Below are 1,111,604 nucleotides of genomic sequence, written 5' to 3' on the forward strand. Positions count from 1 at the left end.
TTTTCTGGCATTTCTTAACCTTGCATGCAATGTTTTGGTCATCTCTATAAATTTTTCTGGTATATAGCTATGGCATAGTAAAAACTAGCTTGCCTTGTACTTGGCTAAAATGTGAATTTTTTAAGAAATGCAATTAAGGTCAGGCACAGTGGCTCACACCTGTAATCCCAGTACTTTGGGAGGCCAAGGCGTGTGGATCACCTGAGGCCTGGAGTTCAAGACTAGCCTAACCAACATGGTGAAACTCCATCTCCACTAAAAACACAAAAATTAGCTGGGCATGGTGGCACATGCCTGTAATCCCAGCTAATCGGGAGACTGAGGCAGGAGAGTCGCTTCAACCCAGGAGGTAGAGCCGAGATTGCACCACTGCACTCCAGCCTGGGCAACAGAGTGAGATTCTGACTCAAAAAAAAAAAGTGCAATTCATAAATTATTTTTCAGTTCCAGTCAATGCTTTTGTCTCACTCTCAAATAGGTAAATTCTCATTCACTGTAAAATCCTTCTTGGAACTGTCATGTTGGCCTCAGCTGCTGGCCCTACACATTTCCATCTTATTGCCCCTTTCAACAACCTCTGCTGATATTATACCCAGTGAAACTTCACAAAATTATTTACCTCTGCAATCAACAACTTGACTCCTCAGTTGTTGCATTACCTTTATTCTCTAAACAAGCTATTTTTTCTTAAAAGAACGCTGGTATCACGGATCAAGCACGCAGAGAGCTTCCCGTTTTTCTCTGGCATGAATGTAGTGCATTGGCATTGAGAGGTGCAGACCTAACAGGTGTGTCAATACATGCATCCTCGGAAGCTTGCATTATTCAAGAATATTTTGGGATATTATCAGTGAACTACAGGTAAAATATATTAAATCATAGATGAGCATAAAATCTATGCCTCCCAAAAGCAGAGAAATGGATTGAAGCTGCGAAAAGCATTCTGAGGACTTGTACCTGTATGTACGAAAACATAGACCCAGGTCTGTATGGCCTCTTTGATTAGGGTGGAGCACATCAGACCTTCACCAAAACCTCCTACAATATTCCTAAAACCTGACAAAGTTCCATTATTAACATAACACAGATTAAACTCTGTCCCTGCAATCTGTTACACCTGGCAAATACTTATTTCTTGTAACCCTTAAGTGGATACCAGTCTTGAGCTACACAGAGGTATCCTAAAACATAAGTCTAATAAAACCTAAAAGGATAACTAACTATGGCCTAAAATCTAAAAGGATAACACACTATGGCCTATTTGTCACTGTCTCATATTTTTAGCAGAACACAAAAGGTGATAAAGAAGTTATTGTCCAATACATCATATTCTTAGTACTTTTTCAAAAGAAGTTTGAGAAAATTAAGCTGACAGTCTAGGAAAGTCCCTGAGGAATGGGTTTTAAAGTGAAAAGACAACAGGTGAGCATGTAACAACACACACAGGCAGGTTCGTCCTTTTTTAAAAGATATGGTTGAAGCTACTAGAATGGTTAAAAAAAAATTTAAAAATTATCCTGTTTTGGTGTCCAGGTTTTCAAAATGTACTCAGGGAAACAGCTAGCACGAATGCCTCGGAAAGATCTTGAAGTCTGGCCCGTGGCCATTTTCCTGTTAGCTTCTGGAGGGACCTTCCTCCCGCTCCTCTTCAGACTCCCTCACATTTCCCAGCATTTGGTGCCGCTGCTTCCGGTTGCTTTCACTCCAACTTCTGAGACTTGGCAGTGGCCGATGGATAATGCTTTTAGTTATGCCTGCTGAGGAAAAGAAATGAGTTACTCATTTAAAAATGTGCTTAAGAAGGCTGCTGCTTAACAAGTTTTACCTTTTAAAATTTAAGTGCCCTTCTGATAGACTGAAGTATTATTCAGACTTACCACACATCAGCACGCATATCAATATTGTGTACTAATTAGAAGTCCAGAATGACTAGCTAAATTGTACTCTTAATGATCATGATGTTGAACGGCAGCTTAAGTTCTCTGAGGTCCTGTCTCTCAGTATGTATACTGGGAACAAACATCTTATGTCCCATAAAGATTACTGTTGGAAACGGTTGAGAAGAGACAAATGTTAAGCAAATATATTGTGATAGCATCTCCATTTTCAAGTAACAGTGAATTCTGAACGTGGTTTGGTTGGTGCTAACATTAATGATACTAATTGCTTTGGATCAATAGAGATCTGCCTAAAATAAATAGGCTATTGGGCAGTTTCCAACAACCAAGAGGCTAAATCTGTCCAGCCCGAGGACTTGCTTCTGCAGGAGACTAAAGGCTTCTACTCCACTTTAATAATAGAAAGCATGCATGATTCATTAAGAATATAGGCAAGGCTTTACGTTATATTTATTTATTTTCCAGCTTGTACAAACTGGATGTAGAAGCATAAACATAGTACATTTCTACCATCTTCAACAAAAATATAACCAATATGTACAATTATTGTATTAAAAATACAAAAGGGATACAGACTCCACCAATGTCTTTCTAAAAGACATACAGGTACAAGTAGTATCAAAAGTATGAGGAAATTACCAGTTAATTGTACATTCTGCACTTGACATCACAGAGCGAACTGAGATTAGCAGTCCTATGTTCTACAATTACTTAATGCTTAGATAACATTTGTGCAACTTGTGGTAGAGCTAGATTTGTCTTTCTATATGCACATGAGGTCCATAGCCTATATAATAAAACTGGCAAATAATGCATATTACATGTAAAATTACAAATGCATAATTGACAATGTAATATATAAGCAAGTAGACAAATGCCATGATACAGAAGAGAATTATTAAATAAAGCACTGACATTGTTTGATACAGTGAAAAAACACTGCAATTCCACTTTTAAAATTTGAAGCTATTTATGTTTATCTACTGATCAATATGATCAGCTGAATTTAATGGAAAAAAAATCCAAGACCAGCAGTTCCTCACATTTGAGTACTACTCAGATTGGCAGCCTTCACTTTTCCGGAGTCTGTGCAAAAACAACACAAAAATAGAGTGGAGGGGTCATTTCAGTCATTATAGGGTTAATAGCAGCTGTGAGCAGATGGTTGCTACACTTAGGCCTTCTCTATATGCAGCGTCCTTAAAGCCACTTGGAGGTTAGTCTTTGGTGACTAACCTGCCCTGCAAAGGCTGGCATATCTAACCAGGTCTTTGATCTTTTATCATGTTTAAAGGCTTGTTTATTCCCTAATGCCAATTCAATAAAGGGAGGCTGTCTTGAAAGAGCAGTATAAACAGCTGGCATTAGCCCCAACATCCCAAGCTGCTTTCACTGCAACGCTATCCAGTTATAAATGTTTCTCTTAAAAACAAAAACAAAAAACAAAACCTAAACCTCTAAATTAACAAAAATCAAAGAAATATAACTTAAAAATGGGGTTTGCCATCCATCTCAATGGAGCAGGACACATCCTCCAATGACACCGTCCTGCCTCCATAAGGCTCAGACAGGACACAAGGGTCCCATTTCCCTCCCCTGGCCATGTGCAAACAGTTTTACAGAAGAACCCCATCCACTAGGGAAGGAGCAGATGAGGTGTCTTGGTATTAATTGGCTAACATTTCATACTTCCAGGATAGGGCACTTCGCGGGTGAGACCAGAAGGATATGGGAAGCCAAGGTCATAAGCCAGGTCTTCCCATCATCTTGGTGTGGCCACACCCTGTCCGGCATATTTGGTTTTTCAGAAACCAGGCTGGCAACCCTACTTAAGGTTTAAAATAATACTGTAATCATTAAATGGATATAACATTTACTCTCTGAACACAATCTTTAAACTCATTTTTTTTTTTTTTAAAAAAAAGGAGGACATTGTAAACAAGTGGACAAGCACTGTACTCAAAGGATTTCATTGTTTTTCTTTGTCTTCCTTGGTGGGTTAAAGGCCCCAAGGAGTTCAATGGCTAGCTTTTCTCATTATCCCAATGAGATCAAGTGCTAGGACTGGATTGAAATCTAAAAGGAAGATTTAAAAAAATCCTTCCAGGCATTGAGAAGTGCAGCCAGAGGGAATCATCTTGATGTGATGATCTTGGAATTTGGAATGATACTGTGTGATGTGGCAGGCAGCAACAGTGGGAGCTCGAAGATTGCTGCACTGTGCATTTCAAGCAACAAAGTCTGAAAAGTGCCAGGGCAATTTCTTCACAGTATTTCACATGCAAAGGGGAAAGGAAGAAGGGGAGAAGAAGCCCCATGCTGCTTTAAGGCAGGGAAGGAGGCAAACTGGTCCACCATCCTCAGAATGTGAGTTCCAAGGCTCCAATGCTCGGGACGTCTTCTTGTGCTCTCCTTTCAGGTGGCTCGCTCGGGATCCAGAAAAGTCTGTGCCTCAAACAGCAGAAACTTGTTCATCTTCTGCAAATACAGCAGGGAAGAAAAAGAAAGCAATGAGCAAGCAAGTAATTTCTTGTGCTAGAGAGAATACATTTACTGATATGCTAAATAAAAATATCATAGCTATTCTTTTTAGCACAGCTCCCTTAAAATCCTTGTCTTTTTTCCTAATGATGAACAACAAGGTTAAAATGTACATGCAACACATATCTTTACATATACATAAATACACAATATTAAAAAGATATGCATTATATATTTTTATTCAGAAGGTTAATAAATTCATTTAAAAAAGTTGTAAAACAGCATGTGTTTAAAAAAATAATATATGGTCAGATACACATAAAAAGTCTAGGATCTATAACAAAATTTTAATAGTGGCTATCTGTAAGTGGCAGGATTCTAAGTAATTTTCATTTGTAAAGTTTTTCTATTTATTTAATTTTTTTTGAGACAGGGTCTCACTCTCTGGTCATGTTTTGCTTTTTTCTATGATTGTGTAATCACACATTTTAAACTGACAACTTTAAAAAGAGGATGGGAGGACATGATTCCCTCCTCACTGTCAATTCAGCATGGTCAGACAGATCTGTAGAAAGAATACACAAAGAGATGCAGAGAATGTGGGTTCCTTCCTTCCCTCCTGCCCTTTCTCTCTCTTTTAGAGACAGGGTCTTGCTCTGCCACCTAGGCTACGGTGTAGTGGTACAATCATGGCTCACTGTAGCCTGAACTCCTGGGCTCAAGTGGTCCTCCCACTTCAGCCTCCATAGTAGCTAGGGCTACAGGCACACGCCACCACACCTGGGTCATTTGAAAAGTATTTTTATGGAGACAGGTCTCACTATGTTGCCCAAGCTTGTCTTGAACTCCTGGCCTCCAGCAATTCTCCCACCTCAGCCTCCCAAAGTGCTGGGGATTACAGGCATAAGTCACCAGGCTGGCTGAGAATGTACTTTTTTTTTAAATCAGACTTTCATTTCCAAATGAGTACCAATTCATTAAAAGTGCAAACATAATGTTTCTACAGAAAACTTTCACCATCTACCTTTCAGAGTCCTAAATGCTTCTAAAATTCTTGGAAACAGTGCAAAGTTGTGAGATTTTTATGTTCTTTTTCTTTTTTTTGAGATGGATTCTCACTCTGTCACCCAGGCTGGAGTGCAGTGGCATGATCTTGGCTCAGGGCAACCTTTGTCTCCTGGGCTCAAGCGATTCTCTCGGCTCAGCCTCCTGAGTAGCTGGGATTACAGGTGCCTGCCACCACACCCAGCTAATTTTTGTATTTTTAGTAGAGACAGGGTTTCACCATGTTGACCATGCTGGTCTCAAACTCCTGAGCTCAAGTGATTAGCCCATCTCGGGTTCCTAAAGTGCTGGGATTACAGGCATGAGCCATCACATCTGGCCTTTTTTTTTCTCTTAAAATAGGACCACAGAAGTACTTCAATTTCAGTGAGAATTAGAAAAGAAATCCAGTCATATACACACTTTGACTCTCTCCATAATTTCTGGCATTTTTAAAAGTCATTTAGGGAAACACACACAGACACACACACACACACAGTCATTTAGGGAAACACACACAGACACACACAAAGTCATTTACGGAAACATAGACACACACACAGTCATTTAGGGAAACACACACACACAGACACACACAAAGTCATTTAGGGACACACACACACACAGCAGTCAACAGCCGTAACCCTAAATTTGGAACTCCGAACAAAGTGTTCTTTGTGTAGTGTATGGTTAGAGACACAGCCGACCAGTGTTAAGAAAACAGAAATGCCTTGGGAAGCAGCATAAGTGAACACATCTAACTTGGAGGTTTTAAGAATACATATGCGTATATACCATCCTCCTCGGTGGAAAACCCTTGAGACTGATAGGGGGCGAGGCGCGGGTCGGACTCGTTAGGTTTATGCCACTGAGGTTTGTTCACAGGCCTGCTGCTGGTGGGATGCCCATGTGGCTGCTGTACGGATGAAGGCCCAGCTGTGTCGGAGGATCGCGCGACCATCCGCGATCTCTGAAGGGCCACATTGTAGTCCGGAGGTTTCCTGGCTGGATGGGAATGCCCTTCTGGAAAGTCAGTAATGGGAATTCCAATGTAGCCCGGAGGGGTGGGAGGGGGCTCTCGATACCTGCCCTCCTTTCGTGCTAGAGTAGAAACAAGGCACCAGCATTAAAAACTAGTTCATGCCACGAAAGTTTATTAAAAATATAAAAATAATTATTAAAACAGCATATACAATGTAGTAACAAATGTGACTTTGTGTGGTATGGGATAGAGGTGCTGTGTGAGGCAGGCCAGGGAATGCATGTTAACTAAACCACATTTCACAATGGTTATCTCTGTGTGGTGAAGTAATTGGTGAGAGCAGCTGCTAGTCCATCTAAGTGCTTTTATCTTTAAATGGGCTGCCTCTCTGTTTAAAACGGTCTATAATTATAAAATAGTACTTAAGATTAAAACCGAACCCCTGGATTTATTGGAAAGACTAAAGCACAGGAAGAACGTAAGAAGTACCTAGCACTAGGCCTGGAACCTGTTTGTGTCTGGTACAAGTTCCTTTTTTCCTCCCTGTGTGCCTTAGAGACTAGGTAGGATCTGCCCTCTTTCTGGGCATTTATCTTCACCAGGCAGAGAAGCAATTCCACATCACTCTCATGTCTCAGGACTTCACTTATGGAAACAATGAATTCAAGTAAATTTGGAAAAGTCACATAAACAAAGGATACCAATTTAAAAACTCTAAAAATATTACTACGAGGTGTCTATGTTTCTTAAAATCCCTTTATTGATGCTCATGATCTAGAATATGAAACCAATTGTATAGGCAGTAAAACTGTTTTATTTTCTTGAATTTTTTAGACTCAATTGTTAGGAACAAAAAATCATTCTTCCTTTGCAATAAAAATTCCGAGTATTAGTTGTAAGCATATGAAAAAGTCCAACTTAAGAAAATGTATTAACTGTTTTCTCCTTATTCACTGTAAAAGGATATAAAATTTGAAATCTACCCATGACTATTTACATGGCTAAATAACCACAATTTTCCTACTAATAAAAGTGATGTCTGTAATGATTATACTCCAGAATTTCTCACTCTACAACCTATAATCTGTTCCTACACTCATCTATATAGACATTAATTGTGCCATAGAAAATAAATCCAACAGGACTGAGGGAGCATGAGGGTCTCTTCATAACAAAAACAGCAGGAGCAACAGCTTTCAAGTACTTAATGAATCTACTATCTAGGCGCCGTTCTAAATACTTTGCATACATTTCCCTGACTCCTCTATTAAGTAGAAATTATTAAGCTCATTTTACAGATGAGGAAACAGGCACTGTTTTGTATTTTACCCAATGTCACAAAACTAATAAAGTGGCAAAACAGGGATTCAATTCCCAGTCCGCCTGACTCCTAAGCCCGTGCTCTTAAGTCATTATACTACTAGTACCTTTCCCTTATTCTACAGCGTGCACAAAGAACTGCTTATCAAGAAACGAAGTATGTTGTATCCCAGAACTTAAAGTATAATAATAAAAAAAGAAATGATGTGCGTGCAGAATAAAAATCAATGGAAGACTTTTAAATATAGAGCGTATAGTTCTAAATACAACTAAGGGAACAAAATAGAAGAATAAAAGATCTTTAAATTTTTTATTTTGATTAAAGAAAAATTTCTCCTCTATGAATAATAGGAATCCATCCCATTTTCAGGCTAAGAGAAAATAATTAGACTAGATAATATCCACAATGACAATCTACTGATCTGATAGCTAAGATTTATTGAGTTTTGTTATGTAGGAATATATCTATATGTATTTGACCACAAAAGCTGGGCTCTTAAACACTACTGATTTCAAAGACCTTGACACACCATTAATTTGGAAGTCCTCTACAGCAATGGAGAAAATGAAGAAAAGAACCAACAAACACATAATTTTACTATTGTAATAAGCTACATTAAAGAATGATCCAGACATAGCAAAGTCCCCCAATTTTAAAACTTACCAATGAGCCCCTTTGCAGTACTTGATGCCACAGCTATGTGGGCAGGCACGGAGACGGGCTTGGTTTCTTCTGTGGTCACAGACGTTATGCTACTGCTTTCGGCTTCAATGGAAACGTCCTTTCCACCCCTCCGCTTTATTGTGCCTGTGTCACCTTCTGAGTCTTCTCCCCAGTAACCTGTGGAAGATGCCCAGCTTGCTCGAGACTGAGCTTGATCAAGACTCTCTCTACTTTGATTTTGCCTGTTATACTTTGTGCTATGATCAGAAAACATAATTTGGTCCATATGGCTGCTTGATGCCCATAAACCTGCAGGATCCCCTGAATAATCAAAGTGAGTGTGCCCGAATGGAAGAGTCTCCCAGCTTCTCTGGTGCTGGATGGTCTGTATGTTATCGTGGGAGCCACTCGAGCATGACGTCCAGCTCCCACGGCCACTGTCGGCAGCATCAAGTGACGCACGATCCCCCTGATCCTGGGAAAGTTCCTCTGTGCTTGGAGAAGAAATTACTGTAGCTGTAGCATATAAGCCTCGACCCTCAGACATTGGTGCATAGGATCTAAGTGGTCAAAAGAAATAGAAAAGAAAAAAAAAATCAAGATTGATAACTAAATCACCTATGATAAAACCAAAATACCATTTTTGCTAGAAAGGCAGCTTGCTTTCATCCCAGAAACAGGATAAAAGTAGCACTGAATCGTCTTATAGTGACTAGTTGCGCCACATGTAGCCTTCTTACTTTGTCATTACTATAAAATAAGCAAGGGGGAAAAGAATGTAACTTGCTATTAAAAAAAAAAATTCCCTGACAACATTAAGGATGGCTCAATATAATTTGATTATTTCAGGAAGGCAGCTCATACAAAAGAACTAGGATGGATCCCATAGTCACCCTCCAGCTTCAGCACAAAACAATTGTGCTCCAATGAAGAATAAACTAAAAAAGCAGTCTGCATAACAGACACTTAGTGATACTCGGAGTAGAAACTGAAAATCAGAACTAGAAAAAATCCTTAGGTATTATGCAGAATAAATAAAAATAAACATCTGGAAGAAAAGACTCATTACTAAAAAAGAGATGGAAGGATAAATTCAAATGAACACTAAGAAAAGCCACCTACCCCAAGCTATATTGATCAGGTTCCATCATGGTCCGCCTCTCCATTCTGCCCACCCCTAGGTTTGTTTCCACAATGCTGACAGAATGCCTCTGGCGCCTCTCATCGTGCAGTGAGACTGGCACTGAGTCAAAAGACGAATTGCTGACAATACTGGATCGTGAAGAAATTTCACTGTGACCAGAATCTGAAAAATTATCCACAGTACCACTGGGAGCCAAAGTATAGCCTGCATGAGAAATACGACCATATTAATTAGACTCTCTAGGTTTACAACATCAAGCGAAGTCTACCAAATAGAAGCAAAAATAAAATGCAGGCATAAATATTTCTACAGAAGTGGGGAAAAAAAAGCCATTTCACTTGTAGAGACTACATGACTAAGAGATAAATGTTTTATTCTAATGAAGCTTAAGTTGTTTAATTAAAGTTTAGAGAGGAAAAAAGAAAGTATCCTAACAAGCTGGGAACAGATGCAGAAAAGGTACCACTCGACTATTCTTAGTTCCCTTACCTATAATTATGCTATTCGTCTATAGAAAATAAACCATAAAAATAATGGATCAGATTTTAAAGTATGCTTTTTTTCAAACTGCAAAGCCACTGATCTTGTTTTCAACAGTTTTTAATTTTTAGAACTTGTATGGGATAGAATAATTCAACTGGAAATATCTGTATCTTACAATTTTAAGTAAACATATAAACAAAAATAATAAGAAATAAGACCTGAAGATGTCTTTGAATTTGCCATTTGGTTTTTCAATTATTAATATTGGTTGAATCACATAAAAGCCAATCGTTTTGAAGGAATTAACGGGCACTTCTCACAAGATGATTACTATAGAGTATCTAAACAGATGTCCACTTCTTGGCCTGAAAGTACTCTTAACTCTGTTTTGTTACAAAAAATAATTTGGAAATTCACAATGGAAAGGGTCTATCTTCATTTTTTTTTTTTTTTTGAGATGGGGTCTCCCTCTGCCACCTAGGCTGGAGTGCAGTGGCAGATCTCAGCTCAATGCAACCTCCACCTCCTGGCTTCAAGCCATTGTCCTGCTTCAGCCTCCTGAGTAACTGGGATTACAGAGGTGTGTACTACCATGCCTGGCTAATTTTGGTGTTTTTTTCTTTGTATTTTTAGTAGAGATAGGGTTTCACCATGTTGGCCAGGCTAGTCTCAAACTCCTGGCCTCAGGTGATCAGCCCACCTTGGCCTCCCAAACTGCTGAGATTACAGGCATGAGCCACTGCACCTGGCACTATCTTGATATTTTTTAATGAAAAAAGTCCAAATCTTTTTTCTCAATACTCATTTTTTTTCTTGTCTACGTTACTAGGGATATCATGTTACTTAAATATTGATTTTATATTATTATATGCAATGCAAATTTCTTCAATGCCTCTTACCTAAGAAAAATTAAAATCTAGAGCATCTAAATGTTGCCAGTTTAAGTATGTTCTTTAAGTATGTTGGTAATTCCTGATTTATTTTTTAAAGGCTGCACAGGTCTTGATAAGATCTAATGTGTTCATTTATAAAATGTCTTTTTATAAAACCACACTGAAAGTTCTGACAGATAAGATTTAAAGCGTTCTCTGAAGAGTCTGCTAAAAAAAAAAAATCTTCAGAAAAATAAATCACTCAGATGGATCACTTGACATTTGGAGGAATTCTCCCATTTTCGTTAACTAATGAGACGATTCCTCTCTTTCCCACCCCGTTTTTTGGTTCTATAAACCCCACCTATCCCATAGGTCCGTGGTGCATTGTTATTCTTGTTACTGTTCTCACTTCCAAGAGAAGAGGAGGAACTGGTTAAGTCCAACTGCCCGGAGCCAAAAGATCTCAGCTGATTGCCACTGCCACCTAACAACAGGATGAGAAAAGAATTGAGATGCATCCATGTAACAAGGACAGGAGAGACTGATACCCATACAAAATGCACAGATGTCTGAAATATCTACTAAGTAAAGCAATACCTGTTGTGTCCGTGAAATTTAACAATGTATTAAGCCCTTTTGGCCTTCCCTTAGGGAAAACTAAGTCCTAGTCATTTATTATTGGCTTACCACTCATTCAGTTAAAGGGTAGGAGGAAGAAGTAGCCTGAAGAGTTACACGGCAGAAAATCACCTACTCTTTTAAAGTAAGAATGTATCAACGTAAGGAGGTGACTCTGAATACCTAAAATGTAGTCTCTTTAAAAATAAAACAAGGTAGCAACCAAAAAGGGAATCAAGACCTGTGTTAATACAATGAAAAAATAAATCAGGAAGATACTAGTTCTTCATGTTTTCAAAGCCCTCTTCTCTGTATTAATGCCATATAACCAAATTTAGTTCGAATAAATTTTAATATAAAAATTTTTTATACGTATCACAAATAAAAAGTAAATGTATTTTTAAAAGGATTTTTACAGTTATAAATTTAATATTATTTATTTTAAGTATAACATTTTAAAAAACTGCCATTCTTCCAAATTTATAAACTGATGGAAAAAAAATCCCTTGGGCATTACATATGAGCTCATCTTAAATGACTGTAACATTAAGAATTATGTAATACGTATCTCTGGAATTTACTGTAGCCAAATGTATAGGTTTCAATAAAAGAAAACAAAAAGTAATTTAATTCTACCTTTCCTTGGAGAACTCTGTGGAGAAGTAGGAGGAGAAGAAAGCTGTGAAGACGCATTTGATATTGTATCTTCAGCTTGTTTCTTGTGACGTTCCAAACTTCCTTCTTCAGACAAAGAAAGAATTTTCTTTAAAGCTTGTGGAGAGTTTATTCCTATAATAGAAAAAAAAACCTTAAATATGTATTTTCAAGTCTGAAAATAAACAACATTTTTGACAAAAAATCTTTTCTGTGTTAAGATTTAATACCACTATATTGAGGTTCAACCTATTTATAATCTAAATGTTCTTTCTACTCTTCATCATCCACACAGTAAGTGCCTACAGAAGGTATGAGACCGTAGTTTTGGTTTCAGACTGATAACTGCCAGAGTACGAGAAGTAGATTGCTTTTGATATTTTATGTTAGATTCTAAACTTTGAAGTAGTCACCATCGTTACCCAACAGTCTGTTAGGCAACAATGGAGAAAAAATAGACAATTTGCAAACACTGAATTTAGGATGGAAGTGGCACAGCTAGAAATGTTTATTATTAGAAACCAAGTTTGAGTTGGAAACAGTTTTGTTTCCTTGGAATGGGATAGCTCTGGGGAAGTGAGAATAAAGGGAGAAGAGTACAGTGTCAAGAGCTGAGAGGAGCTAACTAGTAAAGTGAATGAAAGGCTCTAAGGGATTCCATGTAGTTAATACTTGATGAAGTAAACAGATGGAAGATGGAAGAGACCATGAAAGTGCCGTGTCACAGAAACCATGGAAGAAGGTTTCAGAAGAAGGAAGTGAGCCAGCACCATGTGTAGGATCCAACAGGATAAGAGTAGAGGAAAAATAATTATATATGCCAGTAAAAGATGGTTTCCTTCCTCAAAATTATTTTTCAGAAATGAGGAAGTTACATTAAAATATTTTACAAGGACTCTCACATTACGAGACACTCTCAATTTTATTTTGAACAACAAAGAGATATTTGGGAAGGCACTACAGCCTGAAACTACCTCAAATTAGTGTTAGTCAATAAAATTTAACAAAGATTTAATCCTTCATTTCACCTCATGTAAGCAGTCTGATGTTGTCTTAATACAATCTTTAAAAAAAAAACAACCTTTAAAGCAATACTTTGATTACATGTAGAAATCATACAGACAGGAAACAAAGCTAATTGAATGAGTAGTTTTGATCTGGAAAAAATTTCGAAGCTCAGCATCACACACAGATTCAAAAAGTGCTATCTTTTAACCATGTGGATGGATGTGAAGATGTTGTGCCTGAGAAAGCTGTGTTAGATACTTTAAAAGTGGTCCTAGTGAAGACAAAGACACCAACATTAAAGATGTAGAAGTATACAGAACAAAACTGTTTCATGAACTGGAGTGGGGAGAACACCTGCAGCATCTCTAAATTAGTATTTTATATACTGTGACTTTAAATGTGTATGTTAAACTAAATAAATATAGGACAACATATAATATTTCATGCACATTTCTAAAGTTAATAAATGGAACTAAAGACATTTTGAGAACTATCGCTTCAGAAACATGGGGGACAGAGCTTTATACTAAGGCACATCTACATAATATTAAACATGGCTAATAGGCTATTTTCAGCTAAAAGAAAGACTGATAATCTTCCATATAAGAAGTTCTGTATAAAGAGGATGCAGAAGTCAGACTGCAGGGGATTCAGAAATGCATATAGATTAACAACATAATCTATACAGAAACATATAATTCAGTATGTTTGTAATAAGGGGATCAACACAAATATTTGAAAGGAGAAATGTATCAAGGAAAGGTATTCTTTTCTTACTCTCCCCTAATTTCAATAAAGAGGACACTTGCTGATCAGGATAGACAGAGTATGTGAGGGGTCTATCAAATGACTCACACCCAAGCCATGCAGATGGGCTGTAACTGCAGGGACTTAACTATTAACACCCAATTTTGTCTAAGTAAACTCTTATTTATTTATTTCAGAGTCTTGTTCTGTCGCCCAGGGTGGAGTGCAATGGTGCAATCTCAGCCCACTACAATCTCTGCCCACCAGGTTCAAGTGATTATTGTGCCTCAGCTTCCCAGGTAGCTGAGACTACAGTTGTGAGCCATCACATCCAGCTAATTTTTGTATTTTTAGTAGAGAAAGGGTTTCGCCATGTTAGGCAAGCTGGTCTCTAACTCCTGGAGTCAAGTGATCCACCTGCCTCAACCTCCTGAAGTGCTGGGATTACAGGCATGAGCCACCACACCCAGCCTGCTATCCCTTTATTTTGAATAATTTATTTTTTATTGTTTCATTCACATATATGTAGAAAAAAAGAAGCTGTACATTTTATGAAAAATTACTACATTATACCACTTACATAAAGGGGCTAAACTATTAGATGTTTTTCTTTTAATAGAAAAGATTGTGTAATTTAGCTCCTTAACATTCAGGAGTTAGTTGTTTTATTTTTCCCCCTAAATTATAGAATCAGTGAGTCAACAAATAAGAATTTACCCGCAGACAATTCATTTAACTTAAAAATATTCTGCTCAAATCCAAGCAGTTCATTGGTCATAAGGCAAAACCAGTTTAAATAATGTATATGAACAAAGCATCTTTGGCACTCATCAAAAATTAAATTAATAGACACATAACTTCTCTATTAACACCCCCTCATAGCAAATGAGCACGATTAAATGAGATATTATTTATAAAAACAACTCCTTCCATTGGCAAAGTCAGGTTTAACTTGCTGAGAATTCATTTTTTATTAGGAGCTAATAATTATAGAGAAGCTCAAGTATATTAGACAAACTTATCCAAGACAACTATTTTTCTCCTAATTTGCAAACCATGACAGTGAATGGCACCAAAAAAAGAAATGAATTTAATCACTTACCAAAAGGTGGGAGATCCTTTACGGGCACTTTCTTCCGGGAAGGATAAAGGGACACGGCGGGAACCTGCAGCCCCTGGTTGATTTTATGTGGTGGTGGTGGTTGCTGCTGGGGCTGTGGCAGGGACTGAGCTTTCTGTTGTAACCCTGCCCTTGGAGCTACTGGAGAGGTCTCAGATTTGACAGGCTTTTTGTCACCAGGATTCTTAGGCACTGATAGTTGTTTGGGTTTGAAAACAGAACAAAGAATTTTAGATGCTAGCAGGTATACGGAAGATAATTTTAGAACTATGTGAGCATTTTCTACAGCTATAATACTAAAATGCACACCTTTCTTCCTCTTGCCTTTATGAAGCACAGAAATGGATGGGGGACCCTAGTTACAGAAAATATTAGATACGTGGCAGGACAAAGGTATCTACTTTATGAAATCAGCAATCTCAAGAGATGATTATACTATTAAACACCCCATTAAAAACATAGAAAAATGTGGTTAGTTCAATATGTTATACGCATGTATATGAAAGATACAAATATGTGATAAATGCTACAACAGAAAAATCATCAGGCACCATTTTTCAAAAATGGTGTCCAAAATTGTTTGACATATGTGTGCTAAGTTTTTATTTAATAAATGCTGTCAACTGCAGTCTATTTACTACCACATTCCTAGGAGGTAGAATTATCTATGCAAGCAAATAGTAGCCAATAATGCTTGAGTATTATACTGAGTATATATTTTGTGATAGATGGCAAACCAATTTAGGATGATTAAATGTCGTATATATAGTATCTTAATACTCAAAACTCAATGACATATGTATGCTTCCTCTCTTATACACACCTGGAAGCTAAGGATTAGAGAGGTCAAGTAACTTGCCTAAGACTGCATTGCTAGTAAGAGGAAACAAACAGGATGTGAACTCAGACCACTCTGACTCCAGAGGACAAGCTCTTCACCATGACACGGTGCTTCTATAGTGTCCTGGGTAAATCTAATAATCCAAATCTTCTAAAATCACCTATCTAAATTAAATTCTCTAGAAGACATCTTCAAACCTGCCCATAAAAGACACAAAGTGTACTGAATGAAAAATGTTTTTGTCTTTTAAGTCAAGATGTAGATTTAGCAAAAAACTGCCCCATTTATAGACTATCCAGATTTTTAAAGGCTACTGTAGTTCACTGTGGAGCAGAATTATTGCTCTATCTAACCGGTAGCTGAATTTGTTGCTGGGTGTTGTCTGGGCTAGTGGTTAGAAGGCAGCCAGCACATCCAATTTTATGCCCCAACTTCCCTCATGTTGCCCATACTTTGGGGGTACCTTTGTAAGAACACAAGATATATAAATGGGAATCGTATCTACATATGTGTCCCAATGTGTGTACTGGCTGTGTCCGGGTGAAACTAAAGCAATGGTTTAGTTAGTGGACAGTGTCATCATCCACACACTAACCCAGTAGACACAAGGGCCTGGCTGTGCACAGTGCTACCCAGTATTCAATATTAGCATCCAAGGGAAAGACCGATATATCTCAGGATTGCTAGCTCCCTCCCTCTTTGCACTAAGCTTTATTTTTTTCACTGCACAGGAAACAAATCTGCATTCTAGCCAAAGTCTGCAGCCACTTTAAGGAAAAACTCACATGTGTTGGTTGCTGGCTCACACTGCAGAGATAATGTCTGGAGACTCTCCTCATCCATTTCTAGCTCCAAATTGGAAAGGTACTGCTTCACTTTTCGAGCCATTTGGGCATCTTCATAAAGCTTTTTGGCATTGAGAAAGGAACTACGACGTACCCGCTTTTTATGACCACCTGTCTGAGCAACATCTAGCACTGTTGCATTTGTACTACCCTGGCTGAGAGACCTGGAAGATGAAAAGGTAGATATGCAGCTCACTCTAGTATGGGAGTACTTTATTTAAAACGTGCCAAGATTATATTAATATTCTATGTTCAAAAGGTCACATGCCTTATTCCAGTGAGTAAACTGTTACACAGGAATATAGAATAATATAGATTTAAAAAATTATTTTAGTTAAAAGAGATGTATACATAAAACATATATAAAAATATATATTTGGCACCTGTTCAGTTCCAACTAGGAAATTCTACTTTTCACCTCTATAAGGCATTTAAGACTGTTCTCTCACAGATGCCAGAAAGTAATAATTACATATAAAAGCTCATGCAAGAATACACAGCTATAATCATTAAGATTTACAACATTAAAATTACTTCTCCTAAAGAGGGTATTATACATAGATTTAAATAAAACTAGCTACAATGTTCACAATTGTCTTCTAATTCCTTGAGGTGAATGTGGTGAGTTTTTAAAGTAATATGGTCAATCTGTTAATAAAACGATCATGCAAATGTAAACATATATGTATGGAAACTACTGAGCACATGATTGTTAAGAATTATTTTTAATAAGGATTGGTTTATATAGAATGAAAATAGTAGTTAGTTGAGCTGTAAAAAATTTGGTTTTAACACCTGGGGGCACCTATGTTATATTAAATATATTTATTTCTCACATATCTGTGAAATATTTTAATTGCATAATTTTTCCTTCTACTATCCTTCTTCCCTTCCCCCTACTTTGAATTTTCCACATTTCAAGACACACCAATTATATTAAAATAAAATCTAAGAGCTCAGAAATACTGGCCTATAGTTCCCCAGAACAATCATCAATCATTTCACAGCTCTCATGTATCATGACTTCAAAAGCAAAAGCCCAACAAATTAAACATGAAGTCAGTTTGCCATCTGAAATTCTGCTAGAGCAAGAGGGTTAAGGAAAAAAATGCAAAAATGCAAAGCATCAGAAAATACAACAGGTAAGAAAACAATGTAATGAGCAGAATAAGAACTGTGTGTGGGTGTGCAAGGTCTCCACCACTTACCCCAAACTCCGCCATTTCTTCTTCCTGTAAGTGAGAGCCACGGATATTGAAGCATGGGTGTAGAAAGAGACAGAAAGATCACAAGCTCAGAAAGAAAGGACTAGACTTCTGAATAAGCAGTCCTAGAAGCCCACAAACATTAAACTGCATAATCTTCTCACACACACAACTTTACTAGAAGTATTTTTCTGGCTTAAAAGACAAATACATTTAATTTTTTTTGTTCTAGAATTAAGATTTTCTCCCTTTCACTGAATTAATCATTTTTTACTATACTGATAGCTAAATCTGTTGTGTGGATATTGAGACAAAACTATTTGGGTTATTTACATATTTTAGTTCATACTACTAGTTATGAGTTTTAGCTCTATAAGTCAGTGTTCTGAAAAACAAGAAACACGTAATTGAGACTATTAAACTGAAAATGTCTGAAGGACAAACTGTTTTTACTGACAGCCAAAAGTACACTTTATACAGAATAAGACATTTATTCCAAATTAGAGCTCACAGGTGATTCTCAGCACATGCTACTATAATTTCTGCCATACTACAAATATAAATACTCAACTTTTTTTTTTAAATCATTTATTGGGAAGCTCTAAATTTAACCTTCTCTACTCTCACACATGCCACTGAAGATGACATACTCACCGAGTCCTGAACATGAGGGCAGGGTCCATGTTCACTGAAGCCATTCGGCCAACATGACGGATTTCTTTTGCAATCATCCTTAGCTTCTCAAAATTCACCAGTCCATCTACTTTTGAGTCATTTCCTGAAATTGACAGAGGAGAAAAAGGAAATCACATGGCATTTATCCTGTGCTTCTCCAAGTGAAGACGGAAACCCGGTGCCTTATGTTTACCTTCATGAAGGAAGGTGAGATCCTTCTTGATAACTGGGAATAGTGGGATTATGGGAGGTTGTAGGTTTTGACTATTGAGAACATTGCGATATTTTGCCATGTTTCTGGAAGGATCAAACAGGTCTTGGAGATCTTGAAATAGTTTTTCATATTTATTGGGAAGTTTCTCCCAGGTCGTTCGCAGTCTTGCCACTGGTGCCAGGTTTAGGCCACTGAGGGGGAAAAAGAAACATGGTATAACAACTAAAGTAAAACAGAGTAAACCAGTGTACAGATTATTTATTGACACAAAACACCTCTGTGTTTATGCTTTATATGCATAACAATTTACAGAAGGCTGCATAAGAAACTGTTCATGACAGTTCAGGGGAATGAGATGGCACAGGGAAGTAGGGTGTCAGGGTCAAGCCAAGGCGTTTTACTCTTCTCTTCCCTACAGACACACCTCATCGTTTTACTATCAGCAAAACCACCAGAATGTAAGTATTGATGTTTTGTTTCCATACATAGCAGTATGTATACTTAGCAGTGCTTAGCCCACACCAGCCATTTGATAAACAGACTGGGTAAATATCCTCCAGTAATAAAACAAAAGCTATGATAGTAACGAGAGTATCACTACCAGACAGAGAAGATTACTAATTTAATAATCACCATCAACATCAATATAACTAATTGTTGCCATTTTTTTTCTTCTAGCCTCAATCTAAGCTTTAGAAAGGGAAGAAATTTAACATTTTCTGGACATCTGCTTTGTGCTATTTGCTGGAACTCCACATGCATTATATCATTAATCTTGCTGAGAACTCTTTGGGGTATTGTTAGTTCCACCAAAAAATAAATTGATGTTGAGAAAAGTTCAAACAAACTTAAAAAAAAAGTGTGGGATATAGATTTTCTAAGCTCCAAATCAGAATTTCAGATGCTACCAAAATTATTCCTGCTTAATGGCTTCTTCAAATCTCTTCAGCTTGGCACAGCTGTTTTTTTAATATGAGAGATTTTAAATTAAGGATTAAGGTTAAGATTCGGAGAAAAAGAATTGTCCCTTATGAGTCAACTAAAACCTACTGCATTTATACTAATTATATGATGTTCCTGGACTGATATATATTTTAAATCTGTGAACTGAATTGAATCTTAAGAAAAGTATGCTCTCTTACCTAATGATTGCAAACATTGAGTTAAAATTCTTGCATTCCCTACAGTGCAGTGCTATCTTGATGAAATGCTTAATGATCTTCATCCTCTTCAGCTGGTTTGTTTCTCTCAGAATTTCAGATGCTACCCAAAATGTTTCCTGGTTAATGACTTCTTCAAATCTCTTCAGGTTGGCACAGCTGGTTTTTGATCTGAGTTTAAATAAATCATCTATATATTCAGTAGGTTCAATGTTTCGAAAGAGTTCAAAATTTCGCATAGAGAGCTGTGTGGCAACTTCCACAGTGCTAAGCTGAAGGAGGGAAATTTGACTCTCTCTCAACAACTCCTGAGCATCTTCATCTGAACAAAGCGTTTCTGTTTCCATGTTGTTTTTCAGATAATACCTATGAAAAACAAACATACCGGAGTCAAAGCCTAAGCAGCAATCTCATGATATTCCTTGAAAGAATAATGCTACTTTTTGCAGAAAGTTTGAGAGAACACTGATTTGAATGATGGAAGAATTCTTTTCAAACCAAGACAGAGATCCAGAAGCAGGTGGAAGAAACAAACAGATCACACGGAATTTCACTTTTACCAGTTGGACTTTCTTTCTCTCCTTTCTTTTCCTGTTTTCTGAAGTACTTTACCCTTTTTGCTAAAAATAACAGAAAATCGCCACATTTTTAGTTTAAAAAGGATTTAGACCTTAAGGCAGGAAGCAGAAAAGATTAGACACAGGTAGGTAATCACTCTTATTTTCCCAATAATCTGATTACTGGTGGGCCCAAATTGTAACAATCCAGGCTTACTTATTTATTCAAATACCTAGTTAATGCCAGCGCAAAAATGAGAACAAAGGGCTGGGGCGCCTTCTCCTTTTAGGCAATTTGTTGAAAACAGCATTAAGATGTTTGTCTCGTGTGTGTGTGTGTGGTGTTTTTTGTTTTGTTTTTGTTTTTTTAGACACATGATTTTTCTGTGAAATTCCATAAATGAAAACACAGAATGAGCACAGTAGGGGGCCTGCTAAATGGCTTTTTGTATATTTCACCAAGGCAAACACCTATGACAGAAAATATATACTTTGTGCCCTTGATTTTCACAGATTTAATATTCTCCATTTTGATTACTCATGAAGCCCATGACATACCCATCTATAATTTTCTTCAATAATTTATGTGAATCATGAATCTATAGCTCAGTGGAGATCTGTAGAACTCCATCATGGTTCCAGATATATCAATGTGCATTGAAATGATAACTGGAAAAAACAGAGCAATTAAAACAAAACTATTTCCTAGTGTTTGAAAGTAAAAGTGAAGAGGAATAAGAAAGATATAGTTGATGGAAAGAAAATAAAAGTTTTGAATGAATTATATCCTGGTTTAACTCTGTAACATTAAAAAGTCAAATACAGTGAAACACCCTAAGAAAAACAGAATATGATTTATGGAACTGCTTAATTTTCAGTGTAGAAAACAACTATTTTCTTTTTCAACTTTTGCTTATTGTGACATGAAGATAAAGTTACATACACCTAACAATGAAAATATCATTGAAGAGAATGATAAAATCAGATATAACATTTTCTTGCAAGTAATGTGTGATATAAGCACTTATGCAGCAAAGGACTAAGCTCTGTAGCAACTAAAGTTTGGCTTCAGAGTTAAGAAGTATATTTCATAGCATAATGTACAATAAAAGGCAGTACTGGACAACCATACTGTCATACATGTCTCTGCCTAAACTAAGGAAGCTCCTAGAAAAGTTGGGTATGCAGGAGCAAATGACACTAGAATATGATTAGAAAATGTGTTTGTGAATGTACATAAAGCAGAGGGCTTAACACTGTGACTTTAAACTCACGCTGTGACTTTACATCAAGATTACTCTACCCTTCCAAACCAGGACCCTAAGGCAAGCGTGAGAAGTTCCAGCATGCATTTTGGCAGTCAGTAACAACCTTCAGGTCACAGTGCCCTTGAACAAGTTCCTAAGAGAGCCTTGTTAGGGTCAGTAGTTGACTGTGTGCATTTACTTTCATACAATAATTCTTGGTGAAAGGAAAAAAAAACTATTTTTTAATCTGCAGGGGCATTTACTCATTTAAAAAACATTTTGAAATTGCTCATCTCTTAAACTTTGATGTGGGTTTGAAGAGGGGATAAAGAAATCCAGTAAGGCAGATAATATGTACCTTCCACTCAGTTGTATTCTGTCAGCAAGTTTGGAAAGCTGATCTGGAAGTCTTCTTTGTTTGATTACTCCCTCAGGTGTGACAGAGACCTCACATAGTGAATACTGATCTGGGGTGGCAGTAACAGCAAACTCCCTGATAGCCTGAATGACCACTTCCTTTGCTGTAGTGTCCTTACTGATCATGATGTAGCGGCTTTGCTGATCAGCCTTAAAAACTCTTAGCACTTGATCTGGTAAGTCTGGGGGAAACAAAAGTCACATATAAGTAGAAAGAATTTTAATATATGGCAATGCAATTAAGCAAAGTAATCAGGAAAAAGCTCCCTAGAGAAGGCAATGCTGAACTTTTACCTCTCCCTTACTCTAGGTCTTCCTCAAAGAATCAGTCAACCTAAATGCTGCTTTGTTGCAAGAACACACCTTTCCCTAAAGATAAAAGATTGATCTACAGACAGTTGCAAGCACATCAATACACAACAGTAGCACACAAGACTGTCATGCTGGATTCAAAGAAAGAAAATTTAAATCCAGAGTTAATCTTTATTATATTGAAAAGTCCATTAAGTTGACCTAAAATATGCCTCTTACTCTACTTATTTGATATGATTTAGTAATTATGGCATGGGATGTGTTATCTTCATTTTATGAAAGAAGAAACAGGTTCAGAGAGATAATTTGCCTATGGCCATATAAAAATAGTCTGCTGGGTATAAAGAGAACTTCCAACACCTGGTTTCAAGAATCTTGAAATTTAAGGTTCTTCCTTACTCAGCATCTAATATAATCCATGCCAAATGAAGAGAGAGATATATAACATGAGCATTATGTCAGAAATAAAAAGATAACTATAAGAAAACAAAAGAAGTGTTGGTGGTACTCACCAGGAGTAGTACTGAAGTCTAAAATGCGATGATGTGACTGCAATAAATCAGGATTACTGGATGATAAGGTTCCACTGACAGGCAATGCAGTTGGGATGTGCTTTGTCTGCCTTAACCCTACTATGCTGTCATCTTGAGACTGGCCAATCCCAATATCACTGAACAAAGAGGAAAATTAGAAAATTATCATCAAGTTAAAAAGTTGTAAGTCATCACTATATAATAGACACAGACCAAAAATCATGTTCCTTTTTTTTTCAGCTAATGTAAAAACAACATGAATAAATTTGGTTGCAAACTGCAAAAGCAACTACTACTTAAGTGTATCCAACTCATTTTGCTATTTTTGTTTGACTTTGTTTTTTTTTTTTTTATATACAGCATCTTACTTTGTTGCTTAGGCTGGTTGTGAAACTCTTGGCCTCAAGTGATCCTCCCACCGCAGCCTCCCAAAGTGCTAGGATTACGGGCATGAGTCACAGCACCCAGTTTCGTTTTGCTGTTTCTTAAGTGTACTGTATGTTTCTCTAAAACCTATGGTTTTTCTAAGTAGGTAAGCCATAACAATTATTAGTAGTTTCTCAGCATAGAAATATATTTAAAATATATATATATAAGCTCTAGTTTCTGATGGAAATGGATTTAAGAAAACGCACATTAACAAGAATGCATTTATCTCACTTAACTGATAGTTCTGCATCAGAATAATAAATTATTTTATAATCTGACGTTCAATACTTGAAGAAATTGAGTAAAATGAAAAGAGGAGGAAAAAAATCCAAAGTGTCCTAATTTTATTCTCCAGTGTTTCAGAGAAAAAAATGAGATCACTATGGAGTCAAATGTAAGGAGACTCTGACACAGACATTATTTCTTAATTATACAGAGCATAAAAAAGCAGTGGTGCATGGTGACATTTCCTAGTATCAAAGAAAAGGCAACAGAAATTCAATGACTCACTTTTAATTCTCCGACCAAAATTTCTAGCTACACATTTAAGTTCCCAGAGAAATACTGGTTATTACTGACAGTAACAAACTTGCTTCCATTTATAAAAAGCCTGTTACTATGAACTCTTGAAACATGATTTAACAATACGAAAAAACTATTTCTGGATTTGATGGGTCAACTGTTTCCAAAACAAAACATCAAATAAAGCAATAAACATACACATACACAAAAAAACTGGGTCACAAGAAAATGGTTATAGCTCTGACTAGTTTCTATAAACACCTTGAAATAAGAGGAAAATTATTATGATTAGAATATAAACTAAGATGTCATAATAAAATGAAGACATTTAGCATTTATTAGGCTTTTCACACATTAGGGCTTGATCCTAATAACTACCATTTTTAATGGCTATGCCAAAAAATAGCAACATTTCTTCCTTTTACATTTTGTTTTTGAAAATGGAAATTATAGAGGTAAATAGGGCAAAAACTTGTTTTAAAGACAAAAATTAAAATTAGAGACAATTTCACATTATATGAAAAAGACACTTGCACATGTTTTGTTTATAGCAGCACAATTCACAATTGCAGATGTGGAAGCAACCTAAGTGCCTATTAACTAATGAGGGGATAAAGAAAATGTGTTATAGCTACACTGCGGAATATTATTCAGCCACGAAAAGGAAGAAAATAATGTATTTTGCAGCAACTTGGATGGAGCTGGAGGTCATTATTCTAAGTGAAGTAACAGTGGAAAACCAAAATCCCTATGTTCTCACTTACAAGTAGGATCTAAAGCTATGAGTAAGCAAAGGCATCCACAGTGATATAACAGAATTTGGAAACTCAGAAGGGGAAGGGTGAGGTGGGGGCTAGAGATTTAAAAAGCTACACATTAGGTACAATGTATACTACTAGTGTGATGGGTACACTAAAATCTCAGAATTCGCTACCACTATATAATTCATCTATGTAACAAAAAACCGCTTGTACCCCAAAGCTATTGAAATAAAAATTAAAAAAAAATTAAAGACAATTTCAGTGTCAATTCTTTCAAATTCACAGGTCTGGGACAAAGCTAAATTTCTATTTAAGCACCTAACAGGCACACATATAAGACTAAAAGTATTTATGTTCTGTCAAAGATGAAAACTTTCACATTAGTGGAATTTTATTTTCAACCATATAAAGCAGTCTCTGCCAAAAACATGCTATGTAATACATGATATGAGACCATTATTATGGGCTCTGGACAAAGCATAGTTGACTGAGCCACTCTGGCACAAAACGCTACAAGTATTAGCATCTTGCAGGCACACTCAAGCCTTTAAGAAACACTTTAACACCTTACATGATGAACTGCCTTTCTACTCTCAGTTTCTTCATTACTCGCCTACATCTCTGTCCATCCACAGACATTCGGACGCTCTTGGATTGAAACTATTTTATATCCAAGACTAATTCAGAAATCTCCCTTTCTGGGCACATCCTCTTATGATTCCACCTCTCCAACACTTTCCCTGCTACTGAAATTGTCTTTCTATCTTCACTGGTTTTACAGTGTGCTGACTTATTCCTTCTTGTCTCTGGGTTCATTAGACTTTTTCTGCTTACTTGGCAACCAAATGTGAATTCTGGGAGGTCATGCCCAACCCTCTCCTTCCTCTCTCTGCACATCACTCGGTTGTGCCTACCTTGCCAATTTGCCCTTATCCAGCATCTTAGCTTCTCTAAGGCTGACAATGTTTGAGGACAAAACTCAACAGCATACTCTCCCTAGACTTCTCTAATTACTAGTTTAGTAGCTTTGCTAAAAAAAAAAAAAAAAAAAACACTTCATAAACAAATGAGAATTTCTAGAAAAGTTTAAGTAATAGCTAGTATAGTACTAAATCAAGTCTATAACCAATATAATAGATCCTACAGTTTAGTGAAACTTCCTTTAATTTTCTTTTCAATTGCATTACACATATGATTTCAAATAATTTTCATGATAAAATATTTAAATGAGCCATACATTTTCCTAAATACAGATTGTTAAAGATGTTTCCTCAGTGTTTTAAAATCAACACATCTAATTATTCTTTTGCTTTTCCCTTGTCTAGCTTTTGAGTATTTCTAAATAAACACAGAACAAATTTATACAGAGTATTCTCATTTTGTGTTCCTTTCCAACATCCGGTATTGTTGATGGATTATATCCCAGTTCTTACATGTCACATTTCTATTTATACTTGGCAGGGTCATACCGACTTTTTTTTAAGGGTTCTTATTTAACTTGTGGTCAGATATCACTCTAAGATCTTTTTTTTTTTTATTGTGCTGTTAATAATTCTGCATTTAGGGCTGGGTGTGCTGGCTCATGCCTGTAATCCCAGCACTCTTAAAAAGCCCAGGTGAGTAGATCACTTGAGGACAGGAGTTTGAGACCAGCCTGGCCAAACAGTGAAACCTTGTCTCGACTAAAAATACAAAAAATTAGCCAGGCATGGTGGTGCACACCTGTAATCCCAGCTACTCAGGAGGCTGAGGAACAAGAATAGCTTGAGCTCAGGAGGTGGAGGTTGCAGTGAGCAGATCATGTCATTGCACTCCAGCTTGGGTGACAGAGCGAGACTGTCTCAAAAAAAAATTTTTTAATTAAAAAAAAATCTGCATTTAGGTAATTTATTTTTTCATCCATTTGAAAATCAGCTTTCATCAAGGACGGTCATTTTAAAAATTGATTCTTATTTTCTATAAATGCCAGGTGCCCTAATCTACTGTCTCTTAGAAACTTAATATAAATATCCTCTTGAGTCTGTAAGTACTACTCACTGCTTATCCTTGGAACCCTGCTATAGAAACTTCAGCTGATACAAAACCACCAATCATTACTGTATAGTTTGGGACAACTCAACCAATCAATAGTATATTTTAAATCATATTTCTCTAATCTGTGGATGAAAATTTTATCTGAAATGGAATTTAAAAAAAAAAGATCAGAAATGGAATTTTTTTTTTTTTTAAATGCTTGATATAGTCCTACATATCTACTGCAGGTCTTTAGACTCATTAAATTATCAAAGAAAGAAATTATATGTTATAAAGTTATTATCTCATAACAACGTAGTTTGGGGACTATATAACTAAATGTGGCACAGTGAGAAATGGCTGACAGCAATTGAGTTTTATAAAACATCCCTAGACTCAAGAAGGAACTAAAATGAAGAAATAAGCAAGCAAACAGGCAAAGGTTAAAAAGTGTCGGAAAAAACCTGCAATTTTTTCTAGCATGGCTGAGTTCCTGGCATAAATAAATAACCAAGAAGAAATTCAAGAATACACCTGACATTCTGACTACTAAGTTGACTAGGAAGAATGAAAGTAGTTCTATGCTTGGTTGTTGATGCCTTGACAGTAATTAAATAATTGAAAATAGAGGAGAGGGGGAAAATAGAGAATGGTAGAGATGAATAGTGGCAACTGGACAAAGCAATGATTTGACTGGTAAAGAGCAGATGCTGATGGTAAAGGAGATACCCAAAAACAAAATACAGCAGGAAAAGCAACTCGAAATCATCATGGGGGAGACAGGAGGCAAACATACAGTTACTTTAAAAAAGTCCAAACCCCAAAAACAGTAGTTCAAATGAGGAAGTACTAAAATACCTTTAAAGAAGATTGGGAGTGGGCAAATAAGTGGCAAAAATGATTACTAAAACAAATCTGACTGCTTAATACTGCTTCCAAAATAGTTCAGTTATAAAAACCTAGAACATTTTTTAGACTCATGCAGATGTATTAATTACATCACTATCTTTGCGTATCATTTTAACAAAATAAAATAATGCACAGAGAAGGTATATACAGATGCTTACTTGTATGGTTTCTGTGGCAAGATACTGATCCGAGTCTTGTCGAGTATCTTTTTCAGCTTGTTCCTTCCTCCAACAGTGTTGGCTTTACTTTTTTTGTTCACTTTTTCAAGTCCTATCACCTGTTCTACATCTACAGCAAGATCTGGAATGGAGTAGCGACTGGCCTTTTTGATGTCACCAATTTTAGGAAGGTGGGGGGCACCATTTCTTTTCTCTTCTGACAATCTTGTTAGTAGTTCTTTAAATACTAAAATAAATGAAAACAGAAACACCATATAATGGCAATTATAAGTTATCAGAACAATTCTATAGCAATAGTGGAACTTGGAAATATGTGAGAAGTACAGATTTCAGTTATCAAAACTGCAAACCTATAGAAAACCGGTATCACGGTAAATAATCACACCAAATCTGCTTGGTATGTTGCTCTATCAAAATAAGTTTAAAAAAGAGTCTTTAATCTGTAAGTATTTTAGTATTTATCAATAAAAGATTTCAGTTATCAATAAAGGCATAAATTAAAAATATTTTTTATGGAGTGCAATGGCGCGATCTCGGCTCACCGCAAACTCCGCCTCCTGGGTTCAGGCAATTCTCCTGCCTCAGCCTCCTGAGTAGCTGGGATTACAGGCACGCGCCACCGTGCCCAGCTAATTTTTTGTATTTTTAGTAGAGATGGGGTTTCACCATGTTGACCAGGATGGTCTCGATCTCTTGACCTTGTGATCCACCCGCCTCAGCCTCCCAAAGTGTTGGGATTACAGGCTTGAGCCACCGTGCCCGGCCCTTAATCTATGCTTTTACCACATATGCTTTCTTATGATGTTTGAAATACTGAAAAAAAGACCAAAAGGAGAAAAATGAAAGTATGCAAAATACTTACCAAATAAATTGGTTTTCACAGTGATAGATAAATGTGTGTTATTTCTAAGAATTTCCATGGCTTTTGACAGCTGAATATTTTCAAAATTTTGGCCATTTACTTCTAATATCTAAAAATGAAATTACAAAATTAATGTATCAAAATTGACTGAAAAAAAAAAACCAGACACCAAAATTAAATCTGAGATTAGAAATAGCATACCTGATCCCCCCGTTTCAAGCCTGCTTCAGTTGCTTTGCTACCTGAATCTACACTGTCAACAAAGATTCCAAATCCCTTCTCAGAGCCTCCAAGTAAGATAAAAGGCAAAGGAGCTTCTCGGGATGGTTTTGTTAACGTCATCAATCTTCTTTTTGCTTTAGCAGCACATGCGATATTTAACAGCCTTAGGTGTCCACCCATTTTCTATAAGAGTTCAGAAACAGTAGTGTCAACTCAAAACCAGGCTGAATAAAATGAACTTAAAGCTGATCTTAAAAAAACAAAACAAAACAAAACAAATATTACCTCTCTCTCCAGATTATTTTCAAATTCTTCTAAAAATCGAGTCATTGCAGGATCTCCTTCAAAGTCATTGAAGTGATTATTTACCCACAATAATACTACCCGTGTAACCTGAAAAACCAATTATTTTCAATAAATTTCCTTTTTAGTGTCAAAAATGTGATTAAAGTCATTCCAGAAAAGATATCCAACTTTCAAACAATTTACCTAATAATAATAAATAGGAAAATAAATGAACAATATTAAAATCTTCCATGAGGATGACCTTCCAAAAATATATTTTTTTACTTTGAATATAGACTTCATGTTGCCTTGCTAGGAATGGTTCTGAGTCTGTGAGGGTATTTAACATAAAATTGTCTAACTTTCAAAATGCATTTGAAACAGATCAGAATAAAAGAAAGGTATAATAAAACCAAAATCAGCTAATACAAAAGACAGAAACCAGAAAGTAAAGGTAGAAAAACAGACTAGACAAAGAGAATGAAAATTATTAAGCCTAGAAAGCTCTGTAAGTGTACAGAATAGAAAAGGAAGGAGATAAGACAATGTAGTTTATCATCCAGTCTGGTCTTAAGAGTGCTAGGTGGTCTCCTTAGAATTACAATCCTGGGGCCTACAGAGAGTGATGACTGTCATGAAATGCTGCTCTGGTGCCAATTTAAAAATTGTGACTTTTATCTGGTGTACACTTGACTACCAAACTAGGAAATGCAGATTCCTATGGAATCCAGATGTTTATGTTTTAACATACTCCCAACATAACTTTAAAAATGTTTAAACATTTGGTAGCCAATTTATTGGCCTTTGCACTTAAAGAAAAAATACACTTCTGGGGCTGAACTAATATTCTGTATCTTTTTTTTTTTTTTTTTTTTGCTTAAGAAGTACATTCTCGTATTTCATTACATTAATCTGGACACAACTGCTGTGACAAATTTATACATTAAAGTATCTTTAGGCTTACATTTTAACATTCCATATTTAACAGCCAAAACAGAATATATTTCCAACCTTATCCCTGAGGCTCGGGTCATTAAACCACTCCAATAACTTTTTGCCCACTTCCATTGGGCTAGAAAGAAAAGTTCTATAGGTCAACAGAAAGTCTTCTATGAATGTTGGATCTACTACTGAATGCTCTTCCACCAAATGCATTGTTAATCTTTCTGAGGTACCCTGTAACAAAGAAAAGGTTTAATTTATATATATATATATATATATAAAACATTTATATGGGACTGGGATTTCAAACATTCAACATAAAATGAACTGGGTAGTAACACAGTTAACAATTAATGAAACTGCTATTCATCAGGAGATCATACATAAAGACTCTTCACAACTGATAACCTTTAAGAGATATGCTTAAAAATGAAAAAACCCGATATTGCCACAACCGATAGTACCAGAAAAATTCCTTTACTTGGGAAGGGGGAGTGGTCTTGTGTCCTACCTTTATGACAATGTGTCCCTTTCTTGTTCCAGTTCGATCAAGTTCTCGGTGTTCTTTCACCATAACAATCTCTCCTTCCTCTTCAACTTTTTGCATGTTCTTTTCTACTTGGTTGAGAATACGGCAGTAATCTTGCTGGGCTATGCAGACAAACTGGCATAAAACATAAGTCACATGTTAATGATAAAGTGCTTGCAAAAGATCTAGCAGTACTAATAATTCAGTGTTTTAATTATTTAAAACTGACATTTTTCCCTGTCTTTCCCATACTTTCTAAATTAATGCTGTAATGAACCTTAATCAGACGTCTCTACTTCTAATGTATTTCTCCCTTGGTCAAGAAAAGTTTCAATTTTAGAATATTTACATGTATTTTACATCCAAAATCCTAACAATTTTAAAAATCAAAAGACAAAATTAGAAGAGTGCTTTTTCATGCTCTTTTCACAATTAAAAAAACATTGCAGTGAGGGGAGTAGAATTGTAGGAGAACAGATGTAAAAACTTAATTATCATTTAGTGAATTAAAAGAATTTGAAAAAGCAACAATTTTTGAATAAGAATGATTTTAATGAAAGATACAGACATTCAAAGATACCTATGGAGTAGATATATTAATTTGCTAATTATACTGATGAAACACATTTTAGAAAGCTTGTTAAAAGAAGGTCAAAACACAAACCACATATGTGTTATAGCTCAAATAATTTTCCTTATAACTGGTATTAAGGGTAATCCTTGTTCTTAAATAAAAAGTTAACAATATGCATATCAAGTCATTACTTTCCCTGACCCCAAATATAAAAAATTTCAGAGCTTAGGGCAAACCACTTAAGAAATTACATTTCTTAGTAGTTTTAAAGAAAGTTAAGAATGAATGATAGAAATCACTTACTATACAAATTAACTAGAGGTCAGTGAGGAGACAAGAGATCATTTGGAAATGGAAAGAAGCATGGTATTTCTTTTTCTCCTTTAGTGTGAAGAAGATGGAAAAGGCGATGATTAAATTATATTGTAAATAAGATAAAATATGATGCAACCACCTGAAATCATGATTTCATAGGTCACTTACAGCTCTGATAATACATTATTCTTTTTATGTTGCTCATATTACATTAATTTTTTTAAAAGATACAATACTAAATATTATAATAATCATAATGAAAACATCTTCATCATCACCATCACCATCATACTGTGGCAGCCTTATGGAACTTTTTCGATTCATCCTCCTAATCAAACCATGAGGAAGGTGCTATTATCCCCATTAGACAGAGGAGTAAACAGCCCGATGTCTCTTAACTACATGCTGGCTATCTTAAAATAAATTACACATGCACATCAAAATCTTGGAGGGAAATAAACTATTAATATTATTTCTGAGCAATGCAAATTATGAGTGACTTTCATTTTATTTCATGTCTTTCTATATTTTTCATGCTTTCTGCATGATCAATAGGTTTGTTTTTTAAGTAGAAGCAGCAGTTCATAAGAGGAACACCATATTGCAGGATCACGTTTCTCCCAGAGTTGGCTAATCTCACTAATTTTTCTATTAAGCATTTTGAAGAAAAAGTTAAAAATTAAAAGATAAGGACTTTTTTTGTACTAGTAATTATGCATACTTTAATAACATTAAAAATACATTCAGAGCTCTGATACTACATTTTTAAAATATTGCTTATAGTATTATGCTAATTTTATAAACTGTTAACATTATTTCTGAGTAATTTCCTTAATACTGACCATAGATGTGTAACATTTCGAAATATATGATCCTTAGTTTCTTATCTAAAAAATATTTTATTTCTTTGTACACAGCAGCAAAATTATTCCCAAATACATATAAGAGATTTAGAAAAGTTTTATTTCCAAATAATTTTAGGTGTTCTTTCTTGTGCTCAGTTTTAGAGAACATAATTAAATACTCATTTTCTCATTTATCTTCTAAAAAAGAAATATATCCCTGAATTCAACGGAATAAGTAGATATAAGGAGAAAATGCTTTTTGAAGAGAAATGTACTAAAATTAATCTTCTTGACTAAAGATTTTTTTAAATTAGAATACATTTGATTTGAAATTCTTAGTGTCTAGATAGACATTTTGGCATTTCTTCTGCAGCAAGCTGAAATACCATCAAAAAAAAAAATACAGAATTTCTAATATGGTCATATAGAACTGGTACCTAAAAAGAAATACATTTTAGACGAAAATATTTATCTTTTTAAAATAAGCAACTTACTTTTGCTACAACAAATTTATAGATCTAACATGAAATTCACAGGTAACATTTAATTTTAACTAGTATGATGAAGTCAGTTGAAAAAAATCTTTGTTTTTTATTTTTTGAGACAGAGTCTTGCTCTACTGCCCAGGCTGGAGTGCAGTGGTACTATCTCAGCTCACTGCAACCTCTGCCTCCTGGGTTCAAGTGATTCTCTTGCTTCAGCCTCCCGAGTAGCTGGGATTACAGGCACCTGCCACCACACCCGGCTAATTTTTTTGTATTTTTGGAGAGATGGGGTTTCATCATGCTGGCCAGGCTGGTTTCAAACTTCTGACCTTGTAATCTGCCCGCCTCAGCCTCCCCAAGTGTTGGGATTACAGGCGTGAGCCACTGCGCCTGGCCTGAGAATCTTTGAATTGTTTTACTGAGGTTTTAGATTTCTGTAAATCTCATGGGTTTCAGACTGCTGTAAACCCATGAAAGTACTGTATGATCTCAGTACCCTGATATGAAATAAAAATTCAAGCAAGAATTTACTTATAAAAATCAATGGCAGTTTATATCATAGGATTATTTTCCTTTGGGCATGACATTATAATTTGTATTTAAGGAGAAACATTATAGATGATGAATGAAGTAAAATTAAACTTCAATCCACATATAATGTAATCAATTTTCAATTTATCCACAGCAAACTGTTTTCTCATCTAAAACTGCTTCTCACATTCTAAGTGCAATTAGCTCCTATGATTCCAGGAAGAGGTGAGTCTAACATAGATTTGCTTTAAGAGGATGGATCTATTTAAGCTGGCACTTTCTAGTCTGTGAGGGAAATTCCTACCTAATTATTCACACAGGTATCCAAATGTTCATTCCCCACTTGAAGGGTGGAGGGTAGGGCTAAGCAATGCCTGGGTGTCACTGGCAGGCCTCAGACACAGGCAGTGGAGAAGAAAAAAATGGAGAAAAATAAAGGGAGTAAGAAGGTAAAAGAGGAAATGAAGAAATGGAAACAGGAGAAGGGAAAAAGAAAAGAAAGAGGTATATGTGGGTAATGGAAAACCATTACAAATTGCCTGGTACCATAGTATGTGTATATCAAGCTCTGAACTTTGTCGTTTCACACCAGACAGGGAATAAGAATACACTGAAGAGGGAGAACTGGAAGAGAACACAAAGAAGGGACCCAGAACAAAACATGAGCTTGGCCATGTCATGGGATCCAAACAAATATATCTTAAATTTAATCCATTCGTCATTGTATTCTTAGGCTTAACATGAGCTCAACCATCTTATGACAGTAACCGATATTTATTTTGGAACTCCCTGAAATATAAGATAATGAGGACAAAGCCTAGGTGAAGTTGCTTTTTCTTGGTAAAGACAGCATCATTTTTGCTCATTTCACTCAATAACTTGCTTCCCTACAATATGGTCAGTAAAATGATAGAAACGCATGGAAGCTATTTTATGCACAAATAAAAATATGGTTCTCACTGTTTCCTTCACTTCTCCTAATAAGGAGATGATCTAACATTTGTATTTTCTGACAGATATATGACATTTTAGCAGAAATATCTTAAAATGCTGTCCCAGGCAAGCACTTACATTAAAACGTCAAAATTAGTTCTCCATCCCTGTTTAAGAAATTCTTTAGGGTTAAAATGCCAGGCTTGAGCAGACAGGTGGGTGGAAGTACAGGAATGAAATCCCTGATTAACATATTCCTTTTACAGTGGTGTAGAGCGTAGTAGAGAGGAAGACAGGGACTTCTTCTAGCAGGTATCTCACCCTTGATGCTTTTCATAATTAACTTCACACTAGGAACTACAGAGTCTATATATCCTAATTAGAGTTTTCTTTTGAATTGGACTCTACCTTACTGACTATCCGGGTTTCCCACTAATCCCTCACTTTGTAAGTAAATTAGACTCTCTTCCCTAATACAACCCCTATCTCCTCTTCCTTTTCCAGAACTCCCAGATAAATAGTTAAATGTTACCTGGTACACTTGACATAACTTAACCACTCTGTAATATTCACTCATACAACATTTCAATCAATTATCCTGAAACATTTCTATGCTGCCTATCATTTCAGTCTCATACTTACAAAATTTCTAACAAAGGACTTGAATAACTAAGACATGTTAATGTAATGGCTCAACTATCAAAAAGAAGTAACTTTCACTTGCCCTTTAAGGACACACACTCTAACTCAAACACTATTGTAACTCCACTTTGTAGAAGGGTTCAGGGAAGAACTGAGATGATAGGAGACGGGAAAAACCTTTACTAATTTGCTAGTTTGTTTTGACTCAGTTTAGTTTTTTTCATTTTTTTTAAGAGTACAATTCCAGAGCTGAAATAGCATATATAATTTCCTTTAAATGCACATTGCTGCTAAGTAGACTTCAATATTCATCATTTGTTTTCCTCTATTATACGACATAACTGAGAATATACCATTTTGTTTTCCTCTATTATACAAAATAATTGAGAAGTAAATATATTGAGAATGCTTTTCTGGCATTACATATTTAAAACACTGAATTCATAGCCTTTTTTTTTTTTTTTTTTTTTGCTCTATGGTGCTCATGGAAGGAATTAGCTGTTGGAATTATTTAGAAGCATTTAAAAATAGACTAGAGAAAATACTAAAGCCAAATGTGAAACTAGATTTATTTAACTGGCAACCACTATATTACAAAGAAATACATTTAAGATGCTTTTGTTGTTATTAGATGCTTATAATTTACGACTTATCTTCTAAGGTAAGATAATTGTACATATAGCCATGATCATTTTTCTTTTTAGTATGTAAAATGCTTAAAATGAGTATTTCAATGAGTGATACCATTTTACATTGATCATATACCATAAATATTCAACTGTGTTATTTTAGAATAAACTACATTCAGATGTTTCTCAAATTACAGACTAATAAATGCAATGACAATTAGTCTAAGCCATATCATTTGGTTATTTACACAATTCTGTTTCAAAGACAAATTCTTTTAGAAGACAAGTCATAAATTATAAACACCTAATAATAACGAAAGCATCTTAAATGTATTTCTTTGTAATATAGTGGTTGCCACTTAAATCAATCTAGTTTCACATTTGGCGTTAGTACTTTCTCTAGTCTATTATTAAATGCTTTTAAATAATGACTATTAATAGAATATCAACACTGATACTATTTCTCTTTTGCTATCAAGTATTTTCTTTTTATTAGCTTTTATTTAACTAGCAAGTCACTCTACTGATTCATACTATGATTAATTTCCATGACTCTTCTAAAATCAATTTCTTATATATATTTAAATAAAAACACTGCATAACTATACATATCACCTTTATTAATTATTTACCTTCATAATATGCATTGTACTTCCATATTTTGATGAATAGATTATTATCACTGATGGCAATTTAAAAATATCATACTCACTTTTTTTTTAAATCAAACACATAGTTCTGTGTAGTTCAAGTAACTGTAATGAAGATTAATTTTAATTTTTCTGGGGTGTTATAACACTAAAAGTAATAGTTTCACATTAAAATTTTATTGGTGCTGGGCATGGTGGCTCGTGCCTGGATTCCCAGCACTTTGGGAGGCTGAGGAGGGTGGATCACTTGAGGTCAGGAGTTTGAGAACAGCCCTGGGCCAATATGGCGAAACTCGTCTCTACTAAAAATATAAAAATTAGCCAAGTGTGGTGGTGAGTGCCTGTAATACCAGCTACTCAAGGAGCTGAGGCAGGAGAATCACTCGAACCCAGGAGGTGGAGATTACAGTGAGCTGAGATCATGCCACTGCACTCCAGCCTGGGTGACAGAGCAATACTCTATCTCAAAAAAACAAAATTATTTGTAACATATTTATATAGGGAGTAAAATCATCAAAATGGCATATAAGTATTCTTTATTAAGAATGAAATATATATTTTTATGATATTTATACCTGGCAGTCATCCACCTTTGTTCTCATCACTCCTTTCATGTATTCTTTGTCCATGGTAGGAGAGACACCAAAACTATTTCCCATACACAGTATTTCTGCTTTTCCATCTGGGTAAGTCACTTCCACAGACCCATTGAGAATCACTGACCAGGAGTCCAGCTAATCCAAAAAAATAAAGACAAAGCAGAAAGTAACATCATAATTATAACAGATGTAAGTGTCAGTATGGTCCCTAAATATGAATTAGCAGATCTTCCAAGTTTAAAGATAAAACAAGTAACTCAAGTGAAGTTCACTGTTTAACAAGTTCACAGAATAAGGAATAAAACACAGCCACATATCTACATATTTCCATATGCCTAGCACAGAATGCATATCATAATGCCCTTTGAATTTGACTTTGGATATTCTCCTCTAAAACGACAAAAGGAAAAAAAAATTCTCATTCCCCCCAAAGCTCATGTAGACAAGATAAAATGATCATTGCCTCAGTAAGAATATCATTTGGTCTGACAAAAGGCATTATTATATTTATGAACATTTAAGTTGCAAAAACTGAAAAGTTAATATATCAAAAAATTTCTATTTGCATATGAAATTCTGCAAATAATGGGAAATATAATGGATTTGGAATACAGTGACTCATATGGTTTGGCTCTGTGTCCCCAATCAGATCTCTTGTTGAGTTATACTCCCAGAATTCCCATGTATTGTGGGAGGGACCTGGTGGGAGATAATTTGAATCAGGGGGGTGGTCTCCTCTATCCTGTTCTGGTGGTAGTGAATAGGTCTCACAAGATCTGATGGTTTTATCAGGAGTTTCTACTTTTGCATCTTCCTCATTTTCTCTCTTGCTGCAGCCATGTAAGAAGTGCCTTTTGTCTCCTGCCATGCTTCTGAGGCCTCGCCATCCATGTGGAACTGTAAGTCCAATTAAACCTCTTTTTCTTCCCAGTCTTGGGTATGTCTTCATCCGCAGCATGAAAATGGACTAATACAGTGACATAACAGGTGTACCATAATTCTTGATTTATTCAAACTTACTATTGTTAGGTATTGAAAAAGCAAGAATTTGGTTTTGTTCAATCACTGTATTGAGATATCTTTAAGAAGAAACTTTTTAAGTGGTAGGAATATTTATTCACCTCTTCACCATCATTTAACACAATGGTCCCTGCTCTTTCCACCACTGCGAACACCATCACGGCACAGAGTTCTCGCCTCACCGACATTGTCATATTGGCAAAAGCAGGCAACTGGTGCATAAATTCCAAGAGTTGTTCTGAAAAGCAAAAGACATCTTTTGTCAAAACTACAACTTTTATTAAAACCAAGTATTCAAAAAGAATGCTTTAGGGTCCTTTCTTTTTAAATGCCCTACAATTTTGCTTATTGAAAAATACATCTCAAGTATCTTTAGCACCAGTTCAATTTCTTGCAGGTACACAAAGAACTCTGTCACTGTGGAAATCATTCCTCTTACTTGTTGAATTAGAGGCAACAGTTTACATTTTAACTCCAGTTCAAATGCCACTAAAGATGTTACTAAACTTCAAATGGGAAATTTCAATTGTAAATGAGATATAAGGCTTATTATTGTAAGAGTGAAAATGAAAGGTGGCTCAGAATTCTCCAGCAAGTCAGTTGGTCCATTCCTGCACCTTTTGGGCAGGTGGATGCCTAAAATAGTCAGCAGAAATAACTATATTTAATTCAAAAACATTCTAAGGAATATTTTCCATGGACCAAATCCATAAAAACTGATCAATTAAAAAATTATAGGCAAAAAAGGAAGTTTGATCATTCTTCCTTCTTATTGGGATGTTGTGGAGAAAGAGCTTCTACCTTGGTATGATGCTAGCTGCTGATGTCACAGTCTCTTCAAGTTCTGGGTTTTCTGTTTTTAAAAGCCCTTTGTTTCTCTATCATTCAATAGCTTTACTAACTATGTACCAAGTTCTTTCCTTACTCCTCACCATGGCTCTGTGAAGTGTATTTTCCTTTTAATTTCATAAGGAGGAAATCAAGGCTCAGTGTCATATAATTAAGAGATGGCAAGACCAGGCGCGGTGGCTTGTGCCTATAATCCCAACATTTTGGAAGACTAAAGCAGGTGAACTGCTTGAGCCCAGAGTTTAAGACCAGCCTGGGCAACATAGCAAAACCCTATCTCTATAAAATATTTTAAAAATCAGCTACATGTGCTGGTATGTGCCTATAGTCCCAGCTACTGAGGAGGCTGAGGTGGGAGGATTGCTTGTGCCCAAGAGTTTGAGGTTATAGTGAACTGTGATTGTCACAATGCACTCCATCCTGGGTGAAAGAGTGAGACTCTGTCTCTTTAAAAAAAAAAAAAAAAAAAAAAAGGTGGCAGTGACATGATTCAGGACCATCTGCTTCCAAAGGTCATGCTGGACTTTAAAGGTAGTGGTAAAGAGCACAGGGTATATACTGGACATTTAAATGCTGACTAGTTGCATTACTTTGGGCAAGTTGATTAATTTACCTAAGTTATAGTTTTCTCACTTAAAATAAAAATATAGTATCTACTTTACTGGATGGCTGTGAAAATGTAATAAAGATGATAAAAGTCCATAACACAGAGTAAATAATAAATAAGAACTGCTATTATTGTCATTATTATAATAATCATGATATCATTCAAACTTTCAGCTAAATAAAAATTATACTAGATGTTTCTTGTACATAATCAAACATTCCCTATGTATAGTCCTACTATCTGTTAAGATTTAGTGACAAATTTTATGTTCTTGGATATAGTTTGTTAACTGCTAAAACAAAGTACAACAGAAAGATATATGCTGTGTATATATTTTCCCAGATACAACATTTCTGGAAGGACAGACTGAGTGGTTTTCTCTGGCCCAGTTGGGCAATGGCATGATCTGATTGGAATCTATGTCATCCCTCCTACATAAGACATTTCATTACATGGGGCGGGGGAGGGGGGGCTCTGGCAATAAGGAAAATGATAATGATAGGTGTACCCAAAGATTCTGTCCAACAGGACAGTGTTCTGCAACCTGACTCAAATTTATGTGTCAAGCAATCACTTTACTTTTGCTGCCAGTATTTTTTAAAAAAAGAAGTTAAACTATCAAAGCACATCAGATAAAGGAAGAATACATTCTGTTTCGTGAAACTTTTATTTCTAGAATGAGTAGGAGTGTCTGTGCTGTACCATAAAATATATTTATTCCTGGAGAAGCAGTAAAGCAATTCTGAATACCATTGCAAGAGATGACCCATATCTATCACAATATGGGAGGCAGGAATCATTGTTTTACCAATGCATTGACTTTTGATTTGAGTCATAAAGGCAAATGAACAAGTCATGGTCCTCTGAAGCACATCCCAGTTAGTTCTGCTGTTTCTATTCTCTGTTTTCTTTAGCCATCATCCCTCACCCCTCACCATAAAATATGACACTATTACCTATAGACCATACATTTTACTTTTTTCCACCTCTAGTAGTTGCTAAATTTCGTTGGATAAGCAAACATTTTAAGAAATGTTTTAAGAAAAATCTGGGCCAGAAATTGTCAGAAATGTTTTGAATTTAGTATCTGATTAGATAATAATAGAAGTCAAATAATTACCATACATATAATCAGAAAACAAAAAGAGGGCAGAAAATACAATGTACCTTCACAAGTATTTGTTGCAATAATTTTAAAGTGCTTTGTGTAGACATACTGCTTGCTTTTTGGCAGACTCTTACTCTATTAGTAGGTCATGAATTTAATTTGTGATATATGTGTAGTGGCTAGCATTTAGAAAATAGAACAGGATAGAAAATATCTGTGAATCATATATTATAAGAATAAAGAAGGCAGAAAGATCTAATAGTAAATGTACATGATTATCCAGGCTCAGTTGAAAAACCAGAAATACATAAATGCTAAACCAGATGGCATGTAAGATTTTTTAAGATTTTAAGAATTCAATAATGGTATCACTGGTTTTGTGATAACTTCTATGTTATATTATACTAGATGATTGGAGCAATTTTTAAAAATAACTATTTCATAACCAATCTTTTAAAATTTATATATATGTATATGTGTGTGTGTGTGTGTGTGTGCGCGCGTGTGTGTGTGTGTGTGTGTATATATATATATTTATAACAAAAGCAGTGGCTATAGGGCAGCGGTCTCCAACCTTTTTGGCACCAGAGACAGGTTTCATGAAAGACAGTTTTTCCCATGGTCAGTGTGTGAGGCTGGTGTTGGGGGATAATTTTGGGATGAAACTGTTCTACCTCAGATCATCAGGCATTAGGGTCTCATAAGGAGTGCACAACCTAGAACCCTTGCATATGGAATTCACAGTAGGGTTTGCACTCCTATGAGAAACTAATGCTGCCACTGATCTGACAGGAGGTGGAGCTCAGGTGGTAATGCTCCCTCATGTTCTGCTCACCTCCTGCTGTGCGGCCCAGCTCCTAACAGGCCAGGCACTAGTACTAGTCTACGGCTCAGGGGTGGAGTCTCCTGCTAGAGGGGGCTCAAAACTCTGACAATCCCACAGTTATCATACAGACTTAAATAGCTTAGGGTAGCCAAGAATTCAGAGCCTGGGATAGATACTAGGACAGTCCCCAGGACACATGAAAAGAAGCTATGGATGAGAGAAACAGGACTACTTTCTATTGTATTTCTTAGAACAAAATCTATAGAATTATACATTTACCTATTAGAATGATACTCTGTTGCCACCTATCTAACGTATATGGGAAAATATGTTTTAAAAACATTTTATTGACAATGTACCATTTAAAAAACCAAATAATTAACTTATAGATACCAGAAGACAAAGCCAATTCAGAAAATTAGCTTATCTTGGTTTGCTTGATACAATTTTATATAAGAAATGTTTTTATTAATTTTTTTTAACAAACCCAAGGTTTGTTAAAAGATATCAAAGTAGTCCTTTACTGTGTCAAGCCCTCAAAACAAAAAAAAATTTTTTACAACCATTTAATAATGGAATACTGGCAAAATTATGCATTCCAGGGCAAAAATTAGTATGATAAAGTCCCTTCCTTTAAAGTACTGAAACAAAAGTATACCCAAGAATCTATCAGAACCCAAAGGAAATTTTTTTTTTCCTGCAGCTGGTAAAAGTATGTTCAAATATTAGCAATTTCATTTGATTCACCTTAAACACTCATGCATGCACTCATGTGCGTGCATACACAAAATCTCTCCCTTTTTTTGCAGGGGAAGAAGAAGTTGGGTAGGAAGAGAGACATCTAGAGAAAACATCAACCATACAGATGTTTGTATTTTATATAAAGGGTGTCTAATTAAATCCTGGAGGATGAGTTACATTTAACAAGACATAAACAGTTCTCACACATTTTATTTTCAGGGAAGTAGAATACAAAATCTTTCAAAATCTTACATAGAACAAACAACACCCTTTAGGACTTCTCTGTTATGTTAGTGATTACTTTAAATAAATGTATATTTGATAGATGCAAGCATGACAATTGTCACTGCTTGCAAGTAAACCGGTATTCAAATAAACGTTACTCACTGTAGGAATTATATTAACAAGTATTTTCTTTTTTTAAAAAAAAGATGGTTTTGTATTTATTTATAGGAATCACCATGGCTGCTGCTTTCTAGAGATTCCGTGAGAGAGGGCTTCTCAGATATCAACTGAAAGTCTTAAATTTTCAGGAATGACAGACATGCTACATATATTTTAATAATCAGCATTTTCTTCCACAACTATTTTAAAACGAACAGATTCAAAAAACATACATTAGTTTACAAAATGATAAATTCCAAATCAATCTATTGATAAGCAAGTTCCATTTAATTTTTTTTAAAAAACATCTATGAGCAAAGATTCTGAACTGAAATTGTAAACTGAATGAATGCACTTCCAATTTAATTTTTTCCTTAAAACTACAGGGGATTAAAAAGAAAGAAATTGACAAGGACAAAGAATGAGAATGTGAAACGCAATTCTGGACACTGGAAATCAGCTGAACATGTGGTATCGGACCCAAGAAGGCAAAAAAGGAATGGGAGAATGAAACCCATTTTTTTTTTTTTCAGACGGGATTTCACCATGTTGGTCAGGCTGGTCTTGAACTCCCGACCTCAGGTGATCTGCCTGCCTTGGCCTCCAAAGTGCTTGGATTACAGGCGTGAGCCACCATGCCCAGCTGAGTGAAACCCATTTTTAGAAATTGTGAATCAGATCAACATGCAGTTATCAGAAACATGAAAAGTGCAAACCTAAGTTATTCAGGGGGTAAAATAGAACCATTCCACTCAGGCCACTCCCCTGCTTCCATCACCCAGCCTCTCCTTTACTCTTCTTCATTGCACTCACTACCTGCAATGTTTACTTGTTCACTAGCTGATCACACGTCTCCCCTAATACTCTGCAACAGACCAAGGACTTCTTTCGCCCTTGTTTAGCACTGAATGAGTTGCCAGGACCTAGAAAACTGCTCAGTGCATCAAAGGTGCTCACCTACAGTAGCTGAATGAATGAGTAATAATTACCATATGATATTCATCTATAAACAACAATTCCCATAAATTATTTCAATTAAATTTTGACTGTCTAATCTAAGATTTTGCTTTTTGCCTTTAATTTCCTAGAATATGTAGACAGCTGAAATGGTGAAAGTTTTGCCTCAAACATGTTTGTGTCACTCAAACTCAGGCAACAAGCCACTCTACACTATCCTATATCTAATTTCAACAGAGTTAGTTCACTTAATTGCTCTTCAAATATGTATTGGCCCAAGAATTGGGGGAGTGGTAGAATAGATAAACGGAGCTAAGGCAAGGGTGACTACGAACGCTGGAACTCTCGTGGAAAGATGACTCTCAACAGAAGCTGCTCTCATTTCCGGTGTTCTAAGGAACAAGCCAGAGTCTTGGAGGCATACTCAAACCCAAAACCATTACTACAAATCAGCTCTTGCTAGGATGAAAAGGTTAATATAAAGCTACTTAAATTTTTAACCTCTGGGTACACTTAAAGTCATTGCAGCAAAATTCACAATAGCAAAGACAAGGAATCAACCTAAATTCCCATCAATGATAGATTGAATAAAGAAAATGTGGTAAATATACACTGGGGAATACAATGCAGCAATAAAAAGAGCAAGATCATATCCTTTGCAGGGACACAGATGGAGTTGGAGGACATTATCCTTAGCAAACTAACAGAGGAACAGAAACCAAATACTGCATGTTCTTACTTATAAGTGGGAACTAAATGAGGAGAACACATGAACACATAGAGAGGAACACACACTGGGGCCTTTTGGAGGGTAAAAGGTCAGAGGAGGAAGAAGTTCAGGAAAAATAACCAATGGGTGCTAGGCTTAACACTTGGGTGATGAAATAATCTGTACAACAAACCCCCATGACACAGGTTTTCCTATGTAACAAAACTGTACTTGTACTCCTGAACATAAAATAAAAATTAAAAAAAAAAAAAGAACAAAAAGAGCAAAAGAAAGTCTCAACCATCACACAGCCCATATGCCACTAATTTGACATTTTGCTGTCTCCTTCTACCCACCTGCATCTTCATATGAAACCAGAGTAGAAACAAATTCATTTACATGACAATTTTATCAACTGCCTTTATGTTTACATACAAAAAACATGAGCTTAACAAAAAGTGTTCAAGAGAAAATTAATAGAAGTAATATTGCTTGAAAGCCTAATTTTAACTTTTTTTTCATCATAAACTAAGCTTAAGAAAGGAATTATGTGGAAAGGATCTACTAAGAAGTTTAATTCACATTATTATTTGTAGACTCCTGAAGGTAAGACTGAGTGAACCTGTTTTTTTCCAATTTTTATCCAAGAAATACTACTATTTATAAAGGAAATTAATAAATTAATGATTTTTTAAGCCTACTAGTCTTGGGCTCTATTTCATTGGACAATTTTACCACTAAATATTTTTAATTGCTCTTGGATTCATTTTCTTAGTCAAGCTTACCAATGTCATCATCTGTCCGGTCAATTGGGTCCTTCTCTAGGCAGTCTCTCACAATGTCCCTACTCATCAGAGGATCTGATGCTCTCTCAATGTCTTCTTCATCATCGTCGTCCTCGGAATCCACTGCTGTTTCTGGCAACCCACTCAGGTCCATATCACCAGCCTCGCTTTCCGTGGCCTTAAGACACATGCACAAAAATAAACTATTTTAAGTAAATAAATCTTTGGGGGCCCAAAAAAATAAGAGCAAGCCTCATTCAAAATAATGCTTTTGTTATATTTATTTTTCTATCCAACAATCATTTATGCACCGGAAACTATATATAATAATTACTTTAACAAAATATGAGTGATTTCGCCTCCAATTAAACTGTTGGTCAGAAATAACCGCTTTATCTCAGTAATTTTCATTTCCTATCTGAGCTGTCATATGGCATTTGAAACGCAGAATAAAGAAGAAAAAGATAATATTTGTTTTCACTCCATTTTTTCAAAGAGAATGGCTTATACTAACAGCTTAGAGATGACAATTAATTCTGAGCAATTCCTTTTGCAGAATAGTTGTGAATTTATTAATGCCAAGAAGACTGGACCATTTCTCCCCTATTAGATAGTCCTTATGGAAAAATGAGCCACAAATCAAAGGTAACTTGATAAATATGCAAATAAAACATTAACAATTCGTTGGATTATCCCAATGACCACTGTTAAACTGTAAATCAAGAAACACTATAGGAGACCAAATGCTTAAAGGCAACATGCTTTCTTCCTATTCATCAACACAGGTGACCACATCACCAAATTTCAAGTTATCAAGATATACACAAATTTTCTAAGTCACTGGAATCACACATTTCAAGATGGTCTCTTTTGTTGGGTTAGCTGAATCTTAGAACAGTTATCCTTTTTAGGTCAATATGTAGCCTTTTGTGACTATCATCTCAGTATATATATATCATGTAGATCTTATTTGACATTATTTACCTAGACTTTACTTATCAGTTAAGCATAGTAAAAATGAATTCAATTAAATATTTACTATATCAATCTTGAAGATCGTGTTTTTCCAGATGAAATATTAAAATCTTGAAAACAGTATACAATTATTAATTTTGTAGAAAATGTACATTACAAAGTTCATCAACTTCAAATAAATCATAGCCAATATGATTCTCAAAGATAATAAATACCTTATTCTTAACGAGACAAATTTTTCTTAAAAAGAAAGATGAAAATACATTGACTGATAAGCTATCACTGAATACTTACAATGTGTCAGGCACTGCTTTAATTACTATGTATTTATTAACTCATTTAATCCTTAAAATGATCCTATAAAGTAAGAGCCATTATTAACTTTTATAATCCTCTGAACACTTAGGTGAAGATAAATCATTTTTCCAAGGTCATGCTGCTGATAAACTGTGGATGGAATCAAGACTAGAACCCAGGAATTCTGGCTTCAGTCTTAATCACAATCTAATCTGTCTCTTTTTAACATTCACTGAATGTAAATGTGGTTTATGTAAGGCTCTATCCTTTTCCTATAATTTAATATTTACAGAATAAATTGTGGGTTTTTTTTCCTTTTTTTTTTTTTTTTTGAGACAGAGTCTTGCTGTTGCCCAGGATGGAGTGCAATGGCATGATCTCAGCTCACTGCAACCTCTGCCTCCTGGGTTCATGCGATTCTCATGCCTAGCTGGAACTACAGGTGTACACCACCACACCCAGCTAATTTTTGTACTTTCAGTAGAGATGGAGTCTTATCATGTTGGCCAGACCAGTCTTGAACTCCTGGCCTCAAGTGGTCTGACTGCTGTAACCTCTCAAAGTGCTAGGATTACAGGTGTGAGCCACTGCACCCAGTCTGTGCTATTTTCTTATCAAAAAAGTTTTACCTTTGTAAAGTCTTCGTTCATATCACAGAACATAAGATTTAATCCTACATTTTGAAATAATACGAGCATGTGTTAACAATGAGTTTTAATCATATTTTCTGTTCTTTAGGTACAACTTCCTGAACTAAAATGCATGTATTTTTAAAAAAAAAAAACTTAAGGGGAAAATAATTGAAGATAGAAGAACTAATGTTTACAAAAGTTCAGTGGTGTGGTCATTGTAAGCAAAGACACTGCAAGTAGGAGAGCAAGAAACCACTGCAGCCCATACCAACAGAACTATGACACACTGAGAAACACACCTCATAATTTAAACTCAAAATTAACCGAATGATTTCTAGATTTAAGAAGGAAACTGAAGTAGAACTTGTTGTGATATAGTATGCCAAGGTTGTGGTTAGAGAAAATAGGTCAACATTGCTATCAGTCCCTGACCCTGAAGATAGAAATACAATTTGCTAATGCTTGCTATGATCACATTTTCACCTCAGTTTCATCTTCACAATAAAGATTATTTATTACTCATCACTTTACATTTTCAAAAATATTATCAGTTCTCTATATAAACATTCTTTAATATTAGCATAGAGTGAAAAAAGAACACTACCAAAGACAGAAATTTAAAAAATCTTCTAAGTCTGAAGCAGAACATAAAGACTTATCAACTGTCAACTAGATTTATCTCTCCCAAACTGAACCTTCCTTCCACTTTATTTATGTAAAAGATCACAGTTGCTTTGCTATCTCTATGTGTACTCCATGCTTTAAGAAACAAACTATTCATAAAATAACATTTACTAAACCAAAAATTTAGAGATATTTAAAATAAATATCCATTTTAAAATACTAGATTCCCTAAATCATACTTTTTTAAAGAACTTGATAAATAACTTTTCAGGAACCTACTAATTTCATAATATCACTGCCTTGTGGACAATAAGATGTTTAGAGACTGAGTGGAGTTAAAAGTTTAATGAACACAAACTGGTCTCCAGGAGGAGTACTTAACTCAAGAAGAGTGCCTAGAATGTAAAATGTACTGTGAGAACAAACTCACAGCTTCGGGGCTCCAAATCTCACCTCTACTATTCACTATGGGATTTTAGCAAAGTCACTTAACCTCCACAAGCCCATCTTATCATTGATGTAAACTGTAGATACAGTTTACTATTCATAGGACTGCTTCTGAATCCAATAAGGGAAAAAGAAAGCTAGTCTCAAGCTAAATCAAAAGTCGCTTCCTTAAGGGGATACATTCTTCATCTTAGTACTTATATACCTTCCACCTCTCCCTGTACCAGCAATGAACCTTGCACACAATTTATATTTGTGGAATTTGACTAAAAACCCCCCAAAATTCTACTAAACATCGCACTCTTCTTATATACTTGTAAAATAATATCTTAGACTAACTGTACCAATACATTCTGGCCAATCGGTACATACAACAATTATAAAAATAGTGATTCTATATTGAACGACTATCATGTCTCTAACACTAAACTTGATGTTTTAAAACATAATAATCTTCATATCAATTCAGCAAGTTAGTATTATTAACCCTATTTTACAGGGGAGAAAATGTCAAGGAAATTAAGTAAGTTGTTCAACGTAAGCAAAACAAAACCCAGTAACTGTGCCAGGACTTAAAATCAGGTCTGACTAACCAAGAAATACTAAGTACTCTGCACTTTGCCCAACATTCTCAATAGACAGTTATAAAGAAAATAGTTGAAATATAACACAGTGTTAAAATGTTTTCCACTTTACTAATTCACAAAAGATAAAAACTTTAAATACATATTTGCATATAAATGGAAAACATTTGTTTTCTAGCTTCCCCCAAAAGACAACACTACTAAGACTCATGCCTGTCTTTAAATCCTTTTTTTCTAAACAAAGACACTAAAACAGATACTTTATATTTAAAACTTTATCTGATTATATCTGTCTCAGGAAGAAGGAGAAAGGTTTACACAGCTAAGTTAGCCAAATAACTCCTGTCTTTAATTTATCGTATACATGTACAGACTACCATAGATTTTGTTGTCCATTAATATTTAAATAGTAATATTCCTTTAAAAATAATATTCTCAGATCAATACTGAAAGCTCCACGATTTATTTAAATAAAAAGGGACTATATTCTGCTATTGCGAACACAGTTTAGAACCAATTTTACATTTTAAAAAAGAATCAAGAAAATTAACAAAAAATTTTTAATGCCATAAAGCTCAAGTATTAATTTAACTAAAATAAAAATCAAATACCACACGTTTTATCAGTAAGCACTTTTAATTTACTTGCCAAAAAAGTTTTGCTTATTAAATGCATGTATATGCCTAAAAGAGAAGAACAATTTTTTAAAGCTCTTAATGCAAATTGTTAGGTTGCTTCTCCAAAATTACAATCCTACGAGTATATAAAAATGTCTATAAATGTTTATTTTAAGAAAATCTGTACTAATTTGATAAGCAGAATAATTTTATATTAAGTCCTTATATATTCAATTACTAATATGTATTAAATACTTATTTAAGGTGGATACATTTGCGTTTTCTTTTCTGTAAGTTACCTACTACTGTCTTTTGAATATTTTAACATTGTGAGCTGAGTACTTTTCTTATTTGTATACATCAGTTACATTTTGACTTCACTTTCTTTATTGATTTGTGAAGTTTCCCCTATTACATATTACATCCTTACACATGAGTTCCATTTTGCTTGAACTCTCTGTTGTATTGATCTAACTATTTTTGTACAACTATTTTCGGTTCGCCTAAGACACTCGCTCTGACAGCCATACCATTTAATCAGCACCTTATTAAGGCTGGAAATGGCATTGTCTTGTATCACTAACTTACGCATTAAAGCTTTCAATCACCAATAACCTTCTATTCTTTTAACCTGCTCCCATCTGCTTCCAAGGTAACCCTTTTTCAACTTAAGAAGGATCTTTGCTCTTCAAGACTCTACTACCCTCTGTGACTAGTGTTCACACCTCCTGTTTTAACTTCCTTTCATATCCAGTTTATATTTCCTAGTCTATTATTTCAAATACATTCATTCAACACATCTTTACTGAATGCCTAAAATTTCCTGGCATTGTACTAGGCTCTAGGGGAAAAAAATGGAGACAAGTTCCCTGCCTTCTTGAAGGTGTCATTCTACTAGGCAGAGACACAACATAGAAAGTAATAATTGTTTCAGTCAGCGTCTAGGAAGGAAATAAAAAGACTAGGCAGGAAAGGAATAAAAATGGAAGACTTCCTTTATACAGAGTTATAAAGGAAGAACTCTCTGAGGAGATGATACTTGAAAACAAAGGCTGAAAAGGACCAAGTTAGGAGAAAACATTACAGGCAGAAGGCATACAAAAGCTATGATCTGCAGTTAGAAAATGCTTGCCTTGTTACTCTATCCGTCTTTGTATTACACTCACTTAACAAACTTCAGTCCTGGGTGAAGTCAAATCCTTGCTTTCTTTGTGCTTACGATGGAGAAAATTAACTTAACAGAGCAGAGGGAAATCACTTTATTTGAGGGCACTAACTCAACTGAATCTCCATTATTCTGGTCAATTTGTTCTCCTATTCTGTGCAACTATTATTTCAAAACTTCTCTCTCCTTAAAACTCTCTACCTGCCAACCCTCTCAACTCTCAACAAATAAACTCAACTCTTCCAAGAGAAAACAGAAGCCTGAGACAGGAACTCCCTCCACTCCCAAACTCCCCAGGATGTGTCCCTGTTAAAAACAGAGGAGTGTTTCTTCTCTTAAGGTTAGTCATTCCTCTTTACTCTTGAATTCCTCTCTTCCCACCATGTCAGCAACATTATTCTAGCCATATCTTCCTGGTGCACAGCATTAACATTAAAACAATCATTAGAGTGAACCAGCAACCAACAGAATGGGGAAAAATTTTGCAATCACCCATCTGACAAAGGGCTAATATTCAGAATCTACAAAGAACTAAAACAGATTTACAAGAAAAAAACAAACCCATTCAAAAGTGGTCAAAGGATATGAGCAGACATTTTTCAAAAGAAGACATTTATGAGGCCAACAAACATATGAAGAAATGCTCATCATCACAGGTCATTAAAGAAATGCAAATCAAAACCACACTGAGATACCATCTCACACCAGTTAGAATGGTGATCATTAAAAAATCTGGAGACAACAGATGCTGGAGAGGATGTGGAGAAATAGGAACACTTTTACACTGTTGGTGGGAGTATAAATTAGTTCAACCATTGTGGAAGATAGTGTGGCGATTCCTCAAGGATCTAGAAATAGAAATTCCATTTGACCCAGCAATCTCATTACTGGGTATATATCCAAAGGAGTATAAATCATTCTATTATAAAGACACATGCACACATATGTTCACTGCGGCACTGTTTACAACAACAAAGACCTGGAACCAACCCAAATGCCTATCAATGATAGACTGGAGAAGGAAAATGTGGCACACGTACACCATGGAGTACTATGCAGCCATAAAAATCAATGAGTTTGTGTCCTTTGTAGGGACATGGATGAATCTGGGAACCATCATTCTCAGCAAACTGACACAAGAATAGAAAATCAAACACCGCATGTTCTCACTCATAGGTGGGTGTTGAACAATGAGAACACATGGACACAAGGAGGGGAGCATCACACACTGGGGTCTGCTGGGGGGGAGTAGGGGAGAGACAGCGAGGGGTAGGGAGGTTGGGAAGGGATAACGGGGAGAAATGCCAGATATAGGTGATGGGGGGGGTGGTGGCAGCAAACCACATTGCCGTGTATGTACCTATGCAACAATCCTGCATGGTTTGCACATGTACCCCAGAACCTAAGTGTAACAAAATATATATAATCTCTCTGTGTCTATCTCGTGAGCATTTATTCTCACTTCAATGTGACAGCTTTCAACAAAAAAGGAAGAGACCTCTGAAGTCAGAACTGTATAAACATTAGTGGGCTGCCATGGGAGAAAGTTGCTCATCCTTGGAATCGTTCAAGAATAAACCGGATGCTCGATTCACAGCAAAGAAGCAGACGATTCAAATGCAAGTCAGGAAGCTGAACCAGGTACATGTCAGACTTCTCATTTTAAGTTCCAATTCAAAGATAATAGAAGTGGTCTACTGAAAAATCTCTAGTTTTTGCATAGCCAATAACTGATCCTTAGATACATCTATGGATTTTTCCTTATGATGGATATAAACTTACAGGCTATATGCCTGCCATCGAATTGGAAACAAATAGCTTTGAAACTCAACTAAATGAACTGAAATAATGCACAGGGATCCTCTTCTTCATGTACACCTCAAGATAAAGCCAGACAGAGGCTGCAAGCTCCAACTATGTTAGAGCAATTAGGAACTCTCGCCCACACTCTGGTTTCACATTCAGATGATAACCAGGGGTAGAAGTAGTACCATCTGCATTTCCTCATGAACTTGTCCAGCCTATTCAAGGTAAAAGCACATATGACTAGAATTCCCCTCAGAATATGTCTCAATCAATTATACAAACAAGTTACTTTTTGTTTTTTGAGATGTAGTCTCGCTCTGCCCCGCAGGCTGGAGTAAAGTGGGGAGATCTCAGCTCACTGCTGCAACAACCTCTGGGACTCAAGAGATTCTCGTGCCTCAGCCTCCCGAGTAGCTGGGATGACAGGCCTGCGCCATCACACCCGGCTCATTTTCATATTTTAGTAGAGACAGGGTTTCATCATGTTGGCCAGACTGGTCTCAGACTCCTGGCCTCAAGTGATCTGCCTGCCTTGGCCTCCCGAAGGGCTGGGATTATAGGTGTGAGCCACTATGCCAGGCCAAATGAGTTACTTTATTCTCTCAATAGATGTACCTTTTAGGAGTTTCATTCAAGTTTGTATGTATTTGATGAGACAGTGATAACTGCTATAACCTCAAGCTGTATTCCCACTGTAAATTTTCAAGATGTATAATAATCATCCCAAAGTTCAGAGGACAAAGGCTCTGTCATAATATTTCGATTAATATAAGCTAAAGTATAGCTTTTATGTATACTGTTCATTGTTTTACACAAGGGAACTCTTCAATAAATGTTTAGCAAAGTCAACTTTCAGAATAAATGGTGTATGTAAGTGATGAGGAGGTAAACTGAGCAAAGTATACACCTAATATATTACCTCTTTAAAAGAAAATTTATTTTTTAAGATCTACTAAATTTAGGATCTAAAAGAATGTACCTTGTATTTATGGTGTTCTTAATTGTTCACTAACTTTCAACAATTAAAAAAAAAAACAAACAGCACTGACTAAATACAACAATAATCCTTTATAACTACATGGTCTCTAAAGAAAGTTACTTTTATGGTTGTCTCATGCTACAGTTCCTAATAAGCCAAGACTTATTCTTTGTAAAATAAGAATAATGTTCTTTTGTTTGAAACCATACACAATCCAATAGTAATAGAATGCATTTGAAGGCCTAAATAAGGATTTTTTGTGTATATTTCAGTCTCTTTTCTTAAATTTGCATATTCCAAGTTAATAAAACATTTCTTAACAATTGAAATGATTTTGTTTTAAAAACATTTTTGGAATCCTATAGCTCTAGTTTATTTTCCATTCATTGGTGTCATACAAATTTAAGCAGATACTAAATCTATAGGTAATTTTTTAAAAAACCAAGGAAGGTAATTCAATAATCCAGTCTTAATAGCCCTTTCCTTTTGTCACATTCAGTATGGACTTTAATAAGAAAAACTTACGATATTTGACAAACCTACAGCCAACATCTTACTAAACAGGGAAAAGTTGAATGCATTCCCTCTAAGAACTGTAAGAAGGATGCCCACTTTCCCATTCCTATTCTAAATAGTATTCTAAGTTCTAGCCAGAGCAATTAGAAAAGAAAAAGAAATGAAAGGCATCCAAATTAGAAAAGAGGAAGTGAAATTATTCCTGTTTACTGATGGAATGATCTTATTATATACAGAAATCCTTAAAGACTCTACTAAAAAATTTTAGATTCGATAAAAGAATTCAGGGCAGTTTCAGAAAGCAAAATCAATGTGCAAAAATCAGTAGCATTTCTATACACCAATAACAATCTAGCTGAGAACAAAATCAAGAAAGCAATCTCACTTACAATAGCTATAAAAAATAATAAAATACCTAGAATATATTTGACCAAGGAGGTGAAAGATCTCTACAAGGAAAACTACAAAATAATGATGAAAGAAATTGTAGATGACACAAACAATGAAAAATACACTCCATGCTCATGGATTGAAGGAATTAATATCATTAAAATGACCATATTGCCTAAAGCAATATATAGATTGAATGTAATTCCTTTCAAAATACCAGCATCATTTTTTCACAGACTTAGGGAAAAAAAAAAGAAAAAGAAAAAAAAAAACAACAACTAAAGTTCACATGTAACCACAAAAGAGCCTGAACAGTGGAAGCAATGTTGAGCAAAAAAACCAAATTATATTACAAGGTTATAATAAAACAGCATGATACTGGTATAAAAATAGGTACACAGATCAATAGAACGAAATAAAGAACCCAGAAACAAAGTCACTATTAACAGCCAACTGATCTTTGACAAAGCCAAGAAGAACATGCACTGGAGAAAATCTACCCTTTTCAATAAATGGTGCTCGGAAAATTGGATTGTCATATACAGTGTAATGACACTGGACTCCTATCTTTCAGCGTATATAAAAATCAACTCAAAATGGATCGAAGACTTAAGACCTCAAACTATAAAAATATTAGAAGACAATCTAGGCAAAATTCTTTTGGACACTGATCTAGGCAAATAATTCATGACTAAGACCTCAAAAGCTCAGGCAACAAAAACAGACAAATGGGACTTAATTAAACTAAAAAGCTTCTGTGCAGTAAAAGAAATAGTCAACAGAGTGAACAGATAATCTGTAGAATGGAAGAAAATATTTGCTAACTATGCATTCTTCTAGAGACTCATATCCAGAAGGTCAAACAACTGAATAACAACAACAACAAAAACCAAAATAATCCCATTAAAAAGTGGGAAAAGGACATGAATAGACATTTTCAAAAGAATACACACAAATAGCCAACAGACATATGAAAAAATGCTTAATATCACTAATCATCAGAGGAAACGCAAGTTAAAACCACAATGAGACAGTATCTTTCACCAGTCAGAATGGCTATCACGAAAAAGACAAAAATAGTAACAGATGGTGAGACTGTGGAGATAAGAGAACACTTATATGCAGCTGGTGGGAATGTAAACTAGTACAACCTCTGCTGAAAAACAGTATGGAGATTTCTCCAAGAACTAAAAATAAAACTACCATTCCATCTACCAATCTCATGACTGAGTACCCAAAGGAAAAGAAATCACTATCAAAAAGATACCTGCATCTGTATGTTTATTGTAGCACTATTCCCAATAGCAAAGATACAGAATCAACCAAAGTGCTCATCAATAAATGATTGAATAAAGAAAGTATAATACATATATGCAATGGAATAATATTCAGCCATAAAAAATGAAATCATGTCTTTTGAAGCAATATGGATGGAAGTGGAGACCACTATCTTAATTGTCATAAGTCAGACACAGACAAATACATGTTCTCAGTCACAAGTGGGAGCTAGATAATGTTTACACATGGATGTAGAGTGTGGAATGATAAGCAGTGTAGACTCAGAGTATGAGGGAGTAGGGGGTGGATAATGACAAATTCCTTAATGGGCACCATGTAAGTTATTGGGGTGATGTATACCCTGAAAGCCATGACTTCACCACTATGCAATCTATCCATGCAACAAAATTACACTTTTACCCCAAAAATTTATACAAATAAAAAAGAAACACTTTGATAACTTGTAATAGCAGAGGCAGTACAATTTGACAGCAGTTCTACACCTTAAAAATAATATATATAAAATAAACAATATTTTTATGTACATACATGCACATATCATATACGCACATATATTTACTTTGTAGATTATATCAGGTGAGAACCTTAAAATTTCTTGGAATAAATGAAAATGAAGCAAATGACAAGGAAAACATCCTCTTACCTGGTAGATATCAGAAAGACTGCTGCTTCCAGAATCACTAGTGATACTACATCCTGAATGGCTAGAAGAAACGTGGGTCACCTGTGGGTGGAGACTGTCAGTAAGATGCAGTTTTGTGAAATCTGCAGGAAGCTATGGAAGGAGCAGGAAAAACTAGGATTACAATCTGAATCAAGAACTCCAAGAAGCCATTTTAAAATTAAAATATCATATTTTATTCTATACCATTGAACTAAAAATGGTATTCATTTTCCAAATCCACAAATTACTAAATTATGTCCTATTTACCAAAAATCACGTAATAATTTTTAAAGTGTATGGGGACACAATGAACCTTAAATAACACTAAATTCTTTAAATAGGTGGGTATTTAATTTAGTAAGCTAAAATTTTCCAATCACACATCAATGAGCAAATTAGGCTACTACTATTTATTAGTCATCACAATGCAACTTTGCGGCAAAAAGCAGTTTAAACACAGATTTAAGCTTCTTTTATACCCAAATGATATTCAAAGGTTAAAAAAAAAGATAGAGCATCTTGGAATCGATGAAGTGTACTGTCACACAAGCAATTGAACTAGGCTCTATGAAGAGAAAAGAATGCCATCAAAGAACTTAGAATTGAGAAACTTATGGACAACACTTACCTATCTGTACTCATATATGTAAATATCAATTTTCTACATGTTCGCGTTTAAATAGAAATAGTCTCTATGAAAATAAGCACATTTGCTAAGCATCCCTTATCCCTTCTACCACCCTTTATATACCAGAGAAAATGCATTTAAAAAAAAAACACTCATATATTGGTTTACTTGACAAATACTTACTGAGCCCCTTTTCTCTTATTATGCCCTAGTCAAGTGAGAATCTAAGAAAACGGATGTGAGATTCTTAGAATCTTACACTCTTATTAGTTATTACCAATTCTTTTGAATTAAAAATATATTTATCTATATCATACATTAGATAAAATATATTTATATCATAAAAATATATTTATCTATATCATACAATAGATAAAATATATTTATCTATATCATACATTATACTCCTAAGCTAATAAAATATATTTATCTATATCATACATTATACTCCTAAGCTAATAATAATAATAATATGTATTCAAAATACATATTAACTAGCATCATAAAATACTGATAACATTCCCTCTTTCTCGCATATTGATCCTATTTAGCTGGTGAACAGTTATAAATATAGGGACTAATTGTTAAAACTTAAATAAACGTTAACCTTAGTAATATTCCCGTCTACCTTTTGAGGCTCATTCCTTCTCCCCCTCCAAAATGTTACTGCATAGTTTAGAGTAAGCCTCACAAGAGAGACAGTTCGGACTTAGGACAATGATTAATGGATTTTGGTACTTCAGTGCTCCAAGTAGGCAAAATGCATTTATATCCCCTAATAATTCAGACCCACTCTCTGAATAGATTATACCCTTCTCTACCTTAAGTGAACTATATTTAACAATATTTACATACAATCTATTTAGAAATAATAACTTTATGGGATACAAGGCATACAAAGGACAGATTTAAATATAAATTTAATAGGGGCATATAATTAGATGCCAAATAAATGGAGAAAAATCCATTTGTTGAGGGAGCTTGGAGAAGTGAAATAATCGCAAACCTATCCTACTAACACTGTTTTTAAGGAAACTGGTAGTTGAAGATGTTGTGAAATATGTAATATTTAAGAGAATAACAACTTCTCTGTAAGGGATAGGCAAATACCTCTAAATCAAGAATTTATATGTTTCATTCATAATGCAGAATAGTGAAATATTTGCAAGACTTCTTCAGGAACAATTCAAAGATAGAAGTTTGCAGATATGTATTAATGACTATGATTTTACATGTAGCTAAATGATGGTGATCAGATATTAAAATAAATAATACAATCATAGGCAGGATAGGTACCCTTCACCATCTTAGCTACACTTCCATTTAATTCAGTCACTTACTGCAGAAGGCAACTGGGGAAACTACTCTATGGCTTAGAGATGTTAAAAGGCATCAGTCAATACCTGTAATTAGAGAACAATAAACTGATTTCTATTGATTGTCTTTTACAGACATGGCTCAGGTTGATGTGCCACATAGTGTGATCTATTTTTTTTAAATTAACTTAATGTGTCAAATGAAGATAAAACTATCTAATGAATTTTTACATTTTATTTATTCAGGTCTCACAGGACTCTCTTCAGAAACCATCATCTGTGCATATTCCCTAAGAATTCATTGTATGAAGAGCACAAGGAGCTGTAAGAGCTCCGAACCTAACATAAGAGACATTTATTCAGTTTTTATATACCACAATCTATTCATCTGTGCCTACTTACAGTCACAAATATCAGAATTATATGGAAATGTTAGGCCCAGAACCATAAAGACTGTCAAAAGAGAAAGAAATATTTTTGCTTTAAAAAATTCAATTCTACTTAAGAAATACTTATTGAGTACCTGCTACGTCATATACTCTGCTAGGGCAGAGAATATCAAGATGAGTAAGACATTCCTAATTCCAAACCTCTATTACCCCCAAATTCACTGTGACAGGTGTTAGAAACAATAGAAAATAAATGTTTTTAAAAATTTTAAAGACAGGGTCTTGCTCCATCACCCAGCTGGAGTGTAGAGGCACAACCATAGCTCACTGTAGCCTTAAACTGCTGGGCTGAAGTGATCCTCCCATCTCAGCCTTCTGAGTAGTTGGAACTACAGGAACGTGCCACCACACCTACCTAATTTGTAAATTTTTTGTAGCTGATAAAGGGGCCTCTCTCTATTGCCCAGGTTGGTCTCAAACTTCTGGCCTTAAGCAATCCTCCCTCCTCCTCAGCCTCTCAAAGTGCTGAGATTACAGGTGTGAGCCACTACATTGTTTTTATCCATTTCTCCCCACTATCTGTGTTCTTTGCAGAATAGCATGAAATAATGATATATCAGAGTAAATGCATATATAAATCAGCATTAATTAAATATCTTTTAATATGAGATATGTAAGAATGGATGCCATGTTCAAAAAAAACTTATAAAATATTTTCCTACCAATTAGGATAACAATAGTATTATTTTTTTTTCTTTTCTTTTTTTTGGGGGGAGACAGAATCTTGCTCTGTCGCCCTGGGTGGGGTAGGGTGTGATGAGGTGGCACAATCTCAGCTCATTCCAACTCCACCTCCCGGATTTAAGTAATTCTCCTGCCTCAGCCTCCTGAATAGCTGAGATTACAGGTGCCCATCACCACACTGGCTAATTCTTTTTTTCTTTTTTTAAGCAGAGACAGGCTTTCACCATGTTGGCCATGCTGGTCTCGAACTGCTGGCCTCAAGTGATCCACCAACCTTGGCCTCCCAAAGTGCTAGGACTACAGGCATGAGCCACCTTGGCTGGCATTATTATTAAATTTTATTGACAATACACATCAGTCAAGTTATGGAATAGGAGACGTTATAAAATGTGTTCTCATAAGGAAAGAAACTGGAATGCACTGATTTGGCTCTGCCATGACACTCTAACGGAATAGAGACCTGAGCCCATGCCTAGTAAAAATGGAGTTTCTAGGAGGCAAACAAACCTTGTTGGGGTTGAGGGTTATGAGGTAGACACAGGTGCAGATGCTCACATTTAAACCCAAGGGCATCAGAGCAACACAGATCTGAGATACATATACAAGAAAGGCACAACATGACAGCAAGGATCACTTACTCTAAACTTTTTTCGAAGCTTGACTCAGTGCCAACTTAAATTACTAAGTATCCGTATGCTATTTAATTAAATTACAGATTAAATTGGGTTGTGAATTATCTTGTGACTGTAGCCACCATTTATAACAGAAATTCTGTTCAAAAAAGTAAAAAAATTTTTGGTAAAGCTAGAAATACAGCAATTACCTGAATAAAATCAATAATTAAGTTAATTAAATGAGAAATTAACACATTTTATGTATTTTTAATGCCAATGTATTTCCTAACAATTAAGAACACAATTCAAAGGAATCTTTTCACCTATATTTTTCATTTTTATCACTTAAATATTTTTAGTATTTGATTATATAAATATATTACTGCTCAAATATTTTTCCTGGAATGAGAAACCTATAGTCATAAAAAACACTATCTGTGAATCACAATTTTAATAAACTACTCTTAGGCAAATGGTTGAATCATAGTTTAACTACAAACACTCTAAATACATAAGAAACAAGGGTAATATTTAAATCAGATTCTTAAATCAGGCTTAAATCAGATTATATTAATTATAGATTTAAACCAGATTATATTAATTTTAGGTTTATACTTATATGTTTATGCTTATAAACCTAAAATTAACCATAGTTTAATAAAATCTTGGTATCATTTGTATAATAGTTTTTTTAAATAATGTAGGACAAATAGAGATGCTACCATAATCAGATTTGAAAATATAAACTCTATACGTTAAGTCTCTATAATATATAAATAGAAATTTGATAATCACTGATTTATTAATCTAATGGTTGGCATTTACAAAATTATTAGCTAATAAATGAACTTTATCTTGAACATAAAGATAATGAGTATGGATGCCTTGAAGTCTCTGATACCAATAACAAAATACTCTGTTAAACTGGTAAAATACCTAAAATTGGCAACAGTGTAATGGAGACAAGGGTGGCTGCCCTTCTTCTTCCTTTCCATCCTGAATTACTGATATAATTACTGATATAGCCCAGCATCTGTGGTACCAGATCCCAAAGTGTAGGGGATGAGTTTTGTGGAATTCTATTACAACAGAGGCATTTTTTTCCTCTCCTTTTTTAATGTAAGAGTCATAGTCCACGATACATATATATCATAACCAACTTAGGACCAATGAGAAATCCAACAGTTAAAAACAAAAAATACTGTCTATTGACTGAAATGTATTTAATTGTTAATTTCCCAAACTAATCTTGGAACCACTTTAAGTAACAGTTATATTAGAATGCACAATGTTTGGGGTGATCACTGGAATCCAGTCAATCTTCCCAGCTTTCTTACCTTGAATAAAACTATTTAAAGTAAATTAAATATCACACTTAGTGATTAAACTAACTTTGTATTAAGATGCATCACTCAGAATTTACCCAAATGAACATCTGGTTTTCCCATATCATCCTTAGAGTTCTGAGTCTTTATGTTCATGTTTTTAATCTCTACAAGGTAGAGTCAGTATATTACTAGACATACTTTCTATTTTTCTCTGAGGTATTTGTAAAAAATAAAGGATACTATATTTTTATTCAGCATTCATCCATCATTTATTGAAAGCCTGTGTTGTGAGGACTGAATAAATGAATGAGTGTGAAGGACTTAGAGAAGTGCTTGGCACACAGAAATGACTCAAGATGCATTAAGTATAGATCACCACAAACCAGACTCTGCAAGGTGCAGGTCCTTTCCAGCTTCATGATTCCTGTAGCTGGAATCTAACCCTAGATGTCAATGGATTATTGAGCTATGCCCAGAAAGGGTTTTCGTGGCCAAAGTCATCTAGCTATAGACACTATCCTTCACTCCATTCCCTCTGGAACTCAAGTTGTTTTAAAAGCCATTCATATTGTTTCTCTTTCTCTAGACATGCACATACATACACACCCACACTCTTAAAACTTTTTTTTTCCTTTCTGTTACTAATCTTTTCAGGTACTATGACTTTTGACACTCTTTGACTTGTTTCTACATGCAGCTTGAGAAGGAGGCAGGAAATTTTTTAGTAGCTCATTTGAAAGACCAGTTTATAATCTGATCAACTTTTATTTCTTTAAATCATATTTCTTTAAGAACATCAGAAAAAGTAAACATTTGGACTTTTATATATTATTCACCAAAGTAATTCTGACTACTCTCATCACCTCTTTATATATACTCTAGATACAATACCCATTCTTGAATTCTTCATCTATCAGTATTCCACAAAGCAAAGAGAAAGATTTTTGCAAAATATACAATTTATTTTGCTAATAAATATATATAATGTCAGGAAACAAAAGTTTTCTCAATGTGTCATGAGTTAATAATTTAATAAACTGATTTTGATCTAATGTTTTTCTGATTAAACTATAGGTAGACTTTTAAGGTGCTGATATAACTATGCTTTATAAGAATAGTTCTGCAAAAATTTATTTGCTTTCATCTACTGGAGAAACCTGCTAAGAAAATTAACAATTTGTAAGAACTTAACAATCTTCCAGCTTCCTACAAGGCTCAGAAGATAGAAGTCTCATGTTAGCCATATATGGATTTATCTTCTGTTCAGCTACCTCCTAAGTCAAGCAACCTGGGGCAAGTTAATTAACTTCTGTGCACTTTAGTTTCTTCTATGAAGTGACTATAACATAATAGAGTAATCAAATGAAACAGTAACTGTGACCCAAAGAATCTGCCATATATATGCCTTTCTCTTCCGTCTCATTTCTTCTGTCATTTTTCCAGTCAACATCCTCCACCACCTTAGGCCAGATATTTTTCAAATTCAGTGGAAACAAAGAAGCCAACCAAAAAAAAAAAAAAAACACAGCTAGTTTTGACACTGTCCTACCTAAAACTACCATTATGGTAGTTCACTTACTACATATTTTCCCCAAATTCTACATATTACATTTTAAATAAATCATGCATTTATATGGAGAGGAACTCACTGCTTAGAATACCATAATAAATTTTGAAAACTAAATAACTTCATTGTCATGATATGCTTATAGTCCAATTACTCTCTTTCATAAATATTCAAATTTCCATAGTTTAGAATTCTCTCAAAGTGATAACAACTTGGGTAGTTTTGTGCTTTTGTGTGTATTGCCTTATTATATTTGATTACAAAAGCCTCGAAAATATTATGTACTTGGTGCAGATACATGCTACAAACTAAGTATAGTATAACCACAAAACTTTACTCCTGCCATAAGAAGCATGCTGCCTCTTAGAGGATAGTCTGAACAGAAACACCACTGTGTTTTGTGTTTTGCGGGGGCAGGGAGGGGATGTATTTCAAACGTTCCTTGTTACTTTCCTATATTATGATAACATTTTAGAGAGTTGTAACAGAGAGGGCTTGAAAAGATGTGGCTTACATACTGAATATTTCACATGGCTTGCTGTCCAAATAAATATATTTATCTGGTGGAATTAGCTACTGAAATATGGTACCCTAGCCCTAAAGGCAGAAAGGAATTAATTCTTACATTTACAAAAGAGGACAATTTAAACACGAAAAGTACACTTAGGACCCCATGAGGAAAACAATCAAAATTAGAGAACTGGTTGAAAAGAGACTGTGTTGGGCCGGTCGTGGTGGCTCACATCTGTCTGTAATCCCAGCACTTCGGGAGGCCGAGGCAAGTGGATCATGAGGTCAAGAGTTCCAGAGCTGCCTGACCAACATGGAGAAACTCCGCCTCTACTAAAACTATAAAAAAAATTAGCTGGGCCTGTGGTGCCCGCCTGTAATCTCAGCTACTCAGGATGCTGAGGCAGGAGAATCACTTGAACCCGGGAGGTGGAGGTTGCAGTGGGCTAAGATCACACCACTACACTCCAGCCTGGGCAACAGAGTGAGACTCCATCTCAAAAAAAAAAAAAAAAAAAAAAAAGAGGCTGTCACAGGATGACTAATGTTTCAAAGCAAATACTTTTAGAAAGGCTTTTCCATTGAATGTTGAAAGAAAGCGTTGAGTAGAAAGGAAACCTATAAGAACTTCACTTCAAAATGGAAGACAGGAATACTTCAGTGTGATGAGAAACTGCATGATCTAAGTACCACATATTTCAAAATGTGAGGCTTTGCCCCATTTTTCCAAAGATAAGATAACAAAATTAGATCACCAGTACACCAGTTACTATGTGCCAGCCACTGTTCTAAGTACTTGCATACATTAGCTCATTTAATTTTTACGACACTCTTATAAAGTAGGTATTGGTAAGACTATTTTATATAAGAGGAAACCTCAGATGCAGAAACGTGATGTCCATCAAGATCATACACCAAAATGGTGATGGAAACAGATTCCAACCCCAGATGGATGGCTAGGGAACACACACTTAATCGTTAATATATTTATTAATTTACTAACTGGCTTGAAAATTCTCATATTTATGAAACAATCAAATGGCTATTTATATCAAATTATTAGTGTAATACAAATTTCAAATCACATGGAAAATAAAATATTAATTGTAAATAATTTCTCACTCTCATGAAACTTTACATCTCCATCTCCAACATCAATGACTTTGACATTTGCAAAGCTGACTCACTTTTTGAGTCATCCAATTGAGTTTACATTCCTTCTAATTTGTTTAAGATACTGATGTGTCTATACATGACATAGTGCTGTATAACATCTGTAAAGCTGATTTTTCATTTTTCTTGCAAGTTCTTTACAACATTTACTATTTGCTTTATAAATTAATCTTTACAATGTTTATGATAATATCCAGTAATTGCAATTTTGAGATTATATATTCAGGACTCATTATTAAATCCATGTAAAACTTCATTAACTCTTATACCAATTCCATCATGTGACTCTAATAAACATTCCAAGCTAAGATCAATTTGGGTCATTTCTGATTTATTTTCCTTATTGAAAAATATATTTTTGTTTTTTAAAAAAACTAAATTGAGAGAGAACTTCATTATATAAAAGATTAAAGCGACTTCTTTTCTGATAGCTGATTTTGGTGGAAACAAAATCTTGTCTTATATATAATTTCCCCTACATTTGAAGGTCAGAAAAAAACATGTGTTCTCGCTCTCTCATACACACACACACACACACACACACACACACACACACTCTCTCTCTCTCTCTCTCTCATATGCTAGTCAACTAATTCTATCACTTTAAGAAAGATACCTGGCATCAAGAGAAATAGTAGAATTATTATTAGAACCACTGAAAGTGTCACTGAAAAGATAATTGTATTTTTTCACAATGAAAAGTTTATCTGAGACCTCAAATGGTACAATCCAACTGTTTATACACATTTCCACAGAAACATGGAGGTAGTTGATTAATGTATATATGGTCAAACAAAATGTCCTGTTGCCTGTTAAGAAACAATTTTATGGTGGATTTCAAGTGACAGCCGCACCAGTCTCACTTCAAATACACACACACACATATACGCATGCACTCTGCATATAATTCCTTTTCCTTTTATTTTCAAGCATCAACAACCACTCATTTGAAAAGCACAAATTCCTTTGGGAGATTCCAAAACATCTTTAGGTCATTCAGTCTAAGAACTTTTGATGAAAAACATGGCAACTGCTGGCAATTAGTTGGGTGATTTAAAAGTCATTTTCTGGGTAGTATTTCATCCATTTTAAATTCCAAACTCTTTTGTACATTTTCTGTTAATGTTAATAATAATTACTGTGATTGCGCTGGGGTGAGGGGGCACCTACCGTGTAACGGGCAATGCACTGAACGTTTTGTACATTGTCTCTTTGTTCTAATACCTAAAGAGCCTAGAAGCTGCACTTCATTGCTGAAGAAATGGAAGCTCAGGCTGTGCACTGTGGCTCCCACCTGTAATCTCAGCACTTTGGGATGCCAAGGTGGGTGAAACACTAGAGGTCAGTTCGAGACCAGCCTGACCAACATGGCAAAACTCTGTTTCTACTAAAAACACAAAAATTAGCCAGGCGTGGTGGCGTGCACCTCCCAGCTACTTGGGAGGCTGAGGCACAAGAATTACTTGAATCCGGGAGGCAGAGTTTGCACTAAGCCAAGACCATTCCACTGCACTCCAGCCTGGATGACAGAGTAAGAATCTGTTTCAAAAAAAAAAAAAGAAAAGAAATGGAAGCTCAAAGAGCTCAAGTGGCTTGTCCAAAACCCTTGGTAACAGGCTCCAAAATCTATGTTTATAAACTATAAGCAAATCACGACAATCATACCATCTACACTGTAATACTAATAATATGAAATACTGGTAACAGCCTACAATTATTAAAACTTGAGTTCTCAGTCTCCTGTTTTCCAGAGCCTAGTGGGACTGGTGCTATGGAAGCCGCAATCCTTGGAGAGGGAGGCAGTTGCTGGTACCATCAGAAGATGACTTCTACAACCAATTAGACAACTTTGATGAGCTCCAAAGGGACTGCACTTAGTTATCCCAAGTGAAAAAATGCTCAATGGAGTATGGAGTTTGGAAAATGAGTGTTTAAAGTCAAAGAAAAAAGATTCCTATGGGATCCATGGAGGATTCAAAGCTGCCTTCTTTGTGAACAAAATAAACAGTTGAGTTTAGGAAGGAGGTCTCACACAGAATTAAAAACGTTAACCCATAATTAATTTTGAACTCTTTAAAAAAAGTTTTAAAAGCTATCTTACACCCAAACACAAATGTACTCAGATCTACATACAGTAGCATGGCTGAGACTGGCTAGCTGTTCACCAGTGCCCTCTTGCTGTCTGCATCACTAGATTACATTTCCCAGCCTCCCTTCTGGTTCCATAAGTGCCAATATAAATGGGTTCAAACCACTGGAGTATGAACAATTAGAAGTGATTATCCCACTTCTGTATCTTACTCATAACAATCTTTCACATGAGACTCTCCATGATCTTTCCCCTTCCATTAAGGAGAATCTCTGTTGGAAGAAAATGCAAGCTTTCCACTGAAGCTTAAAGACAACTGAGCCAAAAAGTGGAGAGGGCCTGGAACCCTGAACTACTATCGAGAAGGAATTTGTCCATTATCAAGAACACCATCAGATTTATGAAAAAGAGACTTTTAAAAAAGTCTACTGTGTTTGAACCATTATATTTTGTTTTGTTTGGTACAACAGCTAGCATTATCTTAAACAAATACTAGAATCACTTTTGCAACCTACATGTGAAAAATCTTCCACAGTGAAATTCTGAATTCCTTATGAAGAAGTAGGCAGGACTCTGATAACATCTGACTTGTCATTTCATGGGACTGTGTGCAGTTTAGATAAAATAAATATGAGAGTTCATTTACTTTTCAATTAACTACTCATACAACATTTACTGAAAACTAGTAGGCTAGACACTATTCCAAGTTTGCTAAATACAGCAGTAAGCAATATAAAGCCCATGCTATCATGCATCTTATTACAACTAGTAGGTGGGGACAGAGAATAAACAAGTAACTGTCAAGTAGTGATAAGTACTGCATCCAGCACAGATGAAAAGAAACCTACGTGATAAACAGTGACTAGATAGCAAGGGATGACCTTTCTAAGATGTGATATTAAGAAAATTGTTTTCATTTTTTTATGCTCACTTATTTCCCAGAGGAATAATTTTAATTAATCATCTTCATGAAACACATAGACATGTATACAAAGTATATAAGCACAAAAACTTTGTATGTGACATATTTTTCACATATTAATATATAATACATTGCTAAGTATACTTCACATTTGTCTTTGCGTAAAGTCAAGATGAGTCTAGCATATCACTAAGCCAAAGGAATATAATCATTAAATATATTATGAAAAATTCCTGTGCTGTTTACGTAACTTAAAAACAAAATCAACAAAGTATTATACTATCTTATAAACCAAAGACAATAATGAAATATATAGAGTTGTTCAGTACCCTCTAAGTTGAAGAGTACTAATATCTACTCAAATTTCAAGACACAAATACTCTATAATGAACTATAAGGCTTTCTGGAAAATTACTTGTTTTTAAAAGTGCTACTTAAAAGTTTAAATAAAAAATTAGATCTAGAAGCCACCTACTTGGTTGTTTGATTTTGATGACTCAAAAAATTTACTGAACAGGCGGACCACTTAAGAATAAAGACTTCTCTTGAAATTTATGCTATAGTCTTTAAAAAAAAAAAAAAAGAAATTAAGGAAACTTGATTTCATTTAGGAAGAAGCGTGGATGTACTCAAACTCGGATTCCATAGACTTTAGATCCTAGCATTTGTGTGTCTGTGGGTGGGGTGAGGGGGGCAGTGGGTAGGAAGTTGGGGGAAGATCATCAAAAAAATAAGAACATCATATAGTAGTAATTTGAAAATTAAGTAGGATACAGAATATAGAGGTTGAAAGGTCCCCCTGCTCTGAGTAAAAGATATGAATGGAATGAGGGCCTCACCCCTGCAGAAACACATGGGAGTAGCAGGCACTTCAGGAACAAGGGCACTAAGAGCAAAAGCCCAAGGCAGGAGTGGCAAGGACATGTTTTACGAATAGCTAGGTCAGTACAATCTCTGACAAGGAGATGGATTGGGGCAGAGAGAGATTCAGGGGTGAAATCATGTCGGGAGCTATGGTAAAGAGTTTAGACTTTACACTGAATGAGATGGGAAGCCACTAAAGGATTTTGGGCACTCACAATGTATGAGTCAACAATTCAACACATTTTAAATATCAGCAACAGTGGTAATGTTGCACAAAAGATTTCCCTCACTTTAACACTAAACAATTCTATACGCATATACAAAATAAAGACTACGGAAGGGCATAAAGAAAATGTTAACAATAGCTGTAATTGCAGAGTAGGATTATGGACAATTAAAATTTGTTTCTGCTTATCTACATTTTCTAAAGTTTTAAATATACATATGGATTACGTTTGAGATACAAAAAAGAAAACATTAACAGTAAGTCCACATAACTTTAACAGAAAACAATATTCATTACAACTTATGTCAGGAGGACATCAAAAAACGGCAGCACTAAATCTTGTCTTGATATATACACAATGGATAGTGACTCAAAACTGTGAAGTTCCATCTATTCTAAGTTATCATTTACAGATACACTGGTTATATAACTTTATAAACTGAAGAACTTTATGTACTGTGTGGCTTCTCAAATAGTGCCCAAGGTATAGTAAGTATTTGATAAGCAAATCGTCTGGTCAGGCGTGGTGGCCCATGCCTGTAATCCCAGCACTTTGGGAGGTTAAGGCAGGAGGATAGCTCGAGTCCAGCCAGGGTTTTGAGAACAGCCTGGGTAACATGGCAAAACCTTGTTTCTACAAGAAATACAACAATTAGCCGGGCGTGATGGTACACATATGTAATCTCAGCTACTAAGGAGGCTGAAGTGGGAGGACTGCTTGAACCTGGAGGTTGAGTGAGCTGTGATTGCACCACCGCACTCCAGCCTGGAAGGCAGAGCGAGACACTGTCTCAAAAAATAATAAAAATAATAATCTCCACCCATTCCTCATACACACAGATGTATATATTCACACGCACACACGCAATTACTTTGATTTTAAATGACATCTCGGATCCGACCTCTAAAAATTCATTTCTAGATTTCATGCAACCACCACCACAGGTGCTCCTTTTCTAGTGATGAGTATTACAACTCAGCTAGACAATATCCTTTAAGTCAAAAAATAATCATATGTTACCCTTCTTAAGTTGCTAACAAAAACACTAGATATTTGTGTTATGTGTCTACTGTATCAATTTTTCCTTTTACTTCTGTGACAAAGATATCCATGTTAGCATTTATTTCCAAGGACTTCAATGATAAGATATTTAATTTCACATTTATTTTCAAAGGCTTGATGTGTCAACCCTGGCATGCCAGATAATTTCACTGCTTTGGCTGTCTGGTGGGCACTATGCAAGAATTGACTGAACATTTGTGGTGCATTACTCACTGCCCAGGGCCAGCAGGAATACATACTCATAAACTTCAGGAAGTCTAATAAATGTTTCTCTTTTCCTTTATCTTTCCTTTTTTTTTCTTTTTTGTAAACCTTAGACACATGCCATTAAATGAGTCTGAATTACTATGAAATCGTCAAGCATACGTTACCTCAAAAAGAGACCCCTCACTTCTGCCAATGCTCGAGCATTTTTCATGACCTTCTCAGTCATCTGCCATGATTTATTTACATCATCAATTGAGAAACTCTCTTGGAAAGTACATTCTTTCTAAATTAATATAAACTTTTAATCTTCTATTGCAGTTTACTTTCCTCAGCTTCAGGTACTTTCTCTAAACTTTTCTGTTAAGTATATACGTGTATGCATATTGATTTATCATCCTAGGTTTAACTCCAGGAATAACAGCATTCATTAAAATCCATTTAGAGAATCTTATGACTGGTTAATCTGTGGTGTCATTAGTGCATATGCATGCACATACACAATAGCATGAATACTTTGAAAATTTCTTTAGACACAAAGAGTTTAACTTCCATAACCTTAAAGTTACATAGCCTCAATTCACCTTAAGGAAAACCAGAACTTATAAAATTAACCAAGCTCCTACCATGTGTGACAGCACTCTGAGAGGGAATTTGCAAATACTAACCCACTTCACTCTGGTGCTACTGTACTACCACTTTACTATCTTGCCTCTTGTACCAACCTCTTCATGTTGCAGCCAGAGTAAACTTTTAAAACATGATAGGAAAATACACACCTGATCCTGTTACTCCCCTGACTAATATCTTTTAGTGGCTTCTCTTTCCCTGTGGAAAAAGTTACATTCCTAACCACTGCGCCCCACTGTTTTCTCCTTTTGATCTTCTCTCACTCACTGCTCTTCCCCTCAGTCTCTGTACTAAATATATAAATCTATTTCTGGTTATTTTAAATACAGAGAGATACTCTGTGTCTCCTCCTGGGTTTTCACTGTTCCTTCTTCTGCGAAGAATACTCTCATCCCTGGCCTGGCTAATTCTCTGAACCTTCCTACTGAAGTCAGAAATTCTTCTAAGATGTTCTTGTGATATCCAGAATGTTGCCTGTCACAGAACTGAAATCCCTTTACAGTAGCTGCTTACTTAATAATCCAATGCCTTCTCTAGGTGTGTCTTTTTCATCCTCTTTTCCTAGCTTCTCACATAGTGCCTAAGGTATAGTAAGTATTTAATAAGCAAATCATTGAACTGTTAACCCTAGTTTAGAGCAGAAGATACTGAGGCTGAGAGAAACTGAACAGAGACTGCTTGATCCCAATGTTCTTTTCCTCACCAGCTCTATAGTCACCCCCTTCCACAGGATTATAGGTAGGATCACCAGAATAAAACTAAAAGACAACAAACAGCAAATGTACTGATGCAATAGATTTAGTTTAGATTTCCTGGAAGCTAGCGCCAAAAAAATTAAGGACAAAACTTCTGAATTCACAAATTTTTAACTTCCTATCATAGATCTCAACAAGAAGCCTGGCAGATGAAGAATATATAAACTTACTCAGAACCATAAGATTCATTCATCTACTTAACTATCCAACAAGTATTTACTGACACCCTGCAACAAGCCAGTCATTGTTACAGGAACTAGTGATATGGCAATGACTAAGATTAGCAAAATCCCTGTTCCCTGGAATTTACACTCTTAAAGAGAGGAGGGGCTTGAGCGGAGAAGGGGAAAGGAGGAATATGTAACAATAAAAATACTTTTAAAAATATTTCGGCTATCAGTAAGTACTGTACAGACAATACCAAAAGAGAAGCATATAATAAATGATGATGGCTGGGAATGGAGAGGCTACTATTTCAGCCTGGCCGATCTGAGAAGGCTGCTCTGAGAAAGTAATATCTGAAGTGAGAGGTGAATAAATACAAAATAACCAGCCAAACGAAGATGTAGAAGGAAAAGTTTTATAGGCAGAAGAGGTATCAAGGGTAAAGACCCTCAGGTGGGATAAACCTAGGAATGGTTGAAAAACAGTTTCAAGGTGACTGGAAGGTAAAGATTGAGAATGCTGAAGGAGAAAACATGCACTCAGAATTTGACTGTTCTGAGGAGAGTTCATGCACTGGAAGGTAAGGAGTGACAAAGGCTGAGTGGTACAAATGGGTTCAAAGCAGTAGGGACTAAGCCTACCAAAAAGTAGGCTTTCTAAGTACAATGAGAAGTCACTGGGTTTTTTAAACAGGAAGTTAACAAGACCCAGTTATGTCTTAGAAGATCATTCTGGCAGCGGGTGGGGAAAATGGGTTGTAAGGGGTTAGAATGGAAGTAGGAAGACAAGTTAGAATGCAGTGAGGAATACCATCTAGACTACAACAAACTTAAAAATGGCCTTTCAAAAGCTGAAGGTACTTTAGAGGAGCCTCTATATTCAGCTATTCAATTTTTTTTAAAAGTAAAAATTTGATTATGCTTCAAGCACCATAAAGATGATGAGGTATATATCACAAATAGTTACAATACTTTAGCACTGGCTTCTTACAAATTATCCGGGTGGATAACCAAATTTCCAAGGTCAGATTTTAAAAACTCTTAAGTTATTACAGTGGTAATTTATGAAATATGGATACTTACTTTGACTAAGTACTTAACATAACTGGGAATTAGCATCAGGAGGTGAAAGATTATAATATGAAATTATAGAAAGAATACATGGCTAGTTCCAAGACGACTATGTAACTCAAGAAAATAATTCTAATTCTTTTTAGTTTAATTTACTCACAAGCGTAGAGCAGACATAACAAGGTCTGTCCTACCTACCTAACAAAATAGTTGAGAACAAATGGAAAACAGATGTGAAAGAATTCTAGTAATAGAAAGCATTATGCAAATACAAGTTTTTATATAACACACAATGATAGACCTGGAAGGACTTGAGAATTCATTTAGTATAATCTTCTCATTTCACAGCTGTAGGAACTGATATCAAGAGAGGTGAATTAGCTATGCCACTGCTAAAACCAGAATTTATATTTTGCTTTTATATCATAGAAAAATATTAATTTGAATAGTTTCCAAATTCTCCACAACATAAACTGTATCATTAATTTTAAAAACAAGTATTTCACAAACCCCCACGTAACTTGGAATTCTTTATTAACAATTTATTATGTGTGTAAACAAAAATTAACGTATTTTTACTTCAATTCCATGATATACATACATTAAAATATGACTGCTCTTAGAGAAGCATATAACTTTCAAAATGCTTTATAGTCAAGTCCTTTCACTTAAGGAGACATGAAAGTAGCTTCACTTGGTTTTTGGCAATGAATTATACTCAAGGCCTTCAAAGACAGTTTAATCTTCAAAATAATCCATATTGATATTCTTCCTAAATAGAATGTCTGTGTTTCTAAAATTCCGTATCATCTAAAATTCCTAAGAAGCTTATGTCAAAATTTTTCTGCTGCTTGGGTAAACAACATTGATTTCCATATTAAAATGTTAAATATTAAAGCATCACATGACATAACAATAGTGATAATTAACAGCGTTAATCCAAACTTGTCATTAAGATTGCTAATGTGGATATTCAGTGACTGATGTTTACTGGCTACTTATTGCCTCTGGTCTTTATATCCAAATTCAATTTTATCTAAGTTTAATCTAGTAACAAGAGAAAAAAAATCCTCCCAAGGTGAAACAATTATCTACTAATTCTGAGCTTGACATGTTTGCCTACACCTACATTTTTGTACTTATTAATTCTCTTCTTACACATTCCATAATTATTTATCAAATGGCTTTTTTTTTTTTAAACACATCCTAAGACATTACAGATACAGTGACGAACTGAACAGATGAGGTTCATGTTCTCATGAAGCTTGCATTCCAGTGGGGAAAAATAATAATCAAGCAGTAATAACATGAACGACAACAACAAATAAAAACCCAAAATATAATAATCAATGCTTGGCAGAGAATTAGAATCATACGGTGTAACAGAAATGCCTGAGGGGCTACTTTGAACTGGCCTCCCAGCAAAACCTTCTATAGCTAAGATCTGAGAGTCCTGGAGCCAGCCAGGCAAGGATCACAGATAAAATTCTGGGCAAAAGACACAGAATTTTAGTTCTTTTTAGTTCAATTTACTTACAAGTGTACTGGAAAGGCTCCATGGCTTAGTCTGTTCAACGTACAAAAGAAGGATCAAAGCAATGGAAGCAGAGTGGATAAGATGGAGAGAAGTCCAGTAAGAGGTAAGAACACGTGGGGCTAGTTCATGCATAGTTCTACAGGGAGTATAGATTCTATTCCAAGTACAATAGAGAGCTACTGAAGAGTTTTAAAAGCACAGAAATGACAATGGTCTAATTTATAGTTTGTAAGTATGATTTATATTTTATAAATGTGAAGAATAGCATGGAAAAGCAGGCAGATGAGAAAGGGAATACTAGGAATAGTACTAGTACTATTAGGTATTTGGAAGAGTACAACACTAGGAACTGTACAAGTGAGATGATGATAGCTTGGACCGGGGTGGTAATAATGGAGATAGAGGGAAGAACATCAATTCATGGTGAGGCAGGTAGAATAAATAAGACTTCCTGAAGGATATGGAGGTTTGAGCAGCCTGAGGAACCAAAGATAAGTTGTAGATTTGGGGTTTCAATATGTGCATACATGGCAACCCCAGTGATCTGAGATGAGGAAAATGGGAGGCTCTAATAGTTTGTTTATGCATGGTTGGCTGGTTTGTTTGGGTTAATATTTGGTGGTGGTGGTGGTGGTGGTGGTGGTGGTAACTGGGGGGAACAGTTAAGAGTTGTATTTTAGCCATGTCAAATCCGAAATGACAACATCCACATCAAAATATCTAGTGGGGAATTCAATATATAGAGTGTTAATTTTTTAAGAATTATAATCAACCAATTAATGTCTCATTTTGGGGGCAAAACTTTGTAAAACTTTTTACCTGCTCATTGAGTGCTTACAAGTTAACACATACAAGTACAACAATGATGATCAAGATGACAATGATGATGAGGGAGGGAATATTTTTATCTATACTATGATGAGACAGTGATTCTTAAAATCAATAAACAGATGGGGTAACAAGAGATAAAAGGTCTCAAGATTTTTCTTCCTTTTGAGTTAAACCACTACTTAAAATAGTTACATACATGTAGCCCCACAGGATGCAAAATGGGGATTCATTCATATTTTAAAGTAAAGTTTGCTTAAACATCTATACTTTTGCTTATAAATCTCTTAAGGAATTTGAGAAATACCTAGTGCTTCCTCCAAACACAGAAACCTAATACAAGTTCAGGTGAAATATGAACTTGGCTAGATACTTGTCATTTGAATTAATGTAGCTTTGTAAATAAATTCTGCTCTTTAATGCTTTCAATTTTATCAAAGACTTAGCAAACCTCCTGAGATAGAATCCTCCCATCAGATTGTAATTCATAGAACTCAGATTAGAATCAATAAAAAATAAAAGGTAACCAAGATATCAATAACAAAACACACCAAATAAATCAGACATAAACTTTAATATTTTTTATGTGTCTGCTTCACTTGATGGTCAGCATCTGACATCATGATTCTCTGGTGCTTATAAACTAGATAGTGTCATGTAAACTAGATATATGCATACCTTCACATATAACTAAACAAGGTTTATTCTAATGTATCCTACCAACTATGGAAAACTGGAACATAAAAAAAGAAAAGTAATACAAGTGGGAAAAAAAATCTCCAGTCAACACAAGAAGAGTATGTTTCTTTTCTTTTCTGAGACAGGGTCTCTCTCTGTCACCCAGAATGAAATGCAGTAGTACAAACATGGCTCACTGCAGTCTCAACCTCCTGGGCTCAAAGGATCCGTGTGTGTGTGTGTGTGTGTGTGTGTGTGTGTGAACCTCCTGGGCTCAAAGGGCCCTCCGTGTGTGTGTGTGTGCGCGTGCCTATGTGTGTGTTTCTTTCCCCATAGGGATGAAAGGTCGGCAGTCTCAACCTCCTGGGCTCAAAGGATCCTCCTACTTCAGTCTCCCAAGTAGCTGGGACCACAGGTCTGCGCCTGCATGTGTGCGTGTTTCCCCATGGGGATTAAAGGTAGGAATTAACTACATTCTTAGTATTTCCAACCTAACTTCCCCATGATCCCTTAGGAAGAATTCTTTAGATGCTCAATTTCACAATTCCTGAAGGATTCCTTGGGAGTTATGTGTGCAGGAAAAAGCTTATATAAGCTTCTCCCTCCAAGTCAATGCTGAGGCAAGAAAATACTTGGCTTACACGAAAGTAGAGTTGATAGAGTTAGTACATTACTGTGTTACTATGTTAGATGAAGGTAGGTCCTTTTCTCAGTTGATTTTGAGAAAACTTTAAAAAAACAACTGTTATTCTGGTGGGGTGTGATGGGAATTAAGAGCCAATGAAGACAGATTTCAGAGCTTTTATACTACTTTTCACTAAAGACACTTCGGCCTGACATTGGTCACTTTTCTTAAATTAAAATTTCACTGTGAAATAGCCTAAAATCAAATGTTACATTTAGCATATAAGAATTTCAGTGCTAACACCTCTTTTGGCACAGATTCTCAGTTTTTACTGCATGCAAATTTGGGGAGGGGGTGCTGGAGAATGAACTCATGGCTTAAGAATCTGGGAACTGCTTGAATTTCACTGTAAAGACGCATCATTGAGAAGCTAGGAATCTGAGTCACTTAATATCAGGCTTCAGCTAAATACTTAAATGGTTACATAACACTACTAATTTTTAAGAACAAGAAAGGATTTTTTTTTTTTTTAAATGTCATGGCTTTAGGATTTCCTCTTTCTGTTTTTCATACTATAAAAATGTCTTGTTTGATCCTTCCAAATATATGAAAACCTTATTTGTTTTCTTCTGGAAGAATAAAAGATCTCCGCATCTTCATAGAGATGCCCTTTTTTAACCTGATGCTCTAAGATGTGTCTTTCTTTGGCATTAGATAATTCATTGCTCTCTGATAATGATTGATGTTTACAATATAAAATAAAATGAGAAATTCCATTGTAATAATTAAAATATCTCTAAAATTCCAGTGAATTCACATATTACCAAATAACTAAACTGAAAACTAAAAACCGTGCTATAAATCCTCGATGCTTCACACCATCCAGATAACACATCTGAACCAATAACAAAAGTTTTCACTCAAGCTTTGACATTTCAACATGTAGTAGATATAACGTTTACATTTTGGAAAAGAAATAAAGAACATATTGGAAAATTAATTTTTAAAAATCTTTTAAACTTCTATATAGTTTCCCAACATTAGCTGTAGTAAAATTAGAAAAAAATTATTTCTATATTTATCAGTTTATATCATTAACCAAAGGTACTCTTTTGATATAGTAAGTGTCACAAACAACTAACATGAATTTGCTTAAGCCTTAAGAGCTTCTTTTCCCAGTATTTTGAAACGGATGAGGAGAACCAGATAAAATATTATAACTTCATATAAACACTGTATTTAGAGCAGTAAGAAAGCAAATAACCATGTTCCTCTTCCATACTTAGCATTAAATTGTCTTTCACAAAGCAAAAGGCATTTTTTTTTTTAACTGATAAAGCAGTATGTGCAGTTATAAGAAGTACAGAACTCCCACATCCTGGCCTTTACATTCTTCTTCTTATAAAAAACGCAGCATTTATGAGCCCCATAATGACTATTTTAAATCCCTGAATCACATTGCAATAGAAAAACACTGTATAGCATAATGCATAATGACGTATTTAAATACAGCCCCAGATCCCATATTTCTATAAACTATATTAATGTGAGCAAATAAAGATATTTCTACCTTGATCATTTCTTAAGCAAAGGTTAACTAGAAAGGCAAGCCTTAGGAAGAAACAGTATACATACCATGATGTAGTCTCTTTCGTTAGAAAAGGCAAGAAAAACAGATTTAAATTAAGACTTGGTGTATAAAAGCCGAAAGCATAGAATTTGTATCCACATAATGAACTGATGTCTCCTCTAAAGACGTCAGATTGCTGTTCAGCTAAACTATCTAAAAATACCTCCTTGCAAACACACACACGAAATGACTACAAAGACAGGTCTTACTAAGCAGCTCTACTTGCACAAAATCACTTAATAAGTGGGAAAAAACTGAAGTACTTAGGGAAAAAATAATAGAAATTTTTCATATAAATTATGATCTTTTATGAGCTATTCTGCAAACCAGTACCAATGTGTAAAGAGTAGTTAATAAAGAATCTTAAAGCAAATAGTAATTAATCTAAGATGTCCAACAGAAAACCATGTTCTATGAACTTGAAATCAAATAAAGAAAAATAAATCTCTGAATCGCCATCAACATTCTACTTAAAAATCAAGAAAAGGAAAATATCCTAGCTGGAAAAGCAGGAGTCAAATTCATGGATGCCACTGTGTGTCAGGCCATGAGCCAGATATGTAATTCCTGCAAAACCTATGAAGTATGCATCATTAACAGCACTTGACAGATCAGGAAAAATGGTTCTGAACATTGAGGCAATCTGCCTACTGTCACACAGCTATAGAGTTGGGTTCCAACCCACATACGAATGACTCGAGAGCATTATAATCTAACAACAATAACTGGCATTCACATCGGCTTTACAGTTTGCAAAAAGATTCTAATGTCATGAACTCTTTTTATAGTTTTACTATTTAAACTTCACGTTTTCATGTATAGAATGAGGAGCAGAATCCCACTTTGCTTCTAATTTTGTTAGATGATTAAAGAAAATCACACACAGAGCACTTCGTAAATTAATCTTGACTATTAATAATTTTCTTTTTTTCTCCCCCTTTTCTTTTGAGACGAAGTTTTACTTTTGTTGCCCAGGCTGGAGTGCAATGGCACAACCTCAGCTCACTGCAACCTCCGCCTCCTGGGTTCAAGTGATTCTCCTGCCTCAGCCTCCTGAGTAGCTGGGATTACAGGTGCTCACCACCATGTCCAGCTAATTTTTTATATTTTAAGTAGAGATGGGGTTTCAACATGTTGGCCAGGCTGGTCTTGAAATCCTGACCTTCAGGTGATCAACCCACCTCAGCCTCCCAAAGTGCTGGGATTACAGGCGTGAGCCACCCCATCCAGCCAATAATTTTCAAAACAATGTTGTGAGGTAGACCAGTATTACAATAATGATCTTCATTTTGAAGGGAGAAATGAGTAACTTTAAGAAGTTAAATGACTTGTCTAAGCATTGTACAGCTAGTTAACATCAGAACAAGGACTCAAATTAAGGTTTCTGGTAAATAAAGTACTTTATTGTTTTACTACACAAAAAATCTTGGTTGGAATAGTTCCTTCCTATTTGCTGTGTAATTTTCCACAGTTGAAAAAATTAAGATGATTCTGTTTTAAATATGCTTATTGAAATGCTGGAAGACAATATGTAATGAGTACTGTTAATAAGTTTTGCTACACCATGATGCTTCATTATAGATCCAGTTTGTTCACAGGCTCAGGGTTAACAATTCAAAGTCACTCAACTTCATTATAAACCAATTGATGGCTATATCTTTTCCACAGCAGCTTTGGATGACACTTAAAGGGGAGAACAATACAGAGAAAGGAGTAATGGATACACCTGTGGCTAATAAAGCCAGCATTTGACACAAACTCCTTGAAGAATGTGCTCTTATCCTACTTACTCTTACAGCCATCATCGTCAGACTTACACTCTTTAGAGAGTGACTGAATACAGTGCCACTAGCAGTACCAAGAAAGAAGAATCCATAATCAGTGGATTTTCAGGGCACTCTGCTGTGACCAGGTAAAAATATATTTTAATACAGCTTTCTAAAAGGTCTAATTATATTTCACAGTCAAAACTGTAACAAAGATAAACCTAATTATTATTTATTTATATGTATTTTAAATGGCTAAAACAATGTTGCTAAGTCTGCCTGGCTGAGAAAACTCCTTCATCTGGCTATATGCTAAAATTAGCTCCTTATAAATTACTTATCTAACTAGAAACAAATTAAGAGAGCAATCATATCACCACAAGAGTAAGTCAAAGCACAATTATTTTCTAAATCCAAGTCTAAAAAAGGATAACATGAAAGACCTCTCGAGAACCACATGGATGGGAAATTTCAGATAAGCATGGTGACCTGCTCCTAAAAGATTAAATTAACAAGAGAAAACATGCATATAGGCCAGCGCAGTGGCTCACACCTGTAATTCCAGCATTCTGGGAGGCCAAGGTGGGCAGATCATTTAAGCTCAGGAGTTAAAGAGACCAGCCTGGCCAACATGGTAAAACCCCATCTCTACCAAAAAAAAACAAAAACCCATAAAAATTAGCTGGGTGTGGCAGCACGCACCTGTAGTCCCAGCTACTCAAGAGGCTGAGGTAGAAGAATCCTGGGAACCCAGGAGAATGAGGGTGCAGTGAGCAGAGATCACACCACTGCACTCCAGCCTGGGTGACAGAGTAAGACTCTGTCTCAAAAAAAAAAAAAAAAAACCGAAAGAAAGAAAGAAAAGAAAAGAAAAGAAGAAAATGTGCACATAAAGAGTTAAAAAGTATAATTCTTCAAACTAAAATTGTATTCTTGCAATTCAGGCTAAGACTGAGGAAGAATAAAATATATTGCTTTTATTTCCATCAGGATCAAGGTAAAGTTACTCTACATTTTATGTCAGGGATGATAGCAGTTATGACATGGCACATATGAAATCCCTTTGAAACTTATCTGAAAGAAAATCAACTCTAAATATTGAAGGAGGAATAAACTGTTTGTGGACTTTGATTAGAATTATAATCCACAGGACACACTGAAAACAAAAGGATTTGTCCATCCTTTAACCTATGTATTAAGAGCAAAGGATAGATATTTCATGCAGTTTTCCCAAATAGATCTGTGTGTGCACATGCATCTGCACATACAAGAAAAACCTGCAATGGCTCCACTAGGGATTAGCTTGTGACTTTGAGAAAGTTACTTTACCTTCTATGTCCTGATCTCTTTAGTATGTGGAGGCAGCACTCTTCCATTATTGTGAGGATTCAATGGGATAAATAAAGAGTTTTGAACATTGCCTAGAACAAAGGGAGCCTTCCATTTTAACTGATGACATCATTACTGTTGCTTTTTCACTCTAATAATGAACTATTTAAAAGAAGGTTGCTGCTGGGTATTGAATCGTAGGGGTTGGAAAAGGCACACCAACTTAAGGACAGTCATCTAACGAAAATGAAAACATCAAGTGTAGTGTCTCTGACTCACGTGTGTAACAGATTTAATTTTCCTTACCTCCTGGATAGTGCAGATAAAAACTTCCTACAAAAGTGTAAGATTTGTACTTATTATGGGTTGTGTGTTATTCTAAGCATTGTATAGGTTTTTACCTCATTTAATCTTCACACAACCCTATTACCTCTATTTTACAAATGAAGATTCCATGTTAAAGGGCCACACAGCGAGTGAGTGGTGAAGCCAGATTATAAATCCAAGTTACTGGTTCTGGAGTTTTCTGACCACAGTGCTACAGCTCTTACTAATCCCTTCCTCTTTACGTAATTTTCTTCACAAAGGTCACAACTGGTCAAATAACAATTTTCATAATCACATGTACAAACTATTTCCTAACTTGGGTTATTTTTATAGATGGGTTACTAGCATCAGTTTCACTTCTAAGTCAGATTCCCTCCTTCCACCCACTGCTAAATTTCAAGAGTTCTTGTGGAACCCTGATTAGTTATTTCAATATGTTTCAGTTTTCAGGTTCCTTAGGGGTAGGAACAATAACATCATATAAATTACAAGAGTAGAGTATTTAAACCAATGTGGGAACAGGTCATCTTCAACCACATTCCATCCTGAGTTTCTTCAAACCCTGTGTTCCAGGACTTCCAGATGACTCTGATATGCAGCTCAAAAATCTCCAAAATCGGGAGGCTGAGGCAGGAGAATTGCCTGAACCCAGGAGGCGGAGGTTGCGGTGAGCCGAGATAGCGCCATTGCACTCCAGCCTGGGTAACAAGAGCGAAACTCCATCTCAAAAAAAAAAAAAAAAAGAATCTCCAAAACTCCATCTGCCAGCAATGCCTTTATTCCCCATGTTCACACACATCCACCTGGTGGGCCCCCGCTTCCCCTGCACACTCCTCAGTCAGCCCCATACACAACTGTGGGTGTACATATCAGCAGGTCCCTCACCTCCCACTATTATTCTGTGAGCAACTATAAGATAGGAGACAAGTCTTATTCACAATCAAATAACCAAGACAAGTGAACAGTGACAATGAATTTTCTTTAACAAGTGAATACAGATTCACTGGAACCTGGCAAGGTTTTACTATTTGCACATTACTATTAATGTGATATACAGATGTTAGTATTTAATATATTAAACATAAATATTGAATATGCTAATAGATAGCATATTTCATTGTTTCTAAAAGTTTATTTCATTTTAACATCTTTGAAATCAAGATCCATAATACAATCAATGAAAACGAAGTACTGGCTCATTAAAGTAAGATGAGTCAAGCAATGACATTTTCACTGAAACACATATACAGTCAAATTTTAAAGGAAAATAACATCAAGGAATTCTTGATCCTTCCATCTGCTTAATAGAGACAGCTTGATTCTGCTAGTCATCCTAAAAGACCATATTCATGAACATTAATTAACACTACCGTGGTACCGTGGCCACACCGAACAATTTCATTATATTCAATGGTTAATGGTTTGGGTTTTTTTTCAGACAGAGTCTTGCTCTGTCGCCCAGGCTGGAGTGCAGTGGCGCAATCTTGGCTCACTGCAACCTCTGCCTCCTGGGTTCAAGCAATTCTCCTGCCTCAGCCTCCTGAGTAGCTGGGATTACAGGTGTGTGCCACCATACCTGGCTTTTTTTTTTTTTTTTGTATTTTTAGTAGAGATGGGGTTTCACCATGTTGGTTAGGCTGGTCTTGAACTCCTGACCTCATGATCCGTCTGCCTTGGCCTCCCAAAGTGCTGGGACTACAGGCATAAGCCACTATGCCTGGCTGTTTTTCTAATTATTACATATATCCACAGATGAGACCAAAATTCCCTGACTTGACATTCAAAGGCTTCTGCAACCTGACCCCTCTCATCAACCCAGCTTTCCTCCAGCTGCTCCAACATCTCAGAAGTTGATCCACTCACTGCTCCTTGATTGCACAAGAACCTTTCTGATTCAATGGTTTAGCTTGTTCCTTCTGCTTTGCAAAAGTTCCTCCCATTTCCTTTTTCCTTCCCATCTTGCATATGTCTTGCCCTTATTTGTGGTACAATTTGAGACTTATTTGCTTCTTTGTGGACTACTCAATTACATGTGACATTCCTGCCTGTGCATTCCTACGTATTTTTTTTGTCCATCCATCCAGTACTTAAATATACCCTACTCCAACAAGATGCAAAATTTTCAAACCACAGTTTCTAATCTTTTATAGAACTCTGAAGAAAATACACAAGGAAACATTCAGAATGTTGTTTCCTTATTAATACTCTCTTCTCACAAAGCAAATAAGCAGAACATACAATTTCAAAACAAAATGGAACTGCTCAGATGAGAAAAGAACAACAGTAATGTAAATGTTTTGTAATTTTTTCTCTCCATTAATGGTTCATTTTTTGTAGTGTGCCTCTGCACTAGTCAGTGGCTGTTCTTATATTAAAATGTACTTATTTTAACCCATATGTTTTTAATATCAATGTAGATTTGCTTTTCTAATTTGCCACACATTTAGCAAGTACTCAAAAATGTTATTTTCAAACGTTTTATTTAGCTGACACTGAAGACACTTTTATTAAGAACTAAAAATCTGTATTTTCCTCGTCTTTTGAAAGGTATTTCCTAACTAGCCTTGCTCTGAGAAACAGCTAAAAGACATTTAAAGTTATCCATATTTTTTCTAGAAAAAAACAACTTTTCATTTGATATCACTAACGAACTTTTGTGAGGTTGTTCAACAGACATGTTTTAATTCTTATTTATATCAGGTTATTAATTTTTTTCAGAGGGGAAATAAGGAAAATGAAGGGTAAAGAAATCTGGGAATATGTCCAACTAAAACGAACATATTAAAATATTTTAGTGATAAAAGGCTCACTATATACAGTGCAGACAGAGAAGAAATGTTGTCACCTGTGTTTATATTTTCTTTAGCTAAGCTAGTTGAAATTTTACTTCTTTCTTTTGTTATAACAGATGAGCCACAGACCAAACTGCTGCCCAAATGACTGAAACAAATGAAAAAGCACTGAAAATCAGTTTAGCTATTCAAAGTATATCCTCTTCTATATAAAATTGTTTTAAGCTATTTGTAGATTTAGGTAAATGTTATCCCTAAAATAGTATGATTTTGACATGTGACTATTTCAACATATGATATCAATTTCAACAGGAAATAGGAAGTCCTATGCATCCATATCTTTAAATTGCCATTTAAAATGAACAAAAGTATACTTTTAAGAAAACAAGTAAGTATAAAATTAATTAGTCATCAAGAAAAAGCTAATTTCATCCTTCACATTCCCAGTCACTGGAAACCTGGTACATAAATTTACTCATCGCTCAATTTTGCTGAACTTCCTCCAATGCCCACCAACCCAGCCACTATAGGCCCAGTGACTAGAGAATCATTCTAAATCTTTACTGACAAGGAACTCAAGGCAACCTCCTTTTTCACTATTATTAAAGATACTATAACACTAAGTACCTTAAGGTTTAAGTATTAAAATTACTATAGGACCTTCAGTAGTCCTCCTGAGTTCCATAGCACTCATAAAAATTATATGCTGAATATTCCCATTTAACTCCAAATATTTCTTAATTACTGAGAAAAATAAACAAGAGTGCTCCCATTTAATAAAAATACTCCAGAGGGTAAAATTGTCTGGGTTATCCATTTTTTTTTCCTAAGAGAGGGAATCAAAAAATTACAACTCTTCAGCTTTTTTACATTCATGTATTGTCTTCCTTTATCATGAAAAGGGTAATGTTCTTTTCTGCCATTTTTAGTAAAATTGGCCACTGAAAATACCCCATAAGATGACTCCATTGTAATCTGTATTTTCAACTCTATTATAGAAGAGTAAGAAAATAAAACATTTATGACAAGAGATAGGGCATATATTCCCAAAACTCAACTTTTACTAATAAAGTAAGCAAATTCTATATTCTCGTTTTTTATACACAACAAAATTAAAAATGAGATTATGGATTAATTATATTTATACATACACATATTTACATATGAAATAATACATGTATATAGATACATCAATAATGTATGTTTCATTAAATAATCAAACCAAGTTAATATTGCAACCAATAATGTATTTATCTGGAGTTCACTAAAGAAGAATATAACTTGGATAACTGTAAAGAAATTTTTCAGGCTGTCATTTTATTAATCAATAAATGTAAGGCTAACTTATGCCTAAGATGTCTCTGAAAACAGCCTTTATGATGAACATCCAGTATAAGTTGTAAAAGAGAATTTGATCTACTGATGTGGATGAAGTGATCTGAAGCATATGAGGCATATTTATATAGTGACTTCAGAGTACAAAAGAAACATAGTGGATGACTGATAAGTTATAAAGATATGATGTATCATACGCACACACACAAAAGAGAGAAAAAAATACAACATAACTACATACAAGGCCTATGTTAGAGGTTCAGTTAATAAGAAGAAATGGCAGAGGGTGACAAGTGATTAATTCTTTATGGCATGGGTGTTTCTGTACCAATAGGAAAGACAGTGAGTGGCAGGGACCACTGGTGAGCTTAAGAGAACTTCTTGGGTGATGCAATATGTTGCCTTTTAGTGTGCTCTGTAATATCATGGCTTTAAAGTAGCAAATTTATATCTACATTCCCTAATATATTTTTCTATTAGTTTCTTAATCTATGTTCCAAAAACCAGGCACTATTTCCATTTAGCCCATTCTGTGTAACACCTAAGATAATACTAATAGCATTGGCATTTTAATACTATATGGAAATAATCATAAGCATGTGTCATGTCTATAAAGACCACTTCTTAATGATGAAGAAAAAGCAGGTCAGAAAGAACAAAGATCTCAGAACAAGGAAATTAATAGAGACCTTAAGGACACATTTACAAACTTTCATTTAAATTACAAACATTCTTACACACACATACGTATTTTTATACATGGTCACATGGTTATATCTCTATATACACATATCTAGACACTCGTTTTATTTTTAAAATATTTTTCAAAAAACCTCATAGGCAAATCATATTCAAATAAAACATATAATGATAGAACAGTTATTTGATCTAAACTTTCAAAAGTTTATAGAGATCACTACAGACATGACAGTAATAAGTTAGTCTTTTTAAAATCAGGGATATAAAGTAAGCATTAGAAAGTATTTCATCAAGAATTTTTTTTTTTTTTTTTTTTTTTGAGATGGAGTTTCGCTCTTCCTGCCCAGGCTGGAGTGCAATGGCTCGATCTTGGCTCACTGCAACCTCCGCCTCCCTCCCAGGTTCAATAGATTCTCCTGCCTCAGCCTCCTGAGTAGCTGGGATTACAGGCATGCACCACCATGCCTGGCTAATTTTGTATTTTTAGTAGAGACAGGGTTTCTCCATGTTGGTCAGGCTGGTCTTGAACTCCCGAACTCAGGTGATTTGCCCACCTTGGCCTTCCAAAGTGCTGGGATTACATGTGTGAGTCACCGTGCCCAGCCTCATCAAGGATTTAAAGTAACTATAAAATAAATTTTACCTTTATCATTAAACAAAAGAAAATGAAGAAAATTTAAGCATCACCCTGGAGGAATTCTTAATGGATTACTTGACTAAATTAAGAGTTTGGTCAAGCCTCTGGAGGCAGATTAAAGAAATGTCAGGTCCAGGTGGCTCAGCCCATAATCCCAGCACCTTGGGAGGCCGAGGCGGGCAGCTCACCTGAGATCAGAAGTTCAAGAACAGCCTGGCCAACATGGCGAAACCCACCCCCCTACTAAAAATACAAAAATTAGCCAGGCGTGGTAGCACACACCTGTAATCCCAGCTACTTGAGAGACTGAGGGGAGAACTGCTTGAACCCAGGAGGCAGAGGCTGTAGTAAGCCAAGATTGTACCACTGCACTCTAGCCAGGGTGACAGAGCTAGACTCCATCTCAAAAAAAAAAAAAAGAAGAAGAAAGGAGAAGAGAAGAGAGAAAGAAGAAGAGAAAAGGAAGGAAGGAAGGAGAAACGTCAGGTTATGTTTAAGGAATACTTATACCTATGAGACCAAAGTTACAGAGCATTTACTTTGGTGCATTTTATATAATATTTAAAATAAGGAAGGAAGGAAGGAAGGAAGGAAGGAAAGAAGGGAGGGAGGGAGGGGGGAGGGAGAGAGAGAGAGATGGAAGGGAGGGGGGGAAGGCAGGGAGGGAGAAGGGGGAAGGCAGGGAGGGAGAGGGGGGAGGAGGAAGCGAGGGAGGGAGAAGGGGGGAGGGGGAAGGCAGGGAGGGAGAAGGGGGGAAGGCAGAGAGGGAAGGAAGGGGGAGAGAGAGGGAGGGAGGGAGGGAGGGAGGGAGGGAGGGAAGGACTGGTTACTGATCTTACTAGGGTTAAATGGTTAAAGGAGAATAACTGAACTTCTAATGATACGTTTTCAGCATTTGCTTTTTTGAAGTTGATCATTCTCTTTTACATTAATCTAAATTGATTTTATTCTCAGATAATTTTCAAAATGGATCATTACTAAAAATATTTCAAAGCAAAGATATGAAGTATACTTATTTTGACTAAAAGCAAAGATCTTACTTTAACATGTCCTATGGTACAACTGGAAAAAGCATTGTCTTACACATATAAGCAGAGCATGCAATGCCTTGGCAAGTTTCTAAATACATTTCTTCACTTCTAACAGGGGTAAAAAGATCTATTATTTGTTGCCAGGGTTTCTTGGCCCAAATCCAAGGCAAGATGACCTTGTCCTTGAATAAAACAACAGGATATGCTTCCTCTCAATCCCCTCTGCTAGCAAGCGCAGTGGAAAATCATGCCAAGAGATAAGTTTATTTCATCTCAGGAAATATATCTGTTATAATAGACAAAATAAAGATCAGATAACTAAGAGGTGGAGTCTTACCCCAAAGAGGAGTAACCTAGTATCTATAATTGAGCCCTGGTGCTTTTTTTCTACATTGCTAAGGAAAATCCATCAATCAAAATATACTAAAGCGACACTCTACTCAATGTTTACAGACAAAGTCAAATTGTCATGGTAATATAACACATTTTTTGTTAATTGAGTTTTCTTAAGTTGTTCCAGTTGTAAGACAGGAAAGGAGAGGTAAAGTAGGAGGTTATATTCCTTTGCTGCATCTTCAAAACAGTCATTAATTTATCTGGTATTCTAACATTCTCCACTCCATCACCTGTACTGACCTACTTCTCTCTAACGCAATCCACTCTAACAGTGATGATTTCATTGTTTTTCCTCAGAACCCTCATATTCTTCTACATTTTTCTGCCTTGGGCCCTTATATGTTACTCTTCCAGCCTAAAAAATCCTTCTCTATACTGTACTCTTAACAGCTGATAAACAGTTTTAAATTCCAACTATACCCTTTGAACACATGGAATTCATTCCAGATATAATCTGTCATCTAACTGTAAAGACCAAACAAATTTATAAGCATCAATTAGAAGAATTAACAAAATTAAGTACAGCATATTAAGTGATCCTGATTCATTATTAAGATAGAGATAAATATGAAGAGATAAGGACCAAGTCAAAGTCAAGCCAAGACCATGGCAAGCTGAGAAATGAGAAAAAATGAGGCTGAAATATTTATAATCAAGCCAGCTTATCCTAAAATTAAAGAGTACAATCTTATACATTTATATGGGAGAGAATGTAGATTATAGAGGACCTTAAGTGACCAATGGGAATTTAGAAAATATGGTTAAGTTATAATATATCCTTCTTGGTTAAGGGGCTTATGAAATGGTGAAAATGATACTTATGTCTACAAATGAGTTGTAGCCAGTATGAACTTAAGGCAGATGATCATGAATTGAAGTTAGGCTCCACAATATATGCAAGGTTCACTAGGGCAGAAACAGGCGAGACAAAATGGCAAGGCTCAAGACTTCTGCTAGAACACAAGTGGCCATGGTCAGGCACTCAGAGGTTACAAAAGAAATAGGCAGAGGAAGTTGAGGCATGGAGTGTATGTTTAAAGAGTTAAGTAGCAGGCCGGGCACAGTGGCTCACACCTGTAATCCCAGCACTTTGCGAGGCTGAGGCAGGCGGATCACAAGGTCAGGAGATCAAGACCATCCTGGCCAACATGGTGAAACCCCATCTTTACTAAAAATACAAAAATTAGCTGGGCATGGTGGCGTGAGCCTGCAGTCCCAGCTACTTGGGAGGCTGAGACAGGAGAATTGCTTGAACCCAGGAGGAGGCTGCAGTGAGAGCCAAGATCGTGCCACTACACTCCAGCCTGGGTGACAGAGTGAGATTCTGTCTCAAAAAAAAAAAAAAAAAAAAAAAAGAAGAGTTAAGTAGCAAAAAGAAAACATATATGCAGGACCAAACACAGAAAAGCAGAAGGAAAAAAGGAACTGGGCTAAATGGGAACTATTCCTGACCATCCCAACTCAAGTCTCAACATGATTTCAAAATGGATAGATGCATTATTGACTCGGCCAAGCAATGAAAGTTTTGTAAAATGATCCTGATTATGATAGTCTTGCTGCTTGGAATGTCTAATATGCCACGAAGAAGATAGTTATAGGGAAATAAGCACTTTTTCAAGTTGTGTATTCTAGTAGTTAATACTAGCTCTCATAATTATGCAGTCTACACACCTGAAGTAGACTAAATTTGGTCACACACAGAGATAGATAGTATAAGTCTGTGGTTAAGGCAATGGCTATGAAATCAGACAAATCTCAGTACCAATGATGGCTCTACCACTTGCTAGTAATATGCCCCTGAAAAAAATTCTTTTTAATCTCAGTTTTCTCATTGGTAAAAAGGTAATACTGTTTCTTAAGAATTAAGTAAGATAATATTTGTAATATAGTGTCTGCTATGCAATAAGTTACTCAATAAATTACAGTTACTGCAATTTATTTGCTATATTTAAGTAGAGCACTTTCCTAGGTGTACCACCATTTTTCTTATTATTTAATCATGACTTGGGCTGTGATTTAAGTATAGCACACTACATAAATCAATTTCTACAAAAATGTAAAATTAAAAAACAGGTTATCAGTTTGACAGCATCAAATTACTTTAAAGCATTTTGTTTAATTTACGAAGTTCCAAATCCAACCTTTATTGCGGAATTTTCAAAGGCATCTGAGCTGGGAAAAATGGGGAGATAAGAGCTCCACTTTAAAAAAAACAAAACATTAAGCAGAATCCATTCTCCTGAATGATCAACAACAACAACAACAACAACAAACTAACAGTTGGTAAATTGAGGAAAGAGACTTTTAATGTATCTAACATTTTCCCTAACTTATTGAGCCTATAAAACTTTTTCTCATCTACCATCTATTAAGTCTATACAACAAATGGTTCACAGTAGTCTTTTGAAAAATGCAGTCTCATATTTCTGAAGTGTTAGCAATTTCCTCTCATTTTAAAAAGAAATGACAAGATTTTTATATTCACAAAATCATGAGATTCCTCTGAGGACTAACTGAAAAGCACTACTTGACTATAAAAATACAGCCCAGTGCTGGGTGCATTTCTGGTGACACACAGGTATTCATCTTAGTATTATCACTCAACCACGTAAAATGAAAATGGGGGGAGGTATGATAAAATACGTAAAATTTACTAGTTAAAAAGGTTAAATGAGATGTCATTAATCCAAAAATTTAAAGAGAAATTCAACAGTATTTATTGTACATCTATTATGTGCCAGCAACTGAGGCATGCACTGAAGGAGACAGACAACAAATAAAGAATAAAAGCCCATGAGATCCGAAAAGTTCTAACAAAGCAGAAGAACTGAGCTTACTAGTGCCCATCGTAGCCCAAAGAAAAGTCCCCACCCCAAATTTAATGGTTTTTGTTTTCTAGTACTGCCCTACCTTCTGTAGTCAAACAAGTAAAGCAACTTAAAAGTCCACAAACTTTTTGAAGAAGCAAAAACACAAGGATTTGTGAATTTAATAAATTCTATTCATGTGAAACTAGTTCTGACAACATAAAGCCTCATAGGCTGAAAGAGGGGCATTCTCACTCATTTTTGCCCTACAACTATTTATTGAGTCACTTACTGAGTGTCTGAGTAATTATTTTCTTACTCAACTCCTCACACACAATTAAAATTTTTAAAGGTCTGATTATTACATGGCAAACTCAATAAAACCAAAGGACTAGTCAACAATTATATAGCAAGATCTTGGTATCATAAACTGCCAACTCTGCTGCATGTGACATCCTGAGATGGCAAATTCTAGTATTTCAAGTTCTAACAAAAGTATCATGGGTAATACTACTTACATCTTCTATAAATTGCTTGATCCAAAGTTATTTTATTGCTAGCGTTACTTTAGTCTAATATCACTTTAAATTTTAGCAAAATATAAGCAGTTGTCAGGAAACAAACGCACTTACAGAATAAGATCAGGGACTCTAGTTTAGGCACTATTGGGTAATATCTGTCTCAACTGGCCTTTTCATAAATGTAGTAATGTTTTCCTCCTCCTAGCAGTAAACGGTTTTAACAATTTTCTTTTCTTTTTTAAAATAGAGATGGATTTTAGTGTTACCCATCGTAGTCCCAAACTGCTGGCCTCAAGCACTCCTCCCACCTCTGCCTCTCAAAGTGCTGCGATTATAGGTGTGAGCCACCACACCCAGCCAACAATTTTCTTTGTTCATTTAAATTTATATTATTATTTATTTAAACACCGCCCCCCCACCCCACACACACACTCTCTCTCTCTCTCCCTCTCACTTTAAGAAAAGATATATGAAAAAGGTCAGTAAAAAGCCGGGGGTTTAACTTTTGTTTCTAAGGTTCCTCAAGTATAGCCTAACACTCTTACTTTTTACCTGAAAAATCATGACTACAGAAGAGTTTAATTTCAAAGGCACTGTTAAGAAAATCAAACTACAATGGAACTTCTCTACAACAACCTTTCCTACTAGTGAAATTAAGTATAGGGCTGGTCTTTTTCTGGATCTGATCCAAAGAGAGTTAATTAGTGAAGTACCACGAGGACCTCATGGTAAGGGGCTGGGGCTCTCGGCGCAGCGTCACAATGTGCTTCCAGTACAGCCGCTGCCCTAAGAACATCGCACGGTTCATTCCTGAGGTGACACAGTACGCAAAGAATCACTTCGTCTAAGAACATCTCTTGGATTTAGTTGGTAATGTTGTTCATAATGATGAACAAAACCAAATCATACTCATGAACCTAAGCATCTAAACATTCTAAATTCATGGCCTCCTATCTATAAAAACCTCCAAAGCCTCAGCGACTTACTTCCACTTTTGAAGTTTACCATTTTATCTTCTTCAGAATACATGAAAGACAATTCCTATACTTTAATGTAATAACCTGCTAGATGCTAGGATGTAGAAGTAGGCATTTCAAAAATACTTAGACTACTATACAAGCTGCCTAAATTTATGTATTTTCATTTTGAGGATTTAATATATTTATGTATATATCAATCATGTGAATTTGTGTGATGGCAGAAAACTTCCAACATGGTGATATAAAAATAGCACTGTGAGAACTCACATTCCTGAAACAGGAGGCTCTGACTTGGTGTTAGGCATAGAAAAGTGCTTCTCAGTAGCTGCCCATGGGATTTCAGCATGACAAACACACAGCTGACTCATGGGATCAATTATAAAGAAGCAATCATTTTTTTGTGGCATTAAAAAAAATCTGTGTTTTCATAAGTGATGAATACATGTTAAGAAGTCAGATGAGTTCCACTGATCGCTTTATTACCAAATCAATAACCAAAGCTCTCCCTCCTACAGTCAAACCTACATGTGAATTTCTCACTACAGATTCCCATTCTCAATAACCTTTCTGATGATTTCTCATTAAATTCAACTACAAAAACATTTTTTTGAAAACTATTCAAGTATTAAGTCAAAGCTGAACTGTCAAGCTTTAGTTTCTGAATAAAAAAACCAGTTGCCCAATATTTCTCAGTATTAGTGATTTTGCTTTAAATAAATTGCTGGTCTTGCTTCAAATTTTTAAAAATTACAACATTGGAAGAACAAGCCAGTTTTAATGTACCCTCCCCTCATCCAAGCAGACTATTATACCCTCTACAAAAACTGTTTTCCCTGAAGAGACAGAGCAACAATTCCCATTTTAAAGCAGTTCTCTATGACGTGCTATCAAAGCACAAGCAGCATTTGCGATACTTACTGAGTGTTTCTCCTGCTGGCCCATAACTCCATGGTTAGCTGGGATTGCTAGTGGTTTCATAATGAAGAAACATATGCTGAACTGAATTTACACATCATGTACCAATCTCTCACGATGGCAAGTCACTCTCTACAGCATTAAATTAAAAGAAAAAGGAAAAAAAAAAAAAGAGGGAGGAGGGAAAACCAAGCTGCAGCTTAAAGTGTCACTACTGGTAAGCTTAAAAACCCTTCACACTTGTAGACCAGAAAAGGAATCCGAACAACGGTGTTCGTCTCCATTTTTATAACATTGAAACTCTAACCATACTAGGCTATGACAAGACCGAGAAAACCTCATACAACTCTCAGCCTTCCAAGAGAACAAGATCATTTCTGAGACTGAAGAACAAGAGGCAAAAGAAAAGGAGAGGAAAAAAAAAGAAAAAAGCTAAAATGGCTGACTGCACACAGACTCCTCTCAAAAAGGCTTAACACAGAATTATATTAGTCAGGGTGGTATAAGAATCAGGCTCTAGCATTCAGCCAAGCATTGTTAATACCCTTGTTTCATCTGCAATCACACATACAGACCCCTCCAACCAAGAGAAAAAAAGAAAAGGAAAGAAAGAAAAAACCAGGGCAGAGCGTGTGAATCGGGAACTCCTCCCTAGTTGCTAATGATGCTGACAGAGTGGTGACCAGTGATCTCTGTCCCACTCCACTAACCAAGTTTGCACAATTAATCTTAGCAGCATGACACTGATGGACATTTAATTTAATGATGTCTGCCCCTCACACTCAACACAAGCAATCCTGCTAGCAAGAAGAGTCACTAACAGAAACACTGCACATGCACACACACAATCTCAAAAATCATGAGTCTGAATGCAATACACCAATATAATTACATTATTGTGCTTACTTTGGAGGACCATGGCTGCAGGCAGTTGGCATAGCAACGCACAAGGAAAGCCATTTCCTGGATAGAAAGCTTCCTTTTCTAAATAAAAAATTCCTCTTAGGAAACAAACGGCATTGCTGCTTCCTGCAGAAAGCAAGACACTGTAGTCTGTCTCTTAACCTGCAAGGCTCACACTCAATGCAGTTCTAGTGATGTAAGTGGATTTCTCTCTCACCCTCCCTCTCCCTATATACACTGAAATATTCAGCTCAAATGGTACACACATTCCTTAAGACTCGCCCCCTCCTCTACTTAACCATTTCACTCATTAAGGTAGCAATGGACAATTCAGATAAAGTAACAAGCTCTTGCCTGTATTCTATCAGCGGCTGTAGGTTAAGCAAGTCTCAGAGGGATGGAATCCATTGATTGCTGACTCCAAATAATATCACTGAAGACAGGGTGGGAAAACGGAGCAAGGACTTACTTGAACAGCTTTGAACTAAAATATGATTTTTTCACCAAGGTTAAAATAAAGGAATCAATGTGACCTCTATCCCACCCTCAAATATCGCTGTGCTATAGTAAACAAATACCTATCAAAAATTTATAAAATGCACACTTGACAAGCTTTGTATAAATTTAGATGTGATTTTCACAAACACCCATACACACACATACACAGATGCACATACTGCCTTGCAAATAATATAAAAAATTAACCTACCCAGGTTTTTCTTTAAGCCAAACCAAACTTCAGAGGTAAAGAGTTGAAATAAAATGCAGATACATTATTCTATTATAAACTCTGGATTTCACGTAGGTATGTAGGTATTTGAAAGACTGCATTATACTTGACAAAGAATAAGGACATTTTAACTCTGAAACACTGGTCAGCTTTTCACAATCAGGTTTACTATCAATGGCACACATAACTGGAAATAGATACAGAAAATGTAGCATTTTTAATAATTGACTTTGGAATTGTCAGTGCTTGCTAACTTGTGTTTCTTGACTACTACCTAAGACTGTGCCCACTCTATTCTCTTTTCTTCTTTCTCCTCATATCTAAAGGCAACCATTCCCACCACATTACTATTTTGAATCCTTCTCCCCATTCCCCCACCCCTTTTCTTAGGTTTCTTACATTACTCATTATCCTTCCTTTGCCATGTACGCTTAAGCTCTGCCCCACAACCACAGTCCTGCCCGCTAGCTTTTAAATGTGCAGGTCTCTCCCATCTCAAAACAAAAACAAAAACAGAAACATTCCCTAGACCCGGTATTTTCCTCTTCCTCCACTTCCCAACCAAATCTCTCAAAAATCCCACGCAATACTCAAATGATGAACCATAGTGATCCTATTACGCCATTTCTACATTTAAGAGTTTCCTTAACATCTCTGTCCATGGTCAATCCATCACAACATCTGTTTACTAAATTCTCTAATTTTTCTCAAATTTAGATTTCTCTTTGTCTTTGCTGTTACCATCGCACTCCAATCATTATTATTTTCTGCCTCAAGAACTGCAAAAGTCTCTTTAATGAATTGTTTGGATTTTAACTCCATCCACCCAACTTATTTATCATACTACCTCCTGAAATCTTATAAAAACTAAAGCTTGATCATTTTGCCCTCATCCACTAAGCCCCTTTTACAAATGAAAACAAAACACCTCTATGGCTTCCCACTGCTCCTGGCATAAAGACCAAAACTCTTGTCATGCTCTGCAAGATTTATACATTTTCCAGACTTATACCATGCTCACGGTCACTCTCTGCACTACAAAAACTGCATGGGCTGTTTTACCTTCTTGATAGACAAGAGGGCCTTTGCATGTGTTATTTCCTCTGCCTGGAATTTTCCTTCTTCCTTCCTTTCCTGACTGATGCCACCTCCATCCCCCAAAACATACTGGTGAAATACCCTCAGAAATCTCATGATAGTGTTTATGCCTTCATTGAAGCACTTATTTGCTACAGTTGTAATTTTGCATGGAGTCCAAAGAGTATTTAAGCAGTCAGTGTTTGCTTCCTCCACTACACTCTCATCTCCACGATGGCTGGTGCCATGTCTGTCTGTGTGCACTCCTGTGTTCACCGCACCTAGCAGGGTGCACACTGTAGGCGTTCACATTCTTGTTGAGTGAATCAACCTTCCACTGACTGGGAAAGGGCATTGGAAAGACCCTATTTAATCCTCTAGACTTATTCCTATCAAAATCCCAAATATTTTTCTATAATAGACATAACTAATGACTTAAAAGTAAACTGTTGCCAAAAGGTAGAAGCAACTCAAGTGTTAATCGACAAATGAATGTATGAATAAAATGTGGTACATGCATACAGTTGGACCTTATTCAGCCTTAAAAAATGAATGAATTCTACTACATGCTACATCATGGAAAAACTTGAAGACATCAAACTAGAAATAAGCCAGTCACAAAAGGACAAATACTATATAATGCTCTACTCTAGGTACCACAATAGTCAAATTTGCGCAGGCACAAAGTAGAATGGAGGCTGCCAGGTGTTGGGGGAAGGAGGAATTGGGGAGTTATTGTTCAATGGTGGAGTTTTAGTTTGAGAAGATCAAAAAAGTTCTGCAGATAGATGGTGGTAATGGCTGCAAAAACAGTGGCAATGTATTTAATGCCATTGGCCTTTTACACTTTATAATGTGCAAAATTGTAAATTTTAAAGTTACTTATATTCTATCATAATAAAAAATAAGGAAATGGCAACTCAGGGATTAAATAATCAAGTTCTACACCTTCTATCTAGCCTGTGTCCCACAAAACACATATCCACATGCCAAAAAATTCTTCTCATGGTTAAGTCAAATTACCCTCATGCTGATGGTGTCTGACTTTATATGTGAAGGTTTCTAATTGCTTGCCTCTCTCTGGAAAAATGTGTGACTTCTCTCAAGAAGGAAACTAACCTAATGGGGGAACCTGATAGATAAAGTAAAATCACACATCCTCAGGCACTGACGCTTTTCTGTGCTGAGACTTGGCATGATCTCTCTCTCAGCCTGGCTCCATGCCTACAACCTACACATCTTAAAACTCGTAATTGTAATACGGAAATTTCATTATCTACAATATCTTGTATGTTGAAACACAATTATGGCAGGTTATAATATGTCAAACACTGCTTAAGAAATAAAATATAAACAAAAGATTTAGGAGAAATCCATATTATGGATTTTATACAAATAAGAATAAATCACACTTATCTTGAAGTTCACTATAATTTGGGTTATATTTACCCATTCCTTAACAATTAGCAAGTAGCATTAAATAGATCCAGTTAAGAAAAAGAACCATGTAACAACTTTCTACCATGTCAATAACATCCAATGATTTCTAAATTATCAGTAACAACACTCCAAGAGACGGAGATTATATAGTTCAGGAAACTACTTAATGCAAAGGCCTTCCAAGCTATGTTTCATACCATTATATTCTTTTTCTTCCCTCCTAAAGTATTCACTTTCTAATTACTACGAAATTGAGAAAAATCGTCTGTTCTTAGTAATTTGATTAATCATATTTACAACATATACAGTGCTTAACCATACATCTCAATGTGCTTTACAAACATTTAACTAAGCTTCATCAAAACCCAAGGGAAGCAAGAGAATAATGTACTTATCTTTCATAGAAAAATAAAGTGTATAAGATTATAGAGTTAGTAGTATAGAGGAATGCAAAATAGAATTCTAGGTTTCTAATACCACTTACTTCACTTAACAGTTAAATATGCCCTTTCTCTGCTACCACAGAGGAAAAATTATAGAGGGTGGGGAAAACTTGTAGATACGGCAGAAAGAAGTCATTCTTTGATACTAGAAGACAAGAAATTTTACAAATTTGATTTTTAGTGTTTTATTGTTCCCCAAAGAAGGACATTTTAAAATGCTATTTTCTGTATGAGTACACCAAACTAATTAACCACTAAGCCAACAAAAGATAAAAGACAGCAGATAAGGTCACGAGTTTTACTTCTCTTTTCCTAAAGCCAATACACCCCCCATTAATAGTGCAATTTCTTTAAAAAAAATTGATTACCTGATAAACTTTATACTTTAACTCAATCTTACATTTTCACATCGTCTATTTCATCCTTGGGTATACCATACACAAGTCCTTGACACACCCCACCCAAATCATTTACAGAGGAAATCTGGGCTAAAACTTCATTTTTCCACTTTCATAAAGTGAAATGGTACTTCTGGTTCATTATTAAAAATAATTTAATTATGAAATAAAACAGGAAAGAAATGCAATGGTTGACACAGGAAATGCTAACTAACCATGTAAGTGAATCTAAATACAGTCTTTAGAAACACAAGGAATCTGTTGAGTTAATGTTCAGTATCAGAAAAACCTAACTGAGCATTCGAAAAAGATCACCAAGATTTAATCCACAGATCTGTTCCAAGGAAATGTTTAAAAAAAAAAATTCTGACAGCAAACTATGTTGCATCTGATTTGTAATTGAAAAATTAATGTGGCAACTATTTATAAGAAATATGCTCCACATTCACATGGAGCACATTAGAAGGGAAAGTTTAAAAGATGACATGACATGGAGACATGCAGAAAAACAAAGAAGACTGTAAGTCCATGAGAAATTCCCACATGGGGCTTTTAAAAATGCACTTACTTGAAAAATGGGCAGACCTTAACAGCAGATTTAACAAAGCTTACTTCATTTCCCACAACCTATTTTTTAAAAAGGTCAGACTTCGCTTACAAACCTCTGCTCAAGGTTTCAAAGGTGGAGTCCTTGAACAGTGGTTGCAAATCATTTCCATGCTTTGCCTAGGGGCGAGGCCTTAGATCAAGGCTCCCCACTATAATATCTCACAGAGCAACATGGCAAATGTAAAAAATTATTATCTTTATTTAATATCTTTATTACTAATTTGGCTGTAATATATTCCCTTGGGATTAATATGTTGCATGAGCACAATGAACTGTTAATTATCCCTCTGTTTCTATTTAAGAAAAACAGAAAATACTGCATCACAAACTGGAATTATAAGTTAGATGAGGGGAACTGCACAACATTTATCTGATATTGTTAAGGACTGGTTGTACTTTATCCCTAGTACTTGACACACAGTTGTTCAAAGAAGCAATGTATAAGTGATTCCACTTAAACTTCAAAACTAACCTGTTCAATATTATTCCAGTTTTTAAGATGGGGAACCAGACACAGGATGGGTGAGTAATTGTAAAAGATATCTAATTTCTTTACTGACAAAATCCAGACTTTTAAATAATTTGATAGGCAAAAAAAGTAGGCTAAAACCATTAAATTTAAATTTAACAAGAATAAATATAAAGACCTACACGAATATTATCAAAATGTCACCTGTACAAGTACAGGATAGGAAATCAGGCTTAAGGAACAATTCATAGGTGAGTGGGAGGTAGAAGGCCTTATCTATAAAACAGAGCAGCCAAAAGCTCTCTCTGGGCCAATGTGCAATCCTCAAAACCTTAATATAATCTCATGTTACATGATTAGACCCATGATGTCCGGAGCAAGGAAGGCAGAAAATTCGACTGTAATCTGCACTGTTGGGTCTTGCAGGATCTATGCAGACAACAGCAAGCAGTAACTGGTTTAGGAAAGCTACAAAAAGCTGGTAATATTTAACACAGTAGAAGAGGTTTAAAGAGTGGGATCTTTGTAAACATCTGAAACACAGTTATATAAAAATGGAATATTAATATTCATTTGCGCTGCTTTAAGAGAGACCTAGAACCATGAACTACAATTATGGAGAGACAGATTACAGCTAAACATAATAGTTTCTTAATAATTAGCCCTTTCCTATAATAAATAACAGCTATTAGGATTTACTAAGTTCAAGAGTTTCTTAATAACTAACCTTTTCCTGGCTGGGCACGGTGGCTCACACCTATAATCCCAGCACTTTGGGAGGCTGAGGTGGCAAATCACCTGAGGTTGGGAGTTCGAGACCAGCCTGGTCTGACCAATATGGAGAAACCCCGTTTCTAAAAATACAAAAAAATTAGCTGCCACCTATAATCCCACCTACTCAGGAGGCAGGAGAATCACTTGAACCTGGGAGGTGGAGACTGCGGTGAGGTAAGATCACACCATTGTACTCCCACCTGGGCAACAAGAGAGAAACTCTGTTTCAAAAAAAAAATTATAAGTAACTTTTTTCTATAATGAATAATAAATGTTAGGATTTACTAAGTTCTTACTTTATACCAGGCACTGGGATACAAGTTTCACACTCATTCTGTAAAAGACTACCTCTCAAATACCTATGCTAATTGTAATTTTAAAACCTTAAAAGTGGTTCTCTTTCCCTCTCCTAACATGGTGGCCTCAGCAAAAAAGAAGAGTAAGAAGGGGAAGACTATCTCCCTTACAGAGTTTCTGGCTGAGGATGGGGGACTGGTGGAGGAAGCACTTATGTTTCCAAACCAGTCAGCTGGGCTGATGAAACGGATGATCTGGAAGGAGATGTTTCAACAACTTGGCACAGTAATGATGACGATGTGTATACGGCGCCTCCAATTGACTGTTCCATCTTTCCCACTGCTCCACGGGCTGCTCGGGAACCCAATATCGACCGGACCTGTCTTCCCAAATCGCCACCCTACACTGCTTTTCTAGGGAACCTACCCTATGATGTGACAGAAGAGTCAATTAAGGAATTCTTCAGAGGATTAAATATCAGTGCAGTGCGTTTACCACGTGAACCCAGCAATCCAGAGAGGTTGAAAGGTTTTGGTTATGCCGAATTTGAGGACCTGGATTCCCTGCTTAGTGCCCTGAGTCTCAATGAAGAGTCTCTAGGTAACAGGAGAATTCGAGTGGACGTTGCTGATCAAGCACAGGATAAAGACAGGGACGATCATTCTTTTGTCCTTGACAGAAATCGGGATTCTGACAAAACATATACAGACTGGAGGGCTCGTCCTGCCACAGACAGCTTTGATGATTACCCTCCTAGAAGAGGTGATGATAGCTTTGGAGACAAGTATCGAGATCATTATGAATCAGACCGGTATCGCGATGGGTATCGGGATGGGTACCGTGATGGCCCTCGCCGGGATATGGATCGATATGGCGGCCAGGATCGCTATGATGACCGAGACAGCAGAGACTATGATAGAGGCTATGACTCCCGGATAGGCAGTGGCAGAAGAGCATTTGGCAGTGGATACCGCAGGGATGATGACTACAGAGGAGGTGGGGACCGCTATGAAGACTGATATGACAGACAGGATGATCGGTCATGGAGCTCCAGAGATGATTACTCTCGGGATGATTATAGGCGTGATGACAGAGGTCTGCCCCAAAGACCCAAACTGAATCTAAAGCCTTGGAGTAGTCCTAAGGAAGACGATTCCTCTGCTAGTACCTCCCAGTCCAGTCGAGCTGCTTCTATCTTTGGAGGGGCAAAACCCATTGACACAGCTGCTAGAGAAAGAGAAGTAGAAGAACGGCTACAGAAGGAACAAGAGAAGTTGCAGCGTCAGCTGGATGAGCCAAAACTAGAAAGATGGCCTCGGGAGAGACACCCAAGGTGGAGGAGTGAAGAAACTCAGGAACGAGAACGGTCGAGGACAAGAAGTGAGTCGTCACAGACTGGGACCTCCGCCATATCTGGCAGAAGTAAGTCAGACCAGGATACACGAAGGAGAGAGAGTGAGAAGTCTCTAGAAAATGAAACACTCAGTAAGGAGGAAGACTGTCACTCTCCAACTTCTAAACCTCCCAAACCTGATCAGCCCCTAAAGGTAATGCCAGCCCCTCCACCAAAGGAGAATGCTTGGGTGAAGCGAAGTTCTAACCCTCCTGCTCGATCTCAGAGCTCAGACACAGAGCAGCAGTCCCCTACAAGTGGTGGGGGCAAAGTGGCTCCAGCTCAACTATCTGAGGAAGGACTAGCCAGGAAAGATGAAAATAAAATAGATGGGATGAACGTCCCAAAAGGCCAAACTGGGAACTCTAGCCGTGGTCCAGGAGACGGAGTGAACAAAGACCACTGGAAGGAGTCAGATCGGAAAGATGGCAAAAAGGATCAAGACTCCAGATCTGCACCTGAGCCAAAGAAACCTGAGGAAAATCCAGCTTCCATGTTCAGTTCTGCAAGCAAGTATGCTGCTCTCTCCGTTGATGGTAAAGATGAAAACGAGGGAGAAGATTATGCCAAATAGACCTCAACATCCTGTGCTTTCTCGTAATTTTTCTCCACCCTGGAACATTCGAGAGCAAATCAAACCTCTATCCGGACAAGACAAAATAAAACTCACCATCTCCTGGAGACCTTTCTTACCTTTTTTCTTAATGGAATTCTTTTGCATGCTGCTGCAGCCTTTAAAATATTGAAATAACTGGAGAATCACCAATATAGCCAGAGAGAGACTATAGCTTTTTGTGGAAAAGTTGTGGTGCATTATGTGGTGCATTATGGTAATGGCAGTGATAAAACATCTGGAATCTGGTTGGGCAGTAGGGGAGGGAGGTATAAGGAAAAGTGTGAGATTTCTACCTTTCGGTTTTTATCCTGTTGTGGCATATATGAATTCTCAAACATTATCTGAATAAATTTTCCACTCTAGGAAAGGTAGATTTAGCCTCAAGTTGTTTTAGTTCCCAGGAGGCTGCCAGCCCCTCCTCATATTTAATTCTGAGTTTTGGGGGCCAGCCTAGGGGAAATTCCTTTTTTTTTTTAACCCCCCAAGGGGGTAGTTGGGAGTGAGTCTATAGATCATAAAGAATGGGACTGCATTGGACCAAAACAGATGGGAAAATCGTGGTTTGAAAAGAAGCTTTTGAGAGGTGATGAGTCATTTTGCACCAGGTAATAGGGGAAAATTGTGTGACCTCCAACAAACATGAATGGTTATTTCCTGGAGCCGGAAGCACTTGGGGGTCGTAATTCCCAGTGTTTTTTGTGTCCTGGTTTTACCCTTTCTAAGCACCGTCCTTTTTGAAAGTTTGAATATATCTACATTCTGTTGAAACCTTGAAAAAATTTAGACTCTTGTCACAAAGTTCTTCATGCTCCTCTCAGCCTCCCCAAAAGTTGTCTCTAAGTCACATAGATGACCTCTTGGGCATTTTCTCTCAGTCATGGAGAGCTGTGAAAGGAAGAATCACTGCTTTTCTCAAGCAAATCTTGATGTCTTTTGGTTCTCACTCCTTGTCTACTCCTGATGCTTTGACCCCTTTTATAGATCAGAGTGCTCTAGAATAATGGATGATCTTGGGTGGTAAATAAAGATGGATAAATAGGAACAGGGACAGTTAAATTGGGAGCGTTTCTTACAACCTTGAGTTTTTTCCCCACCCCAAGTTTCCTTCTCCACTGAAATGCCACACCAGTGCTTGCTGGATTTATGAGGTGGTCAGACCAATGTGTGTTTTCTTTTTCTTTTTTTTTTTTTTAAAGCTTCCCTTGAGAGAATAAATAGTAATAGAGAGAACTCTTTAACAAGGTCCTGGTTTCTCTCGCAACACAGTAGCTAAACTTGCCTGCTTTTATGTGCAGTTTTGTAGGAATCAGCTTGGTAGACAGTATTAGCGGAGAAATGACACCTTGATCTTGGTTTGCAAGCCCTTCTCCCATCAGCCCTAGACTAGGTCCTGTTCAGCCATGCGGGGGTGTTGGTTTATGCGTGCTGCAGCAGTGGGCATAATGAATATAATTTACCCAGTGGACAAAGGTGTGTACCAAGTGAATTTAAATAATTGGTGTGAATTGGCCAGTAGCTAAGAAGTGGGCTTTTAAAGAGATACTGAAGATTGAAAGGTTTTTTTTTTTTTTTTTTAAAGAAAAACCATTGATTGTAGATAATGAAAAGCTAGGGTTTGCCCTCTTCGTGTCTACTCTCCTTCCAAATAGTTGTATCCAAAACGCTTTTTCCCTCTCCCCTACCTTGCCCCATTAAAATATAAACGGGGATTGGTTAATGTCCCTCTCCTGAATACATGTAAAATTTGTACAAAAATATCTTCTATGAAAATGATTTGTAATCTGTAGACTTATTACCTGGGAGATGTCTTGAGATGTAAAATCCCATCCTTTGGGTTGTGGGTTTTTTGTTTTCTCCAAATAAATCTGATCTTTAAAGTTAAAAAAAGAAAACAAACAAACAAACAAACAAAAAACCTTAAAAGTAGAGGCTGACTGTTAGTGATTATAGAAAAGAACTAAACTGTATTAAGTAGTTCAGCCATAAGATTCTTAAAATCCTTTCACACTCTTAAGGTGGCCTTTATCTAACAGGCCTGTTACCAAACATCAGCTGGTAGGAAAACAGGGGTAGAAAGGGTGATATAATATAGAATCACAGAAAAAGAAACACTACATGAATGGAAACAAAGCTATTTTGAGATAAGATTTCCTGGTAATAACTGCTTAATTCCAAGATTTTTGTCTTTCTGTTTTGGCAGTGGGAGGGAGAATATTAAAATGCTCCTTAGTTAAAAAGAAACAAATTAGGCTGTGCAGTGGCTTACACCTGTAATCTCAGCACTCTGGGAGGCTGAAGCAGGCGAATCGCTTGAGCTTAGGAGTTCGAGACGCATGGGCAAAATGGCAAAACTCCATCTCTACAAAAAATTAGCTAGTCGTTGTGGTGCACACCCTGTAGTCCCAGCTACTCAGGAGGCTGAGGCAGGAGAATCACTTGAGCCCGGGAGGTCAAGGCTGCAGTGACCCGTGACTGTGCCACTGCACTCTAGCCTAGGCGACTGAGACCCTGTCTCAAAAAATTAAACAATAAATAAATAATAACAAAACAAATCATGTGATAACTGGACAAAATTTAGAAGTTTTCTTAACGTCCTTACTTAAAAATTAAAAGCTGCCTATACTTAGATCTCGCTGCAAAACTTTAAAAAAAAAATTAAAAGTTGCCAAACTTAGAAATGGGTTAGAGAGAGATGATTTTAAATAATAATTTGAATTATTCAAATTATATATAACTGGATTATATAAAACTAGTAAGTTTTATAGAACTTTTTAAAAACTCTTTTACTTATATTTTTTCAATATTCTTAAATATTACCAAAACACTTCCAAATTCTGGTAGAGAAGCACACAATTTTATGATTGGTTTTTTTCACCTCTAAAACTATGAATAATTTAAGACAACTGTAAGTAAGTTGTTTCATTTTTTAGTGAAATAAAATGGGTTTTGCCATTTTGCCCAGGCTAGTCTCAAACTACTAAGCTCAAGCAAGTTGCCTGCTTCAGCCTCCCAAAGTGCTGGGATTACAAGTGAGAGCCACTGCACCTAGCCTAATATTTTTGTTTTTTTAAGTAAGGGGCATTTTAATATTCTCCTTTCTACTGTCATTAAAGAGTCATACCTACAAAAGATCTTTCAGCAAGATTTTGGCTTTCCTTATTATAATATTAGTGAACTTAACTTTTAAAATACACTAGTTACATGGTCATCCCTTTGTTATGAAATGGTACTGCATACTAGTAATAACTTATTCCTGGTATTGGAATGAAGCTAGAAAGGCTATAAAGAAAAAAAATACAGCTGTGCTTTATTAATGAGAGATGCATGGTCAGAAAAGGAAAAACACTTAAATTGTAACAATAAAAACTGCTTAATCAACCAAAGTCCACAACTGCTGCAAATGTAACTCAGTCATCACTTCTGATTATTGAACATTGAACATTCTGTGCCCCAGACGCTTTCTTCAAAAGGCACTTAAAATGGTATACTTCTAAAGGGGTTGAATTATTTGATATGTATCTCCTTTGGGCACTAGTTTAAGTTTAGATAACATAAAAAGCAATATATGTTAAATTCACTTTAAAAAATTAGTAATTTCATAGATTGGGAATGGCAAAGACCTATGTTTGGCTCATTTACTATCTGAGTGACCATGAACATTGAACATGTTCCTTAACCTCTTTGCCCAGTGTATGCTTATCTACTGATAGGAAAATACAGAACTGTGGGTTAGTTTCACTGTCAAAACACATGAGTAAACATCTAGCAGACTGGTATATCACAAACCTTCAATAAGCGTCAATTTTATTCTCTCTAAAATATTCTGAAAAGTCAGCCTCATTCAAGCTTCGGCCAACCCATTAATTAATGTTGTACAGCTGTATGGGACTAAGATCCTATGCTGATATCCTGGTATAGACCTGTTAAATCAGGAAGATCTATAATGCCACTCCTAGAAATACTAAATAATTCTAATTTTGCAAGTTTGATCCAAAGATATCAACATGATATAACCACAGTATTGCTGAGATCTATATTATCTGTCATACAAAGGATATACAAAATGGCATAAAGATACTATATGCTTTCAAAGACCCTATTGAGTCTTCAAAAATTTAATATTTAACAAATATATTTTCATTAAAAAAATCTAGTGTCTGGAAATAATATCAAAATGCATAAGTTTTCAAAATGGTTCAGTAGTCTTTCTAAAAGAAAGTGACAGTAATTATAAATGGATGCATTAATCAATGGACTTTACTACCAGAAATAGAATTGTGCCTGCCCTTTTGTTGTAATCAAATACATTCCAGACAGGAAATGCTTCCAAATAAATTTGCCTGGAAAATAAATAAATATAGAAGACCATCTCAATATAGAAAATACTTTGAATGACACAAAAATTTCTAAAATATTTTATTGAAAAAAAAAAGAGCCTACTGATACAGCCACATGAATTTAAGATAATATTCAGTATTCCTTTTTATAAATAAACGAATAAACAAACAAAGCCCAATACACATCTAATTTCTCCCTTTCCTTAGCAGGTCTAAAAGACATGGAGAGCATTTTACTATTCATATTTTAGTTACACTTTGAAACTATCAGTTACTACTATGTGGATATTTAAAAACCAAAGATAATACTAGAATATTTAATTATAAGTATTAGATTAGCATTGTTAGAATTGCTAACAACTCGCCAGATAGTTCATATTCATGGAAGATTACATTACCTAGGTGTGTCATAGAGTAGCATTTCACATTATTAATAAAGGAATTCACTCATTAATTCTATCATGACCCCTAAGACTTCAAATGCATTCACTCATTAATTCTATCATGACCCCCAAGACTTTAAATGCGCTAGGAAAAGAAACAAGAAAACAGTGATAAAAGAGCCCATGTAGCCAAGACAATACTGAGTAAAAAGAACAAAGCTGGAGGCATCAAGCTACCTGACTTCAAACTATACTACAAGTCTACAGTAACCAAAATAGCATGGTACTGTTACAAAAATAGATACATAGACCAATGGAACAGAATAGAGAACTCAGAAATGAGACTGCACATCTACAACCATCTGATCTTCAACAAATCCAACATAAACAAGCAATGAGGAAAACATTCCCTATTTAATAAATGGTGCTGGGAGAACTGCCTAGCCACATGTAGAAAACTGAAACTGCCCCTTCTTACATCTTATACAAAAATTAACTGAAGATGATTAAAGACTTAAATGTTGACATGGTTTGGCTCTGCATCCCCAACCAAATCTCATTTTGTAGCTCCCATAATTCCCATGTTTTGTGAGAGGGACAAGGTAGGAGATGATCGAATCATGGGGGCGGTCTTTCCTGTGCTGCTCTCATGATAGTGAATGGGTCTCATGAGATCTGGTGGTTTTAAAAATGGGAGTTTCTCTGCACAAGCTCTCTCTTTGTCTGCCGCCACGCATGTAAGATGTGACTTGCTCTTTCCTGCCTTCTGCCATGATTGTGAGGCCTCCCCAGCCACGTAGAACTGTGAGACCAATTATATTAAACCTCTTTCTTTTGGAAATTGCCCAGTCTCAGGTATGCCTTTATCAGCAGTGTGAAAATGAAGTAATACAAATGTAAAACTGAAAACCATAACAATCCTAGAAGAAAAACTAGGGAATACCATTCAGGACATAGGCATGGGCAAAGATTTCATGAAAAAACACCAAAAGCAATTGCAACAAACACAAAAATTGACAAATGGGATCTAATTAAACTAAAGAGCCTCTGCAAAGAAAAAGAACCTATCATCAGAGTGAACAGACAATCTACAGAATGGAAGAAAATTTTTACAATCTATCCACCTGACAAAGGTCTAATATCCAGAGTCTACAAGAAACATAAAAAAAAATTCACAAGAAAAAAACCAACAACTTCACTAAAAAGTGGGCAAAGGACATGAACACTTTTCAAAAAAGACACTCACGCAGCCAACAAACATATGAAAAAAACTCAACATCACTGATCATTAGAGAAATTCAAATCAAAACCACAATAAGATACCATCTCATGCCAGTCAGAATGGCTATTAGTCAAGAAACAACAGATGCTGGCAAGGTTGCAGAGAAAAAGGATCACTTTTGCACTGTTGGTAGGGTATATTTTTTCTGAAAGAGTACTTTGAGAGTGAGTATATTCTAAATAAATGAGTACTTTGAGAGTGAGTATATTCTAAAATAAGAGTACTTTGAGAGAGAGTGTATTCTAAATAAAAGAGTACTTTGAGAGTGAGTATATTTTTTACAAAAGAGTACATTGAGAGTGAGTATATATATTTTATAAACAGTATTTTGAGAGTGAGTATATTCTATATAAAAGAATACTACGAGAATGATTGTATTTTTTATAAAAGAGTAGTTTGAGAGTGAGCATATTCTAAATAAAAGAGTATTTTGAGAGTGAGTATATTTTTTATGAAAGAGTTCAATCATTGTGGACGACAGTGTGGCAATTCCTCAAAGACCTGAAGGCAGAAATACCACTTGACCCAGCAATACCATTACTGGGTATATACCCAAAGGAATATAAAGCATCCTATTATAAAGAAACACACATGCCCATGTTCACTGCAGCACTATTCACAACAGCAAAGACATGGAATCAACCCAAACGCCCATCAATGACAGATCAGATAATGTGTTACATATACACCATGGAATACTCTGCAGCCATAAAAAGGAACAATGACAGAGCTGGAAGCCATAATTATCCTTAGCAAACTATCACAGGAACAGAAAACCAAATACTGCATGTTCTCACTTACAAGTCGGAGCTGAACAATGAGAACACATGGACACAGAGAGGGGAACAACATACGCTGTGGCCTGGGAAGGTTTGTGGGGAGAACATCAGGATAAATAAAGCTAATAATACATGGAGTTAATACCTAGATGATAGGTTGATAGGTGCAGCAAACCACCATGGTACACATTTACCTATGTAACAAAGCTGCGCATCCTGGACATATATCCTGGAACTTTAAGTTAAATTAAAAAAAGAAATCAGAGATGAACTTCAGAAATCATGTTGGTCAGTTAAACAATATGCTAGACATAAACAAAATGTACTGATCATCTATGAAATGCTTACTAAAAGACTGTCTTAAGAGCAAATGTATAATAAAACCTGTTTTCTGGACAATTTATGTTTTATAGGAAGTAAAAAGTTTTTCCAATACATAAGCAAAATTAAAATCTGTTCAGCCAAAATTTAAAAGTATATATCACTAAATCCAGTGAACTTTTAAGATTAAAAACAAAACTAACAAGATATTAATAATACAATCAAAGTACTACAAAACATAGTATTTACAATAAAAGTAAAAACACAGTATGGAAGAAAACAAGACAACTATTTAAAGAAAAAACTTACCCAGAAACAATGCATAAACCTATGGTGACACCTTATCACATAGACTATTCATGTGGTCATTTCAGCTTTCACCAAGGGAGACCCACCATTTCAAATTTGAGGAGTAGAGACAACAACACTTCCAGTGCCTTTCCAAAGGCAGCTGTACCCCCTCAGACAATTATTTGGCTTTATAGTAGCTGATTACTGAAATCATTTTGAATGTCAGAGTAGAGTCATGAGTTGTCAATCACACCTTGTGATAACAAGGGAAACTGGCCACTAATGTTTTAACATAAGAACAAGGACAAAGAAAAAGAATGAAAGGGCACAAAGGCATCAGTTAAAAAAATACACTATATATTCAAAACAGAGCAAAAGAAAGTGAAGAATTCTAGAAATAATATAAGGGGAATTTTGAGAAGAAAGTTTTAAAAATGGTCACACGTCATAATGACAGAATGACAAGGAATACATTCCGAGAAAGGCGTCATTGGGTGATTGTGTCTTTGTACAAACATCATGGAGTATACTTACACAAACCTAAACGATGCTGCCTACTACACACCTAGTTAGGCTCTATGTGATAGCCTATTGCTCCTAGGTGACAAACCTGTACAGCATGTCACTGTACTGAGTCCTATAGGCAAGTGTAATACAATGGTCAGTATTTGTATATGTAAACATACCTAAACACAGAAAAGCTACAGTAAAAATACTGTACTATAATCTTACAGGGCCACTGTTGTATATGTGGTCCTTCATTGACAAAAATGTCATTATGCAGCATATGACTATATTTTAAGAGTCATGCTGACCGAGCGTGGTGGCTCACACCTGTAATCCCAACACTTTGGGAGGTTGAGACGGGCAGATCACCTGAGGTCAGGAGTTCAAAGACCAGCCAACATGATGAAACCTTGTCTCTAATAAAAATACAAAAATTAGCCGGGCATGGTGGCACGTGCTTTACAGTCCCAGCTACTTGGGACACTGAGGTGGGACAATCACTTGAACCCAGGAGGCAGAGGTTGCAGTGAGCAGAGATTGTGCCACTGCACTCCAGCCTGGGCAACAGAGCGAGTCTTTGTCTAAAAAAAAAAAAAAGAGTCATGCTGTATTAGGTACAGATTTTAGACTTGTCAGCTTCCACAATAGCATACGCCAATTCCTTAACATCTCCTTCCCCTAACACTCTACTGGTTCTGTTTCTCTGCAGAACTCTGACTAATATACAATGCAAATAAAATCTGAAGAACCAGTGAATCAAACCTGTAAGAGGCTAGTTCACGAAGTCTCAGGTCCCCAAGACTCTTAAGTAGTTCATAAAGTCAAACTATGTTTTCATTATGACACTAAAATGTTACATGCTTTGTTTCATTATGCAAAAGCAAAAATGGATACAACCTGACTGATATCTTAGCATATATCAAAACACTGGCATCCCTACTATTGTGTAACCTCTGTATTACCAATATGGTCATTGTATTCTTTACCACCACTCACGGTGGCAAAAAAAGAAAATGTCAGTATTACTTTAAAGTGTCTTAGATAAAGCAGTAATAATTAACTGCATTAAATCTCCACCTATTAGTATAAGTCCTTTTAATATTCTGTATGATGAAGTGAGAAGTTTGCACAAAGCACTTTTGTTACAATGTACAATGGTTGTGTCAAGGAAAAGATGCGCAATTATTTAAGTTCTGAGTGAACTAGCCCCTTTTTTCACAGAAAAACATTTTTATTTGAAAGGACAAATAAAAAAAAACTATGGTTATTCAGACTTGGGTATCTGGCAGATATTTTCTAAAAATGAACAAAATGAGCTTGTCACTTGAAGAAAAACAGCTGATAGTACTTTGCTAATGATAAAATTTGAAGTTTTAACTAAAAGAATTTTGAAAAACATATCTAACAGACTAAGTTTGGCAGCTTTTTAATAATTAAAGCCCTTTCTTTATGAGACCTGCGGTGATATTAACAAATGTGATTTTTCGTTATATTGTATAATGGGCCAAAATTCAGAAAACTGGTTAACCCAGTGACCAATGCATGATGTTACAAAAGCATGCGTAAGTAAAAAGATCCTTTCAATGTGCAAGTAAGACCAATTGGTTTTAATAAAAGAGAATAAGGAAAGTTCACTAACATGGTTTTAAATTCTTCATTGCAACTAATCTTTCAGAAACCACTACTGGTTGAATTTTGGTGCAGCCTTTCAAAGAACATCCACAATTATTTTTGAAAGCTGTTAAAAAACTGTTCCCTTCTCCAACTATCTATGCATGTGAAGCCAGATTTTCTTCATATACTTTACATACTTCAACCAGAACAGCATATCACAACAGACTAAATACAGACATAAGAATCCAACTGTCTATTAGATCAATAGTAAACATACTTGCTAAAGTATAAAACACTATCATACTTCGTATAAATTTTTGTTTTATGAAACATTTTCCCCTTGAAAACTCTCATGTTAATATGTAATAGGTTTATTACTATTTTTAATCAATGGATACATATTTAAAACTTATTCTGTTTCAATATCTAATATGGTAAATAATAGAAACAAAAGCGCACTAGAGCCAAGGTAAAATTTTAGAAGTTTAAAGGAGTCCAGAGATGAAACTGAAAACTGCTGCAACTAGAAAACAATCGGCCTCTCTTAGCTGAAGTGAAAGAATGCACAGTTATCAACTGTCCTTAGATTTCCTGTTTACACTCACTTCAGCAGAACCCTCTGACTGACAACTTAATCCGCTTGCAGAATGCTAGCCATTCTTTCACTCTAACCAAAGTTAATACTAAAAGTTAGGCAAAGGTTTATACTAAAGAGTAGTTTTTAAACTGAGCTGTCAAGTGCTCCTCAATAATGCCTATTGTAAAGGACATCAAGAATATCAATGATGTTCAAGTATTCTCTACATCCCAGCTGATTAGGGATATGCTTATTTCATAAATTAACAAATGTCAAAATGATCCTTTTCTAAGAACTTTCCTGAGTGTTCCAAAAGTTCTGACAATTCAAACAGCTTTTAAAAGGTTCAGTTTAAAATTTTTTTATAAAGAAATATAATGCCGGGTGCCTGTAATCCCAGCACTTTGGGAGGCCAAGGTAGGCAGATCGCTTGCGCTCAGGAGTTTGAATCCAGCCTGGGCAACATGGCGACACCCTGTCTCTACAAAAAACACAAAAATGAGCTGAGCATGCTGGCTCATGCCTGTAGTCTCAGCTACTAGGGAGGCTCAGGTGGGAGGATTTCCTAAGCCTGGGAAGCGGAGGTTGCAGTGAGCCAAGATCACGCCACTGCACTCCAGCTTGGGTGACAGAGCAACAGATCCTGTCTCAAAATAACAAAACAAAACAAAAAAAAGAGAAATATAGAAGTGTGCCAATAATTGGTGAAAGGGAAATGTTATAACTTATCTTGAGGTTTTGACTTTATTTTCTAACACTCTCAAATGCCTTCTGCATTGTGTCAAAATCACAGATGAAAGATTACCATCGCTATTCTCATAGACATTTGAGTAAGAATCAAGACACCCTGAGTATTTTCTTTTTTATCCTCAAATATTTCCCTTTGTAATTACTATTTATTCCAAAGCAGCAATTCATATTACAGATTGGTCCACTCTGCTGCCATACCATTTCTCCCCTACGCCAGCTATTCCATATGTCATATTACATCCAACTACCACCTGTCTTCCACTTAATTATTATTATTATTATTTTTTTTTCCTTAAGTCATGGGGGTACAGGCGGTATTTGGTTACAAGAGTAAGTTCTTTAGTGGTGATTTGTGAGATCCTGGTGCACCCGTCAACCGAGCAGTATACACTGCACCATATATGTTGTCTTCTGTCTTCCACACAAAAGGAAGATTTAAGGTGTTAGGGGAGGATATCTGATCATTTACTGAGTCCATAAGAAATTGGTCTAATACAATTATGCAATAAGGTTTTTAAAATAGATTTTCAATTACTTTTTCCCAAAATATCTTTAAAGGTTATTTTTTAGCCTATGTGTAATTTTATTTTACTTTTTTGCCATATTTCCCAATATGAGTAATTTTAATTATCACAAAGGATGCTAGGTGGTACATCTGTGAAATGGATATGCTCAGTCAGGCCAAAGTTTACTACTAATATACTTAACACTACTGAGCTGTACCATAAAAACATTATGATGGTAACATTAATGTTATTTGGGTTTCTTTAACCAAAAAAGAAAAACAATTAACTTATTTTAAGTAGGTGAAAATTGTATGGCATGTGAATTCTATCTCAAAGAAGCTGTTATTGAAAAAAAGAAGTGGAGGTTTGTCCCTAATCAGTTTTTTAAAAAAGTTTACTATTAAAGTACTATAGATAATACTAACTAAATTTTTCAGAGAAAATAAGGGTGAAATTTTATATACATAAATATGTATAGCATTATTAGGTATTTTAATTATCTTAATATAAATAATTAAAAAATTTTCTTTCACAAGTGATTTAAAACCTAACATCTATACATTCCATAAAATGCTAGAGTTTTGTCCAGAAGTCAACTATATCTTCCAGCTAACAGAGAGGCACTTTAGGTTAATAATGTTTTAAAACTGCATTCGAAACCAAAAGAGGGTATTTCCAACCACCTGATATTTCAAACAGTGAAACAGACAACTTACAACAGATAACTGTAAAAAGATCAATTCAGCACTGGCAGAAAATAGGTCTGAATATCAAAGTAGATTTTTCCAAGGAGACATTTTTACAATCAGCCTGTAGCTCTGCAAAATCTCATGACCAAAAAAAAAAAAAAAAAAAAAAATCACGTGACAAGAAATCAAACAGTCAAAGATGAAAAGCATCTTCGCTGTTGCAATTAAAAGCTAAATTTTAGCCAAGTATATTTAAAACATGTACAAGCACAGAGAGCCACTAGTATTCACAAGCAGAGGCAAGACAAAGTGGCAGTGATCTTTTTGACAAATAAATCGCTTGAAACATTGCATGACTTGCTACACAACACCCTTATTACTTTCAATTTCCAAGTGCAACCAAAAGATGGGTCCAATTATGACATCAATACAAGCTTTCTTTCAAAATGGAATGAAAGAACAGTAAATCCCAGTGGACACCGGAGTTCTGTAGCAGAGATGATGTAATATATAAAAATAGACATCCTTCAACAGAAGCTGATACTTGGGTAAACAGCACACTGCATACCATTCTCAACTGCCTTGCATGAATTTACAATGTATGCTGTTAATAGCATGAGAAATCATTTTATTTTTTAAATTATTTCCTGATTTCATTTCAATTTCTGTACATACTCTATAGTGCAATTTCCCAATCCATATAAATTAAGTCAACATAAATACCCGATTATAACTGCAAGAAAGAGAATTAGTTCCACCAAAGCAACTAGGTTGAGACCACTGTAGCAGCTTTAATATGCTGCATTTTGCCAGAAATCGCAGCACACACAGCACAGTACTGTTACATCCACCTATTGTTCAGAGACTTTTCCACAGGGAGCTTTCTGCAGGATGTTAAAATGCAACATGATCTAGGGTAAAGAGGAACTAGTAAATCTGCCGATAATGGCCGTGAGAAGCAAAGGATACTTTTGACACCACTCTCCAAAGACACTTCTGATGAAATATAAAGCATCAGGCATCCAAACAATAAATTTTAGTAAAATCTGTGTGTGGGGGGGTTATCACTCTCTAACACTCTCTCCACATCCTCTCTTTTCCATTCTTTATTACTTAATTCAGTTTTTATATTTCTATTTAGCTTTGCTGGATTAAAGAATAATCTGCTTCAAACTAGTCTACCTCAAACTCTCACTGAAGTATTTGTATTCATATACAGTATAGTCATTAAACACTATTGAAATAGAAAGTACTGCCCATAAAGCAAATCATCAGCAATTAATGATTTAGAGCTAAAGTTTTATTTTGAAATGTAAATTATTTCTACTTTCTTCCCCTGAATACCACTTAAACCCCTCACCTTTCATTCTTACTCCAGTTGCCACTACTTCCATTTCCATTATTGTGGTCCTCATCTTGGGGAGATGGTTACCATCCCTATCCCCAAAATCTATCGCATCTTGGAGCCAGATTAGTTTATTTAAATGTAAATCTCAGTACGCCATACCTCTGTTGCAGTCTCTTTGGTGTTCCTTACAGTCATGAAAAAGTTCAGCTTTCAACATGGCTTTCAAAAACCCTATGACCACTTAAACTCTAAGTCTTTGAACAAATAAGATTCTTTCTGTACAAAATATTTTCATTTGAGCCAAGACATTAGGGTGGTTCAGGAGACCATCCCTGACTCCTCTAGGGGCCCTGGGTGTGTACTATTTATTTAACTGTATTCCCTGTGAGACTATAAAGGCAAAGGGGGCAGATTCTGTCTGTGTTGCAGACTTTTATATCTCTAGAGTCTGGGACAGACCTGAAACACAGTGGGCACTCAATAAATATTTGTTAAATGACCAAAAATACATAAATAAAAATACTGAGCTTTCCTCTCTATGATACAACAATTAAAATACACAAATTTCCTGAAACTCCATCCTATTATAATTCACAAAGAAACACTGATAATAATATTGAAGACAAGGCTTCAGGTCCAATTAAGCAAACAAATGCTTCATAAATTTAAATTTTAAAAGGAAAAAAAATGTTAAGATAACTGAGAAATTTCCCCCGTATTTGAATAATATCATATCTATATATATAAACCGATTTGTAAATATCATATTAATTATAGCCAGGTGTGATAGCGTATGAACTGAAGGTAAAATCTGAAGTCCTTAAACATTCTAGGAAATTTACTAGCTATATAAGTCATTACATACTGCTCAAAACATATCTCTTATTTTAAGTAGCAAATACTGAGTCAAATCTAAGGAAACCTCAGTAAAAAACTGAATAAATAATAAATGACAAAGCAAAGACATGACATGAGTAAAAATACTGCCTACTTCTAATTTAAGAACATTAACTTGAGTCAAAAAGCCTAAATGTCAAATAAATGTGCACAACAGAAACTAAATGCTGTAATGTTTTCATTTGTTTCAATAACTAAATTATTTTTGAAACTAACCAAAACTACCATGAAGTCTTTAACTGAAGGAGAAACCAACTTAAATCTATCTCGAGAAAAATATTGACCTCAGAGATATATAAGATATATCCTAGGAATGGTTATATCTTACATACCCATTGTAAGAAACAGAATTTGTCTTGTACTATACAGAATAATAGCCTTATTTTAATATTGGGACTGATTTTCATAAGCCTCATATATGAATCAATCTTACTACACTGCTGCCACATTTTTAAAATATTGTATTATCACTGACTACAATAAAAATTATTTCCATAAAGTTTAATATTATATGGCATTAAACTTAGATTATATTAATTTTATGTAATATTTTCTATTACTTTTGCACATTCTCTCCCAAGAACATTAACTTCATCTACTGGAAAATTCAATGTATCTTTATGAAACAGTACTCTAGACTGTATATTCACGCCGTAGAAAAGGACTACTAATAAAATGTGTGGGAGATATTCTTTTACATGACCAATGAGTTTTTATTACTTTAAAAATTTTGCATTGACTGAAACTTTATAAATATGTTTTATTAACACTGTTCAAATTCTCCTGATTCAGATTTGGATAAAGTGGAGTCATATTTTTCAGTAAGGAGGAGTGGGGGTGTGGGGTCAATGAGAACTTTAAAGTGTGGAGAGCATTTTTCACATTGCCACCAGGCTAGGAAGGATGGAAATTATGAAATGTCAGTAGGGACACATAACCTCTACAGTTTGGCCAAGTTTTCTTCACTCTTTAGTCTAATATCTCTCTGTATAGTTTTTCTCTTTCCAAACTAGGAAAATTGAAGAGCTGGGTTTTTTCCTCATTAAAAACAGAGGAGGAATAGATGACGAAAGAGGAATGCACCAGCTTCCCACGTCACTCCAATAAGGTAAAAGTTAAAATGGTCCTTCCTCTCCTCTCCATTTTTATTATGAAATTCAGATTTTCCTACCCACACAAACTTCTAGAATAAATTACTGATCAATACAGAGAAGGCTTGAAACTATGGGTAAAACAGACATAGCTTTTCTTCTCCTGCCCTATTCTGAACCTGAAGATAAGGTAAACTATTACCACTCAAAGTTCCAAGATAGTCTCTTTAGTGACGGACCCCAAATCTTCCAGCCTCTGCCAGGAACCTTATTACCTATCTCTATAATCTACTCACTCTAAGACTGAAAATTCATGCTAAATATTATTTTTTAGCCATTTTAAATACAGCCTCAATCTCAACTCATCAAAATGTAAGAAAATGCTAAGCCATCTCTAATCTTCCTTTCTCACTGTATTTTAAAATGCTATTCTTTCTGCAAACCTCACACACTTGCCTTGAAAAATGTCCCAAAAACACACTACATGGACGGTTTCTGGAGAAAATCATTATAATCCATTTTAAACTATTGCAACACATCTAATTTTAAGAAGTGTACATAAGGTATAGATCATAACTCAGTGCACATTTTAAATTAATTCCTGTTCTAAGTAGGAATTAGACTGGTAATTTATGCCAAAAAAGAGGAAGATCAATTACATACTGATTTATCTTTTAAAGTATTATGTTATATATATTTTAAGTATACTCTTTCCAGAGAAAAGCTCAAAACACTGATGTACAAAAAACTGTGTACAATTTTTAAATTTTATTTAACTTACATAAAATTTTTTAATTATATAAAAATGTTTTAGATTTACCACATCATTTAAAAATTAGTAGTGCTTTCAAAAACCAATATAGCAATCATGCCACCTGTGGCATTCTTACATGTATTCTCTAGAGTATGTACAGAACATAAAGGAATTGCCTCATTTTAATTTGAAAAATTATACATAAAATTCATACTTTTAGGCAAAGTTACTCTAATAGCCAAAGATATACTGATGATAGATATTCCCTAATGTGAATAAATTATTCATTATATTTTCTCTATACAGTAATAAAACACAACCACAAAATGCTACTAGTTACTTAACCAACTAGTTTTTAGAGATAAATCAGTTTTTCTTCCTTGACTCAAAATTCCCTGGTAATAAACCCAAATGTAATCTAGATCTTCAAGAAATCACACTGAAAATCATAGATTTCAGTACTTAGTACAGTACTTTAGTCATGTACTTTAGTACTTAGTGAATTACTTAGTCATGCACTGGCATGAAAGAAGTGAGCAAGGAGATTAATACAGACCTCAATTAAAACGTAGAATGAAATAAAAGCATGAAATCATGTTAAAAATAAAGTGCAAATAAGAAAATACAAGAGATTTTAAACTTTGTTTTCTTTTTGACTAAGCTTTTAAAAAAAAAATCTGACTGAAATTTTGCCAGTGGCCTCCCAAAATGTTCTCCATATTGGGATTCCTGAACTTTAAAGTTTTCATCTATAACATTTAAAATGTAAGTTTCTAATGAATTTCCCATAAGCTTTCACACAAAAAGGAAAAAAAATCCTTTATGTCTGCCTGCCTTTCTCTTTTCATTTTTTTATTTGCAAAGCAGGTTAGCTGTTCCATTCATTTTTTAAGTGCTCCATTCATATTTAAAAATAAGTAGCTTGCACTTGAATACTTTCTTCAACATGGACAATCCATCCCCAGGTCTATCCAAATAAGCAGCCTATTCTACCACCCAAACCACTGACAGTTTCAAAGTAAATTAGGGCAAAATACAAAAGGACATGGACAAGCAAAACGTATCAATATTATAAATTCATTAGTAACAGTGCAAATTCACACATAAACTTAGGGTTAGTGTCAGGAGACCACACACAAATTACAATACCTGAGATTTAGTGCATTCCTTTGAGCCAAAATGAAATGAGTGCCATAAAGGAGGAAAGGAAAAGATGAACATTATCAGACATGCTATATTACATTTGCCAAAATGAAGATAATGTTAAATTAGGTTAAGAATGATCATATAGAATCGGCTATATGTATAATGCTTTCCATGTTCTTTAGCCATGCACTTTAAATGCACTTGCAATCACTTTAAATCACCTGTGAAGTTGATCATGCAATTCTTCTAAATACACTTTTCACCCTCAGTCCTTCCCTAGTAGCCAATTTCTTTCAAAGAGAACTATTTCTGTTAAGAATAAATGAGTATGACGTAGGGCTAATAAAGAATAATAATTTCTATATAATTCTTTTTACTATGTGGTATCATATATACAAAACAAAATTTTTCGATCTTCCTATATCAAAATTATGTATTAATTTAATAAGTAAATATAATTACAATGTCATTTACACCTCAAAAAGGATGCAACCCTTATGATCATGTTGTTGCCAATCTTAACTCACTTAGTAAAATTAATACCACATGTCACATATTAGTAAACCAGTATATGATCCATTAGTAATCAAGCCAAATTTTTCATTCTAGTATTGAATTTTCCCTAAAAGTATCTGTTGGCTAGGTAAGACATTCTTAAAAATCAACTAAAAAAAGTCTTGTAACAATAGAAGAAATACATTTTTAAAAACAAATAATGAAAGGGGAGTCTAAGGAAACTGAATGAAGCTTTCCATAAAGGGGGAAACACTGGGGGCGTGGGGGGAGAAACACAGTTATTAAATGGCCCACCCAACTAAACTGTGACAAATATGACTATAAAAACAAACAAACCAACTTTAATACTACATTTAAATAATCCATACTCCCACTGATTATTTTAGTTAGAAAACTAATCTGGAAAAACAATTCCAAAGCAGAAAAAAATTAATATTAATGTTAGGTTAAAATATTATCTGTGTTGTACTATTAACATGTGTAACTATTTTTAATACATATTTCCTTCTTTCATAATGCTGTATCAACCCTAAAAATATTACCTTCTTTTATGGACAATGGTAACAAAAAAACCTTTCATGGTTTTTTAATACTAAGTCTCTCCAACAGACAAACAAAGATGTCTTTGTGAGGTGCAAAAAGCAATCCTTTCCAAATGAGTTCAATGAAATGATTCAACTATGAAATTCATGTTAAACTAAAATACTTCATGGGTAGCAAGAGGAGGAGGCAGGTTGCTAGTAGTCAAAACCACATTAAGTATTCAAATATAAAGAGCTCTCTGAGAAATAGAATATATGAAGTGTGGGTATAAGATAGGTCATTTAAACATAATAAAAATTGAGTAAATAATTTTAAGTCTATATACATTTCCCCATGCATTTTGTATTTATACTTATTTGCAGAAAGAAAGAAAAAGGTAAGGAAAGTAACTGGGGAAAGTAAAATATTTGTTAATTATCTATTTTTATTTTAAAATTAATTTTACATAAAATAACCACTCACTTAATAGCATATGCATAAATGATTTTTCACATTATTACGGCATACTCAGGAATTAAGCTACTTTGTTCTTGAAAAAACAAAGGAATAAGAAAAATAAGGCTTTAAAATGACTTTATTGAGATCTTGAACAAAGCGCTCATTATCTGTGTCTTGGTTTTCTCAAACATAAAAAGCAGTTTATTTTTCAACGTTTATGACATAAATGACAATCAACTGGGTTATGTCTGCCTGCCTTTAAGAGAATCTTGGAACCTATTAGAAATATTTCAGGGCATCTTCACATTGAGATTTTAAAAAGCATTATTTCAAATTATCTTACTTCGCTGCATTAAAAAATAAATCTCAGATATTCTCAAAAAGGTATAAAAAACTATAAAAGGTAATTTTTACATATCTATTTTTAAAATAGAAAACAAGTATGATAGCAGGTATTTGGGTTGAGAGTGAAGAGTGGAGTGCACAGGAGGTGGCTACAATGTTAGATTAAGGTAAAACTACTTAAAATATTCCAATGACAATTATACGAAAGCTGATCTTCAGAAAACAATTTAAGAAATAAAGGAGTTAGCAAAGTCTGTTGACATCTTATTTCAATGTCTTAAAAACTAATCATATCATGTTTGTTTCCAGCAAAATCTATTTAGTATATACTTAATGTATAAATATCATGGAAAAAAGATTTGTCAAAAATTGAAAATTTAAATTCTTTTCACAAAACCTCAACAGACAACTAGAAATAAATAAAAATATTATACTTGTATAACTTACCGTGTGATAGCCTCTAGGCAAAGGAGGTTTGCCCATGGGATAAGGATCCACAGTGTCAATAATTGTTTGTCTTTCACCTTTCTGGTTGATTTTTCTAAATCTCCTTCGAGACTGTCTATGGGAAGCTTGACGCTGAAAATATTCTTCATTTTCATCCATATAGTCCACCTGAAATAAAATCCCCCAAAATTTCATTTCTCCAAACACAACATTCCATATTAATACTAGATATAGAAAGAAACTTACAGATAACCCATATTCAATCATCTTGCAAAGACATCTGTGGACAAACTAAAACTTCAAGTGTCTTTGAACTTCTCTGGAACTAATTGGTTTTGAGTAACATTTCTTTTATGAGAAGGCATTTTCAGTTCCACTTAGGACAATATGGGTAACTCTTGAATTTCCTGTAGTTTCAAAGGGAAGGATATTTTCAGCAGTCTTTGTACTGATTTATTAGTGAAAGACCTCACAAGATACATTACCACACATTGTGAAGGCAACTGCCACACTGTCTTAAGCAAAGTGAGAAAAAAAAAAAAAAAAAAAAAAAAAACCCTGATGGAAATCTGTAAAACCTCCAAATCCTGAATGACTCAAACAGGACTGCTAACAGAATGGCTTTGGTAGGTTATGCAAGGGTTTCTCTTTCTACTTTCGTCCCGTAGCTTCAGTTTCTTTTTTTATTAATAGTGTTGTTTAAAGTAATTCCTCATTTAAAAAAATTTTAGGCCATCACTTTGGGAGGCCAAGGCAGGCAGATCATGAGGTCAGGAGCTTGAGATCAGCCTGGCCAACATGGTGAAACCCCGTCTCTACTAAAGATACAAAAAATTAGCTGGGTGTGATGGAAAATGCCTGTAATCCCACCTACTCGAGAGGCTGAAGCAGGAGAATTGCTTGAACCCGGGAGGCAGAGGTTGCAGTGAGCTGAGATTGTGCTATTGCACTGGGTATCAGGCCAAGACTGGGTGTCAGGCCAAGACTCCATCTCAAAAAACAAAATTTTTTTTTTTTAGAAATGCTGATAACACAGAACAAAAGTTACATTAGGTTATTCCTCACGCAACTGCTTGTAATGGAGGCATGTTTAGGTTACAAGACTGTTCTCATGCCAGCAAACCTAGTAGTTTGTGTATAATCAGTAAGCACAAAACACCCAATTTTAAAGAGTAAAAATCCTTCAGAGAAATCTAAAAATAGCATCAATAGAGGATAAAATCTCAAGGAAGTATCTAGACTATCTACTGTTACAAAGTGCTATGTATCTGCCTACATTCTTCCCAACCCTAAATCCTTACTCATAACTATGCTACTTTCTCACTTGAGTACATTTTGTAAAATTTTACCAATTATTTTAGTGACTTCTACAAAAAGTTTGGTAGCTTTGATGAGGAAGTTCTCATTTCTGACAGAATTCCTCTCCTACATCATAGGGAAAATCCCAATATCTTCTCTGAAAAGAGACCTAGAATTGTTTACAAATACTTTACTAAATGTGAATAAAAGTTTCCATCACCATCTTTATTTGGTCATCATTTACTTTACAAGATCTTCCTTCCCAACTACAATGCTGGATGGGGACAGTAGACTATCAACTGAATGTCTAAGCTGGGAAACTCTCCTTTTACCTCAACTTATTTTTGTTACTAATTTTTTATAGGGTACATATTATCCTATGTTAATATCATTCTTATACAGTAAGAAAAAAATATGATAGGTTTGGTTTTTAGCTTCAAGGAAAATAGTTATGTTGCTAGTATCTATTTTAATAATATGTTCTATATATAATCTCTTAACAAATGTTTTAAGTCACAAAATTCCATTAAAAAAGAGAAAAGATGTCAACAGTGTTTAGAGTAATAGTCCCCGAAATTTCCTTTTAATTACTTGAAATAATTCAAATGATGTTCTTGTATTTTTAAAAATAAAGTGTTGTTTAAAAAGTAATTTCTCATTTAAAAAATCTTAGAAACTTTGACAAATAAATTAACAGTGAACACAAGTTCCATTTGGTTAGTCCTCACAATTATTCACAATGGAGGCATGTTTAGATTCCAAAATTGTTCTCACACCAGCAAACCTAGTAATTCATTTAAAGTAACTCACTCATTCCAATCAACACTTGGAGAGCTAAAATCCTGCAATCAAGAGATTCTCCCCAAATTTCAATTAAATGGCATTACTATAGAGTGAATTACAAAGTACAAAAAACAAAGACTTAGCTACTTGTACCTTTTAAAATTGTTTTGTATTTAATTGAATCCTGTAAATAATAAATTATGATTATGAACTCAAATTCATAATAAAAAGTTGTGAAATATACTTAATGTTATGGAAAATATGCAATATCTTCTATTCAACAAATACAGTATTCAAGCAGTCTGTAAAAATGCCTTTATTTCATACAATTTATTAGGGGAAAAATAGTCCTCATAGAAATATTCTTACCACAATCATTTCAGAAGGCTCTAAAACAATGCATTCACAGCCACGCCTAAAACTTCCTGCAGAACGCTTGCCAAAACTAGAAAGAAAATAAAAATAAAAAAAATTCAATGAGGACAATCTCAGGTGAATTGTGAACATAAGCCAAACTTCCAGATAAATAAAAATTAAAAACAATTAGAAAAAGTACACATTGGAGAAAGGGAACTATCTTTAATAATTTACGCAGAATGACAAGAAAGCATTCAAATTCTTAAGTTTCAGTCATAAATTCTTCTGGAAAATTCTAACATAATATTTTCAAATTAATAATGTAAGTAAAGGAGAATTATTTAACATGAATGAGTTTTCTGTTAGCTTATTTTAAATCATCCTCAGGTAAACTTTGACAATATTCCAGTAGAGACAAGAAATGTCTTAGTGGCAAACTACAGAAATATCCCAAAAAAGTATAAAATGCATGTACATGTAATTCTCTTTATAACTTAACTTGCTTAGGTTAAACATTTTTTTCACCTAAAAAGTGCATTTATTTTCCTGAATTTTCAAATCAATTTAATCTAAATGTTTTCAGAAAAAGATAATCAACTTAAGACTTTATTTTTATGGTAAAGTGATTTCAGTTGATAGATGACTAAAAAGCTCATTCCTCCCGAGGACTCTGCATGAGTGAACAGAGACATAGCACCTTTGCCTTGTCTGTGGTGAATTCTCACATTAACATTGGAGAAGAATTATTATTTCTGACATAGGGATATGCAAACTAGAATCAAGAACAGAGAATTTGGGTGAAGCTCTCTCAGTTAACCTAACACTTCACTCACTCATTCACTTCTCCAAAAATCTTTCCCTCCAGTTAACATTACTTTTTTTTTTTTTTTTTTTTTTTTTTTAAAGGCACAGGGTCTCACTCTGCCACCCAAGCCAGAGTACAGTGACACAATCACAGCTCACGGTAGCCTTGAACTCCTGGACTCAAGTAATCCTCCTGCCTCAGACTCCCAAGTACCTGGGACTACAGGTGCATACCACTGTATCTGGCTACTTCTTTTTTTCTTTTCTTTTCTTTTCTTTTTAATTTTTGTAGAGACGAAGTCCCGCTATGTTGCCCAGGTTGGTCTTGAACTTAGGGCCACAATCAGTCTTTCCTCCTCAGCCTCCCAAAGTTCTGGGATTATAGGTGTGAACCACCACTGGCCTAATATTAAAATTTTTGGTAATCATATTTAGTAAACTTTAAGAAAAAAAGTTTTAAAATTCTACCAAAAAAATATTTTGCTGAACAAGTTTTTCCAAGTTAATTAGGCACTGTGAGGGACTCCTATGGAAATTTTTGTTCTGTTTATAATCCTCTTTATATCATAGTAATACACAATGATTCATGTATTAGGAGCCTAGTCATGTAAGAGAAAGAAAACAGAAAAGCCAACATTCTCATTCTATCATCTGCAATCTCTAGCAAACTATCTTGACCACATCATATGACAAATTTTGTTTGTTTATAGATTATCAGGTTAGACTAGACCATCACTTAAGTCCTTTTACTTAATAATAATTATCTGATTGCTAAAGATAATTAAGTCCTTTTCCAAATCATTTCTGGCCAGGCACAATGGCTCATGCTTGCAATCCCAGCATTTTGGGAGCCTGAGGAGGACTGATCTCTTGAGCCTAAGAGTTCGAAACCAGCTTGGGCAACAATGGTGAAACCCTGTCTCTACTAAAAATACAAAAATTAGCCAGGCATGGTGGCACAAGTCTGTAGTACCAGCTAGTCAGGAAGCTGAGATGGGAGGAGCACTTAAGCATGGGAAGCAGAGGTTGCAGTGAGCTCAGAACGTGCCACTGCACTTTAGCCTGGACAACAGAGTAAAACCCTGTCTCGAAAAAAAGAAAAAAAAAGTTTCTATGAAAATCAAAACTAGCATCATGTTTAACATATTTGAAAAACTTTTTAAAATATTCATATATATATATATAAACACACACGCATATGCCCACATGAACATACACATTAGAGTACTTTTTATAAATGAAAACATTTGCCAGAACCAACATAATATATCTATTGTCATGTTACTTCTCATGGAATTAAAATGACCTGAATTTTTAAACATTTCTTTCAGCTTACAATTAAATACAACTGAAATTCCATAACACTTCAATATACACAAAAATTTCAGTTTCTGAATCTACCTATTTGCCATTTAATTTTTTAAAATGAAGCTTATAATTAAACACTACAAATTAATAATCTCAATGTGTTAGTAAAATATGTGGCAGGTTACAGACTTATATAAGTTTATAAATATAGGGATCTAATATTTATCCTTTTAAAAATGTAATAGAGTAAAAAACCATAAATGTTTGTAATGCATGCACTGTTCATATACTTGATTTAAAAAAAGTTAGAATTGTTTACAAATTTTAGCAACAAAAGGTGTTAATGTTCACATAAATAAACTATATGACTGTTACTTATTTTGTATCCAAATCTAGTACCATCTTCCCCACTCCAGAACTTAGGATGTAAATCCTCTTACTAATTAGTCATTTGTTCAACAGAACTTTACGGCTAGGAAGTCACACTTCTACTTGTACTAGCACACTATTACTTTGGGGATGAAAAGTCTACATTTCCTAAAATGTGCTATACAAAAATATATCCATGAGAGTTTTTCAGAAAATCAGTTGCACTAGAGCCTGATGAAACTCTTTCAACTACAAAAAGACTCAAGTTCTACAAACCATCATGAAGATGTGAACCAGAGAAACTGCAGACTCCTCATCAGATAAATTTACTGATTGAGGTGAATGGAAAAAGCGATGCACACAGAACACATGTGAGCAAGGGAGAATATATTACTTCATTTATTCAACAATCAATTTTTTTCCAACACAGCCAGGAATGCAGAAAGGAAGAGCAGCCCCAAAGGAGCCAAAGAGTAAGTCATGAGCGTGCACGCACACTAGGCCTGATCAGTGACAAAGCCTCTGAGCTCTCTCACAGAGATGATGTGCTTAGCTCACAAACCAGAAGCTATAAGGTTGGAAGAAACAGACAAAGCAATAGAAAAAAAAAGAAAAAATGTTAGCTAGAAAGTCCACAAGTTACATTTGCTTTTGCTCTCTGATTCTCTGAAACAATAAATACATAAACAAAAGTAAGTAAATGTAATTACTTACATTTTCAAAAATCTTTGGCCAAGTTCTATACAAATACTGTGAAAAAAATTCAGCTCTAGAAAGTAAGTACAGAGACTTAAAAATGACAACTAGATGAAGATGCACAGAACATAAAGTATCTCATAGACGGTATCAAGAACAATCCTTTTAAGTATTTTAGATTACTTAGAAGGGAAAAAATGGTGCTAAATCTTAAGGATAGCAAATAACACATGCACTTTGAGATAGTAAAACACAAAACCAAAGCAGTAAGAATAAAGAACAAGACATTTGATAAAGACCGTGAGTGCAGGAAAGCCATAGAAGAACCAGTGTGCACAATGCAATGCTCTACATTGAAAAAGCGATCAAATGCACAAGGTATTTAATATTATGTTAAACAAGAGGTTTTCACCTGTCGGTTAAAAGTCATTAACAAAAATGAAGTCTTTGAATGGATTAACACAGCAAGATGCTTACACAAATAAAATTATAAACACAAACTTTGAAATGATACACAAGGAATTTGTTTATAAAATTTGTTTATAAAAAATTTGTTTAAAGAAAAAAATTTTTAACAAAAAAAGTTTATAAAATTATTAACAAAATTTTTACACAAAATTATAAACGAAGACAAACTTTGAAATGATACACACACAAGGAAAGAATTAAAAACAATAATGACAATATATACCCTTATAGAAAATCAAATCTGTAAAAGGATATTACCATGGAAGAGTTTAGGGGAAAAACACAGAACTGAAAAGTTTCTCACAAAAAATTCAGGGAATCCAAAGGGCTTTCCAAAAGACCAGATGCATAAGTTCAGATAGTATTTCATAGGCTGGGCTCAGTGGCTCATGCCTGTAATCCCAGCACTTTGGGAGGCTGAGGTGGGCAGATCACTTGAGGTCAGGAGTTCAAGACCAGCCTAGCCAACATGATGAAACCTCATCTCTACTAAAAATACAAAAATTAGCTAGGCATGGTGGCAGGCACCTGTAATCCTAGCTACTCAAGAGGCTGAGACAGGAGAATTGCTTGAACTCAGGAGACAGAGGTTGCAGTGAGTTGAGATTGTGCTACTGCACTCCAGCCTGGGTAACAGAGCAAGACTCTGTCTCAAAAATAAAAATAATAATAATGATAACATTTCATTAAGTCCTACTAACACCAGCCGAAAGCCAGCCTCACTTCTTTCTAAAATAATCATTTTTTAAACTTAGAAATAATACAATTAAAGAAGAACTTGGATAACTTAAATGTACACCTAAAATCCTTGATTAAAAAATCGGAAACAGGTTAGAATTGCTTTAAACCATTGACTACATTCTGATCCAAATCTGATTATATCCTATTCCTTGAGGCCACTGTCAGAAATGGACACTTAGCACTATCAAATACAGCACTGTTTTTTGTAAGTCTTATAATAAACTACATAAGGTGATCTACAGATTCAACATACTCTCTATCAAAATTCTACCGGTCTTTTTTTACAGAAATGGAAAAGCTGGTCCTAAAATTTATATGAAAATTCAAGGGGAACTAATTTGCCCAAAAAAAAAAAAAAAAAAAAAAAAAAAAACTTGAAAAAGAACAAAGTCAGAGGACTCACACTTCCCAATTTCAAAACTTACTACAACAAAGCTACAGTAATCAAAACAGTGTGATACTTAGGTCAAAAGGATAAAATTGGGAGTCCAGAAATAAACTCGTACCTCAATGGCCAATTGATTTTTTTGTGTTTGAGTGTTAAATTAACAGGCTTTTTTTTTCTCCTTATGTTTTCTTTTTTAAAAAGTTTTTTATTTCCATAGGTTATTGGGGAACAGGTGGCACTTGGCTACATGAGTAAGTTCTTTAGCGGTGATTTGTGAGATTTTGGTGTACCCAGTGCCCACGCAGTATACACTGCACCCAATTTGTAGTCTTTTATCCCTCACCCTCTTCCCACCCTTCTCCCAAATCCCCAAAGTCCACTGTCATTCTTATGCCTTTGCATCCTCATAGCTTAGCTCCCACTTAAACGATGTTTGGTTTTCCATTCCTGAATTACTTTACTTAAAATAAGAGTCTCTAGTCTCATCCAGGTTGCTGCAAATAACTGACCAGTTGGTTTTTGACAATGGTGCCATATCTGTTCAATGGGAGAAGAGCAGAGTCTTCAACAAATGGTGGTGAGATTACTGGATTTCACATGAAAAAGAATGAAATTGGACCCCTACCTCATGCCATACATAAAACTTAACTCAAAATGAATCAACAAGCTAAATATAAGAGCTAAAACTATATAACTCTTAGTAAAAGCATAGGAATAAATCCTCATGACGTTGGATTTGGCAATAGATTCTTAGGTACACACCAAAAGCATGAGTAAAAGAGAATGAAAATAGATAAACTGAATTTTATCAAAATTAAAAACTCTGCATCAAAGGATCTTATCAATTAACTGAAAAGGCAACCTGCAGAATAAAAGATAGTATTTGCAAATCACAGATCTGATAAAGATTGAATATTGAGAATACATTAAAAATTCCCAAACAACAAAAAGACAACCCAATGTAAACTTGACAAAGGACTTAACATTTCTCCAGAGAAGATACACAAAGAGCCAATACACACATGAAAAGGTGCTCAGCATCTAGTCATTAGAGAAAAGCAAATCAAAACCACAATAAGTTACCATTTCACACCTGAAGCCAGATGCGAATGAGATACCAGGAAGGCTACAATTTTATACTATTTCCCTTTTTTAAGAAAGAAAAAAGAAAGAAAAAAAATGTGGAGAACTTGGAACCCTACGCATTGCCGGTGGGCATGTAAAATCATACAGCCACCGTAGAAAACAGTTTGGTGATTTCTCAAAAATCTAAACATAGAATTAACATATGACACAGCATTTCTAGCCCTAGATAAATATCAAAAAGAACTGAGAGCAGGGACTCACACAGATATTTGTACACCAATGTTCACTTGAACATTATTCACAGTAGTCAAAATGTGGAAACAACCCAAGTGTCCAACAATGGATGATGGATAAACAAGCTGTGGCATATGCACATGATGTAATATTATTCAGCTGTATAAAGGAATAAAGTTCAGATAACTGCTACAACACGGATGAACCTTGAAATCATAAATTAAAGACAACAAGCCAGTCACAAAAGTACAACTACCACATGATTCGACTTACATGAAATATCTAGAATAGGCAAATTCAGAGAGACAGAAAGTCAATTCAAGGTTGCCAAGGGTTGGAGAAAGCGGTTTGGAAAGTGTAATGGTTTCAGGGTTTCTGTGCAGAGTTACAGAAAAGTTTTAGAAAAGGTAGTGCTGCTGGTTGCACAACTGTGTGAATGTAATTAATGCCACTGTAACACACACTTAAAAGTAACCATACATTTAAAAATAGTTAAAATGCATTTTATACATTTTTTTTACCACAATAAAAAAACTTAGAAGAGACACTATAAAAAAGAGGACATTTGGGTTTCTTGGCAAAAACTCGGGACTTGAATAAGAAAAAGTAGAATCTCTACTTTGAACAAACAACAAATCTTGGGAACAAAGGAAAAGTTATGTTTGATGACAGAAAAACTGTAAACCTATCTCTTTTATATGATAATTGAACAATGAAGTGATAAACACTGTGTCAAAGAACTAGTTAGAGATGGGCAGAAGATAAACAAACATGATTGAAATCAGGTCAAGTATTCATTATCCAAAATGCTTAGAACCAGAACTGCTTTGGATTTTGAATTATTTCGGATTTGGGAATATTTACATATACAGGTGGATCATCCCTGCTCTGGAAATATGAAATCTAAAATGCTCCAATGAGCATTTCCTTTTAGTACCATGCCAGTGCTCAAAAAATTTCAAGTTTTGGAGCATTCTGGATTTGAAAGTTTTGGATTAAGGATCCTTAATCTTTATTTTAAATCAGAATTTGGAAAAGTCAATTACATGAACATTTTTCTTTCCCCTAACATTAATCTCATTTTTTACACATGACCCTATATTTGAGGTTCATTATTTTTTCTCTCTGTAAAACATCTATTATTTCTCACATATTGTATGATTCATGTGAGAAACCTTTGTTTAAATTTAACATATAAATATTTGTGAGAATATATTATACAACATATAACACATAGCAAAATAATATGTGTGAGTAATAATATATGTTAACATACAATCATGCATTGCTTAAGGATGGAGATATGTTCTGGGAAATATGTTGTTTGGCAATTTTACTGTTGTCTGACCATCACAGAGTATACATACACAAACCCAGACGGTATAGCCTACTATAAACCTAGGCTAGGTGATACAGCCTATTGCTTGTAGGCTACAAGCCCATACAGAATGTTACTGTACTGAATATTGTAGGCAATTATAACACAATGGTATTTGTGTATCCAAACATCTAACCATAGGAAAGGTACAGTAAAAATATCATATTATAATCTTCTGGGATGACCATTGTATATGCAGTCCATTATTGATCAAAACATCATTATACAGTGCATGACTACCTAATATTATTTCTCACATATATATATTACTGTGCTATCTATTCCTCTTCCAAATGTTCAATGGACATATAATAAAATCAATATTACCAATATAAACTTGGTAATCAATACAGAGTTTACAAAAAACTCCCTAAATATAGTACCTCTTTTTAAATAGTTTATATTCCATGAATGACAAGTACACAAACAGCTATAACCCAATGACAAGTTTAGAAGTGAGTTTCATTGAGAGGTGAATTCTCAATGGCCAGGCTCACTCTCTGGCTAATTGAGTGAAAAACACAAATCAGCACTGTAATTCAGAAGGCAATTCAAATTCAGCAAAATTGCAAATGACCATAAAGAGCTTTAGGGTTACCCTGGCAAAGATGTGAATGTCAAATTTATAAAGACCAAATCTCTTTAGGGAGCTACTGCCAGAATTTCAACTAGTAGGCCATCTGCTTCTATGAAATGGAACTCTTAATACCACATACCAAGATAAACAAGATATTTAAAAATTTCAGACTCCTTAATTTTTAAAGATACAAAGCTTATTTTTTCTACTATGAATTAAAATATCTTTCAAAAGTTATTTCTGGTCTTTTAGTACTTTCAGTCTTTGTGTGTATATCTGTATTTGTATATAAGACACGCTATTAAACACACACACACACACACACACACACATATATATGAATTGCTGTCTTTCAGAAACAAGAAAGATGTAGGTTAACAATTATCAATGAGAGTTAGCCTGAATATTTTAAAAACATGTTAGCTCTTTCCAACTAGACACCAGCATTTGACATGAGGTGTCTAGTTAGAGGTCATAAAGTAGGAAAAGAGGGTGATTGAAGGGATAAGTATGGTATATGTGTTTTAAGAATGCTGATAATCTTCTTCTTCTACACAGAATGAAAATGTGATCGTTATGGTCTATTTTAAACCCTTCTAAATTGTTCTGCATAAATATACTGTACATCTTGCCTTTTGACTATTCAATCTTAATGTAATTTCAGCATGTCCTTATAATCTTGTATTAAACAACCACAAGATGACAACTAAAAGTGATACATGTTCACTTCTGGTCAGTCTGTGAGTTCCCTGCCATTAAAAAAAGAAAAATTAAGCCCACAGTCAAATGATTATTGAGAAGACCACCTGCAGCATATGAAACAGATTATTCCTAAATGCTAGTACTCCCTCAGTATGACTAAGGAATGATTGCTCTAAAAACAGTATAATAATCCAGACTTTCATTCCCATTAAATTTTCTGCTAAAGTTTTTATACAGAACAATTTAAAAATTAAGAATTAAAATTGCTGGCAAAATTGAAACTAAGTTAAATATTTCTTCAGATGCAAATGGTATGACTTTGTAATACCAAAAATATGAAGACAAAAAATTACTAAGTAGTCTCCCATATAATATAAAATAGAGAAAATTAAACTTTCCTTCAAGACTCCCACACAACATGAAGTTTGAGAAAATACTCACCTAGTTTTTGTAAATACCCATAGGCAATGAAACACCAGACAGGGTGTTGCAGGTGTTGTAAGGCCAAATTGTCCGAAGTTTCTGTGACCACATTTTCCTCTCCCAAGTTGGGTCAAGAGCACTTTCTGCCAGTGTGAGCTTTCCACGAAAGGCAGTCACAGAGCACAGAAGCCTCTTCTATCAGTGTCCCTAAGCTTGCCCTTTGTATGGGCCTCCACATTCTTCTTGTACGTCAGAACTACCCAGTGGAATGCAATTCTCAGTATTGGAATGTAAACTTATTCAAGTCAGCCTACATTCAGTGAGGGAATACACGGGAGTCAAAGAGATATTATACTGGTGGGCAATTTTAATTTACAAAATGATTAAAAACATAATACTCCAATATATCAATTTTTCACACTCCTGTTTCCAGAAAATGATATGCAGTTACTAAATTTTATTTTCTTCCTTAAAAAATCGAAGTAACTGACTGGACTGATGTTCCTAAACCAAAACCAATTCATTTGTTTAGGACTTAACAAAAAAACAATCACATAACATTGTCTTCAGACAGCAGAGTGGCAATTAAATTAGGGAGGAAAAGTTAAAAAGTAACTGCTGATGCCATCAATTCCATTCTCCAAAATTGGCAAAATATATAAAAAATAAATTTTAATGTCAGTATAAAAGGAAAGTGGGTGGAAAGACTTTCCATAAAATACATATAATCTTTTCTTAATAAGTTGATCCCATATACTCATTAGTTTAGACCCAAAAAAAGTAACAGCTATTTTACAAATCTCACACACACCAAGTGCATATATAGATTACATGTATGTATGTAAATTGCAAACTGCTTCTAAAGCATGGACTTTAACCAGCTTATATTTCAGAAGTATTGGGAAAACTGAACACACACTATGCATCTCTAAATTTCTTCCAAGGCTCACTTAGAAACATTCTAACAACCATCACCACCATACAAATTAACAGAAGTTTGCTCCTCTGCAGAGTGAATCTTAACATTTACCCTCTACTTATAAAAATAGAGTAAAAGATACAAATTATTATACAATATGAAGGCCTTATAGCTGTACCGTTCCCCCGTTCATTCCTCAGTAGTTTGTTGTCTATTTTACTACAGAAGTACTAAACATCAGATATTTAAGCTACTAACATTTTAATTCCTTTAAAAAAAATCTAACCTGCACTGTCTTCGTTACCTTTGAAGCACCACTAACAGCAATAATGCTGTCATCTTCTATAGGAGCTCTTTTCTCTGCAGCACTGAGCACTCCCCATTTCCCTGTGTGTTTTCTCCCAGTGAGTCCATGCGCACGGCATAGCTTGTACAGAGGCCAACATTCCATCTGACGGCTAATTTACTGCTTCGATGACCCACCCACCTCTCCTGGCTGCAGCTATGTGTTTCACATGTTGTATGGGCACTCTTTCCGCATACCAACCTCATGACCTCAGCGGCTGCCTGACAGACACTCTTTATCAATTTCTATTAATTCATTATCTTCTCTCTTGTAAGTCAAGGGCAAGTAGGGAAATCTGCAATGTCTGTCTCCTCTGAGTCTTCAAGGTCAAATGCTTTGTTCTAGCAATATAATTTTGTTATTAAAATTTACCCAAGCTGTACTACAAACTAGTTGCTCTCTGCCAAAGGGATGCTGAACTGTATACCTGGCCTGAGGGATTATTATGGAAAATACTAGAATAAATTTAAATCAAAACAGTATGGAAAAAGTTAAAAAGAGGCTGCTTTTGCTCTCATTTTTCCCTTCCAGAGAAAAAAAGGTGGCTCTTACCTCAGCTGTATTGGGGTGAAGAGAGCAAGCAGTTTTTCTCTCTTGCCACAATCTAAATCAGCAAAGATGAGTGGTGTGATGACTACACTTTGGTAGTGTCTATGTCCTCGTGACCAAACTGCTAGAGAACAGCTCAGCTAAATTAATCTGCTGCTATCAGTCTACACAGTGGCACAAACAGGTCTCTGCTGATCACAGTGCTTTGTACACAGATGGCAGCTGATCAGTTTGTATAAAAGTTATGGTCCATAACAGATTTTCCTTTCAGCATGTAGACACATGCCCATCCAAAATACTTCTGTTAAACATTCACCATTTCATTGTGCAAAGCCGGCCGTGTACGAGTTGGATAGACAAGGAAGCTCAGCTCTAATATCTTATCTTCAAATTCTCTTTTTATAAAATTCATTCCAGAAGTGAAATCAACAATTACATTATTAAGAAATAATCAAACAGATATATGTAACATATTAATGAGATGACAGATGAATACAATGAAAGATTCAGATTGGCCCTAAGCCAGTAAGAACCTGAACAGATCTCAAGAATCAAATAAGATCTCAAGAATAACAACCAAACATCTGATATTCTTTAAAGTCCTATGTTAATGGCATCAAAACCTAGCCAGCAAGCTCCCCAAAATTTGGCACATACCATAAGAGAGCTGAAATGGTATGTCTTTGTAAGACTGAACCTCAACAAAAATTCAGGTCACTTGAATAATACTGTATTCTTAGTTCTTAGAAGTTAAAAGAAGACATGTCCAAGAAAGGAAAATCATAAACTCATACACATATATAATCTTTTACAAAGACATCAAGTAATAAAATGGAATTGATTTAATTCATCTGAATTAAGTGGATTTTCTCATGAGCCGACACTTGTTTTGTAAGTAAAAGACTGTTCTCATTCTACCAATAACTAACACTGGAAATACTGCTTAACCTCTGTTTCAAAGCTTCCCTTATAGAATGAAATGGTAAAACCTATTACTTATCATCAAAATATAAAATACTTAGGTATAAATATAATGAAGAATGTGTATGATTTGCATGCTAAAAACTACCAAAGGGAACTTACCTTGTAAAGGGAAATTCTAGAAAACTTAAATGAAGAGAGAGTTCACAGTTTGGAAAGCTCAATACTATCGTTAAGATAGTAATATTTCCCAAGTTGATCTATAGACTCAGTGCAATTCCAACCAAATCCTAACAAACATTATTTAGCACTGACAAGCTGGTTTTAAAATTTATATAAAAAGGCAAGAACAGAATAAAAACAATTAACAAAGTCAGGGATTATGCTACATGACTTCAAAAGTGACTACCAAATTACACAAATGAAGACAGTGTGGTATTGGTGGAAGAATGGACATGTGAAGCAATGGAACAGAAGAGAGATTCCAGAAATAGATCTAAACAAATATTTTATAGTTAAATATTTTTATTTTTACAATTAAATAATTGATTTTAAACAAATATGTCAAGGAATTAGATGGATTAAAAATATTATTTTCAATAAACTCTTCTACAACAACTGAATGTATGAAGAAATGTAAACCTCAACCCTTACCTCACACCATACACAAAAATTAAATCAAAACAGATCTCAGACCTAAAGGGAAGAAGTAAAACTATTACATTTCTAGAAGAAAAACATGAGAAAACCTTTATGACATCAGGTGAAGAAAAGATTTGTTAATGAGGACACGAAAAGTACAAAGTATTAAAAAGAAAAGGTTGACAACATGGACTTCATTAAGATTAAAAGCCTTAGCTTTTAAAAAAGATATCGGGTTTTTTTTTAAGGCACATTATAGATTAGAAGGAAATTTTTGCAAAATATAGTCAACAAAATAATTGACTTCAAAACACATAAAGAATGCTTACAACTCAAAAATAAGACAAACAATCTCATTTTTTTAAACAGGCAAAAGAGGCAAACTGACATTCTGCAAAGATATATAAATGGCCAACAAACACATGAAAAAATTATTAATATTAATCTTCAGAGAAATGCATAATAAGAACCACAGTAATAACACTGCCACATATCTACTAGGACATATCTACTAGAACAGCGAAGATGAAAAAGACTGACAATACCAAGTGTTGACGAGGATGTGAGGCAAACAGAAATCTCATAAACTGCCAGTGTGAATGCAAAATGTTATAGCCACTGTGGAAAACAGTGTGGGAGTTCCTTATACAATTAAACATACACTTACCATGTTATCCTTCAATTTCACCCCTAGGTACCTCTCCAAGAAATTAAGGAAAGCATACACCCACCCAAACAGACATTTGTGAATGTTCGTAGAAGCCAAAAAATGAAAGCAACTCAATCATTTTCAAATTAATGTTTTGTGAAAGATTAATACTGCCTCATTTACAAAATTCAGTAACATTTATAAATCTGGCATCCACTTTATATAAGGATTGACACTTTATATAAGGACTGACAACATACTGCATGGCTTACTAAAATAGACCATGAGACATTTCTGCACTGGGAGGAGCAGTACAGCAAAATTTTAAAGTTTTAAAATTCTATCCCTGTTTGTTACCTTCTGACATAGCTATAAATACTCCTCTTTTCCTTCAGTATTGTATTTACCCAACTCTCCACCTACCCTACCTTGTATCTCCAACCTTTCTCAGTTGACCCAGGTTATCTCTTTATATCCCCTGTAGCTCCCACCTATTTGTTAATGCATTAATTAAACATGCCTAAAATCAAGTATCTTCATTTCAACTCTGATATCCACCTACCCCATTCCCTCCAGATTCGGTTAGAGCTGTCAAAGTAATCACTCTATAGACATCCAAATTCAAAGCACTGAAGCCATCTTTTACTTCTTTTTCTTCCCTTGTCTGTAACCTTCAGTCACTACATACCATCAATTAGCCCTTTTAAATTATTCTCCATCAGCTTCTTTTTCCATGGAAATACCAGTCAGGCCCTTTGCTTTGGCACACAGAGACCATTAAGATAAGGTTCCTGTCTCTGGTTTCAGCTTTACCAAATCTTCCAGGGATTGTCTCCTTCTATTGATCTACCTTCAAAACAGTTATACAATACTGATTTTAAAGTCATTCACCTACAGCCTCTCTGTTCAAATCTGATTAACCACCTGCTGGTGCACTTTTAAAATAAGAGAGACTAAGGTCCAAACCAGATGTGGCAAATCAAAATCTCTAGGGCATGGGATGTACTACTTTGCCCCTCCTAAGCTAGGCAAATCTAATAACTGCCTGGAAGATTGAAAACCTCTACCTTAGGCAATTACTTTGATAGTCTTGCCCCATATCATCTTCTAACCATGTTTAATGCCAAACACAAGGACTCTAAAGTCTTTTCTATACACTGTCCAACAAGCACATTCTTAGAAAAATTAAAATTCATGCTTCTTGGGCTTGAGTGGTAATCAAGCAGCTCTCTTCTACTATATTTGAAAGACTAAAATTACTTTATGTTCACAGATAGTCCATGAAAAATATCTGTTTCAGCCACAATGATGCTTTCAAACACAAAATTCCCTATACACAAAGGACTTTAGAAGTTCACTTAAATGGGGCTGGATGTGGTGGCTCATGCCTGTAATCCTAGCACTTTGGGAAGCCAAGGCAGGCAGACCACTTCAGGCCAGGACTTCAAGACCAGCCTGGCTAACATGGCGAAACCCCATCTTTACAAAAAAACACAAAAATCAGCCAGGAGTGGTGGCACATGACTGTTATCCCAGCTACTCAGGAGGCTGAGTCACAAGAATCACTTGAGCCTGGGAGGCAGAGGTTGCAGTGAGACAAGATCACGCCACTGCACTCTAGCCTGGGTGGCAGAGTGAGACTCTGTCTCAAAAATAAATAAATAAAATAAACTTTTAAAAGTTCACTTAAGTGGGATAATGGCTATAAAACCTGGAATACCTTATTCAAACACAACTCTTCAGTTTGTGTTCCCAAAATTGTGTTAAGTTAAAATTCAAGATCAGATGAAAAGAAGTAAATGGAAATGGTCTCAAGATTCTGAATAATAATTAATTATCATCTTGGACTATATGAACCATCATGGCAAGAAAAGAAGGAAACACTCATATAGGTCTCTGATACATACACGCTAGAATATATACATGTCCCTCCTGGAATATATCTGATTTAGCCTAATGAAATGGAATTTCTTAACTTGAGGTTTTTCTATGTGTAAAACTAAACTCAGCTTGAGTACCTAATGACTGTTTTCTAAATTCACCTTAATGAAATATAAAATAATAATAATAATAAACAGGAACATGTTTGACAAATTTTAACCATTGCCCTATTTTTTTTTTTTTGAGATGAAGTCTTGCTCTATCGCCAGGCTGAGTGCAGTGGCGTGATCCGGGCTCACTGCAACTTCTGTTTTCTGATTTCAAGCAGCTCTCCTGCCTCAGCCTCCCGAGTAGCTAGGACTGCAGGCATGCACCACCATGCCTGGCTAATTTTTTGTCTTTTTAGTAGAGATGGGGTTTCATCATGTTGGCAAGGATGGTCTCAATATCTTGATCTTGTGATCCGCTTGCCTTGGCCTCCCAAAGTTCTGGGATTACAGGTGTGAGCCACTGCGTCTGGTCCCATTGCCCTAATTTTGATAACTTTCCGAAAATGTTTAATTAAGAAATCCCAAACTTATCTTAAGGAAATTATACTTACATCCTAAGCAATTTCTAGTTGTAAAACATGAAAAGGTAAGCTATCAAGAAAAGATAAGGTGAAATTATCTTCAAATATCTGACTCAAAAAAACTAGTTAAGAGTGTAACTAAGAAAATAGTGATTTAATGTTTGTGTAGCTCTCATAATACATGAACACCCAATACCAGAAATTCTGTTTTCTATAAAATAGCAAAAATATGTAACCCCTATAAAGCCATAAATGTGTGGTAAAAGAAACATCCAAGATAATATTTTAAATATTTTGAACTCACAATTCAAAATACTAATTGGCAATAAATCATAACCACAGATAGTTTTGAAAACCACATGACATTTACATTCTTACATTTAAAAAGCAATAATATACATAGCTAAACTATTCCTCCACTTTATTATTTCAGTTAGTACTGTCAGTTTATAATACATGGAAAAAATTAAGTTGGGTACATAATACAGAATAAAGTCACCTTTAACATTTCAAAATGGGATTTTGTTGTCTTCAGAATATATATGTAATTCAACTCATAATAAGAGGGTCCCTGAACTATGATTAATTGGATATTTTTATCTTAATAATGACATTCCAATTTCCCAGAATAATTTGCTTCATATATCAATCCTTCTTTTAACCATATTCTTACTCTTGTTATTTTGTGAGTGACCCCAATACAGAAAGTACACTTTCTTAAACAAAAACAAATTTAGTTGCTATATAATTTAAGATATATCGTGAATTCACACAAGTGAAACAGTAACTCACACATCCCTCTATCCCTTCTCCAAAAACAACCGGGGCACAAACAAGGGTTATGAGAGCCTTAGCACTTAGCAGTGGGTAACCAACTGAAATATTTTCCAGAAAAAAAAATACTGTATTTCACTGACACAAACATCAGACTCTAAAATCTTTATGAAATATTATTTATTTTTTCAAGAGAAATACAAACATCACTGCAAATACGACTTCTAGGATGAACTATTATACACTCATTTATACCAAGGATCATAAACAATGTCCTAACTGAAGACTTTAAGCATCAGGTGACCTGTGGAACTCCATCAACTATACACACAAAAAATATCAGAGTCCTTCTCTTTAAGGCTACTTACTGTGTTAAGACACTACCAATGCCAGTATTCCAAAGGCCACATAAGCCTGCATTTATATGTACGGCACATCTGTGACTTTGTAGTCACAGCAACCAAATTCCCAACTTGATCCAGAAATTGAACCCTTTCTCTCTAGAGAACAGTTTTGCTCTGTGCATCAGGTATCACACCAGAGCATGATTTACAAGAGGAAAGAGGGTTCTAAATGATGCTAAAAATCATGTTAGTGTTCCAGGATAAAGATATTTCATTCTGAAGCAGAAAGTATGACTAATACCCAAAGGGAAAACATTTTAATATATATAACTGACTATTTACATATTTCAGTTTACTACTTTAATTTAGAGACCTACCTTATTTTACATTTAAAGCAGTGTCACTAAAGTTTTCCTTCAATATCATCCACTCTAGTGAACCAAGTTGATATTTGTTTCATACTTTTCTTTCCCTTATTTGGAATTCTCTCCCAGCATTTCCTTAAAATCTTTAATATAAGCTTTTGCCTTGTATGTGTCATGGGAATATAAGGACTTGAGTCAACTTTCAGTAGGACAAATAGGAATTACAGATGATGCAAGAGCTAAAGAAGTGTGGCTAAGCTGATACAGAATGTGAGCACAGGTAATTAATGCACTCCGAGAGTGAGGGGGAAAACTGAAGAGCAGGTTTAAGAGACTGCTGGTTCCCTGCTTCAATATCCATTTTCCTCTTTCTCCTTAGAAGGATATTTTTATATTATTATTTTTAGCAGGGCATATCACATTGCAGAATAAAAGACTATATGTCCCAGGATCCTGCCTGGCCTGAAGGTGCCACATGAGAACATTCTGGACAATGAGATATAAATAGAAATGATGCTTCAAGGAATCTGTCTTGGATGGAAAAGGTAACTTTTCTGCTCTGTTGCCTTTCCTTCTGCTTCTAGCTTTCAATGCATACATGATAGCTGGGATTCAGCAGCCATCTGTGCTATGAACGGATCCTGAAAATGCAAGCCACATGCTGGCACAAGCAGAGAAGGATGGAAGCCTGCAACCTTTCACACTTGGAGCCACCACCAAACCATCCAAGACCATCCACTCCCAGGGTCCTTTTCCATGAGAGAAAAACTGGGTCCTACTGTGTTGCTGCAATTGGTTTTTGTAACCAAAACTAATTACAACTAACACAGTAAAAAAAATTAATATCCAGAAAACACCATTTGCCTTTTTCCTCTTCTACACCCCCGCATGGGTCAAACAGTATCAATTTCTCACACACTTTCCCCAGACTCCTCCTTGCATTACCTTGCAACCTCATTCTTTTCCCTGGTTCTTCTCTTCTATATCAACCTGACATTAAAATAAATTGTTGGCTATTGAAAAGTTATTTCTAAAAGGGAATATATTATCATAATATTGTCAAACTTTTTAAAGTGATTTTCTTAAAGGGCAAGTTAAAAATACAATCCTGACAACAGAATTCAGCCAACATTTACTAAATGCCTGCTATGTCCTAGGCACTGGGGACGCAAAGATGAATAAAGAGCCCATGCCTTTGAAAATCTCACAGCTTAATATGGATGTGGAATGATTAATCCTAACAGGAATACAAGGGTAGACTTCCCAAAGAAATTCACAGGGTAGGAGGAAGGTGACAACAAGGTGGAGGATATCCCAGACAGAGAGAACAGCCTAGGCAAAAGCATGTCCAGACCACAGAGATCAGTAACTGTAGAGCATGTTGGAAGCAATGCAAGCTGGAAGCATTTTTAAGCTGCCCTGCATGTCTCACCAAGGAATCTGGATTTATGTTTGGCAGCAGGAAATCACAGAATTCCCAAACTGACTTACATCCCTTACCCTAAGTTTATAAAAGACCATGAAGTGCTTTTGCTCTCTCAAAAACTAACACCTCCCTCACCCCATCCCGCCTCACTGTGGCAATTTCATCCACTTCTGCAAGTACCTCCCCTCTTTCCTGTATCATCTTTGTACTTCTCTCAACTGGATCATTTCAATCAACACACAAACACATGTTAGCATCTCTTAAAGAAACAAACCCCTCTTGACTTTACAACTCTAGCCACCACCCCATTTTCCTGCTCTTCTTCACAACAAAATTTCTTGATATGGTGAAATTTTCTGTTTCACCAATTCTTCTCTCCCCATTGTCTTCTCAACCAGCTCCACCACTCCACTGACACTAGTTCTGTTAGGTCACATAGGACTCCCACGTTGCTAAATCCAAAGGTTATGTCTCTCATTATTGAATGTCCCTGTAGCACTGGACAAAGGGACCCTTCTCTCTTCTCAAAACACTTTTTATCTCTTAGCTTTGATCACACATGAGGAGGATCTCTCTTTAGGTCAGCACCACATTCTAAGCAAACACATAAGAAAGCAATCAATAATGTTAGTAGAATGAATAAGACAGAAATACAAGCATATCAAGAATTGCAGGTAAGCAGTTTAGGACAGAAGTCAGGATAAAAAAAGCTCATTAGAACTCATAAAGCACCAAGGTGAGGAATCTCTTGAAAAGACATAACCAATAACCTGGAGTAATGTTTGATTTTGGAAATCAGTTCTGGTCATTTTTACTCATAACTTTTGAGAATCCTTTTGGTAAACAATTCTTCAAAGATGCAGGGTATATAAGTGCAGAACACTTAGGGGAACAGAGTCAAGTCCTGGAGAATGAACTGATACACAAGTATCTATGCACGTGTGTATATTTTAACTCAACTGTAGATTCAGTTATACATATATTTATATGCATAGATCAAACTGAACATTTTAAGGTTAAAACAGATGGCTCCCTTCCTAACCTAGTACTTTCATTAACTGACCAACTACAGGACCCAATCACCTGCTACTGCAAAAATAACATGATAATGGGTAGTATAAGGCAAAGCTTGAGATAGATAAGCAGTTCTTATACGCTTAGAAGCCCTTACTAATTCTCCCATCATCTAACTTTAGGCCATTCCAAATATGAATTAAAGTCTCATGGTTTTCCATTAAAGAAAATAACTTCTTCTTTTTTTTTTGTTTTAATTGAGATGAAGTCTCAGTCTGTGGCTCAGGCTGGAATGCAATGGTACGATCTCAGCTCACTGCAACCTCTGCTGCCCAGGTTCAAGTAAGTCTCGTGCCTCACCTTCCAGAGTAGCTGGGACTACAGGCTTGTGCCACCACACCTGGCTAACTTTTTTGTATGTTTAGTAGAGACGGGGTTTTGCCACGTTGGCCAGGTTGTTCTCGAACTCTTGACCTCAGGTGATCCGCCTGCCTCAGCCTCCCAAAGTGCTGGGATTACAGGCGTGAGCCACTGCGTCCAGCCAACAACTTCTAATAATCTTCTCTATAAAGAAAATGTCTAAAAATCTTATGTAATGCCTCATTTAATCCAATTATAAGTTAGTAGTATCTTCCCACGGGAGGAGGAAAGGATATATTACTTGTAAAACTCAATGAGGACAGTTTTCATGATCTGTAGTTTTTCCTTTTTCCCTTCCATTCCTTCTCCAATCACCGTGGTCCTACTATGCCTAATCTGTACTTCAGCTGTGACTTTTGCCAATACCTGAAAGTAAATCTTACGTGAATGCACAACTTCCAGAACTCTACCCCTCACTTATCTATATGCCTTTTGGATATGTTTAACGTCCAATGAAGTTACCCTTCTGTAACATAATTCACTAGTGAGTTATTTTTAAAATGCCATATTCCTTAAGGCATCTCCAGTAAGTCATTGCATGACTTATAACAAATGTGTACTCTTTCAAGAATATGATTTTCTAATCCTATACAGCTCTTTGTATGAAATGAGAAACACTTAAATTTGTCTTCACATGCAAGTGGCCAACAAACATATGAATGTCCAACATCAATAATTATGAGAGAAATGCAAATCAAAGCCACAATGAGATACCATCTCACACCAGTCAGAATGGCTATCACTAAAACACCAAAAAACAACAGATGCTGGTCAGGTTGTGGAGAAAAGCAAATGTTCAAACACTATTAGTGGGAATGTAAATTAGTTCAGACACCGTGAAGAACAGGTTGGAGATTTCGCAAAGAAATAAAAATAGAACTACCATTTGACCCAGCCATCCCATTACTGGGTATGCAACAAAAGGAAAAGAAATCATTCCACCAAAAAGAAACCTGCACTTGCACATTCATCTCAGCACTATTCACAACAGCAAAGACATGGAATCAACCTAGGGGCCCATCAGTGGCGGACTAGATAAAGAAAATGTGGTACATACACACCATGAATACTACACAGCCATAAAAAAGAATGGAATCATGTCTTCTGCAGCAACATGGAGCTGGAGGGGGCAATACAGAAACAGAAAATCAAGTATCAAATGTTCTCACTTATAAGTGGGAGCTAAACATTAGGTACTCATGGACATAAACATGGCAACCACAAACACTGGGGACTACAAGAGCGGGGAGGAAGGAAGGGGGCGAGAATTGAAAAGCTACCTATTGTAGCTCACTATCTGGATGATGGGTTCAATCAAACCCAAGCTTTAGCATCACGCAATATACCCTGGTAATAAACCTGTATATGCACCCCCCTGAAGCTAAAATAAAAGTTGAAATTAAAATAAATAATCCCATTGGAAAATAAGTAAATAAATTTGTCTTTAGTCTCTGCCACATATAGAACCACTCATCCATTGTTGTACCCCCTTTCATTACTAAAAAACTTGCAAGCTCTCAGAGCAGTCAGTTAACTTATCATGTAGCACCGGCAAGCAGAATGTAGGTCTGCAATTTTTAAACTCGAGTAGCTCATTGTTAGTCATGTGAATCATAATGAGAATAGTATTTCAGCCTCTCCAAACTGATTAGTTGAATGTCTTGTTTCTCCACTTATTCTCATTATAGCTGCCAGCTCTAATTTAAAATGTGATTATTAAAAGTACCACAGCACAATTTTAATTTTTAAATTATGGGCATAGTTGGTATCAATGAAGAAGAAGCACTAATTGTAAATGGACACAGTCAACATGGTGCAAATCCATAATATGCACATTTCTTTCAACCTTCTGCAAATGTTACTAGAGACCTAACTTACCAACAGTCCCGGCTCTCCAACCAAGTTATACAGCTTTGTAAAGTAAAGCTCTCACTAATGCCACCATTACCAATGCTTCTGTAACTATTTCCTTCCCTAAACTACACTTATATTCTAGATAAACTGATTTCATTCTTTTGCCCTCACTCAAGCTGTTGGTTATGTTTGGATTATCCTCACTCAATCCTATCTCTGTGCTATCACTCATGTTCTTTATTATGTCCGCATTTTCTCTCTGACTACTTTCCAACAATCTAAATTATAAACCCAACTCAAGAAGTATCCCCTTAAGAACCACTCTTGATCATCTTCCACATACATTAAAATACCCGTCTTTGAAATGATTTTGCATTCTGTATAGTCTTCGCCACGTCAATTTACACTGTACTACTTACCTGTTCAGTGACACCCAGGGAAGTTTTTTATATTTCATATGCAACGGCCTCATCGCCCCAAGCAGATACTAAGTTACATGACAGCAGAGGTAGATTACCTTACCTATTTTGAATACTCTAGGACTTATTGCAGAGACCACACAGTAGGAGTGTGGTCAATGCAAGTTTCAATTAATGTCTGAAAAAACACTGAAACCTATAAAATAAGCAGAATAAGCCATAAATAAGCATGGAAAGGGCCCATGAAGCAAACCTCAATTTTAATGGCACTTCACTGTACGGCAGTTCCCACTGCCAGTACATTTTCTGTTGTAGATACAGTATCTTAACACACTTGTATGCCCAAATAATCAGACCCTAAAGTTCATGCATCAGAAGCCTCCACTCTCCAAAGAGTCTTTGTCCTAATCTCTCCAATTTCCAGCCTTGATTATCATCCTCCTATTGGCATCTTGAAAGTTCCTAGACTAATGGCTACCCTGGGCTTAATTTCCCTTCAACCTTACAGTCCCTACCTGGCCACCACATAAAAAAAAAAAAAAAAAAAAAAATGAAGAGATTCCTCTGCAAATGCTCTACATAAAAGATGTAGAAGGTTTTAAACTGTTAAAGCAATAACGATGCTGTTTATGATTAAATACGGTACACATGATTATTTCTATTAAAAGGCCCTTCCTTTGGGACGTCTATGATAAAATTGATTTTATTAAGAAAATCAAGTTACGCATTTCAATAGCAGTGATTTTTAAGACTGTGACCAACATAAATTCAAAGAAGAGTCTCAGTATAACAATAACGGTTCATGTCTTAAATATCTAGCATAGGCCAGATGCAGTGGCTCATGCCTATAATCCCAGAACTTTGAGAGGTCAAGGTGTGAGGAGTGCTTGAGGTCAGGAGTTTAAGACTAGGCTGAGCAACACAGCAAGACCCGATCTTTCCCCCTACCAAAAATTTCTTTTTTTCAAATCAGCAGGGCATACTGGCATGTGCCTGCAGTCCCAGTCACTTGGGAGGCTGAAGAGACAGGATGGCTTAAGTCCAGGAGGCTCTGGGCTTAAGGCCACAGTGAGCTAAGATTGCACCATTGCACTCAAGCCTAGATGACAGACTGAGACCCTGTCTCTTTAAAAACCAACCAAACAACAACAAAAAACTGGTGGTGGCTCACACCTGTGAGCCCAGTATTTTGGGAGGCCAAGGTGGGAGGATTACTTGAGGTCAGGAGTTTGAGACCAGTGCAGCCAACAAGGTGAAGCCTCATCTCCACTAAAAACACAAAACTTTGCAGAATGTGGTGGTAGGCACCTGTAATATCAACTACTTGGGAGGCTGAGGCACGAGAATTGCTTGAACATGGAAGGCAGAGGTTGCAATGAGCTGAGATCATGCCACTTCACTCCAGCCTGAGCAACAGAGCAAGACTCTGAAACCCCTCCCCACAAAATAAACATTGCATACTCTTTTATTTTTTCAAATAGATTTTTAAATCACTGATAAATTAGGAGAAAAAGACTCTATGAGTTAACATAAAACCTAGGTAAACTACCTCCTTCTCTAACAAATAATTTAAAGAGCTAGATGCACATTTAGAAATACAGTCTGAACCTATCTTTAATAAATTCCTAGCCTTCCAGAAGTCAGCAGCCAAAATATAATATACTGGTTCATTATTATATTGTGACTTTATTAGAAAATGTAGGCTTCATCATTCACAGAATGGGGTAATTTTAGGCAAAATTTTAAATTCCACAATTTCAAATTTTAAATTCCAAAATTGTAATATAAAAAATTACAATTTTTTAAACATACTGATTTAGGGCACTTAGGGGCAATGAAGATGGTCAATGTTTTCCTTCCCATTATGTACAACAGCGTAAAGCAAAGGTACATTAGAAAACCATTTCTAAAACTGCACCTTTAGATAATTTTCATCTGTTGCTTTCCAGCCCCACAGCTGTTGCAAATGATGCCTTTGAAAATATTATGTAGGAAAATCTCCTTCTTCTTACTACCCTCTGCCTGTCAACTATTTTAATAAATCATCCTACAATAACCAAGAGTGTAAGCAGCACCTCGTAAAGTTATATAGCACACAACCTTACAACACAGTGGCCACGACCGCTTCATAGACTTGAAAAAACACATCACAGTTTGCGCTGTTTCTATATTCACCTATGCCAAATATTCTCTCTGATCCCACACACTCCATTTTTAAATTACCTTTGCTAGCAATCTTCTGTTGATACAAAGAAACAGGAATTCATTTTAAGTAAGACTTTTAAGAAAACAATAACTATAAATTGTACCTTGCTTCGATACAAATTGTAATTCAAATAAGAGTTTAGCTCTATCTTAAGGCAACAATATATGTAACAACATAAAATACAAGGTCTTAGAGGCACTATATAAATATTAATGTTTCAAAACTTGACAAATTTCTAATAGATTAAAAATAAAACTCACAAAAACAACATTCATAATCACTGAAATTGCTTAAGTAGGGAAGAAGAGTGAGCAAGCTATCACTGACAACATAGGAATTCATAGGCTTACAAATCTTACCAAGGAACAATACTCATGTTTGAACAACCAAAGTAAAGGTACATACCCAAACAACTCTCATCTATCTAGAATGGTAACAAAAATGAAAGAAAAAAATTAGAAAAACATGAAATGCTGACTTAAATGTCAACTGAGGATTTCATAAGGCTAATTAAATCTGGAAGCCAAATGACAGGTTTTCTGTCATATATATCATCCTTTTCACCGGATGAAATCATGTGTTGAAACAATTTCAGAAGAATTAGTTAAAAATATAAAAAATGTTGTTCAAGATACTTTGGTACTTTCAAGGTGAATTACCCATCAAAACAAGCTGGCACTTTCAAGAGAATGTTCAGTTGAATTATTATACACTAATAACCAATTTCCAGGCTTACATGATAAAAAACATAGGGTGAAGAATCATCTGTGAACTAGTTGTTTTATGAAACTGGACTGTCAGTAATATCTAACCTATATGGAACCTCCACATTTTCTATTGAGGAAGAGAAATAGATATTGAATCACTAATGCCAATCTTTAGCATAATACCACTAACATCTTTCTCATTAAAACAATCTCAGTACTATTCCTAAGGCAACATCCCCAAAGGAAACAAACAACTTGGACAGTGCAAATGTCAGCAGGTGCAACATGAAGGAATAACCTATATATAGTACAAGCACTAGCTTGTCACTCAGTCTGAACCGCCATTCCCTTTTTCACCCTATTAAAGTACTAACTGGCAAGCATTTGACATGCAGCCAGAAAAAAGATAACTTATGTCATCTTTTAAAATAATCAGACATAGAGTCCAATGTTCTCAAGAAATAAGTCTGAACTGCAAGTCCTCTTTTTTCTAGGAGTTTTCTGAACATTAAGTTCCCTTTCCAGAAGTTAGAACAAGCTGTTACTTAACTAGCTGATAATGGTTGGTAGTCAAAGATGACCATTACTGGCTTCTTCACTGTTCTAGGGCTTCAATCTTACGGAGTTAGTTTGTACAACAGACTCTGTATTAAGATGATAATGCAGTCACAGTCAGTGATCTTTTTAAGACATAAATTTCAAATTACATTTGCTACAGCATTATTTGTAATAAAAAGTATCAAAAATGTATCCTTTAAAATTATTAACTACATTGTGGACATTCACATAACTGAATGTTAAATAGGCATTAAAAGTTATAAAGAGGAAGCACCGACCCAAGTTATGTCCACCTGCCAATTTTGCGATGGAAACGTGTCAGGGAAAGCTAGGTACCCCAGGGGTTGGAAAAACCACACTAGGAAAGAACTCGCATCAAAATCGGGACTGAAATACATTAACGTGAGTGACTCAGCTCGAGAAGTCTGATTATCAGGTATCATGGAGTCTGGCAAGATGGCTTCTCCCAAGAGCATACTGAAAGATGCACAGATGATGGCACAAATCCTGAAGGATGGGGGGGATTACAGAACATGAACCAGCAGTTATAAATCAGTTGTTGGAGTTTGCCTTCCTATATGTGACCACAATTCTAGATGATGCAAAAATTTCTTCAAGCCATGCTGTAAGAAAGCTACTGTTGATGCAGATGATGTGCGATTGGCAATCTAGTGCTGCACCCACCAGTCTTTTACCTCTCCTCCCCCAAGAGATTCCTTATTAGATATCACAAGGCAAAGAAATCAAACCCCTTTGCCATTAATCAAGCCATATTCAGATCCTAGATTGACACCTGATAGGTATTGCTTAACAGCTCCAAACTATAGGCTGAAATCTTTACAAAAAAAGGCATCAACTTCTGTGGGAAGAGTAACAGTCCCGCGGTTAAGTGTTGGTTCGGTTACTAGCAGACCAAGTACTCCCACACTAGGCACACCAACCCCACAGACCATGTCTGTTTCAACTAAAGTAGGGACTCCCATGTCCCTCATGGGGGCAAAGGTTTACAGTACAGATGCCTACACTTCACAGTCTCCATCTGTAAAAGCTTCAATTCCTGCAACATTCAGCAGTTCAGAATGTTCTGATCAATCTATCATTAATTGGGTCCAAAAACATTCTTATTACCACTAATATAGTGTCATCACAAAATACTGCCAATGAATCATCAAATGTATTGAAAAGAAAACATGAAGATGATGACAATGATAATTTATAATCTAGCCTTGGTGCATGTAACGTGTATAGTTGGTCTTGAATGCATCGTACTGATATTAAACATGCATGCTGGATGTTTTCAAGTTGTGTTTTAGAAAACTTTAATAATATTTAATGAGTAAATACAATTACCATACTTTTCAATTAAAAGTCTAAGAAAAATAAAGCTGTCATTCATTAATTTGAAAAAAAAAAGTTATAAAGAGTAAACCTTTTTATGAAGAGTTTTTAATATTACAAGGCAACACATATATTCTTTAACTGGAATAAGCAAGACATTAAATTGTATTTAAAGCGTGATCTTAAATACATGCAAATAAGTCTAGAGAAAAAATACTATTAAAGAATGATTATCTTGGATGAGAGGATTTTAGCTGATATTTTTTCTTCTCTTTATTTTTGAAAATGTATGTAGTAATTATTACTTTTTATATTAAATTATATGTAATTTTAAAAATATGCCAATGTTTAAATACTGTTTGCCAGCACCTTCTTTTAAGTTCTGAAATAGAGTCAGACAGAACCTCCAAAAAGGGACCAAAAAGTAGGTCCTGAGTCTGAAGGAGTGGAACAGTATTACAATTCCAATGGAGACGTCCCTGAAACAGAATTCCTAGAATTATTGAAGCTGGCTCACAGGGTCACTCCAGGCTTTCTAGGCAGATTTCCAGGAGGTACAACCACCTTCCATCCTGTATTACCAGAGTTTCTTCACTCATAAAATACAGGTAATATCTGTACCTACTTCAAAGGAGAGTTATGAAATTAAATTATTTAATATAGACAAAGCATTTAAAATGGTACCTGGTAAATGGGAAATACTGTAAAAGCGTAGTTATTTTGTCATCATTCTTTTATTACTATTATTTTTACCACTACAATTATCACTATCTCTATTACTACTATCACCACCACCAATGCTAGCCTCATTTCTAAGACTATTGCTACTACAGGAACAAAGAGGCAATAGAGCTTCCCTCCCTCATGGGACCATTTTCCAATGAGAATATGTTTGCCAATTTAACCTCAAAGAAGTAGAAGGGCAAAGAGGCATGAGAATTGCACCCGAGATTATTTTTAATTGGATGCAACGTGCCTCTGGCACTCCTTCACCAGCATTCTGGCCACCAAAGGCCCACCCTACTCGCGTCAACTACCACACCCAGGCTGATCTTTCTCTATAGTGTAAAATTACCTCTCCTTGTTTCAGACTCTGACCTTTTATAAAAATTTGTTCACATCTTAAAAATAGATTCTTAATATGACCCTGACTCATTCAGAATATTTATCAACAGGACATTTGAATATTTTTATTGAAGCGCTAAGTAGCAGAAAGTGGCAATCCCTATACTTTAATAAACTTAGTCAACTCAAATAAAATATTTTTTTACTAATTTAAAATAAAAATACTTAAAATTTTAAAACCTTTAGTGAAAATATTTATTTGCGAAAAGTACATAGAAACATAACTACTGAAACTCAGTGGCTGATATCCCTGGGGAACCTGAACCTAGGTAATTATGTATGTAACAGATGAGCCCTAACCCTTTCTGGCCACAACTGGTTGGAACGGAGGAATACATCCACCCCAACCCAGGCCAGTCAGATTGTATCCTGAAGAATCTAAAGACAGTACCAACACTGCAGTCAAACAATGTAAACATGAGGGACATAGGCCATAACTGAATCTTCAGCACATACAAGCCAAAGACACAGGGAGGAAGAAATTAACAGCCTTACAGAGCAGGAAGCCAATCCTCAGACAAATGCAAAAATGAAAGGCCATATGGTCTTGAGAAGCAAAAAAAGTCAATGAAAGTCCCTGGCTTTCCATTTCTAGTCCCATGCGGTCTTAAGGAACTTTCTTTGCCTCTCTTCAAATGTTTATGAGACTGCCTACTGTACTCAAGTTAGTCCCCCTTTATCTAAGCTATCTTGAGCCGATTTTATTCCCTAGGAGCAAATGTGCCCTCACCACAGCTGACATGATGATGTAACAAATGCACACGTCATCAGCATGTTTTCTGTTCTTGCCCTTTGTTAAATAGATTAAAACAGTGTATATAAAACAAAGTTATTTCATAAAGATTCATGCATCAACACCCCAAAGTACTGTCTTGCTTTGTATCCACAGAAGAGGATATAGGAAGAGAAATAAATTTTAGAAAATAATCAATTCTGCAAAAGAATTTTAAGTCTCACGGATAATCTATTATAGAATGTCTTTACCATACCTGCTTCTTGGAAGAAACATGGATTCCTTGATGAACACAGAACCAGAAAGAAGGATATACCAGCAGGTCCCAATATCATCAGGACTGAAAAGAAAAGGTAATAGAATCAGATTGTTACCTATAACAACAACAACAACAAATTAAAACATATAGCACAAAGTGAAGCACCTGCATTTTAAAATGATAAAGAACAATAGCATAAAACATATTCATAAAAATACCATTATTCAACTACTGGAATCATTTTTACAAATTATTTTCTATCCCTGAAATACACAAAAGATATTTATCAGTATTTTTAAATGTTTTAAATGTTTCTTAGACCTGCAGTACCTATCATTCTAAGTTTTATTTTTTACCTTCTTTGAACATGAAATACATTCACTTACTTCATAAAACGAAAAAATACCAAGAGCTATCAGTGAAACTTACTATTCCTAATCATTTTCCCTGTCTAGCAAGTTCTCACATTTCTCCACTATTTCTTCAGTATTCTTTTAGAACTTCTTTATGCATATGCACACAGTAACAAACATATATTCTTATCCCTTATCTTGTCACAAAGGAAATAATTGAGTAGAGTATGCTCTCTTTTAGGAGCACCCTCTACACAATTCTTTCTTTTGTGATAACTCTTAGAGATCTTTTCTTCAAAAGATGGCTTTCTTGAGCATTCTTTCTTACTGCTGTAGAACATTCCTTTCCATTGTATGAATGTGCCATATTTGACTTAAGCAACTCCCTACTGACAGTCATTTCTCACTGTTTTCAATTATTGGGTAATTATATAAACACAAATAAAAACTGCAATAGTATTTTGTACATACAGTAGTAGCTGAAAAATAAAGCCCCAGGAGGGCAACTGTTGGGTCTAGGAGCACATACACAGTAATCTTGTTAGATACTGTCAAAACGTCTTCCACAGGTAGTTAGCGATTTATATGCTAGCCTACTTCCCCACAACCTTACTAATGTAAGTTTGTTATAATTTAATAAATACTGAAAAATTGTTATATGGAAGGCTTTTCTGGATGTTTAGGATATGTCAGGGAACAACAACAGAAAGATCCCTGCCCTCATGGAGATTATATTCAAGTCTCATTGAGAAGCCATTTGAACAAAAGAGATGAGTTAGCCACGGGGATCCTGAAGGGATCAGCATTCCAGGCAAAAGGCAGGAAGGATCAGGAGTGTGGTGGAAAGGCCGTGTACTGCCACTGCCTCACAAGGTCAGGGTAACTGAGGTGCTTCTGGATTTTTTGCCAATTTGCTTGGTGAAAATAATATCTCAACTTAATTTTTTTTTCATTTGTTTTTCTTATAAGACCATCTTTTTTATGTTCATGAGTCATTTGTATTTCTGTTTTGTAAAAATCACTTCATAACTTTTAACTAAGTCTCTATTAATTGTGAGGTTTTTTTTTTGAGCTGGGCACAGTGGCTCACACTTGTAATCCCAACACTTTGGGAGGCCCAGGCAGGCAGATCACATGAGGTCAGGAGTTTAAGACTAGACTGGCAAACATGGTGAAACCCCGTCTCTACTAAAATTACAAAAAAATTAGCCAGCATGGTGGCTCATTCCTGTAATCCCAGCTACTTGGGAGGTTGAGGCAGAAGAAATGCTTGAACCCAGGAGGTGGAGGTTGCAGTGAGCTGAGATTGCGCTATTGCACTCTAGTCTGACATGGGTGAGAGACTCTGTCTCTAAAAAAAAATGAGTTTTTAAAACTTTCTCAGGCACTTTATAAAAACTGGCCTTCTGAAAACATGGGCTGTGAATACCTTTTCCCCAAGTGTGCGGCTTACCCTTGGACTTGGTTTATGGTGCTTTCTGCCATGTCTAAGTTATTTTATCGTGTATAGTCAATTGCATCAAATTTATTAGTTAGTATACAAACTCAGCTACTATTAAAACAAAAATCTAAACATAACAGTGGCATAACCAAGGAGGAAGTTCATTTTTCTCTCACACACACAATAGTCTGAACATTAGAAATACAAGACTGATAAGGTGTTTCCATGACATTGGGAAGCCACACTCTATTTTGTGGCTCAGCCGTCCTCAACCATGGCTTCCATTTATATTCTAGGGTGGCAGGTCCAAATCTCACCACCACATCCACGTTCCAGTCAATGGGAGGAGTAGAAAAGAAACACAGAGCACACCCCTTTCTTTCAAGAGTAACAACATGGATGGTGCATACCATGTTCCTCTCAGATACCAATGACCCATATGCATACTGTAAAAGGTTATCTTCAGCAATTTTTGCCAAGTCTTTGTTTTGTTTGGTTTCTGGATTGTGTCATTAAAAAGTTTTTAGAAGACACTAAATTATATTTACAACTCTGATTAATTACATTACTTAATAATGTCAATTACTATCACCTAATCACTTTCACTGTGCTAACTGCTTCCAAAGTGAATCAGCAGTTGAATATCTTTCCCTGCAAGTCCATTCTTCACCAAATTCATGACTACTTAGCTCAATAGCAATGCCTTAAGAAATACAAAGGAAAAGCATTGTTAAATAAGAGTTTCGTTTGAATGCAGAACCATAAAAATAAAATGATTTCTCAAGTGAAAATGCAAAGTACTTCAAAGAATAATTCATATTTTTGTCTCCTCGATTTTTAATCATTACCTCTTGCAACCAGCAATCATTTGCGAAATGGTTTGTGAAAAGAAAAAAACTTATTTGTCTTTATTGATATGACAGCATTATTCTTAAATTCTGATTTAGGCCAAGTAAGAATGTTATTCCAGACTCAAAACTAGTTTAATAATTTTTAAATAACAAATGGTAAAACATTAAAATAGGAAAAAAAATTCTGTAAACTTTTAAAAATCTGTTTTTATAATGTTCCCTTTATCTCACACACACACACACACACACACAAAAAGGTTGGCCCAAGGAAGTAAAATCTAGAAAAATAGGAAATTAAGGTAGATCACCACTTCCTAACTATGTGGCCTTGGGCAAGTTACTAGAGCAGCTGCAAGGATTAAATGAAAAAATGATCATTAAATGCAAATAATTATTCAGTAACAAAGAAGAGCATTAACATGTTAAAAGTACAAAAAATGGCACCACGATGTAGATTAATTGTGACAGAGAACATAACAAACATTAGCTGGCTTTTCAATTATTTCATGTCTGTCAACTCTGAAGGCAAAAATAACAGAGACAAATTAAGGACAGGGCTTATAAACTCAGCTCTCCTGGCACTGATAATAAAACACACATGAAGTGAAAGGCAACCAAGGTTCAAAGTCGATAAAATACTGTGGCAGTGAATGCTCTGATATCCTTAACACCCATCGATTAGCCTATATTTAGGGTTGACTCTTTATGTCAGGAAATCCATGAGAAAGATTTGAGGATGTGAAGGTAAGTGGTAATCTCTACCACTTATTATAATTTTGTTTATCTGATAGACAGGCTGTTTCTCTACATTCTCAAAAGAATCCAAAGTTAACATGCAAGAGCGATATTTGCTTTAGTAGGCATTTGCAGAGAATGACCATTCAATCATCATTTACTAAATTCATGAGCATTTACCATATGCCAGGCCACATACGATAACCAAAATTTCTTCGAGTTGTCTCTTCTAAGGATTCAGATTTTGTAAAAATAAGTTAATTAGAACTAAGAATACAAAAAACAGTGAATCTTATTTTACAGATGTTCTGGAAATAGTTGTAAGCTAGAAAAATCCTTCTCTCCTCCCTCCTACCCATCCCCTACAGAATTTATGTTTAGTTCCTGTTATGAAAATTCCTTTCTGTGAGGTGTCTCCATCAAAATCTGTTTTATTTAGTCTTACTAGTCCAGAAAATTCCCCTTACTTTAGTAGAAAGCACTGTACTAATCATGCTTACTCTTTTCACTTACAATTATGCCTCAGGCAGGCAGTGTTTCAGTGTGGGGTACAATGTGCTTCCCCTTCAAGATCTGCAAACACTTCCTTTCCACAGTGCAGCTGTTACTGGAGGGGTTTTTACAGCATTTTTACATGTGTATGTAAAAATGGAAAAGTGATGGCTTTTTTTTTTTTAAGAAAAATGAAACTGAAATTATAAAAATAGTACTTAGTAGTAACAGTAGTAAATTTTTCAATACTTAGAGAGTATGCAAATTGAGAGCTCACTTCCAGGTAATAAAGCTGGTTAAGAGAAGACTGACAATAGTAATAATAGCACAGGCAGTGCCCAACTTCCAATGGTCCGACAAGCTTTCTCCTCTTTACGACGCACTCAACTCGTACCAAACGATTCTGCTTTTCACTTTCAGTACAATATTCAAAAAATTACATGAGGTACTCAACAGTTTGTTATAAAATAGGCTTTGTATTAAAAGATCCTGCCCAACTGTAGGCTAATTTAAGTGTTCTGAGCATGTTTACATTAGGCTAAGCGTATGTGTCAGTTCTCTCTCTGCCATAAATAACTGCCTGGGATTGGGTAACTTGAAAAGAGGTTTAATTGGCTCACAGTTCCGCAGGCTGTAAGAAGCACGGCTGGGGAGGCCTCAGGAAACTTACAATCATGGGGGAAGGCAAAGGGGAAGCAAGCACTTCTTACCATGGCGGAGCAGGAAAGAGAGCGGAGAGAGAAGTGCTACACATACTTAAACAACCAGAACTCATGAGTACTCATCCACTATCACAAGAGCAGCAAGGGGAAATCTGCCCCACAATCCAATTACCTCCCACCAGGTCCCTCCCTCAACACTAAGGACAACAATTCCACACAAGATTTGGGTGGGGACACAGAGCCAAATCTTATCATTAGGCTAAGCAATGATGTTCAGTAAGCTATATGCATTAACTGCATTTTCACTTAGGGTATTTTCAACATATAGTGGGTTTATTGGGATGAAATCACATTGTAATTCAAGGAGTAGGTGTAGTGGTAGTAATAAGAAGAAGTATCTATGATTAACACTAAGATTCTATTCTATCCAGTAGTTCTCAAGCTTTGATAGGCAAACGAATCACCTAAGATGTTAATTTAAAATGCATCTATCCCACCCATTTCCCCAGCTTCTGATCATTAGATGGGAGATCCATCAAAGTGACTTTTAAACAAATGTCCTGGATGATTCTTATGTATGGGGCTTGCCAACTTTGAAAAAGTTTCAGAAAAATGGTCTTGATATGAAGTTCCAAAAGGAGCAAATGGAAGGAAAAAAAAGTACAACTTTATCAATATCCATGCAATTAGGTATGTGCATTGTATTAAAAAGTGCTATTTTAATTTTTCTCAAATAATTGCTTTTTTTTCTTTTAATTATGAGCAAAGGAGCCCCTTCAAGGTTTGCTGAAATAGTAATGCTTAATCTTGAAAGAATCCTGATTGATTTCTAAATAATCTGTCTGACACCACCAGTACTAGGCAGAAAAGAGAAATCCAGACTAAAGAGGTTCATACAGGAACACAGTACTTGAAAGTCTCTCTAATCAGCCAAATGTATGCTTAGAGAAGACATAATTCTTCTTAGAATCTCAGAATTTGACCAAAGGATCATGAGTTAGGAACCACAATGGACAACTGATTTGATTTCAATACAATGAAATCAAACCCTACAATCGACAAAACAAAAGTCACAAAAGTCCTGGTATATAATAAGGCACTTTAAAAGTTTCCTGTTTCTGTTTTTCATCAACAGGAAGGAAATTAATAACGCCAAACAAAACAAAATACAAACAGACCTTATAAAATGATCAGTTCACCTTTCAGTGTAAACAGAAAGCCTCTGAGGCAATCAGAACTGCATGATCCCCGCTCAGCATTATCCCAACTCTAAACCAAGAATAATGGGCAAGAGGGAAATATTTGATCTGACCCCCTCCTCTCCCACCTTTCTTCTTACTACCCCTCAACATAACCCACTGCTCCTGACTGGCTGCTTTCCTTCTGTTCCTTCCAACTCTGCCACGCTGTTCAAGATGTTTAACTCTCTCCATCCACTGTACCTTAAGATATGGCTCAAACACTACTTTAAGAAAATCTCTCACTCACTGTTTTCCAAACTCTAAAAAACTTATCCCATCTAATTTCATTGTTTTATGTTTCTCTCTAACAACTTCTTACTCCTGAGTATCTTCCTCCAACTACAATGAACTATCCCTTTAAGGTAGACATCAGCCACCTGGCATCATGCCTAGTAGAAACTGGGCAACGTTTCAGTAATCATTTGCTCAGGTAAATCAGAACAGATGACATCCTTCTGCTGAACCCCCATGGTCCTTCAGAGGAAAAAGTGCAGACCCCTGGCACAGCCCATGAGGGAAGGAGGAAAAGGCTGCGCAAAGAGTGCAGGTTCCAGAGTGCAGGTTCTGGAGCACAGATTCCTTCTTTCACACTAGCCATGTGATCCTGGTAAAGTCAAATTCTGAGATTCTAGTTCCTCAACTGCAAAATGGAAGACATTGGTATCTTGTTCACAGAGCTCCTTTTATTTGATGAAACTATATATAAAGAACCTTGCATGACGGTTAGAAAAAAATACTAGTTCTCTTCATCTCCTTTCCTCTTTTGTAATTGTCTCTGAAAAGAACAACCTTCAGCTTTGCTTTCTGCTCCCAACCCCAACATTCCTTATGCTGTAAACTTATCCTGTTCAGCCAGGCCACACACTTTTTTCCACCTATGCCATAAAGGTTTTGAACAAACCTGCTGTCTAGCTTCTAAATAGTATATATCCTCTTGTAAATGTATTACTCATCCTTCTAGCTCCAGGTTAACTATCACCTCCTCTGAGAAGTGTTTTGGTATATTACAAGGAAAGTGAGTCGTTTTCTTCCAGCTTCCCAGAACTCTGTGTACATGCTCATGTGAAGCAGGTGCCAGAGTGTCATAATTATTTACATTAGGAGTTTCTCCCCAATAGTTATTCAACTCCTCTAACTCTTAAGTACCCCCAATATATACACTACATAATGCTTGACTGGCACTCAGATATTTCCTTAGTAAGTAAATTAATGAACTGAATAGACAGGAACCCAGGTAAGGTATTAAAGTGTCTGAAGTCAAAGATGTGAACTTCAGTTTACCAGTAAATGGAAAAATGGAGCCAGGATCTAAGAGCCTCCTTGGCAATATCCTAGAGATCCACAAGGTGGCACTCTCTCCATGGGAAAGAGCTGTGTGTGCTGCTTCCACATTCTCATTTAAGGAGGCAGCCAGTAAGTTATCAAGTTGAAGCTGACAAGGGGATTCAAAGACCTACTAAGTCCAAAGACAACTGATTAAATCAGCAAAGACAATTATTAGAGGGCAAGAAAGTGACTGTGAAAATGCTACTTCATTCAGCTGTTAATACAATGTGAAAACTAAAGGGGGGCCCAGTCAGCCAAAAAGATTGCTCATGGTAGCCTGGCACAGTGGCTCATCTGAGGTCAGGAGTTTGAGACCAGCCTGGCCAACAGGGTGAAACCCTCGTCTATACTACAAATACAAAAATTAGCAGGGCATGGTGGCGGGCGTCTGTAGTCCCAGCTACTCGCAGGGCTGAGGCAGGAGATTTGTTTAAACCCAGGAGGCAGAGGTTGCATTGAGCCAAGATTGCACCACTGCACTCCAGCCTGGGCAACAACAGCAAAACTCCATCTCAAAAAAAAAAAAAAAAAAAAAAAAAAGCCAAGGGGGACTGACAAAACAGAGTGGCGGGGACTGACAAAACAGAGTGGCAGTTTCTGGGGAGGTGGCTGTGGGCAAAGGATGCTGAGCCTAGCATGGCCATCAGCTCAAAACAAGGCTCCCAACAGCCACAAACATGGGCATCTAAGTTTTGGGGGGGTTTTGTGGGGTGGAGAAGCAACAAATAGAAACAGAAAGAATGGTACCCATGCAGAATCTAAGCAATCTGGAATCAGAAGTTAGTGCTTTCCCAGATAATCCTGACAAAATATGGAACAGGGAGGATGTATGGGCTACAAGAGGAGACTTCCTCCCTCTTTAGCAGAGCAAGTGCAATATGGCATGGGCCGAGCCTGAAGCGGCCCAGGGAGTGAGGAAGCTCCTCTGAATGTTTCATATGGGCAGCATTAACAAGGTCATTAAAACAGAGAAGCAAAAGGACGGCAACTGCTTTGTGAATAAGAATAGGTAAGATGAGCACAGGCAAAATGTCCACAAATAGTGGCTGAGATGAGCACATGACACGGCTATCACAGATGGGTTCGGCACAACTGAGAACCACGTATAGCATCAAATACCAATTTTGGTGTTATTTTGGAAAGGTCACTTTATACTATCCAGGATGTAATACCACAGAGTATCACATTCAAATGACAAAGCTGTTGGCAACTGGAGAAAAGGTGACAGGAATCATCACCTAAGGCTATTGGTCCCATGTCTATAAAACAAGAAAGGGAAATAAAATGAAGACTAATAAAGGTTCCAATAACTACTTGGGGACAAAAAGGAATTCCAGAGGGCCAGCCACCCATGACAAAAAAATAGAAAAACACCTTTATTTTCCTGTATCTGCTGTCTCACCAATACCAGCCAACCAAAAGATAAAGAGACATCTTCCCAAGCTTCTCCCTCTTCACAGTCTATCATCACGTTCTGTGGGTTGCCCTCCCAAGTCTCTATCGAAGCCCTTTGCTAAAGTTCAGGGTTCCATTTTTGCTCACCTACATTGCTGTTATTATACAGGCTTTTGGCCAGCTTAGACTTGTGCGCTCAAATATATGATTATGCCAAAAAAACAGTGAAAATTACTTATTTATAACAAATTATCCTCTATCCCTCTATAGGCGTCCAGCAGACAGTTGAGATCAGAGGTTTTCAATATCAAGAGCCCTTGGGATTTCAAGGTGTCCAAACCTCTTTCAACCATAATAGCTACTGCTGTTGGGCTGAACAGGATTTTCTATGAACAAAGTGTTCCACAGCTTCAAAAAAATAAGTTCTAACAATGGCCCCCTTCCAATACACAGATGGCTTTCTAGATACACAATAATTTTAATCTTTCTCACAAATACATTACATCATTTCTGTTACTAGATTTATTACAATTTAAAAATTATTTGTATATTTTTACTCCTCTGATGGAGTGCTAAGCTACAAGCTGAAAGACAAAGTCTGTATTATTTATTTCTGTATAGCCAAATGGCACGAAGTAAGCTCACTAGATAAATTAATGCAAAACATCACAGTAAATGACCCTAACAATGATATCATGACAAAAGAAATATGAAGTGCATGTACTAAAACATGAAGTATACGCCAAATTTTAGAAGAAGCCCTAACCAGAGTTAAGGGCTGAGGCATTTACATTTTCTACTATTGGAATAGCGAGATTTTATTATAAAATGGTATCATTCATAATAGTTATGCGTAAATATATCAATTATATATAAATTCCCACAATATGAAAACAAATGACATTTTTTAAGTAGAGGGTAATTTTTGTTCTATTTCTTAAAAGTTATAAATTGTGAGGAAATTACTTCATTTATAATTAAAAACTCTGAAGAAACAAAACACCATTTTAAGATTTTTTAAAAATCCTTATTTTCCAATCAATAGCAATTACAAGGAATTGCAAACAACAAACAGGAAAAGTCAGTAAGATCAGTAAGAACTCTGAAAACTGATGAAAATATTAAAGACATTTCCTCTATATGAAAATAAAGGGGACACTGCAGACATCCTTTTTTTTTTTTTAACTAGCAGGGTAACCAATTTAAACTACTAAAGAATCAATATAGCCAGATATTCTATAGGCTCATTAATGTCATCATTTTTTTCATAATTTATTATTTTTATTGTTTTTAAGACAAGGTCTCACTGTCGCCCAGTCTGGAGTGTGGTGGTGCACTCTTGGCTCATTGCAACCTCTGCCTCCTAGGCTCAAGTGACCGTCCCACCTCAACCTCCTGAGTAGCGCTGGGACTACAGGAATGCGCCACCACACTGGATAATTTTTGTATTTTTTTAAAGATGGGATTGTGCCATTTTGCCCAGACTGGTGTCAAACTCCGGGGCTCAAGCAAGCCACCCACCTCAGCCTCCCAAGTGCTGGGATTACAGGCATGAGCCACTCTGCCTGGCCCAATCATTCTTAAATTTATAAAATTCATTTTTACAATGAAAAGGAGTAAAACATTGGGAGTTATGAAGTTATTCAATAAACATTAAATGAAAGGAAAAATACCAATACAAACTGTGTGTGTGTGTGTGTGTGTGTGTGTGTGTGTGTATAAAATAATACATCAAATCGACAATTCGGCTATACTGAGGGTAAAGAAATAGATCCAAGGGCTCAAGGAACAATTTATCACATATTATAAAAGAACTAAGCTGAAAATTTGACTCTTTTGGAAACTACTGATGGGTTATGAAATGCGTCTTTTAGATTCATATGCTGTAATTTCATCTTCATAAGAAACCTGTTCTTTACCTAGAGTAACCTGGGTCTCAGAAAAATTAAAGGTAACTTATACACACTCAGAGGCAGAGTCAAATTCAAAGCTAAATCTGCCTCACTTCAGAACATAGGAGTCCCTACAGCAAGAAACTGGAACGCCTCTGCAAAACACTTTACAGCACCACTAACCCTTATATCAGAAAGGATCTAAAAAGCAAGCTGTATTTTTCCCCTATATCTTACACCCTAAACAGGTTTTTATTCACTTTTATTCACTAAGCAGTTTCATAGAAAATTGATACAAAGAATCCGACACTTGCTGATGTGTAACCAGCCATTTTATTAGGAAGTTAGACCATAATGAAGGTCTTTATCTACAGATCAAAGGAGTTCCTTCTTTTGAAGAGAAAATTGGAAAAAAAAATAATCACTGGGAACAAACTAAATGCAAATTTTCATGGTAGGCATGAGAATGCAAACTCAAACATAAGCATAGTCCCCACCCTCATGGAGATTACAGATTAACTGTATTTTTAACAATGTTTTCATTTAAATACTCTTCTGTTCAACATAAAAATAAAACATTTTCATTTAAATATAGTAATATAAAAATATCATTGTCAAGAAGCCTTAAAGGATCTCCATACATACATAAAACAGTCCTTCTTAAGTATCTGTATGGGCATGAGTGTGCATGTGCGAGGGCTTGCATTTTCATACTTACATTCCATGCAAAGGCTAAGTCTTTAAAGATGCCATTTTTCAAATAAATTAAAACCTTTGGTTTCATCTTTTTTTTATTTGTTGAGACAGGGTCTCAGTTGCCCAGGCTCAACCTCAGCTCACTGCAAACTCCGCTTCTGGGGCTCAAGCGATACTCATGGCTCAGCCTTCTGAGTAGCTGGGATTACAGGCACATGCCACCATGCCAGGCTAATTTTCATATTTTTAGTAGAGACGGGGTTTCACCATGTTGCCCAGACTGATCTTGAACTCCTGGCCTCAAGTGATCCACCCGCCTTGGCCTCCCAAAGTGCTGGGATTACACGTGTGAGCCACCACGCCCAGCCACCATTTTTTATGTCCACATACAAGCATAATAAAATTATGGATAGAAAAATACTTCCAAATGGTGGTTACATCTTGCTGGGTAAAAACAGAAGAGGCTGGCTCTTTATGGTGGCTCACACCTGTAATCCCAACACTTTGGTAGGCCAAGGTGGGTGGATCACTTGAGGTGAGGAGTTTGAGACCATTCTGGCCAATATGTACTACAACTACAAAATTTAGCCGGGTATGGTGGTACATGCCTGTAATCCCAGCAACTCGGGAGGCTGAGGCACAAGAATGGCTTGAACCAGCGAAGTGAGGACTGCAGTGAGCCAAGATCACGCCACTGCACTCCAGCCTGGGCAACAGAGCTAGACTCTGTCTCAAGAAAAAAAAAAATAGTAAGATTTGCAGTATTTTGCTTCCTGGAGTGGGGGTTGGGGGACTATAAAAATGACCTAAGTAGTAGATTAGAGCTTTTGTAATAATTTTAAAACAATTTACCATGATGTAAAATAAAACAAAATCTTGGTCACATCAGGAAGGAAAAAAATAGTTTAATAATTGGATATAAGTAAGAGAGGCAAAGGAACAACTTCAGGATGGAAGGCATTGTGGCACACTTAGGGTCCGGTTTAAGGTCTTAGACACAGGGCAGGAAGAAGAGCCGGAAGATACAAACAAGAACAAAAATAACTACACCATACAGGCAAAAAGACATCCCTTCCTCTTAGAGGCAGGAGTGGGACAACAGGTAAATGCAGATATAGATAAATTAGGGTATTTGAGACCAAGAGCAAACTTGAGGCAGAGTTCACTGGAGGAGGTGTGGGAAAGCAGAAAGGGGACAGAGATGGATGAGCAGCCTCACAGAGTAGTGGGAATAGCTGCTGTGAAAACACAAAGCCAAGTCAACAACTGCAGACTGCTAACAGCAACAAGAGCTCAGCTGAGGCTTGCAGTTCTAAATTGCACTTACAGATTTAAATGAAAATGCTTTAAAAGACCCAATAGGCCTCAATGCAGCTCTTTTATGGAGAACAATTTCCTCTCCTGGAATAGAGAAAGATAAACCCCTTTACAAAGTGCTATGAACACTCTTTTGTAAACCAAAGCATTCAGTCCGATATGTATGTGGAAAACAGGCAGTGAGATGCAGAGTTACACTTATTTATAGTGTGGGCATGTGTATGTGTGGACACTTAAACTTCTGCAATGGTTGAATTTCTAAGCCAAAAGTACTGAGCACGTTAAATGTAATTATATACTAAACGATATTTCTGTTTCACTTCACTATTTGTGAAGATGGCTAGCCATTTAAAAACAAAAACAAAAAAAATGTTTTAAAAAAAAAAGTAGATCAGACAGTTTCTAGGCTGTGCTATGAAGAAAGACCCAGGTTCAATTAATTTTTCCAGAGAACAAATTCCCAACTTCTTACTGGAGATACGCTGCAACTTTTACTATTTATCCAGTGTTTTTACATGTATGTTTCTCATTTCAGATTAAATTCTTCAATAAAGACAAATGTAAGCTGAGGTCCCTCTGGTGAGGAATATATATTATCCACCTCAGTACTCCCACAACCAGCAAAATACTTAACAGTGTAGATAATAAAGGAAAAGGAGGCAGAAATTACCTGACAGTCTTTTCCATTTTGTAAAGCTGAGCTAATTTTCTCTAACTTTCTAATGCAAACAAATACAATATGATTCTAAATGGGCAACTCTCAATTTTAAAAATGCAATCTTATCAGAATCACAACGTTCCCCCCATCTCAATACAATTTAAAATGGCATTTTTGTCATCTTGGTCGTTCATGTTAAAGCAGTAACACCACTGGAGCTAGAGCATCACTATCATAATTTCTTCCTAACAAACATTTAGAGCAACTAAAATATTGGAAAACGAAAATGTAAATCATCAAAACAGTGATGAGAATGACAATGATGCCGGCACTAATGTGCTTGTGCACTTATTCTGACACATTGCTCTAAGCGCTCGGTACAGGTTACTGCATCTCATCCTCATGCCAACTCTGATGAGTAGGAGCTATTATTATCGGTTCCACATTATAGGTGAGAAAAATGAGGTACAGAGGTAGATCAAAAGAGTGTTATATTTACCTGGTGAAATTATTAAAACCATAAACTTAGAAGGCACCAACACACAAACATAATAAGGAAAATGACTACTCTGCTCATCTCTTGGTCATAAAACCAAAGTCTGAAAGCCTTTGATATTTCTGACTGCACTGTGCTCTTTAAGTTCAAGGAAGAACAAGAACAAACAAATCATTTCCCCACAAGTTATAAGAACAGGTCCCAAAAAGAGGAGTACTATTATTAAGTTTATCACAGATTTATATATAACACAAATACAACAATTTTTTAATTTTCAAGACTGAACTCACACAAATTCTAAGTGCAGAAACATGCCTGTTTAAGGATCATGAAAAAAATAATTCAATTACATTTCATCACAAGATTGGCCAAATGCTAGAAATCTGATTATGTAAATCTACAATTAGTCTCTGAATTTTTGGTCTTATGATCATGATTTGTCGAATATCCGAAGACTTCTCATCACTTACTAACACTGTTGCCTACTTCTAACTAGTCAAATATGGGCAGTTGCTACAATCAACTCTACAGAGTGGAATACATTCAAATTTAGGATTACCTAAAACCTGGCTTTACATTACTGGCACAGCTCACATGCACTATCTAAATCTTTACCTTAAAAAAAAAAAAAAAAAAAAAAAAAGGTATGTTTGAAGACACTGTAATCTACCTTCAATTTAAATAAGTAAATAATAATTGTTAGGCAGTCATAATGTAGCATGAGCTGCCAGTGGGTTTCAGTTGCCACTTTAGGAGAACAGGTTGGGGCAGGGAGAGTGTGTTAAGTTTACCCCAGCATATACATAAGCATTATCATTTTTCATAATGACAATACATGAAAAGGGTCAGAAAATGCTGGTGACTAGGATAAGAGCTATGGCTGCAGAATCACAAAGTCGGGCCTCAAATCTTTGTCCCACGTTAGGCAGTGGGAGTTTGGGCAAGTTCTTTATCATCTCAAAGCCTCAGTCTGTGTGTACAGCTGGGATGACAACAAGAAGTACCTCACAACATACCCATGAGGAATAACTAAATCAACGCACATAAATCACTTACTAGAGTAAATGGGGCATAGGAAGTGCTTGTTAAATGTCGGCTATCACCTCATCATCATTGACACTGCCCAAACCATGTTTCAGAAGAAGACAAAATATTAGAAAGCTGATGTTTATTATCACTAGACTGCTTCAATAAATGCCAGTAATACAATTCAGACATCTCCATCCCTGTTATTTGTATATCCATTCCACTGACAGCTTTTTATTGTTTCCAAAATAACTTTATTTACATCTTCATTTCTTCAAGAATAAGTATGTTAAGAGCACTTGCCTCTGCTGTTAATTTTATCATTATCAAATATGTCTTGATTATTTATGACTCTGTATTTGGTGTAGGTTCTTTTAAGCTTGAAATGGATATTTACGATTGCCTGCTGAAGAGGTCCTAGATGTCACAGTTTCATATGTTGCAACCTCAGATTCATCCTAGATTCTATCTACCTGTATCTCCTTCTAAAATCCATCATCCCTGACTCCTCCATTCCTTCAGTCTTTGCCTCAGATTAAGTACCTACCACCTCCTATTGCTGTAACTATTTCCTTACTGATCTCTTTGTCCAGACAATCTATCTAACCTACCCTTCATGTTTCCATACAATCACAAGTATTATCTTCAAGGGGACAGGTAGACAGGCAGGGTTGGAAACATGTGATCACATCATTTTGCTGCCTGAAGACCAGACTCCAAGCTACTATTAAGAGAGGATTAAAGAAAATCAACAATCACAATGAATAAACTCTAGATTTTGATTCAAATAAATAAGCTGCTTAAAAAAAATTGAGACAAAAACTTTGAATATTTTCATGATATTAAAGACTTGATAATATTGTGTTTAAGGTTTTTTAAAGCCATTATCTTTTAGAGATACATATCATAATAATATGGGTGGACTGATAGCTATCTGGAACTTACTTCAAAATCATCCAGTTGGAGCTGGGAGGGGAGAGTAAGAAATGAAACACAATTGGCCATGAGTTTGCCATAAGTATTTGGGAGTCTGTGATACCACTGTGTCAAATATTGTGAGTGTCTCTAATTTTCCATAACATGTTATTTAGGAGGGAAAAAAATCTCCTGAAGAAACCAGGACCTGAATTGCCAGAATAATCCAGACCAGTTTTTATGCAACACGTTCTTGACCAAATATGACTGTAGCCTGCATCTTCTCTCGACTCACTACCCTGACCCACACCACAGGCCAGGTGGACTAAACTTGCCACGATGTTCAAAACATCAGGCCAGGCCCTCCACCTCTCTGTGTCCCGGCACATACTGTTCTTTCTGCCTAAAAAGTCTCTGCAGCCTCCTGGCCTCACCTTTGAGACCTAGTTCCACAGCCCCTTCACTGAGGCTCTCCCCATGTTCTTCATACGCTCCCTTGCACTTCTTCCACCCTTAGTACATACCTACACTAGCACAATTATTTTGGTTTGTTTCTGTTGTTTTCCTTGTATTTTATTTCTACCTCCCTCACCAGATTACGAACTCCTTAAGGGCAGAAGCTGTGATTTATTTATTTCAATAAATATTCCCTATAAGAAGTCTGGAAGGTAGTAATTTTTTAATAAGCGCTTTGAAAAACAGAGACTCAACACAACAACAGTCATGGCAAACATTATTTAAACAAAATAATATGTCTAGTAAATAATTTATGTATCCTTAATATGTCAATATTTATCTACTACATATTCTTTTTTTTGGAGATGAGTCCCACCCTGTCGCCCAGGCTGGAGTGCAGTGGCGTAATCCCGGCTCACTGCAACCTCTGCCTCCAGGGTTCAAGTGATTCTCCTGCCTCAGCCTCCTGAGTAGCTGGGATTACAGATGTCTGCCACCACATCCAGCTAATTTTTTGTATTTTAGTAAAGACGGGGTTTCACGGTGTTGCCCAGGCTGGTCTTGAACTCCTGACCACATGATCCACCCACTTAGGCCTCCCAAAGTGCTGGGATTACAGGCATGAGCCACCGCGCCGGGCCCTACTATATATTCTTTGAAAATTAGTTGTCTTTTCTTAAGGAATATCTTGCACATTTCAAAACAAATATTATCCAAGGATGAAATTGTACCTAAAGGGATGTGGGCAGCTTATTTTCCTGTTTCTGAAAGAAGTATAAACTAAAATATGGCCTTTATGCTATCTTCACATCTCATCTAGTGTGGCTATGGGAAAATATGTTTTGTTCTGTTGGAAAAACTGTGTACTATTTCTTAATTCATAATAAAAATGTCAAAATGCTCTATAATATGAACTAGTATCTTTGACCCACATATGAAGGATACAAGTACAGACACAAATGTGAACTTATCAGGAAAGAACTGTAAACTTTTATTTTATGACAGGAAACAGATAAAATGTTTCCCGTTTCTCAACTAAGAAAAATAAGTTAGTACTGACTTAGCCAGCTGTTACTAACACTCCTTTGATATCTTAAGAAAATTCAGTCCCTGGATTACACACATTGTACAAACAAAAAGGAAACACCTACTAGTATAAAACTTCGTTTGCTTCGTGTCTCTCATATCTCACAGTTTCACACATCAACCTGTAAAAGAGATAAACACATGAGTTCAACATCTGTCACTAAAATACAGACTAGTATTTTAAATCCTTGAATGAGACATAGAGTCTAGAAAGTTAAGATTATTTTATATAGCTTGTCACAATCATTTATTAGCCTCAAAATGAGTATTTTTAGTACCTGGGTTAACAAAGTTATATTAAATTAAATCTGATAAAAATATGCTAGAAAAGAAAACATCTAATACGATGTCAACTTCACCATGTTTATTTTATGGCGGAGAACATTGTGTGTATTTTATATTTTGTAAATGGCATGTGGACAAATTAATGTTCCCAAGATAAATAAAAAATGAGAAGGAATCTAAAAGTTTAAAAGGAAAACCTGTTGATTTTAAAAATGATAACATCAGTCACAGTTCAACAAGAATGTTACTCAACAGTATGGAATTTCAGACAAAAGTAGGCTTTTATTAACTCGATATTTGTATGACCACTGACCGACTAACTGGAGGCTTTAGAACCTTAAAGATTTGTTACTTCAGCTGATTCATCCCAGAGTTTTTGAAAAAAACCCTATTTTTATAATTGTGAAATTATAAAAATTATGAAAACCATGAATAATTTTTAAATATTCAAAATTATCCTTAGAATAGCATCTTCAAGAAGCATCCTATTATATTAATTACATTTTTCCCAAAATACAAAAATGCAAATCAGAGAATTACTATTCCATCTTATGAAGGAACTAGAAATAGAAAAACCTGGCTATTAAAAGTGTTTATTTCAACAGTACATCTATTTTGGTCAATCGGGCTACTATTCCCTAACCTGTGAAACACTAGAATCAACCCACATCCACCTTTCTTTCCTATTTGCTAAATCAAAGAAACTGCTCTCTTGGGTACCTTTTTTTCCTTGTTCTTCTCACTCCCACCACTGTACTTCAGAGGTCCTTACCCTCAATCCCTTCCAGGAAACATTCCAGCTGATTCACACTTAACTCCAGGAGGCAGCAGTGAGTCTTGAATACATGTCATTGAGCATACATTCCTCTTCAATGAGTTGAATCACAATTTTTCATAGGAAAGCCAAAAGCGCTAAGTTTAAAAATACCTGGTCTTAAATTAGATAACGGGCTCTGCCTTGTTTCCTGTTGGAATAGAAGGGTCCTTGCCTCAGCCTCTTTACTTCCACCCCGAATCTCGTTCCTGCTTCCACAGAAGACCCTGCACTCCTGCATAAGACCCTGTGCTCTTGAAAGCTCACTGCCTTCTCTATGTTCCTCTGTCCTGAATCACGTCCACTAATATGTAAACATAACTCAGTATATCACCTGTTGTGTGAGTGGTACTCCTCTCTTGGACTCACATCTCCTTCCAGCTATTATCTGTATTTTGCTTTTTTCCCAATCACAGAAAATCTTTTAGAATTGTCTACATATTCTATCTCCATTTTCTCATCCTTTTCCCCACTTCTCCATCATTTGGTCTCTGAAACTCCAAAGAAAAAGGTCTATAAATAATCAGCATCCACCTTGTTACCAGAATCCTACCTGTCCTTAGCAATTCCACGACTCTGTAGTTTTGATTGCTCCTTTTTCTTTACAGCATTATCTTCTTTCAGCTTTCTGTCCTTGGTCTTCTGCTGTTTCAGCTTAACTTACTAGTCATTTTTTTTCTGTCTCCTTTGGATGCTCCCCCACTTCATCTTCTACCTGACCTCTAAACATCATCATCTCCAGGGTCCTGTCCTTAGCCCTCTTCTCTATACTCAAATAATCTCATCCAGTTCATGATTCTAATCTATACACTGATGACTTCCAAAGCAATGCCCCAGATCTAATCTCTCATCACGTCAGCCACTCATCTAAACACCTAGTCTGTGTTGCCACTAGATTATGTAAAAGCTTCCGCATGCTTAAAATGTCCAAGACAGAACATGAAATTCTCCCCGAAAAATCTGCTTCCTCAGAATTAGTACCCTGATTACAGTTTGGCTGTCTCTCCACCCAAATTTCATCTTGAATTGCATTTCCCATAATCCCCACAGGTCATGGGAGGGATCAGTGGAGATAACTGAATCACGGGGCAGGTCCCCAATCCTGTTCTGGTGTGAGTTCTCAAAGATCTGATGGTTTTATAAGGGGCTTCCCCTTTCGCTGGTTACTCATTCTTCTCTCTCCTGCCACCCTGTGAAAAAAGATGTCTCTGCCTCCCCTTCTGCCATGACAGCAAATTTTCTGAGGCCTCCTGAGCCATGTGGAACTGTGAGTCAGTTAAACTTCTTTTCTTTAGAAATGACCCAGTGTCAGTTATGGCCTTATAGCAGAGAACAGAATAATATAGTAACCTCAGAGTCATCATTCTTGACTCAGCTCTCTCTTCTTCATACATCTTTCTGCCATCACCTATTTCCAAAACACATTCTCTAGAACTGACCAAATTCACCATCTCCCCTGTTGAATCTAGCATGAGCTATCATTATCCCACCATTATCTCTAACCAAGACCACAAGCACAGGGACGTCTGCTTCCACCTTTACGTGCCTAATGTCCATTCCCCACAAAGCTTCCAGAGAAATCTTTCCAAACACTAAGTCAGATGATCTCACAGCTCTACTCTTTATCTCCACAACCTCTAAAAGAAAATCCAAACTCCTTATCCTTCAATACAAAGTCCTACACTATTTGCTATACCTCTACACTATACTGTGTTTTACTTACTTACTGTACCTTACTACACCACGGCCCTGTCTTCCTTCCCCTGCACCAAACCTGTGCCCATGACAGAGCATCTGGGGCACCTGTAAACTGAAGAAATCTTTGCAGGCTGTCCTGACTCTAATGTCACCTCCTTTTGACTCCAAAGCCAGAGTAGCCCAGCACCCATCCTTATCATGTCCAACATACTAAATAAAATAACACTGATCCATTATCTCAATCTTTTCTGCTCTACTAGGAACCTCAGTTCTGTGATGTCATGGGTTTGATTTACTTCAATGCAGTATCTCCAGAGTCTACATCAATATCATAGTAAGCATGCAATCAATCAATAACTGTTTATAAAATAAACACATTTAAATAGTGCTATCAGAAAGTCATGGTAAAATCTCTTATATGAAAATGTCACAAATGAAGGAAACAAGTACCAAAATGCTTTTTGTTTTTAAACACTATTAGGCAATGTTTTAGCAAAAGCATATTGACCTTCCCTGAATTCTTAATGAGTACATAATAACCATAATTCAGTTACTGCTCAATGATCTAAAGGTGTCTATATAATAACAATTACACTCATCCATGATGCTGCAGAAAATATCTATTTCAGCAGGCTCTTTCCTATTTAATTTCTAAAACTAAATAGCCCTAATTACTTTTTTAAAATAAATTTTTGGTCTCTGCTCCTAAACTAAAGGGATAAAACATTAGAAAAATAGTTAAAATGATATTGAAGAAACACAGTTTTTGGTGAAGATCTCAAAACCTTTTATACTGCACAGAGTGTGTGATCTTACAGCAACACAGTAACATCCTCTATTTTAACTGCTCTGTAACAATACAGGGAGCTGAAGCTTTCAAATAAATAAAAGCCACTTCCTCTCCCTCAGAGAAGAACATGAATGTTGCTGCTCTGCTGCCCAATACTTAACGGACTGATAATCTTGCTTATGAGCACTTTTTTTCTAAAATTGGAAAACCGTATCATGTGGAAGTCTTAACTGTTTTCTATTAATCCCAGGGTAACATCTATCTTTATAAAATTCAAGGAAAATGATTTATCTAAAGGAGATACAGTTTTCTCAGAAATTGTAGTATTATAAAGCAATTTATCTAAGTTGTTGGGTTTATCTGTACCTCTATTTTGGTTATTACGTGTGTGGCACCCTGAACTTGTTCTAAAGAAAGACTTAAATTAGTTTAAGCTGATGTTTTCCATTAATGTGACTTCAACACAAGCACAATAAGATAAACATCTTAAAGGCCTCGCCCTGTTTTAAGTTCATGCCAACAAACAAATCTGTGTAGGCTCCAAAATAGACATCCTAAGGTGTAAATATACTCAACTACACCCTTGAACTTATTATTTATAACCAAAAATTACCTCTGCAGCTGCAGGTAGTCGACAGAAACTGGCTGATGGGTATGTGGAACTTCATTAGTATTTTTATACTTTTTTCTTTCTTTTTTTTCTGAGATGGAGTCTCACTCTGTCACCCAGGCTGAAGTGCGGTGGCACAATCTCCACTCACTGCAACCTCTGCCTCCCAGGTGCAAGCAACTCTCCTGCCTCAGCCTCCAGAGTAGCTGGAATTATAAACATGTGCCAACTACACCCGCTAATTTTTATACTTTTAGTAGAGATGGGGTTTCATCATGTTGGCCAGCCTAGTCTTGAACTCCTGACCTCAAGCAATCCACCTGGCCTTGGCCACCCAAAATGCTAGGATTACAGGCATGAGTCCACTATGCCCAGCCTATTTATACTTTTGTAATCCAGAAAATTTCTCTAAGTATAAAAATTCCTTTTTCCATTACAAAGAATTCCTGTTATCTAAATAATTTTATCACCACAGATATTATACAAATGCATTATATAATCAATGTATCTAAATATTACAGTGGGAATATGACATTTTTATTTACATATTAATTAGTTGCATTTGCATTTATGAATTAACTATATGCAATTAAATAAACAATTGTCACTATAATTTTTTTCTTGGCAAAGTTGTCATCACAAAACATAAAATGAAAGTTACACACTTTAAAAATTATTCTTGCTCTAATTTGAGCCATCGTCTAAAATCCCAGTGGTTTTGCCCTTTCTAATAAAACTTGACTTAATTTTTAAACACTTAATCTACAATCTACTTTAACTTAAATGATTTTCATTAAAAATTTAATTTTAAGAGTACTCTATCCTCTTGATATTCTTTTCAATTAACAACTAAATATGGAATTGACATGCTCACAAATTAATTAGTGTTGAAAGAGTAAAGGGGAAATATATAGAAAGAGCAGCTCTTTCATAATTAAAACCTCCTGGTATCAGAAACAGCTAGACCTGGAGGAAACAAAACTTTCCCATTACGTCCCAGTTGGTGTTTATATATTATCCATCTTCTCAAAGTCCTTTATTTTATATCCCACTTAAGTAAGTGTAAAGGTAAAATCATTTTTGTTTTTTAATATGAAGCCCAGATAAATAACTACAGTTGCTGAATTACTGTACAATAAAAGTGATGAGATTTCTATATGGACAGATCTCACAAAAACAAATATGGTATAAACTGTGTTTCTCTGAAAAAGGCAGTCTACTTAATGCAATAAAATATTTAAACAAAGATCTAGAACATATGAAAATAATAGACCTAATAATTCTTTAAATGATTAATTTAAAAGGTACTGGTTTCTAATATATCTGAGCATTAAGTAGTAGGTTTTTGTTTGCCAAAATGGCAAATATTGCCCCTACTGATATATTCACTAAGTGGTGTTTACTATTTTTGGTGAGAGAGGAAGGGAGGAAAATAGAGGGAGATGGGGACAGAGAGAGAAAAAAGGCAAAGGGGGAGTAAGAAAGAGAGAGACAGACACTGGGGTGGAAGTAGAACAATATTACTATGACAGAAATGTCAAAATATTATTCTATTATTGGATACAATTGAATTCAACCTTGTAAAAGTATAAGGTTAAGCTGTATAAGTTTAACTAAGTTTAACTGCATACACTGTTTAAGGATGTATTATTAGTGTAAGTTTAAGCTCCTTAGTATAGAAGCTAGAAGAAGCAGAGCTTTCATGGTAAGATTTCTTTAAACCTACTTGTTAACTACAGTAAATGATCTATAAAATTCTTGCTTTCTAGGTAAGAGAAGTAAGTCCCAGTGTTCTACAGCACTTAGGGTAACTAACATTAACAACAATTTATGATGGGTTTTTAAATAGCTCAACGAGTGGATTTTAAATGCGCTAACACAAGAAATGATAAATGTTTGAAGTAATGGACATGCTAATAATCCTCATTTGATTACAACACATTGTATACATGTATTAAAATATCACAGTGTACCCCATAATATGTACAATTATTGTGTCAAGTAAGAATAAAAGTAAAAAATTAAAATGTTAAATTGTTACACTTCACATTTTCAGCATTCTATGATTAACTTAATATTAAAATGACATACCTAAGTTGATGCTCTCTCAAGTTTGATAAGGCTTCCATACCATGTAAATAGGAATATACTATTTCCAGATCCTGTTTCAAAGAAAAGGAGAGAAATTATTAGATTAGTTTGTCAGTATATGCAAATAAGCCAGTTGGGATTTTAGCAGGGTTGCACTGAATCTGCAGACCAATTAAGTAGTATTGCCATCTTAAAAATACTAAGTCTCCTAATCCATAATATGTGATGTCTATACATTTTTTTAGGTCTTCTGTGATTTCTTTTAACATTGTTTTTGTACTTTTCAGTGTACAGGCCATACTCTCTTGGTTAAATTTTGATGCTTTTAATTAAGAAAAAAAATGTTTTTTGTAGCTTTAGGAGAACACTTAGGAACAATTAGAACTCTGTGTGCAACTGAATTTTATATAACAAGGACACAGATGACAATAATTCACAGATTAACTAGATAAGGAATTAGAAACCTTTTAAAGGAAGTACTAAGGCCAGGCATGGTGGTACACGTGTGTAATCTCAGCATTTTGTGAGACCAAGGTTGACAGATCATTTGAGGTTAGGAGTTCGCGACCAGCCTGGCCAACATGGGTGATACCCCATCTCTACTCAAAACACAAAAATTCGCTGGGTTTGGTGGCACATGCCTGTGACCCCAGCTACTCAGGAGGCTAAGGCAGAAGAATCACTTGAACCCAGGAGAAGGAGGTTGCAGTGAGCCAAGATTGCACCACTGCACTCCAGCCTGGGCAACAGAGTGGTATTCTGTCAAAAAAAAAAAAAAAGAAAGAAAGAAAGGAAAAGAAAACAGAAGAGAAGAGACAAGATGAAGAAGGTTTTCACTCTAAAATATTTTAGCCTGTTTTAGACTTTAAAACAATGTTATGGTATGTTAAGACACGATTTATAATTTTAAGTCATTCCAATTTAAATTTTATATCAATATTAAGAATTTTAAATGTCATCCTCAGACAACTTTCAAATAAATTGATGGCCTCTCATTTTATCCATCTGTGTCTGGTATTTCCATGCAGCCTTTTAAGAGCTATTTAAAGAGGCCAGGGGCAGTGGCTCACTCCTGTAATCCCAGTACTTTGGGAGGCCAAGGCAAGTGAATCACCTGAGGTCAGGAGTTTGAGACCAGCCTAGCCAACAAGGTGAAACCCCGTCTCCATTAAAAATACTAAAATTCACCAGGCATGGTGGCACAGGCCTGTAATCCCAGGTACTCGTGAGGCTGAGGCAGGAGAATCGCTTGAACCCGGGAGGCGGAGGTTGCAGTGAGCTGAGATCTTGCCATTGCACTCTAGCCTGGGCGACAAGAGAGAAACTCCGTCTCACAAAAAATAAAAATAAAAAAGCTATTTAAAGACTGAAATGTAAAACTAGATCCCGTAAGTTCAATACAAATAAGAAAACTGAAACGAAACTGTTTCCTCTATCCAGTTAACAAAGTGTACATTCCTAAATCTAATAAACCTCTTCTTTAGAAAAGCAGTCAGGCTCCAATCATAATGTTCTATTTGTATTCAAGGAAAGCCAATGAAAACGTCCCAATGAGACATTTATAATAAAATATCCTTCTGGATAATCCTAAAGTTCACCATTCTAGTTTAAATATTAAGAATCTGTATATTACTTGAAGTTGTTAAATAGTACAGAAAGACTGTCTTCCCATTTCTGAGGAGCTTATATTCTGATTCTAATATTAAAGCCTTACATTGTTTTCCCTAAATTACCTGTCAATCTGTTATAACCTGTACAAGGCCTAAAGCTGCTTTTATCTAAGAAAAAAAGACTATTTACATTCATTTAACCATCCAGCAAATAAATTCACTGACCAAAAAAGTATATTTGGAAGAGTATTAGAAAGAAATGAGATTTTTAAAAGCTATTTCTGGAAAGGACAGAGAAATCTAAGAAACACAGTAGAAGCAAGAATTTTGAGGCCGGAAAACAGAATCAAAGAAAGAATAGCCTTAAGGCATTAAAAGAGAACAACAGGCCTTGAAATAACAAAGTTTCTACTCCTTCAACTAACCCGAAAAAAATCAAAGTTAAAAAGCTGGTTCACTGATTAAGCGGCACTTTATTAATCTGTTCCTTTTTAACATTAAGGAGTTTCATAGTTGTGTAAGGGCCACGCTCCTGAATAAGTTATGTCATACACATTATGTGTGTTAGTATGATATACATGGATTTAACAATTTTAAGTATCAATGTATACTTAGCATGATTATAGAATATATCTATGAATAATAAGCATTATTTCTCTAACTTAATATGTGTATCATAACATACAAATTAGATTGGTTAATAAAAATGTACAGATGAATGGAGCATTATCACCTGTAACTGACATAAGTGAATGAATCAGGAAGTCGTTGCTGAGCCTGTATCATAAAACTGAGAGACAGACATTACACCATTACTGCATGAACAAATTTAAAAAGTAGTTTTTCCTTCTATATGTACCTGCATAAATAAAACATTCCTACCTCATATAATCATGATTTTTAAAGGGTGCTTTAAAATGTGTCATTCAAGGAATATAGAACCAGAAGACCCTGTGTAGTAAATGCTTCATTTTGTATTTTGTATCTCAAACCAGACTATAAACTTCTTAAATGAATTCAATTACATTCAGAGTTTCTTCTATTGCTCTTACAGTATACCATCCCAAAAGAAACTTGTTTTAAATGATCTGTGCCACAAGGAGCTTATAATCTAGGGGAACAGACTCCATTATTCTGATAAATGGAAGCTTCAACCAGATGGCTTTACAGATAGATTCCATCTAAACTTAAGAGTTCTTAGTTGTATTAAGAGGAGCAGCAGGCAACACATAATGTTTCACTATGTAATATGAACATGACCAACATGGATTTGGGTATGCAGAAAAAAACAGAGAAACTATGGCAAAGACATCAAGAAATCTCTGCTCTCAGATCCTGAAAAATGAAAGAAAATTGACTAGAAATAAGCAAAAGAAACTCAAACCGAAGGGAGGAGGAATCTATGTTTAAGCTTTTCTTCAATCAAGAGCTCAACAGCCAAATATTAGTTACCATAGATTGCATAAACAACAAAAAGCAAAAAGGAAAACAAGTTTTCTTGTCCTTTCCTAAAAGCAAGCAGGACTAAGCAATGTCTTGAAATAGGCACAACATCACCTTTCAGCTCGAATCTTCCTATCAACTTTTCCTACCTTCTTACCAGATGTCCAGAGACCTCATGTTACCCAAGCCCCGTATCAGCTCACTATGCCCTAATCTAAAAACTAAAGGCAGCAATCTGAACACAATCAGTAGAAACCCTTGAAACTTGCACAAGAACTGTCTGTCAGCATTTGTACTTCCAGAGAACAAACAAACCTCTAAGTGGTATGAGATTTCAGGCAGCACAACCAAGAGAAATGAAATCAGGAGTGTAAGGGAGGAGATTTAGGGGCATGAAAGGCCACTGCAAAACAATCTAGCTCTGCCCTGCCCCAGAACTACCTCTACTCCTTTCCTGCCCATAGTGGTCACTCCTATTTCTCCTCCTTCACTTCTCACACAGAAGTTTCGACCTTTATTTCCCCTTAGTCATTCGCTTTTTTTTAAATAATCTATTAGTTGGCATGGAATTGCCTTTACCAGCTAAAAACAAGAAAAAAAAACTTCAAAAAGGCGAGTAAGAATGGGGTGCTGAGGAAGTCCTGCTCCTCAAACCAACCTGAAATTTGCAACCATCAGTGACAACCAAATATGTAGCATCACAGAGCAAGACTTTTCTCTTAAGCTGTACAAAGAAATGTATGGCCTTCAGGGAGTTACACTCTTAGATTCTTTTCTTCTCTATACAAACAAGAAACAGTCATAGAATGACATTTCAGCCAACAACTATACAAAGAAAAAAAAAAATGCTGGAAAGTTAAATTACCTAGAGTGCTTCAATTTCCATTTTGGTCAAAAAACTATGACACACAAACTGAAAAATTTCTAGCCTTCCCACTACACTTCCCAAGACAAACGAAATCCACATGACTATTACTATTTTAAAGGACTCTGAAAAAAAAAAATGTAAGCTATTTTTTTCCCCAAATTCTCTAGTCATTGAGTACAAACAGGAACATGTTGCTCTAACCAGGAAACCGCATTTTTTTAAAACAATAAGCCTTTCGTTTTACCCTAGGAAGGACATCCTTTTTTCAAAAATAGTTGCTACTTAAAAGGAGATTGAAGTTATAAAACCACAGTAGCACAGTGAACAAAGATATTGATAGACCTATAGGAATAAAGCTTTCCCATGAAAAACAGACTCCCTTTTTTTGTCCCAAATGTAAACCAGATTCAAAACCCAAAAGCATCCTTTAAGTACTTTAGGAGAGTGACTGTTCACAACCTAGCCAAAGTCAATTTTCTTGCTCAAAGTCTGTTAACATGATACATATTAGGCCGGGCGTGGTGGCTCACGCCTGTAATCCCAACACTTCAGGAGGCTGAGGCGGGCAGATGAGAACAGGAGTTCGAGACCACCCTGGCCAACACAGTGAAATCCCATCTCTACTAAAAATACAAAAATTAGCCAGGCGTGGTAGTGTGCGCCTATAAGGCCAGCTACTTGGGGGACTGAGGCAGGAGAATTGTTTGAACCCGAGAAGAGGAGGTTGCAGTGAGCCAAGATTCCACCGCTGCACTCAAGCTTGGGCGACAGAGCAAGACTCAGTCATCAAAAAAAAAAACAATTATACACGCTAATGGGAAAGAAGTCAGAGGGAGAGTACCTCATACCCTGGGCTCTCTAATTTCTCCTTAGAGGCGCATTCAGAATACACAATGGGCTTTGTAGCAAACTTACATTTCACGTACAACTAGCTTTTAATTTCATTTGTTTGCCAGCATCGAGAGCTCACTAAAAATGTACAGTATGTCTTAATGTGACATTTGGAGAACTGAGAGCAGATTACTATTTCTCCACCTCGCTCTCCCGACTGCCCGCCCATACCATATGCTGGTAAATTCCCTCCTATCCTCTAGACTCTTTGCTGCTTGGACACAACAAAAAATAATGGGGTGGGGGGGATTATGTTACACTGCACCATAAGACAAAAGACATATCTTTTTCCTTTAAAAGGGGTTTTGTTTCATATATGAAGCTATATATTTAACTGTATTTGGAAGTGGGTTGATTCCTTTAAAAAGCCTGTTTTAATGGTCAGAGAAACTAAGGCCAAGACTGTGTGATAATTAGCAGGCCTGTGGTGGTTGAGGCCTCACTGGTAAATGCCTATGGACTTAAACATAAGGAGGAAGAGAAAGGAACATCTTGCTTTAAGTGACACTGGTCACAGGACCAGAACTGTACTGATGCCAACAAATATTCTTCCTTGTGGATCCATCAGAGAGAGGAACTTGCAAAGATTAAAAAAGTAATTTATCCTTTTGGGCAAAAGATTACTAGCAATGAATTAGAGAGTTACGTCTTGAACATTATTAATAAGGAGGTTAAAAGCTAGATTATCCAATGCTCAAACTCACGTCTATAGCCAAATGGGGAGGGGTAGAAAGGGCGAAGTTTCGCAAGTTTCATTCTGTTTATTGATACGTTATGATTAAATGGCAATGTTTTATTTAGGAGATCTCAAATACTTCTATACTAAAACATATAAAAGAACTATCCTAAGAAGGAGAGGGATGTAATAAGGAATACAGGCTTTGGAGTCAGGTGGGGCAGAGTTCAAATTCTGATCCCTGCCACTCCCTAGCTGTATGACCCTGGGTTTGTTAGTGAGACCCTATTTGCAAAACAAGGTGAACAATATCTATGCAACTAGGCTGTGTGGCTAAAATTACACGTAGTTTCAGTACAACATATGGTACGATCAGATCCTGGAAAAAAGGGTGATTGAGTTTACCGACCATGAGATCTGAATGTACGCAAAGTAATCCTAAGAATATAAAATGTAGAGGAGATTCAAGATGGCCGATTAGGAGGAACTCGCGAATGCAGCTCTGAGAGAAAGTGCAGAGGGTGAGTGGACGCCGCATTTCCAGACGGATATTTACTGCCCACAGACCAGGAGATTCACAGGGGGAAGAGCACCACAGGTCACCAGCGCTGCTGGCTTGAGTGGCGCGGCCGCCGCTAGGCCTGCACCCTGAGGCAGGGAGCAGCGGCTCCTTCTGCAGAGTGAGTGCCACTGAGTCCTCTGTAAGCCAGCAAGGGGAGCTGAAACAGGGAGTCAAGCCAGGAGATTCCCCGGGCAAAAACGCGCCACAAATCTCAGAGCCACCGCTTCAGCAATGGCTCACTGGGCAGCGGATTTTTACTGCCCACAGACCAGGAGATTCACACGGGAAAGAGCCCCACGGGTCGCCAGCGCGACTGGTTTGGCGCAACCGCTCAGCCTGTGCCCTGAGGCAAGGGAAGTGGCTCCTCCTGCAGAGTGAGTGAAACCGAGTCCCCGGTAAGCCAGCAAGGGGAGCTGAAACAGGGAGACAAGACAGGAGACTCCTGGGCAAAGAAAGCGCCTCAGGAAACACAACTGAACCCGGGTCGGTCCAGCTCTGTGGGGGAGGGACGCCCTCCATTAGGACACACTCTGCAGTTCCTAGGGCAATTTGCCGCAACCAAGGTAACCCGTCACTACAGAGACTCCGTCACTACAGGGGCGGGCCATCATAGCGGAAACAGTTCTAACTACGCCCATATAAACAGGACTGCAGGGAAGTTCACAAGGAAGCTGGGCGGAGCCCACAGCAGCTCAGCAAAGCCTCTACAGGCTGAGTGCGACTAGGCTGCCACCTTGAGGGCAGGGAAAGCAACAACAAGACAGCAGAAAATCATAACTCCCTAAATCCCCGGGACAGAACACCGGGAGGGAAGAAAAAGGGGGTTTATGAGTTCTGCTGCTGCAGACTTAAAATTACCAAAATCAGAAAGACAGCAACTACAAAGTCGATAGGCGGATAAATCCACAAAGATGGGAAGAAACCAGCGCAAAAAGGATGAAAACATCCAAAATCAGAACACTTCTCCTCCTACAAGGGAGCACAACTCCCCACCAGCAAGGGAACAAGACTGGATGGAGAATGAGTGTGAGGAAATGACAGAATCAGCTTTCAGAAAGTGGATAATAAGAAACTTTCGTGAGCTAAAAGAGCATGTTCTAACCCAATGCAAAGAAACTAAGAACCTTGAAAAAAGACTTGACGAAATGCTAACGAGAATGGACAACTTAGAGAGGAATATGAGCGAATTGATGGAGCTGAAAAAGACAACACAAGAACTTCGCGAAGCACGCACAAGTTTCAACAGCCGAATTGACCAAGCAGAAGAAAGGATATCAGAGGTAGAAGATCAATTCAATGAAATAAAAAGAGAAGGCAAGATTAGAGAAAACAGGGTAAAAAGGAATGAACAAAGCCAACAAGAAATATGGGACTATGTGAAAAGACCTAATCTACGTTTGATAGGGGTACCTGAATGTGACGAAGAGAATGCATCCAAGCTGGAAAATACTCTCCAGGATATTATCCAGGAAAACGTCCCCAACCTAGCAAGGCAGGCCAATATTCAAGCCCAGGAAATACAGAGAACACCACAAAGATATTCCCCTAGAAGAGCAACACCGAGGCACATAATCATCAGATTCACCAGGGTTGAAATGAAGGAGAAAATGCTAAGGGCAGCCAGAGAGAAAGGTCGGGTTACCCACAAAGGGAAGTCCATCAGACTCACTGCAGATCTCTCAGCAGAAACCCTACAGGCCAGAAGAGAGTGGGGGCCGATATTCAACATCCTTAAAGAAAAGAACTTTCAACCCAGAATTTCATATCCAGCCAAACTAAGCTTCGTAAGTGAAGGAAAAATAAAATCCTTTGTGAACAAGCAAGAACTCAAGAGATTTCACCATCACCAGACCAGCTTTACAAGAGCTCCTAAAGGAGGCACTACACATAGAAAAGAACAACGAGAACCAGCCACTCCAAAAACACACGAAACGGTAAAGAGCATCAACACAATGAAGAATCTGCATCAACCAATGGGCAAAACAGCCAGCTAGCATCAAAATGACAGAATCAAATTCACACATAACAATATTAACCCTAAATGTAAACGGACTAAATGCCCCAATCAAAAGACACAGACTGGCAAACTGGATAAAAAGCCAAAACCCATCAGTGTGCTGTATCCAGGAAACCCACCTCACGTGCAAGGATACACAAAGACTCACAATAAAGGGATGGAGGAAGATTTACCAAGCAAACAGAGAGCAAAAAAAAGCAGAAGTTGCAATTCTCATCTCTGACAAAATAGACTTTAAAGCAACAAAGATCAAAAGAGACAAAGAAGGACATTACATAATGGTAAAGGGATCAATGCAACAAGAAAAGCTAACGATCCTAAATATATATGCACCTAATACAGGAGCACCCAAATATATAAGGAAAGTTCTTAAAAAATTACAAAGAGACCTAGACTCCCACACAATAATAGTGGGAGACTTCAACACCCCATTGTCAATATTAGACAGATCAACGAGACAGAAAATTAACAAGGATATCCAGGACTTGAACTCGGACCTGGAACAAGCAAACCTAATAGACATTTACAGAACTCTCCAGCCCAAATCCACAGAATATACATTCTTCTCAGCACCACATCACACCTACTCTAAAATTGACCACATAATTGGAAGTAAATCACTTCTCAGCAAATGCAAAAGAACGGAAACCATAACAAACAGTCTCTCAGACCACAGTGCAATCAAGTTAGAACTCAGAATTCAGAAACCAACCCAGAACCGCACAGTTTCATGGAAAATGAACAACTTTCTCCTGAATGTAGACTGGATAAACACTGAAATGAAGGCAGAAATAAAGATGTTCTTCGAAACCAACGAAAACGAAGACACCACATACCAGAATCTCTGGGACACATTTAAAGCAGTCTCTAGAGGAAAATATATAGCAATAAGTGCCCACATGAGAAGAAAGGAGAGATCTGAAATTGACACCCTATCATCAAAATTGAAAGAGCTAGAGGAGCTCAAAACCTAGCAGAAGACAAGAAATAACTAAGATCAAAGCAGAATTGAAGGAGATAGAGACACGAAAAACCCTACAAAAAATCAATAAATCCAGGAGCTGGTTTTTTGAAAAGATCAACAAAATAGACAGACCACTAGCCAGACTATTAAAAAAGAAAAGAGAGAATAACCAAATAGATGCAATAAAAAATGATAAAGGGGATATCACCACAGATTCCACAGAAATTCAAACCATCATCAGAGATTATTACAAGCAACTCTATGCACATAAATTAGAAAACCTGGAAGAAATGGATAAATTCCTGGACAGTTGCCTCCTCCCAAGCCTAAACCAGGAAGAAGTTGAAACCCTGAATAGACCAATAACAAGGGCTGAAGTCGAGGCAGCAATTAAGAGCCTACCACCCAAAAAAAGCCCAGGTCCAGATGGGTTCACAGCCGAATTCTACCAGACATACAAAGAGGAACTGGTACCATTCCTACTGAAACTATTCCAAATAATCCAAAAAGAGGGAATCCTTCCCAAATCATTTTATGAGACCAACATCATCCTAATACCAAAACCCGGCAGAGACTCAACAAGAAAAGAAAACTTCAGGCCAATATCCATGATGAACACAGATGCAAAAATCTTCAATAAAATACTGGCAAGCCGATTGCAACAGCACATCAAAAAGCTTATCCACCATGATCAAGTAGGATTCATCCCGGGGATGCAAGGCTGGTTCAATATATGCAAGTCTATAAATGTAATTCACCACATAAACAGAACCAAAGACAAAAACCACATGATTATCTCAATTGATGCAGAGAAGGCCTTCGACAAAATTCAACAGCCCTTTATGCTAAAAACTCTCAATAAACTAGGTATCGACGGAACGTACCTCAAAATAATAAAAGCTATTTATGACAAACCGACAGCCAATATCATACTGAATGGGCAAAAACTGGAAGCATTCCCTTTGAAATCTGGCACTAGACAAGGATGCCCTCTCTCACCACTCCTATTCAATATAGTACTGGAAGTTCTAGCCAGAGCAATCAGGCAAGAAAAGGAAATAAAGGGTATTCAATTAGGAAAGGAGGAAGTCAAATTGTCTCTATTTGCAGACGACATGATTGTATATCTAGAAGACCCCATCGTCTCAGCCCAAAATCTCCTGAAACTGATAAGCAACTTCAGCAAAGTCTCAGGATACAAAATCAATGTGCAAAAATCACAAGCATTCCTATACAGCAATAACAGACTTAAAGAGAGCCAAATCAAGAACGAACTGCCATTCACAATTGCTACAAAGAGAATAAAATACCTAGGAATACAACTAACAAGGAATGTAAAGGACCTGTTCAAGGAGAACTACAAACCACTGCTCAACGAAATAAGAGAGGACACAAACAGATGGAGAAACATTCCATGTTCATGGTTAGGAAGAATCAATATCGTGAAAATGGCCATACTGCCCAAAGTAATTTACAGATTCAACGCTATCCCCATCAAGCTACCAATGACCTTCCTCACAGAACTCGAAAAAACCACCTTAAACTTCATATGGAACCAAAAGAGAGCCCGCATAGCCAAGTCAATTCTAAGCAAAAAGAACAAAGCGGGAGGCATCACACTACCGGACATCAAACTATACTACAAGGCTACAGTTATCAAAACAGCATGGTACTGGTACCAAAACAGAGATATAGACCAATGGAACAGAACAGAGGTGTCGGAGGTGACACAACATATCTACAACCACCCGATCTTTGACAAACCCGACAAAAACAAGCAATGGGGAAAGGAATCCCTGTTCAATAAATGGTGTTGGGAAAACTGGCTAGCCATATACAGAAAGCAGAAACTTGACCCCTTCCTGACACCTTACACTAAAATTGACTCCAGATGGATTAAAGACTTAAACATAAGACCTAACACCATAAAAACCCTAGAAGAAAACCTAGGCAAAACCATTCAGGACATAGGCGTAGGCAAGGACTTTATGACCAAAACACCAAAAGCATTGGCAACAAAAGCCAAAATAGACAAATGGGACCTGATCAAACTCCACAGCTTCTGCACGGCAAAAGAAACAGTCAATAGAGTGAATCGTCAACCAACAGAATGGGAAAAAATTTTTGCAGCCTACCCGTCTGACAAAGGGCTGATATCCAGAATTTACAACGAGCTAAAAAAGATTTACAAGAAAAAAACAAACAAGCCCATTCAAAAATGGGCGAAGGATATGAACAGGTACTTTACAAAAGAAGACATACATGAGGCCAAAAAACATATGAAAAAATGCTCATCATCACTGGTCATTAGGGAAATGCAAATCAAAACTACGTTGAGATACCATCTCACGCCAGTTAGAATGGCAATCATTAAAAAATCTGGAGACAACAGATGCTGGAGAGGATGTGGAGAAATAGGAACACTTTTACACTGTTGGTGGGAGTGTAAATTAGTTCAACCATTGTGGAAAACAGTGTGGCGATTCCTCAAGGACCTAGAAATAGAAATTCCATTTGACCCAGCAATCCCATTACTGGCTTTATATCCAAAGGATTATAAATCGTTCTACTATAAGGACACATGCACACGAATGTTCATTGCAGCACAGTTTACAATAGCAAAGACCTGGAACCAACCCAAATGCCCAACGATGATAGACTGGACAGGAAAAATGTGGCACATATACACCATGGAATATTATGCAGCCATCAAAAACGATGAGTTCGCGTCCTTTGTAGGGATGTGGATGAACCTGGAAACCATCATTCTCAGCAAACTGACACAAGAACAGAAAATCAACCACCACATGTTCTCACTCATAGGTGGGTGTTGAACAATGAGAACACATGGACACAGAGAGGGGAGCACTATACACTGGGGTCTGTTGGGGGGGAGGGGGGGACAGAGGGGGGTGGGGAGTTGGGGAGGGATAGCATGGGGAGAAATGCCAGATATAGGTGAAGGGGAGGAAGGCAGCAAATCACACTGCTACGTATGCACCTATGCAACAACCTTGCATGTTTTTCACATGTACCCCAAAACCTAAAATGCAATAAAAAAAAAAAAGAATATAAAATGTAAAATATTCCTGAGATATTTACTATAAATATCAGAATTTTTACAGACTAATGTATCCTTTTATTATGTATCTGTATGCCAAAAGAAAGTCAAATGAATTCTTACAAAACTTATAAAGGGCCCCTAAATTGTTTTATAAATCCAGATTTTTATATTAGGTTTAAAGAGAAGTGTACCTGACACATATTTTATCACATCTGTTATAAATATACTTTCCAAATGACATTGTTATGAAATCTCATATCCTTAAGATTGAGAATGAGGAGAATGGGAAAATTTTCCAATTTGAAAACAGCCACTTAATTTTTCCTCCAAGAAAGACTGGCTAGGAACACACTTTAACACTGGCAGAGCTGGACAACAAGCTGCAAGTATTTTACTCACTAATGTAAGTTTACCTTCCATAGCTCAAGATTGTTTTACAACACTTAAAATGAAGTCGTTAGAAAAATTTCTGCATGCATTCCATTAAATTTGGTCCCACAGACTTTCTACCTTTGAAACATTCCTTATAAGATTTATACTTCACTCCTCAAAATGTTTAAAATTATAAGAGGTTTCCCACAAGTTTCAAGTCGTAATGTAGTTACTGAAACTGTCTTTGAAAACCTAATTTATTTTAGCACCATTCCTGGATATTTTTTTCATCTGTGGATGGTATTAGAAAACAAATTAAAGTATTGTATATATCTTCTTCTAAAATATAGTTAAATAGTATCAAATGATACTTCCACACAACTAAAGTATCATTTGAAGAAAACCTGTTATATTGAAGTAATTCAATATAACATATCAGTAGCATATTGTCAGGTTAATCCTTTTCAACACTTTTTTGCAGTATTTCCCAAAATATGCCCCACAGAACCTTGTCCTGTACAGTATTGTACAGCATGTATTTCTGGTAGGTTCACAAACTACATTAAAGGTCATGCAGGAGCAAGACTAATAATAACTTACCCACAAACTTGCCAAACAAGGCTAATGCTGTCTTCATTTGGGGTGGGGGCAGAGGGTGCTTATTACCTCCAGAGCACATAACTGTTAACACTGTTTCAAGCATACTATGTTCAGACCACCTCATCCCAAGGCTCCCCACACAGGAATGAAAGCCAAACACCAACAACCTCTTGCACCCTTCCCCCATGAAGACCCGCAGTCTTTGGGTCCAGCCTAACACTAAGTCCCTCCATACACTCTTCCCTCCTCCTCTCTCCCAGGTACAAAGCACTGCTCCAAGACTCCATTTAACACTGGCAGTGAACACTTCCTTTCTAAGTCTCTAACGTTCTTACCACCTTGACCATTCACATTAAGCCCTTCACACATGCTCTGTGTGGTCACTTTAATAGGTTTGTATTTTATGTCCTCGATCAAAGAAGCACCTTGAACACCGACACTCTGTCTTCTCTTACATCTCGTTTCTCAGCTCCGCATCTAGCAATGGACAGTGAAAGCCCTGGGTGAAAAGAGAGAAAAAGGCAACATTCCTGCAGTGGTGGTGGTATGCATGACTTTAAGCACTCCCTGAGGACAGAGAAGAGAAAGAAATGGAGGAAATGTGTTTTCAATCTGGGTGTTCCAGCTTCAGAAAACTCATACCTACACTGGTTGAAACAATTCTGTAAATAACCACAAGGTGGCAGACAGGACCAACCAACCTTCCTAGAACTCAAAAGCAGTCACTGGTCTCACAAGCGCACTTCCCTTACACAGAGATGGGGGTTTAAAGCATTCCTGAAGATCATCTCAAAGAATATGATGATTCCTTTCTCTTTGTGTCCCTAAAGAAAAGGGGCAGGATGAGGGAACAAGTCCATCAGCACTCTTATTAAAACTGTTTAACTTCTATCATCCTTAGCAGGGAAATGTGTATTTTAAACCAGACTCCCCAGCTCACATCTTTGTAAAGTACCAGAGCAAATAAAACAAAAATGTCAGATCACCAGCCTGCTGAAGTGCTCTGTGCATCTCAGTCACTCGTAGCCCAGAGTTACATCATCACATTGTTTTGAACAATGTAAGAAAAAAAATCCACAGCAGAGTGTATGGTTTATAAAAAAAAAATTCTTAGAGTTAAAATAATTACTTTAACCCTAAATCATATGGAGGCAAAATACTGTTAATTTACACCAGAAAGAAAATCTCCTAGGATTGTTATTTCATTCAAATTAACATGTCAAAGCCCAGGAAAACCTGATAATGGCATTACTGGTCATGGCTGATAAGGCCCTTGTATATTTCTCCAGGCTAAGATTCTTAAGTATTATAACTTTATAAGACAAACATATGGCTGAGTGCAGCCATACAAGTAATCCTACGAATGGCTTGCTTCAGTTCAAGCATTTGAAAGCAGCCTGGGAAACACAGGGAAACCCCATCTCTATAGAGAAAAAAGAAAAAAACAAAATTAGCCAGGCATAGTGACACACACCTGTGGTCCCAGCTACTGGAGAAGCTGAGATAGGAGAATCACTTCAGTCCAGGAAGTTAAGGCTACAGTGAGCTGTCACTGTGCCAATGCACTCCAGTCTGGGCAACAGAGCAAGACCCTGTTCCTCCCCTCAAAAAAAAAAAAAAAAAAACCATGTACGAAGAATTCTAGAAGTACAAGATAAAGACTCAAGTTATTCCCTGTTTGTCTAAAACTTCTTCAGGTTTCTTTTCTGGTTTTTCTAGAAGAAAAAAATTAACAAATCAATCAAAAATAAAATTTCCTCAGCTGTTTTCCACTGAAAAAGGCAGTCTTTCTATTTTAAACTGAGTTTTTGAACAATTCTAAACTTGAGACAAAGATGATTAATAATTACCTCATTAATTAGCCATGAAAATTACAAATGGACTTGTAAATTACGACAAAACACTCTCTTATCCCATTCCTCCTCTAATTCAAGTTGGTGTCAGGGAGCCACAGAGCAGTCATGTGTCAAGGGACAAGAGCTGAAGAAGGTACAAAGTACTTCATAAATTTTAAGGGACAGATGAAGTATCATCTATAATCTGCATTCTCAAAAAGTTTATCTCTCATTGAAGAAAACGCAAGAGTTAAATGATACAGTCACAACAGAAGTCACAAGACAGTTTTTATGATTACTAAACAAGTGTTATGTTTAGCAACTTAAAATGCATACTCTGCACCATGTTCACTGTCATGTCTCTGGAGAAAATGATCATGTAAGCAAGTTTCATTTGTGAAGATTACAATTTTTCATTAGAAGAAGCAACAATTTAGTTTTCACCTAAAACTCATTTTGTTAACAAATAAGAAAATAGAAAGTGTCCAAAAATCAGTCTGCAATTCCTGTTTTCAAGAATCCGTGTAAATATTTCCCTTTCAGAACAATGTATTACAACAGCACCAAGACGACAGCTTCCCAGAATTCACATCTCTTAGGCAGCAAAAATAAACTTAACAAAAGATACTTCATTTTAAATGTATCCTATTTTAATAGACTCTCAGACTGTAATGTTTGTAGTCAAATTTTAATTTACAGGTATAGATTAACACACTAAAAAATTATTTCCATTGGTTTTCTCCATCATTAAGTTAGCAGGCTGTGAATGATTACATTTTAAATTAACATTTGATTAAAACAACCAAAAACGTAAATCAGCTGCATATACACACAGAAAACAGACACACAGACATACACTCTCTAATAAAATGATTCCTGAACTATCTTCAATTTCAATTACAAAATAACATCAACCAAACACCCTCCCCCTAAATTCTCCTCTAACGATAGTTAAAACCTTCAGCTTGGTGTACAGTCTGGCTCCAGTCAAATCTCGTAGAAACCTTGCTGAGTTCGGGGTGGACAGACAGGGGCTGCTATACATCACTCCACTGAACTATCTCTGCAACAAGGGGCCACAGAGTCTAAACAAATCACCCTTGGGAAACCTCAAGTTTCCAATACCAACCTAATTCCAGAGGCACTATCAACAGCACTCATTTTGAACACTCACTGTACATATCTCAATAGTCCTACAGTAGTAGAGTTTAGACAGTCTTAATAAAAGCAAAACAGAATAGGTCACTGAGGACACCAGTTCTTTATTGCCTCTTAGCAAAAAGGAAGCACTCTCTGAATGGAAGCAGGTTTTAAATACAGAAAATTTCATTGCAGCCATTTTTCTAGGACAAAAGACAAAAATAATTTGACATCTGTTTTTCCCATCTTGAATGTTTTACCAAGGAGTCAACCACCAATAGCATTACTTATTCTCAAATTTTTTATTTCTCAAGAGGACAGGAGAAGCAAATGAGAATAATCCACATATGTAATTAAAGCCTTTCACCTTTATTGGTCAGAAAAGAACTAAAATGCTAAAGAAATTTTAGGTCTGTTCAAAATTGATCTCTTTTAGAACTATCATAAAAGGTGAAAGGGCAAAGAAGAACAGTTTATCCAATCAGATAAACATTTAGGGAAAGGGTGCAGAGGAGGGCAGTTATAGAAAATGTGCGTTACTGAATTCTGAAGAAGAATCAGAGACTTAAAAATATGTAAATATATATATTTTCTGATCAAGTGCTCCACTAGAAGGGACAGCAAGTTAGTCATAGTTTCTGAAGTATCTCACCTTTCAATACATGTTTTAAATGCTCCTTTGAAGCTAAGAATCTCACTCTACTTACCCTAGTGATAACTGTTTTACCAACCCCACTTACAGAGGATATAGCATGCATGCATTATGGCTTAAAATTGTACATATGATTTTATGACAGACTCTATCACATTCATAAATAGACCTTTACCTTCGTAACATCAATACTCTAACACCCCACCCCCAACATCTAAAGTCCTCTCATCATTACCAAGATTCTCCAGAAATCAGAAGGAAGCAAAGAGCCCTTGGGGTGGTGAGAGTGAACATCCTATGAAGTCAATTACTGCAGAGCAGCCATCACAATCAGAAAGGAAGATGAAAAGGAAAGGTAGGAAAATGGTTCCCAACTTCACATTTCTTAAAATACCTGTGCGTAACTTAAAATGTGTGTTGCATCAGAGCCAGTGTTATAAAGGGTGGCTGGGTTTGTTTATCAGCTACTGTATACAATAACTACAAGACCCATTCAGGAAGAAGGAAAAGGAAGCTATAAAATACTTTCTTGGTAAAAGATTTCAAAGAAGGCTCATGCAAAGGTTCCAAAGGTAGGTCCACAGGAAAATTCTCACTAGTGTGTGGCAAAATGAGAGAGTAAAGGCAATGAGTTCTTTGATAAACTAATGTACTCCACTTAAGAGTTCTCCTTTATTATGGGATTGTAACCTTCCCTTTTTTTCTCATCATTACTTGAAATTATATTGCTACTAGATAGTAGTTCACTGTTTTATCTGATATCCCTCATAAAAGAAACTTTTTAAGCTGCCTACCTTATTTAGAGCCTCTAAGTCTTGAACGGTAGAATGAAGGGCAATGCTTGCTTGATGAAAATCCACAATACTTGGGACTAAGCAATCTTAGTGAGTGAAGTGACTGCAAAGCTGCAGAATTATTTACCTTTTACTCCCAGCTCTTATTCGCTATGAAAATTTCCAGGAAAAAAAGTATTCTAGGTATTCTGACCCTCTCCCAAGAAAGACTCTTAAAAAAAAAAAAATTTTAAGAGACATTCCTTTTACATTAAAGATATCTCTAAAACTACTAGTAGAACTCTGGGCCTTGGAATAAAACAAAAAATTTGCAGAATTATGTAGGAAGATGCTGTGGACAGGATAGGTAATCAGAGTGCACCTTGCCGGGCAATTCCCCTGCACACTCTCTGCTTGCCAGGCCACTAGGCTAAGATGAGTCACTTGAGCAACACTGACTGAGTTCAATATCTGACTGCCATTTACCAGCCTGGCATCCCTCAACAAGTCACTCAACCCCTTTCTAGCTCAGTCTCTTCACCTGTAAAACAGGAATAATAACAGTATCTAAGATTTGCAAAGTGAATCCTCAGTGCCTTGACATGTAGTAAGCACTTTCTTTTGCAAACATTGGCATGTGGAACATTATTACTGTTCACTTTCAAGTTAATCATAAAAATCTAAGGAGAGGGGTGCCTCAGGTGAAGGAGGGTATCAGTAACTCTTTGGCTTCTGCCTAAATATGTCAGGCGGCAGAGATCTCCTACAACATACTCAAAATAGCATTTTAGTCTTTCTTTTTTGATTTCTTAACTTGGATAACTTCTGGTCTTAAAGTAAAATACAATGATACAACACTCTAATAGTTGACAGCTTAAGAAGTAGACAAGGGAACAGAGAGATCAGAAATAAATCCACCATTTACAGTCAACTGATTCTCAACAAAGGTACCAAGAGCACACAACGGGAAAAAGAACAGTCTCTTTAATAATAGTGTTGAGCAAACTGGGTATCTACATGCAGAAGAATAAAATTAGAACCCTTATTCACACCATCCACAAAATGAACTCAAAATAAAGACTTGAACATAAGACATGGAACTATAAAACTAATAGAAAAAAAACATCTGAAAAGCTCTATGACATTGGTTTGGGCAATAATGTTCTGGAAATGACCCCAAAAGTACAGGCAACAAAATAAAACACAGACCAATGGGATCACATCACACTAAAAAGTTTCTACACAGCCAAGAAAACAGTTGGGCTAAAGAGACAACCTACAGAATGGGAGAAAATAAAGTTGACCTTCAGTTCCATGAGGGGTTGCTTCCAGAACCCACCCCCCAAAATTTTCCTTATATAAAATGGCATAGTGTTTGCATGTAGCCTATGAACACCCTTCCATATACTTTAAATCATCTCTAGATTACTTATCATATCTAATGCCATATAAATACTATGTAAATAGTTGTTATTATACTGTATTATCCTTTTTATTGCTTTAGTTTTTACTGCTATCATTTTTTTATGGGTTTTTAAAAATATCTTTGATCCATGGTTGGTTGAATCTGCAGGTGCAACCTGAGTATATGGAGTGTTGACTGGATGTGCAAACCATCTGATAGGGGGTTACTATTCAAAATACATAAGAAAAACAACTCAATAGCAAAAAACAAAAGCAACCCAATTAAAAAACAGGAAAAGGACCTGAATAGACATATCTCAAAAGACTACAAATGGCCAACAGGTATATGAAAAAATGTTCAACATCACTAATTGTCAGAGAAATGCAAATTAAAACCACAATGATAAAACCTCACACCTGTTTGAATGGCTGCTAAAAAAAAGGCGGGGGTGGGTATGAGCACTGAAGAGGATGTGAAGAAAAGAGAAATTCTCACTGTTGGTGAGAATGCAAATTAGTATATCCATTATGGAAAATAGAATGGAGGTTACTTCAAAAAAATTAAAAATAGAACTACCATATGATCAAGCGGTCCCACTACTGGCTATATATTCAAGGAAATAAAATCACCATGTTGAAGAGATGTCTGCACTCCCATGTTCACAGCAGCACTATTCACAATAGCCAAGATATGGAATCAACCTAAATGTCCCTCAGTGTATAAAGTGTGATATATACGTATATATGTGTATGTGTATATATATTCAGCCTTAAAAAAGAAAGAAATCCTATAATATAAATCCTATAATATAATATGACAATATAAATGAACCTGGATGATATGTTAAGTGAAATAAGCCAGGCATACAGAGACAAATACTGTATGAGTTCACTTCTATGTAGAATCTAGAGAAGTCAAATTCACTGTAGAGTAGAACAGTGGTTACCAGGGGCTGGAGAGGAGGGGGTTGTTGGGGAGATGTTGATCAAATGAAAAAAAATTTACTAGGAGAATTAAGTTCAAGAGATCTAATGTACAACATGGTAACTATAGTTAACAACAATATATTGTATTCTTGCAAATCACTAAGTAAATTTTAAGTGTTCTAACAACAAAAAATAAGTTGAGGTAATATATATATATATGTTAATTAGCTCAATTTGGCTATTCCACAATGTATACATATTCCAAATCACGTTGTACACCATAAATACCTACAATTTCTATGTACCAATTTTGAAAATAAACTTTTAAAAAAGAGAGCAGAATTTGACATGTAATCAAGAATATTTAATTAAACACACATATTTTTCCTAATACAAATGACAACTTCTATGTAGTCTCAAATTTCCACATAGATTCGGAGTTGGGGGGATCTAAAATCTGTTGAGATGTTATTCTTTCCCTTCATTCACAGTTCACTGGTAAATTCAAGGTAATGAATACTTGCTCTGTGCAAAGCACTGTGCTGGGATGTTGCCTTGGAGATAGAAAGGTTCACACAATATACTCTGGCCCTCCAAGAAACTTAGTTTGCTGGAATAGATAAAAGATCCTCAAAAATGACCACAATACAAGGTAGAAATTCAATTACGAATAACGGTTATCAGAAGAGAAGTTTTCTTACTCCCAAATTCACAAATGCTTTCTTCCACTCTACCACTGCTGCCAGCTGATATCAAAACTTCTGTATCCTATCACATATATTACTCTCTTCTAGCCTTTGATCCTCAAGCTACCTACAAAGCAATTATATAAAAAAATAAATAAATACCTGTAACTTCTAATTCTTTTCACTGATGAACTGTTACTAAGTACCTCTTATGCATAATTAAATGTGACTATATCCTACATTTAGCATCGGGTTCTTTTATCATTAGAAAAGTGGTGTCATTTTCAAACTATACTTTTTACTGAGTTATTTAAATTTATGACAGTTCAATAGTAATTTAATATAGAGTGATGTCTTCTGCCAAAAAGTACTAATAAATTTACACGTCCTGGGGATGAAACCCAACTTGGCAGAACTACCAGCTATGCTGAACATGTGTGGGGCCTGGCCTTCATCGCCCGGCATCCAGTCTGCCTCCTTTGCAATGAGGTGGAGAGGGAAAATAAAAATAAAATGGATGAATTTGTTTCCTATCTGTTCACTGGTCATTCACGGTAGTAATGTTCTGGCTATTAAATGCATGCATAGGTATGTGTGTTTCAAGAATACCTGGAAATATGTTCCTTTGAATATTATCATTAGTAGTAATTCTTCAGCCTTTCTGGGGAGATCTGGCTTGTGAAAACATTCAACACTCACCCAGAACTAAGCTTGGTAAAGGGGATGAATATATTTAAGTTCAATCAGGCTCAAAAACAACATACTGTTGTATGAAGTAAAGAGGTAACGTCCTTGTATAATTCACTAAGCAACTCTGATAATAACTCCAACATAAATTTTAAAATGGTTTTGAGTAGTGGCACAAGGGTTTTTATAAAAACTTCATTACTTGTCAACATGACAAATATTAAAGATAATGCATATTTATACATATGAGTCTTATCACCTTATTTTAAATTTCATTTCATCATATCTGATCCTCATTTTTATTGTAACAGAAAAATGTTACTAAATCAAAGTCAACAATATTTATGGAAGTAAATCTACTACATTAAACAGGTATACTCCTTTTGTACATTTTCTCAACTATCCAGTTATTGTGTAACTTTTGGGAATCTGATCTTTGCCCCCAGTTACCAAAATTTGTTTCTCCAAGATCACCAGTGATCTCTTTAAAGAAATCCTTTTTCTTCTTGTGCCAAGAATAGTGCCAAGCTCTATTCTAGATGCTTCACTAGCATACAGAACAGACAAAATCACTGTCCTTTCCAGTAAGACAACCCACATTAAATAAAGTATATTTTAAAAATGGACAGTGACAAGCAAAAAGAAAATAAAAAATCACAAAAAGCAAGGGTATGAAACTTCAGGAAGGCAGCCAGTGCTGTGTGGCCATCCTTCCCCTGGGGTCTTCCCGGCCCCACAGGGCTCTGCAGGTCGCACCAGGCTCTGCAGTCTCTCCATGTGGCCATCCTTCCCCTGGGTCTTCCCGGCCCCACAGGGCTCTGCAGGTCGCACCAGGCTCTGCAGTCTCTCCATGTGGCCATCCTTCCCCTGGTCTTCCCGGCCCCACAGGGCCCTGCAGGTTGCACCGGGCTCTGCAGTCTCTCCATGCTGGGTATTCCCAGGACTGGTCTTTGAACCGTCATTTCCTGAGAAACCCCATCTATTCTCAGCCTATCTTTACAACCAACTCCTGGACTCTGACTTTTCTTAAAAGCCACCACAATCCCCCGCTGATTAGTTACCATTTGAAGCTGCCGAAGCATCACTGTGATGCTTCGGCAGCTTCAAATGGTAACTAAATGTCACACTAAATTTCCCCAAAAAAAAAAAAATCTAGCCACACGTTTAGATTTCTCTACTTCTGATGCCCGCACCAGTGTCCCAGCTATTCCACTGAAAACCATGTAGGAGTTATCTTCAACTTAGCTGCTACTTGTAGCAACAATTTCTTTTTCTTTCACATATTTAATTAGTCTCTTTTTTTTTTAATCCTGTTAAGTATCCTGTCATACTTTTCATTTCTATTTTCAATGCCATGGTCATTTTGGGGCCGTCTCTTCTTTCACCATGTACAACACAAACCACCTAAGAGACCCCAAGTCATTTTTTAGGCAGGTGCCCTTACCCTGCCGGAATACATCCATTGATCACCAGATTTCAACTGTGTTACACAGGCACTCCACGCAGCATCTGAGGTCTATTCCAGTCCTTGCCCACATCAGTATCCACTGCCCAATCCATCCTGATGGGCAGCTCAACTCAAATCCTCTGAGAAACCTTTTTGGACCACTCTATCACGTTCTCCCATCCTCTAACCTCAACATTTTTCATCTATCAGTCATAAGGAACTTATCATATGTTCATTTTTATTGTTGGTTTTATAATGTACATATGAAATACCTGTGGAAAAAAGAAAATATAGACACTAGTCAATAAAGACTGTATTGCTCCCATACAGGGACCATAATCCTGTATCTCTTTTTACTTTCCACAAACATCTAAAACTGAAATCTGGAACTTAAGTGGCAGAAAGCTCTGTAGCAATGACTATGTTAACTTCTCCAGGTTAAGACAAAGTAGATCAACAAAGTAATGAGACTAAAATCCCACAGCAGAGGTAAAAATCCGTGTCCAGTCAATTCATTATTTATTATATGCAAAACAGTGCATTTCATCTAGAAGCACTCACCCCTCACCCCACAGGCCTCCACCACACCCTGTCTCATTGCCAGACCCCTGAGGGTTTCCTCAGTTTTGATTTATGCCTTTGCCCTTTTCCTCACGTCTTTGGAGCACTAATCCACATTTGACTAGTCCTACTTCCTAATTTCTTATTTCATTCTTCAATGACTTTGTTTTTTATATCTTTCTTTTATCCTCTGTGATTTCTTTTCACATTTTCCAAAATATCCATTGTTAGCTGGGCACAGTGGCTCATGCTTGTAATCATAGCACTTTGCGGGAGAGAGGTTAGAGGATTGCCTAAGCCTATGAGTTCAAGACCAGCCAGGGCAATGTAGCGAGACCCCAGCTCTACAAAAACTAAACAAATTAGCTGGGCATTCTGTAGTCTTAGCTACTCAGGAGGCTGAGGTGGGAGAATTGCTTGAGCTCAGGAAGTCAAGACTACAGTGATCTGTGATTATGTCACTACACTCTGGCCTGGTAGACAGACTAAGACCCTCTCTCTAAAATAAAAAAATAAATCTATTGTTTACGCAATTTGACTGAAGTTCAATATCCAACATGCTAAAATGAAAATACCTGATTCTACATTAAACCTGATATGAATTCTTCACTAATGACAACCTGACTTCAAAAACCTTTAGGCAAAGAGAAGAAGACACATTTAATTCTATTTATGTAAATGGATAGAGATATATAGATATGATTATAGAAAATCATTACCAAAACATATCTGATCTGAATGATTTCCTCCAAGTTAAAAATGTACTGACTTTAAAATAAACACCAGAATGACCCAGGTAGGAAACAACTGTTACTCCAGAAAGGATTAAAACTTTATACCAGTTGGTCTATTTTAATGTTCTATTTGATAAACTAGTATTTAAAACAAGACTCCTTCATAATGAGTCATCATTTAATTAATATCCAAAAACCTTGAGAGCCAATAATAGTTCAACAAAACAGCTGGAAATCAAATATCAGAGATAATTACTCACAGCTGGCTTTATTCAACTGATGTCATACTAAATAAATTTATCCCACAGACCTTTTCCCCTTCCCTAAAATAAGAAAAAAAATTCTTTAAGAAACATAGAAGGCTCTTTGTGTAAGATTTTTTAAGTGTGTAGAATATATTTCACTATTAAAGATTTTCAAGAGTATGTTAAAGATTTTCAGCAGAAATACACTGCTGTATTTTATACCATTCTGTGTGCTTGCAATATTTTGAACTTTGTTTTTCTTAAATTTTGCTTAAATCTTAAAAATAGCAAAATGGCATTAGTTTACTATATTTTGATATTGGGCTAAATTTATTATTTTTGTAGAGATGTCACATCTCAAAAGCTTAGTAATATCAACTATCAAGACGAAGTATTAGTTTCAAGCTTACTGTTTCAAGACATTATTTAAACCATTGTGTTGTATCACCCAAGTTATATGAATATATTCATATAAATGATTATCAACAATAACAACTGCATGCCAAGCACTGTGCTGAATGTTCTATATCTATTATCTCTAACTCCCACAAAATTTTACATGTAGATAATTTACATCTAATAATCACCAAAGGGAAAGATATCAAAGACAGTTTTCAAACTGCTATATGCATACACTAACTCCATAATAAGCCAGGTTATTATTTATCTGCTACAGAATTTTCAAATCCAAAATACAGATATTTTCATTTTTGCTCCTTTTATTCACTCAAATTCATTCCTATACTCTCTCCCCCTCTTTCCTTCCTTTCCCCTTTAATAAACAAAGAAAAAACAAAAACTACCAGTACTACTGCTATGTTATGATTATCCACCCAACAAACTTTGAAGTCATATTTTATGAAATCTCACAATTAGTCCTGATATGTGAGATAGTACTACTATTTCTTCACACTCATCTAGAGAGACCCCTGAGGTGATTTTTACTGATGTAATAGTCCCTTTGTTTTTTAGATCCTCTTTCATCTTTCAGTAACTCCTTCTTGGCATTTTTTAAAATTATACAGTCTCTAGCACATAGTAAGAACTCAGTTCAAATGTGTTAAGTCAGTAAATAAAACTTTTCTTCCAATGCACTAGAAAAAGTGATTTTTATGCTTAACAAAAAATTTACATAGATTAACACCAAATTTTCTTGACATGTCTTAGACAGTTCCACTGGGTTCATGAATACATTTTAAGTAAATATTTTATCAGATCTTTTATTTTTGCACATAAGCCTAAATTATTTTGTGCAATACACGATATGAAAAAAGCTTATATTTACAATGCTCTTGCATTTTCATTGAGCTTTTATAAACTTTCTTATATGCTTTATTCTATCAATATAAACAACCATTTTTACCCCCTCCACACAAAACAAAGTATCCACAAATAACCACACCTAATTCTCCACCAAGACAAAGTGCTTATCCAACACTCAACATTTATACCTCATAATAAAATGTCTCCATGATCATCTCTCATTATGTGAAGGACTAGCAGGATGTTATTGGGGGTTCTGTAGGGAAAAAATGCTGTCACAGTTTCCACATTTTACAAATCTGTAAAATAGGTAAAATAATAATATATAAAATTATTGGAATAAGAAAAACCACCCCACTCTTCTAATTGAATCATTTACTTCAAGCATGCTCATCTTTTGGTAGGGATAAATATCTAATTTACTCTTAAATCTTTACACTTAAAATTAGGTTTGTTGTATACATTAGTGAACCTCGGTTATAGAACCTACTTAAATCATGCCTACTTCTGTGCAGTGTCTCCCAACTACCAGAATAGAACCTAAGGGTTTTGCTGGTGTTCTCTCATTTAACCTCCTAACAACCTTGTGCATTGAGTTTCCAAATGGAATTGATTCTCAGATTATAAGTAACTTGCCCATAGTTAAAAAGCATGCATGTTTAAGAGTATGTTAAATTGAATCATTTACTCTTCTAATTGAATCATTTACTTCAAGCATGCTCATCTTTTGGTAGGGATAAATATCTACTAGCTATCTTTTCTGGAGCAGTATGACACAATAAATAAATAAATAAGCCCTGTACAAAGCTCAGCAAGTGGTGCACAGTCATCATCAGAAATGATTCCTTTTGAAACAGGTGTTTGGGAGTGAGGGGATACCAGGTAACAGAAAGAAGATTCTAGATTATAGCCCATTGCCTAAACTCTCTGGCATTTCACCTATTTCTTCCCTTCCTGGGTAATCTTACGGGTAAAAAAAAAATAAAGGAACAAGAGAGACAACTGAAATGTGTACTTTAATATACCTTGCATGCCGGCACAGTGGGTAAGAGATTGATCTCTGGAGCCAGGCTGAGATAAAATCTACACCTCTGCCACATGCATGCTTTTTAACTATGGGCAAGTTACTTATAATCTGAGAATCAATTCCATTTGGAAACTCAATGCACAAGGTTGTTAGGAGGTTAAATGAGAGAACACCAGCAAAACCCTTAGGTTCTATTCTGGTAGTTGGGAGACACTGCACAGAAGTAGGCATGATTTAAGTAGGTTCTATAACCGAGGTTCACTAATGTATACAACAAACCTAATTTTAAGTGTAAAGATTTAAGAGTAAGCTTCCCGGGTGGTTGAAAATTGTTCTCTAAGAAAAATTATAAGAATTTTTTTCTATATAAAGATCCCCAGACTTTTGATACAGGATCTCACTCTGTCATCTAGGCTAAAGTGCAGTGTTGTGATTATAGCTCACAATTTTCCACAAACTCCTGGGCTCAAGCAATCCTCTTGCCTCAGTCTCCCAAGTAGCTGGGACTACGAGTACATGCCACCACATCCAGCTAATTTTTTTTTTTTTCTTTTGAAGAAACACAGTCTCACTATATTGCTCAGGCTAGTATTAAACTCTTGGCTTTAAGCAGTCATCCCACCTCAGCCTTCCAAAGTGCTGAGATTACAAGCATGGCCACCACTCCCAAAAAAGATACTACATTTTTAACAAACAAAAATATGTTAGAGACATCACACAAATGAACAAAATTTATGGTTTACTTCCGGCTGTCTGCATGCAGCATTCTGCAGATTTTTCTCTCCAGAATGTTATGATACATGCTTTAAAAGACTATAAAAGTTTAGAATATATTTGGAAGATAATCTAAATAACTACAGCTCTCTTTAAAAAGTCTCAACTTCCTCTATTAAGCAACAGATTCTTGAAAGGTATCATCATGCTTGATTTACTTATCAAACCTGATCACACAAGGAATCAAATTTAATATGTATGAAGATAAGCAATTTTATTTGGCTATGATTAACTAACACAATTGCCATCACTATCTAAATTATTTTGTTTTTTTGAGCTAGGACCTCGCTCTGTCACCCAGGCTGGAGTGCAGTGGCATGATCACAGCTCATTGCAGCTTTCACCTCATGCGCTCACAGGCTCAATCAATCCTACTGCCTCAGCCTCCTGAGTAGCTGGGACTACATACACGCATCACCACACCTGGCTAATTATATTTTTTGTAGAAACAGGGTTTCACCGTGTTACTCAGGCTAGTGTCAAACTCCTGGGCTCAGCAATCTCCCTGCCTCAGCCTCCCAAAGTGCTAGGACTACGGGCATGAGCCATGGTGACCAGCCTAAATTATTTCTTCTGTTAAAGAACACTTTCACAAAAAGAAAACCCACAGGGAAACTACATATTGTATGTAATACAAACTTTTGAAAATATAATTTAACGATTCATAAAGAAAGTGCCTCCCAACGCAGTTAACATCGCTTGTAATTGCTGGCTTTCTAAAACTAATACCAGAGAAAATATTACTAAGAAGTTCCATTTTACTAACAATTTGTAATTCATTTAGAATAATTTCTGAAAACAAATTAATACATACATCTCAAAATCTTTAGGATGACACACAAAAATCCTATGTTTTTAATGTTTATATCCAGAATGTTTTTTTAACCATACATACGAACGTCTTCATTTAAGATACTTTTCTTTTCTCCCATGTAAATCCCCATCTTCAATCAGAAGCATTTTTTAATGCTATGAATTCAAAACCTATAATTTAAAAAAACTTTAATTTCTAATTAGTTTCAAATACTTGATTACTAGTATTTCTAATTAGTTTCAAACAGAAGGCTAAAATGTAATACAGAACAAGTTACAGAAGAAATTGTTACAGTGCTTTTACCTTTTAAACCCTAATGTGGGTAAGTATACTCCACCTTAATATAATTTCCTACATTGTACTCAAAAAATTTCATTGTGGAAGAGAAAAAGAATGATGTACAGCAATATGTGACTAGAGCATGCACTATAAATTCACTTAAATCAAGTCCACTTCCTTTTGGAGTCGTTACTTTAAGTCACAAAGTAGCAGATAGTTTGCTACATATAGAAAAAGAAACATTGAATATCATGTTAAAGAAACATACCTAACTCTGGTCTAAGCTCTGTGCACAGGCAAGGCAGTTGGTTAGAAGCTGACTTTCTTCAAATTGCTACTGAAGTTTGCTATTGAAATAAGTGAAACAAACACTTTCTAGCCATAGTCCCAACACTGCCAACTATATCCATGTGTTATGAATGAGAATTTAAAATCAGAAACAGATGGGTTTGAAGCTTCAGTTCCAGCATTTACTAGCTGTGTGACCTTAGGCAAAGTATATCAACTGTCCTCATCTGTATAATGTGAGAAAACAACATAGTCTTCATTGAGTTTGGGGCATAAAGAAGATTAAAACAGGCAAAATATAAAGCACAGTGCCTGGCTTTCTGTATCAGATATTGACATTTTATATAAAAGCAAAACTAGCAGTTATCAATAGGAAAGAATGGGGGAGAATCAATCAGTAAAAGGTACAGTTCATAAATACAATTTTAAATGTGAATAGATATGTGTCTGTAGTATACCTAACAGACTATTTAAAGCCTCTGCACAACTAGAAACGTTGAACAAAGACACCTTCTTGATGAAATAATCTCATTAGACTAAAAAAACTATGTAAGAGTCCGATTAACATCAATTCAGCATCACATTTCACACTTAGCTATTAGAGTTTAAATGCTTTCTTTTTTCATATAGATGAATAAAAGCTTGATTGGAGGGAGATCAATAATACCTGTGTTATAACTGGCTCATATTTTTCCCACAGGATCACTCACCTGATGATCTGAGAACAATAGCATTTCTTCTAAATAAAGAAAAAGGACGCAGCTGCCTCTATCTATAAATAGAATGCTGCTATACAAGTTGAGAACACTATTGTTCACACCGTCAATTTAAATCACTTCCACATTTCTAACGAAGAGGTCATGTTGTAGAATTGTTATAATTTTGAATACTGAAAAAAGTCATTAAAATTTAATATGCTATAATATGTATATGAATTATTTTTCAGTGGTCAGACTTGATTCTGAAATACTCTTTTTAAGAGACCTCTTGGACAACAAAAACAACATTACCCTCAGTTTTCTTGGAAACATCTATAGGTTAATCCCACTATATGTACTTAAATCAAAAGAAAAGAATTTTCTCCATACAGATTCAAGCAACACATTTTTCTTAAGAGAATAATGATGCCCAGCCATATTTGCCTAAGAGTGGAATCTGAGGTTACGAATTATTGTTTGTAAAATGGAAGGAGGGTGATGCAAAATAAACAGCTGTGTTATTCAGGAAAGCGGCTGAGGGAGATACTGCAGATGGGCGCTGCAAATGACAGAGGTGGCAGAGGAAAACAACTGAGGCAAGTATTTTGGCATCAGACCCAGTTGAAATACTAACTTTGCTATTTATTGCTGTAAGATTCTGGGAGAGTTACTTAAATATCTCTAAGATTAAATTTCACCATATATAAATTAAGGATGATACTTACACTTTATGGTGTTGCCCTGAAGACCAAATAAAGTGAAGTATATAAAACACTTACACACTGGCCATTATACAGCTATTGCTACTGTTTCAATTTTAAAGAAAAGGGGGATTAGCCAGTCTCCAAAAAAAGCCAAATAAGAGTGAAAGTTAAGTAAGGGCTTCTCACAAGGCAGTCAGTGACAATTTCTGGTTCCTTCAAGTTCCAAGGTCCAACTTGACAAATAATGCTAGTAAAACTTCATCCTTCTTGGTAGATTCAATTAATATTGAGCAAATTGGGTAAATTAAAAAGACTTGCCTTTGTGTGCCGTTCAAGATACTTTGGATGTTCTCCTGAATAAGTGTCAACAGTCATCTCTGAACTTTTTTTTTTTGTTTGCAACCACGAAGGGTTGCTTTGGTAATTACCTATTTCTCCCTTGCTTTGGTAATTACCTATTTCTCCCCGCCCACAAAGAGAATATTTACACAAAATGTTCAATAAGGAACTCTATAAATGACAAGTGTTATCTATTTAAAAGCAGCGCAACTTGGGTAGGAAATTGTTTAATGACCTGTGATAACCTTATAAGTGCTCTCAATAAAGATGGTTTAGGTACTGTCTCTTAGGAAACTGGAGATGAACTACATAATCTTAAAGTCCTTCTAGACTCAAGACACAAAACGGAGAGCCAAAGGCAAGGCATACTCCTTCCTTTGCTTTTTGTTCAACTACAATCTACATCTATATTTATACCTAAGTACTAATGCTTTCCCACATAAGGAGAACAATGAAAGATAAAGGATCACTGATCTGCATGCAGTTCCTGGAATTTACTGCTGGTTGGGGACTGAGGTTGGAGAAGAAGCAGGAATATCGCCTCCATTTTCTTTTGGCAAAAATGCAATGCAAGCACTCTTAAGAATAAAAATCAGTAAAACCTTCTAGTTAACATTTATCTCCTTTAAGAAGAAAATATTATAAACTTTTACTATAATTCTGAAATGTCAAATAAAACAAGTATTTTAAACAACCCAAATTAGAAGTACACCCTCAGGCACCTTCTGCTAGGCCCACCACAGACATTCATCACACTTGGCTGCAGCCAGTCTCAGTCCATACCCCAACTCCTAAAAGCCCAGCTTCCCTACCTCAACCTTCATGCCACTGCCACTGCCATAGGAGGAAAGGAAAATGAATGGAGTAACTTCAATTACTCAAATAATTGTCCTAAAAGAAGGACCATTCCTTTCTTAAACAATCATGTTCTAGCAGCAGAAATATGTTTGGAGTGTTTTTTCAAAGTCCAAATGAGAAAACAGACATTATGATGGACAGTTACTGTCTCATAAGGTTTCCCCTGCCCCTAAAGAATCGACTTGGTGAAGAATTCCTTTAGACAGATTAGATGCCAAGATTACAGACACCAAGTGCAACAAAACTTCTAGTGTTGTAAAACATGTTCTTTTAAAAAGCCATTAATTATCCATTTTGGCTAACAGACATAGTCAATTAAGTCAAAGATCTGGCTCTGAAATCCTAGAAACCATTTTAAAAGAGTATGGATTTATGATTCCCAAACTGTAAAGAATAAAATAAATAATTTGGGAGTATTAGCAATAATAGATAAAAACAGTAATGCCCCTCCTCTCCCACTCGCTTAGTAGTAGTCCTGTTTGTGGGCTTTTTTTGTTGTTTTTGTGGTTTTATTTTCAATCACTGCTGAACAGCACACCCTATAGGCTAGCATTTTTACTGCTATCACAGAGCAGCTTCATTCAGGCTTTCTCAGCTATAACCATCTAAGATCCTTTCAAGGGATAAAGCTTGGAATCTGGCATAAGTTTAATGACGTTTATACATCATGAAGTATTATGTAATGAAGGTACAACTGGGCAATATCTTTTCTGCACCTTGAAGGGACAGACACTGCAAAGATCCTGACCAGTCAAATAAACTGAAGAGCCAACAAACCAGCCAAGTGGGAGAAAATGGTTCCTAAAATGAGCACTGGAGTCACTGAGCTTCTTAAATAATACATAGTCCTGAGCCCCTCTTTAGCTGTAAATTGGGTAAACGCTGTAGTGGGTAAATCCTTAGGTTATTTTAACCCAATACAATATAAACACTCTGTAAATGGTTGTTATACTACATTTCTTATGTCTATTGTTGTATCATTTTTAGTTTTAAGGATTTTTTCTTAGTATTTCCCATTCATGGCTAGTTGGATGCTGCACCCACAAATACTGAGACCAACTGTACTTTTAACAAGGAGTGCATTGTGAGACATATGAGATGTATTTACTAATTAAATGGCAGAGGTCTGCCAACAGACAAAAGTGTTGTTTTATTCCTTGAGAAAGACCAAAGTCACACTTAGGAATTACCATGTCTTCTATAAAGCTGCTCAAACTAATTCCAGGAATTTCTCCTGTCCTAAATAGACAATCAGTTTAGGTGTGGAACAATAAAACAATGCTCAGTTACGGCCCTACTAGAGAAACAGATAACATCTCATATGTTCTCCTACCTGGAAACTCCTTACCAAGAAACTCATTATCTCCTTTCCATTAACTGTATTTCTTCTCACAACAGAATTATATTTACTGAACATTCCCACCTTTGTTTAAGGCCAAAAGGAAGGTGAAATGCATAAAGATTCAATTTTCTAATCCTCTTAAATCTTGTCAAAACAAGGAAGAGGAAATGTGCAAAAGGTGGCTGTCAATCAAAATGGAAAATTAAAACTACTCAGCTGGAATTTCATATTGCCTTTAAATGCTGTGTTTGCCACCTTTTTTCTCACCTACATTTCCTTTTAAAATTTAAAAATCTCATTGTCTCCTCACCATAGTTTAAGGTTGTCCCCGGTTCCCAATTTGAGTATCACAGGAACCATACTAACTAAAAGTTTCCCTGTGTGAATCTCTGGGGAGATTTATATTATATTTTGGAATATATTATGGAAGTTTTAGGATGTGCTGAATTCCAAATATCCAAAAATTTTTGTAATACTGCTTCACATCTAAATCACTTTTATGTAAGCTACTAAAAAGTGGCTCATACTATATACTTATAATAGGTTATACACCTGATTGACTCTCTAAGCAAACTATCATACCTATGGTGCATGGATTATTCTCACACCCATTTCTATCAAAACAGAACATTTGTCTTCACCCACTTGGCCTATTATAGAATCCATAAGAAGCAGTATAGTAACATGGGAAGGGATCTGACTGAGATATGGTATCAAATCTTATCTGAGAACCTGAGCAGGTCACCAATTCCCTCTGTGTCTCTGATTCAAGAGATCTCTTGATTCTAAAATCTCCTTAGTCAATCATGAATTCAGCCTGCTACCTATCCCCAGAAGCATATTATTTTACAAGTTATCAGCACAATAACATGGATAAACATCAATCACTAACCATTTGATCTTAAATACTAAATATAGTCACTGGTTTCTGGAGGTAATCTCAATTTAAAAAAAAAAAAAGGCAATGTGAGTGGAAGGAGAGATAACACAAGAACGTGTTTGTAATCTGAATTCAATAATACCAAGAGTACGCATTCTCCAAAATATAGTACACAAGGACAACCTTATGAGTGAAAGGATTTCAACAGATGTAAACACAGTAAGAGACAGGCAATAATAAGTGCTGAGAAAGAAGGAACCACTATTACTGTCCTTTCTATATCCAATCTACCTAGTTTTCTTGCCATTTCACCAACATATTGAATTGTATTTGCTTCTCTAGTTAAACAACCTCCTAGTTAGCTGACTAAGAACATTCTTTCCTATGGACTCCTAGGTGATAACATATCATTTACTTAAAATTATACTGCCAAATATTAATGGTTATAAAATCATAAAATGCTACAGCTAGAAAAGTCCTCAAAAAGCATCTATCCAGGGCCGGGCACGGTGGCTCATGCCTGTAATCCTAGCACTTTGGGAGGCCAAGGCAAGCAGATCATGAGGTCAAGAGATTGAGACTATCCTGGCCAACATGGCAAAACCCCGTCTCTACTGAAAATACAAAAATCAGCTGGGCGTGGTGGTACGCACCTGTAGTCCCAGCTACTTAGGAGGCTGAGGCAGGAGAATCACTTGAACCCAGTAGGCAAAGGTTGCGGTGAGTCAAGATCACATCACTGTACTCCAGAGTGAGACTCCGTCTCAAAAAAAAAAAAAAAAAAAAAGCATCTACGTAACTCTAATTTTATAAGGAAACCAAAGCCAAAAGAAGTTAATTGACTTGTAAAAGGTCAGATTCCTTATCTAACCACTCAGTTTATCATTGCAAAGATCCTTGCTGGATATACTATTTATGGACTGAGAGACAGAAGTGTTTAAAAATTAAAACACAGGCCCTTCTTCTGTTTACTCAAGTAATTATTAAGCACTGACTGTATACCATGTCAAGCACTGAGGCTTGTATATGTCCTTTTAATGCAAGGTTAGCTAATTCTAAGTTTTATTTAAAATATCCTTTACTTGCAAATTTACACATACTTTTCCCTGATCAGCCTACAAGAACTCTACAAGTAACTTTCAAGGATGGATATTTTCTCAAAGAAACAGCAAAGATTCAATTTCAGGAATATGTTGAGGGGCAACCGGAGGAGGCAAGACGGAAACACTACACATGCCTGGGAAAATCGAATCACTTCTGTACTCGACCTTGAAGAGTTAGTTCAGTTGAAAGGATTAGGATAAGAGACTCTCACAGTGTTTAGTTTTATTTCTAAATTATTAAAACTACCAAGATGGACATCTAAGAGTCATTCTAAATTTACCAATTTTAATAATAATTTTGGATCTCCAAAGTAGACATTATTTAATTAATAAGTCTGAGTCTCATTTTTCTTTTCCACAGTGAGGAACTGTAACAATGATTCTCACACTTCACTGTACATTACAATCTCCTGTGGAAGCTTTTTAAGTCTGGTGCTCAGGCCACACTCCAAATCCATTAAATCAGAATCCCTCTCAGGTCAGGGGGTGGGGGAAACCCCAGCAAGATTTCTTTTTAAAGTTCCCCAGATGTTTCAACGTATAGTCAAGGGAACCACTATATCAGGCAATCTCTTGCACCTAACCCAGTGCCAAAATTCGACATCAAAGTCAACTCAAGTCCACTGCACCAGGGAATTTTCATGCTAATGAAGGCTAGTAGTGTAATTAAGTTGTTTCACAAAGGCAAATAAAAAATTATTGAAATAATATAGTAACAGACCAATATAAAAAAGTGTAAACAACCCAAGTGAAAGGCATATAGCAAGTATTTAAACACTAAATAGATATAAGACAGCAACAACTAAAACCAGAAGCTAAAATAGAAGACAATTAGAGCTAAGAACACTTTTAAAATACATAACACTTAGAATTAATTATGAATCCATGAATTCACAAGGTAATTTATGTTTCTCCATCTTTCTCTATTCAGTGCTCTCACAGAGCACTGTGCTTTAAAATAACATGCCAAAGAATCTTTCTCTAAAATAATCTCTCCTATCAGGATTGACAATGAAAATAACGCCTTCAAAATAAAACTCCCTACCTTTTTACAAATATGAAAGCTATATGAAAACACCCCAGTGTTAAGCTCAACACCTTTATGGACTTTCATTTTTAATTCATGTTACTCTGCAGTTTTCCCCTTCACCTCAAAATAATAGCAGAAACAGCAACAACAAAATTAAAACCATGATGTGGTTATATGTATTATTCTGGCTGATTCTTAAGCATTAAGTCAGAAAAAATATATAAAATGTATTATATGCTAATCATAAGTTTTAATAATATTTTTAAACAAAATGAGACACAATAAGTTCAGCAACTAAATTATCTAAAAATGACACAGCACTCTAAATTTTCAGCCATTAGGCACATAAAAGCCAGTCTCTTTTAACTAATACCTCTCAGGAAACATAAGTGTATTTTAGTATTAAGTAATTCTAACAAAATTAGTAAGATAAACATACTATAAAATGCACATATATGAACAGTTTTATGTACATTAGAGCAAATACAAATTTTGTATAACATTCTGTGAATTCTAGATCACTCAATAAACACAAATGCCACAGTTAACTCACACCGAAATTATCTGGGACCATCATTACACTCCATTTCATGGATAATTGAAATTTGATAGTCTATATGACTTGGGACTCCCCAACAAAGAAAAAAATGTTTTCAAACTGCTTCTTAACCTCATTGTTTACAATATTCAGATAAGTCTTCAGGGGTAAAGTCTATATAAGACTTTGTAGCACAGTGTTGAGTACACATCAAATTTAGTTCCTAAATAGTCCCTAAAAATTTGTTCAAGAAAAGGTTAAACTTTTAATTCAACAATAAAAGAGAGAAGGTAGCTATCAGGTTCAAATCAAGTATTTAGTAAAATTTAATATAAATCAGATGATTGCCCTAAGAAAGACTGGAGTAACAGGATATCTGGATTCTAGTCTAGATTCTACTATTAATTATTTAGGGGACAACCCACTTAACTTACACTGAGTTCAGTGTTTTTTAACCTGAAAAATGAAAGGAGATAGAATAATCTAACTTCTGAATTTCCTTTTAACACAAAATTCAAGCAAAGTATACGGTGTATTAAAAAGTCAAGGCAACTTTACTCAGTCACCATGAGTAGAAAAAGCTAAAGAAGTCAGGTACAGTGGCTCTCGCCTGTAATCCTGGCAGTTTGGGAGGCTGAGGCAGGAATATCACTTGTCAGGAGTTTGACACCAGCCTTAGAAACATGGCAAAATCCCATCTCTACAAAACATACGAAAAAACTCAGTTGGATATAGTGGTGTGCAGCTATAGTCCCAGCTACATGAGAGGCTGAGGTGGAAAGAAGGCCTGAACCTAGGAGGCAGAGGCTGCAGTAAAATGAGATTGAGCCACTGCACTCCAGCCTGGGTGATAGAGCTTGTCTTTAAAAAGGCAGGCAACATCAAATAAATCAGCACCTAATATGCTGTAACACTTCCACTACATTCTGCCTTTACTTTTTTACATCACAATTCTGAAAATATTTCTATTAAATCCACAGGTACCAGAAACGGTGTTTCACTGCTTGTTTTTAGGACTAACTGGTAATTAAGACCAGAAACAGAAAGATAGCAATAATCTTGATTTACAGGACTATTTGCATATTGCTGTTAAAAAAAACAACATACACATGTAGTTTAACTATTTAAAATGGGGAAAACTCTACAAAGTACTTTAAGTAGTTGACACTGAACTCATTTGTAATTTCCCTTTATTTGTCACAAGATGAGAAAATTAATTTTAATAACAAGCAATAAATGACTTTCGAAACTAGTGTTTTTGAAAACTTAGATCTAATGCTACTATGTTGTTAGGAAACTGCTTTACTCTGAAAATTAAAAATCTGTTGTTATTTAGGAAAACATTAAACAAGATACCTATCGGTCTAGAAGTGATGATTAACTGCTCAGGTTAAATATCTCTGTATCTGAAAAATCATTAAGATTGTGAGTGCAAAGGCCAATATGGAAATTCATGCATGTGAATTCTCTTTTCATGATAAAGTTAAAAAAAATTATCCCAGCTTGTAATTCAACATACCAAAAAGGTCAATATGGAAATTCATACATGTGAATTCTCTTTTCATAATAAAGTGTTAAAAAATATTATCCCAGCTTGTAACTCATCAAACTAAAAAATGACAGAAATTCAAATCTCTTCACTATGAAAAAAATATTGTTTATAGGCAGCAAAAAAGTTCAGCCCAGACTTCCATACCAAAGAATCAACAGTAATAAAAATAAAATAATTTACAACTAAAACTGAAAAAGAAGCTTTTGGGGAAGATACCTACTTAATAGTATTATCTAATCTACTTATAAAATGTATAGACATTCATATCTATGCCTAAAGATACATCGATTTGCTTAAGGAGTTTAACTTTAGTTTCTGAATTTTAAGCTTCATAAATAGAGCATTTAAATCCCTTGATATAAGAAAACTATACTAATGTGTCTCCACATATGCACATTGATCTCCAAGCCCTGTCCAGTGAGAGAGCCTAGAAGAGGTAACATCCCAGAAGAGCAACAAGCACATCCCAGCACCCAGACCTTGGTTTCTAATGCCATTCTCCAATGAAAGGAACCAGGAGTCCTTAGAGAATGGCTGACTCTAGGACTAGGATTGGGAAAACACAAGATGAGCCCAGAACACTTAGTAGCACCCAAGAACGTGCTCAAAAATAAGAACAACAACAAAAACAGGGTCATATCTAATGGAAATAGGAACAAAGCTGAAAGAGCTTCAATGCCAAAAGCTGCAAAAATTTCAGCAATAAAATAAATATTGCAATATTAAATTACTCTGCAAAGTATAAAATAAATATACCTCAATCCACACTGATATAACGGTAAGTGATTAACTGAATAGATAAATAAATGGCGGAGAAGAGATCGTCCTTACAGAATTCCAAATAATTTATGTAGATGCTCCCTCCCTCCAGGAGGTGGAGCTTAATTATTCTCCCATTTCTTGAGTGTGGGTTGGATTTAATGACTTGCTTCCAAAGAACAGAGTTTTGAGAGGAAGGTGCAGTAATTTTACAGTGCAAAAACATGACAAACACTAACTCAGGACAAGGTCAAGATCAGCATCAACAATGATAAGTCATATTAACAGTATGTACCCTTGATATGATGTGGTGAAAATAGTACTTTACCTCTCTTGTCTTCTTCCCAAAACCTATAGTCACAGTCTAATCATGAGGAAAAATTCCAATTGAGGGACAGTCTACAAAATAGCTGACCATTAGTCCTCATAACTGTCTAAGTCATAAAAAACAAGGAAAGAGTGAGAAAACACAAGTCAGAAGAGATTACAAAGGAGACATGATGACCGAGTGCAATGTAGTATTCTGGATGGGATCCTGGAACAGAAAGATGCATTAGTGGAAAAACTAGTGGAATTCAAATAAAGTCAGTAGTTTAACTGCAATAAACCAATGTTGGTTTCTTAGTTCTTACAAAAAATTCATCACTGTGATGTAAGATATTAACAACAGGGGAAACTCCATAGGGAATATTACAAGAACTTTCTAGACTGTCTCTGCAATTTTTCTGTAATCTAAAATTATTCCAGAATAAAGTATTTTTGAAAAAACCATACCCAAAAGGACATACCAATTTTAAAAATATTTTCTCACAGCTAAAAATAAAACAATGCAAAAGAATTTCATAGATTCAAGGCATGGGCATTCTGCCTCTGAATTGAGATTTGAGTTTGAGAATGATTTACAGACTAGAAAAGAAACATTCATTCTTTTCTTTCTTTTTTATTATTATTATTTTTTTAGACAGAGTCTTGCTCTGTCACCCATCCTGGAGTGCAGTGGTGCAATCCTAGCTCACTTGCAGCCACCACCTCCCACATACAGGTGATTCTCCCACCCTAGCCTCCAAATAGCAGAACTACAGGCGTGCAACACTATGCCTGACTAAATTTTGTATTTTTTTGTAGAGACAAGGTTTTGCCATGTTTGCCCAGGCTGGTCTCGAACTCCTGAGCTCAAGCAGTACGCCTGCCTCAGCCTCCCAAACGACCAGGATTACAGGATGAACCACTGCATCCAGCCCATTTATTATTTAAGTAGTATAAAACCTTACTTTCTACTTTCTCCTTGTCCATATTCAGTGATCAAGACACACTGATCCTTGCTCAACAGCCCCTTTCCACTGCCAGTCAGGCAGCTGGTTAAAGGTCCTTGGTCCCTCTAGATGAAGAAGTACCTGTCCACTACCAATGCTCTTTTCTCCTTCCGTCAATTTTGCACAACTGTTACATTCCTAAGATGCAAAGCTTTAAAGCTGACACCCCACATTAAACAGACACCCCCCAACACACACACACACACACACATACACATACACTTACACAAAAAGTCACAAAGTAATCACTGATATTGGCCTTTACCTACCTGTCACTACACCTTCCCCAAGCACCCTTTCGAACAAATTTACTTCCTGAAGCCCAAAATAACTTTGTTTTTTGTTTTTTAACATTTTGCATCCTGTATCAGATTGTGAGCTTCTAAAACCAGTGAACAGCACATTTTATTTATTCTGATTCACTGTCCACTGTCTAGCACAGGACTTTACGCAGAACAGGCCCTTAATACGGTATGTTTTAATTTTCTCAAGAACCGAAAATTTGACAATCTCAAAAAAATCAATTTAACAATCTCAAAAAAAAATAATAAACCTCCTTAATAATCAGCTAACAAGCACTGCTCAAAACTGGTCATCTGACTGCATTCAACTCATTTTTTCAGTTTCATACCAACTCATGACCTGCACCAAACTGACCTAGACTCCTGAGATAAGCATTTATCACGGAATGCAGCTGTGAGCAACCATGAGCCCACATGGGAACAGAAAAGCCAAACAACTGTATGGTATAACTTAAAGTACTTGAAACAAGTTAAACCTGCATCTACACTGACTTGTGGCAAATGGTATAATCCAACTTTGAAACCAGTATTTATACTCCCCATCATAAATTACATTAATACTCAAAGTATAGGGAATAGAAAAGTACAATATAAGTCTGACTTATCCAACAATTTTGGGCACAATCAGCAACATTTCTGCAGTCAAACCCTAGCTCTACTCACTCCTCCAATCCCACTACTTGGTAACCTTCTATTCTCTTGCTTTACTAGATCGGCAGCAACCTACCCATACTTCGCACTGAAGCTGGAGGGATCAGCACTAGCAAAGCAGAAAAGGACGGCAGTCGGGGGAACACGAGCTAAGTTACCCAAAACCTCAGCTTCTGGGTCATCTCCTGATTCCAAAACAATCCATATACTGCTGGATCCTCATTATTCATGGATTCCATATTTATGAATTTGCCTACTTGCTTAATCTATTTTTAACTCTAACAGTCACTCCTGGCACTTCCATGGTCATTCAAGGGAATGCAGAGAACACCAAAAAATTTTTGTCCAACAAACACATTTCTAGCTGAGGCTGAACAAGTGGCCGTCTGCGTTTCTGTTTAGTGCTTATACAGTAAACAAGTTTCTCTTCACGGTACTTTAGGTCTCAGGTTTTTCTCATTTTTGTGTTTTCTCTGGCGATTACACTGTTTAAAACGACCTCCAAACAAAATGCTGAAGTGCCGTCTTGTGTTCCGTAAGCACAAGAAGCCTGTGATGTGCCTTACAGTGAAAACGTGTTTTGATAATCTTCATTCAAGCTGAGTTATAGTGCTCCTGACCAGGAGTTTCACGTTGATAAATCAACCATATATATTAAATAAGCTGTTTTTAAACAAAAGCACACATAATACAGGGTTATGTATTAATCAGCTGATGAAAATGTGACCCGAAGTTTGCAGGAACTTAAGCCTGTATTTCCCCTAGGAGCAATGGTTCATTATTTGCTAATTCAGTGGTCTTGGTGTCTTTACAGTGTATAACTACCACAAATAAAATTAATTAATACTGCTAATAACAACATAAATTAATATTACTTGGTGAACCTTCTACTAGGATTTGCAAAGTCTAGAGCAAGAAAAGCAAACATTCTAAGTAAAACAACTGAGATAACAGGGCTAATTTTCTAGATCCAACCTCTACCTGCGCCTGTTTTTAGAGCAGTGCTAGTACCACAACATTTTATAAAGTTTTGAAATTACATTCTCACCACCACATCTGTTTATAATAGCAATCTGGTCTCCTCAGAACTGATTATAGCTGCATTAAAACACACAATGGGTAAAATTACCCAGTACCAAGCAATTCCACTCTATAAAGTGCTTACACAAGATTGGATAGTCTAATACTTAATGCAGTTTTTGAGCACTCACAGTACTATACACACAGAAATCATCTATTTAGGAAACTACATACCCAAAGTAATTCTGATTCTTTTTCACTGTTTACAAAAAACAGGATCTTATTTTAAAAAAGGGGGTGAGGAGATGAGGGAGGGGAGATGAAGAGGAAGAAGAAAAATTAAAACTTTAGGCCAGGCAGGTAAAACTTTAGGCTCATGCCTGTAATCCCAGCATTTTGGGAGGCCAAGGCAGGTGGATTACAAGGTCAGGAGTTCAAAACCAGCCTGGCCAAGATGGTGACACCCCATCTCTACTAAAAATACAAAATGAGTCGGGTGTGGTGGCGGGCGCCTATATCCCAGCTACTTGGGAGGCTGAGGCAGAGAACTGCTTGAACCCAAGAGGCAGAGGTTGTAGAGAGCCAAGGTCATGTCACTGCACTCCAGCCAAGGTCATGTCACTGCACTCCAGCCTGGATGACAGAGCAAGACTCCCTCTCAAAAACAAACAAAAAAACTAAAACTTTAAAAGCAATATAGTTTCGAGTGCCAGTTATATTTCTTATTCAATAAATAAATATTTTAGCTTTACCTTCTGCTCTCGTTCTGTATTTTTATTTAGAAAAGTATTTCCCAGAATGTGTTTCATGACACTTATGCAGAAAGGTGGCTTAGTCAAGTCAACTATGTTTGGGAAACATATATACTACCCTCTCCTGCCTTAGAGAGGCAAGATGCAGATTAGAAAATCAAGGGCTCAAAAAATGCTTGCAGTAAATAACAAACCTGTTTAATCCAAGTTTAATTTGGACCCAAAAATAATTTGTCTACAACATCCTTTTTGCAATAAACAAAGTAACAACTATTTATAAAATATCAAAATTTAAGAAAATAGACTACAAAGAGAAATTACATAAAACAAATGTGTTCATAAGAACCAGGTTTACTTTTGTTTCTTCCATACTTGTTCTTGACAGTTGCACCAGAATGCAACCAATAAGCAGATTAATATATACTGTACTATTCAGCAAATGTAATATGAAATCTGGATTCACTTGGAAACGCCATGCCTAAGTACACTCGATCCCAAGAGTGATTTCCAAGAAAACCATGACAAAAAACACAGTGAAAATTCATTTTAAATAGACAAGTTGGCATTTAATTACTACAATAGGTAGTAATTAAACATGGACCACAGTAGATGCTTCAAAGGATTTAAAGCTAAATGAAAATAAAATCGGGAAAAATTATTGGAAACATTATATTCAACTCTCCAAATTAGGAAATAATCTGATAGTTTGATTTTCTCTTTATTAAAGAATCATAACACTTCCTGATTCAAAAATATAAGAAATAATTTTTAAAACTTTCCTTTAAACAAATATAAGAAACTGGCATTTACCATTTTCAACATCTATTCTCTAGTTATTGAACCTTACCTAACTACCTACTTTAAAAATAAAGACTGGCATTAAGATTCAATAAAACCTACTTTTTCTTTATGAATACTATTAACTGTAAATGTGGTTGAAGGTCTGTTTTCAACATCAGATGAGTGATTCTCTAGACTTTGCAATTCAGTAAGCAATAATAATAATTTTCAATATATATCCAATAGATGTTAATATAACATCGAATCCATCTTTACTCTTTAACCTAAAAATAAAAGTTCCCAGCCTTTTTTAAAAAGTTCATAAAATATGTCTATTGTTGAAAAACTTAAATAAGAATAGGACAAAATAAGAAATTTTACATTATCTGCAATCTCTTTACCCAGAAATAAGATTTTTTTAAACATTTGTGAGGGCCATTTATTAGGCACATGTGCCAGGCACTGCAGAAAACTCTCTTTGCTTTTCGTTTAATTTAATCCTTTCAACTACCTGTAAATTTGTAAAGGAATCTCTTCAAAGAAAACTTAAGGCACTAAGAGATTAGGTATCTTGAATAAAGTCACACACCTAGTAAGGAGAAAGCAAAATTGGAATCTGTCTGTGGAGACGATTTCTACTCACATGTATATGAATATATAAGTGTAATTTTAAATGAATATTCAACTACAGTATGAATTTTGTTTTGTAATCAGCATTCATCACTGACATCTAACGATAAATATCTTCAGGAACAACGAAAAAATAATCTTTTGTTCCAAATTTATTTGTTCCATCAAGCCATCCATTTTAAATATTAAAGATCTTGCTTTTTTCCTACAACTTTAAGCAATGCTGCAGTATACCTCTGCCACTTGATGTTGTGTGACCCTGGGTAGTCAGCTGACCTGTCTCCTCAAAGCCCTAGGAAAACTGAGTATTATCCTCTTTTTTCTCCAAACTTTTTTAAATTTCATAAACAAATTTTAAAAATGGTATTTTGTGCAAACTGCATGTTTAGTTTCTAGTGAAAACCATTTTTTCATACATTTTAAAACATTTGTTTTTCTTTTAGTATGTTCCTTTCCCTTTATTTTTTATATTGATGTTTGCCTTTTTTATCAAGTCATAAAAATTCTTTGTGTTTTTTAAGGATAGTACCATTTATGCTGCAAATAATTTTATCTATTAATGTTTAGTCATTAATGTTTAGTTTCAGATAAAAAGAAAAGACTGGTTAAAGAACAGTAAAGTGGAAAATAAAAAAAGAGGCCTGGTGCTGTGACCCATGCCTATATTCCCAGAACTCTGGGAGGCCAGAGGGGAGGAATTGCTCAATGCCAGCCAGGGCAACAAAGTGAGACCAATTCATCTCTACAAAAGTAAAAACGAATTTATAGGTTAATATTGTCAATGGTGACTCTTTTTTTAAAAACTTTATTTTGGAAGTACAGAAAGGCTGCAAAGATAGTACAGACAGTATGAGGTCTTTCCTTCTGTCAATCAAGTTGTACCAATGGTTTCACATTAAAAATTATGGGGTCAAGGGAGAAATGACTAGATACCAAAGAAAAGCTGGGAGGGAAGAAACGTAAGTCAGCCCCCACAGTAGGTAGTGAAGCATCACAGTTAATAGCGGGAGTTCTGGTACCAGGTAGCCTAGATTCAAATCCCAGTTCTTCCTCTATGTGGGTAAACCTTGAACAAGTTAGGTCACCTCTTCATGCTACTATTATTACATATACGGACAGTATCATATTACAGACAGTTTCCTCATCTGTAATATGATAATAGTAATAACAGTAGTAGCATCTAACTCGTTAGGTTCTTCTGAGGGTTAAATTAATACATGTAATTAGAAATACTGGCACATAACAAGCAGTCATCAAATGACTTTTATCTCCAGCTGAGTTCTTCAAAGCTTTAAACCTTTAGGCTTTAAAACTTACCAGGAATTATCCTAATAATCCCTACAGAGCACGCGTGTGCACATGCGCGCGCGCGCACACACACACACACACACACACAGTGCATGCTTTTTAAAGTTTTAAACTTAAAACTTCTGATTTTTTATGACATAATTTATTACACCCAAAGTAGTAAACATACACATCCAACTAACATTCCACTTTTTGTTGCTTTTGTAAACTCATTCTCATCCCTCTTAGTCATTCTCCTTACCATGATAAACATCCAACTTATATATAATTTCACAGAATTATATAACAATGACCTCACAGTTTATCAAAATCATAATTCACTCTGCAAGGACAACCATGAAATACGGAGGGAGTAGTTTCATAAACCTGACAAGCTTTCTTCCATGATGATGTTACATATAGACAGCATAAGACTCCGACACCCACAACTCCTTATCAAGTGGTGACAGTTTACCTATCAGCGCTTCCTTCCCATTTTTCTGAAACCTAGTCCTCTGTGACAAGCCAGCTACTAGTTTCTGGGATAAGCCAGAGTTGCTCCTACATCATCTTTGCTTAAGCCATGCACTTGGGGTTTCCTCCAACCAGTCCACATGGCACCTGACGGCTTAGATCTACTCAGCCCTTGGTACTTCCAGCTCCTCCCTGAAACCTCCCCTCAACCCCAACCACTCTGATCCTTACTAAAATCTCTTAAACATATATTTTCTATTGTTTATCTATCATGGTAGCCACTATCTAACATGGTAGCCACTAAGCATATTGGCTATGGAATGCTTGACATGCTGCTGGTCCTGGTGAACATATGTTAGGATTTTAAAGGACTGGTAAGAAAAGAAGAATGTAAATTATCTCAATAGGCTGTTACACAGATTACATGTCGAAATGGCAATGTTTTGGGGTGTATCAGTTAAATAAAATTTATTTTACCCATTTCATTTTACCTTTTATAGTGTGGTTCCTAGAAAATTAAAAATTACACAGGTGGCTTGCATCATGTTCTATCTGACAGCAAGCACTGATATAACCTGTATTTTGACAACTGTATTGGGCAAACTCTGAGTCCTCAGCACTACTTTTCGAACAGTATTACGATAATAAAGGGGAGCAGGGGAAAACAGGCCAGGTGCAGTGGCTGGCGCATGTAATCCCAGCATTTTGGGAGGCTGTGGTGGGCAGATCACTTGAACATAGGAGTTCGAGACCAGCCTGGGCAACATGGTGAAATCCTGTCTATACAAAAAATTAGCAGGGTATACTGGTGCATGCCTGCAGTCCCAACTTCTTGGGGGGCTGATCACCTGAGCCCGGGGAAGTAGAGGCTGCAGTGAGCCATAATCGTTACCTCTGCATTCCAGCCTGAGCGACAGGATGAGAGAGAGAGAGAGAGAGAGAGAGAGAGAGAGAGAGAGAGAGAGAGAATTAAAAAGCAAGTTGTTTAATAAGCAAAATAATCAATGGAGCATGATCAAAAGTACTTACAAGGTTAGAGCTATGCTTTCTCTATAACTCCTAGACCCACCAAAGATGTTACAAGTCAGCTTCTTGCTTATAATCTTCTGAAAAAAATCCATAATTTGAAAAGTTAATAACATCCCAGAACCTAGCCAGGCTACAAATATATGGGTAACATATATCACAGTTCACCAGAGTATAAACATGTGATGAGAAGGAATGACTGGAAAGTACCTAAAACAATCAAAAATAAATAAACTGAACTGAGACCATTTGAAAGAACTAAAACAGATGAAGGATAACTTCATAGCTCATGACCTAGCTTTAGTCAAATCAAAATAAAGGCAAGTATTTACTGAGTTCCTATACGCAACACTACAGAAAGGACAGGAACAAATGGAACTGAAGAGTTACACAGAAATACAAGAGAACATCTAAACATCTGTCACTAAGGGACTAGATCAAATGCAGTACAATGGAATACTATCCACCAACTAAAATAAATGAACCAGATTAATGTCAACATGAAGAGACCTCAAAAAATAAGACTAGAGTTGCAGAATGATGCATGAAGCATGATAGTATTAAGATGAACTTTAAAAACACAAAACTGTGGTTATGCAGCTACATTGAGAATTAAGGAATTTAAAACATGGACTGGAAGGACAGCCACCAAATTTTCAACAGTGATTTGCTCCAGGTGAAAGGGAGGCCCATGAGACTAAAGAAAGAAAAGTTCTTTACATGGTTTCACTGTTCCTGTGTCAGATATATACACATAGACAGGGAAAAAAGAATATGAGAAAAGGAGATTATAAAAATACAAGTGGGCACCTGGCTACTGTGAAACAACCTCTCTGTACAAACTGACTATACACATCTGGACTCTGTTGTCACACCCCCACATGACAACCCAATGCCATATTCTTGCCCGTTAGTGCAAGTTACACTTTACAGACTATATACTTCTCCATGGCAACATGATTTGTCAAAAAGGCAGGCCTTTGCTCAGAGTCAGATAAAATACTTTTCCTCAAAAGCACCCTGCCCATTCAAAAAAAAAAAAAAACACCAGAAACACCTATTCCTTCCAACTCCCCAGTAAGTATCAACTTTAAAGCAACCATGTAACATTTGATCCAGCTCTTACCCAGAGCCTTAAGAATATATTCCTGCAGCTGTTAAAAAAAAAAAAAAAATTACATTTGATCCAAGTTCTCAATCAAAATAAACTATATCACATGGTATTACAAATCCTCTTTTTATTAACTGACCAGTTACAGGCCCAGTGGAACATTTTGTGTGAGAAAATATATTCTCCTTGAATGTACCATAAGATTGATAAAACAAACATACCAAATAAATATTTTTATGTGCTTCTCACTTTTGTGAGTTTCTATTGTGTGAGTTTCCACATCTTTGGAACTCAACCTAGGAAAGATTAAGACCCAAACCACAAACAAAATTAGAGGAAATTTACTGTAGAAAAAACGAAGTTCTTTTTTTCTTTCTTTTTTTTTTTTTTTGGTGGTGGTTATTGTTGAAGAGACATGGTCTCACTGTATTGCCCAGTCTGGAGTGCAATAGCTATGCACAGGCACGATCATCATACAATACAGCCTGGAACTCCTGAGCTCAAGTGATTTTCAGCCTCCCAAGTAATTAAGTCTACAGGTGTGTGCTACCAAGCCCACCACCAATTTCTTCTTAATCCTTAAAATTACTCAAGGAAGTTATTAAGGTTTAAAAATATGCAGGTCTTTAGTGAGATAAGCTCAATTCACAAATTATATTTATTCTTCTTGATTACTTGGAGCCATTCTAACACAATGCTTAAGAGCACAAGTTTTAGAACTAGAGTCCCTGGATTACACCACTAGTTCTTCCACATGTCATCTGTGTCAGCCCTGACAAATCTATGCACTTTCAAAAAGCCTCTTGAAAAATGGAAATAATGTGTCCAATACATAATACAGGTGAAATGTTTAACACAGGGCCTGGCACACAGAAACTATCCAATAAATATTAGCTACTTGTACTATTTATAAGCTAGATTTAAAAATTAACCATTGCTTTCTATACTTTAAAACTCTGAAAAGAAAATTTTTAAAGGCTTTCTTTAGACTTATATGTTAAACATTTTTATTTATTTTATATGTATTTCATTTATATATTTTTAATTTTATTTATTAGCAATAAACTTTCTTGATTTACCCACTCATATCCAAATGAATTTCGTTTTTCAAAAAAACAAACCATGAAGTATTCTGGTAAGTCAACCCTTCCCCCACAGCAGCTGTTGTGTGAAACTGACTCATGAAATGTAGGCACAGAAATGAAATATTTGATCATCTGGTCTGATCCACTTGCCAATGTACTAGTAGGATTCTTACATCCTATAATTTATTTTCAAATACTCCAAATAAATTGCTTATTGGTTTTGTCAGAAATCAATCGAGGTTTATTATACACAAGAAGAATGTTCCTCATTTTGTCAAAGCTATAAATCCATTAACTTCTGATTACAACAAAAAGGGAAGAAAGATTAAAGATATTATCAACATTTTTAATGGTCTGAGTGGCATTAGGATACTTCTTTTTTACTTTCAAAGTAAAAAAAAATCCAAATTACATCATTTTTTCAATTGTTCTAAATAACATTATTTAAATAAAGATAAAATTGTTATTCCTACAACCTTAGATGTATACAATATGGAAAAGACATTTGGTCACACACACTCAGAAGGTACAGGGGAATTTGCTCTATCTTTCACTCTGCACATATGCCCCCAACAACAGTGATACACTGAGATACTTCTCTTATGTTACAGACGGGTGAGGTTTTCTGGATCCCATTGTTTGTTGAGCCCGTCTCTCCACTTAACATTAATTATTTCTAACTAAAGTAAATACAAACTGGTTAAAATTATCTTTAATACTGGCCACTAATCATATAAAAAATATGTTCAGCCTCATTCTGAATCAAAGAAATGTTATCTAAACACTGATACAAATTTTCACTTCTCAGATTGGCAAAAGTGGAAAAGTTTAATGAAAATCCGTCACTGGCATGGACTTTTATACACTGTTAGTGGAAATATAAACTGGTACAGCCTTTTCAATGAGCCATTTGGCAACATCTACCAAATGTTAAAAAATATATATATACATATAACACACACAAACACACATAGACACAGACACAGACACAGACACACAAACACACACACTTAGACTCCATAATTCCACTACTAGGGACCTAGTCTATGGATCTCCTCACAAAAAGCATCTAAAAACACACAAACACACACATATAATGATATTCACCACAGCACTATGTGTAAGGGGACATGGAATCTGGAAACATCCTAAATGTTCATTCTTAGAGACTGCTAAGATAAATGATGAGGTATCCAACGGAATACCGTGCTGCCAGACAGAATGAGGCTAACCTCTGAATCATCTTGTGGAAATATTTAAAAGAAAAGGCAAGAACTATGTGTATGAAATGATTCTATTTGTTTAACTTACAAAATATATCTAAATATCCTGGTAGAATTATAAGTTTTTCTTCAAGTATATTAAAAACAAATTAGGAAATTTAGAGCAGTGGTATATAGGAGGGAGACTTTCTCTTATGCTGTTTTAGATTGGGTTGCAAAGTGTTTGTATTTAAAAAAAAAAGAAAAATAGTTTTAGGTCAGACACGATGTCTCATGCCTATAATCCCAGCACTTTGGGAGGCTGAGGTGGGTGGATCACTTGAGTTCAACCCCTTCTCTATTAAAAATACAAAAATTAGCCAGGTGTGGTGGCAGGCACCTGTAGTCCCAGCAGGTGAATTGCTTGAACTTAGGAGGTGGAGGTTGCAGTGAGCTGAGATTGTGCCACTAAACTCTAGCCTGGGCATCAGAGCAAGATTCCATCTCAAAACAAAAAACAAAAATTTTCAGAAAAAAAAATTTGGCTTACAAAGATTCAACATCATTGCTTATATAATCTTTCATGAAACGTTAAATTGGCATTATCAATGTTAAATGCTGTCCTCCCAGGCCCCAACTGCTAAAAAACAAGCAGGTCTTCTTGATTTCATTTTCTACTTTTTTGTCTATAGAGAGTTGTCACTGAGAACCTTTTCTCATCTTGATTCCCCCATAATTAAAAGTCTCCTACATTACCTTGGTTATCCATTTCTCTGTTTTTCCAGCCCACAGCAAATCCTGAATTCTCTGATAATTCTAACAATTTAAAGCTGTCACATGCAACCTAACATTTGGCAATTATAAACAGACATCTCAGAATATATTTTTTAGCAATGATAATATCATTGGAATTAATATATAGCTCCCAATAACAATTGCTTTGAAAAGAGGAAGGTTCATTTGCTGTTTATTTGCTTGATTTCCAGGAGGGGAGAGTAATTTTTTAATACTATACCTCCCGTTTTCAAACTTTCTTGAATAAATATATGTAAATGTAAAAACAAATGGCTATACTAAACTACTGGAACTCTACTAACCATATTTAACTACACAAAAACTATTTCTAACTAAAATGGAAAAATATCTCTTAACAGTATAAAATGTTGAGAACATTACACTAAGCATAATAATGAATGAATCTGAGAAAATACAACTGTCAACTTTTAAAACTTCAATCTGCAACATGCAATCCTAGTCAAGATAATTTATCATCCATAGCAGTAATGAAAAAGACCATTTGGCACTCCGTTAAATCAAACATTCTTAAAAAGGTACTCATAATGGTGACATAATAAAACTCAAATTCTAAGCACATGAGCCTCCATTTCCCTTTCAAAATCTGTCTCTTAGCACACAATTCCTGTTTACTGGATTTCTTTCTTCCTGTTCAATGACTCCAACCCTAATAGGACAAAACTAAAAATCTGAAGGAATCTATTTTTAGCACAGACATTCACTGAGGTATTTTCTATTTAATAAACAGGATGTAAAAGTTGTTTATGCTTGACAAAAATCTGTCCTCTTTGTTCACCGTCCACTTAATAATACTGAACAATGGGAAATCTTTTAACAAATGACATTTAACAAAAGATAACTTTAGAATAATTTTGAGCTTAATATCACTGCAATAATTGTATTTCAGGATTTAAACTTACCAAAAAAACCTTTAAGGAAAAAAATTTAAAGTGCTCCATGTTTTGTTTTAATTTCTCCAACATCACACTCAATGTATTTTGGAGCATGCTGTATATATGACAGGTAAAGGAAATACTGCTCAAAATGCCTAAGGTTTTTCTTTTTTCATTCTATGCTTTAAATGTGTGTCTTACACTGTATAGGATGCCCTTCTCCAAGCCTTAAGTGATATGAACTGAGGCTGAAGAAACTGTATAGAAGAGGCTGCGGGGGAAGCAACAATCCTTTTAATAGAAACAGTTATGAAGTCTGTCATTTGACCCCACATACCCAAGTTTCTTTCATTCTTTTCCACACAGCTTCATTATTGCACTTGCATGCTGTTGTATGAATTCTTCACCTATGGGTACTGCCCTCACTGGACTGTGAGTTCCCTGCACTATACCTACCACTGTGTGTATCCCAATGTACTTGGCATCACAGTGCCATATACACACAGTAGATGTGCTAAAAAAAAAAAAAAATATCTGGCATGTGACCAAGGTCCTCAAGTGTGCAAATGTTCCCTTCCTGAGTTTTACAGTTATGACTTAATGCTATATTCACCCATTCACTGAAAATGTTAGCTAGTGAGATGCACCAAGTTGCTTGAGACTCTATTTCATGAAAAATTTATTTACATTATTCTTCTGCCCTACCTATCTCAATTCATTATTGTCCCCAGAAATTTCCTTCATGTGGTAGTTAAGCTGGGTATCCTTTCAGTCCACATAAACCAACTATAATCTAGGAGTACGTGATTGGTATCCTTGTTCTGTTATTTTTGGTTCAAATGGTGTCAGAGAAGAGTTTTATGCACCAGTTAGGTAAACAAGCAGACAAAAATATGCTTTAAGATTATTATACATTTCCCTTATCCTTCGTAAACTTATGCTGTGGTCAATTTAAAAAAAAAGATTATTATACATTTCCTAATTCTTTAAATCACCCAAACTCAATATATAATTCCAAACTCAATGTATAATTTCAAAATTATCTTGTCTACATCTTTTTTTAAAAAAATTCCCCCAATGTAGAAATCATATTCTTTCATATGGATCTTCGTACTTCCCAAATAAGTTAATTAACTCACCACAAGGGGTCATTTCACTTATTAATATTGTAGCATCAAGCCAAAAAGATATGAACAGAGTAGAATTCTCACAAAATTTGGCCTACATCCTAAGGTATGAAATTACTCTTACCTCTCCCTACAGCTGTTTAAATTTCAAAAGCTGAAAGAGGTAAAGTTGTATTCAATGTGGCAGTGAAAATTATCACCAAACAAAAGGCATCAATATTAATAACTTCAGCTGGATAATTTGGAGACACTAAAATATGAACTTTATAACTTTTCTACCTTCTATCAAAAAGGAAACAGTCTATATAAGCGCTTTTAGATGTTTTGGGTATAGATACCCATCTTATACGCATGTGCATGTGTGCGTGCACGCATGTGCGTGCATGTATCTCCATCCACTCCAAATCAGAGCTCATTTCAGCATCGTAGGGGTGGTATAAAACTGGTACCAATGTAAAATCTCTATGGAGCTACCTCGCAATCCAATACTTTCTTAGAGAAAGCTTGTGTCTCAGGCCACATGATGTGGTAAAATTAAACCATGTCTATTAACATTAAACTAATTAGTAATTCGGTCTATGCAAAAGTCAATTATACCATGAAAATTAATAATGCAATAAAATTTTATGTGGACACATTTATCCCACTCAAGAAAAGAATTTAAGAACCCTAGCAAATTAGTTGAAAGCTTATTACAAGTCAAAAATTTTTTAACTCATTAAATCAATTTAAACAGGATAAAGAAATGTTTTTTAAAGAATTTCAGGATTTTTTTGGTGCTTATAGGTAATGAGTTGTATGTAATTTTAATTTATAAAATATTCTACCATGTAAACGTTTCAGAAATTTAAACCTCCCTTCCCAGTAAGTTTAAATCTTTGCTTTTTTTTTGTGGGGGGGGCACTTAACTTTTCACAAACTCACTCTCATTTCCTAGAATGATACCTCCCGTATAAATACCTAAAAAGCTGTGTTCTTTGTTCTCTTTCACTTTCAAAAGAAATGCAAAGTAACTCCATTATTAAAGATGCTACTATGGTTACATGTTACAGATTAAACTGATTCCCCTAAAATTCACATATTGAAGCCCTAATCCCAATTAATACTTGGAGATGGAGGCCTCTGTGAGGTATTCAAGGTTAGATGAGATTGCAAGGGAGAGACCCTGGTCCAGTTGGACTGGTGTTCTTACAGAAGAGGAGAGACACGGAGCACTTGCTCTTCCTCTCCCTCTGCTCCTCCTCCATTTCCCCTCCTACAAGCAGAGGAAAGGCTGTGTGAGGACATAGCAGGAAAGCAGTCTGCAGGCCAGGAACAGGCATTCACCGGAAAATGAACTGGCTAGAACCTTAACCTTGGATTTCTAGCCTCCAGGACTGTGAAAAAATAAATTTCTGTTGTTTAAGCCAGTTCGTCTATGATATTCTGTTATGGAAGTCCAAATGGACTAACACAGTAAACTTCTTAAACCAAGTTTCAAAAGAATTTTAAGATATAGTCAAATGAATTTCTAGCCCACTGCACAGAGCCAAAATACAGTTACTATCAAAATCCCACCTTTTCTGTTTACAAATAACCTATGATGACTATAAATTTACCTTCTTACACAGTTTTAGCATTAGAAACCAACAGGCATTAAGGACAGGAAGCCTAGAATCAAGGATGGCACTTTTCATAGTGGTCAGGAATACAGGCTCCAGGGGACAGTAACCAGTTCAAGTGCAGGCTCTACTTTTTTAATGTCTACACATTTCCAAAAATTATTACTTAAGAAAGTTTATCAAACTTTCTCATGACTGGATAATTATATTCAAGTTCAGTTGAAAGAAAATAATGTATACTTCAAACACCAGAAACTATTAAAGTAAAATATGTAATTATAGAAAACAGAACTGAAATGTATATTTCAATTCAATTCAACATATTCAACATTAAACACTGCTATACCATGTCAGGCAGTGTGCTAGCATTCACATTGTTTAGAGAAAATAAAGACATTTACCTATAAATAGATGTCAAATATGTGTTAAAAAAGCATAGTAGCCTTGAATCCCTACCCAGTGAAGTCCAAACTACAGTACTTACTGGACAACTCCTCTTTGGATTACCAATAAGCATCCCAAACACTCCTTGTTCTAAAACTAAACTCCTAATCACTATCACCACCAGCACCACCCACTGTTCACCCTCTTAATCAAATTTCGTCTTCCTGAAGTCCTTTTCTCCAATAATTAATATTCCCAACCATCCAGAAACTTTGAAGTCGTCCTTAAATCCTCTTTCTTTCACAAACAAATCTAATATGAAAAACGATTCTGCCACTAATAAAATTATTTTGGAGAAATGTACCAAGTGAAAAAGTGGCATTAAATAAACTACTTGCATCCAGAACATATAATGAACTCTCACAACTCAAGGAAAAACAACCACATTTTTTAAAATGCTAAAATGCACTATAATATACCTGGACTGGATCCTGAAGAAAAAATAAAATATTAGTGGGAAATCTAGCAAAATTCAAATAAAGTCTGCGGTTAATAGTATTGATCCAATATTAATTTCTTACTTTTGACAAATGTACTACAAATTATTAAACATCAGGAGAACCTGAGTGTCAGGCACACATATGGAAATTCTCAGTACTATTTTGGGAATTTTTCTGTAAATCTAAATTTATTTCAAAACAAGAAATTAATACTGGGCACGGTGGCTCACACTTGTAATCTCAGCACTTTGGGAGGCCAAGACGGGCAGATTACCTGAGGTCGAGAGTTTGACACCAATTGGCCAACACGGTAAAACCCCGACTCTATTAAAAATACAAAAATTGGCTGGGCATGGTGATATGCACCTGTAATCCCAGCTACTCAGAAGGCTGAGGCTGGAGAATCACTTGAACCCGGGAGGTGGAGGTTGCAGTGAGCCAAGATCGTGCCATTGCACTCCAGCCTAGGTGAAAAAAGCAAAACTCCATCTCAAAAAAAAAAAAAAAGAAAAGACATTTAAAATAGAGACAAAATATTTGAAAAGAACTTTACCAAAGAGATATGAGTGGAAAGTAAGTATATGAAAGGTTTTCACTGATAATGATTAAGGAAATGCAATCCTGTACATGAATAACAGAATCATTCATAATAGCCAAAAGGTAGAAACAAACCAAATGTTGATGAATGGATACAGAAAACTTAGTATTATCTACGTAATGGAACATTACTTGGCTATAAAAAGAAATGAACTAGGCCAGGCGCAGTGACTCATGCCTGTAATCCCAGCACTTTGGGAGGCCAAGGTGGGTGGATTGCTTGAGTCTAGAAATGAGAGACCAGCTTGGGCAACATGGTGAAACACCATCTCTACAAAAAGTACAAAAAGTAGCTGGGCATGATGGCACACACCTATAATCCCAGCTACTTAGGAGGCTGAGGCAGGAGGATCACTTGAGTCTGGGAGGTCAAGGCTACAGTAACCCATAATCACACCACTGCCCTCCAGCCTGGGCAACAGACAGAGACTCTGTCTCAAAAAAAAAAAAGGAAAAAAAGAAAAATGAACTGCTGATACATACTACAACATGGATCAATCTTGAAAACATTATGCTAAATGAAAGAAGCCAGTCCCAAAGACCACATATAAACTATTTACATGAAATGTCCAGAATAGGAAAATATACAGACAGACAGTAAACTGGTAGTTGCTTAGGACAGAAGGGATGGAGGATGAGGGTATAGGAATTTTCTTTTTAAAGTTGATAAAATGTCCTAAAGTTGATTGTGGTGATGGTTGCATATATCTAGGAATATACTAAAAACCACTGATTATATACTTTAAATGGGTGAATTGTATGATATGTGAATTATATCTCAATAAAGTTGTTTCTAAAGTACAGAATTAGATGCCATCACATGTCTGTTAGATGGCTTACAAAATAAAACTGACATGTGTAAGTGCTGACTAGGACGCAGAATTTAAACTTTTGTACACTGCTGGTAGAAATAAAATACAATGGCTGGGCATGGTGGTTGACACCTGTAATCCCAGCACTTTGGGAAGCCAAGGCGGGTGGATCATGAGGTCAGGAGTTCGAGACCAGCCTGACCAACATGGAGAAACCAGTCTCTACTAAAAATACAAAATTAGCTGGGCATGGTGGCACATGCTATAATCCCAGCTACTAGGGAGGCTGAGGAAAGAGAATCGCTTGAACCCAGGAGACGGAGGTTGCGGTGAGCCAAGATTGTGCCATTGCACTCTAGCCTGGGCAACAAGAGCAAAACTCCATCTCAAAAGATAAAAGAAAGAAAAGAAAATGTAATATAGCTACTTTGGGAAGGAGTTTGTTAGTTTCTCATAAAGTTGAACATATGCTTATCATATATCCTAATAATCTCACATTTAGGTATCTATCAAGAAAAAGAAAAACATAGGTCCATATTAATACTATACATGAACATTTATAGCAGCTTCATTCATAACTGCCAAAAACTAGAGGCAACCTAAACATTCATCACTTGGAGAAAGAATAAACAAATTTTAGTACATCTATACGATGTACCAAAAAGGAGCAAACCATTGATACATAACAACAGTATGGCTGAATCTCAAAAGCTTATGCTTAGTGGAAAAAGTCACGCAAAAAGACTGCACACTATATGACTCTATGTACAGTACAAGGCATTCTTAAAAAGGCAAAACTATAGGGATAGAAATCAGATCACTGCTTGCCAGAGGCAGGCTAGGCAGAGAAGACTGACTACAAAAAGGCACAAGGGATCTTTTCAGGGCAATGAAAATGTCTTAATTTTTATTTTGGTTGTAGTGGTGACATGACTGTACACACATTAAAACTCACAGAATTTTACACTTTAAAATGTTGAGTCTTACCATATATAAATTATATCTGACTTTTGCAAAAGTTGCATCCAACTTAATCACAAGTTTATATTTTAAAAATAAAGGAAAATAAATGTACTAATGCAATGCTGGTAGTACCATAAGTCACTTTTACAACAACTAGCAAAAGTAGAAATGCAAGCACCCTTTGGCCCAGCAGAAATTTTCCAGGTCTGGTATGTGAGGGGTATTCATTGTAGCCCAATGATACTCTGTAATGGTTAATCACACAGACAGGAACTCTTCAGGTACTGATGTAGAAAGATCCTCGAACTGTGTTTTACATTAAACAAATAAAAGGGAAGATACATGTGTAGATATAACTTGACAAGAAAAATATGTTATAATGGATCTGTGTATGAATTTTTTAATTTTGGGAAGAATAAACAAGCAACTAAAATCACTTACTACCAGAAGGGAACTGGGAATTACGCAGGTGTGGAAGAGGGAAGATTGCACTGTGTAACTTTTGTGTTTTTTGATGTGTGAATGATGCAAAATGAAAACAAAAGCTAAGTATATAATATTTAAAACATTAATTTAGGTACAAGTTATAAACATTTCTAGAACACTAAAAACATTCCAGAAAGAAAAAACATTTATCATATATACTTAAAATACACATAACTTTGAAGTACCAGAATAAAATGAGCAATCAATGTAAAAGACTGTATTTAACCTTTCTTTCTGACCCACCACACACAAAAATAGAAGAAATAAGGAGTGTGAAAAATAGAGAACAAAGAATGGTTTGGAAGAAAAAGCTGTAATTTAGAAAAAGAAGGCATAAATGAGAAAACTCTGATTTTAAAAAGCCAAGAACTTGCCACTCCTCTGAAAACCCTGTACCTTTCTGTCCTGGAGTTCAGTGCTCATCTATCCCTAAAGGAGTCATAGCCCTTTCTATGCCTTGTAAGGGCCAAAGAGAAACAAGCAAGACTCCTTGCCACAGGCACAAGGAGATATTGTCCTCTACAAAGGACTCAAAAACATCAGTTAAACACAGATACACACACCCATCACAACCAAGGATCTGGATGGATTATTTTCAAATTTCAGAAGCACTTAAGTCTTCCTGAGAGCCCACATTCCAAAATCTAGCCAAGTAATTCTGTCTTTCATTCTGCAGTTAAGACTGTGAAGTACAATAATAAAATTGTGTTAGAGGTAGATAACCTCAAGATAACTTAGTGTATTTCTGTGTAAGATACAAGCTTATGAGTAAATGTTTCTAATTCTTGATCAATTCTAGACCAACCAGTCCCTCTCTGAATAGTGTGGTCCAATAACAAAGTTCATTCTCAAGCTAAGACATTATCCTAATGGCACCAGTTAAATAAGCAAAAACACAAGGAATATTTTACTCTCCAACTTGCTAGTTTCAAACAATATACCCATTAAAATCTGGATTTTTGTTGCCAAGTGTCCAGATTAGAATCTGGATCCTCTTGATAGAGAGACTTCCCAAACATTTCCTCTGGCTTTTTTCAGTTAGCATAGAGAACCAAGGTTCCCAGCTATGTCCCCACAAAGAAAGGCTAAGTGTTAACAAATTCTATGTTAAAACTTCTTAAGGAATGGAAGTAACAAGTATGCCAAGTCTGTGTTTCTGACAAACAAGGAGATGGCTGGATATAGGACTGTTGAGAAAACCAGGTAACTTTCTCAAGTACAGAACAACCTGAAAGACATCAATCTAGCCCAAAGTTCTCTAGCCCAAGGTTCCCAAAGCCCAAAGAACTTTAACTGGACTTAACACTTATATTTTTCTTCAACTAGTAAAAATCCCGAATAGTATAGTTGACTGAATAAAATCAACAACAACAAAATCTAAAAACCAAAATACCAATAGTAATTAATCAAAGATATCAAGATATGCCGACAAAATCAGCAATCGATAAATCTTAGATGTTATTAAAACCATGCAAAACCCTGTATTATTTTCAAATAAACCTGGAGAGTAAAACAGGCTATTTAAAAAGGTTTAGTTAAAATAGTAATAGACTGCTGGGCGCAGTGGCTCACACCTGTAATCTCAGCACTTTGGGTGGATTGCTTGAACCCAAAAGTTTGAGACCAGCCTGGGCAACATGGTGAAACCCCATCTCTACAAAAAATACAAGAATTAGCCAGATGTGGTGGTGCCCGCCTATGGTCCCAGCTACCTGGGAGGCTGTGGTGGGAGGATCACTTGAGCCTGGGAGACAGAGGGTGCAGTAAGCTAAGATTGTGCCACTACTCCAGCGTGGGCAACAGAGGAAGATCCTCTCAAAAATTAAATAAAATAAAACAATAATAAATACCCTTTATTGAGAGTAATCTATTTGCTAAGACTGGGTCTAATTTAAAAGAAGCCCTTCCAGTCTTACTCTACTAAATCTAATTGTTTAAAAATTTTAAATTTTAATAAAATTAGACTTTAGACCTACAATTGATCTCTAAAGTAAAAGTAGCCTAGCAGAGGAATTTGAATAAACAAAAATGTGCATGCCTGTAGTCCTAGCTACTTGGGAGACTGAGGTGGAAGGATCACTTGCGCTCACGAGTTCAACACTGCAATGCAACCTAGGTGACAGGGCAAGACCCTGTTGTCATAGGCACTTGAACCAGAGCAACTCCATCTTAAATAGGAGCTGGGTAAAATAAGGCTGAAACCTACCGGGCTGCATTCCCAGGAGGTTAGGCATTCTTAGTTACAGGATGAGACAGGAGGTCGGCAGGAGATACAGGTCAAAAAGACCCTGCTGATACAACAAGACAAGGTAAAGAAGCAGGCCAAAACCCTCTGGTAGTACTCACTGTTCATTATTCATTAATTATAATGCATTAGATTGCTAAAAGACACTTCCACCAGTGCCATGACAGTTTATAAATGCCATGGCAATGTCTGGAAGTTTCCCTATATGGTCTAAAATGGGGAAGAACATTTCAGTTCTAGGGGAAATCCCTACCCCTTTCCAGGAAAACTCATGAATAACTCACTCCTTGTCTAGCATATAATCAATAAATAACCATAAAAATAGCCAGCCAGCTGTCCTCAAGGCTGCTCTATGGAGTAGCCATTCTTCTATGCCTGTACTTTTTTTTTTTTTTTGAGACAGAGTGTCGATCTGTCACCTGGCTGGAGTGCAGTGGCACAATCTCGGCTCACTGCAACCTCCACCTCCCAGGTTCTAGTGATTCTCCTGCCTCAGCCTCCTAAGTAGCTGGAACTACAGACGCACACCACCATGCCCAGCTGATTATTCTATTTTTAGTAGAGACAGGGCTTCACCATATTGGCCAGGATAGTCTCAATCTCTTCACTTTATGATCCACCCGCCTCAGCCTCCCAAACTGCTGGGATTACAAGAATGAGCCACCACGCCTGGCCTATCCCTGTACTTCCTTAATAAACTTGCTTTTGTTTTACTCTGTGGACTCACCCCAAATTCTTTCTTGCCCAAGATCCAAGAACCCTCTTTTTTCAGGGTCTGTATCTGGACCCCTTTCCACTGTCTCAAAAAAAAGAAAAACATCCTAAGCAAATTAGAACTTCATTTTGTAAAAGTCTTTATTAACAACAATATAGGCATTTATACCTGCTCTTATTATAGAGGGAGTAGAGTGGATAGAATGGGGACTTTGAAATCAGACAGTTACATGTTCTTAAGCAAATTACTTAATCCCTGCATCTTGGTTTCTTCATTGGTAAATTGATAATACCACCTCCTGCTTTATTAGGTTGATGTTAGAACTAAATAAACCATGAGAAAACATCTAGCTGAGTTTCTGGCACGTAACAGACACTTTATAAATGACATTGCTTTTCTATGTCTTTCCTGAACTGTTCTGAGATATGTGCTCCCTAAATATAAAATAAACAACTGATGCCACAACTGAAAGTATTATATATTATTAGACTGACAGGCAACCTGAAATCATCAGTGTGGCACTTTTCAAAAGGGATATATTTTAAAAAGTGACTCTTAAAAGATAATTAGAGGCATAATATAAAGATTAATTTACTATTGCACCTTTCAATGGTGAGAATTTATAATAAGAAAGCAATTCTAATTCCTTTTTAAATTCTTCAAAGAAATGGTGATAAGATTTCTATTCAAGATTCTTATTCTTATTACATTTCTATGCAAGTTTCTGGCTCCACATCTAAGATCACATATTGGCACTCAAATCTAAACAGAGAATGATAACAGATTTCAATAATCAAGATGTATCCATTCATATACCATTACAAATCTTTTCTTCTACAAATATGCATGCCAAAAAACATACTTAAAATAGAACATTTATATATATATGTATGTATACACACATACACACACACACACTCTCTTCACTTTCAAGAGTGGCAAAGTCTTTCCACATGTGTAACATACATACATACATATGGAAAGACTTTGCCGCTCTTGAAAGTGAAGAACTTTTGGTTCAACTTCTTTAAATAAAATGATCAAAACTATTTAAGATACATTGGTGTAAAAGGGTTTTTACACAATGGTTCTTTGAAGTCTGAAAATGTTTTAACAAAGAAAAAGCTCTTTACAAAACTCAAAATGAAGCCTATACTTCTAAAATAATCCATAAGTATTAACCTGCGTAAACAAATAATAATTTGAAAACATGGTTTTACTGCTTTGTATTGACCAAAGAGAGAGATAATTCTATAAACACTACTAGTCAAATATTAAGAAGATCATAGACTATTATCTTTATAAATGACTCACAATTTCTACTGACACTAATACGTTTATTATGTCAGCAATAGTAATACTTTACATTCATGTAGACTTTTCCACTGTGAAGTGCTTTCTCATATGTTAAACTTATTTAACCCTGTAAATAGGTATGGAAAGCATTGTATCCCATTCTGCAGATGAGAAAACTAAGATCCAATAAAAACTGCCAAGGTCACATGGAGAGTAATTGGATAGTACACCAGTCCCTCTATCCCAGCTACTCTTCCTCATTATAATTAGGTCCCAAAATGTACTATTAGATTGACAGTAATGTAAAAATTAACACATTATTAGTCTCAGTATTTTTTCTTCTTGGATTTTACTAGATGAAACAAATGCACAATTTAAAGTATTTATATCCTAACAAAAGAAAGGTTATAAAGTACATGTATAAAACAGAGAGTTCAAAATCCAAGGAAAGCAAACATATATATACATACCTAAACATAATCCAAGGCAATAAATTGAAGTCTAGGGCATAGAGATTCAGAACACCGTGCCTAGAATTCAGGGCTTTGCTTTTGACTTGCTTCTGTAACTTACACAAATCATGGTGACTAAGTAAAATTTGAATTCCTATCACCTAACCAGGCAATTCTAAGAATCAATTTTGACTCCTAATATAGTTGACAAGCCTGAACAATGTTATATTCAAATAATAAAAATAACTGTCTAAGAATTAAACTTTTAAAATTGTACCAAACTGAGCTATATACTCCATTAGTATTGCTTATTCTATTACTATGAGAATGTCAAACACACTTCCCATTATACATTTGAATTTTATGAAATGCTAAGGTATTATAAAATGCCATGGAGACATAAAGGTCATTAAGGTAGTTTAACCTTTGAGAAATTTTGCAGTTTAAAAGGTATGAGATATGTATACTTAATAACTATGAAATTATGAATTACCAAGGAATAAACGCCTAAAAGAAATGCACAAGCTAAAAGCAGTGACAGGATAAAGAAAAATTCAACATTTAAACTAAGTGACTAGAAGAAGCTTCAAGAAGTGGGGGAACATGGCATTAAATGAGTTACTAGCACAGGTAAAAAGGGAGCAAATCAAAAGGTGTGCTTTTTATGGGGCATTGGTAAAGTCCTGAGAATGGTGACAGTGAGAATGCATATAATACCATAAAACACAAATAAACAGGCCAGGCGTGGTGGCTCATGCTTGTAATCCCAGCACTTGGGAGGCCAAGGCAGGCGGATCTCACCTGAGGTCAGGAGTTCAAGATCAGCCTGGCCAATGTGGTTGAAACCCCATTTCTACTAAAAATGCAAAAATCAGCTGGGCATGGTGGTGCGCGCCTATAATCCCAGCTACTCAGAAGGCTGAGGTGGGAGAATCACTTGAATCCGGGAGGCAGAGGTTGCAGTGAGCCGAGATCACATCATTGCTCTCCAGCCTGGGCAACAAAAGCAAAACTCTGTCTCAAAAAAAAAGAAAGAAAAAGAAAAAAACCACACAGACAAACAAATGTTTTCATCCTCGAACCAGTTACCTCTCTACAAAATCAATTCAAACACTGGAGCATTTAACCCAGAGGACAGCGTGAGATTATTTTTCTTTGTGGTTACAAATATGATTCTTGACAATTACCATCCACATGAATGGGATTCAACTTGACATTGAGAAATGAGGGCTCGGGTGTTTTCCTCTAAAAGATCATCCTAAATACACAGGTCTACAACAGCATTTTTCCTCTTGTAGCTTTGATCTTATCATCAACTGAGAAAAGTAAAACTGAAGGGAAATTGAAATTATGACTTAACCTAAAAACAGAGGGGGAAAAGGATAAGTGTGGGTTCCTGTAAACACTTTTAAGACAGTCATTTTCACAATCAGCAGAGAGGAATGTTTATCCAGTAAGTTAAAAAGAAAATTCTGAGAAAGTCTTAAAATCTTCTGAGTGAGATGATAGGGAGGGATCAGGTTTTTTTTTTTTTAACCTGAACAGGAGATAGAATAAATGACATTTTACAATCAAAACCATTTCACCAGTTTCACATATAAGAAAACTGTAAAAATATGTAAGAAAAAAAAAAACAGATTTTAAGTTGTATTGGTGAGACTTTCTAATTTATTTTGAAAAATTTCACCCAGCTTGGTGAGAATGATGGATTGCTTTACACTGGGCTTTCAGAGATTTCCAGAATCACTCTCTCCTATGCTATTTTGTATTTTGTTTCAACCAATTTGGAGATAGGTTTTTTTTTTGTTGTTTTCCTGAAAACTGATTGTGTTTAACTCTCTTCCTTTATCATGCCTGTAATCCCAGCACTGTGGGAGGCCTAATCACCTGAGGTCAGGAGTTCAAGACCAACCTGACCAACATGGAGAAACCCCATGTGTACTAAAAATACAAAATCAGCCAGGCATGGTGGTGCATGCCTGTAATCCCAGCTACTCGGAAGGCTGACGCAGGAGAATCACTTGAACCCAGCAGGCAGAGGTTGGGGTGAGCCAAAATTGCACCAGTGCATTCCAGCCTAGGCAACAAGAGTGAAACTCTGGCTCAAAAAATTAAAAATAAAAAAATCACAACTACAGATGGGTAAAATGCTACATAGTAAGTTTGAAGGAAGCCTTAAATAGTATTCAATCCTTTCCAAAAAAACATTAATTATGTTTTCATAAAAAACATAAAAATTGAGAATAATCAATTTTTATACTTTCAAATATCACCCCAGTTATTTATGGACAAGTAGCTAAAGGAAAATAAACACTAGCAACACTTCTACTGGGAAGTGCTGAGTTCTGATACCAGACACACTAAGTTTTTCACTAGCGTTTTTCAACAAAGTTACACTTAACATCACTGGCAAGATACTGTAGCCAAATTCTGAGTGGTCAGTGTCTCTCCTGAATGAAAGCAAATGCTCTCAACCAAGTAACTTCACATCTAACAACCAAAATCCAATTGGAACAGACTCTTTTCTTAACATATATTGATATAATTAATTGCCATAGATGCACAGATTGTAACAGCTAATTGTTTATCTTTGTGGTTTCCAAGAAGTAGCAGCTACTGAAAAAACTTCCATAGCACATTACAAAGAAAACAGATGATAAACTCATGCAAGTTTCTGTTTTGACACAAGGAAATGTCAACGACTTAATAAAGAGTAAACAATCTTATCTCTGAATCTAATTTCAAGGTTTATATAATATGCCTACAATCATGTTAAATAAAAGTAGTAGGAAAATATTTCTTGATTGTAAACGAAATCAATGTATTCATTGATTGATTGATTATGCAGATTTATTGAGCAGAGCACCTAATATATGCCAAGTATTGGGGTGTGGTATATCTGATGGGCTTTAAAATCTCATAGTTTGTGTGTGGTTTAATAACAAAAGCCTAATTTAGGAAGAAAACTGTATTAAAACCTCTCATCTAACTCTGGATTTCTAAAAAAATAAACCTAGATAAAGACCACAGACACAGTTTCAAGAAAGTTAGGCTAGAAAGCTGAAGACAACCTAGACAAAAATATGTCCTTCCATAAGCAAAAGTGTATGATCCAGAAAAACCATTCCCGATGAACATCAAGATAAACAATAAATAATATCTATTATATCCGGTATCTTTAAGAAATTTTACAAAGTTATGTTAATAACACTATTTGTGGAATAAACTTTTTTTTTTGCCCTCAGAGTATATTTGTAAAGATCATCAAGAGATACTTTCTTAGAGTTACTACAAGTCCTAGTCCTTGCTTGGCTATATTTAGGAAGAAAAAATAACCAAGATAGACAAAAGAGCTTTGTCTTAGCTGTTTTTAAATAACAGGGAAACTAGGCTGGGATGAGTCTCTTCCTTTTCATTCTTCTTTGCATAAAGACACATCTTCAGCAAAAAGATTACAGGCTTGTAATTACATAAGACTTACTAGATTTTTCTTTAATTTTTTATTTAAGATGGGGTCTCACTGTCAACCAGACTGGAGTGCAATGGCGCAATCTCGGCTCACAGCGACCTCCACCTCCCAGGTTCAAGTGATTCTCCTGCCTCAGCCTCCCAAGTAGCTGGGATTATAGGCTCCTGCCTCCACACAGGGCTATTTTTTGTATTTTTAGAAGAGACAGGGTTTTGCCATGTTGGCCAGGCTAGTCCTATACTCCTGACTTCAGGTGATCCACCCAACTAGGCCTCCCAAAGTGCTGGGATTACAGGCTTAAGCCACCTCATCCAGCTGACTTATTAGATCTTGTGCCCCGAAATCAGTTGGAAGTTCTCATCGAGAGTCCAAGACACATCCAGGAAAGAAAAACTTAATACGACTAACAACGACAACAACAAAGGCCTGTAATCCCTGCACTTTGGAAGACTGAGGGCAGATTACCTGAGGTCAGGAGTTCAAGGTCAGCCTGCCCAATAAGGTGAAACGCCATCTCTCCTAAAGATATAAAAATTAGACTGACGTGGTGGTGGGCATCTGTAACCCCAGCTACTTGGGAGGCTGAGACAGAAGAATCGATTGAACCTAGGAGGCGGAGGTTGCAGTGAGCCCAGACTGCACCACTGCACTCCAGCCTGGGCAAGAAGAGTAAAACTCCATCTCAAAAAAACAAAACTAAACTAAACAACAACAAAAGTAAAATGATAAAAACCCATATCCCACTCACATACACACAGAGTTCAAACTCAAATAAAATACTTAACCTGGCATGACTAACTTTTACAAGCTGGTAAACCAACCAGAAGGCAGTGAAACACAAATTTCTGTAACCACCAAGGCAGGCAACAAGATCCTTTTTATAGAATATATGCAAACTATGAGGGAATTAACACTTACAGCATAAGAAAAGATAAATATCAATTAAGTGTTCCATCACAAAAGCCAAAAACCATCTTGCCAAGACTCAGTGAGTAAATTTAATCCATGAAGTAGGTAACTTCTGACCCATGAACAACTCAGATACAAGAGGTGCCGACCTTCATATAACTTCTGACTCCCATAAAAGTAACTACTAACAGCCTACTGCTGACCAGAAGCCTTACTGATAACATAAACACCTGATTAACACATATTTTGTATATTATATTCTGTTTTCTTACAACATAGTAAGCTAAAGTAAAACGCCATTAAAATCATAAGGAAGAGAAAATTACACTTACAGTACTGTATTTATCAATATCTTAAATTTGTTTAATAAATAATAAAAATAATATTTGCATGATGAACTGCCTGTCTGAAATTTTGGGTAACTACAGTTGCAGACCTTAATATGGCACAAAGCAAGCAATTCAACTTTTCCTTATAATATCATGAGTTTTCTTTACTTCTTGGGAGCACTTCCAGCATCACCAGTGGCATTTTGTATGGGTCCCACGGTGTTATTCAAGGTTTACAGTATTGCACTAAAAACGGTGAAAAATATAGGAGATCCGCAAAAGATCACTTTTTACTGCAATATGCAATTTACTGAGGATAAACTGCTCATTGTGAGATGAGTAATCACACTCATGACACAACAGCAACAGGAGGTGGCTACAAAATTACTACGGTACCATAAGCACGATAATCTTATACAGCTATGATTTAATGCTGCATCTTTACATTTGTTTACATTTCTCTAGATTTCAAATGGAGCTATGTAAAATCTGCAAGTGTCCATAAGTTTTGAACAATGTTAACGTTTTATAACAGATTTGTGTATATCTTATGGTCATATATAATAAAATAGACTAGTACCTACATAATTTTACATTCATGACATACCTACTTTTTCATTTTTCATAATTTTTACATAGCGTATATTTCTGGGCTATGTAGTTCATTTGCAAGTTTTTTTTCAAATTGTGGTAATTCTCCAAAAATTTTTTCAATATATTTATTAAAATCCCAATACTTGTTATCCCAACACTTTGGGAGGCCAAGGCAGGAGGATGACTTAAGACCAGACTGGACAATATAGCGAGACCCCATCTCTAAAAAAAAAAAAAAAATTAGCTACAGGAATGGTAGTACACACCTGTAGTACCAGCTATTCAGAGGCTGAGGTGAGAGGATAGCTTACTCCCAAGAGGTTGAGGCTGCAATAAGCTGTGATCACACCATGATACCACTGAACTCCAGCCTGGGCAACAGACAGAGCAAGACCCTATCTCAGAAAGGAAAGGAAAAAAAGAGACGATAAGAGGGAGGGGAGAAAATGGGAGCGGTCTATGTATGAGTGGATCCACAGAGTTCAAGCCCATGTTGTTCAATGTTCAACTGTACCTTTTTCCCCGTACCACCAAGTCTAAAACTCTCAGGAAAGCAAGATCAAGCCATCAAACATTTATCAGCTCCAATTCTATGCTAAGAGGTTAAGCAAGTACTGAGCTTTAAAGATGGGCCGGGCGCAGTAGCTCAGGCCTGTAATTCTTCCAACACTTTGGGAGGCTGAGGTTGGCAGACAGTTTGGGATGAGGAGTTCAAGATCAACCTGGCCTACATGGTGAAACCTTGTCTCTACTAAAAATACAAAAATTGTCTGGGCGTGGTGGTGGGTGCCTGTAGTCCCAGCTACATTGGAAGACAGAGCCTGGAGAATTGCTCAAACCTGGGAGAGGAGGGTGCAGTGAGCTGAGACTGCACCACTGCACTCTAGCCTGGGCAGCAGAGCAAGACTCCCTCTCAAAAATAAAATAATTAAAAAAAAAAGATGGACAGTAAGTCCCAGCCCAATAAACTCTCAGTTTAGTGGGACTGATAGATATAGTTCAAGTTAATCGTTTTTTTTTTTTTTTTTAAAGAGAAAGAGAGAGAGAGAATGGGGAGAAGGAAAAAGGAAGAGAAAGAGAGAGAGATAATGGGGAGGAGGAAAAAGGAAAAGAAAGAGGGAGAGAGAATGGGAGTATTGCTTTCTTGCCCAGGCTAGAATGCAATTTAGTAATGGGTATTGAAAACCTCTTGTATACTGATAATTATACTTAATGATGAAGTCAGGAAGGAATAAGGGAAGAAGATAACAAACAAACAGCCAACCAATATTTCATTTAAACCTATGAAATGCTATGCGATTACTGAGGAGTGATTTACTTCCAATTATGTAGTCACTTTTGGAATAGGTGTGAGGTGGTAATGTATGTTTTGTGTATTTGAAGTGGAGAGTTCTATAAATGTTTATTCTTTTTCTTTTTTTTATTTTTTTTTTTATTTTTTTTTATTTTTGAGACGGAGTTTCGCTCTTGTTACCCAGGCTGGAGTGCAATGGCGTGTTCTCGGCTCATCGCAACCTCCGCCTCCTGGTTTCAGGCAATTCTCCTGCCTCAGCCTCCTGAGTAGCTGGGATTACAGGCACGCGCCACCGTGCCCAGCTAATTTTTTGTATTTTTGGTAGAGACGGGGTTTCACCATGTTGACCGGGATGGTCTCGATCTCTTGACCTCGTGATCCACCCGCCTCGGCCTCCCAAAGTGCTGGGATTACAGGCGTGAGCCACCGCGCCCGGCTAAATGTTTATTAAGTTTACTTGTTCCGGGTCTGAGTTCAAGTCCTGAATATCCTTGTTAATTTTCTATCTCGTTGATCTATAGAATCGTTAGCTATTCTTATTACTTTGATCCTTTTACCATTATGTAATGTCCTTCTTTGCCTCTTTTGATGTTCGTTGCTTTAAAGTCTACTTTATCAGAGGCGAGAATTGCATCTCCTGCTTTTTGTTTATTTGTTTATTTTTACTCTCTGGTTGGTAAATCTTCCTCCTTCTCTTTGAGTCTTTGTGTATTGTTGCATGTGAGATGGGTCTGGATGCAGCATACCGATGGGTTTTGGCTTTTTATCCAATTGAAATATATACAAGTTTAATACTGGCATTTGATGCTAGCTGGCTGTTTTGCCCATTAGTTGATGTAAATTTTTCATTGTATTAATGTTCTTTGCTTTTTGATATATTTTTGGAAAGGCTGATATTGGTTGTTCCTTTATATGTATAGTGCTTCTTTCAGAAGCTCTTGTAAAGCAGGCCTGGTGATGGTGAACTCTCTAAGTACTTGTCTGTTCGCAAAAGATTTAATTTTTCCTTCGCTCATAAAGCTTAGTTTGGCTGGATAGGAAATTCTGGGTTGAAAGTTCTTTTCTTTAAGGATGTTAAATATTGGTCCCCACTCTTTTCTGGCTTGTAGGGTTTCTGCTGAGAGATCTGCTGTGAGTCTGATAGATTTCCCTTTGTGGGTAACCTGACCTTTCTCTCTAGCTGCCCTTAGTATTTTCTCCTTCATTTCAACCCTAATAAATCTGGTAATTATGTGCCTTGGGGTTGGTCTTCTTGAAGAATATCTTTGTGGTGTTCTCTGTATTACCTGGAGTTGAATATTACCTTGCCTTGCTAGGTTGGGAAAGTTTTCCTGAATGATATCCTGAAGTGTATTTTCCAACTTGGATTCATTCTCTTCATCACATTCAGGTACACCTATCAAACGTAGATTAGGTCTTTTCACATAGTCCCATATTTCCTGGAGACTTTGCTCATTCCTTTTTATCCTTTTTTCTCCAATCTTGTCTTCTCGTTTCATTTCACTGAGCTGGTCCTCGACTTCTGATATCCTTTCTTCTGCTTGATCAATTCGACTGTTTAAGCTTGTGCATGCTTCGCGAAGTTCTCGTGTTGTGCTTTTCAGCTCCATCAATTCACTTATATTCCTCTCTAAATTGTCCATTCTCGTTAGCATTTCGTCAAACCTTTTTTTAAGGTTCTTAGTTTCTTTGCATTGGGTTAGAACAAGTTCTTTTAATTCACAGAAGTTTCTCATCACCCACATTTTGAAATCTGCTTCTGTTGTTGGAACACACTCGTTCTCCATTAAGCCTTGTTCCGTTACTGATGAGGAATTGCAATCCCCTGTAGAGGGAGAGGCATTCTGATTTTGAGTATTCTCTGCCTTTTTAGGCTGCTTTCTTCCCTTCATTATATATTTATCCATCTGTCGTCTTTGTAATTACCGACTTTCTAACTAGGTCTCTGAGCGGACGTCCAACTTTTTGATTCCCAGCGCCGAAATCTGAGCAATCCACTGCACCGGCCAAGACAGCGGTGTTAAGGTTGATGGTGCCTTTCTGCCCAGGAATCTCTGGACTCTGCACCAAGAACTGCCACTTTAAGGCGCCAGCAAAACCGCCGCGCCGGCCACAAGAGTCGCTCTGGCGACCTGTGAAGCTCCTCCGCTGGGAATCTCCTGGTCCGTGAGCTACAAATATTCGTCTGAATGTGTGGCGTCCTCTCGTTCTCTGTGCTTTCATTGGGAGCTACGTGCCCGAGCTGCTAGTGATCAGCCATCTTGGATCTCTCTCCAAGTTAATCGCTTTTAAAGAAATACCAAGTCCTAACTTAGACTCCAAATTGAGGCATATGTTATAGTCCCACGAAAACAAATAATTTATGAAACATAGATTATTTAAAGATGATAAATGCTCGACTCTTACCAGCAACATTTCTAGCCATTAGCTTGTTTAACTGATCTCACTACAAAATATTAAGAGCAGTTTATGTATATAAATTTTGAATGTTATCAGAAAAAGCCCATAACACATCACATGTCCTACCTTATAGACAGCACATAACGCATTCTTAAAGTTTTAGAGTCAAAGCTAGTCTTGTATAACAACCAATATGAAGCTATTTTTCTAAAGACATAAAGTTATGATGGAAGTATAAATTTGACAAAGTGCAAAACCCTACTTAACTACCTTTTATAAATATATTTTATATAAAAATATATATTTATGAGAAGTGATGATCTGGCTGGGCACAGTGGCTCACACCTCTAATCCCAGAACTTTGGGAGGCTGAGGTAGGTGGATCACCTGAGGCCAGGACTTCAAGACCAGCCTGGCCAACATGGTAAAACCTCATCTCTACTAAAAATACAAAAACCAGCTGGGTGTGGTGGTGGGCACCTGTAATCCCAGCTACTCCAGAGGCTGAGATATGAGAATCACCTGAACCCAGGAAGCAGAGGTGGAAGTGAGCCAAGACTGCACCACTGCAATCCAGCCTAGACAAGAGAAATTCTGCCTCAAAAAACAAGCAAGCAAGCAAACTAAAAAGAAGTGATGATTCAGCTTTTGAGAGTAATGACAAATGAAACACTGAAGTCCTAGAAAAATGACAAAGTATTACAACAAGTAAACATATCAGTACATACAATTGGAGCAACAAAAAAAAAAGAAATTTCCAGAATATTTTAAAGAGTACATCTGAAACAAAAGGAACCAATCTAGAAAATATATGCCAACATCCTTAAATCAATAGATGCGATGTTTAGAACCCATTTACCATAGAAATGATAATATTTACATTACACAGTGTTTTATAATATTTATATGTAAAGTTCGCCCACTAGTATTTTATCCCTATTTGTAAATGAGCCTGAGGTTAAAAAAAATTAATAATCATACACCTAATAAGTGAACCAAGAAGTTGAACATATCTGTATTCCATAACTGTAGCTACAGTATTATAACTCTATAATTCAATAAGACTTTCAAAGCAGTCTCCTGAGAATGACTGCATAAGCTTATTACAATCATCTATGTTCTATGCAAAGTAAAGAAGAAATACATCAGCTCACAGCACCCATTAATCTTTTTTTTATTGTATTTTACGTTCTGGGGTACATGTGCAGATCATGCAGGATTGTTGCATAGGTACACACACGGCAATGTGGTTTGCTGCCTCCACCCCCACGACCCTCGTCACCTACATCTGATATTTCTCCCCATGTTATCCTTCCTGGACCTCCCCCCACCCCACTGTCCCTCCCTCGCCACCCCCAACAGACCCCAGTGTGTGATGCTCCCCTCCCTGTGTCCATGTGTTCTCATTGTTCATCGCCCACCTATGAGTGAGAACATGTTTGATTTTCTGTTCTTGTGTCAGTTTGCCGAGAATGATGGTTTCCAGATTCATCCATGTCCCTACAAAGGACACAAACTCATCATTTCTTATGGCTTCATAGTATTCCATGGTGTATATGTGCCACATTTTCCTTGTCTAGTCTATCGTCAATGGGCATTTGGGTTGGTTCCAGGTCTTTGCTATTGTAAACAGTGCCGCAATGAACGTACGTGTGCATGTGTCTTTATAACAGAATGATTTGTAATCCTTTGGGTATATACCCAGTAATGGGATTGCTGGGTCAAATGGAATTTCTATTTCTAGGTCCTTGAGGAAGCGCCACACGGTATTCCACAGTGGTTGAATAAGTTTACACTCCCACCAACAGTGTAAAAGTGTTCCTATTTCTCCACATCCTCTCCAGCATCTGTTGTCTCCAGATTTTTTAATGATCATCATTCTAACTGGTGTGAGGTGGTATCTCAATGTGGTTTTGATTTGCATTTCTCTAATAATCAGTGATGATCAGCATTTTTCATAAGTTTGTTGGCCTCATATAAGTCTTCTTTTGAAAAGTGTCTGTTCATCCTTTGCCCACTTTTGAATGGGTTTGTTTTTTTCTTGTAAATCTGTTGTAGTACACCCATTAATCTCTTTCTTTCCTGCCTTTCTGTATTACAGAGGCTTAAAAGCAAAATACTCAAATTTCCAGCCTCCTTTGTGGACAACGGTAGCACCAGGTGACACAGTCTTAGCCAATAGTAAGTATCTAGAGAGGGCTTTCCTTCAAAATAAAAAGACAAAACACCAGGAAAAGGATTTCACACCCACCCCTCTCCTTTCCTGTTTGTTGGGGCTACCTACCATTTTGTGACTTTGAAGACTAAAACTGCTTGCTAAATAGAAGACTCAGCCAGTTTCTTTAAATTACATTCTTGAGCATCTGCACCAACCCAACCCTGCACTGTCTCCCTTTAGATTTATTATTGTATTTAAAAAAGCCCAGAGTTAAGCCCCTATATGTGCAGTTCTTGGCAACCTGCAAACCTAATACAATCTATGCTATAAACAAGTCTATCAAATCAACTTATTAAAATCACTTTGGTGAATTAGTCATTAAACTAATGATGAAAAGTTATCTATGGGAAAAAGTAAAAGTAATGAATATCAACTACTGAAAAACAGTAATAAGAAGAGTAAATATTTATCAAGCATTCAATGTCAGAAATTGTGTTAAGAACTTTAATATAGATTAATGCAGCGGTCCCCAACCCTTCTGGCACCAGGGACCAGTTTCATGGAAGACAATTTTTCCCCAGGGTGGGGGCTTCAGATGATTCAAGAACATTACATTTATTGTGTATTTTATTTCTATTATTACATCGTAATATATAATGAAATAATTCTACAACCTACCATAATGTAGAATCAGCATGAGCCCTGAGCTGCTTCTCCTGTGACTAGACAGTCCCATCTGGGGGTGATGGGAAACAGTGACAGATCATCAGGCATTAGATTCTCATGAGGAGTGCACAACCTAGATCCCTTGCATATGCACCTCACAATAGGGTTTTGCTCCTATGAGACTCTAACACTGCTGCTAATCTGACAGGAGGCGGAACTCAGGCAGTACCGCTACCGATGGGGAGTGGCTGTAAATACAGATGAAGCTTCGGCTCTCTCACCTACCACTCACTTTCTGCTGTACAGCCTGGTTCCTAACAGGCCATGGACTGCTACCAGTCTGTGGCCCAAGGATTGGGTACCCCTACATTAATGTATTTAATCTTCACAATTATAGGAGGTTGGTAATATTACCATAACCACCCATGTGAAATTTTCATCAATCCTTGAAAAAAACAAACCCAGAATATAGCAAAACAAAGTTGTATTTGTTTCTATGACCTTCCTATTTTTATGACAGTAAAATATCCTTTCTTAAATGAAGCTGGTGCCTCGCAAGTTTATGTGTATTTTAACATGCTAACTTGGTATAATAAATAGGTGATGAACAAATGTCAATGCCCGCTGTGTTGTGAAATTTTAAGGCCGTGAAATCCAAAAGCCTAAGGCTAAGGTGAAGTAACCTGCCCATGGCTGCAATTGTTTGACACCAGAAGCCAAGATTATAACCATGAGGTTATATGAAGGAAATACACTAAACTCAAAACAAGCATTCTATGAATACAATTAAAGATATGAATTTATAACTACAAAAAAAAAACCACCATCCCAGAATATATAAAGTAGAAACAATGACTTTTAAAGTGAAATGATTTTAGCATGTTGCTTCCCACAGAGTTTTCTCTAACTGTGGGATGTAGATTTAAACCACATCAGAGAAAATAGAATCAAGATAGGAGTTCTCACCCATTCCAACTTAAGTCTCAGACGACCATTAGGTTAGGAGGTCCACATATGGGAATAAACAACTTTTGGGTCTCTAAGCACATGGATTCTAATTGAAGCTTGCAAGCAAGACACACAGAAAGTGTTTGCCCTAAAGCTTTTCAATTTCTTACAGCTCCACAAAAACAGGATGGGGCTCAGATATGAATGAAGATTAGAAACAGTGAAATGCTATCAAATTCTTCCTTAATTCAATTCTTGGCATTTTATGATGCTGTATTTTGATTTTTTAAACTCATGAGTTTTTAAAACTCATTTCCAGTCATTCAGAAAATGTATACATTTCATAAAGCAGTTTTTCAATACAATAACTAAAAGATGTAACTTAGATTGATAAATATTTTTGTTATTTTAAGTTCCAGGATACATGTGCAGAACGTAGACTTGTTACTTAGGTAAAAATGTGCCATGGTGGTTTGCTGCACCTATCAACCCATCAACTAGGTATTAAGCCCAGCATACATTAGCTGTTTTTCCTGATGCTCTTCCCTCCCCGCACACTGTGTGTGCTGTTCCCCTCCCTTCCCTGTGTCCATGTGTTCTCATTGTGCAGTTTCCCACTTATAAGTGAGAACATGCAATGTTTGGTTTTCTGTTCCTGTGTTAGTTTACTGAGGGTAATGGCTTCCAGTTCCATCCATGTCCCTGCAAAGGACATGATCTCGCAGCCTGCAGACTATTCCATGGTGTACATGTATCACATTTTCTTTATCTAGTCTATTAGTGATGGACATTTGGGTTGATTCCATGTCTTTGCTATTGTGAATAGTGCTCCAATGAATATATGCATGCATTTATCTTTATAATAGAACGATTTATATTCTATTATAAAGACCCAGTAATGGATTGCTGGGTCAAATAGTACTTCTGGTTCTAGGTCTTTGAGGAATCACCACACCGTCTTCCACAATGGCTGAACTAATTTATATTCCCATCAACAGTGTAAAAGCATTCCTATTTCTCCACAGCCTCACCAGCATCTGTTGTTTCTTGACTTTTTAATAACTGCCATCTGACTGGTGTGAGATGGTATCTCGTTGTGGTTTTGATTTGCATTTCTCTAATGATCGTGTTGAGCTTTTTTTCACGTTTCTTGGCTGCATGAATAGTCTTCTTCTGAGAAGTGTCTGTTCATGTCCTTTGCCTACTTTTTGATGGGGTTTTTTCTTGCAAATTTGTTTGAGTTCCTTGTAGATTCTGGATATTAGACTACTTTGTCAGATGGATTGCAAAAATTTTCTCCCATTCTGTAGGTCGTCTGCTCACTCTGACGACAGTTTCTTTTACTATGCAGAGGCTCTTTAGTTTAATTAGATCCCATTTGTCAATTTTTGCTTTGTTGCAATTGCTTTTGATGTATTTGTCAAAAAATCTTTGCCGGTGCCTATGTCCTGAATGGTATTGCCTAAATTTTCTTCTAGGGCTTTTATAGTTGTGGGTTTTACATTTAAGTCTTTAATCCATCTTGAGTTGATTTTTGTATAAGGTGTGAGAAAGGGGTCCAGTTTCAATTTTCTGCATATGGCTAGCCAGTTTTCCCAGCATCATTTATTAAATAGGGAATCCCTTCCTCATTGCTTGTTTTTGTGTCAGGTTTGTCAAAGATCAGATGGTTGTAGACATGCAGTCTTATTTCTGAGATCACTATTCTGTTCCATTGGTCTATGTGTCTGTTTCTGTACCAGTACCATGTTGTTTTGGTTACTGTAGCCTTGTAGTACAGTTTGAAGTCAGGTAGCAGAGAACTACTTTTATCAATTTGACAAAATATTCCCTAACAAATTTGACTGTGTTTAAAAGGAAATGGAGTTTGTTAAGACTGCATGAAGCAGCTTAGAGAAAAAAAAAAATCAGAAACTATTGCCTTGTAGAATTCAAATAGTTTCTATATAAAGAAATGGATGACTGTCAATTAGGTTTAGTCCACACATGTATGTTTATACATTTTTCATTTTATTTTATAAAATTAGTAACTTCAAAACCTTGCCTGCTCTTTTCTTTTTCATTTGGGTCCTTAAATGCAACTTATTATTGAAAACATCAAATACCAGGAAAAGTATCTTAAAATACAGAAAACAAATGATTTATGTCTTTATTATTGAAAACGGTAAAAACCTTCCTGCTTACATTATAATTATCTAAAATGTTAGGTTTCCTGTTTTTTAATCCAATCCTCTAACACCAATTTCAATTATGAAAAAAGTACATAACATATAAAAAATAGCATTCTTTATCCAGTATTTACCATCAAAAAATAAAAAAAGGAAAGACAGTTAGCTAATCCATGGGAGTGGAGAGCGGGGCTGACTTTATAACCTAAATGTAAAGGCACACATGTGAGGGAAAAATGTGTAGAGATTTTTTGCCTTAATTTGATTTTTAAAATTCTTTATTTTCTTTTTAAATCCTAATAAATTCCTTTTAAGATAAGACAAAAGTACTGAATATACTCAGCTTAGATAACACTATCATCCATAGCTATAATAGTGGCTCTGACTAGACTTTTAAACACACCCTTGCCATTCCCTTCCACCCCCTCACTCCTACCAAAAGTAACAATTTAAAGAATTTTTAAGGTCACAGGAAAGAAAAAAGTGGGGGAGAGGGAATCTACAATTTAAATTTCACTAAGATTGACTTCCTTAAGCTACTACTACAATATTTCTATTTTGCTAAACATACATGAAATATTCTATTTCCTACAATTTTCCTTATGCCAAAAATTCTCATTTACTTAAATTCAGAATCATGAAACATTAAACACTGATAAAGTACACTCCATCTTGGGAATATCAACAAAATTCAGGTGGGAATAAAGGTGAATAAATTGTTAAAATTATGCCCAAACAAGGTGGCTCCTATCTATAATTTCAGAACTTTGGGAGGCTGAGAGGGAAAGATCACTCAAGCCCAGGAGTTCAAGACCAGCCTGGGCTACATAGCAAGACCCAGACCTATAAAAAATACCAAAATTAGCGGGCATAATGGGTGCATGCCTGCAGTCCCAGCTACTCAGGAGCCAAAGGTGGGAGGATCCTTGAGCCCAGGACAAGGCTGCAGTGAGCCATGATAACATCACTGCACTCCAGCCTGGGTGACGCAGTGAGATCCTGTTGTAAAAATAAAATAAAATAAAACAAAATAAAAGTTACCATTTTATCTCTTCTCATCCATTTATTTGTTAGCTATTATGTGTGTGTGTGCTTTAAAGTTTCTCCAACTAATAAATATACTGCCTCAACTTTTACTAGTGATTCAATACATACAAAATATCACTTAAGAGGTACGAGGGTCTTCATAAAGAGTAAATCTTTACACAGGAAAAATAAAAAATTTTTTCTTTTTTTTTTTTTTTTTTTTTTTGAGAGTCTCACTCTGTCACCCAGGCTAGAGGGAAATGGCACGATCTCGGCTCACTGCAACCTCCACCTCTCAGGTTCAAGAGATTCCCCTGCATCAGCCTCCCAAGTACCTGGAATTACGAGCATGTGCCACCATGCCCAGCTAATTTTTTTATTTTTAGTAGACATGGGGTTTTGTCATGTTAGCCAGGCTCATTTCGAACTTCTGACTTCAGGTGATCCATTCGTCTCAGTCTTCCAAAGTGCTGGGATTGCAGGAATGAGCTGCCATGCCCAGCCTAAAAGATTTTTTTTTAATCATAATTTGGTAGCCCTTTCTCAAGATCACAAAAAAAAAAACTTCAAAAGCTATGCTTCCTTTTTTTAACTTTGAATTTTTTAATAATTTTAGAGTAAAAATGGTTATGTAAAAAAACAGTTCAAAGATCCCCTATGTGTTTACCCAGCTTCCCGTCATTTAGCATCTAAAATAACCATGGTAAAATTATCTAAATATTCAAATTTCACCAGTCATCCTAATACCTTTTTTTTGTTGTTCTTGTCCAGATCAATTCCAGAATCCCACCCTGCATTTGGTTATCACATTTCCTTAGTTTCTTCCAATCTGTGACAGTTTTGGAGCATTTCTTAATCTTCCACACCCTCAATACTTTCAGGGAGCACTGGCCAGTTATTTTGTAGAATGTCCTTAAATTTGAGTCTGTTTGATATTTTTAATTAAGAATACCACAGATGTCTCTTTCTCAGTACATTATCAGGAGACCCATGATGTTGACATGTCTTACCACTAAATGATGTTAACTTTGATGATATGGTTGATGTTTAATTAAGAATACCAGAAATGTCTCTTTCTCAGCACATTATATCAGGAGACCCATGATGTTGACATGTCTTACTACTAATGATGTTAACTTTGATGATCTGGTTAATTTGGTATCACCAATTTTCTTTACTATCAAGTACTGATTTTTCCTTTATAGTTAATTTTGTGAAGGAGATATTTTGAGACTGTGCAAATATCCTGATGACATGATCTATTATGATATTTTTCATCATACCTTCGCCTACTAATTTTGGCATCCATTGATGATTCTTGCCTGTAACAATTACTACTGTGGTGTTTGCTTGTTGGTGATTTTCTATTTCCATCATTCCTTCATTTTCTAATTAGAATTCTACAGTAACAAAGAGCTGTCTCTTCTCCTGCTTTTTCTTATTTATTCAAGTACTTACTTACATCAATATGGGCTCATGGATATTTTCTTCCCTAGGGGTTATAATCCATTACTGTCATTATTTGCTTCTCATATTGTCCCAAATTTGGCCATTGGGACTCCCTTTTGTATAGAGTCATTACACTTCCTTCTGATTTATTTTTCAAATTTCAATTGGAGAATATTGACTAATTCCTTTACATTAAAAATCATAAAGGCTAAGGCTAACCTTACTACTTCCATTATGACAAAAAAATTATTACAAAAAAATACACACATATTGAAACATTCCAAATGTGGTACGCCATCACAACTCTTGCTCATCCAACACCTTATCCTCCTTGCTCTATATTTTATACACATTATCACAGAGCTTTCTCTTAATTATCACTATTAAATCCATGTCACCTTTTACCATCAACCCCTCAATCCTCAGACACTGTTGGTATTTAGAAGAACAAGGCCAAACTATTCACTAACAACAACAGAAATTCATTTTAACCAAAAGGTAATGAGCCTTAATGATGCTGTGCTAGGATTATAGGCGTGAGCTACTGCGCCCGGCCTAATATAACTATACAATTAACGAGATATTTCAAACTAGATTCCCAAAACATACATGTGGTAGAAGACACTAATGTTTAAGGGAAAAAAATAGTATAAGACTATTTTCGACAACTTGGATTCAACAACTTGGATTTTTTCCTATGAACTACAAAATATCCATGATCATCCTATGCCATACTCAGGCTGCACTGGTGTAACTCAAGCATAGTTTAATATAATGAGATATAAAATGTGCACATTCAGCCACCCTGTCCAGCAGATTCTACTCCTGCAATATTTCTAATCCATCTCCATTGTGTAATTCAGCCTCCCAAACATCTCAAGCCAGGAGAATGAAGGTTAGTCTTTAACAGAACTCTTGGTCTCTTCTCACTATCCTCACAAATCACAAGCTTCCAAACACCTGTGATCATTCCTCATCCCTGGTTCCCAGCACACTGAACAAAGATCTACACATGTTGTCTTACCATGTGTGTTAATCATATGACGGTAGGTCAATCTGGGATGCACTTCAGGTCCCCCAGTTCACTGGTGGGTGAATTCTTACTCCCCTACAACTCAATACACATTCATCTAGGAAGTCCATATCCTTTTCAGTGCGGTCATAGGATAGCTGTTATAGCACTAATGAATTACAACCTACTTATAACAATGGATTAGTCAGTTACTTGAGGGACGTACATTTCATCTTTGAATTCCCAAGGCCTGTTAAATAATAGATATTTTATAAAATGTGCTAAAAAGAGGACTAACATTAGGCATTGCACTAAATAGTTAATGTACTTTCACATAATCCACAAAACCTCAGAAAGCTATTATCATTTTACAGGACAAGAAAATTGTTACCAAAAATGGAGTGAAGAGAAGGAATATCCCATAAAATGCAGGTATCAAGGACCAATGATTTTCAGTGGTTTCCGTATCTCCTAAGCCTAAACCAAATTTACTTTTTTAAAAATCGAAATGGGGCCTCATTATGATGCCCAGGCTGGTCTTGTACATCTGGGCTTCAAGAGATCCTCCCACCTGAGCATCCCAAAGCGCTAGGATTACAGGTATGTGTCACCACTCCTGGCCAAAGTTACTTCTATATAAAATTTTAAAAACAGGAATAATTTTTTTTTCATTAATTATATGAGTCCAGCAAAATCAGAGTTTTATTTCTAGAAGGTTATCAATTCATTATTTCGGATAGTCGATTTACATCTGAGGTACATCACATCACAATTTTATGTAACTTGAACTTCAAATATCACCAATGGACCAGGTGCAGCGGGTCACACCCGTAATCCCAGTACTTTGGGAGGCTGAAGTAGGAAGATCACTTCCGCCCAGGACTTAAAGACCAGTCTAGGCAACAAAGTGAGACCCCTCGTGTCTACAAAAAATCGTTTCAATTAGCCAGGCACACTGTCATCAGCCAGCAGACCCAGCTACTCACAAGGCCAAGGCAGGAGACAAAGCAAGATCCTGTTCCAAATACATATATATATATCACCAAACATTATCTATGGCCATACCATCCTGAATGCACCCCATCTCATCAAATATCACCAAAAGAAGACCTTGTTGTGATACTTTAAATCATCCAAAATCTACCCAAAAAAGTTTTTTTTCAGGTCCAAAGTAAAATTTAAATTTAAAAATGCAGTAAATTTTCTTATGAAGCAAACATTATTTTCTTTCAAGACTGAGCTTTAGAGTAACAGTGCATCCTTCCTTTCTTAAAAACAGTAAGATTAAAACTAGTTTTGTTCTTATGTCCCTTCTTGATGGAAAAACCAAGGTAGTAATCTTCTCCTTAAAAAAAAAAAAAAAAAAAAAAAGGTTCCAGCATTTGGGAATGACTGTGACTGCATTAAACCAGTATCTGCATACAGCACTGCAGCTGGAGAGATTTTCATTTTTGACCCTCAGCCAAGATATGCAAAGCTAATTATGGAACTGTTAATTACTAAATGTTTAAAAGGTTATTTGAAGGCGACTAAGGTTCTATCAATATTGCAAGTAATGTTAACATTTTTTACCATAAACTTAAGTTCTCACTTGTTCAAAGTCACATGCTAATAGTTTGACATTAGTATTTGTTATAAATGTATTTCTTTTACCAAGAAATTAAAATACCATCGTTATGAAATCTAACTGCTGGTGACCAATCATTTCTTTATGAGACACGCTTTTTAAATGGCATACAGATAGTTTACCTGTGTTCTATGAACGAAAACTACTTGAGAAGCAAATATTACTAGAACCCCAAAATGGGCTAAAATATAATCAAAGTATAGGCTGACAAATGAAAATATGAATCTGCTTATAAACAATGGTAAAAAGAAACTCAAATGGAAAATTTAACTTAACAGATACAATTCTTCCATTAGATTTGCAAGTTAAATATTTGTCAGAGATACTCTTTTGTGCCGTTTCTCATCATTTACAGTTCTCTGGGCTAAAGTTATTGTTTTCAGCCCTCTCGTTATGACTCAAGATGAATTCTACTGAGTGACTTCGTAATAAATTAAGTCCTGTATTCTTTATGACACAGTAATGGGTTAGTAACTATATCTAAAGTTGTAATAGCCAAAAAAAGAGGTAAGATTATTAACTAGGAGGAGTTGAGGTGGTGGTTATTTTACATATAACATTTCTTAAAGTAACTTTTACAACTAAAAGTGCATTACATTAGGTCTTTTAAGTAGAGGAAACAATTTTGCAATAGATGTTTCACCTGAAAAACTGAAAACAGGATGCATTTAAACACTCTACAGAAGCAATTTCAAAGGGCCTAAACAAGTTAATAAAATGGTTTAGAAAAATCATTTTATTGTATAAGCCTTGGGGAATAAAAGCTGTGTCTAATTTATTTACATCTTTTACTTCACCAAATTGCCTTGGTGACCAAGCTTCTCATTTAAGTGATTAAAGACAGAAACTCAAATACTTAAATAAAGCAATTACTTAAGAGTCCTGTTTTTCAACAGAGGTGCATTGAAAAATATCAATATAATGTTTTCAGGTCTCATTATTTTCAAGGAAGTTTGTTATTTAGAATACAATGCCCCATTGACCAGAACTCAGCCAGGTTTCCAGACACACAATACAGGACACACACTGGATTAAAGATTTTTTTCATTCTCTCAAGAATATCAGGTGAAATAGTGATAGTCTCTTGAAACTGAATATGCATAACCTGGCTAAAACTCAGATGATAACTTTTTTGGTATTTCTCCTTACTATTCCCCCTCTCTAAAGACATACTCAAATGAAATGTGTTTTCATTTTCCAGCTGGACATGAAAAGTTTCCAATTTATGGAAGTTCCCGGTGCTCTTCCCACCCCAAGATTCTCTTCTGGTCAACTTCTTAGGTTACACTAATGACATCAAGATTACTTCTAGGCAACTGATTGACCTAAATACAAACCTATGTTTTCATGGAGCTTGGAAATGAATGAGGCCGGCAAGACTTTAAAAAAAAAAATAGAATTGAACAGCAGGAAAATTAAATTACATGTTTTCCAATTCTTTTCTTTTAAAGCACTTTCCTTTTGCCCATAACGAGAATCACACAAACTTCTTTATCAAGTCTATCCTCAGAAACAGAAGGAAGCACAACAGCAAAACTTTCCTAATTCCTGTCCTTCTGTTCATGATATCAAGCTTATTTAACAACATTGCTTTACTTATACTACAAAACTCTAATCACAAACATTTATAAGACAAGACTATGGAAAATCTTCCAGCATTCCATTAACAAAGCATTCTTAATATAAAAAGTACCTTCTACAACAAAAGCTTTTTAAAAAATAACTTCTGAGTACATTTTAAATTTTTAGACAATTACCTTTGGTCAGTCGAGTAAAGATGGAAAACGTTCACATTTCGAACAACTTTTGTAAACAAATAAACATGAGAGTTTGCTCTAGTAATAACCAAATGAACATCAAAGTCAATAGGGCTGACACTTAGGAATGTCTGAAATGTTTGGTAGGTTTCCTGACGTTTGGTTTTTCTAAGAAGATTTGGTGGGGCAAATGTGCGGCTTTCCGACTATCAATGGAGCTCTCATGTTGTAGGGTTAGCAGTAGCTGGCCCACTTACTTCTGGCTCAGGCAAGATTCTGTGTTGGGTCAGTTTTTACTCTATTCTACACAACTGGCAGGGGAACAATAAAGTTTAACAGTTCATTTATTTGGCACAGTCACCCCGCAGTCACAGGGGAGGTTTTGCCTCTTCTAGTCTTGTTTGGTGACCCACCCTCCCAACCTGATAGCAGGTTTTAGTCATTGTTATTCTTCTAACTAATCAACCAAATGCACCACTTCCCCCCTCTCTAATTTCCACCAAAGGCCTCTGACACCATTTTCGGACCAGCCTTGCTAGGTTCTAACATTCTCAGCATGCGTAATTTCACTTGGCACTTAAAACGATATCTTGAAAGAAAAGGAAATATTTCACTGAAATCTGCTTTTACTTCACACTGAGACAGGGAATGTGCACTTTCAGATGCAGAAGACTGATCCAACTGACAATTTTAAATAGATGAAAAAGACACAGGAGAGGCCGCGCGTGCAACACCAAGAGAAGGGCAAGATCAAAGCAGGACATTCCTTGTTGGGATAAAAACAGTCTTTTAGAATGGGAACTTTCTGGAGACACTGAAACAAATTTTCTTGTAAAACTACCGCCATCTTCCACACGTTTGATAAACATGTGCAATCTATCCATGATCTCTCAGATGTGACAGTTCCACCAGGGAAAATGAAAAATCAAAAAACGGTACCAGGTGCCATTCTTGGGGCTTGTCCAAAGGCAGCCAGGGGAAGACTCTATTTTATTATGTTCTCCCCACACTAAATAATAATCGACATCAGAGAACGAGAGCATTTGGATTTGAACAGATGGCATCCAACACCTAACAAGCGAAGCAACACTTTCAAGCATTAGATCCTAAATGTTTGATGGTCCCAAGAATCAGGAGGGCTTATTTGTCTTAAAAGGGTTGGCAGGCAGGATCTCCTGTAGTCAACATCCCAATGCTTAGGAATATGCGTCATTATCGGGTCAGCAACTAAAAGTGGAGAAAATTAAGCCACCACATTTTTATAAAATTTCGCCCTCTCTAGTAAAACTTGAGACAACCAAATCCAACCCTATTGGCCGCTAAAAGTAAGAGAAGAATAAGCCTGAAGGTAAACAAATGTATAAAGGTTAACAAACTTATCTAATTTTGACAAGGTTGTGCAACACCAAAAGAATCCGCAGGGTGCCCTTCCCGGGGGTGTATTTGAACATGCCTGCTCTGCAGCTAGGTCTGCAATTTAAACTAAAAGCACTAGCCTAGCTATTCAACTTTGTTTCTCTTCAATTGAAAGCAGCATCCTTCCAAAAAAAGAAAAGAAAAGAAAAATAGTAAACATACAAATACCTCAATGTTTTACTTTAGTAAGTCAAAATGGATTTGTCTTTAGCACAACCGTTCAAGTTTCCTACTGTACCTTTCAAACATCACGAACTCCTAAGCTAGAAGGGTCACTTGCAAGGGAAGGAATGGACCTGCAGTCACGGGGGGCAAGAGTCGCTGGACGAGGCGAGATAGGACCTCATCCCCTGAGATTCAGAGTCACCCAAGGGCGGCCGGGGAGAAGGAAAGCTAGAGAATTCATTCTCACACACACACACACACACACACACACACACTCACTCTCTCTCTCACTGCCGGACAACATGGGGGGAAGGTCAGTCATGGGGAGGGGAGCGTTGAGGAGAACGTCAAGGAGAGGGAAAACTAAAACCAGCATAGGCGGAGTGAAAGACTCGGAGGTGGGATGCCTTTGGAATTAGGGGTCCTGATGCGAGAAGTGGGGTGCTCGGGGCGAACTGTGTCAGGAAGGGAGTGGGGGAACAGGGGAAGACGCAGCCTGCGAGGGAGAAATCCGGTCAAGTGCAGGCGGCCGCCGCGTTCTCACCTGGGGGGTCCTCTCGGGGGGATTCTTCATTACCGCCTGGCGGAAGCTGTTATCCACGTAGGACGCCATCTCCCCCCTGCGGGTCGGGCCGTGCCGCTCGGCACCCTGGCCGGCCTCCTCCCGGCCCAGCGCTGCGGCTGCCTCCGCCCTGCGCGCTGCGCGCTGCGCCCGCCCGCCCAAGGCTAATCAGCCAAACCGCGGCGGCGGCGCGGGGCCCGCGGGGGGGCGGCTCGAATGGGCCCGGCGGCCCGGAGCGCGGTACAGGCGCGAGGGGCGCTGGGCGCAGCCGGGAGGGTCGCGGCGCGCGTAGGCTGCCGTGCCCTGCGCCCGGCAGGCGGAACTCCCCTTCCTCCTCCTCTTCCTCGCCGCTCCGCGGGCTCCTGGCTCGACACGCCTCCCCGGCTCCACTCGGGGGACAGTGGCGGCTCCTCCTGGCCCCAGCGGGCCCGAGTTATTTTTAGGGAGGTACGAGTGGCAGTGGGGAGGGCTGCGGGCAGGCAGAGCCTCCTCCCCCTCGGCGCTGAGGGTCGTCCCCTCCTCTCAGGGGCTCGCGCAGCCACCCAGGGGTCTCCGGGAAGCACACGGATCTCCCGCGTCCCCAGTCCTTGGGCGCTCAGGCGCCGCGGCCGCTGGTCGGGAGGACGGACCGGGTGGGTCTGGCTCAGGTCTGGACGCTGCGAAGCCCGATCACCTCGGCCGCCGTCGCCACCGCTCCTGGTCTCCGTCTACTGGGCTCGGCCGTCCCTCCCGACTGCTGCTGCATCCCCTCGGGCCGTCCTGCTGCCGCCGCCGCCGCCTGTGCTGCTCGGGCCGCCGCTGTGGGCTCCGCCGCCGCCGCCGCCTCCCCCCATCAGCGCTCCCGGAGCAGAGTTGCCCCGGAGCCGGCGCCGCCGCGGCCAGAGCACCCGGCCCGGGCTGCAGCCCTCCGGCCCAGTCGCTCTCGGCAACTTTGTTCCTCGTCTGTGCCGGGCGGAGGAGGGGAAAGAGGGGGCCGCGGGCAGCCCGGGTTCGGACTCCCGGCGGCGGGCGTCCGAGGGCCGAGAGCCGAGCGCTGCGGACAGCCCCCTCGGAGAGAGTGTTTGGAAAGCGGCGATTCCCCTCCTCTTCCTCCGCCTCTTCCTCCTCCTGCGCCTTCTCCGGCCGCCCGAGCAGCTCCTCAGGGAGGAAGCGGCCTCCGGGCCTTGTTGCTTTGTGCCGAAACCATGGTGAGGGGTGAGTGACAGCGCGGGGGCCAGTCGGCGGCCGCCGCATCATCGGGGGGCGGGGCAGCTCCGTCGCGCTGATTCCCGCCTCCCCGCTCCCAGCCCGCCTGCGGGCCGCGCCCTCGCGTCTGAGCTGCACTTTCGGCGGCGCCCAGGTGAGCAGCGCTCGGTAGGCAAGGGGGTCGCGGAGCCGTCGGCCGGGCTGGCGGGTCCCTCGCGCGGCCTGAACCCTAGGAGGGGGCGCAAGTCCCGGTGCACCGGCGAGAAGCGCAGGGCTTTTCTCTCGCAGTGTCCCCCGCTGTCTCACGCCGCGTCCCCTCCCCACACCCGACGCTGGCTCCTAGGAGACCCAGCCGCGTCGGGTCGCCGCTCCCCGCCCGCTCCTGGCGCCAAGCCGCCGCCTGGGGGCTGAAAGCTAACCCCGGGCAGAAGACCGGCCCGCCAGCTCGGGCCATACTGGGCATTCTTTTTGAGCCCAGGAATTGGCCCCGAGTTGCTTCTGTGGCGTTAAATCCTCTTAGGATTTATTTTGCTTGTTTGTAATTTGCTGCACCCTCCCCTGCTTTCCAAGCCCACTTTGGCACCTCAGAGACTAAAATGACCACGAAATTAGGGCGAGAGGTTTCAACACCAGACCCACTACCACCCCTAGACCAGCAAACACTCCGGATACAAAGGTGATCACTCCTTAGCGACAGACCAGGATGGCAAGTTCTGTGATTATTAATCAGAAACATTTATTGGTAGATCTGGCTTTGCCTTGGACAGACAAGCCTCCTCCTCTAGATGCTCAGATTTCCAAACCAAACTCACTTGGTCCAGAAACAATACCTGGTCCTTCAAGATGTCACCGCTCCTGCTGCTTCACTCAGCGCCCCCACCGCCCCCCCCCCACACACACACACACACTCGCCGCAGCCACGTGGAGATGTGTAAGGGCAATCCAAGCGTCTGGGACCACTCTGCTGTTCTGGTCCCAGGGATTTATTTTTGTTTACCCCTACCCCCGACAAGTTCATATTTTGATATCTATAGAGACAATTAGTTTTATTTATGAGCTACTACATTGAACTTTTATCAAATTTTCAAACATGCTTTTCAACATCTACTTTATTTTTAAACACTTGGACTAGATTGTCAGCTAACATTTTGGGGTTCCTTAAGTCACCTGTGTGCACTAAACAGCTTGTGTGACTTCTAGCGAAGAGACTGTCCCTGCCCAACCTTGTGAAATGGAATCTGAGCTACAAATTATATCTATAGACCTTTTTATATTACTCTTGCTAGAACTACTTCTCTGTATTTCTCTCTCACCTCTTAGTTGAGTCCCAACATCAAATTCTCTATGACGTAGGCCACCACCTTGAAAGCAAAGGAACATGAGTAAGTGCCAATACAGCTCTGAAAAGAGGAGGGGGGGAATAAAAGAATTCAGACCCAATGAAGTGAAAAAATATCACTGACACCTCCACCTGGTGTCTAATAGACATCTCAGAATTCATATGTGCAAACCAGCTCCAGATCTCCTGTCTCAGACACCCAGTCTTCCCCATCCCCATTCTCATTCCCCAGGTGAAAACCTTGACTTCCTTGACTCCTTTCTTTCTGTTATACCTCAAAAGCGACAGTAAAAACCATCAGCTCAACCTCCAAAATACCATATCTGAGCGCTAACCTCTACCTGCCACCCCTACTGCCATGACCCTGGTCCAATCCAGCATCATGTTTCGCCAGCACTTTATCATAACTGCCTACCTGGTCCCCCTCTTTCTGACCTTGCCTTCTACAGTTCATTTCCAACACAGGAGACAAAGTGTGAATTCTTTTCACTCCGACTCGAATCATTCCTTTGCTTAGCTCCTCATATCACTCAAGGTAAAAGCCAAAGTCTTTACCACGGCCTGAATGACCTATGGACCTTTATCTCTCTGACCTCTTCTCCTGCTACTCTATTCCCAAGCACATTAACCTCCATGCTGTTTCTGAAACAGTAAGCAAATTCCTGTCTCATGGCCTTTCCATCTGGTGTTCCCTCTACTGCCTGGATTATCTCTCCACCTTTCCCCAACCCACTTGCACCCACAAAAACAAAAAGAAAAATGCACACACAACAACCAAAATATAGAATGTACCTCATCTTCATCATATCTTTATTTGAATGTCACCTTCCCTGTAACACCATATACTCTGGTTATCTTCCTTACTTTACCTACCGCCTGACATACTATATATTTTACAGGTGCTCGTCCACTTAGGATGGGGTTACATCCTGATAAACCACTGTAAGTCTCAAATATTGTAAGTCGGAAATGCACTTAATACCCTGATAAATGGGTTTATGCACTTAATACCCTGATAAACCCACTGTAAAGTGGAAGAATCGAAAGTCAATTTCTTGACCATCATAAATTGAGAACCATCTATACTTATTTATTTTATTTACTGTTTTCTCCCTCCACTGTATTGTGAGGTTCTGAAGTCAGGGATGTTTGTCCCTTTTATTTACTGCTATATCCTCAACACATGGTTTGTTGCCGGTTAGCCAACAAACCTGTATTAAATGGCTACAGGAAGGAGTAACTATCATGTTACTTTGTATGAGATTGTTACATACATTATCTCACTTGTGTCTCTGGTTGGGGGGAAACTGCTGGGAGAGGAAACTTAACCTCTCTGAGCCTGTTTTCTGTTTTATAAAATGAGAGTAAAAATTGAGTAGTCTGGCCAAGCAAAGTGGCTTACACCTGTAATCCCAGCACTTTGGGAGGCTGAAACAGGAGGAAAGCTTGAGGCCAGGAGTTCAAGACCAGCCTGGTCAACATAGCAAGACCTCTGTCTCTACAAAAACTTTAAAAAAAAAGAAGTAGCTGGGCATGGTGGGGTGCACTTGCAGTCCCAGCTACTCAGGAGGCTGAGGTGGGAGGATCTCTTGAGCCCAGGAGTTCAAAGTTGCAGTGAGCTATGATCACACCATGGCACTCCAGCCTGGGTGACAGAACAAGACCCCTGTCACAAAAGAAAAATAAGCAAAGAAAAAATTGCATACCCTGAAGATTTGTGAAGATATAATACAGTACATGCAAAGTGCCTTGCATAGTGCTTAACCAATATATACTCAACAAATGGTAGTTATATTCACGATTATTCTCATCATTGCAACCCTTTGAGGCAAGTGGGACAGTGTTATCCTCTTGTTTACAGATGAGGAATTGACGCTAACATAGGCTATCTGACTTGCCCTAGTTCCCAGTCTGCCTTTAACTTTAGAAAGATCCAGAGCCAGCTAACCAATATACCCTATCATAAATACTAAAAGCTACAAATTAACTGAGGGAGCACTGATGCAGGTAGTACTGTTGTCTGGTCTGCAGCTGGAATCCCATTTTCTTTCCATCTCAGCTTCATCCTATCCCATGGAAAGGGTCACCCATAAGAGGGCAACCCAGCCTGCACATCTAAGTGACATCACACCCCTGAAGAAAGCCACCCCTTGGTGATTCCTCGGGCTAAGGGCCAGCCTTGAAAGATGAGGTCTGGAAGTGGCAGGGCAGTCGGGACCAGGGTTCCAGGAAGTCAGAGAGTATGAAACTCCTTGCCCCATGGTGGGGGTGGGGATACTAGAGGGGACCCTCTGCACCAGATAGGAATGCCTCTCAGCCAGATCTCACAGCCAGAGTTATGAATTCCACTTGCAAACCAAGGTCTTTTTTCTCTGTGTGCTCTACTGTGATACTGAATTACATCAATCACCTCAGGTAAGGCATAATAGAATGTCTTATCCACCAACAAAATGACTAACTCACTGTCAACTTCTAAGCTATCATTTAACTTCAATTAAAGCTAATTTTCACACTATGTATAACCTACTTATCTACATATGTCAATAATGCTTATTACCACTCAGCATCTAGGACATCTGATACTTGGCATACATTGCTGTTTTATTAACATTTGAGCACCAGTAATGTGCTAGGTACAACCTGGAAGACAGAATTAGATAAAGATCTGCCACTCTGCCAATTAGTCTAAACCAAATTGTGTCAACAAACCATAATCAAAGTAAGCCATCTATTATGCTGCCTCATAAAGGCAAGTATAAAAATGAGAGTTTCTTTGTTCTGTTTCTACTATCATCATATTATCTGGAAAATCATTAGGGGATAGGAAAAGAGAGCACTGGGTTTTAAGTTCAGAAATACTTTTCAAGTTCTGGCCTTAATACCATTCTACTTGTAACTTAAAAAGCTTTGATCTTTCCAACTGTAAAATCTAATATATCCCTAAATATATCATGTGGGTTAGGCATTTAGGGTCATCTTTAAAAGTGAGTTAAAATAATTTGTTTTAAATTCCCATTAGTCCAGCTATATACAAGATTAGAGTGATTTTGCATACATAGTCATTTTGTTTTAAAAACACGTCGAGCCCTTACTGCTCCATCAATAAATATTTATTATGTGCTTTATTGTGTGCCAGGTACTGATCTCCATGCCTGGAATACCAATAATGAGTAAGACAAATATGGCTCCTTCCCTGGACTCCTGGGAGCTTGTTCCATGTGCCAGGCATTGGTTTAATTTACTCACCTCTCCTACAAGGAGAGTGAGGATAATAGAAAGGATCCAGGAAGCTGCCCTCCTCTGCCAAGATGAGAGCTTCCTCTGTTACTGCTTTCTCCAGTTACAGCCCTCTCAAGGCAAGATTTCCAGCTGAGAGAAGTTGAATTCTGTTAAAGACATTCCTCACACCACTCCCCCTTCCCTAGAAACTCTTTTAAAAAGCATTGTTTTGCAATTATTTTTACCTCTGTAGTCAAGTCAGTAAGAATCTCAGGAGAGTAGAAGGTTGTCGTTTACACACTGTATCGTTCTCAGTGAGCACACTCCACTAGGAAATATTGTATTCACCTGCAAGTAGCATTCCAGAGAGTCCTTAATGGGGAGTACAATTACAGACATTCCGGGAGAGATACAGTGAGTTCATAGCATATACCTCCTGATGAAATGTATCAGAAGCACAGGTAGAGTATCAGACTATTCATTTTGGTTGTACAGGAACATAACAAATTCAGAGTTGAGGATGCTGCCACAGAGCTACACTAACATAGAGGTCAGGTAGATGTTTAGACAGTTTGGAACTGATTCAGAAAAAGGAAACCATCTCCCTGGGATTTATCAATATTATTACCTAGGTTCTGCCCTGGACATAATATTAAATAAAAAATACACACACAAACAAAACTGTTCTATTCAGTTACACTGTTGTATTCCTCACACTGACATAACTACTTTCTTCCATTGATTTGTTTGCACTTGAAATATAGGGCCAGTGGCAGAGAACAACCTTTGTATTTCCCTTATTGTGAGAAAGCTGATACTGACATTTCTAAAAGGAAATGCATGTTAAACTTCTAATCCACCATCAATTCCTTCTATTGTTATGTATTTGGCATTTATTTTTATAAGTTGGCCCATGGGATGACGTTCCGAAATCATTTGGCCAGCTTTAAGGGGACTCGTAAAGGAGTTTAGGTAAGAGATACAGATTAAGGTTTTTGTTTTTTTAAGCCTTAAAGCAGGTAAAATTAAGAAGTTTATTTTAAAATCTAACAATATAAAGGCACTACATAATCCATAAGAGTATTTAATGCATAGATTTTTTTAGAGATTACACTTGATATCATGAATGCTCGTTAGTAATTGAAGGAGAAAAAACCCACCTATTTCAAACATGCAGAGTTAACCCATTGAGATAATTCTGTCATAATAGAGCATTGTACAGGATGGTATCTGGGTTTTCCCAATTCTGTTAAGGTGATTATACACAGCTAAAATTGCATCCACACGCAAACTGGTATGCAGTGCAGAATTTGTAAAAGTGTTCCAAAAAAGTAAAACAGCTACACTTATTGCCAACTCTGTTCTCTAGGTGGTATTCAGGGTAAATGCAAGTGTGCTACGGTACAGATGTCTACCATAGCAGTGTCAAAATCAGACAAGGTCATTTGAGAAAAAAAAAACCAAAACCATATTCTTGGCCAGCTGTGATTTTTTAAATGCCAATACTAATAATCGTTCTGAAGTCATGATTATTTAATATTTGTTAAATCCAAGACTAGAGTGCTAGGCACCATATGTACACAAACAAAGACAAAGTGCTTATGTGTTGAGCTTACAAATCTAAATTAGGCAAAGGAAGTGAAGGGCAAACAAGGGTGTGGGAAACATGCACTGGGGACCCGTTTAGAAAATGAAGCTTTTTTTTAAATTGTTTATTATTATTTTATTTTATTTATTTATTGTTTGAGACAGAGTCTTGCTCTGTCGCTAGGCTGAAGTACAGTGACACAATCTTGGCTCACTGCAACCTCCGCCTCCTGGGTTCAAGCGATTCTCCTGCCTCAGCCTCCCAAGTAGCTGAGACCACAGGTGCGCACCACCACTCCCAGCTAATTTTTGGATTTTTTATAGAGATGAGGTTTCACCATGTTGGTCAGGGTGGTCTCCATCTCTTGACCTCATGATCCTCTTGCCTCAACCTCCCAAAGTGCTGGGATTACAGGTATGAGCCACTGCGCCCAACCGGATTGTTATTTTAGTTTTAACTATCAGAAAGTCCATTATATTGCAACACAAAAATTAGGGAGGAAAATCAAAGGAGAAAAGCATACTGCCCTTTTGGGAGTTTAAAGAGGAAGGATTAAATGTGTAATGGCAACATGTATCAAGTTAGAGACCTAAAGGAAGAAAGCACAAGTCAATGGCAAAAAGAGCAACTGTCAGCATTGGATGGGATACTATGTATGAGCCATGGCTCAGAAGGAAATAGAACTGCCTACACCCTTGAGAGCCATATCACAATTGGTCCTGGACATCTTCTGTGTTTTTCTTTTAGTAATGTTTTACTTATCACATAAAATAAATAGTACCAGTGATCAATTCTGATACGGCATTTAAATCAGGGCTCAGTTTGACCTTATGTTTATCTCACCTATAAGGAATGAGTCTATGTCATCAAAGCCTCTCTGTAAGAATCCAGTGATAATTAAACCAAGTCATAGACCAAAGAAAGCCCATAATACTCCACCCCAACCTGGCCAGGTGCCTCATAGATGGGTCTGTTGACACAAAAGAAATAGCATAGAAGTGACTGAAGTAACAGAATTTTATCATACTGCTACCGGGAGGGAAATGTGATCTACATTATCAATGGAGGCAATAAATGCAGCTTTATAAGGTTATAATAGAATATATGATATAAGTGATATAATGGAAAAACCTTGGGATCGATATAAGATAGCCCTGAATTTGAAAGGTTATTGAAAGGTTATTGTGATATACATTAGCTGTGTGCCCTTGAGTAAAGAATTTAACTTCTCTGAACTTAAATTTCCACCTTTGTAAAATGAGTTTAGAAGTATCTTCCATGTGGTTGGGCAGGTGACTCACAACTGTAATCCTGGCACTTTGGGAGGCTGATGCAGGCAGATCACTTGAACTCAAGAGTTCAAGACTAGCCTGGCCAATATGCTGAAACTTCGTCTCTAAAAAAAAATGCATTGGGAGGCTGAGGCGGGTGGATCACGAGGTCAAGAAATCGAGACCATCCTGGTCAACATGGTTGAAACCCCGTCTCTACTAAAAATACAAAAAATTAGCTGGGCACGGTGGCACGTGCCTGTAATCCCAGCTATTCAGGAGGCTGAGGCAGGAGAATTGCCTGAACCCAGGAGGCGGAGGTTGCGGTGAGCCGAGATTGCGCCATTGCACTCCAGCCTGGGTAACAAGAGCGGAACTCCGTCTTAAAAAAAAAAAAAAAAAAAAAAAAGCAAAAATTAGTTGGGCATGCTGCGCACACCTGTACTCCTAGCTACTCGGGAGGCTGAGAAGAATCCCATGAACGCCAGAGGCAGACGTTGCAGTGAGCCAACATCTTGCCACTGCCCTCCAGCCTGGGTGACAGAGAGAGACTCTGTCTTCAACAAAAAAAGAAATATCTTCCTTGCTATATTGATATGACAATGACTCAAAGCAGGATTAATAAAAAAATATCTTGGCTGGGCGCAGTGGCTCACGCCTGTAATCCCAGCACTTTGGGAGGATGAGGCAGGTGAATCACCTGAGGTCAAGAGTTCGAGACTAGCCTGGCCAACATAGTGAAACCCATCTCTACTGAAAGCACAATAATTAGCTGGGTGGGGTGGCGGGCACCTGTAATCCCAGCTACTCGGGAGGCTGAGTCGAGAATCACTGGGAGGCAGAGGTTGCAGTGAGCCAAGATCGCACCATTGCACTCCAGCCTGGGTGACAAGATCTAAGCTCAATATCAAAATAAAATAAAATAAAATAGACTAAATAAAAACTAAAAAATCTTTTTCTTCTCTTCCTTTTCCCAAAAAGAAATTGCATTAGTTGTAAGCTATTTATATGGCCCTTCCAGTTTCTATGAAAGAACTTAGGCTAAAAATATTACCAACTTGTCTAATTAACTTTACAGAATTTTGAACTTAGAATACTAAAATAAGCTTTAATTGATTTGTTGTAAACAACCCAGAGCCTCAAATATAAATAATTTCCATCGGGATCAGTGATTTCTAGATGCAGGTGATCAGCATCTTCGCAGTGCTAAGTGTGCTGGCACAGGTAGACAGAGCTGGCAGTCCCCAGAAATCCTCTAGTATTCCACAGGACAGAACAGGAGCTGTGTTGCAGACAGGTCAAACCGGGACTCTGGAGGCATCTCTGTGTTTATTAAATAAATGAAAAATTAGAATTTACTCTTACAAATATCTAATCCGTTACGGGGTTTATGTTCATTTTATAAAACGTGAGATAGTTGTCATCTATTAATTTGTGTTATTGTCCCATTTTAAAATTATTTATTTCAGATATTAACATGTACAAATCTAAATATAGCACTCAAAAGGCTAAATCTAAGAAGTATATAATAAAGTCAAATGAATTAGAGAGATCCAGTTTAATTATATTCAAAGATAATAGTCACAGTGCTACTTGTAACATTTGCAATTCCTAGTTTTTCAAAAGATTTTAAAATCAATCTGTGCCATACCCTGGCCCACCAAAGGACAAAGAATGATGCTTCAGAAGCTTCTCATCCCTCTATCCAGCGTTAGCTGTAGCATTACAATCTGATAAACCAAGAGGAATCTGTGCAAAATGACCTGAGGCATTTCTTCTACCAATTTATCTTTTGATTTTAAGTTCTGGGATGCATGTGCAGGACATTCAGGTTTGTTACATAGGTAAATGTGTGCCGTGGTAGTTTGCTGCACCTATCAACCCATCATCACCTAGGTATTAAGCCCCGCTATTTATGTTAGCTATTTATTCTGATGCTCTCTCTTCCCCCTCACCACTTACCAGGCCCTGGTATGTGGTGTTCCCCTCCCTATGTCCACGTGTTCTCATTGTTCAGCTACCACTTATAAGTCAGAACATGTGGCATCCGGTTTTCTGTTCCTGTGTTAGTTTGCTGAGGATAATGGCTTTCAGCTCCAACCATGTCCTTGCAAGGGACATGATCTCATTCCTTTTTATGGCTGCATAGTATTCCATGGCATATGTTTACCATATTTTCTTTATCCAGTCTATCACTGATGGGCATTTGAGTTGATTCCATGTCTTTGGTATTGTGAATAGTGCTGCAATGAACATATATGCATGCATGTGTCTTTATAATAGAATGATTTATATTTCTTTGGGTATATACCCAGTAATGGGATTGCTGGGTCAAATGGTATTTCTGGTTCTAGATCTTTGAGGAATCACCACACTGTCTTCACAATGGTTGAACTAATTTACATTCCTGCCAACAGCGTAAGAGAATTCCTGTTTCTCTGCAGCCTTACAAGCATCTGTTGGTTTCTTGACTTTTTTTTTTAAGCCAGTCAAATTTAGCAGTGGGCGGTTGTACACTAACTTTAGTGATGTTAGTATGTTCTAATAACCCACTACCATCAGACCAACCTGGTTTCTTGACTTTTTAATAATCACCATTCTGACTGGTGTAGATGGTATGTCATTGTGGTTTTGACTTGCATTTCTCTAATGGTCAGTGAGTTGAGCTTTTTTTTTTGTATGTTTGTTAGCTGTATAAATGTCTTCTTTTGAAAAGTGTCTGTTCACCTGTCCTTTGCCCACTTTTTGATGGGGTTGTTTGTTTCTTTCTTGTAAATTTGTTTAAGTTCTTTGTAGATTCTGGATATTAGGCCTTTGTCAAATGGATAGATTGCAAAAATTTTCTCCCATTCTGTAGGTTGTCCACTCACTCTGATTATGGTTTCTTTTGCTGTGCAGAGGCTCTTTAGTTTAATTAGATCCCATTTGTCAATTTTTGCTTTTGTTGCAACTGCTTTTGATATTTTTGTCATAAAATTTTTGTGCATGCCTATGTCCTGGTGGTATTGTCTAGATTTTTTTCTAGGGCTTTTTATAGTTGTGGGTTTTACATCTAAGTCTTTAATCCATCTTGAGTTGATTTTTGTATAAGGTGTAAAGAAAGAGTCCAGTTTCAATTTTCTGCATATGGCTAGCCAGTTTTCCCAGCACCATTTATAAATAGGGAATCCTCTCCCTGTTGCTTGTTTTTGTCAAGTTTTTTGAAGATCAGATGGTTGTGAATGTGTGGTTTTATTTCTGAGATCTCTATTCTGTTCCATTGGTCTATGTGTCTGTTTTTGTACCAGTACCATGTTGTTTTGGTTACTGTAGCCTTGTAGTATAGTTTGAAGTCAGGTAGCATGATGCCTCCAGCTTTGCTCTTTATGTTTAGGATTATTTTGGCTCTTTTTTGCTTCCATATGAATTTTAAAGTTTTTTCTAATTCTGTAAAGAATGTCAGTGGCTACTGATTTATCTTGATGGCCATTTTTTAAATACTTGCAAGACATACTTTATATAGTCTAACACAACTATCAAAAACTAGGAAAACTTGTGAAGACAAAACCACCCAAGAATTTCTGGAAGGAATGGTAGCAGGAGTATTGGCATTGAGTCTTAGACCAGTTGGCTTTTTCCTGACAATATACTATAAAAGATCTCAGAGGAGTACAGGCACTTTTGTCTGATTAGAGAATCTATACTTTCTATTACTATCTCAGAAGCACAGTTAGCTGTGGGCCTCTATCCTGGTACCTGCCAATATTAGAGAGTGGTCCCCTTTCTGAGCGAGACATTTCTTTGGCTTTTTTTGTAAACACAGTGAGATTGAAATTGGAGAAACAATAACTTTAGTAAAGGGTTTCAATTATCTCTTTTTCCCCATCAAAGGGCCAAACAATATCCAGATCATCTAGTTGTTATTGTCCAATTTCTGTCCTTGCCCTAAAGTGAGATTATTTTGAAGAACTCTGGTCTCATGCAAAGACGGAGACAGACTAAACCATTGGAATAAACTCTCTAAGCAAAGTGAGGCAATCATTGGGAAGAGGAGGGATAGAGAAGAAAAATATGAATTTTGAGTCCATGTGTTATATGTAAAATTTTCAGTGCTGCAAAAGAAGTAGCACTTGAATATAAATTCTCTCAGCAAGGTAATTTACTTCTATAGAAGGGTGTATCGCACAGATGGAGCAATGGCAAGTGCACCCCTGAACAAGGGAAGAGAAGGGGTTCTTATTCCTGATGCAGGTAGCACCTACTGCTGTGTCATTCCCCTATTGGCTAGGGTTAGACTGCACAGTCTAAACTAATTCCGATTGGCTATTTTAAAGAGAGCAGGGGTACGAGCCAGAGTGGCAGGGTGGGTAGTTTGTCCAGAAGAACGGTTACTGGACAGGTCAGAGCAGGTGACCAAGGGTGACTAAGGTCAAAGCGGGTGACCAGGGCAGGTGACCGGAACAGATGACCAGAGCAGGTGACCAGGATGAGTCAGGACAGAGCAGGGGACCAGGGGAACAGATGTGAACTACTGATTAGAACTGGTGGAATAGGTTGTTTACTGAAACTACAAGGAAGTTAAACTTTAAAATGGAGAATTAAAGAATAAGAGAGCTGAATATACTGACATACTGATTCTTTGAAGAGAAACTTGGTATATCTAATACACGATGATACCTAATCACATTTCTCATACTTCATTTGGGAGATGTTTGAAACACATATCAAAAATAGCAAGCAGGGAGTGTAGGAGATGAAGAGAGAGGTTGGTTAATGGGTATAAACATACAATTAGGGCCAGGCATGGTGGCTCATGCCTGTAATCCCAACACTTTGGGAGACTGAGGCAGGTGGATGGCTTGAGCCCAGGAGTCTGAGACCAGCCTGGCCAACATGGTGAAACCCCATCTCTATCAAAAATTAACCAGGCATGGTGGTGTGTACCTATAGTCCCAGCTACTCAGTAGGCTGGGATGGGAGGATCACCTGAGCCCATAAGGTGGAGATTACAGTAAGATGAGATGGTACCACTGCACTCCACTGTACTCCAGCCTGAGTGACAGAGAGAGACCCTGTTTCAAAACAAATAAATAAACAACAAACAAAAAACATACAGTTAGAAGAAATAAGTTCTAGTGTTTGATGGTACAGTAAAGTGACTACAGTTATTAACAATTTATTATATATTTCAAAATAGAAGATTTGAAATATTCCTGACACAAAGAAATAATGTTTGAGATGATGAAGATCTTACATACTCTGATTTATTGTTACCCATTGAATGGATGTATCAAAATATCACCTGTATCCCATGAATATATATAATAATTATGTCTTAATTTTTTTAAAAATGCAAGCAGGCATAGTTTCTAAATGAAGAGCTTTTAGCAGAGAATTTCAGATGTTACAATTTATTTATTTATTTTGAGACAGGGTCTCACTCTGTGGCCCAGGCTGGAATTCAGTGGTGTGATCACTGCAGCCTCAACCTCCTGGGCTTAAGCAATCCTCCTGCCTCAGCCTCCCAAGTAGCTGGGACCACAGGCATGCAGTACCATATGTGGCTAATTTTTTATTTTTATTTTATTTTTGTAGACATGAGGTCTCACTATGTTGCCCAGGCTTGCGTCAAATTCCTGGGCTCTAGTGAGCTTCCTGCCTTGGCCTCCCAAAGTGCTAGGATTAAAGACATGAGACACTGCACCCAGCCACAAACTTTTTTATTATATACAATTTTATCTTTGTACCCAGACCTGGGCATATCTGATGTGAGAAAAATTATTTCAGTAATGAATCCCAGTTTTTCTTGTGAAAATCAACAGTCATTACCAGAAAATACCAGGAATCGTAAAAGCCACAGTGTGTTTTCCAAGACATTCTCACAGTAAGCTCCCAGAAAGTAATTTATACAACTGGTAAAAATGGCTGACAGATATTGAGTGCTTACTGTATGCCAAGAATTGTTCCATGTCCTCTACGTGATTGTCTTACTTGATCTTCCAACAACCCTATGAGAGGGGCACTATTACTATACCTGTTTTACAGATATGTGAACAGAGACTTACCAAGCTCCCACAGTCAGAATCTAGACCCATACTCTTTGGTGCCATCTCATTAGGAGCTTCTTGAGTCTTCCTTAACATATTTCTTAAACTTAGAACATCAAGTGCCATAATTAACCGTTTGTTGGTGATTAAGGTGACCTGGTCCTCAGCCCTATCTTCTTCTCTATTTTTTGTCCTTAAAAAATCTGATACATTCTGAGAAATATGACTACACTAAACCCGAATTTTGTCCTAAATGACACCCTAGACCTCCAGACTTCTGTATTTATTTTCCCACATCTGCACATAGATGTACACAGACACCTCAAAATCAAAAAGTTCAGCAAAAACAAATGATGTACTTAGGGGTAAATATAACAAAATAAATGCATGATCTGCATTCTGAAGACTATAAAACCCTTATAAAGAAATTTAAAATGTCTAAGTAAATGGAAAAATATATCATGTTCATGGGTTAGAAGACTCAATATTATTAAGATTTCAGTTTTCTGCAATTTGATTTATCAAATCAGTGCAATCTCAATTGAACTTCTAGCAAGTTTCTTTATAGATAGTAACAAGCCAATTCTAAAATTCATATGGAAGGGAAAACATTTTTCTTTCTTTTTCAACTTTGATTTTAGATTCAGAGGGTGCATGTGCCAGTTTGTTACCTGCATGATGCTGAGGTTTGGGGTATGAACGATCCCACCACCCAGGTGCTGAGCATAGTGCCCAACAGTTACTTTTTCAGCCCTTCCCTGCTCCTTTGCTTCCCCCAGGAAAACAATTCTGATAAAAAAGAATAAGTTGAAGGACCCACATCACCCTACTTCAAGATTTACTACAAAGCTACATTCATCAAGACAGTGCATGATTAGCAAAATCATAGACTCATAGACCAATGAAACAGAATAGAAAGGCCAGAAATAGATCCACAAAAAAATATGGTCAGCTGATTTTTTAGAGAAGTGCAGTAGAGAAAGGACAATCTTTTAACAAGTGGTCCTGAAACAATTTTGGCAGTCAAATGCAAAATTAACCTGTTCAAATTTAAGCTCAGCATCTGTCTTCCAAAATCTTCTCTCCAAATATTCCCATATCTTAGAGAATGACACCACCATCTACCCAGTTGCTCAGGCAAAACCAGGAGTCATCTTTGATACACTTTCTCAATTTTAGCCCCATAGTCAATCAGTTATCAAGTTATGTTGAATCACATAGCCAATCCTCCCCACAACCATTCCTACTTTCATTGACCTAGTTCAGGCACTCTTTCTCCTAAACCTTATTTTCTGTCTTTAATCCCTCCAAAATGCCATTTGAGGAGACGCATTGCTGGAAGTAGTAGAGGAAACCACTGTTCCCCTGGGCACCATTTGCAAAAATGATACCTTTTAAATATATTTTATGTTGTTATTAATTTATTTAGTTTATGTTATTTTATTATTTTATTTTATTTTTTGGAGACAGGGTCTAGCTCTGTTGTCTAGGATGGAATGCAATGGTGTGATCACAGCTCACTGCAATCTCAATCTCCCAGACTCAAGAAATCCTCCCACCTCAGCCTCCTGAGTAGCTGGGACTGCAGGCATGTGACACCACCGATTTAAAAGAGCATGTTGGCATGATGGTTTTTACGGTTATGTTGGAAAAATGATACATATTGTCATGTTGAAAGGACTGTAAATTATATAGAGAACACAGGCAAAGAGTAAGACCTCTTTATTCTGCCAGGTGCCTCCAGTCACATTGCAGGCTCAACTCCTGCCTGGCCCTTGCCCTTGGCTGACTCCCTTCTTATTAGAGTCTGCCTGGCCTTTGCACAGTCCTCTTTCTAGTAAGCAAATCTGATCGTGTAATACCAAAGCTTAAGGTCTTTCAGTGGCTTTCCAACACTTACTCCATAAAGTACAATCCTCTTTGCATAATATTCAAGAACCCTGTGTTCTGGCCCAAGTAGTACTAGCTAGTTTTTTCTTCTAATACCTTTTACCCCAATTATGCCTATTAATTAACTGAGCCTAGGAGAATTTGTCAAACTCTCTAATTCCTTAATGCTTTGCATATGCACCTCCTGATTACAGTTCTCCTTTCTCCTTGGTTCACCTGTGAAATTTCTACTCCCAATTCCAACTTTTTTTTTTTGAGACAGTCTTACTATGCTGCCCAGGTTGGCCTCAAACTCCTGAGCTCAAGAGACCCTCCTGCCTCACTCTCCCAAGTAAGTAGCTTGGATTACAGGTACAGCCCTGATGCTGGACTTCCCACTCCTTTTTTATTAAAGACTCTCTTAGGCAAAGGTCTGTGGGCAGGTGGCATTATATACTAAATGGAGCAAATGTCTGAGACACCTGAGTTCTAACCTAGATTCTATGTTGCCACACACCAGCTGTTTGTCCAGAGGCAAACCGCATACCTGCCTCCTGTGAGCTTCAGGTCTCTTTTGGGTGGAGACAATATTAGCTAGATGACATATGAGAAATACATGCGAAGGGAGTTTGTGGCAATGGCAAAAATGTTCTATCCAGGTGGACTTGCTAACATTTTTTAACCAAGATTTGTATTGCCATATCCTGGGCCTCTTCCCTACCTGGTAATTTGTATTGGCTTATGCCAACTTTCAACCCTTACCTACCCCTCTATAAGTATAACTATTGTATTTAGGACTTGCTTTGTGTATGACAACTATTATTGTCGTTGTTTTTACCATTATTACTTGTTATTGTATCATTATTACCTGATTCATCACCTCCTCCCTTTCTCATCAGATAAATTAAGGCTTCTTAAACCATGATCCCGTAGCAGTTTATAAGTTCCATTATTATAATACTTTTTACCTCAGACTCTAATCATGTGTCAAAAATCTGCCTCTCCGGCTGGATGCAGTGGCTCACGCCTGTAATCCCAGCACTTTGGGAGACCAAGGTGGGCAGATCACGAGGTCAAAAGATCGAGACCATCCTGGCCAACATGGTGAAACGCTGTCTCTACTAAAAAATACAAAAATTAGCTGGGCATGGTGGCATGCACCTGTAGTCCCAGCTACTTGGGAGGCTGAGGCAGAAGCATTGCTTAAACCCAGGAGGCGGAGGTTGCAGTGAGCCGAGCTCGCGTCACTGCACTCCAGCCTGGCACCTGGCAACAAAGCAAGACTCTGTCTCAAAAAAAAAAAAAAAAAAAAAACTGCCTCTCCAATTGACTGTGAACTTGAGGACAGGGTCCATGTCTTTTTATTTTTGCATGTTCAGAGCACAACACTAGCCCTGGCATAGAATAGGCAGTCACTAAGTTTTTACTAATTGGATGAAAAAAGAAAATAGTTATTATTGATTAAGATAGTGTAATAAATATTCCTTTATTGATTCTTAGGTTCTGAGTTGGTAGAAAGCTAATGTTGTAGAAGAAAACATTCATCCAAAGAAACTAGTTTGCTTCTAAAGGCTGGACTTCTTTAGAAAGTAATTGGCATTTGGCCAATGACTTCTGAGGTTAAATGAGTTCGTGTGTGTGTGTGTTTGTAAACCCATTTACCTAAAATTAGTGACTTGGCAGGGCACAGTGGCTCACGCCTATAATCCTAACACTTTGGGAGGCCAAGGAAGGAGGATTGCTTGAGCCCAAAAGTTCAAGACCAGCCTGGGCAATATAATGAGACCCCCCAACTCTACAAAACTTTAAAAAAAAATTAGCCAGGCATGGTGGTGCATGTCTGTAGTCCCAGCTACTTGGGGAACTGAGGTGGGAGATTGCCTGAGCCCGGGAGATCAAGGCTGCGGTGAGCAGCATGCAGTGGTCACATCACTGCACTCTAGTCTGGGCAACAGAGGGGGACCCTGCCTCAAAAAAAAAAAAATTTTTTTAAGTGACAAAAAAAGATCTTAAGATTTTAATATTTCTCTGACACATCTAATAAATCAAAGCTGTAGCCTCCCAAATATTTTACAAACTGTGAAAAAAGCCACAAAATACTTAACTAACTGTAATATCAACTATGCTTCTTTTGATAGTTGGCATTCTAATTTTAGTGATTATGTGTTTTTTCCCCCTACAGAAAATTTGAAAAAAATCATACATATTTTAACATATTTTGGTCCATCTCTCTGTCTCTGGGTACATCTCTGTCTCTGTCTGTCTTGTCCATCCGTCTCTCTCCCTCTGTCTCTGTCTCTCTCTCTCTCTCTCTCTCTGTGTGTGTGTGTGTGTGTGTACACACAGGGTTTTTTTGCTAAAGAATTTGGATGTTCCAAACATCATGACACTAAACTTCAAAATATTTCAGCATGTAATTCCTACTGATGAAAACCTTTTTTATCTAATCACAGTAACAGTATGATTCCTAAAAAATTCAATGAAATAAATAATGCCATTAAAAGAAAAATCAGAAGTTGTTGAACTCTACCATACAAATTAGCATTGTTTGACTGGATGCAATGGCTCACACCTGTAATCTCAGCACTTTGGGAGGCCAACGTGTGTGAATCACCTGAGGTCAGGAGTTTGAGACCAGCCTGGGCAGCATGGTGAAACCCCGTCTCTATTAATAATACAAAAGTTAGCCGGGCATGGTGGTGTGTGCTTTTAATCCCAGCTACTTGGGAGGCTGAGGCAGGAAAATCACTTGATTGGTTGCAGACAGGAGGCAGAGGTTGCAGTGAACCAAGATTGCACCACTGCATGAGAGGGCAAGACTCCATCTCAAAAAAAAAAAAAAAAAAATTAGCATTGTTTTATTGAGATTTGAATATGGGGTGGTGCACCATAATTTTGTCAGTGTTTAAGATTTCTAAGAGTCTAAGATTTCTAAGTATCCAGGCCTGCTCAGCTGTGAGGGGACCATGGGAAGACAATCCAGTAGAATTTGGGGGCACCTGCCCCAGCCTGGAACAACGTGTGTAACCAGGAACAACCGCTGTGTGCTGTGGCTATGAAGAGTCACCTTTTCTTATTCAAGGACCACTTTGCAAGAGTGCATCAGCCAAAAAAGTGTCTAACTTTAAATGTATGCTTTAAAAAAAACTAAATATGATTTCTTATATAATAGGATGGATGGTGGATTGTCTCCTAGATCCCTCAGGGTGACTGCAAACCTGTTTAACACTCAGGTATCAAGCCCTATTTTGGTTTCTATGATTGCAGGACATTTTTCTTTTTTCTTTTTTTTAACACAAATACATATATCCAAATTAAACAATTGCTCTCTGCTCTACAGAGGTAGTCCAGTAACTTTTGTAATTATACCTTTCCTCTAAATACACTTTCTTATCTCATACAAAAGAATAACATCCTCATTCATATTCTTAAATTTGTAGATTGCTAACAAATTCATAAAACACAACATGTAACAGGACCTAATCCTTAGTTTTTTAATCAAACAGCTTTGAGTAACCTTAACAATTTTCTTTTCTTTCTTTTTTTTTTTTGAGACCGAGTCAGCCTCCCTCTCCCAGGCTGGAGTTCAGTGGCATGATCTCGGCTCCACTGCAACCTCCACCTCCCAGGTTGAAGTGATTCTCCTGCCTCAGCCTCCCAAGTAGCTGGGATTACAAACATATGCCACAATGCCCAGCTAATTTGTGTGTGTGTGTGTAGTTTTAGTAGAGACAGGGTTTTATCGAGGCTGGTCTCAAAGTCCTGAGCTCAGGTGATCCCTCCACCTCGGCTTCCCAAAGTGCTGGGATTACAGGTGTGAGCTACCCTGCCCAGCTAACAATTTCCTTAAATCACAATACCATACTAATATTTACTATACTTACTTGTAACTCTGTAGTTAAGCTGGGGAATGTTGTCTCCTGGGGTTCCAGAAGCACTTTTAAAGTACTGGAAATTACAATTCACTCTAGAGAGAATTATGAGAATATTAATTAAAATCAACTTGTCCTAGTTTTTATAGTTTGTCCAGAAGTGAAAAGGACGATGAGTATGGCAAAACTGACATATTTTCAAAATATGACTGCTCTTCAAGGGTATGGTTTTAAACAAAGTTGAATGAATCTTCAGAAAAGATGATTTCTAGAAGAACAGAGCATTTTTACCCCAAAAAATTACATAATAACGTATGAATAGGATACACAGGGGACTCAACTGAATTAGTGAAATATGAAAGAAATAAGGCAATTTCTGACAGTGAGACATCGACAGCATTTAATTTCCCTATTCCCATGGCCTATTAATAGTTTTACCTTGATGTGCACACCTAATATGTATTAACATTGCCAAGAGTTAAACATACATTTTAAATGGGAAAATTGCATCATTGTGACTCTGTCTCCCAAATGATTAATAAACACCAAAAATTACATTTAAATAGAAATCTAATAAAATGCTAGGAGCCAATAAACTCAGCTCTGATTATGTTGTCAGGCACTAAGACAAACCAAACAGACTGGAGAAATCCAAAACTTAAATTTCTTTTTGTATCTGTGTATTTTTTGGTAGAGATAGGGTCTTGCTGTGGAATTTGAGACCAGTCTGGCTCAAGCCATCCTCCTGCCTCAGCCTCCCAAAGTGCTGCTGGGATTACAGACATGAGCCACCACACCTGGCCCCAAAAGTTTAATTTCAAAAATAGGAAATTCATAAGCAGTTGAATTGAATTTATTATTTACCTGCCAATATATAACCAGAATGGTTTTTGCAGTGTCGTTTTTAATTATTATCAGATTAATTACGTTAGTGAAAATATAATTGAGCACTTTTTATTTCTAAAATTGCTCAATATTTATTTGAAGATAATATTTCAGCACTCCCCGCTCGCCACCAAATGTCTTTCTTAACTTCCTATTCCCAGTCTTCAGTCCATTCATCTTTCCCAGGCTCATATTTGATAAACCCTTCTGCCTTTCAGGTTCAAAACACACACACGCACACGCGTGCACACACACACACGGAGAGAGAGAGAAAAGGGGAATTGTTAGATTTATTCTTTTTTTCTGCTTTATTTTTTTCTTTATGGTTTTATCTCCTTAGTCATAGTTGAAGCACAACTTTTGTCTATTCAAGATGGAGTATTACTCTGTCACCCAGGCTGGAGTGCAATGTTGCAACCTCAGCTCACTGCAACCTCTGCCTCCCAGGTTAAAGCAATTCTCCTGCCTAAGCCTCCAGAGTAACTGGCCTTACATTACAGGTGCCTGCCACCACGCCCAGATAATTTTCTTTTTGTATTCTTTTTTTTTTTTTTTTTTTTTGAGACGGAGTTTCGCTCTCGTTACCCAGGCTGGAGTGCAATGGCGCGATCTCGGCTCACCGCAACCTCCGCCTCCTGGGTTCAGGCAATTCTCCTGCCTCAGCCTCCTGAGTAGCTGGGATTACAGGCACGCGCCACTATGCCCAGCTAATTTTTTGTATTTTTAGTAGAGACGGGGTTTCACCTTGTTGACCGGGATAGTCTCGATCTCTTGACCTCGTGATCCACCTGCCTCAGCCTCCCAAAGTGCTGGGATTACAGGCTTGAGCCACCGCGCCCGGCCTTTTTTTTTTTTTTTTTGTATTCTTAGTAGAGACAGGGTTTCGCCATGTTGGCCAGGCTGGTCTCGGACTCCTTACCTCAGGTGATTGCCCGCCTCCTCCTCCCAAAGCGTTGGGATTACAGGCATGAGCCACCGAGTCCAGCCTAGAAGCACAACTTTTAAAGAACTCTCACGTAAACCAGGTTCGTTACATGAATATGTGTTGAGTTTCAACAGAGTTTGGATGGGAAAAGAGGAGAAAATCAAGAATCCAATAATTTGTACATGGAATTCCAGGCCCTCCTTGACTCATTATTTCACTTCTAAAAATTAGTTATAAGTAAATAAGAGTTAACTGCACCACTGTTTACAATAATGCAAAGGTGGTTACAATGTTAATATATTCAGCCATCAAGGGCTTATTAAATTATGTTAAAGCAATAAAATAAAATACAGCTTTAAAATCACATTTTCTTTTTGTCTCTGTCTCTGTCTCTCTCTCTCTTTCTCTTTCTCTCTCTCTCTCTCTCTCTCTGGAGACAGAGTCTCACTCTGTCACCCAGGCTGGAGTGCAGTAGAGTGCAGAGCAAACATGGCTCATTGCAGCCTCCACTTCCTGGACTCATGTGATCTTCTCGTCTCAGCCTCCCTAGTAGCTGAGACTATAGAAGTGCACTACCACACACCACTAATTTTTGTATTTTTTGTAGAGACAATGGTCTTCCTATGCTGCCTAGGCTTGAACTCCTGAGCTCAAGCAATCCTCCTGCCTAGGGTCCCCAGTGCTGGGACTCTAAGCATGAGCCACCATGACCAGCCTAAAATTAAATTATCAAAATTATTTAATAACATGAGTACTGCTCACAATACACTTAGTAAGAAAAAAAATCATATTTCACACCTGAATTTACAATGATAGCCCAATTTTGTTGCTTTTATAAAAGAGGTATAGATACATATATGTATAGAAATAGATGGTGAGGGGCACCTGCTATAAGGAAATACCAAAAAGTGTTAACAATGGGAATCTCTGCTTTATTTCTCTCATTTGAAGTTTCAAACATACATTTATATGTTTATATGTAAGCATGTGTATGTATGTTTATGACTTTTCAATCAGATATTAATAGAATCCAATCTCAAAACCACCTGGGAAAATCTTTCAGATCTGTAGAACTCCATAGTTGCTCTATTATCTACCAATATTTTCCAAGTAACCTCCTATTACAGCTAATCTATATGTCACACTAAGTTACCACCCGTTTATGAAATAGCTCAAGAATCAATTAAGGGGCTCAACGAGGTGGCTCTTGCTTGTAATCTCAGTACTTTGGGACCCAAGGCAGGAGGATTGCTTGAGCTCAGGAGTTCAAGACCAACCTGGGCAGAATAGGGAGACCCCTGTTTCTCCCAAACAAATTTTAAAATTAGCCTGGTGTGGTAACTTGTGCTTATAGTCCTGGCTACTTGGGAGGCAGAGGTGGGAGGATCACTTGATCCCAAGAGTTCAAGGCTGCAGTGAGCCATGATTGTGCCATTGCACTCCAGCATGAGCAATGGAGTGAGACCATCTCCAAAAAATAAAAATAAAAAAATTAAGTCTGTGTTGCCTATGTATCAGAACACATATATCTTTTCTAGATTGTAAGCTTGTAGAGGCCAGAGAAAAAGTCTATACTGTCACTTTGTACATCAAGACATGCCAATAGACAACTGGGATTCTCATTATTATTCCCGTCTCACATTACTACTATTTGATATTTTTATTATTATTTTATTATTTGAAAATAATGGGTGATGATGGAATAAAGCAAAAATCATTCTGAGGCTGGGCGTGGTGGCTCACGCCTGTAATCCCAGCACTTTGAGAGGCCGAGTCAGACAGATCACGAGGTCAGGAGATTGAGACCATCCTGGCTAACACGATGAAACCCCATCTCTACTAAAAATACAAAAGATTAGCCGGGCGTAGTGGCACATGCCTGTAATTCCAGATATTTAGGAGGCTGAGGCAGGAGAATCACCTGAACCTGGGAGGCGGAGGTTGCCGTGAGCAGAGATCAAGCCACTGCATTCAGCCTGAGTGACAGAGTGAAACTCCATCTCAAACTTAAGAAAAAAAAATCATTTTGAGACTGTAGGTGGGATTTAAATGCTAGAGAAGTGCTTCATAAGCAACATAAGTAATACAATTAAAATTAAAATGCATTACTATTTTTTCAGCCTGAGAATGCATTACTGTGTTTTAAATATACTCTTCTCAAACCCATTTTCCTATTATTAAAAATCTAATTAAGAACAGGAAAGAATGATCAAAAACAAAAAGTGATTAAAAGTAAAAAGTAATATCCTGTGACAATTTTCATGTGCCAAATACAGAACTCACATAGAACACCAAATTAAAGAAGAAATCAAAATGAAATTCAGTATTACAAATTTTTGTGCTTTAAATATATGGTTGATCTCTGGCTTGGTAAAACCAAATAACTTACTGTGCAAACAGCAACTGCAAAAATCCCGTCTTCTTGACTAGAACTCTTCTTGAACAGAAATCAGTATATTTGTCTTAGTCTGCTCAGGGTGCCATAACAAAATACCTGAAACTGGGTAGCTTATCAAAACAGAAATTTATTTTTCACAGTTCTGGAAGCTGGAAAGTCTGAGAACAAGGTGTGCACCAGCAGATTTGGTGTCTGGTGAGGATGAGTTTCCTGGTTTCTTAGATGGCACCTTCTTGCTGTGTCCTCACATGGTGGGAGGGGCCAGGAAGCTCTCTGGAGTCTCTTTTTTAGGCCACTAATTCCATTTATGTGGGTGGAGCCCTCATGACCTAATTGCCTCCCAAAAGGCCCCACCTCTAAAAAACATCACCTTGGAGGTTAGGATGTCAACATATGAATTTTCAGAGTGACACAAACATTTAGACCATGACAGTGCTTTAAAGTTTCCAGTTTGTATTATTATTGTTATTTTTTATTTTTATTATTTTTTTTGAGACGGAGTCTCACTCTGTCGTCCAGGATGGAGTGCAGTGGCACGATCTCAGCTCATTGCATTCTCTGCCTCCCAGGTTCAAGTGATTCTCCTGCCTCAGCCTCCTGAGTAACTGGAATTACAGGCTTGCACCACCACGGCCAGCTAATTTTTGGATTTTTAGTAGAGACAAGTTTTCACCATGTTGGCCAGGCTGGTCTCGAACTCCTGACCTCAAGTAATTCACCCACCTCAGCCTCCCAAAATGCTGGGATTACAGGCATAAGCCACCACACCCAGCTTGCAGTTGGATTTTAGATGAGAAATTAATTTATCGATTGGAAATACTGATCTAGGAAACTAGGTAACGTTCGAGTTGTGTAGGACTACCTCTATCCCCAATGTAAAGTGAGAAGTTTGTCTTTTTACTTCCTGCCTTTCCTTAGAATTCACCCATACAATCCTATGTCTTTCTTTACAATCCACCCATGTAATCCTCAAGCTTTCTTCACCTTCTAACCCTCAGCCATTCTCCTCCATTAAATACCCAGGCTTTGGAAGGTTCTCTCAAATTTATTCAGCCTAAGATAAAAAGTGCTGACCAATTTAGTGAAGTACTTCTGTGAAAAATATTTACATTTGAATAGGACAGTCTTGAAGCCCGCTGGTTTTTCTCCACTGGGGTTTTTCTCCACTATTTGCCTTTAGGATGGGGCCATTTCCATGCCAGGAGGAACTCCCCACCCTCATGTTTTCAAAATTCAGAAAATTGGTGTTGAACTAGTGCTATCAAGTTCTAGTCTGGATTCCCACCAATTTCTTGGAAATTTATTTATTTAAGGGATATTTATTGGAGATCTACTACAAAGCCAGACACTGTTCTGGATCTCAGAGCAAACTCTGGTGCTCCTGACTACAGGAATCATGAAATAAAATATATAATACACCGAAAACTTTCTTTAATAAACATTATTTGTATGCTGTTCATTCCGATTTTCCCCCTTTACTTTCCATTTAATTTTTGAAGCAAAATCAAAGACAAAAATAAAATCAAAGTTTAGATTTAACTTCCAAATATCTGTCTCCCCAGTCCTCTGCTTTCTTTCACATTTAAAATATGATTTTTAGAGGTAGCTTGCTTTTTTCTTTGTTATTTATGCATAAACTTGAGACTCTTGATTACATCCCCTCTTTGGTAATTGAACAAGAAAATGAAAGTGCCACCTGTTTGCTACCATAATAGCATTGGTTTACATATCTCAGTTTCAGTAGTTTATTTGACAGAATATTACTTTGTTCCATTAAATTGAAGGCCTCTGTTTTTATTTTGTTTCAGTATATTAGTCATCATCACTCTGTTACTTAAGAGGATCTTTCCAGGTAATTAAAGATCTCTTTATATCATGCTTGAACACTAAGTCGGAAATGAATTAAGCAATGGGACTTCGGTCTTCTCAGTATAGTAACATCTGTTTTAATGAAAGCAATTTTTAAATAAATTTTAAAAGTATGAAAGAAAAATTTGATTATGAATTTCAAATACAGCTGGGTTTATAAACCATTTCAGCTTATTAAATAATGAGAATCATTTATAAGAAAGTATTACAAACCTCAAACTTTGGGTTAGAAAACAAAGAAGCTAATCTTTCCTCCCAATAAAAACCCTCCTAAGAAAAACACATTAAAAGTAAATCTGGGCTGGGCGCCGTGGCTTACGCCTGTAATCCCAGCATTTTGGGAGGACGCGCAGATCACATGAGGTTGGGAGTTCAAGACCAGCCTACCCAGCATGGAGAAACCCCATCTCTACTAATACAAAAAGTAGCCGGGCGTGGTGGTGCATGCCTGTAATCTCAGCTATCAGGAGGCTGAGGCAGGAGAATCACTTGAACCTGGGAGGAGGAGAAGGCTGCAGTGAGCTGAGATTGCACCACTGCACTTTAGCCTGGGTGAGAGCAAGACTCAGTCTCAAAAAGAAAAAGAAAAAAGAAAAATCTGTTTAATGCCAAGAATGGTGATGCATCCCTGTAATCCCAGCTACTCTGGAGGCTGAGATGGGAGGATCCTTTGAGTCCAGGAGTTTGAGGCTGCAGTGAACTATGATTGCAATACTGTATTCCAGCCTGAGAAACAGAGCAAGACTCTATCAAAGAAAGAAAGAGGGAAAAAGAGAAAGAGAGAGAGAGGAGGGAGGGAAGGAAGGAAGGAAGAAAGAAAAGAAGAAAAGAAAGGAAAAAATTGTTTAAGTCTGTTTCAAGTATTTATTACTGTTTACCATTTTAAAAAATGGACATCAGGACTTTACCCCTACTTTTCCCATATTTTAAATTGTGAGCTTGTATTCAAACTGTAGATAAAAATAACATGCTTTTATTAAGTACTTAAAACAAAATGCTTTTCATAATATGCTGGGTTTTTTCATAATATGCTGGTTGTCCCATTACTATTCTAGTAACGAGACATTACATAGATACGTATTTCAACTAATAGAAGTCAAAACAGCAGTTACAAAAATAGAAGTAACTGTGAAATTAATCATAGCTTGCTGTATGCTGTATAATAATAAAAGAATAAACCTGTCATCCAGAATTAAAACCATAGGTCAGAAGAACAATCTTTTGGGAGTCAGTATTCTTTAGCCATCATGGAAGGCATTAGAATGACACAGATCAGAATTTGAGAATAAGCTTTAATGCTTATTAAAACTGTGCTCTTGTTTTAATAACCCTCTGAGCTGCAAGTTCTTCACCTGTAAAATTGGGACAATAGTTCCTGACTCACCCAATTGTTGGAAGAATTATTAACATGTGTGAAACACATAGTACACAGTACCCTATAAATGACAGCATCAGCCTCATCGTCACCATCATCCTCATCATTAAAGAAACTGAAAGTCAACTATTGGTTTAGAGGCCTAGTTAGTGGCAAAATCTTCTTGATTACTTGAAAAAAATTAGTGTCACCAACCAGGGTTGTTTTTTTTTTTCTGCTGTCAATAGTCAAGCAAAAGTTTTAGCATTATCTAGTGCTTCATGGATGTTTATAACTATGAACTGTGAGCCCTCATTACAAAATACTGAAGAACTTTGAAAATTAAAAAAAAAAAGATGAGTCAAATTATGTTCTTGATGCTTGATAGTCATGGCATCACTATTTTAATTGGATCTAAAAATATGAACGTTGGTGATTTATGCATAGTGGAAGTCCCTGAGTGTTGGTCTATGACATCCTGTCACCAGAAATGATTGCTTTGTCCTACATGCTGCTGGCACAGATGAAGTTAAAATGACCAAGATTATCACACAGGATTCAAATCCAAGTTGGCCTGCCTCTAAAAGCTCTCATTATGCCATGCTGTCTCTTTGAATTTTTTCCAGGCCACTCATCTACTAGAAATCTCTCATCATTATAAAAACATAATTACAAAATGATCCAATGCAATGCAGTGGTATTTTAAAGTGTGATTAGAAAAAAATGTTAAAGGGAAATAATAACCTGTAAATTTTGTTTACCCAATACTTGATGACAAGTTAATCTTTGAATATCGTGGATAATATCATCTCATTGACATATTTATGTATATGGCTATATTGAATATTCAGTTACATGGTTGTTTCTAACACATGAAATGTACATATATATGCATGTGTATCTGTCTGTATGTAAATAAGGCCATGCTGTGAATTTTCTGTTTGGCCCTCCAGATCACCACCCATTTCCACTGTGGTCCCTGCACTGGTAGACTGACCTTTGCACTACATCAATGGACTCTGTTGTCTGCTTGCTTCTAGGCAGGTTCAGCTAATAGAGTACATCAGTAGGAGATGGGAGAGAGGGACAGAGAGTTTGAAGTATTTATTCCCCATATCCCTCCCTAAGGTGGTCACTGTGAGAGGGAAAGGGCTGCATCCTTGACCAGACTTAGAATTAGTAAGGCCCTTGCTCTTACCAGCCACAAGAAACTGCATCACTGTGGTTTTTCCACATCCCCCTTGCATCCTTGTATATAGTCTCTTTATTAAGGTCTCTTGAAAATCCCCAATATGAGTGTCTCATCTTACCTCATGTTTTTAGGGTTTCTGGTTGATACAAATTCTTAAGAGAAATGATATAATGGACTGTATAGTTAATATTTTCATCTGCCTCCCAGATTCAACATACTCCTTCTTCTGGTCAACCTCCTGCTTCTGTTGATATTGTAAAATATGTGCTCCATTGCACATTGCCCCACTCACTGCAACAACCATCCCAGGATCATGGTGGGTCACTTGTATTCCTACTCTCCCCTAGAATAAGGATAATTTCACAAGGTGAAGCTGCAGTCTAAGCCAGACTAATAAGAATTATTCACCCAGAACTTCCCAAATTGGAGGGAAAGGGCTTGTCCTCTTCTTGAATGAATAACTGATAAATGTAACCTTGGGGTTCTCGGTGGCCATAACTCATCTTCTCAAATAGAGCCTTCTATAGAATGGAGCTAAGCAGACAACTAGGAAAAAGAGAAAGATGGTGCCAAGGAGAGGGTCCTGAAGTCATTGTGCCCAGTTCATTCTTTGGGTTCCTTGTTCCTGCAGCTTTCTTCTACGACTGCCTTCACCACTATATGAGCATACAGCATCTATAGTATATGCCCTTTGTGCTCTAACTAGTTGAAGATTCTGTCATATGCAACTAAAAAAAAAAGTGCTGTTGAAATAATGGTAAAAAGTGTAAACTAATATGTTTGTAATATTTGAACCCCGGTTGTTTTGAAGAATTCAGTGGTGCTGGCAAGAAATGCACTAGAAAAGTCTTGACCCGCATATTCACCATAATCAACAGTACTCCTTATCACCAAAAGTCTTCAGAAAACCTCCACTGGAATTCAATTTTTCATTTTTCTTTTTTGAGACCGTCTCACTCAGTCCTCCAGGCTGGAGTGCAGTGGTGTGATCTCAGCTCACTGCAGCCTTCAACTCCTGGGTTCAAGCAATTCTCCTGCCTTAGCCTCTCAAGTAGCTGGGATTACAGATGGCGGCCACCATGCCCAGCTAATTTTTTTGTATTTTTAGTAGAGACGGTGTTTTACCATGTTGGCCAGGCTGGTCTTGAACTCCCAACCTCAGGTGATCGCCCATATCTGCCTCCCAAAGTGCTGGGATTACAGGCATGAGCCACCATGCCCAGCTGGAATTCAGTTTTTCTTAGGACATATTTTGGACATATTTCTAGTCCAAATTCTTTCCTGAAGGGAATAATGACTGGATTGGGAAAGGGAGAATGGCAGCAGGGTGGACAGAGAGGAGAGCTTCCATTTCTTTTTCTTCTTTTTTTTTTTTTTTTTGAGATGGAGTTTTGCTCTTTCTGCCCAGTCTGGAGTGCAATGGCGGATCTCTCAGTTCACTGCAACCTCCACCTGCCAGGTTCAAGCAATTCTCCTGCCTCAACCTCCCTAGTAGCTGGGATTACAGGCATGTGCCACCATGCCTGGCTAATTTTGTATTTTTAGTAGAGATGGGGTTTCTCCATGTTGGTCAAGCTGGTTTTGAACTCCCAACCTCAGGTGACCCACCTGCCTTGGCCTCCCAAAGTGCTGGGATTACAGGTGTGAGCCCCCGCGCCCAGCCTCATTTCTTCTTATTTTTAAAGTAAAAGCATGGTTAGATGTTTTGGTTTTATTATTTGTTGTGGAATTTTACTTATTTATTCTTTTTGGTTGAAGACAGCCTGAATGAAGAGTAGGTAGAATAATAGAGGAAACTGTATGCTTCCAGCCAGGTGCGGCTGCTCACACCTGTAATTCCAGCACTTTGGGAGGCTGAGATGGGCAGATCACTTGAATCCAGGAGTTTAAGACCAGCCTGGGCAACATGGTGAAACTCCATTCCTACAAAAAATACAAGTATTAGCTGGGCATGGCGGCATGCGCCTGTAGCCCCAGCTACTTGGGGAGCTGAGGTAGAAGCAACACTTCAGCCTGGGAGGTCAAGGCTGCAGTGAGCCGTGTTTGCGCCACTACACTCCAGCCTGGGTGACAAAGTGAGACCCTGTCTCCAAAACAAAACAAAAAAAAAGAAAGAAAATGTATTCTTCCTAAACAGAATAGCTTCCCTCCATAGGTGTGACATTGTGTGGATTCAATAAAGCACAAACACAGCACAAAAGGCAAATGGGATTACACTTCATTAGAATAATTTGCATATGCATTAACAATACATGTCACCTGCTTCTCTGGCTGCAGCATTGTGAGACTAACAAAACCTCTGAAAAGATAGGAAATAGTCTATAAATATTAATAATAGTTTACCTTCCTACAATTAAACATAGGAAGCCGACACAATTTACCATTTTTTGTTATACTTATCAATCAAAGCACATCTTTTCATTAATATTCTAAATTTAGTTTTAGAGCAATTATATTTTTACTGGTGAAGTAGTTTCTCTGAGGTATTTGGGACACTAGGAAAAGAAATCCTAAGATTAATATAATCCCAGCACTTTGGGAGTCCGACACAGGTGGATCACGTAAGCCCAGGAGTTCAAGAGCAGTCTGGGCAACATGGTGAAATCCCATGTCTGCAAAACACACAAAAATTAGACAGGCATGGTGGTGCGCGTCTGTAGTCCCAACTACTCAGGAAGCTGAGATGGGAGAATCACTTGAGTCCAGGAGGTTGAGGCTGCAGTGAGCCGTGTTAGCACCACTGCACTCCACATTCCAGACTGGGTGACAAAGTGAGACCCTGTCTGCAAAAAAAAAAAAAAAAGAATTCATAAGATTAACAATGAGCATCATTAAAACACTATAATGGAAAAGATTAAGAAATAAGCACAAAGGAGGCATTCAAATCCAAGTTGTCTTCAATCTACAAACTTCTATTTATATATATTTTTCTTTTTTTGAGACAGGGTAGAGTGCAGGTGGTGCAATCACGGCTCACTGCAGCCTCTACTTCCTGGACTCAGGTGATCATCCCACCTCAGATTCCTGAGTGGCTATGACTACAGGCACACACCATGATGCCCGGCTGAATTTTGTATTTCTTGTATAGTAGGGGGCTTTGCCATATTGCCCAGGCTGGTCTCGAACTCCCGGGGCTCAAGTGATCCACCCATCTTGGCTACTAAAGTACTGGGACTATGGGGTGAGCTACTGATGCCTGGCTCAAACTGCTATTTTTTACTCTCAAAACAGATATTTGTAAATTCATCTGGAACTTAGAAGAAAATATTCCTAGGGAAACAACGCTAAAAATGGTAATTAGGTTCCTAGCAGGCCTTGCAAGTCTACTAACCCCCAGGCAGCTGAACCAAAGAACTCCAGCTCACTGCTGTTCCTGTGGGAAAGCAGTGAAGTGCCAACCTGCAACTCAGGACTCTGGAATATCTCGCTGTTTTCCGACATCACCATCCACCACATCTCCACAGCTTGAGACACGCGAGTGGAATCCTCCAGTCTCTTCTACTGAGCCAACAGGAAAAAACAATTCCTTCCCTCATGATGACAAAAGAAAAAAACTTCTCAGGTACAAATGTTAGCAGGAAGGAGGCAGTGACTCATCTATCAAGGATGTTCAGACTTTAGTTTTCAGGGCTTGCGAAGGGCCCAAGTCCAGATACTTGCTTCATTTTCTTTCATAATGAATTTCTCATTGCTGCCCTGTGTTTGCTTTTGTTTAAAAGAAATCACTGTGTTGCTTTTTTATCCTAAGAGATGGCAGGTGTTTTGAATTTTTATTCTTCTTGTGAATAAATGATAGAATATGTAAATCCAAGGTTCCGCCTGTTCTTTCTCTTGACCTTTGTCCTCAAGAGGAAGCTCACTCTGGGCAACTTTACCTGGGATTCCAGAAACCACACAGAGGTTCTACCAGCCACCCTAGAGGATTCTCTGAAGGCATCAAGTAAATACAATCTCCTCTCTGTTATTCTAACAACAACCACAGCCAAAAGTAACTCTGAGATCCATTTTTTAAATGTTAAGCCTCAAAAGATTCTCCCCTCCCTCCAAAGACATTAACATGCAAAAGAGTTAGCAGCCACTAATAAATTTTTTGCTGCAAAATTATTGGCTAATTATAACAATTACTACATTCTTAGCCTATCAGACCATGCTTTGATCATCCAGAGACAAAGATGTTTCTTGGAACAAATCCACGGGGCAACAAACAATCTGTTTTTATTGTTCTTTCTGAAAATCATGTTGCCAATCGTGCTCATCCTCATTGCTGACCACTGAGGCCTGGCGCAGATCCAGAACAAATGGTTCCAGCATGCTATCAAGCATCCTTAGAGGATGAGTCCTCGCCTGGCAACTTTCCCTCCAAAACATTCATAAAATCAAGTAAGTGCCACATAATCGTATATTCTCTGACACAAAGTTTTCACTCATATCTTTCAGAATCCTGAAAATTCTACGTATATGGGTCTGCATACATGTAAGTGATAAAAAGCATGCCTCCATTTCATAGCACTCTTCCCTAATAAGATTACATTACGAATTGCCATACTGAGGACAATCTAATAAGATTTCTGTGTAAAGAAGGTAAGAAATACCTACAAAGTTTGAAAAATATTCCCCTTATCTACCACTTGGTTGATATTAATAATTTAAGGCTCTTCCAAACCATATGTGTATCTTTACATTTGAAAATGTCTAGGCATCACCTGGCATTAAAACTTAATCACCACTCAGAAAAGTTTAGTTTATATAGGTCAAAGCTTAGTGAACTATTAAAGCCACAAAAGCTTACAGTGGAGTTGTAAAGATTATATTAGTCAATATGATGGACCCTTAAAAATTCACTTTAAAACATATTTGCATGCAATCACTTGCCAGTATATATATTACTTTTGAATCAATTAGTTGATGACTGTTGATGTTTATTATGGTGAAATATTTTCTGACTTCACTGTATTCATTAAATGTACTTGTCATTACGTTCTGGTTTTAAACAATTTGATGGCACAAAATATTGCAGATTTTTATCTCATGATTTTTTCTGTTACAGTTTTGGCACATTCTGTTTATGGTAGAGAATGGTAATTCAAGTTAGGGGCAGAGTGTAATAAGAACCATCTGTCCTCTTCCCCATCTGAGTCCTTCTGTCATGATTAATTGTTACAAAAAAAAAGTGTACCACCTCCTTGCTTGTACTTTGCGAGAGGTTACTAGTCATTCCCTTCTTTTACAATAATGTGCTTAAAATATTACATGCTTAGTTCTCTGTGGCACTGAATATGCAATTTCGCTATTAGGATACCAAAGCTTCCAATAGACTTAGAGAGACAGGTGGAAGCCATTCTTGTTAATGTCAGAGTCTAACAAAATGGAGAGAATATTTAAATGGTTAGTCAAGAATGTTCCACTTTGTATTAAACATCCTAGATGTTTGCTTCGTGAGGAATCAAAAAGAACTGAGGAAAAGAAATATGTATCATGTACAAATGAGTTTCTAAAGGGTATGAGAAAAACGCTAATATTGCATCAAGTTATATTCATGTTTAACAGAAAATAAGTACCAGCCTGGGCAATAAAGGGAAACCTGGTATCTACAAAAGATTTTTGTTTTTCTTAAATTACCCAGGTGTGGTGGCACATGCCTGTGGTCTCAACTATTTGGGAAGCTGAGGTAGGAGGATTGCTTGAGCCTGGGAAGGTTGAGGCTGCAGTGAGCCATGATCATGCCACTGCATTCCAGCCTGGGTGTCAAGTGAGACCCTGTCTCTAAAAAGAAAAAGAAAAAAGAAAACAAGTTAAAAACCTGAATGCACACTTATTAAAGACTTTTAGGATTACTTAATTTCAGAAGCATTTTTAAGAGAAAGTGAAAAGGATCTGAAGTAGGATTTAATTGTCTGTTGCTTGTTTGTTTTTGAGACGGAGTCTTACTCTTTCACCTAGGCTGGAGTGCAGTGGCGTGATCTTGGCTCACTGCAACCTTTGCCTCCCGGGTTCAAAAGATTCTCCTGCCTCAGCCTCCTGAGTAGCTGGGACTACAGGTGTCCACCACCATGCCGATGAATTTTTATATTTTTTTAGTAAAGATGGGGTTTCATCACGTTGGTCAAGCTGGTCTCGACCTCCTGACCTCGTGATCCACCCACCTCAGCCTCCCAAAGTGCTGGAATTGTAGGCGTGAGCCACAGCACCCAGACTAATGCCTAATTATTTCTTAGAAGAAAATAAATTCTAGAAGGGACCAATGTAAGGGGTAATCTAGGAGATGAAAGATGTGCTCAAAGATGTTGCATTATTAGCCCTAAACAGGTAGCTCCCAAAAGGATCTACTTTAATTCAAGTGGAAGATTCACCAAGTTAGACTACAATTCTAATTATCATTCCTTTGTAAGTAATATGTCTTTTTGGTTTCTTCTCCATCCCAATTTACCTTTTCTATGTTCCATTTCTTCCTTTCTCCAAGTTATAAGTAGTTTTGTCAGTTTTAGCTCGTCTCACTTTTGCTCTTTAAATTTTCTATTTCTATTTAATTTCAATTGCTTTTGTTTTTCATTTATAGAAATTCTATTTCATTGGCCAGGCATGGTGGCTCATACATGTAATCCCAGCACTTTGGGAGGCTGAGTTGGGTGGATCACCTGTGGTCAGGAGGTCGAGACCAGCCTGACCAACGTGATGAAACCCCATCTCTACTAAAAAAATACAAAAATTAGCTGGCATGGTGGAGGGCGCCTGTAGTCCCAGCTACTCGGGAGGCTGAGGCAGGAGAATCACTTGAACCCAGGAGATGGAGGTTGCAGTGAGCCGAGATGGCACCATTGCACTCCAGCCTGGGTGACAGAGCGAGACTCCATCTAAAAAAAAAAAAGTTCTATTTAATTATTTCTTTCAAACCTATACGTTGTTGTTGTTTTAATAGGTTCTTCATTGTGTTCTCATGCTTTAGAGTCTTTCTGTGCCCTTAATCACATTTGTGTTTATTTTATATTTCCTATCTAGTCATTCTATTATCTGAATGTTCTGGGAATCCATTCCTCCTATGTATTCTGGCTCCCAGGCATGCTGAACTGCTTTCTTGTATGCTTTATATTCAGAAATATGTGAAAGACCAATTTTTATTGGGATCAGTTTTTCGACTTAAGGGTTCCCGGACTATGCAGATAATATAAATCAACAAACCACCACCTGCTTTTATAAAAGTTCTGTTGATACACAAACATGCCCATTTGTTTACACATTGCCTACAGCACCCTTCACTCTACAAAGGCAGGGCTGAATAGCTGCAACAGAGCCTACATGTTCAAAGCTGATAATATTTATTCTCTGGCCCTTTACAGAAAATGTTTGCCAACCCCTGGTATAAATTCAAATCCTAAGCCAGGATAAGAGCTGATATAAGGTTACAAATTCTGAGGGAAATGATTTTCTTCCAGAAAGGGTCCAAACTGACAAGTTTCTTTGTTGACTGCAAGTGTTAGTGAGAAGAGTTGAGATATATAAAACTCAACCCTTCAAGATTATATACATTTATATATATATACACACACACATGTATGTAATCTCATACATATATAGTATATATGTAATACATATATAGTATATATGTAATACATATATACATACATATATATATACACACACACATATATACATTCTACACATTCACTCAGGACATAGCTTTTTGAAGGCTCTAAATTTATGGAGAGGTGTTGGTTTTAGCTCTCTGTCTTATGTGAGCCCAGGACCCACAGTCTCATATTCTGAGGACATTGAAATCCACATCTCTATATCTAACAAAGCATACTTCCCTGTGGCACCAGCACATCTTCCAAAGGATTGCAGCACCCAGAACTCCTATATTCACCACTCTTCATTTTTGTCCCCTGCTGATATCACTTTAAAAGTCAGATATGCTTTAGTTATTTTTCCAGCATTCATAGTGTTTTATGGCAAAATGTTTCTCAAGTTAGGTAATATGTCATATTTCTGGGAATTGAAAGTTGGGTAAAAGGTAAGTGGAATCTTGGAGAACTGCAAAATTTTGCCAGAACAATTTTAGAATTGAATTAGACAATATCTGTGGAATTATAAACGTGGAAACTATTTAGGAAAATTGAGAAAGAAGTGAACAATGAGGGAAGTAAAGATACATACATAGCCTCGAATGATTGGCAGCCACATAGCAGAGAGGACTCTGATGTCAGACATGTCTCAATTTGAATCCTAGCTATGTGACCCTTGAAAAAGTTATTTAACTTCTCATAACCTTAACTTTCTTATTGATAAAATGGGGCTAATAGGTCTGACATGTAGCAAAAGCTCAATGACTATTGGAATCAATGTGAGTGTATTACAATGTCTTAAGATTGTTACTCACTCTCCAGATTACTTCTCTCTTACTTTGAAGGAAGGAAGAACTGTATATATGTGGCATAAACAGCTAATATTTCTAGTTGAATTTAGTCATTGTCATTGTTTTCATGGCAACTACCTTATTCTGAGAAGAGGGACTTAGGAAGTCCTCCCACCTCAGCCTCCCAAGTAGATGGGAACACAGATGCATGCCACCACGCCTGGCTCATTTTTGTATTTTTTTGTAGAGACAGGGTTTTGCCGTGCTGCCCATGCTGGTCTCAAATTCCTGAGCTCAAGTGATTTGCCTGCCTCAGACTCCCAAAGTGCTGGGATTTCAGGTGTGAGCCACCACCCCCAGCTAAGAAAAATAGTTTTTAAAGAATTGCCTAAATGAATAAATATTTGAAAAGTCTCAATTTTATTTAATATGAAAGGCTGATGACAAGGTACTTTTCCTTATGATATGAAACTTAATTTATGGTGAACTTTTCTAGGTATTTAGGACATTTACTTAGAAGGTAGAGAATAGATTCTACCCCTTCTCTTCCTTCAAAATAGGATGCTGCCATTAGGTCTCATCGTCAAATACTCAAAAGCAGCTATGAGTTCTAAAAGAAAATCTGAATAGAGAGGAACTAGCAAGTCATCTTTGCTCAGGAGTCTTCCAAAATAAAAGTGCAAATTTATGTAAGTTTATGTGAATGGGTATAATGTGAAATTCTCTAAAAGGTCCCCTGACAAAATACATCTTCCCCATCACCATTCTGCCCAGGAATGTGGAATTCTGTTTGCAAATAACTGCATGCATTATTAATACAAAGCTATGGAACCAAATAGAAAACCCAATGTTGGGTTACATTAATGTGATTTGAGAGCTAATCAATGCTTCCTTTTATTCCCTCAATACACATGTGTATTCTTTCTGTATGTGGAACTTGATTTTAAAAATCTATACAACTTCACAGGTGAAAGACAGTAGTCTCAATGAAATTAGACTAAGATCTTTTAAAGAAAACAATTTAAAAACATATATATGCATATATATACAGTTTGTATATATATAAATATTATATATATATAACTTAATAATGTAGTTTTCATAAAATTTGGGGTATTTAATATTTTTCCGACATTAAAATAGTAGAATTTGGGAGAGGAAACTATATACATTATAAGTGTTCGGGGAAAAGTTAACATGAAAGCCAGTGATGTTTTTTCAAGCAATCCTCTTGTTGATCATTTTTGAGTAAGAGGAAGAACACTTATCATCTGCATTTCTTTCAAACAAGAAAGTGAAGGATTCCAAGAATATGACTGACATCAGAAATGTGATTTTACTTAGTAATTCTTTTCTAGCCTATGTGGCTTATTTTTCACATTAAAATGGAAGGTGTTGGCTGAAGGTAATGATTTATGTCAATTGATTGTTCATAGTCAAACTCCTTGTTCGACCCTTTTTCCTCTTCTCACTACTGCACCTGACTAGTCTTAAAAAATAATAACAGGGCCGGGCGCGGTGGCTCACGCCTGTAATCCCAGCACTTTGGGAGGCCGAGGCGGGTGGATCACGAGGTCAAGAAATCGAGACCATCCTGGTCAACATGGTGAAACCCCGTCTCTACTAAAAATACAAAAAATTAGCTGGGCATGGTGGCACATGCCTGTAATCCCAGCTACTCGGGAGGCTGAGGCAGGAGAATTGCCTGAACCGAGGAGGCAGGGGTTGCAGTGAGCCGAGATCGCGCCATTGCACTCCAGCCTGGGTAACAAGAGCGAAACTCCGTCTCAAAAAATAATAATAATAATAACATTAATAAATAAAATAAAATGGAAGATGTGGAAGAAACGGAGACATTTATTTTGTTTGGTTTTGAGATGGAATCTCGCCCTGTCACCCAGGCTGGAGTGCAGTGGCACCATTTCAGCTCAGGGCAACCTCCACCTCCTGAGTAACTGTGATTACAGGCTTGAGCCACCGCCCAGCCAAGACTTTTGTTTTGAACATTAAAATGAGCATTGAAACAGAACAGCAATGAAGCTACTAATAAGTTGTATTTTTTTTTTTTTCTGAGACTGAGCCTTGCTCTGTCGCCCAGGCTGGAGTGCAATGGCTAACTCTGGGCTCACTGCAACCTCCGCCTCCCAAGTTCAAGCAATTCTCCTGCCTTAACCTCCCAAGTAGCTGGGATTATAGGCGCGCGGCACCAAGCCTGGCTAATTTTTGTATTTTTAGTAGATACGGGGTTTCACCATGTTGGTCAGGCTGGTCACGAACTCCTGACCTCGTGATCTGCCCGCCTTGGCTTCCCAAAGTGCTGGGATTACAGGCGTGAGCCACCGCGACCGACCTATAAGTTGTATTTCTTTCCCTATACATGTCCTTTTTAGAAAGATTTTAGAAACAATTGTTTTGAAGTGTCTTAAATTTTCCTTATACGTTTTTCTGGTTCCACGTGATCCTTTTACCCTGCTAAATACGAAGAATGCAAATGCATAAGCCACTGAATATCAATCACTCCATTCTAACCATTGCTCAAACCAATTTTGTTAATTTGAAAAATATTCACTGTTCATCTTGCTATTCATTATTTATTCATCAACTCATTAATAATATATAGTGATAAATTACAAATATCAAAGTTAACACTTTGGGCCATCTTTTGATATTATCCCTGTAAGTACTTAAATAAACAAATAATAACTAAAGCTTTAGGAATGAACTTTCAACGAAAAGAGCCGAGGAAACTGTCAGTCTCTTAAAGATTTTATTTATTTATTTATTTATTTATTTATATAGAGACAGGGTTTCACCATGTTGGCCAGGCTGGTTTTGAACTTCTGATCTCAGGTGATCCACCTGCCTTGGCCTCCTAAAGTGCTGGGATTACAGGCATGAGCCACCACGCTCAGCCTATTTTTATTTTTTACTGATTTTTTTGAGATAGGATTTCACTCTGTCATCCAGTCTGGAGTGCAGTGGCACGATTTCAGCTCACTGCAACCTCTGCTTCCCGGGTTCAAGTGATCCTTCTGCCTCAGCCTCCCAAGTAGCTAGGACCACAGGCATGTGCCACCCCACCTAGCTGATTTTTGTAGAGAAGTCATCCATGTTGGCCAAGCTGGTCTCGAATTCCTGAGCTCAAGTGATCCTCCTGTCTTGGTCTCCCGAAGTGTTGGGATTACAGACATGAGCCACCATGCCCGGGCTAAGATAAGCTTATTTTTTAGAACATCGTGAGCTAAATAATGAGTCAGTGGAGCTTTTATTAATTGTGTAAGCCTCTCCTATTTTTGCTTTAGTATCTTCTCTTTTGTTGGTCTTTAAAATGAAAGCTTTGAAACTTTGTGTTGTGAAACCACCCTAACATCTTTGTGAGGTTGAATCTTTGGGAAGCTGAGTCATAAATAAAACTAAACTTACACCAAATGATAATGTCTTGATACAGTCTTATAAACTTTTTTGAGATATAGACCATTTAAAAATGCAATCAGTCTCCTGCTGGGCTCATGCCTATTTTCCCAGCACTTTGGAAGGCCGAGGTGGATGGATCCATTGAGCCCAGGAGTTTGAGACCAGCCTGAGCAACAAGGCAAAACCCTGTCTCAAAAAAAAAAAAAAAAAAAAAAAAAAAAAAAAATTAGCCAGTCATGATGGTGCATGCCTGTAGCCTCAACTACTTGGCTGAGTGGGAGGATTGCTTGAGCCTGGAAGGCGGAGGTTGTAGTGAGTCGAGATGGCACCACTGCACTCCAGCCAAATGTTTGACAGGGAATCACAAGCAGCTTTCAAGACTAGTCAAGCGTCAGGTGAGGTGATAAAGAGTTGAGAAGCCTCACTTTACACAGTAAAGAGTAAAAAGAAAGAGTGAATGCAATGCGGGGAAACCTTGGGTTTTGGAACTAGGCACCATCACCTGAGTTCAAGTTTCAGTTAATCTTCCTGAGAGTCAATTATCTTACCTAAAAAGGGGGCATAGTTAAATCTTTTACGTATATGTAAATACGCATTCCATCATAATGGCTAGCATATGATAGGTATTTTAAAATAGTGGCTCATAGTAGGAATAAAAGAAAAATATTAATGAAAGTAACATAAAAACTAAAACCAATTATCTTAGTTTCAAATCTATGTAACCCTTGCTTTCTAGGCAGCCTGGCAGGGAACAATCAAGAGGTAGCTACTACAAAAATAATGAAGATAGTCTCTGTTAACATTTTAGCTGCTTACAGTGGAATCAGGGGTGAGACATCCCCTCCTTCTAACCTCTGGCAGGATCCAGTGGTGGTCCTGTCTCTTTTTGGCAGTGAGTTAAGTTCCACAGAGGTCCAGCTCTCCCCGCACACACTTGGCATTTGTGTAGTCACTCATTGCTCCTGCAAACAAGGGCTGTGCTGTCCCCACTGCTGCTGGTTTCTCTGGTCACTGCCAACCTCTATACCAGCACTGTGATGACTGCTGGTGCTTGCTCCATCACTCAGTACTGCCAAGCTCTCCCCATCAGGGAAAAGACATTTGCAATTTTCCCAGAGGGAAGCCTTCAGTTTCCACAGTGCTCCTGCTGTTTCAGCTCTCTCTTTTTTTTTTTTTTTAAATTTAATTGAGACGGCGTCTCTCTATCACCCAGGCTGGAGTGTAGAGGTACGATTTCGGCTCACTGCAACCTCTGCCACCCAGGTTCAAGCGATTCTCGTGCCTCAGCCTCTTGAGTAGCTGGGACTACAGGTGTGCACCACCGCACCTGACTAATAGTTTTTTTGTGTGTGTGTATTTATGGTAGAGATGAGTTTTTGTCATGTTGGCCAGGCTGTTCTTGAACTCCTGACCTCAGGTGATCCGCCTGCCTCCGCCGCCCAAAGTGCTGGGATTACAGGTGTGAGCCACCATGCCAGGCCCAGCTCTATCTTTTAAGTGTTCACTTCTCTTACAAACCGTCATTTTGGCTCAAAGGGTAAATGGAGGAGCCCGTACCATGTATCTCCTGCCCACCATGAACCATGTCCCAGGATACAGTGAAGGGCCAACAGCGTCCCTGGTCTCAAGGTGAGGCAAGTGCAAGTGTTTTCTGAAAGGTGAGCTGAGGACTCATTGGGCCTCAAGGTTATAAGGAGACAGAGGAGAAAAATACAGGACTGGGGCCGGCTTTCACAGCTGAGGGTGTATGAGGTGAGGGTGGTGAGATTCTTCCAGTAGAGGCCAAACTTCAGGGTTCCAGGTTTTTTAGTGCTGTTTTCTGGCTATATTCCTCTCCCTCCAATTTCTTTGCCATAGTCAGTATTCAGTTATGTTACATATACTTTTTTTTTTTTTTTGAGACAGAGTCTCACTCTGTTGCCCAGGCTAGAGTGGAGTGGTGCAATCTTAGCTCACTGAAGCCTTTACCTCCTGAACTCAGGTGATCCTCCCACCTCAGCCTCCCAAGTAGCTGGAACTATAGGTGTGTGCAACCACACCCAGCTAATTTTTATATTTTTTCTAAAGATGGGATTTTGCCATGTTGCCTGGGCTGGTCTTGAAGTCCTGGGCTCAAGCAATCTGCCTGCCTTGACCTCCCAAAGTGCTGGCACTACTGGCATGAGCCACGGCACCCAGCCTATGCTATGTATACTTAATACTACTATGAATGGGAATTTAGAAGTAGAATTTACATAAGGTTAAGCTATCTCACAAATAGGGTTTATGGCATTTAGCTTGCTTTGTACAGGATTAAGCACCAGGCTGACACTGTGATCTCCATCTCTCTGGCCACCCCAAAGCCCCTCAGATTTTTTTTTTTTTTTTTTTTTTTTTTTGAGACGGAGTCTCGCTCTTGTTACCCAGGCTGGAGTGCAATGGCGCGATCTCGGCTCACCGCAACCTCCGCCTCCTGGGTTCAGGCAATTCTCCTGCCTCAGCCTCCTGAGTAGCTGGGATTACAGGCACGCGCCACCGTGCCCAGCTAATTTTTTTGTATTAGTAGAGACGGGGTTTCACAATGTTGACCAGGATGGTCTCGATCTCTTGACCTCGTGATCCACCCGCCTCGGCCTCCCAAAGTGCTGGGATTACAGGCTTGAGCCACCGCACCCGGCCGCCCCTCAGATTTTTAAGGGTTAACCATACCTCCCTCCCCCAACAACTATCAGAAAATGCTTTATCTTCCTGGAGTACACCATCTTTACTTACTATTCCATGTTCAGGCCCCCATTGTTACTAACACTCTTCCAGTGTCTGGGAGAAGAAACATTTTTCCTGTGTAGTCACCAACTCTAAACATGAGACTTTCTGGCTCCACTGACAGTAGATCACATCTTACTTAGCAGCCAGGTCCAGGGCTGCCACTCTAGGCTGAGCTCCACTTCAGTTCCTGATGTTGGCAGCAAGTACAATGACCCCATTTGGAACTTAGTATTAACTCTCTTTATTGGACTGGCTGGGAAGCAGTGCCCACCTCCCCACTAGGCCTCTGAATCCATGTCCCTCTTTGTCCAATCCTGGTAATTGAACTCCTCACTAAAGTTCTAATTTCTGAGTCAGTTTTCTTATCTGTCCCAGCTGGTAAAATTGGAAATCTGTCTTGGTTCCTATTCTGGAAACCTCAGAATATATTAGAATCCTACTGGAAAGTCACATGGCTTACCCAATGGCTCGTGCACTGCACGCAACAGTCAGGCCTGCAGGAGTCCTGGAAACCCCATCTAGGGTAGGACTCACTGTTCCATGTCCTGGCAGCCCGGTTTGACTTCTGCGGCTTTGCCTTAGAGCTGCATATGCCTCCACATGACTGGAAAACACTCTTGGCTGAGCGTGGTGGCTCACGCCTGTAATCCCAGCACTTTGGGTGGCCAAGGTGGGCGGATCACAAGGTGAAGAGATTGAGACTATCCTGGCCAACATGGTGAAACCCTGTCTCTACTAAAATACAAAAATTAGCCGAGTGTGGTGATGCACACCTGTAGTCCCAGCTACTTGGGAGGCTGAGGCAGGAGAATCACTTGAACCCAGGAGGTGGAGGTTGCAGTGAGTCAAGATCGCGCCACTGCACTCCAACCCAACCACAGAGAGACTCTGTCTCAAACAAACAAAAACACTCTTGTGCTTGGCCCCTGTGCTTTCTCTCACCCCAAAAAATCGTGAGGTCAGCCCATACAGCCAAGCACAGTCCCCTAAGTATACACATCCCTTTCATGAGGAAGGACAGCAGGCTCCAGGCCCCTGCCTCATCTTTTAGGAGTCAGCCTGACATATCTCATCAATTAATCCTTTGATGCTCTTCCCTTCCTGTTCAGACATTATCTCCCTTTCAGTACCCCAGGGATTGCTTCACAAAACTTATCTGCATTTTAAAATTGACTCAACCAGGGTGTGGTGGCTCACACCTGTAATACTAGCACTTTGGGAGGCTAAGGCTGGCGGATCCCTTGAGCTCAGGATTTTGAGATCAGCCTGGGCAAAATAGCAAGACCCTGTCTTACAAAAAATTAAAAAATTATCTGGGTTTGGTGACACACACCTGTAATCCCAGCTACTCGGGAGGTTGAGGCCATAGGACAGCTTGAGCCCAGGAGATGGAGGAGATGGAGGCTGCAGTGAGGCACGTTTGTGCCATTGCACTCCAGCCTGGGTGACAGCGAGACTCTGTCTCAAAAAATAAATGTATAAATTAAATAAAATAAACTCTAGCCACTTCTACAGTATATTAAAAATATTTGACCCCCATATTGTATCACTCTGAGATTCACATTCATATTTTAGGATACAGAACCTTAGAAAACTTGCTTTCTGGGGTCTGGGACAAAAAACAGACTTCAAACCCCAGCCTCGTATAGAGTCCCATGGCACAGGGAAATGTCACCTCATATTGTCTTTGCAGCTCCTATGGATCTAACCACCAGCATGCTTCAACTTGTGCTATTGTCTTTTCTGTTTTTGTTCATTTTGCTAAGCTGTCCTATGATACATGTTCTACATTCCTGCTGCACACTTTAGAATTTAAGCTCTCACGGGTTGTGTCTATGTTCAAGGTGAATTATTTTGTAAAGTACCTATCATAATGACATTTGCACTCAGATTTATTTTAACTACTGTATTTTCATTATAATAATTATTCTAAAATTAAAGTGAGAAGGCAAATTAAAGTTATTATATGCCATTTGTGGATCAGTATTTTCCTTTATGTAAAACTGTAAAGACAATGGGTATGAAAGTGCTTTGCAAAATATCATTTGTTATTATTACAGTTATTCCTGTATTATTACATTTTCATAAATGTGCCAGTTAAAATAAACATCTTGTTCTCAATATTGTAATTATGCTTTTAAATAGAAATAAGCCACTTTTACCCTTGCTTCCATTATTTCTTTTGTAGCTGTTTATGTTCTTTCTTTTCCTGTAATAGCGGAGGATTTCTAGACTGATAGTCATGGAACCATACACCTTTTAAAAGAGACTTCGGAGCTCTTGTCTATTTCTTTGCCTTTAGGCAGAGTTGCCCTTAAACCTATTCAGACAGATGAAGATGTACACAATTGAAAAAATATAATGTGAATGTTTTACCGATTATAAAAATGATGTACATTTTTGAAAAGAAGTCCCATATCTTCCCTTCGTTCAATGTCAAATACTTCTGGATTAACAATATAAACACTCAATGATCAAGGGCAAAACAAAACAATATGTAACCAAAAACTATTTCTTTTGCTAGTACTTGGCATAAAAATTGCCCATTACAATTTGATATTACCGTTCTTGGTGATGGATTTTCTGTCCCCTTTCACCCTAGTTGCTTCTGCCTGCAGACATGACATTTAGAAAATAATACTATTAAAAAATGTTCAAAACAACATTAACAAGAATTTTAAAGAAAAAAAACAAGCCCAGCAAATACAATTGCTATTTCCCAGCCTAGTGCAGTGGCTCATGTCTGATAATCCCAGCATTTTAGGAGACCTAAATGGGTGGATCACTTTAGCCCAGGGGTTCAAGACCAGCCTGGGCAACATGGTGAAAGCTCGTCTCTCTACAAAAAATACAGAAATTAGCCAGGCATAGTGGCATGCAGCTCTGGTCCCAGCTACTTGGGAGGCTGAGGTGGGAGGATTGATTGAGCCTGGGAGGTCAAGGGTGCAGTGAGCCAAGATCCCGCCACTGTACTCCAGCTATAGAGACCCTGTCTCAAACAAACAAACAATTTACAATTGCCATTTTTTACTTTACTCTCCTGTAGTTACTAATACATGTGCTGATTTTTAAAATTATAATAATATACTCAAATTTTTTATATGTTACATTATAAATATTTCTATATTCTGACATGCTGCTGCTGTCTTTCACCTTAATAAATTTATAATATCTTATTTGCCAAACATCACTTATGGTTTATTTTCTATTATTATTAATGAGGCAATAAGCATGTTTAGTCACACCGTTTCTGCAATTGAAATCTCTCTTTATCAAAATTTTCAAAAATGAACATTTTCAAGACTTGATCTACAGTTTCAAATTACTTTTCCAAGTGATTCTTCTAATTTCTGTACCATCAGCCACGCATGAGTGCTCTAGCACTGTATGTTTCCGTGATTTTAATTTGTACTAAATTTGGAATAGGTGTCTTTGATGTAATTAATCTTTTGGGGACCAAATAGAGGGAGAAAAACATACTGTAGCTGCTGCACACATTAGATTATAAAAAACTCAGATTAATTTCAGACTATTAGACAATGATCTAAAGTCTTATATCAGATGATCAGTTACAAGATATAGTAAAAGGGCAGTCATGAAATGAGAGCTACTGTTCCTTGCCTGCTAACTGTCCCATCTGGGCCCCTTGCTTTAGAGGCCCTTTGATAAAAACTGAACATTTTTTTTTTAATTGACAATGTGCATTTTGAAAAAACTGAACATTTTAATGGCATTTCTCTCTTTTCAGATTTAATTGTATATCTCCCTTGCTGAAAAAAGCTTCAATGGCTCCCATTGTCCATAGATAAATTCCAAATCCTAAATCCTGGGTCTAAGGCAATAGAAAAAATACACAGAATGGCAGTAGCCTGACAGAGGGGATAAGGTGGGCAATCAGGTGACCTGGGTTCAAGTCCCATCACTGTGTTAATATTTAACCTTTCAGTTTGCTTATCTGTGCAATGGGAAGAATAGTATCTATTTTACAAAGCTGTTTAGAAGATTACATGAAAATTCATTTGAAGAAGCTCAGCACAGAATGAATGTCCTCCTTCATGTGAATTCCTTTCTTTCTTTCCTCCTCAGTCTGGGCTCAGCCTTTGTTATTCCAGCCCATGGATCCCCACCCCACTTGTTGCTTTTTTTTTTCTGTACCTCTGCTCATTCTATTTTCTCTATCAAATTCTCGTTCTTCACATCTTCAAAATCCTATGGAAGATCTACATAGGAAGCCTTTCCAGCTCGATCTCTCCTACTAAAACAAAATTCTTATGCGCTACCACCACGTTCTAGCATTTATCATAGTTTGCTGCCTGCAAGAGCCACGTCCTTTGGAAATGAAGTCCACGCCTCGATGTTCTTTGTATTCCTATGGCACTCTGACATAATACCTGGCACAAAATAAGCAACTGTTTATCGTTGTTTTACTTAATTCTTTCTTAGGCTTCATGCTTTTTTCTATTGCTCTCCCTCCTCTCCTTGCACTGACATTCCACACTGAACACATCTACCATGAACAGTAAAGGTGGAAGATTGTGAACTTCCCCTACCCTCCAAACAGGCATACAAAAATTTGAATAAGTAAATGAAATGATACTTTTAAGGAAAGCGGGGAAGAGAACAAGTCTGTCAAAGAAACAGCGTTTGCATGTCTAAATCTGTCTGTTTTGGGATGTAAGCCAAAGTCAGGGGTCCAAGACTATTTCCATTCTATTGCATTCCATCTATTATTTATATAGTGCATATTGCTGTAGTCTCTAACCACTTTCAAATGAAATACAACATACCTTTGGGAGTGAAAAAGGAAATGAGGAATGGGGAGGAGGGGGAGGTGTTGGAACGTTGGTTATCATTTCGAGCATGGTAAGGTCTGAAGCAGAGACAAGTGGCTCCTCCTCTATCTGACACAGCTGTGAATAACATATTGTTCAATATCTGTGGCATACATTTACATTGTGAGTTGGGAGCCAAGCTTTACAGTAAAAACTTTTTTTATCCTTTGCTTTAAAAACACACAGTCCTCAAGGGAGAAGGATTCCCTACTTCCCTAGTATCCACCCTGAAATTCAAAACCCGATCAGAACGTAATTGCTATCAATGTGCACCACATCAACCTCACTCTTCATGTTTTTGTTTTTCACTTTTTATATTTATTTATTTATTTTTGAGACAGTGTCTTATTCTGTCACCCAGGCTGCAGTGCAGTGGCATGATCTTGTCTCACTGCAGCCTCAACTTCCTGGGCTCAAGTGATGCTCCCGCCTCAGTTCCTCAAGTAGCTGGGACTACAGGGGCACACCACCATGTCCAGCTAATTTTTGTATTAATGCTATTTATTTATTTTTTTTGAGAGGCAGGGTTTTGCCCCATTGCTCAGGCTGGTCTCGAATTACTGAACTCAAGTGATCTGCCTGCTTTGCCTCAGCCTTCCAGAGTGCTGGGAATAGAAGGGTGAGCCACTGCACCCGGCCTGTTTTTCATTTTTTAAAAGTTCTTGTGCCAACAACGACTACAAATGCTAAAGCTTCTGCATGCTGAGTTTTACTCATATGGTTCAGTTTCCCATGACATCTGTAAATTCTTAAAATACAGAAGAAAAGAAAAGAGTCAGGTGGTGTCCTTACAACACTTGTAGAGCACCCCATGTCTCTCCAGGCAGCGCCACAGATTCATAGACGGTAGAGGTTCAATACATGCTTTTCCTCTCACTGAATTCTTCAGGTAGTTCCTTATAACTGCTCTTATTAAGGAGGTCTAAGGAAGCCTTGAGATCTCTCCAGAAATAGAAAAGTATCCAAAAGCTTTGACACCAGACTCCCAATATTTCTGATAGCTTTAAAGGACGTTTTTAGGACAGGCAGGGGGCCTTGATAAGGCTTTATAGTTGTAAGTCATGCAGACTTCCCTGCAGAAGCTTCAGACAGGGGGAATAAGTTAAATACAGCTGCTTCAGCCTGGGGTGCTCAATATTGTCTTTAATGATTAAAAATGCTGACTCCAGTGGGAGTAGAGCACATGCTGCAGAGATTATTATGGTTTGAAGCTTTTTCTATGTGAGTGGCAGGGGCAGGGTGGGAGGAAGACCATGAAAGATGTCAATGGATTGAGCAGCTCAGCTGGTGAAGAACAGAGGCTGGCAGGAGAAGGTCTGGGAAGGGGATGGCTGCTGTCTTCTGGAGCAAAGTTTTAAAAACTGAAGTCTCGGCTGGGCACAGTGGCTCATACCTGTAATCCCAGCACTTTGGGAGGACGGATCATGAGGTCAGAAGTTCGAGACCAGCCTGGCCAACATTGTGAAATGCTGTCTCTACTAAAAATACAAAAATTAGCTGGGCGTGGTGGCGCACGCATGTAATCCTACCTACTCAGGAGGCTGAGGCAGGAGACTTGGTAGAACCTAAGAGGCAGAGGTTCCAGTGAGCCAAGACCGTGCCATTGCATTCCTGCCTGGGCAACAGAGTGAGACCCCATCTCAAAACAAAACAAAAACAAAAAACAAAACTGAAGTCTCAAGTTGTTTTCCATTCTGTATGCAGCGCCCACCGTCCAGTGAAGAATGTTAAAGACAATGGCTTTCTGTTAGCAGTGTGCTGAGAGATAGGAGGGAAGCACGTGTCTATGCTCTGAAGGGAAGTGGACTGGAGAGAGGTGTGAGCATGAGAGGCAACTGAGGAAAAGGCTCACAGTTGGTGGGAAGTGAGAGGGGATAGTGGCAGCCAAAATGGGCTTGTGGAACTTGTCAACGTGATCCCTGGCTTCTCAGAAATCCTAGGAGTTAGGGTTACATTTCCTGCATCTGTGCAAGACGGAGGAAGGGAGATCATTATGATATGATTTTTAAGGAAAGACTTGAGCTGGAATAATGATAAACTAATTGGAATAAAAAATTGCCAAAATAGTCTGGGAAAGGTGGTTCACACCTGTAATCCCAGCACTTTGGGAGGCCAAAGAGGGAGGTTCACCTGAGGACAGGAGTTCAAGAACAGTCTGGGCAGCATAGTGAAATCCTGTCTCTACAAAAATTTAAAAAATTAACCAGGTGTGGTGGCATGCACCTGCTATTCAGAGGCTGAGGAGTGAGGCAGGAAGACTGCTTGAGTCCAGGAGTTTGGAGACTGCAGTGAGCCATGATGGCACCACTGTACTCCAGCCTGGGCAACAGAACAAGACTCCATCCCTTAAAAAAAAATTACTGAAATATGGATTTCTTTCTTGTCTTTTCTCTCTCTCTCTCTTTTTTTTTTTTTTTTTTTTTGAGATGAAGTCTCACTCTGTTGACAGGCTGAAGTGCAGTGGTGTGATCTGGGCTCACTGCAACCTCCACCTCCCGGGTTCACGCAATTCTCCTGCCTCAGTCTCCCAAGTAGCTGGGACTACAAGCGCACACCACCATGGCCCAGCTAATTTTTTTGTGTTTTAGTAGAGACAAGGTTTCACCATGTTACCCAGGCTGGTTGTGAACTCCTGGGCTCAGGCAATCCGCCTACCTCGGCCTCCCAAAGTGCTGGGATTACAGGCTTGAGCCACTGCCCTGGCTTTTTTGTTTTTTTTTTTTTAATAGGTCTCACTATGTTGCCCAGGCAGGTCTATTCCTGGGCTCAAGCAATCCTCCCACCTTGGCCTCTCAAAGTGCCGAGATTACAGGTATGAACCACTGTGCTCAGGCTTGGATTTGTTTCTAATTGAAGGAAAGAAAGAAAAAAGGAGGTAAGAAAAGAGAGGCAAGAAGAAGGGAGGGAGGGAGGAAGGAAGGAAGGTAAATCTCTGCCAACCTTATTCCTATGCCATCCGTGGATGGATTCAGTCGGCTTAGAATGGATCCTAGAGAATGGATTAGTAAGGTTCATATCTCCCAGGAATGACTTTAAATGATGGGGCGGTGGAAGGGAACTCAGAAATGAAACACATTGGAGTTTTCAGGAACCACCAAAGAATCCTGGGAGAGACCTAAAATAGGAAGGCGTGGGCTAGGGAAACACAAGAATGTGAGTGTGGGGTTCATGGCTACGGGCCCCCACCGGCCCACAGCCATCCTTGTATTCTCCTAGGTGTTATTATGCATTCTTAACTCAATATATTACCCATCCATCTATGCTTGTATTTTAAAAGAGGGAGCATCAAGTAGATAATATTTAACACAAAAGAATGAACCAAGAAAATCCAGCGGCCATGCAATTTGGTATGTACTCGATACTGTCACTCAAATAACATTTTAAAAAACAGTCTTGAGATAATCCCGTGAGGATAGATAGCAGCATCACTACCCCATCTACAGAAGAGAAGATGGAGGCTCAGGGGAGCCAAGTTCCAACAGCAAAACTTCTCACCATTTCAGTCGGCTTTACCATGCGCAACTGGCTAGTTGCAGAATTTGTGGCATCTGAGCCGATAAATCTTTTATCGTGTGCAGGGGTATGTTGGTTGTTTTGTTTGTTTGTTTTGTCTTTGTTTCTGTTTTCCAGGGTCTACTTCACCCATGGAGAATGGCACATGCAGTGGTAGCTGATTGTCACTATGCAGGAATGTAGGTCCAGGTCTTCCAATTTTCTAAGAGAATCCAGACATTTCTGTTTGCACACAAGGTCTGATATTTTGATGATGTTGGTTCATCTAGAAAAAAAAAGAAATGAAAACATTGTGCAAACTAGGTTCACTGGCCGTCAGTGTGAGACGTCTGCTTTAGCTCTGTGTACTTGGCCTGGAGTCCTGTCTCTTCCATCTACTTCCCTCCATTCGAAGCATTTGCACTTTTGGTGGGGGCGGGAGGGGGGCAAGGAGGGGGGGGATCTTGCAAATGAAAGATGGCAAGGGAAACTTGTATTTTTTAGAATTGCGGTGAGCTTGAGAGTAGGTAGCTGGAGGGCGTGGAGGCAAGGGAAGGAAGAGCAAGGAAGGAGGGGGAGATGCCATGTACATATGGGAGCTGCCTGCGAAGGAGAGGAAATGAAAGCAGAGGAGCTGACAGCACTCTTAGTAAGTATTAAACAGTAATGAAACAGGGAGTAACAGGCCACAAAGAACCTGGGATAAGAATGCCAGTCGTTTACTGTATTTCAGCATGCAGCTGGGTACCAGAGCTTAACACATCTCTTCTGACATTGCAGTTTCACTATGCTAGAAGCAAAAACCCGAGTAATAAATAAAGAGCAAATGTTTTTGCTATTAAAGAAATAAATGAATGGTAGAATGAGAATGACAAAAGAATAAAAGAAAGACATTCTATTTCCATTGTTCTAAATAGATGTTGCAGGTCATGACAGATAAGAGTTCATTAATTAGCAGCAAGAGATTTTGGAAATAGCCAGAGTATAAACGGTCTCTGCTTTGCATTTGGTAATGAAAGTGCTTCGAATGCGATGCTTTAGTAATTCAGACACAATATTTCTTAGTTCCTATTGTGTATGAAGTACCAGGCACTGTGGAGAGAGGCATGGGAAACGGTGGATGTAATCCTTTCTTCTGAGCAGTTTACAGTCTAGTGGTATTAGATTTTCAAGAAGGACGAAGCTTCCGCCAAAAGCCCATGTCAAATTTTAAACAGTTTCAAGCAATAAAAAAGCTATGTGCTAGATACCTTCTCCAGAAAACATATCACTTTGCATTCATCTGAACATAATTCAAACCACATTTACTAAAACTCTGGTTACTTTTTTATATAGCCACTTTGCTTTTCTGCTTCTGTAAGAAAATGCAAAGAACAGCGCTTTTTTGGAAACATCTTTTAAGTTTTTTATATAATTATTTTTAAAGAGATGAGTTCTTGCTCTGTCACCCAATCTGGCATGCTGTGGTATAATCATAATTCACTGAAACTTTGAACTCCTGGGCTCAAGTGATCCACTCACCTCAGCCTCCTGAGTAGCTGTGACTACAGGCACACACCATGGCTAATTTTTTATGTTTTGTAGAGATGGGGTTCAGTCATGTTACCTAGGCTGGTCTCGAACTCCTGGGGTGCAAGCAATCCTCCTGCCTCAGCCTCATGAAGTGCTGGGATTACAGGTGTGAGCCGTCATGTCTGGCTATATTTAAAATTTTAAACAATAAAATGCTGTTTATATTTATCTAATCTTAAGTATCTCTTAGTCTGGCCTGTTACTGGATATGGCGATCCTTACTCCTAACCCATCCCCCTTTCTTCCCCCTCCCTTCTTTTTATATTATGCTCATACTATCATGAATTTCAGACATAGTTATTAAAAGTGCTACCACACCTCTCTTCCCATTCTTTTCCCTTTCAATACCACAGGCCTATGCTCAAGTTAGGGAGCCACACCTGTCCACTTCTCAAGCCTGACAGTAGTTATCAGGAAGCACATTTCAAAAAAAATAGAACAGTGGCAGTACCACCCAGTGAGAAGAATAAATTCCAAATGCTGTCAAAATAAAGGCTGGTTTGATTAATGCCAGCATTCACTTTATTTCATGGCTTCCCCTGCAGGGCCAAAAAGAGCAGCCAGGGCCAGAGAATATGTGTTGACGTTAAGAGGCACCTTTTAGCAATGCACATTTTTAAAAGTAACGTCTAAGTTACTTGACATGTTATCAAGAGATTGCCTTATATCTATCAAAAAGCTTTAAGGCTCATTTCCTACCAAGATATCTCCAATGCCAATTTTTTTTTCTCTCTCTTCTGTGACAGCTACAATATCAGTGATGTAATGCAGTATATATTTGGACTCTCTATGACATCTGTGGAAGTCGAATCCTATTTTCCAGCCAGACACAAAAATCATATAGTTTTTAACTCATTTTTAAGTGGATTCTAACCTTGTATGAAAAATTGAGAACAGGTCATCAATACTCTTAAAGAATCATAAACATTCAGAACATTCTAAAGAATAAATACCTTTAAGAAAAGTTGATGGGACATCCTAAGCTAGAATCAAACAAGTGACTGTATTTAATAATCACTTGGTTTGGCCAGGCGCGGTGACTCATGCCTGTAATTCCAACACTTTGGGAGGCTGAGGCAGGCGGATCACAAGGTCAAGAGATCGAGATCATCCTGGCCAACATGGTGAAACCCCATCTCTACTGAAAATACAAAAGTTAGCTAGGCGTGGTGTCGTTCTAGTGTAGTCCCAGCTACTTGGGAGGCTGAGGCAGAAGAATTGCTTGAACCCAGGAGGTGGAGGTTGCAGCAAGCCGAGAGCGCACCACTGCACTCCAGCCTGGTGCCTGGCGACAGAGTGAGACTTTGTCTCAAGAAAAAAAAAAAAAAAATCACTTGGTTTGCCAAAATAGCTAGAAGAGAGACTTTGGAATGTTTCCAAGAAAAAACAAGTGTTTGAGGTGATGGATATCCTAAATATACAGATTTGATCATTACACATTATCTGTGTATATCAAAAGAAGTACCCCATAAATATATACCAGTATTATGTATCAATAATAATTTTTTTAAAAAAATTACTTGGTTTGCATTCTATCCCTTAATCTTTGTGAATCTTGGTATCATCTGTATGTTTCAGATTACTTTCTTACATCTTCTCAACCATTTTCAAAGCTATTGTGGTGCTTTTAGGAAGCCTATAAAACAATTCTGAGACTTGTATGCAGTGAAAGAACAGAAAAATATGAGAGCTTAATTGGTCCAGCTGGACCTTCTTGTTTATTTACATAAAAATAATAAGCTAATCTGTGTTGAAGGTAGAATCCATTGAAATGTCACAAACTGATGTTGCTTTATCTTTCTCAACAGTGTTTTCTTAGAAATCTCTACCATCTTTTTGTCAATTTACAATAGTCAGAAAATTCTTTCATTTCTTTCTGTGAAAAGCAGTAATTGATAATATTTAATAAATATAAGTGTATCCAACATACCCTTAACATTTGACATCTGTATCTTAAGTCATTCAAATTACATTATGTCAACTAAAAGCCCATGTTTTATACTCTGATTTAAAAAAAAAAATTTTAACTTCATATCATTTAGTAAATTATCTCAGGTTTTAAAAAATAATAATTATTAAGCCTAGGGTGGTGTCGCATATCTGTAACGCCAGCTAACTCTGGAGGCTGAGGCAGGAGGATCACTTGAGCCTAGGAGTTAGAGTCCAACCTGAGCAACATAAGGACACTCTCAAAAAAAAAAAAAAACAGTGGAAGGAGAGAGTAAAAAAAATTAGTTATCATTGTAAACAACTTTCTTTGACAATATCATCATAAGCAAACTGATAGGCATTTTCAATTCAGGATCCTTGTGTGTATTGAATTGTGTGAGGAAAAACCCTGTGAAGCTTCCCCTCCCCCTTTCTCGTGGCTCGGTGGCTGTAGGTTACGTCCATGTGGCTCTAAGCCAAAAGAAATGCCTATGGAAAGGCTGTTCTCAACAGAGGGCTGTCCGCCTTTGTGAAAGACGAGAAGACAAAGCCTAACACAGTTCAACTTCTTTAGAACATTTTCCAGGGAACTGAACATTTTGAATGTTGTACGTGGGAAAACATGCGCCGTGAGAGCCGCACAATGACGGCATTTCACTGTACTTGCCCTTGCCAGGCATTCCAGCGCGCCCTGCCTACGAGGCTAACAAATGGGCTTGAACAGGAGATAGCACAGGCTCGGGAAAGCTCTCCTACCCCACCCCCTTTTGTGCTTACACAAAACGCTCAATTATTTCCTTCTGAAACAGAGGCCAGGTCTGTTCTCAAATACCAAGCTATGGAAGAGGTATGATTACTTAAGCGAGTTCAGGAGGCCTAGAGAAGGGCAAAACAGTACCTTTATAGACTGCAAAACATCACCGAAAGCATGAACAATCATCTCTGAAGGAAGGTAAGCACATCAGCACGGGGTAAGTATCCTCATCTCTAAAGGCTGGAAGCAGGAGCTGTTTTACTCTGCCTCTTTGTGCTTTCTCTATTATATGCTATTCTGTTACATGCTAACATATCATGGTTCACATGTTTGAAACCCCATCTTCTTATTCATTTAGATTTATTTCAGATTATACGGAATCTCAGGCCACTGAGGACCAGATAGCGGGGCAGGCCATTCTCTTTGCCTTTCTTCCATTGTGCTATGTAGACCCCAGAGGCAGTGCTCTCCAAAGAACTGGGACTGGGCAACCTACTGTCCACTACGGGCTCCAGCCTAGTTACTTTTCTGCAGAGCTTGTTTGGTACAGCACAGGAAATTCTACTTCTCTGGGGTTTTCAGTTATCTAAGAGCATCTTGGTATTTTTCAGATTACCAAGAATCTGTGGCAATGTGACTGTGACTCAACAGATAAAGCAGCCAAGATAGACGGTGGCTGACGGAGACTCTGTTTTCTAAGTGTGGATGATAAGCATTAGGAGATAAAAAAAAAACTTTAATCAATCAATGGAACAAGGCAGGAATGAGAAGAATGTTTCTAATTTAAAATCTAGCATAAATGTTGCCCTTAAACTCTGAGAAAATATAAAGAATCAGAGGAAATTTTTAAAATACAAAATTAAGCAAGAAAAGTTGCTTAAATAGATGAGTATATGGTTTCAGATACAAATGGATGTCTGTATGTATGGGGTTTACCTTTTCTGTTAGGATTAAGTAACTTTTTGGAGCAAATTTATTTAGAACTTGATTATTCAGTTTGTCTATAAAAATCTACTTTTTATAGCTCTTTAAAAAGCTTTAAGGCCAGGCATGGTGGCTCACGCCTGTAATCCCAGAACTCTGGGAGGCCGAGGTGGGCAGATCACCTGAGGTTAGGAGTTCGAGACCAGCCTGATCAACATAGGGAAACCCTGTCTGTACTAAAAATACAAAATTAGCCAGGTGTGGTGGCGCGTGCCTGTAATCCAGTTACTCAGGAGGCTGAGGCAGGAGAATTGCTTGAACCTGGGAGGCAGAAGTTGTGGTGAGCTGAGATTGCACCATTGCCCTCCAACCTGGGCAACAAGAGTGAAACTCCATCTCAATAATAATAATAATAATAATAATAAAAAGTTTTAAAATGCGCAAGATAGATTTTTTTTAAAAAAAACATAAATAATATTTTTAACTTTTCTAAATGCTAGGTTCCAGAGCGTAAGTGGTCTAACAGAACTGATCAAGTCATGGTCACTGAAGTGGAATGCTCTAAAAGACCTCAGAGAATACAGGAATGAAAGAATGAGGCAGCCAAAGGTCAAAGTCTGGATAACTTCCAATTTCTATCCACCAGCCCCACCTTATCACAACTCTATGGATAGGTCATTCTTCCAGCATGTGATGGATTGTAGAGAGTCAGTTTTGATGCTTAACACGCTGAAGCTGCACTATAATCACACCTGTAATCGCAGCAGTTTGGGAGGCTGAGGCAGGTGGATCACTTAAGGTCAGGAGTTCAAGGTCAGCCCCACCAACATGGTAAAAGCCCATCTCTTCTAAATATAGAATAATTAGCTGGGTGTGGTGGTGTGCGCATGTAGTCTCAGCTACTTGGGAGGCTGAGGCAGGAGAATCTCTGGAACCCGGGAGGTGGAGGTTGCAGTGAGCCAAGATCATGCCACTGTACTCCAGCCTGGGCAACAGAGCAAGACTCTGTCTCAAACAAAACCAAACAAACAAACAAAAAAATGAACACCCAAACAACAAAAACAAAACTGAAAGTTCAGTATTTAACATTCTTGCTCTTAAAATACTCCCAGTGCTGCTGAGGACTTCTCACTGGCTACCTGTAACCTGTATCCCTACCTCCTGGTGTTCATGCCCTTTGTAATGCCCTACTTTTCAGTGTGAGCTGGGTTTTGTGAACTTGTTTCTAGCAAACACGATGTGGCAGAGGTGATGGAATGTCACCTGTAAGATTAGGTTACAAAATAACTGGCTTCTGTCTCAGTTGCTCTCTCTCATTTTCACCATCTAAAGGAAGCCAGCTACTCCTTCCCTGCCCTTTTTTTTTTTTTTTTTTTTTTGAGACAGGGTTTCACTGTATCATCCAGGCTGGAGTGCAGTGGTGCAATCACTGTCGTTGCAGCGCCAATTTCTTGAGTTCAATAATCATCCTGCCTCAGCCTCCCAAGTTGCTGGGACTACAGCCCACACACCATGACGCCTGGCTAACTTTTGTATTTATTGTAGACAGGGTTTCGCCATGTTGCCCAGGCTGGTCTCAAACTTCTGAGCTCACGCGATCTGCCTGCCTCGGCCTTCCAAAGTGCTGAGATTACAGGCAGGAGTCACCGTGCCTGGCGTCAGCTGCCATGTTTTGAGCTCCTCTATGCAGAGGCACACAGTGCACTCCAATACCCCTCCAAGGAACCAAATCCTGCCAATACCCATGTGAGTGAGCCTGGAATCAGATCCTCCCTCTTGAGTCTTCACAGAAAACCTCAGCCCCAGCTGACGGCTCGCCTGCCGTCTTACGAGAGATCTTGGACTAGAAGCACCCAGCTAAGCAGTGCCCAGATTCCTGACCCATGAAAACTGTGAAATGATAAATATTTGTTGGTTGAAGCCACTAAATTTTAGAGTAATTTGTTATGCAGCAACACATAATGAACCCCCCCAATTTTGTTCAGGTCCATCCTTCCATCTTCTTCAGCCTGCCTTCCCTCGGCCTTTCTCCATTATAGCTATTGCCACCCCACATTCCTTTTACTTCTTTTGTGCAAAAGTTTAAAACTATCTCCTTTAGGTGGCTCTTTTAAGCTATGCCCTAAGGGCTTCTCCTCCTTCACTTTCAACAAAGGTTTGAACCTAAGCAAAACTTTACTGCTAGGTGTTATAAGAACAATTTTTTTCAACTTGTATTAAGAAAGTGAGTAATCCAAAATACATAATGTATCTACAACTTCATCATCTCAAAAATACCTTAGATTTTATATATTTTATAAAGTTGAGATTAAACATCTTGATTAAATAATCAACTCCTTGAATAAACTTTTTATAGTAGACAAATTATTTTCAAATATTTTATATTGAATATTTTTATTTTTGGCTTACCATTTTATTTGGATTATTGCAACATGCTCTTGTGTGAGATGTGTCTACATATGAAACCCTCAACTTTCCAGCCTTCTGGGCTCAGCTATAACTTTTTTTTTTTTTGAGACAAAGTCTCGCTCTGTTGCCCAGGCTGCAGTGGCGTGATCTCAGCCCACTGCACCCCCGCTCCTCAAGTGATTCTCTTGCCTCAACTTCCCAAGTAGCTGGGATTACAGGTGCCAACCATCACGTCCGGCTAATTTTTGTATTTCTAGTAGAGACGGAATTTCACTGTGTTTGCCAGTTTGGTCTCGAACTCCTGACCTCAGGTGATCCGTCCACCTTGGCCTCCCAAAGTGCTGGGATTACAGGCATGAGCCACCATGCCCAGCCAGCTCAACTATGACTTTAACACACTAAAGAAAATGCCTTGTGCCACCCTTGTCCCATTCATTACCTTGAAGAATATTATATTGGAGGTAGCAAATAACTTAAAATTAGGCTTTTCCTCCATTGTCCTGGATGACTGGAGCACAGAGAAACCCTCACGTCTTCCCCCTCCAGGGCAGTGTGTCCCTTCCCTACCTGCCCCCATTCTTCCCATGCTTTTCTTGTCCATCTTGCTGTTTTTTCCCCCAGTTCCAAAGCTCCCAAATTCATTCACCACCACAATTTTATTTCTCCTTAATACAGAGCCTTTTGAATTGATTTTGTTTTTACTTCTGCCATCTAGGTTGTGTGATAGCGGGGAGGGGAGGGGTCTCCGCTTCCAACACAAAGGAGATCCCAGACCCATTTGTGTTTTCTTTCTCAGATGCTGTCCTCCTCCTCAGCTCAAACTTCCTTGCCACTAAAAATAACAGTTTAAAAATGTATACTAGAGTTTAAATTAGATGATTAAGTTTTAAAATCTTGATAAACGAGAAGTCACTTTCTCATTGAAATCTTGCTGAATTTACTAAAAATCAAACATTTTCAAAGTGGAGTATTTTCTTAATCCTGGCCCAAACGCTCATATTATAACCCAGTTTATAATCTATTTCAGGTAAATGGTAACAGCTGTTTTTATGTTATAATTATAAGAACCTCTTTGGGGATCAGTATTCATATATTTGAATGTTCATTTTATGGCACGGCAAATATTAGGAGGTTATGTCTTCTCTTGCAACATCAAAAGAATGACACTGAAACTAATCCTGGATTGTAGCCTGCTGTAAATTATGCACCTCAGGAAGCTGGATGAAGAGGAGACACTCAACTTCAGACATTGGCTCTAAGGAGGAACTGCAGAAGAACTCTGTATTTCTAGTAGAGATAGGGTTTCACCATGTTGGTCTTGAATTCCTGACGTCAGGTGATCTGTCCACCTTGGCTTCTCAATCCTACTCTGGGTGCGGTGGTTCATGCCTGTAATCTCATTACTTTGGGAGACCAGGGCAGGTGGGTCACTTGAGCTCAGGGGTTGGAGACCAGCCTGGAAAACATGGGAAAACTCTGTCTTTACTAAAAATACCAAAATTAGCCAGGTATGATGGTGCATGCCTGTAATCCCAGCTACTCAGGAGGTTGAGGCACAAGAATTCCTTGAATCCAGGAGGCGGAGGTTGCATGAGCAGAGATTGCACCACTGCACTCCAGCCTGGGCAACAGAGCGAGACCGTCTCAAAAAAACAAACACAAAAACCAAACAAAACAAAAGTACCTAGCAAGGCCCTAGCCAGTCAGCAGTGTGCTTGCTAAATAATTAAGAGTTATCACCCAAAATTGTGTTGTTTTGTGGGAGCCCAAATAAACCTCCTGGGGACCCTCTTAAAGCATCTCATAGTGGAAGGGACTTGTTGAGCCAAGGAGTCCAAGTCAGAATGGCTGTTCCAAGAATGGAATGGTAGCCAGAGCCCAGTGGCGGTTGAGCGATCTGGGGATCAGAGATTAGCAGAATTTCACTTTGGCCAATGGCCAATGTAGAGAAGTGCTCCACCGGCTTAGATAAAACATGTTTGAGCAGCAGCCAAGCTAAAACTTACAGAGCAGCAGCCTAGAAGAGAGCAAAGAGAGAAGCATGGGCATCTGGGACCTCCGGAGACTTGAGCTGGTGGACGGAGAAGAGGAGACATTTGAAAGGAGGTTGATTTTTTATAGTTACAGGGGTGGGAAAGATATTAAACTAGAAAAGTATTAGGATTGAATGATATGGTCACCTCATTTGCACTCACAGGCTGGGAAGTTGCAATAGCCCACAGAGGGAATAGTTTCTAGCTATGATCAGTTTTTCATATGGGGGAATTTCAATTATGTAAAAATAACATTTTGAAAAACATGTTTGTTGAAGATCAAAATTAGATTTTGGTTATTAAGACCCCAAAATAATTAGCCAGATTTGGGAATCAACATTCTCAGTCATGGATGTACAATAGGGCAAAACTTTGACACTAAACTGTAGAACTCACCTCTTCAGTGAATAATTCTGTGTCATAACACTACTGTGCAAATAACAAGAAAACCTTGGGCAAAGTGTTTAGCACAATGTCTGGCACATAGTTAAGTGTCCAATTATATTTATTCATTGATCAGTGAAAAAGGCTTCACCAGAAAATTAAATTGGTGGGAGGAGAAAGACCACATAAAACACTAGAGTAATCTTCAAGGGCTTTTGATACCCACAACACCATGAATGAGATGACAGTTTCTTTCACAAGGCAGAATAAAGAGAAGAGCATTCTGAACTGAGAGTCAGGAGTGCTGGGGATTTTTGGTTGTGGTGGTGGTTCTACTTCCAACTCCGCTGGTACCTTTGGTTAACTCCTCAACTAACCTCTCCCAGTGTCAGACAGCTATTGAAAAAAATAAGGGGTTCAGTCTCAGTAATAGATAAGGTTGCTTTTAATGGTAACAACTCACATATTTATAAGATATGACCATTATTTTTTCTATAATACTGGCTTTAACTTATCTGTTGTTTTTAAAGTGTGTGGTATAGCAATTAGAAGATAGCAATTATAATGCTTCATGTATTTAATTTTAAAAACCATGTGTCTATAGAAAAAGCCTAAATGTTGTATAATCCCCAATTAAATTAAGTACAACTGGGGGAAGTTGGGTTGATTGGCTCAGCAGGAATAGCACCACTATACTTCCAGCGTCATCCTACCCAAATTAGAGTTAAATGAGCCAGAGGAAGACTACAGACTCTTTTGTGAGCTAGTGTTGCAAATTCAAATACAAAAAGTAAAGTTATGATGGTTGCTGTTTAAATTTGTGTTAATCGTCTTGTGTTTTTTCAGGGAATGGGGTGGGTGGCAAGGATTCAGGGAAGGTGTGATGAGACCAATATTACAGCTGACATTTATTGAGTGCGTACCATGTATCAGGCACTGTGGCAAGCAGTTTACATCCATTATCCCATTTGACCTATGGGTAGGTACAATGATTCTCATTTCATAGAAAAGCAACCTACCAATGTTACTCAGAATAGTTGTTGGGATTTGAAGCCAAGTCTGTTGCTTTATTCAGTGTGTTTTCCAGATTATTTCCTGAATGCAGAATACATGGAAAAGACATAAAAATATGTGGTACTAGGCTGAGTGCGGCGACTCACAAGTATAATCCCAGCACTTAGGGAGGCTGAGGTAGGAGGATGGCTTGAGCCCAGGAGTTCAAAATCAGCCTGGGAAACAGTGAGACCTTGTTTCTACAAAATGTATAAAAATTAGCCAAGTGTGGTGGCACACACCTCTAGTCTCAGCTACTTGGAGGCTGAGGTTGGGGGAGTTTCTTAAGCCCAGGAGTTTGAGGCTGTAGTGAGCTATAGTCCCACCACTGTACTTTATAGCCTGGACAACAGTGAGACTCTGTCTCAAAAGAAAAAAAAAAAAAAATATATATATATATATATATGCACACACACATGTTTAAGTACCATGTATATTTAAGTACTATACACATAGTACTTAAAAGTATAAGGAAAGGTTCACTGATACATAGTGGCAAAGCTTCCCAGTTGGCGAAGTGTGCTTAGTAATAGGATATTTGAACGTTATTATGTAATTGTAGCATATTCTGACCTGTGTTCCTCTAGAGATCTATCACTGCTGTATGACAAAAGCTTCTAGTTTGTATCTCTTTTATATCATTAAAATGTATGCCTTGATTATTTCGCAACTGTTAAAACAAGATATTTTTACAGGGCCACTGCATTGGCCTCCACAGTTGTAACTGGTGAAGTGGTTATCAACTCTGAAGTAGCTATTAAATTACTGAAGCAAGACAATAGCCAAAATGAGCAGCAAACTCTGAGTTTCATTAGAAGAGGCAACTATTGATTCATAAACAATAGGGGATTTTCTCTAATAAAAGGCATCTGGTGGCCCATGGGGACTACTTTTAGTCCCAGTAATGAGTTCAGTCGCTGTCACAATATTTTATGACACTTTGGGCTTAATTTTAACTGTTCTATTAGCTTGTTGTGCAGCATGTACAAATCCACATCTAGTTAATGCCATCAATTTATTTATTAGCCTCGGTTTTCTTTCTTCTGTTTTTCCTCTGTGTTATTTTGGGATGCTACTACTCACGAGTCAGCCAAACTAGAAAACTGGGGGTCATACTTACTCTTCAATGCACACTCCAAATATGTATCCTCCATGCCTGGTTTAGTTCAGGCCCCATCTCCTTTCCCCTGAACCACTTCAACAGTTACCTGCTGGGCCCCGGACTCCTCGCTTTTCTGAAGCCCATTCTCCACACAGTCAGGTGGCTTCTATTTAAACCCAATACCAACCAGTCTCTGCCTATTTAAAATCTTTCAGAGGGACAGGCGCGGTGGCTTACGCCGGTAATCCCAGCATTTTGGGAGCCTGAGTCAGGAGGATTGCTTGAGCCCAAGAGTTCCAGACCAGCCTGGGCAACATAGTGAGACCCTGTCTCATGGAGTCCCAGCTATTCTGGAGGCTGAGGTGGGAGGATCACCGGATCCCAGGTCAAGGCTGTAGTGAGCTGTGATTGAGCCCCTGCACTGCAGCCTGAGTGACTCAGTGAGACTCTGCATCAAATAAATGAATGAATGAATGAATGAATGAATGAATGTAAAACCCTCAAGGGTCCTCATTGCCTACAGAGTAGAACTCTAGCCTCACCTCCCAGCTCACCCTCTTAGTCATGACTCTCCAGCAATGCGGAACTTGTATTTTTGCTATGCACAGTCCTGCTGGCTGTTTCTCCCCTCCAGCCTTTTGCTCAAGCTATACCCTTTGCCCCAAATGCCCTCACCACCCACCCCAACCTCCAGCTCCCTCTCCCTTGTCTGGATCCTAGTCATTCTCTACAACACAGTTCAAACCTCGCTTCCTCAAGGAAACCCTGCCTCACTACATCGTCAGCCCTCAGCTTCTGTCTTTGCTCCGGGCAAGTGATCTTCCTCTCTGTTCCCCTGACATGAGAAATCAGGTATTTACTAAACGTATTACTACAATTATCATTACCCTAACTGCATTGTATTGTCATTCTCTGTTTACGTGTCTCTTTAGAAATGTTAGCTCATTTTTAAAAAATGTAGGATGGAACAAAGTCAACAACTTGATAGAAAAAGAGATTAGAGACTAGACAATTCATAGTGTATAATGCACAGGTCCCTGACTCACATGAAAACATGTTCAATCACACTAACAAGAACAGAGGTGTAAATTGCTGTTACTATTTCTTACCTGTCATATTGAAAAAAATTAGAAAGTTTCATGACAGTCTGTGGATGAGGCTGTATAAAAATCGGCATTCTCAGGTATTGTGGATGAGAATACAAAATGGTATAACCATGATGGTGGTAGGGTTAGCAACACTGAGCAAAATTACATATGTCTTTTTCCTTTGACCCAGCAATATCATTTCTAGGAATCTATCCCAAAGATGTCTGCAAAAAATCTGAGAAGACGTATGCAGAAAACAACACTTGGCAGCAATTTTTGTAATAGCAAAAAAATTGGAAACTGCCCAATTGACCACTAATAGTGGACTGGTTGAATAAACTGGTAAATGCATTTTGCAGCTGTACTAAAGAGGTGGGGGAGGAGAAATATCTTTATGTAATGCTATGGAGTGATCTCCAGATGTATTGTTAAGAGAAAAAAGCAAGGTAAAAGACAGTATGTTCAGTATGTTACCATTTATTCAGGAAAGGTAAACATATAATTATATATATTATTCTTTATATATATATATAATTCTTCCATATATATGTTTATATATATGTTTGTATTTGAGACAAGGTCTCAGTCTGTCACCCAGGCTGCAATGCAGCTCCCTGTAGTCTCAAACTCCTGGGCTCTCAAGTGATCCTCCCACCTAAGCCTCCCAAGTAGCTGGGGCCATAGGCACAGACCACTGTGTCCAGCTAATTTTTATAGGGACGAGGTCTTGCCATGTTGCCCAGGCTAATTTCAAACTCCTGGGCTCAAGCAATTCACCCATCTTGAACTCCCAAAGTGCTGGGATTACAGGTGTAAGCCACTGTGCCATGCCTTGTAGTTATATTTTTAAAAATGTTTCCTGCAAGAGAAAAAGGAGGGAACAGGAAGAGGGAACAAGGGTAAAAGGTAGACTTCTCTGACCATCCCTTAAGGATTTTACTTTGAAACTATGTAAATATGTTACTTGAGAAATAAAATTTTAAATTTCTAAAAAGTGAAACAACACAAAACAAATGAACCTAAATATATCTCGAATTAGTGGAATAATTTTGTGAAGAAGAACTATCTGGTTCTTCTCTTGTATTTTCCCTTCCCTCCAGCCTTTGCCATCAGAATGTCTGACCCTAAGCCTGCAACAGATTAAAGTTTCTAACACTCTCCAAGGCAAAGCAGAAGCCCGCATTTCCCATGAAGGGTTAATGGGATGTCTTCCAACAAAAACCAAGATCTCATTTCTTTTTTCTTCTTCTTCCTTTTTGAGACAAAGTCTTGCTCCGTCACCCAGGCTGGAGTGCAATGGCGCGATCTCAGCTCACTACAAACTCCTCTTCCTGGGTTCAAGTGATTCTCCTGCCTCAGCCTCCCGAGTAGCTGCGATTACAGGTGCACACCACCATGCCCGGCTAATTTTTGTATTTTAGTAGAGATGGGGTTTACCATGTTGGCAAGACTGGTCTCAAACTCCTGACTTCATGATCTGCCCACCTCGGCCTCCCAAAGTGCTGGGATTACATGCATGAGCCACTGTGCTTGGCCGATCTCATTTATTTTCTGCCTTGTTTACCGAATAATTATTTTCTTCATTTAGGTTCCTTCATTCTCTTCTCAGCATCCTTAAAACCGAAAGTGATGTAAGCAGGCTTCTCTCTACTAGGAATGTCCAAAGTTGGGTGCCTTGGAAAATGGTAGTTCCAAAGACACAAATAGGAACTTTTCAAAGAAAGATACTTTCAGCTAGAGATAGAGAGCCCTTGACTATAGGAACCAGAATTAATTAACCGCAGAAGAGTAGGAAAGCTTCTGAAACTGTAGCGGGCCAGTAGGGAGGTAAAGAAGAGTGCAATGCAGGTCAGGACCAAAGAAAATGACAGCAAAGATCAGTAACACAACAGTGACTGACTCTAGTTGCCCACACTGGGGAAATATAGTCAGTTTCTGGCTAGAAGGTTTGAGTGTTTAAAATGAGAAGCACTCTTGTATAATACATTTGTGCATATCTGCTTACGCTGTCTAGTTATCTCAGGTCAGGTTCTCTTGAAGTTGGGGGCAAGGTGGTAATTTGGGTTCAATACCTGTGAAAGGAAAGGAGAGGAAGCAGGATTGATCAGAGGAAGAAGAACTATGATAAGGGCTCAACACAGCTTTGACCAACCTGATGAGAAATGACTGGTCTTTATACCAATCACCTGACATAGGCTGCCCTGGAAAAGGCTTGACCTCAGGCAGAGGAGGCAGCTCTCTGCAGCTAAAGCAGACCCTGAAAGTGCTGACAGCTGGATGCTGTCTGCTGACAGTCCTTCCTCCAGCTGGGCTACAAGCCCTTCCTTGAAAGGGAACCTACCTGGGTAGCACATCTCTTTGCCTACCGTAAACCTAGTGTAATCCTTTCCAGAGTTAATATAGTGTTTTTCTTTTAATTATCAACATATAAAAGGTATTACATTTACAGTGGAGAACTCCATATATTTAGTGTTGAATACAAAATTACTGTTAGAATTTATCTTCAACGGATTATCAGGTGGTCAATATATTTCTGTGCAAGCTAGGATTGATTGCTGTTCATACATTTATTCATCCCACAAACATCTATTAACTATTTATTGCATACCAGTCTTTGGAATTTGAAATATAAATAAGTATGCTTTCATTATAAACTCTTAGAAGTCAGAGACTAGTGGGGAGGTCGATAAAATAGACAAATAATTAATGTGGTGAGTTAAAAAGATAGGTCTAAACACAGTGCTATAGAGGTTAAAGGGACATGAAGAAGAAAGTACTTAGCTGTGCCTGCAGACATCCTCCTAGAAGAGAAGATGTGACATTGGCTGTCAGAGAACAAGAAATATTTGCATAGCAACATTACAGGAAGAGCAAATTGTATGTTTAAAGGCTGAGAACAATGAAAAAGCATTGCACAGATTGAGAACCACAAAGAAATTGACATGACCCAAGGACAAGCAGTGTTTAAGAAGGGATTGAAATATAAGACTGAAAATATATCTATATATATTTGTGTGGGTAATTATCTCATTCATTTATGTTTTTTTTTTACTGTATTTTATCTTTCCAGTGTTTGTCAAATATATTTAACCATGGTTTGTGGGGGCTTTTTGTTTGTTTTTTGCTACAACACATTTCTGCAAGACATTCTTTGTGAAATGTTGAAAGACAGTGGTGATTGAGCCTGCCAGGTTATCTGAGACATAAGCACATACTGGATCTAGTACCTGAACAAGTGTGTTCTAACTTGATATTGACAAATAAGGAAAAGTTGCTACTGGATGCAAGTTCTGGGAAGGCTATAGCAGTATCTCTATGCTCTTGGAGATTGGAACGCAGAACTCTGCTGAGAGGAACATTCTATCTCCCTGTCATAAAGAGTCCTTAGCAACCACCTGGTTCAGGTCACAGGCAGGGAGAGGAAGGACTGAAGAGTCTTTTGTTCTTTCTGTGCAGCTTAACTGATTTGAAGAAGCTGAAGAAGAAAATCCAGTAGCACAGTTAAGACTTTAGCCATGGCATCTGTATCGTACCAAAAGCCAACATCTACTACTGTGGGAAAACAGATGATTTTTACAGGTAAATAGTTTTTGTGTATGCTTTCACGAGGAGATCTAAACTTACTTTTTCTCTCACATATATGATTGTATATAATGGACATAACAATGAAATTATCACTTTTTTTTTTAATCTCTTTGTTTTTTGCTTTGAGACAGAGTCTCACTCTGTTGCCCAGGTTGGAGTGCAATGGTATGATCTCAGCTCACTGCAACATACTCCTCCCGTGTTCAAGAGATTCTCCAGCCTCAGCCTCCCTAATAGCTGGGATTATAGTCACCCACCATCATGCCCAGCTAATTTTTGCGTTTTTGTAGAGATGGGGGTTTCAATGTATTGGCTAGGCTGGTCTTGAACTCCTGACCTCAGGCGATCTGCCCACTTTGGCCTCTGAAAGTGCTGGGATTACAGGCGTGAGCCATGTACCTGGCCCACTTATGTTTAATTTACATGATACTGCTATCTTATTATGCCCACTCAGTCCGATCATTGATATCTTGTTGCCATAAGCATGTCTTTAACACAGCTGTTGTCACTGTATTTGAAAATTTTTATTATTACTGATTTAAATTTCTCATAACCTTATAAATGACGTGTTTGATTGATAAAAATTTGAGCAAGGTATGCATTAAACCTAGTAAAATTATTGGTTTGTGTTTTGTTCCTTCAACTTTAAATATTTTGGACATTGTATGCAAAATTATAATAAAATCTAAAAAATAGAATATGACTAGTTGTGGTAAGTCTATAAGACATAAACTAAACTTCATCTTATTTCCTTTTTTTCCAATTTATTTATTGAGACAGTCTTGCTTGTTGCCCAGGCTGGGGTGCAGTCAGTGGCACAATCTTGGCTCTTTGCACCCTCCGCCTTCCAGGTTCAAGTGATTTTCCTGCCTTAGCCTCCTGGGTAGCTCAGACTATAGGCAGGTGCCACCATGCCTGTTTGTTTGTTTGTTTGTTTGTTTGTTTGTTTAATTTTTAATAGAAATGTCATTTCACCATGTTGGCAAGGCTGGTCTCAAACTCCTGACCTCAAGTGATCTGCCTATCTTGACCTCCCAAAGTGTTGGGATTACAGAGGTGAGCCACTGTGCCTGGCCTTTCTTTTTTTTTCCAAATTGTGAGCATATTTTACAATATTACGGAAAAATAATCAAATGCATTATTTATGGTGGACATTTATGATTTGTGTTGCTCATCATCCATCTCATCCACTCCCTTTCTTGTGACTCACCCAGCTTTGGGAAAACCATCTCTTTCCTCACTCTTACCCCATTTTTACTCCTGTGAGAAGAACTTTGTCAACTAGAGTGCACTGCTTATCTGCAATTCTTTTGCCTTTATTCTTACAAACTCCATTCATTTCCAAAGTTAATTAGGCCCACACATTTTCTCGCTAACCTCTTCGGTAAGGTTAATTTATGCACTTGTAACATAGTTAGATTTCTTGTCACAGTCTGAATTTCTTCCTGAAATCCCATGATCTCCCAAATAATTTTTTAAAAAATTTGCATTCATTAAGATTTGCTCTTTATGCTATAAAGCATATGGGGGTCTTGACAAATTAGTAAGACCAGGCATTCACCATTATAGTACCATACAGAATAGTTTCTCCAATTGAAAAATCCCCTGGGCTTCACCTGTTCATTCCCCACTCCTCCCTTTCCCCCTAGCTTCTGGCAACCACTGATCTTTTCACTGTCCTACAGTTTTGCCTTTTCTTGAATGTCATAAAGCTGGAGTTACACAGTATGTAGTCTTTTCAGATTGGCTTCTTTGCCTTATCAATATCATTTAAGGTTTCTCCATATAATTTCATGATTTGATAGCTTATTTCTTTATATCACTGAATAATATTTCACAGTGTGGATGTGGCACATTTTTTTCATCCATTCACTTATTGAAAGACATCTTGGTGGCTTCCAATTTTTGACCATTGTGAGAAATGCTTCTATATACATTTAAGTGCAGGCTTTTGCATGGATATGTTTTCAAATCTATTTGAGAAATGCCTAGGAGAGTAATTGCTGGATCCCATGTTAAGCCAAGCTGTCTTCTAAACTAGCTATACTATTTAATAAAAATTTCCATCAGCGATGAATCAGAGTCTCTGTTGCTTCGTGTCCTTGTCAGCCTTTGGTATTGTCTGTTTGTTTACTTTTTGCCATAGTTTGTTTTAGTTCTTAATTTCCTAATCACCAAAGATGTTAAGTATCTTTTCATATACTTACTTGCCATCTGTATATATTTGTTAGTGAAGTATCTGTTTATATTTGCCTATTTTATAATTTTTTTTTCTTATTGTTCTGTTTTAAGAGAGAGTGTGTGTGTGTTTTAGAGACAAGATCTCACTGTGTTGTCCAGGCTGGTATCGAATTCCTGAGCTCAAGCAATCATCTCACCTCAGCCTTCCAAATTACTGGGATTACAGGCATGAACCACTGCGCCCAGCCCAAGTTTTGTATATATTTTGGATACAAATGTTTTATAAGTGTTTCACAAAAAAATTTTCTTACAGTCTATCACTTGTCTTTTCATTCTCTTAACATAGTCTTTCATAGAGAAGAAACTTTTAGTTTTAATAAAGTACAACTAAACGTATTTTTTCTTTTATGGATTTTGCTTTTGATACTACATTTTAGAACCGATCACCAAAAAACAAGCTCAGTTAGATTTTTATCCTGTGTTTTCTTTTAGACATTTTACAATGTTATGTTTTCATTTAGGTCTATAATCCATTCTGGAGAGATTTTTGTGCCTTTTAAACTTTAATTTTAATCAGCCAATAAATTTCCTCTTTTCCCTAGCCAGTTTGGGTTGGGTTTTCTGTCATTTGGGACTGTGCAAGGGTCTTAATACTTAAAATTTCTTGTAACTGATGCCAGTGTATCTGCTTAGTTTTATATATTTACATAGTTCAAATTCTTGTCACCTTTGATGGATTTCTGTCTTTCATTATATTCACATATAATACTTAGTTTCATGGCCTCCTGTTTTTTCACTGTTACAAATTTATGTGAATATTTTGCATAAATTATTTTTCTTGTTCTCTTATTATCTTGTGGTATATTTATAGAAAGCAGAATTAGCAGGTAAAAGATACAAGCAGATGTAAAACTTATTAATGCCACAAGCTTTAGAGGATTGTGTAGACGATGAACAATGTATATGTATTTGAAGCCCATCAGTTTTTTGTTTTTTTTTTTGGGACAGTCTCCCTCTGTTGCCCAGGCTGGAGTGAAGTGGCATGATCTCAGCTCACTGCAATCTCTCCTGCTAGGGTTCAAGTGATTCTCGTGCCTCAGCCTCCTGAGTAGCTGGAATTACAGGGGCACACCTCCATGCCCAGCTAATTTTTTGTATTTTTAGTAGAGTTAAGTTTTCACCATGTTGGCCAGGCTGATCTCGAACTCCTGACCTCAAGTGATCTGCCTGCCTCGGCCTCCCAAAGTGCTGGGATTATAGGCTTGAGCCACCACAACCTGCCCCTGCCAATATTTTTAAAAATCATTTTTATTTAATTTCAATAAGGATATGTCAATCCATTTTTGCCTTTGCCTTTTACAAATTTTATTGTGACTATTTTTTTTTTTTTTTAGAAAGAAAGAAAAAAAGAATGAAGAACAGGAAGAAAAAGGAAGAGAAAGAGAGAGAGAGAATGGGAGTATTGCTTTCTTGCCCAGGCTAGAATGCAATTTAGTAATGGGTATTGAAAAACACTTTTATACCAATAATTATACTTAATGATGTAGACAGGAAGGAATAAGGGAAGAAAATAACAAACAAGCAGCTAACCAATATTTCATTTAAACCTATGAAATGCTATGCGATTACTGAGGAGTGATTTACTTCCAATTATGTAGTCACTTTTGGAATAGGTGTGAGGTGGTAATGTATGTTTTGTGTATTTGAAGTGGAGAGTTCTATAAATGTTTATTAAGTTTACTTGTTCCGGGTCTGAGTTCAAGTCCTGGATGTCCTTGTTAATTTTCTGTCTCGTTGATCTATAGAATCGTTAGCTCTTCTTGTTACATTGATCCTTTTGCCATTATGTAATGTCCTTCTTTGCCTCTTTTGATCTTTGTTTCTTTAAAGCCTACTTTATCAGAGGCGAGAATTGCATCTCCTGCTTTTTGTTTGTTTATTTTTACTCTCTGTTTGGATGGTAAATCTTCCTCCTTCTCTGTTTTGAGTCTTTGTGTATTGTTGCATGTGAGATGGGTCTGGATGCAGCATACCGATGGGTTTTGTGACTATTTTAAAACACACACCAATGAACTCCCACTTACCTGTCACCCATATTCAACATTTATCAGAATTTTGCCACATTTGACTCACATCTCTCTTGTCTTTTTCTTGTGCAAAATATTTTAAGCCCAGATGTCATATTATTTCATTTACATATCTTATTGTGCATCTCAAAAAATATGAACATATTCTTACATAGCCACATTACCCTGATTGCACCTAACAGAATTAATAACTATCCTTTGGCATCATGTAATTAACAACTCCATAATAAAATTTTCCTAGCTGAGCGTGGTGGCTCATACCTGTAATCCCAGCACTTTGGGAGGCCGAGGCGGGCGGATCATGAGGTCAAGAGATCGAGACCATCCTGGCCAACATGGTGAAACCCCGTCTTTACTAAAAATACAAAATAGGAGAATTGCTTGAACCCAGGAGGCAGAGGTTGTTGTGAGCTGAGATTGTGCCACTGCACTCCAGCCTGGTGACAGAGTGAGACACCATCTCAAAAAAATAATAATAGAATAAATAAATAAATAGAATTTTCCTGATTGTCTCTAAAATGTATTTTTACAGTTGATTTTGAGAATAAGGATCCAACATACATTGCATTCAGCTATGTTTTCTCTTTCTGTCTCTTTTAAACTGCGCCAGTCTTCCCTTCTTTTTTTCCCTGCCATTTACTTGTTGCAGAAACAGGATCAGTTATACAGCAGAAATGTCCAACATTCTGAATTTGTCAATTGCTTCCTTCTCACATCATTTAACTTGTTGTTTCATTCTCTGTAAACTGAATTTGGCTCTAGAGACTTGATTATAGCCAAGTTCAACTCTTTAGGGATACTTGTGTCTTAGATGGTACTCCAGTCAATTCACAGAAATCAAACTTTTAAGCTGTTCAAGATTAGTAATTTTAACTCCTATAAGGCCCATCACTTACCACCTTTCTAACCTATTAAGGCTTGGAGCTCTTTCCTCCATGTTTGGAACTGTTTTTAAATCTCGTAAAAACATTAGTTTAAGTGAAGTACTCAAGCTAGGCAAACAAAAGATTGATTTAATCTATGCAAATATTGTTTAGTTGTAATAAAAACATGAAAAATATCTTGTCCCTATTAATAATTAACATAAGCTAATAAAATATCATGACAAATAATTAAAACATTATTTTGGATGTTGATGTTGAAAAAAAAGCATATAGGAGGATGAGAAAATACTGAGAAATTTTGCAGCAATTCTGAGAGTTACTCTAGAACACTTTTAAGGGTTTCATAGGATTTTTATTGATTTCTGATTTAATTTTAAAGTGAAATTTTGGCTGAACGTGGTGGCTCACGGCCTGTAATCCCAGCACCTGGGAGGCCAAGGCAGGTGGATCACTTGAGGTCAGGAGTTTAAGAACAGCATGACCAACATGATGAAGCCCCATCTCTACTAAAAATACAAAAACTTGCTGGAAATGGTGGTGTACCCCTGTAATTCCAGCTACTTGAGAGGCTCAGGCATGAAAATTGCGTGAACTTGGAAGGCAGAGGTTGCAGTGAGCCGAGATCACACCACGGCAATCCAGCCTGGGTGACAGAGTGAGACTCCTTTTCAAATTAATTATGTAATTAATGAAATTTTGCTTTCTCTTGGCATAAGTATAACACTACTCTTTTTTTTCCTTTTTTCTTTTGAGACAGGGTCTTTCTGTCAACCAGGCTAGAGTGCAGTGGCACGATTATGGCTCACTGCAGCCTCGACCTCCCTGGGCTCAGGTGATCCTCCTACCTCAGCCTCCCTAGTAGGTGAGACTACAGGCATGTGCCATCACGCCTGGTTAATTTTTATATGTTTGTAGAGATGGGGTTTCACCATATTGCCCAGGCTGGTCTTGAACTCCTGGGCTCAAGCAATCTGCCCACTTTGGCCTCCAAAAATGCTGGGATTACAGTTGTGAGCTACAGCACCCAGCCAACACTAATTTATTATTGATAACTACAGTTATTTTAATTTTCATTTTTAAAAATTTCTATGGAGACTTCATTATTCTATGTGGTGATTCATAGTATGTATTTATCTGTTATACTTTGACTACTTTGGTATATTTTGACTAATTTGATCACTCATCAAGTCTTATTTTTCTTTTTTTTTTTTTTTTTTTTTGAGACGGAGTTTCGCTCTTGATACCCAGGCTGGAGCGCAATGGCGCGATCTCGTTTCACCGCAATCTCCGCCTCCTGGGTTCAGGCAATTCTCCTGCCTCAGCCTCCTGAGTAGCTGGGATTACAGGCACGCGCCACCGTGCCCAGCTAATTTTTTGTATTAGTAGAGACGGGGTTTCACCATGTTGACCAGGATGGTCTCGATCTCTTGACCTCGTGATCCACCCGCCTCGGCCTCCCAAAGTGCTGGGATTACAGGCTTGAGCCACCGCGCCCGGCCAAGTCTTATTTTTCTATCAAATTTTGATATATTTCCTTTTAAAATACATTTTTGATGCTAGTTTTTTATCCTATATATTTGAAATCCAATTTAACAAATTGAATGCCAATTAAATACTAAAAACTTGGCCATGAGCATTGGAGGATACAAAAATATACATGAAAAAAGTTCTCTTTTTTCTAGAAGCTTATAATCTATTGCATAACCAGAACATAATAGGGTTGGTTTGCTCAATCTAAATATCCATCACAGCATAGTGTGGCATCCAAAGGAAATACAAATCCAATTCCAAAACCCTGAGAAATAACGAAAAATTACCTCACATAACACTCCACAAAACTCAGCCATATGTTTTGTTTTGTCTTCCCACTCATTTCTCTTCTTTTTGAGTATCATAGTTACAGCATAAGTTACTTCCTACATTGCAGATGGATCTTGGAATTTATTTAGTTTTCAATTAATAAAGGGATTGAAATTCTTTTTGAAAAAACTATTAGTGAATCCAAAGCCTTTTTAAAAAGTTGATATATAACATAAACTCTATTAAGTACATTAATTTGTCTTCAGCTTAATAGCATTTTACAAAGGGAGCATCTTTATGTATACACTTTTAGATTAAGATAGTGAATATTTTTATCACTCCAAGAAGTCCCTGTATGTCCTTTTGCAGTCAGTCCTCCCACAGTCAAACGCTGTTGTGAGTGCTATATTTCGTGTTTTCGATAACTGTGAGTTTTAATCTAATGATGCAAGCTAATCATCTGTACTTTTTTTTCTTTCTTTTTTTGAGATGGAGTTTCACTCTTGTCGCCCAGGCTGGAGTGCAATGGTGCAATCTCTATTCACTGCAACCTCTGCCTCCCAGGTTCAAGCGATTCTTCTGTCTCAGCCTCCTGAGTAGCTAGGATTATAGGCACCCACAACTACGCCTGGCTAATTTTTGGCATTTTTAGTAGAGATGGGATTTCACCATGTTGGCGAGGCTGGTCTCGAACTCTTGGCCTCAGGTGATCCACCCACCTCGGCCTCCTAAAGTGCTGGGATTACAGGCATGAGCCACCATGCCCAGCCTCATCTGTACTTTTAAAACATTTATTTGCTGGCTATTTTTCCACAAAAGTTTTACTACCAATTTGCTAAGTTGTATAATGACGTAGTGGGAAGATTTTATAAATAATGTTTGTTTTTTTGAAATGGAGTCTTGCTCTGTTGCCCAGGCTGGAGTGCAGTGGCATGATCTCAGCTCACTGCAGTCTCTGCCTCCTGGGTTCAAGCGATTTTCCTGCCTCAGCCTCCTGAGTAGCTGAGATTTCAGGTGTGTGCAACCACGCCCAGCTAAGCTTTGTATTTTTAGTAGAGATGGGGTTTTGCCATGTTAGCCAGGCTGATCTCGAACTCCTGAGCTCAAGTGATCCACCTACCTTGGCTTCCCAAAATGCTGGGTTACAGGCGTAAGCCTAGATAATGTTATTTTTGTATTACAAAGATTTTACTACAAAAAACTTATAAACAAAATTATAAAGAAAATTTAAAAAATACTTTAGAGCATGGTTATATATTTTAAAAAATCTGTTTACATACAAATGACATTTGCTTACCTAGTCCCAGGTCCTATGCAATTTTAAAGTTTAAAACTTGGGCTGAATGTGGTGGCTCCCACCTATAATCCTAGCACTTTGGAAGGAAGAGGCGAGAGGATCACTTGAGCCCAGGAGTTTGAGACCAGCCTGGCCAACACAGAGAGACTTCATCTCTACAAAAAATAAAAATAAAAAAAATTGGTGAGTGTAGTGGTGCACACCTGTGGTTGCAGCTACTCAGAAGGCTGATCAGGAGGATAGTTTGGGCCCGGGAGGTTGAAGCTGCATTGGGCTGTGATCACACCACTGCACTCCAGTATGGGCAACAGAGCAAGGCCCTATCTCAAAAGGAAAAAAAAAGGTTAAAAATTACATTGATTTAAAAATACATTCTTTAATTCAGATTTTTCTTCATCAATTCTGACTTGGCCCAAATTAAATATAGTTGTGGAATAGTTAATATAGGACATAAAATTACAAAGGTACTATAACAGATAATCTAATTTCACCTATTTTTTCACATTGGAATACTCAGGGTTCAGGTAAGTTAAGTGACTTGCTGAAGGCCACACAGCCTTAATCAGAAGGATGGAAGCCTCTGCCTGCTCCCTGTTTATATGGGGTATTTATGTGCCTTACATCCAGATTACTGACTAAATAAAAGTATTAATATATTTAGTCAGCCATCATAGATCTACTAGACAATCTGCTCATGTAAACTAGAAATATTACAGAACTCTACCTTACAAAGGAGTGATCACAGCAGGAAATATCTGTTAGAAATACATTAGAATTGGAAATACTCTCTAGCAAATGGCCAAAAAACGATATGATGAATGAAACTGTAAGTGGTAGAAGTACATAAATGAATATGTAATTTTGAAATGTATTGCTCCATTAGCCAGCATTTCAGACCCACTTATTCATCTTATTTTTTGCTCTGTGAAACTGTCATACTAATAGTTATGTCTCAGATTCAATTATTTTAAAAATAGAAAATGACTTCACACTGAATTGTCTGTGGTTTCCTGTTTGAAGAAATAATAAAATAGTCCTACTGCAAATTCAGCTTAAGTCCCTGCACTATAATCCACAAGGCAACTCTTTTAGATTTTAAAAAACTGATTCATGACAAAAGCTTACACACTTTAATGGTACTGAAATATCTGATTGACTAAACTGCATTTTATTTTATTTTCATCTGCATTTTATTCTGTTGTCATAGCATGTAGTTTGCTCTGAATCAAAATCTGTTCTATTATTTGAAGATATAGTGCAGACAATATACATATATCCTCATGATTCTTCAGCCTATTCAAAAATAATAAATTAAAAGCTAAGAGAGTGGGAAGTGATCTTCTGATAGAATATAATGGGCCATTTATTTAAAACAAAATTGCCAAATATCTAGTTAGCTTAATCATATCCAGTTGCAGTGATTTATTTGCTTACTGGGGGCATATTAGATGTTAGGCATTTCTATCATAACAGCAAAAGTGGGAGACCTTATTCATTTTCCTCCACCAAACACTGTTATTTTTATAAAACGAATTATTACTTTTACAAAACCATAAAAGTTACATGAAAGCCTTATCTATAGGTGAAAGTAGCTCCAAATCAATCCTACCTTAAACTGATGGTCATCTAAATCAACACAATGTGATTTGCAGAAAAAAAAATCAGTTGCTGCCATCCATTTGAAAAGCACCTGAACCAACCCCTTAGAAGAAGACTTCTAAGGAAAAGCTTTGTCTTATCTTCATGTTTTTTTGGTTTTTGTTTTATAGATGCATAAATATAAATATATGTATATAATATATGTAAATATATAACATGTAAATATATGTATATGCATGAGCTAAGATGGGAGGAGGATTTATTTGCCTTTCCATGGTTTGATTTAATTTCCCAAAGTTGATTATGTAGGTTATGTTAATATCACTTCTTTATTTTTTTATTTTTTATTTTTTAGCACAAACACATTTATTTCTTAACCAGAGGGATAATCCTAATTAATTCAGCACTGAAATAGCTGCATGTAAAATGTTTGTGATAAAGATAATTGAACACAGTAATGAAAAAAAAGAAGCAGTATGGAGATTTGCTCATTTAACTGAGCTTGTTCATTCTTATGGCTAATCCTGTCCAAAGTGATGATGGAATTTTTATTCTACCTTTTAATAGATCCGAGAACAGGTGACATTGCTCATGACACAGTCTACCACGAATGTTCCATCTTTCAATTTTCTTGTTATTGTTCTTTTCTTCGCATCCCACTCCTGATGCTGAACCAATGCTCCATCTGCAAAGTTGCAGACAGTCTGAATTTTTCTGTCATGAGCTATAGTTTCTTCAAACTTCTCTCCTAGGGTACAAGAAAACTCTGCTGTTTTCTAAGTGCTCTCAGTTTTTATGGTGAGGTTTTTGCCATCACAAATGATGATAACTCTGGTTTGGCCATTGTGCTCATTTTTCTCAAAGCTATTCTCACTCCTGGTTCCTTCACGTATTCATCAAAGCCTTTGCTGTCCACCAGCAAATCCAAGATCATGCCACTGCACTCCAGCCTGGGCTACAGAGCAAGACTTGGTTAGGCTTGAGAGTCTGCATTTCCATCAACCAGGTGATGCCCACCCTGCTAGATCCAGGACCACACTTTGAGTAGCAAAGATCTAAACTATTCTGGTTCCACCATTTACTTATTGTTGTGACCTTGGACAAGATACTTACCTGTCTGTCTCGGTTATACCACCTGTAAAATGGTCATAATAAAATCTACCTCATAGGGTTTTAAGTGCGGTATCGTGTGCAGAGTACTTAGTGTCTGGCATGTGGTAGGCTTCACATGTGTTAAATATGTGTATGTATATTGTCACCTGATATACATCACAAGCAATATAAGTAAACTGATGGCTATGGGCCTAGAAGATGAAGTTATTTGTAATGCTAATTATTAACCTGATAAACACTGGCTTTTTGGATTTTCTTGTAAACCTGATCTAAATAACATTAAAGAAAAACAAGTTCCATTAATAGCATTTTATAGTAGAGGGCGGGCATGATGGCTTACGCCTGTAATCCCACCACTTTGGGAGGCTGAGGTGGGTAAGATCACTTGAGGTCAGAAGTTCAAGACCAGCCTGGCCAACATGGCGAAACCCCATCTCTACTAAAAATATAAAAAATAGCCAGGTGTGGTGCCAGGTGCCTGTAGTCCCAGCTACTTAAGAGGCTGAGGAGGAGAATTGCTTAAACTTGGGAGGCAGAGGTTGCAGTGAGCCGAGATTGCGCCACTGCACTCCAGCCTGGGCAACAGAACAAGACTCTATCTCAAAAAAATATATATATATTATCATAGAATGGCTGAGTTTGGAATTCTGCCTATAAACTTCACTAGTTTACATAATCTTGGTTGATGAAAACTCTATGTCATTCCATAGTAAGAAAGAAAGATCTCATTAAGGTGTTCTAGTGGGAAGCTTTTAACTACAGGCGTCATTTTGTCTGTTTACCCTGAGTCCATTTCCCTTTTCTTTTTTCCCTTTTCTGAAAGAGGAGAGGTAGCAAGTGCTGAACTACAGCAAAGAAGCACTTTACCCTTAACTCCTGCTGTGTATGATCCTAGTCAATTTCATTCACAGCAAGTGATAAAGGATAAAGTGCCTCACTGTCTTGCTAATCCCAGTTGCCAGCAATTATCTCAGAAAAGGTAGAACCTTTCACTGTGCCTATTAAAAGCCCCCTTTGACCAAAGATACCACCTTTTAGAAAAATATACCTCGGGGAAAAGTCTGCAGTGGATAGCAGATTATCCATGCCTTCAAGAATAATGGTACTGAAATAGACATCAAATCATTTAGTTGGTCAAATCATTTATTTGAGGCAGTACTTTCTAAAATAAAGGAGATAATTTCTCGAAAGGACAGGATTGTAGGAGTGGTGGTCATTTGAGAGGAGGAAACGAACCGCTGATGGATGCCCCTGCTCTGTAGTAAGGATTGAAACGGACAAACATCACACCGAGTCCAGCTACTTTGTTTCCAAGCTAAGTCTGAGTAGAATTCAGTTCCTTCCTAGTCAGGATGATGCCTAGCTGTAGCTCTGAAAAGGACCTACAACAGCCTTGGAAAGCCTCCTAGAGGAGAGAAGAGATCTGCTTTATCTCTAAGTTTTATTCTTGGCAATCAGGTGACCTTCTTGGGCTGGAGGAGCGGAGACCTGAGGGCAGAGCCAGGAACAAGAAATGGCTGGAACAAGTGCAGCAGCTTCTAAGTTTATTAAACAATGATCAAAACTCACAAATGCATAAATAGAGGCAACGGTGGTTACTGAGGAAAAAAGAGACACAGTGTGCCATAAAATGTCAGCCCACATGCCTGTAATCCCAGCGCTTTGGGAGGCCGAGGTGGGTGGATCACGAGGTCAAGAGATCGAGACCATCCTGGCCAACATGATGAAACCCTGTCTCTACTAAAAATACAAAATTAGCTGGGTGTGGTGGCGCGTGCCTGTAGTCCCAGCTACTCGGGAGGTGGAGGCAGGAGAATCGCTTGAACCCGGGAAGCAGAGGTTGCAGTGAGCTGAGATCGTGCCACTACACTACAACCTGATGATAGAGCCAGACTCTGTCTCAAAAAAAAAAAAAAAAAAATGTGAGCCCAATCCTGTTTTTGGGTTCTTTGTGAACATTCTGTCCATGATACAGCCGTTCTGTTGGTGGCTTTAGAGGATGACTCTAGAAGATTGTGAGATTTAGTCATAACATCTAGCTTTAATTTAAGTCAGATTATCTCCAAATTTGTCCAGTCATTTTTGTAAGAGGAAGTGACATAACCACAGGGTCCTCCAGAACCAATAGGATATAGCGAATGAGGGATTGGCTCATGTGATGATGGGGGAGAAATCCTATGATCTGCTGTCTGTAAGCTGCAGCACCAGGAAAGCCAGTGGGACAGTTCCACTCCAAACCCGAAGGCCTGAGAACTGATGTCTGAGGGTCCAAGTGGAGCACAGATTTGCCATTTTTCTACTTTTGGCTCTATTCATGCCCTCCAGGAATTGGACGATGCCCACCCACATGGGTGAGAGGGTCTTCTGTCCTCAGTTTACCAATTCAAATGTTAATCTCCTCTGGAAACACCCTCACAGATACACCCAGGAAAAATATGTAACAAGCTCTCTGAGCATCCTTTAGCTCAGTCAAGTTGACACACAGTATTAACCATCACAGTCTTCCTGCAGGGGACTCTGAGCTAACTGCAATCCCGCGTCTACAGCACTGCAGAGCGAGATGTAATATGCATAAGAACCACTTATGGAGACACTTAAGAATGCAGAGCCTCAGGCCCTATACCCCAGATTGTTTTGTGGGGGCCTGGGAACCTGCATGTTAAAGAAGCACCCCAGGAGACTGTGATGCAGGCTATCCATGACACACTGTGGGAGACATAGTAGACCTAAGAGCGGTAGGAGCTGTGCCTGTTTCGCTCCTTGAAGCTCACATGTGCTCCAAGTCTACCACTCTTTACCATCTAACTTGAGGAGGAAGATCAGAAGGCTTGACTTGCAACCGCTGATTTTTTTAAGCCCACAATTAAAAAATTAAAAGGATGGCAACATCCTTTTAGTTGTAATTATTATTTAACTTAATTATTGAAATCAGTGCGTATAATACCGTAAGGCCAGCTGCCTCACTGGGAGTTAAATGGACACACTTATCTCTCCCCGTGCCGACCTCTCCATGCTGACACACTTATCTCTCCCCATGCCAGCCTCTCTATGCTGGCTCCCCACACCCACTCCTATCTGGTCTCTCTATGCAGGCTCCACACACCCACTCCTGCATTCCTCACTCGACCCCTTCAAAATTTAAAAAGCCCACCAAAGATTTGTCCAACGGCAGCTTAACATTGACCTCCCCAGCCGGTCAACCCACCAGTAGTCCCGCCTGGCAACCAATGGCAGCTCGCCCCATCAGCACCTTGACTTCCCCTCACCAATGAAACTCACCAATGAAACTGTCTGCTCTTTGTTTCCCTAAAAACCAATCAATTACCTCCACTCCCTATAAAACCCCACACACTGAGAAGCCCAGTGCAACTTCTCTGGCCCCTTCCCGGACCACAGAACCTCGCCCGGGAGCTGAATAAATTGGATTCTCATTTTCTCACACTGGCCTCAGTTTCCTCATTTTAACTCAGCAATATACCTTACAAATACCATTCCATAAATGATGATATAAAAATGGAAAATGTTTTCCGCCCAGTGAATGACAGCACTGGTGACAGGATAATTAGGAATCTAAGCAGTCAAAACTCATGCAAACAAATCTGAAGTTAAGGGAAGATGAGTGAATAAATGCTGGTAGCATTCGGGTTACATAAATTCTGTGTTCATTGCAAGGAAACAATACCTCCCACATCTCTTTCTTTTAGGTATTTCCAGATTCTTTCAGAGTTCCATTTACAAGCTAAGTAGCTATCACCACCCTCTTTTCATAAAACGGAAACAGAGCAAAGTAGGCATGCTCATCATCTGGGCTGAATAAAGAAGTTAAAAAAATAAAACGATCTGTGATTCCAGATCATACCAAGGAACTGACATGGTCGATTTCATTTATTTTGTTTTCTGAGGATTCTATAGCCACTTAGAACGCAAGATCCACCACTGAACCAAACTCACCTTCCTCATCGCCACCACTCACCAGGGTATACACACCCTTGGAGGAATGGAAATGTCCTGAGGAATGCCAGCTCCTCTTGTCTGCATGGATACAAAACAATCTGTTCCAGATCTTGGGGATTTATTTTCTCAAACAGAGTATCTTAGACTCCCTTGTAGTCAGCTAAAAATAAATAATATCATTGACCCAGGCATAAAACTACTCAGAAGATAGAAATTGAAATGAGGATTTGCAGTAGATCTTGTAACACTGTGTTGACTCTACTTCTGTTTCTGAAGGAAGGAATATGCTGTGGAATTATTGTCTATATATATGGATTGTGTGTGTGAAGACCATAAAGTATGAAGTTACTTACATTATTCTATATATCGGTCAAGAACCCCATTAATCATGGTTAAATAAGCAATTTCCCTGCTGCTGCTCACCCGGGAGCACTCTGAGGCATGAGCATCAGCATGGAGAAGCTGCTCATTCACAAATCAATATGGGACACTGAAAGCCTCTGCCTCTGTGCTTTTGTGATGGAGGCTCACATTTGTCCTGGTCCATAGCATCTTAATGTGAATGGCTTTCTCCAATTGGCCATTACGGCTGCCTCTTATAGTACCTGTGTTTTAATGGCTTTGGAGGATGACTCTAGAAGATTGTGAGATTTATGCATAACATCTGACTTTTAATTAAGTTAGGTTATCTCCAAATTTGGATGGGAGTTTGTCCAGTCATTTCTGTGTGATGAAGTGACAGAACCACAGACAGAAACGATACATGGAAACCATTGCTTCACCACTGTGGACCCCCCAGAAGAATGGCAGAGTGCCTTAGCTTAAATGTTTGGAAGCCGAAGCATACATTTGGGGCTGTGATAGTGGCCTTAGGAAAATTATGTATTGTGTGAAAAATAAGGACCATCTGTTAAAGCAGAGTTCAGAGTTCACAGATGGTGGCATAAGGTAGCTCTGCAGATAACTGGAAAGGAAAAGACTCCCTCACCTCTAACCCGCCCAGGGGCCAAAGGTCCAAGGGCAGGGATACTTCAGAGTGAGGCACTCATTTTGTCACATCTCAATTGGACATAGCTGAGTAGATAAAATTTTGAACAAGTGACTCTAACATAAGGCAGCTTCAAAGACAACTTATACCATAACAGTCATTCCTCTGGTCGGTTCATTAAAAGGGATCACAAATGTTTTGATCTCTGCTATCTCCTGCCCTCACCAAATGACTGATACACCCTTAACCTCTCCTACTCCCCACCCACCCCCTGCTTATCTCTCCTTAGCTTCTTTCTCTTCTACAATTGCAAAGAGGTGGAGGCGATAAGAGACCTCTTTGGGTTCCAATAATCCTCATGGGTTCCAGCTTGGCAGACAACTTTAAAGCCCACAGACAATGCCTGGACCATCCCAGTCCACTCCTGAAGCAGACACAGTACTCCTAGATTTGTTTGATGTATTCTTATTCTAGCCCACACCTGGCTTTGTCTTGCCTCCCTGTGTATCTTATAAACTGCCTCCTGCTTTCCTCCTTACCATTCTCAAACCTGCATTGGATTGACTCGTTGGCTCTGAACTATTGCTTGTTCCCCAGTATCTGAATCACTTTCCTGCACTGGTGTTGGTGAACTATCCACTTGGGTATATCACTGGCAGAAATTTTCTTGTGAAGCGGCCTATTTGGGCAACTCCAGCTGGGGAACCAGGACTTCTGGAACTCTCTTTTTGGCTCCAGCTTTAAAGGATAGGGAGACAGGACATACCAGAACAGACCAACACAGAGTACACTAAAAACATTGTGTTACGTAGAGTGGGAGGAATCACTTGAGCCCAGGAGTTCAAGGCTGTAGTGAGCTATGATTGCACCACTGCACTGCAGCTTGGGCAACAAAGTGAGACTTTGTCTCTTAAAAAAAACTGTTGGAGGAAGGAGTAAATGAATGAACTGATTTGCAGGGGCTTGAGAAGTTTGCAGTCTAAGGCCTTTGCGTGTGTGTGTGTGTGTTTTTGTGTGTGTGTGTCTTACTGTTCATAGGCACTAACTTACATATTTGATTGACTCTTCTATCCAGAGTCACCCTGGATAACTGTTTATCCTTCACGTGGGTCAATAATAATCTCAGCACAAAAAGACAGTGCAGAAAAAAACTATCACTGTACACTATTTTAGCTCACTTTTTCTTTGCCTGGAATAGGGTATGTTGATGGAAAGGAGAGGAGTCCTCCATAGTATCTTTTTCCTTTCCCATCTAACATTGCTCTGCTACTACTTTCTCAATGATTTATATTATTTGCTCACTAGTAAAGGACTGCTGAGAGCAACATCTAGAAGGAGATTTCAGAGAAACAGCTCCCACCTGCTTCCTCCAATCCATACTCCAATCACCCGGGCCCCTCCCATCTCATAGCTCCCCGCAGAGCTTTTCAGGGTGGTAGTTATTTACGCTCACTGTCCTTTGGAAGAGACAGGGATTTGCTTTCTAGCAGAAATGGAAAAGTAAAGGTGTTACAGATGCATTGTGGGAAGCAACGGTAGGGAATCACGCAACTGAAACGAAATGCATGTGTCCCCCTTCTCCAGTGGCCCATCTGCGGCTCACCTAGTGTCTCCCTGTCGGGGGCAGGCTGCTGTCAAAAAAGCAAAATTGAAAGCCTAGTTAGACTCCCACTGTAGCCTTTTTTAGCTGGCAAACACGCTTGAAGTAGCTAGGCTGCAACCACAAGGGGTAACCAAAGAAAAGGTACAAAATAAAATAGAAGAGATGAGCATCTAGAAAGCCTCCCTAAGAGACAAGGAAAAATAAATAAATAACCAACTTAATCCCTGTTTCTTTTTGTTAACTAGAAAATTGGGAGCTAGAAAAAGATCTTTAATTTTTAGATTGCTGGATTTCCCCAATAATAACTAACATGAGAAAGTAACACCTGAGCAAAAGTAATGTTATGTTTTCATTTGTGAACAGCAGAATAATAAGAAGTGGGTTAAAGGGAGTTCAGCTAATTAGCCGATGGTTATAGCTTTAATTTCTTCATCTTTTGTAAGCTTTTGAAGTGGGTGGAAAACTATGAGGTTTTTAATATGGATCAATAGGATATCATAAGGATCTGATTAGTAGAGATTGGCAGTGATTTTGGAAATCTGCTTTACACTACATGTCTCTTACACAGAGAACAGGAAAATGTAACAGATTCCCATCCTTGCATTTCACAAATAATTGATTGTATACTTCTATTTTTTAAATTACAAATTCTAATTATTTAAACTTGTGTGTTGACTTCATCAGTCTAAGTCCTGCTCAGGACCACATATTCCATGACTACTACACACTGACCACACCCTTCTCTGAATTTCTTTTTCAGTGAAAGGCGGGATCACCCAGCTTTGCTCTAGTTATTCAGTGCATAAAGACTCTTTTCTTAGCTAGATTATAAGCTTTCTGAGGACTGGGTCAAGCTTTCTCTCCTTCTGCCACCTTCTCATCCATCAACATGTCACACATGTACTAAGCACTTACTATAAATTTTAAACAGCTATAATCATTAATCATTCTAGTTGCACAAAATTCTAGGTTTTTAATCTTTTATCAATATTTTGATGTATATTATTCATATCTATATATAAATTACAAAGCAAAGCATTGTAAAAAGCTAAATTTCTTTGTTCCAACTCTTTTTTTTCTAATAGAATAGACTGTTTCTCTTTCCTTGATCTAGCAAATCTTGAAACTTTTATATGACATGTGCAAAAGCATTAGGGCAGATGCTCAGAAAGTTGCAGCTGCTTTTATTGTCTTTGCTTTTCAAAAGGGATGAAGTGATACTGAATTAAATTTTATTTCTAAATGCTTTGCTGCACCTGAAAATCATTATTTCCAAATGAAAACTTATTAGCTGTATTTTAAAAACTGAATTATTCCTACAATAATGTAATGCTCTCATAAAATATGTTGCTTAGAGGTCTGCACATAACTGGTTTGCATGAGGCATTGGATTTTTCCTTTCCTTCAGTAAAGAAATTATTTTCAGAACATGCAAATACACACATATATTCATTTATTCACAAATGTTTACTGTGTGTTAGGACACAGGCATTCCTTGCATTTGTAAGATTTGTTCTTGGGTTCTTGCCAAGTTTAAAAAGAAGAAACTGAGGCCAACACAAGAAGATCCAATGTAAAGGGTTTATTCAGGCTCCCGGGCGAGGTTCTGTGGTCTGACAGGAGGGGCCTGAGAAGTCGCATGGACTCCTTTCAGACATGGGTTTTTATAGGGAGTGAAGGAGCTCGATTGGTTGTGGAAGAGCAGGACTACTATTGGGAAAGGTTACAAGCCTTTGTTGGCATACAGGACTTGGCTGCTATTGGCTAGAAAGACTCAGCTGCTATTGGCTAGAAAGACTAGGCTGCTATTGGCTAGAATCACAAGACCCTGCTTGCATACTGGGTTCTTTAAGGGAAGGCCAGGCTGTGCGAGAAGGGGAGAAGGGAACATGCCCATGCATGTCCGAGCTTTTGGAAAAACGAGCGGGGGGTGGAGGGGGTCCGAGCTCCCGGTGAGGCAACTGGCCTTACAGGCAGATGCTCAGAAAGTTGCAGCTGCTTTTGTTGTCTTTGCTTTTCAAAAAGGATGAAGTGATACTGAATTAAATTTTATTTCTAAATGCTTTGCTGCACCTGAAAATAATTCTTTCCAAATGAAAACTTATTCGCTGTATTTTAAAAACTGAATTATTCCTACGATAATGTAATGCTATCCTAAAATATGTTGCTTAGAGGTCTGCACATAACTGGTTTGCATGAGGCATTGGATTTTTCCTTTCCTTCAGTAAAGAAATTATTTTCAGAACATGCAAATACACACATATATGCATTTATTCACAAATTTTTACTGTGTGTTAGGACACAGGCATTCCTTGCATTTGTATACTAGTCAAAGAAGGGAAAGAGACAGAGGCAAAATAAATCTGGGACTTTCCAATTCTGCTAGTTTAGAGTCAGTTAACATCTGATGATATTGTTAAATTATTTACATTCTTGCAGGACTTAGGAAACCCCAAAATGGATTTTCCTGTAATTCAGTAAAAATGTAATTTTATTACCATCACTGTAATTATAACACATGGAAAAAATTAAGCTGCAATACATAATGAAAGTTTAAGAGTTATGGAAAGGTAGATGTAAATCAAGCTTGTCCAACCAGTGGCCCATGGGCCACATGCAGCCCAGAATGGCATTGAGTGAGACCCAACACAAATTTGTAAGCTTTCTTAAAACATGAATTTTTTTGCAATTTTTCTTAAGCTCATCAGCTATGGTAAGTGTTAGTGCATTTTATGTGTGGCCTGAGACAAGTCTTCTTCCAATGTGACCTAGAAAAGCCAAAAGATTGGAACCCCTGACATAAATGATGAAATACCCATTTACATTGGAAAAGCCAATATAAAGAAAAAGCATAAAACGCAGACTTTTAAACTAGTGGCTGATAGGTTGGCAGCACATCATGACAACATGGTAAGTGTGTGTGTTTAAATTGGTTTCAGGAGGAATACATCCACCTAGAGTGAGTGCCATTTGGGGCCGCATATTAAAACATGAATGGTTTAATGTCAGAGTGCTTTTCTCATTCTTTTCTTTTAAAAAAAAAACATGTTAAAAGGTGATGAGGAGGAAGGCAGCAAATCACACTGCCATGTGTGTACCTATGCAACAATCTTTCATGTTCTTCGCATGTACCCCCAAACCTAAAATGCAATAAGAAAAGAAGAAAAAAAAATCATGTTAAAATAAACATAACAGGTTATCTTTCAATTATTTTAAAGTGCACAGTCCTGTGGCATTAAGTACATTCACATTGTTGTGCAACTATCACCCTGTTCGTCTCCAGAACTTTCTCATCCTGTAATACTGAAACTCTGTCCCTATTAAACACTCACTCTCCATTCTCCCTTCCCCTAGCTTCTGGCAACTGCCACTTTACTCAGAACCTCATTAAGTGAAATCATGCAGTATTTGTCTTTTTGTGACTGGCTTATTGTACTTAGCATTAGTCCTCAAGGTTCATTTATATCACAGCATGTGTCTCAATTTCCTTCCTTTTTAAGACTAAATAATATTGCATTGTATGTTATAATGATCTGAATTTTTGTTCCCACCTCCAAATTCATATGTTGAAGCCCCAACCCCTCAGTGTGACTGTATTTGGAGGCCAGCCCTTTAGAAGGTAGCTGAGGTTAAATGAGGTGCTAAAACAATCTCATAGAACTGGTATTCTTATAAGAAGAGAAAGGGGCATCAGATCTTCCTCTCTCTGTCTTCAGCTGCATGGAGGAAAAGCCATTTGAGAACATGACAGGAAGGTGGCCTCCTACCAGCCAGGAAGAGAGGCTCACCAGTCACCAACCCTGACAGCACCTCGATTTTAGATTTCAGGCCTCTGGAACTGTGAGAAGATCAATTTCTGTTGTTTAAGCCACCCACTCTGTGGTATTTTCTTATGGAATCCTTAGGGAACCGATATGTATGTATACAGCACACCTGGGTTAACTCTGTACCTCTTGAGTACCGTGAATAATGCTGCTATGAACGTGCACGTACACATACTTGAGTCCCTGCTTTCACTTCTTTTGGGTATATACCGAGAGGTGGGATCACTGGATCTCGTAGTATTTCTGTTTAAGTTGTTGAGGAATCACCATACCTTTTTTGGCAGCAGCTACACCATTTTACATTTTCACCAGCAATATACAAAGGTTCTAATTTCACTGCATTTCTCATTTTAAAAACACTTAAATATAGTTTGGTTACTGTGAAGAAACTGTGGCTACTGAGGAATGATTGTAGATGTGGGACTGCTGACAACATATTCAAATCTGTAAAGTTCATTTGCTTTCCTGTAAGCAGTGATGCAACAGATGCACAACACTGCTTTTGAAGTGGAAATCTAAATAAGCAGGATCCTTGGTGCTATTTTGTATCACCATAACTTGATCAAATATTGGCCAGGCGCAGTGGCTTATGCCTGTGATCCCTGCAATTTAGGAGGTTGAGGTGGGAGAATCACTTGAGCCCAGGAGTTCGAGACCAGCCTAGGTAACATAGTGACACCTCATCTCTACAAATATACAAAAAAATTAGCTGGGCATGGTGGTAAGCGCCTGTAGTCCCAGCTACTCAGGAGGCTGTAGTGGGAGGATCATTTGAGCTCAGGAAATTGAGGCTGCAGTGAGCTGAGATGGCACCACTGCACTCCAGCCTGGATGACAGAGTGAGATCCTCTTTTAAAAAAAAAAAAAATTTCAACATACTGTGGTGCTAGGTTAGCTTAGGTTATTTATGTTAAAAATAACATGTCTATTGAAAACACATTTTCTGGTCTTTCCTCTCTGGGTACTGTGAAGGTATCAGATTAGATATCATCTCAGAGCCATACCCCCTGAATTGAATTGTGGTATTTGCAATCATGATGTTATTTCTTTTCAACTCCACATTTCACATAATCGTGTAGCTCATAAATTAAGTTTATGAATATATTTCTTCACGTAGCCCATGATCTCTAAGTGCCAATACTCTTTGCTAGGTAAAATATCTTTAAAAAGTTTTTAATAGAGGTAGGGTCTCACTATGTTGCCCTGGTTGGTCTTGAACTCCTGGGCTCAAGTGATCCTCCTACCTCAGCCTTCCAAGTCCTAGAACTACTGTCCTTGGCTTTGATTTTTTTCTTTATAATTATTTTCAACCTTTATAGATTTAAGAAGCCATTTGAGGAATAATTTTTATAAGCACAAATTAACCCAAAGAAAATGACAAAATACTAACTTTTGTAATAGTGGTTTTTAGTATAGCATCACTACTCTCTAAATACTTCAATTAATCCAACATCATGATAAAAGCTTTTAACTGTTCTATACTATTCTTTACCTCCTTCGGCACACATCAAAGAATGGGGATTTACATTTCAAATATTCAGTACCCGTTAGGCATTCTAAATGTTCCTAGGAATTATTTACAATGATTACATTTCCATTTTTCAGGCTACTTCAGTTGAAAGACAGATTGAAGTAAAATTGGCAAGTGAAAGTCAATATTTAACTTGTACTTCACTTGCACATTTTATTCTAGTTTCAAGCTTTGAGGTAAATAATTGATTGAAGGAGGGGAGCAGGAGTCAGCTCTGTTTTGTTCAACAGTTTCCTCAGGATTTTATACCAAGAGAGAAGTCATGTTGTTACGTTTGCTGAACATATAAACCTAGGAAGAAGAGAGAGTAAAATTCGATGACCATTTGGACTGTAAAAGATGTTACTATTTTAGAATTGGGGCTGAAACTCACAAGGTTATAATTTAATAGGACTAAATATAAAGCTTGAACTTAGAGTTTAAAAATCAACAATCCAAGTAGAGGATAGGTAAGACATTATGCAATAGGTTGGTGGGGAGCGTGTAGCTGACTGCAGACTGGAGGTGTGCCCAGAGGTTGGCACAGTTGCCAACAAAGCTGACACAGTAAAAGTTGGTATTTGCAGAGAGCTGTGTTCCAGAAACAAACGCTGCCCTAATTGGACCACATGGTAGCATTATTTTTGGTTATGCATGCCACATTTTAAGCCAGATGTTAATAAATTGAAGAGCATCAAGAGGCAGGACAGTGCAGAGCCTGGGAATGTCATTACATGAACACCTGAAAGAAGTGGGGAAGCCTGATTTGCAAAAGAGCCTAGAATGAGCCTTTCCTGGGATCTGACGGGCTATTCCAATGAGACAGGGATTCTTTACCAGAATTCAGAATTCAGACTACAGTGTGACTGTTACAGGAAGGCAGATTTTAGTTCAATGTATGGAAGAATAATTAGACCAGCCCAAAAATAGAATATGCTCATTACCAGAAATATTTTGTCAGTTGGATGAGCATGTGCTGTGAAAGGGAGCCCCACACAGAGTGCAAGGTTGTACCTGCTGACCTCTGAATGCTGCACCAATCCAAAGCTCCCTTAGAACATACTGGAAACCATGTATCTCTGCCAATACTGCATATAGTATAACTGAATTTAGGGCTGTATTTATGTGATTTTCAAACATACAACTAGGCATACAATATAGATTAACATGTCCACTAATATAACAGGGCATACATTTATTTTAGCACAGGGATTTTGCCCATGGTCTCTGCTGCAGAAGCAACTAGAATTGACAAGCAGTTTTTTTGTTTTGTTTTGTTTTGTTTCGACAGGGTCTCCTCTTTCTCTCAGGCTGGAGTGCAGTGGGGCAATCACAACTCACTGCAGCTTTGACCTCCTGACCTCCTATACTCAAGTGATCCACCCACCTCAGCCTCCCAAGTAGCTGGGACTACCACAGTGTCTGGCTAATTTTTGCAATTTTGCAATTTTTTTTTTTTGAACAGAGATGGGGTTTTGCCATATTGTCCAGGCTGGTCTCAAACCCCTGGGCTCAAGGGATCTGCCTGCCTTGACCTCCCAAAATGCTAGGATTACAGGCATGAGCCACTGCGCCAAACCAGTAGAGCTCTTAACTAACCCTTATCAGAGTCTCTCAATAGCAACTGAAACATGGGGACATTTGAAGATAAAATTACCTTTCTATACAGAAGAGCAGCAGCTAGGTGTTCTTTGTTGATTCTAGGAATATATAAATTGCAATTTCAGAGTACATAATTAGATGCTTTGAAGAACGAGAACACCAACATTGCTAATCTTGGTACGCTAATTAATAACTGTTAGAAATTACTTGGCACTTCTTTCCCTTCAGAAACTACAGCAAGAGCATAGGGCAGGGGTCCTCAAACATTATGCATCAAAATCACTTGGAGGGATGTTTCTGTTTTAGGAGATATGAGGTGGGGCCTGAGATTTTGCATTTTTAATAAGTTCCCCAATGAGGCTTATGCTGTTGGTCAGGGGATCACATTTGTAGAACCACTGGCATAATGAATGAATGAACACTGTATAAGAAGCCATGCTATAATCAGAAAATGGCAAAGTACTTATGTGACTGGTGTGTGAGAGCCTGTTTGTCCTTTCTTGAGAGAAACAATTATTAGCATCTCTTTCCAACTTTGCATTCCGTGACATCACACAATAGTTTGAAGTTGACCATGGTGGAAATGTTTATATCACAGATACTGGTAAATGCTAAAACCATAGCTTTTTCTCTTGAGAGCCCAGTAAACCACTGCTATAGCCTTGAAGTAGAATGAAAATATTGGACGTTCGATGCAATGTTTCTCAAATTCACTTCACTCATAGTTTTACTGAATGTTTCTTGAGTCCTGGCTATAACCACAGCAATATTTTTTCAATTATAATGTGTCGAAAGGGCTTAACAGGAATGGAATTCATGAAATAAAGTGTATTCTTGGATTAAAGAAGACAATGCAATTTTTTTTTACTAATTAAGTATAGTCAACATTTGATCCACTTTATAAATGTGTATTAAAATTATAACATGAAATGAACATAGTGATCATTAAATATATGTACAATACTAGTTCATCAACATCTAACATTTACCAGCTGCTTAAAATGGGCACTGTCATAATTCTGTACATGAATTATCTCAATTCTTACAAAAGTCTGTGATGTAGATATATTATCCCCCACTTTACAGATAAAACACTGAGTCAGAGTAACAGGTATGTGATACTGAGATATCAACGTGTATATGAAAGAGGTAGGTATGTATCAGATGATCTCATAGGTAATGTCCTGGAAACCTCACATATAGCATTTCTTTTTTCTTTTTTTTGTAGGAGAAAATGGTTTTGTACATGGGATGAAACAATAGAAATTCAAAACCTACAGATAAGGATTAGCTCTATCACTCAACTCTTTAAAAGGTTTATACAAATATGCAGTCAAAACCAACAAGGTATTACCCTAATAAAGTTACCTTGGACTGGGCCAAACCTAAGGGTGAAGGTGGCTTCGGGGGTCATGGTGGAGGCAGAGGTGGCTTTGGAGGACGAGGTGGTAGCAGAGGAGGCCGAGGAGGATTTGGTGGCAGAGGCCGGGGAGGCTTTGGAGGGCAAGGCGGCTTCCGAGAGGGCAGAGAAGGAGGAGGTGACCACAAGCCACAAGGAAAGAGGACGAAGTTTGAATAGCTTCTGTCCTTCTGCTTTCCTTTTTCCATTTGAAAGAAAGGACTCTGGAGTTTTTACTGTTAGCTGATCAATGACAGAGCCTTCTGAGGACATTCCAAGACAGTATACAGTCCTGTGGTCTCCTTAGAAATCCGTATAGATAACATAGCATTTCTTTTTTTTTTTTTTTTTAACAGCCAACCAATATTTAATTTAAACCTATAAAATGCTATGCGATTACTGAGGAGTGATTTACTTCCAATTATATAGTCACCTTTGGAATAGGTGTGAGGTGGTAATGTATGTTTTGTGTATTTGAAGTGGAGAGTTCTATAAATGTTTATTAAGTTTACTTGTTCCGGGTCTGAGTTCAAGTTCTGAATATCCTTGTTAATTTTCTATCTCGTTGATCTATAGAATCGTTAGCTCTTCTTGTTACATTGATCCTTTTGCCATTATGTAATGTCATTCCTCGCCTCTTTTGATCTTTGTTGCTTTAAAGTCTACTTTATCAGAGGCGAGAATTGCATCTCCTGTTTTTTGTTTATTAGTTTATTTTTACTCTCTGTTTGGTAAATCTTCCTCCTTCTCTCTGAGTCTTTGTGTATTGTTGCATGTAAGATGGGCCCGGATGCAGCATACCGATGGGTTTTGGCTTTTTATCCAATTAAAATATATATAGGTTTAATACCGGCGTTTGATGCTAGCTGGCTGTTTTGCCCATTAGTTGATGTAAATTTTTTATTGTGTTAAAGTTCTTTGCTTTTTGATATATTTTTGAAAAGGCTGATATTGGTTGTTCCTTTATATGTATAGTGCTTCTTTCAGAAGCTCTTGTAAAGCAGGCCTGGTGGTGGTGAACTCTCTAAGTACTTGTTTGTTCGCAAAAGATTTAATTTTTCCTTCGCTCATAAAGTTTAGTTTGGCTGGATAGGAAATTCTGGGTTGAAAGTTCTTTTCTTTAAGGATGTTAAATATTGGTCCCCACTCTTTTCTGGCTTGTAGGGTTTCTGCTGAGAGATCTGCTGTAAGTCTGATAGGTTTCCCTTTATGGGTAACCTGACCTTTCTCTCTGGCTGCCCTTAGTATTTTCTCCTTCATTTCAACCCTAATAAATCTGGCGATTATGTGCCTTGGGGTTGGTCTTCTTGAAGAATATCTTTGTGGTGTTCTCTGTATTACCTGGAGTTGAGTATTACCCTGCCTTGCCAGGTTGGGAAAATTTTCCTGAATGATATCCTGAAGAGTATTTTCCAACTTGGATTCATTCTCTTCATCACATTCAGGTACACCTATCAAACGTAAATTAGGTCTTTTCACATAGTCCCATATTTCCTGGAGACTTTGATCATTCCTTTTCATCCTTTTTTCTGCATTCTTGTCTTCTCGTTTCATTTCACTGAGCTGGTCCTCGACTTCTGATATCCTTCCTTCTGCTTGATCAATTCGACTGTTTAAACTTGTGCATGCTTCGCGAAGTTCTCGTGTTGTGTTTTTCAGCTCCATCAATTCACTTATATTCTTCTCTAAATTGTCCATTCTCGTTAACAGTTCGTCAAACCTTTTTTCAAGGTTCTTAGTTTCTTTGCATTGGGTTAGAACAAGTTCTTTTAATTCACAGAAGTTTCTTATCACCCACGTTTTGAAACCTGCTTCTGTTATTGGAACACACGTGTAATCTATTAAGCCTTGTTCCGTTACTGATGAGGAATTGCGATCCCCTGTAGAGGGAGAGGCATTCTGATTTTGAGTATTCTCTACCTTTTTACCCTGGTTTCTTCCCTTCATTATATATTTGTCCGTCTGTCGTCTTTATAATTACTGGCTTTCTAACTGGGTCTCTGACGTCCAACTTGTTGATTCCCTGCGCCGAGATCTGAGCAATCCACTGAGCCGGCCAAAACAGTGGTGTTAAGATTGATGGTGCTTTTCTGCCCGGGAATCTCCAGACTCTGCACCAAGAACTGGCGTGCTAAGGCACCAGCAAAACCACCACGCCGGCCACAAGAGTCGCCCTGGCGACCCATGGGGCTCCTCCACTGGGAATCTCCTGGTCCGTGAGCAACAAATATTCGTCTGAAAGTGTGGCGTCCTCTCGTTCTTTGCACTTTCACTGGGAGGTACGTGCCCGAGCTGCTAATCCAGCATTTCTTTTTAAAAAGTTTGTACTTTATCTATTTATTTATTTTAGAGAGATTCTCAGTATGTTGCCCAAGCTGGACTTGAGCTCCTAGGCTCAAGAAATCCTCCCACCTCAGCCTTGCAAGTAGCTGGGACTACAGGCGCATGCGCCATGCCAGGTGAACTATAACATTTCTTAAAAACATTTACTGATAACTACATCATCATTATCTAATTACCATATTCTTTTTTTTCCCCACACAACATGTAGGTCATTTATTTTCCTTCTAGTCCTGGATTCAGTACATAGATGGCTTTTCTCTACCCTTTGGGTTGACAGTTTTCTCCAGGTTGCTGCTGATGGTATGATGAAGCTCAGTGTACAAGGCCCTCTGGTCCAGCGTCATGGCCCTGAGCTCCCCATAAGCTGCCTCATCTTGCTCATGCACCAAAGCCCGGTAATCTATTACATGAGTCTCCTTGGAGGCCTTGGCCACAGCAACCCGTTGTTCTGAGAAGTACTTGGAAATGGTTCCACTTTGGTCTTGATGGCATTCACCCTCACCAGCACCTTCTGGATTGCTACCCTAAAATCATTTCCAGTCTTGGGGATCAGGTGCTGGATCCATGTGGTCACCAGAATGTATTTCTCTTTGAGACACCACACTTCTGGCTTAACCAGGGCAAGCAGGGACAGGACCTTCTCATTCCCAGGGAGAAATCCACACTTAGGGACTTCTCCTGCTTATCTGTTTCTGTCTCATCATCCTTGGGTAGAGGGCCTGGGATGGGGATGTCCAGTGGGGCCCGGAGGGAAGTCAAGTCAGCCACATTGAGGAGTCCTCTTGCAAGAGCTGATTCAGGTGTATGATTTTCTGTGGCAAGAATCTCTAGAGGAATTCCTCAGCCTCCTGGAAAAGATTCTGACTGAACACCTCCACCTGTTTGCGGGCCTCCCCACTCAGGTGCGCCCCACACAGCTTGGCCATGCTGCTTTAGTCGCTAGATCTCTGGTCTCCTAATTTCCATGTTCTTTTTTTTTTCTTGAGATGGAGTCTCGCTCTGTCGCTAGGAGGGTTCAAGTGATTCTCCTGCCTCAGCCTCCCAAGTAGTTGGGACTACAAGCACCGCCGCCACGCCCGGCTAATTTTTTGTATTTTTAGTAGAGACGGGTTTCACCATGTTGGCCAGGATGGTCTCGATCTCTTAACATCATGATCCGCCCGCATCAGCCTCCCAAAGCGCTGGGATTACAGGTGCGAGCCACTGCTCCCGGCCATATATATATATATATACGTGTGTGTGTGTGTGTGTGTGTGTGTATATATATATATATTTTCTTATTTTTATTTTTAGAGACGGAGTCTCGCTCTGACACCAGGCTGGAGTGCAGTGGCGCAGTCTCCGTTCACTGCAACCCTGCCTGCCGGTTCAAGGGATTCTTCCACCTCAGCCTCCCGAGTAGCTGGGACTACAAGCGCGCACCACCAAGCCTGGCTAATTTTTTTTTTTTTTTTTTTTAAGTAGAGACGGGGTTTCACCATGTTGACCAAGATATTCTCTATCTCTTGACCCCGGGAACCGCCTGCCTTGGCTTCCCAAAGTGCTGGGATTGCAGGCGTGAGCCACTGCACCCAGCTCCGGCTGATATTCTTAAATATGTTTTAGAAGAAAATACTGCTGACATCAAAACTTTCACAGAACAATATTAGAACAACACTGGCATTCTAGGGAAAACAATGGTAAACATAGGGTTAGTAGCATTAAACTGTAATAACCTGACCAATCCTAACCCTTCTCTTTTTAGCTTTGCCTCTCAAAAGGAGGACCCTCAGCCCTCGTTTGTGGTTCGTGGACGTTGTCAATGCTTGCCACTTTGACGCCCCAATTTCTATGCTTTCCAGATGTTGTCCTACCTGTGTTTAACATATTTGAAATTTATATATTATTAGTAAGTCGTTGGCAATCTGAAATTGCTCTGACTTTAAAACCTCTGTCGGCCAGGCGCGGTGGCTCACACCTGTAATCCCAGCAGTTTGGGAGGCCGAGGCGGGTGGATCACCTGAGGTCAGAAGTTCGAGACCAGCCTGGACAACATGGCGAAACCCCGTCTCTACTTAAAAAAAAAAAAAAAAAAAAAAAAATAGCAGAGCGTGGTGGCAAGCATCTGTAATCCCAGCTACTTGGGAGGCTGAGGCAGGAGAATTGCTTGAACCCGGGAGGTGGAGGTTGCAGTGGGTGGAGATGCCCCATTGCACTCTAGCCTGGGAGACAACAGGGAAACTCCATCTCAAAACAAAAAAAAACACTTCTGTCTTTAAGTTTTTTTTTTTTTTTTTAATCTCTTTGATACAACCAGGATGCATCCTGGGGATTTCTATCTGTCACCACTTAGTATAATCTTCAATTCATCTTTTTCGTGTTCAGTAGTTTGTTCAAAGCCATAATATGACTAAAAATGAGTATTAGGTTGAATGAAAACCTTGGAAAGTTGGATGCCAGCATGTACAACATATCCTGTAGGGAGTATAATCTCACTTTAAAAGGGATCCAACTGTGAGCAATTAGCTATAGAAAGCTGGGGGGCAGGTTTCAGGGATGAGTAACAAGTTGAACTTTACATTGCATTGGCAGGGTGTGGTACATTTTCCCACAGGTTAAAGCCACTAGTTTTTCATCTTGCGTAAACATGGTTGCTCAAATTAGTTTCATTTTGGTCTTCTGAATGACCCTTCTATGCTGCTTCTGTCTGACTCTTCAGCCAGTTAAGTACACTAAAAACCTCTCCCTCTCTAACAAACATTGCAACAAGTTTTTTGAATCTTAATGAGCCAGTTGTAATTATCCACCAGCTTTAAAGCTGTACTGTAGAATTTCACAAGTTTCTAAACTCTAGACCAACACTGTTCAACAGAAACGTAATTCGAACCACATATATAATAGAACATTTTCTAGTAGCCACATTAAAAAGTTAAAAGAGGCCCAGGCGCGGTGCTTATGCCTGTAATCCCAGCCTTTGGGAGGCCAAAGCAGGCAAATCACTTGAAGTCAGAAGTTTGAGACCAGCCTGGCCAATGTGGCGAAACCCCGTCTCTACTAAAAATACAAAAATTAGCTAGGCATGGTGGTGCACACCCATAGTCCCAGCTACTCAGGAGGCTAAGGCAGGAGAATCGCTTGAACCTGGGAAATGGAGGTTGCAATGATCTAGGACTGTGACACTGCACTCCAGCCTGGGCCACAGAGTGAAACTCCTTCTTTAAAATAAAAAATTAAAACAGGTAAAAATAACTTTAATAATATATTTTGTTTAATCCGATATATCCAAATAGTTATCATTTCAATGTTAAATCAATATTGAAAGTTATTAACAAAATGTTTTACATTCTTTTGCAGTAAGTATGTGAAATCTGGTGTATACTTTTGACTTAAAGCCACAATAACACATGTGGCTAGTTGCTGCTCCATCGGAAAGTGTAGTATAGAGTTGTTAAAACTCAGATTAATATTATCTTGGAACATCCACATATTGAAACACCCTAGATGATTTTTTTTTTTGTAACTAAGTTTCTGGAAGGAAGTATTAATTAAACATTCTTGACTCGGTAGCTTTAATACCAGGTCATATAATTAATAGGATGAATAATAATGAATGAATTATGGTGAAAAACAGCTAGAAACTTACTGTGTATAAATATGTGAGTAATTTACTGAAATTGTGATGCAGTACAAAAATAGAACAACCATGTTAGATGCCAGAATTTCCATTATTATTTATAATCGAGTAGAGTCTACCCAGGCTAGGAATCTAGGAACTCATACAGTGGCTCTTGATTATTTTAACATTTAACAAAAACTAATGACTACATCATGCCTGTAATCCTAGCACTTTGGGAGGCCAAGGAAGGCGATCACCTGATGTCAGGAGTTTGAGAGCAGCCTGGCCAACATGGCAAAACCCCATCTCTACTAATAATACAAAAATTAGTCAGGCGTGGTGGCGTGGGCCTGTAATCAGAGCTACTTGGAAGGCTAACGTAGGAGAATCGCTTGAACATGGGAGGTGGAGGTTGCAGTGAGCTGAGATCGCACCACTGGACTCCAGCCTAGGCAACAGAGTAAGACTCCATCTTAAAAAAAAAAAAATGAACACAGAGTAGGTTCAGACAATTTCTAGTTTCTCTTCAAAATGGACTCAGTTCAGCCTGGGCAACATGGCAAAACCCTGTCTCTACCAAAAATGCAACAAAAAATTAGCTGGGTATGTTGGCACATGTGTGGTCCCAGCTCCTTGGAAGGCAGAGGTGGGAAGATCACTTGAACCCGGGAGGTGGAAGTTGTGGAGCCAAGATTGCACCACTGTGCTCCAGCCTGGGTAACAGAGTGAGACCCCATCTCAAAAAACAAAATAAAACAAAAAAACAAAATGGACTCAGCTGGTGATTGTAAGATTTGTTCTCGCCGAGTTTAAAATGAAGAAACTGAGGCCAGCACAAGAAGATCCAATGCGAAGGGTTTATTCAGGCTCCCGGGTGAGGTTCTGTGGTCCGACAGGAGGGGCCAGAGAAGTCGCAGGGACTCCTCTCAGGCACAGGATTTTATAGGGAGTGAAGGAGCTCGATTGGTTGTGGGAGAGCAGGACTGTCACTGGGTAGAATTACAAGCCTTCAGCTAGGACTTGGCTTGCCGTTGGTTAGAGTTACTCAGCTGCCATTGGCTAGAAAGGCTCGACTGCTATTGGCCAGAAAGACTTGGCTGCTATTGGTTAGGAAGACTTGGCTGCTATTGGCTAGAAAGAGGCTAGGTTTGCAGCACCTTGTTTGCATACTGGGCTTTTTAAGGGAAGGTCAAGCTGTGCGAGAATGGGAGAAGGGAACAAGCCTGAGCATGTCTGAGCTTGCCTGAGCTCATCCGGGCTTTGGGAAAAAGGGGAGTGGTCTGCGTCCGTGCTCCCGGCGAGGCTACCGGCCTTACAGTGATAACTCGTCAAATGTCTGTGGATCGGTCTAAGTCCCTTTTCCTTTTCTATGTCCAACATTTTCTTATCTGGTTTAGGTTAGAGTGTTCTTGTCCCCATCAGCATTCACAGAGCATTCTTATTTTTGCCTTTTAAGTCCTGAGGAATGGTTGTTTGAGCTACCATTCTGACCCTGTTAGCTGAGCAGTTAGCATTTCTAGTAGCTATGTTCTCTTTAAAGAGGAGCATTTTTCTGTCTACCTTGAAGACAGGAAGGAGATTTTAAGCCCTCTTTTGTGGAAGAAAAAATGTCTTTCTTTTTTAGAGTGAAATGAAATCTGATCACTTTCATCTCTTTGGCACCATGACACTTCTGTGTAAAATCATTAAACATTTCTCAAAAGGGTAGTTCAGGGCATTGAATTTAATTATCTGAGGTGCCATACTGTACAGCCTACAATAGCATTAGCATAGTAGAAGATACAGACATGAGGGAAGGTGATGGAAATAGCAGAAGGGGTTAGAAGGTACATACTATGGTGATAATAGCTATCATCAGGCATCTATTATATGCCCCGTACAGGACTAGACATACCTCACATATGTTACATACAATACTTTACTTAATTCTTACAACAAATATATGAGGTTGTTAGATGTGGTTTTATTTTTCAGATAAAGAAACTGAGCCTGAGAGATGGTATTTTGAAGAAGGTTATGAGCCTATTATGAAATAGAGTTCAGCTGAAGTATGGCCTGTTCTCTTTTCTCCACATCATGCTGCCTCCCAATAAAGCAAAGCAAATGAAAAAGGAAATGATTTGCTGTAAACCAATTGCAAACCACAAGAAATATTGAATGAAAGGTCATAATGTGAATTACACAGAGAGTGATATAAACTTGGCAGGGAGAAATAAAATGTTTTGTCATTTCCCTGTACAGCAGAGAGGGAAGAAAAAAATGGAAGGAACAGCAAAAACAATGGTTTCCTGAGGTGATCATAAATGTGCTTTCACAGAAAATGAAGTTTTAGAGGAACAGTGGAAATTGAAGAAGTAGGAAGGACTGAATATATAGAAGTGATAGACAAGAATGATTAGGAGACCAGAGAGAGAGAAAAAAAAATCAAGGAACCATCATAGCACTAACTTTCAAACTTTTCTGACTGCAGTTCACAGTAAGAAATACATTTTACCTAGGGACCCAGTTAACAACAATCTGTGAGTGTGTGTGTTTGTGTGTGTAGTGATATATATCATTGAAACAAAGGTGCAAAAGCAATTTAGTGAAAAAGTGACAGTCTTTTACAAATAGTGTTAGAATAACTGAATATCCATATACAAAAATAATTGAACTTCATATCTCTTCTTATATACAAACATGGACTTGAAATGGGTCATGGACCTATATGTGTAAACCTAAAACTATAAAACTTCTAAAAGAAAACATGGGAGAAAACCTTTGTGATCTTAGATTAGACAAACATTATTTAGGCTGGGCACAGTAGCTCACGCTTGAGACCAGGAGTTGAGACCAACCTGGGCAACATAATGAAATCCCATCTCTACAAAAAATAATGTTTTTAACAAAAGAATTTTTAGGTATAACACCTATGGTATGATCCATTAAAGAATAAATTAATAAAGTAAACTCTATCAAAACCAAAAATGTCTGCTCTTCACAAGACACTTTTAAAAATGAAACTACAAACACAGATTAGAAGAAAATATTTGGAAGATACCTACCTGATAAAGGACTTGTATTGAGAGCATGTAAAAAACTCTTGGTTTAATATCTAGCATCTATAAGGAACAGAAACAAATTTACAAGAAAAAAACAAACAACCCCATTAAAAAGTGAGCAAAGAACATGAAGACTTTTCAAAGAAGACACACATGTGGCCAAGAAGCACTTAGAGAAATGCAAACCAAAACCACAATCAGGTATCACCTAACACCAGTCAGGATGGCTATGATGAAAAAGTGAAAAAATAACAGATGCTGGCGAGGTTGCAGAAAAAGGGAACACTTACGAATTGTTGGCTGGTGTGTAAATTAGTTCAACCATTGTGGAAAGCAGTGTAGCGATTCCTCAAAGAGCTAAAAACAGAACAGCCATTTGATGCAGCAATCCCATTACTGGGTATATAACCAGTGGAATATAAATTCGTCTATCATAAAGACACGTGCACACAAATGTTCATTGCAGCACTAATCACAATAGCAAACACATGGAATCAACCTAAATGCCCACTGATGATAGATTGAATAAAGAAAACATGATACATATACACCATGGAATACTATGAAGCCATAAGAAAAAGTGAGATCATGTCTGTTGTGGGAACATGGATGGAACTGGAGGCCATTAGCCTTAGCAAACTAATGCAGGAATAGAAAACCAAATGCTGTATGTTCTCACTTATAAGTGGGAGCTAAATGATGAGAACTCATGGACACAAAGAAGAGAACAATAGCCTACTTGAGAGTAGAGGATGGGAGGAGGGAGAGGAGCAGAAAAAGTAACTATTGGGTACTAGGGTTAGTAACTGGGTGACAAAATAATCTGTACAACAAACCCCCATGACATGAGTTTACCTATATAACAAACCTGCACATGTACCCCCAAGCCTAAAATAAAAGTTAAAAAAAAACAACTCAAGTCTCTCAATAAAAAGATGAGACAATTAAGAAATGGGCAAGGCCGGGCACGGTGGCTCACGCCTGTAATCCCAGCACTTTGGGAGGCCGAGGCGGGTGGATCACGAGGTCAAGAGATCGAGACCATCCTGGTCAACACGGTGAAACCCCGTCTCTACTAAAAATACAAAAAATTAGCTGGGCATGGTGGCGCGTGCCTGTAATCCCAGCTACTCAGGAGGCTGAGGCAGGAGAATTGTCTGAACCCAGGAGGCGGAGGTTGCAGTGAGCCGAGAAGATATATGGATGGCAAATAAGCAAAAGATGCTCTACATGATTAGTCACTAGAGATTGCAAATTAAAACTGCAATGAGATATCACTACATACCTATTAGAATGCACCAGTTAAGAAGACCAAGTGTTGGCAAAGATGTGGAGAAAGTAGAACCTCATACACTGCTAGTGGGAATGCAAAAGTGACACAACCACTGTTGAAGCAATTTGGAAGCTCTTTTACGAATTAATACATCTTCCATATGATCCAGCCATTCCACTTCTTTACCCAAGATAAATGAAAGTTATTTACCCAAGATAAATGAAAACAAATGTCCATACAAAGATTTATGCACAAATGTTCATATCAGCTTTATACAGCTCCAAATTGAAAAGAACCCCAAAGTCTATCAACAGGTAAAAGGATAAACTGTTACATATCTGTACAATAGAATATTACTCAGTAATAAAAAGGAATAAACTATTGTTACATGTTATAATTTGGATGATCTCAAAATAATTATGCTTAGTGTAAGAAGCCAGACAAGCCAGACGCAGTAGCTCACACCTGTAATCCCAGCACTTTGGGAGGCCAAGGTGGGCAGATCAGTTGAGGTCAGGAGTTCGAGACCAGCTTGGCCAACATGGTGAAACCCCTTCTCTACCAAAAATACAAAAATTAGCTGGGTGTGGTGGTGTGTGCCTGTAATCCCAGCTACTCAGGAGGCTGAGGCAGAAGAATCGCTTGAACCTGGGAGGCGGAGGTTGCAGTGAGTGGAGATCGCACCACTGCACTCCAGGCTGGGCAACAGAGTGAGACTCCATCTCAAAAACAAATAAATAAATGAAATAAAAGCCAGACGAAAGAGAGTGCATACTGTATGATTCGATGATCAAATTCTCGAAACCACAAACTAATCTATAGTAACAGAGAGCAGAAAAGTGATTGCCTGGGTATGGGAAAAATGACAGATACGTTCTTCATCTTTACTGTAGTGAGAATCCATGGATAGAGCTGCTAGATTTCACAAATAAAAACGTAGAGTGGCTAGTTAAATTTGAATTTCAGATGAGTAATTTTTTTTTTTTTTGAGACAGAGTTTCGCTCTTGTTACCCAGGCTGGAGTGCAATGGTGCGATCTCGGCTCACCGCAACCTCTGCCTCCTGGGTTCAGGCAATTCTCCTGCCTCAGCCTCCTGGGTTCAGGCAATTCTCCTGCCTCAGCCTCCTGAGTAGCTGGGATTACAGGCACACACCACCGTGTCCAGCTGATTTTTTTGTATTTTTAGTAGAGACGGGGTTTCACCATGTCAACCAGGATGGTCTCTATCTCTTGACCTCGTGATCCACCCACCTCGGCCTCCCAAAGTGCTGGGATTACAGGCGTGAGCCACTGCGCCTGGCTAATTTTTTTTTTAATATAAGTATATACCATGCAAATGTTTGGGACATACTTATACTAAAAATGATTCATTGTTTATCTGAAATCCAAATTTAACTGGGTATTCTGTACTTTAACTCTGACAACCCTGTTCATGTGTGTACATATATGTAAATATAAATGTACAGGTGTATGCTTCAAATATGTGCAGTTTATTGTATGTCAATTACACCTCAATAAAGCTGGTTTAAAAAAAAAAAGAAAGAAATTGAAGTTAACCATGGAAGACTAAATGACTTTCCCAAGTTCTCTATGCCAATGGCAGCAAGGTCAAAACCAAAATCTTAATTGCCATTTTCCCTGTTTAAGTGCTCTATTATACCAAGTAGGTTCTAAAATATAAAAAAATTTTAAAAAATGTTTATTTACAGGGATGGGAAAATAAATTCTCAAAGTAAGAATATTCAGATAAAGAAATTTAATTTGTAAATCTTAACTCTCATGTGGCTTTACCCACCTAATATTTCACCTGTTTATAAATCCATTTTACAAGCTAAGTGCTGAAGCATAGTGAAATCCATTTTTGGAATGAATAAGGAGTCACTTTATTTCAGTCTTTTTTTTTTTTGAGACGGAGTTTCACTCTTGTTACCCAGGCTGGAGTGCAATGGCGCTATCTCTGCTCACCGCAACCTCTGCCTCCTGGGTTCAGGCAATTCTCCTGCCTCAGCCTCCCGAGTAGCTGGGATTTCAGGCACGCACCACCATGCCCAGCTAATTTTTTGTATTTTTAGTAGAGACGGGGTTTCACCATGTTGACCAGGATAGTCTCGATCTCTTGACCTCGTGATCCACCCACCTCGGCCTCCCAAAGTGCTGGGATTACAGGCGTGAGCCACCGCGCCCGGCTATTTCAGTCTTCTTAATGATCAGGAAGCACAGCCAGTTCTCTGGCTGTCTCAAGTAGAGAAGGGCAAAAATTTTACAAAGGAGATACAAAAAAATGTAATGATTACCTATCTGTTAATTACAGCTTTCTTGCTTTACACAAATATTTCTCAATAATCCAGATTGCAGGTTCACATATGTTTTTCTTACAGCATAATTTTAGCTATTTTCCCTTTGTTATGTATTTGCAAGATTGAGAAATACCACTTATTGGTCTAAATTACCCTGGCCTAAATTGAAGTCACTTACTGCCATCTAGAAATAGTCAAGCTCTTCCTAATGTACTACTGTTTATCTAGGGAATTGCCATATTTCACTCAGGCTGAAAGTGTCATTTTCATAAATTACATTTAACTTGTCTGTAATTGTGATACTCTTTGCTATCGATGCCTACATTTAAATTTATTTTCTCTTTTTGAAGCAAAGGTAGTATTAATTCAATGGTACTTTTTTTTTTTTTCACTCTGTCTCCCAGGCTGGAGTGCAGTGGCACAGTCTTGGCTCACTGCAGCCTCAACTTCCTGACCTCCTGGGCTCAAGCAATCTTCCAGCCAGCCTCAGCCTCTCAAGTAGCTGGGATCACAGGTGTATGCTACCATTCCCAGTTAATTTTTTTTTTTTTTATTGTACTTTAGGTTCTGGGGTACATATGCAGATCATGCAGGATTGTTGCATAGGTACATACATGGCAATGTGGTTTGCTGCCTCCATCACCCCGTCACCTATATCTGGCATTTCTCCCCATGTTATCCCTCCCCATGTTATCCCCCACCTTCCCTCCCTTAGTCCCTGCCAACAGACCCCAGTGTGTAGTGCTCCCCTCCCTGTCTCCATGTGTTCTCATTGTTCAACACCCACCTATGAGTGAGAACATGCGGTGTTTGATTTTCTGTTCTTGTGTCAGTTTGCTGAGAATGATGGTTCCCAGATTCATCCATGTACCTACAAAGGACACGATTTTTATTTTTTGTAAAGTCAGGATCTCACTATGTTTCCTGGGCTGGTCTTGAACTCCTGGACTCAAGTGATCCTCCCGTCTTGGCCTTCCAAAGTACAGTCATGAGCCACCACGCCTGGCCTTAATGATACATACATTTTACAACCCATGTTATTACAGAGTGGAGGAGTTAGAGCACTGTTTCCACCCAGTCCAGTGTTGGTTGTGCTCTTTGGATTACATCATAATTACCATCATTACTCAGAGCAATAAAAGAGCAATGCATACCTCTCAGCTCTTTCCAGTGTGGGTAAAACCAGGGCGATTCTTACCTAATGGTATTTCCAATCTATCTGTATAATTTAGTGTCTTCCCCACTTTTCTATTTTTTTAATTGTGCTGGCAAATCTATTTTATATTCATGTATTCTCACTGGTCACTTATACAGCTCTAATAATAAGAAAACTAATTAACACAAAGGCAGAGATGAGATGGGGCCCAATTGACACTGGCAATGTAGAGGCAAGCAAGACTTTCCACTGAGACCTGTTATTATACAAATAAAAAGTATGGTTATTTACAAATCTACCAAATAGTCCATATAAATGAAATACTTATTTTTGCAGTTATGTAATCAATTAAGTATAATAAATAGAGAAGCTTCATATCTAAAATAGGCAAGGAGAAGGTGTAAGGTAAAAGACAAATGTGAAAACCACTGTAGATCAGAGTGTAGTAAACCATGGCTCATGTGCCAAATCTGGCTTGCCACATGTTTTTATACAGCTAAAAATGGGCTTTCACTTTGTAAGTGGTTGAAAAAAATTAAAGGAAAATTATTTACCAACCCATAAAAACGATATAAAATTCTAATTTCAGTGCCCATAAATTAGGTTCTATTAGAACACAGCCATACTTACTGGTTTACATATTGTCTGCTGAAGTGACAGGGTTGAATAGTTGTGATAGTGATTGCATGTATGACCTACAAATCTAAAACATTTACTATCTGACCTTTTCCGGAAAAAAAAAAATATGGGCCGGGCGCAGTGGCTCATACCTGTAATTCTAGCACTTTGGGAAGCTGAGCGGGGGCAGATCACCAGGTCAGGAGTTCGAGACCAGCTTAACCAACATGGTGAAACCTGTCTCTATTAAAAATACAAAAATTAGCTGGGCGTGGTGGCATGCACCTGAATCCCAGCTACGTGGGAGGCTGAGGCAGGAGAATTGCTTGAACCCAGGAGGCAGAGGTGGCAGTGAGCCGAGATTGCACCACTGCACTCCAGCCTGGGTGAGAGAATGAGACTCTGTTTCAAAAAAAAAAGAAAGTTCTGACCTCTGCTCTAGATCAAAGAGTTTGAATATGGAGGCCAGGTGCAGTGGCTCATGCCAGTGATCCCCAAGTATGGGAGGCTGATGTGGGAGGATCACTTGAGGCTAGGGATTTGAGAGCAGCCTGGGCAACATAGTTTGACCTCCATCTCTACCAAAAAAATTTTAAAATTAGCCAGTGTGAAGGCCCATGCCTATAATCACAGCTACTTGGGAGGCTGAGGTGGGAGGATTATTTGAGCCCAGGAGTTTAAGGCTGTAGTGAGTCAGGATTGTGCCACTGCACTCCAGCCAGGGCAACAGAGTGAGACCCTGCCTCTAAACAACAACAACAACAGAAGAGCTTGAATATGGAGGAATACCAATAATTGCCCTTTCTCTTTTGTTTTGTGAGGATGGCTCTGACTGAGCCCCTAGCTTGCCTCCATTTCTTTCCATTGCTTTAGCATAAACCCATATCCTTGGCTGGGCTCACACCTGTAATCCCAGCACTTTGGAAGACTGAGGCAGGAGGATCACCTGAGGTCAGGAGTTTGAGACCAGCTTGACCAACATGGTGATATCTTGTCTCTATTAAAAATACAAAATTAGCTGGGCATGCTGGCACCTGCCTGTAATCCCAGCTACTTGGAAGTCTGAGGCAGGAGAATCACTGGAACCGAGAGGCAGAGGTTGCAGTGAGCTGAGATTGTGCCACCGCACTCTAGCCTGGGCAACAAGAGTGAATTTTCATCTCAAAAAAAAAAAAAAAAAAAAGAAAAGAAAAAAAGCCATATCCACAAGTATGACAGTACAAACAGCAAACTAATTATGATTTAGCTAGCAATTAAGACCAAGAGAAAAGAAGTAACTTAAAATAATTTCGTGTGATCTTAAAAGTAAATTGCACAACAGCAGTAAAAAGTTGCATTGTGTGTATATGTGTGTTTGTGTGTGTGTGTTTTCTCTGTGGAATGTTTTCCTTTTTGCTTTGTAGCTGATTACCCAGAGGCCAGCACACTCTTCTCCCTTTCCAGAGAGCCTCCATTTTATTTGTGTGTCTACCCTGACCTCGCATGACTCAGGACTAAATTCTGAATCACTGAAGCCAGTCATCGAAATTCCAATTCGCTTGTCAGTGCTTGGTTTTAGGAAGAGATGACTCAATCCTGGTGAATAAAATGAGGGAGGAATTTATCTGAAGTTTTCTAGGAAGGGCTTCCCCGCTGATGAAACATACACACACCCTCTTGAACATCATTGTATCTGCTTATGATACCTGAAACCGTGACAGCCTCCTTGGGACTTCAAGGGGAACTTGCCAGGTAAGCGGAGGATGCAGTGCACACAGATGGAAAAGCCTGTGATTCGGAAAACATCATGGAGCTACTGAAGAAAGCAACCCCGGATTCCTCCTGTCTCAGAAGATCTTATTATGGGACATAATTTTCCTTTCTTGTTTATTCAATTTTGCAATGGATTTCCTATTACTTGCAGCACTCAAATGGATTTTTATTAGTTCTACATACACAAATCTTGCTTTTTTTTTCATGAAATATCTAGAGCCTATCTATGTGAATGGCGAGAGTTTCTTATAATAAAATAGACTATATCATGTACATTTATGCTAGGAAAACTGCAAGCCAAAATAAAGAAAATGTAATTTATTTATTATCTACTTAGATTTTCCCTTCAGGTGAGATGGATATGTGGCGTGTCACCTGGTTGCAACATTTTGTCAAGATGGGTCAGTTTTACTTTCCAACTAAAAGTCCAAGGATGTTTACAAAATTTTTGATTCTGCCTTCTTTCTCTACTAGCCAAGAAAACTATCGAATTTTATATTTTTGATTACATCAGCAAATTTAATGATCAAGAAGTCATTCAGCAAATATTACCAAGCATTTGCCTGGTGCATTGCCCTGATCAGAATGCTAAAGAGGTTCCAAAGCAAATGAAACATAGTGTGAGTCTAATGGGGACTAATAAGGGGTTAACTGTCAAGCAAAGGGACAAGACACATACCAAACAGCTAGGACACCTCAGCACACAAATGAAACAGATCAAATTGTACTTCAAAGTTTCAGTGAATAATAATGTTTGCCATGAAGAATAGAAAATAGAATTGTGTGTGTGTGTGTGTGTGTGTGTGTGTGTCAGAGTCTCACTCTGTCACCAGTCTAGAGTGCAGTGGTGTCATCTTGGTTCACTGCAACCTCCATTTCCCGGGTTCAAGTGATTCTCCTGCCTCAGCCTCCTGATAGCTGGGACTGGAGGTGCGAGCCACCAAGCCCAGCTAATTTTTGTATTTTTAGAAGAGCCGGGGTTTCACCATGTTGGTTAGGATGGTCTCAATTTATTGACCTTGTGATCCCCCTGCCTCAGTCTCCCAAGGTGCTGGGATTACGGCCATGAGCCACTGTGCCCAGCCAGAAAATGTTTTCTAAAGGAGGTGAGCATGGTCTTTAGATTGTATGGGAGGCTAGAAAAACAGGCCATGTCATAATGACTCTTGTTCACACTAAGCCAGCATTGGGCACGTGGTAAGGTGCCATCCATGTAATTTCAGCCATCAGTTAAGCTGTGCATAAGTGTCAGGTGAACTTTCTAATTCTTTGTGACTGAATTCCAATTTATAATTATGTGCATAATTATGTCAGTTACCTAATTGACACAATAATCCCACAAGTTTATTTTTGGAAGCAGTTTGATTACTAACTGCTGCCCCTAATGTGTTCAGGTTGCCCACAGGAAAGTTTGTTTGACAAAGTCCAGGCATAGGGGCTCATGCTTGTAATCCCAGCACTTTGGGTGTCCAAAGTAGCAGGACCACTTGAGGCCAGGAATTCAAGATCAGCCTGGGCAACGCAGCAAGACCCTGTCTTTATTAAAAAGAAAAATGAAAAAAAAAAAAGAAAGTTTATCATTTGAGAATAGACCTAAAGTATGTAGCAAGGATGCTTTTGCCTGCTGTTTATTTGGGTCATTCAGAAGTTTGACGAACTGAGTCTTTCAGTTCTTTCAGTGGTTAGACCCATTGCATAACTGTACCAACTGAATTGAAATGCAGCATTTAAAATTTTTCCAGTTCATGAGTCCATTCTGTGGTAAACGTCAGAACTGGAGAGTCTGATTCACACGAGCAATTGTCATAATTAATCTCTAGCAGTACCTCCTTTTTTCTTCCCTCTATGTGCACATGTCAGACATGCCCATTAGAGTTCATTTCATAGGTTCGAATCCCACCACCGCCCTCTGGCCTTTACCTTGGCTTGATTCCCCACAAGCCCAGCTGTTCTGCACTGCACATCTGCAATGGGCAAATTATGCCTATGGTGTCAACAGATTGTCAAATATACTTATTGAAACACTGATTTCTACGTTCTACTTGATTCCTTTTGATTTATTTCTTTGGTGGGTTTCCATTTGGTCGCTGAACTAGAGGATTGACCTCATGAGGCAATATTATAAAATGAAATGACATTACTGTGAGCTGTCATCCTTCTATCTCTAAATACTAAAAATAAATGTAGTGAAAAGCAATTCTTCCTCTGACCTTACACTTAAGTATCTTAACATAAATCCCAGAATAGGAGGGTTTTAAGGCAGTTCTGGAAATTAAGGTGCTCGTTAGAAATTTAAAGAAGTACTTGCTTCTCACCCAGTATGACTTTATATATCTTCAGTCTTATAATGGAACACTTTAATTCACTTAATCAGCAATTCAATATCCATTTCTTTTGTGGAATCCTACGTTCAAAGCACAGTGCTGGCCATTAAGAATTAACAGAGATAAGTAAGATACAACTCCTACCCTCCAAGAGCTGCCAATGAGGAAGATTCAGTAAATTTGATATAGAAAAGCAGTGAAATTCAATGAAACTACCGTTGACATCATGCTGAGTTTTAGCTTTGACTTGAGAGGATTACATATGTTCTCCATAGAAGGAAGCATTTACAGTAAGCCTGGTAGGATTTGGTTTAACAATGAGAAGAGGTTAAGGAAGGTATTATGGTCAGATTATGAAGACACTATTCTGCAATCCCGAGAAATCTGAATGAACACAAATTTCCAAGCACTGGAGAAAATTATTTCATGTTTTTAAGGAAAGGGAGTATTTAATGTTATCTGAGTTTTAAATCATTCTTGGCGGCTATGTGGATTAGAAACGAAAGAAACTAGAGCCAAGACTAGTTAAGGAGGCTGTGGTGATAATCCAGATGATGAAGGACTGTTTACTTCTAGCACCTGCCTCTCAAAGAATGTCAGTTTCCTGAAGGCAGCGGCTTTGTTTTTTTCACTGCTATATTCCAAGGACTCAGAACACTGCTTGATGTGTAGTAGCTGTTCATAAGTATGTGTTGAATAAATAAATCAGTGAAAGAATTAATGAATGAACTAAATGAGACAATGAAACTGCAGAGAATCCCAGTAACAGCATGAAAATAGAAATAAATTTTAAAAAATGAAACTGAAGAGAAATCAGAAAGAGATTTGCTTCAGGGATGGAATTTTCCCCTTCTCTATTAACACACATTGTAGTTGGGTCCCTTTTTTGTGTTTTAGAGACAGGTTCTCACTCTGTTGCCTCGGCTGGAGTGCAGTGGCATGATCATAGCTCACTGCTACCTCAAACTTCTGGGCTCAAGTGAGCCTCCTGCCTCAGCCTCCTGAGAAGCTGGGGCTACCTAGGCAAGCCATGGGTGGCTGGCTAATTTTTAAAATTTTTTTGTAGAGGCAAGGTCTTGCTATGCTGCTGAGGCTGGTCTCAGACTCCTACACTCCAGTGATCCTCCCATCCTAGCCTCCCATGGTGTGTGACTCACCATGCCCAGACCTTTTTTCAGATGTTGGCAGAAGATGAAATTTGTTGGACTGACTGGACACACACACACACTTGGGTTGCAAAGCATGTGCACTTTTCACCACACCTTCTAAAACTAAGTGCTTTTGACTCAGCTTGTGCTATGGTTTAAGTGTGCGCACCTCCCCAAATTCAGGTGTTAAAATGTAATGGCCAATGTGATAGTATTAAGAGGTGGGGCCTTTAAGAGATGATTAGGCTGTGTGGGCTCCTCCCTCATGAGTGGGATTAAAGCCTTTATAAAGAAGGCTTTGCAAAGCCTCCAGCTTGCTCGCCCTGCCACCTCCTGCCCTGTCGCGGTCTGGTGTTCCTCCCCTGCCGAGGATGCAGCAACAGGCACCATCTTCGAAGCAGAGAGCAGCCTTCATCACATGACCTGCCGGCACCTTGATGAAGGACTCCCAGCCTTCATAACTGTATGGAAACAAATTTCTGTTCTTTAGAAGTTACTCAGTCTCAGGTATCTTGTTATAGCAGCACAAACCGAGACAGCTGGCAAGTAATGGCTGTTTTCAAAAACTTACTGCAGCCCACAGAGCAACTAAGGAACTAACTACAGATAAATATCTACTCTCACGTTTACAGCAGGATGCATGTAAGTGACCCAGTAGGGAAAAAACATCTATGTTTAAATCAGTTTGGGAAACGCTGGGTTATGTAATTGTAAATAGTTTATTTACCATAAGACTTATCGGAACTCTTAATATACTTTCATATGCCGCGAATCTCTACAAGGCAAATGTATCAAGCGGTGTTCCCAAATGTATTTGACTATAGAGATCCCTTCCATACACACCACCACCTTCATGGTGCACTCAGGAGCAGAATTTGATGAAGTATTTGGAAAAACACTGGCCTGGGTCTGGGCACGGTGGCTCGTGTCTGTAATCCCAGCACTTTGGAAGGCCGATGCAGGAGTTTGAGACCAGCCTGGGCAACATAGCAAGACTCCATGACTACAAAATAAAAAATAATAATCAGCCAAATGTGGTGGCTTGCACCTGTAATCCTAGCCGCTCAAGAGGCTGAGTCAGCAGGCTCCCAGGAGCCCAAGTGGAGTGAGCTAGGATTGCATCACTTTACTTCAGCCTGGGTGAAGCAAGGTTCTGTTTCTAAAAAAGAAAAAAAAAAAAGTATTTTCTGAAGGGTACACCTCAGAGTAAAAAAAAAACAAAAAAAAAACCTGGCTTAAACATACACTGCAATTCAATTAAGACTAACACAGTTCTTCTGTATTAGAGAGATTGCAAAAAGTTCCTTATGACAGAGTTTTGTAAATGAGACCTCAACACCTGTCATATGGAGAGAGAAAACAGGTTTTCATGCTCTGACAATTCTATGCTTGATCAAAGCAGATCTAAGTGAAAACCTGAAGCAAATGAAATTGAAGCTACAATGTATTCATCAGGGGAAATTAGCCACTCAGTGAATACTCAGTGCATCATGGGAGTGAGAGTGATTAGGAAACTGTGAAAACACCTGCCAACATTGTGTTTCTGAAAAACCCTCACATTTTCGGATTCCTTGGAAAGCTGAGATTCGTTTTCTGAGCACAGGCTTGTTACGCATTGACCATCCTATCAGCATACCTGGTCCACGTGTCGGGCAGTGGATGAAAGCCCTGGCCTACCTTGCAAATACTGCGCTCCCTGATTTAAGAGCAAAAGGAAAGGAGCCACAGGAGCTGGGAAGGACTGAGGCAATGTTGTGACCACAACACAGATTCTATCTCCAAGGTCTTCGGTTAACTTTTGGAAAAGAAATGAAGTTTTTTCTGTCCCCGGTCTGCCCATACACTCCTACACTGATTTTGGTTCTGGGGCTTTGGAATTTCTTCCTGTGCCAGTAGCTTCACTGTCTATTTTTAATCAGTAAGTACCATTTCTTCCAGAAAGTCTTAGATCTCCTTTTCACTTTCACAACATCAACTTTAAATACCAATTTTAGCTGGGCTTGGTGGAATGTGCCTGTAGTCCCAGCTACTTAGGAGGTTGAGGCAGGAGAATACCTTAAGCCCAGGAGTTCAAGCCTTTAGAGCATTATTATTGCACCTGTGAATAGCCACCACACTTCAGCCTGGGCGTCATAGCAAGACTGTCTCTGTTATATATATACATACATATATACACACTTTAAATTCTGGGATACATGTGCAGAACATGCAGGTTTGTTACACAGGTATTTACGTACCATGGTGGTTTGCTGTGCCCATCGACCCCATCATCTACATTAGGTATTTCTCCTAATGCTATCCCTCCTCTAGCCCCTCACCCCCGACAGGCCCCAGTGTGTGATGTTCCCCTCCCTGTATCCATGCGTTCTCATTGTTCAACTCTCACTTATGAGTGAGAACATGCAGTGTTTGGTTTTCTGTTGTGTTTGCTGAGAATGATGGTTTCCAGCTTCATCCATGTCCCTGCAAAGGTCATGAACTCATCATTTTTTATGGCTGCATATTATTCCATGGTGTATATGTGCCACATTTTCATTATCCAGTCTATCATTGATGGGCATTTGAGTTGGTTCCAAGTCTTTGCTATTGTGAACAGTGCTGCAATAAACATACATGTGCATGTGTCTTTATAGTAGAATGATTTATAATCCTTCGGGTATATACCCAGTAATGGGATTGCTGAGTCAAATGGTATTTCTGGTTCTAGATCTTTGAGGAATCACCACACTATCTTCCACAACGGTTGAACTAATTTACACTCCCACCAACAGTGTAAAAGCATTTCTATTTCTTCACATCCTCTCCAGCATCTGTTTCCCGACTTTTTAATGATCACCATTCTAACTGGCATGAGATGGTATGTCATTTCATTGTGGTTTTGATTTGCATTTCTCTAATGACCAGTGATGATGAGTTTTTGTTCATATTTTTTTGGCCACATAAATGTTGTCGTTTAAGAGTGTCTGCTCATATTCTTTGCCAGCTTCTTGATGATTTTTTTTTTCTTGTAAATTTGTTGAAGTTCTTTGTGGATTCTGGATACTAGTCCTTTGTCAGATGGATAGACTGCAAAAATTTTCTCCTATTTTGTAGGTCGCCTGTTCACTCTGGTGCTAGTTTCTTTTGCTGTGCAGAAGCTCTTTAGTTTAATTAGATCCCATTTGTCTATTTTGGCTTTTGTTGCCGATGCTTTTGGTGTTTTACTCAAGAAGTCTTTGCCCATGCCTATGTCCTGAATGGTATTGCCTAGGTTTTCTTCCAGAGTTTTTATGGTGTTATTATGTTTAAATCTTTGATCCATCTTGAGTTAATTTTTGTGTAAGGTGTAAGGAAGGGGTCCAGTTTCAGCTTTCTACATATGGCTAGCCAGTTTTCCCAACACTATTTATTAAATAGGGGATTCTTTCTCCATTGCTTGTTTTTGTCAGGTTTGTCAAAGATCAGATGGCTGTAGTTGTGTAGTGTTATTTCTGAGGTCTCTTTTCTGTTCCATTGGTCTATATATCTGTTTTGGTATCAGTACCATGCTGTTTTGGTTACTGTAGCCTTGTAGTATAGTTTGAAGTCAGGTAGCATGATGCTTCCAGCTTTGTTCTTTTTGCTTAGGATTGTCTTGGCTATACAGGTTCTTTTTTGGTTCCATATGAAAGTTACGGTAGATTTTATAATTCTGTGAAAAAAGTCAATGGTAGCTTGATGGGAATAGCATTGAATCTATAAATTACTTTGGGCAGCATGGCCATTTTCATGATATTTGATTCTTCCTTTCCCTGAGCATGGAATGCTTTTCCATTTTTTTGTGTCGTCTCTTCTTTCCTTGAGCAGTGGTTTGTAGTTCTCCTTGAAGAGGTCCTTCACATCCATTTTAAGTTGTATTCCTAGGTATTTTATTTTCTTTGTAGCAATTGTAAATAGGACTTTGCTCACGATTTGGATGTTTGTCTATTATTGGTGTATAGGAACGCTGTGATTTTTACACATTGATTTTGTATCCCAAGACTTTGCTGAAGTTGCTTATCAGCTTAAGGAGATTTGGGGCTGAGACAATGGGGTTTTCTAAATATACAATCATGTCATCTGCGAACAGAGATAATTTGACTTTCTCTCTTCCTATTTGAATACCTTTTATTTCTTTCTCTTGCCTGATTTCCTTGGCCAGAACTTCCAGTACTATATTGAATAGGAGTGGTGAGAAGGGCCATCCTTGTCTTGTGTTGGTGTTCAAAGGGAATGCTTCCAGCTTTTTCCCATTCTGTATGATATTGGGCTGTGGGTTTATCATAAATAGCTCTTATTATTTTGAGATACGTTCTATCAATACCTAGTTTATTGAGAGTTTTTAGCATTAAGGGATGTTTAATTTTATTGAAGGCCTTTTCTGTATCTATTGAAATAATCATGTGGTTTTTGTCATTGGTTCTGTTTATGGGATGAATTATGCTTATTGATTTGCATATGTTGAACCAGCCTTGCATCCCAGGGATGAAGCTGACTTGATCGTGGTGGATAAGCTTCTTGATGTGCTGCTGGATTTGATTTGCCAGTATTTTATTGAGGCTTTTCCATTGATGTTCATCAGGGATATTGGCTTGAAATTTTTTTTTGTGTGTGTCTCTGCCAGGTTTTGGTATCAGGATGATGCTGGCCTCATAAAACGCATTAGGGAGGAGTCCTTCTTTTTCCATTGTTTGGGATAGTTTCAGAAGGAATGGTACAGCTCCTCTTTGTACCTCTGGTAGAAGTTGGCTGTAAATCTGTCTGGTTCTGGGCTTTTTTTGGTTGGTAGGCTATTAATTACTGCCTCAATTATAGAACTTGCTATTGGTCTATTCAGGGATTCAACCTCTTCCTGGTTTAATCCTGGGAGGATGTATTTGTCCAGGAATTTATCCACTTCTTCTAAATTTTCTAGTTTATTTGTGTAGAAGTGTTTATACTACTCTCTGATGGTAGTTTGTATTTCTGTGGGATCAGTGATGATATCTCCTTTATCATTTTTTATTGTATCTATTTGATGCTTCTCTCTTTTCTTCTTTATTGGTCTTGCCAGCAGTCTATCTATTTGTTGATCTTTTAAAAAAAATACAGCTTCTGGACTCATTGATTCTTTTGAAGGGTTTTTTGTGTCTCTATCTCCTTCAGTTCTGCTCTGATCTTAGTTATTTCTTGTCTTCTGCTAGATTTTGAATTTGTTTGCTCTTGCTTCTCTAGTTCTTTTAATTGTGATGTTAGGGTGTCAACTTTAGATCTTTCCTGCTTTCTCCTGTGGGCATTTAGTGCTATAAATTTCCTTCTAAACACTGCTTTAGCTATGTCCCAGAGATTCTGATTCTGGTATGTTGTGTCTTTGTTCTCATTGGTTTCAAAGAACTTCTTTATTTCTGCCTTAATTTTGTTATTTATCCAGTAGTCATTTAGGAGCAGGTTGTTGGGTTTCCATGTAGTTGTGCAGTTTTAAGTGAATTTCTTAATCCTGAGTTCTAATTTGATTGCACTGTGGTCTGAGAGACTGTTATGATTTCTGTTCTTTTGCATTTGCTGAGGAGTGTTTTACTTCCTATTATGTGGTCTATTTTAGAATAAGTGCTATGTGGTGCTGAGAAGAATGTATACTCTGTTGATATGGGGTGGAGAGTTCTGTAGATATCTATTAGGTCCGCTTGGTCCAGAGCTGAGTTCAAGGTGTGAATAAAGCTGTTAATTTTCTGTCTTGTTGATCTGTCTAATATTGACAGTGGGGTGTTAAAGTCTCTCACTATTATTGTGTAGGAGCCTATTTCTCCTTGTATATCTCTAAGAACTTGCTTTATGTATCTGGGTCCTCCTGTATTGGGTGCATATATATTTAGAATTAGCTCTTCTTGTTGCATTGATCCCTTTATATTATGTAATGCCCTTCTTTGTCTTTTTTGATCTCATTGGTTTAAAGTCTGTTTTACCAGAGAAAAGGATTGCAACTCCTGCTTTTTTTTTTTTTTTTTTTTTTTGCTTTCCATTTGCTTGGTAAATATTCCTCCATCCCTTTATTTTGAGCCTATGTGGGTCTTTGCACGTGAGATGCACAAACAAATTCAAAATCTTGAATACAGCACCCTGATGGCTCTTGACTCTTTATGCAATTTGCCAGTCTGTGTCTTTTAATTGGGGCATTTAGCCCATTTACATTTAAAGTTAATATTGTTATATGTAAATTTGATCCTGTCATTATGATGCTAGCTGGTTATTTTGCCCATAGGTTGATGAAGTTTCTTCATAGTGTCAATGGTCTTTACATTTTGGTTTGTTTTTGTGGTGGCTGGTACTAGTTTTTCCTTTCCATATTTAGTGCTTCCTTCAGGAATTCTTGCAAGGCAGGCCTGGTGGTGACAAAATCTCTCAGCATTTGCTTGTCTGTAAAGGATTTTATTTCTCCTTCACTTATGGAGCTTAGTTTGGCTAGATATGAAATTCTGGGTTGAAAATTCTTTTCTTTAAGAATGTTGAATATTGGCCGCCACTCTCTTCTGGCTTGTTAGGGTTTCTGCAGAGAGAGCCGCTGTTAGTCTGATGGGCCTTCCTTTGTGTTTAACACAACCTTTCTCTCTGGCTGCCCTTAACTTTTTTTCCTTCATTTCAACCTTGGTGAATCTGACAATGATGTGTCCTGGGGTTGCTCTTCGTGAGTAGTATCTTTGTGGTGTTCTCTGTATTTCCTGAATTTGAATGTTGGCCTGTCTTGCTAGGTTGGAGAAGTTCTCCTGGATAATATCCTGAAGTATGTTTTCCAGCTTGGTTCCATTCTCCCTGTCTCTTTCAGGTACACCGTTCCTTTTCATTCTTTTCTCTCTAATCTTGTCTTCATGAGCTTTATTTCATTACGTTGATCTTCAATCTGATATCCTTTCTTCCACTTGATTGATGTGGCTATTGATACTTGTATATGCACCATGAAGTTCTCATGCTGTGTTTTTCAGCCCCATCAGGTCATTTATGTTATTCTCTAGACTGGTTAGTCTAGTTAGCAATTCCTCTAAACCTTTTTCAAGGTTCTTAGCTTCCTTGCATTGGGAAGCACATAGACCAATGGAACAGAATAGAGATCTCAGAAATAAGACCACACATCTACAACCATCTGATCTTTGACAAACCCGACAAAAACAAGCAATGGAGAAAGAATTCCCTATTTAATACATGGTGTTGGGAAAACTGGCTAGCCATATGCAGAAAACTGAAACTGGACCCCTTCCTTACACTTTATACAAAAATTAACTCAAGATGTATGAAAGACTTAAACAGAAGACCTAAGACCATAAAGACCCTAGAAGAAAGCCTAGGGAATACCATTCATGACATAGGCATGGGCAAAGACTTCATGACTAAAACACCAAAAGCATCAGCAACAAAAAAAAAATAGACAAATGGGATTTAAACTAAAGAGCTTCTGCACAGCAAAAGAAACTATCATAAGAGTGAACAGGCAATCTACAAAATGGGAGAAAATTTTTACAGTCTATCCATCCGACAAAGGACTAGTATCCAGAATCCACAAAGAACTTCAACAAATTTACAAGAAAAAAACAATCATCAAGATGTGAGCAAAGAGTATGAACAGACACTTCTCAAAAGAAGATATTTATGTGGTCAAATACATGAAAAACTCATCATGACTGGTCAGTAGAGAAATGCAAATCAAAACCACAATGAGATACTATCTCATGCCAGTTAGAATGGCAATCATTAAAAAGTCAGGAAACAACAGATGCTGGAGAGGATGTGGAGAAATAGAAATGCTTTCACACTTGGTGGGAGTGTAAATTAGTTCCATTGTGGAAGACAGTGTGGTGATTCCTCAAGGATTTGGAACTAGAAATACCATTTGATCCAGCAATCCCATTACTGGGTATATACCCAAAGGATTATAAATCATTCTATAAAGACACATGCACATGTATGTTTATTGCAGCACTGTTCACAATAGCAAAGACTTGGAACCAACTCAAATGCCCATCGATGTTAGACTGGATAAAAAAATTGTGGCACATATATACCATGGAATACTATGCAGCCATAAAGAAGGATGAGTTCATCCTTTTGAGGGACATAGATGAAGCTGGAAACCGTCATTTTCAGCAAGCTAACATAGTAACAGAAACCCAAACACTGCATGTTCTCACTCATAAGTGGAAGTTGACCAATGAGAACATATGGACACAGGGAGGGGAACATCACACACTGGAACCTGTCAGTGGCTGAGGGCATCGGGGAGGGATAGCATTGGGAGGAATATCTAATGTAGATGATGGGTTCATGGGTGCAGCAAACCACCATGGCACATGTATACTTATGTAACAAACCTGCATGTTCTGCACATGTATCCCAGAACTTAAAGTATAATTTAAAAAAAGAATTTAAGTGATCTTTTTCCAGACCTTCTCTTATTTCTGCTTGTTTCACCCACTTCTATAATTCATTGATTATTTTTTGTTCATTGTTTTACATTTAAAATATAAATACTTCTTTCTTTTGTCATCATCTGTTATAAGCTATCCTCATCTAACAATTTTCTCTGTTTTTCAGTTTTTGCTAATACATTTGGGGGGTATTCTAATACTCATTTCAGATTTTTATCTATCTAGATAAAACACCTCAGTGTCTGAAGGCCTACATTCTGCAAATGTGGCATTTGATAAATTTTAGTATATATCATGTCTTTTGAGACAGTCTTGCTCTGCTGCTCAAGTTGATGTGCAGTGGTACAATCGTTGCTCACTGCAGCCTCCACCTCCTGGGCTTAAGCAATACTCTTGCCTCTGTCTCCCAAATAGCTGGGACCACAGATGTGTGCCACCATGCCTGGCTAATTTTTTAAATTTTTCGTAGAGACAGGGTCTCTCTAGTTATCCAGGATGGTCTCAGATTCCTGAGCTCAAGAGATCTGCTCACCTTGGCCTCTCAAAGTGCTGGGATTACAGGCATAAACCACCACATCCAGCCCATGTCTGTAATAAGTCGATTTATAAACAAAGCAGTTTAGTGGGGCAATGAAGAGCCCAACCTTCACATCAGCCTGCCTGGGTAACAGAGAGCTTGTTAGCTGTAATTCTGGACAAGTAACCAATCTTTCTGTACCTCATTTCCCCCTTACATAAACTAGGGAAAATAATTCTACAAATCTCATTTGGTTATTAATAAGCATTAATTGAATTAACATGTCTAGAAGGCTTGTAATAGCACCTAGAACATAGTGCCATATAATTGTTGGCTATTAGTATTTCCAAGGTTAAAATAGCAAAAGTATCTTAGAATAAAGGGTGGAGAATTTTAAAATATTTTTTCTTTCACAGGTCCAGACTATGTAAAGGATTATTTGCCCAAAGTTCATCAACACACTTCCTATGTAGGAGAGCAGCATCCATCGTTAGAAAAAACTGGAGATCTCAGATATTTATGGAGGCCTGCCTTGAATAGAAGCTTCCCAGCAAAATATAAACATGAGTACGTTGGTGAAATTGGTTGGGGAATACCACAGTATAATTTTATCAACAAATCAAGACTGGAGAGTGGCTTTCATATCAAGGTATTGCTCTTAAATTTATGCTCTTCATAGTACACTGTTTTCCAAGTTGAATTCTTTATGAATTTGCTTCCAAAGGAAATGTCGGGCGCTTGATTTCTCATTGAGACATAAAGAGGTTTGAGTTTTGCAGGAAGACAAATGTGTGAATAAATGCATGGCTCCACAACACTCCTGGAGCCCCATTAATACACCAAGGGAAGGGTATGAAGAAAATGAAGCTATGGATAGTCCAAAAGCATTTGTGTTTGGCTTTGGAATGTGTTCTGATTCACATTCAGGCTGAGGCACTTGCACACACTTCCCCCATCCTAGCACTGCTTCATGCGTGGGTGGTACAAAGAAAGCAGCCGGTGCTGGGTGTAATCTACAAACCTAACACATGCATCTCAGATCTTTAAGATTCACTGTATAGATAATGCCTTCATTTCAAGTGTTAATAATTCAGTGTATGTTGTCAGAGGGTTTTAGAAACCTTGTCTTATTTCCCTTTGGTGATAGAGACATAGGCATGAGGTCACGGTGTCTCCTCTGAAACAGAAGAGTACACAAGTGATTTTAGAAGTAAAATCTGAGAATTTGGATATTTTTGTCCAGGAAGGCCTTTGCATTGTCTGAAAATTGGATGTATCAATCATGCAATAACTGAATTTCCTCAAATTCTTAAGGCAAACCAAGACAGTCTCATCTGGTAAAAGTTAACAAAAGGAAAACCTTTTTTTTTTTCTTTTTTGAGACAGAGTCTCACTCTGTCACCCAGGCTGGAGTGCAGTGGCGCGATCTTGGCTCACTGTAACCTCTGCCTTCTGTCAAGTGATTCGCCTGCCTCAGCCTCCCGAGTAGCTGGGACTTCAGGCACGTGCCACTGTGCCCAGCTAATTTTTGTATTTTTTAGTAGAAATGGGGTTTTAACATGTTGGCCAGTCTGGTCTCGAACTTCTGACCTCAGGTGATCTACCTGCTTCAGCCTCCCAAAGTGCTGGGATTACAGGCGTGAGCCACCACACCTGGCCAGAAAACCCTTTTTCTGGCCCAAACCATGGCAGTCTAGGAGGGTGGATGGGAGTCTTTGGGGTTACACTCTGACTTAGGTCTAGCTCTGTGACCTCGGGCAAGTGAGTTCACCTTTCTGCATCTTCATTTGTTCCTCTTGTACAAGTCAGTATTCAGAGGCCCATTTCACAGGATCACCTGACTTTCTATCCTAGTTCTGCCACCTATTAGTGTGTACGGTCTTGGTTAAGTTCATTTACCTCTGTGCTTCAGTGTCTTCATTATAAAATCTTAGTTCTAGGTTAACGGGCTGTTGTAAACAGTACACAAGTTAATACTTGTAAAGCGCCAGAAGCAGTGACTAGCATATGTCAAGCCCTATATGTGTTTCATTGTTATGTTGTGAGGACTAAATGTGAGAACACAAGGAATGCAGTGGGCGCAATCCTGGCACCAGGCTGACATCCAGATTTTAGCTATTAGTACTGTTGTGGTTGTATTTCATGCATTTCATTACATTTAATATTATATTTAGTGTATTGTAATATGCTAAAATGCCAGGGCCAAGAAAGTGCACCGATGATAAGGAACGTCTCTTACAGCATATTCCAAAGAAGACCAGTTTCTGAGCATGTGACAAGCTGAGTGTAATGAATGTTTAGGTTCTTAAACTGTTCTTTTCCACTTAGGCAATAAAAAGGAAAATCTGAAATCTGATTAAATATCAAACTAGCCACCAGCAAGAAGAGTCCAGCCGCAAAGCAAGGCAGCTGGTTTGAATAAAGTCCAGAACTTGTGTCGTCTTGGTGTTTCTCCTTGGGTGATGATGCCCTGCTCTCGGACACAGCCCTCAATTTGCCAGACCATCTTGAGTGTGTATAGCCTCTCTTCCTTCTTTAACTTAAGAACCCATTTTTCTGCTCAAATGAAGTGCAATCAAGCATTCTTTGGTCTTTAAAGCAAGCTGAGAATCTGAAAGAGATGATAGCTGCGAGTTAGCCTTCCAGGAATGTATTTATTATGTATCTTTAGTTAGTATTTCCTGGACTGCTTTTAATCACTGCACTGCTGGGTAATGGGGTCCTCTCTGTCTCTGTGAGATTGTGAGCCATGCAGTGATTTTCTTCCCCAGCTGCGGCACCCTCAGAAACTGCTTGGAATATGCTGTAAGGGCTGTTGCTTATCATCTGTGCATTTTCTTGGCCCTGGTATTTTAACAGTAATTGTTTTCAAGGGTCTATCTGTCACAGATAACAATCTTGAACAATACCTTAAAGCTCCTTGGACTTAGAGGTTTATAATAGGGAAAATGAGATTCACTGAGAATGACCATACATACTAGTATTGAAGCATCTATAATTTCCTTATCAGTTAAGATCTAGGTTTTGTCACTAGGGCTACTAATCTCTCCCTTTGCATCTAAGGCATACCTTTCTGTTTCTATCCAAGGCAGATCAAAATATCTATTTTTTTTTTTTTTTTTGAGACAGTGTCTCACGCTGTCAGCCAGGCTGGAGTATAGTGGCACACTCAGAGCTCACTGCAGCCTCTATCTCCCGGGCTCAAACAGTCCTCCTACCTCAGCCTTCTGAGTAGCTGAGACTACAGGCATATGCCACCACACCCAGATAATAAAAAACAATTTTTTTTTTCAGTAGAGACAACATCTATGTTGCCCAGACTGGTCTCAAACTCCTGAGCTTAAGTGATCTTCCTGCCTCAGCCTCTCAATGTGCTGGGATTACAGGCATGAGCCACCAGGCCTAGCCCACAGTATCATTTTTTGCATCTAGACTCGGACTTTGATTCCTTATCAACCCTGTGCTTCAGGCAGCTACTTCTAAAAAATCAGACTGGTGTATTAATTGACACTTGAGCTGATACATACACATACACTCCATACATACAAACATGCGCCTATTTACAAAGAATATACAAGAGTGGTGGCATTAACCCAGGGCCCGCCTCACAAGGGAGCTGGTAAACTTCTCAGTGTGGTGTCACTGTGAGAAATGTCTGAATCCCCTTCCTGTTCTCTTCCAGTTTCTTATCTGTCTGTACATCCTTTCCATATCCCTTGCTCTTCCTTGTCCTGTAATAATCCAAATCAAAATGATCACGTCTTGTTTTAGTCTAACTACAGGGACTCCTCAGTGTTTCTTGTGGCAATTACTCAGAGCTTAGATTTTAAGCAAACTTTCATCTCCTGGATTTTTATAGCTCTAACAGCTGCTCTGCCTAATTTACTGCTCCAGGTTTATATAAGACTGGCGGCTAAGGACACTCAGGCACCTCCAATCGAGTCTTGGTAAAATGCCTGGAGCAGCTGCCTCCTACCAGGGAATGGTCTCTCTTATTTGGGGCACTAGGAGGGGTTCTGCAGATCATCTGGCTTTTTGCAGGAAGATAATAACTTCCATGCTGAGTGACACCTGAAAATCTTCCCCCACATTACAGAGGTCAGTAAAAACCACAAGATCGAGTTTCTTTTCTGGATTTTTTTAATGTTTAGCTATTTCCTACTCTTACATGGGTTACAATGCAATAATAATAAATGTGTCTATAAACCAGAACAGACCATTACTTTTATTATCTCAGCTTTAAGAGCAGCACATTCTTTTAAAAAATGGATTTGGTCTCTGCCAAACTATATGCAAGAATATATGGAGACAACTGAAACAATTTCTTTGGTTTCAATCCCATGCTAAACTGAGGAACTTTTCTAACTGCTTCTTAGCTGGTCGTGTCTCCTCTTCGCTGGTGGTGTCACTGGCCTTTCTTTAACCCGAACCACAACAGGGTCTGCTGCGTTCCTAATGTCCATTTTCTACCCCTGTGCTCTGACCTCGTGACAAAATAATTTAAGTTATTTGGTTTTCTCACAGAAACAATGTTATGGAAAAGATGGCTGACTTTTCATTGGTGTGATCCCAAAGACAATATTGAATCAATTTATCATAATATAACCAATATATTATATATCTTTTAAAAACTCTATGAGGTAATAGAATCATGAGAACCCATCAATATATTTATAGTAATATGATATAATAAAACCCCAAATTTTTGAGGCTTTGAAGTCTCTGCCTTGTTTTTAACTGTTACAAGTTCCGCTGTCATGAAATAGAACGTCTTTGTGATGGTTTTATGGACATTTGAGCAGACTTCTGATGAAATGTCGAATTTCTTGATGGCTAAGGAATAAACTCATCCAAGGTTGGCTTATTAGGCATTTTGCTCACTGAATTTATTTAAAAAAGGTAAACATAAAAAGAGCTACGATTGATTGTTGATTAAGAATGGTACTGTGATGATTTACAGCTGAGAAAACTGAGGTAAAACAGGTGAGGTTCCTTGCCTGAGGCCACACAGCTAGTAAATGGGAGAGCCAGAATTTCAACCCAGGCCATGTGAAATAAGGACTCGGAGGAATACAGGATGTATGAAATGCAATGATAGGCAATGAGTTAGAACATTAGGTTGGAACCACTATATAAAGTACACAGCAGGGTCAGGCTGGGGTCAAACCTACTTGGCTTTCTCTTACAAGGTATGCATCCCTTTCTTCATGGTTCCCTCAGTTGTCTCCTAGCATCTGACTGGCATCATTTGCACACAATATACTTCATTTATAATATCAGTAAGTAGTAGAGGCTGGGCACGGTGGCTCATGCCTGTAATCCCAGCAGTTTGGGAGGCTGAGGCAGATGGATCATTTGAGGTCAGGAGTTTGAGATCAGCCTAGCCAATAAGTGAAACCCTGTCTCTATTAAAATACAAAAATAAACCGGGGGGTGGTGGCACCTGCCTGTAAACTCAGCTACTCAGGAGGCTGAGGCAGGAGAATTGCTTACACTCAGGAAGAGGAAGTTGCAGTGAGCCAAGATCATGCCACTGCACTCCAGCCTGGGTGACAGAATGATAGTCCGTCTTAAAAATAAATAAATAAAATAATAAATAGTAGAGATGATACCACCCACATATTTGACATAATAAGAAATAGCTTGATAATAGTTATTTTTGAATTCGTATTTTATAAACACTTTATTTCCTTTCAAAACATGTCAAATACAATTATTGGCATTATGGGGAAAAAAAAAATGGAGTTCTCACCAAGCCAAACCCTCTTTCCTTGCACTAACTCCATGCAATCTTCCAAACTCCCCGCTCCTACACAACTGTATCCTCTGTGTTTTCAGATTCATCTGGGACTAATGTATTGCCAGCACAGAGTTGATAAGTTTGTAAACCACCAAAATACATATTTCAGAATTTCTGCATTTTTTTATCCCCAAATTCTCATTTACCTTGGGGTTCATCTAGAGCAATCATAAAAATAGCCACCAGTTTTGAGTCTCATTAAAATTCCTAATCTCCAGATGTTGTTATCAGTATAGACGATTTTAGAAACATAATAAAGCTTCCTTTTTCAACTAAGTTATAAAAGCAAAATAGAAAATAGCTTTTCTAAAATTAGGCATGTCTTTGGAGGGCTGCTGTTCTTTCCCAGATGGGTGTGTGTTTAGTATCACTTTTTACTTACAGTTATTTGCATCCTAACAGTTTGTGGTTTAATATAAAAATAATTAGCACCTTTCATCCTTAAGGGCTGTATAAAGCAATATGTCTTATGATACCAGCAGAAGAGGCTTTAGTGAGAGAGTACCACATGCTGACCATCTGTGAGGCAGGAGAAGCATTGACTGTGGAGACAAAATAACCCTTCTTTTTCTTAAAAATAATATATTAACATCATTAACCTCCTTACATACAGATGTTACATTTTCTCCATTTTACAAAGCTTAGCTTTATAGGATTCTCAAATACACTGAAGGAAACAATTTCCTTATAAAATTTTACTTGTATCTAAATTTCCAGACAATAAATTTTATGTTTGATGCTTCCTTTTTCTAACAGACCATGGAAACATCAAGGGAGGCATGTATCACTGATTTGCACTCTCTGTACTGTGTTCAAAGCGGTTCCACAAAGAATAATGCATTTGGAATGGAAGCTCTCTTTGTAGCCAGCAATGCTGCCACATTCCAGGGGGCATCCCAGCCCCAAATTACCCGGCCTCTCAATTAAACACAGGGCTTTCTCTCTCTTTTAGAGGAGACTTTCTAGAAAATTATTAGCAAATTGGAGAACAAAAGTCCTAATCATCACATCATTTGTTAGGATGTGAAAATTTAGAGGAAAAAAGGAAAGAAAAAGAACCCAAGTAATGTAAAGCTTGGTAGATGATTTTATCTCTTAATTTAGGCAGGCTAAAAATACATTGTGGGTAGTTATAAACTCTTATAAGGCTTGACATAATACCTGGAGTATGTGTCTAAATGTAAATATCACCTTTTTAAAAAATTAAGCTTCTTAAAGTTAGTAATTAAGCATATGTCATAGATTTTTCAACAAATGTTATTTGATGATAGTGACATACAAAGCTAAGAAAAGATTCTATAACTTAGAATAGGTGCTAGTAACATTGTGGTATGACTCTGTAGCTAGGCTATTAAGTATATTGTCAAAGAATTCTGAAATTTGTGTGTGAGCCAATATCCCAAGCGCAGGTGGATCAAATACCAGGACATCTGTTTTCTAAATCTGTCATTAATCCTGTCTTTTTAAGATCACGGGAGGAAATTCTTAAATCATTGTAAATTTATGACTGTAGTTTTCCCTATTATCCGTATACAACACTCCCAGGGTATCTGAGCTATACTGACAAAAATGCATAGCATGCATAGCAAATGATACCAGAAACCAGGAGATTTCTTTTCCCAGGATTAAATCTGGGAAACCAAGGAACTTTAATTGGGGAAGTTTAGGAACAATTCATTAAATATGGGGGGCCCCCACTCCATGGTCTCAGTTCTGTGTTTGGGCATGAAGAAACGGTACTGAAAATATATGCTATCGGAATCCACAATAACCACCTACTTGGGAAGAATTCATAGGGAAGTTTCTCTGTGGAAGTTTAGTGGGACTATTGTCAATAAATGCACTACACAATCCCAGCCACATTCCAACGGCTTTAAGCAACTTGAGATCTGAGATCTGTCGTATGTGTCTTTGTACTGACAACTTCAATCCCAGTCCCACCCACCATCCCCTAGTGCTTAGCATGGGTAGATGATTATCAGTAAATGATGAGAAATCTCATGCAGTGTCTTTGTTGAGAGACCAAGTTGTGGATGAACAGTAATAAATTTTTAAGTGTATTTTAGGTTAGCAATTAGTCTACTCCCAGCTTATTCAATAAAATCATTCAAAACTATTTACCTTTTATTTAAACAGAAACTTAAGGAAACTGGGCACAGTCTCCCTCATATCAAATCCCATGTTCACAATGCTTGTTCTACAACCTGTAGTTGTAGAGCTAATTGGACAGTTAACTTGGGAGAGCACACTTTCTAACCTTAGAATTAACAGCAGTGTCAAACACATTAGAAAACTCCAAGGGTGAGTACAGTTGCAAAGTAGGCCCTTGATAATATTTCAGAAACTGTGCTGAGCACAGGTAGCATCTTGGGAGTGCTTGAATAGCTTTCTGTTGTTTGAATAGGCCACTCAGATTTCAGACCCTGCTAGGAACCATCGACCAGCTCTGGATAAAGTGCTGATAACAGAATGGTTGGTTATCCATCACAAACCATAACAATTCCCAAGAAAATTATTTCCAGTCTTTCTTTTTTAAAAAAAATCTTTGCGTACTTTGAATTACAGCATGAAATAAGGAAAATATTTATCTCCTTGAAAAGATACTGGGAAAAAATAACAAATTTGTCTTTGTTGTTGTTGTTTTGTTTTTTGTTTCCATCCACAGCATTGAAAAATATGCCTTTTCTCTGAGAATTAATGTGGCAATTAGCATTCATATCGCTTCTCAGGGCAAATCTATGTTTGGGGCCTAATAGGGTTTGGCTTTGTGTCCCCATCCAAATTTAATTTAGAATTGTAATTCCCATAATCTCCATCAGTCAAGAAAAGGACCTGGTAGTGGGTAACTGGATTGTGGGGGTGGTTTTCCCCATGCTGTTCTCCTGATGGTGCGTTCTCATAAGATCTGATGGTTTGATAAGGGGCTTCCCTCTTGGCTCTCTCTTGCCTGCCACCATGTAAGACATGCCTGCTTCCTTTTCTGCCATGATTATGTTTCCTGAGGCCTCCCCAGCCATGTGGAACTGCGAGTCAATTAAATTAAACCTCTTTTTTTTTTTTTGCAGTTTATCCAATCTCAGGTAGTATTTTCATAGCAGTGTGAAAACAGACTAATACATGGCCTTAGCGAAAAATGGAATGTGGCTTTCAAGCTAAAATAGCCAGTCGAAGAATTTTTTATATTCTCTCTTTTCTCCCTTGCATGCTAGTCTGAATACTATTTTTTATAATGCCTCAGTTTTCCCATGTATGAAATGGGGATTATGTTGGTTTTCTATTGCATAACAAAGTATCAAAAATTTAGCAGCTTAAATCAATACTCATTTATGTGCTCACAGTTCTGTAGGCCAGAAATCCAGGGATGGCATGACTGGGCTCTCCACTCAGCTCTCAAAAAGATGAAGATGTTAACTGTGGCTGTGAAGCCATCTGAGGCTGGGGCTGTCTTCCAAGTTCATGTGGTTGTGGAAGATTTCTTATGGTTGTAGAGCTGAGGTTGTATTTATTTGCTGGTTGTCAACCAGGGGCCATTCTCAACATTCAGAGGCCACGCAGACACCTCACCCCATGACCCCTCCACATCTTTAAAGCAAGCTGTGGAGAGTCTCCTTCATGTTAAATCCCTCTAATGCTTCAAATCTCCTTTGCCAAGAAGAGCCTAGGTCTTTTTAAGAACTCTCCTGATTAGCTTAGGCCCACTGAGAATAATCTCTCTTTCTTCAAGTCAGCTGATTTGGGACCTTAATTATGTCTACAGAATCCCTTCACAGTAGCACCTAGATTAGTATTCAGCTGAGTATCTGAGAGAACACCTGTCTACCAGAGGGTGAGAAACTTGGGTGCTCTCTTAAAATTCTGCCTACTGGCTGGACACAGCAACCCACAACTATAATCCTGGCACTTTGGGAGTCTGAGGCAGATGAATATCTTGAGCTCAGAAATTCAAGACCAGCCTGGGCAACACGGCAAGATCCTGTCTCTACAAGCTGGGCATGGTGGTGTACACCTGTGGTCCCAGCTACTGAGGAGGCTGAGGTGCGAGGATTGCTTGAACTTGGGAGGCAAAGGTTGCAGTGAACTGAAATTATACCACTGCACTCTAGCCTGGGTGACAGAGCGAGACCCTGTCTCAAAAAAAAAAAAAAAAAAAAATCTGCCCACCATAGGATAACAGTAATACCTTAGAGTATTATTAAATGGATTGAGACACGTGTAAAGCACTTAGAATGCTCAACAAATGAGAGGAGGCTGAACAAATGGGATCTAGTATTATTAATGTCTCTGTATACTATATTTTCTTACCTACATGGATTTTTAAATTATAGTGTTACAAGCACACTAGAAACATGAGAGACTATGTTTCTCATTATTTGGATACTCCACAGAAAGCAGAGATACTGGGGCCACATGAACAAACTCACAGAATCCAATGTTTAGTCTATTTGCTGAAAGTTGATGAATTCAAATTATTTAAAAACTATAGTAAAAGACCAGGATATCATTCATGTTGGTAGTCAAGCCCATCTATAATGTGGCATAAAATGAAGTATGTATGGGTCTCTGCATTGAACATTTTTTTGCTTTAACAAGAGAATACATCACAGAATCCATGCCTTAAACACTGACATTTTTCAGAAAGAATTGTTTCTACTCATGCTCTGAATGTAAAATGAATACTTCAAATGCTCCATTCATACAAAGGCCTTTATGTCCCCTTTCTCCCTGCAATAGTTCCAGTCTAGAATAGGCAACATTATGCAATTTGGTGACCCTGCTGCAACAATGGAAATACTTCTCACAGGCTGTGGGAAAAAGACACCTTAAGGGGTTAACAGTAATATTTTGCAAATTGAGGCAAGTGAAGAAAAAAATACATTAGCATAAGAAAAGATAGCCCTAGGGAATTTTCCACTCAAATGTTTGGTACTAAGAGCTCTATGTTACCAAGGAGGAGGCTACAGAAGAAAACCCTTAGTGTCTACCGCATTCTTGAACTACATTGCCATTGTATTCATTCTACGGGTGAGAAAGACCTCATAGTTAGAGAGATGGAAAATTGTTCTTTCTAGTAAGAAAAGTCAAAATTGAATATACTAAGAAAAGCATCTTGGATTGCTGCAACAAAACAAGAGGATTCCTAGGAACAGTCCCCAAAAGACTTCCTAAATGTGTCAGAACTAGACTAGAGGTTAGAGATTAAAAGTGAAAATCTTAAGCAATGACTTTAATTTTTAACTAGAATGAGCCCCAAATGTCCGCAATTAATTTAACTCAAATTTAACAGTTTTTACTCATTTTAAAAATTGTGAACCTCACAGTATGTGAATGTATTTAGCAGGTATTTCCCTTTTGTTAATACTTGATTATTTGAAGATTGTTCTGTAGGAAATATCCAAACTGGAGTTGTAATTATTTTTGTTGAAAACATCCAAAATAAGTGTAAAAGCTTCTCACTAATTTAAGATAGAAAATATACTAATTGTTACCTGTTTCTATGAAGATGTTGAATTGGTTTCTAGATCAATCTTTACTCTTAGAAATGACTGGCCAGTAAAAAAAAAATGATTTATTTAAGTCTCAATTTCATTGGATTTAACACTATAATAAGCATAGCTGTTTAAATAAATCATGATACATTTTGTGAAGATAGAGAAGGACCCGCTTATTTTAGATAACAAATTGTTTATGATATTAGGCACTGATATCTATAGGAGGAATGGAAAAAAGATGTGTTATTTTGTCTCTGAAAAACATCTTCCCCAATTAAGAAGATGTAATTTTTGGTTATTAAAGATAAGAATAGCATAAAATCAAAGATCATCCACGTCCTGCAAAATTTATCCAGAAGTTGGTATAAAAGTACTTAGAAGTCAACGTAAGCTCTATTTTCAGGGAATCGTGTCAGGAATCAATTGGGAAAGATGTCCTATGATCTTTCCATCATATGCAGATTATTTTCAAAGTTTCTGTGGAATAGTGACCTTGTTTATCTTGTGCCTTCCTTTGTTTATTCAATTTATGTGTGAACATTAAAGAGATTAAGTTTTCAAGTCTTTATCCCTGAGATTATGATACAAATGAATTTGCCTTCTCAAGCGCAAAAAACCTCTATGTCTATGATAGTCAATAAGGAAGGTCATTCTAAACTGAAGCTTGAGGGAAAATGAAGAAGAGGGAAGAGAATTTAAAAAGTACCAAGTAATATCATTCCTTTAATGCTGAAATTTTTATAACAGGATTTTGCTACTTTTTGAGATGTTATGAATATTGCATCCCATATTAATATAAGTAAAAAATGCATTCTACAACTGAAGTTAGATACTTTTTGATAATTCATGTCATGGTTTCTGAATCCTAGTAGTATAGAAACTTGAGAAATGGTTATAGACGAAGACACTTTTCAGTATAAATTTGACACTTTTATTCCCCATGCTTGTTTACAACATGTGCCATTCATTGGATAGTTCCTGGAGAAGAGGAGTCAGTATGTAGCGGCCATTCGTTCATTAGTAACAGATCATTTCAATGCACATGGGAGGGGATGGGAATTATTTTTTAATCTGGGAACCGGCTCTAAGCCACTAAATACATTATCAATACTCTGAATTATTCCTTCTGAAAGGAGTTTTTAGGTCTACACTTTTACCATAGTCTGTCTATAATCCAGCTCTTTCCTATGTTATTGCGACCACGTTTTCTGATTCTATAAGGAGAAAGTAAAGTGAAAGGAGATAACCTGTTTGAGTCTAAATGACAATGGTAGTTTAGAATGCTCACTTATTTAGACATAGGATCATAAAGACGGAAAGCAGCTTCGTGATGATGCCTTACACTCTTCTTGCTACCTACCTAACACCCCTCATTTCAAAGAGGGAAGGTAAAGCACGTGAGGTCTTGTTATTTTACTTCTTGTACTTTTTTCTCTCTGTTCAGGAATCAAAAGACTATGTTCTTCCCTGGTCTTCTTTTAGCTGAATTTAGCATTTCCTGTTTCATTTTCCAACCTGACTCCCTTTTTGTCTAGAAATATGGATACTTAGACATGTTGCCTATTTACTTTGGAATTAGTGTACATTAATTTTCTTCCTTTTACAGTATGCAGAACTAAGTCAAGCTTCTCTTGATGCAATAACCCACAGATATCAAAACCCATGGTAAGCAAATACGAATATATTTTTTCTTAATTAGTGTGTTTTTTCCTAATTTGGTAACAGGATTCATTTTTTTAAACTTTTAAGTATATTATCACTTTCTTTTTATTTCATATAGGTTTTTTGTAAATTCGTGAATTTTTATTTCTAATAAACACAGTAAATCTTCACTATCTGCTAAATATTAAGGGCAGAAAAGGAGTAAAACAAGCATAGTTAGAATAAGGAACTTAGAGTATAGTAAAGAAAAAGAAAGCCTGAAGCTATTAAGAATGGCAACGGGGTTAGTAGATTAGCTTTACCTTTATAAATAATTATCTCTGAGGAAGAAACAACAATATTAATTTTTTTCAGATTTTAAAAAAAAACTCATTTCATGCTGTTGGCCTGGAAACCATCATAATGGGTAATCTTGGTTGATAAACATAATCTTACTAAAGTCACATAATGGCTTCAATTCATGTTATTTTATGGCAGCTACTGACCCAAATGAAACATGGGTAGCTCAAGGCATGTTAAATTACAGGAAACAAGCAAAAGCCGGCCTGTTATCTAGGTATAATGTATGATTCAGAGTCCTAAGAGGAAAAAGATCAATCAGCATTGCTCTTAAAAGACTGCAGATTGCATATTGTCTTTGTTATCATAGGTTTTTGAAGGTAAGGATTTCTATGGCCTATTTTACTTCACTTTTAATTGTTGAAGGATTCAGCTTTTAGCATGTGCAAAATCACTGGATTTTATTAGCCCCGAGGTGGCTATACTATACCAACATAAACTGCATCAAATAGAGAAAACACTTCAAACTCCATGTCAAAGTCTGTTATTTCAGAACAAAAAAAGACCTTAGTGGGCAATTCCTATAACTTATTAAGCATGTACCATATTTAAAGCCACAAAGAAACAGGTATACTTTATTGCATGAATAACACATATTCTCATTAAAATATTCTATTTCATTTGTTTGGATAGTATTGCAGGCATACACTGCAAATACCCTGTGAAATATTTCCAAGCAAAGAAAAACATTAAAGATCACTGAAAATCAATGAAACTTCAAGAAGCATTGGTGATAAAAACATGAAAATGTGTTGCATTTATTTAAACATTAAAAACCTTTTGGAAGGTATCTGAGAAACACCGAAGCTCTGAGCATGTTCTCTGAATGAAAGAATGTTTGCTATATTCATTTCTAGGGAATATGCTATGGGTTGAACTGAGTCATGAGAATGTAGGATGATTATGAAAGAGACCTTGTATTTAGGAGATTGCAGATTCAACTAGGAAATTGGGGATATATGTGAAAAAAAAAATTACTTTGCAAATACTGAGAGCCAAATTAATAATGAATAGAAAATTATAGCTAGAAATTTTTTAAATTAAATGTATTGACAACCCCCTGGACTCCTCTATAACTCCTGGCTTGGGTCCTATTTCTAACTAGTCAGACACCAATAACCTGAATACTGCCTCCTTCTTGAGACTATAAGCACCTACCCTGTTTCAAGGCCCTTGATAGCAGGATACTCTCGAATAGGGCCCTGACTCAGACAGGTTCAGGTGCCCCCCGCTTTGCATCCGGTAAGGTGTCCTGAGAGCCATCTTTCTCCTGGGCAAGGTTAGTGCTTAGCCTCCCAACCAATTTTTATGTTCTGCTTTTTCAGTCAACAGCATTCACTCAATACGTTCAGCATCTCCTGTGTTCAAAGCACTGTTAGATTCTGTGGCCATCATGGTGAACCAGCCAGCCTCAGTATATGCCCTTCTTGGAACTTGTATTCTAGGGGAGGAGACAGACATTAAAGCAACTATATGGCTTTTTAAAAATAATGTATTGGCAGCCAGGCACAGTGGCTCATGCCTGTAATCCCAGCACTTTAGGAGGCAGGGGCAGGCAGATCATGAGGTCAGGAGATCAAGACCATCCTGGCTAGTACAGCAAAACCCATCTCTACTAAAAATTCAAAAAATTAGTCGGGCATGATGGCATGTGCCTGTAGTCCCAACTACTTGGGAGTTTGAGGCAGGAGAATCACTTGAACTCAAGAGGTGGAGGTTACAGTGAGCTGAGATTGTGCCACTACACTCCAGCCTGGGCGACAGAACAATATTCCATCTAAAAAAAAAAATGTATTGGCTGGACACAGTGGCTCACACCCATAATCCTAGCACAGTGGCTCACACCCCTAATCTGCTGGGAGGCCCAGCGAGACGGGATGATTGCTTGAGGCCAGGAGTTTGAGTCTAGCCTTTGCAACGTGGTGAAACCTTGTCTCTACAAATAATAGAAACTTAACTGGACGTGGTGGCTGTGCCTATCACAGCTATTCAGGACGCTGAGGTGGGAGGATGGCTTGAGCCCAGTAGTTTAAGACCCACCTGGGCAACATAGAGTCCTGATCTCTACAAGAAAAAATTTTCAAAATTAACTAGGAGTGGTGTTGCGCACCTGTGGTCCCAGCTACTCAGGAGGCTGAGGTGAGGTGGGAGGAACATTTGAGCCTGGGAGGTCGAGGCTGCGGTAAGCCTTGTCATGCCAGTACACTCCAGCCTGGGTGACAGAGCCCCTTCTCAAAAAATAAAAAATAAATAACAAAACTCAAACCATACTGTTTCTCAAACTTAAAAACAAATTTTTTAAAATTACAAATATAAATCATGCTTATGGTAATAAATCAAAAATATAGAGCTATATTGAGAAAAAGTTAATATCAGACCCAAATCCATCCAGTTTCTGATAAAATAGTTCGTTATAAAGAATACAGGAGGTAAAGGAGGAGCTTTTGCAGGGCACCCCCCTGGTGAGGGTCAAATAAGTGTTTGCTGAGGTAAGTGATTAAACTGATGTTGAAAAGAAAGGTGAGGCTGGGTGTGGTGGCTCATGCCTGTGATCCCAGAACTTTGGGAGGGAGGCCAAGGCGGGTGATCCCTTGAGGTCAGGAGTTCGAGACCAGCCTGACAATATGGTGAAACCCTGAGTGTACTAATAATACAAAAATTAGCCAGTTGTGGTGGTAGGTACCTGCAATCCCAGCTATTCAGGAGGCTGAGGCAGGAGAATCGCTTAAACCCGGGAGGTGGAGGTTGCAGTGAGATAAGATTGTACCCCAGCCTGGGCGACAAAGAAACTGTGTCTCAAAAAAAAATAGAAAAAGAAAAGGTAGGTGAATATAAGATCATTCCTGGCAGAGAGAACAGCATGAGCCAGGCCCTGAGGTGGGAAAGAGTACATCAGATTACAACCTGTGCTGCCAGACTGTATAGAAAGCAATGGGGAGAGTAGTGAGATGAGGATCAGATTTTGTAGACTCTTGTGACCCAGACTAGAAAATTTGGATTTTAATAAAGATAAGAACAAAGAAAATTCATTAGAAGATTTAAAATAGAAAGCAACATGATCCTAATTGTTTTGTTAAGATCATTCTGGAATGTTGGAATGCTACATGCAGAATGGATTGGAAGGTGACAAGAACAGCTGTATAAAGATCAGGGCTGGGTGCAGTGGCTCACGCCTGTGATCCCAACACATAGGGAGGCTGAGGTGGGCAGATCACATGAGGTCAGGAGTTCAAGAGCATCCTGGCCAACATGGTGAAATCCCATCTCTACTAAAAATACAAAAATTAGCTGGATGTGGTGGCACACACCTGTAATCCCAGCTACTGAGGAGGCTGAGGCAGGAGGATCACTTGAACCCAGGAGGCAGAGGTTGTTGTGAGCTGAGATCATGCCACTACACTCCAGCCTGGGCAACAGAGTGAGACTCCCATCTCAAGAACAAAAAGAATGAAAGAAGGAAAGAAGAAAGGGAAGGAAAGGAAGGAACAGCCAGGACACAGTTTCATTTTTACAGGCCCATCTTGAGTTTTCAGTGGGCTTTGCAAACAAGCCAAAACAAATGTGATTATGGAGAGCTGGGGACAGGGGAAAGGTTCAGTGGAGCTTTTAAAGAAAGGTGGGCTTTGGCCGGGCACGGTGGCTCACGCCTATAATCCCAGCACTTTGGGAGGCCGAGGCGAGTGGATCACAATGTCAAGAGATCGAGACCATCCTGGTCAACAAGGTGAAACCCCCGTCTCTACTAAAAATACAAAAATTAGCTGGGCATGGTGGTGCACACCTGTAGTCCCAGCTACTTGGGAGGCTGAGGCAGGAGAATTGCTTGAACCCAGGAGGTGGAGGTTGCAGTGAGCCGAGATCATGCCATTGCACTCCAGTCTGGGTAACAACAGTGAAACTCCGTCTCAAAAAGAAAGGTGGGCTTTAAGTAAAGGGAGAAAAGAGGAGACAATATTAACTATAATGATGGGAAGTAAAGCATGTGTGTACAGCAATCTGATGAAGCAGATTTAACATTAATTTTACAGCTGAAGAAATTGATGTCAGAGATTATGTCTCATGACCAGGGTCACAGAGCTCACGTTTCAGTCCAGGCTGACTGATCCTGTTGGTCTGGGTTAGGTTCTGGATTTGGACATTTTATTTATCTTTTTTGAGACAGAGTCTCGCTCTGTTGCCCAGGCTGGAGTGCAATGGTGTGATCTCTGCTCACTACAGCCTCTGCCTCCCAGGTTTAAGCTATTCTCCTGCCTCAACCTCCCAAGTAGCTGGGACTACACTCATGCACCATCAAGCCCAGCTAATTTTTATATTTTTAGTAGAGATGGGGTTTTGCCATATTAGCCAGCTGGTCTCGAACTCTGATCTCAGGTGATCCACCTGCCTCAGCCCCCAGAGTGCTGGGATTACAGGTGTGAGCCACCACATTCAGCTTGGGCTTGGACATTTTAAAAGAGCTCTACCAATGATTGTGATGTGTCACCAGGGCTGAGAACCACTAGTGACAACTGAGAAATGAAGGGGACTGAGCCTTGTGGGGTGCCTACATTGAGGGCAAGATAAATGGGAGTCACTAAAGGAGAAAAGGAGCCTTATAGGTCAATTCCTATAGAAGGCTACATACAGCAGCCAGCGAAGAATTTTGAGAGGAAGAGTTTAATACAAGGAAACAGAGAAATCAAGGAAAACATAGCAGACAAATATTTAGGGGTGATCAGTGGCCTCAGAAAAAGCAGTATAGGAAAAGTAGGATGCTTTGAGTCAGCATCACTCATGCTAAGGAATGTTTGTCTACTGACATAGTGCAGGCAAGAGTCCACTCCTTATGACGTGAGAAATTCAGTTAGAGCACAATTACAGGATTTCCTCCATTTGAAGGCATATGTTTTACATTTTAATATCTTGAAATCAGGATGTGTTTTATAATAGTTGTTTATAAATGCAACGTTCAAATGTGGTACCTCCTTTTGTCCTCCTGTGTAAAACTGTATTAAATTAATGGCCATGTGCAGTGGCTCAGGCCAGGCATAGTGGCTCATGCCTGTAATCCTAGTACCTGGGGAGGTCAAGGTGGGCAGATCACCTGAGGCCAGGGGTTTGAGACCAGCCTGGCCAACATGGTGAAACCCAATCTCTACTAAAAACACAAAAATTAGCTACTCAGGAGGCTGAGGTAGGAAAATCATTTGACTAGAAGGCAGAGGTTGCAGTGAGCTGAGATCATGCCACTGCACTGTAGCCTGGGCGACAGAGCAAGATTCCATCTCAAAAAAAAAAAAAAAATTAATGGTGTGTTATACAATTAATTATACCTTAAAGACTGATAAAGATGTAGTTTAGCAAATATGAAACGATGACTATGTGCTAAGTACTCAGAATTTGAAAATTTGTAAGCAGACTTCTTACTCTCAGGTTGCTCACAGACTTTTCATGGCAGATGTAACAGATGATTTCAGCACAAGATTCACTGATGGAGACAGAGTACAGTTATTAGGTTAACTGTCTTTTGTTTGGTGTGTGTGTGTTTTAAATCTTTAATCCATTTTGATTAGAAAAAAATTTTAAAGGAAATGCACCCTTGTTTTAACTATCCCAAGTTTCTCTAGATATGTGACCTGATGATTTATTTTTATACAATCTCTTCTGTTTGCAATGGGGTGTTTCCCTATATATATCTACAGTATTTCTAATTTCAACAAGAAGAATAAAAGGCTTAATAGGAAATAGAGGAAGAGTTTACAGTCCAATTAAGAGAGGTCATAAGAGAATGTATTGGCCATCAATGAATTGGCAGGGCTTTTGTTTTTTCTCTGAGGTAAGTGGATTCTGCAGCAGCTACTCACCCTTACTGAAGAGCCCACCCTATCTTCTAGGCCTTTAATAACTAATCTGAAGGCTAATTTCAGAAATGCCTCTATTTTTCTTTTCTAATGAGAGCAACCTTTCTTTTGGGATCATCTTTTTTACTAGATCTTTCTGAGTCATTGAACTCAAGAAAAACTATTTCCAGGCATAGGATTTCTTTAGCTCTTTGGAATATAATTTATTAGACAGCTGGGTATGAGATTTACCTCAGAGTCGGTGGGTTTCTGTGAAGCTACAATGATTTAAAGGCAAACAAGTTTGGAAAGGGACAGTGTTCTTGTAATTCTTTTGTATTAGTCTGTTTTCACATTGCTGATAGAGACATACCCAAAGGAGATCATTTTGGAGCTCTAAAATTTGCCCTGCTGGATTTTGGATTTACATGGGCCCTGTAACTTCTTGGTTTTGGCCAATTTCTCTCATTTGAACAGCTGTATTTACCCAAACCTGTACCCACATTGTATCTAGGAGGTAACTAACTTGCTTTTTTAAAAAAATATTGTGATTGTTGTATGTATTACATATACATTAAAAACCCTGGGAGAAATGATATAATCGTTGCTTTGAACCATCATATATATTTTAAAGGAAACATTGGGAGTAATGCAGTCTATTTTATTTCCCAAGACATTTCTCATTTTATTTATTCTTCCTTGTTCCCTGAAGTTCCAAGTTTCCATCTGGTAAACTTTGCTTTCACCTGAGGAACTTCAACAATTTTTTTTTTAAAGACCACATCTGCTGGTGACAAATTCTTAGTTTCCCTTCATTTGAAAATCTTAAATCTGTAAGTAGACTGCAGTAGTTTATTTTCACACTGCTGATAAAGATGTATCTGAGACTGGGCAATTTACAAAAAAAGAGATTTAACTGGACTTCCATTACATGTGGCTGGGGAAGCCTCACAATCATGGCCAAAGGCAAGGAGGAGCAAGTAACAGCTTACATGGATGGCAGCAGGCAGAGAGAGAATGAGGAAGACACAAACACAGAGAACCCTGATGAAACCATCAGATCTTGTTGAGACTTATTCAGTACCACGAGAACAGTATGGAGGAAACTGCCCCTGTGATTCAATTATCTGCCTCCAGGTCCCTCCCACAACACTTGGGAGTACAGCTCAAGATGAGATTTGGGTGGGGACACAGAGACAGACCATATCATTCTGCCCCTGGCCCCTGCCAAATCTCATGTCCTCGCATTTCAAAACAAATCATGCCTTCCCAAGAGCCTCCCAAAGTCTTAACTCATTTCAGCATTAACTCAAAAGACCACAGTCCAAATTTCATCTGAGACAAGGCAAGTCCCTTCTGCCTATGAGCTTGTAAAATCAAAAGCAAGCTAATTATTTCCTAGGTACAATGGGGCTGCAGACATTCAGTAATACAACTGTTCCAAATGGGAGAAACTGGCCAAAACAAAGGGGCTACAGTGGCCACAAAAGTCCAAAATCCAGGGGGGCAGTCAATATTAAGGTTCCAGAATGATCTTCTTTGACTCCATGTCTCACATCCAGGTCATGCTGATGCAAGAGGTGGGTTCCCATGGTCTTGGGCAGCTCCACCCCTGTGGCTTTGCAGGGTACATACAGCCTCCCTCACAGCTGCTTTCATGGTCTGGTATTGAGTGTCTGCAGCTCTTCCAGGTGCATGGTGCAAGCTGTCGGCGGATCTACCATTCTGGGGTCCTGAGGATTGTGGCCCTTTTCTCCCAGCTCCACTAGGTGGTACCCTAGCAGGGACTCTGTGTGGGAGCTTTGACCCCATATTTCCCTTCTCCATTGCCCTAGCAGAGGTTCTCCATGAAAGCCCTACCCCTGCAGTAAACTTCTGCCTGGGCATCCAGGCATTTCCATATATCTGAAATCATCTAGGTGGAGGTTCCCAAGCACCAATTCTGACACCCACAGACTTAACACCATGTGGAAGCTGCCAAGGCTTGGTGCGTGCCCCATCTGAAGCCAAGGCCAAAGCTCTACATTGGCCCCTTTCAGCTACAGCTGGAGTGGATGGGATACAGGGCACTAAGTCCCTAGGCTGCACACAGCACAGGGACCCTGGGCTCAGCCTATAAATCCATTTTCTCCTAGGGCTTAAGCCTGTGATGGGAGGGGCCACGTGAAGACATCTGACATACCCTGGAGACATTTTCCCCGTTGTCTCCAGGATTAATTCAGCTCCTTATTACTTATGCAAACTTATGCAGCCATCGTGAATTTCTCAGAAAATGGGTTTTTCTTTTTTGAATTGTCCAGCTGCAAATTTTCTGAACTTTTTTTTTTTTAATATATATATTTTTTATTGTATTTTAGGTTTTGGGGTACATGTGAAAAACATGCAAGATTGTTACATAGGTAGAGACGTGGCAGTGTGATTTGCTGCCTTCCTCCCTTCACCTATATCTGGCATTTCTCCCCATATCTCTCCCCCACTCCCCACCCCCCACTGTTACCTCCCCTATTTCCCCCCAACAGACCCCAGTATGTAGTGCTCCCCTCCCTGTGTCAATGTGTTCTCATTGTTCAACACCTACCTGTGAGTGAGAACATGTGGTGTTTGATTTTCTGTTCTTGTGTCAGTTTGCTGAGAATGATGGTTTCCAGGTTCATCCATGTCCCTACAAAGGACGTGAACTCATCATTTTTGATGGCTGCATAATATTCCATGGTGTATATGTGCCATTTTCCCTGTCCAGTCTATCATCGATGGGCATTTAGGTTGGTTCCAGGTCTTTGCTATTGTAAACTGTGCTGCAATGAACGTTCATGTGCCTGTGTCCTTATAATATTTATAATATTATAATATTATAATATAATATAATCCTTTGGATACATACCCAGTAATGGGATTGCTGGGTCAAATGAAATTTCTATTTCTGGGTCCTTGAGGAATCGCCACACTGTCTTCCACAATGGTTGAACTAATTTACACTCCCACCAACAGTGTAAAAGTGTTCCTATTTCTCCACATCCTCTCCAGCATCTGTTGTCTCCAGAATTTCTAATGATCGCCATTCTAACTGGCGTGAGATGGAATCTCAATGTTGTTTTGATTTTCATTTCTCTAATGACCAGTGATGATGAGCATTTTTTCATATGTTTGTTGGCCTCATGTATGTCTTCTTTTGTAAAGTATCTGTTCATATCCTTCGCTCACTTTTGAATGGACTTGTTTGTTTTTGTCTTGTAAATCTGCTTTAGTTCATGGTAAATTCTGGATATCAGCCCTTTGTCAGAAGGGTAAACTGCAAAAATTTTTGCCCATTCTGTTGGTTGCCGATCCACTCTAATGACTGTTTCTTTTGCTGTGCAGAAGCTGTGGAGTTTGATCAGGTCCAATTTGTCTATTTTGGCTTTTGTTGTCAATGCTTTTGGTGTTTTGGTCATGAAGTCCTTGCCTATGCCTATGTCCTGAATGGTTTTGCCTAGATTTTCTTCTAGGGTTTTTATGGTGTTAGGTCTTATGTTTAAGTCTTTAATCCATCTGGAGTTAATTTTAGTGTAAGGTTTCAGGAAGGGGTCCAGTTTCTGCTTTCTGCACATGGCTAGCCAGTTTTCCCAACGCCATTTATTAAACAGGGAATCCTTTCCCCATTGCTTGTTTTTGTCAGGTTTGTCAAAGATCGGATGGTTGTAGATATGTTGTGTTGCCTTCGAGGCCTCTGTTCTGTTCTATTGGTCTATATGTTAGTTTGGGTACCAGTACCATGCTGTTTTGATTACTGTAGCCTTGTAGTATAGTTTGAAGTCCGGTAGTGTGATGACTCCCGCTTTGTTCTTTTTGCTTAGAATTGACTTGGCTATACAGGCTCCATTTTGGTTCCATATGAAGTTTAAGGTGGTTTTCTCGAGTTCTATGAAGAAGGTCATTGGCAGCTTGATGGGGATAACATTGAATCTGTAAATTACTTTGGGGAGTATGGCCATTTTCACGATATTGATTCTTCCTAACCATGAACATGGAATATTTCTCCATCTGTTTGTGTCCTCTCTTATTTTGTTGAGCAGTGGTTTGTAGTTCTCCTTGAAGAGGTCCTTTACGTTCTTTGTTAGTTGTATTCCTAGGTATTTTATTCTCTTTGTAGCAATTGCGAATGGCAGTTCGTTCTTGATTTGGCTCTCTTTAAGTCTGTTATTGGTGTATAGGAATGTTTGTGATTTTTGCACATTGATTTTGTATCCTGAGACTTTGCTGAAGTTGCTTATCAGTTTCAGGAGATTTTGTGCTGAGACAATGGGGTCTTCTAGATAGACAATCATGTCATCTGCAAATAGAGACAATTTGATTTCCTCTTTTCCTATTTGAATACCCTTCATTTCTTTTTCTTGCCTGATTGCTCTGGCTAGAACTTCCAGTACTATATTGAATAGGAGTGGTGAGAGAGGGCATCCTTGTCTAGTGCCAGATTTCAAAGGGAATGCTTCCAGTTTTTGCCCATTCAGTATGATATTGGCTGTTTGTTTGTCATAAATAGCTTTTATTATTTTGAGATACGTTCCATCAATACCTAGTTTATTGAGGGTTTTTAGCATAAAGCGCTGTTGAATTTTGTCAAAGGCCTTCTCTGCATCGATTGAGATAATCATGTGGTTTTTGTCTTTGATTCTGTTTATGTGGTGAATTATGTTTATAGACTTGCATATGTTGAACCAGCCTTGCATCCCTGGGATGAATCCTACTTGATCATGGTGGATAAGCTTTTTGATGTGCTGTTGCAATCAGCTTGCCAGTATTTTATTGAAGATTTTTGCATCTATGTTCATCATGGATATTGGCCTGAAGTTTTCTTTTCTTGTTGAGTCTCTGCCAGGTTTTGGATTCAGGATGATGTTGGTCTCATAAAATGATTTGGGAAGGATTCCCTCTTTTTGGATTATTTGGAATAGTTTCAGAAGGAATGGACCAGCTCCTCTTTGTATGTCTGGTAGAATTCGGCTGTGAACCCATCTAGACCTGGGCTTTTTTTGGATAGTAGGCTCTTAATTGCTGCCTCAACTTCAAACCTTGTTATTGGTCTATTCAGGGTTTTGGCTTCTTCCTGGTTTAGGCTTGAGAGGAGGCAAGTGTCCAGGAATTTATCCATTTCTTCCAGGTTTACTAGTTTATGTGCATAGAGTTGCTTGTAATAATCTCTGATGATGGTTTGAAATTCTGTGGAATCTGTGGTGATATCCCCTTTATCATTTTTTATTGCATCTATTTGATTATTCTCTCTTTTCTTTTCTATTAATCTGGCTAGTGGTCTGTCTATTTTGTTGACGTTTTCAAAAAATCAGCTCCTGGATTTATTGATTTTTTGAAGAGTTTTTTTGTCTCTATCTCCTTCAGTTCTGCTTTGATCTTAGTTATTTCTTGTCTTCTGTTAGGTTTTGAGTTTTTTTGATCTTGCTCCTCTAGCTCTTTCAATTTTGACGATAAGGTGTCAATTTTAGATCTCTCCTTGCTTCTCTTGTGGGCACTTATTGCTATATATTTTCCTCTAGACAGGGCTTTAAATGTGTCCCAGAGATTCTCGTATGTTGTGTCTTCGTTCTTGTTGGTTTCGAAGAACGTCTTTATTTCTCCCTTCATTTCATTGCTTATCCAGTCAACATTCAAGTGCCAGTTGTTCAGTTTCCATGAAGCTGTGCGGTTCTGAGTTAGTTTCTGAATTCTGAGTTCTAACTTGATTGCATTGTGGTCTGAGAGACTGTTTGTTATGATTTCCATACTTTTGCATTTGCTGAGGAGTGATTTACTTCCAATTATGTGGTCAATTTTAGAGTAGGTGTGATGTGGTTCTGAGAAGAATGTATAGTCTGTGGATTTGAGGTGGAGAGTTCTGTAAATGTCTATTAGGTTTGCTTGGTCCAGATCTGAGTTCAAGTCCTGGATATCCTGGTTAATTTTCTCACTAGTTGATCTGTCTAATATTGACAATGGGGTGTTAAAGTCTCCCACTATTATTGTGTGGGAGTCTGAGTCTTTTTGTAAGTCATTAAGAATTTGCCTTATATATCTGGGTGCTCCTGAATTGGGTGCATATATATTTAGGATCGTTAGCTCTTCTTGTTGCATTGATCCTTGTACCATTTATGTAATGTCCTTCTTTGTCTCTTTTGATCTTTGTTGCTTTAAAGTCTATTTTATCAGAGATGAGAATTGTAACTCCTGCTTTTGTTTGCTCTCTATTTGCTTTTAAATCTTCCTCCATCCCTTTATTTTGAGCCTTTGTGTATCCTTGCACGTGAGATGGGCTTCCTGGATACAGCACACTGATGGGTTTTGGCTTTGTATCCAATTTGCCAGTCTGTGTCTTTTGATTGGCACATTTAGTCCATTTACATTTAGGTTTAATATTGTTATGTGTGAATTTGATCCTGCCATTTTGATGCTAGCTGGCTGTTTTGCCCGTTAGTTGATGCAGATTTTTCATTGTGTTGATGTTCCTTACCATTTGGTATGTTTTTGGAGTCGCTGGTACTGATTGTTCCTTTCTATGTGTAGTGCCTCTTTCAGGAGCTCTTGTAAGGCAGGCCTGGTGGTGATGAAATCTCTGAGTACTTGCTTGTTCACAAAGAATTTTATTTTTCCTTCACTTATGAAGCTTAGTTTGGCTGGATATGAAATTCTGGGTTGAAAGTTCTTTTCTTTAAGGATGTTGAATATCGGCCCCCACTCTCTTCTGGCTTGTAGGGTTTCTGCTGAGAGATCTGCTGTGAGTCTGATAGGCTTCCCTTTGTGGGTAACCCGACCTTTCTCTCTGGCTGCCCTTAGCATTTTCTCCTTCATTTCAACCCTGGTGCATCTGATAATTATGTGCCTTGGAGTTGTTCTTCTTGAGGAATATCTTTCTGGTGTTCTCTGTATTTCCTGGACTTGAATATTGGCCTGCCTTGCTAGGTTGGGGAAGTTTTCCTGGATAATATCCTGTGGAGTATTTTCCAGCTTGGATTCATTCTCTTCATCACATTCAGGTACACCTATCAAACGTAGATTAGGTCTTTTCACATAGTCCCATATTTCTTGGAGAGTTTGTTCATTCTTTTTTACCCTTTTTTCTCTAATCTTGCCTTCTTGTTTTATTTCACTGGGTTGATCTTCGACCTCTGATATCCTTTCTTCTGCTTGGTCAATTCGGCTGTTGAAACTTGTGCATGCTTCACGAAGTTCTCGTGTTGTGTTTTTCAGCTCCATCCATCCATTTATATTCCTGTCTAAGTTGTCCATTCTCATTAGCATTTTGTCAAATCTTTTTTCAACGTTCTTGGTTTCTTTGCATTGGGTTAGAACATGTTATTTTAGCTCACAGAAGTTTCTTATTACCCACGTTCTGAAGCCTGATTCTGTCATTTCATCACACTCATTCTCCATCCAGCCTTGTTCCCTTGCTGGTGAGGAGTTGTGATTCTTTGTAGGAGGAGAGGTGTTCTGGTTTTGGGTGTTTTCATCCTTTTTGCACTGGTTTCTTCTCATCTTTGTGGGTTTATCCACCTGTGGTCTTTGTAGTTGCTGACTTTCAGATTGGGTCTCTGAGTGGACATCTAGTTTGCTGATGATGAAGTTATTTCAGTTGCTTAGCTTTCCTCCTAACAGTCTGGCCCCTCTGCTGTAGGACTGCTGAGGTTTACTCCAGACCCTGCTTGCCTGGGGTCACCTGCAGCAGCTGCAGAACTGTAAGGGTTGCTACCAGTTTCTTCTTCTGCTATCTTTGTCCCAGTAGGATGCCCACCAAATGTCAGTCTGATCTCTCCTTTATGAGGTGACTCTTTGGATATACGGAAGTCAGGGAGCTGCTTGAGGAGACAGTCTGTCCTTTATAGGAGCTAAAATGCTGTGCTGTGAGCTCTGTTGTTCATTCAGAGCTGCTGGGCAGGTACGTTTAAGTCTGCTGCAGCTGAAGTCATACACCCCCTTTTTTTCCCCAGGTGCTCTGTCCCAGGGAGTTAGGGCTTTATTTAGGAATTTCTGTTATGCTGCTGCCTTTTTTTCAGGGCTGCCCTGCCCAGCAAGGAGGCAGGTTAGTCACTGTCTGCCCACAGAGGCTTTGCTGAGCTGCTGTGGGCTCCACCCAGCTGCTGTGTGAACTTCCATGCAGTCCTGTTTATATGGGTGTAGTTAGAACTGCCTCGGCAATAGTGGCCCACCTCTGTAATGGTGGACTCTCTCTGTAATGGCGGGTTGCCTCGGCAACAGCGGGGTGCCTCAGCAAAGGTGGACTACCTCTGTAGTGGTGGAGTAACTCGGTAATGGTGGACGCCCCTCCCCCACAGAGCTGGACCATCCCAGGTTCAGCTGTGCTTGCTGTGAAGCTCTCAACCCAGAGCATTTCCAATTGCTGTTTTTCTTTTTTTTTTGGTGGGATTGGGGTGGGACCAGCCGAGCCTGATCACCTGGCTCCCTGCCTCAGAGCCTTTTTTTTTTTCTTTTAGTTGAATGGTCGATTCTCTCCCCTGCTGAAAAGGTGCTGGCATCTGTGTGCTTTCCCGTGTGGTGACCCACTGAGCTGGCTGAAACAGCGGCGCTGAGATTCGTAGCGCTTTTTTTTTTTTTTTTTTTTTGCCCGGGAATCTTCTGGCCTGGCTCCCTGTTTCAGTCCCCTTTTTTAATCAGATGAATGGGCGACTGTGGCTTCCCAGACCTCCACTCGCCAGACCCAGACCAGTGTGTTTTGTATGGAGAACCACCGTGCTGGGGCACCGGCAAAACAGCCGCACCAGCAAAAACAGCCATGTGGGCCAAAACAGCCACACTGGTGACCTGTGGGGCTCCTCTGCCTGGCATTCTCCTGGTCTGTGGGCAATAAAAATCCATCTGGAAACATGGCATCAACTCACCCTCTGCACTTTCACTGGGAGCTGCAATCCTGAGCTGCTCCTAAGTGGCCATCTTGGATCTTCCTCCAATTTTCTGAACTTTTATACTCTGCTTCCTTTATAAAACTGAATGACTTTAACAACACCCAAGTCACCTCTTGAATGCTTTGATGCTTAGAAATTTCTTCTGCAAGATACCCTAAATCATCTCTCTCAAGTTTAAAGATCCACAAATCTCTAGGGCAGGAGCAAAATACCATCAGTCTCTTTGCTAAAACATAATGAGTCACCTTTGGTCCAGTTCCCAACCAGTTCCTCATCTCCATCTGAGACCACCTCAGCCTAGGCCTTATTGTCCATATTGCTATTAGGCTTCTGGTCAAAGCCATTCAACACATCTTTAGGAAGTCCCAAACTTTCTCACATTTTCCTCTCTTCTTCTGAGACCTCCAAACTGTTCCAACCTCTACCTGTTACCCACTTCCAAAGTTGCTTCCACATTTTTGGGTATCTTTTCAGTAACACCCAAATCCTGGTACCAACTTACTGTATTAGTCCATTTTCACACTGCTGATAAAGACATACTTGAGACTGGGAAGAAAAAGAGGCTTAATTGGATTTAGAGTTCCACAAAGCCTTCTTACATAATGGTGGCAAGAGAAAATGAGGAAGATGTACAAGCAGAAACCGCTAATAAAATCATCAGATCTCCTGAGACTTATTGACTACCATGAGAACAATATGGGGGAAGCCACTCCCATGATTCAAATTATCTCCCACTGGGTCCCTCCCACAACACCTGAAAATTATGGGAGTAGAATTCAAGATGAGGTTTGGTTGGGGATACAGACAAACCATATCATCTTTATAGTCATGATTTAATAATTTTTTTTCAAGTCATGATCTTTTCATAAAAAGCAAGGAATACTGATTCGTTGGTAAATTTTATTTCCTTTCAGTGTGTTAATTTTCCTTACTTCAGATACAGTGGATCAGTAAACATGAAATACTTAAATACAAATCCTTAAAGTTAAAATTCAAACCAGCAATCCCAAATTACCCAAAAAGTAGAAATAATGTGTTTGTCTGTTGTACAAAGCAAATAGATTCTGGATTTCCCTGCTATTTTATAGATCAGAAAGAGGAATTTAGGACAAAGTACTTTTGAAAAGTCTACCCTAAGTCTTTTCCCCTTTTCTTCACCCCACATCTGTACTGAAAATCTGTGGAAAACTACTCAAGGTTCTGAAATCACTGAGCAATCTGAGCTTCCATCCATCCCTGGCATATTTCAGCTAGTCACCTAGTTACAGAAAGCATTTCACTGCAATAGGAACTCACACATGGGAACTTGGCTCCTCAGATACCGTTTCCAACTAATCTGACATTCTCTGTAGATCTAGCTTGTCAAATATTTTCTATTCTTTTCTATATGCATTTTTTGGGGAGGGCAGTTGTGCTCTTTGTTCTACTTGGAATAACTTTCAAACTTTCTCACAAAGCATTCTCCCTGCATTTGTTTCTTTGACTTATTCATCAAATGGGGAATTTAACATTCTTTCTTCATTCAATAGTTAAATCTCTGCACTGCTTAATGAGGAGCCACATATAGAAAGGTGGTCCCTTAAGGTTATATTGTTACCTTACCTTTACTATGTCTGGATTTGTTTAGATACACAAATGCTTACCATTGTGTAACAATTGTCTACAGTATTCAGTACAGTAACATGCTGCATAGGCTTGTAGCCTAAGAGCAATAGGATATACCAAATAGCCTAGGAGGTTTGTGTAAGTGCACTCTATGGTGTCCACACAGTGATGAAATCCCCTATGGGCACCTTTCTCAGGACATATCCCATTGTTAAACAATGCGTGACTGCATTTAGTAAGCACATACTAGGTGGTAACCACTACAGCAAAGCATTTGGGAAACTAAGATAAATGAAAACCTGGCACCTACCATCAAAAAGCTTATAACAGGGGAAATAAAAATAGGTTATAAAAATGGCAGTTTAATATTCCAGGATATGGGAAGTAGTGTGCTATGGCTGCTCACAGGAGGAAACATCTCTAGCTCTATGGAAGCCCCAATACATAAGCTTGAACATGTTTTCTCCTTTGTGACCCCTTTAACATCCCCCTAGACCCTCCCTTCAGTCTCAATATTTTTAAAAAAATTGTACTTTGGGCTCTAGAGTACATGTACACATCCTGCATCCTGCAGGATTGTTGCATAAGTACATACATGCCGTGGTGGTTTGCTGTCTCCACCCCTCCCCCCAGTCGCCTACATCAGGCATTTCTCCTGATGTTATCCCTCCCCATACTCCCCGCCCCACACTGTCCCTCCCCTCACCTCCCCTCCACCCCCCACCTAGCCCAATGAGTGTTGTTCCCTTCCCTCTGCCCATGTGTTCTCATTGTTCATCACCCACCTATGAGTGAAAACATGTGGTGTTTGGTTTTCTGTTCTTGTGTCAGTTTGCTGAGAATTTTCGTTTCTAGATTCATCCATATCTCTACAAAGGACACAAACTCATCGTTTTTTTATGGCTGCATAGTATTCCATGGTGTATATGTGCCATATTTTCTTTGTCCAGTCTATCACTGATGGGCATTTGGGTTGGTTTCAGGTCTTTGCTATCGTAAACAGTGCCACAGCAAACATACGTGTGCATGTGTCCTTGTAGAACAATTTATAATCCTTTGGGTATATAACCAGTAATGGGATTGCTGGATCAAATGGAATTTCTATTTCTAGATCCTTGAGGAATCGCCACATTGTCTTCTACAATGGTTGAACTAATTTACATTTCCACCAACAGTGTAAAAGTGTTCCTTTTCTCCACATCCTCTCCAGCATCTGTTGTCTCTAGATTTTTTAATGATCACCATCCTAACTGGCATGAGATGGTATCTCAATGTGGTTTTGATTTCCATTTCTCTAATGACCAATCATGATGAGCATTTTTTCATATGTTTGTTGGCCTCATATATGTCTTCTTTTGAAAAGTGTCTGTTCATATCATTCGCCCACTTTTGGATGGTTTTTTTTTTTTTCTTGTATATCTGCTTTAGTTCTTTGTAGATTCTAGATATTAGCCCTTTGTCAGATGGGTAGATTGCAAACATTTTTCCCATTCTGTTGGTTGCCATTTCACTCTAGTGATTTTTTTTTTTTTTTTTTTTTTTTTTTTTTTTTTGCTGTGCAGAAGCTCTTAAATTTAATTAGATCCCATTTGTCTATTTTGGCTTTTGTTGCCATTGCATTTGGTCATGAAGTCCTTGCCTGTGCCTATGTCCTGAATGGTGTTGCCTAAGTTTTCTTCTAGGGTTTTTATGGTGTTAGTTCTTACATTTAAATCTTTAACCTATCTGGAGTTAATTTTTGTATAAGGTGTAAGGAAGGGGTCCAGTTTCAGCTTCCTGCATATGGCTAGCCAGTTTTCCCAACACTATTTGTTAAGCAGGGAATCCTTTCCCCATTGCTTGTTTTTGTCTGGTTGTCAAAGATCAGATGGCTATAGATATGTGGCATTGCTTCCGAGGCCTCTGTTCTGCTCCATTGGTCTATATCTCTGTTTTGGTACCAGTACCATGCTGTTTTGATTACTGTAGCCTTGTAGTATAGTTTGAAGTAAGGTAGCATGATGCCTCCAGCTTTGTTATTTTTGCTTACGATTGTCCTGGCTATGGGGGCCCTCTTTTGGTTCCATATGAAATTTAAAGTGGTTTTTTTCCCCCCAATTTTGTGAAGAATTTCAGTGGTAGGTTGATGGGGATAGCAGTGAATCTGTAAATTACTTTGGGCAGTATGGACATTTTCATGATTCTTCCTAATCGTGAGCATGGAATGTTTTTCCATCTGTTTGTGTCCTTATTTCTTTGATCAGTGATTTGTACTTCTCCTTGAAGAGATCTTTTGCCTCCTTTGTTAGTTGTATTCCTAGGTATTTTATTCTCTTTGTAGCAATTGTAAATGGCAGTTTGCTCATGATTTGGCTGTTTGCCGGTTGTTGGTGTATAGGAATGCTTGTGATTTCTGCACATTGATTTTCTATCCTGAGACTGATGAAGTTGCTTATCAGCTTAAAGAGGTTTTGGGCTGAGATGATGGGGCCTTCTAAATATACGACCATGTCATCTGCAAACAGGGACAGTTTGGCTTCTTTTCCTAGTTGAGTGCCTTTTATTTCTTTTTCTTGCCTAATTGCTGTGGCTAGAACTTCCAATATTATATTGAATAGGAGTGGTGAGAGAGGGCATCCTTGTCTAGTGCAAGTTTTTAAAGGCAATGCTTCTAGTTTTTGCCCTTTCAGTATGATATTGGCTGTGGGTTTGTCATAAATAGCTTTTAGTATTTTGAGATATGTTCCATTGATACCCAGTTTACTGAGAGTTTTTAGCATAAAGGGCTGTTGCATTTTGTCAAGGCCTTCTCTCCATCTATAGAGATAATCATGTGGGTTTTGTCTTTGGTTCTGTTTAGGTAGTGGATTACGTTTATAGATTTGCATATGTCGAACCAGCCTTGCATCCTCATGATGAAGCCTACTAGATTGTGGTGGATAAGCTTTTTGATGTGCTGTTGGATTTGGTTTGCCAGTATTTTATTGAAGATTTTTGTATTAATGTTCAACATGGATATTGTCCTGTAGTTTTCTTTTTTAATTGTGTCTCTGCCAGTTTTGGTATCAGGATGATGTTGGTCTCATGGTAAGAGTTGGGGAGGATTTCCTCTTTTTGTTTTGTTTGGAATAGTTTCAACAGGAATGGTACCAGCTCCTCTTTATATGTCTGGTAGAATTTGGTTGTCAACTCCTCTGGACATGGACGTTTTATGGTTGGTAGGCTATTAATTGCTGCCTTGACTTCAGACCTTGTTATTGGTCTATTCAGGGTTTCAACATCTTCCTGGCTTAGTCTTGGGAGTATGCAAGTGTCCAGGAATTTATCCATTTATTCCAGATTTACTGGCTTATGTGCATAGAGCTGTTTGTAGTAATCTCCTATGGTAGTTCGTATTTCTGAGGAATTTGTGGTGATCTCCCCTTTATCATTTTTTATTGTATCTATTCAATTCTTCTCTCTTTTCTTTTTATTATTCTAGCTAGTGGTCTGTCTACTTTGTTGATCTTTCCAAAAAACCAGCTCCTGAATTTATTGATTTTTTTGAAAGGTTTTTTGTGTCTCTGTCTCCTTCAGTTCTGCTCTGATCTTAGTTATTTCCTCTCTTCTGCTAGCTTTTGAGTTTTTTTGATCTTGCTCCTCTAGCTCTTTCAATATTGATGACAGGGTGTCGATTTTAGATCTTTCCTTCTTTCTCGTGTGGGCATTTATTGCTATAAATTTCCCTCTAGACACTGCTTTAAATGTGTCCCATAGATTCTAGTATGTTGTGTCTTCATTCTCGCTGGTTTCAAAGAGCATTTTTATTTTTGCCTTCATTTCATTGTTTATCCATTAATCATTCAGGAGCAAGTTGTTCAGTTTCCATGAAGCTGTGTGGTTTTGAGTGATTTTCTTAATCCTGAGTTCTTTTTTTTATTGCATTTTAGGTTTGGGGGTACATGTGAAGAACATGCAAGATTGCTGCATAGGAACACACATGGAAGTGTGATGTGCTGCCTTCCTCCCCATCACCTATATCTGGCATTTCTCCCCATGCTATCTCTCCCCAACTCCCCATCCCTCGCTGTCCCTCCCCTATTTCTCCCCTACAGACCCCAGTGTGTGATGCTCCCCTCCCTGTGTTCATGTGTTCTCATTCTTCAACACCCACCTATGAGTGAGAACATGCAGTGTTTGATTTTCTGTTCTTGTGTCAGTTTGCTGAGAATGTTGGTTTCCATGTTCATCCATGTCCTACAAAGGACAGAAACTCATCGTTTTTGATGGCTGCATAGTATTCCATGGTGTATATGTGCCACATTTTCCCTGTCCAGCCTATCATCTATGGGCATTTGGATTGGTTCCAGGTCTTTGCTATTGTAAACTGTGCTGCAGTGAACATTCACGTGCATGTGTCCTTGTAGTAGAACGATGTATAATCCTTTGGATATATACCCAGTAATGGGATTGCTGAGTCAAATGGAATTTCTATTTCTAGGTCTTTGAGGAATCGCCACACTGTCTTCCACAATGGTTGAACTAATTTACACTCCCACCAACGTGCAAAAGTGTTCCTATTTCTCCACATCCTCTCCAGCATCTGTTGTCTCCAGATTTTTTAATGATCGCCATTCTAACTGGTGTGAGATGGAATCTCAATGTTGTTTTGATTTGCATTTCTCTAATGACCAGTGATGATGAGCATTTTTGCATATGTTTGTTGGCCTCATATATGTCTTCTTTTGTAAAGTGTCTGTTCATATCCTTTGCTCACTTTTGAATGGGCTTGTTTGTTTTTTTTCTTGTAAATCTGTTTTAGTTCTTTGTAGATTCTGGATATCAGCCCTTTGTCAGATGGGTGGACTGCAAACATTTTTTCCCATTCTGTTGGCTGCCAATTCACTCTAATGACTGTTTCTTTTGCTGTACAGAAGCTGTGGAGTTAGATTAGGTCCCATTTGTCTATTTTGGCTTTTGTTGCCAATGCTTTTGGTGTTTTGGTCATGAAGTCCTTGCCTATGCCTATGTCCTAAATAGTTTTCCCTAGATTTTCTTCTAGGGTTTTTATGGTATTAGGTCTTATGTTTAAGTCTTTAATCCATCTGGAGTTAATTTTAGTGTAAGGTGTCAGGAAGGGGTCCAGTTTCTGCTTTCTGTGCATGGCTAGCCAGTTTTCCCAACACCATTTATTAAACAGGGAATCCTTTCCCCATTGCTTGTTTTTGTCAGGTTTGTCAAAGATCAGATGGTTGTAGATGTGTGGTGTTGCCTTCGAGGCCTCTGTTCTGTCCCATTGGTCTATATCTCTGTTTTGATACCAGTACTGTGCTTTCTTGATTACTGTAGCCTTGTAGTATAGTTTGAAGTCCGGTAGTGTGATGACTCCCGCTTTGTTCTTTTTGCTTAGAATTGACTGGGCTATGTGGGCTCTCTTTTGGTTCTATATGGAGTTTAAGGTGGTTTTTTCCAGTTCTGTGAAGAAGGTCATTGGTAGCTTCATGGGGATAGAATTGAATCTTTAATTTACTTTGGGCAGTATGGCCATTTTCATGATATTGATTCTTCCTAACCATGAACATGGAATGTTTCTCCATCTGTTTGTATCCTCTCTTATTTCATTGAGTAGTGGTTTGTAGTTCTCCTTGAAAAGGTCCTTTATGTTCTTCATTAGTTGTATTCCTAGGTATTTTATTCTCTTGGAAGCAATTGTGAATAGCAGATATTTCTTGATTTGGCTCTCTTTAAGTCTGTTATTGGTGTATAGGAATGTTTGTGATTTTTGCACATTGATTTTGTATCCTGAGACTTTCCTGAAGTTTCTTATCAGTTTCAGGAGATTTTGGGCTGAGACGATGGAGTCTTCTAGATATACAATCATGTCGACTGGCTAGAACTTCCAGTACTATATTGAATAGGAGTGGTGAGAGAGGGCATCCTTGTCTAGTGCCGGATTTCAAAGGGAATGCTTCCAGTTTTTGCCCATTCAGTATGATATTGGCTGTTGGTTTGTCATAAATAGCTTTTATTATTTTGAGATATGTTCCATCAATACCTAGTTTACTGGGGCTTTTTTTTTTTTTTTTTTTTTTAGCATAAAGCGCTGTTGAATTTTGTCAAAGACCTTCTCTGCATCTATTGAGATAATCACGTGGTTTTTGTCTGTGGTTCTGTTTATGTGGTGAATTACATTTATAGACTTGCGTATGTTGAACCAGCCTTGCATCCCTCAGATGAAGCCTACTTGATCATGGTGGATAAGCTTTTCGATGAGCTGTTGCAATCAGCTTGCTAGTATTTTATTGAAGATTTTTGCATCTATGTTCATCATGGATATTGGCCTGAAGTTTTCTTTTCTTGTTGCGGCTCTGCCAGGTTTTGGATTCAGGATGATGTTGGTCTCATAAAATGATTTGGGAAGGATTCCCTCTTTTTGGATTGTTTGGAATCGTTTCAGAAGGAATGGTACCAGCTCCTCTTTGTATGTCTGGTAGAATTCGGCTGTGAACCCATCTGGGCCTGGGCTGTTTTTGGGTGGTAGGCTCCTAATTGCTGCCTCAACTTCAGACATTGTTATTGGTCTATTCAGGGTTTCGACTTCTTCCTGGTTTAGGCTTGGGAGGATGCAAGTGTCTAGGAATTTATCCATTTCTTCCAGGTTTACTAGTTTATGTGTATAGAGCTGTTTGTAGTAATCTCCTATGGTAGTTTGTATTTCTGAGGAATTTGTGGTGATCTCCCCTTTATCATTTTTTATTGTATATATTCAATTCTTCTCTCTTTTCTTTTTATTATTCTAGCTAGTGGTCTGTCTACTTTGATCTTTCCAAAAAACCAGCTCCTGGATTTATTGATTTTTTGAAGAGTTTTTTTGTGTCTCTGTCTCCTTCAGTTCTGCTCTGATCTTAGTTATTTCCTCTCTTCTGCTAGCTTTTGAGTTTTTTTGATCTTGCTCCTCTAGCTCTTTCAATATTGATGATAGGGTGTCGATTTTAGATCTTTCCTTCTTTCTCATGTGGGCATTTATTGCTATAAATTTCCCTCTAGACACTGCTTTAAATGTGTCCCATAGATTCTAGTATGTTGTGTCTTCATTCTCATTGGTTTCAAAGAACATTGTTATTTCTGCCTTCATTTCATTGTTCATCCATTCATCATTCAGGAGCAAGTTGTTCAGTTTCCATGAGGCTGTGTGGTTCTGAGTTAGTTTCTGAATTCTGTGTTCTAACTTGATTGCACTGGGGTCTGAGAGACTGTTTGTTATGATTTTCATTCTTTTGCATTTGCTGAGGAGTGATTTACTTCCAATTATGTGGTCAATTTTAGAGTAGGTATTATGTGATGCTGAGAAGAATGTATCTTTTGTGGATTTGGGGTGGAGAGTTCTGTAAATTTCTATTAGGTTTGCTTGGTGCAGGTCTGAGTTCAAGTCCTGGATATCCTGGTTAATTTTCTGACTCGTTGATCTGTCTAATATTGACAATGGGGTGTTAAAGTCTCCCACTATTATTGTGTGGGAGTCTAAGTCTTTTTGTAAGTCATTAAGATCTTGCCTTATGTATCTGGATGCTCCTGTATTTGGTGCATATATATTTAGGATCGTTAGCTCTTCTTGTTGCATTGATCCTTTTACCATTATGTAATATCCTTCTTTGTCTCTTTTGATCTTTGTTGGTTTAAAGTCTATTTTATTTGAGATGAGAATTGCAACTCCTGCTTTTATTTGCTCTCCATTTACTTGGTAAATCTTCCTCCATCCCTTTATTTTGAGCCTTTGTGTATCCTTGCATGTGAGATGGGTTTCCTGTATACAGCATACTGATGGGTTTTGGCTCTGTATCCAATTTGCCAGTCTATGTCTTTTGATTGGGGCATTTAGTCCATTTACATTTAGGTTCAATATTGTTATGTGTGAATTTGATCCTGCCATTTTGATGCTAGCTGGCTGTTTTGCCCGTTAGTTGATGCAGTTTCTTCATTGTGTTGATGCACTTTACTATTTGGTATGTTTTTGGAGTGGCTGGTACTGGTTGTTCTTTTCTATGTGTAGTGCCTCTTTGAGGAGCTCTTGTAAAGCAGGCCTGATGGTGGTGAAATCTCTGAGTACTTGCTTGTTCATAAAGGATTTTATTTTTCCTTCACTTATGAAGCTTAGTTTGGCTGGATATGAAATTCTGGGTTGAAAGTTCTTTTCATTAAGGATGTTGAATATTGACCCCCACTCTCTTCTGGCTTGTAGGGTTTCTGCTGAGAGATCTGCTGTGAGTCTGATAGGCTTCCCTTTGTGGGTAACCCGACCTTTCTCTCTGGCTGCCCTTAGCATTTTCTCCTTCATTTCAACCCTGGTGAATCTGACGATTGTGTGACTTGGAGTTGCTCTTCTTGAGGAATATCTTTGGTGTTCTCTGTATTTCCTGGACTTGAATATTGGCCTGCCTTGCTAGGTTGGGGACATTTTCCTGGATAATATCCTGAAGAGTATTTTCCAGGTTGGATTGATTCTCTCTGTCACATTCAGGTACACCTATTAAACGTAGATTAGGTCTTTTCACATAGTCTCATATTTCTTGGAGACTTCGTTCATTCCTTTTTACCTTTTTTTCTCTAATCTTGCCTTTTCATTTTATTTCATTGAGTTGATCTTCAACCTCTGATATTCTTTCTTCTGCTGTCTGTTTGGCTGTTGAAACTTGTGTATGCTTTTTGAAGTTTTCGTGTTGTGTTTTTCAGCTCCATCAATTCACTTATATTCTTCTCTAAGTTGTTTATTCTCGTTAGCATTTCATCAAATCTTTATTCAAGGTTCTTAATTTCTTTGCATTGGGTTAGAACATGTTCTCTTCACTCACCGAAGTTTCTTATTACCCACCTTCTGAAGTCTGATTCTGTCATTTCGTCACACTCATTCTCCATCCAGCCTTGTTCCCTTCCTGGTGAGGAGTTGTTATCCCTTGTAGCAGGAGAGGTGTTCTGATTTTGGGTGTTTTCATCCTTTTTGTGCTGGTTTCTTCCCATCTTTTTTGATTTATCCACCTGTCATCTTTTTAGTTGTTGACTTTCAAAGTGGGTCTCTGAGTGGACGTCCAGTTTGTTGATGATGAAGTTATTTCTTTCTGTTTCTTAGTTTTCCTTCTACCAGTCTGGCTCCTCTGCTGTAGGACTGCTGAGGTCCACTCCAGGCCCTGCTTGCCTGGGGATCACCTGCAGCAGCTGCAGAATAGTAAGGGTTGCTGCCAGTTTCTTCTGCTGTCTTTGTCCCTGAAGGATACCCACCAGATGTCAGTCTGAGCTCTCCTTTATGAGGTGACTCTTTGGATATACAGGGCTCAGGGAGCTGTTTGAGGAGAGAGTCTGTCTTTTATCGGAGCTCAAGTGCTGAGCTTTGAGCTCTGTTGTTCATTCAGAGTTGCTGGGTGTGTACGTTTACGTCTGCTGCAGCTGAACTCATAACCCCCCCCCGCCTTTTTATTTTCCCCAGGTGCTTTCCTGGGGAGTTAGGGCTCTATGAGTTTCTGTTGTGCTGCTGGCTTTTTTCAGGGTTGCCCTGCCAAGCGAGGAGGCAGCCTAGTCACGTCTGCCTGCAGAGGCTTTGCTGAGGTGCTGTGGGCTCTGCCCAGCTGCCATGTGAACTTCCCTGCAGTTCTGTTTATATGGGTGTAGTTAGAAATGCCTCGGCAATGGCAGCCCACCTCTGTAACGGTGCACTCTCTCTGTAATGGTGGGCTGCCTCGGGAATGGTGGACTACCTCCGTAGTGGTGGACTGCCTTGGTAAGGGTGGACGCCCCTACCCCACAGATGTGGACCACCCCGGGTTCAGCTGTGCTTGCTGTGAAACTCTCAATCCAGAGCACTTCCGATTGCTGTTTTTTTGTGTGGGTGGGACCAGCCGAGCCTGGTCACCTGGCTCCCTGCCTCAGAGCCTTTTTTTTTTTTTAGTTGAATGGTCGACTGTCTCTCAGGTGTTCCAGTCGCCTGTTGAAAAGGTGCCTGGATCTGTATGATTTCCTGTGTGGTGACCCACTGCGCCAGCTGAAACAGCTGCACTGAGATTTGTGGCTCTTTTTGCCTGGGAATCTCCTGGCCTGGCTCCCTGTTTCAGTCCCCTTTTCTATTAGTTGAATGGTTGACTCTGTCTTCTCCAAGCTCCAATCGCCAGCTAAAATGGCACCCAGACCCATGTATTTTGTATGGAGAACCTCCGCACTGGGGTGCCGGCCAAAACAGCCACTCTGGCTGAAACAGCTGTGCCGGCCGAAACAGCCTTGCCGGCCAAAACAGCCACGCTGGCGACCTGTGGGGCTTCTCTGCCTGGGAATCTCCTGGTCTGTGGGCAATAAAAATCCATCTGGAAATGCAGTGTCCACTCACCCTCCATGCTTTTGCTGGGAGCTGCAATCCTCAGGTGCTTTAATTGGCCATCTTGGATCCGTCCCTTAATCCTGAATTCTAATTTGATTGTGCTGTGGTCTCAGAGACTGTTTATTATGATTTCCGTTCTTTTGCATTTGCTGAGGAGTGACTTACTTCCAAGTATGTGGTCAATTTTAGAGTAAGTGTGATGTGGTTGGTGCTGAGAAGAATGTATATACTGTGGATTTGGGGTGGAGTGTTCTGTAAATGTCTGTTAGGTCCATTTGGTCCAGATCTGAGTTCAAGTCCTGGATATCCTTGTTGACTTTCTGTCTCATTGGTCTATCCAATATTGTCAGTGGAGTGTTAAAGTCTCCCACTATTATTGTGTGGGAGTCAAAGTCTCTTTGTAGGTCATTAAGAACTTGCTTTATATATCTGGGTGCTCCTGCATTGAGTGCATATATATGTAGGATAGTTAGCTCTTCTTGTTACCTTGATCCTTTTACCATTACATAATTCCCTTCTTTGTCTCTTTTGGTCTTTGTTCATTTAAAATCCATTTTATCAGAGACTAGGATTGCTACCCCTCGTTTTTTTTTTTTTTCTCTCCATTTGCTTGGTAAATATTCCTCCATTCCTTTATTTTGAGTCTATGTGAGTCTTTGCATGTGAGATGGGTCTCCTGAATACAGCACACAGATGGGTCTTGACATTTATCCAGTTTGCCAGTCTGTGTCTTTTGATTGGGGCATTTAGGCCATTTACATTCAACATTAATATTGTTTTATTTGAATTTGATCCTGCTATTTTGTTACTGGCTGGTTGTTTTGCCTGTTAATTGACATGGCTCCTTCATTGCATTGTTATTCTTTACCATTTGGTATGTTTTTGCAGTGGCTAGTACTGGTTGTTCCTTTCCATGTTTAGTGCTTCCTTTAGGAGCTCTTGTAAGCAGGTCTTGTAGCAACAAAATCTCTCAGCAATTGCTTGTCCATAAAGGATTTTATTTCTCCTTTACTTATGAAGCTTAGTTTGGCCAGATATGAAATTCTGGGTTGAAAGTTCTTTAAGGATGTTGAATATTGACCCCTACTCCCTTCTAGTTTGTAGGGTTTCTGCCAAGAGATCCACTGTGAGTCTGATGGTCTTTCCTTTGTGGGTTACTCAACCTTTCTCTGTGGCTGCCCTTAGGATTTTTTCCTTCATTTTCACTCTGGTGAATCTGACGATTATGTGGCTTGGGCTTGCTCTTCTTGAGGAATATCTTTGTGGTGTTCTCTGTATTTCCTGGATTTGAATTGGCCTGCTTTGTTAGGTTGGGGAAGTTCTCTTGAATAATATCCTGAAGAGTGTTTTCTAGCTTGGATTCATTCTTCCCATCACATTCAGGTATACTGATCAAGCGTAGATTAGGTCTTTTCACATAGTCCCATATTTCTTGGAGGCTTTGTTCATTTCTTTTCACTCTTTTTTCTCTAATCTTGCCTTCTCATTTTATTTCATTGATTTGATCTTCAATCTCTGATATCCTTTCTTCTGCTTGGTCGATTCGGCTATTGAAACTTGTGTATGTTTCGCAAAGTTCTTATGCTATGATTTTCAGCTCCATCAAGTCATTTATGATCTTTTCCAAGTTGGTTATTCTAGGTAACATTTTGTCTAACCTTTTTTCAATGTTCTTAGTTTCTTTGCATTGATTTAGAGCATTGTCTTTTAACTCAGATAAGTTTATTATTACCCACCTTCTGAAGCCTTCTTCTGTCAATTTGTCAAACTCATTCTCTATCTTGTTTTGTTCTCTTGATGGTGAGGAGTTGTGATCCTTGGGAGGAGAAGAGATGTTCTGGTCTTTGATGGTTTCATCCTTTGTGCACTGGTTTCTTCCCATCTTCGGGGATTTATCTCCCTTTGATCTTTGGAGTTGGTCGTTTCAGGAGGAATCTCTGAGTGGACATCCTTTCTGTTGAGGTTGGAGCTATATCATTTTTGGCCTGTAGAGGAGCTGCTGGGCTGCCTCGGATTAGTCAGGCTGCTGGGTGGGTGGTCTTCTCCTGGAGTTTGTTTACTCAGGTGAGACTAGCCTTGCCTTCCCAATGGCGTCTCTCCTTCCCTGAGCTTGATCTTCCCAGTTGGGGTAAAACTGGTGTATTTGCTGTGATGCTCTCTAGCACATGGGCTTCAGTTTGAGTTTTGTGGGGGTGGGGCCTTCCAAGCCTTATGACCTGTTTCTCTCCTTTCATTCTGCCTCTTTCTGTGGGACAGTAGTTCTGTCCCACTGGCGTTAGTCCAGACTTCTACTCAGATCCCTGCCAGCAACTTGAGGCACCAGAGGGAGCTGTTGCTCGATTTGCTTTGACAATCCAGGGCGTCCCTCAGTCCAGCAGGGCTGTCATGGACCATGGGTTGCAGGAGGGATGAGGGAAGCACAGGATCTGAATTGGAGCACTGAGGGGGTGAAGTCCCCGACCCTCTGAGCTGACTGCACGTTCCAGGTGGGGACGCGCCCTGCCCTGTCATGGTTCACCCTCCCTGGGCTGCTATCACCCTGCTTTGGCTCACTTTCCCTGGGCTATTTTCAGTGTCCTACCAGTCCCACCAAAACAAACCTGGCACCTTGCTTGGAATTGTGAAGTCCTCTAGCTCTCTGCATCTCATTTGCTGGGAGCTGCATTCTGGTGTTGTCTCCTCTCAGCCACCCTGGTGCATCCCCTTGATGTTTGTTTTTGAGATGGAGTCTGTGTTGTCCAGGCTAGAGTGCAATGGTGCAATATTTGCTCACTACAACCTCTGTCTCTCTGGTTCAAGCAGTTCTGCCTCAGCCTCCTGAATAGCTGGAATTATAGGTACGCACCCCCATTCTGGTTTAATTTTTGTGTTTTTAGTAGAGATGGGGTTTCACCATGTTGGCCAGTCTGATCTTGAATTCTTGACCTCAGATTATCTACCTACCTTGGTCTCTCAAAGTGATGGGATTACAGGTGTGAGCCACCGTGCCTGGCCTCAGTCTCCATTTTGAAGACTGACTCAGCTCCCTTGTCGATTGGTCCTCCCCCCGAGATCGTGCAGCAGGCAGAGTTTTTCTTTCCCCTTCCCTTGCATCGAACATGGTGCTGGGCATAAATGGCACTTGATGCAGATTGCTGAATTGTGTGTAGAAGACAAGTACTGGTCTTTATTGTACCCCTAACAGCTCAAATGGCTACAGTTCAGGCTTGAGAAGCTGAATGGGTTCAAATGATGAGGACTTCCTGGGAGAAGAAATTCAAGCCAGGCATAGAAGGAACATTTTAGGGAAACATTTAGCTCCCTCCTTGAGTGAATTTTTCAATATGTACAAATGAAAGACGAGATTATTAAATCAACGGAGTTACCATTAAACACCATTCTAGAAAGAAATGATGACATGCCTCTGATCTAATGTCACAATAAAGATGCCTCTTCACCAACTGGGGGTGCCTGATAAATTTGACACTTACTTGATGATTTATGGATTTGTCTTAAGGAATACTTCAAGTTCCTGCACACTGTCATTGTAGTAGGTGGGGTTGGGGTCAAGAGGCTCCAAATCCCGAGGTAAGGACAGCCAAAGTGGTTGTCAGCCGCAAAGACCAGAGAAACATGGGTTTTAAGAAGGATTAACTCATCACTATGGTATAAAATTTCTTTTTTTTTCTTTTTTTTTTTTTTATTGCATTTTAGGTTTTGGGGTACATGTGAATAACATGCAAGGTTGTTGCACAGGTGCACACGTGGCAGTATGATTTGCTGCCTCCCTCCCCTTCACCTATATCTGGCATTACTCCCCATGCTATCCCTCCCCAACTCCCCACACCCCAATATCCCCCCTCCCCCCCAACAGACCCCCGTGTATAGTGCTTCCCTCCCTGTGTCCATGTGTTCTCCTTGTTCAACACCCGCCTATGAGTGAGAACATGTGGTGTTTGATTTTGTGTTCTTGTGTCAGTTTGCCGAGAATGATGTTTTCCAGGTTCATCCATGTCCCTACGAAGGATGTGAACTCCTCCTTTTTAATGGCTGCATAATATTCCATGGTGTATATGTGCCACATTTTTCCTGTCCAGTCTATCATCGATGGGCATTTGGGCTGGTTCCAGGTCTTTGCTATTGTAAACTGTGCTGCAATGAACATTCGTGTGCATGTGTCCTTATAGTAGAACGATTTATAATCCTTTGGATATATGCCCAGTAATGGGATTGCTGGGTCAAATGGAATTTCTATTTTTAGGTCCTTGAGGAATCGCCACACTGTTTTCCACAGTGGTTGAACTAATTTACACTCCCACCAACAGTGTAAAAGTGTTCCTATTTCTCCACATCCTCTCCAGCATCTGTTTTCTCCAGATTTTTTAATGATCGCCATTCTAACTGGCGTGAGATGGTATCTCAATGTAGTTTTGATTTGCATTTCTCTGATGACCAGTGATGATGAGCATTTTTTCATATGTTTGTTGGCCTCATGTATGTCTTCTTTTGTAAAGTATCTGTTCATATCCTTCGCCCATTTTTGAATGGGCTTGTTTGTTTTTTTCTTGTAAATCTTTTTTAGTTCATTGTAAATTCTGGATATCAGCCCTTTGTCAGACGGGTAGGCTGCAAAAATTTTTTCCCATTCTGTTGGTTGCCGATTCACTCTATTGACTGTTTCTTTTGCCGTGCAAAAGCTGTGGAGTTTGATTAGGTCCCATTTGTCTATTTTGGCTTTTGTTGCCGATGCTTTTGGTGTTTTGGTCATAAAGTCCTTGCCTACGCCTATGTCCTGAATGGTTTTGCCTAGGTTTCCTTCTAGTGTTTTTATGGTGTTACGTCTTATGTTTAAGTCTTTAATCCATCTGGAGTCAATTTTAGTGTAAGGTGTCAGGAAGGGGTCCAGTTTCTGCTTTCTGCATATGGCTAGCCAGTTTTCCCAACACCACTTATTGAACAGGGAATCCTTTCCCCATTGCTTGTTTTTTTCAGGTTTGTCAAAGATCGGGTGGTTGTAGATATGTTGTGTTGCCTCCGACGCCTCTGTTCTGTTCCATTGGTCTATATCTCTGTTTTGGTACCAGTACCATGCTGTTTTGATTACTGTAGCCTTGTAGTAGAGTTTGATGTCCGGTAGTGTGATGCCTCCCGCTTTGTTCTTTTTGCTTAGAATTGACTTGGCTATGCGGGCTCTCTTTTGGTTCCATATGAAGTTTAAGGTGGTTTTTTCCAGTTCTGTGAGGAAGGTCATTGGTAGCTTGATGGGGATAGCGTTGAATCTGTAAATTACTTTGGGCAGTATGGCCATTTTCACGATATTAATTCTTCCTAACCATGAACGTGGAATGTTTCTCCATCTGTTTGTGTCCTCTCTTATTTCGTTGAGCAGTGGTTTGTAGTTCTCCTTGAAGAGGTCCTTTACATTCCTTGTTAGTTGTATTCCTAGGTATTTTATTCTCTTTGTAGCAATTGTGAATGGCAGTTCGTTCTTGATTTGGCTCTCTTTAAGTCTGTTATTGGTGTATAGGAATGTTTGTGATTTTTGCACATTGATTTTGTATCCTGAGACTTTGCTGAAGTTGCTTATCAGTTTCAGGAGATTTTGGGCTGAGGTGATAGGGTCTTCTAGATATACAATCATGTCGTCTGCAAATTAAAATTTCTTTACTGAATCTTTATACTGATTATCTTTAGCTAACAATATGGAATATTAATAGATATATTTGCTTTGTTATTTTAGTGGCACTATCAACCTAAAATAGCAATAGTCAACAAGAATGTTCTTAGGGTTTCTAAATTGAAAAAAAAAAAATTGCAATCTAGAGCTAGGACTTTCAGTGCTAAGGAAATATTCACTGACCTGAATAAACAGGGCTTTTTGTTTATCCAGAAAGGTGTAAGGTGTGCCTATATTTTGCATTAGTTGGGTGGTGTGTAGAAAATTGCCTGTTTCATTTCATAAGAAATACTACCAAACTCAGTTGTTAAACTAGCACAGACTTAATGTCAGCCACTATTTTAAACCATATTGGTACATAAATGCATCCTTTTTTTCCTTGGAGTTGTTTTCCTCAAAACATCCATAAATCTGGACAGTTTTCTGTTTTTAAGACTGTCAGTGCCTGGCATGTTGGAGGGATTTCCATCAGCATTAAGTAGCAAAATTCTGTGATTTTTTTTTTTTTTTTGAGATAATTAGTGCAAATTCTTAATTTGACCCTTTAGGTCAGTTCAGTAGAAACTGTCTTCTCACTTCTTTTCCCAAGCCTCTTCCTCCCTCCCTTGCTTCCCCTTCAGCTGGGCAGTGGAGGAGCAGGGTTCTCAGGAAGCTGCTGTGGTAGTTTGGTCCGTACGGAGCTCCTGTAGTTGTTACCCCTGTAGTCACACAGATAGTTGGTGCTGATACATTCATTCAATAAATACCCAAATGCCAACTATGTACCAGGCACTGTGCTGGCCTGGGATTCAGAAGTGAATGAGACAGACATAGTTCCTGCTTTCTTTACCTGCTATTGGGAAGACAGGACAGAAACAGCTTAATACATGATTGATTATTTAACTGTAATCATAATAGGTGCTACAAGGGAGAAATGCAGAATGCACATAGTCAGTCTTTGGTGAATGAATGATGCATCAGTCCATTTTCACATGGCTATACAGAATGACCTGAAATGGGGTAATTTATAAAGGAAAGAGGTTTAATTAATGCACAGTTCTGCATGGCTGGGGAGGCCTCAGGAAACTTACAATCATGGCAGAAGGCAAAGGAGAAGCAAGGCACACCTTACATGGCAGCAGGAAGCAAGGGGCTGAGGAGGGAAGTGCCACACTTTTAAACCTTCAGAGTTCTCATGAGAACTCACTATCACAAGAACAGCATGGGGGAAACCACCCCCAAGATCCAATCACCTCCCACCAGGTCCCTCCCCTGACATGTAGGGATTACAATTCGAGATGAGATTTGGGTGGGGACACACAACCAAAGCTTATCAACTGAATATTCTTCACCTCGGAATGGAGCACTGAGGGCAAGCAAGTGAGATGCCACTGACTTTTGAAAAGCTACTGTTTTTAAAAGAAAAGCTTGCTCCAAAGACTGTACTGTGTTTTTAAGAAGAAAATTCACTAATTTATTACTTGATGCCAAGTTGGGGGGAAAATCAGTTCATTTCAGAGTGTGGCCTTTTACGGCAAATTGTTCTCCACATAAATTATGAAAGCTACATCTCAAGTATCTCACACACATCAAAGTGTGTGAGAAAGAGGCACTATCAATTCACTGGCCTGTCATCTATAATTTCTCAGCATTTCAGAGAGAACTGTAGCTCTCTTACAGCATGTTTCAGGAGACCAGGGTTACCGAGGGAACAGCTCCTGGACCTAACAAAATGATTTATGATGATGAAATCAAAGCCTGAACTGTGAAATACAAGTAAGTAAACAGATGAGCTAAGATGTTAGGTCTAGGCAAAGTTCATGTACTGAACAGAAGACTATAGAAAAAAAATAATGGACGAGTTATGTTACAAGTCTTATGTCCGTCTTCCTGGTCAGGGTCAAACTAGTTCAAAGATTTTGAATTTGTTAAAATTTCAGCTTTCAGTCACAGGGAATGTCTTATCTGCAGCACATAGCTTCTCATTGGTGTCATCGTTATGTCTGTGGCTACTGTGGTTTTCCAACTGCTCGTCAGCAATGTGATGAGGAAGAGAGCCACGTGGCTCTGTGATATTTGATGACTCTGAAAAAAAAACCATCAAGAGTCCCTGTAGCAAGGGTGTTTTAAAATTACTGATAGTCAGAAGGAGAGTAGTTGCTCAGTATTTGTCTTTTTCTTGGAACTCACTTTATTCCAAATGGTCTCTTTCATGTTCAATGAAGAGGAAATGCCTTTTTCTGACTACTTTTATGAAAGCTTTCAATTGGACCGTTCATTTTTTCAGTCAGTAAATCAATAAGTACTTTTATAGCATGGTCCTTTCCATCAGACTGTTCCTCGTATAGTGGAGAGAGTGGACACATAGGTAACTCTGAAACACATGGCCAGAACAGTGATGCGCCAGGGTATTACGCATATCACCCAGAACATGGGTGAAGAGAGAAGGCACGGAGGCTGTCTGTGGAGGAAACTGAAAAATAAAGTTTGGTGCAAAAGGAAGGGAAGTGATGTGGGGGAGTGGTTCAAGAAGAGCAGACCTCAGTAACAAAAGTCCAGAAGTAAGAAATAGCGTGGACTGATGCAGATGAGAGTCATAGTACTGCCAGATCCCAAAGTGTAATCATGAACAGTGCAGGGACCGATGAAGACAGTGACGTAGTCAGGGCAAGTTAATTCTTGAGTTCTGACCTGTAGAGGAGGCAGAAAGCCAGGAAGGAATTTAAATTTTGTCCACTTTTACATAGTACCGAAAGTGACAAGGCCAGGTTTACGTTTGGGATAGAAGATAGATGTGAGTGGGGCATGATCAGGCAGGAATCTGTCAGTTAACCCAGGAGAATGATGGTGGCCTAGAGGAGTGGCATCAAGGTGGAGAAGAGGGACAGATTCCAAAATTATTCAGAAGAAAAATTATTAGGACTCAGCAGAAGGGATGAAAGTAGTGATGGAGGCAGTGACAACTCCAAATTTTCTAGTTTGAGTGAAGAAGAAGAAGCAGATCAACTCAGATGCAGGTGGAAGAAGTGTCTCCCTTAATGGGGAAGATGATGAGATGAGTTCAGGAGGATTCGAGGTTTCTGTGGGATCACAGGTGACAGGCAGAGGTAGACGTATGAAGCTAGATGGAAATGCTGTGCTGAAGAGCTTTATCTGCCATCATTTTTTGGTTGTATTTGAAAACATATGAGTGGATGACAAGGGAAAAGACTACAGAAATAAGGGCAGAACTGTAGGAAATTCAAACTCTGATTGTAAAAAGAAGAGCCTTGAGAGAAGATATAGGAGAAGCAGAGGAGCCACTGAGGGGCTGAGGTTCACCGTGAAATAAGATGTGAAATAAGAAATAAGATGTCAACTTTCTTCAATAGCCAGGCTGTCATTGAGACTTGGTGAGAATCGAACAACTAGAACAATTTAGGGGAAGGAGAAGGCTAAGAGGGGTGGGAAGTACAAATAGGAGGTGAAGTGGAATAAACCAAAACATGCCATGGTTTTTGAAAAATTTGGATAAGAAAAGGAAAAAAATGTGAATAGTAACTAGAGGCAGATGAAAGGCCAAGTGTAGGGTTTTTTTTAGGATGCAAGAAGCTTGATCTAGAGAAGGTCTTACTGCTGTTGAACAATGTTCTGCTGACAGCAGTGATGCAGTTGTGGGTTTAAGGGCACAGGTGGTTATGGAGGCCTTGGATGAAAGAAAGGATCCCTCATTCCCAGAGACTAAAAAGGACAGGGGACTGGCTTGCATATGTGGGTAGGGATGCATTTGTACATGTAACTGTGGGGTAGAGGTTTATGGTAGTAGTCGATGAAGTTTAAGCCTGAAAGCCTTGTTTTCCATGGAGTCATCGTCGTCTTTTTTTTTTTTTTTTTTGCTATTAAACAAATGTAGCAAAAGAGATATAATGAATGTTACTGTTGTAATCATTTTAAGTGTATAATTCAGTGGTCTATGAAGTCATGTAAAAAACTCTGTTCTATAGAGAACTGATGAGAGTGATGGGAATGAGAAGTGAGCAGGGGTCTTCAGGAAACAAGGAAGGCCCACTTGAAGTCAGAGGCCATGTGTTTGTATCAGCAAGGTTATCCAATTGTTCTGTAGAAGAGTTATGCCACCTCGACATAGGATCCAAGAAAAATTGGAATTGGGGCAACTGGCTAACCTTTTGGAAAAAGTAAAATTATAGCTATACCTCATAGCCTGTAATAAAATTAATCCAGATGAACTAAGCAATTAACTGCTTTAAAGGCCTGATATTAAAACACAGAATAAAATATATAGTAACATTTATATTACGTTTATAGAGTCTGAGGGTACAAAAGGCAGACTGTAGCAGTAAGCATGACGTTGATGATTTGTATGTTACCACTTTTTCTTTAAATGTTGACTCAGACTTACAATATGTTCCTCAAGGGCAGCTCTTTGTAATACTTTTATTGTGTATTGTACATTTTTTATGTTCTTTGTAATTCTAATTCAATTTTTAAACTAATGATCTTTATTCCATCAGACTATGGACAAATATAGTCCCAAGAAAGTAAGACAACTTCCTGCCCTAAAAGAGCTTATCATCTAGTTGGCGGGAGAATATATAAATAGGTAATTTTACCAGAGTATATTAGGATGCAGTGATAGAAATTTTGAGTTAACCAATATTTAGGGATTATCTATTTGTTTTTTGTTGAGACAGAGTCGTGCTCTGTGGTCCAGGCTGGAGGGCAGTGGTGCAATCTCAGCTCACTGCAACCTTTGCCTCCTGGGTTTAAGTGATTCTCAGGTCTCAGCCTCCCAAATAGCTGGGATTACAGGTGCCCACCACCACACTCAGCTAATTTTTGTATTTTTGGTAGAGATGGGGTTTTACCATGTTAGCCAGGCTGGTTTTGAACCCCTGACCTCAAGTGATCTGCCCGCCTCGGCCTCCCAAAGTGCTGGGATTACAGGCATGAGCAAGAGCTCCTGGCCAGGATTACCTATTTGTGCTGACATGGTGCTTGATGCTGGGTTTGGATACTTAACAAAGTTTAACAACTGAGTGCAAAGCCTGTTAACATCGGGGGAATTTTAGATGGTGCAGTGGAAACACATTTTCTGGGAGTCTAAACTTTGAGTAGGGATCAGGAAGGCTGAGTAAGTTCACCTGAACTTGAAGGATGGGTAGGAGTTAGCTTCTAGAAGTGCTGGATTTAGAGTCCAAGATGCTGCTATTTTAGAGATGGAACTTCACACATTCAGACGCATTAACTCGGAGCACAATTACCACACACTGGACAATAAAAACTTTTCACTTCTAGTTTCCACAGCAATATGTAAAGATGGCAGGGTTTATGCAGTATGCTGTGGCTTGTTTCTGTCTAGCAGCCTAAAGGCTAACTCATTAAAATTCAAGGATGAATTACATGGTGGGTGGCAGAACAAATGTATTCTTCACTGAGCAGAGCTAGGACCTTTGAGACAGTTTCTCCCAGAACCAAAGTCACTCTTTGCAGCTGTTCAGTAAGACATGATTCAAATATCACCTCCTCCAAATCTACCATGACACCACCATCTCTTAATCTGCATTAGACCCATATGGTAATGAGAGCAATAAGAAAAAAAATAGAGCAATGCTGGTTCCATCCTTGATTTTCCTTTGGAACCAGGTACATATCTCACCTAGTTATAACATAATTTAAATATTGAATTTTTTAAAAGCTAAATATGTTTCTAGTTGATGGTGTAATTCACAGAGGAGAATTATTCCAAGATATTTAAAGCATAATAATTTGAGTAGAAATCTCTGTTTTGCTTTTTGAGACAGGGTCTTGCTCTGTTACTCAGCCTAGAGGGCAGTGATGTGATCATAGCTCACTTCAACCTTGAACTCCTGGGCTCAAACAATCCTCCCGACAGAGCCTCCCAAGTAGCTGAGATTATAGGCAGGCATCACCGCAGCCAGCTAATTTTTAAAATTTTTTGTGTAGATATAGAGTCTCACTATGTTTCCCAGGCTTGTCTGGACTTCCTGGCCTCAAGAAATCCTCCCAACTCAGCCACCCAAAAAGTATAAATCTCCAATGGGGTGTACCTAAAGAACAAAAAGAACAGCAGAAAGCTTGGTAGAAGTGTTCATACTGTTACTCAGATTCTGTTGTGGGTATATTGTGGGATAAAACAAATGATCAATCATGTGATGTTCTTAATCATTCCTGGTTTGGTTGAGTGCCAGCATTCTTAGAGTGGGAGAGAGAAAATGCAGACGTTAACATAAAATAACTGAAAAAAACCTGAATTTGATTGGAAGATTATAGATGTCTCTCTGTCTATCTGTATGTATACACTTGCATTTTACTGGCTCTATTCTCTGTAAAGTCCTAGACATAGAGATCAACTCAGTAGCTGTGATGTCTCCTAGTACTCAGATTCTTCAAATACCTTTTCCCCTGAAAGAAACTGGTGCTTCTTGAAGAAATGGCTGATTCTGGATCTGGAGAAGGAAATGAAAAAGATGAACCTAGAACATCCTGCCATATCAGACAGTAGCAAAGTCATCAGAGACTACTACAGTCCTGTCTGAGGGACTTAGGAGTGAAACTTGCAGAAGATTTCTGCTGGCCAACAAAATAGAGGCAATAGCTGCAATGGATCAATACACATCATATATTACATATCCATGGAGTGACTCCATGGGCATTCATGAGTCCATATTAAACTGGTCACATTATTTTAAAACCAACTCATTATTTTCAAAATGGTAAATAAGAGGAAAGAAACATGAATTCCACCTTTGCAATACACTACTACATAACCAAGTTGAAAATAAAATGACTTCGAAAAAAAATCAAAGTAATTCAGCTAAAAAAAAAAAAGGAACAACAGAATTAGGACATCACCACTTTGCAAACCTTGATAAATCAATGAATCTAAGAACTGAAAAAGGCTGCCAAAATCACAAAAAGAGTGATGATGAGATATTTAGTGCTTCCTGGTGGAAAAACACACAACCACCTAGGGAGTAGGTGTTATGGGACTAATTGTTTTCTTCTCCAAGTTCATATGGTGGACTTTGAACTCCCAGTACCTCAGAATGTGGCTGTATATGGAGACGGGGCCTTGAAAAAGGTAACCAACTTAAAATGAGGTCATTGTGGTGGGCCCTAATCCCTTCTAAAGGTGGGATCATAGGAAGAGGAAATTCGGACAGGTACAGAGGGAGAACCATGTAGAGACACAGGGTGAAGATGGCCATGTACAAGCCAAGGAGAGAGGTCTCAGGACAAACCAACTCTGTGGACACCTTGATCTTGGACTTCTAGCTTCAAGAATTGTAAGAAAATTCATTTCTATTGTTTAAGCCACCCTGTCTATGGTACTTGGTTATGGCCACCCTAACAAACTAGGTAGTCTTGCCCCCCAAAACCCAACTCATGCCCCCCAAAACCCAAAATATATGATGGGATGGGGATTAGTAAGTAGGATAGAGATGAAATAAGGTTGTCTATATATGGATAACTTTTGAAGTTGAGTAATTAGTTCTGTGGATCTTTATGCTATTCTGTCTTTTTTCTGTATATTTAAAATTTGCAAAGTAACTAAAATAAGTTGTATCAACTTTATTCTTAGTTAATAAATGTCATGATTTACCATCTGGATAGATAAACTTTTCCAAAACTAAACTGAGTCAATATTGCTATACTCTCCCAAAGAACCTTCACTCCAATTGCTACCAATCAGCTCACAGAAACACTGTCCTCCTTCCTTCCCTGTGTTGCCCTCTGATGTATAAATTAGCAAGTGATGCCGAGGAAGCACCAGCATGAAGAGGAACTAGACTTGGTTTAGTTTCAGAAGCCCCAAGCTGCTGGAATTGGCAGACCTTCCTGAATGTCTTACATAAAATCTCCCACCTCTCTGGGAACATCAGGAATTACATTCAACTCTTCTGATGACCCTAGATGATCTAACGGACCACATTTCTGGTAAGATTTTGGACAGCTGCCTCTGGGGCTGTGTGCATGAGAAAACCTGATGTGATCATTACTCCATATAAATCATTTAAAAATACCAAATGAAAATCAATAAACACTCTGTGTTTTTCTACATCATGGACAAACTCTTGGCAACAGTAACCTTTTGCAGTATGTTATTCTGCCCAGGAAGACGACATGCTTGATTTAGAGTGCATGGCTGGTGTAACTAGAAGCCCAGCTGGAGCCCATAAGGGCAACCAGCAATGTTGGTGACATCACTATGGCAAGGACGGCATTTTTCACATTCTGGAGCTTGGGGAAGGCAATCTGGCAAATTAGTGAAAAAGTGTTCACTTAGGGTATGTGAGACCTTTCTTGTTTCAATTAATTCTTTGGAATAGTGGTAGAATATTTAACAAGGCTTTCAAGTAAAGTGGTTGTGTTTCCTATGAAATTGAAGCAATAAATCAAACCAAAATAGTCACAACCTGAGGTTTGAAGCATATGGTGCATGTAATTTTGCTGGACTGCATAATCTTTTTGATGCTTTCCTTACGGAGGAGAGCCCTAGAGAGTGGGCTTTTCCTTCTTAAAGGAAAAATAAATATGTTTACACTTTGTTATGTCTTTCTGCCTTTTAACAATGGCATTCAAGCAATATTAATATGTCTGAAGTAGGTGTAATGGCAATTTGGGATGACATCTCTTGTGCTTTCTCAAATACTTCTTTAGGGAGTGATTTAGTTTTGATCTCGAGACAGTATAGGTATCATACTAGTGTGGGATCATCCAATTTTGTTTAGAAACTTAATTCTTTCCCATTTTTGCAAAATAGTTTTGTCCATAGATACTCAGACCCATTTCATAAATTCATCTTTGAATTGTTAATGATCATAAACATTTTTGCTATCTTGGGAGGGTAGAAACTCTTGAGCAAGAATAAAAGATTTAAACTGGTATAAAAAATTAGCTTTCACATTTCATTATGAACAACTGATTATCCTTGGAAATTTATTGCCATCAAATAACCTTTTAGTACCCATTTCACTCATGTACAGGTATAGCAGTAAATCAGCTATTGTTTATGCATATACTAATGTTTGCGTCTTTTGCCATAAGTCTGTATTACATAGACTTTTCACTTTCTTTGTGGGTTCCCAGAGGACCTGGTACATGGCTGAACACGTAGTCGGTGTTTGCTCAATAACTTTGGCCAAGACAATGTCTAAAGTTCGGAGAAACAGATGGAAAGGTTCTGGATCCTTATTGTCCTGATTAATCAGTTGAATGTTACTTTGGACCTTTATTTTAAACAGGATGTTAACATTCAGAAGTAGAACCTCAATTTTCCCAGCATCCAGAAGACTGCAAATAAAACAAGTAACCATGACCCATGCCTTCTAGATAAATCTCTGTAAGCTCCTGTGGATTTTGATCACTAAAATTTTGCTGCTTTTTATAAGCCCCTTTCTGTTGCACTTACCAAGAATCTCTCAAGCCTCAACTATCCTTGGATAAACTCCATTAACGTTGAAATTTTTCTCTATTAATAATAGCTAAAATGGTTGTATATTCATTCATTCATCCAAAATCAAAGATAAAATTTTGTATTTGTTCATCCAAATATAAAATATAAAGATGACTTCCTGTTTTTAATCATCTCCATGACAATTATTGATCTAGCATTAAATAAGCGTTCTCCCAGAGGATTAAGATTAAATGTTTTGCAAATAAGATACATTATGCATGATTCTGTGGCGGCAGGGAGAAAAGGAAGATCAATGTGTGAGAAATAAGGTTGGATCAACTCAGTGATGATATGTCTAAAATGGACCTGTAGTATCGGTTAGGACCCTGTTCCTCCTTTGTGGTATGACCCTTCAAACTATGCTCTCTCAAGGACAGCTGATCATGCCTTATAGTACCTTTCCTAGCTGTGTGCACTGAGGCCTGGTCTCCAGTTCTGGAATAAAAGGGAGCACAGAAGGGTAAAAGGGAGTATTTTCTCAGGCAGCCAGGGTCTCTGAAATCATACCACACATGTGGCTGTCTGTGTCAGCAGTAACACCCACCCCACCTATGCAGCCCTTTAAAGTCCTAATTGTGATTCCCTGGAAGATTCTGTCTGTAGGTGTGGACTACACCATCACACACAAAAAAGATCTTTAAAGAGCAGAGGTCTTGTTTTTCTGCAAATGTTCCAAAGAGAAAATAACAGGGAGAGAAGACTCGTTCTCCCAGAAAGCACAGATCCTGCCAAATGGCTTCTAAATGTGTTTCTCAAAAATTTCCATGTGCCATCAATGGCTTTTTAGTACTTTGGAAATGGAAGGAGCAGAAATCGGTACCACTGTGAGAAAGCAAACATTGAAGGAAACCAGCTTGCTGAGAAAACAGGTAGTCGTGCTTTTAAGTCACAGCGCAGATATGGCACCAGACCTCTTCACAAGCTTGAAATACACGAGTACACAGAGTTACATCACATTCTGATGCTGCAAGGAAAATGCTGAAGTCCCAAAGGAAGTTTCCACATCACTTCTCTATTTGAAACTCAAGTGAATGACTCTTTCTGGGGTTTATATTAGGCAACTAGACTAACTCCCTGGAACTTAAACAAACAGTAATTTTCTTCTTTAATGTTGGAATCCAAAAAGACAGTAATTTAACCACTTATTGGAACTATTTTTAGTCAACCAGAGAATATCCAGAAGATGTGGGTCTGAATGCCAAAGAGAAGAATATAAGGATTGTTCCTGGGCAGGACTGAAGCTGGGTGGTCAGTTATCCAGAATAACCATCTGGTTTCATCCATTTCAGTCAACATGTTTATTCAAGCTGCTTATTTTGTCAACATACTGAGAGAGAGTTCATTGACTTGTTTGGTCATGAATCAAAGTGGCTGACATGGACGCTACTGTGGGCCCAGCTCGAGTCACAGGAAGGTGGAAGACTGAAGACCCACCTCGGCAGCATCCTCAGAGGGTCCCTTCTTCAACAGTCTGGAGTGTCTTCTCTGGCAAAAGAGTGAAAATGGAAGTCGAGTTTGTCCCACTGGTTTAGACAGTTACATAAGCAAGGCACAGCCAGTCCTTCCCTCACTGAAGGCAGAAGCCTATTTTGTCTTCTCACTCCATTTCCCTGCTGTTCAGCCTGCTAGGAAAATTTTGGTCATTTCTCAAATAACCAACAATTTTTAAGGAAAATTTAAATACATTTTGTTATTTAAAATCAGTTCTACCACACTCCAAATCCTTTATCATGTGCAGTCACAATTTCTGTCGCCAAAGATAGAAAAAACACTCTTTTTTTGGTATCACTATAGAAGCAAGCAAAATTGTCTGAAAATGTGATCTATGTCAGGAATTCTGCTAGATGCTGAAGATACCAAAACATAAGGAACACTTCCTTCCCTTTATCACAGATTTACTGAGGGCAGGAGTCAACATGACAACCCTAAGTGTCACCATGAACAATTGTCTGTGGGGAAGACGGGAGAGAATCATTGTGTCCCAGTGTTGCAGGTGGGTAGATACTGACAGATGCTTTGTAGGACAGGTAACACTTCAGCTGCATTTTCAAGGCTGTGTGGGAAATTTAAAGAAGAGTGTGGGGGTGGGGGCAGGAAAGGAATTCCAGCCATATGGAACTGCATAAACCAAAGCACGGAAGAGTGAACCATCGTGATGTCTTGAGGGAATGGCTGGTTGTCTGGCATGGATAAAACACAGGGTATTGTTTTGAAACTGTGGTGGGAAGCAAAGATGAAATTGCAGCACAGGGAACAGACTGCGTAGTGTTTTAAATTCCACACTGAAGATTTTGTGCTTAATTCTAATAGGCCATGAGCTGTTGTTTTAAATTTTTTAAGTAAGGAAGTGGTATAATCAAATCATATGTTAGAAAGAATATCTGATATATAATAAGTATAGAAAACTGCTGAATGAATGGAGCTAAGGAAGGAGAGACTGAGGGAGATAAGTGATAACTACAATAATCCTGGTGGTGGGAGCCTGAATTAGAGAGGGATAGCTTAAAGAAAGACTCAGTGGGATTTGGCAACTAACTAAGTGTGGAGGAATGGAGGAGAAGTAAAAGTGAAAGCTAATTCTGATATGTCTTTCTTGGGTGGCAGAGTATACGGTGATATCATTGACCAAAATAGGGAACACAGAAAGGAGAGAGTATTTTGAGGGGTGACAGGTGGGTAGAGAAAGCAGAGAGATGGGGAGATAAGTTGAGAGGCAGCATTCTACAATAAACAGCTAACATGTATAAATTTTCACTATGGGTCAAACACCATTTTAAATGCTTTGTAAGTATTAACTCATTTAATCCTCATAAAGAGTAGTATCACAGTATCGTTCCTATTTTATTTTATTTTTGAGACTGAGTCTTGCTGTGTCACCCAGGCTGGAGTGCAGTGGCGTGATCTTGGTTCACTACAATCTCCGCCTCCAGGGTTCAAGCAATTCTCATGCCTCAGCTTCCCGAGTGGCTGGGATTACAGGCACTCACCATCACACCCGGCTAATTTTTTTTATTTTTTGGAGAGATTGGGTTTCATCATGTTAGCCAGGCTGGTCTTGAACTCCTGACCTCTAGTGATTCACCCACCTAGGCCTCCCAAAGTGCTGGAATTACAGGCATGAGCCACTGTACCTAGCCTGTTCCTGTTTTATACACAAGATAATTGCATAGGTTTCGAAGGCAACAACTCTTGAGTTCAAGTCCCAGCTTTCCTGCTTTTTAGCAGGCTAATCTTAAGTATGTAAAAAAAGGGGTAATAATTATTATACAAAATTATTATAAAGATTAGAGATAATACATATAAACCAACTGGCATAGTGTCTGTAACCTCATATGTCTCAATGTATACTGGAAAGTACTATTATTATCAGTAATGAGATATCCTTGTGCTAGGTCCAGTAAAAAGTCAGGCATTTGTGTCTAGATTGTAAGAACTGAAAGTAAAATATTTAAACATTAATATGTTGATGTTGGTTGGATCCTTGATAAATACTATTCCCTGGCTTGGAGGTGAGTGACAGTGTATGAGGAGACAAGAATCGAGGGTAGAATTCTAGAAAATACCAATGGTAAAGGAGCAGGAAGAATAAAAGATTCTTCCAAAAGAAATATAGATGAAATAATATTAGAAGTAAGAAGAGAGACATAGAAAAGTTTTACAAGCTCAGGAGCAAAGGGTTTCTAAGAAGGCAATATCAACAACCACAAATGCTTTTGGGAAGCCATATTGGAAAATCTAAAAAGAGATGATTTGATAGAGGTTGCTGTTGGCTGGGGTAAGAACCATTACAGTGAAGTAATGGCAACCCAAGGCACAACTTCAGCATATGAAGGAGAAGTAAATGAAGAAGTAGAAACAAAATAACAGGAAGTTTTTCCTTTAAATAGTGAGTCTCCATTTCATTTAACAGTGATTCAGTTTGGAAAGCACTTCAGGAATGGTGGACTAAGGACCTCCAAAAATATGCTCCTCTAAAAAGGAAATAAGAACATTGGCAAAAATCATCAAAATCACCTTCTTAAAAACACTGGAGGCCAGGCACAGTAGTTTATGCCTGTAATCCCAGCACTTTGGGAGGCTGAGGTGGCTGGATCACTTGAGGTCAGGAGTTCAAGACCAGACTAGCCAACATGGTGAAACCTGTCTCTACTAAAAATACAAAAATTAGCTGGGTGTGGTGGTGTACTCCTGTAATCCCAGCTACCTGGGAGGCTGAGGCAGGAGAATCACTTGAACCTGGGAGGTGGAGGTTGCAGTGAGCCGAGATCACGCCATTGCACTCCAGCCTGGCAACAGACTGAGACTCCATCTCAAATAAATAAATAACAAAAAAACCCTGGGAATGAATCAAATGCTTGCAGCAATTCTTGGAGCATTTATTTGAGAAACATGGCTGAATCTTGGTAATAGTGATTTTTGTGGCATCTGAAAGTGCGCTATTCTCATCTCTCTTCCTAGCTCCATGGCAGCCTTAAAAACCAACAGCCTCACATCCATGGAAACTGTAAACATCAGTGGTTTACCAGTCACTGGAAGTTGAACACAGATTTGAAACTCTTTGAGAACCCCTGTACCTAAAGACAGGTCATATTTGACATGTCTTGAAATCTCTTGAAAAACTTTATTCTCAGGGCTTGTTTTTGTCTGACCTGACTCTGTGTGAACAGCTCTAACCCATGGGTATTTGCCAAAAGCAAAAAATTAAGACACCCAGAGAAATTAGAAAGAATGGCCCATACACAGGGTAAAAAAAAAAAACAGTCAGTAGGAACTGTCTCCAAGGAAACTGAAACGTTGGATTTACCAAACAAAAACTTTATTTATATATTTATTTATTTATTTGAGACAGTGTTGCTTTTTCACCTAGGCTGGAGAGCAGTGATGTGATCTTGACTCACTGCAACCTCTGCCTCTTGGGTTCAAGCAATTCTCCTGCCTCAGCCTCCTGAGTAGCTGGGATTACAGGTGCCCACCTCTATGCCTGGCTGATTTTTGTACTTTTCCTCTAGTGATGGGGTTTCACCATGTTGGTCAGCCTGGTCTTAAATTTCTGACCTCAAGTGATCCAATGGCCTCAGCCTCCCAAAGTACTGGGATTACAGACATGAGTCACTGTGCCCGGATCTGACATACGATTCTTGAAATTGTTTAGTGTTAAGACTTTTATAGAAGAGAATATCAATAACAAGATAGCAATCATTTAAAAAATTCTGAAGTTGCTAGATCACACCTATAATTCCAGCGCTTTGGGAGGCCAAGGTGGGCAGATCACTTGAGGTCAAGAGTTAGAGAACAGCTTAGCCAACATGGTGAAACCCCATCCCTACTAAAAATACAAATGTCATCAGGATGTGGTGGCATGTGCCTGTAGTCCCAACTACTTGGGAGGCTGAGGCACAAGAATCACCTGAGTCTGGGAGGTGGAGGTTGCAGTGACATTGGGCCACAGCTCTCCAGCCTGGACAAAAGAGTCAGACCCTGTCTAAAAAATAATAATAATAAATTCTGGGCTATGCACAGTGGTCCACACCTGTAATCCCAGCACTTTGGGAGTCCAAGGCGGGCAGATCACCTTAGGTCAAGAGTTCCAGATCAGCCTGGGCAACATGGTGAAACCCTGTCTCTACTAAAAATACAAAAATTAGCTGGGCATAGTGGCAGTGCCTCTAGTTGCAGCTGCTTCGGAGGCTGAAGCATGAGAATTGCTTGAACCCAGGAGACAGAGGTTGCAGTGAACAGAAATCATGCCACTGCATTCCAGCCCTTGTGACAGAATGAGACCCCACCTAAAAATAAAAAATAAAATTCTGGAGTTGAAAAGTATAATAAAAAATAAGGAATTTACTAAATTTTCTAGAGGAACTCAAGAGGAGATTTGTGCTGTCAAAAAGTAATCAGTGAACTCGAATATAGGTCAATTGAAATTATTCCACTCTAAGTGATCAAAAAAAAATGAAGAAAAATGAACAGAGCCTCTGAGACGGTAGGACACCATCAAGTGTGCCAACATAGCAAAATGGTAATCCCAGAAATAGAGAAAGGGCAAGAAAGAATATATGAAGAAATGGTAGCCAAAACTTCCCAGATTTGATGAAAAACAGTAATCTATATATTCAAGAGGTTTAACAAACTCTGAGTAAGATAAGCTCAAAGACTCAACATAGTCAAACTGTTTAAATGTAAAGACAGAGAATTCGGAAAGCAGAAAATGAAAAGTGACTATCATATAAATAAGAGATCCTTAGTAAAGCCTGGGCACTGTGGCTCATGACTCTAATCCCAGTGTTTTGGGAGGCCAGCGCAGAAGGATTGCTTGAGGCCGGGCCTGGCCAGGAATTTGAGACCAGCCTGGGCAATGTAGTCAGACTTCATCTCTATCCAAATAAAAATAAAAACTTTAGCTGGGTATAGTAGTGCATGCCTGTAGTCATGAATACTCAGGAGGCTAAGATAGAAGGATCACTTGAGTCCAGGAGTTCAAAGCTGTGGTGAGCTATGATCCCACCACTACATTCCTGGGTGACAGTCTCTTAAAAAAAAAAAAGCCAGGTATGGTAGCTTATGCCTGTAATCACAACACTTTGGGAGGCTAAGACAGGTGGATCCCTTGGCCCCAGGAGTTTAGGACCAGCCTGGCAACATGATGAAACTCTGTCTCTGTAACAAATACAGAAATTAGGCAAAGTAGTGTATACCTGTAGTTCTAGGTACTTGGGAGGCTGCGGTGGGGAGGATTGTTTGAACATGGGAGGTGAAGGCTTCACTGAGCCATGATTGTACCATTGCATTCCAGCCTAGGTGACAGAGTGAGACTTCTTTTAACTCAGAGAGAGCAAGAGAAAAAACGAGAGAGAGAGATTCTCAATAAGATTAACATGAATTATCAGCAGAAACCATGGAAGCCAGAAGGCAAGAGGATGACATATTCAAAGTGTTAAAAGAAAGACTGTCAGCCAAGAATTCTATGTATGCAGCAATTTGTAGTAGGCAGCAATACTATGCTTCTATGCTTCAAAAATGAAAAAGATATTCTCAGATAAACAAGAATGGAGAAATTTTTTCACTAGCATATCTGCCTTGCAAGAAATGTTAAAGAGAATATTTCAGACTAAAATGAAAGGACCATATACATGAACTCGAATCCACATAAAGAAATAAAGAGCACTGGTAAAGGGCACTGGTAACTACATAGGTATGTTATAAAGTCAATATTAATATATTTTTGATTTGTAACTTCTCTTTTCTCCTATGTGATTTAAAAGATAACTATATAAAACAGTAATTATAAAATTACATTGATAGGCTTATAATTTAGAAAAATGTAATTTGTCTGAAACTAATAGCAAAGGAGGAAAGAGGAAATGGAGTTATACTGAAGCAAAGTTTTTCATATGATGGAAATTAAGTTGGTATTAATCCTAACCAACTAGATTATTTTGAAATAAGGTATTAATGATAATCCCCAGGCTAGCCAATAAGAAAGTAACTCAAAATCACATACTAAAAGATACAATAAGGAAATTAAAATAGTGTACTATTTAAATGAAATGCAAGGCTAAAATGTTAAAAAAGTCTATTTACCATGAAAGAAAGCATGAAGAAATAGAGAAACAAAAAATATTTAAGACTTATAGAAAACAAATATCAAAATAACAGATATAAATCCTACCAAATCAATGACTATGACTATAATAAGTGCAAATGGACTAAACAATCAAAAGTCAAAGATTGTGCTGGGTGTGGTTGCATATGCCTGTAATCCCATCGCTTTGGGAGGCCAAGGCAGGAAGACTGCTTGGGGACAGGAGCTTGAGACCAGACTGGGCAATAGAGTGAGGCCCCATCTCTACAAAAAGAATTTTTTTTTTTAAGTAACTAGGCATGGTGGCATGCACCTGTAGTCCCAGCTTCTCAGGAGGCTGAGGTGGGAAGATCACTTGAGCCCATTCCTTTTTGTAACATTTTTCACGACTTTCACAGACAATCTTCAACATGCCTTAACTTTCTTACTTTGTTTTATAGCCACCTTTATTAAAGGTGCATTCTTATATCTATAACTTTCTTATAACTTATAAGTTATTTCTCTATAACTTATATCTATAACTTTCTTAATATTTCTTTCTCTTCTTCCTATTTTCTCTCTCTCCTTTGTCTTACCCTTTGTGTCTTTCTCTGATCTCTGTCTCTTCCAGTCTCTTTCTTATTCTTTCCTTCTATTTGTCTCTATAATCTTTGTTTCTGTCCAAATCTTTTTTTTGCCAGACTCATAGGGTCTTTTCCTTAAGTCTCTATTTCATTTGTGCTCTTTCTTTCTCTGGTTCTGCACATCTGCCATTTCCTCTCCTTTCTCTTTCTGATTTCTTTTCTTACTTTGTCCCTCTCCTAGTTTTTCTTTCCTCTCTGCTGGTCTTTCCCTTGCTGTATATTAAATGTTTGGGTAAGATTCTGTGTTTCAGACAGGTACAGTGGCTCATGCCTATAATCCCAAGGCTTTGGGAAGCTGAAGTGGGCAAATCACCTGAGGTCGGGAGTTTGAGACCAGCCTGACCAACATGGAGAAATGCTGTCTCTCCTAAAAATACAAAATAGCCAGGTGTGCTGGTGCATGCCTGTAATCCCAGCTACTTGGGAGGTTGAGGCAAGAGAATCACTTGAACCTGGGAGGCAGATGTTGCGGTAAGCTGAGATTGCACCATTGCACTCCAACTTGGGCAAGAAGAGTGAAACTTCATCTCAAAAAAAAAAAAAAAAGATTCTGGATTTGGGGTACTGACTCTTTAATTTCTTTTATTATTAATTCCTTAAGGTCCTATATATTCTAATGGGGATTTCTTACCTATTTTTAACCTTTAAGACACCTCAACTAAAGAATACTTTACTGACCCCTTGGCTTCTCTTTCCTTGGTATTTCCAAGGAATACTTCACCATCTTCCCTGTGGCTTCTCTTACCTATCCCTGTTTTTAGAAACAGTCCCCATACTGGGTGCCAGTTAGACTTAACCCCTCTTGACCCAGAGGTTTCTTGCCTATCCTGTTTTTCAGAGGCTTGTCCTTTCTTGCAGGGAGAATTCTAACTATCCCCTCCCCACTTAGGGAGGTCTCTTTCACTCCTTTCCTTTCGTTTCACGCTCTCTGGCCTTTAAGCTGTATGAAACAGTCACAGAACTTTCAGGTCCATTCGTTTTGCCCTGTCTGGCCTCTAGGCTATATGAAACTATCACGGATCTTGCAGAGAAGAGCCACTGACATCGAGCTCACACATGGACACCCACACTCAATCTCCAGAATTTTGACCACCAAGGAAGTACTTTGTCATCCCCTTGTGACCTTTCCTACTTTGGTCTGTACACAGAGTTGCCTGGTCAATGCAACACTGCAAGCCTTTTCCCCATGCTGCTGAGTTTGGGTTTATTCCTTGCATCAGGTGGGTCCTGATTCCTTATTCCTGAGGCCACAGCAATGAGGCAGCAGGGCACATCTCCTCATTAAGGAGAACCAGAGTGCTCCCAGAGGGGAATGGGTCCCTGTACGGGCCACCGTTTTGTTAGAAATGCTTGTTCCTGGGTGCCGCAAGGAAAAATTAGCATTCAGACAAAATGTTTTCTCATCAAGGCAATTTTACCTTCTGCAGAAAGGGTGTTACCTGTCAGCAATCCTGCCATGAGAACACGCTGAACAAAGGAAAGGCAGGAATATTTATTCCTTACACATTGGGTCTTTACTGCTGTGTCCTATCTCTGTTGGTTGGAGCTGGACTTCAGTCTAAGCTAAACCAGATTGGCTAACAACTTAAAACTTTCCTAAATAGGTAAAGGCAATGGAGAACAAAGGAAAAGAGGAAGTTGCTTACAAAAGGACTTAGAAAAGTAATAACATTTCTGAATAAGGAACAGGTATAGGCTGTGAGCTGGGATATGCCTGTGAGCATGTCCAGCACAAATATCTTGGTTAAAGTACAAGGGCATAGAATGTACTTATTCCTTTACATCTAACAGGTACAGAAACTTAATAAAGAGTTACTAGCAAAAAGTAAGAAGGCTTTGAAGAAAGTCTTTAAAAGAAACTATTATTTCTAACATTTATTATTATTATTCTTAAGAAGGAAAACTTTGAGGAGGAACTTTTTTTTTTTTTTTTTTTTTGGGGACAGAGTTTCACTCTTTTTTACCCAGTCTGGATGAAGAGGAACTTTTTACTTTCTACAACAATGGTGCTGGGATGACTGGATATCCATCAACAAACTATAATATATTCATACAATGAAATATTATTTGGCCATAAAAAGGAATGTAGTACATTCTACAACATGGACAATTTTTGATATCATTATTCTAACTGAAAGAAAATCACAAAAGGCCACATTTTGTATGATTCCATTTATATAAAATGTCCCCAATGGGCAAATGCATAGAGATAGTAGATTAGTTGTTGCTAGGGGCTGGAGGAAGGGAAGAATGGGGACTGAGTGTTAACAATGAAGTATCTTTTTGGGGATGGTGAAAATGTCTGAAATTATTAAGTGGCGATTGTATAATCTTTTGAATATTAGAAAACCCTACTTAATTGTTCACTTAAATGTGTGTGGGTTCAATAGCATATTAATTACATCTCAATTTAAAAATGACCTAAAACATGATTAATATGATCTGACAATCTGGATCTAGTGATATAAAATCAATTTATTTAATCAGCAGACATATACAATATCCTCTTCCAGACATTTGAGGATGTCTCAGAAATATCTCACCATCTTCTTCTCCCCTTCCCCGACAATATAGACTTAGAGCTACCAGGTACAGCCTGGCAGAGTGACTGCCTGCCCCAAAGTGGGGAGTTGGGGGACTGTGGTGGTCCAGAGCAGGGTGAGAAAGGGTCTGCTGGGGAGAGTATCCTGAGTTGGGATGTTGGGTTCCAAGTGGTGTGAACAAGGCATACACAAGGCAGAGGGGGTGGCGGTAGCTTTGGGAAATTGGTTATAGTCAAGGAGACAGATCAGATAAGTAAATATGTAAAAGGAATGGGAGCCATGTTTATCACTGTAGTAGAATAAATTTATAAATACGGCAAGGGAGAAAACTAGAGTTTTCAAAACAAAAACTAGTTTTGTCTAGGGGTGACACAGGAGCAGTGTCACCCCTGGAGCAGTAAGAACGCTTAACATCGAGATCTTGGTTTCTAAATACCATTCTCCATGAAAAGGAACTAGAGTTCTGTATTAGTCTTTTTACCTACTGATATAAAGATACACCCGAGACTGGGTCATTTATAAAGAAAAGAGGTTTAATTGGCTCACAGTTCTGCAGGCTGTACAGGCTGCTGCTTCTGGGGAAGGCTCAGGAAACTTACAGTCATGGCTAAAGATGGAGGGAAAGCAGAAGCAGGTATGTCTTCCCAGGGCCAACAGGAGAGAGAAACAGCAAAGAGGGAGGTGCTACACACTTTCCTTTCTTTCTTTCTTTTTCTTTCTTTCTTTCTCTTTCTTTCCTTCTTCCTTCCTTCTTTCTTTTCTTTTCTTTCTTTCATTCTTTCTTCCTTTTCTCTTTCTTTCTTTCTTTCTCTTTTTCTTTCTTCTTTTTTTGAGACAGAGTCTCACTCTGTCACCCAGGCTGGAGTGCAGTGGCATGATCTTAGCTCACTGCAACCTCCACCTCCCAGATTGAAGCAGTTCTTGTGCCTCAGTCTCTCAAGTAGGTGAGATTACAGGCATGTACCACCATGTCCAGTTAATTATGTTTGTATATTTAATAGAGATGGGTTTCACTTATGTTCGACAGGCTGGTCTGGAACTCCTGACCTCTGGTGATCTGCTTGCCTTGGCCTTTCAAAGTGCTGGGATTACAGGCCTGAGCCATTGCGTCCGGCCTCCACACTTTCAAATAACTAGATCTTGTGCGAATTCTGTCATGAGACAGTGCTAGGGGGATGGTGCTAAATGATTAGAAACCACCCCTGTAATCCAATCACCTCCTACCAGGCCCCACCTTCAAGAAGTTCCTTCACAAAATGGATTATTCCAGGGCTGAGGTGGGAAAAGATGACCATGGAACATATTTTGTGCCAAAACATAAAGAAGTTTATGAAGAATGACAGGGACATGTCAAAAGGACACAGAAGGCAGATTGAAGGGGCTTCTACTAGCCAAATCTGGGATAACTTGAGCATCAAAATGAAGATGTTAGTGATGGATTATTACTTATTGGATAAGGCAGGAAACCGTGAGCCCATACTGAAATTAATCGACTTAAACAAATAAAACATTTGATATGGGATGAGATTTTTACATAATTTCAAAGTAGTTTTCTAGAAACTAATAACAAGAAATGTGATGGTATAAAGGAGAATTCTGGTAGATAGTATTTTAAGCAAATGACCTAAGTGAATGTCATCAGTAATAGGACAACTCAAAACTACGGTTATTCTGTGTGATTCCTGTCCAAAGATGCCTAACCCGAATCTAACCCAGAGGAAATGTAAGAGACCCAAAGTGACAGACATCTACAAAATAACTGGCCTGGATTCTTCAAAAGTATCAAGGCTATGTGAAAGTCACAGGAAGACTGAGAAATGGTTCCACATTGAAGGAGACATAAAAACTAAATGTAACATGTGATTCTGCAAAATGGGCATTATTGGGATGCCTGGCCAAACTTGAATGGTGTCTGAGGATTCAATGGTAGTAATATAAAAATGTTAATTTTTCAATTTTCTCTGCTTTTGACAGTTATGTTGAGGTTCTGTAGAATGTCCTTGTTTGTGGGAATTGCACACTGAAGTACTTGGGGATGAGAGGTCTCCTGTCAACAACATACTTATAACTGGGTCGGGAAAAGAAGATTTTGTACTGTGCTTCCAACTTTTCTATAAGCTTCAGATTGTTTCAAAGAAAGAAAAGCATGTGACCCTAAGGGGCCTATTTATTGTAATAATTAACTAGTAAGAATGTTGCACTAAAAATGCGTGGTGGTGTTCATCGTGGGGCACGCGTGTGTTTGATGCTGTTTTGTGTGTGCCCCTGACACCTGACCATCGCCCAGGCCTGGTACTCATGACCCATCTGGAGCCAAACCTTCTCCTCCTCGGTTTGTCTCTTTAGACGTTGGGGCCCATCTGAAAGTTCAATATAGTGTGGGTAAATGCCCATAGTTGATGTGGCCAGTATATTTGTAAAACCTTTAATATCTTTGAACTACATCTAATTTCTAACTTTCTATTGCTTCTGGTGATCCCAATTTCAGGGACCTAGGAGATACTGAATTTAAATTAGAAGGCTATAAAGTATTTTAGCACTTAAGACTAAAGATGGGCAAGGCTTTTTCTTCTCTAAACACTTCTATATAGTTACTTGTATAACATGGCAAAGAAAAGGTGACATTTGCATGAAATGGTTTTCCCATGCATCGTTAATCAAGCTAATATGAACAGTAAGCAATATCTGTTGCTTACATTCTCACCGTCAGCTATCCTGCCTTTTAAACTTTCTTGAAATTATTTCTAGCTATTAATCTGTACTTGTAAATAACAAAACTCAGTTAAACTGAACCGCAGGTATCTGGTCCTACATAGCTCCCTACGGGGAGGGGAAAGAGGCTGTAGAGCAGGTGGAGGTGAAGGGAGGGAGAGGGTAGCAGGCATCTCATCACTCAGTTCTGAGCTTCCTTGTCCTTCCCTCGTCTTCCATTCTCCAAGATTAGTTGAGTGTCAGTTACATGTCAGGCAGGGTAATGGCACTGGGGAGCCAATGATGAAAGAGATACACTCTGGGTCTTGTCAGGAGCACTGAATTTATAGGGAGAGAGACTGCTGAGCTAGGAATTCAAGAATATTCTGGCCGGGTATGGTGGCTCACAACTGTAATCCCAGCCCTCAGGAGACCAAAGCGGGCAGATCATGAGGTCAGGAGTTTGAGACTAGCCTCACCAATATGGTTAAATCTCATCTCTACTAAAAATACAAAAAAATTAGTCAAGCATGGTGGCATGTGCCTGTAACCCCAGCTATTTACTCCAGCCTGGGTGACAGAGTGAGACTCTGTCTCCAAAAAAAACAAAAACAAAACCAAAAAAAAAAATTCTAGTACTTTCCACAAAAGAAGTCAGGCCAGGCGTGATGGCTCATACCTGTAATCCCAGCACTTTGGGAGGCCAAGGCAGGTGGATCACCTGAGGTCAGGAGTTCAAGACTAGCCTGGCTACCATGGTGAAACCCCATCTTTACTAAAAATACAAAAGTTAGCCAGGCGTGGTGGCAGACACTTGTAATCCCAGCTACTTTGGAGGCTGAGGCGGGTAAATTGCTTGAACCAAGGAGGCAGAGGTTGCAGTGAGCTGAGATGGTGCCATTGCACTCCAGCCTGGGCGACAGAGTGAGACTCTGTCTTAAAAAAAAAAAAAAAAAAAGAGTCAAATAGTGCTATTAAAGGAGAAAAATTGCTGCATGACAGGAATAAGAAAAGTCCTCATGGAAAAGGTGATGTTTAAAGCCCCAGCTTATCTGCAGCTTTCCAGAAAGGAGGAGGAGAGGGAATCACAAGCAGAAGGAAATTGAAGCAAAGGCTGAGTCTCACAGTGCAGCTTCTTTGGAGCTCAAGGCGAAGGCGAAGGCACAAAGAAGGACTGTGTGTGTCTGAGAGTAGGGACAGGAGGACCCACTGGGGTTGGACCCTTTTCCCCCCCTACTCTGTCACCCGGGGCTGGAGTACAGTGACCTGATCTCGACTCATTGCAACCTCTGCCTCGCGGGTTCAAGAGATTTTCCTGCCTCGGCCTCCTGAGTAGCTGGAATTATAGGTGTGTGCCGCCATGCCCAGCTAATTTTTTGTATTTTTAGTAGAGACAGGGTTTCACCATGTCAGCCAGGTTGGCCTCGAACTCCTGACCTCAGATGATCTGCCCGCTTCAGCCTCCCAAAGTGCTGGGATTACAGGCCACCACACCCAGCAGGACTATTTTTAAAAAGAAAGCAGGCCAGGCAGTGGCTCACGCCTATAATTCCAGCACTTTGGGAGGCCGAGGTGAGTGGATCACAAGGTCAGGAGTTCAGGACCAGACTGACCAACATGGTGAAACCCTGTCTCTACTAAAAATACAAAAAAATTATCCAGGCATAGTGGCACACACCTGTAATCCCAACTACTCGGGAGGCTAAGGCAGGAGAATCGCTTACCCGGGAGGCAGAGGTTGCAGTGAGCTAAGATTGTATCATAGCACTCCAGCCTGAGTGACAGAGTGAGACTCTGTCTCTAAATCAATCAATTAATTAAATAAAATAAAGCAGACAAAAATCAATCAGCAACAACAAACTCCCCTGTATGCTACGCTGAGGAGTTCAGACTTTCTTCTAGGATGATGGGATGTCAGGGGAGGGTCTTCTGGAGACATTCATGATCACTTCCCTCCCAGCACAGGGATTCTGTGATTCTCAGGAGCAGGAAGGAAGTGCCTGACCCTTGTATGCTGTGAGAATTGCTCACACTCTTGCTTCACTGAGCTCTCTGCTCACACATTACCTCTTCCTCTCCTGTCTAACCTCATGAAAACAGCATGCCCAAGATTTCCTACTCCTCATCTGCCTTTATTTTTCTACCTAGAACTTCCCAAGTATTTCACTTATCTGTGTGTCGTCTGTCTCCCCAGCAGGTATATAAGCTCTGTGACAACAGGGACTTTGTCTTATTGCTATGGGTCCTCATGGTGCCCTGTACTGTGCCAGCCATATAGAAAATGCCTGTAGATTCTTGAATGAGTGAAGAGTGATGCAAATCTCCCACAAATCATGGTCCAAGACCTTGGAAACTCACAGACTCAGATTCTAGAAAGAGAACTTTGCAGTCCCTAAGGGGCTCTTGCAGCCCAGGTTGAGAGATGGTGAATAAGAAGTCTTCAGAGGCTCTCTAAGCAACAACAGCTTTCCAAATGAGTTGGCAAATCCCTACCCTTACAATTCTGTTTCTGTCTGTTCCCCAGAGTCAGTCTTTCATAATGGAAAGGGAGGGCTGAGATAATGTTCTATTTTAGGGTTGTTAGAACTTAGCCAAGGATCTCACCAGGGCAAGAGGAAGAAGCCTAGATCTTTCCTCTAAAATGTAGTCCAAAACCAGAGCTTGGACTAGAAAAGCTGGTGTTTTCCTGAATGCCCATGAGACCTCAAAATGGGCAGGCCATGTCCTTCAGGAGATCACATGAGTCTCATGATGTCTCAGCCTTAGCATATCACCTTCAACTTCACAGCATCTTCCATGCTAGGCTCTGAAGGGACATAGGGCTGTCGTGGTACAGTAGTGCCTTCATCAACAAGCTTCCTAGACAAATGTCCCTCTCGGGGGTAGTTCTTTGGATCTCTAGGAGTCTACTGATGTAGAGTGGCCAGAGTCCAGAAACTTCTCGGAATGGGTCACGTCTTCTGCTTTCCTAAGCCACATGGCTGGAATCACCTTAAATTATTAGAAAAACAGACAAATCTCAACGATCTGAAAACTGGTGGTCTTGTTTCTAGGTCTTTACCATTTGAGAACCAGTCAATGTGTTCCTGTTCCAGGCAACCAAAACCTCATGTCCTGGATATGCAAGGAAAACACAGTCGTGCCTCTTTTGCCTGGCATATGAGTGATTTCGAGGACACTGATCGGAGAAATTCCAAATGGGCTACTCTCGTTAGGCAGAGTAAGTCACCAATGGCAAGAGCTTCCGAGCCGTCTAAGCTGCCAAAGCTACCAAAAAAGGAAAAGGTACGATATTTTGCTTTTCTAAATCATCATAGAAAATGTCAGGCTGCTTTAACATATAAATTAGGAAGAGGTTTTTCATAGTAATACTAAGTTTGATAGCTGCTGCTGCTGCTTTTTTTTTTTTTTTTGAAAGACGGGGTTTCACCATGTTGGTCAGACTGGTCTTGAACTCCCGACCTCAGGTGATCCGCCTGCCTTGGCCTCCAAAGTGCTTGGATTACAGGCGTGAGCCACTACGCCCGGCTGATAGCTTCTTTTAAACCATCGAAGCATTTTGTAATCCATATTGGATTGCCACAGTGATGTTTATTCAGTGGGTAAGTGGGCATCGTTCCCCTTTTATAGTTAAAACAAGAGGTTGTGTCCTCAGAATTTCTTATCACTAGGTTTGACCTCGAGATAACAGCCATCCCTGTGATTTCCAAGAACCGAGAAAGCATTGTTTGTGAAATGGAGGTAAATCCGTAACTCCCCTCAAAACCCTCACAGACTGGTTCGCAGAGCAAACTTATACCCGTTTGAATGCTAGGATTTCCCCTGAACTACTTATGGAATCGTGGGCAAGCTGCCTAATTCCCTGGATGGGTTTTTATAAGTAAAATGGGGATTTTGGTATCTGTTCTGAATATTTTACAGAGTTAGGAGGAGAATTAAGTAAAGAATGTGGAAGTATATATTCAACAACTATTTCCTGAGGTCTGTGTACAAACCATTCGCCAGTAATAGCTTTCTGCCTAATCCCACAGCACAATGAACTTTGCAGGCGTCCAGTTTTCTCAATAGAGTTTGACAGCAAATTTCCATGATAGAAAAAAGGATAGAATCACTCAGGCCCCTTCAGAGACTCCTGTTCCCCACACATAGAAAGACTTCTTGCTCTTTTGGAGAATCTTGCCAACTCACTAGAATATTACTCACCCTCTGTTGCCAGAGATCTGATTCATTAACAAGTAATTATGTCTACTTGAGACATTCTGTGCAGGAGGGAGGCTTAGTTGTCCGCCTGAGTAGATGCTGACCTCAGGAATAGTTCGTATTGAAAAAGGGAACAGTTCAACAAATAACATTTCTCTGTAGTGTGAATTTTGGGATAGGTCCAAATGAAATGATTTATTGCAGTGTGTGGAGGAGGGCTTGGATTAGTTACTTTCCGTCACTGAACTAATTTTGTGTCAGATTAGAGCTATTACGGATTAAATTATCCCAAACGCCTCTATCATTCACCAAATCCAGTTGAGATATTTTTTGCCTTAAGAAAGTCTGTTAAAAGGCTTCTTATTTTGATTTCAAGTTTGTAGAGCAAGTTGTAACAACAGCACAAAGAACTCTTGATACACTCTTTCCCAACCCCACGTGTTGTTCAGTTTATTCGCTTTAGTGTTTGCTTTCTTGCTCTCTCTCTTGCACCATTTGAGGTCAAGTTGCAGACATGATGCCCCCCAACTTCTCTTGTCTTTTTTTTAAAGATATGGTGGTCTCACTGTGTTGCCCAGGCTGGAGTGCAGTGGCTACTCAGTGGGCACAACCACCGTGCACCACAGCCCTGAACTCCTGGGCTCAAACAATCCTCCCACCTCAGCCTCCCGAGTAGCTAGGACTATAGGCACAGACCCAGTGGATTAAATGGTCTACAGGCTAGACTCTTCACTCCTAAATATTTCAGGGTGTATTTCCTAAGAACAAGGATGCTCTCCCACATTACCACAGTACAACATATAAGATTCAGGAAATTTAACATTGATACAGTGTATTATTATCTAATCTAAAGTTCATAGTCGTATTTTCTTAAATAGCAGATGGTGGTGGTTTGCACCTATAATCCCAGCACTTTGGGAGGCTAAGGTGGAAGGATCACTTGAGCCCAGGAGTTTGAGAGCAACCTGGGCAACATAGTGAGACCCTGCCTCTACGAAAATTATAAAAAATCAGGCAGGTGCGGTGGTACATGTCTGTAATCCCAGCTACTCAGGAGGCTGAGGTGGGAGGTTTGCTTGAGCACAAACCTTCAAGTCTGCAGTGAGCTATGATTTCGTCACTGCACTTCAGCCTGCATGACAGAGAGCCTGACTGTCTTAAATAATAACAACAGCAACAACAAGGTATTAACTGATAACCTTTGTTATATCCTGATCCAGGATTCAATCTGGGACCATGTATTACATTTAGTTATCACGTCTCTTCAGTCTCCTTCAATTTGGAAGAGTTCCTCAGTCTGGTCTTTTATAACATGGACATTTTTGAGGAATGTAAATGGGCTTGTCTGATGTTTCCTCAGGAGTGGGTTCGGGTTACGTGTTTTTGTCAGGAATCCCAGATAAGTGATGTAGCTTTGTGCTCAGTGCATCACATCAAGAGGCACCTGAGGCTGGTTTAACCCATTATTCATGAGAGTAAGTTGAGCACGTGGTCATACTCCCTTCCATTCCAGAAATGAACATACTGAATCATTCAATATAATTTCTTTTTATCAATGAGGCTTTCTTCTAAATTTCCAGAGATACCTCAGATACTTGTCACACAAGTTCATTTTTTGGACTATCCTGCAGAGTTTGTGTGGATGCTTCAGTAAATACTCAATCCCTCTTTTACATGAATCTGCTTCAGGGAAAATAAATTGGAACAAGTGCTCTTATATATTCAAGAGCAAATAATGAATACCACATGTGAAAAGCCTCCAACGCAATGCCTCACACATAGCCGCCAGTGAGTGGCTATCATTACTATTCTTACTTGGGATGCCAACACATTTTCCATTCTTATGCTGCAAGAATCAGAACCATGCATGAAAGCCTCTAAAAAGTAGAAATTTGTCTGTGTTACTGGGCCACTTGGGGGAAATTTTAAAAGCTTAGACCTATAGACAGTATCACAAGCTTTCTTATCAAAATAGATGGTTGAAAAGAGAGATATTTGATATTGATGCTTTTGAGTTTGGTTTTCCATTTATAAACTTAAGTTTAGAGAGCCTAATTACACTGTTTCTAAAAACTACAATTTAGGGGATTTAACAGTATGTATCATTCTTGGATACATTCACCCAAAAATGTTCTTATAAATGCCTTTGGAAATTCATTAAGTCTCTAAACTGCTTTTTCTATAATGTCCCAAATCTCTTTTTAAATCACAAAATGTCTCTTAAGTTCTATCTTCTATTCCATTCATTATTTTCCCCTTCTGGATTTCTGATAGTTTTTTTCCTTCATATAATAGCTACCTAAGTGCTGTAAAATTTATGTACATGTGATAGACACTTTTAATGTAATTCATTTCTTTGCTGGCAAATATTCTCATTGTCTCTGTTCATTCCAATACGTGGACATCAGTCGCAATGATTGATACATTCTTTTCCTCATCCACTCGAGTTTGAGAGCAGTATTCTTAAATTTTAAAGGTCATACGCATCACCTGGGGATCATGTTAAGATGCAGATCATGATTCTGTAGGTCTGAAATGGGGTTTGAGATTTTGCATTTCTGTCAGGCTCCCAGGAAGTGCAGTTAGTTGTCGCTGGTGTGGGGACCTTGAGTAGCAAGGTGCTGGAGGACTGACAATGAATTGAATTTTGTGCTAGGAACAGGGGGGACTTGAGGCAAAGGGAAGAGGGAATGGGGGGGATTTGATGAGGCAAAGGAAAGTCTATTCTAGGAAGAATACACTTAACAGGGCAAAGACAATGATAACCTAGCACCTCTGAGGAAGTATATGTGGTTCAATGTGGCTGAAGATAGAACACAGGAGTATCTGGTGATGAGGCTGGAGAAGATGAATCAGCTGGGTCATTTGAGTGCCCAGGGCTGGGCTGACTTTTATTTATTTTTTTGAGATGGAGTCTCACTCTGTTGCCCAGGCTGGAGTTGGTGTAATCTTGGCTCACTGCAGCCTCCGCCTCCTGGGTTCAAGAGATTCTCCTGCCTCAGCCTCCCGAGTAGCTGGGATTACAGGTGCACACCACCATGCCCAGCTAATGTTTATATTTTTAGTAGAGACAAGGTTTCACCACGTTGGCCAGGCTGGTCTCAAACTCTGACCTCAAGTGATCCACCCACCTTGGCCTCCCAAAGTGTAGGGATTACAGGCGCTGAGCCACTGCTCTCAGCCTAGGCTGACCTTTAAATAAAGAAGTGACAGGGTTAAATTTTCATTTTAGAAAGATGGAGGCATCAGCTGGGAGGACTGATTGGAGCTGCTTGATTATGAAAAGGTGGTGTGTTTGGAAGGCATTTTGGTAACTCAACTGAGAACGAGGAAGGATTGTTGTAAGGCCGAAAGAAAGGCTCAAAGGTAATGCATTTGAGACATAAGGAAGGTTGTTTCGACAGCTCTCAGTGCTGACTAGACGTGGGAAAAAAATTTGTTATTGTGGGAAGGAAGGACATAGAGGCTGAACCCTGAGATCTCTTGTGAGGTGGTGGGGAGTGGGAGCCAGGTGGCAGCGTGTAGAGAATGAATGGGAAGCAAAGAAGTGAAAGGCAAGTAAAGCTCTCTAGAAAATGTTTAGCTCTCGACAAAGGAAAGACAGGATAAAAAGAGGGGGCATAGGAGAAGGAAGAGTTTAATATAAAGGGATTTAAAATATATATATTTTGAGTAGAAAAAAGTAAATTGAGAACCTAAAGGTGAGGGAAAGGGATAACTGATGGTTTGAGATCCTCAAGAAAAAAGAGGGAGAGGCATAACTTATAGGAATTAATATGTAACTGTAGGGATGAATCTTTATCGGAAGGGAACTCTTTTCCTCCCCGCCTGCCCCCGCTTTTTTCTTTTTTGAGTCGGAGTCTCGTCCTGTCACCCAGGCTGGAGTGCAATGGCACGATTTCAGTTCACTGCAATCTCCACCTCCTGGGTTCACATGATTCTCCTGCCTCAGCCTCCAGAGTAGCTGGGATTACAGGTGCCTGCAACCATGCCCAGCTAATTTTTGTATTTGTAGTAGAGATAGGGTTTGACCATGTTGGCCAGGCTGGTCTCGAACTCCTGACCTCAGGTGATCCACCTGCCTCAGCCTCCCAAAGTGCTGGGATTACAGGCATGAGCCACCATGCCCAGACTTTTCCTCCACTTTTAACAAAATGTTACCTTCTTCCTTCTCAGAGGGTTGCTTCTGTTTTTCAGTTCTTTTTAACACATATTCAGAGACTATGTGACATCTATGTCAACCTTTATGGGATAATTCTCAAGTTGGTAATGTTTATTATGTTAAAAGGTATTTGCTTGAAAGGCTACTTCCTGTAACTTGGAATGATGATTTTTTGATCCTACTCAACTCTATTTTGGGTTATCATGCTATATCATTGGGCTGATCTCCTAAGTACCTGTATCAGTCAGGGTTTTCCAGAGAAACAGAACCAATGGTGTGTGTGTGTGTGTGTGTGTGTGTGTGCACGCACAGGCACACAAGAGCTGGGAGAGGTGTTTAGGCTTAAAGTAAGTTTAGAGATGTTTTATTTTGGCTCCAGTGCGGAAGTTGGCAAATCCAAATGCAGCAGGGTGGGCCAACAGGGCAGAGACCCTGGGAGGAACTGATGTTGCAGCTCAAGCCTGAGGGCAGTTTGCAGGCAGAATTCTCTCTTCCTGCGGGAACGTCAGTCTTTCTCTTAAAACCTTCATCAGATTGAATGAGGCCTGCCACATTATGGAGGATAATCATTCTTATTCAAAGTCTACTGACTTAAATATTAACTCACATAATACGTGCACAGCATCATCCAGATTGGTGTTTGACCAAATATCAGAGTACTATAGCCTAGCCAAGTTGACACATAAAATTAACCATCACAGGCTAGGCCTGGTAGCTCACGCCTATAATCCCAATGCTTTGGGAAGCTGAGGCAGGAAGATCCTGTAAGTCCCAGAGTTCAAGACCAGCCTGGGCAACAAAGTGAGACCCTGTCTCTACAAAAAAAAAATTTTTTTTAATTATCTGGGTTGGTGCATGCCTGTAGTCCCAAGTACTTGGGAGGCTGAGACAGGAGGATCACTTGAGGCCAGAAGTTTGAGGTTACTGTGAGGTATGATCATGCCACTGTACTCAAGCCTCGGTAATAAAGTAACATCTAGTCTCTTAAAAAACAAAACAAAACAAAACAAAACACACCTAACCATCACAGTACCCCTCCCTCTCATCCTTTGTGAGGATTAAATCAGGATAACCTACAAAAAATACCTGATAGAACGGTCCAGGCACTAGGGAACCAAAGAGCACTGTGGTGTGCACGTGTGTTTAAATCCTTTTATCGATGGCATGATTTTAAAGCTGTTTCACCCAAATGCACAGTGGGGAAACCAACCTTGGAGAGCTGAGCATGCAGGAAAAGGGAAAAAAAAAAGCTTCTGGGAAAAATACTTGAAATTTTCATTTATCAGAAAGGATTTTGAAATATCTACTGTAATTTCCCCCATGGTCTTTAAGATAACATAACTCAGTATGGCTTATGTTGGTACCAACAGTTGCACTCAATGGCATATTTTTTCCTGAGACCAGACGTATCAGTGGACATCGTCCCTTTTCAGAGCAAGTATTTTACAATGCCCCCTTTATTATCCTAAAATAAAATTTACAAATGTACTCAATTTATATCAAACCAATATAGTACCCTATTGTAATTTAAAATAAATGTAAAAGTAATTTATAATACTACTTTACTTTAATCCATAACTATTGGGGCACTAGATTAGAAAATACAATGAAGTAGACAGATGAAGTAAGCATCCATATACTTCATGAATGCAGTAGCTATGACTGAAGACCGATAGAGACGTGCTGTATTGGTGACTCAAATTCCATGGGTACCACAGCTGTTGGTAACATAGTTTTCCAAAAAAGTATGTCAAAATTCTTGGTAAAGACCAAGTGACCACTTCTTGTTAACATTCTAAACCTTACAAAGTAAAAATCTTCCCTCAATTTATACAACAGCTGCATTCCTGGAGAATGCATTATGTACTAAAATCATGTTAAAAATACATTGTATATGTACAGCAGAATTATCAGATCATTATAAATGGGCTTTCTTAGCCACATAAATGTCCAGCAGGACATTGAAGGGTTACACAGGAGGTGGGACAATTCCTTGTCCCATGGGGCCGTCTCTCATGGTGCAGGACATTTTGTCTGTCATCTGAGCTCCCACCTTCTCTGTGCCAGTAATCCTAACCTGTCATTATGCTAACCAAAAATGTCCCTGCATTTCCAAAACACCCTGGTTGAAAACCACTAACATATATAATTGGCTTGTTTTTCGCATGAATTATTAGAAATGAGACCTCTATATTTGATTAAATGTAACAAGCAAATCACATGTAGCACCAGGAAAATGTTCAAGATAAATTCAAAAGGTTTATTGCACCAAATGCCACAGAAAAATGGATCAAAATAATAAACAAGTTTAAAAAAAATTCCCACACAATGACATTGGTATCTATTCAAACTGATCAAAAACGAAGTCCTATCACTTTCTCTTATGGCGCTTCAAATAACAAATTCCAGAATTTTCTCTTTTTTGAAATACCACTTAAAAGTTTAAGCATATTGCAATCTCGCTTTCAAGATATATGGTTCATCATGTTTTGACATTTAAAAATTAACATTCAGAGGGGACTGCTTGATTTAGGCAAAAATTATATTAAAATACCCTCTCCCCCAAGCACAATAACAAACAAATTGTTCACATTTACCAAGAGAAGCTGAAGACATTTTCATTTTAACAGTGAAAGTATGCATGAACAAAATACTCTCAAAAGTACATAGTAGTGGAAAAATTCAGACATTTAAAAGAATTTTGGGGTCACTTTACATTCTTTATTTTTATGTACAACCAACTCTAGTGAAGAACCTAAAAAGCTACAGACTAAATTTTTATAAAATCTCAGGACCTAATTACAAGAGCCCAAACAACAGTTTAGTATCATGTAGCAAGCCGGGGATTTTTTTCTCCCTCCAAAAAAGTTAATTTTGAAAAATATGGTTAAGTTTAAAAAGTTGCAATGTGTAAACGGCAGTTCCATGGGATGTGAAAAGATTATAGTTACTTTCATTAAAAAACAGCACACTTCAGAAAAATGGATTGAAGCCTGTACAAAAAGCTATTTAACACTGATAAAAAATAAAATACTTTGGAATTATGCACAAGTATGGAAGCTACATTTTAATTTTTCATTGTCATAGTCTAAAACGTACACAATTACCTTTACATTCATTTCACTTATCAATTTATTAAAAATAAAACTGCAACATGCTAGAAAGAGGCCCATCACAGGGACATTTACAGACTTCTGCTCTGTCATGCCTCACTAGCTTGCTTAGAAAAGCAAGATGCTACAAAAGTTACACTCAACAGGTGAGACTTAATAAGTTGAAGAAACCCTAAAGGTGGAATCCTGTCAACTGAGGTAGATTTCTTTTCTTTTTTAGAAAAACTTTTATTTTTTTCTTGAGGCGGGCATGGGAGTGGGTGGGATCCCTTTCTTGTCTCTGCGGCTAAGCCAGAATGAAGCCACTGGGTGGTGCACGACGTGTGAGCGGGTGGATCTCAACACAAGTAAGTCCATGAGTTGTTTTCTTTTTCGCTTTTAGGAAGAGGTTGAATTTAAGACAAAGAAACTTGAATGTTAAATATTTAAAGGATTATAAAAGAGCAGCAACATTCTTGGTCTATTTTTGTAGGCAATAGATATGAGGATTAGGTTCTGACTGGAATCCTGAGTGTCGCAGAGACAGCCCCCACACGTGACCCACCTGTTTTCCAACAGGCATTTTTCCAAGAGTGAGTTTTGGAACATTAAGAGGCAAATTAAATTTTCTCAGGCTTTGAGGGATCTGGGCTGAATTTTTTTTAATGTATAGAGTTTAGAACAAACCATTTAAAGCTCAGTGTCCCCTATGTGGGTGTAATTATCAACATGCCACTATGTCCACATTAGAATTGAACTGATTTTGTAACAAGTTATTTTCTATGAAACCCTGGAAGATGGTGAATGAGGGAAAGTGCCCAAAACATGTAAACAAGAAAAAAGGAACTAGAGACGAGGGGAATGCTTTAAACTGTAAAAGCTGTAACATCAGCTCCGACAGTTAACACATAATGAGAAATGGATGTGGGGTGAGCTGAGCCACAGGTGAGGTTCCTTCTCTCTCTGTAACACAACAGCAAACAATGATGTCATGGAACTACAGAACACCAAAGTCAAATGCTAGGCAAAAGGAAATAGGAAAACATTAAAAAGAATGAACATTTCCATTTTCGATGAATGACATAAAATGAAAATTAATGATCTTACAAATCTTAATACACTTATATACATTTTGCATCATTAAAAAAAGGGGGAAGGTAGCAGTTCTGATTTTTATCAAATAAAAAAATTAAAGTCATTCTAGTCCCTAATAGGGAAGTTACTTCATATTTCTTAGGTACAAAGATACATGAAAAGAACTGGAATTAATTCATAAAACAATGGAAGGGAATCGGAGCCTGTTCAAGAACTGCAAAGTGCTAACGATGTTTAGCTTTGCTAGATTAGCTCCTTTTAATGACCAATTTTTTAAAGTCTTTTACTTTACCCTGGATATCAGTACATAGTCTGTTTCACAGTCAGTAAACTAAAGTTTCTTTTATATTAACAGAATTTTTTTTTTTTTGCATGAACTTTGGGAAATAATTCATTTTGGTAGGTTTCATACAATGGGTAAGTTAATTTCTGGAAAAATGTTTTGAAAAGGATGTAGGAATTAGAAGGCACAGAAATGATAATGTAAAAATTGAGATCATATATGGATTTTTTTCTGATGTTCAAGCTAATTGCTTTCATTAGTCATCCTGAACTGTTGCAGGTTTCATTTCCCACCAGGACAGCTGTGCCTTTTAAAGTATAAATAGTTATTTGTATTAACTATAAGAAAAAAGTGGCTTCAGCTGGAAGAACTTACCAACAGAAACACTCTTGAGCTTATAGAAATAACTTTGGTAAATGGCCTCTCTTAAAAAGGCTGCTGAAAGCTCTAAGATATAAGGATAAAACATATGGTTTCAGACTGTACACTTTGCTGCTACAAACTACATCTTGATGGGATTAAGAGGCTACATTGATTCTTGGGTTTATTGCACCAACAATCCATCTCTGACCTACCTGTGGCTGCATCTGAAACAAGGTAAACTCCAAGAAGAAATGAAAACAGTGGGTCCCTAAAGCACTCTTCCCAACAGGCAATTCTTTTACATGTTTTATGTCAAATAGTCACTGCTACCGCCACTGGAGCTGAAGATGGCACAGTGTGGCTTTCTTCGTTTCACCTTGTGTAAAAAGCAAACTCTGACCTGGAATCCAAAGTCTGCGTTCTGACTGTCGTCTAAGAATAGCAAAGTATGTTTTCTCCAGTTTGGGGAGCTCATGCTCAAACCTGGAAGCAGTTTCCTACTGGAATGTTATGTACACTGTTGACCTCCCCGCTCAAGTCACTTGTCCTCATTCTGCTCAAACAAGCACAAGGCAATCTGTCCCAATAGCTTAGTGTTTAGTGTAGTGCTTATGCTTCCTCCTACCAAAAAGGTCTCTGTTGATTCATGGGTAACAAATGGCCTGAAGTGTTCAAGACAATCACAAATGCCATTATGTCAAGTAAACCTAAGTCTTCAATAAAGCATCAGCTTGACAGCAAAAACACAAAACAAAAAGGTGGAATGACTGTTTCTGTTTGCTCTTCTCATGCTTTTGACATCACAGAGAGCTTATTCCTTTCTTCTTCCATTGAGAATTTGATTTTTTTCTTCCAAGGAAGAACTATCCTGAGCTTTAGCTTATAAGAGTATTTGAGCCACATAAGGAGAATGAGTACTGGCAATAGCAGTCAACAGAGGCAGGTCGTTGGATTCAATCCTGAATATTGAGAAAAGAAAAGAATATTACTTTAAAATAGCATGGTTTTATGAGAAAGTGTTATTTCTAGGTACCAAGTTTGATAGATTATCATTTAAAGCAAAACAGATGGAAGGATAATAAACTTATTCTTTTCATAAAATATTGCAGTGGACACTGACCAGAGGCAAAGGGAGAGAAACACAGGAAGTGTGTTGTGCCTGTGTGAGACATAAAGCTCTTTTTCCCATGGCAGGGGCCACCAGACTTTCTCACTTTCCTGTATTCCCTGTATAACTTCATTGTATCATACTTTAAGGTTTTCTCATTATATCAACTCATTCTTCCAGTCAACACTCCCAAATGCATACTGATTTTTCACCTAAGGTCAAATTGCTCTTAGAAAAATGGTGATGGTAGCAATTTCTTAAACCTTGGGCCTGTGTTCAAAGGTTCTACGACTGAGATCCTCACAAGATTCTGAGAGCGAGGTGACACTAAGAGATGCCGAGTTAAGAGACATCACGGTTTCAAATGGACACAGCATTGGCTGCCTCTCTTCCAGCTGAGGTGGATACAGTATGGGCACTGGCTAAATGATGTCAGGTGTCATAAAAAAAATTCAACTGTTTCAGTCTGTGGAATGTGTCCTAATTCTTTCCCTTGAATTTCTCAAAATAAAAATTAAAAAACAGTATCTGGCATCACTTCATGGGGTTTTCTAGTCCTTCTCCAGTAATGCTACATACAGATCTTCAGAGTGGACAGAAGTTCTCTAGTGCTTTTAGTCCTACTGGCCCTGACTATGGGCGGAAGGGGATAAGGAAAGGGTGAACATGGGCCCACTAATAATGCACTAAGAGGAGCTAGAGAACAGTGCAAAGGGGAATCCCAGCTTATGGTGACAGGTGTTGGTGCACACCTGTGAGGGTCGAGGACTAGGTAAAGTCCTCGAAATGTAAGGTACACATCAGCAGTGGACAGTCTAATAAGGCAGGATTGAAGTAAGAGGCTGCTAGAGAGATAAACAAAAGCAAAGAAATCACAAAGAGACATGTTGCAAGTTAACTGCAAAAGCAAACACCTCATAAGGGGTAAGTACTTAGTAAATAAAGTACGTAAGAAAAATCTATGACAGGAAATGCCCAGAGCCAAACAGTACAGGCATCACATTCTGGGTGTGAAAGATGAAAAGTCTGAGGAAAATACGAAGGCCCAGGTCTCTTAGCAGGCTTAGAGAATTTAAACGTCCACAATATAAACAATATTTTCTTGTTCTGAGTTCGGGGAATTGTCATCATGGATGAGTCGGGGGGCAGTTCCCCAAATGGACAATGTCTTTGTTCTCTTTTGAAAAATCAAGCAGACAGTAAAACAAAGGTCAGAATTTCTTCCTCTAGAGAAGTTACAGCAAATACCCTCTGGAGGATGACAGGCAATTTTAGTATCATACACGTCTCTTCTTCGGTGGCCTTATAATAAAGGAAGGAAAGCACTGTCACCCTGCAGACACGCGGGCAGGCTCAAGCCCAGAAGGGCCTTTCCTGCCACCAGGCGGAATGCGCCGACCTGCTCCTCCTCCAGGAAGTGAAATGTAAACACCAGCCGCTGCTGCATGTCCCACAGCTTGTGACTTCAGCATCTTACTCAGTTACTAGGAACGGGCAGTGTGGGATTAAATTTTCTTTTCAAGCATAAGATAATCCACGGAGAGGAGTAACAGAGCACCACCAGCCTAAACCCCTGCGATTGTTTGTGGGTATGAAACCCAGTATCGATCAGATACAAGGAACATGCTGTTCACTGGGGAGCAGAGGCACGTATCTGACGGACTCCACATACTTTGATGGGTGACCAGGGCCTGAGTTTAGGTTGGCACAGGCTAAACACATCAGTGGGTACAATGCTAGGGATGCCCATCAAAGGCAGACGTGGCAGCACTTCACAGAACTCACCCCAGTACGACACCTAATTCTTTCACATGGACTCGTGTGTGTCCCCGGAGATATTCAGACAGCATTTTGCTTTTAAGGTACATCTCCTGTAGTCTGTCTTCAAGATGCATGATGCACTGCAAAGCCAAGAACATTCATAATGAGGAAGAGAAGTCAAATATCTGCCAATATTTTAAGAATTTTCTTAATTCATTTCTAACTACACAGTTTTAATCTCATCTGTTTCAAATACACTTAAAAAATCACAAGCCATCGCAAACCCTACCGCTACCAGGTATAAGAATCGGTTCTTGTAAAACAAAGCTTACTTTTGCTAACTATTAAGATTTACATATGTATTATTCTGGTCTTTTTAAACAAGCATTTTTTCATAGTTGAAATCATTCCAAAAGTACATTCCTTGCCTTTAAAAACTTTATAGTAATCCTTTCCTACATTATTAAGAACTCTTTATTGATATAATTTTTATAGCTAAACAATCTTGAGAATGTGAATTTACACTTACCCACATAGCAATTTGGCATTTTTGTTCTTATAAATAATTTAGTAAACAGTATCTCTTTTGTTGTTTTTTCCCCAGTATCTCAGATTATTCTGGCCCAATGCATTTCCACAGGAGACTGACTGGAACAGGTCATTTTGAACCTGCCCCACAACTTTTTTTTTTTTTTTTGCTTCAAGAATGTATTTTAACTAGGTCTTTAGTAACAATAAAGAAAAGGCAATTATTTTCAGGACATCTTTACCCTTGGAATGGTGTTCTGCTGCATTTTTTAGGGACTAGCAACCATCTGTGTCTTTCACCAGAGGCAAATGCTTTTGCATTTGGCAGGCAGAGCTACCCAAGCAGCTTCAGTAAGACACCTGATGGCTTTGGCAAGGGTAATTCCATCATACATAATTTTCTTCTAGACCATTAGGCCTGTTATTTTCAAGGTAAAAAGATTAACAGATGCATTTGAAAATGTTGATCTTGACCATCTGGGCTGATCAGTGGCATGGAAAAATATCTATGAGAGATGCAATGTTTTCAGTTTTTCATTGGTTTAAAATCTTAAATGCATTGTGTCAGGCGGATGAAACACAACTGCTAAGTGACTAAGAGTTATAAGGCAAGAGAGATTTCACCAATTCTCATAGAAATGCTCCTCCAAGTAAACAAAGTGGTGAAAGGATCTCTAATTAGCTTTCAGTTCCTTATGGAGTGAAACAGAAAAATTTCAATAAGAGTTACAAAATATTAAAAAGTATTCATATTACATTGAATCCTTTCTCTTTTGAAAAAGTAGTTACAGTGTTTACAGTCTGGATGAAAACTGTATGATGCAATGTGAAAATAAGAACTCTGGTCTATATGAATATATACTAGACATGAAATCCAAGCATTTAGACAACTTTTAGCCAGGCACAGTGGCTCATGCATGTAATCCCAACACTTTGAGAGGCTGAGGTAAGAGGATCACTTGAGTCCAGGAGCTCGAGACCCGCCTAGGCAACATAGTGAGACCCTGTCTATACAAAAATTAAAAAATTACCTGGGCATAGTGGCACATACCTGTAGTCCTAGCTACTTGGGAGGCTGAGGTAGCAGAATTGCTTGAGCCCAAGAGGTCAAGGCTGCAGTAAGCCAAGATCATACTACTGCACTATGGCTTGGGTAACAAAATGAGACTCTGCCTCAAAAAAAAAATAAAACCCATTTTAAAAAATACTTGAGTACTAAATCAAACCGTGCTGGGTGCTTTTTAACTCCTCTTTCTGGGATTTTATTCCTGAGATGGATTTCTCCAATTTTTAATTTCTGAAATTTCAAATAGCTACTTTCTCTTTTTGTATTGAAGGTTCTAAAAGCCATTTAAATCACAGGTTTTCATTCAAGTGATTTTTTTAGGCGAATTTTAAATTGCAGATAAAATTTTCTTTAATCTTGGTTTTGTTAGGTTAAATAAGGCTTTCATACTACTAAATGCTTGAAGATACTTCTGTCCAAATGAAGTAAAAAGAATTAACTATAACAGTTTATTGCTTTGATAACCAAGATACCAATTATGATAAGACCTATATATCATAGAATGAAATATAAAAGTTTGGCAAATACTTATAAGAAACTATGAAGTCTAATACACATTCCTTCCCTTACAGAAAGGGAAACATTAGCCTCTAAATCAGCATAACTCAACCTGCTTCTAGAAGGAAAAACTGCCTGCAACTGCAGAGTGAAAAATCAGATCATAATAATCCATAAATGCTTCTCATACTGCCCCAGGACAGACGTCTTACAAGAGTATGCTTCAGCTGAAAATACAGAGTTTGGAAAATAAAGATAATAGAGTGTGGAGAAAAGGGTGTTGTCAGTCTTTGCAACCATCAATACTGTCTCACGAAACTAATTGTTATTAACTATCATACTAACAGTAGCTGTTTACTGAATGCGTATAACATCTAACATCTTTCCAAATGCTCTACATTAATTCTCTAATATAATTTCATAACCATATGAGATGGGTTCTATTATTTCCCCAGCTTTGCAGATAAGGAAATTGAGGCTTTGAAAGGTTACATGGTTAGGAAATAGCAGAACTTGTCTTTAACTCCAGGCTATTGGACTCTAAAGCTAACATATATGGCTTTTAAAGTATCATATTGGCATGGTGCTCTGGCAGTAAAAAGCAGTTATCATATTCCTAATTTTCAGAAGATTCTCACAGCACCCTTGTTCAACAGGTACTGTCTTCATTTTACAAATAAGAAAGCTGAAGTTCGGAGAGTCTCAGGATTGTCCATTGTAACACAACTAACCAATGGCAAAGCCTAGACCGTAACCCAGCTACGCAGTGTGGTCTTCCTGCCTTGCCACGCTGTCAGGACTTTGATAACAACCAGATGGTATTCAGAACACCTTCTTCAAAGCCATAAAAGTCTTGACTCTTTTTGAGGAATGGGTACACATATAGATTCAGTCATAAAAACCCAGGCCAATGACCACTGCATTAGCAATTAGCGTAGGTAATTAATGTTCAAAAGCTTCCTGCTTTGTTGGGTAAACAGGTTTGCATCATTTTTGGAGGCCAGGAGGCAGATAACAGATATTCTGGTTTTGGGCTGTCCTGCAGAGAACAGCGCTATGCAGACGAGAGGGAAGAGCAAAGAAAGCAGACTTTTTCCTCACACACCTGTGTCTGAGGTCAGCACATCCAAGCTTTAACTAGCTATATGCCATATGCCCATAAGCTTCTCTCTCTCTCTCTCTCTCTCAAGTGTTCATCATCACTAGAAAAGCTTTTCTTCTTTTGAAACCTTTCCCCCTCCCTCTCTAAATGTATTTTCTCTTTCTTTCAATTTCTCGGCACATACACAGTCGGAAAAGATTTTGTTGTGGATGTTAATTCCAGTGGCTAGCAGGGAGCTACTGACAGTTTTCTAAGAGTTTATGCTCTGTTTGTTGTTTGTATTTAAAGCATTGTTACGAAAGTGATTTTAAAATTCCATTTGGAAAGAAACAATTAGGCCAGGTGCGGTGGCTCACACCTATAATCCCAGCACTTTGGGAGGCAGAGGTGGGCGGGTTGCTTGAGCCCAGGAATTCGAGACCAGCCTGAGCAACATGGCAAAACCTGTCTCTACAAAAAATACAAAAATTAGGTGGCGTGGTGGCACATGCCTGTGGTCCCAGCTACTCAGGAGGGTGAGGTGGGAGGATCGCTTCAGCACAGGAGGCGGAGGTTGCAGTGAGTGAAGATCACCCCATTGCATTACTGCAGCCTGGGTGACAGAGTAAGACCCTGTCTCAAAAAAAAAAAAAAAGCAACAATTGATATTACATGTGTCTAGTACTTCAAAATTTGAAATGTTTACACAAACAATATTCTATTTGATCCTTAACACCTTTGTGAAAATGTTCACTTAACAGAAGGAACTACAATCCCTTCAGAAACTGGCCTACTTATTATCATACCGATCTAAGAAAAGGAGAACTCATGAGTTCTCCAGTGGATGATTTACAATTTCCTTTTATGCTTGATCTCTCCACCCATTCCTTATTTACTGCACCATATATCTTGTTCCAAAAATTTCCAGTGCTACTCCTTGTTATTTGTTTCATGGAAGAGCTATTGTTACTGAAATCTATCCTGTTGCTGGTTTTATGTTGCATGTTCTAGTTTTAGTTATGCTAACCTCCAATAAACTTTTGAGTTTGTGATTGCATAAGCAAAATGTCATTAAAAGTATTTTAAAACTGTATTTCTTTGGCGATGTAAGAACCAGTACTTACAAAATCAGCAGGGAGGTGGAGCTTGTAGAGCTGTAAGATGGACTGAAGCAAACTGGACACCTGACTAGAGACCAGGACATCCTGGCCTAGTTTCATGTTGTCCGTCACCTTCCTCTGACTTGTAGCTACCTGCACACTCCATTTATCCGTGTCTGCGATAATACAGACGGCTTCAGCTATTGGCTCATCCAACACTGGATGCTGAAAGAGAAACACAGTAGGTCAACTTCCCACCATACCTCCAAGTGACACAGAATGTCCGCAGCCTTTTTGTTTAGCGTTACTCTCACAGTTTAGAAGTTGAAGGTAGGAGCTACAGAAATTTGGAGCTTTACAGGGACTCAAATAGGAGTGTCACTAAATCATTATTTTAAATTAATTTCATAAAATTTCATTTAATCCTTTTTTTCCTTACACCTAGGAGGTTTGCTATAACTGTTGTTAAATGTTCACAGAAAGCAAAAGATATGTGCCCTCACTACAGTTCAGGATATTAAAATTCATTTCTTTTTGTTTTTTTTGAGACGGAGTTTCGCTCTTGTTACCCAGGCTGGAGTGCAATGGCGCGATCTCGGCTCACCGCAACCTCCGCCTCCTGGGTTCAGGCAATTCTCCTGCCTCAGCCTCCTGAGTAGCTGGGATTACAGGCGTGCGCCACCATGCCCAGCTAATTTTTTGTATTTTTAGTAGAGACGGGGTTTCACCATGTTGACCAGGATGGTCTTGATCTCTTGACCTCGTGATCCACCCGTCTCGGCCTCCCAAAGTGCTGGGATTACAGGCGTGCGCCACCATGCCCAGCTAATTTTTTGTATTTTTAGTAGAGACGGGGTTTCACCATGTTGACCAGGATGGTCTTGATCTCTTGACCTCGTGATCCACCCGTCTCGGCCTCCCAAAGTGCTGGGATTACAGGCGTGAGCCACCGCGCCCGGCAATTCATTTCTTTTTGAAAGGCTGCACTCTCCTTTGCAAACGGGGAAAGTGTACATAAGGTGTAGGATGTTCCATCCTCATTTCTCTAATAACAAAGCGAGGCAGGATAACTGAGTATTTCCTTAAAGTTACAGCTTTAATCATGAAGCAAAACTGGGTAACTGTGTGTGCTACATACACAAATCATCTCTAATAACCATCTAAAATCACCAGGTGAATCCAAAAGGTCAAAGTATCACTACTGATAAATACACTTAAAATGTAACATTCTTGACAGCTGGGCAGTTATGGATAGAGCAGATTTAACAACTGGTAAATTGTGCCATGGGGTAAATAGGGTAAATATTGAAGCAGTCACTGGACTTTAAAAAAAATCTAATTTCCCAAAACAAAATGTAACTGCTTGGGAGGGATGGGTGGGGGCGGGGGAGGATAGAGAGAGCCAGAGCCAGAGAGACCTGCCTCAAAGCCAATGCACATAGGCATTTTTCTAACCCTCATTACCGAGGAATAGTAGTACTGGCCGCATCTGTCCTTAGTCCTTTCTACTATCCTGGGGTGACTGCTTGATTTTTTTGGCTGCTTAAATAACTTCCTCCAATAAATCCATCCGAATTTGCCTTTGAAGAATGGTCTGTCTTAGATAAGGCCCAGTGAGACTGCAATCAGGGGTCCACCCTTCCCTCCATCAAGGTGTGGTTGTATGGCCCGAGCTATGCCAGCTGGGTGCTCCTACCCTGGGAAATCCTTGTGAGTACTGGCACAGAAGACCAAAAATGGCTGGCACCACCATATTCCTGCTCAGACAGCAATTAGTACAAGGCCTGGTGAGACTTAGTATAAACACCTTCAAGTAGTTCATGGTTCCTGGAACTCCAGAATTGCTTTGTTGCCTATTTCAACCCTAATTCTTTGGTTTTCTCATCAATTCTATACATTCCCAATATTCTTCCACTAAAGTCGCTCCTGTTTAAGTTAACAAGAGTTACTAATTGCAACAAAGAACCCAAAGAGATACACAACTTTGCCACTGGACCATGGTTACCAGTGATTTTTACAACTTAAGCCAAGTAGTGGGAAGGCTGCAAATACACATCAAAGATGCATGGTGCCATACTGTAGTTTTAACGGGTGGTCTGACTCCCTAGTCTTAGACTCTGTGATTAAAAGGGGAACCTGGGCAGCTTCATATTCCTGCTCACAAATGGGGAAGAGAGTGGTGAGATGAATGAAAACTTTGTGGGGACCAACAGTTTTTCCTACTATTGTCTAAGGGGGAATAGTAGGAAAAATATAAACCCTATTATCAGAGTTTATATTTTTTTCATTGAAAGGAACAGGCAAAGTCTAATGTTCAATATTTATTTACTCAAATAATTTTAAACATGAGATATAAAGAATTTGATAAAGTATACTTTGAATTCATAAAGCCCAGTTTCCCAAGACAGTTCTCGTTTTGTAGAATTGTTAATTGAAGAGAACAAAGATTTTCTTACACACATAATGACCCCCTTACCATTTTCAACCAAAGGTAATGACCCTTTCACCCCAACACTTCTTACACAGGCATATATACACTCTCCACAATGGACACTAAAGATACACGGCCTTGGTGACTTCCCTTTACAAGTTCCTCCAAGGTCTTCTTCATCAGTGTGTCATAAATTTATAGCAAGATGCCATCAATCTGTCTGGTCCTTATGAAAAAAAAAAGGAAATCTGAACACTTAAAATATCTGTATTTGGGGTTCAAGCTCCTTCACTGCTTTGCATCTGTTAGAAATCCACAACATGCTGGTCATGCCACGGGACAGATCTAGATTAGGGACCGTTCGCTCACACTGACCATATGTCAACATACAAGGAGTTGAACATACACCTGTCACCTTTCACAGTGAATTCTGGCTTTTGTGAGGGGAAGCGGGAGGAGGAGGATTGATTTGCAGTAGGTAATTTGGTCCTAAGTTCAAATCGAACTTAGTCTTCTAAATGATCTTCCCACTGCAGTGATAGGGAAAGGAAATGTGTGCCAATCCCCTTATCCAACGTGCATAGACTATAAATTATATGGTACCACTATCAACATAAAGGCCTTTGTTTTAAGCAACTAATCGCTGGAATAAGAGCCAAGAAGCGTACTAGGAAGGTGATGGATGGAAGATTCTAAAACTCTTACCTGCTTAGTTACTTTTAAAATAATTGAGCCAACCTCTCTGCCCCTTTTTGTTATTGATGTAACCTAGGCTTGCAGAATTTTCATGTAAAAACATGAAAAATGAGCACAAGTCTCTTTATTTATTTTTTAGAGACAAGGTCTTACTTTTGCCCAGGCTGGAGTGCAGAAGTCTGATCACAGTTCATAGTAACCTCAAGCTTCTGAGCTCAAGTGACCCTCCTGCCTCAGCCTCCCAAGCAGCTGGGACTACAGACATGTGCCACCACACCTGGCTAATAAAAAGAATTTTTTTTTTTTAGAGATGGGGTCTTGCTATGTTGCCCAGGCTGCTCTCAAACTCCTGGCCTCAAGTGCTCCTCCCACCTCTGCCTCCAAAGAACTGGGATTATAGGTGTGAGCCACTACATTTGGCCTCTAAAGTTCCTTATTTTATTTATTTATTTTTGAGACAGTCTTGTTCTGTTGCCAGGCTAGAGTGAAGTGGTGCAATCTCGGCTCACTGCAACACCTGCCTCCTGGGTTCAAGCGATTTTCATGTCTCCTGGGTAGCTGGAACACAGGCGTGTACCATTATACCCAGCTAATTTTTGTATTTTTAGTAGAGACAGGGTTTTGCTGTGTTTGCCAGGCTGGTCTCAAACTCCTGGCCTCAAGTGATCTGCCTGCCTCAACCTCCGAAAATGCTGGGACTATAGGCTCACAAGTAATTTTTAAATCACTGGAGCAAAGGAGGCAGAATCTGAGGCAGAGACTTGAGTAAAGACTAAAGAATAATGTCTAAAGATGGAGGCAAACTGACAGATCTTCTCTCTGCATCCTTAGCCTCTAGCACAGGAGTTGGCATTTGAAAAATGTTACTTGCTGAATGGAAATGAAACAGATTAAAACACAAGCAAATGACAAGAGTTGATGAGCATCTTGTGTTCCCTACAGCGTGGATCGCTGACTTTCATGCATGCAGGCCCCAGGAACAGAAAAGAACCAGCAGAACATTTTCAAAAGAGCATCTTAAAAAAAACACTCCAAGAATTACACATTCTCAGGCTACTAAATACATACTACATAATTCCCTGAATCAATCCAATTGCCTCCATCTAATTATATCACTTAGTAGCTACTTACTTATTTACTAAAGAATAAACAACTTTTAAAGAAAGAACAAACTACAGGGGAGTCTAAATATTCAAGAAAAAGAAATAAATGCTGGAAAGAGATAAAAATATCATCAACTACTTTAGTCACAATGCAAGGGGCACTGGAGCCACTGCTGGCCATCCCTGATCAGGCCTGAACTTGCTGAAGCTGAAGTTCTGGTGACTGGAGATTTCTGATAATCCTTCCAAAGGAAACTCCTCCCCATTAGAGAGTGGGCAGTGTAAACAGACTTATCAGTCAATCTCTAGGTTTTCAGAATTTAAAGAACTGTAAGATCAGAAAACTATGTTTGGATTTGTCGCAGAAATACATACCTGCACACCTTATGCCCTGGAATTCAATTTAACATTTCTCTTACGGAAGCCTTTTTTTTTTTTTTTTTTTTGAGAAAGAGTCTGTCTTTGTCACCCAGGCTGGGGTGCAGCGGTGCATTCTCGGCTCACAACCTCCACCTCCTGGACTCAAGCAATTCTCCTGCCTCATCCTCCTGGGTAGCTGGGATTACAGGAACCTGCCACCACACCTAGCTAATGTTTTGTATTTTTGGTAGAGACGAGGTTTCACTGTGTTGGCCAGGCTGCTCTCGAACTCCTGACCTCAAGTGATTGACCCACCTTGGCCTCCCAAAATGCTGGGATTACAGGCGTGAATCCATGCCTGTCTGGGAAGACTATTTTTAAGGTATCTATAGAACCACAATAAACAAACACTGAATTATAGGTATGCTTCTTTATAATACTATTTCTTACGGCCATACCTTAATAGAAGTTAGTAAATAGTGAAATCTGTCAAGTAAGTTAAGTTCACAATTCTATCAAGTTCATGTGCATAGCAGGTTTCATACATACACTTATTTGCAGTAACATACATGTAGCAGTTTATTGTTTTGTTTTGTTTTGTTTTGTTTGAGACAAAGTCTCACTCTGTCACCCAGCGGTGGAGTGCAGTGGTGCAATCTCGGCTCACCGCAACCTCCGCCTCCCGGCTCCAAGCGATTCTCCTGCCTGAGCCTCCCAAGTAGCTGGGACCACAGGGGTGTGCCACCACGCCTGGCTAATTTTTTGTATTTTTAGTAAAGGCAGGGTTTCATGGTGTTAGCCAGAATGGTCTCGATCTCCTGACCTTGTGATCTGTCCGCCTCGGCCTCCGAAAGTGCTGGGATCATAGGTGTGAGCCACCGTGCCTGGCCCACATGTAGCAGTATTTTTAAGAAATTAAGTACTCTAAAAAATGCTAACCTAAGATTGACTGATTTAAACACCTATGAAAAGCCTGATCCACCATCTGCTATTCTTAGGACCTGGAGTTTGGGCATGGGGACTAAAGAAAAGGAATAGGAAGGAGGGGTGTGGCTGTACCCCAATGCTGACAACTGAACCATGATGAGCCTCACTTTGGCCTCCCAAGCACCTTAAGGAAAAGGGAGATAGGATCTGGATACCTGTTGGTTTAGTAAGATTACTTGGTAAAATTCCTCTTCTTAATGTTAAAATCTTTTTTCCCAAAGGGTTTTTTTTACCTTGACTAAATATCTCTAGAAAAACAAACCAAAAAGTCCACATAGTATTGTTACCTTTTTAAAAGTTCTCCTGCAAACCATTATTGTCTCGGATTAATCAGGTCCTCTGATGTAAGAGTTCCAAATGAAAATCTGAGAGAAATACCAATGTTAAATACAGTCATTTCCACTTAAAATGCCTGTTTGAGAAACTTTACAAACCTGATGGATGCTGACATACATCAATTTCTCTCTTCTCTCTCAAGCTAAGGAGAATCAATTTTGAAGTAAGTTTTTCATACAAAGAATTTGTCAAATTATCCTCTCAGAATGAATCTGCAATGTGTTTGTACTTCCTCCATCATCTGAGAAAAGCACTGCCCTTTCACCACCCTCCTGAGTGCCCACACCACACTGAGTGTCCTACGGCAGCCAGCCCGGCACCTTCCCGCACCCCTCGCCAGACCACTGCTAGCAGGTTACATGCCTCCACAGAAACTTGACTGGGTAACTCAGAAACTTCTGACAGGGACTTGAGGATAGAAGAATACTGGAGATCAGTAAGGAGCTACAGATGATTGTTAGGGCAGACGGCCAGTCTCCAGAGAGAAGGGAGGTAGAGGCCATATGCCATTATCATTTTCCCCTTGCTGCACTTATATAAGAAGTTAGAAACCATCATTTATTCAGCTCTACCTTGTCAATATCTCGTTTACCCAAACTACTTTCCTGTGAAGATTTCTCAAGATAGATTAACAAATGAAATGCCTTGTTTTATAGATCTTTATAAGATTACGGAGTTTTCTTTGCTATTACAGCTTGTTGAATCAACAGGATAAGCCTGGTTAATTTGTAGCTTCTAAGGATGTATGGGTCCATTTCCTGGGAGTGTTAAATGCCTAGGACATTCCAGTTTCAAGATTTTATGTCAGATTGCTGCATACACAAAATATGCTGCCTTGATTCACATACACATGACATCTGCTGAACTTAAACTTCCACAAACAAGAAATGTCTACAATGTTTAGAGAATCTCAAGAGCTCTGGTTCTGATAATTCAACAAAGGGCAATGATAAGATGACAGCAAGGGCTCTGAAGTCAGACTGGGCTTGAATACAACCACCGTCACTTAGCAGCTGTGGGACCTCAGCAACTCAATCTAGGCCTCAGTTGCTATGTCTGTAAAATGGGATAGTACTTAGTTCAGAGTTTCTGTGAGGCTTAAATGCCATTTAAAGCACAAGTTTTCTGTGAGAAAGATGTGTTGAAACAGAACCTAACACATTCGGTGCTCAAACATTCGTCCTGCTCTCCTGAACCACCCCCTCTCTGTATTGACCATGTTCCCTAAAACCTCAAACTCAGAGCTCACAAATAGCGTGACTGTGGACAACACTGCCCTAGATTATGTACTTTACCTAAAACCTCAAACTTCCTAAAATACCACATTATCCTTTCCCTCACCAACTCTAAGATCTAAGCTGGCACACTCACCCAAACCGTTAAGTTAAAACTGCTCTTCCACACTTCCAGCTCTTCACCGCCCGGGCCACCCAGCCGTACATTTCAGTTCCAGTAAGACCCTGATATGGTCTGGCTCTGTGTCCCCACCCAAATCTCATCTCGAATTATAATCCCCTCGTTGAGGAAGGGAACAGGTGGGAGGAAATTGAATCATGGGGGCGATTTCCCCCATGCTGTTCTTGTGATAGTGAATTCTCACGAGAGCCGATGTTTTTTCTTTTCTTTTTTTTTTTTGTTTTGAGACAGAGTCTCACTCTGTTGCCCAGGCTGGAATGCAGCGGTACGATCTCGACTCACTGCAACCTCTGCTTCCCAGGCTCAAGTGATTCTTGTGCCTCAGCCTCCTGAGTAGCTGGGACTACAGGCACATCACCATGCCCAGCTAATTTTTGTATTTTTTTAGTAGAGGTGGGGTTGCACCATGTTGGCCAGGCTGGTTGTAAACTCCTGGCCTCAAGTGATCCACCTCCCTTTACCTGGCCAAGAGCTGATGGTTTTAAGTGTGGTACTTCCTCACATGCGCTCACTCTCTCTCCTGCCACCTTGTGAAGAAGGTACTTGCTTCTCCTCCAGCATGCAGAACTGTGAGTCAATTAAGCCTCTTTCCTTTATAAATTGCCCAGTCTTGGGGCAGTATTTTATAGCCGTGTGAAAATGGGACTAATACAGCCTCCTTCTCCAGGCCAAAAAGACTCTTGCTCTTACCTCAGGTTGTGCCCAGAATGCCTTCCCTGCCACCCCATCTCAAGTCTACAATCCCTCAAGGACCTGGCCTGGGTCCACCCCTTGCCCTGGAAACCTTCCCCCACACGCACTGCACTGCTCTTCCTTTGACCTCTGAGAACACTTGCTGTCCACACCATTCATTTAGGCATTTCATCACAGTGTCTTCGCTTGTTCTTGATTTCACGTTTGTTTACTCAGTGATTTTATAAGTAACTCAAGGAGCTAAATCACATTTCTTTTTCTTCTGTAGCTTTTGCAAGAAACATAACAAAGTGCTGGGCATGTGCAAAATATCATACATAATCTAGCTTTAGTAAACGGTTTATTTTTGGATTCAACCCAGTTCCTATTAAGTCATCTGTGCCTTTCCTTTTTTTTTTCTGGCATATTATACCTCCAATGCACAATAATTAATATATTTCTTTTCTATGTGCTACATTTAAATGACTGATATTTCATGTGATTATCTATTTTTAACCCAATGAAGAGTGAGGAAATGCCGTTCTTACATATATGCTTCCCATTAACCACTAATTAATTCATCACACCATTTCTCCTGTGGAGGGGGGCAGGAACACAGTTCTGCTCTACAGATAGGAACACTCGAGACAAAAAAATATATAAAGAGCATATTAAGTATCTTGGTATGTAAGAAATAGAGTCTAGGAACTCACAAGTGTTTCCAACTTTTAGCCCAATGAGTCTGCCAAACCCTCTACTGTAAAATCCAAGGACCACATCAGGGTAGAAATCCCTTAGAAGACAAGAGTGCAAGAAGTGTGAATGATGGTCTGAACTGACTGTCATTAGGAGGAAACATAGCTACTTCTATCATGCACTTTGCTACAAAAGTTCCCCATCTTTATGCTGCTTGACACCGACCCTTTATCATTCTTCAAAGATGTCTCAGCCCACATGTGTATTACAGAAAGCAGGAGCATGGAGACTTCTGTATTCATAACCAGCTCTGAAATCTGCACAACAGTTATAACACTGTGGGTTTAACTATCAGGGATAAGCCACTGGGAAGCCTCTTTAAAATACAAAGGGAACAGGCAATTTATGATTCAGGTAACTGGAAGCACGTCCCTCTATGTTTTTCTCTGAGATATTCTGGATAATAAAATACATGGTTCTTTGACTTCATTTGCCTATTTGTTAATCATTTTATATAATTCTGGTAAGTTTTATACATTTATTAAACTGTACTTGAATAAGAGGATGCTACATGATAAAATGCCTTTCCACAATGATTCTCATTATGTTACAGCACCATGACTTAATATTAGCCTTTACATAGCTTCACAAAAGGCCTTTAGTCAATCATGCAAAGAGCCCAGTATGATGAATGCAATGACAGTCACCTTCTCAGCATTACTGTTAGTTGAAGGTCCTCAGATCCCCTTTGGCATTTTCCTGCCTCCTCAGAGGAGAAGACCCACCCATATAACTGCGTCTTTCATAGTCTTGGAATTGAAGATTCAGGCCGTGCAAGATAGTCCTTGGGCAACCTACCCCACTAGGATGGCTGAGAACCACTAAAAGGACTGCAGAGGTGTGTAAATTGTAGACTAGTTTTTTTTTTTTAATGTAAACAAACCACAAAACCCCTTCAGTCTCAAATCCATCCAGAGAAAAGAAACCTGGTTATCACTCATTACTCTTAAACCATCTCTTCCAATATATAAAGTCGTCTAGAATTTTTTTTTTAAACTACATGTTGAGTAGACATTCCTGATAGCAGTTTTACTGAGAGAGGGGACAGATAGACCTCCTGATGGTGGCAAAGCCAGCTCTGAGATATGCTGAAGGGGTCATCAGGGAAAGGGGCTTCAATTCCCTGAAAGTCATGCTATCCCCTGCACCATTCCTTGCTTCTCATTCTCACTCTGCTACTGACCCCAGCTGAGTCCTCACCACAGCCACCCTGTGTGCACGTCCTCAGCACCCTGGCCTCCCACCTGACCGTGCTGTTTCACTGCTTATTTATTTCTTTGTATTTCCTGTTAGATCGCAAACTCCCTGAGAGGTGTCATGTCTTCCTCTCTCTGGCTACTTCTAAGAGTTTTCTTTATCTTTGATCTTCAGTTGTTAAGTGTGAATTTGTTTATATTCTCCCTACAGTTGCTTATTTAACCTGAAAAATTCCAGCTATTGTTTCTTTGAATATTACTTTCTCTCATTTTCTCTATTCTCTTTCTGCATATGCTATAAAGTCTCTTCATTCTGGCCTCCACATGTTTTACTGGCTCTTTGATATTTTTCATGTCTTTTTGTCTCAGAGCTCAAAAACATAATTTAAGTAGCCTCCATTTCAAATTCCAGTTCTCTTTAGCTGTATTTAATCTGCCCTGTTCTTTAACCTATCCCTGGAGTTTTATTTTCAGGTATTGTTTTTCCACTTTAGAAGTTCTTTTTAGTTCTTATATGAATCTAAATGATCAGTTATCATTGTCCTCTCTTTTTTTAAGGTTCCAATTCCTTCCTTTTATTACCATAAACATTTTAAACATAGCTTCTTTAATAGTTGTTGCCGACTGGAGGAGTGCTAATTCTCCTGCTTGTATGTGCTTGCTCTCTGCTCATGATGATTTCCTGGTTTCTCACATGTTTGTAATTTCTGAATGTGGGCCTATCTTACTGGAGCAATGTTTCATTTTCCTACATGAATCTCATGAGTTTGTGGTTGTGAAAGTGTCTAAAGTAGTGTGCTTTCTTCTGCCAGAGTCCTAAAGGTTTCTATGCTCCTGGTTTTTATGTTTATTTCTTGGGTAGGGATTCGCAAATCACTTGGGTAGAATAAATCTGGACCTGAAACCCACAAATAGCACAGACCAGGGGTTTTGATTTCTCATGGGTGACTTTATTTTCCCCAACCTGTTTCCAGCCTGTTTCTTTGCTGCTTCACTGCTTATGTCTGGCGATTTCTAGTCTCCTTTTCATGGAAGAATAGTTATCTGAAACTCCAGGCTTTAGGTAAGTGGCTCGATTCCAGGTCTCAAGTCTTATGTGCATGTAAGACCACAATCTCTCATCCTCGGGTGAATCTGAGAACCTCAGCACCAAATTCCTCGGACCTGTATCAAAACTGAAATCCCGGAGGACCAGCTCATGCTTACTGCTTTGGTTTAGATTTCTGTTCATCTCTGGCACAAAAGGATTTCCAATGTTTTCACATACACAGAAATTATAACAACGGGGCAGCAATGAGGGTGGTGATATTTTATCCATCACTGTATAGTTTTAGAGGGGAGGCATGCCATCTATACCAGTTTAGTACATGTTGCTGGAATCTTCCCACGTCAGATCTTTTTTTTAGGTGGGGTGTGGGGGTGGGGGAGGGGGATACAGGGTCTCACTCTCACCCAGGCTGCAGTGCACTGGCTCCATCATAGCTCACTGCAGTCTCAACCTCCAGAGCTCAAATCATCCTCCCACCTCAGCCTCCTGAGTAGCTGAGACCATGGGCACACAGCCACCACACCCCAGCTAATTCTACCTCAGATTTGGACTACTGCTATAACCACAGTGCCAAGCACATAAAAGGTACCTGATAAGTATTTTTCAACAGATAAATCTCTGAGGAACTGGCAGGGCGCGGTGGCTCACGCCTGTAATCCTAGCACTTTGGGAAGCCAAGGCGGGTGGATCACCTGAGGTCAGGAGTTCAAGACCAGCCTGGCCATCATGGTGAAACCCCATCTTTAAAAAAAAAAAAAAATCTCTGAGGTGTGATTCTCCCCACTCCACCCCAAAAGCATCTCCAGCTTCTCTGCCTCATCAAGTGACTTGAGTTATCCCGACCACCTGAAGTGCCACCACTGGAGATTTCTAGTGCATCAAACATATTTTTAACACATGAAAATACCAGAAGGGGTAACAATCATATATGACCTTATCATAACTCTACAGGCATTTGCTTATCAGAAATTTTTCTCTTGGAAACAGGTTTAACGTCAGTCACTAAAGCCTTAAGACACGAAGACAGCATGAAGACTTGTGGGTAGAGGGAAAGAAGGAAGGGTCCAAAGTGTGGCGAAATGGTCTGGAGGTGTGCAGAAAAAACGCCTGACCTCCTGTGTATGTGCTCACCAGGCTCATGCCCAAATGTAGGCTGAGGCCTTGAAGATAACAGTATGCAGCCTCTGGAATAGTTGCACTGTCAGGCTGGCCGCTTGCTGAGGTAAAATTCAGTCTGAAGTTGAGAAGAGGTGCTCAAGGTCAGAAAGGGTTAACAGAATAAAGTTGTGTGATGAGATGTGCAACTCCAAAATAAAACGAGAGAGGGTTAGTAGCTTTTTTTTTTTTTGCAGAGAATGGCACAGGTGTTCAAATATCTTGTAGGTAGTAAAAAATTTGGGGGAAAACATCAAAATTAGACATGTGTCTAACTGACATGATGCAAGAGACGTGAAGCCCAAGAGACTTATAATAAGTGTTTATTCTCCTTTAGGTAAAGACAATGAACACACAGAGCTGCAGGCATCATGTCTAAACATCTGATTCTCCCCCTTTATATTTCTTTAAAGAAAGGCCATCTCCCTTTTCTCTTTACTTCAGAAAAAAGGGATACTCTGTAGTAATAGACACACACGGCTGTAACCCCAGTTTTATGGGGAAGAGTCAACTAACATTAGTGAGCACTTTCTATGTGCCAGGCACCAGGCATGGCCCTGCTTTCTGCTTCAAGGTGCCTGCAGCCCTCGTGAGAGGAAGACACCTGGAACAGAACAGGGACATAGTGCCTGTAATTATTTCGAAGAAGAGGCAACATATGAAATGGGTCTTCAAAAATGTAAGAAAGCGTGTTCAATAGTGCCGTAGGCAAAGAAAGTATAATCTGATAGGCAGATAGGTGTGAGTAAAGGTGGACTATTTACAGAATGGCAAATAGTGTGACTGGGGCATAAGAGGAGATACAGGGTATGTGTGTGTACTTGAAGGACATAAAAGGGACAATTCCGGCTAAGAAGTTTATAGTTTATTTTCTTAGAAAATAGGAAGCTATTCAAGCAAAAGAATAAATGATTGTCTCGTGCTTTAGAAAGTCCTCTTGCAGCACTGTACAAGCTGAACGAAAGGGGTAAAGTGGACACACGGATGCCATTTGGGAAGATCAAAAGAACTTAAAAAAGACCAGTCACATTGAGAAGGGGAGAGAATCACAATGATTTCAGACTGGAGTCGGGGATACCTAGAGATCAGTTATTTTATTTGTTTTAACCACAATCTACGATAAGAAATACATTTTAACACTATGACCTGGCATAGGTGCTTATATGACATCATGGCCTGGCAGGACATGCCATTTACATACAAGTGTGACATGTGTGCATATGTATGTATAAATACAAGCACACATAATACAAAGGTTTCACTAATCAATAAGCCTAATTATGTGTAATGATTTTAGTTCTATATCATTAAAAAAAACTGGTAATCAAAACGCATTTATAGGTCAAAATACGTAGTTTTAAAAACGCTCCATAGGCCAATAGGCATAGGTAGTGTTGCACTGAGGGCTGTGGCTATAGAAGATGGTGCCAGAGGCCCGAGGCACTGCCATGTTTATTATCCAATCAGGGGGAAAAGAAAACGAGAGATGTTCCGAAATAGCAGATTTGTCCTACATAGATGTTTTCTTCGTATCCTATTGACGGTAAGGTTGTTGCTGACCTGAGGTATTTAATGTTACGTGTGAGATACTTAAATAATGATTTACCATTTGAAGGGGCTTGCTGTTCTTTTATAGTCCTACAGGTTGATTGCGCTGCATGGACTAATTAGGTATTCATGAGCATATATATATCACAGCCAGGCTTTTAGCAAAGCTCTCTATCTGTGCTACTGATTCCTGCATGGTATTTCTGGAGTCAATCTGTTGCTATGCTTAAAATTAAATGGAAGAGGCTGCTGTATCCAATGGTTACTTTATCTCATAAATTATTTTGTAAAATGCTTGAAGCCCTAGAGTACAGTTGATTTTTAAAAAACATCAAAATGTAGTGTTAATTTTGGTCTTGATGAGCCTGCCCTGCAGAGTTAGAGCTGTCCAGTATGTTCCCGGGCAGAGTGAAAGTGAATGTTTTTAGCACTCAATGAATGTGTGTACTGGTTCTGTTCAGTCATCCCCAACAGTAGGCCCCTGAGATTGACAAGGCCATTGACTAGTTAGGAGAACGTTAAATACATATGCATATATATGCATATAGCTTTCTTAACTCTGACAGTAATTTTCATTTTTACTTATGAAATTTTCATTTCATAAGAGTTGTCATTCTCCTCTCCCATATTAAAAACATGATGTATTGCTGTATCATTTACAAAGCACTTTCACATTTTATAGCACTTTAGGTTCTGGGGTACATGTGCAGAACGTGCAGGATTGTTGCATAGGTACATACATGGCAATGTGGTTTGCTGCCTCCTTCCCCCCATCACCTATATCTGGCATTTGTGTTCTCATTGTTCAATATGTGCCTATGAGAACATGCAGCTTTTGATTTTCTGTTCTTGTGTCAGTTTGCTGAGAATGATGGTTTCCAGATTCATCCGTGTCTCTACAAAGGACAGAAACTCATCGTTCTGGTGGTCACATAGTATTCACATTTTCTTTGTCCAGTCTATCATTGATGGGCATTTGGGTTGGTTCCAGGTCTTTGCTATTGTAAACAGGGCCGCAATGAATATACGTGTGCATGTGTCTTTATAATAGAATGATTTATAATCCTTTGGATATATACCCAGTAATGGGATTGCTGGGTCAAATGAAATTTCTATTTCTAGATCTTTGAGGAATCGCCACACTGTCTTCCACAATGGTTGAACTAATTTACATTCCCACCAACAGTGTAAAAGTATTCCTATTTCTCCACATCCTCTCCAGCATCTGTTGTCTCCAGAATTTTTTAATGATTGCCATTCTAACTGGTGTGAGATGGTATCTCAATGTGGTTTTGATTTGCATTTCTCTAATGACCAGTGATGATGAGCATTTTTTCATATGTTTGTTGGCCTCATATATGTATTCTTTTGAAAAATGTCTGTTCATGTCCTTCGCCCACTGTTGAATGGGTTTTTTTCTTGTAAATCTGTGTTAGTTCTTTGTAGATTGTGGATATTAGCCCTTTGTCAGATGGGTAGATTGCAAAATTTTTTTCCCATTCTGTTGGTTGCTGGTTCACTCTAATGATTGTTTCTTTTGCTGTGAGAAGCTCTGGAGTTTAATTAGATCCCATTAGTCTATTTTGGCTTTTGTTGCCAATGCTTTTGGTGTTTTAGTTATGAAGTCCTTACCTATGCCTATGTCCTGAATGGTTCTGCCTAGGTTTTCTTCTAGGGTTTTTATGGTGTTAGGTCTTCGTTTAAGTCTTTAATCCATCTGGAGTTAATTTTAGCATAAGGTGTCAGGAAGGGGTCCAGTTTCTGCCTTCTGCACATGACTAGCCAGTTTTCCCAACACTATTTCTCAAACAGGGAATCCTTTCCCCATTACTTGTTTTTGTCAGGTTTATCAAAGATCAGATGGTTGTAGATGTGTGGTGTTGGCTTCAAGGCCTCTGTTCTGTTCCACTGGTCTATATCTCTGTTTTGGTACCAATACCATGCTGTTTTGATTACTATAGCCTTGTAGCATAGTTTGAAGTCAGGTAGCATGATGCCTCCAGCTTTGTTCTTTTTGCTTAGAATTGACTTGGCTATGCGGGGTCTCTTTTGGTTCCATATGAAGTTTAAGGTGCTTTTTTCCAGTTCTGTGAAGAGGGTCATTGGTAGCTTGATGGGGATAGCATTGAATCTATAAATTACTTTGGGCAGTATGGCCATTTTCACAATATTGATTCTTCCTAACCATGAGCATGGAATGTTTTTCCATTGTTTGTGTCCTCTCTAATTTCCTTGAGCAGTGGTTTGTAGTTCTCCTTGAAGAAGTCCTTTATATCCTTTGCTAGTTGTATTCCCAGGTATTTTATTCTCTTTGTAGCAATTGTGAATGACAGTTCGCTCTTGATTTGGCTCTCTTTAAGTCTGTTATTGGTGTCTAGGAATGCTTGTGATTTCTGCACATAGAATTTTTATCCTGAGACTTTGCTGAAGTTGCTTATCAGTTTCAGGAGATTTTGGGCTGAGACAATGGGGTCGTCTAAATATACAGTCATGTCATCCGCAAATAGAGACAATCTGACTTCCTCCTTTCCTAATTGCATACACTTTATTTCTTTTTCTTGCCTAATTGCTCTGGCTAGAACTTCCAATATTATATTGAATAGGAGTGGTGAGAGAGGGCACCCTTGTGTAGTGCCAGATTTCAAAGGGAATGCTTCCAGTTTTTGCCCATTCAGTATGATATTGGCTGTGGGTTTGTTGTAAACAGCTTTTATTATTTTGAGATACGTTTCACTGATACTTAGTTTTACTGAGACTTTTTAGCATAAAGGGCTGTTGAATTTTGTCAAAGGCCTTCTCTGCATCTATTGAGCTAATCATGTGGTTTTCGTCTTTGGTTCTGTTTATGTGGTGCATTATGTTTATAGACTTGCGTATATTGAAGCAGCCTTGCATCCCTGGAATAAAGCCTACTTGATCGTGATGGATAAGCTTTTTGATGTGCTGTTGCAATCTGTTTGCCAGTATTTCATTGAAGATTTTTGCATCTATGTTCATCATGGATATTGGCTTGAAGTTGTCCTTTCTTGTTGAGTCTCTGCCGGGTTCCGGTATCAGGATGATGTTGGTTTCATAAAATGTTTTGGGAAGGATTCCCTCTTTTTGGATTGTTTGGAATAGTTTCAGAAGGAGTGGTACCAGCTCCTCTTTTTATGTCTGGTAGAATTCCGCTGTGAATCTATCTGGACCTGGGCTTTTTTTGGTTGGTAGGCTATTAATTGCTTCCTCAACTTCAGCCCTTGTTATTGGTCTATTCGGGGTTTCAATTTCTTCCTGGTTTAGGCTTGGGAGGGTGCAAGTGTCCAAGAATTTATCCATTTCTTCCAGGTTTACTGGTTTATGTGCGTAGAGTTGTTTGTAGTAATCTCTGATGGTAGTTTGTATTTCTGTGGAATCAGTGGTGATATTCCTTTTATCGTTTTTTATTGCATCCCTTTGATTCTTCTCTCTTTTCTTTTTTATTAATCTGGCTAGTGGTTTATTTTGTTGACCTTTTCAAAAACCAGCTCCTGGATTTACTGATTTTTTGAAGGGTTTTTTGTGTCTCTGTCTCCTTCAGTTCTGATCTGATCTTAGTTATTTCTTTTCTTCTGCTAGCTTTTGAATTTTTTTGATCTTGCTCCTCTAGCTCTTTCAATTTTGATGACAGTGTGTCAATTTTAGATCTTTCCTTGCTTCTCATGTGGGCATTTATTGCTATAAATTTTCCTCTACACACTGCTTTAAATGTGTCCCAGAGATTCTGGTACATTGTGTCTTCATTCTTGTTGGTTTCAAAGAACATCTTTATTTCTGCCTTCATTTCATTGTTTATCCAGTCAACATTCAAGAGCCAGTTGTTCAGTTTCCATGAAGTTGTGAGGTTCTGAGTTGGTTTCTTAATTCTGAGTTCTAATTTGATTGCACTGTGGTCTGAGAGACTGTTTGTTATGATTTCCTTTCTTTTGCATTTGCTGAGGAGTGATTTACTTCCAATTATGTGATCAATTTTAGAGTAGGTGTGATGTGGTGCTGAGAAGAATGTATCTTCTGTGGATTTGGGGTGGAGAGTTCTGTAAATGTTTACTAGGTTTGCTTGGTCCAGATCTGAGTTCAAGTCCTGGATATCCGTGTTAATTTTCTGTCTCCTTGATCTGTCTAATATTGACAGTGGAGTGTGTTAAAGTCTCCTACTATTATTGTGTGAGTTTAAGTCTCTTTGTAGGTCATTAAGAACTTGCTTTATGTACCTGGGTGCTCCTGTATTGGGTGTGTATATATTTAGGATCGTTAACTCTTCTTGTTGCATTGATCCTTTTACCATTATGTAATGTCCTTCTTTGTCTCTTTTGATCTTTGTTGGTTTAAAGTCTATTTTATCAGAGACTAGGATTGCAACTCCTGTTTTTTTGTTTTTGTTTTTTTGCTCTCCATTTGCTTGGTAAATCTTCCTCCATCCCTTTACTTTGAGCCTATATGTGTCCTTGCATGTGACATGAGTTTCCTGGATACAGCACACTGATTTGACTTTTTATCCAATTTGCCAGTCTGTGTTTTTTATTGGGGCATTTAGCCCATTTACACTTTGGGTAAATATTGTTATGTGTGAATTTGATCCTGCCATTTTGATGCTAGCTGGTTGTTTTGTCCATTAGTTGACACAGTTCCTTCATTGTGTCGATGATCTTTAACATTTGGTATGTTTTTGGAGTGGCTGGTACTGTTTGTTCCTTTCTATGTTTAGTGCTTCTCTCAGGGGCTCCTGTAGAGCAGGCCTGGTGGTGATGAAATCTCTGAGCAATTGCTTGTTTGCAAAGGATTTTATTTCTCCTTTGCTTATGACACTTAGTTTGGCTGGATATGAAATTCTAGGTTGAAAGTTCTTTTCTTTAAGGATGTTGAATTTTGGCCCCCACTCTCTTCTGGCTTATAGGGTTTGTGCCAAGAGATCTGCCGTGAGTCTAATGGGCTTCCCTTTGTAGGTAACCCGACCTTTCTCTCTGGTCGCCATTAGCATTTTTTCCTTCATTTCAACCCTGGTGAATCTGGATTATGTGCCTTGGGGTTGCTCTTCTTGAGAAATATCTTTCTGGTGTTCTCTGTATTTCCTGGACTTGAATATTGGCCTGCCTTTCTAGGTTGGGGAAGTTCTCCTGGATAATATCCTGAAGAGTGTTTTCCAGCTTGGATTCATTCTCTCCGTCACATTCAGGTATACCTATTAAACATAGATTAGGTCTTTTCACATAATCTCATATTTCTTGGAGGCTTTGTTCATTTCTTTTTACTCATTTTTCTCTAATCTTGCCTTCTCATTTTATTTCATTGAGTTGATCTTCAATTCTCTGATATCCTTTCTTGTGCTTGGCTGATTTGGCTATTGAAACTTGTGTATGCTTCGCAAAGTTCTCGTGTTGTGTTTTTCAGCTCTATCAAGTCATTTATATTCTTCTCTAAGCTGTTTATTCTCATTAGCATTTCATCAAACCTTTTTTCAAGGTTCTTAGTTTTCTTTGCATTGGGTTAGAACATGTTCTTTTAGCTCAGAGAAGTTTGTTATTACTCACTTTCTGAAGCCTGTTTCAGTCAATTCATCAGACTCGTTCTCCATCCAGCCTTGTTCCCTTGCTGGTGAGAAGCTGTGATCCCTTGGAGGAGGAGAAGCAATCTGGTTTTGGGTGTTTTCATCCTTTTTGCGCTAGTTTCTTCCCATCTTTGTGGATTTATCTACCTGTGGTCTTTGTAGTAGGTGACTTTCGCATGGGATCTCTGAGTGGACATTCTTTTTGTTGATGATGAAGTTATTTCTTTCTGCTTCTTAGTTTTCCTTCCAACAGTCAGGCCCCTCTGCTGTAGGACTGCTGGAGGTACACTCCAGACCCTGCTTGCCTAGGGATCACCTGCGGCACCTGCAGAACAGTAAGGGTTGCTGCTAGTTTCTTCTTCTGTTATCTTCGTCCCAGAAGGATACCCGCCAGATGTTAGCCTGAGCTCTCCTTTATGAGGTGTCTCTTCAGATATACGGGGTTTGGGGAGTTGCCTGAGGAGACAGTTTTGTCCCTTATAGGAGCTCAAGTGCTGAGCTGTGAGCTCCACTGTTCCGTTCAGAGCTGCTGGGCAGGTACATTTAAGTCTGCTGCAGCAGAACTCATAACCAACTTTTTTTCCCAGGTGCTCTGTCCTGGGAAGGTGAGGCTTTATTTAAAAGTTCCTGACATGCTGCTGACTTTTATTCAGAGATGCCCTGCCCAGTGAGGAGGTAGCCTAGTCACAGTGTGCCAGCAGAGGCGTTGTTGAGCTGCCATGGGCTCTGCCCAGCTGCTGTGTGAACTTCCTTGTGGTTTTCTTTATAGAGGTATAGTTAGAACTGCCTCAGTAATAGTGGTCTGCCTCAATAATGCAGGCTGTCTCTGTAATGGCGAACTGCCTCAGTAGTGGCAGATTGCCTCGGTAATGGCGGACTGCCTCGGTAGTGGTGGATTGCCTCGGTAATGGCGGACTGCCTCGGTAGTGGCGGATTGCCTCGGTAATGGCGGACTGCCTCGGTAGTGGCAGATTGCCTCGGTAGTGGTGGACTGCCTCGGTAATGGCAGATACCCTCCCCCCCACAGAGCTGGACCCTCCCAGGTCCAGCTGTGCTTGCTGTGAAACTCTCAATCCAGAGTGTTTCAGACTGCTGTTCTTTGTTGGGGTGGGACCAGCCTAGCCAGATCACCTGGCTCCCTTTTTCAACCCCCTTTTTTTCAGTTGAATGGGTGATTCTGTCTCCCAGGCATTCCGGGCGCCAGTTGAAATGGCCACCCTGATTTGTGTGAGTTTTTGTGCGGAGACCTGCTGTGTATGCTGAAACTGCCATGCTGGAAACTCCTGGTGCTTTTCTGTCTGGGAATCTCCTGGTCTGTGGGCAGTAAAAACTAGTTTGGAAATGTGGTGGTCACTCACTTTCTGCGTTCTCACTGGGAACTGCATGCCAGAGCTGTTCCTATTCATCCGTCTTGGATCTCGAGATAAAGAATTTTGCTATACTGTCCAGGCTGATCTCAAAGGATCCTCCCACCTTGGCCTCCCAAAGCTCTGGCGTTACAGGGGTGAACCACCACATCTGGCCCACATATATTAATAATTAACATTTACTGGGCATTTAGCAGTGTGCCAGGCAACATGCTAACCACTTGATAGGCATTATCTCACAGAATCTTCAAACCAAACCTATGACATAAGTACTGTTCACAGTATGGATTAGAAAATTAAAGACACTTGACCAATGCCACAGAGCCACTAAGGGGTGAACCATAATTCAAACTTAGGTTTGTCTGTCTTCAGAAGTTAACTTCCTATCCACTGAATCATATTTCATCTGTTCCTCCAAATACATTTTTCTGGGGCTTAGCAATGCCAGTTGATTTACCTGAGATTACCAGCAAACGAATGGTAATGCGAGGACTCAAACCCAAACCATCAACACTAAGTCAGTGATCTTCCATCACCTTGCGTTGCAACACAATAACCCCAACAGCACCCCTGTCAGCGGCCAGACACAGGAGGAAAAAGGAGAGGGAAAAGGCTACTCAAGAGTCACAGGCATAGAATGCTGCTGGCGTGCACCCCCGCTCTCTTTCCATTTAAAGTCAAAAGGAAAACAGAGGAAAGAATGCATAAGATGTGGCAAGAAAAAAAATGAAACCATATTACTTTACACTAATTTAAGGCAGCTGTGTAACCTATATGTTAGGAGGCAGAGAGAGTTCAAATGACAGAAAAGAGGTAGTATATGGACTAAATAAGGATACATGTTTAAATATTTAAAGAACTTCTGAATTTCGACATGTGAAAGTTAGCAATAAAAATGAAAACAGATGAAATAAAGTTACCAAATCTTTCTTTCATAAGAGGCTAGGATAAGAAAAGTTCAAAAAACTCTTAATATTGGAAGCTCTACAAAGCAATCTCTCAATGAGAGAAAAACTCCAAACTGGTCGTTATAAAAATGTACATTTAGAGCCAGGTACAGTGGCCTGTGCCTATAATCCTGGCTATTTCAGAAAATGAGGCAGGATCATTTGGGCCCAGTTCAAGTCCAGCCTGGGCAATACGGGGAGACCCCAATCTCTTTTGTTAAAAAAAAGGTGCACATTTAATTTACATAACACAGATTATAAAATCCAAATTGTGCACAGGTCTAGAAAATAGATCAATAACCTGAATCAACTGCTTTTAAAGAATTAAAAATCCTTCTCTAAAAAGAATTGTAAGTACCAAAGCCTGATGAAGTCTAGCATGAACACTGAAATTCATATTGAAAAAGTAGGTTTGTTTTTTCTTATCTTTTTAATGCTTTTATTTTTGAGATAAAATAAAACATAGCATGTCTTGCTATGTTGCCCAAGCTGGTCTTGAACTCCTGAGCTCAAGCGATCTACCCACCTTGGCCTCTCAAAGTGTTCGGATTACAAGCATAAGCCACTGTGGCCAACTCAAAAAATAAATTTTGGAAGAAGTTATAATAAAGCAATTTATTACAATTTTCTTCTTCAACAAGCTATTATTTCAGCTCTAACTCTGGTCATATACTTGTTTTTGGATCTCTGCCTCTTTCTCTGGCAAAATCAAGAATTTAAACATTCACTAGGTTTTATGGAGCAGTAAAATAAGTATAATGTTTAAAAAAAATGCTCCTAAAATATTTTTCAACAAATGTTTGTAAATGGATGTCAAAAGTAAGCCTGTTTTGTGTGTGTTTTAAAAAACACTGCCATAGACCAGAGTGCCAGTCTGACAGGCAGTTTAAACAGAACATTACTTCAAGAGCAAAATTCATTATGATGAATGTGTCAAGTGAAATTAGAAATCCACTAATGCTAATTGGATATATTCTGAACATATTAAACTTCTGAAGATATTTTCATGAACCCTTTGCAATTTCCTATCAACACCCATGCATGGTTGCACTTTGGATGTACCCACCATTTGACACAATATAGGTTATTATGCTTAATAACTTTCAACCTCTCAGGGTGAATCCATAGTTTAAAGAAATGAGAAAAGCTACAGTGTGAAGACACCCCTTCTAAAAGGGAAAATGAAATATTAAAAAGCTTGAAGAGTAATGACAGAGTAAACATGGTTACGTTTTTTCAAATATAAGAATTATAGAGCCAGATGGTCACCATGAAAATCTAATACACAAAAATTAGAACTTGCCAGCCTATGGAAAACATAAAATATTTCATGAATGGTTTTACAGATAAGTTCAAGGAGGGTTATCAATCAACAGATTGCATTTCCAGAGTGGTCAGTGAGTAAATCCAGGGCATATGTCACTGAGGACAATCCTGTTATTTCCCGCGTAGTCTCTTGGTACCTCTGTCAGAAGCAGATCACTGGGCTTCATGGAAGAAAGGTCCAATAAGCAACACCAATGTTCTTAGGAATCAAAATGATAGCAGAGCAGGAAAAAAAAACACCCACAGTTTGGCATGTGTGAATATAAACATGAGGTGCGGACAGAAAAGGTGCTTTAATGTTATAGGAACTTACTAAACACACATAAATACAGCCTGTGAAATTGCATCAGACATTGTTTTGGACAACTTAGAAAGATAGCATTACACAATGAGGGCATTGTTCTTACAGGGTTCACTGACGCGTGAACCCGTGAAATGATAAACGACTATACGGTGCTTACAACTATGAAGAAAAATCATGATATTACATAATTATGATATTAGAGAGACAAAAGCATTTTCATAGCTTCATTCCAGGAATATCCTGGTGAGGGGTGGTGTGTGACCACAAAGCAGGGGTGGGGTTAGGAACATTTGGCCACACATGCGTACACTGGGCCGGCTTTCCCCAGCTTCGGACAGCCCTAGCCTCATCTCTTCGCCCTCCTCATTGAGGGACGTTATGAGGACATCTGCTTTACTACTGACATTTTCTCTCATTTCACATAAATATCCTTAGCCTGTTTAGCCTGTGTCTGATGTTTAGTCTTCACAGAGGAGATGCTCAAGGCCAAAGATAACATGCACTGCCTTTCATTCCACCTCAGAAAAAATACTTGTTGGCCCAGAGGTAGGTAACAGGCCAAATTCCAATTTTCTTAATGTGATGAGGACTTTCCCTATTGCACAAGATACAAAATGTTTCCAATACAAAAGGTCTATTTTTACATATCTACCCAATAACAGCTCAGTTAAAAACAGGCCCATCAGATTGACAGTTTCCTTAACTGCTTAGTTCCTGTCCCATTGCAGATAGCAGAAAAGCACTTAATGGCAGCCAGGAGACAATTTTCCATTAAGACTTGTTAATCTTTATACAGTCATCCTCATGCAGCCATCAAACTGAACTTAATGACAAATCAGTTAAAATAAATTACTTTTAGGAACTTGTTTAAGGATTGAATAAAAACAAACCACATGTGACACCTCTTTGGTCCTCACCGTGACGGCATATAATTATCACCATCTGTGCTGTTTATTCCATTTGTCCAGCCTATCTGCTCCCCTAAACACCCCCAGAGCAACTCTTTGCCCTTCTCTGTCCTGTTCTGGGCCCCAGGAGGCTGACCTCTAAGCACCACAGGACTGTGTCTGCATGAGCTGTGCCCCTGCTCTCTGGCTTTCAGCTGGGCTTAGCCAATGAGAGGCACCAGAAAGAGATCAGAGAAAGGGAGGAGGGATGGCAGGAAGTCACTCCCTTCTCACTGCTCCTGCAGTCAGGCCGCCCCTCGCCCCTCGTCCTGGCTCAGGCTTCAGGGCTCTGATGTCGCACTCCCTCCCCTTACTCTCCCAGGCCCAGGTGTGCTTCTAGCTTCCAGCTGCTGCTAGGCCCCAGGTGCTTCACTAGGCCTAGCTGGTTCCCATAACCCTGCCCACATCTCCATCAACAATCCTTAACTAGTCTTTCTTCAGTCTAAACACCTGTTGTCAGCCAAGACCTTGGCTGACAGACTGTCAGCAGCCAGAGGGTCCATGCTGGGATCACTTACGTGGACTGTGTGAACGAGGTCGGCCACCAGGCACTGCTTCAGCTTCTCGTCACTGCTGGTCCCATGAAGCACAAGATCAGGCATGTATGTGGGGCAGTAGCCCGCCAGAAGGGAGCGGCCAAAGTTCCTTACATTCTGAGTGCTGACACTCTGAGACCTAAAACAACATTTGGCCATTAAAATGCACAGCTGAAAATGTACTTTCTTCATTCATTATAATTGGTACAAGCACCCCAATGACACACGTAAACAAAATAGATTCAGGGTGGTCCATGTCACCAAGCCGCAAGTTAAGTGGATCACAGATGTGAGAAAAAGGAAGGGACTGGGGGAGAAAAGGGAGTATTTTAAAGTGGAAGGTGGGGGGTGGCAAGGAAAGTACATCCATGGCTAGTTATGAGTTTATTTTTGTTCCTCAGGCAGTCTGTGTCAAAATACTGATGAAAGAAAAAGTCTGAGGAAGGGCTCTTGCCAAAAGCCTGGCTTTAGGAATCTGACATATCTGCACAGAGTGGTGCCAATGACAGTGCCGAAGATCAGAAGAAGTCTCTAATTACTGCTTTCAGTCATCACAGACCAGATAATCAACCTGATGGAGTGTTAAGAAAGAGGTGCGGTTTCCCAACCACCTCACACTGCTCTGGTCGGCAGGAGAGAGGCCACACGGTGAGTAATCCACCCCTCCTAAGCAAGGCATGTGCTGCCAGCCACGGACCTTCCCTGCAGTTGACAGCAAATTAAACTTCCTGTTCCCTCCCCCACCTCCACCACATCCCTTAGCTTCCCCCAGAGGGTCACGATAGCTTCGAAGACAACCACCGGCTGCCTGCCCCTGTGAGCTCAGTGGTGCTAAGCCAGTGACCATCCTTGGAAGGACAGGCGGGAAGCCGTTTGTAATAGAATTGATAGTACTGCTAACATTCTGTGGGAAAAAAAATACCGTGTGGGAAGCAGACAATAGTAGCTAACACGATCACAGGTGTCAGGTCAGGAGAGTGGAATTCGAACTCAGAGCCCTCTACTTCCCAGCCTGTGGAGTTACCTTGGCAGAGGCAGTTCCACTTCCAAGGACCCTCCAGTCCTGTCAGTACCGTGACCCAGGTCCAGCATGGCTGAAGCGCAGGCTTCGTCGTCACTGTCTCCCAGGGCGCTATCCGAGCTTTCATTTCGGGGAATGTCTCCTTCAGTCCTGAAGTTGGCCTTCTTGTTGGCATCCCCACAGGGGATATTTGCAGCAGCAGCCGCCAGGCCAGGGCCCCGCTGGACACACCTGGGGGCAACAGGCTCCAGCACAGGTCCTTCCGCAGCCTTCACATACAAACCTCTAGCTGCCTCCAGCCTCCTCCCTCTGGTTCCTGCTGCACTGGCAGAGGCTGCGTCCAAGTCGGCAGCGTGGCTGAGCTGCCCAGCAGCATCTGCCACCGCTTCGTTTCTGCTGCCTCTGTCCTCTGCAAAACCTTTGTCAGACTCGCCTTCATCCCCCTCCAAAGGCTGATTCTGAGGGCAGCAGACGTTCTCCTGAAAGCCAGGGTTGAAAGGGCTCCCAGAAATCTGCGGGTCCTGAGCTGTATCAGTGGCCGCCCTGGCCTCCAGCGAGGGGTCACAGGCCTTCATCCGTTCCTCCATTTTTTTCATGCGGCTTTCCAAGTCAGACTCTGGAGATGCAGAGCTCCCGATCTGGAAAGTGACCTTTTCTAAGGGAGGTTTCTCCCGGAGATGTCTGTCAGGGCAAGGCCAGGCCACTGACCGGTCTGGCAGTCTCGTAGGCATCTCCACTTTACACAGCTCACAGACACCTTGCTGGTCCAGCTTCATTCCTGCCCCCAGAACTTCACAGCTGGAAAGTCTTGAAGAGCCATCTTGTGGTGCCTCTTTATTTTTTTCATCCCCACAAAAGCCATTCTGAGGTTTCCAGGAACTGTCCGATGCTGGCTCCTGGTACCCTGTGCTACAAGCCTCAGGACCCTGCTCCGGCCTCCTGTGAGCTTCTTTGTCAGGTTTAAGACCCAGATCTCTACTGTCAGTGCCCTCTGGACTCTCAGGAAACTCTGCCGGCCAGGGGTTCTGTCTCTCAGCTGCTGCTGGTGGTAGGATGGGGGGTACAAGAGCAGGCTCGTTCCTCACTGTAACGACCACATACTCAGACTCCTCCACCTCTCCTTTCTCCAAGGCTGTCATGATCTTGCTCCCGTTTAAAATTTGGTCACCTTCACCGTGATTGCCACTCCAGGTCAGCTGGTTTTCTTGTAGCTCAGAGCAACGGAGAAAGTAGGTCAGGACATAAAGTATTCGCTGGACCAAGTCCTTCTGCTTCCCTACCACCACGGTGCGAGTCAGTCTCACTGGAGAGCCTATGGCTCCGTAAAGATCACCTAGACAGCAAAGGTGGACACAAAGGCAGTGGTCTCTGGGGTTAGCATGTCATAGATATATCAGCCTTTACAAGAGCAAAACGGGTGACTTATTCCCAGTCTGGAGTCACTGCTTCCGACTCCTGATTTCTACTTTCTAGTAATGACAACATTTTAGTTTGCCACTGTAAGAGTGTCAGCCTGAACACAGGCTGCGGCTGGTCACCCCTGATGTGTGGGAGTCATGCTGCTGTGCACACAGCCCCTCCCAGTGCCTGCTGGGTCTTCCCTGAAGCTCAACGGGTCCACCAATGAGATGGCCCAAGGAAAGCTAAAGCCAGAGCTCTGAATATGTGACAAGATCTAATACTATATCTTGGAAACTAGAATAGTAAGAATTTGTTGGAAGAATCCCAGGACACTGGGCCTTGGGATAAAATCCAAATTCAGGAATTTCTCAACAGAAGGGCAGTGAATTAATTCAAAATATTTAATGAGGTGGTCTATGTAAAATTCTTTTAATATGCATACACACACCAAGTAGAATCACTTTGATAAACAAGAAGAAAATCACTTAGTCATGAATAATGAGTCTGAAGGTTTTATTTTACTTCGCTTGAAAATTCAACTGGGCCAGGTGCCGTGGCTTATACCTGTAATCCCAGCACTTTGGGTGGCTGAGGCAGGCGATCACTTGAGGTCAGGAGTTCAAGACCAGCCTGGCCAACAGGCGAAACCCTGTCTCTTCCCAAATACAAAAATTAGCCGGGCATGGTGGTGTGTACCTGTAGTCTCAGCTACTTGAGAGGCCGAGGCAGGAGAATTGCTTGAACCCGGGAACCAGAGATTGCAGTGAGCTGAGCGAGATTGTGCCACTGCACTCCAGTCTGGGTGACAGAGCAAGACTCTGTCTCAGAAAAAAAAAAAAAAGAAAATAAAATTCAACTGGAAAAAAAAATGTCCCATTAGTTATATCCTGACAAGTTGATTAAAAACTGACTAATGTACCATGGGTTCTACAATCAGCTTAAGGAGGAAAGAATAAGGGCAAATGTATCATCCAACCACCCAGCAATAAGCTTTTCATCAAAAGTACTTAAGTGCCTAACTATTAAAACTACTGCATTTGATAATTTATTACATTTTATAATAAGTTACACATTTGATAATAATATGGAAAATTATAATAAAGAACCCGTGTCTACTAACTGGACAGGCACTGTGTTAAGATCCTAAAGATATATCTCAGCCAGGTGTGGTGGCTCACGCCTGTAATCCCAGCACTTTGGGAGGCCGAGGTGGGTAGATCACCTGAGGTCAGGAGTTTGAGACCAGCCTGGCTAACATGGTGAAACCCCATCTCTACCAAAAATACAAAAAAATTAGCTGGGCTTGGTTGTGGACATCTGTAATCCCAGCTACTCAGGAGGCTGAGGCAGGAGAATAGCTTGAACTTGGGAGGCGGAGGTTGCAGTGAACTGAGATCACACTACCGCACTCCAGCCTGGGCGACAGAGCAAGACTCCATCTCAAAAAAAAAAAAGAATAACCAGAATGTTGGAACAAATCAGAACCTAAAAAGATACTAAATAAAGGGGAAGTGATACATGATAATTGGTATAACTCAGAATTTAGGAAGTTCGAAACCCTCTGAGGAATGCATCTAGAGAGGAGGGAAAGCAGTTATAAGGGCATATACTAGATAAAACTAATTAAAATAGATGAATATGGAAAAAAAAAGTTATGAGAACCATTGGAAAGTACCTCCCCCTGGGACCCATTAGGAAATACCTCCTTCAGTGAGTATTCCCTTGTGTACAGCTCCTAAGAACATTCAAAGGGAAGGACAGAAATAATAAACAATCCTCTCTACAAAATGACTAGATTATAGGCTGATAGAGCTTTAATTGAGAGGCCTTTCCAAGTGACTGAGAAATCAGACAAGAATTCAAGAGAGTAACTCAGAATTGTAGTCTGAAGCTAGGACTTTTGTTTGAGAAAACCTTCCTAAGAGCTCATTACTGTTACTTTGATTACATCTGTCTATTGCTGCAGGATATCAAGTCATTTCAGAAATTCATGAGACATTTTTTTGTTAAATCAGTTGCAATATTAATAAAGAAGAAACATTACTTATCCAAAATCTGGTATAACAAACCACAGGGGAAAGGCCACTCAGAATGATATTATTATTTTTTAGTAATGCATTTGAGTATTGTACATTTTAATAACCAAGGAATAAATGGAAATGGTAAAACAAGGAAGGTTAGTAAAAATACAACTTATAATAATTTAAACTATATAAAATAATGAGAGCAATGTGTGTGGAACCAGTGCTATTATGTTATAGCCAAACGTCATCAAATAAAGCATTATTAAAACAATATACCTATAATATTAAATATTTACTGGATCTTGAAGTTGAAGGCAATTTCTTTTTGAGTCCTGGATAACTGAAGCTAATTCTTAGAGTAGATTTGTTTTCATGAGTATAATTTTTTAAAATGAAGAAATTGCACAACAATATGAATGTACTTAACTCAACTGAACTGTACACTTTGAAATGGTTAAGATAATAAACATTGTTATATGCTTTTTACCTGAATTAAAAATAAAAATTTAAAAGAGAGTCAAAAGACACAGTGGCACCTGTCCTGGAAAAGCTCTCAGAGGAGTCTTTGCAAGATTCCAGATAGTCTTCTCTTTTACTTAGGAACCTGGATTAAAATTATATCTGCATCATTGTGTATTCCCAGCGGTTTCGATTTTAATGTTTACTGTGACTTGCTAAATACTGAATGAAAACAATAAAATATGAAGCAACTGCTTCTACTTGTCAAATTATTGAACCTCCCTCCCCCGCAAAACTTCTTTGTAATAATGGAAACTCAGCCATCATTTATACTTGGCTTTACAAAGCTATCACAGGCCTTTGCTGCCCAGGGCCCTGTCCCCTCCTCACACTCTTCTTGTCAACAGCCAAACCCCTGATGGATTTGTTTGGGAGAAGGGAGGACTAAAGACTTTCAACAATACATGATCTCCTCTGAAAGATGAGGATTGTGAACCCACAGGAAAAGACTCTCCCTTGTTATGCCGAACACAGGGAATTAATGGCTCTCAATTAGTTACATTTGAAATGAGAAGCATGCCTAATTATAAACACATTTATCTAACTAAATGCACGCTACTTAATTAGCATTGTTTTGAAATGGGTGACCCAGCAGCATGGAATACAATGTTTCCTTACTATCCAGCCCCCTTTTCTTTTCCACTTAATGAGCCTGCATTTTTTTAAAGACTATTATTGTTCCATAAAACAAAAACAACTGTGTTCTGTCTTTCCCAGGAAAAACTCCCTGTATGACCAAGAAGGAGCCAGGCATGTTCTGAGTAACAATCAAATCAGGGTAATTAGCATATCCAGCACCCCAAACTTTTTTTTTTTGAGACGGAGTCTCGCTGTCGCCCAGGCAGGAGGGCAGTGGCGCAATCTCGGCTCACTGCAACCTCTGCCTCTGAGGCTCAAACAATTCTCTTGCCTCAGCCTCCCAAGCATCTGGAGCCACAGGGGCCCACCACCACGCCTGGCCAATTTTTTTGTATTTTTAGTAGAGACGGGGTTTCACTGCGTTAGCCAGAATGGTCTCAGTCTCCTGACCTCATGATCCACTTGCCTCAGCCTCCCAAAGTGCCAGGACCACAGGTGTGAACCACCATGCCTGGCCCCCTCCCCAAACTTCGATCATTTCTTTGTGTTGGGAAGACCGGAAATCTCTCTTCTAGCTTTCTCTGAAAATAAGCTATTCTTAACTATCGTAATCCTACAGTGCTAAAGAACGCTAGAACTTATTCCCCCTACCAGTTGTAATTTTTTATTTTTTAACTAGCCTCTTTCCATAGCCTCTCTCCCTTAAGTCCATTTAAATATTCATAAATTCTTTAGTTAACTGACTTAGAACACATCTTTTACCCCTAGCCATGAGGGGACTTGTATTCTCTTAAGAGCACAAGGACAAGACAACATCTGTATTGTTACAAAATGAGGCTGAGAGTAATAAAGGTAGGGATGAGAATCTCATGAATATGTGTAAAAATAGTGCTTGGCTCCTAGTGTCAGCTTTCATTATTATTAAAACATGCTACTTTCCAGGATGAGGTGCTCTTCTGTGGATATTTTTGATTGTTACAACTTCAGGCAGGAGGTAGGAGGGGCAGTTCTACTGGCACCTAGTAAATGGAGGCCAAGGATGCCACTCAACATCTGCTAACGTGCAAGACAGCTCTTCCCACGCCCCACAACAACTCGACCAACAAAGAATTATCTGGTCAACAGTGCTGAGGTTAAGAAATCCTGCTCTAGGGTAAACAGCCACTGTGGAATGGGAGAACACAGTTGGCTTACACTGCTTTAAGACTGTAACACAAAGCTGCCAGTAGGGAAAGGAGAGGAAGGGGGTGGCCCTACAGTTCGAATCCATGCACCAACTTCCTATTCCCCGTCTGCCCAATGACAACCTATGAATTATTGGGTGAGAGAGCCAGTACAAACTACAAATACTAGCATTTTTTGCAAATCCATCCCATATATAATATCATCTGAATAGTCAAATTAGGTACTAACCCAGCTGTGCCCAGAGAGGATTATATGGATGTGTTTTGGCCAGCATGTTCACTGACTGGGAGGTACGTTTCTCTGAGAAGGCTTTAATGGGAGGGTGATCCACAGGCATGACCGTTGGGACCCAGGCCAGGTGGTAGGTTAACACCGCAGTCAGTAAGGCAGCAAAAAACCTTGGAGAAATGGAAAAAGAAACAACCAGCTTAGTCAATGCAAAAAGACGCATGTCCTATGCAGTACCTACATTGGCTATGGGAGTTGCATACAAGTCTCCAGAGAGTTGAAGCTTACTGGTTTTTATTGATCTGTTCTATCAGAAGTGTAAACTCCTTGAGAAAGCGCTGGCAGAGCTGGTTTTTTTCCAAAGTGCTGGACATCATGGTAAGCCATACCGGTTCAGCTATCCTTGGAACAGAATATAAGTTCCAGATAGTTCCTCTATAGAAGAGAAAGACAGGGAAACACAAAAGTGTCAGAACTATTTTGGATAATCTTGATGTAAAAGAATAAAGGAGAAAACAACTTGAATCTATGTAGTCCTTAAGGGATTCAAGCACCACACATAACAGGGGTTGGCAAACTATGGCCCACAGGCCAAATCTGACTGCCACCTTCTTTTGTAAATAAAAAGTTTGGGTCACAGCCATGTTCATTCATTTACTTATTGTCTATGGCTGCTTCTGTGGGACAATGGCTAAGTTGGGTTGCTACTATCGAGACTCTACAGAAACAAAGTACAGAACTACAAAGCCGCACTTTCAGTTTCTTGACCTTTGAAAAATGGACACTTTAACATTAAAGTAGGACCCAGAGTCTGAAGCACAAGCCAGTGTCCAGTCTGACCACAGCAGAGCAACAGGCAAATCTCCAGTGCTTCCCCAAAAAACCATGGAAGGTTTACTAATCATCAGATTGCCATCAAAGAGCACAACTTTATGTCATTTCTCACATATATGACTTAAGCCTTAGCGATCACCAGATAATGAGTAACATGTTACTTGAGTACTTTATATATAACCCATAGTTCAAAAAGGCTTGTGATTTTGCTCCAGGTAGCATTATAGATTCATTAGCATATACTTTAAGCATCATAAAAGTGTTCTAACATTCAAAGGATTACAACATTTTTTTTATCCTTCAGCTATGCAGTAACAGTTTGACTCTTAGCTCATGACTGCTTTGAAGTGGGATTCCATTCCCCATCAAGAAACTGGTCTACAAAATGGTGCAACAATCCCAACTCAGCATGATGAGAGAGGATCCCACCACAGTTTACCTTTCCATGCAGATACTAGGAGAAAGGTCTCTAGATACCAGTTTCCAGAGGACACTGGGTATAAACTAGGACTGACCTGGCAAACTGGAACATATGTCTCCCTGACTTGCATATCCTCTCCATCTGTGCTTTGAATAAGCATCCCTGAACTCAAGTTTCCACATCTGTAAAATGGGTTAGTAGGGCTTAGGCTTTCTGTGAGGCTGACATAAGATAATGAATAGCCTGGTGAGAGATACCTGAATATTAGTTTTCCCCCTTCATCCTGTTAAAAACAATCCTATCAGGGACTGTAGGTTGAGCAGTAGTGAGGATTACTCAGTGGTAAATTACTTAAATTTTTTGCTTCATTTGTTCTGTTTCCATCTTGAAGGGCAGAATCACAAAAGTGAGGAATAACTGCCAGGCCCCCAATTCTTCCGAGTCACTGTTTCTCTTTACCCATGGCTGCTCACAAATATCTCCTGCTAGATTTGTCAACCTTTGTCACTTTACCTGAATTCTCCCAGAGCTTCCATCAATCGGCTGACGTAAAACTGGACCCGGAGGCTTGATTCTGCTATTTTCCTACAGGAGATCATAGCCTTTATTGAAGAGAAAGCAAGCCAAATTACTGAGAAGAAATTTTATAACTTATCTACTGGACTTTATTAATAAAAAATATTATGCAATCAATTAAAAACACTCAAGATAATAATGCAAAGCAGTCATTTCCTTCCCTAAGGCAACCCAGTATCTGGTAACTAACATTAACGTGCCTAAGAATTTATCACTGCTATGGGTGACTTAACTCTCTTAGGAAAGATCTGATACATAAGCAAAGAAATTCTGCCATCTTCAAAGCCCCACAATCACTTCTCTATTTGACTTTGGATTACATCCTTATTACCTTTTCAATTGCACTCTTCAGTCTGTTCATGTGAGATTCAAACAGGGGAAAATGAGAAAAGAAGAAGTCCTGGAAATTCCTTTGTGCTTCTTCTTTCTCACATAGGGAAAAGATGATACTTATGGCAATTTTCTTCCTCCTAACCATAGCTGGATTAGAACTACAGGTTTCTTCAGCCAAGCTGAATGTCTCATCAGTTGACCTGGAGGGAAACAGAAGTTTGCAAAGTTGCCGAGCATCAATGAGTCACACTGAAGATCAACTGTAACGCCTGGGATGACACCCAGAACATTCAGTCATAACTAAGAGTATATCTGCCTTTAGTTCATTCTCTTCTATAATTCCCCGGCATGAAGATGAGAATGTCAGCTTGCTTGCCACACAGTATTATCCTAACATGAAAAGAAACTCAAATGAAAACTACAAGTAATTTAAATTTCCCTTTGTTACTCCTGTCCTTTTCCTTTGGATCATTTTATGTCAAATTGATGGTATTTAGGAAGGAGTGTGAAGTATCTGTTTACCCAAAACACAGCCCCTCTGCTTTGGCTGATAGATACCAATAGATAAGATGACCAAAGAGGAGTGATCCTTCAGGGTATTCTGTTGAACAGCAGTATCACATTGGAACATTTACTGGCACTTCCAGGATTACTTTCCCAGGGCTATTGTTTTTGTTTTTGTTTTTCCCCAGGGCTATTAAAACCACTAGATGGAAGTGACTCTTCTAAGTGCTCAGATTAAGCCATGTGATTAAGCTCTCCGAAAATCCTCCAAGCAGAAAGACTTACCTCTCTTCTGCTACAGCAGAATTAAAAAAAAAAAAATCTGATTCTTTTGGGAGAGTTGGCTTCTATGATGACAGCCATGAAGCCCAAAACTTCTAAATATATATTTAATTTGTCTTAAGGGGTAAGCCTCACAAAAATGGCCTAACCATGTCGCTTACTTAACTACTGTGAAAAGCCAGTGTAGCTACCACATAACTACTAACAGCAAGAATACAAATAAAATAGGTTTTTTTCCTACAAAAACACCAACACAAAGGACATAACAGTGCAATTGAAAGCCCTAGACTAGCACATAGTAGGTATGCAATCCATTTTATCTTTCTCACGAACCCCATCATCTAGTCTCATATCTCTGCCAATATGGGAAGGTACTGCTTCCTCCATTTTCTTTATTACAAATTACAACATAGCAATTACTCATCCTGGGCAGAATATGAGAATTAGCCTTCTGCCCCTGGTCTTCAACTTAGTTAGGCCTTTACTCATAGTCTTTAATGCTCATGTGATTTCAAATAAATCCAGATTTTATTATTAAACAAACATACACCAAAAGTGTTATGCTCAGGAAAGCTATTTAATTAATATAATTAATTTTGAGGGGACACAGGCACACACCACCATGCCTGGCTACTTTTTTTTTGGTAGAGATGGAGTCTCCCTATGTTGCCCAAGCTGGTCTTGAACTCCTGAGCTCAAGCGATTCTTCCGCCTCAGTGTCCCAAAGTGCTAGGATTACAGGCATGAGCCACTGTGCCTGGCTGTTTTATTTTTAAAGAAAAGGAGATAGACATCTTATTCTAACCTCAGTTACATGTTACTAGTTCCCTTAACTTCAAGCGAGAGCCTGGAGATGTAGGTATGGTGGGTAAATCAGTAAAAGGTTTTCACTCCAGACGTGTCACTGAAGGCACAAGGTGCTGTTATAACTGTTACACATTATAATAAACCATTACCTGCTTTCTCTGGGAAATCCCTAGATTCTAATCATCAGAGAAAATTCTTGAGGCTTCCTAATAACTTCACACAGTTTCATACAATCCTCTCTCTTTTTTTACCAAAGTACTGATACTAAAGCCTTGTTTCCTTACACTACAGTAGTTGATTTCTGTTCTGTTTGGGGAATTCTCCTGAGTATATATTACAGTAAGGCTTGCTTGCAAACCTTTCCTCTTTTCTGTCATCTTATATTTCCTTCTTTTTCCAAAGTAAAATGACTCTATCAGTCCACTCATCTTTAGGCCAGTTTGATCTTTAATAATCAAATTATAATAAACACTGAACCCGACAGTTTCTCATCATCGTCACCATCTCCACCCTATAAACAATAGCCAATGCTCTCGTCAGTTTTAACGTAGCAGAGAGTGCCACCTGCTGAATTTCTGAAAAACTTCCATAGCTATAATAGAGTAGATAATTTACTTGCTTCACTATAACCCTCCACTGAATTCTAAATCAACTGAGTTTCATTCTGTAGTCTTGGATCAAGCAGGCAACCTGGAATAAATCGGGTCATGTAGTATCTTATAATTTAAAAATTATTCTACAAAAAAGGATGTTTAAGAATATTTCCAAAAATTTAAGTATGTGCCCCAGTAATTCATCATATCTTTATCTCCATGTCACCAGAGAAGGTACACAGGCTGTTCTGCAAATGTGGAAACTGAGGCAGAGTGCTGACTCAACTTTTTTTCAGGAACAGAAAGGTTCTTAGTGACAATGCTGGAGTTAGAACCCAGGATTCCTATCTTCTAGTTTAGGCTCATTACTTGGATACTGGCAATGACCAAGGACTCCGACCCTATGCCTAATCTGTCTGCTGGTGCTCATGCTAGCCAATGCATCATACCAGGCAGAGCACTGAGGGAAGGGGCTGGAAGCAGTCTGATCAGCTGACAGTCCTGAGAGTCAAGGAAAGACTACAGCTAAACACAATCTTTTTCCTTATAAAGAAATCAAATAGAAGTTTGTTAACATTTATGAATAAGCATTTATGTACATTGTAAGTACTTCAAGATCATAAATAATTAAAGTAAAAGTGACTATTTAAGGACATCTCAATAATCATTGATATCAGGATTCCTTGGTCTAATCATTATTTGTTTCAGCTTTGAACTTATGCTGAATCTATGTATTACATTGGGCCATATGAAATTGTAGGTCAAAGAACATCCCACCAGCAACTTTATCAGGTTGGTCCAATTTAATAATTCAAATCAAAAGGCTTCCTGGGACATTATACTTTGCTCTTTAAGGTTTCAAATGCCTCGGTAAGTGATGGAATCCCTGACATTAGCTTTTAAATGCCTGAGCTCCATTCCCCATCCAGTAATCAAAGCTTACCACCTGGCACAGCAGGGGGCCCTGAGGTCAGTGTGAAGCCAACTGTTAAGATTTGTGAATATTGAAAACATTCATTCTAGTTTATGGAATAAAGTGTTGCCCAAGTCTAACAAAAAAAGAAAACTGTGACTATCATCCCTGCTACCTTTAACTCTCTTAGGAAGGACATTTTTAATTACCATGAATTGTCTGTCAGAGAGAAGCAATCGTAATGTTTGGTACCCCCTGTTCTCCTGCCTATAGCATAAAAAACTAATTTTCCCACCTGCATACCTGCCAAAAGGGAGAGATCAACTACAACATCCTTTAAACGAAGGGACCTTCACAGGCACAGTGATCAGTTTACAACGTCTGCTACCCGTGCGTTCTCGGTGTTCAGCAGTACTCTATCAGGGCTGGCTGCGTGGGCATTCGACCCCGCTCACACAGGGTCCTGCCCTCACTAGCGCCCCAGGCTTCATTTCATGCTCTGTGATTACCATCTTGAATTTTAAATAATTTTATCTTTGAACTTTTGTGCTATAAATCAAGTCTAATGAGACAACGAAGCTCAGAAAAGGATACCCCAAAGTATGGCACTTTGGTATGCTGAGTATTTTGAACTGAAGGACAGGGGCTCAAAAGCAAGACCTTGCTTTTCTGACTTTCTCCTGCCCTTCCTTCTCCTGCTCCCCTTTCTCCCCAAAGGCATAGAAACTAAGATTCCTGTTCCCTAAGGTAAGTCACAAAAACCTGAGCCTCTTTTTTCCCCAAAGCCAACTGTAAAACCTATTAAAGAAATACTATTCTAACTTCCTCCTACCTTTGTAAGTGCTGGCCACAAATAATTTCTCTGACCTACCTTGTCTGAAAATAGATCATAAGACCCTGCCATTCCAGAGGGGTCTTACCCTCTACCTGGGAGGAAGGAATGCTATACAGAGAGGTCAAAAAGAATTCTGACAAGACAGGCCCAGCTGGGTTTTCCTGCTTAAGTTTATTACCATTAGATCATACTCCTTTGTCCAATCACATTTCTACATGGCAATCCGTTCTTTGTTGAATGTGAGCATAAAAACATAGTTTTCTTTGGGTTCCTCAATCTTCATTTCTGAAGGCTCCATGTCATGTGAAACTTTGACTAAATAAAATTGTTACGTTTCTCTCTTGTTAACCTGTATTTGTTATAGGAGTGTCAGCCATGACCCTTATGATATGCAGGGAACGTTACCGCACCCTTTCCGCCCCTATACATGCACATGAGTAGTGAAGACACTGGGCAGCAGTTTGTATATGGGTGATCCAAGAACCAAGGGCTTGCAGCCCAGACAGTGAGAAACTGGCCCAGCACTAGGCACGTACCCACAAGTCCGAGGCAGGCCACGGTGTTACAAGACTCTAAAGTGGAATGGCTGGGTCTTGGACCCACACTGACGGCTGTGACTGTGGTGACAACAGACGCTGCAGTAGCCATAGTTGTGGGAGATAGAGGAGAGGAGAGAGGAAGGATTCTGGTAGCTCCAGGAACCACGGTGGAAGGCCAGCTTGCCCATTAGTCACCAGAGCCAGTCCCTATACAGTCTGCACAGATATTTAACTCTCTGACCTGAACCCCAGGACAGTAAATTATCACAAAGTAAAAGCCTAAATGGGGACATTGCATTAAAGAATATCAGGGAATTATTGTAATTCTGCAAACAGTTTAGATTGTTTTTGAAAACTGCTGCAACAATGCAAAGTAAATATTCATAGGCATAGAAATAGAAATTGAATGTAAAGATTGTTATACTGGACAAAAAAACCCACACAGTTTTCATATGAAGCTTCAGATGAACAAATTATTAAAGAGGAAGGCCATTTTAAAATTAATTTTTCCTCGTAATTGAGGACACAGTGATAGAATGCACAAATAGGCATTTTGAATTATATATAACTCATGAGAACATTTATAGTTTCTTGTAAGATCTCCGCAAGTTACAGGAAATGTCAGAAGAAATATTAAAATAACCTTGTATAAATTTACATCTAAAATTAAATTCAGACTTACTCAAAATGGATTTGTGTGAAGAATTAAATCTTTTAAAAAATTGTTTAACAAGAATCATCTGATCCAGATGTACTAAAATTTACATCTTGAAAGTTAAAAAATTTATCCAAATGTTGTCATAGTCCATAAAGCTATGTAACACTGCATCAGCAGAAAGATCCTTCTCCAAGTCAAAAACTATCAAAAATTATTTGCCACCTTACATTTGCCAGGACTATCTCTTCAATTACATCAATTGAAAGCCAAGTTGCTGAAACTATAAACTTTGATGACCAAACAAATGTATTTGCAGAAAAGTCTTATGACACAAGATATCACATATTATAATATAAAATTATGACACCAAAAATATGTTTGGAGTTTGTAAGTTTATATTATTATTCATCTATCACTATGATCTCTATTACATCTTATATATATATTCTTAAAGAAAAACTTTCTTCCTTTTTAGTCCCTTTAATAACACTTTTCTTGTTTTTTGAGTAAGAAGCACCACATTTTTATTTTGCACTGGTCCCATAAATTAGGTAACACCTTTCTGAATGTAGGATACTTATTTTAGGTGTAAGTTCACCAGAGATTCACTAGTTCCCAATGCCAGATCTCAATTCAAATTAGTTTTGAAGAATTTCAAAGGAGTTGAGAAACATGATTTCAACTTTGAATTTAAACCTGAAGGGATAAAAAAGCGTTTTCAGAAAAGAGAAGATGTTGAAAAAAGATGGTTTCCAAGACTTATCTCTTCCAATCACAGAAGCTGGTATAATGCCAGTGAGGATGGTGGTGGCGCCTTCTCCTGACAGTTGCAGTGATGATAATGATAGCAATAATAATAATAAGTAATTCACACTGGCCATATTTTACTGCCCATATCCTATGTCTTGGCTAAACACTGGACTTGCTTTATCTCATTTAACCCTCCCAGCAACATTCTGAGGCTGTGCTAGTATTATCATATTGCAGACGAGATGCAACGCCTAGAATCCAGGTTAACTTATTCTATCATACATCTAGTGTGTGACAGAGCTAGGACTTGTGTTCACACAAAATTCCAAGCTTTTAATCATTTAATCCAAAGTCCACCAACCAAAAAGTGCTTCTTGATGGGTGATGAAGCTATAATTTTTTTCTCTCCAGCTAGCTTCTAGGATTGTGAAAGAGACAGAAGTGAGGCAAGCAACCTGATGTGTGTTACTCACACCCCCTGACCCCTCAGTTTCTCGGCTTGTCCCTTCAGTGCCATCTCTCCCAGGAAGGGCTCCCTAATTCCCCCCATGACCATCACTGTGTCTTCTCCATCCTGAGTCTCATAGCACTTTATATCTGCCTATGATATTTATCACATAACATCTTTATAACATTATTTATGTGCGTACCATCTCATAAACTATTTAAGTACAGGCACAAAGCTGAAATGTCTTATACCTTCACAGGTCCCTGCATATGGTCAGGAATAGTCAACTTACTAAATCAGTTAATTGACATGAATTTTTATAGGTACACAAAAAAATTTCCCTTCAAGTATTTGGACTGTAGGAAGAAAAAGTTGGAAGCTATGAATGTAACATCAAACGTACATTTTTGCACACAACTGAACTTTAGATCCAAAAACCAACTGAAATGAAAGCAGAAAATACCTAGATGTCATCTCTATTTATAATCATATTCATATCTGTTTAGTTTAAGAATTTACATTTCACAAAGAGAATATATCACAGACCCTTGACTTCATATATTTTTGAATACCACATTGGTATCACTGTGGCCAAAAAGAGACTCATCTCCCTCATTACTTATAAAAGCTACATCTGGAAGGGACCCTATTTAAAGAGAGCACACCATTTTAAATGAACACCCAATCTAGCTCATGAAACAACTACCCAGATACTTCCCAGTGTCTTCCAAAGGAGGAGATTTTTTAATTTTAGCATTTATTTATTCTTTCCTTCGAACTTCTAATTTGTAAACTTGCAGGCTAAGCTGAAGCTAATAAAAAAGTTTGGTTCTTTCTCCTCTGACAATAGGCGCGAACAGTTGCCCTGCCAGTTTCATCAAGCTGCCGACACTAGTACTTTTCTCGGCAAGAGGAAACTTGCAACTCACCTCCTTGGAATGATACCATTTTCCAAACTTGTTGTCTGACTTCGAAGCCAGCGGCGCTGGTAACTGCTGGAAGAAGATGTAGAGGAGCTTGGAGATGGGAAAGGTGTGATCAAAAGACTGCTTAGTGAGGCTGCAGGAAGAATTTAGAATTGGAAAGTTGAAGACAATTAGTCCTTATGTAGCTACATAATGCACAATATCATCAATGTATTTAGTATCACGGAACTATACATTTATTATGTATTTCATATCACTGAACTGTACACTTTGCCATTAAAAAATGACAAAAACCGTGATTACCTTTGCATAAACCTAATAAATGGTTAAGATGGTAAATTTTATGTTATGTGTATTTTAATACAATCCAAAAATTGGAAAAAACTATCTATGCCAAGTAACCTAAAATTTCAGGTTCTACCAGTCATATCCAGCAGGGGGAGACTATAATTTCCCTCTTCCTAAGATTTCTGAATAGCAAAGAAAACATCCTTTAAAAAGGAAAACAAATTAAAGGAAATAAGAGTCACAGATATAGCAAGTGCATAAATTAGCAAGCCCATATTACAAATGCAAAATAATCATTACTCAGAATGTAGACTGCAGATTTCTACTAAAATGGTCCACACAACATAACCATATTGCCACCTGGAAACTAATGCCATACACAGTGCTTACTTACACATATTTCCTCCTAAGAACTCCTTCACTCTATACTTTGAGGTAAAGTTTAGGCAACTAAGATTTTTCCCCCACAGACTATCCTGTCTCCCAAACCCCATCTCCATATATACAAAACTTACCCTCCTTCCTTCCAGCCCTTACTGCTACTCTCTTGTCTGTGAAAAAGAAACCTCTACTCTTCAATATGCTTTCTGCTTGGGTTACTTATTTGCCTCTGAGCCTTTCTCTGCCTCCTCCTGCCACATATTAGATGCCTACAGTTGTGTCTTGGGAAGTATGAGCTGACAGTGCCAGCCCAGACTTTTCTAACAGGCAGGGAGGAGGAGCTAGTCCCTCTCAGGTGGCCAAAGTGTTCCTTTCAAGTCAAGCTGCTTGATGAACATCTACTGGTTTGAAAGAATGGAAGAAAACAGACTTGTTCTGCTTTACTTCCCTAGGGCTAAGGAATCAGACATTGAAATGTCACTCAGTCCAGTGGAAAAGAAAATAGGGTGCTGTAGATGGCCAGTCAACATTTTCTGAAGCAAATCACAGTGCAAAGGAAATTGATTTTGGTAAACACAGCATACTATGCTCATGGATATCACTTGAAAAAGCAGTGTCTCCACATGAACTATTACATTTTTATTTATCCTTTTGTAGCCAAATGTAAATAACCTGACTCCTTGACCTGAGCTCTGGGAGTTACTTTGCTATCAATTAATAAGAAATGCCAGGTGTGCTAGGCAACTGGGGTACAGTGGTGGACAAGTCTATAATAGTATCAGCGAACATGATGACTCAAGTTTCTTTCCAAAGCAAAGGTCTATCAGATGCTTCTCCTTTTATCTAGCTGATATTTACAGAAAATTTGTTTGGTAGGGCTTAATCATTTTTGCATCCATTATACCCATAACAGCGCCTTGACTACAGTAGGCAATTAGCAAATACTTCCTGAATGTATGGAACTTTGTTTAACCGAACTGTTACCCACATGTGGCTGGCCCCAGTAAGCTAACCTGGTTGCCATCTTGAGACCAGACTTAAATCCCCCAAACCAAATTCACATTTCAAGTATCAGTAAAAAGGTAATTTTACTGAGAATTTTGAAGGGAGTTAGAAGAGAGCTTTTCCTCAGAGTCACGCAAAATTACCTAATAAAACATCCCAGTTAGATATTTCTGCCCTGCCCCCTAGAGTTCCCAAAGTCCCCTGTAGAATCCAGAAGCCCCCTTCCATATCTCTAGGATCCTGCCTTTCTCCTTGCCTTAGCTGAGCAAATCAACTTCTTCCAGGCAGGTAGAGGACAAGGTTGACGAGTGGTACGTGTTGGTACTTTTCTCCTGTCACAGTATTGGGGCTTAGAAAACAATATCCCAAAATACGGTGCCTTGGCATGCTGAGCACTTTGAACCAAAGGGCACTGGAAGGCCTCAGAAGTCAACTCTATCTCAGACCTTCTCCTGCCCTTCTTTCTTCTGCTCTCCATCCTCCCTGCAAGGCAAACCACAGAAACTAAAATTCCTCTTCATCAAGGCAAGCCATAGAAACTAGATCCCCTTTTCCCCAAAGCGAGCCATGAAACCTAGAACTATTACTCTAACATTCCCTTGCCTTTCTGTGTAAGAGCTGGCTACAAAGAAATTCTTAGGCCTACTTTATCTGAAAGTAGATTGTAAGATCCTCAATTCCAGAAGGGGTCGAGTCCTATACCTGGTAGGAAGAAATGCCACACAGAGAGATCAAGAAGAATTGGGATGGGCCCTTGCTGGATGGGTTTTCCCCTTCAGTCTGTTACTATAAGATCATCCCCTTTTTGTCCAATCACAGTTCTACCTGGCTACCCACTCTTCATCAAATCTAAGCATAAAAATGGACAGTTTTCCCTTGAGTCTTTGGGTATCTCTGAAGACTCCCATGCCATATAAAATTTTGATGCATTCTTCAATATGACAATTGTAATTTTCAACTCCAGAATTTCTGCTTGATTCTTTTACATTATTTCTATTTCTTCATTAAATAAGGATTCTGAATTCCTTCTCTGTGTTCTCTTGAATTCTGAGTTCCCTCAACACAGCTATTTTGAATTCTCTGTCTAAAACCTCACATATCTCTGCCTCTCCAGGACTGGCCCCTGGTGCCTTATTTAGTCCATTTGGTAAGGTATTGTGATTCTGGATGGTCTTTATGCTTGTGGATGTCATTCAGTGTTTGGCCATTGAAGAGTAAGGTTATTTATTGTCATCTTCACAAGCTGGGCTTGTTTGTACCCATTCTTCTTGGGCAGGCTTTCCAAGTATTTGAAGGGACTTGGGTACTATGATCTTAAGTTTTTGGTCACTGCAGCTGTATCTGCATTAGGGGATACCCCAAGCCAACTGACACTGTGCTTCCCTTGGCTGATCTTAGATAAGATCTAGAAGAATTCTCTGGATTATCAGTCAAAGACTCTTGTTCTCTTCCCTTACTTTCTCCCAAATGGAGTTTCTCTTTCTCTCTCTCTGCTGAGCTGCCTAGAGCTGGAAGAGGGGTGACACAAACATCCTTGTGACCACCACCATTGAGACTGCACTGGGTCAGACTTGAAGCCAGCACAACACTGGATGTTACCCAAGCCCCGCTGCAACTCCTACCTGGTTACCGCCTATGTTTGCTCAAGGACATAGGGCTCTAAAATCAGCAGGTGGTGAAGTCAGTCAGGCTTGTATTCTTCCCTTAAAGTTCCCCCTGCTGGGTCCTGAGATGTTGTCTTGGAGCCAAGGCCTGGAGTCACAAACCTTAGGAATCTACCTGGTGTTCTGTTCTGCTGCAGCTGAGTTGGCACTCAAGCCACAAGACAAAGTCATTCCAACTCTTCCCTCTCCTTTCTCCAGGCAGAGGGGTCTCTCCCCTTGTCTACCACCACCACAGGCCCACAGGGGGTACTGCCAGCCCATAGCTGATGTTCACTTAACACCCAAGGGCTCTTCAGTCAGCTTATGGTGAATGCGGTCAGGCCTGGGACTCACCCTCAGGGCAGCAGACTCCCCTCTGGCCCAGGGCAGGTCCACATATGCTGTTCAAGAGTCAACGTCTGGAACTGAGGACCCTAAGAGCCTTCTTGGTGCTCTACCCCACTGCGGCCAAGCTGGTACCCTGGTGCAAGACAGAGTCCTCTTCATTCTTTCCTCTGCTTTTTCAAGCATAAGGGGCTTGTCCTCATAGTCACCACGGGTGTGAATGTGCTAGGTCACATCATGTCTCAGAGTCTCACCCAGGGCCTTAAAAGTCAGCAGGTGATGAATACTGCCAGGACTGGGTCCTTCCCTTCAAGGCAGTGGGTTCCCTTGTGGCCCAGGCTGTTTCTGAAAATGCTGTCTGGGGTCTAGGGCCTAGAATTGGGACCTCAAGACATTGCCCAGTGCTCTCTCCTACTGGGTCTGAGCTGGTATCCAGGTTGCAAGACAAAGTCCTCTATACTTTTCCCTCTCTTCTCATCAAGTGGAAGAAAGGAGTCCCTCCTGCAGCTAGGAGCCATACTGTCTGGGGTTGGGAGATTGGTGGCACAAGCACTCCCTTAGCTGCCCTGGCTGATGTATCACTAGGCCGGGTATACCCCAGTTCCACTGGCTCTGAGCCCAGCACAGCATCAGGACTGGCCTAGAAGTTGCAGTCCTTGTGGCCTAGACAGCCTTTCAAGTTTATTTACTTAGGACCTCTGAGCACTTTAGCCTATGGTGGCAAGCCTTTCCTAACTCGAGTTCCGATTGCTGGGATGGGCGTTTCCTTCTGGCTAGGGCTGGAGTAAGTGCTCCGTGGGCACCAGCTGATCTCTGCCTGGTGTTGGCAGCACTGCATTCCAATGCAAAGTTTCTCCCCCAAGCGCACAGATTCCCTTTCTGCACCATACAGCCAGGGGATGGGGAGGGGTGGCGTTGGCAATTTAAGACTGTCTCTCTTTGCCTCCTACCTTCTATGAAGTTAAAACCGGGTACTGTGGTTGCTCACCTGATTTTTGGTTCTTATGAAGGTGCTTTTTTGTGTGTGGATAGTTTTCAGATTTGGCGTTCCTGCAGGGAGGACGATCAGTGGAGGCTTCCTTCAGCCATCTTGCTCTGCCTCCTTTTCACGTAAAATTTTGATTAAATAAATTTGTTATGCTTTTCTCTTTTTAACCTATATTTTGTTACAGGCGTGTCAGCTATGACCCTTATGAGGGGTGATAAAAGGTATCATACAACACAAGATAGCGACGACCCTGAGGTCCAATTTATTCTGGAAATTATCTGTATTGCATAATTCAGGTTAGCAAACAAAGTAAAAGTCCAGGCTCCTGGTTCAAATCTTGCTTCTGTGTCTAGTAGGTGACTTGGACAGCAGTTTATTTAACCTGTCGGCTTTCTAATCTGTAAAATGGGGACAATAAAGTACCACATCTCAGCATTTTTCATGAAAGCTGCTATCTGCTTGGGGATTCTGAATTGTCTAGTGGATCAAAACCAACATTTAAAAAAAACAGAAAAGAAAATAGAGAATATTGCACTGTAAATATTAATCCACGAAACTTCTCCTTGTTATATATAAAGATGTGTTACTAGATCATGATGTAAAATGCATTAGCAAAGGTTGTAGACGAAAGAAAACTTTGAAAAACAGCTATTTCATAAGCTTCCTGTGAAGATTAAACAAATCGATACATGTACAACACTTAACCCAGTGCCCCACATGATAAATGTTAGCTTTTCACTCCTAATCATTCTTGGAAAAGGTGGGCCAAGTAAGACACCTCAGAGTATGAAACGATTATTAGTTCTCATTAATTACGAGAATAACTTAGAACTTGTAATAGAGACACAACAAGGGAAGGCAAAAAATCAAAGAGAACATTCCTTTTTTCCTGCTGAATGACACTTATTATGGCATGCAAATGAGACAGTTTATATTAAAGTGTTGGCTTAGTGCTATCCAGCCTTTCCTCATCAAAAATATTTTAAGATTTTTATGTAAAAGTGCTGTGGCACGTCACTGTTAATCATATACTCTAGATAACAATTCAGTACAACTTTCAAGTGCAAGAGGACTAACCTTAACCTGAAAACAACTGCCATTTTCATGATAAAAGGATGGATTTAGTCAACATGAGTGTATTTGAAAGTTGGCTTGGCTCACTGTCTGAATGGCAGTGCCTTCTGATGCAATGCATGCAATGCTAGAGTGCTGGTATACATCTGAGCCACCTGGGGAGCTTGTTTAAAAAGAAAGCTTCATGGAGGTGGCGGCACAAGCATGTGTGTCCAGTAACTTGGGAGCCTGAGGCAGGAAGACAGCTCAAGCCCAGAGAATCGCTTGAGCCTAGGAGCTTGAGTCCAGCCTGAACAACATAATGAGACCTCATCTTTTTAAAAAAAAGACAAGACAGCAACATGGGTTCTTCCCCAGTTGATTCACTACCTTTGGAATAGGGCCTAGCATCTACATGATAATGAAAAGAACTTTTGCATGAGTTCAGTGCTAGCTATGCCCCCAATTAACTCTGTGTACTGGATAAAGAAATTCTCCAATTGGTGTCTCAGTTAAAACATGCATGATTTTTAGTTAAATTATTCACAGGCTCAGTTTCAGTTTTAAAAGTGTTATGTCTAAATGTTCCTTAATATTTTTAGGAGCTTTTCTTTTTACAATACTTTTATAATTAGAAAAAAAGTTAATACACATAGGTTGCAAAGACTTTGGCAGTTTGTGCATTAAGAAGAAAATTAAAATTAACCCTAGTCTCATCACCAGATTACTGTTAACATTTTCTCCCTGGTTAACTCCCAACTTAAACAACTGTGCTTTTGTCCCCACCCTTCTATCTAAGGAGGTATATTCAACTAGCATCCATTTATTCCTGCAGAGATTAACAATCAGAAAAGAGAATCACTCTAAAGATTTTTAAATGCTGATTGCTGCCGTTCCTGGCATGTGCCAATCAAGTTCAAGATTAATGTTTAACTTTCTCTGGAAAAAAAAAAAATTTTGCTACTTGTGACAGTTTACTAGAAAACACTGCACTGATTATTTGACAAAAGAATTTAGATTTGACCAAATAAGGCCCTGAAACTCTTAAATTTATTCACTCAATGAATATTTACTGAACACTTAGAAAGCGCCTGCGCCATGCTAGGGACCTAGGTTAGAAACTGAAGGGACATAGGCAGAGCAGCTGCAACTTACACTCATGGAATAAATAAGATTATTTCACACTGTGGTAACTACTATAGAAATAAGTTACCATGATTTTCTCTAAGTAACTAGGACAAAGGCTTCTGGGTTTGGTAGAGGTAAATTCTTTAATCAGTTCAGAGAATATCTTTATGAAAATGGGTCATCTCAACTGAGACTCAAATGCCAACAAAAGCCACCCATGGAAAAGGCCCAAAGAGAAGACATCTCAGACATTCTATATGAAAAGAACCAGATAATATCAATAATTACCAAAAAAAATCCATGCATACTCATATATATATACGTATATGTTTGTATATACATATATATATGTATATGGATGGACTTATTTTCTCCCCTCATTCAAATATTCATTGAGCATCTAGTATATGCCTGGTACTATACAAGCTGCTGGGAACAGAACTGTTGATATGACAGGTTGGGTGGGTTTCTGCCCTCATGGAGCTCAAACTCTGAGAGAGAAGAAAAACAAAAGTCTTCAAGGATTTAATAATATTACCACAGAATGTGGTAAGTCTAGAAAGAAAGCGCAAAAATCAAGCACTCAGAAGCAGCTCTAATGTCTTCAAAGGAAAAAGTTTTGAGGTTGGCTTATTTACTCTGCTGAAAAATGTGATTATAGTTCTAAACAGGAGCACCCTCAGACTTTGTGCAGGAAATAGGGCTACAGCAAATGATCAGGGCAGGACCCCAGAACAGCAGATCTATGCTCTGCCAGGCATTTTCATTTGCAAGGAGACATCTAGGAAAAGGATGCTGCAGAGAACTCCTAACTCTTCTGTATCTTCAGCACCCATCCAAATACATGTGGAAACAATCCCATCAAAATAAAAAAATGTATCAGTGGGATCACACCCCTTATTTCCTCTCCAGGTTCATCCTGCGCCACTCTCTCATCCCCATGATACCTCTTTGCACTAGCCTTTCCCATACCTAAGATGCTCTTTGTTGTGATCTTTACATAGCTGGTCCCTACTGGCATTCAAGTCTTTGCTGAAATTTCATCTTCTTAGAGAGGGCTTCCATAAGTTTTCTTTTCCTCAGTGGTAAGTGGTTACCTACATTTTATTGTCTATTATCTGTCTCTCCTTTATTGAATATAAAATCTGTGAGATCAGGGATAATGTCCATTTGATCACTGATCTATTCACATATCCTAGAAGAAATGCCTGCCATGTGAGATGCTCAAGAAATGCTGCTAAATGAAGAATGAGCAAACTATGTAAAGGATGACAGTGATGTCCATCTCAATCAAGTGTGACAGAAATTAAGCATTAGAGAAACAAATTTCTAGACAGAATTCAAATACTGAATTTGTTAAAAGCTTCTTGTGGCCAAAGCAGGATATACAGCATTTAGATTTTCTTTTTCCCCTGCCTTCATTAAAAATAATGTTTTAGATGATGTAAGTGATAGCATGGCTCTGAATCTGAGCACTTTTTATATCTGTTTGACACAGGAGGCATTACATCCAAAATAAAATAATAATCTTTGTTAACTGTAATATGACACTACTTATCTTCAAGTTTTAGCTTGAAACACTGGAAAAAATATAAGGTTCCTTAAAGTTCAGCAATTGTATTTCTCAACACACAAACACAGGAGTATTTAAAAAGTAAATGAGTAGAACTGTAGTTATTGCCTAGCAGGAAAATTTCATTTAAAATAAACCAAACCTGTTAACTTAATAGGAAAATCAAATTATAAGGAATACATTTTAATTCCCAAATCACAAAATGATTTTAGGACTTTAAAGGCCACAAAAGCCAAACAGGTACTTTAAAATTTTAGTAAAATTCCTATAAAGACCCTTTAATAAAAAGCCAATGTTCTTATCACCTTGATTTCAAAACATCTTAAATTTTTTCCTTTTTAGAAAATTTGTATAAATTTCTAAAAAATTTATATAGGATTAAAAAAAATTATAAGGGGTACAAGTGCAGTTTTGTTATGTGGATATGTTGTATGGTAAAATACCTTAAATTTAAATTTATCTAAGGTATAAATGCTAGCCACCTTGGTGACCACTCACTCTCTGCATTTACATGCCAAATTATTCTCATATCCTATGTCTTTTATCCATAGTTTGGGCTCTAAGAAAGAAGTGTCTACAAAAGACTTATGAAGGGCATAAAAATGTGGTCCTTTATTATTCCATTTAAGTAAAAGTTATTTAGTCTGGCTTCACAAAGGATTTTAATTCAAGTTACACTGAATTTATAGATTAATTTGCAGAATTTGATTTATCGCTCCATTTATTTAGGTCTTCTTTTAATATTTTTTACAATTTCTCCATAGCAATATCACACATTTTTTTCTTAGATTTATTCCTTTATCCCTTATAGTTTTTATTGCTATCTGTATTACTTTCTAATTTTTCTTAAACAGGTATATAAGTATGCAAATTTAGAAAGAAAAAAGCTAAAGCAAAAACCGCCAACAAATTTGTGGTAATGAAAAAGACAAATATCCATGCCAGGAAAATACCAAGTGCCTGAAATAGGAGAAGTATGAAGAAATAAGAAACTGAGCCACACTACAGATTATCAAGCTCACATATATGAAGACAAGGCAAAGCAAGGCCAAGGCCAAGATTCAATGGTGAAGATACGACCAGGCATTTTTAGATTTGGGTAATTTATTACTTACATAGACAGTGAAAAGAAGAATAAGCCAAAGGTGCCAGCTCCCAGTGATCCTTGCCCCACATGCCAAAAAGGACAACACCAAGACAAAAGGGGCCAGATGCCTATGAGGCAAGTTATGGGTTATCCCATTGCTGGGGAGTCAGTCCTAGACTGCAGCTAACTAAGTGCTTTTATATACTGCAGCTCTAGTCTGAGGCAGGCAGGGCAGAAAGTCCCATACCTCATCAGAACTCTGGAGTTGTTGAGAAACTACCATGACAGCCTCCCAGGGAGGTAGGGAAGTGTTCCAGGAGGACCAAGTCATACTGCCAGGACTCAGATAAGTGCAGCTCAAGCAGTTGCCTATATGGAATTATGCAAGGTCAGTGGGGTGTCACAGCCTTTCCCCCATACAAAGAACAAACACAAACAGTACCTCCTATGCTCTTGCTCCTCTCTACAAAGCACTCTATCAGTTCAGTCAGTGAAGGGTTCAAGTACAATTGGGATGTCATCCTTCATTATTCAATCGTGGCCCACATTGTAATAAAGAATCTGACATTTCTTGATGTTCAATGGCTGATAGCTTTACTCTTCTCCCCCTTCCCTTTCTGCTCCACACCTGGGCAAACTGATGAGAAAGCTCAGGTGCTCTCTCCTTTGGTGCCAGTGAGAATTTCAAATAATATGCAGGAAGTTTCACCCCAGCCTTACTCCGCAACCACCATAAAAGCCCCAGTCTAATCCTCTGTCCCATTCTCTCAGGATATTCTCCAGCCAGCTCGAGAAGCCCACCCTGTTCTCTCCCCAGAAGAGCCTCATTATATGAGTAATAAGCCCTTTCATATCCTCTTGGTGTGTGAATGTAGAGTCATCAATCTTGACATCTAAACCAAATTTTGGGTGGTTGTACATCCTGTACCTGCAGAGTGACCAAATCACGTCTTACTTGAACACTATGATAATGTGTATTCTTACCCTGAAAGTTCATTTCAAAGCATTTAAATAAAAATGTTTAAAAGTACATATTATAAGTTTTCCTTATACTGACTTTCTGTTTATTTTACCAATTTTAAGAACAGAGGAAATGCAGTTGCAGGCAGAATGGAAAAAGTATTTCTCTTATCAATGATATGAACATCTTGTTGAAGAAGAATCTAAAGCTGAATTCAGGACAATAGACAAGGCTTGATGACACTGGTCTCAATCCCAGCCCTCTGAACCTTACTCTACTCATGTACTCAAGACTTCCAAATTTTAGCTTCTGGCTGGGCATGGTGGCTCACGCCTGTAATCCCAGCACTTTGGGAGGCCAAGGTGGGTGGATCACCTGAGGTTGGGAGTTGGAGACCAGCCTGACCAACATGGGAAAACCCTGTTTCTGCTGAAAATACAAAAATTAGCTGGGGCGTGGTGGTGTGTGCCTGTGATGCCAGCTACTTTGGAGGGTGAGGCAGGAGAATCGCTTGAACCTGGGAGGTGGAGGTTGCAGTGAGCCGAGATTGTGCCACTGCACTCCAGCCTGGGCGACAAAGCGAGACCTTGTCTCAAAATAAACAAAAAACAAAAAAACAAATTTTAGCTTCTGCTCAAACCCATCTCACTAGAGCCAGTTTCCTATTTCTTTTTCTTTTCTTTTGAGACGGAGTCTCGCTCTGTTGCCGAGGCTGGAGTGGTAATGGCGCAATCTCAGCTCACTGAAACCTCTGCCTCCCGGGTTCAAGCGATTCTTCTGCCTCAGACTCCTCAGTAGCTGAGACTACAGGTGCATGCCAGCACGCCCGGCTAATTTTCGTATTTTCAGTAGAGACAGGGTATCACCATATTGGCCAGGCTGTTCTCAAACTCCTGACCCTGTGATCCACCCACCTTGCCCTCCCAAAGTGCTGGGATTATAGACGTGAGCCACCGCACCTGGCCCAGTTTCCGATTTCTAAATTACAGCTGACTACAAACAACTGGAGAACTTGTAGACGCTTCAAGGTAAAAATGTATCCCAATCTCTGTAGCTAAAAAACTATCTCAATATCCGTCTGCCCTGAATGGGGCCTCCTGCTTTCCCTGTACTGGCTAATGTCCACCTTCCACTTGCTTTTTCAGGTTAGAAACTGGAGAGGCATCCTTGGTTCCTCCTTCCTCCTCCATATCCTGTGTCCCATAATCACCAAACTTTGCCAATGCAACCTCCTAGGATGACTGAAACCCACCCCTCTTCTCTCCCAAGACCCTACTTGAAAATTTCTAATGGGAACCACTAGAATAACCCCTATGTTTTGGATTTGTAAATGTAAAGAGGACATATTCAAAATACCTGAAAGGAAATACAGTGAGGATGCACTCCCCTGAATATCTCCTCCAGCTTGTGCTGCTTTTTCCAAAGACAGTCTATGAGTGAAGAAATGGCTGATTCCAGGATGGGGGTAGGAAATATACAAGATGACTCTGGAGCACTTGTCGTGCCAGAAGGTAAGGAGGCGCTCAAAATACTCACCCCAACCCCTCACAGATAGAGGTATGTTAAAGGAGCACGGGAGCCTACTGAGAGAGTTCCCAATGGCCAAAACTGAAACGATTTGAGCAATAAAAGAAATGAAGTGATGGGGCGCTGTGGCTTATGCCTGTAACCCCAATATTTTGGGAGGCTGAGGTGGGAGAACTGCTTGAGCCCAGGAGTTTGAGAGCAGCCTGGACAACATAGCGGGGCCTTGTTTCTACATAAAAGGAAAAAAAAATTGCTGGGTGTGGTGTTGCATGACTGTAGTCCCAGCTACTCAGGGGGTTGAGGAGGGAGGATCCCTTGTGCCCAGGAGTTAGATGCTGCAGTGGTGCAGTAAGCTATCATCACACCAGTGCACTCCAGCCTAGGGGAAAGCAAGACTGTCTCAAACAAACAAACAAACAAACAAAAAAAGAAATGAAGTAGTGTTGGTTTATAGTCCAAAGTGAAAAATAAGTATCTTTGAGTCCATAGTAGTATAATGAGTGAACAAATATATGGGAGAAGAGACATATCTCCCATGCAGAAGAAGTCCAAATAATTTATGTAGATACTCTGTTCTCAAAGAAGGGCAGCATAATTCCCCACCCCTTTGGCGTGGGCTAAGCATAGTGACTTATTTCCAAAGTACACAGTGTGGAGAGGAGGAAATAAAGAGTAACCTACAGTGGAGAGTGGAGAGAGAAACTGACAAACACTACCTCAGTCAAGTAATCAAGGCCAATATTAACCGTCGTAAATCATGTTGGTAGCATATATCCTTGATAGGATGTGATGAAAATGGCACTTTACTTCTTTGATCTTCCTTCCCCAAACCCATAACCTCAGTGTAATCATGAAAAAAAATTAAACAAATTCTAATAATGGGGCATTTTACAAAATACCTAACCGGTATTCCTCAAGATTACCAAAAAAACAAAGAAAATCTGAGACACCGTCACAGCTAAGAGAAGCCTGAAGAACTTGACAACTAAGTCTAATGTCCCAGAACCAGAAAAGGCCATTAGGTAAAAAACTAAGGAAATTTAAAAACTGTGGACTTTAGTTAAGAGTAATAATGTATCAGTATTGGTTCATTCGTTGTAACTAATATATCATACTAATATAAGATGTTAATAATAGGGTAAACTGAGTGCAGGTTACATGGGAACTCTTGTACTACCTTCTCAATTTTTCTTTAAGAAAAATCTCATTACACTACTATGGCATGGTAGCTCACACCTATAATCTCACCACTTTGAGAGGCCAAGGCGGGTAGATTGCTTGAGCTCAGGAATTCCAGACCAGCCTGGGCAACATGGTGAAACCCCATCTCTACCAAAAATAAAAAAATTAGACAGGTGTGGTGGCGTGTAACTGTAGTCCCAGCTACTTGGGAGGCTGAGGTGGGAGGATGGCTTAACTCTGTGGGTCAGAGGTTACAGTGAGCCAAGATTGTGCCATTGCACTCCAGCCTGGGCAACAGAGCCAGAAAAAAAAAAAGGCCTAAAAGAGAATAAATAATATCTTTATGTCCTTAATTTCTCTACACCTTCTACTGCTAACTTAACTCTGACACTTTGAGTCCCTGCTGTTTCAGAACTTGGGCCTTTGTCCCTACAAAACTTTAGATGGGTACAAGGAGAGAAACCTTAGAGAACAAACTACAGTGTGAACATAAAGAGTTCTTACATTAACAGAGTGTTAAATGCCACCACAGGTATAAAGCTCACGCTAGTCTTGACATGGACTCCGTGACTTCAGAACTGCTCCCAGGTATGATATCTGAAGGTAAACACATCTACCAGGATGAGCGTGGAGAGCAAAATGCTACTCAGGGCCATTTGTAGCCCTCTCCACCATCTGTGCTCCCTTCCTCCCAACAGGAGAGCTGGACACTGGAAGAAAAGACTGCCCAGAATAGAAGTCAAACTACCAAGGAAAGCCAGTCTTCTCCAACTTCCAAAACTGACATTGGTATCAAGGCCTATCCTCCACTCCCTCCAATCTGGTCAGTCCCAGTTCCTCTCATGGACTGTGAAAAAGCATTCAGATCTGGCTGAATTTTTACTTGTAATCTGACTTTCTACTTTAACTTGAACTTGGCTTCCCAACTTTTCTGTTTCTCAAAGAGCAAGGAAAAGTAGCTTCAGGAGAAATTTAGAATCTGAACACGAAACAAGTAAGATGATTTCAACCTGTACAACATGAGCCATTTATATGAACTACATTATAAACTGAAAGTTACCTAGGAAAATCCAAACATCTCCCAATCATGTTTGTTATTAGGTCCCTCAAATTCCCTGAATCTCTTCTCCACAACAAAAAAGGGCATAAACAAATAAATAAGGTTACAGCTGTATAGAAACTGTGATGCTGGTGTTCAGAACGGGCCCCAGTAGAATGGTTCTCATATTTCTTTCTTTCTCTTTTTTTTTTAAGATGGAGTTTTGCTCTTATTGCCCAGGCTGGAGTGCAATGGCATGATCTTGGCTCACCGCAACCTCTGCCTCCCAGGCTCAAGTGATTCTCCTGCCTCAGCCTCCCTACTAGCTGGGATTACAGGCATGCGCCACCACACCTGGCTAATTTTGTATTTTTAGTAGAGACAGGGTTTCTCCATGTTGGTCAGGCTGGTCTCGAACTCCCGATCTCAGGTGATCTGCCTGCCTCGGCCTCCCAAAGTGCTGGGATTACAGATGTGAGCCACTGCGCCTGGCCTGTTTCTCATCTTTCTTTCTTTCACAGAGAGCTAAAGAGCTCCTGCCATACAGAGGCAAACATGTTAAACTCCGGCACCCACTAAGACAGCCATCTTCACTAAGAGTGACCTTGGTTCCAGGGCTGTGCTTCCACTTTGCGACTGCTGCTGAAGCCCACACCTTGCCTGGAAAGTCAACGGTAACAAAGCCCTACTGCCAGTCCTGCCAGGGGCTAGGTTGCGAGTGGTTCCAAAGGCAGGGAGCCCAGCCTTGAAACACTAAGCTCTGTAACGCATGCTCACTGTCCTTGAGTAACTGACACAACTCATCTGACAGTGTCCCACAAAAACTGGAGGAGTTATCTTGAGCACTGTTAAACAGAAACAAAACCAAACCAGTTCACTTAGACTTTCATATGTTGCCCTTTACCTTCTCAGATTTTATGTTGTACAAAGGGGTCTATAAGTAAAAATGATACAGGTCTGATCGATGAGTCTCTCTCTGTTTTTTTTTCGAGATTAAGTCTTTGTCGCCCAGCCTGGAGTACAGTGGCACAATCTCGGTTCACTGCAATCTCCGCCTCCCGGGTACAAGTGATTCTCATGCCTCAGCCTCATGAGTAGCTGGGACTACAGGTAAGCGCTACCACGCCTGGCTAATTTTTTTTTTTTTTTTTTTTTAGTAGAGATGGGCTTTCACCATGTTGGTCAGACTGGTCTCAAACTCCTGACCTCAAGTTATCTGCTCACCTTGGCCTCCCAAAGTGCTCGGATTACAGGCATGAGCCACTGTGCTAGGCCTGATCAATGAGAGAGTTTCTGATCTAAGATTCCCAGCCCAACTTTACAGAAAAGATTATGAACACCAAAACACATCAATTTTAACCACAAATAAAATGCTATATACTTGACATTATGTGACATATGTAAACCAAACCAGGGACTCAGTAACAAATCACATTTCATTTAGTAACGCAAGAGCAGAGTTGCACAGAGTGGGATAAAAGGCTATGAGACTACACAGGAGCACAGGGACCTTTGAATAGTGTCTAAGGGAAGGGGCTGGACAGAGAAATGAGTGAAAGGCCAAGAAGAACAGCATGTGAGGCCTGGATCCAGTCTGAGCACTGGCTAGCTGGCCCATTTGTCGAAGGTGTCCTGTATCACAAGAGAAACCAGCAGGGTGCTCCTAGTCTCCTGGAAGGTACGGGCTTGCCTGTACGATATGTATGGATCAGGCAGAGCACCACACACCTCCAAGTCTTTGAATTTCAGTTCACTCATTCATCACCGTTCTCAGATTTGTCAAGAAGTCAAAACTCAAAAGCAGTCATATACAAAAGGTAAAACCAAGAGATCTTAAAAGCAGTAATAGAAAAGTTTAGGCCATGAAGCAAGAAGAGAAGGCTACCTGATAAAATCTAGACCAGCATGTCTCTAGAACAGAAGAAAAGAAACAGTGACCAGGTCAGCTGGCCGGCCCTCCCACTGTCACAGACAGATTTACTTCCACAAACCCTTCTCTTCCTCTGATTTTATACTCAATAGTTGAGCAAGCACATTACTAGTACCATTGGCTCAAGGAAGCACTCTGGAAAGAAACTTCTTAACAAACATTAGTCTCATATGAATTTGAGTGTTAGAAAAAAACCCAGCTTATGTTGCACAATCACTAACAGATGCTGTACATTAAAGTTTCAGATCTTTAGATATGTCAGACTATCTTAGGAAGGGAAAAGAACAGGATGAGGGTTATCTACCTGTTTCTACTTTCCCAACTGCCCACCATTGTGATAGTTCACTGTTAGTTAAACCAATAAGCAGAGTACAAGTACCTGATCGAGCAATGCCACTGTCCCTGTCTTCGTTCTGTCCTCTGCTTGGCATATCAACTGGTGTGCTGTGTGCTGAGAAAAAGGAACAAGGAAATCATGTTATCGGGCTCTTCAGAGTTAAAGTTTGTAAAACGACTGCAGTAATTTTTACATTTCAAAGAAGGCTACGGCTACTGATGATTGGCATAAGCTTATAATAGAGACTAACTAGAAAGCAAAATTAAATATATAAAAAGATGGTGAGAAGAAAAGAGAACCAAGTAACCATCTGACTGTATTCAATTGTAGCATATGAACTTTTTTGAGTGATATTCAACTCTTAAAAACAAATGAACGAATTATTATTTGAATAATAAATTATCTGAATAATAAATGATTTGTGCAGTTGATGCAATGAACAAACATTTTCAGGTAGTGTTTTTTTTAGTAGTAGTATTTAAATAGCAATATATTTTCAGAATGCTTTATAATCAGTTTTAGTAGTAACTGTAGGCGACTTAGGGAAGAGAAATACTTGAAAACCATTTCATAAATTCGAAAAATGTTTCTCTGTTTATAACCCACTCTCTTGGCAGATAGAAAACAGTTATGTTCATTTTCAAATATTTCTTCCTCCATTTCTTTCCATATACACCCATACACAATATTATTGTAGAGTTACTTAGAAAAACTCACATCCTGGCATGAATTTTGGAAAACACTCTGAAGTATTATAGACTTCTAGGAATGCTTCACATTGGCCTAAGCTGTATACTTACTGGGCTAGAAGGCAGATGTGATGCTGCTGTAGTGAAGTTCTACAATGGACAAGCAGCCCAGTGCTCTGCCTGATTATTACACCTGCCAGCTGTTTTTTGAAGCATGTTTATTTTCACAGTTGTAAAGAGAGTATTTAAATGTGTTATCCTCACTCTAAGTAGGTGGGAGGATGTCAATTTCATTAGGGTATCAGCTAACTATGGTGCTTAGCATATTTCAGGCCACAAAGAAAAGAAAGAAAAATACCATTTGCTATACTCACAACTTTAAATGTTAGTAATGGTGGTTCCCCACAAGTTAATCATGCCAAGACAAGTTAAATCTCAGAGACACCAAGATGACTATACCTGTAAATAACCTAGAAATTGTATTTACACTACTTAAATGAGAGAGAGAGAGAGAAGTCTTCCATGCTCTTATTAGCGTGACTTTTAAAGAAACTCCGTGCAGGTAAGGATGCAGTTGAATAAATGGGTAAAAGACACCAAGGCAAAGGGAAACAGTTCATAGTAGCAGAAGAGGCCCAGAAAAACCAGAAAAAAAAAAATCCTCTTAGAAATACTAAGGGCTCATTTCAGATTCAAATCAGCTTACACTTAGAGTATTAGTGGAGACATTTACAAGAGAGGTTCATTGGTGGAATTTTCAAAACACCATGGATTTGGTCGCATTTGAAACCAATATCTGCTATCACAAGAGCCCCTTGGATTTCAAGAGAGGCACAAGTAGGATTTTTTTCCTAAGAACCTGCACAGGATTTATTAATGTGTGTGGGTCACACTGTACTCAGCATTCCACACAAACCTGCAAAGAAAGAAGCACTCCGGGTGAGCCGGAGAGGTCCTCCTTCAGCTACCCCCTGCAGCAGTTTGCTGCTGCATGCTTGCAGCAGACCTAGAGATGGAAACACATAGAAGAGGGCAAACAAAGTACACACACAAAAAATAAACATAGATTAAAGATAATGCAAAAAAAAAAAAATCAAATAAAGCAAAACACACACCCACAATAGTGTATTCAGAAAGAAAGAATTTGTGTGTCTGATTTTACCTAGGTTACTTGCAGTACGACAAGGACCCAAACTATTCTGATTTGTGTTCAGTTTTCCCAAATTAGGATCTTGGTTGATGTACTCAAAGCTGTCTTGCAAGCTGTATCCGGGGAGTGGGGGAAGGAGAAAGAGGACAAAAATGTCAAGAAGCTACTAAAGCTGTTCTCTAACAGACTTCCAAATATAGACAACAGCTAATCGGTCCCTCAGTACTTTTTTTTAATAAACAAATGAAGTCTCAGATCTACCAAAGCGAATTAAACTTGCAACTTCAGGTGAATTTGTTGGAAGAAAACAAAAGCTATTTTGGAGGTAGCTCAACTCATGTAACTAAACAACTGTACTTCTAACAATTTCATATTATATAATGAGACACCAAACTGTAAATTTTGCTTCAGTGACTGACCCTTGGGATACTGCTATTCATTTCTACATTTTGCTTAAGCAACTGACACCCAACAAGTTGCCATCCATTTCAAGTATTTTACATAAACCCTCAAAATGAAATTAACTTTTACTTGTGGTTAACATCAATGAGCAATTCAGCAACTTTTTTCAGGAATAAAATATAACAAATTATAATTCTTATAGGAGTTTCATTTCACAACTTCTAAAAACAATTACTCATAAAAATATGAGGAAAGTAGACTTTAATAATTTGTTGTATTTATTAACAATTAAAATAAAGACTTTTGCTGTGTGTAGAACTGACAAAAACAACAATGACAAAAAGACTTTGAGAATAATACAGCATAATGAAGCCAAAATAATTTTTATATAAATCTGCATTTAAAGGAATTAATGCAATAAATATTCAGGTAATCTCAAGGGTCAGTTAAAAACAAATCTCATAAGAAATAAATAACAATTCTCATATTGGCTTAAGTCATGACAGTCCAATGTTAAATGCTCAAACTGTTTTGTTGAAGAGTAAGCTAAGACTCATTCAATGATATTCAAACATATAAAGAAATATTTTTAATTTCCCAGGATAAGAAAAAACAGCTTTCACTTGGCCCCTAAGAATGTCCTTTAGTTTATAATGTGCCTTTCTTTCAAATTTATCAAAGTATAACCGGTGCTTTGTTTTAAAAAAGGAAGCATATGAAATATTTCTACTTGAAAGTTCAAGATATATGAATGAATATGTCAAAATGAGTTTAAGTTATTAGATATTTCAGAATTCATTATGCAGAAGTGTAAAATCAGAGGAAAAAAGTCAGGAGTTTTTTAAAAAGTAAAAATATTGCATGCCCCAAGTACCAATCAATCACAAAGGCTAAACCGACCACTCAGAATAGATGGCAAGCACAAACAAACCACCTGGCCACACAGGTGCTTATCAGACTGGAAAAACGCATTATGCACTTTTATCCTTCAGAAATAATTTGAGATAGGGTCTTGATTTGTCACCCAGGCTGGAGTACAGTGGCACAAGTACTGTTCACTGCAGCCTCAACCTCTCAGGAAAGTTCAAGTGATCCTCCCTTATCAGCCTCCCAAGTAGCTGGGACCAAAGACATGCACCATCATGCCCGGCTAATTTTTTACTATTATTATTATTTGTAGAGACAGGATCTCCCTATGTTGCCCAGGCTTGTTTTGAACTCCTAGGCTCAAGTGACCTTCCCACTATAATCCCAACGTATTGGGATTCCAGGCATGAACCGCCATGCCAAGATTTTTTAAAAAAATAAATAAATAAAATAATACTGGAAAACACAGTAAGATCATTAATGTAGCCCCTTCCCTTTTTTTATTTTTTATTTTCCAAGAAACTAAAAATTGGCAACTGGGTAACAGATAACTTATTTGTCTTTAGGGCCACCTAATAAGGTCAAAGGTTTTTTCTCACTGTTTATAGGACAGTAGCCACTTTTAAAACACCTTTGTTATTTGGACTTATTCTGCTTCTCATTTCAAAATACCTTGTGACCCTTAAAGAATTACTCTTTCAAGAAACACACACTTTAAAAAAATGGGGTGGGGAGTGCAAAATCCTACACTTACTTATTTGTACTTCCACAGAAGCTGCCCATTCTAGCAGAGAAGACTTTACTAATCATCAGTTGTGGAGGAGAACTGGGAAAAAAAAGGAAGGAGAGGGGAAAAATACATTTATGAGTTAAGAAGTCAATACCACCATTGCACTTCTCAAAACTAGTAGAATAGGAAGCCTAGACTCACCGGATGTAGTGTATCTTTAAGGTGGAGCCTTTGTAACTCATCGCAACTGAGCCAAACATCATTTCCCCCAACATGTTGACATCAGAAGCTGGTCTTGTGTACTACATGCAAGAAACCAAAATCAAAGTTAGTACATGGAACGTGACATGCAATAAAACAGAAAATAATGTTTATTAATCTCATTAGTGTCATCGATAATTAAAACTTTTCTCAAAGCTTCAAGTGGTCATCTTACAATCTTAATTTATAATGGCGATTGCCTATTTTCCCCCCAAAGTATTACTAATGTTTGTGATTTCTCTTTTATACACGATATTGTCATATAGGAGCCAAGTGTTTTATCAGAGTTCACTTTTATTTTTGTTATGAGAAACAAAGATTACTATTACTTCTATTTATAAACCCTGAATAGAAGATTAAAATATGAAAATAACAGTAACTCTACTCTTGCTACTAAGAAAACATCCTGAAAAGAAATATGGTTCAGTATTATTCACCCAAATAATTAACAGTATGGCAAAAAAATGCCCATTGCTGCAGGTAGGGTTTTGTGAGGGCCCAAAAGATGACAGATGATCTGATAACGCTAAAGTTTTACAAAAGTATTTCAAAAACATTTGTCCCCTACGGCTTCTGACCAGTCTCTCTCATCCTTTTACCATCCAAAGGGTGGACTGCCTGCCTCCCCTTCCTCCACTCTCGCTGGCTTGTTACTCTTACGTTCAAACTAGTCCAACTACTCCAATGATGACCTCCTCCCTCTTAGTCAAATCCAATGGACACTTTCCAGTTTGCTTTATTAAACTTCTTTCAATACATCTGATGCTGTTCATGACTCTCCATTTTGAATCTCTTCTTTCTCAGATCATCCCTTACTGTGATTTTGCCTGGAGGTCACCCCTACTAACTGCCTGCATTTTCAACCATTCCTTTGATTTTGGTAATTGTTTACATAGAATACCCCTTACATCTTTGTCTCTAGGCCCAGAGCTGTCCTGGAGATCTAGAACCTTATACCCCAATACATCCATTCACCTAGTGACATCTGAATGAGTGTCTTGGGATATAGGATTCTTAGTACCTATGCTAAGTGCTGGTGACACACTGATGAACACAATAGGTATGAATGCCGAGCAAATCGGTGTGCCACAGGGTAGCCACAAAGCAACCATGGTTCTGCACCTTGACGTACCAACTAGATTCTCTGCCAGTGTGCTTTCCAACCAAGGAAAAACACGGGAATCACCCTTAACATACTCCTCCAAATCTTTTTTAAAACTCCTAATACACACACACAGATACACAAGTATACATACGCTGACACACAAATACACACTTGCTTATACAAGGTTACAGAGGCAGAAAGAGAAAGATAAATCTATCAGCCCTGTTCAGTCAGGTTCTCTCTCTCGTTATAGCTCATACCAACTTCTTCCCACTATACACTGACAGAAACCAACTGGTTTTCACATTCTTTATTACTAACTTCCACCCACTTCCTTCATTTATAATCTGCTTTTTCTTGGGGTACAAGGGCCACGTGCCAACTGTGATTCTCAACCTGCTGAAAATTCTACTCTATACTTTTTAAACTGCAATCCGCTTTGAGACCCAGGCGCACTATGTCTCAAAAAGGGCAAAAGAGTGGCACAGGGCCGGGCGCGGTGGCTCACACCTATAATCCCAGCACTTTGGGAGGCCGAGGCGGGTGGATCACGAGGTCAAGAGATCGAGACCATCCTGGTCAACATGGTGAAACCCCGTCTCTACTAAAAATACAAAAAAATTAGCTGGGCACGGTGGCGCACGCCTGTAATCCCAGCTACTCCGGAGGCTGAGGCAGGAGAATTGCCTGAACCCAGGAGGCGGAGGTTGCGGTGAGCTGAGATTGCGCCATTGCACTCCAGCCTGGGTAACAGGAGCGAAACTCTGTCTCAAAAAAAAAAAAAAAAAAGAGTGGCACAAATCCTGACTATGAAATTAACAAAGTCCTCTGGATCCATAGCTGTTGCTAATTTCCCTGGTGTTTTTCCAGCAAAATAGTAGACAAGATTCTACGAGGGCTTAAAACAAGTTCAATAAATCCCCCATCAATTAATATCCTTCTGCCATTTAATATTTATAAAACATCTCTTCCTTTTTATCTTGTTAGCCAATATTTCTCAATAACCTTAACCTGTTTCCTTACACACACACACACACACACACACACACACACACTCTACAAAAAATGCCACCAGCCTTGTATCCTTCATTCTCAAATTAGATCTTGCCATTTCTTTCTTCTCCCATACAAGGCTTTCTTCCTTTTACTGGCATGTTCTGTTTTCTTAGGATGCCCATATACATTCCCAGAATCCTTAGGAATTCTTATAACAAAACTGGAAAGTACATGTTTATTATTCTGGATCAGACAGCAAAGGAAACAAAGCTAGGTAATTTGCCTGACTGGCAATATTTCTTCCTCATCCAGTACATAGTAGGCTGTATCACCTCTGCTTGATTACGGTTTTTATTGGAGATAAAAGCCAAAGAGCAAAAACAACATCAATGTGAAACATTTAAAAGTACTCTGTTGAATACTTGTCCTCATGTTTCTGGAGCAGAGCCCTCAAGCAGGCATTATTTCCCGAGGAGAAATTATAGTAAATAACTTTAACCCCGGGGCTATTCCCACAGAAGGGATGGTTGTACCTGGTACTTTGGAAGCTGCTCCTTCGCGTGGTGTGAAGATCCCCCGGAAGAACTGTGGGAAGAGATGAGGCTGCTGACGCTGCTGCTGACACTGCTGCTCCCCTGGCAGCACTTGGCTGATATTTTAATAGGGATATCTTCTGTTTTCTAAGTTGAGAGAGACAGGCAAGGCAAAACATTACTAAGTATATCACGTTCGTCAACAGTTCTTCACTGGGAATTCATTTTTAAAAGCATTCTGGTGCCTAAGTTGCATTAAAAACCAGAAACTTTTCTTTTTTTCTAATAGTGACAAAAACGTGGTTCCTGAGAGTCTATAATGGGAAGGCAGAATGCTGAAGAAGGGTTCTAGACAAAAAGAGGTAGGTTATATATTAAGACTTTATCCTCTTCTAATAATTTAACTATTATTTATACTTGATATCATTGATCTCTGTTTTGGTTATTAGATTTTTGGTTATTAGCTTTTTAGTACTATGTAGAGTCATAATCCATTGAATTGAAGAGGAGAAAGATGAGGCTTCAAATCTAAATTTTTACTAAGCACATGGAACTAATAAAACTATTAACTTGGGCAGACTGGCTTGTGTTTTTAATGACACACCTCCTCTAGTACTCCTTTAAAGGCAACAGGAAGGAAAATCATGACGTTGAATTTGTAAGGGATGAAACCAAAACCCTGAAACAGGAGCTACTGTGAATTACATAGCATGTGATGGAAACATGGTCTTCAAAGGTTAAGGACAATAGAGGATTCTCTACTATACATTCCCCAAATAGAGTTTGTCACTAATTTTTATCACAGTGACAAAAGTATAAGGATAAACCTTTATTAATATTTACCTTCCCCTTGAATATATTACTCCCTACAGAAGCCTCCTGCACCCTCCATGATAAGTTGTTTCTATTCTGAGTCTTCTTTGGCTTTTTTTTCCTTGTGCAGCTTTTGCTTGGAGAAACATGAATGCAACTGCAGCTTATCTAATCTCCAGTGTGACAGTCACACTGGTGGTCTAATGCAAATGCCTACAGTCATGTGCTTGATACAAACTCATGATGTTTTGTGCTTGCCAAGGGAGGCTGGGGCGGTGGGGACTGAAAACGGGAAAAGAATGTAAGGAAAACACAAAATGTGCTGGACCACAACCGTCACTCCAGCAATGATGGCATTCAAAGTGGCACTTGGTTATTCCTGAGCATCCAGCACTCCCTCAACACTCTCTCAAGATACAGCTGTTACTTAGTATCACTTAAGCCAGAAACACAGACCCTTAAAGGGCCTAGGTGACACAAGTCCCACCTGCCTCAGACTGATAGACCCTTTGGCTGGAGTACAACACGCTGAACAGTCTATAATTGGAGATAGCACCTGGTATAGTGAATAGAGCACTAACTGGATTCTTTTGTAGACTCGGGCAAGCTACAAACCTTCTGAACCTAAGACGCCTTTTTGGTTAGATGAGTGCTTCTAAGAAAGCCTATGTTTCCAGATTCCAGCATGATCAATGCTGTAGTACACTGAAGATTCCAGTTCCTTTTGAAAACTTGTGTTTCTTTTCTGCTCCACCAGCCACCACTATGAGCAGTCCCAGTGATAGGAGCTCAACTAAAACATCCATGTTTGGCCTTCAGGGAAATGGGAAATAATTCAAGAAATCAAGAGGTAAACCATCTCCTGTCCACCAAAGGGCCAAGTGCTGGCTCACCTAAATTTCAGTTACAAAGCTAACCAGGAAAGCCTTGGTCCCACCCTCCTCCCGCGCTACCTACCTAACAAGCCCAACAACTACTGTAATGATTAGCCACCTGGCAGAACTCCACTTTAAAATATTGTAGAATCCACCCAGCTAAACTGTGTTTAACCAAACACTTCCTTCCTGCAGAAATGATCCTTATCAAAAGCAGGAAAACAACCCCTTGGCCTTGAAGAGACAAAGACTGTGTTATAAACTGTTCATTTACTTAGTTGCACATTCTACAAACTGCCAGTATTTGGTCAGTATGGGTAGCAACTTATTGAATATAAAAAGAATGAATACAAATGGATTTATTTAATTTGTAGGCATCTGAACAAATATTGAAAAGAGCATGAAAGGTCTAAAGTGAATTTAGAAGTACTATGGTCTCCTATCCAAAAAGACCCAGAAAGGATCAGACTCTTCTCACCTTCAACATGTTATTTTACCATTCCCCTTCTGGCTCCAAGGGACCAAGAGCTGCTCTGTCCTCATTCTACCCATCCCTTGTCCCCCACCCCACACCACCACCACCACTACCACCCAACTCTCCACGAAAAAATAAAAGAGGGGAGGGAAATAAATAAAAGCTCCCTTGGTCACAGGGTTTGAGAAACAATCCTTTTTGAAGACAACGATGCAGATTTGCATATGGAAGGCACGTAAGTGAGTAAGGCTGTTTGATTTTGTTAACCCAGTGCTACTTATTATCTATGAGAAACACTAGACAGAATGATATTCAGGCTCACACTTTTTTAAAATGAATTTTAGAGTTCTCCTTTCCCATTACATTTGAGGCACACACTTGCCATCAAAATCTTACTGGATTGCAACTCACTGGCAAATTTACCTCTAGTACTATTAATAGTTGGCTACTTAGCTCCTGTCATGATTACTCGCTAACAGCTTCACTTGTGTTTAGTAGTGGGCATACTCATACCTGTTGGGGGTAGGGCTTTGATTATTCAGTGCTTGCTTATGTTTATTCTGAACCATGAATGGCACTGTACAATATAACTCAAAGAGAAGATTACAGATTAATCAACGATTGATCAGAGGGGTGGTTAAAAGCACAAAAGAAAAAGGAGAAAGCAAATCAGCATTTCATACCTGAGCTGTCACCTCTTCAATCTTTTGAACAGCTTTAGAGTCAAACAAGACTTGTCTGCCTCTCCTTTCACAGTCCTGGTAAACTATCAGGCGAATCTCATTCAGGTCAAACTCTGAACATGACCAACTGTGGATTAAAGAGAGAGAAAGAAGTTATGTTATCCACAACACGTGAGATGATCACGGACAGATAAGCTTCCCAGTCACCATGCCTGCATGCACATCAAAAGGTCACAACCATGCAGGGATAGTGATCCTCTCAGAACTGGGGCACCAGTGAGCCTGGGACAGATAGCCTTTTATGTGGATTCCAACCGGCCATACGAAAATCACCAGTTTTCATGATAAGGACAGAGAAGACTGCTTTAAATAATAAATCGCTGGAGAGAAAGCTTCTCCTTCCAAAGCCAGTTTGGACACAGATGGCAGTCAGAAATCACAAGGACATGCAGAGAGGGCTAAATTTGGATGCCTGGGTTCTGGGGACAGCATATTGGAGTTAAAGAAGTGTTAAAGCTTCTGTGTTGTTGGGCCGGGAACCAATTGGAGCAAGTCGGTAGAGCCTTCTCTTCCTCCCTCCCACTCACCCACACTGAGGTCAAATTGAGAGGAATTACACACTCTAAAATTTATTATTCTCCCCAATTATGGCTAGCTCTAATACAGGAGTTTCAAAAGCCAAGTGCATCACTGTAGAGTATCAGAATTGCTAGCAGTTACAGTCAGCAAGAAGGGAAGCATGCTTCTAAGCAAACCAAAAGCAACTGGGATAAAACTGCTCTGAGGAAAACATAGGTTCATTCTCAGTAAATGACAGAGTGAGGAAACTATAGAAAAAGTAATCATTTAAAAATGCACGGCTTTGGGCATACTCAGTTTTTAACCCATCAGTCCAGTCAACACGTATTTGAGTGTCTGTGATGTTCCAGGCACTGTGGTTGCTGCTGGAGACTCAGCAGTTAATTAACTGGAAAGACCTGGTCCCCACCCTAACGGAGTTCATGGTTCAGTGGGGAATATTAGGCAAAGAATCACAGATGAATGTATCACTACAAACTGTGAAAGTACAAAAAGGAGCAGTAAACAGTTTTAGATTTCCAGACTGAAGAGGTGGGGAAGAGGTACAGAGAAGTCTCTAAGGACTTGAGGTGACTTTTAAACACAGACCTGAAGAAGTAAAACGGATGAAGTGCACCATAGGAACAGAGAGGGACGTGGTAAGGTCTAAGACTGCCGCACTGGGGAAGGAAAAAGACAAAGGCCAGAGAGCGAGTGCCACGAGGTGGAAAGGACGGCAGGCAGGGGCCAGGATCATGTTCTCCCTCCTTGAGAAACCAAGGAAAACAGACGCTTGATAAGATCAGGTCTGCGCTTTTTGAAAGTTCAATCTGGCTGTTAAGGAAAACGGGGGTGGAACAGATGAAGACTGAAAGCAGGAAGGCCAAACAGAATTCATAATTAGAGTTCCAGCCCTTCATAATGAAGGCTAGAACTCCAGCGGCAGAGGAGGGGAAAAGGGGACAGACTGTGATGGCATGCTCACAGGACAGAGCTGAGCCGGTTTCCCAATGGACTGGAGAGGTGCCCAAGGTGAAAGGCAGTCAACTGGGAAGAGAAGCCAAAGGGGAGCTCTGAAGGGACAGAGGAGGACAGACAGACAAGTAGACAGACATACAAAAGCAAACTGTAAAACTAGGAGGCGGTATAAATGAAGACAGACACATCTGGATTAAAATCCAAATGCCTCCGGCCTTCTAGTTCTTCATCAGTACAATGAGAATGTTAAGCCTGCCCTTACAAAGGCTGTATGGATTAAATGAAATGCATAAAGTGTTTCATACAAAGAGTGACATACAGTAAGTGCTCCAAAATGGCAATTATTACCTCAGAGGATTTACTATTATGATTTTTAAAGAAAATTAATACAGTGTCTGACACTCAATCACAAATTGTGCATTTCTGGTCTTTTCCGTTTTCAGGCAGTTAATACTGAACATGTTCTTTTTGGGTAGCAGATTTGTTTTCTTAAATCCCTACAGCAAAACATATAAAGTTCTGGTTGCACCTTCTTTCAACAAGCTGTGTCCTAAACTATCATGCCCAGCATCCTTTCTTCCTAATTTTAATAACAATATGGCAAGTTTATTTTCAAACCATTTTCCCTCTACTCTCAGTCCAGAGAGAGTCCATGTTTCAGGTCTGGCTAATGAGACATGGCCATATGACCCAAGCTGGCTGTGTGAGTCAGACCCAAAACTCAGTTGTTCAGCTCGTAAGCAGTAACCCTGGCATTGGCAGTGGCTATTTTTGCCATCGTGAAGTAAGGGCCTGTCTGAAAATGAAGTCAGCATGGAGGAAAGCAGAGGTGAGCAATAGAATGAAACAGATTCCTGGCAGCACCAGAAGCCAGTTGTTCCTGAGTAAGTACTATTCCTGGAATTAGTTCACGGTTACTTACAATCAACACAGTCTGATGACTATGACTCAGACCACTGAATTTTAAAATTACAGAAGGCCGAGGAGGGCGGAACACTTGAGGTCAGGAGTTCAAGACCAGCCTGGCAAACCATGGCCAACATGATGAAACCCCATCTCTACTAAAAATATGAAAATTAGCCAGGTGCACTGGTGGGCACCCATAATTCCAGCTACTTGGGAGACTGAAGCAGCAGAATCGCTTGAACCTGGGAGGCAGAGGTTGCAGTGAGCCGAGATGGCACCACTGCACTTCAGCCTGGGTGACGGAGGGAGATTCCATCTCAAAATAAAAAAAAATTACACAAGATCATTAAAAAGGCCCTGAAACTATATATTATTATAAAATAGTACGTATGTTGAAGTTGTTAAAAGTAAAAAAAAAAATCAGAATTGCCTTGCATTTTCTTTTCAATCAATTTTGCTCTAATAATTACATTTTACCAAGACAGCATAACTTATAACCAAGTTGTTCAATCCTCATTTTTAAAGAATAACATGTATTCAAATATCAAACTCTAAACAGCTAGTGTAGAAGAGATAAAATTTAATAATGATCATAACACCTTATTAAATGTTTCATGTTATTTTTCAATGAAAAAAAGATGGAAATAAAAATCATGGAAGATTGTTCTGATCCAGGAGTGTAAAAATGATCTTTTTTAATTTAAAAAATTAAAAAAAGACACAGAGGGGAAAAATATGTATTTCAGATTGTCTCATTTTTAAATCCAAATGCTTTAGAAGTATTTTATAAGATATGAGTGATAGACACAGTGGCTCGTACCCGTAATCCCAGCTACTTAGGTTGCTGAAGCAAAGAGGATCAGTTGAGCCCAGGAATTCCAGACAAGACGGCACAACATAGCAAGACCCAGATTCTTTAAAAACTTGAAAAAAATTAGCTGGTTATTATGGTATGCACCTGTATTCCCAGCTACTAGGAGGCTGAGGCGGGAGGATCACTTGAGCCCAGGAGTTCAAGGCTGCAATGAGCCATGATCACACCATTGCACTCGGACTCTAGCCTTGGTGACAGAGCGAGATCCCATCTCTTAAACAAACAAAACAAAAAAACAAAACAAAATGGTCAGGTGCAATGGCTCACGTCTGTAATCCCAGCAATTTGGGAGACTGAGGCTGGTGATCACTTGAGCCCAGGAGTTTGAGGCCAGCCTGGGCAACAGGGTGAAATCTCATCTCTACTAAAAATACAAAAAGTTAGCTGAGCGTGGTGGGGCACACCTGTAGTCCCAGCTACTGGAGTGCGTAGGCTGAGATGGTAGAATCACCTGAGCTCAGGAAGTCGTGGCTGCTGTGAGCTGAGATGGCATCACTACATTCCAGCCTGGGTGACAGAGTGAGACCGTATCTCAAAAAAATAAATAAAAATAAAAATAATTTTTTTAAAAAAGAGGAAAACTCTATTCTTCTTCCATATGAATACTCTCTTTGGTTTAATACATAAATATAATTTCAACATTGACATTTCTTTTCTTTCTTCCTTTTATTTTTTGGAGACAGGGTTTTGCTCTGTCACCCAGGCTAGAGTGCAGTGGCACCATCTCGGCTCACCGCAGCCTCAACCTCTCGCTCAAGCAATTCTTCCGCCTCAGCCCCCCAAGTAGCTGGGACTACAGGCATGCACCACTATGCCTAGCTAATTTCTTTGCATTTTTTTGTAGAGACAGAGTTTTACATGGTAAAACCCTGGACTAATAAGGAGCTGGTCTCAAACTCCTGAGGCTCAGGCAATCTGCCTGCCTCAGCCTCCCAAAGCACAGGGAGACACTGACATTTTAATGTTAGTAGAGGAAAAAACAGTTGCATAATTTGGTCAAGGAAAGAGAGGCAGAGCAAAGGCCATTAGTGCTTCAGAATGAGAGAGGCTGGGGATCAAATCTCAGCTCTGCCTCCCACCAGTTTTATAGTTTCGGGAATGTCTCCCCCTAGGAGTCCTTACAGGTCCTGTTGTGAAGATTAAAAGAGACAATCTATGGAAATTCCCAGCACACTCCCAGCCCCTTTCCCAGCCAACTCTGATACACAGACCTTGAACTACTGATAGCCACATGCCACACATATTCTCTTCACATTCACATTCACTTCTACATTCAACTAGCAGTTACTGTGGAGCTTCCAAGAACACCGACCGCGGTTCCTGGTGCTTTACTGAAGACATCTCTTCATATGACGGGGAGCCACTCAGCATGATTTAAAGGGGTATAAAATAAGTCTTGGGGCTTTTGCTTAAATATCTGACCATTTCAGAACAATGTATTCTAATCTGAGTTACTTCATTTCTCTGTTCTTGCTTAACACAAAGAATGAACAATGTCCTTGGCATCAGGGTATTATTTATGGCTTCTTTATGACTTCAGGCACAATAAGATAAGATGATTTGTCTACCTTTTCTTATTGTAAAATTTAAGCAAAATGACTTATATGGACTCTTTTTGGTTTTAAAATTCCATGATGCCAGGATTTGCCTGGTTAGAATTGAAACCAGGCCTTATTTCTGGAACTACTCAAGAGTGGAAAGGCAAATAACCAAAGTCTCAGTTACTTCCCTGAAACATGACAGGCACTAGTTCAAGTGATCTGATACACAGAAAACATAATTCTCTTTAAAATATCTAAAGCCATGTACTGTAGTTTAAGTTGTGTCCCCTCAAAAGATGGTGTTCAAGTTCTAATTTCTATACCTGTGAATATGACTTTGCTTGGAAACAGGGTCTCTGCAGATATAATCAAGTTAAGATGAGGTCATGACTGGTGTCCTCCTAAGACGGGAAAATTTGGACAAAGACACAGAAAGAATAGTGAACAGGGAAGTCACTGCAGACTGAGGGCACAGCACAAATACAAAAAGACAATATCACTGGGTGCTTGGAATGTGTCTCCTGCAGAAGAACCACACAGCAAACAAGGCTGGAAAAGCACTTGAGGACTACTTGTGAGGGACTTTAAATGCTATGCCAAGGAATGCATCTGTTGCTCTGCAAGCTGTGGTATGCCAATTCTAAGATTTCCAGAAAGAGAATGACATGATCTGACCTGTGTTTTAGGAGGAGAACTAAAGTGGTTTGAGAAGACCATTTTCAGGACAAATGCAGAGATAGTGACTTATAAATCCAGGGTTTCAAGGAGTCATGGCCAATAAGGAAAAGAGCAGTAGTTGTATAACGTGCTGCAGGGTGATTTGCTATAGCCTTCAAGACCAGTTCTAGTGTGGGTGTTGATTCTTCTCTTGAACTTTTACAGGAATCAGAGAAGTGATCATGGGTATCCCCATGTTGAAAAAGCAACAGTTTTTCCTCTTGCTCTCACACAAGGAAACTACCTTATACAGTCAAAAATAAGTTTACATAAAGAGTTTAAAGAACAGTCTTGTGATCCAAGAAGGTAAGTATTTAAACCTTCAGGAACGATAGAAAACTTTCACTGGTCCAAGAAAAGGTAAAACGAAACAAAACAAAGGCAAACAATAATGATCACAACAAAAACTGACAAAAATACTATCTATTTAACCAGCAGTTCCTGCCTGCCCACTACTTGGCAAGCATTCTGAGATACAGCAGTGAGCAAACCATAACCCTGCCCCTACGAAATGCACTCTGTGACATTTTCCAACCACTCTTCAACCCTATTCTATACTCTTTTTTTTCTACCAACCTCCATGATTTCCTTACTTTCTTAAAAAAAAAGAAAGAAAGAAAAAGAAAAGTTTCTAAGTACAAACAGAAATCTCTCAAACAGTTTGCTCAAGAAGAGTGGGAAAACCCAAAGGGCTACACCCCGAAAATAAACGAAGACTGGGGGTGGAAGAAAAGGGAAAATTAAGTTTGATGTGGCAATGAAAGTTCATGCTGTCAGCACAAAATACACATTTCCCACCCAGTAACAAGCTGTTTATTTCAAGAAAAAAAATTATGTAAATAGATGGCAGTAACAGATTTGGAATTCATTTATCTTTTGGCATGTTAGTACTCTCAGGAAGACTGCATTGGCTCTCCTTTCTTCCCCTATTTTGCACTTATACAGCCTTAGCTGTGTGAATTGCCCAGTGCAATTTCAGAGGAACTGCATAAAAACTCACCACTGAGTTGCTGTCCTGTGATCAGAAGTATAGTAAAAAGCACTTAAAAATTCCAGTTCTCATCAGAAGCTTTAATATATATTGCTAACCTAAAGATATTAATATTAATTTACAAACAATTCCAATTAAATGTAGTCCATTGTTATATTACCAACACACAGCTATACTGCATGTTGGTTGCAATTCTTCCATCTTTAAGAAAGTAGGTGATATGTAAATCCTTTATTCTTTTTGTAAAGGAAAATGTGGAATGAAAGAGTAAATATGTTTAATCAGCAGCAATGGCATGGCAGGAGCACTGTAACATAAAACCATACTTCTGAGTTCATTCCTTCTGCACACTGAGTGTGTGGCTTCACACAGGCACTGTGAAAGGTACCAGGAACAGAAATTAACTAGATCCAGTCTTTACCTCAATATGCTTACAACTGGGAATGGAAAGGCCAACATATAAATACTAAGTTAACTATACTGTTACAGGTACCGAGATAAATACCTACAGGGACTTATGGGGACTCTAAAGGATAAAGAGGTCAAGTCCACATAGTTGAGTGAGGGATGGATGTGAGTCACAGAGGACATGATGCTTGTGACATGGATTAGGATTCACCAGGGTCAACTGAGGTTCTACCGAGATAAATATCTACAGGGACTTATGGGGACTCTAAAGGATAAAAAGGTCAAGTCCACATAGTTGAGTGAGGGATGGATGTGAGTCACAGAGGACATGATGCTTGTGACATGGATTAGGATTCACCAGGGTCAACTGAGCTTCTAACTCTAGCTCTACTGCATTCAACCCAGATGATTTTAGAAACACTCCAACCCTAGCGCTGAGCTTTCCCAAAATGCATCTGCCTTATCTACCTCACAAGATTGTTCACGAAAAACAGAGAATAAGTTATGAAAGCACTTTTAAAACTGTAAAGCATACTTCAAAGATCTCAGATACACAATTCCTTAACTGAGTGCCTTGGGGCTAGATATTTCAGAATTCAGAATGTTTTTTAGAAATCAGAAAGATGCTACATTACATATTACATAATACCTCTTCCAGGGACTGAGATATCAGACCCCCAAATCAAATTAATATTTCACCAGCCCAAGTTATGAATATTTATGCAAAGTGGATTAGACAGACACTATAAACAGCCTCACAACAGCTCAGATCAATTCCAAAAGATTTTCCAGAAATTTTAGGATTTTGGAATTACAGGATAAAGGATGGTTGATTAATTTAGTGATTACCATGTCTGAGAAAAGGACAAAAGACTGGAATAAATAACTTTCAGGTTCCCTACATTTTCCTGAATACAACTGATCTCTAACAAAAATGACAGCCAAAAGTTTATGTGTAAGTAGGTTGTTCGTACTTCTAAGCTTGTTTTCCCCCTACCTGCCAATAAAACAATGCATAAATGGTAGCAAAGGTCACAAGTTAAAACCACATAAGTCTTTAAATGTGTTCACACAGCAGTGACAAAACATTATCGTATCTGTCACAATACAGTCTAAGATTTGGGTGCCATAAACAGGGAACTACAAAGTACAGAGAGGAAAAGACAGAATTTCTTCCTTCCTTTCTGAGTTCAGGACCACATCAAGTAAAACTCTTAAAGAGGTAAAGTTTGTATGTGGCACGTACAGCACCACTACCCACATTCCACTGCCCTGAGGCCACACAGCACAGACAAAACAGCAGAGCACTGTACTGGATGTCCAATTGCCTAGGCTGGAGGCAGGGTCCCACAGTCTGATCTCAGTCACTCCTTCACCTCTTAATCCAATGTCTCCTCCTCTCTAAAAGGATGGGTTGGGGCCAGGTGAGGTGGCTCACACTTGTAATCCTAGCACTTTGGAGGCTGAGGCACATGGATCACTTGAGGCCAGGAGTTTGAGACCAGCCTGGCTAATGTGGTGAAACTCCATCTCTAGTAAAAATATGAAAAGTAGCCAGGTGTGGTGGTGGGTGCCTTGATCACAGCTACTCAGGAGGCTAAGACACAAGAATCGCTTAGACATGGGAGGTGGGGGTTGCAGTGAGCTGAGATCACACAGCTGTACTCCAGCCTGGGCAACAAAGTGAGACTCTGTCTGAAAAAAGGAAAAAGAAAAAATAGGAAATGGGGTGCAACTAAAATTATGCCTAAAAGTCTGGTGCTTCCAATTCTAACACATTGTAATCCCAAGTTATCTATTAAATGTGCACAGTGTAATTTAGAATAGATGATCCCAGCCAGATACTAAAAGTAAAGCAATCTTAATGAATTAACCTACATTACTACTACATGGTATCCCTTAAACCTTCCAACAAAACACTGCGTATAGAATGCTACCATAAGTCTAGAAAAAGGAAAAACTGGGGGTGGGGAACTCTGGGTTTTATTATACATGTATAGACTGTCTCTAAAAGATATACAATGAATTGGTAATACTAGTTGTCTCTGGAGTAGAAAGCTGGATTACTGGATAAAAAAGAAAGAAAAAGGCTTTTCATTCTACATTCTTTACAGAGCAAAGGGAAAGGCTTTTTCTACACTATGTAATACACATCCATCAAAACAGCATAGTAAGAAGGAGTGTAGACTGGACCCAGGCATCCTGGGCCCAGGTCCTACCTCTGCCTCTTCCCAGCGATATAACTTTGGTGAGTTACCTTACTTCTTTGTTCCTTAATAGCCTTAACTGCAAAATGGAGATAATATAATAGTACCAACCTTCTAAGTGCTGCTTTGGTGATCAAATGTAAAGCACTTAACACAGAGCCAGGCACACTGGAAGTGTGCTCTAAACATGCACCACAATTTTGTGTCTTTTGAATATTAAGCTGTGTGATTGTATTATGTCTTGAAAAAGGAAAAACAACAAAGATGAGGACTACAACAAGAACACCCTATTTTATTTTAATCCCAAGAATCTATTATTGCTTTAAAGCAAACCCTTAATTACGGTTTCCTTTAAGAGGCTTCTTGGTAGCTGAAGCATGAGGCAGTGGGTGAACTCCTACAGGGAAACCACCTTAATGAATTCTAAGCATTCAGATTCAGTTTTCAAATATGTAGTTTGGCCTGGACAATGGCATTTGTTGAGCTTTCTTCTCGGCACTCATACACTACATTTTCCTGTCCTTCTTCGTTCCCTCCCTCTTCCAAGGACAGGAGAAAGTTTCTCTCTAAAAAGGCAATCCCTCTGGGAGGCTGAGGCAGGAGAACTGCTTGAACCCAGGAGGCTGAGGTTGCAGTGAGTCGAGATCATGCCACTGACCTCCAACCTGGGTGGCAGAGCAAGACTCTGTCTCAAAAAAAAATTAAAATATATAAAAAAAGCAATCCCTCTTCTCATTTATTAAATTCTTAATCTATGGCTTTCAGTTTGTGATTGCTGTTCTAGTGGTGTATCAGATGGACTTCCATCATATTAAATAACTGCCTTTTTTGCTGCATAATTCTCACAGAGCCTAGAGACAACAATTCCAGAAGGTCTGGTGTTTCGATGTAGGCAGGCGAAGGCTGCTGATCAGAACTACACAGCACATGCACAAATAATTGCCTAACATTTTAGAGTTTACCAAACACTTCTACAGAATTCACCTGAGCTGACCTTCTCAAATGTCCTGTGAGAGTCTGTATTGTATAATGTATTCTATAAACTTTAACAAGGTTATGGCCAGTAACTGGCTAAGTCAGACTAAAATCAATGTCTCCTGACTCCAGATTCTGTGTTCATCCAAGTCTACTATACTAGCACCTTGATACCAGTAGCAAACAAGTTAGGGTAACATTCTCTTCCTTCTAGGACCTTCCTCTGCATGTCCTTCTGAGATGTAAAAACCTGCACTCCAGCTTGGGCAGAGTGAGGCCCCATCTCTTAAAAGAAGAAGAAAGAGGGATCCAAGATGGCCAATTAGGAGCAGCTCAGGATTGCAGCTCCCAGTGAAAGTGTGGAGGGTAAGTGGACGCTGCATTTCCAGACAGATTTTTATTACCCACAGACCAGGAGATTCCCAGGCAGAGGAGCCCCACGGGTTGCCAGCACAGCTGGTTTGGCTGGCACAGCTGTTTTGGCCGGCAGGGCTGTTTTTGCCGGCGTGACTGTTTTGCCGGCACCCCAGCGCGGTGGTTCTCTGTACAAAATACACGGGTCTGGGCACCGTTTTAGCTGGCGATTGGAGCTCTGGGAAGGCAGAGTCTCCCATTCATCTGATTAAAAAGGGGACTGAAACAGGGAGCCAGGCCAGGAGATTCCCGGGAAAAAAAGCGCCACGAATTTCAGCGCGGCTCTTTCAGTTGTGGCAGTGGGTCGCCGCACAGGAAATCACACAGATCCTGGAACGTTTTCAACAGGCAACTGGAACATCTGGGAGACAGTCGACCATTCAACTAAAAAAAAAAAAAAAAAAAAAATGGCTCTGAGGCAGGGAGCCAGGTGATCAGGCTCAGCTGCTCCCACTCCCACAAAAAAACAGCAATCAGAAACACTTTGGATTGAGAGATTCACAGCAAGCACAGCTGAACTCAGGATGGTCCAGCTCTGTCGGGGAGGGGTGTCCGCCATTACTGAGGCAGTCCACCACTACGGAGGTAGTTTGCCACTGCTGAGGCAGCCCACCATTGCCAAGGCAGCCGGCCATTACAGAGAGAGTCTGCCATTATAGAGGTGAGCCGCCATTGCCAAGCCAGTTCTAAATATACCCATATAAACAGGACAGCAGGGAAGTTCACACGGCAGCTGGGTGGAGCCCACAGCAGCAGCAAAGCCTCAGCAGGCAGACAGTGACTAGGCTGCCTCCTCGCTGGACGGGACAGCCCTGAAAAAAGGCAGCAACACAACAGAAACTCATAAATAAAGCCCTAACTCCCCGGGACAGAGCACCTGGGGGAAAAAAAAGGAGGGGTTTATGAGTTCTGCTGCAGCAGACTTAAATGTACCTGCCCAGCAGCTCTGAATGAACAACAGAGCTCACGGCTCAGCACTTGAGCTCCTATAAATGACAGACTGTCTCCTCAAGCAGCTCCCTGACCCCCGTATATCCAAAGAGTCACCTCATAAAGGAGAGATCGGACTGACATCTGGCGGGTATCCTTCTGGGACAAAGAGAGCAGAAGAAGAAACTGGCAGCAACCCTTACTCTTCTGCAGCCACTGCAGGTGATCCACAGGCAAGCAGGGCATGGAGTGGACCTCAGCAGTGCTACAGCAGAGGGGCCTGTGAGAAGGAAAACTGAGAAACAGAAAGAAATAACAATCATCAACAAACTGGATGTCCACTCAGAGACCCAATCAGAAAGTCAACAACTACAAAGACGACAGGTGGTTAAAACTGCAAAGATGGGAACAAACCAGCACAAAAAGGATGAAAACACCCGAAAACAGAACGCCTCTCCTCCTACAAGGGATCACAACTCCTCACCAGCAAGGGAACAAGGCTGGATGGACAATGAGTGTGATGAATTGACAGAATCAGGCTTCAGAAGGTAGGTAATAAGAAACTTCTGTGAGCTAAAAGAACATGTTCTAACCCAATGCAAAGAAGAAACTAAAAACCTTGAAAAAAGATTTGATGAAACGAGAATAAACAACTTAGAGAGGAATATAAGTGAATTGATGGAGCTGAAAAACACAACACGAGAACTTCGTGAATCATACACAAGTTTCAACAGCCGAATTGACCAAGCAGAAGAAAGGATATCAGAGGTCAAAGATCAACTCAATGAAATAAAACAAGAAGGCAAGATTAGAGAAAAAAGGGTAAAAAGGAATGAACAAAGTCTCCAAGAAATATGGGACTATGTGAAAAGACCTAATCTACATTTGATAGGTGTACCTGAATGTGACGAAGAGAATGAATCCAAGCTGGAAAATACTCTTCAGGATATTATCCAGGAAAACTTCCCCAACCTAGCAAGGCAGGCCAATATTCAAGTCCAGGAAATACAGAGAACACCACAAAGATATTCCTCAAGAAGAGCAACCCCAAGGCACATAATCGTCAGATTCACCAGGGTTGAAATGAAGGAGAAAATGCTAAGGGCAGCCAGAGAGAAAGGTCGGGTTACCCACAAAGGGAAGCCCATCAGACTCACTGCAGATCTCTCAGCAGAAACCCTACAAGCCAGAAGAGAGTGGGGGCCAATATTCAACATCCGTAAAGACAAGAACTTTCAACCCAGAATTTCATATCCAGCCAAACTAAGGTTCATAAGTGAAGGAAAAATAAAATCCTTTGTGAACAAGCAAGTACTCAGAGATTTCATCACCACCAGGCCTGCTTTACAAGAGCTCCTCAAAGAGGCACTAAACATAGAGAGGAACAACCAGTACCAGCTACTCCAAAAACATACCAAATGGTAAAGAGCATCAACACAATGAAGAATCTGCATCAACTAACGGGCAAAACAGCCGGCTAGCATCAAAATGGCAGGATCAGATTCACACATAATCACATTAACCCTAAATGTAAATGGGCTAAATACCCCAATCAAAAGACATAGACTGGCAAATTGTATAAAAAGCCAAAACCCATCGATATGCTGTATCCAGGAAACCCATCTCACATGCAAGGATACACAAAGGCTCAAAATAAAGGGATGAGGAAGATTTACCAAGCAAATGGAGAGCAAAAAAAAAAAAAAAAAAGCAGGGGTTGCAATTCTCATCTCAGATAAAATAGACTTTAAACCAACAAAGATCAAAAGAGACAAAGAAGGACATTACATAATGGTAAAAGGATCAATGCAACAAGAAGAGCTAACGATCCTAAATATATATGCACCCAATACAGGAGCACCCAGATACATAAAGCAAGTTCTTAACGACTTACAAAGAGACTTAAACTCCCACACAATAATAGTTGGAGACTTTAACACCCCATTGTCAATATTAGACAGATCAACTAGTGAGAAAATTAACAAGGATATCCAGGACTTGAACTCAAACCTGGACCAAGCAAACCTAATAGACATTTACAGAACTCTCCACCCCAAATCCACAGAAGATACATTCTTCTCAGCACCACATCACACCTACTCTAAAATTGACCACATAATTGGAAGTAAATCACTCCTCAGCAAAAGCAAAAGACGGAAATCATAACAAACAGTCTCTCAGACCACAGTGCAATCAAGTTAGAATTCAGAATTCAGAAACTAACTCAGAACCACACAGCTTCATGGAAACTGAACAACTGGCTCTTGAATGTTGACTGGATAAACAATGAAATGAAGGCAGAAATAAACATGTTCTTCAAAACCAATGAGAACGAACACACAACATACCAGAATCTCTGGGACACATTTAAAGCAGTCTCTAGAGGAAAATATATAGCAATAAGTGCCCACATGAGAAGCAAGGAGAGGTCTAAAATCGACACCCTACCATCGAAATTGAAAGAGCTAGAGGAGCAAGATCAAAAAAACTCAAAACTTAGCAGAAGACAAGAAATAACTAAGATCAGAGCAGAACTGAAGGAGATAGAGACACAAAAAACCCTTCAAAAAATCAATATATCCAGGAGCTGGTTTTTTGAAAAGATCAACAAAATAGACAGACCACTAGCCAGATTTAAAAAAAAAAAAAAGAAAAGACAGAATAATCAAATAGATGCAATAAAAAACGATAAAGGGGATATCACCAAAGATTCCACATAAATATAAGCCATCATCAGAGATTATTACAAACAACTCCATGCACAAAAACTAGTAAACCTGGAAGAAATGGATAAATTCCTAGACACCTGCATCCTCCCAAGCCTAAACCAGGAAGAAGTTGAAACCCTGAATAGACTAATAACAAGGGCAGAAATTGAAGCAGCAATTAAAAGCCTACCACCCAAAAAAAGCCCAGGTCCAGATGGGTTCACAGCGGAATTCTACCAGACATAAAATGAGGAGCTGGTATCACTCCTTCTGAAACTATTCCAAACAATCCAAAAAGAGGGAATCCTTCCCAAATCATTTTATGAGACCAACATCATCCTAATACCAAAACCTGGCAGAGACTCAGCAAGAAAAAAAAAACTTCAGGCCAATATCCATGATGAACATAGATGCAAAAATCTTCAATAAAACACTGGCAAACCGATTGCAACAGCACATCAAAAAGCTTATCCACCATGATCAAGTAGGCTTCATCTGAGGGATGCAAGGCTGGTTCAACATACGCAAGTCTATAAACGTAATTCACCACATAAACAGAACCACAGACAAAAACCATGTGATTATCTCAATAGATGCAGAGAAGGCCTTTGACAAAATTCAACAGCGCTTCATGCTAAAAAAAAAAAAAAGCCCCAATAAACTAGGTATTGATGGAACATATCTCAAAATAATAAAAGTTATTTACGACAAGCCAACAGCCAATATCATACTGAATGGGCAAAAACTGGAAGCATTCCCTTTGAAATCAGGCACTAGACAAGGATGCCCTCTCTCACCACTCCTATTCAATATAGTACTGGAAGTTCTAGCCAGAGCAATCAGGCAAGAAAAAGAAATAAAGGATATTCAAATAGGAAAGGAGGAAGTCAAATTGTCTCTATTTGCAGATGACATGATTGTATATCTAGAAGACCCCATCGTCTCAGCCCAAAATCTCCTGAAACTGATAAGCAACTTCAGCAACGTCTCAGGATACAAAATCAATGTGCAAAAATCACAAGCATTCCTATATACCAATAAGAGACTTAAAGAGAGCCAAATCAAGAACGATCTGCCATTCACAATTGCTGCAAAGAGAATATAATACCTAGGAATACAACTAACAAAGAATGTAAAGGACCTCTTCAAGGAGAACTACAAACCGCTGCTTAACGAAATAAGAGAGGACACAAACAGATGAAGAAACATTCCATGTTCATGGTTAGGAAGAATCAATATCGTGAAAATGGCCATACTGCCCAAAGTAAATTACAGATTCTATTCTATCCCCATGAAGCTACCAATGACCTTCTTCATAGAACTCGAAAAAACCACCTTAAACTTCATATGGAACCAAAAGAGAGCCTGCATAGCCAAGTCAATTCTAAGCAAAAAGAACAAAGCAGGAGTCATCACACTACTGGACTTCAAACTCTACTACAAGGCTACAGTAAGCAAAACAGCATGGTACTGGTACCAAAACAGAGATAATAGACCAGTGGAACAGAACAGAGGCCTCGGAGGCAACACCACAAATCTACAACCATCCAATCTTTGACAAACCTGACAAAAACAAGCAATGGGGAAAGGATTCCCTGTTTAATAAACGGTGTTGGGAAAACTGGCTAGCCATGTGCAGAAAGCAGAAACTGGACCCCTTCCTGACACCTTACACTAAAATTAACTCCAGGTGGATTAAAGACTTAAACATAAGACCTAATACCATAAAAACCCTAGAAGAAAATCTAGGCAAAACCATTTAGGACATAGGCGTAGGCAAGAACTTTATGACCAAAACACCCAAAGCATTGGCAACAAAAGCCAAAATAGACAAATGGGACCTAATTTAACTCTACAGCTTCTGCATAGCAAAAGAAACAGTCATTAGAATGAATTGGCAGCCAACAGAATGGGAAAAAATGTTTGCAGTCTACCCATCTGACAAAGGGCTGATATCCAGAATCTACAAAGAACTAAAACAGATTTACAAGAAAAAACAAACAAGCCCATTCAAAAGTGAGTGAAGAATATGAACAGACACTTTACAAAAGAAGACATACATGAGGCCAACAAACATATGCAAAAATGCTCATCATCACTGGTCATTAGAGAAATGCAAATCAAAACTACATTGAGATACCATCTCACGCCAGTTAGAATGGTGATCATGAAAAAATCTGGAGACAACAGATGCTGGAGAGGATGTGGAGAAATAGGAACACTTTTACACTGTTGGTGGGAGTGTAAATTAGTTCAACCATTGTGGAAGACAGTGTGGTGATTCCTCAAAGACCTAGAAATAGAAATTCCATTTGACCCAGCAATCCCATTACTGGCTTTATATCCAAAGGATTATACATCATTCTACTACAAGGACACATGCACACAAATGTTCATTGCAGCACAGTTTACAACAGCAAAGACCTGGAACCAACCCAAATGCCCATCGATGATAGACTGGACAGGGAAAATGTCGCACATATACACCATGGAATACTATGCAGCCATCAAAAACGATGAGTTCGTGTCCTTCGTAGGGACATGGATGAACCTGGAAACCATCATTCTCAGCAAACTGACACAAGAACAGAAAATCAAATACCGTATGTTCTCACTCATAGGTGGGTGTTGAACAATGAGAACACATGGACACAGGGAGGGAAGCATCACACACTGGGGTCTGTTGGGGGGAAATAGGGGAGGGACAGTGGTGGGTGGGGAGTTGGGGAGAGATAGCATGGGGAGAAATGCCAGATATATGTGATGGGGAGGAAGGCAGCAAATCACACTGCCATGTGTGTACCTATGCAACAATCTTGCATGTTCTTCACATGTACCCCAAAACCTAAAATGCAATAAAAAAAAAAGCACCAAGATCAAACTAATATACAAATTTCTGACCTTAAAAAAAAAAGAAGAAGAAAGAAGGAAGAGGAGGAAGAGAAAGAGGAGAAAGTGTGGGATTGACAAAAGAATAGGGAAACTGGTCAATGGAACAGAATAGAGAGTTCAGGAAAAAATCCACATAAATATAAATCGACCAACATTTGACAAAGGAGCAACAGTAATACAGTGGAGCAAAGACAGTCTTTCCAACAAATGGTGCTGGAGTATCTGGACATCCAGGTGCAAAAAAATAAATAAATAAAGAATCTCAACATAGACCTTACATCTTTCACAAAAATAAACCCCAAATGGCTTACTAACCTAAGTGTAAAAAGCAAAACTACAAAACTCACAGAAGATAACACAGGAGAAAATATAGATGACCTTGGGCACGGCGAAGGATTTTTAGATACAACATGAAAGCTGTGGTATATGAAAGAAACTATTGAGAAGCTGGACTTTGTTAAAATTAAAAACTTCTGCTCTGAGAAAGACACTATCAGGGGAATGAGAAGACAAGCCACAGAGTGAGACAAAATAGTCACAAAAAATATATCTGATAAACAACTATTTTATCCAAAATAAAGAACACTTAAAACTCAGCAGGAAATAAAACCTGATGAAAAAATGGCAAAAGATCTGAATAGACACCTCACCAAAGATAATATAAATGGCAAATAAGCATATGAAAAGTTGATCCACATTGTCATTAGAGAAACACAAATTTAGGCAACAAGAGATACTACTACATGCCTATTAGAATGGCCAAAGTCCGGAACACTGACAATGCCAAATGCTAGTGAGGATGTGGAGCAACAGAAACTCTCGTCCACTGGTGGCGGTGCTATTGTTTTGGAAGAGTTTGGCAGTTTCTTATGAATGTAAACATACTTCTACCTTACAATCCAGCAATGGGACTCCTTGTTATTTATCCAAATGAGTTGAAAAGCCTGCAGCTATGTACAGGAGCTTGATTCGTAATTGCCAAAACGTGGAAGCAACCAAGATGTCCTTCAGTATGCAAAGAGACCGTCAGTGGAATATTATTCAGTGCTAAAAAAGAAATAAACTATCAAGTTATGAAGAGACATGAAGAGACCTTGAATGTATATTTCTACCTGAAAGAAGCCAATCTGAAAAGGCTACATACTGTATGATTCTAATCAAATGACATTAAAAACTATGGAGACATTAAAAACTATGGAGACAGTAAAAAGACAAGTGGTTGCCTGGGGTTAGAGGAGACGGAGGGATAAATAGGCGAGGTGCAGAGGATTTCTAAGGCAGTGAAACTATCTAATATGAATAGTGGATGTATGTCATTATACTTTTGTCAAAAGCTATAGAATATACAACACTAAGAATGAACCCTAATGCCAACTATGGACTTTGGGTGACAATGATGTGTCAATACAGATTCCTCAGTGGTAACACATATATCACTGTGGTATGGGATGGTGATACTGTGGGGGCAAGGTATATATGGGAATTCTGTAATTGCTGCTCAATTTTGCTGTGAACCTAAAATTGCTCTAAAAAATATTTAAAAGGAAAAAAATTATTTTAATTTCTGTTGTCAAAGGAACTTTAAAAATCTATTAACTTTCAGGAATAAGTAATAGTTTAAAAATTTGTGACAGGATTATTTTCTGAAGATAATTTTTGTCTGTTAGAGTCTGCTACAGAATATCCTGTAAAGATGGGAACCAAGGACATACAACTTGAGCTTCAGATGTAGCTATCAAGTGTCTCTGCTCAGCAGAATTACAGGCCGTCTCCTCCTTGTTCTATCCACCTGGCTGGGAAAAGGAGGGTCAGTCCTCACATACTGCTCTACAGAATGCATCCAACCATCACATGTGTTCTTGCTCCTACTGACGGAGGGGAATGTTCCCCTAAAATAGTTCACAGTGAGGTATTAGTGACTGCCTATAGAGAACAATGCTTAAATACAAAGAAATGAGAATTTAATAATAGGAGTTTTTGCCATCAAGCAGGGCCAGTGGGAAAGATATTATGGGCAGGTGACCTCTGCCTGCCTCTCATATCACAGTATGCAGCTGCCAGACCATCCACCAGCACACCTCTACCCCATTCACATTCCCACGAAGGATAATGTACTTTCTGAATCCAAATCATCTTTGCCCTGAGGCAATATCCTTATTTTTAGGATGCACACCAGGCATGTTCCTGCCTTAAGATCTTTGTACTTCCTGTTCCCTCTGTTGAAAATGTATTTCCTCAAACACCCACATGGCTTGTTCACTCACGTGGAAAAGGATTACCACTGAGCTAGTTCTGACTCCCTTGATTACCCAAGGCCGAGTCTTTACATTTCTCTAACTTCGGGACTTATGGATCACTGACAGATTATCAGAATATTAGCATCTGCTGTCCACTGGTTCCCAAGTTGTTTGGCTCATCGTTAGAAATACCCCAGAAGCTCTCTCTGTGTGTGTGTGTGTGTGTGTGTGTGTGTGTGTGTGTGTGTGTGTGTGTGTGTGTGTAAATCAACAAAGCTTCATAAGCTCTACCTCCAGGAATCTGGTTCAGTGAATCTGAAGCTGAGGCTTAAGAAACACCATTCCATTCTACCATCTTTCTTTCTTTCTTTCTTTTTTAGAAAACAAAAACAGAATTATGAGATGATGTTCCCAAAAACAGTGATTTCAAGGCAGAGAAGACCCTCAGATCATAAAATCAGGATAGAGAAGATCGCCATGTCAAAGGTCCTTCCATTTTATCTGGTATTAAGTCTAGTTTCTCATATGCCAGAGAGCTGAAAATTAGTAAGTGGGAAAACAGCTTAACTCAACTAAGTTCCTTTTTTTGCCTTTGGACAGGGTGAGGCATGAAAGTGAAAGGATATGGCATAGTGAGAAAAAAGGATTTTCATTCACATCTGTTCTGTAAAACCTAAAGTAGTATTTTTAAAAACCTTTTTTTGTGTGTGTGTGATGGAGTCTCGTTCTGTCGCCCAAGCTGGAGTGCCGTGGCACAATCACTGCAACTTCGGCCTCCTGGGTTCAAGCAATTCTCCTGCCTCACCCTGCTAAGTAGCTCGAATTACAGGTGCGTGGCACCATGCCCAGCTAATTTTTATATTTTTAGTAGAGACAGGGTTTCATCATGTTGATCAGGTTGGTCTCAATCTCCTGACCTCATGATCCGCCTGGCTCGGCTTCCCAAAGTGCTGGAATTACAGGCATGAGCCAACGCATCTGGCCTAAAAAACCTTTCTTAAACCCTTAAAGACATAAGGCTGACAGATGGATGTACACCTGATACCTAAATATCCCCGTGGGAACTCATAAAAGGAAAGAAAATTCCCAGGAACCTTGGTGTTTTTAGAACCCACAGGCTGGATTCCCTTTGGTGACTTTTGACAGTTATAATCTTAGATGGGTCACAAGTTATCGCTCTTGCCAATTCCCACCAGGGCTTGCTACCTCACTGTTCAGCAATTATTCAGCTTTTGTCACTATAACAATAAAAGGATAAGGCTAAGCCAGAGCCTGACTCACCACAGGAGTCATAACAGGAGAACCAGGGATGTTGGAGGACCAGTTCAGCCAGCATTCCAGTTCAGCACAGAGCTGAGCAGAACTTGAGGAAAAAAGCCTTCAGAAGCTGCCCAATCAGTGACTGGCCCTCAGACTCCAGAGCTGGATTAACCTCATCTTCTGCCTGGAACACTGTCATTCAGGATGCAGTTCGCTATGGTGACTAATAACAAGTGCTTTACTCTGCTATATCATCAACACTTATCCAAATATGACCCAGACAAACGCTGATGTCAGTTGTTAGCATCTATGAAAATCTCCTCTATTAAGATTGCTGATTTATTCCTCATAAGTGATGTATCCTCAGAGGGAAAAGACAAATGTTTTTGAACCCTAAATCAGACATGACACTGCATTCCTTGACTCATTCACTCTTATCGGTCTGGAATCATATCTCAAAATCCCTACCATCGGCCAGCAGAAATAAACTATTCTAACTAGTCAAAGAAAAATTCTCATGGTACATAAAAGTAAAAAAGGAAGGAATGCAGGAAGCGCGGAAGAACGTGTGACAGCAATACCCAATGCATCAGAAAGAGTCACACCCAACCATTTATGACCTCTCGATGAAGTTTGTCACAAAGCACAAGACCATCAGCTGACTAGAGTTTGTTTTTTTTCTCTACCCACTTCATTTGACCTGTCCAACAGCTACATTTTCTATTAAGTAGTATCAGGGTAGAGTGGTTTTCACATTGTTTCTAGGTACAGCACACACTGAGAAACATTCTTTCCACTCCTACAAAGCCTGCATTACACTTTCTTTTAATGACCTTTTATTATACTCTTCAGAATTCTTTGGTGGGTTGCCTTAGCATATCTCTCTCTAAATCTGTGACTATTTTTATATTTCCTAGTCAGTAATCCCAACTGCTAAAAATAAAGAGTGGTCATAAAATCATGGTCAGTTTATCTATGTGAAGCAGCTCACCAAGGGAAAATGCATCCAGGTTTCTTCTGTCCTTACTTTCTTATTAAGTAACTACCACAGACAGTCTAAGGATTTCCCTTGTTTAATAGAATTACCTCATCTAAAACGTACATAAAATGAATAGCTATACTCATTAATCCTTCTGCTTCTTCTATCCTAGTGATTCTAAAGCAGTATAGAGAATTTCTTCTGAATCGAAATTTCAAGATCTGAAACTGTAAAGCACAATTGACTCTGAAGTGCTCTGTTTCAGTTCCTCTTCAGTGTACAAGGGGTATACTTTAAAGACATGGCAAGTTTTCTTTTGCCACCAGAGCAACAATGATCCACAGATATGTGTGGCAAGTCCCAGATTTCTCATATAAACAGCCCTATGGATTGTTTGCTAATTTGCTGGGAAAGTTTCAAAAACTCAAAAGTTGCTATAGTCAATATTTTAAGAAAGAGGATTAGAAGCAATTGTTTGAAGATGATACTATATACCTGGCATCATATTTAAGAGTCACTAGATTTTCTTTTTTTCTGAGATGGAGTCTTGCTCTGTTGCCCAGGCTAGGGTGTGGTGGTATGACCTCAGTTCACTGCAACCTCCGCTTCCTGGATTCAAGTGATTCTCCTGCCTCAGTGTCCCAAGTAGCTGGGATTAAAGGTGCCTGCCACTATGCCTGGCTAATTTTGGTATTTTTAGTATAGATGTGGTTTTACCATATTGGTCAGGCTGGTCTCGAACTCCTGACCTCAAGTGATCCGCCTGCCTTGGCTTCCCAAAGTGCTGGTATTACAGACATGAGCCACCATGCCCAGCCAAGAGTCACAGATTTGAAGGGAGTTTCAGCAAGGTATTTTTACTTACAAGCCATTTAAGATACCTCTCATCAAACTCTGTAGTTTTTTGTTGACTCTAGAATTTTATGAAATGAATTGAACCCCAACATCCACCTTTATAGAGGTTAGGGGGAATGGAAATGGAGATGCAGAGGACAATTTCTATCTGGAAATGTGTCATGCTACATGAGCCACAATGAGATGACCAACATGTTTCTTTCTGCATTGTTTCTGTCTGTTTTACACTGTGGCCATCATCACATATACAACATAATTCTACTGTAATTGTGGAATCTTTCTCTTCATCTTTTCAGTTACTGGAAAATCATGAGAAGGAAAAAAAAAAAAGATATCAAAGAACAAGAAGGGATTGGAAGTCCTAGCTACCTGACTGTCACATGACTTGGACAAACAGATAACTCGTGAGCACTCTGGAGCCAGGTCCTTCAGTGCAAGCACCTGTCAATAATTCACTTCTACCCTCAAGTTGGCCTAAGTCCTAAAGAAATTCTGGAAACCAAGCACAATGCTGCAAGTAAGCAATGTTTCCAAGATCACAGTAAGGAGAAGAGAAAGCAGACCAGAAAACTGGCCCATGTTGTTTGACTAGAGATGAATTCCAATTAATTGACAAATATATGCCATTGTTTTACAAAGTGCTAAAAAAAATTCTCAGCACTAGAGAAGTAAATCTAAAGGAAGGTAAAACAAGGAGAGAGGATAATATGTATGAAAAAGTCCAAGTTTAAACCATAGCTTAAATAAAATGATTAAAATCTTACCAAAGAATAGCAAGCACACTGAAGGCGAGAAGCAGCAGTTCAAATAAAAAATTTTAGAGGTTTCCAAAAATTGGCCCTGCATATTATTTTCTTACATGGACTATCACTCCCTACCTTTCATCCTAAATAGCTATCTGGGGATCCAGAATTGTATGGTATAACAAAAATAGGGAATACAGAAGACCCTACTACATCTAAGATCTCAGAAGAAGAAAGAATTTTGAAAATAATCTGAGTCAATTACATAGTTTAACAGTTGAGGGTGAGACTCAGAGAAACCTGGAGACTGGCCCAGGGTTAGAGGCTCCTGGGTAGCAGAGCTCAGCGATCAGGATTCAGATAAACTTGAGTGTCACTCCATTACTCTCTCCTATCACTCAGCCACCCTTTCTTGATAAGAAACAGATAAAAACAGATAGTATAAAAGTGAAATTATTATCTGAACACTCTAGCTATTTTTCTAATGTACCATATCATTACCTCCTCCTCTACAAATAGATCTCTTTAACTGAATGAAGAGCATGTGACCTAACACTTGTAAAGTAACTTCCCCACTTCTCTCTCACTCTCCAATCTACTGTGCTCCTACACTTTGGTGGACTACATCCCATTTTATTAAGTTTCTTTTTTCTTTTTTTGAGATGGAGATCATACTCTGTTGTCCTGTTTTATTAAGTTTCTATTTTAAAAAATGACAAAGATTACAGAACAAAAGCTGCATTCTGATTATTTTTAACCAAACCAAGAAACATACTTATGGGATAAACAGATGATGAGACATGTTAATTTTGAGAAAATTTCTGTAAGAAAAAAACATTTTAAGTGAATTTATTTATAATTCTTATTTTTAAAAGACAGGGTCTTGCTCAGTTGCCCAGGCTGCAGTACAGCGGTGAAATCACAATTTATTGCAGCCTACAACTCCTGGGCTCAAACAATCTCCCACCTCAGCTTCCCAAGTGGCTGGCACCACAGTTCCATGCCCCTATGACCTGCTAATTATTTTTATTTTATTTTTTTGTAGAGATGGGGTCTTGCTATGTTGCCCTGGCTGGTCTTGAACTCCTAGGCTCAAGTGATCCTCCCACCTCATTTTCCCAAAGTGTTTGGATTACAGGGTTGAGCCACCATGCCCAGGTTAAATGAACTTATAAACTCTCTTTTACACTAATCATTAACTTTTGGCTCTCCTTACTATCTATGGAAGAATTTGGAATGAAATGCAATTCTCAAAAGAGTTTTTTGTTTTTACTGATATGCAATAAAATTCTTTACAAATAGTGTTTCAATTAAGTACCACTAATAACAAAACAAAGAAATTATTCCAAAGTGGACTTAATAATAAACCAAAAAGAATATTGCAGGTATGTTATTCTTTTTAGACAAATTCCATTATTAAAATTTGCTGTTCATAATGCATCCTTCTCATGGAGAAGGTTTTCCAGAGGAAGACTGGGTCTCCCCCACCACCCTGCCTCCAACTGGAAAAGCACATCCACCTGCCTGCCATGCAGACGATGAAGTGAGAACTCCCAGGCCTGTGCCCCATCTACTAACTGTGCTGGTACTTCAGGTGGCACCTTTTTTCCCTGATAGTTACTGTGAACAGTATCATCCAAGCTTCAAGAGACAAAGATGTAAACATTTCTTACAAGTTGGCTCCAGCAGAGGTAATGAAACGAAGAAAACAGGTGGGGAGTGGAATCACAACAGTCACTAAAAAATACCCATGCTTACATCTTTTCTATAAGAGAAAGGACTTGTCTCTGCACACCCACCAGTAACCCCATTTCTCCCACTTAAAAGCACTTACAAGAAACAACAACTTTCAGATCAACACAACTCCATCTCCTTAGTACACAGTGAATTAAATAAAAAATTATCTGAGATTTTGAAACAGAACTAAAGTTTCAAACCTGTTGTTGAGTTCCGTGTGGTCAGTGCTCCTGTCTACCCCAGCGTGTTTTTTAATCTTTGAGCATAAAAGTGCCCTGTAAATCTTCCCGACACCAGGAACAGCATCACTCACACATCTGGCTGAGTCTTGCCAGCTCCCGGGCTGGTTTGTGGTCTTCCCTGTGCCGCCACACATCTCCTGAGCGGTTTAACGTTCTTCCAATTTATCTCAACCACCAACATGGACTTGGACACAAATCCTGAAGTTCCTTTGTTATGTGAGGAATATTCCGTAGTAACCAGCAGTTCTAAACAATCATTACACTGCTACACAGTATGTGAGAAAAGCTAGTTGGCAGCGGCGTACTAATTTCCCCTTTCAAAACTTAAAAAAAAAAAAAAAGGTGGAACATTCATTTGTTACGTAAATTAACCCTGCCGATAATTTAGGAAGTCAGATCCATCTATTACATTGTAAAACATGCTGTCTGCAATCCCATTACAAACGTAGACAAGTCCTACTTTTGTTCCTAAGCTTATACTCCAGTTAGCAAAGACAAGACACTTAACAGGTTGAGCAGCTTGGACTGACTCACTCCATCTGTGCTCCCTAGCTGGAGATTATGTAGTAGTCAATTAATTGGTCACAAGACCTATTCATATGGCTCTGGGCAATGCAGTGACTTGCCTTCAGCTGCAAGGTTGTTCTGACATTGGCCACACCACCCTCTTAATGGCTCTCATGTGAGCCAGTGTCAGCTGACAGGTCTTACTCTGCAACCTTGCAAAATTCTACCCACAGCAAGCGAGGGATGGTTACCCACAACAGCCAAATGTAGGACTTAATGTATAGATGACATGGGGTGGTGGGACGCAGATTAGCGACATATCCTTGCTTTAATACAAGGGGGAGAAAATGATGAGGAGCAGCCATATACCCTTGAAACTCCTGCATTGAATTTCTAGGCATATTCAAGCTAAGATAGTTCAAACTGAGGACAAAAGCAGCTCAATTTTGACTTCTGACACTAATATTCTTCATTTGAAAAAGGAGAACAATTCTACAGAATCAATATGATTCTGTGGGTTCATGAAGAAAACATTTTTCTTTTATTAGAAATAAAAATCAAGATCCTTGGAATACAGGTCAAATCTTGACACACAAAACTACAAGGGATTGCCCCAATTCTTTTCCTTTTCCTGGTCCTGGAATTTGGTGGAGAAAACATTAATAGATCCCTAAAATCTGATAAACTCTTGGCTGGTCCTTTGGCTTCAGCAGTTTTTAAATGTACCTTTGTATTAGGTTGGTGCAAAAGTAATTGCAGTTTCTGCCATTATTTTTAATATATGGTATCCATACATTTCACTCCACAAGTGTGACAAAAACTAACACCATGGCATGGCCTTCTTATGACATTCTTATGTATATATGTATATAAGCCTTAAAACTCCTTCAAAAAATATCTGAAATTTACTCTCTCCTGAGAAATAAAAATTGCAACATACCTACGACAACTTGAATTCTCTGTGGCACATGCTAAATTGATAGTATCGCGATACAACCAGAAAAAGAAAATAAATTCCTTTTTCCAAGAAGAACACATTTTGAGCTTAAAAGTTAACTGACATGGCCACAGTATGATCATGAGTTCTCTTTTCCCATAAACTGTCTTAAAAGTCACTTTCTCTTTTTAACAGAGAACTAAAAGATTACTTACGCAAGCACTATAAAAACACCTGTAGATAATGCTTATAATTGCAGTGCTTTGAGAGGCCAAGGTGAGAGAATTACTTGAGGCAGGATTTAAAGACTGGCCTGGGCAACATAGCAAGACCTCTTATCTACAAAAAATGAGAAAATTAGCCAGGAGTGGTGGCACGTGCCTGTAGTCCAGCTACTCAGGAAACTGAGGTGGGATCAGTTGAGCTCAGTAATTCAAGGCTACAGTTAGCTATGACCACACCTCTGCACTCAAGCCTGGACAACAGAGAGAGACCCTGTTTCAAAAAAAAAAAAAAAAAAAAAAGTGTATAAGGTATAATATCTCTCTTATACACTAGATTATAAATTCTTTGCATGTAAGCCTGGGTCTTGACATTCATTTTCGTACCTCACGCAGGTTTTATCTACGGCAGATGTCCAACAGATACTTTCTGATTGGTTTAATAACACTAAATATTTGCATTAAAACTATTATATGGGCTTGGTGCGGTGGCTCACGCTGATAATCCTAGCACTTTGGGAGGCTGAGGTGGCTGCTCAACTCCTGATCATTTGAGGTCAGGAGTTCGAGATCAGCCTGGCCAACATGGTGAAACCCCATCTCTACTAAAAAAAAATACAAAAACATTAGCCAGGTGTGGTGGTACATGCCTGTAGTCCAGTTACTCAGGAGTCTGAGGCAGGAGAATTGCTTGAACTTGGGAGGCAGAGGTTGCAGTGAACCGAGATCACGCCACTGCACTCTAGCCTAGGCAACACAGCAAGACTCTGTCTCAAAAATACAAAACGAAAACCCAAAACTATGATATGAATCTAACTGCACAAGCAGTGTGCTTCCTTGATAGTCGCATGCATATGTCTGATCAGGAGAGTGCCTGTACATTCACACTCCATTTCTCCCTTTCCCTCCTACAGCAAAAGCTCCCATAGAGACTTTTAACATCTTGTGATCACTCCAATCACAACATATCTTAACAGAAAAGATTTTTAGATTTTTTTAAAAGTGAAATGCCAGCTCCTCTGATACTCTGCTTAATAAGACATAATTCCACAGTTCAAAATCTGATAAAATGTAATAAAGCAGAAATGCAAAACAAAACCACAACTATTAGATTTAAAAAGGGATGCCTCTATATGACTTCAAATTTCCTCGTGTTTAAATGGGAGCTCGGAAATTTCTTCAGTAGCGGAAAATCCATAATTGTATCATCACAACCATTCTTCTGAGACATTAGGGCAACTCAGGGAGTAAGAGGAGGTATGTGTAGATCTTTTATGCTTAAAAGTCTATTCTCTTCCTCAATCCAATCTCCCTGTTGTCTTGATCTTCTCTTTCCTAAAATGGAATCATATACTTATAGAGGTATTCATACCTGTTATTCATTATCATGCTGGGTGCTCTGCTCTTAAATATTAAATACGTTGCATATTACAATTTATCATCAACCCTATTTGTAACTCTACACATGGCCCAGTTATCTATTTCCTTTCTACGGTTCATCCATGTATCATAGAAAATAATTTGGGTAGGCAGCCACCTGGTACCAAGCAGCCTGAAAGTGCCCCAGCCCAGAAGCTAAGAAAATAATTTGGGTTATCCAAAGTTTACACATTTACAAAGCGTCTGCCGTCACTGACTAGACTCCCACACTCCACACGCAGTTCACCAGGTTGTGGACTGGAACTGCTGCTGCCACCATTGCTACTTTCACAATACTGATGAACTTTACAAGACACTGGAAAGGAGGACCACACAAGTATGAAAGCATGATGAATCCATGTGGTATACGTAAGGAAGGGAGACTACTGCTTCAATTTGTTAAAGCTGCTCCTTGTACTGTTTCCAATCTCATATGCCAGGTACTAAGTGGTCCTAGAGAAGAGTGCCAAGTTTAAGAATCAATAAATAGCACAGTATCATTTAGATCATCAAAGGCAAGTATCTAGTACTCAAGACAAGTCCAACCTCTTTTCCCTGTGGCCAAAATCTCTAATCAATCACAACACTGTCTCCTGTGATGGCCCGACTCCTCTCTAAAACCTTTGGATGCAGTGCTAGCAGGACCCACCTCCAATCCAGAATCTGACATCTGAGAAAAAGCCCATTCCCAAGCCTGATTTAGAGATGGGAGAATTAAAGTCATGAAAGTTTCTAGGTTAAGTATTCATGCATTTCTGTAATTCCTTGATCTCACATTCTTCACATGATGAAAAGCAATGGTCATGATATGTAATGAAAAATTAACTCAAAAGCAACAATTGAGAAATGTAGCTTGAAGGAGAAAAATCTAAGACATAATACAGCTCCCTAAAAAGTCCATTCTAATTATTCTTATTTAATGAGACTTGCAGTAAATAATCTTTCTCCTTTCAGCATGTCCAGTCTTGAAAGAAAAAAAAAAGAATCCCTATTTCTCTGTCTATTCACATTACTTTAATGAGAAAAAAAGGAAAAATAAATACAGGATGGGAGGGAGTGGTGGATGTTTATGATCCACAGCGTCACAAATGACCCTTAGGGTAATTCTCTCTCATGGTTCCATAATGCCTTCTCCTTGCACAAGAACAAATGATCACAAATCTTTCTACGAGAGATCTTCAAAGCACGGTCCCCAGAAAGAAACAAAACAGTATGGGATGCTGTTTCTTGATCCTAGTACTGGTACTATGAACACACAGCAACATGAACATGTACACTGCTTCATATAATTCAATCAAAATTTATTCAAAACAAAACAGGTCTTCCTCCTAGGCTAGAGCAGTAGATTAAGGTAAGGGGGTGTGAAAGCTTTTCTGAAGCAGTCTACTTTAGGGAATGGGCTTTGGAGACAGATCCAGGATCAGAACCAAGTCTGTCAATACTTGGCTGTTTTCAGAAACATGAACATGGATAGTGCCTAAGAGTTAGCTATGCAGCAGGCCATCCTCACAATACCAGTTCAGTGCTCAATCAAACAATAACACACCTATCCTAATGCCATCTAAACTCACCTGATGAACTCAGCGCTAAGGAAATTTGTCAATATATACAAATTCAGTCATACAGGGTCAAAAACACTGGTAGTTAGATCCACCGAGTGCTCTTCTATGTGTTTTATGTGTTTCATTTAATCACAGGAAGTAGATAGTAGTAATATCTTCTCTTAACAGAAGAGGAGAATGAAGTACAGAAAGGTTAAGGAACTGGTCCAAGGTATATAGTTTGTCAGTGGCAGAGTCAGGACTTAAATCTAGGCATCCCTGCTCATGAGTGAGCCCACCTGCTCATCCTCACACCATGTCCGCGCCTGACCACTGAGACAGATCTGGGAAGGGGCTGAGGAGGAGGCAATTGGATATCACTGACTGATAAGTAAAATTCTTTCTTCTACATCTCAAATTCCATGCCACCTAGAATGTTTAGATTCTCACTAATTCAGTCCTCTGAGGACAAGGCCCAAGTCATGTGCTTTGTGAGTGACTAAGTATCTTGTCGGACACCTTGCCATCAACCCTACCCTACTCACTCACCCCTGTAAACAATCCCTGTGCAGGAGCCAGGCACACCAGTCCCACCCGCCTCCCCAGGATTCTGCTCTGCCCTCCACTCCCAGTCCAGCACTTCAGCTAGGGACAGACTCTGAGACAAAGTGATTTTTATTTAATCCATACAAAGTTAGCTTAAATATACAATAAAAATCAATCAGTATGACTGTTTTGACTTAAAATGTGGAAATACCTGGGAAATAATTTAACTTTCAGATCCAGATAAAAGTCAGATGGAAATTCAGTAAGATCTGCAGTTCCTAATTATAATCTAGATTATTTTCAACTCACATGTCTCCATACCTTAAAGAGTAAAGCATCTGGCACCCAGAGCACAGACAGAAGGCACCCAGTAACTGAAAGAATCAATGAATGAATGGAACATCTTTATAAAATCTGTGAAACATAGAAAATTCTTATGTTAAAATAAAAAGAACAGGATAAAAATTGTATATGCAGTTTGACAACAAGCATGGTTTTAAAAAACTGAATGTAGAAAAAGGAAGTTATCAGAAAGCAAAAAAAAGAAAGCATAGAAAAAAAATCAGAATGATTTTGAGAACCCATGATCAAGATGCTTTTTAAAAATTCTATATTTTCCAATTTTCTAATAATAGGTATGTATTACTTACAAACAATGGTTAAAACTATTTTTTAAAAAATTCTTCCCATTAACGATAACCTGATTTCTTTAATCTACAATAATTCTGCAAGCTTTATTTTTTTTATTTTTATTTTTTTCAGACAGAGTCTTGCTCTGTCTCCAGGCTGGAGTGCAGTGGCGCAATCTTGGCTCACTGCAACCTCCGCCTCCTGGGTTCAAGCGATTCTTCCGCCTCAGTCTCTCGAGTAGCTGGAACCATAAGTGTGTGCCACCACGCCTGGCTAATTTTTGTATTTTTAGTAGAGACAGGGTTTCACCATGTTGGCCAGGATGGTCTTGATCTCTTGACCTCGTGATCCGCCTACCTCGGCCTCCCAAAGTGCTGGGATTACAGGCCTGTGCCACCAAGCCCAGCCCTACAAGCTTTATTTTAAGAGAATTGTCAGAGTTAAAACAACCTCAGAGAGCTGGAAGGAAAAGCAAAGCACTCACCCTGGAAGGGTGCAATTTGACTCCCACAGTCTTTCCTTCAACATTATTGCTATCATTAATATTTATATAAACCAGCAAAACTATATAGCTTTTAGATACCCTCCTAAAGTATCTAAACAAAGCTCCACAATGTCCCTTTATCTGGAAACTTTGTTTAGTGCCAGACAGCAATGCAATATACATAACAATGAGAGGAATTTTTAAAGTACACATATTATCCATTTTTTTGAAAAAGTGCTACCAAAAGGCTATCTGACCAAGTACCAGCATCCAGACAACATAGAGATAAGGAAAAGAAAGATAAGGCTCCAGGAAATCCCCAACCTGATAAATGAAACTGCAGCCCAGAAGGGCTACAATGAAGCTGTGTTTGTAACTACTTTATATCTAAACTTTAACACCAAAAAGAGGTAGCCAGGTCAGGCCTGCAGTGTAACTCCACCCATGAGAAAAGACACTGCATATCTACTTGTCTCAGTAAGATGATTCATCCTCTCTGGAATCAGGGAGATAACCAGCAATTTAGATAAAGGCTTTTTTTGTTTAAAGGCCCAATATCGGAACTCAATCTACAATCTACTTTTCTTATGTATGATTTTTATAATCCCCATGTTTCACTGAAATTAACAGCAGCTATGGGATTATTTTTAAGACTGCCAAAGGTTAGAAACACATCAGCAACAAAATATTACCTAACTTTTAAAGTTTAACTTTGATTTCGAGCCAGGGTGTCACCAGCATTTGGACCTAGCAAAGGTATCAGTAGTTCACACCTGCTTAAGAAGTTGGAAGTTGGGGCTATCATCTCAGCAATCATTCACAGATCTCTCATTCTCTGCAAATCATGTGATCAGGGCACTGTGTTATCAAGTAAGGTAGAAGGTGTCTGGAAGAGTTGTTGCAGAAATTCTTATTTAACACATTTGCTTACTCTACCTACTTCACAGAAAACAGCTCTATGGCAGTGCCACTTTTCAGTGCTCCCATTCTCCACATCAAAACTGAAATAATTTAATTCATGAGAAGCATGTTTGAAAAAATACCTAGCAGAGAACTCTTGGCTATCTCCAGCTCCCTTCCATTTGGATGTATAGCTATAACACAATTGAGTTTTCTGTTAATGCTTTGGAACTTTCTGTTGCTGATGCCTGGATTCCTCAGCAGGCAATGCAGAGCTGTACAAAGTCCAGTACTAAGATGCTGTCAGTATTAAGCAGCAGCAGCTCACATGCCCAAAACCACTACTGACAATTTAGCCACCTCATGAGCATGAAGGTAAAACTTTCTCATTATTCTGTACCTTCTCATATGCCTTGCTCTATCCAACTACACACCTATGTCCCACACTAGACTGGTCTCTGTTTTCCTGGAGAGGAATGTTTTTGTGAAAAGGCTTCTCTCTTACATTTACAACATTTTTAAGCATTTATAATTTTAACATTTATAATATTGAGATATAACTTTATCTCACAGAGGAATAAAAAATTCATTGAGGCTACTGTAAATGGCATCAAATATATATTATTATTGCCATTAGGGTAATTTTGGAATTACTAAGAGTGATTCATTAATCTGTGTTACAATTAAATTAGCCACCAAATAGGATTAAACTAAACAAAGAACATCTGATATTCTTCCAGTTTATAAAAGCATTTCATTGCTTTTGTAGAATAATTTATGAACTCACTTTTTAAATGTGCTATCTAAAGACTTAAAACTCCACTCATTTCATCTTTTCAAACATGTCATGTGGCAGACCCTGTTCAGGATGCTGATGATACATGAAACAAACCCCCATCACCTTTATGAAATTTACATGATAGTGGCAGAAAAAAATCAATAATTCAGAAAAATATTCGGTGTGCCAAAACAAATGGTGAGTGCTATAGCAGAAGATGAAGCAGGGGAAGGGTAAGCAACAGGGAATATTGAAGGGCAGGGAAATTTACCTAATTATCCATCTCTCTAGATGGAGAGTAAAGACTTGAATTAAGAAAAAACCTACAAGGGCCAGATGTGATAGCTCACACCTGTAGTCCAAACACTTTGGGAGGCCAAGGTGGGAGGATCACTTTAGTTTAAGAGTTTGAGACCTGCCTGGGCAACACAGCAAGACCTCGTCTCTATAACAAATTTAAAAAATAATGAGGCATGGTGGTGCATGCGTGTAATGCTAACTACTCAGGAGGCCGAGGTGGCCGGATCACTTGAGCCCAGGAGTTTGAAGCTTCAGTGAGCTATGATCATACCACTGCACTCCAGCTTGAGTGACAGGGCAAGATGCTGACTCTAGAAAACAACAAAGACTTACACAAAAACAAAAAAAACCTAGAAGCCTTGGTCTTTTAAAGGCTGTTAGTATAAACAGTTGTAAACAGGATAAAGAGGAAAATTAAATTGTGTGCCAACAGTCTTAAAGCAGATGTGGTGATGGAGTAACAGGTTTCCCAATGGTGTGGGAGAAGGTCTTGTCAGAAGGCCCTCTCTTCTCTCAACACCAGTGATATGAAGGCCAGACAAGAAGTTTTCTCTGGAGCATGTGGCACTCCAGGCTTCCTCTTGACTCCTGCCTATGGAGAGATGGCAGCTTCCATCACAAATTCTACTGCTACCACCCTAATCCAAGCCTGGTGGATCTGCGGTGTGTTTTATTTGTTTGAGACAGGGTCTTGCTCTGTCACCCAGGCTGGAGTGCAGTGGCAAGATCATGCCTCATGGCAGCCTCGGCCTCCTAAGCTCGAAAAATCTTTCCATCTCAGCCTCCTGAGTAGCTCAGACTACAGGCATGCACCACCATACCTGGCTAATGTTTGTGGTTTTTGTAGAGATGGGGTTTCACCATGTTGCCCAGGCTGGTCTCAAACTCCCAGGGTCAAGCGATCTGCCCACCTCAGCCACCCAAAGCTCTAGGATTATAGGTGTGAGTCACCATGCCCAGCAAAGCCCAGTGTTTTGCCAGGACTACCATAATAGCCTTTGTACTTGTATCCCACTAATTCTTGGCCTGCTACAAATCCATTCAATGGAAGTCAATGTATATAACAGAATAACAAAGTTAATGAGAATTATTCACAGAAATCTATGTAGAGGTTAAGTTAGTGAGAGTTCTCCTTCAGTTTTGGTTTGACAGGCAAAAGTAGAGATACCTATCCACAATATAGCTACAATTAAGGGTTTCCCATACAATACGTTTATCACTGGTAAATTAGTGAGAAAGACTCTTAAAGTGCTCTAAGAGTTCTTATAGCCACAAAGACTAAGTTGCTTGGGAGTTGACAGAAATCAATTTAGGAGAAGAGAAAGCTGAGAAATGAAGGATATTCAGCTTTGAATCAGCAGACTCTCATTTCTCTGAGTCAGTTCCTCATGATCAGGCTGGGTATGAGGAACTCAGGGGACGCCAGCCACCAGCCACGCAGTCAACCGTCAGCAGGATCCCTGCTGAGAGAGGGTGTCACACCAGGGAACAGAACCTTGGACGAGAAGGCAAGAGCGAAGTCTAGTTCTGACCTGTCATTCATTACCCACATGATTCTGGGGAAAGACACTAGACTCTCTGGGCCTCAGTTTCCTTAACCATAAATAGACAAGAATTGTTGAAGATGTTAAATGTGAGCATTTAAAAGTACTTTCGAAAAACTATAAAACTCTAGACAAATGTGATGTGTTAATTTTCATATACACAAGCCCAAAAGTACTCACTGTCCTATTTGAGTTGCTAAGCTCATAGATGATTGCATTGTATTTATACAACATGAAGCCAAGATAAATAACTTTGGCCACAATAACACCTGACAAATAATGATTTTACCCAAGAAAGTCCATCACCTTCTCACCCCGTTTCCCCTTCCCCAAAAACATAGCCAATTTTCTGGAAGCTCCTGGCAACTAAACACTAAGATAGATTCATCACAAAGTTCCTTGGGAACAATAAATTCTAGAACGAATTAGTGTAACAGTTAGAAAATTGTATGTATGAAACAATTATCTTTCTTTTTTTGTGTGACGGAATGTCGCTCTTGTTGCCTAGGCTGGAGTGCAATTGTGCGATCTTGGCTCATCACAACGTTCATCTCCCAGGTTCAAGCAATTCTCCTGCCTCCACCTCCCAAGTAGCTGGGATTACCAGCGCGTCACCACACCCGGCTAATTTTTTGCATTTTTAGTAGAGAAAGGGTTCCTCCATGTTGGTGAGGCTGGACTCAAACTCACAACCTCAAGTCATCCACCCACCTCAAGTCATCCACCCACCTCAACCTCCCAAAGTGCTGGGATTATAGGCATGAGCCACCTCGCCCGGCCCAATTATCTTCCAATATAAGGTATTCTCGCTTCTCATAAATCACCTTTCAACCCCTCATGTATCCTTAGTCACGTTAATTTCCCCTTATAAAGCACCCCTCAACTAACTTTACAAGCTGAATTCTCTAAATTCTTTTAGGTCATCTGCTGTATAAAAACTTCCCAAATGGTCCCTTTCTGAAGACATTTCAATATGCGTAATAGGAAGACAGAATGGTCTCTATAAACGATGCCTTTGAAGGATTCGCTACCTCTCCTGTAGCTCAGAACCTCCCTAACTACAACCATGGTTCAACTTTTCCCCTGGCTATACTTTGGAACAACAGTCACTGTGTCTACACATTGCCTCAAACCATGGTTTAGTGCAGTGGTCCCCAACCTTTTTCAGCACCAGGGACTGGCTTCATGGAAGACAATTTTTCCATGGACTGGGAGCGGGGGATGGTTTCGGGATGAAACTGTTGCACCTCAGATCATCAAGCATTAGATTCTTGTAAGGAGTGTGCAACCTAGATCACTCACGTGAACAGTTCACATAGGGTTCATGCTGCTGTGCAAACCTAATGAATGATGCTGCTGATCTGGACGGGAGGCGGAGCTCAGGCGGTAACATCAGCAGTGGGGATCAGCTGTAAATAGAGACAAAGCTGCACTTGCCTGCCCGCTGCTCACCTCCTGCTGTGTGGCTGGTCCCAACTCCTAGTTGGGTTTAGGTTTGAATACCGGGTTTAGAAAGAAAAACTGCAAGCCATGCACAATTCCCATAAAAAAAGAACATGTGTGGAAGTGGTGTTTCCTCAAGGTAACTTTGGATCTGCAATTTTTAATAAATAATATTATTTAAATAAATAATTTTCAAAGTTGAGTGCTTTAGCTGCTATTATAAAGGTAGTAATCGCTCCTTACATCTCATCAGATACATCAGAATGTAGATGTTGGTTAGGAATTCCTGAGCCAGATGATGAACTTCGAGGACATGGACCACATCTTTAATTTCTTTTGTGTTTTGCTTGTGCAGTTAATACTAACACTGAACAGAGGGCAGAGTTAGTAAGTGGTTCTTAAATTAGCTCCTTTTAAATGAACCCCTTTTCTGTTATATTTACTAAGGCTGCCTTGCAAATAGCTGTTCACCTAAGTTCTAAAAATAGTCACTCTCTCTGGGACAACGAAACCTCATTATATCATGGCTCGACGTGACATAGATTCAAACGCTCCTTTGAGAAAGAATTGCACATTTAAAAATATGACTGCATTTGATTAGTCCAAAATCCAAGCTAATGATAACCCTGATACCAGTTATTAAAGGAATTCAGTTATATTCCATCCAGTAGAACTGTCATAAATGTTGACTTCATTTTATCATAGAAGAATTTCCAAGGAAAATGAATAAACCTCTCTTAGCAGAGGGGTGTTAAGTACATATGACAGTAATCCTTTTGTTTATAAGGGATACATTCAGGTATACTAACAACTTCAAGAGGATTAATATAACTGGATCCAAGAATTTGGTCTTTAGAAGTATATCATTTAATACAATCATTTTCAAATTATTCCATGGAAATCCAAAAAATAACTCAAAGAGACAGCGCTCTTCAACAGCATGATAATATAAGCCACAAACATAATTTTAAATGTTCTAGTACCCATATTTAAAACTGCAATAAGAAACACGTGAGGTGCTTGCTTCGGCAGCACATGTACTAAAATTGGAGCAATACAGAGAAGATTAGCAGGGCCCCTGCACAAGGATGAAATGCAAATTCATGAAGTGTTCCATATTTTTTTAATACCTAGGTGACGGGTTGATAGGTGCAACAAATCACCATGGCACACATTTACCTATGTAACAAACCTGCACATCTTATATGTGTACCCTGGAACTTAAAAAAGATAAAAGGAAAACACATGTGAGGACTGGATGCGGTGGCTCATGCCTGTAATCCCAGTACTTTGAGAGGCCAAGGCTCACTTGGGAGGATCACTTGAGCTCAGGAGTTCAAGATCAGCCTGGGCAACATAGGGAGACTCTGTGTCTACAAAAAAAATTTTTTTAAATTAGCTTGGTATGGTGGCACACTCGTAGTCCCAGCTATTTGGGAGGCTGAGACAGAAGGCTCACTTGAGTGCAGGAGGTCAAAGCTGCAGTAAGCCACGGTCACACTACTGCACTCCAGCCTGGGCCACAGAGCAGGAAAAACAAACAAACAAAAAACAAGTGAAATGAATTTGAGTATTTCGTTTAATCCAACATATAAAAAATCTTAATTCAACATATTATCAATATGAAAAATTATTAACTTTTTCACAGAATACTTCACATTCTTTATTTCATTCTAGGTCTTCAAAATCCAATGTGAATTTTACACTTAAAGAATATCTCAATTCAGGCTAGCCACATTTCAAGGGCCCACTTAGACACGTGGCTGATGTTTACTGAATTGGGCAGCACAGTTCTAGACAACACTTCACATAAATGACAATAGTAGTGAACACATATGGTTTGCCTCTGTTCCATTTACAAACCCCATCACAGCAACCAACAAAAGGGGTATGAAACCTAACCCCTTGACCAGTAGGAAAGCTTGGAAGGCTGGAATCCAAGTGTCCAGAATTGTCAGTGAAACTTTAAAGACAGTCAGGAGGAAGCTGATCTAGCTCCACAACCCCCGTGCAAACAGAAGTGAGAGGAATCATTACCTCTATTTACCAAACCATAAGTATGCTCCTTTGCCAATCTTAAATGTCATAATGATGAAAATCACATGATAAGGGAACTGAAAACTGAAGAATTACGGTAACAAAGACAACTCTGGAAGTGTAACATCCATTGAACTCTGTAGAAGAAAAAGCATCTTATAGCAACTAGTCAAAGTGGAGCAACTCTTGACTATTCATTCCTGTCCTCTTCCCCTTCTCTCCCTAAACTCATCAGTAAACAAATCTTGATTCTTTCTCTGCATCTTTCCATGGTAAAATGCTGTGGGTCTTGTAAACTGAAAAAATACACTGTATTCTGTGCAGCAAAGAATCTGCCACTCATGTGATATTTGGTATAGGCCTCTATATACCTGCTTTTACATCTGAACATTTAGGATTCCTACATCATGTCTCAGGGTTCTTGGAATCTCTGGAAATTTGTACACACAGCTGCACCTTGTAGGCACATTCCAACTGTCTTTATCAGCACTCTAGGTCCTCTGACCTAAGTATCCCTGTATCACCCCTTAGAGCTCAAAGTTCCCATGAATGGTCTATCTAAAAACAAATATGCTGTTCTCTGCCTTCTTTAGTCACCTTCATTTCTACCCTCCCCCATTTTCCAGCAAGACTTTGACTACACCCTCTCATCCTTGCAGCTGTAATTATTCCCTGCACGCCTGCCCTCTAACTTCATACAATCTTCCAGTCCCTTGATAACTTCCTTTAGCAAACCCATCCTGAATTCACCTCTTTATCTTTCAAAGCCGATGAGTCATCACTTCAATTCCCCACCTCATTCTACCCTTCAATTGGACTGGCCTCCAAAACTAATTCTAGGGTGAAGTCACCCATTTACCTTCTTCACTCTAAGGCTGCTGAGTGCTACAGAGAGCTTCCACTATGCAGCCCATTCTCACTATGTGAAGCAGTTATGTTCTATAGTCACTGTCAACACTGAATTAGTGAATACTGAACCATTGCTTCTACGGGGGAAATAGAGTTAGGTTCCTGAAAGCCTCTGATTACAACATTTTCATCAATGAATTAATATATAACTTGTTTTATAGTGTGTGTGCGCTTCTGTTTAAAGATACCCTATTTAATGTATATTGTTGCTTCATTAACACCAAACTCATAGGCAACAGCACTATTAACTCATGCCTGAACAAAGCTTACCTAAATACACTGTCTCTGTAAGACACATCACAGGTTCTTACAGTAGGACCACTAGACAGCACTTCAGCACTATACTCAGGTCTATTTAAATAGTGATATTACCAAGAAGCAGCAAAAAAAAAAAAAAAAGCCAAAAAAAGCAATAAATTCATTGTGAAAAGGACACTTGTTTATAGTAAAAGAGCTGAAACAGGATGGCAGAGTGTCATCCTGTTTGACTTCAGCTGAGAACATGCATGTAAAGTGACTCAAATATTTTGCCATTCTGCATATGTCTATGAGTGACCATGAAAGTGCCAGGAGTATTGATCTGGGGGGTAGAAATTTTAGTAGGTAGGTGAATTTACTAATAAGGAATCTGAAAATAATGAGGTCTGTGCTCAGCACTGATGTATGTGTGTGTGTGCATGTGTCCGTGTGTGTGTTGAGACAGGGTCTTGCTCTGTCTCCCAGGCTAGAGTGCAGTGATGCAATCATGGCTTACTGTAGCTTTGACCTACTGGGTTCAAGTGATCCTCCTGCCTCAGCCTCCCAAGTAGCTGTGACCACAGGTGTGTACCACCATGCCCAGGCAATTTTTTTTTTTTTAGAAATGGGGTCTCACTATGTTGCCCAGGCTGGTCTCGAACTCCTGGGCTTAAGCAATCATCCTTGGCTTCCAAAGTCCTGGGATTATAAGCATGAGCTACCATGCCCAGCTGATAGGTTTTTGTGAACATTTTCTCTACTAAACTGTAAGCTCCCTGAAAGTAGATCATGTGTTATTCTTTCATTTGTTCCTGGAAACTAGCACAGGGCTTGGTATATAGAAAACACTCATAAGTGTTTGCTAACCAGAGTTACACCCACATTCACCTTTGCAGCCTCCTATGGAAAAAAATCTTGCTGCTTCTATCTAAGAAAAAGACAGAGATCCCTGTTCTCCAGATCCCACTGTCTGTTATCCCTAAGGGACAGTGTTTCTGATATCAGCTGCCCCTACCACCATGTTTTACCTATTTTCAAGCCTTCTGTATATGGCATGCTTGCACTTGAGATTACTGATGTATATAACCCTCAGAGTGCAGAATGCAGAGAACACACAGGAAATGAAACACAGAGGGTCATTACTGACAGTCTTATCTGATGGTCTGATCAGGGAGGCGTTACACTCCGTTTTGGCATTCTAAAACAGGATTTCTTGCATCCCAACAGTGGCTGGTTGGTAACTGGTAAAATTTCTGGTATTACAAACATACCAACATGAAAATTCTTTTAGGATTCTCAGTGCAGTCTGGGTGCAGTGGCTCACACCTGTAATCCCAGCACTTTGGGAGGCCAAGGCAGGTGGATCACCTGAGGTCAGGAGTTTGAGACCAACCTGGCCAACATGGAGAAACCCTTTCTCTACTAAAAATACAAAAATTAGCTGGGCATGATAGCAGGTACCTGTAATCTCAGCTACTCGGGAGGCTGAGGCTAAACCTGGGAGGTGGAGGTTACAGTGAGTTGAGATCATGCCATTGCACTCCAGCCTGGGCAACAGAGTGAGACTCTGTCACAAAAAAAAAGAAAGAAAAAAAAAGGATTCTCAGTGCAGAAGGAACAGCTAAAGACTAGAGCATCTGTAGGCACTAAAAATAAAAACGAAGTTATAGAGGGGATTGGAAGCAATACTGCCTGAAAGTGTTGACAGAGAAATCACAAATTCCTATCAGAAAATTCCACCTTCTCGTTTATTGATACCCCCTCCTCCACCTACCTCTTCACCCTCACCCCTCTCCATTCCATTAAATTAGGTTAGGTTTTCAGAAAACTGTTTAATTCTAATCATGATAACCTGGTATTTATTTTTGGAGAATCACCTGCAAACAAAATGGAAAGACAAGAATTTAAAAATTATGACCACAAATATAAAAACAACTTTAAAATGTGTATTTAGCATCTAACTCTCCAAATAAAATTATACAAATCCAAGAAAGTGCTAAGTGAAGAAAAATGAAAATGAAAGGTATCTACTACTAAGCTTAGACACCCAAATCATCTAACAAACCTTTATTGAGCCCTTTGTTATTTTACTTTATATTTTATTTTAGAGACAGGGTCTCACTATGTTGCCTAGGCTGGAGCCCAGTGGTGCGATCATGGATCACTGCAGCTTGGAACTCCTGGGCTCAAGCGATCCTCCTGCCTCAGCCTTCTTAATAGCTAGAATTACAAGTACATATCGCCACACCCAACTAATTTTTAAAACTTTTTGGAGAGATGGGATCTAATTATGTTGCTTAGGCTGGTCCCAAACTAGCCTCAAGTGATCCTCCTGCCTCGCCTCCCAAACTGCTGGTATTACAGGTGTGAGCCACCATGCCCAGCCTACTGAGCACTTCTGAAAGGCATTCCAGTGCCTACTTTTTGGTATACAGGTTGAGTATCCCTTATCCAAAATATTTATTAGAAATAAATATTAAACAAAAATATTTATTAGAATAATGGCTATAAGTTAACCTGATGTTTATAGGATGGCCAGATTTATTAATAAGATATTAATAGGATCCTATAATTTATTATAGGATTCATTAATATATTTACAAATATTCCAAAATCTGAAAAAACTCCAAATCCCTCAAGGGATCAGAAGTGTTTTGGATTTGGAGTTTTTTCTGATTTCGGAATATTTGTATACACATCATGAGATATCTTGGCGATAGAACCCAAGTCTCAACATGAAATTCACTTACGTTTCTTTCATATACATCTTATATATACACAGCCAGAAGGTAATTTTATATAATATTTTTAGTAATTTTGCATATGAAGCAAAGTTTTGGTTGTGTTGGGACTGTGACCCATCACATAAGGCCAGGTATGAAATTTCCCACTCGACATGTCATGTCAATGCTCAAAAGTTATTCCCTAGTATCACTCTTGTACTACTCCAAACCTTTAATGGCTTTAAACAAAAGAATTACAGCAGTACAGCAAACCCCAGGCCTTTTCCCTTGGGTAAGGCATTATTTCACCTAGAACACCTCCAACACTGCCAGGACCTAATCAGGTCACCACAACCCCTCGAGGTGGAAAAAATGGACTCTCATTGCTTTTAGTCAGAAACTACTCTAATTTGGGAGCATTTCAGATTTTTGGATTAGGAATACTGAATCTGTACTGTTAGTTCCTGTTACACATGTCATAACAGAAGAATAGGGAACAAACCTTCATGAACTGAACTTCTCAAGGGCAGGGTGTTATCTTATTCATTCTTGTATTATTAGTATTATTTTTTTGAGATGGAATTTCACTCTTGTTATCCAGGCTGGGGATTATAGGCATGTGCCACCACGCCCGGCTAATTTTGTACTTTTAGTAGAGACAGGGTTTCTCCATGTTGGTCAGGCTGGTCTCGAACTCCTGACCTCAGGTGATTCACCCACCTCGGCCTCCCAAAGTGCTGGGATTACAGGCATGAGCCACGGCGCCCGGCCATTCTTGTATTCTAACAATGCTTTGTACCTAGAGAATGGAAAATGTCAACAGATGCTTTTGAATGAACATTTACTGTAGAGGATCCTATAAATTCATTTGTAAGTTTACTTTTAGAGCTCAGAGTACACATCAGAAAACATCATTATAAAGGTAGTCAGAGTATCTGAACTTCCTATAAAAACCAGGTTAACTTATAGCCATTATTCCAATAAATAAATGAACTGTGCTTTATAACATAATACTTTAGGTATGAAAAAATGAGTTCTGAGCGGTAAAAGCCTGCGATTTCTCTCTCTCTCGTACGCGCGCACACACACACACACATACACACACACAATGTTTTTAGAGGCACTGAAGTTGGAGGGTGAAGGGCAGAAGAGTGTAGCTGTGAAAGCAGCTTGGGGTCAGGTAATCCTTGTGTTTCCTTACTGCCCCCTGAAAATCTAACCAATTGTACAGCAATTATTCCCTAGTATCACTCTTGTACTATCCTCCAAACCTTTAATGACTTTAAACAAAAGAATCACAGCAGCACAGCAAACCCCTTGTCCCCTTTTCCTTTAGGTAAGGTATTATTTCACCTAGAACAGCTCCACCACTGCCAGGACCTAACCAGGTCACCGCAACCCCTGGAGCTGGAAAAACTGGGCTTTCATTACTTTTAGTCAGAAACTATCCTACTTTTGCATAAGCTTTTCCTTTTACATTGTTTTTACTCTTTTTACTCTTGCCTAAAGAGGAAGCCTGAAAGGTCAAGTGGCTTGCACTGCTACATTATGGCCACAGCACAACTGATAGCCAACAAAACAAAGTGCCAGGAAATCCAGCGAGTGTGCCATAGAGACCTGGGGAGCAGGGAGGCTGTAACAGATATCAGATTAAATTCAGACTTGTGGTCACTGTTAACCTGCATGTTCCTTGTGAGTCCAGCCTCTTCTATGTGGAACCCACTTTCACTTTTTCTTAAAGAATGCAGCAACTTTTCAAGAGTCCTGTCCATATGTACAGCCTCTTCTCCCAAGTGGATAAACAACACAAAGCAATCACATGTTACAATCCCAGAAGCTGCTATAAAGCAACCTAGGTTAAACTTCCCTATCATCTCCTTACTTCTAAAATTACCCATCAAAAACCCCAAATGAAAGGCAAAAAGATCGTCACAAAAAGAAAGAAAAGCAGAGGTTAAATGCATAAGATTACAGCATAAGCTAAGGGGGCCTTTGCTTATTGATTTATTCAGACATTTATCTCGTGTCTATACGTACCAAGCTTTTATATCGCAAGGTGAAGAAAACAGATTCGGCACAGTCACTCCTGTCCTCAGAGAGCAGTAGTAAGTCATGCACAGGCAATTACACTCCAGGGGACAGAGTGCTCAGTGCAATGAGTCTGGGAAAGAGCAGGTTATCGGCAAAGGCTTCAAGGAATCAGAGGACTTAAAACGTGCCCAGTACAGTCCTAATTGCAAGAACCATACACTTAAATCTCATACCATCTACATGAGGCAGTTACTATTATTTCCAACATACCAACGAGAAAACAGCAGCATAGCACGGTGTGGTTAAGCAACTTGTTCCAGACCATACAGCTATTAAGTGACAGTGTCAGGATTCAAAATCTGAAGTCTGATTCTAAGCCCACTCCCGCTCATAATCACCACACCAGTTAGGAGTGAGTTAGGTTAAAGGAGGAAGGGAGGAAGCAAGTTCCCAGACAAAAATCTTCATAAAGAGAGAACTCAAAATTGTTTGAGGAACTGAGACGAATTCACTTTGACTGAGCTTCAGAGCATCAGGGGAAGAGCAAAAAGAAATGAGGCAGGGCCACCACACAAAAGTGGCTGGACGTGATTTTCAGAGGTACATATTCTGTCTCAGCCCATCAATGCCAGAAAGAAGCAAAAGTCTAATCCTATCATCAAAACTGAAAGAGCTAGAAGAGCAAGATAAAAAAACTGAAAAGCTTGCAGAAGACAAGAAATAACTAACATCAGAGAAGAACTGAAGAGATAAAGACACAAAAAAACCTTCAAAAAATCAATAAATCCAGGAGCTGGTTTTTCGAAAAGATCAACAAAATAGACCACTAGCCAGATTAATAAAAAAGAAAAGAGAGAAGAATCAAATAGATGCAATAAAAAATGATAAAGGGGATATCACCACCGATTCCACAGAATTACAAACTATCATCAGAGATTACTAAAAACAATTCTATACACATAAACCAGTGAACCTGGAAGTAATGGATAAATTCCTGGACTCTTGCACCCTCCCAATCCTAAACCAGGAAGAAGTTGAAACCCTGAATAGATCAATAACAAGGGCAGAAGTTGAAGCAGCAATTAAAAGCCTACCACCCAAAAAAAGTCCAGGTCCAGATGGGTTCTCAGTCAATTCTACCAGACATACAAAGAGGAGCTGGTACCACTCCTTCTGAAACTATTCCAAACAATGCAAAAAGAGGGAAGCCTTCCCAAATTGTTTTATGAGATCAAAAACATCTGATACCAAAACTTGGCAGAGAATCTACAAAAAAAGAAAACTTCAGGTCAATATCCATGATGAACATATATGCAAAAATCTTCAATAAAATACTGGCAAACTGACTGCAACAGCACATCAAAAAGCTTATCCATCACGATCAAGTAGGATTCATCCTGGGGATGCAAGGCTGGTTCAACATACACAAGTCTATAAATGTAATCCACGACATAAACAAAATCAAAGACAAAAAACACATGATTATTTCAATAGATGCAAAGAAGGCCTTGACAAAATTCAATAGCGCTTTACGCTAAAAACTCTCAGTAAAACTAGGTATTGATGGAACGTATCTCAAAATAATAAAAGCTAAAAGCTATTTACGACAAACCCATAGCCAATATCATACTGAATGGGCAAAAACTGGAAGCATTCCCTTTGAAATCTGGCACTAGACAAGGATGTCCTCTCTCACCACTCCTATTCAATACAGTATTGGAAGTTCTAGCCAGAGCAATCAGACAAGAAAAAGAAATAAAGCATATTCAATTAGAAAAGGAGGAAGTCAAATTGTCTCTATTTGCAGATGACATGACTGTATATTTAGAAGACCCCATCATCTCAGCCCAAAATCTCCTGAAACTGATAAGCAACTTCAGCAAAGTCTCAGGATACAAAATCAATGTGCAGAAATCACAAGCATTCCTAGACACCAATAACAGACTTAAAGAGAGCCAAATCAAGAGCGAACTCCCATTCACAATTGCTACAAAGAGAATAAAATACCTAGAAATACAACTAACAAAGGATGTAAAGGACCTCCTCAAGGAGAACTACAAACCATTGCTCAAGGAAATAAGAGAAGACACAAACAGCTGGAGAAACATTCCATGCTCATTGTTAGGAAGAATAAATATCATGAAAATGGCCATATTGCCCAAAGTAATTTATAGATTCAATTCTATCCCCATCAAGCTACCAATGACCTTCTTCACAGAACTGGAAAAAAATACCTTAAACTTTATATGGAACCTAAAGAGAGACTGCATAGCCAAGACAATCCTAAGCAAAAAGAACAAAGCTGGAGGCATCACACTACCATCTGGCATATGCCATGTCCTGCGCTGCACAAGGGTTCAAGGATCAAAGAGGGAACGGTGAGGGATGAAGAAAGACACAGACACATACATGGAGAAAGCTGGGCCAGGCAGTCTGGGAGGTGAGGATGTCAGTCCCTCCGCCCCGACCTGTCTTAGTGTACTTTATGTTATATGTTCACAAAACACATAGCAGAGGGAGGGTGCAGTTACTTAGAACAGGATGATCCCCCCAGAGGAGGTGTGCTACTCTGGCTCCCTACACTACCTGACTTTAAACTATACTACAAGTCTACAGTAATCAAAACTGCATGGTACTGGTACCAAAACAGAAGTATAGACCAATGGAACAGAACAGAGGCCTCAGAGGCGATGCCACACATCTACAACCATCTGATCTTTACAAACTGGACAAAAACAAGCAATGGGGAAAGGATTCCCTGTTTAATAAATGGTGTTGGGAAAACTGGCTAGCCATGTGCAGAAAGCAAAAACTGGACCCCTTCCTGACACCTTACACTAAAATTAACTCCAGGTGGATTAAAGACTTAAAAAGAAGACCTAACACCATAAAAACCCTAGAAGAAAATCTAGGCAAAACCATTCAGGACATAGGCGTAGGCAAGGACTTCATGACTAAAACACCAAAAGTATTGGCAACAAAAGCTAAAATAGACAAATGGGATCTAAACTCCAGAGCTTCTGTACCGCAAAAGAAACAGTCATTAGAGTGAATTGGCAACCAACAGAATGGGAAAAAATTTTTGCAATCTACCCATGTGACAAAGGGCTAATATCCAGAATCTACAAAGAACTAAAACAGATTTACAAGAAAAAAACAAATCCATTAAAAAGTGGGCAAAGGATATGAACAGACACTTTTCAAAAGAAGACATATATGAGGCCAATGAACATATGAAAAAATGCTCATCATCACTGGTCATTAGAGAAATGCAAATCAAAACCACATTGAGATACCATCTCACACCAGTTAGAATGGCGATCATTAAAAAATCCGGAGACAACAGATGCTGGAGAGGATGTGGAGAAATAGGAACACTTTTACACTGTTGGTGGGAGTGTAAATTAGTTCAACCATTGTGGAAGACAGTGTGGCAATTCCTTAAGAACCTAGAAATAGAAATTCCATTTGACCCAGCAATCTCATTACTGGGTATATACCCAAAGGATTATAAATCATTCTATTATAAAGACACATGCACATGTATGTTCATAGCAGCACTGTTTACAATAGCAAAGACCTGGAACCAACCCAAATGCCCATCAATGATAGACTGGACAAAGAAAATGTGGCACATATATACCATGGAGTACTACGCAGCCATAAAAAATGATGAGTTCATGTCATTTGTAGGGACATGGATGAATCTGGAAACCATCATTCTCAGCAAACTGACACAAGAACAGAAAATCAAACACTGAATGTTCTCACTCATAGGCAGATGTTGAACAAAGAGAACACATGGACACAGGGAGGGGAGCATCACACACTGGGGTCTGTTGGTGGGGCTAAGGGAGAGACAGTGGGGGGTGGGGAGGTTGGGGAGGGATAACATGGGGAGAAATGCTAGATATAGGTGATGGGGGGATGGAGGCAGCAAACCACATTGCCATGTATGTACCTATGCAACAATCCTGCATGATCTACACATGTATCCCAGAACCTAAAGTAAAATTTTTTAAAAAAAGAAAATGACCAAAAAAATTCCAACATGCAAGAGAATATAGTTATATGATAAATTACAAATCATAAAAATGTATTTTAGCTATAAATTCAGAACAGTTTTTTAACTACAAAACAAGGGAACTTGCCATACTCAGGACTAAAAATTGGCTGAGCTGTGATGCAGGAATGAAAAGGTCTGCATTCCACATCTTGTCCTATCCGTAAGGGTAACTAGCTCTGTAACTTTGGCCAGTGAGCCTTTTTCTATTCTACAAAAGAAATATAACTGCTTTGGAAGATAAAACCCATGTAAATATCAAATTTATAGTTAACTTCCTTTTATCATTTATACTTTGAAATACTAGTCTTTGGCACAGAGCAGCACATTTAACCATATGCACCTTTCACCACAATTTTTAGAAAACTATGGGAAAAACTGGTTTGTACAACACATAATTCCGAACTTTGGCATCCTAAACCTCCAAAATCCATAGCTCATTTCTGCTTTGAAATCCCCACTATGTTTTATTGGCTAAACAAATCTTTGTCTTTGCCAAGGAAAATAAATGATTTCAATAAAAGGATCTCTGGTTAATTGCCCTCATTGGGGCTGAAAATACTCTGAACTTTCTCAACAACAGCTAAATCCAAGTTCCTCCCCTCCTACACTTTGGGAAATGGATCAGCTACCTAAAGTCATAGATCTTTCTGTCCCAAGAGTAAAATTCAAAAATCACAGACTTGGGACCCCAAACGCAATGGAGACTCAGAAAGTATCTTTCCCACTACTGTTTCCTATCCCCACCCCCACTAAGAAATTACTTCATTTTAGTCAATTAAAGTGGCAAATTAAAAGTACAGCATCATGAAGAGAGAATCACAAAAAAATCATAAGAAGAAAGAAACCCTAGATAAAAATTGCAATGCCTTTGCCTGGTTAATTTGTCAGTATGTTTTTAGAAAACAGGGGAAAAGAATCTCACAGAATAAAGGTTGCAAAGGCTGACTACAGGCACCTTTTTCCAAACCAAGCTTTGTTATTTTGAAAATAAAAACCACAGTTAACTCTCATTACCATATGAGGACAGGCATAATTTATAAGTAAAATAATTATTTTCAAGTCCTGGGTTTGTTCATTTATTTCAGAACTGACATTCACAAAAATGCAAATGGAAGGAATGAGCTTCTGGCAGCTCCTTGAAGCTGTAATAGCATATGACCTATGCACTGGTAAATCTAGTTTTGTTTTGTTTTGTTTTTTAACTCTGGCCATGAGAAACCAAAATAAGCATTCTTTTATTCATCTGAATCTCCTGTGCAATTAACGCTTTTACTATACAAATTGCATTAGTACACAGATATTTGGTCACTTGTTTTTATGAAGATAAAACAGCATAAAGCCAGAATATTTATCTTGGACACAGAACTGGAGTAGGTCCAGAAAACAAAAGGACAGATAAGCATGTCTCTGGAAGGAGAAATATAAACAGAGTGGTCTTTTCAGCAATGAATGTGAAGACTGAACTTAACATTTTCATAATTGATCCAGACAAGAGACTGGTCATGGATAGGGCCATCCCTGTAGATGATGGCACCAATAGTTTTTCTCCAGGTAATTCCCAAGTAAAGGGAATAAACACTAAGATCTTTCAAGTTTCTAGGAATAAATAAATGGCAAATGAGTTTCAGTCCAGGCAAAGGTCAGGATGGGTTTAGACAAAAAAGACCTTCAAACTATTCTTGTGACAGACCCTAAACTCTAAGTTTTGTTCCATAGAAAGAATTTATTAAAGAGAGTCATCAGCTGGGGAAAGGGGAGGGGACAAGAAAATGCTGAGTAAATCAGATATGACCTCAGAAACAAAAGGAAAATTACTTTGCCTTCATATGTAAAACAGTGTGTTTTAAATAAAATACCTCATACATTTCTTGGCAGTGAATTTCAAAACTGTAAACTGGAACTGGTATGGAAAATTAAACAATCTATAGAGGAGAGTCTCTGAAGTTAAAAATACAAAATGAAATAACCCTGTAACTGGCAAGAAAAAAAATGGAGTAAACACAGTTAAGAAGCATGGGTAGGGCTGGGTGTGGGGCCTCACACCTGTAATTTTGCCACTTTGGGAGGCCAAGATGGGAGGATCGCTTGAGCCCAGGAGTTCAAGACCAGCCTGGTCAATATAGCAAGACCTCATCTCTTATTAAATTTAAAATGAAAGAAAGAGCGAGAGAGCACAAGAAAGAAAGGGAAAGGGAAAGAAGAAAGGAAGACAGAAGGAAGAAAGGAAGGAAGGAAGGAAAGCATGGGTAAGATAAACATATTTATTTATTAAATTCTGAAATAATGGAGATGTTCTTACAATTTCAAATTTGGAGACCAACTTATGTTTAAAAAAAGAGAGGAACTTTATATACTAGCTAATAAACTTACATATTTTTAAGTACTGGGAGTAGCTGAAAACAAATGCAGGTTCAAATAAATGTATTTAAACATCTACCAAGCTCCTACTAATGTGCTGCACTTAGTATTATGCTATATACTACTGGGACAACGTTGCTTTCAAGGTATAATCTGGTAAAGTATTTGGATAAAGAAAAAACAGCTAGTAGAATGTGGTAACTGCCATATAAGAAGAAATACGCTAAAATATACTAAACTCAGTAGCTTAGAGCAGGGATCCCCAACCCCTGGGTCACAGACCGGTACCAGACCATGGCCTGTTAGGAACCGGGCCACAAAGCAGGAAGTAAGTGGCAGGTAAGTGAGCATGACCACCTGAACTCCACCTCTTGTCAGATCAGCAGTGGCATTAGATTCTCACAGGAGCATGAACCCTATTACGAACGGTGCATGCGAGGGATGTAAGCTGCACACTCCTTATGAGAATCTAATGTCTGATGATCTGTCACTATCTCCCGTCACCCCCAGATGAGACCATCTAGTTGCAGGAAAACAGGCTCAGGGCTCCCACTGATTCTACATTTGGTGAGGTATACAGTTATTTCATTATTTATTATAATGTAATAATAATACAAAGTACACAACAAATGTAATGTGCTTGAATCATCCCAAAACCATTCCCTACTCCACTGTCCATGAAAAAAATTGTCTGCCATGAAACTGTTCCCTGAGACCAAAAAGGTTGGGGACCACTGGTTTAAAGGGAGCAGCATGCCCATTTGGGGCAATTGGCAAAGACAATCAGAGGTAGCATCCCAACTGGGTTTGGAAGAAGGAACATAATTTCTACGAGAGTAACTTTGGAGGAGGGAACAGAAAAAGTTAAGTCTTAAAGAGCAAGAGATGGATTTCCTGGGCTCTTTGGCAAATATTGGCTTAATATCGTCTAACAACTACAGCTTCATGAATATCACAACTTGCAGTGTCCAACTGCACCTCAAATTCCACATGTACAAAACCACATGTACAAAACTTCCCTATTTCCACTAATTATGCTACCTACATTATTTGGGCTCAAAATTTGGAGGTTATTTTATATATTATGATTTTATTTATTCTTTTTGTTTATAATTATCTCCCCACCACTTTCACATCCTGCCCAGCTTTCCTCTGAAGTGTGACTCATGTACATTCCTCCACCCATACCGGTTAGGTCCCCAAGGAAGGGAAAGCAATGGAAGACATAATAAACCCTTAATTACTTGCAAGCTTTGATGCAAATCTCAGCGTAGTAAGCTGAACTGGTCCAGGCTCTGGAACTGGATGGGACCAGATGGAGAATTCCAGCTGTGAGGATTTCAGGCCACCCAGAGCCTAGAGCAATATTTCAAATATCTTCTTCCCCTTCCCTGACAAGGCCACACAGGAATCTCTATTTTACTAATCTGATCGTGAAAGGACTCCTGAGAAGGCCAAGCAAAAAAGAGAAAAAGATCAAGCCTGCTTGCCTCAGTGCTTCAGGCAGAGTTGGTCTAGATCCACATCCCAAATATTTCTAAGATGAAAAGAAAAGTGGACACTTTGAAACAGAGGGGTAATAAACGAGATTCATAATACTTCTGAATTAAAGAATAAGAGAGACCCAGTTATTTTATCTGTGAAGGTAACTTGCCCCTCCCCAACTAAAAACATCTCTGAGGTAAACCTCTGCAGGGAAAATGATGAGTTGGAGGCCCTGTGCCTTATACAGAATGGTTTCTAAATAAATGGAGAGAGAGCACAGGTCTAATCCATTATGGCAATGCTTTCACCCCAGGGAAGTTACCTACTGTGGTCTGGTGATTGGACCACAACAATTCTCACCATCAATTGCTAATCTTGACATAATTCTGAAAGGAACTTGCCTCTTAAATAACATTAAGCATGCTAGCTTAGCATGCTAGCAGGTCACGGCAAGCTCAAGACAACTCACTCTGCTACTGCTGTGTTAAACACAATATTGACTTTAACAGTCCAAGCTGTAAAACTCAATGCTCTGCTGGAGTAAACTAAAGAGCAGCATGGCACAGTGATCAGCTATTAAATCAAAGTCCAGTACAAACTGGATTTGAAGAAAGAAGACAAAATGATGAACAAATTAAAGTGTGGATTTGCACCTACTGGAACTAGAATGCTTTTTAACAGCGTTAGTTGGAGCAAGCAGAGGTTGCGCGCTTCCCTGGGCACATTATCTTAACTAGCACCCACACACACACACACATACAATTTCAGGCAGTATTTAGCACTTTGTAGATAAGATTACTGGTCAATTGGGAGCTTTCTCCCACTAGCTTCTGATACAAATGCCTCTGATACAAATTCTCTCCCTTTTTCCAACCCTCTCCCTTTTCTGTTTGTAAAAACATAATCGTGAGCAACTGAATTAGTCGGAGCCTTCAAACACAAACTCCTTTCCTCGCAGTAAGTCCGGAATTTTAGGATCAGCTGCCATAACTGGTTCCTCACACGTGTTTGTGAAATGAATCAAAAGAGGCAAGAGAACTGTCAGGAAACTAATTTGAGGAAAAAACCAAAAAACAAAAAACAAGCTCCTGAAAGGAGATAGTTATATATTTGGTAGGCTTACCAAGTATAGATTTTGCCACAGGCTGGAGGGTAAGCTGTAAAGGCTGGGAGCATGAAGCTGCCCGCTTGTATGAGTTTTGTTTTTTCCCTTTGAAGATAAGAGAGGTCTGAGATACGGGAAAGAGAGGGAAGACTGAGGAATACACATATATTCTACTTGCTGATATCATATATCATATACACTAAAACTGCACTAACTTGCATCCTAGCACCAAAATTTAAGTTAAGGTCCCTGTGTTTAGCAAGCTGCTCCACCAATCCACTACTCAAAACCGCAGTGGCTCCACACTACCTTCAGAGCAGGAACTCCACCTTTTGGTACAGGCAAGCTACTTGCCATTTCCCTATAACCTTGAGATCAGCAGAGATTGGATTAATACAGGGAAACAGCTGGAAGGAAAGATAATCTTTAAGGCTCTGGGAGTTATAAGATTCACTACAAATTGAATTTCTAATAGTTGCCAAGCACTATGTGGTAGGATTGATGTGTATTATCTCCAGTCTTCAGAGAACCTTGCAAGAAAGGCAACTTTATACCCATTTTACAGATGAAAAAAACTTATTTAGAAAGCACAATGTGCCCTACATTGTAAGTGGGAGAGTCAGGTTTGAATTCAAAAATGTAAATCCAGGCTGGACACAGTGGCTCATGCCTGTAATCCCAGCACCTCGGGGAGGCCAAGATGTGCGGATCACTTGAAGCCAGGAGTTTGAGACCAGCCTGGCCAACATGGTGAAACCCCATCTCCACCAAAAAAATACAAAAATTAGCCAGGCATGGAGGTGTGCACCTGTAGTCCCAGCTACTTGGGAGGCTGAGGCAGTAAAGTTACTTGAACCTGGAAGATGGGGGTTGCAATGAGCTGAGATAGCGTCACTGTACTCGTGTCAAAACAAAAACAAAACGAAAGAAACGAAACATGTAAATCCATAACATAGGCCCTACTCTAATAAGACTCAAAGTATAGACTGGAAACCCTCTCCATCTACCCTCTGGGGTTACCTAAATTTAAAATTTAAAATTAATAATGCTTGCAACGACTTGCACAATTTGGTCCAAATGTATCTTGCCTCCCAGGAACACTCTGATTTAACAGAAACCGGTCCACTCATTTTTAACTCAGAAACACCTCTGAGGTAAAAAGTTTTTCACCTGTCTGAATTCTACCTATCAGCTCTTTCTCCTCCATAAAGACTCCCTAACTAGCCCAGACTAAAGAGCCCTCCCTCACTCCTTCCTTTCATCTTAATAGGACTTTAGAGATTTGGTCCTGAACTACTGTTTTATATTATTAATTAGTTTTTCACACATAATATGTATTATTGCACAATTAACAGTAAGCTTCCTAGAAATAGTACTTAGCTGAGGCTAGGGTACAGTGGTGCAATTCTGGCTCACTGCATCCTCCGCCTCTGGGGTTCAAGCAATTATCTTGCCTCAGCCTCCCTAGTAAATGGGACTACAGGTGTGCACCACCACGCCCAGCTAATTATTTTGTAATTTTAGTAGAGACAGGGTTTCACCATATTAGTCAGGCTAGTTTTGAGCTTCTGAACTCAAATAATCTGCCTGCCTCGGCCTCCCAGAGTGCTGGGACTACAGGTGTGAGCCACCGCACCTGGCTAGACTTCATACTTTCTTATAAACTCACAAATCTACCACTGAATTTCATCAAATATTAATCTTCAGAGAGACAATACAGATATCTATTAAGAAAGAGCTGACTGACTTCAGTTTGAATTCCCAGGGTCACTAGTTAACCACTCAATCTCAAGCAAGCCTCAAGTGTTCTTCCACAAGTTATGATAAATTTATAATCTATAAATTGGCTAATAAAAATATTATCAAAGGATAACATGAGACTTTCGTGAAAGGACTTAAGTAAAAAGCACTTGGTATAGGGGCTAGCAAATGGTAAAGAATATTATTTTTTTCTTAATGTTAGAAGTGTCTCCCTTAATATTCTTGAGAAATAGCTATTCTAAAAGCATTCTAAAACATTTCAGGGAAGTCATTTACATACATATTCTACAATTATGTCTTCATTAATTAACAAAGTTTACAATATCTTTAAAATAATAAATAAATGGCTATTTGTAGTATAACAGAATGTTATATTTTTCCTTTTTTTTTTTCTGAGACAGGGTCTCACTCTGTCACCTGGGCTGGAGTACAACGGTGTGATCATGGCTCACTACAGCCTCAACCTCTTGGATTCAAATGATCCCACCACCTCAGCCCCACAAGTAGCTATAACCACAGGCATGTGTCTAACTAATTTTTTTTTTTTTTTTTGTAGAGATGGAGTTTCCTTTTGTTGGCAGACTGGTATCAAACTCCTGGGCTCAAGAGATCCTTCCACCTCAGTCTCCCAATGTACTGGGATTACAAGCATGAGCCACCATGCCTGGCCTCTAATTTTTATTTTTTGCCTACACATTTTATAGGATATTTATGGTAAGGCATGGTGGCTCATGCTTATAATCCCAGCACTTCAGAGACTCAGGTTGGGGGATCACTTGCGCCCAGGAGTTCAAGATTATGCTGGGCAACACAGTAAGACCCCTCGTCTCTCCAAAAAAAAAAAATAGCTGGGTATCGTGCTGCATGCCTGTCTGTGGTCCTAGCTACTTGGGAGGCTGACGTGGGAGGATCACTTAAGCCAGGGAGGTCAAACTGCAGTGAGCTGGATTCTACCACTGCATTCCAGCCTGGGTGACAGAATAAGAGGCTATCTTAAAAAAAAAAAAAATTACCCACAATCTCATTAACCCATAATGTCAACCGACTCAAAAAAAAAAAAACAAGAAAAAACTGTGCTTTATTATTTTTCTGTTTTTCTTTCTAGTTCTTGGTCATACATTTGCATATTTTACTAATATGTTTCATCTTATCGATACCAACTGGTGTTGGTTACTTTCATTTAACATAAACATTTTATATTAACACAGTCGTCATAATCATTTAACTATGATATTAATATCCTACAAAGTTGACATAACAATTTAGAGACTTTCCTGCTATTGGACAATTGTTAAGATCCTTTTTTATTTAACATTATAATGATAATATATAAAGAACATCTTTGTGCACAAACATTTGTTTTTTAAACATTTTCATGCACCAAAGTTTTTTTTCTCTGAAATTACTGAGTTAAAAAAGTATGAGCATTTTGAAGTCTGGAAAGCACAGCCAAACTGAGTTGTAAGAGTTTAACAATCTGCACACATATTGAACTAGACAAGTGCTCAACAACTACCCAGAATAAGCTAGGGTCCATGTTTCCCCACCACCCTACCACTGTTTCTTCAGGGTACTTTAAATCATCTTCACTAAACACCCACTCTATGCTATTGGTAGGTGTATAAACAGGTGCAACCTTTCTGGAGTGTAATTTGGCAGAAATTCCATCCTGGGTTCTTAGCCTGGAAATACACCTGAGCTTAAGCATAAGGATCTTCCAACCAGGAAGTTCACCATTTCTAACAATAAAGCCTGAAAGTAAATAATCCATCACTAGGGGACTGGTTAAAATTACAATAGTCCCCTGTTATCCACAGGGGATACCTTTCAAGACTTCCAGTGGGTGCCTGAAACAGTGGTTAATGCCAAACTCTATATATACTATGTTTTTTCCCCATACATACCTATGATAAAGTTTAATTTGTAAATTAGGCACAGTAAGAGATTAACAAAATAACTAATAATAAAATAGAACAATTATAATATAGTCATAGTTATATGAATGTGAATCTCTTTCTCAGAAAATAGCTCATCATACTATAGTCACCCTCCTTCTCCTTGTGATGATGTGAGATGACAAATGCCTATGTGATAAGATGAAGTGACAATGGAGATTCCATCATGCTACTCAGAATGGTGTGCAATTCAAAGCTTATGAATTGTTTATTTCTGGAATCTTCTTTCTTCTTTTTTAAATGGTACTGCTCCTTGCAGAGCAGAGCAAACTCATAGGCAGTGCACCCAGTGTTGGTCCATTTCTGGAATTTTCAACTTAATATCGTCAGACTGAGGTTGACAGCAGAAAGTGAAACCTCAGATAAGGGAAGACTACCAAAGTGTGCATGGCTGCACACTTAAATTACCTGGGGAGGGTTTCAAAAAGACAAACACAAAGCCCCAGCCCAGATCTATTAAATCAAGATCTCTGAGAAGTAGTCTGGGCATTTAAAGCTCTCTAGGTGACTTCAGTGTCTGACCAGGCTTGCAAACTACTGGGTTAAGTATTATACATGCATTTATTCAAAGGAATACAAAGCAATCTTTAGCAAAATGATGAACAGTGTATATAGCAACTACCATTTTGTCTGAGGGAAATAATTTTTGTCTTGTATTTGCATAGAGTATTTCTAAAAGCATACAAAAGAAACTGGTACAGCAATGGTAGCCTTTGGGAAGAAAGACTGGGGTGTGAAGTAAGAGGCTTATATTTCAACATACTTTATATGAATTTTTAACCAGGTATATTTAAAAATAATCTTAAAATCAAATCATAATTTCATGTATAAGCAATTTCTCAGGTACATATGGCACTAAGAAATATATGGCAACACCACTGCGGGGCCAGTTACCAGCGTCCACAGGGTCTTCCATGGAGCCTGCACACTCAGCACCAAGTGGCTACCAGGGGTCCATCTCTGCCCTCTGGGCAGGGCAGGGCCAGTAATTCCTGCCACCTCCTCTGCCCTAGCAACTAACTTACTCAATGAACCATTCTAAAGCAAACAGTCATTGCCTGATATGCTTGGAGAAAATGTTTACTCATGCCTCACCTCCTCACACAGCGTAGGCTACCATTAATGATATGTTAGTCTGACACATTCTCTTTAAAGAACATGTCAGATTCATAAATCCATTTCTAAATTAGTTTCTCAAACGGAAAAATCATACATGGAAAGCAGAGATGATTCCATCTTTTTTCTAAAGTGCTTACTTCATTTAACATGCAAATATAGTCTTTGCAGGGTTCAGAATACCAATATTGTTTTCACAATTAAGTGTACTATTATCTTAAATCTGAGAGAACCAATTTGCTCATTTCATTCCATAATGTATTTCAGTTTTACCAAGCCAAACAAGAACTCAAATGAATCTAAAAAACATACAGAGAAGAGTTCTACACCAGCAACCCACAGATAACAATTTCATAGCTTCATAAATATTTAAATAGTTTTTCAGTAGGTCATTTCTGACAGCTGTGGTATTTCATAACTGGGTCTCTGATATATCACTTAAGCAAGTGTCTTTTTAAATGTTTTTTGGGGGGAGGCGAGGGGTGCAGGTCAATCAGCCTTTTAGAGCACTTTTACCCTATCATTTTGATACCAGAAAAACAATTCACTAATATTGACAAAAAGGAGGAAATTTCTTTGAGTTATCTGTGACAAGATTCATTTTCTAAAATGTCATAATGCATGCTAGAAACATCAAGAAATATTTCAAGAGATCAGATTCTAGAATAGTGGAGACTCTTCAAGGATTATCAATGTTCAAAACTGTTGAATGAATGAATAAATTCATTTTTATTAAACACCAACTTCCTGCCAAACACTGCATTAAAAGCAGAGACACAATGGGAAGGCTAGGATTCAGAACTCTCACAGCCATGCTCTAACTATCAAATGTATGTTTTCTTGTTTCATTCAGTTATTTCAAATGTATGCTTTAAATTTAAAAGACTTGGTGGCATTAAATTTAAAATTTATTTGTGTTACTATTTCTTAATCATACTTTATGAAAGAGCTTGAGTAAATGAGGATAGCTAATGAAGAACTGAATGATAACATACTTTTCCCCCCATAACCCCAAAGGTTTTGACTATAAGACAAAAAAAGAAAATGTCCAATTTTCCAGGCATATCAGAAAGAGCTGGCAGTGTGCAGTATTTATAAGGTGTTAAAGGCAGAACCAATTGGACTGGTGAATTTGCTGCTGCTTCCTAACACATCCTAAATGAACACCTGTTTCATCTCTTGAGGAATGTGCAGGTTAATGTCTAACTTGTCTTCAACTTCTGAAGAAAGAGTTGCCATGACAACATGCAACTATCTTTACTGGGAATCAGATTGAGGTCCCCACCAGATATGTAGGTTCTCAATTAGTCCCCCTCAGCTTTTGGGGGATGAATTTCTACTGCCTCAGTGCTCACTCCCACTTAGATACCCTACATGAATTGGTTGTCATTTTCAATTAGACATCAGTACATAACCAAACACCAATCATTTATTTAAAGATATATATCAAATACAGAAATCTCTTATTTATGATTAAAAAGTCTTAGGTGTGGTGATAAAATCATCTTCATAAAGCAATATATAAATCTCTTATAGCACTATGATGAACACAAATTCTAGAGTATAATCTACAAATTAAGCAAGTTTACAAGGATGAATAACTAGAAAAACAATTCCTAGAAATGAAAGGCATACACTTCAGTGGAGAGGAATATGATAATCAGGGATCCAGACTCACACTAATACTAAAATCTTATATAACAGAAAGAGTACTCTGTTATACAACATTTATCCACAACATTATAGCATTAATGGCTACATTTTATTGCACTTAATATATTGTATTATTCTGGCACAAACAGAAAGTGTAATAAGGAAACAAAATATGTAGCATGATGCATGAGAAGGCACATTGTCCTTTTCAGAAGTCCATTATAAAGGCAGCTGGACAGATTCTGGCTGAACACAAGTGGGGTGCCAGCCCATCTCCTTCCATCCCCATTCCACCCTCCCATTCAAGCGCTGGTTACAAAAGTGTCTGTGTAGCCATGAGTAGTGAGTCATGGATGTTCCATTTACAGATGGGGTGGAGTTGAGGGAAATCACTATTACATGCCCAGTTAGCTGGAAAAGTCCGTCCTGTTTTTCCTTTTTTACATAATAATCATTTTTCACAAATCTGAGATAAAGAATGCTTGGTAAGTAGGAACTCACCAAATATTTCAGCACTCTTATAACCAAAGGAAAGACTTACTTTTACAGCCAAGTACAAGATCTCATAGTCCAGGCCTAACAATTCGCACTAAGCAAGGGGCTTGTACAATCAGTATAAAACATTTGTTCCTTTTTGCCCACACCAAGAAAAACAGTGGCTGGACAAATAAAGCACATAACCAGTTCCCAAATCAGATTCACCCACCAGGAGTTCATGCTGGCAGCCAAAGTATTTCATGACTGCAACGACAATCTTTTACAGCTTTCTTTTCCAAGGAAACACAATGGCAAAGTAGCTTCCTTAAGCTGACCTTACAGGCAAACCACCAGAAACGCAACCTAAAGCAACAACAAAAACCAGTGCTCTTTTTGGAGCTGTATACTCCATGCATTTAAAAGACCACATGCCTCAGGCCCTCTCTTAGTACCACCTACTAATTCAAATAATAATGCATAATATGACAAATGCACATTTCAGAACTTAAAATCATAATACATGTTTTAGCTTTTAAAACATCTAATCCAGGTTTCTTATCCACATTCCTTCAAAATCCAAAGGACTGTGTCAGTCTTTTCTAAACATATTTCAAATAAAGCTTGAGCTGCATGCAGCTCCTAAACTGTACTTTGAGACCCCAGGAAGACTACACTGGGATCTGAAGCTCCGGCAAAGTAGTGACCCTGCCAAATTAGTAAACAGTTTGCACATACCTATTTCCTATAATTACTGACATCACCAATTAACTTGGCCCCTGAGGTTTATAATGAATTTAGTGGTTTGTTTGTTTTGTTTTTTTGAGACAGAGTCTTCCACTGTTACCCAGGCTGCAGTGCAATGGCACAATCTTGGCTCACTGCAACCGCTGCCTCCCAGGTTCACTCATTTCTCCTGCTTCAGCCTCTCAAGTAGCTGAGATTACAGGCACCTGCCACCATGCCCGGCTAATTCTTGCATTTTTAGTAGAGACAGGGTTTCATTATGTTGGCCAGACTGGTCTTGAACTCCTAACCTCATGATCTGCCTGCCTCGGCCTCCCAAAGTGCTGAGATTACAAGCATGAGCCACCGCGCCCAGCGCTGAATTTAAGTTTTAAATACATCCAATTTCATAACAAACATACGACTTAATAATAGGAGCTAACAGTTATTTTGATGAAGAAGGAAGAGTCTATAAAGAAATGTATTCAAATCAGGTTTCTCCACAAACATTATCCTTACTCTACTCCCTCACGGCGTGGAATACACTAAATGCTATTTAAGTTATTTTAAATAATTAAATAATATAATAGTTAAATAATCTAGAACATTTAGGTTTAAAAATAATACAAATCACAAAAGTAGCACAAATTCATTAGAGCAAAATCCAAAAATACCAACCAGAATAAAACACAAAAAATTAAAATAAAATTTTCACCTACCTCTTGGCAACCACTGTTATAATATGTTGGTGTATAGTGTTGCTAGCCCTATTCTGCACATGCATAATCACTCCTATTTTTAAATCTTTTTCACATAAATGTATAACTTGCTTTTACTTTTTAAAACTTATATAAGTTTATGGGTTATAAGTGTCATTTTGTTACATGCATAGATTGCACAGTGGTGAAGGGTGAAGTCAGGCTATTAAAGTTGCTTTTACATCTTCTATTGAGAACATTTTTTCTGTGTTTTGTGTGTCTGTGTATAAAATTATGATTTGGCTGCTATAGAATGTTATCCATTGTGTGACTATATCATTTTGCTTAACCAATTTCCTTTTTTGCTTAAATGTGATTTTATTCTTGATGATAAAAATTTGCAAATAACTTTGAAAAAACCAACACACCGTATTTCTAAGAATCTTTCTGATGTTCTGTCACCTCAACCAGGTATGAGTGACTGCCCACTGAACATCTTTAACACCCCTTTGAAAACTTAGGGTCTCTGTTTCATGACTGGCTGCATCAAGGTTAAAAACCCAATACACAAGCAAATACAGTTCACTTCAACTCTGTCTCAAGTCTCTCATCTACAGAAAGAAAACAGCCTCTGAAAAATGGTTCCATTTTCATAAAGCCTCAACAGGAATAATAATGAACTCCATGACCTAAAAAAAGGTACTTGGGGCCGGACGAGGTGGCTTACACCTGTAATCCCAGCACTTTGGGAGGCCGAGGTGGGTGGATCATTAGAGGTCAGGAGATTGAGACCAGCCTGGCCAACATGGTGAAACCCCGTCTCTACTGAAAATACAAAAATTCGCCGGTCACGGTGGCCATGTGCCTGTAATCCCAGCTACTTGGGAGGCTGAGGCAGGAGAATTGCTTGAGCCTAAGAGGCGGAAGTTGCAGTGAGCCAAGATCGTGCCACTGTATTCCAGTCTGGGGGACAGAGTGAGACCCTGTCTCAAAAAAAAAAAAATTAAAAAGGTATTTGGTAATACTTAAAATCATTTTGTATTGCATGTTATTCTTTTCTAAAGATTTTCAAGCTCATTACTTCCTTACCACAACTCTATTATACGGACTGATGTTGTCACTTTACAAATGACAAAGCTTAGGACCAGAAAAATGGAGTCTTTTGGGGTCTCACATCAACATGTTACATGAGGTAGGACTAAATCAATGGCCTCCTCAATCTGTGTTTCAATCGCTTTTAACAGAACTCACAGCATTCAAAGGAACGGTTCCCTTCTTCACCTCTGAAAAATCACTCATCAGTGCATAGTATGTTTCAGGACAAGGAGATAATGATGTAAGGAGTGTGCCAGTAGATGCAAGGCAGCAGGCAAGAGAATCTACAGAAAGACTTTTTTAGAACGTAGTCAAAAGAAATCACAACTGCTATTTATATGTCACATTTTACATTACTGGCATTAAAAATGTTGAGTGTACTAGAACAAAACGGTTTTTTTTCCCAAAATATTCTCCACCCTACCTCAGAACAAATCTCATTAGAAATGCTTTCATCTGGAGACTTATTAGTGGAAGGGGAGGAAGCACTTCTGTGTAATTTTCCTCTGGGTGAGGGAAAAGTAAATCACAATCCTGCCCTTAGTCACTCCAAGTACAAGAACAGCAAGTTAAGTTCTTAATTCTGCGCTTATATAAAAATCTACTCTTTATCAGTGTTTATCTGTTTGTTACAGTTTCCAATGTGTTGTCTGCTGTTTATTCATCTTGGTGTATACTCTGTTGTCCTTTAGACTGTAAACTCCAGTAGGTGACATCATGGGTGTCCTGCCTATATTTATAAAGGTAGAGCACTCAGCCATGAGCACAGAGGCGTCAGATGCTATTTGATTAAGTGGATTAAGTTATATTTATACGAACTGTATAACAGATTAAATTTGTTCTAACAAAACAGTGGGGATTAGCACTAACTAGGCCATTTGGCCTTAGGTATACTCTTCTCTGGCATTTACACGACTAGCTAAGAAGCAGCTGCAATGCCTTCACTTGTTCTTCATATCCCAGATAATACATATGCTTACCTACTTCATTTAACTGCTCCAAAATAAAACATTTGATAGCCCAGGGTCTTTTTAACTCCCTGCTAAGCATTTTAGGGGGAACTGCCCCATTAATTTATAAAAGACAAGAAGAAAACAACACGAACAACCTTAAGATAATGCTTCAAACTTGAAACACACATATAAGTCACTGGGCATACCTTGGTTTGAAAACATCCTGGCCCTAAATCCAAGGTAACCAAGAACATAATTCTATTTTTGACTCGAGTCACTGTACACATCATTTTTTTGTTGTTGTTCCTAATTTATTTTTCTGGTACAAAGCGTTATTCAAATGTAAGTACCATAATCATATAGCATTCCTGGCTACTTCTCCCAAGAATATAAGTTTGATCAATCATGATTCCTTTTGTTTTCCTAGCAACCTCTTTCCTCAAAGCTATGAAAAGGGCTTTTTGTTAAGATCCTAAAGGAAATACTCCAGAAGAAATCTTGACTCTGATGATCTCGTTTTTAGATGAAATGCCAGGAGGCATGAAGTCTTGAAAAGGACCAGTGATATAAACTAGTTATATTGGACAACAGATTTCCTCTCCAATCAAGTATGTGAAAACTGGAGGAATGAGAACAGTCATAAGCCCAGCAAAGGGACTAGAAGTGCACAAGAGTAAAAAGACTTACAACACGGGCAAAACAATTCTGAGAAGAGAAGTTTAAAATAACCAGTGAAAGACCATCATGGAAACAGAAAATAAACAAACTCTAAAACAAACAAGCAAACAAAAAGTTGGATCTTAGATTTTCCTCCATATACACTACAAAACTGCCCCAAAAGTCTACCTGAATCCTCAGTGAACTTCCAGTCTCCAGATCTCTGCTCCTTGTGTTGCATCCTGTATTTAAATACACTAAATACATACAAGTTACATCCTGCGTTTAAATACACTAAAGAATACAAATTCATGTTAGGAATACTTGATTTTTAATCTAAGGGTTTTACTGTAACTTCTAAAACTCTATTCAACTACAAGATAGGCTCCCAAGGGCAACTAATGCTCTGCATAAGGCACCTTGTTCCCCTGGAAGTACATACTAGCTCCTATTTGGCAAAATCTGGGTAAAATGAGACACAGGTTCACAAATTTTTAGGTAGAGAGAAAAATTTTCCTGGAGGCTTTTCCCAGTCCAGCTACACAGCATCTTAGAGTTAGGCCAGGTAAAAGAGCAAAAGGAAAGACTTGCTTGGGGTCTCCTTGGTCAGTCTGGTGAGCACAGGATGATTTGTTCTCATTTTCCAGCATCCTTGCTCACATCTGCTACTTTACTTTCTTTTCCATGGTGACCTCTATCAGGGATACCACTCATCAAGTAGGATGTTCAACTGGGATCCCCAAATTCTCCAAAAACGTCGACCTCAAATACTTGTAGAACATTCTAATGAGGTAAAAAAAAAAAGATGGTACTTGGCACAATTTTCTGTTCTTCATTGTACACCAATGAGAAGTCAGAACACTACTGAAAATGTTCCCACAAGGTGGGAATCAATTTCCCTAATATGGTCCAAAGCCCTAAATATAGCCACAGTTTTTTTTTTTTTTTTCAAATAAACTCAGTTAAACTTGTGGAAAGAGGAAATGATGGTGGGCAACTGGGCAAGGAGCACATAACACAATGACAATGTAACCGACACTATCTCCTTCTGAATTCAAATGGCTTTAAATGTCCTTGGCAAGAGCTGCCAACGTACAGACACCTGTAATACCCCATGCCCCATCCGCTCCAGGCTTTGTACCCTTGATAGAGTCTGGGTTACAGAGAGGGAAGGGAAGAAATTACACACCTTGGGTCCGAAGTAACTCTACCATTCTGAGGAGGTCCATGGCATCACTAACACTCAGACTAGCAAAAGGCATAGAATTCCCCACTCCAATTATAAGGCTTGTCAGCCTAAAGAAAACATGAAAATTTAACTTGGGAAGTTTAAAGTCCTCACAATATGCCTTCCAAGTGCACACACAAACACACACACACATACGTTATTTAATTTTCACATGACTACAGAGACTGTTTTAAATGATGGAATTCAAGAAACGCAAAATCTAGAACATAAAACTTAATCCAGAATTTCCTTCAAAGTTTCACTTGAAACTTTTAAAGGGTTTATTATACTGGTTCTAGATCTGTTTAAAAATAAACTGTTTTTGCAAGACATTTTGGCCAAAAAGCACCTAGCAGAATGTCAGAATTGGGAGTTGATGTTCAATTTTAAAATGTGCTGAAAAATTGTTAAAGATAAATAAACTTCTCAACATATGTGTGCTCAAAGGCAATATAGGATATTTTAAGGTATCTTTTAAAGTTAGCCCTTGAAATCAGAATAGCATAGGGATTTTTAAAGACAGTATTCTGTGGTCAAACTGCTTGGGTCAAAACGCTGGCTCTACCACTGACAAGTGTGGATTTCGGGCAAGCCGCCTAAGTTCTCTGCGACTTTAAGTTTCCTCACCTGTAAAATGGGAATCATAATAGCGCCTACCTCACCGCATTGTTAGAAAAGTAAATGAGACGGAAATTAACATAAAGCATTTAAGATAGTAAGCTCTCCATCAATGCTATCAATATTCAAAGGTATGTGTTCGGGAGATCAAATCTATTAAACATACACATCAGCTCTAATCAACTGAAATCTCGGAAATTCCATAATTGCCTCTTACTCCCCCTTTCCACACATCACGCGGCATCAACCTTCCAAATGATGTGGAAATTACATACTTTCATTCATCCGTTTGAGAGCTTGTCATATATGGCAAGAAAGAAGAAAGATGCATTTTTTTTGTGTGTGACTGTTGCTCCTTCACAACTTCAAAACACTGTCATGTACACAATAGGTTGGAGCTGCCCTCAAAATGACAGCTCACAGCTTTGCAGGGCCCGCAGAGGCACCCAGGCGGCTCTGCCCGGAAGGGGTTCACCCCAATAACCGGGGCCAAGCACAGCGCACGCCTGGGAACCCCAAGGAACACAAGAGAACTCTGAAAGGGGGAAGGACCCCGAGTAGTGGAGAAAGAGAGGGGAAGAAGGGTCACGGAAGGTCCGGAGCCACACTCGGATTAGGCGCGTCCACGCTGACAAGCCCGGGACCGGGTGCCGGCTGCCGTCCCGGGCAACCCCTTCCCCTTCCCCTCCCCGTCCCCTCCCCGTCCCCTCCCCGACGAGCACCGAAGCCAACTCTGGTCCCGCGCCGGACTCGCGCCCCGGTGCCCCCTCACCTAAAGGCGGGTCCTTCCTTAGGAGCCCTGCCCTGGGCAGACGCCGCCGCGGAGCTGCCGCCGCTGCCCCTTTTGTTGAAGAGCTTCTGGAGCAGGGTCGGGGCCATGATGCCGACGCCGCCGCCGCCGCCGCCGCCGCAGCTCCGGCCGTGGCGCTCGGGGGGCCGGCGGCTCAGCGCGCAGCCGGGGGCGGCGGCCGCGGTGGCGGGGCCATCGCGGCGGCGCGGCCGCCCAGCCTTGCGGGAGCGCGGGGCCGCTGCGGCTGAGTAACTCTGCTCGGCGCCGGGGCCGCCGGCTGCCGGTCATATGACTGAGCCGGCCCGCCGCCGCCTCGCGCGCTGACAGTTATCTCCTGCGGGAGGAGCCCGCAGCCCGGCGGCGGCGGCGGCGGCGGCGGCGCGGGAGGAGCGTGGAGGCCCCGGCGGCGGCCATTGGCCCGGCGGCCGCCCGCCCCGGGCTCACGTAACCCCGGCGGGAGGCGGGAGGCGGGTGGCGCGGCCCGGAGCTGGCGGGCGGCCGAGTGACTCCCGGCACGCGGGGGACGGGGACGGGGGCGGCGCGGCACTTAAAGGGGCCCGGGGGGCGGGGGCGGCAGCCAGGGCGCAGCTCCGCGAGCGGCGTGGGGATCCCCCGGAGCCTTCGCTCTTTCGCACATGGAGCGTGCAGCTAGGCCGATCTTTGTTCTTTAAAGACAAAGCCCCTGAACTTGGGTCCTCGCTTTGTTCAGGTACAAGAGCCCGTTCACTGAAGGCGAGTGCTAGGGGAGAGGGATTGGTAGTAAGTGCAGTGGCCGCTTCGGGGGGCTGTGACTTGAATCACACAGCAACCCAGGGTTTTGGCAGGTTTCCTCCATATCCAGATTCGATTCCTGCAGGCTTTCACAGAATTTAAACTGTTTATCCAAATCATTTGTTCTGTTTGGCGTCTTGGGCCACCATACCACGGTTATATAAGAAGTTGCGTTTGAAATGTTAAGCTCCCCCTTTAAAACACACACACACAGACACACACACGGAACTCACTACATAGATTTAGAAACTTGAAATATTTCATAAGAAAGGATTGTTTTCCTATTGCATGTTTAACAATTACGGTATAATAGTCCGTGATCAACGGCAGATACTTGGTTTGAGGAAGGAAGGAGTTCGCGTGTTTCAGCCCACTCTCCTGCCCTGCCTCACTCCACTCCCCTTTGAAATTTAATCCTTGGTGGTGCAGGGCTCTAAACAGCCACTGTAGGACATGTTACCAGATTCAAAGCAACTTCTTAATCTATGTTTTACAGCGTTTGGCTTCACGAATTTTTCTGATGATGGGAAATAGAGCTAAAGTTGGTAAGATCCCAACCATGCCTCTTCTAGCTTCTCCATGAGCAGTGAACAGTGACTTCACCCCTGGGCTCTCTCACACTTGTTGAGAGGAGGACTCCTGGACTGAAAAAGAGAAAAGTATTTCCAAAAACATAAGTAATCAAGAATACCTAATCTGGGCCTATTTTAATTTGCATTTTCTTTTCTTTTTTTTTTTTTTTATTGTGTTAGTTTCCGGACTTGGTTGGGAACTAGCTGTGAATAATGTGCTGAAATTTCACAGAGGTAAGAGAAAGGTGGTAGAAACAGAAACTTAGTCATTGTTTCCTTCAGATTTTTACTGTTAAAATGGTGGATTAAGTGTTTCTCCTGATGTGCAATCATCCTTTTGCACAATTGAGTGTCCACAGAACCCTGAGCATTGCTATTTCTGTCTCCCGAAGGCCTTTCCCTCCTAGGGCTGCCAGTGTTGGTCACTATGCTATATAGAAGGTATTGGCTTGATACGTTGTACCTTTTAGACACAGTCCCAGGCCATACTATGGCCAGCAACACACCGCCTTTTCTTACTCCATCCTTGGTCAGAAAATGTCCTTTATTCTCCAGACTAAGATCAGCATGCTCCTTGTGAGCCTAGCAGCTTTTGTAACTGCATTTGGAAGAGGAATTTGACATATTGTGGCTCATTCCTCACTTCCTGGGACTCTTGTAGTTCTAACCCAGTCCAAATAGACAAGATCATCCAAAAGAAGCAATTAAAAAATCATAACCTGTTGCAGCCATCATCTTCAATTTTGGTTTTGACTGGATATTTAAAACTATTAAAGCCAGGATTTCACTTAAAGAAGACAAAAGGAATCAAAATGCTTCCCCTCTCCCTCTTTGTCCCTTTGCCTCCTCTCAGCATCACATTCTTTCTCATCCTGGTTCTGGCCACACCTCCTGCTTTGGATTTTTAAAGTATACAAAAATCCTGGCCAACAAAGTTCTGGGTTACAGCTCTAACCAGCTCTCCCAGTCTTTTTTTTTTCCCTTGGCTATTCAAAGCCTCTACAAAAACCCAATCTTTTGCCCATCATCCATTGGTCACTGCCTGATCCTTGAGGCTTGTCATAATCTCAAGCTTCAGCACTGGTCACATGGCCCATCGCCCAGTTCCATACATCTCCTTTATTCACCCTTCCCCCTCACCCTGTCTTGGAGAATATACCAGCTGGCTGTTCCTGTATGCAGCTGTCAAGAGGAGCAGGGAATAAGACAATATCCTGAATGCTTGGAGATGACTGAACAACACTAAAATGGGAAAGGGCAAATTGTAAAGGGCTGACTTACTTAGTCTGCTCCGTTCTGAGTCCTGGTGACAGTTCTCTTCAATTAGTGTATATTCTGTAAGTTGTTTTAGTTCTGCTTCTGCAGTTAGACTGGCACAGATACTGTTTGTAGCCTATGTAATACCTGTCACCCTTATTCCTAACAGGAGGCTAGAGGGAAAGGAACTGGAAGAGAAAGAGTAATTCTGGGAAAAGTTTCCTCACTCTTAATAGAGACAGAGAGATAGGTAGGTTTTTTTTTCTTCCTTTGGATGTTATATGTCTAGGTCTAATGCCACAGCTATGTGGCAAGCCTACGGATGAAACCAGGACCAGAGGTGGCAAAGAGACATAGAAGCGAGCTGGGTCCTTGATGGCATTAGTGACCACAGTCTCTGTACCCTAAGCTGACACTCTCCATTAGGTGGGATAGTATTTCTGTTTTCTTAGAGACCAGTCTATAAGAGGCTGAGTCCAGTTCATGTTTTCTATCTTTCTCTTTATTGCTTGTTATAGGAGACAAATAACACCAATCTGTTTATCTCTCAATATGCCAGAGAAAATACTCATCACCAATGGTCCTGTTCTGTTTTTTCATACTGTTAAGTCATTTTGCAAATCATTTACAGAACTAAGAATAAAGGAATAGTGAAAAATAATTCTTAAAAAATTTAATTTAAATATAGCAAACCTAGTTTTTTATTCTATCTTTTCCTGCATTTGAAGGAATATTTACCCTAATAAACAGTGTTCTTTAAACACAGCTGACTACTTATCAATCCGCATATATGAATCAGGAACACAATCATCTTGTAAATATTGATTCCAGGTTTCAAATACATTTTTTTTTTTGAGACAGTCTCACTCTGTCACCCAGGCTGGAGTACAGTGGCACAATCTTGGCTCACTGCAACCTCTGCCTCCTAGGTGCAAGCAATTCTCATGCCTCAGCCTCTGGAGTAGCTGGGACTACAGGCAACCATCACCACGCTTGGCTAATTTTTTGTATTTTTAGTAGAGACAGAGTTTCTTTCACCATGCTGGCCAGGCTTGTCTCGAATTCCTGACCACAAGTTATTCACCTGCCTCAGCCTCCCAAAGTGCTGGGCTTACAGGTATGAGCCACCACACCTGGCCTCAGATGCATCTCTAATGATTCTGACTTATCATTACCTCTGTGCTGCTTGCACTTGAATAAACAAAAAGCAGTGCTTTTGAAAACTTTGATGGCTCATCATTTTTTTGAAGAGATAATAGCTATTTTCTTTGTTTCTTAGTTGCAAAATATTTTCATTTTTAGATTTATAAACACCTATTAGAATGAGCAATTCAATGAATTTTTTCATCTCGTCCTCATAGATTTCCTTCTTTTCACCTTTGTATGTATACATCTGCCTCTATCATTTGTTATCTTATAAACTATATGAAGTATATTGGATGCACAGCATCATAAAAGATGACAATATGTCACACCTTTTTAGGATGGCTCAGGTTCTTGTTGCAAAACATCGAATAAGGAAGTAATTCCTATTGAATGCCAAAGTGGATGAGAATACCCTATTTCCTTTTTATCCTTAGGTATATATTGTTGAATTGTCAGTTCTTGAGTTTGAGAAAATTTATCTAGGATATCATCATCTAAAGACTCATAGTCTGAGATTTCACTTACATGTTTCAGGCCAGGCACAATGGCTCACACCAATAAATCCCAGCACTTTGGGAGGCCTGGGTGGGAGGATTGCTTGAGCCCAGGAGTTTAAGACCAGTCTGGGCAACAGCATGGGACCCTCTCTCCACAAAAATTTTAAAAAATAGCCAGGCATGGTGGTATACACCCATAGTCCTACCTACTCAAGAGGCTGAGGCAGGAGGATCACTTGAGCCTAGGAGGTTGAGGCAGCAGTGAGCTATGATCACACCACTGCACTCCAGCCTGGGAAACAGAGCAAGATCCTGTCTCTAAAATAAAATAAATAAATAAAATTTCACCATCATCTTTAAAGTATAGAGTACTCTGTCTTTTTGCATTAGACATCTACTTTTTCTAATTATCAGAAATGTTTTTCTTTATCAATTTTCTTCTCTTTGCCGTTATGGGAAAAAATGAAAACTTCTGAATATTTATCAACAAAAGCTTTAAAAAAACAACAACAAATACTATGAAAATAATGTCTCCAGATTTTTTTTTCTACCCTGTTAAAAGATGGTAAAGTGTTTTGGGCATTACAATAAGATAATGGAAGAATCATCTAATAGCAATGATTTATTTCACTTTTGTCCGCGGTTTTTCTGTTATAACACCTACCTTCCTATTTTTAGCTTGTTTTGTACAGTTGGGAATAATTGCTGAATAATGTTGAAATAATTTCTAGGATCGTGATACAGCAAAATTTCTGGAACTAGAGGAAATCAGAATAACTAAGATCCTGTTAAGTTATGAAAGGGTCCGGTGGACCCTATGTGAGACTTGCAAGATAGAGTTTTATTTTATTTTTTAAAAGGGAAATTTACCTTTTTTTTTTTTTTTTTTTTGGAAAAAGTAGGAATCTAAGAACAAATAAAAGTAACAAAATAGCCATCCTTATAAGCACTTGGAACCAGCCAGGCACAGCGGCTCATGCCTGTAATCCCAGCACTCTGAAAGGCTGAGGCGGGAGGATTGCTTTAGCCAGGAGTTAAAGACCAGCCTAAGCACATAGTGAGACTGTATCTCTACAAAAAGTTAAAAAGAAATTAGGTGTGGTGGTATGTGCCTGTAGTCCCAGCTACGCAGGAAGCTGAAGTGGGAGAATCACTTGAGCCTGGAAAGTTGAGGCTGTAGTGAGCCTTGATCGTGCCACTGCACTCCAGTCTGGGTGACAGAGTGAGACCCTGTTTAAAAACAAACAACAAGCTCTCAGGGAAGAAAACCTCAAAATCTATGATTGAATCTAATGAACCCTGATGGCATAAGGGTTAATCCACTGTAAATTGATGCTTCTGGTATTAGCAGCTGAACTCCATCCACCTGACAGCCTTACAATGGCAATCAGTGACCTCCTTGGTGCTGAAATCAAGGGACATTTTTCTCTTCCCTGCAATCAATTCAACTGACCACTTGCTCCTTTTGGAAACTTTCATCTTTCAGTACGGCAGACCCCTTCTAGTTTTAACTAACCTTGTTGGCTACTCAGTCTCCACTGGTGGGTCTTCCTTTCCCATCCTTTTATTTATTTATTTAGAGACAGGATCTCGCTCTGTTGCCCAGGCCAGAGTGCAGTGGCATAAACAGCTCACTGCAGCCTTGACCTACTGGATTCAAGCAGTTCTCCTGCCTCAGCCTCCTGAGTAGCTGGGACCACTGGTGCTCACCACCACACTCAGCTAATTTTTTTATTTTTATTTTTAGAGATAGTATCTTACTATGTGGCCCAGGCCAGTCTAGAACTCCTGGGCTCAAGTGATCCTCCTGCCTCAGCCTCCCAAAGTGCTGGGATACTGTAGGCATGAGTCACTGCACCCAGCCTCTCTTATCCTTTAAAGTATGAAATCCCTCAGGCTTCTCATCTCTCACTTCTATTCTAATTTGTATTCTTTATCTCCCTAGATAAACTCATCCATCCCTGCAACTTTAAATGCCATCTGTCATGACACCTAATCTTTTTCCTTTGATCCTGACCTCTCTTCAGAATTTTACAACCAGCTACCTACTTGATATGTCCACTGGGATATCTTAAAAGCATCACACACTGAACCCTTGATCTTTGCTTGATCCAAATCCTGCTTCCTTTGCCATCTTCCCTATCTCAGTAAATGGCACCTTCCTTTTACACATTTGTTTAAACTGAAACTTAGGAAGCATCCATAACCCTTCTGTTTCTCTCATCATGCAAAATATTTCTCATCCATTTATTTCTCTATTTACTGCCACCACCCTAGTCCAAGCCCCATTTATCTGGTTTATCTCCTGGACTTTGGCAGTAGCAATTGGTGACTTTCTTGCCCAATTCCTATTTACTCTAGTGCAGCTGCCATAGGGATCACTTATAAATGTAACCTTTTTTCATGTCACTTCCTTAATTTAAAATTTTTATGCGTTTCTCATCACACTTCGTAAAATCCAAAGTTCTTGGCTTTGCCAAGAGAGGTTTAGGTCCCTGCGTCCCTCCCTCTCCAAATTCATCTCACATCACTGAGAGGAGTAGCGTGATCTCAGCTCACTGCAACCTCTGCTTCCTGGGCTCAGGTGATCCTCCCACCTCAGCCTCCTAAGTAGCTGGGACTACAGGCACACACTGTCACATCTGGCTAATTTTTTTGTATTTGTAGTAACAGGGTTTTGCCATGTTGCTCAGGCTGGTCTGAAACTTTTGAGCTCAAGCAATCTACTGGCCTCAGACTCCCAAAGTGCTGAGATTACTGGTATGTGCCACTGCGCCCGGCACTCATTCCCATTTATTTTTTAGTTCTCAACTTAATGTCACTTATTCACATGTCGACTGGCTGATTCCCTCAATCTCTTTTCTTAATTGAAGGCCCCAACCTTGCCCCCAGTGTTTCTGTTATAGCACCCTTTTCTATTCCTTTAAAGCACTTACCGTAATTTTTAATTAACCAATAAATAAATTTATAACACCTTTGTCCCACACTAAATGTATATTCCTTTAGGTCAGGGACTGTCTCTGACTTGTTGACTAATATGCCTGGCACATGGTATCTCCTCAGATATGTATTTGTTGACTGACTAAATGAATGAATTCAATAAATGAATGAAGTTCACAATCCCTATACCATGGTAAGCTCTAGACCCTCACAAAAGACTTTTCCATGGAAACTGCTAGATGAGGAAGACTTTCTTTCCTTTTTCCATTTATTTATTTTGGGAGGAAGAACAGATCATTGCTGTTCAGCTGTAAGTCCCCAATAGGAAACTGATCATATAGGAGACTTAGATTTTTGTTTTTGATTACCTGGCTTAACCCCAAAGCCCTTTTGCTTCAGCATCACCAAATTGGTTCTCTTACCCTGAATGTGAATTTTGTCTTTCTGAATCACCTAACATTTAATACTATCTGCTTTCTCTCTCTTATACCAAATCCCCTTCCTAAGACAAAGCAGTCTGTATCAGTTATTGCCTTTTACTTCAAATAATAGAAACTCTAGCCCAAAGTGGCTTAAATAATAAAAGGATATTTTACCTCATAAAATATTAGGTCTAAAAGTAGGACAGGTGCCAGTCATGACATGCTAGAACCACCTTTGCTTCTCTGGGATTACCTTGGCTCTGCTCTTTTCTTTCTGTTTTTTTTTTTTTTTTTTTTTTTTTTTTGAGACGGAGTTTTGCTCTTGTTACCCAGGCCGGAGTGCAATGGCGCGATCTCGGCTCACGGCAACCTCCGCCTCCTGGGTTCAAGCAATTCTCCTGCCTCAGCCTCCTGAGTAGCTGGGATTACAGGCACGCGCCACCATGCCCAGCTAATTTTTTGTATTTTTAGTAGAGATGGGGTTTCACCATGTTGAACAGGATGGTCTCGATCTCTTGACCTTGTGATCCACCAGCCTCGGCCTCCCAAAGTGCTGGGATTACAGGCGTGAGCCACGGCGCCTGGCCTCTGCTCTTTTCTGTGTGTAAAATTTCTCGTCAGGCTAGCACAAGATGGCCACCACACTTCCGGGAACTATGTGCAGGTGCAACTATATCCAGCAGGAGATGGGGCTGGTCTCTCCCTGTGTGTTTCATTTTCTCAGAAGCTCTGCAGCATCCAATCACTGGCAGGGGGATGTGGTGTTATTATGATAGTCTTTGACTAATGAGACTATTCCCTGAGTCACCCGGTGGAGTGATACTAGAATAAAACCAAGTCTCTCAAAAAGAGAGGGGAGAGTGGGGAAAATGACTGTTGGCCAAACAACCACGAGAACTGGCTGCACATACATTAATTTATAAATTACAAAATGCAGACGACTGTATTTTTGCTGAGTTATTTTTCAAGAGCCTACTACATCATAACTATGGATTCTTTCTTAAGGGATGAGACAGGGACTATGGATTTGTGCATATCTAACTCCATGCATAGATTCTGTGAGGTATTAGGCACTGCATACATTTCTTTTTTGAGATGAGTCTCGCTCTGTTGCCCTGGCTGGAGTGCAGTGGCATGATCTTGGCTCACTGCAACCTCCACCCCCTAGGTTCAAGCAATTCTCATGCCTTAGCCTCTCGAGTAAGGATTACAGGTGTGTGCTACCACGCCTGGCTAATTTTTGTATTTTTAGTAGAGACAGCATTTCTCCATGTTGGCCAGGCTGGTCTGGAACTCCTGACCTCAGGTGATTCACCCACCTTGACCTCCCAAAGTTCTGGGATTACAAGCATGAGCCACCGTGCCCAGCCCTGAATACGTTTTTTTTAAACAAATGTCAAAAGGTTCATATGATACCATGCCTTCTCAGTCTTAAAAAATTGCACACAAGACACTTTCTTCTCCCAACCCAAACTTTTTTTTTTTTTTTTAATAGTTTTTCAGGTCCTGATTCAGAAAATATTTAGCTGTCAGGTGCAGTGGCTCACGCCTGTAATCTGATAATCCCAATGCTTTGGGAGGCCGAGGCAGGCGGATCACTTGAGACCAGGAGTTCGAGATCAGCCTGGGCAACATGGCGAAACCCCGTCTCTCTGAAAAAAATACAAAAATTAAGCAGACATGGTGGTGTGGATCAGCTGACCCCAGGAGGTTGAGGTTGTAAGGAGCTGAGATCACGCCACTGCACTCCAGCCTGAGTAACAGAGTGACAACCTGTTTCAGAAGAAAAAGGGTGAGAAAATATTTACATTTACCAATTTCTTAATGCTTCTGTGGCACTTTACTTTGGCCTAGGCACTCAATAAAAGCTTGTTGAATTAATGTATATGTTTCAGACTCTGGACTTTATTTTACCTCCAGAGGTGAGGTATTGAGAGAGGTGCAGAAACTCTCCCATACACACAGTCATGCACACTGCATAAAATTTAGAAAATGCAGAAAAGTACAAAAATGAATATAATAATGTATTTATTCCACAACCTGGATAGATAGAAATAGGTACAGTTAACATACTTAGAACCTTTATTTCTTCCTTTTTGTTCTTTCTTATTATTTATTTGGCAGGGATTTTTATTTTGGGATCTGATGAGACTCCTTTGGTCAGTAGTTCAACAAACATCATTTTTGCTGCTTTTAAATCATTAATTCTTTCTAAATTTATCTAGTTCATGACATATTTAGTCAATGTTCAGTCATTCCCGCACCAACTGTGTTCTAGCCAGTGGCCCTCAAGCATGTGCTGCACAAGAATTACTCAGAAATTCCATTTACAGATTGTGATTTCACCACGAGCATTCCCTTCTCCGCCTCTCACTTCTTCAAAGCCCACTACAATGACAGCGGAGGAATAAAAACACATTAATCTACAATAATAAAGACAGAGAGAAGGGAGTCAGAATTAGAGATTTCAGCAAGTATTTGGACAAAGATAGAAGATGGAAAGTGGGTGAAGAAGTAGTAATTAACTTAGCAGAGAATAAGAGGTCAAAACCTAAGTATAAAGATAGGGATCAGTTTCCCTCAGAGATCCCTTAAAGTGTCAGCATTTGGGATACACGAGGTGTCACTGAAGGAGAGATCAGTTGTGTAGGCTCAAAATATGAGAGAGTCGAAGACCCCTGATTCCTTTTTTTTTTTTTTTTTTTTGAGATGGAGTTTCACTCTGTTGCCCAGACTGGAATGCATTAGCACCATCTTCGCTCACTGCAACCACTGCCTCCCAGGTTCAAACAATTCTCCTGACTCAGCCTCCCAAGTAATGGGGACTACAGGCATATGCCACCACACCCAGCTGATTTCTGTATTTTTAGTAGAGGTGGGGGTTTTACCATGTTGGCCAGGCTGGTCTCGAACTTCTCACCTCAGGTAATCCACCCACCTCGGTCTCCCAAAGTGCTGGAATTACAGTCATAAGCCACCACACCTGGCTGACCCCAGGTTCCTTTTTGCACCTACCCTGCACGATTGGACAACCGTCCCTCAGTGGACCAAAAGAGGAGAATCAAGTGAATGCTGAGCTCCTGGAGAAGTGGAATGGCAGCAAAGAAAAGCTCTACAGACGTTTACAGTTGGGAAAGTCCAGTGAAGAGATGTTTCACTGCTGGAGCATCTACTCGTCAACCTCATAAATGAGTGCTCCACACAGAGAACTTCAAATCAAGTGTTTGGGGTGTCATTCTTAAATATGAAGGATAATCCAAGAATCACTAGACATTTGATGAATACCTCCCAAATGGTAAGGAAAACACATACTCAGAATTCAGAGGGACCTGGAGGAATGGATACAGTGCAAGGAGAAGGCAATTTCATAAAAAACTATAATAGACTGGGCATGATGGCTCACACCTGTAATCTCAGCACTTTGGGAAGCTGAGGAGGGTGGATCACTTGAGGCCAGGAGTTGGAGACCAGCCTGGCCAACATGGTGAAGCCTGTCTCTACGAAAAATACAAAAATTAGCCAGGAGTGGTTACAATCCCAGCTACTCGGGAAGTTGAGGCACAAGAATTGCTTGAACCCAGGAGGTGGAAGTTGCAGCGAGCTGAGATTGCACCACTGCACTCCAGCCTGGGCAACAACGCAAAACTCCATCTCAAAAAAAAAATCCTATAATTGATTAATGTCAAAGAGATAAAAAGATTTGTCTATAAAACAAATTGGACGCCATGAAAAACAAAAAAGAGCTCTGAAAATTAAATATACAGTGATGTGAACAAAATAGGAGTTTCAGAAATATCAGAAAAAAGAGGGAGAAGAAATTGTCAATGAAAGAAGAAAATTTCCCAGAACTGAAGGATAGAGGTTCCCATATTGATAGGCCCCACCCAGAACAATTTAAAAACAGAACAGTTTCAGGGCATATCATCATCAAATTTCAGAACATCTTGGACAAGAGAAATAATTCTGTAATCTTTCAGAGAGAAAAAGCTGATCACAAAAATATGGAACAGGACTCGGAAAAGCATTAGAGTTGTCACTAGCCACCTTTGATAATTGAAGATAATGGAGTGCAACCTGAAAAATTCAGAGGGAAAACTTTTTAGCCTAAAATCCTTTACCAGAGTAAACTATAAATCAAGTCATAGAGAATACTCATATTTTGAAATGTACGAGGTCTTAAACATTACACCATCTGTGCATCCTTTCTTTTAAAGCTGGTTACAAAATAGGGAAGTAAAACAAGAAAATGGGAGATATGGGAGAGAAGATGCAATGAAGAAAAGCAATAAGGAAATTCCTGAAGTGTAGAAAGGGATGTCCCAGGATCTCTTAAACACAGTCAGGCCAGGGCCATGCATGGTGGTTCATGCCTGTAATCCCAGCACTTTGGGAGTCTGAGGCAGGTGGATTACTTGAGGTCAGGAGTTTGAGACCAGTTTGGCCAACATGGTGAAACCCCATCTCTTCTAAAAATACAAAAATTAGCCAGAGAATCACTTGAGACCAGAAGGCAGAGGTTGCAATGAGTCAAGATTGCACCATTGCACTCCAGCCTGGGTGATAGAACGAGACTCCATCTCAAAGAAAAACAAAACAATCAGGCCAGAGAGGAGGGGGAAGGAAGAGGGCACCAGGGGTAGCTCAGAAAAATGGAACTTCAGTGTTTGGGCATAAAAAAATCATTGTTGGCTGGGGGCGATAGCTCACCCCTGTAATCCCAGCACTTTAGGAGGCCAGGGCAGGCGGATCACTTGAAGTCAGGAGTTCAAGACCAGCCTGGCCAACTTAGTGAAACCCCATCTCTACTAAAAATACAAAAATTAGCCATGTGTGGTTGCATATGCCTGTAGTCCCAGCTACTTGGGAGGCTGAGACAGGAGAATTGCTTGAACTCAGGAGGCAAGTTTGCAGTGAGCCGAGATCATGCTACTGGATTCCATCCTGGGCCACAGAGTGAGACTGTGTCTCAAAAAAAAAAAAAAAAAAAAAAATCTCCCGGGCACGGTGGCTCACCCCTGTAACCCCAGCACTTTGGGATGCCGAGGCGGGCAGATCATGAGGTCAGGAGATCAAGACCATCCTGGCCAACATGGTGAAACCCCATCTCTACTAAAAATACAAAAAATTAGCTGGATGTGGTGGTGCACGCCAGTAATCCCAGCTACTCGGGAGGCTGAGGCAGAAGAATTGCTTGAACACGGGAGGTGGAGATTACAGTGAGCCGAGATTGCACCACTGCACTTCAGCCTGGTGATGACAGATCAATACTCTGTCTCAAAAAAAAAAAAAAAAAAATCATTGATAAGCATATGCAAAGATACTGGAACACTGGGAAAAAAATTAACAGTAGGTAAATGGAAAACCAAATGATGCAATGAGGCAGTTAACTAATTTCAGAGCAAAATGAAAGCTTATGCACAAAAAGAGGTTGCAATGCGTTATCTGGCTCTGAGCAATACATTGTCTTAATAATTAATGTTAATTATTTATTTAACAAAAGTTATATACAACTATAGTGGGACATGGGGGTAAGAAAGTGAAGTTAGTATAGGGTAGCAAGATCCTAGTGTTTATTCACCATGGCGGGAAGTCAGTGGACAAGGAATAAAATTGGCTAATCACTACATAGTGATATGAGCATATACTTTTTTTTAAAGATATAGGGTAAAAATATCAGAGAAATTAGCTAGAAAAGTTGAAAGTGGTAACCTGTAGGGCTGGGATTGGGTATGGGAAAGACTGCAGTAGGAGACTTGCTTTTGCTTTGTTTTTGAAACAGGGTCTTGCTCTACCTCCCAGGATGGAGTGCAATGGCGCAATCATGCCTCACTGCAGCCTCGACCTCCAGGGCTCAAGTGATCCTTCCACCTCAGGCTTCCAAGTAGCTGAAACCACAGGCACATACCACCACACCCTGCTAATTTTTAAAATTTTTTGGTAAAAACAGGGTATCAACTATATTGCCCAAGCTGGTCTCAAACTCCTGGGTTCAAGCGATCCTCTTACCTTCTTGGTATTACAGGCACGAGTCACTGCACCCAGCTTGACTATTGTTTTTTTTTAAAGTACAATCCTTTTTGTACTATTTGACTTTTAAAATGTTACATATGAATGTGCTATTTGTGCATTCTTCTTTGATAAAAAAAAGTACAGTCTATCTTAAAATAATCTCATCTGTGGACATTGTTAAAAATCCTATTTCTGGGCCAATCTGGTAAATCTGTAGTGCTGCTCAGGAATCTGAACTTTTAACTAGAACCTCAAGAAATTTGGAAGCAGATGGTCTATGAATGATACTTTGAGAAACAGCACTCAGATCCCTCAAACTGTATACAAAGTATTGTAGGAATGTGCAGCTTTTTGAAGAGAGTTCATAATTTTTCAAATTCTCTTATGATGGCTCAAACCTAAACAAGTTTAAAAATTACTGTTCTCTGCCTCCTGCTTGCCTGCCTTTATCCAAGAATAATTGAGATTCTGTTAATTATTTAAGATCAAAAACAGAGCTAATTATTGTTATATTGAGCTAAACACTTAAAATTCATTAAATGATGTAGACTAGAAAGCATTGGCTAAATTTTCAGTCCATTGCTTAGTATATTGCTATGGTGAATACCAGTGCATTACTACTTGCAATATGTTGACTAGAAATCTAGGGGCTTGAAAAAGTTAGGAAGAATCCATTGTTACCTATCATGGTGTTGACCAACCCTGCAGCTAAATTATATTCAGTTGAAAAAAATGTTCATATGTGGTTATTCAGTAATATTTTAAATGGTTATAACTGTCACTTAAAAGTACTACAGCCCCAGTGGCTCACACCTGTAATCCCAGCAATTTGGGAGGCCAAGGGGGGTAGATCATGAGGTCAAGAGATCGAGACCATCCAGACCAACATGGTGAAATCCCATCTGTACTAAAAAATACAAAAGTTAGCTGGGCGTGGTAGTGCATGCCTGTAGTCCCAGCTACATGGGAGGCTGAGGCAGGAGAATTGCTTGAACCTGGGAGGTGGAAGTTGCAGTGAGCCGAGATCGCGCCACTGCACTCCAGCCTGGCAACATATCCAGCCTCCGTCTCAAAAAAAAAAAAAAAAGTACTACAGTCCAACTAGAAAAGTTTAATGCAGATATTTTGCCAATTGCATACATTTAGTCAACATTTTAGTAATTTTATGATGCAAGCCCGTCTCTCCCAAATGTTTTCAACACTTAAAAAAGAAAATTTAATAGTGACTAGGTCTTGCCATTTTGCCCAGGCTGGTCTCAAATCCCTGGACTAAGCAACCCTCCTGCCTCAGCTTCCCAAGTAGCTGAGATTACAGGCATGTTCCATTATGCCCAGCTTTTTTCAACCTTTAAAAATTTGTTTTTGTCTTTGTAAAAGATTATAGGAGTTAGTAAGATGTGATTTCGATATATAGCAAAATGTGATTTATTTCTGGCATGAAATCCAAAATGGAAGGTATTAAATTTTGATTCATTTTTAATAAACTCTAATACATTAAGAAATTTGAGAAATTAACTTTTATTTTTGTGGAAATGAAAAGTATAAAACATTTTTAAAAGAAGATATATCACGTAGAAAAGTACAAACCAGGCAAGTGACAAGTTAATATTTGTTGAATGAACAGTAACATATAGCATGACCATTATTAGTATTTAAGCTGATTATGTACTAATTCACATATCAGAGGTCCCTCATTCATATGTCATCTCTGACATTCTTAGGTGTGGTATACCATTTCTTTTCTTTTTTTCTTTTTATTTATTTATTTATTTATTTTTAAGATGGGTTCTCACCATGTTGGTCAGGCTGGTCTTGAACTCCTGACCTCAGGTGATCCGCCCGCCTTGGCCTCCAAAGTGGTATACCATTTCTTAAATGTAATAGCAATCCCATGCATAGCACTTACTGATCTCAGACCTTATTCTAAGCATTTTTCTTGCGTGTATCTCATATTTCCTTTAACCCCGGCAACAACCCTCTGAAAGAAGTAGTAGTATCCTCCCCAGTTTTTTTTTTTTCTTGCTCTGTTACCCAGGCTGGAGTGCAGTAGTGCAATCACAGTTCATTGCAGCCTTGAACTCCTGGGTTCATGTGATTCTACCACCTCAGCCTCTCGAGTAGCTGGGACAACAAGTGTGCACCGTCACATCTAACTTTTAAAAAAATATTTTTTTAGAGATGAGGTCTCAGTATGTTGCCCAGGCTGGTCTCAAACTCCTGGGCTCAAGCAATCCTCCTGCCTCAGCCTCCCAAAATGCTGGGATTACAGGCGTGAGCCACTGTGCCCAGCCTCAAATTTGTAATTCTTAAACATAAACAAAATTGCATTGTTCTCAATGAGAGATGGAGCTAAATTTAATTTATTCACTCTTATGAATGAAGATTACATTGCAAGAATGAGACAGGTTCAATATTAATTTATATTTTTAATTTTAATAGTTGAAAATGTTAAGAAACATTATCCACATAAATAAGTAGGTGAAAATGGAAGGAGTTTGTAGCAGCATGTAATTGTAATTTTTTCTTCCAAAATGTATTTTAAATCACCATATTCTCCCCATTTACTCTGATGTGATTATTATTCATTGAACACTATATGAAAGTATCTCAGCTGGGCATGGTGACTCAAAACACCTGTAAATCCAGCACTTTAAGAGGCTGAGGTGGGTGGATCACCTGAGGTCAGGAATTTGAGATCAGCCTAGCCAACACGGTAAAACCTCATCTCTACTAAAACACAAAAAGTAGCCGGATGTGGTGGTAGACACCTGTAATCCCAGCTACTCAGGAGGTTGAGACAGGAGAATCACTCGAACCTGGGAGGCAGAGGTTGCAGTGAGCCGAGATCATGCCATTGCACTGTAACCTGGGCAACAAGAGCGAAACTCTATCTCAAAAAAAAAGTATCTCATGTCCCCCATAAATATATACACCTAAGTATCTACAAAAATTAAAAATTGAAAACTGAAAAAAACACCATGTTCTATCATCAAAAATTAGATTAGGGCCGTGGCGGATACAGCGACTACAACACCGGTGGCGGCAGCTAGTGCCACTAGCGCGTCGAGTGATGCACCTCCTTTCCAACCGGGCAAACCTCGCTTCCAGCAGACATCCTTCTATGGCCGCTTCAGGCACCTCCTTTCCAACCGGGCAAACCTCGCTTCCAGCAGACATCCTTCTATGGCCGCTTCCAGGCACTTCTTGGATATCATCGACCCTCGCACACTCTTTGTCACTGAGAGACGTCTCAGAGAGGCTGTGCAGCTGCTGGAGGACTATAAGCATGGGACCCTGCGCCCGGGGGTCACCAATGAACAGCCTCAACTGATAACGCCACTGGACTTTGTAATTGAGCTTGGCCAACCTCGTGACTCCAGACCCTATGACCCCTTCCCAGCTTGCAAACCTGTAATCCCTTCCCAGCTTGTAAAAAACCACCAACTGCAACTTTTGTAACTTTCCACTGCCTCCCCTGCAACCTATAAAACCAACTCCTGGCCGGGCGCGGTGGCTCACGCCTGTAATCCCAGCACTTTGGGAGGCCGAGGCGGGTAGATCACGAGGTCAAGAGATTGAGACCATCCTGGTCAACATGGTGAAACCCCGTCTCTACTAAAAATACAAAAAATTAGCTGGGCATGGTGGCGCGTGCCTGTAATCCCAGCTACTCAAGAGGCTGGGGCAGGAGAATTGCCTGAATCCAGGAGGCAGAGGTTGCAGTGAGCTGAGATCGCGCCATTGCACTCCAGCCTGGGTAACAAGAGCAAAACTCTGTCTCAAACAAACAAACAAACAAACAAACAAACAAAAAACTCCTGTCCCACCGCCCTTCGCTGACACCCTTTTCGGCCTCAGCCCGCCTGCACCCAGATGAATAAACAGCCATGTTGCTCACAGGAAAAAAAAAAAAAAAGTTAGATTAGCATCCAGCATATGAAAACTCCTCATTAAAAGTTAGCATTAACTTCCAATTGTTTTAAGCAGATTTTCTGTTCTTTTTTGAGTCTTTTTTAAAGCAGTTATTGTAATGCTTTAATAATTATAGGCTTATAAGGTATTTTGATATCTGTTAGGGCAAATTTTTCACTTACTCTTTGCCATTTTTTTCCTGTTTTTCTAATTCAAATTTTTATTTTTAATTGACAATAATTGTATATATATGGGGCACTATGTGGTGTTTTGATGTTTTTATGCATTATGGAATGATTATGTCAAACTTATCCATCACCTCATATGCTTATTTTTTTGTAGTAATAGCATTTAAAATTTTTTTTTGCAATTTTGAAATATACAATACATTATTCTTAGCAGTAGTAATTGTGTATGCAATACATCTCGAAAACTTATTCCTCCTAAGTGAAACTTTGTATACTTTAGTCAACATCTCCCTGTCCCATCCGACATTCTACCCCCAATCTCTGGTAACTACTCCCTGTTTCTATGAGTTCCACTTTTTTAGATTCCACATAAAAATGAGAACAGGTGGTATTTGTCTCTTTGTGCCTGACTTATTTCACTTGCATAATGTCCTCCATCCAGGTTTATCTATGTTGTAAATAACAGAATTTCCTTCTTTCTTTAAGGCTGAATAGTATTCCATTGTGTATATGTACGACATTTTCTTCATCCATTTTATTGATGGACACTTAAGTTGATTCCATATCTTGGCTATTGTGAATAGTGCTGCAATGAACATGGGAGTGCAGACATCTCTTCAACATACTGATGTCAGTTCTTTTGAATATATACCTACAAGCAGGATTGCTGGCTATTCTCTTTCAAAAAAAATTTTTTTGGCTCCTAAATATCTTTCCTAGTAGTTTTTATGATTGACTCATCAAGTTTTTAAATTTTGCGTTGGAGTATTTATTAAAATAAATTAGATTTTAGGTTAATTTCAGCATATTTGATACCATTCCATAATGATTCTTCTCATCCAGGAACCCAGTAAGTCTCTCCATTTTACAAGCTTTTTCTCATGTCCCACAATAATGTTTTATAGTTTTCATGGATTTCACATATTTCTTTTTGAATTTATGATCACATGTATTTTAATTACTTTAGATGTATTTTTTTCCCTCTCTCTCTTTCTTGCTTCCTTCCTTTTTTCTTTTCTCTTTCTTTCTTGTCATTGCCAAATAGACTGTAAACTCTTGAAGGATTGGGAATGGATTGCCCTTATAACCTCGTAAGTGCCTAGGATAAAGCCATGCTAGACTGGTTGCTAAGGAAAGAAATACTTGTTGAATAAATAAATAAATGAAAGGCTTGATTCATAAACTAGAAATGCAACAGGAAGAATCTGGGGGGTTTGCCAGGAAAAGCCTCAAAAGAATTATAATCCCTCACAAATGGATAATAAATTGTGGCTTAGTTATTCCATAGGGCAGATCTAAAGAGGAAAAAAAATGACTTGGATGTTAGACAAATTCTCACAACGTGGATTCTCTCAGAGAAGATCCAGAGGAGATAAATATATGCTTCTAATTTCTTCAAACTTTGAGAAAAAAATGTCAACTTTTTTTTTTAACTGTGAGGCCTTTTGAAATACTATTTCCATGGAATGATACAAGGATAAACCAAAGTGTTCTTTTAAAAAAGATGTATGCCTCCTGAATGTCACAGATTTAAATTGCCTTTTAAATAAGAAATGTGTTAAACCCAAAGACTACCTGGTATGTGGGGTAGTGAAGGGATTTTTGACGGGGCTCTTCTGTACACTTCTTCTATTGTCTCATCCCCTAACACTTAGTCGGTTGCCTAGATGAATATCGTCACTGCAGTGTGCCCATCCTTCTTTCAGTTCATACCACCTTTGTGGATGTTGGCCATCAGCTAGGAAGTGGGCTCGGATTCTCTGCTCATGCATGCACACTTACATGCATAAATGCATGTGTATGTATGAAGAGGAATGGAAGATACGTTTTTGAGACCTTATGAAGGTTACACCAGCAAAGAACAGACCCTCCGTTCTGAAGTTAGAGACTGAAAGCAGAAGATGACTCTGCAGGCAGCAGGAATCCATTTGGACAGGAATTTCTCCCCACTCCTAAGAGACTTCTGCCATGACTTAGTGAGCAGAGCCTGAGTGCTGGGAAAGAACTGATCTTGTGTTGCTCATCCTGTGGGCTTCCTTGTTACTCGGTCGGTTGGGAAGAAACCTCTAGAAAACATCAGAAGCTTTAACCCAGAAATCTGAGGAGAGTCCTACATTTCTTCAAGAGAGATACGTCCTTTACAGATGACAACTGTTTCTCTTACCCTGTGCTGGCATTCAGACTGCTGTCATCCCACTTCTGTGTGGAGAAAAGAGGTGGCCTCAGAATTTCTGGAAAGACCTCACTCCTCCCTACCCCAAATACTCACAGCCTTGCCAACATTATCTACCTGCAACCGTCAGGATTATTCACCTTATCCCTTTATCCCTGTTTACATCAATGCTACAAGAAGCCGTGGACTCCCAGAGCACCCTCTCTTACTCCAGTCCCCACATGGCTGTATAATCTCATTTGGTTCCCTTCTCTACTCTCAAAACATTCTCCCACCTCTACTCTCAAAACATTTCCTGTGCTCACTCTAATGCTTGCTTTGTCCTCAGCAAAGCTCCTACAGCCTCTCCACCAGCTCTGTGAAGGTTGTCTTCTCTGCCTTGCTGGACCCAAAACCTGAATCTCCCCTAGATGAGAGCTTCCCCTGCAGCGCCCTCTACGAGTGGCTGTTTCCTCTGTTATATCTACGTGATATGTACATCTCCACACAGATGTTTATTTCTACTTCAAGCAACAGTCAAAAGTGACCATTTCAGGTCATTGGGTCTCATCTTCAAAGAATCATTTAGGGACTGGAGGGTCCGTCTTTCCGTCTTGTTTCTCTTCCATATCCTAGTGCATTTTCCTATTTGAATCATAGAAACTGGGTGGCAGGCACATCCTTTACCAGTTACCAGGAGGTGGAAGAAAAGCTTGAAAAGGAAGCCCTTGCTTTATAGGCCTAACCTGCAGGTGCTACATATTACTTCGGTTTATATTCTACTGGCAAAATTTTAGTCTGATGGCTACACTTAAATGCAAGGAAGCCCGGGAAATTTAATATGTATGGTTAACTATGTGCTTAGCTACAATTCTATCATTTTTGAGGAAGGAGAGATGAATTTTTGTGAACAACTATAAGTCTCTGCCAGGGAGTGTTTACAGTTGACCAAGGGATTTATACTAAGCAACAATGAATGTGAGGATCTGAAAATAAGGAGGCATAGCATAAAGGTAGTAGAATTATGTATGGTAGACGTCAATGGTGAAAGAATGGCTGGGGTGGGAGTATGAGACATGGGGAATATGGAGTTACTGTTATTGATTATGTCAAAGTCTACGGTATGATCTCACAGTGAGTGTCTGATATAGGGTGAAAGGCCAAATCACAGGAAGGAGGGAGGTGAAGGAATTGAGGTTAAGACATGAAGGCTGACCCTTCTGGATATTAGAATTCCTTAGATTTATGCTATGTGTACTGCTGGGGAGAGTGACCCCACACTAAGCTGCTAACATCTGAGAAATGAGGGCAAGTGACCACGAGGGATAGTAGGTGGTATCAACTGATGCCGTGAGATTCAAAGCTGGAGATTTTTAGGGAGGAGGAGCGGTTGAAGAGTGAAAATAAGGTGCGAAAGGAACCCTCACCCCATCTCCAGGCCAATGTCACGTAGATATAACAGAGGAAACAGCCACTCGTAGAGGGCGCTGCAGGGGAAGCTCTCATCTAGGGGAGATTCAGGTTTTGGGTCCAGCAAGGCAGAGAAGACAACCTTCACAGAGCTGGTGGAGAGGCTGTAGGAGCTTTGCTGAGGACAAAGCAAGCATTAGAGTGAGTACAGGAAATGTTTTGAGAGTAGAGGTGGGAGAATGTTTTGAGAGTAGAGAAGGGAACCAAATGAGATTATACAGCCATGTGGGGACTGGAGTAAGGGAGGGTGCTCTGGGAGTCCACGGCTTCTTGTAGCATTGATGTAAACAGGGATAAAGGGATAAGGTGAATAATCCTGATGGTTGCAGGTAGATAATGTTGGCAAGGCTGTGAGTATTTGGGGTAGGGAGGAGTGAGGTCTTTCCAGAAATTCTGAGGCCACCTCTTTTCTCCACACAGAAGTGGGATGACAGCAGTCTGAATGCCAGCACAGGGTAAGAGAAACAGTTGTCATCTGTAAAGGACCTATCCGTCTTCTAGCCCTCCCACCCTGCAACAGGCCCCAGTATGTGAGGTTTCCCCCAACCCCCATGTCCATGTGTTCTTACTGTTCAACTCCTACTTATAAGTGAGAACATTCGGTGTTTGGTTTTCTGTTCCTGTGTTAGTTTGCTATGAATTATGGTTTCCAGCTTCATCCATGTCCCTGCAAAGGACATGAACTCATCCTTCTTTATGGCTGCATAGTATTCCATGGTGTATATGTGCCACATTTTGTTGATGGAGTCTATCATTGATGGGCATTTGGGTTGGTTCCAAGTCATTGCTTTTGTGAAGAGTGCTGCAATAAATATACATATGCATGTGTCTTTATAATAGAATGATTTATAATCTTTTGGGTACATACCCAGTAATGGGATTGCTCGGTCAAATGCTCAGTATTTCTGGTTCTAGACCCTTGAAGAATCACCACATTGTCTTCCACAATGGTTGAACTAATTTACACTCCCACCATCAGTGTAAAAGTGTTCCTATTTCTCCACATCCTCTCCAGCATCTGTTGTTTCCTGACTTTTTAATGATCACTATTCTAACTGGTGTGAGATGGTATCTCTTTATAGTTTTGATTTGAATTTCTCTAATGACCAGTGATGATGAGCTTTTTTTCATATGTTTGCTGGCCGCATAAATGTCTTCTTTTGAGAGGCGTCTGTTCATTTCCTTCACCCACTTTTTGATGGGGTTGTTTTTTTCTTGTAAATTTGTTTAAGTTCCTTGTAGATTCTGGATATTAGCCCTTTGTCAGATGGATAGATTGCAAAAATTTTCTCCCATTCTGTAGGTTGCCTGTCCATTCTGATGATAGTTTCTTTTGTTGTAAAAAGAACTATTTAAAAAATGTTTGGCTAGGCATGATGGCCCACACCTGTAACCTCAGCGCTTTGAAAGGCTGAGGTGGGTAGATGGCTTGAGGCCGGGAGTTTGAGAGTGGCCTGGGCAACATGGTGACACTCTGTCTCTATAAAGAAATTTAAACATTAGCTGGGTGTGGTGGTGCACACTTGTAGTCCCAGCTATTCAGCATGCTGAGGTGGGAGGATCACTTTAACCCAGCAGATCGAGACTGCAGTGAGTCATGATCACGCTACTGCACTCCAGCCTGGGCCACTGAGTAAGACCCTGTTTCAAAAAAATATATATATATTTTTCAAGCACACACAAAGGTAGAGAGACAGGATAATGAGCCTTGTATATCATTATCCAGTTTAAACAATTAGAAACATTGTATCAAGCTTATGTCATTTACTCTCCTTCCCTACATTTTCTAAAGATTATTTTTATTCTGACAACCTTGCCTTTGTCTGTTTTCTGAAGTATTTCATAGCAAATCCCAGACATCATATTATTTTACCTGTAAATACTACAATACACATCTCTAACAGATAATGACTTTTTAAAATGTCAGTCACAACAGCAGTTATCATATCTAACAAATCTAAATAAATATACAACTGGGTTTTAAATTTCCTAGATTGTTTCAAAAACTTCTTTTTTATGTAGATTTGCTCAAATCAGCCTTTAAACACATTGTATTTGGCTGATATGTTTTTTAAGTCTTTTGTCATCTCTAACAGTATTCCTCCCCAATGTTTTCATGCCATTTATATGATTTGTTTAAAAAAAAAAACAGATCGTTTTTCCTGTAGAAGTTCCCACATCCTGGATTTGGCTGCTTGCAGCTTCATGGTTTTGTTTAACATGTTCGTCTTTCTTCTATATTTCCTGTGAATTGGTAGTTATATCTAGACACTTGATTCTCTCCTCTCTTGACTTCATTCCCGTCATGCTTTCACCATGTGGGGACTCAGAACAGGATACCCCCAAGGTATGGCATTTTGTCATGCTATGTATGAACGAAAGGAGATTTGAAGGCCTCAGAAGCAAGGTCTTCTGATATTCTTCTATTCTCCTGTCTCTCACCCCAGTTTCTCTCCAAAAGCAAGTCATGGAAACCAGAATTCTCTTCCCCAAAGTGGTTCACAGAAATGAGAACTCCTGTCCCCAAAAGCAAGCCATAAAACCTAGAAAGGTTACTCTCTCCCTTCCTCCTTCTCTCTCCTTCCTGGAAGATTCTTGCTCCAGAGGGGTCCTGCCCCACACCAAGAGGAAGAAACAATATGCAGAGAGGCCAAGAAGAATCTGAACAGATAGGCCTTGCTCGATATCCCCTCTTAGTCTGTTACTATTAGAGCATACACTTTGGTCTAATCACATTTCTACATGGCTGTCCATTCTTTGTTGAATCTACACATGAAAATAGTTTTCCCAGGTCTTTAGGGCTTCATTTCTGAAGGCTCTTGTGTCATGTAAAACTTTGATTATATGATTCTGTTATGTTTTTCTCCTGTTAACCTGTGTTTCGCTATAGGAATGTCAGCTGTGACCCTTATGATGGGGAGGAAAGGTATCATTCTTCTCTTCCTGCAACCTCGACTGCTGCTCTCTCTAAAGCTATGTGCGTTTTCAAGTTTGTTAGTGACCCGTGCTGCTAAATCTAATGGTCTGTCCTCAACCCTCGTCTTCCTCAATCCATCAGCAGTATTTGACACTATTAATCACTTTCTCCACATTGGTGGGTTTCATTATTGTTAGACTTACAGGCCACCACACTTTGTTGTTTCACTTTTACCTCATTTTTTGCTCCCTGTCAATCTCTTTTCCCGCTGGCTCCTCTTTATGAGTCCTACCTCTAAATGGTGGCATGCTCTCAGATTAGTTTTTATTCTCTTTTCCTTTCCATCTGCATTGACTCCATGGTGACCTCATCATCTAGTTCTCAGGCTTTAATAACCGTTTATACATGCTGAATTCCGATTTTGGCATTTTGTTGTTGTTGTTGTTTTGAGACAGGGTCTCACTCTGTCACCCAGGCTGCAGTGCAGTGGCATGATCGCGGGACTCACTGCAGCTTCAACTTCCCAAGCTCAGATGATCCTCCCACCTCAGCCTCCCAAGTAGCTGGGACCACAGGTGAGTGCCACCACACCTGACTAATTTTTGTATGTTTTGTAAAGATGGGGTTTTGTCATGTTTCCCTGGCTGGTCTCGAACTTCTGCCTCCCAAAGTGCTGGGATTACAGGCATGAGCCACCATGCCTGGCCCCTATACGGGCTGACTTCTTAATATGTAGCTTCAGCCTGGATCTCACCCAAGAAATCAGAATTCATATAACCAAACTGTTTCTTTGATATATCCATTTGAATGTCTAACAAGCGTCTCAGATTGATCACATTAATCATTTAATACCTGACTTCCTTCCAAATCTGCTCCTCTTAGTTTGCTTCATTTTAGCTGGCGGCAACTCTGTCTTTCCAGTTTTTCAGGCCAAAAATCTTACAGTCATTCTAGACTCTTTTTCTCTGGACCTATATCCAATCTGTCAGCAAATTCAGGTGACTCTGCTTTCAAAACCTACCCTAAATCTGGTCCTTTCTCACCACCTCTACTACTGTCATCTTGATTCAGTCCACTGTCACCTCTTACCTCATACCAAAGCCTCCTAATTGTTCTCTGCTTTGTTCTTATCACAGCAGTAAAGTGCTCTTTTACAAATGTAGATTACCTGAGGTTACTCCTCTGCTCAAAATGCTCCAGTGATATTCTGTCTGCTTAGAGTAAAAGCCAAAGCCTTTAAAATGACTTAGTAGACCTTCCACGTCCTGCCCTACTAATATTTCCCTGACATACCTGCCAATATTCTCCTTCTTCACTTATTCCACTCCAGCTACTCTTGTTTCTAGCACAGGCCGTGCGCTGTTCTCAACTCAGGCCTTAGTATTCGGTGTTCTGCTTGGGCTGTCCTTCCCTGAACCTTCCTCACTTCCTTCGGGGTTTGTCCTTTCCCAACCACCCTCTTTAAAACTACATTCCCCCTAAAAGCACAAGTGAGGCATCGATAGGTATAGCATTTGTGTTTCTTTTTTATTTTAATTTTTATTATTACTTTTCTCAATCTTCCCATTCTTTGCCAGCATTTGTGTTTTGATAAATATTGCCAAATTACCATTACCATGCTCATTAATGTATGAGCATGTAAGTTTCCCCCATAGATTGACCAATTGAAGCTACTAACTGTTGAATTTTTGACAGTCACCATGTAGTTTTAATTAGCAATCCTTCTGAGGGAGTGTGAGAGCCGTTTGTATTTCCATGTCTGAAAACTGTAAACTCATATCCCAGGCTCACTTTTCTGAGGATATTGGTGTTTCTCTTATTTGTAGAAGCTCTTTGTACATTAGGGAAATAAGCACTTGGTCTGTGATATGAGTTGTAATAAAATTTTCCTAGTTTGTCATTTGTCTTTGACTTTATTTATGGGAGGTTTTTCTATGCAGAATTTTTTTAATTGGAAGTCTAATTTATTCATATTTTCTTTTATGTGTTCTGAGTATTATACTTTGAAAGTCCTCTCCCACCTGAGACATATATATATATTTTTTTCATCGAGCTTTTAAACATATTTATATCTTTTTATCTATCTGGAATTCATTTTAGTACAAGGTGTGAAATAGACTTCTAACTTTAATTTTTTTCCCATATGGCCACCCATTTGTCGCCATACCGTTTATTGGATACTCCACTGTTTTCTCCATTGACATGAAATGCAGAATGAAAGGCAGAATTTAGTGGTTGTGAGCTGAAGTTGAGGTACCAGCATTTTCTCTTTGTGAAACCTGTTCTGGCAGAGCCCTACTGCATGCCACTGAGAGCTGCAAACAAGTCAAACCTGTAAAGAGCTGGAAGCTCACACCCAGAAAATGCATGGATAATGTCTCCAAATTGTAGCTTGAGATGTTGTGAGCACATGATTCTGATATAATTAGTTCTCCACCCCACGCACATTCTCTCCAATACTGTCAAAGGGTGGCAAAGAATGGTCTCATAGTTTTTGGTTGTTTGTTTTGCAGACTGATGCTATCTCCATTCAATGAAGATAACACCTTAATATTTGCAAATCATCTTGAACTGTGGATAATCATCTTGCAATCCTCACGTTAGCTTTTAGATTTCCAGACGGTTGTGATTTCAGCATTCTAGGCTTAATGAAGTTTTACTTAAATTGTATCATTTTATCCATCTGTGCTTAACTAACTGAGACAGAGCCACTGGGTGTGGAGAATGAGGGCTGAAGCTTTGCAGGATGGAATACAATTTTCAAATTGGTGATATCATATGAGACCATTATAGGCAGTTCACCTGGCATCTATCTACTAGCCTGCTTTTTAAACGAGGACACACATCTATTGTTCAGTGGTGATTATACTGATAAGAACATGAAGAGGCTGTAAAATCTTGCTGAACTTTCTGAAATAGTTTTGGATCATTAAAAGTAATTATGAGAAATTCAATTTACATTTTGAGGCTATTTGACTGTATTTCTTAATGGAAATAATGTTTAGCAGTTGTTTTAAGACACAAACAGGAGTACAATCTGAATTCTTCTACTTTTCTCTGAATGATTTTAGCTAGTTACCTAACCTCTGTAAGCCTTAATTTTTTTCATATGTAAAATGATCATAATAATAGTACTTACTATTATAGAGATTAGTGACACTATCTATTTAGAGCATCATTGCTAAGGCATTTCCACTGAATATTATTAGCAAAGATCAAAAAGCTTAAAAATACATTTGTTGGTAAGAGTCTGGTGGAGATAGGTACTCTCATGCATTGCTTAGGGGAGTATAAATTAGTGTAGACATTACCTAAGACAGTTGGTAATATTTATCAAAAATTAAAGCCCACGCCCCGTCTCTACTAAAAATACAAAAAAAAAAATTAGCTGGGCATGGTGGCGCGTGCCTGTAATCCCTGCTACTCAGGAGGCTGAGGCAGGAGAATTGCCTGAACCCGGGAGGCGGAGGTTGCGGTGAGCTGAGATCGCGCCATTGCACTCCAGCCTGGGTAATAAGAGCGAGCGAAACTCCGTCTCAAAAAAAATAATAATAATAAAAATAAAAAAATAAAATTAAAACCCACATACTTTATTTTTTAATTAAATTAATTAATTTATTTATGAAACAGGGTCTCACTCTGTTGCCCAGGGTGCAGTGCAGAGGCACGGCTCATTGGAACCTTGACCTCCCGGGCTCAAGTGATCCTCCCATCTCGACCTCCCCAGTAGCTGGGACTACAGGTATGTACTACCACGCCTGGCTAATTTTTGTATTTTATATAGAGACAGGGTTTTGCCATGTTGCCCAGGCTGATCTTGAACTCCTGCTATCAAGAGATCTGCCCACCTCAGCCTCCCAAAGTGTTGGGATTATAGGCTTGAGCCTCTGTGCTTGGCTCACATACATACTTTACAACCAGCAATTCCTCTTGCTAGAATTTCTCGAACAGATGAGTGAATTGATACCTATATGTGGATATTTACTGTAATACTGTTATGGTAGGGAAGGTATGGAAACAACCTCAATCTCCGTCTATAAGGGCTGTTTTGATGGGCTTATGCAATCAACTACAGGTTGAGAATCCCTTATCCATAATTCTTGGGAACAGACATGTTTCAGATTTGAATATTTTTGAATTTTGGAATTTTGCATATACATGATGAGATATCTTGGGACTTAACTCTAAACACAAAATTCATTTATATTTCATGTATGCTTTATACAGATAGCCTGAAAGTAATTTTATACAATATTTTTAACAGTTCTGTGCATGAAACAAAGTTTTGACTGTGTTTTGACGGCAACCTGTCACATGAGGCCAGGCATGGAATTTTCCACTTGTGGCATGTGAGTCCTCAAAAAGTTTCGAATTTAGGAGCATTTCAGATTTCAGATTTTTGGCTTAGAGCTACTCAATGCTATGGTTTGGAAGTTTGTTCCACTAAACCCCATGTTGACATTTGATTCCCAATGTTAGAGGTGGGGCCTAATGCAAGGTGTTTGGGCCTTGCAGTGGATCCCTCATGAATGGATTAATCCCCCCAACCTCCCAGGGGGAGGAGTGAATCAATTTTCACTCTCTTGGTTCCCACAAGAGCTGGTTGTTAAAAAGGACCTGGCACCTCCTCTTTCTCTCTTGATCTCTGCACACGTCGGCTCCCCTTCCCATTCTTCTATGAGTGGAAGCAGCCCGTAGCCCTTACCAGATGCAGATTCACAATCATGAACTTTTTCAGATATCAGAATCATGAGCCAAATAAATCTTTTTTTTCTTTATAAATTACCCAGCTCTAGGCACGGTGGCTCATGCCTACAGTCCTAGCATTCTGAGGGGCTGAGGCAGGTGGATCCTTGAGTCCAGGAGTTCAAGATGAGCCTGGGCAACAAAGTGAGACCCTGTCTCCACAAAAAAATAAAAAATAAAAAAATTAGCTACTACTATGATACATGCCCATGGTCCCAGCTACAAGGGAGCCTGAGACAGGAGGATTGCTTGATCCTGGGAGGTAGAGGCTGCAGTGATCCGTGATCATGCTACTGCACTCCAGCTTGAGTGACCTCGTCTCAAAAGAAAAATAAAATAAAATAAAATAAATTACTCAGCTTCAGGTTTTTCTTTATAACAACACTAAATAGACTCTGACACTCAACCTGAACCACGCCAGAAAAAAGAATGAGGAAATATTTATGTTATGACATGGGATAGTGTCAAGATATCGTGTTAACTGGAAGAAGCAAAGTATAAAACAGTGCAAAAATGAGAGGCAAGTAGGTGATACATATACATTTACATATTTGCTGTATAATCACAGAAAATGGTAGCACTAAACTTCATGAATTTGGGTAGTTGCGTGGCCAAAAAATTTTCACTGTGTATTCCTTTTCAACTTTTGATTGTACTTGTGAATGTGTAACTTTTAAAAAAATAAAATGGGCTGGGCACAGTGGTTCATGCTATTTTGAGAGGCTGAGGCAGGAGGATCGCTTGAGTTCAGGAGTTCAAGATCAGCCTGAGCAACCCCCAAGGTGAGACCCCCCCCATCTCTGAAAAAAATTTAAATATTAGCCAGGCATTGGGGAACATGCCTGTAGCCCCAGCTATGCGGGAGACTGAGGCAGGAGGATTACTTAAGCCTAGGAGGTCTAGGCTATACTTCAGCCTGGGTGACAAAGTGAGACCCTGCTCTAAAAAATAAGTACATAAATAAAAGAAAATAAAACATCTATAAAATATATAGAACACTCATGACACAGAGTAAGCATGCAATAAATGATAACACTTATTTAAAATGTTCACTTAGTGATAACAATTATCTTCCACTAAAATAAAGATATCCAGAGACTTAAAAAAATTAGCTGTTTAAAAATTTAAATATTAGGCCAGATGCAGTGGCTCACACCTGCAATCCTAGCACTTTGGGAAGCTGAAAGAGGAGGATCACATAAGCCTCGGAGTTTGAGGCTACAGTGAGTTATGATCCTACCATAGCACTCCAGCCTCAGTGGCAGAGACCCTGTCTCCAAAAAAATTATGATACGTAAGTAATTTTAAACAATTTGTCTTAGTTTATGTTATGAGGGCATTTTTAGGGGGATCCATAAAGTCCTACAATCTGGTCTTTTATCATTTACATCTCTAATAAAGGTATTAAAATATCTAGTAATTTTAAAAATTGACTTATATGCAACGAATATGACTGGAAGAAAAAGTTTTCATATATGAATGAAAATTTCTCATGATTTAGTCTTTGAGCCATTGAAGGTTTGATAGATAATAGGTGTCATTTAAACTTCTCTCAAACATTACTAGATTTTGAAAAATGAATGAATATATTGAACATATTTTAGATAGATTTATTTATATATGGTTGGATTTTGTTTATAGTCCTGAACTTTGAGCAAATCTGAATAAATTGAGAAAAAAATGGAGAATTTATTTCCATTTGTGTTTTCTTTCTTTTTTTTTCTTTTTGAGATGGAGTTTTGCTCTGTTGCCCAGGCTGGAGTGCAGTGGTGCAATCTCGGCTCGCTGCAACCTCAACCTCCCAGGTTCAAGCAATTTTCCTGCCTCAGCCTCCTGAGTAGCTGTGACTACAGGCACGCACCACCATGCCGGGCTAATTTTTGTATTTTTAGTAGAGACGGGGTTTCACCATGTTGGCTAGGCTGGTCTTGAACTCTTGACCTCAACTCTCTCCCTTGAGCTTGAACTCTCACCCACCTCTGCCTCCCAATGTGCAGTATTACAGGCGTCAGCCACCGTGCCCTCTCTCCCTCCCTCCCTCCCTCCTTCTTTCCTTCTGTTCTTTCATTCCTTTCTCTTTCTTTCCCTCCTTCCCTCCCTTCCTTCCTTCTGACAGGTCTCACTATGTTGCCCAGGCTGGAGTGAGTGGCTACTCACAAGTGCTTTCATAGTGCACTGCAGCCTTGAACTCCTGGCCTCAAGTGATCCCACCTCAGCCTCCTGAATAGCTGGAACTACAGGTATATACTACCATGCCTGACTTCTTTTTCCATTTGACTTATATGTATTTAGGCCATCAAGCTGTTCTAGCTTTTTTTTCAATCAGCTATGCATATAGGTTTCTTACTTTTATCAGATATTCCATTATTAACATTCTATTTTGTTCTCCTGTACACTTTGGTAATAACAGCTTCACTTCTTTTATCGGCTTTTAATTTCCTATAAACAGTGATACGGTTTGCGTGTGTCGCCACCCAGATCTTATCTTGAGTTTTCACAATCCCCACGTGTCGTGGGAGGGACCAAGTGGAGAGAATTGAATCATGGAGGTGGTTTCGCCCATCCTGTTCTCGTGATAGTGAGTTAGTTCTCACAGGATCTGATGGTTTTATAAGGGGCTCCCCCCCTTAGCTGGGCACTCACACTTCTTGCTGCCGCCATGTGAAGAAGGATGTGTTTGCTTCCCCTTCTGCCATAATTGTAAGTTTCCTGAGGCCTCCCCAACCATGCTGAACTGTGAGTCAATTAAACCTCTTTCCTTTTTTTTTTTTTTGGAGACAGAGTCTCACTCTGTTGCCCAGGCTGGGGTTCAGTGTCACAGTCATAGGTCACTACAGTCTAGAACTCCTAGACTCAAGATATTCTCCCACCTCAACCACTGAGTAGCTGGAACTATAGGCATGCATCACTACACCTGGCTAATTTTTGCATTTTTAGTAGAGATGGGGTTTTACCATGCTGGCCAGGCTGGTCTTGAACTCCTGGTCTCAAGTGATCCACCCACCTTGGCTCCCCAAAGTGCTGATATTATAGGTGTGAGCCTGGCCAAACCTCTTTGCTTTATAAATTACCCAGTCTCAGGGATGTTTTTATTAGCAGCGTGAGAATGGACTAATATAAACATCTTTTAGGCCATGTTATATATATGATGTTAGCATGTGTCCCTCTAGACTCTAATTTGGTAGCTTAGTATTTTCCAACATTTAAGAACATTTAGATCAAATAGCACACCTCCTATGAAATTGTTAGAAACCTCCAAAGTTGGATCACCAATTTTTCTCCCATGATTCTTCTTCTTTTTTTTTTTTTTTTTTTTGAGATGGAGTCTTGCTCTGTCCCCCAGGCTGGAGTGCAGTGGTGTGATCTCAGCTCACTGCAACCTTTGTCTCCCGGGTTCAAGCAGTTCTTCTGCCTCAGCCTCCCGAGTAGGTGGGACTACAGGCACGTGCCACTATACCTGGCTAATTTTTGCATTTTTAGTAGAGATGGGGTTTCACCATATTGGCCAGGTTGGCCTCAAACTCCTGACCACATGATCTGCCCGCCTCAGCCTCCCAAAGTACTGGGATTACAGGCGTGAGCCATCGCACCTGGCCAATTCTTAATGCTACCTCCATTTATAACACATTTTATAATGCTCTTTTTCAGTAAACAGTGAACTACTCCAAAGCAACAAAACTGTTTTTCACTGTTAAAACCATGTGCACAGCCCAACATGTATTAGGTACTCAATAATATCTGCTGAAAAAAGACAGATTTTTCACAGCAGATATGTTACATCCTAATGAAATTACTTCAGAAAATATTGTTACTATATTTTAATATTTGGATATTTTAATTTAATATAAAAGTAAATTAAATGAAGAGTGTAGAAAGTCTTTATCCAGCATATCTCAAGAATTAGACTATAGAGGAATTCTATTTCCCAAAATCAAATTTGAAATTAATTTCGTAATACATAATTATGATCTAAATTGCCCATTTTAAGCTTAAATGGTGTATGTGTGTGTGTGTGTGTGTGTGTGTGTGAGAGAGAGAGAGAGAGAGAGTGAGAGAGAGATAGAGAGAGCTGAACATGTAGCCTCCTTCCAACAATATGGTCCCATGATCACTTTTAAGGAAATGTTCAAAAAATAATTGACCCTGTTGGCTAATTTTTCTCAGGAGCAACAACTCATATCACTAATGAGCAAAACAAAATTGTCATTTTTGACAGATGTCCCCAAACATTTAGACAGACTGTTAGATTAATGCTTTTAGGGACCTAAGAGGGCATATTTTACAGTCTGCTGTAGAAATAAGAGTAGCTGTGACAGTTTGGCTATGGGGTAACTTCTTTCCTCCTTTGTGAAATAGGAGCATAATACCAGCCTCACAAGTATGTTTTTGCTTTTTATATATATGAAATGTTTATTTTAGCTTTATTTGTACTGTCAAAAACTTAAACCAAACTAAATGTCCACCTGGAAAGAAATAGTTGAATAACATCGGTACATTCCTGCAATGAAACTATCCCATCTATTAAAAACAAATGATCATATCTGTGTCAGTTGAACTGGATGTGTGTCCATCGTATAGTGAGAAAAACCTATCTCAGGATAAATAATTGCACTTCTGTAAAAAAAAAAAAAAAAAAACAAGCCGTAATTCCCAATTTTTGTTTACGTAGCATTTTGTTTATGCTTAAAAGGAAGGGAGGAATAACTTTCTCTTCATACCTCTTTGATAGAGCCACTTGAGCATGTACGCTGTATTTTCCCACCTCACAGTTTTAGTAGCCGAGGTCTACTTTTTTAAATTGACAAATAAAACTTTTATATATTTGTGGTGTACGATATGGTGTTTTGATACACATATACATTGTGAAATGGTGGTCAACTTTTTTTTTTTTTGATGATGGTTTGCATGGAGTTCCAGAGCTCCAACAGAGTTCCACAATTTAAACACATCGGTTGCTGCAACTTGAGAACTGTCGTAACCCTCAATGAAATCCTCCTTCTTAGTAAAGTGAGATATTCCTTTCAGTGGGCAACAATACCAACTCATGTTTTTTTTGGCTGCTCACTAGTATCTGGGGCATATAAATGACTCTTTAGTTGACAGCATAGAAATCCCGAATTTCTTATTGTCACTAGTGATCTCAATTATGACATAAGATACAGGCTTTTGCCTGTAATCACAGCACTTTCAGAGGCTGAGGCAGGTGGATCACTTGAGGTCAGGAGTTCAAGACCAGCCTGGCCAACAGGGTGAAACTCCATTTCTACTAAAAATACAAAAATTAGCCAGATGTGGTGGCATGCACCTGTAATCCCAGCTATTCGGGAGGCTGAGGTGGGAGAATTGCTTGAACCCAGGAGACAGAGATTTCAGTGAGCCGAGATTGTGCCATTGCACTCCAGGCTGGGTAACAGAGCAAGACTCCATCTCAAAAAAAAAAAAAAAAAGGCTCAACTGATACAGGTAAAAGTCAGGGAGAATTGCATAAGGAACCTGACAATCATTAAGTCCTGTGGTTTCACTAAACTTATTCAGCCTTCAAATTGAATTCTAGAAATCTATACAACTAGACAGTACTATTTGGCCACGTGTAAAAATAATATATTCATTTGTTTGTTTTTGATGGTTAATACAAGAAAATACCTTGGGGAGGAGTAATTCTGTGATTTGATATTATCAAGAATGCTGCCCATTATATTATTTAATGTTTCTCTTATAATGTAGAGAAACCAGAGATGAAAAACCATTAAGACTATTTTGTTTATGTACGAAATTTCCTGAACAGAAGGGAGATAAATTTGAGAGACATTATACAAGAAGAATTGACAGACTGTGACAGTGAACGTTCCTGAGGTCTACTGTGTGCAGAAGTAGATTGAGATCTTAAGGGTTTCCAGATCAAGTTACCTTTAATAAAAATAGAGAAGGAAACAGGAGAAGGTAATTTGAGTGTGGGGTATAGATGAGAGTTCACGTTGGGGTATACCAACTTTGGTGGGATGTGATATTGGAAAGAGGACCCAGAAATTCCCATGTGCCAATCCATTTTCTCTGAATTTCAAACTATTACCAATCAAATTCAAACTGTTAGAAATCAAGCTGCTATGAAATTCAAACTGTTAGTAATCAGTACTTATCTAGGATGGTTAATACTGGCATTAGGATACAGAAGGTACTTATATGTGAAAGCATCTGGCACACAGTAGGTATGGAGTAATGTTTGCTTTTGTATCTTTAATTCCCAGAAATCATTCTGCCAAAGAAACAGAATCTCATGGAATAAAACTCTATTATTAAGAGGACATTTTTAGGTTTATAGGATTTTTAAATTGTATGCATCATTTTCAGTAAATTTTAAGGGTATTACAATAGTAAGATTACTAGGAATAAATATTAAGACTAGAAAAGTAAAAAATGAAAACTCACAGGTTATTCTATTTGAGATATAATACCATTCGTTTTTAACATCTCAGCAAGCTCATTCATTACCTCCATGCCACTACATTCAATGGATATCAGTCCTCTTTTGCTTAATTTCTTAGTCAACTTGTTTATCACTCTCTCCTTGAAACATTCTTTTTTTCCTTCAATGTCATAATGCCACACTCTCTTCCTGGCTTGTCTTTCTATTCTTCTTCTCTGCCTCCATTGCAGACTCATTCTTCTTTCCTCTTGGCCTTTAAAAAAGGCAGTTTCTGAAGGCTCTGTCCTAGGATCTTTTCTCTATTCACCCTCTACTCTCTTTGCCCAACTATCACAACTTTCCCCATTAAATTATCCTCTGTATACCAAAGATACCTAAATTTACGTCTCAGTCTTAGACCTTTCCCTTTATATATGCAACTGACTACTCAGTATCTCTATTTGGTGTCTCACATGTACCTCAAACTCAACATATCTGAGACCAAAGTGATGATATGACACTTAAATCTATCTTTTTCTTCCAGTGTCCCTCATCTCAGTAAACAGCCTCACCATACATCAATTGTGTATCTCAGGAAGCCAGATGTCATCCTTTTTCCATTCCGCACAGTCATATCCCACGTCCAATCCAACACTTGTTACTGTTGATTTTACCACCCCTATGCCTTTCCCATCCATCCATTTTTATCCATTTTTACTATCACAACTTCATACAGGCGGCGTCATCTCTCACCAATAGTAACCTGCTCAGTGTCTTCTTTAAATCCGTTATGGCTCCCCTCCATTTTGTTCTCCATTAGAGCCAGGATAGTCTTTTTTTTTTTTTTTTTTTTTTTTTGACAGAGTCTCGCTCTGTTATCCAGGCTGGAGTACAGTGGCGTGATCTCAGCTCACTGCAACCTCTGCCTGCTGGGTTCAAGTGATTCTCCTGTCTTAGCCTCCCAAGTAGCTGGGATTACAGGTGCCTGCCACCATGCCCTGATAATTTTTGTATATTTTGTAGAGATGGGGTTTTGTGATGTTGGCCAGGCTGGTCTTGAACTCCTGACCTCAGGCAATCTGCCCGCCTCGGCCTCCCAAAGTGTTGGGACTATAGGCATGAGGCATGATGCCCGGCCCAGAATAGTCTTTTAAACATGCAAATCTTTTCATGTCAACCCTGCTGAAAATCCCTTTCAATCAATAAGCCCTAATAGATCCTGTTCTATACAAGCTCTTCTACTTAGCATAACCCTTTTTCAGAGACACCAGCTTCTGTTACTTGCATATCTGTTTCTTTTGGTTTCAATCTCTGCCCAGAATTAGGGAAGTTCATGGAGATGCCAAAAGATCGGCACTAATTCTCTAAACTTTCTCACTCCATGCAAAGTGAGTTGTAGGAAATTGTATTATTGTTTTTAATTTTCTTTGAAAAAAGTGTTTTATTTGCCTCTATTCACATACTATAAATACAGAATATCGGGCCAGGCGCAGTGGCTCATGCCTGTAATCCTAGCACTTTGGGAGGCCGAGGTGGGTGGATCACCTGAGGTCAGGAGTTCAAGACCAGCCTGGCTGTCATGGTGAAACCTCCATCTTTAAAGGTAAATACAGAATATCTTACAAAAGGTATAAAAACCTAAACCATTTTATGATGATAGATCAAAACCAAATTACATAGGGATGAAACAACTCCAGCATTAGTGTCAGAAGGAGCTCAGGGGCCCTTTATATACCATGACATTTTAAAACAAATATTTAAACCTATCAGGATTTTTGATTATATTTTTCTAGGATGGCAGAAGTGGTTTTAGAGTCATAGTGGGCAACTTTTTTCACCTTTCTAACCCTTATTTGCCTTGTAAGTAAAATGGGATAATAAAGTTACCTACATTCCAAAGTTATTTTGAGGACTAAATAGGATAAAGTATGTAAGTACCTACAACAAGCGTGGCACGTGGTGATGATCGATAGGCGCTAGCCGTTACTAGTTTTGCTTATGACAGTCACGAAGTCATTGTGACTTTTAGGTTCATGTAATATTTTTTTCTTTGAGAAAGGAAATACTGAGGATTTGAACAAGTCTATCATTGGTTTCGTTCTATCAAATATGGTTAAATTCGCTTTTCCAACTGAAAACAGTAAACATTAATCCTATTACTCTGCAGAGAAGAAAATACTCTTACTGCTCTTCAGAAAGATTTTATTGTTGCTCCTTATTGCACATAAGCCCTGTCTACCTGGTGCTATTGTGAACTGATAGTCAATATTCTTTTTTGCCATGTCACTTCCAGTTCCTAGATGAAGAAGCTTATCCTGCTGGGAGTCCTCAGGCACAAAGTCCATTGCACCACTTCTGTCTGTGCGATGATTTCTGCCAGTGGTGGAGACTCTGCTGTCCCCTGGTGGCATTTGCCTTTCATTTATTCATTGTTCTGGCTCAGAAGACCTACAGTTATCCTTAGATATTTGTAAATTTTATAGCAGGCAAAACCTGAGAGTTGCTATCTCATTCTGATCTGAAATTATGACTCTTGTGGTAGAAGCAACTCTTTCTCTATGTGGTTCAGAGCAGGGATTCTTGGTTAGGAATCTCTCCCCATATGTTACTGTCTCATCAACACCAGTGCTTCCTCTAGGAAGGAGCAGAATCATTTCATCTCCTCTTTAAGGAGGTACATGCTAACTTGTTCTTTGGAGTTCTGTCTTTGGTTTCAGAGTCTGATTCTCCAGACAGGATCCGAGAATTTCCTCTAACTCTGATGTCCTTCCTAATTCCTTATCTTTGACAAAGAGGTTGGATGTGACTTCAGATTTGTCTGGGATCCTAGTAAGGACCTCAGTGATCTACAACTATGTCCATGTAAAGGAATAAAGTTAGATGTGTATGAAATATAACTTTAGTTTTCTGTAACTCCTCTGAAATTCAATTTTGAATTGCCTGTTTTGAAGGTCTGGTAATATCATAATCCGTGTCTATTTCTGGTATTCCTCCTTTTTCTCCCTTGGGGTTGGATCTAAATTAAAAAAGGCCTAATATAACAGCAAATTTGGGGGTTAGGAGCCTCTGGTTCTCAATGTGATCTGTCTACGCAGGCATCCAGTGAGAAATTCATGACCTTAACTCAGTTACCAGTTCTCACAAACCTCGAATGAGTTCAGAGTTCCATTCCACAAGCTCCCTTTAAATGTGGAGGCTGCCTTTTCTTTTCCATGCCAAACATGGGTGCACAGGGATATCTGTTTATTTCCACTTCAAGTTAGGGCATACAAAATCTCTTGGACCCTGTCTAGTTCCCAGTTACCTACTCACACCATGAATCATGTTCTCTTTCTGGGGCCTATTGCCTTCCTGAGACAGTTCAGGAATCAGGGAACATGTCCCTCTGCTCCTGTATCTCACAAACCCATCTACAGAAGTTTGGTGGCTTCCCAGGTGTGTGACGAGGACCATGGTAAGACCCCCTGTCCCTGGGACTGTGGAAATCTGCCTTGCCACTGCCTCCTCTCTTACTTTCCCCTGTGCACCATCCACAATCTTGTCTTCTCCCAATGTAGAAAGTGGATTTTCTTTTTGTTTTGTTTTCTTTTTTTTCTGAGAATGGAAAGCCATGATCTTACAAAAGATGTTTTGTCCAAATCTTTTGCTATGCCAAGAGTCTTGCCTGTTTCTGTAAAGCCAAACCTTTTGCAACACCAAAGCCGGGAAGAGATTTTCTTTGTTCTTTGTGCTTTCCTTGCTGTCACTTCTTTCTTTGGAAGCAAAGAGCACAGAATGCCTCGCGGCTTGTTTGGAGTGCAGTAATGGGCAGTGAGACTGAGAAGAAAATACTGGGAAGGAGGCGATCTATTAATATCATTCTACCACACTTATGAGCAACAGGCAGACATTTTAACAACAAGGCTATCAGAGGAAAATTCCCCACTCCATCTGGCTGAAACTGTGTCCTCAGTCCTAAGAAACAGGGCATGCTTTTTTCTCTTCTGCTCTGTTCCTTGCTAAGCACAGACGAGATGTCAGAACTCAGAAGTCCTGTTCCACGTAAGCAGACTGACGGTAGGACAAGTGTCTTCTAGAAGGTTTATCTTTTCATAGAGATCCAGCTCTGAGTGGTTTTGAAAGGTACAATTCTTTTATTTGGTTTAGTTCTAGGAATATGACAGTTTATATAAAGCTGTTGCTTTACTGTGAAAAACCTAGACACAGTGAGAGTAACATTTGAATTAATCTTTTACACCCAGAAACCTGTATAGCAGGAAGAGTCCTTTTTTTTCCTTGTAAGAATGCAAAGGAATCCTCAAAACCCCTTTGAAGCTTTGACATCCATTTTAAAATATGCTGATGTCAGTAACTACTATAATAAAGGATAAGCTACTTATGGTTAATAATAATTGCTTATACTTATTGAGTACTTACTATGTGTCAGATACTAAAACATTTTTATTTAATCCTCTTCATTTAATCTTCATAATAATCTTAGGAGATACATATTATTATGCTAATTTATAGGTGAGGAAAGTGAGGCACAGAGAGGCTAAGTAACTCATCCAAAGGCACAAACCATTATGTTAGAGACTGAATGTGAACCCCAGAATTCTGATGGCAGAGAAAATGTGCTTACCTAAGTATACTCATCATGATAATGGTTGAGAAGCTATGGCATTTGAGTGACAATTCTTGTAATAACATGTTAAATTTAAGCTAGTAGATCAGAAGAAAAATGTTAATGTGAATTTATTGTGATATATGTGAGACAAAGTATAAGTTACCAATTTGCAGCCCAGACATGAAACTGGATTAATGAATGATTTTGATGCTCTTGTTTATCCAGGGACACAGAGGTTTTGTTCTGACCCATCCTGCATCTTCAGGGAATGATGAATAAATACCATGAATAAACACCAGGAATTGGAGAAAATAAAAATTAACATTTTATATTAATTTTAATGTGCTGGAATTTGCAAGGATCAGCATGGAAATCTGATAATCATTTTGAAATACACCGAAAGACATGGAAATAAAATTTCTTGTTAACATTATTTTATAAAATTCTCAGAGTCATTAGTATTTTGTGTAAATCATTCGTGCATTCAAGAATATTCACTGAGTACCTACTGTGTCAGGCACTGTTAGAAGTGCTGGGGATGAGAGTAATGAAAAAAACAAAGGTTCTTGTCCTTGTGGAGCTATATTTTGTTTTTTTAAACTCCTCCTCCTGTCATTCCCAAGGAGCTGATTTTTAATGAGCAGGTGAAATAAATAAGTAAACATCATATTACAAAGTTATAAGTGCTATGGACAGATAAATTAGGGGTGCCTTTTGAGTTTGTTCCTCTTATGATTCCTTTTTCTTTCTATTTCAGGGATAAAATGGGCTAGGTCATATAACTGCTTCTCATTCTGAAAATTCAGTCTGAAGGAGCTGGACAAAACCACAAACCAACGTCTGACTTCCGATTTCAACGCTGAAAACCAGTTGATGTGGTTGGGCTCTGTGTCCCAACCCAAATCTCATCTTGAATTGTAATGCCCATGATCCCCATGTGTCTAGGGATCATGGAGGTGGTTTCCCCCATGCTGTTCTTGTGATAGTGAGTTCTCGTGAGATCTGATAGTTTTATAAGGGGCTGTTCCCCCTTTGCTCCTCACTCTTCTATCTCGTGCAGGCATGTGAGACGGTCCAAGCATGCTTCCCTTTCACCTTCCGCCATGATTGTTAAGTTTCCTGAGGCCTCCTGAGCCATGTGGAACTGTAAGTCAATCAAACTTCTTTCCTTTATAAATGACCCAGTCTCGGGTATTCCTTGATAGCAGTGTGAAAATGGACTAATACACCAGTGGTCCAGACCCACCTGGAGTAGCAGTACTATCTGAACAACTGGCTTCTCATGGAGAAATAACATTCTTGTTGCCCATTTTCACTTTATAAGTATATGCAGTTCCTCCCGCTTTGAAGAGGCTCTTCACCTACTCCCTCCTTTCCTGTCGTACTTGCCACATACGCTCCTGTGACTGATCTTACTCATATTTCTGATCTTAGAAAAGGCTGCTGTGTTCAGTGGCCCTGCAGCGTTTTGTCTTTTTCCTATTAAAATGAATAGGACTGTGCTCAATCCTATGCTGAATGTGATTGTCTTTTTCCTATTAAAACACTAATTATATTGCATTGTAGAGTTTTATTCAATTGTCTTTCTCCCCCATAAGACTGTATAATTTGTGTAATTAAAAATAAGGCGCCAGGTGTGGTGGCTCATGCTTGCAACATTCTTGGAGGCCAGGGTGGGCAGACTGCTTGAGCCTAGGAGTTCAAGACCAGCCTGGAAAACATGGAGAAACCTCATCTCTACTAAAAATACAAAAATTACCTGTGCATGGTGGCATGTGCCTGTAGTATCAGCTACTCAGGTGGCTGAAGTGGGAGGATCACTTGGGCCCAGAAGGTCAAGGCTACAATGAGCTGTGATTGCACCACTGCACTCCAGCCCAGGTGATAGCACAAGACCCTGTCTCAAAAAAAAAAAAAAAAAAAAAAAAAGATGAGGATTATGTTTTTTCATTGTATCATCAGCACTCAGAATAGAGACTGGCATGTAATAATAATAGTAAGAGCTAAATATTTGTCATATAATTGAATCAACTTTTGTTGGGTATCTATGTGGGCATGCCTGTGTATGTATGTATCCATTTTGTTAATGAGGCAACTTAGTGATTACAAAGAAAAATTCAATCAATATAATATCCTTAGAACAAAACTTACTGATTTGTTCTAAAATTCCACCAACATCTATTGTTTATTTTTTTCTGCAAAAGGTATGTTGGTATTTTAATTAAAAACGACTCTACAAATTGGTTTTATTTTATTTATTTATTTATTGTTTAAAAAATTTTTTTTGTAGAGATGGGGTTTCGCCATGTTGTCTAGGCTGGTCTTGAATTCCTAGGCTCAAGTCTTCCACTTACCTTGGCCTCCCAAAGTGCTGGGATTAGAGGCATGAGCCACCGTACCCTGCCAACAAATTGTTGTTTTTTTTTTTATGAGTACCTAGTTATACATGTAATTTAACTTTTACTTTTCCTGTTTTCTTTTTTTCGAGACAGAGTCTGGCTCTCTCGCCAGGCTGGAGTGCAGTGGTGCAATCCCGGCTCACTGCAACTTCCGTTTTCCGTTTTCAAGCAATTCTCCTGCCTCAGCCTCCCGAGTAGCTGGGACTACAGGCAGGCACCACTACGGCCGGCTAATTTTTTGTATTTTGGTAGAGACGGGGTTTCACCATGTTGGCCAGGATGGTCTCGATTTCCTGACCTCGTGATCCGCCTGCCTCGAACTCCTAAAGTGCTGGGATTACAGGCGTGAGCCACCGCTCCCGGCCAAATACAGTTTTATCGGGAATCAAAAACTGCTCTCTTTTGGACTCTCAGCTTTAGCTGTTTGGAGCGTTTAGTCTAACCCCTATCAGTTACATTGTAATGTGAAGATCAAATTTTAACGACATGGCAATAAGGCTCCTATTGGTTGGGAACCACCAGTTTGTGCCAGGCATTGTACTGATTCATGTCTTTAATCCTCAAAACGACCTTCCAAGGTCAGCGTTTTTATTCTTTTTCCAGACGAGCAAACTGAGTTTTAGAGAAATCACACCCCAGTTGGTGGCAGAGCTGAGGCTGGCATGGGGCTGACTCTAAAGCTCTACGCCACGATGGTAGGAAAGTCAGTGAAACACAGGCGAGAAGAATAATGAGTACCGTAACTTCACTAAATGAGAAGCAACAGAGAGCCGGCGAAGGGCACACGACTCGCTCACGCCGCGCCGGGGAGTGGGGCGGTGCCGGAAGTCGGGTCACGGCTTCCGGGCTTAGCGCCGGAAGTGGCCGGTCAGCGTCGCAGCCAGTCTCTGGAGCTGCCGGGCTGCCACGAGGTTCGCGGATCCTGCCTGCAAAAGCGTCTGCAAGTCGAGATGTCGCACCCGTCACCCCAAGCCAAGCCCTCTAACCCCAGTAACCCTCGAGTCTTCTTTGACGTGGACATCGGAGGGGAGCGAGGTGAGCGGAGTCTGACGCTCGCTGAAAGGCACGGAGGAGGCGGGGGTTCCCGGGATTTGGGGGATTCCAAGGTTAGATCGAGGCTCCGGCCGGTGGTTGCTCAGTGTCGCGGAGGCAGCCTAGGCTGCCCAGGCTGGTCCGCCGGGACAAGCCCGGGCACCTAGGGCTAGATCGATCCAGCGCCCTTGTATCAGTGCCATCGGTCGTTCGGAAGTTTCTGGAAATTTCTAGTTTGGGACTCGTGGCCTTTAGGTTTGCCTTTCCTGATTTGGTTGCACTTCCACGTCACCTTTGCACCACCATGTTAGCATGAAATAAGATTATTTTATGTTTACAGTGAGACAGTTCAGAAAACATATACTGGGATATTTGTCTGCTGGGCCTCAGGGAACTGTTTGCCACATGAGATAATATATCAGCACCTGCTGTGTTATTTATACGTTAAAGGGACTTGTTTGCCCATAACTTTTGCCTTATTACTGATTCTTAACTTAGATATCCATTCAGATGGGCCAGCATTTTCTCTGATTTGCCGTTCGGAAAATGCGCTCACCGTAGTGATGTTGCCTAGGTTACGTAGCCGCTCAGAAGTTACCTAATGCCTGGTGAATTAGGGAGCGTGTTGTTTTGTAACTGGATTGACCTTGTTCGGGAACATGTTAGAATTGCTGACCATGCAGTGTGTTTGAATGGATGTACAGGACACACACGTTTACACGTATATTCAGTTTGTTGCAACTAGCTATGGCTAGGTTTGTTCTCACCTGTCTTAGGTGCTATCTAGAGGAGGAACTTTTACAGCTTTTGCTTCAGAGGCTGCACTAGGCAGTTTGCACGGAGCACAAAGGCTGCAGGTATACATAACACGTGGCCAGTCCGACTTCCCAAAGGCTGTTTCATTTTCCCCTGTTGGTTGCTTGGTGATTGGAAATTCTCAGTACCTCTTGAAGAAATTACTCCAGATTTAAATCTATTTGTATTTAATGATATCCATTACATGGTGCTAATTTTCTGGTTAGTATAATTGGTTATGATCCTTTGTATGATGTTTCAAATCTGTTTACATACATACATGACAGTAGACAGACTAAATTTGAATATTAGGAGAATGCCACTAAGGTTCACCAGTTCTACTAGTGAGTATATTCAAAGGAAGTGAAGTTAGTATGCCAAAGAGGTATCTGCACTCCCATCAGCATTATTCATGATAGCCAAGATAATGGAATCAAACTAAGTTTCCATCTACAGATGGATTTTTAAAAAAATGTGGTATATGTGCACAGTGGAGTGCTGTTCACCCATAAAAAAAGAATGGAATCTTGTTACTTTTGACAACATGAATTAACATGGAGGACATTATGTTACATCAAATAAGCTGGGCACAGGAAGACCAATACTGCATGATCTCACTTATATGTGGATTCTAAAAAAGTTGACCTTGATTTAGAGAATGGAATGGTGGACTTCAGGGGTTGGGTAGATGCTGATCACAGGAGACCTAATTTCAGTTAGTTAGAAAGCAGGAGTAAGTTCAAGAGATCTATAGTATAACATAGTGACTATAGTTAATAACAATGTGTTGTGTTCTTGAAATTGCAAAATAAATAAATAAATAAATAAATAAATAAATGACAATAAAAGGGAACTTGGTAATTCATGATTGATCTGCTACCATTGTTATACCAACCTTCCTTTTATCATTTACCTATTTGGTTGTTTTGCAAACTGACAAGATTTTCTTTTCTTTTAGTGGGTCGAATTGTCTTAGAATTGTTTGCAGATATTGTACCCAAAACTGCGGAAAATTTTCGTGCACTGTGTACAGGAGAAAAAGGCATTGGACCCACGACTGGAAAACCTCTCCATTTCAAAGGATGCCCTTTTCATCGAAGTATGTATAAATTTTCTGAATCTTACTATTTTTCATGTAGACAAGTCCAATTCTTTAGGAGTCTGGGAAGAAAACACTAAGTAGGAAGTGAAGGTTAAAAAGTACTATTGGCTTCCACATCTGAGGCAGTAACTCAGTTTCATAAAGGTTAGGCTGTGTGAGGTGGAATTACTTATGGTACTAGGTTTATCTATAAAGAATGGACTTCCCTAGCTTTACAGGTCCTCTCATTCTCCTTCGCTCTAAGGTGATTTGATTGAGAAAGGAAGGCCACAGTAAACTGACCTTAGGTAGCTTCATTGCCTGGTGACAAAAAAGTTGTGTTTAATTTTTGGGCATGAGTGCTTGAGAAGGCAGCAGATTTGAAGATTCAGTGTTTTGGGCACACAGGTGATAATGTAATAAAAATATGCCATTTCATACTGCTTATCACACTTTGTAATCAGTCATACCTTTGTTTCGTGATAACGGTTCCCCCGATAGACTGCAGGCTCCATGAGTTCAAGAACTATATGTTTTCACCATTTTGTTTTCAGCATCTAATACAGTTATTGAATAGGAACTCAGTAAATATTTCTTTAATAAATAGGCAAATAAGCAATAATCACATGAGCAACATTTTAAAAAATGATTTATTAAGAAAAAAATTATGACTGGGTGCAGTGGCTCACTCCTGTAATCCCAGCACTTTGAGAGGCCAAGTTAGGCGGATCACCTGAGGTCAGGAGTTCAAAACCAGCCTGGTCAATGTGGTGAGACCCTGTATCTACTAAATATACAAAAATTAGCCAGGTATGGTGGCGGGCGCCTATAATCTCAGCTACTCGGGAGGCTGAGGGGAGAATCGCTTGAATCTAGGAGGGAGAGGTTACAGTCAGCTGAGATTGCACCATTGCGCTCCAGCCTGGGCAACAAGAGCGACACTTCATCTCAAAAAAAAAAAAATTAACATTTTAAAAAAATTTATTTACTTTCATTTTAAATAAAAACCTGAAATATGCTAATAAAGTATATGCAGAAAATATTTAACGTAGCAAGCGTGAGACTGCTATCCTTAGGTCTGCCTACAAGAGTAGCACTTGGCTGGAGTTGGAGAACTTGATACTTGAACCGTTTCCTAAATAGTAAGGGAGATTTACTATGCCTAGTCTATTTGTACAAACATGAACATCTGCTTTCCTTTGGGGAGTCTGGAATTTTGGTACATGCTAGGTCGAGTGTGCCTGATAAATACCTTGGGTGCTGAGTCTCTGATTGGCTCTCCTGGGGAGAACTGTTGTGTACATGTTGCTGCATTTCTGTTGCTGGGGGAAGTGTGTGTTCTGTGGCACTTCGTGGGAGGGAGAAAGCACAAGGAAGCATGCATATGGATTTCTCCAGACTCTGCCTGTGTCTTTCCCCTTATCCTGCTGTGTATCTTTACCACCGTGATACAATCAAATGCTGATTCTCGTGAGGTCTAGGGTTCTCTGGACATGGAAGCGATCTTGGCAACTTTTGACACAAAGTGATGTATTTGCTGAAAATTTTCCATTAGGGTAAAACAAATCTACTGGAAATAATTGATCTTTATTCAGCAGACATTACTGAGTGACTAATATGTGCACATGCACATAGTTACAAGGATGTAAAACAATATAGTTGCTGTACTTAACGAGTTCACTGTTTGCTGGAAGGGGCAGATCATAATGCTGTATGTTACGGAGGCAGAGTCAAGATACTATGGGAGAAAAACTAGGAGATACAGCTTTGGGGATTCAGTGACAGTTTTATAGGGGAAGTATCATTTGAACTGATTTTCTGAATGTTAGCAGGAATCAGGCAGTGAAAGTAGTTTGGATTCCGATGGTGAAAATCCGTGCGTTTGGAGTTGTGGGATGGGTGGGGAAAGAAACAGGAGAGTGACATGACTAGAGTCATGCACTAGGAAGCAGTCTGTGCACATATTTATGAGTGAGTATTGCCAAATGCATCCATGTCTCAGTCACTAATAGCCATTTTCCTTTTTTGTAGTTATTAAGAAATTTATGATCCAGGGTGGAGACTTCTCAAATCAGAATGGGACAGGTGGAGAAAGTATTTATGGTGAAAAATTTGAAGATGAAAATTTCCATTATAAGGTAAAGTAGAGAAAATGCATATCATTGCTGATAAAAAGATTGTTATATATCTGGAATACTTGTTGGAGTAAGACACTAAAAAATGTCTGAAGTGTGCTTAGATTTTCCATTTCCACTTTTGTAAATATGTTCTTTAATATGGAAAAGTTTTCATTCAGTAATGATTTTATTTAGCACTATTTCATTATGATCCAGTTTTTATATGCTTCAGTTAAGCCAATGAGTTTTTAAGTGCCACCAACATCTGGCAAAATTGTTTCCAGGAAAAATGTTTTCATTGCTGGAAGGATGGTAACTTGTGCTTCTTTATCCTTGAATTTGAAGAGCAACAAAACCATCACTAATACCCAGGTTGTGAGGGGCTTTGCATACTAGCAGATATAGTTAATGTCCAAGCTCCTAAAGGACTTTAGTGGTGCCTGTGCCTTCTTATCTTCATTGTCCCAAGGTGTAACTGGGGTAGATTACATCATTCAGGTTATAGGAATGGACATGTAAGTACAACAGTAAAGTGATATTTTTGGAAATAAGGAATATGAGCAAGGTTATTAGGATAAAAAATGTCATCAGTCTTCCAGCTAGTATTTATTGACTGCAACTCTATGTGTAGCACCTGTCACTGGCACCAAAGGGTTTATAAAAATGAAAGGCCTTGATGACAAGGAATCTATAATCCTACGTCAGAAGCAAGATTAAAATTCATGGGACTATTGGAGAATAATAGTATATAAATAAATGCTAAATTTATTGAATATCCTTGTTTGTATAACATTGCTAATACATACTATTTGTATACTGTAGGAAAAAGATGTGATTTATGCAGTCCAAATTATTACAGAAGTCATTGAGGAGGAATGGCTACTTAGGCTGTGTAGACTGGGTCTCGCAAGGTGGCAACATGGCTGAAATTTGCTTAGGCAGGAACTATAGTATTGATGCAGAACTTAAATAGGGACATGGGTGAGGAAAGACAAAGGCAATGAGCCATTGAGGAAATAAAGTTCTAGTTACTCTTGTACCAAAGGAAGCTACCAGAAGGATGAAAACTAAAGGTTATGTGATGATCACGTTGATATAGAGAAAATGAGCCTATAGAAAAGACACATGGTTCTTGCTTTCTATAAACTTGGTGGCCTTGAATTCTGGATTTGATTTAGATTGAGGGGAGTAAAAGGCATTTTGGTGGGGTAGGGGTGTCATGAGACATGTAATATCAGAGTTACGGTGCGTGCACCAACAAGGAATACATTTAGAAAGCCTAGGAGATAAAGTGAAAAGATTAAGAAATTGGGTTTCATAGAACCTTTGACAGGATTATGCCAAAGTAGAATTTTGATTTCAGATATATGCAGCAGTTTCTTTTGAGCACTCTCTGAAGAAGCGATTCACCTGGGATGAAAACCTAATCCAAATCCCATATGATTTAGATTCTTTTGAGATTAGGAAAGTACCAAACTGAATGTCTTGGGTGAATTCAGTATCCCATGATTGTTCCCAGTTTATTGATGTGTAAAGGAAGACTCATAATGTAGGCATATTTATGGACTTAAAAGACTATTCAGGTCTTCCCAGAAAAAAAGAGTGCCCATCATAAAAAGGGCAAATATATTTTAAGAGTTTCTTAATGCTGCATCTTCTTCTTAAAGATGAAGTATAAATATCTTCTCATGACCAAGTTAGAAATAACCCTCTCCCTGACTGTTTTTTCTGTTACCTTATTTACTTTCATAAGGTTTTTTTAAAAGTTTAAAAAGCGACTAAATGCTCTATGTTTTGTGAATTAAAGGTTGCAGTTTACAAGAAGTAAAAAGTACTTTAAAAATTTTTAAAGTGAAAAGTAAAAAAATGTAAAGTTTGATCTAAATAGTAGTATAGTCTACCCCAGTTTTACGTTCAGTAAAAGAACAATTCAGACTAACAAACAGGTCAGAAAGAACATGTCTAACCTTGATTTTCTTGTACTGCTTTTTATTTCTACAGCATGATCGGGAGGGTTTACTGAGCATGGCAAATGCAGGCCGCAACACAAATGGTTCTCAGTTTTTTATCACAACAGTTCCAACTCCTCATTTGGATGGGAAACATGTGGTGTTTGGCCAAGTAATTAAAGGAATAGGAGTGGCAAGGATATTGGAAAACGTAGAAGTGAAAGGTGAAAAACCTGCCAAAGTAAGTAAAAAGTTACAGTGAAACGCACATATCTTAGTTGCTATCTTTTTTTTTTTTTTTTTTTTTTTTTTTTTAAAGAGATGGAGTCTTGTACTGTTGCCCAGGCTGGAGTTCTTTGGCGTGATCTTGGCTCACTGCAACCTCTGCCTCCCGGGTTCAAGCTATTCTCCTGCCCCAGCCTCCCTAGTAGATGCAATTACAGGCGTGTACCACCACACTTGGCTAATTTTATGTTTTTAGTAGAAATGGGGTTTCACCATGTTGGCTAGGCTGGTCTCGAACTCCTGACCTCATGATCCACCTGGCTCGGCTTCCCAAAGTGCTGGGATTATAGGCTTAGGCCATTGTGCCCGGCCTCTTAGTTGCTATCTAAAAGAAATGTAAGTAAAAAGATCAGGTGATTATTAGCTGGAAAAATGTTATAATAGTTTTGGCTAGAGGAGCCTGGATCTGCCACTTTTTTATTTTTTAAATTTTCTATAATGGGAAAGATAATTAGGGTAGTTTTAAAGGAGATTTTTATTATTTCAGCTTTCATGTTGGTGATCTTTGGTAGTTTACTTTAAGTCTTCCTATACCTGCAAAACTTTTGCATCAGTATGTTTAGTAGTACATAGTAGAATGAGGATAGTAAACCTAAAATCTTGTCTGGATTGTAGTATTAGCTAGAGGGTTGGCCTTGACCTTGTTACCTAACTTTTCCACACCTCTTTTCTCATCCTGTCTAAATTACTTATGGATTTAGACTAGATTATCTCTGAAGACCCTTGTGTACTAAATGTCTGTGAATCAAAATGACCATAATACTGGCTGGGCATGGTGGCTCATGCTTGTAATCCCCGGCACTTTGGGAGGCTGAGGTGGTAAGACTTGAGACCAGGAGTTTGAAACCAGCCTTGATAATATAGTGAGACTCTGTCTCTATTTAAAAAAAGATTAAAAAAAAAAAAACCCGGCTGGGCGCGGTGGCTCAAGCCTGTAATCCCAGCACTTTGGGAGGCCGAGGCGGGTGGATCATGAGTTCAAGAGATCGAGACCATCCTGGTCAACATGGTGAAACCCCGTCTCTACTAATACAAAAAATTAGCTGGGCATGGTGGCGTGTGCCTGTAATCCCAGGTACTCAGGAGGCTGAGGCAGGAGAATTGCCTGAACCCAGGAGGCGGAGGTTGCGGTGAGCCGAGATCGCGCCATTGCACTCCAGCCTGGGTAACAAGAGCGAAACTCCGTCTCAAAAAAAAAAAAAAAAAAAAAACCCAAACAACTGTAATACTACCCAACCTAAGTGATAGGGTTGTGAGTGGGAGTTGGAAGCTCAATTACTTGTAAGAGGTAGGCTGTCACTCAGTGTATGACAAGAATGGTAGTAAACTGAAATAAAGCCCATGCCCCACCTAACGCCACTTACACAGACAGTGTTAAAATTGCCAACTTATTCTGTGTTTATTGAGCTCCTGAATAACAATCAAACTTATGTAAATATTGACATTGTCATATATTAGTTGGAATATATGAAAACAGCATTATAGTAATTCTAGCAGATAAATAAGCCTCCCCACATAAATCTGTGAACTGGACAGTATTGCACGTGATTTCAGCTGTATAGCTTTTATCTCTCATTATTATGATAGTGCACTTCTACAATTTAGGGTTATTTTTACAGTTGTGCGTTATTGCAGAATGTGGAGAATTGAAGGAAGGAGATGATTGGGGAATATTCCCAAAAGATGGCTCTGGCGACAGTCATCCAGATTTCCCTGAGGATGCGGATATAGATCTAAAAGACGTAAGTACTTTCAGATTAGTCAAACTTTAATTACTTAAATAAGTAAAAATATTAATTTTTTAACTAAAATTTTTATTAAATATTAAATACTAATATAAAAATATTTTTTATAATATAAATATTTATATATATAAATAATATATATAATAATATAAATAATAAATATATAAAAATATTAATATATATAAATATTTTTATATTAGTATTTAATATTTAATAAAAATACTAAAAGTTTTGAGTTTCTTTGTCAGTCTCTCATATGATAGAGTCTAGCATTAAACCACATTACTTACTAAAACCCAACATATTTATTTTTTTATACAGGTAGATAAAATTTTATTAATAACAGAAGACTTAAAAAACATTGGAAATACTTTTTTCAAATCCCAGAACTGGGAGATGGCCATTAAAAAATATGCAAAAGTTTTAAGGTAATATTATTTCTAACAAATTATAAGGTAATATTATTTCTAACATTATTTTTAAGAAATTATAAATTGAATTATAAACTAAAATTAGGAATTGCTCATTATATTTTTGCAAATTACTTGTGGAATAACCAGGTGTGCTGAAATAGTTGCATTTTTTTTCCCCTCAGCTTATTTTGAAAAATTTCAAAAGACAAAAGTTGAAAGAGTAGTACATACTTACTCATACATTTTACTTACATTTACAAATTTTTAACTTTTGCTGTTTTTGTTTTCACAGAACTATTTTGATAGGAAGTTGTTGACACTGGGATACTCTATCCTAAGTTTTTCAACATGTATTTCCTAAGAAACAAAGACGTTCTACATAAGTTCAATGCCATTAAAACACTCCAAAATAATATTGATAGGTAGTATGTAATCCATATTTAGGTTCATGTCTGTAATCCCAGCACTTTGGGAGGCAGAGGCAGGCGGATCACCTGAGGTCAGGAGTTTGAGACCAGCTTGGCCAATATGGTGAAACCCCCTCTATACTAAAAATACAAAAATTAGCCTGGCCTGGTGGCAAACGCCTATAACTCCAGCTACTTGGGAGGCTGAGGCATGAGAATTACTTGAACTTGGGAGGCAGAGGTTGCAGCAAGCCGAGATCATGTCACTGCACTCCAGCCTGGGTGACAGAAGGAGAGTCTGTCTTAAAAAGAAAATAAATATGTATTACATATTCCAACTTCCCCAGTTGTTTCAATTTTTTAGAAAAATCCAGGGTCCAAACTAAGAGTATGTATTGTATTTGGTTGTAGTCTCTTTAGTTACCTGTTTGCTACTTCCCTGGTTTTTTACTCATTTACATTTTTGTGGAGTCCCAGTCAGTTTTTATAAACTTCCATCTGTATGTGTTTGTTTCCTTAAGATTAGTTTGAGGTGAAATATTTTGGCATGAAGACTTAGGTGGGTTTTATTTTATATTACCTGTGATATCACATCTTGAAGACACATTTCGCTTTGGCCTGTTTGAGTTTGTACACGTGGTTAAAGTAATGTCAGACAGAAGCATTTGTTGTGTAGTCTGAGGTGGTACTGTGAAATTGTGTGAATATCCAGTCCCCAACAACCTTTCACACAGTGTATCTTAGCATCAATGAAAATCCATGCCTGCATCTGTTACCATACCGATCTTCTAATTGTATCATTGTACAGTTATTAACTAGCATTTTTCTGTTTGCAAGAGCCTCCTGCATATTTTTTAAGTATCACTATAGAACTGTGGATATTTTTCTTTTCTTTTTTTTTTCCTTTCATAGAAACAAGGTCTCCTTATATTGCCCAGGCTGGTCTTGAACTTTTGGGCCCAAGCAATCCTCCCTCCTCAACCTCCCAAGTAGCAAGGACTAGAGGGATATGTTATGGGTAGTTTTCAGTTCTGTTTGTTAGTACAGTATATTACCGTCATCCTTTTTCATGCCCAAAGGGTTCCAAATTTGTTCAGTGGAAGGCCCCTTTCCTTTGGCATGTTCCTGTTAGTCTGTGATTACTTGCTTGCTTTTTTGCACAAGATGTTCCATGCTCATCTTACCTTGCTTTCAGATCTGATGTGGCAGTTTCTCCAAGGACCTCTGATTTCTTTCAGAGAGAGGAAACTTTAGAAACCAAATTCTGGAGGGCAGGTGGGCTCAGTTTCTGGGCCCTTTTCAGGGACAATGCAAAGTCAATGTGAATTCCCTTCTGTTATGAGAATCCTGGTTCCAAACATAATTATGTTGGAAAGTACATAGGACCCGAGTTTTAAAAATAGAAAAGTATTACTAGTGCATAATTAGATTTGGGAATTGGTCTTAAACTGGCCTCTTTGAACACCTTGGGAAAAGAAGTTGGAACAAAAAAAATTAAGCCTTCTTAAGAAAAATAAGTAATAAAATTGTGATCATTATGATTATTAATATTTGCATTTTTAGAGCTTTTTGACCTGTTATGTCAGAAATGACATAACACTTCTGGACATAGAGAAGAAGAGTAACTCTTGTTTATGTGGCCTTTCATACTGCTTTAATTAATGCGTTCTGCAGATACGTTGACAGTTCAAAGGCTGTTATCGAGACAGCAGATAGAGCCAAGCTGCAACCTATAGCTTTAAGCTGTGTACTGAATATTGGTGCTTGTAAACTGAAGATGTCAAATTGGCAGGAAGCAATTGACAGTTGTTTGGAGGTAGGTCTGTTTGATCTTGAACTTTTTGAATAAGTCGGATTATGACTTATCGTTTGAATGGTAACAATTTATATATATATATATGAATATATCTTATTGCATAGGACCTAATGAGGCTTAAGAAAACACTTTGGTTCTAAATATTTTGGACCCTCAGTTTTTTCTCTCCATTCATTTTGCTTATAACTCTGTCACTTAACAGCTATGAAGATCCTTACCTCTTTTTCTCAAAGCACATATATCATCAGCTCATGTATTCACTTAAGAGCACCTATTATATGTTAGGCGTTGGAAGACAAAGCCAGGAATGACTAAGAATGTGCATTATGGAGTCAGTCAGGCATAGCTTTTTTCTTTTTCTTTTTTTTGAGATGGAGTCTTGCTCTGTTGCCCAGGCTGGAGTGCAGTGGCACGATCTAGGCTCACTGCAACTTCTGCCTCCTGGGTTCAAGTGATTCTCCTGCCTCAGCCTCCCGACTACCTGGGATTACAGGCGCACGCCACCACACCCGCCTAATTTTTGTATTTGTAGTAGAGACAGGGTTTTGCCATGTTGGCCAGGCTGGTTTCCAAACTCCTGACCTCAGGTGATCCACTGCCTCAGCCTCCCAAAGTGCTGGGATTACAGCTGTGAGCCACTGCGCCCAGCCAGCTTTTTTCAAAAATTAGATCTCTGCTACTCACTAACTTGTTTTATAGTCCTTGAGTAAATTATTAATTTTGCCTACCTCATGGAGTGGTTATAGAAGTTTATATAACATAATGTAAGGCATTTAGTGTAGTGCCTGGCACATTTTAATCACCTGATAGAGACTAGCTATTTTAATTAAAAGATCCTTACCCTCCAGAAGCTTAATAAGTGATTCAGGATAGGAGGGGGGCAGTTTCAATTTAGGTTCATCAAAACTTGTGTATGGAGAATGGGTACTATTGGAACAGGTCATTCATTTTTAGGAGGGCCATCTAGGTATGCTAATTGATAAAGCTAGAAAGGTAGCAGCTTTACCTTCCTCAAATAGAGCAATTACGATTCTCTTTCCTGTTGTATAGTTTGAAAAGTTTTCCAATGAAACATTTTAAGAATTTTATATATTATGCCATGTTCCTAGACTAGCTATGCTCAGAGAAAGTAGAACTAAAATGAGATCCTAATTTGGTAGGGTAGGTGGAATAAGGGATAGGAATACATTTAGAAGGGAGCATACAACAGAGGAAAAAACTTAACCTAAAGAAAAGATGGTTCTTCACTCTGGATTTCCTTTTCTTTTTTAAAAGAGGTCTTGCTCTGTCACCCATGCTGGAGTGCGGTGGTGCAATCACAGCTCACTGCAGTCTCAACCTCCTGGGCTCAGGTGATCCTCCCACCTCAGCCTCCTAAGTAGCTGGGACTACAGGCACTTGCCACCATACCTAGCTAATTTTTAAATTTTTTATAGAGATGGGTTTTTGCCATGTTGCCCAGGCTGGTCTCTTAACTCCTGAGCTCAAGCTGTCCACCCACCTCAGCCTCCCAAAGTGCTGGGATTACAGTTATGAGCCGCTGCACCGAGCATCTCTTTTTGACCTGTGAGGCAGATAATAAAATCTGAGTATTGGCCTTTAAAAGATGTTAAATAAACAAAAGATAATTTTAATATGTTTGTTCCAGAGGGGAGAGCTAATGTATAAAGTCTCTTAGGTTAAAAGACCTTTTGTAAGAAAAGACCAAGGTTGAGTAGGGTGGTTCATGCCTGTAATTCCAGCACTTAGGGATGCCAAAGTGGGTGGATCACTTGAGCCCAGGAGTTCGAAATCAGCCTGGGCAACATGGTGAAACCATCTCTTAAGAAAGAAATTAGCGTAGTGTGGTGGTGCATACCTGTAGTCCCAGCTACTCAGAGGCTGAGGTGGGAGGAGCACTTGAGCCTGGGAATTCGAGGCAGCCGTGAGCTGTGATCAGGCCACTGCACTCCAGCCTGCCACACCCTGTCTTAAAAATTTTAAGAAAGATATTTTAAGAGTTATAAAAAGTTATAGTTCCTAAAAAACCTATAATTCAAGTATGAGTATATACAAATTTTTCTTCAAAATGATTTTCTTTTCTAAGTGTTAGTTCAGGCCCATTCAGGAGATTGAAACACAATACGAGAGAAGCATATTGGAAACTGGTAGAGAAATGTCTTTCTCCTCCATGTCCATTTAGTGCCCTCTACTGACAAAACTTAGTGCCCACTGGCAGAAGAGAGCTGTTTGCAGGTTTAAGCTCCATTTTCACAGAGCAGTGAAGGATGGATTTGGAGTCGATAGGCAGTGAGTTGAGATCTAGCATACAAGCTTAATAATACTTAATACTTTGATATAAATACTAGCTTTATCATTTTTTATAGGCTCTTGAAATAGACCCATCAAATACCAAAGCATTGTACCGAAGAGCTCAAGGATGGCAAGGATTAAAAGAATATGATCAAGCATTGGTAAATTTTGTTTGAAATGTTTAATTTTTTAAAACAGATAACTGCCTTTATAAATCATACACTTAAATGTTTTTTTCCAATTAAAGGCTGATCTTAAAAAAGCTCAGGAGATAGCACCAGAAGATAAAGGTAAGTTGGCAGTTTTTATAGTGAAAGTTAATTTTGTTATTTAAAAACGTATCCTCAGGAACCATTGTTCACTTTGCCAGATTTTAGATGTTTGTTCAACAGATATTACAGAATACCTGCTGCTGGGCCAGGCATTATCATATACCAGTGAACAAGACAGTCAAGGTCCCTGCCCTCAAAGAGCTTACATTCTACTCCCACTCAAGAATATACTAGTTTTTCACATTATCCAAGTTATCATCTCTGTAGTTTTTTACATGTCAGATACTGTTTGTTTTATGGTATTATTTGAGACTCTCTTTCCATTCTGGTTATTCTAGTCGATAGCTTGGCATTGAAAGACACAGTATTCATGGTAAATTCAACATCTGGGACCATTCTTTAAGCTGAATGTGGCTATAACCTTAGTATCAAAGTACTGGTTATGTGTTTTAGTAAACTTTGACAAAAATAAGCTTGTTTTTCAAGTAAACCAACGATGAATACCAACACTAGATCTGGATATTAAAAAATGTCTTTGGTTTCTTATTACTGAAATGAAATAAGGAGGCAATTACTGTTCTTTAAGGTAGAGGGAGAAGGCAAATCTTTATGTACTTGAGTTCTCTCAGTTGACAGTCCTCTAAAATTAGGCTTCATTTTCGTGTTTGTGTGATTGCTCAGATTTTCTGTTACTAGGGCTTAGTGACTTTATGAAGAAGTTTCTTCAAGGGGGAGTTAACATGTTAAAACTGTAAGTCACCATAATTTTGGAGATGTTTTGAGAAAAAACTCATATTGCATATTTATTTTGCAGCTATCCAGGCAGAATTGCTGAAAGTCAAACAAAAGATAAAGGCACAGAAAGATAAAGAGAAGGCAGTATATGCAAAAATGTTTGCTTAGTAAGGATTCAATTTTGCTTATTGTGTGATTGTATAGATGCAATAAGAAAATTTAAAGGTTTTTGTCTATTAATACGATCCCTAATGTTTCTTTTTACACCTCAGTTCCTCATTGTTTACAGTTTAGGAGTACTGATAGGGGTTCATGCTTAATAAACATGTTACAATACAGTAAGTAAAGTGTTCTTTTGTTTGTTTGTTTGGAGATGGAGTCTCGCTCTGTCGCCCAGGCTGGAGTGTAGTGGTGCGATCTTGGCTCACTGCAACCTCCGCCTCCCGGCTTCAAATGATTCTTCTGCCTCAGCCTCCTGAGTAGCTGGGACTAACGGCGTGTGCCACCAAGCCTGGCTAATTTTTGTATTTTTAGTACAGTGGGTTTTTATATATAGGTCAGGCTGGTCTTGAACCCCTGACCTCATGATCTGCCGGCCTTGGCCTCCCAAAGTGCTGAGATTATAGGCGTGAGCCACCACACCCAGCTAAGTGAAATGCTTTTTAAAATGGTTATCTGCATTATTCATGAAGGATAATGGTGTTCAGTCTGTTTTTAAACTCGTAAAGACACATCTTGTTGAATAAACAGATGAAAGCTTAAGTTTGTATATTGTTTCCTTCAATTCTTTAATGTATCTGTGGTTGGATGATGCTGGATTTTCATACTTACAGATAACACATACACATACTACACAAAACTTGTTCGGGGTGGGCATACTTTTTCTGCAAGGGCCAAATCATAAAGTTTTTAGGCTTTGTGGACCATGTAATTTGTTATACTCACTCAACTCTGAGGTTGTAACTCAAAATTAGCCATAGACAATGTGTAACCAATGGGTATGGCTGTGTTTTTAATAAAACTTCATTCATAAGTGGTGAATGGTTCCTGGCCCCTGGTCTAGAATATATATATTCATTTTTATATTTATTTGAATACTTTACTTTGGCAAGTCAAATGTAAAGTCCAGTAGTTAATTTTGCTCTTGGTACTGAATCTCTGAAGAACTGAAGAGGTAGGAAGATGCTGCATTCTTACTATAAAGGTTAAAAGAAATACTCATAATTTTTTTATGGGACAATCTTAGATATAGTATAAAATTTTTACTTGATCATTTTGTGAGTGTTCAGTAATATACAGAAAGATATTTTGACATCTGTTAATCTCTAAACATTTTAAGTTAGCTTGCCATACTTTAAAGAAACTGGCTAGTTGCAGTTTACATTCCATTGTAAGCAGGTCCTCCTCCACCTTCAGGTACCACCCAGTTAATATTCTGACTTGGATCTTTAATGTCACATGTTTTACAATGCACACAGTTCTGAGCATTTATCTGTAACCGAAATCCATCACTTTGTTCCATGGGTACAAATTCATACACTCCTGTAAAGTAAAAATAAGTAATATTGAAGTGCCTAACTTTAAAAACTTTTTAAATTCAAAAGTAGAAATTTAAGAGCAGCCACAGAAGCCTTAAAGTTTGCTTTCTGAATGCTTACCCATAGAGAATATTATGAAGACCTTGGTACATTGCTATTGATGTGAGTATAAATTACATGTACGTAATAAAAGAAGGTACAGCAGTATTTGGCTGAGTAGTCTCACTATCGAGGGTACTTGACACTCAGTGTTTGAGTTCCACACAGCCTCGAATTCCTCCCGTATTTCACAGTAGTCCTCTCTTATTCATGGGGACAAGTTCCAAGATCCCCAGTAGACACCTGAAAGCTCAGGTAGTACCCAACTTAGGCTGTCAGAACACATTTCTGTTCGTATCTTTCACCCACAAATGTGATGCCTTTTCCATCTTAAGGAAGCACTTGCCACACTCTGGCCATAACTTCTACAGTTCGAGGTCCGACAGCAAAACTAGCACAAATTTCTTTTTCCTCCTTCACATTTGCACAGAAGATACGGTGTTACCGTAGACCTTAGCAACCTCAGTATAGGATTTTTTTCTCTTTATAGAGAACTTTCTCCTTTTCACTTAAAGGAAGTACTTATGGCATCTCTGAATTGTCAGCATCACTACTCTTGTGTTGTGGGGACATTATTAAGTAAAGTAAGGGTTACTGAACACAAGCATGATACTGTGACAGTCAATCTGATGATAACCAAGATGGCTACCAAGTGACATAATGAGCTGGTAGCATATACAGCGTGAATATACTGGACAAAGGGGTAATTCACATCCAGGGTGGGACAAGCCAGGATGGCACACAATTTAAAACTTAATGGGCACAATTTAAGACTTAGAAGTTATTTGCTTCTGGAATTTTCTCATTTTTAGACCGTGAGTGACTAGGGGTAACAGGACCCTGATCATACAGCTAAAAAAACAAATTAGATCCAGTCCTTAGTAACCTCAGCAAGTTAAAAACCTACTGTAATGACAAAAGCCAAAAGACCAATCACACTACAGCTTCTTTTGTGAATGTACTAGTTTTCAAGTATCTGAATACTATTTTGTTTTACCATATCATTTGAGACCTGGTTCCTACTGTAATTTCAGTTGAAAGCTCAGCACTAAAAAAAAGTCATGGTGAATTTAAAGTTTGGGAGCATTCCTTGGAATGAAGTGACCATAACCTGCTATTCTAGCACATACACTCAAATACCTGCCATGATAGAAATGACTTTAAAAAGTCACATGAACATGTGAAGAGTATTTTATGTTCAAGAATCTTCAACTTAGTCTGTGCGTAGACAAACGGTTTTTTTTCCTTGAGAAATGTCATCTGAACTAGACTGAACAAAAATTAACACCAGTAGTTAAAAGTTTCTTAAAGGAAGCTGGATGAAGAGTCATTTACAATTTCTAAGCAACAAAAGGATAAAACAAATCATTTTTTAAAAGAACAAAATCATATTCCTATAATCTAACCATAAATGGTTAGAGCAAATATTCAGGAATGGATGGAAATCATTACCTGCAGGACAGAATCGCTGCTCGGGCCCATCATATATCGACAGATTTCTGTTTACAGGTATACTGTCATCCCTTAAGGTTAAATGTGCCGGCTGGTCATGTTCATGATTAGTACCACTCAGAGCCACAGAGGACAACAGGTCAAAACTGATCTGTCCATCGGGTTTTGGATACTCAATAGGTGTGCAATCCTTGGCTGGCTTGAGCTGTTCAAAGTCAGAACCTTCAACAATTTTGAGGGAGATGCTTAACAAAATATAATTTTGAAGTACTTTCTTAAGCCTCTTTTTATAAAAACTTCAAAATATTACACCAATAATATACTAGTCTTAGACACTAAATTTATAATTTCTCTAAGCAAGTTTAAAACATTAAAATGATCACTTGCTCTACTAGTTAATAAATCCCATTCATGAATTTTTAACACTCATACTCTCAAATATGTTTGAATTACCTTTATGTTTCAGAGTCCATGGCTCCATTCCTCTCAATATCCAGTAAAATATTCCAGTGTAAATCATCCCTCCATATAAACCCAGTATTCCGTGGCAGGATGGTCTAATATTTCTAACAGCATATAGCTCTTTCCAAACCCATGATTTCTTCAAGTTGTCCTCATATTCAGTTACATGGAGTCCTTTTATTAAAAACATGAAATTTTAAGTGTGAAACTGCCCAGATGTGCATAAAATATGCCGATGTATTTTGCTACTTTGATATCTGATGAGTGAATTTGATTTTCATTTTTTTTTTCTTTCCGAGACAGGGTCTTGCTCTGTCACCCAGGTTGGAGTACAATGGCATGATCACGGCTCACTGCAACCTCCGCCTCCCAGATTCAAGCCATCGTCCCACCTCAGCTTCCTGAGGAGCTGAGACCACAGGCACATGCCACCACGCCCTGCAATTTTTGTATTTTTGGTAGAGGGTTTCGCTATGTTGCCCAGGCTGGTCTTGAACTCCTGGGCTCAAGTGATATGCCTGCCTTGGCCTAAAGTGCTGAGATCACAGGCATACTGCACCTGGCTGATGAATCTTAGGTAATTTTTTAAAGTATGGTCCACACTGAAGACTCTTTCATGTATAAATGTTGGCATCTTCCAAAAAGATAACCATTAGATAGAGGTATGTTATTAATAGGCAATAAGGCATTTGATTTCTTATATTGGTAGCATGGGAAATTAGTTTCAAATTTTAGTGAAACTGAGAAGCTGTACAATAAAAAGTTCAGCTGGGCACGGTTGCTCATGCCTGTAATCTCAGCACTATGGGAGGCCAAGGCGGGCAGATCACAAGGTCAGGATATTGAGACCATTCTGGCTAAAATGGTGAAACCTTGTCTCTATTAAAAATACAAAGAAGTAGCTGGGCATGGTGGTATGTGCCTGTGATCTCAGCTACTCAGGAGGCTGAGGCAGGAGAATCGCTTGAATCCGGGAGGCGGAGGTTGCAGTGAGCTGAGATGGTGCCATTGCACTCCAGCCTGGGCGACAGCGAGACCCTGTCTCTAAAAACAAAAACAAACCCACCACTTCGTGGAATTTTATGTGAGCTAATCCAAGTCGAATACTTCAAACAGTGCCTGGCATGTGGTATGCTCCATATATGTGTACTGTCATCTGATGAATCATAAGCAATATAAATAAACTGCTACATAAAAAAAAAGACACACAGAACCAGTCAGGGTGAGGATGAAGGCACAGATTGGAGTTATACTGCCAGAAAGCCTACAGCTATAGGAGCTAGGACATTCAAGAAAGGGTTAATCTGTAGAGATTTCAGAGTATGGTCCCATAACCACCTGATTTCAGACCTGTGGCCTACAGAACTTGGGAGTGAATACATTTCTGTTGTTTTAAGCCACCCAATTTGTGGTATTTTTTATGGTAGCCCTAGGAAATCAACAATACCTAAAACTTGGTGCATACACTTAATATTTAAGAAGACAAATTGGTTCCCTTATGGCGTTTGGTGACTCCACATGACTACTTTTTCCAGTTGTTTCCTACTCCTTGACTCCACTCCCCTTTCTTCAGGCTTTAACGCTCAAACTAGTCTTTGGTGATATGATGGCTCCAGTATTATCTATGTGTGGTACTATATGCACACGATAAAGTTCACGTATGGCTGGTGGACCAACAAGGAATGATACTTGATAATTAGAAAAAACTTCTGCCCAGCCACTATACTCCACGCCGGCTATTCCATTCTCCCTGAAGTGCCCTCTGCCCTTTCTATTTTCCCCTTCATCTCCCCACGCTAGGCCTCCATTCCTACTATGATATTTGAAGGCATAACCTGGTTACATACCTCTAACTAGAGGAACATTTACTGGGGATTCTAAGAAGGAAGACTCATTTATCAAGTATCTATGGAGTCGCTACTGTGTGTCAGGCGTTTAGAATTCACACTAAGCAACACTTCTAGACTTTTGGAGTTTTCATCCAAGTGGCAGGAGACAAAAAGTTGATAAGTAAATTACATAATGTACCAAAAGGTGGAAAATGCACTAGAAAAGCCATGCAGGGGAACTGGGTGTGTGCTGTGTGTTGTGAGTTAATTGGTGTGGTCAAGAGAGGGCCACTGTGAGTGCTATTTAAACAAAGGCAAAGAGAACAAAGGAGCCAGCCATGAGCAAAGACCATGATATATGAGTGCTTGGCATGTTTCGGGAATTGTAAAGAAGCCAGTGTGGCTGGAATTGGTAAAGGGTCTTCTTAGATTAAGGGTTTACTGAGATGCAAGTGCCGGCTGTTTCTCTCCATCACGGCAGACAAGTCATATGCCTGTACTTACAAAGCTTGCTAAAATAAATAGGTAGCTAATTCTGCCTTCTGCAAAGCTGTTCTATTGATACTTCAATATTTGGGAGGTATCTTAATTGTATATATTACATGTATGCAATATAAATGCAGTACAGTCATATTTGTAATAGTTTCTAGCTAGGTGGGATACCACTGGTACCTTTTTCTTTTTTTTTGAGATGAAATTTTGCTCTTGTTGTCAAAGCTGGAGTGCAATGGCATGATCTCGGCTCACCACAACTTCCACCTCCCGGGTTCAAGCGATTCTCCTGCCTCAGCCTCCCGAGTAGCTGGGATTACAGGTGCCTGCCACCATATCCAGCTAAATTTTTTGTATTTTTAGTAGAAACGGGGTTTCACCATGTTGGCCAAGATGGTCTTGAGCTCCTTACCTCAGATGATCCACCCGCCTTGGCCTCCCAAAGTGCTGGGATTACAGGCATGAGCCACTGCACCGGCTACCACTGGTACTTTTCTACTTTTTTGGTGTGAATAAAACGGAACATTGTAGTAAAAAAAATCACTGACTATAATTATTGAGAACAGGTCATGTAGTTTTCTTTGCATAGCATGCATCTTAATACTTCTATAAAGTGACAGATACGAATCTTTTAATGTCAATGGAAATAGACACAGCCTGGCAATTTTCTTTCTTATCCTCTACACAGTAATTTCTTACCTATTGTCTTTGATTGGAGATTTTCACTAGTTAGTTGATTAAAAATAGATTCTGCTGCCAAAATTCCACTTTTCATTGCTGTGTGAGTACCTTTAATCTTGGGAACATTCATGAAACCAGGACTACAACCAATTAGTAAACCACCAGGAAAGGTGAGTTTTGGTATAGACTGAAGAAAGAAAGATTCAGAATACATTTGTTAGCTCAAATTAAATAAGCACAACAGAATACTCCAAATTAGTCTTTTTTTTTTTTTTGAGATGGAGTCTCACTCTGTTGCCAGTCTGGAGTGCAGTGGCTTGATCCCGGCTCACTGCAACCTCCTCCTCCCGGGTTCAAGCGATTCTCCTGCCTCAGCTTCCCAAGTAGCTGGGACTACAGGCACACACCACCACGCCCAGCTAATTTTTCTATTTTTTAGTAGAGACAGGGTTTCACCATGTTGGCCAGAATAGTCTTGATCTCTTGACCTTGTGATCTGCCCTCCTCGGCCTCCCAAAGTGCTGGGATTACAGGCGTGAGCCACTGCGCCTGGCCCCAAATGAGTCTTAAAGTCTTCTAGAGCTATGGGGAAAGGTTGAAAAATAAATAACATGAAAATGAATTGAGTAAAGGAATAAAACAGAGCAAGGGCAGTTTTCTTCTCCTGCCCTAAGAGTGAGGATTAGGACTATTACTATTTTCCTGTGAGAGTTTTTCTTTTTCTCACTGACTTACATGGGACAGACTTAGGACTGAAGCGTCAATATGTTTTAAATAGAATGTTTTATTTACACATATCCATGTCATAGTTAAAATATTCTCTAAACCTGAATGCTGTTCTCTAAATTGTGATTTGCTTGCAAATGAAAACCACAATGAGATATCATTTCACCCTAGTTAGAATGGTTATTATCAAAAAGACAAAAAAAAAAGCTGGTGAGGATGTGGGGAAAAGAAAACTCTCATACATTGTTTGTGGGAATATAAATTAGTACAACCATTAGGGAAAACAGTTTAGAGGTTCCTAAAAAAGCTACAAATAGAACTACCATATGACCCAGCAATCCCACTACCGGGTATATATCCAAAAGAAAGCAAGTCAAGGCCGGGCGCGGTGGCTCACGCCTATAATCCCAGCCCTTTGGGAGGCCGAGACAGGTGGATCATGAGGTCAAGAGATCGAGACCATCTTGGTCAACATGGTGAAACCCCGTCTCTACTAAAAATACAAAAATTAGCTGGGCATGGTGGCGCACGCCTGTAGTCCCAGCTACTTGGGAGGCTGAGGCAGGAGAATTGCTTGAACCCAGGAGGCGGAGGTTGCGGTGAGCCGAGATCGCGCCATTGCACTCCAGCTTGGGTAACAAAGAGCGTAACTCCATCTCAAAAAAAAAGCAAGTCAGTATGTGGAAGAGATATCTGCACTCTCATATTTATTGCAGCACTATTCACAATAATTGCCAAGATATGGAATCAAACTAAGTCTCCATCAACAGATGAATGGATCAAGAAAACATGATATATATGGGTGTGTGTATATACATACACACACCCATATATATCGTGTGTATATATACACACACACATATATATGAATACACACACACACACACACACAGAATGGAATGCTATTCAGCCATAAGAATGAATGAAATACTGTCATCTGTGACAACATGGATGAGCCTGGAAGACATTGTGTTAGTCAAGCACAGAAAGATAAATACTCTATGTTCTCACTCATATGTGGAAGCTTAAAAAGTTGATCTTATGGAAGTGGAGAGTAGAACAGTGGCTACTAGAGGATGGGAAGGGTAGAAAGAGATTGCGGGGGATACGGAGAGATTGGTTAATGAATACAGAAACACAGCTAGATAGGAGGAGTAAGTTCTACTGTTCTATAGCACTGTAATAAAGAATAATTTATTATTTTTTTCAAATAACTAGAAGATTTCAAATGTTACCAACACAAAAAAATGATAAAAGTTTGTGATGATGGATACACTAATTACCCTGATTTGATCATTAAACATTATGCATATGTATCAAAATATGACATTGTACCCTTTCTCCCCTCAAAATTAAGTGGACCTGAGAATTTCAAAGGGTATATTAAAAAAAACCTGTGATTTGCTTTTACATGCATTCTGGGTAATACAAGGCTTTCAAAGGATACTGTATACCCTCTTTATGTTTGTTTGACAGCTAGGGATAGAAATCTATGCTCTAATCATGGCCCCACTGCAACTAGCTACTACCCTACACAATATATTTTGATTAACTTAAGGACAAACTGAATTTCCAAAATAAAATTTAAGACAATTCTTTGGACCTTAGTATAATTTCTGATAAAAAAAAATGTAATAAAGGGTGAGAGTTTTTTCAGTTCAGACAATAAATGTCTATATGTATCCCCCAATATGGCAACTGAACTATAAATTATTTGCATCAGAAAATGCACTCTATAGTTAGAAAAAAAAAAAAAAAAAAAGAGAGCCAAGCAGCATTGTTCGTTCCACATTCCGTATTTTTTTCCTCTTTGAGGACTTCCTAAAGCCAGCCATGGGGTCTTTGTTGAGAAAATGGTGAGTGGTATGTTTGGCTGATGGTACTGAGAGGGACTCAGAGGTGGGGGCTAACAGGAAAACTATTGACATCAACTGCAAAAGAGACATGGTGAGGACTCTGTGGCCACAGCTCTCATCAATGATATAATTCTGTGAGGGAAAGTTGGTGAAAAGCAAAACTAGGGGGCAGAAGGAATGCTGGTAAGAGAGAAGAATCAGGGCCCTGGTCCTTTCACAGTATATGTAAGGAATGAATTTATGACTCTGATTCTCACCCAAACTCAATAATAGGACCACTTAGATAAAAGAACATTAAATCAGGACCACAGAGCAGACAATGGGGAGGAAGTGCTATCTGGAAGTGCTGAAAACAGATAAAGATTAGGGACGGTCTCAAATAAGCCTGTGGCTTTGTTGACACCAACTTTAATTCAAGAACCAGAAGAATGTGAAATTTAATAAAAGGACATAGATTATGAGTGCAAGTTCTTCCAAAATAGGTGCTTAAATCCTAAGAATAAAAATGTTATGCCCAAGGAAAATATATGTTTTTAAGTTCTAGGAGGATCCCACATTGGGTGGGCTGGGTTACTGGCTGCTATGCACCTTGTTTGGGACATTCATTAAACTAAGGCTACAAGTAATCCACTAGGAAAGATGAGTTCTGGTATAGGCTGAAGAAAAATGCTAGACAATATTTGTTAGCTCCAAATAAACAAAATTGAAAGTTTCGAATTGTTGCCTCTTCTTTTTCTTTACCTAAATGAGAGCCACTAGCACTGTATCCTTTCCCTCTCACTCTCCCTAAGGAGGGAAAAACAATCATAAACGCTGAATGGCAGTTGCAGCAAAGCAACATCAAGAGCCCGGCAGCATCCCGCTCTGGAGAGAACACCGCCCTCTTCCCTCCTCCTCGTGGTTTCCATGCTTGCTACACCTTCAGAGAAACTTCTCGAGTATTGAACTACAGAAATGACCCCTCAAAGCAGTCTTTGTTGCCTCTTAAGGTCTTCAAAACCTTAAATGGAAATAAATTTCTGAATCTCTGGCCAGCGAAATCAGAAAATTCTGGTGAAAAGTGTGTGGGGGGAAAGGGGAGGGGACAGTCATCTCCTCCTGACAATTTGCAAATAACTTGACATGTTTGATATGCTTAAGTATACAAGGTAGATGGTTTTAAATAAAAATCTGTGTGTACTATTGGATATACTGAAACCTTTATAAATTACAAAGAGTAGGATTAGATTGTCAGTATCTATTAGGGACATTATTTTAAAAAGTTTAATAGGCTCAAATCTAGTTATGTAATTCAATAAATATTTCTATCCAAGGAATTACTACTCTAGAAACAAAAACAATCTCATAAGAAGTAGTCTCATGACAGACTTTGGGGACTGTTATTTTAAGATTCTAGTGATTATGTTTATAATGAAGCTATGGTTTTACTTGAGTTTATGAAATACTATTACAGTAATAAAGTATTTAGAACCTCACTTTTAAAGATAAGTCAATTTATCCTCCCCAAATTTTCCTATTATGTTACTTTTACAATAATTAAAAAAAAAGAAAAAAGAAATCCAATTTCTAAGATAGTCCTAGATTCCTAGAATATTAAAGACAGAGGGATCATCTTTATTTTACAGATGATCTCTTAAGGCCAGAAAAGTTAAGGAACTTGCTCTAAATAGTTTGGTGTAAGCTTTAGAGTAGATTTTCAGATCATCTTACCTGTATGATAACATTTCCACAACAGTATTAACAGCTTTTATGACAGTTAGCTACTAGGTCTTATTTCATTGTTTAATTAATGCATACTGAATAAATTATATAATATTTATTTTGAACAAATATAAAATAGGAAAATTAAAGTAAAAGCTTAATAGAGGTAACCTGAAAGGCATGAATGTTACTAGGTAGTTGGAATGAATGAATGATGTTTGCTGAAAACTAAATTTGCCTTTGAGTTTCCTGGTAGTTAAGGAATAAAGAGAAATATTGATTACAGTTTTTATTTTCTGGTTAAAACAACTAACAAACAAAATGTCCATGAATGTATCTCTAGATATATATATATATATATATATATATATTTTTTTTTTTTTCCTGAGATGGAGTTTTAACTCTGCTGCTCAGGCTGGAGTGCAGTGGCACAATCTTGGCTCACTGCAACCTCCACCTACCAGGCTCAAGTGATTCTCCTGTTTCAGCCCCCTGAGTAGGTGGGACCACAGGTACTCATCACCATGCCTGGCTAATCTTTCTATTTTTTGTAGAGATGGGGTTTCGTCATGTTGTCCAGGAAGACTGCCCAAGCAATCTGCCCGCCTAGGCCTTCCAAAGTGGTGGGATTACAGACATGAGCCACTCTGCCCAGCCTAATCTATTCTTAAAACTAAATTCATGGTATAATTTAAGTATTGTGTGACACAGTTTTATAAATGCTACATACTTTTCTTATGCCTATGAGATAATTTTTTTATTCTTTATCTAAATTTGTTACATTGTATGTTCAATTCTGAATTTATAACACAGTAATAAGGAAAATAAAAGTTGGAAGAGTTACCTGAAAACCACCTTCATTGAGAGCTCTGGCTCCGTATGCAATCCTTTTTCCACCTTCCAAGGTTGGCCGAATGCTAGGATGGTGTTTCCACCTCTGGAACTCTCTAAATGGACTCAGGTAAGGATTTTGATAGTCTAGACCAACCTTAAAAATTTATATTAAATTAGGCATTTTTATTTCAAATTAAATCAAGCTAAAATATGAGTAATGTTTATCAGAAAACATGTATATTAAATTTCTTGTACTCAAAGTATTTGGAGCACTATGTACAGTAATCCAAATTTAAATTAAAAATTATATAAAATCTGTTTGAAAAAGAAATGGTAAAGAAAAGGATAGCATGTATTTATTATCATCAGAATTATGAAAATTTAGAACATATTAACAAGTCCTTGTGCTCTGGAATTCTAAGTCCAAATTAGAAAAGCATATTCTATCATGAAATTAGAAAACAAAAATGAACATCAGCAACAAAAAAACAAATTAGAAAAATATCTGTAGGTAGGAAGCTCAGATTATATTTCTACAAAAGGAGCTGTAATGATTTATTATGCATTAATCAATACCAACTTGAAATAAACTAATAATCTATACTACAGTACTACTGAGGCAAAAATAAAGAAAAAGGATGTAAACTACACTTAGAAAAAAAGAGGAAAAGAAATACAGAAGGTTACATTTACTAAGGCATAACCAAAGTGTTGAAATTAATCACTTCTTTTTCCTTTGATACAATTGAGTCACAGCAGTGCTGATTTCATTTTCAGTGGTAGCATGCCACAGTAGAAATGGGATTTGAAGTCAGACAAGGTCAGGCATTTTTGCCAGTCATTTAATGAGTGTATATCAGTAAGTTTAATTTATTTAGACTTCAGTTTTCTCATCAGTAAAATAAAGATATACTTATTTCAGAGTTTTCACGAAACTTACTTAGATCTCAGAAAAGCATCCAGCACAGTGCCCGGAGTGTAGCAGCTACTATTACTATCACTACATGTATTTAGTAGACTAATGACACAGCAGCCATAAGCACTTTACATATTGATAAAATTAGAAGTAAGATTTAAATGAAAAGCATTTTACAGTCTTCAGATTCAAAACCCTTGTTTTATAACACTGATGGTAATTTAACTCTAGCAGTAGAATTTTCCATAATGGGAATATAACTTACCACAAGACCAAGAGCTACTAGAGGTTCACCTTCATTCAAATGGTAGAGGAAAGAGCCTCCATAGGTATGTCTGTCCAAGGGCCAACCAACAGTGTGATCTACTCTCCCAGGTTTCCACTTCTTTTCATCAATAACCCATAACTAAAAAAAACAGAAAACAAAAAAATAAGTCCTGTAGTATTTTAAAAATGTTTTTATGTCACCACAATGCATAAAACTTGCCCAGTTTAACGTCTTACTTATGAAAATTACAAGTAAAAAACTGTAATAGAAGAATACAACAAAATTACTTCAAATATCAAAGAAGGGTGGGTGCAGTGGCTCATGTCTGTAATCCTAGCACTTTAGGAGGCTGAGGCGGGTGGATCAATTGAGGTCAGGAGTTCGAGACCATCCTGGCCAACATGGCGAAACTCCAGCTCTACTAAAAATACAAAAATTAGCTGGGTATAGTGGTAGGTGCCTGTAACCCCAGCTACTTGGGAGGCTGAGGCATAAGAATCGCTTGCACCTGGGAGGCAGAGGTTGTGGTGAGCAGGGATTGTGGCACTGCACTCCAGCCTGGGTGACAGAGCAAGACTCAGTCTCAAAAAAAAAAAATAATAAATAAAAACCATTTTTTTTTCATGTGGATCACCTTGGATATCAAAGAAAATTATATCAAACTACAGCATGAGTCACAGTAAAGAAACAGGTCAGAAAAGTTATGAACTCTTTAAGACATTAAATAGTCTCAAATTGGCGAAGACTTTTTTTTTTAAGAGTGGAGGTTTAATAGGCAGAAGGGCTGGTAGAGACTTTTATGAAGTTATAGGAAATTAGAAAATACAACTGAAGGGATAAGGAAAAGTTTGTGGTACTGGTAGTGTTCTGTATCTTCATCTGGGAGAGGCTACATGGGTATGTTCACCATGTAAAAATTAATGTAGCTGTGCACTTCAGGTCTCTAACTTCGTAACAGAAATGTATTCTTCAGCAAAGTAATTTATTTCCTCTACCCTGCCCCTCACCATTGAAACAAATTGTACATCCTCTTTTCAGACTGGCAAATTTTAAATTTTAAACAATTTCTATCTGAAATATTACCTAAAAATCAGATCATACTACATGCAGACATTATGTGCAATCTATCAAAACAAACCCTTATTCACAATATATTGAATCTAGTTTTATATAGACTTTGAACCTTTCTTAGATTTAACCTAAAATAAATTTTTTTGTTGTTAATTACTATAGGTTTTTAATTTTTTTAGAGATGGGATCACACTCTGTCACTTAGGCTAGGGTGAAGTGTGATCACAGGTCACTGCAGTCTTGAACTCTTGGGGTGAAGTGGTCCTCCTACCTCAGTCTCCAGGGTAGCTGGGACTACAGGTGCACACCACCACACCTGGATAATTTTTAAATTTTTAGTAGAGATGAGGTCTCACTATGTTGCCCAAGAAGGTCTTGAACCCCTGGCCCCAAGCAATCTTCTTGCCTTGGCCTCTCAAAATGCTGGGATTATGGGTGTGAACCACCATTGCTAGCTCCACAAAAATATTTAAGCAAAAGGGTTATAATGAAAATTTTATATTCTACTAAGTCTAGGATTTGGAAAAATAAGACTAAAGAATGTATAAATTGAGAAAATGTACAATACTTAACCTAGTTAAATTTTAGGTTTTAGATTAATAATACTATGGTTGAGTGTGTATTTCATAAACAAAATTATCTTCATATTATAATTTTGAAAAAATAATTCTTTGTAGGATGTGGTCATCCTACAAAAAGTATATGAATAACAGGAACAATCTTAACAGAACAGATGGCACTACAATGAAAAAAAAAAAGATTTAAATATTCACAAGTTCAAGACTCATTTCAAGCAACACATGATAAAACAATTCCAACATATTAAAACTAATTTAAACAATAATGAAATTTATCAGTAATATTTTCTAGCCCCTTGAAAAATATCCCAAATAGTTTTAGTCATAATGAACAATTCAAGACAATGAAAAACTATAACTAAAATTAAATCAGCATTATAAACTACCTGATAATACAAATAAATTTAAATTCCATCTGTCAAAATTAAAATTGCAAAAACAAACCAGGATACCTCCTTCAGTCCAATCCCGTAGGTTTGAGGTTCACAATTGGCTCTCAAATCAAATTTCTTATATAGTTGCTTGGCTAGATGTCCGTGGCAACCTTCTGCAAAAATTGTGACTTTAGCATGTAGTTCCAGCCCTCTCTCAAATGTTGCCTGAAAAGCAAAAATGTGTTAAATGGCAACATTTGACAATTTAAATATATACACATTCTGGTCAGATTTAAGTTGAATTAGGATTCCAGTGTAGAAGAGAGTGCAAATGTATAATATAAAAAATCATATAGTAAATATATAGAGAATCATATAATCTTACTCTTCTCTCTTAAAATACCTCATGGAAATCTTTTCAAGTCACTCTATATCTTTTTTTTTGACATGGAGTCTTGCACTGTTGCCTGCCTGGAGTGCAGTGGTGTGATCTCAGTTCACTGCAACCTCCGCCTCCCAGGTTCAAGCAATTCCCCGCCTCAGCTTCCCGAGTAGCTGGGACTACAGGTACGCACCACCACACCCAGCTATGATTTTTTTGTCTTTTAGTAGAGACAGGGTTTCACTATGTTGGCCAGGATGGTCTTGATCTCCTGACCTCATGATTGGCCTGCCTTGGTCCCCCAAAGTGCTGGCATTACGGGCGTGAGTCACTGAGCCCGGCCTTGTATAGCTCAAATCTTTCTCTTTAATGGATAGGTAGTAGTCCAGGTAGAGATAGGATAGATTATCCAGCTCCTCTGCTAATGGAAAATAGCCATTCACTGTGTCTAGTTTATGCATGAACATAAACAATAAGATATAAATACTCTTGAATATACAGCTTACCCTTGAACAAGATGGGTTTGAACTGTGTGGGTTCACATATACAAGGATTTATTTTTAACCAAATGAGGACTGAAAATACAATATTCACCATGTGAAACTCGAGTATATGGAAGACTGACTTTTCATACATGTGGGTTCTGCAGGGCTCACTTTGGGACTTGAGTATGCATGAATTTTTGTATACTTGGGGGTCCTGGAGCCAATCTACCATGCACACCATGGGACAACTGTATACACTTACAATATTGGTGCTTTTATTCCTATAGATTCCCAGGAGTGGCTCTCTTAGATCAAAGCATACATCTATTTTTAAAATTTTAATTGATATTATCAGATTAATTTCCAAAAAGCCTGAAACAAGGAATATATTTCCATCAGTAGTACATAAGAACACCCTTTCCCTATAGTCCAGTTAGTGACAGATACAGCTATTCCTTTTACATTTTTGCTGGTATATCAAGTGTCATGATAACTCACCACTATATATATTTTTATTTATTTATTTTTGAGACAGAGTTGTGCTCTTGATGCCCAGACTGGAGTGCAATGGCACGATCTCAGCTCACTGCAATCTCCATCTCCTGGGTTTAAGCGATTCTCCTGCCTCAGACTTCAGAGTAGCTGGGATTACAGGCGCCTGTCACCATGCCCAGCTAATTTTTTGTAATTTTAGTAAAGACAGGGTTTCACCATGTTGCAGTCTGGTCTCAAACTCCTGACCTCAGGTGATCTGCCCACCTCAGCCTCCCAAAGTGCTGGCATTACAGGCTTGAGCCACTGTGCCTGGCCTACTATTTTAATTTTAATTTCCCTGATTACTATTTTGAGGATCTTTTTGATTCAAGAAATAGTGAATGAATACCTACAATGTGCTAGGCATTGGGAATATAGGGATAAATTAAAAAAAGATAAGTTCCTTTTATTTGGGCTAGCCATAGAGGGCGACATTAAATAAATACATGAGTATATAATTACAAATTGTTTAAGTGCTATGAAAGAGAGCAGAGGGTATTACAAGGGAGAATAATAGAAGCCAGCTATTCTAGACTGAGAGAACAGGAAAGTCCTTTTTGAAGAAATGACATTTAACCTGTGGATTCTGAAGAAAAACATATTTAAGTATATTTTTTTATGATCGGTTGTCATTTGAAATTGTTCTATGAATTGTCCATTTTTTTAGACTCTACCCATTTTTCCAATGTGTTATCTTTTTTCTTGTCAATGTTTAAGTCATCCTTGTTAGTACAGATAATTAAACATTTTCCCCCCAATCTACTGTTTATCCACAGACTTTCTAGTGTATTTTGGTATATAGAAGTTAAACACTTCTATATATATTAAGTTAAAAAAGGTCTGTCTCTTCTTTTATAGGTTTTTAGTATCTTGTTGTATGGTGGCTTACCCTACCCCTAGATTGTTAACTGTCCTCTCTTTTTTTTTTTTTTAATTGCATTTTAGGTTTTGGGGTACATGTGAAAAACATGCAAGGTTGTTGCATAGGTGCATACGTGGCAGTGTGATTTATTTATTTATTTATTTATTTTTGAGACGGAGTTTTGCTCTTGTTACCTAGGCTGGAGTGCAATGGCACGATCTTGGCTCACTGCAACCTCCACCTCCTGGGTTCAGGCAATTCTCCTGCCTCAGCCTCCTGAGTAGCTGGGATTACAGGCACGCGCCACCATGCCCAGCTAATTTTTTGTATTAGTAGAGACGGGGTTTCACCATGTTGACCAGGATGGTCTCGATCTCTTGACCTCGTGATCCACCCGCCTCGGCCTCCCAAAGTGCTGGGATTACAGGCTTTAGCCACTGCGCCTGGCCCAACTGTCCTCTCTTAGATTTCTTTCTGATTTTTATTGTTTTAAAACTCTAAGTCATCAGAAAACAACAGAGGACCAACTCTATTTGCTTCCGATGGATACAGAGTTTCCCCAGCACCACTTACAATTCAATCTGCATGAACTAAAATATTAATTAACACATTTCTGTTTCTTCTTAGAGGTAACATGCCCTTTAGTGTTCAAGGGACAGGCTGTAGAGCCACACAGCCTGTATTCAAATCCCGGTCCCACTACTTACCAGGTGTCTGACCCCAGCCAAGGTACTTAACCTCTGTAACTTAAAAATGTCCAAATCAGAATTCTGATGATAAGATGCCTATTGGAGATAGGAACCAAAAGATGGCTATAAGAAGAGCCAAATAAAAAAAAGTGTTTCAAGAAGGAAAACATAATTCAACTGTGTCAAGTGCTACCTACTAGAAAGACAAGTAAGGGAAAACAGAGACCTGTCTACCAGATTGGAAAAAAATGGAGGTATTTGTGACTCTAACAAGAGCTGCTTCAGTGAAATGGCAGGGTGAAAGCCTAGCCACAGTGGGTTAAACAGAGAATGGAACAAGAGATTAAATAGAATCTTTGATTTTCCCCCCTCTAAACTTGTGGTAGTGCTACTTTTAAAAACTTAGATTTTCGGGCTCAAATTACTAAGACTCCATTGTATTCTTCTATGCTATTATATCTGTATAAATGCAATATACAAAATATGTTTTTACAAATGCAAAGCATATAATTAAAAAACCCATATATATGATATATATCTGTGTGTGTGTATATATATGTAAATATTTTTGTATTTTTTTATTATTGTATTTTTTTATTTTTATTTTTTTGAGATGGAGTCCATTCTGTTGCCCAGGCTGGAGTGCAGTGGCGCTATCTTGGCTCACTGCAACCTCTGCCTCCCGAAAAAAACCCATATTTGAACAAATGAGAACACACAAAAATGAAATATCAGAATGGTAGAATTTGTATGCTTCCATTTTGTTATATTAAATATAAAACTATCTAAAGAATACAATATAATTTATAATTAATTTACCATAATATAGAAAAGAACCATAATATATGAAAAACCACATTCTTTTATGATTATGAGAGGCAGTATGAGATAACAGTTCTTTAAAAACCTGACTATGCATTGGAATCCCTGAAGGCTTGTTAAAAAAAAGCTTCTTAGGCCTTACTGCAAAACAGGCTGAGCCTCAAGATGTCACATGATTCTAATGTGGTCAGTTAAATCACTAGGAGTCCCAAACAGGATTTGCCATTTGCTTTTTAAGCAGGAAATGTGAGAAGCAGAAAGTCTGCTGGAAGGGACTCTAGATTCCTTACTCTAGTCAAGAGTGGCAGAAAGGAGGATAAACTGTCAGTTGACAAATATTTACTGAGACCTAATATGTACCTGTCATTATGCCAGGCATTGGAGTACCCCAGAATCTCAGACCTTAGGGAGCTTATAATCTAGTTGGGAAATTGGATAATAAATAAACCTAAATAGACAGGTTAGTTGATTGAGATGTTAATTTGTGTTTTGTTCATATTATATAGGACAGCAAGCCATTTTTTTCCTTATCTTTTCCAAAGAGTGAGAGTTCTATGTTCTAATGGTTTTGCTTTCAGATTCAAAAATATAAGATGTGAAAACCTGAAAATCACCCAGGTTTACATTTTGAATGAGAGGTGCAGAATCAGTTTTATATCTACCAAAAGATGTTAAAATCACGTCAAAGTATATCACTATTCACCTACTGGTAGTAATGCAAAATGATTCATGTGGAGAAATAAAAATTGCGGAAACAATTTTCATTTGATGCATTTGGTTAATGCAGTAGATTGATGACTTATAAATATGTATATGTTTGAATTCTCCTTGCACTGGTTGTAACATATTACTGATTCTCTCCTTAACTAAATGAAATAAAATCTTTGACATGTGTTTGACTTATGTTTGTATATTTGTATGTCATTATCTTTAAAAAAAATTTTAAACATATTATAACTACTTGCCTAAATCACAGTTAGCTCAAAGTTGCTTCTATATTTTTTAATAAGAGAAAAATTTCATATTAATAACTATATTCTAACATCCACATTTTTGAAATTTAAAAAATTTATTACTTATTTAGGGACCTGGTTATAAGACTGGCTAAGGCCGGGCGCGGTGGCTCAAGCCTGTAATCCCAGCACTTTGGGAGGCTGAGGCGGGCAGATCACCAGGTCAAGAGATCGAGACGATCCTGGCCAACATGGTGAAACCCCATCTCTACTAAAAATACAAAAATTAGCTGGGTGTGGTGGCATGTGCCTGTAGTCCCAGCTACTCGGGAGGCTGAGGCAGGAGAATTGCTTGAACCCGGGAGGCAGAGGTTGCAGTGAGCCGAAATCGTGCCACTGCACTCCAGCCTGGCGCCTGGCGACAGAGCAAGACTCTGTCTCAAAAAAAAGAAAAAAAAAAAAAGACTGGCTGATATTTGTATTTTTGCTAGAGACAGGGTATCGCCATGTTGCTCAGGATGGTCTCAAACTCCTGAGTTCAAGTGATCCACCTGCCTCGGCCTCTCAACACCCACATAATTAATGTATAGTTTGTAGTAAGCCCTTTATTGAGTCTAAGTTCGTTCTTAATTCTTTTTTTTTTTGGACATTTGAACTTTTTATTGGCCTCCTGCTCCCCAAAGGGTCCCCTGCTTCTGCTGGCTTAGTGTCTCAGAATACTGGTGTCGTTGGTCTCAGACACCACTTTGCCATCCACTATCCGGCGGGTGGTGGTCTTTTGGATGGTTTGCATGGAGTTGCTGCTGTCCAGGGAGGGCATCACCGAGATTAAAGTCCTTGCCATATTCCAGCAGGCGGCAGTAGGTGGCATTCTCAGCCTCTAGCTTGACCTTGATGTTCAGCATGGCCTTGTAGTCCTGGGTCTGGTGCTGTTCTCTGCCCGGGTCTGTGGCAGCTCTGACTCCAGGTACAGCAAGATCCTGTTGAGCTGCTCCATCTGCAGGGCGTAGCAGGCCTCCACTTCCCTCAGGCTATGCTCCAAGCTGGCCTTCATATTTCTCATAGAGTCCAGGTCGATCTCCAAGGACTGGACTGTATGTCTCAGCTCTGTGAGTGTCATCTCAGCAGCTCCAACCTTGGTGGACTGCGTGGTGACTGCTGTGGTATTCTCCTCAATCTGCTGAGACCAGTACCTGTCCAGCTCCTCTCGGTTCTTCCGAGCCAGTTCATCATATTGCGCCCAGATGTCTGCCATGATCTTGGTGAGGTCCTGAGATTTAGGGGCATCTACCTCCATGGTCAACCCAGAGCTGGCAATCTGGGCTTGTAGACCTTTTACTTCCTCTTCATGGTTCTTCTTCATAAGGAGCAGCTCCTCCTTGACAGCCTCGATCTCTGTCTCCAGCTGCAGCCGAGTGACATTGGTGTCATCAATGATTTTGCGGAGTCCATGGATGTCGCTCTCCACAGACTGACACATGACCAGCTCTGTCTCATACTTGACTCTAAAGTCATCAGCAGCAAGATGGATATTGTTGACCTGCAGAACAATACCGGCATTGTCCATAGTATTTGCGAAGCACTGAGCCCTCAAGTCCTCGACGGTCTTGAAGTAATGGCTCCAGTCTGTGGGGTCCCTTCTTCTCCAGGTGCTCCCAGATTTTGCCCTACAGCTTCCAGTTCTCAGTCTCCAAGCTCCTCACTCTGTTCAGGTAGGAGGCCAGGTGGTCATTCAGGCTTTGCATGGTCTCCTTCTTGTTCTGGATGCCTCCCATTCCTGCCAGACTCCCCGCCATCATGGCCAGGCCCCCAGACCCCATGCTGCCCTGGAAGCTGGTGGAGTGGGACATGAAAATCAGAGCCCCTGGTGCCTGCATAGACACTGGCCACACTGCTGACTGGCCAGGTACCATAGCTGGGTGCATGGACAGAGTCCAGGGACCGGTAGTTGGTGGAGAAGGTGGAGCAAGTGGTGAAGCTCATGCTGTCTGGGGAGGAGAGTGAGAGGACAGGACTCAGGCTTTTGCTGACCCTTTTTTTTTTTAAGACAGGGTTTTGCTCTGTCACTCACCCAGGCTGAAATGAAGTGGCTTGATCATGGCCAACTGCAGCCTCAAACTCCTGGGCTCAAGTGATCCTCCTGTTTTAGCCTCCAAAGTAGATAGAACTACAGGTACATACCATCATACCCAGCTAATTTTTTTTTTTCTTTTTTTGGAGAGATGGGGTCTCACTTTGTTGCCCACACAGTTCTTTCTGTTTTTTTTTTTTTGTCAGTTTGTTAAGCACATAACTATTAAAAAGGTTTACCTTTGGTGCACCATCCTTTTGTATCCCTACATCATTAGTGGCAATTCCTTTTACACTACCATCATCATGAAAAAGAACCTAAAAATGATAAAAACAAATTTATTAATACCTTAGAATTCATAATAATTTTGACAAAACAGTGAACAGCCTTAGGTTTCTCAGAAAGTGAACATATTCTCTAGATTATAAAAATACTGACTTTAAAATGTTCAGGCAATAAAAGGACAAGTATTAAGGTACTACCTTCTAGAGTATCAAAGAACAGAGCTCAGACAATGGGAAATGAAAACAATGCCACAACCTTGATGAGAAAGACAAGGAGCAGACTACTAGAGAAATTACTAGGGAAACCAGTAAGATTAAACAAGGAGTGTCCTTCAGATGTCAAATCATGTGTAAAGAATCTAAAATTGGGGCCTGTAACAAATGAAGAACATGAAGGTGGAGAGAAACAAACTGTCAGGAAAGCTTAGTCTCAAATGAGCAAAGACTTCAATAAACAAAAAATAAAGAAAACAAAACAGAGAGAAGCTGAAGACAGACCAAAGATGACAAAAGTTTGTATGTGGAGGAAGAAGATTGGGGAAAATAGGTCAAAAGTGTAATTCTGATGATAAGAAATAGCAATAGTGTGTAACCCTTGGTTTCTGTGTTCTCTGCGGAGGAAGGTGCCCGTTGGATAGTAAAGTACACAATGTACAGTGCAATTACATAGCAGATTATAAGAAAGCGTGGGAGTGGAGAGGTAAACAAAGATTAGCAGCAATGGATATGAAAAAAAATATATACATAAAGGTTTTATCTGATATCCTGAAAACAAATCAACAGCAGAATATGGCTACAGACTAGAACTGAAGTCTGGCTCAGAGTACCCTCAAAAAATCCTGGCAAACAGATCAATAATCTCTTGATCATGATCATTAAGGACCTGAGAAAAAGAAGGGAGATATAAGAGACTATAAGTGTTGATTTATATACTCCAAAAGTGAAAATCATGGATTCTACAAACCACCTACCTGTGACTTTGACACTGATTCCAGTCAACAATGTTTAACAAAAAGAAATACAAAATCCCACACTTGGATCCAAAAACCCAAATGCATGTGTATGGGCTAGGAAATCAGCAATTTATAGCAGCAAGTATAATACAGGGACCTGTCTTTTATTTGACTTACAAACTGTAAGGGTAAAAACAAATAGAAAAACTGAACTTTCCGTGGTGTCAATAACTTTTCTTTCAGCATTGCCTTTAGCAAACTTCCAGCTGTAAATCTTTTATTTATCTGAGATACATGGCAGTCTTTTTAAATTGCATTCCAGGAATGTCTTTCTTAGGGCTTTGGAGCCATCACTTTGAAATGGAACACCAAGAAGGATGTCTCCTGTCTTCCTGTCTCTGTGGGAATTTGGGCTAGGTGTTTGGCTTTAAGTTGTAACTTCCCATTTGTCAAAAAGAAAAAAAAAATACAAGACATTTTATTTTTCCTTTGAATAAAGACAGTTAACATGTATGTAATGAATGAATTGTATCTGCCTGGCTATTTAAAAGGGTGAGATTTCTGTCTTGGCCTGTAATACGCATCACAGTCTTGGTTCAAGGCTAATTCAAGAATAAAACTGTTTCATTCTTTTTTATAATTTGTGAAGAGATTTTTTTCTGGGTACACAGAAAATTTTACTTTTAATAATTTCCCCAGTAATACATAATAAGAATCAACAGTGTGATGTGGTTGCCAAAAAAGTAATTACTTTGAGGGAATTAATGCAAGACCAGTTTCTAGGATGAAGATGGTAACAGTGCTGTTCTACACCAGGCATGAAGTGGCTTATTCATTCTGGGTGCCACTTTACAAAGGGGATAAAAAGAGGATCCACTCAGAAGCGGGCAGCAAGAATACTGAAAGGACTCAAATTACCATCATGGCTGAAAGAACTGAGGATATTTAAGCTAGTGTTGGGGCTCAGAACTGAGAATATTTAAGCTAGTGTTGGGACTCAGAAGATACCCTAAAAAGAATGCCACCTTGGCATGCTGATGTTGAGGCTCAGAAACGACATCCCAAAATATGGTGCTTTGACATGCATTACTGAAGAAGAAGCTTCAATGTCTCTGACCTTCCCTGCCCAACTGTCCCTGTCTCTTAATCCTCTGTCTCTCCCAAAACACAGGATGAAGTTGTTCTCTGAAGTTCCCTTATCTTCCTAAAATATGGACCCACTAAAGAAGCAAACAATTACTTCTGGTCCCTTTCCTGAGTTTTTATTAACTGAACTCATATTGCAGGAACAATCACCGATGTCTGTCAACAAACTTGGACAGGCTTCTGTCAGAAACCATTGTCTGCTCTGCAGGCTCAAGAGACTTTGTCCCACTGTATGTTCTTCAAGCCCATTGAATTCCCCTAAAAATCATTTACTATCCCCCTAAAGTCATTCATACTTCCCCATCTCCATTTCCCCTACCAAGAAAGGTATGTAACAGTACCCCATCATGTGGTAGGGTAATCACTCTGTAATATTCCCTCCATGCATGCTGATAAATCTGTATGCCATTTCTCCTACTAACCTGCCTCTTGTGAGCTGATTTTTCTACAAACCTTCAGAAGGTGAGGGGTAAGTTTTCCCTTGGTAAGCCCCTACACTTAGCACCTGGAACTGAAGGAAGACTGTAAGTCCTCAGAAACAAGGTCTTTCTTACCTTCTCTCATTCCTCTTTCTCCCCCAAAGCAAGTCACAGAAACAAGGATTCCTCTTCCTCAATGTGAGTCATAGAAACCAGAACTCCTCTCCCTCGAAACAGGCCATAAAACCTAGAAAGGTTATATTCTTACTTCTCCCTTTCCCCTTGAAAACTCTCATTCCAGTGGAGTTCTGCTCTAGCAATACTTCAGAGGAAGAAATGTTACACAAAAAGGACAAAGAGAATGTCAACAGACAGGCCTCGCCTGGCTTCCTCTCTCAATCTACCACCCTTAGATCATACCCTTCTGTCCAATCACATTTCTACATGGCTGTCCATTCTTATTGAACCTAAGCATAAACATGATTTCCCCTGGGTCTTTGGGGCCTTTAATTCTGAAGGATCTCATATTATGTAAAACTTCGCTTAAATAAATTTATGTTTTTCTTGTTACCCTGTCTTTTGTCACAGAAGTATCAGCTGTGACCCTTATAATGGGCAAGGAAGGGTATCATGCCTTTCTGCTGTGAGACTTAGAAAACGATAGGCTAAAATATGGCACTCTGGCATGCTAAACCAGCTTCAAGATCTCTCTGACCGCCCCCCATATCTGTCTGTCAATCCTCGCTCTCCTAAAGCACAGGATGCGGCTCTTCTCTGATATTCCCGTCTCTACCTTAAGATTGAACCTGTCAAAGAGAACACAATGGTCTTCCATCCCATTCCTGAAATCTTATTATTCATATCTATTGCAGAAAAGAAGACAGAAGAAAGTAACTACACCTAGACGAACACTTTTTTCACAAAATAATGCCTGCCTCTCAGGCTCATTCAAATTCCAAACAGAATCATTTACAAGTTAACTTGTCTTGGGTGCATTCACTCTCCCTAAAAATCATTTACTTCCTTTCAAGATTGCTAAACATCCCATTTCCCCTTCTCCTCTGACGAAGGGTAGATAAGCATCTGGACCTCACTGGGTTATCCCGTCATCATTATCTTGTGCTTATGCGTATTAAATAAATCTGTATGCTTTTTCTCCTCTTACTCTGTCTATTGTCAGCTTATCTCTGGTGAACCTTCAAAGGGCAGAGACAAAGCTTTCCCTTAACTCCTATACTACCCCTACAATGGGAAAGAAAAAAATCCAGAGTAAAGATAGAAAGGAAGAGAGCGCAAGAAATAATTATAATTAGAAAGTTGTCCTTGGAAGAGGGCATAGATTTGTTCTGGATAGTATAAAACTGTAGGTAATTTCTGTTCAAAATAAGAAAGAGATTACCAACAATCCACAATTTTTCATCTCTTATGGTGATCAGTCATAAGTTGAAAAATCACTTGATGGGGGTACAACATGAGGAATTCAAGTATTCTTTGGATTAGGTCTTTTAAAGATTCTTTCTAATCTTATAATTCTAAAATCCTATGGCTTTTAAAAAACATTTATGTCTTCACCTTTGTAAAATTCTCTACTTATTAAAAAAAAGAGTTCCTATAAATATTAAAAATAAAACAAAACTATACAAACCTCAGCAGCTGCATAACCAGGGTATACTTCAACACCAAGAGCTTCTGCTTGTTCGCCCATCCAGCTCACTAAGTGTCCCAAGCGTACAATGTAATTGCCATGATTATTCATTGGAAGCCCTATAAATATATGCTTAATTTATAAATCTGACTTTTTATTGATAATGCATTACAAAAACATACTTCAAAAATTCGAATTAATATGTATTTCTACATAAGTGTTATACTGATGGCCACACTTTCAACTTATCTTCTACAATTTTGGTCTAGAGTTCTAATTTATTACATTACAAACAACATTAAAGCACTCAGCTAGAAATTCCTGGTTGGCTTACAAGGCTATCTCAATTCTTCTAGACTGGAAGACAAAAGAACTGGGTTCTAGTCCTGCCTTCCCACCAGCTAGCTGTATAGCTTTGGGTAAGTCCTTCAAATATCTGGGCCTCAGTTCTCATCTGTAAAAGGAGGAAATTTTACCAGATGAAATATAGTTCCTTCCAGCTGTGGAATTCTACAGTTCTATGAATATTCACTATACCTTACCTGGAAGAATCGGCACAGGAATTCTATATTTCTTTGTTAAAATTCCAAACCTGTCTTCTGTTACAGGAGTGTTAAGTGGAGCCTAGAAATAAAAGAAGAAAAGAAAAAGAAATGTTTTTAGTTTATATTTGCAAGTATAAATATAAATATAAAAAACTATAAAATGTACTCTGATGAAAAACAGAACTCCCTCTAATTTTCTTTTGGCATTTCTTTTAGAAACCTTGTAACTGCAAATCCTTTCTGTCTCTTTGAGATGTATGGGAATCTTTTTTTTTTTTTTTGAGACAGTGTCTCTCTGTTACCCAGGCTAGAGTGCAGTGGTACAATCTCAGCTCACTGCAGCCTCTTACTCCTGGGTTCAAGTGATTCTCCTGCCTCAGCCTCTCAAGTAGCTGGGCTTACAGGCACTTGCCACCATGCTTGGCTGATTTTTATATTTTCAGTAGAGACAGGGTTCACCATGTTGGCCAGGTTGGTCTCGAACTTCTGATCTCAAGTGATCTACCCGCCTTGGCCTCCCAAAGTGTTGGGATTACAGGTGTGAGCCACCGTGCCCAGCCAGCTGGGAATCTTTTAAAAATCTAAATAAACCTCTTGCCAGTTTTGCATCCCAGGAATATTATTTCTTGGGAGCCTTGAAAACATCTTTGATATGTGACCATCCTATCTTGTCTCTGGAGAAGTTAGCCAAGGTGCTTGGATCTAAGTTGAAACTTCCTGCTTGGTGAAAGGTAAGAGAAATTTTATTTTCCTTTTGGATAAAGACAATTAACAGGTAGTAACAAATTGTACCTGCTGGGTATATATATTAAAAGGCACCAAAGGCTGGGTGTGGTGGCTTACACCTGTAGTCCTAGCACTTTGGGAGGCCAAAGTCAGTGGATTTGAGCCCCCATGGCAAAACCTTGTCTGTACTAAAAAATTACAAAAATTAGCAAGGCATGGTGGTGCATGCCTGTAATCCCAGCTGCTGAGGAGGCTGAGGTGGGAGGACTGCTTAAGCATGGGAGGTTGAGGTTGCAGAGAGCCATGATTGTGCCTCTGTACTCCAGCCTGGGTGACAGAGTGAGACCCTGTCTCAAAAAAAAAAAGGTACTAAGGCAATAAAAGGCTTCAACATGAAAAACATTTTCTATTACAATTGATGTTTTGTCGATATTAATTCAATAATATCCATTTCTGATATAATATCAAAAGGATAAATTTAACTGGGCCCAATTATAGTATTTCTAGGCCAGGTGCAGTGGCTCATGCCTATAATACCAGCCCTTTGGGAGGCTGAGGCTGGAGGATCATGAGGTCAGGAGTTCAAAACCACCCTGACCAATATGGTGAAACCCTGTTTCTACTAAAAATACAAAATTAGCCGGGCATGGTGGTACGCGCTTGTAGTTCCAGCTATTCGGGAGGCTGAGGCAGGAGAATCACTTGAACCTAGGAGGCGCAAAGGTTGCAGTGAACCAAGATTGCACCACTGCACTCCAGGCTGGGTGACAGAGCAAGACTTCATCTAAAAAAAAAAAAAAAGTATTTCTAGTTTAAGGTAGCTTGATATTTCAGAAAGGAGATCATAGATGAAATTTTTAGAATTCAATTTATTCTATATGGAAAGTATATAGATGATATACATGTAATTTTTGATCTCTGCAAGTATATTCACAACCACTGAATAATCTAATCTTGGAGGTAGGACAGGTATAATATAACCTATCTTAGAGAAGAAAAAAATTGACAGTCTAAGATTTTAGCCAAGTTCATACAAATTTTATTTTAGACAATAAAATTTGGACCTGGTCCTCTGTATATCACACCTGTAGTTTTTCTGCTTAGGTTATGGGAAGCCATATTATGTATTTCTTTAGAAAATCAGATTATCTTCTTTGATATTGCATTGTCCCAGAAATTGTATATAATCCTTTTTAAGAACAATCATACAAAGACTTAAAAGAACAAGTTTAAAAATAGCCTCAAAACACAAAATGCCTCCCAAGACACATTCAAAGGTCTTCTCAAGATATTATCTTGTCATATACCCACTACATAAATACATGTAGAAAGCATTATACAAAAATATTTGTTAATATCATAAATTACAACTCTGATATAATTTTTTTAAATTTAAAAAGTATATAATTATTCCCTAAGAGACAGTTACATGAAAAGGGTTTCTTATCTTCCAGTAATTTGGGAACAACTACTGAAATACAATTACAAAAGATTAGACTTTGTATAAAAAACAATTTTTCATACCCCCTTTTCTTTCCAGTCTGGGAAGAGTTCTTTAAAAGCACTTGGATCAAGGCAAGCCCCTGAGAGAGTATGAGCTCCTATCTGGGCAGCTTTCTCCACTAGACACACGCGGATGTCCTTTTCATGTGCCGCCGCCAACTGTTTTAGACGAACAGCTGCAGAGAGCCCTGCGGGACCTGCACCAACTATGACAACATCCGCTTCTTCTGCAAACCTCTCCATGTTCACTCCTGGGGGAAATAAAAATTCTGGAATACGACCCAATAATCACATGATAATTAAAAAATATCCACTGTGCTTTATAGCATTATTTATGGAAATTCTCCCTGTGTTTTGCACAACAATTATACTAAGCATATTACTGTATTAGTCAGATTATATTCTTAGGTTCTGTTCCAGTACATACTTTATTTCAGTTTCCATAAACTAATTCCTGGATTTGAGATTTATTATTATACACTTAGCAAATATTTACTTGTCTAAAATACAGTCACAAGTCCCTTAATGACAGAAATACTTTCTGAGAAATGCATCATTAGGCATCATTCTGCCCTTTTGCAAACATCACAGAGTATACTCACACAAACCTAGATTGTATAGCCTACGATACACTGAGGCAACAGGGTATAGCCTGTTGCTCCTAGGCTACAAAGCTGTATAGCATGTGACTACACTGAACACAGTAGGCAACTGTAACATAATAGTATTTAGGTATCTAAACACAGAAAAAAATACAGTAAAAATACAGGTAAAGGATGAAAAAATGGTATATCTGACAGGGCACTTACCATCAATAGAACTTACAGGACTGGAAATTGTTCTGGTGAGGGAGTGAGTGAGCAGTGAGTGAATGTGAAGGCCTAGGACATTACTGTACACTACTATAGACTTCATAAACACTATATACTTAGGTTACACTACAACTATGAAAAAAATGTTTTGTCAATAAATTAACCTTAGTTTGCAACAATGTTTTTATTTTATTAGCCAATGTTTTAAACTTTTTGACTCTCTTGTAACAACACTTAAACAAAAACACATTGTACAGCTGTACAAAAATGTTTTTATATCCTTTTTCTCTAAGTTTTTTTCTATTTAAATTTTTTTGCCTTTTACCTTTTAAACTCTTTTATTAAAAATTAAGACACAAACACACGCCTACACAGGGTCAGGATCATCAATATCTTCTACCTCCACATCTTCTCCCACTGGAAGGTCATCAAAGACAATAACATGCATGGAGCGGTCATCCTATGCAAACAGCAGCTTTTTCCAGAATACCTCCTGAAGGACCTGCCTGTGTCTGTTTTACAGTTAATTGTTTAAAAAAATTAAGTAAGAGTACACTCTAAAATAATGATAAAAAGTATAATACAGTAAATACATAAACTAGTAACAGTCATTTATTATCAAGTACTATGTACTGTACATAATGGTATATGGTATGGTATACTTTTAAAGAACTGGCAGCAGAGTAGGTTTGTTTATATCAGACTCACCACAAACAACTGAGTAATGTGTTGAGCTGTGATGGTCTGAAAGCTATGTTCTAAACGACGTCACTAGGTTACAGGAATTTTTCAGCTCCATTATCATGTCAAGGGACTACCATCATAAATGTCGTCTGTCATTGACTGAAGTGTCATTATGTGGCACATGACTGTAGTAATATGTAAGACATTTGGCAAAGCCATAAAATATTATTAGATGTTTTCAAGTTATGAAAAATATAATACTCTCTCCACAAAAAGAAACAAAGTATCCAGAAAAGTCTCAGAAATTTTACACAAATTATTACTTACCTTCCCATCTCTTGTCCTTATCCCTGGGATAAATGGTATAATGGGTAGTAATTGGAGGCACAATAGAAGTTGAAGACCATCTTGTAGCACATAGAGGTAGATAATTTTTCTTAATTTTTAAGGCATGAAAGCACTGATATGCTGCAAAAAATTATGAAAATTATTATCTTCCTTAAAATTAGTTTTCCTCAGTAGACTGAAAAAATATAAATGAATGACTATACTCAATAAGTATAGTGAAATAGACTATACTCTTTCCTAGGTGAACAATTTGAACAGCTTTTTCTCATAAAGCAATGTTTTCAAATCTTAACTAATTTAAAACTATTTAATAAACAAATTTATTCAATTTAGCTAATGTCAGGCTTAACTATAAATTAGTCATGAAAGCTGAACACTTTGAGAGTAGTAGGAAGCAGTATTAATAACTGTATTAGGTCAATGGCTATAAAAACACACTGGGTTTTACGGTCAAGTTATTTTTAAAATAAGTTGAACTACACATATGGCAATATTTCCGTCTTCTTTTGAGACAGAGTCTCACTCTGTTACCCTGGCTGGAGTGCAGCAGTGTGATCTTGGCTTAACACAAACTCTGCCTCCTGGGTTCAAGCAATTCTCATGCCTCAGCATCCCAAGTAGCTGGACTACAGGCGTGCACCACCATACCCAGCTAATTTTTGTAATTTTTTTAGTAGAGATGGGGTTTTGCCATGTTGTTCAGGCTGGTCTTGAACTCCTGGCCTCAAGTGATCTGCCTGCCTCAGCCTCTAAAAGTGCTGGGATTATAGGCATGAGCCACTGCACCTGATCACAGTATCTTCTGATATACTTAAGAATGTATATATTTTTGAGTCAGGAAAAGGCATTTTATGGAAATGAACAGAAATGTGCAAAGATTTATCTGCAAAAATGTTCAATGAACCTTCTCTGTTGTCCTCAAACCTTCAACTCTACCTCCTCTTTCCCTTATCCAGGGCAGGTACCCTAGCATCAAACCTCAAAAAGACAGAAGCAATTAGATGGGAATTTTCTCAACTCCTTGGCAGTAACTTCTAATATAATCTGTATTTGTGCCCATACTTTGTTCATTATCTCAGTTTATAGCAGAGGATATGTCTTTTCTCCTAATTATTGTACTCAATGAGTATAGAGAAATAGAATATATTCTTCTCTGCTGGGGTTAATCCTTCTAGCTGGATGATGAGACTTAGCTCTCCTGTTGTCTTAGAGACATTCCTCCACCTGATACCCTCCCTTCTGATCTTCAATTATGACTCCCTTCACAGCCTCTGTTCTCCTTGCTAATTGTTCCTACCATTAAAAAAGGACAAAGAATCCTTCCATGAAACCACTCTTGATATATATAAAAACTTATATTTGAAGCTATATTAGTTATAAGTCTCTTATAGGAGAAGGGATAGAATAACAAAAGAAAAAGAATAAAGAGTTCAGAAATAGAAGACACACAGGTATATGGTATATAATAAAGATGCCATTTCAAATTAGGGAGAAGAAATGGTTTCTCATTAAATGTTGCAGAGATAGCTAGAAAGCCATTCAGAAAAAAGTATACTCTGCTCCTTATGTCAAAATAAATTCTATTTGGTTGAAGATTTTATTAGGGAAAGTTCAAAGTATAGAAGACTATGGTGGGCTGGGCACAGTGGCTTATGACTGTAAATCTCAGCTAAGGCAGGAGGACTGTATGAGGCCAGAAGTTCAAGATCAGCCAAGGTAACATAGCAAGACCTCTTCTCTAAAAAACAAAAAATAAAAAGTAAAAAAATTAGCTAGGTGTGGTAGTATGCACCTGCAGTCCCACTCAGGATGTTGAAGCAGGATGATCACTTGAGCCCAGTAATTCGAGGCTACAGTGAGCTAGGACCACATCACTGTACTCCAACCTGGGTGACAACCACCTTGTCTCAAAAGAAAAAAAAAAAAAAGATGGTGACATATCCATAAATTCTTCAGTTCTCTCCTCCTTAAAGTGGTGTGGGATGAACTTATTGACTAGCTTCTAATAAGTAGAGAACAGAAAGTGAAAAATGTTAACTTTACAGTAGAGAAATATGGCAGATACCACTTTAACCAAGCGATCAAGTTTAATATTACCAGCAATAAGATATATTGATACTATGTATCACCTGATATGAGGTGGTGAAAAGTGTTCTTTACCTCTGTGGTATTTGTCCCCAAAATCTTTAACCTCAGTCTATTCATGAGAAATCATCAGACAAACTCGGATTGAGGGACATTCTACAAAATGCTCGACCAGTAGAGAGTAAAAGTGTAAAGGTCTTGGGACACAAGAAAAGACAGAGGAACTGTCAAATTGAAGTAGACTATGGAGACCTGCCAATTAAAGGCAATCTGTAGCCCTGGATTGGGTCCTGGAACAGAAAAATAAGATCTGGATAAAATCTGTGGTTTAATTAACAGTATTTCATCAAAGTTAATTTCTTAGTTTTGATTATTATGCTATGGTTATATAAGACAGTAAGCTCAGCAAAGGACATATGGGAACTCTCAGTACTATCTTTGCAACTCATCTGTAAGTCTAAAACTATTTCAAGACAAAAAGTTAAAAAAAAAAGATTATGGTGATATGAAAGTTAAGTCAAGAAAGATCAAACCCAAATATAAGCGCTAAAACCATAAAACTGAAAACATGAGTGTAAATCTTTGTGACCCCGTGTAAACCAAAAATAAAATTCTAAGCCCCCCAACTGAGTGAATGGACTCTTCCTGGCCAAGAGGATGCCAAAGAAAATCCAAAACGTAGTTCATACCATGATGGGAAGTCGGGGGGTCAGACATGCCTGATTATACTCTCTTCCTTTTGGTGTTTAGACATAACTGATCGGTATCAACATTAACATCAAAATCCTAAGACTGACAGAACAGACTCTTTGTAGCAATAAGATACCAACTCCAACCTGACTCTGGTATAATATCGCATGACAACAGGCCCTAGAGAAAATCAAAGTATTATGTCCCAAAATATATTTCTTGGACAAAATTTTTGAATTGGCCCGGCAAAGCTATCTCTTGTGGGGAAAATTTACATTCTATGGAGAATTCCCTTCCCTCTCTAGGTCTTTTCCTGATCTAGGAGCGATTTAACTAAGAGTCTGATACCTTTTAAGGCAAGCTTGTCCAACCTGCAGCCCATGGGCTGCATGCAGCCCAGGATGCCTTTGAATGTGGCCTGACACAAATTCATAAACTTTCTTAAAAAATTATGAGATTTTCTTTTTTCACTTTTTTTTAAAGCTCATCAGCTATCGTTAGTGTATTTTATGTGTGGCCCAAGATAATTCTTCTTCCAGTGTGGCCCAGGGAAGTCCAAAGATTGGACACCCATTTTAAGGTCTAATAAGAGACATGTACCAGCTATTGTCTCTGAAGCCTGCTACCTGGATGCTTTAACTGCATAACAAGAACCCAGGCTTCCATAACACCCTTTATCTTAATCCCAGGCATTTCTTTCTGCTGACTTAAACTCTTTAGGCAAACTCAACTTTCAATAAATTGTGAATCAGGAAATCTTTGAATCTACCTATGACTGGAAGGGACCCCCCCCTTTAAGAGGTTCTGCCTTTCCAGGCCAAACCAATGTAAACCTTACACATATTGATTAATGCCTTTGCCTGTAACTTCTCTCGCTAAATGTATAAAATCAAGCTGTAACCCAATCACCTTGGGTGCATGTTTGCAAGACCTCCTGAGGCTGCATCATGGGTCATGGTCCTCACATTTGGCTCAGAATTAATTTTTTTAAATAGTTTATGGAGTTTGGCTTTTTCATCAACAATTGGGTTAGGCAATGGTTTCTTCAATAGGGCAACCAAAAACACAAGCAACAAAAAAAATACAGTTAAATTGCACTTCATCAAAATTAAAACCTTTTGTGCATCAAAGGATACCATCAATAAAGTGAAAAGACAGCCCATGGAATGGGAGAAAATATTTTCAAATCGTGTTTCTGATAAAGTACTTATATTTAGAATATATAAAGAACTCTTATATCTAGTAACAAAAAGACAAATAACCCAATTAAAAAGTAGCAAAGGATCTGAACAGATACTTGTTCAAAGATATACAAATGGCCAGTAAGTACATGAAATGATGCTCAGCATCATTAGCCATCCGGGAAATGCAAACCAAAACCACATGAGATACTACTTTACATCCACTAGCATGGCTATAGTCAAGAAGACAATAAAACCACCTTTGCAAAAACTCTAACTAAGAAAATTACTACAGTGAAAGAGAGCTGATCTAACTAACTCCATCTTGCTTCTAACCTCCAGTAAGTCCTTGTTCGTTCCTGGAAGTAGGCTGAACTAACTTTGGAAGGAACTTAGTTTATAGTTTAACTTTGAAATAAAGACAGTAACAGCCCTTTTCCAGAACAAATCCCCTTCCTTCCTGGTGACCAGACTGTCTTTGCAGGACTAACAAATTAGCTACAAGATTAGAAATTATGATTTAAGAGTCATGCAGCTGGAGGTGGCAAGATTCTGAATCTCCCCAAATTGCTCCTTGGGATAACATAATTATTATAAAAGCTAAGATCACTACTTGGGATATTTTGCAGATCCTACACTTGATGGATCAACTGGCACCACCCAGATTGATGAAATAGTGCAAGAGGACAAACTCACCTCCCTATGATTTCAAATCTGACCTGACCAATCAGCACTCCCCACTTTCTGACACCCCCTACTCACCAAAATATCCTTAAAAAGCCCAATCTCCAAGTTTTCGGGGAGACTGATTTGAGTAATAATAAAACTCTGGTCTCCTGTACAGCCTTGTGTGAATTAAACTCTTTCTCTATTGTAATTCTCCTGTTTTGATAAATTGGCTCTGTCTGGACAGTAGGAAAGGAGAACACATTGGGCGGTTACAATAACAAGAGTTAGCAAGGATGTGGAAAAACTGGAACCCTCATACACTCCTGCCTGGGAAGTAAAAACGATGCAGTCTCTTTGCAAAACAGTCTGGCAGTTCCTCAAAAGGTTAAACACATTGTTTTCATATGACCCATTCCTAAGCCTATCCCTAAGATAATTAAAACATATTTCCACACAAAAACTTGCACATGAATGTTCCTAGCTGAATTTTTTTTTGAGACAAGGTCTCACTCTTTTACCAAGAGTGGAATGCAGTGATGTGATCATGGCTCACTGAAGCCTTGATTTTCCAAGCTTAAGTGATCCCCCCACCACAGCCTCCTAAGTAGCTAGGGCTACAGGGGAATGCCATCACACTTGGCTAATTGTTTCTATTTTTTTGTAGTCAAACAGTCTCACTGGGTTGTGTAGGCTGGTCCTGAAATCCTGGGCTCGAGTAATCTGCCCATCTCAGCCTCCCAAAGTGCTGGGATTACAGGTGTGAGCCACTGCACCTGGCCAATAACTTAATTATTTATAACAGCCAAAAAGTAGAAACAACCCAAGTGTTGATCAATAAATGGTAAGAAGTGATACATCCAAATAATGAAATATTTAGCAATAAGAAGAAATTGAATACTGATACATGCTACCACATGGAAGAACTTTGAAAATATGCTATGTGAAAGAAGCCAGACACAAAAAGACAACATATTATATGCTTCCATGTATACGAAATATTCAGGATAGGCTAATCTATAGAGACAGAAAGTAGACTGTTGTCTAATGTTGGAAGGGGCTTGGGAGTGAATACAGTGTTTCTTTTTGGAGTGATGAAAATGTTCTAAAATAGATTGCAGTGATGGTAACAGAACTCTGACTATACTAAAAACCACTGAATTGTACATTTTAAATAGTATAAACTGTATGGTTTGTGACATATCTTATTAAAGATTATAAAACTTTTAAAAAAGAACATAGCCACATACAAAAATATTATGGAAAAAACATTTTTTTTTTTTTTTTAGAATCTAGGATTTTGAAAGTTATTTTCTAAGAATAATAAAAATCTAAAAAGTTATAATATCACTGGACTAAAAAATTTAAACCATTTATGTGACCAAAAAAGGGCAAAAATATAAATGTCTTTAGTTGTCTGTATTCTCCATCAGCACGCTCCAAAAGCATTTATCTTGTTGTGTGTGAAAACCTAATGTTAGGTATAGATATTTGTTAACTAAATATTAGATAGTCATTTTTATACTTTCCTTCACTAGAGTATTCATTTATGATTGGCACATGGTACTACAAAACATTAATGCTCTTCAGAGTCATTTTCTGTGAAAAGGCAAGTCTCTTAGACACTAAAAATCTGAATTTGATCATTTTTTTAAAAAGTGGCAAATAAATGAATTTGATTATGCAAACTAAAAACTATAGCACTGGGGCCGGGCATGGTGGCTCATACCTGTAATCCCAGCATTTTGGGTGGCTGAGGTAGGAAGATCACTTGAGGCCAGGAATTTGAGACCAGTCTGGCCAACATGGGGAATCTCTGTCTCTACTAAAAATTCAAAAATTAGCCGGGCATAGTGGTGGGCGCTGTGATCCCAGCTACTAGGGAGGCTGAGGCATGACAATCACTTGAACCCGGGAGGCAGAGGTTGCAGTGAGCCAAGATTACACCACTGCACTCCAGCCTGGGCGACAGGGCAAGGCTGTCTCAAAAAACCCAAAAAACAAAAAAACTGTAATACTGGGAACACTTTTTAAGCCTTAGATAACTATTCACCTAAGTTTTGAAAAAAAAAAAGTGTATATTAAATACATAAAGATACTCTAGGACTCAGTGCAAGAGTTCAAACACACTATAATCAATATTTAAAATATTTAGTTTTCAATGTATTGTAATTTAGTGTATAGAAGTTATTTACTTCTGAAAACTGATGACTGGCATATGACAAACTGTAATTCTACTGCTTGTATAGTTACTGATTCTCTTGAGAATATTTGGAACTGTGTAGTCTTTCTCCAAAGGAATGAAAAAAAAAAAAGTCACAACCTTTACCCCTTTTCTGAAAACAAATCTGGTATCTCACTTTAGAGATTTGAATATTCAGTCTCTTTGGTCGAGAAGTGAGGTCACAAAGTCCTTTGAACTTAGTATCACCATATCAAACTCACACTGATGGCACATTTGTGTCTACCTCTTTCAGGCTATGAAAATGGCAATGAATTGCCATCCAAAGAAAACAGAAATTGTAGTGGTTAGCACTGGGCCCAAGGCTGATGGCATCTAAATCATTCTGTAAGGCAGACACCATCTGACAACTTCAAACACCATCTATCTTAACCATACATTAAGTGCAACAACAAATGCATGGGTGACATGACATGAAATTTAAACAAAGTTCTAATTTCTTAACATATGGAAGCCAAATTTAACAAAATTCTACTTTCATGAAATTTCATAAGAACATCTTTGAATTTGTAATATTTATACTTAATGAATCACCAAAACTTAAGTAAAGATTAAAAAAATTTAGCCAGTTATGACAGAATACGAGATCCTTTAGTGAACTTTTGTTTGAATTAACAACAACAAAAATTTAAGTAAAACTTTAAAAAGACCGTCCAACTACATCTGTCATGATGGTTCAAAGAATACCCATAACACGATAAAACCCTTAGAGTTAATTTTATTTTACATTTTTTGAGACGGAGTCTGGCTCTGTCACCCAGGTTGGAGTGCAGTGGTGCGATCTCAGCTCACCGCAACCTCTACCTCCCGGGTTCAAGTGATTCTGCCTAAGCCTCCTGAGTAGCTGGGATTACAAGCATGCGGCATCACACTCAGCTAATTTTTGTATTTTTAGTAGAGATGGGGTTTCACTATGTTGGTCAGGCTGGCCTTGAACTCTGGACCTCAGGTGATCCACTCGCCTCGATCTCCCAAAGCGCTGGGATTACAGGCATGAGCCACCGCGACTGGCCTTTATAGTTAATTTTAGACAAGGCAGAAAACTCCTGGCTCCAGATACACTCAGGTGACTTGGTTAACATATGAATGTTAGCCATGATGTGACAGATAAGACTTCAATTTCTTTAGACTGAACCAGGATGGCTGCGAACACGAAAGTCAGGTCAGGACCAAGGATAAAAACTAGGCAAATACAACTTTTTTTTTTTTTTTCATTTAAAACAAAGCTTTGAGGATTAGAACCATGATTTGGGAGGCCTCAGTTCAGGAGTCCACCGAGATGTGTGTTTGTTGACGGGTGGTGGTGGGTGGGGTGTGTTGACAAGTTTTCTCCGCCCTTGACCTTTAGCCTAGATATTATTTTTTCCAACTGAGGCAACCCCAGAGAGAGGAAGCGAGGGTCCACCACCAGGCTCACAGAGCTTTACCTTTGCCCTAGATAGCCTCAGAAAGCAGATGAGAGAAGAGGCGAGAGGTGAGAGAGGTGCCTATAGACCCCAGGACCGGCCTTGTCTCTTTTGCCCTAATTCCTCCACTTTCCTCCACTTATCCCCACCCTACGTTCCGTCTCACCCGGGCAGGACAGCTTGGCTAGCGGCACCAGCATGTTCAAAGTCACCAGGAGTCAGAGAGAAGAGGAGGACTCTCCGCTGCTCGCGGCAGGCGCTGGACCTCTAGGCCGCGGGGGGCGCCATCACCTGCCGGGAAGCAAGAACTCTATCGCAGTTCGTCTTCCCAGCTCTGCCGACCGCTCTTGCTTCGCGGCGTTCCCGCCTCCTTCTCACTCTGAGCCGGCGTCATGCATGACGCGGCGGCCAGCCGAGACTTCCGGGTCATGTACTAAACCGGGGAAATTAGGGACTCCAAGTCCCAGCGGGGGCGCGGTGCCAGCCGGAGCGCGGCTAGAGAGGTTCACGAATCCCACAGCATGACGCACGCGCAGTGAAAGACATTGGAAGGCGGGGCGACGCGCACAGCTTCCTGGGAGGGTTAGTCTTCTGCACGCGCGCCCCTCCAGCCAGACGAGGCTCGCGCAGGAGCCTTGAGCTGCCTAAGGTGAATAGATGTCATCTGATTGGCTGTCCCGAAAAATGAAAAGTCTTTGTGGTCCAGGGCTGAGACCCGTGAGGAGACGGGGCGGGATTTCGGGCGCTAGGAGGCGGGGCCACTTGGCTTTGGGCGCGAGCGGTTAAAAGACGGTGTAGGTTCCGCTGCTCGAGTTGGAATCCGCGGTCCCAGCCCTCCCCCATGGCCGACCCTGAGGAGCTGCAGGTTTCTTCGCCGCCCCCGCCGCCTCCTTCTTCTCCCTCCTCTTCAGACGCCTCTGCAGCATCTTCCCCCGGCGGCCCAGTGAGTTTGAGCTGGCCAGTTCCGAGCAGGAGCAGCGGCCGAAAGGTTAACCCGCTGGAGGAAGTGGAGCTGCAGATCGGAGACGTGAGTGTGTAGTCGGGACTGCGTCCCTCCTTGGCGCCTCTGGGAAGACTGGCGGCGACGGGGCCCGCGAGGCCAGGGAGTCGGTCCCCCAACCCCCACAACCGGGGACGACCAGCCCTTCTGCACCCGAGAGCGTGCGGGCGGGAAGCGGGGAGTGGGAGATGCCAGCAGCTAAAGTGCCACCCCTCTCTGAGGGTTCCCCATTTAGATTTAGCGGTGAGGAGTCTTAAGGGTTATCCCTCCACCCGCCCCACCCCTAACTGGTTCTTTCTGTCTCGCCTTCTGGTTTCAATCATCCGCAGTAACCCGAAGCCATGCAGCTCTGCGCCGCCCGGTGCTGGCTCCTTGCCGCCTCCTCTCCCATCGGAGAATAGTTTTCACTGCATGGGTTTGCTTGCTGTCTGCGAGTGTTTAGGATCAGACTGTGATTTCTTTCCATGGGACTTAGAGCCCGCTGTTCTAGTTGGCCACCTGCCCAGGAACAGATGATAATGCCATTGTCTGCCTCAGGCCTGCTTAGCGGTGGACCCAGCTTGAAGGGTTTAGGTCATGTGGATTGGCTTCATTAAGGTTTAGTTCAGCACTCCTCCCCTTGTATGATTGCTAGAATGCATACTTAGTAAGGATAGTTTCTGTTAAATCTAGAATCCCCAGAAACTAGCACCCCACCTCCCACCCCTAACTCACACAAGATGGGGAGGGAGAGAAGGGAGGTCACAGTTTTATGGTCTCTCGAGTGGGTCAAGTGGAATGAGGTATGTAGGGTGTAACCTTGCTCTGTGGCATGACCTTTCTTAAGGTTTGGAAACTGGGGGATGACCTCGATTATCTCACTGCTCCGCAAATATTTTTTTTAAGGATGACTAAATTGCGTATCCAGCCTTTATTTTTGCAGAACAAACTGATTGTAAGTAAATATGTAGAATTTTCTTACATATTCTTTGAATATTCTACAAAGAAATACGTAGAATGAAGTGCTTATGTGTTATTTACGAACAATGTTTTGTTTTATATCATCAGTGAAAAAAATATTTACCTAAAAAGTGAAATTTCCACCAGGAGCTGAGTGTTTTCTGCATTCGTGTGTGATTTCGTTGATGTTGTTTGTCAGAGCTCAGAGTTTCTGTTCTTTGGTCTATACATTTTCATTGTTTAAAGTGTTCACAGGTCAATGCCCATGTTACCCACATAGCAGTAAGAATTATTTATGATGAATTCCTTCAGATACTTCTAGCACTTAGTGTAAAGGGGTCCAAGTCATCTTGTTGAACTGCGACTCTAGTGTATTTTCATAGAAAACAACAATACTGACTTGTCATGTCTCATACATAGTGAATATTTTTCTAGCAGACCTGTTTCCTCAAAGCCTACTCAATTTTCAAACTAAAGCATTGGCTCTTTCAGGGAACCTAAGAAATATTAAAGATCCAATGCTTTAGTTTGAAAATTGATTACTTTTAAAGAAAAGAGGGGCATTGGATTCAAGGCCTTAAGCTATTTTTAGACTACTTGTAAAATGAGATGAGAATTTTAAAAATAAACTTATGTTTGACTTTTTTTTTTTTAATTTTAGGCAGCCTTTTCATTAACCAAACTCCTTGAAGCCACATCTGCAGTATCAGCTCAAGTGGAAGAGCTTGCCTTCAAATGTACAGAAAATGCACGTTTCCTTAAAACATGGCGGGACCTCTTGAAAGAAGGCTATGATTCTTTGAAACCTGATGACTAATTTGACATACTTCGTTGTTTAATAATGACTGCATTACTTCATACTTCTTCATATGTCATATTTGTACATTTACCACACGTATAGGATGACCACTGTCCAGAAGTTCTGTATGTACTCAGAATGAAATTTTTCTTGGTTTTTGAATAGATGTTCAATCATAACCGGTGATTCCATAACAAGATAACAAGTGTTCTGTCCATTGGCCCACCTGTGTCTCCCCTCTTGACAGGTCTCTGTGCCACCATTTGTAGCAGTGGCAGTGAGAGACTTGCTCCCGGTATTACGTTGGGGTCTTTGAAGCCTGTGAATGTTGGGTTGGTTCTTTTGGTCCAATAATTGGCTGCTGTGGCCAGGTTGGGAAACGTCTCAGGAGCGAGCTCTAGCATAATAGGATGGCGGAGTGCCCCAGCTAGCCCAAACAGACTCCCCATCTTATTCTTTGCATTGATGAGTCTCTTTTCAAACTCCACTATGTGAAGACTGAGGGGAGTGCTGCTGTCCCGTCCATACATGGTTCTAGGAAGGTCTGGATAGTAAAAACTGTTGTCATCTGGGCTCTAGTAGCAACAAGCTTGACCTGATCTAAGAGCGCCTTTCCCTGAACAGGAGAGCAAATACAAACTCACCGACCCAAGGTTGACTATTGATCCAGTCTATCGCAGGCCCAGCATTGTGTGCAATCAACAGGTTTGCACTTTGGCCATCTGCTGCCCTGCCTGGTGCAACCATCATGGCCCGGAATTGTTTTTAGACCTGAATAGGATTAGACTGGATCTAATCACTTGATCCGATCACAACTCCGATGAGTAGGTAGCAGCAGTGTTGAAGCATGGATGTCATTTCAGTTTTAGTCATCCGGTCCTGGTCAGTGACATTCCTTTTAAAGAGTGACTGTGTGGATGTTTGTTTGCCTTCAACAGTGAGCGAGCTTCTTTCACTCACACCCACATCTATGAGGCCTTCATGCAGTCCATCGGTAAGACAGCACAAAAACAAAAGGTTTGGGGTAGCTGGATGGAAGGTGGCTCAGAATGCTGGTTGAACATAGATTTTGCATTCCTTTCAGTGTCCTCCAATCTTCCAATTCCTGCTTCAGGATCCGTGGAATCAGAGGGAAACTGCCTGAATCTTCCACTCAGTTGTAATGAGAGTTTCCTACTGGTCATATCCATAGACATTTGTTGATCATCCATGCTAACCAATTTGTTGAATTATGTTCCTTTTCTTGGTTTTCTTGGCTTTTGTGAAAGCGGAATACCGATGCTATTTTTGAGGCTGACCAGTACTTGTTTATCCTTAAGTACTTTCTGCCTCTGAACTTTCATAGAATCCTTTATGAAAGATAATCAGTAGATGGCTAATATTAATAATGCCATAGTGATACCAGTAGCAAACTAGCTAGACCATTATTTATTTGTTTTGCAACAAGATGCTAAGCATGCAGAGTTTGAAGTTGCATTTCATCTTAAGGACCAAGGGAGGTAACTTTAAGGTTTCCAATGGTAGATCCAGCTCCATTAGGCTAAGTTGTCTACAGCTAATGATTGTGTCTGTATTCTGTATCCCCAGCACCTAAAACAGGGTCACACAACACTCACTAAATATTTGTTGAATAGAAGAGTTAACAAACTTAATTAAAAGCTTTTTTTCTTCCCGTATTTAGCATGAAGACTGTAATTGTTTCTCTAGAAGATGTAGGAATCTGACCTTTATTGACTTGAAGATAAACATTCTTTTTTACAGAGATTTGGACTTTGATGATAGGTTTTAAAAATGTGTGAGAAGTATTTTTTGTACTTCTTTGATATTTTTTTTTGAAAAGACTTTACTTCAGAAAAGGAAAGACTTGTCTCGAAAGAATGCATATTTTTTCTCTATTTCTGTGGTTACTGCTTTTCCAGTTTAACAGTTTTTGTATCTGATACTTGTATATGTTTGATTGCTATCTTTAAAGAGTCTTAAGATACAAAGCATTGTTAGAATACAAGAATGGCGGGGCGCAGTGGCTCACACCTGTGATCCCAGCACTTTGAGAGGCCAAGGTTGGTGGATCACGAGGTCAGGAGTTCAAGACCAGCCTGGCCAATATGGTGAAACCCTATCTCTCTTAAAAATACAAAAATTAGCCAGGCGTGGTGGCGCATGCCTGTAGTCCCAGTTACTTGGGAGGCTAAGGCAGAAAAGTTGCTTGAACCTGGGAGGCGGAGGTTGCAGTGAGCTGAGAGATAGCATCGCTGCACTCCAGCCTGGGCGGCCGAGTGAGACTCCATCTCAAAGTAAAGTGCCTTATTAGATTTATGGCTCTGTGCTATTACTCTCTGAGCTTTGCAAGTTGTGTACATAATAATTCTAAAGAAGTTACTTTGTTTGCAATGCATCAAATTTAAATGATGTGATTGTTTTTGTATTATTTGACCTTAGTGTTCCCTTCTTTTTGTATTATTTGACCTTAGTGTTCTATTTTGCATCCTGTATCTTATGTTGCTTTTGTATTTTGTGTGGTGTGTCAATGATTAAGCCACTAATTCTCTACCATATATAACTTCTGGACATCTTTGATACAACATCTTAATTCTTTGTAGATATGTACAAAACTATATTCTAACGCCCCACAATGGGGCTATGAGAGGGGACAGATGGATGGGCAAAGAATAGTTTTGTTTAACATATTAGGTCATAGTTCTTGATTAGTTTTTTTAAAGATCACACATAGGGTGTGATTTTTATACCAAAGATATGCTTATTTCAGTATTAGAAAAATATTCTTACATATCCTGAAAATTGCAATTTTTGAAATGTGCAAAAATAAATTCTTATTAAAAGCACATTTTATTTCCATTTCTTTGGATTCATTACCTCAAAACTTTTTTTTTTTTTTTGACACATTTCGAAGATACAGGAAAGGCAAATGATTTCAAGAAAATTCATGTATTTCTACCACGCAAATGTAGTAAATGTTAGCATTTGGCTATATTTTCTTCAGACAGACAGACACACACACACACACACATATGTATGTATGTAATTGCAAATGTTAGATACATTTGAAGTTTGTTGCCTCTTTGATCCTGTCCCCTTCCTCTCTCTTTGAGGACTCTTTGAGAGTCCCCAGAAGTAACCACTAGAGGTTGCATATTTTCTAGTGTGTGTTTTTATATTTTTCATACAAGTATTTTTCTAAAGTACTACAAAATATTGTTTTATGTATGTGGTAGCCAGCCTCCAGATGGCCCCAGTGATCCCTGGCCTCCTGGTATTTATGCCCCGCTATAGTCTTCTGCATTTTACAGTGTTGACTTTTGTAACTACCAGGATATTGAGCAAATACATTGTGTGATTTCTGAGGCCATATCTTTTATTCTTTTTTTTTTAAGAGACAAGATCTTGCTCTGTTGCTCAGGCTGGAGTGCATTTGCAAGATCATAGCTCACTGTAGTCTTGAACTTGGGCTCAAACAATCCTCCCATCTTGTCTCCCAAAGCACTGGGATTACAGGCATTTTTGCTCGTTTTTCTATTTTTAACTTGTCAGTTTTTAGATATTACATGTTTTGAATACTAATAATCTGTTATGTATGTTTCAGCTATCTTTTTTAGGCTGTTTTGTCTTTGTATTTTGGTTATGAAATGTTGAATTTTTAAATTTTAATGTGATCTTACCAATATTTCATAATGATTTGCTTTTTCTGTTTTTTTGTATAGGAAATGTCATAAAAATAGTATTATACAGCCTTCCAAAAGTTATAAAATTTTTTAACATTTAGATGTTTAGTCCAACTGAAATTTGTTTTTGTTTATGGCATGATTTTGGAATCTTGTTTTAATTATTTTTGCATATTTATAGCTATTCTTCCAAGTATCAATGTTTCAAGTGTGACATCTGTCATTCAGTTACCATATAAGGGCCAGATTCTGACCTTTCTGCTCTTTTGATCTGAAGGAAATTTGAACATGCCTTCCCCAAATATACCAATTTGCCATAGTGATTATTTCGAGCTAAAGGCACTTGAGAAACAGTAGTTGCAGAAATGGCTATCTAACCTGTTCTTTCCTACCTGTAGCAAGCCATACAAACTTCTTTGAGAAAAATGCTTTTGATACCAAGATGAGAAGATAGCTCTAGTCAGCTGAGACAGCACCAGAGGAATCTACAAACAAACCTTACTGTTAGTTTCTTGCCGTATATTTACCTTCTCACAGTTCCTGCCTCTGGAAGCCTAAAACTGCTTTCCTTGTCACACTTCTCTAAAATTTATTCTCTGTGGAAGATGCTATATAATCTAGAGTTGTAAGCCACTACTTGTGGTTACTTCTTCATTGGGTTTTCTCCTGTATGATATACACTGCAAATATTAATAAAAATTAGTTGTTTTTCTCTTGTTAATCTGTCTTTTGTTATAGGGATCTGTCCCAACTATGAACTTATGAGGCTTGAGGAGAAATTGTATTTCTTCCACTACAGATATATTTACTTAACTGTGTGCTAAAACTCTGTAAGTTTCCCTGTAAGGAAAGAAAAACAACATGTTACTGATTTCTACTGAGTTATGGTCAGCTTAGGACAACTGCTGGTTTCAGGTAGTGAGCTTTCTATGGGCACTTTAAGAGTGGATTTTTATGGTTACACCTTTTTACATTTCTGTTTGCTTCATGGGAGAGGTTGGGGAAGAGCTGAAAGCAGAAATATTTTCTTCAAGATGTAAGAATTTTTTTTTTTTAAACTTAGTAAGTAGCCCATTACCAGCCCTATACAAACCACAAAGAAATGATGTAAAAAAAATTTTTTTGAGACAAATTCTTGCTCTGTTGCCCAGGCTGGAGTGCAGCGGTGCAATCTTGGCTCACTGCAACCTCTGCTTCCTGGTTCAAGTGATTCTCCTGCTTCAGCCTCCCTACTAGCTGGGATCACAGGTGTGTGCCACCACATCTGGCTGATTTTTGTATTTTTAGTAGAGACAGGGTTTCATCATATTGCCCAGGCTGGTCTCAAACTCCTGACCTCAGGTGATCCAACCCACCTCGGCCTCTCAAAGTGCTGGGATTCCAGGTGTGAGCTACTGCGCCCAGCTGATGTAAATTTTTTAAAGCTTCAAGAGACTAAAGTCAGTAAGATGAAATTGTTAACATAAAAAACAAACGTGTTCTGTTTCAAAAATTCTGAGTATGTAAGATGTGCCAGGTACTATGTTAAGAGCTTTATAAACATTGTTTCATGTAACCATATCAGTTCTTTGAGAAAAGTATCATTACTGTTTACCGAAAGTAAGCAAGCTGAGATAAAATAATATGCCTGTGAGTCTTGACGCTGAAATTGGTCAACACTACTCTAGTAGTCTATACCACACCTAGCCACCTAGCTAGACTGATTAATGTCCAGGCTTATCATATTATTTACTCTCCCCATGGGTGGTGGTTAGTTTTATGTTTCAACTTGACTGGGCTACAGGTACCGAGATATTTGTTCAGATAATATTCTCACTTTTTCAGTCAGGATGTTTTTGGATGAAGCTAAAATGTACATCAGTAGACAGAGTAAAGCAGATTGCCCTTCCTAGCTTGGGTTGTGCTCCGCCTATCCCTAGAAGGCCTGAATAGAACAAAGGGCTGACCCTCCCCTTGCAAGGGGGAATTCTGCCTGAAGGCCTGGCCTTCCAGCATCAAGGCCAGCCATTGAATTGGCACTGGCTCTTCCTGGTTCTAAAGAGCCTGTGTGCCTTTTAACTGGGACATTGGCCCTGCAGATGTTTAGAGCTGCCAGTCTCCATAATCATGTGAGACAATTCCTTAGAATCTTCTCTCTCTGTTTCTATGGCAAACCCAAAATAATATGACATCCCAAAGCAGAATATTTGTGCTAGTAACTGTATAACACTCAATTTTTTTCCCTAAGATTGCTTTTTATTTTTTCGGTAAGCTCTAAAAACCTATAAAGATCAACTGACCAAATTGGAATTAGAGGTATGGAAGCTTGTTAAAAGGTTATTGCAAATACCCCAATGAGATACAATGTTGACCCAAACTAAGGTACTGGGAATTGGGATGAAGAGAGTGGATAGATTTAAGCAACGTGTATGAGGTAGAATTAAGGGAGGCCTGGGTGATTTGATATGGTGGATAAAGGAGAAGGAAGAGTCAAGGATGACTCCCAGATTTCGAGCTTGGGCCATCGGGTGCAATTCAGCAAGGCGGGATCTATAGGAGGAGAATCAGATGTCAGATTCTAGATTCATGCATAATAATGACATTAAAAAGCCAGTGAGATACTCAAGTGAAAATGTCAAGTGGGCAATTGTATATGTAAGTGGGCAGTTTAGGAGAGAGAACAAGCTGAAGGCAAAAATATGGGAATCATCAGTATATACACAGCATATGAGGCCATATTAAAGTGAGTGAGATTACCCTAGTCTGTAGATAAGAAAAAGGCTTAAAATAAGAGTAAATGAGGCTTCTAGTGAAAGATTTTCTCTAAAAGCGGAGCAATTTTGTAAAAATTAAACCCCTTTTCTATTTTTGAGGTCTCTTACCTAGAGCAATTCGCTTGAAAGTTTGTCGAGTAAAATGCATGGCGTTACAATTCCAGCTGTGTATTCCTTCCACTTTGTTTTTTGCCTTCTACTTATCCATGTTTAAATTGCTAAGGTTTACCCAGTCATTTAGGAGAGATGGTGTATTAGTATGATGAATTAGTAATTCTTAAACTAAAAGTGTAAAAAATAAAAGTTGAGGTTTTCCTGATATAAATTGCAAGTTTTTATTATGTTTTATTATTTATTTATTTGTTTATTTTTGAGATGGAGTTTCACTCTTGTTGCCCAGGCTGGATTGCAATGGCATGATCTTGGCTCACTGCAACCTCTGCCTCCCAGGTTCAAGTGATTCTCTTGCTTCAGGCTTCTGAGTAGCTGGGATTATAGGCATGTGCCACAGTGCTTGGTTAATTTTGTATTTTTAGTAGAGATGGGGTTTCTCCATGTTGGTAAGGCTGGTCTCGAACTCTCGACCTCAGGTGATCCGCCCACCTCAGCTTCCCAAAGTGCTGGGATTACAGATGTGAGCCACTGCACCTAGCTAAACTTTAAATTTTTAAAACAACTTTGGCTTGGTTGATTTAGAGGATTGATTTGACCTAGATCATGGTCCATAAGCTACATTTCTAAGAAAATCTTGATACAAATTGTAGTTAACTTAATGCTTCTGTTGCATTTTCTATGGAAGGTTCTAAGGAGATAGTTATGCAGGATGTTAGTAATTACTTATCAAATTAAATTAAACTGAAGTTATTCTATTTGAGGAGGTGGCAGGGTAGAAGAATGAATGGGTGGAGGAGACAGGAAGTCAAATTCAAATGGCCTTTAGAAAGTTGTTTGAAAATATGTTAAATGCTAAAGGAAGTTTAAGATGTGTACTTTGTAAATTTACGGCATTTCTAAGACTCTTAAACAGATTAAGACCACAATTTTTTTTGGACTGAATTTCTTCTATCCATGAGTATTGCTTTTATTCTTTTTCAGTTATTCTTTTTAATAAAAATCTTTGGCCTGGCGGAGTGGCTCATGCCTATAATCCCAGCACTTTGGGAAGCCTAGGTGGGCAGATCACTTGAGGTCAGGAGTTCAAGACTGGCCTGGTCAACATAGTGAAACCCCCGTCTCTACTAAAGATACAAAAATTAGCCGTGCATGGTGGTGGGCACCTGTAATCCCAGCTACTTGGGAGGCTGAGGCAGGAGAATCCCCTTGAACTCTGGAGGTGGAGGTGAGCCGAGATCAGGCTGCTGCACTCCAGTCTGGGTGACAAGAGAGAGACTATGTCTCAAAAAGAAGAAGAAAAACAAAACAAAAGCCAGTCATGGTGGCTCATACCTGTAATCCCAGCACTTTGAGAGGCTGAGGTAGGCAGATCACGAGGTCAGGAGTTCAAGACCAGCCTGGCTAACATGGTGAAACTTCGTCTCTACTAAAAATACAAAAAATTAGCTGGGCATGGTGGTAGGCACTTGTAATCCCAGCTACTAGGGAGGCTGAGGCAGGTGAATTGCTTGAAACCTGGGAGGCAGAAGTTGCAGTAAGCTGAGATGGCGCCACTGCACTCCAGCCTGGGTGGCAGAGCAAGACTTCATCTCGTGGGGAAAAAATTCCTATTACTTGGAATTAGTAATAGGAGTTCTAAGGAATTAATCCTAAAATAATCTTAAAAAATAATTAGGCCAGGTGCAGTGGCTTACACCTGTAATCCCAGCACTTTGGGAGGCTGAGGTGGGCGGATCACTTGAGGTCAGAAGTTTGAGACCAGTTTGGCCGACATGGTGAAACCCCATCTCTGCTAAAAATATAAAAATTAGCCAGGTGTGGTGGCGTGTGCCTGTAGTCCCAGCTACTCAGGAGGCTGAAACGGGAGAATCAGGATAATTGCTTGAACCTGGGAGGCAGAGTTTGCAGTGACTGAGATCATGCCACTGTACTTCAGCCTGGGCAACAGAGCAAGACTGTCTCAAAAAAAAAAAACAATATTAAAAAAAATTTCTTTAGAGATACGGTCTGGCTCTGTCGCCCAAGCTGGAGTGCAGTGGCACAATCACAGCACACTGCAGCCTCCAACTCCTGGGCTCAGGCAGTCCTTCCACCTCAGCCTCCCTAGTAACTAGGACTACAGGCATGTGCCACCATGCCCAGCTAATTAGTTTTTTAATTTCTTGTAGAGATGCGGGTCTCACTGTTGCTTAGGCTGGTCTTGAACTCCTGGCGTCAATGATCTTCCTGCCTTGGCCTCTCAAAGCACTGAGTTGATAGGTGTGAGCCACTACACTTGGACTGTTTTCATTGTTTATAAGCTTTTTTATTATTTACTTTTTGTAAGCTATTTTAAAATTTAAAAACTGTAGCCTATTTTATTTATTTATTAATATTTTAGAGACAGTGTCTCACTATGTTGCCCAGATTGGACACAGCCTCTCATGTAGCTGGGAATAGTTTCATGCCACTGCACTTGGCTATTTTATTTATTATACAACTATCAGTAGTTATATTGTTGAATATTATAAGCAGAACTATAGTTTTCTATTGTGTTCTGAGTTATATTGAAATTATACTATGTTCTTCTTGTGGAAAACTTACTGAGATTATTCCAAGTAAGCAAGAAAAAACCCAAAGCAATCCATTTTTAATAGATTTAAATTTCTGATAATTTATTTTCAAAATAAATCTATACAATTATATATTTGATAAATACATTATGGTTTGATTCCAGTATTTTTGTGTTTCACACATTTTTGGTGTATTTGAAACTATCCGAAAACATTTTCTTCTCCTGCTTAAAGTTTTCAAATTATGAAAGCAAAAATTCTAATAACTCAGAGACTAGAGACTAGGTACATACAGACCTTTCCTTCCTGATACTAAGTTCCTGAATCAGTGCATTCTAGCTCTTTTTCCTTTTAACCGCTTTATCGAGATATTCCGCACACCATACAGTCACTCACCTAAAGTGGGTGAATGCAACCACTGAAGTATGTTCTTAAAACAGCACGGTTTGTTGAAAAGCCTTTTTATATTTATCTTGGCATCCTTGTAGAAAATCAGTTAACTGACAATACGAGGATGTATTTCAGGAGTTTCCACAGGTCTAAATGTTTATCCTCATTCTAGCTTTTCTGATCCACTTCTTTGCAATACTCACTCACTCCTATTCCAATCCCATGTGATGGTGTTCATTTAAAGCAAAGAGAAAACTGGGCAGGAAGTGACAGAAGAAGCACTGGTTTTGAGTTTCTAGCAAAGCATATTTTTTCATAGTAATAAATATGTTGTGTTGGCTCTCAAGTATATGGAGACTTAAGGAGAGATAAGATGGATTCTTAAAACAGAATATATTTTGCAAACAGTCAGACATTTTCTATGATGCAATTACACTGAGTATTCCAAAACTTTAAACCTTTATTTAAAAGTGCCTATGATTCTTGCGGACGCACATGACAGGCAAAGCTCTACTTTAAACTAGGAACTGCAGATGGACTTTGTATAGTCTTCTGTAATTAAATACAATGTACAGATTGAAAAGGTTCTGCACTGTCTACTTCCAGGAATTTATTGCAATGCTATGCACATAGTAGTGGGTACTCAATAAATGCATGTTAGAAAAATGAATGAATGTTACTAAAGTAGATTTCTCTTAATTTCTTATGCAAAATATGTACATATATATAAATTATTGTTATAATTACTTCCCTTTGTAATAGCATTAGTCATTTTTATTTTTCCTCATGTCCTTGTAAACTAATTTATCTTAGCCATTATTATAAATTACTAATTTTGTGGTATTCAATTCATACCAGTAAATCCCTCATGAAGCACCCCCACAGTATTCTCTGTGAAGAAATGAGTTTCAGAGTCAGTCATGAATAGGAACTGAGTCTAGTTGATTGAGAAATCCGCAGCATTTCACAGGGGTCTTGTGAAAACGGCCGGCTTCATTAACTCAGGTGGCATCTCCTGCAGTGGCCACATTTCCACCCAGATGAATGATGGAGCATATGTTTTCTGAACTTTGCTGTCCATAGATCTTCTTCGTTTGTAGTTATACCAAAATTGATGAATCATTTCTTTGAATGGTCTTGTGGTCAGAGTATAGAGAATTGGGTTCAAAGCACTGTTGATGGGCAGAATAAAAATCACTACCCAAGAGGTAATGGTACCTAGAAAAGAAAAATGAAATAGCTTCAGTGTTTATAGATGTTTATAAGGTATAAAAACCCAACTTCCTTGTTTCTTTCATCCCAACCCCTTTTTGAGTTTTAATTTTTTTCTTTAATGTCATGTAATTAAATACCAAGTCTATATTTGTTTCCAGATATCTTTCCAGTGTGCCAGTGTGTGAAGGGAATTCTAGTGCTGAAAAAGAATGGCATTATTTGCTCAGTAGCTCTTCTTGAATATCCACCAAACTATTCCTTTAGGTAGAAATATTTTCCACAAAGTGATTACATATTATGATTATATTTTCAGAAAAACCATATTGTTCAGCATTTAAGTCATAAATTTGTGTCTAATAATTAAAACACTTGAAAAGTGTTTTAATAAAGTGTATAGTATTTGTCAGAATATGTAAGCTTTTCTTTAATACACTTCTTTTCTGCCATTTGATTTTAAAACTAAGTGTGCATTTTTTGGGTTTTTGACCAGATATTTATTTCTGTAAAAATACCTTTGGCTAAGCTTATCTTAAAAATCACGTTAGTATATATACTAATAGCAAAATACTCTGCTTTGTATTATAATTTAATTGATGCTGTCATCACTCTTTGTTTTTTGTTTTTGTTTTTGAGACAGGGCTGGCGTGCAGTGGTGTGAACATGGCTCACTGCAGTCTCGGCCTCCTGGGCCCAAATGTACCTCAGCCTCTTGAGTAGCTGGGACCAAAGGCATGTGCCACCATGCCTGGCTAATTTTTATTTTTTGAAGAGTTGGGGTCTCAGGGTCTCAAGCTCCTGGGTTCAAGCAATCCTCCCACCTCGGCCTTCTTTTTGTTGTTCATAAAATGTAAGATACTATCACCATCATCCATCGTATAGAACACAATTAAAATTATGTATTAATACATACAATTTTTTTTTCTTTTTTTTCCTGAGCAGAGTCTTGCTCTATTGCCCAGGTTGTAGTGCAGTGGTGGCGTGATCTCCACTCACTGCAGCCTCTGCCTCCCAGGTTCAAGCATTCTCATGCTTCAGCCTCCCAAGTAGCTGGGACTGCAAGTGCACGCCATCACGCCCAGCTACATCTTTGTATTTTTTAGTAGAGATGGGGTTTCACCATGTTTGCGCCAGACAGGTCTTACACTCCTGACCTCAAGTGATCCACCCACCTCAGCCTCCCAAAGTGCTGGGATTTCAGGCATGATCCACTGGGCCCCCCTACATACAAATTTTTAAAATGTGAATATAAACTGCATTATATGACATATTATAATGTCATTATATGACACATTATATAAACTGCAAATGACATATTATATATGTATATAATTTATATATATATATATATAAAATAGGATATATGCACTTTTCATTTTTCATTGTGGTAAAATATGCATAGCATAAAATTTACCATGTAAGCATTTTTAAGCAGACAGCTCAGTGGGATTAAGTACATTCACATCATTGTACCATAACCACCATCCATCTCCAGAATGATTTCATCTCCCAAACTGAAACTCTATGCCTATTAAACAATCACTCTTCATTTCCCCTTCCCTCAACCCCTAGAATATACCATTCTATGTTCTATGAATCTGACTATACCAGGAATATCATGTAAGTGAAATAAAATATTTGTTCTTTTGTGTCTAACTTACTTCACTTAGCATAATATCTTCAAGGTTCATCTATATTGCAGCATTTGAAAGAGTCTCCTTGCTTTATAAGACTGAATACTAATCCACTGTGTGTATGTACCACATTTTGTTTATCCATTTACCAATCTATGGACATCTCTGTTGCTTCTGCCTTTTGGCTAGTATGAATAATGCTGCTATGAACATGGGTGTACAAATATCTGTTTGAGTCCCTGCTTTCAGTTGTTTTGTTCTTTTTCTTAGAAGGAGAATTTCCACATTGTATGGTAACTCTATCTTTAAATGTTTGAGGAACTGCCATATTGTCTTCCATAGCCACTGTACCATTTTGTTTTCTTACCAGCAATTCACAAGGGTTCCAATTTTTCCACATCTTTACCAACACTTGTCTTTTTTGTATGTGTTTTTTTTTTTAAAAAAGTAGTAGTCATCCTAATGGATGTAATACACATTATTTATTTTTTCTTTCTTATTTTTATTTATTTATTTTTTTGAGACAGGATCTTGCTCTGTCACTCAGGCTGAGTGCAGTGGTGCAATCACGGCTCACTGCAGCTTCGAACTCCTGGGCTCAAGTGATCCTCCCACATCTACCTCCCAAAGTGCTAGACTACAGGCATGAGTCACCATGCCAACCTACATGATTTTTAAATGCCAAGAATGTTTGCTTCTGTTATCTCTGACAATCTGCCATGTTGTTCTCCAAATTGCATGCATTATAGGAAGAAAATTTTCTTACATTCTGAAAAAAATGCAGTAATTATTTAAGAATTGTTTCAGCCTGTTTTCCTTTCTAATCATCTTAAGCCTGTAATTATCAGAATTTCAACACTGTGTGTAATTTATTTTGGTCACTCATTGCTCCTTTGTTCCAATAGTAATTGTATTATTAGGCATTTATGGAAAAAAACAAACAATTCTTCCCCAGTACATATTATATTGAGGTATTATAGGTATTGAGCAATTATACACCTATAATATACTTCTTATATACTATTATATACCTATAATAGCTCAAGACCTATATAGGTATTGAGCTATTGGCAGAGCCAAAAGTACCTATAACTCTGACTTACAATTTTCTTCTTTTTTTTTTTTTTTTGGCTCTGTCACCAGGCTGGAGTGCAGTGGCGTGATCTCGGCTCACTGCAACCTCCGCCTCCTGGGTTCAAGTGATTCTTGTGCCTCAGCCTCCTGAGTAGCTGGAACCACAGCAGTGTACCACCATGCCCAGCTAATTTTTGTATTTGTAGTAGAGATGGTGTTTCCCCATGTTGGCTAGGCTGGTCTCAAACTCCTGACTTCAAGTGATTCGCCTGTCTTGGCCTCCCAGAGTACTGGGATTACAGGAATGAGCCACTGTGCGCAGCTCTGATGTACAATTCTTTAAATTGTTTAGTGTTAAGAATTTTAATTGTCTTCCTTAAAAGAATACTGCACAAACAGATTTATTATTTCTTTAAGGAGAGAAAAAAAATATTGTACCTGGTATTTCTACCTGAAGCAGTGAAAGAAATTTCAGAACAAAAACGGGTATCCAGCATAATGCATCAGTAAACACTATAAAGAAAAACCGTTTCGCAAGGATCATCTCTTTTTTAACTTGATTCCGTATTTCAGTTGCTGTTATGGTACTTTGATGAACACTATAAAACATGCTTGCATAGGAAAAAATTATGATGATAAATGCGGCCAAATTAATACCTATTTGGAATACAAACAGTATTATTAATACATAGGAACAATTTTCAAAACAAACAAACATAAATAAAACATACCCTTAGGTGTTATTACTAAAAATACAAAGACTATAATGTGTGTTTTTTGGTTTTTTTTTTGAGACGGAGTTTCGCTCTTGTTACCCAGGCTGGAGTGCAATGGCGCGATCTCGGCCCACCGCAACCTCCGCCTCCTGGGTTCAGGCAATTCTCCTGCCTCAGCCTCCTGAGTAGCTGGGATTACAGGCACGTGCCACCATGCCTGGCTAATTTTTTGTATTTTCAGTAGAGACGGGGTTTCACCACGTTGACCAGGATGGTCTCGATCTCATGACCTTGTGATCCACCTGCCTCTGCCTCCCAAAGTGCTGGGATTACAGGCGTGAGCCACCGTGCCCGGCCTAATGTGTGTTTTTTTTTCTTCATAAAGAAGAACTTAAGTCCACAAAAATCATGAATTGTTTTAGGATGAACTTTTGTGGAAGTAATGAAGAATGATGAAATGTTTAATTTTAAAATGAGATATTGAAATGAAATTACAATAATTCAATAAATATTTTGGGTTTTTAAGCTTTCTAGTATTAGTGATATTTTATTTTTAATTTTTTTAGAGATGGGTTCTTGCTCTGTTGCTGACTGAAGTGCAGTGGTACAATCATAGCTCACTGCAGCCTCAAACCCGTGGGCTCAAGCAATCCTCCTGCCTCAGCCTCCCAAGTAGCTGGGACTACAGATGCATGCCATCACACCAGTTAATTGAAAAAAATGTAGACAGGGAGTCTTGCTATGTTGCCCAGGTTGGTCTCAAACTCCTGGCCTCAAGTGATCCTCCCACCTTGGCCTCCCAAAGCACTGAGATTATAGGCATGAGCCATTGTGTGCCTGACCTAGTGATTTTTTTTTCTAATTCAGTTACTTTTTGCTGTACTCTGAGAATATTTTTACATTGCTGATTTAGAACAGTTGTAGGTATACCTGTAAGCCAAAGATGTTTGTGGCTACAAACATAAATTTGAAAAGATAATAAATACCATTATCTTCATATTATAAAGCAAAGAGCCAAAATATATGTTGCTTAGCATGTTTAGGGTGAATACATGAAATACAGGTGTTTGGTGTCTTTTATGAATCTGTGTCAAGTTGGAATTTATATAATAAGAGCATAATTTGGGAGAAAAATCCTTGCTGGGGATTCTGATAGAATTCACCCTCATTCTTACTAACAAAAACTGGTTGCAAGATTTGAAATAAAAACTTGTGAACATTCATTTCTTATAGTTTCTTACCAAGAAAAATTGCCACTGAATAAATCTGGCCTCCAATACTTTCTGTATGTTCCGAATGTAGAGGGAAGCATACTCCATTGGTGCCATAGTAGTTTTTGAAAAATTCCTTATTGCTCAGTGGAATGAAAGCCACTATAAACCCAATAATCCAAATGAGAATCAGAACTGTAATTGTTCTGGATTTTCCAGGTCTCAAACATCTAAAAGGATAGACAATGCAGATGTATTTTTCCAATGTCAGAAATGTTAACAGTAAAACTGATACTTCTGTGGACAGAATGGCCAAAGATCCTACAAGCTGACAATGAGTACTCTCCATCCACAGCTGCGCATGCTTATTGTATTCTCCACGAAACTTTAGGTCAAAGCCTCCGATCACGAATAAATATATTCCCATTAAGCAGTCAGCACCTAGAGGAGTCATAGTTTCACAAATTTAGAGAAATAAACAGGTATCATTAAATCATCAATAAGCCATAATACTTTTAATGCTAGAAAAAATAGCCAACTTTCTTCTATCTTAGAAAAAGGGAACTTTTATTCTCCTAAGAGTCCATTTAGGTTAGAATCTATTCATAGACTCTCTTTGGTAACCAGTCTCATAGCACTCTCTAGAGTTAATCATGCAATCATTTCTTCATTTTCCTTTAAAGTGCAAGTCTTTAAGAGCAGAGATCTTGTCTATTATATTCTCTATTCTAGACCCATTAGGTAGAAGTGTTGAGTAAATGAACAAAATGCAATCATGTTGAGCATTCAGTTAGGGACCTAGATGAAGATGGCATTATTTGGTTCAGCTCTTCCACTGAAATTCTCCCAACTCAACAAACTCAGGGCATCATATGAAATCTCAAGAGAAAGTAATTCACAAGTTCCTGTGATAGAGTAAAGACTGAATTTTGAAGCCTATAATTTAAGAGATATGAATAATTATGAACTGCTTTGCAGTCAGTACAGTTTTAAGGGGCTTAAATTACTTACCAGAGTTGGTCTAAGCAAAGCTGTTCTCTCTTTCAATTTTTACATCTTTTTCTGTCTCTTTTTAGGCTCTCCAATCCCAGGAATTAGCTCTCTTACACTACTTGGCATATTTCTTTTTAAGCAAATGTTACATATCAGAAAGTGGGTGAGATTTTTGGACTGTGCAAGCATTAGACATTAGACTTTGAATAAGGATGGGGACAGTATTTGGGAGCAGCACATATACAAAAGTAGAACCTCGTGTAGATTGATGCTTTGCTTGCTTAAGGGATCATGGATAAATTTTAGGTCACTTGACCTAGACTACAAACATCCTGAGGACTGATTTCGTCCTTACTTTTCTTTGCAGTATTCATTTAACATAATACCCTTGCCATGACATTGCAACAAATTTTTTAAAAAATGAATACCCCCTAAAAACATTTTCTTATTTACATATCTTAGTTAGAGTGGAAAAAACTTCTAGTAGCTCAGAGATCAGGAAAACATGTAGCTGTTAAGTCAATATCTGTGAACTGGACACACAAATAGAAAAGTAAGTACAGGTGTGCATATACAATTATGACCATAGAAGGTTGCCATTTTATTTGTAGTAAAAGATTTTAGATGTTTCAAAAAAAATATTGTGTCTTCGGAGCCACTGTGTGAGAGACAACTAATAAATGAGAGCTTCATTAATTCATGTAAGGTGATTAAATTTCCTAGTTTAAAAGAACATATTTTTATTCCTTATTGCTAAAGTAATTCTATTTTATTGGTAGAAAACGTGGAACCAGCATAAAAGCAAAAAGGAGAAAAATGTAAAATTGCATAGTTCTACCACTCACACAACTTATTTTCTAATAATAATGCTTTTGTATATTTCAAAACTACAATTCCCCTTGAACCAGGAAATACTCACAGCAGAGAGAAATGATTGACATGGCATGCAGCTTGTTCTCAGACCTGATATAAAGTCGCATGCAAATTACAAAAATGTTTCCAAAGCAGGTAACTGCAGATACAACCCAGACAAATACTCTCTGAATAATGCTTGCCAAGAGATTCTCTAGAGATGAAATTCCATCAGTGTTTGGTTTACAGCTGCGAACATGTGGTGCATACCCACAGTACTGGAATTTCTTAAAATATCTGGTATACAAAGAGAAGGTAAAATAAGATTTTCCATTTAAATCAGTGTCATCATACATTCATATTTACTTCCTACATTTTATCGGTAGAAAGAAAATGTCTTAAGATGAAACTGAGAGGACTAAAACATTAGGAATTCTGAAACTTTCAACTTACATCCTAATTATCATTAGCTTGTTTTCACTGCTAAAGAATGTGTGGTTGAGGGTAGCAAATAGGCCTAATAAATATAACAAGTGTTAGACATGTCTTAGAATACAAATTGTTAATGTGGTCAACAGAATGAATCCCTCCAGAGAAACCTTTACTGTACTTTGAATGTTTAGTATGTGTAAATGCAGCTACATAGCTCCTATTGTTGCTGTAAGTGATTGCTTTTTAACCCTCAGGGGAACAGTTAAGTGTTTTCTCTTCTGTGCTTCAGTGGCTTTTTTGTTATTAAAGTTATGATGTTATTTCAACACCAAAAAAGGAAAAACAGAAAAGAAAAAAATCTGATTAAAAAATAGGCAAATGATCTGAACAGATATTTCTCAAAAGAAGACATACAAATGGACAACCCATATTTGAAAAATGTTCAATGTTACTAATGATCAAGGAAATGCAAATCAGAACGACAATGAGATATCACCTTACTCCAGCGTTGGATGGATGGCTATTATCAAAATGACCAAAAAGTAACAAATGCTAGTCTGGTGAGAATCTGGAGAAAAGGGAACTCTTATTGACAGGGATGTAAATTAGCATAGGCACTATGGAGAATAGTATAGGGGTTCCTCAGAAAACTGCAAAGAGAACTAGTGTATGACCCAGCAATCCCACACCTGGGAATCTATTCAAAGAAAAAAAGATCATATCAAAGAGATATCTGCATCCCCATGTTTATGGCAGCACTGATACAGGAGCTAAAAAGAAAGTATTTGGGCAGTTAGTGAAGGTAAGAGAGTCCTCGGTAACCTTTCCCTTTTAATAAAAAGCAGCCCCCAAATAATTTCTTTTCTAACAAAGAGCAGCCTGAAAAATCAAGCTGCAGACATAGAAAAGCAAGTTAGAAGCTTGCACAGGTAAGTGCTGGCAGCTGTGCCAACAGGAAAAGACTACCTGGGGGCCAAGCATGTTCAACATGGAGGCTTCATCTTCCCTTTTCTTTGTCAACCATGAGTACAGTAAAGAAGCAGGCAACACGATGGCAGCCAGATAGAGAACCATCTACATAATAAAAGATTAGCGTGGGGCAGTCAGCTCCTTCTCATGCCATGCAAATGACACACTTGGTCCAACCAATCTTTTGGGCCCTATGTAAATCAAACACCTCCTCAAGCTAGTGTATAAACAACACCGCCCCCCACCGACCACTGTGCATTTCACAACAGAAGTGGAAGACCTATTCAGAAGTCCCCCTCTCTCTGCAGGAGAGAGAACTTTTCTCTTTCTCTCCCTTATTAAGCCTCCCCTCTTAATCTCACTCCTTGTGTGTCTATGTCCTTAGTTTTCTTTGAGTGAGGTAAGGAACCTTGGGTATTATCCCAAACAATGCTACGTCAGCACTATTCTTAATAGCCAAGATATGGAGTCAACCTAGGTGTTGATGAACAGATGAATGGATTAAAAAAATGTGGTAGATATACACAGTGGAATATTCAGCTATAAAAAAAGAATGAAATTCTGTCATTGAGTCAACAAGGAGGGAAAAGGAGGACATTACATTAAGTGGAATAAGCAGGAATAATGTTAAACACCTCATGTTCTCACTCATATATGGAAGCTAAAAAAAGTTGATCTTACAGATTTAAAAGTAGAACAGAGGATACTACAGACTGGGGAGGGTAAGGAGAAGGAAGATACAGAGAGAGATTTGTTAAACAATTCAAAATTACAATTAGAAAAGAGAACAAGTTCTCTTGTTCTATACCATGGTAGGATGTCTATAGTTAACAATAATGACGGTTTCAAATAGTTAAAAGGAGGATATTGAATGTTTTAAACACGAAGAAATGATAAATGTTTGAGATGATGGATATGCTAATTATCCTTTATCCTGATGTGATCACTGGACATTGAATGCACCAAAACATCACTATGTACCCCATGAAGATGTGCAATTATTATTTGTCAATTGATAGAAAATAACAAAATAATATTAAATATTTTAAACATGGAAGTGCCACAGTAAAAGAAAAAAAAAAGAAGTTACGTTATCTGTAACTACTTGCTAACATGCCTATCTCTCACATTAGATTTTGGTACATAATAAAGGGTTCAATAAATATTTGTTGAGTGTCTTCTTTCATTAATAGAGAGACTTCTGTTATTGATAAATATATCATGTGGATAACTAATAATTATGACTGTGTTACCACCAACACCAACACCTTTTATTGAGCATTTCCTAGGTATTAGAAGTAAATTCTCAAATGAATTCCGTGAGGTAGGTATTAGCATCATTATAAGAGGAGATGATGGAGGCAAGTTATTTGCTAGGAAATGTTGTACTAAATATGCAAACTGAGCTTCAAATTAACTCTATCTGCCTATAAAGCCATGTGATTTGGCAAAAAATAGAAATGGTCTTTAGAGTATAAAGAACTAAAGTATGATGATTACAATTTGTCCTATCAAGTTCAAGGTCAATTGCTGATATTTCTATTCGTTTCTATCCATTTATTCGGTAAACCATGAAGGACAGGAGAGCAGAACATGAGGCAAGAAGGAGTGTTGACTGCTATTTTACTTTGCTTTATGTGTCTTATGCTGAAGTTTTGCTTTTGGCTGCCCAGCACTCAATCACTCTTCTGATAATAGCGCTCTGATTTCGTTTGAGAGAATTACTTCTCCCTTTTTGAGAACTTATGGTGGGACCTTCAGTGGAGGCAATCCCTAGCCCCGAGTAGGTAAATGCCCTAGGCACGATCAACTAGATTCTCTCTCTTGGAACTCTGAGTCTGATTGAATGACACTTGGATGGATAATTCCAGTGGCTATAAATTGTTCCTCAGATTTTGTGTTACACCATTTTCTTCCAATAAATTCTGTTCTGTTTAATTTAGTCAGATTGCTTTATGTTGTATGCAAGCAAGGACTCTATTATTAAGCAACCTTCCTGAGATTCAAAAACAGAGTTCTGTGACAGATTTAAAATGCAAGCAAGATTAGAGTTGATGGTAGCTGATGACATTTTCTAAATTATTGAAGATTAATTTCCATGGCATGGATCATTCTAATAACTGCTATAAAATTGTATTCAATTAAAAAAATGCTTCTAAAGCAGGTAATCACAAGTACAACCAGACATATTCTTTAAATTAAAGATTTTTCAAAGTTTACCATTTCATCCATGCACACTTGCTCCAATCATGCCCTAACACGGGGAAATTGAGAAAGATTTCTTCCTAACTTCCTTCATTTGGAGCAATGATTTATTTATAATTATTTTTTATTGCTTATGTAAATTCTTTCTTCTTCATCTGGTAGTGCTTGTACCCTGTGCTATAGTTTGGATATTTGTCTACTCCAAATCTCATGTCAAAAGTTGATTCCCAGTGTTGGCGGTGGGGCCCAGTAGGAGGTGTTTGGGTCATGGGGTAGATCCCTCATGAATGGCTTACTACTCCTTCCTGCAGTAATAAGTGAGTTCTCCTTCTATTATTTCACATAAGATCCAATTGTTAAAAAGAGCTGGAACCTCCTCTTCTCTCTCTGGCTCTCTCTCTCACCATTTGACACCCCTACTCCCTCTTGGTCTTCTGCCATGATTAAAAGCTTTCCTGATGACCTCACCAAAATTAGATGCTGGTGCTATGCTTTTCTTACAACCTGCAGAACTGTAAGCCAGAATAAACTTTTTGTTATAAACTATCCAGCCTCAGATATTCCTTTATAGCAAGGCAAAATGGAATAATCCACCATATATACAAATTACTAGCTCATTAGGCAAACGTCAGTATCTGTGAACAGTTATTAGAACTGAGGAGAACTTCTTCTAAGACTAAGTGAATTCCCCTCACACTTAGGTTTCCTGAGATTCAAAAAATCTCCTATGAGAGTCTACCAGACTGTGGAAAACTAAAATCATCTCACTCAATATCAAAGGTTTAAGAGTTAATTATTGTTTAGACATGTCTCAGTCCATTTGGCTGCTGTAACAAAAATACCATAGACTGAGTGGCTTAGACAATGAATGTTTATTTCTCACAGTTCTAGAGGCTGGGAAGACCAAGATCAAGGTGCTAGCAGATTTAGTGTCTGGTGGCCACGTTTCATAGATGGCCATCTTCTCTCTCTGTCTTCACAAGTTGGTGGTCTCCAGAGTCTCTTTTCTCCTTTATGGGACAGAGTTTTTGCTTTGTTGCCTAGGCTGGAGTGCAATGGCACGATCTCGGCTCACTGCAACCTCTCTCTCCCGGTCTCAAGTGATTCTCCTGCCTCAGCCTCCTGAGTAGCTGAAATCACCACCATGACGGCTAATTTCTGTATTTTTAGTAGAGACGAGGTTTCACCATGTTGGCCAGCCTGGTCTTGAACTCTTGACCTCAGGTGATCCACCCGCCTCGGCCTCCCAAAGTGCTGGGATTACAGCCATGAGCCATCGTCCCTGGCCCAGAATCTCTTTTCTAAGGGGACTAATCCCAAGGCTCTGCCCTCACGACCTAGTCACCTCCCAAAGACCTTATCTCCTCATACCATTGCATTGGGGTTAGGATTTTAGTATATAAATTTTAGAAGAACACAAACATTCAGCAGGCAAGTTAGTAGAAAATATTAATAGATTGGATGCATTATCATAACACACATGGAAACAAAGATTAAAATCACAGTGAAAAACAATAAAGATATCTACTTACATGTGAGAGAGATTCATAAGAGGTCTAAACATCCTTTGTTGGATATTTGAAATTTCAATCCCTTCTAGACTGCTAAAAATATCAAATTAATAATCAATCAAAAGAACATGTATTACACATGGTAAAATAAATTGAGTTTTTGTGAAGGACAATTTAATAAAATGCTTTTAGTTAGCACTTATTCTGAACAAAATAATTGTACTCAGCTCACTCACTTCCCCAAATCCTCCTCCTTCTGATTGTGTTATTTGTACACACATTATCTTCTCTATTTGAATTTTTTTAGATCCTCAGAGATTATGGCACAATGCTTTGTGCATTTTAACTACTCAGTAAATATGTGTGGAATAAATAAATGCACAGGCATTGTCTTTTGGACAGTATTACAATAGCAGAGATGTTTTACATCCTTGAAAGTTTCCTAGTAATTTTTAATTAATTTTTTTTTTCTAGTAAAATGTCATTTTACTCAGGGAACACTTGAATTAAATAAACTGAAGCTTATCTCTTTTTTTTTTGAGACAAGGTCTTCACCTGTGCCAGGGCTTGAGTGTGGTGGTGTGAACGTGGCTTACTGCAGCCTAACCCTCCCAGCTCAAGCAATGTTCCCACCTTAGCCTCCCAAGTAGTTGGGACCACAGGTGCATGTCATCACACTCAACTAATTTGCTTATTTTTACTTTTGTTTGTAGAGACAGGGTCTCCCTGTGTTGCCCAGGCTAGTCTTGAACTCCTGATCTCAAGCAATCCTCCTGCCTTGGACTCCCAAAGTGTTATGATTACAGGTGTGAGCCACTGAGTTCAGCCCTGAAGTTTATCTTTTAAGGCGATTCTTCGACTCTAATAAAATTTTTGTCTTTTTTTGTTTGCGTGGTATAAGTAAGGATTTATATAATCTGGAATATTCCATCTTGGGGTAAAAATGCTTAGAATAAATTATTAAATACCCAGTGTTAAGAGAGTAATGAATATACACAGATGCCTTTCAACGGTCAAAGCAAACAAATCAACATAAGCTCCTAGTGACTTATAGAAAAATATAAAACAATTCACCATCATTTAACTTTTAATTTACAAATATATAAGATAAAACTAATAGTTGTCTGTTTATAGTCCAGTAAGCACTCATGTATTTTTGTAGAGCTAAACTAATGTCCTAGAAATAAAGCTTATGATTTGAAAGAAATATATAAAAATATACCTTGTTAGTATTTAAAAAATAATTTTATCATAAAACTATTCCCCTATGTGAATACTTACAGAGACTTGAGTTTGACAAGATAATCAAATTGGTTTGCTTGAATTTTCTGGATTGGATTATAGGAAAGATTCCTGTTTAAAAAAGAAAAAAAAAGCAGCAATAGGTCATTTGCAAAAACTATATGAGTAAATGGAGTGATTCTCTTTATTTTGGATTACTTTTAAATATTTATGAGCAAAAGTATAGTATAACTCATAAAGGATTAAAGACTTAAATTGTAAAACTATAAAATGACTAGAGGAAAACATAGGGGGAAGCCCCAGGACATTAGCTTGAGTTATGATTTTTTTTTTGATATTGCCCCAAAAATATAGACAACAAACGTGAAATAGGTGAATGGGATTACATAAAACTAAAAAGCCTGTGCGTGGTCAAGGAAACAATCAACAGAGTGAAGAGACGAACTGTGTAATGGGGGACAATATTTGCAAATCTTATATCTGGTAAGGGGTTAATATGCAAAATATGTAAGGAACTCAAACAATTCAGTAAGAAAACAAGCTGGTTAAAAATGAGAGAAAGGGCTTGAATTGACATTTTTCAAAAGATGACATATAAATGACTAACAGGTATATGAAAAAATGTTCAACATTTCTAATCAGAGAAATGCAAACTGAAACCACAGTGAAATATTACCTCATTCCTTTTAGAATGATTTTTATCAAAAAGTTGAAAGATAACAAGTGCTGAGGACGATTTGAAGAAAAGCCTGTCCTTGCATACTGGTGGTAGGAATATAAATTAGTACAGCCATTATGGAAAAAGGTATGAGGCTTCCTTAAAAATTAAAAATTGAACTACCACATGATCCAGAAATTCTGCTACTGGATGTATATCCAAAAGAAAAAAAAAATCAGTATATTAAAGAGATTTCTGTGCTCCCATGTTCACTGCGGCATTATTCGTAATAGCCAAGGTATGGATCCCACCGAAATGTCCATCAAAGGATAGCTAAATAAAGAAAATGTATACATACACAACAGAATACTATTCAGCCTTAAACAAACAGAAAATTCTATTATTTGCAACAGCGTGAGTGAATCTGGAGGACATTATGCTACGTGAAATAAGTCAGGCATAGAAGGACAATTACCACGTGATCTCATTTATATGTGGAATCTAAAAAAGTTGAACTCGTAGAAGTAGAGAATAGAATGTGGTTACCAGAGGGAGGTGAGGAAGGACTAAGATATATTGGTCAAAAGGTACAAAATTTCAGTTAGAAAGAGGGAATAAGTTCAAGGTATCTATTGTGCAACACGCTGACTATAGCTAATAACAATGTACTGTATTCTTGAAAATTGTTAAGAAAGTAACTTAAATGTTCTCACCACAAAAAATAAGTTTGTGAGATGATGCATAGGTTAATTAGCCCAATTTAGCCATTCCACAATGTATACATATTTCAAAACATCATGTTGTACTGATAAATATATATAATTTGTATTTGTCAATGAAATAAAGACATAGCAATAGCACTTGGCCTCACAGGGTTGATTGTACATTTAAGTGAATTCGTTAAGATAAAACACTTAGACCAGTGTCCAGCTTGTAGTAAATACTCTGTGATTATGATAGTAATAGAGTGAGAGCTAATAAAACACGGGCGTGAGTAGCCCTGTCAAGAAAGGGAACCCACCAGAGAAGTGGTAGGGCACCCAGAAAGAGCCACGCCTACTTCATATTTTGCGTAGGATCAGACGTGGTTTAAGTAACGTGAAATAAAATAATCTCATTTAGTCAAAATGTGAATTAATGGAATCATATATCATATCTTTTACAATAAATCTTAAGAGCGATGTATTGTACTAGTGTTTTGTGGAACATAAAATGAAAAGTAGATTTGAAAGGGAATTTATTTTTATTTTATTTTTTTAGAGATGGGGACTTGCTATGTTGCTCAGGCGGTACTCAAACTCCTGGCCTCAAGGGATCCTCCTGCCTCAGCTTCTCAAGTCACTGGGACTACAGTCACCTGCCTTCTTAAAGAGAATTGAAAGCTAAATTTAAATGGAGAAAATTTCAGAATCTTTGAAAAACAACACCTTGAAACAAGAATCGTTGATTAAAGGAAACTTCTCAGGAAAATTTCTCTTTTTAAAATATTTAGGCTGGCTGTGGTGGCTCATGCCTGTAATCCCAGCTTTTTGGAAGGCCCAGGTGGGAGAATGGCTTAAGCCTAGAAGTTCAATATGAGCACCCTGGGCAACATAATGAGACTTCCATCTCTACAAAAACTAAATTAGAAATAAACAAAAATATTTACTGAAGATTAGACCATAAGTTACAAGGGAGATAGAAGGAACTGCTGGGGGAGCCACAGTTACAGAAAGAAGGAAAGAGAAAAAGAATGGCATTGCCATTCATCTGCCAAAAATGAAGCAGACTCAGCAAACTAGAAATAAAAAGAAACCATCTCACAAAGCAAAGGATGTATATGAAAACCCATACTCAATGGTAAAAGACCAAAAGCTTTTCTCTAAGAGCAGGAACAAGACAAGGATGCCTGCTTTTACCTCTTCCATTCAACATAATGTTGGAAGTCCTAACCAGAACAATTGGGCAAGAAAAATAAATAAAAGGCAGGCATCCAAATTGTAAAAGAAGAAAAAAATCTCTATTTACAGATGATGTAATCTTATATGTAGAATATCCTAAAGATTTAACAAAAAAGAAGGCTGCTTGAACTAATAAATTCATCAACATTGCTGGGTACAAAATTAACACACAAAAATCAGTTGTCTCTATATACAATGAATAATCACAAAAGAAAATTAGGAAAATAATTCCATTTTCAACAGCATCGAAAGAATAATAAATAAACTTAACCAAGGAGGTGAAAAATAAATACCCTAAAAACTGTGAAACATTGCTGAAGGAAAATAAGGAAGACACCAATGAAAGGAAAGATGTGCTATGTTCACTGATTAGAAGACTTAATATTAAGATGTCAGTATTGCTCAAAGTGAGCTACAGATTCAAGGCAATCTGTCAAAATCCCATTGCCTTTTTTTTTTTTTTTTTTGCTGAAATATAAAAATTCATCCTAAAATTTGCATGGAAAACCCAGGGAGCCCAAATAGCCAAAACAATCTTGAAAAAAGAACAAAATTGGAGATTTCACACTATTTAATTTCAAAACATACTACAAAGCTGCAGGAATCAGTGTGATACTGCTTGAAATACAGAAATGTAGACTAATGGAATAGAATAGAGAGCTCTGGAATAAACCCACAGATCTATGGTCAAATGATTTTCAGCAAGGGTGCCAAGGACGTTCAATAGGGAAAGAGCAGTCTTTTTAATAAATTGTGTTGAGAAAACTAGACATCCACATGCAAAAGAGTGAAGTTAGATCCTTGTCTTACACCCCATGTGCATAAGTTAACTCAAAATGGATTTAAGACCTAAATGTGAAAGCTAAAAACTGTAAGACTCTTAGAAGAAATCATACAGGAAAAGCTTCATGACACGACGCCAGTGACATTTGGTGTCATTTTGGATATGACACCAAAAGCATATGTAACAAAAGAAGAAACTTAAAAATTGAACTATATAAAAATTAAAAACTTTTGTGTATCAAAGGACGCTATAACAGAATGAGAAGGCAGCCCATGCAAAAGGAGAAAATATTTGCAAATCATGTATCTGCAAGAGGTTAGTATCCAGAATATATAAGAACTCCAACAATCTAACAGCTACAAAAATCCTGAACAATCCAATTAAAAAATGAGTGAACAACTTGGATAGATTTTTCTGCAAGAAGATAGCCCAATGGCTGATAAGCACATGAAAAGTTATTCAGTATCACTAATCACTGGGAACCACAAGACAAGCCACACTGAGATACCATTTCATATCCATTAGAATGCCTATTATCAAAAAAACAGAAAATACCAAGTGTTGGGAAGGATGTGGAGAAACAGAAATCCTAGTGCACTACTAGTGGTAATGTAAAATGGTTAAACTCCTATGGAAAACAGAATGAAACATACATTAAAAATAAAATGACAGAGTTGTATGAAACAGCAATCCTACTTTTGAGAGTAGATACCTAAAAATTGAAAGCAGGGTTGGTCGGGCACGGTGGCTCATGCCTGCAATCCCAGCACTTTGGAAGGCCAAGATGGGTGGATCACCTGAGGTCAGGAGTTTGAGACCAGCCTGGCCAAATGGTGAAACCCCTCTCTACTAAAAATACAAAGATTAACCAGGCATGGTGGCGGGTGCCTGTAATCCCAGCTACTCCGGGGGCTGAAACAGGAGCATTGCTTGAACCCTGGAGGCGGAGGTTGCAGTGAGCCGAGATTACAGCACTGCATTCCAGCCAGGGTGACAGAGTGACTTTGTCTCAAAAAAAAAAAAAAAAAAAATTGAAAGCAGGATCAACAGATATTTGTACACCCATGTTCATAGCAACATTATCCACAATAGCCAAAAGTTGGAAGCAACTCAACTGTCCATTAATGGGTGAATAGATAAGCACTGCAACGTATACACGCAATGAAATATTGTTCAACCTTAAAAAGGAAGGAAATTAATTTCTGCTACAACAGAAATGGAACTTGAAGACAGTATGCTAAGCAAAATAACCCTGACACAAAAAGATAAATATTCCATGATTTCACTTCTCTGAGTATCTAGTGCAGTCAAATTCACACTGACAGAAAGTAGAATGGTGGTAGCCAGGGATTGGGGAAGGTGAATGGGAAGTTAGTGTTTCGTGGCTAGAGTTTCAGTTTTGCAACATGAAAGCATTCTGGAGGTAGATGGTGGTAACGGTTGCGCAGCAATATAAATGTAGCTAATGCTATTCGCCTACACACTTAAAAATGGCTAATTTTATGTTATGCATATTTTACCAAAATTAAAAAAATAATAAAGAAATGAGGTGGTAAAATTAACATCAGTCTTACAATTGTGACAGCTCCTTCAGGTCCTTAAATACATGTGGTGGGAGATTTTCAATCTTATTACTTCCTAAATCCCTGGAGAAATAATTGCAAATATGTCATATTATTTTCTTTAAACTTTATTCATTGTTCTGAAATTCATTAGGAAACCACTATACCACTTTTCAACAATGACATTGGTTGAGTTATATTAATTACCAGAAGTTTAAAAATTGAAAAAAGAAGCAAAGTAGGAAAATATAAAAATATTTTATCCCATTGCATCATCCCCTGGGAGACAAATACATGATGGTATTTGGTCTGTTTTTCTTTCTTTTTTTTTTTGAGTTGGAGTCTTGCTCTGCTGTCCAGGCTGTAATGCAGTGGTGTGATCTCAACTCACCACAACTGCTGCCTCCCGGGTTCAAACGATTCTCCTGCCTCAGCCTCCTGAGTACAGGACTACAGGTGTGTGCCACCATGCCTGGCTAATTTTTATATTTTTAGTAGAGACAAGGTTTCACTATGTTGGCCAGGCTGGTCTTGAACTCCTAACCTTGTGATCTGCCCACCTTGGCCTCCCAAAGTGCTGGGATTATAGGCATGAGCCATAGCGCTTGTCCTGATCTGGTTTTAATCAATCCCATTTTCTAATTTTATTAATCTTTGTGTTGTGCCCCTTCTTCCTTTCTCTACCTTTGTTCTTTTTTTTTTTTTTTTTGGTGTTAGAATAGACATACCATTTGCAGTCTTAATTGTTTTCTTTTGCTTAGGATTATTATAAAAGTGTATTATTTCACGTTTGAGTTTCTTTCACAGCTGATATACACAGGATCTCATATTATCCTGGGGTAGGATACCTTGCATGTCATCTCATGTATGTATAGAGGGTCTGCTTAACACGGTGTGACCTTGTACCTTAGTACTAAAAAGGTGTTTGACAGAAGCGGTAGTTTTGATGGTGGCAGCGTTCATGTGAAAGGCCTCAGATTCTTTTATATAAGATAAAGTTTCAATAGACTTGAGCTCTGTAAGGTGATCAAGAGATACCAAGGGAAAGTCTGACCTTTTCTTCTCTTCATCTCCAAATCATATTTGTTGCCACTGGGATAGGTAGGAGAATCGATAGATGCATTTGTTATATATGTAGTTTGCTCATAAGGCAAAGGTTAGATTTTTGACTTTAAAGGGCAGGATAATTTTAGATTGAGTTTTTAAAACTAAAAACAAGTGGCTAATATAATGTGATAAATATTATAAATGTCTTTGCTATAAACTGAACCCGGAGACTATTTTTGTTATTTACATATTTATTGGTGAATTGTCCACAAAGGTAGATTGTTCTAATTAAACAACTGAAGAAATTATTCTAAAATTCCATTTCTTTCATAAAGAGATGGAATCTCCTTCAACAGCTTACTGTATCTTAGAAGATGAACTCAAAACCATACTGAATGACATAAACAGCCTTTAATTAATTAATTAATTTATTTGAGACAGGGTCTGCTTCTGTCACCCAGACTGGAGTGCAGTGGCGCAAATGACTCACTGCAACCTCCACCTCCTGGGCTCAAGCCATGCTCCAGCCTCAGCCTCCTGAGTAGCTGGGACTACAGCCATATGCCACCATGCCCAGTTAATCTTCATATTTTTGATAGAGGGTAGGTTTCTCCATGTTGCCCAGGCTGATCTTGAATTCCTGGGCACAAGCAATTGTCGCCTCAGCCTCCCAAAGTGCTGGGATTACAGCTATGAGCCACTGCACCAGCCCATAAAAAGCCTTTATATATTCAAATGTCTTGCCATTGACTATTTTTCCAGTTTCCTTGCCTATCGCTTTCTACTCAAAGTAACTTTCACCATGGCCCAAATGTATTTCTGTATTTTAATCCCCATGCTTTTGCACAGATGCTTCCTTCTGCCTGTAATGACCTCTCCTTCTTTCCCTCCTTGTGATCTCACATTCATCCTTCTAGACTCATTCAAAGGTCATTCCTTTGTTTAACCTCTGAGCCCAGGGAGGTTATATGTTTTGTCCTTTGTTCTCCTATACACTCCTCTTGCACACTGTTATTACAGCACATATAACACACATAACATCATATTACAACTGTTTCTGTACATATATGTACAGAAATATGTGCTTCCTTTCCCAAACAGCTGAGTTATTTGAGTACAAGAAAGATATCTATTCATCTGAGCTACCCAGTGCCTAGATCAGTTTTGGACTAGCTATTCACTCCATCCCCAGTTAGAAGACTATGAATAGACTGAGTCTATCAGCTTCATCTTTAGATAAAGTGGGGCACAATTTCAGTTCCTTGTATAGGAAGTCAAGTAAAATGTTGATTGTATTAGTAAAGCAATGTGTAAAATAGATTTAAAATGGTGCACTGGAATATTAAAATTCCAAATGTTATGTTCAACAATTACCGGTGGGAGTATGGGTTTTGGTTATCAGAGCAAATTCTGGCATATAGTTCTGACGCATGAATCACGTAATGGGGTAGTGTTGGCCCAGATCCCATGCGACATTTGAAAGGGACATTTTCTCAGCTTAAGTTTAGGAAAGTTAGGCTAACCTTAATTGGAGTCAAGGTACATTTCTAAGTGAATGCAGGAAACACCTTGTAAACTAGAGTAGTTGACTTCAAAAGCTCAAATTAAGTCACCCATGTGGCAAAGTTTTTTTGTCACTAGACCTACTTAAAGTCCTCTGTGACAAATGAATCCTGATTATTTGTCTTCATTAACTCTGTTGGTGTGAGTGAGCCTGGAGGGGCACGGAGCATAGGTCAACCCTCTCTTAAAAGAACAGTTTAAATTATAGACTCATCCAATGAAAGCCATCAACTCTTAGAAAACATGCCAGTCTAGTCCACAGGAAGACGTGCACCACTGTCGCCTTCACACATGTTAACTCGGAAGACAAAGGTGCTTTGGCTAAGCTGGTGGAAGCTATCCGCACCAATTACAATGACAGATATGATGAGATCCGCCGTCACTGGGGAGGCAATGTCCTGGGCCCCAAGTCTGTGGCTTGCATCGCCAAGCTCGAAAAGGCAAAGGCTAAAGAACTTGCCACAAAGCTGGGCTAAATGTACACTGTTGAGTTTTCTGTAAATAAAAATAATTAAAACAATGCAAAAAAAAAAAAAAGAAAACATGCCATTTTTGTCCTGGTGAATCTGATTTTTCAGGCAAGTGTTTAATACGGGATTAGATGTGTTAACGTCCACTTAATAATTAGGAAGACAAATTATTGGCCTTGGTTACCCTCTGCAGTTTTTGTTCTTCTTTCCTTTACCTCTGAACCTGGATTAGCATCGGTTATGGACTAAGCTCTTTGAGTTCATGTTCACTGCTGGTTATTGATACATAAAATCTGCACCTGACTGCCACCATGAAGGCTAGGATTGGGAGGAACTGTCCTTTGATATTCAAATGGTGATTTCAAGTGGATGAACAAGAAAAAGTATATAGTTAGTATCCCTTCACTAACTTGAATTCTGCTGTCTAGATAATACCTTTGGATCACCCAGATACATCTCACCCTACTGTTGAGGCTGCTTTCCTATGTGCTGATGATACGGTTCAATTGCCATGTACCAGGAGTTGCTACAACAGATGCTTGGTTCTATTTGTTTATTGAGATTCTCCTGCACATTTTGTGAATGATTGATGCTGACCACCAAAAAATGTTTCAGGTACAGATAAATGTTGGGTTTTCAATGGCTTATTCCCTGATGTTTTGGGGTAGAATGCAGGATTCTTACCTGAGAAATGTTCCTGCTCCTGGCACTTGTATTCCCTCTACCTAGCATAAGGAAGGTTATAGTGAACCCCAAGTTTCTCTTCACAGAATCAGTATGTTAGTGTGTTTAGCTCCCTTATTCTTTAATTCTCTATTTTAAAGTTTAACTTCCTCGTAATTCCAGTAAACAACTTTCTCTACCAGTTCTAATCAGTAATTCACATCTGTTTCCCTAGCCCCTGGCTCCATCCTGACTCATCTTGGTCACCTGCTCTGGTCACCTTCTTTGATCTAGGTCACCCCTGGCTACCTACTCTGACCCACCCGTAATTGTCCTTCACACCAAAACACCCACCCTACCACTCTAGCTCGGACCCCTGCTCTCTTTAAAATAGCCAATCAGGATTAGTCTAGCTTGTGTGGTCTAACCCTAACCAATAGGGGAATGACACAGCAGTAGGGATGACCCCTGTCAGGCATAAGCACCTCTTCCCCACTTGTACAAGTGTGCAACCACCATTGCTCCTTCTGTGAGCTGCACCCTTCTACAGAAGTAAATTGCCTTGCTGAGAGGATTATCTTTGAGTGCTATTTCTTTTGCAGCATCGAAATTTTACTTATAACAGGAAAAATACATTGTAACTTCTTGAGTGCTCAGGTAAGGTACCCTGGTTGTTATTTTTATAACATTCTAACTGTATTCCTTAATTTTTAGGGAAAAGTTTTAATAAATCAATGTTCTGTCTAGCTAATTATCAAACATGTAGCTCTGGCCACATTCAGATTCTCTCCAGAAAACAGATACTACCTGGGCACAGTGGCTCATGTCTGTAATACCAATACTATGGGAAGTTGAGGCAGGAGGATTGCTTAAGGCCAGGAGTTCCAGGCCAGCCTGAGAGACACAGAGAGACCCTGTCTCTACAAAAAAAAAAAAAAAAAATTGACTGGGCATGATGGTGTGCACCTGTAGTCCTAGCTACACAGGAGGCTGAGGTGAGAGGATCACTTGAGCCCAAGGAATTCACGGTTACAGTGAGCTATCATTGTACCACTGCACTTCAGCTTGGGCAACAGAGTGACACCCTGGCACTAGAAACAAACAAAAATGAAAAGAAAAAAATTGACACTAAAATATAAAAAAAAGGTCTGAAGGATAAGCACTTCACCATTGTTCCACATCTCATTTTATTGTGAAAATCAACTACAATGTGCTTAAACCACAGGCTTTGACTCATCATAGAATTGTTATATTGGCCTTTGGAATTATGTCATTGGCATTAAAAAGGGACATTATAAAAATAACTTCTCTCTCTCTTCCATTATTATAGGTAGGGATATTATCCACAACAGTGTCTAATTTCCTTATGGATCCAAGATTATCCTGTAGTTTCAAATCAGCAAAGTGGTATGGTCCCTGAATCCTAATCCTTTGGGAAACATAATAACAAATTTACTAGCCTGGCCAGCATGGTGAAACCCCCGTCTCTACTACAAATACAGAAATTAGCTGGGTGTAGTGGCATGTGCCTATAATCTCAGCTACTCAGGAGGCTGAGGCAGGATTATCACTTGAACCCAGGAGGCAGAGGCTGCAGTGAGCCAAGATCACACGACTACACTCCAGCCTGAGTGACAGAGTGCGACCCTGTCTCAAAACGAAACAAAACATAAAACAAAACAAAATAAAAAGCCCCCCACAAATTTACTGTCCTTCCTTAGGAGTGGAACAGAGTGGTGTAGAATATATTTATTAATTTTATACTGGCTTTATTATGTCTTTACAGCTATGTTTCCTTTATCACACTTTCCTCAAATATTTATTTTATATTTTAAATTTACATATATTTTTGTAAGCTATCTGAATTCCTTTGTGGCTTGAGGTGTATATATATAAATAATGCTTAGAAAGAGGAGATAAGTAATATTTTTAAAATGTTTAAACACGGATAAGTACAACAAGTGTGAACAATAAAACATCAGAAAGAAAATTCTTAACAGTATATGTTCAGTCATACTTACAATTCATCCAGTTTCTGGAGAGGCGCAAAAGTATTTTCATTTAAGTGGTTAATTTTGTTTTTCCTCATCACTCTGAAAGTAAAAAAAAAAAATACATTGTAACATTTTTAAGTAAGTGACAAGAATTACTAAAGAGAGGAACAGTCTGCAGAAACAAAGATAATGAATACACGGTACATTTTTCACCTAAGATATTTTGAAGTAGTATAAATTATCCAATTTAATTTTAACTTAAATTTCTCAAATGTTTTAATAATGATAATAATAGAAATTCAAAATTTTAAGTGAAATGGAGAGGGAAGAGCTTTGCAAGAGAAATGGTGATAACTCCAACTTTTGAGAGTACAGACTGCGTATCTTGCAACCAAGAGCGTGAGGAGTCGCTTTGGACTTGTCTCTTCGGTCTGCAGAGCATATCTGTCTAACAAAAGAGCCCACACACCACAGCACTCCTACTCATTTGTTAGTTGATGTGATTTAGAGTGGAGCTGCCCAAGGAAGTCCACCCTTAGCTGAACCCCTTCAGAAGAATCTCTAATTTGGGATGCTGAATCAGACTGTTTAACTCTTGACATTTCTGCACTGATCTCATCTGTTATCAACTAGTCTAGAGGACAAACTCAGAACTAAGTTTTATAAGGCTTTTAATTTTTTAAACATTATATGACATGTCTTCAAATTGGCCTTTCCCATCTTTAAGTATTTCCTCCCTGCACTCCAAACCATTACCACCATTTCTCAATATTCTTGGACCTTAAAAACACAACACCTTAAGAGGAAATCCACAAGTTATCTCCTAATACAGAGGGTTCCTTCAAAAATAAATATAAGTACAATAGAAAAGAAATTCTAAGTTTTTCAGATATCTATTTGTTCCGTGTCCTTCAGGTGTGATTTGGTTTCCTTTGGGCAATTGCTATAAACTATTTTGCATGACTTTATAGACTTTATATCAAGCACCCTGCACCTGAGGATTGCTGAACTCCGGAGAAGAGTTCAAACTGGAACTCAACAGAACCCGTTGGAATGGTGGTATAATTGGAGAAAACATATGGTAATATCAGTGGGAGCTAGTGTGTTGCCTATACACATGGATCCTGTGTGGTCTAGAATAATGGTTTTCAAATATTTCCTGCAGTAACAAACAGTAAAAAGTGTATTTTATATTGGATCATAAAACACACATACACACATACACACATACACACCCCCTAAGACTCATGAAACCATTTATTATCTGCATTAATGTCCGATATAATCTATTCGATTAAATTCTGTTTCATTTAAAAATGCTGACAAGGGTATACTGAATTGTGCTGTACATTGCTTTCATCACCTACTTATTAGTTGCAATCCATAGTCTGAAAAAGATTCTGGAAAAATAAGCTGTGAATGGGAGAGTTGGATTTTTTTTTAATTGAAGGAAGACCTAACATCCTTTACTTTCAACAGAAAATGCCATGTGAATTTAAAATAGGCCAGAGATGCATAAGAAGGAATTACACTCAATAACACTTTAAGGTTTATCTTGATGTCTATAATTACATCCTCAGGGCTGTGAGCATTCAGCAGTATTTTGTTTTTCATTTTGATTATAACTATTTTTTTCACAATTATAAAGAAAAACTTAATTTATGCAGTAACAATTTGCAAAGGATAAACATTCCTATAGACTAAGACTTCAATTTAGTGTTTCTCAAGCTGAGATCCAATGGCAGTCTCTTGCTGTTCTCTGGGAAGTTTTTTCTATAAAATGAGTGCACATGTTACTTAAGTTTGAGAAAAAACAGGTCTCAGATAATATCGTGCCATTTTGATGATTCGTGTGTGTTTAAATCTGGGGTTACCCTTGGTTGGAACTTCATATATTTTGGTTTCAACAAACTTCAAGTCGAGAGTGAACATTTGCCATAATTACTAATTACTATGCATTTTCATGCTAGCGTCCGTCCACATAAATGACTAATTTTGTTTGTAAGAATTGTAAGAAGATATAATATTACTTCAAAAGAATAGCATATTACTTACAAAACAGTTAAATTACTGCAGGAAATAAACGTCAAATTTCTTAAATTATGGATATGGTTGCCTTCAAAGTCCCTGGAACATAAAAATAAAACATGATACAGCTAAATGTTAATCATAGAGAGAAATAAATTGGTTAAAATTATTTACCTTATAATAAAATACGTTTTGTTACATACTGTTAATTTCATATAGACTATCACTTGTAGCCACTTTGATAACAGCTGAAATTATATATATATATAATATCTATATTATACCCTTTTTTCGATGTTAATAGTAAAAATGTTTCGCTTCCCATCTGTATTGTGAGTTCATATGGGCATGTTGAAACGGAGTCTCGCTCTGTCACCTGGGCTGGAGTGCAATGGCGCATTCTCGGGTCACTGCAACCTCCTCCTCCAGGGTTCAAGCGAGTCTCCTCCCTCAGCTTCTCGAGTAGCTGGGATTACAGGTGCCCGCCATCATGCCTGATTAATTTTTGTATTTTTAGTAGAGACGGGGTTTCACCACGTTGGTCAGGCTGGTCTCCAACTCCTGACCTCAGGTGATCCACCTGCCTGGGCCTCCCAAAGTGCTGGGATTACAGGCGTGAGCCACCGCGCCTGGCCGGGGCATGTATATTCTGAGAAACTGAAAAGAACAAGAAGTCAAATCGAAAACATTTGTTATGGTAAATACCAAATTTATAACAGATATTTTATAATAAATCATATTAAACATCTGTCCAAAGTTACCAATGGCATGCCCCTAAGTGGTGTGATTTTATTTTGCTACAGTCTGCATAAGATTCTATTATTGTTGCAAAAGCTGCTACTGCCAAAACAATATTTAGCTCCTACCTTTCCAGCCTAATCACTCCCCAGAAAAAAATTCTCTATAATCTTTACAGAGGATTAGGAATACCCTTACTTGCTTTTTTATATTGTCACAAAGGCTAGTGCAAATGGAGAGCAAACAGCAGACTGCCTTAGGTTCTGTGTTGCCAATTCAGAGAGCTGTCTTTATATGTATATACATATATTCCTCCTGGGGTTCCCTTGCTATATGATGCCTATGTCACCATAAACTCCTTATGGTCTAAGCATCAAAATTTATCAAAATGTTTATGGTTTACTGTCTCTTCATGGTTATCCTGAAGTTACTCTTCTATTGTACCTCTTCTTTTATAAGTGAATATATGGTGGGAGTTTATAGAGTAGAGGAAGAGAGCTGAGGTTTAGGAATAGGCTTTTAAAAGTAAATGCTGGCCCTTAAATCTATTCAGTCTCTTCTAACACTCAGTTTACTGGTCACCATGTAACATAAAGCTACTCAGGAATAATTGTGACTAAAACATGTGAGCAGAAGTGTGATACAGCCATTAAAATCTGAAAGAAAATATGGAAAGCATTAATAGAAATGCCTATACTCCACGGACTACATGTGAGTCAGTTTTATTTAGGTGCCATATTAAAAATGGATGCTGACAAATCAAATATATCCAGAAAATCTGGAAGACCAGGATGTAAGGTATCTAGAAATCAAGGCAATTGAAGAAAACAGGGTGTATTTATAACAAACACAAACAAGATAAGAGAGATATAGTTAAAGTCAGGCTGTAGAATATATCGGGGGTTTTCTATGTTGCATTGGATTGCAAAATTAGATTTACTAATTGAGGGACATGAAACATTTCAAATTTAAAGTCAATTTAAACCTCTCTAGCAATCTATGATATCCAGAGAAGTTTCTTTTTACTACAAGTATTTAACACAGACAATGTATCATATCTCTATAGTTTTGTAGACAGGATTCTTGTACTACATGGGATATTATATTAGAATCTTAAATGTGGATTCTAGATCACCCTTCCAAAGAAAAATTTCTGTTAGTCTATTAAGTTGGTAGCTAAGCACTTACAGTGCTACCTTTTTTGGTTTTAGGTTTGGCTAAGGCTTTTGGCCTCTCCTAATGTATGTTGTCCATGACAGGGACTGGCCATTTCCTTCTATTTGATTGCTAATCATTACCACGAATCTACCACCAGGTGGTGATGCTCTCTTAGGTCTCACAAAATGCTCTTAATGAGGCGAGTTGATGTTCTTAGTTACTTATGTAACAGCTTTCTATTAAGTGGGCAAAAATATTTGTTAGTACTAATTTACTAATTTGTGAAAATCAAAAAGAGGCACATATTGGGGCACAAATTAAGGACATTTGATTAAATTGGTAATTTAATTTTCAGTTTATTTTAACCTTGAATTATATATTTACTGTTATTTTCCTTCTGCGTTAATACTAAAAACATTTGGAGTCACATTTGTATGATGTGTTTCTATGGGCATGTATATGAGCATACATATGAATGAATACGTATATTTTCTTCCTAAAGTTAGGGGTTTTAGTCCTTGATAAACAGGGATCTCATTTGTGACATACATCTTAGCTAAAGGAGAAACAACAGCAACAACAAAATCAAAGTAACAACAAAAAATCTGTTTCTTGCTCCCTAGCTCAAAGCTTTAATGGAGTTAACAAGGGGGAGGGTTTTTTTTCTTCTGTGTTTAAACTACCACTCTTCCTAACTAATGAGCCTCTGAACCTAACCATTTTGTTTTTCCCTTTATACCTGATAGAATTGGATACAAATGAAAACTTTGATAGTTCTTCAATCTGAATAACAACAATAAAAAAAGACAAAACTTATCATCTTGTCTATTCTCCCTCAGCTTGTCCCTTAGTGGCATTCAAAACATGCAGATCTTGCCCTCTGTCTACTTCCTCCTCCACCTTTTAAACATTTCTGGCTCCTATTTAACAGAGAAAATTGAGATGATGAAGAAGGGAAAAGCCTTGACTTGCTGCCCAGCATCTGTAAACTTACCTGTAAATGCACCTGGTCTCCTTCTCAGAGGAAGAGATGACCCTTCCCCTGTCCATCTGTTTTCTTGAGTTTGGTTTGTGTATGTGTATGTCCTAAAATATATGGTCAATTTTGGTGAATGTTCTTTGGGCATTCTTTGCTTTCAAGTTTATATCTGTTAGGATTAGGTGCAGGTGCATATGACAGAGATCCATTTATAATAGCATAAATACACAGAGATGTTGGTTTTTTTTTTCCTCCAAGAAAAAAAATCTAGAGTTGGGCAGTTCAGGGCTGATATTGTTGTTTTACAAAGTTGTTAGAAATCCAGGAACTTTCTTTCTTTCTTTCTTTTTTTTTTTTAAATTATACTTTAAGTTGTGGGGTACATGTGCAGAACGTGCAGGTTTGTTACATAGGCATACATGTGCCATGGTGGTTTGCTGCACCCTTCAACCCGCAATCTCATTAGGTATTTCATCTAATGCTATCCCTCCCCTGGCCTGCCTGCCCTCGACAGGCCCCAGTGTGTGATGTTCCCCTCCCTGTGTCCATCTGTTCTCATTGTTCAGCTCTCACCTATGAGTGAGAACATGCGGTGTTTGGTTTTCTGTTCTTGTGTTAGTTTGCTGAGAATGATGGAAACCCAGGATCTTTCACATTCACTGATCACATGCCCTTGTCTTCATGCCACGAGATGTTGCTAAAGCTCAAGCCATCATATTCTTTTTTTTTTTTTTTTCTGGATAAAGAAGGAAAAGAAAGGACCTGTATCTTTCTCCTTAAGGAGATTTTCCTGCAGTTCTGCACTATACTACTTCTACCTCCCTAGTCAGAACTTAGACACATACCATATGTGGATGCAGGGAAGTCTGGGAATGTAATATTTTAGCTGGTTACATTGCTGTCCCAAAGAAAGCTGTTCTGTTGCTGAGAAGGGGCATTGCAATTTGATACCCACTGATTAGAATGAACTTATTATGTTATTTATTTATTTTGCTTCTACTTGATCTTTTATGGACTGAGAGGTGGTGACTTATCTCTTACTGCTTACGTATGTCTACATTTCTTTTGTTCTGGTTGCTATGTTAGTTTCCTTGGTGTATATACACTCATAATGTAATATCTTTTACTGGAAATTGCAGGTGTAGCTTTAAAATGTCATTGTGTTGTTTAATGCACATCAGAATTTCACCTGCTTAGATAAAATATATGGTGCCTGCTTTCTTTTGTTTGCAATTACATGACATACTTTAAAAAATTGTATATTTTTAAGATGTATAGCTTGTTTTGATGCACAGTACATAGTAAAATGATTACTACAATCAAGAAAATTAACATACCCATCACCTTACATATTTTTTTTTATGGTAAGAGTGACTGAACTCTATATCCTCTTAGCAAATTTCCACTATACAATACAGTATTATTAATACAGTCCTTATGCCATTCATTGGATCTGTATATTTATTCATCTCATAACTAATTTTGTACCCTTGAACCTACATCTCCTTATTCCGCCTGCCCGCCCCATAGCCACAATTCTACTTTGTTTCTACGTGTTCAACTTAAAAAAAAAATTCCACATATAAATGAGATGATGCAGTATTTTTCTTTCTGTTTCTGGCCTATTTCACTCAGCATAATGTCCTCTAAGTTCATACATGTTATCAAAAATGACAGAATCTCCTTTTCTAAGACCGACTACTATTCCATTGTGTATATCTACCACATTTTCTTTATCCATTCATCTGTTGATGGACACTAAGGTTGATTTATATGTTGGCTATTGTGACTTATGTTGCAATGAACATGTAAGTGCAGATATCTCTGTGACATACTAATGGAGTTTCCTTTGGATATATACTTAGAAGTGGGACTGCTGGATCAAACGGTAGTTCTATTTTTGTTTTATCTTTTTTTGAGAAGCAGTCTCCCTCTGTCACCCAGGCTGGACTGCAGTGGCATGATCTCGGCTCCCTGCAACCCCTGCCTCCCGGGTTCAAGTGATTCTCCTGTCTAGCCTCTAGTGTAGTTGGGATTACAGGCACCCACCACCATGCCCAGCTAATAATTGTATTTTTAGTAGAGACGGGGTTCCACCATGTTGATCAGGCTGGTCTCGATTTCCTGACCTCAAGTGATCCACCTGCCTTGGCCCCCCAAAGTGCTGGGATTACAGGTGTGAGCCACCGCTCCCGGCCCTATTTCTAATTTATAGAGGAAAGTCCATATGTTTTCCATAACCGCTATACTAATTTACATTCTCATCCACAGTGCACAAGGATTCCTTTCTTGCCGCATCCTCTAAACACTTGCTATCTCTTGTCTTTTTGATAATAGGCATTCTCACAGGTGTGAAGCAATATCTCATTGTGGTTTTCATTTGCATTTTTTTTGATGATTAGTAATGGTGAACATTTTTACGTATGCCTGTTGGCCATTCGTAAGTATTTTTTGAGAAATGTCTTTTCAGGTCTTATTTCTCAGTCTTTTTTCTTTGATAGGTGAGTTTAGCCTATTTATATTTATTGATATGACTAATATAGTTGGCCTTAGTCTGTTATTTAAAAATATTATTATATGATTGCATAGGTTTAAAAAACTTTCACTCATGATTTTTTGTGAAATATTTATCTTTACTTAATGATGTTTTAAAAAATGTATTTCTTATGATATTTAGAGAAGTTTGTATATTCTATTGGTAATCTTTATAACTTTACTCAATGAAATATACCTTCTTTCTTTTGACAACAGTAAGAAATGAGAAAATTAGTGTACATTGTCTTACTCTCTGCTCCTCTGCCTCTCTTTGACCATATAATATTGGTTAATTACATGCTTTTTATTAGTGTTCACCTTGGGAATACCACTGTCTACCTAACCTATGGATTTGTCAGTTGTTGTTTTTTTTCCAGAGACAGGCCTCCTTCTGTTGCCCAGGCTGGAGTGCAGTGGCACAATCAGCTCATTCCAGCCTTGATCTCTCAGGCTCACACTATGCTCCTACTTCAGCCTCCTGAATAGCTGGGACTGTCTACAGGCGGACACTACCATGCTCAGTTAATTTTTTGAAATGTGTTTTAACAGAGAGAGGGTCTCACTGTGTTGCCCAGGCTGGTCTCAAACTCCTGAGTTCAAAGGATCCTCCTGCCTCCACCTCCCAAAATGTTGGGACTATAGGCATGAGCCACTATGCTTGGCCAAAGATTTGTCAGCTTTAAATGATATCCTTTGACTTTTAGCTATTTGTCTTTACAGTTCTGTTGTTTTCACTTTATGTATTTTGGAGCTATTTACTCATTTAGGATTATTGTATCTTTTTGCTTAATTGATCTTTTTATTATTACATGATATCCCTCTTTATCCCTGCTCATAGTCTTTGTTCTGAAATCTTTTCCCCCAATGTTACCATAGTACTTCCGGCTTTTTAAAAAAAGTTAGTGTTGTTTCTTGTCTTTGTTTTACAGTGTATAATGTTTCTATTTTCTCTGATTGCCTTAAGATACTTTTCTTTATCTTTGATTTTCAGCAGTTTGACTATAATTTATCTAGTTTTTCTTGGACTTCTGCATGGATTTTTCTGAGGTTCTTAGAGTTCTGGTTTGTTGTATTATGTTAACTTAAGAAAATTCTTGGTATTATTTCTCCAGCTATGTCTTCTGTCTTGTTCTTCCTTTATTCTTTTTCTGTGATTCCATTTACACATTTGTTAGACAATTATATTATCCTGAAGCTTTTGGATTCTCTGTAAAAAGGTAAATTCATCTTTTTCTCTTTTTTCTTTTTGTTTCAATTTGAAAGCTTTCTATGACCTATCTTCAAGGTCACTGACTCTTTCCTTAGCTGTGTTCAGGCTGCTGCTAAGGTTGTTGAAATATTTTTTTGTTTCTCTTTTGTAGTTTCCATCTTTTTGCTGATATTTCCCTTATGTTCATGCATATTATCCATCTTTCCACTATATTATTTAACTTATTAATCATAAGTATTTTAATGTCTTTATTTGGAAGTTGTGAAATTTGAGTTATTGCTGGTTCTGCTTCTATTGATTGCTTTATAATTTGACGATGAACTTACATTTCCTTACCGTTTTGGGGATGGGACTGTCTCAGCCTTGCTATTCCCTCTTCCCCAGAAGCCAAACTCTCATAACAGCATTTCCTGCCATAATCTAAGTGGGCACTACCCACTGCTTTGATCAGTGCAAGAACCTGGGCTGGAGAGGGTTTTTTTTGCCGGTACCCTGGGGCAGAATGCTCTAGTTTCTATTCCTCCTGTGGAAAGCAATGGATCTTTGCTTGGTCCCTGGGTGCAGGAACGTTTTCTGTCCCACTCCCAAAGGCTTAATGCTTTTTGTTCCCTGAGAGGGATGAGGTTAAAGAAGAAGGTGGAGTTTTGTCTCTGTGTGCTACCAATGGGCTCTGTCTGGTTTCCTTACCTACTCCTAGATTTTCTTGTGAGTGGGTGGAGACCAGTGAAAAAGAGCTTGTTAAAGATAGGTAACTTCTCCTACATATGGGGTTACTAGTTCTTCTAAAGTGCTATACTAGCCCACACTTAACCTTACAAGTTTATTAAAGTTTCAGCAGTTTTCTTTGTACCTGCTTTCATGCTAGCCAACTCTTCATCCTGTGCTCTGCCAAAGGTGAAATAGTATGTATGTCCCATCTCTCCTTGTTGCCTCTTAGAATTCCTTTTATTTGGCTACCTTATGACTGTAGCCTACTGATGGGCTCCAGAAAATTATGACTTTGTGGATTGTAAAGCTCTTTCTTATTGGTAGAGAGGAAGTACTGTTGTCTTGTGGCTTTCTGTATCCTAATCACAATATTCTAGGAATGGAATTGTAATATATGTAGTCTTCTGTGACCTTTTCTTAAGTAATTCATATGTTCTTGAAATTCAGTCATGTTGACTGAAGTACCGATAGTTTGTTCATTTTCACTGCTCTGTGTGTGTGTGTGTGAGAGATCACTTTTTATTGTTCATTCTTTTTCATGTCTTTTAGAATTTCGCACTATTATGTATACCCATTGTCTTCTATATTTTCATGCTTTTCATTTTGGCTCTTTTGGCTAATAAATAAACTTGCTTAATATCTCAAAAGAAAAATTTATTTCTTGACTTTTGTTCACCTTTGGCTATTGCCATATCTGTCCTTATGCTTACTTATTACTTATATTTCTTTCTTTTTGAATTTTACAACTTTTACTGTGGCGTTTACAGCATAATTTCCTGGGCTGTCATCTGACTCTTTATTTTGTATGTATTTTTCCCCTACATCAGCGTTAAAATGATGTTTGGCCAACAAATCTGTCAGATTTTCTAGTTCATACTGTGCTAAATGAAAGTTCATGCAAGGTAAAGAATAGTATAATTCGTTTTTAAAAAGGTGAATAATTATAAAGCAAAGCATTATTATTACTAGCATTAAAATCAGGATAGTTTTCACGATCAGGAATTCATATGAAATAAGTTGTTTTGGATAGCTAGAATGTGAAAACTTTAGCAACAAAATTTTTAAAAGTCTATTTTTTTTAGTAATAAGTCTTAATCATTTTGATTTTTATCTGAAGTATATGGTATATTTTCCTGCCTTTTGAAAAACAAAGGCAAGGTTTACTATTGCCTGTACATAATACTGCTGACAGTTGCATCTGGTCTAAATGCACACTTTTTTTTTTTGAGATGGAGTCTCCCTCTGTCACCCAGGCTGGAGTGCAGTGGTGCAGTCTCGGCTTACTGCAACCTCTGCCTCCCAGGTTCAAATGATTCTCCTGCCTCAGCCTCTGGAGCAGCTGGGACTACAGGCACCTGCCATCACGCTCAGCTAATTTTTGCATTTTTAGTAGAGCCGTGGTTTCACCATATTGGCCAGGCTAGTCTCGAACTCCTGACCTTATGATTTGCCCATATTGGCCTCCTAAAGTGCTAGGATTACAGGCATGAGCCACTGTGCCCAGCCATGCACACATTTTTAATTGCTAATTATGTAAGCATTATTCAATTGTGCTTCATTACAAAGTTGGGATTTCTAAGCCTGTAATAGCTGCTAATATATTCATTTGAACCAAAATTTAATTTTAATGAAGGATATTGAACTTAATTTGCCCTTTACTTTATGGCTTTAGCTTGTTTTCAATGTATAATTCAGTATTGTATTGTCATATCAAAATGCCTACTGGACTTAGTAACTCTTCAGGATGTTTGCTTTTTTCCTAAGAGGTTGCAAATTAGTACAGTTTGAATTACTATCTTTGCTTTTTAAAGCATTTCTCACTTATGCTTTTTTATCAAGTTGACAGTTGTTACTTCTGACTACAATCAATGCTTCTGACTCTAACTTTTCCTCTTCCTTTTACTTTGACATTTCTAGTTTGCTATGAGCTTAGAAATAAAACAACCAATTTGTGAGATTTCCATAAAATAAGAGACAGAGGGAGTTTTTACATGATACTGCATATGCAGTTTGTTGATTGAACTTATTAATAGTTATTTTGGTTATTTCTTCCTTTTATTTTTTACCTGTATTCTAAATAGGCAAATTTACTGGATGGTTGAGTTCTGAATGGTAGAGTGATATTTATTACTATGAGAAAAGCTACTGTGTAAAATATTCCATGGAACATATTTTATCATGATTAGTTTTTAAAAAATAAATGCTAAATATCATATTCTTATTTTTCAGAATTTAAGAGTGAAATTAAAACAACTTAGTCTTTCTGTGCGAAATTAGTAGGTGAGTATATCAGCAGAAAGGGGGAGATGTTATATAGGTGCTGTGACATTCCCTCTGTCTTTCTTCTTCCTGGCTCCAGCACATATATATACATTTTGTTTTTTTGGTTTTTTTGAGATGTTTTCTGTTGTTGAGAGTTTAGAGAAGTTAGTTAAGATAATGTAGATGTTTAACATAAAAATCATGTTAAAGCAGTTTGAGGAAAAGTGGTATGATACTAAAAACCTTATCATTGAAAAAAAAAAACCCTAAAACAATCTTATATCTGAAATGAATTAGGTAAACACAGAAAATTTAGTTGAGTTCTTTAAAAATAAAGATACAATTGCTTACAGCCAGTGTAGTCTTGGCATGTGTTGACAGAGAGGCTTATCAGGTAAATGGGTGAGGACATTATTCATCAGGACTCTGAAAAAGGAAAAAACAAACAAGTAACATTTTTCTGGTTCTCTTTTCATCTTGGTTCAAACATGTCATTATTATTATTATGAAACCACAAAAATCCACTAGATTAGTTGTCTTTCCCCTCTAATTGTTTTTCTTTGAGACGGAGTCTCACTCTGTCACTCAGGCTGGAGTGCAGTGGCACAATCTTGGCTCACTGTAACCTCTGCCTTCCGGGTTCAAGTGATTCTTCTGCCTCAGCCTCCCAAGTAGCTGGGATTACAGGCATGAACCACCACGCCCGGATAATTTTTGTATTTTTAGTAGACACGGGGTTTCACCATGTTGGCTAGGCTAGTATTGAACTGCTGACCTCAGATGATCCACCCACCTTGGCCTCCCAAAGGGCTGGGATTACAAGCATGAGCCACTGCACCCGGCCCACCTTGTTTTATTGTGTTTTGCTCTATTACACTTTGCAGATATTGCATTTGAGTCGGGATCTTGCCTTGTTTTCCAGGCTGAAATGCAGTGGTGTGATCATGGGGCACTGCAGCCTCAAACTACTGGGCTCAGGGGATCCTCCTATTTCAGCCCCCTGAGCAGCTGGGACTGCAGGCATGCACCACCATGCTCTGCTAACTAAAAACCAATGCTGTTTTGGTAGTGATGGGATCTTGCTATATTGCCCAGGTTGGTTTCAAACTCCTGGCCTCAAGCTGTCCTCTCTCCTTGACCTCCCAAAGCTTGAGATTACAGACATGAGCCATCCTGCCCAGCCATAAAACTTCTTATCATTGTATTGTTTGTGGTGATTTGTGATCAGTCATCTTTGAGGTTACTATCGCAGTTCTTGTGGCATCACAAACCGTGCCCATATAAGATAGCAGTCTTTCTTTTTTTTTTTGAGATGGAGTTTCACTCTTGTTGACCAGGCTGGAGTACAATGGCACGATCTCAGCTTACTGCAACCTCTGCCTCCCAGGTTCAAGCTATTCTCCTGCCTCAGACTCCTGAGGCATGTGCCACTACGCCCAGCTAATTTTGTATTTTTAGTAGAGACAGGGTTTCATCATGTTGGTCAGGCTGGTGTTGAACTCCTGACCTCAGATGATTCGCCTGCCTTGGCCTCCCAAAGTACTGGGATTATAGGCGTGAGCTACCGCACCCGGCCAAGACAGCAATCTTAATATATAAGTGTTGTGTGTGTTCTGATCACTCCACCAACCAGCAATTCCCCCTTCTCTCTCTTTTTCCTCAGGCCTTTTTATTCCCTGAAACACAACAGTATTGAAATTAAGCCAGTTAATAACCTTACAGTGGTCTCTAATTGTTCAAATGAAAGAAATAGTCCCACAAGAATTATGGGCCCTCAAGAATTATGCTAAATCTACTCTGCCTGTGCTGTATAATCAAACAATAAAGCCTGGATGACTGCACATCTGTTTACAGCATGGTTTACTAAATATTTTAAGTCCACTCTTGAGAACTGCCACTCAGAAAAAGAAAATTTCCTTTCAAGATATACTTCTCATATACTTTCTCACCTTAAATCAAAAGCTAGAAATGATCAAGCACAGTGGGGAAGGCATTTTGAAATCTAAGTAAAAAACCAGGCCTCATGCATCAGTTAGCCAACTTGTGAATGCATTGGAAAATTCTTGAAGGAACTTAGAAGTGCTACTCCAATGAACACACAAATGACAGGAAAGTGAGACAGTCTTAATGCTGATGGAAAAAGTTTAAGGGGTCTGGATAGAGGATCAAACCAGCCTCAACATTCCTTTAAGCCAAAGCCTAATCCAGAGCAAGACCTAAGTCTACTTCATTCTATGAAGGCTGAGAGAGGTGGGGCAGCTGCAGAAAAAAAGTTTGAAGCTAGCAGATGTTGATTCATGAGGAAAGGAAAGAAGCTGTCTCCATAACACAAAATTGCAGGGTGAAGCAGGAAGTGCTAATGGATAAGCTGCAGCAAGTTACCCAGAAGATCCAGCTAAGATCACTGATGAAGGTGGTTCCACTAAACAACAGATTTTCAGTGTAGATGAAACAACCTTCTATTGAAAGAAGATACCCTACAAGACATTATAGCTAGAGAGGGGAAGTCAATGCCTGGCTTCAAACCTTCAAAGGACAAGCTGACTCTTGTTAGGGGCAAAAGCAGCTGGTGACTTTAAGTGGAAGTCAATGCTCATTTACCATGCCAAAAATCCTAGGGCCCTCTAGAATTATGCTAAATCTACTCTGCCTATGCTCTACTGGTGGAACAACAAAGCCTGGATGACAGCACATCTGTTTACAGCATGGTTTACTAAATATTTTAAGCCCATTCTTGAGACCTACTGCTCAGAGAAAAAAGATTTCCTTTCAAGATATATGGCTCATTGACAATGCACCTGGTCACCCAAGAAATCTGATGGAGATGTGCAAAGAGATACATGTTGTTTTCATGCCTGCTAACACAACATCCATTTTGCAGCCCATGGATCAAAAACTAATTTTAACATTCAAGTCTTATTATTTAAAAAATACATTTTGTAAGGCTATAGATGCCATAGATAGTGATTTCTCTGATGAATTTTGGCAAAGTCAATTAAAAATCATCTGGAAAGTATTCATCATTCTAGATGCCATTAAGAACATTTGTGATTCATAGAAGCAAGGTCAAAATATTCATATTAACAGGAGTTTGGAAGAAGTTGATTCCAACCCTTATGGGTGACTTTGAAGAGTTCAAGACATCAGTGGAAGAAGTAACTGTAGATGTAGTGGAAATAGCAAGAAAGCTAGAATTAGAAATGGAGCCTGAAGATGAGACTGAATTGCTGCAATCTCATGAGAAAACTTGAACGGATAAGAAGTTGCTTCTTATGGATGAGTAAAGAAAGTGGCTTCTTGAGATAGAATTTACTCCTGGTAAAGATGCTGCAAACACTGTTGAAATGACAACAAAGTATTTGGAATATTACATAAACTTACTTGATAAAGCAATGGCAGAATATGAGAGTATTGACTTCAATTTTGGAAGAACTTCTCTTATGGGTAAAACGCTAGCAAATAGCATGCATACCATAGATGAATCGATCATGAAATTAAGAGTCAATCAGTACGGCAAACTTCATTGTTATCTTAATTTAAGAAATTGCCACAGCCACCCCAGCCTTCAGCAACCACAACTCTGGTTAGTCAGCAGTCATCAACATCAACACGAGACCCTCCTCCAGCAAAAAAATTACAACTCGCTGAAAACTCGGGTGATTGTTAGCACTTTTGAGCAAGAAAGCATTTTAAAATTATGGTGTACATATTTTTAGACATAACATTATTGTACACTTAACTACAGTATAGTGTAAATATAACTTTATTATGTGCACTGGGCAACCAAAAAAATTTGTGTGACTTGCTTTATTGTGACATTTGCTTTATTACAGTGGTCTGGAACCAAACCCACAATATCCTTGAGGTCTGCCTGTATAGAACGGTAATGATGTGCTTAAGAACATTGTGATAAAATGTGAGAGTGAGAATGTATTCAGTTTTTATGGGCTGATATTCTAGAAGACAGAAAATCTCTTAAAATTGTTGTAACTATAAATAGCCTTACAGAATATGATGAAGAAAAGTTTTTTTTTTTCTTAATGAAAAGGCTTTCTGGGGTTTTCACCATTCCAAATTTAATGGTATTAAATTTAAGCATTAATTTTTATTCATGTCTTTTCCTTTGATTGAAATATTTGCATTAGTTTAGTACTTACAAGAGAATAAGAGAATTTAGTCCATAAAATGTTGGTGGGGAAATTTGACTGAGGTGATTATCTTCAATTATCCTGCCAGCCAGAAGAAAAAAATTAATTCATTTATATATCTTTAGAACCTAAAATGTTGTGCTATAAAATGCCACATAAATTAAACATACAGCCATTCTAGTCTGTGAAGATCTTCAAAAACACCCGGCTTCAGGAAGGTTATTCTGTTATGACTGAGATACCTGGAAAAGGAGAAATGACTGCAATAAATTCGTATCTTTTTGATGTCTTACAATGAGGAAAGTAAAAACAATAATCATTCATCTTAAAGTTTTTTATATAGCATTCTCATCATGCCACTTCCCTGCCTTTGACTCTCTAAGAACTGCTATCAGTACCTTATCATACCTAGTTTTAAATTTCCTCATAATTAATCACTCCATTCATCTATTCATGTATTCATTAACCTATGAATACTTTCTCCATGGCGCTGTGCTAAGCATGCCATCCTTTTCTTTAAGAGGCTTTGAGTCTGGAGAGGCCACAGCATGTGAACAGATTACTTTGTAATGTCAGGGAATGCAGAGGGAAGCGTCTAAGGTATGGTTGCTCTGCCATTGCAGAGGAGAAAACACCCAGCTTTGCGAGGGATGGGGAGAGCAGAGTGTGGAGGATTGAGGAGACAGGAGAAGGCTTTACTAAACAGAGGCACAATTGAGAAGGGTCTTGGATGAAGACATGCAATTCACAAAGCAAAGAATGGGCAGGAGCTATTCTAGGCAGAGGAAAAAGCTTATGCAAAAGCAAGAGGTATGAGAGAGCGACAAGTTAAGAAATCACCAGGTAATTCAGTGGGAACTCACCATGAGGAAGCTGTGAGGAGAGGCAGGAGATAAACCTAGGAGGCAGGCAGGGGCCTGTCTGGACAAAAGGGTATTGCATGCCTTGCTGAAGAGTTTGACTCTGTCTTGCCCATCTTTACCTCCCACTCTTCTGCAAAGTGAAATAACTCTCTGTTCTATTGTGTTGATCTCTTCTTGCTGTGTTCACTCCTGTCTCAATCTCTTTAGTGTAGCAATTCACTGCACTAAATCTTTATCAAATAGTTTGATATTAACAATTATTAACAGTGACCTTGAGCAAGCAATGAATTCCTGTAAGCCTCAGCTTCCCCAACTCTAAAATGGGGATAATATCACTATCTACTTCCTATGGTTGTAATATTCAGCACCTATTATGTTTTATAGCAGTATCTCTGCTCAAGCCTCTCATTCCAATTTCTTCCCTCTTACCTTTTTCTTTCTGCTTATGACTCATATGCAAGTAAGAGTTCAAGCTTCACTTCCACTAATACATGATTCACACTGATTTCTCTCTCTTCTTCACTCTTTAATATCATGAGTAAACATCCTGTAACATTTCTCTCTCTTCACTCTTTCATATCTTGAGTAAACATCCTGTAAAATTTCTCCTGCCAGAATCTGTTCTCCCTTGCCAGGTTTGACTTTTGCTTAGGGGTAGTGAGCAATGGCACCCCATGATAGAGCCTGTTTCTTCCCTCCTTTGCAAACCTGGAGCCCAGGTGGGCACAGTAAAGGGTAAGAAATGACTTACAACCTCAGGGGGTTCTTTTATACAGAAACCCTCCTGGTAAAACGCATATGATCTACTATTTGTCCCTACGCCCATCTGTTTAGCCCAGTCCTCTTTATTTTTCAGAGCCATCCTTTACTGCTTTGGACCTGAGATAATCACTCCTTTCAGTGAACTGTCATAGCAGTTTTGGTTTCAGCAACACAGGTTTGGAACTGAAGTACTTTTAAAAAATGGTTCTCTAATGTTGTATATTTGTTGGCATTGTTTTCCCATCTTAGATGATAAAGTTCTAGAGAACAGGAGTCCTGCCTCTCCCCAGTGGTAGCTCAGTGATCTACCCGAAACACCAAGGCATAACTACATAAAAAGAGCAAGCCTGATTTATCTTTCTATGCCCTCATGGTGTCTACCTAAAATACTTGGACTCTTTGAGGGTTAATGAATAGTTATGGATCTAATGATTATTTAGATCCATAAATCAGCAGATTTCTAATGATTATTTAACTAGAAATATGTGGTGTCTTTAACAGTTAACAATATTCCAGTGCTATAGAAAAGCTATGAAAAGAGATGGAGAACACTTTAAAGTTTTTACTCCAGTTCTGTACTGCCTTTCAAGAGCTTCTTCCACATCCATTGAATGTTAAGTCAAACGATGGTGTTCAGTAAATTTTGCAAAGATAAATGGCAAGAAGACAGTCAGGAGCCTGATGAGAGTGACTCCAATATTGATGCTGGCTACTTGCTAAGACATAAAGAGCAGGGATGGGGCAGAAGGGAAGAGGGCGTGGCTAAAGTGATTAGTGTTAAGGCTTCGAGTCTCCTGAAGTCTTCTTCCATTTTGTTAGTGAATTATTAGGTGCTCTTCTTGACTCAATCCCAAATTATGATACCACAAGCTAAAAATCTGATGGAATGGGTTTCTTGGGTTAAGATAGAGAACAGGAGAAAGAAAACAAGGGGACATAAATGGAAATAAAGGGAGTTATTTATTTATGTGATTTTTGGTTGTATTTCTTTTCAGTTACTTCTAGAATGCTGCATTGCAGAACTCAATAAAATGGAACTTTGAGAAAGCTTGTTTTTTTTTTTTTAAAGCACCATGAGATAACACTTCACACCCATTAGGATAGTTATTGTCAAAACAAACAAATGAGATGAGAGAACAAGTGTTGGTGAGGATGTGGAGAAATTGGAACTCCTGCGCATCACTAGTTGGAAAGTAAAATGGTACAGCTGCTGTGGAAAACAGTATGGCAGTCCCTTAAAAAAAATCAAAATCAGACCAGGCACGGTGGCTCATTCCTGTAATCCTAGCACTTTGGGAGGCCGAGGTGGGTGGATCATGAGGTCAGGAGATCAAGACCATCCTGGCCAACATGGTGAAACCCATTTCTACTAAAATACAAAAAAAAAAAAAAAAAAAAAAAATAGCCTGGTTTGGCCGCACGTGGCTGTAGTCCCAGCTACTCAGGAGGCTGAGGCAAGAGAATCACTCGAACCCGAGAGTGAGTCAGGATCGCGCCATAGCACTCCAGCCTGGCAACAGAGCGAGATTCTGTCTCAAAAAAAGGAAAAAAAAAAATCAAAATCACATCAAATGGTAGTCCCTTAAAAATCAAAGAGTTACCATCTGACTCAGCAATTCCACTTCTGGGTATATACCCAGAAGAAATGAAAGTGAAAGTGGAGACTCAAACAGATACTCATATTCCTGTGTCGATGGCAGCATTATTCACGACAGCCAACAGTTATTCACAACATTATTCACGACAGCCAAATAGTTAAACAAAATGTGGTCTATAAATACAATGGAACATTATTCAGCCCTAAAAAAAGAAATTCTGATACATGTTACAACATGAACATAAAGTCATTGTGCTAAGTGACATAAGCCAGACACAAAAAACTAACTATTTTATGATTTTCCTTATATGAAGTACTTAGAGTAGTTAATTAATAAGTACAGGAAGTAGAATGATAATTATCAGGGGTTTGAGAGAGGGGGAAACAGGGAGAGACAGATAAGAAGAAATATTGTTTAACAAATATGAAGTTTCAGTTGGGGAGGATGAGAAAGTTTTGGAGGTGGATGGTGACGATGGTTGCATAATAATGTGAATGTACTTAATGCCACTGAACTGTCTACTTAAAAGTGATTAAATGGTGAATTTTATATTATGTATATTTTATCACAAAAAGCTTTATTTCTTTAACCTTACAGTATTCATGCATTTTTAAAAGTGGGATTAGTGAAAAAATAATAATTGAATAACTAGGCAAGTCTTTGGGTTTTTTCTTCTTCTTCACAAATATCATCATCAGTCTTTTTTTTTTTTCCCCTCAGAGACAGGGTCTTGGTCTATGGCTCAAGCTGGATGCCGGAGTGCAGTAGGGCAATCCTAGCACACTGCTGCCTCAAACTCCTGGGTTCAAGGCATCTTCGTGCCTTAGTCCCCCAAGGTTCTGGGATTGTAGGTATAAGCCACCCTGCCTGGTTGCATCAGGCTTTTACTTTGTCTAAATTCATTCAGTCATCACTCCTGTCACCGTGGTGAATATACGTTGAATTCTTACTATGTTTCAGGCACAGTGTGCCTAATGCTTTCCATGGAGTTTCTTGTTTCTTACAACATCCCTGAGGTAGGAGACATTATCATTTGTATTTTATAGTAAAGGCAACTAATGCTTAGAAAGGAATATAAATTGGCTGGGCATGGTGGCTCACGCTTGTAATCCCAGCACTTTGAGAGGCCAAGGCGGGTGGATCATGAGGTTAGGAGTTCAAAACCAGCCTGGCCAAGATGATGAAACCCCATCTCCACTAAAAATACAAAAAAAAAAAAAAAAAATTAGCCAGGTGTGGTGGCAGGCACCTGTAATCCCAGCTACTCAAGAGGCTGAGGCAGAGAATTGCTTGAATCCAGGAGGTGGAGGTTGTGGTGAGCTGAGATCACACCGCTGTACTCCAACCTGGGTGACAGAGTGAGACTTCATCTCAAAAAAAAAAAAAAAAAAAAAAGGAATCTAAATTGCTCAAGGTCACACACCCAGCAAGTAAGGCAATCAGGACTCGTACTGAAGCCTAACTCACAATCCCACGCTCTTAGCCACGGTGCTCTACTGCCCCTTCAGCACCACTTGCATGGCTCCTTGGCACTGTTGTGGACAAGGAGGCTGGTCTGGATTGGAATAGTCTAGGCTGTCAGACTACCGTGGAATGGGTAAATTAATTCACACTGGTACTTACAGTTTAGTAAGGCTGTTCAGTCCTCTGAAAGCATAGATGGAGATGGATGTAATCTTATTGTTTTGCAGGTACCTGTGAAAAGGATTATTAAAAAGAAAAAAAAAATGAAGGAGAGTTTCAGTTTTGCAAGACCAAAAGAATTCTGTGGATGGATGATGGTGATGGTAGTATAACAATATAAACTTAATGTCTCTGAATTTAGACTTAAAAATATAGACACAAAAAGATGCCACATTTTGTTATATGTATTTGATGACAATTAAAAATTTCAAAAAACTGAAAAAGGTAAACATTATAAAATAATTTAGTGAAGCTGGATATCATGTCACTTCATGTTTCCATTAAATTTATGTACAATTAGGCTGATTTGTATTTAGAAATTCTAGTTATAAAGGTGAATGAATAATAGTCAAAGCTTACTATTTGAATTTTCTAGAAATAAAATGTTAACACATAGTAAAGCCCTCATGAATCAGAAGTGTAGAAGACTTTTAATACATTTCTTGCTATAATTCTTTAAACTTAAGTGCTCAACACAGTGCTAGCCAACCTAAAAGTGTATGATGTTTGTAATATCCCAAACCATATTCTATGCTAATCACAAATCTGTCAACCAAGTCAATTGTGATCTCATTAATTTGATATCCAAGCCTTGCTCCAAAAACTGTTTGGAGGAAGTTTATAAGGAGAAAAACTGGCAAAAGAGAAAAACATAAATTAAAATAATCAGGACTAGAAGACTATAAATTAGATCGGCATGTCAAGACAAGAATGCAGGCTTACATAGTTAAGTAATACTGAAAATATGACCTTGAGTTAACTGAAGGTCAAAGGAAATGGGTACCAGAGTACAAGCTATTGCATCTTTGCACCCACGTGAAGTTTTCCACTTCTACATGTACTTGCCCCAGATTGTGGGAATGATAAAGTAAGAACCTCAAGGCTGCCTTCTTGTTCTGAGTGCAGGTCACCATTGCTCTTTAGAGTGTCCTGAAAGTTTACATGTAATTTGTTATAAATTTTAGGAGCAATAAGAAAGAAATCAATATGAGTGAACTTTCAGTTAATTAGAAATTTTGACTGAAAAAGTACCATATTTCTTCAATACGCAAGAAAACCTAACTTTGATTGTGAAATGTTATTATAAAATTTATTATAGGCTGGGTAAAGTGGCTTATGCCCATAATCCCAGAGCTCTGGGAGGCCAAGGCAAGAGGATCATTTGAAACCAGAAGTTTGAGATCAGCCAGGCAGGGCAATATAGTGAGATTCTATCTCTTAAGAAAAGTAGCCAGGTGTGATGGCACATAGCTGTAGTCCTAGCTACCTGGGAGTCTGAGGTGGGAGGATCACTTGAGCCCAGGAGTTTGAGGCTGCAGTGAACTATGATAATACCACTGCACTCTAGCCTGAGTGACAGAGTGAGACCCTGTCTCTCAAAAAAAAAAATTATTATTCACCTGAACCTGACATGCTGTGGACCCTATCATGTAGTAGGTAATGAATGGTTCTCATTTATCATGTATTTGTTTGTTTGTTTATAGTATTATAATGATCTACTAAGAAATAGACTGCATTGCCTGGAGGTCTAAAGGTATAGACCTTTAATAACCAATTAGAAATTTTCAAACAATTAGGCTATTTTGATCATTTTGTTATGTGGAACAAATTGGTCATTCAGAAATTAATTCATCCACATTAGTATGGGAGTTAGTTCAAAAAAGAGAATTAATTCAATGTCTATTGTGCAAAAATGCTAAGCCACTGCATTACATAAATCCAAACTTTGATATTTAGATTTGTAGTCTAGCTCCTTTAAATCAAGTGACGCTACAGAAAAATTCTTCAGTCTCCAAAAATCGGAAAATAGAGTAAGTCAGTATACTCTTGAAGTTTTGTGTCAGGCCTAATAATGAAAATTTCTTCTCTTTTAACTGATAAATACTCAGAATGAAATTTTGAAAAGTCATTTTCATTAGAATTTCTATTTTATCTGGGTCTGCAGAACATTTCTGCATACTATCTGGGTCTGTAGAACATTTCTTTGAATATAGTGGGTTAATTTTTCTTCTGATCCCACTCTATTTCCACCTCTTATCATTAAAAATGTCAGATATATATTCATTTATCAGTTTTCTCTATTATAAAACCAAAATAAGAACCAATATATATTGTTATAGAAATAAAACAAGAAATTCTGAGATATTTTTTAGTTAGTGTGATTTAAGTACAGAGTATCTAAACCCAACAATTCACCATATGACAACATAAGTTAGTCACAAAGTTGACCTAAATGACAGGTAAACATCACCTGGGCCAGTGTGGATTTTGAGTTCCAAAGGGAAGCCAGCATGCCAGATACCACTCAAGGGCAAAATAAACCCAACTCACAAGGCAGATGTGAAAATGGAATCAAGTCTCCAAGACAACATGCTCGGAGGCTGCCACCCACAGTGATTTGCTATTTTAGGTAGAGAATGAATTTGAAAACACATGGACAAATTCTTCACTTTCTTAATGGTGGACCTGGTGAAAGATCATTACATTTTTCTCTTAAGGTGAGCATTGAGGAAGACCTGTCAGAGGTGGAGTAAGATGGTTGCATAGGAACAGCTTTGGAGTGCAGTTCCCAGTGAGACCTGCGCAGTGTGTGAGTTCTCTCTGCATTTCCAAACAAGGTACCAGATGCATCTCAATGGGACTGGTGGCACAGTGGGTGTATCCCCGGAAGGGCAAGCCAAGGCAGGGAAGGGTGCTGCCTTACCCGGAAAGTGCAATCCCTGGAGGATACCCCTCCATACCCAAGGGAGGCCGTCAGGGGCTTTTCCATCCACTCCAGCACTCCGGTTCAGATACTGAACCACTCCCATAGCTTTTACTGCCCACAGACCAGGAGGTTCCTGGGCGAAAAGCAGCACAAGTTTCCAGCACAGCTGTTATAGCTGTCGCTGTGGGTTTCTGCACAAAAACTCACACAAATCTGGGCAGCTGTTTCAACTGGTGCCTGGAATGCCTGGGAGACAGAGCCACCTATTCAACTAAAAAAGAGGGGGCTGAAAGCAGGGAGCCAGGTGATCTGGATTGGTGAGTCCCACACCCACAAAGACCAGCAATCTGAAATGCTCTGACTTTCGCAGCAAGTGCAGCTGGACCTGGGACAGTCGAGCTCTGTGGGGGAAAGGATGTCCGCCATTACTGAGGCAGTCCACCACTACTGAGGCAGTCCACCATTACTGAGGCAGTTCTAACTGTATCTCTGTGAACAAAACCACAAGGAAGTTTACACAGCAGGTGGGCAGGGCCCATGGCAGCTCAGCAGCTCCTCTGCTGGCAGACTGTGACTAAACTACCCCCTTGCTGAGCAGGGCATCTCTGAAAAAAGGCAGCAGCACATCAGGAACTTACAAATAAAGCCCCACCTTCCCAGGACAGAGCACCTGGGAAAAGAGACAGTTATGAGTTCTGCTGCAGTAGATTTAAATGTACCTGCCTAGCAGCTCTAAATGGAACCACAGAGCTCCCAGCACAGCACCTGAAATTGATAAGGGGCAGACTGTCTCCTCAAGCAGCTCCCTGACCCCTGAGTATCCAAAGAGGCACCTCATAAAGGAGAGCTCTGGCTGACATTTGGCAGGTACCCTCCTGGGATGAAGATAACAGAAGAAAAAACTGGCAGCAAGCCTTGCTGTTCTGCAGTCCCCATGGGTGATTCGCAAGCAAACAGGGTCTGGAATGGACCTCCAGCAGTCCTGTAGCAAAGGGGCCAACTGTTAGAAGGAAAACTGAAAAACTGAAATAGCTTCAATATTAACAAAAAGGATGCTTGCTCAGAGACCCCATCCGAAAGCCACCAACTACAAAGACCACAGGTAGATAAATCCATGAAGATGGGAAGAAATCAGCACAAAAAGGATGAAAACACCAAAAACCAGAATGCCTCTCCTCCTCCAAGGGATCATAACTCCTTCCTAGCAAGGGAACAAAGCTGGATGGAGAATGAGTCTGACGAATCGACAGAAGCAGACTTCAGAAGGTAGGTAACAACAAACTTCTCTGAGTTAAATGAACGTGTTGTAACCCAATGCAAAGAAACTAAGAACCTGGAAGAAAAGTTAGACAAAATGCTAACTAGAATGACCAGCTTAGAGAAGAAGATAAATGACTTGATGGAGATTAAAAACACAACACGAGAATTTCACGAAGCATACACAAGATTCAATAGCCGAATTGACCAAGCAGAAGAAAGGATATCAGAGATCGAAGATCAACTCAATGAAGTAAAATGAGAAGGCAAGATTAGAGAAAAAAGAGTGAAAAGAAATGAGCAAAGCCTCCAAGAAATATGGGATTATGTGAAAAGACCTAATCTACATTTGATAGGTGTATCAGATTGTGACAGGGAGAACAAATCAAAGCTGGAAAACATTCTGCAGGATATTATACAGGAGAACTTCCCCAACCTAGCAAGGCAGGCCAACATCCAAGTCCAGGAAATATAGAGAACACCACAAAGATATTCCTCAAGAAGAGCAACCCCGAGGCACATAATTGTCAGATTCACCAGGGTTGAAATGAAGGAAAAAATGCTAAGGGCAGCCAGAGAGAAAGGTTGGGTTACCCACAAAAGGAAGCCCATCAGACTCACAGTGGATCTCTCAGCAGAAACCATACAAGCAAGAAGAGAGTAGGGGACAATATTCAACATCCTTAAAGAAGGAACTTTCAACCTAGAATTTCACATCCAGCGAAACTAAGCTTCAGAAGCGAAGGAGAAATAAAATCCTTTATGGACAAGCAAATGCTGAGAGATTTCATCACAACCAGGTCAGCATTACAAGAGCTCCTGAAAGAAGCACTAAACATGGAAAGGAACAACCAGTCCCAGCTACTCCAAAAACATATCAAATGGTAAAGACCATTGACACGATGAAGAAACTGCATTAACTAATAGGCAAAACAACCAGCTAAGCATCAAAATGGCAGGATCAAATTCACACATAACAATATTAATGTTAAATGTAAATGGCCTAAATGTCCCAATCAAAAGACACAGACTGGCAAATTGGATAAAAAGTCAAGACCCATCAGTGTGCTGTATTCAGGAAACCCATCTCACATGCAAGGACACACATAGCTCAAAATAAAGGGATGGAGGAAGATTTACCAAGCAAATGGAGAGCAAAAAAAAGCAGGAGTTGCAATCCTAGTCTCTGATAAAGTGGACTTTAAACCAACAAAGATCAAAAGAGATAAAGAAGGGCATTACATAAATGTTAAAAGGATCAATGCAACGAGAAGAGCTAATGATCCTAAATATATATGCACCCAATATGGGAGCACCCAGATACATAAAGTAAGTTCTTAATGACCTTCAAGGAGACTTAGACTCCCACACAATAATAGTGGTAGACTTTAACACTCCACTGTCAATATTAGACAGATCAATGAGACAGAAAATTAACAAGAATATCCAGGACTTGAAATCAGATCTGGATGAAGTGGACCTAATAGACATTTACAGAACTCTCCACCCCAAATCCACAGAATACATTCTTCTCAGCACCACATTGACCTACTCTAAAGTTGACCACATAATTGGAAGTAAATCACTCCTCAGCAAATGGAAAAGAATGAAAATCATAAAAAAAACAGTCTCTTAGACCACAGTGCAATCATATTAGAACTCAGGATTAAGAAGCTGACTCAGAACAGCACAACTACATGGAAACTGAAAAACTGGTTCCTGAATGCTGACTGGATAAACAATGAAATGAAGGCAGAAATAAAGATATTCTTCAAAACCAACAAGAATGAATACACAATGTACTAGAATCTCTGGGACACATTTAAAGCAGTGTCTAGAGGGAAATTTATAGCAATAAATGCCCACATGAGAAGCAAGGAAAGATCTAAAATTGATACCCTATCATCAAAATTGAAAGAGCTAGAGGAGCAAGATAAAAAAACCCTCAAAAGCTAGCAGAAAACAAGAAATAACTAAGATCAGAGCAGAACTGAAGGAGACAGAGACATAAAAAACCCTTCAAAAAATCAATAAATCCAGGAGCTGGTTTTTGAAAAGATCAACAAAATAGACCACTAACCAGATTAATAAAAAGGAAAAGAGAGAAGAATCAAATAGATGCAATAAAAAACGATAAAGAGGATCTCACCACCAATTCCACAGAAATACAAACTACAATCAGAGATTACTACAAACAACTCTATGCACATAAACCAGTAAACCTGGAAGAAACGGATAAATTCCTGGACACTTGCACCCTCCCAAGACTAAACCAGGAAGAAGTTGAAACCCTGAATAGACCAATAACAAGGGCTGCAGTTGAGGCAGCAATTAATAGCCTACCAACTGAAAAAAGCCCTGGTGCAGGTGGGTTCACAGCTGAATTCTACCAGACGTACAAAGAGGAGCTGGTACCACTCCTTCTGAAACTATTCCAAACAATACAAAAAGAGGGAATCCTTCCCATATCATTTGAGACCAACATCATCCTGATACCAAACCCAGCAGAGAACTAACAAAAAAAGAAAATTTCAGGTCACTATCCATGATAAGTGTGGATGCAAAAATCTTCAATAAAATACTGGCAAACTGATTGCAATAGCACATCAAAAAGCTTATCCCTCAGTAGGATTCATCCTGGGGATTCAAGGCTGGTTCAACATACACAAATCTATAAACGTAATCCACCACATGAACAGAACCAAAGACAAAAACCAAGTGATTATCTCTATAGATGCAGAGAAGGCCTTCAACAAAATTTAACAGCCCTTTTTGCTAAAAAATCTCAATAAACTAGGTATCAAAGGAACATATCTCAAAATAATAAAAGCTATTTATGACAAACCAACAGCCAATATCATACTGAATGAGCAAAAACTGGAACCATTCCCTTTGAAATCTGGCGCTAGGCAAGGATGCCCTCTCTCACCACTCCTATTCAATATAGTATTGGAAGTTCTAGCCAGAGCAATCAGGCAAGAAAAAGAAATAAAGGGTATTCAATTAGGAAAGGAGGAAGTCAAATTGTCTCTATTTGCAGATGATATGATTGTATATTTAGAAGACACCATCATCTCAGCCCAAAATCTCCTGAAACTGATAAGCAACTTCAGCAACATCTCAGGATATAAAATCAATTCGCAAAACTCACAAGCGTTCCTATACACCAATAACAGACTAACAGAGAGCCAAATCAAGAATGAGCTCCCATTTACAATTGCTATGAAGAGAATAAAATGCCTGGGAATACAACTAACAAAGGATGTAAAAGACCTCTTCAAGGAGAACTATAAACCACTGCTCAAGGAAATAAGAGAAGATGGGAAAACATTCCATGCTCATGGTCAGGAAGAATCAGTATCATGAAAATGACCATACTGCTCAAAGTAATTTATAGATTCAATGCTATCCCCATCAAGCTACTAATGACCTTCTTCACAGAACTGGAGAAAACCACCTTAAACTTCATATGGAACCAAAAGAGAGACCACACCAAGGCAATCTGACGTAAAAAGAACAAACCTGGAAGCATCACACTACCTGACTTCAAATTATAATACAAGTCTACAGTAAGCAAAACAGCATGGTACTGGTACCAAAACAGAGATATAGACCAATGGAACAGAACAGAGGCCTCAGAGGCAACACCACACATCTACAACCATCTGATCTTCGACAAACCTGACAAAAACAAGCAATGAGGAAAAGATTCCCTGTTTAATAAATGGTGTTGGGAAAACTGGCTAGCCATGTGCAGAAAGCTGAAACTGGACCCCTTCCTGACATCTTACACTAAAATTAACTTGAGATGGATTACAGAATTAAACATAAGATCTGACACCATAAAAACCCTAGAAGAAAACCTAGGCAAAACCATTCAGGACATAGGCACAGGCAAGGACTTCATGACTACAACACCAAAAGCAATGGCAACAAAACTCGAAATAAACAAATGGGACCTAATTAAACTCCAGAGCTTCTGTACAGGAAAAGAAACAATCATTAGAGTGAACTGGAACCAACAGAATGGGAAAAAAATTTTGCAGTCTACCCATCTGACAAAGGGCTAATATCCAGAATCTACAAAGAACTAAAACAGATTTACAAGAAAAAAACAAATCCATTCAAAAGTGGGCAAAGGACATGAACGGACACTTTTCAAAAGAAGATATATATCAGGCCAAAAAATATAGGAAAAAATGCTCATCATCACTGGTCATTAGAGGAATGCAAATCAAAACCACACTGAGATATTATCTCATGCCAGTTAGAATGGCAATTATCAAAAAATCTGGAGACAACAGATGCTGGAGAGGATGTGGAGAATTAGGAACACTTTTACACTGTTGGTGGGAGTGTAAATTAGTTCAACCATTGTGGAAAACAGAGTGGTCATTCCTCAAGGATCTAGAAATAGAAATTCCATTTGACCCAGCAATCTCATTACTAGGTATATATCCTTAGGATTTTAAATTGCTCTATTATAAAGACACATGTACATGCATATTCATTGTGGCACTGTTTACAATAGCAAAGACCTGGAACCAATCCAAATGCCCATCAATGGTAGACTGGACAAGGAAAACGTGGCACATACACACCATGGAATACTATGCAGTCATAAAAAATGATGAGTTTGTAGGGACATGGATGAATCTGGAAACCATCATTCTCAGCAAACTGACACAAGAACAGAAAATCAAACACTGCGTGTTCTCACTAATAGGTGAGTGTTGAACAATGAGAACCCATGCACGCGAGGAGGGGAGCATCACACACTGGGGTCTGTTGGGGGGGCTAGGGGAGGGACAGCAGGGGGTGGGGAGATAGGGGAGGGATAACATGGGGAGATATAGGTGACGGGGGATGGAGGCAGCAAACCACCTTGCCATGTAAGTACGTATGCAACAACCCTGCACAATCTGCACATGTACCCAGAACCTAAAGTACAATTAAAAAAAAAAAGGAGCATTGAGGTGTTCCACGTTAGAATAATGCAGAGGGAAAAAGCTTCTAAGTATCTCCATTTTTGGGGGAGTGTGGTAGGAGGATTCGCAGCACACACGTTGCAGTTCCTTCGGGAATAGATGCCTGAGATATTTCTAGAATGGTTTCTAGAATTATCAGAAAAAAAAAAATTACATGGAGGTCTCCAGTTAACAGCTAAATGCTTCCCTGAATAGGGATTAGACATAAGCAGTGGAACAGTATTGGTGTTCACAGAAGTGGGAAGCAAGATATAGGCCAAAAACGTTAGTTAATTTTAATACCAGGAATTAAGTATTTTCTTACAATTTCTGAAGATCGCGATAATTCTTGAAGCAATCAGGAGGAAGCTTTCTTATTAAGTTCCACTGAAGTGACCTGCAATAAATGTAAATTTTCATTCTTAAAGTTGTTTTCCTTTACTTTTAAATTATAAAAATAGGGATAATTACAAACTATTTAATACTGGCTTTCAGTAAACATTTGGCTTCATGATGTCTCTCTCATATTTATCATATCACTTGAACTAGGTCTAGCTGTTGGTTTTATTAAAGCTACTCATATTTTCTTAAATTTTGGTGATGACTTTGTAATTTGGACCAAAAATGTTAAAAAATAAAATTGAAAAAATTGATTTTCAGTTATGTTTTTCTTTCTTATTTTTATTTAACAAAAACATTCAAAGGCATCTCAGTCCCTGAGTGACAATAAAAAGTGTTTTCTGTTTAAAACACACTCAAGCAATTAAATATTGTATTCCTCAATATTTCATTGCTCACATTCTACCACCTTAAAATCAGTTAGAAAGGCAACCATCAATTGGTACCTATAATCGAATCATCTTTGTTCAATAAGTGCTCCCATTTCAACTTCTAAGAAGTTGTACAGAAAGATTTTCTCTTGTATAACAATTTAGTAAGCAGTTTGATAGAGCAGACCCACATAATTGTGGTTGTACTGGAAAGTCCCAAGCCCTTAATTTTTTTGTTTTAGAAAAGCAATGTAATGTAGTAAAAGCAAAATAAATAAAACAATTATAATAATAATAATAAAAAAAACAGTGTAGCTGTGGTTCCTTGCATGAATCACACACAACCTTTCCAAGTCAGTCTCTTTAACTGTGAAAGGAGGGATTTGGATTAGATGGTATCTAATAATATGATATTATTAGTACTATCATTATATAGTACCATGGAGCAGATGCTAATAAGCGAGCAACATATGCTTTGTCTGGAGGTTAATTTAACTCAGGTTAAGACAGTTTTAAACAACAAGCGCTAACAATGTTTAGGTTTTGAAGCAGCGTTGCTTAAACTTGGTGATGAATCCTTCTTAAAAAAAAGTTTCTCGGACTCTTCAGAACACATTTTTGGAATCTAATTTAAGAAACACTGTTCTAGAGTCCAGAAGACCATGCATTCTCAGTGAAAGTGGGAATTGGTTCTTAAGAAGTGAAAAAGAAAAGTCTTACTTTTTAAATGTATAACGCACAGATATACACAAGAAAATATATAGTATATCTGTAGTTTTTTTTTTTTTTTTGCGACAGAGTCTCACTTTGTCACCCAGGGTGGAGTGTAGTGGCACTATCTCAGCTCACTGCAACCTCCACCTCGGGGTTCAAGTGATTCTCCTGCCTCAGCCTCCCGAGTAACTGGGATTACAGGTGTGTGCCACCACGCCCACCTAAGTTTTGTGTTTTTGGTGGAGACAGGGTTTCTCCATGTTGATCAGGCTGGTCTTGAACTCCCGACCTCGTGATGCACCCGCCTTGGCCTCCCAACGTGCTGGGATTACAGGTGTGAGCCACTGTGCCTGACCGTATATCTGTAGTATTAAAATTTCACAGGAGGGGACAAATAGAAAAAAAAAAAAGTCTAAAAATGCTCCCTGAGGGAAGGGAAACACTAATGAAAGAAAAAAGTTAACAATCACTTTTGTAGACTACACATATCAGACACTTAATGGCTTTTTAAATAAATAATACCAAAGGCTGATTAACAAATAATTCCCTCTTGAAATCACTCTCAGTTGCTGGCTGTCACCAAATATTCTTTCCTTGTTTATATTAACTAATTGAGGATCTCTTTTCTGCTAATGATTCTGACTTGACTTAGTTTCCAAATTCTGCTTAATATCCTGTTTAAATGTTTATATTGTGCAAAGAGAAATTGTTAAATATTTGGATTTGCCTGGGCGCGATGGCTCACACCTGTAATTCCAGCACTTTGGGAGACCGAGTCATGAGGATCACTTGAGCCCAGTAGTTCCAGACCAGCTTGGCAACATAGTGAGACCCCCATTTCTACAAATAATATAAAAAATTAGCTGGGTATGGTGGTGCATGCTGGGAGTCTCAACTACTTGGGAGGCTAAGGTAGGAGGATCACCTGAGCCTTGGAGGTCAAGGCTACGGTGAGCTGTGATTGCACATTTGCATTCCAGCCTGGGGGACACAGTGAGACCCTGCGTTAAAAAAAAATTGAGCTTGATTTAAGGATATACGTGAAAGTGTAGTGTGTTCTTAAAAATGTGTTCATTCATTCATTCATTATCTCAAAAAATGTGTCGAATCCCTGCTATTTGCACATGTTGAATACCTGCCTTTAAGAAGTTTATACTCTATTTGGACAAATTATACTTTATCTATATATAGAGAATTTTCTTTGAAAAATAACATAAATCTTATAGTCCAGAGGTAAAGAGGCAATCAACTTCTTTTGTTTTTATTGTGTTTATTTATAAATTCATTTCAAAAACATTTATGTATGGATTATTAGGCTCTGTTAGGAACTTTGGGTGATAGATAGGCCCCGTGGAGCTCATGGTATTTTTCTGTTTCAGGTAGACAATAGGACCTGAATCACTATAGTACAAGCAAGAATGTTTAGTATACTTAAAGGAGGTTCTATGAGAGAACCCAAGAGAAAAAGGTTAATTGCACTTGAAAGAGGAGAGGTACTTTAGAGGAAAGTGAGGCTTGAAACACCTCTAAGTAACATTACTTAAAAAGTTGGGTTTTTATTAACAAGGCCTAGGATTTATAAGTTACTTCTTTCTAAATGACATAAAATATTTTTATAAATAACATTCTCTATATTTCATAATATCCTATTGGGATAGAAAGAGATAGATGCTGTTATTCTCATGGAGTAGAATAAACCAAAATACTTCATAACAAATTCTTATATTTTAAAATTTGACATTGCAACTTTGATTGTTCACACAGTCAAAAAGGGTGTGTGTGTGTGTGTGTGTGTGTGTGTGTGTGTGAGAGAGAGAGAGAGAAACTGCCTAGTTTAATCATTATTGTCAAAGCTAGCTCTAGTTTTTATAAAGAAAGTTCTTAGTGTTAGCTCATAGAGTTCTAGTGATTAAATGTAAGGATCTTAAAGTCAAGTCTCAGATAGTCTAAGTTAGTGTTTAGCAAGCTAGAACAATGTAAAAATGATCATATCTATCTATGTTTTCCTGTTTTGTCCATTAGCATTTATGTGAAATGTCTTTAAAAAATCCTGACTTCAATAAACATTTCTTGGAGTATTGGCTTCTTTGATTCTTATATATGATTCCGTCCACTTCTGAGATTTCCCTATAATAGTTCCAACTCAAAGTGTGGACAGAACTCATTAATGAAATTTAATATTTACTTTTTAATGTATTTATTATAAAGCATAGAGTTCTTTTTCTGTATGGAACTGAACAAACAGACTGGGACTAGGTATGAGTCTAAGCCAGTGTTCTGCAGAGAAAAGCATAAATGGACAACTGGAATCTAGTGGTGCAACCAAAAGCACAAGAGAATGATGTTTTTTAAACAAAAAATAAAATTAAATATTGTTCACATAAACTCCGGAGCTTTATTCCTATATAGCCATATGCCTGTTGGAGATTTCCACTGAGTGACCTGTTAATCTCAAATTGAAAAAAAAATCTAACATCAGAGTCCCAGTCCCTATCTTAATCACTGCCACCAAGTCTCCCTATTCTCAGATCACACTGTTGCTTAGAACAGAAACCTTGCAGTCATGTTTGACTCCTTCTCCCTTGCCTTCTTGTAGACAATCATTTATAAGGACCTGGTCCCAGTTTTGTTCTTTATACCAGAAGTTGAAAACTGGTAGGTCACAGCTTTCTGCCCACATGTCTTTATGTATGTATGTGTATATTAGACCATGACAATGTTTCAAATGGAATGGGAATTAATTCAATTAAATGATTCACCCTCTGTGTGGGGCATGCCCTCTCTAGTTAGCCATTGCCTTATTCCCCTGCATTCCTCCAGCTTTCTCTCTCTGTTCTTTGTTTTACAAATGTTGGTTGAATTGTTTAAGAATGGATTCAAATCTTGCTTGTGGGGAAATGAAAAATGAAATTCGCTGCATCAGAATATCCTTTGATTTGGATTTTCTAGTAATTTGATACAAGTAGTAGAGAAGGATTCTGATTTTTTTTCTCTGAAAATAGAATGAAATAATCATAATTTTTGTAGAAGCCGTTTTTTCTTCAGTAGCACATGAAATTGATGACTTTTTTTGTTTAGATGAAATACAGTGATACTCCATACCTCACAGGATTGTTATAAGGGGTTTAATACGTTAATATAAAGAATAATTTAAGGGAAGGTCTAGCATTTAATAAATGCAAAGTAAATATCAGTAATTATTATACCTGACCCAGGAAAAATGACATCATCTTTGAATAAAAATACATTATTAATAATGACATGGTCTTAATTATAATACAATTTTCCAGGTACTATCTGGCTGTCAGGATGAAGTAATTCTTTTCTACTTACATTACAGTCACATTTGAAGAAACTGATGGAACAGCTCGTAAATTGGTTTCATCACAGTCAAGCTCCAGACCTTGGCAACGACATTGCAGTGGCACAGAACCGACCACTGAGTCAAGGGAAGTGGCAAGGCGTGATGACAGTGAGGGACCCGGAAGAGGAGTGTAATGAAAAGAAAGAAATGAGAAGCTATGAGAAAATCATGTAATACAAAAGCATATCATACGTTACCTAAGCAATTTAGGCAATGCTTCAAATTAAGGTTCCAAAGTTTGCTTTTAATGTAATCTTAAAATAATGATAGAGCATTACTATTTGGAAACACACACTTACCAGCTCATGCACTTCTTTTAAAATAGCAGACTGTTCTCCATTCATTGCAAAATGAATGGAATCGTCTGCTCTTACACCACTAAGGGTTGACCATCACATGATAATGTGTGACCGTCACATAATAATGTGTGATGAGGCTTAATGTTCATATTAGAACTGCCATTTAAAAATATTTATTTAGCATAATCAAAACCTTTAAAGTTAAAAATCACTTTTAACTAGCAAGACTGAGGAAAACTAAAAACAAATGATAGTGTTTATAGATTTTTTTTTTTAAATCAGGATTTCTTCAAATAATTTTTAAAAAAGATCTTGGCTTGGCATGATGGTTCATGCTTGTAATCCCAGCACTCTGGGAGGCTGAGGCGCTCAGATCACCTGAGGTCAGGAGTGTGAGACCAGCCTGGCCAAGATGGTAAAACCCCATGTCTACTAAAAATACAAAAATTGGCCAGGTGTGGCGGTGGGCGCCTGTAATCCCAGCTACTCGGGAGACTGAGGCAGGAGAATCTCTTAAACCTGGAGGCAGAGGATATGGTGAGCCGAGACTGTGCCACTGCCCTCCAGCCTGGGCGACAGAATAAGACTCGTCTCAAAAAAAAAAAAAATATCTTCTTTTGGCTTAAATAGGGGTAAAGGATGAATAAAAGTTTATTTATGGGAGTGAACATTTTTTTCTGCATAGGATTCTATTTTCCCTGATGTTGGGTGTTGGAAAAAGAGGGAGAATGAAATGTATGACCTTGGCTATCTTGTGGGTCTGTAGCGATAGTGTTAGGATGTGAGTCAATAAATCTAAAGTCTATTAGAGACTTGCAATGATGTATTCATATAGCTAAAAAGAATAATGAGATTATTATTTAGGATAATAAATATAGTTTAATTCCTGCTCTGATGGGGAATGGACAATTTCTGAGAGCAATGAGAAATGTTTCCCCTCCATATTTACTTCTGGAGCCCTAAACTATACGGCAGAGGTTACAGACTCAAATGTGTCCAGCGGTCAGGTGAAGTCGATGTAGACTGTGTCCAGATGTCTGAGTGCAACAGCTGCTCCCATCTGCTGCCATGTTAGAATAGAAACGTGTAGCTATGTCTGCCAACTTCCTCAAAGAAGCCAGAAATACAATGTTTTATATATAACTACCTATTTAAAAACTGATATTAGCTAACTTAAAACATTTTAAAATAATATTGGACAAACAAAACTGTGAGAATTTTCTGCTTGTTGGCTTCCAGTTTCTGACCTTTATGGGGAAACTTGCAAAGAGCAGGCAAGTGTCCCCATGGCCAAGCAGAGACCCTGGTGAACGACTGTTTATGAGGAGGTTTTTTTGCTCAGATATGAAGTGACATGTGTTCTTCCTCTCCTCCCAAATATCTCCGGAGACTTCTTTATAGGGTTACAAGAGATCAGGACCATAACTTAGATGTAGTGTTTCATGTAAACAGAGCATCTGCCAAGAACTTTAAAACAGTTACATAGTTGCAAGTACTCATTTTGGTTATGGATGTCTGAAAACGGATGCTGTCTCTTTAAGTTAAAATCATATCTAGCCAGGGGTGGTGGCTCACGCCTGTAATCCAAGCACTTTGGGAGGCTGAGGCGGGTGGATCACCTGAGGTCAGGAGTTCGAGATCAGCCTGGCCAAAATGGTGAAACCCCATCTCTACTAACAATACAAAAATTGCCGGGTGTGGTGGTTGGCACCTGTAATCTCAGTTATTCGGGAGGCTGAGGCAGGAGAATTGCTTAAACCCAGGAGGTGGAGGTTGTAGTGAGTGGAGATTGTGCCACTGTACTCCAGCCTGGGTGAGAGAGCAAGACTCCATCTAAAAAAAAAAATTATATCATCTAATATGTGAGTCTATGTGTATGTTGTGGGGATGGGATGGAGAAGGTTGGGAAGGAAGATGAAGGTCCTGAGAATTAGAGTAGGAAGGGCAGAAATGGAGGGTAGAGAAATTAGCTTTAATCCCAGTATTTTTTTTTTAATATATAGAGACTAAATTAAGGTAATCCATGTATGTTGATTACAGGGTTAACTGCAATGGGGAAAAATTTAAAAACAACACATAAATACCCAACAGCCAAGGAATGATTAAGGAAATTATGTCATTTACAAAATATACTATTACGTGGTATATTTTAAAAGATCTTGTAGTAATATAGATATGTGATTATGATGAAATGCTAATTGAAAATTTGATAAAAATAGTTTGTATAGGAAATTTCAACTATGTTAAGATAGAAAGATGAATAATGCAGTAGCAAGTTAATGCTGGCAGCTTCTGAGTGGTCAAATTACTGCTGAGCGAGCAATTCTTTCCAAATCTCTGTACTTTTCAACTCCTTTAAACTTAAATTTTGTTAATTTATTGGCTCATCATAGATATTACATTTTCCATGATATTGCTCTTGAAAGGTAACTTTAACAATGTGAATTCCTCACATTATTTTATCTTGTCAAAAATGATTATAAGCTATGCTCAGTTTAATTTCCAATAAATCCCAATAATCTGCTTTAAATAAGGTGGGACACAGGAACCTTAAATTAAATTTACCCCCAAGTTTTACACCACACTTGCCATTCTATTTTTATACTGTTTTCAGGTTTGAAAAATAAATTTAGCTATTTGCTGCACTCCCAGCCAAGTTGTCTTTAAAGAACTCTAAACAATGTATTTGTTTTTGTTAATCACTGATGGAGAAAGTTCCTTCTGTATTTTTTTTACACAGCCTTTATTATATAGCTTCATTCCTTTTATGTAATTATACTTGTGACAAATGTCTTCCGGGGTGCAGAATCAGGCAAAAATATATTTCTCTTGCAGATTTGATCTGGTTTTTCCCCATTTGTTTGTTTTGCTTTACAAACTATGAAAGCTAACATAATGTATTATTTTATCTCTTGGACTTAATGGCTATGAAATTCATAACTATGCTTTGGATGAAGTCACTGAACTTTTGTCAGGTAGAATTTTCTTAGATAATTTTTTTTTTGGTCATTCGCTTTCCATTCACCACTTAACTTTTGCCTTTATATCATGTTAATGGTTTAAGGCTTTTAGTAGCTATATTTTAATTGCAAGTTGCTGAAAATACTTTTGGGAACAAGGTGAGGTATTAAAAGATTCATTTAAAATTTAAGAAATAAAACAAAAACAATATGTAATAAAAGAAAAAACTGTTTTGAGATGACATACTTAATTCATTATTTAAAAAATTATCAGTTAAATTATATCTATTAACTTTTTCCTGTCCCAAAAGCTTTCAGCTTTTCTTTTTTTACCCTTCTGAGACACTGTTTTGTTCTATTGCCCAGGCTGGAGCACGGTGACTCAATCACAGTTCACTGCAGCTTCAAACTCCTGGGCTCAAGAGATCTCCCACCTCGGCCTCCTGAGTAGCACAGCTAATTTTCAATCTTTTTTCTTGGAGAGACTGGGGTCTCACTATGTTGCCCAGGCTGGCCTTGACTCAAGTAAGTCTTGGACTCAAGTGAGATCTTCCCACCTAAGCCTCCCAAAGTGCTGGGATTACAAGTGTGAGCCACTGTGCCCAGCCAATTTTTAGCTTTTTAATGGGCAAATTATTTGGTTTCCCTCTAAATAATGGCATGATGCTGAGATAGGTTACTGAGTACCCTGTGAGTCTCACAACAGAGTTGTCTATCCCCTTAAATTGGGGATTGTTAGTAGTTTTTGATTAAACTCATTTAAGTAGTGAAGACAATATTAAAAATTCAAAAAGCTAGATTTTACAATTCATGGTAGAACATAAAGAAAAATAATATAGCAAAGGATTTCTTCCTCTATGCCCTGATTTTTAACCGAGGTTTTGAAAAGCTAGTGTTAAAATGATAGCTCCAAGGCACAGATTTACATTTGCATAATGTATTAGAATAGACGAAATTTATTTAAGAGGAGTTATTTTCATAGATCTTTCCAATCTAAAATATTATAGTTAACCCTCAGGTTTATACCCTTCACACCCTTCCAGTGTTTTTGTACGTTTTCAGTGTATGACTAAACATAGCGGGTCATAATGAATAAGGGTTTTGCAGCTCAGAAGATTTTTCCTGGTAAACATTAAAATCCAAACAGCTTTTCTGCCCTCTCTGTTTTCTCTTTTTTCTTTACATCAAATTTTACTGTGATTGCAAAAAGATAACTCATATAAAATAGCATCCTTGACTAACTGACATTGATTTTGTTCACAATATCTGACACAATTTATTACTTTCACACTTAAGATCTGTGAGTCTTTTTTGAAATAAATTTTCCTAGTGAAGGCTGTATCTTTAATAGAGTTTCCAATTAGAAAACTATAATTGATCTCTTACAAATTTTTAAGTTTCTTTAATTTCTTTAATTAAAAGTGATTTCCAGGTTGAGAGGCAATCTTTTTTTAAAATGTTGAATCAAACTTTTAAACAATGGTATCTTATGAACTCATGGAAAAGAAAATAACTGCTCCGATTACTTACAACATTCAGGTTTTTCTGCCTCAAAGGGATATGGGGAAGTCATTTTGAAGTAATTGGCAAAATATTTGTCAAATTGCAGAGACCATCCATTGTTGTCTCCTGAAATAAAAATTAGAGAACAGAAAAGTTCAAGAAACAGAAATATTCTGGTATATTGGGGGAAAATAGATCCTCTCTTTAAAACAATCCAGTGTTCTCAAATGTAGGGAGATCAACATTATCTGGAACCTTGCTATAAATGTGAATTTGTGGACCCCCACCTGGAGATTCTGATTTTATAGGTCTGAGATGGGCTCCCTAGTCTCCATTTTAAATTTAATTTAATTCTTTTGATTAAAAAAATTTTTTTTGGAGTAAATTATGACAAAGCTATTCTCCAGTGTTTTTTCGTTTTTGTTTTTGAGACAGAGTCTCGCTTGGTCATCCAGGCTGGAGTCCTGTGGCACGATCTTGGCTCACTGCAACTTCCACGTCCTGGGTTAAAGTGATTCTCCTGCCTCAGCCTCCTGAGTAGCTGGGACTATAAGAACCTGCCACCATGTCTGGCTAAATTTTTTTTTGTGTATATATATATATATATATATATATATATTTTTTTTTTTTAGTAGAGACAGGGTTTCACCATGTTGGCCAGGCTGGTCTTGAACTCCTGGCCTCAAATCCTGCCTCAAACCCTGCCTTTGCCCCCCAGAGTGTTGGGATTACAGGCGTTAGCCACCAAGCTCTGCCTATTCTTCATTTTTAACAAACACTATATGTGTTCCTGAAGCAAGTAATATTTTGACAACATTTTAAGAAGTAGTATTTTTGACATATCCAAATACGGCACACTGTTCTAGAATTTTACAATTATTATGTTTCCCTAAATCTTCTTCAATCTCTAAAACTGATGTTGGAGATGTATAAACATGGCTAGACAGCCATGATGATTAACTTTTTAATGTTATTTGATATTATTTTATTTTTTTGAGATGGAGTTTTTCTCTTGTAGCATAGGCTGGAGTGCAATGGCACAATCTCAGCTCACTGCAACCTCTGCATCCCAGGCTCAAGTGACTCTCCTGCCTCAGCCTCCTGAGTAGCTAGGATTACAGGAAGCTGCCACCACGCCCAGCTAATTTTTGTATTTCTAGTAGAGACGGGGTTTCACCATGTTGGCTAGGCTAGTCTGGAACTCCTGACCTCAGGTGATTCGCCTGCCTTGGCCTCCCAGAGTGCTGGGATGATAGGCGTGAGCCACTGTGCCTGGCCGATTAACTTTTAAGAAAGAAAGAAAACATGACTGGGATGATTTCAGTTTTCTTTTTTGAAAGGTACCATGGTATCTAAAGTGCTTATTCTCTGGGTGCTTATATATATACTTTCTATATTTTCTTATTTATATTTTAAACCCCTATGTCACTTAAAAAAATAGAAAACTTTATTTGTAGGATAAAAGGAAGACAATTTTTCTCACAAAATTCCTAATGATCTTTTAGTTAATTTTAAACATAAGAGACAATGCAGCCAAGCATGTGATAAAGTAGACTAGTGAACGGGGATGAAGAAGCAATTTCTCTGGAGGTCTCTGCACATGGTACGAGCCTTCATTCCCTTGGTAGGGGTTTGTATGTGATCTTCTCTAGACCTTCTAAATTTTTGTCTGAATGTTGCCAGGACTCCCTAAGGATGCCCAAACATATCAACAGAGAGTGAAGTTATGTAAGTTTGCCCTATTTCTGTAAGTTAGTATTAAGCCTAGCATTGATTTCTTTAAAAATTTTTAAAATTAAAAAAATTTTTTGAGATAGCATCTTGCTCTGTCACCAAGGCTGGAGTGCAGTGGCACGATCTCAGCTCACTGCAACCTCTGCCTCTTGGGCTCAAGCGATTCTCTTCCTTCAGCCTCCTGAGTAGCTGGGATTACAGGTGTGCACCACCAGGCCTGGCTAATTTTTTTTTTTTTTTTTGTAGAGATGGGGTTTTGTTATGTTGCCCGGGCTGGTCTTGAACTCATGGGCTGAAGGGATCTACCTGCTTTGGCCTCGAAAAGTGCTAGGAATATTAAGCGTGAGCCACTGCAGACTTCTGCATGGGACTGTAACAGGCCACCAGGAACTTCATGGACAAGGGGCAATACCCCAGAAACCAGCAAATACTAGCCCTTGAACATCCAGGAACAAGTTCAAGGTGCCTGCCCAACCCTTAAACACATGTATCAGTTGATATGTTAGGCAGAGAAACAGGAGGAGGAGGAGGAGATGTGAAAGATTGACCATATACAACCAAATAGAGACTCACACTTCCTGAGACTAAAACTACCTGTGGCTTTTGTGAATGCTTGCTCCTCCTCTATTCTACCTCCAGTTTAGAATGCTTTCTTATTCTTTAAAAGTTGGTAACTTAAATATATGTTTTCCAGACCCCAAGCAGCTAGGATTCTACCAATTGGATGCACTCTTATGAGACCTGAAGTTTGTACACACCAGCCTCATGGATATCAGGTGGTAGCTGTGGCAGTCACTGCAGCCAGCCTCAGGGTTCCAGTTTCATGGGTATAAAGAGATGATTGGCAGTAGCAGTGGTGATGGCAGCAGATGTTTCTTGATCTTGGGCTTGCCACTACAGTGGTGTGTCCCCCGCCTCTGACTCCTGCTTCTGCAGCCTTTAAAATGATTCTACAAACATGTTTTTCCTGCATAAAATATATTTTTTTCTTAAGATTCTCTTTCCCAAAAATATCTAAAGTGGTTTCTGTTTCCTCCTTCCAGAAGGGGTTACAGATAACAGACTCTCAAGGATGGAAACATTGGACGGGTTATCTATTCCGGTTCTTCTTACAGATAATGGCAACCATGTTATTATTAGAACATGGGACTCTCATAATTAATGGTACACAGTGATAAAAAGAAGTCACTAAAATTATTGCTATGGCTTCCTGAAATGATGTGCCTGTTAGAAGGCTAGACTCTGGCAAAGTGTTTGCTATGATAAATCATTAGAATGAGAATGAGAAATTTCAAGGGTTGTGAAGCAGAGTTGCTAAAAGAAAATAGCTCTGGAGCGATTAAAGAAGGAAACAGCTGGGCGCCGTGGCACGTGCTTGTAATTCCAGCACTTTGGGAGGTTGAGGCGGGCGGATCACTTGAGGTCAGGATTTCAAGACAAGCCTGGCCAACATGGAGAAACCCCATCTCTATTAGAAATACAAAAATTAGCTGGCCATGGTGATTCATGCCTGTAGTCCCAGCTACTCGGGAGGCTAAGGTGGGAGAATTCCTTGAACTGGGGAGGTGGAGGTTGCAGTGAGCCGAGATTGCACCACTGCACTTCAGCCTGGGTGATAGAATTACCCTCAGATGATCTTTTATCTCTTGTGGCCTTAGATCAGGACTGATATATCCCTACATTATACAGAATCTGATCCTATGGGTTGTTAAGTTACAGTATAAGTGGATTCACATTTTGTCATATCACTAAAATTTTTGTTGTTGTTGTTGTTTTAGAGACAGGGTCTCACTCTGTTATATAGGTTGGAGTGCAGTGGTGTGATCATAGCTCACTGCAGCCCCAAACTACAGGGCTCAAGGGATCCTCCCACCTCAGGCTCCTGAGTAGATGGGACTATAGGTGCACACCACCATGCCCAGCTAATTTTTTATTTTTGTAGAGATGGGGGTCTCTCTGTGTTGCTAATGCTGGTCTCAAACTCCTGGCCTCAAGTGATCCTCCCACCTTGGCCTCCTAAAGTGCTGAGAATATAGGTGTGAGCCACCGTGCTCAGGTTGTCATACCTTTTAAGTGAACATTAGAACACTGATTGGCATGAGACCTTGTGAATTGCCCTGGGACATTTGTGTGTGTTCAGTTGAATTTGACCACTCTAAATCCCCTTCTCACCAAACCTCCCTTGCAAGCAAAAGCAGCTCTCTTTCCCTATCTGATGAGGTTAGTTGTAGTTTATTTGAGGACACACAAGAGTTACTTTACCTGAGGTAAATAAGTTGCCAACTCTCCTCAGGCCCTTTCATTACCAGACTTCTTTGCTTCTCTACCTATTATAACTGGAGTCAGAGTCTAGCATGCTGCAGAACACAAATCTAACTTAGAAAGAGAACACTGACATACCAAAAGATTTTGCTATGTTAAGCAGATACCCAAGGACTTTGCATGGCAATGGTTTCTACAAGTGTTAGACCAGGAAGTAGAAATATAGCTGTAGGTTGGGCAAAGCTGATCTATCTGGGTATCTAATAATACCCATGTGTCAAGGGTGGGACCAGCTTGAGATAAATGAATCATTGGGGTGTGTTCCTCCATGTTGTTCTTCTGCTAGTGAGTGAGTTTTCATGAGACTGATGGTTTTACAAGGGGCTTCGCCCTTTGCTTGGCACTCATTCTCTCTCCTGCTCCTTTGTGAAGAGGTGCCTTTGGCCATGATTGTAAGTTTCCTGAGTCCACCCCAGCCATGAGGAACTGTGAGTCAATTAAACTTCTTTTCTTCATAAATCACCCAGTCTCGTGTATTTCCTCATAGCAGCATGAGAACGGCTAATACAGTGTCCTCTTGGAGTTTCTGGATTCCGTGTGTTAGCACAAGTGGTAGTTTGCTAGACTGTCAACTGAAATCTGAACCCAACGCTGGCCTAGGCTAAACAAAATTGATCATGAGGGCCAGCCATTGTATTATACAATTGCAAGGAAACTGTTGTGGAATATGCTGTAGATTTACCCAACTTCATTGGTGTTTTCCTGCGCAGCAGAGACTGAAAAGTTTCAGACAACATTTCACATCTCCTGTAGAGCCAGGATTTGGGATGCACTCACATGTATCTTGGTAAGTAGAAGAGGAGTATAAGGTCATTTTCTTGCGGCTCTGTCTAAAACAAAGACATAGGCGCAATTGTGGAAGGGCATTTCAGGTACTACCAGCTTTGTGGGTGTCGAGAGGCAGTTGTGTTGGGGGCGGGAGCAGCAGTTGTCTCTGCTCTGAGTTGTAGCCATGATGATGCAACAGCACAGATGTAGGCCTGGTTTATGCCCACTCTTCCAGCCCCTCTGAGGATTTTCTGCTTACCTAATTTCTGTTTAATATACCTAGAGTAGTTTCTGTTTTTTTCCATTTAACAATGACAGATAAGGGGAGGATGATTGAATCATTTGATTAAAGTATGGTGTAAAAATGATTAGATGTTTAGTTAATTAGGGGGGCTGAAGTGGAATCTCATGAGCATGAACAAAGCAGTGCATTTCTTTTGAACCGATAAATTCAGCGTAGTTTAATTTTGTGGTTGCACTTAAAAAAACGTCGTGTAGGTTCTGGGGATAGCGTCAGGAGCCTCACAGAATGTTCTGTTCTACTAGGCTCTGGAATCACCATTTGTTTCCCTGGCTGTCAGGTTTTCAAATTTTGGAAATTTATGGCATTGGATTATCTTCCTTTCCTGGTTTGGCAGAGTTTTTTGACCTTTTGACAAGCTTACTTACGTAAACTTATTTCATATCTTTGGATAAGAAGAATTCTTTGAGAGATTTTCATTTCCCCCTTTTAACAGAGAAGTTGAGTATTAGCATTTAGCACTGCAAGAAGTCATATTTAGCAAGTACCCACTATGTTGTGCAAGGTACTCTATTTTATACTCATGATAACTGTATTTGGTCATTATCATCATCTTTACTTACAGATATATGTAAGCAGAAACCTAGATAGAAAAATTGATACTAAAGAAGGTTAGGTGACTTGACTAAGAAACAGATTTATTAAAAATAACTAAATAACTAAAATAATAAACTATTATTGGATTTCTTTTCTAGGCCAAAGAAATTACTTAATTAGTTTACATTCCACATATAGAATTTCACCTTTTGTGGGACATCAGCTTTAAGTATTTAGCTATTACTATTTGCTGCTTATTTTTCTGTTGTCTTTTTCATTTCTGTTGAGGCTCCTATATCAGAATTGTGTGAATTATACAAAAGTTTATTTAAATAACAACCAGAGTTGTTATGAACTAGAATTTAAATTCACGTTATTTTTATTTATGAAATCAATGAAAGTATTGCAAGTCATTAAGGTATTACTGAAAACAATTTACCAAAAACACAGTAGTGTTATGAGTGATTGTATGTTTATAGATGTTACAAATAAAGCATGTAAGTAGGTAGGTTATTTGGCTCCAAGTATGTTGAGGTATTGAGTATTCTTATAAACAGTTTTCGTGCATATCTGCAGAAAGTGACTGAGAAGTGGGCTTGTGAAGGTCTGAAGGCGTCGACCTTGCAGGCTACCAGGGCCTCACTTCACTGCATACCACATTCATGTTCCTGTTCCTGCCACATCTGTCTACCTCAGGATCAGTTACGGAAATTAGGTGAGGTGACAGCATCCCAGAACACAGGGCTGTTTTGTGGGTAGTGTTTCACTGCTGCTATGAAATTCATGAGATGTGGCTGAGTGACTGCCATAGATGCTGATTGTCTTTCACTCTGCTTCTTTAGCAGATCCTAAGCTTTTACCAATGGAAAACTTCAATTTGCTGAATTTTTACGATTAATAGATAACGCCATGCTTAAAACCAGGGCTGTGTGCCATTTCCTAATCCTTTGTCCTCACCATGGCTCTCTTGCCCTCTTGTTTCAAGGGGCACACTCTATGTGGCCTTGGTTACAACATTTTAGTCCAGCAGAACCAAGTGATACAGTTTAACCTTCTCTTCTCTCTTTCTTTTTTTCTCTCTCTTTTCTTTTTTTATTTTGAGACAGAGTCTTACACTGTTACCTGGGCTGAAGTGTAATGGCGTGATCTCGGCTCACTGCAACCTCTGCCTCCCAGGTTCATATGATTCTTCTGCCTCAGTCTCCTGAGTAGCTGAGATTACAGGTGCACACCATCACACCTGGCTAAGGGTTTCACTATGTTGGTTAGATTCCTAGTATGGTCTCGAACTCCTGACCTTGTGATCTGCCTGCCTTGGCCTCCCAAAGTGCTGGAATTACAGGTGTGAGCCACCATGCCCGGCCTCTTTTCTTTTTCTAAATCCTGCTCTCTTTCTCTGATTTTCTACTGCCTTGTGTTTTTCTCTCTCGCTCTCTCTCACTCTCTCTACACACACACACACACACACACACACACACACACACGGAAGAAAAAGAGGTAAGGAGGAGAAAGAGATGATGTCAGGATGGAAGTAGGAAATTTAGAAAGAAACAGGACAAACCTGCTAATTCTTCCCCAACTCACAGCATAATATTTTGTACCTTTTAAATAGCAACATCATCAAACAAGCCTTTTATTAATCAGCTTTTACCTTTCTTTCTGGCTTTCCAAAGTATATTCCTCTTTCTACCCATTACTTCCTTCCACCAAAAGGCAGAAGGTAGAAATACAGAACATGGGAAATGTTGCCGAAATTGCAAAGTTGGGAAGTTAGCAATTTAAAGAAAACAGCTTTTGGTATATGTATTTTTACATTTTAAATCCTGTGTGCTTCATATTTTAAGGATGTATGAGACAGTGATCAGAATGGTTTTATATATTTTAGTAATGATCCTGATGAAATTTATTCTCTGATTTATCTTGAGGCAGCCTAGGGTAGCGTAACAAGCACTGCACAGAAGGGAACACTGTGTTAGGGGATATGGTTTCTGGTATGCATTGATAGTGTTCTAAAACAGCACCAATAAAACAAACATTTTTACTCAAAAAGAGTTTTTCAGCTAAAAATGACATAGTCATGCTGTAAATGCAATTTAAAAACATAGATTAAGAAAAATCTGCTCTTGCATACTGCATGAGGTTACTAAATATTTGACTGAATGAATGAATGATGGATTTCTGTCCTTAAAGACACTTTAGAGAAAGCTCAGTCTCCCTTATGCTAAAATAAAAACCGGGAGCTGGGCATTTATCAAAAACACAAATTTACAGTCTCCTCCACTGGAGACTCTCATTTATTTGGTCAGCATGGAGTCTGGGGAACCTATATTTTTCATAAGTGGCCTAGGTGAGTCTTAAAGCAACTTTTGGAAGAACTGCATTATGGGATTTGCCATAGTCAACTAGGGTCCTTCTCACATTGCATTAGAGGACAGTTAGAATTTAGTCACAGAAAAATCTTGTGAATCGGAGAGGGTGTATTTCTTTTAAGCAAAGTTGCTGGGTGTTGACCATCAAGTATTTTAAGGCACTCAAATAAGATTAATGCAGATGGTCCCCAACGTAAGGACATTTTGCTTATAACTGTCTTATTATATGTATTGTAATCTGCTTCATGCTATGCTTACTGATGTATGTATTTTATCTCCTTATGAGAGTATAGTAGGAAATAATCTTTTTTGTTGTTGTTTTTAATTGTTCTTGCTAGTGTAAGAACAGAACCATCACAGCTGCTCAGCTCTATAACTCATCCAGCCCAAGACTGTAGTAGTGCTGGGGCCAAGAGTAGACAGGTCTTCCTGCCTCAGTGACCTCAAAGCACAAGGGTATCTCCATAGGGCATCAACATGCGCCTGTCATCCGAGAATTTAAGACCTTCCTGATCCTTCCACATTTACTACCAACAGTACCACCTTCCTAGGTTATGGATTCCAGGTCTTTTATGAAATAGGTAAAGCTTCCTTTTGTATTTCAAGAAATGTAGTTTGCGAAGGGAACTGGAAAATGCGAGGCCTCAACCACTTCATCTGTTGCCCTGTCCAAGGTGTAAAACAATCCACGTTCTCACAGCTCCCCTTCTTCAGTTGTGGCGTTCTTCAAGGTGGACAGACCATACCTAAGGAAGTCATCCGTTACAAGCACACTAGAATGTCCCATAAAGGCAGGTCAGCTTGTTAGTTTTTCTTTGTCCCTAGCATACACTGAGCCAGCAACTTTTTTTAAGTCATGAATGGCTTGTTTGGGGTTCTGTCTGTCCTAAATGATTCCTAAAAGCTTCACATAGCTCATATAGTCTTACTGCCTTCTGCTCTTTTGGTGTGATATGATCCTACCTGTAAAGTTATCAAACCCTTGGGTCCTGGATGCCTCCTGAGATTTCATACCTTCCTCAAGTTTACTAAAAACTTTCTGAATTTAAGAAATTTCAGAAAGTCACCAGCTAATGCAAAAACACAGCCTAATTCTCTGTGAATCCCTGTTGAGATCAGCTTTTCAGGTCGGGGAGGGAAGGTATGGTGTTTAGGGTACCCTCTCCTATCACACACATCCCTCCTGCCCACAGTACCCTGACCTACCTTGCCTGAGACTCCTAGACACTATGCACTGCCTTCTGGCTGCCACTCAGACTGGCCAGGAAGGTTCCCAGATTGAACACAGCTGGCCCGGTATAGACACATACTGTACTGTGGGTCAGGACCATGGACTCTAATTTAAGCCATGTTGTAGGCCCTTCCTGCCTACAGAAAAGGACACTGAAGAGAGTTACACTTGGGTTGCCTAATTTATTACCTTAACTGGAAACATTCTAAGTGTGGGAGCCTGTTCTGGAGGATAGCTTCAAAACCAAATCTAAAACTATCTTTGCACACAAGTGTTATGAAGAGATAAGCAGGGGCTCAGAGCTCCCTCTTCCGTGACCACTTCTCCAGGGACTGCCACCTACAGGGCTCCCTGGTACCAACAACCCTGCATAGTAGAGTCACTGTCAATCATCTTCCCGCTTCTAAGCAGGAAGACAAAAAGTCTGACGAAATAGGGACGAAAACACTGAAGCATGGCCTTCATCGTCCTCATGCCACCAGTTTCCCGGGATGGCCAAGATACTACCTTAGCTTGTCGTCCCTGCTTCCCCTCCAGAGGCTGGAGACAGAGGATTTTCAGGGGTTGGGGTTTCTTCTCTGACTCTGCAAATTCTTCTCTTTATCTCCAGCTGAATCACTAGTTCCTTGGGTGGCAGAGCAGAGAGCTAAGCCCAAACCACAGGGCTTACTGGCACATCCTTCAAGCCACTTCCTTTGCTGTTCCATTCCTTTTCTTCAGCCTATCTGAAACTGTGGATTCTCTGGATACAGAAACTGCACAAGGCATGGTGAAAAAGACAAAGGGGCCAGGTTTCATCTGGCAGCCACTGCTCCTAACATCTAGAGTAAGTCAAAGAGGCTGAAAAATGACAGCCTAGTTCTCTTTGCCTTCATTATGATACTAACAAAAACTAGAAGTTTTCAGGTGTCAGCAGGCTACTCAGTATCTGGTATGGTTTCTAAGGTGGAGTTGCATGGGGAGCACTCTCCCATGACTGCTCAGAGAAGGCAACAGTGATGTCCTAAACAAGCCCTTCTGGCTCTGAACCACCAGTTGGCAGGCCAGGATGACTCCAGTCTTTAGCAAAGGGCTTTCCATTCTAACTCCTGAAACCCAGAAGTCCCAGACCATATGGACGTCTCCTCCCAACTGGGCACAGAGGGTAGCACAGACCTCCAAAAGGAAACACCTTCCTTATGCAGCAGGCGGTCCAATACTGATGCTTGGGTCAAACCATAGCTTAAGCAGGGGAAGAAGTGCCTCTGATCCATGCACAGTCAGATCTGCTGAGGAGGCTGGGGAGCCCAGGAACCAGATTTGCAGATCCTGGATGACGGTGTTTCCCTTGCTGGTGCCATATCACCTAACCTAATGGTTTCTATGAAGACTCAACAGCTCAACTCTGAAGACAGTTGGCGGAGAGGCAAAAATGACGGTCTTAAAGAGGTCTTCAGACATGTGGACAACTCAGCAGGACCACACATGTGCCCAGGGCACACCATGAGACAGCTCTCACCAATTTGGTAAGGAGGACATATCACATGGCATCTTTAGGGTGCTGGAGGCAGGCGCTGTGAGCTGGACGGCAGCACCTGGGAAGGGGGCTCCTCGGATGGAGCTGCTCCTGAGCCCATGGGGCTCAGCGTGGTGATCCTGCCCAGCTGGCCACGAAGTGTCAGAGTAATGGTGGTGGGGACCTTCAAGCCCGATGCTTGGTTAGAGATCTGAGCCAGGCCAAGGAGGCTGCTTGCCAACTTAGCAAGGCCCCCATTGGTCAGCAGCTGGTGGATGGCTGTGGGCTTCCCACCAGGAGTGGCACCCAAGGAGGAGAGAGTGGTGGCCACAGGAATGGTACGGACAATGGTGCTGGTGCCCGTGGTGATGGCGCCCAGGCTCTGCATGGGGGTGGGCAACTTCACACTGGTGGCCTGTGGGGCTGCTCCTGGGGAGGGATTTGCTGAAGGCCAGAGGTCTTGCCGCTGATATCCTGCAAGCTGAAGCTGAGGCCTTGGAGGAGGCTGCTGGCTGGTGTGCCACCTGGGAGGGAGCTTCCAGGAGAGGTGGCCACTAAGTGGCTCTGCAGCGTGTGCAAGGCACTGGGTGCAGTGCTGCCGAGGACCACTGAAGGGGCTGGGCTGGCTGAGACTCCACCTTCAGAAGCACTGGACTTGGCTGTGGTGAGAAGCCCTGTGAGCTCCTTGGCCCCGGCTGAAGTCTGCCCCAGTGTCATGGTGACGGGCTTCCCACCTTCTGGAGCACTTCCTTGGGAAGGAGCACAAGGCCTTCCAGCTGTGTCCCCTTGGGAGATAAGGGACACCTTAATCTTCAGTGGCTTGGAGGTCTTACTGCCAAGAAGAGGACCTGAGGGATGGTGTCTCTTCAGCTGGACCCTAAGATTCTCTTTCTCTCCTTCCTCCACTGGTTCTGATGAAATGGGAACTTGAGCTCGTTTGTGGGTCAGCACAGCTTCTGTCCGCTGCACATGTCTCTTCAGCAGCTGAGAGCTTCCAGTCTGACCGGACTTCAGGGCAGAGGTCACTGTGGTCGCTTTGGTCTTGGGACTGGAGGTGGGGCTGCTGGACACACTGGAGAGGTCCTCTGAGCCTGAGGGTGAGGTGGGCAGTTTGGCAGCTGGGGAGGCAGGTCGACTGCCCCGCTCAGGGACTTCAAAGGCCAAGTCTCTGCAGCCCGCATCATGGGGCTGCTGCTTCTCCGCATCCTGACCCCGAGGTTCAGAGCCCAGGTGACCCTCAGCACGAGTGAGCACTCCAGTCAGAAATTCCACAATCTCATCCTGAATACATCTGTCCACCATGCTATGAGTCAATCCTTCTGATTTCTTCTTTGCTTTGCTTATTCAGAGATTGTCATCAGCTCCCCCCAACCACCACCAAGCTGCTCTCAGCTAGAATCCTCTCCCGGAAGTCCTCCATGGCGTCAGGGAGACACTGAAGGGAATTCTGAACAACGACAAAGAGGACTGGAGTCTTCATATCCAGGAGGGGATCATCTACATCCCCTCTGGGGCCATCCATGGTAAATAGAGGAAACCCAAGGCAGACAACTGCAGTGACGTACTCCGTCACTGACACATGACAGGCCACCAGAGCTCCTGTGTTCCAGCCAATCAAGATAATGGGTTTGTGTGGGAAACGGCTGTGAATCTCCAGCACTTTGCTTCTCACTGCCCCAATCACATGCTCGAGACACTGCAGAACTCCTACCCCCCTGCCACTGTTCAGCAGATGGGTGGCTACAGGGATGACCTCGCCTAAGCAGGAGAGCTGAGATTGTCAGAATCGGTGGCGGCATGAAGTGGGAAACACAGAGCTGGAGGGACCAGAGAAAGTGATGGGAATCAGTGGGGAGCCAGGGAGTTTGCTTGGTTTGTTATGAGAACACACCCCCACAGCAGGGCCCCAGGTCCTCTTCAGTAGGAGAGACAAGGCCTCAGCTCCTGCAGCCCCAGTCTTCGTGTTGGATGACACAAGCATCCGGTCAATCAAGGTTGGGATCTTCCCCTTCAGCATCTGCAAAGTATCCAGGTAGGCTGCCAGCATGGGCAGACTCAAGGTCTCCACAAGGGTGGTGTGCAGCCATTGGATCAGCTTGGTGTCCCAGCTCACACTTGCCAGAGCCGGCCGCACTCTCCTCACACACTTGTCCACAGCAACACGGTGCAGCACTGGCTCATTACAAGCCCCTTCACTGGCCAAGTGGGCAAGCCGGTCAGACTGCAGGGCTTTGAGGAACTTGTTGAATAGCTTGTTCTGGGCCATTGTCCAGCCAGTCCTGTTGACATGCTCCTCACAGTCTCTGGTGGAGGAGGGGCATCTGGATCAGTCTTGGCGAAGATGACATGCTGTTCACACTCATTCATCATGCTGCGTGCCTTCTGATTGTCATAGAGTGGCACAGGGGTTGATGTGACAGCCTCCACATCTGTTGGGATGTCTGATTCCCTGTAAACAGGTGAGGAAATAGGACCGGACCACACATACTTCACAGGTATTTAACAATCATATGGTACTTTCGTGCTGCCGCCGGGGAGTGACAAAGAGCATGCAGGTGAGGTGGGTGCTACTGGCATCTGGGTGGGCACTCCAAGGCTTGGCATAGCTATGATACAGAAAAACCAGGTCCAGCTCCCGTTCGTGCACTGAAAGCAGGAAGAGCAGCGAGGTGCCCATGCGTTGAGCTGAAGTCTGGAGGTCTCTCTCCCCACCCCAGTGGGCCATGTCAGTGGAGGGACAGGAAGTAAGAGCATGGGTATCTGCACGCTAGTCACCCGCTGTCTTCAGGCCACGTGCTCGGCCCAGGAAACAATCTTTTTAACCTATGTATTTTTGTATACTTCAGTGACTACTAAGGTACTTTTACCTTTTTTTCTTTTATCATCCAGTTCAAAGTGCCATAAGGTACTTTCAATATCAATGAAATCTATCAATTTAATGTCATTGAAATCTAGTTCTTACTAGCCCTCATAAAATGTTTAAAGTACATAAAATGCAAAAACATGATTTCATTTATACCGAGTATTAGTTATAATTTAGTTTTATTGGAAAGTGAGTTAGGCATACCAATTTGAATTCTGTAGAAGGCATCTCTCTCCCCCACGTTGTTAGATTCCCCTGGCATTGGCATTGGGGGATGAGGACAAAGGATGAGATTTGGTAGGGGACAGAAAAGCCTGATAAAGCACCCAAGTTTCCTGGGTGCATTAAATTGTCATAATGCTTTATCAGGCTTTTCTGAAATAGCTTCGCAGGATTATCCTTGAGAAGAGAGTTTTATGGTAAAATGTGTTTGGGAAATGCTGCATCCTATATCCCCACTTGGAATTAGTAATGCATACTGGTATGATGAAGTGGGAACTCAGGCAATAAAGAAATAGCTTTAACTCTTTCTGTGTGACACCTATTAGTGCATTTTGAAAAATGTTTGTTTTTGCATTTGCGCAAGAAAGACTATTCATCTAGATCAGTGGTTTTCATAGTGTAGATCTGGGACCAGCAGCAGCATCGGTATCACCTGGGAACTTGAAAGAAAAGCAAATTCTTGGGCCTTATCTCAGAGGCACTGAATTAGAAACTCTGCAACCTGAGAGCCCAGCAATCTGTGTTTTAACACAGATTAGTGATTAGATGCCTTAAGTGATTAGATGCCTGCCAAAGTTAAAAAGTTCTGATTTAGACTAATCATTTTTCTAGGTGTTACGAATCGGATGATAAAATTGTCTCCACTGCATGTGAATGCAGATGCCTGGGCTTTACTCCTACTTACTAGATTAGCATTTCTGGGGTGGAGGGTTAGGACTCAGCATCTTTTACCAGCCCCCCTGGTGGCTCAGATGCAGGTAGTCCTCAGAAACGTTCCTGTCGATTTGCAGGGCCACTCCTGGGCTCCCTTGATGTTTAGTTGAGGGACTTAGTGCCTCTGTCAGAGAAGAGGCCAGAACAAAGAATGTGTGATGATGTCATGTTAAATGGTATGATCATTTATGAAAATGAAAGGCTAAATCTGATAGTTTACTAAGTATACATGCTTATTGATAATGAGTAAGTGATTGATTTATAATTTATAAGGCTTGGATTTATGCAGAGTGGAGTCTTTCTTTCTTTCTTTCTTTCTTTCTTTCTCTTTCTTTCCTTCCTTCCTTCCCTCCCTCCCTCCTTCCTTCCTTCCTTCTTTCTTTCTTTCTTTTTTTCTTTCTTTCTCTTTTTTTCTTCTTTCTCTTTTCTGAGACAGAGTTTCTCTCTTGTTGCCTAGGCTGGAGTACCAAGGTGCAATCTCGGCTCAATGCAACCTCCACCTCCTGGGTTCAAGCGATTCTCCTGCTTCAGCCTCCCGAGTAGCTGGGATTACAGGCATATGCCACCACGTCTAGCTAATTTTTGTATTTTTAGTAGAGATGGGGTTTCACCATGTTGGTCAGGCTGGTCTTGAACTCCTGACCTCAGGTGATCTGCCTGCTTAGGCCTTCCAAAGTTCTGGGATTACAAGTGTGAGCCACTACACCCTGCCAAAGTGGAGCGTTTCTGATTCTCACATATTTACTCAACTTTCAGTACTCATTCTTGGAACACAGGGGAACATCTTTTGCTCATAAAGTAAAATGAAGTTATTATCCCCAAGAACAGAGGTGCCATGGGCCACTAGAGTAAACCTTGGAATGCAGGCTGGCCAGGCAGAGCAATTCATCAAACTGTGTGGAGTTTCTTTAAAATTGATGACAACATAAGTTTGCGGAACAGAATATATACACCTTTTTCTGGGGTCTTAATACCTTTTGGAAGTAATTCTTTATGGAAATTAAAGAATATGACATTATCCTGGGCATCTTTTAAAGGAATTTGAGGCCACTAATGAATTACATTTTGTGTCCTATATAAGAGGCAGTGTCCTGAGAGGAAAATCTTTGTGGTGGTAACCCATACATTGTATAAATATCATTGGAAAAACACGAATAAACAAATTTGAGATTAAAGCTAGCTCTGTATTTTCAGAAAAGCCTAAAGTTCAGCTACTTAGGTATTTGCAAAGTTATTTTGAGAATAATAAATAGAAAACCAGAAAGATTTGAAAATACAATGCATGATTATACTTTAATATACATATTTATGGCCCACGTCCCTTTTCCTCCTGTGTTTTATTTACATTTTTAATTTTCATGGGTACATGGTAGGTGTATATATTTATGGGGTATATAAGATATTTTGATACAGGCATGCAACGTGTATCCTTCTGTGCTTTTAACTTGAAAAAAAGACAAACCACCAACTTCAGTGGAATATTCTAAAATGAGAACAGCTAACATCTCCAGCAAACCACCTGGCACTGCCATCATTCTGATAGTTGTATAAAAAGTTGTACTTTGGAAATGATAGAATAATTAATGTTCCAGAAATTTTAAAGCCAGGACCAATTAACAATTTAAAAAGTGCTTGATATACTTCAAACATTCTTGTAATCTTATTTGAAAACATGTATCATCACCATCGCACCCATAAATAAGTACTGCTTATCTAATTTCATGGATTAGTAAGTGCCAGGCCAGTGACGGGAAAAATGCTCTGGGGCATTAACAAAATTTTCCTTCTCTTAAATTCCTTGCACTTTCTGCCCCTTTTCCTATCCTAGACAGCCAGAATTTCCCACTTTAACTGCATGAAAGGGATGACACAGAGGTTTACAGATAATAAGGGAGTCAAATTTCTTGGTATTTGATTTTTAAATGCTTAAATTTGATCATTGACAATAGATTTGGAAAATCAAAAAAGAGAAGAGCTGAACTTTGCTGTTTTCAGACTGAACAAAAACCTTGTACCAGAAAGAGAGAGTAGAGGGGTCTTTCTTCCTTCCCTCCTCCTTGGGCTGAATCTAGGGGAAACCACACATTTTCCACATTGGCTTCTGGGCTTTGGGGCAGGGGTAGCCTGATGTCCTTTGCTAAGTAGAGGCCATACGTATGGCAGGACCCACAGAATTACTGCACACTCTGGCTTGACATGGGAATAGTAGAGTAGAAATGGCCATAAGGGCCTAAGCAGATGGACCAAAATATGAGCATGAAAGTTCTCCTGGGCTCAGCCTGGCTCAGGAGTACTAAATGTTTCCTGTGAGCCCCAGAATACCACAGATGTAGGCAGGAGAGGCACTGGATGTGGAAGGGCCTGAGACAGGCAGGAGATGACAGAGTGGTGACTTATGGCAGAGGACCAGATAGATTTATGCACATCTTAGAGGATGCTGCTATCCTCAGCTGATAACAGACAACCAGATCCCCTACACAATGTCCTGGCACCACAGAGATTGCTGAGCTCAATTGCAATCCAAGGTGAAGGGAAATGAACCAGACCTTTAACTGCCTTGGTTTAGACCTCTACCACTTGGAAGAACGGAGACTTGTAGCATAAATTAACTTTGGCCACAGAAAAATAAAGATTTACATTTCTTACTCACTTGAGAAGTTGAACTGATTGTCATGTCTACTGCTATAGTTTGGATGTTTGTTCCCACCCAACTCCATGTTGAAATTTAATCCCCAATGTGGTGGTATTAGGAGTATTGGGAGGTGGGTCCTAGTTTGGATCACGATTGTGGGTCACTCATGAATAGATTAATGCTGTCCCTTGAAGGTGAATGACTTCTCTCTCACTCTATTGGTTCAAAAGAGAGCTAGCTGTTAAAAAGAGCCTGGTACCGCCCCTTCTCTCTCTTGCTCCCTCTCTCACATGTAATCTCTGCACACACTGGCTCCCCTCTGCCTTCTGTGATGAGTGGAAGCAGCTGAGCCCTCACCAGAAGCTGAGCAGATGCTGGCACCCTGCTTTTTGTACAGTAAGCAGAACCATAAGCCAAATAAACCTCTTTTCTTCATGAACTACCCAGCCACAACTATTCCTTTAAAACAATGCAAAACAGACATCCACCATGTGTAGTGCAGTGAATCAATTTCCCCATCATTAAAGGGAACAAAAATAGTACCTTTCTCCTGGGTTGCCATGAAGATTAAATGAGGTAAAATGTATGAAGCACTCAAAATGGAAATAATATTATACTAGCCATTTTAGGTTTGGAAGTTCATCTAATCTCTTATATATTATATTTTAAAAGGAAAGTTAAAATAATTTACCTTTTTTAAACTAAAATCCAACTAACTCCTAACCTCACGTTATCTGCCGAACTTGGCCTTTCCACCCTGCCCACTGGATGTTTAACATCTTTTAAAAAAACCTTTCTAGGCTAGGAAGAGATTGTCTTTCCCAGGGTTTGTCTGAGCAAAGGGTGCTCAGAGCATGCATTTGATATGTGAGCTACTAACCAATGGCGACCTCGACCTCCTCTTCACCCACACACCCTGGAGGCAATAGTTGCCTGCCTTCGTCATCCTAGGGCCAGGCAGCAGGGAAGCAAGGACCAGGTAGGGAAGCAAGGCTCACCCCTGGAGTTTAGAACCCTCCAAAATTATTCAAATCAGTGCATCTTAAGCTGCTCACCCAGCCCTGCCTTGCGTTTCCCTTGGAAACCCCAATAAAGGCTCTGGCCTGATGCATCCCCTCTCACCCCTGTCTTCCTCCTCAGCACCCTGGTGTCTTTCCCATCTAGCCCTGTGTGGTGTGCCCTGCCTCCTGTCTCTACAACCCATGAGAATAATAAACTTTCGTGTTTCTGAGCCTCCCCCATGTCTCCTATAACCATACCTGACTCGTCATAAAAGAGTACAAAACACCTGGTTTTAAAAAGCATGTGGTTCAAGTTTAGTACAACCCAGAACTGCGGGTGAACAGCGAAGCAAAATCGTCTTTAGGAGGTTTTGTGCCACTTACAATCATGCATGAGAACAGCTCATTGGAAATACTGTCCAAGATTCACTAAGACTAAATTCAAAGGCTCATTTTAATCTGGACCAGGACTTTATGTCGGCCTTAATATCTCCTTAGGTCCACAGAAGATAGCCCTTCTCCATGCCCTGTCCTACCTGCATTGTTCCCCAGGGCTGCAGTAACAAATTCCCACAAACTTGATGACTTGAAATAAGAGAAGTTGACTGGGCGCAGTGGCTCATGCCTGTAATGCCAGGACTTTGTGAAGCCAAGACGGGCGGATCATGGGGTCAAGAGATCGAGACCATCCTGGCCAACATGGTGAAACCCTGTCTCTACTAAAACAAAACAAAACAAAACAAAATTAGCTGGGCGTGGTGGCACACACCTGTAGTTCCAGTTACTTGGGAGGTTGAGGCAGGAGAATCGCTTGAACCCGGGAGGTGGAGGTTGCAGTGGCAGAGGTTGCCCCACTGCACTCCAGCCAGGCAACGGATAGAGACTCTGTCTCAAAAAAACAAAAACAAACCAAAAAAGAAAAACAAAACAAACAAACAAAACCAAGAGAAGTTTGTTCTCTCACAGTTCTGGAGGCCAGATGTCTGCAACCAAGGTGTCAGCAGGGCCACAGCGTCTCAGAAGGTTCTGGGGCAGAATCTTTCCTTGCTGCTTTCAGCTTCTGATGGCTGCTGGTGTTCCTTGGTTTGCGGCAGCATCACTTGGGTCTCTGCCTCTGTCTTCACATGACCTTCTTCTCTCCAGCATCTCTGTATGCCATTCCCTGTCTCTTGCAAGGACACTGTCATTGGATCTAGGGCCCACCCTGATCTAGTATGATGTGTCTTTACCTGCGTTATATTTGCAAAAACCCTATTTCCAAATAAGGTCACATTATTTGCATGTTAATTTTTGGCAGGTACTAATGCACTAAACTACCCAAAATGTATTAGAAGGGGTTTTCCATTTCCCCTGTGGGCTACAGAATTGCTAATATGTAAACAGACTGACAAAGGCCTTTATCCGTTTCCTGTAGACAAGGCTGCTAAAGTGCTAAAGAACAAGAGTGCAGAGGAGAGGTACCGGAACGCCGGTCTTCTCAGTATAGTAATTCAACCTGTCTCTAGGATCAGGTTTGGTTAATGTAACCATGAGGGGGAGCCCTCATTTAGCACAGCCTTCTGTTTATAACAAGGAATGCTAAAGCAAATTCTAATCTGGAAATGCAAAGAGTTTCTTTTAAATAGAAACCTAGATGTAGTGAACTAATTTAATAGCATCTGAGAATCTGATGCTTCTTTAACATTTTTATTACTGAGTTTGCACTCATTTGAAAATGAACACAAATGATTCCTAAAGAAGAATCCTTAACTTTTTGTTACCAGGTTCCTTTGGTATTTACCAGACGTACTGAAGAGGGAGAGCCAGGCTTCTCAGATCAACTTCCCCTTTGACTATCATGCTGCATTTCAATAGAAGAAAAGGTTGACCCACTGGTGCCTCCAGTTTTACCTTCCTATAGGTGACAGGCTAGGCCTTGAGGAAACTCTTCAGAAGGCACTATTTTTACTTAAAACAAGATCAAACCAGAAACCTTTTCACATGTGAGTCCTAAAACTGTAAACCGGAACCCTTTCATATGTGATTCCTGAAACTGTAAAGCAAAACCTTTTCACATGTGAGTCCTAAAAACATGAACCTAAGATTCTTCCACGTGTAACATCTAAAGTATAAGCCTATATAAAGGCAGAACCTTCCTTTGTTAGAAGAGCTGGGTTTTTGACAAATTACTGCCTGGTCTCCTGGCTGAATAAACTCCTCCCTCCTTTATTCGGTGTTCGAGAGATCCGTTTCCCGCGGCCGCTCCTGCTACAGTACTCTCAGGTATCAGAGTTCTAGCTGAAAAACTGAAAGTTTCCTCCTTTCTGGGTTTGTCATTGCCACATCAAACACTGCTCTGATGACTTAAAAAAATTTTTGTAGTCCTTATGCTGTTTGATTGTGTCTATGACAGTTGTGAGTAGAGAATGGATTAGTGACACATGGCAAAAAAACATATAGAATTATATGGGAATTATATAAAATGACATGTCAGGAAACATCTATACATTTCTATATTGAAGCTTACCAGTAAGGATCAAAGTTATTATAAAAGCCAGGCATGGTGGCTCATGCCTGTAATCCCAGCACTTTGGGGGGCTGAGGTGAGTGGATCACCTGGGGTTGGGAGTTTGAGACCAGCCTGACTAACATAGAGAAACCCCGTCTTTAAAAAATACAAAATCAGCCTGGCATAGTGGTGCATGACTGTAATCCCAGCTACTCGGGAGGCTGAGGCAGGAGAATCACTTGAACCTGGGAGTTGGAGGTTGTGGTGAGCCAAGATCGCACCATTGCACTCCAGTCTGGGTGACAAGAGTGAAACTCCGTCTCAAAAAAAAAAGTTATTATAAAAATTGTGCAATGAGTTTTTTATATATATGTATATATATATGTCTGTATACATATGTAAATTACATATTGTGTAAATATTTTAGAAAAAAGAGATTCATACGAGTTCAACTAAAAAATTTTAAATCTATTGATTTTGCTTGCATTGTGTCCATAAAAAGTATTCACTGATTTAATGTCTTAGTGCTCTTTGTGCTGAAATATTTTATTTTTTATACTTAATAAAGTGTTCGGTTATAGGGAAACTATGTATGGGTTTTCTGAGAAAACTGGGACCGTAATATGTACTAAATAAGAGTACTTGTTTAAAGTGCCTATGATAACACAAAAGTACTAGTTCTTTCTAAATATAGTTCATATTTTAGTTCAAATATAGGGACTCAGTTTAATTCACTTGGTGTTTCATTGTTTTCAGTGATCTCCCTAAATTTTATTTCCATTATTTCCATTTGACTTATTTTTCCATTCAAAAAATTATTATTAGCATCAACGTTTAAATAGCTTGGCAGAAGAAGGAAGAGGTTTTTGGAGTTTAAGATATGCCTTAAAAGGTCTAATTAAGAAAAAAAGCCCAGCCGGGCGTGGTGGCTCATGCCTGTAATTCCAGCACGAACTTTGGGAGGTGGAGGCAGGCAGATCACCTGAGGTTGGGAGTTTGAGACCAGCCTGACCAACATGGAGAAACCCCGTCTCTACTAAAAATACAAAAATAGCCAGGCGTGGTGGCACATGCCTGTAATCCCAGCTACACGGGGGGCTGAGGCAGGAGAATCGCTTAAACCTGGGAGGTGGAGGTTGCGGTGAGTTGAGATTGTGTCATTGCATTCCAGCCTCGGCAACAAGAGTGAAACTGCGTCTCCGAAAAAAAAAAAAAAAAAAAAAAAAGAAAAGAAAAAAAAATCCCTTTCATTAAAAGAAGGTATTTTATTTGACAATATTCTATTAAGTTGTTGGAAGTTATGACTCTTAAAAGTGATTTTTAATTATGAGGTTTTCTTCTATTTGTATGTTAAGATACTGTATTTTGCATGACTGAAAATATGCATGAGGTTTACATATTCTGAAAAGAATCAACTTCTGACTTAATTTAATTAGCATTAAACAGAATTTACATATGGATATTTTAAAAATGAACAGCTGACTGGGCATGGTGGCTCACACCTGTAATCCCAGCACTTTGGGAGGTTGACATGAGTGCATAACGAGGTCAGGAGATTGAGACAATTCTGGCTAACACAGTGAAACCCCATCTCTACTAAAAATACAAAAAATTAGCCAGGTGTGGTGGCGTGTGCCTGTAGTCCCAGCTACTAGGGAGGCTGAGGCAGGAGAATCACTAGACTCCAGGAGGTGGAGGTTGCAGTAAGCTGAGATCGCACCACTGCACTCCAGCCTGGGCGACAGAGCGAAACTCCATCTCAAAAGAAAGAAAGACAGGAAGAAAAAAAAGAGAACAGCCTTGGGAGCATAAATGATCCCGATACTATAACATGAAGGAAAAAACCACACAGCTGGCAAGGGAAATTAAAGCAATTAGAGAAAAGCAAAAATAACTGCATCTCATAATTTTTCCATCACCTGGACTCTAAAGATGGTGATGAAATTCTGCCATCCTTCCTGGAAAGTTCCAGCCTATTTTTGCATGGACAGCAGTAGCATGCCAATTGGGCATCTTTGAGATTTTGAACAGAGTTTTTTTTCTTTTTTTTCTATTTCTAGATGACTGTCACTAGTAGAGTATCATCAGTTTTCCAAGAGGAGCTAAAAATTGTAGATAATTGATAATAATGGAGTTTGTGAGCAAGATAGAATGCTTACTTACCATGTGGAAAACTTGATTTTAATGTATCTCTGTGTTGCTACCATTTTGCATACATTCCTGATTTTCTGCTCATTGGGTTTAGGTTCATGGTTCTCAAAACTTAGTGTGTATTAGAATGACAGAAGGCTCTTATTGAAACAGAGCTTTTAATTCAATAGGTCTGGGATGGAGCCTGAGAATTTCTATTTCATTTTTAAAAGATTTAGATAAATATTTTTAAATAATTATTTTTTCTTTCTTTTTTTTTTTTTTTAAATTAAGACAGGTTTTTGACATGTTGCCCAGGCTGGTCTCCCAACTCTTGGGCTCAAGCAATCTTCCCACTTTGGCCTCTGAAAGTGCTGGGATTTAACAGGTATGAGTCACTGGGCCTGGCCAAAATTTGTATTTCTAACAACTTCCTGGGTGATACTGATGAATTTGGTCTCAGGACTACTTTTGGAGATCTACTAGTCTAGGTGAATTTCAAGAAAGTTATGTGATTCCGGCATAAGAAGATCAGCAACAAATTGAAATAGTTATTTTTTACATAGACATGTCCCTTTTTCCCCAGTTTTCCAAAACTGGACTTGAGGGTTTTCAAATGTTGGCAATGGTGGATTAAGGACACAGACAAGATCCCAGGCATCATGGCATAGCTGATCCACAGATGACTGCAGGTGCATGAGAAAATCCAGATGAGACCAGAACTGCCTAGCTGATCTCAGTGGATCCATCCAAAATTGCTGACCCCAAGAATGATAAGCTAAATAATGGTTACTTTTAGGCCATCATGTTCATAAAATAACTACAACTAACTGATAGACTAGGTAACATTTATTGAGTGCTAATTTCATGTCCTGTTGTCTTAGCTCAGGTTACGATAACTAAGTAGCATAGATTGGGTGGCTTAAACATATACGTTTATTTCTCATAGTTCTGGAAACTGGAAGGTCCGAGATCAAGGTGCTGGTAAAGTCATGCCTAGTGATGGCCCGTTTTCTGGTTCACAGACAGCAGTTTTCTTGTTGTTTCCTTACATGGTGGAGAGATGAAGCAAGCTTCTTTAGGACTCATAAGGACACTAATCCACCCTTATGACCTCATGTATTCCTAATTACATCCCCAAATTCCCACCTCCAAATCCTATCACATTGGGTGATAGGGCTTCAACATATGAACTTTATGGGGACACAAGCATTTAGCCCGTAGCACCTGTACTCTGCTAAGCACCTCAGATACATCATTGTCTCATGGACTCCTGTTAACAACCCACGAACGTGGATACTCTTATTACTCCCCTTTTATAGAAAAGAAAGCAGCCATTTTTTTTGCCTTCCTTCATAGCTAGAATTTGGCTCTGACTATTGAACTTGCTCTCTAAAACCCCAAAGCCTTATTGCCTCTGTCTAAATTTGCTTTTCGGTGAATCCTGAGAAGCTTGCATGATTTTAAGGATTATTACTGTAAGGATTGCTACTTTTGTCACTTGACCTCTTTAAAGTTAGCACTAAAGCTAGAGTTCCCAAGGTTTTTTCCACTGAGAAGCTACATTTGGTGGTAAATTTGCTACTCCTACCACCTTCCCTTCCTGCTTCCTGCTGCCATTTTAATTGCAGTGAAGTTTTCCTGTTACTCTGTATAGAACTCTCTATTTGAATTGCCAGCAGGTCGAGGGGGAACTGGCTGGCAGTGGGCAGAACACTGTTTCATCTAATTAAAAAATTATGTAATATTAATTTATTTTAACAAGATTTTGTTTTAAAAAAGTGAAAACATATTTATAGCCATCCAAATAAAATACAATTGTAGCTTAAGCTCACTGGTTTAGATAGTGTGGTTATACTTGAGTTATTCGTACCACATACAGTGTTTCAAACTAAGAAGTGTCAAAAATAAAATTAGATCAAGTTAGAAAAATTTAAAAGTTTATTATCATACAGCAAGAGAAAGTACAGTTCAGTATCAGGGGGACTTCAGCCCAGGCAGTAAGAAAGCTCAGAGGCATGTATTATAGGATGGCTCATAAATTGAAAATGAGGAAGTTCTTCACCCTTTTCCATGATTAGTTTTTACAATGCGGTTTCCAGGTGATAGGGGATTGGTTAAAAGTGATTTACCTTATACCATTTTAGAAAGATGATTTAAGTTTTGCTTATGATTATCAGAGACATTTACAAGAAACAACCTAAGTTTCAGTTACCTTCAGGAAATAAGCTCAGTTAAGTTTTGCTTGTGTGGCCTAGCTGATTTTTTTCAGGTAGGAGGATTTTCAAGCCTGGTATTCATCTTATTTTATGTAAACAAAAATTTAATTCCTTCAAGGTGGTTTCTTAAAAAGCCTGAAATTCCCGTGGAAGTGATCACAGCAAGACCTCATTAGCGTATATTATTTATGCGACACTTTGGCTATTAACATTGTTATGTGCTAACCTACCCTGTGTTAGCCTAACAGACTCCATCTTGCTGAGAGCCAGACAGACTCCATCTTAACCTCCACCTCACCCCTCCCACCATTTCTCCCTTGAGTGCATACCTGGGTCATGCTACTGTGCTGGGTCATGCTACTGTGCTGGGTCATGCTGTGCTTAGAACTATAGAGGCATATAACCATTGTAGCCATATCCTGCTTGGCAAGCCCACTTGCTATTGTGAATACCCCCTTAACTGATTGTATGGCAAGTACCAAATACCCCTCTTGGTAACCAGCCTCCTTATCTAACTTGCTTGTTCTACTTCTGTAAATTCTGCTTCAGCTAGGCTCCCCCTCCCCTATCTTAAGCAAGGTATAAAAAGAAATCAAGCCCCTTCTTCGGGGCTGAGAGAATTTTGAGCATTAGCTGTCTCTCGGTCGCCGGCAATAAAGGACTCACATTTGGAACTCAAAGTGTGGTGCTTTCCTTCCAACTTGCTTGGATATAACAGTTGTGCATCTTTTTGTCCTCCTAAAATAATACCTTATTTCTTGGCAGGTGAGGAATCTATTTTACATTATTAACCGAGCTTAGTTTCCCAGTGACTCAGATCCAAACAATTCAGGTTCTAACTTTGTATTTTTAAGGCTTCAGAAGTTTGAACAAAATTCTAATGGAAAGCTATTTTCCCAGATATTTAAATTGGCCAGAACCCCTACTTATCGGCTTTATAAATCCATAGGTATGGTTATTGGTTAAATAGTAAGTAAGTTATATATACATATATATAACTTTGTTTGCTTTGTCCCTTTTAGGAGGACTCACTTTTCTTCCCAAAGATAAGAAAGAGCAATAGCATCCAACACTTAGATCACACCTCCTAGATGCCCAGCAATCTTCCAATTCTTTACACTTAATCTTCCTGAATTCTTACAGTATAGGCACAATTACCATGCCCTTTTATAAAATGAGGAAACTGAGGCACGGAGAGGTTATGAAATGTTCTCAAGTTTACATAATTGGTTATTCTTGTACCCAGGTTCAAACTTGGGCAATGTGACTCCAGAGCTCATATTCTCAATTTCAACAGCATTCTGCCTCTAATACCTTATCTGGGCAGGTTTGGTGGGTTATTACAGGGGTGTCTAATCTTTGGGCTTCCCTGGGCCACATTGGAAGAAGAGTTGTCTTGGGCCACACACAAAAATAACTTACACTAATGATGGCTGATGAGCTTAAAAAAAAATCACAAAAAAATCTAACGCTTTCAGAAACCTGATGCATTTGTGTTGGGCCGCATTCAAAGGCGTCCTGGGCCGCATGTGGCCTGTGGGCTGCGGGTTGGAAAATCTTGGTTAAAACTTACTCTATGTGCAACCACTACTTGCCTGAAATATTGGCTGTGATACTGTTATGTAGAAAAGAGTGGATACAGGCTGGACGTGGTGACTCATGCCTGTAATCCCAGTGCTTTAAGAGACTGAGCGGGTGGATCACGAGGTCAGGAGTTTGAGACCAGTCTGACCAACATGGCAAAACCCTGTCTCTACGAAAAAAAAATACAAAAATTAGCCTGGCGTGGTGGCACATGCCTGTAATCCCAGCTACTTGGGAGGCTGAGGCAGGAGAATCTCTTGAACCCGAGAGGCGAAGGTTGCGGTGAACTGAGATTGCGCCATTACACTCCAGCCTGGGTGACAGAGCGAGACCCCGTCTCAGAAAAAAAAAAAAAAGAGTGGATATTGTAAGCTACTGAAATAAGTGTAAGATTTCCTTAAGCAACATATGTCTTGTATTTCAATTTGGTTTTCTCTTTTCCCATTTCTTTTTTTGTTGGGAGAAGTCTCAGCAACTTCACCTTCAGTCCTTCCTGCCTCTTTCTCTCACCGTGACTGCAGGGGCTTCACTCACCACAGTCGTCCTCGTCGGCCTGGTTCCCGCAGTCGTCCACACCGTTACAGTGCAGGAGCTGAGGCAAGCACTTTGTGGCGTTCCCACAGGGGAAGTAGCCAAGGGAGCACTTGACATCCTGTCCACCCCCATGAGAAACTGAGGAAAAGGGGAGAAGACACAAAGTTTGAAGGCGGTTAATACAAAGGCATGGCAAAGAGCAGTTTCTCCCTGACATTTTAGAATCATTTGTCTTTCTCACCCTGGTTTATACAACCCTGATGCCAATTATTTTCCAGGAACCTTCACCTCTTAGGGTGTTCTTTTCCATGATTCCAGAAGATGCCAAAATTTTCCTCTTTGCCTTTGTTCATGCTCTTTCCCCCGGAATGTCTTCTCCATTCATCTCTTTTATGAAATGTCTGCCCATACTTTACAGTTCAATCCAATCACCTTCTTCTACAAACAGTTTTCAGCCAATACTTTGAAAAACAGAAATTTGTTGTATTCTTACTATGGGCTCAGAATCAAGGCTGGTCTGGTATTGAAGCGATTTCATTGTCTGGGGAAATACCTGTAGTTCATTGTCTCACGCCAAGATGATTAAGGACATGGATACGCATGTGGAGCGGGTTAAGGAGAGGAAAGTTTAGTAGACAAAAAAGAAGAAAGAGAGAGAGAGAAAGCTTCTTCATGCTGAGAAAGCAGGTCGCTCAAAAGAGAGTTTCTGGGTTTTGGGGTAGAACAAGGTTGATTTTGTACAGTCTTGAGGAGGCGGCGACTGATTTACACAGAGCCCAGGAGATTGGGTTGACCAGGTGTGCCATTTACATAGCCTGCAGGAAAAGACCAAAAAGAATGGCCTTCCCATCCTAATCCTTTATTATGCAAATGTGGCTTCTACCTGGCTGTTGCCATGACACCCACATATGTAGTGACAAGGAAAAAGGAGTGGGAATTCTCATACTGAATATGTCTGGCTTCCAGGTACAGCTGCTGGCATTTACATATGAAAGCTTCTAGCTTGCTTATCTGTGCTCGCAGCTTCACTTTTCAGGCTTTCTGTTAGAAAAGAAATGGTTTGGGGCTGCTTTTTATTAAAGGAAAATTCCACTGAGAACTCTCTTACTCTTTCTTTTCTTTTTCTTTCTTTTTTTTTTTTGAGACGGAATTTCGCTCTTGTTACCCAGGCTGGAGTGCAATGGCGCGATCTCGGCTCACCGCAACCTCTGCCTCCTGGGTTCAAGCAATTCTCCTGCCTCAGCTTTCTGAGTAGCTGGGACTACGGGCGTGCGCCACCATGCCCAGCTAATTTTTGTATTTTTAGTAGAGACGGGGTTTTACCTTGTTGACCAGGATGGTCTCGATTTCTTGACCTCATGATCCACCCGTCTCTGCCTCCCAAAGTGCTGGGATTACAGGCGTGAGCCACCGTGCCCGGCCTCTTTCTTTCTTTTTTTTTTTTTTTGAGATGGAGTTTTGCTCTTGTTGCCCAGACTGGAATGCAATGGCACAATCTTGGCTCACTGCAATCTCCGCCTCCTAGGTTCAAGTGATTCTTCTGCCTCAGACTCTCAAGTAGCTGGGATTACAGGCATGCACCACCATGCCTGGCTACTTTTGTATTTTTAGTAGAGACAGGGTTTCACCATGTTGGTTAGGCTGGTCTTGAACTCCTGACCTCAGGTGATCTGCCTACCTTGGTCTCCCAAAATTCTGGGATGACAGGTGTGAGCCATAGTGCCCCTCACCTCTTTTGTCCTTTCTAACTGCCTAAAATAATTTCTTAATCACTCCTGTATTAGAATTAGAGGAAGAATAGGACATAGAGGATAACAGGAAAGCAGGTGCTTGTGATCATTTCTATATTGGATAGTTGCCATGTGCAAGATTTTATACACGCAGCATTGAATGAAACAGGGTTCCTGCTCTAGGGGAGATTACCATCTCCCAGGGAGGATACATTGAACAAGTTAATAAATAATTACAATTTATGGAGAGGTCCAAAAAGAAAGAAAACAGGTGATATCATGGAAAATAACTGTGTGCTGGAGCTTTGTACATGGGGTAGTTAGCGGGAGGCCTCGGTAAAATGGTGCCATTTAAGCTGAGACCTGGAGGAAGAAAAGGAAATCACCCATGAGAGTAGGGGAGGCAGAAGTGGGGAGGTGGTGGTGGTTGAAGTGGTGAGGAAGAGGCTTGAAGTTGAGGATCAAGGAACTCTGGGAAGGTTGTGGTGATGGAGCCCAGCGAGCAGGGATGAGTGACATGAGCTGAGGTTGATGAGGTAGAGAAGTATCTTTGGGCAAAGGGCAGAAGTTTGGGTTTTATTTAAAATGCAAAGGGGAATCAATGAAGGATTTGAAGCCAAGGGGTCACTTAGGAAAGAGGTATATTTTGTTCACATAATTCTGGCTACTGGGGTGGGGTGCTGTTGGGTAAGAGACTTGAGGGGAGAGTAAGAGGGAAAGCTGGGCTGCTGATTAGGAAACTTCACAGTGCCCCAGGTGATAAACAAATGAGGCTTCGTCTTGAATGGTGTCAGCGGAGAGGAGAGAAGTGAACATATTTGACGTGTAATTTGGGGGTAGATTGGACAGAATCTTCTGAACTGGCTTGACCAGCTGAAAGCATAGCAGCACCTCTACTGAGACTCTGGGGAACAGTAGGGTGCAAGAAGCCAGATAGCTCATTAGCCTTCATTTGCATCCTTCCCCAAGAGCCTCACCACATAAGTTTTCTAACTCAGCTCAACACTGGGCCACTCACCACCACTCAGCCTTTTTAAAACCCCATCTTCTTCTTTTTTTTTTTTTATTAATTTCAATTTAATTTAATTTAATTTTTTTATTGTACTTGAGGTTCAATAACCTAGGGGTATATGTGCAGATCATGGGGGATTGTTGCATAGGTACATACACGGCAATGTGGTTTGCTGCCTCCATCCCTCTGTCATCTATATCTGGCATTTCTTCCCATGTTATCTGTCCCCAACCTCCCTACCTCCTGCTGCCCCTCCCCTATTCCCCCCCAACAGACCCTGGTGTGTGATGCTCCCCTCCCTGTGTCCATGTGTTCTCATTGTTCAACACCTGCCTGTGAGTGATAACATGCAGTTAAAACCCCATCTTTAATCCAGAAGTCCCATTCTGGGTTTTCATACCTTCCTTGACTTCTGGAACTCCTTCTCCATCACTACCATTCTCCCTCACCACCATCACTTCCTCCTGAAATTTGGGCTCCAGTCTTGTTGGAATTCCTGACTCAGATTTTATTGGCTTACATCTAGGTGAGACTCTACTCTTATTAAAATTCTATTAATAAATATTTTTTACTTCCTTTTTTGAAGAAAAATTAGTCATTATTTGCAATCATGTTTCTAGGAAAGAATGTGTTTACGTGTCCAAGCTAATTTAAAGATTAAAGTTTTGAAATATTATCTGATTTGCTATATTTATACCCCTACAAATAAACATGTAATAGAATGAAGAAAGCTATAAGAACTTCAAAACTATCAATACCTCAAAAAGCAGTCCACTTTAACCTCTTTGCCCCAGACCCACCCATTTACGCTAACCAGCAGTTAATTAAATTTCATCACATATTGGTTGTCCAACTGTTTAGAATGCTTTAATCTTATCCCCCCTACAAAAAAGAACACTCATTGTAAACAAAGCCCATGTCGTTCTTTGTTTGTATCTCTCATTAGGGATGCTCAAAATTACTTGTTGAATAGTAAAATTAGAGGAGACAAACTTAAAGAGTAAAAATTATTCCATAAACAATTGAAAGGTATGAATATTTGAAAACATTTTACATAACCATCCTATTCTGAATTTGAAGGGCAATGATGTCATTTTAAAAAGCAGACTTTATTTTTTATAGCTATTTTAGGTTCACAGCGAAATAGAGTGAAAAGTACAGAGAGTGCCCATATATTTCCTGCCTCGTGCACAGCCTCCTCCACCATCAACACCCTCCCCAGTCCAGAGTGGTGCATTTGTTGGAATTGATGAACCTGCATTGACACATCATTGTCACCCAAAGTCTGTAGTTTTCATGGGGGTTCACTCTTGATGTTGTACATTCTATGTGTTTGGACAGATACGTAATGACATGTATCCACCATTATAGTATCATACAGAGTGGTTTCACTGCCCTAAAAATCCTCTGGGCTCTGTCTATTTATCCCTCCCTCCCCACTAACTCCTGGTAACCGCTGAACATTTTACTGTCTCCTTTTTCCAGAATGTTGTCTGTTTCCAGAATGTTATGTCTGTGCCAGAATGGTTTACTGTTCTTCTTTTTCCAGAATGTTATGTCATTAGAATCATGCAGTATATAGCCTTTTCAAACTGGCTTCTCACACTTAGTAATATATATTTATCCATTCACTTACTGAAAGACATCTTGGTTGCTTCTAAGTTTTGGCAACTATGAATAAACTGCTATAAACATCGGTGGGCAGGCTTTTGTGTTGGCCACATATTAACTATAACGCTTATGAAGATATAAGAACAGAATAGTTTGAATAATTAAAGCTTATTATGTAAAAATGTATTTTGGGGTCAATGATCAAAGCAAGAAAAAAGTAAAAGTGACTACTTCCTTTATGAAGTACAGTGGAACTTCTTAATAACAGGGCAATTCACATTCTCATAGAGAAGCAATCCAGGTATGACAGGCTTTGACTGTATGTAGTCATTTCAGAGCACATAATTTGATGAAGGACATAGTCAAATCTATATAATAATGACCTGTGCTATAAATAATGTTCTCAACTGTGAAATTATTCAAAAATTAACCAATCTTTTTTCAACCAATTGTTTAAAACGAAGTCAAAAGAAGAGATTTGCATGCCAAAGGCCATTAGTGGCAGAAGATCACATATTTCAGCGATCTCAAGTGTACATATAAATAAATCGATGTGTTGAGACTGACTTTTTATATCTTTATTAAATATTTATTAAATACCACTTTTTTTTTGTTTTTTGTTTTTTTTTTGAGACAGAGTCTCACCCTGTCATTCAGTCTGGAGTGCAGTGGTGTGATTTCTGCTCACTGCAACCTCCGCCTCCTGGGTTCAAGTGATTCTCCTGCCTCAGTCTCCTGAGTAGCTGGGATTACAGGGGCACACCACCATGCCTGGCTAATTTGTTATATCTTTAGTAGAGACAATGTTTTACCACGTTGGCCAGGCTGGTCTCTAACTCCTGACCTCGTGATCTGTCCAACTAGCCCTCCCAAAGTTTGCCAGGTGTGAGCCACTGTGCCTGGCAAACACTAAGATTTAAAAAAAAATTCTTTGACAAATTGTCAGCCTCCAGCCACAGATACTTTGAAGATGTTTTAATTGGACATACCTGCCTGTGTTTTCATGCAGCTCTCTTGAATCTTCTTCTCCACGTAACTTCTTTTCTGAGTATTACGCTTTTTGTCCTGTCTTTAAAATTTATATTTAGTGGTAGATATAGCTCCTCAATGATTGTATCATGAAATTAGTCCTACATTTTCATAACATTATGATTCAACAGCTATATCAGGAATCTTAAATATTTTTAAGTGATATTTTAAAAGTAACTTTTGGGCCAGGTGTGGTGGCAAATTTGGGCCAGGTGTGGTGGCCAGGTGTAATTACAGGGATCACGCCTGTAATTCCAGAACTTTGGGAGGTCAAAGTAGGTGGATATCTGAGGTCAGCAGTTCAAGACCAGCCTGGCCAACATGGTGAAACTCCATCTCTACTAAAAATACAAAATATTAGCTGGGTGTGGTGACAGGTGCCTGTAATCCCAGCTACTCAGGAGGCTGAGGCAGAAGAATCACTTGAACCTGGGAGCTGAGGGTTGCTGTGAGCCAAGATTGCACCACTGCACTCCAGCCTGGACAACAAGAGCAAAACTCTGTCTCAAAAAAAAAAAAAAAGTAACTTTAACATTTTGAGATAATCTCAAACTGACAGAGAAGTTGCAAGTATCGTATAAAGAACATTTCTGCCACTACCCAACCATTCGAGAGAGTAAGTTGTTGACCTGATGCTCCATCACTCCTAAATACTTTGGTATTTCCTACAAATAAGAACATTTTTCTATGTAAATAGAACCATTAAAATCAGGAATTTAACATGGACTTATTACCACAATTTAAACCTCAGAATGCATTCAAGTTTATATATTGCCCCCACAAAATGTCCTTTATAGTAAAAGGATCTGGTTTGGAATCACTCCTTGCATTTAATTGTCACATTTCTTTAGCCTCTTTTCGTTATCATGGCCTTGATACTTGAAAAATGCAAGTCAATTATTTTGTAGAATGTTCCTGAATTAGGGTTATCTGATGTCCACCGTAATTAGATTCAGGTTATATATCTTTGGCATGAAATTCACACAAGTGATGCACATTTCAACTGTCAGGTAGTATAAGATATTGATTTGTCCCATTAGTGATTTCACCCAAATTCCAGAAGTGTAGAATTACTCTTTGCAATTAATACACATTTTGTAGAGGGGTACTTTGAAACTGCAAAAATCTCTTTCCTCACCAAAATATTAATTTATTCATTTACTTATTTCTATCAGGTAGACTCATGGCTTCCTATTTCATTCAACAGGTTACCATCTATTGATTATTATTATGTATTCTGATTGCAAGTTGTCTCAAATTGGACCAGTAAGAACTCTTTTAACTTAGCCTTGGTGTCTTTTTAATATTTATGCATCATTTGTTGAGCACTCTTGCTTTCTGGCACTACAACATGTTTCAGGATCATCTTGCATTTTCTCTGCTATGGCCCTGTAACCAGCCATTTCTCTAAGGAGCTCTGGTTCCTCTCTAGGCAGAATGGTATTTAGAAGCCAAGATGTAGACTCAAGTTAAGCTCATTGATAGTGGGGTATCACTGCCACCAGTTTTCTCCACGGACAGACTAGGAAATATATGTATGGTTATTCCTACATACACACATTTCCATCTATATTTATTTCTCTGTATATTTCTAGATACTGAAAACTATGAGTTCATCTCCAGTTCCTATCCAACACTAAAGGCTCAGTCTAATTTTCTCTTTTTACATACCTGTACTCCCTTTTCTGACAGTGAGAAGGCTTCCTTCTAAGCTTAATATATTTATTATTTTGACAGATCTTCTTTCCTGCGTGGATGCTCTCCTTGCCTTACTCAGTGCAGACTCTCACTTACATGAGCACTCTTCCCACCTTGTTTAGGACCAGGCACAAGTCCCCTTTAAGGATGCCCTTCTCAGTGGGACTCCAAAATTCCTCTCTGGGCCACTGTGGCTCCTCTATCACACTCAACACAGAAAAACACCTTCTTCTGATCCACTAAATAATTTTAGAACTCAGTTGTTTAGGAAGAGAAGCAGAAGGGCAAGGGGCCAGTAAGGGACATTTATAGGAAAACGTTGGGAAAATCAAAAGCAAAAAACATTTTTTTTAGTATGGAACTATATCCTTAAGGATAGCAATAAGTCACAGTGCAATAACACAAATCAATAGAAAAAATGATACTGAGTCCCCCTGGAAAAGTATGCCCAAAGAGTTACAGAAGTAACAGTTCCTAGAAGGGCAAGTAAACATGCTCCCATTGTGTAACTCAGCTATCCATATGCCCTGAGTGCTGTTTTTGTCCTAAAGCAGCCTTAATACTTTAGTGATTGACAATTTTATTTAAGTGGTTGGCAATTTTGAGAGGGTGAGAGAAAACAGAGTTTATATTTCACTGCAAATTATCTTAACTATCCTCTTTAGACTGACTTTTCATAAAGTCTCTCTGGCTTGGATGATGAAGGGGATTCAGCTTTTCCAGCGCTGAGCTTCAGCCTCCCTGGCTGCCAGTGTTCTTAGGGTTTGGATCTGCCCTCCGCTCCTGTATCCTTCATTTATTTCTCATGCAGAGTAATTTAGTCTTCTTCCAAATATTTGCACAACCATAGGTAGGTGCTTAGATCTCCTTATAAGGCAGTAGGGATTCTATGTAACAATTTAAAAATGCCCCCCACCCCTGCACCCTGCTAGCTTTTCCAAAAGATCTCTACATGTGTAACTGCCAGGATATGGGCTAGAATATGGAAACATGTTGTTATTGGAATGTGAGCGATCACTAGTTGTGTTGGATAGGGTCCTTCAGGTGTGGCTAGAATGCCAACTTTTGAATAGTTTAGTGTTGGAATTGTGTTTATGACTCCTAAAGGCTGTAAATTGGGTAGCCCAATAACAAAATTTCGAAGATCAGACCTTACATTAGTTTATTTTTTTAAAAAGCAATTGTGCTGTTATAATGTTATAACATTACATAATATATAATTAATAACATTATGTATGTATATATAACATTGTAATGTTAGAATGGCTACAATGTCACTAGGTGACAGGAAGTTTTCAGCTCCATTGTAATTTTATGGGACCCCTGTCATATACAGGGTCTGTTCCATTGCTAACCGAAATGTTCCATGACTGTATTTTACAACTCTGTAAGTTGTAGAATACTTAACAGTAATGCAATTGATTTATTGTGCATAGAAATGCAGTTTATGTGTGACAGATTAATGCAGATTGTGAGATACATTAATTATTGCCCAATAGATTATTGGTCTCTTTTGGATGTGTTAAGCAGATTTATTTCAGTATTCCTGTTGGCGTGCGTGTGTGTGTGTGTCTGTGTATGTGTGTTGAATTCTCCCTAGAATTATTTGTAACATCTTACTGGTTCCCTTATTAGTAAATGAATTAAAGTCTTTGAGGTCTTTGAGACATTTTTATTTAATATTTATGTAAATATCATGATTTTACCTCCTCTTACTCCTCTTCCTTCTCCTCCTTTCACTTCTACTTCTTTAAAATTTTTTTTTAACAGGTGTCAGGACACACTCAGAGTTGGTACAAAGATTATTTTAAGGAGAAGACATTTGAGAATCAACAGATGCCAGATGCAGAAAGAAGCTTTCTCACAAAATATGAAACTTCTGGGAAATAATCCTTCCCTAAAGAGAGACTGACAGTAAACCTGTCATAAATCCCTTCCCTGGGAAAATTCATACCCTTAAAGGATGGATAGACTACATGCACCTGCATAAACAAACATCATCACAAACTTTATCACCTGTTTTTAATTCGAAAAATCCCTGTGTCCTTCCTAAAGAAACGATTGTTCTTCCCATAGAAGCCTTTTCTTCCTCTCCCTTTCCCCTACTTAGTTAGGAATATTAGTGTCTAACCTTAACCATTCGGCAAGCTAGCTACTTATTTTATTAGCTCCCATATGCATACAAATCAGCCCCTTATTAGTTTAATTTGCAGTTCCCAGTCCTTGAACATAAGGGCAAAGAAAAAGTTTTTTCTCAGATGTAACTTGAACACAGGGAATGTGTATTTGAAGATCTACTGCCCCTAAGGGGTGTGCACTCGGAGTTCCTTTAACAAAAGCTGCAGGTGGAATCATCCAATTTATAGGAAACTCAAGATATTATATCCTGGTATATACAAAAATTCTTGCCTCAAAAGTAACCTCAGCTTGTTTGAGATGGAACTCTTGTTCATCTATTATGATAAAATTCTCCCCTTACATAAATATGTGTATTTTAAACTGTGATAAATTTTAATTTTATTAAATAAATTTTAATATAGAGATAATACAATTAATCAAATGTATAGTATCAGCACTGTATTTTTTCTTTTTCTTTTTTTTTTTTTTTTAAGATGAAATCTCCCTCTGTCGCCAGGCTGGAGCGTAATGGCACAATCTCAGCTCGCCGCAACCTCCGCCTCCCAGGTTCAAGTGATTCTCCTGCCTCAGCCTCCCATGTAGTTGGGACTACAGGTGTGTGCCACCATGCCTGGCTCATTTTTGGTATTTTTAGTGGAGACAGGGTTTTACCCTGTTAGCCAAGGTGGTCTTGATCTTCTTACCTCGTGATCCACCCACCTTGGCCTCCCAAAGTGCTAGATTACAGGCGTGAGCCACACCCGACTGTCATTGTATTTTAATGTGGAACTAATCTGTGCTTATTGGGAGGTTGGAGTATTTTTTATGATTAAGAGAATTAGGCAATTAAGGAATAACAGATGAACCTACTAATTTCAATTTAAAACAGGTAATTGAGTTCAAATTTGTGATTTTATGTTACAAGAGAATTTGATTAAGTTTATAAGCAACACTGGACTATATAAGACAACATGACATTTACTATATTTAAAATATGTTTTATTGGATTTTCCAAAGTTTTTAAGCACACACTTAAAATGCAAGTTGAGGCTGGGTGCAGTGTGGCTCATGCCTGTAATCTCAGCACTTTGGGAGGCCGATGTGGGGAGATCACTTGAGGTCAGGAGGTCGAGACCAGCCTGGCCAACATGGCGAAACCCTGTGTCTACTAAAAATACAAAAAATAGCTGATGCATGGTAGCAGCCGTCTGTAATCCCAGCTACTTGAGAGACTGAGGTGCAAGAATCACTTGAACTGATTAAGTGGCGGTTGCAGGGAGCTGAGATCATGCCACTGCACTCTAGCCTGGGTGACAGTGAGACTCTGTCTCAAAAAAAAAAAAAAAAAAAATACAGATTGTGTATTCCTTATTCAAAATGCTTGGGAACAGGAAAGTTTTAGATTTCAGGTTTTTTTCAGATTTTGGAATACTTGCAAATGCATAATCAGATATTTTGGAAATGAAACCCAAATCTAAACACAAAATTTGTTTCATATATACTTTATACACATGGACTGAAAGTAAGTTTACACATATTTAAAATAATTTTGTGCATGAAACAAAGTTTTGACTGCATTTTGGCTGCAACCAATTACATTAGGTCAGGTGTGGAATTTTCTACTGTGGTGTCTTGTCAGTGCGCAAGAAATTTCAGAGTTTGAAACATTTCAGATTTTAAAATTTCAGATTAGGGATACTCAACTTGTATTTATAATAAAATTAATCATTACATTTAAGATACTGTTTGAAATAGTTCATTATACTTATTCTTGAATGAGACTGGTTAAAAGTTCAATTTTTTCAACTTGAGTTAAATGTACATAAACTAAAAAGTGAAGGAGATTGGTTTTATTTTACAAGATTTATAAGTAGAAAATAGGTTTGTAAATTGAAGTGAAAGGCTGAAGGGAAATATGATTTTTGAATTTGTTACTATAATAAACACATATTAATTTAAACCTAAGTATAATAGACACTGTTGGTTTGTTGATTCAATAGTGATTCCCAAAACCCTTCTCTCTTGCTGCCCTTCCATTAAAGAGGCTGGAAAGCAAAATACTTTCTTCCCCAGCTGGTTGTCTTCTAGGTGGCTAAGGGTCACAGTTTTGGCCAGTGAGACATGGGTGGACATCTGCCGAGGAAGTCCAGAGATGTTAGCTCTCTTGATAAAAGAGCTGGAGTGGGCTGTTGTCTTCCACCTTCTTTCTGCCTTGAACATGATGGGATGATGTGTGAAATTGCAGCAACAATTTTGCATCTATGAGGCAACACACGTGCTGGCAAGACCAAGAAAACTCATAGATACCTGCAAAATGCCAACCCTGAAATTATCAGGCTACTCGGACTCCCTTTTAGGTGAGAAATATAAACGCTTCTTAGTTCAGGCCACACCGGGTCAGGTTTTCTTTTGTTCCAAGAAAATGTATTCCTAACTGATACATCAAGAAACTCCAAAGTGTCCTTTCTGCAGTCTCATTCCAGACATGAAAAAGTTCATGTTGGCAATTTACTTGAAAGGGTGATTGAATGAATAAGTGGAAGACTGATGGGGCTTGTAGGGACAGCAGTAATAAGAGTGGATGCTGTCTGAGTCTCAGGTGTGAATTGCCATACAAATTCCTTCAGGGTTGGTGGGATGAGTGGTCCCTGTTGGGGTGATTGGGAAAAAAATCATCCCTGAACTATCAAATCTTTCCCTGGGACCAAGTCTATTGGAAGTCCCAAGGGAAATGTCTGAGCAGTAAAAAGATGGTTTACGGTGTGAAGATATTGTTGAGACTAATATGTAGACAATATTTTATGTGATGTGCTCAGTGCAATAGGATGGTCTCAGGTAGCCTGGCAGCTTCATCACCTGTAGCTACTTGGGTTAGTAACATCCATGCAGCTGAAGGAGAAAAAGCCAGAGAAAAGCTTTACATCATTTTTCTTCCTGTGGATATTATGTAACCTTTCCTGGAACTGGAGGATAGAAGTTGTTTTTACTCTTTGGGGAAGGAGTCTTTACTGAGCAAAATAACTTGTAAACATTATATAACTTGGTTTTACATGAATGTATATTCATAGTTCTGATGTTTCTCTGACCTGAGGTTAGTTTGATTTCACCGGTCAAGCTTAAGGAAATTCACTAATATCACTGCAACAGACAGAAGTATTCCATAGAAAAATTATTGTAGAATTTTGTAAAGATACCAATTTGCCATCGAAAAGACAACTGCAATTCTATGAAGAATTCTCCCTTCCTAGTTTGCATGATACCATCTTGTGCTTCATATTATAGTAGAAAAATGCAGCTTTTCTTTTTGTTGTAAATACATCAACCATGAGATTATAATTCACAATCACTTGTCTTAATATTGGATATGTAATAGGCATATGAAATCATTTTTTAAAGTACATGTATTCCTGGTATAGGAAAAAAAGCTCAGTATTGGGAATCAATGCCATGGGGCAGGGGGTCTAGCCTTCATTTGTCACCTTCCTAGATCTGTGACCTTCAGTGAATTTTTTGAGCTTAAGTTTCATCATCTGGAAAATAAGTGATTACATTAATCTAATGGCATTAAACATGGTTGAATACAATTCGAATCTCAGGAAGGTGCATGAGTTTGTGCAAGTCTTTGACTAGCATTTCATTTTTATTGTTTTGGGACAGGGTCTTGCTGTTGCCTAGGCTGGAGTGCAGTGGCACAGTCATAGCTCACTGCAGCCTCAAACTACTGGCCTTAAGCAATCCTCCTGCCTTGCCCTCCCAAAGTGCTGGGATTACAGGCCCTAGCCACTGTGCCCAGTCAGAATTTTATTTATTAAAATACATTTTAAACTAAAAATATGATAGTAAAGGCACATACAACTTTGTTAAATACGTAAAATTTTTAACACAGTGTAAATGGTCAACATTCTAACTTATGCAACCAGATTAGCCTTTTTTGTGCACACAGATCTTGAATAACCATCTTTCCAGCTTTGTCTAAATGAAGAGTGATATTTCAAAATCTGTTAAAGCTAATGTTATGACAGCTGTCACTTAAAATTTTTGTGTTCATATTTGGTTGCATTATTCTTATTGATTGGTTCTAAATAAGTATATTTTGTGAATGTATTGAGAAGTTTTAAAACTACTGATCACTTAGCTTGCTTCTTCAATTATACTTTTATGTCTATGGCTTTTCTGTACCTAAAAGCTAATTTTTCTGTACATGACCAACAGCAGCCTTGTCTAGAATTCATATCAATTCAGGATTTCTCAGGCCTTCAAAATCTATGTTCAGTTTTGGTAATCAAATGTATTTGTACAACTTCCCTAAGATTTTGAAATATTTCTCATAGGATTGAATATATACCTTGCTTAAGACTATGTATCTTTTGTGGCACCCCACCAGCCAAGAAAATTTGGTTCAGCTTTATTTTTTTGTATTTGTTAAGAAAAGAATGAGGAATGGTTTTGCCAAACATAAACTTATGTTAAAATATCGAATACACTATGCCAAACCACATGTGCCCTACTCTACCCATTTCTCAGTTCCAATAGGCTACTCTTTACTGAGAATATCTGTTCAGATGACTCTATGACTCCGTGTTGTTTGGCTGTGAATAAGGAAGGCTCAATGATTTCTTGATGTGAAGCCGAATTGGAGGAAACAACTACTTTCCACTCTTTCTGTGTTCCTTCTGGCTGTGTGTGCATTTGCAAAAGTACACACCAAGCCTTAAAGCACACAGAATGAGGACACCAATGAGCAAGGTGATGACTTCATTTGCATATTTTTTCCTGCTTATTTTAAAATTAAACTTATTTATGCCTAAAGGTGAGAACAAGTTCCTTTCTCAGATCAAGAACAAATAGGTGAAATAGAAAAGTTTAAGAAAATGGGATGTGATGCAGATATTAGTAGGCTTACCTTACAAAAAAATGTGCCTTAAGAGTAGATGTATTTCTCAAGTTGTTTTGAAGACTTTCTGATCAAATCAAAAAAGTATTTAATATATCTGAATATACCTATGCAATAGGAGTTTGTAAGGCACTTGGATCAGGAAGTTAATAATTTTAACAGAGATTGGGTAGCAAAAGAAACTCAGAATTGAATTAAAACACCTAGTGGAGTTCCAGTGAAGCAGGTGACAGTCAGTGAAGGTGACTCCGTGACAACGATGAGGCATTTGGCTCTTTTAGCATGGAATAACTTAATGCTTAATGTTGATGTAAATGCATCTTGATTTTAGTGGTACTTAAAATTAGATTTTTAAAATTACAGCTTTTAATTTGAATATCCTTATCTCCATTCATAGGCTGGGTGCAGTGGCTTATGCCTGTAAGCCTAGCTTTGGGAAGCTGTGTCTGGAGGATCCCTTGGAGCCCAGGAATTTGAGGTTGCAGTGAGCTCTGATGGTACCATTGTACTGCTGCGCTCCAGCCTGGGTAACAGAGGAGACTCTGCCTCCAAACAAACAAACACACTCATACTTTAAAAAATTTATCAATTGAATAAAAAAATTTTCCAACTGAAAAACGACTCCAACTTAGGTGACAAAAGAGACACAGTCTCTAAAGAAACATACTCACATTTTAAGGAATTTATCAATTAATTAAAAAATGTTCCTACTCTAGCACATATAAACCTAAATTATTAGTTAAAAATTTGAGAGCAACTTGGAAACACACTTAAACATTTAAATCCCAACAGCAGAAACACTTATAATTATTTATGTTAAAAATTGATACATACATGTCAATTTTACATATTGTAATTATGAATATTTTGGGGATGCAATTTGATTTTTCCATATATATCTATGTTGTATAATGATTCAGTTAGGTAGTTAGTGTATCCACCATCTCATGCATTTATTTCTTTGTGGTGAGAACATTCAAAAGCCTCTCTTCTAGCTATTTCATAATATATAATAATTTACTGTTAACCATAGTCACTCTACTGTGTAATAGAACACTATAATTTATTCCTCTTACGCAATTGTAACTTTTTATCCTTTGACCAACCTCTCCCCATCCTTCTCTCTGCTCTGATCACTACTGTTCTACTCTGTATCTGTATCACATTTTTAAAAAATTTCACATATGAATGCAATCATGCAGAATTTGTCTTTCTGTGTCTGGCTTTTGTACTTATCATAATGCCCACTAGGTTCATCCATGTTGTCACAAATGATAAGATTTAATTCTTTTTTGGCTGGATATTTGTGTGGCTGAGTAGTATATCTTTATGTATATATGCCACAGTTTTTAAAATCCATTACTCTGTTGTCTGACACTTAGGTTGATTCTTTATCCTGGTTATTGCAAATAGTGCTGCAATAAACGTAAGAGTGCAGATATCTCTTCAACATACTGATTTTATTTTCTTTGGATATATATCCAGGAGTAGGATTCCTGGATCATATGGTAGCTTTATTTTTAATGTTTTGAGGAATCTCCATATTTTTTTCCATAATGGTTGTACTAATTTCCTACCAACAGTTGCTTGCTGGACTCCATGAGGCTGGGATCTGCTGAGCTAGACCACTTGGTTCCCTGGCTTCTAAAATTGACCACATAATTGGAAGTAAATCACTCCTTAGCAAATGCAAAAGAACGGAAATTGTAACAGCCTCTCAGACCACAGAGTGCAATCAAATTAGAACTCAGGATTAAGAAACTCACTCAAAACTGCACAACTACATGGAAACTGAGCAACCTGTTCTTGAATGGCTACTGGGTAAATAATGAAATTAAGACAGAAATAAAGAAGTTCTTTGAAGCCAATGAGAACAAAGACACAATGTACCAGAATCTCTGGGACACAGTTAAAACAGTGTTTAGGTTTAGAGGAAAATTTTTAACACTAAATGCCCATGGAAGAAAGCAGGAAAGATCTAAAACTGACACCCTAACGTCACAATTAAAAGAACTAGGGAAGCAAGAGCAAACAAATTCAAAATCTAGCAGAAGACAAGAAATAACTATGATCAGAGCAGAACTGAAGGAGATAGAGACACAAAAAACCCTTCAAAAAAATCAATGAATCCAGGAGCTGGCTTTATGAAAAGATTAACAAAATAGATAGACTGCTAGCCAGACTAATAAAGAGGAAAAGAGAGAAGATCAAATAGATCCAATAAAAAATGAATGATAAAAGGGATATCACCACTGATCCCACAGAAAGATAAACTACCATCAGAGAATACTATCAACACTTCTGTGGAAATAAACTAGAAAATCTAGAAGAAATGGATAAATTCCTGGACACATACACTTTCCCAAGACTAAACCAGGAAGAAGCCAAATCCCTGAATAGACCAATAACAAGTTCTGAAATTAAGGCAGTAATTAATAGCCTACCAATCAAAAAAAGTCCAGGACCAGACAGATTCACAGCTGAATTTTACCAGAGGTACAAAAAGAAGCTGGTACCATTCTTTCTGAAACCATTCCAAACAATAGAAAGAGAGAAACTCCTTTGTAACTCATTTTATGAGGCCAGTACCATCCTGATACCAAAACCTGGCAGGGACACAACAAGAAAAGAAAATTTCAGGCCAATAATGCTGATGAACATCGATGCAAAAATCCTCAACAAAATACTAGCAAACTGAATACTGGAAAAGCTTATCCACCACAGTCAAGTCAGCTTCATCCCTGGGATGCAAGGCTGGTTCAACGAGGCTGGTTCAACATACACAAATCAATAAGTGTAATCCATCCCATAAACAGAACCAATGACAAAAACCACATGATTATCTCAATAGATGCAGAAAAGGCCTACGATAAAATTCAACACCCTTCATGATAAAACTATTAATAAACTAAGTACTGATGGAACATATGCCAAAATAATAAGAGCTATTTATGACAAACCCACATCCAATATCATTCTGAATGGTCAAAAGCTGGAAGCATTCCCTTTGAAAGCCAGCACAAGACAAGGATGCCCTCTCTCACCACTCCTATTCAACATAGTATGGGAAATTCTGGCCAGGGCAAACAGGCAAGAGAAAGAAAGAAAGGGTATTCAAATAGGAAAAGAGGAAGTCAGATTGTCTCTGTTAGCAGATGACATGATTGTATATTTAGAAAACCCTATTGTCTCAGACCAAAATCTCCTTAAGCTGATAAGCAACTTCCACAGAGTTTCAGAATCCACATCAATGTGCAAAAACCACAAGCATTCCTATACACCAATAATAGAGAGCCAAATCATGAGTGAACTCCCATCACAATTGCTACAAAGAAAATAAAATACCCAGGAATACAACTTAAAGGGATGTGAAGGACCTCTTCAAGGAGAACTACAAACCACTGCTCAAAGAAATGAGAGGACACAAACAGATGGAAAAACACTCCATGCTCACGGATAGGAAGAATCAATATTGTGAAAATGGCCATACTGCCCAAAGTAATTTGTAGATTTAATGCTATCCCCATCAAACTACCATTGACTTTCTTCACAGAATTAGAAAAAACTACTTTAAATTTCATATGGAACCAAAGAGCCTGTATAGCCAAGACAATCCAAAGCAAAAAACAAAAACAAAAACAAAAAAACCCACAAAGCTGGAAGCATCACGCTACCTGACTCCAAATTATACTACAAGTCTACGGTAAGGTAACCAAAACAGCATGGTACTGGTTCCAAAACGGATATCTAGAACAATGGAACAGAACAGAGGCCTCAGAAATAAAACCACAAATCTACAACCACCTGATCTTTGACAAACCTGAGAAAAACAAGCAATGGGGAAAGGATTCCCTATTTAATAAATGATGTTGGGAAAACTGGCTAGCCATATGCAGAAAACTGAAACTGGATTTCTTCCTTACACCTTATATAAAAATTAACTCAAGATGAATTAAAGACTTAAATGTAAGACCTAAAACCATAAAAACCCTAGAAGAAAACCTAGGCAATACCATTCAGGACATAGCATGAGCAAAGACTTCATGACTAAAACACCAAAAGCAGTAGCAGCAAAAGCCAAGATTCACAAATGCGATCTAATTAAACTAAAGAGCTTTTGCACAGCAAAAGAAACTCTCATCAGAGTGAACAGACAGCCTACAGAATGGGAGAAAAATTTTGCAGTCTATCCATCTGACAAAGGACTAGTATCCAGAACCTATAAATAACTTAAACAAATTTATAAGAAAAAAGAACGTAGGCCAGGTGTGGTGGTTCACACCTGTAATCCCAGCACTTTGGGATGCCAAGGCAGGTGGATCACGAGGCCAAGAGATTGAGACCATCCTGGCAAACCTGGTGAAACCCCATCTCTACTAAAAATATAAAAATTAGCTGGGCATGGTGGCACATAGCTTTTGTCCCAGCTACTTGGGAGGCTTAGGTAGGAGAATTGCTTGAACTCAGGAGGCAGAGGTTGCAGTGAGCCAAGATCGGGCCACTGTACTACTCCAGGCTGATGACGGAGTGAGACACCGTCTCGAAAAAAAAAAAAAAAAGGAACACTTCTTAAAAGAAGACATTTATGTGGCCAAAAATGTATGAAAAAAAGCTCATCATCACTGGTCATTAGAGAAATGCAAATCAAATCCACATTGAGATACTATCTCACGCCAGTTCGAATGGCGATCATTAAAATGTAAGGAAACAACAGATGCTGGAGAGGATGTGGAGAAATAGGAACACTTTTACACTGTTGGTGGGAATGTAAATTAGTTTAATCATTATGGAAAACAGTGTGGCCATCTCTCAAGGATCTAGAACTAGAAATACCATTTGACCCAGCAATCCCATTACTGGGTATATACCCAAAGGATTATAAATCATTCTACTATAAAGACACAAGCACACACATATATATTGCAGCATTGTTCACAATAGCAAAGGCTTGGAACCAACCCAAATGCCCATCAATGATAGACTGGATAAATAATATGGCACATATACACCATGGAATGCAGCCATAAAGAAGGATGAGTTCATGCCCTTTGCAGGGACATGGATGAAGCTGGAAACCATCATTCTCAGTAAACTAACACAGAAACAGAAAACCAAATACCACATGTTCTCACTCATAAGTGGGCATTGAATAATGAGAACATGTGGACACAGGGAGGTGAACATCATACACTGGGGTCTGTCAGGGGGTTCGGGGCTAGGGGAGGGATAGCATTAGGATAAATATCTAATGCAGGTGATGGGTTAATGAGTGAGCAAACCACCATGGTACACATATACTTATGTAACAAACCTGCATGTTCTGCACACGTACCCTAGAACTTAAAGTATAATAAAAAAAAAAAGAAAAAAAAAGAGATCCTTTCACAATCCATGAAAAATATTCAATATACTTATTTTTCTTTACATAATTGCCCCCAGTCTCAAAAGTGTGTGAATAATTTGCTAAAATGCCTTCTTAGGAAGTAAAGTTAGACAACAAAACACAAAAGAAAACAAAAAAGGAAACCACACACAAAGACAAACTTTCCCTATATTTGATTTTTTTATTTTGAGATGGAATCTAGCTCTGTTGCTTAGGCTGGAGTGTGGTGGTAAGATCTCAGCTCACTGCAACTTCCACTTCCTGGGTTCAAGCAATTCTCCTGCCTCAGCCTCCTGAGTAACTGGGATTACAGATATATGCCACTAGCAATGGCTCATTTTTGTATTTTTAGTAGAGATGGGGTTTCACTATGTTGCCCAGGCTGGTCTCAAACTCCTGGATTCAAGCAATCCATCCTCCTTGGCCTCCCAAAGTGCTGGGATTACAGGCATGAGGTACCATGCCCAGCCTGATTCATTTATTTTTAAAGATAATTTTTATATTCAATCAGATCTGTCAATAATGATTTCAGATATCCAGAAACAAAATAAACAAAAATATGATTAAATAGAAGATTTAAAAATAAATTGCATGGTGCAATTACAGAACTATAAATTCATAGCACAGGTATATCCAGTTCAACAATTTGAAAAAATGAAGTAGATCTATATCCACTGACATAATAAGTTGTTCAAGGCATATCATTAAGTTACAGAAAGCATGTTGAAGAATAACCTATATAGTTTGCTCTTATTTGTATAAGATAAAAGACATACAGACTTGTGTTTATAAAATTATGGTACGTTAACATGAAACTGCTAACAATGGTAGTCTTTGGGAAGTTGAACCAGAAATGGCAGAAGAAAGGGGGGATTTTACTTTTCAGTTAATACTTAGGAAAATTTTGACTTGTTTTTAAAAAGTGAGTATTCCTTTAATAATAAAAAAACTCTGACGTTATTTACAGATAATTCAAGAGTGTAAAAATATGGTTTCTCAGGTATAGATAAAAAGTTATTGATTTGTAATATGAGTTTTCTCTAGATATTTTGTATCGAAGTGTGACTAAGTTAGTGATTCTTAATCAGGGATGATTTTGGACCCAGGGGACCTTTGGGAATGTTTGGAGACATTTTTGATTGTCACAACTTGGGGGCTGCTACTGGTATCTAGGAGACAGAGTCCAGGGATGCTGCTAAGCATCCCTCAATGCACAGGACACGTCCCCCAAACAAAGATTTGTCTGTCCAAAAGCGTCAACAGTGCCCAGATGAAAACCTCTGAACAAAACATTGGTGAATAATCAATGGGAAACCATTGAATGCCGGTGTTGGGGCTTAGAAAGTGCTATCCCAAAGTGTGGCACTTTAGCACCCTGAGTGCTTTGAACTGGGGGACATGGGAAGGGGCTAAGAAGTAACATCTCTCTCTGACCTTCTCCTGCCCTTCTTTCTCCTAGTTCTCTTCCTCCCTCAAGGCAAGCCATAGAAACTACAATCCCTTTCCCCCCAAATCAGTCATAAAACCTAGAAATACGACTCTAATCTTCCCCTGTCTTTCTGTGTAAGAGTTGGACATAAAGAAATCCTCTGATCTAACTTGTCTGAAAAGTAGATAATAAGATATTCCAGAATGTGTCCTACCCTGTACCTGGGAAGAAAGAATATCAGACAGAGAGGCCAAGAAGAATCTGAACAGACAGGTCTTGCTGGTTTCCCCTCAGTCTATAACTATTAGATCATTCCCTTTTTGTACAATCACATTTCTACATGGCTGTGTACTGTTTATTGAATCTAAGCACAAAAAGGGACAGTTTTGGCCGGCGCAGTAGCTTATGCCTGCAATCCCAGCACTGTGGGAGGCCGAGGCGGATCACGAGGTCAAGAGATGGAGACTATCCCGGCCAATATGGTGAAACCCTGTCTCTTCTAAAAATAGAAAAATTAGCTGGATGTGGTGTCGCACACCTGTAATCCCAGCTACGCTGGAGGCTGAGGCAAGAGAATTGCTTGAACCCAGGAGGCAGAGGTTGTAGTGAGCTGAGATCGCACCACTGCACTCCAGCCTGGAGACAGTGAGACTTAGTCTCAAAAAAAAAAAAAAAAAAAAAAGGGACAGTTTTACCTTGGGTCTTTGTGTCTCTATTTCTCAAGGCTTCTGTGCCCTATAAAACATGAATTAAATGAATGTGTTATGCTTTGCTCTTGTTAACCTGTCTTTGTTACAGAGTGTCAGCCGTGATCCTAATGATGAGAAGGAAAAGGATCACACTCTTCTGCCCCTCTATCATTAGACTACTAGCACAGGAGCTCATTTGTGGAAAAGGCAATTGATTACCTCTCAGTACCCTGTTTTCTAGTGGAGATTTCAAAGTCAATTTCAAGAGATTTTAGAAGTAGATGGACATGATCAAACAGAGGGACCAGTGTAGATGTTGTATTTCTTAGAAAATGGTGATTATTGTTTGTGACAAGTAACTCGGGAAGGAAGCTGCAAATTTGTATGTCCACTAATGCCTGGGAGAATATTCATGTTGGTTATGAGGACTAATTTCTTAACTGCAAGCGTTATTCTTATCATTTTTTTGAGATGGAGTTTTACTCTTATTGCCCAGGCTGGAGTGCAATGGCACGATCTTGGCTCACCACAACCTCTGCCTCCTGGGTTCAAGCAATTCGCCTGCCTCAGCCTCCTGAGTGTCTGGGACTACAGGTGGGCTCTAACACGCCTGGCTGATTTTTGCATTTTTTTAGTAGAGGCGGGGGTTTCACCATGTTGGTCAGGCTGGTCTTGAACTCCTGACCTCAAGTAATCTTCCTGCCTTGGCCTCCCAAAGTGTCGGAATTACAGGCATGAGGCACTGCTCCTGGCCTAACGAAACATTTTAGGTTTCAAATTCGAGATTTTGAGATGTGTATCCTCTGTATACATGAAATACCTTGATTCAGTAAATCTTCATTAAGTGAGTAAGTAGATCTCTAGGCAGAATAGTCAAGATTTATGAATCTGGCTTTCGTTGACTTGCAGCATTTAAAATGTATCCCCTTTTAGACTTAAAATGTCATTTGCTTTTATGGCAAAGGCACCACCTGAGTTTCATCCAACCCTGGGCCTGCCAGCCCTGCACTTGCGTTGCTAAACTTGGCAGGAGGAAAGCAATGATGCATTTCAAATTCAGGATCCCAATCTTAGGCAGCCCTTAATGCTGCTCAGCAGTGGTCCTGACTCATATCATTCCTTCTTCCATTTACTCTCTCGGTCTCCTAGATGATGGTATTATTCTTGCTCTCTTCAAACTTCCAGTACCTTCTTTCCACCTTCCTACTTCAGTGATGAAACTGAGACTATTAGAGGAATCCCCAAAAATCCCCACAGTGCATCTCTCCACGGGTTACCCTCCCGTCTCGGCTTCCTTGCTGTTATGGATGAGGTATCTTTGCCCTGTCCCCTATCAGTCCTTCATCTGAGCTTCCAGTTCCATCATCCCCTTTCTCCTACTCCAGGCACATTTTAGCAATTCTCTCTTTCTCTTTTAAGCATCATCAATGTTTGCCTCTTTCCTGGTTTATTCCCTGAAAACTGTTATGTATCCCTTCTTAAAACAGGACAAAACAAAACAAAAAATATCTTTTTGATTCAGTTATCTGTGCCACTTATATCATCATTTCTTGTCTCTTTTTTTATTTAGCAAAACTTGTCAAAAAATTTCCATACTGGTGTCTCTGATATTGTTATTTTTTAAGAGACAGGATCTTGCTCTGTTGTCCAGGCTGGAGTGCAGCGGCATGATTGGAGCTCACTGCAGCCCCAAACCCCTGGGCTCAGGTGATCCTCCTACCCTAGCCTCCCAAGTAGCTGGGACTTCAGGAGCATCCCATCACTCCTGGCTATTTTTAAATTTTTATTTTTGTAGAGACAGGGTCTTGCTATGTTGCCTAGGCTGGTCTCAAACTCCTGGGTTCAAGCGATCCTCCTGCCTCAACCTCCTTGAGTGTTTAAATATAAAGCTTCCCATGACGTTGGATCGATTTAGCTGTTTATTTCTAGAAATTTTTCTAAAAAGAACTAACAAGAGAACCATCTTTTTATTTTTTTAAATTTACTTTTTAAATATAAATGAAGGAGAATCTAGAACCACTGTCTGGGTGATCTGTATCTCTTTTGAAATTCTCAGCCTCCCAATGTGCTGGGAATACAGATGTGAGCCACAGCACCTAGCCATCTGATATAATTTTTGTGCTTAGCTTTACTTTCAAGTTTTGGAAATCTGCCGAACACAACACTAACCTTTAGTTGTACATTTGGGTTCCCATGTTGAACAATATAGTGATGCCTTTAGGGCCCTTTGAAGCATTTTTGTCCTATAAATTTTACCACAGATTCTTGCCAACTTTTTATAGTTTTCGTCACAGTTTTCTACCAGCTGTCACTTCTACTATCATTAATTTCTCTGCCTCTGTAGTATCATTATTCTAATTGTCATTTCTACTTTGTAACTTGAATCTGCTGTGGCCAAAAACACAGCTTGGACATGTTAGATTTCTGTGTGAAAGAGAGCAAATAAACTATGCATGAGGGCCTAAAACAAGACGTTTTTCCCTTTTTTTTAATGTCTAGGTTTTGATGAATCAAAGTTTTTGAGGGTCTAGGATAAGTAATTCTCAGATGAGTGAGATATTGTCATAATCACTAGTTCACATTCAGTAAGCATTTATTAAAGGGGTTTCATATTTATGCATTTCTAGCCATGGATTTTGTACTTACACGTTTCTAGCATCTGTCTCAAACTATGACAAAACTCTTTTCTTGACTATCCAAACGTCACATTTTATTCCTACTCACTGGTGTGGTAACAGTTGGTTTTACTGATTTATGCTGATAGTGCAGCCAAGAAATAAAGATCCTAAATTAAGGGCAGCTGTATTTCTTCTTCACAGCCCTTCCATTTCACACCTGATTTCCATTCCTACTGTCTCAACAGTGATTCTAATCTGTATTAGCGTCTAGATAACACATTTTTAATTACTTCCTTTGGCTACACTTTAGTCTTACTGTCAAAGTGTCCCCAACTGGTTTCAACCTACTTTTCTGTTTTTTTGAGTGAGTCTTTATTTTTCAAAAATTTTCTTTATATTTATTTATTTTTGTGACAAGGTCTCACTCGGTCATCCAGGCTGGAGTACAGTGGCGTGATCTCTGCTCACCAAAGCCTTGACCTCCTGAGCTCAAGTGATCCTCCTACCTCAGCCTCCTATGTAGCTGGGACTACAGGCACATGCCACCACAGCTGGCTAATTTTTTATATTTTTTTGTAGAGACAGGGTTTCGCTATGTTGCCCAGGCTGGTCTTGAATTCCTAGGATTTCACCTTGGCCTCCCAAAGTGCTGGGATTACAGGCATGAGCCACAGTGCATGGCCTATATTTATTTATTTTTAATTAGAAACAAAAGTTGTACACATTTATGGTGTACAATGTGGTGTTTTGATATATGTATGCATTGTGGAATGATTAAATCAAACCAATTAACATATTCATCGTCTTACATGCTTGTCATTTTTTTTGTGTGTGGTGACAGCATTTAAAATGGCAGGTATTGGAGATCAGAAATTTTTAAGTATGCAACACATTATTACTACCTATAGTCACCATGCTGCGTGACAGATCTCTGGAACTTATTTCTTAATTCTTGTTTGTTTAAGTCACAAATTATTTGCTTGGTCCTTCTCTTTGTTACACCTATGCACCTAAGCAACAAAGAGAAGTGTAATAAACATTATGTTTTTTGGCCAACATCTCTCCATTTTTTCCCAGCCCCTTGTACTCACCATTTGACTTTTTTTTTTTTTCAGATGGAGTGCAATGGCACGATCTCATCTCACCACAACGTCCGCCTACCAGGTTCAAGCAATTCTCCTGCCTCAGCCTCCCAAGTAGTTGGGACTACAGGCATGCACCACCATTCCCGGATAATTTTTGTATTTTTAGTAGAGACAGCGTTTCACCATATTGGCCAGGCTGGTCTCGAACTCCTGACCTTGTGATCCGCCCTCCTCTGCCTCCCAAAGGGCTGTTATTACAGGCGTGAGTCACCACGCATTGATTCTACTTGTATGAGTTTGGCTACTTCAGATTCTACATATAAGCAGGATCTTGCAGTAGTTGTTTCTCTGTGCCTGGCTTATTTCACTTAGGATAATGTCCTCTAAGTTCATCCATGTTGTCACAAATGACTTTCATAGAGTAAACAATGGAGGCTAAAGTCCTCTTATTTCTAGAACGATAGAATCGAACCTACTCCTGAGAACTCAAAATTCTCTGTGCTACTTATTACACCATGTCCTAAAGTAAAGTCAGCTAAATAAGCTGCTGGGTCCACACTCCAAAGATGTTGGTTATACCCTTCCCGCACTAATGAATCCATTAGCCCAACTTATTATTTCCCTTACTATTTTCACAGGATCTCTTATCACAATGCTAGGCTCACACTGATTTCTCACCTGAACAGGCCTAGAAATAAACATACTAGCTCTGTAAGTAAGCTTTCTTTCTATTATGTATATATACCACATTTTCATTATCCATCATCTGTTGATGGACATTTAGGTCCACAACCTAGTTTTAAAACTTAATAGTCCATTATGTTGACTCCTTTCACTTTGGCCAGTAGTTGCTTTTTTTTTCTTTCATGTTTTTGAGCATTTAATATATTGTAGGCACCAGACTAAGCACATTGCATGGCTTGTTTCACTTTATCTTCATAAAAACTCCATTAAACAAGTACTAATATTATCATGATTTTATAGTTTAGGAAGCTAAAGCATGGAGGAATAAATTGCTTGGAGATCATGGAACCAGTAAGTGGTGAAAATGGGATTCAGATGCAGATCCATCTGATTCCAGAACATGTGTTCTTAACCAATGTGCATTTATTAATTCTCCATATAGACTTGCTTATGAGACCTGAAAAGTTATTGATACTTCTATCTCCCTTTTCTTGGACTTAGGGCAGTGTTCCTGAATATCTTCTTGTTTTCACCTATTTAGATCGTACCCTTTAAAATCAAGGTTAATTATGCCTTCTAACTTGCTTCCTCTCTGACCATGTCCATTCTGGGTGATCTCTTTTTTGAAATCCTTCAGTGCAAGGATGAGATGCTGTCTCATCAGAGTATTTTATGTTTGTGTTGCTCAGGGCATTCAAAGTTATCCATAAGGTCAGAGACAAACATGATGTATGTAAATAGATACATTTCTCAACAGAGGTATAGGAGATGGTAGCTTTATAAACTCAGACTCATGGTTCATTTAGAACAATGATTTCCAATGAAGAGAGTGGTTCTAGATTCTCCTTCATTTATATTTAGGAAGTAAATTAAAAAAAAAAAAAGAGACGGTTCTCTTGTTCTTCTCTTTAGATAAGTTTCTAGAACTAAACAGATCCAACCTCATGGGAAGCTTTATATCTAAATGCCCAAGGTAGGGGCAAAATGAATCAAACAGGGCAGAATGCAAACATATGCACCAAGAATCCTCAGAGGCAGATGCTACCATATTGATATCCAGTAGAGTTTGCTTTATTCTTGGATGTGCCATTAAATTGATGGGCAAATTCAGCATGTCACTCTGTCTTGCTGGATTTTAGGTTTTCTTCTATTTGAAAAGAAGAGACAGTTCCAGCTGTTCTAATATTATTTGATTCTAGGTGGGAGATGGGCTGTTAATAAAAAATAGTTTGAAAGTTCATTCTTCAGGAGGAAGTACTAGTGAAAGAAGATAAATGAAGAAAAACCGAGAAGAAAAATGAAATGGAATAGAGAAGTGGGGAATAAATAAATATAAATACCGACTGGGAGGGCTCAGGGCAACTGTTAGTTGCCTACCGATTCTCCATTTCTCATTTTCCTCTGTTAACGGGATCCCCATCTTGTTTGTGGTGACATTGTCCTCTGCATCATTAGATGAGGTGACTACGCCGAGCAATAAGGTGACTCCTGTTTCTGGCTTTTCCTGTTTCCTTGGCAGTGAGATGTGGCTTTGTGACTCAGTTCTGACCATGAGACCTAAAAACTAGAAATCTCCTTGGGAAATTTTTGGAAAAGCCATTGGTTTCCTGATACATGGAGGAAAATCCAGCTTCATGTCACTCTTCCCCTTCTTCCTGCTTTGAACATGAACTTGATGTCTGGAGCTACAGTAGCCATCTTTCCATCTATTAGGACTCGATGTAACATAAAAACCAGTGCCTGAAGCATGGTGGAATGGGAAAAGGTAGGAAGAACCTAAGACCCTCAGGGCATGGCTGAATAGCTGCTGCAATGCCAGTAAGCATTTACTTACTTCTGGAGTGTGTGTGTGTGTGTGTGTGCGCGTGTGTTTTAAACTTTTATTTTAGGTTCAGGGGTACATGTTCAGGATTGTTATATAGCTACACTCGTGTCATGGGTTTTTTTTCAGATTATTTTGCCACCCAGTTACTAAGCCTAGTACCCAATAGTAATTTTTTCTGCTCCTCTCCCTCCTTCCACTTCCACCCTCAAATAGACCCCAGTGTCTGTACTTCCCCTCTTTGTGTCCATGTGGACTTTGTTTATATGAAAAAAAAGTTCTTAAATTCTTATTTGTTTAAGTCACTGTTGCTTGGTCCTTCTCTTTGTTGAACCTATGATGCATTTCTAACTGATACGGAAGAGACTGATGAAAATAGCGATACAGACTCTCTACTATGGAAAGGCTCAAAAGAACTGTAACTAGGTAAAGGAACTCTGCAAATGATTGCCAGACGGTGAAGGTAAGGTGTGGGGTTTAGGGTTATGGCTTTTGAAATGACTTGGAAAGTTAGCCAGGATAGATAAATGTGATGTTTTTGTTTGAAGACTGGCTGACAACAATTAGAGGAACAAGTGAGATATGAAAGCAGGAAGTCCTGTGAGTCATAATTTTAAAGAAAAATTGATGCATATCTAAGGAGACGCTTTAACAGGAGACCAGTCCCTAAACACAACATGTAGCTTTCTTTCCTTGCTGTATTTCTGTGATAAGTTTTGTAACAGTCTTGGGTTTGCAAAAGGCGTACTTTTAGGTATACACAGGACACTTGCATCAGACACACCCAGATTGAAGAATATTCTATGGAACAACTGGCCCATATTCTCAAATCTCACAATGTCATTGTTTCCTGATTAAAGGAGATTATAGAACTGTGGCCGCTGGATGTGTGATCCTGGATTAGAGCCTGGATTCGAAAAGCATCATTCCCGTCCCCAATAAAAGATGTAATTGAGACGACTGATGAAATATGAATATAGACTTTATGTTAAATAATATTTTTCAATGTTAATTGTATTTAATAATTGTATGGGGGCTAAGAGACTGTAACTCTTTGGAGATACATGCTGAAGTGCTTAGGAGTGAAGGGTCATAATGTCTGCCACTTAGTCTCAAATGATTCAGCAAGAAAAAATATGTATGTATGTTTGGTGAGGGAGATAAAGTAAATGGGGGAAAGTGTTAACTATGAGTGAATGTGGGTGAAAGGTGTATGGATGTTCATTGTGCTACTTTTGTAATATTTGTGTATGTTTGAAAATTTTCAAAATCAAATGTTATCAAAAAATAAGTTTAGGAAATACTTTTATCTTTTAAACTCGGAGCTGAAATTGTTTCCAAGTTTTGAAATTTCCACTATTTTTAGAATATATCCCCCTCTACCTAGAATTTGGGCATATACTCACACAGTTTTTGAGTAAATATGAAATTACTCTGGACGCTGTGTGTGTGTTAAGCTTTCTTAGAATTCTGAGCATAAGTCACAAAGAATTTTAATTGCCAGCAATGTTATTTATGAGATATTTAATTCCACTTCTCCTGTGTGTTTGTAACTTGGAATCTGTAATTATTTTTTCCATCTTTAACCAAAAGGACAATTTCAAAGGCATTTAGAGACTTCGAGAGTTTGACAAGGTTTTTCTGGACATGATGCATAGTGGGATCTAACCTTTTGTGGGAAAATAACAAAAAACATGACTCAATGCCATCAAGGGGCAGCCCAGGGCAGTGACTGTTGGCTGACTGCTGTCTATAGACTACAGGAACGTGGCCACTGCTTCTTTTATTTTTAGGATTAGTGGTCATTATATTGTTAATGACATCAACCTGCCAGTGAGTTCAATTTTAACGCTTTTCCATACAACTATTTTTTATTCAGCAAAATCAAAGAGGCTTATTTAAATTTGAATAGTGTGTTTTCCTGCTTTTGCCTTTTCTTGGAATTTACCACAATCTCAGACACCAGCAACCCCTAATGTGTGCTCCCCACACCTGTATGGTATGTTTACAGCACAGGCTAACGTGTGGCTGCTGCGTGGCAGGGAAGGTTATACTTAGACATTCTCAGATGTGCTGCCGTGGGCTTTGAACAGGTTTCTTAAACTTCAGTTTCTTCTTCTGGAACATGAGAATTAGTAATGTCAGAGGTGTTGGAACCAGAGCAACTCCATTTTGAATAGGGGCTGGGTAAGATAGGAGACCTAATGGGCTGCATTCTCAGGAGGTTAGGCATTCTTAGTCACAGGATGACATAGGAGATTGGTACAAGATACAGGTCATAAAGACCTTGCTGATAAAACAGGTTGCAGTAAAGAAGCCAGCCAAAACCCTCCAAAACCAAGATGGTGACAAGAGTGACCTCTGGCTTCTCACTGCTCAATATACTGTAATTATAATGTATTAGATTACTAAAAGACATTCCCACCAATGCCATTACAGTTTACAGATGCCATGTCAATGTCAGGAAGTTGCCCTATTTGGTCCAAAAAGAGGAGAAACCCTCAGTTCTGGGAATTGCCTGCACTTTTCCCAGAAAACTCGTGAGTAATTCACCCCTTGTCTAGCATAGAATCAAGAAATAAGTATAAGCTGCTGAGCAGCCCATGCCACTGCTCTGCCTATGGAGTAGCCATTCTTTATTCCTTCACTTCCTTAATAAACTTGCTTTCACTTTATGGACTCACCCCGAATTCACACAAGAACCCTATCTCGGGGTCTGGATCGGGACCCCCTTCTGGTAACAGTAATTACCTCCTGCCAGATTGTTTGGTATGATTAGATAAAATCAATGGATGTGCAGAATCACCTCACTGCTACCTTTTGTAGAAGTCTCAGTACTAGATGTCAATTTCGCTTTTTTCTAAACCCATTGCTCTTAACTTTAAGGTTTGGTATTTCCAGATATTTCATTCCATTCCACCTGTGTGTTTATGTTTGAAATCTGTGATTTTTTTCCCCATCTTTAGCCAAAAGGGCAATTTCAAAGGCTTCTAGAGTCCATGAGCGTCTAAGACAAGGTTTTACTGAACACCGTTAGTTCTATTGTAGCTAATGACTGTACTAAAAACAGACTTCCTAGATTCCACAATCAATCATCAATCCATGAAATTGTAAGCACCATGGACCAAATACCGTCTGAAATGCTAAGCAGCTCATATAGTCTAATTTGATGCTAAGACCCTCTCTGATATCAAGTAGATATTACATATGCCTTTTTTTCTTTTATTAAAAATGTCAGGAACTAGTTAATACTCTTCATGTTTTGTAGAGCACCCTATCTCCAAGTTTGCCTCTTAATGAACAGAGCAAGTAGTTTGTGTTGCCAGCTGCCTGATTTCCTTTCTGTCCACGATGCCATCTCAACTTAATGCCTCCCATGATGGGAGGTGGTTGCTAATTCAGGTCACTGGGTTAAGTAGTGAGGAAGGACTCATTTTCTCCCTCTCCGATCACACTCTGTTATTGCTGTTGCCACCTGGGCTCACTTTGAGTGGCCCCTGCTCACCTGCCCGTCCGTACTCAACTCATTAGAACAATACATGGGTTGGATACACGTCTATGGAAGGTGGAAGGAAGCACCTTTCTCTAGAATTGAATTATTTAGTAAAGAAGTCATAGATTTTATGACCATTTTCCTTTTTTGAGGTGAAGTTTTGCTCTTGTTGCCCAGGCTGGATTGCAATGGCGTGATCTTGGCTCACCGCAACCTCTGCCTCCTGGGTTCAAGCAATTCTCCTGCCTCAGCCTCCTGAGTAGCTGGGATTACAGGCATGTGCCACCACGCCCAGCTAATTTTGTATTTTTAGTAGTGACAAGGTTTCTCCTTGTTGGTCAGGCTGGTCTCGAACTCCTGAGGTCAGGTGATCCACTAGTCTTGACCTCCCAAAGTGCTAGGACTACAGGTGTGAGACACTATGCCCGGCCCCTATTCTTTCTCCCCGTGAAAAAAATGCCTTTGGCTTTTCTTTGACTCACAATTCATTTTGCATTCTCTCATCTTTTAGGAATAAAGAATTCTTTTCCTTTTGCCCATCACCTCCCACTTGCAATCTTTCAGCAAGTGCTGGGTACTCTTTCTCCGGCACTTGACTATCCAAAATGAGTCAACCTCTCATCTCTGCTTCTTTCGTCAGAGTGCGAGCCATCGTGTCTGAATCGCAGCTGTCTCTCACTTGGACGTCCTGCTTCCACTCCTGCCTCTTTTCATCCTGTTCTCCACACAGCACTCAGGGGGATCTTTCAAAATTAAAGTAGATCATTAACATGTCCTTTTCCAAAACTTCTACTGACACTCCATTGTTCTTGGAATAAAATCCAAAGTTTTAACCTTTACATTTTGACCTTACATAAATGGCCAATTCTATTCACTAGCTTGGTTTCTTTCCACTTTTCTTCCCTCACTTAATTTGACCTGCAAACACTGTCCTCTCCTGATGTGCTAGTTTTTGTCTGACTTTAGAGTCTCGAATTGGCTGTTCCATCTACCTGGGTGTCTGGATTGTTCTTCCCTCAGATCATTACAAGACTGGCTGTTCATTCGTCAAGCCTCAGCATAAGCATCCCTCCCTTAGAGAGACTGCTTGGGATCCCTTTATCTATAACATCCCTTTAAATTCCTTGCTAGTTACTATCCCATTCCACTATTTTTTTCCTTCTTCACAACACATTACTTTTCGAGATATCTTATGTATTAGTTTATCACCACCAGATTATACGTTTGAATTTGAATATCACCACCAGATTATACATTCCTATAGGCGAGGGATCTTTCTGGAGTTGTCCATCATTTATTTCTGATGTCTGTATTGGTGCTTGGCATATTGTAGGAACTAAAACAAAATTAGTGGAAGGAGAGGAAGAATGGATAATTGTCTGTGTGTCTGAAATACTTAGAAGAGGTAAGACCCAATTTCTAGAAATATCCCCCAAGGGTATTTCGGGCCTGATGTTAACATATTCTGCCACCAAGACCCTGTTTTCTCAAAGGACATAAGCCCTTTACCTGCCTTGTGGATACTCTAGGGACTACAGATTTTGTCTATGAAACAACTAGACCAAGAACATTTAGTTGTTTTTGGGGGGAACAAGGGAAGGAAAGGATGAAAGGAAGAGATGCTTAAGGAAAGAAAGAGATAAAAAGAGAAATATTTCAAATGAGGACTAGCCCACCAGTAAACATAGTGGTGGGGGTAATGCTGTATTTCCCACATGTAGTTTGTCATCAAATATTGGTAAAAATCCTAAAGAGAGGTTGGAGTTCAGATTTAGATTCTAGAACATATATCTCTATTAATCAAGTGAACAAATGTGTTTTTCTATCTTAGCCAGGGGTCTATTAGGTTGGTGCAAAAGTAATTGCGGTTTTTGCCATTAAATTTCTTTTGCACCAGCCTAATATAAATTAACAAATTAGCATAGGAGTCACTTTTTTTTTGGAAACAGTAAACAAAGCTTTGTGTATTCTATGTGTGTGGAATTCTTTCAGCTCATAAATGTAAACCCTATTTAGTACACCAATATTGCAACTTTAAAGTGTATATGATTTCCTGGCTATGTTATTTTGAAACAGTTAATATGAGTTTCCAAATATGCATCTAATTTATGCCAGAAAATAATTTATCCATTGGAAGAATATGACTTTGTTCAGTTGAAGGTAAACCATTAATCTTTTCATATGTGTATTAAAACCATAGTTTTCTGTGACCTGTAGTTATAATATTTCTATTCATGTTAGAAAGCATTAGCAATGATTTCCTCATAATGTATACGGTATTTGCAAAAAGAGTCTATTTTCAGTCAGGTAGTTCAATTCTTGGGTTATTCTCTTATAGTTCAATTCTTGGGTTAATAATTACCTGCAAGAATGACTGAATGTATTCTTAAAGATGTTCTGGGCAAGCTGTTTCTCTAAATAGCATAACTATGGTTTTGCAATTCTTATGGAAATTACATGTCTGCTGAGGGTATTGAAGCTACTGCTGATTGATGCATTTCCCATAATGCACCTTAAACTTTCAACATAGTTTCATCATACTTTTAAGGTGTCCTTTATAAAGGAAAATACAAATGAGAAAAAGTAATGAATGTACACCCATGCATTAAACATATCATGGGTAGTGCTATTGGTTAAAATGTAAATATATTAAAATGGAGAGAGTAAAATTATATTCTTATAGGTATTAGGTCTTGGTCCTATAAACACAATATTTTAAATTATTTGTCTATGTTCTGTTTTCTACTGCCGTGAGGTTATAGTTGCTGAATAAAATCTCTTAAATTTGTTGACTGATACTTTCTGAGTAACAACCTTTGTGTTGCAAAGTTACTGATTGATTCAAGAGTACAGATTGCATGTACTTCTAGATAGTGAGTTCATTCCATTTGATTCAAATACTGTGTATAAGCATTTTGTCCATCTATTGTCCATTATTGTATGAGATGTTGTTAATTCTGTTACATTTTATTTATTGCTTTGTTTGCAAACTGGATCAGAGGGCTTTACAGAATTAAAGAAAAGAGTGAGTTGGAAAATAACACAAGGGAAATAGGAAGTGTGGAAGATACAACACAGACTAGATCAAACTCTTGGAAATAGAGATAATAGTTGAGTATTTGTGCAATGCCATATGAAAAAGGCCTGTTCTATCACAGTCAGGGTATTCAACAAACAGTCTGTACTGAGTTCCACACATATTTTGTGTATTTTATAGGTAATAGGGAGAAAATATTTTAAAATTGCATTAAGGTCCTAGGAAAACAATGTGGAAACCAGCAGCTGATTTGACGTGGCCATAGCCCGTATATTTCTAGTGACTCAAGTGCAGTGTGCATGCCCTCTCTAAGGCTTGCTTTCAGTTTCTCACATTTTAGTCCGTTTTTGGTAATTTGCCTGAGTCACTTCCATTTTGTCCTCGATTCCAATTACTAATATACTACCATCCAAATTCTGGCACGTGGCTTACAAAGACCTTCATGACCTGGTTCTGGTGATCCTCTCTGACTTCATTTGCAAGCGTCTACTTCAGCCCTCCTCTTAAACCACCCCAGACTTCTTATCATGTTCTGAGCCTGCCGTGTCCTTTCCTGTCTCCACGACCTTGCGCCTGCTGTGCCTGCCCTTGCAGTGCCCTTCTCTCCTCTCCCTAGGAAATAAAACATGGTAAATCTGCAACCAGCTCAACTCGCTTGGTCAGCTTGTTCACCTGTAAATGGGAATGGGAATTCTTGTCCTATAAAATGAGATATAATAAATGATAAATTATTATAGAATTATATCTCATTTTATAATATATTATCTATAATAGTGTATTTTATCATATGTAATATATCAATAATATAATATATAAATTATTTTATTATTATATATAATATTATTATAATAATAATAAAAGTGAGACATAACATGATTTTGGTGTTTGTATGTGAGTGAAAAAACCCAGGTTTGGGAGTGAGATAAACTTGAGTTCAAGTTATAATATACATTAATATTTGCCCCAACATCCCCAGAATAAATTTAAAAGTGGTGCAGGTCCCTGGGAGACTAATTAGAGAAGAATGTGATAGAGTAGTTTCTAGGAGGTGAGAGTGTCATGTGAGACTATTCCTTATTCCTTCCAATTATTTATTACACATTCTATTGTTTTAGGCATTGCATCAGGAAGAATTTGTGGGAGAAATTTAATAAATATGTCCAATGATTTGGGATTTTTTCCCACTTGGAATAACACTTTTATACATTGGTGTTTTCATCTATAATATTGTGATTAGTGTTGATTAAAGCAATGGGAAAAATATCATATAGAAAAGTGTAGGGAAAAGAGATTAAAAATAAAGGTTGTCCAGCCTGGCTAACATAGCGAAACCCTGTCTCTACTAAGAATACAAAAATTAGCTGGGTGTGGTGGTGCACGCCTGTAATCCTAGCTACTCAGGAGGCTGAAGCAGGAGAATTGCTTGAACCTGGGAGGCAGAGGTTGCAGTGAGCCAAAATTAGGCCACTGCACTCCAGCCTGGGTGATAGAGCAAGACTCTCAAAATAAAAAAAAAAAAAGGAAGAAAGAAAAGAAAAGAAAAAGAAAAGCTGGGTGCGATGGCTCATGCCTGTAATCTCAGCACTTTGGGAGGCCAAGGTGGGCAGATCAGGAGACTGAGACCCTCCTGGCTAACACGGTGAAATCCTGTCTCTACTAAAAATACAAAAAATTAGCCAGGCATGGTGGCACATACCTTTAGTCCCAGCTACTTGGGAGGCTAAGGCAGGGGAATTGCTTGAACCTAGGAGGTGGAGGTTGCAGTCAGCTGAGATTGTGCCATTGCACTCCAGCCTGAGTGACAGAGTGAGACTCCGTCTCAAAAAAAAAAAGGTTACATGAAAGGTAGGTGTAAATGAAATATGAGGAACCGTTGTGGGCAACAGAATAGAAGAGTGGGGGAAAGTGGTATCACAAAGAGTACAGAATTTTAAACTACGATATTTGAGTTAGAATCCAGATAGGGTAAGCACGTTTTTGTGTGACTTTAAAAAAAACTACCAAATGAAGATGGCATAGCCCTATCATTAGGCAAGTTTTGAAAATTCCGATTCTCCTATAGACGTTTCTTGAGAGTAAGGGTAAATTCGCATATTCACTTTGTGTCTATTTTACAGTGTGGGGAAACAGCTAAAAATTTGATATTATGTGATTTGCAAATTCTCAAAGGAGTTCATCTCTTACGAAGGTATTTCATTATAATTATTATTTCTAATTACTGTACCTTTGTGTTTATAATTACTGATTTTAGGGTATGTTCACGTATGCTTCCTTCATGGTTATTCTTTTTTTATTCTTCCACCACTAAAACTAAAAATTTAGACTACTTTATTTCTCAGGGGAGGTAGAGGCCAAAAAACTTTCTAGAGTCCTCACGCTCTTGACTTTAAGTTCCGAAGCTTTAGAGTCATGGCTTTCAATGGCCAAAGACAGGTGCTTGAGAGAGAGAATATATATTTTTTTCTTTTTACTTATTTGTTAGATTCTACCATATTGGTCTTGAACATTAAGACCGAGTGATGAAGGACACAGAATATCCAGTCTTTCTACAACCTCTGGAGAGAATTAAGGGTTAAGCATGCGTGATGCCCTCAAAGCAGTTTCCTGAACCTGCTGAAGACTAAATGTGAGAAGGAAGCATCCTGTCCTTTTGGCACTAAAACTCGTGAGGGGAAGGCAGGAGGTGGAAATTGCTAAGAGAATTTAGGGGACTGCCTAAGCAGCAGTGATTCTTGTCTCAAATCCTAATGTCCAGCTCAAAAAAAGGGCAAGTCTCTAGGAGAAGCAGGGGCTTGATGTGAGGGAGGCAATGGCGAATGGGTGGGCTAGACATAGGGCTTTTGTCAGCCCCAAATCTGCCTGGGTCCCCAGTAGGTGAGGAAGGACACCTGAGGGCTTCCTGTGCTCTCCTGAAGGCTGTGAGCAGACAGTAGTGGTGGTCTTGGTGAGAAGTGTGTGTATTAGCTGGAGAACAATATGGAAGAGTGGTTGAGTGCTTTGGTGGGTGCTGATGTCACCCATCCCTGCCAGAGAGTTAACCCTCATGAGTAGCTGGCAAAGTGACTGCAGATGTTCACCTCTCTACATGCCTCCTCAATTTTGATGTTTGCAAAGCTGTCACCGAAATCAGATGCTGTTGGTCAGAAGGGAAAAAAGGTAGATCAGGTAAGATTTCTTAAGTGATTGAGATTGTATTTTGTCTATAGTTCTACCAAAAAGACATCTGCACTCATATGTTTATCACAGCACTACTGGCAATAGCAAAGATATGGAATCCATCTAGATGCCCACAAACAGTAGATTGGAAAAAGAAAATAGGGTACATATATACCATGGAATACTACAGAGTCATAAAAAAACGAAATCATGTCCTTTGCAGAAACAGGGATGCAGCCGGAATCCATTATCCTGAGCAAATTCACTGAGAGACAGAAAAACAAATGCTGTATGATCTCACTTATAAGTGGGAGTGAAACACTGGGTGCAGGGGCAAACATGCACAAAAGGGTGGGGGCAAGTAGACACTGGGGAATTCCAAAAGGGGAGGAGGGGCAAATTCCGAAAAACTGTCTACCAGGCGCTATGCTCATTGCACAGGTGACGGGATCATTAGAAGCCCAAGCCTCAGCATCACACGATATACGCATGAAACAAACCTGAACATGTGCCCCCTAAATGTAAAAAAAAAAACAACAAAAAAAATCCAAACCAGAAGAAAACCCAGATTGCATTTAAAGAAAAAGTGCCCAATTTTAAAACCAAGCTACTTTGAATTAGCGAATTCAAACGTTCTATCATTTTATGCAGGAGTCGTGAGCTTTGAGTTTTAGTCATAGAAATATAAACTGTAATTTTTGCACATCTGAGGTTTGTGGTCTATAAACATGAAAATGTTTACACTATATATCATACCTGGATTTGGTATGCTTAATGTTAATGATGGCATAAGACTCTTAAAGTGTGTGTGTGTGTGTGTGTGTGTGTGTGTGTAGTAGTTTCTAACATTTCCTTCCACCTTCAAACCTTATGTCAGAGAATGCCGGCATTACCTTTTTTTACCTTTCCTGAATCCCTCCCCAGTCTCATGCTTTCTGAGGGAAAAAGGACAAAAACCGAAGGGAGGATTCTCTTGAAACATTTAGTTAGAATAGAAAGTAAATTTTGTGTTGAAGATGACCCTGTGCAGTAGGGGAATGTGTGTGTCAGGAGTGGATCAGGAGTGAGTGGCTGAGTGATTGGAGGAAACAGAAGGACAGAGAGTGAGGCCACGGGGCCTTGGATCAAAGATAGAAATCTAGAAAAGAGTCAAAGGCAGGCCAGGTGCAGTGGCTCATGCCTATAATCCCAGCACTTTAGGGAGGCTGAGATAGGCAGATGCCTTGAGCTCAGGCGTTTGGGACCAGCCTGGGCAATGTAGTTTGTCTTCCTCCCTATAAAATTTTTTTTAAAAAATTAAGGGCTGGGCATGGTGGCTTATGCCTGTAATCCCAGAACTTTGAGAGGCCGAGGGGGAGGATCACCTGAGGTCAAGAGTTCAAGATCAACCTGACCAACATGGAGAAACCCCGTCTCTACTAAAAATACAAAAACTGGCCAGGCGTGGTGGCGCATGCCTGTAATCCCAGCTACTCAGGAGGCTGAGGCAGGAGAATCGCTTGAACCTGGGAGGCAGAGCTTATGGTGAGCCGAGATCACACCATTGCACTCCAGCCTGGGCAACAAGAGCGAGACTCTGTCTCAAAAAAAAAAAAAAAATTAGGTAGGCATTGTGGCACGCACTTGTAGTCCCAGCAACTCGAGAGGCTGAATTGGGAGGATTGCTTGAACCAGTGTGGCAGCGTTTGCAGTGAGCTGGGACTGCACCACTCATTTCAACCTTGGCAGGAGAGCAAGACCCTGTCTCAAAAAAAAAAAAAAAAAGACTTGAAGAACAGAAGAGGGCGTGGAGCTTTCAAATTGAACCTGCTACATTTACTAGCATAGAAACTTTGAAAAAAGGTGCCCAAGAGCCAGAAGCACTATAAAAGCTTTGTACAGATTTTTCCATTAAAATGGATTTGATAGACAAATGATTTGCCACATTATTTCGGATCACCACTGAAGACGAAAGCTCAGGGGTTGAGAAAATATCAACAAGCAAAAACAATCCCTCTTTCCAGGGAGCTTAAATTGTTGTGCTGTAAGTTCACAGGATCAGGGTGAGGAGTGCAATTAGAAGGGCAGAAATAAACATCTAAATTTGACTTTGCTAAACTGGCCACCTCTCTTGATCTTAACACAAAGAGGGAGGTTAAATGGAGGTTAAAAAGCTAACAGAAAGCATGACTGATGACGTCACTGCGTCTAAGTTTGAAATGTGTGAGAAAGTAGAAATATTTATAAACCATGAGGCAGTTTTGCAATTTCCAGCAAATCCGTCACAACTGAGAATTTAAAAACGGCAGATCTGGACCATTGGAAGTGAATCAAACAGTTCTAGCCTGCTCTGAGAAAGGCCCATTAAAATATCAAAAGGCTGGGGTGAGCAACAGAGGGTGAGAGGAGAAGATAAAAAGAATCAGACGTTTTATGAGTCAAGGTAATGGCAGAGTGGATTGTGCTGTATCTCAGAAGCCAATCCCTGATGCACCTGAGAACAGTTATTTTCATTAATTTATACTTGCAATATGTGACTGGATCAAAGCTTCCAAAAAAGCTTTGTAGGGAAGCTTATCTGATTTCTTTCATTAGATCCAGGCATACACACATATAAATTTTGTTCAAAATTTGTCATTTCATATTCATTTGCATGTTCTATTTTATAATGTTTTAATTTAAAATCTGTAAAGTAAGATTTATCTATTTAAATGGCTGCAACTACAGAACTCTGCAGGGTCATAACTTGCTTGTACTGTGAGGATCGGGTGTTGGAACCAATTTACACAACCCTGCAAAAATTAGCCAAAAATGTCCATGAATCCAGGTAACTGCAAAATGAGGGAGGGGTATAATCTGCAAATAGTATGTTCAACAGGCAGCTGCTCTCTCCGAAAGTCCTAATTCATGAGGAGGAAGTATTTATTAGGGAAATGATATGAGTAGAAAGAAGAATTTGTGTTGTAAGATTTGAGACCAAGACAGAGTTTCTCTTTGTGGCTATTTTGTCGGAAGGTATCACCATACCTTCTGAGAATCATTAAGATAGGAGGAAGAAATTAAGTGCTAAGGGAGAAAGAGGAACTGGTTAATTAGAACTGGAAACCAGGATCTAGGTTGCTTAGAGCGCACGTAAGGAAATGCTGCCGGGAGTCCACTTGGCACTAAACAGACGATCTGTGGGAGAGAAGCAAAGCAGGAGAAACCAAGTACACAGCAGGATCAAAACCTGAAGGAGTCTGGGAGTGGTGGCTCATGCCCGTAGCATCAGCTCTTTGAGAGGCCGAAGTGGGTGGATGGCTTGAGCCCAGGAGTTCGAGACCAGTCTGGGCAACATGGTGAGACTTCCATCTCCAAAAAAAGAAAAAAAATACAACAACTAGCTGGGCGTGGTGGTGTGCATCTGTGGTACCAGCTACTCAGGAAGCTGAGGTGGGAGGATCACTTGAGTCCAGGAGGTTGAGGCTGCAGTGAGCTGTGATCGCACCACTGCATTCCAGCCTGGACCACAGAGCAAAACGCTGTCTCGTAAACAACAACAACAACATAACAAACGAAGAAAGAGATCAGATTTTCACGGTAGCAGTTTACAACCACTGTGGCATTCATGTTTTACCATATCAGGAATGAATACCTTGGGGTTAACGTACAGTGAGGATGCTCTGTGAGTGCCTTTTCAATCCCCACAAAGTTGAGAGTTGAAACATGTTACTCCATCTCAGGAAACTGTGTGCTGGGGTGGGAAGGAGGAAAGCAGTAAGCTTACGGCTATTCGATTCCCTATGACCAGAGCCTCCACTGTCCCCCTCTCTGAAACCTGCATAGGCAAAAAGACAGAAGAGATGGCATTTGTTTTTGGTAGGAATGAAGAGGTTATGGAGTGGTGAAGCACACAAGTATTTGGTGCCTACTTTTTCTGTGCCATCCAGAAAAAAAGAGGGCATCTGTCTGGACACTAGAAGTGTCTGAGAGATTCTGATAGTCTATAAATTACTCCTGAGAAGTTGGCAAAGTTTCTTCTGCTGTGGCAATGCTCAGTCTCATTTTTCATCCTGTGGCACATGAAGCCCCCCTCATCTTAGAGAGGTGACCCCAAGGGCTATATTCATGATTTACATGGCATGTGATGAAAAGGGCTGCATCGTTAGAGAAGATTCTATTGTCTGGGGAATAGGATAGGAGCATGGCCTGGAGAGGAAATAGTAATAGTGAAGACATCCACTGGGTGTTGACTTACTCTGAGCATTTTTTTTGCTGAGATAGGGTCTCGCTCTGTTGCCCAGGTTGGAGTGCAGTGGCACCATCTTGGCTCACTGCAACCTCTGCCTCCCAGGCTCAAGTGATCCTCCCACCTCAGCTTCCCGAGTAGCTGGAAGTACAGATACTCACCACCGTGACTGGTTAAATTTTGAATTTTTTGTAGAGATAGGGTCTTGCTATGTTGTCCAGGCTGGTTTTGAACTCCTAGGCTCAAGCAATCCACCTGCCTTGGCTTCCCAAAGTGCTGGGATTACAGGTGTGAGCCGCTGCCCCTGGCCTTACTCTAAGCATTTTAAAAATCCCTTTCATTAAAGTTCCTTTGGGTCTGGCTATAGACATGGTAAAGGGGAGGTGCAATGAAAACCTTTCTCTCCTTGGTTGTGAGAATGATTTAAATGTTTTTCTACAAGGTAGGTATGTGAAGAAGGATTATACTAGCTTAGTGTATTGGCAAAGGTCATTGAGGCTAGGATTTTGGTAGATAATAAATTTATTTTCACAATCTCCATCTAGGTTCTATTTTAAAGTGATATTTTACCCTTCTGATATTTTAGCCTTTACCTTGCCCGTTTTGTCCTACATATGAAATTGGAGACCCACTTTTAAAAGTGAGTGAAGAATAAGAGCGTTGAAAACTAAAGGGAACACAGCTATATGGCCTTAGTTTCTTTCTATGTGAAAAAAGGGGATGTTGTCCTTTAGAGTTTTATCTTGCCTTCCAATTCAAAAAAGTCTGATTTTTGAAACTGAAATTTAAAATACTACTTGAGCGACATAAGTAGAAACTATCTAAGTAATAGCAATTCACTCGAGGATCAGACTGGGAAGTGGAAAAAGAAGCTTCATATTATTTTTCTTTAAATGAATTAGATGAGAACCAAGGGAAAAGATTAGTAGGAGGCAACAGCATAACTATATCTTTGTTTCGTTTTGTTTTATTTTTGGGAGATGGAGTCTCGCTCTTGTCGCCCAGCCTGTAGTACAGTGGTACAATCTCAGCTCACTGCAACCTCCGCCTCCTGGGTTCAAGCAATTCTCCTGTCTCAGCCCCCCGAGTAGCTGGGATTACAGGGGCCCGCCACCACACCTGGCTAATTTTTGTGTTTTTAGTAGAGATGGGGTTTTGCCATGTTGGCCAGGCTGGTCTTGAACTCCTGACCTCAGGTGATCCACCAACCTTGGCCTCCCAAAGTGCTGGGATTAGAGGTGTGAGCCACCATGCCTGGCCAACTGTATGTTTTAATGAATGCAATAGCTCATATAATTGTACGGCCTCTTAGTTCAAGTGAATACTCAATCCTCTAACAAAAGAAAATATTTAAAATCTCAAAAGCTTTTTTTTAAGGGTGAATCTTACTATTAAAGAATATATTAGATTATCTGCTGTTTCATTTGTAGCTAATGATGTGGGTAACATTTTGGTTCAACTGAGCACCTTTCTAAACATAGAGCTAGGATTGCATTTGGAAACAGGAGCTAAGGAGAGAGAGCTGGTTTCACCTGCACTATAGAATGAGAATTTGAGTTCCTGGAGCAATATGGGAGGAGGAGTTGAGGAAGAATGATGGGGAGAGAGAGGTGGAGAGAGTCACTGGCACAATGGCCAGAGGCAAGGTGGCCTAGACCAGCCGGCGAAAGTTCCAAAAGTACCATTCCCAAAGATTAATTCTCAGACAGCTTTTGAAAATATTGATGATTTCCAAATGGCATATTTATTGGTATAAAAGATTGAAGAAATAAGGAGACCCAGTTAATTCAGGCAGTATTAAAATAATTATAAAATGAATCTATTTAACAACAAATCACATAATATCCAGATCGCTATAAAATACAGTTATTCAGTAGGAAAATACCTATTTCTAACATGAATAACATGATGTCTCACTTCACAATGTCCCTTTTCCACTTGACGTTTATTTTTGTTGTGATAGAGAACAAAACCTAAATTTGAAATATTCACAACTTGCCCCTGCTTGTCTCCAAAGAAGGCAAGAGCCTTTGGTTTAGTGTTGGGTCCTTGTTATTCTGATCAGAGAAATAGATGAAGCTGTAGAATTTTAAAAGATGAGAGTGTATTGGATCACTACACATAGGCAGGAAATAGAGCTGTTGGGGTGGTGGAGCTGAAAAAACGTCCAGGAGGAGGGAGAGGTGAGCTAATATAGGAATTAAGTCAATATTTATTGGTACTTGCTATATATATAGCTAAGTGTCATGTGCTGCAAACAAAAGTGTTCTATATATTCAAATTATTTACATGTATATTCTAATTCATCAGTTGTTGGTGTACTCTGAGGAATGTATACAAAGCAGATAGCACCAGCTCATAAGAGGAGATACATAAACTCCTAGCATGGATTTCCTGAACTTGCCTTGGGTGGGGAGGCCCTCACCCTAGGTGGAGGAAGCCCTGGATTTATCAGCTTTGAGATCTTGGGCTGGTCAATATTTCTTTATTTTCTAATATCTAAAATACAGCAAGATCTAACTTGCTTGAAGGTCAGTGAGCTAGATCAGGGGTCTGTTAAGGTCACTTTAAATTCCATGATATTATAATTTAAGAAAGTGTCAGAATTGAATCATGTTTACTAGCATAGGCTTATCAAGAAGATACACTTGGATTCAAGTCTCTTTTGCAACACTTACTAGGAAGTGCTGCCAGGAATGCTACCAGACATTTCTCATTTTCCGTTTCCTATTTTATAAAGCAAGAATATCTCATAGGGTTATTATAGAAATAAAACAAGATCATGATTGTGAAGCACTTGCATTGTTCCTGGCCCATGGAGACCTCTCGATAAATGTGAAATAAAAAAACAACCACACCCACAAGCATAAAGATTGAAATCAAATGGTCTAAATGCTTACAGTTTTTCAGACAAAAAGTTAAACCTAACTAGAATACTCAACTTCAGGCATTTTAGTTTAACAAGTTTGGACAAATGTGTGAAATTGTGCTTGAAGGACTAGTTTACAAACATAATAATTTCCCTTTATGTAGATCAGGGTGCATTTGGACAGATTCATTTTTTTCCATTTGAAACTTAATATAATTCAAAATACATAGTAAAAACAATACAAAATTGTCAGTAGCCACCAAAAGTATAAAGTGGTGAGAAGTTATTTAACTGGTACCATGCATGTAACTCCAGTGATGGATACCTAAGAGTCCTGACTTAACCACTATGCAATCCATGCATGTAACAAAATTGCACTCATGCCCCATAAATTTATACAGATTAAAAAACCCCAACCCCCAACCAAGGACAAGGTGGAACCCAATATACTTCCGCAGTCTGCATATTGGTACATTTATTCTCACATCTTTTGGAATTGGATAAATATGCCAACATTCTCTTTTTCCATGTACTAACCAAGCTAATGGTCTGTTTTGGAATTGTCTCTTCCTTTTCCCTCCTTCATAGTCACAGAAGAAAATTGCTAAAACTTATGCCAGTGCTGGGATCTAAAGCAAAGGCCAGCTAGTCTGGTAGTCTGGTAAGTGTCTCTAGGAGTCTGAAAGTGAGGACCTTGCTGGCTGGGCCAGTCCTTGGGAAAATACTAAAGTGGATCAAGCTTATGTTTGAATACCTTCTATTTCCTATATCTTCACTTGTTCCCTGCTTATCTAAAATATTAAGTAAAAGAATTGTTTTGCTTAGTGATATCATTTAAGTAATAATAAAGCATTTTCTGATAAGAACTTATAATTCAAGTTGTCTTGGGGATTTTTTAACTACGAATTTTGAAATAATTATGTACTTACAAGAAGTTGAAAAAAAGTAGTATAGAGAGGTCCCATATACCTTTCACCCAGCTTTCCTTCATTTTACATAATTATAGTACATTATAAAGCAAGAAATTAACATTGGCACAATACAATTAATTAGACTATGTACAGAAGGATTTTCAAAGAATGAAAAATTCTCAAGGCTAAAAGGAAATATCTTCTAAGTATTCATGTCACCTCTGTTTGTGTGGACCTCAATTTTTGCACTTGTTTCATTGAATTGAATGAGATCAACTTGCTATCTTCTCCATTCTATCCCTTTAGAGCAGGGACCATGCTTTCTTTAATAAGATAGGTGAATAAAGCATGGTCCCTGCTCTGGTATTCATAGGATTTTTGGTTCAAAGGATGACTAACAGTTGCTTACGTCTGCAACAGGCTTTATAGTTTTCAAATCCCATTATACACATTATTGCTACTGAGAATTATTATGGATGAGGAGAGAGAGCATGGGCTTTGAAACCATTGAAATCTTGGCATTTATTAGCTCGAGTCTTGTGACAAGGCGCTGAATGTCCTGCCTCGTGTGCTTAATTGTGTCCATATAATAGACTTGTGAAGCTTCAGGAGGTAATTTTTGTAATAAACGACTGAACACAGGGGGTCTGAGAGGTAGATAGGGTAAAGGATTTGATTGCCACTTCACACATTAAGACTCAGAGGAGGTAAGTCATTTATGAAAACCACAGAACCGGTGCATGGGAGTACAGCTAAGCATCTTAGGTTAGGTGTCTTCCATGATATCACATCGCCTTTCCCGTAACAGGAAAGTGGATATAAAAGCAAAAGATAACAAAGCAAACACACAAATAAACAACCACCATAGGGGAGTTACAGAGGTTTCGGAATTTGTCTATGCGAGGCTGTGGATGCTCTTTGGTATGTGCCCAGGAAATTCTCACTTAGGTGGGGCCTGGGTGACGGGCTAAACTCAAGCTAAGCCATGGTGGGTGCTCTTTCAACGGGTCCCTGCCAAGTGTTCCCCTACCCTGACATGCAGTTAACACCATGTAGCCAGGAATTGGCTTGCCAAACTTTGCAACAAATGTTTATGCCCTCATTTCCTGGGGAAGGCATGAAAGGATGGGAACTTGCAGCTCTCAACTTACACTATACTCCCAAATTTTCTTTTTAATCAAGACAGAAGTTAAAATTTAAAGAGACAGAGGGTTTTGGCATCGTCATCACCACCATCATTATTTCCTGTCCATGAAAATAATTTGTTAACAAAAGGGTACATGTAAACATGGAATTTTTTCCTAACCTGAAATGACTGGTAACACAGTGGCCAAAGTTGCTTCCCAACCTGCCCTAAACTTACCTTTTATATGCCCTTAAATTCTTCATACTAGAATGACTATTTTGGAAGTATTCCTTTGGCTTATTTAATCTGTTCATTTCATTGAAATGGAATAGGGAATAGTAAAATATGTTATTAATTTTTGAAGCTGTTGGCCACAAATGTCAATAGCTCTGGTAGTTTGAACACAGAATTATAACTGGAAACATTACATTTTTGGTGATGGTCTGCAACTTACTGTTTTCCCTTCAGTTAAAAAATCAAGATTAGAGCTGAAGAAAGCTAGGACTAGAACATTTCTCCAGGATTCTGAATAGTTTTTCTCCAGGATTCTGAATAGTTTCTCTGGTTTTGAGGCCATCCTCTAACTTTAACTCATCTCATTTAGATGAGATGGAGTGCAGGAAAGGAGGAAAGAAGGAGAAAAAGGAAAATAAAATCACTTTGATACATTAGAATTGGGAGAGTTAGGACTGAAAGTTACCCTGAGACATTTCTTCATAGAAAAGCTCAGAGTTTACAAAACTTAGGCAAACTTTTAGAGACAGAGGAACAATAAAAAGGCTTGTTAAGTTCTAAATTAGTGAAAGCCCACATTCCTGGAATCCTAAAGTATTAAAGATACCCAGAAAGTTTTATTCTTGGTTTGGCTTTGACTTTTTCATCATTTATTACCTAAGAAACAAAAACATTTTATTTCTATCTACATAGTATAATTCAAATGGAGCTTAATACACAACAACTCTTTCTCTTGAATTTAAAAAAGATTTTCTGAAAAATAAACCATAGCACACATACAGAAAACAAAATTTGTCATTATGGTAAAAATAACATGTCCATTGGAGCTTCTTGTGTGCCTGTGTTTTTCATTGCTTTGTGCTTTCCCTTGTTTTTTTTCAAGGAACAGTAGTAAACTTGCTAAATAAAAAGAGTTTCATGAATGCATCTCTCTGCTCAGAAGCACACCTCTGATAGCAAATCACCAAGGATAAGGGTGACAAAGCGTTACAACTACACAGAAACTGGCACAAACGTGAAGGCTTTCCTAGGATATTTCAATGAACATATTCCTTGAACACAGTATCTGTAACAACTACCACTCTAAATATTATAATGTTGCTTATCATATCAATCGTATGAACTGGTTATTATGAAGCCTAGGTTTACATGGCATGTTAGTCTTGCTTCACTATTGACTATGATAAGATGCTACAGTTTTTAATACAAATACCAAATATATACTAAGAAGAACAATTCTGAAGTGAGGTTACAATTTTATCAGTAAATGCATTTCTGCTTTTAAGATAAAGCAGAAATATAAGGAATAAACATTTGTGCTGTGGTTATTCCATAAAATACTAAGGCATACAAAATTAGATACTGAGCATACTTACAATATTTTCCAATAATTAAGATGTAGAAGAAGACGGGACCAGATGCCATTTCCTTTCTCTTAGCAACTGATTAATAAAAGTGAACAAAATTCGGTCTTGGTTTCTGAATCACATACGGCTCACGGTGGTTGTGTGCTATTTCTGTCTGCAATCTTAGAAGCTACAAAGCAGTCCTCCCTCCCTCCACTCCCATTTCCTTTCTCTCTCTCTTTCCATTCTCTCTTTTTTTCTTTCCTCCTTTCTATTCTCGGGATCTCTCCTCCCCGCCCTCCTTCTCTAAATGTCCTAATCTCCTTCTTTACACACACACACGCACGCACGCACGCACACACACACACAGACAAAGCCGAGCGGCAAGAAAAAGTTTCAGAGAACACACAGGCTGTTCTTGTTCACTAAATATCTTGTTTTTATGTTCTGCGACAATCTACAAATGAGGGTGTGTACGATCACTGAGAAATGTCTGAACTGATTGAAGACCCACTACTAGAAAGATATTGAGCTAGAGATATCTCATAAGAAAAAACATATTTTTTCCCCTTATGACATAGGACTAGGAAAAGAACAGAATTACACAGGGCAAAATGCCTTTGTGGAATTAACTATGAGGCAGGCATTAAAGTGTAACTACAGCAATAATTTACAAACTGTTTGAGTTTGGGAAGTCGAACAATAGTATATTGTTGAAAGAAGAATTCAAAAGAATAAAACTATTTAAAATCCTTTTGAACTTGTGAATTTTGCTATAATGGAGACCCTGAGTGTCACTGCTTGTCCTGAAGCAAAGCCGTCCTGGGCTTGAACTGTAGGTCCCCTGTGACTTTAGAGTTATGCAGGTGCCGAGCCTTGGCTTTCTGGAACAAAATATCTATGCAGCAAGGTAGTTGTGATAACCAGCACAGGGCGTAGTGAGTGTCTGCTGTAGGTCCTAGCACAACACAGGTGATTACTAAATGACAGTCATTCATATAATGATGATTTTTATTATTTGACCAGCAGGGAGAAAAGGTATGAAAATGCAATGAACATTTTTGTAGACTGCATTTTCTTTTAACCAGACTGTGTCATTCTTGTTTTGCAACTTGCTAATGAATTTCTGGAACAAATGGTGGTAGCCCTTTGACATGAGGAATTTGTTTTTGAGGTTAATGCTCCCTATTAGTAGATACACAAGTAGAATCTGTTTGGATTACATATCTGTATGTCATTGACTTCAATGTAATAAGCCTATTTTTAAATAGGGGCTAAAAGATTATACTGTGTCCTCACCTCATAAATATAATTTCATGGAAAAAGAATTTTAATATAGAAATCTTCACAAGTCCTTATTCATTTAGTAGTAGATTTATCTAGTGAAGACACTGTTCTTTTGATGGACATGTTTATGGTTAACTCAATTTAGTCCCATGAACTGTTCACTATTTTTAATAATACTTGAAATATTTGAAGACTATTATGTGAGTGGTTCACGGATTTTTTTTTAAATTTAGAAATAGTGTTTTTTTTTTAAGGATGCTGTGGACCATGTCAAAGGCAGTATCAGAAGGGGGACCCATAAGAAGTTTCTTAATAGTAAAATTGAAGAACTTGCTTTGGAAATTGTCAATAAAAAGTAAGCTGTTGATACAGAGGTCTTCAAGATCATTCTGATGTTATTTTGCAAACTTCAAAAATTTTGCCTGAGTGTATGTTACAGGTGCATACAATTAGTGGGCCAGTAGCCGGGAAGTACTTGTTAAATATGTATTTTTAATCTTCTCGAATTATCAGGGCAAAATTTCAAAATCATCTCTCATTTTATTAAGACTCTATTAAGTTTTACTACAATAGATATTTATCTGAAGGAATAATTTTCAATATTTGTTTTCTCAAGATGTCACTTCTGTCTTATTTTAGGCAAAGGCAGTGAATCTGGCATATTTCTTTTATAGAAATATTTGGTAATGATGGAGGCAATTTTGGAGGTGGTGGAAGCTACAATGATTTTGGCAGTTACAACAATCAGTCTTCAAATTTTGGACCCATGAAGGGAGGAAACTTTGGAGGCAGAAGCTCTGGCCCCTATGGTGGTGGCGGCCAATACTTTGCCAAACCACAAAACCAAGGTGGCTATGGCGGTTCCAGTAGCAGCAGTAGCTATGGCAGTGGCAGAAGATTTTAATTAGGAAACAAAGCTTAGCAGGAGAGGAGAGCCAGAGAAGTGACAGGGAAGCTACAGGTTACAACAGATTTGTGAACTCAGCCAAGCACAGTGGTGGCAGGGCCTAGCTGCTACAAAGAAGACATGATTTAGGCAAATACTCATGTGTATGGGCAAAAAACTCGAGGACTGTATTTGTGACTAATTGTATAACAGGTTATTTTAGTTTCTGTTCTGTGGAAAGTGTAAAGCATTCCAACAAAGGGTTTTAATGTAGATTTTTTTCTTTTTCTTTTTCTTTTTTTTTTGCACCCATGCTGTTGATTGCTAAATGTAATAGTCTGATCGTGACGCTGAATAAATGTCTTTTTTAAAAAAAAAAAAAAAAAAGAAATATTTTAGTGGCAAAACACAAAAGTGAATATAGCATACCTTGGCCATATATTGTGGCAGGTACTGTTTGTACTATGGGCTGGAGAATTCCTTAGTGTGAGAGACCGTCCTTTACAATGTAGAGTGTTTAGTAGCCTCCGTGGCCTCCACCCATGGATGCCTGTAGCACTCTCCAGTTACAATTAAAGGTGTCTCCAGACGTTGGCAAATGTTCCTGAAGGGCAAAATTGCCCCTGGTTGAGAACCACTGCATTGTAGCAAAAGACTCTCCTAAGTAAGGTTTAGGAATTATTATTATTATTATTATTTTTACCAGGTAAGTGAAATAGAATTTCTCTTACTTAAGATTTGAATTAAAGTGCATTTTCTCATTCTCTTGTTTTGCAGTTTGAAGACACATATTGAAGAGTTTTAAAAATAAAGAGATGGTATATGTTCTTAGCCTTCTCCTCTTGCCCACATTGTTCAATTATAAACTTGCACTCTGGGCCCGATAGAATTTGTGATGTCAATGCCTCCACTTGGCTGAGCATGTCAGGGGTTTCTACCCTAGACATAGGCTAATAGAGGCTGACATCCTTTCTTATCTTTGAATCTCTTCTTAAAACCTTATTGAGGCTCTCTGAATAATAACAAAACCATCTATTTGATCAACCAACCTATTAAAAACCAGCCTAGTGAGTCAAGCCAAACAAACATTGTTAACCTGCCTGCACTATGTAGATCCACAAGAATCTGTGACTTTTCCATCCTAACATGACAGAAATAAACCACGACTTTTTTCAGCATCATATATTAAAACTGAGTAATTACACTTGAAGCCTTCTGTCCATGTTTCTGAACCTATTCACAATCACCATTTTCAACAGTACAAGAACCCATTTTATTGCGTGTTTTTTTGATTGCAGATCTGGGAAAGTCCCAGTGCAAGAGGCTGGTAAAACCTCAATAAGAGCTTCATCATGTAGAAATATTCAGGTAATAGTAAACCAACCATACATTAAAAATATTAAGTACAATCTAAAGGCATTGTTCATTCTGTGTATCCGTATCTAGTTGACAGCTGTCAGTCGGGCAAGACCCTTGAGGAACTCGTCACCTCCATGTCACAACAAAAATACTAGCTGCTTGATTTAGCATTAAGCAATTCTGAAATAAAATGACTTTTAGGGGGTAATATCTAGCAAAATATGCAACTGGGACAGAGAAGTTAGTAGGCGCAGGTATTTCAGAAAATATTTTATGGAAAATCTAAACAATTTCACTCTAGATGAAAACTGACCAGAAGCTATCATCATTTTAGCAGAAAATCAACCATTAAATTGTAAGCCAAGTCCCATGTGGATTTTCATGTTGCTCTATATCCTGTTGAGGAATATAATAGGGACATAACAGAATATAGTGACCTTCTGCAAAATTGATAATGTGAAGAAGAGGAGGGCAGAGTCAACAAGCTCAACACTCTTATCTATCCATCTATGTATCATCTTACACAATAAGTGCAAACTCTGGGCAGAGCTTAGTATTGACCTTGTCTTACTTAGTTCCCTTAAACTACTTAATTGAATATATTTAAGCTTTAGATTCATTCTATCTAGATTGAGCCTACCTTGCTGAAGACTGATGGGATAAAATAAGTGATATAGTCTGTTGACTGGGTCAGTGAGTGGGATCTGGAAATTAACCTTGCTGTTTCATTTCTGGTAACCCGTGTGTTCCCTGAGCAGCCATCTTTCTTCTTCTTCCCTCACAACCTTAATGCGCATGCTCAGTCATTGTGGTTAAGCTTCAGCTGCTTCAGATTTGATTGCACTTCAGCCACTCTGCTATGATAGGAGCCTTGTCCCTAAGCCCGCTTACTTGCCTATGATCTAGCCTGCTCTTCACTCCATGGGATCAACCCACAAGAGATCTGGTGCTCTTTGCCCTAGCCCAATAATCTCAATGTTCTCTCCTTTGGGCAGTGTCTCCTGCTGATGCTGCTTCATGCTTCATGCTTCATTTAAAACTAACTGATTTATACAAGGGGGTGTTTCCTACATACTGGAAGACAGAATAAATTAGAAAACTAAAAGTGGCTTGTTCCAGGAGTACCAGTAGAACAGTGGGAGTTCTAGTGCCACTGTTGCTCCTAATTAGACATGTAAACGCACATACTCAATCATAAGTTACTTACTGGTAAGTAACTTAAAAGCTTTAGTCTTGTTACCTCACTAGTAAAACAAATAGTCAATCTTTTAGATGCGTTTTAGCCCTGTCATTTTATGAAATATGATATTCTGCTTTAAGATAATTTATGAATTAATTATGGAGACAATGCACATAGCTGATTGTCTGAAATATATATTTTTTCCTACATCTCTCAATGAATATAAATTGATGCCATGAACATAATGTATTAAAGAAAATATGAGAGATCATCAGGGAGACTGGTTTGCAGGGCCAGGTAGGGTCAAGTATGGAAGATTTCTTAGAGAAGGAAAGCTGTGTAGTGAGTATGGAAGACAAAGAAAGACAGACTGAGAAAGAGAGTAATGGAAACAACATTTCATATCAAAGACAAGTGAGTGCAAATGCTCAGCACGTGCAAATAGCAGGTCTAGATGGGTCTATGGCCAGAAAATAACATCATTGGTATTGGAGAGCTATGGAGTAACTAGTTGTTGGAGAGTGTCAAACATTAGGTTGATTAACTTATTTTTTATTTCAAAATTAAAATTTAAAATCAACATATGGTAATTGTACATATTTATGTGATGTCTTAATGCTTGTGTACATTTTACAATGTTCAAAACAGGGTAATTACCTTCTATGACTTTAAACATTTATCATTGCTTTGTGGTGATAGCATTCAAAATCTTCTTGTATCTTCAACTATATCTTTATTTGCTATAGTCACCCTTACCGTGTAACAGAAACACTGGAACTTATTCTCCCTGTCTAAATGTAACTTCGTACTTGTCAATCAACCTCTTCCCAGCCTCTGGTAACCACTATTCTACTCTCTACTTCTGTGAAACAAGCTTCTTCAGATTCCACATGTGACAATACTATGCAGTGTTTGTCTTTCTGTGTCTGCCTTCTTTCACATGACATAACGTTCTCCAGCTTCATCCGTTTTGCTGTAAATGACAGGATTTCATATTGTTTGATGGCGGAATAGTATTCCATTTTATCTATATATGTATATACAGTTTTCTTCATTCATCTGTGGGTGGGCTTTTAGGTTGAGTCTATACTTTGGCTATTGTGAATGGTACTGAAATAAACATGGAAGAGCAGATATCTCCTTGACATACTGATTTCTTTTCGTTTGGGTATATATACCCAGTAATGGGATTGCTGGATCATATGGCAGTTTTATTTTTAATTTTTTGAGGAAACTTCATTCTGTTTTCCACAATAACTGTATAAGAATTCCTTATTTAATTCCATTGACAGGTTCTTGGAAACTGTGAATTTAAGTGAAATGGCAAACTGTATGCCACAGGAAGTTAACTCTTATTTATATATCAGTTAGTCTATCATAAAGTTGAATCTGTTACACAGTATGCCCTTTAACTTGAAGTCACAGTTTCCAATAACTTATGGATGCTATTAAGTGAGGACTTCCTGTGCTAATTTACATTCTCACCACCAGTGCCTAAGGCTTCCCTGTTCTTCAGTTTCTGGGCAATGGAGTAATATGATGAAAAAGAGACTAATAAAGAAAACTAGTTTTATGACCATCTGATACAAAGATGAGAAAGAGCAGAGACTCTAGGGAAATGAGACTATTGAGTAAGAGAAGTCAGTCAGCTATTATGGTTTGTGTGATTGAGAAGGCATGCAAACACAATACATCACCAGAAAGAACATAATCTTAATCGTGGTTAATCATGAACACACTGACATTAGAACAGGGATGTCCAATAGAAATACAGTGTGAGCTATAGATGCAATTTAAAGTTTTCTAGAAGCCATACTTAAAAAGTAAAAAGAGACAGGTGAATTAGTTTTAATAATATATTTTATTTAACCCAGGATATGAAAAATATTACCATTACAACATGTGATCAATATAAATGCAGGTTTGTTACAAAGGTATATTGTGTGATGCTAATGTTTAGAGTGGGAATGAATCCTTTGGGAATGTAAATTAGTTCAGCCACTATGGAGAGCAGTTTGGAGATTTCTCAAAGAACTAACAGTTTATTTATTTATTTAACTATGTTTGAAGTTCAGTATGTATTTTATCATGCAGCACAATTTGGAGCAGCCACGTTTCAAGAACTCAGTAGTTACATGTGGCTGCTGGTTACCCCATTGGATGGTGCAGCTCTAGAGGATGGGGCAAGGAGTTTCAAGATTCCATCAAGTTATACTTTATCACATTAAAGATAACCATAGGGTGTCCTACATATAAAGATTTATAGAGCTACTGATGGTCATTTAAGAATAATAGTTTCCATATTTAAGCCAAATTTTAATAAAAATTGGAACAGCATAATTAAAAATAATCATAGGGTTATTTTTATCATATTTTATCATATTAAAAATAGCCATAGGGTATCACACATATAAAGAGTTATAGTCCTTCAGTAGTTTTTAGACCTGATGGTCATTCAAAAATAGCAGTTTCCATAATTAAGTCAAATTTGAATAAAAGCAATGGGGACAACATAAAGTTACCAAACTTAATTTTGTCAAATAAAAATATTAATAGCAACAATAAATGTCCTGTCATTTATCTTTTGCCATCATTTGATAAATATAAAGACATTTTAATATCACAAAATTAGGAAGCTATAATGTTCAAACATGGTCCTCTAAACAGAATATTTTTAGTTTCACTACAGATGACTACATTATCCTTATTTTTCTCATTTCATTGCAGATGAGTAAAAAGTCCCATAGACCCTATCTTTGGACCACGATTTGGGAACCACTGGTCTAGTTAAGGCTTAGGGGCTCCCTGATAGCACAAGTCCTTTAAAATTGTGGTAGGACACAGTAGCTTCAAACAGAATGCACTCTGTTAGCTATTAACCAATGTTTTTAGTCATGGTCAACTAATCTAGGCATTGTCTTTGTAGGTCTCCCTGTTGGCATCAGTTGGAGCTCCTAAGCCTTAGTTTAAAGGCTGCTATCTTGGCTTCTGCTTCAAGACAAGGAGAATAATACATGGTTTCATGTGCAGAGCTAATCTGCCACATTTCAGTGATTGACACTTGAGGAAGTGGGGCTTGTTACCTCTATAATTCTGAGGTTGCCCCGTGGGCCATCTTAGTTATAGGCTGGGAAGACAGGGTTTCCTCATTTCTTTGGCTCCTTCCAGGTAGTGCCAACTTTTGGTTTGGGTACAGAGTTGGCTTTTTGAAATGCTATGAGAAATATCATTTTCTGACCTATGGTGAACTTTTCAGAAGAAGCCTTGATTAATAAAGTTGTTTTCTTCCTTTTGCTTTTAGAAGGTTTATCAGTCAGCACAGGTTAGATGATCTGTGGTAAAAATATAACCACAAAACCTCAGTTGCTTAGGTCAACAGAAATTTATTTCTCATTTTATGTGACCATCCTGGTTATCACAAGTCAGTGAGGGGCTCTGATCACCATAGTCACTCAGGCACCAGGCTGATGGAGATTCCATATTGAAACACACATCCATGACTATCAAGGTGGGACACAGGAAACACGGTGAATTCTATCTGAAAGGGATCCACAGCATGTCTGCTTACATTTCATTGGCCTAACTTCAAAGTGATAGGGAAAGGACACTCCAACCCAGAACCTGGAAGGAGGAGACCTGGAAGTATTTTGATGAACATACTAAGAATAACTTCAGTCTGCCTTTCTGATCTCTAGGCAGAATACATTAACCTCTTTTTCAAGACAACATTTTAGACGTTACACTTGGTCACAGTGTCAAGCTCACACTTCAGGATCTCTGGGTGATGCATGGTAGGTGGCTCCTACATGATGTCTAGATGTGGATTCTCTTGATTGAATATCTGTGAACTAAAAAGGTAAGCTATCTGCCCCAATATATGCTCCACAAGAGTTATAAATAACTGTAATAACATTCTGATTATAAAGAAGAAGGCTAGCAAATCCTGCTGGGTGGAACAAGGTGAGGGTCCTTAACCTGAGGATGGGAAATATTCCTTAATTAGGCTCAGAGACTGTTCCCTAGCAGGGGCTGCCCAATTCATCCTTTATTGTGGTCCTTTGTCTACACTCTGGAAAATCCTTCCTTTGCATTGATTTGAACTGGTCACATGTAAAGTGAACAATTGGAGAATATGCCTCTTTTGGGCAACAGGGCGGGTAAGTACCTGAGAAAAAGAGATTGGCAAAGGAAAAGACAAATGCCAAGCAAATGGGTCATTAACTACTGTATGTTGAATGAGAATATTGTCAAGCTTTATGAACTAGTGTATGTGGAGCTTGTGAGGAACATGAAATGTAGCTGCTATGATCACAATAGCCATAAATGGAAATATTAAAAAGCAATTATGTAATTAAGTTTATAATTTTCCTTTGTGAAGACAGATCAATTTCATCATCTTACTTTCCTCCTGGTGAAATCACACTCTTCAGGCTGTGCTACTGAAATAAAAAGGTGTCAGAATAAGAAATCCTAGTTGTGAAAACAAAAATGTGTCTCCTTTTTCTATTTAATCTTCTTTTAGAATTGCTGGAGTTCAAATTGGAGTTCCTGGAATTTCTAAATGATTTCCCAAATAACTGACTATTGGTCATGTTTGCATGTCACGCAATAGTTACAGGGAATTTCTTGGTGATTATATTTTCCAGAGACTAACTAAACACAATACATAATTGGATCTGGTTGTAAGAACCGAGTGGAGATAGGTTTTAGTAGTTCCTCATTCCTATCATGTTTACTGCTTGCTGTTCACCTTGTGAAATAGGGAGCTGGGTTTTCTCCACAACTTGCCCATCTATAAACATATTCAGTAGTTACATATTTGCTAGGGTCAAATATCTTACCAGATCTTCTACAGGGGTACGGCATAAAACATTTTCTGGCTGAAATGTTGTAAGATATGTGTAAGTGTTGGAACCAAGGGTTGGAGAGGAGGACATAGCAGCTTCAGTCATGGTACAAGAGCTGAACCATAGAATAACAACAAGTAGAATCAGGGTAGTAAAAATTGGAAACACCAAGAATCAGCAGGGCGTTAACAAAAGCTTAGAAGACTATTGGACATTATTAAGCAATAATGTGTAAAGAAGGGCAGGTGGGAGGAGGGTGGGTCTCTGGAAGTGGATGCTAAATGGACTGATTTCGTGTGCCAGACCTCTTGTGTTTGAGACTATTTTAAGCAGCTGATGGAATACTTTAGACATTGTCTGGTATTGTACTGGGTATTATACTGGTACTGTACTGGATACCCAGTGATTGTCCTGGAAGAGAGGAGCCTTGGATGACGCTGATGCATTTAAAGATTAGAAAGAGCAGGATTGGAAACATGATGAATCTAAGTGTAATTTGTCAAATTAGTCAATTAATGGCAAACTCTATTTACTTGCATCTCCATCATGACCATTATTGGATTTGCCATTTTTTCCTTCTGTCCAGTAAACAGTAGCTATTCTTTAACTCGAGCAGTTTTCTCATCCTTGTTAACTGTGTCCAAATGCTTTGCAAGTCTCACATCACAGTAGTAATTTACATCCTTCTGAAAGGCTGAGAGAATTGGTACTCCTAGCATCATTAAAATGAGTTTCTGAGCAGGGTTATTGTTAAAACTATGCTTGAACATTAAATAAACAATAAGGAAAAAACCCTAAAGTCCTAAAAAGTAATCTTGTCACAACAGAATTGTCTTTATCTGCATTAGTGAGTATGCAGCAGAGGAGCTAGTTTTCAGAGAGCTGAACAGTGAGTGGCGGTAAACAAGCATGTTGTCCTTTTCAAAAACTGCTTCAATGAACATAAAAATACACAGAGCCTAAAATCAGTGACAAATAGGTTCTTAACACATATGATAATTTGTAGTTTCAAATTTTTAACTAATGAATGAAAAGTATTTCCTTTGGACATTAATTTATACCATAACATTTAGGAATTTAATATATAGTACTGTTTCATTGTGGTAATCATCTTAATTATCCTCTAATATAGTATGTGTATAGTTCTCCAAGGTAAATTGATTTTTCATTAGATGCTGTTTATTAGATTATCACATAAATAGTGATAAAATAAATAGTGCCAATGGGAAATTTTTAAAAATGTGGTTTTATTCTAATAAGAGATATGCATAATTTGTAGTAAACCACACCCATATACTCATGGATGAATTTAGAAAAAATTAACTTTCTATGCAGTTTGAGTTTGCCTTGGGATTTTTGGAAAATCTGTAAGCATATGTGAAGTAAATTTTAATTTAGCACTTTTTAAAGGTAAAGCAGTGTCTTTAATCATGTGTTATTCTAAAAAGAAAAACACATATGTTCTTTGGAAAATTGTCTACAGGCTAAAATAAAAAATAACGGTGCTTAAACTTCCCACTATGAAGGCAAAAATTGTTCAGTATAATGATGTTAGACAATTTTTGACATTTAAAAAATGAATATAATACTATTGTTTACTAAAATTCCTCTAAAAAACATTGTGACGTTCTGATAAGATAGATTTCAGAGTTAGAAGTCTGAATGTCTTAATTTTCTCTAATAGTGACTTAAAAGTTGTTTTTGTGACAATTTTGGTTTTTTGATTGGACCTTTCAGACAGTCTAGATCAGTGATTCTCATGGTGTGGTCCTGGGAACTGATTAGAAATACACATTCTCAGGTTGCAACTCCAGGGGCTGATGCACAAACCCTAGGGTGGGCCCAGGGACATATGGTTTAACAGGCCCCATAGATGATTCTGATACACATTCAAGTTTGGGAACTACGGGTTTAGAAAGAGTTGAGATCTTTTTTGTCTCATTTATGAGATGAAAAAATAATAAAAGATATTTGTCCTGAGGCATAGGTCTTGCTCCTTCTTTCAGTGGCTAAATCCAAGTTGCTAAAAAATAACCATCAGTACTGATCATCAGACAAAAACAATGAGAGTTCCTCCTATGGTGGCTTTTGAAGCTGCACTTTGGAGGACAAACCACAATAATAATGCAAGGACACTATTGGGGAAAAATGTATTTATTTGATTTCCAGAAAAATGTATTTTGAAAGTTGTTGAAAATTATCACTGGGCATTGTGCCAGATGCTAAAAAGAAATCAGTGTGGCTAGAAGAAGATCAATCAGTGACTCCAAATTAAGACTGTTTTATCTTTTTAATTGTTTATTGTGGGAAAACATGTCTTAGGAATTGGTAAAGTAATTTTAAGAATAAGAAATGTTGGCCGGGTGTGGTGGCTCACGCCTGTAATCCCAGCACATTGGGAGGCCGAGGCGGGTGGATCACAAAGTCAAGAGATCGAGACCATCCTGGTCAACATGGTGAAACCCCGTCTCTACTAAAAATACAAAAAATTAGCTGGGCATGGTGGTGCACACCTGTAATCCCAGCTACTCGGGAGGCTGAGGCAGGAGAATTGCCTGAACTCAGGAGGCGGAGGTTGTGGCGAGCCGAGATCGCGCCATTGCATTCCAGCCTGGGTAACAAGAGCGAGACTCCGTCTCAAAAAAAAAAGGAATGTTGTCTTACATCAGTAACACAGGGAACAATGAAGGAGAATACATATGTATAGAAGAAGAAAACAGAAAATATGTGTTTTTGCATTGTCTATTTTGAGAGGGAACAAGCAGGTCTATTTTAAGGCCCAGTGATTTGAGAAAGTGGTGCTATGAAGACCTAAAGCCAGGCTCCATTGTTGGGACAAAACCTGGTCTTATTACATTTTTAACTCTAAATTAACATTTATTCTTAGATTACACTGTCGTTTTAATGTGTGAAGTAAATATAATTGTGAAGGTCTCTTGAACAGGACTTTATAGTTATAGGAGTAATGAATTTTGCAGAATACCATATTGTATCCTGGTAAAATAGTTACTGAACTAGATTACATAAACTACTTTAATCCAGAAATACACATAGTTCGTAAAGAATCTGTAAGTTAATGTATGCCTACAACTTAACTATTGAAGGTGATTTCAATGTTTCAATACACTGTGGTTACCAGCTGAACAGATTTGCTTTGTTTACAAGCAAATTATTGAAGTGCTAATTAAGAATGTCTAGTGTAGGCCGAGGGGGCCGGCTGCCACTCCGGAATCTGCGAACTCCAGTCCGTGCCGCATCCCCATCCCGCAGCCATGGCCGCCTACAAACTCATGCTGATCCGGCACGGCGAGAGCGCGTGGAACTTGGAGAACCGCTTCAGCGGCTGGTACGACGCCGATCTGAGCCCGGTGGGCCACGAGGAGGCGAAGCGTGGCGGGCAGGCGCTGCGAGATGCTGGCTATGAGTTTGACATCTGCTTCACCTCAGTGCAGAAGAGAGCGATCCGGACCCTCTGGACAGTGCTAGATGCCATTGATCAGATGTGGCTGCCAGTAGTGAGGACTTGGCGCCTCAATGAGCGGCACTATGGAGGTCTAACTGGTCTCAATAAAGCAGAAACTGCTGCAAAGCATGGTGAGGCCCAGGTGAAGATATGGAGGCGCTCCTATGATGTCCCACCACCTCCGATGGAGCCCGACCATCCTTTCTACAGCAACATCAGTAAGGATCGCAGGTATGCAGACCTCACAGAAGATCAGTTACCCTCCTGTGAGAGTCTGAAGGGCACGATTGCTAGAGCTCTGCCCTTCTGGAATGAAGAAATAGTTCCCCAGATCAAGGAGGGGAAACGGGTACTGATTGCAGCCCATGGCAACAGCCTCCGGGGCATTGTCAAGCATCTGGAGGGTCTCTCTGAAGAGGCTATCATGGAGCTGAACTTGCCGACTGGTATTCCCATTGTCTATGAATTGGACAAGAATTTGAAACCCATCAAGCCCATGCAGTTCCTGGGGGATGAAGAGACCGTGCGTAAAGCCATGGAAGCTGTGGCTGCCCAGGGGAAGGCCAAGAAGTGAAGGCCAGCGGGCAGGCTGCTGTCCCCAGGAGCACCCTCCCTGCCTGTTGCATCCCTCTACCCCTCCCTCCTGCACATGTCACACTGACCACATCTGTAGACATCTTGAGGTGTAGATGCAGATGGGGACTGGTGGCTCCCATTTTCATTTTAGCCATTTTGTCTCCTGTATCCACTCCCTTCATACATTCTAGTTAGAATTGTATTTCTAGGGCACAGATTCTCAGTCCAAGCTGTAGAAAGGTTCCCCTTATCCAAGAGAGTTGAAAGGTAGTGATGGGCTTTTGCAAGTGCTTTGTTTACTAAGAACTTGAAGGGAGGAACATGCTAAGCTGTGATCAATGAAGAGAAGCAAGAGAGCCTGTCTGCCCCCAGGAGCCAGTCCTCTGCTCGTCTGCAGTCAGGCCACTGCCTGGGGGCTCTAATCATTCCAGTGGCAGATGAATGTAACCTGCATGGTGATGTGACAACTGTTTCCTCCCTGACCCCAGAGAAGCTGGCTCTAGAAGGTTGGGATGAATCCTGAATTTAGTTTAGGTGTTACATTTACTTTTATATAAAAAAAGAAAGTATAGTATATATAAATAGTACAAAACAATAACCCTTTTGGGGTTTCTTGTGGCGGTTGAAATGGTACCACATATGGTCATCAGAATATAAACCATTCCTCATACCAATATGGGATCAGCTCCTTGACCTCTAAGGGGCAGGAGTGCTTCCTGCTGTGTGTTTCCAAATCCCTCCCCACCTTGTTTTGTGGCAGTGAAATGCCTCTTGGTCCTGTCCAAGTGTCTCACTGATTTCTGAATCATGTTCTAGTTGCTTGGCTCTGCCACATGGGTCCAGTGTTCCTCTGAGCATAACTGTACTAAATCCTTTTTCCAGATCAGTATAATAAAGGAGTGATGTGCAAAAAAAAAAAAAAAAAAAAAAGAATGTCTAGTATATAAGGAGGTTGGTCTTTTCTGAGTTCCGAACTTTAACTTAAATATTTCTCTATGTTATTTAGAAAAGGCTTCAGAATTTTGCAGTTAAAAGAAATTGTGTGACATGGAATTTATGCTGAAATTGTCTACTTTGAAAAGGTAAGAACAAATAGACTGATGCAGATTTTTTTTTTACCTTAGTTAAGAAATAGTTATGAGACCAATGCAAGAAATGTTATATTCCTTGATTTTTCCAAATTAAATTAAATCTGGGTCTATGTCCATCCACATCCTCTTGGCTTTATTCTTCCTTTCCTTGTATGGTCCTGGATGCTCATGGTGGTTAACAGAGCTACCACTGCCACTGATTTTTGCTACATGATTGTTGGTGTTGGCATGTGGAGCTCCAGCAACTTCTGGATTGGCCTAGGCTTTTTTTTTTTTTTTTTTTTTTAGAGAAGCTTCTAAAACACAATGAAGTAATTTTTCTCCCTCCCCTAATCAAGTTGAGGTGGAGAACAGAATGGTTTAGTCACTCTTTTAGGACAAGGTGGAGGTGGGGAGAAGGCCTTTTTTTATGTGCAGACATTAAAGTGGTTTTGGTGCTGACTTGCTGGGAGGAGAAATCTAAGGAGTAATGAGGCAGTGTTCTGAATATCCATCCTCACTTATCTCAGTGGCTCTCATGGGCAGTGATGGGCGTGCTCACTAGTAGGTTCAGATCCACCAGTGCAAGAACCAGGCAAGATCAGAGGAGGACACAGATGAGTGGTCTCACCCACCTGCAAGTGTGGGCTAGATTGGAGTTGCTAGGGGACTCCGAGGCACTCCTGCTTGGCTATGCCCTGACTCTCTCTGCCTAGTACTTCCTGCTGAGGTACTGGTATGGTTTCAAAAAATTACGCAATTCCAATAATCTGAATTGGCAAATATCTATGGTAAAGCATGACATTTTAGTTTGTGATACAAATTAAAATTTTCTATATCCATTACCTTTTAAATATTCCATGTAACTTCCTACGGTTAAAATTAATGGCTGATCAAGAAAATTAACTGCCTTTTTAAATCTGGAATTTTAATTCTGAAAAGTATGTATTTTTAATTCACTTTATTGAGGTGTGATTGACTTGTAAAGCTGTACATATTTAATGTATACAACTCCATGAGTTTGGGGATAAATATATACCCATGAAACCATCGTCACCATAATGTCCAAAGGCATATCCAACATCTCCTAAAGTTTATCCTATCCCCTTACTATTATAATAATTATTAATTATAATTCTTATTATTCTTGTGGTAATAACACTTAAGAACTATCTTCTTAGAAAATTTTAAGTATGCAATACAGCCTTGTTAGCTATAGTTGCCATGCTGCACATTAAGTCTCCAGAACTTATCTTGCGTAACTGAAACACTGTAATCTTTGGCCATCACCTCTCCATTTCCCCCACCTGCAGCCCCTGGCAACTACCATTCTACTCTCTGCCTCTATGAATTTGCTTATTTTAGATTCAACATATAAGTAAGATTATACAGTATTTTTCTTTCTGTGTTTGGTTTATTTCACTTAGCATAATGGTTTATTTCACTTAGCATAATGTCCTCTAGGTCTATCCATGTTATAGCAAATGGCAGGATTTCCTTTTTTCTATTTTCCTTTTTTTTTTTTTTTTTTTTAAGGCAGAATCTCTCTCAGTTGCCCAGGCTGGGGTGCAGTGGCATGATCTTGGCTAACTGCAACTTCTGCCTCTTGGGTTCAAGTGATTCTTGTGCCTCAGCCTCCCAAATAGCTGGGATCACAGGCATTCATCACCATGCCCAGCTAACTTTTTTTGTATTTTTAGTGGAGATGGGGTTTTGCCATGTTGGCCAGGCTGGTTTCTAACTCCTGACCTCAAGTGATCTGCCTGCCTGGCCTCCCAAAGAAGATTTCCTTTTTTAAGGCTGAATAATATTCCATTATAGATATGAACCGTATTTTCTTTATTCATTCATTTGCCAATAGACATTTAGGTTGTTTTCATATCTTGGCTATTTGCGAATGATACTGTAATGAATATGGGAGTTCAGATATCTCTTCTGCACATTGATCTCATTTCATTTGAATAAATATCCAGAAGTAGGATTGCTGGATCATATGGTAGTTCTATTTTAAAAGTTTTAGGGAACCTCCATACTGTTTTTTTATAATGACTGTGCCAATTTACATTCCCACCAACAGTGTACCAGTGTTCCCTTTTCTTCACATATTCTTCGACATTGATATTTCCTTTTTTTTTTTTTTAAATGATAGCCATCTTAACAAGTGTGATTGGTATCTCATTGTGGCCTTGATTTGCATTTACCTGATGATCAGTGATGCTGAATACTTCCTAATATCCCTGTTGGCCATTTGTATGTATTATTCTGAGAAATGTCTATTCAAGTTCTTTACCCTCTTTTAAAATTTGGTTATTGTTTTGTTGCTATCGAGTTGTTTGAGTTCCATATATGTTTTGGATATTAACTCCTGTTCAGATGTATGGTTTATAAATATTTTCTTCCATTCTGTACGTTGCCTTTTCATCTCATTCATTATTTCCTTTATGTGCAGAGGGCTTTTAGTTTGATGTAGCCTTACTTGTTTATCTTTGCTTTTGTTTTTGCATTTAGTGTCATACCCCAAATTATCATTGGCAAGACCAGTATCAAAGCACTTTCCCCTATGTTTTCTTGTAGAAGTTTTACAGTTTTATGTCTTTAAGTCTCTAACCCATTTTGTATGTGGTATAAGATATATGTCTAATTTCATTTCTTTTGCCTGTGAATGTCTAGTTTTCTCAACACCAATTATTGAAGAGACTATCCTTTCTTCGTTTTGTAGTCTTGATGCCCTTGCCAAAAGTTAATTGACTATGTATGCTTGGGCTTTATTCTCTGAGCTCTCTATTCTGTTTCACTGATACATGTATCTGTTTTCATGCCAGTACAATACTATTTTGATTACTATAACTTTGTAATATAATTTGAAGTCAGAAAATGTGATGCTTCCAACTCTGTTCCTCTTGCTCAAGATTGCTTTTGCTATTCAAGGCCTTTGGTGGTTGCATATGAACTTTAGGATTGTTCTTTTTATTTCTATGAAAAATGCCACTGGAATTTTGATAGGGATTGCACTGAATCTGTAGATTGCTTTTAACAGTATGAACATTTTAACAATACTGATTTTTCTAATTCTCTAACCAATGAACACAAGATATCTATTTATTTGCATCTTCTTCAATTTCTTTCTTTCTTTTTTTTTTTTATATGGAGTCTGGCTCTGTCTCCCAGGCTGGAGTGCAGTGGTCTGATCTCGGCTCACTGAAACCTCTGCCTCCCAGGTTCAAGCAATTATCTGGCCTCAGCCTCCCTAGTAGCTGTGATTACAGGTGCACACCACCATGCCCAGCTAATTTTTTGTATTTTTAGTAGAGACAGGGTCTCACCACGTTGGCCAGGCTGGTTCTGAACTCCTGACTTCAGGTAATCTGCCTGGCTTGGCCTCCCAAAGTGCTGGTATTACAGACATGAGCCACTGCACCTGGCCTTTAATTTCTTTCATGATTGTTTTGTACTTTTTAGTGTGTACTTCCTTTATTTACTTCCTTGGCTAAATTTATTTCTAAGTATTTTATTTTTTGATGCTATTGTAAATTGAATTAATTTCTTCATTTCTCTTTTGGGTGGTTTGTTGTTTGTGTATAGACATGTTCTGACTTGTATATTGATTTCATATTTTACAACTTTAAATTTATTATTTCTAATTGCTTTTTAGTGGAGTCTTCAAACTTTTCTATATATAAGATCATGCCACCTGTGAACAAAGACAATTTCGCCTCTTTCTTTCGAATTTGGATGCCTTTCATTTCTTTTTCTTGCCTAATTGTTCTGTCTAGGACTTACAGTACTATGCTGAATAGAAGTGGCAAGAGTTGGTAGTTTTGTTTTGTTTCTGATCTTAGCAGAAAAGCTTTCTGTTGCTCACTGTTAAGTATGATCTTAGCTAAGGGCTTGTCCCATATGGTCATTATTATGTTGAGTTACATTCCTTCTATAACTAATATTTTTTACAGGATTTAAAAATCATGAAGTAATGTTGAGTGTCATCAAATGCTTTTTCTGTATCTAACGAGGTGATTATATGATTTTTATCCTTCATTCTGTGAATGCGGTGCATTACATTTACTGATTTGCATATATTGAACCATCCTTGTATCCCTGAGATAAAGCCTAGTTGGTCATGGTATATGATCCTTTTAATGTGCTTTTGTATTTGGTTTGCTAGTATTTTTAATTTTTATGGGTACATAGTAGGTGTTTATAGTTATGGGGCACATGAGGTATTTTGATAAAGCATATAATGTGTAATAGTCACATCAGGGTAAATCAGGTATGCATCACCTCAAGGATTTATCCTATCTTTGTGTTACAAACCAGTTTTACTCTTTTCCCTATTTTAAAATGTACAATAAATTATTGTTGACTATGGTCACCCTGTTGTGCTATCAAATACTAGATCTTATTTGTTCTCTCTAATAATGTTTTTGTACCCATCAATCATCCTCTCTTTCTCCTGTCCCCCTCTAATCTTCTCAGCCTCTGCTAACTATCATTCTACTCTCTATCTCTATAAGTTCAATTGTTTTAAATTTTTTAGTTCCCCCAAATAGGTGAGAACATTCAAAGTTTGACTCTCTGTGCCTGGCTTATTTCACTTAACATAGTGGTCTCCAGTTCTATCCATGCTGTTGCAAATGATAGGATCTCATTTTTTTTTAATGACTGAATAGTACTCCATTTTGTATATGTACCATATTTTCTTCATCCATTTGTCTGGTGATGAGCACTTAGGTTGCTTCCAAATCTTGGCTATTATAAATAATGCTGCAATAAACATGGGGGTGCAGATATCTCTTTGATATACTTATTTCCTTTCTTTTGGGTATATTCCCAGTAGTGGGCTTGTTGGATCATATGGTAGCTCTATTTTTAGTTTTTTGAGGAATCCCCATACATTCTCCATAGTGGCTGCACTAATTTAGCTTCCTACCAACAGCGGTAGAGAGTTCCTTTTCTCTGCATCCTCACCAACGTTCATTATTACCTCTTTTGGGTAAAAGCCATTTTAACCTAAGTGATAATGATATCTCATTGTAGCTTTGATTTACCTTTCTTTGATAATCAGTGATGTTGGGCACCTTTTCATATATGTGTTTGCTATTGGTATGTCTTCTTTTGAGAGATGTCTATTCATTTGCCCATTTTAAAATTGGATTATAAGATTTTTTTCCCTATAGAGTTATTTTAGCTACTTACATATTCTGTTTATTAATCCCTTGTCAGGGGTCATTTGCAAACACTTTCTCCTATTCTATGGGCTGTTCATTAGTTTTGTTCATTGTTTCCTTGGCTGTACAGACACTTTTTAAGTTGATGTGATTCCATTTGTCCATTTTTGCTACAGTTGTCATATTTTGTTGAGGATTTTTGCATCTATGTTTACCAGGGATATTGTTTCACTTTTTTTTTTCTCGTAGTGTCCTTGCCTGGCTTTGCTATTAGGGTAATGTCGGCCTCATAAAGACTTTGGAAGTGCTCGTTCTTCTTTAATTTTTTGGGCAGAGTTTGAGATGGATTGGTTTAATTTTCTTTAAATATTTGGCAGAATTCACCAGTGAAGCCATCAGGTCCTTGGCTTTTCTTTGTTGGGAGGTTTTTAATCACTGATTTAAAGTCCTTACTTATTATGGCCTGTTCAGATTTTCTATTTCTTCATGAGTCAGTCTTTGTAGGTGCCATGCCATATGAAGATGGTTTGAATATTTGTCCCTTTCAAAACTCATCTTGAAACTTAATTCTCAGTGTGACAGTATTGAGAGGTTGGGCCTTAAGAAAGTGATTGGATGATGAGAACTCTGCCTTCCTGAATTGATTAATCTATTAATGTGTTAATGGAATAATGGGTTATCATGGGAGTGGGACTGGTGGCTTTATAAGAAGAAGAGAGATTGGAGCTAGCGTGCTCAGCACTTGGTCATGTGATGCTCTGTACTGCTTCAGAATTCTGCAGAGTCTCACCATAAAGACCTTTATCAGATGCACCTCCCTGACCTTGGACTTCTCAGCTTTTATAATTGTAAAAAAAAGGCTCCTATTCTTTACAAATTACCCAGTTTCAGGTATTCTATTATAAGCCACAGAAAACAAACTAAGACAGTTGGTTGTACATTTCTAGGAATTTCTTTATTTCTTTTAGGTTATCCAACTTGTTGGAATATAATTTCCGTAGTAGTCTCTTATTATCCTTTGTATTTCTGTGATATCAGTTGTAGTATCTCCCTTTTTATCTATAATTTTATTTAAGTATTTTCTTTCTTTTTGTCTAGCTAAGAGGTTTATTTTCTCAAACCCCCCCCAACTTTTAGTTTTGTTGATCTTTTCTTTGTTCTTCTAGTATCTATTTCATTTACTTCTAATCTTTATTTTCTTCCTTCTGCTAACTTTGGGCTTAGTTGTAAAGTTAGGTTATTCATTAGAGATCTTTATTTTTTCTGATTGTAGGTGTTTATTGCTATAAACTTCTCTCTTAGAATTACTTTAGCTGCATTCCATAAGTTTTGATATCTGTATATTTCCATTTCCATTTCTCTCAAGATATTTTTTATGTCCCTTTTGATTTCTTCTTTGACCCTTTGGTTGTTTAAGAGTACATTGTTTAATTTCCACATATTTGTGAATTTCCTAATTTTCCTCCTGGTACTGATTTCCAGTTTCATACTGTTGGTCAGAAAAGGTGCTTGATATTATTTCAGTATTATTAAATTTGTTAAGACTTGTTTTGTGGTCTAACATATGATCTCTCCCGGAGAACGCTCTGTGTGTCTGAAAAAAATGTGTATTCTACTGCTGCTTGATGGAATGTTCTGAATATGTTTGTTAGGTCCATTTGGTCTATAGTTTGTTCATGTCTGCTGTTTCCTTATTGATTTTCTGTCAGATGATATATCCACTGTTGAAAGTGAGATACTAAAGTCTCCTACTATTATTGCATTGCTGTCTATATGTCCTCTCAGTTGCCTTAATATTTGCTTTATATATTTAGGTATTCTGATGTTGAGCTCACAAATATTTACAATTGTTATATCCTCTTGATAAGTGGACACTTTTATGATTATATAATAACCCTCTTGTCTCTTGTGACAGTTTTTGACTTGGAGTCTATTTTGTCTGATGTATAGCCATCTCTGCTCTCTTCTGATTACAATATGCATAGAATGCCTTTTTTCCAGCCCTTCACTTTTAGCCTATGTGCGCCCCTAAAGCCAAAGTGAGTTTCTTATAAGGCAGCACATAGGTGGATCTGAAATAAAATATTTTTAAATCTCCTTTGGCCCTAGAAAGATACAACTTTTTTTGGTAAAACTCTAAAAATAATCCAGTGGATTTAAATTCAATATTAATACCTGAATTATAAAACACCACTATGGGTAAGCTTCACACCCAGTGGGCAACTGTGGCTAGTGCACAGAGGTAGAACTGACTTTTATCCCCTAGGGTTGAAAAAGAAAAAAGCAGGATCGTGAGTGGGTGAGAAAAGATCATCCAACTGCTTTCCTGCTCCTATGTGTCCGTGCCCTGCTTTTCTAGACCCTGGTACTGCTGGAAAATGGATAGATTCATTCTATGTCAAAGATTCATTGATTCATCCATTCATCCATTCATTCACTTATTCATTTCTTCGGCAAGTCTTGAGTCACCACTTATCATTTCTCCTGCATTTTGTTGGTTGCTAAAGATTCCAGTAAGAACCAGGGCCCTGATTTCTAGTAGCACATTGTTTGGAGAGTGAGTAGGATAACAAATAACTAAAATTCAGTATGGTAAATGCAATATAAAATGAGAGCACAGCAGAGGGGCCATGGCTGGATGGTGACCTGCAGTTGCCTAAGACTTCATCCTCAGAAAAACTCCCTGCTTGTTTTAACGCTCTGCTGTCACCCTTTTGAAATTCTTAATAATTTAAGCTTTGAATTTGTATTTTGTAAGTCTGATGGAAAAATGGAGCATGTGTGTGGGCTGAGGAGATCCATGCAATATGTGTGTCTTTTACACCTCACCAATCCATTAGCACATAGCTTTTGCAATGCTCCAGAAGCACAGAATTCTAGCAGATGCACATGCATGGGAGTTCAGGGAGACCTACTAGAAGTATAAACTAAGCATGTCAAGTGTCAAACTAAGTGCAGTGCAAACAGACTGAGAGGCTCGCTTTCTGTTTGAACCAGAATTGCTTTGAAAGTTGCCAGTGGCCTTCTAACCAATGACATAGAAACCCTAGCATATCCTGTTACTCCTTTTTCTTTTCTGTACTAGCTAACCATTTATGCTGACGATCATGACATAGAAGGAAAGTGAAAAAGAGGATTATCCATAGTTCCTTGTTTTTTCAAACCTTTCTTATTTATCAGTAAACCAAAGGTAGAGAGTATTAGTAGAATGTGCTTTATTAAGATGTGAAATAAGAACAGTTGAGTTAGTTTTCCACAGTGTTTCCATTGTTTTGTTAAGAACAAAATGTATATTGATGTGCAAGCTATGAAATACAAATCAAGTAATAGTGGTGATTTTGTAAAGTTAAATATTCCTATATTTGCATTTAAAATCAGCATTGTGCAATCCAAAGATGGACAGCAAAAGTCATTTTAATAATTTAAAATTTTAATTTTTCTTTACCTAGAACAACATTATAGTGCAAACAGAAAAACACTGTGACAAGTTGAACAATGAGAACATATGGACACAGGGAGGGGAACATCACACACTGGGGCCTGTTGGGGGGTGGGGAGCAAGGGAACGGAGAGCTTTAGGACAAATACCTAATGCATGCAGGGCTTAAAACCCGGATGATGGGTTGATGGGTGCAGCAAACCATCATGGCACTGTATACCTATGTAACAAACCTGCAGGTTCTGCACATGCACCCCAGAACTTAAAGTAAAATAAAATAAAATAAAAAGGAAAAAAATTACCTCCAGTTTATGTCTAAGTCAATTAAAAAAACAAAACAAAGAAATCCCACTGTGTCAGAGAGAGGGGGGGAGAGAGAGAGAGAGAGAGAGAGAGAGAGAGAGAAAGAGAGAGAGAGAGGAAAAAGCTTTATATTTTCATACATTTAAAAAATGCTTTCCCCTTGAGGGAATGTGTTCTCTTTCCTGGTCCATGAGGGGCATAGTTTTAAGGGCAAGAATTTCCCAGCACCATGCCCTACTCCTGTCTCTCTCCATCCTGGAGATTCAAGGTTTATGTTTGAATTTCGTGAGCCTGGGAAGAAACTAAAAGTCAATCACTCCAGCGGAAGTTCTAAGGAACTCCTTTCATTGGCCCAGGGTCTTGGAGAAGGTGGGGGTTCCTTCCAGGATAAAAGTCCGTGTCCACACACTTGGCCGTATTTCCCCTCTGGAATCCCCTTCCACACTCTTCCTGGAAGCCTTTCTCTTCTTCTCCTTTCCTTCTCTTTTCTCTACCTAAATAAAATCACCTTTCTGCAACACTTCTTGGGTCCGATATTTACTTTTACCAGCACACGGTGCAGCTGCAGCGGCCCCACCGCTTATTCTTTAAGAGGTTGGAGGCCAAGAACCCACAGGAGCTGTGCCTCACCGGCACTCAAGAGAAAAACCCGGTTATACCCTGCTTTTGGAAAAAGGAGTCCCAAATTTTCATTTGGTACTGGGCCCTGCAAATTATGTAGCTAGCCCTGCACTTGTGTGCAGATGTCAATTTTCCTTTCTCCTTTCTTGGCTCTTATGGGTCAGTACAGGAATGTGGATGACAGCCACTTCGAATATCTTGCTTTCCCCAACAGAATTCATTTAAGACAACTCTGAAAAATGCATCAGTTCACAAGCTATTTGATTGCAGAGACCATCTTCTACCTGAACTGTTTAATACACAGATGCTTCTCCTGTTGTCAAATTGATGTATTTGTTATATCTGCATCTCACTAGAATTTAATATTTTCAAATCTAATTCAAGTGTTGTTATGAATCCCTGAAAGTGGAAGTACAAAATACTTTGCCTAGGGTTGGGGTTTCATCTTGTCTGATAGTTTATTTATAGCAAGTATTAAACATGGCCTAAATATAAAAAGCAAGGAAACATGTCTATTTTCAATAATGTAATCTGTAACTCTGAGAAATAATGTATTTTATTGGAGATGAGTGTGTAGCATTTTGTTAAAATGTTTGAAATGACTTTTTTTTTTTAATTCAAATTGGCTAGGAAAGAAGCATTCATTTTCCTCTGTAAAACTTATTGCTTAACTGCCTTAGGACCTTATGTTTGACAGCATTCAGCTTATAGTAAAGGCCTTTGAACTGTCCAGTGTGGTTGGCTTTTAGCAATTATTGACAACTGCTGCATCTACTCCTATCTAGCATTATAGATTATAGACTAAAACGAAAGGCTTATATTACATAAATAATAATTTTAGTCATAAAACTGACTAATTACTATAAATGTCAGTGACTAACCCTTTTAGTTACTTTACTGTTCAGTTACCTATTTTTTTTTTTTGAGACAGAGTCTCCCTCTGTTGCCCAGGTTGGAGTGCTCCGTTGCCTAGGTTAGCGTGATATTGGCTCACTGCAACCTCCGCCTCCTGAGTTCAAGCAATTCTCCTGCCTCAGCCTCCGGATTAGCTGGGATTACAGGTGCCTGGCACCACACCCTGTTAATTTTTTTGTATTTTTAGTAGAGACTGGGTTTCACCATATTGGCCAGGCTGGTCTCAAACTCCTGACCTTGTGATCCACCCACCTCGGTCTCCCAAAATGCTGGGATTACAGGCGTGCGCCACCATGCTCGGCCCAGTTATCTATTTTTTTTTTTTTTGCCTCCTTCTTTTATTCTGTATTCTTTGATAGCACTCTGCCTTTATTGTTATTGGTTGTATCAGGAAACAAATGGTAAAATATTTGCTTACTTGTTCATGTAGTTATTAAATCAAAAATGTCATGAACTACTTGAATCATGTATTTTTGGAACAAGAAAAGGTAAAAATGAAATTTAAAAATCATAGATTGTCTCCCATAGCAGTGAATCAATTAATCATTTGACAATTACTTTATGTTCGTTGTGTTTCAAGCCCTGGAATTAAGAGTTCCTGGTCATAGAGAACTTTATCTTTTGTGTGGGAGATACATACGTATGGGTGGTTGAGGTAAGTGATCAGAGAGGGCCCTGCTGAGGGTTAATGTCTGATCTGTACCCTGAGTGATAGATGGGGCATTCTCCTATTTGAAATCTTGCCTTCTCTTGCATCCAGGCTTGCGTCTTTCCACTTCTGCTCTCTGGCTGCCAGCTCTTTCTCAGGCTCGCTCTTGGCTCCTAATTCTCTTTATGTGTATGAACATTTATATAGTCTATGTGTATGGACATTAGATTCTTCAGAGCATGCTTCCTGAATATTTTCATTTCTTAATCTAGATCTCTGGTTCAAAACCTTTTTGGGTAATGAATTTTTGAGAACACAGAAAGATACAGGCCTTCTTCCCCTAGGAAAAGAACATACTCACAAAATCTCATGGAATTTCAGGGGATTAAAGGATGCTCCTGTTGGCACCCACAGGAGTTTGTGGTTCCCAAGTTGAGCACCTCTCTTTTACTTGCTCTTTTTGGTCAATTTCAATTATACCTGTGGCATTAGCCACACTGAGAACTCCAAAATTTGTGTTTCCACCCAGCTTTAGCTGTGCATGCTTGACTGCATTCTAGACATTTCCAGTGCAACTTCCAAAAACACTTGGATTCAGTGTATCCAACAGGAATACACTTATTCTCCAAATCATCACCATTCCTTCCTTTTCTTTCCATTTCTCCCTGCTCCTGCATGCCCAGTGTTGGTGAACAGCAGCACCATTCACTGAGCTGCACAGTTCAGAGTCCTGGATGTCAACCGGCACTTCTCCCTCTGTCCTTTCAGATGAAACATATTCCTATTCCAAGAAGCTGCCACATCTTCCACGCATTAGCAATGCTTTGTAATCTCACCCTCATTGCCTTTATTCATGCTTTTGGTTTCTTTTTAGGATATTCTTAGAGAGTGAAAGTGGGACAGAAATCTTGGAGAATACGGTAAATGCTTAGAAAGACTATTCAGAACAATAGTCTTTCTAATCATTTAGAAAGGCGTGTTTGCTGATTTGGAATTGCGAGTAGCATTGTGGGTCCAGTCAGTTCTCATTAAGAGGAAATACCCTCTTTTTGTAGCAAAGCCCTCATGAAAAGCAAGGATTAAAAAGTTATTACTGAAGCATAGTGTTTTCCTCCTAATTCAAAGACAGTAAGTTTCTTACTGCCTTTACACTGACCGATTAAACAGGTTCACTTCTTTTATTTTCTATATAATTTCATCTGTATTGCTGTCTTCTGGAGCTTTTCAATATTTTCCTCATGTATTTTAATGTTTAATTCAAACCAGATGTTGGATCCTGATAATTTAGTCAATTCAGCAATTATACATTCTTTTGGAGATCTTATGGTAGAAGGGAAATAGGGAATGCTGATTCGATTTATACATAACACAATTCAGCAAAGCCGTTTAAGACAAATTAACAGAATGTAATATAAAATGCTGAGATGCATATTTTTTTCATGCATCAATGTGTCTGGCGTTGAGATGAGTAGAAAAAGGTGAGACTACGCAGATCAGTGATTTTTGGAGTTTCAAGAAAGTGTAAATAAGGAACTGTATGTCCCTGGAAAGAATGTCCACCAGAGGAGACTCCTTTTACTGTGATTCTTCCACCTCTGAGGCGCCCCCTTGAGGGAGAACCTGTGCTCTGATTGTTCCCCTAGGCGAAATGAAATCTGGTCTCCTATACATCATGTCAACAACAGAGTTCTGTTTTCATTTGTTTTAAAAATATGTGTCTTCTCTATAAGATTGTATTTATATTATAAAGATTGTATTTATATATAAGATTGTATTTAACACAGAATTCCAGGAAGGAAAAATAAGAAAATCATCATTATGGACGATGAATAAAGTGACTCTCTACAAAAAAATAGTTTTTGATGGTTTGATTTATTCTGTCAAAAGTCAAAATGTTAAAATTTCATTATAGACAGCATTATTTGCATTAACTATATGACTGCATGCTGTGTCTGTCTTCAGGTTCTAAGCTTACAAGATTTTACTATTTGGGTATCAAGTGAAAAATTCATAGCTTTAATTTTGCAGAATCATATACTTTAGCAGTGAAAGAAAACCCAAGGATATATTGGGGAAACCTTCTGATTTTGGAGAGTGAATTACGGTTTTTATATTAGTATTTTGTAGATGTCATATGTAAGGCTCAAAAAGGTAACTTATCCAATATGTATCACGACAACAAGTGCTAATAACAATTAGATATTTCAGGTAAATTTGTGTAGATTTTTCATTTCTCAGAACCTATAAAGTGAAGTATGACTGTATATGCATTTGTAGATCATTGGTAAATTTTGTTTCACAGTTTGATATTAGCAACAACATTGGTATAACTATCTTTTTATTGTCTATATCAGGGATTATCTGTTTTGCAGAAATCATTTTTTTTACCCTAAATTTTTTGACTCATTGGCCCATCAATTGCTGAGAGTGGAGTGTTAAAATCTCCAAGTGTGATCCTGGAATTGTCTATTGCTCCATTAATTCTCATTTTTTTCTTCATGTATTTTAAGGTCTGTATCAGAGGCATACATATTTATGATTATTATATCTTCCTGATTTATTGGTTCTTTTAGCATTATGAAATGTCACTTTTTAATCCAATAATACTCTTTGTCTTGAAGTCTATCTTATCTCATACTAATATAAACACTCTAGCCTTTCTCATGCCTATAGTTTGCATGGCATTTTTCTCCCAGCTTTTTAATTTCAATCTATCAGCATCTTTGTATTTAAAGTACATCTTCTTTTTTTGTTTTGTTTTGATTTTCTGAGACAGGATCGCATACTGTCACCCAGGCTTAAGTGGAATGGTGCAACACGGCTCACTGCAGCCTAGACCAACTGGGCTTATGCAGTCCTTCCACCTCAGCCACCCGAATAGGTGGAGCTACAGGTGTGTGCCGCCACACCCAGCTAATTTATGCTTATTTTTATTTTTTAGAGACTACATCTCACTGTGTTGCCCAGCCTGGTCTCGAACTCCCAAGCTCAAGTGATCTTTCTACCTCTGTCTCCCAAAGTGCTGAGGTTACCAGCATGAGCCACTGTGCCCAGCCTGCATCTTCTTGAGATAACATGTTTTGGGGTTTAAAAAATTTATTCTGACAATCTCTGTTAATTGGAGTGTTTAGGCTAACGACAGCTAGTAGAATTATTGGCATGTTTAGAATCAGGTCTATCATTTTACTATCTGTTTTCTGTTTGTCTCCTCTGCTTCTTTGTTCCTATATTCCACCTTTCTTGTTTTCTTTTAGATTAATTGACTATTTTTTAAACTATATTTTAATTTATTTATTGGATTTTCATGTTTTTTTTTGCTGTAGTTTTAATGGTTGCCCATGGAATTACAATATACATTCTTAACGTCTCACAGTCTACTTAGAGTTAATATTGTATGACTTCACCAACAATGGAGAAACTTTGCGACTCCATAGGTCCATTTACTAACTTTCCATTTATTATGTTATAATTTCCATATGTATTATACATACTTATTCTATAAACCACACAAAGAGTATTATATTTTTGCTTAAAATCATATACATTTTAAAGAAATTAGGAGAAAACAGTATTTTCTTATATTGATTCAGATGTTTATAGACTCCCATTCTCTTCATTCCTTCTTGAAAATTTGGATTTTTTTCTGGTATTATTTTTCTTTAGCCGAAAGAACGTCCTCAACATTTGTTTTATTACAGAGCTTCTGGTGATAACCCTGCTAGTTTATTTTTATCTGGACATGTCTTTATTTTATCTTAACTCTTAAAAAAATATTGAATCATTGTTCAAATGTTGTTCAAGTCATTGTTCAAATATGCTGTTCTTTTCTTGGCTTTTTTCAAGATTTTATCTTTATTTTTTGGTTCTGCGGTTTGACTACGGTATGTCTAGATGTGTTTATCTTAAATTCCTACTGCTTGGGGTTTTCCACGCTTCTTGAATCTGTAAACATGTCCTCCATAAAATTTGGGAAATATTCATTTATTATGTCACCAAATATTTTTTCTGTCCAATTTCCTGCTTCTAGGATCGATCATAATTTCTCATGTGTGAGACCTTTTGATATGTCCTTCACACTGTTTGAAAGTTCCCTGGGATGCCTATCTGGTTGCCAACACCTTCAAATTAGAGCATATCTAGAAACACCAGTTGAAATTAATGAATATTTCCTTTTTTGCTCTGGAAATTAGAAAGCTGCAAAAGCAATATTAAGGCTCAATCACAGAAAATATGTGAAACATGTTTGATTCCTTTCTACACTTAAATTTTCAGTTTCCATTTTATTAACCCTGTAAGTGTGTTACTATTTTGCAAGCCATCTTTAATTGTTTTGGAAGAGCCATAGTATAAAAAGTATGTAACATATAGTAAGTAAATGCTTATGAAGAAAATGAGAGCCCCCCCTCAAAAACCTACAGAAAATAATTCCTAATTGCCCAATTAATAGAAGTCCATGAGTGCTATAGTTCAGGTGTTTCTTCCCCTCCAAATCTGATGTTGAAATTTGGTCCCCAGCGTTGGAGATCAAATGAGACGTGGTTGGGTCATGGTGGTGGATCCCTCATGAATATTAATACCCTCCCTAAGGGTAGGGGCCAGTGAGTTCTCAGTCTATTAGCTCCTGCAAGAACTGATTGTTAAAAGAGTCTGACCACCTCCCAGCTCTCTCTCTTGCTTCCTCTCTTGCCTTGGGATCTCTGCACATTGCCAGTCACCCTCTGCCATGAGTGGAAGGGGCCTGAAGCCCTCACCAGAAGCAGATGCTTGGTCCATGCTTCTTGTTCTGCCTGCAAAACCATGAGCCAAATAAACCTCTTTTTTTTTTTTTAAATAAATTACCCAGCTATAGGTATTTCTTAAAAAAAAAATACTAAATGAACCAAGACAGTGAGAATCTTGCCAACATTAAAATACAGTTAAATATTCATCTAAGGAGCATTATATGCATTAAAATATTACATTTACTACGTTAGATAAGAGATTAGCAAGCTGTAATCCTGGTCTTGAAAGAATTTAAAATTGAGAGAAACTTAAAATACACATAATAATTTTGTAATAAATTTATATAAACAGCGAATTTGTAATATAAAGCATGGTGACCTCTGTTTTTATAGATAGGAAGCAAAACTCTGTGGAGTGCAGAGAAGAAATTATAAGGAGTTGGTATTTGAGGTGGATCTTAAAGAATGTGTAAGATTTGGACAGATGGAGAAGCCCACAAGTCACATGGTGATCTATATTATGAAGTTAGCAGAATCTGAGGGTTGGGGGCTGATCAAGAATGTGGAGTGGGTTGTTAAGTTAGCAGAAGAGAATATAACTAATAGAGAAAGAAGAATGAAAGAGATATGCTGCACTGAATACCAGGAACAACCGCACAGTAGATGGCTAGCAGAGAGCTTAAAATCTTGGGATCTGACTAAGTTAAAGACTAAATGGCACCATCTCTTGTGAATGTGTTGTTATAGCAGTTGTTGTTGTTGTTGGTGGTGGGGTGTGTGTGTGTGTGCGTGTACAGTTACAAGAAAGAAGACTAGACAAATGCTGTTGGCAATATACTTAGTACTCCAGCTGATTTTTATTTGCCTCTAGCACCCCACAATGCTCCTCCATACAAAGGGAACAGTCTCAGTAATTTCTGTTGAATATTCTATTTTAGTTGCAGCTAAGGTTCAGAAAAAAAGAGAAAGAAAGAAAGAAAGAAAGTTAAACAAGTAGGTTGGGATAGATTGTTGTAGACTTAAAAAAATTTTTGTTGTATAAAAAGTAAGTCTGGCGTGGTGGCTCACGCTTGTAATCCCAGCACGTTGGGAAGCTGAGGCGGTGGATCACGAGGTCAAGAGATTGAGACCATCCTGGCCAACATGGTGAAACCCCGTCTCTACTAAAAATACAAAAAATTAGTTGGGCCTGTAGTCCCAGCTACTCGGGAGGCTGAGACAGGAGAATAGCTTGAACATGGGAGGTGGAGGTTGCAGTGAGCCAAGATCATGCCACTGCACTCCAGCCTGGAGGCTGGTGACAGAGCAAGACTCTGTCTCAAAATAAATAAATAAATAAATAAATAAATAAATAAATTGTATATGGTTGGTAATCAAAGAGTACCTAAGGGTTTATGATGAAATGTTCTCAGTCATATCTCTTTCTTTTTCTTTCTTTTTTTTTGAGACAGAGTTTCACTCTTCTTGCCCTGACTTGAGTGCAATGGCGTGATCTCAGCTCACTGTAACCTCCACTTCCCTGGTTTAAGTGATTCTCCCATCTCAGTCTCCCAAGTAGCTGGGATTACAGGAACCTGCCACTACACCCAAATAATTTTTGTATTTTTAGTAGAGACAGAATTTCGTCATGTTGGCCAGGTTGGTCTCGAGCTCCTGACCTCAGGTGATCCACCTGCCTCGGTCTCCCAAAGTGTTGGGGTTACAGGCGTGAGTCACTGTGCTATCTCTTTCAGTTCTCTACTTCCTCTATTGCAGAGATAGCTGTTTTTATTTTATTTTATTTTATTTATTTATTTATTTTTTGAGATGGAGTTTCACTCTTGTTACCCAGGCTGGAGTGCAATGGCGCGATCTCGGCTCACCGCAACCTCCGCCTCCTGGGTTCAGGCAATTCTCCTGCCTCAGCCTCCTGAGTAGCTGGGATTACAGGCGTGCGCCACCGTGCCCAGCTAATTTTTTGTATTTTTAGTAGAGACTGGGTTTCACCATGTTGGCCAGGATGGTCTCGATCTCTTGACCTCGTGACCCACCTGCCTCGGCCTCCCAAAGTGCTGGGATTACAGGCGTGAGCCACTGTGCCTGGACGCTGTTTTTATTTTTTAAATTTTATCTATTTATTTTTTGAGATCACTATTTTGTAAACTGTTTCTTCTAGTAGTTTTAACCTACCACCATATACTATGCTCATATTATTACTTGATTTATTAATTTAAACATGATCTATTGGCTTTCTGCTATCATAGATAAAGTTAAGGACACTTTTTTGTAACTTACTAAACTTTCTTCCCCCATACCAATGTCATAATTTTTCTTAATAAATTTCATTAATTTAAAAAATTCTTGTTCCATGAACTATGTGCAATAAATCTTGAGTCCTCATATTCTAATGTGACATAACTTCACCTTTTCTTTCTCCTATTCACCAAAATTTGTATATTTTACTTTCACTTTAAATTGTTAAGGTTGATAAGATATAAATTCTATCCCTTATAATAATAAGGTAATCCTTATTATTTCTTTTGAATTTTGCCTAGTAATTGATTCTGTTGTTTGCAAGTCAGTAAACTTCATTTTGTTATTGCTGTGCAATTACTTTTGCTCTGGCCATCAGTATTGTATGACTATACTGTCCTTTTAGGCATTTTTAAATGAACATTTTATTTATATTTCTAATTTATTGCATTGACTTTTTTTTAAATTACATTCTGAAGTCCTTAGTAACTTCTCAAGGATAACATCACATCTATATATATATGCTTTTTTTCCCCAGATAGCTTCTTCCTGGAATCCTGAATCTTTCTGCTACAGAATTTATAGTGAGTTTATATCTATTTTATTCCTTCATATAATTTTAAGAGATCATAATCAAGAATGAAGATAAATACTTGTGGGTACTCTTCTATTTTGACCTTTGTAATTCCTTGACTTTTACTGAAGTAGGAGGATGCTTGCTAGAAGCTAAATCCAACCTGGCTTCTTTTTGGATATCTCAGGCTTCTCAAACTTTGTGTTTATGAAACAGAATTCATTTTTCTACCCAGCTCCCACCCCAATCTTCCCTTCTTTAAAATGCAAATATTTTGGAAGAGCCCATATGGCCAAGATAATCCTAAGCAATAAGAACAAAGCTGAAGGTATCATGTTACCTGATTTCAAACTATATTACAAGTCTACAGTAACCAAAACAGCATGGTACTGATACCAAAACACATATCTAGACCAATGAGACAGAACAGAGACCTCAGAAATAATGCCACAAATCTACAACCATCTGATCTTTGGCAAACCTGACAAAAACAAGCAATGGGGAAAGGATTTCCTATTTAATAAATGGTGCTGGGAAAACTGGTTAGCCATATGCAGAAAATAGAAATTGGACCACTTCCTTACATCTAATACAAAAGTTAACTCAAAATGGGCTAAAGACTTAAATGTAAAACCCCAAATCATAAAAACCCTAGAAGAAAACTTAGGCTGTACCATTCAGGATGTAGGCATGGGCAAAGACTTCATGACTAAAACACTAAAAGCAATAGCAACACAAGCCAAAATTGATGAATGGGATCTAATCAAACTAAAGAGCTTCTGCACAGCAAAAGAAACTATTGTCAGAGTGAGCAGGCAACCTACAGAACGGGAGAAAATTTTTGTAGCTTCCCATCTGACTAAGATCTAATATCCAAAATATACAAGAAACTGAAACAAGTTTACAAGAAAAAACAACCCCCTCAAGAAGTAGGCAAAGGATATGAATGGACACCTCTCAAAAGAAGACAGCCAACAAACATATGAAAAAAAGCTAATCATCACTAGTCATTAGAGAAATGCAAATCAAAAGCACAATGAAATATCATCTCACACCAGTTAGAATGACAATTATGAAAAAGTCAGGCAACAACAGATGCTGGTGAGGCTGTAGAGAAATAGGAATGCTTAAAACTGTTGGGAGTATAAATTAGTTCAACCGTGGTGAAAAACAGTATGGCAATTCATAAAGGATCTAGAACCAGAAATACAATTTGACCCAGCAATCCCATTACTGGATATATACCCAAACGATTTTAAATCATTCTACTATAAAGACACATGCACACATATATTTATTGCAGCACTATTTACAATAGCAAAGACTTGGAACCAACACAAATGCCCACAATGATAGACTGGATAAAGAAAATGTGGCACATATACACCATGGAATTCTATGCAGCCATAAAAAAGAATGAGTTCATGTACTTTGGAGGGACATGGATGAAGCTGGAAGCCATTATTCTCAGAAAACTAACACAGGACCAGAAAATCAAATACTGCATGTTCTCACTCATAAGTGGGAGTTGAACAATGACAACACATGGACAAAGGGAGGGGAACATCATATACCAGGTCCTGTTGGGGGTTTGGCGGAAAGGAGAGGGAGGGCATTAGGACAAATACCTAATTCATGCAGGGCTTAGAACCTAGATGACGGGTTGATAGGTGCAACAAACCACTGTGGTTCATGTATACCTATGTAACAAACCTGCACATTCAGCACATATATCCCAGAAGTTAAAGTAAAATTTAAAAAATAAACAAATAGAATAAATAAAATAAAATGCAAATATTTTTGGAATGGATTAAATTTCTCTCAATGTCAAGCTGCTTTTTTTTTTTTTTTTTTGAGATGGAATCTCCCTCTGTCACCCAGGCTGGAGTACAGGGGCTCCATCTCAGCCACTGCTACCTCTGCCTCCTGGGTTCAAGTGATTCTCCTGCCTCAGCCTCCCAAGTATCTGTGACTATAGGTGTGCACCCCCACCCCTGGCTAATTTTTGTATTTTTCATAGAGATGGTATTTCACCATGTTGCCCAGGCTAGTTTCAAATTCCTGGGCTCAAGTGATTCTCCTTGGCCTCCCAAGGTGCTGGAATCACAGGCATGAGCCACTGTACTAGCCTCAAGCTGCTTTCTTAAGCCTTTTTCTCATCTTACTTTTATAAAGTCTTAGGTAAATCTCATCAGTATCCTAGTTTCAGTTACCATCCATTTGCCATTAAGTCCCGAGTTTGTATCTCCAGCTAAGATCTCTGCTTTGAAGTCCATACTTGCCTACCAGAAAGACCCTCTCTCAATCTCACCAGCACCCTGACATCAGCATGCGTAGAGCTCAACATCATCTTTCCTCCTGATTGTGCTTCTCTTGCGGTTCTTGCCTTATGGCTTACTCAAGCCAAGGATCTGGGAGTCACTCTTGATGCCTTTCTTTTTCTCACTTTCCCCATCTCACCAATAGTTGACTGCTATCAAATCTATCCATAAAGTTTTCTAAAGTTCATTATATTTCCTAGTCTCCACTGTCAGCATGTTAGCTGATGCCATCATCTGAATTATTTCAGTAGCTTCTCAACGAGTTTCACAGGTAAATTCTGTTTACTTGTGCCATGGACACCTGTTTTTCTCCATTGCTCTGATCATCTTTTAGGAGATTTTCCTTTAGGAAAATAGAAAAGAGCCATAGATGCTCTTGCTACATACTTTCACATCATCCCAAGGTTTTCCTATTCATAACAGTATCTTATTTTGTTGAATAATGTTTTTCTGCATCCTGTTCTATAAACAAATTAAAGCTGTGTTTAACTTACCCAATGTTGTATTTCTGGTGCCTAGCATAATGTCTGAAGGTTAGCAGGAGCTTAATATATGCTTTTGAGTGTTGAAGAATTGAATGAATGTCATGCTTAGTATTTTTTTAGAAACACTTTTCCCATTTTGATCTTCCCAGCACATAAATATCAAATCAATTTAATCACATCCCAAGAGGTAGCTTTTCACTATACATGTCTCATTTGGTTATTAAAACATCCATTTTCCTTAATTTCATTTTTGAATGGAATTTTATCTATCATTGCTTGTAAAACATTTTGTACTCTCATTTTTCTGCTTCCTACTTTGCAGGTCTACAAATGTGTACCATTTGCTATTCTCTGGGGCCTCCTGGTTTCTCAGTACTCTTTTGTAGTAATTAAGCTATGTTTTTTAATTCATGCAGACAAGTGTTTGATTAGAAGAATAGTAAAAGGTTTTATCTGCTAAAGCAAACATAATTGAATAGAGACAAAAGCATTGCAAATATACCTGACAATTCAGGATATACATTAGTGAGCCTCTTAACCCTTGAATAAGTATCCTAATCAAGCATATCCTAAATACATACCATTTAAATTCTAAAACAGAAACTGTCTTGGCCATGAATTTAATACATTGAATTACAAATATGTGATGTCATGGTGACCAAGTCATTTAATGACTCTTTACATAGTGATAACACATTCAATTTTTTAGTGATAAAACATTTAATTTTTGAAGAGTTTATTTAAGCCAGCAGCAATTAATGAATTAGATAGCTCTAGACCACAGGTGGTTTGGGCTTCCAGTGAAGGAGTGTGGAGGAAAAGGCTTTTATAAGGTGAACGTGGAAGCAAGGCAAAGAAAATATTTGATTAAAGTGGAGCAGTTGCCTCAAAATCCCTAGTTAGAGGTTTGTTGCAGTTTCTAATTGGAAAAACTTAAGTTTCATTTTCCTAGGATAGAACTGTTCACGCTGAATTGGGTTTTAGCTTGCTTAGTGGCCTAGTTTGCTTAGTAGGATGCATAGAAGCACAAAGAATACAAGAGAATATGTGTGATAAAGAGGTAAATAATAGGATGGTTGATGAAATTTCTACAAAATAATCCCTGTTTTTATTCCAAAGTAGGAGGCAAAGGCCTTTGGTTAGATCTAGAGGTTGAAGAGAATGCTAGACAGGGGCTTTTTTTCCTTAGTATTTAGCATTGTACTTGGCTAATATAAATTAAATTGTCCATTTCACCTCAAATTCATTTGCTGAAGTCATAACCCCCAGTACCTTGCCATGTTGCCCATAATGTGACTATACTTGAAAATAGGTCATTGCAGATGTAATTAGTTAAGATGAGGTCACACTGGAGTCAGGTGGGCCCTTAATCCAATATGTCTAGGGTAGTTATAAAAAAAGGAAGTTTGGACACAGATATACAAAAAGATAGTATGAAGAGACATAGAAAGAAGATGGTCAAGCCAGGGAGAGAGATCTGGAACAAATCCTTTCTTCAGAGCTCTTGGAAGGAGTCAACCATGCTAGCACATTGATCTTGGATTTTTAGCCTTCAGAAATATGAGACAATAAATATTGTTGTCTAAGCCTCTCAGGTCTAGGCAGTCCTAGGTATCATGGCCAAGGTAGTAGGAATTCAAAATTTGGTGAATTAATAAGTGGATGAATGAGTAAATAAATGTATGAATAAGTGAGGTGTGGGCTGGGGGAAGATTTCAGAGTTGAGGAAAATAAGAAAAATTTTGGTCAGTTGTTAAGTTATCCCGAAACTTTGAAATAGTTCTTGGAATTCAGTAGTGCTTTGGAGAGAACAGTAAATTTGAAATTCAAATGAAGATACGTGGAAGGAAGGTGGTAAATTAGTGGCTTAGAAGTGATAAGATGGAGCAAGGCAAGAATAAACTTATTTTCCTGCCCCACTGAATTAAAGGGGAATTAGAAAAGGTGAACCTTAAATAATGTGAGCAATTGATATGGTACAAAAAAATTCTCATTATCTGCTGTTCTAGACCTCATGTACATTGATAGTCTTTGAAGTGCTCAGCAAGCTCTCTTTAAAGCTACCAGCATCCACATAACAGTTGATGTCACATCAGGAGCTCAAGGATGTGTATGCATGCTAATGTTTTTCACTTTGATAATTCTGGCATTTTTTAAAAATAGGGTCTTTGGATATTTTCCAGTTGTCTACCTTGATAAAGTGAACGTTTTCAGATGTCCTTCCTCACCTCTCCTTAGGTGCTTTGAACACGCAGTGATATGCTGCAGAAGCCAAGAAGAAAATGCAAATGCCTTCTAGGTAATAAATGTCAGAATTTAGTCATTATGTTTGAAATATGTGTTTTATAGGCAATATCTATGCACATGCACAACAGGTGACAATGGGGGCACTGCCTTGCTCTGAAAAATAACACAATATTAAAAATAAGACACTCTGTTAGACATTTATTTTTTGTTATATATACATTTTGATTCCCATAGGAAATATTTATAAAATGGTGTTGCCTCTTGGAAAAGCAGGTACCTGGTGTTCACACTGCAGAAAGGATCCTTTGTGTATCATGATAGTCTCAGGGAGGTCAATGGGCCCTGCAACATGGTGCTCCTTGAGCTTTGAAGAGGCCCCAGGCTAGATTCCCAAACACCTGGAGCTGTGGCCCTTTACTGGGTTTGGATTCTTCTTTTTGGAAAAAGCTTCCCATTTCTTCCACTTGCAGTTCTTCCACTACAATTTTTATGCTTCTAGTGCTTTAGAGCTAACTTTTTTTTTTTTTTTTTTTTTTGAGATGGAGTCATTCTGTCACCCAGACTGCAGTGCAGTGGCTAGAGCTAACTTTTAAGTTAAATTTATTTATTAATAATTTATTAAGTTAAATAAATTATTTTAACTTAATAATTTATTAAGTTAAATTATTTTAACTTAAATAATTTATTAAGTTAAATTATTTTAACTTAATAATTTATTAAGTTAAAATTATTTACTAAAGTCACACAATTGACTCCTATCCAGGGGGATCACACAAAGTACATGCGTTAGTGGGCGACTTTCATGGTGGGCTCATTAGCCTGGGTGGTAGGTAATCTATGAGAAGATTATAGAGTTGCTATCCCACTGCTTATGTTGGTGCAAGTAATTAACATGGATTTCCTACTCCAGGAAGTTATAGGGGATCAAAATATACCACTCCAAAATGTGTTACCTCGGCATAAAGATTATTTTGAGCTAGAGTCAAATAAGAAACAACAGATGAAGAAACCTTTCCAGAGCTTCCCTTATTTAACTAAAAGCAGAAATTTCTGAGAAAAGAGAACCACCATAAATCATCTCTCTTGGGAAATTTTTATGACCATAAAAAAAGATTGAAAGGCAGTGCTGAGATGGACCTGCATAAACAAATCTTACTCTGTTTCCCCTACACAGTTACCTTCCCACAGTTTACCACCTTTGAAAGCCTAAAATCCTTGACCTTTGTCTTGTCACTTCTCTATAAATTTCTTGTTCTTTGCTAAGAGGTTATATAAGCCGAAGTTCTAACCACAACTTTGAGTTACTCATCAATGAGGTTTCTTCCATGTGATGTGCACTACACACATTCATAAACTGTTTATTTTTCTCTTGCGAATGTGCCTTTTGTCAGTTTAATACACAGGGCTCCAGCCAATGTACTTAAGATGGGTAGAAGAAAAAGAAAATGTTTCCTCCCATCCAAAGTCATCTAAACCTATTTCCTCTTCTGCAGAACTTGTTGAGCTGCTAAAACACATCTTTAACAAGTAGGATAAGGATAAATATGACACACCACCCAAGCCAGGAAACTGCCTTCTCTCTAAGACTTTCTCTCAGTTCCATGTTGCTATTCAACTTCTCACTAAGTCATATTCCATGGTTAACTTTTTTCTCTTTTTTTAAGCTCTCCTAACTGAACTGTGAGCTTCTGATTTGTAGCCTCTTGTCCAGGAGTAGGCTTGTGTCTATTTTCCACTTGTACTTCTCTTTCTAATCAGGATAATGCCATTTGACTTAGCCAGTTCTATGAGCTCAACCTACAGTCTCTTAGGCAAGGTGTTTTTATAAATTCCAAAGGACTTACCAAATGGCTAGATACACATCAAACATTGAAGAAATACAAAATGGTGCACACATAATTAGTTGATGGGGACTTTCTTACCATTACACACTACCTGAACTCCAATTACATTAAAATAGTTAAGAGTTTGGCAACCAGATGGGGCAATCAGGCCATTTTAGAATCAAAGCAAACCTGGTGAGAAAGAGATTGTTTCTAAATATCAGTTTATTAATGTTATTAATGTTTATTATTCTAGCTAACATTTGTTGAGTACTTACTCTGTGCCAAACACCAGACCTAAATGCTTTACATTTAACAGTAATTATGGGGATGATATTATTATCTCTCTTTCTCAGATGAAGAAATTGAAGCTTGAATAAATTAAACAAGATGCTCCAAGTCACAGAATTTAAATGGCACATAAATGGTTGGGATTTGAACGTGGATCTGTCTAAATTTGCGGTATGTGGTCTTTACAGGGGAGATGCCCATTGTTCTTATGTTTGGGAAATGGTGGGGCCAACTGCTCTCAGAGAACAAACGTCAGAGAGCAACTTGCTCAGAGAATTCTGCTAGTAATTGTCTCTAAAAACAATCTGTTTATACCCAGTAATGGAATTGCTGGGTCAAATGGTATTTCTGGTTCTAAATCCTTGAGGAATCACCACACTGTCTTCCACAATGGTTGAACTAATTTACACTCCCACCAACAGTGTAAAAACATTCCTATTTCTCTGCATCCTCACCAGTATCTGTTGTTTCTAGACTTTTTAACCATGATTGCCATTCTAACTGGTGTGAGATGGTATCTCATTGTGGTTTTGATTTGCATTTTTCTAATGACCAGTGATGATGAGCTCTTTTTCATATGTTTGTCAGTTGCATAAATGTCTTCTTTTCAGAATTGTCTGTTCATATCCTTTGCCCACTTGTTGATGGGGCTCTTTGTTTTTTTCTTGTAAATTTGTTTAAGTTCTTTGTAGATTCTGGATACTAGGCTTTTGTGAGATGGATAGATTGCAAAAATTTTCTCTCATTCTGTAAGTTGCGTATTCACTCTGATGATAGTTTCTTTTGCTGTGCAGAAGCTCTTTAGTTTAATTAGATCCCATTTGTGAATTTTGACTTTTGTTGAAATTGCTTTTAGTGCTTTAGTCCTGAAGTCTTTGCCTCTACCTATAAATCATTCTACTATAAAGACATATGCACACATAGGTTTATTGCAGTACTATTTACAATAGCAAAGACTTGGAACCAACACAAATGCCCACAATGATAGGCTGGATAAAGAAAATGTGGCACATATACACCATGGAATACTGTGCAGCTGTAAAAAAGAATGAGCTCATGTCCTTTGCAGGGACATGGATGAAGCTAGAAACCATCATCCTCAGCAAACTGACACAAGAACAGAAAACCAAATACTGCATGTTCTCACTCATAAGTGGGAGCTGAACAATGAGAACACATGGACACAGGGAGGGGAATGTCACACACCAGAGCCTGTTGGGGGTAGGGGGCAAGGGGAGGGAGAGCATTAGGACAAATACCTAATGCATGCAGAGCATAAAACCTAGATGATGGGTTGATAAGCAGCAAACCACCATGGCACATTTATACCTATGTAACAAACCTGCACGTTCTGCATATACACTCCATAACTCAAAGTAAAATAAAAGAAAAAAGAAAACAGGCACAGAGAAACTCTGGAAGCTAATGGGGGGAATTTCTGTCTCTTTCTTCAGCTTGCTCTTCAGCCTTCACTTAACACTTCACTACATGCTTAGAAATGTTTCTTACAAAGTTGTTTCTAGTTTTAGGTTGATTCTCCTTTTCCCATGTTTTTTTTCCACAGGCTATGACAGCAGTTTGATCTGAGGGAGTGATCTTTGCCTTACCACTCCTACTCCATAAGAACAAAGGGACATCGAAGTTTCCTTCTGCAATGATTACATAACCTACCCCTGTCCCCACAAAAAGTACAAACTCATATGACCCTGGTTATTATTCCCATGGTGATTTTAGAAATAGTTTATTAGTGCATATGGAAGTGTGCATGCACATTGGAACAGCAAAGATAAAACATGATACACTGTTGTTAAGCTTCAAGTCTCTTTATATGCTTTAGTAATTGCACAAGAGGGCAGGAGTCACATGTGACACTAATTACAGGAGATCATATTGAGTAGTGTACCAGTTAAAATGCTGTGAGTTTATATTATTCATTAAAAGACTGAATATGAGAAAAATACAGATTTTTATAGGTTATTTCCTAAAGGAGTCAAATCCATTTTTAAAATGCTACTGTTTGGGGGTCTCCCCATTTCAATGAAAGGATTATCTGAAAAGTGCACATATTGTTTTGTTCATAAAAATCTCTGGTGTGTTTTGTTTGGCCTTTTCTAACTGCTTCACTTAGTAAATTGGTTTTTGTCCAAATGTTTCATACATGCTGTATTATATGACCATCTGTTGAATTTGACACATTGTTTTTCTCTCTGAGTTTTATTTATTTTTTAGAAGTTGTCTCTCAGTGAGTTGCTCATTTTACTTTTTATACAGGTACTCATGTTGCATGTGAAATAAAGACCATTTGCTGTCTTTTAAAAGATCAGCATATTTCTGTCTGAGAAACATTCCCAGATTTTATATAATATGTGTTTTCATGTACAGCTGTCAGTCCTGGGTGATGGATTGCAATGAAAATTGGTCAGTACAAAATGGCACAAGTGACCAAAGAACTTGGTGGATGCGGCACAGAGAGGAGAGCATGAGATCACAAGTTGGAGAAAGCCAAGTGAGTTAACATTGCAAGATGAGAGAAGCAAGTACCATAAATTCAGAGGATGAAGCTGAAATCAGAGTCAAGAGATAGTGACATCAGAGCCATAGGCTCATGGAAAGACTACTGAAGAGTTGTAGCAGACATTTGGAGGGGCTGGTACAATTCAGAGAGAAAGATCAAGGAATGGGATCTAACAGAGCAAGAATATGGAGACGTGAGGGTCTGAGAATCTAATAACAGGTGGTGGGTCTATAACTGTGTCTTAGAGGAATATAATTCCTCATCTCTGGAAAAAGGAAGGATGATGTCTCAGAATCGGGTAGTACTTCCTAGACTAGAGAAAGGCATAACACTGAGGTGTTTTGGATAAATTGTTTCAATAAGGGGAAGGTTAAGTTCTCCTGGGATGTTGACTTCTTGAGTGGCATATTCTGAGTAATATTGATATAATACTGGTAGTTGGTAAGGCTTACTTGGGAATTATGACATAAAATAAGTACTAAATGACTTGTTTGGGTACCAGATACCAGCTAAATTGTCCATGATCCGGAGTCTCAGATATTAATATTTACCCATCTTCTAATAGCATTAAGTTCTCCTGGGATGTTGACTTCTTGAGTGGCATATTCTGAGTAATATTGATATAATACTGGTAGTTGGTAAGGCTTACTTGGGAATTATGACATAAAATAAGTACTAAATGACTTGTTTGGGTACCAGATACCAGCTAAATTGTCCATGATCCGGAGTCTCAGATATTAATATTTACCCATCTTCTAATAGCATTATTTGGTTTTGCTCTTCGACAATCTTAAAATGCATCTCTGCTGTTAATAAAGAGAAAACCATGAATGACTATAGATATTCCAGTTTGAGGCTAGTATTCTTATGAAAATAAGCAATTCGTTTTCCCAATACAACCCATTCCCGCTCAGCACTCACAGCCCTTGCTGTGTCAGAAACTCCAATTTCTATGGCAAGATCAGAGTTGCCAACCACTTACTAAGGTCAGTAACATGATTCATGGAAGCAAACCCGGAAATTCTTGGAAAGGCTAGGTGCTGATTTATGCAGTTGGTCTGATGACAGACACAGCAGATAGCTCAGAAAGACTTTGGAACACTACATGTGGATTTTTCCACAAACAGAAATCGTTCTTGAAAAGTTTATGCAGTATATTGGACATGGTAGTCTTCTTCCCTATCAGGGATGAATGTCTCCATTGACCTGTGTCAAAAGACTAAATCTCACATTAGTTTCAGAAATCTCAAAGAGCAGAACTTTAAAAGCGGTACAAGTGTTTTCTTCTTTTAAGAGATATTTGAAACTCTGGCAAGGGTCTTGAACTATAATTTCTATAAATTGGGATGCATTCATGGAAAAAGAGGCTGTTGTGCAAACTACTGGGATGCAGGGATACTGACATAAAAATGAGTAAATTTAGACTTTACTTCTCCTTCTCCCGCTGATTGAATTTACTTGATGACCTTAGATGAATCATGTAATGTCTTTGTATCTCAACTTTTTCCTTTGAAAATGTAATAAGGTTGACATACAGTATAAATTAAGAGTTTGGTTTTAGTCCATAGCTCTTTGGATATTTTGTGCGTACTTGTAACATTGCCTGTCTTCCAAATAAATTCCTTAATAAATCAGATTTTGGAAAAATCTGACATGAATATGGCGAATCCTGTCTATTTTTTTGTTTGAAGCCGATTCATGACAGATATGAGGTTTGATATTCATTGCCTTTTCTTCTCCCTAAAATACCAATTTTTTGGAACAAAACAGGATTGCTGCTTGTTTCAAGTTATTTTTCAAGAATTTGAACTTGGTCATTGCATTTTATTCTAAAGAAATTGTGCTTTTAAAAGCTCTATACATTTTACAATTTTTTTAATAAAAAATTCTGTTTTCAGATTAAATTTGTGATCCTTTTAAAATTTTAAAGTAATTGACTGTGAGACCTCTCTCCCAATTTAAACAAAGAAGATAAAATTTCTCAAAAATTATCTTGAATAAAATTGATAATAAAGGGTTTTACGGAGCTTGCCTCAGTTTACCATTAAAACACTAATTCAGATTCTTTTTTTTTTTTTTTTGAGACGGAGTTTCGCTCTTGTTACCCAGGCTGGAGTGCAATGGCGTGATCTCGGCTCACCGCAACCTCCGCCTCCTGGGTTCAAGCAATTCCCCTGCCTCAGCCTCCTGAGTAGCTGGGATTACAGGCACGCGCCACTATGCCCAGCTAATTTTTTGTATTTTTAGTAGAGACGGGGTTTCACCATGTTGACCAGGATGGTCTCGATCTCTTGACCTTGTGATCCACCCGCCTTGGCCTCCCAAAGTGCTGGGATTACAGGCGTGAGCCACCGCGCCCGGTCTCAGATTCTATTGTTAATTTCAGAATGAGGAGATGGTAGAAAACAAGGCGACACTTATTGCCAAGAGATATCTTTAAATTACATCATTGATTGAGTGGATTATTTTACTTGTGTAATTACACAAGTTTAATTGCACATATTTAATTAAATAAGATTAATTAATTAAATTAATTAATCTAATTACCTGTATTTAATTAAATAAGAAGTTGGATTTCAAACTTGTCTCCTTAAGGGATCACCTGGGGAGCTTACAATGGATGCACAGGCAGGCCTTTCCTCTAGATATCCTGATTCAATTGATCTAGGGTTGGCTTTGGCATCAGGAGTTTTAAGGGCTCATCATGTGATCTTAATAGTGCAGCCACTGATCTGGAGATAGGATTTGATTGGGAATCAAAAGACATCAGCTTCATTAATAATCTTCATTAAATAGTAGAAGGTACCTGAGGATAAGGCAGAAGGCAAACACTACCATTTACCACACCATCTCTAGCTAAGATGAAGCTTCAAGATGATAGATTAGGTTTCATTTCTCTCATCTAGAAGATCTGACCTTGCAAAACATTGTCTTGGATTGGAAGTGATGAAATTGTCATAGCTTCCGGAGGGGTTACCTATTTCCCTAATGTGTAAATTTTCTTTATTATAGTAGTAATGGATAGAAATAAACTGTTGACCTTTGAAAATCCAGTTCTTTTTGGGCAACAGCAGCACAACGTAATACAAAATAAAAACATCTTCTAAGACTCCAGTGTAATTTCTCTTTCAGAAGGTTTGAGACCAATTTTTCTTATAAGTATAATGAAAAGCCTTGCTTTGTCATGAGTATTGAATATTTAAAAGGGTCTGAACAGATTTTGAAAAATTTCTAGAGAAAGCTGAATTGACTTATATATAAGCGTACTCATTCAGAAAATATACTAGCCAATGACATGTCTAAACATTTCATTCTCTAATAAAAATACGAACTGCTACCCTAGAAAATGAAATAGGAAAGACAGCATAAATCAGTGTTTCAATGATTACAAATGTCATCTAGGTGCTGTGTCCTGTCTGTACTTTGATGATTGACTGTCATCTCATCTTGTAGTCTTCCTGCATGTAACCAGGTAAGATGATCACTACTAGTTCCCAGGTTGGAGAAATTTGAGGTTTAGAGTAAACTGTGATTGAGGATGGCTCTGGAGGTGATGCTGATACCTTCTGATTACAGAATTTATCTCTAAGTTGCTTTAGAGGCTCAGAAAACCTTATCAGGATAACTTTTCAAGATTTCTTTGGCTGACAAGTAAAAGAAAACATTTTTCTAATATGTAATTCAGAAATAATTCCAATATCATCAAACACTTTCCATATTGAGTGGACTTGATGGAAGATTACATTAATTCATGTAATAAAATAGAAAAACTATAATTAAAATCTGAATGAGGAATAACATACAATAATGCAAGATGGTAAAAAAGAGTTTAAAATATGCAGGTCATGGTGTTCTACATAGTTACTAAAGTTGAGCAACAGATTTAGTTCTAGGTTTCCTGGTTTTCAAAGAAAAATGATCACAAGAAAAAGATTACATATTTTTATGTCATCTCCGAAAGGAAAACACACTGGTTCTCAGGGAAAAATTCACATTGTTCTCAGAAAGGCAGACAAGAATAAACTCTTCAAAAATCATTATCGGAGGGAGGAGGGCTGAACTGTTCTATGTCCTCCTCAGTCAGTAAATTCCTCAAATATTTAGAGTCTGCTACTTCTGTCAACAACTTTGAGAAAGTTGAATACCAATTTATGCTGGCTCAGTGGATCCAAAGTGTGCTATGAAGTCTTTTCATAGAGACCTCATCATTAACCAAGTCTGAAGAGAAGTGTGAGGGTCTGTGTTTTTGCAAACCCACCAATTCTCAAATAGTGCCACTACTATTGTTACATAATATTGTTATATCTCTCATCTGGATTCATTCCTGAAACCAAAGTGATATCCACATTAACCATCCACATTAGCCAATTGGATCCATGTTGCTTTTAATTTATATAGTAGATACAGACTGTGTGGGGTGAAATTAAGACAGAGGTTCTTGTCCCTAGCAGTGCCTCAGAATCTCCTACAGAAAAAAAAAATATATAAAAATCTCTGGGCTCTATGTGAGTTTCACAAAGTCAGAACATCTGGGAGGTGAAAGTCTAACATCAATATTTTAAACATATTTTGCAGGTGATTTTGATGCAAAGTCAGGATTGAAAATAACTGCAAAAGTAATTACTATTGTCTGCCAAAGAAAGAGATTATGCAGTGCGTTAGAAGAAGGAGAAGCAGGAAGAGAAACTGTTAACAACCACCTTAGGGGGCTGATTGGTACCAACTTCTGTATTTTATAATTGCCTTAAAATACAGCCAATTCTTTATAAAAATTTCCTCATGTGTTGCTTATAAATGTCATGGCATTTAAAAACCATAATGGCATAATTTTTTGTATTCCTGTGGCACATTTCATTAAAAATGATTTCATAATACATTACAACTTCTGAATAACTTGTTGCAAAATAGCAGTAACCTTTTGCCACCTCCATTTTCTGCACTGATCTCATGAATCTTCACTTCCTTCTACTTTCATTAAGATTGCTTGTGTAAGAGGCCCTGAATGGGGTGGAATGGAGATTACACAGAACCTAGTAAAGTCAAAATGGCTTTCAGAACTTTTCTAATCATTACGTCTCATTTCTGTAGTTACCATGGCCGAGAACAGATGATCTGTGAAACCCAATGGCTGTATATGATGTTACCTTAAACAAATACTTCTGATGGTTCAGGGGTGCAGAGAGGTTACTGATACTGAAATACTATTTCCAGAGTTGGACATCTAGCTTCTCTCTGAAGTCAGATTTTAGTTTGTTCTCTTTATGAATTTTATTAGTGCATCTTTTATATCCATGCCTCACATGATATGTCAGTGTGAATAGTTCCAAACTGAAATGTATTTTAAATAAGAAAAATTGATGTGTTGTTTAAATTAGAACGATGGAGCTTATTCTTCTTTGGCTTATGAATTTGACATGTTATCATTTAGCTGGATTGACTTTGAGTCTTGTGGTTTATGGTTAGAATCTCCCTCAAAATCCTCAATTTTAAGGGTCTAAAATCCATCTTTTTTTCTTATCCTAACTCTCTATCTCTTTGCTTGGAGACCACACTCATGATAAACAGTTGCCAGAGACACTTTTCATTCTCTTTTTTTTCTCTCGGTGTACTAATCTTCTTTGCCTCTCTCTTCTTCCTTCCTCCACCCCCTAAAAATCCAGTTATTTTTTGTGTTATAAATAGATATAGTCAGTGTGATCAATTTTTCTGCATGTGTAATAATTTTATCAAAATAAGTTTTCCCACAAGACTCTTCTTCATCAACTCTGAAAATCTGGGTCTGACAACATACCCAAAGAAGGCTCTTGAAAATCACCTCTTAAAATTTGGAATAAATGTGGCCAAACCTTTCCTATAACATTTACTGCACTACAAATGACTAAAGAACAATTTATATTTTAAAAGGTGACTAATATAACAGCTGAGATCAGGAAATTAATGTTTTAGTGTCCTTTGCTCCAGTTTTAGCCAGCATGCTACAGTCCACTTTTTGTTTGTTTATTTTGGGGGTTGGGGGAGTGCACAGAGTGGGGCATTGCCATTCTCCTGTGGAATTTTATTTGCCTCAAAGATTTGGTTCATATCAGTGAGTACTATTGCTGTTATGTAAATTAAACGAGACATCATCTGTCTCTGAGCCAGCAATGCCTTTCATCTTCATGTTCCTTTTCTATTCTGTCTCTTTTCAGTGCTTTCAAAAATGCACTTGTTATCATTGTGCATTTGTGTCAGTTTGGTTAGACAAGGCTGCTGATTAAGTTTGTCAACAGGCAAAGAGGAGTTTGAGTGATTACTCTCTTTCATTGAATTTGTGGATGGACTAAAATTCTTGGCAGTTCATTTAAAAGCACTAAAGTTGCCAATACCGTATGTAGACTCGTGAGGAAAAGAAGTCCCAACTTTATTCTCTGTAGTTTGGCTTTTCCATTGTGTACGTTGTGTAGGTAGAGCAGCAGATTTAAAGTCCAAATCTTTATAAATTGAATGAGTTCCATTTTTACCTGTCTGTTACTGAAGATTTCCTACTATTGGGAATCCAGCTGGCTGTGAGTCTGTTATTTTATATTACCTAGCTTAATGACCAGAGCTCAATACGTTGTGCTCAGTACCTTGATTACTACCTTGGAGCACTAGATTTAGGATTTGAAGGTATTCCCACACACCTGCAGCTAAAGGTCTGTTCTGATTTGGTTCTCCCTCATATTCAGGATTTAAAGATGGAAAATCCTCAGCCTCGAATGGTTTGCAATCAGTCTTATCTTCTTTCCTCCTTGTTTCATTGTCAGAAATGTTGTTTTCATGTAGACCTTGTCTTTTTCCAGAATGGAAAATACCGCTATGAGAATGGAAACTTCTACCATGGTATCCCCCTCGATGATTTATGTGCTCAGTACCATTTATTCCATGTATATGCCATCCATTTCTTTCTTTCCATATAAAGTTACTCCATTAAGACATCCAACCCCAGAATCAAAGTCATCTGAAGAGCTGTGTTGTCAATAACTTACATCATAACAATTTTATGTCCATGAAGTTTTCAGCATGCTTCTCAAAATTCAGTAAGAACTTTGTTGATGATGGTGGAGTAGGAAAAACAAGGCAGGCTGGAGCAAAGGCACACTGTGCCATTTACATCCCGTCTCTCCCGCTTAGTGAAACAAGGCTTCAACGCCTCATGGCAAGTTCAAATTCCAGCAGGACTGCACAGGAAGCTGTTGGCTTTTTCGCTGGAATCTTTATGTGTCCCAGTTAAAAATTATTTTTTCTTCTGAAATAGTACCCAAGTTCTTTGAGGATACTTAACTGATGGGTATTTGACATAAAGTCACTTTAAATCACCTACTCATACTTCTGTTTTAAGATTTTCTTTTTTAAAAAATATTATATATATATTTGTATATATAATCTATATACAATTTTTTTTAAAAAGAAAGAAAACCAAAAATCTTGTGTTGGGTTGTACTGAACATTATTTCTTTGTCAATGAATGTTGTAGAAGTGAAGACTTTGGTTGATCCAATATTTTCTTTCTATATGTCATATTTATATAAAAAAAAATGTTTGTGTGTGTGTGTGTGTGTGTGTGTGTGTTTTCTTTAGGGATAGACTCTTGCTAGTTGCCCAGGCTGGTCTCAAACCCCTGGCTTCAAGTGATGCTCCTGCCTCAGCCTCCCAAAGTGCTGAGACTATAGGCATGTGCCACCACATCTGTACCTGTTTTATGGTTTTCATATGGCTATCTCCAGAATGAGCCAAGTTTCTTAGATTTAACGTCAAAGTCTTCTTTATTATTCCATGTAATTGTCACTGTTGTACTTATTTACTCCATATGAAATATCTAATTTATGAGCCAAACAAAAAGAAAAATAAAACAAAAACAAAAAGAAAATTTCATATCTGAAGAGCATGCTTATATATCAGGATACACAGAGACACACAGAGCTATCTCAATACTACCATACTGCTGGGAAGCTGCAACATATTAAACCTCCACATACATAAAATGGAAAAATCTTTGTATTCTTTCAATGTCTTCATTTAGAAAAGCTGTCTCATGTGACATGAAATGGACTGAGGTCAACCTCCTAAAACTTTTAATAAAAGTAAAAATAAACTGCCATGAAACTTCAGCAATATCTAAAGAGTCATTTGAAACTGCTAAAACTATTCATTACACAAATCAAACATATCTTATACTTTCTGCTGAAGAATACCAACAGGAGAGGGGCTGGAGTAGGTAAGAAAATCTCATCTACTGAAATACTTTAGCCAGTGTGCCATTTGTTTGAACTAAAATACTGAAGAAATGCCTGTGTCTCTTTTTGAATTGTTCACTACTATCAATTCTCTTCAGAGTCAATTCCTGCCAATTTTAATCAATTTTTTTTGGCAAAGTTATAAAAAAATTGTAATTCCAAAATGGACACTTGAAATATCTAGGACATTTTACACAAAACTCAGAAAATGGTCTTCATATCTTCAATCACCCACTGGGTGGGGCAGCAGGAGAAACTTCTAGCCTAAGCAACTGCTCATGCCCTAGGGGGAAAAGAAAAGTCTGCTTCTCTCTTCTGAATTTCTTTTGTTCAGTCTCAGGATCTCTCTGTTCATCTCTTATTTTTGAGCTACAGGAATGCGTGCCCCTGCTCTTCCTGTTAAACATTTTGACTGGCATATTTACCAGGGCGTTGGGTAATTGCTATTATATACTTGGGAAGGAGTTCAGAGAGCAGTTTTTGTTTCTTTCTATGCTTGTGCTTTTTATGTTGTATAAAATCTATTCTGTTTGGAGTTGAAACATTTGACTACATTGTATGCAAATAAATTAGAAAAGATATTTCAATTCATAGGATAGGCATGAACAAATGAACTTCCTATAACTAGACATTTTCAACACTATTATAGTCTTCGCTTAAAGATGTACAAATAACAGTATCTTATTTATTTATTTATTTATTTTTATTATTATTTTTGAGATGGAGTCTTGCTCTGTCACCCAGGCTGGAGTGCATTGCTGAGATCTTGGCTCACTGCCCCACCTGTCTCCCAGATTGAAGCATTTCTCCTGCCTCAGCCTCCAGAGTAGCTGATATTACAGGTGCATGCCACCGCGTCCGGTTGATTTTTTTTTTTTTTTGAGACAGAGTCTTGCTCTGTCACCAGGCGCCAGGCTCGAGTACAGTAGCGCAATCTTGGCTCACTGCAATCTCCGCCTCCTGAGTTCAAGCAATTCTCCTGCCTCAGCCTCCCGAGCAGCTGGGACTACAGGTGAGCGCCACCGCGCCCAACTAATTTTTGTATTTTTTAGTACAGAGAGGGTTTCACCATGTTGGCCAGGATGGTCTCTATCTCTTGACCTTGTGATCCATCTGCCTTACCTCCCAAGGTGCTGGGATTACAGGCGTGAGCCACCCCGCCCAGCCCTAATTTTTGTAGTTTTAGTAGAGACGGGGTTTCACTATGTTGGTCAGTCTGGTCTTGAATTCCTGACCTTGTGATCGGCCCACCTCGGTCCCCTAAAGTGCTGGGATTACAGATGTGAGCCACCGCGCCCAGCCTCATATTTATTAATATTTACATATTAGGCACTCATTTGTACATGGCACTGAGCTAGGACCTGTGAAACATTAGAAATTGTGTATCTCAAGTCCTCACTCTCAAGGAACTGCCAGTTTGATTGATTAGAGAAGACTTAAAGATTTCACAAACATTGGAGAATTCACTATATTTTAACTTGGAGCTTACTTTCCCACTGTTTTCCTTGTTATGCCTGATCTGCAGAATGCTACTACACAATATTACAAAACCACAATGATCACTTCTGTTACACATCTATAAGTGCCTTCTTCATCTGCCATTTTAGCGGTACTCTTACTTGATTCTAATATTTCTTCTCCTAGTTCTTATAACAACTATTTCACATCTTTATCACTTCTCTTGAGCCCTCTGCTTTGCCTTAATTCTTTGTGATATTACTGCCACTTATTTCCTGACATGTTTATCAATGCATCATCTCATCCTGTATTAAAGGAAGACATACTTTTTCTGAACTCATTAGCTGATAGTTTCATTATTTACTCAGGTAATCAGGCAGGTAATCTTTGTGCCATCTTTGACCCTCTACTTTTCCTCTTCTCCATGTCTGATTGGTATAAACGATGTTGTCCATTTAGGATCCAAGGGTAAAAAAATTTACATGGGACCAGAAAAAAAGAAGTATTGGAAAAATATTCAGTTGTGTTGACAAAATTTTTTCTGGACACTGACTAAATATTCTTGCCTTTGTTGCTCTTTTTGAGTGTTTTTAGCTGTGAGTAATTCTTACATACATGTTCTTTGCTTACAGTCATCTCCTGATGTGGGAGTTGTCCATTTCTATCCCGATGACCTGAAGTCATTTTGGTGTCTGGACTTGGTCATAATTAACTTGATTCACATGAGCCATCTTAGTTTTATTTATTGGCCTCTGTGCCCCTGTTTCTTCATTCTGACTTAAGTCACCTGTGTTGCCTTATTCCAGCCTCTGTATTCTCCTTGTAGCTTTATTTTTGTTCCTGTGATGTTGGCTTTGTTTGATATGATTTTTGGTTTTGCTCTTGGATACGGTGCCTTTAAAGGTCTTTTTCTCCCCCGCTATTGTAATAACTGCCCAGTAATGTGTCTTCTCACCTCCAGTCTTGCCCATCCCTTCAGATGTCACATTAGTACTCTCCACCTGCAATTTCTTGTTCATGTAATATAAGATCTTTCATATGTCAGTTTCTATCTACATCTCTGTTTGCTCTCCAAATGCACAATTTTCCTGCTGTATTGTACTATTCACTGTTTCCCCAGCAAGTTTGGATTTGGCAGCATTTGAGAGAGTCCAGGAGGGGTCTATTCTTTCTCACCTGAAAAAAACAAGTAACAGTACAAGGCATATGATAATGATGAGCACAGAACATTGAAATAATTTTGTAATAAAGAAATGCAAAAACAGGCCGGGCGCGGTGGCTCAAGCCTGTAATCCCAGCACTTTGGGAGGCCGAGGCGGGTGGATCACGAGGTCAAGAGATCGAGACCATCCTGGTCAACATGGTGAAACCCCGTCTCTACTAAAAATACAAAAAACTAGCTGGGCATGGTGGCGTGTGCCTGTAATCCCAGCTACTCAGGAGGCTGAGGCAGGAGAATTGCCTGAACCCAGGAGGCAGAGGTTGTGGTGAGCTGAGATTGCGCCATTGCACTCCAGCCTGGGTAGCAAGAGAGAAACTCAGTCTCAAAAAAAAAAAAAAAAAAAAAGAAGAAGAAGAAAAAAAAGGACAGAGCAGCACAGAAACCACAGATAGTATGTAAAGGATAGTAAACTAAAGACAGAGAGACCATTAGCAGCCTGATGTTTAAATGACAGGAACTTATAAATAGTTTCATTTTGACGATTTGGAAAGTATATGAGCATTATTATCATAAAATAATATACTACATTGATTGCATTGATGGCTTAAGGCCCCCCTCCCACTACTCTGGTGCTGAATTCTGGGGGGATTACTTCTGTACCTTCTCTTACTCCTTCTTTCTATTCCCACAGTGCTATTTGGCCATCCATTATTTCTGTTCTGGGAAGTGGCAACGATTTGCTATTGGCTTCTTGCTTGTACCCCTCAAATCATAATACATGCGTTGTCTCAATTCATTCTGTGGCTTTCTTTGTTCTCCTTTTTCACAAGTGTATTCTCATCCCTATCCCCTTCCCCACTCCTGATATGATGGCTTTAAATATTGATTCTCAATTAAGGTAATATTCAAGAGAATTAACACATTAATTTGAAATTTTAAGCAAGATTGGAGACTACACCTTTGAAATTACATCACAGATTTTTCTAACCATTCTTCATTTCAAGTGTACATCAAAATCAGTGGGGATGAGGGGTGTAGTATGTTAAAACGTAGATTGCTAAGTGCTGCAATCAGCAATAGAGCTAACTCTTCTGAGGAGTTACACGTTTCAAATCAGGTAATTATTTTGTTTATGAAAATGAATTAACTTCAAAAAGATTTTTATATCTTCTAATTACATTAATCTGTTTTAAAGACAGCAAATCAATAAAGTATATAGAACAACAGTGTGTACATCATGATGGATATCGAATATGTGTAAATTCTTCCCCTTATCCCTTACAAAACCACCCTCACAGGAAAAGTTCAATGAACTTTTAATAATGTAAATTAAGTGGCCCATTCTAAGAAAGGATCTGGCTCCTTGTCTGACAAAACTGTGACAAATGGAAAATGTGGAATTTCAAGATCTGTTAGTAGACAGGAAAAGATTAACAGCAGGCCTCAGACATCCAGAAGTAATGAATTCAGTCCAATTTCCATGTAAATATGGTAATGATCCAAAGACAAGACCCCCTGGTAAACATAGTAATGGTGTTAAATGGTGGAATGATACCAGGGAGTCCTGATCTGTAAATTTTTTAATGAGATATGTCTGGTTTCTCTTGATTATTTATCATAAGACAAAATTGGAATTTGCAGGAATTCCTGTAAAGGAATTCCTATTATTATAAGACAAAATTGGAATTTTAATGGCTGAAAAATGAAGGGTCATACCATAAACTGTAACTGAGAGACTATAAAATGGACTGCTCTAACACAAGAATGGATCTCTTTGTGTGAATATTTCTCTATACACATTGCTTAGAGAGAAACTTTGTCTGAAACAAATATTTAATTAAATGAAAAAGAAAAAAAACTTTTGGGATCTGTGCCTTACTTTGTTAGATTCCACCAAGAAATTAACATTTCACTTGTGCCTGTTTATTTTCTGTTTCCTTTGAATTGTTAGTGATGTTAAACATTGGGTAGCATCTATAACTGTGAGTCTCCTTTGACAATTCAACCCATTGTATTAAAAAAAAAAACTTGGATGTGGACGCTGAGGCATGGACAGGGAATAGTGCAAACATTGATATAAACTGAAATATTTCAGAAAAAATGCCCCCTGAACAATCATGTGGATATATTCAGAGGAATTTTTACCTATATGTTTAAATCCCCAGGGATTGGTAAGGGTTAGGGACCTTTGGGTATAGCTTTTAAGTAGGTATTTAAGTCAAAAGAACAGGAAAATTGCAATTAAAATGCCTAGAATGAGTCAAGAAGAGATCCCAGAAAACACCAGTTATTTAATTGTCATGGGCAAGAAAATAATTCAGCTAGAAAAATACAAAAAAAATGATTATTAGAGGAGAAACAGTAGCGTGTGGTATCTTGGAAGCCATTCAGGAGCTTTAGGTATGAAGGGATAGCTACAAAATTAACTGTCACAACAGGTTAAGAAAGATATAATCATGATGATAATATTAATAAAAAATATGGAGCACTTACTCCATAAGTTATTGCTGATCTTCACCATACCACTCCAAGCTAATCTTTATCATCACTGTTTCACAAAAGAGGAAACTGAGGCTAAGAAGGTTAACTAGCCCAAGATTACACCATCTACTACTAAGTGTTTGAGTGAGGGTGCTGACCTAACATTCTCACTCAAAGCTCTGCTTCTGTCTTCTGGTCAGGAATAGCTGAAATGCTGGATCTACTGGGTCTGGAGAGTGGGAGGCATTTTCACCCACAGGATAGCAGTTACAGTGAAATGGTGGAGGCAGGAGGCAGTGGGTCAGTGGGTGGACAGATGGAAAGGAAGGAGTAGCTGTGAGGATTCAACACTCTGAAGATGCTGAGCTGTGACAAGAAAGAGAAGGGTAGTGTCTGGGGGAGGATGCAACATTAAGGGAGGTTTTTTAGGATGGGAAAAAAATGGAATAAGTCTACTGATGAAGAAGAAGGAACCAGCACAGAGGGTTGGTGGAAGTTACAGAAGAGAAAATGAATCAATGAAGGAAGTGGCTGGAATGGGTAAGAGGGATGGAGGTGAGATAACAGGGAGAAGTTTTAGTCTTGGATGGGAGAAGCAATCTTCCTGTCTTGAGAATGGAGGGAGGAAGGTTTTATGGGGGCAAGTGAGGGCAAGGGACTCTTGCTTGATGGCCTCAGTTTTGTTTCTTACTGAGCAGCAAACTCTGAGAAGTAGCAACGGATTAAAGAAGCTTGGAGAAGACGCAGTTCTAAAGCAAATAAAAGAGGTACTGGCCTATGTGGCATTACAAAATGTGACTTTTTAATGGTGTAAAAGACACACTTGTGCAGTTTTCTTCTGCAGCCCAACTAGGTAGAAACCTGAATAAGAACAAAACATTTTCTCCACTTGCTTTTGATCCTACCTCAATCCCTAAGAGGAATTTCAGCCATCTGGAAGCACTGGGAGAAATTTTCTGCCTGTCTCTCTGTTTCTCTGACAGATGACATCTGTTTAGCAAAAAGCTCATTGTTATATGCAGCCCAGACCCTCTTGATGATGTCTTCTGGGACCTGCGCCTTTGTGAGCCTTGGATGTTCTCTCTGCTGCTGCCCCTGTGTGGTAACTCAGCAGGACCTCCCGATCCCCACAGGAGAGGCAGCAGTTGTCCGGCTGCTCTCCCCATGACATGTGGTGGGTTCATTTCAGGCTGGGAGTCAGCCCCCCATTTTGGCCACAGAGTCATTCCACACTGTCAGATCTGGACATATAAGCAATCATCCTCATATGATCTAGTATCTAATTATTCTAATTTTTAAATTAATGCAAAGTTACATACAGCGAAATGCACAGATCTTAGCAATAGATTTTGGAAAAGGCATACACCTAAGTATCCTGCAATTTTATCCAGAACATTTCTATCCCTTCAGAAAGTTCCTTCTTGCTCTCCCTCACTTCCAGAAACACTTAGTGTTCAGATTCACTCATCATGGATTAGCTTAGCCTGGTCTAGAACTTCACAGAAATGTGTCTGTCAGTATGTACTTTTGTCGTGTAAGGCTGCTTTCACTGTACTTGATTTTGACGTTCATCAATTTTTGTCATGCATATCAATATTTTGTTCATTTTTATTGCTAAGTAGTATACTAGTATATGATTACATCTTTATCCATTCTATTGACGGACATTTGGGTTGTTTCATGGTGGGGTTTCATGAATAAGGCTGCTCTGAATAAATGTGTACAAGTACTTTGTGGACATATATTTTATTTTCCTTGGAATTACTGGGTGGTTTATAATAAACTGTCAAATCTTTTCCAAATGTACATTTTTACACTCCAACCAGCAATTATAAGAGTTTTGGTGGTTCTACATTTTTGCCAAAGTTGTTGTCAGTTATTTTAATTTTATATTCTAGTGGGTGTGTATCTAGCTCTTGGTGACCAAAGTTTATCTGCCAGTAGGCTCCTTGAGAAGAGCTTTTGAGACCAGTATTCCATTAATTATTGCACATTCAAAACATGTTTTACTCTTTTTTCTTGAGTGGCAGTTTGAGTTGCTGGATTAACTACAGCACTAAAATTAATGGACATGGAACCATTAATGGAAATAACGTCAAAGAAGGATGATCAGGGTGGCAAATGGCCACAAACCTTGCAGTGAGCAACCAAGAGGAATAGTTTTGCTGTTTGCAAGGTAGGGCTGCCATTCTTTATGGATAGCATCCTGGGATAATATGGTGGGTTAATGATTAAAGTGGCTCCAAATCTCACCATCCCTTTTGCAATGTAAACTTGTGAACTTGAAGCCTTTTCCATCAAGAGGTGGAGTTTTTGTGACTTAGCCAACATGATGCAGCAGAAGTGATCAAGTGCCAGTTCTGGGACTGAAATTCAGACGGCCTGGTACACTTTAGTGTACCCTCTCTTGCAGTTCTGCCTCTGCTGTGTGAACAAGCTCAAGCTAGTTGTCATCCCATCTCTAAGAAATAGCCAGGCCTAATTCCAGGCAGACCAATAAGCCATCTTTGAGAAATCTAGCCCTTTTCTTACCCACAGAAGTTGACCACAGACACAGGAGTGGCCCAAGATTAACCAACCTGTAGATTTACCGGCAATAATTGCATGGCTGTTGCTTTAAGCCAGGCATTAGTGAACCTCGGCCCATGGGCCAAATCTGGCCTGCTGTCTCTTTTTGTAAATGAGGTTTTATAGAAACACACCTATCTTCATCTGATCCTGCTGCTATGACAAAATACCATAGACTGGTTGGCTTAAACAACAAACATTTATTTTTCACAGTTGTGAAGCCTGGGAAATCCAAGGCCCCAGCAGATTTTGTGTCTGATGAGAGCTGTTCTCTCTGCTTCAGAGATGGTGCCTTGCTAGTGCATCCTCATATGGTGGAAGAGGTGAATGCTGTATCTTCACATGGTGGAAGGGATGGAAGTGATGGAAAGGATGAATTTGCTCCCTCAAGCCCCTTTACAAGGCACTAATACTATTGTACATATATTTGGGATACATGTGATTTTTTATACTGATATACAATGTGTAATGATCAAATCAGGGTAATTGGGATATCCATCACCCCAAAGATTTATCTTCTCTTTGTGTTTGGAACACTGAAATTCTTCTCTTCTAACTACTTTGAAATATACAATAGATTATTATTAACTACAATTTTTCAACTGTACTATCAAATACTAGAACTTATTCCTCTTATTTAACTGTATTTTTGTACCCATTATCCACCTCTTAACACTATTGCAATGGGGATTAAATTTCAACATGAATGTTGGAGGGGCACAAACATTTATACCACAGCAAAGGATGAACTCATTTGTTTACATATTGACTATGGCTTCTCTCATGCTATAAGGGCAGAGTTGAGTAGTTGGATAGCATCCTGGGATAATTTGGTAGGTTGATTAATAAATTGGCTTCAAATCTCACCATCCCTTTTGTAATGTAAACTTGTGAACTTGAAGCCTTTTCCATCAAGAGGTGAAGTTTTTGTGACTTACCCAACATAATACAGGCAGAAGTGATCAAGTGCCAGTTGCAATTGAGACTGACCTGCAAAGCCTGAAATATTTACTTACTAGCCCTTCACAGAAAAGTTTTCTGAACCCTTCTTTAAGTTATTGAGCTTTTGGGTGGTTTGTTATCCAGCAATAGCTAACTGATACACATAGTAATTGTCAGATAAATACAGAGAGGACTTTGAATAGTTTCCATTAAAATATAATACATTTATTGGTTCCTTTATTATATAGACATTGACGGTCTAATATTTAGCCATACACAAGACAGATATAGCTCTTACCCTGACTGAGCTTACTGTTTAGTGGAGAAACAAATTTAAGAAGCAATTAGGGTATAATTAGATAGGTGGATGAAGTCACAGGGAGTCTAGGTGACTTAGCCATCCATGGACAAGGTAGCAGAAGCAGCTGGTATGGATGAGAGGATGTCATAGGCATTGAGGAGCATAATCTTTGTGAAGGTAGGATGGACAAGTCTAAGGCAAGTCTAAACCATTATCTTGGCTCAGGAGAGGTGTAGAAATCTCTCTCAGGGAGTACGTTAGGGAGATGAAACTGTTCAGTATCCTTATGTGGTGGTAGTTATGTAATATATACAATATTAAAACTCATAGAAGTATATACCAGAAAGAGAGTCATTTTACTGTATGTTAATTTAAAAAAGTCTATGCCAAGTATAGGCAATAAAATACTTCAGAATTTGATAAGAAGGTGAGGTTCATTATCATTTTAGATGCAAAGTAGTTATAACCTTACTTTCCCTGATTATCTTATTAATTTCTAGGGGGATCTACAGCAAATTCAGAATTCAGTGCAAAGCTATCATGGCTCCAAAAAGTCATTGATATCGAGTCTGCTGAGAGAAAGCAAAAAGTTTCATGAAATCTTGAAGTGTTCTATGTACCTATATATGGACCACACATGAGCTGTATGTGGTTATAAACTATCCCAGCTATCCCAGCTTCTCAGCTCCATGACAGACATTGTTCTTACTTCTAATTTGGGAGTACCACCACTATCTTCAGCCACACCTACACACACAGCTTTTCAGAAGATAATTTATTCTGTCCAAGCTGACAACATGAGGTTCCACAGTCTCTGCTGCTCTCACACTCCCTTGAACAAAGACAATATTCACATCTGCTAAAGTCTTCACTTTTCCTTCCTGATCCACTTTTGGGCAGTTTTTTTTTTTTTTAGACGGAGTTTCACTCTTATTACCCAGGCTGGAGTGCAATGGCGCGATCTCGGCTCACCACAACCTCCGCCTCCCGGGTTCAGGCAATTCTCCTGCCTCAGCCTCCTGAGTAGCTGGGATTACAGGCACGCACCACCGTGCCCAGCTAATTTTTTGTATTTTTAGTAGAGACGGGGTTTCACCATGTTGACCAGGATGGTCTCGATCTCTTGACCTCGTGATCTGCCCGCCTCGGCCTCCTAAAGTGCTGGGATTACAGGCTTGAGCCACCGCGCCCGGCCCAGGGCAGTTTTTTAAAAACAAATTTTGTGTTTTTATCTTACAAAAAGACATTTATTTCCTTAGGATCTTTTCCTATAAGCAAGCTATGCTACTCCCAGCTACCAGTGAGTGCTTCGACTGGCAATGTTTTAGAATTTAAACCAGAGGTGTCTAAGGGGCTGTGAGATTGCTGAAAACAATCCACTGGGTGCCAGAAGAAAATACAGGAAAAAAAATATTTAATACACCCATTTGCACTGGTTTCCTCTCTTGCTTTAGATGTCATGTACCCAAAGGAAGGTCAGGTGTCACACATGTACCCAAAGTACCCCAAGGAAAAAGAGTGAAATGCTACATTGCTGAGGAGTTGGCAACAGCGCCCCTGCTGGACTTCTGTGTGTCATGACAAATTTGAGCTTACAGGTGCCCGTTCAAGTGGTTTGTAGATGATCTTGTTATAACAAAATAATATCATGTAAAATTAACAAGTGGCTTACATAGCTTCTCTTCAGAGAAAATTGGATTGAAGACAACGCTAGTAAAGCAAACAGAAGCCATCAACAAGGACCTGGCTTTTCTCCTATTCTTAATGAATGCCTATTCTCCAAAAGACAGGCTCTTCCCAGGGAACGTGTGTTCATGAACAGGGCTGGGGGCTGATGCTGTCAGATAAAAGGCTTTCATGGTTTACAACAAGAGGACTATGCAGACAAAGTGAATGCCAAAGTTGCCAGAAGGGAATGCTTCAGTTCTCAGAAAAAGTAAGGGATATTAGGCAAACAAACAATAGCTGTTTCTAATGAAATTCTCTCAGGTTGGCACACAGTTTAAATGTTTCCATTGGTTGAGTGTCAGATGAGTTTTGATCCTTCGTTATCCTGGTATCACTTGAAAGCTTATGTGCATTTACTGTTTTGCTACTTCTGCTAATTTTTATGTTTTATTTCTCTTCAAATATTAACTTCTTGAAAGCAGGAATGTATTGTATAGCAGTGTTTCTCAAACTGAGATCACACAGATCACAAGGGGATCCTGATAAAATGCAGATTCCTATTCAGCAGGTCAGGGGTGGAACCCAAGAATCTGCGTTTCTAACAACCTATTAGTCGATGTCAGTACTGCTGGTCCATGGGCCACACTTTGAGTAACACTGGTCTAACTCCAGGTGGATCAATTTAACAGGGTAGAAGTATATCACAGCTGTTTATTATGGGTTCTTAATAACGGGAATTATTCTGTGACTGCCTTCTATAAAGAAATTCTCTGTTTAAATGAAGCTTCTTCACTCTTTTTTCTTCCTTAAAGATGTCAGAAAAAAAACAGAAAGAACAATATAGCAAAACAACCCTTTCCTCCCTACCCCCTGACCCCCCACAAAGTGGCTGCAGGCTTACTGGAAATGTAAATATAATGACTCTCATCAATGGCACTATGTTATTGAATTAGCCTCAGCAAACTAAATCACAAGCATAAAAAGGCTTTTTCAGAAACGTGCTATTGAAGAAATTTCAGGGCACCTACGTACTTTGCTTGACACAGCTAAAATCTTCTTCAACCCCATAGTCCCTGGTCATACCTGTAACACCCATTTGACCCACTGATTCAGAGATTAAATTTTCTACTCAGGAGGCTGAGGCAGGAGAATTGCCTGAACCCAGGAGGCGGAGGTTGCGGTGAGCTGAGATCACGCCATTGCACTCCAGCCTGGGTAACAAGAGCGAAACTCCGTCTCAAACAAACAAACAAACAAACAAACTCTTCAAATTGACATATAGCTTATTACAATACATATAACATACTACAACAAAGTGTACAAATCTTAAGTGTATGGCTCAATGAATATTGACATATTTGGACATGACAACAACTCAGACCAAGATCTAAAGCCGTGCGATCCAATAGAATTTTCTGCAGTGCTGGAAATGTTCCATAATAAAACATAATTATGTACTGTCTAATTCATTAGCCATTAGCCACAGTGTTATAAGCAATTAAAATCTCATTAATGTGACTGAGACACTTACTTAAGTAATTTAATTTCAAATAGCCAGTGGCTAGTGGCTGCCATGTTGAACAGCACAGCCTTAGAACATTTCCAGCACCTCGGAAGTTTCACTCGTGCCTGTCTCTGCCAGTATCCTCCAAACTTAACTCTTCCTCTGGCCTCCATTATGGCAGGTTAGTTTGGCTATCTTTAGTTTAAATTTGTTGTGGTGTTTTATTTGAATGAATATGAAAACAATTAGGAAATAACCCCATACCTGTGCACAACAAAACTCAATATCTTATTTTACTATTATTATTAGCATTGGCATTATTATCTCAAATATGTATTAGCTGTCACTTGGCAGTAATTAATTTTCGAAATATCCATTGAGAGCTACCAACTCACACATACAATTCACACACACACAATTCAGATAAAAATATAACTTTAACTTATCTAATATTCATTTAAAATAATATAGAGACAGAACTTTCTAATAGTCTATAATTCTTATTAAACATATCTGATATTTAAATGTATACAATTGGTTTTATGCTTTTTCCGACTTATGAGGCTGAAAAATCCTGATGACAATGATTATTTTAGATCTGATAAAATATAGAAAACTGTTTTGTACATAGCACCTGTCCAGGGTTCACTCATAGAAAGCAGAGGATAATAAATGAGGGTTCTGAAATTAGTACTAATTTAATGCTTGTTTTGAAATGAATGTTAATGGGAAGTCATATTATTGCTGTTCCTTAGATTGATGTAATCACCTGTTATTTCCTGCCTTTTATAATATTTATTGCCCACTAAATTATTGCTACTCAAACTAGCCAGTACACAAACTGTTTGTTCTGATCCATGACAAGGTAAGGAATCTGCACAAGGACGTAAATCAGGTCATTGTTGCCTTCATCAAGAAAGTCTTATGTGAGAGAAGCATCAGCTGGGCTACAGTTTAGCTGGACTGGACAGGGTGTTGAATGATTTACATGGTGGCCCAAGTTGCATGTCTCCTTGCTGACCAGTAACACTCAGTTGGCAGATGGCACACATCCTCAGTCCAGACGTTGAGCATCACTGCCCTATACTATCAGCTCTTAAAAGCTGCATTTCATAAAGAAGAATTATCAAAGCATTATTCAGTATGACTTCTCAGTGCTTTATAGCTCCTGTCTATTTAGTAAACATCGAATAAAATATTTTAAGTAAACAAATTGTTGTTGAGCTACATAGATCTTCAACTATTGAGTGCATCACCCTTTTTCATTTACGGCCTAAACTTTCTACTAGAGGGAAATTACTGCTCTCTTGATGGCAGCAAATGTTTGCCTCTCTGACACCTCCTAACACATACAAGGAGTATGATCAGACTCAACAAAAATATCGTTAAATAGACTAATTCTATTTAATGAAACTCTGCTTTAAGATATAAATGATATTGTTTTAAACAGACAGCATGAAGCATAACGGTGACGAAGGAGGCTCTAATTTTAAAATTATGGTAATGATTTTTTAAGTTAATAAAATAATTGGAAAGCCAATGCAACAAAACTTTCAAATCTTTTAAAATAAATTATCTCAATATTTGGGTGGTACTGGGCAACATAATTGTATAAAGCACTATGTATTTGATGAAATACAACTAGTCATTATATGGTAATCAAAAATGTTTAGCATTTTCTATTGGAGTAAGTTAGTCATGGTTCTTAGGTATAAGCAACCAAAAGTGACCTTGCTTTCTGGAAGAACAAAGTAATTCATGGAATTTATTGAAAGGATAACAGATAGCTCACAGCGTTGCCTAAAGAACCAGGGAGGATCAAAAGAAGCTACAGCAGCAGTAGATTCTATGAGTAGAATTCCACCCCAACCTGCCCAATGAGGATACATAGGTGCTATCAAGGGTGATGACAGCTTACACTGTAACCACCTTCAGTACTGATCATAGTTCTACCACCCCCATGGTCCCAGCTGACACCACCTCCACCAATAAAATGGGTTCTCTCCTGTTCCACTTCTTTACTTCATCACCTAGAGTAGGTTTATCTGATTTCCCAAGCCCAGGCCACAAGTCTGTGCCCTAGCTACAAAGAAAGTTGACAATGTATGGTATGTTTGGCTTCCACAGACTCCCGCAAAACAGAATTCTCCCAGCTAGAAAGGGATTGCAGATATTTGGTAGCTTCCCAAAATTACAAATGTGCACTGCAATGTGTTCCAAATTAATCATGCTAAGAGATTATATGAATAATTACTATTGTATAGATATAAATCATTACTAATGTTTATACAGAACCTATAAGGTAAAAGGTTCTCTAGCATCTTTGAAACACTATGTCTTATTCAAAATGTAGTTCTTATGACTCAAAACATTTTCACACAAACATATTTAGATGTTTACCATCTCAGGAGAGGCTTTGCAATATTCAGCTTCCTCCTTCATTTCTCTCCCTCACAATGTATTTCCCAAGGCCATCATCTAATTAACAATCACAAAGCTTGCTACAATACAACTGTCTTTGAAACGATTGGTTTCTTCATTAGCTTGCTTCTCTTTCCTCATCTCTTCTGATTAGCAGCTGATAAAAGGAAATCGAAAGCACCTGATACCCATTTTTCATGATGGAGAGATTTCATTTCTCTCTGAAGCATAAATAAAATTCTATTTTATAGTACTGTCTTCTCCATTTGGAAAACGAGGCTCTGAACATTGAGACGTTTATCCAGAAAAGACTCCTTTCTGAAAATGTTTGCTTGCATTGTATTAAGTAAGGAACGTACTAATACATTTATTTTGTAAGTGCCATCACTATACACACAACATCAAAGGCGTCTACCTTTAATTCCGTGGACCATACCAATTCTATTTCCATAACAAAAGACCGTTTGTCATGATCGATACTTATGATGTGTAACTGGGTATGTTGCTATGAAAATATGGAAATAAAAAACCCATTTTAAAAGGAAAGGTTACAAGGATTCCTATTTTGTTTTTGTAAAAATTTCATGTAGAGAGTCTGCTCTGTAAGGCATCAACATTTACTTAGCAACTACTATGTGCAATGATGTGGCTAATCAGACGCTTTTTTTTTTTAAATGACCAAACCTCATGAGACAGATATTGTCTTTGGCTTTATGAAGTACACATCTGGTGGAAGAGATTGGCAATAAACATGTAAATTAACAAACTGAACAGTATTATGAAGGAAGTACACAAAGCAGCACAATAGAAAGTAATGTGGGGAGTCCTGCTTGACACAGGTGACTGAGGGAGAGCTGGTTGTATGAAAAAAATAAATCATATGAAAAGTTACAGAAGATACATGCCAGAGGCAGAGTCAAGCAATCACAAAATCCTTGAAACAGAAGGAACTTGATAGGTTCCAGAACTTCTAAGGACACAGGTAAGGCTAGAGCTGGGCAAGAGGCAGATCACTGTGGCAACTCTTAGGCCTCAGAAAGGAGCATAGATTTATTCTAAGATCAAGAGGCAAGAACCGATTCATATTTTCAAAAGATCATCATGCCTCCTCTGTGAAGAACAGATTAGGGATGGGTGGAAGTAGGGAGATAAGTTATGGAGTTACTGTGATCTACCAGGGAAGAGATAATGGTGGCTTGGATTAGCTGTGGTAAGAGGTAGACAAATTCTAAAAAACTTTACTGATATGATAGATATTTGAGGTGGTGTATATCTTATAACTCTGATTTGATCATTACACATTATATACATGCATCAAAATACCACATGTACCCCATAAATCGAAACATTTAAAAATAAGACTAAAGAAATTGAATAATAAAACATATAAGAATTACTGACTGATTTAATGTGGGGAATCAGCATGAGGCAGACTGCAAAACTGACCACATTTCACTATCCCTCCCTGTATCCAAGCCCTTGCAATGTGACCTCACAACTCCTCCCATTAAGAGGTGGAGTTGTTGTCCCCATGACTTGAATCTGGGCTTGGATGTGTGACTTGCTCTGACCAACTGAAGGAGGCAGTTCCAGCTGCATACATGTTCCCATAAAAGACATGATGTTCTTTTTTTATGGCTGCATAGTATTCCATGGTGTATATGTAACACATTTCCTTTATCCAATCTGTCACTGCTGGGCATTTAGGTTGATTCTGTGTCTTTGCTATTGTGAATAGTGCTCTGATGAACCAGGCATGTGTCTTTATGGTAGAATGATTTATATTCCTCTGGGTACATACATAGTAAAGGGATTGTTGGATGGAATGGTAATTCTGCTTTTAGCTCTTTGAGGAATTGCCATACTGTGAAACCAATATTATTACAGCTAAAGAGAGAGACAGGCTCCAGTACAATAACATTTGGAGGCTTCAACATCCCACTTGCAGCATTGGACAGATCTCCACGACAGAAAATCCACAAAGAAATATTGAATTTCATCTCTACTATAGAACAAATGGATCTAATAGATTTTTATAGAACACTTAATCCAATGGCTGCAGAATACACATTTTTCTCCTCAGCACAGAGATCATTCTCTAGGATTGACCATATGTTATGTCAAAAAACAAGTCTTAAAACATTCACAAGCAGTGAAATGATGTCAAGCATCTTCGCCAACTTCAGTGGAATAAAACTAAAAATCAATAACAAGAGAAATTTTGGAAACTATACAAACACACAGAAATTAAATAATAGGCTCTTGAATAACCAGTGGGCCAATGAAGAAATTAAGAAAGAAATTAAAAAATTTCTTGAAACAAGTGGTAATAGAAACACAACATATTAAAACCTATGGGATTCAGTGAAAGCAGTACTAAGAGGTAAACTTATAAAAAACTAGAAAAGCAAGAGCAAATTGAAATGAAAAAGACAGGAAAAAAGACGAATGAAACAAAAAGTTGTTTTTTTAAAAAGCTAAACAAAATTGACAAACCTTTAGCCAGACAAACTAAGAAAAAAGACAGAAGAGCCAAATAAATAAAATGAGAGATGAAACTGGAGACATTATAACCAATACCACAAAAATTCAAAGGATCATTAATGGCCACTGTGAACAACTATATGTCAATAAATTGGAAAATCTAGAAGAAATGGACAAATGCCTAGACACATACAACTTAACCAAGATTGAACCATGAAGAAATCCAAAATCTGAATAGACCAATAACAAGTAATAAGATTGAAGCTGTAATAAAAAGTCTTCCAGTTAAAAAAAAACCTGGGACCCAATGGCTTTACTGGAAAAATCTAAAGATCACCAAAAAACTGATAAACAAATTTGGTAAGTTGCAGGATACAAACTCAACATGCAAAAATTGGTAGAATTTTTATATCCCAAAAAGCAAACAGTGTGAAAAAGAAATTAAAAATGTAATCCCATTTACAATAGCCACAAATAAAATTAAATAGCTAGGAATTAACTAAAGAAGTGAAAGTTCTCTACAATGAAAACTATGAAACACTGATGAAAGAAATTGAAGAGGACAGACAAAAAATGGAAAACTATTCCATGTCAATGGATCGAAAGAATCAATATTGTTAAACTGTCTATACTACATAAAACAATCTGGAGATTAAATGCAATCCCTCTCAAAATACCAATGATATTCTTCATAGATTGGAAAAATACAATCCTAAAATTTATGTATAATCACTAAAGATCCAGAATAGGGGTATACAGAAGTATAGTAACCAAAACAGCATGGTATTGGCATAAAAACAGACACATAGACCAATGGAATAGAATAGAGAACCCAGAAACAAATCCACAATCTATAGTGAACTTGTTTTCGACAAAGATGCCAAGAACACACATTGAGAAAAAGACAGTCTCCTCAATAAATGGTGCTGGGAAAACTGGATAGCCACATGCAAAAGAATGAAACTGGACTCCCATCTCTTGCCATTTATAAAATGAAATGAAAATGGATTAAAGACGTAATTGAAGACCTCAGCCTATGAAACTACTACAAGAAAACATTGGGGAAAAATCTCCAGAACATTGATCTCGGCGAAATTTCTTGAGTAACACCCAACAAGCACAGGGAACCAAAGCAAAAATGGAAAAATGAGATCACATCAAGGTAAAAGGCTTCTGCACAGCAAACAGTCAACAAAGTGAGGAGACAACTCATAAAATGGGAGAAGATATTTGCAAACTACTCATCTGACTAGGCATTAATAACCGGAATATATAAGGAACTCAAACAACTCTACAGGAAAAACATCTAATATTCTGATTAAAAATGAGCAAAGGACTGGGCGCGGTGGCTCACGCCTGTAATCCCAGCACTTTGGGAGGCCGAGGTGGGTGGATCACGAGGTCAAGAGATTGAGACCATCCTGGTCAACATGGTGAAACCCCGCCTCTACTAAACATACAAAAAATTAGCCAAGCATGGTGGTGCGCGCCTGTAATTTCAGATACTCGGGAGGCTGAGGCAGGAGAATTGCTGGAACCCAGGAGGCGGAGGTTTTGGTGAGCCGAGATCGCGCCATTGCACTCCAGCCTGGGTAACAAGAGCAAAACTCCATCTCAAAAAAAAAAAAAAAAAAAAAAAAAAAGCAAAAAATTTAAGTATATGTTTCTCAAAGAAGACACAAAAATGACAACTAGGGAGGCTGAGGCGGGTGGATCACGAGGTCAAGAGATCGAGACCATCCTGGTCAACATGGTGAAACCCCGTCTCTACTAAAAGTACAAAAAATTAGCTGGGCATGGTGGCGCATGCCTGTAGTCCCAGCTACTCAGGAGGCTGAGGCAGGAGAATTGCCTGAACCCAGGAGGCGGAGGTTGCGGTGAGCCGAGATCGCGCCATTGCACTCCAGCCGGGGTAACAAGAGCGAAACTGCGTCTCAAAAAAAATAAAATAAAATAAAAAGACAACTAGGCGTATGAGAAGATGCTCAACATCTCTGATTACCAAAGGAATGTAAATCAAAACTACAATGAGATATCATCTCATCACAATTAAAATGGCTTCTAGTCAAAAGTCAGGCAAAATGGTGAGAATATGGAGAAAAGGGAGCCCTTATAAACTGTTGATGTGAATGTAAATTAGTACAACCACTATGGAGAACAGTCTGGAGAGTCCTCAAAAACTAAAAATAGAGCCACAATATGATCCAGCAATCCCACTTCTGTGTATATGCGCCCCAAAAAGGAAATCACTCTATTAGAGAGATATCTGCTCTCCCATGTTTGTTGCAGCACTGTTCACAATAGCTAATATTTGGAAGCAACCTAAGTGTCCATCAACAGATGAATGGACAAAGAAAATGTGGTACATATACACAGTGGATTACTAACCAGTCATAAAAAAGAATGATACTCTGTCATTTGCAACAATATGGATGGAACTGAAGGTAATTCTATTAAGTGAAATAAACCAGACATAGAAAGACAAACATTGCATATTCTCACAAATTTGTGGTATCAAAAAATCAAAAGAATTGATCTCATAAAGATAAAGAATAGAAAGATGATTAACAGAGGCTGAGAAGGGTCCTGGGCAGAGCAGGGAGAGGTGGGGATGATAAATGAGTACAAAAAATATAGTTAGAAAGAACTATAGACCTCGTGTTTGACAGCACAACATAGGGACTATAGTAAACAATAATTTAATTAAACATTTTAACTAAAATGGCATAATTGGATTGTTTGTAACACAAAGGACAAATGCTTGAGGGGATGAATACCCAGTCCTCCATCATGTGATTATTACACATTACATGCCTGTACCAAAAGTGTCTTATGTACCTCATAAATATATACACCTACTATGTACCCTCAACATTTATAAAGTTTAGTAAAATAAGAAATTGATCCTATTGAAAATAATATGTAAAGAACTACAGCACAATAATAAAAAGCTAAACAGCCTGAAGAAAACAGGGAAAACTCTTGAAGAGATATCTGAGGAAGTGGATATTTAAATGGCCAATAAGCAAGTGAAAAGGTGCTCAGAATAATTAATTATCAGGAAAATGCAGATTAAGTTCATAGCGAATTACCATTTTCTTCCCACTGGAAAGGCTGAAATTAATAAGATTGATAACAACAAATATTAGTGATGAGATAGTGCAATAGGAATTCTCACTTTGGAAAAACTGTTTTTTTTTTTTTAATTTTTACTTTTACCTCTGGGATACATGTGCAGAACATGCAGGTTTGTTACATAGGTATACATGTGCCATAGTGGTTTGCTGCACCTATCAACCTGTCGTCTAGGTTTTAAGCCCTGCATGCATTAGGTATTTGTCCTAACGCTCTGCCTTCCTTTGCTCCCCAACCCCTGACAGGCCCTGGTGTGTGATATTCCCCTCCCTGTGTCCATGTGTTCTCATTGTTCAATTCCCACTTATGAGTGAGGACAGGTGGTATTTGGTTTTCTGTTCCTGTGTTAGTTTGCTGAGAATGATGGCTTCCAGCTTCATCCATGTCCCTGCAAAGACCATGAATTCTTTCTTTTTTATAGCTGCAGAGTATTCCATGGTGTATATGTGTCATATTTTCTTTATCTAGTCTATCATTGATGGGCATTTGGGTTGGTTCCAAGTCTTTGCTATTGTGAACAGTGCTGCAATAAACATACGTGTGCATGTGTCTTTATAGTAGGATAATTTAACGTCTTTTGGGTATATACCCAGTAATGGGATTACTGGGTCAAATGGTATTTAGATTCTTGAGGAATCGTCACACTGTCTTCCACAATGGTTGAACCAATTTACAATCCCACCAACAGTGTAAAAGCATTCCTATTCCTCCACAGCCTCACCAGTATCTGTTGTTTCCTGACTTTTTAATAATTGCCACATGCCATTCAGGCATGTGGTTTTGATTCGTATTTCTCTAATGACCAGTGATGATGAGCTTTTTTTCATGTTTGTCAGTTACATAAATGTCTTCTTTTGGGAAGTATCTGTTTATATCCTTTGCCCACTTTGATGGGGTTGTTTTTTTTTTCTTGTAAATTTAAGTTTCTTGTAGATTCTAGATATTAGACTTTTGTCAGATGGATAGATTGCAAAATTGTTCTCCCATTCTGTAGGTTGCCTATACACTCTGATGATAGTTTCTTTTGCTGTGCAGAAAGAAGCTCTTTAGTTTAATTAGATCTCATTTGTTAATTTTGGCTTTTGTTGCAATTGCTTTTGGTGTTTTATTCATAAAGTCTTTGCCCATGCCTATGCCCTGAATGGTATTGCCTGGGTTTTCCTCTAGGGTTTTTATGGTTTTAGGTTTTTAAGTTGTTTTTTTAAAAAATTAAACATAAATTTATCTTATGACCCAGTAATTCTATTCTTAGGTAGTTTCCCAAGAGAACTGAAAACACATGTCCATAAAAAGTCTTGCATAAGAATGTTCATAACAAGATTATTCATAATAGCCTAAACTAGAAACAACGTAACTATTCATCAACAGGAAAACAGATAAATAAATTGTGGTATAGTAATCCAATGAAACACTAATTAGGAACAAGAAGGAAGAAACTACTGATACATGCAACAACATGAGGGAACTTCAAAATTCTTTTGTCCAGCAAAAGAAGCCAAACAAAAAAGATTACATATTGCTTGGAAGCATCATATGTCAATTTTGTTGATATTCCACTGGTCAAAGCAAAGGTGTCTTTATTTACATGTATCAGGGCAGGGATGCACATCCCACAGGAGGAGCATGGAATATTTTTTAAAATAATTCAATTTATCACACTTAGATTATGGTATAGAACTTTCCATATTACAGGAATTATCATGTCGTATTTTGAAGGCATCTTTCTCTAGATTTTTATTTATTCTTTGACTGGATTTTGACAATGTGAAATGGCAATGATTTTTAGTTCTTGTTTTCTACAAATGCATTTATTAAAACTTTAATGGTTTTACAGAGATCCTCCCCACTTTAATACTGTACTATTAAAAATTCTCCCATATTTTTTGTAGTTTATCTGTAACTTCATTTTCTGTTTAAGTCTTTGATCTATTTTGGATCCACCCGGAATTTGATCTATTTTAAATCCACCTAGAATTTGTGTGGTGGTGGGATGAGAGGTGACTTTGTTTTTTATGAGTCTTTTGTATATTTTGTATTTTAATAGATCAGCTTATTTTCATGAATTAGATCTTAATTATGATTGCACTTACTTCTATCATAATACTTTATCTTATGTTTTCTGTTTTTATGGATTCTTTTGATTTTTCTTTTTAAATCTTTCTCTATAACTGATCACTGTTTATTTTAATTTGCATATTTCTTTTAATAATTTGGCAGTTTCATATTTTTTTCCTGGTGTTTACATTTAAACCCAACCTTTATTTAAAATATATTTTTTTCCCAAAGCTTTTGTTTATTTTAATTACATTTTTGGGGGGTACAGAGTGATATTTCAATACATGTATACAATGTGTAAGGAGAAAATTAGGATAATTATCATTTCTTTCTGTTGGGAACATTCAAAATCTTCTCTTCCAGCTTTCGGAACATGTATAATAAATTATTTTCAACTCTATTCATTCTACAGTGTCACAGAACTAGTTAAAATATTTAATCCACTATTTCTTTAGACCACATCCGTGGCTATGCCCTATAACATAATTCCTCCTTTTATACTTCTTCACTGCCAGTTTTAATAGATTTTGTGATTTTTCTTAGTATCTATTATAACTTTAAATATACTTTTATTGTTATTACTTGATTTGATAGCTTTTAATATATATTTTGATGCATGCTCAGGTATACAAAGTGGAGAAATCAACATATTTATGCTATTTCCTACCTTTTCTCATCCCTTCAATTATGATTTTCATTAGTTACATTATTTCTACATTATTAGGGTTTTTGTCTTATATATTTGTCCTTTAACCATAATCCCCCTATTATTTTAAATCTTAGTCCTGTAAAGTGACATAAATACTCAACGCCGACCTTTTTGGAGAAACCTATTTATTCATTAAGTGTTTGGCTGAAATTTATCCTCTTGTGGTTTCTCTTTTTAGAGACAGAGTTTTTCTTTGTTGCCCAAGCTGGAGTGCAATGGAGGATCATAGTCCTCAAACTCCTGGGTTAAGCAATCCTTCTCTCTCAGCCTCTCCAGTAGTTAGGTCTGCTATATTACCCAAATACCATACATTGTACTCACTAAGTAATTTCTCATCAGCCATCCACTTCCCACACCTTCACACTTCCAAATCTCCATTTTCCATCAATCCACTCTCTATGCCCATGTGTACACATTTTTTTTTTTTTTTTAGACCAAGTCTCACTCTGTCGCCCAGGCTAGAGTGCAGTGGTGTGATCTTGGCACACTGCAACATCCACCTCCCAGATTCAAGCAATTCTCCTGCCTCAGCCTCCCGAGTAACTGGGATTACAGGCACCCACAATCACGCCTGACTGATTTTTGTATTTTTAGTAGTCAGGGTTTCACCATGTTGGCTAGGCTGGTCTCGAATTCCTGACCTTAAGTGGTCCCCCCATGCCTTGGCCTCCTACAGTGCTGGGATTACAGATGTGAGCCACCGTGCCTGCCCGGCTGAAACAACGATCTTTTTTCCTTTTTAAGAGAGAGTCCCATTCTTGTAGCCCAGGCTGGCATGCAGTGGTGCAATCTTGGTTCACTGCAACCCCCACCTGCTGTGTTCAAGCAATTCTCCTGCCTTAGCCTCTTGAGTAACTGGGATTACAGTCATGTGCCACCACATCCAGCTAATTTTTGTATTTTTAGTAGAGACAGGATTTCACCATGTTGGTCAGGCTGGTCTCAAATTCCTGACCTCAGGTGACCCACCCACCTCTACCTCCCAAAGTGCTGGGATTACAGGCATGAGTCACCATGCCCGACAAGGTACATATTTTTTAACACTCACTTATGAGTGAGAACATGCAATATTTGACTTTCTATGCCTGGCTCATTTCACTTAAGATAATGAACTTCAGTCCCATCCATGTTGCTGCAAAAGACACAATTTAATTTTTTATAGGCTGAATAATATTCCATTGTGTATATATATCACATTTAAAGAAATCAGTTGATCCATTGTTGGACACTGAGGTTGATTCCATATATTTGCTGTTGTGAATGGTGCTGCAACAAACACATGAGTGTAGGTGTCATTTTGATATAATGATTTCTTTTCCTTTTGGAAAAAGATACTCAGTAGTGGGATTGCTGGATCAAATGGTAGTTTTGCTTCTAGTTCTTTGAGAAATTTCATACTGTTTTTCATTGAGGTTGAGTCTTCACATCTTCTCATAATTTTTTTCTTTTATGATTTGGAAATGTAGAATTCTGTAGTTTGATCAAAGATAGATGCATATTTCTATTTCTTATATTTCTTATAGAAGACACAATGCATTCACCATGATTAAATCTGAAGTTCCTCCAGGCCCATCTTCATATAACCTATTCTACAAAAGTGCTCAGTGGAACAAAAAGGTCTTTATTTTACCATGGTTTCCCCAAGTTGAACAGTAGTTGTTTTTAAGTAGGAAATTCTTTTCCTCTTTCCTCTGTATGAATGCAAATACCTAAATCATGATCTATGTGTATCTTTATTTAAAAAATAAATGAAAAAACTCTAAAATATTGATTATGACAATTTCTTCATGACTGGAACAAATGAAGTGCAAAATATTGTAGGTATACAGGATTCTAAGAAAATATTAAGCATCTACCAGGTGATTAATATCAAATGGGAAAAGACATCAATAGGAAAGTCAAGATGTAAAACTGAAGTCCACAGATAGGAAAGTTGGAGATAAATGGGTGATTGTTATGAGAGGAGAAATGAGGTCAAGAAGCTTTATTTACCTTCGAACTAACATTTATGGGGCATGTGGAAAAATTACACAGCAGAGTTTTGGTTTTGTTTAAAGGACAATGGCTGGGGGTAACAAGCATGCCATCTATCTTCAGTCTTCCATGCTAGATTTACCTTGCCAAGGGAAAATGCAGCATGGAAAATTATTATTCATTCTATAAAGTATAGTGCAAATGTTACCACATCTCTTTACCTTTCTAGCCACTACTGTCTCTGTATTCCACTCTGATTTCCTTTTATTTCTCTTTTCTTCCACTGGCTGTTCAAATATGTATCTATTATAGTACTTAACAGGTGCAGTTAAATATGTTTTTTTGTTTCCTTTTTTAGATTATGAATTCTTTGAAGGTTAGTATTTAATGTTACACTTTTCAATTTGTAGCATACAGTTTGACATATACTAAGTTTTTAATAAAGTTCATACATTTTATTTAACATGGTGTTTTATATAGTACTAAGTGTCCTGGCTTGACAGATGTCTTATAAGTTTCATGATGGCTAGTTCAAAATCTCCAATGCATCAATTTTAATTTTGTAGGGATATTTGAAACATTCATATCCATTTAGAGTTTCTATTATTTATACACTTAGAACTATTTAACATAATTACAGGTATTTTGGTTATAAAAACATATCTAATTCATTGCGAGTCCTTTCAACCATCCTGTGGAAAAATTCTAATTATGAGGAAAGTTATAGAAAATAAAATCATGACATGTAAAACTTTCATTGCTTGCCCTTCATGAATTGTTCAGTTAATCTGAAATTGTAGTTTCACTCAAAATGGATTAACCAAAGTTTCCTCAAGCTGTGTCTAACTCATGGCAACAGATGAGTTGCAGAATGATTCTAAGAAGTACTTTCCAATGTTCTGATAATCTGTGTTCTGAACATACTGTGTACATTGGCAAAGATGTGTGACTTGCTTTATGCTCTCCAAATAAATGAAATTTATTGAATGCTTACTATTGCCAGACACTGTGCTAAAAGTTTTATACAAATTGTCAACTCTGATTCCTCATTTTATTGATATAAAACTCGGGGAGGTTAAGTAGTGTGCTTAACCCCACCCTAATGGCAAGTGGATAAACTGACAGTGTGTCCCCAAAGCCCGTATTCTTAGAAACTATGCTATTCCACCTCCCGGAGGATGAGTACAAAATGGCTACTGAATTTGACTCAAACGGTTAAAAATACTTTTAGTTATATTTATGATTCTGCTTATGAAATCTCAAAGTCAGCCCTGAAGAGACTCAGAGGTTTCTTGGCAAATATACGACTTAGAAATTTTGCAATTACTATGCAGAGCATCACGTAGTCAGTCTTGAAGTCATCTGACCTGTGTGCTTGAAACTTCAATCCCATGTGAAATGGCTCAGGATGTTTATAAATTGGAAGAAGCTTCAGTAGTATGGCCTTTTATGACCCGTTTTTCTGCCTCTATTGGGATAATGATATGAGGCTGGGGAGTGCCAAAAAGGTGAAGACCATTTAATAGCAACCTTGTTGCTGGGCATAGATAGTGGTGTGTGTGTGTAGGTGTTATGAAATTCTTTAATTTTCATTAAAAACCACTTAAAAGTGTTCACTTCAAAACTGTGAATCTAGCCATAAATTTAACAAGGAAATTTTTACTTGTTCTGTTTTGTAAATATCAATAAATACAGAGTTTCAGAGTTAGAAATGGTTCAGATGTTTGTGGGAGGCAGATATTGGCTTGCATATATTATATTTGTAATAGGAAAATTATTTTTAAAGACTAATTTTTTTAAATATGGAAACAAAAATCTCCTAGACTACTGAAATCCAAGAGAGTTAATTTGAACATATGAATATAACTTTATGTATTTTTACACATTTTAAACCTGAAATATAATTTCTTGATATAACATCAAAGTAAGACACAAATCGGGCAAATAAACTGATTAATGGTATTAAAAATATAGAAGCTGGGCATGGTGGCCCATGACTGTAATCCCAGCGCTCTGGGAGGCTAAGGCAGGCAGATTTTTTAGTAGAGACGGGGTTTCACCATGTTGGCCAGGCTGCCAACATGGTGAAACCCCGTCTCTACTAAAAAATACAAAAATTATCCGGACGTGGTGGTGCATACCTGGAATCCTAGCTACTTGGGAAGCTGGGGCAGGAAAAATCTCTTTAACCTGGGAGGTGTAGGTTGCAGTGAGCTGAGATCATGCCACTGCACCCCAGCGTGGGAGCAAATATTTTGTTAAGAACAAATATTTTGTTATAAACAAAATGTGCCAATACATGGCCTATCATGAATGACCCTGTATATATTGCTTCTCATTCTTTTCACTTTACAATGTATGCTATGCCTACACATAAAGGAGAAATCAACAGAGATAGAGGGAGAAGGGCATGGGATATTGGTGCATATCTTGCCTTCAGATTGACACAGTGCTCCGAGGGTATGAAAAACAGCTGGGAGAAAGGCGATTTCCTGCTTTCCAGGACTCATTTTTGTGGGGCAAAGAATGAACAGCAACTCCTGTTGCTGGCAGGAAAGTGGGTACTTGATTTGAAGGAAATGCCAATCCAGTGAATCAGATAGTATAAAACCCACTACACTTAGATGAGAAGCTATTTCTACATATGAGTAAGTGGAATGATTGTGGAGTGCCCAGTTGTAGGAGAATTATTAAGCCCTACATTAGATGTGCTGTAATAATGGAATTTTGCTCTTGGATCTACAATAATATTACTAGATATATATATTTTTTGAGCCAGGAGCACCTATTGACTATAATGAATGTTCCCTCTGCAATCAGAATGTGTGAAGGAGAACCAGGCAAGGTTTTCACCTATTCTAGCCAATCGTCACAAATAGGTCCTTAGGAGTTCCTCTCATGCATCACCATAGTGATGGAGCTGGGGGTGGAATCAAAAGATAGATCAGGATATGAAGAATTTGAATAATTTAATCAGTTACTATTTACTCAGCACCTATAATGTGTGCCTTGATGCAAGGGAAGACTTTATTGTTGAAACCATCTGTGAAAACTGAAAGATGCAGCTCAGTGAAGCAATTAAGAGTTTGGGTTCATATCTTGGCTGCAGCACTTACTGGTTGTTAATCTTAGGCAAGCTTTTCAGCTTTTCCATACCTCAGTTTCTTTATTTGCAAAATGAAGAAACACACTTGTTCTGCTACAACATGTGTTTGTGTAATATGAATTGGCTCATTCGTGATTGGCAAATGAGGTGGGGATACTGTCAGGGTAGTGGAGTGACTGTCGGTTCCTATAAGGTTTTTCTCCACACGTTCAAGGTTTGCATCATCAAATACCAGTAGCTAAACACGAAGTAGATTAAAGCCCTGGATGTAGCAAGTTGTGGGAGAATGCAGGGCTGTGAATGATGCAGAGTAATTGCCTGCCCACTCTTCCCCTTGGGTCAGTCTGACCACATGGTCTGACTGGAGATGATGGTTTCCATGCCTCTTCCTGACTTTGTTACATATGATCTCAGCAAGCAGCCTCCATCGTCTCTTGGAGTCAAGCAGACTCCACATTTTAAAAAAGGCAAAGTCTTGTGTTTTCTATAGTATTTCTTTTATATGATTGAGAAGTAGGAAAACTACATCTAAACTATCATTTCTTTAATTATTAGGTATTTATCATGTTTTTAACATTATCTCTGTTTAATTTTAAGCAATTGATGCTGTGCTTAGAAAGCTGCATAAGTTTTGAATGGTCTGCTCCTAATCCTGTCTTCACCATGAACCTTGCTAGTTTTAGTACAAAATTTTGCAGAATGTGATGCTTTTTAGTAATGTGTATATTGCATTATGGTGGAAAAACCTAAACACTATGTATAAATGTTAGATGAAACTAATACTCTGTAAAATTTGCTATTACAAAAGGAAGCATTTAACTAAATGTCCCTGACCACACAATGTGCTAAATCAGGGCCACCCAAACTTATGCCGTTGCCTAACTTGGGGAAGGGTAAGAGTGTACATTAAAGCATTGCATATCTCTGTGTGTATTATAATTTCCGGGTGGATGGATGTAAGTCCTTTGTTTTAACAACACCAGTGATTTACCAGCTTCAACACCCAACTTTCTTATCTGTTACAAAATGGAGGAAATAAAACCAATTTCTTTTCTTTCTTTCTTTTTTTTGGAGACAGAATTTCACTCTTGTTACCCAGGCTGGAGTGAAATGGCACAATCTCACTGCAACTTTCACCTCCAGGAGATCTCACAGGGATTCTCCTGCCTCACCCTCCCAAGTAGCTGGGATTACAGCCAATAAAATGTTTTGTTTTCACATTACCATGAAATGTTGACATATAAAATAAAATAGCCAAACATATAATTTTGTGGTACAGATAACTCACAAGACATCATAATGTTCAGTGGTGATAAGCACAATTGATTAGGCAACATTTATAGAAGATAAAAATTGAGAAAATTCTGTCCATTTAACTCAGCTTCTTGGGGAAAAAAAAATACTATGGGCCTATTTTTTGTGGTTTTATAACTGTAGTCATTGAGAATTAGTGTGATGTGTAAAATGCCCTCGGCACTGAACTTGGAAGGTACTAATTACTCTTTGACTCAATAGCTACTGAGCACGTGCTGTGTGCCAGGCACTGGTATAGGTGCTGGAGCAGCAGAGGTGAGCAGGACAGATCTCCTGCCTTCAGGGCTCTTGTGTTATTGTGAGGGAGGCAAACAATCCCAAACCAGAGGGAGGTACGAGTGAAGTGAGAGGAAAGTTAGGAAGCTGCTGATGAGTTCTCGGAGAGATGAACTGATGATGGCCTCCACCAGGGTGGTGGCTGCAGCAGCTGTGAGAAGTAGTGACTCAGAAAATGTTTCAAAGGCAGAGGTTACAGAAATTATAGTTAGATTAGAATGTGAAATGGGGAGTGAAAGAAAGAGAGAAATCAGATACGATTTTTAGATTTCTGGCATGATCCACCTTCTACAAGATGGTGTGTCAATACCCAAAACACTACTTCCTGATGATACCTCGTCCTCCTTTTTGCCGCCTCACTTACGTCAGCTAGTCAGTGTCCCAGCGCTTCCTTCTGGACGCTGCAGTACCCACTAGTGATACTCTGCCCGTGTTTCCTCTTTCTCAAAGGGCCACAGGCTCTCAAATTACTTTTTCCACTTTGTGATTACCTGCCACTTGAGACTTAATTCCTGTAGTTTTCAATCCAATGGTAACTCAATCAGATGTCAGCTGTTTACTCATTGCTTTCTTTGAGCTTTCCCCAAATAATTTGCTTCTGAAAAAAAATAATTAGTGAGCAATACAGAATTTATAGGCTATATCATAGGTGAATTGGAGGAGAGAGGTCACATTGCATATGTCTATGGCAAAAAAACTAACGTATATCTTAAATATTTTTTTTCCTAAGGTCCTTTTCTTTGCCACAAAACCAGCAAGTGTCCCTCTGCTCTCCTTTCCTTCCTGCCCAGTTTTATAACTTTAGATTTCTTCCTTCCAGAGTTTTTTTTTCTGGACTTTCAAAGTTTAGTTTATTCAGGAAGCAATTCAGCTCTTCCTCAATTCCTACCTGTTCACTTGCATATTAATTTGGGGGCCCAGCAAAATGAACAGTCACGTAGTTACCAACGTGTAAGCTCCCCACTACCAGCGGGTTATAAAAAAAGATTTCTTTTTTTTTTAAAGATACTTATCTGTCATATGTAATTCACAATATGGGGCAAAACACCAATAGATTTAGCTTTCTCAAAGAATATTTACCTTTAAGCAAATGCAAAATGATGAAATTTGATAAATGAAATTTACTTGGTGCAGGGCAGAGTTTCTAGTTTGTGTCTGTGTGTTTGCTGCGTCCATTACTGTTTCTCTTTTTTTTCTTGAGACATGGTGTCTCACTCTATAACTCAGGCTGGAGTGTAGTTGTACAGCCTCGGCTCACTGCAGCCTTGACATCCTGGACTCAAGTGATCTTACCACCTCAGCCTCCCGAGTGGCTGGGACTATAGGCACCCACCACCACATCCAGCTAATTTTTTAATTTTTGTAGAGATGGGTTTTGCCATATTGCCCAGGCGGGTTTTGAATTCTTGTGCTCAAGCAATCTTCCTTGGCCTCCAAGAGCGCTGGGATTACAGGCTGAGCCACGACGCCTGGCTATCTATTTCTGAGTCTCTGTTTTCTTATCCAACTATAGGCATATCATAGAAATATTGCAAGTTCTATTGTAGACCACTGCAGTAGGGAAAATATTGTAATAAAATGAGTCACATGATTTTTTTTTTTGGGTTTCCCAGGACATATTTTTTAGCCCAATTTGTGTGGCTGTAAAAAACTACCTGAGGCTGGATTATTTATAAAGAACAGAGGCTTATTTGGCTTATGGTTATGCAGGCTGTACAAGCCTGGCACCAGCATCTGCTTGGCCTCTGGTAAGGCCCCAGGAAACTTTTACTTATGGCAGAAGGCAAGGGGAGCTGTGTAACACACGGTGAGAGAGGAAGTAAGAGAAAAGGAGGAGATGCCGAACTCTTTTTAACAACAAGATGTCATGTGAACTCGTAACCTTGGGGAGATCACCAAGCCACTCATAAGAGATCCACCCCCATGACCAAAATAGCCCCAGTTAGGCCCCACCTCCAACATTTGAGGATCACATTTCAACATGAGTTTGGAGAGGACAAACATTCAAACTATATAAACATATGAAAGTTATGTGTCTTTATACTGTATTCCATTAAATGTGCAATAGCATTATGTATAAAAATGCATATATCTTAATACGAAAATACGTTATTGCTAAAAAGTGCTAATAATCTTCTGAGCTTTCAGCAACTTGTGTTCTTTTTGCTGGTGGATGGTCTTACCTTTATGTTGATGGCTGCTGATTGATCAGGGTGGTGGTTGCTGAAGATTAGGGTGGCTGTGGCAATTTCTTAAAATAAGACAACAATGAAGCTTGCTGCATCAATTGATTCTTCATTTCACAAAAGATTTCTCTGCAGCATGTGATGCTATTTGACAGAATTTAACTAACGGCAGAAATTCTTTCAAAATTAGAGTCAATTATCTCAAACTCTGTCACTGCTTTATCAACTAAGTTTATGTAATATTCTAAACCTTTTGTTGTCATGTGAACAACATTCATAGCATTTTCACCAAGAGTAGATTCTACCTCAAGAAATACTTTTCTTTTTCTCAGCCATAAGAAACTCCTCATCTATTCAAGGTATGTCATGAGATTGCAGCAATTTAGCCACCATTTTCAGGCTCCACTTATAATTCTAGATTTCTTGCCATTTCTACCACATCTGTGGTTACTTCCTCCACACTTTGAATACTGAACCCCTCAAAGTCATTCATGAGGGTTGGAGTCACCTTCTTCTAAACTCCTGTTAATGTTGATTTTTCAACACCCTGTCATGAATCACAAATGCTTTTAATAAAATATAGAATGGTGAATCCTGTTCTGAGGGTTTTAAAATTTTCTTTGCCCAGATCTATTAGAAGAATCACTATTTGTGGTAGCTATAGCCTTACAACATGTATTTCTTTAGTTATAAGACTTGACAGTCAAAATTACTTCTTGATCTATGGGCTGGAGAATGAATGTTGCGTTAGCAGGCATAAAAACAACATTAATCTCCATGTACATCTCCATCAGAGCTCTTGGGTGACCAGGTGCATTGTCAATGGGCAGTAATATCTTGAAAGGAAATCTTTTTATCTGAGCAGTAGATCTCAAGAGTAGGCTTAAAATATTTAGTAAACCATGCTGTAAACAAATGTGCTGTCATCCAGACTTTATTCCATTGACAGAGCATGAACAAAGTAGATTTAGAATAATTCTTAAGAACCCTACAGTTTTTAGAATGGTAAATGAGCATTGGCTTCCACTTAGTTACCAGCTGCCTTGGCCCCTAAAAGAGAGTTGGCCTGTTAATTAAACTTTGAAGTCAGACATTGACTTCTCCTCTCTAGCTTTAACATTTATACATGGCATCTTCTTCCAATATAACGTTGTTTCATCTACATTCAACATCTGTTGTTTAGTGTAATCACTTTTATCAATCATCTTAGCTAGATCTTCTGGATAACTTGCTGCGGTTTCTCCATCAGCATTTAGGGATTCACTTAGCACTTTTAAGTTATGGAGATGGCTTCTTTCCTTAAACTCAAGAACCAGTCTCTGCCAGCTTCCAACTTTACTTCTGCAGCTTCCTTACCTCTCAGCCTTCATAGAGTTGAAGAGAGTTAGAGCCTTGCTCTGGATTAGGCTTTGGCTTAAGGGAATATTGTGGCTGGTTTGATCTTCTATGCAGACCACTAAAACTTTCTTCATATCAACAATAAGACTGCTTTGCTTTCTTATCATTCGTGGGGTCACCAGAGTAGTACTTTTACTTTCATTCAAGAACTTTTCCCTTGTATTCACAACTTGGCTAGCTGTTTCGTGCATGCGGCCTAGTTTTTCACTTATCTCAGTCTTCAAAATGCCTTCCTCACTAATCTTAATCATTTCTAGCTTTTGGTTTAAAGTAAGGGATGTGCAACTCTTCCTTTTACTTGAACACTTAGAAACTATTTTAGGGTAATTAAATTGGCCTAATTTCAATATTGTTGTGTCTTAGGGAATAGGGAGGCCTGAGGAGAGGAAGAGAGATGGGAGAACTGCCTATTGATGGAGCAATCAGAACATACACAACATTTGTCAATGTTTGCTGTTTTATATGGGTGTGGTTTGTGGTGCACCCAAACAATTACAATAATAACATCAAAGATCATTAGTCACGGATCACCATAACAGATATAATAATAATGAAAAACATCAGGCCAGGTGCAGTGACTCATGCTTGTAATCACAGCACCTTGGGAGGTTGAGGTGGGTGGATCACTTGAGGTCAGAAGTTTGAGACCAGCCTGGTCAACATGGCAAAATCTCAACTCTACCAAAAATACAAAAATTAGCCGGGTGTGGTGATGCATGCCTGTAATGCAGCTACTCAGGAGGACGAGGCATGAGAATCACTTGAACCTGGCATCTGGAGGTTGCAGTTAGCCAAGATTGCATGATTGCACTCCATCCAGCCTGGGCAACAGAGACTCAATAAATAAATAAATAAACAAATAGAAGAAAAAGAAAAACGTTAAAATAATGCAAGATCTACCAAAATGTGACACAGACATACAACTTGAGCACATGCTGTTGGAAAAATGGCACTGATAGACATGCTCAACAAAGGGTTGCCATAAATCTTCAATTTGTAGAAAGGGAAATATCTGCAAAGCACAATAAAATGAAGTGAGATAAAGCAAAGTATGCCTGCACTCTAAGTCTTCTGCTGTTATAAGTGGCCGTGAGATTGGCCTTGTGCATGGGCAATAGGTCTCCAGTGGGCAAAGAAGAATCAGGGTTTGCTGTAGCAGCCATCCCACCTATGATTAACTATCATTTTCTTCCTGAAGTTTTCTCTTCTTGTGTATACAGCAGGGATTCCTCAAGCTGCTTCAATACACAACTACCAATAAACAATTGACCGATTTTTTTAAAAAATGTTAATTTAAATCTTTTGACTATTTTTATGCTGTTTATTGAGAAATGTCTATTCAGGTCCCTAGCCCATTTCTAGTTGGATCATTTGTTTGTTTTTGTCTGTAGAGTTGAGCTTCTTGTGTATTTTGGATATTAGCTCCTAATCAGATGTTCACTTACAAATATTTTCTCCCAGTTTATTGGATGTCTTTTCATTCTGTTAATTGTTTCTTTTGTTGTGCAGAAACTTTTTATTTTGATGTAATTCCATTCATCATTTTTTCCTTTTGTTTCCTGCACTTTTGGGGTCTAATGTAAAAAGTCCTTGCCTGAACCAATTTTGCGTAGTTTTTTCTCTATGTTTTCTTCCAGTAGTTTAAAAATGTCAGGTCTTACATTTCTGTCTTTCATCCATTTAGTGTCGATTTTGGATATGGTATGAGATAAGGGTTCAATTTCATTTTCTTTGTTATGGATATCCAGTTTTCCTAACACAATTTATTGAAGAAACTGTCCTTTTCTCATTGGTATATTCTTGACCACTTTGTCACAAATCAATTGACCATACATGCCTGCAATGGTGTGATAATTACTGAGCTCTCTATTCTGCTCCATTGCTCAGAGTCTAGTTTAATGCCATTACCACGTTGTTTTAAGTATTATTGTTTTGTAGTATTGTTTGAAATCGGACAGTTTGGGAGGCCGAGGAGGGTGGATCACGATGTCAAGAGATCGAGACCATCCTGGTCAACATGGTGAAACCCCGTCTCTACTAAAAATACAAAAAATTAGCTGAGCATGGTGGCGCGTGCCTGTAATCCCAGCTACTCAGGAGGCTGAGGCAGGAGAATTGCCTGAACCCAGGAGGCGGAGGTTGTGGTGAGCCGAGATCGCGCCATTGCACTCCAGCCTGGGTAACAAGGGCGAAACTCCGTCTCAAAAAAAAATAAATCGGATAGTGTGATGTTTCCAACCTTGTTTTAATTCATAATTGCCTTGTCTATTTTTTTTTCTGGTTCTATATGAATTTTGTGATTGTTTTTTGCTATTTCTATGAAAAATGCTATTGGAATTTTGTTAAGAATTGCATTGAATTTATATGTCTCTTCTGGTAGTACGAACACTTTAACAATATTATTCTTCGAATTCATGAACATGAGATATCTTTCTATTTATTTATGTCTTCTTCAATTTCTATCTTTAATGTTTTATAGTTTTCAGTGCACAGGTCTTTCATCTCCTTGGTTATATTTATTCCTAAGTATTTTATTTTTCCATAGCTATTTTAATGGGATTATTCCATTGATTTCTTTTTCAGAAAGTTTGTTGTTAGTGTATAGAAGCACTACTAATTTTTGTATGTTGATTTTGTATCCTGAAACTTTACTGTATTTGTTTATTAGTTCTAACGGTTTTTTTTTTTTTTTGGTAGAATCTTTAGAGTTTTCTATATATATATAATCATGTTGTCAGCAAACAGTGACAATTTCACCTTTTCCTTTCCAATTTGGATGACTTTTATTTTTCCTCTTGCCTAATTTGTCTGGTAAGAACTTCCAATACTATGTTGAATAGAAGCGGCAGGACAGGGCATCCTTGTCTTATTCTGAATTTTAGGAGAAAGAGCTTCAATTTTTCTATGGAGTATAATGTTAGCTGTAACCACATAATCTTAATGTCTGTTATCAGTTGCATGATTTCAATCTTAGAACAATTTCAGGAATGTGTTCCCAGATACCTTGGAATAGAGTTGCATCAATGATTAGCTGAAGCCTTTTCTATATAGTGTTTCAGATAGGCTTCATAATTTGCTTTTTGTGTGTGACTGAATTTTATATGTATATGTCATTATGACTACCTAGACCATCATGTCAGGACCTTTTCAGATGCTTGAACTTGTGTTTCAAGAAAGAGTTATTCAAACTTTAGTTTTTGATAAGTGTTGCTTCAATTGAAAGCTAAGCATGCTCATTGGAAGAGCTTGGCTTCATGTGATCAGCCTCACCATTTGATTGCTGGATCATATGGTAGTTCTATTTTTAATTTTGTGAAGAAGCCTTCATATTGTTTTCCATAATGACTGTACTAATTTACCTTTCCACCAGCAGTGTACAAGTGTTCCCATTTGTTCATATGGTTCCAACACTTCTCTCATCTTTTTCATAATGGCCATTCTAAGAGATATGAGGTAATAGCTTATTGTGGTTTTGACTTGCATTTCTCTGATGTTTAGTAATATTGAGCCCTTGAACCTGTTTATCATTTGTAGATCTTTGGAGAACTGCCTCTTTAGGTCCTTTTCCCATGTTTTATTTGGGATTTTTGCTTTCTTGCTATTGAATTGAGTTTCTTATATATTTTGGACCTTAATGCCTTATCAGAGGTATAGTTTAAGGTGTTTTTTTTTTTTTTCCGTACTGTAGGTTATCTCTTCACTGTGATGACTGTTTCCTTTGCTGTGCAGAAGATTGTTAGTTTGATGTAATCACATTTGTCTATTTTTGTTTTTGTTGCTGGCGCTTTTTGGGTTATATCCAAAATATCGTTTTCCAGACCAATGTCATGGAGCTTTTCTCCTATGTTTTCTTATAGTACTTTTATAGATGCAGGTCTTAAGTTTAAGTCTTCATCCATTTTTTTCCCTCTTTTTCCCCCAATTTCATTGGCTTCTATTCTTATTTTAATTATGTTATTCTTTCTGCTTGCTTTAAGTTTAATTTCCTTTTCTTCTTCCAGTTTCTTAAGATGAAAGCTTAGATTATTCATTTCAGACATTTCCTTTTTTTTTTTTTTTTGAGACAGAGTTTTGCTCTTGTTGCCCATGCTGTAGTGCAATGGTGTGATCTCAGCTCACCGCAACCTCTGGCTCCCAGGTTCAAGTGATTCTCCTGTCTCAGCCTCCCAAGTAGCTGGGGTTGCAGGCATGCACCACCATGCCCAGCTAATTTTGTATTTCTAGTATAGATGGGTTTCTCCATGTTGGTCAGGCTGGTCTTGAACTCTCGACCTCAGGTGATCCACTCACCTTAGTCTCCCAAAGTGCTGGGATTACAGGCATGAGCCACCACACCTGGCCTGACATTTCTTTTATTCTAATATAAATATTTAACACATATACCCTGTAACTAATGATTTGTCTGCATTCTATACATTTTGACATATTCTCTTTTCATTTTTATGAAATTCAAAATGTTTTCTGATTTTTCTTGTGATTTCTTTGGCCATTGGGTTATTTTGAGGTGTTATGCTTAATTTTTAAATATTTGGAGGTTTTCTGGATGTCTTTCTGGTATTAAGTTCTGGTTTAATTTCATTGTGAATTTTAATATATCATTGGATGATTTTAATTCTTTTAAATTTATTGAGATTTATCTCAGTAGCCCAAGAATATGGTCTATCTTAGCCATTGTTTCACTTAAACATGAAAAGAATATATATTTTAATTTTTTGGGTGTATTTTTCTATGAATGTCAGTGAAGTTTTCTGGCAATGTGGTTCGGTTATTTCATATCCTTGCAATTTTTTTGGTCAATCTGTTCTATCAATTAATTTGATGAAGAGTATTGCAATCTCTAATTATAATTGTGAATTTGCCCATTTTTGTCTTTTAGTTCTATCAGCTTTTTTTTGGAGCTCTTTTATTAGGTGAATAAACACTTGGGATTTTTATAGTTTCTTGATGAATTCATCCTTTGCTCATTATGTAATATAATTCTTTATCCCTGGAATGTTACTTGTTCAGAAATCTACTTTGTCAGTCGTTAATATAGGTAATCAGTTTTGTTTTGATTGGTCATTGCCTAATATATATTCTTTGTTCTTTTGCTTTTAACCGGTATATTTATATTAAAAGTGGACTTTTTTGTAGGCAACATATAGTTGGGCCTTACTTTCTTATATAATCCAATTTGATTATGCCTTCTAATTGGAATATTTATACATAATTCATATTTATTGTGTTTATTGATAAAATTGGATTTAAATCTCAGCACTTAATCATCTTTTGGCTTCTTTATCTCTTTTGTAAATAATACACTTCCATGTAATAGCATGATTTTTTTCTACCGTAACAACCTGAATTAGCATTTCTTTTAGTGTAGGTCTGCTGGCATTGAATTTCCTGTTTGTGTTTGTCTGAAAGTCTGCATTTTGCTTTCCTTTCTGAGACATATTTTAACTTCATTTGGAATTCTGGGTTGATCATTTCTTATTTTAAAGATGTCCCTTTATTGTCTTCTGGCTTGCATAACATTTGACAAGAAATCTGGTATAATTCTCATGTATGTAATGTCTCATTTTTCTTTCAGTGGCTTCGATGTTTTCTGTATATCTTTGGTTTTCAGTAGTTTGACAGTGATGTATCTGGAAATGCCTATGTGTGTTGTATTTATTCTGTGTGGAGTTTTCAGAGCTTTTGGGATCTATGCTATGTTTCATTAATTTTGGAAAATTCTCAGCTACTATTTCTTTAAGTATTTCTTCTGCCCTATACTTTTTCTCCTTTTCCTTTGAATACTCAATGTCCTATATGTTAGACTATTTAATACATCATAGCCCTTATATACTCTGTTCTTCTACACACTTATCTTTTATTTTTTGTATTTTGGTTTGGATAATTTTATTGACATATCTTCAAGTATACCAACTCTTTCCTAAGCTATATCTAGTTTGCTGATAAACCTATCAATATTTTTTTCTTTTATGATGGTGCTAACCAATAGAACCTTTTGGGCTGATGAAAAAATTCTTGTCTGGTCCAATACAGCATCTACTATCCACATGTGGCTTGAAATGTGGCAAGTGTAATTGAAGCAATATATTTAAAATTTTATTTTAGTTTAATTAATTTAAATTTTGATTAAAAATAGCCACATTTATTACTGGTTATTATATTGAACAGCACAGATCTATGATACCATGTTTTTATTTCCAGCATCTTTTAAAATGATTTTTATTGGCTTAATTTTTTTTGAAATTCTTTATCTGTTCAAGTATGCCGTTCATGTTTTCCACTTCATTCTTTAACATGTTAGTTATAGTTATTTTTAAGTCTTTGTCTAATGGTTTCAACATCTGAGTTACTACTGAGTAATTATTCTGTTGACAACAGGTTGTTTTTTCTTGCTTTTTTGTATATCTCATTACGTTTTATTTAAGGGCAGATATCCTGTGTTGGGAAAAACAGAGATTGAGATAAATAGAACTTATGCCCCAAAATGGGCATGCCTATTCTTTGGGCTGTCTGTGTGAAAAGTTGAGTCAATATAATCAGGAGTTGAGCTGTGCAGGCTTCACTCCCAATTCTTTTTGTGCGCACTCAGTAAAGGCCAGTGGAATAGAGCTTGTGAGCAAGAAATCCTCCTGGATTTGTGACTTTCAGTTATTTTAAGTGATCATGCTTGTCTCTAATCAGTTTATAAGAATTTGTTAAAATTTTTGCTGATTTCTTCTCATCTGTTTTTATAATGGTTAACTCATCCTTTCATGGAGTGCCAAAGATAAAAGTTTTCAGGTCTCTTCTCTCCTTTTAAGGTCTGTTACTCATTGGAAATTACTTCACGTGATTGCCTTATGTCCTCAGCCCTCGTATATCTGATAGGCATAAGAAAGGTTTTATTGTTTGTTTATAAATTATTTGTTTCTTTTGTTGTTGTTATTAGGTAGAAACAACTTTTTTTTTTTTTTGTGGAGTTCTTCACGCTAAGTGGAAGCAGAGTTAGCTATCTAAGGAAAGCCATCGTAATCTATGGCATCTTGGTAGGAGAAAATGTATGCCTTGGTGAGAAAGGTGGTATCTTGTTTACAAACAGTAGCAGAGAAATAGGTATCTGGTAATGAGTGTAGGGAAATGGGCAGTAATCATTAAAGAAATGTTGAAAATTAGTAGAACTTCCAAATGCACACAGAAAACTTTGGAGTAAAAACATTTAACAAATTTTAAAAAATATGAATTAAGAACAAAAGGAAACATGTAAATTGCATGAAAAACATAAGAAAAAATGTTAGATACAGAAGTCTAGTAAATGAATCATTACTCTTAATGTAAATGGACCTGAATTAATCTATTAAAAAACAGAGACTGTCAGATGGGACAATAAAATCCCTACTATGTGACTTTACAAATATATACTTTAAGTAAAGGGAAAATGAATAGCAGGAGAATGGCATTTCAGGAAAATACAAACAAAAAGAAGGCAGAAATGGGACATATTGATGTCAGGTAAGAAGAATGTCAGGCTAAAAGCAGTAAACAAAGTAACGTGAGACATTACGTAATGACAAATATAAACATTTAATTACACTATTTTGGCAGAGACTATGTTCTCTGAAACCTATTACATACAAACATAACCACTGGATCAAAGGAAATATCAAATGGAAAATTACAAGGAAGCAATATAATGAAATGCTAAGAATACAGACTTTGGAGCCATTTGGCCTAGGTTCTAATTCTGATTCTACCACCTAAAATCTGTAAGACCTTAGAGAATTTTCTTACCCTTTCTGTGTCTCAGGTTTCTCACCTGTAAAAATAGAAATGATAATAGTACCTACACAATAGAATTTTTATTAAATAATGTGAATTAATGGCCATAAAAAGTTTTAGCACAGTGCTTGGCACATTGTGAACTATGAATCATGTAATGGGATAAATACTAGAAATCAGTGAAAAGTTGGAGACTATTGTAGGCAAAATGGCACTCCAGACATCGCTGCCGTTATGCTGAGAACCAGTGATTATGTTGTGTTACATGGCAAAAGGGAGTTGGAGGGTGCAACTAAGGTTAAGGGCCTAAAATAGAGAGATTATCCTAGATTATCTGAGCAGACCCAATATGATAACAGGTGCCAATAAAAGGAGAGTATTTTTCTCTAGCTGGAGTCAGTGAGACATAGCAGAAAAAAAAGCCACAAAGATTCTGGGCATAAAAAGGATTTGATGTACCATTCATTGCTTGTTCTGAGATGTAGGAGCCCATGTGCAAGAACCAGAGAGATGGCTAGGAGCTATGGGGAGCTCGTAGCTGACAGATAGCAAAGAAACTGGTACTTCAGTTCTTCAATCATACCCTTAAAAATCCTATAATTGTATCCATCAATGCTGAAACATATTTGATAAAATTCAATAATTGTTTGAAAACCACATATCCTACAAAGGAGTATATAAGAGATGTATCTAGAATATATAAGGAACTCTCAAGACAAACACTACAATTAAAAAATGACCAAAAGATGGGAAGAGACATTTCAGCAAAGAGGATAAGTAGATAGCAAAAAAGCACATGAAAGGATAATCAACTTTCTTATAATAAAGTTGATACATGCAACTCCATTAGGAGTATGCAAAGTAAAACTACAATGAGATATCATTACAAACCCATCTTAATGACAACTCAAAATGCTGACAAGGATGCAGAGAAACTGGATCACTCATATGTTGCTGGTGGGAATGTCAAGTGACACATCACTCTGGAAAACAGTTTGGCAATTTGGCAAAACAAAACATACAACTACTATATGACCCAGCAATTGCACTTCTGGGTATTTATTCTAGAGAAATGAAGATGTATGATCATGTAAAGACCTGCACATACATATTTATTGCAGCTTTATTTGTGAAAGCCCCAAACAGGAAATAACCCAGATGTACTTCAGTAGGTGAATGGTTACCCAACCTGTAGTATATCCATGCCATGGAATACTACTCAGCAATAAAAAGGAATAAACTATCAATACATGCAAAAATCTGGATGAATCTCTAGAGAATTATGTTGAGTGAATAAGACTAATTCTGAAAGGTTACATGCTGTATGATTCCATTTCTATGCCATTCTTGAAATGGCAAAAATTATAGAAATGGAAAAGAGATTAGTGGCAGGGGCTAAAAGTGGGTGGGGACATAAGGGAAATGATGTGTTTATAAAAGGGCAACATAAAGGATCCCTGTGGTGATGGAAATGTTCTGTATCTTGGCTGTATTAATGTTAATGTCCTGGTTGTGATATTGTTTTACAAGATGCTACTATTGAGAAAAACTCAGTAAAGGGCACAAAGGAGGTTGCAGTGAGCCAAGATTGCACCACTGCACTCCAGCCTGGGCAACAGAGTGATATTAAATTTTTAAATGTATTTGTGATATATGAACATATTAGCAAAAAATTCAATTAAAAATGTGGCACGATCGGGTATGGTGGCTCACGCTTGTAATCCCAGAACTTTGGGAGGGTGAGATGGGAGGATTGCATGAAGCCAGGAGTTTGAGACCACTCTAGTCAACATAGCGAGACCCCCATCTCAAAAAAAAGGGACATATTGAGCCCAGTAACATAGAAAATAAATAATAAACCAGTTGCATGTGGGTTTATTACATTTTGAGAGAAAAATGTATCAAAATAATGTGTTATATTTACAAATTTCAAAAATACCAATATGATCATATCAATAATGACCTAAAAATCATTTGATAAAATTCAGTAGCTATTCTTAACATAAAATGAAAATAGAAGGGAAATTACCTTAATGTGATGTATAGTATTTGCTAAAAAACAAGTATGACTTGAAATAGCAAAATTAAATTCATTTCCATTAAAATTAAGTGCTAGACGGGATGCTTGGTATTGCCATACTACTTGTCCTTGTTATTTACAATTGTCTTGGTGATTTTAGGAATTTCAATAACTGAAGAAGGAGGAAGAGAAGGCAAGAAGGAGGAGAAAGAGGAAAAGCAGGAGGAGGAAGAAAGAAAAAATAGCTGGCGTGTATTTTGGAAGAGGAGAACTACAGCTAGTTTTTTGTTATTGTTGATGGTATGGATATATCCCTGGCAGAAGGAATGTGGGTAGAGGGACAAGAAATCTACTGGAATTAAAAAGAAAATACAATAAAATGGTTAAATATTAGCAAAATTTAAAAGCAAGCATTTTTCTCCACTCTAGTAATAAACCCCTGTATAGTAAAATTTTAAAATTATGATAGTATGGTGGCTCACGCCTGTAATCCCAGGACTTTGGGAGGCTTAGGCAGATGGATCACTTGAGGTCAGGAGAACGAGACCAACCTGGCCAACATGGTGAAACCCTGTCTCTACCAAAAATACAAAAATTAGCAGGGCGTGGTAGCAGGCGCCTGTAATCCCAGCTACTCCAGGGAGGTGGATGTTGCAGTGAGCCAAGATCACACCACTGCACTCCAGCTTCGGCAACAGAGCAAGGCTCTATCTCCAAAATAAAAAAAAAAAAAAAAAAAAATAAAAAATTACAATAGTAACAAAGCTGTGAAAAACTTAAGAATAAATTTAGTAAGTGACAAAGGTAGTGTTTCAGGGACAGAGGATAAATTACTTAATAAATGGTTCTGATACAATTGGAAATTAATTATTATGTAATAAATTTATAAGTTAAGTGTAAGAAATAGATAAAACTCCCACATTAACATCTAGGCTACATGTAGCCTTGGTTTGTTGAAGACCTTCTTAAGCAAGTCTAGAAACTTAGAAACTATACAAATAAAGGTAGATATATTTTACTAAATTACATGAAAAATATATGACAAAAACACAACTTACAAAACAAATAACAATATAAATTTTTTCAATTAATATAACAAATAGAAAACATAACAAACAATATGGCAAACTTATCTACGCAATTAATCAAAAAGCAAATCCAAATGACCAGCAAGAGCTGAGAGGATGACCAAGCTCACTAATAATCAGGAAAGGGCAAATTTAAATTAACAAATAAATGTCATTGCCCATCTATCAGATTGGCTAAGATTAAAAAGGCTGTTAACATCTGTTAAAATTACACACACACACACACACACACACACACACACACACACACACACATATTTTAATCCAGTGGTCCTTCACTTGAAAAACATCCCAGCCAGGCACGGTGACTCATACCTGTAATCCCAGCACTTTGGGAGGCTGAGATGGAGATCGAGACCATCCTGGCCAACATGGTGAAACCCCATCTCTACTAAAAATAGAAAAATTGTCTGGGCTTGGTGGTGGGTGCCTGTAATCCCAGCTACTTGGGAGGCTGTGGCAGGATAATTGCTTGAACCTGGAAGGCAGAAGTTGCAGTGAGCCGAGATCACGTCACTGCACTCCAGGATGGGTGACAGAGTGAGACTCTGTCTCAAAACAACAACAACAACAAACAAAAGCATCCCGTGGGATTAGAAGCCTCAGCACATAAGAAAATATTTCCAAAGATGTCTATTGCTGCATTACTTGTTGTGGTAAAAACAAATCAATAAGCAAATGAATAAAATAATAAATGAATACATAAGTAAGTAAATAAGCAGAGGTAAATGTTCGTTGAAAAAGAATGTTAGCTATACTAGTAGACATAGTAAAATTTTCATGAGGTGTTGTTGTGTGAAGAAACCAAGAAATGTGCGTATTGAGATGGTTATTATTTTCCCCAGGTGTTATCATATACATGCTAGTTGTATGCATATGCATATTTGTATGTGTATATGCTACACGTGTGTATGTTTATATGTTTGCATGTCTTACAGAAACATGAAAAATATGAATGATAAGTTCTAACTTAATTTCAATACCTCAAGGGGGCATGTGATGTGCGTTGGAGTATAGGGATTGTTGGTGGGTTTTGGGGTACAGGGGAGCACTCAGTTCGCTCCCTGGTGGGATACAGACTCTTGGTCTCTCCGTCTCTCAAGAATGGGAGAGGGGACCACGGCGGGTGCATTCATAAAGTAAATGCCAGACCCAAAAAGTTTTTGTAGAAAAGTGATTTATTTAGGTAGAGAAAGAGAAAAAGGAGAAGAAGAGAGAAAGCTTCCACGAGGTATGGAATCCAAAGGGGTGTGGAAGAAGGGGACTTTTAACCTGGGAGGAATTCCCTTCCTCTCCAAACCCCCTGGCCAATGAAAAGAGTTCCCTTAAACTTCCTCTGGAGTGATTGACTTTTTGATTCTTTAAATCTCCCGGATGGAAAGGCATGGGAGGGGGCATGGCACTGAGAAGTTCTTGCCCTTAAAACTACGCCCCCTTGTGGATCTAGAAAGAGAACACATTCCCTCAGAATGATGGGGTAGGAGAGTAAACCAAAATTTTAAAAATAGGAAAAGATTTAAAAAAGAAGAGTGTTTTAAATATGTATGAATAATATCATCTCATTCATGAATTTATTTAAAATTATAAATATATACTCATGTAACATTTAAAAAGTAATACCCACAGAAAGACTTTTACAAGCATGTTCATAGCAGCTTTATTCTCAATACCTCTAAACTTGAAATAATATGAATGTCTGTCAAAGGGGAATTGTATAGTCATGCAATGGAATGAGTGCTAGTCAACAATACCAAGGAATGAACTGTTGCTATATAACATGGATAAACCTCATGAAAGTTTTATGTGTAGCTAAAAATGGTACAATAAAGCAAAACTGTAAGAATTACACTCTTTCATGCAGCAAGGTGGCTACATAATTTGTGTAGCTCAGTGTAAAATAAAAATGTGCAGAAACAGGAAAAAATTGCCTTTAAGTACTAAGATAAAAAGCCTTTTCTTTCACTGTTTCTCTTGACATGTCATGGTATTTTTATTTGCTATTTAATGTTCAAACAAAAGAAAAAATTAAAGTTGTTAAATTTAATGTAATATTAAATGGTAAAAATTATTCTTTTGTACAATGTAAGTTATACATGCAAATATAGAACATTTAACTTTTATGCAGAATAACTGAACTTAATTCATATTGTCTCAGTCCATTCAGGCTGCTATAACAAAATACCTTTAACTAGGTAATTTGTAAACAATAGAAATTTACTGCTCACATTTCTGGAGCCCAGGAAGTCCAGGATCAAGGCACCAGCAGATTTTGTATCTGGAGAGGGCTTTCTCTCCGCTTCAGAGATGACATCTTCTAGCCGTGTCCTGATGTGGTAGAAGAGAAAAACCAGGTTTCTCGGGCCTCTTTTATAAGGGTACTGATCTTATTCATGAGGACTTAGCCTTTAGGACCTAATCACCTTCCAGTTGCCCCACTTCCAAGACCACTGCACTGGGGATTCAGTTTCAACATTTTGAGGGGACACACGTATTCAGACCACAGTACATATTTTGCAGTTCATACATGCATATGTATTCTGTTCTTATTCAAACAGTGGAAACACTGCACAAAACTAATTCTACTGTTTTTATTTCACTTCTTGATACATGAACATTCTACTAACCCTCTCTACCCATGGCTTAGTGGTGAGTAGGTAAGGTCTGAAGAGAAAAGGAAGTATGCGTTACATTTGCCCTATCTTTCCATTCCTTTTATAGCATCATTTCAACATACGTGACTGGCCAATACTGGCCAAGAATGTAAGTAGGAAAGTATATTATAGGGTTCCTAAGTAGGAGTTTTTTTTTTTTTTTTAAAAAGAAAATCATTGCCTTTTCTCTGTGTTTGAAACAAATTCTGTTTGGAATGGAATGTGTGGCTTCTGAGGCTATTCACACCCATACTTATTCAGAGGCAACATGCTTAACTCATTTTGAGTCTCACTGGACTCCCATATATCATTTGTCTGCTGGAATTCTGTCCTGATGGGGTATTACTGCAAAGGCCACATGTGAATGGTATGGCAAGGAACAGCAAACATAAACATTTCTTCATTGTCCAATCAGACTCAATTTATAAAATACAAGTTCAATGATAAAATTATTGAGAATTTCAAGACAGCAATAATAGCAAACGTGGGGGCCCTTTTGAGCAAGGTTATATGGGTATATGTTTCAGTTATATGGCTATATACATTTCTCAAAATGCAACAAATTGAAATTTGTGCAATTTATTTTATGTAAATTACAACTTAATAAACAATAAAACAATATGTTACACCTTTCCCCCACCTACAGTCTCTTTCTAAATGTAAAATGGAAAAACTTTTAATATTTTTAATTGATTTACTTTTCTGGTAAAAATCATATACCAAACAAAATAGATTAAATTTAAAGTTGTTAGCCTCATCCCGTTTCCTCCAGCTCTATGACCTACTTCGATAATTAAAAGTGTCAAAACTATTACATAGTCACAGAGTATAAATTTTTGTCTTGTTTCACATTTTTTAGTAAAGAAAGCATGGTTATCTCTCTGAATAGTATAATGCATGAAGAAGATTGTAATGATCAGTCTATAATTTCAACTAAACAATGAAGTATTGCTTGCTTCTTTTATGCCTCATGGAATACGTAACGTATCTGCAATTCATGAGAAATTTACATTCATTTTTCTCTATGACACTGTAAGACTTTGGAGAAAAAAGGCTTTGATAGGAATTGTGATATTTTGTTTCAATGCACTCATTTGCCCTGGTCAAGGATACATTTTTAAAGGTATTTCTCTCTATGCCATTGTAGCCATTTCATTGAGAAGAAAGGAAGTTTGTACTGCTGAGATGTTTGTTCATATTTACTTATCATATTTGCAATGAAATAAAAAGTTTTATCATATTTTCTTATTTTATTATTATTATTATTTTTACCATTTTCCCAATCACTAATCTTTAGCAGGAGAGTGAATTATTTTTAGGTTTGTCTGTGATACAAACATTTAATTGATACTTTTCTACTTAGAAAAATATCATACATACATTACTGATACCTAATATCTTAAATTCTTCAGCACTTACAATGTACCAAGCACTGTTGTAGGTGCTTACACTCATTTGCTCATTTAATCATTACCGAAAAAAAAAAGAAGTTAACGTGCTGTTTAATTATTTCTTAGTTCACAGACGCATGGTTTGATAGAGGTATTTTGTAAAGAGACTTATGAAAACATTTTTTTTCCATCTTAGTGCTGTTTTATTTGATCAGAGCTAATATCATTACTTTGAGTATTTGCTATATTTCAAAGAAAGAATAATTTAAAGAAAATACTACAAGTGGAAAAGATTTAAGGCATGAAAAAGTTTCATTGAAAGCATATGGTTGTCTAACAAATTTCTCGATGCCCAGGTGCTGGAGTGCCGGGCACTGTGCTAAGTGCCTGGTGGGGAAGCACCAAAAACTAAACGTAGCCCAACATACTCACTGTCTTCAGCCCTGGACAGAAATGCTCATTGCCCAGGGCAACTGGTCTAGGAGCTCTGACTGTGGACCATGCTGCTCTGCAAGCTTGGAGGATGAATATCTCAGCATACCTGAACCCGTTCCCATAGACCAGGAAAGGCTCGCCTAGCATAGGAGTTGGACGGCACTGCTATAGAGTTCTCTCAAATAAAACTATTTCATAACTGTATGAATTAGGTAATTCTTAAGACTAAGCTAGGAATACAGTCTGGGAAGTCAAGAACATCTATAAACCCATACAGAAGAAGAGCAAAAAACATGAAAAACACTTCTTGAGTCTCAAAAATCTTTATTTGAATTATTGTTGCCTGAATTACTCTTATTTGCTACCAACTTAATATGTTCCTCCTTCTGGTCTGTTGATCATCATGGTGGACGGGAGGCAAGACTAGATTGCAGCTGTGGACAGAGCAGTTTGTAGGGGCTTACAGTGTGAATTTCAGCTCCAGATCGACTGTAAGAACAAACCAGCAATCCTGAGAGGACCCACAGACCCTCTAAAGGAAGCAGACTGACTGCTCCTGCAGAACCTGGGAGACCCCCTCAAAACTGTGAGTGCCCCAACCGTAGAAGTGGGAAAGGGAGACCCTCCTCTCCCAAACACACACTCCCACTGGAGAAGCCGAAGGTCTGTTTGTGGAAGAAGTTTCTGACTTTATCTGGAGCTGAGTCAATCTGGAGAGCCAAGTGAAATACAGGGGTAGAGGAAGTGGCAGAAAGGCCTTGGGAGCTCACTGGGTCCCCTAGTGGGCCATTCCTGCCTGGCACCACAGGGGTCCAATGGGAGAGGAGCAGGGGGTAAAACTTTATGGAGAGAAGCAAATCTCTAGCTGAACTTTGTAACAATTTGAATGGGGTGAGAAGCCTTCTGGCCAGAACTCCGGGGAGTGCACAAATCCAGTGTGCAGACTCCACAGGTGGGGGAATAACCAAGCCCTTTTCTTTTGCATCTGGGAGGTAGGTAGCCAGGGGCAGCTTTTCAAACCCATATTGCTCTCCACCTGAAAACTGACTGGAGGCTGCTGTGGGGGCATGGTGGGGCTGAGGCTGGCTGTTTGGTTTGTGTGGGAGTTGGGTAAGCCTGTGACTGCTGGCTTTCCTCCACTTTTCTGACAACCTGCATGATTCAGCAGAGGCAGCCACAATCCTAGATACACAACTCTAGTGACCTGAGACTCTCGCCCCATCCCCCACAGCAACCACACTATGACTCACCCAAGGAGAGTCTGAGCTCAGATACACTAGCCCTGCCCCCACCCGATGATCCTTCCTACTCATCCTGGTAGCTGAAGACAAAAGGCATATACTCTTGGGAGAGCTAAGGCCCTACCCACTGCTGGTTCCTCTCCATATTTCCACAGCTGATGCTCTCTGGAAAGTGTAACCTCCTGGCAGGAGGCCAACCAGCACAAAAATGAAGCATTAAATCACCAAAGCTAAGAACGCCCTCGGAGTCCCTGCATCCCCCTCCCTGCCACCTCCACCAGAACAGGCGCTGGTATCCAAGGCTGAGAGACCTATAGACGTTTCACATAACAGGAATCTGTGCAGACAACTCCTAGTACCAGCCTGGATCCGGGTAGCCTCACCGGGTGTCTAGACCCAGAAGCGAGACAACAATCACTGCAATTTGGCTCAGAGGAAGCCACATCCATAAGGCAAAGGGGCAGAGCACTGCATCAAGGCAACAGCCCATGGAACAAAAGAATCTGAACAATGGCCTTCAGCCCTAGACCTTCCCTCTGACAGAGGCTACCCAAAATGAAAAAGAACCAGAAAACCAACCCCGGTAATACAACAAAATAAGGCTCAACACCCCCCCCCCCCAAAATCACACTAGTTCACCAGCAATGGATCCAAACCAAGAAGAGATTCCTGATTTACCTGAAAAACAATTCAGGAGATTAGTCACTAAGCTAATCAGAGAGGGACTAGAGAAAGGCAAAGCCCAATGTAAGAAAATGTAAAAAATGATACAAAAAGTGAAAGGATAAATATTCAAGGAAATAGATAGCTTAAAGAAAAAAACAATCAAAAATTCAGAAAACTTTGGACACACTTTTAGAAATGCAAAATGCTCTGGAAAGTCTAAGCAATAGAATTGAATGAGTAGAAGAAATTCAGAGCATGAAGGCAAGGTCTTTGAATTAACCTAATCCAAAAAAGACAAAGAGAAAAGAATAAGAAAATATGAACAAAGCCTCCAAGAAGTCTGGGATTATATTAAATGACCAAACCTAAAAATTATCAGTGTCCTGAGGAAGAAGAAAATTCCAAAGGCTTGGAAAACATATTTGGGGGAATAATTGAGGAAAACTTCCCCAGCCTTCCTAGAGACCCAAACATCCAAATACAAGAAGCACAAAGAACACCTGGAAGATTTATTGCAAAAAGATCTTCGCCTAGGCACACTGTCATCAGGTTATCAAAAGTTAAGACGAAGGAAAGAATCTTAAGAGCTGTGAGACAGAAGCACCAGGTAACCTATAAAAGAAATCTTACCAGATTAACAGCAGATTTCTCAGCAGAAACCCTACAAGCTAGAAGGGATTGAGGCTCTATCTTTAGCCTCCTCAAACAAAACAATTATCAGTCAAGAATTTTGTATCCAGCGAAACTAAGTATCATACGTGAAGGAAAGATCTTTTTCAGACAAACAAATGCTGAGAGAATTTGCCATTACCAAACCACCAGTATAAGAACTGCTAAAAGGTGCTCTAAATCTCGAAACAAATCCCAGAAACACATCAAAACAGAACCTCTTTAAAGCATAAATCACACAGGACCTACAAAACAAAAATACAAATTAAAAAGCAAAAACAAAACCAAACCAAAGTAACAGGCAACAAAGAGCACAACAAATGCAACAGCACCTCACATTTCAATACTAATATTGACTGTAACTGGCCTAAATGCTCCACTTAAAAGATACAGACTACAGAATAGCTAGGAACCAACAAACCATCTGCTGCCTTCAGGAGACTCACCTAAAATAAAAGGACTCATAAACTGAAAGTAAAGGGGCGGAAAAAGGCATTTCATATAAATGGACACCAAAAATGAGCAGAGGTAGCTATCCTTACATCAGACAAAACAAACTCTAAAGCAACAGCAGTTAAAAGAGACAAAGAAGGACATTATATAATGGTAAAAGGACTTGTCTAACAGGAAAATATCATAATCCTAAACATATATGCACCTAATACTGGAGCCCCCAAACTTACAAAACAGTCAGTAATAGATCTAAGAAATGAGATAGACAGCAACACAATAATAGTGGGGGACTTTAATACTCCACTGACAGCACTAGACAGGTCATCAAGAGAGAAAGTCAACAAAGAAACAACGGATTTGAACTATGCCTTGGAACAAATGGACTTAACAGATATATACAGAAAATTTTATCCAACAACTGCAGAATACACATTCTATTCAACAGCACATGGAACTTTCTCCAAGATAGACCATATGATAGGCCATAAGACAAGCCTTAATAAACTTAAGAAAATTGAAATTATATCAAGCACTCTCTTAGATCACAGTGGAATAAAACCTGGAAATCAACTCCAAAAGGAACCTTCAAAACCATGCAAATACATGGAAATTAAATAACCTGCTTCTGAATGAGCATTGGGTCAAACACAAAATCAAGATGGAAATTTAAAAATTCTTCAAACTGAATGGCAATAATGACAAAACCTATCAAAACCTCTGGGATACAGCAAAGGCAGGGCTAAGAGGAAAGTTCATAGCCCTAAACGCCTACATCAAAGAGACTGAATGAGCATGAGTTGACACTTTAAGGTCACACCTCAAGGAACTAGAGAAATAAGAACAAATCAAACTTAAAACCAGCAGAAGAAAGGAAATAACCAAGATCAGAGCAGAACTAAATAAAATTAAAGCAACCAAAGAAATACCAAGGATAAACAAATAAAAAGCTGGTTCTTTGAAAATGTAAGTAAAATTGATAAACCACTGGCAAGATTAACCAAGAAAAGAAGAGAGAAAATCCAAATAACCTAAATAAGAAATGAAACAGGAGATATTACAACTGACACCACTGATATACAAAAGATCACTAAGGCTACCATGAACACACTTAAGCACATAAATTAGAAAACCAAGAAGAGATGGATATATTCCTGGAAAAATACAACCCTCCTAACTTAAATCAGGAATAATTAGATACCATGAACAGACCAATAATAAGCAGCGAGATTGAAATGGTAATTACAAAATTACCGGCCAGGTGTGGTGGCTCACACCTGTAATCCCAGCACTTTGGGAGTCTGAGGCAGGTGGATCACCTAAGATGAGGAGTTTGAGACCAGCCTGACTAACATGGCAAAACCCCGTCTCTACTGAAAATACAAAAATTAGCTGGGCGTGGTGGCAGGCGCCTACAGTCCCAGCTACTCAGGAAGCTGAGACAGGAAAATTTCTTGAACATGGGAGGCAGAGTTTGCAGTGAGCTGAGATCATGCCACTGCACTCCAGACTGGGTGGCAGAGTGAGACTCCATCCCCCCCCAAAAAAAATTATCAACAAAAAAAAAAGTCCAGAATTAGACAGATTCACAGCAGAATTCTACCAGACATTCAAAGAAGAATTGGTACCAATCCTTTTGACACTATTTCACAAGACAGAGAAAGAAGGAATCCTCCCTGAATCATTCTATGAAGCCAGCATCACCCTAATACCAAAACCAGGAAAGGACATAACCAAAAAAGAAAACCACAGACTGATGTCCTTGATGAAGACAGATGCTAAAATCTTTAACAAAATACTAGCTAACTGAATCCCACAACATATCAAAAAGATAATCCACCATGATCAAGTGGGTTTCATACCAAGTATGCAGGGATGGTATAACATACGTAAGTCAATAAATGTGATACACCACATAAACAGAATTAAAAACAAAAATCACATGATCATTTCAATAGATGCATAAAATGCATTAGACAAATCCAGCATCCCTTTATGATTAAAACTCTCAGCAAAATCGGCATACAAGAGACATACCTTAATGTAATAAAAGCCATCTGTGACAAACCCACAGCCAGTATAATACTGAATGGGGAAAAGTTGAAGGCATTCCCTCCAAGAACTGGAACAAGATAAAAATGCCCACTTTCACCACTCCTCTTCAACATAGTACTGGAAGCTCTAGCCAGAGCAATCAGACAGGAGAAAGTCATAAAGGGCATCCAAATCAGTAAAGAGGAAGTCAAACTGTCACTGATTGCTAACAACATGATCGTTTACCTTGTAAACCCTAAGGATTCCTCCAAAAAGCTTCTAGAACTGATAAAAGAATGCAGCAAAGTTTCTGGATGCAAGATTAATGTACACAGATCAGTAGCTCTTCTATACAGCAACAGCGACCAAGCAGAGAATCAAATCAAGAACTCAACCCCTTTTATAATAGCTGCAAAATAAATAAATAAATAAAATACTTAGGAATATACTTAACCAAGGAGTCAAAAGACTGCTACAAGGAAAACCACAAAACACTGCTGAAAGAAATAATATATGACATGAACAAACGGAAACATATCCCATGGTCATGGATGGGTAGAATATATATTGTGAAAATGACCATACTGAGAAAAGCAATCTAAAAATTCAGTGCAATCCCCATCAAAATACCACCATCATTCTTCACAGAGTTAGAAAAAACAATTCTAAAACTCATATGGAACCAAAAAAGAGCCCACATAGCCAAAGCAAGACTAATCAAAAAGACCAAATCTGGAGGCATCACGCTACCTGATTTCAAACTATACTATAAGGGTATAGTCACCAAAACAGCATGGTACTGGTATAAAAATAGGCATATAGACCAATGGAACAGAACAGATAACCCAGAAATAAACCCAAATACTTACAGCCAACTGATCTTTGACAAAGCAAACAAAAACATAAAGTGGGGAAAGGACACCTTTTCAACAAATGGTGCTGGGATAATTGGCAAGCCACATGTAGGAGAATGAAACTGGGTCCTCATCTCTCACCTTATACAAAAATCAACTTAAGATGGATTAAGGACTTAAACCTAAGATCTGAAACTATAAAAATTCTAGAAGATAATATTGGAAAAACCCTTCTAGACATTGGCTTAGGCAAGGATTTCATGACCAAGAACCCAAAAGCAAATGCAGTAAAAACAAAGATAACTGGCTGGGACCTAATAAAACTAAAGAGCTTTTGCACAGCAAAAGGAACAGTCAGCAGAATAAACAGACAATCCACAGAGTGGGAGAAAATCTTCACAATCTATACATCTGACAAAGGACTACTATTCAGAATCTACAATGAACTCAAACAAATCAGTAGGAAAAAAACAAAGAATCCCATAAAAAAGTGGGCTAAGGACATGAATAGACAGTTCTCAAAAGAATATATACAAATGGCTAACAAACATATGAAACCATGTTCAACATCACTAATGATCATGGAAATGCAAATCAAAACCACAATGTGATACCACCTTACTCCTGCAAGAATGGCCATAATCAAAAAAACAGTAGATGTTGGTGTGTTTAGAGAAGTAGAGAAGACAAATCAGTGGTTACCCATCACTGTCATTTGCACTGGGTGATGTGGTGAGCAGGTAACACTTCTACACTGATGGTGGGAATGTAAACTAGTACAGCTGCTATAGAAAACAGTGTAGAGATTCCTTAAAGAAATAAAAGTAGAGCTAGCATTTGATCCAGCAATTCCACTACCGGATATCTACCCAGAGGAAAAAAAGTCATTATTTTAAAAAGATACTTGAACATGCATGCGTATAGCAGCACAATTCACAGTTGCAAAATTGTGGAACCTACACAAAAGCCCATCAATCAACGAGTGGATAAAGAAACTGTGGGGGGTGTGTGTGTGTGTGTGTGTATATATATATGTATATATATATATATGATGAAATAACACGTGGCCATAAAAAGGAATGAATTAACAACATTTGGAGTGACCTGGATGAGATTAGAGACTATTATTCTAAGTGAAGTAACTCAGGAATGGAAAACCAAACATCGTATTTTCTCACTGATATGTAGGAGCTAAGCTGTGAGGATGCAAAGGCATAAGAATGATACATTGGACTTTGGGGACTTTGTGGGGAAGAGTGGGAGGGAGGTGAGGGATAAAAGACTAAACATATGGTGCAGTGTATACTGCTTGGGTGATGGGTGCACCAAAGTATCACAAATCACCACTAAAGAACTCACTCATGTAACCAAATACCACGTGTACCCCAATAACTTATAGAAAAACAATTTAAAAATATGTTCCTCCTTCTGTATGAGAATGACACTATACTTTTGAGGGCATTCCTCCTCATATTTTGAATCGGTATCTTGTTTTTTTGGCAGAAGTTTATATTGTTGTCCCACCCCAGGACCCAAATTTAACATTTCCAGATCCAAATACATTATTCTCCTCCCTATCCCAGCTCTTTGTTAACTCTATTTTACCATCCTCTCATAATCAAGATTTCAGTCATATTTGACTCTTTCATGTTTCTTTCTCCCCAAACTCAAGAGTTCTGAAGGTTTTATTTACAAAGTGCCTCAAGAATCTCTTTTCCACAGCTACTCTACCGTCTTATGCTAGGTCTTCATTATTGTCCTCTGACTATTGCAACAGCATACAACTTTTCTTCCCGTCTTTGATTCCTCCCTTTTCTCCTCATCATAGATAGTCTCAGCCAGTTTGTTCTTCTTAAAATGTAGTCTTAAATCTATAACTTTTTTTTTTTTTGAGAGTGAGTCTTGCTCTATCGCCCAGGCTGGAGTACAATGGCACTATGTCGACTCACTGCAACCTCTGCCTCCCAGGTTCAAGCAATTCTTCTGCCTCAGCCTCCCGAGTAGCTGGGATTACAGGCACCTGCCATCATGCCTGGCTAACTTTTGCATTTTTAGTAGAGATGGGGTTTCACCTTGTTGGCCAGGCTGGTCTTGAACCCCTGACCTCAAGTGATCCACCCGCCTCAGCCTCCCAAAGTGCTGGGATTACAGGCTTGAGCCACCATGCCCGGCCAAATCTATAACTTTTAAAGAACTCAGTTAACATAATTAGTCTTTCAGAGAAACACTGATAAACTGAGAAGACAAATCAGTAGTTACCCATCACTATCATTTGCACTGGGTGATCTTTAAAATCTGATATGGAATTAGAGAGTATTCCTGCATCCAGGAGTCTCAATGGTAAATATCCTTCATAATAATGCCAGCCCATTGGGATATAATGTTAAGATAATGTTGGGATATAATGGGGACATATGGAATTAGAGCTACAAGATTTGTGTCTCTCTAACCCCAAAGAAATGTGCATTTCTAACTTTTCTTCTCAAAAGTAGTTCTTCATGACCATTTAATTTTTAACATTGTGAAAGAAATAGAAAACCATAAAATTACAATCATACAATACACTGGAGAAAATAGGGGGATCTGGAGGTACCTCCATGGTGCTTAGTGAAAAATTTTATTATATTTATTTTATATGATATAAATGTATAATTGTAGTTGTTACTAATTGAGCATGATTAAAATTTACAGATAAAATCTTCCAAGGTTTTGTGAAAAACCTCATACGTGCTTCCATGAACATAACATTTTGTTATTAGGTCTTATGTTCTCAATGGCCGTAGTAAACTCCTTATTAATGCTTTTGGATGATGATTTCTTTACTTTGTTTATAGCTACCATCAAAAAAATTTTGTTCATATAGGCATGCAATTAAAAAAATTAAAACCATTTTTTCAGCCATTCAATAATTTGTAACAGTTGAAATTGTATTTTAAAAGCCCCCATTTTCCCCCTCAGAGATGAAACTTTGAAATTATCTTTAATATTTATAGATTTTGAAGCTACTTGAAATTTTTCATGTCACAGTTTTAAAATAATGACAAGGCTCTAATTTTCAGAATGTAGGCACATTTTTAGAGCTACCACCTGAAGCTAGTTAGAACCAGAAAAAGGACAAATTAGCCACAAACTCACATGTGTTACAAATAGCGAAGGCAGAGATTCAGAGCTACTCCTTGGGTGGTGCTTGCAAAAAACTTTGTCTCCTGGCCTCCTGCCATTCCTACCTCCTGCTAGTTACTTAGGGCTGCCTGCTGAGCTTCTTGGGCATCTGGAGCATGAACTCCTTCAGCAGCTCTGTGGGCTCCTTGACCATTATGGATAGCAATTCATGCAGCAGATGGCTGCTGGAAGAGTTGCCCAGGTGCTAGAGTGCCACGCACTGTGCTGAGTGCCTGGTGAGGAAGCAGCAAGACGTAAATGTAGCGCAGCGTGCTCACTGCCTTCAGCCCTGGACTGAAATGCTCATTGCCCAAGGGAGTTGATCTAGGCGCTCTGACTGCCACCATGCTGCCCTGAAGGCTTGGAGGATGAATATCTCAGCATACCTGAACTCTTTTCCATATACCAGTATAATGGCTTGCTTTGGCACAGAAGTTCGAAGGCACCACTGTAGAGCTCTCTCTCTCATCTAAATAAAACCCTTTCAAGGGTGCATGGTTTAGGACATCCTGTCAAGGAATATTTTCCTATGCTGAACTGGATAATTTTGGATCAGTCTCAGGGTTTTCATCCTGAACCTACAAAAATAAACCTCACTGTCACCTCACTAGTGATGATGATTCCCTTGATTGAGAATCAACTTTGCACCATGGAAATCATGGTAACTATCATGTTCCCTGATACTTTAGCCAAACTGATCTTCCACACATTCACATAGGGATCTTATATCTCTTTAAACAGGACAATTTATGTAGTGGCTTGTTTGCATCTAAGTTGGGCACTAAGTTGGGCACTATAGTTCCCAGGATAAGCCTCCTTGTGTGGCTCATGAAGAACTCATGCGAGAATCAGAAAGCAGAAGTGAAGTAGTGGCCATTACTCTCTGAAGGTGGTTTTGGTTGGATCTGGTGGTGAATGGATGTAGAGGTGCCTAATGGGTTCCCATTTGTTCTGGCTCTCTTCTGATTTGTATCCAGTGCATCAACTGTTGGCCCTGTTGACCAGCATCAGCCCTTGGGCAGCCTCCAGATACCTGACTGTGCACTCTCAGATGTGCTATCTTCACATTGGCAACAGCTGCCCATACACCTCCGTATGAGCTCCGCTTCCCAGTCCCATTTGCTGTGCTGGACGTGGGTTCTTAGATGGATCGCTGAGTGTCTTTTCTGATCCTCCAACTCCCTCTTCTGGATCTTCATTTTCCCAACTCCTCCCACAATTGAGTAAGATCGAACTCCTGTGACAAGTGATTCCACAACATTCATGGGGATTCTGCTCCCTGTCCGAATCTGGTCTCAGTGTTCTTGTTTCCCATGGACCTCTATTTCTCTAACTTTCTGGGCTCCATTCTTTGTTCAGCCTGTGTTTTCCACCAGAAATAATTTTTTTCTCTTCATTCATGATAGAAGAATTTGTATCCATCATTTGAGGATTTATTTCCATTACCAGTTCTAAACTCTACCTGGTCATTCCAACTGGAGACAGTTTTTCATTTGAATTCTTGCACATTTATACTTTTTATGGGTCTCCTCTCACTGTGTTTTATAGTAAGTCATTTTATTCTTCCTAATACAAGGCAAATCTCTTCAAAGACAGAAACTACAACTGAAGCCCCTTGTATTCTAGGGCAATATATCCCCACCCTAACAAGTTAGTACTCAATAAATGTTGACTTGAATTTGAACATACGTACATAAATGAATTCCTGAGAAAGTTAGTGATTTTACCTAAGGTTATAAGGGGAATTCAGTTAATATATTAAAAACATTTGAAGAAAGACAAGAGCAGTGACTTATGCTTATAATCTCAGTACTTTGGGAGGCTGAGGTGGGAGGATTGCTTGAGCTCAGGAGTTGGAGGCTGCAGTGAGCTATGATGGCACCACTGCACTCCAGGCTTGGTGACAGAGTGAGATTCTCTCTCAAAAATAAATAAATAAAAATTAAAAAAAGAAAATATTTGAGGACAATTATTGAAGAGGCAAGAATCAATAATAAAATAATAAATGATCACTTGTTCTCAATGTGCCAGTCTAAGACTGTTTTTATAATGTAGTTCAGAGACTGCAGAGTGGAATATTTATCTTCCTTTCTTCAAAAACAATACCAAAATAATTTTGTAATTAAGCTCATGATCATTAAAACTCAAATTAGTTTCAAGCTGTGTTGTTGTCATTAAACGAGGTGTATTAATCCATTTTCACGCTGCTGATAAAGACATACCTGAAACTGGAAACAAAAAAAGATTCAATCGGACTTACATTTCCGCATGGCTGAGGAGGCCTCCGAATCATGATAGGAGGCCAAAGGCTCTTCTTACATGCCTGTGGCAAGAGAAAATGAAGAAGCAGCAAAATCGGAACCCCCGACAAACCCATCAGATCTTGTGAGACTTATTCACTATCACGAGAATAGCACAGGAAAGACCGGCCACCATGATTCAATTACCTCCCTCTGGATCCCTTCTACAACAGGTGGGAATTCTTGGAGATACAACTCAAATTGAGATTTCGGTGGGGATACAGCCAAACCATATCACCAGGGAACTCATCTATATTTTTCTGCAAGTGAAATTTTACATGAAATTCTAATACATTAAAATAGACAAAAGTGGTGCAGACAGGGCGGCTGCAGAGGCCAAACCTGTCCTTTGCTTGTTTCCCCACCAATCCATGGCCTGTTAGGCATCTCTGGGGCGGTGATCTATTAGCTTCTTTAGTACAAAACTCTTTTGGTTTATTACTTTCCTAGTATATTTTCCAATATCCCTTTTCCTCATTCTCTTCATAGCCTAATTCTCCTGAAGTCTCTGCTCCAATTAAGTTTTCTTTGGTTAATGTTTTTCACTTATCTGTATGAATTCTTTTACTTATCTATGTGATTGTGTTTCAGGAGCTGCTGAAACACAATTTAACAATTTCCACAACAGCATTTTTTATTTCTGAGGATTAAATCTTGTTGTGTAAAGCCATATGTTAGACATGCAGAACCTTGGGGCCCATCCTGGACCTACTGAATTGGAATCTGCTTTTTAGGAAGATTCCTAGGTGATTTTTCTATAAAGTTTGAGACTCTCTGCTGTAGAGGATTTTGGGGATATTAGGATAGGAAAGGGGAGACAATGTGAATTTATAAATAGTAGACTTGGGAAATAAGATCGAATAAATTATATATGTAGGGAAAAGTTGTGCTGGATGCTCTTTTTGTGAATGAGTCTGGGTTAGGGTTGGCCGCAGGAGAAACGTGTGTGACATTTGGAGGGCAGAGGAAGCAGCAGGCAGTGGCAGTCAGAAGGTTCATTGTAGCCTGTCATCCCAGCACTTTGGGAGGCCGAGGCGGGTGGATCACGAGGTCAAGAGATCGAGACCATCCTGGTCAGCATGGTGAAACCTCGTCTCTACTAAAAATACAAAAAAATTAGCTGGGCATGGTGGCGCGTGCCTGTAATCCCAGCTGCTCAGGAGGCTGAGGCAGGAGAATTGCCTGAACCCAGGAGGCGGAGGTTGCGGTGAGCCGAGATCGCGCCATTGCACTCCAGCCTGGGTAACAAGAGTGAAACTCCGTCTAAAAAAAAAAAGTTCATTGTAGGGTTCCATGTATATGGCTAATGATCTGCTGATTTGCTTTTTTGGGGCGGGGCAGCAGCAAGACCTGCAGCTTCATCTGCATCGATGTCTGCATCTGTGTCAGATCATGCTGCGTCTCCTCCTCCAGCTTCTCCAAGTCTGGGGCCAGGCACATGTGCAGCCCCACGTGAAAGACACCAGATTGCGGTAGGTCACCACTGTTGCAGTGAAGACAGGAATATTTCTGCATGTTTCTGTTTGTCCTCTTGGGTTTCAGTTTGTTTTCATGAGTTCGTGTTGGCCTTCATGGATTCTAGTTTTCCCTTGATTTCTCCAGCTTTGTAGCTAGGTTTATTTTTCTATTTCTTGGTTTACCTGACCTGTGGCAACTTCAGACTTACTACCAGGTGCAGAGGCAACGGCCTTGCAGAAAGACCTCTCCATCAGCTCTTGCCTGTGTTTCCTGGTGAGTGACGTTTTCTTTGATTATCTAAAAAGTTTTCTTCTGGAGTTTTATTTCCCCATCTTCTCAAACAATTTTAAAGTTTTTAATAAATCCCTTATATGATCATTATTGTGATCCTGCTTCCCTGATTAAGCCCTAATGGACACACTTACTGATTCTAATCATGACTTCCCGCCTTCTTCTTTCAGGTGTGGTTTATTGCACGTTACCTTATTGATAGGGGTTGGCTGTGTCGCCACCCAGTCTCATCTCAAATTTAAATCCCCACATGTGAGCAGAGGGGCCTTGTGGGAGGTGACTGGATCATGGAGGTGTATTTCCCCATGCTGTTCTCTTGTGCGGCCACCTTGTGAAGAAGGTGCTTGCTTCTCCTTCACCTTCCATCAAGACTGTACCTGAGTCCTCCCTAGCCACGTGGAACTGTGAGTCAATGAAACCTCTTTTCTTAATAAATTACTCAGTCTCAGATATGCCTTTATAGCAATGTGAGAATGGGCTAATACACTTATGAATAAATATATTACATTGTCTCAGCATAAGGGTTTTTCTTTATGCCTTAAAAAGGAGACTTACTTTTTCTAAAAGAACTGTCAAAGTTTGGTATGTTAAAAATAGCTTTTATTTTTTGGTTTCTTGATGAGGAACACAGGGATAGCCAAGATGCTACTTAGTGTCTTTCTTCAGTAAATTTCATATAAATAAGTAAAAACCATAACCAAGGAGAACTAAATCAGAGGAGGGAGCTCAGAAGAAATAGGCTATTAGGAGAAAGAAGAAAAGGGATATTGGAAAACACAATGGGATGATAATAAACCAAAATAATTTCGCACCAAGAAGCTAATCATCCCATTAGATCAGCCTCTCATATTTTCCTTTAGCTACATTTTTTGGTTAATCTTTCAAATTCACCAAATAATGAGTTTAATGGAATCAGAAGACATGGATTCATTTTTCCGTATTTTAAGGTCAAATTTGGCCAGAAAAATGAGGCTATTTTTACTCCTCGACAGGAAATATTCTGTTTTATATCTTAGGAGTCTTCTGGTACCTTAGACTGAGTTATATGATTGAAAAAAAAGAGGAATAGCTTCCCTCGTTCATAATTTAGTCCATCTAATCTGTGGCAAATTATTAATGGCCTCTGGAATTCATTCATCTTTTCCAAATTTTCTTCTCTACCCTTGACTAGGGTATTAAGAAACCCATGTCTTCAGCTGGGCGTGGTAGCTTGTGCCTGTAATCCTGGCACTTTCAGAGGCCAAGGCGGGTGGATTGCCTGAGTTCAGAGGAGTTCAAGACCAACCTGGGCAGCACGGTGAAACCCCATCTCTACTAAAATACAAAAAATTAGCTGGGTATGGTGGTGCATGCCTGTAATCCCAGCTACTCGGGAAGCTGAGACAGGAGAATCGCTTGAACCTGGGAGGCGGAGGCGGTAGTGAACTGAGATCGAGCCATTGCACTCCAGCCTGGGCGTCAGAGCTAGACTCTGTCTCAAAAAAACAAAAAACAAAAAACCATGTTTTCAGGTGTAAGCTTATTTTAGTTTTTAGAATAAGTCCTAATATTGCACTAGCCTTGTCTATTTCAGGCAGGTGCCCTGGGAATCATACTGTTAATATTTTCCAGATTTTTATACTGGAGCAATATGGAATATATGAATCTCACTACTTTCAATCAAGGCAACATTGCTGGTGTTACTGGAAGAGTTGTTGGTACACGGTATCCCTCTGCTGGAAAGAGAACTCCATGAAGGCAGAGACTATGGGTTGTTCACTGTTGCATCCTCAGTGCCCAGATAGTTCATGGCACACAGCAGGTGTTCAATCAAGATTTCCCCTTCATTTGCCACACATGCATAGCCTTAAAACAAATGCTTGCAGCTTATTGAAGGGAGTCAGGAGATGCTTTGTGGAGGGTTTAATGTTAAAGCACCCTTGCAACACCTGTTGCTTCTTAACCTGATTTGCATGACTCAGTGCAGTGCTCTTAATGTGTCTGTTGCCTGAATTATGAATGCGCCTGCATTTTTCCCTTGTGGTAGGCTGAATAGTGCCCCTAGACCAGATGTCCACATTCTAACCTGTGGAACCTGTGAATGTTACCTTATATGACAGAAGGACTTTGCAGATAGGGGTTAAATTGTGGATCTTGAGTTGGGAAGAGTCGCCTCAGTTATCCAGGTGGGCCTGATGTAATTACAAGGACCTTTATAAGAGAGAGGCGGGAGATCAGAGTGAATAGCAGGAAATGTGGCTATGAAAGCAAGAGGTTGGAGTGATGCAGTCACAAGCTAAGGAATGCTGGTAGCATTTGGAAACTGGAAGAGGCACAGAATGGAATTTTCTCCTGGAGCCTCTAGAAGCAACTAGCCCTGCCGACACTTTGATCTTAATTCTCTGAGGCTCCTTTTGGAATTCTGGCCTCTAGAACTGTAAGCTAATAAATATGTGTTCTTTTTTTTTGAGACGGAGTTTCGCTCTTGATACCCAGGCTGGAGCGCAATGGCGCGATCTCGGCTCACCGCAATCTCCGCTTCCTGGGTTCAGGCAATTCTCCTGCCTCAGCCTCCTGAGTAGCTGGGATTACAGGCACGCGCCACCATGCCCAGCTAATTTTTTGTATTAGTAGAGACGGGGTTTCACCATGTTGACCAGGATGGTCTCGATCTCTTGACCTCGTGATCCACCCGCCTCGGCCTCCCAATATGTGTTCTTTTAAGCCACTAAGTTTGTGGTAATTTCTTACAACAGCAACAACAACAACAAATACATTGACTTGACGGTGTTTTTCCTTTGTGGCAAATGGCTGCTTTAGTTTGGGGTGATCTTTATAATTTTTTGCCATTATTTAGCTGTCTTTAAATTTGAATGTGAAATAGAATTTTGTACAGTTAACAACGCATTATTGATTTTCCTACAGTTATCTTTGTACCTTATTTTGATATTCTTTAAAGTTTGATGAAAATAATTTCACTAAAAACTGAATCTACTTTACTTAGACTATATCAGGTAATTTTTACATTTAGGGACACATCTTTTTATATATTTATAAGTTGCTACCAATGACTCTTCATTCATTACCTCATTTATTCCTCACACAACCCTTTAAAGATAGTGTTAACCTTCTCTCATTTTGCAGGTGAAGAAATGAGTTTAGAGAGTATAATTTATTTTGCTCAGGGTCATCCAATTAGAAGATAAAAGAGAATATATTTGACTTCAAATCTATCTGCCTCTGAAAGATAGGCTCTTGTTGCATTATTTTATTCTTAGCCCATTGGTAAAGACTGTCTTAAATTAGTAAGGTGAGCTTTTCCTATGTCATCTTTTGTTTGAGAAACTAGAAAATATTGGCAATTAGAATCTGAATTCTCCCTGTTAGGGGAGGGTGACAGTCTCTGAACCGAAACCCTCATGTCCATATGTTGGTTGAGTGAGGTTTGCATTGTATCTACTGGACTGAGTAGATACAGTCTACTCAAATTCAAAAGTTAGATTCAAGGATGTCAATAGAGTGTGGCGATAGCAATTCAAATCCATGGAGCAGCCAAGTCAGATTAGATGATGAAGAACGAGGGAGCTAAGGAATAAGAATAAATATTTACCCATTAGACCAACAGATAAATTAATACCTTGATGACAGCTCTGTGAATAAAATGGACAGCATAAATTGATAGACTTTTTAGAGGCCAAGGCGGAGGGGGTATATCAAAGTGTAAAATGTGCATGCAATTTTGATCTAACAGTTTTACTGCTAAGATTCTTTCAAGTCTTGGAGGACCACAGCAACATATAATCTAAGGCTAATTTTTCCCCATGCCTGAGTCAAATCCCATCTGTACTCTACCTCAGCAGTTCCCAACCTTTTTGGCACCAGGGACTGATTACATGGAAAACTATTTGTCCATGGACTGGGGTGGGAGTTGGGGTGGGGTTTAGGATGATTCAAGCACATTACGTTTATTGTGCACTTCATTTCTATATTACATTGTAATATATAATGAAATAATTATACAACTCACCATATTGCAGAATCGGCGGGAGCCCTGAGCTTGTTTTCCTGCAACTAGACGGTCGCATCTTGGAGGCGATGGGAGTCAATGATAAATCCTCAGCATTAGATTCTCATAAGGAGCACACAACCTAGATCCCTTGCATGCACAGCTCACAATAGAGTTCACACTCCTATGAGAATCTAATGCCTCTGCTAATCTGACAGGAGGTGGAGCTCAGGCAGTAATGCTTGCTCACGCCCCCACTCATTTTCTGCTGTGTGGCCCAGTTCCTAACACGCCATGGATTGGTGCTGGTCTGTGGCCTGGATTTGAGGCCCCCTACTCTACCTGGTGCCTCATAGATTAGGAAATTTCTGAATCTGGCTGGGCGGAGCAGGTACTATTCCTGGCCCCGTGAGAGTGTTGGGTGCTGTTCCCTCTATTTCGTTCTGATGGTTCTTTCTCTGGACTTAGATCATTTCTTTATATGTACTCTCTGACCTGCTGTACACTTGAGGAGGAGCGTCTGTAGGTTTCCTGGTTTCTGTCTCTGGGAAGCCCTCTTTTCTGCAATTCTCTGGGCTGCCAGTTCTAGCCTTGTTAGTCTCCCTGGAGTCTCAGTTCCATTTCCTCAACTTGGGGAGATGATTGGGTTTTGCTGAGTTTCCCCTGCCTGCATCAGGGATTCTCCCTGAGCAATAAGTTGGGGCAATCATCAAGCTCGCTTGTGTCCTATCTTCTAGGAATCACTGTCCTTTGTTGACTGATATCTAGGGTCTTTATAATCATTTTCAAATATTTTGTCTGGTTTTCTTGATTGTTTCAGGAAGAAGGGTGAATCTGATCTCTATTATGCTATATTGACCAGAAGTGAAAGATTATATTGCTTTTTAAAGAAGCATAAATAAACATAATTATTTAGCCAGAGTTTATTGAAAACAGCTATTGACAACCCCTCCATTTTGCAGACATTTGTTCTTTCAAGGTTGCCCGAGTGGGCTTTTCCTGGGGCAGAACTTTGCTCTATTTGTGAAAGGGACATATATTGATGTGTCAGGATATAGGAAGGGGGTAACACTGGAAGGGTACCACTGGGCTTTGTTATACAATTTTATAACCCATTGCACCTTTTGTCTCATTTCAGCATAACCATTGATATTCAAGTCTTTTAAACAAAACCTACCCCTTAAAGTAATACATGACTCTTCTTTTATATGTGAATATATATAAAATGGAATTATTAACAAATCAGTATTTTCTCATTCTATTATGTTATAAAGTGACAATTTTTAATTGCATATATTTTTGGGGTAAAAAATGATGTTATGGGCCGGGCGCGGTGGCTCAAGCCTGTAATCCCAGCACTTTGGGAGGCCGAGGCGGGTGGATCACAAGGTCGAGAGATCGAGACCATCCTGGTCAACATGGTGAAACCCCATCTCTATTAATACAAAAAAATTAGCTGGGCACGGTGGCGCGTGCCTGTAATCCCAGCTACTCAGGAGGCTGAGGCAGGAGAATTGCCTGAACCCAGGAGGCGGAGGTTGCGGTGAGCCGAGATCGCGCCATTGCACTCCAGCCTGGGTAACAAGAGCGAAACTCCGTCTCAAAAAAAAAAAAAAAAAAAAAAAATGATGTTATGATTTATGAATATAATGTGGGGTAATTAAATCAAGCTACATGTCCATCACCTCAGATACTTACCTTTTTTGTGGTGAAAACACTTAAAATTTACTCTGTTAACAACTTTGAAATGGACGATCCACTATTATTAATACGTTCACCACATAGTATGGGTCTCCAAAAAGCCCAACAAACCTGTTCTTCCTGTTTCAGATTTTGTACTTTTTGACCATCATCTCTCCATTCCCTTCCTCCAGCTTCCATAACTACTCCTCTAATCTCTGCTTTTTTGATTTTTGATTTTAGGTTTTAGATTCCACATATGAGGACAAATATGTAATATTTTTCTTTCTGTGTCTGGCTTATTTCACTTGGCGTAATGTTTTCCACTTTCATCAAATGACAGGGGTCTCTTTTTTTAAAGGGCGAATAGTACTCCATTGTGTATATATGCCACCTTTTCTTTATCCATCTGTTGATGGACACTTACGTTGATTTCATAACTTGCCTATTGTGAATATTACTGCACTGAATATGGGAGTGCAGACATCTCTTTGACAAACAGATTTAAAATCATTTGGATAAATACCCAGAAGTAGGATTATTGGATCCTATGGTAATTCTAATTTTAGTTTGCTGAAGACTGATATGTTTTGGCTGTGTCCTGACTCAAATCTCACCTTGAGTTGTAGTTCCCGTAATCCTCATGTGTTATAGGAGGGAACCAGGTAGAGATAATTGAATCATGGGGGCAGTTTGTCCTATCTTGTTCTCATGATACTGAGTTAGTTCTCATGAGATCTGATGGTTTTATGAGGGACTTTCCCCTTCACTTGGCTCTCATTCTCTCTTCTGCTGCTCAGTGAAGAGGTGCCTTCTACCATGATTATAAGTTTCCTGAGGCCTCTCCAGCCATGTGGAACTGTAGGTCAATTAAACCTCTTTTCTTTGTAAGTTACTTAGTCTCGGGTATGCCTTTATTAGCAGCATGAGAACAGACTAATACAGTAAATTGGTACTGGGTAGTGGGGTGTTGCTATAAAGATACCCAAAAATGTGGAAGTGACTTTGGAACTGGGTAACAGGCAGAGGTCAGAACAGTTTGGAGGGCTCAGAAGAAGACAGGAAAAGGTGGGGAAGTTTGGAACTCCCTAGAGACTTGGAGGGCTCAGAAGACAGGAAGATGTGGGAAAGTTTGGAACTTCCTAGAGACTTGAATGGCTTTGACCAAAATGCTGATAGTGATATGGACAGCGAAGTCCAGGCTGAGGTGGTCTGAGATAGAGCTGAGAAAACTGTTGGGAACTGGAATAAAGGTCACTCTTGCTATTGAAAGAGACTGGAGGCATATTGCCCCTGCCCTAAAGATCTGTGAAACTTTGAACTTGAGAGAGATTGTTTAGGGTATCTGGCAGAAAAAAATCCTAAACAGGAAAGTATTCAAGAGGAAGCAGAGCATAAAAGTTTGGAAAATTTGCAGGCTGACGATGTGACAGAAAAGAAAAACTCATTTTTCTGGGGAGAAATTCAAGCCCACTGCAGGAATATTCATAAGTAATGAGAAGTTGACTGTTAATCACCAAGACAATGGGAAAAAATGTCTCAGGGCATGTCAGAGACCACAGCAGCCCCTTGCATCGCAGGCCTGGAGACCTAGAAGGGAAAAAATGGTTCTGTGGGCCAGGCCCAGAGGTCCCCTGCTGTGTGCAGCCTAGGGACTTGGTGGCCTATGTCCTAGCCACTCCAGCAATGGCTAAAACGTGCCAAGGTGCAGCTTGGGCCATGGCTTCAGAGGGTGCAAGTCCCAAGCCTTGGCAGCTTCCGTGTAGTGTTGAGCCTGTGGATGCACAGAAGTCAAGAATTGAGGTTTGGTAACCTCTGCTTAGATTTCAGAGGATGTATGGAAATGCCTGGATACCCAGGCAGAAGTTTGCTGCAGGGGTGGATCCTTCATGAAGAACCTTTGCTAGGGTATTGCAGAAGGGAAATATGGAGTTGGAGCCTCCAGCTGGAGTCCCTACTGGGGCACAGCCTAGTGGCTCTGTGAGAAGAGGGCTGCTGTCCTCCAGATTCCAGAATGGTAGATCCTCCAACAGCTTGCATCATGCCCCAGAAGAGCCATAGGCATTCAATGCCAGCCTGTAAAAGCAGCCAGGTGGGAGAATGTACCCACCAAACCACAAGAACAGAGCTTCCCAATGCTGTGGGAGCCCACATTTTGCATCAGTGTGACCTGGATGTTGGGCATGGAGTCAAAGGAGATCATTTGGGAACTTGAAGCTTTAATGATTGCCCTATTGGATTTCAGACTTGCATGGGGCCTGTAGCTCCACTGTTTGAGTCATTTTTTCCCATTTGGAATGGCTGTATTTACCCAATGCCTGTACCTCATTGTATCTAGAAAGTAACTAACTTATTTTTGATTTTACAGGCTTATAGGTAGAATGGACTTGCCTTGTCTCAGATGAGACTTTGGACTTGGACTTTCAGATTAATGTTGGATGGAGATAATTGAATCATGAGGGTGGTTTCCCCCATCCTGTTCTCATGCCGGGGAGTCAATTCTTATGAGATCTGATGGTTTTATAAGGGGCTTCCCCCTTCACTGGGCACTCATTCTTCTCCTTGCTGCCACCAGGTGAAGAAGGATGTGTTTGCTTCCCCTTCTGCTGTGATTATAAGTTTCCTCAGGTCTTCCCAGCTATTGCTGATCTGTGAGTCAATTAAACCTTTTTTCTTTATAAATTACCCAGTCTCAGGCATTTCTTTATAGCAGCGTGAGAACAGACTGATGCAAGGACCCTCTGTACAATTTTTCATAAAATTTACATCCCCACCAACAGTGTACAAGACTTCCCTCTTTCCACACTCCTGATCCTTTAGCAGTTTGACATAATCATTCCTCCTCATGCCTGTCTTACAACTGTCTTATCTCCATGTGAATCGACCTGGTCACTACTTCTCAGTGCTTTTTCAGTCCCACATCTTTTTAAGTCTCAGAACAGCGCAAATTTCTGGACTAGTCAAGCACGTAATATTTAATTCTAATATCCCCACTTTGCCAATGTTCTAGCAAGGTTCATTTAAATTTCAGCAGGAATTCATGTCAGACATAAGCAGGATGCATGTCCAGCTGTTTTTTAAAGATAATTATTTTTTTCTTTGAAAATTCCTGACTTCTATTTTATCCTCTGAAGATAGTTTTCTATTTAAAATATGTTTGTGCAGCTGTTGTGTGACTTTAAGTCAAACCTAGTTTCTGTCTTTTACTGTCACTGTAATATACTGCAAAAATTATATTGCTTTTTTAGAGTTTTCCAAGTTCACTTCAGATATATCACTTTTTCCTTTGTCATGGGTTAATGAAGCTACTTCCTGTTTGGTTTGTGCATTTTATTTAAGGGTGTAATAAGAAACATTTAAACAAATTTCTTAAATTAGTTATTGACCTGAGGCATTGCAAATATATATTGTTAATATATTGTCAATTTGTAATCTTTTTTTTTTTCCAAAATAGTAAGTGATGATCTCCCAAAGACATAATAAGCTGCAAGTGTATCTAAATAAATCTAGTGAAGAATTTTCTTGGCAGGGTGTGGTCGGATTTCTGTTTGGAAGGTTTCCTTTTATTTCCACATGACAGACCTATATCTAGTGAACTTTGATCAAATGCTTGAGGTGAAGTGAATTGAAGGACACCCTCATCAGACAAGCATTTTAAAAAATCTTCCTTATGACACCTTATAGTTGCATATAAATCTCCCTTAAGGGATTAGGTGTATCTGAAAACACCCACTGGATGTCTAAGCCCTATCATGGAAGTCAAAACTTCTTGGAATGATACATTGAAGACAAATAAAACTGTATCTCTCATGAGCAAATGCTGTTTGGAATGGAGTTCCAACATTTCGTTTCTGAAGAAGCACACATTATTTCATTCTGGTTCTTGCAATCTGTTCCCCAGAGAATATCTTATAATTTTAGCTCACTCTCTGCCAGAAAGCCACTTGACCAGTGAGGGAGAAAAAAAAAATTCTGCTAAAGTCTTTATCATTTTTAGGTAGAAATTATTTGTTGTTTGCTGTCACCAAATTTATGTTTGATTTTTCTAAGTAATTAATATTAGACACAAATAATGTCATTTCTCGCAAGAAGTATTTTAAAAAATACATTTTATTTTTAAATTGCATTTGGGCTCTGGAGTACATGTGCATGTCCTACATCCTGCGATTGTTGCACAGGTACATACATGCCATAGAAGTTTGCTGTCTCCATTCTCCCCCACCCACTGTTGCCTACATCAGGCATTTCTCCTGGTATTATCCCTCCCCATCCTCCCCACCACCCCCGCTGTCCCTCCCCACCCTCACACCTAGCCCTGTGAGTGTTGTTCCCTTCTCTGTACCCAAGTGTTCTCATTGTTCATCACCCACCTATGAGTGAAAACATGTGGTGTTTGATTTTCTGTTCTTGTGTCAGTTTGCTGAGAATGATGGTTTCTAGGTTCACCCATGTCTCTACAAAGAACACAAAATCATCGTTTTTTATGGCTGCATAGTATTCCATGGTGTATATGTGCCACATTTTCCCTGTCCAGTCTATCATTGATAGCCATTTGGGTTTGTTCCAGGTCTTTGCTATGGTAAACAGCATTACAATGAACATAGTATGCATGTGTCTTTATGACAGAATGATTTATAATCCTTTGGGCATATACCCAGTAAAGGAATTGCTGGGTCAAATGGAATTTCTATTTCTAGGTCCTTGAGGAATCACCACATTGTCTTCCACAATGGTTGAACTAATTTACACTCCCACCAACAGTGTAAAAGTGTTCCTATTTCTCCACATCCTCTCCAGCATCTGTTGTCTCCAGATTTTTTAATGATTGCCATTCTAACTTGCATGAGATGGTATCTCAATATGGTTTTAATTTGCATTTCTCTAATGACCAATGATGATGAGCATTTATTCATATGTTTGTTGGCCGCATATTTATTTTCTTTTGAAAAGTGTCTGTTCATATCCTTCACCCACTTTTGAATGGGTTTGTTTGTTTTTTTCTTGTAAATCTGCTTTAGTTCTTTGTAGTCTGGATATTAGCCCTTTGTCTGATGGGTAGATTATGAAAATTTTTTCCCATTCTGTTGGTTGCTGGTTCACTCTAATGATTGTTTCTTTTGCTGTGCAGAAGCTCTGGAGTTTAATTAGATCCCATTTGTCTATTTTGGCTTTTGTTGCCAATACTTTAGGTGTTTTAGTCATGAAGTCCTTGCCTGTGCCTATGTCCTGAATGGTTTTGCCCAAGTTTTCTTCCAGGGTTTTTATGGTGTTAGGCCTTATGTTTAAGTCATTAATCCATCTGGAATTAATTTTAGTGTAAGGTGTCAGGAAGGGGTACAGTTTCTGCATTCTGCACATGGCTAGTCAGTATTCCCAACATCATTTATTAAACAGGGAATCCTTTCCCTGTTGCTTGTTTTTGTCAGATTTGTCAAAGATCAGATGGTTGTAGATGTGTGGTGTTGCCTCCAAGGCCTCTGTTCAGTTCTATTGGACTATGTCTCTGTTTTGATACCAGTACCATGCTGTTTTGATTACTGTAGCCTTGTAGTATAGTTTGAAGTCAGGTAGCATGACACCTCCAGCTTTGTTATTTTTGCTTAGGATTGTCTTGGCTATGTGAGCTCTCTTTTGGTTCCATATGAAGTTTAAGGTGGTTTTTTCCAGTTCTGTGAAGAAGGTCATAGGTAGCTTGATGGGGATAGCATTGAATCTATAAATTACTTTGGGCAGTATGGCTATTTTCACAATTTTGATTCTTCCTAACCATGAGAATGGAATATTTCTCCATCTGTTTATGTCCTCTCTTACTTCCTTGAGCAGTGGTTTGTAGTTCTCCTTGAAGAGGTCCTTTACATCCTTTGTTAGTTGTGTTCCTAGGCATTTTATTCTCTTTGTAGCAATTGTGAATGGCAGTTGGTTCTTGATTTGGCTCTCTTTAAGTCTGTTATTGGTGTATAGGAATGCTTGTGATTTTTGCACATTTTTGTATCCTGAGACTTTGCTGAAGTTGCTTATCAGTTTCAGGAGATTTTGGGCTGAGACGATGGGGTCTTCTAGATATACAATCATGTCGTCTGCAAATAGAGACAATTTGACTTCCTCCTTTCCTAATTGAATACCTTTTATTTCTTTTTCTTGCCTGATTGCTCTGGCTAGAACTTCCAGTACTGTATTGAATAGGAGTGGTGAGAGAGGGCATCCTTGTCTAGTGCCAGATTTCAAAGGGAATGCTTCCAGTTTTTGCCCATTCAGTATGATATTGGCTGTGGGTTTGTCATAAATAGCTTTTATTATTTTGACATACATTCCTTCTATACCTATTGAGAGTTTTTAGCATAAAGGGCTGTTGAATTTTGTCAAAGACCTTCTCTGCATCTATTGAGATAATCATGTGGTTTTTGTCTTTGGTTCTGTTCATGTGGTGAATTATGTTTATGGACTTGCATATGTTGAAGCAGACTTGAATCCCTGGGATGAAGCCTACTTGATCATGATGGATAAGCTTTTTGATGTGCTGTTGCAATTAGTTTGCCACTATTTTATTGAAGATTTTTGCATCTATGATCATCATGGATATTGGCCTGAAGTTTCCTTTTTTTGTTGATTCTCTGCTGGGTTTTGGTATCAGGATGATGTCGGTCTCATAAAATGATTTGGGAAGGATTCCCTCTTTTTGTATTGTTTGGAATAGTTTCAGAAGGACTGGTACCAGCTCCTCTTTGTACCTCTGGTAGAATTCTGCTGTGAACCCATCTGGACCCGGGCTTTTTTTGGTTGGTAGGCTTTTAATTGCTGCCTCAACTTCAGCCCTTGTTATTAGTCTATTCAGGGTTTCAACTTCTTCCTGGCTTAGGCTTGGGAAGGTGCAAGTGTCCAGGAATTTATCCAATTCTTCCAGGTTTAGTGGTTTATGTGCATAGAGCTGTTTGTAGTAATCTCTGTTGGTAGTTTGTATTTCTGTGGGATCGGTGATGATATCCCCTTTATCGCTTTTTACTGATTCTATTTGATCCTTCTTTCTTTTCTATTTTATTAATCTGGCTAGTGGTCTGCCTATTTTGTTGATCTTTTCAAAAAAACAGCTACTGGATTTATTGATTTTTTGAAGGGTTTTTTGCATCTCTGTCTCCTTCAGTTCTGCTCTGATCTTAGTTATTTCTTGTCTTCTGCTAGCTTTTGAGTTTTTTTGATCTTGCTCCTTAGCTCTTTCGATTTTGACAATAGGGTGCTGATTTTAGATGTTTCTTTGCTTATCATGTAGGCATTTATTGCTATAAATTGTCCTCTAGACACTGCTTTAAATGTATCTCAGAGATTCTGGTACATTGTATCTTCATTCTTGTTGGTTTCAAAGAACATCTTTATTTCTGCCTTCATTTTTTTGTTTATCCAGTCAGCATTCAAGAGCCAGTTGTTCAGTTCCATGAAGTCATGCAGTTCTGAGTTAGTTTCTTAATCCTGAGTTCTAATTTGATTGCGCTGTGGTCTGAGAGACTGTTTTTTATGATTTCTGTTCTTTTGCATTTGCTGAGGAGTGATTTACTTCCAATTCTGTGGTCAGTTTTAGAGTAGGTGTGATGTGGTACTGAGAAAAATGTATATTCTATGGATTTGGGGTGGAGATTTCTGTATGTGCCTATTAGATTTGCTTGGTCCTGATCTGATTTCAAATCCTGGTTATCCTTGTCCATTTTTTGTCTCATTGACCTGTCTAATATTGACAGAGGAGTGTTAAAGTCTCTGACTATTATTGTGTGGGAGTCTAAGTCTCTTTGTAGGTCGTTAAGAACTTGCTCTATGTATCTGGGTGCTCCTGTATTGGGTGCATATATATTTAGGATCATTAGCTCTTCTTGGTGCATTGATCCTTTTACCATTATGTAACGTCCTTCTTTGTTGGTTTAAAGTCTATTTTATCAGAGACTAGGATTCTAACTCCAGCTTTGTTTTTCCTCTCCATTTGCTTGGTAAATCTTCCTCCATCCTTTTTTCCTAGAGCCTTTGTGTATCCTTGCATGTGAGATGGGTTTCCTGGATACAGCACACTGATGGTTTTTGACTTTTTATCCAATTTGTCAGTTTGTATCTTTCGATTGGGGCATTTATACCATTTACATTTAAGGTTAATATTGTTATGTGTGAATTTGATCCTGCCGTTTTGATGCTAGCTGGCTGTTTTACCCATTAATTGATGCAGTTTCTTCATTGTGTCAATGCTCTTTAACATTTGGTACATTTTTGGAGTGGCTGGCACTGGTTGTTTCTTTCTATGTTTAGTGCTTCTTTCAGGAGCTCTTGTAAGGCAGGTCTAGTGGTGATGAAATCTCTCAGCAATTCCTTGTTCATAAAGGATTTTATTTCTCCTTTGCTTATGAAGCTTAGTTTGGCTGGATATGAAATTCTAGATTGAAAGTTCTTTTCTTTAAGGATGTTGAATATTGGTCCCCACTCTCTTCTGGCTTGCAGGGTTTCTGCTGAGACATCCACTGTGAGTCTGATGGGCTTCCTTTTGTGGGTAACCCGACCTTGTTTTCTGGTTGCCCTTAGCATCTTTTCTTTCATTTCAACCCTGGTGAATCTGACTATTACATGCCTTGGGGTTGCTCTTCTTGAGGAATATCTTTGTGGTATTCTCTGTATTTCCTGAACTTGAATATTGGCCTGCCTTGCTAGGTTGGGGAAGTTCTCCTGAATAATATCTTGAAGAGTGTTTTCCAGCTTGGATTCATTCTCTCCGTCACATTCAGGTACATATATCAAATGTAGATTAGGTCTTTTCACATAATCCCATATTTCTTGGAGGCTTTGTTCATTTCTTTTCACTCTTTTTTCTCTAATCTTGCCTTCTTGTTTTATTTCATTGAGTTGATCTTCAATCTCTGATATCCTTTCTTCTGCTTTGTTGATTCAGCTATTGAAACTTATGTATGCTTTGCAAAGTTCTCATGCTGTGTTTTTCAACTCCATTGAGTCATTTATATTCTAAGCTGTTTATTCTCATTAGTATTTCCTCAAACCTTTTTTCAAGGTTCTTAGTTTCTTTACATTGGGTTAGAACATGTTCTTTTAGCTCAGAGAAGTTTGTTATTACTCACTTTCTGAAGCCTGTTTCTGTCAATTCATCAGACTCATTCTCCATCCAGCTTTGTTCCTTTGCTGGTGATGAGTTGTGATCCCTTGGAGGAGGAGATGCATTCTGGTTTTGGGTGTTTGTGTCCTTTTTGCTCTGGTTTCTTCCCATCTTTGTGTATTTATCTACCTGTGGTCTTTGTAGTTGGTGACTTTAGATGGGGTCTCTGAGTGGACGTCCTTTTTGTTGATGATGAAGTTATGTCTTTCTGTTTTTCAGTTTTCCTTCTAACGGTGAGGTCTCTCTGCTGTAGGACTGCTGGAGGTCCACTCCAGGCTCTGGTTGCCTGGAGATCACCAGCGGTGGCTGCAGAACAGTAAGGGTTGCTGCCACTTTCTTCTTCTGATATCTTGGTCCACTCTGCATTATTCTCTCTGGGAACTGTACTCTAGAGCTGTTCCTATTTGGCCATCTTGCTTTTTTTTTTTTTGAAAGGGAGTATCCCTCTGTATCCCAGGCTGGAGTGTAGTGGTGCAATGTGGGCTCACTGCAACCTCCGCTTCCCAGGTCCTGGTTCATGCAATTCTCCTGCCTCAGCCTCCCCAGTAGCTGGAATTACAGGCATGCACCACCATGTCCAGATAATTTTTTGTATTTTTAGTAGAGATGGGTTTTCATTGTGTTGACCAGGCTGGTCTTGAACTCCTGACCTCGTGATCCTCCTGTCTCAGCCTCCAAAGTGTTGGGATTACAGGCGTGAGCCACTGTGCCCGGCTGCTCCCTCAGATTTAGTATGTGATGTCAGATATTTCCTGTTGCTTAAGCTGATGTGTAGAAATGTTTGATTATCTGCAGTTAAAATGCATTCTCACTGAAACAAACTCCACTGTCATCTGAAGAAATTCGGATAAAATATATGTTCTCCACTATGTTCTAAATATATGAAGGAATAAATATCAAAAGGCTTCTACCTTTGAGATCTTGTGGGTGAAAAAATAATGTCCCTTTAAAAGAAATGAGGTAGTTTATTGAAAAGGCCCAGGAGTGGTTGAAAACTATCCATTTGTTGTTTCAACCCAGATGTTTCTATTAGGTTCGTTACCCTGGATGCTGGAGTATAGAAAGAAAGGACTTTGGGCTAAATCTGGAGGTAGGGACTGGTGAGGCAAGTTAATTGGAAGAGAAGGTGGCCCAAGGAACTGACCATGCAGGTTAAAAAATGATAGCAGTAGATGCCTATGCTGGGAAGGAAAGTGAATCCAGGAGAGGCCAGAAGGGCCGAAGAATAGGCAATGGCAAAGCCTTTGGGGATGTGGATGATTAATGATGATGATGGTAAGTAGCAGTCATGGTAAATAAAAAAAAAAGAGTGAAACTGATGGAAGCAGAGCAAGTTATGGTCATGATGGAGGATTTTGGAGTCTTGAAATATAAGTTTAATAATACTATGACTATAATATTTATTTGTATTAATTAGGGCAACAACTATTTATGCTTATTTACTATTAGAGCTTATAGGATGCATTCTGTCATCATAGGTAGTTAAGACTACCTTCAGTGGTTAAATCAGAGACCAGTGGTCAGCAAAATATTAGAAAATTTTCTTTGTGCATCACAATTGTGATTCTAAAAAAATAACTTTTCAAAAAGATATTTTAATTCAAACTTACCTTGGTTCCCTCCTCTAATTGCAAAAGGAAATTTTGGATTTTTTTTTGGTCTAGGGGTTTTATCTTAATTTTTAATGTAATGGAGTCCTCAGTACCTCATGCTAAAAATAAAAATCCTCAATTGGTTAGATTTTGTATGTCAGATATGGGAAACATATATTCGTATCTTTCCATTTTTTTTACCCTTATTCCAAAGGCACTCAAACTGATCTCAATGTGGCAAATATGTTTGGTTTAACAAAGAAACCTTAAGGCAACTTGTCAAAAGACTGCTAATTGGTATAAGGTTACAAAATATAAGTCAGGACTAACTCTTACCCCAGAACTTATTGTCTAGTACATGTATTTTTGTTTTTTTTTTTTTGAGACAGAGTATCCCTCTGTTGCCCAGGCTGGAAGTGTAGTAGTGTGATCTCTTGGCTCACCGCAACCTCTGTCCCCTGCGATTCTCCTGCCTCAGCCTCCCGAGTAGCTAGGATTACAGGTGCTTACCACCATTCCCAGCTTTAGTACATGTATTGATTATGCAAATCCACATCTCTTATGTAGATTATTACAAAAAACTTCATCTTCAAATATATTGTAGCAATGTGAAGTGTATGCATGAGGATGTGTTTGAGGTCTAATTTAGAAAGACAAAGTAATGATAGCTGTTAAAATGTACAAGTACGAGAAGGTTGTGTTAGAGTTACGTTGTTGCTGTTGTTAATAAAACTTAAAATAATTAATATTTGACTGGTAGCTTTTCTACAGAAGTGATATTTAAGGTTACATTTGTTTTTACCAAATTCATTCTTATGAACTTCTGACTTATTGTGTAGGTTAATAGTGGATTTTCAATTTCCACAGCAATTTAGAAATACAGTCATTCCTCAGTAGCCTCAGGGATTGGTTTCAGGACCCCCTTGGATCCAAATCTGAGGATGTTCAAGTACATGATATAAAATCATGTAATATTTATAAATATTCTCCTGTGTACTTTAAATCACCTCTATGTTACTTATTATACCTAATAATTGCCTACATATCATTTCATTCATGTGGATTCAACATAGTACTTGGCACAAGACAAATTTAAGTTTTACTCTTTTGGAACTTTGTAGAATTTTTTTCCCATGTATTTTTGATCAACAATTGGTTGAATCCATGAATATGGAACCCATAGATATGGGGGGCTGACTGTATTCTAAATTACCCATAAGAAATGCATCAAATACAAACATTTTTTTTTAAAAGTATAAATCTCATGCATTTTACATTTCTTGTTCTATCTGTCTATTCCAGGTCTCCCCAGAATATTCTCTGATCTTTTCCTTTGTAGATTTTGCAAGCCAACCACTACATAGCAACAGTGATTTCAAAGGTGTTGCCAAAACCTTTAACTTATCCAAGGGTTTTCTCTCCCAGCAATGTGGTACCAGAAATTCCCTTAACTGTACTTCCTTTATCTCTTTCTCTATATGAATAAATCATACTCATGTTTCTAAATCAATTCTAATGTTACTTCCTCATAGACTTTCTTAAATCCATTCTACGAAAAGTAACCTTTCTCTACAATGCAGAGAAGTTATATCTGCATTCTCAAAGATACCGCCCCCACAGGAGTGAAAATTGGCTCTTGTGTTGGGTAGAAGAAATATCTTAGATGTTACAATGGTTTGTGACCCCCCAAAGCTCAATCTTATTACTAATTATATCATTTCATGGGGTAGGAGGCTGTTAGGAATAAAATGTCTAACTAAAAGTGCTCCTTAGAGGAGTGAAAATTTAAAAAGCTTGAGAAATTCTACTCTACATTAAAAATATGAAATATATTATCTGTGCTTTCCCCTCATCACCTTAATCTATATCTCTCCAGTAGACTTGGAATGTAATGTTTTGTGTATTTGTGTGTAAAACATTCCTGTGTTCATTGTTTATGATACAGTCAATAAGCTCCTTCAAGGCAGAGCCTGAGGCTTATTTATGATTATATTTCCTATGTGTAGTTCATAATATGGTCTCAAAAAATTGTTTATTGACCTAAATATTAATCCTGTGTCTTACAGTCCTCAGCGTCTGGCTGTTCATGGTTACAGGTTCCCTTGGGAAAGGACTGGAGGAACCATTATCATGTATCTTTGCTGTGGTGCTGCAGAATTTTTTCTTACGGGGATTTAGTTTCTTTTTCAGCCTGATAGTCCTAGATATGAAAATTGGCTCAGATTCTAAAATTGGGCAGTGTATTATGACTTTTAATTGGGAAAGCTTCCTGAAGCTTCCCGATTGTTTATCCTTGATTGTAATGGTATAAATCCATGTCGTTCAATATGGTACCCACATATGGCCTTTAAAATTCAGTTGAGTTGAAATGCACAATTCTGTTTCTTAGTTCTAACAGCCATGTTCAAAGATAACTCATTTCTGGGACCTTTCCATTAAATTGTTACCAAAAAGTGAAACCCTGAGCTTGCAAAGCTATGGGTTTTTCCTGTTCATCCTCAACTAATGGCATAACTTTTAGATGGCAAGACACAGTTTTCCACCTCTGCCCCAAATTGAGTCTACCCCTCTGGCAGCAAAGCTGCTGGTTTTTAACCTGAGCTGCTCTGGGAAAGTCTCCTGCCACTGCCTGCTGCTGACTTACTACCTCTGCTCTAGCAGTTTGTCAAGTATAAGTACTTTTAAATTTATTGTCAGTCTTTGTCCATTTTCCATACCTTAAATTAATTGTTTTGACATTTTTTCCTGTTTTATATTATTCTTTAGGGGAGAGAAGTCACTGACCACTTCATGTCCCCTAAATCAGAAGTCCTTCCAAGGATGTTGTTTTTAGTTGAAACACCTATTAACATTTCATTAATTCTCAGCAAACATTGGTTAATAATTTCATTCATGAATATTAATAAAAGTTTCTATTATATATATATAAAATGAAATTTTATCACTTCTCTGGCAAAAACTTTAAGAATCTAACTGAGCAAAATGCTGTCTCCTTTCAACCATCTCCTAGGCCCACCTGACCCACGCCTCCTCCCCACTCCACTGCTCTCTGACCATCTTTCCTCCTGTAGGACTATTACCCCCTTTGCTCCAGCCTCACTGACCTTTTTGCTATTTCTCCAAATTCAGAGCCCACAACTCACCTCAGAATCTTTTTACTAGCTGCTCCTTCTGCCTGGAACTTTCTTCCCTACATGGCTCACCCTCTAGCTTCTCAGCAGTGACCCTTTACATGAAAGATTGATGACCCCCTTCCTGGCATCCCTGACCTTGTTTCTCCATAGCACCTACTACATCTGCAGAACATGTATTCTTGGATTGTCTGCCCCATTCTAATGCAGTTTCTTGAGGGAACTTTTTGCTCCTGCTGTATCCTGATACCTAGAACATGCCTGGTATCTCCTAGATCTTCAATATATGTTTATTGAATTAATTGAAGGAATGAATATGCATTGTCTTTAGCAAGGCAAAAAGAAATACAACAGAATTGAAAGAGTGAGCCATACAGAATATAAGGCTGAGCCCCTATCTCCCTTCCCCACCAACCTCTCCTCAGGTAAACATGTTTATATTGGGAATACAGGTCATACTTACAGGATTTGTCCCCGTCACTCAAAATCCATTATGGACATGGACTATGATGGTAATAGAAAGAGGGAGAAGTGAACTTGCTGAAGACAGTAAAGATTGTATCATGAGGAAAGTTGTCTTGTATATGTAAACCTTAGGAAATTCTTACTCCTTTACCTTGAACTTGAGACACCCTCATGGCCTACTGTCATGTGCTGTGAAGTCAATAAATACTCCCACTATTCCACAATCCATAGTACCTTCTGCCTAATTACCTGAGGGTCCCAGAGAGGCCACGGCTCCTCAGAAAAAAGTTTTGGTAATAGTAACAATAATGTTAATAATAGTAGCTAAAATTTGTTTCAAATTATTATCTGCCAGGCACTGTTAGCTTTTTTCATGCATTATCTTACTTAACCCTTCTAATAGTGCAATGACGTAATTGCTATTATCTTGCCTGTTTTTAAATTTTTTGTTGTCGAGACAAGGTCTTCTCTGTTGCCCAGGCTGAAGTACAATAGTGTGATCATAGCTCACGGCAGCCTCAAACTCCTGGGCTGAGGCAATCCTCCTACCTCAACCTCCTGAGTAGCTGGGACTATAGACATGTGCCACCATGCCTGGATAATTTTTACTTTTTTTTCTTTTCATAAATATAGGGTCTCCCTATGTTGACCACGTGGTCCTGGCCTCCAGTGATCTTCCCACCTTGGCCTCCCAAATTGCTGGGAGTATAGGCATGAGCCATTGTACCAGGCTTGTTTTCTTTATAAAGAAATTGAAGCAAAAAGAAGTTGTTTAATTGGTACCAGACCATAAAAGTTAAGGTTCAAATTGAGTGACACAAGAATTTAATGCTACTGGACACAGAGGAGAGTATCTAAATAATAATATCATTAATTTCTCTGTCGCTGTCCCAGGTGAACTTGCCAATTCCTATAGTAAAGCCATGCAGCTATGATCCAAGCCTCAGAGAATCCCTTTAAAAAAATGGTTCTCGCGGGGGCTGTTTTGCCTCCCAAGGGACATTTTGGTCATCACACTGGTTGGGGTGGTGGTGCTACAGGCATCTAGTGAGTAGAGGCCAGGGTTGCTGCTAAACCTTCTATAGTGCATAGGACAGAACCTAAGACAAACATCTGGCCCAAAGCATCAGTAATGCTGAGGCTGAGAAATCCTGCTCTAGACTCTCTTGTACTTCATTGGAAATCTACATTACCTCCTTTGGCATCTCGATTCTGTCCCACAACCTTATTTTGCTTTCTCTGTGGACAGCCTTCAGATTGCTACTTTAGGTGGACTATTGACTGCGGATTTATTATCACTTTGTCAAGGTTCAAATGCTTTTGGCAGCAGGTAACAAAAATGGCAGTTCAAATGAGCTTAATAAGAAACTTTATTATCAGACATTCCCAGGAGCCTGTAGGTAGGGTAGGAATGGAGAGGAATATGACCTCTGATCATATTGAAGGGACTTTTGCTCCTGATGTATCCTGATACCTAGAACATGCGTGGTACATCCTAGACTTTCAATATATATTTGCTGAATTAACTGAACAAGTGAATATGCATTATACTTAGCAAGGTGAAGAGAAATACAGCAAATTTGAAAGAGTGAGCCATACAGGAGAAGATAAGACTGAGCTCCTATCCCCACTCCCCACAACCCCTGATCCCATTCCTCTCCATTCCTACCCTAACTATAGGCTCCTGGGAATACATGATAATAAATAAGGTTTATTTTTCTATGTAATTAATTTTGCTTTGCGTTTCTCCATTGTCAGATTGGTCCCCAAGCTGGCTTCCTTCACGATTGCAAGATACAACCAGCAGCAAATGTGGGAACCACGGTTATTATTTATATACAGTAGAAGAAAAAGATAAAATTCTTCCCTTTTTCCCAAACTGTGGTATATGTCCTCTCCTTCATTCTAATTGGGTCTAATGCATACCCAAACTTAGATCAATCATATTTGGAGTGGAGTGCCGTGTGTAGATTGGCTTACTCTTCAGAATCTACCAATAGAGTTCAGAATAGTGTGGGTGATTAAAATGCGGGTTAGAAAAAAAAGGTGGGGGGAGAAATGAATGTTGGATAAGACACAAACTGAACCTACCATATGCTGGCTACTGTCTTGAAGATGTTTGTTTGTTCCATTCTCTGCTGTGAATGGGCCAGTCCCATCCCTCTCTCACTGTTTCCACTCCTGGCTCCTGGAATCACAACCCAACTATATCATCTCTTTTTCCTACAAGCGCAGAAGAAATTGCTGGGGAGGAAATAATAAAACTCTCAGAGGATTTTAGAATTGAGCTGGGACTTGAAATGTGTCAGAAATTTAGATGGGCAGCTTTTGTTTCCAATGCAATAGATTCCAAAACATAAAATGATTATAAAGAGAACTGGGATTTCTAAGAATCCTGGCACAGTACATAAAATCCTGTAAGGGGGGAAAAATATTTCTATGTTTCCTCATAAAACAGGGCAACAGATTTATTATAGAAATGACCTAATAGTTTAAAAGGCTGTATCAAATTCAGTCAATTTTATGAAGCACATTTTATAGTAATATATTTTTGTCCATTTTATGTTGCTATAACAGAATACCTGAGACTGGGTAAAATTTATAAAGGAAAGAGGTTAATTTAGCTCACAGTTCTGTAGGCTGTGAAGTTCAAGGGCATAGCCTTGGCGTCTGGCAAGGGCTTTTCTGCCGCATCATACTATGGCTGAGTAGGTCAACGGGGAGGTAGACATGTGTGAAGAGAAACAAAACCCAAGGGGTGTTCTTGCTTTATAACAACCCACTCTTTGGAGAACTAACTCAGTCTCACCAGAGTAAGAAGTCGTTCATTACCAATGGCACCAAGCTACTCATGAGAGATCTGCCTCCATAGCCCAAGCATCTCCCATTAGGCCCTGCTTGAAATACCACCACATTGGGGAGCAAATTTCAGCAGGAGTTTTTATGGGAACAAACTAACCATATACAAATGACAGCCATGTCCTATAATTACAATGTGTTACATGACCCAAATATCTCTATTGAGCCTGACTTCTTGAAGAGAGCTTGCACTGTTAGTTAAGAATGTAAGCTTGATTATGTATATAGAAAGTAAAAAGAAAAGCAACATTAAAACAGAGCAATCTTTCCTTCAGTTGCTGATGTTTAATTTCACTAATATAAATAAGTTTATTTCCATTTGACTTTTCCTTCTAGGGACTAAATTATTCTTTTCAAAGAATAAACGTAATACATCTTTAAGCATTATGATTCATGTTGATAGACTGTTAAACAGTCTACTTTGAAATTTCAAAAAGTGATAGAAAAACCACACCTACAGGTAAAATCCTTTATTTTATAACTTTCTTTGGAATAAACAGAGCATGGTTAAATTTCTAAGTATAGATAATGAATATATCTCACTCTAATAGGAGCCAATTCTGCAAAGGAGAATATTCTTGTGATTATGTTTTATATAACCTTAATGTTAGTTTTTCAGATATTGATAAGCTTTTTCTACATTCACTATCTAGAAACCCACTGACAATGCAGAAAAGGAATAGAAAGTGTCTTTCACTTTTTCTTGATGACTATTCCTCATTTTGTAATTATACCATTTATTGTTACCTTTATCAGAAAATGGCAAAATGGTGCTAAGAAAGTCAATGGTTGAAATTAGAATGAATCTATGTTGTCTCTTCCTTGCACCTCTGTCAAATTGTATTTTTCCTGAAGATAAATTATTTGTGAAAAAAGTTTTGGAATTTATTTTACATTAGATCTTATTTTTTCACTGTGACACACTATGAGCTTTTGAATTTGAAAATTAGACATTGAACTTCCATAATTGTACATCTATGGTTATGATCACTAAAATTATTTAAAGAAAAATTTTATAAGGTAAAATGTAAACATCTACCTTAAATTTTGGTTTTGTGAAAATAGTCAAGTCATTATAGAAAAAGTATCTTGGCCAGACATGGTGGTTCATTCCTGTAATCCCAGCACTTTGGGAGGCTGAGGTGGGTGGATCACCTGAGGTCATGAGTTCAAGATCAGCCTGGACAATATGGTGAAACCCTGTCTCTACTAAAAATACAAAAATTAGCCAGGCATGGTGGCATGCACCTGTGATCCACCTACTTGAGAGGCTGAGGCAGGAGAATCACTTGAACTCGGTGGGCAGAAGTTGCAATGAGCTGAGATTACGCCACTGCACTCCAGCCTGGGCAACAAAAGCAAAACTCTGTCTCAGAAAAAAAAAGTATCTTTAAAAATAGCTCTTAAACAGTTGGAAGGCATATTATATGTACATATACACACACATATACATACATTTTATATATATATACACACACATATACATACATTATGTATATACACACACAAATACATAAATACTTATATACACATAATTTGGTTTTTAGGAAACCAAGTGTTACGAATTGTAATTTTTCTAAAAATACAATAAAATTTTACTGTAAGTGGAAAAATTCCTAAATAAAACCAAAATCATTTTACTTTTGTCACAACAAGAAAGAATTCCTGCTTCTAAGAAGACAAAAATCAAGGGAACTTATTTAAAAAAAAAATCACATAGCTTCCTAGACACCAGCTCAATGAAGCCATAGCTCATGGCATCAAGGTCAGGCCACTTCCTCTGCTATCAATGTACATTAAAAAACTGAGAACTTTCCACAAGTTTCAATGAAGGCATAGATGTTTCTGTTATCTGGATATATTAGGTGTACAATATTATCATTCTTGGTTATCTAGATGTTTCGTTACATTCTAATTGTTTCATTGGGTTCAGCCAAACATATTGAATCTAATGAAACAAAACAAAAGCAAGAAAACAAAAAGAAACAGAAGCCTTTGTAATAAAAGAGACATAAAGATAAATTCTATTATCCTGGTATGTGGAAGGATCAGACAGGGATGAAAATATTCTTCACGGTTCTCTGCCTTTGTTTCATGACATAATCACCCAACTCCATGCCAGACAACAGAGTCACAGCAGAAACAAATATCTACAACAGTGATTAGCAACTAGAATAATTGGGGAAGCTTTAAAAAGTACCAGTTCCTAGGCTCTAGGCCCAGTCAGATGAGTTTAATTTATCTGGGGTGAGGTTTGGCCATCAGCATTTTTTTTAAGCCTCCTGAGTGATCTAATATTCAGTCATAGTTCAGTAGAGACCCACTGGTCTATAGCTAGTAGAGAGAATGAGATGGAGTTCAAGTAAGGAATGACAACTACATAGGCCCAGATAATGAGAGAAAACAGGGATTAACAAAATAGGCAGATATTAATAAAGTAATAAAGAATAAGAAACAAAACAACTTATTCACAAAATGACAGCTGTGCAAACACTTGCCTTGGTCATTAGAGGGTTCTGTAGAGATGCTATCATTGTCAGTAGGACTCTACATAGAAAGCACTCTTCCAAACCAGGCAGTTATTTGGGCAATTCTAAGCACAGATACCAAGAGGAACAGCCATAATTTATGCATAGAGGGAAGAAGCTTAAATATACCTAGTACGATTTGAATATGTCCCCCAAGATTCATGTGTTGAAAACTTAATCCCCAATGCAACAATATTGAGAGATGGGAAGTTAAGAGGTAATTAGGTCCCGAGGGCTCTGCCTTTTATCATGAGTTAGTTATTTCAGGACTGGATTCCAAATAAAAAGGATTAATTTGGCCCCCTCCCTGCCCCATGCATGCTTTCCCACCATGCAATGCCTTCTTCCGTGTGATGATGCAGCAAGAGGGCCCTTACCAGATGCGGCTCCTTGGTCTTAGACTTCCCAGCCTCTAGAACTGTCAGCCAAATTCACTTCTATTGTTTATAAACTACCCAGTCTTTGATATTGTTATAGCATTACAAAATGGACTAAGACAACACCCAGCTAGAGTGATTGCAAAGTTATACCACTTTCACTTCACGATCATTTCACGTGTTATTATTCCAATTAAAATTCTAACATTACTTTTGATTTTTTATTTCTAGTTCAAACTGGGGCCTCTGGATGTTTAAAAGCAAGGTTATTCTAAGCCTTACTCCATTCTTAAGGTCTCTGAAGAGTTAGTTGAAACTTATTTGACCTAGAATTTTTTTATGAGATTTCCTTGGAGTTAATGTGTTTTTTTCCTGGCACATATTCCAGGACAAATACTTAAGGAAGGCTCCTCTGTCCAATTTTTGTTTTTGCATAAATTTTGGATTTTCTATAAAGATTCACGTTTCACAGCTCTACCTTCCTGGAAGTTAGCATTTCTGGCTTCATTCCCTTTTTCATGCTATCTTCTATTCCTGCTCTGCCATCCTCATGGAATGCCTCTTCTCTCAGTTTTTCCTTCCTCATTCCCAGCATGCACAGACACACGGAAATGGAGACTGGAACAATGGCTGTGCACTTGTAAGTCTTCTTAACACAAATAATTCAGTCTCTATATCTATGCTATTTGTTTTCCACTTTAAAATGTGAAATCTAGGGCTTCTCCTAATCTTCATGTGCTTTGAGAGGAAGATTCCCCTAGCCTTTTTTGTTTTGCCGTATTACCTACAGCCTCCAAATAACAAAAAGTGTTATACTACCTTTTCTTACACCTAGCCTCCTATGCGTGGTTTTGAATTTGAGTAATGAAGGTCTGTGGATTTCTTGCCCGCTAGCAAGAAGCTATATTTTAAAAATTACTAGATTTTTACAAAAGGAATAAAAACACATTATTTAAAATATCAGTTCTGGACTTTTAAAGATAATACAGTAATTTTCCTTTTATTATAGTTCTTTGAACATTTTTTCAGAGGAATGCATGTTCATTATTTATAATAAAAGTTTATATTTAAAAAATGGATGGCCCTTGGCCTATCTTCCCTATCCTTCAGTTTAGGCATTCAAAAGCAATCATTTTCAGATCCTTTGTCTATTTCTTCTCGTGTTTACTTTCAAATTTCAATGATATATGCTATGGTTACTTTTATTGCTCCATTTTACACCTTCTCTTTGACTTTCTGTTATGGTAGATGAGGACTCAGCTGTGAGTGTTCCTCGATTTTCCTCTTGAGGTAGTCATATCATCATGTCTTTGGTTCTAGAGCTTGGTGCTTAGTTCTTTAACTACAGAACCCTCAGGGTCCCGACTGCTCAGGGACACTAGTCAAGATTGATTTAAGCATTTGACTCTCAGGAATCTAGTAACAAGCCCTTTTTTCCAGCCCTACTGTGATCATTAGGAGACAAACAGCTTTCTTTCAAACACTTGAGGCCAAAAAGTTTGAATATACCCTCCTTTACTGCACAATGAAACTATTATATACCTTTTTGAAAGATAATCTCTTCAAACTTTTATTTTTAGATACACCCCACAATTCTGAAGGGAGCTACAGTCCCTGAAAGTAATAATTTACTTTTCCTGGCATTAGCTTCCAGTTATTCTGCAACTATCATTACTCTTTGGGTTGGGGTGACCTCCAGTGATCCCCAGGAGAAGATCTGACACACTGGTGGCTAGAGAAAAAGAAACGAGAAAAATCAAAACACAAAAGTTCACAAGTGTCTTTTATAGCTGGGCCTCTCACCACAATGGCATATGACTTTCCTGGGTGATTTTTAAAAGGGAGCTCCTTATTTAAAGCTGCAGGTTCAGACAAGTGTGTTTAGAAACTAGTTTCACTGTTTCATAAAAATGCCTCCACTTTTCCACACAGGCATATACAAGTGCAGAGCTGGGCAATCATCGATTAAGTGATGAAGTAAAAAATTCAGCATGTTCAGAATTAAGAAACTGGTATGGGTTTGACTTAGAATATATCTCTCTTCAGTGATGAGCTTGGATTTTTTTGCTTTGATTGGACCAAAGCTTTGCCTCCTCTTCTCTTCCAGAACATTTTCTTCTTAACAGTGTAAAGCTACATGTCATATTCCGAGTACATGGCCCTGGCTTTCCTTAGGAGTATGGCTAATAGCTCTAGGACACCCAGATCAGCAGTGAGACCAATGGCTTCTGACTTAGTGATTTCTGGCTGGTCCTACTTTCTCATGCATTGTTAATTCAGATCTCAATAGCTTAATCTTCCCTATTAGAGGTATGAATATTGGAATTAATTTGATTGAGGCCAATTCTCCATTTTATGGCAGAGAACATATATTTCTTTTTTGCAAGATATGGCAGGTGAGAGCATAATGCAAAATCTCACCCCCTTCCCCGTTTTTCTCATGTCCCCTGTACGTCTTCATCTTCTAATAGCAAGAGCTTCTCAGTGGCCCCCTCCTGGAAGCCCGATATGGTGACATCTTTCTAAGTCCTTTCAGGTAGAATTAGTTCCATTCCTTTTGTTTCCTTCACATTTTGTCCATATCTCTGTAATGGCTCTTTTTAATACCATGCTGTGATTTATTTTTCTCTGACTTCTCTATCCACTAGCAGGAAAGGACTTAAATGATTATATGTTCACTGTACCTAACTCAGTGTCTGAGTCAAAAAAAAAAAAAAAAAAAGAGACTCAGTAAGCATTTGTTGAACAAATAAATGAAGCAATTCTAAGATGCAGGCATTGGGAACATTCTGTGATTTATGCTGTTTTTTTTTTTCCTGGGACCCAGCAATATATTGTACTTGAGGACAGTAACTATCTGCCACTAAAAATATAGACTACCAAAGAACTCAGCCAAAGTGTTCAGGTTTGTTCTTGAGGAATATTGTTCTTCTACAGACCAAAGTCTTTTTTCAGCATTTCAGAAATTGGGAGAACAGAGTAATTGTCTGGGTGTCTTCCTTTCCCACCAGGCAACGTAAGAAAAACGCTTTTCTTTGTATTGCCAATGACATTCATCAGAGACCAGTGTGACATGTCTTTTCCAAATTTGCCCTTGGCAACTGAGTCAAGATTTTCCTTGGAGATAAGGCAAAATGAAACAATCTGACAGATAAGGCGTGCTATAGATAATAAGACATTTTCCAAATAGCCTCTAAAATTAGAAGGATTACATCAGCCATCCAGCTTGACGACTAATTAGTATCAAAAAGTAAATTTGTGTAAGTAAAACTGCAGGTGGAAACTGGAATCGGAGGCACCTGACACACTGTATATATGAATTGCTAGATTTTAGATTCTTTTCAACTAATGTTGGTTTTATTGTTTAACTCTTTATGTTAGTTTCTTAGGGTTGTCGTAGCAACCTTGGTGGCTTAAAATAACAGGAACTTATTCTCTGATAGTTCTGAAGGTAGAAGCACAAATTTGGTTCCTTCTGGAAGCCCATAAGGAGCATTTGTTTCCCTGCCTCTCTCCTAGCTTTTGGCGGCTGCTGGCAGTCTTGGTTTCTTGCCTTGTAGACTCATCCCTCTGCTCTACCTTTACGTCACCTTCTTTGCTGGATGCATGTCTCACATCTCTTCTTTTCTTCTAAGAACACTAGCTATTGAATAGGGCCCTCTTTAAATGTGGGATGATCCCATCTGAAAATCCTTTTCATTACCTCTGCAAAGACCCTATACTGAAATAAGGTTACATTCACAGGTACCAAGATTAGAATTTGGGCATACCTTTTTGAGGAATATAATTCAGTCCCCCTATACCACCCATGGATTTATAAAATTTCTGCATTATTTGCAAGACATGTTAGATTTTGTATATATTAAGGATGTGATTACAGAAGCAAAATAGAGTGAAAAGTGGAGGTAATAGGAAAATTCCAGGAAATAGCCAATCTTGATTCAAGGGGCTGAATATTTTAGGTAAAACATATTTTATTTTGAAAATTTGTATGATGTTCTGAATAGTTTTTAGCCTTAAGAGATACTAAGTTGAGAAAAAGTAATAGCTATGAGGCAAAGGAACTTATCATTTGAGAACATAGAGGCAAGACTCGACAGTTTCAAAAATATTCTGAAGGTTTGATGACTTGTGAAAATGCCTCACAACACTGCAAAATTGCCATGAATGTCTTTTAACATTTCTTACTGTCTAGAAATGGTGCTTTAATTTGTAATCCTACAATTTAAGATATTAATTGGAGCTGGTTAGTTAATAATAATTATTGAACACTTAGATGTGCAATTATGAAAGACTCAGACATAATTTGGTCTTTACTAACTTCCTGTGGCCAGTGGTATTTACATGATGGAATAAGGTTTTCATTGCTTTAGTCTTGGCTTCTTTTAACAATTTAGCCTATGAAGGATCAGTATAGTGACTTTTCAATAGCAATAAAAAGTCTGATGTAAATTTTCTTTTTTTTCTTGTTTTTAGACAGAGTCTCACTTTGTCGCCCAGGCCAGCTAATTTTTATATTTTTAGTAGACGCAAGGTTTTGCAATGTATATTTTCTTAAATGTAGCACTTTATGATACTTCTTTCATACAATGAATGATTTGGTGAATTTGTCTAAAACACTCTTTCCTTCATTATGAAATAAATACAACAAATATGTTTAACAAAACACAGAGCTGAGTTCTTAAGATTAAAGAATAATTGCTAAGAAAACTTTACGATGATGAGTCATTGCTTGAATTGATTTGTTATGAAAGTGGTGAATAAGAGACCTTATAAAGTATTAAAGATAAATGTAGTAAAGAGATCATATGGAGCAGTTTTGGCCCTTTTCATTAACTAACGTATGTAATATTTACTGCATTGTAAAGAAATCATTGATGCATTTGATGTTAGGTTTCTTAACTCATTTGGCCAATTCTGGATCAGAAAAGATGAGAAAAAGCAAAATTGGAGAAAGTGGAGTTAAAACACATGTTGTTGAGAAAGAAAGTGGGATCATTGGGGTGAGTGTAACGAGTCATTAGAAAGATGAAGCTGAGTGTGTGTTTAGCATGGATCATTGAATTGATTGATCATTGGTTAGATGAGTTAAAAGTATAAATACCCTATCTTCTTACTGCTTTCTTTTTCTTCTCCAGCTTTTAACGTGTTCTAAAAAGGGTTATATTAATTATTGAAAGCAATATTTATATGATTGTATTAATATTGAGAGCAAGTTTATGTGGCTGCATGAAAAATTATAATAATATGGATAAACAATATGGTAAGATTCCATTTTGGCAGAAAGGATGAAAACTCCTTACATTTAAATGTCTAGTTTAGAGAGGAGCAGATTGTGAGGAACAGTCTACCACACTGTGAGAGGCTGGAGGAAGGAACATGGGAGTAAGGAACATTGCAAGAGGTTGGGATGAGGAAGATGTACCTGGGAATTCTCTGCAGGTGAGGAGAGAGATGTACGGTGAGGGGTTGCAAAAGCTGTCTTTGGATTCCCAACTGTGCCTTTTCTTCTTTAAACAAAAAAAGTCAAAAAAATAAACAAAACCAAAAAAGGTCCAAATAACTTCTCCTTAGGCTTCCAAAGAAGAGACACCTTTTTTTTTTTTTTTTTAAAAAAAAGATTTGCTGATTAAAAAGTAGAAAAAAGAGAACATATTCTTTATCATTACCATGGTGATTTGTGAAAGAAATCAGTGAGCCCTAACTTAGGCTGGGGGCAGGGGGAGTAGAAAGAATTCAGGGCTTGTGCTCCAGCCCCAAAACCGTATCTACTGATTCAGTGGGTGACTGCTGTACACCACCACACTTTTCTGAGCCTCTGTTACAGCCTGGTAAAATTAGGGGAATGGTACTGATGACTCTCATAGTGTGTGGCTGAATAAAAATACGAATCAAGTCAAAGCTGTGGGTTGAACTGATATTTAGGCAGGATGACGATCTCATTACAGTCACTAATTTTAAAGTTATGTTCACCTTTTCACAGATATCATTTGTTGTTTATAATAGTGCCTATGTAAGATAGGATGAGTTATTCAAAATTTACACCATTGTCAGGAAAACTGCTAAAATTTTATGGCTCTCTCATTTAAGAAATGGTCAATGTATTTGACTACTTAATAAAATTGCATAGCAGACTGCCATAAATGATGTAAAAGAAAAATCACACATTGTAAAGAAAATGTTTGTGCCTTATGGCTTATATTAAAGACAAGGGCTATTGTTTCTAATATACAAAAAAAGGTACTAAAAATGAGAAAGACAAAGACCAATGGTGATAGAGAAATGGGCAAAAGATATGCTAGTCAGTTCACTAGAAGCAGCAAAAATTGAGTTTAAGGCTGTTGAAAGTTATTTAAAGAAGCCCAAACTTACTTTAGTAGAAGAAATGTAAATTAAAACTATATTGAGATACTATTTCTCACCTATAATATTGACAACAATCTAAATGTTTGGTAGCATATTCTGTTCACATGGCTGTTATGAAATAGACAAACTCAAATGGTGCCAGTGGAAATGAAAAATTTTTATATTCACATATGAAAAGAAATTTGATAATACTCTTTCAATTACAATATTAATTTGCTCTTTGAGTCAGCATTCCCACTTCTAGGACTATAATTTATGAACACACTTGCATAAGTAAAAACAACATTAGCAAAAGGTTACTCATTGTTTTATCTGTGTATATAATATGTGTGATATAGTAAAGAATCATGTATACATATAATTACAGATATAAACATACATAAATACAATTACTTATATGTGTAATAACAGCAAAGAAAAAACCCTAAATCCAAATGATCACAATGGAATACCTGTAGACATAAAAAGAAATGAGGAACATTTTCCATATCCTAAAGTGGTGTGATTTCCAAGATATATTAAATGAATAAAGCAAGGTGCAAAATGAATAGTATATATGACAACTTTTGCGCAGGAAAGGGGGAGAAAAGCAAATATATGTGTATATTTGCTTATATTTGCAAAGGGAAATTCTGAAAGGGTAAATGAAAAACTAACACAAATGGCATATAAGGGAGGGAGGGAATAAGGTAAATAAGAGAGGGATGGAAATAAGACTTACCTGAACATATTTTGTTATACAGCTTCAACTTCAGAATCGTCTAAGTGAGGTACACAAATACAACATAAAAATTTTAGAAAGCAGCACTTAAAAATGGAAATATGCTAAAAGTGAATGTCTAAATGTGTTTTAAGTTAGAGAAAAATCACTCAAGGCAAAGGATTATTTCAAGTGACTTCAGAACTTATTTTGATCGTATATCCAATGCATACTCTATAGACATACATGTTCTAAGTTCACATAGTTTAAAGACATATAGAGATGCAAAGAATTCCAAAACTTCATTCAAATTCACTGTTAGTAGTAATATTGGTAAAATTATTTTAAAATATCATATATACCTTGTGAAATATAACACAAAAAGTATTTATGTTAATATTACTAGGAACTGAGATATTTGGTGTAATAAAAAAAAAAAAAAAAAAAAAAGAAAAACAACCCAATACAAGTTTAAAAAAGATAAGCAAATTTCTTTTTTCTTTTTCTTTCTTTTTAGAGATAAGAGTCTGGCTATGTTGCCACAGCTGGTCTTGAACTTCTGAGCTCAAGTGATCCTTCTGCCTCAGGCTCCTAAAATACTGAGATTATTAGCATAAGCCACTACACCCAGCCTAAGCAAGATTTTTGAGATGTTAAAAATTGTAGATATGAATACATAGTTTTAGTCTTCATAAGTATTTATTTCCAATCCGACCATATAAAAATTCTAGAAGTAATGATAGCCTCGTATTCATGAGCTTCCACAGTATGTGTCAATAAATAAAATTTTTTTCTTCAACTTTTAAGTTCCAGGGTACATGTGCAGGATGTGCAGGTTTGTTACACAGGTAAACGTGTACCATGGTGGTTTGCTGCACAGATCATTCAGTCACTTAGGTATTAAGCCCAGCACACATTAGCTATTCTTCCTGATGCTGTCCCCCAACCAACCTACAGGTTCCAGTGTGTGTTATTTCCCTCCCTGTGTCCAGGTTTTCTCATTTTTCAGCTCCCACTTATAAATGAGAACATGTGGTGTTTGGTTTTCTGTTCCTTCATTACTTTTCTGAGGATAATGGCTTCCATCTGCATCCATGTCCCTGCAAAGAACATGATCTCATTCTTTTTTGTGGCTGTATGGCATCATTTAAGTTGATTCCATGTTTTTGCTATAGTGAATGGTGCTGGAATGAACATATGCATACAGGTATCTTATAACAGAATGATTTATATTCCTTTGGGTATATAACCAGTAATGGGATTGCTGGCTCAAATGCTATTTCCGCTTCTAGATTTTTGAGGAATTAATGCACTATCTTCCTCAATGGTTGAACTAATTTACACTCCCACCAACAGTGTAAAAGCATTCCTTTTTCTTCGCAATGTTGCCAGATCTTTTGTTTCTTGACTTTTTAATAACTGCCATTCTGATGATATTCTGGTGTGAAATAGTATCTCATTGTGGTTTTGATTTGCATTTATCTAATGCTCAGTGATGCTGAGCTTTTTTCATATGTTGGCCACATGAATGTTTTCTTTTGAAAAATGTCTGTTCTTGGCCTTTGCCTGCTTTTTAATTTTTTTTTCCTTGTAAATCAGATGGAGAGATTGCAAAAATTTTCTCCCATTTTGTAGATTGTCTGTTGATTCTGACAGTTTCTTTTGCTGTGTAGAAGCTCTTTAGTTTATTTGAATTCCATTTGTCAACTTTTGCTAATACATAACTTTTTTATGAAATAAAGTTGAATTTTAAAGGAATTGATGATTCTAAGTCAGGGATAAGAAATATATAACCCTAGGACGTCTTGCAGCAAAAAGCAAGAAGGCTTTCAAAGATTAATAAAGTCATGTCATAAAAGGAACAGAAGCCAGTATGAAGAGGCTCCCCCTTGCCAAACATGGGACAATTAAGAAAAAGTAATAGCTGCAACCAAAGATATTGACTAGAAAAACTATAAATTCACACTGACTCTAACAAAAGCAGCTAGCTCCCAGCCCCATCTGCAAAGTTTACAGCATCACCCGCCTCCAGCAAAAACAACAACAACAACAAAAAAACTGGTTATTGTTACCATTTGAATTAACTATAGCACCAATTTCTTTGAAAATTGATAACTAAAGAGACAGACTTTAGCAGTCATCCTGCTCAGCATTCATCACATACCCAAAGTTCTTCTCAGGATAATTCAAGCTAATAAAAATGGAAGGAATGGTTGAATTAGAAAAATCAACATTTTCTACTCCCAGTTGGCCAAAAATTGTCAGTGGATAAACACTATTTTTTAATTAATTCCTAGCAGTTTCAATATTGTGATTCTTCCCATGCTTAGCCCTCTTTATTCCTTGAACGCCTCTTCTCCATATCCTCCACCTACTTCAGTCATTTACTGCTATAATCAAACCCTTAAAAACCCTTACCCCTGTATAATCTCAGTTTCACGTATTCCATTCTCTAACCACTACTTTTTATATGTCTAGCTGACTCCCTCTAGTACCCCAATTACAACAGTCTTCTATCCCATCTGGAATTACAAATGTTTGATCCTGTTCCTGTGTCCCTCATCCCTATGATTTCCTCCTTTCCCTCCTCTCCTAGCTTAAAATATCCCTGAAACGGGCCAGGCGCGGTGGCTCACGCCTGTAATCCCAGCACTTTGGGAGGCCGAGGCGGGTGGATCACGAGGTCAAGAGATGGAGACCATCCTGGTCAACGTGGTGAAACCCCGTCTCTACTAAAAATACAAAAAATTAGCTGGGCATGGTGGCGCGTGCCTGTAATCCCAGCTACTCAGGAGGCTGAGGCAGGAGAATTGCCTGAACCCAGGAGGCGGAGGCTGCGGTGAGCCGAGATCACGCCATTGCACTCCAGCCTGGGTAACAAGAGCGAAACTCTGTCTAAAAAAAAAAATGAGTGGCCACTGCATCTACTATGAAGTAAGGATAAAAACAGAGTACCCCAAGTATACTTGGGGCTGGGCGTGGGGGACTTCATAGTGAAATGGTCTGAACACTGGCTTGCTCACATCTGAGGCCCTTGGAGGGAAGGTGTCTTTCATTGCTGCCAACACTTAAATTCAATTATTAGTAAGTGATCCTTCATACTGGGGCTCCCTTGTGATCTCGCCACAGGCACCATAGAGGACCCAATGCCCACTTTGTCTTTGCCTCTAATGTTGGTGTGGAGCCAACTCTCAACAGTCCCAGAGTCTATAACTCTCCTATGAGCACCTCCAGAAGTGAAAGCTCCATTCACAGAGTACGAGTTAAAAACGGCAGCTTTGTTTTGTATCGTGAGCATAGAATGCATGCAGTGATTCTTCCATGCTGTGGGCAACTTTTAGAATACGAAGAACAATTAGAATACTTGACTGCCATTAATCAGAACTCACACAAGCTGCTTGTTTTCTGGGTGTTTAGTTTTTTCCTCAGTAAAACGTGGAGGTAGACCAAGTAATTTCTAGTGCTACTTCTCCCCTGAATTCTATGCTAGCTTTCTAAGACTATGCTCTGTTATTTTATTTTAGATTTTATTGAAGTCTTTTCCTTGAGGGTGATATCTTCACGCCTATCAAGTCTGATTTCCCTTGCACTCTATACCACTAGGTGTGCTTTTTTTTTTTTTTCTTATGACTGACTCTAATTAGAGTTATGGCTCACCTACAGAAAGGAAGCAAATATTATTAAATGGTTGCCATAAAGGTGCTGCTCTTCCAACATTAAACTACAGAAAAATTTCAGGAAGGTGCTAGTATATAAAGGTAGAAAATAAGAGTCAGAGGATGCTCTGCCTTTTGAAAAGATTTGATTGTATTGTTCCAATTATGTTAGCTGAGGGGCAAAATGCACATTTCAAACATCTCTAGGCAATTTTGAAAATGACAGCACTTACTCTTTGTAGTGCAGAATTATATTGTTGAGTATATTTTTATTTTTAGTAGGTGGAAAATGAAGCAAAAATAGACTTTTTAAGGTTGCTGGTAAAAGATTTCTCCTTATCACGTTCTTCTTTCAGTGGTTTTAGTTAGCTAAGAATAGCTGAGGTCGAAAAACAAGTGAGTACAGTACAATAAAATATTGAGAGACCACATTCACCAAACTTATTATAGCATATTATTACAATTGTTCTATTTTATTATTAGTTATTGTTGTTCATCTCTTACTGTGCCTAATTTATAAATTAAACTTTTTCATAGCTATGTACATATAGGATAAAACACAGTCTATATGAGGTTTAATACGACCTGCAGTTTTAGGTATTCACCGGGGGTGTTGGAATGTGTTGCCTTTGGATAAGAGGAAAACACTGTACAAATATGTGCTATGGAAACCTTATCTCCTGGCAAAAAGTGCTAAACAGGTAGGGAAGAATAGGTTTTAAGAAATGACTTGTTGACTTGTCAATGACTATTTTTAAGAATCTTGTAGGGGGAAATAGGGCGATCATGGGTTACATTTTCTGACAATTGATAAAATACAACAATGCCTTATTATTGTGAGCAGTGTTTAGGACTGGGGCTTTCTGGCTTTTGCGTAGACACTGATTTGACAGAAGTTTTCTATCAGATAAATAGTAGTATTTTCTGTACCACTTTATAAAGGTAAAACAAAGGAAACAAGTTACCTTTTTCTATTTTTAAAATGTCACATAACCTTAGAACAAACCCAAGTCACCAGTTGAAAATATGTTGCTCTGAAATTATATATACTAGTCCTATACCAGTACCAGTCCTACAAATTTGTACACATTCTTAGGCTCAGACTCAAAAGAAATGAAGCCAGGCCTCTGATAAATAAGGCACTACAGAAATAAGGAAAGTGGTTGATTCTTCCTAGCCTGGATTATTTCCCTGAAAATCCGTGTGGAAAGAGCTGAAGGATAAAGGATTACAAATATAAGGTTAGGAGGTCCAGTTAAGATGAATACTTTGAAAAGACGTCTGGATATTTAAGTTCACAAAAATTAAATAATAAAAAGTGTATTAAAGAAAGCCTCAGTGATCTTTTATACGTATAAATCAGCAATTATGGACGCTACACAATTAAGTTTTCCATTAAGATTCCTTGCTTGCTTTTTTAAAGGATTTTTATCTCCCATTTCAATGAGATTGTTGTAAATTTCTTTTATTTTGCCACAGATAATATGATAATGTGCATGATAAATACTGTTTTGATCTTTGTCCTTCTTGCAAATGTTTAATGCCATTGCAATTTTAGGACATAGAGTTCTTCCTTCTATTCCAGGCTTCAACATAATTCCAGAGATAAAATTGGGGCCTGAGATGCTTTGAATAATTTTTAGTTAAACTGCATAGTGGTAATTCACCAACCTGTGGACACATGCAGTGATTCTGTTGTTCTCCTGTCTTTTGTACTTTATGTTGGAAGTCATATTGTCACTTGCTGTAAACAATGTTGTACTCCTGTTCCCCAAACAGACTGTCAAGTGCAAGCCTGAGATCCACAGTCAGTGTCTGAGTTTCCTTTTTCTCTTCCATACTTTATTGTACAATTTCTAGCTTGCAAATTTTCCTTCTTTCTTTTTTAACCACAATCTTTTTATTTTTTATTTATTTATTTTTTATTTATTTATTTATTTTATTTTATTTTTTATTTATTTATTTATTTAATATTTATCTGTTTTATGGTACTTTAGGTTCTGGGGTACATGTGTAGATCATGCAGGATTGTTGCATAGGTACACACATGGCAATGTGGTTTGCTGCCTCCATCCCCCTGTCACCTACATCTGGCATTTCTCCCCATGTTATCCCTCCTCAACCTCCCCACCCCACCGCCCACTGTCCCTCCCCTAACAGACTCCCCAGTGTGTGATGCTCCCCTCCCTGTGTCCCTGTGTTCTCATTGTTCAACACCAGCCTATGAGTGAGAATATGCGGTGTTTGATTTTCTGTTCTTGTGTCAGTTTGCTGAGAACGATGGTTTCCAGATTCATCCATGTCCCTACAAAGGACATGAACTCATCATTTTTTATGGCTACATAGTATTCCATGGTGTATATGTGTTGTATTTTCCTTGTCCAGTCTATCATTGATGGGCATTTGGGTTAGTTCCAGGTCTTTGCTACTGTAAATAGTGCCACAGTGAACATATGTGTACATGTGTCTTTATATCAGAATTATTTATAATCCCTTGGGTATATACCCAGTAATAGGATTGCTGGGTCAAATGGAATTTCTATTTCTAGGTCCTTGAGGAATCACCACACTGTCTTCCACAATGGTTGAACTAGTTTACACTCCCACCAACAGTGTAAAAGTGTTCCTCTTTCTCCACATCCTCTCCAGCATCTATTGTCCAGATTTTTAAATGATTGCCATTCTAACTGGCATGAGGTGTTATCTCAATGTGGTTTTGATTTGGATTTCCCTAATAATCGGTGATGATGAGCATTTTTTCATATGTTTATTGGCCTCATATATATCTTCTTTTGAAAAGTGTGTGTTCATATCCTTTGCCCACTTTTGGGTGGGTTTGTTTGTAAATCTGTTTTAGTTCTTTGTAGATTCTGGATATTAGCCCTTTGTCAGATGGGTAGATTGCAAAAATTTTTTCCCATTCTGTTGGTTGCTGGTTCACTCTAATGATTGCTTCTTTTACTGTGCAGAAGCTCTGGAGTTTAATTAGGTCCCATTTGTTTATTTCGAGTTTTGTTGCCATTGCTTTTGGTGTTGTAGTCATGAAGTCCTTGCCTGTGCCTATGTCCTGAATGTTTTTGCCTAGGTTTTCTTCTAGGGTTTTTATGGTGTTAGGTCTTATGTTTAAGTCTTTAATCCATCTGGAGTTAATTTTAATATAAGGTGTCAGGAAGGGGTCCAGTTTCTGCTTTCTCCACACTGCTAGCCAGTTTTCCCAACATCATTTATTAAACAGGGAATCCTTTCCCTGTTGCTTGTTTTTGTCAGGTTTGCCAAAGATCAGATGGTTGTAGATGTGTGGCATTGCCTCTGAGGCCTCTGTTCTGTTCCATTGGTCTATATTTCTGTTTTGGTACCAGTACCATTGCTGTTTTGATTACTATAGCCTTGTAGTATAGTTTGAAATCAGGTAGCGTGATGCCTTGGCTTTGTTTTTTTTGCTTAGGATTGCCTTGGCTATGTGGGCTCTCTTTTGGTTCCATATGAAGGTTAAGGATTTTTTTTCCAGTCTGTGAAGAAGGTTGTTGGTAACTTGATAGGGATAGTATTGAATCTATAAATTACTTTGGGTAGTATGGCCATTTTCATGATATTGATTCTTCCTAACCATAAGCATGGAATGTTTCTCCATCTGTTTGTGTCCTCTCTTATTTCCTTGAGCAGTGGTTTGTAGTTCTCCTGGAAGAGGTCCTTTACATCCTTTATTAGTTGTATTCCTAGGTATTTTATTCTCTTTGTAGCAATTGTGAATGGGAGTTCGCTCATGATTTCACTCTCTGTTAGTCTGTTATTGATGTATAGAAATGCTTGTGATTTCTGCTCATTGATTTTATATTCTGAGACTTTGCTGAAGCTGCTTATCAGTTTAAGGAGATTTTAGACTGAGATGATAGGGTCTTCTAAATATACCATCATGTCGTCTGTAAATAGAGACAATTTATTTATTTATTTTTTTCTTGCCTGATTGCTCTGGCTAGAACTTCCAATACTATATTGAATAGGAGTGGTGAGAGAGGGCATCCTTGTCTAGTGCCAGATTTCAAAGGGAATGTTTCCAGTTTTTGCCCATTCAGTATGATATTTGCTGTGGGTTTGTCATAAATAGCTTTTATTATTTTGAGATATGTTCCTTCAATACCTGGTTTATTGAGAATTTTTAACATAAAGGCTGTTGTATTTTGTCGAAGGCCTTCTCTGCATCTGTTGAGATAATGATGTGGTTTTTGTCTTGGTTCTGTTTATGTGGTGGATTACATTTATAGACTTGCATATGTTGAAACAGACTTGAATCTCTGGGATGAAGCCTACCTGATCATGATGGCTTTTTGATGTGCTGTTGCAATTGGTTTGCCAGTATTTTATTGAAGATTTTTGCATTGATGTTCATCATGGATATTGGCCTCAGGTTTTCTTTTTTTGTTGAGTCTCTGCTGGATTTTGGTGTCAGGATGATGTTGGTCTCAAAAAAAGGATTTGGGAAGGATTCCCTCTTTTTGTATTGTTTGAAATAGTTTCAGAAGAAATAGTAACAGCTCCTCTTTGTACCTCTGGTAGAATTCAGCTCTGGACCTATCTGGACCTGGACTGTTTTGAGTTAGTAGGCTATTAATTGCTGGCTTAACTTCAGCCCTCATTATTGGTCTGTTCAAGGTTTCAAATTCTTTCTAGTTTAGGCTTGGGAGGGTGCAAGTGTCTAGGAATATATCCATTTCTTCCAGCTTTAGTGCTTTACGTGCCTGGAGTTGTTTATAGTAATCTCTGATGGTGGTTTGTATTTCTTTGGAATTGGTGGTGATATCCCCTTTTTCATTTTTTATTGCATCTGTTTGATTCTTCCCCCTTTTCTTTTCTGTTAATCTGGCTAGCAGTCTATTTTGTTGATCCTTTCAAAAACCAGCTCCTGGATTTATTGATTTTTTTGAAGGTTTTTTTTGTGTCTCTATCTCCTTCAGTTCTGCTCTGATCTTAGTTATTTCTTGTCTTCTGCTAGCTTTTGAGTTTTTTTGATCTTGCTCCTCTAGCTCTTTCAATTTTGCTGATAGGGTGTTGGTTTTAGATCTTTCCTTTCTTCTCTGGTGGGCATTTATTGCTATAAATTTTCCTCTAGACACTGCTTTAAATGTGTCTCAGAGATTGTGGTACATTGTGTCTTTGTTCTTGTTTCTAAGAATATCTTTATTTCTGCCTCCATTTCATTGTTTATCCAGTCCATATTCAGGAGCAGGTTGTTCAGTTTCCATGAAGTTGTGCAGTTCTGAGTTAGTTTCTTAATTCTGAGATCTAATTTGATTGCCCTGTGGTTGAGAGACTGTTTGTTATGATTTCAGTTCTTTTGCATTTGCTGAGGAGTGATTTACTTCCTATTATGTGGTCAGTTTTAGAGTAGGTGCAATGCGGTGCTGAGAAGAATGTATATTCTGTGGATCTGAGGTGGAGAGCTCTATATATGTCTATTAGGTTTGCTTGGTCCAGATCTGAGTTCAAATTCTGGATATCCTTGTTAATTTTCTGTCTCATTGACCTGTCTAATATTGACAGTGGAGTGTTAAAGTCTCCCACTATTATTGTGTGGGAGTTTAAGTCTCTTTGTAGGTCTTTAAGAACTTGCTTTATGTATCTGGGTGCTCCTGTATTGGGTGCATATATATTTAGGATAGTTAGCTTTTCTTGTTGCATGGATCCTTTTACTATTATGTAATGCCCCTCTTGGTTTCTTTTGATCTTTCTTGGTTTAAAGTCCATTTTATCAGAGACTAGGATTGCAACCCCTGCTTTTTTTTTGCTCTCCATTTGCTTGGTAAATCTTCCTCCATCCCTTTATTTTGAGCCTATGTGTGTCCTTGCATGTGAGATGGGTTTCCTGGATACAGCACACTGATGGGTCTTGACTTTTTATTCAATTTGCCAGTCTGTGTCTTTTGATTGGGGCATTTATCCCATTTACATTTAAGGTTAATATTGTTATGTGTGAATTTGATCCTACTGTTTTGATGCTAGCTGGATGTTTTGCCTGCTAGTTGACACATTTTCTTCATTTTGTTGATGGTCTTTACCATTTGGTACATTTTTGGAGTGGCTGGTACTGGTTGTTCCTTTCCTTTTTCAGTGCTTCTTTCAGGAGCTCTTGTAAGGCAGGCCTGGTGGTGATGAAATCTCTCAGCAACTGCTTGTCCTTAAAGGATTTTATTTCTCCTTCGCTTATGAAGCTTAGTTTGGCTGGATATGAAATTCTAGTTTTAAAATTCTTTTCTGTAAGGATGTTGAATATTGGCCCCCACTCTCTTCTGGCTTGTAGGGTTTCTGCTGAGAGATCTGCTGTGAGTCTGATGGGCTTCCCTTTGTGTGTAACCCGATCTTTCTCTCTGGCTGCCCTTAGTATTTTTTCCTTCATTTCAACCCTGGTGAATTTGACAATTATGTGCCTTGGGGTTGCTCTTCTTGAGGAATATCTTTGTGGTGTTCTCTGTATTTCCTGGACTTGAATATTGGCCTGCCTTGCTAGTTGGGGAAGTTTTCTTGGATAATATCCTGAAGAGTGTTTTCCAGCTTGGATTCATTGTCTCCATCACATTCAGGTACATATATCAAACATAGATTAGGTCTTTTCACATAATCCCATATTTCTTGGAGACTTTGTTCATTTCTTTTCACTCTTTTTTCTCTATTTCTGCCTTCTCATTTTATTTCATTGAGTTGATCTTCAATCTCTGATATCCTTTCTTCTGCTTGGTTGATTCGGCTATTGAATCTTGTGCATGCTTCATGAAGTTCTCATGTTGTGTTTTTCAGCTCCATCAAGTCGTTTATATTCTTCTCTAAGCTTCTCTTCTCTAAGCATCTCATCTAACCTTTTTTCTAGGTTCCTAGTTTCTTTGCATTGGCTTAGCACATGTTCTTTTAGCTCTGAGAAGTTTGTTGTTACCCACCTTCTGAAGCCTGTTTCTGTCAATTCATCAGACTCATTCTCCATCCATCTTTGATCCCTAGCTGGTGAGGAGTTGTGATCCCTTGGAGGAGGAGAGATGTTCTGGTTTTGGGTGTTTTCATCCTTTTTGCACTCGTTTCTTCCCATCTTTGTGGATTTATCTTTGTAGTTGGTGACTTTCTGATGGGCTCTCTGAGTGGACATCCTTTTTGTTGATGTTGAAGCTATTTCTTTCTGTTTCTTAGTTTTCCTTCTAACAATCAGGCCCCTCTGCTGCAGGACTGCTGGAGGTCCACTGCAGACCCTGCTTGCCTGGGGATCACCCACAGGGGCTGCGGAACAGTAAGGGTTGCTGCCGGTTTCTTCTTCTATTATATTCATCCCAGAAAGGTACCCGCCAGATGTCGGCCTGAGCTCTCCTTTATGAGGTGTCTCTTTGGGTATACTGGGGTCAGGGAGCTGCTTGAGGAGACAGTCTCTCCCTTATGGGAGCTCAAGTGCTGTGCTGGGAGCTCCGTTTTTCCGTGCAGAGCTGCTGAGCAGGTAACTTTAAGTCTGCTGCAGTGGAACTCATAACCACCTCTTTTCCCAGGTGCTCTGTCCTAGGAAAGTTGGCTTTATTTATAAGATCCTGATGTGCTGCTGCCTTTTTTCAGAGATACCCTGCCCCACACAGAGTAGTCTAGTCACAGTCTCCCAGCATAGGCATTGCTGAGCTGCCATGGGTTCTGCCCAGCTGATGTGTGAACCTCCTCGGTAATGGCAGACTGCCTCAGTAATGGCAGATCACCTTGGTAGTGGAGGACTGCCTTGGTAGTGGTGGATGCCCTTCCCCCCACTGAGCTGGACCATCCTGGGTCCAGCTGCGCTTACTGCAAAACTCTTGTTTCAGATTGCTTGTTTTGTGGGGGTGGTACCCGCAGAGCCAGGTTGCCTGGCTCCCTGTCTCAGCCCCCTCCCTTTCAGTTGAATGGGCGGCTCTGTCTCCCAGGCGTTCCAGGTGCCAGTTGAAATGGCTGCCCAGATTTGTGTGAGTTTCTGTGTGCCAACCTGCGGCACCAGCTGTGCTGAAAACTCGTGGTGCTTTTTGGCCTGGGAATCTGGTCTGTGGGCAGTGAAAACTTGTTTGGAGATGTGATGAGCACTCACTCTGCGTTCTCTTGCTGGGAACTGCACTCTGGAGCTGTTCCTATTTGGTCATCTTGGATCCTCTCTCTCTCTCTCTCTCTCTCTGTTTTTTTTTTTTTTTTTTTTTTTTTGAGACAGAGTCTCACTCTGTCACCCTGGCTGGAGTGTATCTTGGCTCACTGCAACCTCTGCCTCTCAGGTTTAGGTGATTCTTCTGCCCCGGCCTCCTGAATAGCTGGGACTACAGGCATGAGCCACCATGCCCAGCTAATTTTGTATTTTTAGTAGAGACGGGTTTTCACCATATTGGCCAGGCTGGTCTCAATTTCTTGCCCTCATGACCTGCCTGCCTTGGCCTCCCAAACTGCTGGGATTACAGGAGTGAGCCACCATGCCCAGCCTCTAATCACAATCTTTAGTAGTTTCTCTCTCTCTCTCTCTCGATACTTATCCCTGAAAGTGGTAACTGGCAACTTACACAGCTACACTTAGTAGAAATTATAACTAAAAATTCTCATATTTGATTAAAGAACTACATTAATATAGAAACAATAGAATGTACATGTATGCTATAATGTCACATAAGTGACAGTTGGAAATATGTAATTAAAAGTAATCAAGTTTATTCATTTCTTCATTGCTCAGCTGCAGGATCTTGTTACCTGATTCTTTGCCTACTCTTCCTTCAGTTTACTAGGCACCTGATTACTCTCTGTGCCAGGAGTGCTGCCATTATCCTGGAAAAAATTATTTTTAGCTTTTGCAACCACAGATGTCAGATTCACTAAATCATCACGCCATAAAATCCCACCTCCCATTCCTTTAAACTCCTACACCCGTGACTCTCTCCTGAAGCTTGTCAGCTGGAAGTTCTGTACTTCTGAATGCTGTTCTAGTAACTAGAGAAAACATTTTAATTTTTGACTGTGATAATGACTTTTTTTTTTACATCTTTTAGAGGTATATCAACATATTTATGGGTGAAATGGTATGTCAGGTATTTTACTTTGATACATTTGGATGCAGCAACTATAATTTCTTCTGGATGAAAGGATTGAGTCAGTGGTAAGTAAAGAATAAAAGATTGCAGTGACGTGGTAACTGTTCAACCTGTTGCTGAGTGCAGGGACTCATTCCTATTTTTGTATATGTATGGAGTTTTCCATACATAAAATGTTTTGTAAAGCACTTCAGTATCTTCCAATCATTTCTCTCACTAAACCTTCCAGGCCCTCAATGTCTCCACTGTCCTGCAGTCTACTGACCCATCTGAATGGTACATTTTCTTCCTTTACTTTAGTCACCATTTACACTGCTTTTTCCTTCCTATACCCTTTCCTCTGAACTACTTAAGCAAAATCACAAAATATTCAACATGAAATATTTATTGATTACCTACTATGTGCTAGGCAGTGGGGTGCTGTATAAGCAAAACTTATAAGGTTCCATTTCTTATGAAGGCTTATGTTCTAGTGAAAGGAAGGCAGACGGGAATAATGAAAGAAGTGAACAGGAAAATATTATAGAGTGATACAAGTTCTAAAGAAGGCAAAATATGTTGGCATGATAGAGAGTAACTCCAGAGGCTATTTCAGGTTGATTAGTAAAATTCTCTCTAAAGGAAATGACATTCTGAGCTGAGACCTGAATTCCAAGGTAAAATGAAAGTCAGCCAGGAGAAGTTCAACAGAGGAATACTGCAGGGACAAAAAATTGCTAGTGGAAGAGTCTTAAGGAAAGAGCAAGTGAGGTGCGCCCATTGTCAATAACAAGGTCAGGTCTGCAGAACTCTCTGCAGGAGGCTGCCATCACTAACCCATACCTGTCAACCTAAGCGGGCCCTCAACACTCCTTGACAAACAACTTTCTTGTTCTCATTCTCTCACGGAGTAGTTCAAGTCTTCATCTTTTCCTTAAATCCCCACTTCTCTAGAGTCTCCCCTCATAGATTTCCTCCCCATCTGCTTCAGAGAGAATATAGTCTTTAATTTTGGAATTTCCTTAACTTATAAAATTATAATTAGTTCATTGAAACCCACCTTTTCTTGGATAAAAGTTAGCAGCCTTCTTGCTCAGTCTAAAATTCAACTGATGTCATGGGTTTGCACCCTCTGGGACCTTGAGTTTTTCAAATATCTTTCTCTCTTTATCCTCTACTGATTCATTTTGTCTCCACATAAAAAAGCAGATTCAAGCTCTTTTCTTACATTTTTGAGCACTTTGTTATTCTTGGCCATCTTCCACACAGGTGTCCCTGGTTATGATGCTGGTTCTCCACTTTCTGGCCTGGCTTCTTGACAAAGTGTTTCTGTATCCCCAGTGCTTCACCTTTCATGCCTTCCTGAAATAAGTGCAAGGTGGCACCAGTCTCCACCATGCCACTGAAATTGACAAGTAACAAGACTAGATGATTTTTCCCCTCGATGCCAAATCCAAGGGTCCGTTTCAATACTGTTTTACTTGACTGTTCTGCCTTATTTTACCAGATTGACCAATTGGTTTTGAAATTATCCTCTGGCTGATACAACAACCCTTTTGTTATTGTTTTTCTACTTCCTGTCATCTCTTTCCTGGGATTTTTCATAGACTCCCTTTGTCCGCCCTTTCTTTTAGTGTTCTCCTGTCTTTTTTTTTCACTTTACATTCTCTCATTATTTTCTTTGACTTATCCCCATGGTATTAATTACCACTTTTTTTTTTTTTAAGACTCAACAATATATAACTCTAGCCCAGGTACCTCAGGTCTAGTTTATTATAATGAAATGTCTAGTAAATATTCTAAACAGAATTTCATCCCAAATGTAGTGTGTACAACACAGAAGTCACATTCACTTTAAATCCATTCTTTTCTTTGAATCCACTCTTTTTCTGCATTCCCTGTCTTGATGGAATCGCCACTTCATTATTCAACCAAGGTAGAATTCTGGTAGTTTTCTTCAGGTCTCTCTCTTCCTCTTCCTTACAATTCTCTGTGAGTTTTACTTTTTAACTGTCTCTTCAGTCCATCTATTCCCTATCACCACGAACAATATCACTATGCTAGGTTCTTTTCCACATCATAATTTTTGCATCCAAATTACTGCATCCATAATTTTGATTGCTGAGTTTTTTTTTTTTTTTTTTTTTGAAAGACACATCTGATAACATCACCTCCTGCATAAGTTACTTTAGTATCTCCCCATCACTTTCAGGATAAAATCCAAACTTCTGGACAGGCATTCAAAACTCTCATGACCTGGCCCCTGACTACTTGCTAACTTGAGCTTCATATCACCCCTAACATTCCTCTATGTTCTGGCTTTCCCATACTCTCAGAGGTATTTGAACCACAGTGACTACACTTTGAATAGGGGCTAGGTAAAATACAGCTGAAACCTACTGGGCTGCATTCCCAGATGGTTAAGGCATTTCAAGTCACAGAATGAGACAGGAGGCCAGCACAAGATACAGATCATAAAGACCTTGCTGATACAACAGGTTGCGGTAAGGAAGCCAGCAAAAACCCTCCGAAACCAAGATGGCGATGAGAGTGGCCTCTGGTCATTGTCACTGCTACACACCCACCAACGCCATGACAGTTTACAAATGCCATGTCAAGGTCAAGAAGTTACTTTATATGGTCTAAAAAGGGCAGGAGCCTTCGGCTCCAGGGATTGCCCACCCTTTCCTGGAAAACTCATGAATAATCCACCACTTGTTTAGCATATAATCAAGAAATAACCATAAAAATGGGCAACCAGCAGCCCTTACGGCTGCTCTGCCTATGGAGTAGTCACTCTTTTATTCCTTTACTTTCTTAATAAACTTGCTTTCACTTTATGGATTCGCATCAAATTCTTTCTTGCATGAGGTCTAAGAACTCTCTCTTGGGGTCTGGATCGGGACCCCTTTCTGATCACAATGCTACTTGCAATTCTTTGACTATGTCTTGTACTCCCAGTGTCATTGCATAGTGCCTAGAACCTGGTAGGAGCAGCATAAAAATATTTGTTGATGTAAGAATGTGACTATCTTATCAAAAAATGCTTTTCTCCCTTCTCCATCTGGCTAATTACCTCCATACCTTCAAGACTTGCCTCAAGGTTCATCTCTTTCAGGGTCTTTTTCCATCACTTTGTTTCTCCTTCCTCACCCTCTATGGTAGGTAAAAAAATACTCCATCTTGTATGTCCACATCCAAATCCTAATCCCTGGAACCTTAGAATATGTGACATGGCAAAAGGAATTTAGCAGATAAAATTCAGGTAGTGGATCTTGATCCTGGGAGATCACCCTGGATTATATGAGTGGGCCCAGTCTAATCATGAGTCCTTAAGAGAACTTTCCTGACTATGGTCAAAAAGAGATGTGAAGATAGAAGCAGGCCAGAGAGATGAAAAGTTTCTATCTTTGAAGATAAAGAAAGGAGCCACAAGACAGAATGTAGGAAGCCTGTAGAGCTTCTAGAAAAGAATGCAGACTGGCAGATACCTTGATTTTAGCCCAGTGACACCTGCGTGGGACTTCTCACCTATAGAAATGTAAGACAATACAGTTGTTGGAAGCCACTAAGTTTGTGGTAATTTGTTATCAATAGAAAACTGATACTCTGTTAAAATGCCTGCTGCTTCTGCTGGCTTTAACAGCGTGAGGTCACCTACTCTGCTACAATAATAGAGTTGATGCTCTTGTCTACCTCACTACGCCATGTGAAAACTGAAAGGCGTGTCTGGGTTGAACACAATACATTGTGCAAAATAGGTGAGTAGAAAGTAAGTGGGCTGGGCACAGTGGCTCACGCCTGTAATCCCAGCACTTTGGGAGGCTGAGGCAGGTGGATCATGAGGTCAGGAGTTCAAGATCAGCCAGGCCAAAATGGTGAAACCCAATCTCTACTGAAAATAGAAAAATTAGCTGGGTGTGGTGGTGCGTGCCTGTAATCCTATCTACTCAGGAGGCTGAGGCAGGAGAATTGCTTGAACCTGGGAGGCAGAGGTTGCAGTGAGTTGAGATTGTGCCTCTGCACTCCAGCCTAGGCAACTGAGCCAGACTCTGTCTCAAAAACAAAAACAAAAACAAACAAACAAAAGACAAAACAAAAAAAGAAAATAAGTGAATTGATTACCATGACATTGATAAGGAAAAAGGGCTGATATAAAATTTTGGAATTGCATGTTACAAATACAAAGCGACGATGTATGCAGTATCAGAGACCTAGCATTATATGAGGCAGGGAAACACATGTTTTAAGAGCACCTGTATCAAATGTATGAGGGTAGCTAAGGAATACCTCATTCCTTAAAAATTACTTAAATATTTACCTCACTGACAAGTGCTTAAAATTCCTATATCTGAAATGCATCCCATTCAGTTCATAAGTTTTCAGAAAAGTCTCAAAATGTAAGAATCCCCAAGATGGTAATAATTTGGCAGCATTTGCACCTAAATTTACCAGATTACTTGAGGATAGCTATTCTTATGGAATATTTGAAAAAATAACTCCCATGTTGGTGGGCCACTTAATTATTTTGATTTTAAGTTTGGGAAGTGTTTTGGGAAAATAACTCTCAAGTCATGTTTTTTCTCTGTTCTCACACCAAAGCAATCAACACAGAAGACTTCTGTGACCAAATGTGTGTGGTTTTTTTTTTTTCCCCACACAGCAAGCAGCAGATGCCAGCTGGGTGTCCTCCCATTCAATTCTACCTAGAAATGGTGTCCAATCCCACAGGTTGGGGACTCAGTCTCCAAGACTGCTCCCCAGTCCCCTAGATGCCAGTCACAAGTCCAGGGCCCCGGAATTTCTGACAGGTCAGCTTCAAGTTTGGCTTCCCATAACCCCCACTTTGAGCTCAATTAATTTGCTCAAGAGGCTCACAGAACTCAGTAAAACACTTACATTTATTTATTTGTTTGTTTGTTTGTTTTTGAGACAGAGTTTCACTCTTGTTGCCCAGACTGGAGTGCAATGGTGAGATCTTGGCTCACCACAACCTCCACTTCCCACGTTCAAGCAATTCTTCTGCTTCAGCCACCCAAGTAGCTGGGATTATAGGCATGCACCAGCATGATTGGCTAATTTTTTTGTATTTTTAGTAGAGACGGGGTTTCTCCATGTTGGTCAGGCTGGTCTTGAACTCCCGACCTCAGGTGATCCACTCACCTCAGCCTCCCAAAGTGCTGGGAGCCACTGCACTGGCCTATATATTTATTTTTTAAATAAAGGCTACAGATGAAGAGATGCATGGAGGTTAAGGGCGTGGTGCCTCCTCATCCTCCCTGGGCATGCCACCCTCCAAGAAAAAGTGTTCTGTTATCCAGAAGCTCTCTGAACCCAGTCCATGGGTTTTTATGGAAGGAGCAGGATGTCAAGCATTCCTTCCCCTAGGGCATAGGTCACCACCCTCTCTGGGGAGGGTCTTAAGACCAACCATCAGAATGGTGAGGAAGAGTAAAGCCCTACCTTGGAGCAAGTGACAGGAGGGCAGGAGAAGGTCACAGAGTTTCTGATTCAGTAGGTCTGGGGTGGGCCTAAGAGTTTACTTATCTAACAAGTTTCCAGGTGATGCTTATGCAGCTCTGAGAATGACTGCTTTAGGGACAGGGTGAGCAAACATTTTCTGTAATGGTATCAGTCCATTCGGGCTGTTCTAACAGAATACCTTAGACTGGGTAGTTTGTAATCAACAGTGTGTACTCCTAGCACTTTGGGAGGCCAAGGCAGGAGGATTGCTTGAGCCCGGGAGTTCAAGACCAGTCTGGACAACATAAGGAGATCTTGTCTCCACAAAAGAAAAAAATAATTAGCCATGTGTGGTGGCCCACCCTCATAGTCCTAGCTACTTGGGAGGCGAGGCAGGAGGATTCCATGAAGCCAGGAACTTAAGAAAAGCCTGGGTAACATGGTGAGACCTTGTCCACACAGAAGTAAAAAAAAGAAGAAAAAAAGCCAGGCATGGTGATGCACACCTTTGTAGTCCCAGCTACTCGGGAGGCTGAACCAAGAAGATTGCTTGAGCCCAGGAGTTCGAGTCTGCAGTGAACTATGGTCACATCACCTTGCCTGGATGACAGAGCAAGATTCTGTCTCTAAAAATAAATAAATAAAACTTAAAAACATAGACAAAAGAAATTTATTGCTCATAGTTCTGAAGCTTGGGAAATGCAAGATTATGGCACCAGGGGATTTGGTGTCTGGCCAGAGCTCGTTCCTCATAGTTGGTGCCTTCTATGTGTTCTCATATGGTGAAAGGTACAAACAAGCTCTCTCCGGCCTCTTTTTAGACGTGCATTAATCCCATGTATGTGGGCTCCGTGCTCACGAGCTAATCACCACCCAGATGCCTTCCCTCCCAACACCACTGCACTGGGAATTTAGTCTCAACATACACATTCCGGGGGAACACACATTCAGACTTTAGCAAATGACAAGATAGTAAATACTTTTGGTTTTGTGGATCATATATTCTCTTGTAACTCCTCAAATCTGCCATTGTAGCAGGGAAAGCAGCCATAGATAAGACATAAACAAATGGGTCCCCAGGTGTGGGGCTAAATTTGGCTCACAGGCTATGGTTTGATAGCTGGCTCCTGTTTTAGAGGATGAGACTCAGGTATTTTCTAAGTCAGTGGTTTTGACGTCTGATCATTGTCTGTACTATGTGAAAACCACTTAATGAGATTTTAAATTATCTTGATTCCCAGACTAATGTAATCAGCATATCTGGGGCCAGGGCCCAGGCATTCATGTTTTTAAAGCTCCAATGTGTTTTTGGCATGCAGCCAGGTTTGGGAATTATGGTTTGAGATGTTGGCTGATATTTTGATTTCTGATTCTGGCTTAGTCTTGACCAGAATTATTGGAATCTCTGTCCCCTGACTTGTTGAATCTGATTCCTTTAGGGAGTATTAACCAAATATAAACCACATTAGGTTGGAAAGATTGTGAAAAGACATAGAAATGACACCAAGCATGCAAGACATACACTTTAAAAGTTAGCTAAATTGGTATATGTTATGTAGCTCTTCAACAAGTGAAGATGGGCTAAGTCCTGGTGGCTTCGGGCCTGTCCAGATGACAGTATATGTAATCTCAGGGTGGAATGACTGTTGGATAGCTCTCCAAAGGCTCCTCTCACTTCAAGTATATTGAATAGGTTAGAATTACGGAAACTAAAGTAGTTTTGGGAGAGCCAAAATGACTGGCACAATAAAGACACAGGAAGCTGGATAGTTCAAACCATCCTGAGTCCTTATGTAAATCAATCTGTTACCTCCTATATGGAGAGAAGGGACTGTGGATGTGTGCCTATGTGCATATGCTCCAACTCCTTGTGGTTTATCATGGTTTGTTTGGGGAGGCGAGATTGCCTGAATATGTTGACAGTGTGAATTTTCCTTTCCTGCTTGCTTGTTGCCAGTGGTCACTTAGCTGAGGCTGGTTAGAGGCGTGGAGGCTGCAAAGGCAGGATCTCTTTGTGAGATTCTGAAGGCTACTGAGATTTAGTGAGCTCCCTCCTGAAAGCAGCATGTGTGTATGTGTGGTATGACACTAACCCAGTGCTATTCAGTAGAATTTTCTGTGACAATGGACATTTACTATATCCACACTGGTCAGTGCTGTAGCCACTGGCCACCTGTGACTAGTGAACATCTGAAATGTGGCTAGTGTGAGTGAAGAACTATGTTTTAATTTTAAATAGCCACATATGGCTAGTGCCTACTGTATTGGACAGTGTGGCTCTTGTCAATTGGAGAACAGATTCTCGGCATCTGACCTTCACATTCCTTCTACTTAAGAGATAACCTTCCACAATATAAGCAGAAATGTGCTTGGGACACAAATGCATTTATTTATTTTTTATTATTTTATGTTAGTTTTCTTTAAGTTCTGAGATACATGTGCAGAATGTGCAGGTTATATAGGTATACATGTGCCATGCTGGTTTGCTGCCCTTATCAACCCATCATCTAGGTTTTCAGCCCTGCATGCATTAGATATTTGTCCTAACGCTCTCCTTCCCCTTGCTCCTCACCCCACAGCAGGCCCTGGTATGTGATGCTCCCCTCCCTGAGGACACAAATGCATTTATACCTGGGATGGGGAGAGCTCATGCCCTTAGTGGTGCTGTCTATCTTTTACATGTCAATTGTGAAAAAAATAGGAATAATTATGGCCCTCCACTGTGTAGTACAGAATATACAGTATTACATGACGATTTGGGAGGAAAGAGGTAACAAACACCATTCTGGGATGCATTAGTAGCTGTTTTGAGGGTAACTAGTTGGTGACATAATCAGACCTCTTACATTGAATGGAAATCTGAAAGTGTGGGAAAACTGTGTGTAAAGATGCAAGGACCACAAAGTAAATTTCAGTTTGTGGAACCAAGTGTTTCTCAAATGTCTGTAACTCCAGAACTCATATCTCTGTGTAATATCTCCTGGCAACCACAGATCTAGTGTTCCGAGGAGCACATGTTGGAAAGGCTATAAAATGAGGGGATGCCGTTCCTTCTGCAAAGCGTATTCCCAATCACTCCATTAATGGGTCTTTCTGCTGCTTTCTTCTTTTTTTTCTTTTTCCTTCCTATGTGGCTGATATTATGTGAAGAGCATCTTGGGGCCTTGTGGACAGATGTGGTCCCATAGGAATCAGAACCATCACTGGTACTGCTTACTTGTGACTTCAGCACCTGGTTGAGCTATTTAATATATGCAATGTCCACTGGATGGAGGGCTGCCGGGCACACCCAGTTCTATGGCTCAGTGAGTCGTGTAGCACTTGGTTCATGATGGACATTTCAGGGAACTTGGTATTTTAACAGAATTTGGTGTTCCAAATGGAAGGATTTCTTTTTTTCTTTTCTTTTTTTTTTTTTTTGAGACGGAGTTTCACTCTTGTTACCCAGGCTGGAGTGCAATGGCACAATCTCGGCTCACCGCAACCTCCGCCTCCTGGGTTCAGGCAATTCTCCTGCCTCAGCCTCCTGAGTAGCTGGGACTACAGGCACGCGCCACCATGCCCAGCTAATTTTTTGTATGTTTAGTAGAGACGGGGTTTCACCATGTTGACCAGGATGGTCTCCATCTCTTGACCTCGTGATCCACCCGCCTTGGCCTCCCAAAGTGCTGGGATTATAGGCGTGAGCCACTGCACTGGCCCAAATGGAAGGATTTCTAACATTAATTTATTTCACTTAAAAATTAAATGGAAAGGGGCCGGGCGTTGTGGCTCATGCCTGTATTCCCAGCACTTTGGGAAGCCGAGGCGGGTAGATCATGAGGTCCAGAGATCGAGACCATCCTGGTCAACACGGTGAAACCCCGTCTCTAGTAAAAATACAAAAATTAGTTGGGTGTGGTGGCGTGTGCCTATAGTTCCTGATACTCAGGAGGCTGAGGCAGGAGATTCACTTGAACTCAGGAGGCGGACATTGCAGTGAGCTGAGATTGTGTCACTGCACTGCAGCCTGGTGACGGAGCGAGACTCCGTCTCAAAAAAAAAAAAAAAAAAAAAAAAAATTAAATGGAAAAAGAGCAAGTGATGCTTTTAAAATGCATGCCAAAAATATCTACAAAGTTGTTTTCTTTAAAGGTAACCATTTTATTATTTCACAGCATATTCAACTAAATGGAGAACAGTATTTCATAGTCAGCCTTTCTATGACTATCTACCATACCTTCCTTTTAATCTGTGCACTTAGTTTATCTTCATACATGCAGAACAGTTTCTTTTTCACACTTGCTCAGCCAAGCAAGATAAGGGAATATAATTATACAGAAATATATCCTTTTAAGAATCAAAATGTTCTCCACATAATTTTTTTTTTTTTTTCAGAAAATCGATAACAACTACAAAGTAAGCTAAATTTACTTTTACTTTTGCCAAATTATTTATCAGAATCTCAAAGGCCATGCTGGGCTAAGAAATGTGAAAATGAACTTAATTTCTTCTTATAATATTTTTGCTAACCCCTAAAATAAACTTATAGAAGTCCTTGAACTAAAGGAAATTTTACAAGTAACATATTTTTGTTTAGTTAAAGCTAAGATTATATGTAGCAGAATATTCTTTTTTTTGTTTTGTTTTAATTGTACTTTGGGCTCTGGGGTACATGTGCACATCCTGCATCCTGCAGGATTGTTGCATAGGTACATACATGCCATGGTGGTTTGCTGTCTCCATTCCCCCACACCCCCCGTTGCCTACATCAGGCATTTCTCCCCGTGTTATCCCTCACTATCTTCCCCACCCCACCCCCACTGTCCTTCTGTTCCCTCCCCTCCACCGTCACACCTAGCCCTGTGAGTGTTGTTCCCTTCCCTGTGCCCAAGTGTTCTCATTGTTCATCACCCACCTATGAGTGAAAACATGTGGTGTTTTGTTTTCTGTTCTTGTGTCAGTTTGCTGAGAATGATGGTTTCTAGATTCATCCATGTCTCTGTAAAGGACATGAACTCATCGTTTTTTATGGCTGCATAGTATTCCATGGTGTAGATGTGCCACATTTTCTTTGTCCAGTCTATCATTGATGGGCATTTGGATTGGTTCCAGGTCTTTCCTGTTGTTAAATGGTGCCACACAAACATACATGTGCATGTGTCTTATTATAAAGTATATACCCAGTAATGGGATTGCTGGGTGGAATGGAATTTCTATTTCTAGATACTTGAGGAATTGCCATGCTGTCTTCCACAATGGCTGAACTAATATACACTCCCACCAACAGTGTAAAAGTGTTCCTTTCTCCCCACGTCCTCTTCAGCATCTGTTGTCTCCAGATTTTTTTAATGATTGCCATTCTAACTGGCATGAGATGGTATCTCAATGTGGTTTTAATTTGCATTTCTCTAATGACCAGTGATGATGAGCATGTTTTCATATATTTCTTGGCTTCATATATGTCTTCTTTTGAAAACTGTCTGTTCATATCCTTCACTCACTTTTGAATGGGTTTGTTTTTTTCTTGTAAATCTTTTTTAGTTCTTTGTAGATTCTGGATATTAGCCTTTTGTCTGATGGGTAGATTGCAAAATTTTTTTCCTATTCTGTTGGTTGCCAGTTCACCCTAATGATTGTTTCTTTTGCTGTGCAGAAGCTCTTAAGTTTAATTAGATCCCATTTGTCTATTTTGGCTTTTGTTGCCAATGCTTCTGGTGTTTTAGTTGTGAAGTCCTTGCCTGTGCTTATGTCCTGAATTGTGTTGCCTAGGTTTTCTTCTAGGGTTTTTTATGGTATTAGTTCTTACATTTAAATCTTTAATCCATCTGAAGTTAATTTTTGTGTAAGGTGTAAGGAAGGGGTCTTGTATATGGCTTCTTGTATATGGCTAGCCAGTTTTCCCAACACCATTTATCAAACAGGGAATCCTTTCCTCATTGCTTGTTTTTGTCTGATTTGTCAAAGATCAGATAGTTGTAGATGTGTGGTGTTGCTTCTGAGGCCTCTGTTCTGTTCCATTGGTCTGTATCTCTGTTTTGGTACCAGTACCATGCTGTTTTGATTACTGTAGCCTTGTAGTATAGTTTGAAGTCAGGTAGCGTGATGCCTCCAGCTTTGTTCTTTTTGATTAGGATTGTCTTGGCTATGTGGGCTCTCTTTTGGTTCCGTATGAAGTTTAAAGTGTTTTTTTCCAGTTCTGTGAAGAAGGTCAATAGTAGCTTGATGGGGATAGCATTGAATCTGTAAATTACTTTGGGCAGTATGGCCATTTTCACAATATTGATTCTTCCTAACCCTGAGCATGGAATGTTTTTCCATCTGTTTGTGTCCTCTCTTATTTCTTTGATCAGTGGTTTGTAGTTCTCCTTGAAGAGATCTTTTACATCCTTTGTTAGTTATATTCCTATGTATTTTATTCTCTTTGTAGCAATTGTAAATGGGAGTTTGTCCATGCTTTGGCACTCTGTTTGTCTGTTGTTGGTGTATAGGAATGCTTGTAATTTCTTCACAGTGATTTTTTTATCCTGAGACTTTGCCAGAATGCTTATCAGCTTAAAGAGGTTTTGGGCTGAGACAATGGGGTCTTCTAAACATACAATCGTGTTGTCTGCAAAGAGGGACAATTTGACTTCTTTTCTTAATTGAATGCCCTTTATTTATTTTTCTTGCATAATTGCTCTAGCTAGAACTTCCAGTACTATTGAATAGAAGTGGTGAGAGAGGGCATCCTTGTCTAGGGCCAGTTTTTAAAGGGAATGCTTCTAGTTTTTGCCCTTTCAGTATGATATTGGCTGTGGGTTTGTCATAAATAGTTTTTATTATTTTGAGATACGTTCTTTTCATATGTTGAACCAGCCTTGCATCCCTGGGATGAAGCCTACTTGATCGTGGTGAATCAGGTTTTTGATGTCCTGTCACAATTAGTTTGCCAGTATTTTAGTGAAGGCTTTTGCATCAATGTTCATCATGGATACTGGCCTGTAGTTTTCTTTTTTAGTTGTGTCTCTGCCAGATTTTGGTATTGGTATGATGTATATAATTATAGATAATTAGGCTTATTGCCAGAACTCCCATAACAGGTTAACTGATTTGAATCACCTTGTTACAGGAGGCAGCACTTTTTATTTATTTATTACTCATCTTGAACCTACACACCTTGCGTGATTTAGCATTTTTCTGAAAAATTAATCTAAATGCATGCATTTTGTCTCCCACATTCTAGGGGAATTTGAATCATGTAAATGGACAACCACATAAAATAATATATTAATAAAATATTTCTTTATGAAAAATGTGAAATATCTGTAGCATATAAAAAAAGAATTTCAACGCTAGTCTGTCAAGTGACTTGTAGACTTTATTTACTGCTGCCACAGGGCAGTGCCACATCACCTATTAGATAGAAATGTCCCCCATCATTTATTAGTATTCTGGGCCCTGTACTGTTGTTTATGGGGACTAGAACTTCTCCGAGGGACTGTGATGACTGCTTTGCTGTTATCTTACCATTCATGGTTAATACGATTTAAAATACTTTCAGATCACATCAGATATCACATCTTATTTATGTGTTGGTAGTTCTTTAGTGCTGAAAACCAAGCTTTAAAATCAGTAACTTTGGAATAGAAGTTAGAGGTGATGAAATGCTATGAACAATTTCCCATAACTGTTATGATATGCTATGCAGATTTTTAAGAACTCTGAAAAATGTCAGAGATAATATGGTAAAATTAAAATGAGACATTAAAGCAAACCAAATATAAATTATTCATTCTAGGTAGACATTTTCCACCATGTTCTCAACTTAACATTAAATTAAGCTTGAATTATCAAAGTTAGGCTTTGATTAGGCTTTTAAATTAGATTAAAATTAGGCTTGAATTATCAAAGTTTTGAAATATGCCAAGTCTTCAGCAACTTGGTGCTGATGTAAAATTGCCTCAATAACAAACACTTTCATATTTTAATTTAAAAGTTAGAAAGTTTCAGGTTTGGGGATAGAAAAGTGTGGAGGGAAAGAGGATGCTTAGAACAAACCAATATCTGATATGCTACAAGTATCCTGACTATTTGTTTTCCCAATTCTAACATTTTCTTCGATTAAATAAAATTGACTTTGGGAATAGGGCAGGAGATAAGAAGAAGAGAGAGCCACTGGAGAAGCCAGGAAATAAGAAAATTACCAACAGAGATGGTTTTTGCATCAGAGAGGTAGATATAGAATATTAAACTAATAAGTTCTCTTTATACTCTTTCATCTTTTTGACTTCTACTCTGAGACTTAATTATCTCACTAGCAGAACTTCCACCAGGGAGGTCCCCATCTAGGAAGATTGTAAATGTCAATCCCCCTGAATATGCTGCTATTGACACATTTTCAAAGATGGTGTTTTCTTCCCACAGCATATTCTGGACCATATTCATTAGGGGCTAACACTGAGGTTCTGCCTGACTACTGTAGCACTTGCAAGACATATGGACCACTAATAAATTTTATAAATGAGTAATAGCTCTTTTTTCTCCCAGCCGCAGTGCCTGTGTGCTGGTTTGTCAGCCTGTAGTCCCTGCCTGCTGCCCTGCGCGCCCCTCCGCGCTTAGTTATTGCCGGTACCGGCCCGCACTCCCGGGGCTTTCTCCCAAGGCCGCGGGATGGTGGTGAACGTGGCACGGAGGAGCCGGGCCTTCCCACCCTGTGGGCTTCAGCTCCAGAAGGCTCCCTCGGCCGTGAGAGGGGCCTGGGGCCGCTCCCTTCTCTCGCCTCTGCCTGCGCAACGCTGCGCTCTGGGCTGACAGAGGGATAAAACGGTCCCATTAAGATGAAATGAGAAAAAACACACCAAAGATTGGCACAGCGTGGTCGGTGGGGTCTGCAGGATGACTGTTGACTTTTTTGGTCTACAGAGTTCCCGGTGTACTTCAGATGAAGACTCTAAGATGACAGAAGTTAATTTTTCTGGTGATAAGGGTTCCCAGGGCCATGAGAGTGATGAAATGCAACCATTAAAGGACCTGGTTGCCCCAAGTTTCCTGGCAGTGTGATACTGAGCAGATCAGCTTGTTTCTGGAGCGGTGCTTTAAGATTGATGTTACACATAAAGCTGTCCTCATTTGTGACTATGGACCCTACGGAGTTGGGAGAATATGGGAAGCAGAAGGCAAGATCCCGGTCATTTTAGGTAGGAAGAGTGGCATGTTCTAGGTGGAGACTTGTTTTTTTGCTAATGCAAAAAATTATGCAGTGTGCTTCTGAACTTAAGAGGTGATCAATAAAAGACTCTAGAAGTAAAAAAAAAAAAAAAAAAAGAGTAATAAACATGGTGATTTTAATTCCAGGATTAATAATATACCCTGTGAATGATACAGAAGTATTGAAATAAATTATGGATTATGTGTTGGCTACCTTGGAGAGTTCCATTGATTTAACTATAGCAGCAGGGTTTCTTGGAAATTTTCCATAAATGTTTCTCATTTTGTATTAGTACATTGATTAGTTCAAATTCCCTGAAAGAAGAGTCTTTGAGGGAACTCAAACTAATGAAGTGGGAGAATGGGAAAGGGAAGGAAGAGAAGCCAAAACCAAAATTTTAAGTTGCGTGTTAATGAATGGGTGATTGCTGTGTGCACCTGGAGTTCAATACTGTGAGTAAAACTTTGAGTTCCATGGAACACCCTGGACCTGTCCCCGGGGAGGACAGGAATATTGCAGCATTCATCCTCCACTGCTCATCCCTACTGTTTGAGGATCGCCCTGTGGTCTTAACTCTTACACTCTAGTACTTCTAAGTCCTAGAGGGTCAAGAAACAAACTTTCAAGCCTTTAGAAAAGACACTGGCCTTTGAGGTGGGAAATTAGCTTGCCATGTACTGTATACCTCAGCTCCAGGTGAACTGAGATAGGCTGAGGGAATGGGGAAAGGCAGCAGCAGCATCTGCTATGTCCACGACACTAATATTCAATGAACAAAAAATGTTAAAACCTTAATGAGTGGAGTTTGTTCTCATACACATTACTAAAAATAGCCTCATCCATTTTCCCTGCATAGGTTTTCCTTTAGACTGTTTTCCCTGCCAACGTTGCCGTAAACGTAGATAATGATTTCCCAAAGTGTTTTACAATATTTTGAGTGTGTTGGTCTTAGAATTCTTCTTCAGGAGAAAAGTTTCCAAAATACATGTGACATCAAATCCTAAAAATATAAAATAGCAACAGTTATTACTACAACGACAACAAAGCGAATTTGTAAATTTCTTTAAAAGGCAGGTGACAAAGTCAGTTTTATGAGGCCAGCAACTCCCTTATACATGCATGTAATAAGCAAAATTAAGTCTTCCAGAATGTGTTTAATATCTGGAGTACTGAAGATTGACATCATGTTTACTGTATGTGCTGTATGCCAATTCACTAATCAAAATTTGTATTGTTAAAGAAAAAGCAGAGTATGGCAGTGAATAGAAAGTTGGTATATTATTTTAATGCAATACTCTTTATATGATGAAGACTCTTTTTGAGTTTGGCATTATTTAATAAAAAAGTAATCTTCATGAAATATTTGGCTGCTTAATATTTGGAATTATGATGGATAATAACACAAATTAACCATTTGAATTTTGTTCTGTTTTTATTTTCCTTTCAATTAAAATGAGGAGAAAAAAGTACATTCTTGGTTATCTTGATTATCTTCTTGGTATGAGAAATAATCAATGGAGATAGTTAAAAGTTTCTCTTACATTCATTCCATTTCCATAGCGGGACGCTAACACACTGCACCTAAATCTCTCTCTTTCCACATTATTATTCTGAAGTTATTATTTGGCCAAATTTTCTGTTTTCCCATTACTATTCATATATATATGTGTGTATGTGTGTGTGTGTATAGATTCATTAATCATTGCCATAATAAATCCTTAAACTTTTAAAAATCGTATCACCCTCAAATTTAAGAAGGGAAATGTCATACCAAGGCTTAACTCCCTTGCCATGCTTATGTGGTCTATGTGACTCACATCACTGATCCAATATTAATTGCCATTGTTACCCATACTGTGTTTTACATAAAATCGTGGTTATTCCCTTCTCATACTTTTCCCCAAACAGGCATATGCCTCCTTCTCTTTGTTCTATTTTATTCTGCTACTGACATTTAAAGGAAGCAATTTCTTCTCCTAAATTTCCCCTTACATTCTGTATTTTCATTGACACCTTCTGATACAGGCTACACTATCAGATTTCTTTTCCTTTAACTCCCTTCTTGTTTATTGTGCATTGTGTATCCTCAATGAGACACATTTTATTCTTTCCTGTTTGCTAGAAGTTGAAGCAAAAAATTTCAGAACGACGATCTTCAAATTATGATGTGATAATAACCATTGGGGGAGCTTAGTAAAAATGCAAATTGGAGAGTCCCCTCAGAAAATTCTGATCAAGTTGGTCACAGACCGTGCTCTACGATACACTGTTTTAGTTTTTTCTTCATGTAAAACTATAATGTACTCATTTTTAAGACTAAATAAATTAATAAATTCCCTTTTCTTCCTCCCTTAAATGGTTGATTAGTTGACAAAAGACCTATCTTGACCATTGCTGGGGCAATAACTAAGCCTTGACGTTGAGGTGTTTTAGAATCTCATAGACACTGAAACGGAGTAAAAATGATTTGCCATATAAATTTAGATGCCACTTTGGATTATAGAAAATGTTGTCATTTTAGAGTTAACTATATCCACTGTCAAATACTTTAAACAGATTTGTGTTTCTCTCCTGCAATATGTTATCACTGTCTCTAGATGACAATAAAGATTTCCAGTTCCAGCTGGGAGTAAATTCTTAAGTAAGATGATGCTCATCTTGTTGGCCCAAGATTTCATTTTATAAAAACAGCTCTTCAGTAAGATAGCTAAAACTAGTTGAACGAAAACCATAAAATTTAATGCTAAAGTGTGTTAGTTTATTTCCATGCTGCTGATAAAGACATACCCGAGACTGGGCAATTTACAAAAGAAAGGTTTAATGAACTTACAGTTTCACAAGGCTGGGGAGGCCTCACAATCATGACAAAAGTCAAGGAGGAGCAAGTCATGTCTATATAGATGGCAGCAGGCAGAGCAAGAGAGCTTATGCAGGGAACCCCCCCTTTTAAAAACTATCAGATCTCATAAGACTCATTCACTATCATGAGAACATCATGGGAAAGATTTGCCCCCATGATCCAATTATCTCCCACTGGGTTCCTCCCACAACGTGTGGGAATTCAAGGTGAGATTTGGGTGGGGACACAGCCAAACCATATCATAAAGTCTTTAACATTAAAAGAACAGAAAGATAAAATAAGCTCTTTATAAAATTAGATTGATTTTTACTAAATAGACACAAACACAACTTGACTTATTTGTTTAATGACTTCTTTTGTCTATTTCCCCTTTCTATTTTGAAACCTTTGTTAAAATGTACTACAACGTATAAAACTACATATTTTAGATGATCTGTTCCTCAGGTCTATCTCTACACCTTAATCCTAACTTTAAGCCTTTTTGTCAGCAAGCCTGAGAGGCATGAAACCACCCTGTAGTCTTTTTATCTTTTATTGGGTTTCCAGTTTGGAATTCAAAGCTTATGGTTTTTATATCAAATTAAAACATTTTTGATATAAATGTTTTCCAACTTCCTCTGTTCTCTGCTATTAAAAAATATTAACATAGGTCATGACTTAAGCTTTGTGTCATCAATCAGATGAGTTGTGCAGTCTGATAATAAGCAGTTATTGAATTATTTATAAAGTAGGAACTATGTGGGATAAAGGAAAAGGAATGGGTGAGAATGTGAATAGTGTGTCAGAATACAAAAAGGGAGAATTAACAATGAGATTATATAAAGAAGTACTGATTCTATACCTGATCATCCAGAGAAACAGAAGTTAAGACGGGAAATGGAACAAGATCAAAAGGGAATAAAAACATAAACTTATTTAACAATAATACCAGAGATAAAAAAAGTTGATTTGAGAATTTATGAAGATTGTCTAAGCAAATCTTATCTAATTAGTATAAAGTCATGTAAAAGTATAAATGGTATTATGATTAATGTGTATTAGTAATTAGAACAATTTTATCAGTGTTGTATATTGGATGCTTTTGTTAAAAGTTGAGGATAAGATTAGATTTCTTTTATGATAGGTCTATATTGGTTCAACTCAACAAAAAAGAATAAAATTGCTCTTGGTTTCTAGACACTGCACTGGCACTGGTAATATAAAACGTTGCTGAGGAAAAGTAAGGAAAACCTTAATAATTGAAGAGATATATCATGTTCATGGATCAGAACCTTAATATTGTTAATATGTAATTTCTTCCCCAAGTGATCTAGAAATTCAAGGCAATTTCAATCAAAATCTCAGGAGGTATTTTTGTAGAAATTGACAATCTGATTCTAAAATTTACATTAAAATGCAAAAGACCTGTTATGGCTCAAACATGCTGGAAAAAAATAATAAAATTGGAAGACATACATGATCTCACTTTAAGATTGTCATAAATTTATAGTAACCAAGACACTATATTAATAGCATAGAAAAAGATGCATCAATAAAACCTAGAGTTCAGAAATGGTCTCACACATAATTAAGTTTTGACAAAGATGCCAAGGCAGTTTCAGAGAAGAAAAGTAGTCTTTTCAACAAAAGGTGCCAGAATAATTGAATATTTGTGTGCAAATGAATAAACTTTGATCCATGCCTGGCATGGTAAACAGAAATTAAAATGGATCACAGACCTAAGTATAAAACTTAAATCTATAAAATTTTAAGGAAGAAATTTTGTGATCTTGGATTTCTTAGATATGACATCAAAGATGGTGACCACATATTTCTTAGATACAAGACTAAAAGCATTACCTATAAATGAATAAATTAGACTTCATCAAAACTAATAAATTCTGATCTTCAAAAGACAATGTTAATAGAATGAAGAGTATAGAAAGATTGCAAAAGTATTTGCAAAACACGTATCTGATAAAGTACTTCTACACAGTATATGTAAAAAGTGTTCCATTCTTGAAAATAAGAAAACAAGCACTCCAATAAAAAATAGGCAAAGGCTTTAATAGACATTTCATCAGAGATTTATGGATGGCAAGTAAGCATATGAAAAAATGCTCAACATCATGTAAATTAAAACCACATTAAGATAACCCATCTAACAGAATTGCTATAATAAAGAAAGCTGGTATTGTGTGTTGGCAAGGACGTGGAACAACTAAACTCCTGGTGGGGATGGAAAATGGTACAACTGTGTAGGAGAACAGTTTGGCAATTCCTTACAAGTTAAACATATACCTCCTTAATCCCAGGCTTTCCATTCCTAGGAATTTACCCAGGACTAATGAACAATGTAATAGCAGCTTATTTGTAATAGCCCAAAGCTGGAAACTGCCTAAATGTTCATCAACAGGTGAATAAATAAACAAATTGAGGTGTATCCGTATAATAGAATAATAATCAGCAATAGAAAGGAAATAACTACTGGTGCAACAAATGGATGAATCTCAAGATGATTATTCTAAGTGAGAAAACTCAGATAAAACAAAACACGTATTGTATGATTCTATTGATATAAAATTCTAGTAAGTGCAAACTAATCTATCACAGAAAAGCAGATCATTGTTGCCTGAGGATTAAGGAGAGACCACTGGGATTGAATAAGAGGGAGGGATTACCACTGGGGCACCAGAAACCTTTGGGGAGTAATGGATATATTCTTAATGTTAATTGTGGAGATGGCTTCTCAGGTTTATACATATGTTAAAATATATCCAATTGTGCACATTAAATACCTTAATAAAGCTGTTTTAAAGCAAAGAAAGAATTTTCTCTGATGTAATAAATATATTGTTTCCTGAATAATAGGTGAGTAAATTACAGTTATATATTTTATGGAATGAAAGTCTGTTAAGGGAAACTTCCCTTCCCCACTTTTTCTGTAAATGTTAGATTGTCACCAAATTTGATTTCTAATTATAAAAATAATTTAATCTCAGTTTTAAAATGCTTTATACAGATATATGTTATTTACAAAGAAAAATATCTACCCTTTGCATTTTTAACAAGTGATTTCTGAGGGGGAAAGGCGCCTGGGTAGGGCTTTTCTCCTCTGGGTGCTCAATAAAACCAGCCAAATCAGATAGAAAAAATTCAACTATGTGTTCCATTATGAAAACCAGAATCTAGCCAATATGTAGCTTTGACAGTTTTTGAGTTGCTGACTAACTTAAAGAAATATACAGACTGTTTATTGGGAATACTCTGGAAGATTTTGTCTCATAATAGCCCAAGTCATAGGAGTCTGGTCAAGTCCTAATTCAATTCTGATGCAGAGAAAGAGAAAGTGAGACAGAGGCTTTCACAAAGATTTTATACACTTTAAAATGTAAAATGTCCCTTCCCATAGCAATGTCCAAATACAAACATCTCGGGGTAGGATTGGGGTTGGGGAAATACTTCTCAGAAGAGAACAGCAAAGCTAGTCATTGTGTCACGAGCAGCTTTCTGTAACATCTCAATGGCGTAGACCCCATGTCTTCCAATATTAACAGAAACGAGCAAAAAGATTTTACAGACAAAAGAGGCACAGGCTGTCAGCAACCATACACTAAAATAGTTACCTTGAAATTTTGAAAAAAAAAAAAAAAGGAAATCTAATGCAAAGATGTTTGGCATTATAGTCAAGGTGGTGAGGAGGAACAGGCCTGTCCATGTCTTAAACTTATAATGCATATCAGAATTACTAAAAAAACCAATTATTAAATAATCAGGAGTGGAGATAACCTAGTTTATCTGCTATATTATACTTATATAAAATATTTTCCTCATTTTTAATGCTCTATGCCATACCATTTGATTGATAGATGGCTGTTTTTATATAGCATGGGTGATAAGAGCTCTTCCTTTGTTCTCTGACAAGTAATTATCCAGGATGAGGTGCATGAGAGAATTTGTACTGAATACCAGAGACTAAACAAAGGGAAAAGATGTAGGAAAGAGAAAAATTAGTAAGACTCAGATAATGCATTAATTAGAATGGTATTGATCTGTGTAATGGATGGTTAAGCAGGTACTTAAAGCATTTTGCAAAGAAAAGTCCCCAAAAGAATAATATGGTAATTATAAAGAAACTATAAATATCTCCATACATGTATGTTTTGTTTGGTTTTAAAATGTCTCTATATATTTCCTTCATGTCATTTTTATCTTTAGCTGTATGTTGTATGAAATAATCTTTCAAGTGTTTATGTTCTCTAATGTTCTTAATCTTCTAGTTAGAAGCTTGCATTTCAGGGGCTGATAAAAGAGAGGGGAGATGCTGACAAGGGTATAAAAGAATTAGCGGGGCTGGGTGAGGTGGCTCACGCCTGTCATCCCAAAGTAATCCCAGCACTTTGGGAGGCCGAGGTGGGCAGATCACGAGGTCAGGAGATTGAGACTATCCTGCCAACATGGTGAAACCCCGTCTCCACTAAAAATACAAAAATTAACTGGGTGTGGTGGTGCATGCCTGTAATCCCAGCTACTCGGGAGGCTGAGGCAGGAGAATTGCTTGAACCTGGGAGACGGAGGTTGCAGTGAGCTGAGATCGCGCCATTGAACTCCAGCCTGACAACAAGAGTGAAACTCTGCCTGAGGGAAAAATTGAACCTAAAGCAATAAAGTTGTCTTAAAGGGGCAATAGAAAGGGGGAGGAGAGAAAAATTATATGTATGGTTAATAGAACCTAAAGCAGTAGTTAGTGTTGGGACTTAGTAGAAGTCACTGGGAACTCTTGGCTCTTTAGCAGTTGATGACCTCAATATTTCCACTCCCATTCAAATCTTATGCTTGATTTTAATTTAACTGAACTTTATATTTTTTACCAGATAATATTTTTCCTTAAAAAGGGAAAATATGCACAGTGGGTACAAAAGGAATACAATACAGTAAAAAGTAAGACTTATTTATTCTTAGACCTATGTTCCCTGCTGCTCAGGCAAACACTGCAAGCTCTTTCTTTGTGTAGCCTGAGAACTTTTACCTTGTTATGCTTGACTCTAAGTATGTTGGCTGTCAGCAGATTTTCTTCTGATTGTTTTTATGAAGAAGATAGATCAAATCACTTTGCTCATGATGACCCTATGACAGGTATACACACTTTATTTTTGTTTCATAACAGGTGATGGAGACAATAAAAACTAAGTTAGGCAAAATGTTTTGAGTTGAATAACATTCATTTTTATGTGGACTATATGTGACCATAAACATAAGCGTTCTAGAATGAAAGCTGTTTTTTTTTCTTTGAAGCAAATTGAGAAAGAACATTTTTAAAGACCCCTTTCCAACACTGCATTTTTGGAATTATCTTTTTGTTCGTTGCCCATCTGTCAGTTTCTGTGTGCGACAGGTGCTTTTTATAGACCCCTGGGTGTCATGACACTTTAATGGCAAATTGTGAACTTCTTAAGAATTAAAACCTGAAAGATTTGTAAATCCGTTGGAATTTTTATGTTCAATTAAATGAAATAATTCCTGAGTATCTGGGCCCAGTCCCTGAACTCCTTCTTTGGCTTCGAATATCATCTGTATCATGATGATTCCCAAATGTACACCTTATTCTCAAACTTTCCAGAATCCTTTACATCTAACTAGATAACATCTCTAGTTAGATGACTAATGGGCATTTTACAACAAACATGAGCAAAAATGACTTTTGATCCCTCAACCCCTCAAATTCCCCATTTCAATTTGTGGCAACTTATTTAGCTGGATACTTATACCACAAGACATAGACTCAGCTTTGACTCCTTTTTCTTTGTCCTCATCTCAAAAAGTCAACCTAGAAACAAACCCAACCTTCAAGACAGTTTCCACATCTGACCACTTCTCGCCACTTGCGGTGCAGCATTCTAGCTGTCATCCCTACCGTCTCCCATTTGGGTTATCGCAACAGCTTAACTGGTTTTCCTACTTCCGCCCTTGATCTCACAGTCTGCTCTTCATACAGCAGCTCCTGTCGTACCACATGCCCAGAAATTCCAAGACCTCCCATTCATTTCAGATAGCTTACAAAGAATAATAAGATCTGGCTTCCCACAAGCGTTATGGCCTCATTTCTTCATCTTTCTGCTTTTTCACACTGGCCTCTTTGCTGTTTTTTGAACATGCTAAGCACGTTTCTGCTAAAGACTGTTGCTCTTGCTATTTCCTCTGCCTAGAATGTTCTCCTGCAGATAACTACACAGATTGCCGCCTCAATTCTTTGAAATCTCTGCTCAAATGTCACTTATTCACAGAACCTTCCCTGAACACTCTTTTTAAATATCAACTTCTCCTCTGTTCTTCCCTATATAAAATGTCAATGTCTCCTCACTGTCCTTCCCTGAACACTCTGTATAAAATGTCAATGTCTCCTCATTGTCCTTCTCTATCTTCCATCTGCTGCTTGATTTTCAACAGAGCACTACCACCTGGCATGATTTTAAATCTATTTGGTTTTTTTGCCACTTCCTACTAGAATGTGAGGTACCTGAGACCAAAGCAGGGTCTTCGGGTCATGCATCTTTCTGTATAAATGTCTGCAAGCATAAATCACCCATTTTGCAGTGGTCTTGGGTTCAGCTTGCCAATTATACTCATGGACTTAACTGGACTTGCAACATCAGACTCATTCAGCTTTACAGGACACAGGTAGGAGATGATGGAAGGACAGCATCAGGTGTGTCATCAGCAGGAGCCCAGACAGCAGTTCAGGATTTTCTTCTCTAGCTCTCCAAGTAACAGCCCATGTTTAAAGAAGGAGATCACATTGGTGGGTGCAGATACCACCCTTACCTAGAAGGTCCATTGCCCCATAATATTGTATTTATTCCCTGGCAATGTCTTCTAGCAATCCACATGACAAGTACACCCATTGCAAGATCAGTATCCTCAGGGAAGACCCAAAGCTATGGCTTTCCACCAGGTCTTTAAGGCTCACTCTCTGTCCTCCCAGTGCTGATATTGTTTCCAGTCAAGCATCATCTTTTGCCATAAGTAATGTTGACTAGTAGCAAAGTCAGTATTTCACATTTCCAGGGAAACAATGTTAGAAGGTTAACTCAAGGTCATTTTCTGATGGAAAGAGAGAAAGGGCTTTGAAAACTTTTTTTTTTTTTTTTTTTGAGATGGAGTTTTGCTCTTGTTGCCCAGACTGGAGTGCAATGGCACAATCTCGGCTCACTGCAACCTACTCCTCCCAGGTTCAAGCGATTCTCCTGCCTCAGCCTCCTGAATAGCTGGATTACAGGCGCCCGCCACCATGCCCAGCTAATTTTTTGTATTTTTAGTAGAGATGGGGTTTCACCATGTTGGCCAGGCTGGCCTTAAACTCCTGACCTCAGGTGATCTGCCCGCATTGGCCTCCCAAAGTACTGAGATTACAGGCGTGAGCCACTGCGCCCAGACCCAAACATTTTTTTGTACTGCAATACATAGTATGTACCCAACACACATTTGCTGCATGAATGGATGAATGAATGAATAAGCATGATACCAGAGGGGGAGCCTTCAAGACATCATTAAGAAAATTAAAAGTCAAACTATAGCATGGGAAAAAATATTTGCAAATTATATATCTGATAAAGGGCCTTGTTTAGAAGATATAAACAACTTACACAGCTCATTAATAAGCCAAAAAATTTTTAAAAATGGGTAAGAGATTTGAAAAGAGATTTTATCAAAGCAGATATACAAATGGCAGAAAAACACATGAAAAGATGGTTAGTATTGTTAACTATTAGGAAATGCAAATTTATTTTATTTTTATTACTGGTTTTCCAACTTTTAGATTCAAGGGGTATGTATGCAAGTTTGTGACATAGGTAAATTGCATGTCGAGGAGATTTAGTGTACAGATAATGAAATGCAAATTTAAACCACAATGAGATGCTTCCACATACCCACTAAAATGGCAAAAATTAAATAGCTGGAAACTCTGAGTTTTAGCAAGTATATGAGAAAACTGAAACTCTTATACATTGCTGGTGGGAATGCAAAATAGTACATCCACTTTGCAACATATTTTGGCAGTTTATTCTAAACTACATTTGCTATATGACCAAAAAGCCCACTTCTGGTTATTAAGTAACATATACATACAAACACTTGTATGCAAATGGTCATAACAGCTTTATTCATAATTTTTATATTAGACCCAAAATGAACACTAGTCATGTCTACCCAGTGGTGAATGGATAAACAAATGAGATAAATACATATAATGGAATACTACTTAGCAATGAAAAAGGATAAACTATTGATACATCCAATAGCCTACATGATCTCAAAAATATTATGCTAGGTAAAAGATGCCAGAAAAATAACACTATGTATTCTATGATTTCATTTATATGACATTTTGGAAAAGGCGCTACTGTACTGATAGAATGCATATCAGTGGTTACCAGGGTTTGGGAGGTTGAATGGTTTCAATATTAAGGGGCTTAAGAGAACTTCTTGTGGTGATGGAAATTTATTGTATGTGCTACTATAAAGCAGACATTAAGAATTCATGGGGAGTAAGATAATAATGAGCATGTTCCTTAAGTAGGCCACAATTTGTTTTGCAAATAGTATTGTGAAATAAAATAAGTTTTACATAAATATGCAAACAATAATATAGGAATAGAGGCTGTTCTTGGGAAAAATTCTTAGCTGCAGATCATAGGGATTTTACCAGAATTAATAATTTTGTTCAACAATTGCTTTCTCTCTTTACTGTTCAACTACTTTTCACTGTAGTTGAACAGTAAAGAGAGAAAAATACATGGACTTTTGTGTGGTGTAAGGAAAGGAAATAAGACGAGCTAGATTTTTTGTGCTTCTATTTTCTGATCACCAAATAATAACCTCCCCTTTCTTCAAAGAAGAAATACTCTTATTTTTCTTATGTGTTATAAAGTAAGAGATATACTTTCACACAATTTCCTTTAATTGTTAAACACTTTCAAGTACTTAAAAGTATGCAAGTAATTTAAATATAATGGCATACTTTAGAAAAGGAGACATTCAAATATGTATTCAAAAATCACAATGGTATTAAAATATTCTGCAGCCATAATTTTATTTATTATGTATTACATCTGTTTTCTCAGAAAGGAGATGCAATGAAAAAGTTTTATTCTATCTGGATCCTGTGGTTTTCTTACTTAAAATCAAATATTTATTGTGTAGTAATACTCTGTACTATACTAAATATGTTAGTTTACTTCAGAGAAAATAAAAGTAAAATCTGATGCATTATAAAAACACACAAACTTTTTCATCTAAATAATTACACTATTTCCAAATTACTAAGCTTATAAGTGTTCTCTTAAATCTCCATAACATTAAGGAAATTTTATTGAGGCATAACATAAAAGATAAAAGCATACTAATCATAAGTGTACAGATGGATGGATTTTCAGAAACCAACCATACATGTAACCAGCACCAAGATTAAAAAAAACACTACCTGTAACCCCAGAAACTCTGTAGAAACCCCTCCAACTAATTGCTTCATTCCAGAAGGAAACCACTATCTTGTCTTCTGTCTTCTTACATCACAGATTAGTTTTGTGTGGTTTTGAATTTTATACACAAGGAAATCATATAGTATATATAGTATGTACTCTTTTTTTAACCTTTCTTATGGTACTGGTGCACTCTTTTGTGTATTGCTTTTCTCGTTCAACATTATGTTTGTGAAATTCTTTCTTGTGTGTAGCTATAGTTTATTTCTTCCTATGGTGTTTATATTCCACTATGGAAAAATAGCACAATTTATTTTTTTTATTCTGTGGATGGCCATTTGTGTGGTTTTTAGTTTGGGGCAACTATAAGTAGCACTACTAAGAACATTCTTGTCCATATATTTTGGTGCATAAATGCATGGATTGCAGTTGGGTATGTGTGGAATTGCTAAGTCACATGGTAGGTATATGTTTGGTTTGAGTAACTACTGCCAAAGAGTTCTCAAAGTGATTGGATCAATGTACATTCCTACCAGCAGCATATAGGAATTCTGATTGCTTCATAGCCTTACCAATAATTATTTTCTGCCTTAAATCATCTTATACATTTACGCCGGGTGTCTTGGCACACACCTGTAATCCCAGCACTTTGGGAGGGCAAGGCAGCTGAATTGTTTGAGTCCAGGAGTTAAATACCAGCCTGGGCAACAGACTGAGACCACATTTCTATAAAAAATATAAAAGGCTGGGCGCAGTGGCTCATGCCTGTAATCCCAGCACTTTGGGAGGCCGAGGCGGGTGGATCACGAGGTCAAGAGATCGAGACCATCCCGGTCAACATGGTGAAACACCGTCTCTACTAAAAATACAAAAAATTAGCTGGGCATGGTGGCGTGTGCCTGTAATCCCAGCTACTCAGGAGGCTGAGGCAGGAGAATTGCCTGAACCCAGGGGGCGGAGGTTGCGGTGAGCCGAGATCGCGCCATTGCACTCCAGTCTGGGTAACAAGAGCGAAACTCCGTCTCAAAAAACAAACAAACAAACAAACAAAAAAAAACCCAAAAAAATATAAAAATTGGCTGAATGTGGTGGTGCGTGCCTGTAGTTCCACCTACTCGAGAGGCTGAGGTGGCAGAATTATTTAAGCCTGACAGATTGAGGTTTCAGTGAGCCATGATCGAGCCACTGCAATCTAGCCTAGGTGACAGAGTGAGACCCTGTTTCAAGAAAAAAATCCATTCTAATAGATGGGTTTTATTGAATTGTAGTCTTAATATATATTTATCCAATGTCTAATAAAGTTGATTACATATTTTATGTGTTTATTGGCCATTTGAATATCCTCATTCATAAAATACCAGTTCATGGTTTTTGTTCATGTTACTCTGGGGTTTCCTTCCTTCTTTTTCTAACTTATTAATTTTAGAAATTCTGAATGAGTCCTTTGTTGTATATACATATCACAAATATCTTCTACTTTCCATGAGGTTTTATATATCAAAGAGTTTTTAAAAAACTTTCTCAGTTGTCAGATTATCCCTTTATGGTTAAATAGCTCATTACTTAACAGTTATGCAAAAGCATCCATAGACAATATGCCAAGAAATGGATGTGGCTAGATGCATTCTGTAGCAGTCCAGATGTAGCCAACAGGCCAAGGAAAGGAGGGAGAGAACAAGGAATAAGATGGTAGATATCATCTTAAGTATTTCAGAATTACATTAACTCAAATGGATTCAATGTTCCAATTAAAGTTATTTCTCTGTTCTAGGCAAAACACACTTGAACTAAGATTGTCAGATTGTATTAAAATAAAACTAACAGATAATAAACCTTAAAAATAAGGCATAGAAAAATTGAAAGTAAAAGAAGTGGAAATTCGTTCTATGCAAACACCAATAACAACAAAAAAAGAAAGTAAAAAATGGAAAGTCATTCTATGCAAACACCAACAAAAAGAAAGCTTGCAGAGTTATACTAATAACAGATAATGTAAACTCTAAGGCGAAGATTATTACTAAAAATAAAGGGGAATATTTCAAATGATGAAAGACATAATGCACCGGAAATATATAACACTCTTAAATTATAACACTCCTAAAGTCATATACAAAGTCTCTCGATATGTAGAACAAAATTGACAGAATCAGAAGAAATTGCCAAAACTATGATCCTAGAACTATTTAATATACCAGTCTCAGTAACTGATACAACAGAAAATAATTGACAGTCACACAGAAATGTAGAACACAGCCAACTTACTTTACTATGTGCAGGTATGTGTATGTGTATAAAACATGCTGCTGGAACATAACCTTCAACACTTGTATTATACATATTCCATTCAAGTTTACATGGAATACAATAAAATTATGTATAGCCGGACAGCAAAGGAAGCCACAACAAGTTTGCAACTGTTAAATCATACAAAGTATGTACTATGATCCTAGTAAAATTGTTAGAAATTAACAAAAATACAATGAGAAAAATCCCTAAATGATAGAAGATTCTAGATTTCTAAGTAGTCCATATGTCAAAGGAAAAATCATGATTAAAACTATAATATGAAACTATCACATAAAAATTGTGAGATTCGGCTAAAGCAGTGCTCAGGGGAAAACTTATAGTTTTAAATACACATATTGGAAGAGAAGAAAGTCTGATAATTTATTATAGAGGTATTCATCTCAAAAAAATTAGAATAAAAATGGCAAATTAAACTCAAAGATTCTAGAATAAAGGAAAAAATTAAGAAGAGAACAGAAATTAAAGAAATTGAAAACAAAAATACACCAAGATAATTAGTGCTAGTGAAGTGGCTATGTTGTCTGGGGTAAATACCCAGGGTTGGTCGTCTTGCACCAGGAAAATTTAGGACACAGACACACAGGAGGAGTTTAGAAGCAGAGGTTTAATAGGCAAAAGAAGAGAAAGAAAAAGAAAGGAAAACAGCTCTCTCTCTGGTGAGAGAGAAAGATTTCCACTGGCTAGTGGCAGATGGGCTGGATTTTATAGTCAGGCTTGAGGAGGTGGTGTCTGATTTACATAGGGCTTACAGATTGGTTCAAACAGGTATGACATTTACATAGTGTGCAGGGAAGGCTGGCCACTTCACTCTAATTTTGTTATGGAATTGGGCTTTCCAGTTGCTCTGGGCCAACTTGTCTGCTCCTTACTGTACACGTGGCTGACAAAGAGAAGGGAAGATGGAGCCCTTATCTTGAACATGATTGGCACAACCGCCAGCATCTATGTCTGCAGCTTGATTTTATAGGCTGCTCTTTGTTAGAAAGGAAAATAATTTGGGGCTGCTTTTCACTAAAAGGAAAACCTTACCTAGGACTTCTGTACCCTCACTATATGCCTAAATAATTTCTTCTTAACTCCTGTATCACTGATAATATTTATAAATAATCTAGCAAAACTGAAAAAAGAAAAGGAGAAGATAAAAATTATCAATATCATGATTCTACATACATTAAAAAGATAAGAGGATATTATATACAACTTTTTTGCAATACATTTGAAAATTTAGGTGAAATGTAGAAATTGATATAGGAGAAAATAAGAAATCTGAGTAAGTCTATTTTCTGTTAAAGAAATTTAGTCTATAATAAAACAACAGCAAAAACAATAAAACCTCCACAAAGAAAAGTCCAGCCCCAGAAGAACTCAATAATAAAATCTTACAAACATTTAAGGAAGACTCATTAACACCTTAAACACAGTTTTCCCAAGAGTAGAGAAAAAAGGAAAACATCCAATTAATTTTCTGAGGCAAGGGTAACATTTACATCAAACTCTGTCTAGGATATTTGCTAAAGCAACTTCATATTGCATACTAATCCACTATATTGATACCTGATTAATCTCGGTTCTGGGAAGGCCTCTAAGATAGCTAGTTGATCTGTCATTGCTTGTGCAAGAGCACTTACCGTAAATCCCGACTTTAGATCAAACAGCCTTTGATGTTATTGTATTTCAATTGTCCTGCATGGTTTTTCCAAGTCACCCTTTCTCTATGTATATAAGCCCCAGGTCTGGGGGTGCAATGGCACAGGGATACACTATCTTGTCTTGCTGCCGCCTGAGACACAGACATGGCTTCTCTTCATAAGTCTCTGTTAACTGTTTCCTAGAAACTGGATTTGTTAGCCTTTTTCTTAGGCCTCTCAGCTTCCCTGGACTTGGGACAGGTTAGCATAGACTGGTTGCCCACTGTGGAACAAGTGATGATTCCCTCGTTGTGCAAGGCAGAGACAACAACAGTGTAGAGCTAATCAGGTGCTTATTATAGCTAGCAGATGAAGGTCTTCTAAAATACTCTTAATTGCTAGGCGTGGTGGCTCACACTTGGAATCCATCACTCTGGGAGATGGAGGTGGGAGGACCACTTGAGGCCAGGAGTTCAAGACCAGCCAGGGCAACACAGTGAGACCCAGTCTCAATTTTTTTTTTAAACATTAGATGGGCATGGTGGCACGCACCTGTAGTCCCAGCTACTCTGGAGGTTGAGGTGGGAGGACTGCTTGAGCCCCAAAGGTCAAGGCTACAGTGAGCTGTGACTGCACCACTGCACTCCAGTGTGGGTGACAAAGCCTGACCCTGTCCCCCCCAAAAAAACAAAACAACAACAAAAAAATCCAAAAAACCTTCTTACTGGCTGTTGCTGTTGGTATAAAGGCACGTATTAAAAAAACAGAAAAAAAAAAAAAAGACCACTTGATTGAGCTCTCAGCAGGCCTCTATCATCAATTACCTCATAGGCCATTGCATGGGCCACTCTGTGGATGCACTTCCTTTGGGTCAGACATCCCATCCAGCCCTACTCTGTTCAACTGTGACCTGGTCACATGTACTGAACTCAGAAGCCTGTGGATGCGGCAGGCTCCTGTGGCTTCCCTAGCTGTGAGTACAACCAGCTAGCAGCTTATTGGGTCCATCTAGTACAAGGAGTGAGCTCATCTAGCAAATAAAAAGATACAAAGTTCTAAACAGACTGCCCTTTTCAACAGAGGGTAATTTGAATCTCTCAGTTATAATATTCTTGCATTTTAGAGCTTCCACTTACTTTCACAACAATTCTTCTAACTATAAAAGTTTTCTGGCCTTAAAATTTTATAGTATCTGAGCGCTACGGTTCACTGATGTAATTGTTTTTTTCTTCAGGCCATTCAGAATAGTTTAGTATACAGCAGCAACTGGTAATTGGTCTTGGTCAAAATTCTACAACTTTGTCTTTATGATAAGATGGCTCTTATGTGACTAAATAAGCTTGAGTCTAAACTTTCATTTATTTACTATTTAATAGTTGGAGTTTATTTTTGTAAAAAAAAATTGAATCATTTGGCACTGTGCTTAGCAAATTATCTATTGTGCTACTAATTCTACATTGATCAAACACCTTCAAGATAAGGAAGAAAATAATTCATTTTTACTATATGTATATTCTAATTTTCTTTGTTATTGTATGTGTTGAGTATATGTATTTATATTTTTAAGATAGAGTCTTAACATGTCACCCAAATTGGAGTGCAGTGACTTGATTATAGGTCACTGCAACCTTGAACTCCTGGGCTCAAGCAATCCTCCTGCATCAGCCTCCTCAGTAGCTTGGACTATAGGCATGCACCACCATGCCCCAATAATATTTTAGTTTATACTTTTTTGCAGAGATAGGATCTCCCAATGTTGCCCTGGATGGTCTCAAACTACTGGCTTCAAGTGATCCTTATACCTCGGCCTCCCAAAGTGCTAACATTACAAGCATGAACTACTACACCCAGCCTGTATTGCATATTTTATGTTTGTAGGTTAGTAAAAACATTGCAGCTACTCAAGGAAAAAGTAGGTGGCTCAAGTGAATACTTGTTTGTTTCTGAATGTTTATGTACTTCTGATATTATAATTAAGAATAAAGAAAAAGATACACAAATGTTAAAAATGTCATGAATGGAATTCAAATTTTCGGATTTTAAAATCTCAAGCTTTGGTGGCTTTTAACTGGTGACGGGAATAAGCTATATTTATCTCTTGAAAAAAATATTTTGGTTTTACCGGATGATAAATATTTTGCAATACTGCAGATGACTAAAAATCTGCAGTGTGGATCATCACAAAAGATTTAATCACTTTCCATCTTTATTGAAGATGTGACTTGCAGATTTTATCTGTAAAAGGGTTATAGTCTACCTTAAGGCACACACATTATATAAATATGAGGCTAAGCTATGACTACTTTTGCAAAAAGTTAACTATTTCATCTCATGCATGTAGTGTAGCTTTAGTTTAGAATTCTGTCGTCAGTGAAGCAAACTCTAAGCTATGTCACACAAACTCTGAAGGGCACAACCTGCCTCAGTATGGAGATGATAGAGACATTGTGGATCTCCACGGGGTCTCCTCAAGGATGCCTTAGGCTGTCATGATGTGTTTGTCTGATAAATAATGTCAGGTCTCCAAGTCCAAGCCTGGCCACTATAGCCTTGGTGACCCATATGTACACCTTCTTTCCCCAGAAGCCAGAAAGTCTGAAGTAACTACAAGTAACCAGGTGGCCACAGAAAGAAGTGAAACAACTTGTTTCTGCCTCAACTAATTGCTTTCCCACTGCAACCTGCAACCATTGTTCCTGTTCAGCCCTGTGAAAATTTCCCCCTGGACATTGGGTTTCTCAAGATCCCCCATCCCTGTAACTATGTAATTTACCTCACCCTCCCCTCTGATTGCAACTGATAACTCCCACCCTAATGATCATGCGTCTCATGACGCCCTTCCCTTCCCCAAGATAGATTACCGACCCCTACCTTTGTGACCATGCATCCTGTGACACCCTTCCCCTCCCTATAATAGATTACCACCTTTAACTGACCACTTGCCCCAACCTATAAAACCAACTCCTATCCTACTGCCCTCTGCTGACTCTCTTTTCAGACTCAGCCCACTGCACCCGGGTGAATAAACAGCCATGTTGCTCACACAAAGCCTACCTGGTGGTCTCTTTACATGAGTGATGTACCTAACAAATAATAACACTGATTTCTGTTATGTCACAGTTCTGAGTTTCAGTTCAAGACACAGTCATGGTTTCAAGACATATTATGGCAAAATAAGAAGAAATTGCAGCAAAGCTTCAGCTGTCACTCTCTACTCCTCCTGTGATTTTGTGAAATAGCTAGGACATAAAGATTTTTGATTCTGAGACTAGACCAGCATTGACAATAATATTTGTATCATCAAAGTTTATACATATTTAGATTGTAAAAAAGATTGATCTAACTTTCTTGGTTCAACTACTAAGGTAAATCACTCTAGACTGGATCTATTAGCAACACTATGACCAGTCTGGCCATATTTATCTGTGACATTGTCCCTGTGATAATGACAACAGTTCGATTAGCTCCAGGGATCACTTTTATCTCCCAGCAACCAAATCTGGGATGAGTTTGGGCACTGCATGGTATTATGCTATCTAAACACACATGCATGTAAATGGACTTACACTTCTTACAACCAGACTGAAGCAGTTTGCTAGGAATTATTCACCAGCTATTAAATATGTCAACAAAGGTAAGCAAATAATAAAGTCATTCCAAAGTCTGGTGGCTCTTGATAAAATGAACCAAGTTGCTTATGGATTTTTAACCTAAAATGTTTATATACTATGAAAAGGATTACTTAGTGATGGTATCATAAATGGATGGGGAAAACTACGAGAGCTGTAAAAGTTAATAAAGTCACCTTTAATGAAATCTCAGGCAAAACAAACCCACAGAACTCTAATGAACTATGATCAAATAGCAGAGTCAATAGTAGTGTGTATCCTGGGGCATACTTAACAGTAAAAGGGAAGAAAGCCCTAAAACTTTTCTTTCATTAGCTTACATTTAAATAGTAATGAAAGACCCAGTGAGGAGGTTGTACCTGCCTTCTCCTTTTTAGTACTTAACAAAAAACACCATGAAAAATCATCTTCATTGGATGATCTCACTATTTGTTAAGTATAGATGTTCTATGACTTCAAATAGTTTGATTGAAAATTTTTCAACTTTACAATGGTGCAAAACCATTGCAATTTTGATGTAATGTACAATATTCAACAGATTACAAGAGATGGTCCATATTTTATTTTAAAACAGGCTTTGTGTTAGATGATTTTGCCAAACTGTAGGCTAATATAAGTGTTTGAAGCACATGAGGTAGCCTAGGCTAAGCTATGACCTTCAGTAGATTAGGTGTATAAAATGCATTTTTGACATACAATATTTTCAACTTAAGGATGGGCATATAGTGATATAACTTCATCCTAAGGTGAGGAGCATATCCTATAAAAAAGAGGTCGGGCATGACTTCCTCATCATTCATGCAATTGCTTTTGCCTAGCTTCAGTTGCCTGTTCATGAAAGCAAGCTGCTGTCGTTTGAAAATAGAGAACAAAAAAAATGTTAACTGGCTTTTGTGGAATTGAATCCATGCATTAATTGAATCAAAACAATATGCCCCAAATAACTGATATGGGCTTTGGTAAAAGCATGATTGAATTTATACTGATTGCTTCATATGCAGTTAAAGCCCAATGGAGGAGGAAAAAGAGCTGTACAGACACTGCCACCTCCAGCACTGCAACCTTTGTGGCTGTGATAGCGACAGGAGGCAGAGAAATTCTAGGCAGAAAAGACTGGGGTCCCCGGTGAAGGCCCCACCCTCAAGCCTGGAAACACTGCCCAAAGTAGAAGCTTACAGCCTCATTTTCTGCTTGAATGTTGCCTTTCAAAAACACCCCTGGCCCACACAACCCCTCGTCCTGTACCCATAAAAACTCCAGGCTTCACTGGCAGAGAGCAGAGAAGGTGTATTAGTCTGTTTTCACACTGCTGATAAAGACATGCTTGAGACTGGGCAATTTACCAAAGGAGGAGGTTTAATGGACTTATAGTTCTGTGTGGCTGGGGAAGCCTCACAATCATGGCAGAAAGCAAGGAGGAGCAAGTCACATCTTACATGGATGGCAGTGGGTAAAGAGAGAGAGAGAGCTTGTGCAGGGAAACTTCCATTTTTAGAACCATCAGATCTCATGAGACTTATTCACTATCATGAGAACAGCACAGGAAAGACCTGTCCCCATAATTCAGTTATCTCCCGCTGGGTCCCTACCACAACATATGAGAATTGTGGGAGCTACAAGATGAGATTTGGGTGGGGATGCAGAGCCAAACTGTATCAGAAGGGGAGAAAAGAAGCAGCAGCTGAATGTCAGAGAGAAGCAGCTTAACTTCAGAGGGACAGCTTGATGGCAGGACTTTGGAGAAGAGTCTGGCTGGAGATGGCCAGACTTCAGGGAAAGAATATCTTCCTGCACCATCCCCTTTTCAGTTCCCCTTCCCACTCAGAGACACTTCAATCGGCAATAAGATCCCCCAAATTTACTATCCTTCAGTTTGTTTGTGTAACCTGATTTTTCCTGAATGCTGGATAAGAGCTCAGGATACAGAAGGCCATCACACTGACCCTCTGTCCTTGCAAAAAGGTAGAGGGTAGACTGAGCTGTTAAACACTTAAGCTGTCTGCAGATGGCAAAGCTAAAAGAGTGCTGCCTGTAACACTATGTCTGGGGCTTTGGCGGTTGTGGATATGCCTCTCTAGATGCTTTGCTCCTGCTGGTACCCAGAAGAACTTGCCCTGGCTTCTGTGCCCACTCATCTGTGTTCCTCCTCCTGTGATGGGTGGAGCACAGCAGATCTGAGAGAGCGAAGCCAGCCAAAGTGGCCTGCCAGCTCCATTGTCCACATTCCAGTTCTCACCTGTAAGAGGCCAGAGAAAATTTCCTGTTTCAGTTGTTTGGTAATTCTAAAGAGTGAAACAGCACCAAACGAATGTTGGCTGAGACACAGGTGCCCAACACGTTGTTCTCCCTTCTATGATGTAGCTAATAATATTCCTTTTTTTCCCCCAAGACAGGGTCTCGCTCTATCCCCAGGACAAAGTATAGTGGTATGATCATAGCTCACTGTAACCTCGAACTCCTGGACTCATGTGATCCTCCCACTTTGGCTCTTGAGTAACTGGGACTACAGGCACATGCCACCATGCCCAGCTAATTTTTACTTTTATCTTTGATAGAGATGGGGTCTACTGTGTTGCCCAACCTGGTCTCAAACTCCTGACCTCAAGCCTCCTGCCTTGGCTTCCCAAGTTGCTGGGACTACAGGTGTGAGCCACCTCATTTTTATTAATGAAGAATGTGAGGCATAGAAAACTAAAGAAATTTGCCAAAGGTTATGCCTCTGGATAGTGACAAAGCTGGAATTTGACCATGGGTCTGTCTTCAGTCTATGTATATTATTCTTTACTAAGAATGCCCACCAGCAGTACCTTTGGAGATTTGAAAAATCCACATGCCTGGTAATATCCTTTATGAACTGGGGCAGTGGAAAATTGATAACACTTAAATATAGACAATAGATTATATATTAGTAAGGTAACAATATTAAATTTCCTGGTTTTAGTAATTATACTGTGGTTATATAAGATAATCTACTTATTTTCTAAAAAATATACATTTAAATCTCTCTCTCCATATCTAGATACTGTACATCTATATAAACATGTAGAAATAGGGAAAATGATAAATGAGGCAAAATATAAACAATTCATGACTCTGGGTGTGGCACATTGTATTTTGTACAAATACTGATAATAATACCTCTCATCTCATAGCTCTTTTCTGAAATATGGGGTTTATTTTTCCTGTCTTTGAATGTGGGTGGGCCTGTCTATGGCACCAATTATGCTATATGACTTTCCAGGCTGATAATAAAAGGCAATATAGCTTCTGCCTGCTTCTCTAGCATCTTGGAACCCAGCCACCGTGCTCAGAGTAACTTGTGTGGAGAGGTCCACATGGGAAGGAACTGAGGTCCACAGCTCTCAGCATTGGAGAACTGAGTCAATGACCAGCTCTAATTTGCTAGCCATAGGAGGACCTGTCTCAGAGTTAGATACTCCAAGCCCCAGTTAAACCACTATACCACTGAAGCGGCATGGAACAGAGGTGAGCCTTTCTTCTAAGACATGCCCAAGTTGCAGATACATGACGAGAAATAACTGTTGTTATTTTAAGTCACTAACTTTTGGGTGTTATGCAGCAATAGATAACCACAACTCTGAATAAAATTAACATGGCAATTCTTTGCAATATTCATGCAGCATTTTTTAAGTTTGAGATTATGTCAAAATGAAAAGTTTTAAAAAGTCAGGCCCAGACCCTATCTCCAGAAATGTTAGTGCATATGAGTATGTATATTTTGTTTTGTTTTTTTTTGAGACAGAGTTTTGCTCTTGTCGTCCAGGCTGGAGTACAGTGGTGTGATCTCGGCTCACTGCAAACTCTGCCTCCCGGTTCAAGCAATTCTCCTGCCTCAGCCTCCCAGGTAGTTGGGATTACAGGGCCTGCCACCACACCTAGCTAATTTTTGTATTTTTAGTAGAGATGGGGTTTTTAGTAGAGTCCTGGGATTATAGGCATGAGCCATTGTGCCCAGCCAGGTATGTATATTTTAAATAAACAAACCAAACCAAGACTTCTCAGGAGATTCTGATATATACCTTCAGTTATAAATCACCAGTCTAGTTGAAAAAAGCAAATTGATGACTATTTAAACAATTATGTGTTTTTAATATTATGTCAAATGAATTTATTCTAGAATCTTGAAAAAAAGTAATAAATTAAAAAGAACATATAGATGGCTGAATATTTTCTTAGTTATTACCTAAAGCAAATTTTTAAAACGTGATATTCCTTACATTAAACTTTCAAGTCATTCTACTTGGCATTTTGGTTTCTTTCTAGACTAGGCCTTTTCTTGCCTGACTGCCATATTTAATAGATTTTAATTATCATACACTGTTTTTTGATCGAAGTTTTCCCATGTTTTCCATTATGTTCAAATTCAACTTCAAGTCTTTTTCAGAGATTTTATGGCCCTCCCTCCTCTATATGGCTTCTTCCTACCTTTAGAGTTTCATTTCTTGCCACTTACTCTTCTGAATTTAATGTTTCATTTCTACTAAACTACCTATATTCCAGAATATATTATGCTATCTCCACACTCCTGTGTCCTCTCTCTCTATTTATATCCTGTCAACTTGGTAATTTCCAATTAATGTTGCAAATCTTAATCCAAATATCATCTTCTATGTGTAACTGTTAAGTTTATGCAGCACTTTGAAATTATTTCCATTATAGCAATTATAACATTAATTTAACACGTCACACGTGTTTGCTGAGTGCATATTGCATGTCTTCCAGTATTTTAGGCATTGGGGATAGGGAATTAAATAAAACATATCAAACATCTCTGCCCTTGAGGAGCTTAATTGTATTGCAATTGCTAATGTACCCTCTGTCTCCCCACTGGGTGGTATACAACTTGAGAGTCGTTTTTTTAATATAAAAAAATTATTTTTAATTATTATTCTATCACCTTGCACCAAGCAGTGTCTGGTCCATAGCAGGAACAGGATGGTTTTTGATTATTTAATGAATAACCTTATAATAGTATCCAAAGGAAAAGTTGAATCAAGAAGAAATATAATAGATGCCAAAGAACAGGCTCCCTTTCAAAATGGTTGTTTCAAGTTTCCCCTTTAATGTAAAGTAATGAAACAGTCCAATGATCTTGTGTCCTAAAGCAATCATTACATTTTTCCTTTCTTTCTTGGCATTTTTATTATTTTAGCACTTCTCCTGAGTTACTCAGGCATCATGCTGTTATTTCTAGGAAGAAATGTAACTTCTAAGCAGAGATGGCCCCAGGAAAATTGTGAGGAAGATTTTGTTTTGCCTGCTTTCAAACTCTCCTGTATCCCAGGGAGGCTCCTTTTCAAAGACTGTATATCTTTTCCTCCATAACCAAATTTCCTTTCAGGGAAGTGTCTGATATCATCATATCAGGTAATTATTGACACCTCAGTAAGAATATGTGAATATATGAAATTATATTAAATTTGCCATTAGAATTTGTTTTGACCCTAGTGGACAAATGGAAAGCTATGATTCTATTAAGACAACTTCAACTGCTGGATATACATTCTTGGTGATTAGAATTCTCCCTACCTCCCTGAAATCACAAAAGGTAAATGCTCAGTGCATATGCTTATTACTTGTTGTTTTTAGTGGTTACCCTAGGAAATTGCAAATATGAGTTCGTGGTGCTTAAAAAATAAGGATCTGAAAACGTACGCACCACTCCAACCCTGAAACACTCAGTCATACACACAAGATTAGAGGTTTGGATAGAGTCAGTTTGGAGCCATTTGAGGAAAGAAGCTGGGCAGTGGCCAGGGAAATGGTTACTATAAATGCTCACTTTCGAGGAAGACATACCCAGATTTGCTTTGCTGAAATACTCTGAATACCTTTCAAGCAGAAAGAGTCTTTCTTTGGACAAAGCCACTGTGAGTTTATTGTTTTAAAATTTTAGACTGTAATGTTTCTATCCAGGACAGAATTACTTGAAGAAAATGGTCATAAAATTCTTTCAGTTCTCTCACTTACTAATGCAGTTTAGCCATCAAATCTACTAAACTGCAGCTTACAGACGAAAACCATTTCAGAGTTCCTACCATATAAAACAATAGATATTAAAATCCTGCCTGTTGACCTCTTGATACTATTTTATTTCCTTTTTGTGATGGGTTTTTTTTAACCTTTGGGTCCGCTATATTTTATTATAAACAAGTATACTGACTTCAAATATTGAAAAGCATGTAACATTTTTTTCTGGGCTTAGTGGATGCAGTCATGCTGAGAAAGTTGAGATGGTACCTGGAACTGATTCACTCAGTGCAACTGTCAGATAGTTATTACAAGGAGGGGATTATTTCCTTATCCTGTGACTTTAAAAAGAATTGTAAATAAACATGAAATATTCAATTATTCATTCAACTATTATGCATTGAGCACATACTATGTATCTGGTAGACACTGAGTTAGCCTCTGGATATTCAAGGTAAACAAAAGTCTTTTCCCTCATGGAGCTTATGTAAAAAATGAATTATGTATTATAAAAACTCTCACAAATAAACATATTACATAAAAGCTGTAAAAAAATACAAACAAAAAATGATTCTAGTGGAAGATTCTTATAATGGGATTGTATGACTACAATCAAGGAAATCTCTTGCTTAAAATCCCCAAATGACTTCTTGTTACATCTTAAATCAAGTTCAAAGCACTTACCAACACATACAAGGTCCTCAGTGGTTTTGTTGCCTCTGCCTGACCAATCTTGATTTTCTACCACCTTCTTCCTTGCTTTCATACTCTGCTTACATTATCTTCTTTCTGTTCCTCAATAGTCTAAGCTTGTTTCTGCTTTGGGGCCTATGCTCTCATGGTTCCCTTTGCTGATAATATTCTTCCACTGGAGCTTTTTAGACTTGGCTTCTTGGCAGTTAAGCCTGAGCTCAATAGCCTGTCTTCAGAAAGGCCTTCCCTTACTATCCAATTTAAATAGCCTCTTACTTCCACCTATCTTTTTGCCATCACATTATCTGTTTGATTTTCTTCATAGACCTTAGAGCTACTTGACATTCTTTTTTGTGGGGGCATGTTCATTTGTTTAATTATTTTTTTTTTCTCTCTCTCACTGAAAAGTAGGCCCCTTGAGACCAAGCATAAGACTAAAACACTGAAACAGAACCTAGAATAGTGTTTGGCATGTGAACAATTTTATTACTCTATCTAGAATGATCTGTGAGTCATGTATGCTGAATGTAGCCAAACCCAGTCCAGTGTTTAATTGAAGTTTTTCTTCCAGCTTGAATAAATAATCAAGTAGGGGACTCAGCCTTTGAAATATGTCTATTAAGAAACTTCTTGGCTAATCATATGCACGCATTTTAAGAAGATGAAATTTAGTATAGAGTCACATTATAGCTAAATCCACTTAGAAAAAAAAGTCTTGAAAACAAGCAGCAGAGTTATAGCTTGGTTGAAACACATATTCAAATTGCATTTTTGAAGAGAACACATATTCTCTAAAACATCTGTAAGTGGCCCATGTTCAAATTTTAGTGTCTTTTCCCCAGATAGAGAAAAGAGTTACTTCAAAGTTTTCTCTTAGGATAGAGAAAAACATAAGAAAAATTCCTGGTGTTCCACTCTCAGAGCATAATGTTGTTTCTAAAAAATTAATTGGGAGAAATCTCAAGATGGCTGACTAGATGCAGCTGGGAAGCCCAGTTCTTACAGAGAGAGGTGGGGATTTAGACTAAGACAACATTTGAACACAATTTTGGAGAGAAAATGCTGAACATGGATGGAGATAAGATGCAGTTGACGAGGCAAAGAGGGAGAGGCTGGGAAGCTCTCATGGGGTGCCTGAACTCTAGGCCTGGTTTCTGGCCCTAAATGGCTCCTGGGGAAGGGGTGAGTAAAGGCATTAGGGAACTGCTCACTTTCACCCTGGACCTCTGGGATCCTAGCTGCAGGCAACCCCACACCACCCATGGACATTTGAGCTGGCAGGGGATCTTCCCAGAGATTAGACAGAGATGAAGCTCCAGCAGGCACAGACCTGGGGACCTTTGTGCATGAGACAGCTCTAGGCGAAACCAGCTATAAATGCCCATCTCCCAGGGCTCTCAGTCTCCCTCTGAGAGGCTCTGGCACCAGCTAACTGCTGGGGAAAAAGCAGGGCCTGCTTCCCCGCAGGACTAGGGCATGTCTGACCTGTGGGCCCACCTGCCCACCAGCCCTTCTGAGGGCCCCTGCCTGGCTGCCCCATAGAAGTGTGAACACAGTGGAGCCTCCACTGCCCATCCTGGGTGTTTGTTCCACCTGAGTGTGTTCTAGCAGGCTGGGAGGACTTTGGCTCTCACAGCACATCCGGAAACCAACCCTGATATTCCCAAGGAGGGAGCCATGACCAGGTTCTGGTGACCCAGGGCTGTGACCTGCATCTTGGAAGTGTCAAGCCAAGCTCTATGCTCAGCACTTGAGTGAGGAGAAGCTTACACTCTCAGAAAATTGAGACTGGAGAGTTGTACAGGTTTGCAGTCTGGTATGGGACCTAGGCATGCTTTCCTCCACAGGACTCATCAAGTAAGAGTGTGGCCCATTCCCCTAAGAGAACAACACAGCTAGAAATACCTAACAACACAACAGAAATTGGAGGCACAGTGCCAGTGACTGGAAGTGGCTCCTCACTGCCCAGGAGCAAAACTGATGAGGGAGTCACCTCTTTCCCTTCCCCACTGCAGAGCACAGCTGCAAATGTGAGGATACACAAAGGAGCCCCACAGCTTAGCAAGAGCCTGTCTACTGCCCATTGCTCTCAAGTGCCATCTACTGAATCACAGCCCCAAAATGACACCACCAAAAAACACTTTGCTAATTTTCCTTCCTGCGAAACTCAGGACAAGAATTCAACAACAAAGACCTTATATGGAGCTTTAGCCCCAGAAAATTTCCAGAAACAAAACCAAGTGACCATACTCAACTTGTACCATAGTTAAAGGAGCACCAACCCTCCAAGATGAAAAAAAATCAGCACAGGAACTCTGGCAATTCAAAAGCCAGAGCATCCCTTTACCACAAAGGAGTCCACTATCTCCCCGGCAATGGTTCTTAACTAGTCTGAAATGTCTGAAATGAAAGACATGGAATTCAGAATCTGGATGGCAAGGAAGCTCATCAAAATCCAGGAAAAAGTTGAAACTCAATCCAAGGAAGCCAAGCAATCCAGTAAAACAATTCAAGAACTGAAAGACAAACTAGCCATTTTAAGAATGATCCAAACTAAACTTCTCGAGCTGAAAAATTCACTACAAGAATTTTGTAATTCAATCAGAAGTATTAACAGCAGAAGAGATCAAGCTCAGAAAAGAAGCTCAGAGTTTGAAGACTGGTTCTTCTAATAAATTTAGTAAGATAAAAATAAGGGTAAGATAATTAATTAAAAAAAACCCCTCAGAAATATGGGATATGTAAAGAGACCAAACCCATGACTCATTGCATTCCTGAGATGGAATAAACAACTTAGAGATATTTGAGGAAATTGTCTACAAAAATTTCCCTAATTTCTCCAAAGAGGTTGAAATTAACATCCGGAAAATACAAAGAACCTCTGCCAAATACTATATAAAAGGATCATTCTCAAGGCACATAGTCATCAGATTCAGCAAAGTCAAGATCTAAAAAACAAAAAAGACTTAAAGGCAACTAGGGAAAAGGGGCAGGACTTACAGAGGGTACCCCATCAGTTTAACAGAAGACCTATCAGCAAAGACTTCACAAGCCAGAAGAGATTGGGGGCCTATTTTCAGCATCATTAAAAGAAATTCCAACCAAGAATTTCATATCCCGCCAAACTAAGTTTCATAAATGAAGGAGATATAAAATCCTTCTTAGATAATCAAAGGCTGATGGAATGTTTCAACTAGACCAACCTTACAAGACATCCTTAAGGGAGTGCTAAACATGAAATTGAAAGAATAATGCCTGCTACCCCCAAAACTCATTTAAGCACATAGCCCACAGGCACTATAAAGTAACTACACAATCAAGTCTACATAACAACTAGATGATGATAGTATCAAAACCAAACATTAGTATTAACCTTGAATGTAAATGGGCCAAACTCTCCACTTAAAGACACAGAGCTGCAAGTTGGATAAAAAGACAAGACCCAGTGATATGTTATCTTTAAGAAACTCACAAACTCACTTCACATGTAATGACGCCCACAGGCTTAAATTTAAAGAATGGAGAAAAAAATCTACCAAGAAATGGAAAACAATAAAAAGTAAGAGTTACTACCCTTATATCAGATAAATCAGAGTTTAAGCCAATAAAAATTAAGAAGGACAATGAAGGGCATTACATAATGATAAAGGCTACAATCCAACAAGAAACCTGAATGAACTGAAATATGTACACATCCAACATTAAAGCACCCAGATTAATAAAACAAGCTTTTCCTGGCATACAAAAAGATGTAGGAAACCACACAATAGGCCGGGCACAGTGGCTCATGCCTGTAATCCCAGCACTTTGGGAGGCTGAGGTGGGAGGATCACAAGGTTAAGAGATTAAGACCATCCTGGTCAACATGGTGAAACCCCATCTCTCTAAAAAAACAAAAACAAAAACAAAAACAAACAAAAAAAAGAAAACCACACAATAATATTGGGAGATTTCACCTCATTGACAGCATTAGACAGATTATTGAGGCAGAGAAGTAACAAATACATTTTGTACTTAAACTTGACACTTGACCAATTGGACCTAACAGACATCTACAGAACATTCCACCCAACCACAGAATATACATTCTTCTCATTTGCACATGGAAAATATTCTAAGGTCAATCATATGCTTGGTCATAAAGCAAGTCTCAATACATTCAAAAACTCAAAATTATACCAAGTACATTCTTGGATCACAGTGCAATAAAAATAGAAATCTACGAAGATCCCTCAAAACTACAAAAATGCATGAAAATTAAACGATTTACTCCCGAATAAATCCAACTGAGTGAACATCGAATTTAAGGCAGAAATAAAAAAGTCTTTGAAATTATTGAAAATGGGGACACAACTTATCAAAATCTTTGGGATGCAGCCAAAGCAGTACTACAAGGAAAGTTTATGACCCTAAATGCCTTTATCAAGAAGTTAGAAATATCTCAGATTAACAATCTAACTTCACACCTAAAGGAAGTAGGACAAAGAGAACAAACAAACCCCAAAACTAGCAGAAGAAAAGAAATAACTATAATTAGAGAAGAACTGAATGAAATTGAGATGCAAAAATTCACACAAAAGGTTAATGAAACCAAGAGTTGGTTCTTCAGAAAAATCAGATTGATAAACCCCTAGCTAGATTAACAAAGAAAAAAGAGAGGATACAAACAAGCACAATCAGAAATGACAAAAGCAGTATTACAACTGATCTCACAGGGATACAAAAGGTCCTCAGAGACTACTTGAACAATGATATGCACACAAATTAGAATATCTGGAGGAAATGGATAAATTCCTAGAAGCACACAGTCTCCCAAGATTGAATCAGGAAGAGATTGAAACCCTAAATAGAGCAGTATCAACTTCTGGCACTGAACTGGTAATAAAGAACATATCAACCAAAAAAACTGCTGGACCAGCTAAATTCTACTAAAAATACAAAGAAGAACTGATACCAATTCTACTAAAACTATTCCAAAATATTGAGGAAAAGGGACTCCTTCCCAACTCATTCTGTGAGGTCAGTATTATCCTCACGCCAGGCAGACATCCAACAACAACAAAAATAGAAAACTTCATGCCTATATCGTTGAGGAACATAGATGCAAAAGTCCTCAACAAAATAGTAGCAAACTGAATTTAGCAGCACACCAAAAAGTAATGTATCATGATCAAGTAGGCTTTATTGATGGGATGCAAGGTTAGTTCAACATACACAATTCAACAAATGTGATTCACCACATAAACATAATTAAAAGCAAAAGCCATATGATCATCTCAATAGATGCAGAAAAAGCTTTTGATAAAATGCAATATTCATTCCTGATTTTTTTTAAAAACAGTAACAGCAAAGGCATTGAAAGAACATACTTCAAAATAGTAAGAGCCATCTATGACAAACCCACAGCCAACATCATACTGAATGGGCAAAAGCTCAAATGATTCCCCTTGAGAACTGGAACAAGACAAGGATGTCCACTCTGACAATTTCTATTCTACATAGTGTTGGAAGTCCTAGCCAGAGCAATAGGGCAAGAGAAATAAATAAAGGGTGTCCAACTATGAAAAGAAAAAGTCAAGCTATTTCTTTTTTTTCTGATGACATGATTCTACACCTAGAAAATCCTAAAGCCTCAGCTAAAAGGCTGCTAAAGGTGATAAATGATTTTAGTAAGATTTCAGGGCACAAAACTGATGTACCAAAGTTCAGACTGCGAGTGAAATCAAGAACATAATCCTACTTACAATAGTCACAAAGAAAATGAAACACCTAAGAATACAGCTAACCAATGAGGTGAAAGATCTCAACAAGGAGAACTACAAAACACACTGAAAGAAATCATATACAACACAAATAAATGAGAAAACACTCTGTGCTCATGGATTGGAAGAATCAGTATTTTTTAAATGGCCATACTGCCTAAAGCAGTATGATTTAATACTATTACAGATTTAATGCTATTCCTATTAAACTACCAATGTCATTCTTCACAGAATTAGGAACAACTATTCTAAAACTCATATGGAACCAAAAAGAGCCCAAAGCAATCCTAAGCAAAAAGCTGGCGGTGTCATAGTACCCAACGTCAAACTATACTACAGGTCTACATTAACAAAAACAGCATGATACTAGTACAAAACAGACACTTACACCAATGGAACAGAATAGAAAACTCAGAAATAAAACTGTACACCTATAATCATATGATCTTTGACAAGGCCAACGAAAACAAGCAGTGGGGAAAGGACTCCCTACTCAATAAATGGTGCTGGGATAACTGGCTAGCTGTAGGCGGAAGATTGACACTGGACCCCTACACTTTACCATATACAAAAATTACCTCAAAATGGATCAAAGATTTAAATGTAAGATCTCAAACTGTAAAAATCCTAGAAAACTCAGACATGAAGTGGCAAATTTAAAAAAAGAAAAAGAAAAATTCTAGAAGACAACTTAGAAAATATTCTTTTTGACATTGGTTTTGGCAAATAACTTTTGTCTAAGTCCCTAAAATCAATTGTAACAAAATGGAAACAGACAAGTAGGACCTAATTAAAGAGCTTCTGCACAGCAAAAGAAACTATCAACAGAATAAACAAAATAACATGGGTGAAGATATTGGCAAACTCTGCATCCAATGAAGGCCTCATATCCAGAATTTATAGGGAACTTAACAGCAAGTAAAAAAAAAAATAACCAGATTAAAAATGGGTAAAGAACATGAATACGTTGCAAAAGAAGGCATACAAATGGCTAACCAACTTCTGAAAAAATGCTTCATATCACTAATCATCATAGAAATGCAAATCAAAAACACAATGGTGGGAGGATCACAAGGTTAAGAGATTAAGACCATCCTGGTCAACATGGTGAAACCCCATCTCTCTAAAAAAACAAAAACAAAAACAAAAACAAACAAAAAAAAGAAAACCACACAATAATATTGGGAGATTTCACCTCATTGACAGCATTAGACAGATTATTGAGGCAGAGAAGTAACAAATACATTTTGTACTTAAACTTGACACTTGACCAATTGGACCTAACAGACATCTACAGAACATTCCACCCAACCACAGAATATACATTCTTCTCATTTGCACATCTTCTCACCCAGTCAGAATGGCTATTATTAAAAAGTCAAAAAACCCGGCCGGGCGCGGTGGCTCAAGCCTGTAATCCCAGCACTTTGGGAGGCCGAGGCGGGTGGATCACGAGGTCAAGAGATCGAGACCATCCTGGTCAACATGGTGAAACCCCGTCTCTACTAATACAAAAAATTAGCTGGGCACGGTGGCGCGTGCCTGTAATCCCAGCTACTCAGGAGGCTGAGGCAGGAGAATTGCCTGAACCCAGGAGGCGGAGATTGCGGTGAGCCGAGATCGCGCCATTGCGCTCCAGCCTGGGTATCAAGAGCGAAACTCCGTCTCAAAAAAAAAAAAAAAAAAAAAAAAAAAAAAAAAAAAAGTCAAAAAACCCAAAACAAAACAAAAACAAAAACAGATTTTGGTGAGGCTGTGAAGAAAAGACAATGCTTATACACTATTGATGGGAATGTAAATTAGTGCAGCCACCACAGGAAGCAGTCTGGAGATTTCTCAAAGAACTTAAAACGGAACTACCATTTGACCCAGCAATCCTATTACTGGGTATATACCCAAAGAAAAATGAATCATTCTACCAAAAGGACACAATCACTCATATGTTACACTATTGACAATAGCAAAGACATGAAATCAACTTAGGTGCACATCAATGGGTAGATTGGATAAAGAAAATGTGGTACATATGTACTGTGGAACACTACACTGCCATGAAAAAGAACAAAATCATACCCTTTGCAGCAATATGGATGCCAATGGAAGTCATTATTCTAAGCAAACTAATGTAGGAACAGAAAAGCAAATAGCACACGTTCTCACTTCTAAGTGGGAACTAAACATTGAGCACACATAGGCATATGCTCAACGCAACAATAGACACTGCAGACTTCTAGAGGCGGGAAGGAGGGAGGGGAGACTGTGTTGAGAAACTGCCTGTTGGGTACTATGCTCACTACCTGGGTGACAGGCCCCGGCATCATAAAATATACCCATGTAGTAAACCTGCACATGTACTCCTTGTATCTAAAATAAAAGTTGAAAATTTAAAAGAAGATTACTTAATTCTTTAGGTAATAGTTGATATTAAGCAGCAACAAAAACACCGTCATTTTACTTTCCAAGGCATTTGTGTTGGTGGTTTTCTTAATCTAGTATTTTATAAAGGGTGCTAAACCATACTTGTTAATATTTTTCTTAAATGTCAGCACACCCGCAGTAGATCTGTAACTGGTTGTCAATACAAAGAACATAATTTTGGAAGAGTAATCTTCTGATCCTTACCTATGCTAATAGCTTATTTCATCCTATCATGGCAGTTTTAGAAGATTAGAAAAGAGATAGTTGACCGTTACAAAGAATAAACAACACTTCATTAGAATAGAAAATGAGGAGGGGGCCGGACATGGTAGCTCATGCCTGTAATCCCAGCAGTTTGGGAGGCTGAGGCAGACGGATCATAAGGTCAAGAGATCGAGCCATACTGGCCAACATGGTGAAACCCGTCTCTACTAAAAATAGAAGAATTAGCTGGGCGTGGTGGTGCACGCTGGTAGTCCCAGCTACTCTGGAGGCTGAGGCAAGAGAATCACTTGAACCCAGGAGACGGAGATTGCAGTGAGCCGAGATTGAGCCACTGCACTCTAGCCTGGTGACAGAGCAACACTTTGTCTCAGGAAAAAAAGAAAAAAAAAAGAAAATGAGGGAGGAAGCCCTCTATAATGCAAAACCTTAATACTGTATATAACTTGCTATGTACATATGACTAACTGGTAGAAAGAAACTCTTGAGATCATGATGGTGTAACTCATTTACTCTTTCTCTTTTTTGAAGGGACGCTAATAATGACCACTTGATACCATGTGGAAGAAAACTGGCCCCTTCCTTGCGTTTCTATACCTTAGAGAGGTCTCCACCCATCTGGGATGACCATACTTCTCAGCTTCAGACAACTTAATGCCAGGGGAGAATCTCAGTGGAGTCCCAATAGGCACCTAGTGGCCCCTGCAAGTGGCACCTTCACTCATCACATCCTGTGGTTGCCTGCTTTGTCCTGATCAGCTGCCATTGTGACACTGGGAAACAAGGTTCTATGACGATGAAACAGCTTTGCATGGTGCTACTTTTGTGCTGACTGAGGAGGATGGAGAGGAGGATGGAATAAAGTGCTGAAACATGAAAAGATGCTGAAGCAATTCTCTATGAGAAATACATTTTCAAGTTATTAGAGATTCCAGCAGCTGGGCTTATTTGCATTAGCTTTTTTAAATTAAAGACCTTGGTTATAGAATAAAAATAAATTATTTTACATACCACAAAATAGCATATGCACATTCTAACTGCAAATATGTTTGACACTGACAGATATTTTAATCTCCTCTTGCAAATAAGATTGTACCAGTAACCACTGAAGGTATATTAATAGGAACCAAGATGTAATGGATTCCCCCCACTTCTCCAGTTAGCATCCATCTCCTTCTTACAAACTAACATGGAAAGGTCATCTTAAGCAGGGCCTTATTGCTAATAATTTTGTTTCATTAAATTACCAGGGAGATGCTGAAACTGCTTTTTGTTTCTTCGTTTTTTCGACCGGTGGGTCGTCTCTTCAAGTTTATTGAATTACAAATCAGATTAGTTAAATGCTATGATAGTTAAATCGAGAATAAATCTCTGAAAAATATCTTGGAGAGTTCTTGGATGTCAAACTGCATGCCACATTATTGGACTGTTATAAATTATTAGAAGAATATGGAGTACCTGTCAAGGTTTCAACAATAAAAATATATTTTTAAAAGACCCTATTTGGTAATAAATCAGATTTACACAATTGGTAATTTCAAAATAAATAAAACCTGAGTTGTGAATGCCTCCTACCCTCATCCGACCCCCAGTATACATACCTTATAGTCCATTTTCATTTAAACCAGTGTGTCTCAAGTTTTTGAGCATACATATCCCTTGGGGATCTTGTTAAAATATAGGAAGTATGTTGTGGGCCTGAGAGTTTACATTTCTAACAAGGTACAGATGAAGATCCTGCTGGTCCTTGCACCACCCTTTGAACAGCAAGGTGACCCATTATATAGTTAAGATAATTTCTGGTGTAATGACTGCACAGTTTTATATATTCAAGGCTGTGATATTTTGGAATTAAGTATAATAACCAAAAATGATCACAAAAAATAAGTTTTGGAAGAAAAGAGTGTTTTAGTTAAGTCAAAGCTTAGGGTACACCAAGTTGGCAGTATTTCTATTTGTCTGACAGTGACACCTTTGAAACATTACAATATAAATCAGGATACCAGATTCTAGTAACTTTAAAAAATGAAGTTACTGTAGTTTGAGGCTCTCCTCCAGTTAATTCAAGTCCAGAAAATTCAAGCCAGTACACTGCAAAAGCACTATTAAAAATCTTTAATGACAAACTGTCCATTTTAATTACCTGTAAACTTGCTTTAAGCTATTCCATCTCCTCCTCCTCTTTCAACAAACAAATGCTGCTTTTTCTTCTGTCTTGTAGTTAAATAGCGTGTAACACCCAGTGCCCCTCCCTTTAAAAATCGAACAAAATTGTCTCCAACCAAAGGACCCAATGCAAAAAGTTGGCTTCTTTAATACACTCATAAGTATATGTATCTATTTCCACAGGATTGCCCTTACATGTGATTGGCTGGCTTGACTTATGACCTAGGTAACACCCTTGATCCTTCAGAAAAGACAGATTAGGATGAGAACCTATCAATACCACTGCTGCGGAGAGCTTAAATATTTTCTTCAATCCAGAGATGCTTTGGAGAACACATTTCATGTCCGACTTAAAGGAAGGCACATGGTGCTCAGGAAAGCTGGTGTAATCAGATAAAAGATTTGAGTCAACAGAGTATGACTGAGTACACATCATATGATAGACTTTATGATATTCAGGATACAGTTTTTTGGGAAGCTGTTTGAAAATTAAGCTTGGATCTGTTACTCGTCTGAAGAACACATGAATCACGGATATTACTGTTGTAAGCACATAGGGCTGCATCAGCTGCAGTAAGCCCAGAACCTACAATTAATACTGGATCCACTTTGCCACGCAACTTTCCTTTGTTTATAGCAGCTCCAAATTCAGGCATTGAATGAAACACAAAAGGAAAATCTTCCCCTTCAATTTCCAGATGGGCAGGAGAATCCAACGTTCCAGTTGCTAGAACCACATTCTCAGCAGAGGCAGAAGGGAAAATGAGAACCATCAGCTATTCGCTGATAACCCCTAATTTCCCAGTTTCTCTTGATAAAGTTTGACTTCTCTATCTGCAAATGCTTTGTTGAAATATCTCTGTCTTGACTATTATCATCATCTTGATCTCTGTAGAGTCTTGATATGGAAGTTATGTAAGTGTTCTCTCTGAAATTCTTCTGAAGACCCATGACTTTCACATAATGTTTATAGTAGCGAGCTATTTCCTCTGGCATGACCCGATCCCCTTTTAGGTTCCTTCGTTTATTTGATACCCAGTCCTTAAATTTAAGTCCAGGTAGTTCCATCCAACTTCCAAAGCTGATTGTCAACATGGAGCCTTCCACATTATGCCAAGCCCCACCAGGTGGACCTTTACCAAGAACTTAGTGAGGGATATAATGATGTTGCTCTAATTTCCAATGCAAAACGGATGGATAATCATACCCAAAGTCAACATCCGGATGAAGAAGTGTGTCAAAAAGTACTGCAGCTGGATTGGACGATCGGCCCTCAAGGCCCTCAGACAAGTATTCTAAGTCCTGATCAACAATGGAAAGATGTCTTGCTTCTTCTAATTTACTACGTAAGATTGTATTTGGGTGTATTGCTTCTGATGATAAATACGGTCTGTAGCCTGGTAACAGATAAGAAAGGCATATTCCTGAGGGTCCATTTCCCATTATTACCACAGGAAAAGTCACTGATGAATCTTCCAGTAAAGAATTTTCTTCAACTAACGGGCATCGCTTTAACTTTTCGCCCCAAATTATCACCAAAGTATTGCACTAAGGAATTAAAAATCTCTCCTTCAGTTTCAGTGTCACTGTAGTTTCTGAAACGACCAGCCAGGGAGCAGCCACAGCACCGCACCGGCATGGAGCGCTGCGCGAGGGGCGCCCCGGCACGGCCGCCGTGGCCGCCTCCACCTCCCCCGGCGGGGCTGCCCGCTCCAGGCGCCCGCTCGCTCGGGGTAGCGGGGTTTGCCGGACGCTCCCGCCCAGGACCTCGCCGTTGCCGCAGCTGTCCCGGCTCTGCGGCGCCGGAGTCCGCCTCCAGATAGCGGCTTCCGTTCCTCGCCTGCCTGTTTCTTCTTTAGTATGTAGAAAAGAAATCAATGTCAGAATACTTTTTGTTGCTACGACAGACTCAGGAGATGTGAAACATCCTTCTTAATTTCAACATATAAAATTAGAAAGAAAATATAACACATACATGAGGCCAACAAACATATGAAAAAATGCTCATCATCACTGGTCATTAGAGAAATGCAAATCAAAACTACAGAGATACCATCTCAGGCCAGTTAGAATGGCGATCATTAAAAAATCTGGAGACAACTGATGCTGGAGAGGATGTGGAGAAATAGGAACACTTTTACACTGTTGGTGGGAGTGTAAATTAGTTCAACCATTGTGGAAGACAGTGTGGCGATTCCTCAAGGACCTAGAAATAGAAATTCCATTTGACCTAGCAATCCCATTGCTGGGTATATATCCAAAAAATTATAAATCGTTCTACTATAAGGACACATGCACATGAATGTTCATTGCAGCACAGTTTACAATAGCAAAGACCTGGAACCAACCCAAATGCCCATCGATGATAGACTAGACAGGGAAAATCTGGCACATATACACCATGGAATATTATGCAGCCATCAAAAACGATGAGTCTGCGTCCTTTGTAGGGACACGGATGAACCTGGAAACCACCATTCTCGGCAAACTGACACAAGAACAGAAAATCAAACACTGCATGTTCTCACTCATAGGTGGGTGTTGAACAGTGAGAACACATGGACACAGGGAGGGGAGCACTATACACTGGGGTCTGTTGGGGGGAAATGGGGGGACAGTGGGGGGTGGGGAGGTGGGGAGAGAGAGAGCATGGGGAGAAACGCCACATATAGGTGAAGGGGAGAAAGGCAGCAAATCACACTGCCACGTATGCACCTATGCAACAATCTTGCATGTTCTTCACATGTACCTCAAAACCTAAAATGCAATAAAAAATAAAAAATAAAATAAAAGTAAAAAAAAAAAGAAAATATAACAAAAACAACAAACCCTGAAATATATACTTGAACTCCAAAGAAAGGGGGATCATTGGGTAAATAAATGAAGAGGAAATTAAAAATCAGGGCAAGGCTGAGGTGGAAGAATCGCTTTAACCCAGAAAGTGGAGGTTGCAGTGAGCTGAGGTTGTGCCACGGCACTCCAGGCTGGCGACAGAGCAAGACTCCTTCTTAAAAAAACAAAAAAACAAAAATCAGGGCAATGAATAACATGGGATGTAAGGGTCTGACAAGGGAATAAGGATTAGAAGTGGGCCCTATGTCTGCAGGAAAACAACCTGAAGAAACACATGACTTGAACAAGAGTCAGTTAAAGCAATAAGTGGAAGAGTTTGCATAAATGTTGCAGGCACAAAAATATCTGATAGATCGTAAGGGCGACAACTAGGCAACGTATAAAAGAATAGCTAAGCCTGAAAACAAACTAAAGAGGAAACTTTAAGAATAGTAAAATTTACAGAAACTAAAGTTTTGACCATGTGACTAAAAGATTGATCTGAAGAAATCAATGAAGAATAATTACTGAATTGGAATATTAAAGAGGAAAAACACAGAGATAAATCAGAGATGAAAAATACGAAAGATCCATAGAGAATAAAATAAAAGAATTCCAATGATAAATTCTGATAAAATTCCAGGAAAAAAAGAGAATTGGGTAAGAGGAGGTGCTAACAGAGATAATGGCTCAGACTATCCCAGAATTGAAGATGGGTCTCAGGTTGAAGGAATATATCAAGACCTAATGGGAAAGCAAAAATAAATTATACCTAGAAAAACCAAAGCAAAATTGCCAAATATCAAATAAAAAGTTAAACAAAAACTTAGTTTAAACCAGACAGAAAAAACAGAAAACTTATATAGGCATGACAGTAAGACTGGCAGCTGATTTCTCAGTAGCTACAATGAAACAGTGAAACAGTAGTTTCTGTGTTCTGAAGCAAAAATCACTGTCAACCTATAGTTCTATGCAGCTAAACTGAGAGTTAAGGTAAAATTGAGATATTTTTGGTCATATGAAGACTCAGAGGATATGTTTCAGAGGAATAAGTGGCATTAATTTAGGTGTTAGCCTCTTGTTGGCTCACACCTAAACTGATGTTAGCTAATTTTTTTTTTCTCATTAGCTAGAACAGTGGTTCCTCAACTTTGCTGATTATCAAAAGCAACCAGGGAGCCTTTGTTTTGTTTTGTTTTTTCAGACGGAGTTTAGCTCTTGTTATCCAGGCTGGAGTGCAATGGTGCCATCTCAGCTCACCACAACCTCCGCCTCCTGGGTTCGAGCAATTCTCCTGCCTCAGCCTCCTGAGTAGCTGGGACTACAGGCGTGCGCCACCATGTCCAGCTAATTTTTGTATTTTTAATAGAGACAGGGTTTCACCATGTTGACCAGGATGGTCCCAGGGAGCCTTTAACTCAGATCCCTGGGCCACAAGATCCTGGTGGCTGATTCAGTAGAAAAAGCTCAAAAGCATTTTTCTCCTGTTACTCCGTCATCATCTTTCCTACTTTCTTTCTTCATTCTTTTTTATGAAGGAAAGAAAGAAAGAGAAAGAGAAAGGGGGAGAGAGAACAGGAGTCTTGCTTTATTGCCCAGGCTGGAAGGCAATCTAAAAATAGGTATTAAAAACCTCTTTTATGCCAATAATTGTGCTTAACAGCGGAGACGGGAAGGAATAAGGGAAGAAAATAGCAAACAAACAGCCAACCAATGTTTCATTTAAGTCTGTGAAATGCTATGCAAATACTGAAGAGTGATTTACTTCCAATTATGTGGTCGCCTTCAAAATAGGTGTAATGTGATACTGAGAAAAATGTACGTTCTGTGGACCTGGGGTGAAGAATTCTATAAATATTCACTGAGTTTACTTGTTCCAGGTCTGAGTTCTAATCATAGATATCCTGGTTAATTTTCTATCTCGTTGATCCGTGAAATATTAACAATGTGGTGTCAAAGTCTCCTGCTATTATTGTGCAGGAGTCCAAGTCTCCTTATAAGTCGTTAAGAACTTGTCTTATGTATCTGGGTGCTCCTATATTGGGTGCATATGTATTTATGATCATTGACTCCTGTTGTTGCATTGATCCTTTTACCATTATGTAATGTCCTCTTCTTTGTTTCTTTTAGTTTTTGTTACTATTAAAGTCTATTTTGTCAGAGATGAAAGTTACAAGTCCTGTTTTTTTTTTTTTTTTTTTTTTTTTGCTCTCTATTTGATTGGTGAGTCATCCTCCAATCCTTCATTTTGAGTCTTTTTGTGTCCTTGCTTATGAGATGGATCTGGATACAGCTTACCGATGGGTTTTGACTTTTTATTCAATTTGCCTGTCTGTGTCTTTGATTGGGGCATTTAATCCATTTAAATTTAGGATTAATATTGATATTTGTGAGTTTAATATTGTCATTTAATGCTATCTGGCTATTTTGCCCATTAGTTGATATAGATTCTTCATTATGGAGATACTCTTTACCTTTTGGTAAGTTTTTGGGGTGACTGATACTGGTTGTTCCTTTCTGTGTGTAATGCTTCTTTCAGAAGCTCTTGTAAAGCAGACCTGGTGGTGATGAAATCTCTGAGTGCTTGCTTGTTCACAAAAAATTTTATTTTTCCTTAATTTATGAAGCTTAGTTTGGCTGGATATGAGATTCTGGGTTGAAAATTCTTTTCTTGGACGGTATTGAATATTGATTCCCACTCTCTTCTAGTTTGTAGGGTTTCTGCTGAGAGATCTGCTGTGAGTCTGACAGGCTTCCCTTTATGGGTAACCTGACCTTTCTCTCTAGCTGCCTTTAGAATTTTCTCCTTTATTTCAACCTTGGTGAATCTAATGATTATGTGTCTTGGGGTTGCTCTACTTGAGGAATATCTTTGTGGTGTTCTCTGTATTACCCGGAGTTGAGTATTGTCCTGCCTTACTAGGTTAGGAAAGTTTTCCTGAATAATATCCTGAAGAATATTTTCCAGCTTGGATTCATTCTCTTCATGACATTCAGGTACACCTATCAAACGTAAATTAGGTCTTCTCACATAGTCCCTTATTTCTCGGAGACTTTGCTCATTCCTTTTTACTCTTTCTAATCTTGTCTTCTCATTTCATTTCATTAAGTTGGTCTTCAACCTCTGATATCCTTTCTTCTGCTTGATCAATTCAACTGTTAAAACCTGTGCATACTTCGTGGAGTTCTCGTATTCTTCAGTTCCATTAATTCACTTAAATTCCTCTCTAAATTGTCTATTTACGTTAGGATTTCGTCAAACCTTTTTTCAAGGTTCTTAGTTTCTTTATGTTGGGCTAGAACATGTTCTTTTGACTCACAGAAGTTTCTTATTATCCACCTTCTGAAGCCTAATTCTGTTAATGGAATGCACTCATTCTCCATTAGATCTTGTTCCCTTGTTGATGAAGAACTGTGATCCCCTGTAGAAGGATAGGCATTCTGATTTTGGGTATTCTCAGACTTTTTACGCTGGTTTCTTCCCATCATTGTTAATTTATCCACCTATCGTCTTTGTAATTACTGACTTTCAAATTAGGTCTCTGAGTGGACATCAAACTTACTGATTCCCAGCACCGAAATCTGAGCAACCCACTGAGCTGGCTAAAACAGCAGCATTAAGATTCATGGTGCTTTTCTGTCCGGGAATCTCTGGTCTGGCTTCCCTCTTGAGTCCCTTTTTCAAACAGCTGAATGGGCAACTCTGCCTTCCCGGAGAATGTTAGCTAATGTTAACCCATTAGTGTTAGCTAACGTCTTTGTTTGCAAGTTTTAATATTGGAAGATAGATGCTGAATAACAAAGAGTGGATGGAGATGTATTTGGAGGACTGGGACTGACCATCGATTTCTCTCTCCTTCCCTTGTAACTTCCTGAATGAGAACCATACAGGAGCATAAAACCATGGTTCCCAGACTCCTTGCAGTGAGATTCCAGTGTGATTCAGAAATAATCAGATGTGCTCATGCAGGATCAGGCTATGCTGGTTTTGCTCCTTTTGGCAAGCCCAGTTGTAGAACATTTTTCCTCTTTCTGGAATTTTGGCAGAGGCCCCAGGGACCATGTGCTACTTTTTCGTGCATATTGAAAGGAAGGGTGGAGAGCATCTATTTTTTTTAATGTCGATTGGAACAATTTGGCTTAGATCTTGAGACAGTGATAGCAGAATTAGTTGTTTTCTGTTTATGGTGGTTCCTTGCGTATGGGCCTTTCCTTATTGTAGTGACAAATCATAGCTGTGAAAGGGTGGTTCCGAGACAAGTGACTTCCTGATTGTAGAAGAGGTAGCCACTTTTCATAACCCAGTTCTGAGTGTGGCAATAAAATATGCTGCAGAGCCTTGCCCACATTCCTTTCATTTGGCAGCATGCCCATGCCCCAGGGGCTATCAGTGTTGGCTACTAACAGTTTCTAATGGCTCTTCCTCTGAAGAAGTGCCCTGAGACAATGGTATCCAGGTCACTTGGAAAGTTATGCACCATCCTCCAGGGACAGCCTTCAGCCAATATGTGAATGACAAGAGGGCATAAAAAGCCAGTGTCCTTATCTCAAGCGTAACCAACTCTATGGGGTGACTTGTGCTTAGAGCTCTCTTGCAAGATCAGGATGAAAACAGCCTCCAGCTGAAACTGTATTTTCACTTCATTTTTGTTTCCCTCCCCTAAGCTGCTTTCTTTCCTCTGCTTCTGAGACTGCTCCCTGAATAAATTTTGAACAAGAATCCTTTTCTCAGGCTCTGCTTCTGGGAACCACATCTTGGATAGTGGTGCCAGGAGTGGGCCTATGAAACAGATCATAAGGGTAGGGTTTGACTACTCTCAGATGGATTGTAAAAATGATCCAATTACTGGTGGTGGGTGGAATATTAATAGTGGCTAGCATGTTGGACTAGTAAGATGGCTAAGACTTTCCCCTGTGGTGAGCTGGGATGGGATATAGATGAGAGAAGATACAGTAGATAGTGTAATTTCTTGAGCATTTGAGAAGATTGGGAAAATAGTAACTATAAGAACTTTGGAGATGGATGTCTGCTGCTAATTGCAGATGATTTGTTAAAAAGAGAAAACGATAGGCTTACATATATTAACAACTTAAAGTTTAGAGTGACATTCAAAGGACCTTTTTGACAGTATTTCAGGAAACCCTTATCTTCCACAGCCAGAAGGCCAACAGAGCTGATGATTTAGGCCCAGGACTTAATTGCAGAAGAGGAAGAGGTTTCAAGGAGGGCTGATTTTTCAGTCTTGATAAGTCTCCCATGCCAAAGTGAGGACTCTGCTAGGGGAGGAATGGAACCCTGAAACGTGAGACTTGAGGTGATGCATTTGAGAACCTCGAATACAGCTTTCCTTGAATCTTTTGCAGAGTGGTTCATTCTCTCATGTTCCAGAGTAGAATTCTCAAAAACAATGCTTGTTAAAAAGCAATCGGCCCTCATACTCACCACTGACCAGCAAAACCATAGCAAGTCAAATCTCCGCATATCTTGATAAGGGATGTGATGGGCCTGTTCAAAAAAGGAGATATTGTTGGACAAAGGAACTGCAGAACGTGGTTACCTTGTACTGGATGAGACTGTTTTGAGGGCTCCTGCTAAACAAAGGAAAGTTTGTTAATATAGAGCTTTCTTTGCAACACACTTTTTAACACTCAGGCATGAGCAGTGTATTAACACGCAAAAATATTAAACAGAAATATTTACATTGAATCTGGCAATATATAAAAATCAAAGTGTGTATGTATGTGGACGTATATATATATATATGCACAACAAATCGAGCTTATTCCCCAAGAAGGTGTTTAACACTAGAAAATTAATGTAATTTGCCACACTAAAAGAATACAAAAGTAAAATCATGTCATTATTTCTCATACAGAAAAATAATTTTTAAAATACAAAAGATATTTAAGATTAAGAAGGAAAAGCAAAACCTCAAACAAAAATCAAGAACAAAGTGAAATTCCTTAATCTGTTAAAGGTAAACATCATAAATAATGGTGACATGTAGAAAGTGTTCCTTTCAACAGCAGGAAAAAGACAACGGTACCTGCTAATATCACTTTATTTAACATTGTGCTGGAATTTTTATTCAGTACAATTAAAAAAACAGGGATTAAAGCCGGGCGCGGTGGCTCACGCCTGTAATCCCAGCACTTTGGGAGACCGAGGCGGGTGGATCACGAGGTCAAGAGATCAAGACCATCCTGGTCAACATGGTGAAACACCGTCTCTACTAAAAATACAAAAAATTAGCTGGGCATGGTGGCGCGTGCCTATAATCCCAGCTACTCAGGAGGCTGAGGCAGGAGAATTGCCTGAACCCAGGAGGTGGAGGTTGCGGTGATCCGAGATCGCGCCATTGCACTCCAGCCTGGGTAACAAGAGCGAAACTCCGTCTCAAAAACAAACAAACAAACAAAAAACAGGGATTAAAAATAAAAATAAAAAACGTTATTTACTGATGGTATGTGGGCGTAGTTAGAAAATCCAAAGGATTCGTGGCTATATTTTAGAAATTATGAGTTGATCGATTTTCTTGGATGCAAAATAAATGTACTGAAAGCAATTGCATATTTATGTAGCAGAAACAAACGGGTGATAAAGGTAAAAGATAGGGCTCAATACAAACATAGAAAGAGTGCAAGCAAACATAGGGAGGTCTGAAAACTTCCAGACACAGCCCCAGGGTCCTTCCTCAGTTGCACAGCATGTGTCAGCTTCAGATAATGAACCACCACGATATGTGCAGGCTAGCCTCGTTTCAGGGGAGCCCAGGAAAAAATATGTAGAGAGGTCTCGCATATACTCCCAGCCACACAGCTAAAGCCAGGCTGTGTAATTGGTCAAACTAAGTGCAAACCAGTAATTTATACATTTTTAAACTAAGCAAGTACAGAGTCTTTTCAAAAAAGTTTCAGATTTTAAACAGCATAATGTAAATTGTTAACTAGTATATCTAATCCTACTTTGGCCAAGGGTCATACCAGACTTATGTGCATATCTGCACTGCAGATAAGCATAGTATTCTCCTTGTCCAGCTGCAGGATAACCCTATTTTCACCAAGTGCTACATGTATTTTATATGAAAACATCTGAAACAAAAGTTACACAACATTAACCTTTGTCAGTTCTGCATGGTGGATACAGAAATATTTATTATATTACTCTTTAAGCTTGCCTGTAGAGTGTGTGTGTGTGTGTGTGTGTGTGTGTTAGAGTTTCACTCTTGTCATCCAGGCTGGAGTACAGCAGCGTGATGTTGGCTCACTGTAACCTCTGCCCACCAGGTTCAAGTGATTCTCCTGCCTCAGCCTCCTGAGTAGCTGGGATTACAGGTGCCCACCACCATGCCTGGCTATCTTTTTGTAATTTTAGTAGAGATGGGGTTTCGCCATGTTGGGCAGGCTGGTCTCAAACTCCTGACCTCAGATGTGAGCCACTGTGCCCAACCGCTTGCCTGTATTAAAAAAAACTTTCCAAACTAAAGAATTAAATGATCGGAAGAATTTTGTTGTGGTTATTTATACGTGTGAAAGTTTGCGTCTCTCTCTCTCTCTTTCTCTCTCTCTCTCTCTCTCTCTATATATATATATATAAATTATATAAGGAACAAATAATACATTTGTAATTTAAAAATTATTTTGAAATATAATAAAATATAATAACCATGCATAAATAATAAACTTGGTTCATTTTTGACCTTTAAATTATAGGCCAGGTACAATTAAGTTGATGGGTTTTTAAAGATTCCCCAACTTAAGCTTATTCCTTTTAATACAGAAGTATATATTTTCAGCATATGATGCCTGAACAGGAGTCATGGTTGCCATTAAGAGTTTAATTATAAGATGAAAATACGTGGACACATAGAGAAGAACAACATACACTGGAGTCTTTCAGAGGGTGGAGACTGGGAGGAGGGAGAGTATCAGGAAAAACTAATGGGTACTAGGCTTAATACCTGGGTGATGAAATAATCTGCACATCAAAGCCCTGTGACACAGTTCACCTGTGCAACTAACCTGCACTTGTACCCCTGAACTTAAAGAAAAGTTTTAAAAAAAGAGTTTCATTATAATTTAGACTAGTCAATTTACTGGAAAAGTAAAAAGATGGTAAGCATGTTGAGATTATCAAGTTTCCATTTTCTAGTTATATTTAACTTGCTTCCAAAGAAACTAAAATTTTACTCAAAATGTTGTATTTTTATGATCTTAGGAAATCACAGTGGTTATTAATTGCTTTGTTTATTCTAATCCATTGTATTATAAAAATGTAACTGCATAGTATTTAGCTTAGATATTTGACTTTATTTACAGTCATGCGTCACAGAGGGACACTTTGGTCAATGATAGACTGCCTATATGACGAGAGTCCTGTAAGATTATATTATTGTATTTTTACTTTATCTTTTCTACATTTACATACACAAATACTTACCATTGTGTTACCATTGCCTACAGTATTCAGTACAGTAACATGATATACAGGTTTGTAGCCTAGGACCAATAGGCTATATACCGTTTGTGAAAGTACAACCTATGATATTTGAATAATGACAAAATCATCTAACCAAGCATTTTTTAGAACGTATCCCTGTCATTAAGCAATGAATGCTGTGTATCTTAAAAGAAAGAAATTACTTAATTCTTACCAAAATTTTATGGATAGTCTCAAACTTAAGACATCACCTTGGTTTGTCCAAATCTAACTTTTCAAATATATTGAGTTTCCTATTTTTGAAAAAAAATCAATGAAGTGTCTTTGGAAGAAATGTTTTATTAAAGCATCAAATCTCCAATCCTTTCACAGCATCTTCCTAACAGTATATCAGAAAATGACCTTTCATAATATTAGGAAAATGTTGTTCTTGGACTAATTTCAGGAGAACTTGTATCTTTCTTAGGAAATTAAGGTTATATTTAGGGCACTTGCTACATTAATGTACTACTTTTTTTTTTTTTTAAGGTAAGGAAATGAACAAGTGGAGTGAAATAAGTTGACGTGGTACATCAGTATCAGGGCAGCAGGGAGAACACTGCTTGGGCTCAGGTCATCACTTAGCTCCCCAAGATGCACAGCAGGATAGGGTTGCTGTATTCCATGAGAGCTAGCACAGCGCCTTTTGTGGAGTGGGTAGTCAACACTGGTTTTTCCTATCTAATACGGAGAAATGTTCAGAAGCGACATTGGTCTTAATCGAACAATGTGTTTGATCATTTATGGTTGGGACTTACTTCATTTTATGCCAAGAATATAGTAACATGTTAAAAATACAAAATCATTATTATTTGAGTTATCTAGTTTGATCTGTGTATTTTAATCAGTTTTCAAAGCCCGTGCCTTTCTCTGTGTGGACAAGATTTCAGAGTTCATCATGGACAAAGTTCCTTCTAAAAGCTGAATATAATTTTAGACCTTAAAGATTGCAACATATGGAAAGAAATTAGGTATCTTCAACGATTTACTTAGGTTTCACTTGTGAAACCTAAGTACATTCACATCTAAATTGGTACAGTGTTTTGACATCTTTATCCTTCTTGACTGAATCAAGTCTATTTTCTACTAAGCCTGAAAAAAACCTGGGGGGAATGAAAGTAGCAAGTTTGTACAATGACTTTAATAGACCTTAGTAGTTACAATGTGTTTTATCATTTGATGTTTATTTTAAAATGTAATAATAGAAAGCTTGGTTATGTGATAGAATATGAGAAACTTTAGCAAACTTGTAAGGGTTATTTCCGAGTTCAAGATGAAGAAACTGAGGCCAGTATAAGAAAATTAAATGCCAGTTTATTCAGCTCCTGGGCGAGGTTCTGTGGTCCGGGGAAAGGGGGCCAGAGAAGTGGCACTGACTTCCTGGGGCGTGGGGTTTTTGTGGCTATGAGGAACGAGCAACAGCAGGGTGTTCTGATTGGCTCCAGGGGAGCGGGATTGGGACGGGGTGGGCCGCTATTGGTTGGCGGGTTGTTGGGCGGGTTTTTCTAATGCAAGAGCTGGCCAGGGTTGCATCAGCCAGAGCTTTCCAAGGGAGCTGTGCGCAGAGCTAGGTGCTGAGTGTAAAGGCAGGTGCCGGGTGCAGAGTTAGGTGCCGGGTGCAGAGTAGGTGGGTGTGTCTGGCCTCCTGGCGAGGCAACTGGCCTTACAAAAATGTTTACTATTACTTCATAGTAAATAGTGTACTGAAAAGCAGTAAGAGTCCTCCATGCCGGCAAATCACACTACCGCCACCATCATCACTGCCAAAATGATAAAATACAAAACTTAACTCTTGCTTCTTCCATCCTGTCAGTGGAAAATAAAAGTGAAATATTCTTTGTATCACCTTTTTTACATTTCTCTTCCTTGAAATTACCAGGTGCTTTGTCTTTGTAAATTGTGTTCCATGAATTTTCAGAATCTCTGGGAAAAGATCAGACTTTTTTTTCCCATGTACTATTCTCTTTCTTTAAATAAGTTTTGTTGTTGTTGTTACTGTTTTGTTTTAGTTTGGTTTCTGTTTTGTTTCTTGAGATGGAGTTTTACTCTTGTTGAACAGGCGGACATGTGGTGTGACCTCAGCTCACTGCCACCTCCGCCTCCCCAGTTCAAGCAATTCTCCTGCCTCACCCTTCTGAGGCTTGAACTCCTGACCTTGTGATCCACCCGCCTTGGCCTCCCAAAGTGCAGGGATTATAGGCATGAGCCACTGCGTCTGACTTCTTTCTTTAAATTCTATTGTAGATTAAAAGCAAAATGTACGAACTTCCCTTTAAAAAAAAAAAAAAAATAGGCTACGCTATTCCTAAAGGAAGACCTTAAAAATGTTTCAATTTTATGAAACTTCTGATATTCAAACTTTTAAACATGTTTAATTTTCATAATATCTACCAGCTATGAAAGGTATAGTATGATAGGGACTGGAATACATTCACTCCATTGGTTTTGCCATAAAAAGTGGAAACCAATTAAGCATAAACTTTCTAATTGTTTATGTTTATTATAGGATAATTCAACATAAGACCTTCTCCCCCATAAAATTATTCAATGTATCTGAACTAAACGTTTTGATTGACTCACATCACACACACATGCAAGGAATAAAAGGCCACCCCGTACCCTAACAACTAGATGTGTGCCTGTGCAGTTGTCTGTTCGTCGTCTCATAGGCCTGAGTATTTCTTTTCTCACTAGCAGCTTTGATCACAAACTATGTTAAGCTAATTTGGTCATTCAGAATCATGACATTATTTTAATAGATATTGGTAACCTCCAGCAGTTAATGGCCACTGTAGGCCACAGTTGCCACTAGCCTTGCTTACAGGTGAGCTAGAACAACACCTGTTATCTCAGGCTTATATATTTCACATATATAAATATTTATTACCAAACAGGCAAAAATTGTCACAGAACTTTTAATCTCATTGAAGTCCCAACTTACTGTCAGTCTAGGCATTCTGTCAAACACCATAAATGAAAAGTTCATTTAAGATAGTTGCTACAGTATATCAGCAGCATCGTTCAGTCAAACTTCAAGTCAGAGCAGGCGACATAATCTTTTGAAAATGGCTACAAAAAAGACTTAAAACAACCTTTAGGTCTAAAAAAATGACTCTGAAGGATACTGACTATTAGCCTACCTCAATACTTCTCTTTTCTTCTTATAATAATTAACGTGGATGTGTAACATTTCTAATTGACTCACATCTTAAACACCACTTACTTTAACAATGGATAAAAAAGTCTTACCTTCTTATGTTAGATAACAAACTCCTTAATCTTTAGAAAAAGAAGGCTTAAACTCTCATAGTAGTCATATCTGGAGTAGGAGCTTCTAATTAGAGGTTTTCAAATGCTAACTACTCTGAATCTAAATGAAAATTTACTGCCCACATATTTATATCACATTGTCTATGCTTAGATATTTTAAAGTTTCATACAATAAAGTCACTTATAAAAGATTATTATGAATGATAACTACCGAAATCAGAAATCATTTTATATTTCAGTAAGCAAGGCAAAAAGTAAGCTTGTGATATATTGTACTTGCAGTTAATATTATATTAATACAGATTAGAAATGCATGTGTTCACACAAACCAAAATGTCATTTCCTTAACTATGATGCAAGAATTATTTTGAATTCCAGATACATTCCAAGTTATGTCAAATAAAATTCACTTTTTATTATAAGAATGATCACCAGGTCTCAGTTGTTGTGATCTTATGATTTCATCTGGTGATTCTAAACTTGGAGTTAGGGGAAAAACGAAAACAAATGATGTGAAGTGATTGCAACAATTAAACTAATTAACATCTCCATCATCTCACATAGTTATCTGTGTATGCGAGGTAAGAACATTTAAGATCTACGCTCTTAGCAAATTTTGAGAGTATACAATACAGTTTTGTTGACTATAGTCACCATGCTGTATATTAGATTTCTAGAACTTATTTACACTGATGCTATAAGATTAGAATACTGTATTTTTCTGGTATCTTTTCTCTGTTTTGATATGTTGAGATACACAAATACTTCCCACTGGATGACAATAGTCTACAGTATTCAGTACAGTGACATGCTGTGCAGGTTTATAGCTTAGGAGCAGCAAGCTATACCGTGCAGCCTAGGTGTGTAGTAGGCCATACCATCTGCTTGTGTAAGTACACTCTGATGTTCACACAATGACAAAATCACCTACCATGTATTTCTCAGAAAGTATTTATACATTGCTTTTTTTATCTTGGCTTGTGATTAATACTGCAATGAACATGAAAATGCAGCTCTCTTTGAAATGCTAATTTCTTTTCCTTTGGATATATATCCAGAAATGGGGTTGCTGAATCATATGTTAATTGTATTTTTAATTTTTTGAGGAACCTCCATACTGTTTTTCATAATGGCTGTACCACTTTACATTCTCACCATCAGTGTGCAAGGGTTGCCTCTCCTCCACATACCTGACTCTTTAGCAGTTTGAAATAATTACTCCTGCTCATGCCTGTCTGTCTCATCTCCATGTGAATAGACCTGGTCACTGCCTTTCACCAACACTTGTTATCTCTTGTCCAAATGACAGCCAATCTAACAAGTGTGAGATGACATGTCCTTGTGGCTTTGATTTACATTTCCTTGGTGATTAGTGAAATTGAGCATTTTAAAAAAAAAAAATCTGCTGGTGAGAATTCATCTATTTCTTACGTTTCTATATTCTTTTTTGGTCTCCATTCCAAAATTTCATATCATTAGTTATTTTTTTCCCCTTCCTTATATCTTCTTGAATTTGAGTTTCTGGAAGACAGGGCTTAATTGTTATTTGTACTTTTTCATCACTCAGAGCTCAAGAATGGGCTTTGCCCACTAAACATGTTCAACAAAGAACTGGTAAGTTATATTGATAGAAAGAGCACACAGGTATATGTCAAAGAAAGGACTGGTTCTTTCTCCATGCGTGAAAGTGTGAGGTACCATTCTGCCTTCACAAATTCATGCCACTTGGCCATTTCTTTCTGACAAATCTCATTTTAAACCCAAAGTGAAGAGTAGTTATCTGTCACATAGTAAATTGCAATAAATAACTGTTGAATATTTTGAAAAACTTTGAAACAGTCATGTGTCACTTAATAAGGATGATACTTTCTGAGAAATGCATTGTTAGGTGATTTTTATCATTGTGTCAATATCATAGAGTGTATTTACACAAACCCAGATGTACTACACACCTAGGGTAGCCTATTGTTTGTAGGCTATAAACCTGCACAGCATCTTACTGTACTGAATACTGTAGGCGATTGTCACACAATGGGAAGTATTTGTATATCTAAACATGTCAAAACATAGAAAAGGTACATTCAAAATATGGTATTCTAATCTTATGGACTAGTGTTGTATATGTGGTTCATCATTGACTAAAACTTCATCATGTGGCATTTAATTGAATTTATTATTTTTCATCTTTTACCCAGTATTTGGAACTATTAAAAAATATGTTTCCTCTTGTATTTCAAATATACCCACAGGAAGTCTATAGATATCCTGAATAAAAGAATAGGTTTAAGAATAAAATATAGTTAATAAATAAAAATACTCTTTAGGAGGCTGTATTGGTCTGAAGTGGTGGAATTTTGGGTAAGTAAAATTTTGATATACTGTTAAATTTGCAAAAAAAAAAAAAAAAAGGAAAGTACACAGAATCTGTATACTTTTTACTCAAATGCCTCAGTTATTAATATTATGTCATATTTACATGCATACTCTTAGTAATATACAATATTGTTTTGTTTTTGAGATGGAATCTCGCTCTTGTTGCCCAGGCTGGAGTGCAACCTCTGGGCTATCGGGGATAATGGCGATCAGGGATAACGGCGAACGCAGGCAGGGTGTGGGGCGTGATCAGTCAAGGCAGGACTTTAGACTTTCTGGGTTCAGGTTTGCACCTGGAGGCCTGACAATTTATGTTCTTATTTAATTTGACTCTCAAAACAGCTAAATTGTGCCAGTTAAACCCTCTCCAAACTGTCTCCTGGGTCCTTTTCACAGGTCCCCACTATTTCTGAGAATTTCCTTATTTCTTGGCACAGGTTGGCCTAGGTTAATTTTGTATTTTTCCTGCCGCAACTCTGGGTGGGCCATTTCTTTAAGACTACCTGGTTCCTGTTTAGTAGATAGTCACATTTAAAAAGTTGTTTTGTGGTTATTAGTAATTCATCCATTCAAAAATCTTACTTTTAGCATTACTGTACATGATGGATCTCACATTTATTCTGCTTGCGCATTTCTTACTGAGAGACAACCTCTAAGAAGAACTTTTAAAATATTCTATGCAATTATTGAAATATAAAATAATTGATAAAATAAGAATATTTTATATTTAAAAGTCTTATTATAGATTCTGATTAGCTTAGTAATACTCATTTTTTGTGTGTGTCATGGCTAACATCGAGGTGGGAGGTGGTACTTTATTTTTTCCCAAAAAATTCAGGTCAATGTGCATTTAGAAAAGAAGTTAAAGTTATAGGATAGTTAAATATATAATGTTTGCTTTTAATGTCAGTTCCACTTTATTCTACATTAATAAATGCATAACAATTTACCAACTTAATAAAAATATACCTTTGGTAATGAAAATTGACAGGTAAGATTTGCTTGTTCCATTTATATTTGTTGCTCAAGCATCTATTTTCATTGTTATGTTTCTATGGGAGACTAATGCCTTGGAATTTTTGAAAAGTGTAATTATGCTAATATGATTCATGGCACCTTTGACATCTGTTTAGACATATGAAAAGTAGATTCACTTTTCAAGTGAGTATTTTTGGCAAGGGTAAAATTTTCCTCAAAATGTATTTTCAGATTTAGTCAGCTAACTCTTGAATTTGATAGAACAAAGAGTGACATGTGAAAATCTTCCTATTTTTGCTGCAGGGACACTCTAACTACAGGCCATTCGATTCTCCTTGACTTCAACCTAGCCACAGACTCTGGGACAGTGTTGGGCTATGAGTCCTAGTGGAGTGTCACTGTGGCTCATGATTGCATCAGCCTTCCTGCTAACACAGGGCTGAACAATTTCTCCCAATAACTGGGCTTCTTTCTTAAAAGCAGGAACCTGCCAGGTCTGTTAATGGAACACTTCTCTTGTCCCTGGAGCTGAATATCTTCTTTAATTCTTCTATCACTGTAACTAACACGCATTTCAATAAACTTAAGACAAGTGCATGTTTTTAAATTATTTTGGCAAATTTCAGCATAAAAACTATAATAACTCTGAACTTCAGGGCCAGTATGAAAGCTTCATGATATGGATATATGTGAAAGAAAATTCATCAATAACGGTGTATTTTGGTGAGAGGGTCACAAGTACAGTGTAGTCCAATCTATAACGTGTAAATCACGTTATAGATTTACAGATGAAGTGGACAGGTGGCTTTATTGACATAACTTACGTACTCTTAATTTATTTTAAATGAGGTCTAAAGTAACCCCCAAATTCAAAATCAAGATATGACTTTGTTTCCACTGAAGCTGGTTGTTCTACTGTGTAACATTTCACCTTCCAATTCTACTTTTTCTTTTCTTTCAAATGGAAGAACAGAGGATAATGGAATGCTCTTCCAAACGGAAGAGAGGAACAATGGAAGAACATTCCATTATTCTCTGTTCACATCTCTTCTGATCAATAGCTAATTAATTTCAATGACATTCTTAACAATCTTGCTTGCCAATAATGCCAGTCATTTTTTGGATTTTAGAATACTAATTAAAAAAGAATTCTACCTCAATCATTTAAACTTTCTAGAACATAAGAAGTATTGTGGGGGTTGAGAGTTAGCTTAAGCTTTGCTTTCACACTCCTTGATAGATTATGATTAAAGTAATAATTTATAGATTATTTAAAATTTTTAATTTAGTGTAACTCAAATTTAATATATAAAAGTGCTGACGACAATGTACTGACCTTTAAAAAAAAAACTGAACTGAGCACAGTATTCAAGTAGCTATAGAACCTATTTTTTAAAAACGTTGAGGGAAATTCAAATAAGTCACATACATTCTGTTTTTTTTTAATGCCTCTTTTTGTCTAAATAACTTAGGTCATATAAAATAAAAATATTTAGAAATAAAGCTATTAGAGGAAATGTTTGAAAAGGGAAAATATAGGAATTGCACAGACTCTTATTGATAATATATTTGAAGATCTTAAGTTTTTACTGAAGCAATACAAATGACTTATAATGAACTTGGTCTTGGAATAATGAAAAGGAGTAACATATTTTTCTAGTATCCAGGAATTCAACATGATTTAAAAGGGTATTTTAAATTACATTAAAGTTTAAGATGTAGGAATTCTTTTAGTCTTATTCCTCCCTCTAATACTAAGCAAGTACATATCTCTAATTTCTGGCCAGGGGACAATTGCTTGTCTTCCAACGTTGCTCCAGCCTCATCCCATACAGCTGCCTAATTATTGCCAAATCTAATTTTTGTGAAGCGCTTCCACACTGACTATTGACAGTTCCACTGGCCTGTCTAAATGTTGACAAACTGCTTGCTTATTGTTCAAATTACTGAGAATAAAATGAAAAGAAATACTTCTTTTCGTACAACACCATCTCTTCCAACAGTTTTCAAACATTAGAACTACTTATGTATGGCATTTACATCTATCATCAGAGATGTTTTTGCAGAAAGTTAATTGCTTGGGCTGGTTATAATCATAAAATGTTAAGAAGGAACATGATTTTTCAGAATCAGACTGAAAGTCATATATTTTGCCTAAGTGACCACTATACATTGTAATGAATTATAAATCATTAGGCCATATTTCTAGAGAAATAAAAGTATGGGAAAATATCATAGAGATGACTACTTTTGCTATTTTTGGGTAATAGTCTCTTCAATGTCTAATTCTAATGAGAGCTATGTTAACCATTTTAGAACAAAGCAGTGTTTAAATTAGTGTTCAGCAAGTGGTAGCTCTGAATGCCAGCAGAGGGCGCTCTTCTCGGTGCCCAACTGCCAGGACTCAGGGAAGGAAAAGAAAAAACAAAAACAGTACGATGGACAACAATCATAGATAGTATGTGGTCGAGGTAAGAAAAAGAGAATATACAACCTGGAGGTGTTTGTGAGAATGATCCTGAAATTGTCTCAAAGGCCGTGAAGTGGCATGAATAAAATTGATTTCTTAACTTTAAATGATTTTGTACTTCTGTGACTTACAAAGATTAATGTATTTCAAATATGTGTCTGACATTGTCCAAGAGTATTTTTGCCATTGGTAAAAATACAAATGCTGAAAAAATAATGCATTAACGGTTTCAAAATTAACAAAGACTTATTAAACACCTCTTATACCCCGGTGATAAAAAGGTGCGTAAGAAAGATGGTCCCTGTCCTAAAGGGCTCCCAGCCTAGGTAGCAGCCATCTTCAAACACAACTAATCTATGAGCTAAGTACCACATCGCTGAAAAGAACCAGGCATTATTGGATAGATAATGAATTCTTTTTCTAGTGCCTGGAGAAAGTTTCTTCAGAAAAAAAAGACTTCTATTTAAAGTAGTCCTCAAAGACTGAACTGAGTTATGCCAGATAGAAAGGGAATTCCATGCTAAAGGAGTAGCAAAAGGAATAGTCTATTTGTGCTGAAATATTGCATTTCTTTCCCTTTCATATGCTTTAAATCAGGAGTTCCAAATTTAAACGCCCACAGAATCTGCCAGGTAAAATAATCAGGGACACATTCTAATCATTTCAAAATTTAATTTAATTACACTTTGAAAAAAATGACATGTCCCTATCATAAATGGGAAACCATTGTTACCAATTATAAATGGAAAGCAACAGTAAAAATAAACACAATGAAAATAAAAATAATTTAAATAAATTTTATATTTAATCAAAACAATAAAATATACTAAATTTAATCAATGTATAAAATGCATTCTAGAATGAGAAGAATGAAATTCTTTATGAGCTGTCACTAATAAAAGTATGTGTAACTTAATGACTTAATTTCAGAGGGAAATTAAATTCAACTCAAGTTAATTTCAGTTTTAATAAATATTAACTGGCATGGAACATCTCAAATCACATTAATTTCAACTCAAAATTCTTCAATAATTTTTATTCAACAGATTTTTGTTTTGAGAGGCTTGCTGAAGTGTGGTCCATAATGTGCTGTTCTGTAATTATCAATTTGTTTGGTAATGTTCTTAAAGTGTTCTTTTTCTAACTGCTGCCTTCAAGTTAAGAAAAAAAAATCTGATAAAGATTTTATATTGACTTCCTAGTGTTTCTTCATAATATTCAAAATGTTTTCAGATAGTTCCCCAAGTTGTTCATGAGGAGGTCGTTCACAAAAGAAGGAACTCAACATCCCATCATCAGGAAGTGTGTGCATGTTTCCAGTGTTATCATCACATGCACTTGGTACTGTTCATAGGACGAGTTGATGCACTTTGCATTTTGGTTGGCCTCTAAAATACCAAGCCAGTGTTAACCAAGCTTATGATCTCTGAAGTTGAATATTTTGTCCAGAAAAATCTTGAATATCCTGATACCTTAGTAGATAAGTCAAGACATTTTGTGCAAAAAGCCAGGATGGAACAATAACTGCCTGTGGACACTGTCCATATTTATCAGAAGCAAAAGAAAAATTTAGAATTTGTTGCCCCATACCTAAACATGATTGACAGTTTTAATATTGTAAATAACCTAAATATTTTTCTTAAGTTGTCAAGGCTATTTTGATTGGTAAAGGCTTCCACTATAGACCCAACCAAGTAGCTCTGGCTTCCAGTGCAAAAACTTGTATATGTGGATCAAGTCCTTTGAGGAACCATCATGGTTTTAGTGCCTATGATCTGTGCACTACTCTACTTTCAAATAGTCAAGATGGAAAATTTAATAACCAAACATTTCACATGTTCACATACTATGAATAAAGGGTATTATCACAGTCTACATTACTGTTTTGATATTTGTATCTGCATCTACACCATTATCTAGGATATCTATAATACATTTGAATAGCTATATTCTTAGTATGCATTTCTGGGCAAAGGCACATTATTACTACTTAAAGCAATAACCACGTCAGTTCCTCTTGGCAGTTCTTTCTCTTTCTCATTACATTGCCATAGATGGACAGGGCTGTATGGGCAAAGGGGCTTTGTTCACCATGGGAATGGAACCTCAAAATTGAAATCCTGAAGGCTGCATGCGAGCAACAACTCCCCCTCCCCTCCAGAAAGGCAAAGAGAAACTTTGTCTCCCTAATGTAAACAAATGCCTTTTTGGGAAGAGAAAGGGGAGGTGTTTAATTTCTTGCCCATTGGAATCTAAAGAAATGCTTGGGAGTTGGGAAGGGAGATAAAATAAGCATTTCAGAGTTTGTAATCCAGGGTTTTATATTGATATGTAATCAAATAAAAATTTTGCATTTTTTCCTTCCAGAGAATCATAGAATGTTAAATTGCTGTAGGTCTTTATAAATTACCTTTGCTTTCAAATAGCTTCAAGCATTGCCCAGGTGGGAACAACACATTTGGGATTGGAAGCAAGGTCCAACAGACAGGATTCTAGGCTTTTACACTGCACTTGCAACTAATGCATCCGTATTTTTATCTGCTGAAAAAAACTGAAAGCCACACATCTACTCCCCAACCCCAGGTACCAGTCCATGGCTGTTAGGAACCGGGTTGCACAGCAGGAGGTGAGTAGCCGATGATCCAGTGAAACTTCATCTGTATTTATAGCCACTCCCCATTGCTCACATTACCACTTAAGCTCAGCCTCCTGTCAGAGCAGAGGTGGCATAGATTCTCATAGGAGCGCAAACCCTACCGTGAACTGCGCATGCGAGGGATCTGCATTGTGTGCTCCTTATGATAATCTAATGCTTGCTGATCATTCATGTCTCCTGTCACCCCCAGATGGGACTGTCTAGTTGCAGGAAAACAAGCTCAGGGCTCCCATTGATTCTACATTATGGTGAGTTGTATAATTATTCCATTATATATTACAATGTAATAATAGTCGAAAGAAACAAAGTACACAATAAATGTAATGCACTTGAGTCATCACCAAACCATCCCCTGCCACATCTCCAGATTGTAGAAAAATTGTCTTCTACAAAACTAATCCTTGGTGCCAAAAAGGTCGAGGACCATTGCTCTAGATGAGAAATCAGCCTAAAACATCTGTGGCAGTTGGAACTAATGTGATACAAAGGATCATACTGTCTATTCACTGTGGCTTTCCCCATCATTTACACAAGCCATTTTCATTTCTGAAAGCCAGTTTCCTCCTTTAAAAGTTAGTGCTTGCTGAACATAACTTACAGGACTGCTGTGAGGATTAAATAACATAAGGTAGATGAATGCTTTCTGTAAAACACACACACACACACACACACACACACACACAAACACTGCATTAATATTGCAGAATATTATTAATAGCAAAAGTCTGAAGGTTGAAACTCAGGTCTGTTTTTGCTATACCTTTTTCTCCTGACTTCTCTTTCGATTTCTCATGTAGTAAGCTTTGTGACTTTAGATTTTACTCTTCTAAAAATGCCCCCTGATTAGGGTCATCTCAGGTGACATGATAGAAGCAATCTCTGTTCTTCAGGGCAAGTTTGGTCATTATAAATCCTAGAATAACTCTCAACCCTAAAAAATATTTGCTTTAGGCAGTTGTGCTTCACTTTGTCATTTACCTGGTAAATTTATTATTCTATTCATCCATTTCTGTTTGAGAACTCTATATTCCAGTTCTTACTGACTTTGAAGGAAAAGAAGATTCAATTTCAACCTGCTCAGGCCTTTTTGTGACATTCAAGAATCCATTAAACATGACCTGGATCAACGTGAGTGAAATTTAAATGAGTAAGCCATTTTTGGATTACTGGTGCCACCAAACTTATTCTCAGGATTTAAAATAAAATGGCTCTCTCATTCTTCCAACCCACCATTACACCCCTTTATTTCAGTAGTAAAATCACTGGAAGACAAATGTTACAGAATCCTTGAGTTGGATTTCCCGGTATGGTTCCCTAATTCTAAGGAAAGAAACTCAAGATCCAGGGTTGCTAAGTGATTTTACCAAGACTGTGTTGTTTTAATCAAAGTGGGATCTAGAAACCTATATAATTTTAAATCAGTGTTTTCGCAACATGCCCAGTTGCTACGTTGGCAGAATGTTCCTTCCAGGATAGTCTAATTGGCTGATAATATCTTTCTAAATTCCCAGTACTAACAAAGTTTTATCAAATAAGAAAATTAGTTACCTGTATTTCAAAACACAAAAAATGTACTATGACTTAAAACTCAACAGTATTTTATGATACATCTCAGAGAGTGTCCTCCAATGGCTTTGCATGAAGAAAAATTTCATGCTTCTGTTGGTGTGAGTGGCTACTTCTCTGCTGATTCTCATTTCTTAGGTTCCACTAAAGTCGTTGTTTGCCAGCCATCACCAGCGTGGTCGATTCCTAATTATTACGTTCTCTGTATCCTTGCCTAGTGTAATCCACCCCCAGCCTGAGGCACTGATGGTGGGAGACTGAAGCCTACTCATTTGGGAGCTTTCCCAGCCACTTTCGAAGATCTTGCTGCTTTTTGGAGGCTTACTCTGCTGCTGCTAAGTTGGTTATCTTCTGTTTTTAGAGTTTCTTGCCTCTTTGCCAGCCACTGGATTCTTAATTATTAATTAATTAATACAACAAAGGCCTAAAAAAGAAGATATTCCCATTTAGAAAGTGAAGAAATGCAAAGGCTTGGTTTGGGTGTCAGAGCTGGTGGCAAAGGTGTTTTAGCAGCTGCAGAAGTGGGTGGAAATAATAAGAGAGACCATTATTAGTTACAGTTTGGAAGAATGTTTCCACATGAAAATGATAAATGTTTTTTACCTGTGACTTTGAAATGTAAAAAATGCCTTTCCTTTGGTGCTTTAGTCATTTCCATGTCTCTCTTCTTGTCTGTTTCTAATAGAAGTAATGAAAGAGCAGGAACAAAGCATTACACTTATACTATGGAATATAAATATTCCCAAATCCTCTCCTGCAGTTCCTACAAAACTCCTTTAAAATACTCTTCTCCATCTTTCTAATCCTACAATCAGTGGAAATATTTCCATATGCTGTCAAAATTTCAGAGATTCTTCTGTTAGGCTGATGGAGCAGAAGCAGCTGCAGAGAAATGGGCAGTTTTAGTAGTAACTGACATAATAGGAAAACTATCACAAGTTGGTAGACAAAATTTGACTGTTATGTCTTTGAGGGAAGAGTAGGGATATAGCCAAAGATAAATTCATGCCAAGGGAAAAAAAAATTAATAAACTAACATTTATTGAATAGCTACTAACGGCCAGGCAATGTGAAATAGATATTTTTACCAATTCTTGACCATGTCATCAAAGAATGCACCAAAAACCACAAATGGAGAGAGAGCCATTTGTGAGAGCTCCACAACACAATTGGAAAAATCATCCTAAAAAGAATAGGCCTACAAGACTTTGTTGTAAAATAATTGAAAGTTGTGTGCCTTTCTTTAAATGTTCTGTCAATCCATAGGAAAACTCACAAGAGTAGAGGCTTAGAAAAAGACAAAACATGGAGGCAAATATCGAGAATGCCCATCTCATACTCTTAAGCCGGAGCCCTCCAGACTGGCAGAGAATTATGTCCATACGACAAATGTAGCTATGTGGAGAAAGATAGAATTATGCTCTACACCCAAATAAATAACCAACTTTCCTTGCTCGAATCCCTCACTTAGCAAGAACCTTTCTGTTCAGTTGGCTTTCCATGTAGCTCACCTTCAGGGAGAGATTGCAGTAGACAAGCTCACATGGCAGAAAGCGCTCATTAAAATTAATGTATAATGTGGTGACTGTAGCTAATAATACTGTATTACACACTTGAAATTTGATAAGAGATCTTAAATGTTCTCACCACACACACACACACACACACACACAGTAACAATGTGAGGTGATGCATATGTTATTAAGTTGGTGCAAAAGTAGTTGTGGTTTTGCCATTACTTTTGATTACATTAAAGGTCTTGAACATGACTGGACAGTGCCTTGTATTACTTCTAATAACGACGCTTCCAGAGATCAACCAAATCCTCAGCTGTAACTTTTTCATGCCGATGACAGAGAACAGTAAGATTTAGTAAACTGTCAAAGCAACATTCTAAATTGAGTCCAAGGATCATCTGCATTCTCACTAGTTAGTTCCTCAGGAGTTTGAAACATCATCACAACATGGAGTATTTCAAGGTTTTTGCCTGTGAATTAGCTTAATGGCAGTAATCATTTCACAATGTGTATATATATCAAAACAGTACTTTGTATATCTTAAATATATGTAACTTTTATTTGTCAATTATATCAATAAAGCCAGAAAAGATTAACTTTTAGAGTTGGGGGAAAAAACCTTAATGTACAACAATGTATACCTGTCTACTTTGTTTTGATAGCTTGATTCAGGATTGCTGAGGTCAGCGTACTCTGGGGCCCTGGTGATTTTTCCTTTCCGAACTTTCAGGACTGAAGGTCAAAACTTGAGTATAATGGAATCACTGAGGTCAAAGCCACTTGTGGATACCTAAGAGGGAAGCTGGTGAGGACTGACCTGGTGACTACCCCTTTGTATTATTTCACTCTTTCTTTGACCGTGTCTAGGTATGATTTTCTCCATTTTACAGACGAAGATACTGAAACTCGGAAATATAACATGGCAAAGTCTACCTAGATAACAAGTGGCAGAACTAGAGTTTAACCGATGTCTACGAGATGTGAGACCTATTCTTATCAGTCACTACACTGTGCAGCCTTCCATAAGTGGTGCTGAGGTATCCAGAAGCAGGAAACAGCCTTACGTCACTACAAAGCATTATTATCCAATTTGACCAACTTTGTCATATATTATCAATCCATATCCAGTGTAAGAAAAGCTCAGTTATATAATAAACAAACAGATCAAAGTAAATATTCATCAGAGAAAATATAATATATCAAAATCCTAAACAATATAAACACAGATGCTACGGTTTTATGCTCAATCATGTCTAATACGTGCAGCAAAGATATAACTTTGCTTAGAATAGCCATTAAGTTGTGCTACTTACATTTATATTTTCTAGGATGATGAAGTAAGTCAAGTCTCTCTCCTAAGTATACTTGATTAGAGCAATGAGCTCATTACTAATGAGCACTTGATGCTACAGCACATTAATTTACATAAGAATGCTTTCATTTGCATTATTTCCCTTGTTACTCCAAATAACCCTGGGTGCTAGGCAGGGTTGGTATTTTTCATTTTCATTTTACTTTGTACAAACTGTTTCAAAGTGTCAGAAATGGTTCTCAGACCCTTTTAAAAATCCCGGGTGTGGAATATGGCACAAGGCAGTCTGGAAAATTGTTTTGAACACTGACAAATACATCACCTTTCTTCTATTGTGACTTTAACACGCATCTGACATTATTTTAATCATTCCAGCTATTGCTTTTGCTTTGTTCCTGCAATGCAGTTAACCTAATTTGGAACTTGGCCTTTTTCTGGATTTGTCCCTGTTTTTAGTGATTACTGATAACGTTTTGTCTCCTGGGCTCCCAGCTTAAGAACGCATCTTCTGCCTGTTTATGTGAAAAGTCTCTGGAACTTTCCCATTCTCCTTTTTGTTCTCTTCAGTTGTCTGGCAAATAGTGCACCTTCATAATAGATGAAGAACCCACAGCTGAAAGAGGTTAATTAAATTATCTAGAGCCACCCTACTAATAGGTGAGAGGACTGAGACCTTTAGCTTTTGTTTCTGTGACATCGAACCCTGTGTTCTTCTCATTAACTACACTGCAAATTATCGTGACGTTCAAGGTCTTGAACATGACTGTCTGCGCGGTGCCTTGTATTAGTTCTAATTATGAGGCATCCAGAGTTCAACCAAATCCTCAGCTGTAACTTTTTCATGTCAAAGACAGAGAACGGTAAGGTTTAGGAAATCGTCAAAGCAACATTCTAAATTGAGTTTAAGGATCGTTTGCATTATCGCTAGTTAGTTCCTCAGGAGTTTGAAACATCACCACAACATGGAATATTTCAAGGTTTCTGCTTAATGCAGATGAACGCAGAACATACACCATAAGCAACCCTACTGCTAAAGGAAGATGTAATTACAGTGAAACAACGTGTCTGCAAATCAGTGCTATTAATTTCCCTTGACACTTAATTTTTCTTTTTCTTTTTGTAAATCTTTTAAATGTTTAAAATGTTAATAGTACTGCTTTGGGAATTATATATTAAAGAAACATAGTTCTCTCTTCAGATATTTTTTTTCTACTCCAAAGAAGTTTGATCCCTATTTGAGAACTTTAATTTTCTTTATGACTGGCTTCATGTTGAGTCAAGTTCATGCAGATTAATTTTGTGCTTCAGAAATCTATAGAGTAAAAGGGTCAGTCAATATAATCACTAAACACACATTTCACATGAGAAAGTGACATAGCCTTAATAAAACAATCCCCTGAGAACAAAGCTTTGAAATATTTATCAAACACAAGTTTCCTAAATCCTGCGGAGGAAAACTGCTTGAGCAGGACAGATATCACAAAGCACTGCCGCTATTTGCCTCACCCAGGAGAAGTTAAAGGCTGTTCTTTGTAAGAAGCTGTCAGTCTTTCAGACTTATGTTCTGTGAAGAAAAATGCTGTAGGGAATGATCTGATCACGAGTTCTATTCATGTGTGGGTTGACACTCTTTCTCTTTTTTTGTTTTTCTAGACAGGATCCGGCTCTGTCCCCTAGGCTGGGGTGCAGTGGCACGATCATGGTTCACTGTAGCCTTGACCTTCTGAGCTCAGGCAAGTCTCCTGTCTCAGCCTCCTGAGTAGCTGAGACTACAGGTGTGTGCCATCATGCTCGGCTAATTTAAACACGTTTTTCGAGAGACAGTGTTCATTTGCCCCTTATTAAAGGCATTTCAGGCAATAGCATATTTCATTTTATTAAGTACAATAAGTATCGTATATCCATAATGCCTATATGCCAAGAGCAATATAAGGATAAAAGCATGGCTTTTGGAGCCAGGGTAGCTGTCTCTGGACTTTATTAGCCGTATGTGCCTAGACAATATCTTTTTGTGCCTCAATTTTTAATCAGTAAAATGGAGAAAATGAAAGTAGCTATGCCATAGGCTTATTGTGAAAATTGCATTAATAAGAGAAAAGCATTTGAGACACATCCTGGCACATTATAAGCACTCAAAATGTTCATTACTATTGTAGTAAATGTGCCACATTGACATGGTCACAGCAATTGAAAACTAACAAAGACACGTTGAGTATACCCTCTATGTACTCTGAGCCGGCCTCACACTTTGTAGTTTGTCCCTTGATTGTGTTCTTTTTTTTTTTTTTTTTTTTTTTTTTTTTTTTTTTTTGAGACGGAGTTTCACTCTTGATACCCAGGCTGGAGCGCAATGGCGCGATCTCGGCTCACCGCAATCTCCGCCTCCTGGGTTCAGGCAATTCTCCTGCCTCAGCCTCCCGAGTAGCTGGGATTACAGGCTCGCGCCACCGTGCCCAGCTAATTTTTTGTATTAGTAGAGACGGGGTTTCACCATGTTGACCAGGATGGTCTCGATCTCTTGACCTCGTGATCCACCCGCCTCGGCCTCCCAAAGTGCTGGGATTACAGGCTTGAGCCACCGCGCCCGGCCGATTGTGTTCTTTTTTTAACTCTTTCTTATGGAGTTAGTAGGCCAGGAATGAAGCCCAGGTTGACCCATTTCCTAAGATAATTGCTTGGCTTGTGCTATCAAATATGGTAATCACTAGCCACACATGGCTCTGAAAAATAAAATTTATATGAACTAAAATGGAATAAAGTTTAAAAATTCAGTTCCCCAGTCACAGTGGCCACAGTTTCAGTGCTCAATAGTCACGTGTGGCTAGGGACTACCATATTTGATGGTACAGAACACTTCCAACTTTGCAGAAGGTTCTGGCAGCAGATTTGCTACTGTGGTTTCTCTAGTTTCATCCCAACATATTATACTTAGTATAATTAGCTTCTTTCTTTCTTTCTTTTTTTTTTAGACAGAGTCTTGCTCTGTCACCCAGGCTGGAGTGCAGTGGTGTGATCTTGGCTTACTGCAACTTCTGCCTCCCAAGTTCAAGCAATTCTCTTGCCTCAGCCTCCCAAGTAGCTGGGACTACAGGCATGCACCACCATGCCCAGCTAATTTTTGTATTTTTAGTAGAGAAGGGGTTTCACTATATCGGCCAGGCTGGTCTCGAACTCCTGACCTTGTGATCCACCCACCTAGGCCTCTCAAAATGCTGGGATTACAGGCACAAGCCACTGCGCCCGGCAAGTTATCTTCTAACTTTCAAATGAGATACATTTTGAAAATTTATTTGTAAGTTGGTGGAAGCTTTGAATAAAAAAACAAATTATATTAAGATGATGGCAACATGAAGAATATGGAGAGAAAATGGCTGATAAGCATAAGAAAATGTTCAAGCTCATTAGACATGGAAATTACAGCAATGAGCTTAGTTTTGCTTTTCCAACTGGAAAGATTGAAATAATTATCAGGTACAATGCTGGTGACTGTGCAGTGAAGCAAGTGCTTGTGGGTGTATAAGTTGGTAAAACTTAACTGTAAATCAATTTGACAATATATATTAAAAGTCTTAAAATTGCTTGTAGTCTTTGACTTTGTAGTTTTTCTTCCCAAACTCTAATATAAGAAAATAATTAGAGATGCTTACAAGATTTAGTACAAAGGGACTCATGGCAGCATTATAGATCATGATGACTGGAAACAATCTAAGTGTCTTATGATTGGGAAAGTGCGTGAGTCGGTTCTTACATTGCTATAAAGAAATACCTTAAGCTGCTAAGGTTAATTTGTGCAGAAGTAAAAAAGCAATACCTGAGACTGTGTAATTTATAAGGAAAAGAGGTTTAATCGGTTCACAGTTCTGCATGCTGTACAAGAACCATAACAGCATCTGCTTCTGGGGAGGCCTCAGGGAGCCTCCAGGTGGAAGGTGAAGGGGAAGTGGACCCATCTGACATGGCCAGAGTGAGCAAGAGAGAGAAGTGGGAGGTACTACATACTTTCAGACAACTTTTAGAAGTGTGAGTTCTCACTGCACACTTTTTTAAAGTGATAGTGAGAACGATGTCGTATGTAGTACCACGGGGGGATGGTGCCAAACCATTCACTAGAACTCTATCCCCATGATCCAGTCACCTCCTGCCGGGCCTCACCCCCAATATAGGAGATTACAATGGAATGTACGCAGATGCAAATGATATCAGAAAGAATGAGGGCAATTATGACTTTGATATATTGAAATGGTGTATGTTCATCAAAACATTTTGTAGTACATTTCATAATATAGAAAATACTTATATAAAAATAAATGAAAATATATTGAATACTATATAGTATGATTAAATAACTCAAATATTCTTAGGTAGTGCTGGAAAAATAAACTAAAATGTTAATGATAATCTCAGTTTGGGGGATGATATGTGGTAGTTTTCTTTTTAATACTCATTTACTTCCAAATTGTCTAGTATGAATGTGCTTCTTCCATTATCAGAAAACAAACAGAACTACAAGAATGCACCAAAACTATTGAGTGCAGGTTATTGATAAATACTGAATTTAACAGTGATAGTACTATAAATATGACTAATCAGATAAAAGAAAATATTCCATAACTTTTTATCGAACATATAATCGATACTATGTCCTGCATAACATGCTTATGTTAAAAAATGAAATTAAGTATTGAGTAAAATAATCATAACAATCTGTTTAGGATTTTCAAATCACATATAGACATATCCTGCCAGATTATTATAGAGAAATAAATGGATCACAAATTGTAGTTACTTACAACAAACATGTATTTTTGTTCACGTTACATACCCCTTAAATGTGGCTGTGGCTCTACTCCATGTCCTCTTCGCTCGGGGGTATAGGGGTAGAAAGGGGATGATTCTTTTCCTCTTCATCATAAAGGTCACGGTGAACACCGCTATAACAAAAGGGAGTTTAACAGGAAAAAAGCATGATAAATGTATTTGAGTATAGCTCTGCATGAACAGGAGCCTTCAGAATAAAGACCCAGGATACGGGGAAAACCATCGATTTTTATGCTTAGTTTCAATGAAGGATGGACTGTTGTGTAGAAATGTGATTGAACACAAAGGGTACAATCTAATGCTAAGAGACAAAGTGGGGAAATTTGGCAAGGCCCGTCTGTTTAGATTCTTCTTGGTCTCTTTGTGCAGCATTTCTTCCTTCCCAGTATGGGGCAGGACCCCTCAGGAATGAGGGTTTTAATTTCTTTATGGCTGGCTTTCACACGGAAAGGTTGGGAAAGGCTGGGGGGGGGAAAGGGGTTCTGGTTTCTATGACTTGTCTTTGTGAAGAGGAATTCTAGTTTCCATGGCTTACCTCAGGGGAGAAGGAAGGGTGAGAGACAGAAAGGCAGGGGAAGATGAGAGAGAAACTTGGCCTCTGAGACATTCATTTTGGGTATCATTTTCTGAGCCCCAACAGGGACCGACGTTAAAGGAGTAGCCCTTATCAAAAACATCACTGATCTTCCTGGAGTGGGAAAAACAGAGACAGTGGAACCCATAATGGCTCATACTACTTCTGCTATGGCTAGACTTCAGTCCATTTACATTCCATTAGCCAAAGCAAGTCACATGGCTTAACTTCATAGTGGGGTGGGAAGGACAATATTCCTGCAGGAGAGGCCAGAAGTGGAGGTGACTGTTATGGAGAGACATTGAGTGCTTTGATGTTAATTCACTTTGCCACACACCTTCCTGGAGATTTTAATTCTATAGGTAAGGTCGCTGGAAGCTGTACTTGTAACAGCTCTCTAGAATTTTGATGAGTCCAATGAAGGGACCCTATGCCTGGGAATCAATAAGTTCAAATATAAAAAGTTGTTACAGTCTATGGCATTGACATATAAGTAGAGTGACTATAGGTCCTGATTGGCTAAGGCTTACTTGTTGGTCTAATATAATTATCAAGAGTATTCCCCTTTGTTCTCAATAGTATCCCAGTTCATGTGATAAAGAATATAGTCACCCTAAGAATAAGTCCATAAGAAGGACTTGGTCTTTACATGGACTTAGCTCAGTATATTCAGCATTCTCCTAGGCTAATCATATGAACAGGATCTCTTTGGCTCTGATGGATGGTATTCCAGAGAAATGCTCATCCTGATCTTTTAAAATTCACAGACAAACTTTTTCTAGGCGTCTCTAGAGGGGGCTCACATCTGCTAAAAAAAGACAGCTCTTTTTGCCCTTTTAATTATTGTATTAAAGACAAAATAATTGTTGTGCCTCTTTATTGGACAGTTCCTACCAGGTACCTCTCTACTCACCTGTTCCTGAAGAATAAATATACATTTTACCCCACTGATGTCAGGGTTGACAACCACATTTGCACTGATCCGTGACAAATGAATGAGTGGAAATAATGGTGGCTCTTTAGAATAGACTATTTGCTTATTATTTTACTATAGTTTTCTAGTAAGTCTTGATGTCAGGTAGTGTCAGTCCTCCAACTTTGCAAAATAATAAGCAAATAGATCAATGGAACAGAATGGAGAGCCCCCAGATAGACCCACTTAAATGTAGTCCAATAATCTTTGACAAAGGAACAAAGGCAATGCCATGGAGAAAAGATGATCTTTTCAACAAATCACGCTGGAACTAGATATCCATTAAAAAATCGAATCTAGACACATACCTTACCCTTCACAAAGATTAACTCAAAATGGATCATAGATTATTTTGCAAATGTAAAATGCAAAACTAAAGCTCCTAGCAAATAACATAAGAGAAATCCAAATGACCTGGCATCTGGTGATGACTTTTTAGAAAAAACACCAAAGATATGAACCATGAAAGGAACAACTGACAAGCTAGACTTTATTATAATTAAAAATATCTGTTTTGCAAAAGACACTGTCAAGAGAATGAAAGGACAAATCAAAGACTGTAAGAATATTTGCAATAGATTTAATTGACAAAGAACGACTACCCAAAATATGTAAAGAACTATTAAAACTCAACAGGAAAAGATGACACAATTAAAATATGGGCCAAACACCTGAATACTGAAAAAACACCTCACCAAATAAGACATACACACTGCAAATAAGCATTTGAAAAGATGCTCCACAGCAAATGTTATCAGGGAAAAGCAAATTAAGAATTAACAATGTGATATATCACCACACAGCTATTAAAATAGCCAAAATCCACCACACTGACAACACTAGATGCTGGTGAGGATGTGGAATAACAGGAACTCTCATTCATTGTTGGTGGGAGTACAAAATGAAACAGCCACTTTGGAAGACAGTTTGGCAGTTTCTTACAGAACTAAACATACTCTTACCATATGATCTAGCAATCACACTATATGATATTTAGCCAAATGAGTTGAAAACTCATGTTCACACAAAAACCTGCACTTGGATGTGTATTGCAGATTTATTCATACTTGCCAAAAATGTCCTTTAATAGGTGAGTAGATAAATAAACTGTGGTATAATGGGATATTATTTAGCACTTATAAAAAGAACTATCAAGCCATAAAAAGACAGGGACAAAACTTAAATGCATATTACAAAGTGAAAGAAGGCAATCTGCAAAGACTACATACTATTTGCTTCCAGTGATATGACATTCTGGAAAATACAAAGATGAGTGGTTTCCTGTGGTGAGGGGGTGTGTGGTGGGGGCGGGCATGAACAGGCAGAACTCAGAGGATTTTTAGGGCAGTGAAACTATTCACTGTATAATGGTAGATACATGTCATTATAACTTTGCCCAAACTTATAGAATGTACCGTACCTAAGAGTGAACCCTAACGTGAACTATGGACTTTGGGGGTTAGGATTTGGTAATGTAGGTTCACCAGCTGTAACAAATGTAACACTCTGGTGAGAGATGTTGACACTGGGGGAGGCTACACATATGAGGATGAAAGTATATGGGAAATCTCTGTAACTTCTCTTCCATTTTGCTGTGAACCTAAAACTGCTCTAAAAAATAGTCTTTCAAAAAATTGGTGTAATTACAGTACTGAGTCTCAAGTAACAAATGAGATACCAAAGTGGTCATCATGTATATGCTATAAAATGACAGAGAAATGTTGCTGTGAGTATTGGAACTTCATGATTTTCTCTGGGATAAGTGCTGCAGGCAAAAGACACAGGATTGAGGTGACCAGATTCGTTTTACCAGGAAGATCTTCCCAGCCAGATGTGAATATTCTCACCTCTGAACCCTACAGCCTGTTTTACACACTTCTCTAACTCATTTGCATCAAAGACATCTTTCTCCTGTGACATCATTAGACTGAAAAACAGGGAAGATAATTTTTTAGCATTTACTATGATGTATCAAGAACTGCAATGACTATTTTAATATATTACCTCGGAAAACATCCCTATATTTCTGTTAGAAAAATTTGAACACGGCTTTGAAATGCAAAGAAAAAGAGATTACATTGAGTGTCCTTTCTCGTGCACTCTACCAGTTCATCTGATACTGCTGGGGTCTGTGTCTTTCATGGCCTTTGAGCTATTTTACAGCTAAGTTGCAGAAATTCAATATTAATACAAATGATTTTTATCTTTAGAAATGCAAATAAAAGGCATCTGGTGGAGATGTAGTTGATTATTGCCCAATGATTATTGATCGGTTTTGCTAAGGTATTTATAAATTTATGTCGGTTTTCCTTATTGCCTATATATGTTAATTCTTTGAATTTTCCCCTTCAACTGGATATTTCTGGTTTCCTCACTAGCTAAGAAGTTAAATAAAACCTTTCACAGGCAGTAAAAACATGATTAAAACAGAAATACAAGCATTGACAAGTGAAACCAAGAACTGGCACTTTAAAACAATAGTAATAATATAACAGAAAACCATGTGGTAGCATAATGAAAGAACTAACAAAAACGTGGAAAGATAATGAGTACTCTTGAATAGGAAGGCTTGGTAGTTGAAAGATGCCAGTTGTCCCTAAGTTAAATTTGCAAATTCAGATGTTCAGTTGCTCTTATATTATATGTCTGTTTGAAATTTTATTGTCTTATTCTAAATTCATCTAGCAAAGTAAACAAATAATAGCCTAGAATAACCTGAAATAAAGAATAATGATAGTGGAAGAGGTAAACAATTTAAAGATATTATTAAGACAATAGGAGCCGAATACAGTGGCTTGCACCTGTAATCCTAGCTATTCAGGATGCTGAGGTGATTGCTTGAGGCCGGAAGTTCAAGATCAGCCTTGGCTACAAAGTGAGGCCCTCAACACTTCAAATTAGCCATGTGTGATGGTGTGTGCCTACAGTCCCAGTTACTTGGGAGGTAGAGGCAGGAGGATCACTTGAGCCTAGGAGTTCGAGGCTGCAGTGAACTATGGTCATGCCACTGTACTTTAGATTAGGGTGATAGAGCAAGACATCTCTTTAAAAAAAAAAGAGAGAGAGAGACAGAATATTTATAACTGTATGATCTTAGCACAAAAAGTTACACAGTCCAGAAACTGATTCAAGTACCTATAATAATTTGAAATACATTAAAAACATTTTTTTTTACAACACTGAAGAAAAGCAGAGTTATTCAATAATGGTGCTTAGTTAACTGACTAAAAGTTGGAAATAAAGGTAAACTTTTATGCCTTATTTTAAAATTAACTCCACATGGATTAAATATTTAATTATAAAACATGAAAATAAAAGCATTAGAACAAAATAATAGAGATTAAAAACAATTATCTTGAGAGTGTGATCAAAACCTGTCTGTTAAAAAGGAACATTTGATACATTTTACCATAGACGAACTAAATGCATAGTAACTATCAACAGAACCAAAATAAAAAACGAATTAGGAGAATATCTATAAAAAATCATATCAGAGGTAAAGAGATAATTCTTTTTAATATACAAAGGGATATTATAAATTGTAAGTTTACATTCCAGATCTTCCTAAAAAAAAAAAAATTGAGATGACCCAAAAAGTTACAAAAAAGGAAATACATGATCTGATACACATAGGAAGAATTGATCATTCTGCTCAAAAATTAACAAACAGACACATTTAGATGCTCAGATGCCATTTAAATAGCATCACTTTGAGAAATAATTGTAAAAAATCATTTTGACAAGTGTTTGAAGAATCTGTTAGCAGGACAAAAATTTAGTTATGACTTCTTGCAGGGCATTATGGCAATAACCATCAAAATTTAATATGTGCATCACTTTGTGACACAACACTTCTACTTCTAACAAATAGCCTTGTCGATATACACGTGTATAAAATATGTATGCAAAGATATTAATGGCCGCATTTAATTTAATTTTTTAAATTGACAAATATTGTACATATTCATTAGGTCCATGGTGATGTTTCAATATATGTATAAAATATATAAGCATTTTTAATTTTAGTAACAAAATATGGAAAACAATATGACCAAGTGTGTGTGTGAGTGTGTGTGTGTGTGTGTGTGTGTAAGATAGAAATTGAGAGATTGGAAAAGAATGAGCATGATATTTAATTTTCAGTTTTATGCTTTTGTTTTTGTCAGTGTTTTTAAAACAAACTTGTTATACTGATAAACAATAAACAAACCTACTTTAAAAATTTATGTCCGTTTTAGAGTGAATTTAAATGGAAAACATAAGTTAACATTAAAAAATTAAAAATAGTTAGCATCTTGTTCTCTAAGGAACTTTCTTTTAATGTAGTTTTGAACTTCAATCAATATGAATGCATTTTTGTTGATGTGCTTTTCTGTATCATGGGCAAGTAAATTGCATAAGAATTTGCATAAATTCAGGCACTGCTGGATTTCCCATTGCCTTTTCTGCAAAGTTTGCCTGAATGAATAGTAAGTCAAACAGCTGGGGCTGCAGAACCCAGAAAAACCACACAAAAGCTGAGGGAAATGACATTTTCTTCCTTTGTTTTATGATCCTGAATCATCTTTTCAGAAGGATAAATCGATCTTACAAAGCATCGAAGTTAAGCAATGATTAGGTACTTAGAATTTTTGCAGTAGCCATAGAAAAGGTACATATTTACATAAAATAGTACAGCATGTAGAGTCTCGTATCTGCAAAAAATTCCCTCATTCAAATGTTCAATACAAAATTGCTTTCTAGTCTCTCTACTCCCCATAAAATACACAACAATATATTAAAATATATGGTGAGATTTAATTTTATATATTTTCTGACCTCATATTTAATATGTCACATCCCCATATTAAACTTGATGGTTTTATTACCAATACAGCACATACACATGATTTTGAATTTCAGACTTGAGATCCTTAATAAGAAGCATTATGATTAAGATGATATAAGTGAGGGGACAGGATTCTAAATGACCTTTAGTGTACAAATAAAGAGAAATACAAATTCTGCAAAATATCTCAGCTTATGATTTGAACATGTTAGACATGTCCAATTTTCCTATTTTTGTGGAATTTGTCTCATGGTGATTTTCCATTAGGCATTTCAGAGCTGAAGTAAACAACAGGCTTATGTACTATCCCACTTTAAGTCCAACCTTTAGCTTAGTAAAACATCATTCTGTGCCCAGAAAATAGGACTGCATCTTCCTCAATCCAGTCTACAAGTGATGGTAAATTCTGTTAGAATCCATATTCTGTGAACATCCAATTACAGCAAGTGATTGACATAGTAGACTATTGGGAAACATCTGTGCCTCGTGCTTGCAAAAAGATCTTCAAAAGTAACAGGGCAAATAGTTCCAGGTCTCTGTGACCCAAAAAGTCTAATGAAGCCAAAGAACTACTAGAGCATCTTAGAGAAACCTGAGGCCATTCAGCCTAATGATTTAGTGATGATGTCTTTGTTTTTAGGTCAGAGAATAATGTGGCTTCTAGCTTAATATTTATTCAGCAACACTCACTAATGTTGGTAGCACTGGCTGTGAGCCTTCTTCTATGTCCTGAATATTCTAGGGCAAGAACAGACTCTTCTGTTTAAATAATTCTAAAAATCGAATTGTTTTGTGATGTTTTCAACTTCTAGGAAAAGATAAAGTCCAAATATAATAATAAAATAAAAGAGTGATGAAAACCCAGTGACTGAAAAGCAGACGCCACGTTGAGAATTAGACTGATAGCATGTGAAATAGAAAATAGGGTTTTTTTGTAGTTCAGATTAAAAAAATCTATAAATGGCAAAATACGGTCATTAGAGAGGAGGGATACAGGAGACAGACAAGAAGGGAGGGAAGGAAGGAGGGGAAGAGACAGAGAGTAGGAGAGAGACAACTCAAACTTAAAGAAAAAAGTTTACATTTCATAACAGACTACCAAAGACTATCATAATTAACCCTACACTTCCCTCTAGTGGTCAAATTTGAAAATGTATTTACAGATGAATTAAAGATTAATGTACAATAATAACTGAAGGTAAGACAATCAGAAACCTCATTTTGTGTGAATATTACATTTTAACCAATTACCTGACTACAACATTTCCCCTAGTTATTAAAGTTGAGTAACTGCTCTGTGGAGAAGTCCCATTACTCATAAACTTTCCTAACCTATGGCAGGGACTATTTACAGCAAGTTGTATTGAATGATACTAATTATATACCTAGGATGTGAATATTCATTAATGCTATAATTTATGCAAAAACAATAGGAAAGAATATTTTCCTGGATTTCTTAAACTACTTAAATTTTAAGAAAGTAGTCTATGAATTATTTCATGCTGTATTGTCATGCACATTAAAATAAAAATTTTAGGAACATGGAGACATGGCCCGGCACGGTGGCTCACGCCTGTAATCCCAACACTTTGGGAGGCCGAGGTGGGTGGATCACGAGGTCAAGAGATCGAAACCATCCTGGCCAACGTGGTGAAATCCCCTCTCTACTAAAAAATACAAAAAGTAGCTGGGCGTGGTGGCGCGTGCCTGTAGTTTCTGCTACTCGGGAGGCTGAGGCAGGAGAATCACTTGAACTCAGGAGGCGGACATTGCATGAGCTGAGATTGTGCCACTGCACTGCAGCCTGGTGACAGAGCGAGACTCCGTCTCAAAAAAAAAAAAAAAAAAAAGAGAGAGAGACATGCACTATTTTCAGAATATCAGAATTTAGAATCTCAACCCAGCAACCAAACCTGGTTTTTTGGTGGCTACTGTTTGTGAATGTCAGATACATCTTACAGGTACTGATATTTCTTTTCCTTAAGAGAGCAATGTAGAATTCATTACAGCTTTAATATATTTAATATTTTTAAATTTCTAAATTACTTAGAATATTAATTTTTCTATTTGGAGCAAAACTAAAGCCTGTATTGACAGGTTTTTTATTTGGCTGTTTAGTTTTAACATCTTCCCTGATAATTTCATATGGGAGAATACAAGTTTTTTGTGTGAGTGTACTCCTTGAGCTTCAGAGAAAAAAAACAAGAAAAAATGGAAAACATAAGTAATTTTATTTGTCTCCTCTTTATTCTAACCATAAGATGTTCTTTTACCTTTTTATATTCTTTTAAGATACGACACAAATTACAAGTTTTACTCTTGTTCTTTCTGACAAGTAAAGAGTATATAAGAGTTTTCCTTTACACTTTTTAAGTTCTATCCATTGTATTAACTGAATGTGAGCTATGGTGAAAATGGTTACATACTCAAAGTGTAAATTGCCTTGAATTCGAATGTCTTTTAATGAAGCAGTTTCTCAAACTGTTCCTTTCAATGTGAAACCTAAATACGAGGCACAAGATCATTTTAGGACCAAATGAGGCCTTTAGGATTTAGCTTCCTTTCATTCATTCAGTAAATATTCATTGTACATATGTTGTAAAAATGTTGTATTGGCTACCTAGATCGCTGAAGGGATACTACAAAGGTAAATCAGAAATGTACTGTGAGATCAAGAAGCCTGTAGCTCTGAGGAGAGATAAACGTGTTTAAAGATAATGAGAGTGTGAAGCAGAGAAATGGGCTGGTATTGCAGGAGATAGACAAGAAGAGGAGACGCTTAATCTAGGAAATATAGGCTCCTTTTGAGGAGGAGAGTAGAGCGTTCTCTTTAGTTCTTTCTTCTATTCCCCACGCCTCACACATGGCTGACATTTCATGAATATTAAATGATTAGAGTAGAAAACTCTGACTCAAAGTTCTGACTGTGTGACATACTTACAGCCTGGCTAAAAATAGGGCACTGCAATTTCTTGAGGCTCAGTTCCTTTACTTAAAAAATAATATGGATCTTAAAACGGTTATCAAATACATTTATGCATGTGAAATACTTCACTTGAACACCTTCATTACACAGGTGATGCTGTTGAATTAAGGTCAGTGGATATGGATTTTACCAGTCCCTATGTGAGTAGGGAACCCACACAAAAATGTGTGGACCTATTTTGAGAGTCACATGTTAAAATGAGACTTTTCCTATTTTATCAGTGTTGGGGCCTTAACTTAAAGGGTTATAAGTGCCCACACTCAGGATTTCAAAAAAGGGAGTGCTAGACCACCTTATCACTTTGCAAAGGGGTGACTCCATTCAATGTTTGGTGGGTCCTATCCTATTATGTACTTCAGGAATGGGACACAAATGTATAAGGTGAACCTTGAAGCAACTTGGGATACTATTAAATTATACCACTAGAATGTGTCCATAGTAACAAAGTTTTATACCTGTATAAATTTAGAATTCCTTTAGTAGAAAACAACCATTTAGAAATATGAGGAAGTTAAAATACCTCACAAAGTGATGTCACCTACCAGAGGCAAGGCCAGGAGAATCGTCGAATTTTTTTGGCTCTCAGATCAGTAATCTCATTACCATATCCAACTCATCTCTGTTTGCAAATTTGAAACCTTCTAAGACTCTAAGAGTGGGAATAATAGAATATGAGAAAACACCAAGTGTGTTTCTTTGTATAAATCTAGAACAAAAGCTGTATTCTTTCTTTTTTTTTGAGATGGAGTTTTGCTCTTGTTGCCCAGGCTGGAGTGCAATGGCACTATCTCGGCTCACTGCAACCTTCACCTCTCAGGTTCAAGCACTTCCTCTTCCTCAGCCTCCCGAGTAGCTGGGATTACAGGCAACCACCACAACATCCGGCTAATTTTTTTTTGTATTTTTAGTAGAGACAGGATTTCACTATGTTGGCCAGGCTGGTCTCGAACTCCTGACCTCAGGCGATCCACCCACCTCGGCCCCGCAAAGTGCTGGGATTACAGGGGTGAGCCACCACACCTGGCCCAAAAGTTGTATTCCTTCTAACGTGCCCAAAGAAGAGAAAAAAGAGGGGTAGCAATGAGATAAATAAGTGAGATGTGGAGTTTGAAACTTTCTAAGTTTCTATAGAATAAATGGTATTTATTTTTTAATAATAACTTTAAACATAAATGTAATATTTTTATGTTTTCCCATTGCTAATGTAGCAAACCATCGCAAATTTAGTGGCTTTAAACAATGCAAATGTTGTTTCTTACAGTTCTGTAGACTAGGAGTCTGACATGGGCTAATACCAGGGGACTGGCAAGGCTGTGCCCTCTGGAGGCTGTAGGGGTGAATCTATTTCCTTGTCTTTTCCAGCTTCTAAAAACTGCCCACATTTCTTGGCCTGTGGTCCCTTCCCCCATCTCAAAATTCAGCAATTCATGGATTTAGTCCTTCTCATATTACATCACTCTGACCTCCGTTTCCATCATCGTATCTCCTATTTTACTTTGATTCTTCTCTTCCACTTTCAAGGACCCTTGAGATTACATCGTGACCACCTGGATAATCAGAGTGCTCTTCACATCTCAAGGTCCTTATTGACATATGCGAGCCCCTTTTGCCAAGTAAGGTAAATCCTTTTCTTTGTGTATGTGATGAATACTTTATATATATATATATATATATATATATATAGTATATATAATAAGTCTATATATATTAGTCTATATATATATTAGTCTCTTTCTATATCTATTAGTCTCTCTATATATTAGTCTATATAAATATGTATTAGTCTATTTTATCATTTACTACCATAAAATACACACAAATCTATTTAAATCTCCTGTTGCTGTTGCGGTGAGCTCTAGTGTTTCGCCCATCCACTTGAAGCACCATGTGGTGCTAATCATCTTCAGGTGAGCTGACCGTCTCCCCAGTCACTTGCCTCTGGTGGTTACGACCTCTTGCACTTCTTGTGTATTTTTCATCATTTTTATTGCAATAAAATTAAACCTTGTAAATCTTGGATAGCACCATGGGACCCATGTGGAGCTCCACTAGTGAAGCTAGAAGTGCTCCCAAAAAGCAGAGAAAAGTCATGACATTATTAGATAAAGTTGAATTGCTTGATATTTACCGCAGACTGAGGTCTGCAGATGCAGTTGCCTGACATTTCAGAAGATTCTTCTTGTAATCAATATTGAGACATATAAGTCTAGTAGTTAGTAATTCTGAATATAAATAAATAACAGGAATAAAAATAGATTTGGTAGCTTGGGGAGATGCTGTACTAAATCCTTTAAAATTTATTAGAATTTTCTGTTCCTGGGGTAGAAAATTCCCATAACCTGATACCAGCCTGACTGGCTGCAACTTCTACTACATGTAGTGCCATCTCTCATCTCTGTGCACAAGATGGCAGGACCTCTTTAGTACAGACGGGGTTATCATTTGACAGAAAGTGACACCAGAAAAAAAAAAGTGTAAAATAAACACTAGAATTTAGCCATACTAGATTAGAAAAAATAAAACCTAAAAACCTCAAGAGAGTTAGGCATTCACTTCCCAAGGTACAAACAAAAT

The 1,111,604-nt window shown here is 38.4% G+C and overlaps 8 protein-coding genes, 2 long non-coding RNA genes, 3 other non-coding genes and 8 pseudogenes across 36 annotated transcripts; 10 read left to right on the plus strand and 11 right to left on the minus strand.

The window, feature by feature from the left end:
• Positions 1 to 2,331: 2,331 nt before the first annotated feature.
• Positions 2,332 to 264,634, minus strand: RAPGEF2 (Rap guanine nucleotide exchange factor 2). Of its 16 annotated transcripts, none has more exons than XM_064383779.1 (31): positions 263,477 to 264,634; positions 176,641 to 176,711; positions 170,418 to 170,474; positions 153,312 to 153,395; positions 124,133 to 124,208; positions 121,682 to 121,849; positions 119,396 to 119,413; positions 55,861 to 55,992; positions 44,887 to 45,064; positions 38,022 to 38,158; positions 36,877 to 37,035; positions 30,680 to 30,832; positions 30,238 to 30,402; positions 29,227 to 29,334; positions 28,921 to 29,124; positions 28,720 to 28,828; positions 27,837 to 28,083; positions 23,024 to 23,181; positions 22,141 to 22,381; positions 19,961 to 20,344; positions 18,798 to 19,009; positions 18,584 to 18,707; positions 17,933 to 17,956; positions 16,665 to 16,888; positions 15,021 to 15,230; positions 12,146 to 12,298; positions 11,301 to 11,375; positions 9,512 to 9,737; positions 8,390 to 8,949; positions 6,219 to 6,524; positions 2,332 to 4,376 (listed from the first exon to the last, which is right to left on the minus strand). In XM_064383779.1, the coding sequence occupies exons 1-31, from the start codon at positions 263,543 to 263,545 to the stop codon at positions 4,351 to 4,353; spliced, it is 5,058 nt and encodes a 1,685-aa protein (XP_064239849.1). In that variant the 5' UTR covers positions 263,546 to 264,634; the 3' UTR covers positions 2,332 to 4,350. The 16 variants fall into 16 exon arrangements, with proteins under 16 accessions (XP_064239849.1, XP_064239846.1, XP_064239850.1 ...); XM_064383776.1 differs by having other exon boundaries at positions 11,253 to 11,375; positions 263,477 to 263,579; XM_064383780.1 differs by lacking the exon at positions 11,301 to 11,375.
• On the plus strand, positions 100,229 to 102,078 carry LOC105720471 (eukaryotic translation initiation factor 4B-like; annotated as a pseudogene).
• On the plus strand, positions 150,301 to 151,078 carry LOC135277721 (transcription initiation factor TFIID subunit 9-like; annotated as a pseudogene).
• Positions 264,635 to 319,088: 54,454 nt separating the features above from the next.
• Positions 319,089 to 475,237, plus strand: SPMIP2 (sperm microtubule inner protein 2). 3 transcript variants are annotated; one of them, XM_064383784.1, is made up of 7 exons: positions 324,309 to 328,909; positions 329,829 to 329,950; positions 332,024 to 332,146; positions 386,865 to 387,097; positions 399,344 to 399,402; positions 458,013 to 458,202; positions 473,148 to 475,237. In XM_064383784.1, the coding sequence occupies exons 3-7, from the start codon at positions 332,083 to 332,085 to the stop codon at positions 473,160 to 473,162; spliced, it is 561 nt and encodes a 186-aa protein (XP_064239854.1). In that variant the 5' UTR covers positions 324,309 to 328,909; positions 329,829 to 329,950; positions 332,024 to 332,082; the 3' UTR covers positions 473,163 to 475,237. The 3 variants fall into 3 exon arrangements, 2 of the variants coding, with proteins under 2 accessions (XP_064239855.1, XP_064239854.1); XM_064383785.1 differs by lacking the exons at positions 324,309 to 328,909; positions 329,829 to 329,950 and adding an exon at positions 319,089 to 319,772; XR_010345354.1 differs by lacking the exons at positions 324,309 to 328,909; positions 329,829 to 329,950; positions 386,865 to 387,097; ... (1 more) ...; positions 458,013 to 458,202; positions 473,148 to 475,237 and adding an exon at positions 332,284 to 332,768 and having other exon boundaries at positions 332,060 to 332,146.
• Positions 360,573 to 361,262, minus strand: LOC105704544 (proteasome activator complex subunit 2-like; annotated as a pseudogene).
• On the plus strand, positions 464,431 to 464,509 carry LOC135277861 (small nucleolar RNA SNORD55/SNORD39). The gene has a single exon (XR_010345437.1). It is a non-coding gene; the product is annotated as a small nucleolar RNA SNORD55/SNORD39 (small nucleolar RNA).
• On the minus strand, positions 465,519 to 609,741 carry FNIP2 (folliculin interacting protein 2). 5 transcript variants are annotated; one of them, XM_064383783.1, is made up of 19 exons: positions 567,481 to 568,074; positions 542,371 to 542,497; positions 539,525 to 539,671; positions 536,831 to 536,931; positions 536,654 to 536,725; positions 534,643 to 534,743; positions 534,397 to 534,486; positions 532,834 to 532,905; positions 516,328 to 516,457; positions 509,174 to 509,269; positions 509,068 to 509,122; positions 508,674 to 508,762; positions 507,194 to 507,340; positions 506,906 to 507,075; positions 500,973 to 502,302; positions 499,931 to 500,087; positions 475,279 to 475,479; positions 471,006 to 471,121; positions 465,519 to 469,071 (listed from the first exon to the last, which is right to left on the minus strand). In XM_064383783.1, exons 1-19 carry the CDS (start codon positions 567,654 to 567,656, stop codon positions 468,993 to 468,995), a joined length of 3,456 nt encoding a protein of 1,151 aa, XP_064239853.1. In that variant the 5' UTR covers positions 567,657 to 568,074; the 3' UTR covers positions 465,519 to 468,992. The 5 variants fall into 5 exon arrangements, with proteins under 5 accessions (XP_064239853.1, XP_012289269.2, XP_012289273.2 ...); XM_012433846.2 differs by having other exon boundaries at positions 509,068 to 509,269; positions 567,481 to 568,073; XM_012433850.3 differs by lacking the exon at positions 567,481 to 568,074 and adding an exon at positions 567,064 to 567,420 and having other exon boundaries at positions 509,068 to 509,269.
• On the plus strand, positions 548,134 to 567,466 carry LOC135277783 (uncharacterized). 2 transcript variants are annotated; one of them, XR_010345356.1, is made up of 4 exons: positions 548,134 to 548,250; positions 552,740 to 552,891; positions 565,097 to 565,317; positions 567,001 to 567,466. It is a non-coding gene; the product is annotated as an uncharacterized LOC135277783 (long non-coding RNA). The 2 variants fall into 2 exon arrangements; XR_010345355.1 differs by lacking the exon at positions 567,001 to 567,466 and having other exon boundaries at positions 565,097 to 566,592.
• Positions 579,789 to 579,895, plus strand: LOC135277830 (U6 spliceosomal RNA). Its single transcript, XR_010345413.1, has one exon. It is a non-coding gene; the product is annotated as a U6 spliceosomal RNA (small nuclear RNA).
• A 393-nt stretch (positions 609,742 to 610,134) lies between the features above and the next one.
• LOC105704553 (uncharacterized) lies at positions 610,135 to 650,853 on the plus strand. Of its 2 annotated transcripts, XR_010345317.1 has the most exons (4): positions 610,135 to 610,763; positions 612,217 to 612,297; positions 637,331 to 637,442; positions 650,213 to 650,853. It is a non-coding gene; the product is annotated as an uncharacterized LOC105704553 (long non-coding RNA). The 2 variants fall into 2 exon arrangements; XR_010345316.1 differs by lacking the exon at positions 637,331 to 637,442.
• A 1,878-nt stretch (positions 650,854 to 652,731) lies between these two features.
• PPID (peptidylprolyl isomerase D) lies at positions 652,732 to 667,830 on the plus strand. Its single transcript, XM_021666693.2, has 10 exons — positions 652,732 to 652,889; positions 654,640 to 654,780; positions 656,794 to 656,900; positions 658,881 to 659,069; positions 660,733 to 660,855; positions 661,180 to 661,286; positions 663,353 to 663,494; positions 665,861 to 665,947; positions 666,034 to 666,076; positions 666,873 to 667,830. Exons 1-10 carry the CDS (start codon positions 652,805 to 652,807, stop codon positions 666,959 to 666,961), a joined length of 1,113 nt encoding a protein of 370 aa, XP_021522368.1. The 5' UTR covers positions 652,732 to 652,804; the 3' UTR covers positions 666,962 to 667,830.
• ETFDH (electron transfer flavoprotein dehydrogenase) lies at positions 665,949 to 706,018 on the minus strand. The gene is made up of 13 exons (XM_012433854.3): positions 705,970 to 706,018; positions 697,513 to 697,653; positions 695,711 to 695,940; positions 693,458 to 693,539; positions 692,916 to 693,034; positions 688,708 to 688,785; positions 681,749 to 681,895; positions 679,645 to 679,785; positions 678,474 to 678,617; positions 673,365 to 673,533; positions 670,336 to 670,518; positions 669,883 to 670,104; positions 665,949 to 668,335 (listed from the first exon to the last, which is right to left on the minus strand). Exons 1-13 carry the CDS (start codon positions 706,001 to 706,003, stop codon positions 668,172 to 668,174), a joined length of 1,854 nt encoding a protein of 617 aa, XP_012289277.2. The 5' UTR covers positions 706,004 to 706,018; the 3' UTR covers positions 665,949 to 668,171.
• Positions 676,680 to 676,903, minus strand: LOC135277889 (small nucleolar RNA U3). Its single transcript, XR_010345460.1, has one exon. It is a non-coding gene; the product is annotated as a small nucleolar RNA U3 (small nucleolar RNA).
• LOC105704547 (keratin, type I cytoskeletal 18-like) lies at positions 686,814 to 688,454 on the minus strand (annotated as a pseudogene).
• A 205-nt stretch (positions 706,019 to 706,223) lies between the features above and the next one.
• CUNH4orf46 (chromosome unknown C4orf46 homolog) lies at positions 706,224 to 712,942 on the plus strand. Its single transcript, XM_012433855.3, has 2 exons — positions 706,224 to 706,830; positions 708,404 to 712,942. Exons 1-2 carry the CDS (start codon positions 706,645 to 706,647, stop codon positions 708,557 to 708,559), a joined length of 342 nt encoding a protein of 113 aa, XP_012289278.1. The 5' UTR covers positions 706,224 to 706,644; the 3' UTR covers positions 708,560 to 712,942.
• A 4,777-nt stretch (positions 712,943 to 717,719) lies between these two features.
• RXFP1 (relaxin family peptide receptor 1) lies at positions 717,720 to 857,539 on the minus strand. The gene is given in 19 exon segments (XM_064383786.1): positions 717,720 to 719,002; positions 719,004 to 719,248; positions 722,389 to 722,607; positions 723,908 to 724,318; positions 725,790 to 726,019; positions 730,861 to 730,932; positions 732,121 to 732,192; positions 737,038 to 737,109; positions 742,790 to 742,861; positions 744,818 to 744,889; positions 754,732 to 754,806; positions 758,538 to 758,609; positions 758,699 to 758,770; positions 763,375 to 763,446; positions 772,691 to 772,762; positions 777,183 to 777,288; positions 782,003 to 782,101; positions 809,120 to 809,257; positions 857,331 to 857,539. Coding segments are annotated over 19 exon segments (2,274 nt in total). The 5' UTR covers positions 857,380 to 857,539; the 3' UTR covers positions 717,720 to 718,948.
• Positions 792,770 to 795,490, minus strand: LOC105704552 (KAT8 regulatory NSL complex subunit 3-like; annotated as a pseudogene).
• A 12,522-nt stretch (positions 857,540 to 870,061) lies between the features above and the next one.
• Positions 870,062 to 871,808, plus strand: LOC110567339 (phosphoglycerate mutase 1-like). Its single transcript, XM_064383719.1, has one exon. It carries the CDS (start codon positions 870,132 to 870,134, stop codon positions 870,894 to 870,896), a length of 765 nt encoding a protein of 254 aa, XP_064239789.1. The 5' UTR covers positions 870,062 to 870,131; the 3' UTR covers positions 870,897 to 871,808.
• A 34,458-nt stretch (positions 871,809 to 906,266) lies between these two features.
• Positions 906,267 to 906,850, minus strand: LOC110566998 (vasculin-like; annotated as a pseudogene).
• A 35-nt stretch (positions 906,851 to 906,885) lies between these two features.
• On the minus strand, positions 906,886 to 907,397 carry LOC105714569 (vasculin-like; annotated as a pseudogene).
• Positions 907,398 to 1,067,388: 159,991 nt separating this feature from the next.
• Positions 1,067,389 to 1,069,037, minus strand: LOC105714570 (oxidative stress-induced growth inhibitor 2-like; annotated as a pseudogene).
• Between the last annotated feature and the right edge of the window lie 42,567 nt (positions 1,069,038 to 1,111,604).

The sequence above is a fragment of the Aotus nancymaae genome, unplaced genomic scaffold (genome assembly GCF_030222135.1).
Source record: "Aotus nancymaae isolate 86718 unplaced genomic scaffold, 86718_ANA_hifiasm-v0.15.2.pri h1tg000033l, whole genome shotgun sequence".
In the NCBI taxonomy this organism is placed as follows: domain Eukaryota; kingdom Metazoa; phylum Chordata; class Mammalia; order Primates; family Aotidae; genus Aotus; species Aotus nancymaae.

Coding starts and splice junctions, on each gene's coding strand:
- RAPGEF2 (XM_064383776.1), bottom strand. CDS start 263,545: ATGGCGTCCTACGTGGATAACAGCTTCCGCCAGGCGGTAATGAAGAAT. Junction 28,829..28,920: donor GCTTGAAACGGGGGGATCAG/GTATGCTATTTC, acceptor TTTCATTTTTAG/ATATTAGAAGTAAATGGCCA. Junction 6,525..8,389: donor TACTGCAAAGGGGCTCATTG/GTAAGTTTTAAA, acceptor TTTCTACTCTAG/CACGAAAGGAGGGCAGGTAT.
- SPMIP2 (XM_064383785.1), top strand. CDS start 332,083: ATGGCATCTGTATCGTACCAAAAGCCAACATCTACTACTGTGGGAAAA. Junction 332,147..386,864: donor AAAACAGATGATTTTTACAG/GTAAATAGTTTT, acceptor TTTCTTTCACAG/GTCCAGACTATGTAAAGGAT. Junction 387,098..399,343: donor AGAGTGGCTTTCATATCAAG/GTATTGCTCTTA, acceptor TTCCTTTTACAG/TATGCAGAACTAAGTCAAGC.
- FNIP2 (XM_012433846.2), bottom strand. CDS start 567,656: ATGTGTGGCGGCACAGGGAAGACCACAAACCAGCCCGGGAGCTGGCAA. Junction 536,932..539,524: donor AGCAGCTTCCAAAGTACCAG/GTACAACCATCC, acceptor TCTTGCATGTAG/TACACAAGACCAGCTTCTGA. Junction 507,341..508,673: donor GAAGCTCTGGGAGAATTCAG/GTAAAGTGACAA, acceptor TCTCTTCTATAG/AGGAACTATCTGGAACTTAT.
- PPID (XM_021666693.2), top strand. CDS start 652,805: ATGTCGCACCCGTCACCCCAAGCCAAGCCCTCTAACCCCAGTAACCCT. Junction 654,781..656,793: donor AGGATGCCCTTTTCATCGAA/GTATGTATAAAT, acceptor CCTTTTTTGTAG/TTATTAAGAAATTTATGATC. Junction 660,856..661,179: donor CGGATATAGATCTAAAAGAC/GTAAGTACTTTC, acceptor TTTTTTATACAG/GTAGATAAAATTTTATTAAT.
- ETFDH (XM_012433854.3), bottom strand. CDS start 706,003: ATGCTGGTGCCGCTAGCCAAGCTGTCCTGCCCGG. Junction 695,941..697,512: donor TAAGGACAAGAGATGGGAAG/GTAAGTAATAAT, acceptor TATTTCCCCCAG/GAGTGAACATGGAGAGGTTT. Junction 668,336..669,882: donor GCAGCGATTCTGTCCTGCAG/GTAATGATTTCC, acceptor TTTACTTTACAG/GAGTGTATGAATTTGTACCC.
- CUNH4orf46 (XM_012433855.3), top strand. CDS start 706,645: ATGGCCGACCCTGAGGAGCTGCAGGTTTCTTCGCCGCCCCCGCCGCCT. Junction 706,831..708,403: donor TGGAGCTGCAGATCGGAGAC/GTGAGTGTGTAG, acceptor TTTTAATTTTAG/GCAGCCTTTTCATTAACCAA.
- LOC110567339 (XM_064383719.1), top strand. CDS start 870,132: ATGGCCGCCTACAAACTCATGCTGATCCGGCACGGCGAGAGCGCGTGG.